General features: G+C 42.6%; 5 protein-coding genes across 20 annotated transcripts; 3 read left to right on the top strand and 2 right to left on the bottom strand.

The window, feature by feature from the left end:
* The first annotated feature begins 19,343 nt into the window (after positions 1 to 19,343).
* LOC128327810 (uncharacterized) lies at positions 19,344 to 24,294 on the top strand. Its single transcript, XM_053257077.1, has 6 exons — positions 19,344 to 19,476; positions 19,921 to 19,944; positions 20,626 to 20,654; positions 21,823 to 22,209; positions 22,389 to 23,038; positions 24,004 to 24,294. The coding sequence occupies exons 1-5, from the start codon at positions 19,445 to 19,447 to the stop codon at positions 22,535 to 22,537; spliced, it is 621 nt and encodes a 206-aa protein (XP_053113052.1). The 5' UTR covers positions 19,344 to 19,444; the 3' UTR covers positions 22,538 to 23,038; positions 24,004 to 24,294.
* A 122,737-nt stretch (positions 24,295 to 147,031) lies between these two features.
* LOC128327769 (uncharacterized) lies at positions 147,032 to 152,311 on the top strand. The gene is made up of 6 exons (XM_053256995.1): positions 147,032 to 147,156; positions 147,576 to 147,599; positions 148,610 to 148,638; positions 149,807 to 150,193; positions 150,373 to 151,022; positions 151,989 to 152,311. The coding sequence occupies exons 1-5, from the start codon at positions 147,125 to 147,127 to the stop codon at positions 150,519 to 150,521; spliced, it is 621 nt and encodes a 206-aa protein (XP_053112970.1). The 5' UTR covers positions 147,032 to 147,124; the 3' UTR covers positions 150,522 to 151,022; positions 151,989 to 152,311.
* A 102,968-nt stretch (positions 152,312 to 255,279) lies between these two features.
* Positions 255,280 to 344,023, bottom strand: HGF (hepatocyte growth factor). Of its 9 annotated transcripts, none has more exons than XM_053257431.1 (18): positions 343,706 to 344,023; positions 319,353 to 319,515; positions 311,269 to 311,381; positions 308,604 to 308,718; positions 306,418 to 306,560; positions 303,970 to 304,090; positions 295,894 to 296,012; positions 287,337 to 287,508; positions 279,203 to 279,330; positions 277,985 to 278,087; positions 271,642 to 271,781; positions 270,959 to 270,997; positions 269,944 to 270,040; positions 268,685 to 268,759; positions 264,703 to 264,846; positions 260,733 to 260,839; positions 258,000 to 258,145; positions 255,280 to 255,816 (listed from the first exon to the last, which is right to left on the bottom strand). In XM_053257431.1, the coding sequence occupies exons 1-18, from the start codon at positions 343,770 to 343,772 to the stop codon at positions 255,649 to 255,651; spliced, it is 2,160 nt and encodes a 719-aa protein (XP_053113406.1). In that variant the 5' UTR covers positions 343,773 to 344,023; the 3' UTR covers positions 255,280 to 255,648. The 9 variants fall into 9 exon arrangements, 8 of the variants coding, with proteins under 8 accessions (XP_053113406.1, XP_053113407.1, XP_053113408.1 ...); XM_053257432.1 differs by having other exon boundaries at positions 255,280 to 255,813; XM_053257433.1 differs by having other exon boundaries at positions 306,418 to 306,545.
* Positions 344,024 to 477,886: 133,863 nt separating this feature from the next.
* CACNA2D1 (calcium voltage-gated channel auxiliary subunit alpha2delta 1) lies at positions 477,887 to 1,119,982 on the bottom strand. Of its 8 annotated transcripts, none has more exons than XM_053252724.1 (40): positions 1,119,472 to 1,119,978; positions 1,030,349 to 1,030,430; positions 996,944 to 997,060; positions 823,440 to 823,499; positions 780,254 to 780,298; positions 753,119 to 753,248; positions 692,065 to 692,196; positions 657,569 to 657,638; positions 640,944 to 640,994; positions 630,630 to 630,729; positions 613,443 to 613,601; positions 607,357 to 607,467; positions 586,235 to 586,313; positions 581,466 to 581,515; positions 580,481 to 580,570; positions 572,820 to 572,888; positions 570,794 to 570,868; positions 569,216 to 569,289; positions 557,141 to 557,234; positions 554,290 to 554,361; positions 550,816 to 550,887; positions 546,380 to 546,441; positions 543,984 to 544,060; positions 540,655 to 540,715; positions 535,018 to 535,115; positions 528,677 to 528,758; positions 528,371 to 528,433; positions 524,096 to 524,199; positions 515,821 to 515,898; positions 513,564 to 513,637; positions 510,739 to 510,777; positions 510,241 to 510,312; positions 507,219 to 507,371; positions 507,074 to 507,126; positions 503,513 to 503,568; positions 503,296 to 503,425; positions 501,079 to 501,191; positions 498,236 to 498,318; positions 494,168 to 494,256; positions 477,887 to 485,815 (listed from the first exon to the last, which is right to left on the bottom strand). In XM_053252724.1, exons 1-40 carry the CDS (start codon positions 1,119,564 to 1,119,566, stop codon positions 485,779 to 485,781), a joined length of 3,351 nt encoding a protein of 1,116 aa, XP_053108699.1. In that variant the 5' UTR covers positions 1,119,567 to 1,119,978; the 3' UTR covers positions 477,887 to 485,778. The 8 variants fall into 8 exon arrangements, with proteins under 8 accessions (XP_053108699.1, XP_053108701.1, XP_053108703.1 ...); XM_053252726.1 differs by lacking the exon at positions 557,141 to 557,234 and adding an exon at positions 560,174 to 560,230 and having other exon boundaries at positions 569,215 to 569,289; positions 1,119,472 to 1,119,977; XM_053252728.1 differs by lacking the exon at positions 557,141 to 557,234 and having other exon boundaries at positions 569,215 to 569,289; positions 1,119,472 to 1,119,977.
* LOC128326340 (aminoacyl tRNA synthase complex-interacting multifunctional protein 2-like) lies at positions 503,663 to 504,414 on the top strand. The gene has a single exon (XM_053253021.1). The coding sequence runs from the start codon at positions 503,663 to 503,665 to the stop codon at positions 504,317 to 504,319; it is 657 nt and encodes a 218-aa protein (XP_053108996.1). The 3' UTR covers positions 504,320 to 504,414.
* Positions 1,119,983 to 1,153,433: the final 33,451 nt, after the last annotated feature.

Here is a 1,153,433-nt window from a genome sequence, read left to right as displayed (position 1 = left end):
TTAAAAAAAAGAAGATTGCAAACGTGCACCATAAAGGCTCTTCAAAGAACCAATAGTGGGGTGCAGGCTGCTTCCTGTCAAGTACACAGTCAGTTGCAAACCCATGTTTCCCTCAGAAAAATGTGAAACAGCTTTTCAACAGCTGCAATAGAAGATGCAGCCATAGCTTCTCCTTATTGCTCCGTAGTCTTTCACCCACTCTCTACTTCTATGAAGGTTCGGCCTTCACAGCTGTGCAAAGGCGTACCACCCAATTCTATTAGTCACTGCCAACGTTTAAAAAACAAGAAACAGGACAAAATTCTTACAGCTTTAGATAGTTGAGAAGACATTGTGAGAAGGTGCTAAATATGTAACAAGATTACAGTCTGTATACTGTCTAAACTCTACGCATTCCTGCATGCTCATTAAAAGTCTAGCTCAAAAATGGATGCAAATTATCTTTCTGGGTCAACTCCCAAGCAACAAGCTGTTGCAGCGGATAGAGCCCAGCATCTGTGAAAAGTGTTTTCATTTTACGGGGTGTGGGGGTGGGGAATGGGGTTGTAAACTCACCTTTACTTTAAACATCCAATTACTATCCAAAGGAAGTTGTGGCTTGGTAAGTTGTTGTAATGTAATGTGAAATTATCTATTATAGACCCCCTCAAAAAAAGGTAACAAATTAGCTTTTCAGCTATTAACATACAACTTGTTATTTCAATAGCCCTTAATGATCCATAAGGGACAGAGGATACTGTAAGTACCAAGGCAGAGTTAGCATAAATACTACTGATGCTATAAAATGAATGGAATAAATTAAGAGAACACAACATTTATATGGTCCTCTGAGACACCTGATCTCGTAACCAGATTAACTAACTACAGTTCAATGTTTCAGGTAACTCCATTTATTAAACACAGTGCTCTCGTGTACGCACTGTTAACAGCATTCCTTTGCCAAGTCCTCATTTATTTAGCAAATTTTGCAATATATCCCTTTCATTTCTCCATTGGTATACATCAGAAGTGTCAAAATGAGGCCCTTTAGAGGAGGCCCAGTACAGCCTATAAAACCTGTATCATTCATCATGTAAAATACTGAACTGGCAGGTCTCAGTCAGGTTCAGAGACAAGTATTAAGGTTTGGGTTGGGCTTCAGATCAGAGATAATTCAAGAACAACTAGTTCAGGGGAGCAAAGGTTATTAGGGGAATGAGGATTTTGATAAATATTAAATTCTTATAGAGATAAGGTAATTAATGCTGTTATTTTCCTTATTAATGACCTTGTTTGACATTTTAAAATTATTCAGAAAATGGGACAGATTCCTCTTAGAAAATACTGGGGCCATCCATATGGCCTACCAAGTGGGTGGGCAGGCAGGCAAAGGGAAGGCTTCCCAAACCTTGCCCCCACCCCCCACCCCAGCAGTCGTCGTGTTTTTGGTGGAAGTGTGCTCCATGCTCCCTCACAATCAGCCCTGCTCCGTGCAGTGCAGAGCAGGGCATATTGATCTGAGGTCAGGGCTCATTGTCTCGGCTTCCATGAAGCCCACAATGCAGTGTGCAACATGTGTGCTGTATTGGGAGACACCCTCAACCAAGAGACGGGCACTCTAGATGACTGTCTCTGTGTGAAACTGGGCTGGAAGCAGTGTATGCTTACACACGAGCAAGTACTTGGGGGTAAGGGAGCACTTGCTTCCTTAACCGCAGCTGCCAGGATAAATAGTGGGGTTAGGTGGTGCCGCCCTGCCAGGATCAGGCCCAATCCTGGTGGTCCTCATGGAAAGCTTAACCCAGGCTGGGCGTCTCTAGCCTGAGTTAGGCTGCACATGAGAACAGCCTCGTTGTCTCTTTGGATTAGGCCAGACCTATCATTCTGCTTTACAGACTAGTTTTCTCTTCCTGTCAAAGACTATGTGATTAAAAAAAAAAGACTGGAGTGGGGAGAGTGGTCAGTGCCAGGCAAGCTAAAATCTGCAGAGAAGATGGCCTGCACCCTCTGCACACATGGTTTCATCCAGGCCAGTTCCTTGGCTGAGCTCCTGGGAGGCTGGAGGAGTCTCTCATGTACTTGACTGCCCTGGCGTCTGCAGCTTCTGGGGCAGAGAGAGTGTGTGAGTGCATAACAGAGGTCTTTTAAAATAATCAATTCAAGCTATAGGGCCATAATATACTATGATGTTATTCACACAATCAAAAACTGTGTTCTACCCAGGTTTTGGAGCTGTGTGTGCTCCAAATTTTTGTTTGTGTGCAAGCAAGTTAGGAAAACCTGGGTAGAAGTGATTGTGTGGAAGCAAGGTAGGAGGAAAACCTGGGTAGCTTCTCCGCCTACTTTGCTTCCACACAATGACTTCTACCCAGGTTTTCCTCCTAATTTGCTTCCACACAGTCACTTCTATCCAGGTTCTCCTCTTACCTTGCTTCCACACAACTGAAAATTGGGAGGACACGCAGCTCCCAAACTCAGGTAATCCACAATTTTTGATTGTGTGAATGACCTATATGAGTATTGTCTGACACTTTGCTGTAAAGTTCCAGACTGGTGGATGGGAGAGCAGAGAATAGTTTGGGGGGAACAGCCAGTACCCCTTCCTACCCCTTGGAGCCATCCCTGCTCCAGAGCATGTTGACAGGGATCCAAAGGGCTATAGCAAGACAAAAGAGTCAGCTCATAGAAAAATCTGCCATAAAACTCACTGGGTAACTCAGGGCCAGTCACCTATCTCTCAGCCTAACCTACCTCACAGGGTTGTTGTGAGGATAAACATAACCATGTACACCTCTCTGGGCTTGTTGGAGGAAGAGCGGGATACAAATGTAACAATAAAATAAAATAAAATAAAATAAAGGTCCAGCACATCTAACAGGGTTCCAAGGAGGAATAGCATAGTCAAGGTCAGGCAGGTGGTTAGTTCAAAAACAGGGGCAATTTGGAAGTGGGGGAAGGAAGGTGGAAGGCAGGGCACCTGGGCAACAATGCATAGCAGTACATGTCTTATTCTGAAAAACCAAGCCTGAAACAGCAGTCAGATGAGGCCAGCCAGGTCCCTATTGGTTCCTCTGGTCTGGCTGGCCTGACAAGCAGAGGTACATGCTCTGAACATCATTTGGGTGACACTTCAGCACAACAGAGATAAAGCGACTGTTCCCTTCTGTCTCCAAAGTGTGTGAGAGTGTGAGTGTATTATTGCAATCTATTGTAAACTGCCTTGAGGATCATTCTTAATAAATTTATTTATTGTTGTAACCACTGATCATAACATAACAAAGCATAAAACATAATGTAACATTAAAACAGAGAAAAAACATGAAATATAACCTAAGTGTAACGTAAAAGAAAAAGTAGGGGGGGGGGCTTAATAAAATACAGTTAAAAATAATAGCCTAAAAACCTAGCTGCAGTTACATCAATAAACACAGCATATAGAATAAGACTAGACCACTACAATTTAGAGAAAGGCTTAGTAGATATAAATCTCTTTCTAAGTTTAAAAGTAAATAAAGGAAAGCAATAAGCAAATAAATAAAGCAATAAAGCAAAGGTAGCAACTTGGTAACTAACATATGGAATTGCATCCACAAGAAGGTAGTTTAAACATGCCACATCTGAACACTTAAATGTATCAATAATCTGTCTTGGCATTTCCCCCCTGATCACATCATAAAAGGGGCAATGGTAGGTCATAATGGTTTGAGAAATCTAACTTCAGGATACATTGTAGGTATGGTTTGAAAGCGTTAAGATGGTAAATGCCTTCCTCAGTGGTTAACAGGTGAACTTAACCAGGTACTGTGAGAAACTTCTACCAAGATACAAACTTTGAGGACTGCACCACAGCAGTGTGTCAGCTAGCATCCTGCTCAAGGAGCCAATCTCCAGTGTTTTCTCTGTTCCAGGATTTAAGTTCCTCTATCAAGGGCAAGGAATACAATTACAAAATATAGGCCAGCTAATATGTCCACTGATATAATCCATATAATGCTAGTAGAATTTAATTCAGTGATGTTCTGGAAGGCTGTCTAATTTCTTAAAATACTTTCGCAATGTCAGATGTACTCTAACCGATATTGAGGGCAGCCCTATCTCCATTCTTAGATAAGCAGCAGGAGTGCCCTGGGAGAGGCCCAGAATTCCCCTTAGGAAATTGTTGTGAACTATTTCCAGCTGAGCAGTAACTTCATCATCCCACCCCCAGATCTCAACGCCGTACAGCATCTGTGATATCACCTAGCCCTGGGATATTAACTGCACCCCTTTGGAATATTTAAAAAAAATAGACCCCACTGATTGTCATGCAGTTGTTAGAGCAATGTTAAGGTACACCTTCAGTACAAGAGACTTATGAAATACCTAAAAGAAGAGCATTGCTCTGTCTGTTGAGCATTGATTGACCACATGTGCTTAAAGTTTCTGCTGCCAAAGACTACCACTTTTGTTTTGTCATAATTAATCCTCAGTTCTTCTCAATCCAATCTCAGCACATGAAATAAGTGCCATATCATCGGCATACATTAGTATGAAGACTTTGCATCCATTGAGTGAGGGAGGAAACCTTTTCTGATTCCATAGCCAATACAATATCATTGATATAAAAACTGAATAAGAAAGGAGCCAATAAGTGTTTCAATGTAGGGGAAGAATAGCAGTTCAGTCCCCAAATCGCAGAGCAAAACCGGTTTGGTAAGAAAGCAGCAAAGCAAGAGGTCTTGAAACAGACTTTAGTATTGAAGATCTACAAAGATTTATTTAAAGAAAGGTTACAAACAAATGTGAAAAAGCCTTCAGCTTATTTCAGCTGTAGCTCATGGCTGAAGAGAGAGACCAAAACAAACAGCCATCTCTGGAGAGACATAATGGAGACTTAACAATGGAAGGATGAAGAGGGGAGGAGTCCAGCACTTTTATCTATGACCCTGACCACCCCCAGTGGACACTATGAGACATTGCAGCTGAGAGCTGATGCTGCCAAGGTCCTAGCTCCAACAACAAGCAACCCTGATTAACACCTCTCTTCAATAAAATAGGATCAAACAGAGACCGTTGTAAGCCCACTATCACCCTAGCTTTGATATTAGAATGTAATTCAATCAATAACCTAAGAAGTCACCTATGCATATCTGTTGTCTCAAGCCACTCCCACAATCTACATCTATCAATCAAATCAAAGGCTGACATAAGGTTAATAAATGCAACATAGAGTTGTTTTTTATGGCCATTGATATATTCCTGAATTAGGGCCTTCAGGGTAGCACAATGATCAATTGTGCTATGGCCTTTACAAAAACCAGCCTGCTCTGGATGAAAATGTTTTAGCGATTCCTCCCAATCCAACCAGCTATAAATTCCACCATGCTCTGTTCTCTGTTACATTATCTGACGTTTCATAATTTTCGCATAATATATCTTTTCATTAAAAGCTGCACTATGCCACCTTGATGCACCTTGAAGCCATTATCTCACCCAGTTCTTTATAACATGTTGCTGAAAAAGCCAACATAATCAGGCAAAGGTAGCTTGCAATGGACAGCCTGTTCATGGATGTGTAATGAATGGTATAACAAACATTCAAAATACACCCCCCCCCCATCTGACAGCAACTGCCATGACTGAGTTTTCAGATTTTCACAACATTTATCTGTGATTGTCAGGATTTGTGTGGATTGTGACACTCATCTTTTGGATTCAAATCATTCCTTATGAAAAGGATTTATTGCATGCCTTTAAATGTTTTTTTCCAACATGGTTTTGAAGTTACTATGAAGGTTTGGTTGATGTTCATGAGAGACAATATGAACTCACACATGGACACTTGATGAAGTAGTTCAAAACAGCTTCTCACTGGGTTGCTGTCGTCTTAACATCTATCATGGACTACACAGTTCTCCTTTTTGATTAGTTGTTGTTTAGCATATCTTATGTTTTGTTAGCATTTTCGCCTCATATGATCTATTACTATTTCCATTTCTATATGATTTCACAATTTACAATATAGTTAAAATTCATATATTTCATTTATGTATTTTTTTCTTAATTATTCTCTGTGTTGGATCTGTTGGGTTGTGATTTGAATTCTTATTTCAGAACCTTTTACACTACTTGTGTGGTGTTCACCAAATTTTGGACATTCACTGGGGGATGAGCTGGACACAGTGGAATCCATCTTCCCCCTTTCATACCTCCCTCATGGGTATGTAAAGCCTGGGACAAGCAAAGAGAAGGAAGCTATTTCTTTTCCTGCTCAGCTGAAGGTGATCCAAGGTCAGCAGTGTAAATGCAGCCTTCCTGATTTTGATAGTGATTGTCCAGTTGCCAAAACCTACATGTACACTACAGGATGTTGATACTGAAATGTAAAGGGCTGGTTCAGATGATACTTCCCCAACCCTTGCAATTAAACGGGAGGCACCAAGTGCATAGCCATCTTGACATCTTTTGTGACATCCTGATGCCCTCCTGGCATATCCCTTATGGGGATAGGTGATATTTTTGTCTGAAGAGCTACATACACTCCATATAATAGTTTAGACGTGATAAAGGGATGCATTGGGAAGGTGTCGGGTCATCACGATAGATGTCACAATGGGCATACACTTGCCATATTATTTATTTATAGTTCAACTTCTATACTGCCTTTCATAAAATGTATCCCAAAGCAGTTTACAAAAATTAAAATATAACAGAACTCCATTTTTAAAAATCATATTTAAAAACATTAAAATTAGTTAAATCAATAAAAACCAGAAAATTAAGACACACACACAGAGAGAGAGAGAGCCACAATAAAAAAGACAACAAAAGCAGGAGAGCTTCTGGCAAGCCCCTAAAGGGTAGAAGCCTGAACAAATAAAAATATCTTCTTTAGGTTTTGTTTTTTTTAAGCAGCCACAATTGTCAGAGAGCAAACACTCACTGGGAGAGCATTCTAGGGCTTGGGGGCAACAACACTGAAGGCCTTGCCCTGTGTGCATGACAATTTAGGCTCTCTCAATGTCGGCACATGAAGCAAAGCCCCCTCTGACAACCCTTTAGAGCAGGCGGTCCTTCAGGTATCCAGGGCCCAAACCATTAAGGGGTTAAAGGTAATAACCAACACCTTGAATTGGATCTGGAAACAAATTGGCAGCCAGTGAAGCTCTTTCAAAATAGGTGTAATATGCTCTGAGCAAGTGGTTCCAGAGAGAACTCTGGCAGCTGCATTCTGCACCAACTGAAGTTTCTGGATATTCTTCAAGGGTAGCCCCATGTAAACTGCATTGCAGTAATCTAGCAGCAACCATGACTAAGGCATGGGTAACCATGGCCAGATTTGCCTTCTCACATACCCCTTCGGTCATGTTTGCTAGGGAAGCATCTGAATCAGCCCCATATCAATGAACTAATACATTTAGAACAATCCTTTGGCTCATCTCTTTAGTTCCCTGGTCTTCAATAAAGTTCTCCTGTCATTCTTTCCTCTCTGTTTTTACTCTGTATACAAAGCCAATGGCATTTGTGCAAGATTCATGGTCTCTTCTTCCTTTCTTTGTGATCTTTGCTTTTTGACCAGTTAGCCACTTAATGGAGCAGTGGGCAATGACTTGACTAGCAAGCCAGAAGTTGCCGGTTCAAATCCCTGCTGGTACATCTATATCGGGCAGCGGCGATACAGGAAGATGCTGAAAGGCATCATCTTATACTGTGCAGGAGAAGGCAATGATAAACCCCTCCTGTATTCTGCCAAAGAAAACCCCAGGGTTCTGTGGTCACGAGGAGCTGACACCGACTCGACGGCACACTTTACCTTTGGAGCCAGATAGCTTCTCAGAGCTACAGAAACCAAACCAAGCAAACGATTTACAAAGCTGTTTAACTAATTTTATCAAGCACGTTTTACTAACGACACTGTCTCTATTAATTTGAATGCTCTTAAAGAAAACTTGCATTAAAAAAAAAAAACCAACACATTTTGGCACAGCATTTAATAGGTCTCTGAGCAAGGGCAGGAGGCATATTTTTTAATGCATTACTAACAGGAATCCATCATTTCAGAGCTGTGCTAGGTATTTCCCCTAAGGAAGGGAGGCTAATTATCTCCACAAAAGGGAGTGTTTCACTTTCAAAAATTGCATCCAAATGGGAAAGTTGTCCAAGTTCAAGTGGAAAACTTGGGGAGGGGAGCTTGTCTAATCATGTTATCTCACTTTAAAGAGGTAGTGAAAGTTTTCTTGAAATGTTTGGCATGCCTATAGTTAACATGAAACAGAAAAGCTCCCATTCTTTTCCAAAAGCTGCTTTAAAGAACTAGCTTCAAACATTAGGCTCCATTCAGAATGCAAATCTATTTTGCAGGAATCTTGCCATAAACCACTTTGTTGTTTCACAGAAATGATTTTAAAGGCTTACAGTTACTTTATAAAACACTTACCATTTTGTTAATACAATGTGATTTCTGTTTGGTTCCCTACCTCTTCACTCTTGGTGGTAAAGGCACAATTCAGCCAAAGTGAAGCTTAAATCTCTCCTATTAAAATAAAAGGGACTTTGATGGCTTCCTATTGATTTCAATGGAAGAAGCTTGCCTTTCCCTCTATCATTGCCATCATTGCAAAGTGTTCACATTTGGCTAGATCAAAAGCAACGTTTCAAAGTAAATAACTCAGACAAAAGATATGTGAAAGAATGAAATGAAATTTAAAGAATTTTGATTGCACTAGCAAAAATGTTTTGTGGAAGAAGATCCTACAGTCCTAGTCATTCTAGTGTATACTGTATATTGATTGTTGTAACTCATATAGTAAGTGTAGGAAAAATTCTCAGAGAAGTTTCACCTTTCTGTTGATACCAAATTTGCCCATTACAATAACAGAGATGAATGTAAGGAGTCCTCCTCAGCATGACATCCACTGGGATTTCAGAAGAAGTTAAAAAACTTTTAACATGGCTAGTGAAATTTCTTAGGGAGTATCAGAGCAAGTAGCCTGGAAAGAAGAAGTCAGTCAAGCAAGCAAGTGGAAATGAGCAGTTTAAGACTAGTTCAGTCTGCATGATGAATTACTGAGGAGCTAGGCTGGAGTCAGAAGCTTATAGGACCAGGCAGAATCCTATTGGCTCCTTGTGTCACCTGTTTCCTGTTTAGATGGTATTCCTGTACCACTATCTGCTGAGGTAGTGAAGTAGCATTGCAGAGATAAGGCCAGCTGTCCTTCCTTTAGCAAGAAGCCAAAATAGTGCAGTAAGTTGCCTTCATCCTCCTGGTGGACCTCCACATTTAAGACTCTTGCTCCACTCCTGGCAGACGAGGTGGAAGGGTGTCCCACATTTCAACCACTTATGTTCATATTGATTATTATGAATTGCTGGACAATTTAACTAGAAATTCTAATCAACCAATCATGTTTTTTCTGTCTTTCTGTTCCATCATCCATAGGCACTTCATGTCATTATTCACTTAGCATAAGGTTGAGTTCATTCATTAGCTTCCACTTGTATACATAGGCTAACTTGAACTTTGGAACCTTAAATGTATTTATTAGCTTTAAGAAGCCATATGTTTTATAGACCCTTCTCCTTAGCTCATTTTTCCCCAGCTACAGGTCCTTAGCTGGTCCTCAGATTTAAGATTCTTACAGCTATCAGATTGCATTCAGAGTGGAAAAAGCCATGCAATTATTGGGTGTTACTCATTAATGGGAATTCAAATGGCAACTGTTAACAGTCTGTAACACCAGGAAGTGGGGTGTTTTTTTTCCATGAGTCATAAAAAGAAAGAGTTCAGTTACCACAAGGCTTCCCTTCACTTTCAGTGTGACAGTTTATGTACAAGTCAGTTTATTATTACAAGGAGCGTCATCTGCATGTAAGCTGCAAAGTGCTTAACTTCATAGATTTAGAAAATACAAAGAGCAAAAAGCTCATGGTTGCAATTAACAGATTCAAACTTGTTATGTGTCCAACTATATCATGCAGTTTCAAAAGAAGATTTAAAGCACTTTAGGGCAACATCATGTCAAATGAATGCTCTTAATTCCAATTAGGAATGAAAGAACACACATGGGTTCTTCCAATATATAAAGTCAGTGTTAATGGGTTGATTATAGGAGAGTCCTTCTTGAGCATTTTTTACATACTAAAAAAGAAAATCAAATAACTTTGTTGTTGTTCTACTTTCCAATTCATAAAAGCACACTTTATAGGTTTCTCCAATGGTTTTAATCTTGAAGCATCATAGAGTATGACATATGTACCATCCATGTCCATTCTTCTTAAAGCATTTCCCCAAAAGGCTTCAAACAATCCTTATTTTGTAACAACCTTGTGAAATAGGTAGCTGTCATTGCCATTTTAGGAACTGAAAATCGAAGGTCAGAGGTCATGCGCTCATTCACAAGTGAATGTTTATTTAATAACTGCAGTGTTTAATGGTGACTCGCATGTGTGAATGGGCCTTCACCATAGATACCAGAGTTAGAATTTCCACTTCGCCTCACATTCAGCATTTTCCTATATAGTTCTGCTACACTGTCTGGCACTTGTCATCATGCTCCCATAAACTATCCTACTGTCAAAAGGGCAGTAGTGAAATGGACAAGAACTGTTCTTTGTGCCAAGCGATAATGGCAGGGTTCTCTCTCACTAGAAACATTGTGAATACATATCAATGGGATTGTTATAATCAAAAATTAAAAAAACCTGTGGTTTAATATAAGAATTAGGATGGGCTTACATTTTCACTTGTGCTTGAAAAAGCATGGAAATTCCAAGTCCAGGACCCCCAACGTAGCATTCTCAGAAATGCTATCTGTTCCACGAGCAGGTTCAGCGAGACAGGCAAAGATGAGGGATCTCAATGCGTCATCTTTGGAAGAGGGGTTTAGATTTATTAGGCACTGTGATACATTTTGGGGAAAGCAAAGTCTGTACAAATGGGACAGTCTGCTCTTGAACCAAGATGGAACCAGACTGCTGGCACTTAAAATAAAAAAAATCGCAGAGCAACTTTTAAAATGATGCCTAGGGAATAGTCAACAGGAGCTGGGCAGTATCCCATTTGGCAAATGCCATCACATAATCTGCAAGGGTGTAGAAGGTTCAGATAAAACAGAAGGGGACAGCTGGTCAAAGAGATCAAAGAGCCAAAAGAAAGATAGAAAACACCAGGTAAGAGATTCAGGGTATAGGTGCTTATATGCCAATGCCAGAATCCTCCGAGCCAAGATGGATAAGCTGGAGTGCTTGGTTGCTAACAAAGAAATAGATATAGTGGGCATGAGAGGAACATGGTGGGACAGTGAGTTCTCACTGGGACACTGTTATCCCTGGATATAAACTCTATAGAAAGGACAGGGAGGGGCACCTTGGAAGTGGAGTAGCACTGTATATTAAGGAAGGGATAGAATCTAACAAAGTAGAAAACCTAGGAGGAACAGAATTCTCCACAGAAACCCTATGGGTGACAATACCCAGGCCCGTAAGGAATTGTGCTGCTGGGGACATGCTATCACCCTCCAGATCAAAATGCTGACAGTGACTGGGAGTTTCAGGAGGAAATCAGGGAGGTGTCAAGAAGAGGCAGGGCTGTAATAACGGGTGACTTCAATTACCCAGACATAGACTGGGGAAATTCACAGTCAGGTAATGACAAAGAGGTCACATTTCTAGAAATGCTGAATGATTATGCCTAGAAGGGTTGGTCTTGGAACCAACCAGAGAGAAAGCGACCTTGGACCTAATACAGAGTGATGTGTGATGTCAGTGTCATAGACCCTTTGGGGAACAGTGACCATAGTGCGATCAAATTCAGCATACATGCGAGGAGAGAATCAGCAAGGAAGTCTAAAACAGACACTTTGAATTTCAGAAGAGGAAACTTCTCCAAAATGAGGAGTATGGTGAGAATAAAACTGAAAGGGGAAATTAGAAGAGTCACTTTGCTCCAGAGTGCATGGAGTTTACTCAAAACCACAATACTAGAAGCCCAGTTAGAATGTATACCCAAAAGGAGGAATTTACCACTAAGTCCAGGAAGATGCCAGCATGGCTAGCAGGTAAAGTCAAGGAGGCCATAAAGGAGAAGAAGACTTCCTTCTGAAACTGGAAGGCCTGTCGAAATGAAGAGAACAAAAAGGAACCCAAACTCTGGCAAAAGAAATACAAGGTGACAATAAGGGAGGCGAAAAGAGAGTTTGAAGAACATTTAGCTAAAAGCATCAAGGGGAATAAAAAAACTTCTTTAAATATATCAGAAGCAGGAAACCTGCCAGGGAGGTGGTTGGACCATTAGACAATGAGGGAGTGAAAGGGATTATTAAGGAGGATATGAAGGCTGCGGAGAAGCTAAATGAGTTCTTTGCATCTGTCTTCACGGCAGAGGATACTGAGCATATACCTGTTCTTGAACCAGGCTTTTTGGGGATGGAGGCTAAAGAACAAAGTTGGATAGCGATGAGAAGAGTTGATGTTCTAAACTGTCTGGAAAAATTGAAGACTAGCAAATCGCCAGGGCCAGATGGCATTCATCCAAGAGTACTCAAAGAACTCAAATGTGAAATTGCCAACCTCCTTTCCAAAATATATGACCCCACAATCAGGCTCTGAACCAGAGGACTGGAAAGTAGCAAATGTAATGCCGATTTTTAAAAAGGGATCCGGGGCGATCTGGGAAATTACAGGTTGGTTAGCTTAACGTCTTTTCCAGGCAAATTGATGGAAAGCTTACTCAAGGATAAAATTGTAAAGCACATAGAAGAACAGGCCTTGCTGAGGGAGAACCAGCATGGCTTCTGCAAAGGTAAATCTTGCCCCACAAACATTTTGGAGTTCTTTTAGAGTGTCAACAAGTTTGTGGATCAAGGTGATCCAGTTGACATAGTATACCTGGACTTCCAAAAAGCTTTCAACAAAGTTCCTCATCAAAGACTCCTGAGGAAATTTAGCAGTCATGGGATAAGGGGACAAGTATATTTGTAGATTGCTAATTGGTTGAAGAACAGGAAACAGAGGGTAGATATAAATGAAGAGTTTTCACTGCAAGGAAATAATGCACAAGCTTTCCTGCTGCGGATTATCTCCCGCTTTACTGTTGGAGGCTGGTATGACTACAGCTCGCAAATTGGTGCAGCAAAGACTGGTCGATATAGAAATACAAAATGAGAGGGCTATTTCACCTCAATTTTACAAATCTGTACAGCTAAAGACAGACTTAAGCCCAGCTACCTACTTGTTTACGATTACTCAATGCAGTCATAGATGGGCTTTCTCTAGGGCAAGGTTTAACGCCTTCCCTTCAGCGCTTTTATATGGGAAGTATAACAAATTGCCCTATGGAAAACGCATATGTCCTTGTGGCCAGGAGATCGAGTCAATGGCCCATATTTTATTAAAGTGCCCACTTTACCAGGATGTAAGGCAGCAATTAATCCATCCCTTGCTAAATAATTTGAAGGGGAAAACCGGGGATCTTCTTTTAAAGTACTTATTAGACGATGAAGATTCAGTAATCTCCAGAACAGTTGCTAAGTACTGTTATGTGGCTTTTAAAATAAGAGTCTCAAACTCATGAAGGTATTCTTTAAAAAAACCAAAAAACTGCCATTTTTAGGTGTATATATATATACTCTTATTTTAAGGATTTTATGTGATTTTGAGTTATTAATGACTGTACATTTCTCTTTTGGTCACTGAACGTAAATAAATAAAGTAAGTAAGAGTTTTCACAATGGGGAGAAGTAAGAAGTGGGGTCCCCTAGGGATCGTTGCTTTTTGAATTTATTCATAAATGATCTGGAAGTAGGGATAAGCAAAACAAGGTGGCCAAATTTGCAGATGATACCAAACTCATTCGGGTACTGAAATCCAAAACTGATTGTGAGTAGCTCCAAAAGGATATCTCCAAACTGGGTGAGTGGACGACAAAGTGGCAAATGTTGTTCAGTGTTGGCAAGTGTAAAGTGATGCACATTGGGACGAAAACCCCCAACTTCAGTTATACGCTAATGGGATCTGGGCTGTCGGTGACTGACCAGGAGAGGGATCTTGGGGTCGTGGCAGACAGCTTGTTGAAAGTGTCGACACAATGTGCAGTAGCTGTGAAAAAGGCCAATTCCAAGCTACGGACCATTAGGAAGAGGGTTATAAATCAAAGTGCTAATATTATATTGCCCTTATACAAAGCTATGGCTGTACTGTGTACATTTGGAGTACTGCGTACAATTCTGGTCACTACATCTAAAAAAGGACATTGCAGAATTGGAAAAGGTTCAGAAGAGAGCAACCAAAATGATCAGGGGCCTAGAGCACCTTCCTTATGAGGTAAGGCTACAACACCTGGGGCTTTTTACTTCAGAAGAAAGACAACTGTGGGGAGACATGATAGAGGTCTATAAAATCATGCATGGTGTGGAGGAAGTGGATAGAGAGAAATTCTTCTCCCTCTCACATAACACTAGAACCAGGGGTCATCCCATAAAACTGATTACCATGAAATTTAGGACCAACAAACTGAGGTACTTTTTCATACAATGCATAATCAAGTTTTGGAATTCTCTGGCACAAGATGTGACAGCCAACAACCTGGTTGCCTTTTAGAGTGGTTTGGATAACTTCATAGAGGAGAGATCTATCAACGGCTACTAGTTGGAGGGCTATAGGTCACCTCCAGTCTCAGACACAGGATGCCTCTGAATACCAGTTGCAAGGGAGTAAGCATGATAGATGGCATGCCTTCAATTCCTGACTGTAGCCTTCCAGTGGCATCTGGTGGGCCTCTGTGTGAAACAGGATGCTGGACTAGATAGGCCATGGGCCTGATCCAGCTGTTCTTACATTCTTATGTTCAATTTCAAGTTCCCATCTTGACTTCAGTGCCATAGGATCTGTAAAGACTTTATACAGACTTGTATATCATGTTGGCTTTAGAAATGAGGATCCATGCACCCACATTTGGGGAAGGTGCACCTGTTGAATATCTGCCTGTATGCATCCCTTCCTAGCTGAAGGACTACACCAAAGTGTGGGTGCATGAAGCCTCATTTCTAAAGCCAGGATGATATACGAGAATGTACCAAGTCTTTGCAGTTTCTATGGTGCTGGAGTTAAGATGGGAACTTAAACTTGGAATTTCCATGCTTTTCAGAGTATGAGTGAAAATGTAAGCCCATATTAACTCTCATCTTAAACCAGAGATTTTTAATTAGTGAAATTGCAAAGTTTTTGAAAAGGAAGATCTGGCTTGATTATCTAGTGTGCGCTCACACACAAAGAAACAAGCACACACACTGCAGACATTCTCTCTCTCTCTCTCCCTCCCTCCCGCCTTCACACACACACACACACACACACACACACCAGCCAAATTTAAAGGAGAAAAATAAGCAGACTAAGATGACAGACAACAGTTTTCACAAGCAAGAAAGGAATGCAAACACAGACAAGCAGGGGAGTATCTAGGGTGGGGCAGGCAGGGCACATGCCCCGGGCACCACTTGAAGGCCCATTTCTTAATTATTATTATTTTTAAAAGCCTGCCAAAAACAAAATGGCCACCGCGCATGCTCAAATGGCCTCTGTGAGGCCCTAGGATATACCAGGCATCACAGAGGCCACATGAGCATGCATGGTGGCCATTTTGTTTTCAACTGCCATTTTTTAAAAAAATAAATAATTTTTAAAAATGGCCACTGCACATGCTCAAATGGTCCCTGTGAGGCCCTAGAGGCCAGCAGGGGGGAGGGGGGACCTTTGCAGACCCCCAGACATGGCCTTTAGGAAGCCCCCCGAAGGGGCTACAGGATATATATATATATATATATATATATATATATATATATATATATATATATATATGACACTGTACACATATTCAGATATGTGACTTGTATGTGACCTTCAGACTTGTATTTTTCAGCTGATATTATGGTAAAGTTATCTGAAACATGGGTGTCAGATGTTTGGACAGGGGGCGCAATTTCAATGCTTGCCCTAGGCTCTATTTTCCCTAGATACGCCTCTGTTGACAGGTGCCTTGTCAGCTCTGGTATCAACCAGTGTCTTTATGCCACCTTTATGCATTATATATTTTGTAAACATTCCTATGGCAAAATGCATGTGTTGCTACATTGTATTCATGACAGAATCATGCCTTCTTCTCCATAACTGGCCATTGATAGCCCCTGATATAGTTTGATTGATTGGTCGGTCAATAAAAGATATTACAAAAACAGCATAAAATGCTAGTGCTGTTTCCTTTTAAGGAAATTGAAGTGTGCTCCTTGGACTGCCATGTAAGCATACTTGGAATCAGTGTCCTTGAAAGCATATTATGTGTACAAATAAGCCCTATTCACAAGTTACGTTCAATGCACAAACAATGGTACACTTCATATCTGTAGCGTGTGTTTGAGGGGCCTGTACCCAGGTCCAGCTTTTAAATAAATCCATGTACAAGCATTCACAGAAACATGTGTACATGTGTAGCATCTGTAACATCTGAACATAATCTAACATCTGAATAGGGCTATAGATATAAAGAAAATCAGAATTTATCTGATGGCATTTTCAGCTCAGTACAGAAAGGAATGCTTACACATGCATTGTAGAATGTGGAGCTGGTTTTATCACCTTTTTGAGACAGAGGATGTGTCTGGATGTGGATTTTAAAACATCAGCACATGTGGTACAAGAAGTCCATATAGAGTTTTGTGACCCCTTCTTTGCATTTGTGCACCTTTTGGAAGTTTGGAACTCATGAAGCTATAAAACGAAGGGATTGTTGAAAGAATAGTTGGTGCTTTTAGATTTAATGTATTAGCCCATATGAAATATTAACATAACGGGTATTATTGGTTATTTTAATGTGTATGTATATGTGAATTTTGATGATTTTAAGGATTTATGTATTGATTTGAGTATATATGTGGGTAATTCTAAAACAGTATATATTAAATATCCAGCAACTTTCATCCTTTGGTATGTTTTGAGAAAAATCCTTACAATATTAGGTTGCAGTGGAATGTGTCCCCTTAATGTCTTTTTACAGATTTATTTAATATTGCATACAGCAAAGGTTTTGTGTGGGTGGGTTCTTGTGGTGCAATATAGAGTTTCTATTGGACTCACCTAGGTCCTTCTTCTTTTTGTTGCCATTCTTTCACCTGAAACATGTCCTTTATTTTTATTTATTTTTTGTGGGGGGGACTCTTCTTTGAAGAGGGGTGGGAAAGTTGGCCTCATGACTGTAAACTATGAGAGCAGGTCTGCCCTTCCCCGTGCCAGGGATGCACCTAGGCAATTGGGGTGCCTCCAGCAGCCACCCTGCACCCGCCACGCCATGCCTCTGTTTTTTGTTTTTGCATAATTCAAGCCACCATGGCATGTGTGTGGCTGAGGGGTGGGCCGGGGGGTGAGCTGAGCAGGACTTGCCTACCACCCCCCGGTGGTGGTGACTGGAGTGACCACTCGGCCTGTCCATTCGGCCCAGAGGCTCTTGTTTACTGCGAGGCGCTACAGCGCACCAGTGCAGTTAAAATAGATTGCCACAAGCCCATGATGCCACGTGCTGGAGCGCCTCGCAGTTATCAAGAGCCACTGGGCTGAATAGACAAGCCCAGCGGTCACTTCGGACAACACCGGGGGAGCAGGCATGCAAGTCTTGCTAAGCTCACTCCCCAGCTGCCACTCCTCGCTTAAATTATACAAAACAAGAACACCAGAGGTACGGTGTGGCGAGGCGGGCACAGGTGGTTGCAGGAGGGCCCCCCCCTAACCATTTGGAGTCTGCCCCTGGAGGCCATGGACCAGGTCCCCAATGTCCGAGGGTAAGAGCGCCTCTGCCCCCCCCACCAGTCAATCCTTAAGGAAAAACATTCTGATCAAAAACTACTCTGAGCAAAGTGACTTTCAACAGCAACTGAGTGCTTCCGTATTTCTATGTGACACCTTTTTGCTTCCTGATAAAATGATATACTGGAGAGTAATTGCAGTGCTGTTGGTGGCGGCAGCAGCCAGAGGGGCAGGAAGTGAGGGGTACATACCAGCTGACAGAATGTCAACAAAACATTAAGCAAAAGCACTTCCAACAACAACATATGGTTTAAATATAGTGGCAGAAATAATAGCTGTAAGGAGGCAATCGCTAGAATGCCTAAAAATGCAAGAGTAGCATCCTTAGCGGGATTCATCCATCCCGTGGGGCCATGAGCTACCATGGTACGTCTTTTGAGAGGACAGAGAGGAGGTCCCTTTGTCCAATGTTCATTTTAATGTGTCGTACGTCAAACTATATGCAGCAGAAACTAAGATTTTGTACAGTTGGGCCTATTGAGTTTAATAAGGATGTGGGTTGTTTCCTAAGAAGAAACAGAGAGGGCGGGCATAATTGTTTGCTTTCCATTGTCATAACCTTATACAAAAAGTACATTACAGCCTTCTGTTGCGCCCTCTCATTCTTTGTGGGCCATCTTCATTTTTTGTGCTTCCCCTCTTTCTTTGTCCTTCTTATTTCCCCTCCCTCCCTCTCAGTCACTTTCAATTCATTCGCCTTTTTCCTTCTGTAAGCAAATTCTGAAGGAAGGGGATGCTTGTGGGCAGGGGTGGGCTGCAGCCGCTGCTTGTGCAGTTGGACACAAAGTTTATAATAAACCTGCATGCTTCCTCTGTAACATGTAAGAATGCAAAGGCAACAGCCGCACCCATTGCATGTCCCCAGCATCTGGGATTCAGCCTGTGCACCTGGAGGTTCTCTATAGCAATCATGACTAATAGCCACAGAGGGATCTCTCCTCCCCCGTGAATGTTTCTAACCCCCTTTCAAGCCCATCTAAGCCAGTGGTCATCACCGCATCTAGAGGTGGTGAGTTCCAAAAGTTAATTGGCTTTCTTTTTGTGTATTCTGAACAGAGATGGGCCTCAGTGCTGAATGTGATTTAGAGGAATTTCCTAGCTAAAGAACTTCAGCAAGTGATTAGGTGGAAATCTAATCTAAGTGTTTAGGTGGGAAATTAGCTGGGGACATGCAATGGATGTGGCTGTTGCCTTTGCCCTCTTACATGTTACAGAGGACTCATGCAAGGCTTATTATAAACTTTGTGTCCAACTGTACAAGCAGCAGCTGCAGCCCAGCCCTATCCACAAGCATCCCCTTCCTTCAGAATTTGTTAACAGAAGGGGAAATTCAAATGAATAGAAAGTGACATGTGGGGAGCAGGGAGGGCAGGACTGGGATGACTCACCCCAGGTGCTCTGACTCTTTGAGCTGCACCCCCAAGACAGTGTTTGGATTCAAACCAGAGCCAGCATGACCAGTAACAGTAACTTGTGACTTCACAGTCAGCCACAGAATTCTGCCCTCATGGTTCCCCTTGGAAACCTGTGAAGATTCTACAGCAGGCTCACTTGGCAGCATTTTAGATTAGCTGAAGCATCTTCGATAAATTGGCTGTCTTCGGCTGTCAGTTTATTAGCAGATTAGCAGCTTGTCAAGATGGGTGGCTGTTGGTCATGTGTGGCCTGCAGGTAAGTCTCTGGCATGGTGGGTGAAGCAAAATCTAATGGCGGTGTGGACTTGGTTTTTAAAGATGCCCTTCCGTTGTTTTAGCCTGTCTGGGCAGAGAACTGAAGCCCAGCCTGCTGTGTTCACACGTGTTTGTGCTTCCTGTGGGAACTTCAGTGGTCACAAGTTCACCACCACTATTCACACCACACAGCTTCTCCTTGAAATGCAGGCAGCCCTCGAAGGTCACCTGCTTGGCTGATTTCCACTGTGTTTCTTAAGCTTGGAGGTCCTAGACCGGTGAAGCTGTATCACTAGGAGCTACTGGCTGGCTGCTGTGGGCCCACTTGGGGGGTTGTGGGGAAATCCTGCCCATCAGTTGAAGCTGACTTCAAAAGCGGCCCCCCAGCACCCCCATGTTATTTCCAAGAACATGCCTAACCTTTTCTTCTTTCATGTTCCCATAGGTCTCACCCAGAGGCAGAACCAAAGTGAGTTGCTCTCTTCTCTACCCTTGACTCCTCTTAATGCTTTTGGCTCTGGTGTGGCCAGCTGAAGGGATGGGGGGGGGGGAGTGATGAGCAGAAGGTATCCAGACATAGCCCAAACCCAGGTGTGGCATATATTGCCTCATCAAGGTGAGCCCATCTCCTTTCCATGTTCAGAATGCCAGTAACTGGCTGCTGAATCAAATGCCAATTTCATCAAAAGTCCCCTTGATACCTTTGGCAGGCTGCCTCCCTCCTATTTAAAACAAAAAACAGCATGTATGTGTCCCTTTGGGGGGGGACTTTTTTAAAAGTGGGGAAACTACACTGGAGAGGGGTGGGAAAGCTGGCCTCATGACTGTGAAATACGAGAGCAGGCCCACCCCCCGCCCCACCACAACCAGTCAGTCCTCAATGAAAAATACTCTGAGCAAAATGCAGTGAGTGACATTCAACAGCAATTACATTCACTGCTCCCAACTATGGAATCATCCAAAATTAGCAGAGCCAGCTAGAAGGATTAGGGGAGATGACATACTTGGCTACATGTGAATTAAAATTAGAGGGAGGGCACATACTTGTAATACCCCTAGTAATACTAGTAATACCCCTAGAATTACTGGGGGAGGAGACCCTCTCTTTCCTGTGATTTGCTACTAAGAATATTTCTCCTTATCTCTGCAGGGATGAAGATGAAGCGGGGGCACTGACAGGTAAGTGGATGATGAGAGTGCCTGCTTCTCCTCAGGGCTCCCCAGACCCCCAGGGAAAGCCTCCTTGGAGAACTGTTTCTTTTAGACAATGGAGAGAGATGGGCAGACCTCCATCCGATGGATGAATAGCAGGAGGGCAGGTTCAGCCACCTCTATCCTTTGCTGTTGATGCAGCCGAAAGTGTTAGAGGAGACGGGCGGGGGGGTTTCTGTGAGTCACATCTAGCTATCCTCCATTCGAGGAGGAGATGGGAAAAGGGCTGTGGCAGCAGGCAGGTAGGTTTGGTCATTCTCCTTTAGAGGTTGTGGACTTTTGAAAAAGTCCTGTGAGAACCCTTTGCCCACACCCAGCCCCAAAACATCCTTTGGGTCTTTTTCTCCCCGCCTTCAAGAAGAGGAAGGTAATTATTTCCAAAGTATCTCATTTTTTGACAATTACATGGGTCAAGATAGAATTGGAGGATCACCTGAAAACAAGGGCAACATTTCCTGGCCAATGTGCTCTGAGCTTGGTCCAAAGAGACTCCTTCTTTCTCCGACCACAGTTTTCTACCTCTAGGAGCCAGGCCCGCATTCCTGAGATCACAGCTATGCTTCCTGCTTATGGCATCCAGGCAGATTTTCAAGACCCTCCACCCCACTAGGCCAAGAGGCTGTAACTGGGGGTTGGTTCGTGAACCAGAGATAGTCCATGTCAACCATCAGCTCCCATTCTGCTCAAAGGAGAAGCTTCTTTCCTCACACAGAAGGGAGTAGTGGAACAATTGCTTTGCATGCACAAGATCTCCTGTTGAGACTTCATCATCTTCTGTTAAAGGATCTTAGCTAGCTAGGAAAAGGCCTCTGCCCAAGAGTGGCTGCCAGCCAGAGTAGGGCAAAGAGAGCCAAGAGTATGACTTGGTAGAAGGCAGCTGCACTTGTATGTACAACAGACAGAGCCTGGCCATTGCACTCCCTTCTGAAGTGTACTTGGTGAGGGCTGTCTTGCCAGTCAGTGCTATGCAATGTACTCCTCTTCATTCCTTGCTTGGTCCCTTGGGTGGCCCACCTCACCCACAATTCCAGGCTACTTCCCAGCTGGCTAACCTAGGCAGAAAAGGGAGGCCATTTCTATCAGGCCTACAAGCCATGATCATTTCCTGATTCCTGCTTTATTTCCTCTCTTTCAGGTCATCCCAGAAACCCAACCCACGTTGCACCATCTTCTGGGGGACTCCCCAATGTTTTGGGGGACACTCTGGGGAAAGAGCTCATTGAGGAACCTTCTGTGCCAGAACCTCTTCCAGCACCTGGCATGACAAATGACATCCTGGAGGAAGAGCTCATTGAGGAAACCTCAATGCCAGAACCCTTTCCAACACCTTGCATCACAAATGACCTACTGGGGAAAGTGCTCATTGAGGATACCTCAGTGCCAGGTCCTTCCATCCTCACAGGCACTCCAAAGAAAGGAGCTTCTGTGTCAAAGCCCTTACTAGAGCCTTCTATTGCTTATAATTATCTTCAGCAAGATGTAGAACTCCTCAAAGAGTTACAGAATGACTATGTCCAGCAGCGTAAGTATTGTGACACCTCAGAAACCTTTTGCATATACACCCAGCACAAAGATCAGCTACCGTTTTGATACCCAGCCCAGATGATGGACTAAGCCCTAACACTGCCCTTTTTGCAAGTCACCAGCACTCAGCCTGGTCAGCACATACAACATTTGTTCCTTTTTGTTCTCTTTTTGCAGAACTGAGTGTTAGCCGCATTTCTCAACAGTTCCCTTGTTCTCTCCGGGCCATCAACCTGCAAATTGGACACATGCGGACATGGCTCGACCGCACTGAAGTTCGGCTGCAGTGGTGGGAAAGGGAAGGTATGTTCACAGCATGCCCCTGAAATTGCTGCTGGGCTAAGAACGGCTCTTTTGTTTATTTCATGTTGAAATGCTTGATTTGAGTCTGCATTTAAGGTTTCAGGGGGGAGGCCTGTGAGTGGGTTGTCAGTGCTTGCTGAAGTGTTCCTTCGTTTTCTGTCTTTCATGTGTCCAAGCTCCAGTGCCTGTAATCCAAGCAGCTTCTCAGAGTGAGCAGTGAGGGCAAGTGATGGTGGGTGTGATAGGATGTCAGCCTTTGCAGCTGACCTCCTGTTGCTGCTTCTCTCTTGCAGATGTTCCTGCAGACCCTGCTGCACTTCTCCAGCCCTCAGGGTTGGATTCATCATTGTCCTCTGCCTCCCTTGAGGTTGCCTCCATCCCACCCTCCACCTCCACCTCTTCCCTCCTCCTGCATCCCTCTCCACCTCCTCCTCCTTCCCCACCTCCTCTGGAGCTGGACCTCAGCAATTTGAAAGAAAATCTGCAGAGTTTGGCAGAGATGCAGGTCCATCAGCTGCGTGACCGTAAGTCTCACAGAGGCAGCACTCCATAACCTCTACCTTTTCCATCCTCATTGTGATTTTACAATCTAAAAAACTTATAGTCTAAAAACAGAGGCAGGGATACAACAGAAGAAGTAGAAGGAAGCTGAGGTGGGGGCAAGTGGGGAAAAGATGTGTATGTATTTCAGCCGCAGCTCCTTAGGACCAGGGAGACCCAGGTTTGAATTCTCATCCAGTCATGAAACTCTCTGGGTGACTTTGGGCCAGTCACTTGTCCCACAGCCTAACTTACCTCTTAGGGTTATTGTGAGGAAAAAATAACCATGTATAGATCTCCCTGAGCTGCTTGAGGAAGAGCAGAATATGAATGCTAAAAGGAAAACAAATATCAGCCCTTTTGAGTTTAAGCTGAGATGAAATAGGAAACCAAGGAGGATGATATACAATTGTGCATATTGCAAATCCTCCCTATAGTGTCATCAATGTACATGGGCAAAAGTTCCCTGCCACCAGGAGCATACAGTCTAAAGTTTGGCTTTGGAGAGAGAAGTGAGGAAGAGGAGGAATGGGAGAGGAAAGCATAAGGGGCATTCAATTCAAGCCAATGGAGCTGCCTCTACTGAGGCATTATGCCAAAGGCTGCGCAGTGGAGGTAGGTTTTCAGGTATCATTGAAGGGATAGGAGAGAGATGAGGGACCACATCTGAGTGGCTGTTCCAGACCCAAGGCTCAGCAAGAGGGAAGAGAAAGAGTTGTTTTAGAGAGCAGGAGACCTTCAGGTGGCTCCTGAAGACAGAGAAGCTGGAAGAGCAAAAATCAACCTGATGAGGTGCAAGTTCACCGGGGGGGGGGTACATAGCCATAGAGGGTTTTCAAGACAGAGAGGAGTTGTCTGTGCTGGTCATGGAAGGGGACTAGAAGTCTGTGCAAGGACTGACATGGTGGAGGACAGGCCCCTTCACCCTGTTTATTTTCTCCCCTTCAAGGCCAAAGAGACCTCCACAGCTGCCAGGAATACTTACAAAGCTTCAAGGCACTGAGGGGACAGTTGAGGCAGCTAAGTAGCAGACTGGCCAGGGTGGAAGCCACTATGGGGATCGTGGTTCCTCCAAGGGAGCTGGACATTGCTGAGGAAGAAGAGGAAGGCAAATTAAAAGAGACAACTGTGTTACTATTTATATAAGTGGCAATAAAATGCTGTGTATATATATTTAAAATATTTGTTTTAATAGGATGCAGAGATAGAACAGCAATAAAACGCATATTTATTGTTTAAAAAATAAAATGTTTTAAAGAAAATACATTTGTCTTGCTTTGAATATTCTTTGGGTAGAGTTGGGTAAAAAGGTCTTTGGGTCAAACTCAGCTACAGAAAAGATTCTCTTGGCCAGTCCACTCAGGGCCAAGAGATGTTTGAGAGGTTCAAGACGTAGATCAAGATAGATAGTTCCTTGCCAGGAGGCTCATACAGAGCTTGTCTGCCCCAACATGTATGGCTAGGAGGCTGGATTTTGGCCATGAAGAGAGATCTGCCCCGTGTGGAAGAGGAGGGAATGGTGATGCGGAAGAGGAAGCTTGATTTAGGGCAGGGCTGCACAACTCCAGCCCTCCAGCTGCTGTTTGGCTACAGTTCCCATCAACCCTGACTATTGGCTACTGCGACTACTGGGGACTATGGGAGCTGTAATCAAACAACAGCTGGAAGGCCGAAGTTCGAGGCCAAATGTTATTCTCCAGCCCTCTTATTTTCCACCAAGAGCCAAAGCAGGAGCTAGAGGCTTAGATCCAGGCGGAGTCAAATTGAGTGACTGATTTGGCCCTGGGGGAACAGCTAGGAGGTGGCACCTCCATTTCCTTTGCAGGAAGAAAAGCCGTGAGGGTGGCTCTCTGTAGAGCATGACAGGAAAGAACCAAAAAAGGCAGCCTCCATATCAGGCCACTTCACAGGACCTTCCAGCCTTGCTTGTACTCTGGCAGAAGAACCCAAGGAGACCACCTTTATATCATGAGAGCTCTGTATCAGACCTCCACCCAGGGCAATCCATCCCTGCTGATACTTCAGGGAAAGAGAATGAAGAGGCCCCCTACATAGCAGGCCTCCTCCCAAATGCAGGATCAGCAATGAGATTAGACCTTTAGCCTCCAGGCTTTTTTTTTCTGCCGGAGAAGAGAGAAGGAAAGCCTGAAAGAGAGCACTTGTCACTGCAGATGTTAGATTTGATATGACAATGAAATAAGACAGCAATGCAGGGACCACTGCATTAGCTACACAACTCAGTGGTCGAATGCCTGTCCTTGACCATCTCTAACAGCCCTTAAAGATGGTCAAGTGTAAGGACAAGAATATGTTTGCTCTTGAGGCTCATTGTGCATGCACTGAGAAGAATCATTAGAATCAACAGAAGATGCCTTCTTAATGGGATACATTGGGCTGAGTGTTTGCACCTAGAACAACACATCACCATGGGAGTGCTGTGCCCATGAATGCAGTAATGCAAAGAGGTGATGTTTCAGACAAATGGTGCGCCTGATTCAGACAGCTCTAGGCAACAAGCTTGATACTCTGGCAATGATTCAGGAATATCATCCAATCTTCAATGTCAGTTTCCTTTTAAAAGTGAAGAGAGAGTTTCTGTAATCCTGACACCATTATTACATTTTATTAACTTTATGCTAACTGGATGGTCATACACTGATTTTCTTAAAAGGATTCAATTTCCTGGCCAGAGTGACCAACATTTAGTCTACTAATTGTTTTAACTTAAGAGAAATAAACAGCTCCAGGAGATATGACTGTTTTGGGTGCCCCTTAATAAAAATGGAACTACTTTTATAGAATTTCCTTATTTTGCCAAGACCAGATGGCTGAATTTTGAAAGCACATTTAGCAAATAGTTTCTCTCTCTCTCTTCTTCTGATAGGGAATAGTTCATATCTGTATCAATATATGCCAGCCCAGGGCCAACTCCAAAAGTAAATGGGATATTTGGCCCAGGGGTCGGGGAGCCAACAAATCAGCAGCTGAAAGTCCCTTGCTGTTGCCTAGCAACTGATACACATCCCTTTGCCTTGGCTCAGCCAAATTGCCAAATCAGATCTCAACATGGATATCACAAGCCACTGCACACCTGACCATGACAGTGCCTGCAACGAGGCAAGAAAGGATGCATCTTGTCAAGAGAAAGGCACACCACCTGCATTCAAGGGTGGAACTTGGGGGGGCAGCCAGGGCACGTGCCCTAGGCGCCACTGAGGAGGGGTCACCACACCAGTTCCTGCCACCCCAACCCCATTGCCCACCGGCCCGGCCCCAGGGCCCCTCAGCCACTTGCCATCCTGCTTGCCTTGCCCTCCGGCTCTGGCCTAGGATCCGAGCGGCCTGCAAACTGCAGAGAGCTCTTCTTCTCTCCCCACCTCTCAGCTGATTGGCAGGTGGGCGGGGCTTCCAGAGAGGCCTCCGTGTAGGCCTCCCTGAAGCCTGGACTTGGCATTCCCCAGCAAGCCAGGAAGGAGGCAGGATGGAAGAGTTCTCTGCAGCAGACTCTCTGCCCAGACCATCCAACACAGCTTTTGCAAGGTAGACTGTGAATTCCTTTTTGTGGTTACCCCACCCCAGGTATATAGGGATCTGCTTGCCATAGGGCTTTGATGATGGGGGGGGAAGAGACAGAAGTCTCTGAATATTTAATTTAAAACAGATTGAAAAATTTCTGGCTTTAAATTTCTGGCTTTTTACTATCTAAAAAGGCCTGTTGCTTGTTTCATGGCAGAAAATTACAAAAACTTCTGGAACAAACAATATTATATTCATTCATTCATGTATAAATGCACTTCTGTTCAAGTTGTTTTGCACCCCAGAAGGTCTGAGTGAGAACTGTGAAGCATGTGTTGTGCTTTTATTTTATTTTATTTTTCTTGTGTGTGAACTGCTCTCCAATAACTCACAGGACTTCAGGGTACATTTGGCCAACATGTGAATGCAGCACCTCCATTCCAGAGGAGATGTGTGTTAAAGGGCTTTAAAAGAACCTCCTGGAATCAAAACCTCCTGGAATCAAACTTTACTGAATTTGTTCAAGAATTCTGAGAAAACAAACATAGGCTCACCCTGCATGGTTGAAAGTCTCCTTTGCTAATCTGCAGCGAGGAGGCCATTTTAATAATTAGTGTGTTCTAGGCATTAAAAGTAGCACAAATATATAGTACTCACTGTATGTCACTATATATTGTGAAGTGTCCGTGTGTGTATTCAGTGAAATGTATTTCCAGGCAGCATACTTATTTTGAAATATCAGACTTAAATCCTTGGGGGCCTGGGGTGCGTGGAGGCCCTGGACTTTGAGGGGCTGGGGGCCCGTTTTAAAATCTCATCTTGGCCCATTCCAACCTTGCTATGCCCCTTGCTATGCCCCTTGCTATGCAGTCACTACACATGGGTTTCTGCACAACACCTGCACAGAAGAAACTTCCATGTAGAAAGTGTGTCTCTTGTAAACTGACCTTGAATTTTCCATCCATAACTGGGATATCTGAGATTTAGAGTCAATAATAAAAGAACAGCATACTGCTTGTGATGGGAAGGGGCAAATTACAGTGATTTCTTAGTCTGGCAGGGGCTTGTTTTGGCCCTGGCAGAAATTGGCTGTCTGCTCCTGTTGAAAATTCCTCTGTCTAGTGTGGCAAACTAATGTATCCTCCTCCCTCCTGGTGTCAAAGTAAGCACTAGAATGGTGAATGCACATATACCCCATCATGAGCCAACAGTCATCACAAGACAAAGGCTGGTAGGAATCATTCACTGGTTTAGAGACCCCCCGCCACCTTCTTCTTCCCCTATTTTGCTGGTGGCTTTTTGGGCAGGTGATCCTCTAGTCTAGGACAAAGTCATGTTTTTTAAAAAGCATGAGGTGAGACAGAGAAATTGACACTTGGAATCCTCACATAACTCCCGACTGTTGTTCTAAGTCTTTTACAGAGATGGCTCATGTTTTCAGGTTTTGATCAACAACCATGCCTCGATGGTACAGTGTTCCTTTTAACAGGGATTTCCAGATATTGTTGACTACAAGTCCCATCATTCCTGTTTGGACAAGGGCGCAATTTCAGTGCCTGCCCTAGGTGCTATTTTCCCTAGATACGCCTCTGCCCACAATGAATGCAACTCATCAGCCATGTATGCTGGACTACCAGGAAGATTTGATGGACTCATAAAGGTTGTTCACACGACCATTGTTGGTGAGCTGGGGCGGGTGGGTAGGATCGGTCCTACATTCTCCTCAGATGATCCATGGTTCTTTTTGGCCAACATGAGCCATGCTGCAGTGTAGAGGGCAGTGTGGCCATCTGGAGGTTGGGGAAACAAATCCTGGCCTCCAGAAATCCCATAATGCACTGCATGAGGAGCACAGTGCATTAGTGTACCAGATATTGTTGACTACAAGTCCCATCATTCCTGTTTGGACAAGTGCGCAATTTCAGTGCTTGCCCTAGGCGCTATTTTCCCTAGATACACCTCTGCAGACAAGGAGGCATCAGGCAAGATATACTGGTTTTGTTTTGTTTTGTTTTGTTTTGTTGGACAGAAGAGACTAGGCACAAGGTTAGGTAAAAAAGAATATTTCAGGGTCATAGAGCCTGACTACCGTAATTGGTGTCTACCAAGATTTAAAGGGAGGGAAGTATTAGGGATGTGCACAAAACCGGTTTGTCCGGTTTAGTTCGAATTTGAATCGGGTTCAAACCAGGAGGGGGATGTTCGGTTTTGGTTTTCCTCGAAGCCGCCACCCTCTGGTTCATTTTGCATTCGAACTGGTTCAAACAGTTCAAACCTCCAAAAGTGCTCGAAACAGAACCCAGTACCCCATGGGTTAGCAACGCATGGGAGTGGTTGGCACCCTCTGTGCACTACACCACCACTCACTCTGGGCCATCCCAACAGCCCCCCAAGTGCAGTTATGGGGCAGCTGAAACCTACATTATTCCCTATGGAGAAAAACCTTAAAGATGTGTAAACTTCAAAAATCACTTAAAAATCAGCCCTTTGACAAATTCCTTTCAAATAATTCTGGTAGCTTCCTTGCCCCCCTTGGGAACTACCACCCACCACACTCCGCAATAAGCCACTCCTTCCCTCCCCCGACATGAAGCTATACATTTGCTGTAATCCTCATTATTCCCAAGGGAGTGGTACAAGGAAGTGTTACAGAGGAGAGCTTCAGCCAGAAGGGGGTCAAGAACAGACTGATAAAGCACTAAAAAAGAGTTTACAAAGAAGGGGGCACTAATGCCTGTTAGAAGAAGCGAGCAAGCAGGGAGGCAGTCCGGACTAGAAATGCCCAATTCCAGATTTCAGCAAATAGTCAAGACCAATGTTCCCTCTAACAGAGATTCTCAGATGCTGTTGACTACAACTCCCAGAATCCCCAGCTGCAATGGGTTTTGCTTAGGGATTATAGGAGTTGTCATCAACAACATCTGGGAATCCCTATTAGAGGGTACACTAGTCAAGACACATGATAGCCTCACAAAGCACAGAAGATACACAGACTCTATTTTTAACATGTGTACATACCATATGGTACTAATTGGCCATCCCACAGAGAGCATTCTCCTACCCCTACCCCTATCTTTTCTACAGTCAGAGATCTCCTCTGAACCAGGCCTGCTACAATCTGCAGAAATTTGGGGCTACAAACCACAATTGCTCCTTCACAGCAACAGAGGTTCTACTATCTGCAACTGATCTTTCCCATCCCAACTTTAAAAAAATGGTCCCATAGCTCTTTGGGTTCTCAGCCTTCCTCCCCCTAAATGCCTTTCCCGGGGATGGGGGTTCCAATGCCCTCTCTACATCCCTCCCTCTTGCACAGCTACCTCCTGCATTTCTCCTCAACATCCCTTATCGCCCCATCCAATCCACCTCCTCAGTCTCACTCCCGCCCAACACCTCAGGGGGGCTCCGGATTTTCTGTTAACCCGAGCTGCACTGAATGGGAGGGAGAAAGCAAAGGCAACTCTGAAGCGCTTCCCAGTCCTGGGGACTAATAAGAGGGCACCTTACCAGGCTTGGAGATCCACATCCCTACAGAGGTGTGTATTTATGATGTTCAAGTCAAGGTGAGGTTCACCATGCTCACTCCAATACATATTCATCAGGGCATGCAAATGTGTAGACACCCAACCCCATGTGTCACATTCACAAGCGCAGCAGCCATGCCAATCATCCTGTGCTTGGTGGGATGTATTCAGGATTCATTTTACAAGAACCCATTCCCTCCACCTTATTTTTTTTAAAAAAACAAACTGGTTTACCATCTTGGCAGAGGGGCTGGCTTATAAAGAGGCCCCTCCTCTTCACCCTCCCTTCTCCGCAATTTGAGAAAAAACGGCATGCACTGTTAATGTCTCCACCCTGAAATCACAAATAGCTTAAACTTGGCTGTGTTCTCAAGGCTCAGACAAGGAAGTCAATGTCCATACTGGTTGTGGGCAATGCTGTGGGCACCACAGCTTCAAAATTTCTATTGCACAGACTCTTTTCACAGTAAAGATGTATTTTTTGACCTCTTAAAACACAACTTTGGGGATCAGTTGCGAAATAACTATCAATCGGATCCCAGAGGGGTATACAAAAGGCATTTTTCTGGCATGCAGTCTAAAGGCTGAAACTATGAAAACTGAATATTGTTAAACTTGGAGTCCTCTGCCTGGATTTACATTTTCAACTTCTGGCTGAAATTGATTGCTCGCCCCCCCTCTTTCTGGCTTAGATCCCTTAATTTTTAAGGATGAACAACCCCCTGATTGGACCCTCTTAATCACTGAAAAATTAAAAGTATATGGCCTGTCAACAGATTTTCTACTCCTCCTGGGCTATGATAATGCCAGAGTGATCCTTAAGCAGCGTATTATTGATATGGGACACCAGATAGATTTAGGTCGGGCATCAAGCTACAGGTGTTTTGGAGCAGCTAAGCCCTTGCAAAAACCAACTATCTGTATAATCTGACATATCCAACCCACAGAAGAGCCCTTACGCTAGCCCGGATGAATGTGTTGCCCTCTGTGGTATTAGAGGGTAGATTTAGGAGCATTCCTTTTTTGGAGCTATTGTGTCCTTGTAGGAATGACAATGTTGAAACAGTAGGTCATGTGCTCCTGTATTGCTCATTTTATCGTGATCTGTGTCTTAGACTTATTGCACCTCTTGTCTTTAGATATCCAAATAATTCTGATGAGTTTTATATATACTTATTTCTTTCTGATACATACACCGATGTCTCACATCTGGTGGCCAAACTCTGTACAGCTGCAATTAAGAGCCGCATACGGTATGTCGGAGATGGTTAATACAGGCTCTTAGTTCATTTTGTTTTTATTTTGTTATCTTATTCCATTTTAGATTTTATTTAATAGTTCTTAATTGTATATTTTATGTGTACGTTTTTATATATGCATGCACTGGTATCGATGTTCACCTCTGGGGACTCTTGTATCTGGATTTTATCTGTGTGCTGATTTTTGATCATAATAAAATGAAATTGAATTGAAAATGGAATACAAAATCATTTAAATGCCACTTCTTCAGTCTGAAAGAACATCGCAAACCCTTTTCAAAAAAGAAAACCTTTAAACTGATCTATTTAAGCCATTTTTAAATGGATCTGCACCAAATGTGCAAGGGAGGTGTCTCTTCATTCATTCATTCATTCATTCATTCATTCATTTGATTTCCAGACCGCCCTTCCAGAAATGGCTCAGGGCAGTTTACACAGAGAAATAATAAATAAATAAGATGGATCCCCATCCCCAAAGGGCTCACAATCTAAAAAGAAACATAAGAGAGAGACCAGCAACAGTCACTGGAAGTACTGTGCTGGGGGCGGATAGGGCCAGTTGCTCTCTGCCTGCTCAATAAAAAGAATCACCACATTAAAAGGTGCCTCTTTGCCAAGTTAGCAAGAGTCAGCTAGTGAATGTGTGCTGATGGCCAGGCAGATTGGACAAAGGGTTTTGATTTTATAAGCAATTGGATGTTCAGGGCTTATACAGGTGGACTGTTGAAACGACTCTTCATCTTAACTATACTGGCATGACTGTGCCAATATAATAAAGGTCTGACTCCCTACTCCCATAGTGTATAAGCACAGCAACCAGAGCTGTGTATGAGTAGCCCTTTTTTAAAAGCTGGAAACCCACAAAACAGCTGTTTAGTGGGGAATCTGAGAGGGGAGACTGAACCTGACTCTTCCACCTCCTCCTACATTAATTAGAGGCATTGTTTTTTTAAGGAAGCATTATGCATACACAACATTGGCTGCTGTACTCATGCAGTACTCATTGGTTGTGAAATGTCTACCTACAGATTTCCATCTACAAATACTAATGTGTTTGCCAATTTCCCATGTAGCCCCTAGCTTGATCAGGCTGTTGGTCTCCCTCCAATAGCCTATTATGAACTAGAAATGAACTTCAGCATAGGCTTAAATGCACAGCTGAGCCGGGATTTTTTTTTTAAGGTGATGTTTTAATCAAGCCATACCTGATGGCAGAACAGAAGAGCTGTAGCAGGTAATGTGTTTGTGCACACATTTACATGGCCTCACTAAATCCTTTCCATGCTAGTCGAACTCTTGAGCTCAGTGAAAAAATGTGTTGAATTTCAACTAGCTCTGCCAAAGGCACATTTAAAGTAGCTCTGAAGTGTACTATTAACAAGTGAAGGCCCATGACAAAACCTTCCCAGTCTGTATATATGTAGCATCATCTGGGAAGAGTTTATGTATGAAGACAAGTGATGATAGATTTTTAAAATGAAACCCAAATGGTCGTTAGATGAGGAAAAAGAAGAGCAATTAAATTTAGCTTAAGGAAGTCATCTGACATATCTGTGAGACCATTGCTTCCTGCCTAAGATGCAGTTTTGCTTTCTATTGGTTTCACCCTTTTAAGTCAATGTTCATTCTCTCACTGCAGTTTTTTAGTATGATAAGCACAAGCACATCTTTAAAAGAAAACCAAGTCATGCCATCAACCTAATAGCAAGCAGTACAACATTTGCCTATTATTGTAAGTTGCTGATTACATCAGAGATACCATAAAGTTTAGGAAGTGTAGGAAGATGAAGTCCAGAAAAGAAACTAATCAAGAAGCAAAACAGATACACAAGACATCACTACTATGGAATTAAAACTTTAAAATAAAAGAGACTATAATGCCATTTAACATGCGGTTTTAAAAAATGGGACTCAGTCTACTGGGATATAAATTGATTGAAAATAAGATTATTATTTTTTTAGTACAATTCCATTGGATGTAATTTTCTCATGAAAGACCACAATCCATAAATTGTTAAGTGTGTCCATTGACCTAACTTAGTACTGGATTGGAGTCTATGAGGCGCTTCACATGAGCAGTGACTTCCGGGGAGAGCAAGCTTAGCCCACGCTCTCTGCAGACGATCAAACGTGTAGCCCTGGGCAGGCGGATCGGCCGCCTACACAACTACCGGCTATGTCACAGAGCTGGTGGGGGCTGTGGGGATCGGGGGCCTCTTGGCCCCCAGAAGTCCCAGGGTGCCCTGCATTAGCATGTGAGGCATTTTGAGGGGGCTCCCAAGACCAGGAAGCTGCTTGTAGCCTCCCGGTTGGGGGGTCTATTCATGTGTCGCCACACGCTGGGTCAGTACACAAGCAAAAAAACAAGGTCAACAGAGCGCTCGTTCTGTTAACCTCATTTAAGGGGAGGGGGTTTTAGGCAGGCTAGCTGCCTTGGTAGCACCAGGCTTGCCCGCAAGCCCGGTGGTTCCAATGATCACTGGAAAGTGGGCAAAGCTCCCTTAGCCCACTTTCCAGTGATCAGGGGAATAGCCTCTCTATGTTTTTGCATACTGAAACACTTAGCTACAAACACTAGAATTAAAGGCCACAGTAATATTAGCATGTAAGTCAAAAGTGGAATTTTAATGGTTTAACATTTTTATTTTGGTTAATTAGTCTTGTTTTGTTGTAAACTGCCCAGACGTGTAAGTTTTGGGCAATATAAAAATGTGCTAAATAAATATACGTAAGCATTCTTATTTCTTCTTATTAGCTAGCTGACCTGGTGCAGAGCATCTGCGCCCCTAGTTCTCCATGCCTCCCCCCACAGCCCCATTTTGTTCTTTCCCCTCTCCTATTTCATTCTCCTCCCCCCACCCCCAACCAGCTTGTTCTACCTCCGTGGATGGCTGCCCTGGCCACCACTTCCCCTATGTGGCCGGCTGCCTCTTCCCCTCCACCATCACCCCGCCAGGTGCTCTTGCCTTTTGCCCAGCAGGTGGGCTGGAGGCTGCGTCACCCAGTCCTCTGCCTGCCCACCAGCCACCTTCGTCTCCCCTCCCCTGGCCGCTGGACACTCCTGCCTTTTGGCCAGCAGGCAGGCCGGAGAGGGAGGTTGCGCTGCCCTCTCTGCTGCCCACCCACCAGCTGCCATTTTCTCTCCCCCCCCCGCTTGCCGGGTGCTTTTGCCTTTTGGCCAGAAGGTGGGCCAGAGAGGGAAGCTGTGCTGCCCTCTCTTCCACCCACCAACCCCCTTCCATCCCTGCCACGTTCCCCCCTGCCAGCCAGCTGGCCAGCCCACCATTTTCTTTCCTCTCGCCCGTACCCGTGGCTATCCGACAGCTCTCTGAATTCTCTTGAGAGCTGCCACGCACGGGATTAGCCACAGGTACATCTTAGTATGTGTGTGTATCAGTGTTTTGCATATGACTGGGGACCTCTGTAGATTCAGTATAATGCAACAATCATAATGCAACCTTCCAAAAAAAATGCTCTAGCAAAAAAAAAAAAAGCTGTAGCCTCATTATATATTAAATGACAGATGTGTAAACATATGATGCTGCTTTATATTGAGTCAGACCACCTATCTCACTATTGTCAACATTAATTGGCAGCAGCTCTCCAGGGACTCAGAGAGGGGCCTTGCTTTCAGCCCTACTTGGAGTGATCAGGTATTTGATCTTGAACCATCTATATTGGAAGCACAAATGCTTCCACTGAGGTATGCCCCAAATCTATGACTTAAATCACTATCAACACAATATGAACCCATTACGAAATCTTTCTAATTCATCCACCATGAGTCAGTTAAAAGCTAAAAAAGGCATTTCTGAACCTCATCTGGAAAGATTTTTCATGAGGCTTAGGACCCTGAAAAGATCCTGCACCACCAGGCACTATTTTGACCTAGATAGTTATCCCAAGCAGGGTTTCTCTAGAAAATCTCTAAAGGCAAGGAAGGTCGTCCAGTAAGATGAGATTCGAAGATATCTTAGACCAGGACCAGCCCAGGAAGTGGTTTAAAGGTCAAACCCAGCACCTTGAAATGGGCACATAAACTGGCAGCTGTGCAAGCACCATATAATACAGGATATGTATGATGATGACTTCCCAGCTCCCACCAGGAAATGCACTATGGCATTCACTGACCTCTGATACCTTTGAACAATTTTCAAGAGCAAACCCTCATAAAGGTCTGTCCTTGGGATTCAAGTAGAGTCTATGGATCTGACTATGAGTGATATTCATGTGTTGCTGTTTTGCATATTACCTTCACATTTTCCACACTTGCATTGTGAGAAGTCAGCATATGGGCCTTTTAGCACAAAAAGACAGTTGTGTCTGCATTCAGTTCAATGGGGTTTGCAGAAGACACATTTCAAAATGCCTGGCCCCATGTAAAATATAGCTTCAATCCAGTAGAATGGATGAAAAATTACATAGAGTCTGTTTATGAAAAGCAACAGCTAGAATGGAAATATCAATATTTAGGTCAGATCTAAATTCTAGACTTCAGTGTTGTTTCCCTGGCAGTCTTCAGTGGATTCAGTAGCAGTGTTCTGACAAAATGAATACTGTCAAGAGAAACAAAGTTAAATCCTCTAATCCTTCAGATTTATGTTGATATCTTTGGGATTATTCAGTACACCAAGGCAGACTCCTGAATCAGGCGAAAGCTTTTATGTAAACCTAGAGAGTAGTTCAGAAATACAACAAGCTGTTTGGGCATACACTTGAATAATAAAAGTGCTGGAAAGAGAGTGATCTGTTTCTTAGGGTCGAATTAGATGTGTTGGCAGCAGCCATATTTATTTAATAACATATCTGACATATTTACGCACAAAGTAGGATGTGGGGAGTCTAATTTTAACATCTATTTTTTTAAGGTTGGCACCATGGGTTGGTCAGGTGGGGGCACAGGGCCAAGAATCTTCACCCATCTAAGGGCCCACCCAGTTGACCAGGGCCAACACCTTGAAGCCCCAGAGTCCAGAGATCATCTGGAGAGGTTTATCTGCAGTTGCCACTGCTTTGTCTGGTGGCTACTCAGGGATGAGCCTTCTCTGCTACTGCCCCGAGGCTTTGGAATGTGCTCCTTGCTGAAATAAGAGCCTCCTCATTTCTGACAACTTTTAAGAAGGCAGTTAAGACACCTTTGTTCACCCAGGCTTTTAATTACAGTTTTTAACATTGTGTTAAATTTTAGATTGTTTTAATGTTTTAACATTTTTATTTTGTTTTCATTTGTATTATTTTATTGTAAACTGCCCAGGGACATAAGTTTTGGGCACTATATAAATATATCAAAAAAAGAAATAAAATAAACTTAACCTGGGCTGCATGCCTCCTATCTTCATTTTTATAATCATGTGAATAGCCCTACTGTCTGAAAAGGGATTCTGAAGATTGCTTATATCATATGAGTGTTTTAGTACTCTGAACAGATTTTCAAAACACAACCACAGTAAAGCTATAACCATCTTCATATGTTATATGTTCACATGCCTACAGATATGTACCTGTAATCTTTCACCAAAACATTATCATTTCTTCCAGTCCTTATCTTGCGATATTCATGTTCGTGGCCTTTTTCCTTCAACCTCACCATCAGCTACCTAAGACGCCTCTTGCTCTTGTAAATAACATTGTCCATTCTCTCTTGCTGCCTTTATACTTGGAGCTCCCTAGTAGTCTTAGGTGGTGTGTGTCCCCCCTCCCTGTAATTCATCCTCAAAGCCAACCTTTTCCATTAAAGTTTTTGGTTTAGTTCTTAATCCTCAACTGAGATGAAGTCTCAGCTTGTGTAACTGTGTCCACATTCTTCCTTTATAATTTCTTCCCCCTCCCCTCCCATGGTTGTCTCCCCGCCATTACAATGAATATGAGACATCCACAAAATCAACTTCTTATGCCACAATCCACAAAAAGAAGTTCCAGAGTTATTACAAAGTGAAACAAGGCAGCCCACTTGCGTTAGGCTGCTTGTGCGGAATGCTGGAATCGCTCCCAATCCTGTCGCTCCTGCCCAGAGGTGCATCAATGTAAAGAGGGTGTTTTTTGTTTTGTTTTTTAACTTCAGCACAAGTTTAGTTAAGTTCCGTAAGTGAATTTCAAACGGACAGGAAGGAGCATAGTTCAGCAGCACTCTATGAACACCACGCATTGTCGTCTGGCACTTCGTAATGGACCTGTCTCCCCCACTCCCTTCCATGAAAGGCCCAGTGGCAAGCTTGTCATCTATTTATAAAGAAGAATGCTTTGATATGCTTGAACGGCTTAACTTTTAACACACTTTTTGGCCCGTATTTCACATCAGTATGAAATATACTTAGAAAATCTATCCTGACATTTTTATGAATGGAGCCCTTTGTTGGGTTTCAGCTTTGAGACATTATTTATGGATTTTGCTTAATGCTTATGGGAAGCTGATTGAGCCAGGTATCATTAAAACAAAAAAGCCTGGCTCACAACCAGCAAGACTCCTTGGAATCTGACAGATTTTAAATTACTTTGTGCTTTGTAGAATGACATCTTTATTAGAAACAACGTTCCCTCTTCCAAGATATGATGCTAGATTTTCTTTCTATATATGTTGTGTGAGTGTGTGTGTGTGTGTGTGTGTGTGTAATATGCAATTTGGCTTCTGCCTTCTTCAACTGCGATCTCTCTTCATTCATTAACATGCTGAATATTTCAAAAAACCAGATACAAGGTCCTACAAACAGGTCCTTTTGAGAAGAGCAAAGACTCCATTCAAATTCTTGTCCTAAGATGTTAAGCAACAGAAAATGATCACTTGGCATTACTAAAAATGCTGTTTTATTTTGTTTTGTTTTATTTTATTTTTTAAAGCGATAAGAGAGAAGCTGGTCAAAAGGTTTCATGTGTTTCTCTTTAACCTTCCTACATATTCATAATGTACCTCAGGGATACACAAAAAATGGAAAACCTCATACTTCTTGTATTCTCATATGATAATTGAATTTATATTTCTGTGATGTTTCAACTCCTCCTTTCAATGTATGTATGTGTGTGTGAGAGAGAGAGAGAATGAGAGAGAGAGATTTGAGAGTTTCATTAAAATAGAATTTCTGGTAGATCTTAGTGTGAGTGGAGAGGGGAAAATGGAACACTGCATTTCCAAAGTAGTAAGGGCCTAAATGACCCCAACATGGTATAAACTCTATTTTTAATGTTACGCTAACTACTTTACATTTATACAGGAGTTAAAACCAAGACATTGTTTAAATCTATGACTTAACTGTTTTCATTAAATATGATTACTAGCAGATTGGAAAAGTGTTGGGATTTTTAAAAACATAATTAAGGGAGTTTATTACCCTTCTCCTAACTCATATTGACAGAATAACAAACTTTGCCCTGCCCAACAACCAAAAGGAAGTGCTGAGGAGAGATGTAGGCTGTTATTCTTGTGCAACTTCTCAGTCCAGGCAAAAGTGATAGCAATCCACTCAGTGGGATCCAGGTGTCCTCCTTTATCCCAGTCATTCTTCTTTTTTTGAAGGGTTGCTTGGGATTTATCCAGTTTGTTCCTGTGTCCCAGACTGGGCCAGCTGAGAGAGAGAGAGAGAGAGAGAGAGAGAGAGAGAGAGAGAAGCAATTTTGCTCTGCATCCTGGATATGTACCATTATCCTCCAATGGGAGAGCTGAAGGCGAGCAATGTGTCATGTCAGGTCATCGCTGGTTGCTACATTTCCGGGCCTGCTCTCCCAGTGTGATGCCAAAACAGTAGCCTGCTGCTTTGGTGTCAGGAGAGAGAGAGAGAGAGAGAGAGAGAGAGAGATGCAGAAGCCCGCAGATCAGCAGGAAAAGCATATTGAAATTCCTCAGAATTTCCTGTCATGACATTCTGTCCTGTCATGACAGAATGAGAGGCTGAGCAGAGAGAGTAGCAAGGGTGCTGTATAATCCAAGGGAAAGAGTTGTGTGATGCAAGGACAAGGGGATGGAGTGGAACTGGGAATATTAATAGTTTGATGAAATAGATATTATGTACAGAGGGGCAAGTGCAGACTGCTTTTCAGTACTCATGCTGATGGCTGTGTGTTAGTCCCACCTGTAGAGGACTGGAAATACAGGTAACTAAAACTCCATTCACAAGCTGGCCTGGATCAAGAAATGGATTAACCAAAAACACCACAGGCGCTGGTGGTGATGCTGCCTGGAGCTTGTCTTCTTGAGAATGCTTAGAAGGTGATCCCCCCACCCCCGATGACCGGGACAGATAGGTGGTTTCACAGCTTGGCCATTCTGCCTCTTCGCTGTTTTATATTCAAATGATCTTATTTCAAAATCTACATTGATGGGTATAACATATGCAAGATTTATGCATATTTGTTTCTGCTTTTTGTCCCATCTTGTGCTTTCGCCCCTTTTCTTTTCAGGCAATGAATGCACTCTTTGTCTTTTTCTTTTCTTTTCTTTTCTTTTCTTTTCTTTTTGCACCCATGTCCACTTTTTGGGCAATGTGTACTTGACCACCCTAGTCCCACCTGGGATTCACAATATACATTTAGATAATTGCCTTTTATGGGCTGAGTAGGAATTTTTTTACATCTCTACCTAATTGGCCATGGTTGGGTTTTTTGTTCCTAGTTCATATTGTTCTGAACAGGTTTGGTTGCATTAGATAGTGTATTCTAGATCATGACTAGCAGGTGTGGATAGGATTTCTTTACACTTTTCTGAATCCAACTTTCTGCTAACCCTGTCCTTCAAAACATATTTTTTATTTATGTATTTATTCATCAAACTTATATACCGCCCAATCTTTTGGGCGGTTAACATAAAACTATTAAAACACATATAAAAGTTAAAACAAATCAACAGTTTAAAATCAACCATAAAATCAAAACAGACAATTTTTAAAAGCTGAGAAAGCTTGGGCAAAAAGATGGGTTTTCAGGTGTTTTTTAAAAAATTGCAAGAGATGGGGAGGGTCGTTTCTCATCAGGGAGCACATTCCACAATCTTGGGGCAGTGACCTAGAAGGCCCATCTCTGTGTAGCCACCAAACAAGTTGGCGGTAACTGGAGACGGACCTCCTCAGATGATCTCAATGGATGGTGGGGCTTGTAGTGAAGAAGACGCTCTCTTAAAAACCCAGGGCCTAAGCTGTTTAGGGCTTTAAAAGTTATAACTAGCACTTTGTATTTTGTCTGGAAACCTATTGGCAGCATATTGCTGAAGTTCTGCTGTGCATAAGACTAGCTTCTGGTTTGGGCCAGGAACCCCATGCAAAGTGTTTAAGAACATAAGAACAGCCCTGCAGGATCAGGCCCAAGGCCCATCCAGTCCAGCATTCTGTTTCATACAGTGGCCCACCAGATGCTGAGGGCACACCCTCTCTCCTGCTGTTACTCTCTGGCAACTGGTATGCACTACACACTCACACGGTGTTATTGGGTCTCTGGGGAGTGGGGCACCATGCAGCAGCACTTCTCTGAGCCTGTCCCCTGACACCTGGAGGGGCAGAGTGAGGCATGATTCACCCGCCCAGTGAACCGTTTCTGATCATCTGGGAGAAGGTAAGTAGAACCCTCCTTCCCCACAGATAGCAGGCTAGCTTTTCACACAGCTCTTCACATTTGCTTTATTGACAAGTTGATAATTGGATGGAGATAAAACAGCAGAATACTCCTACAAGTCAGCAAATGCCAGCAAATTTGAAGAATGACCAGTGGCCAACAGATTGGAAGAAGTCAGTCTACATACGCTTACCACCACTCTCTGCAATCGGTTCAGACGATCCTTTTGCCTAATTGGTGTTGCCCCCTAATCTTACACTACGATTACCAATCTAGCTGGATTCAGACAATTGAGGGGGAAATAGCTACATAAGGCCTCTCCCCACTGACCTTGCTCAATATGGGCTACGATCAGGCAAAAGCAACCATCAAACAAACAACGCATTATAGACTGAGCGCCAAACTGATCTCATCAGTGTTCCAAAATTTTATTTCACTGATGGGCTTAGATACTCTGCCTCTCCTGCAGCATACCTCACCCAACTGGAGGTCCCTAACCACAGAAGGGTGTTCACTTTGGCTCGCTGCCATGGCCTCCCATCGGCTGCTGGAAGGCTGCTATAGAAGGACCCCATTTGCAGAGTGACAATGCCCCTGTGGATTAGGGCAGATCGAAACTACTGAGCATGTCCTCCTATACTGTTCATTCTATAGAGACATTCGTGCCGCTCTCATCCTTCCATGGCTAAGCACGTTCCCAGGTCATCCGAGCCAATTCTACAGCTCCTTGCTACTCTCTGACTTTAAGCCTACCATTACATACAGTGAGGGAAATATGTATTTGATCCCCTGCTGATTTTGTCCGTTTGCCCTCTGACACAGAAATGACCAGGCTATAATTGGAATGGTAGGTTTATTGTAGCTGTGAGAGACACAATAACAACAAACAAACCCTCAAAAGCCCAGTACCCAAAAGTCAGCGATGGATTTGCATTGTAGTGAGGGAAATAAGTATTCGATCCCCTATCAACCAGCAAGATTTCAGGCTCCCAGGTGTCTTTTCACTATATGCAGGTAACGAGCTGAGATGAGGAACACCCTCTGTAAGGGAGTGCTCCTAATCCCAGCTTGTTACAGTACCTGTATAAAAGACACCTGTCCATAGAAGCAAGCAATCACTCAGCTTCCAAACTCACCACCATGCCCAAGACCAAAGAGCTGTCGAAGGATGTCAGGGACAAGGTTGTAGACCTGCACAAGGCTGGACTGGGCTACAAGACTATCGCCAAGCAGCTTGGTGAGAAGGTGACTACAGTTGGCACGATAACTCGCAAATGGAAGAAACACAAAATAACTGTCAATCTCCCTCGGTCTGGGGCTCCATGCAAGATCTCACCTCATGGAGTTGCAATGATCATGAGAACGGTGACAAAGCAGCCCAGAACTACATGGGGGGAACTTGTCAATGATCTCAGGGCAGCTGGAACCATAGTCACCAAGGAAACAATTGGTAACACACTATGCCGTGAAGGACTGAAATCTTGCAGTGCCCGCAAGGTCCCCCTGCTCAAGGCAGCACATGTACAGGCCCATCTGCAGTTTGCCAATGCACATCTGAATGATCCAGAGGAGAACTGGGCCAAAGTGTTGTGGTCAGATGAGACCAAAATTGAGCTCTTTGGCATCAGTTCAACTTGCCGTGTGTGGAGGAGGAGGAATGCTGCCTATGAGCCCAAGAACACCATCCCCACCATCAAACATGGAGGTGGACACATTATGCTTTGGGGGTGTTTTTCTGCTAAGGGGACAGGACACCTTCACCGCATCGAAGGGATGATGAACGGGACCATGTACCGTCAGATCTTGGGTGAGCACCTCCTTCCCTCAGCCAGGGCATTGAGAATGGGTTGTGGATGGGTATTCCAGCATGACAATGACCCAAAACACACAGCCAAGGCAACAAAGGAGTGGTTCAAGAAGAAGCACATGAAGGTCCTGGAGTGGCCCAGCCAGTCTCCAGACCTTAATCCCATAGAAAATCTGTGGAGGGAGCTGAAGGTTCGGGTTGCCAAACATCAGCCTCGAAACCTTTCTGACTTGGAGAGGATCTGCAAAGAGGAGTGGGACAACATCCCTCCTGGGCTGTGTGCAAACCTGGTGGCCAACTACAAGAAACGTCTGACCTCTGTGATGCCAACAAGGGTTTTGCCACCAAGTACTAAGACATCTTTTGCGAAGGGATCGAATACTTATTTCCCTCACTACAATGCAAATCCATCGCTGACTTTTGGGCACTGGGCTTTTGAGGGTTTGTTTGTTGTTATTCTGTCTCTCACAGCTACAATAAACCTACCATTCCAATTATAGCCTGGTCATTTCTGTGTCAGAGGGCAAACGGACAAAATCAGCAGGGGATCAAATACTTATTTCCCTCACTGTATAGTGTTGCCAGGTACTGTGCAGCTGTGATCAGCATTTGTCAGTGGTTAACAGGCAGTGAGCCCTCCAGCCTTAATCTGACCCTTTGTGACTCTGGGCAGGCCCTGTAATTGCTCATGTGCCTCCCCTTTCTACTGCTCCTTATACCCTCAATTTGGTGGATTTCCAGTCTTATTACTCAGGATTTTATATATTTCTGCTACCTTTTAACCTTATTACAATTTTATGCCTTCTTTTATGCCTTTTACGATTACTATCTCTCAGGCGTTGAGTCCTTCATGCATACTATTTTTAGTGCATTTTAGTATCATTAGTCCTTATATTCTTTATTGTAATTTTTAATTTCTATATGTAACCCTTTTTAATGTAATCTCACTTTTAACACATAATCACTCTTACATTTTAAAATTGACTTAGTATTTTTAGTATTTTTATATGTATTATTTTATATGCAAGCATTTCTTTTATCATTTCTTTTATCTAATCTTACTCTTACCATGTAATCACCCCTATACTTTATGCTGGTCTGAGACTGTAATAAAGACTGATTGATTGATTACCCATACCAAAGAAAGGAGGCTTAACAGATTGAGCAAACCATCGCACAATATCCTTAATTTAACATGATCACAAAATAATGCTCAGGATCATCCAATGCGGATAAGAGCCCTATGTGATGAGGGAAATGCCAGATGTTCAAGCTGGTTTCAGAAAAGGCTGAGGAATAAGAAACTATTGCTACAGTGGATAATGAGAAAGCCAAAGAATACCCAAAAGAAGTCACTATGTGCTTTAGTGACTACAGAAAAGCCTTTGATTGTGTCGACCATGTCAAGTTGTGGAATATCCCTAGGAAAATGCTAGAACTAGAACATCTCATTGCTCTCATGAGAAACCAGGACAGGAAGCCACAGTCCAGATGGAACATGGCAAAACAGACTGGTTCCAGATCAGCAAAGGAGTAAGACAAGGCTATCTATTTTCTTCTTACTTATTCAGCTTATATGCTGAACATATACTGAGGGAAGCTGGATTGGAAGAATATGAGTGTGGTTTTAAAGTTGAAGGAAGAACCATTAATAGCCTGTGCTGCGCTGACACCACTCTGATAGCTGAGAATGCTGATGATCTGCAAGCTCTAGTAATGAAAGTCAAAGAGCACAGTGAAAAAATGTGACCACAGTTAAATGTCAAGAAGACTAAACTAATGGCAATGGGTACAGTAACCAGCCTCAGAATTGGCAATGAATACATTGAAGTGATGTATAGCTTCTGCCTTTTAGGATCGATCATCAACACTTTTAGGATCGATCATCAACACAGCATACATCGATCATCAAGAAATACGCTGCAGGCTATCACTTGATAGGGTTGCAATGAAGGCCTTGGAAAGGATATTTAGATGCCGTGACATGTCTATACCTACAAAGATTAGAATTGTTCAGAGAATGGTTTTTCCCATGACACTCTATGGATGTGAAAGCTGGACTCTTGAAGAAGCAAGATAGAAAAAGTATTGACGCTTTTGAACTTTGGTGCTGGAGAAGATTTTTGAGGATACCATGGACAGCCAGGAAAACAAACAAATGGATCACAGAACAAATCAATCCAGAATTTTCATTCAAGGCACAAATGACCAGGCTCAAACTACCATACTTTGGACACATTATGTGAAAACCCAACTCACTTGAGAAGCCATAATGCTGGGGAAAGTTGAAGGAAAGAGAAGAAAAAGACAACCAGCAGCAAGGTGGATGGACTCGATTACAACAGCAATGAATGCCCCACTGAAAGACCTTAAAGGCTAAATTAAAGACAGATCATCCTGGAGAGAATCTATCTATGTGGTAAGTTGACACTGACTTGACGGCACTTATTCAATTAATAATCAACTCCTACAAGTCAGCAACACATTACATCAGTCTCAGAAACTAAGCAGTCCAAGGTTCTTCAGCTTTCCTTCTTAGCTTTTACATTCCAGACTTCAAAAATTGTTCCTGTCTCTCTCCCTCACTCAAGGTTTGCCTGCTCTATCTTTTCAACTACACAGACACTACTTTGCCAGTCTCTTATGTCTCCCCTACACTCCAGATTGATTTCTCAACTGTTAAGAAACTATGCAAGAAACATCTATTTGGCCTCCAGAACTTTTAGCCAACATAACAAGAGCATTGGCCACCAGGTAGCCAATGACTGCAAGTGCACTTCAACACATTAGAAACTCTTGCATAAGAAAACATATAGCAACCTTTGTCCAGCAAAGGAGTGTCTAACATATGCCTACAAACCAGCATACATAACTGTTGACTGCAGGCAATACAACTAATTCTTCTTGAGACATGCTGTACTTTGTGAAATTTACAGTGAAAAGAGGAACAGGATACAAATGAAAATATCTTACAAGTACATCTGAAATGAGTGAAAGGGCGTCATTCAGAAATCAGATATATTTAAGCAGACCCACAAATGATAAGATAACCTGTAAATGTATAAACTATTCAGCTCTGAAAACATATTTTTAAAATCCTGTGTCCTGCCTTCAATAATTCTCTCTCTATGTCCTTTATTTAATCAGGTCCAATTGGAAGATTTTTAAAATGATTTTCTTACTAACAAAGACTTTCTTCATACACTCTGTTATTTCAGATTAAGACGGTAACATGACTATCTGACAGCTAAGCTCCACAAATCCAAATTCTGGTAACCCCTGCTCACATGCATGGTCCCAAAGGTTTATTCATTCCCCTAATAAGTTTGCAAACATCTGTTGTAACAGTTGTAACACTTTGCAGAACCAGGCATTTTGCATGTGATCGTACAGACATGCTATTATTGGAATACTGAAGCAGCCATAATAATATTTACACACACTAAAAGAAGCTGTCAAAATTACTGATTGTTTGAATAATTCTAGGTACAAAACCTTCATCATATCAAGGCTCAAATTCACAGTAAGTCCTGAATTTGGAATCTGATAGATGTCAGGCCCAGTAGCGGAGCCACCATTGGCCAAACGGATTCAAAGAACCCATGCTGCCCCCAGGGGCCACAAGTGCAGCCCCAGACAGCAGATGTGGGAGGTGTTATTTTGCTCCCGAACAGGGCCGTGCAGGGAGAGCTGCTCCTGACCTCGCTGCCAATGCAGTGGGGCCAATCTCCCTCTGAAATCGGGCCACACAGCTCCATTTGGGAGGAAGACCAAACCCCTGTGTCTGACATCAGATGTGCCTGGGGCATGGCTAGCCACCCCCCTGTGTCTGACATCAGACACAGGGGGCGTGGCCAGGGGGCCACAGTGGCAGCCAAACATGAGCTGCTGCCAGCCTCTCTACGTGTCTGGTCAGGCCTGTGCATCATCACCCATCTCTGCCTATAGCAGCATACAGCGAGGAACAGAATTGCTCTGAAGCACTCTGTGCCACCTGAAAATATGTCCCTGAGGGCTACACAACTCTCAGGGAAAGGGGCATATTTTCAGATGGCAAAGAGCATTTCAGAGCAAAGGAGATCTCTCCACCCCATGTGAGCAGCCACACTGCTTTTGTCTGGAATGCAGCATGCTGCAAGCATGCTTCCCTTGCTGCATCTGGACTTTGTTAGTCCAGATGTCAGCCAGTATTTACAAGTATATATTGTCTAATATTTTCTACTTAGAATAAGAAACTGACTTTAGGCACCTTACAAGAAAAAGAGTATCCAGATCTCATTTTCTAACTCATACAGTTTCCAGTCTCTTATCTGATTCTTTCCTAATCTTTCTTAAGTGTGTACCTTCTTAGAGAAATTCTTTTTCTTTCCTCAGGCAGTTAGACTTTCCAGTCATCATACCACCAGCTTCTTTTTACCAGTTGTCTCCTATAAACTCTACTAGGCCTCTCTCTTTCAAGCCCCAATCAGACTTTCACAAACATGCTGCTGTAACCATGTACAGTGGCAAAAATGGGTTGTAAGTACCACCCCCAATCCATCAATCATGCTGTTCCCTGCTGCTCAAACTTAGAATGGCATTTGCATGAATAGAGAAGCGCTCTACCTGTGATGGTGTGTGCTTCCATGATTGCAAGGCTGTGGCAGGACTTACAACCAGTTTTCGCTGCTGTTACAGCGATGCATTTGTGAAGGTCTGAATGGGGCTTAACTCTGTCTCCTGTCCATAGGTGCACCTGGGTAATTTTGGAGCCTGGACCTAAAGGCCTTTGGAGGCCCCCCCCCTCCTGCAAATTAAGCATTGTCATGCTGAGCCAGGGGACCACAGCACCCAGTACAGACTAAAGAAGATTTGGGGGGGGGGGGCAGGGGCTGTGGAGGCCCTGGACTTTGGCCCCAAAGTCCAGGGGTAAGAGTGCCTCTGCTCCTGTCACTTGATAGTTCTCTGCTCAGAACATTCCACCCCACTATACCAATACTGTCTGAGAATGCATGTTCCTTCTACTTTTCTATATACTTATTCAATAAGAAAAACTGTTGCATGCATCTACAAGAACATATTAATCCCATATGCCACCAATCAGACTTCAGAAGGCAGCAGATGATGCAAGAGAGTCTCACCAAATGATCTCAGGGGACTAGTAGATTTTTACGGGAAGGGGCTTAAGTACTCTTGTAGACATAGTGGGGCTATGTAAAGCTTCAGAAGTTCAATCAAATCAAATTAGCTCTATTCAACCCAAACAGAACTACCCTATAGTCTGGGTCAAATCAGGTTGAATTGGGACCAATTTAATCAGGCTCCAGTTCAGCTGCTGAAGCTTCACTTTGGCTCCTCCTCCATCCCATACCTCACTTCTTACCTGACCCCTGTACTGGTGGTCTGGCTGGTGGTCTCCTTGCTCCTGATAACAAGGGAGCAGAGGCCAGCTGCTGTGATATCACTTTTCCTCCCCTGAATTCCCCTATATTCCTGGAGAAAGACCAGGGTTTCTTAGGGATTGTAATTTCTCCAGGACTTCTCACTGCACTCTCTCTCAGACTCAGGACCCATCTAATACAAGGATATTACAACTGACCTGCTCTGCTCAATGCTCCCCACATTCTGCTGACCCAAAGGGTCAATGACAGGAATGCACTTTGGTCCAGCTGTTACTGGACTACAGTTCTCACCATCCCCAGCCACATTAGCCATTAGCCAGAAATGATGGGAGTTGAAGTCCAATATCTTCAGGAGGGCCAATGGTGTACAGCCCTGGTCAACAATATCAAAAACCACTAAGAGGTACCAGAGAAACAAGAGAGATGAATGTCCCCTACCTTCCTCTTGGAGGTCACCTACCAAGTCAACCAAGGCTGCTTCAGACAGTTCCCTTGACAACAGTAGCTCAGCAGGTCATGTGATAGCATGAACCCATAAAGGTTTCTGAGACAGGCTGTTAGTATGAGAAATAAGGAGACACAACCTCTTGTGAGAAGTACAAACTCCTTTCACCTTGGCCTTGTTCCCAACTTGACAGGAACTGAATCTGACATGCCGTCTATATTGTAGCTGCATCTGTTGTTTGTTTGTTTATTAAATTTTTATACCGCCCACTACCAAATTCTCTAGGCGGTTTACTGTATAAAACAAACCAAAATTTTAATAGTTACAACATATAAAAGATCAAATAAAAATATCCATAAAAATGCACCAACTAACTAAAAAGCTTGGCTGAAGAGATGTGGCTTTAGTTGTTTCCTAAAAACTTTGAGAAGCCTTTTTTTTTAACACTTTGAAGAATTTGTTGCTTGGTTGGCAGGTTGGGTTGTTGGTGCAACATAAAGTCCTGCTTCCTGATTACCTACAGATACCAAATTTAGCATACACAATCCTGCCACTGAAGGCCTGGAACACTACCAGTGTTCCTTCTAACAAAGATTCCCAGATGTTGTTGACTACAACTTCCAGCATCCCCAGCTGCAATGGCCTTTGGCTGGGGATTGTGGGAGTTGTAGTCAACAACATCTGGGAATTCCTGTTAGAGGATTCTCATACTACTTAGAGGATTCTCATACTACTACTGTAGAGATGGCATGTTGAACATGCCATGTTCCATTGTAGCTAGTTAAGAGTCCTTGCCATCCAGCAGCCCTCTCATAGAAACATATGAACATAGGAAGCTGCCTTATAACAAGTCAGACCATTGGTCCATCTAGCTGAGTATTTACGCAGACTGGCAGTGGCTTCTCCAAAGTTGCAGGCAGGAGTCTCTCTCAGCCCTGTCTTGGAGACGCCAGGGAGGGAACCTGGAATCTTCTGCATGCAAGCGTGCAAGTGCTCTTCCCAGAGCAGCCTCATCCCATAAGTGGAATGTCTTACAGTGGTCACACATGTAGTGTCCCATTCAAATGCAAACCAGGGTGGATCCTACTTAGCAAAGGTAGCAATTCATTCTTGCTACCACAAGACCAGTTCTCCTCCACAAGCAGCAATCCAGTGCTTAAATTGGGTGGGGGCACAGAAAAGACCCCACACCTTTATCTTTTGTGCTGCTCCTCTTAACTACTATTTGTAGAAGAAAACAGGGGTCATAAATTGATTAGCATTGGTGGACATTGGGATGAATTTTTTAATTTCATTAAGCGACATTTGCCTCTGTTATCTGACCACGTGTTCACTAGCTCCTGCTTCTGTTGATGATAATCTGCACAACTGGCATATGAATAGGTCTGTGGCCAAATTGTCTGCGATGTCAATGGACAAAGTCCCAGATTTTATCAATTTAATTATTCCCTCCCTGCACAATTTATTGTGCCTTTGCTACCACTTGTTCTCTAAAACCCTCTCAAATAAAGGTCATCACCTTGTGGATCCCATATTCCTTTACCAAACCTGTTTCCGAAGCTTTTCAAAGTATCAAAGGTCAGCATCGTTCATCCAGAAAGCAGAAAATAATTTCAGGTCATTGTAAAATAATATTCTCTAAACGATTGGGTTGGACCCAAAGGGGACACAAATTTCTGAGACTAGAAGATTCAGGAAGAAATATAATTTTATGTCATTATCATCAAAGAAGGAGAGGAACAAAAATGTAATTAAATCATTCGGCAATCTAGTTTTCATTGCCACATTGGGAACATATAAATATTCTGCAATGATTTGCGTTACCTTTCCTCTTCCCAATATGCTACTTTTATTTCTCTAGGAATTATAGTAGCTGCTTAGATCTGACAGTTCTAATAGATCTCAAGATAGAAAATCTGTTTGCATTTGAGATTTGGGAGCCAAGCTCTGAAAGATGTTTGGCAGTCCTTTTCTGCTTAACACAGTCTGGGGCTAGCTATAGCACACGTACCAAAGAACAGCATTTAGCCAATAGCTTCCACATACTTGCTCAAATGCAGTAATTAGGAAATCAGCTTTTAACGCTGTAAATGCAATCCACAAAATCAATGCAGGGATTATTCACTGTGTGCTTCTACCTTTGGCAACCCATGTGGCATGGGGAAGCTCTCTTGCTGTTCAAGAGTGGGGGGTCTTTGCAAGACGCAAACTTCCAATTGCCTTGTTTGCTTTTCCAGTGGAAAGCATAGTTTGGAATGACAACAAAGTCTGCACAGCATGGCTTTTACAGTATGCACCACATGACACAATAAAATTGCTGGAAATGTGATCTGAGGGTATAGGGTTTTGGCGCCGTTTATGAAAACAGTTTATAATAGTAGGCCAAGGGTTGCATTAACAACTATGAAATGCCAACTTGAGGGGGAAAGTTGGGATCTTTGCAAGAATGTTTATTCACATGGTGCCTGAGTGGTCATATCTTGGCAATGAAGAGTGTTGTGTTGAAGAAGTCCGTTAATATCCTCCTACTCCAACTGGCATCATTGTTATGTGGTCTGTAATCCCATCCATAGGCTTCTCTTTAGCATTCCTAATATGTGTTTGGTAGACTCTGTGAAGTATGAATCTTAAACAAGGATTACACTAGGACAGTTACGCCTAAACTAGACGTTGTAGAAAATGTGTGACTGCTGTTGAAATGTGTCTCCTCACAATTCCACAATAACATCTAATGGGAGGTGATATATTATGGCAAGTGGCAGCCAATGAACTGTAGTGGGGGCATATTGTCACTTATTTCCTTCCACTAGATATAATTAAGGAGTCCAAGGAGGTATATAATTAAGGAATCCAAGGAGGTATAGTCCTGTTAGACTCTTGAAGCAAAAGCAGCAAAAGTTCTGTATTATTTCAACACATTTATTTTAGCTTAAATAATACCAAATACATTTATTCGTCTCTAAAGTGCCATGGGCCTCCCAGGCATTTTTGATCAAATGACTACAACCATGAGCAGGATTCAGACATGATTAAGCACCACTGAAGTAAATGAGACAGGTTAGTCACAACTAACTTAAGTCCAATTAATTTTAATGTGGCTTAGTATGGATCCTGTCCTGTTTTCTCAAGACTGTCAGGAATTTCAACACAGTTCTCCCAGTATCACATATCTCTTTCCCTAAATTAACATATACTTTGATATCATAAAAAAGAGAGCTTTTTAGAGAGCATAAACTAACACCTGGGAGAGTTTAATTGAAAGAAGAATGGCAGGTGGGACTCGTTGTTTATCTCCCTTCCTATCAGTACCCATTGAGGATAGGAGTTATATTAAATTACATTTTTGGATGATGGAGTGAGGCAGTAAGGGAGAGCCATGGAAGGAAGATATTGATTCTAACACCCACACACACACACCCAGACAAGCACAGAGATGGATCTAGAGACTTCTTAATCCTTGAAAAATACTTCACACTCATCACAGGAATTTTATTTTATTTTATTTTATTTTATTTTATTTTATTTTATTTTATTTTATTTTATTCTATCTATCTGGATGTGGTCATGGAGGAAATTGTTTTCAAGTCAGTATCCTCCCTCCATAACCTCTTCCTTTGGGAAGGAATGTTATTTTCTCTTCACATCTTTACACTCTTTTAGCAGCTCTGTAGCCCCAGAAGAAGTGAATATGATTTGTCTGGCTCCAATCACAACTCATTGTCCACATGTCTCCTATTTGTGTTTTTTTTCCCCTTTTCTTTTTGATGGGGGGCAGAATAAAAGTCTTACTTGCTGAGCAGGTGAGAAGAGGGAAAGGATTGGGATCATCAGGGCAAGAGCAGATGCCATTACAGAACTGTCACAGAATTAGGTGAGATCTTCAGGTTATGATTTGGCAATCCGAATCCATTTGGCAATCCTAACCAACCCTGTCCCTCCTCCAATATATTTCAGGCCACCTATGGAGGTAATTCACACAATCAAAAACTGTGTTCTATCTGGGTCTGGGAACTGTGTGTGCTTCCAATTTTCGGTTGTGTGGAAGCAAGGTAGAAGGAAAACCTGGGTAGAAGTGCTTGTGTGGAAGCAAGGTAGGAGGAAAAGCTAAGTTTTCCTCTTACCTTGCTTCTACACAACCAAAAAGTAGGAGCATACAAAGCTTCCAAACCTGGATAAAACACAGTTTTTGATTGTATTGTATAACTTCATGGTTGCTTCGTAAGAAGCACCATGGTGCGTGCGTGTGTGTGTGTGTGTATTCTCAAGCAGTATATACATATGATAAATAAATAGTTAGGGTTCATACTTAAGTTAAAGAGAAGAGAGGCTCAAGAGAAGCAGTGCATGGGGAGGGCGTAGGCTGTGTTCTCACGGGCAGCCCACCCCACAGCAATGGTGCACTCCCTACCTTTCCCTATGGTCGTGGTGTGGGTGGCGACCTTCCCTCAGGTGATGATGAGTGCGGTGCACCGCTGGGGATGGGCAGGAAGCAGTGGAGGGCTTCAGGATTGCACCGCTGGGGAGCTGGGGAGCACTGCTGGGCATGATCAGTATGGTGCACTGTACCATGGAGAGGAGAACCGGCAAGTAAGGCAGCCCCACTGATGAGTGAGGTGGCCCCAGAGGCAAGTCAGCACAGGTTCTTGGGGCCTGTATGCCCTATTATAGCTCTGCCCCTGAAGAAAAGTGCTTGGGGATCAGAAAAATGGAGCAAGTGCCACAGCTTTTCCCAGAAACCAAGACTGGGAGAAACTCTGGGCCCCACACAAGCGAGAGACAGCCCTGGCTGGGGGGAACACCACTCACAAACCATGTTGCCCTATTCCTTCAGTTTCAGCTAAAAAACGTATGTACAGCATGGGGCATAAATATGTCATGCCAGACCTGAAGACTATGCAAGAAATGAGTGGATTTTCCTTTCTTTATTATTTCTTTAGTTATCTCTGCCCTATGATCTTCTCTTGAATTCCACTTTAACTAGAAGAATTTCTAAAATTAATTCTAGAATTAGAGCACACTTTAAGCCTTCAATTCCTTCAATTCATTTGCATCTTCTTCCTCAACATACTAATAAGCACAAATGTATTGCTAAATACTGGTGTAAAGAAAAATCAAAGAATATGATTGTACTACATAAATACATAATGAGATTTGTGTGTGTGATTTTACCACTGTGTAAAAATGTGTGCCGCCATCAATCAAACACTCCACAAAAAGAATCTTGATGGGATTGTGCATATGATTACATCAGGCTTGCTTCTGTTGCAGTGTTTCATTCCTGCATGCATGGTGCGTTGGTAATGGGGAAAAGACACAGATGAATAGAAGGGAGTACTCTGCATGCACAGTACTCTGTACAAAGTTCAAAAATAAATATAAAAAACAATGGAAGTATGTATAATTCCTAATTCATTTCAGATGCAAGAACAGATAATTTGGAATGGTAGATCCTTGGAGAAATGTAAATGAAGAGAATTTGGAAACATCCCAGGTAGTAGGTGAAAGGCAGACTAATACAATGTGTCTGTACACTCAATACTGCTGGCACAGACATTTTTTGAGAGCTAGACTGCACTTTTATGTTTGCAATTTGAAATCTTTCAGGGATTCAAGCTGACAGGAAGGAGAACCTTAAATGATTTTAAAGCTCCTCTGATAATGCTGCCATTTTCGAGACTATGATAAAGCTGATGCTTAATGCTTTTATGATTTTTGTATGTAAATCATTTCAAGGAGCAGATTAATGGTGTGATCACTTTGCTTTCCCAGGCTTTAACACAGGTTTCCTTGCATTTATTCACTTCCTTGGGCCTTCGTTTAAAATACTACCTGACTTGCAAAATTAGTTGCATGTGAGGAGTACCACTGGAAACTCGGTTACTAAAAGCAGATGCTGAATATATCTCCAGAGGCTCTTTCTAAGTCCTGTGCAATGTTATTATTCTCCTTTTGAGAATGAGAAAATCTCTTCTGCTGTACAAAACAATATTCACATTCTGTGGCTTCCATAAAACATGTCTATATAGGAACTACAAAACTATCTGTCATTGTGTGTGTTAGGGATGTGCAAACAGGTTTGATCCCGAACCTGTTCAAGGTCGAACCGAGCCCCCCCACCCCCAGTTCGGTCTGACTGAACCCTCCCCCAATGGTTTGGGGAGGGTTGGAAAAAAATGTGGTTTTGTTGTTGTTGTTTTTTAAGGCTGCTGCACATGCACAAGTAGCCTCTGCAAGGCCCTGGGTCATGTCAGGCCTTGCAGAGGCCATTTGTGCATGTCCAGTGGCTTACTAAATGGCCACTGCACCGATATACAGAGGCCCAAACCAGCCGAAAAACTGGCTCGAATGGGCCAGAGGGGGTGATTACTGAGGCCAGTGGGGGGAGGGGGGACCTCCACAGACACCAACCACCACCACCCCAACAAACTCCCCCAAAAGGGAGAAGGTAAATAAAACTATTTTTTAAATCTGTTAAAAAGAAAAATCCACAAACCACCTCCGGACTGAACAGAAGAGGGGTTTGAGGGGGTGCCGGACTGAACTGGTCCGGACTCAAACTGAGCCGGGCCAGCCGGTTCCGTGCACATCCCGTGTGTGTGTGTGTGTGATGGCATAATGATTCTCTGCATGGAATTCCAGAGCTATCTTATATCAGGAGCAGAACAGGCTTGCCTCCACCACAACAGGGTTCCCAACTCTGCACTGAGCGTGAAATACTCGAGAAATCCCTGACTGCCACAAGGCATGCTATCTTTAATCTGTCCATTGCAGTACAGTGTACACAACTTCAGGGCAATATGATGACTTTTGGTTCCAGTCTGCTTGAGAAAACCATGGCACACAAAATACATTCTGATTTGGCTTCCGTGCTAAATTTGAAATACACTGCAGACAATTACACACACCTGTTGTATTCAGCTGAGGTTACCTTAGCTAATTGGAACCCAAAGGATGTTGATGTTGACAGTCTATGTCTCACACATTAAGGTTTTACAGAAAACAACTGTATTCCTGGTGTCTCATTTGGGCCTTCCCCTGGCCAACTCTGGAAATTATATGCTACCAGCCAACCTTTTCACTTGGTCCAATCTCTCACACGTGTTCAACTTGCAGGATTGCGAGTCAGCCTTTGCTTGGATTGTCTGTCCCAATCCACTGGAATCCTTCCCTGAACCATGCTTTTCCAAGTTTCAGGTCTTTCCTAGCACGGAAAGTGTGCTGTATGTTACAGATGAATCATGTTTCTGTCTGCAAACGCCTTGTTCTCAGGTTTCCATGCCCAATGGTGAGGAGTTTATCATTCAGAGGAGCAGGGGTAACCCTTGTTTTTGTGACACATGGGTGAGGGATTGTCATGGAAAAATACTGACCACAACACACACTGCCTTTGATAGCATCACTGTCACAGAGTGGATGCATGGTCCATATGATCTTTGGAGTGGATGTCTGAACTCCGTGATTTGGAACACCAGATACTAGATAATGCATGCAGATTTAACAATTCTGCACAGATCCTGGATCATGTCACTAAGGTAGTGAAGATGGAGGGTGAAAAAATAGAGAAAGCTACACAGCATTCTTTCTTTGACACCCTGCTTGGCTGGAGTCCAACTGGAACCAGTTTTGCAAACATGCTTCTGCACCCAATCGTTTTCATTTTGATCACACAAGCCATTCTGCTGGTTTGTATGATTGGATTATGCATCTGGACCAAAAGGGCCACATGGAGTTTGTTACCTCAAACTGTGGCCCAAGGGCGCTGCCATCTGCTGAGACTGCTTAGTGCACGTGCACCCCAAGCAGCTGATGGAGACTATGCAATCCTCACAGCTGCTTGAGCTTCATCAGAAATTTTATATTGTTTCATTGGTCGGGCAAGAGGTCCCTGAATTTTAGGCACTGTGTAATTCTTTACTAAACCCGCTTCATCTTTATTGATAATCCAGACATCTGGGAATTTCTTGACCCAGTAATCCTCTTTGTCTAGCACCTGCTCCATAGGAATGAATGACAGACATGCAGTTATATGGGGGAAAGTGAAGATGTATACTCAGGAACATTGTTCAGGTGTTGATAAGCATGCCCTTCCACCTCTTTGGGGAACCAAGAAACAGTTCTTGTCCATACCAGTGCATTTATTTTGAATCAGAGATGGGATGGTATCCTAAAAATGCCAGTTCCTGTGTTTTGTTTCTTTGTCATAATCTAGTGTCATCCTACACAGATAATAATGAATTCAGTGTTCTAGTGGCTTCCATATGCTACCGTTTCTTGCAGCTGAGGGCCTTTAGAGGATGGAGAAAGGCTGGGCATCAATAATTCACACACATTTTGCAGGAAGCTTAATAGAATGTCTCATGGGGATTATAGAAACAAGGGAGTTCAAGGAGACGAAGTGATTCTAATGTTAAGTCAAAATTCTCTTCAAAGAGATTTTTGGTTTAAGAATGACATAAAACAAGATCCCTTTGTACCCAGATCATAGAGGCAGAGATACAAATTGATAATTTCATCATGTTTCCATAACTTAGGGGGGGCATTTATTTATTTATTTATTTAACATATTTTTATACTGCCCCAAACTTACGTCTCTGGGCGGTTTACAAGATAAAAACAAAGGTAAAACATTAGTTAAAAACAAAAGCAAGAAATTTAAAACACAACAATTTAATTTTTTCAAACAATATTCTAAAAACAACATTAAAACAATTAAAACAAAACAATATCAGTTAAAAGCCTGGATAAACCGATGTGTCTTTAAAGACTTTTTAAAAGTTGTTGGGGAGGCTCTTATTTCACTAGGGAGTGCATTCCAAAGTCTTGGGGCAGCAACGGAGAAGGCCCGTCCCTGAGTTGCCACCAGACGAGCCGGTGGCAAATGCAGACAGACCTCTCCTGATGATCTCAATGGGCAGTGGGGTTCATAACGAAGACGATGTTCTTTTAAATATTCAGGGCCCAAGCTGTTTAGGGCTTTAAAGGTTATGACCAGCACCTTGTATTTTGCCCGGAAACATATCACCAGCCAATGTAACTCCCTCAATACGGGAGTAATATGGTCTCTCCTAGATGACCCAGAGACGAGCCTGGCTGCCACATTCTGAACCAACTGCAGTTTCTGAACTACTTACAAGGGCAGCCTCACATAGAGCACATTGCAGTAATCCAGGAAATATAGGGGACTGGAAAATGGGAAAGGTCTGACCCGTTAACACATAGGGCATTTGCTCAATAAGAAATATGAAGTGCTGTCTCATTTTCAAATGGGAAAGAAGTTGCAGGTGGTCACTAGAGAGTCTGGCTAAGCATTCAAGCACTTCACATAGATTTGAGCTGGTGTGCCTTTGGGACTGGCAAATGTGGAGGTACTGCTTGAGAAAATGCTTTAAACTTTCTCCTTGGGAGGAACGAAGGAAAAACCCTGAAGTTCTTTTCAAATCTCAGCTTCTCCTTGCAAGAACCCTGAAATCCTCTTTCAGTTTTACTTTGCAGAAATTACAGTTCCAACCTTGTCTGGCTGTCCTCTACCATTCTCTCTGCTAGTGTCATGCTTGGGATCAGAGGTGCTTTTACTCCCAGACCTTGGGGCTCTGGCCCATGGCCTCCTAGGTCTGGGGAAGGCTTCCAAAGGTCAGGGGTTCTTGCAGCCACTCTGCACCGCCCCACTGCTGCCTCATCCCTGTACCCGCCCCACAATGGGAGGTGACGAGCTCCCTCCAGCTCCACTCCATCCTCCCAAGTGACAACCTCTTGCCTCTCTGCTAAGCAGCCTTCTTCCATGTGGAGGAAGGACAGAGGGTAACAGGGGGAGCTCTCCCCTTCTTGCCACCCCACCCTCCCTGCAACCACCACCACCGTGTCTCATCCCACCCTCACCCTTGCCCTGGTAAATCTCTCCTTAAAGGAGAAACTCTTCCCTTCTCACCCTCCCTCCTTGCAGCTAATGCCGCTGCCACACAGTGGCATTTTAAAAAAAAACAGGGTGCAAAAGAAGGGGACTTTTCCCTCACCCCTTCCACCATCACTTTGTGGGGTGGGGTCTGAAGCCCTTCAGGTCCGGGCTTCCAAATGACCTGGGTGCACCACTGCTTGGGAAAGGCAGCTGTGTCAGGGAACCATACATCAGAAAGAACCACAAAGCAAACCATCATAAGAAAGCTAAGCCACAGCCAAAGCAAAGCAGGAGGTCAGGAACCAGGAAGTCAAAATGGCAGGAAGACAGAATTAGAGTATACTGCAACAAAGTCACTTCCGCAGGAAACAGAGCCTTAAAATCTAGCAGTCAGAAATGTAGCCCAGTCCAGTGCTAGAATGTTCCAAGACTTGAAGGGCCTGCACCTATTTTCCAAGTACTGGCTACTGCTGGTGAGTCACTGCTGGTGAAGTTGGTGTGTCTCTACTTCTTTCTCTGAGTCAGAGGATGAGAATAAAAGGGTGTGAGAGCTGTGAACGATCTTGCATTCTGTTGCGAGCTCAGAACGGAATGCAAAATTTGTGGACTGTTCCATTGGTGGCTATTTGCATGGTGGTGCTGACCACATAAATGGCCACTGCACATGCACAGAGGCAAGAAGAGCTCTTCTGGCCTCTGTACACATGCAGCAGCCATTTGCATGGTGGTTCTAGCCACATAAATGGCCGTTTGTACCCAGAGGCCAGAAGAGCGCCATTTTGGATTCCAAAATGGTGCTAGGAACAATCCTAGTGTTCCAAGCTCAGAATGGGATCCTTCCATTCTGAGATCGGAACAGGTCCATAATTTGGAGAGTTTTCTGTTCTGAGCTTGGAACACTTCGAATGGCCCAGTTTGCAGTCAGAACATTCCAACCACAAAACTTTCTGCACATACCTAGAGGGTGAAGGGGGTCAGAAGGTACAGCAAACCCTAGTGTTGGAGGTGGAAGCCCCTTAAATCCTGCATCATCCTGTGTGTCCTTAGTGTCAGACTCAAGTGTTATGGGTCAGGTTCAGGGTTCAGGAGAGCAAAATACTTATCAAGAATGGTAGCAATCTTTTTCAAGGAAGAACCCAGACATTTTGGTTATGTTCTCATTGCCATGGTCACTTCCAAATGCCATTGCTATATACAAGTAAGAATAATTCTTTTTTTCTGTTGCAAAGTGTTCAGGGTTGAAAATATTTCTACCTGCTAAAAGGAAAGATTTTAATTAATTAATTGATTGATTGATTTATACCCTGCCCAAACATGCGTCTCTGGGCAGCTAGATGGCAATACTGCCTGCATTTACCTGTTCAGGGGGTCAGTTAGAGACATCTAGCTCTTATTTCAGAATCCCACTACTGCAAGACATGCAAGATGTAAGGCTATATAGGAATTAGGAATTATAATTCCATATAGGAATTATAACCGATTGTTCCAACTCAGTATTCTTTGCCAACAGAAACATGTTCATTGTTTGCACTAGACAATAGTCCTCATCACTTGACAGTTACATCATCATAGCATAAAAAAAGAATCAAAATATTATATACGAATACATTAATATAACAGTAATAACTGTATGGGTTGAAAATACTGTCCAACTATGCAAGAAATTACAAAACTGGATCAGTAAAAATATAACTATAAATGCCAATAAAACTGATACAAAATGATGGAGATACTCTCCATGTTAAATTGGAAAGTCCAATCGTTCATTTCAAAATTGCCAATGAAATAGGAGAAGTGTGGATTAATGTTCCCAGTATTATTTATTTTTATTTATTATTATTATTATTATTATTTATTTCTAGACCACCCTTACAGAATGATTATGATTTAATTGAAAGATGAAACATCATGTCATAATTTTGTCAGTGTCTAGGTCACTCGTGTGTTGTTGCCAGACACATTTCTTCTTCAGTGGTAGTTGTCTACTGTTAGTCTCCACCCAACCTAAGGATTGGACTGCTGTTGGCTTCTCCCTTCAGCAAAGGTCTTTATAATTAAAGAAGCACCTTTTAAACTGGTGGCTCTCATATATTTAGCAGAGGGAGAGCAATTACCCCTGTAGAGTCCAGCATCATGTCTCTCCAGTGATTGTTGCTGGTATTTGTCCATTTGTTTTTAAGATACTAGTAGGTGAGGCCATTTGTTGACAGGGCAAAGCCATTTTGTTTAGATTACACTGCTAGGATATATATCGGGCAATAGTGATACAGGAAGATGCCGAAAGGCTTCATCTCATACCACATGGGTAAACCCCTCCTGTATTCTACCAAAGAAAAACCACATGGTTCTGTGGTCACCAGGAGTCAACACCGACTCAACGGCACAACTTTACTTTACACTGCTAGGAAAGTTCAAGAAATGCAGTCCTGGAGGATTTCTAAACCCTAACTAAGGGAGTCAGCCGAGAAAGCACAGGAATGTTAAAGTTTAAATAGTCACTCTTGCCACTTCTCAACTGATGTGTGGGGAGGTTTAAAGAAACAGTGCAAGAGGTGAAAGTGGGTGAAGCAGCCTGTGCTTTTTATGCCACTCCTTTAAATCTCCCTGCATGCCAGCTGAGAAATGGGGAGAGTGGCTATTTAAGCTGTATACCAATTTAGTTGGGGGGTGGGGTTAGGAAGACTACAGATAATTAAAATTAACTCCCATTATAACAAAATTGAAATAGAACGGCATGGAGCGGAGTGATCGAGAGTCAGACACAACTGAACAGAGAGAAAGAGAGAGAGAGAGAGAGAGAGAGAGAGAGAGAGAGAGAGAACAAAATTGGTATACAGGAAGATGGTTCATGAATGGGTGAAATTGCTTTTGAGGGCCACTTTTATATTCCATAGAATGTTTTATTAATGTTTATTAATGAGCAAAAGGGAAGAGAAATAACAATTTGACATCTGTAGGAATTCAACTTAAAAGATTATCCAGTGTTTATTGAATCACAGCAAAGGTCAATCTTAGAAAGATTTTCTGATTTTCTTGAGCATTATGTCATTTTGATCGGATGATTGAGTGTTATTGATTATTGATCAGATGATTGAGTGTTAAAGATCTGTTGAGAACAATAACAGTTAAAATACGATGATTATATTCAGAACTTTAAAACCCCAAAATATTACAACCAAGCATATTCCTGTGTAAAACAGTATGCATTCAGCTAATTTAAGTGGCAGGTCCGCGAGCATATGTAAAAAGTGGTGTGTTCAGCTAAATTAAGTGGCAGGATGCTTCATGCAAAATTCGTTATCTGTAGATCAGGAAGTATGACATTATATTTCACACAAATCAAACAACCAGCCTTTCATAATATATAGTAGATTGAGCCTTTTGGGGATAGGGAGATACTTTTTTCTATGTAACTTTCTTTGAGGTTTTTTGTTTTTTTTAAAGGAAAGTGAAATAAAACAAAACAGACAAACATCCAGCAACTTGTTGCCATCAGTGGTTAACCAGATGCTTCTGGGAAGCTCAGAAGCCAGAGATGAAGCCAACAAATCTCCCATGTCTGGTCTTTACAGTGTCAGGTATTCAGAAGTTGCTGCATCTGTGAATGGAGATTCCACTGGTTATAATTTATAGATGTTCACACACCTAGTTGACACACCTCCATGAAAATGCTTAATCTGCTTTTAAGGGTTAGTTAGTAGCAAGTTTTGGCCTATAGGAGTACACCAAAGATGTCAGTATCAGAAGCATGTTTTAATAACTGCTATTCATTTTCTTTTTTCAACATTTTTAATATTTCAGAACCAGCTTATTCTAGCTCTTCAGATTTGCCCCATATGTTTTCCATCTAAGAGTCAGCCATAAACCAAAGCACAGTAGTCTGATTCTTATAATAGTTTGTGGAAACTCTTAGCTCAGCTAATCTTTTCTATTTCATTTTCTACATTCCTGTCCAACAATCTTCCAATTTTATTGTTTGTTTTTTTGTCTGATTTTAGGTCCCCCCCCACCCCACTCACTGTCAATTTATATCAGCAGCACATCTTACAGTTCATAAACATTACTGCATTTTTATCAAGACCTTAATCTGAAAATCCTTGTCGGTCAACTATTAAAAGTATTTTAAGATTAAATGGACATTATACTATTCTATGGCAGTTCCCAATGTATAAATGAGAATATTATTAACAATTGTGAGCATATGCCATATGTCAGAGTTGGGAATATGCTTAACATTGGTGGACATACTGGAAAAATGCAATCAACTAGGGAAGAACACTACATTTAGTTATTAATGTATATCACATAATTTGCATCTTATGAAATCATGGTTTAGATTCTTCTGGTGACTGCCTCTGCACCCTACAGCTTCCAGAAAACAGGGTATATTCCCCTTTAAAACAACCTTAATTGTGAGAATAAAATACACTGGTGTGAGCATTCACAGGCTACAACACCTTTGTCTACCTATGCATAAACATGCATATGAAAATCTAATAGGGGATCTAGCCTGAAAGAGAGATGAAATAGTTATGATGGTACCTGTTGTGATATAAAACAAAATAAAACAAAATAAAATAACAACAATAATAATAATATACCCTTTGCTGTACTTCTAATTAAAGACAGAACTCTCTCAAGCTTTAAAAATGAGAAGAAAGAAGATTATGAAGAATTGGAAGCCTGTAACATTGGAAGCCTGGAAGCCAAGAAAGGTGGTTTCTTTCAATATTATTATAACCTCATATATCAGTCTCCCTTATTGCCTGGAATTTCCTCCCACCAAATACACACACACACACACACATGCACACACCCCCCCCACTCCTCTTCTGTCAAAAAGAAAACAGTAAACTTACTAAATGAGTGTTATTCTGGTAAGACCCCAGCTCTCTAGATTCATCTGCTGCTGTGTGAATAAACTGCAGATTTTCTATATATAGCTATAGGGAACAAAAGCAGTCTGAATTTCTGTCCAGGATAAACCAACACTTGTTTTCCATGTGCCACAGATTTTAATTGATCTACCTTTTACAATTTGGGGAACAGGAAACTAGGAAAACTTCCAACAGGGTTTAATTGAAGTTTTTTATATATTTACAGAGGTAACAAGACCTAATGCTGAATTTAAAAGGCAGAGGCATATTTACACATACATTTTTATTCTCTTATTATTGGCTCTAAAAATCATTGGTTGGTCACTTTGTTGTTCTCAGAAAATACATTACTGCAGGGGTTCTCAAACTGGGGTTCCCCCATGTTGTTGGACTACAACTCCCACCATTCCCATTCTTTGGCCATTGTGGCTGAGGATGGTGGGAGTTGCAGTCCAACAACATCTGGTGATCCAAGAGTGAGAACCTCTGCATTATTGTATCCCTATAACAATGGATGAGTGTGATTCATTTGCCTGCCAGTGTAGAAAGTCACAATAAAGATCACCATGGTCCATAAAATGTTACATTATAACTGAATAAAAGTGAACATCACAGAAACTGATTTCTCACTATTAATATTATTTAGCTTAATGATGGTTGGCCCATATTGTCTATGAAGATCAGGGGTGCACAGCACAAATGCCCCAGGGTGTCAGAACTAAACATGACTTGTTGTGTGGGGGAGGAGGGGGAAGAGATCAATTTTCAGTACATTAATTATTGCAGTAACATTAATTATAAAAATAAGTATTATTTAAGGGATCGCTAGTTATTTTTGAGTCATATACACAGACACACAGACCACAATTTTAGCCAAGGATAATGTCCAGAAAATAAACCCTGTCCCTGTTCAGTCATTGGGGTACCTGGCTGTGCTAGCCCCACACAAATGCCAAGTACTTCATGGCTGCTGCTGTTGCTGGCTATCTGTGGGCCAACAAAAAGATGCCCACAAGCCAGAACCAGCCGCTAGGCCTTATGTCATACAGCGCTGCTTAATATTGTTCTGAATGCTTACAGAAAGGATTGAATAAAGACGGTCAGAAGAAGGTCAATGGACTAGATGAAGCTTCAGTTGGACCCATCAGACTTGTCTCATGTACTGACTGGCTAGAGACACTGATTTATTCTAAAGAATAAGGATGTGTGATATTTTGCCTTATTTGAAGACATGTATTTCTTACACAACACGCGCGTGCACACACACACACCCCTCTCTCTCACACACTCACTGATCCAACATACATAATGGAAGAGCCTGAGCAATTTCTGAAAGATCAATATTTTTAATGCATTGAGGGGAACTGCAAACTCAGCTTTTTCACAGGCAATTGATTTCACATACTCAGTTAGAGTCACCTTACAAGTCTGACCCTTATAGAGCTGCTGAGTTCCTATAGTTTGCTTTTAAAATTGTTAGTCTTTTGTATGTTCAGCAATCAGATTGACAGGTGCTGGGTCTGGGTGACAAACTGCAGGCTTAAATAATTCAATTATGATATTTTCACAGAATTTTAGAATAGGAAGGGACCTTGGAGATCTTCTAATCCAACCCCCTGCTCAATGCAAGAAACTGCTACAGAATCCCTGACAGATGGCTTCTATTTTGAAACCTCTAGAAGGAGATCCCATCACATGGCTGCAATCTCCTGGTTTGCAATTTCTTGGTTTCAAGCTCCCAGACTTCAGTGGCTGCATTCACACATAACATGGAGCCACAGTTGACTGGGTCAATGGTTACGTCTGAATGAGCAAAATTGGAGTATGACATGGCGATGAAACCGAGGTTTCAGATTTGTAACTTCGATCTGAACCATCAACCTGTAGTGAATTTCGTCACTGCAACCCAAGATTCCAGGCAGCCTGCAGTATGTATGAATTCAGAACCATGTATGAATTCAGAACCATAGGCTGCTTCCCTTGGAACCAGAATTGAGGGTTCAACTCCCTCAACTCCAGCGTGATTGGCTGAGTGGGCTGTCCTTCACTCAAGCCATTTTATTCACATTTATATCTCTGTAAACTGCTTTGGGAACTTTTTGTTGAAAAGCAGTATATAAATATTTGTCATCATCATCAAGAGACTAGAGAGGGAGCTCTCCTGAATGCCCACATTCAGACAGGAGAGCAGAGGGAGCAGGTCCATGCGTTACATGTGAATGCAACCTGTTTGTCTCTTAAGAAAGAGCTGGCCTAGAGCTGCAAAATATGTCTGAAGAATAAGGCCTCTGTCCCCTGTGACATCATTCAAAACTGAGGAATAGGATCTACCAGATACCAGTATTGGCTGGATCCAGGTTGCAGCTCATAGATTCACCACAATCACACTAACGTCACCTCTCCCTCAGATGAACAGTGTCATAACTGTGATTCTTGGCACGAGGGGGTGATTGATAGCCGGGTGGTGGGACTTCCTCCCCACTTCTGCATGCTGTAACTAGAGCCAGCATGGTGTAGTGGTTAGAGTGCTGGACTAGGACTGGGGAGAACTGAATTCAAATTCCCATTCAGCCATAATACTAGCTGGGTGACTCTGGGCCAGTCACTTCTCTCTCAGCCTAACCTACTTCACAAGGTTGTGAAAGAGCAACTTTGTAGTACAACTATGTAGTAGTTGTAGAAACTATGTAGTACACTGCTCTGGGCTCCTTGGAGGAAGAGCAGGATATAAATGTAACAACAACAACAACAACAACGAGTGCCTAGGGTGCTCATAATGTCTGAAAGGGGTTTTAGACTTGCTCTGTTTGGCTGCAGCCTCCCAGTAAGTAGGAAGAGTCTATTGTACCCATCAGCCATTTTGGTTCAGGTACCTTGGCTGCACCTCAGATCCTCTTGTTCATGCTTCTGCTGCCCTTCTGCTGCTTTCCTCTGTCCTGTAGTGATGTGCATGCCCCCTGAACCGGTCCGGATGGGCACGGGGGTGGGGGTTGTAGCTTTAAGGGCGGGGGGTAGTACTTACCCCCCTGCCTCTCTTCCCCCTCCGGCGCTATGACTTTCTCAAAAGTTTCTGGGGTGGCAGCGTTCCTCCGTGCTGCCCCTTGCCCTGTCGTTAGCCCGATCGAGCTGAAACACGCTTTACGCATGCGCCCGTTCTGACACGCGTGCGCACTCGCAGCCGCCGCGTGCACTCCCTACACGTCACGCGTCGATGTGTGACATCTGCGGAGCGTGCATGCGCACTCGCCACCGCCACGCGTGCGCTCCGCAGACGTCACACGTTGACGTGTGATATGTAGGGAGCGTGCATGTGGCGGCCGCAAGTGCACATGCACGTCAGAACAGGCGCATGCATGGAGCGTGTTTCAGCTCGATCGGGCTAATGACGGGGCCAGGGGTGGCAGGGAGGAATGCTACCGCCCCAGAAACTTTTGCGAAAGTCACAGCGCCGGAGAGGGAAGAGCAGCGGGGGGGGGGAAGTACTACCCCCCCGCCCTTAAAGCTACAACCCCCCTCCGTGCTGAGCCGCCGGACCGGCTCGGAACCGGACCGGTTCGGAGGCCTCCAGAATGGCCACCGAACTGGTTCGGGCACACCCCTACTGTCCTGCCCGTCCTTGGATCCTTCCCGGCTTGTTTGCCCTTAACTTTTATTCACCTTATCCAGTTATGCCACCCATATCCCAGTTGCCTCCTGACAAAATTCCTGGAGGATCACATCATATATTTTTTATTATTTAAACATTTCATTCTATTTATCATATTTTAAAATCATCTATATATTTATTTTCCCTAGGGATACCCATTGCTAATCCCATGCATGGCAGCTCTTGCGGGAGATCACATTCAAGCTGCTGATTTGCGACGGGGACAGCGGAGGGAAAGGTGTGCTGGCCCGGCAAATGGCCAGCTACGAGGGGGAGGCGGAGAGAAGCAGTGGCCCAGCAAGCCACCAGGGTAGTGGGGGGGGGCAGAGAGAAGTGGCAGCCAGGCGAATAGTCAGCAGGGGGGGACAGAGAGAAGCGGCAGCCCAGCAAACCGCCGGCCACCAGTGGAGGAGAAGCTGGGGGGCAGAGAGAAGCTGCAGCCCTGTGAATGGCCAGCCATGGGGGGGGGGAGAAGCGGTGGCCCGGCAAGCCACCAGAGAAGTGGGGGGTGGGGGCAGAGAAAAGCTGCAGCCCTGTGAATGGCCAGCTGTGGGATGGGGGTGGAGAGAAGCAGTGGCCTGGCAAGCCACCAGAGAAGAGGGGGGGCAGAGAGAAGCGGCAAACCACCAGCCGCCAGCAGGTGGGGGGTGGAGAGAACTGCCAGCTGCAAGAAATATGGCCAGCTGTGGGGGATAAGTGGGGGGGGGGCGGAGAGAAGTGGTGGCTGCTTGTCCCTACCCCCCTCCCCAGACACCGGGGGAGGACAAAATGGCACTGGAGGGCGGGGAACACAGCTTGGGGCTGAAGGGGGGGGAGCACAAAAAGAAGATGGGGAAGACAGGGAGAACTAGGGGTGCAGATGCTCTGCACCAGGTCAGCTACTATGTTTTAAAAGATGATTCCCAATGAAGGTGCTGTTTTCAACAATGACCAGCCAGATCATGCCTCTGGAAGCTCACTAGCATTATAAACATGCATACACTGGCCCTCCAGTACACTGCTGCTTGGGGTGGCTTACAACACTCATAAAATAGATTCAATACTGAACAATAAAGAATTAAAAAGAATTTAAAAAGTTAATAGACCAGTCTAAAACCACATTTAAAAGTCGCAAATTTTAAAAGTTGCAAAGGAAAAGCATAACACAAGCGATGACCATCACCTGTTAGTTGTGTTCAGAATCCAACGTTCAGAGGTATACTGCCATTGTAAACAGAGGCTCACGTACCTATAATCACTTGCTGCTGATAGACCTAGCCTCAATTAGCGTGGCTAATCCCCCTTTAAAGCCATTCTTCACCACATCTTTAGGCAGTGAATTCCACAACTTGATTGTATGAAGATGTCTGTCCTGAAACTAACTGCCAATCAGTTGATTGACTGACCCCAAGTTCTAGTGTTCTGTCAGTCTCTCCGAGTAAAGTGCCAGGATGGAAGAGCACCTCGGAATGCCATTTGATGAAGCAAGTCCTTACAAAAGTTCATGCTTCAATACATTTTTTAAATATTAGACATGCCTAACAATTTGCTGTCTTAAGAACCCTCTGTAATAACTCAGCCTCAGAGATTGTTTGGGGTTTCAGTGGTAACAACATTCTAAAGAGACTTGACTTGATTAAGCTTTATAAAGTCAAGTCTCTTTAGATAATATTCAGTTTTTATGAGAAATACTATATTGTATATAAAAATCTTTAAGGAAATATCTGAAATAAAATGTTTATATTTAGAAACCATACTGATTATGCTTTAGCGTAATCATCAGGAAATGAAGTTTCAAAGCTGCATATCAGAATGAAAAAAGCTGGCAAATGTTCCACAGAAGTGGCATATTATGGCATATCCTGAAAGCAGGGAAAGGGCTATGAACATATTATTAGTATGGCCAGTTATCTGTTGTTGATGTTGATACACATAATGCATCCATCTTTTATGTGATTTATGGGGTTTGATGTGGCTTAAGCAACTACACATTCCTTCTGATAACTGCAATAGCATTCATACTTCATGAAACCTTCATTTGGTTTATGGGGCTTTAATTGGGTTTGATAGACTCAGTACCTAGAGAAAACAACTTGCCAGCTATTTTGCTTACATAAAACCAAAGGTATTAGTCTTCTTAACATTATCTTTTAATACAGAGGAATAAAAACAAAAAGAAATGCACATATCATTTCCACCCAGAATTCCACGGCCAGAGAAGTTATTTTTGGAAGCATCCTTACAACTCTACAATAGAACCTCTGGGAGTAGCATTCTTTTATACAAAAACAGAATTTGACTGGTTCACCATCAATAGTATAACAACATATGGGATAGAAAGAATTTGGTCAAATTATGCACAATGTCCTAGGTAATGAAAAAGATACTTAACCACACTGACCTCCCTCTGCACCAAACTCCCAAAGAAAACCTCCCCCCCACCCCACAGCTTTGCTAAATGGCTCATTCTTGGTCACATAATAAAATTAAACTTCATACTTACAGGCAGACTGCAATTTATTCCAAAAGGAATAAAAAACATGTTAACGGAAGGGTATTTCAAACCTGATAGTAAATCAATTAGCAGGATTTCATGTGAGCCAGCACTTCAGAGGGCTTAGCTTCAGAACTAATTTTCAGTATTAGACCTCAGGCCTTCAACATGTAAGCTAATAGAAAGAGCAGCCTTGTGGTAATTACACAAAAGTTACTAGCCCACACGACAGTGTACTAGCCTGGCTGCGGTACGCAGGCTGCCTACAGATGCTTTGATTAGTCATTTGTGGTCATGGCTGAGCCTGCTCAACCTGAAAATGAATTGGGCTTCTCAAGCAATAAACTCAGCCCTTAAAATACCTCATTTGGGGGGATTGAAACTGAAAATAATGCTTGAGGTGGTCCAATTTCCCCCAACACCCCTGGTCCTCAAGGGGGAAAGGCTTATTTTGAGGGTCAGAAAAGGGTTGCAGGTTACAGCTTTAGAGTGTTCTCTGTAACACTAGCCAGCCAAGCAGGCAAGGCCTTTCTAGCCTGCTCAGGTAGTTTTAAAATGGAGCATATGTGGAGGAAAGGTATTGCTAGCAGCTTCCTCTGTCTCCCAGAGAGCTCACTTCAACACTAGCACAGCTTTTGACACATGGTTCCTCAATGGTCTGCCATCCAAATAGTGTGGAACCATTTAAAATGCCTTCAAACCATTTGCTGGGCCGCAGTGGTTAAAATGTTATGTACATGGCGTGGAGCACGGCCAGAGGGTTTACAGCCACTTTAGGCAGAGGCTGTAAAGATTTAAATGTCCCTCTGCCTCATGGGTTTTATAGGTGATTAAGTACTCATAAGTTGAGGGTGACTGTAAAGGAATCATGCACTCCTATAGACATTTAGGTCCTGTATTAGAAGACGCTATTTAGCGTAAAATATTCACTTGTAGACACGCTGTACAGGTGTGTAGTTCTGTAAGTGGCTGTGGTATCAAAGCGGCAGCTTCTGTGCCCCTCCAGGCAGATAATTCTTTGAGAGTGTCCACAGGTGTGTGGATCAAGGTGATCCAGTTGACATAGTATACCTGGACTTCCAAAAAGTTTTCAACAAAGTTCCTCATCAAAGACTCCTGAGGAAGCTTAGCAGTCATGGGATAAGGGGACAAGTGCATGTGTGGATTGCTAACTAGTTAAAAGACAGGAAACAGAGGGTAGGTATAAATGGAGAGTTTTCACAATGGAGGGAAGTAAGAAAGGGGGTCCCCCAGAGACCTGTATTCGGACTGGTGCTTTTAAATTTATTATTTATTTTATTATTTCTTACATTTATATCCTGTTCTTTCTCCAAGGAGCTCAGAGTGGTGTACATGGTTATTTTTATCCTCACAACTACCCTGTGAAGTTAGTTAGGCTGAGAGATACATGACTGGCCAAGTCACCCAGTGAGTTTCATTATTGAATGGGGATTCAAACTCAGGTCTTCCCAGTCCTAGTCCAACACTCTAACCACTAAAAGGAGTGAGGTGGCCAGATTTGCAGATGGCACCAAACTATTTAGGGTAGTGAAATCCAAAACAGATTGTGAGGAGGTCCAAAAGGAACTCTCCAAACTGGGTGAGTGAGTGACAAAAATGGCAAATGCAGTTCAATGTTGGGAAGTATAAAGTGATGCACATTGGGATGAAACCCCTCAGCTTCACATATATGCTGATTGGATCTGAGCTGTTGGTGACTGACCAGGAGAGGGTTCTTGGGGTTGTGGTGGACAGCTCATTGAAAGTATTGACTGTGCAGCAGCTGTGAAAAGGGCCAATTCCATGCTAGGGATCATTAGGAGGGGGGTTGAAAATAAAACTGCTAATATAATGCCCTTCTACAAAACTATGGTGGAGCCACACTTGGAGTACTGTGCACAATTCTGGTCACCATACCTAAAGATGTACATTGTAGAACTGGAAAAGGTACAGAAGAGGGCAACCAAGATGATCAGGGGCCTAGAGAACCTTCCTTATGAGGCAAGGCTACAACACCTGGGGCTATTTAGTTTAGAAAAAAGAAGTCTGCAGGGAGATATGATAGAGGTCTATAAAATCATGCACTATGTGGAGAAAGTGGATAGAGAGAAATCCTTCTCCCTCTCATATAACACTAGAACCAGGGGTCATCCCATGAAACTGATTGCCAAGAAATTTAGGACCAACAAAGGGAAGTACTTTTTCATACAATGCACAATCAGCTTGTGGAATTTTCTGCCAAAAGATGTGGTGACAGCCCAGGGGCAGAGCCACTATTGGGCAAATGGGTTCAAAGAACCTGGGCCGCCACCAATCAGGGGCCGCATGCACGGCCCCAGACACACATCCCACATCTGATGTCAGATGCGGGGGGGGGGTGCTAGTTTAGCTCCCAAGCAGGGCCGCAGGGCCTCTGCAAACTGGCGTTCCCTGCTGGTTGCCACAGCCTCTGCCTCCAGGACCCAGATGGCCTCCACATATGCACAGAGGCCACCTGAGCCCTGGGGGCAGAACGGCCAGCAGGAAATGCTGGCTTGCTGGGGCCTGGGGTGAGAAGTGTTCCAGAACAGGTGAGGGGTGTGTGTGTGGCCATGTGTGAATGGTTCCATGTGACTTTGTGTGTGTGAATGGCTGCATTGTACGTCTCTGTGTGTGAGTGGCTTCAGTCTGTGTGTGTGTGTGTGTGTGTGCGTGTGTGCATGTGTGCGCGTGCAGTGTGTGTATTTTTGTACATGGCTATAGTGTGTTTGTGTTACGGATGTACGAGCCAGTTGGTCCAAGTGGTCCGAGTTTGAACTGGCCCATCTTCCCAAAAGAGGGTGCTGATCCAAGTTTAAACTGGCCCGGCCTCGGTTCAGTTCGGACCGGTTCGAAACCACTCACAGTTCTGCTCGTAAAGGGGAATCTGTTAAGGATTTAACCAGAACGGGAACAGGTTGATTTGAATTTGAACCAAACCGGCCTGACCGGTTCCATGCACATCCCTAGTTTGTATCTCTATGTGTGAATGGCTATGTCACTGGTGTACAACATTTACATTATTTTGCTGATAACACCATCCTGTGGTAAATTAAATCAAGCAGGAGAAATGTGAGGTTTATGGGGAATTTCTGGGGAGATAATCTGTAGTGTTGGACATGGTTGTTAAATCATTTGTTATTTTTAATCATTGGGGTGCGTGTGTGTGTGTGTGTCTATTCTGAAGAAAAAGGGAAAAATTAGGTACAGTTTTAAAGGGAACACGAATTACCTGCTTCTTGTTGTGTCATTGTTCACTGCTGAATAATCATGAGGTGGGATCACACTGTCACTATTACCAAATCCACTATTTCCATTTAAATTTTTTTCAGGGGCACTTTTTTCAGGACACTTTATCTTTGTTGAAGTTTTTAAAAAAGGTTTGGTCTTCAGCATCAGGAAGTTCTACTGTGTGTTTGTGTGAGCTGTTCCACATTGTGTCTATTCAGATTTTCCTTTTTTACAGTAAATACCTGGAAATTCAGTAATCCAAAACCCTTCAGTTTAAGATGAGAGTTAAGATGATTTACATTTTCACCCATGCCCTAAAAAGAATGGAAATTGCAAGTTAAGGTGCCCACCTTGCCATTTAAGCAATAAAGACTTTGTACAGTCTGGTATATTTTTGATGGCTTTAGAAATGAGGCTCCATGCACCCACACTTTGCCTTGTCCTTTCAGCTGGACATTGGGCTGGGGAGGGATGCATCCAGGCAGGTATTTAACAGGTATAGTTTCCCTAATCACTTCCTAGAGATGCCCCTGATGAGTTCCCCTGATGCGTTTCTGCCTGATGCATTCTCTGATCAAGACAAAGTGTGGGTACATGGAGCCTCATTTCTAAAGCCATCATCATATACCAGACTGTACCAAGTCTGTACAGCTTATATGGTGCAGAAGTTAAGATGGGCACCCTAACTGAAAATTTCCCTTCTTTTTAGGGCACAAGTGGAAACGTAAAGCATCCTAACTCTCCTCTTAAACCAAAGATTTTGGATTACTGATCAAATATTTCTTGGAAATATCACAGTCTTTAAAAAACAAACAAACAAAAACCAAGCAACGAGATAAATTATGTGTTGGATTAACTTGAGGTTCGAAAATAACAGCCAAATGCAGACAGAGATAAATAACTATGCTGAGGCATGCGATGAGGGTGTGGGGTGGGAAGCTTACATTGACCTTGGACAGCACCAACCGATGTAGCCAAATATGCCCAACTAAGCTCATCTTCATACCTCTGCCAGTGTAATCATTTCTTTCTAGAATTTTGCGGGTGCCCACTGAATAAAAAGTGCTGCCTTGCATTATGTTCCCACATAGTGGGACACTACAGCTGGAGAAAATTGAGATGGGGCTAGATGCTAGTTATGGGCCATTCCAAGGGTAACACAATCACCCCCTTACTACATTTTCAATGACTGTAGCTATAAGCAAATTTTCAAAGTGATACTATATACACCTACAGGCATGAGAACATGTCCTACTTTACCGCCATTTTTTAAAAAAATCCCTTAAAGATTATAGTGTCTGAAACACATTGGTAACAAAACCATCATTTTTTGACATCTCTTTCTGCACTGAGTTGAATAATATACAAATTTAGGCCAGTGCACAAACCTGGACAGAAGATTTCCGCCCCTCCTTGTAAATTACACTCAACTAGTGGGACTGGGCGCAGAGCATCTGCACCTCTATGTGGGTCCAGCCCCCCCCCCCAGCATGCGTGGCTTTCTGGTTGGCCGGCCAGCTGACTGGCTGCTCCCCCCGCCGGCCGCTTCTCGGCCACTGGCAGCTTCTCCCCCCACCACTTTCTCACCATCCCATCACCGCTTCCTTCTCCCGGCGGCCAGGCCAGGCCCCGCTGCTGCCGCCTCACCCCGGTGTACCACCACTGCTCTCCCTGCCACCTGCTTCTCCCCCCCCACACACTTTCTCGCCATTCTGCCGCACCCTCCCACCTTCTCCTCCGGGCAGCCAGGTGACGGCCTGCCACCACCACCGCCTCCTCACCTCGGAGTCCCGCTGCCACCTCCTCCTAACCCCGGCATCCCTCCGCCTCCTCCTCACCCTGGCATCCGGCCGCCTCCACCTCACCCTGGTGTCCCGCAACCTCCTCCTCACCTTGGCGTCTCACCGCCACCTCCTCTTCACCCTGGTGTCCCACTGCCACCTCCTCACCCTGATATCCCGCTACCACCACCTCCTCAACCTGCTGCCGCCTCTCCACCATGGCCAGGTTGGCCCGGGCCTCCCACTGCCGCTTGTCTTCCTCCTCACCCATCCTCCTTCCGCCACCCATCCTCCTTCTCAGGGCAGCAACAGTTGCTGGTGGTCTCTGCATGGCTAGAACTCTTGTACGTGCCTCCCCCTCTGTCAGCCAATCACCTCCTCCCCCTCTGTCAGCCAATTGCCTCCTTTCTGCCACGTCCCCACACATCCTGTCTATGAGAATTAATTATATAGATGTTCAAAATCTTGAACTCAGTTTTTCTCTGCATATTTTAGCATAATTGGAAGGAAAGCATTAATAGGAAGAAAAATTAGGAACTCCTGAAGCACATAATCTACATTTTAACATTAATTCAACATTTAACATTTCAATAGCATTAAAGTATTAATTCCGAGACACTGAGGCACTTCACACAATCGTTGTGAAGCGCCAGAGGGGGTTCAGCAGGGAGAGCGGGCTTAGCTCTCTCTCTCTGCAGACAAGCAGCTGCTCGTAGCTTGCTGGCTGGATTGGCTGCCCACACGACTGCTGGCTCCATCACGGAGCTGACAGGGGCGGTGGAGATAGGGGGCCACATGGCCACACTGGCATCCTGGATAGACCTCTGAATTGTGGAGCCTGCTTGAAGCCTCCTGGGTGGGGGGTCTCCTCATGTGTCACCATGGCGCAAAGCTGCGCCGTGGTGGCACACGATCAGAAAACCCAGGTTAGCAGAGCACTTGCTCCACTAACCTGGGCTAAGGGGAGGGCTACTTTGGCAGGCTAGCTGCCAGAGAATCTCCAGGCTCTCCCCACAAGCCCACTGGTTCTCACGATGGGGAAAAACCAGGCTGGGCTTCTTTAACCCGGTTTCCCCCCATCGTGAGAATAGCCTCAGAGTCTGGCTTTGTTGGTTGTTCTTTTGAGGACTAGGTAGGAATTTTGGGGGTCCCCATGGATTGGCAAGTTCAGGGATTCTTTTTTACTACCACACACTTCTTATTGTTAGATAGTGTTCCTGGTCACAACTGGCAGGAGCACCTTCGGTCTCTTGAAACTTAGGTTAGACATCTTGGTGAGCACTGGTAGGTATGCACAACAAACTCACCTCTAAGCCAGCCCAAGAGGCTTTGTGGCTCAGGGAGTTCTGTCTGGGTTCCTTAACTTGGAAACATTGCTGGCCTCAATGGCATCACAGCTTGAGGCTGGCAAGGTTTCCAACCTGTACGTTGGCATCACTTGAATGACTAGGAAGAGCAGTCCTTGGGCTTAGGACCAGGACATTGCTCTAAACCCTGGTGCATTCATAGATTTAAGTAGAAAAGGCCCCAAAGGGGCTTTTATATTAGGGTGGACCCATGCTGCTGGCGGGTGGAATGCCAATCCCATGCTTGCAATGTTATACTATTTGTTGAATTTGTATACTATTAATTCAATAATGTTGTGGCCCTTTTCTTCCAATTCCTGCTTTTATGGGTCTGGGGGCAAATGATAACAGTTCCGGAAGCCAATGACAGGATCTGGCAATTTCTGAACCACTCGCTGTTTCTCTACCCAACATTGATCTTCCACCAGCAGGAAAGAAAACACCACCAGTTCTGTTGTGTGAGTGAAGAAAAGAAACATCAATGTCTGACATGGAAAGGACTTGACCAATATCAAGCAACTGGGCCAGCCACTATTCTTCCTACCAAAATCTCTTCTGGCAATCCCTTATGGCTTTCCTAACTTGTTACATGTTCCCTGCTGTGGCCTCTTAATATTTTTGTGAACCCTATGCAAAACTATTTATTTACTCTTCCTATTACATTCATTTATGCTTGCCTATGTAGTATAATGGTTTTGGTATATAACATTACATTAAGACACAAATTTACATTCCAAGGACCATTTAGCAGTGCTGTGCAATGAATCATCCTGTAATTGCAACTGATTTGTTGCATGCCCTATCAGATATTTTTCATTAGATTTTGTCCAATGAAAACATTGCCTGATCCAGCTGGATGCAATGCAAAGTATCCTGTATCAGATCAATGGAAGGCTTTTCCTTGCAACAACATGGAGGATTATCCTTCTTCAAAAACCAGCTTTCTCAATAGGTGGCAGCAGCAACATCATTTAATCTGTTTTTCTTCCCCAGTGGCTGACTGATCATGTTGAGGAGAAAGCCACACAATCAAAATGTTGTGTCCTTTTTGCAGTGCATTACTGAGGAGGGAGGGATTTGTAATGCTCTGAGGAAAGGAGTGGACACAGTGTTATACCACACAAATAACTATAAAGTAAGTAGGTCTACTGTAGTTCAATGCAGAATACTGGCTATGGTCTCGTGATTGCTAGTCGAATATAGACTACTTCCTTTTGGACTGTGCATGGAGCAAACCCAAGACAAACGGAGGTGATTGCATTATAAATTCGAGAGAGGTGTGAAATAAATATAATGAATGCAGGTATTGTGGCAAGTTATAAAAACTGTCTTTCTTACGATGATTTGGATTTTTTAAAAAAAACAAAACCAAACACTTTTTGTGGTAATGGAATCACTGTGGTGTACATAGTTCCCACCACTTCTTGTTTATTTTTTTAAAATTGCTAATTGGGGAAGAAATAAAGCTTCAAGGATCCTCTATTAGTATATATCATGCATATTTAGTGTAACTTATTTCTCTTTATTATCCATATTTTGATGTTGATTTTTTCCTTGTCAATGAACATTCCATTTTTGTTGCCCTTCAGACATTTCTTTACAAAATAACACCAACTATTCATATTGTCAATTCCACTTCTGCTCAATGAATGTGAGTTTCATTCAATCCCTTCTTCCTGATGTCCACCATACATTGCAAGTGCTTCACTTTCTGAAACATTATACTAGGCAGAAGACACTGCAGGGAAAGGAGAATCATAAGGCACAAAGACAACCCACTGTCAAAGCCTAGTTCCTGATGGATTTCTGTCTATAACACAGCAGAACTGGGTATCATTTCTTGTACCTTTGGTCAACCCCTCATTCTTTTAGAATCCCAATTTTGAGCCCTATACTTAGCCAAGAGCTCATGAATATATAAAATATTCAAATACAATTTGAATTGAAAAACATTCAAATAGAACCCAAATGAAACAATATTTGCTTTAGAATGATGGCATACAGAGACCCTCACTCCTAGATCACATGCATTTCAAAGAACATTGCCATCCCAAATCCAGCAGAGGTCAAATTCCTGACTTTTGCCATTGACATTAGTGAAGCCAGGTTTTTCTGCATGTGCCTCTAACTGTAAACTCTGGGAGCTGTATCATTTCCATCCTTTCCACCAGGCAAATTAAGTCATCATGTCCAATTCCATTAGTCACAGTGTAAAATGACAATGTATACACAAAGAACTGAGTGAACAGATGTGGATAGGCATTTAATGTATCAGTATAAGCCTTAAGTAGAAATTCTGAGAGCTGATGATAGTGCAAGAGGAGTTGCTTTTTTCATTTCAGTCAGAAGAAATTTTTTAAAGTATATATTTAACCTGCCTAATTCTGTTGATGAACCTAAGAGAAGTTGGGTGTTATGTTTCCCCTTTCTAAAATATATTTCACAGCAATTTGAATTTACCAAGCAGTTAGGAAAGGATTCTTACTTTAAGCCTTAAGTTAAGGCATTGTAGGAAAGAACAGGAAAAATGACAGGTAGGTCTCTTTCAATTCATTCAACAGATTGAAATGCTGAAAATAAACAGAATGACAACTTTATAAAATATACAACTGCGTTGTGTTATGACATCCTTGTAAAGAAAAAGGCACTGAATCAGATAATATGAAAAAGGCCAGAGTTTCCCCCATTAATCAGGCTGTTTCTTTTGCAAGCCAAAATGTAAACAAGTCATTGAAGTGTGAGTTAGTGATATATATTTATTATCTTATCCTTTCAACCCAGGAGTTATTTTGCATCTATAATAATGGATGGCCTGCTTGATCACTTTAGTATCCTCGCAACTGCACTCAAGAATGTAAACATCTCCCAACAAAATTAAAAAGCTGCACCCAGCTGATTTATCTTATTACTTGGCTTAATATCATGACCTTTGTCCATGGGCAGTGGGTCATTAAAAAGAAAGGCTCTAGTTTCAATGTCGAATAAATTACTGTGGCACTTTAAATACATACTCCAATGGTCTCTCTTTACAGGGGTAATCCCTATTTTCTTCTGCTTGCACCTAGTAAATCACTATCTCTACTTTGTTCTGATTTTCAAAATGCCTTTCAAAAATGTTGTTCGAGTAGGCAGAGTGAGTGTAGATGGGAGATACTATTCTTCAGGTTTCAGCCTGCTCCCTCTAGTCTCTGGAACTTGAATATCTGAGCAAGGTGCATTTCATCGATACCTTCCTGCATGAAAATGCACATTCACGAAAACTAAGGAAATGTCATGTATAGGTTGCCATTTCACATGCTGCCGCTGTTGAAATTCATTTTGAACAGTTAATAATATGATCCATTTTTAGTATTTTTTGCTAAAAGAACAAACGTAGCTATTAAATCAGTGCAGTGCAGGCCATTTCAGAGTAAATTGGCATGCATTGCACCCACACCCCAAGAAGACACGAGACACAAGCTTATGCTAAAAAGGGCCACAATTACATTTAAACGTAATTAACTGAAAATTTAATGGACTGAACTGGGATTAGTGCTCCACCCCCACAGTGTGGTTCTAAAATGCTGGCCTGCATGGGGCCGCCTTAGCCTAGATGACACGGGCAATTACACCTTGGCTCCGAGCAGCCCCATGGCTCGAGAGCAGAGGCTGCCCATCTCCACTGACCTAAAGTCAGGTTTCTGTTGTTGTCTGACAGAGTTGAGCAGCTAGGTTAGCATCCCTGATCCACCAAGCCTCAAGGGATCTGACCACCCTCCTTATAGCCAAGTGCTTACTTAAGGTGCTCACCAAAGCTCCGTCATTATTTCCTACCACAATGCACCTGCCAAAATTGTGACCAGGAGGGAAAACTTAACAACCTAACTGAAGGTATAGTCTGAGGCAGGCAAAAAAGGAAGCATACCCCTAGGCCAATCAGGTATGTGCCCCATAAATTCCTGCCCAGCCCCGATTGGCAACCAGCAAGCCTGGACTATATCCAAGGGAAGGAAGGAAGGGTGCCTCTGAGAAGCAGAGTGACAAGGAGAACGCTGATGCAGCCGCTGCCGCTCATACCCCGCCCTCCAGCCCCAAATGAGCCAATCAGATGAGCCCCCAGCATCGTGCTCCTTGATGGAAACGGGGCTGGGACAAACAAACTGCACCGCCCATTCAGGCGGTGAGCGGCTAGATTTCAGCTGGTGGGAAAGGGCCTTTAGCAATAGATATAGTAGAGTATGGAAAGCAGCAATCCTTGGGGTGAGAAACAGTGGCGTATCGGGGGGAAACGGCACCCAGAGCTGGCCGGCCCTGAAATGGCGCCCCCCCGCCGCCCCCTCGGCCCCCACATACCTGGCGGCGGTGGGCGGCGGCATTGGCGATGGCCTGTAGCGGGCCGAGCGGCGGCACGGCGGGTTGCCCGTGGTGTTGGCGATGACCTGTAGCGGACCGAGCGGCGGCGCAGCGGGTCGGCCGCGGCGTTGGCATGGCCTGTAGTGGGCTGAGCGACGGCGCGGCGAATCGCCCGCCGAGGACTACTGCAGAGCAGCGCCGAGCCTGCCTGCTGGCCCAGCGCCGCTTCCCAGAAGGTCCAACCATACTGGACAGGTCTCACCAGAGGAGCCAGACAAAGAGTGCCTCTCCCATCAACAATATGGTGAGACATAACTTTAATAAATCTATACCAGATCGGTCATCACCTGGGTCAAATAGGACCGCACCAGGTGCTGGACTCCCTGGACATCTGGTGGCAACTGGGCAACAGGACTCAGGATCTTCAGCTGAGCAACCAGGGCTGGAGACTGCAATGTTACCGGAAGAAACATCACTTCACCAAAAAAGATATACAAAAACGCCAACAAGGAAATAATGATCTGCTATTACAAGTCTAGTCCAAATAGAAGAGGCTATTTAAAAAGAATGTACCAAATTTGGAAAGAGAAGCATCCAGATACAGAAATAACAGAACAAAAGCTAGCAGACCAGAGAAGATTCATAATAAGAAATAAAGTATTCACAGGAGTTGAACTGGAAGAACTGCAAAGAGCAACACAGGCTCAAGATATGGAAGAAGAATTACCACCAACTGAAGAAGTTGCTCAGGTGCAGGTGGAGGAGGTGTTGGAAATAGAGGATGCCACTGTTGCTGAACTGTTTCAAAATCAAAACCAGGCAACCTCCCCTTTGCCTTCACCTCAAAAACCCGAATGCTGTTTAATAGAAAAGCAACAAGAACTAAAGAAAAAAATAACTGAGCACATGAACCAAACAACCACCAGGGTTGTTCTAGTTCTTCTTCCAGCTCTAAAAATAGTTGCCAAAAAACAACTTGCTCAGGCATTAAAAGATGTCAATGCTGCACTTGCAGAAATAACAACCAATAATTTGCAAGAAACAAAACAACTAATGTACAGTGCAGCAACAATAACAACACAAGAGCTCGGATATAAGATCAGTGGACCTGTAAAAAAAGAAAGTAGTACATCACCTAAATGAAAGATTAGATAAGAAAATAAAATCTCGAGGCTTAGATCAGATGCTAGTAAATTGAAAGATATGAAAGACAAGAAGCTGAAGAATGAGAACACCAAACAGTATCTGATCCAAAAATACCACCTGGATTCAAGGAAAATTAGAGAAGTCTTGGAAATAATAAAGCAGCAAATAACAGCAGTGTCAAAGAAGATTAGCAAATATGAAGCCAGAATTACACAACACAGGCAGAATCTCCAATTCCAGTCGAATCAGAGACGTTTCTACCAAAGCACAGAAGGAGAAACTGCAAGAAACTTAGAAACACCAAATAAAGAAGAAACAGTGCAATTCTGGGGAAAATTATGGGAGAATCTAATAGATTATAATTAAAAAGCAGGCTGAGTGAAAGAGGTCAAAAAATGTAACCAACAAATGCAAGATGTAATAATAACACCAGGATTAATAAGTGAAAGAGCAAAGAAAATTAAAAATTGGACTGCTCCAGGCGACGATGAACTGCATGGCTTTTGGTTTAAACACCTAACAAGCCTTCATAAACAACTATCAAAACAGTTCAATCACATTTTGCAAGCAGGTGATATTGATCAATGGCTAACAACTGGGAAAACTCATCTCATCATGAAAGACCCAGCAAAAGGTGCACTTCCAAGTTATTATAGACCGATAACCTGCCTGCCAACCATGTTCAAATTATTAACTGGAATAATAGCAAATGAAGTGATGCAACACTTATTAACTAACAAACAGCTTCCAGTTGAACAGAAAGGAAATTGCCCAAACACCAGAGGCACAAAAGACCAGCTGCTGACTGACAAAATGATTTTAGAAAATTGCAAGAGAAGAAAAACCAATCTAAGTGTTGCATGGATTGACTACAAGAAAGCCTTCGATTCATTGCCACACACATGGATACTAAAATGTTTAGAAACAACTGGTGTCAGCACAAACATTGAGATATTTATTTAAAAAGCAATGAGCATGTGGAGTACACAGTTAACAATAAACGGTGAGACACTTGGACAGGTTAGCATTAGAAGAGGCATTTTCCAAGGGGACTCATTATCCCCTCTGTTGTTTGCAATCGCCATGACCCCACTTTCACAAAGACTAAACAAAACAGGCCTCGGATACCAAACATCTAAAACATCAAGTAAAATCAACCATCTGCTGTACATGGACAATCTGAAGTTGTATGGAAAGTCCCAGTCAGAAATTGAATCACTGCTGAACACTGTCCATATATTCAGTAGCGATATAGCAATGGAATGGAGTTTGGACTAGACAAGTGTGCTGCATTAATAATGAACAGAGGAAAAATAACAAAAACAGAAGGAATAGAACTGCCCAATGGAAGCAAGATCAAGAACCTGGAAGAGAAAGAACTTTACAAATACTTGGACATTCTCCAGGCTGATAACATTGCACACACTGAAGTTAAAATAAAAATTGGAAGTGTATACATCAGGAGAGTTAGAAAAATCCTAAAGTCCAAACTCATTGGCGGGAACACCATACAAGCCATAAATACCTGGGCTATAACTGTTATCAGATACACTGCAGCAATAATAGACTGGACCCAGGAAGAGCTAGAGACGCTAGATTGTAAGACCAGGAAAATAATGACCATCAATCATGCTCTCCACCCCCACAGTGATGTCGATAGGCTATACCTCCCTTGCAGCTCAGGTGGAAGAGGAATGCTGCAATTCCATTAAACAATAGAGGTGGAGAAAAGAGACCTTGAAGAATATATCAAGGTCAGTGAAGAAGATGCACTTAAAATGGTCAGTAATGCGAAACTATTCAACACCAATGAAACAAAGCAGGCCTACAAGAAAGAACAAGTCAAGAACTGAGCAGAAAAATGGAAAAATTAGCCACTGCATGGTCAATATTTGCACAATATAAGTGGAAAATCAGACATCACCAAAACCTAGCAATGGCTTAAGAATGGCAACTTGAAGAAAGAAACAGAAGGCTTAATACTGGCTGCACAAGAACAGGCACTAAGAACAAATCCAATAAGAGCAAAAGTCGAAAAATCAACAAGAAACAGCAAGTGCCGCCTTTGTAAAGAAGCAGATGAAACAGTGGACCACCTAATAGCTGTTGTAAAAAGATCGCACAGACTGACTACAAAGGCATGACAATGTAGCAGGGATGATACACTGGAACATCTGCAAAAAATACAAGCTACCTGTAGCCAAACATTGGTGGGACCATCACATTGAAAAAGTTGTCGAAAATGAAGATGTAAAAATATTATGGGACTTCCGACTACAAACAGACAAACATCTGCCACACAATACACCAGATATCACTGTAGTCAAGAAGAAAGAAAAACAAGTCAAAATAATCGACATAGCAATACCAGGGGATAGCAGAATAGAAGAAAAAGAAATAGAAAAAATAAGAAAATACAAAGATCTACAAATTGAAATTGAAAGGCTGTGGCAGAAAAAGACCAAAATAATCCCAGTGGTAATTGGAGCCCTGGGTGCAATTCCAAAAGACCTTGAAGAGCACCTCAACACTATAGGGGCCACAAAAACCACCATCAGCCAATTACAAAAAGCAACTTTACTGGGAACAGCCTATATTCTGCAATGATATCTATAACAACAACAACAACATTGACAATAAAATTCAGCCATCCCAGGTCCTTGGGAAGGACTCAATGTCTGGACAAAACAAACTAGTCAATAACACCTGCCTGACTGTGTAAATAAATAAATAAATAAATAAATAAATAAATAAACATAGGACTTAATTATTTTGTAATCCTTAGAACAAATGTGTGAGTTAGGTCAGCATTAGTATTCTCATATTACAGGTGAAGAGCTGAGGTTGAAAGAGAGTGGCTTGCCTAAGGTTACCTAAAAAGTTCATAGCAAAATTAAGATTCAAACTGAGAGCTTAGCTGCTATATGGCAGCATCTTTCATTAGATGTATGAAAGCATCAGTCATCATGATTAGGAATGTGCAAGCTGGCTAGGCCTTGAGCTGGCTTGAGCTCGAACCGAATTGGTTTGAGAGCTCAACCTCAAACCAAAACAACCTGGTTTCGGCTCAAGGTCGAGACGAAAAGGTGCAGAAGAGGAAAACAAAGTTGATTAGGGGCCTGGAGCACCTTCCTTATGAGGCTAGGCTACAGCATCTGGGGCTCTTTACCTTGGAAATGAGGCAACTAAGGGGAGACATGATCGAGGTGTACAAAATTATGCATGAAGTGGAGAGGATGGACAGAGATCCTCACATAACACTAGAACCAGGGGCCATCCCATGAAACTGAAGGTCAGGAAATTTAGGACCAACAAGAGAAAGTACTTTTTCACACATCACATAATTAATCTATGGAATTCTTTGCCATGGGATGTGGTGATCGCAACCAGCTTGGATGGCTTTAAAAGGGGCTTAGACAGATTCACGGAGGACAGGTCTATCAATGGCTACTCGTCTTGTGGCTGTGGGGCACCTCCAGCCTCAGAGGCACAATGCCTCTCAATACCAGTTGCAGGGGAGCAACAGTAAGAGAGAAAGCATGCACATACCTCTTGCCTGAGGGCTCCCCAGAGGCATCTGGTAGGCCACTGGGTGAAACAGGATGCTAGATTAGATGGGCCTTCTGCCTGATCCAGCAGGGCTGTTCTTGTGTTCTTATGCTGCATCATTGGGAGGGGTCTCCAGTGGCTTCCCCTCCCCCTCTGGCCTCTCCCAGACTCCTTCTGGCCATTTAGGACTATTTCAGGGCCTTTTTGGTCCTCTGTGAGAGTGTAGCAGCCATTTTCAAGGAAGCCATGCATGCACGTGTGTAAATTTCATTGCCAGATGATCCAGCCATGCAAATTACCCATGTGAATGTGTGGTGGCCTTGAAAATGGCTGCTGTGCACTCACAAAAAGCCAAAACAGCCCCCAAAGGGTCAGTAGGAGATTGTGGAAGGCAGGTGAGAGAGGCAAAGCCGCCAGAGACCCTCACATAGCCTCAGCATCAGCCCCCAAGGCCACCAAACTCAACTGTACCAGTGAGTCTGACTTTTAACAAAAAACTAAATCTAACATGTCTGGCATCCCTGAACTGGGCCCAAACCAATTTGAATTCGAACTGAACTGGGCCCCAACCATACCTGCTCCAGTCTGAGTACAATTCAGACTCAAACTGAACTGGGCAGACCAGTTTTATGCACATCCCTTATCATGATTCATTATATGTTTAGCCCAAATGGCTGAGTCAAATACAAGACTCACCAAAAGGATTCTGTTCACACTTATCATGGCCCCTGATATATGAGCAGCAAAAAATGGCTTAATTGCAGGGGCGTGAGGACAACAGAGCAAGAGGGATGACAATCCTTGGGCCACCATGATCTGGGAGGCTGTTCTTGTCCCCTCTCATTCCCAGCTGGTGAACAAAGCATTTGCTGGCTGGGAACACAAAGCACGCCCCTCTCCTGCCCAGCTGGTGCTTCTTTCCATCGCTGGCTGGTCCTCAGCAAGGCATAGAAAGCGGCCTCCCATCAGTCAGCACTGGGGAGGATTGGTCATGTCAGATAGGGTAGTGGCCACGTGGTCAGCATCAGACTCAGAGTGCATGGTGGGAATGGGGCGCTCAGCCCCATTCGCAATTCTCCCATGTCAGCATTGCATTCCAGCCTGAATAGGAGCTCTTTCCTCTACCTTGTGGGGAAGAAGAAAGAACTCCCCACCAAACAAGAATACAGTGCTGACTGGGGAGAGACAGAGCTGAGTACCCCTTTCCCAATACTGGCCATACCCCTGTGTCTGATGTCTGCAGACAGGTGTGGTTAGGGCATGTACACCCCAATTTGCAAGGGTGCGGGGCCACTGGTAGATGCTTGGCCCTCAGCTGCCAGTGAGTTTACGTCCCTGCTTAATTTTGTTCAGTACGTCAAACAACAAGCAAAGGCAGTTCCATATCAATTTAAGTAAGTTCATATAACTACTGAATTACCTCCACATGATCTTTCTCAGATTATGCATGCCTATAGACTAATCCAGAGGTGCACCTAGGTAATTTTGGAGCCTGAACCTAAAAGCTTTGGAGCTCCCTGCCTCCAGCTGCAGGTTAAGCATCATCCCCCCTGCACACTCACACATTGTGACACAAGTAGTATTTTTAACACGTGGGCTCTTAAGGGCACAAACAGCAACTGAACTCACAAGAATGTAAGAATATAAAACAAGTATATTTATGCATTATGCATATGCATTAGCAGAAACATTCCAACATGCAACTTAACATATTCTCAACCCACATATTTCTTTCCCCACTCCCCACTCTGTCTCTAACTCTCTAGAGCACCTGGCACAGGTATTAATCACACTTGGCCGCCCACACAGTGTGGGCCAATGGCAGTAACCACACTACCCAGGACAGACTGAAGAGGATTTGGGGGCCTCCAGGGGGTATGGAGGCTCTGGACTTTGGCCCCAAAGTCAAGAGGTAAGAGCACAACTGGACTAATCATTCGCACATGTATGCCTACATGAGATTTCAGTGATCATGCTGGCATCTTTTAGAGTCCCCAAGATCTGAGTATCATTAGCTCCAATATCACGTAGGGGGAGAATCACACATACTTGATATCACATAGTATGTGCAATCTCACGTACTATGCGCAATCTCACATAGTACGCGCAATCACACATACGTGATATTTATGCAATACTATCTCTTCCAGTGATGTCACTGATATTTGTCATTTCATGGTTTAAAATATGAATCTGTTTACCTTGCAATGTTTGGTTATCTGGATTGTGTGCCATTTCCTGCAAAATTTCTTAACTTGGCATGTATAATGCGATTTTTGTAAAATTCTGCACACAGACAGCATTTAGCAAGACCAAGCCACTGTTCTGTAGACATGTGCAACATTAATGTTTAACAAGAGTTAACACTGAAACTCTTGTATATGTACTACAACACCAGCTGCTCTGTAGTTTTAAACCCATTACTCTAACTGAAAATCTCTTCGCATACTATAAAACTACATGAACTACAAAGCAGTTACCTTTATAGAGCTATAAAGTCTTGTAATGCTTACCTCTGCTGTTGAAGAAGTTCTAGCTCATTGCCGTAAACTACAAGCCCAGACTACTTACCAGACTTTTGTTTGATGGCTTTCTTCTCTCTTTGGATTAATTCTCCAAACTGTTTTTTGCTAGTGGTTTATGGAGTTGTTGTCTTCCATCTACCTCTAAACCTCTTCCATGTTCCTGGTTTATTTCCTTCCTCCTTACAGGGATGGCTGAATTTCCAAAGAATTCTGTACCATGCAGGACCAGCCTAAAGGGTGGTCCGGTGGTTGGGTGGTTGCCCCAGGCAACTACCTTGAAGCCACAAAGTTTGACAGCACTGATAAATTAACCATGGGGGAGAGGGTGCTGAAAACACTCTTTGCCAAGAGTGAGTTTTATCCTAGGGTCAGTCTTGTTGCTGCCATGGTTAATGTGGGGGGGATTATGAGTCACAAGGGGCAACACAATAAGGTGTATCAGGCAATATTACAAAGTGAACTCATGAAAGAAACTATTTTCCCCAAGGAAAATGCTCACCAAGGAAGTTTGTAATTATGAGACAATTCCAAATTGATCTGTGGAGTGTTTGCCCAGCTCTAATCTCTGCACAGTCATGGGCACACGTGAGAGCAGCAGTGGCTGATTATGTGGAAGGGGTCCAGCATTTATACACCAGACCTTAGGCCTTGGAATGTGTTAAAATGAAAGACATGATGTTATAAAAGCATGGCCATTTCATACATTGATCAGTGCAAATGTCTGTGTTGACTCTTATCTAATTAATTTGGGCACACATGTTCTTCTAAAAATGACAGCAGTATGTTCCCTGGTGTTTTAACCTCTTTTCCCCCTCTCATCTCACCAGAAAAAAAAATTGCATGAGAAGCAAAGCTGCAGATACCCACTAAAAGATCCATATTTATTTCTGTTCTCTTTTCTATTCTACAAGGAAACATTTTGAAGACTTAAAATGAGGGGTAGGCAACTGTCAGCTGAACTACAACTCCCACCACCCTCAGCCACATTTCATGTCTTAAACATACTAGGGGGTGTGCACAAACCAGAAATCGCAGTTAAGCTTGAATTTGAATTGAATTTTAGCTGAACCGTGTGTAGCCAAAATGGTTTGGTTAAACTGACTGACTGGTCTGGTCCATTTGACCAAACTGATTTGGCAGTTCAGGCGGCTAATATTTGTAAAGGGGTGGGGGTCTTGGAATCTTCTAAGGGGCTAGAAATGTTCTTACTGGCCAGTGTGATGCCAAGCGCATGTGATGCTCTGTTTTGGAAGCTGACCACATAGTGGTAGTGCGATTCCAGCCTCTGCGGATGCACAAAGACTATTTGTGTGGCCTCTGCACATTCACAGAGGCCATATGCGTGCAGCTAACAGTTCGTGCATACCCCTAAAATACTCTTGGTATAACACTCAGGAAAGATGAAATAAAATAATCTGCAAGAGAAGACTGATGCTCACAAGCAGCTTAGCTCATGAGAGTTGAAGAAAATATCAAGCCATGCTGACTTCCAGCCACTTCAAGCCTTCCTGAGCTGGTCATCTGAATATATTGCCAAGGGTCATCTGAATATGAATTGCCATATTTAGAGCGCATGTGCGCGCACACATGCACACACACACACACACACACACTTTGGGGGGGCACAGCACAACTAACCCACATATAGAGTGGTTTCATGGCAGCATGCCAAACCATATTCAGCCCATGGGGCCATCCAGATGTTGTAAATCATAGGGAGAAGAAAGTAGTGAAGTTGTGATAAAGGAGAGATTTGGTATTAGTTATGGGTAAATGTGTGGCCAGGGTGGGGAATAGCTCAAAAAGATTTTGAAAATATAACATGAGATAGTCCTATGACAGAACAAATGGACCAAGATTATGGTGAGAATTGGCCCTAATTGATCTAAACATTGCATTTCCAGATAATTATTTATCTGCCTTATATAGAATCCTATATAAGAGATAGGATTACATGCACATTGTTTCATTCCAGACAATAATATATGTTAGGAAGAACAGCATGCCATTGATGGAATCGACATTCCATCTTTCATAACTTTAATTTGTTAATCTTTGTTGTATTAAGTTATTCATGGTATGCTACTGACACCATGTGGATAGATCTGGAAATGTTGAAAAATGTGTTGGGATTTTTTAAATTATCATTTTTCCCAAGTAATATTTGGTGTGATGTTTTCCCTAACAAAATTAGAGTCTCAATAAAAAGTCCTCCCTTACTTTAAGAAGCTGCATAATACCATTAGGCCAAATGATCACACATCGGGACTGAGTTAATACTGTTTGACAGACATGAAGCTGACTCAGTTCTGAAAAGATCATGAAATGGATCTTCCAACAGATATTGGGATCAATGCTTAAGTAACACCCAAATCACTCTTAAGAACATGGTGTGTTTACAGTACTAGCTATACAGAGGAGAATAAGACTGTTATACAGAGATGAAATAAGCCTGCCAATAAGACTGCTGAAACTTGAACTGTTTCCTAGGGAAGGAAATGAGAAGGACAATTGCATCATTTAAGATATGGCAGACTCTAGAGATAAAATATATCAGAACCATTTCACTCAGTGATGAGCTCGGAGCACTATCAGAGATAGTCTCTCCATGATCATCCAGTATTAAATAAACCTCTGCCAGATTAATACTGTAACTATGTCGCTTTTCTCTGTTCTCTCCTCCTCTGCTTGCTCCTCCTGCCCACTCTCATTATAAACACCAATACAGTTCAGTTGAAGCCAATAGAACGCCCCCCCCCCCAGCTTTTTCTAATGATCCTGCTCAGTAAACTGATGGCATTAAATTATAGTTGTCTTACGTGGGACACTGAGAATGTTTTACTCATTTACTCATCAAGTTAGGATGGGACTTTTCTGGACATACTTTTAACTTTCACTTGTTCCTGGGGAAAAAATATGTGCATAAAATGATGCATCCTTATTGAGCCATTTCTATGTATCAGATGCAAAGGTAGTGAGTGTGGGAAAAGCTAAAACTGATTATATTTACAATCCTACGTGTGCCATTGTGTTCCTAAAGTAACTGGACAGGCTAGGGAAAGAAATCTGCATCCATCCAGCTGTAGAAGACTGATATCAAGATTTGTATTCAGTCAAATTCTACTAGAATTGTTTAAAAGGGCATATTAAGCACAATAGAGTAAAATAACTTTGTATTCACTTACCTGGGTCTAATGCACATCCATAAAAAATGGTAGAGTTCTGGGAGGCAACAGAACTAAGAATTCTCATTTTTGGCTCTGAATTTTATTTCTTCACTCATACCCATGGCCTCAAAGATGATTTCTAACACCTCTGGTTATCACTGACCTTTGAGTTAACACAAGGTAGCTAATGCAGTGAGATTCTGCTCAAAAGAAGTCTCACTGGTCATCCATATTGTATCATGGATACATTTTACACAAAAATCCAACCAAGTTTGTTTCCTTGAAATTAATATTGCAATACCACCTACTTACATTTGAGTTTGCAGGCAATAATCTAAAGTTTGTATATGCTGTTGGTTGATTCATATGTGGACTCTTTTATCTAATTGAGAGAAACAATATAATTGGCATTAAAACACTCTCAAACACTGTCTAATGGTACTTCCTAATTATTACCATTACAAAACAAAAGTAATTAACTTAGTAGAGATTCTTGCTTCTAGGTGCAGTGGAAGAAGCTTGTACAAAAAGAGAGTATATAGTGGTATTAAGCTAGGGATGTGAGAACTTGTTTGACCGGTTCAAACCCAAACCGGACTAGTCACGCAAAAAGGAGGCCATTATATAATCTCGATGCACTTTTCTGTCCCCCACCAAAGCCAGAAACTCTGCCCCAAGTACTTAAAGCACTTAACCTGTTCAATCACATTGCCATTAATTTCCCACTTATATAGTTTAGGTCTCTTAGTGAAAACTTACTTTAGTCTTCTGATAATTTATTGATAAATGATCATCTAGACAAAACTGGGTAAGCTCTTTCAGTGCTTTCCTAAGACCTACTGGTGACGAAGATAAAATTGCAGTGTCATCTGCAAAGAGAAGTATAGACACCAATCTTCTTCATGTTTGCCCTGTTCAAATACTGGGCAAGTGAATTACTATATACATTAAATAACAGGGCGCTAAAACACAACCCTGTTTGACACCTATACCTGTGGAGATTGAATCTGAAAAGTCACAACTGGGATTACATCTCGCACAGAGAGAAGTATTACTATGTAATTTGTAGATCAATAGTAATAAGTGTTTATCAACTGAGGTTGCCCTAAGCTTTGACCGTAACAGACCTCTTGAGATAGAATTGAAGGGGAATTTAAAATAAATACAGGCAGCATATAATGATGAACCGGGTTTACTGCTGTATTTTTCTACAGGATAGGAACATAGGAAACTGCCATATACTGAGTCAGACCCTTGGTCTATCTAGCTCAGTATTGTCTTCACAGACTGGCAGCGGTTTCTCCAAGGTTGCAGGCAGGAATCTCTCTCAGCCCTATCTTGGAGAAGCTGGGGAGGGAACTTGAAACCTTCTGCTCTTCCCAGAGCAGCTTCATCCCCTGAGGGGAATATCTTGCAGTGCTCACACATCAAGTCTCCCATTCATATGCATCCAGGGCGGACCCTGCTTAGCTATAGGGGCAAGTCATGCTTGCTACCACAAGACCAGCTCTCCTCTCCTTGATGCTGGAGTACTAAATTTTGATCTACCACAGAGTGGCCGGCTCTTAAGCTGGCTTGCTCTTTGGATGGAATTGATTCTTGTTCCAACCAGTCTTGCAGCTTCTACTACAGATGTCTTGTGTCAAGTGTGCTGATAATACTTAGCAAACTTGAGACCAGCAGTCAGGATTGGCCTTTATTAACTCAGCAGGAATGTTCCTACAATCTGGGGAGATTCCTCAGGAGGAATCTCGAAATCACCTCTAGGAATTATTTGGTAGTAACTACTACCAGATTTTATCAATTTTGTCCACTACAATTTTGTCCACTACAATTCACCAGCCTGTAGTGACTTGATAGGGACAGATGCCTTGTGCAATAACATTGTATTTTGAGGAGGGAAATGTATTGTCTGTCTCAGGATCTCAGCCATGAAATGTAGTGTAATACATGTGCCAGTCCCTGTGTAGAAGGCACAGGACAGCCATCTTGTCAGAGAGTTAGTTGCTTGTATAAAGTATTCTCTCTCTCCTTCTCATCTCTGCTGAGCTCCTCATTTTTGGTTAGTGATATAATTAGCTGCATTGCCTTATCAGCGTTCTGTGTGAACGCTAATGAACCTTGCTCCTTATACTGTCTTTCTGTGCACTTGTGTTGGCCATTCTTTGCTCATGTGTGTCTGTTTGCCAGTGAGTGGAGTTTATTTGTAAACAACTATAAATGGCAGTCCCTTTAAAGTGCTAATTGGATCTTGCCGATGGACTAGCATGTCTTGGACCAACACCAATAGCCACAACCCCTGCTGCAACGTGATCCAAAGTAGTGTGTGTTTCAAGGGATGTAAGCCTTTTACACCTTTATCTTTCTCTGATTAAAATGACATCTATTCACCTTCCTCTTTGTGCATGTCTCTGTCTCAGACCCAAGACCATCAACACAATAGACAACACTGACAACAGACAATAGATATTTACAGCACAGCTTGACTAACAACCAGCCTTAATGTCACACACACACACACACACACCCTAAGAAATATCACTAGCATTACTAAAATATAGTTTACTTCCACCGCATTGCCTTGAGCATGGAAAACAGGAAAGTCTTTTCTCTGAGAACGAACATTCACATTCACTTTTAATTGGGTAGGACAAGTCTAATGCTCAACTTTGGGAATTATGTGAGTGCTCCCAATTTTTGATCATGTGTGAGCAAACAAGTAGGTAAGAGGAGTGGGGAGTGATTGTGTGTGAGAGGGGAGCTGGGTAAAATGGCACTGTCCTACCCAGCTCTCATACCCAGCATTTTAACAAGGTAGGAGGAAAAGCCATCCTATTCAGCTGCTGTCTCCCTCTCCTCCTACATTGTTGTTTGCTCAAATGTGATCAAAAATTGAGAGTGCACGCTGCTCCCAAAGCTAAGTAGGATGCCTGCCAATTAACGATTGTGTGAACTGCCTTAATAACTAGAGCCCTATTCATGGTGTTGTACATGCATTCAATTGTCTGTGAACATGTACAGCTTGTTGAAAGTGTCCACTCAATGTGCGACAGCTGTGAAAAAGGTCAGTTCCATGCTAGGGATCATTAGGAAGGGGACTGAAAATAAAACTGCTAATATTATAATGCCCTTATACAAAACTGGTGTAGCCACACCTGGAGTACTGCGTACAATTCTGGTCACCACATCTAAAAAAGGACATTGTAGAACTGGAAAAGGCGCAGAAGAGAGTGACCAAGATGATTAGGGGCCTAGAGCACCTTTCTTATGAGGTAAGGCTACAACACCTGGGACTATTTAGTTTAGAAAAAAGACGCCTGCGGGGAGACATGAAAGAAGTCTATAAAATCATGCATGCTGTGGAGAAAGTGGATAGAGAGAAATTCTTCTCCCTCTCACATAACACTAGAACCAGGGGTCATCCCATGAAATTGATTGCCAGGAAATCTAGGACCAACAAACAGAAGCACTTTTTCACACAATGCTTAATCAACTTGTAGAATTCTCTGCCACAAGATGTGGTAACAGCCAACAACCTGGATGGTTTTAAGAGGGGTTTGGATAACTTCATGGAGGAGAGGGCTAGCCAGAGGGCTATAGGCCACCTCCAGCCTCAAAGGCAGGATGCCTCTGAGTACCAGTTGCAGGGAAGTAACAACAGGAGGGAGGGCATACCCTCAACTCCTGCCTGTATGCTCCAGCGGCATCTGGTGGGCCACTTTGTAAAACAGGATGCTGGACTAGATGGGCTTTGATCCTGATCCAGCAGGGCTGTTCTTATGTATATGTTTTTGTGTGAATGATTGTACATGCATTCATTTTAAAAGTGAATCTGAATACATCACCTCTCAGGTTACAGATAAGAAATGCACTGCTCTACTTGTGTTCAATGTAAGAGCTGAATAACTGTGCATGCATACATATCTGTACAATGTGTTGAACATAATGTATGAATAGGGCTTAATTTGAAACACACATACAGTATTAGAAATTTTGAGTATCTGCTTGAATCAATTCTAACTCTCTTTGAAAACATTCCTGAGATTTATGTGACTGGGATCTTTTGGGATATTTTTGAATGTTGACTGAAACAGGCATTATGGTATGAGAGCCACCATCTTTGACTCCTCTGAGCATATGTGGCAGCGGTATTATAGGGCTGTGCTGAAATGCTCCCTCTGCTGAAAAATGTTGGTTCATTCTCAGTACTGAGTATGCTTAGGATAATCCAAAATTGTGGTGGAGTGTGGATAAGTACTAGAAATAATATAAGAAAGTGAACTGCCATTTTGGATGATTTTAAGTATGTGAAGCTATGACACATATTCCAGAGAAGCCAAGCCAAGATGGAATTAGTAGATGCCATATCTTTGGTGCTGGTATCACCACCTTCTCTCTTTCTGAGGACATAAAATGCAATTGCCACTTGTACTCAGAAGAAACATTTATGATGGCTGCCATGCTTACTGTACCATTGGAAACATCTAAATAGGAATATGATCCCTGTCAAGGAGCTTGGGCGGTGGGGGGGAGGTGGAGAAAAAGACATAGAGGAAAGGGGAGGGATTGTCACCAAATTCCTCCTCTTCCTGAATTTGCAGTGGAACACATGGTTTCAGGCCCTTCCCACTCTCCAGTAGGTTGGATTTTATAAGATATGGAGATATCTACATATTGTATGCATTCCATTACTTGTATAAAACCAAATATTTAATACAAGTTTTGCAGTGTATGATCACATAAGCTATTAAAATAGGAAACCTGTGAGAATACTGAAAAATAAAATGTAAAAACAGATGATGAAAGAATCCAGAGGTTTTTAGCAGACATCTGTAGAGCAGCAATCAAACTGCTCTGCTGACATCTGTGTGAAACTGTCTGAGGTTTAGACAAAATGGAAAGAGAGAGGTTTGGCTAACATAAATTAAGAAAGGTAAGAAAGTGTCCTTTACTGAACTGTCTGGAAGATAGTAGATATGGATTGACATCCTGATTAAGGAAGCACCAGCATTTCCAACATAACACTGGTGCTGCAGGCATTGCCTCTGGGTTCCAGAATAATGCAGTGTGTGTGCTCATGGGGAGCAATTTGTGCTGATCTTCCCTGCTTCTGGATCCAGAAGTAGGTCCTTGAGGGTCATGCAGTCCTCAAGGACCTACTTCCAGGTCTCAGGAAGCACTTCCAGGGGCAGCGGGGTAGTTGGCAAAAATGCATGAACAGTGGAGCTCTGTTAGACTGAGTGCACCACCACCAGTACTTCATAAGAAGTGCTGGTGTTTCCTTAGTCAGGATGTCAGTCTTGGATTAGAAGCCTGGATCCTGCCAATCAAAACTTACACTAGATGTAAACAAGGAAAATCTCGGACAATTCCCTGTACCTCTGAAATTATATTATGAGAATCACATGGGGGAAATGATAACATATTTTCATTTAGCATACACAAGCTAACTACTCAATTTATGCTTTTGTAACCTAGATGATAATGATGTGCACAACATTGCAAAAGTCCCTGAAGAAACTATTTACCCTGGTAAATTAGCAATTTTTTCAGCATTTGGAATTTGTTGATTGGTTTGATCAGCACAGCATTGGGGAAAGAATATTCCACATTTTGGAACACTGTTGCGAGGAAAATTACATCTCCATTAGAACTTTAGAATGTTTACCCAAGCAGAGCTGCACATTGGTTGGAATGGCCCTGTACACATGGTACCACAATGAGTATTGACCTGGGGAAATCTTATGTGTTTGTGTGTACTTATTTTGAGAATGAATGGAAAATCCACAGCAAATTAAGGCCACTCATTTCAGGTTTAATTTGTCCCAAGGCAGACGGGACAGGGAAGGAATGGGAACAAAGGTGTTCTAATACACATTCATTTTTTTCTTGAGGGTCAGAGATAGATCATGGGCAGCAACTGTGGGAGAGTCAGAAGTCAGGACCAGGGGACAAACCAGAGCCACAACTGAAGTCAGGAGTCAGAACACTGAGGAGTCAAGCCAGGAGTCACAGGCAAGAATGCACCAGAGCCAAGGAGACTTTGTTCCTCAGGCAAACTCCCAGCTCAAACAGGAAGTCCTTCCTCTTGAGAGGGAAACAACTGGGTAAACACCACTAAGAGGTAGGGATGCACCTACCCTAGGATGCACCGAACCGGCAGGGGCTGGTTCAATGGTGGGGAGGATGTCTTTAAAGGTGGGGGAGATGTATTACTCTCCAGTCCCACCGTGTTTCCCCAGCCAGCGTTGGATTTCCCCACCGCCCTTTGAGATCATCAGGAGAGGTCCGTCTGCATTTGCCACCAGCTCGCCCTGGTAACTCAAGGACTGGCCTTCTCCATTGCTGCCCCAAGGCTTTGGAATGCGCTCCCTAGTGAAATAAGAGCCTCCCCATCTCTGACAATCTTTAAAAAGTCTTTAAAGATGCATCTGTTCACCCAGGCTTTTAACTGATACAGTTTTGATTGTTTTTAATGTTGTTTTAGAATATTGTTTTAAAAATTTTAAATTGTTGTATTTTAAATTTCTTGTTTTTGTTTTTAACTAATATTTTAATGTTTTATCTTGTGAGTTTTGGGTGGTATTAAAATATGTAAAATAAATAAATAATAAAAAATAATAAATAAAAGTCCATTGGGGCGGCATCGTTCCTCCCTGCCGCCCCCTTGCCCCCTTTACCAGATATGACTGGAGTACTTCCAGTCATATCTGGTAAAGGGGGCAACGAGGCAGCAGGGAGGTATGGTGTCACCCCAACAGACATTTAGGAAATCCAGAGCCAGCGGGGGAAATGCAGTGTGGGGGGAGTACATCCACCCCTTCCTTTAAAGGCAGACACCCCCATGCCATTGAAACGTCAAGCTGGTCAAGGTTTGAACCTGTTTGGAGGCCTGTAAAAGGGCTTGTGTACACCTACTAGGAGGCAGCTGTGCATTGGAGGTCCACTGCTGACACAGATGGCAATGAAGAAGAAGCATTTAAACAGTAAGATGTTATCATTAACTTCCTGCCAGGTGGTGTGAGTGGGGCCAGTCCAGAGCTTCAGGGCCTTTTACTCCTATGATAGTACGAAGCTGAAGTGCTGGCAACTCACTCACAGCACTTGGCAGGAGGTTAATTAAAACATCTTACTGTGTAAATACATTTTCATTGCCATCTGTGTCAGCAGTGGTGTCAATTTTTTACGCATATACATCAGGACAGAGTGTTACTACTAGGAGATGGCTGCATATTGGAATTCCTGCCATGGCCACCACAGGCAGTAATGAAGAAATAACTTTTTAAAAGTATTTTATTATTTATTATTTATACAGTCAGGCAGGTGTAATTGACTGGTTTGTTTTATCCAGACATCAAGTCCTTCCCAAGGACCTGAGATGGCTGAATTTTATTATCAATATTGTTGCTGTTATTATTATAGATATCATCGCAGAATATAGGCTGTTCCCAGTAAAGTTGCTTTTTGTAATTGGCTGGTGGTGATTTCTGTGGCCCCTATGGTGTTGAGGTGCTCTTCAAAGTGTTTTGGAATTGCACCTAGAGCGCCAAGTACTACTGGGATTATTTTGGTCTTCTTCTGCCACAGCCTTTCAATTTCAATTTGTAGATCTTTGTATTTGGTGATTTTTTCTATTTCTTTTTCTTCTATTCTGCTATGTCTATTATTTTAACTTGTTTTTCTTTCTTCTTGACTACAGTTATATCTGGTGTATTGTGTGGCAGATGTTTGTTTGTAGTCGCAAGTCCCATAATATTTTTGCATCTTCGTTTTCTACAACTTTTCAGTGTTATGATCCCACCAATTTTTGGCTACAGGTAGCCTGTATTTTTTGCAGATGTTCCAGTGTATCATCCCTGCTACCTTGTCATGTCTTTGTTTGTAGTCAGTCTGTATGATGTTTTTACAACAGCTGATTAGGTGGTCCACGGTTTCATCTGCTTCTTTACAAAGACTTGCTGTTTGTTGTTGATTTGTTCTTAGTGCCTGTTCTTATTTTTTATTATTTATTTATTTATTTATTTATTTATTTATTTTACACAGTCAGACAGGTGTTATTGACTGGTTTGTTTTATCCAGACATCGAGTCCTTCCCAAGGACCTGGGATGGCTGAATTTTATTGTCAATGTTGTTGCTGTAATAGATATCATCACTGAATATACTGTAGGCTGTTCCCAGTAAAGCTGCTTTTTGTAATTGGCTGGTGGTGATTTCTGTGGCCCCTATGCTGTTGAGGTGCTCTTCGAGGTCTTTTGGAACTGCACCCAGGGCACCAGTTACTACTGGGATTATTTTGGTCTTTTTCTGCCACAGCCTTTCCATTTCAATTTGTAGATCTTTGTATTTGGTGATTTTTTCTATTTCCTTCTATTCTGCTATCCCCTGGTATTGCTATGTCGATTATTTTGACTTGTTTTTCTTTCTTCTCGACTACAGTTACATCTGGTGTATTGTGTGGCAGATGTTTGTCTGTTTGTAGTCGGAAGTCCCGTAATATTTTTACATCTTCATTTTCTTCAACTTTTTCAATTTTATGGTCCCACCAATTTTTGGCTACAGGTAGCTTGTATTTTTTGCAGATGTTACAGTGTATCATCCCTGCTACCTTGTCATGCCTTTGTTTGTAGTCAGTCTGTGCGATCTTTTTACAACAGCTGATTAGGTGGTCCACGGTTTCATCTGCTTCTTTACAAAGGCGGCACTTGCTGTTTGTTGTGGATTTTTCGACTTTGGCTCTTATTACATTCGTTCTTAGTGCCTGTTCTTATGCAGCTAGTATTAAACCCTCTGTTTCTTTCTTCAAGTTGCCATTATTGTTGTTGTTGTTGTTATTATTATTATTATTCTCAAAATTAATGTGATTAGAAATATATATCTGGACTCCATGAATAGGTCCAAAAATGAAAAAGGTTAGGCCTCAAACAAAAAACTTCTCAAGATGTTTGATTAAAGAGTTGCTTGGAGAGGCCATTTTCAGCAGGTTAAAAGTGCACAGGGAAAGGGTTAACTATCAACACAGGGTGACCAGCCCTGCTTTGATGCAGGGTCTGCCTCAGCACTTTAGAGAGACTTTTGGAGCTTGGTGCTTCAGAGAAAGGTGCCTCTTCACCTCAAGCCAAATCCTTCAGCCCTCCGAAGTGTCGCTTCAGTGCTTCGGCCACTCTCCCCATCCCTAAAAGTACTTACAGTAGTGGACAGGAGAGGAAGGTGAAACGCTGCTTTTGTATAGCTTCATTCTCAGAGGCAAGGGAACAGGCAGCCTGTAGCCTGACAAAAGGCTGAGCCTCAGAAAAGACTATATTGCTGTAGCCTCAGAAAAGACTACATTTCTCAGAAGCAGAGGTGTCATTCCCAGGACTCCAGGAAAATTAATTTTAAATACAAGCTGTGAAAGATGCTGCCTGCTCCCTTGCTGCCAGGAAAGAAGATATTGGGAAAGGGTCTGCCTGATCCTGTTTGTATTTCAAGGTGTGAAAGGGGCTTGGAAAGCTGAAGCGTTTGGTCTGGCTTGCTTTGCTTTTCAGCCCCAACCAGACAGTGTTTCACTTAGGGCCAAAGCAAGTTGAAACCAGATAGGTCCCTGAGGCTTTGTACAGCCTGATCAAATGCTTCCACACTGCAGTCAATCTGAATTGCAGCCTTGCATGGCTGTTACTCATGAGTAAAGTCAGGACTTTAAGTACACGCAAATGCATTTAATGATATGTGTAGTTTGGACCATACGTTATATGTATTCATAGACTGCTCGCATGTGTTTTTATTTCATATACCAATGGTATCTGTTAAACATTCAGAAATAATCAAAAGAGATCTTACTCTTTAAAGCAACCCCATGCAGCCATATACAAGCTCATCAAGAACAGAGTTGCTGTTATAGTTAGAATGGCAAGAAACCACTTTTCAGAATGCCAATAATATTGTGTCTGAACCAACACCAAGGTGGTAGCCTAAATACAGATACATGCAAGGCACAACAGCAGACACTTGCAAATCAGGAACTGTAAATTGAGGAGATTGCTTTTCTAGGAATGAAAATAATTTGTAGAATAAAATGCTGACTCAGATTTCATTCGGAAGAAACATGCATAAATTTAGGCTGTATAACCTGGGGAACGTCTTGGTTCATGTGAACCCCTGAATCAAAGGCATGCTAATTACTTCTGAAACATAAAATTACTTTTCATAAACACATTGGACAAAATGCTGCCAAGCAAGGTCGGTCTTTGCTATGGAGAAATTGCCATGGACTCAAGGGGCTCAGGAAGTGTAAGGACCAAATAACATATAATGCAGGATATCCATGATTAGGATCTCCTGTGAGATAGATAGATAGATAGATAGATAGATAGATAGATAGATAGATAGATAGATAGATAGATAGATATTAATACTAGCAAGGGGGTGGATATGATCAAGAGAGTAAAATTTTCACTGCACCACATTTTCCCAATTAAACTTGCCCACTCTCAAAGCTGTTATTTGCCCTGCAGGGAAGATTTACAGACATCTATGTGACAACTATAAGTTTTCCCTCATGGGGCAAATAGCAGATTCAAGGGGGGAAATTTTAAGTGGCACAGGGAGAAAGAATTAAACCTTCCTAATCTCATTTTCTATCCCAAACACTGTTTGGTTTTTTTGTTTTTAAAGAAGAGATCTTAATCACAGATCTCTGATTTGTGTTTAGTTGTATCCTAAGGCTCCACTCATATGAAGCTGGGCTCAGGGCTGGGGGTGGGGACTGGAAAAGGCTTTGTAAAATACAAAATGTCAAAACACATTTTTTAAAAAAACGTTGTCGAAATCTCTCATCAGTTAGATTAACTTGTACAAATGACAATTCTGCCTTCACTCCAGAAGATGGCAGTCGAGCATATGTTAAAAGAAGCATTGAATATTGTGTATTTTATTTTTCTTTTAAATACTTTGGTGGTTAAGCGTTTGAGTAACAGAACACAACATGTGATGCCCAGCAAACTGGAAAGAGAACACAATCTTTTGAGATTTTAAAGAAAATGACTGTACTGACTACCTTCAGGAAAGGTTGTCAGAAGGAAGATTTTTCATTTTAGTTTTAGCTTATTCTAGAAAATAGCAGCAAATATTCTGCCTGGGGCCAGTTGTTAGGTCCTCTGAAAAATTTGCTCCTCGGTGGTCTTGTCTGTTGAGCCAATTGTCTTGGTGAAGTTTGCAACAAGTGGGTTAGACACTGGAGTTTGTATGTCTGCCCCCTGGGAGATTCAGCTTGGACTGGGCCTCAAACTGTCAGGGTCCAGTGCAGTGGTTTCAGGCCCTACTGTGTATTGCTTTGTGTGGATGGGACCGTCTCTACTGACCCACCAGTCTCCACTTAAAAGCATGGGAGGGGCAGTATTCACTGTGGAAAAGCAGAAAATGTGTCTGAATCTTTTAGGTGTCCAGATGTGATCACCACTCAGCAGGCCCTAAGGGCTGAATTTAGCTCATTTTCCAATTAACTCCAGAGCAAGTTTGGATGGATCAGATTAAGCCCAAAGCAGATTTGAGTGCATCTGCCCAACACTACTGTCAAGGAGCTTAGCACAGTTTGAGACTCCTGCTGAGACAATGCCAGAAAGAGAGATTCAGCACATAATAGCTAAGCAGAAGTAGTTACTTCAGAAATAACACGAGAGTCATCTTTATGGTATAAACATTTCCAAATGATGAAGAGTGTGTGAGCCTAGGAAATACTGCAAAATTCAAACCAGTGAAGATCTTCTTCCTTTCTTTTTAAATTCAGTTCATTAAAGATGTCAGCCTTTCCTTTCCATGTTGACCTTTTTTCCTAGGGATACCAGACAGATGAGTATATACAGATTGTCCGTTCTGATAAAGCAGGCTGTCATCAGCCTATGATACTGATATTTGGGATCACTGAAGTAACTGACTGCTATTGGTCAATGCACTGAATTAACAAAGGACTGGAACACAGTTTGTATGAGTGTCTGATACTTATCTCAACACTGTGTCACCAAATGATGAAACTAAAGGATTTAGACAGCTAACATCTGTTGTGTCTGATTTACCAGTGGACTAGGATGTAAAGTTTCCTATGTGTGTGGCTAGTTAATTTGATTTCCTGCCTCAATATCTTAATGATTCAGCTAGCTATCTTATTTTAGGCTTGTATTATTTATATACATAGGTCCAAGATATGAGTATCCAAGAATTGAGTATCTGCCCCAGGGAAAACACTTGAAATCGAAGATTCAGAGGATGACTCACAGAAACCAATAGATGTAATACTAGATGCTGGTGGGAGGTTGCGGGGGAGAAAGAGAGAGACTGGAGCCATCACAGCCATTATTTGCTTGGGAGCTTTTTGAAGCATAAGGAATGCTGTGGAAGAAAACAAAATGCTGAACCTGATGGACTTCAGTTTGATCTCAGTACCAGCTCTACCATTAGACAAGATGAGGCCTCCTGTCTCAGTCAGATTTTATGGAAACATTCAAAGGGCAGTAGATTGTCACCTCCTTGTGTATTAGGATGCTTTTACCACTAGTGGGGCCATTTGGATCTTCTGCTTCAGACACCAGAATGTTTTGGGCTGTCATTGTATATAGACTACCACTAGATTGGTTATGAAATATAAAAAAGCTTGCTAATAACTTACAGCAGTCCTGGGGTGGTTTTTGTTTGTTTGTTTGTTTTGGTGGTGCTTGCAGGCTTGGTTGTACTCCAGGAAATCATGTGTACTATTATAGTTGCTGTTGCGTACAGACAGTTAGCTATATTGCCACCCAACTCATCAGCCACGTCTATAAATAATTGAAATGTGGTGGGATCCTGAATTACTCAAAACACGTCATACTGGAAATTCTGTGCTGTTATCAAAGAAAGTGGGCTGAACCCCAATCTCTGGAGTTTGAACCAGTGGTGTTCATTCGCTGGGAAGAATGGGGTTTAAAGTATCAATCAATTTTTATTACAGCAGGGTTTAGAGTATAAAAAATGGCATCATCTTATTAGTTCTAGTTCTCTGGTTTCCAGAATCTTGCACTACAGCTGACTATAGTAGCATCTTCCAGTGCTAAGTTCTAATTGTGCTAGGATAATGTGAAGTGCCCATATAGCACTGGCCTTAAAATCTGTGTTCTCATTAAACACACACACACACACACACACCGCAAAGAAGCACTCTTTGAGCAGGCTCTCCAGCACTTTTCTGAAGCTGCATGGCTCTAGCCTTCAGAGCCAACTGCTTCCTGCTCTATATCATTGCCAGTTCCAAGGCTGTGGCTTTCTCCATTTCCTCTCCCAGAAGATAGGGAAGCATCCCCCTTGTTGGGAAAGAAGAAGGAATATTTGTTGCTAAAATGGAGCCATCACAAAGCTGGAACACCCGTTGAACAAATATTCCATGTGCTCTAGCTGCCTTATAGTAAGGCTAAGCAGCTGATCCAGACGGAGATGAAAATCAAATCTGGTGGTGGTTTAGCAACTACATTGTGCACCCCTTTCTCCAAGTTGTGGACCTGACAAAACAAGAACGCCTGGCTGATATATTGCTGTTTCGATTAGAATTGCCTTTGGATTGCCATTGCCAACACTGCCACAAAGTTTGTTACCAGGTTTCTAATCTCTGTGCAGTGCCCAAAATGAACCACCAGCAAGAGTTGAGGATGCTGCACAAATTAGGTGAATTAAAAGATAAGGTACAAGTATTATAAAAATGTTAAGCAGGAAATGTTTTTACATTCCACAATAATGTAACTGACTTGATGATCTGGAGCATCTTTGTCCACACAATTCAACTGTAGGATGGGCAACTTAGTAGTAGAGTATATAGTAGTATATGTAGTAGTAGAGTATATAACATAATATGGTGGCCTATAGACAGGAGCTTCATCATTCATATTCTGTAAGAGAATGACAGATAATTTGAAAACCTCTGAGAAAAACCTGAAAGCCTATTACTCTTCCTAGCAGGAAGAGCCACAACCTCCCAGCATTCTCCTATTTAAATTGCATAGAGACAAGTCAATTCCTGGAAATGCTTCTACATTACATAGTCCTCTCTCAATTGTTCAAATTATTCTTAGATGTCTTCAAAAATTGGTCACACACACACATTTCTGATATGGACAAATTTAAAATATCTATACATCTTTGGATGCATACTGTTGGAAGGCAGATCTAAAGTTCTCACTAACCCTATTGTTCCAATTCTCCCTCTTTTTTTGAAGGTTCTAAGTAAACATATGGAAATGCTACTTCATCTGTGTTGGGTGAAGGGTAGCTCCATGGAACAGCTCCTCAGGGTTTTGTGGCTCGGGGTTGTCTGGAAATGGTTCACTTTTAGGTAGTCACTTGACCACACGGAGCTTTGGGGCTCGAGGGGGGCATGACCTGGGCAGTTGCCTCCTTGACACAATAAGCTGTGAGGCTGGATGAAGCTATGCAGTAGTTGCTGCTGGCATCTTTCAGGCCTAGTTGCTTCTCCCAAAAGTTAAGGGGGTCAGGCAGTTCTTGATAGGAGGCTGAATGCACCCTGAGAAGTGTTTGGAATGGCCCACACTCTAGTTAATTGTTAATGCTTCTTGCTTATCCTTTATTGATAGTTTTAAAAGTGTGGTCCTAGATTATCCCATCCACATGTGTCCTGCCTTCGTGTGTGTGTGTGTGTGTGTGTGTGTGTGTGTGTGTGTGTGTGTGTGTCCAGGGGCAATGCAGAGTATAGCTACAATTGAACAAAGGGGGACAAATGTCCTTGAGCCCCTGAGTGGGGGGGGGGGCACCAGATAGGTGACAGAGTGCTCTTTGCTTATCCCCTTGCACATCGCTGAAGAAGGTGGAGGGGGTTAAGGGCCCATCTTCACTTTTTGTACCAAGGCCCACTTCAACCTTGCTACATCCCTATGAAAATGCACATTCTAAAAGCCAGATGGCCTGCTTCTTCACTGGCTCTTACAGACACCATACAGTTACCCAGCAAATTTGCTTTTATAAAGATGTCTGTTATTCCTATGCATCCTGTTCATTTGCATAAAGACATTAATTTACATTTGTACTTGATAACACATTATTGTTTCAGTTGTTTAGGTATGAAATACATGAGAATACTTCTGGAGGGGGAGGGTGTGTAAAAACAGATCTTTCTTCTTTGGTGATGAGAAAAAATCTGTGGATTTTAAAGGGAAAAGAGTAGAACACACACACAAATGTTAAGCCATGTGAAGTGTGGACAGAACAGAAACAGAGATCTGTTCATTCCTAGATGTCTCAATTGCCTAGATGTCCCAATTACTAGATAAGTATGAAAATGGGACATTTTTACCATTCTTCCAAGAGAAATGACAGATGAGATCTGTCCTTTCTTTAACCATCCAGGATTGGGGGAGGCAGGATTTCTAGTGGCAGTCAGGAACATATGAATGTTTGAAGAATATAAGTTCAGTTTCTATTAGTATGTATCATACACAATGCATATACACAAAGAAACCAATACAAATGATGTCTTTTTTCATAAAATAGTAAACAAAAGAGAAAACTTTGGTCACATTTGCACGTAATGGAGAACCACAAGCCAAATGGATTTGCGAGTCTGCTCCCCCCCCCTCAAATTCAGATGTCATGGAGAGCTCCCATTCTGAAGTCAGCAAGACTTCAGAGAGGAGGGGGAACTGGCTTGCCAAAGCTTCCTTTTTGATTGAAGGACATCCCGAACAACCAATAGCAGCCAGAGCGAGGTAAGAGCTTCCTCCATCAACTCCAGTTGCTTGACAACAAGACTGTGGTGCTACATTTAGATGTAATGCTGGCAGCACAGAACTGGAGGTCCAGGAGGCAAACCTCACTACAAAGCAGAAGTACAAATCAGAGTCCAAGGGCCCATTTTTTGTCTAAATTTTAGTTGCCCGCATGTGGACCAACAAAAATTGAAACCGGAGGCCCCTTAACCTCCGGTTTAGTGTTTCATGCGAACGTGGCCATAGTTGGAGCAGAAACTTGACAACAGAGTGCCTGAAGCTGTAATAAAACAGAACTTTCTGCTGATGTTCTACGCAATGTCTCTAAGGATATAGGATTGTGAATAAATGGAATCAATATACATTTAGGATAAAAGCTACTCCAGGACAGAGTTTTTATATCAAGTGAAGTTGGACTGGTTCCTTTACCTCTACTTTATCATTTCCCATTTATACATTGAATGAAATCTCACTGAAGTACTGAAAATGTCCTTGCTCAGGTAAGCAAATGACAAAGCCTAGAAGACAACTGGCATTCTTCCCCGTTCCTTTAATTATTGATTGTTAGAGCACTCTGTATAAAATAAATAACCACTGACATTTATCACTATTGATCAATAATGTGTGTGGCTTCATAATCCACTTCTGGAAACCACTGTTTAAACTCTGTTCAATTCCTGTTGAAAAGTTGTTGGCCTGATGTAATGAACCAAAGTTATAACTTTGCAGATTACCAGGAAGAGGAAAACACATGGTTCTGTGTAAATGTGACCTTTATCTGAGTTGCCGCAAGGGATGATGAACAGGTTGAAGTTTTGAGAACACTGGTGATAAGAAATGGTGTAGTTTAGCAGCTTATAGAGTTTCCTACAGTACTGCAGATCCTAGCACTCTGTACAGCAAAGTCAGGAAGTAGCATTAGAGAGATAGGAAGTGGCAGACAAACAGAGACTCAGGGACAGAGACTGGTAGGAAACTAAAAGCTTAGTAAATGTGGTAAGTTAAATGTTGTTGCTCATTAAATATCTTAATATAATTTACAACTCTGAGGCTCCTTGTTAAAGATTAAACAAAAGAGTATACAACAAATGGCCATCTTCTCAAGATATAGCTGACACAGTTATAACAATGTCTGGGAATAGAGCCAAGCTGCTTAGTAGACACCTAGGACCTGAAGTCATTACTCCCAACTGCCATCTGTTCGATGGACAAAGTGGTGGTATGGGGACTTCAAAAGGGACCAAGTTGGGTAGTACCTGAAACAAAAGAATGGAGAAGTTGGGGCCTTCACTATTCCTCACCTTCAAAGGAGGGAAAACACATCAAGTTAGGTCTTGTATTATATCTATACGTTTTGTTATTGAGAAGGTCCCAAAGGGGATCCTGTATAGAGTGTGAGGGGAATGGAGTCAGAATGGAAAAGAGAGGGAAAGGAGTAGGAAAAAATGGAGTTGCTCCATTGCATCTTCTTTTAAAAAATAATGTAGCATTTAACTGGGATGCATCCTGCAAGAATAGCTTTCAGACTATCAAATTGGTCATTGCTGAAAGCCCTGCTCTCACTTCTTTTGAAACCAACTGGCACACTTTTGTAGCCACTGATGTTTATGAATATGGTTTAGGTGCTGTCTTGAACCAGCAAATAGGGGACAGGGAAGTTACATTTGCCTTTGCTTCCAAAAGTGCTTACTGCATCAGAGAAGATATATTTGGTCATTGAAAAAGAAGCTCTAGCATGTTTCTGGGCGGTGAGGCACATCAGGACTTACCTGTAGGGCAGAAAATTCACCTTACCATAAACCCCTATTTGCTTAATTTACTACTTGGGGATCATGTTGAGTGACCCCAAGAAAAACCAAATGGATCACCAGACCTATGGACTTTGATTTCCAGGTGGAATATCTTCCAGATCTTCGGAATACAACTGCAGAATGTTAATCTTGACTTTCACTTCCAGGCCAAGAAGACAACCCAAAAGACGAGGAGGAAGGAGTAGTAATTGTGCAAATAGCTTCATGCACTCATGGAGTGATCACATCTTCTGAATGGAAAGTGGCCTTCAGTACTGATCAAGTGCTTACTGAACTTTAACCTTACATAACTAATGAATGGCCATGCAGAAACAAGGTACCTGAACATCTACAACTAGAGATGCACTTGGCAAGTGAGCTGTCTCTTCTCAATGAGGACTGATCACATGGTGGTGCCAACCTCACAAGCAAAAAGTGATCAAAATTACACATGCAGGTCACCTGGGCATGAACTTGACTAAAAGATGAATCAGAGAAAGTGTCTGGAGGGTAGGTATGGACAAACACATTAAAAATGTAATCAGGCACTGTGTGGCTTGTGCTGTATCTGACAAATTGCAGAAGACTTTTACCACCTGCTTGACTCCAGTAGAGCATCCCAATGCCCCCTGGAAAAAACTTCCTCCGGATATAACAGGGCCTTTTGATAACCAACCCACAAACAAAAGATTTGTTATAATGATGGTGGATTACTATTCCAGGTGGCCAGAAGTTTCATTTGCTGACAACATTACTACAAACAAGATGCTCCAGTTCCTGGCTGCAGTTTTTATGTGGGAAGGTCTTCCTAAAGAACTAGTGACTGACAATGGGTCACAGCTTACCTCATTTGAAATGGAGCAACATTTGCATAACCATGGGATAAAACACAAGACTATCTCCTTGTACCATCCTCAAGGGAATGGTTTAGTGGAAAGAAAGAACAGATTAGTGAAAGAAGGTTTACAACTGGCTACTTCACAAGAACAACCCTGGAAGGAGGCAATCCATGAAACAATATTTGTTTATCGAACTACTCCTCATTCTGCTACAGGAAAATCACTTTTTGAACTGCTGAGAAGATGCAAAGCTACCACTAAACTTACCCAATGGCAACAACTGACAGGGCTTTCCATGCCATCTCACTCTGAGAATGCAGAGATTTGTGCTTGGGTAAGAGAGAAGCAACAAAAATACAAATTTTATGTGAATCAGAAATGGGGTGCGAAACAGTGAACATTCCAGGTGGGGGTCTTTGTTTGAGTACAACTGCCTTATAAAGTGAGAAAGGGAAGTTTTTGATATTTTCAGTCAAAACAAATAATCAAAATCTGAGGAGATTTTGTCATATTTGATGATGGAAAGAAATGTGTGCTGGCCACGCAAATGGCCTCTGCGCAGTGTGCAGGGGCATCTGGGATACGTCCCACTGGCACATGGGCATAGCTGGGGGGAGCACCGTATGGAGGCAATGGCAGTGAATGGAGGAGGAGCAGGTATGGACTTGCTCTCCTAAAGGGGCTATGTAAGTTCTTGATTTTAAAGGGAAGTGCCCATGATTTGGACAGCCAAATCGCATTTCAGTACATCCCAATTATCTTGGCTTTGGTCATTTCCTGATAAGAATTGCTAATTCAAATGCATTGTAGGTTGATCTTTTCCACTGTTCTTGTATTTCTTATGTGCTTTATTTGCCATTCTAATTTATCAATCTTAAAGGTTAATTAATTCATTTATTTATTTATTAAGAGCCTATTTGCTTGAAGTTCCAATTATGTTGCTATCATTTGACAAGCCATGTTTCTGTGTCCAGAGCCTCAATAAATGGTTAATAATTTGTTTAAATGCAATTAGTATGTCAATGCTCCTTGAGTCCATGTGTATTCTTTCCTGGTTATGCCTATAGCACACTGAGGCAATTAGAGATCCACATCTTAATGTCTTGTCAGGAACAACCTGAGATTATGCATTAATTAATTTGCCTGTACGCAGAGTTGATAGAAGCCTTATTACTTTTGGTTCACAAGTGAGTACCATGCCCCACACAGGGCATGATACTATGTTCCATTGTTGGGAATCTATCTGTCCACCTTCTCTAGAACCACTTTGCCTGCCCAAGGCTAGAGAAGTTCCATTTTGAAACAGGAAGAAAGAGGAAAGCAATTGACTATGTCTGGAGAGTAAGGGTTCAAATTCACCCTTGGATAAAATACTTCCAGATGCTAATTCTGTGTAGGAACAACACAGGACAAAAACCACAGAAAGGGTGACTTAGAATGCTGGCAATGAGTGCATTTGTGTCACTTAGTAGATCAGATCGTAATAGTAAGGGCACTTTGACAATGTAATTAGGGATGTGCACAAAACTGGTTTGCCCAGTTTGGTTCGAATTTGAACTGGGTTCAAACCAGGAGGGGGAAGTTCGGTTTTGGTTTTGCTCAAACCCTGCCCCCCATTCGTTTGCCCAATTCCTTTCAAATAATTCTGATAGCTTCCTTGCCCACTTTGGGAACTACCACCCACCACACTCCGCTCTAGGACACCCCTTTCCCCCCGACGTGAAGCTATACATTTGCTGCAATCTTCATTATTCCCTATGAGGAATTCAAAAATACTTTTAATTCACCAATAATTGGAGTGTCCGATTGCCTTGGGGTTTTGTGGGTGGTAGGCATCCCTGGGTGCCTACCATCCACCCCATTTTTGTTCTTCTAGGTGCTCCAAAATAGGGGATAATGGGTTGATTTGGGTCCCATTATACCCTATGAGGAAAAATAATTAAAAATATTTCAAATATTCATTAAAAATTGTATGAGTGTCCAATTGCTTTGGGGTTTGGGTGGTGGTTGGCACCCATGAGTGCTCCACAATAGGGACAAATGGGCTGGTTCGAGTCCCATTATACCCTATGAGAGAAAAATATAAATAAATTTCAAAAATTCATAAAAAATTGTACGAGTGTCCAGTTGCTTTGGGGTTTGGGTGGTAGGTACCCATGGGTGAAAGCTACCACCCCATCCACTTTTGGAGGTTTGAACCAGTTCAAACCAGTTTGAATCTAATTACCCCCAGTTTGGTTCGAATTTGAACCTGATGGCTGGTTTGGTTTGAATTCGAACCATCGAACCACCCTGGTTTGAATTCGAACCAGTTTGAGTTTGAACTGGTTTGCACATCCCTAAATGTAATCCAGTGGTTCTCAACTTGGACCCCCAGACACTGGACTACAACTCCCATCATCACCAGCCACAATAGTCTAGGGATTTGCACAAACCATAAAACCCAGTTTGATTTGAATCGAACTGGACTGGAGCCAAACCAGGTCCTGTTGGCTTTTGTGCACACTCAAACTGGGCCCAGTTCAGGTGGGCTCAAAGCTGTAATGGTAAAGGGGAATCCGGTAGGGATTCCCTTGTACCAGTAAAGGGGAAGGAGGGACCAGGGGGCTTTGATAAACATAGTTGGGGCAGGAGGGGACTCAAAGTTTACCTTAAAAGTGCCACTACTGGTGACTGTGGCAGCAGCTGCTGCAGGAGTGGGCAGGGGGTAGCTGTGGAGGTTCCCCCCATTCCCACCAGAGCAGGCAACCCTGGTTTGGGCCCAGTTCAAGACTGCTTCAGGCCTCTGCATGTGTGTAGAGCACAATGAATTGGCCTCAGTGCATGCCTGGAGGCCATTTTATGACCTCCATGCACATTCAGAGGCCTGAAATAGGCTCCTACTGGGTGTGAATCAGGTTTGCCTGCTCTTATGGGGGTGGGGGAGAACCACCGCAGACACTCCCCCACCCACCCCTGTGCCTACTTCAGGTAAACCTTTAAGGTAAACTTTGGGTTCCAACCATGTTTAACAAAGCCCTATAGATTCTGCCCCCTCTTTCTGTTAAAGGGAAATCCTTCCTGGATTCCCCTTTACCAGTGAGTTTCGAGCTGGCTCGAGCTGAACCAGGCTGGTTCAGCTCAAATTTGGGCCTAGTTCAACTTAACCCTCACACCTTCAAGCTGAATGGCTCGAAGCCGAGCGGGCTTACACACCCCAATAGTCTTCAACGGCAGTCCAAAAACATCAAAGTTTGAGAAACCCTGATATAAACTAGTATCTGAGGCAGTGCTGGGCTTTCCTCACCTGGAGGGTTTCCAAACAAAGGCATCTTTTGGGGATGCTCTAGCTCTGGATTTCCTGAGCAGGAATGGGTTGAACTATATAGAATACATAATTCCCACCAGTTTTATGAAACTATTATCCTATGCAAGTTGCTCTGAAGCAAAGGGCAAGATGAGCAGAAGCTGCTGCTCCTTCACCTTGCTCCTGTCACTTCTTGCTCACTCAGAAAAGGCAGAGATGACCACCAGGCCAAAACAGCAAGGAGAGTAAGTAGCAGAGCCAGAGGCTAGCAGTGCCCTGCTGAGGCAGGAGCTTTGGCAGGTATCTATTGCTGACCCCTAACGCCAGCCCTAACGTTAAAAATAGGTATTGACTTCCAAACTGCGAACAATATCTGCTACTTTACTAGCTACAGATATAAAGATATAAAGAGAAATAAGATGACTTTGCATATGCTAATCAACAGTCACACAAAACATAAACCTGAACATATAAAGTGAAAAAGCTGAGAGATGTGGAAGTTTGCCAGTTGCTTAATTACTTGCTATGCAACCACTAGAAAGAACACACACAGCATTGAGCTGTGTTTTCATCGTCACAATCACACAATGCTTTATGGAGGCATAATCTTACGTATGTCACAATTCACCATACTGTGGATCAACAGCAAAGCAATCAGTCTACTTGAAGAAAAGAAGTTTCCTTTAATTGCCTGTTTTCAGTTATAGAAAAATTAATCAATCTAGACAGCTCAGGCAACCTTTGCTCAGAATGTTAACAACAAAAACAACAACTAAAAGCCTGGAATGTTTACTTTACAAAATGTTCCATTAAATTATTTGCTAAAGCATGTAAAGCTTCTATATGCTTCCACTGAAGGTTCTTTTCTTAAGCACAACATAAAATAGAGCTAATCTATATTTATAAAGTGAATTGATGTGGCTCAAAGAAAAGCAGGTGAACCATGAAGTCCTATTAGCTACAGCAAACAAAGTTTATTAGTGAACAAAATGGATGTCACAGAAGAGAATGGATGAAATACATAAGAGGGCAAAAGGTTCCATACCTTTTCATAGTATATATACCACAATTACTAGATTTATGCAACTGATTTAGAGGCCTGGCACAACTTCTTCCATTTCAGATTTGAACTTACTGATGCTTTCCTCCAGGGACCAAAACCCATTTGATAAATGTCTTGTTGTTTGGGGCATCTCTACACCATGACAGCTGATGATGATATGTATTTACTTACCTACTTACTGCCCTTCCAAAAACGGCTCAGGTTGGTTTACATCAAAATAAAAACAATTAAAATCAATTAACAATTAAAATCAAAACTAAATCAATTAAACAATTAAAACCATTTAAACAAACATTAAAATGATTTAAAGCCAACATTAAAATTTTTTAAACCATGAATCTAATTAAAAGCCTGGGTGAATAAATGTGTCTTCAGTACCTTTTTAAAAGTTGCCAGAGATGCTCTTATTTCAACAGGTAGCACATTCCAAAGTCCAGGGCAGCAAGGAAGAAGGCTCGTTCCCTAGTAGCCGCCATAGGAGTTGGTGGCAAACGCAGATGAACCTCTCCAGATTATCTTAGCAGGCAGTGGGACTCAAAGTGAAGAAGACTTTCTCTTAAATACCCAGGACCTAAGTTGTTTAGGGCTTTATAGGTAATAACCAGCACCTTGTATTTTGCCCAGAAACGTGTTGGCAGCCAGTACATCAACACAGGAGTAACATGATCTCTCCTAGATGATCCAGAGACCAACCTGGCTGCTGCATTCTGGACCAAATGTAATTTCTGGACTATGTACAAAGGCAGCCACATATGTGTGCCACATAAAGATGTGCATGAATTGTATTTCGCAATTTGATTTGAGCTCCAATTGAGTAGCAAATCTTTGAAATGATTCATCAAAATAGTGGCCATTTGCTGGCTGCTTTGATGGATCAACTCAAATGGATTAGAGGAACTTGAATTGTTCCCTATGGGTAGGTCCTAGGGATACCAAAAAGGTTTGGGTGGTAGGACATGATGGGTGCTACCTACCACCCAACCCACAAAAGAAATGGTCAAGAAGGTGATTTTAAATAAATTTTTAACCTTACCCCCAAACCCCCATAGGCTCCTATGTGGGTTTTGGGAAAAGGTTAAAAAATTGTTGAAAATTGTCTGTTTCCCCATTTATTGAGTAACATAGGCAGAACAAAACATGCGCTGCCAGTGTACCCAAGGGCGTCCTGAGCCAACCTACCATTCCAGTCCTTAGCCAACATGCCAAGGCGATTGCTTCCTCAGTTGGCAGAATGGTCTGGAGCTCACCTGAGAGGCAGGCAAAGCCTGGCTCATCTTTGCTGTCTGGGCACACAAGCCATTTGTGGCAACAAAGAATGGCTCAAGTGCCAAGACAACCTAGGAAAGGAGCACCCAGTCCTGGTTGGATAGGTTGCACACTTCCTAGCCACACCTCCTTGCCAGGGCATGGATGGCTGCCTCTTGCTCCTGCAGGTGCCGGAGCAAGAGAAAGGTAGAGTTCCACCAGGTTGGAACATCCCAAGGGATCAGATGTTCAGGTAGGCCAGTGCCTGCAGCAGGGAAGGGATGTCTTGCCTGGCCGCAACCCCTGAAGGGCCAAGTGCATCCCTCATGAGCAGATTCAGAGTGTGCATCACACAACTGATGAGCACAAAATGACCGTGCTTGGCTGCCCTAGTTATGTTGGCAGCATTGTCAGTGACCATGAACACCCAGTGCAGGTTTGACTGCCTAGAAAGCCATCCCTCCATTTGGAGATCTATGGCCCCCAACAACTCCTCTGCCGTGTGGTCAGTATTCTGCACCTCCACATGCAGCATAGTGCACCTGTTCTTTGCTGCATGGAAGGGGCTGGCCACGCCACCAGCAGCAGATGTCCCCTTGCTCTCCTGCCCCCACCAGTGTGTCATGAGTGACAGGAAAGCAGCATGCCTCCCACTGAGGCTGGTCCACAGATCCACAGCAAAGTGCAGGGGCGGAGACACCATTGAGCAGATGTGTTCAAACAACCTGGGCCGCTGCCAATCAAAGGCCGTGCCTGGTGCCGCAGCCACACACCCCGTGTCTGATGCAGGAGGCTTTGGGGGGGGGGCACCAGCAGGAGAAACATGGGCCAGCAGCTGGCTCTCCCCACCAGTGGTGAAGTGCACACTGGTGTCAGATGCAGTTATGCACAGCAGCCCCCACATAACCTCCCTGTATGCCCATTACAGGGAAGGCACCAACTGCCTGCTGAAAGTGGGGCATGATGGTATGTTGTAATCGAGAGCAAGCAGTTGGAGCACCCTTTAGATGCCAGTATTCTCCACCACCTGGAATAGCTGGTTGTCCAAAGTGATCATTTTGGCTATGACCCCGGTGATGAGATGAGACTCTAGGCCAGTGTCTCTCAACATTTTTGGTCATGGACCGGTACATCATTTGTGCAGTTTCCTGGACCAACAGTTAGTAAGAGGGTCATCACCCTCACCCCCATCCCCACCCCCAGGCACCCCCCCCCCCAAAAAATGGGCAGCTCTCTGGAGCTCATTTCCAGGCAGCCCTCACTACTGGATAATGTTCATTTCGAGGAAGCAAAATGAACGTTATCCAGCAGTGAGGGCTGCCTGGAAATGAGCTCCAGAGAGCTACTGGCAGCTCCCACTGGCCCAAAATTTGTTGTTGTTGTTGTTGTTTTGGGGGGGTGATTTTTATTAGTGATGCCTCACAGACCCAACTCCTTGTGGACCGGCACTGGTCTGTGGACCAGTGGTTAAGAAACACTGCTCTGGGCGACCAGACTGCTTGCCCGCTGTGCATGCAACTTCCCCTGCTTGGGAGCCCACCTATTCTTTGCTGCATGGAAGGGGCTGTCCCTGCTACCAGCAGCAGATGTCACCTTGCTCTCCTGCCCCCACCAGTGTGCCAGGAGGAACAGGAAAATGGAGGCTGGTCCACAGATCTGCAGTGAAGTGCAGGGGTAGAGCCACCATTGAGCACACCAAGGCTATTGTTGCCAGCAGGTGATGCCGTCAAAAGTGCTGCAGCATCCCCATTGTCATAAGACACTCAGGTTCCTTACCCCTTCTGACCTGTGTCCCACAGTGGATGCAGGCAGCATGTTGTGAGTCACCATGGGAGAGCTCAAAGTTAACCCACATCAGGCTGCTAGCAGTCCAGTACCATTTCTGTGGTGGTGGTGGTACTGGGGTTTCTGGTTTGTTCTGGGGACCGCCGTCACCACCAGTACCACCACCTGGGGCTGAGAAGGCCCAGGGAGTGGAAGTACTTCCTGCTCCTCCTGAATCTCAGAATGGAGGGGTGGTCACACTGCCAATGGGGATTGGGGAGGAGGAAGGAGAGAGCGATCTGGCTGGGCTAGCAGTCAATGACATCTCCTCCTCCACTGCCACAAGAAGAGCTTCTTCCCTGATAGGGGAGGCCTCCCTAATTCTACCTCAGCCTCCACAGGGGGCTGTGCTGCAGGAACAGATACCTCTGAAAAGGAGAGCCTGCACACAGCCACACAGCGGGGATGGGGACAACTTGGGGTGTAGTCCCCTCTTGCTGTCACCTAGCACAACCAGCAGCATCACCCCCCCCCCTTGCTTCCCAATCTGCTCCTGTCTCTGCCTCGAACTGTCCCGTACATCTTGGGTTTTTTTTAAGTAATTGAAGCCCTACTTTTAATGAAGTGGTGAAGAAGAAGTGCCTTTAAGACGGGTATTTAAAAATGGGTGTGGGGTCGAGGCGGTCTGTTTATGCTGTGTGTGCCACAGACAGTAGCACTGTAGTGCACACATAGAAACTAGAAAAATTAAATCCCCCCAAATAAAGAAGCCGGCTTTATTGGGAGTGGACTTATTTTGGAGAGGAGCGAACAACAATGGCATATGTTGAAGGGAAGGGAATGGGCAGGAGATTACTGTGGCCTCTCTAAGCCTCCTGTACCTAATCCTTTCTTTCCCCAAACTAGGCCCTATTTAAAGCACTCTAAGTTCTATAACCTGTCCAAGGCGGGGAGAGGGGGGTGCCACCATCCAGCATCTTCTGCTTTGGGCTTCCAGTGTCTTTGGCTGGAGTCTTCCAGATGTTCCTCTTGGAGGCACTTTCTGAGGCTGAGCAGACACTTGGGGAAAGGAGCTTGGGGGAGGGCAGGTGGGCACCAGTCAGGCACCCACCAACCCAAATATTTTGTTTAAAAAACCTTTTAAAACCCCAAGAAACAGATATAGCTGAGCAGGCTGGGCACCAGGCAGCTGCCATTTACCGAAAGACCATTGGTCCATCTTGCTCAGTATTGTCTACACAGACTAGCAGCAGCTTCTCCAAGGTTGCAGGCAGGAATCTCTCTCAGCCCTATCTTGGAGATGCCAGGGAGGGAACTTGGAATGCCCTTCCCAGAATGGCTCCACCCCTAAGGGGAATACCTTACAGTGCTCATGCATGTAGTCTCTCATTCATATGCAACCAGGGCAGATCCTGCTTAGCAAAGGGGACAAGTCATGCTTTCTACCACAAGACCAGCTCCTTTGAAAAGGAGAACCTTCACACAACCGTATCAGTGGGGATAAGGATGATTCATGGAGTAGACCCCTCTCACCACCAGCCTACAAAGCCCAAAAATGAATCCACCAGGCACACAGACAGCAGCAGCAAAGGTGCAGCTTGGGGCTGCAAAAGAAAAAAAAATCAGCACAGCACCCCAGTTATTAAAGCCACTGGGGGCTACACGCACAGATGAAGAAAAAGTTCAAAGCAGCACCCACAAAGGGGCTGCTGGTACAATGAACAAAAATTAGAAAGAATAAAAAGCAGTTTGCACTGCAAAAAAAGGAAGGGGGGAATCAAAGAGAGAGAGAGTCAGATAAGCCAACAGGCACTCTGTCTCTGTCTCTCCCTCCACTCACTGGACCAGGCACAGACCACCACAACCAGTCTCTGCTCTCAGTGCTGCTGAAGTCTCTCTGGTCTTTCTCCTCTCCTGATATACCATGGCCTTTCTGCCTCCAAGCAGTTCCTTAAATACATTTTGAAAATCCCTCCTTTTGGCTCCCACTCCCTCCTGCCTCCCCCCAGCCAATGGGGGCACAGTGGCCCATGACAACACTTAATTTGAATGACAACAAGCAAAACAAGAAGCAAGGAGATCCCAAGCCAATCAGAAGCCAGCGAAAGAAAAAAATCATTAAAAACACAGAGACAAAATGGCACTCGAATCACTCGAATCAATTCGAGCTTCAATCTGGGTCAATTCAAACTCAAATCAGGCCCTTTATTCTAAGGGTGACTCAATTCAAATTTTAGTCACTTGAATTACCCTGATTTGAGCTCAAATCAATTTGACTTGAATCGATTTGCACATCTCTAGTGCCACAGCCTACAGTCTCTAGAACATAAGTAGAAGTCAGGGCACTTTCCCCTTCCCCAGATGGAGAAAACAAGGACTGATCCCCTCTGTTCAGGCTGCAGCCTGCTCCAAGACATGAAATACTGCTTGACACACCTGAGCCTCTCATCCAGGGGCGTAATGATGGGGGGGCAGGCAGGGCACGTGCCCTGGGTGCCACTCTGGTGGGTCACGTGGGGGGCGCCAAAAAGTGGCATGCCCCCGACCCCCCCTGGATCGCTTGTCGGTGGTGCGGGTGGCGGCGGGAGTGAGCGTGGCGTGGCGGGTGGCGGATCGCCGAGTGCGGCGGCGGCGGGTGGTGGCGGATCGCCGAGTGCGGCAGTGGCAGATCGCCAAGTGCAGCAGAGCGACGCCGAGGCCTGCCGTCTGGCCCGGTGTCACTTCCCAACTGCGCAGGCGCGCCTCGCAGTTGGGAAGCGACGCCGGGCCAGACGGCAGGCCTCGGCGTTGCTCTGCTGCACTTGGAGATCCGCCGCCGCCCACCACCGCTGCACTCAGCGATCCGCCACCCGCCGCCGCCGCACTGGATCGCCGCCCGCCACCGCTGCACTCGGCAATCCGCCGCCGCGTTCACTCCCGCTGCCGCCCGCCACCGCCGTGCTCACTCCCGCAGCCGCCCACCACCGCCGCGCTCACTCCGGCCAGCCCAGGGGGGCGCAGGTATGGGGGGGAGGCGCAATTTCAGGGGCAGAGCTTGCCCTGGGCACCGTTTCCCCCCGTTACACCTCTGCTCTCATCATCTGGCTCAAGCGAATGCAGTGCATCTGGCTCAAGAAGGCACCCGTGGCCCTTAAATAGGTGATCTGAGTACATAGTCACTTCATTATTAACCCTGTCTCCCTGGATGATTTTCTGAAGGAAGCTAAAGTGGGGGGGGAGGAAACACCTCTTCCCACTGTTCTGCTCATTGTCTTGTACCTGACTCAGCAGTCAACACTACAGTGCAATTGCACTATACTACTAAACTGCTGAGGTTCAGGCTAGGTAAACAGGAAGCTCCTCCTCCTCTAACTTCTGAGTACAGGGATCTTACTCTTTTGCATTACAGAGGAGGGCAGGAATTTCCCAGCCACTTATTCCAAGTACCACAAGTCCTCATGGCTCTGTGTTTGCAATTAATTAAGTGGTGTCTGAATTATAAATTGGAAACAAACATAATTAACATTAAAAACTAAATCCTGGCCATTCTGCATAGTTTCATACAGATTTTGTTTTGTCTTAGATTCATTGTGCTACTAACACTTCATTTTTCATTGTCTTTCCATTTATTCAGCTTCTGTAATGAAAGCCAGAAGTTCAGAAGATCCATAGCTCTCACCTAAATTTAAACATAATGCTTCAAAGTTCAAAACAAGCTAAGTGTCCAGTTTCCCCCACAGTATTATGTATAAATCTCTTCAAGGTCATTAGTAGGGAGCTAAAATTAAATCAAACCACTTACTTACAAGTGCATAGCTCTATTAAATATCCACTCTACAATGTCTTGCTCTGAAAAATTGGGTTTCTTTAGCAGTTTTTGTTTACACTGCTGTAATTTGTTTTTTCTTGTTCAACTCTTTCTGCATTTTATTGGGAAAGTTGCATTAAAATCTTAATATAAATACATAAGTTTGTGGAGGGGTCTATGCTGTCCTGTAGTTTATATTATGTTTGTTGTAGTGTTACTTCTAATACTGAATTCCGCGAAGAGAACAATGCAAGAAGTCAGAGTTTTGGGAGGAAGGATTTGGGAAGTTTGGGGAATCGGCACAATTGTGATTGCTGCACAAAGTGGAAAGTTGGAAGAAGGTTTTGGTGAGCTGGCTAGGGAAAAGTGTGAACAACAGTATTTGGCAAAGAGATCCTTCAGCATATGAACCACCACCATTCTCCAGGTGTTCATAATGCTAAGATTCTGCTATGATGGAAAATAATTCTCAGTGCTCAGAAAGCCAATTTGCAGTTGCAAAGCAATGGGAACCACTGTAAGTGATCCATATGGAGATAATTTGGGACTTCTGGATTCCAAAGCATAGCCCATGAGTTTAAGGAAATCATTATCACTCTCTTGTCCAAAAAACGTGAGGCGTGTCTATCTAAATTATTCCACCCTCCAAAAAGAACTATGATTTGGGAGGCCATCCCTACATGGGATGAGGGATGTGAGACAATGAGAACTAGATTGCATGACAAAGGCTATATCATCTCTGATCCAAATGACCTACTTTAGCTCATGTGTGTTTTCCACTGTTCTGTGAGTAATGTCATCCTGATTACTTCACTGTTAACATGGCCCTTCACTGGAGCCTATTAGATTTACTGTAAGATGCTCAATGCATAAACTTGTGCGGTACAGAAACAGCTGCAGCAACATTGCAGAGAGAAAGTGTAGCTTTACCATATATTTTGGCACGACTGAAGAGTCAAACCTCTCCAGTAATAAATATAACTGGACATACTCTGCACAATAACCTAAGCAAATCTGTCACACTCCCCTCATTCTCCCAGCTGATTTCCATAAGGCATTCCATAAGGCATAAGATTTGGAAAGTTCATATTTGGCTCTCTCAATGTAGAACCAAAGATGTTTGATTTCTAGGTATTGAACTTCAGTCCAGTCATCTCAGATGATTTATAGGAGACAAATCTATCAGCTTGGGGCTATGGCTAAAGCCTTGGCTGAATCTGAAAGCTGGTGGACTGAGAAGAAAACCTGCTAAATGACATCTGACTTGGGCAGATGACATAATTTGTCTCCATTCCCATTCTTGTGTTTGTCATTATAATGTAATCATTGCTTTGCTTTTTAGAAATTATTTTTCTTCCTATCACATTTTATGGGTTTTTTAAAAATTTCTATCCAGCACTGCCTCCAAGGAGCCCAGAGCAGTGTACATGGTTATGTTTATCCTCACAATAGCCCTGTAAGGCAGGTTGAGCTGAGAGATATGTGACTGGCCCAGAATCACCCACTGAGTTTCATGGTTGAATGGGGATTTGAACTCAGGTCTCCCTGGTCCTAGTCCAACCCTTTAACCACTACACTACACTGGCTCTCAACTAAAATTCAACTAAAATGTTGAATTTTAATCAGAGAAGACAAAGAAGTTCTCATGTCATAGTTTTGAACAGGGACGTTTTTCAATTTATTTTGTAATTGAACAGTTTTAAACCTTTAGGTCAACATCCTGAATAAGCATGTCTGTGCTCACATGTTGGGAAGAGGTGTCCCTGCTGCAGAAAGCTTTCTGAGTGTGTTTGATTTTCACTTATCTCTCCTTCCTCCAGAAGTGCCCTGAACCACCAAAAAATATGCCCCTGAAGGTCACACAGCCTTCAGGTACATATTTTTGGGTGTCACAGGACACTTGCAGGGGAAGCGGAGCTCAACACACACACACACACACACACACCCTTCTGAAATAGGTTCTGTGGAGCTCAGGAAGCTTTATTCAGCATATGGGCTTTATTCAGCATCAGGTCTTCCTGGCATGTGGGCGATGCTTAGTCAGGATGTCAACCATACATTTCCTTATATTGTTCTAATTGCATTTGTGCAAGTACATGATTAATTTATGTGAAGCTTACCTTTAAGCAGAGATATAATCTTCAAGCATCATTTAAATCTTGTTTTGATAGTTTGGAGAGTTGTGATATGTCATTTTTCAATCAATGGAAATACAGTACCAATTAATACAACTGAAAGCAAGGGAATTTGGACCAATAAGGCCAATACAAAACACTTATAGTTACTTATGAGATATTCCTCTTCATTATACCACCTATATATTCTTAAAAGACATTTTTCAGGTGTTACTCCACAATGAGCAAACACGATTCATGAGAGTCAGTGTTCATCAACACTCAAGCCCAGAGCAAATGAGGGATATGCAGCAAGGCTTTAGCCTACACATCACCAGTGAGCACTGCTGCCGATAGAAGGGACTCCAGAAAGACCGGAATGACCTGAAAGAAGTACTTTGAACATCAGTAAGACAGAGCAGGGCATATGATAAGGCCCAATTCTAAAAGGTCTTCTTGATCAGGTTTGCTTCTTGCTCAGAAACAAGGCTCAATTTGCTGTTTGATCTCTGCTTGCCCATGCTCATGTCAGGAATTCTCAAACTGGAGTTCAGGACCCTCCTGGGGGATCTCAAACAACCTAAAATGGGTCCGGAATAAGGAGGGGCTTCTGGGAGGGCAGGGACAATGGGAGTGTGGATATGGTGATATATCTAAAGTGCGGACACATCAGGGATGATGGGACGGAAATTGTCATGGCCCAGACGTCTGAGTCAGAAGTGTCAGAAGAGGAGTGGGAGGATTTGGCTGTGAGAACAGACACTGAAGCTGAGATGGAACGGCAGCAGACAGGGGAATCTGAACAGCTGGCAGAGATGAGGGCTGAGGAGACTGATCAGGAGGGAGCTGGAATTTCACCTGTGTTAAGAAGATGTCTCAAGAGAAAGGCTCAGTGGGAGACATGCAGGCGTAAGATCTTGTGGGAGAGGGAATAGAAATGCTGAGTCAGGACAGCCTGATTGGCTGCCGGTTATCTTGAGTCCTATATCAAGCAAATGCTGTTCCTGAGACGGTACTGTCAGCAACGTTGCCTACCACAGACAGTGTTCCTTATGCTTATAATTGTTCATAAGAACGTAAGAACATAAGAACAGCCCTGCTGGATCAGGCCCAAGGCCCATCTAGTCCAGCATCCCATTTCGCACAGTGGCCCACCAGATGCCGCTGGAAGCCACAGGCAGGAGTTGAGGGCATGCCCTCTCTCCTGCTGTTACTCCCCCGCAACTGGTACCCAGAGGCACCCTGCCCCCAAGTCTGGAGGTGGCCTACAGCCCTCCAACTAGTAGCCATCAATATAACTCTCCTCCATGAAGTTATCCAAACCTCTCTTAAAGCCATCCAGGTTGTTGGCTGTCACATCTCATGGCAGAGAATTCAACCTTTCTTGTTTCAGCCTGTCCTTGTTCTGTTTCTTCCTTGCTCCTTTATTTTAGTTATTGCTCAGATATTGTAGAGGGGGTACCTAGTTTAGTTTCAAGGGGACTTTATTTTGTTCCTAGTACTTTATCTTTGAGAGTCATCCTTCACTTTCGTCCGTGTAGCTAAGCTGCTACTTTCTTATCTACAGAATTTCTATCTTGACTCACCGAAGTGGAACTGGAGGGACCATAAATCCTGTCAGGTCAGCCGTGCCAACAAATTTACAACAGAAATGGAGGCAGAAGCCAACCACCACTTGGCTCCTCTGCTACTCACAAAGTCAAGAGGAGGCACAGTAGTGCCACCTTTTGGGCTGATGGGCCAGGAGAGAGTTCTCTCTTGGGAGATGCTCTCTAGAGCTCATCTAGGGAGTGGTCAAATAAGTGCCATTGCTGTGCTTGCCCTTGGCTTTGTGAGCAGCAAAAGATATGGGTGGTTTTCAGCTCTTCTCTCCTGCCGAGCACCAGTTTGGCACAGGGAGGGGAGCAGGGAGTGTGACAGGAGAGCAGGTCCTTATCTGCTCTCCACCACCCCATGCAGCTTCCTGCTGGGGCGGCACTCAGCCCAAGAAGCCCCACAAGGCTGCAGCATGCACATAATGTCTGCACATGCATGGGTGCTGTGTGTGTGCTGGTGCCACGTGGGGATTCTTGGGCTGAGCACTACCCCTGTAGAAAGCTGCATGGGGTGGCAGAAAGCAGATAAGGACCTGCTCTCCTCTTTCTTAAAACTCCCCTCCCCGCGCTGAACCGGTGCTCAAACTGCAGTTCGAGGACACCCCTACACCTCCCCATGCCTTGGAGAAGTTAGAGAAGGTCTTTGCTCTAAATTCTTGACAATTTCTCTTCCTGAATTTTGGATTCGTGTGCAAGCTGAGTACAAAGAATTAAGTGAGAAAGCTATGAAAATACTAACTCCCTTTATTGGATTCCTACTTGGGTGAATCAGAGTTGTCAGCAGCTGCTGCTATAAAGAGCAAATACCCATTGAAAATGATGTGGAGTCTGAAATTAGGCATAGACTCTTTCACACACTCACACACACATAGACACCAGCAATGACAGAGATGTGATGAAAAGAAACATTTTATGTAATGGCATTGCTATTGCCTTAAAGTAATGAGACAGCAGGATACAAATTTAAATAAATCAAGATCTGTGAGTACTACTGATACATACATAGCAAGCACCCAGGGAAAATGCTCTCATACTGAAACAATGCATGAGTAAAGCAGCTCATAGCACTGGACAAGAGAGTCTCGGTATCAATATGAGCCTTGGTACTGATGCCATAACAGGTGCTGATGACGTTTTCCTTGGCCAGCAAATGGGCCTACCGAAGGACCATTGTGCAAGCACTGTTTCTAGTAGGAAAGAGATGGGGCCCGCCCTTGCATGGTTTGAGACCACCAGAGATGCAAATATGGTCTAGTAGGAGTAGTGGGAAATCAACAGTAGAGTGGGACAAAGTTAACTTGCTCTTTCACACTTGATAAACTATAACTACACAAATCATGCTTTTTATCTGTGCAGTCTAAGGCTAACCTAGGTTTAAGCAGCCATGAAATCTTCACTGTTCCCCAGAAAGCTTCTTACCTTTCTTTTTAATTGAACATAAGGCAAGTTTACTCAGACAAAAAGATGCAATAATTATCAGTATTTCCAAATCTAAATGAAACCACATTTCCAAGGCTGAGTTACAGCACAGCAAGATTAGGTATATGTATGTTTTAGATTTTACTAGCAAACTTTTGTTATTTAAAGCCATGTTTATTATTTTATATCACATTCACATCCACCTTCTCAGAGATATTAAAATATAATCTGTAATGACCACATCTTGGTAAGTATATATGAAAAACCTTATTAGGACAATGAACATTACCAGTGGCAATAAGAATCCCATTGATGTGGTTTGTTTCATGCTTAATGGGTTCTGCTGGAACATAATAACCAGACCTATTACTAAAGATCCCCCCACCACCCCCCAGTCATGTGCATGCTTTTTTCTTCCACAGATACATCCAGTTTGTGCCTGAGGCTCTAAGAACATCAACCCTACTGAGACCCTGAGTCAGCATAAGGACCGACGATGAGTCAGATTCAGAGTCTCACTGGAGCAGAATGTTGTTGGGAAAGGAATACATCAGACAATAAGCAGGGCTTGTGGGTAAACCTGCAAAAGCCATTCTGTGACCCCCACGGCTGTTAGGCTTTTTCCTTTTCTGCTGCAGGAAAGGATAACATTAAACTTAAAAACTCCTGCGACTGAAGGCCCTAACATTTGGTATTGTTATTGGACCCCATACATTAGAGACTATATATATAAAATGTCAGCCTTTTGTAGCACAGAATTTGGATTGCCTTCACAGAATCCGTGTGTGTGTGTGTGTGTGTGTGTGTGTGTGTGTGTGTGTGTGTGTATTCTGTGCAGGCAATCCAAATTCTGAGCCATGAAAGGCAGACTACTGTAGGCAGTCTAATTTATACATATATTTTGTGCATAAATTGTTCTGAATAATTCAGTTTTGTTAGTGATGGGGAAGGACAAAGAACTATGCAAGGCTTAAAGCATCACTTCCAAATAATGGAAATGTTATTCAGCAGCTTCTAACACATTTGAGATTGGGAGGGATACACTTCTGGCTTTCGCATAGGTTTTCATACATACGTTGGCGTCCATTTGGCTAGAAACTGTGCTTATTCTGTGCTTATTCTATGCTCCCACAAAACATGGTTGTTGTTGTTATATTCTATCCAGTATCTATATATTTAATTCTCCTGGGTGTGCCCAGGAAAAATGCATCCCAGCAGCCCAGCTGATTGGCTGGGCTGCGGGGGCGCCTGATTGGTCCTGGCGCACACCCAGGAGAATTATGCAAGGCAGTGGCGGCCATGGCCGGGGAGCCAGGCGGGCCCGGCCACGGAGGCGAGGCGGCGGGCCTGGCGGCAGGCTGGGCCACAGTGGCAACAGCACTCTGGGGCCGGCCGCAGCGGCACTCTGGGGCCGGCCACAGCGGCACTCTGGGGGCGGCCGCAGCAGCGGTGGCACTCTGGGGCCGGCCGTGGTGGCAGCTGCACTCTGGGGCCGACTACTGCGGCAGCGGCAGCAGCACTCTGGGGCCAACCGCGGCGGTGGCAGCACTCTGGGGCCGGCCGCAACCACGGCGGCCCGGTGATGGTGGTGCGGCAGCGGCGGGGTGGGGGCAGCCCGGCCCAGCCCGGCATCACAGGTGGTGGTGGCGGCAGGCCCAGCCACGGCGGGACTCCGCCAGAGACTGGGGCAGGTGTGGTGGGGGGAGAGGTAGCTGGCCCCAAAGAGCACACTGATGCTCTGTGTGGGGGTCGGCTAGTCCTTTATGTTATCCTTTGTCCCAGTAGGGATCCTGTAGAGAGTGTGGGGGTGGAGTTAGGAAAAACTGTGCACAGTAGTACCACTGTGCCAGCTTGCAAAGAGACTAGCTCGGTAGTTAGCTAGCTACCCTGCCTCGAGCCAAAAAGTGACGTTGCTGGCCTGGCTGGGGACAGCAGGCTGGGTGACCTGTGGGGAGGAGGACAGAGGATGGTGTGTGTGCTGGTAAATTCATCTTACCAGGAGATGAATTTACAGTTAAGAAACAGGGGCCTTGAGAACTCTGCACCTAGACAGCAGACGGAGCAGACATACAGCTCACCTGGTCATCAGCTTCATAATGGTGAGATGTATTTATTCTCAAATTATCCAGTTTTAATCAAAATATGCATATATAGTACCAATAAACATTTACAAATGTTATGCAAAGTGGAAATTTTTGGAGTCTTTTTTTGGTGGAAAGCATCCTCTAATGGTTATGGATATTGACTTTTTTCACCATCTGGACCTGGCAACCATAGTAGAATCATTGCAACCTTCGTATTGACATGGCAAATTAAGACAGCCTTAGGCTTCTAAGAGGCCAGGGTATGGTGGAGGAGAGTGCACTGGATCATCAGTCTCTGGAAAGATCTTGAATTAGCAAAATGGGTTGCATCATGGGAAATGGCTACTACAGCTTTATGCTTTAATAACTGCTTTTCCAAACATGGATCCAGTTTAGGGAAATTATGGAGAATGTGGGGTAACCCACCAGGTTCCAGAGCATATGTGGTTGTTTTCCAGAAGCATCTATGCTCTTAAAATGCATGTTTAAAAATAGTTTCATCTTGAATAAATCCAAGCATCTTTAGATCTTGCCCGTCTCCAAAATATATAATTTTGCCTCCTCCTACCAAAACCAAAAGTAGTATCTCAGCTCTGCTCCCAAAGAAAATGAATGTGGAGAGCCCTTTTACTGCTGTAAGGTCCAACTCATCTAGCTCCTAATCATGCAGGATTAGGCTGAAAAGCATATGCAAAGCAAGCAAAATAACTGAAAATAACTACAGCAATAGGTTGAAGAAATGTTGTTTGTGGTAGAATCAATTAAAATTATTTGTGCATTTTATCTCAGGATAATAGTCTGTATCATTTCTTTAGCAAAAGTCTATTTACAAGTCATTTTGGGATGAACTATAGCTATATTGTATTCAGTAGTTTTCAATATAGTATTCTATACTGTTCTTTGACACAAATGTGTACGGAACCACTAATTTCAAAAAGTCTCAAGTCAATTTGAAACAAACCTATGAGTTGAGCTTAAAAGCAAATCTTTAAACAACTCTATAATTTCCCCTAACGAATAATTCTCATCAAATGCATCATTCAAATGCTGCTTTCTGTTAAGACGCAAAACAAGAATCTTTGTTAGGTCTCTTATGTAGTTTGATACAAGAAATATCTGGTCCCTAAGTCCCACACTGTATAATGCATCAGGAGACATGGTTATTGTCTGTTAAATAAACACTGTAGAATCAATATCCAGTGGTGTGTTTTTTCACTTAAGTTACAATGTCAGCTTCAATATGTATAGTATTATATTGCATTAATATACTACTTCTGGAGCATAAGAAATATTAGGAATATTGTTTATGAGCTTAATATTAATATTATGGAACATTAGGAATATTGCTTAATATCACATAAAGATATTAGGAATATAGTTTATATTGATATTAGGAATAAGCATTATTAGGAATATTAAGATAAGCAATATTAGGAATATTAGGATATCTCCAAGATAGGGCTGAGAACCCCTCCTGCCTGCAACTTTGGAGAAGCTGCTGCCAGTCTGTATGGACAATATTGGGCTAGATGGACCAATGGTCTGACTCAGTAGGAGGCATCTTTCTATGTTCCTATGAAAATGTTGGTGTCGGTGTTACATACGGAATGACTTTTGCTTTAGGCTGACTGATGAGAACCTAAGAATGTTCTTGCTCAATTCAACCAAAGACCATCCAACATTTAGTTCCTAGTACCAGCTTGTGAGATGCCTGAACAAAACGCTCCATGTTGACCTTGAATTTCATTTTAGGCAAAATTAAGAAGTAGTTCTATTGCTCCCATAAGGCAAATTGGAAGGCAGTAAGGCTAAAAGGAATTTAACATAAAATCATTATGTTAAATCATCTTGTCAATCTTTCTCAGTTTCAAAAGGAGCCCTTCACTACCTGCTACTTTGATATTGCTACTAAAGTGGGGTAGATGAGAGTAGCTGGCAGGAGGAGACTAAGAAAGAGTAATCCTGACTCTGCTCCAATGGATTGGTGTAATGGTTCACTCCTGGTGGAGGAAGCTAGTTAGTAGCCCCTCATGAATTAGGCTACCTTCTCTGGGATTATAGGTTGGATTGAGAGTATAACCACATTTACTGTAGTGATTATAGACTCTCAGTCCAACCTATAACAAGGTTGTAGTTGCTGCTAATTTACAAATGAACTATGTTCCAATTTTTTGGTAACCACTTTAAAACAGTAATATGAGAATGAAACATACCCCAAAGAATTTTACTTACTAGAATGTTGATTATGACCATGGCTGTGCTGGATCTTTGCTTTGTTCAATATCATTGTAACAGGTTCTCTGTAATGTATAATCTAGATCAGGAATTCTCGACGTTGGGTCCCCAGATGTTATTGGACTTCAACTCCCATAATCCCCAACTAAAGGCGACTGAATCCCTGATCTAGATTAACTAATATAGAATACCAACTTGATCCCATATGTAATTTTTGCCTGCTCTCCCACATACAAGTTCAGACAGACAGTAACTCCCATTGCTTGCAGACCCAAAAACATGGAAACCACTTCCCATGACCCTGGGGACCATGGTCAAGTATTCCAACTATGTGAGAGGTACCAATTGGGTATGTCTTTCTTTTCATCCATTTAATCCAGTTACAAAGTACTTCTTAGTGCAAATAATCTATCTATCTGTCTGTCTGTCTATCTCTATCTGCTGGGTGGATATTCAGTTCAGTGACAACAAGGCGCCAATGCAAAAAGTTCAGAAGGCTGTAAATTAGCAAAACTGTTTCTTTTGATAAATCAAGTGTACATAATGCACATCATTTGCATAATATTTTGTTGCACAGCTGCAAAAGTGACAGTGAATTAGCTCCAATTTCACTTTGAATCAAGTTTGTTTTAATGAGTTTATTATTCTTTGTTACTTTTTTGTATGAACCAGAAATCTTTCTGTGTGTACCTCACATAGCCAGAGTGGTGTAGTGGTTAGAGTGCTGGACTAGGACCGGGGAGACCCGAGTTCAAATCCCCATTCAGCCATGATACTAGCTGGGTGACTCTGGGCCAGTCACTTCTCTCTCAGCCTAGCCTACTTCACAGGGTTGTTGTGAAAGAGAAACTTAAGTATGTAGTACACCGCTCTGGGCTTCTTGGAGGAAGAGTGGGATATAAATGTTATAATAATAATAATAAAATAATAATAATTGCAGAAATGTTGCCTGTTGTTTTCTCCATTATGCTGCACTCATATTTTTTCAGGCTGCTGCTCATGGCATATTTGAAATTTTGCTCAAAAAATTATGCTGCTTTTGTCTCTGGATCAACTGATTACATGAAATATAATGGGCTGATTGACATCTAAAGAAGCAACTGTCAGTTGAGTTCTAAGACCACTTCAGCTGGAGCAAAAAAAGGGGGGGCTTCAGATGTTATCCCTCTTTGCTATGTGCACATAATAACCTTCTACCCTTTGCCCTTCAGCTGCTCCCTTCACATGTGAGAAACACTGAAGCCATTCATACAACTAGATGGGCCGGCAGGCAGGCGGGGGGTGAAGGGGTGGGGACGCTGATTGAACTCACTTTCCCCCCAGATGAGAGCTTGTCTGTTGCTGGGAGCCTGGAAAGTGGCAGGCCCAATGCCGAAAGTTCTCACATGCTGCCTAATCAAGTCTGGCTTCCCTGGGTTAGGCTGAGTTAGGGTGCACGTGAGAACAGCCTAAGGGAAGACCAGCCTGGGTTAGGCTGCATTTGAGAACCGCTGGGATTGTGATCCCAGAGGGGCAGTGCCACCCAGTCCAGCTTTAAAACCTGGCTCTTAGCTGGGGTAAAGAGCTTGAGCGATCCCTTAACTTGGGCTCCGGGGTCATGTGTTTGATGGAACTACATTTAGCCCCAGTGGACATAGAGATGGGCACTTAGAGCACCCATCTCCTGCGGGACTCCCCCAAAGTATCATGCATGTTGCACAGTGCACTGTGGATATCCGGAGGCCGAGATGCCTCACCGCAGTCTTTGGAGCTTTGCCACACAGTGTGGATTGTCTGGGAGCATTGTCCATGCTCCCAGCAACAGACAAGCGCTTGTCCGGAGGGAAGGTGAGTTCAACCAGCCTTCCCTCCTGCCCGCTGGCCGACTGGTCGTATGAATGACCTCACTTTATGCTGGAATCCTACGTGCTGTGGGGACCCACTGCTTCAGAAGAGATTCACTATTCAGAACCCAAAGGATGATTTTATATCACATCCACATCCACCTTCTCTGTGTTCAGTTTTCCTCTTGTCTCCCACCCTTTATGTTACTAGCATACAGACATTCATGTTCCCTTGTAAGGTTATGGATATGGTATGATATATGGATGGATATGATGAATATTCATGGTGAATTTGAATATTTATGATTAATATTTATTTACAGCTTTTCAACAAAAGTTCCCAAAGCTGTTACATAGCTATAATTAAATAAATAAAATGGCTCCTTGTCCCCAGAGGGCTCACAATCTAAAAAAGAAGCATAAGGTAGACACCAACAATAACCACTGACGGGATGCTGTGCTGGGCATGGATAGGGCCAGTTGCTCTCCCCCTGCTCAGTAAAGAGAATCACCACTTTTTAAAGTTGCCTCTTTGCTCAGTTAGCATTTCACTCTTCCCTACAAATGCGGACCTCATCTACCCGTCTTTTCCTCCTTCTCTATTGACTTCCTTCATTTCAGCCCTGTAAGTAGTTGAGGCAGTGTTGCCAGCAGATCTTTGCTAAATGGTCAAGAGTATACCAAAGGGAAATCATCCCGCAGAGTTGTTCCATGTCAACAGAAAGGAAATTACGGCTGTTTTCTTCTAGCCCATTTGGTCATCTGCTGCCATATTAAAGACCTACACAGCAGTACTGTAATACATTTTATTTAAAGGCTCTCCAGTGAGAGTGAAGAAGTGACTGAATTAAAGCAAATGTCTGTACCCCATTACTTATAAAAGAGCTGGTTGAAGAAATTATTATTTTTCCACCCTGTGAGTGTGTGAAAATCGTTGTTCTTGTACAGAAGGGCTTTCTGGCTACAAATGAGTACCAAGAGGTTTTGGTACGATATTTTTAATATTCCCCTTTGGGTTAGTATTTCTGCAACAGTGGGGGTTTCAATATGTGGGTGGTACATAAGTATTAAATTGGATCTTTCAGAGTTAGGAGGTGGGAGGGAATTAGTGGAAGGAGGAGAAATGACTGTGGGAGGAAGACAAATCCAATTTTAAATTATTTTTATTGATGATATTGTAAACGACTACTTTCTGCTCTAATTTTGTGTTATACAGCTTTGGGAACTGTTCAGTTGAAAAGTGACATAAAACTGAAATAATAAATATTTCAGACAAAGAGTGCCTTTCCCATCAACAATATGGTGAGACATAACTTCAATAAATCTATACCGGATCGGTCGTCATCCAGGTCAACAAGGTGCTGGAGTTCCTGGACATCTGGTGGCAAGTGGGCAACAGGACTCAGGATCTTCAGTTGAGCAACCAGGGCTGGAGACTGCAAGGTTACTGGAAGAAACGTCGCTTAACCGAAAAAAATAGATGAAAAACGCCAACAAGGAAATAATGTTCTGCTATTACAAGTCTAGTCCAACTAGAAGAGGTTATTTAAAAAGAATGCACCAAATTTGGAAAGAGAAGTACCCAGATACAGAAATAACAGAACAAAGGCTAGCAGACTAGAGAAGATACATAATAAGAAATAAAGTATTCACAGGAGTTGAGCTGGAAGAACTGCAAAGAGCAACACAGGCTCAAGATATGGAAGAAGAATTATCACCAACTGAAGAAGTTGCTCAGGCGCAGGTGGGGGAGGTGTCGGAAATAGAGGATGCCACTGTTGCTGAACTGTTTCAAAATCAAAACCAGCCAACCTCCCCTTTGTCTTCACCTCAAAAACCCAAATGCCGTTTAACAGAAAAGCAACAAGAACTAAAGCAAAAAATAACTGAGCACATGAACCAAACAACCACCAGGGTTCGACTTCCAGCTCTAAAAACAGTTGCCAAAAAACAACTCGCTCAAGCATTAAAAGATGTCAATGCTGCACTTGCAGAAATAACAACCAATAATTTGCAAGAAACAAAACAACTAATGTACAGTGCAGCAAAAATAACAACACAAGAGCTCGGATATAAGATCAGTAGACCTATAAAAAAGAAAGTAATACATCACCTAAATGGAAAATTAGATTAGAAAATAAAATCGCCAAGCTTAGATCAGATGCTAGTAAATTGAAAGATATGAAAGACAAGAAGCTGAAGAATAAAAACACCAAACAATATCTGATCCAAAAATACCACCTAGATTCAAGGAAAATTAGAGAAGTCTTGGAAATAATAAAGCAGCAAATAACCGCAGTGTCAAAGAAGATTAGCAGATACAAAGCCAGAATTACACAACACAGGCAGAACCTCCAATTCCAGTCGAATCAGAGACGTTTCTACCAAAGCATAGAAGGAGAAATTGCAAGAAACATAGAAACACCAAATAAAGAAGAAACAGTGCAATTCTGGCGGAAATTATGGGAGAATCTAATAGATTATAATAAAAAAGCATGCTGAGTGAAAGAGGTCGAAAAATGTAACCAACAAATGCAAGATCTAATAATAACACCAGAATTAATAAGTGAAAGAGAAAAGAAAATTAAAAATTGGACTGCACCAGGCGACGATGAATTGCATGGCTTTTGGCTTAAACACCTAAAAAGCCTTCATAAACAACTATCAAAACAGTTCAATCACATTTTGCAAGGAGGTGATATCCAACAATGACTAACAACTGGGAAAACTCACCTCATAATGAAAGACCCAGCAAAAGGTGCAATTCCAAGTTCTTATAGAACAATAACCTGCCCGCCAACCATGTTCAAATTATTAACTAGAATAATAGCAAATGAAGTAATGCAACACTTATTAACTAACAAACAGCTTCCAGTTGAACAGAAAGGAAATTGCCCGAACACCAGAGGCACAAAAGACCAGCTGCTGAATGACAAAATGATTTTAGAAAATTGCAAGAGACGAAAAACCAATCTAAGTGTTGCATGGATTGACTACAAGAAAGCCTTCGACTCATTGCCTCACACATGGATACTAAAATGTTTAGAAACAACTGGTGTCAGCAAAAACATTCAGATATTTATTTTAAAAGCAATGAGCATGTGGAGTACACAGTTAACAATCAATGGTGAGACACTTGGACAGGTTAGCATTAGAAGAGGTATTTTCCAAGGGGACTCACTATCCCCTCTGTTATTTGTAATCGCCATGACTCCACTTTCACAAATACTAAATAAAACAGGCCTCGGATACCAAACATCTAAAACATCAAGTAAAACAAACCATCTGCTGTACATGTACGATCCGAAGTTGTATGGAAAGTTCCAGTCAGAAATCGAATCACTGCTAAATACTGTCTGTATATTCAGTGCGATATAGCAATGGAGTTTGGACTAGACAAGTGTGCTGCATTGATAATGAACAGAGGAAAAATAAGAAAAACAGAAGGAATAGAACTGCCCAATGGAAGCAAAATCTAGAACCTGGAAGAGAAAGAACATTACAAATACTTGGGCATTCTCCAGGCTGATAATACAGCACACACTGAAGTTAAAAGAAAAATTGGAAGTGAATACATTAGGAGAGTTAGAAAAATCCTAAAGTTCAAACTCAATGGCGGGAACACCATGCAAGCCATAAACACCTGGACTATACCTGTTATCAGATACACTGCAGGAATAACAGACTGGACCCAGGCAGAGCTGGAGACGCTAGATCATAAGACCAGGAAAATCATGACCATCAATCATGCTCTGCACCCCCACAGTGATGTGGATAGGCTATACCTCCCTCGCAGCTCAGGTGGAAGAGGAATGCTGCAAGTCCATCAAACAGTAGAGGAGGAGAAAAGAGGCCTTGAAGAATATAACAAGGATAGTGAAGAAGATGCACTTAAAATGGTCAATATGTGAAACTGTTCAACACCAAAGAAACAAAGCAGGCCTACTAGAAAGAACAAGTCAAGAACTGAGCAGAAAAATGGAAAAATAAGCCACTGCATGGCCAATATTTGCACAACACAAGTGGAAAATCAGACATCACCAAAACCTAGCAATGGCTTAAGGATGGCAACTTAAAGAAAGAAACAGAGGGTTTAATACTGGCTGCACAAGAACAGGCACTAAGAACAAATGCAATAAGAGCAAAAGTAGAAAAGTCAACAACAAACAGCAAGTGCCGCCTTTGTAAAGAAGCAGATGAAACCGTAGACCACCTAATCAGCTGTTGTAAAAAGACCGCACAGACTGACTACAAACAAAGGCATGACAAGGTAGCAGGGATGATACACTGGAACATCTGCAAAAAATACAAGCTACCTTTAGCCATAAATTGGCGCGACCATAAAATTGTAAAAGTTGTAGAAAATGAAGATGCAAACATATTATGGGACTTCCTACTGCAAACAGACAAACATCTGCCACACAATACACCAGATATAACTGAAGTTGAGAAGAAAGAAAAACAAGTTAAAATAATTGACATAGCAATACCAGGGGATAGCAGAATAGAAGAAAAAGAAATAGAAAAAATCACAAAATACAAAGATCTACAAATTGAAATTGAAAGGCTTTGGTGGAAGAAGACCAAAATAATCCCAGTGGTAATTGGCACCCTGGGTGCAGTTCCAAAAGACCTTGAAGAGCACCTCAACACCATAGGGGCCACAGAAATCACCATCAGCCAACTACAAAAAACAACATTACTGTGAACAGCCTATATTCTGTGACGATATCTATAATAACAGCAACAACACTGACAATAAAATCTACCCGTCTCAGGTCCTTGGGAAGGACTCGATGTCTGGATAGTACAAACCAGTCAATAACACCTGTCTGACTGTGTAAACAATAATAATAGCAGCAGCACAAAGAGAAACTCCCACCGCCCTTCCAAACCGAACAGCGGGAATTCCGGACCGGTCCGGAGGCCTTGTCAATGGCTTCCGCACCGAACCATGCACACCACTAATTAGAGCCCTATGTGGAAAGGGAAATGCCAGATGTTCAAGCTGGTTTCAGAAATGCCGAGGAACAAGAGACCTCATTGCTGATGCATGCTGGATAATTGAGAAAGCCAAAGAATACCAGAAAGAAGTCAATATGTGCTTTATTGACTACAGAAAAGCCTTCGATTGCGTCAACCATGCCAAGTTGTGGAATATCCTTAGGAAAATGGGCATTGAAGTGGTGGATAGCTTCTGCCTTTTAGAATCAACCATCAACACTAAAGGATCCAGCAGTCAAGAAATATACTGCAGACTAGCACTTGGTAGGGTTGCAATGAAGGCCTTGGAAAGGATATTTAGAGCCCATGATGTGTCTACACCTACAAAGATTAGAATTGTTTGGACAATGGTTTTTCCCGTGACACTCTATGGATGCAAAAGCTGGACTTTGAAGAAGCGAGATAGAAAAAGTATTGATGCTTTTGAGCTTTGGTGCTGGAGAAGACTTTTGAGGATACCATGGACAGCCAGGAAAACAAACAAATGGATCATAGAACAAATCAATCCAGAATTTTCACTTGAGCCACAAATGACCAGGCTCAAACTATCATACTTTGGACACACTATGCAAAGATCCAGCTCCCTTGAGAAGTTCATAATGCTGGGGAAGGTTGAAGGAAAGAGAAGAAGAGGATGACCTGCAGCCAGGTGGATGGACTCAATTATGACAGCAATGAATGCACCACTGAGAGACCTTAAAGGCCAAGTTGAAGACAGATAATCCTGGAGAGAATCTATCTATGTGGTCGCTAAGAGTCAACACTGACTTGATGGCACTTAATCAATCAAAGAACTGCAAACACTAGCCCCAGGCCTGAACATATATTGGGCTATCTTCACTTTACAATGAGGCTGTTCACACAAGTAGCCCTACCCAAGTTTAGGCAGCCCTACCTGGTTAGGCCTGCTTGTATGAAGCACTGGGATCGAGCCCTATTCGGGTAGCCCAGGATTTTTATCAGGCCTTTTATCTTTGTAAAAAGGCACAAGCATACCCTTTAACCCAGGTCTGGGGTCATGCTGCATTTTCCCGGTCTCCAAAACTCCGTGCTGCCCAGAGCAGCATGGATGGTGCAGGTGTGCGAGCCACATATCCCATACATGGATCAGAATCATCTGGAGCGGGGGGAAATAAGATTGATCTTGCCTTCACCCTGCACCCTCCCACCTGTCGAAATTGGTTGTTAGAATGACCTTAATGAAGTGTGAAGATAAGGGTGAGGTCAGCTGGCACAAACCCCTTCCACACAGGGGATGAATTATGAGAAGGTGGCCAATGACATCATCTCATTTCCAGCGGATTTGTTTAAATTATGGCATTTCACATGCTCACCTGTGCATTAGCAGGTGACCAAGTAAATGGTGAAAGATCGAATTATCTTTCAAATTATAAATCACCATTTCAAGTATTGGTACACAACAGAAACAGTACCTGATAAACCATCTACCATGTTATATGGAGATATGTCATACTTGTTTCTCCCTAGTCTTCCATCTGTCTTCTACACCAATCATACTGAGGCACAGAAAGTGATGAACCAACTGTCTTTAGTGATGACACTTCTACCAAACAACAATTAACCATCACCATTGACTTACTTATGACTAAACAAAAATAATGTATATAACCAAGTGGCCTTTACCTTTTAACTAAAACACACAACTGCACCTTACAGAACCTTGAAGTACATACTTTGATTATATTACCAGCTAGTGAAAATGCTTCATTGGAAAAATGACCAAGTGTTAAGTTATAAGCAAGAATGTTGTTGGTAGCAGTCCCATCTCTGTCTTCACATATATTAGAGAGAGCAGGGAGGTTCCAAGTGGAATTGTTTCAGGATATTGGATGCTATAATTGGGAAAATCCAAAATACAATATTTATTTAATGCACATCTTGTTAACATATCCAGAATAAGAATGACATTCTAGACCTATATATATATCTACTTAGGTCTTATATATATATATATATATAAATTTTTGATCATTGTGCATTTCAACATTCAGTTTCCTTGAATGCTTCTGGACTGGTTTTGATACTCCATTCCCTCATTGTTAATGGGTAGTATTACTTCCGTTATAATATAGTACTCTCCCAGTCTTCCTGCTTACAATGTGCTGGTAAGGGTCAAGAAATGGCCAGCGTGGTGTAGTGGTTAGAGTGCTGGACTAGGACCGGGGAGACACGAGTTCAAATTCCCATTCAGCCATGATACTAGCTAGGTGACTCTGGACCAGTCACTTCTTTCAGCCAGTGGCAATTTCCTTCCTGCTTACTGGGCAGACCAGAGCCCTGTTCAGATGTTATTTAAACTGGGTACAGTGTACACAGCATGGGGGAATAGGAGTGCACACACTACTCCTGCCCCCCCCCCAGTATCAATGCACTCCCACATTCTCCCCAGGTGCAGTGTTTGTCTGTGATTTGCAATGCTGGGCAGCCATTGTTCCAAATCATGAGAATATTTTTTTCTTGTATAGCACTTATCTCTACAGAAGGGAAAACTGGAGTTGGATACTTGAGCAGAGCTAGGAGGTGTGACTGCAGAGTGTGATGATACCAGAGGGTAGCTGGCAAGCTCCCATCCCTCTGTACGTGGGTATGCTATGCCCAGTCTGAACAACAACTGAAAGGCCTACAGTCTTAATAAAAATACATTGGAAAAATCAATTCCACAATGCAAATATTTGTGGATATGCCATGATTCCTTTTTCAGACTTAAGACTAGATGCTTGGAATCATTGCAGACCTCATCCTCTAACTTCTTAGTCTTGACTAGGGGGCAATCTTTTAATTCACTTCATCTCTCATCGATTTACTTGATCAAGAGACCAATTAGAGGCTGAAATGAGTTATTTAAGGAGAGGAGCCACTGGGGACTTTAAATTTAGGGACTTTAATTGCCTGTTCTACAATATAAATTGTTACCACATCCACTCAGTTTGCCATATTGGACATATGTCTGTGTACTTCCTTACAACTGCAAGACCATCCATGTCCATCCATCCATAAACATCTAACAGTGGAATAATTATCAGCCATTTTCTCTCTCTATGGCTGCCTGGAAGAGAAACGCTGACTGCATTCCAGGTAAATGGTAATTCTGACAAAGAGTTCTCCTAAAAAGACAATACTCAGGTACATTTGCAAAAGACCTGCCACAAACCCAAAGAAATACCCTCGCAGGTTCCATTATGGCACAAGCAGGTGAAATACAGAATGGACCCACCAGAACAGTAAGGAACAAAAGAGAGAGGAATGCCAGCTCTATTCCCTCTTTGGTTTGATAAGAGTTTTCAAGATTGAGCCAAGCTCTATGCGACTCTTCCTCCCCATCATTTTTTAAAAGCCAAATTTTGGGTTATGGTCCATTTGACCCACGAGTGTACCCTTCAGGTTCTAGCAACCATTCCCACCTCTTATCTAGGTGATTTGCTCTAGCTATCTCCCTCCTTGAATAACCTTTGTCATGGAACATACAGGAAAGCACCACCCAGACATAACCTAATCATAACTAATATTCATGCCTATCAAGAGCAGGAATTCTTGAAGTCATCAAGAAAATTCCTGCAGGGGACCATCTGTCAGTCCCCCCCTTGCCTCAGGGCATGTTTTTGTTTATAAGAAGACCCTTCAAACATGGGATCATGCTTTTGATCATGCTATCAAAGCTGCTATACTTGCTATCTGTATGCCCACATGTGCCTTGCCATCGCACACTGCCCGGGTATGCCCATGAGCTCACTCTGTGCTTGAGCTCCCTGGAGAGGATTCCCACCAGCAAGACCTAAGTAGATATGTCACATGGCTTTCCTGCTCTCTGTCCCTTTCACCCTTAGACCTCTATCCCCCTTCCAAATATAGCAACTTGCAACGTGCCTAACCAACCACTTTTTCATTTCCTGCACCCCTATTACGCCTCAGTGAACCAACTCTTTGTTTTCAAGGTCACGTCCCCACACTCTTTCTTTCCAGTGCATCCATGTTGCAGCTGCCGGTCCTGCACAGCTCTTAAGGTACTTGTATTGCTGTTCACAGATCTGCACCATTGGATACTAATTTCCCCCACTTGAGCCAAAATGTAGTCACGGAGGGTGGTAGCTGACACGCCTCCTGCAGACCTCATAACAAAATATTGCTGTACATTATAGCACAGCTATCCACCAGGATATGCAAAGTTGTTCTGAATTCACTGCAAGCAAAGAGTGATGCAAGGCAATGAGGAAGGGTATATAGCAGGAACACCTTGGAATTCCTGCAAATTATAAAAGGCCAAAGGGGAGCCAACCCCTTACTTTTTGTGACAGCCCCTTAGCTACATTTTTTAAAAAAGACAGAGCTACAGAGTAGGGATGTGCAAAATGATTCAGGTACAAAATGATTTGTAGACAAAACAAATCACCCCTGTGCTCAATTGCCCAGATTTGGGTACAAAACAAATCACTCCAGATTCAGATCCAAAAAATTCAGAGATCCTGACCTCCATTTTGTGGCCAAAATGTGTTGGGTGGCAGTGCCCAATGGGTGGAAGCTACCACCCAAATTTCAAAGAAATTGGGGAAAGGGGTGATTTTTAAAGAATTTTTGAATTTGGCGCATCTTTAAGCTTTTTCTTTTTTCTCCCAAAAAGAAAAGCACTTTCCTGCCCTACTGATAATGTATGCAAAAACTTCTTTCAACCAGGCTAACACGTCCAGATAGACTAGAACTAAACACCATTTACCAAATATGAAATGCTTGATACTAGGATTAGGGCCATAGCTCAGTGCTAGAGTATCTGCTTTGCATGCAGAAGGTCCCAGGTACAATCCCTGGAATCTCCAGACAGGGCTGGAAAGACTCCTGGGGAGGCCACTGTCAGTCAGTGTAGACCAGGGTTGCACAACTTCAGCCCTCCAACTGTTGTTGGATTACAACTCCCAAAATCCCCAACAATTGGCCATTGTGGGACTACTGGCCACTGTGATGATGGGAGTTGCACTTTAACAGCAGCAGGAGGGCCAATGTTGTGCAGCCCTGGTGTAGGCAAGGTAGATGAACCAATGGTCTGACTCAGTATCAGACAGCTTCCTATGTACTGCAATCAATTGTTACAACAAATATGGGACACAGCATTAATAAAAATAATATTAGCCAAAAAAAATTACCCTTACACATAAAGGTCTTGGGTGCACACTGGAAAATTATTATTTATATCCTCCAGAATAACATACAACTGAGCTGGAGCAGAATGCTTTCTATCATTGTTAAAGGCTCTTGATTTCTAATACTCTTTCATGAGAGAGTGCCAGATCTTCATAGTCCAAAGGACAGATGCTTGTGATTTCTCCAGTATCTAAAATACCATGAAACATGGTGGGGGAAAATTGATTTATTGATTAAGTGCCATCAAGTTGGTGTAAACTCTTAGCGACCACATAGATAGATTCTCTCCAGGATGATCTGTCTTCAACTTGGCCTTTAAAGTCTCTCAGTATTACATTCATTGCTGTCATAATCGAGCATCCACCTTGCTGCTGGTCATCCTCTTCTTCTCTTTCTTTCAACATTACTTACTTACTTACTTACCAGCATTATGGACTTCTCAAGGGAGCTGGGTTTTCGCAGAATGTGTCCAAAGTATGATAATTTGAGCTTGGTCATTTGTGCCTCAAGTGAAAATGCTGGAGAATTCCAGAAACATGGGCGGAAATGCCCGTGTTTATATTGCAACACATTATGTAAGTCATGCAAACAGAGGCAATGGAAGAAATACCATTTCACAATTACTGTTCAATTAAGAAAGGAGTTTAGAATGCTAGATCACTACAAAGGGATAACCTTAAACTTCTTTTATACATCAGCAAAAGCAAAACACACACATACACACACAACACACAACCACCCCCCTCTTTATTTTATAAGAACGTTGTGCATATTTTTTTTAATGCTGCCTAAAAAACCGGCAAATGCAAACTAAGTTATGATTTTATTTTTATTTTCCCTTTATCAGTCACTGTTGTGCCTCTCACTTGGGCATGTTGCTAGCCATTAGGAAGCTGACAGCACAACCTTATCTTTATCACCAGTGAATTAGGCCTATACAGTTTAGCTCCAAATAGTCTGTGCCACTATCTGTAATCTAACTTAAATGCGAGGAAAAACAGACTGCAGTTATGAGAACCTCCAGGTTCTCTTACCTTTTGATCTTTTCCAATCCTCACTTAAAACAAAAACCCCTCCAAATGTAAGACAATTCATACAGCCAGAATTTTACATTTTGTCTGAATTTGGTATCCCTTGCTGTAAAGCAGAATGGGCCAACTTCTGATCTGCCACAATCAGGGGCGTATCTAGGGTGGGGCAGGCAGGGCATGTGCCCCGGGCGCCACTTGAAGGGGGGCACCATTTTTTAAAATTAAAAAATAAATAAAAATGGCCACCAAAAACAAAATGGCCACCATGCATGCTCAAATGGCCTCTGTGAAAAAAGTGAAAAAACACTCCCTAGGCCATGCCAGTCCTCGCAGAGGCCATTTGAGCATGCATGGAGGCCATTTTGTTTTCAGCCATTTTTTTAAAAAAAATATTTTTAAAAATGGCCACCGCACATGCTCAAATGGTCCCTGAGAGGCCCTAGAGGCCAGAGGGGGGAGGGGAAACTTTGCAGACCCCCTCATGGCCTTTAGGAAGCCCCTCAAAGGGGCTACAGGTGAATTGTGTTTTTTTAAAAGAATAATATAATATAAGTCACTGTACACATATTCAGACTGGCACTATGTACAGAGAATCAGGGCTTGTGAATACTGAGCTGAAGCTTATGAGCTAGGATTTTATTCATTTGCTCTTACTTTGCTTCTTGTGATAAGTGAGTTAAATGTGATGTCTTAATAATATGGCTATTAATGGTGAGTTTGTCTTTGAATCAGTGTGAAATCCTTAGTTTTAAGACTCACTGGGAGTTTCTTGCTCTCTTTCTCTCATTTTAACAGTCTGAAATACTAGAATATATTCCAAGCAGTGATGCAGTTTACTCTGCATATCCTTTAATTATTTTCAGAGTATCTGGGAAAAGTCAAATTCTCCATTTATTTTTAAAACATATGTAATAATGATGCTACAGTGCATAGTAGAGAATTAGATAGGCACTTCTGTTTAGTTTTCCAAGTATACCTCCAAATAGTATTTGGTTATTTCATGAGCCCAAGCATCCTGAAATTTGAAGTTTTCAAGCATTTTTTTGGTCTGCCTATGTCCACTGCCATATAGTTTTTGAAATATTAAAAGATTAACAAGCTTGACTTGTATTTTTCAGCTGATATTATCTTAGTTATCTGAAAGATGGGTGTCAGATGTTTGGACAGGGGGCTCAATTTCAGTGCTTGCCCTAGGTGCTATTGTCCCTAGATACACCTCTGCATGCTATGGTGGGCATCCAGGGAACAACGGAGTCTAGGAGTCTAGAAGGGGAAAGTACCTTCAGGGATTGTGCAGGACAGGAAACTAGAGAAACAATCAGCAGCAGTAACAGCAGAAAGCAGTGCAGGCCCAGTAATGCAATGAAACGAAGTTGCAGGAACATTCACAAGCTTTGCAGGCTCACACTCTTAGCTGGTTCAAAATCTCATTGGCAATTGTTATAGCTGCTTCCCTCACAAACACAAAGTCATCTTATATAGATTTAACTAAGGGTTTATTCAGCAACAACTCCATTTTCTTCTCCTCCTTTCCCTTTCTGACTCCACTTGACACACGGGCGCGGGGGGTAATACCAATACCAACTGGGTGTACCAATCAGAAGGCAGAGCAAAGAGAGTGCATTTTTGAGGAAAAGGCAATCAAGATACGCCCTAGATACGCCCCTGCTCCCATGAGTGCAATGGAGCAGCAGCAGTCTGGATGCTGACATGGATTCACATGTTCCTTGTCAGCATTGGTATCAACCAGTGTCTTTATGCCACCTCTATGCATTATATATTTTGTAAACATTCCTATGGCAAAATACATGTGTTGCTACATTGTATTCATGACAGAATCATGCCATCTTCTCCATAACTGGCCATTGATAGCCCCGATATAGTTTGATTGATTGGTCGGTCAATACAAGATATTACAAAAACAGCAAAAAATGCTAGTGCTGTTTCCTTTTAAGGAAATTGAAGTGTGCTCCTTGGACTGCCATGTAAGCATACTTGGAATCAGTGTCCTTGAAATCATATTATGTGTACAAATAGGCCCTATCCACAAGTTACGTTCAATGCACAAACAATGGTACACTTGATATCTGTAGCCTGTGTTTGAGGGGCCTGTACCCAGGTCCACCTTTTAAATGAATCCATGTACAAGCATTCACAGAAAAATGTGTACATGTGTAGCATCTGTAACATCTGAACATAATCTAACATCTGAATAGGGTTACAGATATAAAGAAAATCAGAATTTATCTGATGGCATTTTCAGCTCAGTACAGAAAGGAATGCTTACACATGCATTGTAGAATGTGGAGCTGGTTATATCACCTTTTTGAGACAGAGGATGTGTCTGGATGTGGATTTTAAAACATCAGCACATGTGGTACAAGAAGTCCATATAGAGTTTTGTGACCCCTTCTTTGCATTTGTGCACCTTTTGGAAGTTTGGAACTCATGAAGCTATAAAATGAAGGGATTATTGAAAGAATAGTTGGTGCTTTTAGATTTAATGTATTAGCCCATATGAAATATCAACATAACGGGTATTATTGGTTATTTTAATGTGTATGTATATGTGAATTTTGATGATTTTAAGGATTTATGTATTGATTTGAGTATATATGTGGGTAATTCTAAAACAGTATATATTAAATATCCAGCAACTTTCATCCTTTGGTATGTTTTGAGAAAAATCCTTACAATATTAGGTTGCAGTTGAATGTGTCCCCTTAATGTCTTTTTACAGATTTATTTAATATTGCATACAGCAAAGGTTTTGTGTGGGTGGGTTCTTGTGGTGCAATATAGAGTTGCTATTGGACTCACCTAGGTCCTTCTTCTTTTTGTTGCCATTCTTTCACCTGAAACATGTCCTTTATTTTTATTTATTTTTTCGTGGGTGGGACTCTTTAAAAAGTTGAAAAACTTCTGTGGAGAGGGGTGGGAAAGTTGGCCTCATGACTGTAAACTATGAGAGCAGGTCCACCCTTCCCAGTGCCAGGGATGCACCTAGGCAATTGGGGTGCCTCCAGCAGCCACCCTGCGCCCGCCATGCCATGCCTCTGTTTTTTGTTTTTGCATAATTCAAGCCACCATGGCATGTGTGTGGCTGAGGGGTGGGCCGGGGGGGTGAGCTGAGCAGGACTTGCTTACCACCCCCCGGTGGTGGTGACCGGAGTGACCACTCGGCCTGTCCATTCAGCCCAGAGGCTCTTGTTTACTGCGAGGCGCTACAGCGCACCGGTGCAGTTAAAATAGATTGCCACAAGCTCATGATGCCACGCGCTGGAGCGCCTCGCAGTTATCAAGAACCACTGGGCTGAATAGACAAGCCCAGCGGTCACTTCGGACAACACTGGGGGAGCAGGTAGGCAAGTCTTGCTAAGCTCACTCCCCAGCTGCCACTCCTCGCTTAAATTATACAAAACAAAAAACACCGGACGTACGGTGTGGTGAGGCGGGCACAGGTGGTTGCAGGAGGGGCCCCCCTGACCATTTGGAGTCTGCCCCTGGAGGCCATGGACCAGGGCCCCAATATACGGGGGTAAGAGTGCCTCTGCCCCCCACCCCCCCCAGTCAATCCTCAAGGAAAAACATTCTGAGCAAAAAACACTCTGAGCAAAGTGACTTTCAACAGCAACTGAGTGTTTCCGTATTTCTATGTGACACCTTTTTGCTTCCTGATAAAATAATATACTGGAGAGTAATTTGCAGTGCTGCTGGTGGCGGCAGCAGCCAGAGGGGCAGGAAGTGAGGGGTACATACCAGCTGACAGAATGTCAACAAAACATTAAGCAAAAGCACTTCCAACAACAACATATGGTTTAAATATAGTGGCAGAAATAATAGCTGTAAGGAGGCAATCGCTAGAATGCCTAAAAATGTAAGAGTAGCATCTTTAGCGGGATTCATCCATCCCCTGTGGTGGCATGAGCTAGCATGGTGGGTCTTTTGAGAGGACAGAGAGGAGGTCCCTTTGTACAATGTTCATATTAATGTGCAGTACATCAAACTATATGCAGCAGAAACTAAGATTTTGTACAGTTGGGCCTATTGAGTTTAATAAGGATGTGGATTGTTTCCTAAGAAGAAACAGAGGGGGCGGGGATAATTGTTTGCTTTCCATTGTCATAACCTTATACAAAAAGTACATTACAGCCTTCTGTTGCGCCCTCTCATTCTTTGTGGGCCATCTTCATTTTTTGTGCTTCCCCTCTTTCTTTGTCCTTCTTATTTCCCCTCCCTCCCTCTCGGTCACTTTCGATTCATTTGCCTTTTTCCTTCTGTAAGCAAATTCTGAAGGAAGGGGATGCTTGTGGGTAGGGGTGGGCTGCAGCCGCTGCTTGTGCAGTTAACAGAATTTGTTAACAGAAGGGGAAAGTCAAATGAATAGAAAGTGACATGTGGGGAGCAGAGAGGGCAGGACTGGGATGACTCGCCCCTGGTGCTCTGACACTTTGAGCTGCACCCCCAAGACAGTGTTTGGATTCAAACCAGAGCCAGCATGACCAGTAACAGTAACTTGTGACTTCACAGTCAGCCACAGAATTCTGCCCTCATGGTTCCCCTTGGAAACCTGTGAAGATTCTGCAGCAGGCTCACTTGGCAGCGTTTTAGATTAGCTGAAGCATCTTCGATGAATTGGCTGTCTTCGGCTGTCAATTTCTTAGCAGCTTAGTTGTCAAGATGGGCGGCTGTTGGTCATGTGTGGCCTACAGGTAAGTCTCTGGCATGGTGGGTGAAGCAAAATCTAATGGCGGTGTGGACTTGGTTTTTAAAGATGCCCTTCCGTTGTTTTAGCCTGTCTGGGCAGAGAACTGAAGCTCAGCCTGCTGTGTTCACACGTGGTTGTGCTCCCTGTGGGAACTTCAGTGGTCACAAGTTCACCACCACTATTCACACCACACAGCTTCTCCTTGAAATGCAGGCGGCCCTTGAAGGTCACCTGCTTGGCTGATTTCCACTGTGTTTCTTAAGCTTGGAGGTCCTAGACTGGAGAAGCTGTATCACTCAGGAGCTACTTGCTGGTGGGGAAATCCTGCCCACCAGTTGAAGCTGACTTCAAAAGCTGCCCCCCAGCACCCCCATGTTATTTCCAAGAACATGCCTAACCTTTTCGTCTTTCATGTTCCCATAGGTCTCACCCAGAGGCAGAACCAAAGTGAGTTGCTCTCTTCTCTACCCTTGACTCCTCTTAATGCTTTTGGCTCTGGTGTGGCCAGCTGAAGGGATGGGGGGGGGGGAGTGATGAGGGGGAGGTGTTCAGACATAGCCCAAACCCAGGTGTGGCATATATTGCCTCATGAAGGTGAGCCCATCTCCTTTCCATGTTCAGAATGCCAGTAATTGACTGCTGAATCAAATGCCAATTTCGTCAACTGTCCCCTTGATACCTTTGGCAGGCTGCCGTCCTCCTATTTAAAACACAAAACTGCACGTATGTGTCTCTTGGGGGGGGACTTTTTAAAAAGTGGGGAAACTACACTGGAGAAGGGTGGGAAAGCTGGCCTCATGACTGTGAACTACGAGAGCAGGCCCACCCCCCACCCCGCCACAACCAGTCATAAGAACATAAGAACAGCCCTGCTGGATCAGGCCCAAGGCCCATCTAGTCCAGCATCCTGTTTCACACAGTATCCCACCAGATACCATTGGGAGCCTACAGTCAGGAATTGAGAGCATGCCCTCTCACCTGCCATTACTCCCCTGCAACTGGTACTCAGAGGCACCCTGCCCTTGAGGCAGGAGGTGGCCTACAGCCCTCCGACTAGTAGCCATTGATAGACCTCTGCTCCATGAAGTCATCCAAACCCCTCTTAAAGCCATCCAGGTTGTTGGCTGTCACCACATCCTGTGGCAGAGAGTTCCACAAGTGGATCACGTGTTGTGTGAAAATCCTCAATGAAAAATACTCTGAGCAAAATGCTGTGAGTGACATTCAACAGCAATTACATTCACTGCTCCCAACTATGGAATCATCCAAAATTAGCATGGCCAGCTAGAAAGATTAGGGGAGAGGACATACTTGTCTGCATGTGAATTAAAATTAGAGGGAGGGCACATACTAGTAATACCCCTAGTAGTACTAGTAATACCCCTAGAATTACTGGGGGAGGAGACCCTCTCTTTCCTCTGATTTGCTACTAAGAATATTTCTCCTTATCTCTGCAGGGATGAAGATGAAGAGGGGGCACTGACAGGTAAGTGGATGATGAGAGTGCCTGCTTCTCCTCAGGGCTCCCCAGACCCCCAGGGAAAGCCTCCTTGGAGAACTGTTTCTCTTAGACAATGGAGAGAGATGGGCAGACATCCATCCGATGGATGGATAGCAGGAGGGCAGGTTCAGCCACCTCTATCCTTTGCTGTTGATGCAGCCGAAAGTGTTAGAGGAGACGGGGGGGGGGGTTTTCTGTGAGTCACATCTAGCTATCCTCCATTCGAGGAGGAGATGGGAAAAGGGCTGTGGCAGCAGGCAGGTAGGTTTGCTCATTCTCCTTTAGAGGTTGTGCACTTTTGAAAAAGTCCTGTGAGAACCCTTTGCCCACACCCAGCCCCAAAACATCCTTTGGGTCTTTTTCTCCCCGCCTTCAAGAAGATGAAGGTAATTATTTCCAAAGTATCTCATTTTTTGACAATTACATGGGTCAAGATAGAATTGGAGGATCACCTGAAAACAAGGGCAACATTTCCTGGCCAATGTGCTCTGAGCTTGGTCCAAAGAGACTCCTTCTTTCTCCGACCACAGTTTTCTACCTCTAGGAGCCAGGCCCACATTCCTGAGATCACAGCTATGCTTCCTGCTTATGGCATCCAGGCAGATTTTCAAGACCCTCCACCCAACTAGGCCAAGAGGCTGTAATTGGGGTTGGTTCGTGAACCAGAGATAGTCCATGTCAACCATCAGCTCCCATTCTGCTCAAAGGAGAAGCTTCTTTCCTCATACAGAAGGGAGTAGTGGAACAATTGCTTTGCATGCACAAGATCTCCTGTTGAGACTTCATCATCTTCTGTTAAAGGATCTTAGCTAGCTAGGAAAAGGCCTCTGCCCAAGAGTGGCTGCCAGCCAGAGTAGGGCAAAGAGAGCCAAGAGTATGACTTGGTAGAAGGCAGCTGCACTTGTATGTACAGCAGACAGAGCCTGGCCATTGCACTCCCTTCTGAAGTGTACTTGGTGAGGGCTGTCTTGCCAGTCAGTGCTATGCAATGTACTCCTCTTCATTCCTTGCTTGGTCCCTTGGGTGGCCCACCTCACCCACAATTCCAGGCTACTTCCCAGCTGGCTAACCTAGGCAGAAAAGGGAGGCCATTTCTATCAGGCCTACAAGCCATGATCATTTCCTGATTCCTGCTTTATTTCCTCTCTTTCAGGTCATCCCAGAAACCTAACCCACGTTGCACCATTTTCTGGGGGACTCCCCAATGTTTTGGGGGACACTCTGGGGAAAGAGCTCATTGAGGAACCTTCCATGCCAGAACCTCTTCCAGCACCTGGCATGACAAATGACATCCTGGAGGAAGAGCTCATTGAGGAAACCTCAATGCCAGAACCCCTTCCAACACCTTGCATCACAAATGACCTACTGGGGAAAGTGCTCATTGAGGATACCGCAGTGCCAGGTCCTTCCATCCTCATAGACACTCCAAAGAAAGGAGCTTCTGTGTCAAAGCCCTTACTAGAGCCTTCCATTGCTTATAATTATCTTCAGCAAGATGTAGAACTCCTCAAAGAGTTACAGAATGACTATGTCCAGCAGCGTAAGTATTGTGACACCTCAGAAACCTTTTGCATATACACCCAGCACAAAGATCAGCTACAGTTTTGATACCCAGCCCAGATGATGGACTAAGCCCTAACACTGCCCTTTTTGCAAGTCACCAGCACTCAGCCTGGTCAGCACATACAACTTTTGTTCCTTTTTGTTCTCTTTTTGCAGAACTGAGTGTTAGCCGCATTTCCCAACAGTTCCCTTGTTCTCTCCGGGCCATCAACCTGCAAATTGGACACATGCGGACAAGGCTTGACCGCACTGAAGTTCGGCTGCAGTGGTGGGAAAGGGAAGGTATGTTCACAGCATGCCCCTGAAATTGCTGCTGGGCTAAGAACGGCTCTTTTGTTTATTTCATGTTGAAATGCTTGATTTGAGTCTGCATTTAAGGTTTCAGGGGGGAGGCCTGTGAGTGGGTTGTCAGTGCTTGCTGAAGTGTTCCTTCGTTTTCTGTCTTTCATGTGTCCAAGCTCCAATGCCTGCAATCCAAGCAGCTTCTAAGAGTGAGCAGTGAGGGCAAGTGATGGTGGGTGTGGTAGTATGTCAGCCTTTGCAGCTGACCTCCTGCTGCTGCTTCTCTCTTGCAGATGTTCCTGCAGACCCTGCTGCACTTCTCCAGCCCTCAGGGTCGGATTCATCATTGTCCTCTGCCTCCCTTGAGGTTGCCTCCATCCCACCCTCCACCTCCACCTCTTCCCTCCTCCTGCATCCCTCTCCACCTCCTCCTCCTTCCCCACCTCCTCTGGAGCCGGACCTCAGCAATTTGAAAGAAAATCTGCAGAGTTTGGCAGAGATGCAGGTCCATCAGCTGCGTGACCGTAAGTCTCACAGAGGCAGCACTCCATAACCTCTACCTTTTCCATCCTCATTGTGATATTTCAATCTAAAAAACTTATAGTCTAAAAACAGAGGCAGGGATACAACAGAAGAAGTAGAGGGAAGCTGAGGTGGGGGCAAGTGGGGAAAAGATGTGTATGTATTTCAGCCGCAGCTCCTTAGGACCAGGGAGACCCAGGTTTGAATTCTCATCCAGTCATGAAACTCTCTGGGTGACTTTGGGCCAGTCACTTGTCCCACAGCCTAACTTACCTCTTAGGGTTATTGTGAGGAAAAAATAACCATGTATAAACCTCCCTGAGCTGCTTGAGGAAGAGCAGAATATGAATGCTAAAAGGAAAACAAATATCAGCCCTTTTGAGTTTAAGCTGAGATGAAATAGGAAACCAAGGAGGATGATATACAATTGTGCATATTGCAAATCCTCCCTATAGTGTCATCAATGTACATGGGCAAAAGTTCCCTGCCACCAGGAGCATACAGTCTAAAGTTTGGCTTTAGAGAGAGAAGTGAGGAAGAGGAGGAATGGGAGAGGAAAGCATAAGGGGCATTCAATTCAAGCCAATGGAGCTGCCTCTACTGAGGCATTATGCCAAAGGCTGCGCAGTGGAGGTAGGTTTTCAGGTATCATTGGAGGGAAGGAGAGAGACGAGGGGCCACATCTGTGTGGCTGTTCCAGACCCTAGGCTCAGCGAGAGGGAAGAGAAAGAGTTGTTTTAGAGAGCAGGAGACCTTCAGGTGGCTCCTGAAGACAGAGAAGCTGGAAGAGCAAAAATCAACCTGATGAGGTGCAAGTTCACTGGGGGGGGGGGGTACATATCCATGGAGGGTTTTCAAGACAGAGAGGAGGAGTCTGTGCTGGGCATGGAAGGGGACTAGAAGTCCATGCAGGGACTGACATGGTGGAGGACAGGCCCCTTCACCCTGTTTGTTTTCTCTCCTTCAAGGCCAAAGAGACCTCCACAGCTGCCAGGAATACGTACAAAGCTTCAAGGCACTGAGGGGACAGTTGAGGCAGCTAAGGAGCAGACTGGCCAGGGTGGAAGCCACTATGGGGATCGTGGTTCCTCCAAGGGAGCTGGACATTGCTGAGGAAGAAGAGGAAGGCAAATTAAAAGAGACAACTGTGCTACTATTTATATAAGTAGCAATAAAATGTGGTGTATTTAATATGTTTAAATTATTAAATTTTTTTTAATAGGATGTAGAGAGAGAACAGCAACAAAACTTGCATATTTATTGTTTTAAAAATTAAAATGTTTTATTTTAAAGAAAATACATTTGTCTTGCTTTGAATAGTCTTTGGGTAGAGTTGGGTAAAAAGGTCTTTGGGTCAAACTCAGCTACAGAAAAGATTCTCTTGGCCAGTCCACTTAGGGCCAAGAGATGTTTGAAAGGTTCAAGATGTAGATCAAGATAGATAGTTCCTTGCCAGGAGGCTCATACAGAGCTTGTCTGCCCCAACATGTATGGCTAGGAGGCTGGATTTTGGCCATGAATAGCAATAGCAATAGCACTTACATTTATATACCGCTCTATAGCCGGAGCTCTCTAAGCGGTTTACAATGATGTAGCATATTGCCCCCAACATTCTGGGTACTCATTTTACCGACCTCGGAAGGATGGAAGGCTGAGTCAACCTTGAGCCCCTGGTCAGGATTGAACTTGCAACCTTCTGGTTACAGGGCGGCAGTTTTACCACTGTGCCACCAGCTGGACAGCTGCACTTAAGCAACAGTCGTTCTTTTAAACTCAGATTTAGAAGAATTTATATAGAAACAGTCAGCACTCGCAGATTAACTGAAAGTATTATAAAATGATTTGATATAGCATAACTTAGTCAGATGCTGTTGCTCAGATTTAGAAGTATTTCCCATGATTTTCAAATATTAGATGGCTTCTTCCTTACCAGCATTTATTGAAAAGCTTCTGTAGCTCTCCACAAATTCACAGTATACCCTGTCCCCTATATCTCTGTCTTCTGCAGTCAGTCTTGCCACCAATGTCCCCAAAGACATATTTTCCAAAATATTCACATGAGTTGTTGTTGCATTCCTTTGGATGTATTCCTTTGGATGCATTCCTTTGAAAGTAAAGACAGTTTAACTCACATTTTAAAAAATCAGCCTCCTGGTTAAAATATTATAATCTATCCAGACAATATCACATTCTTTATATACTGTAGCATGCTGCAGAATCCCAGTGCAAGGATATCGCTGCCTTACACAGACAACCTGAATGAAAAATCCATGCAGTATTCACATAAAGCTTCCTAAACAGGTTACAATTTTAATCTGAATTAGAGCTGTTTCAGACATCCCCAAGGAATTGTTGAAAGAAGCATTGGAAGATATCTATGGGGATAACTCGCCAGTCCCCCAACCTCCAGGTCTCATCTGCAGAGGGAAGATACACATTCTCCCAATTCAGGGACAGAATGCATTCATCATCTTGCCGAGCAAATGCATCTCTGCTCCCTTCATATAAAACCGAAACATAGGGAAAGGAAGAACAAGTCACCCAAGCTTTTTTTCTCTGTGTTTCCTTGGACCATACAAATGGGGCTCAGCAGTGGTTGACCATGACTATCTGGGCTACAGCCTGACCTAGAAACAGAGGCGTAACTAGGGAAAACGGCGCCCGGGGCAAGCACTGAAATGGTGCCCCCCCGCGCCCCCCGCCCCCAACATACTACATTATACTTAGGTTTTTCCTCACAAGCGCCCACCGCCGCCGCCAAGCCAGGCCACTGACTGGCTGCCAGGCGCCAGCAAAGCAATGGGGGGGGGGCGCGGGCGGCGCGGAAGGGACCACTCGTGGGGGAGGGGGCACCGGCGCGCTCCCTTGACTGCTGCAGCACTGCTGCACTGAGCAGGAAACATTTGTATTAACAAAAAATAAAAAATAAATAAATATATATATATATATTTTGTCATGGTGGCGCCCCCCACGTGACCAGAAAAGATGGCGCCCGGGGCACGTGCCCCCCCTGCCCCCCCTATAGTTACGCCTCTGCCTAGAAATCACCTGCAAGTACTTAATTCCCCCTAAACCTAACATCCAATCCCCAAAACATATTTTTCTCCCCCCAAAAAGTGGTATTTCATCTCCTCTACAACAACAACAACAACAACAACAACAACAACAACAAAATTAGGAGTTGCTCCTGAAACTTTCCCTCACTCTGCATCCCTAAGACTTCTGAATAAATATGCATAGAGCTGGGCTGTGCAAAATCCAGTCTGGTGAAGTATCTATTAGGTCATGCCTGACTGGCTGAGGCGCACCCAGGAGGATTGGTTGCCGTGGTGGCCCAGCTGTGGAGGCCAGAGGTGGTGGGGCTGGCCCGGCTGTGGAGGCAAGGCCCAGGAGGGGAGAAAGAAAGGGGGGGCAGAAGTGGCAGTGGGTTGGAGAGGTGGCTGGGCCCGGAAGCAGAGACTGGGGCAGAAGGGCAGGGGAGAGGTAACCACCAGCCCCAAAGAGCGCACAGATGCTCTGTGCGGGGTCGGATAGTTATTATTTATTTATTCAATTTCTATACCACCGTTCCAAAAATGGCTCAGGGCAGTTTACACAGAGAAATAACAAACAAATAGGATGGAACCCTGTCCCCAAAGAGCTCACAATCTAAAAAGAAACATAAGATAGATACCAGCCAACAGTCACTGGAGGTACTGTGCTGGGGGTGGATAGGGCCAGCCACATCTGGCTTCAAAACCCTATTGAGCCATGAATCCATTGGCTGATCTGAGTCACTCACTATCTTTCAGTCTTACCTGTCATACAGGGTTGTTCTGAGGATGAAATGGCGAATGGACCATGTATGTAGTTCTGAACTCCTTAGAGAAAGGCAGGATGAAAATGAAATATATGGATACATTGGACTTCTGTTGCTTCTACATCATGCACAGCATCTTAGTAGAGAACAAAATGCACGCAGCATCTTCAAAACACCTTCTGCCAGACCATAATCTTTATATGACTGAAGCTTTAGGATTACATTTCTGTATCAGTGTTCAGGCTTGGAGCATTGGGAAAAGAGCAATTTAAGCACACTTTGTTGAATGTTATTAATCTAGGTACATGGAGACACAACTACCCCCATATTTTCACAATCACAATTCTGCATCAAAACAGATTTTAAATCATACTTCTTTTAAAATAGCAGACTGAAAAGTATTGCTTCTGAATGCTCTCTGAACATAAATTTGAGATGATGTTTAATTTGCTTTGACATGCCTGCCTAGCTGCGAGGAAAATAAAAATTCTTTCTGCTTTTATTTCACTTTCAGCACAGTGCCAGATATCCGAGATGTCACCCTTGATTACTTTTTGTTTTGTTTCTAAGGCATATTTTATTAATATATTTCACTTACACTTCTTTCATGCGGGAACCCCTACTAGGAATACAGATCAAAATGTTAAAATGCGAATACGAATGCGAAGAATATTTATATATACCACTTTTCAGCAAAAGGTCCCAAAGTGGTTTACATAGATATAAATAAATAAAATGGCTCCCTGTCCCCAAAGGGCTCACAATCTAAAAAACAAGGGATATGTAAAGGACAACGCCTACATTCAATAGAGCTTTGATGTCTGATGGAAAAGGGGTGGATATTTCAGTTCCATTTTGAATGGCTATGGAAATTTTTAAAATAAGAGGTAAGCAGCATCACTGCTTCTGTCCCATCACCAGGGCCAGCTATGGGTTGTTGTTGGCACTTAGGCATATTAGTGCCATAGGCTCCTGTAGAGGGAGCACTTTGGCTGGCTGTCTTGGAGAAAATTATAGTGGCATAGGCACCTCCTTTTTGAATGCAGGTGAGTGGGAGTCCCTCCCCCTCTCCCTCTTCCCAATCTACAAATGTTTCTCCCTTCCTTAAAAAGAGAGTGCAGCAGCAGTGGCAGCTTCTCTGCTGAGCCCCTGCTGCCACCACACACCTCTCCAATAGTTGATGGGGAGGGGGACGATCTTCTGTGGTACTTGACATCACAAAGGCCTCTAAGAGATGCCCCCCACTTGTAGATGGAAAGGGAGAAGAAGGCAGTCTCAGTCTCTTAGCCAAGAGATGCAGTTCCAATGCTGCCTTCTTCCCCGTTCCCGCCATCCACAGACAGGAATGTCCCCCAAGGGCCCTCGCAATGATGAGTCTCTGGCTGGTCCTTAGGGAGTGGCAATGGGCCCTTGCATAGCCTGGAGCCATCAGGCCACTGCTCAGTTTGAAACCAACTATGTCTGTTCCTGTCATTCACTGCTGTGATGGTTATTCCTTCATTTAAGAGAGTTGTTTTACTCATCTTGGGGCAGCAAAGCCACATTAACAAGCAGGGGAACATTTGAAAGAGAACTATTGTGAGCTGTGAGTGTGCCTGTATGATAAGGTGTTTCCAAACACATTTACCTCAGTCACACATACATTTTAGATATACATTTTAATACCTTTTAAGCATACACTGAGATACATAAGTGTGGAAAAGTCCTGATCCAAATGAGAAGGAACAGAAAATACTTACATAAAGACAGGAGTCTCATCATTTACATTCGGGATGTTTATAGTTATGGTGCCAGTACATGATCCAGGACTTGCTTTTTCTTTCTCTCTGGCAGCAACCACCATCTGGAAATTCTAAAATCCATGAAATCCATAAACCCATAGTATTTTGTTTTTAATATATTTTTTCTCACCTTTGTCTGCAAACTAAAGAGGGAAGCACTGGGTAGTTGGATGGACGTTGAGTGAATAATGGACGGAATTTGGATCATGGAGACTTGGATTCAATCCCTGCTTACTATGAAAGTCACCTGATGGCCTTGCCTACTTACTTTTTTCTAGCATATACTGCCTTCCAGGACTGTGGTAAGGATAACACTGAGTAACATGCAGGGACACTGCTTTCAGTTAGGGATGTGAGAACAAATTTGATTCTGAATATGTTCAACATCTAACAGGTTTAGTTCAATGGTTTGGTATTGGACCGAACCCCCACCCCAAGGGGGGAGTTCTAAGTTTTTAAAAAAAATTAATTTACTCACCCACTCCAGGGGGGTGCTGCCACAGCTGCAGGAAAGTCTCCGGAGGTACCCCCTCCCACCGCCAGCCTCCATATATGCCCAAATCACCCTATTAGGATGGTCTTTGGCCGTTCTGGGCATGCCCTCCATTGTGGGATGACCTGGCCAAGCAGAGGCCTATTTGGCATGTGTGGTGGCCCCCAAAATAGCCAGACTATGGAGGGCAGTCCCAGAATGGGCTGAAGACCAATTTGGCATATAGAGGCTGGTGAAGCGGGGAGGGGGTACCTCCAGAAACCACCACCACCCCACAGCTGTGGCAGAGCCCCCCGGAAGGAGTGAGTAATTTTTTTTAAAATCGTGTACCCCACCAAACCAAACCGGGAGAAGGTTCGGGGTTTGCCAAAACCGAACATGCCTGGTTCAGGAACAAGTATATGTTCAGTATCCTCTGCAATGAAGATGGATGCAAAGAACTCATTAAGCTTCTCTGCAAGCTTCATTACCTCCTTAATAACCCCTTTCACTCGCTCATTGTCTAATGGTCCAACAGCCTCCCTGGCAGTTTTCTTGCTTCTGATGAATTTAAATAAAAAGTTTTTTGCCCCTTGATGCTTTTAGATCATGTTCCTCAAACTCTCTGTTCACCTCCATTATTGTCACCTTGCATTTCTTTTGCCAGTGTTTGTGTTCCTTTTTGTTCCTTTCATTTGGACAGGTCTTCCAAGTTCAGAAGGAAGTCTTCTTCCCTTTTATGGCTTCCTTGACGTTACCTGTTAGCCATGGTGGCATCCTCCTGGACTTAGTGGTACCTTTCCTCTTTTTGGATATACAATCTAACTGGGCTTCACACCATGCATTCTGGAGCAAAGTGACTCTCCTGATTTTCCCTTTCAGCTTTCTTTTCAACATACTCCTCATTTTGGAGAAGTTTCTTCTTCTGAAAATCAAAGTGTCTGTGTTAGACTTCCTTGGTGATTCTCTCCCCACATGTATGCTGAATTTGATGGCACTATGGTCACTGTTCCCCAATGGGTTGATGAAAATGACATCACACACCAGGTCCTGGGTGCCACTCAGGATTAAGTCCAAGGGTCGCATTCTCTCTGGTTGGTTCCAAGACCAACTATTCTAAGGAACAGTCATTCAGCATATCTAGAAATTTGACCTCTTTGTCATTACCTGGTTGTGAATTTCACCAGTCTGTGTGTGGGTAATTGAAGTCACCCATTATTACTGCCCTGCCTCTCCTTGACGCCTCCCTGATTTCCTCCTGCAACTCCCAGTCACTGTCAGCATTTTGATCTGGAGGTACAGCATTTTGATCTGGCATGTACCCAGTAGCACATTTCCTTTCAGGCCTTGTATTGTCACCCACAGGGTTTCTGTGAAGGACTGGTCCTCCTAGGTTTTCTGCCTTGTTAGATTCTATCCCTTCTTTAACGTATAGTGCTGCTCCACCTCAAAGGCCTCCCTGTCCTTTCTAAAGAGTTTATATCCAGGGATAACAGTGTCCCACTGGTTCTCACTGTTCCACCATGTTTCTATTATGCCCCCTATATCTATTTCTTCATTAGCAGCCAAGCACTCCAGCCCACCCATCTTGGCTCGGAGGCTTCTGGCATTGGCATATAAGCACCTATAGGTCACCTCCAGCCTCAAAGGCAGGATGCCTCTGAGTACCAGTTGCAGGGGAGTAACAGCAGGAGAGAGGGCATGCCCTCAACTCCTGCCCGTAGGCTTCCAGAAGCATCTGGTGGGCCACTGTGTGAAACAGGATGCTGGACTAGATGGGACTTGGGCCTTATCCAGCAGGGCTATTCTTATGTTCTTATGAGTCCAGTCCAGACCCGAACCAAACTGGTCAATCCAGCTTTGTACACGCACCTGCTTTGAGTACCTTGGAAGAAAGGGTGAGATAACCAGATAGACTGGAATGAATGAATTGCCTGATCGCATGGCATTCCAGTGGAACATTTTGATTTTACCAATTGAAGAAGTGAAGATTACTCAGGAATTTAACTGAGTATAGAATACGGCTAGTAGTTTAGTAACTGGAACCAGCCCAAGCATATATTGCTGGTTCTAAAACAGCTCTACTGGGTACAGCTCCATTTTCATGTTTACCCTTTAAAGCTGGGAAGCTGGGTCCCTGAAGGTTTGCCTTCTCCCCCATGAAACTGTCATATGCCAAGATCCTCCTCAGAGACCCATTCTAGGTGCCTGCACCTCTGGAATTTAAACAGACAGCAGGTGAAAAGGCTTTTTCTGATGTGGTGTCCCACCTCTGGAATGCCTTTCCCTGGGAGGCTTGCCTGGAACCAGTCCACATGTCCTTTCAGCATCAGGCAAGGGCATTTTTTCATTTTTTCAGGTGGAATACAATCCTGTTTCAAAGTGGTTTTAGCTGTTGCTCTGATTCCCCCCTCCCTGTTCTAATTTCCATTTTTATTTTGTATTCATCCAGGCTCTTAATTAGACTTTATTGTTGTTGTTGTTGTTAATCAAATTTGTACACCAACCCAAACGTTCGTCTCTGGGCGGTTAACAATAGCATAAAACAAGTTAAAATATATACAAAAACTTACAACTTAATTTAAAAATCACCTACAAATTAAAACCTTAAAATTTTAATTTTTTTTAACCAAACAATCCATTTTTAAAAGATTATATTAATATTTTGTATTTCTTGTAAATCACTTTGGATTTTACCAAAATGTTTTAGATAGATAGATAGATAGATAGACAGATAGATAGATAGATAGATAGATAGATAGATAGATAGATAGATAGATAGATAGTCTAAAAAATAAACAGCATAAAAATAAACAGCATAAGGCCTTTTGCCATCTGGGTAATCTTACTTGAGGGTCTTTTTCATAATCCAAAACTGACTCAGTTGTCTTTTATCAGGTCTTCTATAAATCACACAATTTGCTGGGTCTGGTAGAAAATATGTTGTGGTGCTGGCTGATGAATTCAGAATAGAAAATTGGAAAAGAAAAACAGGTTTAAAAGCATAAGAGAAAGAAATTGCTTTGAGTTTTTGTTTTGTGCCACATTTTAAAGAGCACTCTTTGGAAAAGAACACACTGCAAGCTGACATTAATCCGGCAACCACAGTTTATGTAAACTAAGCCTTTCTACTCATCCAATTCCAAACATCAGATGGACTTCATGAGCACTGTTAAATCCTCGGCTGTCCGTTCCCAAATAATCTTATACTATCCCATTCATTTTTAATATTGGGCTTTATGTGCATAAATCATAATATTTTTATAGCTCTCTAAGTCCTAGGATTTATTAATAAGGAGAAAGTCTGGTTCCTATTTGTGCCCTCTACCGTTTGAAATTAAATGCCAGCAGAAGAAATCTGTTTCCCAGATTTCCATGGATGAGAGTTACTACACACAAGGGTCATCGAGGTTATGTGCCTCTAGTCCACAGAACAGGGGAAATTTGGCATACCTCTTTGCTGTTATGGAACAACCATTGAGTGTTTGCTTTGAGAATAAAAGGGAATGTAATCATACACAGATGGAGAAGCCATGTTTATAGTAGTTTCACCTTTGTCTACTGCTCGATTAAAATTTCAGAAGCAGTCAAATGATTATGTAACCCATACCACCTGGCATTTGTCTCCATTCACCATATAGAAGGTTCAGGAGTCTATTAGTGGAGAACATTTTTTAACTTAATGTGTAGAAGATCATGTTTTTATACCAGAAAGTAGCTTCCTAGTGCCCAATGCATGTCTCGCATTTGTGGTAAGGTTGTGGACACATGGATACAGGCCTCCCTCCACATGTATGGGTAGGGTAGGTACCAAATTCTGGAAACTCCAGGATTTGGAGATGGATTTGGGATAGCAGTCAGGAATTATCCTCCATGGAATCTGAGGGGGCTGAGCAAATAACATAGCAATTTCTGTCTGTATCCAGATGAGATCTCCTGTAGCACCAGGCATATCTAGAGGTACTGAGGCCCTGGCTTGTGCCAAGAACAACATTTTAATGAAAAAGTTACTTTTGATCCCCACCGTAACTCTGTTCATTGGCCACAAGTGCTGAAGCATATATAAGATCTGGTGTGCAATAAAACATAAGGGTCTGGTCTGAATTTACACCCCTATTTCACTGTGAAACTCCCTGGGTAGCCAAGACACACTTTTTCAGCCTAATAACCTTCCTCACAGGGCTGTTGTGAGAATAAAATGTCATTCTGAACTTCTTGGAAGAAACAAAAGTGAACAAAAACAGCAACATCACATGAATAGGACTGTTAACAAGGTAGGCCCAGGCTATTAGGGGCCTAAAGGACCAGCACTTTAGATTTGGCCTGGAAGCAAATTGTCAATTAAGAATTAGTGTAACTAGAGCAACACTGGAATGACTGATTATGTTAACCACTGGAAGGACTGCTTCCTCCCATGCAGGGGCGTATCTAGGGTAGGGCAGGCACGGCACGTGCCCCGGGCGCCACTTGAAGAGGGGGCGCCATTTTTAAAAATTAAAAAAAAATTTTTAAATGGCCACCGAAAACAAAACGGCCACTGTGCATGCTCAAATGGCCTCTGCGAGGCCCTAGAGGCCAACGAGGGGAGGGGAGACCTTTGCAGACCCACCCACAGCCTTTAGGAAGCCCCTAAAGGGGCTACAGGTTTTTTTTAATATAATATGTCGCTGTACACATATTCCGATTGGCACTATGTACAAAGAATCGGGGCTTGTGAATAATGAGCTGAAGCTTATGAGCTAGGATTGTATTCATTTGCTCTTACTTTGCTTCTTGTGATAAGTGAGTTAAATGTGATGTCTTAATAATCTGGCTATTAATGGTGAGTTTGTCTTTGAATCAGTGTGAAATCCTTAGTATTAAGGCCCACTGGGAGTTTCTTGCTCTCTTTCTCTCATTTTAACTGTCTTTCTGAAATACTAGAATATATTCTAAGCAGTGACACAGTTTACTCTGCATATGAAAAGTCAAATTCTCCATTTATTTTTACAACTTATGTAATAGTGATGCTACAATGCATAGTAGAGAATTAGACATTAGTTTTCCAAGTACACCTCCAGATAGTATTTGGGTATTTCATGAGCCCCAGCATCCTGAAATTTGTAGTTTTCCAGCACTTTTTGGTCTGGCTACGTACACAGCTAAATAGTTTTTGAAATATTAAAAGATTAACAAGCTTGACTTGTATTTTTCAGCTGATATTATGGTAAAGTTATCTGAAAGATGGGTGTCAGAGGTTTGGACAGGGGGTGCAATTTCAGTGCTTGCCCTAGGCGCTATTTTCCCTAGATATGCCTCTGCTCCCATGTGAATTTACTTGGGGGGGATCTTCTCTTGAGGCCCAGCTTTGAGTCTCCTTGCCATTTGCAATACAGTATGGAATCACCAGAGTTAGAAATTCTTTCACGGTTTGGTTGAAGCTTTGGAAATCTCTCCCAGGAGAAGTTCATTCTAACCCTCTTACAAGGGCAGGTGAAGGCTGTACTTTTTCAGGCGGTATTTTGGGCACTCGGTATCTGAGTTGGTACTGCCCACACAGTTACACACATGAATGCACACATCTCCCTCCTGCTCTGCCATGCTCCTTCCTCACAATAATCAAATGCAACATTTAAATCACCACCACCTCCATATGATTATGAAAGCAGGAATGGCACACTGGGAGGAAGAGAGGGATATGTGGATTCATGTCCCTAATGGCATCTGAGCAGGACCAATGTGGATATATCATCTGAACTGGTCCAAAGTGTGGAAGACATTTTACCTCCTGGCTGCTTTGGTGGGTTGTTTCTTTCTACTGGTTCTGTTGTTCCTCCTATTGTTTAATTAATTGTTTTGCATTAATTAAGCAAAATTTTAATTTTTGTACCTGGTTTTAATATTTAAAATACTTCTTTATTAATATCCTTGGTTTAAAGGAAGGGTATAAGTACTTAAATAAATACATAAATAACACAAATGCCTGTTTCATATGGTTTAGCTTTTTAGTTTGCATTTTTAGTAGCCATTTTTATCATTGAGAAATCAGACTGAAATATTCCTTGGAAGAACCCAAATTTTTCTTATTGGTGACACTATTTATTGTGCAATCTCTCTCATAACAATGAATTGGCCAAGCTACAGCTTAATTCGATTTGCAAAACGTATGTGAAATACTAAAAGTGGAAGTCTTAGTAATGTCAACACCCCAGATACATCCTTTTTCAAAAAATGCGTAATGATCTGAGAGGGGAGTTACTATTCCTTTACAGAAACTCTAAGTGAAGCAGAGGTAAGAGAAAGATTACTGGGGCAGCTTGTTTACAACACTGGTTCTGTTGTGAATGCTAATAGTTCTGCTTATGTAATGAGCTGAAAAATGCGATGTCAGTGAAACCAAAGGGCTTGCCTTCTTCCCCTTCTGTTTGCAAAACTAAAACTGTTATACCAGTACATGCATACTTCCAATTGTTTGCAATGAAAAAAGAACGCCAAGGAATACTTGTGGTACAAAACGAAACATCAGAATGTTTATCTTACTTTAAAGCACAATTTCTCTCTTAGTCTTTTGCACTCCATTCCTCTTTCTTATTAACACTCTAGACTTCATGGAAGAAAACAATGTGTTTTTAAAACAGATCAATTATAAGTGAAGAGGTTAACAAATCCAATTTGTCTGAATACAAACAAACAAACAAGAAGTCTTACAATGCCATACATACAGTACTATAGTGATGAACTACAGTTCAACTAATATTTTACACCTCAGAATTATATACATCTAAACCAACTAGTATGAGTGAACCCAATAATACAGACTTGTCCTGAGGCTAGCAAGGATGATATTTTGCTCAACCTGTTTATGTGCTTATGATGTGAGCACATCTACCCCACCCCATGTGCCATTCATCAATTGTTATCACCCCCGTGCAATTGGGGACCAGTATCATGGGCGAGGGGGAGATGTGAACACTTATGGTACATCACATGCAGCATGTCAGCTGGGCAAAATATTATTTGAACTAGTCTTGAGATATGAGGGTTCTTTTCTTTGTGTTTTCTTTGTGTTAAACTCTCCATATAATCACAGTGATAGTGAACCACACTATGTGCTTTAACCACATTTCCAGCATGGGCATTTCAACAGGCTTCCATGTGGTCATGGGTTTTCATAGACCCAACCCTAATGTTGCTTATCTGCTAAGTTCCCTAAGCTTTACACCAAACCATAATAGAGAAGGATGACAAACTATGACAGAAAATGCATTGTGATTGCACTCACAGCTATATAGATGCCTGGTCTACACATCTAAAGGGGAGACACTGGACCTTAGCGCCCCGCGCAACCAACTAGGACAAACAAAAAGGGGGGGAATGGAAGCACCCGAGAGGTAATTCCCCCCAGGCCGACGCGTGCCCCCCACCCCAGGCCTTATACCTGGCCTGCCCCGCCCCCACGCAGGGACCCTTAAACCTGAGCTGGGTCACCCCGGCTAGCTGCTCCATGAAGAGTCGAACTAGGCCGAACTGCGCCAATTGGGGGGGGCAACACAGGCGGGCGTCCAGGCCCAACCACCCCCGTTTGCTCTGTTGTGCCAAGCTACAGCCCCCGGGCAGAACCGAGATATGTTCAGGCGAGGTGGGCAGGCGCTGAAGGCCCAACTCTCCACCCTTGCCGAAGGTGCTGCCGCCAATGGAGGGGGGTAGGGCTGCGGCTGCAGCCGCACCGGGCAGCGAGCCCTGCAATAGGGGGCCTGGCGCCGGCCGGGCCCAGCTCACACCTGCCGGGCCGGGACGCACTCGTCTCCCGAGCCCAGGGCACGAGAAAGGGAGCCGATGGGGTGGGCCGCGGGCCCAGTCTCCGCTCCCCTGACGCCTGCTGGGCAGGGCCTTGTCCGCCCGCTGCACCCGGGGGTGCTAGAAAAGGCCGCCGTGCAGCCTCAGACCCAGGCCGCGTGGCGTGGCAAGATGGCGCCCAGCTCTGGCCGGGCCAGGCCTTGCTCCCTGCCACACCTGTGGCGCGGTAAGGCTGGATATGGGCGGGCCGAGGGCCCGACTCTCCGCCTGCTCCCCTCGCCGGGCGCTCCGCTAGGCCAGGCCACCTGCTATTGCGGCCTGACTGGAGCTCCTCCCGGTGTGTCTGACCTCTCCGAATGCGAGAGGCAGACTGAGCTCGCGCAGGCGCACTGCGAGCTCGGCACTTCCGGTTTAAACCAGAAGTGCCTGGGAGCCAATGAGCGATGGCTCCCAGTCCCACGTGCTCCCTGGGAAGGGGGCCGGGACAAACGGGCCACGCCATGGACAAGCGGCGAGAGGCCTCCTTGCGCTCACAGCTATGTAGGTGCCTGGTCTACACATCTAAAGGGGTTGTAGTGTGGACTGTACCACTTCAGAATACAGATGTGAAATCACATTTGTTTAATGCTTCCTATGCAAAAGCCCTCGCATACAATAAACTGGCACTCCAGGGAGAATATTTTAGTATATCCTTCTAGTTGATGTGTTAATTTTTAAAAAAAAAAAATTCAGGGTGTCTCCCCCACCCCTTCCAGACTCACAGGGAGTGTTCTAAGAACAGTATCCCCATCTGCAAGATGAACTGGAACAATTCAGATTTCTATTCCATCACTCTACCACTAATTCATTTTGCTACATGTTCAGCCCAGTAAGACAGTTGGGAGATGCAACAGGAGGAATAACTCAGTGACACAGAAGGAAGACACAAACCGAGGTACAGGAATCAGGAAGTGTCTCAGCACACAACAGCGACAAGAAAGAGAGCACAGAGTAGAAGTGCTTGTTTTAAAATGTTGTAAGAGAGAGAGTTTTTTCAGGATAACTCTTGTCTCATGCTTCGCTGGTTACAAACAATGTCAGTTCTTGTAAAATAACTATATAAAAATTCTATCCTCAATTTTTAAATAACTTTTTCAGCCTTCACAATTATAGAGAAAATTCAAATGGGAAATGGCAAAAATAAGCTTCCTGTGATGAACAGGTATTAGCTACAATGGTAGATAAATATGTTCATAGGCAGCATATCTCCCTGAATACCAAAAGCTGGGAATAAACAGTATTTGTTGCATTCTGGGAGGATTCTATGTGGGAATTAGCTATTACTAGCAATACCTAATCTCCCTGGTGTGACTAACTTCCCCTTCAAAGTATTAAACTTCATTCTGGGAGGCAAAACACCATTTTCATCCTGCCTACACCAGACAGCTAATTCTTGCCTAATCACCTTTAAGAATCTATTAAGTTCTCTCTCTCAAGAAAGAAAGAAAGAAAGAAAGAAAGAAAGAAAGAAAGAAAGAAAGAAAGAAAGATTTCCTTTTTCAGCTGCCTCCAGAGCAATGTAGATTGAATGTAGTATATGTTGTTAAATGGATGTTCCTAGAGCTGAAAGAAACAAAATGGCTCTAATATCCAGTTCTATATTATGGACCAATATAGTTGCCTTTTGTTGTATTCTGTCTAGAAATCTTTTATGTTGTGTTGTTGAGAAGTTTGTTTGAGTGGGGGTCCTGTAGAGAGTGTAGGTGGTGGAATCAGAAAGAAAAAGGGAGGGAAAGGAGAATGAGTAAATGGAGTTGTTTCTGAATAAACCTTTAGGTAAATCTACAAAAGATTTATTTGTGTCTATGAGGGAAGCAGTTATAAAACAATGTAATCAGGCACTGTATGGCTTGTGTTGTATCTGACAAGTCACAAAAAACTTTAAACACCCCACTTGACTCCAGCAGAGTTTCCCAATAGTTTTCCTGGGAAAATGTGCTCTGGCTGTAATGGGGCCTTCTGATAACCAACCTGCAAACCAAAGATTTGTTATAGTGATGGTGGATTACTATTCCAGGTGGCCAGAAGTTTCATTTGCTGACAACATTACTACAAAGTGATCCAATTAATGGCTGCAGGTTTTGCGAGATAAGGTCTTTCTAAAGAATTAGTGACTGACAATGGGACACAGCTTACCTTATTTGAAATGGAGCAATATGTGCATGATCATGGGATACAACACAAGATTATTTCCCTCAAGGGAATGGCTTAGTGGAACGGCTTAGTGGAATGGTGGGAATGGCTTAGTGGAATGGCTTAGTGAACAGATTAGTGAAAGAAAGTTTACTGGCTACTACGCAATAATAACCCTGGTAAGAGGCAACATGCGAAACTCTATTTGCTTATCGAACTACTCAGCATTCTATTACAGGAAAATCATTTTTTGAACACCTGAGAGGATGCAAAGCTACCATCAGACTTACTCAATGGCAACAACTGATAGAGCTTTCCATGCCATCTCACTCTGAGAATGTGAGAATTTGTACCTGAGTTAGGGAGCAGCAACAAAAATACAATTCGTAAGTGGATAAGAAATGGGGTGTAAAACAGCGAACATTCCAGGTGGGGGACTTTGTTTGAGTACAGCTGCCTTATAAAGTGAGAAAGGGGTGTTCTAGATATTCTGGACCAAAAAAAAAAAAAAAAAAAAAGTAATCAAAATCTGAGAAGATTCTGTCCTATGGGATGACGGGAAGAAATGGAACAGTGAGACTTTCTAGCATGCATACTATGAGACAAGAGGGAAGGGAATCTGGTCTTACTATTTTATTATTATTATTAAAACTTTTATACCGCCCTTCCAAAAGGCTCAGGGCAGTTTACATTAAAACACCATTAAAATCAGTTAATAATTAAAACAAAAATTATAAAGCATAAAACAATGACAATTAAAAACATCATAAAACAACAATTAAATAATCAGAACAATTTAAAAACAAGTTTTAAAAAGCTGAGAAAGCCTGGTTGAAGAGATGTGTTTTCAGGTGTTTTCTGAAAATTGCCAGAGATGGGGAGGATTGTATCTCAGCAGGGAGCACATTCCGCAATCTTGGGGCAGCAGCCGAGAAGGCCGAGAAGGCCTGTCACCAAAAGTGGTGACACGTTTGCCACCAACAAACATGTTGGTGGCAACTGGAGACAGACCTCCTCAAGTGACCTCAACGGCCGGTGGGGCTCAGAGCGAAGAAGACGCTCTCTTAAATACGCAGGGCCTAAGCCATTTAGGTATTTAGGTTTTTGCCCGGAAACCTATTGGCGGCCAGTGTAACTCCATCAACAAAGGAGTAATGTGGTCTCTCTGAGATGACCCAGAGGCCAACCTGGCTGCTGCATTCTGAACCAACTGAAGTTTCCGGACTATGTACAAAGGCAGCCCCACATAGAGTACATTACAGAAGTCCAGTCTGGAGGTTACCAACAAATGTACCACTGTTTTGAGGTCATTGATCTTGAGAATGGCACAGCTGGCGTATCAGCTGGCGTATCAGCCGGAGCTGATAGAAGGCACCCTGGCCTCAACCTGAGAAACCAAGGAGAGACGTTGATCCAGAAGTACTCCCAGACTGCGAACCTGTTCCTTTTGGGGAAGTGTGACCCTGTCTAGAACAGGCAGATCAAAATAATCTCTAGAGTTCCGACCCCGCACAATAAGTACCTCTGTCTTATCTGGATTCAGCTTCAGTTTATTCTCCCTCATCCAGCCCATTACTGCTTCCAGGCAGGCATTTAGGGAGGATATGCCAGCTCCTGAAGAAGTCGACATGGAGAACTAGATCTGGGTGTCATCAGCATACTGGTAACACCCAGCTCCAAATCCCCTGATGATCTCTTCCAGCGGTTTCATGTAGATGTTAAAAAGCATTGGAGAGAGTACGGAGCCTTGAGGGACACCATACTTAAGCTCAGATTTTGAAAAGGAACAATCTCCAATTGACACCATCTGGAATCTGTCCGAGAGGAAGGAGCGGAACCACTGTAAAACAGTGCCTCCCACCCCCAACCTCCTCAGACGTTCCAGAAGGATACTATGGTCGATAATATCAAAAGCCACCGAGAGATCCAAGAGGACCAACAGAGTCACACTTCCTCTGTCAATTGCCAATTGGAGATCATCCATCAGGCTGACCAAGGCAGTCTCCACCCGAAAACCACCCGAAAACCAGTTTGAAATGGGTCTAGATAATCAGTTTCCTCCAAGACCGACTGGAGCTGAGAGGCCACCACCCTCTCAATTACCTTGCCCAGCCATGGGAGATTGGAAACTGGCCTATAATTGCTCAACTCCGAGGGATCTAATGCAGGCTTATTTAGAAGAGGTCTAATAATTGCCTCCTTAAGACAAGGAGGCATCCTGCCCTCCCTCAGAGAAGCATTTATTATTTCTACCAGACCTCCTACAACAGCCTCCCTGCTAGATAGAACAAGCCATGTTGGACAAGGATCAATAGGACAAGTGGTAGGCCTCACCGCTCCAAGCAGCTTGTCCACATCTTCAGGAGTCACAAACTGAAATTGATCCAGTCGAATCGTATAAGAGGAGTCGTTGGACACCTCCAGTTCAGACATCAAATTAATTGTGGAGTCTCCATCTAGGTCGGCCCGAATCAGAGAGATTTTGTCTGCGAAAAATTCATTAAACACACCACAGCAGGTAACTGATGCCTCCAAATTCTGGTTCAAGGGAGAGGGAGCAGCTACTAGTCCCCTCACAACCCTGAACAACTCTGCCGGACGTGAACTCACAGAGGCAATACGGGCAGAAAAGAACCGCTTCTTTGCTGCACGTATCGACTGAGCATAGATCTTTAAATGTGCTCCATGTCGTAATCTGTCGGATTCGAGTCGGGTTTTTCTCCACTTGCGCTCCAGTCGCCTACCTTGCCGCTTCAGCGCCCATAGATCTTCCATATACCAAGGAACCAATTTTGAAGCAGGTCGGAGGGGACGCTTAGGAGCAATCGTGTCTACTGCCCTGGTGAGCAAGTTGTTCCAGTTCTCAACCAGGGCATCAACAGGATCACCAGCAGAGCCAACATTAAATCCCTCCAAGTCTTCTTGGAATCCTACCGGATCCAGTAACGTCTTCGGGTGGACCATTCTAATAGGCCCCTCGCCCCTGCAAAGGTGGAAAGCAGTTGTAAGTCCAACCTTAACCAGATGGTGGTCCGTCCATGACAACGGGGAGATCGTAGGAGTTCCCACCCACGGAACACCACCCTGATCAGAATAAACGACCAAATCAAGCGTGTGACCTGCAATATGCGTCGATCCAGAGACCGCTTGGGATAGGCCCATAGTCGTCATGGCCGCTATGAACTCCTGAGCTGCCCCGGACAAATTGGTCCCAAAATGAACATTGAGCACCAAAAGTCTGGGAGACTCCAACGCGAGTTCCGCGACCAAGTCTGTGAGCTCAGTAAGGGATTCCGCTGGGCAGCAGGGTGATCGGTACACCAACAGAAGTCCCAATCTATCCCTGGTCCCCAAACTCAAGTACACACATTTGATATGGTCCAATACCCTAACAGGGACCCTGGTAAGGGAGATGTTATCCTTATAGACCACAGCCACTCCACCTCCCCGCCCACATCCCCTCACCTGCTCCTCTACAGAATATCCTGGAGGGAGAAGCTGGGGAAAAACTGGACCACTAGCCTCCCCCAGCCAAGTCTCAGTAATACACATCAGGTCGGCCCCTTCAACCATGATCAAATCATGGATGAGTTCTGGTTTATTTTGGACCGACCTGGCATTGCAGAGGAGCAAGGTAAGGTTATGTGGGATGTTGGCAGTGCTCCCCGAGGTCAAAGAGCTGGCAGGACAGCCGGAAAGGGGGACAGCTATTAGATTTCTTACTACCCTTCCCCTGGAACAGCCCGTTGACCTGCCAGCGTTTCTTCTTCTATTCCCCACCACCACCGGAATAGCTGCCCCACCTTCAACGAAGGCACTCCCTGGCTCCCCATCTCCAGACAAACCCACACACATTACAACTTCAACCCAACCTCAGCACAACTTAAAACTGATTAAACAGAAGCCCCACTATTGAATGCCTCCCTCTATACAAATGGTTGTACAAAATGTCCAGCCCTCGCCCTCGTTTCTCCCCTGAAGTGGCTCCCCCAAAGGGGCAACCCCCTTTGGTGTTGCCCCTTCGGTGGCACTGGCAGTCTTCCTATATAGGCTGAGCAGCAAGCTCAGCAGGTGGAACCAGGAAAAACTGCCCAGGCACCCTTACACCGTCTTGAGAGAGGAACTGGAGAGGACTTTGATCTTGCCTCCTGTTTTGACCTCACAGAGGAGGCTGATAAAAGTGATTGATAATCCTCTTTACCAGGGAAAAAAAAATCACTAACAGCTCCTGTGCCAGAGTACCCAAGCATGAGGAGGACTGTGTATGACAGGAGCCATCTAAAAGACTTCAAGACTTTGTCACTGAATTATAAATCAATTCAATTATTGTTGTTATAAAGGGGAGGGATGTGTTGTATACTATCTAATAATCTTTTATGCTTTGTTGTTGAGAAGTTTGTCTGCGTGGGGATCCTGTAGAGAGTGTGAGGGGGTGGAGTCAGAAAGGAAAAGGGAGGGAAAGAAGGAGAAAATGGAGGTTTTTCTGAATAAACGTTTGGTTAAATCTACATATGATTTCTTTGTGTCTATGAGGGAAGCAGTTATAAAATGCCTTTGTAATGATCCTGCTCATTCTCAACAAGTCATGAGGAGAAGCCCTGCTGTATGTCCTGCTCCCATCCAATAAATGGCTGAGGGAAAGTCAAAAGATGGTCCTCACCTTTGCAGCACCCCCTCCCTGGAACTGTCTGTCTCAAGAGATCTGCTTGGCCACATCTCTGGTGGCATCACCAACTCCTGAAAGGCTTTGTTCTGTCAGGCTTTTGGCCTGAGTTTTGGCTGATTTCTCCAGCTTATGTTTTTATTTGTGCGGCCTGTAATTTTATCTGCTTCCTGTTTTGCTTGTATTCTCTTCTCGTCTTTAATCTGTTTTTAATTTTATGCTATCTACCTTGAATGGTTTGAGTTCTGAATTAGAAAGGCAAGATCTGTCTCTTTGATAAGTAATCATAAAATGATGAAAACGTAGGGGAGGTGAATTTGCAACGAGCTGCACCATACCATGTCTAAAACATTTCTGGGACACTTCTTATCCACTTACTTCGATTGCTTCGCCTAGATCTGGATCTCTTGCCAGAATTGTGTAGACAGCTGTGGCAGCTGGAAGTGTTTCAGGAACTGATATAGAAATGCCTGAGCAATAGGAATAACAAAGCAGACCCATTAAAAATAGTCAGGCAAGCTGAATTTGTGTAACAGCAATAAATGCTTTCTTTGAATCTGAGCATGGTCTGTGCTCCTTTTTGAAGAACATATATTCCTTGTGCATAACAGGCCCAGTCACAAGGCTCTACTCCAATGGCAGGTGAGCATCCCACTGATTTAATAATAAATAAGGTTTGTAAACCTCTACACAGAAAAGAAAATTGAGCAGGGCTGGGTTATTCTCAAGTGAAACCCTCATTGTGAAGCCAGAGCTTTAGCACTTGAAAATTCTACCTCACAAGCTTTCTCAGCTACCCAAGAAAAACAGATGTGTATACACAGAGCAAACCTTCAGCATTTTTGCACCCAAGGGAAAATAAAATGCTACTCCCCAGCTCCCACCCACACTACATCCTGAAGTGTCCAGGTTTTAGCAGGAGCCATTCTGTATCTTTAAGCTGGATCTCAACAGGACCTTCCATATTTCTCATTTCTCTAATGTTCTGGCTTACCAGTATCAACTGGAATCTACATTTCTTCCTTCAGAAGGATACCTGGCATAGTCTGCTTACAAGAATGCACCATCTCAGAGTCCGGGATCTGTGAAACCTGCCAGTGTGTCCATGGATACTTGGACATGGACACTACCGTAGAAAGAGACAAATATCCTTTAAAATAGGAGACCTAAAGTCTGTCACAATGTGTCTCCCTAAGTCTAGAAAATGAATTTGAACATCTCTTCCCATCCCCAAGCCTTGCTTGTTTAGGACCAAGCAAAGCCACCTTGAAGCTCTTTTCATGATCCGTGAGAAGAGCTTCTGTCGGGTCTGTGGGGAGAGTGGGCTTAGCCCACTCTCCCCACAGATGATCCTGGGTGGCTGGATCAGCCGTTCACACAATTGCCAGCTCCGTCATGGAGCTGGCAGGGGTGGTGAAGATCGGGAGCTGGCCAGCCCTCGGAAATTTCAGGATGTCCCACGAGAGTGCACAGGGCATCTTGGAAAGACCCCCTCCCAGACGGGGGTCTCCTCATGTGTCGCCACATGCCGCAGCGACACATGAGCAACAGAATGTGGTTAACGGAGCGCCTGCTCTGTTAATCTCATTATAGGGGATGGTGTTTTAGGCAGGCCAACTGCCTTGGGAGCACGGGCTCGCCTGTGAGCCCGGTGGTCCCCACGATCAATGGAAAACAGGCTAAGCTCCCTTAGCCCGCTTTCCATTGATCATGGGAATAGCTTCCTTGTTTGGCCAACACACTTTTGACTGTTGTCTGATAGATGAGCAAAGGTGAAGGGAGAGGACCCCACAGGGGTCAGAGTTCCATCACCGACAATCAGTAGATGGGGTCAGCCACATACCGCTTCTGTTGCACTGCTTGGGAAGGAGCTGGCAAAAGGTCTGGGTCAGCTCTGAGCCTAATCACAGCCAAGTCCAACACTTTTCCATTTTGTTGAAAGGCTTTGTTATGTAAACAAACATTTCCCAGTCAAATTGATAGAGCTAAAGGAGATGTAAATGCAAAGTATGAATAGTATTTCTTGTTGAAGAATACAGAACATGTAAGAATCTGCATAATGTTTTTTCAAAATATGTATTAAATTATTCCATTCAGCTTATAGATAGTGGGCTGGTTCAGTGATGCTTCATCCACCAGCCCAACTCTATGTGATAAGGATTCATGTGCATGTTCTCCTCCCTGGTGCACAGGCACACCTTTCTCTAATAATATGGAGGGACAATTTGTCTAAACTGCTCCTCTGCACATTGCCCCAGCCCCAGTACTATTTAGGCAGCATGTAGAGAAGTGGTGCAGATGAACTGCCCCATCACATGCAAGTTGGGAAAGGCACCCCTGTATGCTTTGAAGGGAGGAGAACATGCACACTCACAGCACGTGTATATCCTTATCAAGTGCAGTTGGCTGATAGACAAAGAGCCTATCCACACAATCGGAGGCTGGGCTGGCAGCGGGAAGGCTGAACTGAATTTACTTTCCCCTTAGATGATCTCTGTGCCATCCCCGTTGCCTCCTTGCTGTCCTGCTCAGCTGCACACAGGAGTGCCACTCCTGGGAGCCGCATGGCTTTCCAGAGGTCATCCCAGCCTCCAGAAATCCCACAATGCACCATGCAATGAGTGTAGTGTATTGGGCAATTCTCCAGTCAGACGGATCTTCTAGGCACTCATCTCTGTGTCTCTTCAGGCTGCGTGAAGTCCAAGGAGACACACGATCCTGGCAGCCTGGTTAAGGGTGTGTTCACAACCTTAACTTCGGTTAAGAGCTGAGCTTCAGAGTCGGATTAGGTTGGGTGGGAATGCCGGGATCTGCATGGATCCCAGCACTCCACACAAGCAGCCTAACCCAGGATGGGCTGCTCTAGCCTGGGTTAGGCTGCTCATGAGAACAGCCTTAAAGTTTCATCGGAACCAACCCCACAGTGAGCTTCAAAGCTGCACTGTGCTTGGATTGTGCCTAGTGTTCCTGATTTGCAGTGATTGTAAGTGAATAAATCCAGCCAACATCAACTTGCCTGCTCCTGTAGAAAATCTTGGATCACACACTGGCTGGTTGTTTGCATCCTCTACAAAGACATTTACTGCCTAAGAGGCAGTGTGAGTATTTCCAGTGTCTCTTCCCTCCGTTTGCAGTGGATAGACTTTGACATATTTATTAATATCTGAATCTAAAGGTTCCAAAAGTGTAATGCTTCCCATAGCAGACTGCATGCTCAGATAATATTGTCATTGTGAAGTAATCCAAAAGAAAAATGCAGATTTAGAATACAGTGCTAAATTAAAGTATGTGTTTTATACCTTATATATTATAATTATTGGACACTAAGGGCTGGTTCACAATGCATCTGAGATTGTAGGTCCCACAAACAATGGGGCATTTGGGGAACATAGGAAGCTGCCATATGTCCACTGGCAGCGGCTTCTCCAAGGTTCAGTTTTCTCCAAGGTCCAGTCTGCTATACTGGCCTATTCAATGGTCCAAATGCCTGGAAAACTACACATTTCAGTATGTTGGCACTCATGAAATACCCAAATATTATGTGGCGGTGTACTTGGAAAACTAAACAGAAGTGCCTGTCTAATTCTCTACTATGCATTGTAGCATCACTATTACATAAGTTTTAAAATTAAATGGAGAATTGGACTTTTCCCAGATACTCTGAAAATAATTAAAGGATATGCAGAGTAAACTGTGTCACTGCTTGGAATATATTCTAGTATTTCAGAAAGACAGTTAAAATGAGAGAAAGAGAGCAAGAAACTCCCAGTGGATCTTAATACTAAGGATTTCACACTGATTCAAAGACAAACTCACCATTAATAGCCATATTATTAAGACATCACATTTAACTCACTTATCACAAGAAGCAAAGTAAGAGCAAATGAATACAATCCTAGCTCATAAGCTTCAGCTCACTATTCACAAGCCCTGATTCTCTGTACATAATGCCAATCTGAATATGTGTACAGTGTCTTAGATGATATTAATTTTTTTAAAAAAAAATTACCTGTAGCCCCTTCAGGGGGCTTTCTAAAGGCCCCAGGGGGCTCTGCAAAGGTTCCCCCTCCCTCCGCTGGCCTCTAGGGCCTCGCAGGGACCATTTGAGCATTTGCGGTGGCCATTTTAAAAAATAATCTTTTTTTTAAAAAATGGTCGCTGAAAACAAAATGGCCACTGTGCATGCTCAAATGGCCTCTGCAAGGCCTGGCATGGCCCAGGGCCTCACAGAGGCCATTTGAGCATGCATGGTGGCCATTTTGTTTTCAGCAGCCTTTTAAAAAATCTTTTAATTTTACAAAATGGCGCCCCCCCTTCAAGTGGCGCCCAGGGCATGTGCCCTGCCTGCCCCACCCTACATACACGCCTGGGACCAAGTCTCCATTAGTAATCCATTTGGCCTGGCCTTCCTTCCCTAAAGGAAGAAATCCTCTGAACTGATTAAATCTAAGGATGTGTAAAACCCCTCGGCTTTTGGATATATTTTTGCTGATTTTATCAACATTATTTTTGCTTCTCACTACATTCCTACCAATACAACAACAACAACAACAACAACAACAACAAATATTTATATAGCACTTTTCAACAGAAGTTTCCAAAGTGGTTTACATAGAGAAATAACAAACAAACAAGATGGATCCCTGTCCCTGAAGGGCTCATAATCTAAAAAGAAATGTATGATAGACACCAGCAAAAGTCACTGGAGGTACTGTGATAGGGATGGATAGGGCCAGTTACTCTCTCCTTGCTAAATAAAGAGAATCACTATGTTGAAAGGGCATCTCTTTTCCCAGTTAGCAGGGGTTATACCAATGGCATAGTACTAGACAGAGTTATGGCCAAAGCACAGCCATAATATTGCAGTCTTGGCTTAATATCTAACCATCATATACCAGCCCTACATATCCTTTCTCTTTTCTCTTTTCCCCTACAAGTCTCACCTAGCTAGACGACGGATTCATTTCTTTTAAAAGGAATCATTCTAAGGCAAGCCACAGCCCTTCATCATTACACAGTATTACATCGCAGTGACTCATCATTATTATATGATATCCTTCATCGTAGTCCAGGGGCTGTTTTGAATTCCAGTGAACAACACCAATTTCTGGATCCAAGTTAAAAAATATTCCTCCTTCCTTGAGCACAGATATCTGTTCTTCCAAAGTGTCCTGCAAAACAGTATACATATTATTTGCACAACGTATAAATATGTGTAAATACATATAACTGGTTGTGTGTGTGTGTGTGTGTGCATGTGTGCACATGCATGTGTGCCCTGGATATAATTTGCACTGCCAGTTACACATCATAGGCAAGTCTGGATTCAGAAATACAGAAAGAATTTAGAATATGCTAATGATATCAAAATGGCAGCAGGCAGTGGAGTTTTAAACTTTGGTATTTATTTTGAAGAAAATATATGACTTTAGGTCCAGTTGATATGTTCATGTCTATAATTTGATGTGTATAGTTTCAAAGGCACTTTGCACATGTGAATTAGGCATTACCTTATGTCAGTTCAAACACATCAATTCAAACACATCAGACACAATTAGATTGTGAGCCCTTCGGGGACAGGGAACCATCTCATTTATTTATTTATTATTTCTCTATGTAAACCACCCTGAGCCATTTTTGGAAGGGTGGTATAGAAATTGAATTAATAATAATAATAATAATAATTAATAATTTTAAAAAAAATTCTGGCATCCCAGGTCCTTGGGAAGGACTCAATGTCTGGATAAAACAAACCAGTCAATAACACCTGTCTGACTGTGTAAACAAGAAATAATTTTCAATACAGTTCATTCAAGTATTTTGCTCAAGGCATTGAGCCTGGAAACAACCCTTCTCTGCTGGATACTAGGGTTGTGCATTTTTTATTTTTTCTGTTTCGATTTGTACCAAATCCGAATCAACCCCATTTTGTATTTTGTCTGAAATTAAGCCTTCCAAATCACCCCAGTTTTGTTTTGTATCCGGATTAATCCAAATCCAAATCCAAATTAATTGGGATTAAAAATGGGTCACATGGCCAAAAGAGTGGGTGAAGGTTGTAGTGCCCAATGAGTGGAATCTACCACAAAAATTTCAAAGGAATTGGGCAAACGTCTGATTTTTGGTGTATTTTTGAAGTTTGCGTGTCTTTCAGGTTTTCCTCATGGGGTATAATGGAGGTTTCAGGAAAAGTATAGCTTCACGTGGGGTGGGGGGGTGGCCTATAGTGGAGTGTGGTTGGTGGTAGTGCCCATTTGGTGCAAGGAAGCTACCACAATTTTTTCAGAGGAATTTGGCAAAATGGCAAAGGGCTGATTTTTAAAGAATTAATGAAGTTATGCGTCTTTCAGATTTTCCTCATAGGGTATAATGGGGGTTTCAACAGTCCCGTAACTCCACTTGGGGGGCAATGGGGTGGCCCAGAGCAAGTGGCGGTGTAGTGCACATAGGGTGCCAACCTGAGAGCTGGTCTTGTGGTAGCAAGCATGACTTGTCCCCATAGCTAAGCAGGGTCTGCCCTGGTTGCATATGAATGGGAGACTTGATGTGTGAGCACTGCAAGATATTCCCTCAGGGGATGAAGCTGCTCTGGGAAGAGCAGAAGGTTTCAGGTTCCCTCCCTGGCTTCTCCAATATAGGGCTGAGAGAGATTCCTGCCTGCAACCTTGGAGAAGCCGCTGCCAATCTATGAAGACGATACTGAGCTAGATAGAACAATGGTCTGACTCAGTATATGGCAGTTTCCTATGTTCCTATGTTCTAACCACCTACAGGGGTTGCCAACCCATGAAGTATAGGGTTTTGTTGTTCTAGAGGTATTCTGAGTGTAGATTCTCTGGTAGCATATGAGAGTGGATTCATGGTTTTTCATTAAAAAATCTCATTTGCTACCAGAGAATCTAACAAAGCCAGTACCCCAATGGGTTAGTAATCCAGGGGGTTGGTTGGCACCCTCTATGCACTACCCCACCACTTGCTCAGCACCACACCAGTGCCCCCCAAGTGCAGTTATGGGGCTGCTGAAACCACCATTATTCCCTCTGCGGGAAAAGCTTAAAGACATTCAAACTTCCCCACATCACAATAATGAGCCCTTTGCCCTATTCCTTTGGAATCTGGGTTGTGGCAGGCACCCCTTGGGGCACTTCCACCCAACCCACTGTTCTGCCCCAGAAGACCCCTTTCTGCCCCAAATCAGCCCCAAAGACACTTCAACATTGACAATTCCTAAGAAAGCAGCCCTTAGGCCAATTCCATGGGAGTCTGGGTGGTGGCAGGCACCCCTTGGGGCGCTTCCACCCAACCCACTGTTATTATTATCTATATATTTAATTCTCTTGGGACATGCGTGCCCAGGATTTGGCAGCGGAACTCTCACGACAAGCTGCGAGAGTTCCGAAGTGAGGACTGAGGAGGAGAGGGGGAAGAAAGTGCTGGCCAGCCGCCAGGTGGAGGAGGGGGGAGAGAAAGGTGATGGCAGGCAGTGGGCGGGGGAGAGAAAGGCGGTGGCGGGCAGTGGGCGGGGGAGAGAAAGGCGGTGGCAGGCAGCGGGCGGGGGAGAGAAAGACGGCAGCAGGCACGGGGAAAGAAAGGCGGCACCGGGCAGCAGGCGGGGAGAGAAAGGCGGCAACAGGCAGCAGGCGGGGGGAGAGAAAGGCGGCGGCGGGCGGACAGGAGGGAGAAAAAACAGTGGCAGCGTAGCCCTTCTTGGCCAACCACCGCGGCTCTGTGTGTGGGGAGGAACGGGAGAGGAGGAGGGCTGGAGAGTGTGGGCCAGAGGGAAGGGGAATAGAGAAGATACCGGAGGCAGGAGGAAGAAGGAGGGGGAAACAGCTGGCTCCAAAGCACCGCACAGATGCTCTGTGCGGGGTTGGCTAGTTATTATTATTACATTTATATCCCGCTCTTCCTCCAAGGAGCCCAGAGCGGTGTACTACATACTTAAGTTTCTTTTTTCACAACACTGTAAGTAGGCTAGGCCGAGAGAGAAGTGACTGGTCCAGAGTCACCCAGCTAGTATCAAGGCTGAATGGAGATTTGAACTCGGGTCTCCCCGGTCCTAGTCCAGCACTCTAACCACTACACCATGCTGGCTCTTGCAGCAGACCCCTTTCTGTCGCAAATCTGCCCCAAGGACACTCCAACATTGACAATTCCTAAGAAAGCAGCCCTTAGGCCAATTCCATGGGAGTCTGGGTGGTGGCAGGCACCCCTTGGAGCACTTCCACCCAATCCACTGTTCTGCCCCAGCAGACCCCTTTCTGCCCCAAATATGCCCCAAAGACACTCCAACTTTCATAATTCCTAAGAAAGCAGCCCTTAGGCCAATTCCATGGGAGTCTGGGTGTTGGCAGGCAATTAGAGAACTTAGTTATGTGGAATTACATAGCAACTAGGCAGGAGCCGAAGTATGGAACTGATTGGGTCTTCAACCTAAATAAGAAGGTTTTTCAAGATCTCTCCAGGAAATTGAGTGGAACACTCAAACTGACATTTCATATTAAATATTATATTTGTAGGGCTGCCCCTTTGAGTCCATTGGCCTCAAACATCTGGTAGCCCCACTTGTAAGTGTAGAAACTGAATACCTGCTTGGAATTAAGCTCATCAGAGCTCAGAAATTAAAATATTACTGCGTGCTATCTGAGCTGGTCCAATTGTAAAAGAAGAGCTACTTCCCAGTGTGTTAATAATAACCCAGCAGCAAGTGTATGCTTTTTGCTTTACCCAAGCATAATAGCTTGCTCCTACCATATACCTTGAAAGAGACTTGAAGAGTGGTGTCCTTGCTGGCATTTTGTCAATTTGTTTTGTTTTCTGCAAGGGCTTAGATATTTTAAATGCAAACAGGACAGGGCATATGGAATCTTAATCACACAAAATAATAAAGAGGGAGAAAATAGGGGGTGGGTGCAGGAGGAAAGGTAGTCTTGCAATCTCAGCAGCCCAGACAGAGTTGACAATGGATTGGCTGCTCTCAATTCAACTTAATCATTTCATTCGCAGCACATAATTGCATCACAATACAGTGCATTTCTCTTAACTAAATCACCCAAGGGAATGTCATTGTCTTCATTTGTCCCTTTTTGCATATCTTATCTTCTGCTATGCTAATCCTTCTGACAAACACTCAGTCAGTTGCTGCTGGAGAGACAAAAAGGACAATTTGCAATGCAATTGCAATGCTGAAATGGAGCTCCAAAGCGTTTTCCGAAGTAAACAAAATTCGGATCAGAGAGGAGGTCATTTCGGTCTGTAAACGAAAATTATCGGAGGTCAAATTCTGGTTTCGATTTGTAGACAAATCATCCGAAATTGCCATTTTCAGGCACAAATCGATTTGTGCTCGAATCGAAATGCACAAGCCTACTGGATACCACCCTGAATTTTTAGATTCCACTGTACCAGGTATGTTTAGTGAAGTGAAACTCAACATACTAAAATCCATAACTGTTTCAGAGTTACTACAGAATGCAGCCATCCACTACCACCCACCCCCGCTAGTAATGCACCAGGGGAAGGACACAGTGTCATGACACTGCTTCCTTTCCTTGTGCATTCTAGGCTAGCATGTGGCAAGGAAAAGTGGCATTTTGCAACACTGCTGCTGTGGCTGTTAATTTTTTCAGACTAGCTAGATCTTCAAGAAAGGTCCCACCCTCTCCCCCCCACCACACACACACAACCCTAGGAATGGTTTTTCAGGAGATACAGTGTGGGTAGGAGAGTAAAGGAAAATACCCTTCCACAGGGTACCCCCCTTTATCTTCCACAGGTTCGCCTCCCTTTATCCACAGTTCTCCCCCCTTATCTTTTGAACTAATCAGTTACCTAAGGCACCAAGTGGGGAGGTGCTTCGACAGCCTGGATCACATGAGCCTGGATCTCCACCCCATGGACAGGTGCCTCCCATTGTCTGAGTGAATGAGCAAGTGGGTGAGTAAGTGGGTGCATGAGTGAGTGAGCAAGCAAGCAGGTGCTTCCCATCCTCTTCACCTGCCCACCCACTTGCTTTCCTTGCTGGCTGCCTCCACTGCTCCTGCTGTGGAGCCGGCCTGACACAGCACATTATAATGATGTAGCCCATTCCGCGGCAATGTCATTATAACATGCTGTGGCAGGAGTGGCAGGTGGAGGTAGAGCAATGAGGAGAGCAAGTAGGTGGCCAGGTGGGTGATGGGGACTGACCACCTGCTTGAACAATGGGAGGTGCCCACACAGGTGAAAATGGCAGGGGGTGGCAAAGCCAAGCTTTACCTGGGGCACCAGAAATCCCTGGGCCAGCCCTGGTATAGATTCATGATGCTGCCTTATAATATATCAAACCACTGGTTCACATACAATTTCTTCCATCTAAGTCCCCCCCCCCGTGCATTCTTTTAGGAGGAGAGCTGGTCTTGTGGTAGGAAGCATGACCTGTCCCCTTATCTAAGCAGGGTCTACGCTGGTTGCGTATGAATGGGAAACATTGTATGAGCACTTACAGTGTGAGCATTGTAAGATATTTCCCTCAGGGGATGGAGCCATTCTGGGAAGAGCAGAAGGTTCCAAGTTCCCTCCCTGGCATCTCCAAGATGGGGCTGAGAGAAATTCCTCCCTGTAATCATGAAGAAGCTGCAGCCAGTCTGTGGAGACAATACTGAGCGAGATGGACCAGTGGTCTGACTCAGTATGTGGCATCTTCCTATGTTCCTAGGAGCAAGGTGAGCCACACTGCTTAACAGAATAAATGAGGTTGGTTGAGTTGCCTCCTTTCATAGAGCAGCAAACATTTCACCATTGAGCTTTCCAGCCTGATGGAATATTTTCAGAAAGTCATTCCTTTATTGCAGGCTGGACAGGAGGACTTTTGTCCCTAAAATGCTCTTAGCTTGGTGGATTTCAAAGGCCTACCTTAGGATCACACTCTGTGGATTTGCTGTTGCATCCTTATTAGCATTCCTTCTCAAGATTGGGTAGGATCCAGACTAAACAAAATATATATTTTTACAAATAGATCCCAAAACTCTTTCCTCCAAAATTAACTGGCCATTTCGAGCTTCGCAGAATTCCAATGATCTATCTGCTTAAGGAAGTATGCATCAAGCACTGTTTCCAAGAAAATCCCACAGAAATGAACTCAGATTCAACATGGTCCAATGTATTAATATATCGCATCTCTCTCTCTTTCTCAGGGATGATGTAATACCAACACTTCATTTTCAGTTTCTAAGAAGTACACTCAACAACAACAAAAAGAGAAAAATAAATTATGTACCGTCAATTTTTCTCCATTTACAAAGTCCTCATCAGTTGCTTCCACTTTGTAGATTGATTGAAATACTGGATAGTTTTCATCAATGGTTACATTAGCTATAAAGCAAAAACAATATAGGAAACATATTTGTACAAAGGGCATAGCCCTTAATCCCAAGAGTTTGGGACCAAACAAAGGGATGGTCATCAATGTTATGCCCAGTGTGTGATCTCCTAGAACCATCTGACTGACTAGTGTTGGGAGAAAACTGCTTCATGAGGATTGATTCAGTCAGGCAATTCTTGTGATCTTTATTAATCATAGCTGCATGCATTACTTTATTGTGGTGTATTGTTCTGAAGATGCATTTTTCTTGTCTTACTACAAGAGTTGCATTATTACCTCAGATAAAATATTACATATAAAATAGCTGGCTATATAAAGTTGGATATATAATAGTTGGATATGTATAAAATAGTTGGAAGACTACTCTGTGAAGAGCAGATACATCTTGGGGAGGTGAGCAAGCCTTTCTAAGCATCTAGCCCTTCCCCCCTTCAAACCAACTAACAGGAGGAGGGGAGATTTTCAGGGGCTGTTTTCTCTTTAAGGGATAAGTCCTAGTCTTTCTGTGTGTGTTAGTAAACACAAGGGTTAGAGTTTGCAAGGGTTAGCTAACTCCAGTGTTAGCTAACTCCGGTGTTTAGAATTTGCAATGGTTAGGTTACTCCAGTGTTTGTTGATTGTCCCTGCCTGGAGGGGGTTGAGTCAGCTAGGGCTGTGGGAGGCCCCACATTCCTTTGACTCACATTCTGTGTCAGTTGGAAGACTACTCTCTACATAAGAGGTTTAGGGCTGAGATCATAGCGAACAGAGCATAGCAAACAGGACATAGGAGTTTTGCAGGAGTTTAGCGGGAAGTGTGCGGGGGTGCCTGGAACAAGCCCCGGTGATCACAAGGAGACTGGTGGAGAAGAGAAGGTAAGTACAAATCCCTTCCTCATATTCTTGGGAAAGGCTGCTTGGACAGTAAATACCTGACCATTACAGCTGAGACCTATCCTTCTAATAAGCGATCTCTAAATACTGTAAACAGCCAACAAAAACAGTATGAAGATAGAAGGCCAGTAGGGAAGGGGGCACTTCCCAGTGTATTGCACAGAGTGCCACATGTATGACTATTTGCCCCATGGGCAGAAGTCATGGGTGTGTGCTCGGTGCAAGGAGCTCCTGGCTCTCCGGGAACAAGTTTGTTCCCTTGAGACCAAGGTGGCAGATCTGGAGAAGCTCAGAGAGACAGAGAGGCATGCGGACAAGACCTTCAGGGATGTGATAGAGACATCCCACTCTAGGGCTAATAGCTCCTCTGCTGTCAGGGAGAATGAAGGTCTCGGGCAAGGAGGACATCAGTCTGAGGAAGAGGGAAATGCTCCTTTAGAAGGGACCCCTTCCGTGGATGATGAGCCCATATCCTCTCACACAGGGCATACTCCTCTGGGGGGTGGGGGCCTCCTTGTAGTAGGTGATTCAATCATTAGAGGTATAGAGAGATGGGTTTGTGACCTGTGTGTTGACTGCACGGTGACTTGCCTGCCTGGTGCGAAGGTTGCGGACATCACGTAGTATCTAGATAGGCTCTTAGGCAGTGCTGGGGAGGAGACAGCTGTCATGGTGCATGTCGGCACCAACGATGTGGGGAAATGTAGTCGGGAGGTCCTGGAAGCTTAATTTAGCCTGATAGGTAGTGTATTGAAGTCCAGGACCCACAAGGTAGCATTCTCAGAAATGCAACCTGTTCCACACACAGGTACAGTGAGACAGGCAGAGCTGAGGGGTTTCAATGCGTGGATGAGACATTGGTGCTGGGAGGAGGGGTTTAGATTTGTTAGGCACTGGGATACATTTTGGGGCAAGCAAGGCCTGGACAAAAGGGATGGGCTGCACTTGAACCAAGATGGAACCAGACTGCTGGAGCTTAAAATCAAAAAGGTTGCAGAGCAGCTTTTAAAATGACACCTGGGGAACAGCCGATGGGAGCTGGGCAGTATCCTGTTCGGCAAAAGCCATTCTTTAAAGTGTGAGGGTGCAAAGGATTCAGATAAAACAGAAGGGGACAGGGCAGAACCGCATAAAGAGCTGATGGGAGACTGTGCCAGATGGTCAAAGAGTCAAAAGATAGATAGTGTACCAGGTGAGAGATTCAGCGTATAGGTGCTTATAGGCCAATGCCAGAAGCCTCCGAGCCAAAATGGGTGTGAGCTGGAGTGCTTGGTAGCTAACGCAGAAAAAGATATAGTGGGCATAACAGAAACATGGTGGAACAGTGAGAACCAGTGGGACACTGTTATCCCTGGATATAAACTCTATAGAAAGGACAGGGAGGGGCACCTGGTGGGGGGGAAGTAGCACTGTATGTTAAAGAAGGCATAGAATCTGTGGACTGGAGTCCTTCACAGAAACCCTGTGGGTGATAGTACAAGGCCAGAAAGGGAACGTGCTACTGGGGATGTGCTATCACCCTCCTGATCAAAATGCTGACAGTGACTGGGAGTTGGAGGAGGAAATCAAGGATGCATCAAGGAGAGGCAGAGCAGTAATAATGGGTGTCTTCAATTACCCACACACAGACTGGATAAATTCACAGTCAGGACAGGACAAAGAGGTCAAATTTCTAGATACTCTAAATGACCATGCCCTAGAACAGTTGGTCTTGGAACCGACCAGAGAAGGCAACCTTGGACTTAATTCTGAGTGGCACCCAGGACCTGGTGTGTGATGTCAGTGTCATCGACCCTTTAGGGAACAGTGACCAAAGTGCCATCAAATTCAGCATACATGTGGGGAGATAATCACCAAGGAAGTCTAACACAGACATTTGGAATTTCAGAAGAGGAAACTTCTCCCAAATGAGTAGTATGTTGAAAAGGAAGCTGAAAGGGAAAATAGGAGAGTCACTTCGCTCCAGAGTGCATGGAGTTTACTCAAAACCACAATACTAGAAGCCCAGTTAGATTGTATACCCAAAAAGAGGAAAGGTACCACTAAGTCCAGGAAGATGCCTGCATGGCTAAGGGGTACTGTCAAGGAAGCCATAAAAGGGAAGAAGACTTCATTCCGAAATTGGAAGGCCTGTCCAAATGAAGAGAACAGAAAGGAACACAAATTCTGGCAAAAGAAATGCAAGCCAACAATAAGGGAGGCGAAAAGAGAGTTTGAGGAACATTTAGCTAAAAGCATTGAGGGGAATAACAAAAACTTCTTTAAATACATCAGAAACAGGAAACCTGCCAGGGAGGCGGTTGGACCATTAGACAATGAAGGAGTGAAAGGGATTATTAAGGAGGATATGGAGGTTGCAGAGAAGTTAAATGAGTTCTTTGTGTCCGTCTTCACAGCAGAGGATACTGAGCATATACCTGTTCCTGAACCAGGCTTTTCAGGAATAGCGGCTAAATAACTGAGCCAGATAGAAGTAACGAGAGATGATGTTCTAAACTGTCTGGAAAAACTGAAAACTAACAAATCACCAGGGCCGGATGGCATCCATCCAAGAGTCCTCAAAGAACTCAAATGTGAAATTGCCGACCTCCTTGCTAAAATATATAACTTATCCCTGCAATCAGGTTCTGTACCAGAGGACTGGAGAGTAGCAAATGTAACACTGATTTTCAAGAAGGGATCCAGGGGTGATCCGGGAAATTACAGGCCGGTTAGCTTAACATCAGTTCCAGGCAAATTGATGGAAAGCATCCTCAAGGATAAAATTGTAAAGCACATAGAAGAACAGGCCCTGCTGGGAGTGAACCAGCATGGGTTCCACAAAGGTAAATCTTGCCTGACCAACCTTTTGGAGTTCTTTGAGAGTGTCAACAAGTGTGTGGATCAAGGTGATCCAGTTGACATCATATACCTGGACTTCCAAAAAGCTTTTGACAAAGTTCCTCATCAGCGACTCCTGAAGAAACTTAGCAGTCATGGGATAAGGGGACAAGTACATGTGTGGATTGCTAACTGGTTGAAAGACAGGAAACAGAGGATAGGTATAAATGGAGAGTTTTCACAATGGAGGGAAGTAAAAAGTGGCGTCCCCCAGGGATCTGTACTGGGATCGATGCTTTTAAATTTATTCATAAATGATCTAGAAGTAGGGGTAACAGCGAGGTGGCCAAATTTGCAGATGATACCAAACTCTTTCAGGTAGTGAAATCTATGATTGTGAAGAGCTCCAAAAGGATCTCTCCAAACTGGGGGAGTGGGCAACAAAGTGGCAAATGCAGTTCAGTGCTGGCAAGTATAAAATGATGCACATTGGGACGAAGAACCCCAACTTCAAGTACATGCTGATGGAATCTGAGCTGTCGGTGACTGACTAGGAGAGGGATCTTGGGGTCATGGTGGACAACCCGTTGAAAGTGTCGACTCAATGTGCAGCAGCTGTTTAAAAGGCCAGTTCCATGCTAGGGATCATTAGGAAGGGGATTGAAAATAAAACTGCTAATATTATAATGCTCTTATACAAAACTATGGTGCAGCCACACCTGAAGTACTGCGTACAATTCTGGTCACCACATCTAAAAAAGGACATTGTAGAACTGGAAAAGGTGCAGAAGAGGGCAACCAAGATGATAAACGGCCTAGAGCACCTTTCTTATGAGGCTAGACTACAACACCTGGGTCTATTTAGTTTAGAATAAAGGCGATTTTGGGAAGACATGATAGAGGTCTATAAAATCATGCATGCTGTGGAGAAAGTGGATAGCGATAAATTCTTCTCCCTCTCCCATAACACTAGAACCAGGGGTCATCCCATGAAATTGATTGCCAGGAAATCTAGGACCAGCAAACGGAAGCCCTTTTTCACACAACGCATAATCAACTTGTGGAACTCTCTGCCACAAGAGGTGGTGACAGCCAACAACCTGGATGGTTTTAAGAGGGGTTTGGATAATTTCATGGAGGAGAGGTCTATTGACGGCTACTAGTCGGAGGGCTGTAGGCCACCTCCAGCCTTGTGGTCGGGGTGCCTCTGGGTACCAGTTGTGGGGGAGTAACAGCAGGAGAGAGGGCATGCCCTCAACTCCTTCCTGTGGCTTCCAGCAGCATCTGGTGGGCCACTGTGTGAAACGGGATGCTGGACTAGATGGGCCTTGGGCCTGATTTTTCTCACCACTTCCCATAACAAATGGAGGGTCTGCACATTCAGTTTTTTTAGCAACCAAAACTCTCTTTTTCTTGTGAATAGTGAAGCTTGACTCAGTGATCAGACTATACTGTGTGTCATCCCTTTCAAAATTAAATGCTTTCTTATTGATAATGATGCCCAAAGCGAAAAAGAAATACTGTTGCCTTACATTTTATATTCATTTTAACTTTAGATTTTAAAAAATAAATTTCCTTAAAGTTGCATCTTAAAGTGTCTTACATCCATCTCATTTATTCAGGACTGAAAGTGATACCCTTGATAGCATTTGAAGTCATTAAAATTGATTTGATTCAAATCTAGGTGATTCAAGTGATTCGAATTTGACTGGAATCACCCATTAAAGGGGAAATTTGATTCAAATTTGAACTGAATTTTCAAAATTCTATTAGAATTTGATTCAAATTCAAACTGAATTTTCAAAATTCTATTAGAATTTGATTTGAGAACCATTTGACACTTTAAAAAAAAAAACCATTCAGGCCCTCTTATTGGTTTTAAAAGGTGCCAAAACAGGGTTGAATTGATTTGAAACTGAATCAAATTTTCAGAGATTCTAATCTGACTCAAATTCAAAATGAATTTTCAGAATTGGATTTGAATTTGAAACAAATCAAATATTTGTTTCATGCACATATCTAGAAGTCATGTAGTGAATTTTTTAATGTATTTTCTGTTTGGGATCCAGAGGCCCAAAAAAGGATTCCACAAGGCAAGCTCTCTCTCTCTTGCATGCACAGAGAGAGAGAGAGAGAGAGAGAGAGAGAGAAATTGTACTCTTTGGATTTCAGTTAGCATGCTATTCTTCAGTTCTGGATATATCCAGTATCATTTCACAGCATTTGTGTATTATCAGTCATAGGTTCTGCACTCCATGAAGTTGTGAAGTTCAATGTGCACAGCATGTGCAGGCCACTTTAAGCTAAGCCATGATGGGGATGTATTCATAGGGGTCTGGTGCTGTCAGTGAGAACAGTGCTAGCTGAAAAACTAGCTGGCATGCTTCCTTCTTTGCCTTGTCTTTCAACTTCTGTAACCTGGACATTGTCATGCTGTTATTGATAGCACTCTTAGCACCTTGCATCTGTATATAGAGCATCTCCAATTTGTACTCTGCTGTATTCTCATTCCACCAATGACTGTGCAAAAAACGTTTTCTATATTTTGCACACAACCCAGCCCTCTCTAATTTTATTCATTCATTCATTCATTTATTAAAACATTTTTATACCGCTCAAAACTTACGTCTCTGGGTGGTTTACAACAGAATAAAAACAAAGTAAAACATTCGTTAAGACAAAAATGGGGGACGGGGGAACATGCACATTACAACAATTTAAAATTTTTTAAATAATATTTTAAAACAGCATTAAAACCATTAAAACTATTAATTTTATAACATTAATTCAGTGCATAAGAATGTTACACTATTTATTCTCATTTCAAGACAGTTTTTCTGCTTGCAAAAGGTGTTCATTTTTAATGCAAGATCTACACACACACACACACACCACATTTTAAAGAAAGCAATTTTTCAATTGGATAGATTATAACAGTTTTTGTCCATCCCCCCCACCCGCAGTCAAAATTGGATATTTCTTGAACAACAGGAAGTATTTGTGCTACATTTTTTGTCTTCCTTTTCATACAGTTTTGCTGAATGCTGGTTTGTTTGTTTGTCATTCTTCATTCAATATTCAGTTAGGAACGTTTTTAAAGTACTTGAATTAAAAATATTCACTACTTACTTGGATCAATGCTAAATTCATCTGAGTGGCCAACAATACTGTAAGCATTTCTACTGCCATGAATCACAGGGTCATAAGCTTGATGTAGTGGTGTCTCTGCAGGCGTGGACTCATTCAGATATACTGGATTGATGGTAAAACTGAGCTCAGTTATTATCCGTGAAATCAGAGGAGGACAAACAAAAGACTGTTGCTTTGCTCCCAGGTTCTTTGATTGTGTTTAATATATGGACATCTCCAGTAGCTTGGAGCCTTATCTGATAAAATATTACTTTTGCATCACTTCTTGGAAAAGATTCATATACCTCTCCTGTAGTTAAACTTACCTGTACACATGAAAAGAGCAATAAAGCCATTCATCGTCAAAGCCATGGCACACCAATTCTAATGTCCAGCTTCCATTAGAACAGCATTGGCTAATATGTGTGCTACACTTGTTAGAAGCTTAATGTAGATTAAGCAATCAGTATGTTGCTATGGAACACAAAGGACAGCATTGATGGTGCGTGTATTCCACATTCCTGCTTCACATTTCAACTGATAATGTTAAGATGGATGGATTCTCTACCATAGTTTGAAATGGAAAGAAATCCTATCCAAAGCAGCAAAAGTCTCCATCAGGTATGGTTTAGGGGCCATCAGGAAGTTCCTGCTTTGAATCTTGCCTCCAACATAAACGTATTAGGTAGCCTAAGGAAAGCCATTCTCAGTCAGCCTCAATCCGCCGCCCCCACTCTACAATTATCTATGTATTTAATTCTCTTAAACATACCTGTTGCTAATCCCATGTGTGCCAGCTCTCACAAGAGTTTGTGAGGCAGGCCTGGCTGCCGGGAGAAGGAGGCAGCCGCTGCCGGGAGTTGGCGGGTGGGCGGGAGAAGCAGGTAGGGGCAAGAAGTGGGCCAGCTGGCCAGCTAGAAAGCCAAGTGGGTGGGATGGGGGAGAAGAAAAGGGTGGGCCGGCCGGAGGTGCAGATGCTCTGTGCCAGCCCAGCTAGTATGGATAATAATATGGATGTACCTTACAAATCCCTGATGTTGTAAGGGTTACAAGATTATGAGCTTGAGACAGTCTGACAATTTGATAGCAGTGGAGGCTGCTCCCTTTGGGTACGTGCAGCTGCGCCCTCCCACCCCCAAGCACTCCCAAACAGCCCTCAAAATGTACAGCCCATTCTGTTCTCTCTCTCCATATTCTCTCTGGGTCTCTTTGCTTTCTCCGTTTGTTTTTCTGATTGGACACTTCCACAACTTTCCTGCAGGGGGCATTTCCTCCATTTCCATCTCTTTTTCCCCCCAGTCACAAAACGCCTTCCCTAAGCAGGGCATTGGTTTATCAATGCCCAAGATAACACCAATTTGCATTCTTAGGTACACTCAGAAGGAATAATAATTGCCCCTGAGCCTATCCTGGAGTTGATGTGTAGCTTCCTTTCTGAGTGCTGGAGTCCAGTGCTCATACAAGCTATAGCAAGGGATATGTTCAGGAAGCCTGTTGCAGTGAGTTTGGCCAGGCTGCTGGAGAAGGAAGGGCCATCTTGCTGGCACACATGGAGGAGTGAGGTCACGGAGAGCAAGCTCTCTGTTTGTGAGTGCATGTGGCATTTGGGAGAAAAGAGGAGTCCAGCCACTCACTGAAGCAGGGGCGTAGCAAGGTTGGAGTGGGCCCGGAGACAAGATTTTAAAATGGACGCCCCCCCCCCCCACTGAAGCTCAGCTCATGAAGTAAAGAAATCTTAAATGAGGCTGAATAGTGGTAACAAAAAGCATAGTAAAATTTATATATCTATATCTATATTTATATCCTATGTGCCACAATAGAACATCATACCAAAGTACTTTTTAAAAGGTTTTGTAAATTGTGGACGATGCATGTCATTTAATGGTCCTAGAGAAAGACATGCTGTTCTGGTAGCTCCAGGTCTTAACACTCACATCAGTTTGGGAGGATGAATACAACTGAAGGAAGCCTGGGCGGGTGCGTGGCTGGAGGATTCAGTCATGTGACTTGCCTCTGTGGGGCCCCCCAAGGCAGTGGGCCCCCAGACAACTGTCCCCCCTTGCCCTATTATAGTTATGCCCCTGCACTGAAGATATTTGAAGAAGATAGGGGCCACAGTTCTCCTTCTTTCTGGAGCTGCTGCTAGGAGATCTTTCTTCTTCAGCCAGTGTTTCTTGCAGCAAGGGAGCCTCCCCACGACAATTTTCTCTCTCCTACTTGGACTGGACTCCCCTCCCCTCCCTGAAAAATTCCAAAAGTAAAACTAGCATGATAACTGGCCGTCAATTATCTCTCCCCATGCAGTCTGACTCACTTCCTGCTGCCTTCTTGGCTGTGGCTGCCTAGCCCAGCGCGCCAGAATGTACTGAAGTTTAAAATTGCAAAAATCTTACTGAGAGAGCACTGAGAGCATTGATACTGAGAGAGCATTGATAGCCTCCTGCTGCTGAACAGGAATTGTTCCTTGCAATTGGCCAAGGGAGAGTGAAAGTAAACAAGCATGTGTGGGAGTGGGAGTGCGAGTAGGAGTAAGAGAGAGAATCAGAACATGTGGTAAAGGTGTAGGGGAGGGAGAGATTGAAAAGGATACAGCAGGAAATAGAAAGCAGCAGCAGCAGCAGCAAAAAAACTTTTTCTCCCCTCCCCACCTTTCTTCTGCTTTATCTCTTTCTGCTTTGATTGCCTATTGTTTCTGCTGCTGCATTTCCAGATGGGGCTTTTAGCTTGGAACATCAGACAGATTCGTGCTGAAGTCCATGTGAGATACCGGGAAGCACTTCACACACAATCCGGGTGTTTCTTTATGTGTTAGCACCTAGCCCGATTTATGTCTGGGGTTAAAAAAGCAACTTGGGCGGGTGGGGAGGGGGATTTCAACCTCACAGTAAGGCCTGCTGTCTGGGAAAGCCCCATGGTGAAGCCTGCTGTCTGGGAAAGCTCCTGGTGGTGCTCACAGCATGTGTATGCAGGAGAGAGAAAGACAGAAAGAGTTAAAGCAGAAGAGAAGACAGGAGGAGGGGAGGAAAACATCATTGCCACCATTCTATCCCCAGCTGTAATTGTCTATTATTTCTGCAAGCAGCAGAGCAGTCTTGCTCAGCGCTGAATGATTTTCTCTTTCTCCACGTTTGCCCCATTGCCCTTCTTGATGATTAGGATACCCGTTTTTGCCTAGACTGAGGCTTCATTAGCATTCCTTCTTCTCACTGCCATCCATGGTCTAGGGTTTTTGTTTTTGGTGGATGGTATTTTTTTTCTATTTCTTTTGCTATGTAAGTGGTTATTATTTAAAATTGAATGTTCATTTGTGTTGCAAGAACTTTTTAATTAATTTTAGTCAATGTGTGCTTTATTGACTGCAGAAAAGCCTTCGATTGTGTCGATCATATCAAGTTGTGGAATATTCTTAGGAAAATGGGCATGCCAGAACATCTCATAATTCTCATGAAAAACCTATACACAGGACAGGAAGCCACAGTCCAGACAGAACACGGTGGAACAGACTGGTTCCAGATCGGCCAAGGAGTAAGACAAGCCTGTATACTTTCTCCTTCTTTATTCAGTTTATATGCTGAACATATACTGAGAGAAGCTGGATTGGAAGAAGATGAGCATGTTTTTAAAGCCGGAGGAAGAAACATCAATAACCTGCACTGACAACAGGTACAGCAACCAGCCTCAAAACTGATAATGAAGACATTGAAGTGGTGGAGAGCTACCACTACTAGCACTTGGTAGGGCTGCAATGAAGGCCTTTGAAAGGATATTTAGATGTTGTGACGTGTTTACACCTACAAAGATTAGAATCGTTCAGACAATGGTATTTCCCTGATGCTCTATGGATGCGAAAGCTGGACTTTGAAGAAGCAAGATAGAAAAAGTATTGACACTTTTGAACTTTGGTGCTGGAGAAGACTTTTGAGGAACAGCCAGGAAAACAAACAAATGGATCATGGAACAGATCAATCCAGAATTTTCACTCAAAGCACAAATGTGCCAGGCTCAAATTTCTCACAATTATATGAAAACCCAGCTCCCTTGAGAAGTCCATAATGCTGGGCAAAGTAGAAGGAAAGAGAAGAAAGGGATGACTAGCAGCAAAGTGGATGGACTCGATCATGGCAACAATGAATGCACCACTGAGAGGCCTTAAAAGCCAAGTTGAAGACAGATCATCCTGGAGAGAATCTATCTATATGGTCGCTAAGAGTCTATACCGGCTTGACAGCACTTAATCAATCAATCAATTGCTGGTCTGGCTCTTATATTAGTATTGAGGTTGTGTTTTTAAACTAGATAAATTCATGTCAGAATTAATGCTTTATTTGTAAAATTTTGGAAGTTACATTGTCTGATTAGAAATGCCTGTGCAAATTACTGCTTCTACAAATATTGATGTATTGTTTTTTTTTAAAAAGTTCTCAAAACAGGTTATATAGAAATAATAATAATAATAATAATAATAATAATAATAATAATAATAATAATAATAATAAATAAGTAGTAGTAGTAGTAGTAGTAGTAGTAGTAATGTAGATAGGCTATACCTCCCTCGCAGCTCAGGTGGAAGAGGAATGCTGCAAGTCCATCCAACAGTAGAGGCGGAGAAAAGAGGCCTTGCAGAATATATCAAGGACAGTGAAGAAGATGCACTTCAAATGGTCAATAACGAGAAACTATTAAACACCAATGAAACAAAGCAGGCCTACTAGAAAGAAAAAGTCAAGAACCAAGCAGAAAAATGGAGAAATAAGCCCCTGCATGGTCAATATTTGCACAATACAAGTGGAAAATCAGACACCACCAAGACCTGGAAATGGCTTAAGAATGGCAACTTGAAGAAAGAAACAGAGGGTTTAATCCTGGCTGCACAAGAACAGGCACTAAGAACAAATGCAATAAGAGCAAAAGTAGAAAAATCAACAACAAACAGCAAATGCCGCCTTTGTAAAGAAGCAGATGAAACCGTGGACCACCTAATCAGCTGTTGTAAAAAGATCGCACAGACTGACTACAAACAAAGGCATGACAAGGTAGCAGGGATGATACACTGGAACATCTGCAAAAAATACAAGCTACCTGTAGCCAAAAATTGGTGGGACCATCACATTGAAAATGCTGTCAAAAATGAAGATGTAAAAATATTATGGGACTTCCTACTGCAAACAGACAAACATCTGCCACACAATACACCAGATTTAACTGTAGTCGAGAAGAAAGAAAAACAAGTGAAAATAATCGACATAGCAATACCAGGAGATAGCAGAATAGAAGAAAAAGAAATAGAAAAAATCACCAAATACAAAGATCTACAAATTGAAATTGAAAGGCTGTGGCAGAAGAAGACCAAAATAATCCCAGTGGTCATTGGCGCCCTGGGTGCAGTTCCAAAAGACCTTGAAGAGCACCTCAACACCATAGGGGCCACAGAAATCACCATCAGCCAATTACAAAAAGCAACTTTACTGGGAACAGCCTATATTCTGTGACGATATCTATAACAACAGTAACAATATTGACAATAAAATTCTGGCATCCCAGGTCCTTGGGAAGGACTCGATGTCTGGATAAAACAAACACCTGCCTGACTGTGTAAACACAGTCAGTAAACACAGTCAGTAAACACAGTAACACCTGCCTGACTGTGTAAACAAGAAATAATTTGTCCCCAAAGAGCACACAGTTTCAAATGTCCTGCATAGGACTTATTTGTAAACCTGAAAAGTGCTTAAGTAAATAGTTTAATATATTAAAAAACAAAATTTAAAGTATGTTGCATTGTTTAGTGTGTATTCATGTTGCTACCATAGATCTCTGCAGGTGGGCTAACGTGGAGAAAACAAGAATTAGCTGGCTTCACCTGATATTGTTAATAGACCTGCTTACTCTCAGCTCCGCCTCTTGTTACAACTGGCTTCTCCCATCATTAACTACCCTGTCCACTACCCCACCATTTTCAGGAACCACCAACCACCACTGTCTGAATGGTTGACATCAGTATATAGATCTAGAGTATATAATACTCTAGATCTATATACTGATGTCAACCATTCAGAGAGTGGTGGTTGGTGGGTGGGCTTGATGGCCCAGATATGTGGAAACTGCTTGTCCCTTTCCCAGCCATGAAGAATATCCTCTTTCTGTTTTGGATAAAAGGATAAGTGGAAACTAGAAGCCATTTTAGATCAATGTCTTTTTAACTGCAGTCTACTGCAATCAATGGGACTTACTTCCAAGTAAGGGCAAAGGACTGCTGCTCTAGTTTCTTAACTCATCAGGTTCTTTATTCATTTATTTTTTGTATAAAATCATGATCAAGTTTCCATTCTTCCCTGAGGCGATTGTAGCATGCCTTTAAGCCTTAGAATAAATAGTAATGCTGGGAATGGCACACATCTTGTTTTTAATACATATTATGACTTTCTAGCCACCTAATGGCATAGCAGGGAAGCCACTTGCCCAAGGAGCAAGAGGTTGCTGGTTCGAACCCCTGCTGGTATGTTTCCCAGACTATGGGAAACAACTAGATCGGGCAGCAGCGATATAGGAAGGTGCTGCAAGGCATGATACTGCACAGGAGATGGCAATGGTAAACCCCTCCTACCAAGAAAACCACATGGCTCTGTGGTCGCCAGGAGTTGACATCTATTTGACAGCGCAATATTTCTTTTCCTTTATGACTTTCTACAAATTACATTCTAGGTGCCAGTACTTCTAGGTCCTCAGCTTCCTAAGTAATCTTGTTAGGTTTCTCCATATTTTTCTAATAAAATAATTTGCTGATATTGAAATGGACTTTAAGATCTCACCTGCTATTATATGTATCCAAGGCTTTTTAAAGTTGCTGAATCTCTTTCTAGTGAGTACATTCATGAGAGGAAATATATTGTCCAATTACTTCTTCCTTTCTGCTGTTCATGTTCAATATTCAGAATTAAATGGCAATGTTAATAGCGTGAGGACACATAAAGGAAAGCAGGCAGTCTGCAGTTCATGTCATATGTCACTTTAGTTCCTTTTGCCCAATGTGTTGAGTGCTATTAGCAGATGGCAGTGCCAGTTGACTATTTAGCAGTTTAATGCACAAGGGCCCTGTGCTCTAAGAAGTTAAATATAATTTAAGTATATGGCCAATTAAATGAACATCACAATCTGTAACTAGCTGATGCTGCTGGAGCTGTGATTCTGCAAAACCATTGTTTTCTGGACTATGGCGAGGCTTGAAGCAGATTATATCAAAATGCTTTAATTCAAAACATTTCACTTATTTCTTTAATTTTCATTGTTTTTCCCATTGTCTGAGACTGTAAGCTCCTTGGGGGCAAGGACCCTGCTTTCTTGCCTTTGTAATTCTGTAAGGTGCCCTGTGGATAGCAAGTCTCCTTTGACCAAGGAGGCTATTCAGCAGCTGGGATAATAAAAGGAGAACTTGCCCATTACAGCCAGGTGCTTGTTATCTTTTATGTGCCCAGGCATACTGTAATTATTATGAACTAATGGCTTATCAAGCGAACATCTGCTGCAACGTGTAGAAGTCAAACATGTGAAAGACCTATTAAACCATCATCTCATCTCCCAGCAAGGGAGAAGATCAGTTCCAGACAATGGATGAGATGGTTGATTAATGTGCTGGTGGTGAGATGCACAGACATAGAAGCACTGTTTATGGACTCCATATACACACCATAGATTTTTTTTCTAACCAGAATTGTTTAGGGAACAGTGTAACATTTGTTTTAATATCAATCACCACAATCCCCTACTCTACACTTTTCAGGATCTTTCCCAATTCCGCTGAGATCGTTTTAAAAGGAGATGCAGGGGTTTGACCCAGGGTACCATATTCTGCAGATGCCATTTTTCTCTATTGCTGAGTTATGGCGCATATCCAAACCACCCAAATGGATTTATATATTCAGGGGAAATTAACACGTTGAGCATTGGCTCAGATGAACATACCGTGCCACTTGTGGTGACTGCTGGTGTCCCACAGGACCCAGCCACCATGTTAAATTATATTACTCATATTCCATATAAAAAAACAGGGCAGCCAGAGAAAGGCTTTGGTAGCCACCATAGCCACAGGAGAATGGTGCAGTACGATGTTGATGTAAAGAGGCACAAAAGCCTAATGTGGCTCACTGCTTATTGGTTAGTTACTAGAGTTGGGTGCCAGTGACGATATTAAAACCTGGTTTCCTACTATTCTGTTTGACATCTGATACATGCAGAACATTAAAATTCTGGGTTCAAATAAGTTGTGCAAATCAACAAAATATATGTTATTTTTGCACAATATGTTCAGTTTTCATACTCTTGCACAACTTTTGCTCGTGAAGACTGTGCAAGCAGGAGAAGCGGTACATCTAAGGTTGAATATGTTCTAGAAGGAAACCAAAGTTTGGGCTTTTTGTATATAATAATAACTACTACTACTACAGCTACCACGATGGCTACTACTACTACTTTATGTATTAGCCACCTAATAACAAATTGTTCTCTAGATGACTCACATCCTCTAGGTTCAGATGGGGTTTCTTTAGTTGAATAAAATGTTCTTTCAGTGGAGCTCGGGTCACTCCCTCTCTCAATGAGGTATTTAGAACCTGCTGGACCCAGCTCAAAATTCTATCCTGATATATTTCTATCAAGTGAGCATGGAGAAAAAAGATGATTATTTTAATCAAAACTTATATTTTAGAGAACTTGCATTATTAAAATCATAAATGATATACATAAATCATTATTTGCTCCAAAGTGAGTACAGGTAGAGTGGGCTTAAAATCTGTCTAAATCAACAAGGAAGAGCATGTGGCATAGTAAGGGAATGCAGAAATTGATAGGAAGACATGATGGGAGACCACAAGGCATCTCCAGTATGCAAGTAGGCTGTTTATAGGAGCAAGGACTTCTCCATTCAATTGAGTATTGGGAACCATTTTGCACCTGGTAGGAAAAGCAGATGTTTATGTTGAGGCATTGAGCACTTGCATCATACTTTGAGCCTTTTGTAGATGTTGCTTGTGTGAATCATAGTTGTTTAGAGCTCCAAGTGTGCTGCCATGCACACTCAGGTGCACATGGCTACTCCATTTGCAAGGAGATAACAGAGCATGGACACCATTTTGAGCTGAAACAGGAAGTAACTTTAATCTTCCCTTTCCAATCCTTTCTTCCCACACAGTGCCACTCTGAACTATATACAACTATTACCACATACTGCTTTCTAAGGTGAGATAACATCCCAAAACTACATTCCCCCCACATTTAAATGAAAATATGATAAAGTCCTGTGAGACCAGTGTAGACTACCTGAAACCTCAGCTTCCTTTATGGGATTATTCTGCCCTATAGGCAGTTAGCCACTAAGCCAGAGTATGCTGTGGGCTTCCAGATGTTACATAATTTCTTAGAAAGCCTGGAGGTTGTCTCTTCCTGTCTGGATACCTCTTCACAGGGGAAGGGGGTGCAGCATCAGCTATGGGTATGTCCTGGGTAATGTTTTCTTAAAGCTGATGTCTCCTGGAGACACTGTTGAATCTCCTGCCAAGACAAGGCCCAACTGGTTGAAAACCGAGCAAAAAAGATTAAGAATTGGACAGCACCAGGAATGGATGAAGTACATGGCTTTTGGCTCAAATATCTGACCAGCTTACATAAAAGATTAGCCAAGCAATTGAATGATAAACTGGAAGGTGGAGAACTTGATGAATGGATGGCAACTGGCAAGACTTTTCTTCTGAAAGACTATGAAAACGGTGCAGTACCAAGTAACTATAGGCCAATATCTTGCCTTCCAACAATGTTCAAGCTCATGACAGCAATTGTAGCAGATGCCGTGCATGACCACCTAGAAAGGAACCGTTTGATACCAATGGAACAGAAGGGAAACCGTCAGAAAACAAGAGGCACAAAAGATCAGCTTCTTATTGACAAAATGGTTTTGGAAAATTGCAAACGAAGGAAGACGAATCTAAACGTAGCTTGGATTGACTATAAGAAAGCATTTGACTCATTACCACATAACTGGATTTTAAAATGCCTGGATTTGACTGGAGTGGATGATAACATTAAAAACTTTTTTTTTTTTAACAAAGTCAATGAACACATGGAAGACTCATTTGCTAGTAAACGGAGAAGAAGCGGGAGAAGTTAACATCTGGAGAGGAATATTTCAAGGAGACTCATTGTCGCCTTTACTTTTTGTAATCTCCCTAATTCCACTATCCATTATCTTGAACAAAACAAACCATAGATACCAAACATCAAAAACATCAGTTAAGCTTTCTCACCTTCTTTTTATGGACTATCTAAAGCTTTACGGAAAGTCACTATCCAAAATTGAATCATTACTCAATACGGTTAGAATTTATATCCATGATATCGCAATGGAGTTTGGACTGGACAAATGTGCCATATTGGCAATAAATTGAGTAAAAAATGACAACTAATGAAGGAATTGAGATGCCAAATGGAAACAACATAAAGAGTCTGTCACCTGAGGAAAGTTATAAGCTTCTGGGCATTCTCCAAAGTGACAAGATCAAGCATGCTGAAGTGAAGACCGAAGTTAGTAAGGAATATATCAGGCGAGTAAGAAAGACACTGAAGTCACCACTTAATGGTGGTGACACTATCAAAGCAATCAACACATGGGCAATTCCTGTAATCTGATATACAGCAGGTATTGTTGATTGGACACAAGCAGAATTGGATGCGCTGGATCAGAAAAACAGGAAAATAACGACCCTCAATCATGCCCTGCACCCAAGAAGTGATGTTATATGCTGTACCTGCCAAGAAATGAAAGTGCACGTGGAATGTTGCAAGTCAGACAGTCTGTTGAAGAAGAAAAATGAGCATTGGTGGAATACATCAATGAAAGCCAAGAAGAAATGCTACAGGAAGTGAGTAAGACAGGACTGTTGAAAATAAAGGAATCAAAGGATGAATACAAAATGCAGCAGATGAGGAATCAATGAGAACAATGGCACAACAAACCACTGCACAGTCAGTACAATTGAAAGTCAACAGTAGCACAACTTGGCAGTGGTTAAAGAAGGGGACAATGAAGAAAGAAATGGAAGGTCTAATTTTTGCAGGAAAATTTTTGCAGGAACAATCACTACAAACAAATGTTATAAAACCAAAAATGGATATGAACCAGAAAGACAGTAAGTGTCATTTATGCAAGGAAGTGGATGAGACGATTGAGCACCTTGTGTGTTGTTGTAAGAAAATAGTGCAGACTGATTATAAGGAAAGACACAATAAAGTTTCTGCAATGATCCACTGGAACTTTTGTAAGAATTACAAATTGCCAGCAAGCAAGAATTGGTGGAATCATCCAGTTGAGAAGGTCACAGAAAATGAGGAGGCAAAAATCCTTTGGGATTTTATAATACAAAATGATAGGCATTTAGCGCACAATACACCGGATCTGACAGTCATCGAGAATAATTGGGTTTATTGCAATCTGAGTGGATAGATGAGTCAATGAAAAACGATTGGAAAAAATAACTAAATACAAGGACCTTCAGACTGAAATTGAGTGGTTCTGTAAAAAGAAAACAATAGTGGTGCCAATAGTTGTTGGTGCAGCACCAAAAGAACTTGAACACCATCTTGACACCTTGGCATCGATAAAATTACAACACATCAGCTACAGAAGGCCACACTACTCAGGACAGCATGAATACTACGATGCTATCTTTAAAAAAATTTTTAGTTATTCTAGACCAGGGGTGGGGAACCTTGGCCCTCAAGCTGTTTTTGAACTACATCTTCATTGTGGCTGGGGACTCCATTGTGGCTGGGGATGTTGGGAGTTGTAGTTCAAAAACAGCTTGAGGGCCAAGGTTCCCCACCCCTGTCCTAGACCTTTGGAAAGGGCCAGATAATTAAAGTGCCAAATCCAGTCAATAAGATTTGGTAGACTGTGTGTAAATATCATCATCATCAATCATCATCATATAATATAATATATTTATATACCACTCTTCAACCAAAGTTCTCAAAGCAGTTTACATAGATATAAATAAATGAATAAGATGGCACCCTGTTGCCAAAGGGCTCACAATCTAAAAGGGAACATAAAAGAAGACACCAGCAAAAGCCGCTGGAGGGAGGCTGAACTGGTTTGGATAGCTAGTTGCTCTCCTCCTGCTAAATAAAGAGAATCACCACTTTAAAATGGTGCCCCTTTGCTCACAAATGGAGATTATTAAATTTAGAACAAAATACATTGTAACAAAATATCATTATGTGTGGGATGCACAAGAAAAGGGACTTGTAAAATTGATGTATTATCCAAGTGAACAAATGGTAGCAGATGTGCTAACCAAGTAGTTGCCTAGGGATCCGTAGCAGATTTAACCCAACCTTTGACTCAAAGCAAGCACACATGAGGGGAAGAAAAATGCTGAATCATCCTCTCTCTTGCTTTCACCCACGAAGGCTGTTCCTTTAAAACTTTCCTGTTTCAACAGTAGCTTATTCACTGCCACCACTCCCACTTTTTAACAGAGTTTAACCCCCCACACACACATGGTGTGGGCAAAATTCCAGGGAACTCTCCTTCTCTTTACCAATGGAAAGGTACAAAAAACAAAACAAAACCCCTTTCCATTTGCAAGCCTATATGTGATGGGAAACCTTGGTAGAATTGCTGAGCAATCAAACTTGAGCCATGTGTTGAACCAGAGCAAGCCCTTTCCTAGCCCCGCTTTCCTGAGTTCAAAATCCACTCAAGAGGTGGGATAGAATTGCAAAGAACAAAAAGAAAAATAACTTCATTCAAAATACTACAAACTGCTCCCATCTGAGGCTTCCTCAGCTTTTAGTTACAGGTAAAATAAACACTCAGTAGCTACAAGAATACTTCAGAAAGCACCCACAGATGATATTGGGGCAGCACACTTTAAAAATCATGGTTACCCAGTTGCAAAGAACATAGATGTAAGAAAATACAAAAAAGCACCTTTATGAGTTTACAGAGAGTTTTGCATCGCCCTAGCAGGATAGATGGACATAGGCTATTTTTTCTTAGCATAGTTACATTACAGATAAAACACAATAGAACAGTTGCAAGGATATACAAGGCACACACACAAAAACATAGGTTTCTGACACAAACTGACTAGCAAACTGTTGCCTAGCAGGGTGGCCAGAACCTCAGGGGTATACTCATGAGTCAAATGGGCCATAACCCAAAATTTGGCTTTAAAAAAGCCAAATCTGGCAAATGAGTTGCCTAGACTAAATCCCCTTCTTCTTGAAAACTCACCCTTCACCTGATAAGAACCTGCAATCCTGTCTCTCAAGCATATGCAGTTCTTTTCGTAGCCATCTCCATGGCTACTCCACCTCCTGTTGCAAGCCCAACCTGGCTCCAACTGCACAAAGGGAAGTTCTCTTCCTGCTGCATGGCCATCAAGGTCCCACCCACCATGTGCTGAGTGGCTGATCCCTAGAGGTCACCGCCTCTCAGTCAGGACAGGGATCACTTCCAGTTCACTCTTTAAGGGAAAGGAGGGACTTTTCAGTGACTGATAACTACAGGATCATTTCAAAACTTTGAGAGAGAAGCTGGGACTTATACACAGCACCACAAGCCGATGGGAAGGAGTGTTGGAGCTAGGGCCCAGGAAGTATCAGTTCTCAGCTGCAATGTCTCATAGTAACCACTGGGTGAATAGGGTCATGAATAAAAGTGCTGGATTCATCCCCCTCTTTCCTCTTCCAGTGTTAGTCTCCATTTTGTCTCTCCAGATATGGCTGTTCATTTTGGTCTCTCTTTTCCACCATGAGCTACAGCTAAAATTAAAAAAGGATATGGCCAGTTCCAAGAGGTGTTTACTGATCTTCCCCTACAGCCTTTACTGAAGTCAGTGGATCTAAATGAATATGTTTAGGATCAGGCCATTAATACAGAGGTGTTTGTCACGGCAGATATTGTACATGAGACAGAACATCACAGGCAGAAATCTACCTTGCCCCCCTTTTCCTACCCTGGCTTTCGTCTTTCTTTTTTGAGCTGCCTCTCTAACGAATTCCATTGAAAATTGCCTCCCCATTGCAAATGAGCCCTCTAAATGCCATAACATTTGGAAGCGTTTGCTATGTGGTCAGGACATGTTATGAGTGTTCAAGCCTCCATCCACTGCCACTGGGAAATTGGAGTGAGGGCATGGAGAGTCACGAAATGATGGTCCTAATCCACATGGTGCATACTCTGCTAACAACCATTATTTCAAGGAAGTAGATCAGTCACCATGGTAAGACCAGTTTTGGCAAAATCCCCATAGCAAATGCAATAATTGATTCTTCATGTCAGAGGTTTGTTGATACAGACTTTTAGACTTGCATGTATAGTAATGATGATCAAATTCAAGAGGTTCTTCACATGTGTTGGTAAAATAGCCAAATGTATGCTGAAATTCACAAGACCAGGTGTCAAAAGGACCTCCATTGCATGATGGCAGTGGGGAAAACTGTCATTTGAATAATCCACCCTCATCCATTAGCTCTTGAAAGTCTTTCCTACTGAAATACAGCACATTATATATATATTTTTTTAAAGGAACCTGGAATCTATTTAATGTGTTGGCCCATGCTGGTAAATAGGTGACATCATTCTCTCTTTTTTAACAAAACAGAGAAAGAAAAGTAATTTCTTCCTGATGTTAGGTGTAGTTAGCAATGATGAAATGCGTTTCTTCCTTTCACTGTAACTCCCTCACCCACACAAACATGCCACAGGATTGTGCGTGTGTGTGTGTGAAGCAAGCAAGGAGAAAGTGACCTCATTAGCTTCATCCTGTTGATGATGTTTGGGCAGAATGAATAATATCATGACCAAATGTTGCATTAGGATGTTCTAGAACAAAACTAGGCCACTGAGTTCATAGAATTAACAAGATGCTAGATGCTACACTATCTAGTCCATCCTAACTCAAATTAGGATGAGTTATTAGTAGCCCTTTTGTCTTATTCAGCAGGGCTCTGAGGTTCTTATGTCCTTAAAACCAGTAAGTCAGGGACAGAGTTTCAGATAATTTGTTCATGGATATTTATAGGCCCAAGTGGAACAGCCCAGGGGAAGCTTTAGCATTCAGTTGAATAAACTGCCCCCTGGAGTGTTGTTTTCTTCCTCAATTCAATTTTAATAATCTCATTTTTCAAATACTTTCCTGACTTTTTAAAAAAGTTGTGGAACTGACCTCATTGCTTCTTCTTTTGTGAATATGGCATTTTCACAAAAGGTAAATCCCCCCCACCCGCCAAAAAAATCCCAACTTTATTCAAACTACATTTAATGTACCATTGTATTAGTCATAGCTGATACTATACAATCATAACTCTCATGAGTGACTAGTAATACTAAATTCACATATGTTACCAAATCCACACAAAATCCACATATATTACGAAGTCATCGAGAAGTCAACTATGGCAACATGATGACCTCTGTTTTGAGTACTACTCGAATTAAGAAATTATTCAATGACCATCCTTGCACTTTTAAGTGGGATGGATGTATATGTAATAAAATAAACAATAAATATAAATAGGGAAAGAGCAAAGTTACAAATACCATAGGTTCCAAAGTTACAAATACCATAGGTTCATTTACATTAAGATCTTCAGTGCTCTGGAAGGATGAAATGTTTGGTGTCTTTAATATGTTGGACAATTCAGTACCGTGGACTGTAAGAATAAATCCAAAAATTGTGCCAAGGGTTCTACTATTGATCCTGTACCTGATAAAATTGGTCTACCCAGTGGAGGAAAGCCACGTTTATGGATTTTTGGCAAGATATTAAAAACAGGAATTCTGGCATGATTTCTACACATAAATTGACCTATAATAACAGAAAATTTATTTATTTATTTATTTGTTTGTTTGTTTGTTTATTACATTTATAAACCGCCCCATCCAGAGGCTTTGGGCGGTGTACAACAACTTTTTAAAAAGACATAAAACCCACAATTCAAACCCAATGCTAAAAACAATTCAAAAATGATTAAAACCATTTAAAACCTTTTTAAAAAATACTTTAAAAAAAAAAACAACACTTGGAAGGCCAGGCCAAACAAATAGGTTTTTAGGGTACTCTTAAAGGCCGACAGTGAGCCTAAACTGCGGATATCTACCAGGAGTTCGTTCCATAGGCCAGGAGCTGCTACAGAAAAGGCAAAGTTCCACGTCGCCAGCAGACGTACCGTATTTTACGGACGATACGATGCTACGGACTATAAGACGCACATTAATTTTAATCCAGTTTTTCAGAGTTTTCGAGCTTTCCTTCTCCTCTCGCTTCCATCTCCCCTCCAAGCCCTCCCACTGCGCCCCGCTCTGTCCTTTCCCTCCTTCTGCCAGCAGCAGCGAGCCCATGTTGGTGACCCACCGCGGCGGCGGCTGCTGCTGGTTGTTGCTCATTGTGGCCGCTGGCGGAGCCCGCCCGGGACCTCCTTCTCCACCTCCTCTTGTGCCTCCAGTGGCTCCTGCGGGCTGGCGCTCACCCGCGTGGGCTCGTCTCCGGGTCGGGCCCCGCGTCCCCTCAGAGGGTGGCGGCGCAGCAGCCTCCCTCACTGCAGCAGCATCGGGGTGGCAACCAGAGGGAGCCCGGGGAGGGGGGCGGCAGGCGGGCTGACTAGGCCGCTCCCGGCAGGCCCCGGCGAAAGAGGAAGGGAGGTGGGAAGCGAATCCTCCCTGCTTGCCCTTCCTCCTCCTCCCCCCTCTCATTCCCGACAAGCCCTAAATTTCCAACTTCTCCCCGGCTCCGGCCGCACAATCCAACATAGCAGGGAGTGAGGAGTGGACGAGACCAAGCGGCGCAAGTGGAGAGGGGAGGACGGGGCTAGAGGCGAAGCAGCCGGTACAGGGAGCAGCAGCAGCGTCAAGCTTTTCGCAGAAGGGCCCATCTGCGCCTTCGCTTTCCCCTCTGCCCTCCCTCCTTTTCCGGAGTATAAGATGCACCTGAATTTGGGCGGATATTTTTCGAGGAAAAAAGTGCATCTTATACTCTGTAAAATACGGTACCAGTGGTAACTGGAGACGGACCTCTCCAGATGACCTCAACGAGCGATGGGGGTCATACCGAAGAAGGTGCTTTCTAAGGTAACCCAGACCCAAGACGTTCAGAGCTTTAACCAGCACTTTGTATTTTGCCCGGAAATATAATCTAAAGTGACCACTTATGATAATATTGTGGCAGTAAAGTCAAGGTAAAGTGTGCCATCAGTGTCTACTCCTGGCAACCACAGAGCCCTGTGGTTGTCTTTGGTAGAATTCAGGAGGGGTTCACCATTGCCTCCTCCCGCACAGTATGAGATGATGCCTTTCAGCATCTTTTGATATCGCTGCTGCCTAATATAGGTGTTTCCCATAGTCTGGGAAACATGCCAGTGGGGATTTGAACTAGCAACCTCTGGCTTGCTAGTCAATTCATAAGAACATAAGAACAGCCCTGCTGGATCAGGCCCAAGGCCAATCTGGCCCACCAGATGCCATTCATTTCCCCACTGCACCATTAGGTGGTACATTATATAAGTGTTTTTTATTGAAGCAATTGTACAATATATCACTTGAAAGAACTATATACATCCTGTGAGGGAACTATGTGAAAGAACTATATGAACATGGATATGTTCATGTTCTACATATATCTTTAAGGATATACCATTTTCCACATGTTGTTTGGAAGTTTTGGTATCAAACTCTTACCAACAAGAACATTGGTAAGATGTTCAATATTAAGAAGGATTTATTTCAACATAATCTCCACGTTTCCACTTGATAAAGAGTAGTACTCGAAACAGAGGTCACCGTAGTGGACTTCTTGTTGACTTTGTACTATAGGTGGATTGTGTGTGGACTTGGTAATATATGTGAACTTAGTATTACTAGTCTAAGTAGTACTATTATTATACACTGATTGTATAGTATTAGCTGTGTCGAATACAATAGTACATTAAATGTAGTTTGAATATATTTGAGATTTGTTTGTTTCACATTTACCTTGAGCATAGATCTCAACACGCATTGTACTATCTGATTTTCACAAATGGGACATGCTTTTTCTACTTTCTTTGAACTGCTTTCTTAGCTAGGATGGGTGGGGATAAATCTAAAATTGTTACATAGAAAATCTGTTTGTTCACCATTTCTTAGCTATCCAGAAACTTCCCCCGCCCACCCCTTTTTTTCACAGGAAAAATCCTAGACAAAAGAAATGACTATTAAAAGTACAGATTGCTGTAACTACAGGATGACAAATACGATGATGGAACATGAGGGATTTCCAACAAAAATAAACCACATGTCAAGCTGCAGCTCTGATTCGGTCCTTCTCTCAGCAAAGGAAAGTACGCCTCAGTTAAAGATCATGGAGTAAACACTGGACTACTTTACTCCAAGCATTTAGTAGAGAAACAAACAGAAATAAGAGCTAAAGCCGAATGATAGAATAAACAGAAGACAGTGCCAAGACCAGGTCACCACATGCCTCTTTCCATTGTACCTCCCTGAAAGGAACAAGCCAACATGTCTCTGTGCCCTAGGCAATGCATAATTTGTTTACATCAAAGCTATAGATCTTCAGATTAGAGTTTGCTTGACTGCTCAGGCTTTTTGTGCTACCAAAGACCCCACAATCAAGAATGAGCCATTAAATGTGGTATCGCCACTTTCAGAAATCCTTTCCTAGCTCAAGCACACTGGAGCTGTACTCAGAGAATGAGGGTGGTTGAACAAATGTCAAAATAGATGGAAGAATAAAACGTGACTCTCTTGGGCTGATGGTGCCAGGTTTGGTCACACACACACACACACACACACACACACACACACACACACACACCAGATAGAATATCAATCAATTGACCAACTGAATTATACAAAACTGGGAACCACTCCCAGATGGGTAGGTACATTAATCTGTTGCAGCAAACACAACCATGAGTCTCATGGCACCTTAAAAACTAACGGATTTATTGTAGTATAAACTTCCATGGAGTACAATCGACTTTATCAGATGCACAAAGTCTTATACTCAGGTGTATATATATATGATACAGTCTTATATATGAGAGTGAGGCCAAATGGCCATGAAATGCAAGAGGAGAGATTAAGAGTAAGCAGAAGACTTGTTTTCAAAATGCCTTCCATCCGTTGCAAAGCTGGCTTGTAAACAAAGATTAAGAATGAGCATTGCACAATGCAAATAGAAGTCACTGCACAAAGATTAAACTAGCATTGTTGGATCTGTTATTATGGCAGGATACAAAGGATATGATTCAGTAAAATTGATGTTTAGTTGACAAATCATTTGTTCCTTTTGAAAATTTATCTATAAGTTGCTATATCTGTGTGTTCCTTGGCCATGTTGTGTTCATTGACTGGTCAGTGATCGTACTGTAATTTTGGAGAGAAGAGCCTCATTGGTATAAGTACCACACTGAGGGGGAAAGGCTTAATTTTTTTCAAAAACCCACCAGAAACACTGCAGCTAGATTATGCAGACAGACTGGATTACGCAAATGAGAGCTTCCTAAACAGGTTCCTTGTCATTGGATGACTCCAGTTTGTGAAACTGATTACTCATAGGTCCACTGATTCATGCATGCATCATTAAAGAAAGCCTAATAAAATCAGGGACAGATGCATTCCCTTCAGAATGCTTTGTTTGTACACAATCTTATTTACAAGGTAAATATTTAGAAGTATCCAGTCTTCATCCAGAAAAAGAATATGAATAATGAACATCACCAAATAAGAAAAAGCAGTGGGCAGGGTTTTGGTTTTGTGGTGTGTTTTTTTGGTGGTTTTTTTGTTTTAAATAAAGCCAATAGCAAGCCTCAAATTCTAAATAGTTGTTCAGAATGTAAATGTATATGTAAACCATCTACATTCCTGGAAAGCGCTATGAGTAACCTTAAGTGGAGAAAAGAGTGTGGAATGACTAAACTGTTACAAAATTAATCACTTAAAGAAATCTCAGCCACACTAATGTGGATGTTTATCACATTTATAGTTATAAAGCAAAGTCTGTTTTTTGTTTCAAGAAAGGCACCAGCCTGGGAGTTCTTGGAATATTTATTGCTTCAGGGGAATGCCTTTGAAACCCTGTTTTCTCTCTCATTGACACATTTATTTTTCTGGAATTAGTGTTGAAGGGGCTCCCCAAACTCCAGTCCTTAATAGTTTTCTCACTCAAATGGATGAGGTTTATTCAGCTCATACTTGCAAATCTGAATCATGCATGGTTTTCTCTACAAGAACAGTATTCACACAACCTAGAACCAAGGCTCCTTTTGTTAGTTATTAAGGGCAGCTGCAAGTGTTCCTATGGGAAACAGAAGGAGGAAAGTGCCTTGTAGGTCCCTTATGTGCACAAGAGCTTTGGGTGGACAGGATGGGTGCCCTTGATTTTTTAAATTATTATTAAACAACTATCCCACAGCAGATGTGCAAATTGTTCATAATGATTCAGGTGAAACTGGGCAAATGTAAATATCAATTTGAAAAACAGAAGAACCTTTTAGTAATAACTCACAACTAAAAGAGGGACCAAATTTTCAGAGAAAAACTTTACAACACCCTTGAAGCCTCACCATGGATGAGTTGCCTTTCTTTGTAACTTCTAGTGAAACCGTATGGCGTAATGAGGAGAAGAATGATGAATGCACTGAAGGATAGTTTTCTGTTCTAAATAACTTTATGAACCTTCTGGGACCACCCCCCCCCGCTTTCTACATCTGGCAGATGGTGATTAATGTAAGATAATCAAATTAGAAACCATTAAGACAGCAAAAGGTCTAGTGACCACAACATGGTCCATTGCATACAATGAGATTAGAAGCCTGTATGTGTAAATCACAACCTTTTCTAATAAGGTCCAGATGTATGTATTCAGATAGGTCAAACTGAGGAAGATGTTAGAGAAGATTAGCAAATAACCAAACGTCTAGAAATAATGAAATGTGATATCTCAGATTGAAACAACTAGTTCTCGGCAAGGTTATGTAAATCTTGGACAAATGTGCAATAGACAGCAACAGATTTGGGTTCTTTATAAAAGCTATGAAATATTGGCTTCTGACTTTATTTTAAAACTACTTTGTATTGTTCACTCCATCACAGAAATAAGAGATGATTGTCAACAAAGAGATGAGATTCCTGTATATCCCTTCATAGGTTACTCTGGATCAGGTAGGGGCTGTTTTCCTCATCTAAGTGGTCAGCATTGCAATCAACATTTGTGTCTTTTGAAAGTTAGCGTAGTCTGAGGGCTGAAGGATTGGCCTGTATACCAAGCAAACCTTGTACAAGGTTTGCCTCATAAGAACATAAGAACCTTGCTGGATCTGGCCCTACCTTGCTGGATCTGGCCCTACGCCTATCTAGTCCAGCATCCTGTTTCACACAGTGGCTCACCAGATGCCTCTGGGGAGCCACAGGCAAGAGGTGAGACCATGCCCTCTCTCCTACTTTACACCCCTGCAACTGGTATTTAGAGGCATCTTGCCTCTAAGGCTGGAGGTGGCCTGTAGCCACCAGACTAGTAGCCATTGATAGACCTGTCCTCCATGATTTTGTCTAAGCCCCTTTTCAAGCCATCCAAGCTAGTGGCCATCCTGAGGCAGAGAATTATATCAAGGTGTCAAGGGCTGGGCCCTGGACACCAGCTGAGGTCCACACCTTGGATTGGCACAACAGCCAGCCTCTAGAGCCCCTTGCACCTGTTGCTTCTCCTCCTTGCTGTCCCTGCTTGTTCACCTGCCCCGTGGAGTGAATGAACAGTGACAGAAACAAGGAAAAGGAGCTGCAGCCTCAGCTCGCCTAAACTCCTCCCACTGGGAAGCCACAAGCTGACTGAGTCAGAGGTAGAGGGCATGTCAGCAGCAGCAGCAACTGTAGTGAGATGCTCACTGAAAATTCTTGAGCTCCCAGAAACCTGGAGTCACCATTGTCTTGCCTTAGCCACGAGCTCACACCAGCAACTGTCAACTTCAGCCTGCAATCTGCAAGATTAATTTTGGAAGATTGTACATGTTTGAGATAATTTATGTTAAGTGATTTTTTGAACCACCAAAATATTTGCTACACAAATACTATGTATTATTATTTCCCACAATACACTTTCCTTGCTGTTTTTTGCCCTCCAACTATAATTTTTGAATTATACTACAAAGTGGGATTTACTTCTGAGTAAACATATCTAGGATTGGGCTATATGATTATTTCCTAATCCTTTCCCCTTGTCCTTCTTAGCCGGAAAATAGGGGAAGAAACTTGAGAGAAATTTAAAACCACTATAAATAAAAACAAAATGTTATGGTGAGGTTTCACCAGCTCTGGTGCTACAGTACAACCTTCACATCCATTTAAATTTATTTTCTCTTTGGCTCACAGTTTATGTATGGGGGAGGTGAGCTTCCACTGGCAATGATTCATGCATGTAAGCTGACATGGAAACAGGCTGCACAACTGGAATGGTTTTGTTAAATTTAATAAGTCTTGTTACAAAGAGTAGGTGCAGCCTACTGGGTGTTCTTGCCATCATTGTGTCGCCCCATGTTTCCAACCGGAACCATCTGGTGTGGTGAAAGACACCCATGGCTTTTTCAGACTACAGCAGACTGGATGAGGGGAAATAATGTCAGCCCCTCAAATTGGCATGTAGTGCCCCTGGCCTAATGTTTCTTAATAGGATATAAAGGGAAGCCAGAAGGCAACATGAGCCATATGAAGTTGTTCTAAACCTGGATATGCCATACTCAAGTAGTGAGGGGAAAGGAGCACACCAGCTGTCATCTTCTCAGCTTCTTTTCCTCTAACCTTCAGTGCTGTCTTCTCAGAATTTGTTCCTTCCCCATAGGACAACTTCCCCAGGCCAAAATGTGTTGCACTCCAAGCATCTGGCATGGCCTGACATTCTTTATTTCTGGCCAACATGGGTTGCATACAATACACACCAAGGTCATTCACACAATCAAAAATGTGTTCTACTGAGGTTTGGGATCTGTGTGTGCTCCCAATTTTCGGTTGTGTGGAAGCAAGGTAAGACGAAAACCTGGGTAGAAGTGATTGTGTGGAAACAAGGTAGGAGGAAAAGCTACCCAGGTTTCCCTCCTACCTTGCTTCCACACAGTCACTTCTACCCAGGTTTTCCTCCTACTTTGCTTCCACACAACCACTTCTACCCAGGTTTTCTTCCTAACTTGCTTCCACATAATCAAACATTGGGACCACACACAGATCCCAAACCCACCTAGAACACAGTTTTTGATTGTGTGAATGACCTTACTGAGTGACTAGCATGTAAAATAATTAAATGGGCATGTACTAGGGCAATGTTCTTCACTGTAACACATGGGGGCCAATGATGGCTCCCATCAGCCCTAAGTGTGGCTTCCTTATGAATTGTCTATTGAGCCTATGTGAAGCTTTTGCCAAATCTGAATACTCTACACAGTCCCCTTGGCACCATGCAGCAGCGACTGTTCCCACTGGCAACTGTTCCCATTGGTGCTTTGGACTTTGAGCCCCTGCACCATCTTGGAAAGTATACATGGATGCTGGAAAGTGTAGCCCTTCCAAGCGCTTTCCCCATAGAGCTCTTTAATATACAGCTCTTTCTCTCGTGCAGGCCCTCCCCACACTGAGAAAAAGCATAGTTCTGTGTGGAGGTCAACACAGTGGGAAATAATAGTGTTGTTATTATTATTAATAATAATAATAACACAGTGTTAATAATATTGTTAAAGTTATTATGAGGCATAAAGAGAGGTCATGTAGTCTTGAATATGTTCAACAGCAAGCTTGCTGATAATCTTTGATAATCTTTGATAAATCTGCTGATAATCTTTGATAATCTTTGACATGATAAAACCTTGCTGATAATCTTTCCCCATACTAGCAACATCTTTGAGGCTCTGATTCCTGAAATATGAAATATTTCCATAGGGCCGTAAGTGTAATAAGGACTTGCTTACAGATTTGGTTTCTTTCATTCATCCCTCCATTAGGCCTCTTGATTGATCTGTCTATAGTAGCCTGGGTCTGCAATGTGTTGTGCCAACCCCACCCCTCACAGAACATAGATAAAACAAGTGGCCCTCATTATCCATGGGGGTTCCATTTTCAGCTACAACCGTGGATAAAAAGACCTTGAGTAAATGGGAACTGGAGGTTCTTGGGGTTCTTTTTCTTGGGGTTCTTTTTCCACATCGGGGAAAAATTTGTGCAAAGTTGTGGTCCTGGGGAAATGAACTGACCGAGAGTTTGAAATTCAAAATAAAGAAAGGTTTTATTTGGGGTTACATAAGAACAGCCCTGCTGGATCAGGCCCAAGGCCCATCTAGTCCAGCATTCAGGGGTACAGAGGAATAAGAGAGTTGGCTAAACCAATATTACTACTAAAAATACACTACAGAGATTAACCAGATACTAGCAAACAGGTAATTTAGCTTAGTGTTAAATTTAATTTAATTTAATTTAATGACTTCCAGGATGGCTAGTGAAAAGAAGGCTTTAGAGAAACAGGTTTTTCTGCTGGCCAATGGCTGTAATAAAATTGATGATGATGATGAGAAACAGGTTTTTGGATTTAAGAAAAGAGCAGGGAAAGGGAGATCTCAGAGGGGCTCAGTGATTATCATACAACCTCGTCCTTCTGTTTAGTGGTGAATGGACCCTTGTGGCTTTGGCGCAACCAAAGGACCTCTTTCCCCAGGGCTGAAACTAGGCAGTAGTAAAGAACCGAAAGCAGCTTGGGGGTTAGGCAGCAAGGGTAAATTTAAAAAATTGTTTTTGTGGAGCCAGCTTCTCATTGCAGCAAGGCAAGCTGGGTAGATCAGGACAGCGAGGAAGGCCATTCTGGAGACTGGAAGCATGAATGGTGCAATGAGCAAGACACGGAGTGGTGTTATGGTGGATGTCAAGTCTATCACCCCTACAGTGGGTGACTCCACAGTATAGAGACTAAGGATGTGCAAAAATCATTTTTTTCAATTCTATTTGTACCCAAATTGAATCCCCAATTTATTTTGGGTCTGAATCTACTCCCCTCCCCCGATCACGTCGGAGTCAATTTGGAAACAAATTAATCTGAATTTGAAATGATTCAGGGCAAAAAAGGAGTTCCAGGGGCAGAATAGTGGAGTGGGTGGTAGTACCTAATGGGTGGAAGCTACAAGGGATGTGCACAGAACTGGTTTGGAGGCCCTTTATGGGCCTCCGAACCAGTCTGAAGAATCAGCAGTTCCGCCGGTTCGAGGGTGGGGGTTGTCTAGCTTTAAGAGCAGGGGAGGGTGCACTTAGCCCCCCCCCCACCACTTTTCCTCTGCTGGCGTCCATTTTTGTAAAAGCCCATTGGGGTGGCAGCGTACCTCCCTGCCGCTCCATTGCCTGTATATGACCAGAAGTCCCTGACGTGCCCACGTGTGCCATGCGTGACACGAAACTATGGGTGCTGGGACCATGGATAAACTATGGGTGCGAGGGCCACATGTATAGGGCTATTCTGAATTATATCAAGACACTTTTGCTTTGTTCAACAGCTGCAGCCATGTGATTCTACAATCAACTGGCCTCTGCTCAAAATAATAAACAAATATTTTATTTGGTTTCAAATGATGTTTTCCTCAACTCCTTTATAGCTTTAAAATATATTAGGTCAACTCAGCCATGAGTGTGCTGGGAGCTAAAGAAATAAACCAACTAAGAAGAGCAGCTATATCTAAGAAAAACAAAAAAAGATAATCTATAAACATTTCACTAGTTTCCATTCTAAGTTCTTTTACTTTCCCAGCCTAAGGATATTCAGTTGAGCTGCATTTCTCAGCACCATGAAAGAAAGAAAAACTGAACCAATAAAAAGAAATAAAGTAATGTATTAATTTATGGTTTCTATCTGACTCACACGCATCAGGTAATTTCAATAGCACTGAATGACATGCAAACAAGTTACTGGCATGATATATTGCTGAGTCGTGGATCAAAGTAACACCTTTTAGCATGAATGCACAGCTCATTGTGTTGTAATTAGATGGATGTATAATGGTGTCCTCAACATAATTTAAAGGCTGCTGGAGGATAACTATACAAATTGTATAAAGAAATGCAAATAGATGACAGGCCATTGAGTTTGAATGGGAGTTTGGAACAGAGTCAAACAGACTTTCTTACTCCAACTAGCATTTCAGAAATGTAGCCCTGCATCCGCTTTTTAAAATATATATTGTCCTAGCCTATAACATAAACAAACTCTTTTTACAACTAATCAGCCAAATATCTGGTGTAGAAAATTTAAAACAAACAAACAAACAAACACCCAGAAAAGAACAAGAAAGATGTTGAATTTTGATTGATACACACAAGCAGAGGGAACAAGGCAAGTCTCCCCCTGTAAAAAATAAATAAATAGATCATTTAGATATGGAGAAACAAGGAGGTTAGGTCTACAGGTGAAACTCGGAAAATTAGAATATCGTGCAAAAGTCCATTAATTTCAGTAATGCAAATTAAAAGGTGAAACTGATATATGAGACAGATGCATTACATGCAAAGCGAGATAAGTCAAGCCTTAATTTGTTATAATTGTGATTATCATGGCGTACAGCTCATGAGATCCACAATCTCAGAAAATTAGAATATTACATGGAACCAAGAAGACAAGGATTGAAGAATAGAACAATATCGGATCTCTGAAAAGTATAAGCATGCATATGTATTCAGTACTTGGTTTGGGCCCCTTTTGCAGCAATTACTGCCTCAATGCGGCGTGGCATGGATGCTATCAGCCTGTGGCACTGATGAGGTGTTATGGAAGACCAGGATGCTTCATTAGCGGCCTTCAGCAATTCTGCATTGTTTGGTCTCATGTCTCTCATCCTTCTCTTGGCAATGCCCCATAGATTCTCTATGGGGTCAGGTCAGGCGAGTTTGCTGGCCAATCAAGCACAGTACACTGTATACTTTTCAGAGGTCCGATATTGTTCTGTTCTTCAATCCTTGTCTTCTTGGTTCCATGTAATATTCTAATTTTCTGAGATTGTGGATTTGGGGTTTTCATGAGCTGTACACCATGATCATCACAATTATAACAAATTAAGGCTTGACTTATCTCGCTTTGCATGTAATGCATCTGTCTCATATATCAGTTTCACCTTTTAATTTGCATTACTGAAATTAATGGACTTTTGCACGATATTCTAATTTTCCGAGTTTCACCTGTATATGCTTGTCCAATGAAACACTCATGCCCTGTTTCAGAAGAGCAGAACTTATTTATTTTTTAAATAATTTATTATTATTATTATTATTATTATTATTATTATTATTATTATTATTATTATTATTATTATTTATACCACCCTTCCAAAAGACTCAGGGCGGTTTACATTAAAAATGTATTACTCCCTCCCTGCAGTGTTTCAGAGTACATGGATGTGATCAGGTTTCAGGGGTGCTTAGATCTCTGACCTATATACTGCTTCTGTACACTAAGGATAGAATTGGAAGAAATGCTCAATATAGCGCTACTGCCGAAAATGGCAGTCTTCTGTCAAGTTCTCACCACTTGCCCAGTGTTCCCTCTAAAAGGGAACCCTAGATTTTTTTTACTACAACTCCCATAATTCCCAGCCAAAGGCCATTGCAGCTGGGGATGCTGGGAGTTCTAGCCAACAACACCTGGAATTACCTGTTAGAGGGAAGGCTGCCCTTGACCCATAATGTTTAAGACAAGTGAATTTTGTTATGCTATCATCATGTTGTATGTGTTTCTCCAGCTCCATTCAACAATAAGGGTCTACAATTTATTTGACTTTGAATTGTTTCAGGATAAATGGGGTATAATTAGCAGATTCAACCCCAAATCAAATCACTCTCAAAATAGAGGGCCCAATTCAGGGTTGAGGAGAATTACCGCCAATTTAACTCAAATCGATTCAGGTGATTCAAACACCATTTTGAGGCTCATTTTTCTGGGAAACTAGACCTCAAAATGCCAATTTTTTCCAGGGTGAGCTGTTCTATAGATTGGGATCAGCAGTTAGACCAGGACTCCACTCTGGACTTAGTGTGTCTGCCCACCTTGGAAGTGTCTACCCGGGTGTCTACCTGGATAGACCAGTCTTCCGATGTGGGCTGATGCACTAGGTCTGGAGTGGAGGGTGGGTCAACCTGCTGACCCCAATAGTAGACCAGCTCTCCCCAGGGAAAAAGTGCCATTTTGAGGCCAGTTTTCCTATCAAAATGGGCCTCAAAATGTCTTTGAATCAAATTGATTTTGGTAATTTGAGGTGATTCATTGAAGCAGCCAGCCAAGCTGGCTGTATTTGATCAATCAGTTTAAAGGCTCTGTGACTAGATTGGACTTTGAACTGAATTGCAGAATTGATTTGTACACATCCCTTTTCAACACCATTGGCTGTCACAGGCAGGGACGGGGAAATAATACTGACAAGTCTTCCTAATCATTATGTGATAGAGAAACTGAACACAAGGCTCAACATATGACATTTTTGGCATGCCCTTATGTTGAGTGTCATATCAGGTTTTGCCCTGAGTTGAAGACAGACCATCCTGGAGAGAATCTATCTATGTGGTCGCTAAGAGTCAACACCAACTTGACGGCACTTAATCGACACTACTAAAATCTAAAATGGCACCCCAAGTATGATGACTGTAGACAAGCAAAGCAAGAAGGCCAGTGAAGGCCTTCTTCATTCCAGTTGCCATGGAATGTTTCCTGCTGTTGTAGTCTGCATATGTTCTAGTAGGTGAAAGCTGCTGCAAATGGAAAGGCCCCAGATTTAAGGTTCATCACTATATGATTGACCTAACATCCTGAGAATTAGGTGGGCTATAAATCTAAATCTACCACCCTTCCCCGCAAAGGATTATGAATAAAATGTTAAGGGAGTTTTTCTGATTGATCCCCAGCGGAAGATTTGCCACCCACAAAATGAATCACTCTGCCAGATCTAAATCCTACAAGTTTCAATACTAGCAATTGCTTGTTAACAAAACCCTGATGTTTTCCAAAGGAGCCCCTCCCAGCTAGTGTGTGAACCTAGCAGTTCCCAGGGAATGACCCCTGTCTGAGCAACGCGGTTCAGTTTTGCCAGTAGCGTGCAAGTGACCTGCACTAATCAGACGTGCCTGCTGATAAACAGCCATTTGAAATGAGATGCCTGAAATTCACTAATAGTTCTGTTTTCCAGCTGTCACAGGACATCTGGAAATTCTCTGCTTTCCTAGGTTTTTAGCTGCTCTGCATTGATCCCACTATGTAATATAAAGGATTTGTACTTAGTAGATTAGATGCATACATTCCTCTTAGCTCTACCATCATGCAGGTTGAATAGGGAATATAATTAAAGGGCAGCAAAGGCTCAATTATTTTGTTGTATTATTACATGCTTTCTCACATAGGGACGCAGTCTGGTATTTCTGCGTTTAGATGTCTTGGGCTGCATCTTTCAGTAGCAGCACTTTTCACAGAGAACATTTTTGAACCACGGCTAGGTAATGGTGCAGAATTGCTCCATGTCCTCAGGAGTTACCATGTAAGAAACAGGTCACCAGGATTAACTACAGAAAGCAGCCTATGGTACACATCAGAGATAGTATGAGGACCGTTTCTTACATCTAAAACATGCGTGCAAACCTTTTGATACTATGCCCCCCTAAAATAATGTATAAAGTTATATGGCACCCCTCCCCCCATGATTAAAGCTAATGTTCAGAAATCAGAGTTATTGTTAAATGGTTAGGTTTGAGTCCTATTATTTGAATATTTGATTTGAAAAATAAACTAGTGATCTTATTTTAGATTTTTCCTTCTAAAATTTTGAACTTGATCTGAGTCAGAAATAGGAAAGCTTTTCAACAACATGCTCTGTTTTTGTATCACCAAAATCCACGCAAAGCTAAGAACAAACTTAGCAGCAGTGCTCCTTTGGCCAATGGGCTGGAAGAGAGTCTCCTCTTGGGAGATGGACTCTCACAAGAGTTTGTATTCCCAAGAGGGAATTCACTTCTAGCCCATTGGCCAAAGAAGTGCCATTGCTGTGCCTACTCTTGACCAATATCTCCAAGATGCACAGATGGTCAGTGAAATGGGATGTGGACAGAGAGACAGGAGCTGACAACCACCCTCCATGTACAAAGCAGAGGGCAGGCATAACACCAGTGCTGCTTTGGCTGATGAACCAAAGTTCCTCCCAGAAACTCTATTCTGGCCCATCAGTCAAAGAAGCACCACTGTAGTACCCACCCTTAGCTTGGTATATGGCAAAGGAACTGGGTAGTTGTCAGCTCCTGCCTCCCTCTCTGTCTTTCGCCCCCCTGACTGTTTCTGTACCTTGAAGATGCCAAGCAAATCCTCTCTTGCCTGACCCATTTTAAATCACTTGTGACCCCCAGGGTGTAGGTCATGACTCACACTTTGAGAGCCCTGATCTAAAAGGATCTGAGGTCCTAAAAAGAAGTACTTTGGTGTAGAAGTACAAAGGATTTACATGATTTATTTCATTAGCTTGCAGAATTGCTGTCTGACAAGGTGCTATGCTTGGAAAAAGCATTCTGAGCTGTTAGAAAGCTTACTTTCACTTTAAGATATCTCAGAAGGAGGGTCAAATATTTTTCAGCATTTATCTGAAAATGATCAGACCGAAGGTAAGGCTTAAGGACTCAAATGGTACAAGAGTGTAGAATAATAGTCTTAAAATCTGCCCTCACTCTCTGAGGATGCCTCCTTGTCCTAAGGAGGCTATTATTAGACCACTTTTGAATAAACCCTCATTGGATTCCTCAGTGTTAGCTAATTACAGACCTGTTTCTAACCTTCCATGTTGGGGAAGGTGATTGAGGGGGTGGTGGCCTCTGAGCTCCAAGCAGTTTTGGATGATGGAGATTATCTAGACCCATTTCAAACTGACTTTTGTGTGGGCTATGGGGTTGAGGCTGCCTTGGTTGGCTTGATAATCATCTCCAACTGGCTATCGACAGAGGGAGTGTGATTCTGCTCTGTTCCTTTTGGATCTCTCTGAGGCTTTCGAAACCATCAACCATGGTATCCTTCTGGACCACCTGTGGGAGGTGGGATTGGGTGGCACTGTTTTTCAGTGGTTTTGCTCCTACCTCTCTGGTCGATTCCAGATGGTGTCATTTGGAGACTGTTGCTCTGCAAAGCGAGAACTGAAGTATGGAGTTCCTCATGGCTCCATACTGTCTCCAATGCTCTTTAAGATCTACATAAAACTACTGGGAAAGATCATCAGGAGATTTAGTGCTGGCTGTTATCAATATGCTGATGACACCCAGATTTACTTCTCAATGTTGACCCCATCAGGAAATGGCATATCTTCCCTAAACGCCTGCCTGGAGGTGGTAATGGGCTGGATGAGGGATGACAAACTGAGGTTCAATCCAAGTAAGACACAGGTACTGACTGTGTGAGGTCAGGACCCAAGAGATGGTTTACATCTGCCTGTTCTGGGTGGGGTAACACTCTCCCTAAAAGATCAGGTACGTAGCTTGGGAGTGCTCCTGGACCCAATGCTCTCTCTGGTTTCTCAGGTTGAGGCGGTGGCTAGAAGTGCTTTTAATCAGCTTCAGCTGTTACTTCAGTTACATCCATTTCTAGAGGTGAATGACCTAGTGTTACTTATGCTGGTAACCTCCAGGCTTGACTACTGTAATGCACTCTAGATGGGGCTGCCTTTGTATGTAGTCCAGAAACTACAATTGGTACAGAATGCAGCAGCCAGATTGGTCTCTAGAACAACACAAAGGGACCATAACACACCAGTTTTGAAAGAACTGCTCTGGTTGCCGATATGTTTCCGGGTGAGATACAAAGTGCTGGTTATTACCTATAATGCCCTTAACGGCTTGGGTCCAGGCTATTTAAGAGAGTGCCTCCTTTGTCATGAACCCTCTTGCCTTTTACAATCTTCTGGAGAGGTCTGGTTACGGTTGCCACCAGCTTGTTTGGTGGCGACTCAGGACTGGGCTTTCTCTGTGGCTCCCCTGGGGCTTTGGAATATGCTCCCTGCTGAAATAAGAGCATCTCATTCTCTGTTTGCTTTCAGGGAGACCCTCAAGACTCTCCTGTTCTCGCAAGCTTTTAATTAGAATTAATTGCAATAATTTGTTTTACATTGTTTTAATTGTGTTTTATGTATTTTAATCTGTGATTTTTAATATTAATATTTCTACACCACCTAGAGATGTACATATCAGGTGATATAAAAATATTATCAATAAATAATAAAATAAACAAACAGGGATAGTCTTCCCTTCAGATAATGTATGTTATAGCTCTTCTTCCTATACAATATCCCATCTATGGCTGGTTCCTAATAAATAATGAAAATTAGAGGCAATGGTCGCACTTCTATGGGAGCTGAAAGAAAAGGTCTCTGTAGCATATCCAACAAGCAGACGTGGCATCTGTGTCTCATTTCACTGAAACCTCCCAGACTACTCTGGTTTCATTAGAGCACATGCAGTACATGTTATGCAATTTCATTTCCCAAAGGTTGCTCAGCTTTTCTCAGCTGCTTAGCTACCCCAATACTGCTCAGACCCTCTGAGTATCAAAATAGATATGCCCCAGGCAGCCAGAGCAAGATCCACTCTTGAACATTGGCATCAAGGCAAGTGAGAGTGAACTCAATGTCTCAGCTCCGTGCATGCATTTGATTTCACTAAAGGGGGAAAACAATGATTTCTATACTTCAGGGAAGCCACCTAGTCAGCAGGGAAATGCTTGACTAACAAGCAGAAGGTTGCCAATTCGAATCTCCACTGGTAGCTCTATCGGGCAGCAGAGATATATGAAGATGCTGAAAGGCATCATCTCATACTGTAAGGGAGGAGGCAATGGTAAACCCTTCCTGTATTCTACCAAAGAAAAAAGAGGGTTCTGTGGGCTCCAGGAGTTGAATCAACTTGACGGCACACTTTATACTTCAGGGAAAGGGTGAAGGGGGAATTCTGTGCTTTGGGAGTATTTCAGCCACATAGTTGTTTACTACAGTCTAATCAGCTGGAAATATCCACATTCATCTCATGAATCAGACTATAAGGCTGTTCTCACAAGCAGCTTAACCGAGGCTAGGGCAGCCCAGCCTGGGTTAGGCTGCCCATGTGCAATGCCAGGATCTGTGTGGATCCCAGTGCTGCCCACTCGCATAAGCCCACTTCAAAGCCTGGCCTTTAGCCAAAGTTAAGGACGCAAGCATGCCCTTAACCCTAACACCAGGAATGTGTATGTCTGTGCTGCTTACAGCCCGAGCACACACAGAATCAGGCACCTACAGCATCCGTCTCATGGTGGTACGGTACCCCCAATGCACTGCACCCATTGCACAGGGCATTGAGTGATATCCAGAGGCTGGGAAAACAAATCTCGGCCATTAATGGTCCACACTGCATGGATTGTTTGGGAGTGTGAGCAGTGCTCCCAACAGCACGTTCTGAATCATCTGGGGAGGGGAAGGGAGGGGAGGCGAGTTGGAGCTTGCCTTCCTCCCTGTTCACTCATCCACCCGCCCACCCGCACAATCGTGAGAATAGCCTCTATATCTGCTGGGATGGAAACTAGAAACTAATTGTTCTGAACTTAACATCTAATCATGCTATATATGTCATTTCCCAATGCAGGACAATACTTGGAGAACAATTTCTAGTTAATAAATATCTGCTTTGCTACTAAATGAACTGAAACTGTTCATAGATAAAATGTATGACATCCTTAAGGCCAAGTCAGACAAGACTCAGACAAGACAACACATGTTTTAGACCCATATCAAAAGCACACATTAAACATCTTATATAGTTTGCCCATGGGCATCAAAGAAATTTATTTCCATACGGTTACACAACAACATCCTCCTTCTCCTGAAGGGGCTCTTTCCTCCCTCACGACCCGTCTTTTTGCAGACCCCTGCCTGCTATCCTTTTATATCCAGAACATCTTCCGACCAGTAACAGCTGCATTCCAACTGACCTTAACCATCACAGGCCCCTCCTCCTTATCTGCATATGGAATCCCCACTGCTCAATCACCATGGTGCTTCTGCTCTCACAGGCTCCTTCTCCCTATCTGCATATGGAATCCTCACTGCCCAATCAGGTGCTTCTGCCTGCAAACTCAGCTAATCGCCTCCTTCCTATCACGTCGCGCACATGGCCCGTCTACAAGAAATAAGTATATAGATAATAAACTAGCTGACCCAGCACAGAGCATATGTGCCCCTAGTTCTCCCAAACTCCCCCGGAGCCCCATTTCATTCCCCCGCTTCAGCCCCAGTTTGTTCCAACCCCCCACCCTCCCAGTTTGTTTTCTCTTGGCGGCCAGGCTTCTCCTCCCTGCCCGCCGCCACTCCTCCTCCCCACCACTTCCAAAAACCCACAGTTTCAATCACTAACTATTCACCACCACCCAGTGGAGGCTCTTGACTTAGGGCAGGGTGGGCAATGCCCTAACCCTAACCCAAAGCTGCAGAGCCAGACAGATGGTTTTCTAGGCATTCAGGGTTACAAGTAAAAAGAGAGAGGGAAATGATCGATACATATTTTAAAACTCTCTGTTAGGCATTTCTGAAATAGTAAGAAGTGGCAGGTGGGCCAGGCTTCCAGAGAGGCCTATGCATAGGCCTCGCTGAAGCTCTCCAGTAGGGATGGGTCCAGACCGGTCCGGAGGCCATTGTAAAGGCCTCCGGACTGTCCGGACCGGTTCGGACCTGGCTGGTCCAGTCCGGGTGGAGGGGGTTCCCTTAAGGGCGGGGAGGGTTTACTTACCCCTCCCGCCGCTTTGCCCCCTCCAGCGCCCGTATTTTCTGTAGTAATTGGGGCGGCAGGATACCTCCCTGCCGCCCCCTGTCCCTCTGCAATGCTGCCTCCAGGACGGGGTGGGCGCGCACGGCTCTGCAAAGCGAAGATCCTGTTGCTGAGGGACTCACGGTTTAAAAAGTAATTACTGCTGCCAATGCTATTAAAGCCGAACGAGAAGCCAAGCCGGCACAGCACCGAGCCGGCCTCCGCTCCGGCGCCTCCCCCATCCTGAGCCGCTGCCGCCCAGCAGCCACTGAGAACAGCTCCGCCAGGGAGGATGCGCCAACACGCCGCAGCGCCCAGGCAACCCTCACTTCCGGCTTCCATGCGACTTCCCCCCACATGGGAGTGAGCACTGCGCTAACCCCATTTTTTGGATCGTGAGTTGCCACAGCATGGCTCCACACCATGGTGACTTGTGAGGAGGCCCCCTTGTGAGGAGACTACAGCAAGTCTCCTGATGTTGGGGGGCTCCCCAGAATTCCCCGTGCACTTGCACGGGGCATGCTGGCACTTCCAGGGGCTGGGTGGCCCCCCAATCCACACTGCCCCTACCGGTTCTGTGATGGAGCCACTAATCATATGGACAGCCAATTTGGCTGCCCAGACTGGGCTAGCCACTCGCGTGCAGGCAGAGTGGGCTTGATCCGTTCTCCTCGCCAAACCCCTTCCAGCTCTCCATACTGCTCATGTGGAGCGCCTCATCACCTTATATTCAGTCATCTTCTATTCAGGTAGATACTGTAGTAACTGTTATTTTGATTTTGTTTGTTTTCTTTATCTATCCCCTTTCCTTTACTGCCCAAGAACATGCAGGTTTCAGTGAAGTGGGATTTCTACCACTTCAGTACCAGTTCAGAAACAAGACCAGGAGCTTTTTCACACAGGACTTTTAGTTTGCGTCCTCTCTGGAATGTAGGGTGTGCATTCACATATCAGCCAGATTTACCTCCGAAGTCCCTGTGAGCTATTGGAGGGCACTTCACACATGATTTGGGGTTGCGTTTTTCTGCGGCAGCTTTTTTAGGCAATTTAAATTGCAGTAAACTTGCGGTAAAGCCTGCTGTGTGAAAATGCTCGAAATAATTCGAAATTCCATCAGGAAAATTTCAGAAGGATTCCTACTTGTGTCACGTAAGGGCACAACAGCTGTTGTGCCTATACTGATTTACCTTTTGTTTTACACTGAAGGCTGTTATATTTAGTATTGTAGAGCAAAGTAAAATATCCCAATTGGAAAGTCTACAAAAATGTATTTCATTCTTTCACTACAAATCTGATAATCAAGCCAGATTGATTCAAAGGTTCTCTCAGATGGGCTGCATTTCAAGAAAATTTTGGCCTCCTTTAAGTGGAAATGAGCTAAGACACAAATGCTTCGGATTGGATCCAACTTGTGGTTTTGAGCAAAAAACCTTTTAAAAAAAGTTTGTACATAACATTTTCAATTGGAAACCCTTGGCTGAATATTTACATTTGTATTTGCCACCATGGAGACCTTTAAAATCTGTAAACACCATTCAGTTTCTCACTATATTGTCTCATGTCATATTTAAAAAAAAAAAAACACCTGTGATGCACATCACTTTCATTTATTCCATTTGTTTCATTTTATGCCATCTGTGCAGATATGAAAAATGAACTTTAAAAAGCTGGCAAATACAAGGCTTCTAAAAATGCATCATTAATTCATCTAGGTTCTCTGCCCTCTGCCATGAAAGCACCCAACTGGAAACTGTGTAGCACTAAAACAAACAAATGAAGGTTGTTCTGTGACATCTCAATCCATTTCACACACTCCCCGTTATTCTTGTAGTGTTATTGATAACTAGACATACACATTTCTTCAATGAAAGTAACATATTTTGCATAGAAATAGCCGACTATGTACCTTATTTGTATTATTGTGAGTGTTGACAAGTACTTAATATTTTTAATGTTGTGGGCTGCCCAGAAAACAATTTGTTATGGGGCGGCTAACAAGTAATGTTTGTATATTATTAATTAATATTATTAATTATATTTATATTTTTATTTTTATATTTTCCAAAAATCCACTCAGCATGAATACATTTACTTTTTTCAGTACTGCTGAACTCAGGGCTATTTTCTTAACTTCATTGAGCAGGATCCAGTTCATTGTAATTAATCTCACTGAAATTATTGGCTGACATGTCCCACAGCACACAGGTGGTGAAGAACCAGCCTTGCTGCTGTGCAGGGGCGTAGCTAGGTTGGAATGCGCCCAGAGACAAGATTTTAAAATGCCCCCTCACCACACACTGAAGCTCAGCTCATGAAGTAAAGACATCTTAAATGAGGCTGAATAGTGGTAACAACATCATCCTAAATTATTTTTTTAAGGCTTTGTGAATTGTGGAAGATGCAAGTCATTCAATGGTACTAGAGAAAGACATGCTGTTCTAGTAGCTCCAGGTTTTAATACTCACATCAGTTTCGGAGGATGAATACAACTGAAGGAATCCTGGGCAGGTGCGTGGCTGGGGGAGTCGGTCATGTGACTTGCCTCGGGGGGGCCCAAGACAGTGGGCCCCCAGACAACTGTCTCCCCTTGACCTATTATAGTTACCCCCCACTTGCTGTGGGTCTCTAATATACACATCAATGCTGCTATGCAAGAGGGCTGCTCCACTACAGCTTATCCTTACACAAACACATACATACAACTTGCTTTTGGGACAAATACAAGTAGTATGTAACCTGCAGTTACAGAAGCGTAAGCTGAACAGTCTTCTTATGCAGCAGCATTGCCATGTGTACTAAAGCCCCACAGCGGCACAGGTGAGCCTGCACCACTCACAGGTGAGCCTGCACCGCTGCAGGACATGTCATTCAATAGGACTTAAGTTAGTCACCACTAACTTATCTCGTTTATTTTAATGAAACCTTAATGACACCTTAATCTGGACCCCGCTCACTGTATTTGGCTCTGTTTGCTGACACTATTGTTACAGTAAATGCTATTGGCTGTGGTGACCCACACAGTTTTCATTGATAACAAATAACAGCAATAAGTTTGGCACAATGACATTACAGATTAAGGAGGCAATTATTAGACTACTTCTGAAGAAGCCTGAGTTAGATCATTCAGAGCTGAGCAACTACAGGCCTGTCTCCAATCTTCTGTGGCTGGGCAAGGTAATTGAGAGGATGGTGACTTCTCAGTTCCAAACAGTCTTGGAGGAAACTGATTATCTAGACACATTTCAGACTGACTAAGGGGTGGAGACTGCCTTAGTCAGCCTGATGGATGATCTCCAATTGGGAATTGACAGAGGAAGTGTGACTTTGTTGGTCCTTTTAGACCTCTCAGTGGCTTTCGATACTATCGACCATAGTATCCTTCTGGAGCATCTGAGGGCGGGCATGGGAGACACTGCTTTGCAGTAGGAATGTGCACAAATAGATATTTTTTTAAATTCAATTTGTGCCCCAAACAAATCACCCCTGATTTGTTTTATGTCCAAATCTACCCCCTGCAAATCACCCCAGATTCGATTTGTATTTGCTTCTATTTGATTCATATTTGGACTGATTCAGACCATTTAACAAGGTCCTGGAGGCACCAAATTTGGGTGGTGGATAGGTCCCCATGACTGCCACCTACCACCCATATTTCAAGGCAGTGGGAAACTTGGTTGACTTTTAATGAATTTTTTCAGTTTTTACTGATTTTGAACATTTCTGCGATAGGAAACAATAGGGATTCAAAGTTGCCATATCCTACCCCAAAAACAGATCCCCAGCTTTCATTAAAAAAAAAAAGCTAACCTCTAGCCCTTGTAGCAGTAGAGTTATTCAGCAAAATGTGCAGTCATCATTTTTCAAGAGTTTGGATTCTTTGGTGTATAATAATTTTTCCTCATAATGAATCCCTATGAGGATTCATGGCACACCTTCATTTCTTCTGTTCATTTTGACTGTCACTGGACAGTGCCAACTGTCAACTGCCATGTGCCAACTACACTTCCCTCTTACCCACTTCTACAAGGGCTAGAGCTTAGCTTTTTTTAAAAGAAAGAAAGAAAGAAAGCTGGGAATCTGGGGGAATTAATAGGATCGAATTTATTCAAATCAAATCAGGTGTGATTCGATTTGGACCCAAATCTAGCCAATGGACCACAGGGGTGATTTGTTTTGTCTCCGAATCAGCTAGATTTGGGTACAAATCTATTTGTACCTGAATCAATTTGCACATCCCTACTTTACAGTGGTTCCGCTCCTACCCCTCAGGCAGGTTCCAGATGGTGTCCCTTGGAGGCTGTTCTTCAAAACCTGAACTTTTGTATGGTGTCCCTCCATATTGTCTCCGATGTTGTTTAACATCTGCATGAAACCGCTGGGAGAGATCATGAGGAGATTTGGTGCAGGGTGCTATCAGTATGCTGGTGACACCCAAATCTATTTCTCTATGTCAACATCATTGGGAGAAGGCATAACCTCTCTAAATGCCTGTTTGGAGCTGGTGATGGGCTGGATGAGAGATAACAGACTGAATCCAGATAAGACAGAGGTACTCATTGTTTGGGGTCAGAACTTGGGAGATGAGTTCGATCTTCCTGTTCTGGATGTAGTCACAGTTCCCTAGAAGGAACAAATACTCAGTCTTGGGGTGCTTCTAGATCCAAGCCTCTCCCTGGTATCCCGGGTTGAGGTGGTGGCCAGAAGCTTTGACTGATATGCCAACTGGGTCCATTTCTTGAGATAAATGACCTCAGAACCATAGTATATATGCTGGTAACCTCCAGACTGGATTACTGCAATGTGCTCTGTGTAGGGGTGCCTCTGTATGTAGTTCAGAAACTACATTTGGTCCAGAATGCTGCAGCCAGGTTGGTCTTTGGGTCATCTTGGAGAGACCATATTACTCCTGTTTTGAAAGAGCTACACTGGCTTCTGATAAGTTACCAGGCAAAATAAAAAGTGCTGGTTGTAACCTATAAAGCCCTAAACAGCTTGAGCCCTGGGTATTTAAGAGAACATCTTTTTCATCATGAACCCCACCACTGATTAAGATCATCGGGAGAGGCCTGTCTGCAGTTGCCACCGGCTCATCTCATGGCTACTCGGGGATGGGCCTTCTCTGTTGCTGCCCCAAAGCTTTGGAATACTCTACTGAAATAAGACCCTCCCTATCTCTGATAATTTTAAAAAAGTTTTTAAAGACACATCTATTCACCCAGGCTTTTAATTGAATACTATTCTAATAGTTTTAACATTGTTTTAAAATTTTAAATTGTTGTAATGTTTTAACTTTTTCTGTTGTCATTAATTTTGTTCTATTGTAAACCACCCAGAGATGTAAGTTTTGGGTGGTATAAAAATATGTTAAATAATAATTTTCATTATCATCACAAACAAAATTCCACGAATTGCTACAGCCAAATGGATTAAATAGCAGTATGAACAAATGAAGCTGAGGGAACAGGGGTGTATCTAGGGTGGGTCAGGCAGGGCACGTGCCCCGGGCGCCACTTGAAGGAGGGCGCCATTTTTAAAAATTAAAAAAATTAAAAATGGCTGCTGAAAACAAAATGGCCACTGCGCTTGCTCAAATGGACTCTGCGAGCCATTTGTTTTCAGCAGCCTTTAAAAAAAAAAAAGGCCACTGCACATGCTCAAATGGTCCCTGTGAGGCCCTAGAGGCCAGTGGGGGGAGGGGGAACCTTTGCAGACACCCCCCCCCCACGGCCTTTAGGAAGCCCCCCGAAGGAGCTACAGGTAAAAAATTTTTTTAAAAAAAATTAATATAATATAAGTCACTGTACACATATTCAAATTGGCACTATGTACAGAGAATCAGGGCTTGTGAATACTGAGCTGAAGCTTATGAGCTAGGATTGTATTCATTTGCTCTTATTTTGCTTCTTGTGATAAGTGAGTTAAATGTGATGTCTTGATAATAAGGCTATTAATGGTGTGTTTGTCTTTGAATCAGTGTGAAATCCTTAGTATTAAGATCCACTGGGAGTTTCTTGCTCTCTCTCATTTTAACTGTCTTTCTGAAATACTAGAATATATTCCAAGCAGTGACACAGTTTACTCTGCATATCCTTTTAATTATTGTCAGAGTATCTGGGAAAAGTCAAATTCTCTATTTATTTTAAAAACTTATGTAATAGTGATGCTACAATGCATAGTAGAGAATTAGACAGGCACTTCTGTTTAGTTTTCCAAGTACACCTCCACATAGTATTTGGGTATTTCATGAGCCCCAGCATATTGAACTGTGTCGTTTTCCAGCATTTTTTGGTCTGGCTACGTCCACTGCTAAATAGTTTTTGAAGTATTAAAAAATTAATGATCTTGACTTGTACTTTACAGCTGACATTATGGTAAATTTATCTGAAAGCTGGGTGTCAGATGTTTGGACAGGGGGCGCAATTTCAGTGCTTGCCCTAGGCGCTATTTCCCCTAGATACGCCTCTGTGAGGGAAGTAAGGTCAAATGAGATGGTGGCCAATGGTGCTGAAAAGCTGAAAAAATCTAGAACAAAAGAAAGCCAAATATCATTTAAATAGTGTGAATATTGTTTCAGAGTGTGTTCTATCTGTGTGGTTTACAGAGCAAACACCAGTAAAAGGTTTAAGATAACTTTCCTTGTGAGACAAAGGCACTCAGAGATCAGCACAGAACGTGGCGACTCATACTCAAAAGGAACAGGAACAAAGAGGAACAGGAAGGAGAATCGAAAATCCAAGCTACCCAACCAATACAGAAGAAACTATAGTGCCCCCTCTGGCTTCATAGTAGATTACATACAAACTATACAGCATGCTGCACAACATAAGGCCCAGGGGCCGGATCCGGCCCGCGGGGACTGTTTTGCTGGCCCCAGGGCTGGCCACAAGTATTATGGTGCTTGAGGTGAGGTGCAAAATGCCGCCTTGCCCCAAGGACCTGGTGGGGGTCAGCCCCATTTCAAAATTGACCTTTGAAGTCATTGAAAGTGCATGGGGGACAAGGAAGAGGAAAGGTTGCTAGGAGCCTCCTCTTCCCTCCTCATGCTGTGGGTAACTAATATTTGTTTTCATTAATATTTTTAATACTTAATTTTAATGTGCTGAAAATTTACCTCAGCCCCTGCCTACCAAGTCACGGTTGGTTCCGGCCCACCAGGGTATTTGACTTGTACACCCCTGCTATACAGCAAGCGAGGCTGCACCTGTTGCATATCCCAACACGTATAAGGTGAGAGGGTGTACTTTTGGCTACACTGAAAATGCTGCTTTGAAATGCACATATTGGAATTAGAGGCAATTCAGTGTGACCTATAACTTTTGCAGTAATTGTTACTATATAAATCAAATACCACCTTCTCCATATTTATTCAATTCAGTTTAACTTCTACAGACAATAGTTAGAATTTAAAGCTGTCAATATTGAACCATTACTTGCTTAATTTCTGAGTGGAAAAGCACCAGAGTGTATCACCTGTGACTTGGAAGTATTGTTCTAGTGTTGGACTCCATAGTTGCTGGAGTGTTGAACTCTATAGCTGCAAATATTGGGAACCCAAATTCAAACTCAATGGATAATTTTGGGCCAGTCACTTATCTTACAGTCTGACCTACTTCACAGGGTTTTTGTGAGGATAAACAAAACCATGCACATTGCTCTGGGCTGCTTGGAGGAAGAGCAGGATATAAATGTAAAAATAAAATAAAATAAAATAAATATTTGCAGCTATAGATAAGGGTCCCCAATAAAGCAACATATTTTCACATAGTTAACCATCTATGGACGATTAGGAGAACACACCATGATTCATGGCACAAGCCAATTGCACAAAATGGAGAAGGAAGGAAGCACAGTAATTCAGTCTGTCAAGCAACAGATGAGTGCTACTCTTAATATTGGGCTGGTCAGCCTTCTGATGGGAAACAACAATAAGCAATAGCAAATCCCTGAGCACTTAGATAGGGGGCAGTGATAAATGACAGCAAGCTACTCAGAATGGGAACCAGCTGCTTATCAATATGTTGAATGGAGATTGATGCACATTTATACCAGAATGCAAATTAGTGGACCAAAATGATAACTAAGCATATGGAAATTCTACCTTTGTGACAATTTTACAATTGCTTTTGCTGATATATGTCATGAACGTGAGGTGGCACTTTGGGGGAAAGATGAAATAGCCACAGAATGAGGCTATTCACATGTGTGTGAAAAACCAGGCTTAGAGAGCCCAGCCTGGTTTTGCATGTGTGTGTGAACCACCGGGATTGGGCCTGATCCTGGCAGCTACACAGCAGCAAATTTGCCTAAGTAGCCTCTCTCTATAATGAGGTCAAGGGATAAAGCACTCCTTTAACTTCATTTTTTTAAAAAATCATGTGTCTGCCACAGCTGCTTGGCTGGCACACTCGGGGTGTGTGTGTCCCAATAATGCATCACACACATGTTCTGGGGTGTGTGTGTGTGTGTGTGTGTGTGTGTGAGAGAGAGAGAGAGAGAGAGAGAGAGAGAGAGAGAGAGAGAGGTCCACCCACCCTGGAAAGGAATGCACTGATCCTCCTGCCCAGGGAAGGAATGGAGATCATCTGTGGGGAAGGTAAGTTAAACCCACCTTCCCCACAGACTACCCCAGAGCTCTTCTCACTGATTGTGAGAAGAGCTCCAATAGGTTTTGCACATCCCAACAGGCTCAAAGACACATGCCTTTTTGTTACTGCTACATGTGGCAAGCCAGGTTGGTCACTGGGTCATCTTGGAGAGACCATATAACTACTGTATTAAAGGAGCTACACTGGCTGCTGGTATGTTTCCAGGCAAAATACACAAGGTATTGGTTATAACCTATAAAGCCCTAAACAGCTTGGGCCCTGGGTATTTAAGAGAATATCTTTTTTGTCATGAACCCACCGCCCACTGAGCTCATCTGGAGAGGTCCATCTGCATTTACCACTGGCTCGTCTGGTGGCCACTCAGGGACGGGCCTTCTCTGCTCCTGCCCCAAAGCTTTGGAATGCACTCCCTAGTGAAATAAGAGCCTCCCCATCTCTGACAGATTTTAAAATGTCTTTAAAGATACATCTGTTCACCCAGGCTTTTAAATAATATTGTTTTAATGGTTTTAATGCTGCTCTAAAATATTGTTTTAAATTTTTTAAATTGTTGTAATGTTTTAAATTTTTTGTTTTGTTTTAACTAATGTTTTACTTTCTGTTTTTATTCTGTTGTAAACCACCCAGAGACGAAAATTTTGGGTGGTATAAACATGTTAAATAAATAAATAAATGTTCCTTAAGGCACCTGATCAACACTACATAATGTGACATACTCAAGGGTGAGACTGATCTATACCAATTCAAATCAAATCAATCTTTATTACAGTTACAGACCAGCATAAAGTATAAGGGTGAATACATGTTAAAAGTGAGGGTGATCTGACTGCGACATCTGTCACCCCCTTCCTTCCTCCCTCACTGCACCATACCAATTGAATATCTGATACTTTTCTTTCTATACCAGAAATCTTCAGCAATTCGTTTTTCAGAAACACAAGTTATATCCTGTCAAAGCTTTTATTCTAATCAGACTGATAGTCAGTTGTGGAGTGATGCCAGATAAATACAGGCTGCCAACTTGAAAGGTCTCCTCCAACCCATTAGAAAACTCTTCTATAGACACTCCACTGAAATGAAAGGTTCCACCAATTTCCATTTAGCAAGAGAATCCATGTTTAATTTAACCCATTTGTTTTCACAGGAAATTGAAATGCATGATACAGCGGAAATGTTTTATCTTTACAGTTCACATGTGTGTGGTCCTATTTAAGAACAGAAAAGCTATATATTGATATAATTAAGTTAAAACATATGTTGGGGTGCATCCAAAATCCAAAACCATTAAACATCTAGAATAGGTATGGGGAGAGAAGCAAGTATGAACTGTTTCTTGCCAAGCAGCTTCCATCTTGGTTTGCACTGGAATGGGAGCAGTGGTGTATCGGGGGGAAACGATGCCCAGGGCAAGCTCTGGCCCTGAAATGGTGCCCCCCCCGCCCCCACATACCTGTGAGGGCACGGCGGTGCCCCCCAGGCGGCAGATCGCCGGTGGTGGCGGTGATTCGGCGGTAGCGGGCGGCGGCGGGTCACCCGCCGAGTGCGGCGGCGATTTTGCGGTGGTGGCGGGTCGCCCGTGGCCTGCTAAGTGCGGCGGTGGCTGGTGGCAGGCGGCGATGGGCTGTAGCGCGGCCCGAGCAGCAGCAGCGGCAGATCGCCTGCCGAGGAGTGCAGGCAGAGCAACGCCGAGCCTGTGTTCTGGCCCGGTGTTGCTTCCCAACTGCGTAGGCGCGCCTGCGCAGTTCATTCTGTGAACTGCGCAGGCACGCCTGCGCAGTTGGGAAGCGATGCCGGGCCAGAATGCAGGCTCAGCATTGCTCTGCCTGCACTCCTCGGTGGGCGATCCGCTACCGCTCGGGCCGCGCTACAGCCCATCGCCGCCAGCCACCAGCCACCACCGCACTCGGCAGGTGACCCGCCACCGCCACCCACCACTGCCAAATCACCGCCACACGCACACTGCCACACTCGGTGGGTGATCCAGGGGAGGCAGGGGGGAAGCCACTTTTTGGCGCCTTCCACGTGACCCGCTGGGGTGGCGCCCAGGGCACGTGCCCTGCCTGCCCCCCCCATCGTTACGCCCCTGAATGGGAGACTATATGTGAGCTCCTATGGGAGACTATGAGGTTGTTTTCATGATCAAAAGTGTTGGGAATGTGGAGGGCTGGTGGGGAGGCAAGCTCCTACCTGCCTCCCCACACATGATCAAAGTTCTTCAGGCAGTTCTGCCGCACTGTACCAAGTGGCAGAGCCAGGAATGAGAGAAGGAAGTCCTCTGGCATCCCACAATGCACCACACTGGCAGCATGGCACATTGAGGGATTTCCCCGCTGCTAGGCACTCTTGCCGCCCTGCTTTGTGAATACTTGGGCTGCAGGCAGCTCGAGTGTTCACATGATGGGGAATGGAGTAGAAGGGTGTGCTTGTGCCTTTATACTCCACTATTAGCCTGAGTAAAAAAAAACCCCAGGTTACCTTGTTGCAGAGGGCCAGAATCAGGAATCATCCCAGCGCTTCTCATGTCCAGCTGCCCTACCTGGGTATAGCCAGTCATGAGAATGACCTTAATGTTTGAGCCCATCTCCCTTAGGAAATAGAACCATAGCTCAATGGGAAAGCATCTGCATGCTTGCATGCAGAAGGTCCCAGTTTCACTCCCTAGCATCCATGATGCTAGGAGAGAGCCAGCGTGGTGTAGTGGTTAGAGTGCTGGACTAGGACCAGGGAGATCCGAGTTCAAATCCCCATTCAGCTGGGTGACTCTGGGCCAGTCACTTCTCTCTCAACCTAACCAGGGTTGTTGTGAGGAGAAACTCAAGTATGTAGTACACTGCTCTGGGCTCCTTGGAGGAAGAGCAGGATATAAATGTAAAATAATAATAATAATAATAATCTCCTTTAGCAACTAGTAAAAGATCTTATATTACGACTAGCTCTATCCATTCTGTTCAACAGAATGGACATACATAGATAATGTATGGAGCCTTTCTATATACATAAAGTTTATGTATGTTCAGTATGTCTATAATAACAGAACGAGGATCAGACAAGGTAGCATTGCTCCACAAGGACAATGTGTTATCCCAGCCATCATATGGAGTAAGACATCTACAGAGACTACAATAATATGTTTCATAGTGATGAGCATAATAGAGTAGGTAGTTTATCAACTATGTTCTTGCAAACATAGCAAGAGTCATAGGTTAGGCCTTAAATGTACTACTGTTGGAGCAAAACAGTTTTGTCAAGCAATTTTCTCTTCACATAACTTCTTAGTGCATGTACTTGGGTTTTAGAGTTGTCTTAGGCCTCATTAAGCCATATTCCAGACACCACAGTACATCTTACACAAACTTATATTGTTCTCAACACTCCCCTTGCTGCCAACAGCTGTTTTTGGTTTAAGATGTTCATGTAGGAGAGGGGGAGGGGAGGGGAGAGAAAAAGCTCCGGCAGTACAAAGACATTTTGCTTTCAAGGTTTATCTCAGTACATTAAAGTCAAGATAAAGAGATGCCAGCTTGCCTGCTTCGAAAGCAAGATTACGTGTAACAATAAAACTTCCCTATCCAACATTAAAAGGCCGAGTTTTATAGGGCCAATAAGGTGCATCTGTAGCTGCGCAAGCATTGAAGCTGGGCAATACTTCAGCTCATTAAACGTACTTTTATTAGTAATGCATGGCCAGAGGGCACAAGAGGACACATACCTCAATCAGAAGGCAATCTGGAATCAGTGGCTGTGGTTAACATGTGATGACCTAACCCTACAAAATATTGGAAACACTGAATGTGCCAACTGTGATAGAGAAGCTCAGATATCTCCGACACTGGCAAAAAATAGGACATTCTCTGGATCTGGGGCTAATGTGCCCTTAAGTCTTGTAGTCAAAAGATTGGGGAAAGCAGTAAAGCATCTGCTTTCCATGCAGAAGGTCCCAGGTTCAATCCCTGGCATCTCCAGGTAGGTTTGGGAAAGGCTGCAACCTTGGGGAAGCCGCTGCCAGGCATTGTAGACAATGCTGAGCTAGATGGACCAATGGTCTTCCTATGTTCCAATGGAGACCAAGCGTCTCCATACTTAAGTGGGAGCCCTGGTTAGCTTTAGCTATGATTAGCATTATCATCAGCATATTCTTGCCACAGTTAACATCGGAAGGTCTCTGTAGTCCTGGCTATGCCCTAAAGTTAGGTCTGCACTTCAACCTGCCTGGCTCAACCAGTTGCCTGCTCAGTAAGCAAAAGATATAACAAATCACATGACACAATGGGTGGGCAGTATATCCACTGTAGCACACACTTGAGAGGCACTAATTCCTACTTTAGATTGAATTAGTGGCAAGAAAATTTGGCTACCAACAATATATATGATTTAGATTCTTCCAGACCCACTTCTTCCTTATATGTGGATTTTGATTTTCCCAAACTGCATCTTAATGACAAAACCATCTTTAACCAGATCTTAACCAGTACTAAATTAGCACTTACCTTAAGTGGTGCAGCGGGGAAATGCTTGACTAAGAAGCTGAAGGTTGCCAGTTTGAATCCCCGCTGGTACTATATCGGGCAGCAGCGATATAGGAAGATGCTGAAAGGTATAATTTCATACTGCACAAGGAGGCAATGGTAACCCTCCTGTATTCTACTAAAAGAAAACCACAGGGCTCTGTGGGCACCAGGAGTCAAAATTGACTTGGCAGCACACTTTACCTTTACTAAATTAGCATCATGAGATTTTCAGAGTGATTTCACAAAGGACATACTTGAGCCCCACATGGCTTTGAGCTGAAAGAGTACTGCAAGTTAACTTTGAGACCTGTAATTCTCATCATTATCCCATATATCATATCCTTACAATAGATTTTTTTTTAAAGCAACAGTTTTTACTTCATACCTGGCAGCAAAGTCCTCCAAACATTACTTTTGGCATTGATGCCAATAAAGTGGTCCTCCAGCAAACTTTGGAGAATGCATCTTTGGAGAATGCAGACAAAATAGATAGATGCATGTTCCTCAGTGGGCTGCCTTTGCAAATCAACATACACTTTTCTCAGAGACTTATGAAACCCTCCAACGAATGAAACAATCCAATGGAGGATTCACTTCTTCCATAAACACTCATTCCATTTTAAAAACAAAAACAAAAAAACGCTCAAAGCAACACTGTTCTTTCCACCCCTTCCAGAAATTTGAACCCTAAATTTAGTCTCTACTTGGTAATTAGAGTAAGTAGAGATTTAATTTATTGCAAAAACTCATTATAATTTGGGGTTTTAAAAAACAATTTTATTGGAAATGTATTTCTTTTCCTATATAAAATGCTTTAAGAACTTTTGGGGGCTGAAAAGCAGTATATAAATATTCATGATAATAATGATGGCTGGCATCCTAAATAAGTACATGCACAAATTGTCCCCTTTGTTAAGTGTAGAATCCAAGAGTTGTGGTATGCAAGGACAAGGCAGTGGAGTGGAATCATGAATATTTATAGTTTAATGAAATAGATATTAGAGTTCTTCTTACGATCTGTGAGCAGAGCTCTTGGGCCGTCTGCAGGGAAGGAGGATTAAACATACCTTTGCCGCAGATGATTGGTGTGTAGTCCCTGAGTGGGCAGATCACCCACCCAGACATGCAGTGGCTTCGCTGCAGATGATTGTGTAGTCCCTAAGTGGGCAGATCACCCACCCAGACATGCAGTGGCTTCGCCGCAGATGATTGTGTAGTCCCTGAGTGGGCAGATCACCCACCCAGACATGCAGTGGCTCCAGCTGCAGCTTCCAGGGTTGGAGTGCCGGGAGGTGCCACTGCTCATCACCCTAACCCAGAGCCCCAATAATGCACTGTGCAAGTATGTGTTGCATTCCTGGGATCCTCACTCCCCGCCAAGTGTGCCAGCCATGGCTGCAAGCAACCGTGGCTGACACACAATTTAAAAAATAAGGTTAAGGGAGTGCTCGCTCCCTTAACCTCATCCAACTAGGTGGCTCAATAGGCAGGTTTGCCACCATGTAGCCACCGAGATTGAGCCTGATGCCGGTAGTTCACATGAGCGTGCAAAACTGGGCTGGGCTCCCTTAGCCTGGTTTTGCACATTCGTGTGAATAGCCTCATTATGTACAGAGCGGCAAGAGCAGACTGCTTTTCGGTGCTCTTGCTGCTGGCTGTTTGTTAGCCCTGCCTCTATTCCAGGACTGGAATATTAGTAACTAAAGCCTCATTCAAAAGCTGGCCTGGATCAAGGAATGGATTAACCAAAAACACCACATTAAGCAGGATCCACCCTGGTTTGCATTTGAATGGGAGACTATGAGCCCTTTCTCATGTGCAGTGAGAAGGGCTTGAGGGTGGGCTGTGGGGAAGGCAAGTTAAACCTACTACATTCTCTGCAGACGATAGATCCACGATTGCTGGACACGTTCCCAGACGATTCCCAACTGGCCCAGGCAGTGGGGAGATTTGGGGACCAGGATGCGCCATCCCAGCCCACCGGGTGCCCATAATGCAAGTGTGTGGTGCATTATGGGGATCCCTCTCCTCTCCCCAGGCTCTCAGTAGTCAGCCGCAGTGACACACGATTGGAAAAATGAGGTCAGGAGAGCGCTTGCTCTCTTAGCCTCATTTTAAAGGGAGGGTCTGTAAGTGTGTTTGCTGCCATGGTGCCTCCGGAACTGGCCTGATCCTGAAGCTTTTCTCATGATCTATGAGAAGAGATTATTTCTGGGTCTGTGGGGAGAGCGGACTTAGCCCGCTCTCCCCACAAATGAGCAGCTGCTCATAGCTAGGCAGCCGGATTGGCCGCCCACATGGCTGTTGGCTCCATCATGGAGTCAGCGGGGGCTGCGGGGATCGGGGACCATGTGGCCCCCAGAAGTTTCATGGCGATATTGCGTGGACAGATGCCCCGCACAAATCCTGGAGAGACCAGGCTTGCAACCTCCCAGTTGGGGGTCTACTTGTGTGTTGCCGCACACTGCGGCAACACACAAGCAATGAAATGTGGTTAGCAGAGCACTTGCTCCATTAAAGTCATTTAATGGGAGGGGGCTGTAGGCGGGCCTTGGGAGCAAGTGGTTTCAACGATCCTTTCTGTGGATCGTGAGAATAGCCTCCCTGTCAGTTCACACGTGCGTGCAAAACCGGGCTGGGCGTCCTTAGGCCAGTTTTGCATGCATGTGTTAATAGCCTCTACATGTGTGAGCACTGTAAGATATTCCCCTTAGAGGATGGAGCCACTCAGGGAAGACCATCTGCATGCTTGTGCTTGCACTGTTGCTCAAGAATGCTTATGCTTCTGAGGACTGTCTGCACTCTGGAAGTGTTCTGCAAGAGTGGAAACATTGCTGAGGGTTTCTGCTCTTACAGCATGATTCTGCATGGGCAGCACTTGGAAGTATTATGACTTATGTGACAGTGAGAGCAGTAGTAGACTGGGGGAGTTCAGTTCAGTTCAAAGTTTATTACGGTCTATGAGAGCTCCTACTGCAGCCAGGCAGACCCTACACTTGTGTATGCTTTATTCATCAGGATGCAATAATACTTATTTAAAATCTTACTTGAGATATTAATCTTCACTCATTCACACTCGAATGCCTATTAGGGCTGTGCATTGAAACAGAGCAATAATTGGATCCAAGAGAATCTCTATGGGCAACATTTTTGAAGCAAAATTGATAATATTAGCACTGCCCAATACATCTTCCGTATCGTTTCAGGCTGTTTAGAACTCTGTCCAAGGATCAGATGACGGTTTTCTTACTGCTTTTCTCTGTTGCTGATGTCACAAACTTGCTTGCTGCTCAATTTGTTGATGTGCCTTATATGGAAAAGGCTGGGGAAGGAGAGTAGTTATGTGACTGACTTCCTTGTTTCATATAAATGCTTCTTCAGGCTTGCAGCTGGCTTGCAGCTGTTCAAAGCAGGATGCAATTGGTCCATATCCCTTCCAGCCACAGTACTTGGAGAGAAGGATGTAGAACTGTGTCTACTTGGGTGCTTCTTAATCTGTATCCTTGGCACAACTGTTGCACCTCAAAAACTAAACACCTCCTTACCCCTTGGGAGTAGAGTGTTGTCTGTTCTCTTGGTACAATTGCTGGTCTTCCAAAACTACATTCCTCCAAAGCCCTACCTGCCTGCCATCCTGTCCCCTGCTAACTAAGTAAAGAGGCACCTTTAAAAGTGGTGATTCTCTTTATTTAGTGGGGGAGAGCAGCTAGCCCTATCCATCCCCAGCACAACATCCCTCCAGTGGTTGTTGCTGGTGTCTATCTTATGTTTCTTTTTAAAGATTGTGAGCAATTTGCCTTTTTAATTTTTTAATCTATATATTTAATTCTCCTGGGTGCACCTTAGAATGTGCGTCCTGGCGCCCAACTGATTGACTGATGTGCACTGAGGAGGATTGGTTGGTGGCAGGCCTGGCGGCAGCGGCGCACCCAACCATGAAGACAAGACGCCTTTTGGAGGCTGGGGCGGGAGGGTAACAGGCAGCGGAACTTCTGGGGTGGGAGGGAAATGGGAGGTGGGACCCTTTTTGGCTGCCCGCTACCTGGTAAGGAGGGCCTGTGGTGGCGGTAAGGTCTGGCCAAAAATGGCCGCCTGCCGCCCGGTGAGGTAAAATACTTAGTGTGGGGGTGGGGTGGGTGGGAGGGCAAGAGAGAGTGAGGTGGGGGGGCAAGAGACTGGAGCAGGAGGGAGGGAGGGGGAGGGAGAGTGGGGCAGGAGGGAGGGGGGGACAGCCGGCCCCAAAGAGTGCACAGATGCTCTGTGCAGGTGGGCTAGTTTAATTTAATTTAATTTAAATTTATGTATTTATATCTATGCAAACCGCTTTGGGGACCTTTTTTTTTTTTTAAAAAAGTGGTATATAAATATTCTTCATATTTTGTATCCTCTCAGGCACATATCAACCTGCACTTTGGGGGACAAAGTCATTACCAGGAGGGACTTGTCTCCAATCACCCAACTACAGAAAGGATGCAAGCATATATTCAAAGCAAAATTGCAAAAGAGGATGGGGTGGAGAATTTGCCTGCTTCTCAGAAACCTTGACACTTCTGAATAAGTTGGGGGTGGTATTATGAACGAGAGTCCACCATCAAGAAAAATAAGCCATGCCTGAAGGTTTTACCTATTCTGACTTATGATAATGCCTTTACAGACATTTCAATGATTTTTCATTCTTTCCTATGGGCCATTATATTCGATTTACTACATGTGATGCTAAGTACACCATTAGTGCTGATGTGCTTAACTTTTCTGAACTATGTAGAAGCCATGAGAGGTGCAATATGGGTCAAGACTGTGATTGGATAGAAGGAGACTTTAAACTTTTAACCTCTGGGCAGGAATCAATCAGCACCACCTTTTGGCCCTACTCTCTAGATATGACTGTAACAAAAAGCATAAAATAGAGTTAGCCAGCCCCAATCAGTTCCATCAGGATACCATGGTTGATGGGACTGAAAGCTGAGAGGTCAAGAAAAGCAGACAGTGCTCCTCATCCAGCTCTCACCATAGGTCACACACCAAGGCATCAAAGGCAGTTTCAGTCCCCAAACTAAGTCAGCAGGCAGACTGGAATGGATCGAAACTAACCTTCTAAATTTTCCATGGTTAAGAACATCAGGAATAAGGAGACCACCAAGTCGCCAAGTAACATCAGCAGAACCTCATACCTGTACACATCTGTAGTTTAATAAACCACTGCAGAAGATTGTCCTTTGAGCCAGTATTGTACAAACATCCAGTGCAGAAGCTTTCCCCATGATTGTCAAACATTCACAGAATAAATTTATTTTTTTGTGATGTTTGATCTGTGAGGGCCGATTCCCATACTACTACTACAGTCCAGAAGACATACACATGTGAACCTCTATCCGTGTGTGGTAGTTATCCAAAACAACACTGGCCACACATATTCCCACACAGAGCTAATATGCTTATCCCAAGAATTCTGAAAAGCAGTGTGGCAGCCATGAGTTTTTCAGGCAACTGCACAGATCTTCTCTAGGAAACTGCTCTTCTAGATGTGGAGAAAAGGAGACAGGTTTCCTCTCTTAATCTTTAGTTACTGTACTTACCTGAATCCAAGACTATGTTTTTTCCAAGTTTGTTGCTACTAGGAAGGGTGTGTGTGTGTCTTAAATTTAGGGTCCTCTTCTTTTGGGGTAAATAGTATCACTTATATTTAACCCATATTTTGTACGTAGGTCATCTTAAATTCAGGGTAGTCTTCAATTCTGGTAAATATGGTACTTCTATATGTGACCATTTTCTAACTTCGCTAGAAAAAGAGTTATAGGTTTAACAAAGGAAACGTAACCACTAACAAGGCACTGAGACAGAGCAGCTGACATACAAGATGCCAACGAATACTTAACAAGCAAGTGTTGGCAGAGAAGAGAGAACAGAAATGCTTAGCCAATGAAACTTGAATGGAGGTAGTTTCTCTTCAGAGAACAGCCATCATCTAGGCCTCAAAGTGGCTGAACAAGGCTTTGGTCAAAGGCCACACGTGGATCTTATAATGCCTACCACCTGGCTCTCATATTACCATAAGTGCTTATGGAATAAACATGACAAATCGGGCTATGAGCCAGTTGAAGACAGGTTTCCACTGCATAAAGAAGGGACAACACTCCTTAAAGAAATAATATACTTAAATGGTTTACTGGAGACAGATAAATTTGCTCAATATGCTTCTGTAGCATATCATTGAAGCAAGTTGGGCAGTTAAACCTTAAGTGTCCAAACTTCCCAAGCGGCACTTTCAGCATTAAGCAGAAAGCAATTTTACAAGCACAGTATATGTGTAATGTTCCTGAATATCTACAGGGACACACTGTTAGTTCTCTGAAACAACACTAAAACCCCCAAATGTTACGGGGCTATTATGCTGCAGATTATCACACCATAAAAGGATAAAACTACAGATGAAAGTTCTCTCTCAATTTATTTCCAAGCTACTTACTTTCATATTCACTTTTGTATAATTCATCACCATTTTCTCCTCAGTAATTTGCTTTTCAGTTTAATGCATTTTCATCGTAACATCACATGGATGTCTAAGAGGTAAGTGCTCTAGATTGAAGAACTAATATAACAGCTGAGCATTTCTAATGTTTTGTTTACATAGAAGATTCAGTCACCAGATGGTGAACAAGACTTCATTTTGTATTATACTTTTGGGTATAATGACCACTTCTGTATCTAAAGAGATGGAGTCAAGATTTGGAAACATGCAACATCAGGGTGGCTGAGCCTTCCAGTCATATGGGATGAGTAATAAGTGGAAAACTGCTCATCCACCAGGTCAGTAGCAAGAACTATGGCCTTCTGCTGATGCTACTTCAAGCAACATGGAGACCACTGCAACATGGCTCCTTCTTGTGCTTCTGTGGTAACACTGGATGTCTGAAGGCAGGAGCATCCTATACTACTTCAGTGATGTCATTTGCCCTTCCAGGAACTGAAGCAACACTGGTGTGGGAAGGAAAGATGCCATGGACTCTTCTTACAGGACTGCAAACTTTCAGCATAACTATAGAAACGTAGGAAGGAATCACACTGCAGTTACTGCCAAGCCAGAGAGATGTTGCTGAATTCCTCTCTTGCTGAAATTCACTATGGACCCCCTTCTACTTCCTAGTGGATCTGATTTTATGAAATACAGTAACACCTACATATTTGATATCCATAGATTTCAGAATAATACTAGCCGACCCCGCACAGAGCATCTGTGCACTCTTGGGGGCTGGCAGTTACCTCTCCCCCCCCCTTCTGCCCCAGTCTCCGCTTCCAGGCCCAGCTGCCTCTCCTCCCCACCGTCACTTCTGCCCCCCTCCCCCCTGGGCCTTGCCTCCGCAGCTGGGCTGGGCCCGACCCGTCACTGCCTCTGGCCTCTGAGGCCAGGCCTGCCGCTGCCACGGCGACCAATCCTCCTGGGTGTGCCTCAGCCAATCAGGCCCATCCGCCACCCAGCCAATCAGCTGGGCACTGGGACGCACATTCCAAGGCACACCCAGGAGAATTATATATATACTAGTGTTTTCTGGCCAGTTAAATAACGGGCGCTAGTAAGTGCTCCAGGCCCACCCCCACTCCCTCTTGCCCTCCCCCCTCCCCCCCTCCCCAGAAGACTCTTTGACCTTTTATTTGCTCCCTGCGGCGGGCCCCGGCTTTCCCCACAGCAGGGCTGGTTGCGCTGCAGGGAGCGGTTGTGCCGCAGGAAGCTTCGCCGGCGCCTCGGCCGCACTTCTGTGGCAGTGGCCCTGTCCGTCCTGCCGCGGCCCCCGCCCCCGCTTGCCGAGGCTGCGGCTTTGCCGCCGCCTCAGCCGCACTACCGCGGCAGCAGCTGCTGCCGTCAGGGCCAGTTGGCCCGCCGCGGCCACCACCACCTCTGGCCGTGGTCGCGGCTCCGCCGCTGCCACCTCATCTGCACTCTCCTCCCGGCGTGGGCGGCAGCGACTTCTCCTTCTCCCGGCCCCAACATGGCCGCCGGGTGCTGGCGTTCGCGGCTGCCTTGCTCTGTTCTGGGCATGCGCTTCGCGCATGCCCAGAACAGGTCAGGCACAGATGGACACCAAGCGTTTTATTAGAGAGGATAGATATATTTAAATGAGAAATTTGCAATATATGTTATGGCAACTTTAGGTAATACATGAAATTACTTGAAGTAGTACATATTTTAAAATATATTTAAACAAGTGAATTTGGGCCCGTTGAATAACGGGCGCTAGTAACGGCACTCCTGGCCCCCCGCCGCCATTCCCCCTCCCTCCGCCGTGCCCCCCCACTACCTTTAAGGGCCAAATAGGCCCAGGCACTTGCCCCCGCCAGGCCGGGGAGACGGAGGCCGGGACTGGGGGTGGAGCGGAGGCCATGTAACTTTTTAAAAAAATTGCTCCCACGGCCGACGCCGCCGACCACCCACCCTCCCTCCCAGCTGCCAAGTCCCCCTTACCCTGGCCGACTGCTGTCGGCCGAAGACAGCTCTTAATTTAAGAGGCAGAGGAGCTCGCAAGCAGAGCTCCTCTCTGTGCAAAGCCTCTTGCCGAACTGCCGCTTTGGGTGCTTGCGTCCCTTGCGCCCAAAGCGGCAGTTCGGCAAGAGGCTTTGCACAGAGAGGAGCTCTGCTTGCGAGCTCCTCTCTGCCTCTTAAATTAAGGGCTGTCTTCAGCCGACAGCAGTCGGCCAGGGTAAGGGGGACTCGGCAGCTGGGAGGGAGGGTGGGCGGTCAGCAGCGTCAGCAATTTTTTTTTAAAGTTACATGGCCTCCGCTCCGCTCCCGGCCTCCGTCTCTTTCGGCCGAGGCGGCGGCTCTGCCGCCGCCTCGGTCACTTTCCCCCGCCGCCGCTTTCCGGCTTCTTCGGGGCAGCCGCTTCTGGCCGCCCAAGATGGCTGCCGGCGATCGTGTCTCCCTTGCCCTGTTCTGGGCATGCGCTTCGCGCATGCCCAGAACAGGGCAGGGAGGCACGCTTGGTGTCCGTCCACGGACGGACACCAAGCGTTTTCTTAGAGAGGATGCTAATTTTTGGTGACAGAAACCCCCCCAAGGAATTTTAGTGATAGAAATATAAAAAATCAAAGGAAAGTAGATGAAATACAGATAGAATACAACAACAGCTAGAGGTACATTGTAAACGGTCAGAGAATAGATCTGCAAATTAAGCATGTACTACTATAATTCATTCATATTTTATTTCCTTGCTTCTCACTGTTAGTGAGTGGGTCTGGTTGCATGGGTGGGCTGTCAATGGAATCTACTAAATGTATACTATAAAATGGAATGGGGGGAAATCAATGGGGCAAAAACAGCCAACAAATTTTGTTGAAAATTTTCTTTGAATTACAAACCCCCACCCCACAAAAAAAAAAACCTTTAGCCTCACTGAGATGTGGCGATGCAGATCCTCAGCCAAAACAAGCAATACTATTATGCCATCTTGGATTCTTCAGAACATGTGCAACCGTAATATTAGAATGATCCATTATGGTGATAATACTATCCAAGATGAAAGTCATTGTTTAACAACTGGGCACCACCAAACTGCATTCTTCCAAGTATTCCTGCACACATCACAGCTGCTGCACATGCTCAGAAGAGTATAAAATTATTAGCAAGACTTCCTTGCTGCTCCTCAACATGAAATCGTTTCTATTCAAGTAAAGGACATATGCAACATGTTGATAAAATATTTTATTTTTAATAATAATAAAGATACAAAAATACCAACTTTAATGGCTAGTGATGATGTCCTTAGTTACAGAATTATTGTGACGTCAGAGCCACAGTGTTAACAAGTTTCCAACTGGTAACATCTACAGGCAACTACTTATACCGGAAAATATCAAAAGGAAAAGTCAAACGGTGTTCCATTTACAGTACCACAGGAACTAGACTGACACTGTTAATAGGTTTATAGGGGGAAAAACATCGTTCCTTTCACCAGCAGGTCAACACTGATGGGTTTTTATAGATTGTTTGTTGTTTTTTAAATTGTATTTAAAGCAGCCTTGTCCCTAATCACTTGCCCAGTCACCACAGGTGATCTAGAAATTGTGAGGGTGGGGTGAGTGGCTGAGGGGTCTTTAAAAAAAAAAATCTTTTTTGCCACTGGAGCAGATTGAAATAGCATCTAGAAGTGCTGTGAACAATCACAGTAGCTGGCTCTTGCTGGTTGCCATATGTTTAGAACATAATGAAGCAGGAAATAGCTAGAGTCACTGCCTGCCTCATTATAGGCTTCACACACACACACACACACCATCTAGCTGATGGTAGAGACCAGAGGGTGCTTGCCTTCACTTCTCCTGTCCCCAGAAAACTGGCAGTTGGAGCAGAAAGTTCTTTTCTGGCAAGCTGGGGGTGGAGGAGCAGTTTCCCTGAAGCTGCCCCTTCCCTGGCCAATCACCAGGCTGGTCATCCTCTTGCCATGTTCTTTCTGGGAGGCAGGGGTGCAACCTCCCAATGGTGCTTAACCCTGTAGCCAATGGCAGGGGCTACTGTACTGATAAATTAGCAACCAGGGAAAATAATAGACATTTGTGTGGAAAAAGATATTGTGATATATCTAACAACCTATCTTGCCAGTAACCTTCCAATCGTTTCCAAGAGGTCCTTGTTGGCCCATACTCCATTTTCTTAGAAAGGACAATATAGCCTACATCTTCTTAAGTCCCCACCCCACCCCGTCTGTAGCACCATAGTACTTCAATATTCACATTTTAAAAGACCGTTGTCTGCATAATTCAAGCCAAATTTCACACACAAAACACACCTATGGGTTTCAAACAATAAACATGAGATTTTGATTTTGACCTTCAGCAAAAACTTCGGTGCCCTCTTTTTCCAACATCTGTCCATGTCAAGAGTTTCTTGACAGTGCACTAACGATTTTTAAAAACTGATTAGGGAATTGAAGAACTACTGGTTAAACAAACTAAAGTTGGGGCTGCTGCTGAAAACTGTAGCCCCATGCTAAATTCTCCCCTCCCCCTTTTGTCATGTCTTGTATATCTTGGTATCATTTTCCTGCCTCTACTCATTGGTTGCTGCTAGTGTAAACACAGAAACACACAGCATGACGACATCAGTAATGTGTTATTAGGCATGGTGGGCAAGGGCAGAAAATTCACTATGCGGCTGCTATTTATGGTGGAAGCCCCATGTTTCTTGAAATGTTGAGATCTACTATAAGCCACGTTTCATACTCTGAACGAATTAAAGATAAGTTTCAATAGAATCATAAGATAACATGGCCACAATCCAAAAAAATCATTTATGTACATGTGCGGGAATGCAATTTGAGTCTGCTTTGTAGTTTTCATTACTACAATTGCCAGAGTCAATGAGGCAAGCTGCTTGTTCGTTGGTAAACTTCCCATCAGTTTTCCAAGTATAATAATAAAAAAATGTTACCAAAGTAATGACTTATTCTTTGACAGTGTCCTTCTAGCACGAGTGCTGTAAATTGTAACACTGTGTGGTAAGTACCATTGGTACCAACAAAAAATATTCACAGGAATAAATGAAGCACAAATTCTTTGTCAAATATCATCCATTTTTCCTTTCCTCACTTTTCAGGTTTTTTCACTACCAAAAGGAGGTGGTCAAGGTCCAATGACTTTTATCTCCTGAACATTCCCAGGTACTTACTCACGTGAAAAGACATAGGACCAAACCAGCTGAGGCATAGGAGACTTAAGATTAGGATCTCCCAGTTTTTGTTTTACTGATTGATAACCCCAAATGGTTGCTTTGAAGATCAGGTAAGTCGCACTCTGTGTGGGTGAGGTGGGGGTAGTGCTTAAACATTTCTCCCATGTTCTTTCCCTCTAAATCCACCCCCTTCAGAACACTACTGCCTCCAAGCGGGGGCCAGATACAGATACAGGCAGATACTCTCCTCCTCCACAAAGCTAATTGAAATCTCAGATGTCAGATATTTAGACTGAGAAACATGCATGAGGAAAGGATTTAACATCCTCTCCCAGAGTACCACTTCCCTGATATGAGGAGCAATTCTGTCGGATTGTTAATTAGGAAAACAAAAAACACAGACAATCTGAATCATGGCTCTCCCTGCATCATATCTAGTTTGACCTACAGGACTTCAAAAATAGCTCAGTGGGGGAAGGGGGGGAAATGTTTGTACTCAGTTTTTTACAAAAACAAAAAACAGCTACCAATACACTCACTGGCAAAATGTTTTCCAAAAGTTTTGAAATAATTTTGTGCTATGACTAGAGGGAGGCAGAGGTGCACCTAGGTAATTTTGGAGCCTGGACCTAAAGGCCTTTGGAGGTCCCTCCTCCCCTGCAAATTAAGCATCATCATTCTTGGCCGGGTGACCACACCACCCAGGACAGACTAAAGAGGATTTAGGGGCTCCCAGGGGCTGTGGAGGTCCTGGACTTCAGCCCCAAAGTCCAGGGGTAAGAGCACCTCTTGCGGGGGAGCATCAGCTATTCAAAGGAAAACATCCAGTTGGATTAGTACTAGATTTGAAAAGTAAGTCTTTCTACTCCTCACTGACTGCCCCCTCCCCTCCTCTTCCTGCCACCGCCGCCACCTCCTCCACAGCTGCCTTTGCTGCCTCCCTCCTCCTCAGTCATGCCCACCACTGACTTTGACCAAAAAAAGAGGGAAAATCCAGCAGCATGCCAGCAAGCAATTCAAGAACTGGCTGGAAATTGTGGCAGGCAGGCACGAACTTTGATGCATGCATGTGTGCCTGCTGCCATTTCCAGCCCGATTTTGAATCACTCACTGGGCACAGTGCCAGACTATTTCTTTACTGTCTTTCAGACCTGGCAGGCGCAACACTGAGGAAAATGTGGCACCAGAAAGGGTTTTGTTGTAAGTGCTGCTGGGGGTAGCTGTGGCGGTGGCAGAGGTGGTGGCAGCTGCCGCCACCTACCTAAAATAAAGGGTTTTTTTTCCCCAGTTCCAAAAAAAAAAAAAAAAAGAGTGGGGCAGTGTTTATTTATTGAACTCAGGCCTCTGCTGACCTCATTACACTACTGCAAAGCCTGTGGCCATGCAACCTATAGAACTGAGGAGTGTGAAGTTTCCCTATCCTCAGCTGCCTACACTGGAAGGAGTCACAACAGCGCTGTGGCTTATACCCTTAAACTGCTACTATTTGCATGATCACATGTGAAAGGACCTCTGCAGTTTCAAGAACTATGTGATCACCCATTCCACATATTATGTTTCGCCACATGAATGCATTAGGGATGTGCACAAATTGTCTTCGGCACCGGCGGGGGTAGTATTTTAAGGGCAGGGGAGGGTGTACTCACCCTCCCCGCTGCATTTCCCCCGCCAGCGCTCTGTAGATTTCAAGCCCCTCGGGGCGGCAGCGTTCCTCCCTGCTGCCCCGTTCCCCCCGTCGGCCGGAAGTGGCTGGAAGTTGCGAGCGCGCGTGCGATTGTCGTATGTGCGCCCGTCTGCCTGCGTGCACACACACAACGGGCGCACGCACGCTCACAACTTCCGTCCGACGGGGGGAACGGGGCGGCAGGGAGGAATGCTGCCGCCCCGAGGGGCTTGAAATCTACAGAGCACCGGTGGGGGAAATGTGGTGGGGGGGATGAGTACACCCTCCCCCGCCCTTAACGTACTACCCCCGCTGGTGCCGAAACACCGAAAACTGCCCCAGTGCTGAAACGTTTCGGAGGCCTTTACAATGGCCTCCGAAACGTTTCGGGCACATGCCTAGAATGCATTGCATACCAGAAGATAAGGACAGAAAAAGTACTGTGTAAATGAAGCCCAAATATTGGTCTGGTAGGGAAGCACTTACAGAAGTATTTAGTTCTAAATTATAAACTATATACAAGTAATTCCACTGAGACTTGGCCCAAAACAAATACTTTTAGAAATCCTTATACATTGTCTAAGAAACCCCAATATATATTCATATATATAATCATATTGTCTTCTGCACAGCAGAAGTTTATAATACTTTAGAATCTTTTTATTACACTGAACAAAATGCCTGCATATATAATACAAAATGCCTGGACACAGGATACATTAATCTTGAAACAAATGCAAAGTGAATGAATGACAGATTCATTATAGACTCATAAACATCCCTATTCCCTTCATGTATCTGGTACAATATATATATAGAAGTTTTGAGAGGAAGAAAATAACATTTCCAATATATATTACAATTTGAGCCATAGCCTTGTTAAACTGAAGCAATTAGATGTACTGTATGCATATCCAGCTGCATTCATTTTATCCACATCAAACTGGCTTAAATCCAAGAATTTTGATCAATGAGTTACAGGTAGGATTAAGAATCCTGACTGTAGGTTGGAAATAATAATTTCATAACACATACCTGATATTTGGCTTCAATGTGTATAGCTCATTTTAATTATTTTTTCTGTTTAGAATTAGTGAAGATGTTGTATGAAAAATAAGTACAAAGGCAAAGCAGAAAAAGATAGTGTAAATATGCAAAGCCTTACACAGGTTTCAGGATCATATTTTGACTGCTTGTGTGAGCCTAGGGAGCTAGTGTATGGGCAAATAAAAGCCCATTCCACTCATTAGGTTTTTCAGGTGTACTTCTTATTTAAAATGTGAATGCAGTGGACAGATGTTAGGATATCCATGGATCTAAAACAGATACATTTTTCAGAGAACCGAGATTAGCTGTGGCTTTCTTACTTGTGACAAACCTGAGTCTATTACCTTTCAATATGTGAAACAGCACTTGATTTTGGCAAGAGGCTGTGCACCTAATATTTGGCAACTATCGTTCATAAACGATTGCAGATGGCAAGCACTGGGATCAGCTTAAGGACATCACTATAGTTACATCAGCACAAGCCACACTGTCACAATCATGTCTATATAGGGGACTGAGGTATTTTATCAATTTGGAAATACAGACAAATAGTCTGCATATATATGTCAAGAAAAGGCACATTTAAAACTAGGGATGCGCACAGAACAAGATTTATGTTCCGTTCTGAGCTTGGAACATAACAGAAATGCCCAGAACGTTCCATAGGAACAACCAGGTGTGCCAGTTGTTCCAACAGAACGAACACAGAATGTTTCAAGTGTTCAGAGTGCCATTTTGGAGGCCTGTTTTCCCCTTGATGAGTGGTTTTGGCACTGGCTTTCCAGCTGGCTTGTGATCTCCTTGGTTGGCTTGTTACCATATAAATCAAATTAATACCAATTTTATCATACAAATCAGTCAATCAGAAACCAGTGCCAAAACCAGTCAGCAAGGAAAAAACAGGCCTCCAAAACAGCACTCGGAACACACGAAACGTTGCGACTCAGAATGGAGTCATTCTGTTCTGAGCTCAACAAACCCTTCATTTGAAGGGCGTTCTGTTTCAAACTGAAAACACTTGAAATGGCCCATTTCGAGTCAGAATGTTTTGAGTTCAAAACATTCTGCACATCCCTGTTTAAAAACCTATTCTCGAACAGTAGTATATAGCTGTAAATGCAGCTTCATGTACTCTGCAATTCCATTTTTTAAAGGGCATTTACAGCTTACGATAATATTAAGACATATATTCATTTTCATAAAATCAGAGTCAAGCATTAATGTGGTGGTTTTTAATAGTAAATATGCTCTAATTAATTGTTCATCCTCCACTCAAGGAAAAAAAAAACAAAGCAAAGGAGCAGTGGTAACTGGAAGAATCTTCTAGTGAATGCTGGGAATTATGATGTGTGCTGATATGAAAAGAGTCCAAGTAAGCTAACCCTTAAAAGCACTACACGAAGAAGGTGTATTTGCTACATCATGGCTTTGAATGCTTAACCAGTTCAGTTTTGCCTGCATGGTTGCTTCCAGTAAGAGAAAGGATTTAAACATATATTTCTAAAATGCAACAATCTGCAAGTATTCTCAACTTGCATAAATGTTACAGGTCTGCCACAAGTATATTGTTAATATAGTGTGCAATTTCTATTGCATAACTGTAATAAAATATCAATTGGTTTACAAAACTACCTACTAAAGCCTGCTTCCCCCCACCCCAACTCATATTCTAGATCCATGTTTTCATTACAAACAGAACAGGGACACTGGCTAGAGTGGTGAAATATGGAAGGGGGGGGGAGATTGTGTGAAGAAGTCTTTTAAAAAAAATATTAGGAAAGTATTTATTTATTAAATGTATAATTTGCCCTTCATTTGAGAAGGATTGCATATATTGTGTCCCTTGCTTTATCCTCAAAACAACACTGTGAAGCAGGCTTGTCAGTGAGCTTCATGATGGAGCAGAGGTGTAAACCGAGGTCTTCCCAGTCCTAGTCCAATTGGGGAGACTTGTGTTCAAATCCCTAAGGAGCCATGAAGTTCACTGGGTGAACTCGGGCTAATCACAATCACTCACCTAATGTATCTCACAGGATTGCTGTGAGGATAAAATGGGGGAGAGCCATGTAGGTAACGTTGAGCTTCTTGGAGAAAGGGCAGGATAAAAATATCATGGACTGAAACAAACTGAATTTGAGAGAACCTGGTTAACTTCATGGCCAAGTGAGGATTTGAACCCAGGACTTCTCATTTCTATTCTGACATTTTAACAACTATGCCATTCTGACTCCTCATTAAGCACCCTCCCAGACATCTTGGCTGAAAATTGTGGGGATCACAATTTTCACAGAAGCAGCAGCAGCAGCCGCCAGACTTTACCGTCATGAGGCTGAGATTAAACATGTCCTTCCACCTAGAGCTAATACACCATTCAAGATGCAAGACAACTGTGAGCAAGCTTTGGCCTAAACTAAATACCATGTCTGATATCCAAGGACCTATTTTACTTGGCTATGCCAAGTAGGATTTTTGATTTCCCTCCCCCCACTTTGAACAGAAGCTCTTCCACCTTTCATGGCATATCATGAACTGCTCTTGAAAGACACCAGTTTCAGAGTGATGTTCCAGGGTATTTGTGGAGGCAGGGTGTGTGAGTGAAACATATCAAAGGATCCCTTGGGTATAAAGAACTAGCTGCACAGTTCTTTGAATCTCAGCTCATCTGTGTGTCAAAAATAGTCTGACACATACTAACTGAAAACCAATTCATGGAATCCTCCTAATTATACTATTTTGTAAATATGCATAGCAAATCACTCAGTTGAAAAATACAGGCAGTAATAATGGCATATAAATTGTTATACATTGCCTTCTGGATATCCCTATTAATCCAGAAGGTTATTATAATAGCTTTAAAACAGAAAACATACAGCCAAATTGCATAAAGACTTTGTGCAAGCAATTCCCACTACCTTTAGTAGGATATTTGCTAAACTGAGCTATAATTGCAAGCTACCATTTACAAAAGGGGTTAAAATATAATTAATGTAAACTTTTAGTAGGAGACAGCATCATTTCCAGCTGATGCATGTATTACTCACTGCCCTAAATAAGATGTTCAATCAAGAGGCTTACACAGGTAAGAAAAATATTGTAAATTTCAAATTGTGTTTATGTCACACCAACAAGCTGACCTAACCAGCAGCATATAGGAAATTAGACATTTAATTCCACAGCTCACATAATCACCAACAATCATATTTTGAAATTTTGCTTTCCCATTCAAGTATCTTCAGGAAACAGGTCACCATTCTTGCTAATACCACAGCTCATTTCCACATTTATATTACACACCAAGAGACAGAACATCAGAAACATCCATAAATATTAACAAAACTTGACTATCAAGTAGCATGTTTTTAAAGAAAAGAATCAAGGATCTTTTTCTTACACTTCAATTTCATACTTTTCAAAATGTTACTGTGACTGGAATTTGTTTTCTTGGCTGGAATGTACAGCTACGATTTGTACGTCATTAAGATTTTATGTATCCATTTCGAGTAGAAGGCCACCCTGACAAAAATCCCAGGTCGTCTAGGAACCGCACATCCACGCCCAGGAATGATAACTCCCACTACTATTTTAATTCTGTTCTGCTCACAGACCAATGGACCACCATAATCCTTCTAGAAAGAGAGAAGTAAATAAAATAAAAACAAAACAGATGGATACACATATTTTTATGGAACAAAAGAATTACAAACTATCCCACACACATCCTCTAAAGGCAGATCTGATGCATGGAGTCAAACATGGAGATATCCTCATACCCTTTGAATGAAATAATGGCTTCATTTAACATTTACATGGAACTATAGCTTAATCCCAATCATAAGCAGAACCTAACCTTTGCCATGCAAGTTCTCCCCTCCCATTTGCACATGAGAAGAAGGACTCTACTTCTGATCAAGGTTTTGCTCTAACATCTGAACACAGCGAATGGAGGATTGCATCCCAGTTCAGATCTTGGATTGTTTTCAGACTCTGTCTAGAACAAGCCAGAATTTCCTTCATCCAAACATCAATGAAATTTTTGTGTAAAGAAGAGGAGAAAGCATGTATATCTGAGGTTTGGGAACATAGAGAATGATGGTTCCACTTGACCTCAGAGCTGGGCCAGTCACTTCCACTGATTTCAATGAGAATAGACCCCTATTCACACATTATGTTCAACACATGTACAATCTGTGTACAGTGTACACACATACAGATATGTATGCCCATGCAATTATTCACATGCTGTGTTCAACATATGTACAGTAGTAAACTTCCTACTTGCATTTGAGCAGGTCTGTACACAGGGATCGCTTCAGATGTGAATATATTGTACAGACATTCACACAAAAACATATACATGTCTACAGACATCTGTATGCACATACAACATAATGAGGCTATTCTCACAATCGGCCAAAAGCGGGCTAAGGAAGCCTAGCCCACTTTTGACCGATTGTGTGCTGCAATGGGAGCTGCGTGGCTCCCGGTAGCAAACCTCCATAAATACCCCTCCCCTTAGACAAGGTTAACGGAGCAAGCACTCCATTAATCCCATCTTTTTAGTCGTGTGTTGCCGTGGAGCGCGGTGACACTCAGGTAGACCCCCGACTGGGAGGCTGCAAGCAGCCTCCCAGGCTCAGGGGTCTCCTGGAACTTCTGGGGGCCGTGTGGCTGCCGGCTCCATGATGGAGCCGGCAGTCGTGTGGGCGGCCGATCCAGCCGCCCAGGACTGCCTCTGGATCATCTGCGGGGAGAGCGGGCTAAGCCCACTCTCCCCGCAGATCTCCTTTCAGCGCCTCACACTGCTCGTGTGACTTGCCTCAATGTCTAAATAGGGCTTAGGACATTCTAAATAGGCCTTAGGATTACGAACTGCATATTGGAACACCATTAGAATAAAAGCTATTTATGCTATTTTCAGCAGTTTGTGTTGAAAGGATAAACTGCCTGGTGTGGATGACAACCCACATTTCTTGATTAAACCTATAATACAGTGCAAAGTTATGTTAGCTTTTTAGTTCATGAAACAGTTTATCTACAGTACATGCTTTTCACTAGGGTCATGTGAGAATGGACAATGACTGACCCTTATCTAACAACACAAACCCAGCACTTTGCCTGCATTCATTGAGAGCAAACACACTGATGATTAAAGACAGCTATAGCTTGATCAAATATACTGAGATTTCTTACTGCTAAGGAATAAAATTTCCATTAGTGATTTCTCTGTTTGAGGCTTTGATTGATCCGTAGGAATTTAAATTTCTTCAGCAAGTGATAGGGATCTGGAGGAAAGTGAGATCTTCTATAAAAGTTCTTCTAGGTCAATGGAGCTATGAATTACCCACCTCATAACTTGAACAGATTCAAAAACCTACACCAGAGTAAGGGTGTCAGAACAAGGTTTTGTAAGGAGCCAAATTACATGTGATGTGGGAGATGCATGAGTGAATCTTTCAATGGCTATGTCTGTTCCAAAAAGTAGCTGTGGAGTGATTTAGATCAGGGTCATAGCATGTGTGGAGAGTAACCTTTACAGCTTCCATGATTCACCAGTGCAAATTATTGTCCCCCAATGCTGCTATTAGCAACAGAGAAGGAAACATACAGGTATGAAGTTTCTCCCCCGCCAAGGCAACTGATTTTAGTAAAAGAAAATTATATTTGGCAATCTGCCCATAGAACTACTATGTCATGCATACTTAGCTTTAAATTAAGTCCAGTGTAATGTTCACTGAAATTACAATTCATACTCCCTTTGATTCAGAATTAGTCACTCATTCCTTAGATTCCACATTTTTTCTTTACGTACCTCACAAGTTCCACTGCCAATACTTTCAGCCTTAGCACACATTTCTGACTCTTTCATGACCACCATTCCTTCAAGGTCCTGACTGCAGCGCTCATTTCTCACTATTATCATGTTTGCTTCTCGAAGTCGCCCATCAAAGGTGGTGTCTAAAAGGAAAATACAGAAATGAATGGTTGCTGCTCTTGGTTCCATCCCCAACAATACTGACCACATTGTTCTACCAACAAGAAGAAGAAGAGTCTCCAAACATTAATTCTTCATCTACATTAGTTTAAATGAAAGAATAAATCAGAATGTGCCTTGATTGGAGAGTATGATAAACTTTCAGTAGGAGAGGGGGGAATCTGATATACCTTTCTGGGTATATCTAAAGCTATAATCCTCCAAAACATGTACTCAAAAATAGTTCCATTGAAATCATGTTGACCAGATCCATTTGTACAGTTAAGAGGTAAGATTAATGGTTACTAGAAGAACAGGAACCATGCCAGATAAATACTGGAAGAGGAACAACAGAAGAAATCTTTCTATGACCCTACCCACAGCAAAGTTACAACTTTTCTGTCAAATAGATTCCAAAGACAGTAATTGAGATACTATTTCCCCGTTAGAGTTAAGGAGTGAAAACTAAGAATTATAGCTTCATTTGCTTCATTAAGGGAAATTGCTTCCTTTCCTTTCAGGCAGAAAGACTGCATACTTATGTCTATATATGTTCCTTAGATGAGAAGCTGGAGAACACCAGGTGGAAATGTGTAACATAAACAACCAGAAAAAGCTCAAGCAACAGTATGGTCCTTTTCTTGAAACACCTTTAAACAAGAGATGACTTAAGTTGGAGTCATGTATCCTTTTATGGCCCCAACAGATTTTCTTAGAAATAACTCTACCGATTTCAGTAGAACCTACTTTCCAGTAACTGTGCTTATCTAGACTTAGTCAGCTAGTCTAAACTGTTTTTAACCTGGATGACTCTTCCATTTTCATTGCTGCATTTAGAGGAAGTGAAAATGGGGTCCTATTTGGTAATTCTGGGGGCAAAATAAGATGGAGGTACTAAAAGAAATGCACTGGCCACCAATATGTCTCCACAGAGGCGTAGCTATAATTGAGCGGATGGGTTCAAAGAACCCGGGGGCCCCAGCTCCTGATGGCCCACCAGCCCTACCCCTCCCTATTTTCTTCATTATCTCTCTCACTCTGAGGGGCCGCCGGGAAGAGGGGTGAACACAGGCCCCCCTGTGTCTCTGGGCAATACAAAATGCTGGTTATAACTTATACAGCCCTAAACTGCTTAGGTCCAGGGTATTTAAAAGAACACCTTCTTTGTTATGAGCCCCACCAGCTATTGAGATCATCTGGAGAGGTCTGTCTGCAGCTGCCACCTGCTCATTTGGTGGCTACTAAGGGATGGGCCTTCTCTATTGCTGACCCGAGACTTTGGCATGTGTTCCCTGTTGAAATACGAGCCTCCCCATCACTGATAACTTTCTAAAAGGTAATTAAGACACACTTGTTCACCCAGGCTTTTAATTAGACATAGAATTTTAACATAGTTTTAAATGTTTAAATAATTTTAATTAGGAATGTGAAAATCGATTCAACTCAAATCTGGGTGATTTGAGTGATTTGAATTCGAATCAAGCCACCTCTTAAAATGGCAATTCAATTCAAATTTGAATCAAAATTATGAAATTCAATTTGAATTTGATTTGAGAGCTGTTTTGCACCTTTTAAACAACCATTCAGACCCCTTAATTGGTTAAAAGGGCACAAAAACAGGGTCAGTTCAATTCAAATTTGATTTGAATTTTTGGACCAGATTCAAATTCAAATCAGATTTTTGCAATTCAATTTGAAAATTTTGTTTCGTGCATATCTAGTTTTTGTGTTTTTATTTTGTTTTAATTTGTATGATTTTACTATAAACTGCCTAGAGATATGAGTTTTGGGTGGTATATACATATGTTAAATAAATAAATTAAATTATTAGTTTCAGGGCATGTGGCTTGCCACTGATTTGTAGCAGTGTTAGGTGCCCCTTTTCTTTTCTTCTTCTGCTGGCTGTTATCCCCCCGCATGTTTTTAGAATGGTGAAGTTGTTCCATTATACTGAAAAGGGATACAGAGATGCTGCAGGGACAAAAACTTAGAAGGGGGAAGAAACCAACCTCCATGGGGGACATGTTGGGAATTGGTTTTCTCCCTACAGTTTTGTCCTGCAGCATCTGAATTCATCTCAAATTTATGAATTGAGCTTTGTGGTACCATTACATTAATTTGGGACCAATTCAACTACAAGGGTAAAAATGGAAGCTGAGGACCCATGGGGGTTGGTCTGAGTTCCTCTTTTGGGTTTCCCCCCGGAAAAGTCCCTTGAATTTGCTCCTTATTTAACAATTATATTAAATTACATTCAGTGGGTGGAAAGGGAAACTGTATTCCTCTGGTTTAAATTTTAAGCAGAAATTCAAAGAGATGAGTTTGGGGGTATACAGCTCACCTGCCATTTCAGGTGGGATTTAAAAAGTCTCAAAAGTTAGTTTCTGAGTCTGGCTCAGGCAAACGTCACAGACATCCTTAAAACTCACCTTAATTCAGTTTATGCACAATTCAATGGAACATTCATCCAAACTATTATTCAGAAAGTACTATGTCAACACACATAAACTGGGAAGTCAAAGTGCTATCATCATTCATTTTAGTGTTCAGTTCTAAAACAAGGTATCTTACTTCCTGTATATCCCCATCCATAAACACTGCATACGGTGCCTTCTGCAATTGTACATCCAGAAATGGGCAACCTGATTATAGCCACAACATCATTGATTACAGCTGGCCTGGAAAGAAAAAAACAAAAACAAACCACATATCGTAGCTGACAAGGAATATGAAATTTTCTACAACCAGATTTACTCTACATAAATTACTGGCATTGTAGAAAACTAATATTTCAGCAAAAAAGGATCTCAGTTCTTTTGTAGGGTTTACTTTTCCAAGTTTTTATACTGAAGACTTACACTATACTAGCACTTTTCTCCACACCTAGTTATGGCTTTTTGCATGAAGACTGCAATTTAATCCATTAGTTCTAGTCTCTAATGGAAACCATGCCTTAATTGGAAATTGCACACTCTTATTATGTTAGCCTCTTCCTGTTCCTCTTCCCTTTCCCCTTCGCTTTGCAACACCTGCCCGGTATGGTCCAGTCCCCCCCCCCGCCCTCCAGGAATGCACTGGTGAATGATGCGATGTTCTAACACCACCATTTCCCAGTACGTTCCAGAGAAAAATGGCAGCCAGCAGGGCCTGACTATCAGGAAGTTTTGTAGCACTGCTTCTGCCATTGCCTCCACACAGGCACAACATAAAGGAAAATTACAAAAGGCATCAATTTCACTGTCATCTCCAGTATTCCCACTCAAAAGCTATTGAATGTTCATTTCCACTGCCCCCAAAAGACACAAAAAATGCCCCCTCTCATTTTGCCACATACAAAACCAGGCAGCAAAAATGAGAGGGCACGTCTGGATCAGCACTAGAGTATCAATATGATGTGCAGTGTACTGCAGATGGCTCTGCATCACCTGTGCTGCTGTAGGCATCTAAAATAATTATGGTGCTGTTCTGCAAGAACATTCCAGCACTAATATAGAAAATTGTGTTTGTGTAACACATGATCATGCACTTTCCTGTATTTGCACAAGAGTACCTTTATGTAACAGTGCTAGGATTGCAGAACCGCCCATGGTACACTGCACATCATGTCAGCCATTGTTTTCTGCAATTATTGTTTTGAATAGCTATACTGCAGTACATTTTCATAACGGGTGTATGATAAATGATTTTCTACACCCCTGAAATAATCAGATGTCTGCAACTTCTGCTACCATCAGGATTTCTCACCATTTCCCTTTGGAGGGAGTGATGCTTAGCCTCGCCCAAATCCATTTCTCTCTCTGAACGTGCATTACTCTCAGCTAGCTTGCTTCCAGTTTGGAAACAAGGCTGCAGGGGGGAAAAATCAATTAAGAACAGCCTGCAAGCTTGGTGCAAGGGAGAATCCATTGGTAGGAGAAGGCTGAAGCACCCTTTCCTGCTGATTTTCTCCTGCCCTGCCTCTACATTATGATGCAAACATGGGGTAGGAAACCTCAGTCTGTCAAAAGGTTTGGATCCACCCTATATAAAGGAACATGGATTCGTACACTGTCAAAAGCACTTCCATACACACCTGCATGTCCATATTCCCCAGACTCAGAAATATGTGCCCTTTCATGTGTGTGCTCAATCTCCAGGGGCAGATTAACTCTTTTGCCACCCATAGGCAAGCAAGGATTTTTGCCACACACCCCTCCTCTCCAACAATGTGTCCCAATCCAAACTTCAATATATTCATATGATGAGATATGAATATTGATATAATGCAGCAAAATGCTTCTCCCCAGGTCCCACCTTCTCCTCCTCCCCACCTCCCCAGTGGCAGCTATAGATAGGTAGCCACGTGGAGCAGGCTCAGGCCAGGGTTGCCTGCCTGCCTAACTCCGTCCAGCAAGTCAGTCAGTCGTCTCTCTCCCCCTAACTGCGTGTGCATGTGTGTGTCTGAGAACCTCCTCGCGCTCCTGCTAGTGTGGTAGTCAGCGTTGTCATCCTCAGCGTGGGAGTGGGATGGGGGCTGTCTATGCAAGTGGGAACACCTCATCACCTGGTCCTGGTGGCACATCCCAGGCCAGTGGGCGGTGTGGCAGGCTGCAGCCTGCAAGTGGCGCCGGCACCTGCAGCCCCGGTGGTCAGCTGGAACTGCTGGGAGGGGATCGGGAGTCTGAGTCGGAGGACGAATAGAAGCCTGCAGGCCTGGCCTGCAAAGGAACTAGGAAGTTCCATGATGAAGCAGCAGGCCAGGCAGTCCATTCCCCACACCCCACCTCAGCCAAAGCTCCTTGGGCTGTTTCTGCAGCAGGGCTCCCTTCACATGCCTCTCTCTCCATGCCAGTCCCATTCCCTTGGCTCTTCCCATGCTGATGATTGATCTCCGACTCCAGGGGGGGGGAAACACACAGTGACCTGGAGGAGGAGACAGCACACTAGCAGCAGCAGCGTTTGGACCAGACCAGGCCAGTTCAGTCCAGCACCCCTTGAAACCCTACTCCCACTGGATCAGTCTAGTTCAGGGGGGTTCACAAGCATTTTTTAAAATAACATCAAACTTACCCCCTCTGGGGGAGTTATCCAAGGCGGCAGTGGGGTGTGTGTGTTTCCATGGAGATTCCCCCTCCCCCACCAGCCTCCTTTAGTTTCAAAGCTGGCCATTCTTCAGCCTGTTTGGGGGCCTTACCCCCAGCGCGGTGGCCATTTTGGAGGTTGCCACGCCTGCGCAATGGACCTCTGAGTGGCCTGAGTCCCCTGTCCACCCAAAGAAAACTTCTGTGCAACTGGAAAATAAGTTTCATTTTAAGAAATCACTGTCAAGACACAACAGTGCTTGCAGATTGGAACATTTTCCAGTTGTCATAAAAAGAAGGAACAACATTTAATGATCTGTTTATGACATGCTGTTGGCTTGCTTGCTAATAATAATAATAATAATAGTGACGACGAGTCAACTCCTCACTCCTCCGAGAAAACTGACAAGAAAAGACTACTCTCTCTCTCTCGCACCATCTGTTTGAGACTGACTGCAACCGTGGAGTGTGTGTGTGCATGCGCCAAGACGAAGCAGAGCCAGCCTAGGATTGGTTGCCGCCCAGAAGGAAGCTGACACCACCATCTCAGTCAGTGTGGTGAGTCTCAAGTAGACGGTCAGAGTGAGAGAGTGGAATAATGCTGCCCCTGCTCCTCCCCCCGGCTTCAGAAATTCAGGCTGCTTCCTCCTGCCCAACCATTGATGTGCCACTGACATCTTCCCCGCCCACACGCGTTGTGGATTTAATTTTTAAAAAACACAACACTCTCACGACTCATTCACAGGCAAAAAAAAATCTGATCAAATCTGAGGCGTTTGCACCTAACATTATAATTCACTCCAAAATTTGCCATTGCAGGGAACTTTGCCACCGTTGGCAGCTGCCTCTCACGGCCCTCCTTTAATCTGCCCCCTCACACACACGCACACACACACACACACACACACACCATTTTGCACAAGAAACTGAGTCCCAGGTTTTGCCCCAGGACTTAGGGGTAAACTGAACCCAGTTGCTAAGGACTGGGTGGGGGGAAAGCAGCAAAAAAGGAGTATTATGGTTTTACCTTGATCTTTTTAATGAGGGTTAGGTTCAAGAAGGGTCCCTAGGCTCCTTTAACTGAAGATCTCTTCAGCTCTGTCTCAGCTTCAGGAAGGGAGGAGAGGGGGAGGAGAGTCAAGTGTATCCTTCCTTCTTCCTCTTCTAATAACTGACTGACTGATTCTCAGCAACGTTTTCCTCATTGTTGAGCTTGTCAGTCAGGCTGGAGGAGGGGAGGGCTGAGCACTAGCCAGCCAGCCAGCAGACCAGAGAGGACTCTTGTCATTTGAAGCCGAGACAAGTCCTCCAATCAGGAGCCAAAAATGTTCCAATGAGTCGGGGAGGGGAGAGGGGAACAGTGAAGAGCAAGCTGCTCCCTCCTCAGGGACTGAGAAACATTGGTCCCATCTTGTTCAATTATAGTGACGCCCCTGGATTATAACAAATCATGCATAAATATCAGCAAGATTATGACTAACCTGGAAAGTTTCAGCAACACCAAATCTGATCCTTTAGGGCCATATACGAGCTGGGAGATATTCAGAACTTGTTTGTGTGTCTCTTCGTGTCCTCTTTCAACATTGTGTATTCCAAGCCAAACTTGATAATCTCTGAGATTGGGCCTAAGGGAGGAAAATAAACTTGACAGTTTGCATATAGAACAGCAGTAAAAGTGGGCTTATTATTAAAAGCTGCCTTGACACCTCCGTGCCCTTTCTCCCTGTTCCTGTGCTAGGATGGCTGGAGCTAGTTGGCCATAGTGAAATATTTTTTAAAAAAATAGTGAAGGTCCCATCCAGTATTCGCTCTAACAGGGATTCCCAGATGCTATTGACTGACTGACTGACTGACTGACTGATTAAGTGCCGTCAAGTTGGTGTCAACTCTTAGTGACCACGTAGATAGATTCTCTCCAAGATGATCTGTCTTCAACTTGGCCTTTAAGGTCTCTCAGTGGTGCATTCATTGCTGTCGTAATCGAATCCATCCACCTTGCTGCTAGTCGTTCTCTTCTTCCATTCCCTTCCACTTTTCTCAGCATTATGGACTTCTCAAGGGAGCAGGATCTTTGCATAATGTGTCTGAAGTATGATAGTTTGAGCCTGATCATTTGTGCTTCGAGTGAAAATCCTGGATTGATTTGTTCTATGATCCATTTGTTTGTTTTCCTGGCTGTCCGTGCTATCCTCAAGAATTTTCTCCAGCACCAAAGTTCAAAAGTTCTTCAAAGTCCAGATTTCGCATCCATAGAGTGTCACGGAAAAAAACCACTGTCCGAATGATTCTAATCTTTGTAGGTGTAGACACGTTACTGCTATTGCAGCTCGGAATGCTGGGAATTGTAGTCAACAACATCTGGGAATCCCTGTTAGAGGGAACACTGGTCCCATCAGCATGTATTAGAACTGCTCAAGTGATGGTACTACTACTCCTAGTAGTACTACTATGTAGTACTACTATGTAGTACTCCTAGGTGGTACTACTAGTAGTACTACTACTACTCCTAGTAGTAGTACTACAAATACTGGTACCTGTACTACTACAATGAATTGTTATATACTGCTTTTCAAGTTCGCAAAGCAGTTTACATATCATGGCTCTCTGTCCTAAAAGGCTAACAAAATTGCTATCATAGAATCCACACTCAGAACACCTCAGAAACAACAGAACCCTGTACGCCATGGGTTAGCAACCCATGGGGGTGGTTGGCACCCTATGTGCCATACACCACCACTCGCTCTGGGCCACCCCAGCACCCCCCAAGTGCACTTATGGGGCTGCTGAAAGCTCCATTATAACTTATTATGAGGAAAAACCTTAAAGACGTGTAAACTTCAACAATTCACCAAAAATCAGCCCTCTGCCCAAATCCTTTGAAAAAATTCAGGTAGCTTCCTTGCCCCTACCTGGCACTACCACCAACCCCACACTGCTCTAGGCCACCCCTTTGCCCCCAGCGTGAAGCTATACATTTGCTCACACCTCCATGCTTCTTTATGGAGAAAAACCTTAAAGATGCATAAACTTCAAAAATCACTTAAAAATCAGCCCTTTGCCCAATTCCTTTCAAATAATTCTGATAGCTTTCTTGCCCACCCTAGGAACTACCAAACACCACAGTCCACTCTAAGACACCCCTTTCCCCCCGACGTGAAGCTATACATTTGCTGCAATCCTAATTATTCTCTATGAGGAATTCAAAAATACTTTAACAATTCACCAATAATCAGAAGAGTGTCCAATTGCCTTGGGGGTTATTGGGTGGTAGGCACCCCTGTCTGTCTACCACCCACCCCGCTTTTGTGCCCCTAGGTGCTCCACAATAAGGGATATGGACTGGTTCAGGTCCCATTATACTCTATGAGAATAATAATTAAAAATATTTCAAATATTCATTAAAAATCACAGGACTGTCCTATTGCTTCAGGGTTTGGGTGGTTGTTGGCACCCATGGGTGCTCCACAATAAGGTATAATGGCCTGGTTCGAGTCCCATTATATCCTATGAGAAAAAAATAAAAATAATTTTCAAAAATTCATTAAAAATCGTACGAGTGTCCGATTGCTTTGGGATTTGGGTGACAGGTACCCCTGGGTGCCAGCTACCATCCTACCAATTTTTGGGTGTCTGAACTGGTCCAAACCAGTTCGAATCTGAACCGAACCAGGGGGTGGTTCGAACAAAACCAAAACCGAACCACCCCCTCCTGGTTCGAACCCGGTTCAAATCTGAACCGAACCGGGTGAACCAGTTTTGTGCACATCTCTAATAGACACCAGCAACAGCCACTGGAGGGGTATTGTGCTGGGGATTGATAAGGCCAGTTTCTTTTTCCCTGCTAAACAGAGAGAATCGCCAGTTTTAAAAGGTGCCTCTTTGCTCAGTTAGCAGGGGATATGGGTTCCTGTGTAGAGCGGCCATTAAGACAGCCAGACCTATCTATGCAATAAAGGGACATGCCAGGATTTCTGCAAAAGGCATCACAATGGGCCCTCACTCAGTATGCCTGCATTTTAATTGTGACGGTTGGGCTAGAATAAATTGAACCAGCCCATACTTCCCAATTGTTTGGGAAGTTTGTTTGGTTTTTTTTTTTTTAATGAAAGCTGGGAATCTGGGGAATTAATAGGAGGAACCTGACTCTCAAATCGATTCAAATCTAGTGTGATTCAATTCACTCTTGAATTTGGCCAGGAGTGTCTGGGCAGATTTGTTTTGTGCTTGAATCACCTAAATCGGCCAGATTCGGGTCGAATCAATTCAAATCTGAATCGATTTGCACATCCCTACTTCCCAAGTCTGTCAGTTGCCCAGTTGTATTTTTGTTTACGGAATTTCTATCCAGCCTTTCATATACAGTATGCCTCAAGGCGGCTAGGTTTACCAAGGACTGTTACAGGCACCAGGCCTTACTGTCCCTCTGGCTGCTATTGGCTCAGCTGTTCTGATGTGATACACAGCTGTGCAATGGCGTAGGCTGTACACAGTTACAGAGCCAACAGGAATACAACAGCAAATGCCACCCCCTTAACCAACATGGTCCTTAATCATACTCCTCACACTCTCCCATACAGTAGTAGCAAGAGGCACCTTTAAGCATCAGTTAGTAGGTGCTTACCTCCACTCCAACCCAACCTGCAAGCTGCTCAGAGCAGCAGCACCCTGCCCAGCACTCTGTGCAGCAGGAGAGCAGCTCTGCCACTCACCTGGCTGCTGGCAGGGAATCGGTTCCGCAGAAGCCAGGTGAGTGGCAGAGCCAATCCCCAACACAGGGAGAGCTGGGGAGCATGCTACTGCTCAAAGCAGCTTGCATGTGCAGCCAGAGTGGAAGTAAGCATCTACTGATTTATGCTTAAAGCTGCCTCTCGCCGCTGCCTCAGGGGCAAAAATGTACTCAGTGAAAGATCCTTCCTGTGATGAAAAATGCTAGGCGTTGAGCAGTTCCCTCATAATGCCCTGGATCTTTGCCAGTCTGGGGCTCTTTCGGAAAACAATAGCCACTGCCACAAAAACATGCCGACGATAGCCATTTCTGTTCCCCACAATGCCTCAAACTAAATTTAGGAATTCCAAGATATTTTTCCTAAAGTTTATGGCTCCATCCATATGAATACCATTACTACAAGAATTTTACATTACACATTCTGTGACCTTATTCAACATCCTATTAATAATGTGACTTAAAGATGTTCAAAAGTTTGAATTCTTGGAAAGTTCCAGAGTGGTGTCTAAATTTTTCTTATTTTGAATTCTCCCAAGATTTCCCACAATCAAGCTAATTCAGATATTTGAACAGATCATTTACGGAAAGAGAGAATTGCTGCAGAATACAGGTTCTATAAATGCCACAGTTCTACAAAGTATCAAGTTATCAAAGGAAGAGTCCACTGAAGCTTTCAGAGAATAAAACATAATTATCACACTGCAACTCTCCTAACAAAACAAAACAAATCACTTTACCAAGAAGGGAAACACTGACTTGCTGTCAGGACCCAGTCTTCTTTTACTAATGAACCTCCACAGAAGTGTTTACCGCTGCAGGAGGGAAAAATGGGAAGAGTTATTTCTGTTCATAGCTGCTAATATTCTTCACACCAATTTCACCCTTCAATTGAATCTTGCTCTAGCAAAAACCGACTAAGAGACTCAGAAGATTGTTAACAAGGCATGTTTTCCAGGACAAGGCAGGAAAAAGCGAAGCTCCTGGCTATCCAGGTGCTTGTTTGGCATTGTTTTCTAAGTACTACAACCTTTATTTTAAAAAAGGAAATCCCTATCCAGGGCAGGTGATTAACAAATGCTTGCTTCTAGAAATTTGTGGGACAAACATTAGTCCTATACACAGGTAGCAACAATACACTATTTTGCCACTTTATCTCAGCATGAAGAAAATTACCTTAGCTCCATCCTCATAAACTATGGTTTTGTTCTTTTATGCACTGCTTGCAAGAAATAAAAGTGCATGGCACAACAGGAAAAGGAGTACTGCAGCATTAGTGCAGATCCTAGTCTGCTGCAAAAGCACTGTGTGAGAAAGAACTGGAATACTAGTTCCTTTCAGACCTAACAAAAAGCCAAGATTGAATTCTGCAAAGCAAACATGCATACATTTCTCATTCTGCATAATTTATTTTCTGCTTAAGTTACAAGGAGATACAAAGTGTTATTCAAGAAATTGAAGCCTTGTTCTCTACAGCAACCAACAGAAATCCTGGTCTCTCCCTTGTTCATTTATAGAGTTTCTTAGAGTATGTTTGCAGTGCCTTAATTTTCCAGGAGCTTTCCCAGATGGAGATCTATACCAGCTTCCCAACGCTTAGGGTCAGGGCACGTTCAAACTAAGAGAAACTGATGATGACTTCAGGATGGCAACTGGGAAAAGCTGGTGCTGTTTATAACAAATAACAGAATAACTGTTTAACACTACGTTTTCAGAGTGGTTATAGGAAAGAGCGTTCCTCATAATAATATTTAAATTAACACCCTAGCATCCAATCTGTTGGCTTCTTGTGAATTATGCATAGTTTTCTAGGACAAGTTGCCAGGAAGAGGGGGGCTATGGTGATTTCTCTCATCAGCTCCCAGAAAATTGCTTCATGGTGGAAAACACCATGAATTTCACCAATTATTGCCTGCAAACTTTCAAGCCTACCTTCTCACCCCTAACATCCATAAACTACTACTACTTTTTTTAGATGCTCTCAAAAAGAAATAATTACCTGTATTTCAAACTAACCATCCATCCTTTGTCAGGTTGGGTTGGGATTCCATTCACAACTCTCAGTTGTTTTGTTGAGGCACAGGGAATGACAGAAACTGAAAGATATATTTATGAAGCTTCATCATACTCTGCACCTAAGGCTTTAGGCAGCTTGTACAAATCTTTAGATCTTCACATTTTAAAAATCATTTAGGCTTCAAACACAAAAATACTATAATTAAAACAATTAATTAAAACTTAAAATTAAAATTAATTAAAAGTAATTGTTATAATTAAAGCAATTCATAAAATATTCAAAAGATATCCAATGAAAAAAATTACAGATCAATCAATTCATCTTATAGATATAATCAGTTACAATAAAATACAATTACATAAATAATAGCCTTCTTCACATGATTTCAGTTAGGGTAGGACAAGTGTGGGAGCTGTGCACACTTCCATTTTGTGACTGGACAGATCAATTAGACAGCACAGCAACGATTGGATGGCTTTATCCTACCCAGCTCTCATATCCAGAACTTTACTGAGGCAGGAGGAATCACTGTCCAAATCTGCTCCCCCAGCTCCTCCCTCTTAGACGATCACCCCACCTTGCTGTTTCCCTTGCACACCAACACAAAACAGGAGCATGCACGGCTCCTGAACTAATTATATTTGTGTAAACCACCTTAATATTTTTACTTCAGGTTAGAAATCTATTGATTTCACAAATAGGACCAAAAATTAAGGAGTCCTTCAAAATATAATTAGCATTTAATATTTCTAGTCTACTACAGTTTATCCTGCTTCTGTCCATCAAGTTTAAAAAAAATAGTGACCATGTTCTTAGAAAAGTGTCAAAATGACATAAGATTCAGCATTACTTTGATATGTTCTGATCATTTATAATGAATTACAAGATCCCAGATCTTGTTAAAGCAGATTTTTTGCTCCGGTTTAAGACATCTCAGCAAATTGGAGAACAGAATTTAACAGAATACATGCATCAGATTAATGTAAACATTACTTACAGTCTAAACTGCTCATCATAGGAGCTGTCTCGCCTTCACCTAAACAGATAAGACAGCACAATCACACAGTGATTATACTTGTCGAAGAGCCTTTACAAGTCTGCGAAGTGAGGTGTATTTATGGTCTGGTATGGCAATAAATGCTTTCCTCACATCAAAGCTATAATAAATGGTGCAATCCTTCTCTTCCACATTTGTCCATATCGGAGGCTATGTGGTGGCACTTACTGTGCCACTTGGTGGCAGTTATTATGCAGTTGTCACCACCCACAATAAACATGTTCATTTTGCTTCCTGACATAGTCTCTGCTCAAACATGTTTCGTTAGCTGTTGTGGCACTTTGGGCTGTATTTGGAACATCTGAAAGCAGCTTCAATACAAATGGCACTGCTGCAAGAGAAGCATACACTGGGCTGCTGCTATTTGGCTGGTTAGTAACTATGATGAATAACAACCTTAATTCCCTTCCCAAATGTCAACAAGCTCAACAAGGTCTTGCCTTCCGATCCATATTGCAAATAACGCCTTCTTTTCCTACTCCATTCTATCAGAGTATGAAGAGGGTTTTTTAAATGGTCACATTTGTCAACCAGACTACAGAACAATGTATGCTCATGATTGACTTTATGCAGCTTTCAGCAATTCTGTAGTGACATCAGCCTATCATTTATTGAGCACTTACATCTAGATATAGGGCAATAGTCCCAGGGGATCCGAGGATCACGTGTGTAGCACCAGGGACCATGAGCATCATCATCTGGATTTCGGCAGTAATTTTTCTTCAGTTTGCTAATATCTGGTTCTCCATATATGGGCAGATGCCTTTAAATAAAATATGGACCAATATTGTCACCATACTCACCACATACAGACATAAATCAATGTTCCTAGATATTTAACATTTTACAAGCATTTAACAGCTTTTATAATTCAGGCTTAGGACTCAGTAGGTATTAGAAAATGGTCTTTTGTTTTTGGAAGAGCACAGAAGTTGATCTGAGACCTGGAGGGAGAATTAACCATGGGTACAAAATGCAGTTCTCCCAAATTAACAGTCAAATCCTATTCACACAAGAAATCGAAAACACTGTCACCCTGAAAACAAAAGTGGTGTAAAGAACAGTGTTGGACTTGAAGCAGGGAGACCTGGATTCAAATCCTGCTCAGCCTTGAAGCAAACTGGGTGTATTGCTGGCAGTCACTTCCTCTCAGCATAACTTACCACACAGTAAAACTGTTGGTGAAATTCTTCCAAGCCTGGCTCAGGGAAAAATTTGGAGGCGTCATCAGGGTAAAGAGAATGAGGAAAGGAAGAGACAAACCTCCTGTTTCATTCTGGTTTCACCACCCTTACCACTTGATAGAAAGGAAGGGGATGACATTTTTTCAATTATCTCAGATCGGCTTGTTAAATTTATTCAGTATTTCTGACTTACTCTCTTTTGTTCACTCTTTCTCTCTCTCCTTCTAAGAATTGTATCAGTCCAGAGTTAATCTGAGGCAAACATGCGAGAGCTTGCCCATCTATACTTTATCTATACCTTATAGGGCTGCGAGAAGATAAAATGAGACACTCCAAGTATGCTATCTGAGCATCTTGGAAGCGACATGCAATTACAATAAACAAACCAATGGTAAATTAAAGTGGAGGTACAGCCTAGAACAATGGTTCCCAATTTATTGTAGATTGGGATGCTGGGGGTTGTAGTTCAGCAACATCTGGAGGCCCCCAGGTTGGGAACCATTAGCCTAATACAAGTATCCTTCTCAATAAGGGAATAGGAAAGGCTGTGCCATCGAGTCAGTGTCAGTACAGGAGGGGTTTACCATTGCCTTCTCCCACAAAATATGAGATGATGCCTTTCAGCACCATCCTATATCGCTACTGCCCGATATAGGAGTTTCCAATATTCTGGGTCACACAGCAGCGGAGATTCAAACCAACAGCCTCCTGCCCCCTAGGCAGGTATGCAAGGGAGAAAAATATTTGGTTTTTTACTCCTATTGCTTATATTATTAAACCTTTAACTGTAAAATCACATTCAATTATGCATTTAGTAAAGAAATATTTATTATGTTAGTCCCACGTAACTTCTATTTGAGCTTCACCTTCAGCCCACCTTCAGCTTGGGTTTCAGCTAGCGGAAGTTTTTTCTTAAAAAAAACAAACCCACCCGTTTCTAAAGTTGAAAAGCAATGGCAGGATTCTTCCCTTCAACAGTTCCTATATTTTTATCCAAAATGCATTGAACATATAGCTAGTCTCCAGGTAACAATAGCCACTGCTGCAAAAAAACATAGCAGCCCCTATTGGCATTGGCCATTTTGCTCAGTCGCAATGCCCTAATCCAATGCAATGTCTGGGGCACTGCAGGGAGGAGAAACATAGTGGCTTCTGGGTGGCTGCCACAGGCTGCCACTTCTTTTAAAAAAAGAAATAAAGGAGAAAGGCCCACTGCTCAGCCAATCTATGAGGTAAGTCTCTCCATCCTTTATCCAAAAATAAATGGGGTAATGAATAAGAACAAAGAGCAACCATGCAGTTCATTTTCATTTGCTACCCTTGATATTAGTTTTGAAATGAATAAAAAAGAACCAACTGGATTCCATACAGATACTTTTTTCATTCATTCTAAAATGAATGCACAACCCTAACCTTGAACTTGTTGGTGAGAGATCTCTTGGGAAAGGGCAGAGCATCATGGGAAACATAGCTTTGTGCTGAAGTATTGAAGTTAACCATAGTTTCTACATATCACCCTGTTAACCATAGTTTCTACATAATTCCCTACTAACTTGGCAAAGAAGCACCGTTTAACGTGGTGATTCTCTTTATTTAGCAGGGAGAGAGTAACTGAGAGTAAGCTATCCACGCTAGGGATGGGCCCAGACCGGTCCAGAGGCCATTGTAAAGGCCTCCGGATCGATCCGGACCGGTCCGGACCTGAGTGGTTCGGTTCGGGGTGGGGGGTAGCTTTAAGAGCGGCGGGAGGGTTTACTTACCCCTCCCGCCGCTTTCCCGCTCTGGCGCCGTAATGTTAAGAGTAATTGGGGCGGCAGGATACCTCCCTGCCACTCCTTCCCCGCTGTTGCTCTAAAAAACTCCCAGTAGTCCTTTGTGCGCACGCATGTCAGAGACATGGAGCGCACGCACAAAGGTATCCTGCCTCCCCAATTACTCTTAACATTACGGCGCCAGAGTGGGAAAGCGGCAGGAGGGGGAAGTAAACCCTCCCGCCGCTCTTAAAGCTACCCCCCACGCCAGTGCCGGGCTGCAGTTGGTGGTTCCGAGCACACCCCTAATCCACCCCCAGCACAGTACCTCCAGTGACTGTTGCTTGTGTCTATCTTATGTTTCATTTAGATAGTGAGCCCTTCGGGAACAGGGATCCATCTTATTGATTTGTTATTTCTCTGTGTAAACCACCCTGAGCCATTTTTGGAAGGGCGGAATAGAAATTGAATTAACAACAACAACAACTCCTCCTCCTCCTCTACTTTCTTGTGAGGACATAATAGGGCCTATCCACCCCAAGCACAGTACTTCCAGTGACTGTTGCTGGTGTCTATCTTATGTTTCTTTTTAGAATGTGAGCCCTTAGGGTACAAGGTTCCATCTTATTTGTTTGCTATTTCTCTGTGTAAACCGCCCTGAGCCATTTTTGGAAAGGCAGTATGGAAATCGAATTATTATTTCTTGTTTACACAGTCAGACAGGTGTTATTGACTGGTTTGTTTTATCCAGACATCGAGTCCTTCCCAAAGACCTGGGATGGCTGAATTTTATTGTCAATTGTTATAGATATCGTCGCAGAATATAGGCTGTTCCCAGTAAAGCTGCTTTTTGTAATTGGCTGATGGTGATTTCTGTGGCCCCTATGGTGTTGAGGTGCTCTTCAAGGTCTTTTGGAACTGCACCCAGGCCGCCAATTACCACTGGGATTATTTTGGTCTTTTTCTGCCACAGCCTTTCCATTTCAATTTGTAGATCTTTGTATTTGGTGATTTTTTCTATTTCTTTTTCTTCTATTCTGCTATCCCCTGGTATTGCTATGTCGATTATTTTGACTTGTTTTTCTTTCTTCTCGACTACAGTTATATCTGTTGTATTGTGTGGCAGATGTTTGTCTGTTTGTAGTCGGAAGTCCCATAATATTTTTACATCTTCATTTTCGACAACGTTTTCAATTTTATGGTCCCACCAATTTTTGGCTACAGGTAGCTTGTATTTTTTGCAGATGTTCCAGTGTATCATCCCTGCTACCTTGTCATGCCTTTGTTTGTTGTCAGTCTGTGCTATCTTTTTACAACAGCTGATTAGGTGGTCCACTGTTTCATCTGTTTCTTTACAAAGGCGGCACTGCTGTTTGTGGTAGATTTTTCGACTTTTGCTCTTATTGAATTTGTTCTTAGTACCTGTTCTTGTGCAGCCAGGATTAAACCCTCTGTTTCTTTCTTCAAGTTGCCATTCTTAAGCCATTGACAGGTCTTCGTGATGTCTGATTTTCCACTTATATTGTGCAAATATTGACCATGCAGGGGCTTATATTTCCATTTTTCTGCTTGGTTCTTGACTTGTTCTTTCTTGTAGGCCTGCTTTCTTTCACTGGTGTTTAATAGTTTCGCATTATTGACCATTTGAAGTGCATCTTCTTCACTGTCCTTGATATATTCTTCAAGGCCTCTTTTCTCCTCCTCTACTGTTTGATGGACGTGCAGCATTCCTCTTCCACCTGAACTGCGAGGGAGGTAGAGCCTATCGACATCACTGCGGGGGTGCAGAGCATGATGGATGGTCATGATTTTCCTGGTCTTACGATCTAGCGTCTCTAGCTCTGCCTGGGTCCAGTCTATTATTCCTGCAGTGTATCTGATAACAGGTATAGCCCAGGTGTTTATGGTTTGTATGGTGTTCCTGCCATTGAGTTTGGACTTGAGGATTTTTCTAACTCTCCTGATGTATTCCTTTTCAATTTTTCTTTTAACTTCAGTGTGTGCAATGTTATCAGCCTGGAGAATGTCCAAGTATTTCTAATGTTCTTTCTCTTCCAGGTTCTTTATGTTGCTTCCTTTGGGCAGTTCTATTCCTCCTTTTTTTATTTTCCCTCTGTTCATTATTAATGCAGCACACTTGTCTAATCCAAACTCCATTGCTATATTGCTACTGAATATACGGACAGTATTTAGCAGTGATTCGATTTCTGACTGGGACTTTCCATACAACTTCAGATCGTCCAAGTACAGCAGATGGTTGATTTTACTTGATGTTTTAGATGTTTGGTATCCGAGGCCTGTTTTGTTTAGTATTTGTGAAAGTGGGGTCATGGCGATTACAAACAACAGAGGGGATAGTGAGTCCCCTTGGAAAATGCCTCTTCTAATGCTAACCTGTCCAAGTGCCTCGCCATTGATTGTTAACTGTGTACTCCACATGCTCATTGCTTTTTTTAAAAATAAATATCTGAACGCTTTTGCTGACACCAGTTGTTTCTAAACATTTTAGTATCCATGTGTGAGGCAATGAATCAAAGGCTTTCTTGTAGTCAATCCATGCAACACTTAGATTGGTTTTTCTTCTCTTGCAATTTTCTAAAATCATTTTGTCAATCAGCAGCTGGTCTTTTGTGCCTCTGGTGTTCAGGCAATTTCCTTTCTGTTCAACTGGAAGCTGTTTATTAGTTAATAAGTGTTGCAACACTTCATCTGCTATTATTCCAGTTAATAATTTGAACATGGTTGGCAGGCAGGTTATGGGTCTATAATTACTTGGAACTGCACCTTTTGCTGGGTCTTTCATTATGAGATGAGTTTTCCCAGTTGTTTGCCATTGTTCAATAGCACCTCCCTGCAAAATGTGATTTATCTGTTTTGATAGTTGTTTATGAAGGCTTGTTAGGTGTTTAAGCCAAAAGCCACGCAGTTCATCGTTGCCTGGAGCAGTCCAATTTTTAATTTTCTTTGCTCTTTCACTTATTAATTCTGGTGTTATTAGATCTTGCATTTGTTGGTTACATTTTTTGACCTCTTTCATCCAGCCTGCTTTTTTATTATAATCTATTGGATTGTCCCATAATTTCCCCCAGAATTGCACGGTTTCTTCTTTATTTGGTGTTTCTATGTTTCTTGCAGTTTCTCCTTCTATGCTTTGGTAGAAACGTCTCTGATTCGACTGGAATTGGAGATTCTGCCTGTGTTGTGTAATTCTGGCTCCATATCTGCTAATCTTCTTTGACACTGCTGTAATATGCTGCTTTATTGTTTCCAGGACTTCTCTGATTTTCCTTGAATCTAGGTGGTATTTTTGGATCAGATACTGTTTGGTGTTTTCATTCTTCAGCTTCTTGTCTTTCACATCTTTCAATTTACTAGCATCTGATCTAAGCCTGGTGATTTTATTTTCTAATCTAATCTTCCATTTAGGTTATGTACTACTTCTCTTTTTTTAAAGGTCCACTCATCTTATATCCGAGCTCTTGTGTTATTATTGTTGCTGCACTGTACATTAGTTGGCTTGTTTCTTGCAAGTGATTATTATTATTATTATTATTACATTTATATCTCGCTCTTCCTCCAAGGAGCCCAGAGTTGCCTACTCCATACTTAGGTTTCTCCTCACAACAACCCTGTGAACTGGGTTAGGCTGAGAGAGAAGTGACTGGCCCAGAGTCACCCAGCAAGTATCATGGCTGAATAGAGATTTGAACTCGAGTCTCTCCAGTCTAGTCCAGCACTCTAACCACTACACCATGCTGGCTCTCAAATGCAGCAGAAGGAATCTAGAACATCCCGATTGAGTGTTATAGTGATAAATGGGCATGCCACCCTGATTATTATATGATGTCTGTGTTAAGGCTATTTGTTAATGTTTATTAATTAATACAGTTGTGGCCATGTTTATGCCAATCCCTATGTCTTTACTTCACTGTAGCTTTGTAGTGTGAAAGCCACTTGGACAATATGTTGAAGTATTCTGTATAGATTCAGATGGAAGGTGTTATTATTCTTTCAGTTAATTGTGTACATACCTCATTAAGTCTTGAATGTTTTCATCCCACATTGAGCAAGTTAAGCCAAACCGTGTTTGGGCCAAATTCCCCATATAATTTGTTCCGTTCCCTCGATAGCAATCTGTAAAAAGTGTGTCATTACAAAGTTGTCAATGGAATAACTACCACTAAAATTGAGGAGTCTCCTCACTAATATTCAGATAATAAAACATAACCAAGTCCTAAAACGTGTTAGAATTTTCAAGATAATACAAACTCATTCAGTGTCAGTTAATACATTAAATAAGAGAAAGTTAATCAATCTAAATATATATGAATACAGGAACTATATTAAGTCTACAGACATAAATAAGTAACTTGAAAGTAAATAAGTAACTTGCTTTTGTTATCTGTTGCAGATGTACTAGGAACTTTTTCCCTTTAAATGGTAATTTGTTTTAACTGTGAATTTGACAAGGTCACCCACCAATGCATTAACATGTGCATTAACACAAAAGGTTTTGCTATTTAAATCCAGATGTTTCCAGTAGGCAACAGAATGGAACTTTAGCTGGTTAGAAAGATTTTGGCAAGGACAGATAAGTGCTGGATTTATTTATCCCCAAGACATGGGGAGCATATTACCAGTAACAATAGCTTTCCATTTCTGAAACACAAATTGCAATTTATTTAAATATGCACAACTGGCCATGCACAACTGGGAAAAAAGAATTTTTTCCCCATTTCTGGTTTGAAAGTGTTGTGAATATGTTGCACATTGTCACTAAAAATAGTCTTGTAGACTATAATACTGCACAATAGCAGATCATGTTTATGATCTGCTTATGAATCATAGGATGTGCCCTTTCAAAACCAAGTATAGTGTGGCACACTGTTGTTGCAAACTCACAACCATCAGAAGGGCAAATAGGTGGACAACACAGGCACATAAGGACAATAGGGATTGGATTACATTAGATGTGCATCAGATCCCACTCAAAGAAACTGTGCTGAGGTTCCATAAGTCTCTGTAAAAATTGAATCAAATAACCAAGCACATAGAGAGAAGTGGCTTTGTGGTGGCCTCTCTTTAAATAAAAATACAAATCCTGCAGTCCATGTCTTACCAAAAACATTCCTATCACTGTCATGCCAGCAAGAAAGTGAGATGGATTATGCAGCTATAATGTTTGGAGACGTTACTACTCCTCCTTCCATATTAACTTATAATATTCTTATCAGTCCAGCACATGTTACCTTGCTCACTTGGAACATCACATTTGGGTATTTGTGAGCAATATCCAACGCGAATATTTGGGTTAGTAGTAAAGCACCAGGGTGACTCTGATCCATCTGGATTTCGGCAGTAGTTCTCTCTTAAGTCCCTACCCAAACAAAAAAGAAAACAAAAAACCTACGTTAGCTTGTGCCAGACACACTGCTGCTGTTTTCCATTGTTTTTATACTGCAAGTTAACAATAATAAAAGCAGCTTGACTTCTCTGTGTCACCGATTTTTCTACTGCAGGAAGATTTGAACACAAAGAAGTATATACTAATAAAATTTGGCAATTGTAAGTAGAAGAGAATGGTTAATTCATTTTCAATAGATCTTTTTTTCTGAATGAATATAGGATTTCACATAAAGTGCAGGAATATTTTAAAACACAATCTGTTTTTATGTCGGGAGTTACAGCCATTGCTGCTCCAGATATACCTTTCCCTCTACAAAAAACCTTTATGCAAACTGGTGTCAGATACATCTGAAACCGATTATAACCTATAAGACCTACTTTCAGGCTTATGCCAACAATAAACCTCCATATCTGTCTGAGTGGATCTAGATGGTTCCATAGAAAGCCCCCCTCCCCTAGTTTTATCACTGATTTAATTAGGAAAGTGAAACTTAAGAGTATGAGAAAAGTGATTAGAAACCCTATGCAGGTGTTGTCGTTTGAATGGAGACCTATCATTAGAGAGCCTCTTCAAATAGTCTGTTTGTATTAAACTATCAACCAATTGAAAGGTAAACATTACTCTCCATTCTCCTGAAAATTCTCTCAGCTTCGAGGGAGTCTTCAGTTTCAAAGGGTTTTTTCTCTTTGCCATTTGGAATGATTATTGATAACTGTCAGAAGAATGAATGTGCTCGAACGTACTAATGTGAGATGTCTCCATCAGACAATCTAATTGAGTTCATAAGAGAAACCAAGGTCTGCTTCTGACTTTATATTTTGCTACGTGCACTTTTAAAATTCAAATAGGACAGGAAATGCCCAAGGATACAGATCTTTGTATTGCCTAAAAGCCCAGTCATGAGAGCCACATCTTTCAAGGATTCTGGAAGCAGGCTTAGTTTTTCTGACATTTACAAAGATGTGAGTTTTCAATAACCTTGTCTTCTTTCCTGCCCATTTTTTAAAAGTGTGAGTTAAAAATGGTGAATGACTAGGAATGATCAAGGTTAGCACCGTTGACTCATCCCAGTATTGTAGTTAAGCAACATTATTTTTTAAAGCGTTTCCCTAAGGAAGAAGGTCAAAAGACAAATGTTGACTAATATTTCTAAAGCACTTAATCAAAACTCCCAAAGAATTAAATTGGATGTTTTGTCTGAGAAAATGCTAAGAACCAAATTGCCTAGCTAGCCTCTTAGGTAGGTTGTCAAGGAAGACTGTAGAGAGGATATTTCACATAATGTTGCTTAAAGTAAAAATTTATAACATTTGACTAGCTTTTCTGGAAGAAGAAGAAGAAAAAAGACACATTCAACTTGGTATATACATTTTCTTTAAAGTATGTTACACATTTTTAGCTAAACACTTGAAATCACTTATTCTAGTTCCAACTCATTTATTGCACTTGGGCAATTTTTAGAGAGAGTTCTGAAGACTGCAGTAAGAATTTCATATCTGTATACCCTAATTTTAGGGAACTAATTCTGTAACAGAATCTGAATTTCCAACTTTTATTCTAACATGCAGTTACACCAATCCCAACCAAGTTGACTCAGAGAGCTAACTTATTTTAATGGGACTAATTCAAATCCCATTTTTGTAACATTTCATGTTCACTGCAAGATTAATTACACTTAACCTTTCAGTGAGTCACATCCCTTTCCTCCTATGCATTAAGTCAGGAATTCCCATCCTTGGGTCCCCAAGTGTTGTTAGCCTACAACTGCCACCATTCCCAGCCACAATGGTCTTTGGGAACCTCTGCATTAATGACAATGACAACGATGAATATTTATATACCACTTTTCAAAAAAGTTTCCAAAGCAGTTTATAAATAAATAAATAAATAAATAAATAAATAAATAAATAAATAAATGGCGTCCTGTCCCCAAAGGGCTCACAGTCTAAAAAAGAATCCTTAGATAGACACCAGCAACAGCCACTGGAGGGATGCTGTGCTGCGGGTGGATAGGGCTAGTTGCTCACCCCCTGCTAAATACAGAGAAAAGCTACTTCAAAAAGATGCCTCTTTGCTCAGTTAGCAGGGGGTCATCTAATTCCAGAGATTCATAGGGCCAATCGAATTCCAGAGCACTGCAGAAATTTTTTTCATTGACTGTAATGGTTGGTATATTACTGGTTTCACAGACCTGTACTAGTTGTGATCGATTGCATGATTTGCCCACAAGCAGCACCAAAGCAGCCATAATTATAAAACCTCTTTAAAATGCTGTTTGTACATTTAGGCCATCCCTCTTCATCTAAGGTGGAAAAATCTAATTCCTAATGCTTTCCCTCCCCAAGGTAATCACAGGCAGAGCTTTCTGTGGCATTGGTTGACAACAAGAAAAACAAAGGTGTGAGAGCAAGCAACTCATGCAGCTGACTTGTGCTTGCCACCATGGCAGGGCCCAGTAAGCATAGAGTCTCCGCCTACAAGCCCCCAGTTTCATTCTAGTGATGAAGAAGTGGTTAAAGAAGACTGTGCTCCCCTCCCCAACCTGAAATAAGATTTCGATGTTAACGGATTATGCCTATGAGCCAAAGTGAACTACATGCCCCACATCCACAGTGCATCATCAGTGCAAGAATAATCCATCTCGTTCTCCCTTCCCACCCACACATACACGCTTTGCCACATTCTGCTGCGATATCTACTTCTGTGCCCATTCTATTCCTCTCGGGGGTGGCAGGGCAGGGGAAGTAGAACAGCAATTACATGACAATAAACTATAAATTTGGTGGAAAATATTCCAGTTTTTAGGTGAATTCTATAATGCTGAGATGGCATCAGGAACTGGAACTTTTGATGGGTGCACAGGCAATTATTAAATGCTCTACAGCACTGACATATAAGCATTACCCAAGTGGACTCTTACCTACCTTTTTTCTTTTCATTATTATTATTATTATTATTGGCAAAGAACACAGATAGAAAAAGGGAAAACAACACTGCATTTATTGAACATTGTTTATATGTGGCCATATTGTTGCTAAAATACAAATCACACACATTTTATTACACAGATTAATGAAATTTAACACAAATAAAATTAAGCTCATGTACTGTTCAATAATGCATGTTCCCAGTGTACAATTATAGCAACAAAACTGTACAATTATAGCAACAAAAATAAATATGGTGTATAAATATGACCAAACTTAGGAAGCTGTCTTAGAACAAGTCAGAGCATTGCTCCATCTATATCACTCTCCAGAATTTCTGACAGAGGTCGCTCGCAACCCAACCTCAACAATAAATAAATAATATTTTTAGTTTAATATTTTAATTGTCATTTTTATTATATGTTTTTAACTTTTGTAAACCGCCTTGGGGTTGTTTTTAATGAAAGGTGGTATAGAAATTCAACAATAAATAAACCTAGAGGTGCCAGGGACTGAACCAGAGATCTTCTGCATGCAAAGCATGGGCTTGGACTATGTCCCCTTCCCATTACAAGCCATTTTATTTCCATTTCATACAATGCGCAATATAACTTCTTGTAACCTTGCTTAATGAACTAATTTCTATGCATTGCAGTAATATCATGAAGATGACCATATGCTCCATTGCCACTAGCATTGGAAGATCCATGCACCACCCCCGGTGCAACACAAAGAAGTGGCATTGTCATCATTCACATGGCACAGATTTGCTGCTACACTGAGGTGGCAGGCATCGTCTGAAACGGAACACAGAGCAGAGTTGCAGTGGTTCAGCTGGAGTCCTATGAACTATTTAAGTATGATTACTTAAGAGTTCTCCCACATTTGCCATCCATAGGGCTCATACTGCTGAAGGTGGGCAGGCTAGAGGCTGTTTCTATCACCATAAAAAAGCATCCTGTACTAGACATGGTGGCATCCATGAAATGCACCTCTTTGGCAAAAATTGGAAAAAAGATCTCCTCCTAAATGTGGGTACACTTTTGCTACTACACTACAGAAAAGTTGTGGTTGTCTGCAGTACTCGAGTAATGCATGCCTCAAGAGAGGAGGAGTGCAAATGTCCGGGGAATGGCAAGATGAGAATGTCTACCATAAACTGGATATCCCAGCTTGTTGCTAAATCATCATGACATGACAATTGGAGCATCAACACTAAGTAAACCCTATGCCACAATGATTTGATTCCAAACATATGGCATTGACAGAATCATTGCCAACAATACGTTACAACTGTGTGCATGAAGCACTTCCCATCCCAGCCATTCAGTGATCCATAATAATCGGTCCCTTGCTAAAATACCCATCGATTTTTCTTTATAAACAATGTTCTCTTATAAGTGAAGTTTGGAGACCGGCTGGGGTGACAAGTAAGCTGGGACTTAGGCTCTTTTTTGCTTATGCACATACAAAGGGTTAAAGACACAAGTATAAAGATGATCAAGGCTGCAATGCTCTGCACACTTATGTGGGAGTAAGCCCCATTGAACATAGTGAGGCTTGTTTTGGGTAAACCTGTCTAGGATTGTGCTCTTCACAACTCTATGACACTTTCCTGGGAGTAGGTTTTGCTGGACATGGTAAGACTTAGGACTAAAAGTGGGCATAGGATTGGGCTGCAAACCAGAATCTACAAAAGGTAAAGTTAAGTGCTCCCATTTCCCAAACAGTGAGAAGTTACAGAGGCAGTTAGTTTCCTTTGAATGATAGTGTGTAATAGACCTATGGCTTCTTTATATTTGTTTTATTTACAAATATACATATACAAGCTGAGCCTATTGGAAGCAGATTCTAAAAATTAGGAAGCAAATTCAGTAACCCTAGACAGCAACTGCTGCAATTGCAAACCTCCATGGCAGCAACTCATTAATGAGCAACTCATTACCAACTCATTACTGCCAACTCTGGCTAGAAACTCTCCTGTCTCCAAGTCCAAAATGCAAACGGCTTCAAACTCTTTTTCTAATCTTCCCACAGCCGGAGAGTGCCACTTTCTAAACACTGATAGATATTACATTATAAAAGCTGAAGAGAAATCCACATCTATCAGGAGAACATTCCCTGTCATTAACTCCCCTTGATAAAATCATCCGGAACTATTAGAAAGCCATCAGCCTAACCAAGAAAGGTCTTCCAGCATCCACAACAGTATACTCTATTGCTTTAGTGTCACTAGTTCCGATTAGTTCTTCTTGTAAGAAGATGGCTGAGGGAAGAAACAATTGACTGTCGCACAATGTCTTGGTCATGACCACACAACTTGGGCTAGCAAACATCTCAGAAGTAAGTAGGTGGCACAGTGGAGAGATGCCCTTCTTGTCACACCATGTATTCTGAAAAAGAAACAGTAGCAGAGAGGCAATGAGCAGGATAAATTATTCTTGGGGGATTTGGGCTACAATCTCTCTCTCTCTCTCTCTCTCTCTCACTCACACTCACACACTCACAGCCCCCATCAAATGGGCAAAGAGGCACGCTTTAAGTGGTGGTTCTCTGATATTTAGCAGGGGGGAAGTAACTGACCCTATTCAAACCCAGCATCGGATCATTTTAAGTGGCTGTTGCAAGTATCTTTGTAGTGTCTCAAAAAATAATATCAGAGACTGAGCTCCTTTGGGAGAGGGAACAATTTTTCATTGTTCTGCTATTTGAACATTTTTGTTGAAAAAGTGGTATATAAATGTTATTATTAATATTATTAATATTGCTGACATTCTGCACAGTGCAGTGTGGGCAGTTCCCATCACTGGCTTCTAAAACATGGCTTCTCAACCTTGGGTCTCCAGATGCTGGACTTCAACTCCCATGGCTGGGGATTATGGGAGCTGAAGTCCAGTAACATATGGGGATGCAAGGTTGAGAATCCCTGCTCTAAAACAATGCCTGCAGTGTTGCACAAAACTGAACTTTTAAATTTAGTCTTGTGCAATCACACTTCTGGGACACTATGTCCATTACTTCCAATGGATGCAGCATTGCAGAAGTATGATTGCAAAGTAAACAGTGCACTGCAGGCAGTTCAGAACTGCCTGTGTTGCACTGCGCAGTCAGCCAACAACAACAACAATAATGCTGTACAATAAGCCACTAAAACAAGAAATTCTAATTAAAAAGGGAGGCCTTGTTCAGCCCAGCCTAGCCCTGGTGAGCCTCTATGTCAGGGATTCTCAACCTTGGGTCCCCAGATGTTGTTGGACTTCAGCTCCCATAATCCCCAGCCCCAATAGCTTTTAGTTGGGGATTATGGGAGTTGAAGTCCAATAAAATCTGGGGACCCAAGGCTGAGGATCCCTGCTCTATGTAAACTCTTTCCCTAAGATTTCTGCCCCCTCCTGAGCCGCCACCACACGAGCCTTCCAGTAAGTGGCTGTTGGGAGCACAGTTATGCACAGCCTACCTTCATTTGCTCTTGTGTGCATTCATTCTCAAAAACCAAGCGAAGAAGACAGGGGTGGTAGAAAAAGGTAAGCCCTGGGTGGCCAGAGTAAGGATTCCTTCCAACTCCCCAGACCTGAAGGTTAATCCACAAGTGTCCAGATATGAACATCAAGAATTAATAGTGTTCTGCCCAGTCCCCAGAAATCAAACAAGTCATTGTGAATTTTGGATAAAAGCAAAGCTCTGAACACAACAAACTGAAGAGTCCTATCCTGTCTACTCTGCCTTGCCAAACATGTGCACCCACATGAAACTATAATGTACTTTTAAGCGAGGATCACTTACCCTCAAACAAGAATATTCTCTGTGGTCTCAGCAATTGTTGCCATCTATATGTTGCTGTAATGCCAGTTCAGTGCATGAGGGCTGAGTGAAACGTTTGACATGCCACAGCTAAACAATTTAAAACTGATGAGTGAGCAGCTGAAGGAGATCTTGGTTCCACATAACCAGAGCTTGTATAGCAGCAGCATTCCTAATCAGGAAGGAATAACCGATTCTGGAGCTTGCATAATTGCATCTGGATCATCTGCATTTAGCTTCCTGAGGTGCTGGGGGAGATCCTTCAGACAGATAAGCACAAAGGGACTGGGAGATGGGGAGCATCAGGTCCCACAAAATTACAGGAAGTTTGAGAAAGTTTGGGGCTTGAGATCAGATGAAAGCATATTGCAGGACAGGAGCCTGGCCTCAGAGTGCCTGCTCTCCCAATTAGTTCCCCAACAAAGTGACGAACTGCTTAGATTTCTTCCATCTCTAATACTGGAAATATTATCCACATCACCACACTATACACAATCCACATGCATGTGTAAGAGCCACCACACTACGGCTCCCAAGTGCAATGGAGAAAGTGCATGCTTGCACTTTTCATCCACCAGCAGGCACCATCACGCACTTCATTCCAGCCCGAAGAGGACTCCAGAATTTCAAATCAAATTGTTCACAGACATGAAATTCCTCTACCACACATTGTGTAATGACTTGGGTGAATCTCCCCATCCTCAACATTGCACAAATTCAGCTCTGATTCCCAGAAACACATGGTTTAAAGTGAGAGAAAAAACATAATTTCTTTCTTTTTTTAATGGAGGCCAACAATGTTACTGGCCAATGTATTGTGCAAAGCAACACCTGGCATTTCTGACCCATTGGGGCTACTATGCATATGAAAGCCAGTCCTGGTGGTGTAATGGAAGTAGCGCTGCACACATGCCCAAGCGCTGTTTTAAGCAGTTGCACAGCTACATTATTGCATGACATATGCGCAACTAGCCCAGTGGGTTGGAAATGTTGGCATTGCCTTATGCAATATGTTAGCCAGAATCATTTAATTATACTTTACAGGTCTTCTGACTGCTTACTATGTTGAGCAAATAGGAAGCTTAGATATGATTTTGCAACAATATGGTATTCATTTCCACCTTGCATTTACAAAGCTTTAATCAAAATTATTCTCTAGACTGTAGCAACTGATCACTACCATCTAAACAGTGTCACCCACAAGTGACTTGAGCACATGTCCTTCCCTCAAGTGCCTGTTCTATTCACCTGCATTTGAAGTTCTCTGGTGTGAAGTTGTGTTGATGGGGAGTCTGAGAGTCCCAGCGCTGACACTCAGTCCCGCTCCATATTGTGCTCACAGTACCGCGGTAGCCCTCTCCTTGTCCTCGGATACACTCAGTCGTTTCTGCTGCTGAAGTGTTGTTCACCACATCCTGAGCTAGAAAGACAGACATGATGACTGATGGGCAGGAATGAAAACAACCACCTGATGTTATGAGAATGCACTCCAGATCATTCATCCATTCTTGCTGGTCACTTGAATGAGATGCTGGCAGATGTGATCACACAAAGATACCAGCAGTTAATTGTCTTCAGTCTGATATCAGAAGTATGCTGCTTCTGCAAATTTAGCTATTGTATTTAATAGCCATTGACAAAACTAGCTTCTTCCTCCATGAGTTTGTCTGATTTTAAAAAGTCATCTGAGCTAGTGGGTTTCAGGAAAAGCACTCTAATCTTCTGAATTCCAAAGTTAATTTTTGGCATTAATTGCATGAAGAACAGATGTCTGCTGTAAATCTTTTGTTATTTAAATCAGTGCATAATTTTGTATCACATGGTTACTATTCCAGAATTATTGTTTTGTTATTAATACTTATTACTGTGAACAGTCTGAACTTAAGGATAACACTGCCCAACACCAGGTTCCTTCCTGCTGAACTGAGATTTTATGGATTACAATTTTCAGTGTCTTTCTTTCACTCTGCTTGCCAAAACACATGCCCCATTCCCCTAAGATTGAGAGCACAGGAATCATCTCTATTGACCCTGTTCTTTTAAAAGTTCAGTGTTCCTGTACTTTGGCCTGAATTGTCCAGTGCTAGTTAATGGGACTATTGCTATATACCTGTTTACAGGATTAGGATCTACTATCTAACCTGGGACTTGGATTAGCAATTGAATATAACTTCTGCCAGCAAATACAAAGGTGATACTACAGTAGACATAGTTGTTTGTAGTAATTCCAGTCATAAGAGCATCAAAGTCAAAATCTATTCTAAATCCATCTAGGGGTGGTCACAAAACTGGCTGGCCCGGTTTGGTTCAAGTCCTAACCAGACCCAAACAGGACTGGGCCAGTTTGGTTTTGCTCCACATTGAACTCCCCCCCGGGATTTGGTTCAGTTCAGGGGGGTTCGTGAGTCTTTTTTTAAAAAAATTCCATGGCCTTCTCCGAGGCCAGGGCAGGGGGTTCAGCAGAGGTCCCCACTCCAGCCTTCCTTGTGCCAAAAATAGCCTCATTTGGGCATTCTTCAGCCCATTCTGGGCCTTTCCCCCTCATGGTGGCCATTTTGGAGATCGCTGCACATGCGCAATGGGCCTCTGCATGGCCTGGGTAATGAACCCACCGAACGCCAGGGTGTGTGTGTGTTCGGTCTGGAGTCTGACCAAATAGGGGGTAGTTCAATTCGACCCCAGACTGTTAAACCGAACTGGTTCGACATAAAACACGTTCAACATCGAACCTGTTTCCACATCCCTAAATCCATCTATCTTTTAAACCTCTCTGGCCATACTTGAGTCAAGATAACTCAGTTTCAAAGAGAACCCTATTTATGCAGGCATAACTGGCACATGAATCAGTGTTTGGTGGCTGAAGGCCCCGGATGTGCTATATACAGATCACCCAAAATTAAGGTAACAGGCACCTAATTTGAAAAATAATGAATCTCATGAGTTATTACAAAAGCTAATTGTATGCACATTAAAAACCACCCTGCCTCTGTGAATCTGATAATTGTCTGTTGGAAAGCCAACAAGTTTCTTTGCCTGAAGACCTTCTGCAGATGTCTCTGCAAGCTGCACTCAGTCTGATGTGGTCTGTTTTGAACAGAATTCTGGGAAATGGTAGTTCCTCATATGAGCCATCCATACAGGCAGAAACAAGGTTTCTTTTAAATTTCTAATAATTGGGAATGTTTATGCATCAGAATAAGAAATGCAGTAAGGAACATTAAATTGACAAAATATTACTTTTTGTTGTATCTAATACCATTCTACATATTCCCAATAGAAGTGGCTGATTTTTTTCAAAGCTACATTTTTTAAAAATGGGTGTTCATAAATGGTTGTAAATCCCCCACTGGTGGCCAGGGGAGTGAGGGAAGCGATCCCCACCACAGGGGGTGCTGGGCAACATGCTGCAGCTCAGAGCAGCATTCAGGTGTGGTGGTAGAGGAGGTAAGCACCTATTGATTTTAAAAGGTGCCTCTCGCCATTGCCCCCACACTGGCTACTACTATACCCAACATGATAATAGGAATTGTACTTGGGCATGTGCTCCTCCTCTGCAAAGTCTTTCGACACTCTGCCTTACACCTAATCAGACTATTGGTCCATCTAGCCCAGTATTGACTGCTCTGAGTGGCAACAGCTCTCCCAGGTCTGAGGTAGACGTCCTGCTATCAAATATCTTTTTTTACTGGGATTGAACCTGGGGTTTTACTCATGCAAAACACACATCTATCACTGAGCTATGGATTCTCCTGATTATTTATTCCCGACTACTCCAGAACACCAGCCACCAGCAGCAAGTCTCAATCCCTGGAAAAGCATACCTGTCTTAACACCAATATACTTCAGAGTGTGAGATGGCTTGTGATTAGTTACAAGTTACAAGAGTGCACAAAACTGAGACAGTTGCTCTCTGATTGTGTGATCTATGTGCTTGACCGTATGTGAGCCACCCCTTGGTGTGGGAGCATTATCAATATTTATTTTGAATCAAATGATATACAAGATGATAATCATATTTAAGCAGTAGAAAAAACTTCCAATTCTAAAATAAATTGACTCGCTTGTGGAATTAGTTAGCAAAGTGATTAGTTACATCTTATCCTGTGCACTTATCTACAAACATTATGAACTGGCCATAAAATACAAAAGGAACAGATCAGGAAAATCAAACAGTATTAACATCATCCAAGTATATCAAGGCACCTAGGATTATTCTGCAATCGTAGATTTCCACTGAATTCATTTAAAATGTTTAATCACAGGGCTTCAAAGGAATTTCCTGCCAGAGTTATTCAGAGTAATTTCCTGAAGTGAGACAGTGGTAAAGAATGCTCTGTTACATAGAGCTTGTAAGTTCCAAACTCATTCTGGAACAGAAAGGACAGAATCATTTTCCTTATGTAGGATTCCACAAGCGAGTCAATTTATTTTAGAATTGGAAGCTTTTTCTACTGCTTAAATATGATTATCATCTTGTATATCATTTGATTCAAAATAAATATTGATAATGCTCCCACACCAAGGGGTGGCTCACATATGGTCAAGCACATAGATCACACAATCAGAGAGCAACTTTCTCAGTTTTGTGCACTCTTCCCCATTACGCAAATAACTTTTCATGACTACTATAAAAAGCACTATGTGGGGCTGTCTTTGAAAAGTGTCCATAAACTTCAACTGATTCAAGATGTGGCTGTCAACCAGAGAGTTGTGGTTATCAGGATGTGGTTGTCAACCATGTGGTTGTCAATCTGTATAGAACATCTAATACCAATTTCACTGGCTTCCAGTTCATTTCTGGGCCAAATAAGAAGTGCTGGTTTTGACCTTTAACATCCTAAATGATCTGGGTCAAGGATATGATATATTTGACCCAGATAATTTAGGATGTTAAAGGTCAAGACCAGCATTTCTATATGGGACAAGTAGGTCCCATATACACCTACCTGGATCTTAAGATCTTCCTTGGAAATCCTGTTTTTTGCATCCTCACTATCCTAAGCCCAGTGAGTGGTGATTCAAGGTAGGGCTTCTCTTTGCTGCCACCAAAACTGTGGTACTCCTTCTGTAGGGTGGTTCACTTCAGCCCTGCCTGATAGCTTCTAATCATCAGGCCAAGGTGACCCCTTAGGATATTCTGACTCCTCTTTTAGAAGAGCTGCCTGCTGCTTTTTACTGTTTCTACAGATGGATTTTATTTCTTTTCAAAGTCCTTCTTGAGTTTTTATACTTACAAGCTGCCTTGATGTTAACAAATAATAATAAATAGAAAGACACATAAATAGAACCAAGGCTTATTTGTGTAAGTATATACACATGGGCTAGTAAGGCTCACATGATCCATCCACAGCAAAAGAAGCAGTTGAGTGGCTCACAAAAGGGTGTCCTATTCCCATAGGAACATGTACACCAAAGCCTCAGCTTACTATGGCAAAGCACACAAAAGCCTGAGGCTCTTGCATCCTGCCATGTGAATAATCTACTTGCCTGATCTACGCATGAGCTGAGAACAGACTCTGGGAAATAACCAGGAGATCTGGCAGTGGGACAATATGCACCATGCAATAATAATAAATACACACATACATGTAGGGCTGTCCTTAGGGCATGGCAAGCAGGACGACCGCCTCGGGCCCCACTCTTTTAACCCCAATTAGAATTAACTGGAAGGGGCCCCCGCACTGGCTGATTTGCCCCGGGCCCCACACCCTACCAGGCTCTCTAAGGACAGCCCTGCATGCATGCATGCATATCTTTAGAAGTCCTAGATCAGATACTACATCATTGTTTAAGGTTGTCAGGCACACGTTGCACAGTTTCGACATTTGTAACATTTATTTATAATATTGGACATTTTGAAGCAAATCTCTCTCCCTGTTACTACAACAGAGGTTCACAGCCATTGTCAGCTTCTCACACTAGATATATGAACAAACACCATGCCAAGGGAAGTTAAAATGATTTCAGAATCACAGTAGAGAGGCAGGCTCAACATGTTTCGTCCATGAAAAGTCTGAGCAGAATTGGGTCTTTGATGAGTTTAGCTTGGAAGTCAAACACTCAGGTAGCATAAAATCCAGATGGCAATAACTGCACCAGATGTTTGTATTCTCAGGAGAGATCTTTCAGTACTATTCTACACATTAAATGCCAGACTAAAAGTTTTTAAAAAAACAAAAAACCCTAAACAGAGCAACAACATAGAAGTCACTTCTTGGATGTTTGCTACCTGGAATAGGTAAGGCAGGAGAATAATGTCTCATGGACATCAGTAAAAAATACAGAGTTTGCTAGATATATTCAAAAGAACCCAGAAATGGCAGCCTTACATTCTCACAGACCAATAACTTCACAGAACTCAGCAGAACTGAAGCAGTGATCTAATGCAGAAGTTTTCAAATTGTGTTCCTAGTGTTCCCTGGGAGCACTGAGAGTTTCAACAGTTACAAGTTTGGTCACAGCTTGTCTATTGTCAGAATTGGTATGCATCACAGATAACAATCGTCCCTCGCCAACCATGAGTTTCCCAGTCGTGGATACGAGTACCTGCAACTGGGAAATTGTGGCAGGTCTCACCAACCATGACCTGAGTATCCATGGTGTGGTGAGATTTGAGGGGAAGTTGGGGGGGGGGGGTCGGGAAGTCATTTTGGGGGGTCAGGGGTGGGTTTTTTCCCCTATTTTTAGCTGGGTTTTTTTTTTTTTGTATTTTTACAACCGTAATTCCCATAACCCCATTTCCCATTGGTTTTAATGCCTTGTCAACTGCGAATTCGCCAACTGCAAGGTTTTCCAGGAACGGAATCCTCATGGCTGGTGAGGGACGACTGTACTTGGTTGGGTCAGGCTGGTGGCCATATGGTTACAGCTTCTCCCTCCAGGGTACTCTGTTGAGCAGCAGGTGAGAAGACATGCGCAGGGAGGTGGAGTGGCTGTGATCTATACAACAACATCTCCCTTACCAGGATCCCTGTTGAAGTTTCTGACCTCATTGAATGTGTTTACCTAAGTTTGGGGACCAGGGATAGACTGGGACTTTTGATGGTTTATCCATCATCCCACTGCCCAACAGAGTCCCTAACTCAGCTGACAGACTTGGTCTCGGGCTTGGCGTTGGAGTCTCCCAAGCTTATGGTGGTGGGGGACTTCAATATTCACTTTGAGACCAATTGTGATGTTTTTAATGAGTTCTTTGTGGATAAAATCTTTCATATTCAGGCCCACTTAGACTCAGACACCATTGTTATTGCAGAGTCTAATGCAGGTGTCCAGAAACTCCTCTTATGTAGTTAGGCTGGATCAGTTTCAGTTTGTGACTCCCGATGATGTGGATAAGCTGAATGGTGCAGCCTACCACCTGTTCTCCTGACCCTTGTCTGACATGGCTTATCTGGCAAGGGGGTTGTTGTAGAAGACCTGGTAAATATTATAAATGCTTCTCTGAAAGAGGGTAAGATGCCTACCTGTCTTAAGGAGGCAATCATTAGACCTCTTCTGAAGAAGCTTGCATTGGATCCCTCAGAGTAAAGCAACAATAGGCCTGTCTCCAAACTTCCATGGTTGGGTAAGGTAACAGAGATTGTGGTAGCCTCCCAGCTCCAGGCAACCTTGGAGGAAGCTGATTATCCAGACCCATTTCAAACTGGTTTTTGGGCAGGCTATGGGGTGGAGACTGCCTTAGTCAGCTTGATGGATGATCTCCAATGGAGAATTGACAGAGGGACTCTGACTCTGTTGGTCATTTTGGATCTCGTGGCAGCTTTTGATACTATCGACCATAGTATCCTTCTGGACCATCTGAGGGGGTTGGGAGTAGGAAGCACTGCATTGCAGTGGTTCTGCTCCTACCTCTTGGGCAGATTCCAGATGGTGTCACTTGGAGACTGTTCTTCAAAATGTGAAGTTGTATATGGAGTCCCCAAGGGCTACATACTGGTCTCCAATGCTCTTTCACATCTATATGAAACTGCTGGGAGAGATAATCAGGGGATTTGATGCAAGGTGTTATCAGTATGCTGGTGACACCCAAATCTATTTCTCTATGTCAGCATCATCAGAAGAAGGCATAACCTCCCTGAATCCCTGCCTGGAGGAAGTGTTGGGCTGGTTGAGAGATAACAAACAGAGACTGAATCCAAATAAGACAGTGGTACTTATTGTGTGGGGTCGAAATCAGGAGACAATTTTGATCTGCCAGTTCTGGATGGGGTCACACTTCTCCCGAAGGGACAGGTCAGGTACACAGTCTGGGGGTGCTTCTGGATCCAAGCCTCTCCCTGTTGTCTCAGGTTGAAGCAGTGGCCAGAAGTGCTTTCCATCAGCTGTGTCTATTTCTTGAGATAAACTACCTCAGAACAGTAGTACATGTGCTGGTAACCTCCAGACTTGACTGTTGTAATGTGTTCTATGTGAAGCTGCCATTGTGCATAGTCCGGAAACTACAGATGGTACAGAACGTGGCAGCCAGGTTGCTCTCTGGGTCATCTTGGACATACCATATTACTCCTATATTAAAAGGACTACACTGGCTACCAATAAGTTTCTGGGCAAAATACAAGATGCTGGTTATAACCCACAAAGTCCTAAACAGTTGAGGCCCAGGGTATTTAAGAAAACAGCTTCTTCGCTATGAGACCCATTGCCCATTGAGATCATCTGGAGAGGTTTGCCATCAGTTTGCCTCCAGCTCATCTGGTGGCTACACAGGCACGTGCCTTCTCTGTTGCCATCCCAAGTAGGGATGGGTCCAGACTGGTCCGGAGGCCATTCTAAAGGCCTCCAGACTGTCCGGACCTGGCCAGTTCGGTTCGGGTGGGGTGGGTTCCTTTAAGGGCGGGGTAGAGTTTACATACCCCTCCCGCTGCTTTCCCCACTGCAGCGCGCGTATTCTGTGTAGTAATTGGGGTGGCAGGATACCTCCCTGTCGCCCCTTCTCCCACTTGAGTGCAAAAGGCTTGCCGGAGACTTTCGCGTGCACGCACGTTGGGGAGATGTGAAGGGAGGTATCCTGCCGCCCCAATTACTACAAAGAATATGTGCGCTTGAGGGGGGAAAGATGTGGGAGGGGTAAGTAAACCCTCCCCCACCCTTAAAGGAACCCACCCCATAGTGCCGGACCGCAGCTCTGTGGTTCCGTGCACACCCCTAATCCCAAGACTCTGGAATGTGCTTCCTACTGAAATAATTGCCTCCCTATCTCCGATTTAGACTTTTAGAAAGTCTCAAAAGACACATTTATTCACCCAAGCTTTGTAACTAAACTTGTTGTTTTAATTTTTGTTTTAATTTGTTTTATGTAAACAAATTAAAAACCACTCAGAGATGGAAGTTTGAGGTGGTGTACAAATGAAATGAAATAATAAACAAACTGTCCCCTGCAATATACAACTTCCAGGTAGCACTGGGCATGTTCTAAGCTCCAGTGAACCAAAAAAATCACCCTAGAATGTGTCCCAGATAATAGGTAAGCAATTCTTACACATGAAATCTGAGGGGCAGTCAATATCCTTAGATTGGCAGATAAAAAAAAAGGCTATCAGTATGAGACCAGGGAAAGGAGCAGACAATCCAAAGAGCACATGCAGCAAACAACAATGAACCAAGGCCACACAATATATAGCTAGGTACAGCCTCCCTCCCTCCCTCCCTCCCTACACACACAGACAGTACAGACACACCCTTAATAAACCCAATTAAATAAACCCTTAAATATTTATTTAAATAATAAACCCTTAAATCAACCCAATTGGTGGCTTGATTTGAGAAAGGCAAAAGGATACAATACATACATTTGTTTTAAACTCACCACACATTTTAATTGTGCAAAACTCCCAAGGGGTGTTTGGGTCAAGTGTGTAGCACCATGGCCTCAGCTTGCCATCCGGATTGCGGCAGTAATTATCATCAAAGCCTTTGTCAGGATATCTGCAAACCACACCAAAAAGTATGTCAACCAAGTCAGCCCAGCAACACTACACAGGCACACACAAAATCTATATGACCTTCAGTGGAGATAGGCTTCATATCTGCCCTAAGTGGCTTAGAGCCCAAACACAAGAGGTGCTGAATGGCCACAGACCAGGAAGCAGTAAAAGTAATCAAAAAGTAGTCAGCAGAAACAATATCAGCAGAACTATTTTGATATGATGCAGGACATCAAACAGGGTCAACTCTGCTAATTGGGTAACCTCCCATTAGTGTCTAGCCTGACACAAAAGCCTTACTTGGTTGTCTTCAAATGGGCCAATTAAGTATGGACAATATAAATACTTCCTGTCATGCCAGACTCATTAAGGAAATGAGTTCTATAGTTCAACAGCCCTGGGTTCAAACTGGAAGCTATTTTCAATAAACTCCATGCTAATTATCTCTCTATTTTTAGAAGCCAGTTTATTTAAGGGCCATGCCCTCATTTCCAACACTGCAAGGGAAAGGGGCTATAAAAAAATTAATTTCCCTCTCTCCTCTATCTTGTCAAGATTTTTCTCTCCTTTTAATTGTTTCCATATCCCTTTCTTGGACCTACTGAAGGAAGCAAGGGAAACAACCGTGAACTTCTTGAATGAATAGTGTTTCATTATAAAAACCATTAGTTATAAATTAACATTCTATTACACATGGCATGTTTGCAGGTGAACACTGGACTGTGTTTAGGGGATTGCAGACATTAACTTTGAGCCAGAGGCCTTCTAGAACTGCTAGCAGATGTAGTGTTCAAGCACAGATAAAATGTGATTTAAAATTGCCCATTGAAGAGGATTCTTTTGCCCAGAAACATTTCTTTTTTAAAAAAGGAGTCATTTCATAATTGGTTTGCACATTTGTACAATCCTGTTTTCTTTGGAACAAAGATCAGTCGTGTTTCTTTCTTCCCCTACAGCATGGCTTGGTAAGGTCAAGTTTTCTTGTAAAAAAATTTAAAGGCTTTGTGAACCCTGCATCAACAGTAGAACGTTTCATCAACAGAAGGAACTGAGTTCGAAGGAAACTATTTTGGCTTTAGTGTAGCCAATTTATTAAAAACTTGGAAAATGTAAGAGCTTCACATCCTTTAAGCAGTGCCTTTGGCAGCTACAGCAAACGATGCTGTGAAGTGCAGGCACCTCTTGCATATTAGCAATCAGTTTATTCTTGTTTTTTAAAACACACTGACAGCTTGACCAGACTACATATGAGCATTGGAAGATATTCCCCTTAAAGGATGGGGCCGCTCTGGGAAGAGCATCTGCATGCCTGCATGCAGAAGGTTCCAAGTTCCCTCCCTGACATCTCCAAGGAAGGGCTGAGAGAGACTCCTGACTGAAACCTTGGAGAGGCCACTGCCAGCCTGTGTAGACAATACTGAGCTAGATGGAACAATGGTCTGATTTGGTGCAAGCTTGCTTTGTTCCTACGTAGAATTCAGTCCCACAGTGTTTAAGGGAGCCTGTCCTTGTTGCCGCAAATATCCCTTCTCTCAGTCCCCAATATTGTCTGCTGCCTTCATGACTATTATTTCTTCTATTAGGAATAATGAAGATTTCTTAGACTGCCATCTTATTCACATTTACTTGGCAGTAAGTCCTTACTTGTTGAATCAGCCTCAACATCTCAGTACAGAGGACAAGCTTTAAGAGGGACAAGAGGTGGAGGGCTGAGAAAAGGCAGAAATGAGAGGAGACTGGATTTTATCCATGCCATTTCTTTGTTGTTTACTCAGCCCTGCTTTCCACTCCTCCTGAATGCAAGTTTAACTAGGAAAATGTCTAAACTTAATCCAGAATTGGAGTCTGTACTATTTGCTACAGTTTTCAGTTCCTTTAGTTCATTTGATCTTCCCCACTCTACATTAATAATTTGTATCCACTTGCATAAAGAAAAGAAAAAGAAAAGATAACCCCTTAATACGATTGTATGTATGATGTGTGATTCTACACATTAGCAAAACACTATGCATAAAAAAACTTTGATACCCTAGGATGTACAAATTTGCTTTTTTGCAGTGTTTTATCTTTACCACAAATGCATATGAGTATCAGTAAAACCCCACACAAAAAGAATCCTAATGAAGTCATGCAACCAATCACATCAGTACTACTTTTCTGTAGTCTTTTATTGATCTACACATGCACTTTAGAAATGAAGAGTGGGAGGAGAGGAAGACACGAATGAACACAGAGTTGTTGCAACCTGTACTTTCACAGTACTCTCTGTAAAATTAAAGAATAAGGAAAACATAACAATGAAAAATTCCTAATATATCAGTCCCATTTTGCAAACAAGATGAGATAATCAGATGAGAAGCATTTCAGAAGCATTTTGAATGAATAGCATTCATTTTCAGTGCAAAAGGTAGACCCTAGCAGCATTAACTGTTCTTCCTTTTTTTTGTGCAATTACATTTTGTTAGATTTCATAGTCTGCATCAGCAATATTTCTTCCTGGATTCCTGATAATTGGCTGACATCCTGACTACATGTACTTGAGGAAGTCCCGTTGATATTGCCTAACATCTTTTATTTTCAATGGGATTTCCTCGAACAAATTTCAGGATGTCAGTCCTTGCGATTAACAGTAAATAGAATGACTCTACTCAGGCATTCCTCACTGCAATAGGTCATTAACTTTAGACCTCCCCACTTATTTTTACAACTTCAACTGTTCTTTAGGTGGCCACTATAACAACTTAGTAACCAAAGTATAATTGACACTTCCCTTTGGTGACTGAAATTTAAAACATACACTGTTAATTGAGGCCAGGATGCACAACTAAAGCTCCAGCCCACCAGTGAAACCATTTAAAGACAAATGCTCCACAATCTATAGGAATTATTTTATTAGAACACAGGGCATGTGTTTTTGTTTATGTTCCCTGGAGATGCAATTTCAAAGGATGAACTGCTGAGAGAACAAAACATGTTAGCAACTATGAGTCATAGATCATTTGGAACATAAGCAAGTCTTTGGTGTAGTCTCTAGAACTATGATAATAAGAGAACTGTGCAAGCAAATTTGCCCCAACACTCCCCTGCAATGCTACCTTAACAGCAAGCATACTTTAGAAAGAGCTGCCAAATCAGATCTGCATGCCTTATCCTAAACACTAGCAATGTCGCAGCAGGTTTGAAGATTAGCCACTGGCAGGAGCCCTAAAGTCACAAAAGAACAGCCTGAGAGTTTCAGCTCCCCTAGTGCAAAGCAAAAGACTTACAGAATAGAGACAGAATCCTACACAGCTGATTGTTTCTTTGTCTTAAATGGGAAGACCTTCTTTGGTCATATTAGCCTTTTGCTGCTAATAACACAGACACAGAATGTTCTGCTTTATGTGCACCAACTGTTGCAATGGCTAAAAGAAACCCCACAAAAATGGATATGTTGCAATACCATGTCTCCCCACCACCTTACACACACTCAGGGGTCTGTTTGGGGGTACATTAGCACTGTTAAAAAGCAAATGCGCTATTATTTTTAACTGCCTGATTCTCCAGACTGGTTAGCATAGCCTTAATATCAGCAGGGGGAGTGGAGAAGAGAACACTAAGCCGGCTTCTCCAGATGGATTTTATTACAGACAGAACACTGTAGACAGCCTCTTGCTTTACCATGCTCTTGAACTACTATATATCAGCAAGAGTGCCTGCAAAGTTCTGCCTCCGTCTCTAATCTTCTGATGTTGAGTCCTCAGGTTTCTTTTTTCCTCATACATAAATTTATATTAACCTGGCAGCTGCCTGTTGTTTCAACTGTATGCTGACACACACAGAACCCTTAGATCTGTTTGGTGTTCCATTCTCTCATGTAGGTCTGCAGATTCTAGTGACTCCATCAGTGTGCTTGGAGTTCACACCTGCAAGACACAACCCAGATGTGCTGATGCAATCATTTTTCCAAGGTCTATGATGCTCTCAGTTACCATTATGTACTTTAAAAAATCCCTTAAGAACTTTCTTCTCAATATGATACCACAAAATGCTGCCTTTGCAAGCAGTGGAGATTACATACTAGTCTTCCCATTATCCACCAGAACTAGCTATGTCAGGTAACTATGAGAGTTGTTCATCAGCCCTGCAAGTAAATACTAAAAAACTAAAACTAAAATACTAGCTTTTAGAAGCACAGTCATTTGATAAATGCCAGTTTCCATTCAACTGTTGCAGACACTTATTGGTTTGTTACTAATGGTGTCATAGACACTATCCAGTACTGGACATAGTAGTAGTAGTCACACTACATGCATTACAAATGGTCCAAGCGTTGGGTGAGAGACAGGCACCTTTATGTGGGTGTCCGGCAGAAGGGGCGGGTACAAGAGGGGGCAGCCACCCAGATTGGGCCAGTTCCCATTGAATTAAATGGGGGCATACTCCCAGGTAAGTGGGTATAAGGTTGCTGGCTTCCCACCCCTCCCACACAACTAGAAAAAGTTCTGCAGACACCCATGGATATCTACAATGGATCTAGGGGCCCAGACTTAAATGCAAGCCCATTAGTAAGAAGAAAAAACCTGAGGTGGAATTGAAGATCTTGCTTGAGGTTGTGCAAACTTATTTTCCAGTATCTATATGTGAGGTTCCCATATTTTTTAAGGGCAAGAGATTTTCTATAGCCAGGCAGAAGCACTGTTAGCATCAATGGCACTCTTTGTTCCAGACTTCTGGGCCAAGGTCTAGTCCCTGCAGGCCTGGGGGGCCTCCAAATGCTGAACAGCTCGCTAATTTAAGTGGCAGGATTGTCCATGAAAAATGTGGTATCTCTCTGCAAGACAGTGGGAAGTATCTTATCCAGAATCTCTTCCTTTAAAAAAAGAGAGTTCCCAGCTTTTCCTGAGCATGCTCTGGTGTAAAAAATAGTGCATTGCAGCTTACTTGATGGGGGCAGTGGCAGGGGGCTCCCAAAAGGCCTTTAGGTCCAGGCTACAAAATTACCTAGGAGCACCTCTGATTAGAACACATTGAGCAACATTCTGAACAGAGACTTGCTGGCTGTTCTTTAGAACAGAGAGAGAGAGAGTTTACAAAGGAGCAGATTTACATGCAGAGAGGAGTATGAGCCATGTTTTCTAAAGAAACAGTGTCCTAGAGCTCCTGCAGGCATTTCTTGTGCTCAGGAGGAGCCCATAGGGTAGCAGGAAGAATGGCCTAGCACAATAGTAACTGATCGAGATCTGGGAACAGTGGAAGAGACATAGAGCTGCAGACAATGTTTAGGAGCCTCTGGAGGACCAATGAGTTAATCCTTTGGTCTCCAGAGAGCATAAGAGAACACTTGATCCGAGAGATAGGAAACAAAGTCAAAAAGGCATTTGTTATTCACATCACTAACACATACATGCCCCCGCCCCCCAACCCGGCTGTAATACAAGCCAGGCACTTAGAAACAGTACACATAAAGTTTACACATAAACACTACACATAAGAGAACCTAAAGGACAACAGTCAATCTTCCAGTTTTTCCAAAACCACTGAAAACACACTACACAATGTGTTTTCGACATTGTATGATTTTGAGATCGAAACTAGCTAGTTTAGAGGTTAAAACAAACACATTCTCTGCAACAAACTGTTGCATTTGGAGCACTGGTAAAATGTAATATTCTGACAACACAAATGCTGCCTTGCGAGCGGGGCAGGGGGAGATCTGATCCAAAAAAATAAACCTACATAGTCGTAGCACTACTAACCTATCATTTTGAAGACCCCAATACAGACAACATATGGCAGAACTGGACATTAATCCAAACACGGAGCTGCCAATAGTCCCATGTCATGTTAGCTCATCTCTCTTGTAAAGTATAGCAGTAGAAACAGTGCATACTGGGCAACCAATGACACACAGCAGGGATGGGGGGAAACCCTATGTAGTGCTGTCACATCATCCATTGCCATTATTATTACACATCATGAGGAAATGTTTCAGGAAAAGATTTGGGAATTGGAAAAGTTGTAAGGACTGATTACATAGAACTGTCTGTAATTCAGTGAGCAAGTCAGCATCGACACAATACCAATTCATAGTGGAATGGCAATTGGTTTACAACATTGAAAACATCAATTGTTATGTAACTGGAATGCAAAAAATAATAATGATCAGTGGAATGTTGCCAAGAATGTTTGAGTAAGGGCACAAGACAGGACACCATTTCCTTTACTTACAGCCTTGTGATCACAGAACTGTTCTTTCAATGAAAGTAAGAAGAGGTCCCAGGTTTTGTAGAAGCAGGTTTATTTAAATACAAGATTAAACATTAATCCCAACATAAGTGGCGCAGCAGGGAAATGCCTGACTAACAAGCAGAAGGTTGCCAGTTCAAATCCCCGCTGCAATATAAGAAGATGCTGAAAGGCATCATCTCATACTGCACAGAAGGAGATAATAGTAAACCCCACCCGTATTCTACCGAAGAAAATCACAGGGCTCTGTGGCCACCAGGAGTTGAAATCGACTTGACGGCACACTTTACCTTTAATGATCTATACTGCAACACTTTACAAAATCCTATATTCTAGAGTCTTATTACGTTCACAGGATTGATTGGGAGTAAACAGACTCTAATTAAAGCATTTGAAGGCAAAATACTGAGGCACCTCATGCAATAACCAACAGCGGAAAGATCTAACCTATACCATACAAAAGGATAAATCTACCACTATACATTGATGCCAATTTTATAACAGTTTAACACTTATCACTTTAGCAAATATCATGGGGATTATAGTTTGGTGATGATGTAGTGAATATTCTGGCAGAGAATCCCGCTTACCAAACTAAAGTTCCCAGTGAACTCAGAGAAAGAATCACTATTAAACTTTTACATCTGCAACGGAGACATGCACTGAGATTCTTCTTCATGGCCTAATCTACATCCCACAATTTTTCCTAAAGGAGGCTTAAACAACACAGATGACATTCTGTCCTTAGGTAAATTTCAACCACTAAGAATAAAATCACTTCTAGCCCACAGTTCTCTTGCACCATCTCTGACTCGATTTTTTGGCATTAAATAGATATATAACTTAAGTAACTGTCCAAGTAGTAGTAAATACACAGTCATTTATTGCTTTTGAAAAAAGGACAGAAGATAAATATTAAATAATTTAGCATGAAACTTGTTAGAGATTTTATAGGCAGATGACCAAAAATCTGAAAAGATTACAGGTTAATTATTCCAGTAGAGGCTTCTGTGAAAAAGTGAAGGCTACACTTGTAAAAAAATCTCAATTATTCTAGCACCTTTGATAGCATGCAACTTTCATATTATTTATTAAGATCACTTCTGTACCTGTGTGCCCACATTCAATCTCTGATTAAGGCCTAGCGGCTCTGTTTTGAGCAGCTTAGCCCAATGCCAGCTTCCCAGCCTGGCTAGGAACCCAACTCCCTGCCTTTTTAAAGCAGGGAGAGCAGCTCCCGGCCACGCTGCTAATGCAGCGCTGGCTGGGAATTTGCTCAGAAATTGGGCACGTGGCCCCATTTGCGAGCAAAACTTCGCCCCCTCTGTCTGATGTATGATGCAGGGGGCATGGCTGGGGCACGAGGTGTGGCCGCTGAGGGGCACAGTCTGGGTTCTTTGAACCCATTCACCCAATGGTGGCTCCGCCCCTGGTACTGAGGGTGTGTCCCTCAAGATGCACCTGTTTTTATAGGCTTTTTAACTGGAATTAATTTTATTTTTAGTTCTAATAACTTGTTTTATGAGATTGTTTGTATTGTGTTTTGTGGAATTGTAATGTTGTCATTCTTTTATATTCTGTTTCAAATTTTGTACACAACCTAGAGATGTACATATCAGGTGCTATAAAAACAGGATGAAAATATATATGCCTATTGATATGAAAAGAGACACACAATATAACTGTATTTCAGAAGCTGAGAAAAATGTGATAAATGAAGAGATATTTACTTCTCTGGACGAAATGGGTGTCTGTGCGGTTTCTGAAGATCCCAACGCTGACATTCCTTGCCAGTTTCTGTGTGGTCCATTGGGCCTCTATAGCTTTCCCCATTGCATGTCATGCATTCAACTGAAAACGCAGAACAGCTGCAATTGTTTATCAGGATGGTGATTATAGCACATTTCATTTCAATATCACAGATGAAACACATGCAACCAAGCTGCAACTCGGGTTCACATTATCTCTTATGAAGGAGTCTAGAGTTGCCACTGAATTCTGCCTAAGATAAAACTTGAAGCAAAACTGGAGACTCCATTTCCAAACATCCAGGGAATTTCAACAGAAGCCAAAAAAAAGTTTAGAGTAGCAAAATTTCTCAGGCAGGTTCCATATGCCCTAGGTCAGAACTTTTCAACCTTTAAAAAAAAATTAAAAAGTGTACGCCTTCTGTCTCAAAGTTTCAGCTCAGGTACTGCATATATAATACACAAGCTGCCATGAATAGGGATCCCCAAAAGTAAATCTTGACAAAACTGGTGGAAAATAAAATAATCATATGCAAGCAGCCAAGAATTGTGACTACCAGAAATAATTGGCAAAGCTGGTGGGAAATAAAATACAAGCCAAGTGAATCTGCCCTGGAATCAAGCAAAAGGAAAAAGAAAAGAAAAAAGAAACCCCTGAATAACATTCCACATGGCTTAAGGAGCTGCTGCACAATGTAAAAGGCAGTCCTGGTGGTTTTGCAGAGGTGGGAAGGTGCACAATTATCCAAAACAGTGTGCGGGCACTAGGGATGTGCACAGAATCGGGCAGGGGTGGCTCGAAGGTGGCGGGGTTGCTGCTTTAAGGGTGGGGGAGGGTGTGCTTACTGCTCCCGCCGCTCTTCCCTCGTAGGCACTCCATTTTTAGTAAGTCCATGGAGCAGCAGTGTACCTTCCTGCCGCCCCGTTTACCGGATATACCTGGAAGTATCTGCTGTGCCCTGTATGTGCCAGTGTATGCACGTGGCAGCAGGCGCATCAGATACTTCTGGGTATATCTGGTAAACAGGGGCAAACGGGGCAGCAGGGAGGTACACTGCCACCCCATGGACTTACTAAAAATGGAGCGTCAGTGGGGAAAGAGCAGCAGGAGTGGTAAGTGCACCCCCCCCACCCTTAAAGCAGCATCCCCTCCCTTCAAACCAGCAGAACCACCCGCCATTCGAATTGGTCCAGAGGTCCATAAAGGGCCTCCGAACCGGTTCCATGCACATCCCTAGTGGGCACTTGCCTTGCGCTACTTCCATTGTTTACTGATTTCGGTCATCATTGCACAACTTCCTGCCTCTGCAACACCAACACCACCAGGGCTGCCTTTAATATTGTGCAGCAGTCCCAGTAGCTCCCTAATGCCAGTGTTCTATTTGGCGGAATGGAGACCTCAAACTCTACACTGTGGCTTGCTTCTCCCTTCTACACTCTGGAGCCTCGGGGCCAGAGTTCCACAGTATAACCCTGGCCTGACTCTCCTCCTCCCTCCTCTTCATGACTGGTGACTCGCTACTCAGGCTGAGATCATCTTTCCTTCAGCCTGACTGACAGGCTCAGCAGCAAGGGAAATGCTGCTTGATGTTCAACAACTAAAGAGCATTTCCTGGCTGCTGAGCTTGTCTGTCAAGTTGAGGATGGGCTGAGTCTCAGTATGTAGCCCGCTAGTCACAAGGAAGGAGGAGGGCAGATAGTGCCTCACACTTCTTCCCTTTCCCCCTTTGGAGAAGACTCGTCTCGGCCTGCAGGTGATGTCTCCCGACCAGGAGCCAATGGTGTGGCAGGGAGGCAGGGGGGCTCTATGTATCCCCTGGAAGTCTTCACAGTACCCCACCCCACATTTGCATAACCACAGTTGAAAATCCCTGTCCTAAGGTGCTACAAAAATTGACTTAAAGTGATGCTCAAAGAGACTATGTAACATATACTGATAATAATTTTTAAAAATGCTTTCAGAGACAGTATTCATGTTAAGGTATACTTAGCATGGAATTTTGTTTTCAATTACTGCTAAACATGCTTAATTTTGTTAATAGGTTTTTAAATGGTTTTGGAAACGAGTACCAAGTTTTAAATTCTAAACTCCTTGGCGTTAGGTATTATTTACTGTGTGATATTAGCAGCATGCTAACTGTCAGCACTCATTTTTGCTTTACAGAAGAGAAAGCAGAAGGTAGGGGAAAACTGAGTCAACAGAAGCAGCAATAAACATGACAAAGTGATATTTAACTAATAACAGAGCATGCAAACTGTTACAAACTTTGCTGTATTCACACATAATTTATCATTTCATAGGAAGTTACATTTGCTAACATGCAGCCAAGGTTTTGTGGAAATATCTAATCTTAGAGGTAGTTGGGTTCAATTTTGTATAAGAAAATAGAACTGTTCAGAATTTTCAGTATTACTCATCCTGGCCTTTACCTTCTGAACAGAGGGGGATGTTACAGACTTCATGACGAATCTTTGGATTGCTTGTGAAACACCAGGGCCCCCCTTCTTCCCCTCGGGGGTTGCGGCAGTAGTTTTCCCGAAGATCTTTACCTCGATAGCTCGAAGGCAAAAAGCTAGTTTTAAAATGACAATCATTACAATATAAGAGCATGCAAACTGTTGCAAACCTTACTGTTTTCACACATAATTAATCTGATTATTCTCCTCTCTCAAGAAGATATTGCTTTAGATACAAATAGTTTCAGGATTTTTTTTAAGAAATACAATGCTGCGTGCATACTTCCCTACACAGGTTTTAAAAAACATTCTAAAATTATGTGATAAAATTGGTGATAAAAATATAAAGCTGGAAAAACTGAAAAATATCAAAGTTTTGTTATATTTACTCAGGTTGAAAATACCTTTCTCTGCAATTACAAATTAGTCCCTTTAATTTTATCCCTAGTCCTTATCCTGTGTGCACTGATCAAACCCCTGAAGACAGCTATCAAGTGCTATCACGTTCTGTTCAAGCAATTATTAGTTAGGATCTACAACTTCTTTTTCTTGGACTTTCTTCAGTATTGAAACCAACTCATCTGCAATGGAGTTGCTTTCTTACTCACCTTTCAGGGTTGTTGTAAGGCAGGCTTCCACAACCTGCGGCCTTCCAGATGTTGCTGAACTACAACTCCCAGCATACCCAGCCACAATACATTGTGGCTAGAGATGCTGGGCATTGTAGTTCATCAACATCTGGAGGGCCACAGGTTGGAGAAGCCTGTTGTAAGGTTTACAACAAGATAAGATAATGCACGTGAAGTACTTTCAACATGCAGAAGCGCTATACAAATGCAACTAAGCATAATTAGTTACATGCAACACACTCAATTTTCCCCATTTTTCTCCTTTCTAGACAGAACAGAAGAGGGGTTTTTGTCTTGTTTTATTGACTTCTATGGTGAAGTCCATCAGACTGTTGCTCATACCTTATGCACTTCCCAGCCCCCGCAAGGCATCCCATGCTGTCATCATGTAATTCTTTCATAACCTCTTAGCTAAGGACAGCTCCAGGCAAGCTTTACGGATGGAGAATTACATTCCATGCAAGTGTTTAACAATGGTATGCCCTTGTGTATTAGAGTATTATGGGGATTCCCTCCCCCACCTCTTTCATCAGAAAGTCCTAAGCTGGTAAAGATAAAAGCGAGCAACATTCAATCCAGATTGCCCTAAATATGTTATCATCTCACAGAGTATGTTTTAAAAGCTCTGGCTATAGCAGAGAAATATCCTAATACACTCAATACAGTAGAAGAAACTAACAACAAGAACTTGAGCAGGAGCTCACAGTTCTAAAACAGAGCATGGACAACCCCAAACAGGTTGCCGGGGTGTGTGTCTTTTTGTCTTTTAAAAGATGCTTGTAATGGAAAAGTGTTTAATGCCTTGTTAGCTCAATGCTTTGTTATCTGCAGTTTCATTATCCGCAGAAATTGGAAGGAACGGAACCCCTGCAGATAACAAGGTCCACCTGTAGCTTCAAAAATGAAAAAAGGCCAAGATATAGAACAGAAGGAAAAACCTTTTGCTCCTAAAGAGGGCAACATCCAAAACATCAAACACTTCTTGGCTAATTGTAATTTTTGAAAAACTTCCAATGGAACTTCCACTGAGCAAGGGCACATGCTGTTTTAAGTAGTCTTGCAACTGCATTCTTGCATGACATTAGCAGGACTGACTTTTATGTGCACAAACGTTAACAGCAAGCAGTACTGGCCAATCAGTAGCACCAGTGTGGTGCTGCACATCATGGGGACCCTTATCCTAATGTTTCACATCAGCTACAGTTCACTGGATGAATGAAGTCATGACTGCTTCAGAGCAATGCCCCTATGTAACGTCTATAAGTATGGCACTTTCTGACATTCCACATTTTTCAGTGTGCACATAAACCATCTTTAAAAATTAGAGTATTAATATGAATATAAGAAACATATTTGCATAGAGGTACTTTCATTGATCATCTGAGAGAACTGTGGCTTTCAGCTGAGTGTACACCCAATAACAAACTGGGGTTTTCTGGTACAAATTATATTACATGTCCATTCATGTGTGTGATTAAGGAAAGGAAACAACAGCACACAAGGAGATTCCTGTGATCCCACCAAGCTTACCTGTGTTCATGAGGTATTGTAGAATTCCATGCTTGGCACTGAACACCACTTTTTGTGAATGATATAGTTCCCTTATAACTTGCTCCTTTACCAATGATACAATTTCTAACATAATCTGTTGGAAGAAGTCAATAATCAGAGCAGATCAATTAAGATAATTTCCATTTTTGTTAGCTAACAGAATGTACAGAATTCAGCAGGTGGGATAACCAAGTTAGCCATGACTAAGTCCCATTGAAATTCATGGGACTGAAGTTAGACATGACTAACTTGCCTCAATTGTTTCAATGGTGCTTAGCCATGACAAAATTTAGTCTGGATCCTCCTCAGCATGTGCAGCCAGCATTTTGCTTTGGGTTGGTGACTCCTGGCTAATGCAAATCTAATACATTTTGTACAACAATTTGTTTAATGCTTCAGTTTGTAGATCCAAAGAATTTTGCAACTAAGTCTATGCATTCAAGGGACTTTTGAGCTTCCGCTTGTCAAACAGCAGTACTCTATTGCTGACTTTGGTAAGCTTGAAACCAAGGTAAGTGTCAAAAGCAGTTTGAGATAATGACATAATGACATCCAAAGGTTTGGGTAGGATTTTTGGTTTTGTCTTTAACCAACTTTCCAAAGAAAAGAAAGCTTATGAAATAAGCATGTCCGTGTGCGAGTGCCTCCAATGGAACCTTCTTAACATGAACGTGTGTATGTGGTGGTGTGTGGGGGGGGCGGGGTTATTTGAACTGCATCGTTATGATTGGCTGTTGCTGCTTTCTTTTCATAAGATTTCCCAAGCAGAAAAATGAGGTATGCAATAGGCAGTCATTTTGCATGCTTTCATTTGGAGCTTAAATGGGGCCATGACTGTGCCCTCCCTCCCTCCTGTTTCACCTTTTCCCAGCTTTGCTGGTTTCCTTTTACAGGGGTGATGAGGGAATTTTGCCTACCAACCTGAATGGCCTTTGGGTGCATGGATTTTTGCCCTCATTGGGAGAGAGGCTTTATTAATATGGCCTTATGGCTGTTATGTTTTATTTTGTCACAACTTTGATGGGGTTAGCTGGATTTCAGAAGAACACAGAGCTGTTGGGATGATGGGAAGGTACCAGGCATTTCCTTTAAAGGAGGAAGATTACACCATAAAATATTTTGCCAGGGATTGTGAGGGGTCTCCAGTCAAACACTTGGGCTTGAAGGGCCAAGGTAAACCCTAGCCGGGCAGCTGGGCTTTCCCTTGGACTATTTTATCCTTCTGGGGACTGCCTGCTCTACAGCTTAGTTAGCAATCCGTTTAGGACTGGAGGAGTGAGTAGGTGAGAGTGCAGTTCCTGCCTGCTCAGTGGGGGATTTCAGGCAATGCTACAATCTGCCACCTGGCTACCTCTATGAAGCCTTATTGCTACTGTTTCACATTTTATTAATAAAGTTATGGCCAGGCATTTGCGTGGCCATTTTACGCATAGTTATGTATCCTGCCTCTTTTTTGTTCTCAATGCTATAATTTTTGCATTTACAGTCTAATACAAACCAGACTGAGAGGACATGGAAGGGGGTCCTAGAGCATCCCAACAGAGGGTGTCCCATCCACCCCAATCTGCCATGTTGTTTCAAGATGGTGATCACTCAAAGTATAGGCAACACTGCTTTTAAACTCATATGCTTACAGCCAGATACAAACCAAATTTACAGCTAATGAGGGGTGTTCTGGATAATAGTCATCATGTTAAAAAAAAAGTGGAAAGTAGGCTCAATTTGTTCTTCTTAGACATGTGTGTGAGCGTGTGCACACATGCACAATTCTTCAGTCATTTTTTAATGGTTGAAAGGGAACGTTTTAGTATAGCTTCATTTATTTCCCCCAGCTGTAGTTCTTCATTTCATCCTGTAAAAGTTATTTCCCTATAACAAGCTCTGAAACAAGCAAAGTGCTTTCAGGTGAGTTTTTTGGTTCACCACTACAGTTTCTAATGCCATAGGACTCTTATGAAAAGGGGGGGGCGGGGATCACAAATTACGAGCAAGAAATTGTAGTGACTGTCCGGCTATGCACCTCTTTTTCAGCCTGACCCAGTCTGATGGAGCACTTGTAGACCTGGCCTCAGATTGTAGATGGGGAGGGGTTTAGTTTCACCTGGTTCCTCCTCTGTCCTTGGCTGTCCATTCCTTATACTGGTCTCTCTCCAGAGGTTCTCAGTATTCGCCACAAGCCTCCTTCTCATCCTTGGCCAGCCCTTTGTAAGCCTCTCCACATTATATGCACTGCCTGCCCCCAATTATGGGGCCAACGCCCCCCTTTATTCCCCTTGATTTCTCATCCCCTCCAGCTGATGATTCTGCTTTCCTTCCTCCTCCCACTTGGACCCCCTCCCTTCGGGAGGCACACTTTCAATGTCATCTCTGCGTGCCTCACTACCAGCCCTCTCAGGGCTTGGCATACTCGCTGCCGACTTTATGGTCAACACCTTGGGCTGCCACGGCCTGCTAGGGCTCAGCAGGACCACTCCCTGCCCTTCAGCTGCTCCCTTTCTTCCTCCTCCCAGCTGCAGCCTGTCCTTGCCTCTGCAGCGGGCCTCATGGTCACGTCTTTGGAGATGCAGCCATCCAGCAGGATTGGACAGTGATTCAAATACACATTCTTGTCCACAAGCTTATGTATGAAGGATAAACAACTTGCCTTTCTTCTCATAGAAATCAAATGTGCTGTCTTGCTTTCTCTTCACTCCATTTTCTAGGCTAGTAAAGGATAACCAGTGGCAGCGTTTGGCAGTTTTATCAAATGCAAAAGCCCTGTGCATAAAATAGAATAAATTGATACCCAGCCTCTACTAAGAACATAGATTGTTACCACAAGAGTTATGTCATAACAATAAAAGGTCATTAATTAAGAGGTGGCACTGAGAACGAAACCTGATTCCTTAAATATCCCCTCAACAAGCACATTGACAGTAGTCCTTTGCTTCCACATAATGCAGCAATAGAAGAAAAATGCATTAGAAAATCTCACAGCATCATATTGCTTATCTGAGTAGCTATCAGCTCAAACTCTAGAGAAAAAGAGAACATTAGAGCTTGAAATCTCTATTTCTCTAAATTTTTAAATTATTTTCCACATAACTGGGCAATATTGTAACCAACCTTTATTAAATTCTGGTCAGAACCAGATAAAAAATTGCTTCACAGGTCATCTCTGGACCATAAGCCAGTTGGCCATAATTGTTCTAGATTATTGTTCAAAACTGATCAAAATAAAGTTACAATTTCAGGATATCAAAGAAGTTGCAGTGGGGAAGGCATGAAGAAATTTAACACAGAGAACCAGGAATCTGGTCTTGCTCAAACTCTGGCAGTATTCAGAAACACTTGGATATACTTTCCTTTCATGAATTATTTTTGAAACAAATGCATAAGGAAAATGCAATTAAAACATAAATAAGCATTTTGCTATGGGCTCCACTCCAACTGGAAACAGAGGAAAGGATAATGTACTGCAGATAACCAAAAATTTATGACTGGTGATGGTTCCCATTCATACATTGCTGGGAGTTTTGACCCTGTTTTCAGCCACAATAATGTGGAACACCAATACTTTTTAAGTTGCGTAAAGAGTATAAACTGTGAATGGCAGGAAAACATGCCTTGCAACATCCTACTGCTATACACTTAGTCGCCCCGCCCCCTGCTCAGAACTACCTGACCTCAGTGTTTCCAGTGCTTCTCTCTGGAGCCAAAGAGCAGACAGCTAAAAGCCCAACGAGCTGCAATTGCAGTATAGCCTCCAGTTTCTAGCCCAGAATCTGACACATCCCAGAAACTTTGAGCATCTCATCCTTCCCGCCCACTACAGAAGAGAACATTTCCAGCCTCATCCTCATTTCTTTGTTTTTGATTTGGTAAAATGTGAGGAAGTGCCTGAAAGACATTCAGAAGTCATCTTTTTCACTTTCTAAATAGACTTTAGATCATGCTGCTCACATAGCTCTACGCTGTCCACAAGTATTCAACATGTTCTATCCATAGGTGACAGGTGAGTCCTGGCTTTGGAAAGACAAACTAGATCTTACTCCAGACATTTTGCTACACCTGAAAATGGCAGCTCCACATCAAGGTCTCTCCTTCTTCTGAAACTCACTATGGGGCATAAAGTCATCACAAGGTAAACTTCCCACCACACCACTGCTTCACAGCAATGGCATGCTTTAATGTGCAACCAGACACAAAATATGCAATTCTAAGAAAATGTACACATTTCAAGAATTCAAATCATGCACAAGTTATATTATGTTAGTTGATAACAATGATAAAAGTAACATGAATAGTCCAGAGCTCTCTTGAATCCCAGACCCTGATCAAGCATTCTCATGATATCTCCTCCTCCTGCCAAAAACATTCTCCACAAACTCCATTGGTACACTTTATAGAGTATTCACCAATGTTTCAGAGAAGAAGGAAGTCATTTTAGAATATGGGGACCCTTTCCTAACAATGGTCAATGGGCTGGTTCAGATGATGCTGGCTTGTTGTATTCTGTCCAGTGTCATTTCTGTTTTGTTGGTTAAAGGTTTGTCCCAGTGGGGATCCTGTAGAGCAGGCATCCCCAAACTGTGGCCATCCAGATGTTGCTGAACTACAACTCCCAGCATATCCAGCCACAAAAAATTGTGTCTAGGGATGCTGGGAGTTGTAATTCAGCAACATCTGGAGGGCCGCAGTTTGGGGATGCCTGCTGTAGAGAGTGTGGTGGGTGGAGTCAGAAAGGAAAAGGTAGGGAAAGGAGAAGGAGAAAATTGAGTTGTTTCTGAATAAACTTGTATATAGATTTGAGTAAGATTACTGTGTGTTTCTGAGGGAAGCAGCTATAAAACATGGCTCCAGCAGCCAGCAGCACACATGCAGAGGGTGGGAATGCACCAGAGAGTGTCAGTCCTAACATTGCTGGAGGATGCCCCATTGTGCTGTTCTGGCATACTTCAATCATGTGAGAGTGGAGTTCATCTGAATCACTCCTCTATATGCACCCCAAATCCATGTTTAAACATAGTTTTGGGATATGTGTAGAGGTACTTCAGAAGAACGCCCTTCTCAGATGATTGAAGTGTGCAAGTCCTGTGTGCAAGGTCGTCTGAACTGCCCCAAAGTTATGATAAGGGTGGTAAAATTATCCAATATGAGGTTCTTAACATAACGTGAACTTCACTGGGGCAAAGTTACATGAAACATTTGTGTCTGAAAGGATTATCACAGCCCAGCAGCCAAATGTCCTCAGTGTTGGGACTAGACTACTCCAAGAAAGCCCATTACAAAGAGGATATATCTGGAGCTAAATTGTAGTAGAACATGTTCAAGTTTGTTTATAGACTTGAGGAGAGCTAGTCTTGTGGTAACAAGCATGACTTGTCCCCATAGCTAAGCAGGGTCTGCCCTGGTTGAATATGAATGGGAGACTTGATGTGTGAGCACTGCAAGATCTTCCCCTCAGGGGATGGAGCCACTCTGGGAAGAACAGAAGGTTTCAAGTTCCCTTCCTGGCTTCTCCAAGATAGGGCTGAGAGAGATTCCTGCCTGCAACCTTGGAGAAGCCACTGCCAGTGTGTGTAGACAATACTGAGCTAGATAGACCAAGGGTCTGACTCAGTATATGGCAGCTTCCTATGTTCCTATAGAAACATGTCCCTTAAACATTGGTGTACAGACCTTATGAGATTAATTGGTGGAAAGGGTATCTGAATATCAGCAGAACTAATTTCTAATAAGGAGAACCACCACTCTTCCTCATATCTCCACCATTTAAACACTAGCTGCATTGGCATTGTGAAGTATTTTTGCTGGCAGCAAAGAAGAGGCACAGCTAAGTTGTGCTCCACATGATCTTTTCTCCCCACTCACCCAATTCTCCAGTCAACAGAGCAGCTCATTTAGGCAACTTTGATAGGTACATAAAAAGCTCCCAGAGAGATCTTACTATCAACGAAGACTATTCAGCACCTTTCAAGACAAGAAAAGGACTCTGCCTTCAGGAAGAAATGCTTTCTGCCTCAATTCACCAATCCAGTTGTGTGTGGCCTACTAGATGCTGGAAAAGACAAGTTATATCAGCTATGAGCAAAGCTCTCAATATGCTCAAGCTACTTTCTTTTCTATAGTATCAATTATTTGGTGAGAAGACTAATATTTCTTTAGGAGAAATATTTAAGACTAATAGGTATTTCTGGTTGTTCGAGGATCTGATGCAGTCTGTGTCCTAAGCAGGGTGTGAGCAGAGTCCTGCAGGTCTCCTACTGTGTTCATGCATCTGCTTCTACACCCCCTGATTTGTTTTTTTATGGTGTGTGTGTGTGTGTGTGTGTGTGTGTGTGTGTGTACACATACATTCTCTCTCTCTCTCTCTCTTTCACTCCAAATAAAATTCTTTTGGAGTTCATGGTGCCTCTTGCATGAAACTTGAATATAACACCCTTAAGCATTAGTGCTATCAACTTCCAATTCTCTGTAGACTTCTAAATGTCATGGAATATTTATCTAGTCTAAACAACAAAGCATGTGTGCACACAAGGAAATGCACAGGTGTGTGGTAGCGGCACGTGCTGCACACACTAATTACAATTACTTACTGCTGTTCAGTTCCAAATGTTCATTTAAAGGAAGCCTGGGCTGCATGTTTGACACAACATCTGTTTCCACTCTCAGTGCCTTTCCCAAGATAAGTTTCAATTACTGCCATGGTTTCCCCACTGTGGCCGTTCTACAAGGCATATCTCTGAAGCATTTACCACAGTAAAGAAGCCTCATGGAACTCCCACACAGTGTGTTTCTCTGGTACTGAATGGCCTGAAATCTTTACCAGAAAGCAAATGTCTTACAGGCACTTGAGACCAACCAGGACTTTTTAAATTCTTTTCCAACATTGAAAATTGCTATGTTGGAGGTGGCAGGAATCTGGGAAGAGTCAGCCTCTCTTGGCCTCAATAGCAATCAGCGAGAGGTTTGTTTGTTTCCATTTTCCCTTTGACTTAATGAATAGTCAAGGAAAAACTGGACATGTTGAAAAACTCAACGTGGTGGTTTAAATTCAGCACAAATAATTGTCAAACTTCTTGGAAAACCCCCGCAAAGCAATCATATATACAATAAATAACAAGAGTCTTCTGTTTCCACAGAAAAGTTCCAAAACTCCAAAACTGTGCTTGCTGCCCATAAAATATCCCAAAGTCCAATACCTACACAGATAAGTTAACAAATGTTGCTTATAGCTCTTGGGATTCTAATTTTAAGGTCTAACATCTCCTTTTACATTTAACTGCCTGTCCCAAGGCTCTCTGTGACATCAAGGCAGCTAAGCTAATAGCAGCTGGAGAAATCAAAATATCCTGCTATACAGGTCTAATATGAGAGAAGATCAGATCAACAGTTTAATGATGTGGAAATCAAACAGTCTGCATTCATGTTATTTGTATAGCCAATGGGCCAGTTCAGATGAATGCTGGCCAGCCCACACAATGAGAACAAGGGCGCATCCAGAGTGTGCCATCCTGATGTCATTGCAGGATGTCCCAACACATTGTTGGAATGTCCTTTAAATGCAATTCAGATGAATGTAACTAAAATATGCCTTATCAGCCTGTTCAGACATTCTGCAGCCATGTCAGGATGGAAACACTCTAGACATGTCTCTATCCTCATCACATGTGCTGGCCAGCATTCATCTGAACTGGCCAAACATTTGTTAGCTTTACCTTTCAAGTGCAAAATGTGCACCCCCCTTTTTGAGTCCACAGAAATCTGCTTTTCGGCAGACTCACTTCAGTGAAATTCAAAACAGATTGTGCTAGCTACAAAAGGATCTCTCCAAACTGGGTGAGTGAACAACAAAATGACAAATGCGGTTCAATTAAAGTAAGTATTGGAACAACAACACCAAAAATCTGTATATGCGGTCTGAGCTGTTGGTGACTAACCAGGTGAGGGATCTTGAGGTTGTGGGAGACAGCTCTTTTAAAATGTCAGCTCAAAGTGCAGCAGCTGTGAAAAAGGCAAATTCCATGCTAGGGATTGTTAGGAAGGGGACTGAAAATAAAATTGCAAATATTATACCGCTTTTCTAAAAATTTATGGTGTGGCCACATTTGGAATACTGTGTACAGTTCTGGTCACCATAAGTCAAAAAGGATATTATAGATCTGGAAACAGTGCAGAAGAGGGCAGCCAAAATGATCAGGGATCTAGATCACCTTCCTCATGCAGTAAGGCTACAACAATTGGAGCTTTTTAGTTTAGAAAAAAGACAGCTAAGGGGAGGCCTTATAAAATTATGCATGATGTGGAAAGAGAGAAGTTTTTCTCCCTGCCTCACAATAGTTGAACCAGGAGTTAACCAGAAACTGATTGACAGGAAAATTACGACTGACAAAAGGAAGAGCACATAATTAATCTATGGAATTCCCTGCCATGGGATGAGATGACGACTGCCAGCCTGGAATGGCTTTAAAAGGGGCTAAGACAAATTCATGGAGGACAAGTCTACTAAGGGCTACTAATCTTGATGCCTCTGAATACTAGTTGCAAGGATGCAACAGCAGGAGAGAGGGCATGCCTTCATCTCCTGCTTGTGGGATCCCTAGAGACATCTGGTGGGACACTATGGGAAGCCAAATCTTGGACAAGATAGCCTTGGGCATGATCCAGCAAGGCCCTTATATTCTTATGTTAGTTTATGTTTAGGATGGAAGCAGAAATGGACCATTATTTTTCTTTCAGAAATCTAAAACAGAGAAAAAAGGATGTCTCCCAAAATGCACTTTGCTACATCATTCCTCCTAATATTTTTCCTTTTAGCAGGTCAACGCTGCCACAGCAAGATTAATGTTTTCTGTATAACTGTATAAATGCTAGAAGCATTTATTTGTATACAAAGTTAAGACTTCTAGAGAAGGCATAGTTCAGATACTGCAATGGAAAAGAAATCCCACCAACCAAGGAGAAATCTCAGCCATATGGATTTCTGCAGCCAGCCGCTCCAGTGACCTAGACAGACTTGAAGCTGAAGCTCAGAAATATAAGATGGATTTCACCCCATGAGGTGTCATCTCTGTTATAGTGGACCTATAATGGATTAAATGACATTACTCCATTGTGATAAATTGCCTCTGTCTTCAGAAATGGCAGATTCAAGTCTACAGCTCCATATTCTCAGTCACAATAAAAACTATTTATTAAATCATTTGCATTCTCTTTGAGACAGTCCCCTTTTCCCATTTGAGTTGATGCCTATAGTTGAGAAAACAGTTGGATCCAGTCCAGAATGCAAAGATGAGGCTTTTGTTCCACAAGGGAGTATAGTATAACTCCCAGTGGCAGCCACTCAGTAAGGGCAGGAGGGGCTGTGCACTTCCCGCACCAAAAAGAAAAAGAAAACACCCTGTGGGTATTTAAATAATAATAATAAAAGTTACAGTGTCCAGCCAACAGGGGAGAAAAGAGGCAAGGAATCTGCTGTGAGGGAGGGAACTTCCTGCTTCCTCCTCTCAACTGCTGCAGCCCACACTGCTACTGGAAAGAACAGCCTGCTAATGAAGGCAATTCCCTCATTGCTTTGGGCGCCCTGCATCACTGCCTCCCCAGATTACACATAAAAGGGCAAAAGAGACACGTGAACATGTGTCTCTTTTGCCCTTTTATGTCTCGATCTGGGGAGGCGGTGACACAGGGCACCCAAAGCAACGAGGGAATCGCCTTGATTAGCAGGCTATTGCCTTCAGTAGCAGATTGAGGAAGGAAACAGGAAGTTCCCAGCAGATCAGCTGCCTCTTTTCTGCCCTGGCTGGCTGGACACTGTAAATTATCTTTACCAGCCATGGGCTGTTTTCTTTTCTTGGGGGGGCGGGGGGGCAGTGAGTGTGAGTGAGAGAGAGTACTGGCTGCTGCTAGATTTGAGTGGCTCAAATCTTGCAGTGTCTGTTACCTGTGAGTAGGCCCATTGGCAACAATGGGCTTTCACTGTGTGGCTTTTGCAACTAGCATCCTTACCCCCACCCCCAGATGACAGTCACTGCCACTGATAACTCCTGCTACAGGCAAACAATTAGCAACAAGATATGTAGGCTGAAGTAAACAGAGAACCTGCAACCCTCAAAGCCATTTTTATATGTTACCAACAGCCTGAATTCACACACACTCCTGAGCCAACATGCCTGAAAGCACCTTTCTCAAAAACAAACATCAACTCTTGGCCTTATACAGTTCTTCCGATTTTGTTTCTTCCAAGTGGCTGACCACTAGAACTACCAAAAAGATGTTCTGCATTTATCAAATACTTTTAGGCATTTCTTTATCTGCCAGCAGCTGGAAATATGGCCTTATTTCATAGCTTCTTTTCCAAGCAAGTTCATACATACATACATTAGAGTAATCAAAGATTGTTAATAATATCCAATACAAAAACTGATAAAATCAATATAACCACCAAACCTAAGGTTATTGCTCCCCCAGGATTGCCTCCAGAAAAGTACAATAGCAGGACTTGGGATCATTCAATTCCACCTCTACTACAACCATCACCCCAGGGGAACAATAACACTGAAACAGGCCCGAAGTCACACAAACAATACATCTAATAAAATCAATAAAAGCAGCATCAGCTTCTTAAAAACACACACATTTCTTACTTGCCTGGAGAGACCTAGAGACCTGAAAGTTAAACCCCATGTTGTCTAGATAACCACTGATACTTTGGTAACACTAAGAGCAAATTAAAGCATCACTTACTTGCAAGAGAATGAAAGTCCTTTATTTCTGTTGCATCTCTTGGCACACTGTTCTGTGGTGTTTAGAAGCTTGGTTCTGACTTTTAATCTCTTGTCTACTCTCATTAATGTAGTATCGGCAGTCTTCCTGTAGTCATGAAGGGCATTTCTTTTCCCTTTGCCTTCTGTGAAAGGAACCAACATATGAACAAATTGATTAATCATAAAAGGAAAATGAACTCTTCAATGATGTCATCAGACAATGGTGGTACAACTGAGGTATTGAAGAGTGCCCAGGTGCATAGCAGCAACAAGGCTGAATTGCAGACATTGGAGTATATTGTATGAAACATTAGGCTGCAGATGTTAAGCTCCATTTAGACATTGGCTGCATTTGCATGAAACCAGAGGTCCCTTCACCTCCAATTTCACTAACCATATGTCCAAATGTCTAATCGTATGCCCTAACCACTGTTACAGCAAATAATAATAATAATAATAATAATAATAATAATAATAATAAATATTTGCACAATATAAGTGGAAAATCAGACATCATCAAGACCTGGCAATGGCTTAAAAATGGCAACTTGAAGAAAGAAACTGAGGGTTTAATACTGGCTGCACAAGAACAGGCACTAAGAACAAATGCAATAAGAGCAAAAGTAGAAAAGTCAACAACAAACAGCAAGTGCCACCTTTGTAAAGAAGCAGATCAAACCGTGGACCACCTAATCAGCTGTTGTAAAAACATCGCACAGACTGACTACAAACAAAGGCATGACAATGTAGCAGGGATGATACACTGGAACATCTGCAAAAAATACAAGCTACCTGTAGCCAAAAATTGGTGGGACCATAAAATTGAAAAAGTTGTCGAAAATGAAGATGTAAAAATATTATGGGACTTCCGACTACAAACAGACAAAAATCTGCCACACAATACACCAGAGCAGATATAACTGTAGTTGAGAAGAAAGAAAGACAAGTTAAAATAATCAACATAGCAATACCAGGGGATAGCAGAATAGAAGAAAAAGAAATAGAAAAAATCACCAAATACAAAGATCTACAAATTGAAATTGAAAGGCTGTGGCAGAAAAAGACCCAAATAATCCCAGTGGTAATTGGCGGCCTGGGCGCAGTTCCAAAAGACCTTGAAAAGCACCTCAGCACCATAGGGGCCACAGAAATCACCATCAGCCAATTACAAAAAGCAACTTTACTGGGAACAGCCTATATTCTGCGATGATATCTATAACAACAGTAACAATATTGACAATAAAATTCAGCCATCCCAGGTCCTTGGGAAGGACCCAATGTCTGGATAAAACAAACCAGTCAACACGTGTCTGACTGTGTGAATGAATTAACAATAATAATAATAATAATAATAATAATAATAATAATAATAGAACCCATGATTTTCCTCCCCAAACTCTATTTGTCACCTTTGGTTATCTCTAAGTTTCAAGGCCTCCACCTCCAGTTTGGCGGTTCCAGTGTTACATCCAAACACTGACATTACTGTTAGACTTCTCCCAAGCTGGAGTTGAGGGAGGAAGTTCCTCCCTCATTCCAGCTGCTATTGGCTGTCCTTCATGAAAGTAGGAAGCCCGCACAGCCAGCTACCTCGACTCTCTGAAGTCTCACCGACTGTAGAGAGGACACTCTCCAGTACATCTGAATGCAGACAGGAGTGTGGGGGGCAGGGCATGGAACCATGGGACTATTGGACCCACGGTTCCATGTTATGTCCAAAGTTAGCCATAGTCTCATGAATTCTATTTAGACTTAGTACAAAGTACTAAACAAATGCTGACAATTAGGAGGTAGGGATAAGTTTTATTTTAAGCAGGAGAAATGGCAGACAGGAGGAAGCTTGAAAGGTGGTTGGGAGGACAAACAGAGGTACAGCCTCTATCTCTTTGAATACCCGCATATTTTCATAGGGGACTTGATGGTTAGATGTTTTGATATTCCCTTTCTCAATACATGCTTTCACTTTAAAACAAAGCCACAGTTACAATTTATGTACAAACTTGGGGGACTGCAGTTTCATAACTAACTAGAGTTAGAACAAGACAAGAAATCCAACCAACTCTAGCTAGTTAAACTGTAGTTTCAGGTTTGTATGTTATATGGAGCTGTGGTCCATTTTAAGGTGAAGACAAAAGCTTCCACTATTGTCCATGACCCCACTTCTCCTTTTGGCTCACTCATGTAGCACACAACCATGGTTTAGCTTAACATTTGACTAGGATTGCAACATTCCATTGCCCAAATAAGGGACACAAGTTGGAAGGGGAAGGTGTCGAAAATTTTTCTCTTTTAAGCCCCATGGTTCCACACACAACCTCTAGATCACAATTCACAAACCAACTGGAACATCAGGGTATCTGTAAAACAAACAAACAAACAAACAAAAAAAGACTATACAATCCCCAAAGGAGCCATACACCTTCCTGAGCATTCACCACAAACTCACAGGTCTGGGCCAGAGAGCATCTGAGAAGCGTGGGGGGGAGAGACTACACAACCTTCCTGGATCCAGATAGCATAATGAATACAAACCAAGATATATCATTGGTGGGGGGGGGGATTACACTACCATCCCCTCCCCCACCTAGATCCAGAGTGCATCTTGACCATTCACAGACCAAGATAGATCACCGGTAAAAGGGGGTGAAATTATCCATCCCCTGGATCCAGAGAGCATTTTGACCTTTCACAAATAAAGTGAAGTAGTGTACTTTAAAAAAAATAATCACACAATTCCCATGGATTCATTGAACCTGGCTGGAGTGGAAAATGGAGAGGAGAACAGCAACAAATGCAGAACTGTCATTGTGGAAGTAGACGCCTCTGAGGCACAGTGCTCAGCACACCAAGGACTTGAGGTAGCAAGGCAAGACCAACACACCAAGAAGTCAGCAAGTCAAGCGCAGGCAGCAGCAGGGATGGGCAAACACACTGTGCAGCACTGGCCACTTTGTCTCTCCCACACGTGACGTGACAGCTTTTCATTGAAGAGCAGCACAGCAAGGCAGCCACAGAGACAGCAGCATGCATAGCACTTTGCCTCAGCCAGCCTTGCCCACCCACTGGACAGCTGATCGTTGGGGTGGGGGGAAAGAGAAGCAGCCAGTCTGTCAGTGTGCAAGAGAGCAAAATCCACAATGGCTGGTGCTGGGTGAGGGGAGTCTTCAAAGTTGGAAAAACAGGGGAAAATTTCAGCAGAAAATCCAGGGGAAATGGGGTCTTGAATTGGTAACGCTACATCTGTACCAGACCTATACTTGCTTAGATATTAGGAGAAGCAACAAAACATGGAGAGTGGCGATTCCACGTCTCTCATAACTTCTAGTTAACATTGATTTTATGAGGATAATTTAGCATTTGGGTTACACACTCATCTGCAGTTAATAATACTGGATTTAGAACTGCAATTTATTATTTTAATGTGATACTACAACAAATGTTGGATTTTTGTTTAGTAAAGTTTCAAAATATTGCATTTGGCAAATTGATAATTAACTTTGTTGCCTTAAAATTTGAATTTTAAACTTTGAATTTGCAACCCCAAATTTGAAAAATAGACAGTACAAGAAGTCCAATTAAATATTGCTATGTTTCAAATGTGAGCAATCTTTTGGCTAGGAACTCAGCTAACATCTCACAAGTAGCAGGCATGTCCAAGCAATATTTGGCCTCAGTTGCTGACATCCAGTTGGTTTCTCAATGGTATTACTCAGGACTAACTCTAAAGAACTATTTGATTTCAACAGGACTTCTGTTGAGTAGGGATGTGCAGAATGTTCCATAGTCAGAATGCCCTTCAAATGAAAGGCCTGTTCCAAGCTCAGAATGGAACAACCCCATCCCAAATCGGAATATTCTGGCTGTTGTAAGTGCCATTTTGGAATCCAAAATGGTGGTGTTCTTTCCTCTGCACATGCTTGGGGGCCATTTGCATGATCCGCACCACCATGCAAATGGCTACGGCATGCACAGAGACCAGAAGAATGGATCAGAATGTTTCAAGTGTTCCAAGATCATTTTGTCAGAACAGCCAGCTCAGCCGGTTGTTTTGATGGAATGTTCAGTGTGTTTTTCATTCCATTATAAGTTTCAAATGGATTGTAAAATGTGTTTCGTGCACACCTCTGCTGCTGAGCAATTTAGTTAGCCACTGGCTGACACCCAGAGTAAGTTTCTGAACTACAACTCCCATCAATCCCAGCCACAATTCATTAATGTTGCAGTTCACCAACATCTGGAGAGCCAACTGTTGTGTCGTCATCTTATCCGTTTAGTCGTGTCCAATCCTTGGTCACTCTATGAATCAATGCACTCCATGCCATCCTATCTCGTACAGTTTCCTTTAATTCCACCATAGTCATTCCAGTGTCATTTTTAGTAATATCCAGCCCCTGAGTACAAGACCATCCTCGTCTCCTTCTTCCGCTGATCATTCCCAACATAATTGTCTTTTCGAGTGAATCAGCTTGCATGACATGACCAAAATATGTCAGTCTTTGTTTAGTAATCTTGGCTTCTAGCGATATTATTGGTTTAACTCTATCTAAACTTCCTTATTCGTGATTCTCGCTGTCCATGGGATACGCAAAAGTTGCCTCCAACTGTTGTGTACATTACAGCAAAACAGTGGCACAGTTGTGCTAAAAACAGCCACAAGTGATATTGCACAGAGTGACCTTGTGAATAAATTCCCACTGAAATAAATGAGGCATGCCAAGTCATACAGTTGTTGCATAATCACATGCATGCTTGCAGTAGCACAACACTTCTCTGAAATGCCAGTTCCAGACATAATGCTACTAGCTAGTGCAATAGTTATGTGCTAGGGTAAAATCTTACAGTTTGTTGCTCTGGCCACCAGCCACTGGCACTTAATTAAGAGCTCCCCATGGTCCAGGGAAAATTGTTTTTGCCACAAAGAAGTTTCAAAATCAGCTGATGATATAATGAAGGGTACTGCTATTTAAAATCTCCCTTGAACACTAGATCCCAGCCTTTGTTGCAGATCTTCATTTTCTCATCTTATTGTTTGCTTATGTTTTTCTGCATAAACCATTTTGAAAACATTTGTTGAAAAACAGTGTACAGGAGGACCTCAGCATCCACAGTTTCACATATCCGCAGTCAGGTAATTGACACCCAACCTTGATATACGTGGGGGGGGAATGGGGGGGCGGCCAAATTCATGTATCCACAGATCGGGAGTGACCAGAAATGACCTTGGAGATAATTTCCAACCACCATTTTGTGCTCAGGAGCCATTTTGTGGCTCGTATTAAAAGAATTAAAAAATAAATGCAAATTTCTGCCAAAAATGGCAAAATTGAGACTCTTGAGGGGTACTGCTGGACCACTGGGGACTCATAGCATTGCAGGGCACTTTCTCCCATGTTTCTAGTGCCATTTTAAAGACATTTTTTGAGCTCTGGGAACCTAACCCCTGAATTCCCATAGACATAATGATTCAGTATTCACTGTTTCATTATCCATGGTTATTGCAGAGTACAGCAAATACTGAGATCTTCCTGTATATTCAAGGTTGTAGTAGTAGATTCAACTTGGAAAATGGCAAATCTGCCAAATTATATGGATGGGACAGCCACGCTCAGTCTTGTGATATTTTGGAGTGAACACCACATGAGAAGAGAATTAGTGTTCCTGAAGATAGCACTGAAGCCAATACAAGTACTCAAAAAGATGCAAGAGAATAATCACAGGAACTTTGTACGGATGTGACTCTAGGGGCTGTGCTACTTTTGTCTTGGAGGAAGTTCCAAATACACTATTTGCCATGTCTTGTCTATTCTTCCTCATCATGTACATTTGTAAACAATGTTGACTGAATCTTGAGTCCCCCCTTACCTCTCTTAAAAAGACAAAAGTGTTTATACTACACAGGGAAAAAGCAATACTTAAAATACACGCACACACTGAATGAATAGATGGGTTGGATAGATTGTTTGGGTATGGGATGGGTTGGATAGATTGTTTGGATATGGGGAAACCAAAATTCAAATTCCCACTAAGTTGTGGAGCTCAATGGGTAGCCAAACCACATTTTCTCCAAGCAGCAAACATTTCACAGGGTTGCTGAAAGTATAAAACCCTGCTCTGGGGTCCTCAAGGGTGGGGTCCAAAAATAACACAAACACAACAAATTATCAGCAACTACAAGAAAAAAATGCATATTAATTGAAGGCAAATTCATTGGTTTGCATTATGGTCTTTTGAGGATAAAACTGATTTCATTGTAACATAAGGCAATCTCATTTAAAAGAATTCATTGCCCAAAAATGCCATGTTGCTGCACATGAAATATGTTCTTGTTTCTCATTTTGCAATATTTCCTTCCTTCCCTAAAGTACTTGCATTGTTAGTAAGCCAAGGGGGTGTCACAAGCAGATTACAACAGAAGTTTCCTAAAAGGATTTTTAAAGAACTTCAAGAAAAATGTAGACTGCTTGTCCAGATGCACCTTCTCTGCACATAATTTAATATCAGTCCCAAGCAAGTGTGATATGGTACAAAAAATGAGAAGTACTATTCAGTCAGGTTCCAATCTCACAAAAAATCATCATCTATTATTATTGGAAACTGCAAAATATATTTTGCAAACACTCCTCTGGGTCCACTCCTGTCCTCTCTTCCTACCTTCATGTTCTGAACCATATTCTAGTCCACCTAACTGGAGTGAGAATGCATCTACTTCCAATTCCATCAGGCTTTACAAGAATGCACAAATGCAGTGTCAGCACCAGACAAAACTTTGTGGGGGGGGGGGCGGCACAGAAGGGACAAAGGGCTTTTCTGGATGGATGAGATGTGTCCCATATGTTAGATTTCTGAAACAAAAATGGGGAGGTGGGGAGTAAAACTGTCTGAGGGAGAACCTACAAAAGGCCAGGTTAAGTGCAATTATACCCATTTCCATCTCTCTCTCTCTCTCTCACACACACACACCCCACACACACACTAGGGAAAAGGTTAAGGCAATGCAGTTCCTGAAAACATGAATAATATGAAAAGAATATTTCTGAGAAGATTGTGAGCTATCTGTCAAAATTTCTAAGTCCACAGAGCTGCATAACTTTTTACATGGAATTCATACTTGCACACATTTCCACTAAATTACTCCTTCCAATGGATTTTGTGGTCAAAATTCTTCTGAATGTACACTATGGGCATCAGGTCACCTTTGTTTTTGAGTATTTGGTTGTTTCTGCTATAACTTAGGTTTTGATAAACATCAAATTGAGAAGGAGTACCACTGAGGTGCAGGAGAAGTCCAGAACCATGCATTCCATCATGAATTTTGACAAGGAAAAAATTCAGTAACATATTTATCATACCACCTGAGTTTTCTTTCTTTATCTCATGCAGTACTTTAACCTTACGTAAGTATAGCATTCCCTGTATAAGTGCCGCATGTGCGCACACACACACTGGTTACCCAAATGAGGGGAAGGAGCAAAAGAGTCAGTCTGTTTGGGTCTACAGAAAAACATTCCTTTGTATAATCATGTGTAATCTGGGTTTGCTGACCCAAACAGAGGTTCTGGTGTTGTGTTGCTAATGGGGTAAGAGCTCTCCAACCCACCCCTAAATGGTTGTGAACGGGCCTCCTATATCTTGACATCGGTTAGTTGCTGGGGAATGAAGTAGGGGTGTGCATGAAATGGATGGAACACAAAATGCACAAAATGTTCCATCAAAACAACTGAGAACTGAGAGAGATTCCTGCCTGCAACCTTGGAGAAGCCGCTGCCAGTCTGTGTAGACAATACTGAGCTAGATGGACAAATGATTTGACTCAGTATATGGCAGCTTCCTATGAGTGAGGCGGTTATTTTGATGGAACAGGGTCAGAACTTTCTGCCTCAGAATGGGTTGTTCTGTTTCAAGTTTGGAATAGGACCCCCTTTTAAAGGGTGTCCTGTTCTGAGCTCAGAACACTTGGAATGGCCTGTTTCAAGGTGAAACATTCCAACATCAGAACATTCTGCACACCCCTAGAATGAAGTACATTGGCCTTGTGTTCACTGTAAGAGGGGTTTTCAGATGTTGTTGACTACTGTTCCCAGAATCCTCAGCCAAAGGCCATTGCAGCTGGGGATTCTGGGAACTGTAGACAACATCTGGAAATCCCTCTTACAGGGAACACTGTTCAAGTTGTCTTCCATTGTTTGCATCAAAGAGCGCCATTCAGAAGAAAGCAGTAGGGTTGCTCTGAATATTCACAGGCAAAAAGGTAATGCAAAAAGAGTGTTTTAGGGAGCCTGTAAGGTCCCTGCAAAGACTCCTAAAAGCTTGCCTTTTGTGGTGGCAGCTGCTTCAGTACCAGGGCTTTTGTCTTCAACCAGGGCTTATTCATCACCACAATTGTGATGACAGCCAATCAAGGGTCACATTGTAAACATGATGATGTCGCAATGCCAAATAGCCCAAGTCAATTGACTTAATTGTTACAACTTATGGGATGACAAAGTTAGTTCAGAGGAGAGCAGTGATTCCTGTATCATGATTGATTGAGCTTATCATGAAGGCATGTCAGGTGGGGGAGTGTGGCTGCCATTGCAGCTACTGTCACCACCTCAGAGGTGGTAAAAATCAGCGAATTTCCCCCCGCTTTCAGCAGCCTCCTAATTGACAGAACTGTTGCCTCATTTTCACTGCCTGATCACAGGGCTGCAAAGTTGCAGAGGGTCTGTTTGGGCCACAGTGAGCCATCCAGCTGCTGAAGTGGATTGCATATTATTTCCCTTGACTCAACAAGTGTACATTCCCTGAGTCCAGTTCCCTTCTTGAGAAGGAAAACCTCCTCATAGTTTGAGAGAGAACTGACCATATAGGACATGCATCTTCAGTTCTAACCACCAACTTCAACCACAGTATTTCTTTTCAATAGACTTCACTTCTATTATTTTGATTCCCCATCATCCATATTCCTCTGGGAAATCCTTATGTGCCCTTTATATATCATATTTGTATGAGGGGCTCAGAGCACACGATTATACACTGTACTTCACAAAAATCTTCCTAGGAAGGATCAACTGGAAATAGTGACTTGTCCAAGGTCAACCAACCAGAAACTTCATAGGTGAGCAGGGGATTTGACCCAAGTCTGCTTAATCCAAGTCAACTACAACATACTGGTCTTCAGTTTTGTAAAATCAAATTTCCTTTTGGGATGAGTCAACTGAGTTTTGCTCACACTCATATCTAAGGACTAATTTAAATATTAAAACTTCTAAATGACAAGGCTGAGATTACATAATACTGAAAGTTTCCTACACTGTAATTTCCTTTCGGAAATTCTAGTCCAGAATCAGGAAAGCTTAGAATCATCAGGGATATATGCTTAACAGTTCCTGATTGCAACCCTTTTACATTCTGCCATAGAATTTAATTACCAATCTTACTCCTGTCTGTATAGTCTCAGCCCTCTATCCACATAGTCTTATTCTGAGTTCTGTTCCTCAGTCCTCCTTCACACATCTGAGAGCTGCTTCCTTGTGGGGACGTCCCTCACATCTGAAAACTACATATAAATAACACAACAATTTGGTGGGCAATATCAATTACATAGGTCTTTCCTACCCAAATAGAACCCAGTTGAGAGGAAGGATGCTGATCGGTTGGGAAAGCTACATATGACGGGCTCTACCCATGTCATGGCATCATTTATTCACAGTCCCCAACTAGATCAGATTGCAACAGAAGGCAGTGAAATTGGCCTGAGTGATGATGGAATGCAACACTAAACCATGACAAAGAGACAGAAAGTTGGAGACAGGTTGAAGTCACCATTCTCCTAAAAGTACTGCTTTATATTTTGCAGAAACAGAATTAAATAGTATAGGAAAGTGAAGAAAATTAAATCTCCTATACTTTCCTGACTGAAATAAAACTTTACAGAGATTTAGAGGATATAATTGTATACTGCTTCCAGATTTTTCCTGGAACGAAGTAAAACTGAAGACTTGCCAGAGAAAAGATTACATCTTTCACATTAGTGGGTAGAATGCCAATAGATATTTATCTACTCAAAGAGCTACTGACTAGCCAGTAGTCATCAGTTAGAGAAACTTAATCAAAAGTATTTTTATTATTATTAAGAAAGACTGTTATTTGGTACTGATCGTCTTTGTCAAAAGTGACATACTGCTCACTGTTGTACAAGCCTTCTCTCCCGCCGCCACCCTCTCTCTGGATTTCTGCTTGTGGGCATTTGACAGATGGATAATTAAAAATCAAATGATTTGCAGTAAAATTAATAACCAGGTCACAGCAAAGTTACAAAATAGATCTACAAAGTATAGTCAAACACAACCCAGGGCTAATCAAATTGAGTTCTAGCCCCATTGATTTTTGTTTTATTTTTTTCTTGGTAATAGAAAAGGCAGTGCATGAGCTGCTGATAAAATGAGGCTGGGGGTGGGAGGATTTTGTATTTTAAAACACTTAAGGCTGGAAATGTTGCCTACGTATGAGACAGAAGGAGGAAGTAAAACTTATTTTGTGTCTTTATCTAGTTTACCATTGTTTTTGAGAACATTTTAGTATATAATCAAGAGACTGCTGTTTGTCTAATAATATTGCTGCTTTTTAGCACTGCTTCTGTCACCAAATCCTTCCAGGAACAGACCCCCAGGAACAGACCACAGATTTGCCTTTTATTGGAAGCTTGGCTTTCTCATTTAGCAAATGTTGCCTTTGCAACCTTTATCAAGAGGGACTACTAAAGAACCAGGCAATAATAGAAAATTGCAGCAGCAGACTTTGTTGTGTACTGCAGTTGGAAGATATATGCGTAAAATACAACCCCTTTTCTTCTGTTTCCAGGAATGGGTTATCTGAACAGCAGAATAATAGGATATCCTGGCAGAAAAGATTTGTTGTGCTATTGTTACTCTGATGTGCAGCTAGACTCTCCAAATAATTAATAGGAGCCTTTTGTTTTGAAATTAGCATTAACAGAATTATGTTAATTCAGGATTAACAGAAATCCAAATTTTAATACTGTCTTGCTGTTCCCCTATGTGACATTATATAGTATATAACTTCCCCCTCCCACCTTTAGTGGGATATAATAGTTATATACTATTATATAATAGTATATAACTTCCCCCTCCCACCTTGGCCATGTTCTCACAACCGGCATGATTGTAGTGAATGGCTTAAATGAGCCAAGTGCACTCCCACAGAGTGTGACATGAGAATCCATGCTTTAGCACCAGTCATACTGCCACTGAAGTTAACTAGGATTACATTCGTAGTTGTCGATCATAGTTTAATCCTAGTTAACTGTGGTGGCGGGACTACGTTCAGTGGTTTCTCACATCGGGCTCCATGGGAGCACACCTGGCTCACCGAACATAGTTAAACCTTTAACTATGATTATGCTGGTCACAAGAACATGACCCTAATAAATAGAAGTTTTATTTAGCAAATCTGTATGCCACCCCTTCCTCCAAGGAAACCAAAGCTAATAAACTCACTCAAGTGAGTTTATTCTATTGTATTCTCACATCAACCCTGTGAAATAAGTTACAGGACTGAGAGAAAGACTGTAAACTTCATGGTTGAACAGGAATTTGAACACCATACATGCATTTTCCCTCTCTTCTTAATCCCATTTATGTTTCTTGGGAAACAAAATCCAGAAAAGATGGTGACGTAGTAATCCTGGAAATCCAACTGATAATAAGTACAACTCTGATTTTCTGTGTATTCCACATGAGTGTGAGGAGAAAGAAAATTAGAAATTCAAGATATACAGAGAGTAAAAAGGCAGCTTTGAGGAGGAATGCCAAGGACAAGGCAAGTCAAGCCACTTCCAGAACATCATGTAAAGTAGGATTTGTATGCAGGGGTGAGTGTGATAGACCTACCACAATTAGAGACTGACCTCACTGCTTGGGTGCCAGGGCTCAGAGAGCTTTGGCTTCAGTGTGGAAGATGTCCTACAGGCAAGAAAAAACTGATTTTTTCCCCTTCCTAGACAGAACAATTCAGAAACTAAAATGTGTGCCTCATTAATTCAGAGACAGCTGTTGTACTACATGCTTGAAGTTGCTTCAGATCAGTTTCCTACATGGATAGAACTTTTATGGAAAAATCATTATGGTATCATGTGCAACAATCATACGTGCCTAGGAAGCCATGGCTTCCCAACACATATGTATTGTCCATGGCTTTCCATGGCTTTCCCAACACATATGTATTGTCCATGGCTTTCCAACACATATGTACTTGAAGTGAAATATATATATGCAAAACTATACACATGTGGTTTTCATACTTTAAAAAAAAAAACCCAAAAGAGTGCTTTCATGTATAAAGTTTATTTGAAGCAGCACTTTAATACCAACACAAAGATGGTACCATCACAATATTGCCTGTTGAAAGGAAGATGGTACTTTAGAATTCCAATACTCTGTCTGCAAGGATATGTCATGGAGATAGATGTCTTCCTGCCCTATCCACACAGGTACAAATGGCAATAATGGCAACTTGCACAGATGTGTGTGTATTTATGTTGATATGTATCAACAACCAAGAATGCTACTGCCTACTCTCTCTGTGTGCTACTGAGCATGGGCAGCAAGTGTCAAATGTACGCTCTACTGCTCTCCACTGCACTTGTTCAAATGACTGCACAGAAGCATTTCTGCAAGAGAGTACTAAAACTTCAAGTAATCGCAGTGCGTGAAAACCCTATAGATCTCTTTCTTTTGCAGTCCCCCAACAAATCTTTCCTACTGCATGCTTTTCCTTATTTCTGGTACAGTAATTTGATTTGGAAAACTGGCTCCAGAAGGTCCTACATATTAAGAAAAAAAATAGTGATGATGACAGGTTGAAAAGTCAACATTAGTTGAAGTTTGAAATGAATACGAACACACACACACACACACACACACACACACACACACACAGTATTACCGGTTTTTTATTACAAATACTATGAATAACCCACAAAAGGGCTGCATAAAAATGTTAGCTTGCTATAAAGTTTTCCTGAGCAGGTTTATAACAGACTACAGAAATTTATATCAAAATTAAGAAATAAGGCAAGGAGGAAAGAGAAGATGTCGACACATCCTTCCTTGAGCTTGGTTCCATGAATGACTGTGCATATTCCCCAGCTTTCCTGGTATGCAGCTTTGCATACAACTGGCTACCCAACAACTCAAAAATAAACAATAGCAGTCACAATCACACCTCTTACCTGCCAAAAACAACACTCTAGGGGTGTGCACAAAATGCATTTTGCATTCCATTCCAAGCTCAGAACAGAATGTAAAATGCACAGAATGTTCCATTGGAACCACCAGCTGAGCCAGTTGTTCCAACGGAATGATCTCCGAACACTTGAAACATTCTGAGCCATTCCGAGCAGCATTTTGGAATCCAAAATGGAGCTCAGAACAGTCGAAACATTCTGATTCAAGATGGGGTCATTCTGTTCTGAGGTTGGAACAGGCTCTTCATTAGAAGGGTGTTCTGTTTCAAGCTCAGAACACTCGAAATGGCCTGTTTCAAGGCAGAATGTTCTGACTGTGGAATGTTCTGCACATCCCTACAATACTCACTGGCATGGCAGGCATCTAAAAATAACAAGCTATTCGTCCCTGGTTCAAATCCTATCCTAGGAAAAAGGCCTTAGGCAAGTCACAGGCCAGGTTAACACAATACACCAAACTGGAGTTAAACGTGGCTGAGGTTTCCATTTGTAACTCCAAACCATGCTGTAGACATTTGCCAAACCACGACCCACCAAACTCCAGTTCTAGGAGAGGGAAGATCCTCCCTGCTACTCAGTCTCCAGGGTAGATCCCAGCAAGCTTCGTGGCCTTACTGTGGACAAAGCATTATCACATCAGCAGAGTGGCCGCAATTGGCCACAATCTTGCAGGGGGCATGCCAAGCACAATCATGCATTTTTGGAGTGCTCTACCCGCCCTCAGCAGGGAAAGGGCATTTAAAGCCCTTTAAATGCCATGCCATGGCAGTACTTCTTCTGCCAGCAAAGGCACTCCCCCCACATAGCCCCACACCCTGATAGTCCCACACAAGCACAAATTCTCGGGGGAGGGGGTCCAGGAAGGGCTGGTTTCTGCTTTAATTAAGGGAGGAGAGGGGGACATTGTGACTTCCTAGGAAGGAATATGTAGATGAGGGAGGGCAAACTATGCTGGGGCATCTGTCCCACCATAAGATGGGAACATTTCGTGATGGTAACCCCGGCAAATTAGTCCATGCAGACACAACTGAAATCCTGCTGTCTGGCAGCTTGCTGCCAAGCCGGCTAGCCCTCTCATGATAGGGCCAGTTTTCTGGGAAAGGTTATGCCCACGTAAGGGTGCTGTCCAACCCACGGACCGTGAGCTCATGAGCTGAGCCAGCCCACCCACCCACAAGGAAGTCCCGCTTGTGTGGGATCTCCAATTTCAGATTCTCCACAACCTCCCAACCCCTCTGAAGCTTTGCACAAAGCCCAAGCTTTTGACACCCTGTGTGGCATAGCCTGGCCGCATATGCGGATGGGGGCAGAGTTACACTGGGACTGACCTTTAAAACCATCCAGAACTCCCTGGTCAAGTCCGCAGTCATGCCATACAGTATGCGGATCTGTGGGTGTGGGGAATCGCAGAAGAAAGGAATCCCCATTTTCCACTGACCCTGGGACAGCAGGGTCGCCATTCCGGGGTGCATGCAAGGGTGCACATGTCCACATTGGTTTGCAGGGGGCATATTTCTGCGGCAACTTGGCCACAGTCCCCAAGATAAGGAAAGCACTCTCCAGGGTACCCATTCCCACAGCTTCCCTGCACTCAACAACCTGGCCCTGCTTAGTGCCCCTAAGGCCTGACACTCTCATGAGGAAAGAGTCAGTGGGAGAAGGGGATGTTTTGCCATCTGTCATCAGTTGTGATTTGTCTCAGCAATTCTCTCCCCTCTGATGGTCCTTTTCTCCTTAGCTGTGTGGGGGTGTCCCCATTCACTCTCATGAAGGAGCACTCTGCCCTGGGTCAGATGGCCCTGCTTTTGAAGCAGAAGTGCACTACCGATCATGGTGACTGGGCCTTGATCATGAGTATGCACGGAGAGGAAGTACCCCTCAAAGAGGAAAGGGCTAGGACCCTCTTCCCCAACCTTTCTGTGAAAAGAATAGAACTTAGCCAAGTTTTGTTCTTTTCAAAGAAATGTTGGGGAAGGGGCTGCTTTGGAATCCCTACTGGGGGCTGCCTTTTAAACCCTTCCTAGAGCACACACACACCCCAAAAAACCAAATGTGTTTGGATGCTGGAGACACCCGGTTCAGAGATGGACCTTTAAACCTAATTCAAAGTTCCTGTGTCTGGTCTAGTGTGGTGCCATATGCAGATCTTCATGCTTGGGGATTAGTGGGAGAGAGCAGCCCTGGTTCCCAGCTGCCCCCAGAAGGTGGAGTCACCCTTGAGGAACATGGGCAAGGATGCACTTCTCCACATAAGCAGGCTGGCTGGCAGGCAGGGGGCACAGTTTTGTAAAGGTTTGGCCGCAGTCCCCAGGATGAGGAAAGCAGACTCTGGGTACTGGTCTCCATGACTTCCTTCCACACAGCAACCTAGAGCTCCTATGGCCTGTCATTCTTGTGAGGGAGCTGACTGTGGGAAAGGAGAGGTTTTGCCATCCAGCATTATGTCTAAACTTGCTCGGCCATTCCTTTCACCTTCCCTTGGATGGTTCTTCTCATTAGCTATGCGGCGAGTGCCATGCCCTGGCACTCCCGTGAGCAAGCACATTCTACCCTTGGCTGGGTGGCTCTCTTTTGACAGTAGTAATGCACTGCCTAAGATTGGAGCACTACTGACCTTGGTGACTGGCCCTGCTTATGAGAGAGCCTAGGGAGTGAATATCTAGCCCCCACCCCCACCCCGGGGAAGGGACTGGATCCCCCTTCCACAACCTTTCTGTGGGGAAAAAATAGTACTTGGCTGCCCAAAAACACCTGCTTGAGGCAGTCTCTTAAATCCAGACAGAAGCACAAACACCCCAAATCATTTGCTCCTCACCTGTGTGAACCTGGCCATTGTATCTAAGTTTCAACTCCATTCACATTCATACAATGAAATGGTACTGGCATTCCCTACACTTCCTGGAACACAAGAGTGACTCTAGAAGAACTGGTTTGTCAGAGCAAAAGGGTGGCAAAGAACATTATTAGGAGAATGAGAATTTTGCTATAAATACTTACAGAAGTAAGGTAATTTAACGCTGTCGGGTGAACATTACCCCTTGGAGTAATCCCTGCTGCGCCAAGAAGGGTTAAAATCCAACCCCACCACATGCCTTTTAATGGTAAAACCAAATTTGCCACCTGAGGCAGCCTTCTTCCCCTTGCCCGATTCTTGGCTCACTGTGCGGTGGGCTATTGGCCCACTGAGAGTGGTTACTGTCTGCTGACTTTCACTACAAATAATGAAATAAGGGTTCCACTCCTTCACTTCTCAACTAGATCTAGCAGATGCCAGCGGCAAGCATACCTCCATGCATCTGAAGGATGTGAAGCTGGAGCAGCCAGCCCACAATTACTCCTGTTACTACCTCATATTTCCTCGGTCCCAGGTTCAAATCTCAGTATCTCCAAACAGGGCAGGAAAATACTCTTTCCTGAAACCCTAGAGAACCGATGCCAGTCAGTGTAAACAGTACTGCCCTATACTAACCAGCAATTTTGACTTGGTATACGGCAGCTTCCTGTGGACCATACGTGAGTATTTTGATGGGAGAAGCTGTGAGTTATGCACACATACATCATTCTTGTGAATAGCCAGGTTGCACTTGTGACCAAGGATTGCCTTCAGGTGACCAGGCAAGAATGTTTTGACAACTCCCCCACCCCCCGCCTTCTTTAGGCTACAAATGACGATCACAGGAATATGTTTGGGCGAGCAGCTTAATAAAAATACTTTTGAGCTAGTATATTTTGTGGATATTTTAAAAGCTAACGTATATCTTTCAGACTTAACACAGTGAGGTTCTCCACATGAGCAGTGCAGAGAGCCTGCAGGACTTCTGCAGGGAGAGCGGGCTTGACCCACTCTCCCTGCACATGAGTGCTCAGTGAGCCCTGGACAGCTGGATTGGCCACCCATACAATTACCGGCTCTGTCGTGGAGTCAGTAGGGGCAGAGGGGATCGGGGCCTGCCTAGTCCCTGGAAGCCCCAGAATGCCCCCCGATGTCGGGAGGCTTGCTGTAGCCTCCCAGTCGGGGGTCTCCTTGCAAGTCGCTGCGGAGCCACACCATGGCAAATCATGAACGAAAAACAGGGTTAGCGGAGCATTCGTTCCACTAAACTTGTTTGATGTGGGGGGGCGCAATTAGGTGGGCTCCTGGCGGTTCACATGCGTGGGGAAAACCAGGCTGGGCCCCCTTAGCCTCATTTCCTCCACACGTGTGAATAGCTTGTGTGTGTGTGTGCTGCACTCAGATTCCTGTACCCAAAAACATATTTCATGAGCAGCAGCCATTACACATACATCCATAAGCCATCAGAAGCAGAGATGCCCTGCTCTGTAAGAGAGAATGCATGTTTCCATTCTAGCGCTTGACTGCATTACAGAGTGAGATATAAGCTTCCCCTACTAAGAGGCTTTCCTCTTTTTGATTTCAGCGCATGGTTTTCCAGTTTTTATGCAACATCCTAATCTTAAGCATGTCAGCTCATTTTTTCATCATATTGCTCACAACATTGGCATTAAATATAAAAAGTGGGAAAATGTTAACATGGATTAAATTCTCTGTGCGATACAAGAGCAAAACAACAGAACAAGCAGCTATTGGCACTGTGCACCAAATGGATTCCATTAACCAGAATGAATACAGTCTTCAAACTGGCAGGATATCAGGTTCACTGCTGACAGCATACAGTATAACGATAATCTACAGCTGAGAGAATAAATTACAGCAGGCTAATGAAATAGAGGTAGCTGGCAGAGAGAGCAAGCCCTGTAAGAAAGCTATTATGGTTCTAAATATTTTGACTAGGTGCCCTTGCCCATCATGAAGGAAGTTCAAATTTTCCTTATCCATCATGAGCCACACATAAAATAAATCACCATGAAACCTAACTGGCTCAAGCAAGACATGTTTTTAAGATGCTCTACTTTCACATTAGATTTTTAATATTCCGGAGCAGTAGATCATAACTACAGGCAACGTGTGTTGGGTGAGAGAAGAAAGCTTTGTCCCATACTTGGACCACTCAGGAACATGTTGACTGCAACAATGCACTCTGCTCACTGGGATCTAAGCAGCCTAGAGGATAGGATTGCAGCTCATATCTCCGTGTTTCTCCACTGAAAATGTCACACACACATAAGTAGTAAGAAAGGGGACAAGGAGTGCTTTGACATATTTACATCACAGCCTTAAATTGGCTTAAATGCAATTCCCTCTCCCCAGGGAACAGTAATTCCACACAAGGCTAATGATCTCTAGCACAGAATTTTCAGCACCTCATGATGGGGGCGGGGCACAACAGTCAAACTGGTATAAAGCAGATTTAAGAGTGTAGTGGTAGATCTGTCATTTGGCTCCTCCTGTTCAGAGCCTGGAATGACCATCAGCTCAAAGGTATTTTAAAAAACCAACACACACACACCAATTATCTCTTTGGAGTTTGTGAAATTTTTTCTGTTATGTGTCAATTTCAGAGGCAATGGGAAACAGTGAACTCAGATGTAAACCCCTGCTCTGATATCAAGCCCACTGGGTGGCTTTGGCTAAACTATTCTATCTGAAAGTAGTCTAACTCAGAGTTCTGAAAAGAAGATAATATAGTGTTAACCAACCCTGAGGTATTAGAATAGAGAAGGAAAGAAATCAAATCAACTGATTTTACCACTAAACCATATATTACCACCATCTACTTTAATATGGTAAAAAGTACTAAAATAGAGGTACTAATAGATACTAAAATAACCTAATCAAAATATTTAAAGGTAAAGGGCCATCAAGTTGGTGTCAACTCCTGGCGACCACAGAGCCCTGTGGTTGTCTTTGGTAGACAGCGTGGTATAGTGGTTAGAGTGCTGGACTAGGACCGGGGAGACCCAAGTTCAAATCCCCATTCAGCCATGATACAGTACTAGCTGGGTGACTCTGGGCCAGTCTCTTCTCTCTCAACCTAACCTACTTCACAGGGTTGTTGTGAGGAGAAACTCAAGTATGTAGTACACCGCTCTGGACTCCTTGGAGGAAGACCGGGATATAAAAGTAAAAAAATAAAATAAAATAATAAATAGAATACAGGAGGGGTTTACCATTGCCTCCTCCCATGAAGTATGGGATGATGCCTCAGCATCTTCCTATATTCACTGCTGCCCGACATAGGGAAATATACCAACGGGGATTTGAACTGGCAACCTCTGACTTGCTAATCGTCATTTCCCAACTGCACCATTAGGTGGCTTCTATCAAAAGCATAAGAGAGCCAGTGCGGTGTAGTGGTTAGAGTGCCGGACTAGGACCGGGGAGACCCGAGTTCAAACCCATTCAGCCATTAAAAAAAAAAAAAAAACTAGCTGGGTGACTCTGGGCCAGTCACTTCTCTCTCAGCCTAACCTACTTCACATGGTTGTTGTGAAAGAGAAACTCAAGTATGTAGTACACCACTCTGGGCTCCTTGGAGGAAGAGCGGGATATAAATGTAATAATAATAATAATATTATTATTATTATTTTATATTCAAGAACAGGCACTAAGAACAAATGCAATAAGAGCAAAAGTCAAAAAATCCACAACAAACAGCAAGTGCCGCCTTTGTAAAGAAGCAGATGAAACAGTGGACCACCTAATCAGCTGTTGTCAAAAGATCGCACAGACTGACTACAGACAAAGGCATGACAAGGTAGCAGGGATGATACACTGGAACATCTGCAAAAAATACAAGCTACCTGTAGCCAAAAATTGGTGGGACCATAAAATTGAAAAAGTTGAAGAAAATAAAGATGTAAAAAATATTATGGGACTTCCGACTACAGACAGACAAACATCTGCCACACAATACACCAGATATAACTGTAGTCGAGAAGAAAGAAAAACAAGTCAAAATAATCCACATAGCAATACCAGGGGATAGCAGAATAGAAGGAAAAGAAATAGAAAAAAATCACCAAATACAAAGATCTACAAATTGAAATTGAAAGGCTGTGGCAGAAAAAGACCCAAATAATCCCAGTGGTCATTGGCGGCCTGGGTGCAGTTCCAAAAGACCTTGAAGAGCACCTCAACACCATAGGGGTCACAGAAATCACCATCAGCCAATTACAAAAAGCAGCTTTACTGGGAACAGCCTATATTCTGCGATGATATCTATAACAATTGACAATAAAATTCTGGCATCCCAGGTCCTTGGGAAGGACTCGATGTCTGGATTAAACAAACCAGTCAATAACACCTGTCTGACTGTGTAAACAAGAAATAATAATAATAATAATTCGATTTCTATACCACCCTTCCAAAAATGGCTCAGGGCGGTTTACACAGAGAAATAACAAACAAATAAGATGGCTCTCTGTCCCCAAAGGGCTCACATTCTAAAAAGAAACATAAGACAGACCCCAGCAACAGTCACTGGAGGTACTGTGCTGGGGGTGGATAGGGCCAGTTACTCTCCCCCTGCTAAATAAAGAGAATCACCACGGTAAAAGGTGCCTCTTTGCCCGTTGGCAGGGGTCCATTACTCCCTCATAAGCTCTCCAAAAGTAATTAAAGCTTGCTTAAAGTGGTGGTTTTTGGTTAGCAGATTTGTGGATTTGTATTTTTGGTTTTCTTAATGGATCAACACAGTTATCTTCCAGGGATCCACAAGTTTAGGCTTAAGCTCACTTAGCCAGCCATTATTTGTGGTTGCCACCAATCCCTTCTCTTCCTTTTCTAGCACATGGGCAGAGGGCTTAGGAGAGAAGCCAGTTTTCTGTCATTTGTACTGGGATATGGAGATTGTAGGAAACAGTGGGAGCAGCCCTCTCCTACTGCTCAGAAAGGATTCCTGCTGTTTCTTAGGTTCTGAAAAGTAGCAATGGGAATGAGATCTCACCAGCAGGCTCGAGGCACTCACCATTGGTGAGCTGACAAGTGGATTTGTAGATGCCTGCTACCTACAATTTCTACAAGGTAGAGATTACTGTCTCAATGGAAGAGGAAGATAAAATATTTTGAAGAAAAAGAGTTCCAAAACAGCTTTGCTACAATTATTGTGCATCACAACTTGGATCTGCTTTTTTGAGAGAGTCAGATAATCTAGCCCATTTTGCAGCTCAATTAGTAGCACAATCCAGTGTCTATCTATTCAGTTCTATGGGTTCAATGTGACTTACTCCTAGGTAAGTGTGTATAGAATTGTATCTTAAAGTCAGCATACACTTTTATTGCAGCTTTTCATTCTCTTTCTATACCACAAAGTGATGCAATAGTAAGTAAAATCAAGATATAAATGTGTACTTTTTATGCACAATAAAGACTTTATTTTGTATGGGAGTAAAGTAATACATTTAACCTCCCTGAAATGACTTAAACTATGGAGATATGCTCTTAGCACTAAACCAGCTGATTACTGTCAAGCCCTGATAGTCTCTAAATATCGTAGAGCATTTGCATTGGCCCGCTTTAATGTGCTGCCCTCAGCAGTGTTATATGGCAGATATGGTGGGATTCCCTACTCTGAATGCTACTGCCCTTGTAGTATACAGACCATAGAGGATGTGGGTCATGTTTTATTATATTGTAACTTTTACAGGGATTCACATGAATCACTAATTTTACCTTTGATTAAGAATTTACCAGGCAGAGGAGATGAAGCATGCGGTTTATTTCTTTTATCAGCTCACCAAACCCACGTTACTCACAATGTGGCTAAATTTTGCTTAATAGCAATGAATATTATACACCAACAACTAATGACCACTGTAGTGGAATAATTTATCATGCTACTGTGTATTCGTAAAGCTATATTGTTGCTATGCTGTATGTGTATGATATTATGTTTTTCTGCTTGCTTCTGTACTGGTCAAAGACCGTAATAAAGCTTATCTATCTAGCTATCTACTTAACCTATTTTGGCAAATATGAAATTGCTGTCCCATTTAAAACTGGATCAATTTGACATTAACACAGGCTACACAATCATCTTCTAGCAATGTAAAAAAAACACTTGATATACTAAAACTCTTTTAGTTCTGCATTCCACAACAGAGATAATTTAGATTAGTTCCCACTGATTAATATTATGTACATGGATATATTTTTGTAATATGAATTGGTATTACTCTTACTTTTTGCAGCATGTAAAAGATTTGCATTTTGAGAAAATAAGCCGTCCCAAAATTCAAGTTGTCCAGTGACCACTTGGGGGGGGTACTTAAAGACTTCACCTTCCTCCTAAACAAGGCTAACAGTGGAATTAAAAAGTTTAAGTAAGAAGAAAGTTGCAGAATAAGAAGTGTTTTAGAAATAAAAGGGGAAATGTCAACTGACCACCTCCATAAGAGAGATTGTTTTAGTAAGCCAGAAACTAAAAATCACATGAACATATTATTTTAAAAAGATGTTTAGAAAAGGCACTTGGTATCAGACTGGACACACCTGCATAAATAACGTCTTGGGAAAACTAACACTATTTCCATCATACTGTCAAACTTATCTATAATAAGTGTACACATGCATTTGTCCTTCATATTGGCTCCAAAACAGTAACACGTACGTATGTCTGGCTTCACTTTATTTACATATCATGTTTTCCTATGCCACCTGCCATCATCAGCAGATTATCTTAACCATGTGATTTTGTCTGATGCTAGGACCGGGGAGACCCGAGTTCAAATCTCCATTCAGCCATGATACTAGCTGGGTGACTCTGGGTCAGTCACTTCTCTCTCAACCTAACCTACTTCACAGGGTTGTTGTGAGGAGAAACTCAAGTATGTAGTACACTGCTCTGGGCTCCTTGGAGGAAGAGCAGGATATAAATGTAACAACAACAGCAGCAGCAGCAGCAGCAGCAAAAAGAAGCAGGGGAAAGAACCAGAATTTTCCTCCCTAAACAAAATATCCAAGAAAGAACAAATAGGAATACCAACAGAGTCTGTCTATAGTTCCATAGAAGAGTTTCAGAAAATCAACTCAGCAGTTTCCAATTGTTGATTGCTTATTGTTCGTTCTTCCTACTTTCCATATGCCCTGCAATCTGATTGGCTCCGAGATGAAATGTTAATTAACTGTCTCCAGAAATAGACAGTTCACAGCACTGGGCTACACAAGGACGTGCCCGCCATTTAGGCGTCCACTCCAAGCCTTGGAAATAGGTTTTGTGGGGTTAGGATATTACACGGTCACCCTCGCACTGCTTAACACGTAATCAATTACAATGCAACAGGGGACAGATGTTTCCTCTTGCCCTGATCACAGCTGACCGTGCATAGAAGCAAGCAATATCCCGCCGCCCCCCCCCCACGCCCTGCTTTCAAAACTGCTGCTCATCTATTCAGTTCTGAGACACCCCCTATGTAGTCCCCAGGCTCAGAATCGTAAGTGAAAACTTACGATCCCCACTCACTCACCCCCGAAGAGTGTGTTTACACAGACGAATACTCCAAATGCTGCAGCAGCGTCCACATAGTTATTCTACTGCACGGTGGTTCTCAGATACATTAACCCTTTTCCGGACTTAAAAGACTGAGTCCTTCTAGCCTCCCTCCCGTTCGTCCTTCATTTGCTTAGTTGGGTTAACGGTTTTATTGGTTTGTTTTTACTGCCACGTTCTTGCATAAAGTTAACCCCCACCCCACCCAGCCCCCCAAAAAGAAAGAAAGAAAGAAAAGAAGGAGCAACGATAGTTGATTTAGGCACCTGGGTGAAGATGTGATGCCCTACATGGGTCTCCCGGGAAACGTTCTTCTCCTCTTCCGGATTCAATGACAAGTAGGGGAGTGTAGCTTTAAACTTGCCCCGGGATGAAGCTTCTAAAACCAAACTTAACTCTTTAGCTGCCGGACATTTTTAACATGTGAGCTTACTGTTTGCGATCCCTGTTACTTCCACCCACCCCTCAGTTCCTGCGGCATTTAACTGCAAAAACACAACTCGTAAAGACTTGTAATGCAAATACGGAGCGGACGCCTATAAACATACACATTACACACGCACGCGTTTCCAATACAAGCTTGCAGAATTGGCATAGCTATTCAACACAAGTACACAGGTTTACAAGAGCCTACTATATTTAAAGGACCCAAATGAGGGAGCTCGTCGAACTCCTTTTTGAAGTAAGAGTCAAACTAACCTGCCAAAGGGATGGCGATGATGGCATGAAGGAAGAGCCCGAGTGGCAGAAGCGTGTTGCTCCACATGGTAGTTTGAGGGGCTTTTTTGCACTACCCAAGGGTCTCCAAGGAGCTGAAGAAGAGATGCCCAGCCAGTCAACAGAGGAGGCAGAGCGAGCCGAGCAGCTTTTTATTGCGATGAGCCAAGTTTTGTTGTGTGATTAACTGGAAAGCTCTGGGTCCCAACTCCCTCTTACGGTAAGAAAGTGTTTTAACAACATTCCCCCCACCCGCGGGGCTCTGCCTCCTCTCTCTCCCCGCCTTTCGTCCAAGCCAACCCAGGGAGTGACATGAAACGAAGGGCGCAGGGACCACCGCAGACACCTAATATAGGGCAGCGGCGGCAGCAGACTGCCCATAATAACCCGTGTTTCAAAGGCGACCGACTCAGTGCTGACACGCGCTCAGGGTGTCGCGGCTGCAGTCCTCTCAGCACCGAAAGCTGCGAGCCATGTGGCTCGCAGAAACATTGCATGACACAGCGCACGCGCGCAAGAGTGTGCGCTGGAGATGCAGATGCTGCCCCAAGGAGGCTTGAAACTCATCATGGGGCGCCTCCGACGCCCAGTTTTGACTTTCAGTGAATCACGTGCGAAAGCTTTCCCTTGACCGCACCACTCTAGGCCAGTGTTTCTCAAACTTTTTGGAGTCAAGGACCGCTAAATTCTTCGTGCAGAGTTTCAAGGACCGCTACATTCTTCATGCACAGTTTCCCGGACCAGAAGTTAGTAAAGGGGTTTCAAGTCTGTCTATCTATCTCTCTATCAGACTTCTATACTGCCCCAAACATGCATCTCTGGGCAGTTTAGAATGAAAATAATATAAGCATTAAAATAATTAAATTTGGAATCTTTTGCAAACATGGAATATTAGGGGTTCTTAACCTTGGGTCTCTCAGTTAAACTCCCATAACCCCCAACAACAATGGCATTTGGCCATTATGGCTGGGGATTATGGGAGTAGGTCCACCAATGTCTGGGTACCCAAGGTTGAGAACCCCTGAATCTAAAAGCCTGGGTGAACAAATTTGTCTCCAGTATGTCTTCAGTATATGCGGGTTGGGGGTGGAGGTGCTTCTGATTACTCAGTGGAGAGGGTATGTTGGGCCATTAGAAAAATTCAAAAGCTACATGGGGCCAATGAAAACAACATACAAGCAAGCCCCACTGATGCAAGAGGGAAACAGCATTCCCTCTCAAGGCGCCTTGACCACAACAGGCAGCTGGGTTTCAATCAACCAACCTTTGGCTGCAAATAATGAGCATGCAAGAACCAGCAGCCCTTCAAGTGGCGCCCACTGCCATACTTTTTCCTCCATGCCCCCGCACCGCATACAGTTTGAAGCTGTAAAGATAGGGAATAAGATAGCTGTAGGAAGATCTCAGCAGCACATGGAGGCAAGGCACAAGAAGGGTCCCATGCCTCCGTGATACTCTTCCTCTTCCGTGCCATGTGCAAAATTGAGGAAGTGAGTGCCTTGATTTCAGTTTTGGGGGGGTTGACTCCCAGTCAGGGACCGGCACTCAAGCCTTCGGGGACCGGCAGCGGTCCAGGACCGGTGGTTGAGAAACACTGCTCTAGGCTACAGGTGAAGAGATCACCTGTTGAAATACCATCCATAAACAACACGTTTCAAATTTATTTTATTTTATTTATTTATTTATGAGCCGCCTAACACCTGAATCTCAAGGAGGTGTAGACTACTTAAAATGATACATAAAACTCAATAAAAACAAATTTAAAATCATAAAAAAATTAAAAATAGTTTTAACCAAAGCATTTTGAAAATATTGTTTTCTTGCTTGCAGAAAGCCAGCATGCCAGGGAGAAGGGGATCAACTTAGCTTCTCCTCCTCCCCCCCCTTCCTCACAACAAGTCTATTCAAGGAGTTTTTGAGCATGGGGGAGCATTCAGAATTTTTTTTAAAAAACCCACCACCACCTACACCTATAGTACAAGCCAGGGAAAACTTTACTGCTTGATTTGGCTAAATGTATAAATTAGAGTTGTGATAATGCCAGATCCTGTTGTGGAGGAGGACATCCGTGCACAACACTTATTTGCATAACATGTGGCAATTCATCTGAACCACCTCCTACTAGATGACTTAAATACAGTAAGGGGCAGTTCAGACAAACCACCAGGTAAACTGGCAGTTGCTAACTGACACCTGCTAACTGAGCAAAGAGGCACCTTTTCAAAGTGGTGATTCTTTGTATTTAGCAGGGGGAGAGCAACTGGCCCTATCCATCCCCAGTACAGCATCCTTCCAGTGGCTGTTGCTGTTGTCTATCTTATATTTCTTTTTTAGATTGTGTGCACTTCATGAGCCTATTTATTTATAGCTATGGAACTTTTGTTGAAAAGTGGCATATAGATATTTGTCAAATTTGTATTGTAAAGTGGCACTAGGGTCCCTGGGGTGGCAGGAGATGCAAACACACTCCTTCCCAATAGGATTCCATGGTGCCAGCTGACATATTGTTCAAACTGACCCAGGAAGGTGGGCTCCTGATTTTTTCAAAGCTATTAACATGTGAAAAATTAAAAAATACAGGCTCTCTTAGCAAGGGGATGTATTTATGAAGAAAATTATGGGGGAAAAACCCTGTTCGGTTTATAGCAGCTAAGCAGCTATTATTGGATGAGAGCCCCCCCTCCCCTCTGCTTCCAGGGCAAATACCTTCAGATGGGGAGCAGGGGGAGAAAGATTGGACTTTGCACACTATATTCTGAGTCAGGGTAGGCTTCCCCTACAATGGTTCTTTCTAAAGATAACCTCTGCTAACTGACCAAAGAGACACTTTTAAAAGTGATGATTCTCTTATATTTAGCAGGGGGAACCTGGTCGTATCCTGGCACAGCATCCCTCCAGTGGCTCCGGACCATCTCATTTATGTCTTATATATTTTTCTATGTAAACTGCTTTGAGAACTTGGGCTGAAAAGCAGTGTATAAATATTCTTCTTCTTCGTCGTCGTAATTTCTAAAGAAAAAACAAACATGGCAATTACATGGTTAATGTGTGGTCCAGTAAATAACCACCCTCAAAATAAACAAAGTAGACTTGATATTCACAAGTTACTTCTCATTATCATACCATGGCATCATTTAACTATCCAGTGCTTCATTAAAGGGCTTTCAGTCCTGGAGACTGAACTTTGGGCATGTGTGGTATATCAATAGTGCAACTGTGTGAGCACATGCAGAATGCTGTCACTAGCCACTGAGTAAAATGCAATTAATCTATAAATAAGGGAGGTCAGGGAACAGAGCGTCACCATAGGCTTTGAGAGCTCTGTTGCCTTTTAAATAATAATAATAATAATAACTAGCTGGGCCAGGTACAGAGCATCTGTGCCTCTCGTTTGCCGCAGCCATTTTCTCTCTCCGCCTGCCCCCTGCCGCCCGCCTGCCCACTGCAGTGCTTATTTTCCTGGCCGGCCCACCACCTCTACCAACCCACTGGCCCGGCACCTCCCACCAGCGGCCGTCTCTTCTCACCCGGTGGCCAGCCGGCCCACCATTTCCTCCGGCCCACCGCCATGCTTTCTCCCAGTGGCCGGCCAGCCAGCCAACTCCTCTGGCAGGCTGCCGCACTTCCTCTGTAGTGGACCAATTGAAGTGGTGCAGCAGGAAAATGCTTGACTAAGAAGCAGAAGGTTGCCGGTTCGAATCCCTGCTGGTATGTTTCCCAGACTATGCGAAACACCTATATCGGGCAGCAGCAATATAGGAAGATGCTGAAAGGCATCATCTCATACTGTGTGGGAGGAGGCAATGGTAAACCCCTCCTGTATTCTACCAAAGAAAGCCACAGGGCTCTGTGGGCTCCAGGAGTCAAAACCAACTTGATGGCACACTTTACCTTTTATAGATATAGATATAGTGGAATGGGATGAAATCTCCAGGTACGGAAGGCCCTTCCTAGGATTGATGGTGGGCCCTTCTTGATACAACCCCAATTTCATGTAGAGGTACCAGGATTTCTGAGAAGCAAATCAGACATTTCTGCTTTGCTTAGATACTTGGAGCATTGCTTTACTTGGATGCTTGGAGGCACTGATAGCCCGCTCTGAGAATATTTTGTCCCCCAAAGTGTAGGCTGATATGCGATAGGTTTCCAAGAAGCAGGTGCACACACACACCCTTTTCACATTTTCTGCTTTGCTGCTGCAAGGACATTGTTCCTCCTAAGAATCACCAACAAACTGGCAGGATTTAGCCTGAGACAGAGTCTAATATACTGTTCTTCATTGTGTGGTCCGTGGGCCACTGGCAACCTGGACAGACTCCAGTAGTGGGCCCCCACATACCTCTCCCCCTGCTGCCTCTAGTCCCCTCGACAGACACATTCTCTTGCTTGCTCCTCTCCTGCTCCTGCCACTGTGCACGCTTTCTCTGCCTCTCTCCCTACCTCCCTGACGCCTGCCCTTCTCTTTTTGTCTTTCTCCCCTTCTCCTCCTGCCTCCACGCGCACTTTCTCTCTCTCTCCTGCCACACACCCTCTCTCTCCTCCTCTGGTCGCCTCAGTGCTGTCTGTTTCCCACCCCACTATCGCTGCTATGGCCACAGCACTTGTACAGGCTCTCTCTCTCTCTCTCTCTCTCTCTCTCTCTCTCTCTCTCTCTCTCTCTCTCTTACTCACTGCCATCTTCCTCCTCCTGAGTGTGGCCCCATTGCCACAGCTACAACACTTGTGCAGGCTCTCTCACTTGTTCCCTTCTTCCTTCTCCTGTGCTTTGTCTTTCTATGACCCTATGGCCACAGCACTGACGTGGGATCATGCCCTCTCACTTCCCCCCTCCTCTTCCTCCTCTCACCGGATTCTCGCTCTCCCACCTCCTGTGAAATGAGCTATATCAGAGGCTGTGGCCCCCACTCTGAAAATAGTGAAGATCACTGGTCTGATATATTGTTTCTACATTTTTCTCCTAAGGCTCAGTAACTGGAAGGAAACAGAGCCATAGATGAACCAAGTGCAGCATGCTTCCATTAGCTTCAGTTCTGAGAAGACATTCAAGTAATGGCCAGCTATAGCTGTCAGTCAAATAATTCCTCTCCCCACTCAGCATTTTCTATGTATGGGGCATCACCAGATTCAAAAAGATACAAGCTTTGGAACAAAACAACAGAAACCCCACCACCACCACCAATCAGATCTTTCAATAGGATACAGAAAATAGCGGCCAGTACTGTATCAGATAGGGCTCACTATTAAGAAATTTGCACCGGAAATGATACAATGAAAAAACCATGGACTGTATTGAATCAGATACAATTATTGTGATTTGATGTACATCCCTCAGTTGCAGTACCAGAGAAGTCTTGGGATCAGTAGAGGCTCACCTTAGTGAGCCGGTGAGGTGGGGGCAAACAAAGCACAGCTGCCTGTGGTTCCTGGCACAGGAAAGGTTCCACCTTTCTCTCCTATTCCACCCCGGCGTTAACGAAAGCCACACTGCCAGCAGTCTGGCCATTGGTCACATAGAATTGTGTGGGCTGGTTACTCATTGACTAGCCTGCACATCTCTATCTGTTTAATGGTCAATCAATCAATCAATCAATTCATTTATTACAATCACAGACCAGCACAGTTTACAAACAGAAGTCCAACAAAAACCTACATAACCTACAGATTTAGAATACAGTGGTTAAGCACATACTTTAAGCATACAGCTCAGTTAACGATGATTCTTAACAAACTCCTGGCAGATTTTACTGGCTATCAAACAGAACTTAGCCACATTATAGGATCTCAGGTCATTCTGGTCATTTAAAAGTTAATCAAGATAAAAAGAATCTGTACAACCTGGATGGCAATTAATAAAAGGGGTTATATGTATACACCATATATCTTGGTAAAATTGGCAGTGGAGGAGCACATGAGCCGTTGTTTCAATATCACCCGATTTGCAGAGACAAGTACGTTCTTTGTAGGAGATTTTTTGATATCTCCCTTCCAGGACTGCTGATTGCAATGGTCATCTTGCAGGCAGCATGGCTCATGTTAATACTGGAGGGGGAGGAATGTGAGGGAGAGGTGCTGCAGGGAACCAGAGGCAGCTATGATGCATCCCACCCTCCGCTTGATAAGGTGAGCTGTTACTGTTAGAAATGGGAATTCTAAAGCATTGCTCTTAGCATCACCATAACCTCTTCTGGCCACTAGAGGCACAGTGAGATGTTAATAGTAGAGATGTGCATGAAATGAATTTTTTAATTTGTTTCAAATTTGAATCAAATTCCAAAAGTTTGTTACAAATTCAAATCAGATTCTAATTTGGTCTGAAAATTCAAATCAAATTCAAATGGATTTGACCCAGTTTTGGCTTCTTCTTCTTTTTTAACCAATCAGGGGACCTGAATGTTTTTTTGTTTTTTTTAAGGTGCCAAAAGGCTCTTGAACTGAATTTGAATAGAATTTCAAAAAATTGTTTCTAATCCAAATCGAATTGCCATTAAGGGGTGATTTGATTCTAATTGTTTCAAATTTGAATCAAATTCCAAAAGTTTGTTACAAATTCAAATCTGATTCTGGGTGTTTCGAAACTAATTTGAATCACCCAGATTCAAATTGAATCTATTCAAATTCGAATTGATTTGCACATCCCTAGTTAATAGGTCTGCATTGGTTAGTTAAGAGTCAATTAGAATTGTTCAGTTGTTGAAGGTGAGTGCCTGTTTGTATATGTATATGTTTATATATGTTTGTATATTGTTCAATGACTCGCACTATGTGATGTTTTAGTTTCTTAATAAAGCTTTATTTGTGAGTTTTTAGCCTACTTTCCAGTAGGCTTATGAGATCACCTGACATTCTTTGTGAGTGTCTGTGTGTCTCTCTGTGTGTCCTCTCCATCAACTTCACACAGCCTGAATAAACATGAACCAAACCAGGTACAGTTGTAGAGACACATAGGGACACCTCAATGGCATAGTTTGTGATGATGTCATCCACACCGATTCAAGATGGCGGGCGTGTAAACTTTGGAGGCGCAAGTGGGCTGACTTGTGAACCACTTAAGCAATTTGAACCAAATTTGCTACAGCTGTAGGGACACATAGGGATGCCCCAGTGGTGTGGCTTGTGATGATGACATCCATACCAGTCCAAGATGGTGGACATGTAAACTTTTGAGGCACTAGCTTGAGGACTGTCTAACAGATTTGAACCAAATTTGGTTATGGTTGTACTGAGTGACACACATGGACACCTGAATGGTGTAGATTGTAATGGTGTCATCCACCCCGATCCAAGATGCAGATGCATGAACATTTGAGGTGCAAGAGATCTAACTTGTGGACCTCTATTTGAACCAAATTTAGTCCAGTTGTAGTGACAGTGAAAGGAAAGTAGGCTGATTAGTTCTTACCAGAATAACTTGTTTTAACTCATCCTAATGTCTCTAGATAATCTCTTGGGCTGAACTTCTTTACAACCAAAGCATACTCTGCTTGTGAAGACTTGAATGTTTCTCCTCAGACCCCTCAACACTTGCTGCTTGGAACATACAATGACAAGATTGAAGAAACACATGATGTAATGCAATCTCCAGACATGAGAGACAGAAAAATAACTAGAATCCAAGAGATAGGCATATTAAGAATTAAAATGTCCTTGTTTACTGGCCTTTGTTGTATTGCAAAGAAACAGATCTTATAAGGAGATTCAAAAAGAGATGATTAGTGAAGGACTTATTCTATTTCTCATGCAGGTGTTCTACTTAATTTTGAGTATAACCATTGCTTATTATTGGCTACTAGTATTTTTCAGCCCGTTAAAATAACGGGCGCTAGTGGCACTGGGTAGGGGTACCTTTAAGAGCGGCGGGAGGGTTTACTTACCCCTCCCGCCGCTCTCTCACTTGCCACGTAATTATTGGATTAATTGGGGCAGCAGGACACCAGCCGCCCCCGCTGCCCCCACACCTGATTAAGGGCCAAATTGGGCCAAACTACTGCCGCCACGGCCGCCCGCCCTCCAAGCTGGCCGAGTCCTCCTCACCACTGTCTTCGGCCCGCGTCAGTCGGGCGATCAGGGACCATAAACGGAGAAGGAGAGAGGAGCTCGCAAACAGAGCTCCTCTCTCTGCAAAGCCTCTGCCCGAACTGGCGCTTTGGGCGCAAAGGACGCAACTCCCAGACGTTCTTTGCACCCCAAGCGCCAGTTGGTCTGAGGCTTTGCAGAGAGAGGAGCTCTGTTTGTGAGCTCCTCTCTCCTTCTCCGATTATGGTCCCTGATCACCCGACTGACGCGGGCCGAAGACAGTGGTGAGGAGGACTCGGGTAGCTGGGAGGGTGGGTGGGTGGGCCGCGGCGGCAGTAGTTTGGGCCGATTTGGCCCTTAATCAGGTGGGGGGGCGGCGGGGGCGGCTGGTGTCCTGCCGGGCCGGGTGCGCCATCGCTGCCTCTGGGCTCCTGGTCGGGCGGTGAGTGCCGGCCCCACCGCCAACAGTGCCACCCGCACCCGCCGTCTTTCCCTTCGCCGCGGCTTCTCTGTGCCGCCGCTGTCGCTATTGCCTTGCTGCGGCTGCCCCCGGTGCCCAGAGTGCTGCCTGCCCCCGCCGTCTTTCCCTTCCCAGCGTCTGCGCCCGATGTCCGCCTTTCCCTTCCCTGGCGTCCATTCCCTTCCCTCCTCCCAGAGTGCCGTCCCCGCCGGCCAGAGTGCTGCCTGCCCTTGCTCCCTTCCCGGCGTCCTTTCTCCGGCCGGGCGGGCAGAGGCGGCAGCAAGAGAACCGGCCAGAGTGCCGCCCCCGCCGCCCAGAGTGCTGGCCGTCCTTGCTGTCTTTCCCTTCCCGGCGTCCTTTCGCCGGGCGGGCAGAGGCGGCGACAGGAGAACCGGCCAGCATGGCCGCCTGGTGTCGGCGGTCGTGTCTCCCTCGGACTGTTCTGGGCATGCACAAAGCGCATGCCCAGAACAGCCCAGGGAGACACGGATGCAGACCCCAGCGTTCTAAGGCACGGACGCACACTTACCATCTTATTATAGAGGATGTACTACCACATTTTTCTGTGTTTTTTAAATTTTCCTATGTGATATGACTTTTAGGATTAGGTTCCATATGAAAGTTCTGCTTCTGGTGTTAGATCTGTAATGATTTATTCAGACTTGCAGCTTATCAACTGACATTTCAGTTATCAAATAATGAACAAGAAGATGTGTGTCCCAGCTCTGTTAACTGGAGCAAACAATAATTCATATTCAAACAATCTCTTTTCATAAAGAGAAGCTGAAGATATTTTTAATATGTACATACATAATGAAGGCTAAGCATAAAAATTTACAGTCAAAAGTATCAAACATTTCTGTTATTTATTAATAATAAAATGTGTTTACACTTTATGCTATAAGCTTTGTCAGAGATATTGTACTTTACTTAATCATTAGTTTTGGTAGCATCACTTGTATTTCTGATGTACTGCTACAGCACTCCAATATGTGGTGGGCACTTTGTGCCCACAAGAATGACAAAGAATTAATGTCAATAATGAATAGTATGCATGTCAAGGCAGAATGTCTGAACAACAGGGGCAGGAAGGAAAATAGATCAAGGGAAACAAGTTCTATAAGGATACAAAAAGGCAGCTGGACACCCAACACATCAGGCAGTTTAAAGAACATAAAAGAAATAGAGATGTTAAGCAGAGACAGGTAAGCCAGTCTGGCATTCCACATGGAACTGTGAGAAAGTTTAATCATTTTAAGAGAAGCAGTAAATTAGACCACACAAAAATAATTTGGAATTAGGAACATATGAAGCTGCCTTATACTGTTTCAGACCATTGGTCCATCTAGGCTAGTATTGTTCGTACTGGCTAGCATGCTGCACAGTTTCCCATCAGTGTATCTCATCGGCCCATTCTGCTGTGGGCATCTATGGCAGCGCTGGTGGTTTTGCACAGGAATGCTATTGTGGAAATATTTAAAGTTGCACACTGGCACTTTGGGAGCACAACTTCCATTGTTTCCAATGGAAATTGTATTCCTGAAGTCTGGTTGTGCAAGACTGCCAGTGCTGTCAAGACACCTGCAGCTATGGGTGCCAATGAGAAATGCTGACAGAAAACTGTGTAGCATGTTGGCCACTGACTGGCAGCAGTTCTCCAGAATTTCAGGCAGGGGTCTCTCTCAGCCTCATCTGGAGAAGCAAGGGACTGAATCTTGGACCTTTGCAAGTAAGGCAGTTTCCGTACCACTACAGCCACTTCCCAGCAACACCATACATTTACCATCAAGTAGAGCCCCTCAGTAGAGCCCCTGGTGGCGCAGTGGTAAAACTGCCGCCCTGTAACCAGAAGGTTACAAGTTTGATCCTGACCAGGGGCTCAAGGTTGACTCAGCCTTCCATCCTTCCGAGGTCGGTAAAATGAGTACCCAGAATGTTGGGGGCAATATGCTAAAATCATTGTAAACCACTTAGAGAGCTCTGGCTATAAAGCGGTATATAAATGTAAGTGCTATTGCTATTGCTATCAAGTTGGTGTGCCTTAGGCTCATACTACATGGCAATGCCATATGTCTTTGTTCAAACCCATAACTTCTCAAATCACATATAAAATGGGCATGAGAAGTTCGTGTTAAGAGCTAAAAATGTGTGCACATGAGGGGGAATGAATCTTCCTTGCAACTTTGCATCCCTGAAGTCTAACTCAAATTGTTTTCCCCAGCTGAGCTCACTTCACATATAGAGCTCCTCATCTGAAGGGAAAAGCACTTGAAGGGGCAGGTTCAACCTTTCCCCCATGTGTACTTTATGTTCTAAAAATGGACCCCCACCACCCAAAACAGATTGAAACAAAGAACAACGGTCTGCCTCTATCATGGGCTGAGTGAATCCATGTGTTTGTTCCCCACTCCCTTGCTTCAGAAATCCTTAGTAGGAGCTGCTGACTTTTACATTTTAAAGTATTTTACAAAGTGTGCTTTTACTGGTGGTAAAACGCTTTGGGCACTGTTGTGGAAGAGTAGTATAAAAATTAAATAAACAGGTCTGTTGCTGTCATATCCCCTATATAGCAAGGGGAATTTTCTAAAGTGGTAGCTTGCTTGTATTTAGCAGAGCAGGAGCAACTGCCCCTATTCAATCCCGCAGAGTGCCCATGCCAGGGACTGTTGCTGATGTTCTTTCCTTTTAGATTATTAGTTTTTCAAGGCAAGGGACCCTATTGTCTTCTCTTTTGCTATATCGACTGCTTTGCGAATTTTTTGTTGTTGAAAAGCAGTATATAAATATTCTTAATAATAATCACATGTAGTTTGGGCCTTCATGATTCAATAAAATAACAAGGACTAAATGTTGTAGAGATAATATAAGTGACTTATAAATATTTTAAATAGATTGTTTTTCTGTTAAAAACAATATCCAGAGTAGTTGTTATCTGATCATATCTTTGATTCATCATATGCATATTCTGTTGCTTTCTTATTGGGTGCCTCAAAGGCAGAATCAATTAAGAATACCAGAAAAATTCACAAGACTCCAGTTTTTTTAACTCAGTGCTTGTAATTTTGTGAGTATTCAGGTTTTCATTGCCAGAAAAGAGGAGGATGCTTAGTGAACTGAGCTTTCCTAGCGGAGTTTCCCAACAGTGGCATATGAGTTACCAAGTTGACCTTCTCTCAGCTAAATGGCAATATCCGTTCTCAGCCTTTTGGTTAAGATCAAGTGTAGCCAAATGGCAATTAAAGGCATGGAAGATCCTAAATTCATTACAAACTGGTAGCCCTAAATGAATACTGAAGAAGTACAGATTTGGTGGGGAGGAAAAGTGGGGATGGAAGAGTCCAGGCTTGACTACAAATGATAACAAGTTCAGGCATTTGCCAAGGCCAGGAAATATCCTACCACTGTAACAGTGTCACTATTCTCACTTTGCTTGAAAAAAAGTTAGAGGTAGCAGCCTAGGAGAAATCTATAAGAGATGAAAGAGAAAACCCCGATCTCTTTCAGGTTAAGAGTGCCTTCTCTGAAGGCCCCCCAGATCTTGGAGCTGGCAAATGGGAAAGTCATCTTTTCCTTGTTGCCAGGCTGAGTATGTCTCTAAGAGCAAGCTGTTACACCAACTGCGGCAGCAGCAAGAAAGAGCGACAGAGTGGGTGAGCAGCAGGGATAGAGTTTCATCCAAAGTTTGCCAGATTTAGTCTGCAAGAATTAAAATCTAGCTTTTAAAAAAAAGTGTCCGAGGTTAAGTATTAAAAATTAAATTTGAAACTTTCCAGAGATCAAAGAACTGAATATGACTGTCATTTTGTCAAATGTTGTTTTGATGGGAATCAGCTGCCTATGGATTGCACTATCTTCTATCAAATTATAGTGACAGGAATTTGTCCCACAAAAACATAGGCTACAAGTCATGCTTTTTAGTGCCTCAGATTTAGTGCCTCAGATCAAAGGTTGTTCCACCTTTGATCAAGACATCACATGAAATCAGTTATGTCATGACTGTTCCTTCGAGATAGCTCACATCTGTATTGTACACAATTTAGCTGTATCCATGTTAAGCTTAGAAGTTATCATTCATTTCATGAGGACTAATAACATGATTTCCCCATGCCCGTGTCAGATTGCTGTACACATCAGGTTTCCAGTTAAGCAACCAGGTGAAATGTAAAATGCACGCTTGGAAAAGAAAAAGCAGAAGCTGACAAAGGCTTAAGAAGGGACAAGGGAGTAGGAAAAGTCCCTAGCAGTTAAATGCAGTGGTGCAATTCTTGGAGTGTCAGGCCTTCCTTCCTAGTTTTAATCTCATAGGCAGTGCTTAATTTCTAAAATGAGTAAATCTGAAGTTCAAACCCTGTGAAGAATTCATGCTCTTTGCCAATCCTAGATGTGTGAAGAAGACTAGTTATGATTCCTTAGTAGCGTGGGAGACAGAACATAAGATGAGCTGAGTTGGAATGCATACAATTCCAACAGTGGCCCGCCAGATGCCTCTGGGAAGCCTTCAAGAACTAGTGTAAGAGGTCATTCATACAGTCAAAAACTGTGTTCTGCCAAGATTTGGGAGCTGTGTGTGCTCACAATGTTCACTTCTGTGGAAGCAAGGTAGTAGGAAAACCTGGGTAGAAGTGATTGTGTGGAAGCAATGTAGGAGGAAAACCTGGGTAGCTTTTCCTTCTACCTTTCTTCCACACAACCGAAAATTGGTAGCACACACAGCTCCCAAACCTGGGTAGAACACAGTTTTTGATTGTGTGAATGACCTCAGAGTGTTTCTAAAGTGATCAGTACAAAGTCCCATAGGAAGAAATGAAGAACACTGCCTCCAGAGCTAGAAATAATCTTATAATAACTAACAGCAGCAGAGAAATGATGAATATTGTGAATGCCATGTGTCGCTTTTTCTACAATGAGCTTGGTGATAGTGCTAAACCACTTCTGTACAAGGATGCATAGAACTAAGTGAAAAAATAAAACTAATGTAATATTCCACATTCTAATGGAATATTAAGCAAAACAGATTTTATCTTTAAAGAACAATATTCATGGAGAAAGTATTGCATTTAACATTTTCCAAGCTAAATATCAATGTATTAATTAACACTAAGAATGGCAGATTCTAGACAGACCCAAATTCAACTGAGATAGATCAAACAGGTCAGAGGACATATCTCTCTTCTCAGAAATGCTATCTGTTTCACATGCATGGCCAGTGAAGCAGGCAGAGCTGAGGTGTCTCAAAGAGTGGATGAGACAATGGTGTCAAAATGAGGGGTTCAGGAGGGGTTCACTGGGATACTTTTTTAGGCAAGCAAAGCCTGTACAAAAGGGATGAGCTCCACTTGAACAAAAATGGGTCCAAACTACTGCCACTTAAAATAAAAAAGGTCACAGAGCAGCTTTTAAAATGATGCCTGGGGGATAACCGACAGGAGATGGACAGTATCCAGTTTGGCAAATGCCTTCCCTTAAGGTGCAAGAGTGTAAAAGATTCAGATAAAATAGAAGGGGACAGAGTAGAACTGGATAAAGAGCAGATAGAAGGATGTGCTAGCTAGTCAGAGAGATCAAATTGCCATAAGAAAGAAAGCACAGACCAGGAAAGAGATTCAGAGTATAGGTGCTTATGTGCCAATGCCAGAAGCCTCCGAGCCAAGATGGGTCAGCTGGAGTGATTGGTTACAAATGAAAACATAGATATAGCGGGCATAATGGAAATGTGGTGGAACACTGAGAACCAGTGGGACACTGGTGATATTCCTGGATATAAATTCTATAGAAAGGACAGGGAGTAATAAATTGGGGGTGGAGTAGCACTGTATTTCAAGGAAGGGATAGAATCTAGCAATCTAGAAAACCTAGGAAGACTGGAATCCTCCACAGAAACTGTGGGTGACAATACAAGGCCTGAAAGGTAATGTGCTACTAGGAATGTGCTATCGCCCTCCTGATCAAAACGCTGACAGTGACTGGCAGTTGCAGAAGGAAATCAGGGATAGAGAGAGCTGTAATAATAGGCCACTTCAATTACCACACATAGACAGGGTAAATTCACATTCAAGTAAAGACAAAGAGGCCAAATTTCTAGATATACTGATTGACTGTGCCCTAGAACAGTTGGCCATGGAACCAACCAGAGAGAAGGTGATCTTGGACTTAATCCAGAGTGGTATAGAGGAGCTGGTGTGAGATGTCAGTGTTATGGAACCTTTAGGGAACAGTAGCCATAGTGTGATCAAATTCAGCACACATGCGGAGAGCGAATTACCAAAGAACTCTAACACAGACACATTGAATTTCAGAAGAGGAAACTTCTCCAAAATGAGGAGTTTGGTGAAAAGAAAGCTGAAAGGGAAAGTCAGGAAATTCAATTTGATCCAGGATGCATGGAGTTTACTTAAAACCACAATGCTAGAAACCCAGTTAGAATGTATATCAAAAAGGAGGAAAGGTACCACCAAGACCAGGAGGATGCCAGCATGGCTAACAGGTACTGTGAAGGAAGCCATAAAAGGGAATAAGATTTCCTTCAGGAATTGGAAGGCCTGCACAAATGAACAAAAAGGAACACAAACTCGGACAAAAGAAAAGCAGGGTGACAATGAGGAAGGCAAAAAAAGAGTTTGAGGATCATTTAGCTAAAAGCATCAAGGGGGATAACAAAAACCTCTTTCAATATATCAGAAGCAGGAAACCTGCCAGGGTTGCAGTTGGACCATTAGATGATGAGGGAGTAAAAGGGATTATTAAGGAAGATATGGAGGTTGCCGAGAAGCTAAATGAGTTCTTTTCATCTGTCTTCACGGCATTGGATACTGAGTGTATACCTGTTCCTGAACTGGGCTTCTCAGGGACAGAGGCTAAATAACTGGGTCAGATAGAGGTGACAAGAGATAACATTCTAAACTATCTGGAAAAATTAAAAAAGAGGAATCGCCAGGGCCAGTTGTCATCCATCCAAGAGACCTTAAAGAACTCAAATGTGAAATTGTCACCTCCTTGCAAAAATTACTCTCTGTATCTGAGAGCTGGTCTTGTAGTAGCAAACATGACTTGTCCCCTTAGCTAAGCAGGGTCCACCCTGGTTGCATAGGAAAGGAAGACTAGAAGCGTGAGCACTGTAAGATATGCCCCTTAGGGGATGGAGCCACTCTGGGAAAAGCACCTAGGTTCCAAGTTCCCTCCCTGGCATCTCCAAGATATGGCTGAGAGAGATTCCTGCCTGCAACCTTGGAGAAGCTGTTGACAGTCTTTGTGAGATTCACAGGCTGAGAGAGATTCCTGCCTGCGACCTTGGAGAAGCTGTTGACAGTCTGTGTAGATAATTCTGAGCTAGATGGACCAATAGTCTGATTCAGTATATCAGTATATGACAGCTTCCTATGTTCCTATGTATCGGAGGACTGGAAAGTAGCCAATGTAACACTGATTTTCGAAAAAGGATCCAGGGGAGATCTGGAAAATTACAAGCCAGTCAGCTTAACTTCTGTTCCAAGCAAATTGATGGAAAGCATTGTCAAGGATAAAACTGCAAAGCACATAGAACAACAGGCCCTGCTGAGGGAGAATCAGCATGGCTTCAGCAAAGGTAAATCTTGCCTCACAAACCTTTTGGAGTTCTTTGAGAGTGTCAACAGGCATGTGGATAAAGGTGATCCAATTGACATAGTATACCTGGACTTCCAAAAAGCTTTCAGCAAAGTTGGGATAAGGAGATAAGTACAGGTGAGGATTGGTAACTGGTTGAAGGACAGGAAACAGAGGTTAGATATAAATGTAGAGTTTTCACAATGGAAGTAAATAAGAAGTGGGGTCCCCCAGGGATCTGTACTAATTATCTAGAAGTTGGAATAAGCAGCAAGGTGGTAACATTTGCAGATGACACTAAACTATTTAGGGTAGTGAAATTCAAAATGGATTGTGAGAAGCTCCAAAAGGATCTCTCCAAACTGGGGGAGTGGGAGACAAAATGGCAAATGTGGTTCAGTGTTGGCAAGTATAAAGTGATGTATATTGGGGGGACCCAACTTCACATATATGCTGCTGAGATCCGAGCTGTCGGTGACTGGCCAGGAGAGGGATCTTGATGTCATGGTGGGCAGCTCGTTAAAAGTGTCAACTTAATGTGCGGCATCTGTGAAAAAAACCAATTCCATGCTAGGGATCATTAGGAAGGGAATTGAAAATAAAACTGCTAATAACAACAATCAGTCAGTCAGTCTTTATTAATACAGCCAATGGCCAGAATTACAAAAATAAAATCATTTAGAATTAACAACATCATTCTGAATAACACCACAAATATAACAGAATTTAGCAACATTGAGTAAGTTCTCCTCTTTACAATCCTTTAAAATTAAATTTAAATAATCCATTTCAGTTAATCCTGGAAACAGGATAAGTTGAGGTGAAATGTATTTCTCCCTAATGTCACTATAAAATTGGCAATACAAAAGAACATGAGCCTGCTAATATTACAATGCCTTTATACAAAACTATGGTGCGGCCGCACCTGGAGTACTGCATACAATTCTGGTCACCATACCTAAAAAAGGACATCGTAGAACTAGAAAAGGTGCAGAAGAGGGCAACCAAGATGATCAGGAGCCTAGAACACCTTCCTTTTGAGGCAAGGCTACAACACCTGGGGCTTTTTTGTTTAGAAAAAAAGATTATTCAGGGGAGACATGATAGAGGTCTATAAAATCATGCATGGTGTGGAGAAAGTGGCCAGAGAGAAATTCTTCTCCCTCTCACATAACACTAGAACCAGGGGTCATCCCATGAAACTGATTACTAAGAAATTCAGGACCAACAAAAGGAAGTACCTTTTCATAAAATGCATAATTAACCTATGGAATTCTCTGCCACAAGATGAAGTGACAGCCAGTAGCCTGGATGGCCTTAAGAAGAGCTTTGATAAATTCAAGGAGGAGAAGTCTCTCAATGGCTACATGTCTGAGGGCTATAGGCCACCTCCAGCCTAAGAGGCAAGATGCCTCTAAATATCATTTGCAGGGGAGCAGCAGCAGGAGAGAGGGCATACCCTCAGCTCTTGCCTACAAGCTTCCCAATGGTATCTTGTGGGCCACTATGACAAACAGGATGCTGGACTATAGAGGACTTGGGCCCTATCGAGCAGGGTTGTTCTTACTGAGACTAACAGTTGACAAATATATATAGTGACTATACGTCAAATATATACAGTATATAGAGTATTAATATGTGCATGCGTGGTCTCACACAAAGAATTAGGAGCCTCTTAAAGGGTAACTTTTAAACTCAAAAAGTTGCCGCACACTTCTGAGATAGAAAGACAGTGAGGTGAGTCTCACAGTCAGTGAGACCCACCTTAAGAGGGTTTGCGGGGAGAGTGGGCTTAGCCCGCTTTCCCCGCAGCTGATCTCCAGTCAGCCTTGGGCGGCTAGATCGGCTACCCACACGACTGCCGGCTCTTTCATGGAGCCAGCGGGGGCTGTGTGGATCAGGAGACATGCGGCCCCAGAAGTTCCAGGATGCCCTGCGCAAGTGCATGGAGCATCCTGGAGAGACCCCCAAGCCCAGGTGGCTGCTTGCAGCCTCCCAGTTGAGGATCTCCTCATGTGTTGCCGCAGTGAGGCAAGAGACAATCAAAACACGGAGGTTAACGGAGCACTCACTCCGTTAACCTCAGCTAAGGGGAGGGAGAATTACTGAGGTTTGCTGCCAGGAGCTGCATGGCTCCCGTTGCAGCACACGATTTGCAAAAAGTGGGCTAGGCTCCCTTGGCCCGCTTTTTGTCGATCGTGTGAATCACCTCAGTGTATCCTGGGTTAACAGGGTTTTTGAGGTGTAAAGGGCTCTGAGCATGGTAGGAGAACTTCAGCTCAGAATGTTAAATGTGTGAGAGAGAGTGAAGGAGGATTTGAACACCAGGATATTACACTCACAGTAAACACACCTCCAAAATGCATCCCTCTATTTGTAATAAAGCATTCTTCGGAGTTCTGTAGTGCCTCTCTTCTAAAAATGTTACCCTATAAATTCTAAGCAGAATTTCAAGATGGCAAATAACTGGGACAGCATTCACTTTGAGGGATACAAGAAACTGAGAGCCAAGATTAGCAGCAAGGTTAGGAGGCTGCTCTTAGATACATTCAAGAGTAAACTAGAAAAATCAGCATATTTTAAGAGATTGCATTTATTGTTTGCTTGTCTTGTGTTGATCTTTTATACTTCACAATAACCAGAGGTCTAGTTGCTCCTAAGGAATGCTCATATGTGGCCCTTAAACGTGGTAGGGAGTGTCAGCGGGAAGGGGGGGCTGCCCACACTGAGCAGCCCTCCCTAAATTGCACCCCTGACAAATAGAAGTGTCTCTTCTGTCAGGTTGCATTTCTGAAATGGGATATTAGTGCACATATGCAGGCTTATTCTTATGAAAATACAAAGGGATTATAGAGAACACTAGAACTGTGCCAAATTCTACTTCCGAGTTTTATTGCCATATTAATATACTAGTAAAAGTGCTATGTAACCATTACAACTTATTTACAGCTGATATCACTTTATAGTTGGCTTGAATGGCAAATGCAGATGTACAAACCGTTAGCTACCTAAAGCCTAAAAGACTTCCCGACTGAGCTCGTGGAGGTCTTGAGCCCACTGTTAGAACCTCAGTCCTGAAGGGTCTGAACATCCATACTGAAGCCCTCATCTGGTACAACTCAGTCCTAATATGTTTTAGGCCCTACATATTTTGCTATTCATACTCTTGACTCATAATTTTGTTCTGGCCAGATAGAAGGGGAATCTGTGGGTGGGGTGCCTTCAGTACTTCCCCTGTCATTACCTGATGGCTCTGAGTGTCATCACACTATTTAATCTGAGGGAATTATAGAACTGGACTGCCTCCAAAAACCACTGGTGCCTGTGAATTTCCAACTGCTATCTGCAAGTTTCTAGCCAATCTGTTCCCTCCTCAAATTGCACACCTGGCAAAGAAGCTATATTTTATGTCAGGTGCAGTAGCATACTTCTGGAATAATACAGAGGTGGGTATAAGACCCCTTTCCAGTCATTCATGGAAGGTCAGTTCCAGAAGCTAATGCTGGGAGACCATTATTCCTCCGCATAGGAGTTATCCTATAGAGCAGGGATTCTCAACGTGTGGGTCCCCAGATGTAATTGGACTTCAACTCCCATAATTCCTACCAAAGGCCACTGGGGCTGGGGATTATGGGAGCTGAAGTCCAGTCACATCTGGGCACCCACACATTGAGAAACCCTGCTATAGAGTGCCTCGGGGATCAGTTTTGTCTCCTAACATCTATAAGAAATGTTAGATCGTCATTCATAGTCATGGAGTCTGCAGATGAACTCACTCAGATGAACTCACTCCCACTATCCCCAACTCCACATACACAGTTTCTCATTTCTGTCTGATCTGGGTGAAGCAATGATATTGCCAAACTTGAGCCTAGGAGCAATAATGGTCTGGATTAGGGTGAATATACCTAAGATCAATCCAGATGAAACAGAAGCAGAAAAGGCCTTTTCTAGATAGAATCGCCCTGTTCCTGAAATATCAGGTTCATAGCTAGAAGTTACTTCTGGATCCATTTTTATGCCTAGATGTGGCCCAGAATACTTTTTACCAGTTTTTTGACCATGATATTGACTTGATCCTCTGCTGGACAATAGAGAACCTGATCACTGACATCCATATAATAAATTTCTTTGTCATCTAAGCCCACATATAAACCACAGCCTCCCTGTGGGATAGATAAATGTTCATTCTTTTTTCAGTATTGTTCTTTACATTCTCAGTGTTTGCACTCCCATACTCCCATTCAACTCAGGCCCATTTTGCAATATTTTCTTTTCTCATCTCTCACCCAGAATAGGCCAAGCTTCTCACTGGTGGTGGCTTTCTTTTCCTCCCTAACCAATTTTAAATGGCTGTACAGAAAGAAACCTCTGTTTGCCTTCTCAATAAAAACTCCTGGTATCTCTTCACTGGTGCTGTATTGCCAAGTTCCCAGGAGGTTTTTCAGACATGGCTCTAGGCCTCGGGGTATCTGAAGAGCAAATCTGTTTCGCAGCAGATTCGAGGCATTTTAATTTGAGGGATTAGATGGACCATTTGCATAGCCATCATCACCTCCATCAACACCTTTGGAGAAAGCAGAAGCCCCAGAGTTTTTTTCAAAAGCTGCTGGAAATAGAGGATTTTTTTTTACCCCGGAAATAACTCAGGCCAGAATTCGTAGCCTCCCTTCGGAGAAAAACAAAGCCCTGTCTGTCCTGGTCCCTGATAGCCCACAGGGAGGTCAGGTTAAATCCAGTGAATATATGAACTAGCATATTCCAATCAGTAGTGGATTCAAAGGGCGGGGGGGGGGGGGACCCTGTCTGTAAAACCTCCAGTTTATTGTTATTCATTCTTTCCCATTTTATAGTTGAATGAAGTTGTTGCAATGAAGCAAATGGAGGAACCCTTGTAGGCAGAATTGTTCGGTGTGACCACTGGAGTCCTAATGCCCAGAAAAAAAACACCACTGAATTGAGGGAAAGGATCTTCATGTGAAATACAAAGGAAGTGCAAAAACATTTGCAAAAACACTCTTAATTAGTGCATTATTATGAGTGTGCAAGCACTTGCTAACTATTTCTGGAAATGACATTTTCAGTCCATATAATCAATGTTAACTATACAAAATAAGCCTGGAAATACCTGGCACATCATTTTTTCCATTAGTTGGTTTTTTTTAAAGCCAGTGTCAAAACTTTCTTTTCAATTTTCAGAAAAACTAAAACAAATGTAAACACACATTACTAAGCCTAAACAATCCTCAGTAGATTAACAAACTTTCTTTCCTCAGTTTTCAGAATGAAGGGTCTACCCTGCACAGATCTGTATATTTAAGTCATATGGGTGTAAAGATGCCAATTTTAAGTGCAATCCATATGGTAAACAGCTGTTCTTCACATGCACAAATTCCTGAGAAACTGTTTCCCTGAAACCAGAAAATAAAATAATGCAACTTCCAATAAGTTCAACAGGGTAACCTATTTCATGACAATATGAAATGTTGGCATTGCGGATATGGAAAGAAGTTCTCAGCCATAGCAGCAGGCCATGTTCAGTTTAGAAATAGACATATCCCCCCTCCCCCGCAATGTACAATAAAGTAGAATAAAGATTTGAAAGGCCAGGACCAAACTAAAACAATGAAACAGCAGTGTGGACTTTGGAAAGGTCATTTCTTTTTGTTCTAGAATGATGGTTTCAAAACTCTTTCCATTAGCCAATTATGCTCCAGAGCAATTCTCTCACCAACTTTAAAGGGAGAAAATCTATGTCTTCCATAGCTTGTGCTAATGGCTGTTTTTCCACTGACATGAAGTAATTTTAATTTACACTGTCTTCAAATGAGGGAGCCTAACCCCTTCCTTTCTTTGCCATTCTATTTTAACTATGTCAATCCGTACGTGCTTTCAGTTCCAGCTCTAGTTTCTGCCTTGACCCCACCTCATAACCCTCAAGTTTTATTATGCACATTTATGGCAAAACTTACAATATTGATAAGAGACCAAAACTCTGAATGCTTTAAAGAAGATTGGAAACCATTCTTGTTGTATCTAAAGAACTATTTTCCTACTATGGATCTTACAGCAGGGTTTGAAATTTAGTAATAAATGCAGGTTGGGTAGATTAAAATCGTGTTTGTAAGGTTTAAATTTATGTTTTGACTTATTATTATAGCAAGGGTAAATTTTATAGCTGATGATTCACGAAGAGGTGTGAGCGGGAAGTCCATACTTGTTTATCTGTTGTGAATGTTAATTTTAAGATTATTGTTAAAATTAATAAAAACTGAATTGGGGAAAAAAGTTTTATTATGCACATTCTACACGTGCCCATGCCGGTTTCCATAAGAGACTACTCATCCTTCAAGTTTTCAACCTTGCATGCAACAACTCAGGAAGGGAAGGCAGAGAAACAAAAAGGGTGTTGGTAGCAATCCTAGGGATCAATGAGGTAAATGTCCCTGCACGTTACATAACATCCTTACTCTCCTTGTATATCCACATACCTATTTTCATCTCCTGATTGGTCTCTTGGTCCATTCCCTCCCATGTGTCTTTGCTGTTACTAACTCTTCTTCAAATATTCAAAGTTCTGTGAAAATCTAGATACTTCACAACAGAAAAACTGCATGGACACACAAATGCAAACAAAATCCCAAATATATTCAAGAGTTCTTACTTTTATTCTGTTTACAGAATTAGCATTTCCTGTGAAGGAAACATTGAGTTTCTGTGGTCTTTACAATCAAACCAAACAGATCAAGGAAATTGTTTAGATGCAAGCAGGGGCATAGCTAGGGGAGAGGGGGCCCATGTTCATCGCTCTCTCTTGCAGCCCCCCAGAGTGAGGGAGATAATGAAGAAAATAGGGAGTGGTGGAGCTGGAGGGCCCTCAGGAGCTCGGGGGCCCAGGTTCTTTGAACCCTTTCACTCCATTTTAGCTACACCCCTGTCCAAATCTGGAGACAAGTTTACAATGGTCAGTGCTCACCTATAATTGTGTGTGTTAGCATTTTTCACTTTCCCAAGCAGTATGACATGCTCAGGGAAAATGTTGTATTATATCCAGTATCTATTATGTTTTGTTGTTTAGAAGTTTGTCCCAGTGGGGATGCTGAAGAGTGTGAGGGGGGAAAGGGAGGGGAAGAAGAAGGCAAAAATAGATTTGTTTCTGAATAAACTCTGAGTTAAATCTATACGTTACATTGAGGCTATTTGCTAGCCCGATTTTCCGCTAGCCCGATTTTCTCCCATCATGTGAATAGCCTCAATGTAACGTATAGATTTAACTAAGAGTTTATTCAGAAATTATTTTCTCCCATCATGATGATTTTCTCCCATCATGAGAATCACCAGGCTCGGCTGCGAGCCTGGTTGTTCTTCAGCGGGTAACCCGCTAATCTACCCTGGTGCTTAAACCAGGATTGCGGATTTTATTCATCTCTCTCTTTCAGACTGAATTTTAGGCCTGTGCAATATTGGATTGGGAATATCAGATCTGATTTCACTGGACCAGTGGGTGCTTGCTGGGGGGTGAACGTGGTCCCCCCACACCCCGATTACAGGGGTGCAGCACTTAAAAACTGGGTCAGGAACTGGCTTGGAGACATTTTGTCTTAAGTCAGCTCCCAGTCAGGTTTTTAAGTGCTGCATCCCCAAAATTGAACATGGGAACCATGTTCACACACACACACACACACACACACACACACCCATTGCACCAGTGGGTGCATCCCAGGGGGTTAGTTGGTTCTCTGCACCACAATTTCAGAGATATAGCACTTGGACCAAGTGTTTCCAAGTCTGCTCCCAATCCAGTTAAATATCAGATTTCTAGTCAGAAAATCTGACTCCAATTCTGATATTCTGATGGGGTATCAAGGCCCAAATCTGACATTTTTTGTATGAGGTAGGATGTGATCTAATATTTTAATGTGTGCACAGGCATACTGAATACATGAATTATCAAAGACTGCCTACCTTAATTGGGCATTTAATAACACAAACGTGGGTGGTGCTTTTGGGGTGGTGAGTGTGGGGAGGAGGGCCACCAAGCACAACTATCCTCCCATACCAAACACACAAAATCTCTTGTCTTCCATATGACAGTGGATTGGGGTTTTACTCCAGAGCAGAATTGAACAGGCACTCAGCACATGTGCAGAACAAACAGTATGTGAGGCATATATTTATCAACAGTCTCAGTTCTTTCTGTCCTACTCAATGGTGGCTGGCTGCTATTGTGTCATCATGGCCTCCAATCCTCGATTCAGGACATCCACTGCCTCCCTAGGATCAGGTGACAAGGAGAGATAGAGTTGAGTGTCATCTGCATATTGCTGAGAACTCAGTCCAAGTCTCCGGATGACCTCTCCCAGCGGCCTCATGTAGATGTTAAAAAGCATGGGGGACAAAACCAAACCCTGCGGGACCCCATAGGCCAATGGGCACGGGGCTGAGCAATAGTCCCCCAGCACCACCTTCTGGACCCTCCTCCCAAGAAAGTATTAGAGCCACTCCAACACAGTACCTCCAATTCCCATACTCAAGAGGCGGTCCAGAAGGATACCATGGTTGATGGTATCGAACACCACCAAGAAGTCCAGCAGAACCAACAGGGACGCACTCCCCCTGTCTAGTTCCCAGCGAAGGTCATCCACTAGAGCAACCAAGCCAGTAACAATGTTACTTTTGTTTGAAAGAAAAAATTACTTATACCTTCCTGTTGTAAGAGGACCCAATGGTTAGTCCCATGGGTGGGGCTTGCCCAGGGAGACTCAAGGGTCTTTGACACAAGGGGAGACTCCAAGACCTTTGGAGACTCAAGGTCTGCTGCAGTGCAACAGATTGCCACATGGGGCAGTTACAGCCCAGGCAGAACCTGACAGCTATGTTAAAAAAATTTCACATTGCTCCCTTCAGTCCTCACCCAAGTAGATGAAGATTTGGACAGTAGCTATAGCTTTCCTACATTAAAAGGCATCAAGATAACAACTTCAACAAGCAATGTACACAAAGGCCTTGATAGAGGGTCATTTTATATATCGAAAGAGTATGCTTGCAACCTTATTCTAGATATGATATTAGCTTTTAAAAACTATTGCATTTTGTACAGGACTTTTTTTTTTTTAACCCAGCCTAGAGACTTCTACTGAAGTTTGTATTTTTGGTTGTGACCCATTTTAGTTTCATTGCTGGGAAGGTGAAATTGCTAGTTAATTTTATTTATGTCCTCAGACATAATATTGTTCCAGAATTTAGTCCACAAATAATGTATCATGATATACAAGTGGACCTCGCTATATGTGGTACCACTATTCATGGTTCCGTGTACATGCAGTCTGAAAATAGGCACCCAACCTTGGTACAATAGGTGCATAAATAGTTAATACCACATATCCACAGTTCTAAGGTCATTTCTGGCTACCATTTTGTTTAAAGGAGCCATTTTATGGCTTTTCTGGTAGAAAAAAATGATACCCCCCTCGCAATTTTTCATGAAAAATTGGCCAAATTGATGGCTTGGGTGGGTATTGCTGGACAGATACCACGAAGCATGGTACAGAACTTTCTTCCCATTTCCACTGGGTTTGTGGGTCTGTTTGTTTTTGGATGGATGGATCCATCTATTGATAAATGGATACCCTATCCCCTGCGCTAGTGTTCTTATGGATTAGATGAAGTTGAAAATTTGGCTTATATTCTACTTTATTGTGAATTTTTTTAGTATTCCACGTAGTAAATTGATTTTACCCCTTCTAGAGAACTTAAAGGGATGGCCAATGGATTTTTATGTAACCTATCTCCTTGCAGATAAGTCCGTGTATGTTACCTCCTGTGTTGCCAATTTTTGTGCCATTGCACAGAAGATTCATCAAGGAATGGCGAAAGCTCCCACTATCAGTTAGGTAAGGATGTGTTCCCAGTTTGGGTAAACTTCTTTTATCTAAATGTACCCATGACACTAACAGACAGACTGTACCAACTACACTGAATGTAAATATTGTACTATAATGCTGAAATCTGGTCAAGTACTGCAATAAAGATATTCATTCATTCAATACAGCAAAAACATCAAAACACAGAGTCAGCAAAAGGCCATAATAATAAACTCAGAGGGAGCATTTGGAATTACATGAAGGCCTACCAACATTTCATTGGGTTTAAAGTCAGATTACTTTAGAATGCTTTGGGAATAGCAGCTACTGGAATTTAGGGCCTAGAGAGAGTTTACTCTGGACTTTAATTTTTAAAATGGTTTATCAAACTGTGTGCTTCTATGCGTGAAATGCTAGTAATATCACAAGAAACCAATTATTTAATCAGTTAGTAGTCTCAGAGCACCCTTGAGAAGTCCATGATGCTGTGAAAAATTGAAGGAAAGAGAAGAAGAGAATGACCAGCAGCAAGGTGGATGGACTCAATTACAACAATGAATCCACCACTGACAGACTTTAAAGGCCAAGTTGAAGACAGAACATCCTGGAGAGAATCTATCTATGTGGTCGCTAAGAGTTGATACTGACTTGACGGCACTTAATCAATCAATCAATCAAGTCTCAGAGTACCCACCCGCAGAAGTGTGGGAGATGAGAAATTCCATAATGAATCTGTAATTGATCTCTAAATCATCACAATTGGTGTAGAAGAATGACCTGCCCATCCCTGTCCTTAGGTATAAGACTAAAGCTGTGCCTGCAATTTTTATCGGGAGTGAGGGGGGAAGTGCTTCTGCTATGTGGAGTCTGGGGAAACACTCCCTTTGAAAGCTTCATGCAATACGGCATTATATTTTTATTCAGTGCTCCTTCACAATAGGGATGTCCACGAAACAGATTTTGCATTCTGTTTCAAACTCAGAACAAAATGCAGATGGCTGAAACATTGTGTAGAAACAGCAGTTGAACCGGTTGTTTCGATGGAACAAACCTTGAAATGTTTCGAGTGTTTTGGCCATAGACAACAATAGGGAAATGCAAAACACCCATTGTTCCGCATGGGTAGCTTCTAGGGACACCGAAGTGGATTCTGTGGTAGGGTATGATGGGTGCTACCTACCACCCAACCCACAAAGGAAATGGGCAAGCATGCAATTCTAAACAAAATTTTAACCTTTCCCCCAAACCCCCATAGGATCTTCTTTATCCTCATTTAAAAATAAAAAGGAACTTAATAAGTTTCAAATATTTGTTAGGTCTGTTTGATCCACAGCCATGGATTTCAATTTAATGAGATTTCAACTAAAGTGGTGAGTGAAAAAGGATGGAGTCCTTGCTTGTATGTATTTTATACAGACAATTAGCTTAAAATACATGCATAAATAGTTCAAACTGTTATTTCTAACTACTCATAAGTGAGTTTTCCTTTGTTTTGTATTGATATGGCATATCATAAGCTAAGGATATCTGATACTAATAAAAATGTTAAAATCACACAGGAGAAAGTGCTCCATAACATTTTTAGAAGTTCAAAGTTCAGTATGACTTAATGAGAAGCAGTCTGGCTTAAAGCTGATGTTTTGGTTGAGACGTACCACTCAAAGAGTTGCCATAGTTTTACCTAAAGAGATACGTAGCAGGGTTTTTGGAGGTTCTTGCCCAGGCAAAACATCAATGCTCTTTTTACTTCTCACAGATGGTTGCCCTGAAAGGAATTTTCATATTTATCTTAAAAGATAATGGTGCCTTACGGGTTTGCATATTTTTTTCACAAATCTTACCAAAAAATATCCCATGCATAAGATTCAATAAAATTTTGTACACCCCTAAGGTACCATTCAATTTGACCTAAAGTGAAATTCTGATATGCATTTGGTGTTTCTTGCCCAGACATAGCATCTTTACAAAGGATGCTTCCTTATTCCATCTTTACAAAGGAAACTTCCAGTAATGGGCTGGATGAGGCAGAATAAACTGAAGCTGAATCCAGATAAGTTGGAGGTACTTATTGTGCAGGGTCAGAACTCCAGAGACGATTTTGACCTACCTGTTCTGGACGGGGTCACAGTTCACCAAAAGGAACAGGTTCACAGTCTGGGAGTACTTCTGGATCCACACCTCTCCCTGGTTTCTCAGGTTGAGGCGGTGGCGAGGGGTGCTTTCTATCAGCTTTGGCTGATACACCAGCTGCGCCCGTTTCTCGCGATCAGTGACCTCAAACAGTGGTACATTTGTTGGTAACCTCAGACTTCTGTAATGTGCTCTACGTGGGGCTGCCTTTGTACATAGTCCGGAAACTTCAGTTGGTTCAGAATGCAGCCACCAGGTTGGTCTCCGGGTCATCTTGGAGAGACCACATTACTCCCTTGTTGATGGAGTTACACTGGCTGCCAATAGGTTTATGGGCAAAATACAAAGTTCTAATTATAACTTATAAAGCCCTAAATGGCTTAGGCCCTGGGTATTTAAGAGAATGTCTTCTTCGTTGTGTGCCCCACCACCCATTGAGGTCACTTGAGGAGGTCCGTCTCCAGTTACCACCAGCTCGTCTGGTGGCCACACGGAGACAGGCCTTCTCGATTGCTGCCCCGAGATTGTGGAATGTGCTCCCTGCTGAGATACCATCCTCCCCATCTCTAACTATTTTTAAAAAACATTTGAAGACCCATCTCTTCACCCAAATTTTTCCAGCTTTTTAAATTTGTAGGTTTTAATTATGCTGTTTTTAAATTGTTAAACTGTTTTAAACTTTAATATTTGTTTTGTTTTTATATCACTGTTAACCTCCCAGGGATGAAAATTTGGGTGGTATATAAGTTAAATAAATAATAAATAAATAATAATACTTCTAGGTAAGACCATCAGTTCAAATGTCTGACTGATAATGGTGTCTATGTTTTCAGACAGGGATTTTCCCCAGCCCTACCTGAAATACCACAGATTGAACCTGGAACCTACTACATAGAAAATATGCTCTATCACTGAGTTATGGATCCATCCCCAATTTATCTTCTAATGAGGAGTAAGGATGTGCATGAATTGCTGTTTGAAGCATGCTTTGCGGCACATACCAAGCACCTTTAAAAAGGAGGAGCACAGGGGCATACCTGTTCCTCTGCTGCTTGCCGCCACTTTCTGTATTGGTGGCACTCCTCTGTGAGGGCATCATGTGAGGGCAGCTGGGGAAAGCACCACCAGCACATGATGGTAGCTGGGGGGAGTGCTCTGATACAGGAAGTGGCACAAGTGACAGAGAAGCAAGTATGTACCTGCTCTCCTCCATGGTGCTGGGGATGTGCTTTGAATCATGCTTCGAATCACAATTCGTGGATGACCCTAATGCAGATTCCCATCCCCACTTCTCATGGGAAGGACTGCTGAAAATGTTTGGGTGTATTCTTTATTTATTTATTTATTTATTTATTTTTAACCTTCAATTGCCACCGCGCTTTGCCAGTTATTTACCAAGCAAATCCAGAGGTTGCTGTTTCTGTGATGTATCTGAGCAATTTCATTGGAAGCAAAGCAATTATCAGTACTCTTCTGAAATCTTTCAGGAGTGCTCTTGGGGTTGGTGGTTCCACACTTGTCTACTGCACTGGTTCTGTATTGTGATGAGAGCAACAACAGCATTGTTTACGAAGGAACCCTAATGCTAAAATGTTTGTTCAATCAGGAAGTAAGTGAGGGTCAACAACAACAAATATGTATATACTGCTTTTCAACAAAACTTTCCAAAGCAGTTTACATAGAGAATGAATAAGTGAATGTGTAAGAAAGAAAGATGGATCCCTGTACCCAAGGGGCTCACAATCTAAAAAGAAACATAATCACTGGAGATACTGGGCTGGTGGTAATAGGGCCATTTACTCTTCCCCTGTTGGGAAATATGTCTTTCTGAACCAATAACACCCCAAATCCATAACATATGTTTTCCCAGTAGCAAAAGGCCTTGTGCTTCACACTCTCACCTTCACACAGATGAATTAATATTTGGAATGTCTACATTGTAAATGACCTCCCTTTTATTTGGTGCAGTGTTGTTTGGCCACATTTGGTAAGGTGTTGACATGTCATAAGTCTTGTCATCTCCTTTCTAGATGGAACTGAAATTACATCCAGTAACCTCATGCAGTTGGGTTACTCTGGAACAAATAGACTGCCTCTGCAGATGTCTGGCCATGGCGTTGGTTTCCAGTTAATACTTCGCCTGCTAGTGTTCTCTCTCTTTGTATAAGCTTTCCAGTTACGATTATGCAATAGCAATTTCCTCTTACTTTTCTGTATTTATAGGAAGTGTTTGGGTGTCATTTGCACAGCTGTTCAGATAAAACAAAAGGAAACAACAGTCACATGATCCCTCAAATTTATGTCTGTGGTAAATGTTACCTACTCTTTGTATTGTCACATTTGCCTCATTTGCCATGATTTGATTTGTCATGTACTGTATTTATGTCCTTAATGTTTGAAGCAGTTGTTTAAAACCCACAAGACTCTGAGAGAGAGACAGAGATTTAACTCGGCTTACTTAAAATTCCCTTAAAACAAGTTGTTCTGGTAAGAACTAATCTGCCTACTTTTGTTTCACTGTAATCTTAATTGATAATTACCATCCCCACAAGTTAGCCCACTTCACCCTTAAACATCTGCCATCTTGAATTAGGGTGAATGACATCATTACAATTTTTGCTCTTGAGCTGTCCCTACAGCTGTAGCAAATTTCATGTTAGTTCATGTTAGACCACTTGCCCCTCAAAAAATTATGCAGCCTCCATCTTGAACTGGGTGGATGATAGCATCACAAACTACGTCACTGAGGTGTCCCTTTGTGTCACTCACTACAACTGTACCAAATTTGATTCAAATCAATTAGATGGTCCACATGTTAGCCCACTTGCACCTCAAATGTTCACATGTCTGCCATCTTACATTGGGGTGGATGACATCATGACAAGGCATCCCTATGTGTCCCTACAGCTGTAGCAAATTTGGTTCAAACCACTTAGGCAATTCACAAGTTTGCCCACTTGTGCCTCAAACATTTATGCATCCGCCATCTTGAATCGGGGTGGATCATATCATCACAAACGCTGCTGTTGAGGTGACCCTATGTGTCCCTATAACTGTACCCTATTTGGTTCTTATTGGTCTAGGCATTGCAAAATTGATAGAGGAGGGCACACATAAACACAGATACACACACAGAATGTCAGGTGTTCTCATAAGCTTACTTTCCTTAAGGAAAGTAGGCTTTAAAAAACCACAATGAAACCAACCAACCAACACAATCGACAGCAAACTAGATAAATTTCAAACAACCTCATATAGGGTTGAACTGTGTCCTTTTCTGACCCAGACAGTATTCCATTTGAATGACTGTCCATTATGGTCTGATATTGGCTTACATCCGATATTAAGCAGCTTTCAGAGCTGAGGCTTCATCCATAGACTATAATTGGGGAGGGGGAAAGTCAATAGCTTTATCATTTCTTGTCTGACTTGGATCAAAGCATGGCAGGCATGACAGTCCCTTGGGAAGGCTTTCAACATTCCAAGTTGCAGAGAAATAGGTCCACACATTTCTTTGCAGGATCATAAAGTTTGAGATTTCTCCTCCCCATAATTTAAAGCCTGAATTCTGAGGTGATGCTACAAAGTATAATGAGAATAATGCCTATAAGACAGCAAAGTTTAAAGTAGATCATTTTGAATCATTAAGAAGGTATGTGCATAAATTAGGTTTCGTAATCAGCAACCTTTAGCTGTCTTGCCATACTAAATAAGATGTCTACACAGAGCTTGAACTGTGACTAACTTAGGGAAACTCAAGCATTATGTAAATGGATTGACCTTTATGTGTGGCTTTTGGTACTTGAATTTGTAATTTGACATCTGGAATATATCTGGTTTATGAACAAACAGGTTTGAAACGCATACTGAATAATTTTTAGGACTGAGCCAAAATAGATCCAAAAATGTCACAGTCTTCTTTGCAGTTGGTCCCCTTTCATCAGTGCATTGGGAGGGGGACCACACAGTTCTCTCACTGTGTCGAAGACACTTTCATATCTCCTGGTAGTGAGGTAAGGTCAGGAGATTTGTCAGTTGTCTAGTCCAGGAGTGGGCAGACTTAAGGCTTCTGAGAGTTACTTTTTTGGCAGGACCTTCCAAGAGTTTCTCTTTTTATGGGAGGATATTTGGAGGTAGCTACCAGCACAAAATAGCAGCTTGCAAAGGTGCAGTCAGTCAAAAAATGGTGGCTTGGGATGATGGAACCTTTTACAAAATAGCACTTTGGGATGATGGGATCAGCTACACAATGGCAGCTTGTACAAACGTTTACATCTAGAGAATAGGGGATTTTGGCATGGGCACCTAGAGGGGAAGGAAGGGGAGGCAGCCCCCCCCGATTTAGCCATTGAATTCAATGAGGCTTACTCCCAGGTAAGAGGAAATAGGGTTTCAGCCTTTGCCAAGCCTTTTTCAGAAGCTTTGCCAGATTTCCCAGCCTTTGCTGCAAAAAGCCATGCAGGGAGCAAGACAGAATGTTTTGTCAGGGAAGAAACTGGAGAGAAATTAATGAGAGAGAAAGTAAAAGCAACCCTGAACATCCAGAGAAAGAGAGATTAAACATGGAGTGGCCATGCTGCCACTCAGTCAGCCGATCAGATTTTCAGTATTGGCTAGAAGGAAAGAGAGGCAGTAGCAAGCACAAACACGATCTGATACTTGCCCCTGGTCTAGACACTTACCTGTCTTCCAGGGCTTTGCAGTGCAGTGCCATGCCAGAATATGGGAGGAGGGGATTGAACCAGGAGGTTATTCTATTGCTAGATAACCAGGGGCCAGTTCTGAAGATACAGTCCCCAGCACATGCAATTAGGAAGGCACAAACTGAAAGTGCTCCTGTTGAGACATCTTCCATGGACTTCTCACCATCCTCCCAGCATATCCTTTTATCTCATAGTGGGGCTTGTTATCTGAATGCCCCCTAAACATACGCTCCAGACAAGTATCTGGAGTGTGTGTATAGGGGCCATTCAGATGAACAGCATCACACACACACACACACACACACACACACACACACAGAGTTAAAAGATGCACTGGGAGAGCAGTGGGACATCTATGGAGACATCCCAATAAGTATGCTCTCAATGCATCCCTTTCTAATCACATGTACTGGGAGGGGTATCATCAGAATGATCCCTGGTTTCCTAGCAACAAAGAGGGCATCAAAATGTCCATGGAGGCCATCCTAATGGGCACAATCTCAGCACGTCCCCTTCATAATCTATCTTCTGGTGTTGAGCCCTACTAAAGAGCAGGAAGAACAAAATTGTGCAGATCATTGTGGTGCAATTTATAGTATAAATAAAGTTGTTCCACTCCCCTGGGAACATTTCATGCACCAAAAGTCCTCCATGTCATCCCAGATTTGGATGATAGTCAGTTTTAATGGATTTCATACAGGAAAGCAGAGGTTTTTCTGGTTTTGTAGCACTTAATGTGTGAGGCCCTGTTTGGGAGAATGGGACAGAAATAATTTCCCGGTGTCAGTTTTCACAGTTTTAGTTGCACATTGCCAGCCTTTTTAAATTTTTATATTGTTATGGTGTCAGGACGGAATTACTGCTATTCTGGTCCCTAGCAATATTCTTGTCTGCCACTCAGCCTTTGTACGATGAGCAGTTTACAGGAGTAAAATAAATCCCTTTGGTTTTTTTCATTTTTTTAGAGGGCCACAGCATATTACAGAGTTCAAATAAGGTCTTGTTTACACAACAAAATTACAAGATGGTTATGTGGTAAAGACCCAAGATTAGTGACATGACATCATTATCTAATGGGTATTAAGATTTTACATCCTATTAACATGGCCCAATCAGTTTCTCAATATCTTTCCAGGATGTGCTGGGCCATAATCACAACATATCAGAGTGCTCATAAGAGCGATATCTCTTGAAAAGTTATATTGATATGATTTTACTGGGTAAAAATGGTTGTAAGAACGTATCCTAACCTTATTCATCAGTAGAGAGGTGAATCTCCCTTAAATGTTTTACTAGTGTTGATTAAACTCATTTTGCTTCCCGCATAATCCTTGGATGTTTTACTGATGATGGAACTTCACAATTGGCCTCAAAATTCACACCAGGCAAAAACATTGCAGCAAGTTAGGGAAGTACAGGCTCACATTCCACTCTCTGCAAATAAATCTTCATACTCTTACATACATTTTCTTGGTTTGCTTTAGAATTCTTCTGATGTTTCATTCAATAAGAAGTTTATATTTACCTCAGGTGAAACAACTGTATTCAGAAAATACTAATGCGCTGATAGCCACTACATAAAGTTAACTTACAAGAATTTTTAAAACTATTGTCTGTGGAAAGGAAGGAGACTAGTACAAGATACAACCATGAAAAGCTGGACTCGTCTATGCTCCAAGGATACTTTTTAATCTTTATAGGGATTTACAGATTACAGGGATTAGAGATGACAACTTCTGTCTATCAGCCTTCATCCAAAGGCCTCCTTTTTATATAATTCTTATAAATGAAACACTTAGTTCATGTTTGTGTTTATTGTAATATATGTTATGCTGAAAATTGTATTCAAAATAGGTTATTTTATTCTATATACATTAACTAATACAGTTTATGGAGCCTGCAGCACCAACACAATTACTGTTGAGGGGTGTGAGGAGAAACATTAAAGTCCTCACACAGCAAAGTATGCCATGGTGGTAAAGAAGTTTAGCCCAAGAGCATACTCTGCTGTGTGAGAACTTTAATGTTTCTCCTCACACCTGTCAACAGTGTTATGGACTCAGAGCTCTAAGACCAGGGAAGAAAGTAATAGCCTGAATAAGAAAGCAAGGTATTCTCAAAGATGGAGACAGGACAGAGGATTGAGAAGTTACAAGGTTTAAATTTTGAACTGTGGTCTTTCAAAATGGAGATGGTCCTAAAACACCAGCAGTATTTTATTATTTATTTATTTATTCATTCATTCGATTTCTATACCGCCCTTCCAAAAAATGGCTCAGGGCAGTTTACACAGAGAAATAATACATAAATAAGATGGAAAGACCAGCAGGGTCTTACACACAGAATACTCTGTCAGAGAAGGAGAAGGAGAAGAAAGACATGCCTGGGATAGTGCAGATGATAAAGCCACTGGGGTAATTTGTTTATTGGTGAGTGACTCTGTATTGGTACATTTAAGAAATAAACAGCATGCAAAAGATGTGGAAGACTCTGAAGAAATTGTATTAAAGAAAGGTGCACCAAGTTATAACGATGTGTAATATGAAATTACAGTTTGGAGAGGATGTATCTAATCATGTGAATGAGATGTTGGAGACTTCACAACAGCTGCAAGTAATTTTGCCCAATACACTTCAGATTGGATTTTAATTGAACAGTCTTCTTGAGTATTTTGAGCCTATTGTAAATGTATTAGAAGCCAAAGATTATTTTAGTTTGGAGTTTGTAATAAACCACTCAGAAGACTTTAATTTGTGCAGAGGCAATGGGCAACAACTAAATTCAAGTGAAGAAAAATGCTTTTAAAATTTATCAAAAGAAAAAAAGTGTTGTGTCTGTGGAAGTCCCAGACATCTTTAAGCTCAATGTCATCAGAACAAAGAATTTTCAATGAAAAAGGAAGTGATACCACATTTCAAGAGGAGTGACTCACCTAAGCATACAAAGAAATCTGCATGGAAGCAAGGAGAGAATAAGTCTGACAAATATAAAACATATGTTGCTAATACAGAGAAAAATATAAGAGCTAGTTCTGCAAAATCTAATGCCAGATTTTGTATTGATTCAGATGCAACCAACAATTTGATTAAGGAAAGAGAAAGATTTAATAAGTTGGACACAAATTATAAGGTTCCAATTTTTTCTAGCAGATGGGAAGCAGATGTTTTCTGAAGGCAAAGGTTCTGCAAGGTTTCACTGTAAACTGCAAAAAGGAGAAACAGTTAAACTGATTGTTGAGGGTTAGGGTTTAATTAGCAGTGAGCAGCACCTTCAAAAGTCAATAAGCAGGTCTTTACCAGGGTTACCACTGCTCCAGGCAACTTCCTGCTTCAGTGGTGCTTCCCCCAGTTCCCTGAGCATGATAGAGGCACTCACCTGGTCTTTGTGCATGAATAGAGGCCATTTGAATGGTCAGCATGGTGTTGTTGACCATGCAAATAGCCTCCATGCATGCACGGAGGCCAGGTGAGTGCTGCTACCACACCATGCTACCACCGCACATGGGCTGCTGTGGGGAGCACCGCCATTACAGGAAGTTGCCTGGAGCAGTGGTAACTCTGGCAAGGCCTCGTTTATTTACTTTTAAAGGTGCCGCTCACTAGACCAGTTCACAGTTGGGCCAAACCAGACCAAATGGTTCGTGGAACTGTGGTTCAGTCTCCATCTGTTGTAAACTGCCCAGAGACATTTGGGTGGTATAAAAATATGTAAAATAAATAAATTCAGACCCAACAACAAACCTCAGTCCATGCACACCCCTAACTCTCATATATTACTAGAGAAGAAAATGTGCAGAAGCATGGTACATGGAACAATATTGATAAAATGCCAGCTGATCAAGCTTGCAACTAGAGAAAAGATGCAGGAAAAGATTTCCAATCTACATGTGATAATAATACTTGGATACATATGGAGCTGCTTATGGGAAGAAAGACTTGACTTTCTTCAGTTGGGGAAATGCTTGATTAACAAGCAGAATCTTACAGTACTGGTTCAAATCCCCGCTGGTACTATATTGGGCAGCAGCGATATAGGAAGATGCTGAAAGGCATCATCTCATACTGCGTGGGAGGAGACAATGGTAAACTCCTCTTGTATTCTACCAAACAAAACCACAGGGATCTGTGGGTGCCAGGAGTCGAAATTGACCTGACGGCACACTTTACCTTTATCTTAGAAGCTAAAGGATATTTTCAGAAATAGGGATAGGATTTTGATGAAATGTTTGCCCCAGTAGTAAAACATTCTTCTATAAGAATGCTCCTTTCTACTGCAGCTGTGAGGAAAATGTATGTAGACCATTTAGATGTCAAAACTGCATGTTTACATGGTTATATTAAGGAGGACATTTACATGGAGCAACTGCCAGGGTTCGAGGAACTTGATAAGGAGGAATTTGTGTGTAAGCTCCAAAAGAGCGCTTATGGTCTAAAGCAAGCATCAAGAGCCTGGAATACAAAGTTAAATCAGTTGCTAGTTAAACAAGGGTTTAGTCTACGAAAAGCTAGCTCTTGTCTTTATTCAAGGATTAGGAAGAATAGATGGATTTATATACTAATATATATTGATGATTTGATTGTTGTCAAAATAGACAAGATAGTGATGAGACTGTAAATCATTTAAACAAAGAAATTGAAGTAAAGCGACTGGAAAACATTTCATATTATCTTGGAATACAAGCAGAAGATGGAGGTTATCTTCTTAATCAGAAACAAAAGATTAAAGTTGTTAGAATGTCTGGGTCTTACAGATGCCAAGGAATTCAGCACTCCAATGGAAGTTAATTTCTTGAACCAAGATGCAAACAGTGAGCTTCTTCCAGACAACAGGTAATACAGGAAAGCAATTGGAAAACTTCTATATATTACCACGGGAACAAGACCAGACATTGCAGGACCTGTGAGAATTTTAAGCAGGAAAGTGAGTACACGCACAAAAAATGATTGGATTGCAGTTAAATGATTGGGTAGGTACCTTAAAGGTACAGGTCATTTAAAACTTGAATTGCCAGCAAGTAGTAATCCTAGACTAATGGGTTATGTAGATACAGATTGGGCAGAAGACAGAACAGATAATAAATTTGCAGGTGGATACCTGTTCTTCTATGGAGATGGAGCAATTAGTTGGTGCAGTCAAAAGCAAAACACTGTTGCTCTTTCCTCTACTGAAGCGGTATATGTGCCAGCCACTCAGGCTTGCCAGGAGATGGCATGGATACTCTGCTGTGTGAACACTTTAATGTTTCTCCTTACATCCCTCAACAATTATATGGAAAAAGTAGGAATAGCTATGTTTGTGCAGCCTACATTAAAAAAAACCCCACCACTCTAGCATTACAGGAAAAGTCCAGCTCAGAGGTGGGTCGGAGGTTACACACGATGTGGTGTGGTGGAGGGGGACCACTTACTCATCATGTCCAGACCAGTGCATGCGTGTCTGCTGTGTGTGTGTGTGTGTGTGTGTGTGTGTGTGTGTGTCAACAGAACCAAATGAGAGGGAAGAGAGGGGGGCTCTGACAAAATTAAAGGGATAGGAAAGTCTGGCTCAGAGGCGGGTCAGTGGAGGCCACACACGATGTGGTGTGGCAGGAGACCACCTACTCACCATGGCCAGTGCATGCGTGTCTGGGGTGTGTGCGCGTGTGTGTGTCTGCAGAACCAAACAAAAGGAAAGGGGTGGGTGGGAATAAAAACAATTCACAAATACCTATATACAGTACACATTACACAACTATATATTTATTTATTATTTATTTTATTTATTTGATTTATATACCACCATTCCAAAATGGCTCAGGGCAGTTTACAATTAAAACAAACCACTAAAACAGTAAAGAGCTAAAACAAATTTAAAAACATAACAATTAACAATTTAAAAACATTTTCAAACAACAATTAAACAATTACAGTGATTAAAAACCCCGAAATCGGGTTTTTAATTTTAAAATTAACCAGATATTAAACCCCCCAAATATAGGAAGCTGAGAAAGCTTGGGTGAAAAGATGGGTTTTCAGGTGTTTTTTGAAAATTGCCAGAGATGGGGAGGATCGTATCTCAGCAGGGAGCACATTCCACAATCTCAGAGCAGCAACCGAGAAGGCCCGTCTCTGTGTAGCCACCAAACAAGTTGGCGGTAACTGGAGACGGACCTCCTCAGATGACTTCAATGGGCGGTGGGGCTCATAATGAAGAAGACGCTCTCTTAGATACCCAGGGCCTAAGCTGTTTAGGGCTTTGTAAGTTATAACTAGCACTTTGTATTTTGTCCGGGAACTTATTGGCAGCCAGTGTAAATCCGTCAGTAAAGGAGTAACATGGTCTCTCTGAGATGATCCAGAGACCAACCTGGCCGATATATACAAATCCAGCTATACAGCAGCTATACAATAATATTTACACCATAAACAACTATCTATACACAAACCGGACCAAAAACACTACCTACAGAAAGGAAAGGAAAAACCTCTGACAACATACAGGCACACATACACACAACAGAAGAAACGTCCACACACGCACAAACTCTCACACGCATATGCACACACAACACCTATCTACACAAGCACATATTTACACACACTGAAATATTTACAAATAGACATTCTGGCAGTCCCGCTGCCCTCCCCGCATGCAACACCAACACAACACATTTAAAAACACTTTAAAAAATGTACATTTTTACACATCTACATTTTTACACATCTACACAGTGCCACACTGGCACAAACTGCCTAGTGTCTGTGTGTGTGCCCATGGCTGCCTGAATACTGTGGTCAGGTGGAACCAGGGACTAGTTCAGCATCGGGCTATGCCAGTGTGTGTGTGTGTGTATCCAGTTGCCAAGTCACAGCACTAGCGGGCACGCTGCGACTTGGCACAGCTGAAGGAGGAAGGGGGGAGGGGATGGATGACCAGAAGCTGCTGCCGGGCAGGTGACCAGCACCATGGGTCAACATGGGCCAATCACTTGTCCAGATCAACCTCCAGCTCGGGCTAGCCCAGCAGGGGGAGGTTAACCTTAAGGAAAACCAGCTGCTTGACCAAGCCAGGGTCCAGCAAGGACTGAGCAGGTATTACCATGTTGTCAGCATGTGAAAACACCCACTCTCTCTGTAGGCTGGTTGTTGGGCAGGAGAGGAAGCATGCAGCAACCACCACCAGGTCAGACTTGATGATGGGTTGCCCAGTACTGTGTGTAGTCCATCTCGGGGTCTTCCTCCACAGGCTCCACTAAGTACTGAGCAATCCATTACATAGCCCTGGTGGGCCTGGTAGGTCGAGTTTCTCACAAACTGTGCAAGGTGCCAATGCACACCCGTTTAAGCCACTAGAATGATTGAGCGGGAGGAACTGCCTGCTGCATTGGCGCTGCTGCCTGGGATGCTATGCCGCCGGACTTGGAAGAATAAGGAGCAGGAGCTGAAGGGCCACCCACACTACTGCTGCTAGGTGTGGGTCGCACACACTCACGGGGCGCACCATCACCACCGTCCTGGTCTCTGCCAGTCCAAGTGACCTCCTCCTCCCTAACTCTCTTGACCAGGAGGTCCCTCCACCTGGGCAAGTCATAGGCGCAAACAAGATTGCCCTTGATGGTTGGGTCACAGAGTCTAGCCAGGACATACTTCTCCCTGTCACCCAACACATCAACCAGCCTGTCAGCAACCCCGACCCTCAGCCTTCCAGCCAGAGGACACCCCTCTGGCATTGTCAGCGAAGTCCGGAGTTCACCCATCAGCTTTTCCAGGGGGAGAGCTGTGGGCAGGGCCTAGCTCAAAGGAGTGGTGTTGCCACACAAGCTTTTCATGGCAAACAGGAAGGGCTCCAGTGCCAACACCATCTCGGACATGAGCTGCCACTCCGCATTGGATAGATCTCACACGCCCAAGGACACGTTCCTCACCAGGTTGACGAGGGCCACCTCCTGCTCCAGCAGGTGCTGGAACAAGAGGAAGGTGGAGTTCCACCAGCAATCTACATCCATGGGGATGAGATGTTGTGGAAGTCCATGGACACACTGCTGCTCACAAAGCAGGTGCCTGGACTTCTCATTCTGGTGAAAGTGGGCTACAATCTTGTGGGACTTCTACACGAGCGCAGCCATGTCAGCAACAGCACCTACCATGGGGTGGTCATGTTCCGGGGACGCCTTCGCCTCCTTGAGGCCAATGGCATCCCTGACAGTAAGGTGGAGCATGTGTGCCCTGCACTGGATGTTCACACACTCCATCACTGACTCTACCACCGTGGTGATGTTGGACCCATTGTCCGTGACAATGAAGCCCCACGAGAAGTGTGGCAACCGACTGATCCACTCATCTATTTGGAGGCCGAATATGGCTGCCACCTCCTCCTTGGTGTGCTTGACATCCAAGGTCTCCATGTGCAAGACGGCCCACCTGTGCCGAAATGTGGTGTGGGACGCGCTAGAGCCAGAGGCAGCACTAGAAGTCCTCTCTCTACGGACCCCACCAGTGGGCAGTCAGGCCCAGGAAAGCAGCATGCATCCCACTCACACTGTTCCACAGATCAGTGGTGAAATGCATGCTGGTGGCACTCAGTGCTGCATACAGCATGGCTAACACAAGCTCCCTGCACCACCTGTACAGGGAGAGGACCACATTCCAGCAGAACGTAGTCTTTGGGGGGATGGTGTAGTCGGGTGTAGTTCTTGACCACCTGAAAAGGTTGATCATCAGTGGCCATCATCTCCCCTATAAGACAGGTGAGGAGCTGTGGGTCCACGTGACCAGGCTGCTTTGTGCCCAATGACTGTATCCACCACTTGACTGGCAGCGTACTCTGCTTCATGGAACCTGGCGCACTGCCCTTGTCAATGCCAGGCACAGGCACAGGCACAGCACTGCCAATGGAGTCAAGGAGATCTGGGTGATGCCATTGCATGTGTCACCACATGGGGGTCATCCCCAGATCCTTTGCATCCTTACCCCAACTGACCTGTGCCCTGAAGTGGACACAGCGAGCAGTGGTTGGGGCATCTTGAGGGACCTCAAAATGCCACCAAACATCACTACTCTGGGTGGCCTCAGATGCCCTGGGTGCTGTCTTGGGCATCTTGGATGACCGCAGACCTAGTGGGGCTGCTGGTGCTCGCCCACTGCCATCACCCCCCTCCTTCCGCCCTCCATGAAAGAAGAAGGGCCCAGATTCACTGGTGAAGGGGCTGCCCCCTCCACCTCAGCAGCAGACTCTTCCTCCTTGGAGCCAGACTGGGAGGAACCAGCACCGGACTCCACCATGACCTGGGCATCATCAGAGAGGCCCCCACTGAGTGGCAAGAGGAGCGTTGGAAGGACCACAAAAGGGAGGGAAAATCTGGCTGCTCTGCAACTCCCTGCCCTCTACCCCTGCCATAGAAGGAGCTTCCCTGGTAGGAGAGCCCAACATACCACCAGGTTCTGCACCGGGCACCAGCCCCGGTGGTGAACCACCACCTGACAGACCCATCACTGGTTGAGGAACTCGTTCGGCGGCGGCAGGCTCTTCCAGATAGGAGAGCCTTGGCGCCACCGCCTCACCTGGGCCAAAGAAATTGCCGATGGGTACCTGTGGGACCCCAGGATGGCATATTCTCTGGCCACCACAGCCCCCTGCACCAGCTTGAGGACCCCTACCACCTCTGCCTGCCACTCTGTTGTGAGCTTTGCTCGCAACATGGAGCTCAAACATTCCCGAAAACACTTCAAATTTTTTTAAAAATTGAAAATTTAAAAATAAAATAAAATGGAGGGAGGATTTAAAAAAAAAACTATTTGGGAGGGAAACCCCTTTTTTAAAAAAAAGCCTATTGGGGGAATCCTTTTTTTAAAAAAAACCCTATTTAAAGAAAACCCCTTTTAAAACAAGCCTACCCACCCACTCCACCCACAGCAATACAATACAATAAAAAACAATGCAATGAATCAATAAATTACACAATGGGGGAAGGGAACCTGTAAAAACAAGAGAAAACCTGCAAAAATAAGAAACAACCTGCAAAGAAAAAACACAGAAAATATACCTCCCCACACCCAAACACAAAAAAGGAGGCTCTATTTAAAAAAAACAACAACAGTAAAGTGGGGAAAGGGGTCAACAAAAATTAATCACTTACCCCCTCCATTATCCTGGAGATCTTCTGCCCCACACACTGGTCAGGACAAAAAAGAAGGAATCCCAGACCAGTGGCAGGCTGGCACAGCGCAGGTGGGCAGGCACAGCTGGGGCAGGGGTAGGGCAGAATGAAAAAGCTGTCCAGCAATTTCACCTACCCAAAAAACAAATGTAAAGTAAAAACACTGAGAAAATAAATAAAAAGGCTGGTGGGGGAAAATTCCATGGGAAGGGGCACGGGAAGAAGGAAAGAGGAGGGGGAGAGGTGCTGGAGTTTGGAGCAGACGGTGTGCTAAGTACAGCAAGAAAAGAATTAATAAAGAAAAGCACCTCCAGAGAAAACAAGGGGGGATCCCCCCCCCAAGAACCCAGAATAAAATAAAAACAACTGGCACTGGCTGCTGAGCTGAGGAGGCTCTCAACTCAGCCAACAGATGTAGCAGCCAGCCACCAAAAATAAAAAAGGTAGGGGAAAGTGCAGACTGGCTTAGGGAAATGGATGGGCAAGAGAAAGGCCTCAGGCCAAAGGGCCTGGGGGGAAGGAGAGAGACAGGGACACTCACGCACTCGGGGGGGGGGGAATAACAGCAGCTGAACAAACACACAGCAGAACAGACACACAGTGTGGGGGGAAAGGTATAAAGCAGGGGCAGAGAGAAACAGGCAGAAGGGAGCAGGTTGGGGACAAAAACACAACAGCACTCTGCCTAGCAGACTCTCACTGCACCAGTAGAACCAGCAGCAGCAGGGCCAAAGGAAGCCAAGCAGCAACTGCAGCCAGAGTGATTTGGCTAGGCTTGGCTTTAAATAGGATTTGAAACTTTCTCCTTTGGGAGCCTCCACTTTTGCCCTCTCCCCTGGCCAATAGGGTGCCAGTTCTCAAGGACTGGCACAGCATAGAGCCTACTAGAGAGCCAGACTCATCTGGACAATCAGGGAAGCAAGAGTTCAGCCAATGATATCAAGGAACACAAGTCACACAAAATGGAGAACAATATCTAAAATGGCCACTAGAACTTTCGAACAGGCTCGAACTGGCTCGAATCAAACTGGGGCTCATTCGGTTCAAACTCAGACCATCATTGCCAATGCAATGCCCTGTTTGGTCCGAGTTCGAGCCTTCAAACCGAACCCGTTCAAATTCGAACCAGTTCGAATTTGAGCCAGTTTGCACATCCCTAGTATGCAGACAATTACTAACTCATTCTCCAATGGGTGAATGATCCAGTGATGTGGGGAAGAAGTGAAACTAAGACCAAAAAAAGCAAAGTGACTAGCTGCCTGAGATATGGTGCACCTCCATCAGTTGAAACTCATGTAGGAGAAGCTGGGGACAAACAGACATCACCTTTATGCTCAACTTGTGATCTTCCAAAGGCTACTGCTGGAGAAAGAATAGTGGACTGGATTGGTAATGTCAATGAAATCTACAATGACTTGGTTCAGGAAACTAGTTTGTCCGGCTTGTATTTGGCTGCATTACAAACTTAATGCAATTTCCCAATTAGTTCTTCTCCAGCTCAGAATGTTAAATATGATTCTGAGAATGCACTATCGATGTTCACAGAATACTCACCCAAAGCCTGCTGGTACAGAGGTTTGTTTTTAAAAAAATGTAAATCACATGCATTGACTGCTGCAAACTAAGTGACATGACCATCTGACTAAGTATCATTTTGTTTGGATAGTATTTTCTCTATTTGGGTCAATTAGTTCTCCTTTTTCACCTCTTCCTCTTCTTGAGTACATTTGTTTTGGCAAGTAGGGAGGCTAGATGAATTTCAGGGTGTCTGTCCACCATGACCGGTGCTTTGCAGTGGGTGCAGGGCAGGCAAAACTAGACTACAAATCCCAAGGTGCAATATAATAATGCCCGTGTGTGTAGTAAATTCTCACCACAATATTCTATCTTATATGTAGCTTGGCCTTACTCTGTGCAAGAATGTTTGGCAATTTTATAATATAAAATTTTAGTGTCTGATTAAAAAAAATCTTATTTTCAGTCTTTCCTATTAATCTGTGTGACAGACTGTGTGCTTCAACTTCAGCTGTCTGGATGGCCTGGAAGCATCTCAACCAGTAGCGTTTCCTATTTCTAGGGTAGCTCTAAAAACCCAAGACTTCCTAATCCCTTCAGTATTTTTCAGCTAAGCACAATAACTTGGTTTGCATGTACAAAATTTCAGTTTTCTGTCTTGTTGCTTACCCATCAATGGGTATATTTTGAATCCCATCTCTGGGTAGAGGAGAGATGCAAAAATTAGGATGTCTTGGATTATACATTCACCAAATTCCAGGGTTCTAGATTACTATAAATACACACATTATATAAAAGAGATTTCATATCTTTTAATGGTATTTAATTTTAAGTGTATTTTTAATCTTCTTGTAATTGGTTTTGATTATAATTTTAAAGCCTTTTTCATTGGTTTTTGAGCCTCTTTAGGAAGGGTGGTATATAAACTGAATGAATGAATAAATAAATAGAATATTTATTTGTAAAGAAGCACACACATGATTTTCTAAGCCCACTCCCCACCCCACTCCAAGTAATGGATAATCTGTAGTAGATTAGATTAAGAGGTATCATGCCACATTCTTTTCTACAGTTAAAGTAGGGTGCTTAAGGGGACACACAGCTTGAGAGGAAAAGTGGGAGTCCAAGTACACTGGCAGGATTTAATGAATCTACAATTGAGAGAAACCAGTATATCTTGCATTTCCCAGGTGAACTCAGGAAAACACAGATCATCTTTCAGCTAAGACTATTTTATGTGGAATGAGTCCAGAAGTGTAATGCTCGCCACTGTTTTCACAATGTCTTTAAGAACTGATTTATACTAGCCAACTCCAAACGCAAGTCCATCTGTCGACATCAGGCTAAATTGTCCACTGTAATGACTCAGGGCTTTTAAAGGTCATTCTGGCCTGATGTTCCGTTATTAGTCACCACCACCAAAACAGCTCTGTGCAATAAATATAGATTAAATAGGAAAACATTGTAGACTTCAATGAGACTAGTACACAGAAGCAGAAGAATCACAGGTCTCTTCTTTCCCATCCTCTTAGGTTAGCTCTTCCACAATAACAAATCTTGAACTGCACACTCAAGAGCCATCCCCATTCAAGCTAGTGAGACTTACGTCTGAATAAATGCATATAAGGTCAGCTGCAAATGCCAGTTCCAGCATAACATTTGGCACTCATAAAGTAACATTTGAAAATATTGCAGAGGAGCACGTGAATAGAAAAAAAAATATGTTTCAGTGGGTCATCCATATAACCTTTCTATATAAGTACCAAGCACTACACTGGACTGAAGAATAATCTATATACATCACAAACAAAGCGGAAGAAGTATGATTAAGGCTCTTGCAGCATTTCTGAACATGTTGCCTTTGAACTTTAAGGTACTGCGCTTGGAGAAACAAAGTGGGATTTGCAAGGGCTGGTCATAACAATAGTTGAATTGCCACTGAGGTATATTATTTTCTGTTCTCATGAGATGCTGCCTGATGCACTTTTACAGCAAGCTGAGTGCAGTTATAATGTAAATTGCTCACAGCAATAATAAGAAAGATATGGTAGGGCTGGGAAATACCCCATCTGAATCCTTGCAGATCCTTGCAGTGAGTCAGTGCAGATAATATTGATTTGGACCAAAGATCTGATTCTGATAAGTCTGCTTCACCTTGATAGCACTTTTAATACTTGACACTAATTATTCAATTCATGGGGTCCAAATATGTTTCCCCCCTTCCACCAAAAGGGACTGAATCACCACCAATACTAGTGGAACACAGGTCTCCCTTAATGAAGCATGTATTATTCCTGTCAACCAGCCATCCAGTCCTCACTCTGCTGTCTTAATTTGTCAGGACGGGCAAGGGTCAAGTGAACAGGCAGTGTGTTCTCATGACTTTGCAATATTCACCTCTCATTCAGTTGGCCAATCCATTGCCCTTGGAAAGTCAAAGCCTTACAGGCCTGGTTACATCACTGCGTCGTCCCTATCAACCAAGACTGCTCAACATTGTCCCCACCCCGATTTGTTTTTTTGGACTGCAACTCCCATAATCCCCAGCCACAGTGGCCAATAGCCAGGGATGATGGGAGTTGTAGGCCAACATCTACAGGAGGGCTGAAGTTAAGCAGCCCTGCTATTGGCTGTAGAAAACTGCATACTTAACTAATGGAGATTCATGGGCTGTATTATCCAGGACATATATTGAGAACTCTTAAAGTTTCTAGGAGCTTTTGAACATTTCACCCTAAACAAACAATAAAAAAATAAAATTAAAACTGCATATGCCAAAGAAGAATTCTCTCAAACCTTCTACTTTTAGATACTATTGGTTGATCCAAGTGAATGTATTTGAGCCTAAATACAATTTGTACAATCTCTTCATTATGATCTTTTCAAATGCTGTTTGCATATAATTAACATTACCACAATACTGGTAATACCCACTGTAACATTCTTTGGGCAGAAGGTGAAAGAAAATGATATCAGCTACCCCTGTACAATAACAAAAATGTTAAGGGAAATCTGTTAATTTTAATTGGATGTTTACAAAGTAACAACACTCTGTAATACTAAGAAACGGATGAATCTCCAATACGTTTTGACTGCATGTCAAAACACATTTCGATTGACAATGCAACCAAATATCCATGCCCCTTGGTGTATATAAGTGCCTGGTTTTCCAAATGAGATAAAGGGCATTGTTTAAATAATATATTGCCATATTTTAGCATAGAACTCATTTGCTAGAGTGATAAATCTAGACTGGAGCTCTCCAGTGACTGAATACTGTCCCATTTAATCTGGGAGCATTGTGACAATTTATGCAATATGCTGCTCTAAAGGTTAACAAGAAAGCATCCAATCTCTTTCCTCAAATGTCAGCCAAACACTTTATAGATTTCTTCACATCGCCTTCTGCAGCCCCTTCCACTAAATTAGTGCAGCTGTCTCTGCCATCAAATTTAAGACCTTGGTTGTAGAGCACATGTACAAGAAGATTTGCCAGTCACGGATAAGCTGAATGAAATTTGTGTACATAAGAAGTGACAGTGATAAGGGAGGGGAAGCTGAAGATGTAGGCTCTTAAGAGGCCCACAGAGGGCTAGAAATAAACTCACAACTTCTAAAAATGGAATAGGTTTAAGTCAAAGAATAGAATGATGCAAAACGTAGTAATGAATATGTCTTGTTGAAAGTAACTAATGAGAGCTTGTGCCAGTTCAAAGAAACATGACTCCAATACTGAAGATTTTCCAGGCAAGCTGTCAGGACATCCTTCAATCATGTGTGGTAGGGGTGTGCACAAAACCAGCTCGTGTTGTTTAGTTCAAATTTGACCCAAACTGGAACCAGTACAGCCAGATTTGGTTTTGGCCTTGCTCCAACGCCCCTTGGTTCGCTTCATATTCAAACCCCACTCGAACGGATTCTAAAAGGTTCTACATAGGGTATAATAGGGACTCATACTGTCTCATTATTCACTATGAAGAGCATCTAAGGTCACAAAACCAGGTTGGGTGGTAGGCACCCATGGCTGCCAACTACCACCCAAACCCCAAAGCAATCGGACGCTCCTGCAATTTATTTTTCAATTTCCATCATTTCTCCTGTAGGGAATAATGGGGATTTGAGGCAGCCCTAGCACTGAAACGTGGGTTTGGGAGCAAGGTACATTGGACAACAAGCCCCCCCCCCCAAACCCCAAGCCAGTGGGGTGCATGGTTTGTGGGGTTTTTTTTAAAGGAATGTTTTAGTTTTGGGCCTCTTTGACAGTTCTCTCAATGCATCCCTATGAAGAACTTATACAGCACCCAAGAGAATCCACTAATGCAGACAATAGCTCAGCTTTCTCTCCAGTCTCAGATGCAGAGTGATTTTACAGGCCCCAGGGCTATCCTTTAAATACAAGTTGAATTTCCTTCCTTTGGAGCCCTCCTTTGTCCCTCCTCTGTGGCCAATAGGCTGCCAGTTCTTCATGACTGGCAACACTGCAAAGCCTACCAATGTTCCAGACACATCTGGCTAATGAGGGAAGCAGGAGCTCAGCAAATCAAATCAAGTGACACAAGTGTTACAAAATGGCTACCAGTACCTAAAATGGAGGCTCGAGCCTCTGAACCAGTTCAAACTGGTTGAAATCGAACTGGGTTTGGTTCAGTTCAAGCTGGAGCCAGTATTGTCAGGTCAGTGGCCTATTTAGTTTGAATTAGAACCATTGAACTGAACCGGTTCTAATTCGAACCTGTTTGCACACCCCTAGTGTGTGGGGGCTGTTCATCTGAATGGCCCCTAAACACACCTTGCAAGGGGGCCGTTTGGATGGCCCCAACACAATTGAATGATGTCCCAACAACACATTGAGAAATTCTTCAGTGATGTTGGGGGCTGGAGCACTCTCAGGGCATCCTCACCTCTCTTCATGTGTTTGGGATTGTGTACGTTTGAACCAGCCCCTTGTCATTTTACTCTTAAGTCCCACTGGTTTCAATAGGACTTGTGCCTGGAGTAAGCCCCATTGGAGAAAATGTGGGTTTCATCAGTTCATGTCCTGGTATTTCAAAACCATACTCCGAAAAACAATACTTCTGTGCTACCAAGGATGGGTACTGGAGCCTCCTGGCCTTAGCCCCCTGGGATAGTAAAAATCTCTAGCGCCAGGTTCAGAGACCATCTCAGCCAGTCAACTGACATTCGGTGTATGTGCTGGGATTGCCCAGCAATTCTCAGGGAAGAATTAGGCATTTGGCTGTCACCAACTCCATATGTGAAGCAAGAATGTGGGGGCCACTTGCCGGGGAGAAGCAGCTGGTTCCTGAGGGATGCACAACTGTGCTGCTCTCATTACTTCTCAGTTGCAAACCTTTTCCTTGGCTGCTTCCAGGGTGGATTAACCATTTGCCGCACATAGGCAAGAAGGCTTTGGCTGCCTTAAAAAAAAAAAAAAAAAGCTCTGGGGGGAGTGAGGGGAAAGTTCCCCCTTTTATTTTGATCTGGGAGAAAAAGCCACCGCCGCAGGAGCAGCTTGGGGTGGGGGTGACCAGGCAAAGGGGAAGTTCTCCGTTTTGCCCCTGTAGATTTCTGGTGGTGGGGTGGGGTGTGGCGGTGGTGGCTGGCTGCAGCTGCAGGCAGGATGATGGGGCTATGAGGGGAGAGTCACGATGCCCCCTTTTTAACCACTAAGCCCACTGCGTGTGCAGCAGCAGCAAGCTCCAGCTCCCTCCTCCTCCTCTCCTCCTGCTAGCTGACTGAACAGCTGGGCTCTGCTATCTGCAGCCCACTTCCGGCTTCCCTTGCATGGAAATGGGCTGCAAATAGCAGAGCCCAGTGGCCATTCAGTCACCTAGTCGGAGGGGGAAGGGAGCTCACCACCGCTGGTCCTCAAATTTTGCCACCATAGGCAAAACGCCTCCTCTGTCTCTGTGTTAATCCATGCCTGGCTGCTTCTCCCACCTGCCCAGGAAACATGTCCAGGAATTCCAGATGTTCATGTCTCCAGATTCAGACAATTTGAGATGGGGACCACAGTCAGAGAGGCACAGAAATACCTATCTTGCTGGACCTTTCCATGGGAAGTGAAGTTCATGGGATCCTAGCCGGGAACAGGAGAGATTTTCAATGATAAACCATGAATCCACTCTCATTTGCTACCAGAGAATCTACACGCAGAACACCTCAGAAACAACAAAACCATGCACCCCATGGGTTAGCAACCCATGGGGGTGGTCAGCACCCTCTGTGCACTACAGCACCACTCTCTCTGGGCCACCCCAGTGCCCCCCAAGTGGAGTTACGGGGCTGCTGAAACCTCCATTATCCCCTAGGGAGAAAAACCTTAAAGACTTGTAAACTTCAAAAATCACTTTAAAATCAGTCCTTTGCCCAATTCCTCTGATAAAATTGTGGTAGCTTCCTTGCCTCCACTAGGCACTACCACCAACCACACTCCACCCTGGGCCACTCCTTTCCCCCTAATGTGAAGGGGGAAACCTTAAAGATTGTGAACTTCAAAAAATCACCAAAAATCAGCCCTTTGCCCAATTCCTCTGAAATTTGGGTGTTAGCCTCCACCCATTAGGCACTACCAACCCAACCCACTCTTTTGGCCCTGAGACCCAGTTTTTAATCTGAATCAATTCAGATTCAGATTTGGATTAATTAGGATCTGAATCAAATATGGGGCGATTCGGATGGGTCAGTTTCAGACCTGAAATTAAATGGGGTTGTTTTGGTTTGGGTCTGAATTGAAATGGCAAAAATCCAAAATGCACGCCCCTAATAAGCATGACATTGAATCCGCCTTTCACCTCCTCCCTGTCCATCCAGGTGATTTTGATTTGCTTGGCTTTGCCTATAATGGGTGCTATTATATTGACTGGGCCTTACACCATGGGGGGTTTGGTATCTTGTGCTGCTTTTGAGAAGCTTAGCACATTCCTGGAATGGGCACTGAGTAAGATAACAGATCTTGATACCACCACACATTACTTAGATTGTTTTTTGTTGGTTGGCTTTAGTACATCAGGACATTGCTGTTTTTTGCTGAAAATTTTCAATTTGTGGAGTTGAGTTTACCAGTGAGCTGAGGGTTCCCCTGGCAGCTAATAAGACCAAAGGCCTTGTTAATATGTTAACGTTTCTGGGAATAGAACTTGATTTGGTCTACAGATGCAGCAGGCGACCATTAGAGAAGTTGGCAACTCTAAAGGAAAAACTTCAGGGGATACTTAATGCAAAGAAGGTTGCACTGAGAGACTTGTATAGTTCCTGGGCACACCTCTTGCATCACCTCTGCATCGCCAACACTGGGGCTCACCACAGGGTTCAAGTCACTACTCAGATGAGAGCGGACTTGCTGGTGTGGGACCACTTGCTGGATGGCTTCAACTGAGTGTCCTTTTGAAGGGCTGAGCAGCTACTTACTTACTTATTGATCATATTTATATACCATCTGATATGTGCATCTCTAGGCCACCCTAGCAGGTTATGTTTCTGCCCTTTCTTTTGAGGCTAAAGCAAGGGAATGGGCCTACACTTCCACTGATTTCAGGCTCAAGAGGATGTTGGAGACTTGGAGTTGGGTTTGCCTGGCTACACCTGCTGCAAGGAGGCGAATTTACAGCAGATCTGCTTCATTCCTTTCTTGCTGCTTTCCCAGCAACATTCCATCCTTGCTGCTTTTCAACATGGGAGGTTTCTGTGTTCTAGGCTTCAATGTTGGTCGCATTTTTTTGAGCATTCTGGCCTTCAGAGGTTTCACCTCACAGCCAGCACTCTGATAGGTCTTCTTGTTTGCATTTCATCAATCTGTGCTTTACTGATACTGGTGCTGAGCTTTTTATATTCAGGTCCAAAACTGATCAATTGATCACAGAAAGGCCAGGCTATACAGATGCATCATTCAAATGACCTGACCTTGTGTCCAGAGAGAGCCCTAGCTCTCTAATACTCTAATGCCTAGAATACTCTAATGCCTAGAGTATGTGGCATTACACCGCACCAGCAGTGGTTGCCTTTTTTGTTCATGCTACTGGGAGTCCTTTGATGCAATTCCAGTTATGGACTGTGATGCACAAAACATTGTGGTATGTAGCAGAAACCCCATTCAATTTTGCCCTACACTCTTTCCGCATTGGTGTGGCCTCAGCGGCTTCTTGCTTGGGCTTCTCAGATGCCGAAGTTAAACAAATTGGGCTTTGGCATTCACATGTATTTAGGCATTATGTTGGTTAAGTTTAGAGTTTTTTCCCTCATTCTAACATGCTTTTTATTTCTGCAGGTGCTGGATGAGCAGCTGCTCCTTGGCGTATTCTAATCTGTGGTCACTCGATTGTTTCTGGGTCCACAGACATGTCAACATCTCACATTTTGGAACCCAGCTGGGTTTGAGTGCTCATGTTTCAGTTTCTTGGTTAGGCAGGAATGATATGCTTTGGGGGCAGCTTTTGCCAACAATTAGTGAGTTTTTGACAGTTTGTGCCCCCCTGATTTGTTGTTAGTGTTGGAAATTCTCTGTGGTGAGAGAATCCCTTTCTCATTATAGCAGAGTGCACAGAGGCACAACACAGCGGATTTAGTTAGGCATGCGTGTATGCTGAGAGTAAAGTAACTTGGAGCCAATTCATAGTTTCAAATCAATATAAAAGGCATTTATTAAGGAACTCCATTCTAGATAGGAAAGTGAGGAGTTAGGATCTCTAATCTATCTATCTAGCTGGATGCAGATGGATTCTGCATCCTCTCTGCACATATGGTGCAGGGAGAGAGGCTTGCCATGTTGCAAGGTAGAAAGGCAGGTAGGGAAGAGAGAGAGAGGAAGGAAGTTGAATCCCTAAGAGCAGCAATCTACATTTCAAAGGGATAGCATCAGAGCAGTGGAGAAGGTATGACCAATGTCTTGACTCTCTAGCCCTCTGACTTACTAGTCTGTCCTCCACTGTCTGAGACAAAGATACAGCGCAAAGTCCTTTAACTTCCAATAGTTAGTTCACCTAGGCAAAATGATTTGGCACAAAGAATAAGTATTTCATTGCTACAGCTGGTGAAGCAACACTTCATGTTGATCCAAGCTTGAATCCCTGGGTTAGTTATTTGTTGAGCTGATTCATTGCAGCATATTGTTTGGAGGGGAGTTCATAACCTTGAAAGGGCCAGTTGAACGAAAATAGGGATATAGGCAAGAAAATAACAGCCAGGGGTAGGGTGGGGGAGCATTTATCTGCCATCATCAGATCAAATTTTTCCAGTCCTGAGATATTCCAGCCAGATGGAGTCCACTTGTCTGCCTCGGGCTGTGATTACTATTTGTTAGTCCTAAGACAAGGACTCCTTAAATCTGTGGATAGGTAGAAGGGCAAGGCCAAGCAAGGCTAGCCTTTGCCATTGGCAGGACAGTGGGGTCTGGGCACAGCATTAGGATGAGTTACAATGGTGAACATTCATGGGCTAGTTAAGTCAGGTGGGTGGTTAACCTGTCCTTAGACGCCTTGCAACTCACGGACTTGCTTTGCATCTATACTTGCTTCCTGAGCTTCACCACTTCAAAGGCTGTGCAGCTTGTGGAGGTAATCTCCACAAAAGGCCCAGACCCATTGGGTTGATAAAGAGGAGCAGGATCAGCAATACCTGATTCCAGACTCTGAGCCAGGATGTGTAGTCCAAAGGCTTGGGATGGACAAGAGTCCAACTCCAGCCTTAGTTAGGCCCACACTACGGGAGGAGGACACCATGCAATTCATTAATTTGTTAAGAAAGTTGTGGCCCTTTCTCCCAAAGAGAACTTTGTCTTTATTGTGCCATGCCTGGGGGTGCAAAAGAAACAAATATACTTCACGGGACTGTGGGGATGTTCCAGGAGCCATTGCACCACTCCCCGCCCCCCCGCCCCCGTTTTCCTGCAGTGTTATTCAAGAGTCCTAGAATTCAGGGATTGCCCATTCTCCAGAAGCACTCTGTAGTATTGGAAAACGCTAACATGTTTCCAATCTTACCAAGTGGTTCTGGAGCATGGGCGATCCTGTGAAATCTAACGGGTCTTGTGCAACAGCATCCCTGCAGTCCTTTGAGGCATGCACACTTCATTAGTCAGGATGTCAGCCACTGCTGGGAGGGGCCGTGTTCCATCAACAGAGCTCTCCCTCTGTTGTGGTGGAACTCTTCCAACAATGCTTGGCAGAGGGCATGTTGGGTCTAACATCTGGTGGACTCAACACGATGCACAGTCCTAGTTGGAAGATTTGCTTTACTTCTGGGCTGCCCAAGTTTCATGTCCTGGGCTAGCTCACACATGCATGTACATCATTTGATCACTTGTCTCTTGGTGACTTGCTGCTGAGCGTGTGAAATGATTGCATTGAAAATTATTCTGTTGAGATGATATGAAATCTCAAATGTGATTCTGGGATAGTTCTATCACGTACTTAAGTCCCTTGATAGTGCCCTTGTCAAATAATGAATATGCATATGTGAACATCACCTAAGACATGAAATATAAGGGGGAGTCCCCAAAACAAAATACGACATCATGCTTTTCCTTTCCACATCAAAATAATCTACTTACCTTTAGATAATGACAATTGGAGTCTTCATTGTTTACAAAATGTCAGTCAGGAGAGGGCCATCTGCTGGCACAGGGAGTTCCATAGCCTAAATTTGGTGATAGAGAAGGCCTTATCACATGTCCCAATCAAACTGTGTGTAAGATGTGCAAAATACAGTTAATATTGTACTATATCTTTTTATTTTGAGTCTGGTGAAATCCTGACTCTTATAGCTCCTATACTTAATACAGTATGTAACACGTTGTTGTTGGTTTGTATTAACATCATTGAAATTAAAAGCAAACAAAAAAATTCAAAGAGAAATGTGTACATAGGAATCATTGTAAGTCCAATTGCTTCATGTTGATCCTTAAAAAAAAATGTTTGTAAAGTAGCTTTCTCTTCTAGTATGGAAGAACAATCTTCAAAGGTTGTCCACACCCATACTTGAAGCTAAAATTATCAACCAGAATTCAGAGGCCTCTCCAAACTGCCCTGCTCTAATTTCTTAAAATGGAATTTAAACTGAACATATTGCTATTGTTACTAAAATAGGCTGTGTAAAATAAATTTGGAGCAGAAGTGAAAACTGGCAAGTGATCATGGAAACTTAATGTCTTGGCAATGAACATAATCAATTAGTAAAACTTTCCTTGAATTGTGCAGCCGCAGTAATTGTACTTCCCTTCTGTGGGGGAAACAGTCTCTGCACACAGCAAAGCAACATCAGGTAGAAAGCTAGGACAAAACCCTGATTTTCTAGCTTTCTACATGCAAAGAGGAATTTTTTAATGTTTGTGGAAGCATTTGAGCTGGCACCTCCCATCTACAGTACAGCTGGATGTGTTTACTGTGATGCTGCTAATTGTATACAATGGCAATCCAATCTAGCAATTAGGGATGTGTGAATCAATTTGGGTACAAAATGATTTGTACCCAAATCTACCTGTTTTGGGTGATTTGTGGACAAAACAAATCACCCCTGTGCTAGCTGGCCAGATTTGGGTCCAAAAGAAAATCGTCTAGATTTCATACCTGAAAAATTTGTAGATTCAGACCTCCATTTTGTGGCAATCTAAGAACATAAGAACATAAGAACAGCCCTGCTGGATCAGGCCCAAGGCCCATATAGTCCAGCATCCTGTTGTCCCACCAGATGCCACTGGAAGCCTACAGGCAGAAGTTGAGGGTGTGTCCTTTCTCCTGCTGTTACTTCCCTGCAACTGGTACTCAGATGCAGCCTGCCTCTGAGGCTGAAGGTGGCCTATAGCCCTCTGACTAGTAGCTGATGATAGATCTCTCCTCCATGAAGTTATCCAAACCACTCTAAAAGGCATCCAGGTTGTTGGCTGTCACCACATCTTGTGGCAGAGAATCACACAAGTTGATTATGCGATGTGTGAAAAAGTACCTCCATTTGTTGGTCCTAAATTTCCTGGCAATTAATTTCATGGGATGACCCTTGGTTCTAGTGTTATATGAGAGGGAGAAGAATTTCTTTCTATCCACTTTCTCCACACCATACATGATTTTATAGACCTCTATCATGTCTCTCCACAGTCGTCTTTTTACCAGATCATTTGGTAATGACCTATAACAGGTTGTGTACTTAGAGTTCAGAATCTGATATTTGTAAGTAATTGGATGTATAGACACATGTATAAAATTGGGATTGAGTTTTCAAGCATCCCTTTTCTAGATAATTTAGTCACGTTGTGTTTTTCATTCATTTCGTTCAGTATATCACAGTATATTCAGTATGGCTCCTGTTGAGTTTGCCAATGTCTTAAAACAATTGCATTGGCTGCCAATAGATTTCTGAGCAAAATACAAAGTGCTGGTAATCTTTATATGTATTTCTCCAAGGTATACCTATCGCTAATCCCATGTGTGGCAGCTCTTGTGAAAGTTCGCAAGCAGTTGCCTGGATAGCAACAGGGACGGGGAGAAAATGGTGGTGCAGGCTGGCCAGCCAGCTGGTGGGGAGGGAAATTGCCAGCCAGGCCGGCTGGCGAGGGAAGGCACCACCAACGAGTGGGGAAGAAAAGGGGGAAGAAAAGTGCTGGCCAAGCCAGACTGCAAGTGAAAGCACCACCAGTGGGCAGGGAGGAAAAGCACAGGCCAGGCTGGCCGGCGAGGGAAAGAGCTGCTAGCGGGCGGGGAAAGAAAGCACTGGCCAGGCCAGCCAGTGAGGGAAAGGACCACTGGCGGGCGGGGAAAGAAAACGCACTGGGAGGGGGGAAATCAACTGGAGCTGAAGGGGGGAAGAGAATGGACTGGGGCTGAAGGGAGGGGGGAAATGAAGAATGGGGAGGAGAGACAGGGAGAACGAGGGGCACGGATGCTCTGTGCCAGATCAGCTAAAGCCCTAAATGGCTTAGGACTGGGTTACCTGGGAGAGCACTTTCTTCTGCATGATCCCCACCACACATTAAGGTAATCAAGAGCGGTCTGTCTGCAGATGCAGCCAGCTCATCTGGTGATGACTCAGGAACAGGCCTTCTCGGTAGTTGCTCCTGAGCTATGGAATGCACTCCCTATAGACGTTTGTGGTTTAACATCTTTACCAGCCTTTAAAAGAGCCCTTAAGACACTTTTTTTTTTGCCAAGCTTTTAGTAAGCTTGGAAAGTTTTAAATTGTTTTAACAGATTGTCGTATTTTGTTTTTGTTGTGTTTATTTTTTGTGAACCACCTAATGCATTTGGAGTATATACTGCCTCAGGCAGCATATAAATTAAATAAATACATCATGAATGAATAAATAAATAGTAAACAATGCAGAACAGAGTTCATCCAAGACATTTTTTTTCCAGAAATATACTGCTATACAAAAATTATTCGAATGTATTGTAGGTACAATAGAAATCAAATATGTTTGTGACAGCATATTTCAGGTTGGATGAAATTATCTCTGGTCATCTTTGCTTATAGGGATGTGCAAAAAGGTTTGGAAATGAACCTGTTCAACATCGAACCATTTAGGTTTGATATCAAGCCGAACCCCCCAGTCTGTTCACAAGTTTTTAAAAATATATTTTTTAATTATTTTTTTCCAAAACTAGAACTCGCCACTGCCGCTCCAGGGGGTTCTCCAATGCCGTGATGGGGGGTAGGTCTCCAAAAGTTCCCCTCCCCCCTGTCAGCCTCCATTAGCTTCCAAATCACCCAGTTTGGGCAGTCTTTGGCCTCACCCCTGTGGTGGTGGCCATTTGGGGTTGACCCGGCCATGCAGAGGCCATTTGGACATATGTGGTGGCCTTCATAATGGCCACCGCCACGGGAGTGAGGCCCAGAATGAGCTGAAGATTGCCCAAACCAGGTGATTTGGAAGCTAGTGGGGACCAGTGGGGGAGGGGGAACTTCTGGAGGCCACACACACACAGCGCGCGGCCTTGGTGAAGCCCCCAGACCAGCGGCAGTGAGTTCTAGTCCTGTAAAAAATATATATTTAATGGTTTTTTTAAACTCGAACCCCTCCCCCCAAACTGAACCTAGCACTGCTTCTGAAACTTCTAACAATTCAGAGAAGTAGGGAATGTGAAACGTTAGAGCTAATCATATGTTACACTATATATACATACACTATTTGTCTGTAGATATATATACATTATTTTACATGCAGTTATTTTGAAAGTTGAAATGGGTATCAGATGCCCTGAAAATGTGTGTGCTTTAAATGTGTGTGATAACCATGTGCACGTACAAATCAATGATCATGTGCATACACCTGTACGCAGATTGTATGTGTACATAAAACATAATGTGTGAATTGGACTACTGGGAAACATGTATCTAATTAAAACACAGAAGACAATTTTATAAGAACGCTCTCTATACAGTTTGAGGCTTTAAGAATGTACATGTTTGCAATCATTTTATGAATAATGGAAAATTAAACCAAATTGGTAGCATTCGGTCCTACTGCCATTCATTGTTCATAATGAAACAAACTCCTATTGAGTCCAGATGAGCAAAATGGCATTTATTTCCACAATGTCCCAAACAGTGCACCAATCTGAGGCAATGTGAATGCATGTTTAATTTCTGTGAATTAAATGTAAGAGTGCATGGTATATCACTGTATTACTGCACTGAATGAGAGGCAAATGTCTCCTTTCAACCTATGGGCTTATAAAAGCCAGATATTGCAATTGTCATTGATGAGCAGAGTCTACAGTACATTCCTGTTATTTCCACCTCCCAACAACTCAAGAAATCACATCCCTGCCCCCATCACCCCAATTACAGTTGCTGACATTAATTAAATTCACTGTTTTAATTTAATTTTAGTTAATTAACTGCAATTAATTAAATTCACTGTAATTTCCATTGCAGCATCTAGTAGTTCTGATGCTGAGAAACACAATAAAAATACTAAGGAAACCAAGCATAAGTGCTCCTCACAGGTGTGCAATTGAGCAATTTGCAGTACACCTGAAAAAGAAAAAGGGAGGACACCTTTGGCAAAGGATAACAGCCAGACTATGCATTGTGCACATTGGGAAAGCCTAGTTTGCTCTTATCACTCTAATTCATGTTGGCACAGGATGGGTACCTAAGGGTGTGTCTCCAGTATTTATATTTATTTACGATGAAAAATACAATGATGAATATTTATATACCACTCTTCAACCAAAGTTCTAAAAATGATTCACATAGAAAAAATAATAATACATAAATAAGATGGTCCCCTGTCCCCAAAGGGCTTACAATCTAAAAAAGAAACATAAGGCAGAGAGCAGCAACAGCCTCTGCAGGGATGCTGTGCTGGGGTTGGAAATTTCATGTTGATTTCATGGCTGCTACATTATGCAAATAAGCATTAGCAGAAACAGTTCAACACACAACTTAACATATTCCCATCCCACATATTTCTTTCCCCACTCCTGTCTCTAAAGCAGGGGGTGTGTCCACTGACTGTGGGGTGGCTATTCCGGTGGTGGTGGGTTATAGAGGAAGTAAAGTTGGCAGGTCAGCTTGTCGTTACAGAGTCAGAAATATATTAGCAGATTTCCTTCCACCCCTTCCGGCTGCCCTGCCATCTCTTTGACCTTGGGGAGCAGTGCCAGCCTCCCACAGACTCTCACCTTGCTCCTCTGTAATGTCAGGTCTATCCAGAATAAGTCGGAAACAATCCATGATTTGATTCTGGATGAAGGGGCAGACCTGGTATGTACTACAGAGACTTGGTTGGGGGAGGCTGGTGGCCCAGTCTGGTCCCAGCTTCTCCCTCCAGGGTACTCTGTTGAGGAGCAGGTGCCAGGAACATGGAGTGGCTGTGGTCTATAAGAATCCTGACCAGGATCCCTGTGGAAGTGTCTGAGCATATTGAATGTGTGTACCTAAGTTTGGGGACCAGGGATAGACTGCGACTTCTCTTAGTGTACCGATCACCCTACTGCCCAGTGGAGTCTCTAACTGAGCTGACGGACTTGGTCTCAGGTTTGGCGTTGGAGTCTCCCAGGCTTGTGGTGCTGGGGTACTTCAATGTCCACTATGGGACCAATTTGTCTGGGGTGGCTCAGGAGTTCATAGTGGCCATGACAACTATGGGCCTATCCCAAAGGGTCTTGGGACCAACGCACATTGCAGGACTCTTGATCTGGTCTTTCACTCTGATCAGTGTGGTGTTTTGTGGGTGGGGACTCCTGTGATGTCCGCATTGCCATGGACGGACAACCATCTGGTTAAGATTGGACTCACAGTCACACCCCACCTTTGCAGGGGCGAGGGGCCCATTAGAATGGTCCACCCAAGAAGGTTATTGGATCCAATAGGGTTCCAAGAAGCCTTGGAGGGATTTTAGTGTTAGCTCTGCTGGTGATCCTGTGGATGCCCTGGTGGAGAAATGGAACTGCAAGCTTACCAGGGCAGTAGACATGATCGCACCTAAGTGTCCTCTCCTACTCACTTGAAAATTGGCCCCTTTATATACAGAAGAACAACGGGGGCTGAAGCATAGAGGCAGACGACTGTAGAGCAAGTGGAGGAAGACTCAACATGAATCCGACAGATTACAACATAGAGTACATTTGAAGATCTATGCTCTGGCAATACGGGCAGCAAACAAGCTATTCTTTTCGGCCCATATTGCATCTGCAAGTTCACGTCTGGCGAAGTTGTCCAGGGTTGTGAGAGGGCTAGTGAGTGCCCCTCCTCCCTTGAATCAGAATTTGGAACCATCTATTACCCGCTGTGACATGTTTAATGATTTCTTTGTGTGACTCGTGAGGATGTGGACAAGCTGCTTGGAGCAATGCGGCCTAACACCTGTTCTCTTGACCCTTGCCCGACGTGGCTAATACTATCTGGCAGGGACATTGTTATAGAAGATTTAGTAGAGATCATAAATGCTTCTCTAAGGGAGGGCAGGATGCCTCCTACTCTTAAGGAGGCAATTATTAGACCACTTCTGAAGAAGCATACCCTGGATTCCTCAGAGTTGAGCAACTAAAGGCCTGTCTCCAATCTTCCCTGACTGAGCAAAGTAATTGAGAGGGTGGTGGCCTCCAGGCAGTCTTGGATGAAACTGATTATCTAGACCCATTTCAGGCTGGCTTTCGGGTGAGCTTTGGGGTGGAGACTGCCTTGGTCAGCCTGATGGATGATCTCCAATTGGGAATGGACAGAGGAAGTGTGACTCTGTTGGTCTGTTTGGACCTCTCGGCGGCTTTCAATACTATCGACCATAGTATCCTTCTGGAGCATCTGAGGGGGTTGGGGTGGGAGGCACTGCTTTGCAGTGGTTCCACTCTTACCTCTCGGGCAGATTCCAGATGGTGTCTCTTGGGGACTGTTGTTCTTCAAAAACTGAACTTTGGTATGGTGTCCCTCAGGGCTCCATACTGTCTCCGATGTTGTTTAACATGAAACCACTGAGAGAGATCAAGAGATTTCGTGCAGGGTGTTATCAGTATGCTGATGACACCCAAATCTATTTCTCCATGTCAACATCATCAGGAGAAGGCATAACCTCCCTAAATGCCTGCCTGGAGCCAGTGATGGGCTGGATGAGAAGCTGAGACTGAATCCAGATAAGACGAAGGTACTTATTGTGTGGGGTCGGAACTCAGGAAATGATTTTGATCTCCCTGTTCTGGATGGAGTCACACTTCCCCAGAAGCAACAGGTATGCAGTCTGAGGGTGCTTATGCACACAAATCTCTCCCTGGTGTCCACGGTTGAAGCAGTGGCCAGGGGCGCCTTTCATCAGCTTCAGCTGATATGCAAGCTGCACCCATGTCTTGAGATAAATGACCTCCGAACAGTAGTACATCTGCTGGTCACCTCCAGACTTGACTACTGCAATGCGCTCTATGTGCGGCTGCCTTTGTATGTAATCCAGAAACTGCAGTTAGTCTAAAATGCAGCAGCTAGGTTGGTCTCTGTGTCATCTTGTAGAGACCATATCACTCCTATCTTAAAAGATCTACACTGGCTGCCAATAAGTTTCTGGGCAAAGTACAAGGTTTTGATTATAACCTATAAAGCCCAAAACAGCTTGGGCCCTGGGTATTTAAGAGAATGTCTTCTTTGCTATGAACCACACCGCCCACTGAGATCATCTGGAGAGATTCGTCTGCAGTTGCCAGCGGCTCGTCTGATGGCTACTCAGGGACGGGCCTTCTCCATTGCTGCCCCGAGGCTTTGGAACACACTTCCTGCTGAAATAAGAGCCTCCCCATCTCTTACAACTTTTAAAAGGGCAGTCAAGATGCATTTGTTCATCCAGATTTTTAATTAGATACTGTTTTAGTTGTGTTTTAATTGTGTTTTAATAGTTTTAAAACATTTAGGTTTTAATTGTTGAAATGTTTTAATCTTTTTATTGGTTGTTTTTATTCTATTGTCAACCGCCCAGAGAACTTGCATTTTGGGCGGTATAAAATATGTTTTTTAATAATAATAATAATAATAATAATAATAATAATAAAACGTCGCTTAACCAAAAAAATATATATATATATATACGAAAAATGCCAACAAGGAAATAATGATCTGCTATTACAAGTCTAGTCCAACTAGAAGAGGTTATTTAAAAAGAATGTACCAAATCTGGAAAGAGAAGCATCCAGATACAGAAATAACAGAACAAAGGCGAGCAGACTAGAGAAGATTCATAATAAGAAATAAAGTATTAACAGGAGTTGAGCTGGAAGAACTGCAAAGTCCCCTGCTAACTGGGCAAAGAGGCACCTTCTACCATGGTGATTCTCTTTATTTAGCAGGGGGAGAGTAACTGGCCCTATCCACCCCCAGCATAGTACTTCCAGTGACTGTTGCTGGTGTGTGTCATGTTTCTTTTTAGAATGTGAGCCCTTTGGGGACAGGGAGCCATCTTATTTGTTTGTTATCTCTCTTTGTAAACTGCCCTGAGCCATTTTTGGAAGGGCGGTATAGAAATTGAATTAATAATAATAATAATAATAATAATAACAACAATAATAATAATAATATAATAAAGAGCAACACAGGCTCAAGATATATAGAAGAATTACCACCAACTGAAGCAGTTGCTCAGGTGCAGGTGGACGAGGTGTTGGAAATAGAGGATGCCACTGTTGCTGAACTGTTTCAAAATCAAAACCAGGCAACCACCCCTTTGCCTTCACCTCAAAAACCCAAATGCCGTTTAACAGGAAAGCAACAAGAACTAAAACAAAAAATAACTGAGCATATGAACCAAACAACCACCAGGGTTCGACTTCCAGCTCTAAAAACAGTTGCCAAAAAACAACTTGCTCAGGCATTAAAAGATGTCAATGCTGCACTAGCAGAAATAACAACCAAGAATTTGCAAGAAACAAACCAACTAATGTACAGTGCAGCAACAATAAAAACACAAGAGCTCGGATATAAGATCAGTGGACCTGTCAAAAAAGAAAGCAGTACATCACCTAAATGGAAGATTAGATTAGAAAATAAAATCTCCAGGCTTAGATCAGATGCTAGTAAATTGAAAGATATGAAAGACAAGAAGCTGAAGAATGAAAACACCAAACAGTATCTGATCCAAAAATACCACCTAGATTCAAGGAAAATTAGAGAAGTCCTGGAAATAATAAAGCAACAAATAACAGCAGTGTCAAAGAAGATTAGCAGATATGAAGCCAGAACTACACAACACAGGCAGAATCTCCAATTCCAGTCGAATCAGAGACGTTTCTACCAAAGCATAGAAGGAGAAACTGCAAGAAACGTAGAAACACCAAATAAAGAAGAAACAGTGCAATTCTTGGGGAAATTATGGGACAATCCAATAGATTATAATAAAAAAGCAGGCTGGATGAAAGAGGTCAAAAAATGTAACCAACAAATGCAAGATCTAATAATAACACCAGAATTAATGTGAAAGAGCAAAGAAAATTAAAAATTGGACTGCTCCAGGCGACGATGAACTGCATGGCTTTTGGCTTAAACACCTAACAAGCCTTCATAAACAACTATCAAAACAGTTCAATCACATTTTGCAAGGAGATGATATTGAACAATGGCTAACAACTGGGAAAACTCATCTCATCATGAAAGACCCAGCAAAAGGTGCAGTTCCAAGTAATTATAGACCGATAACCTGCCTGCCAACCATGTTCAAATTATTAACTGGAATAATAGCAGATGAAGTGATGCAACACTTATTAACTAACAAACAGCTTCCAGTTGAACAGAAAGGAAATTGCCCGAACACCAGAGGCACAAAAGACCAGCTGCTGATTGACAAAATGATTTTAGAAAACTGCAAGAGAAGAAAAACCAATCTAAGTGTTGCATGGATTGACTACAAGAAAGCCTTCGATTCATTGCCTCACACATGGATACTAAAATGTTTAGAAACAACTGGTGTCAGCAAAAACATTCAGATATTTATTTAAAAAGCAATGAGCAAGTGGAGTACACAATTAACAATCAATGGCGAGACAGTTGGACAGGTTAGCATTAGAAGAGGCATTTTCCAAGGGGACTCACTATGCCCTCTGTTGTTTGTAATCGCCATGACTCCACTTTCACAAATACTCAACAAAACAGGCCTCGGATACAAAACATCTAAAACATCAAGTAAAATCATCCATCTGCTGTACATGGACGATCTGAAGTTGTATGCAAAGTCCCAGTCAGAAATCGAATCACTGCTAAACACTGTCCGTATATTCAGTAGCGATATAGCAATGGAGTTTGGAGTAGACAAGTGTGCTGCATTAATAATGAACAGAGGGAAAATAAGAAAAACAGAAGGAATAGAACTGCCCAATGGAAGCAAGATCAAGAACCTGGAAGAGAAAGAACCTTACAAATACTTGGGCATTCTCCAGGCTGATAACATCGCACACACTGAAGTTAAAAGAAAAATTGGAAGTGAATACATCAGAAGAGTTAGAAAAATCCTCAAGTCTAAACACAATGGCGGGAACACCATACAAGCCATCAACACCTGGGCTATACCTGTTATCAGATACAGTGTAGGAATAATAGACTGGACCCAGGCAGAGCTAGAGACGCTGGATCATAAGACCAGGAAAATCATGACCATCAATCATGCTCTGCACCCCCGCAGTGATGTCGATAGGCTCTACCTCCCTCGCAGCTCAGGTGGAAGAGGAATGCTGCAAGTCCATCAAACAGTAGAGGAGGAGAAAAGAGGCCTTGAAGAATATATCAAGGACAGTGAAGATGATGCACTTAAAATGATCAATAACGAGAAACTATTCAACACCAATGAAACAAAGCAGGCCTACAAGAAAGAACAAGTTAAGAACCAAGCAGAAAAATGGAAAAAATAAGCCCCTGCATGGTCAATATTTGCACAATATAAGTGGAAAATGAGACATCACCAAGACCTGGCAATGGCTTAAGAATGGCAACTAGAAGAAAGAAACAGAGGGTTTAATCCTGGCTGCACAAGAACAGGCACTAAGAACAAATGCAATAAGAGCAAAAGTCGAAAAATCCACCACAAACAGCAAGTGCCACCTTTGTAAAGAAGCAGATGAAACAGTGGACCACCTAATCAACTGTTGTAAAAAGACCGCACAGACTGACTACAAACAAAGGCATGACAAGGTAGCAGGGATGATACACTGGAACATCTGCAAAAAATACAAGCTACCTGTAGCCAAACATTGGTGGGACCACAAAATTGAAAAAGTTGAAGAAAATGAAGATGTAAATATATTATGGGACTTCCTACTGCAAACAGACAAACATCTGCCACACAATACACCAGATATAACCGTAGTCGAGAAGAAAGAAAAACAAGTGAAAATAATCGACATAGCAATACCAGGGGATAGCAGAATAGAAGAAAAAGAAATAGAAAAAATCACAAAATACAAAGATCTACAAATTGAAATTGAAAGGCTGTGGCAGAAGAAGACCCAAATAATCCCAGTGGTCATTGGCGCCCTGGGTGCAGTTCCAAAAGACCTTGAAGAGCACCTCAACACCATAGGGGCCACAGAAATCACCATCAGCCAGTTACAAAAAGCAGCTTTACTGGGAACAGCCTATATTCTGCGACGATATCTATAACAATTGACAATAAAATTCTGGCATCCCAGGTCCTTGGGAAGGACTCGATGTCTGGATAAAACAAACCAGTCAATAACACCTGTCTGACTGTGTAAACAAGAAATAATTTTTAAAAAAAGGATGTCACACTCGGCTGCCCAACACAGGTCACAGTCATGCTCAGCTGCCATGTGCAGTGCAATGACCACACCACCTGGGACAGCCTAAAGAGGATTTGGGGGCCCCCGGGGGTGTGGAGGCCCTGGACTTCCACCCAGAAGTCCATGGGCAAGAGCACCTCTGGACACAGAAAGTGCAAGTATACACAGGAACTTCATATTAACTGTTGAGGAATTTTGGTGCAGGAAATGTCATGGCATATCATACATTCTTGTGTTGAGAGGGAGTCTTCTTCCAGAACTTCTAGTTTAGTGCTAAATAGTTCTCCAGGTAGACATGTTCTGCTACATGAACATTGGAAGGGGGTGTAGATAAAATTCTGAAACAATGATGCAAACAGAAGTAAATCCTCCAGTAAAGATAAGGTCTAAATCATTGAGTGGTTTAGTGCACACTAGCCAGCAGTCATGTTGAGATGTGTAACTTGTGTGATTGAGTGCATCCCTGTGGCAGTATCTGTCTCCATTATGTTCGACACAATCATAACAACTTGGAAAAGTGCCAATGCCATCATAGGGATCATTGTAGCTGAGTAGATAGCCTTCACATGGAGGTATGAACATTGCCAGGTTTCAGTGGCCCGATATATTCCTAAAGTACTAACTCCTGGAGATGACCCATTAAATAGATGTAATTTTAAGGTCCCTTAAAGTGCTTTTCCAAATCTATGATGTGTATCTGAGAATGTTAGAGTCTGGTCAGTTGTCTATTCTGTTAGACAAAGCAGAAAATATCAGTCATAGATCAAGCAAGCAGAGCAGTCAACGTAGTGAAATGGAAAAATAATTCTCTCTAATGGACATATGCCATCTTGCATTCCAAAAGGTAATTTTGGACATACCAGACAAATTATAGTTAAGGAAATCAAATGCCAGAAGATGCTGATGAAAAATGTAAACCCACAATGCAACAAATTATGTTTGGTTTCTACAGCATTTTGTTTTCTGTGCACAATTCTAACAGAAGTATGTTGCCAGAGCAGCTCTAGTTTGGGGGTAGCACAGAAAGCACCCTCTATGCAGTTGGAACTGTGGGCTCACATTTTTGATGCTTTAGTTCATTGGGACTATGAACTTTTCACCTGCCCATATTTGGCAAAAACTCACAACTGGTGACTTGACATGAGCAAAGCATGGGGCAATGCACCCCGAGGTCATAATAGCTAAGATCTCAAGGGGACCATCCCCAGCCTCTCTCTTTTTCTCTAAAGAAGGCAATCAATCAGCAAGTAGACCTAACTCAAAGCTACACCTAGAAGGGAGAACACTCACTTTTCACAAGACAGATAGTTTTGCTAGCTCTCTTTGCAGTAATCCAGATAAGAGCAACATTTCCCAACCCGCCATCAACAGCTTAATTAGCTGTCAACCAACAGAGTGGAGGCAGCTCATTAAAATCTAAAAACAGATATCTTTGCTCCTGGAGTGGCATCTCCATCTCAAAATAAGCCTTAAGCCTAGCTATTCATATCTACATGTATACTTCCTCAGTCCACTCTTGCCATTTATTTGGCAAGGCACACCCAAGACTGACTAGTTGTTCATGCAAATATGAACTTCATTGTTCTACTTGGGTTTCTGCCACTCCAGGCAGGGAGCATTGCATGTTAATTGTCTCCGGGCATGTTTTTGAGTATAAGTACCCCTGGCCAAGCCACATGGCCTCAGAATCAATATGGATCTTAACCCTGCTGGTTCTCAAGTGTTCTCAAGTGACAGGCCTCCACTCCTCACCCTTTCTTCTCCCTGCCTTTCTGTCTTTTTCCTACGAGGAGATCTGCAAGTGCACCAAACGCACCACCAGACTAAGGAGAGATAAAACTAACCTCTTGCCTCTCTAAGTCTCCTCTTTCCTCTTCTCTGCTTTTGCTCCCCATTTTCAAGCACTTTGCATGGCAAATCAGGCTTAGGTCTAAGCACCTTAGCCAAGGCGATTGATTCATAATTAAGACTTTAAGCTAAATTATCACCTAGAATATTAGTTAGTCTTTATTGCCTCACCTAACTGAATGTTTGTCTTCCTGTACGCCTTTCTGTCTGCCTGGTTCTTTACCCTGCTGGTTCTCAAATTGCATCGCACCTTAGGAACACAGGAAGCTGCCATATACCAAGCCAGACCATTGGTCTATCTAGCTCAGTATTGTCTTTACAGACTGGCAGCGGCTTCTCCAAAGTTGCAGGTAGGAATCTCTCTCAGCCCTATCTTGGAGAAGCCAGGGAGGGAACTTGAAACCTTCTGCTCTTCCCATAGCAGCAACTCCATCCCCTGAGGGGAATCCCTGAGGGGAATATCTTACAGTGCTCACACTTCTAATCTCCCATTTATATGCAGCCAGGGCAGACCCTGCTTAGCTAAGGGGACAAGTCATGCTTGCTATGACAGGGCTAGCTCTCTTCTCCTTAGACCAGCTCTCCTCTCCTTTTCCTCCTCATCATTTCCAAAATGCATAGGAATATAGTAAGCTGCCTTCTACCAAGTCAGACCATTGGTCCATCTGACTCAGTATTATCTACACAGATAATACACTTCTCCAAGGTTGCAGGCAGGAATCTCTCTCAGCCCTATATTGGAGATTCCAGGGAGGGAACTTGGAACCTTCTGCTCTTCCCAGAGCAGCTCCATCCCCTATATCTTACAGTGCTAACATGTAGTCTCCCATTCAAATGAAACCTGGGCAGACCCTGCTTAGCAAAGAGGACAATTCATGCTTGCTACCAGAAGACCAGCTCTCCTCCCTCCAGGCAAAACTTGCTCCTCCCTCCATGCAAAATTTGTTCAATTGATACTGAAGCCAAACTGTTCCCTGTAACTAAGCTAATTCCCCACGTTAAGCCAAAAGCATAGTTGGGAGTATCTAACAAGCACTCCAGGGCAGTTCTGGTAACAAACAGAAGTAACTGTTCCATTAATGTTTTACATTTTCCCACAGCAATGGATTGCTATGGCTTCTTCATTTCAGTTTGTGGAAACTGGAGGTTTGAGTTAAAATGTCTTTTCTGTTATTTTGTTGTGGGGCAGGGGAAGAGCCGGTGTGGTGTAGTGGTTAGAGTGCTGGATTTGGACTGGGGAGACCCGAGTTCAAATCCCCATTCAGCCATGATACTAGCTGGGTGACTCTGGGCCAGTCACTTCTCTCTCAGCCTAACCTACTTCACAGGGTTGTTGTGAGGAGAAACTCAGGTATGTAGTACACCGCTCTAGGCTCCTTGGAGGAAGATCGGGATATAAATGTAATAATAATAATAATAATAATAATAATAATAACAACAACAACAACAACAACAACAACATATAATAATAACATACATACAGAATAAAGACCACAACTGCTGTTTATTAGAGTTAGAATTTTGTTTTAAAAATAGAGATATTCTTAAAAGTTTGATGCATTTGAGCATATAGGATATCTGTCACATATTGCAATGACTTTTGTTAGAAGGCTGCAGATAAAATGGCTGACCTTTTCATGTTCCAGTTTGCCACCAAAATAAGCTTTACAATTAAGGGAGGCACTGGAACTCTGATCCAGACAGAGGGAAAATATTATGACCATTTAGGGAAAACACATGCTAAGTAAACATTTAATAAGCACCAGTTCTCTCTTCACTACACTTCATCCTTCTTTCATACCTGAGAGTGATGCAGCTAGATTTTAGGAAATTTTGTGAATACAAAACAAACAAATCCATGGAGCAAAATCCTGACCTCATTAAAGAAAATACAGCTTTCTTAGAGTAGGATTTTCAGTCTTCATTAGTCAAAAATATAGTACAAAGAAATAATTTATATCCAACTTATATTATCAATATAACAAGATTTTATTTTATTTTTTGACTAGCTACTTCTGCATAACTAGCAAATGTCTCTGACTTTTTACTTCCCTGGAAATTCATTAGAAATCTTTTGTGAGCAACAACTTCATATTTGTCTCCATAAACATTCACTTTGGTGTAAATTCTGTAGCAGTTTAAGGATCTGTGAAACTCATTTTATCAGGGAGATTTTGAAAGTCTTCATTTTCTTCAAATTATGGATATTTTGCCCAAATTTCTCAAACCAAGATTCATTTAAATTTTTTACTGTTGGTGAAATTCAGTAGCAAATCTGAACTTACTAGTGAATCTACTGAAATCTAGCTATGGGTCCTACAGTATGTACTGTAAGTCCTCCACTGCTCTATATGGACTAAGACACAATTGGGTATCGATTATGATCTAGCTACATGCTTAACACAGACATCCCTAAGGATTTACTAAATGCCCCCTAAATCCCGCTGTGCTTGCATAAGAGTTTATGGGCCCATAGTAATTAACCATCAAATGTGTTTGGGGAAAATGTTCAATATTGTAATTTAGCAATAAGAAGAACTCCCACCACCAGAGTCAGCATGCAATGCATACTCACAGAAGATCTAACAAGTAAATACTATAAAACTTAAATGGAATGTTAAAGAAAAGATGTTTTGTACCTACACAAATGGATTAATGTAGTGGGTAGGCAAAATAAAAAAGGGAAGAAAATTCATTACACACTTACTGAAGTGACTGAGAACAATTCCAGATCCATTATTTTGTGAGTGAAATACAATCCTAAGAAAAGGGTGCCTGCCTGTAAAATTATGTAAAACAATCCCTTTAAATGTATAGCATACACTCCTGTTTTAACTATAAGATACTATCCTTAGGGAGACAACAACTTCCATCACATATCATAAAAGTATTGTAGCTCATGATGACATTAAAATTTATTCAAGGGTGCAACTAGGAACATATGTGATATGATGCTTCATATATATATCTAAGAATTTGGGTGAACAGGGGGGACCATAATACCATAATATTTGAGATAGTGTAACTGAAATTTACATCATGTAAATGACAAGAGACCATAAGGAAGAGTATTCTTAATGGTTTCTTAAGAAGTGCAATCCATATGGGTGGTAATATAAATATCCATAACATTATTCTGCATATATTTCTAGGAATGGTTGCATATCGATTCATATTTAATCTAAACATCCCTTTTATTATAAGCAACCTTTCCTGGAATATAGCTCTTCAAGTTATCATTTGCATTTATTCACATATAAATCTTCAGGCTCTTTCTAAAGAAAATAAGTTATGGAAGATTATTATTTGGGTATTTCTTCCTCCATAGCTTAAGCTTTTGTTTACATTCATTATATATCATAGCTGTATTATGCATATACTCTAGAGATAGACTTTTCAATAGAATATGTCAGGAATATGTCAAATTTATCTTTTCCTTGAAAAACTCTTGGGAAACAGTTAAAAATTGATATCATGCTGGCTACTAATAAATCCTGCAGGTAGATAAGAATATTAAGCTACCTTGACGTTGTCCCATAAAAGAATCTCAAAAATATGTCAGACGTTACTGGCGTTCTAGATTAGCAGAATGTGATCTTCAACTCAGCAAACCACTCTATTTTTTCTTAAAGCAAATGTGTTAATGGTTTACTTCTCACCAGATCCAGAGCAGCTAACATATGTCAAAATACTAAAATACAAAATTAAACTGCAAAGACATCAGTTAGTTTGCATATCAGAAGCCAAAAACTGTGGTTGTCTTTGGGCAAATACTCTTTAACTAGCTGACCTGGCACACTACTTTTCTTGTCCAGAAACAATGCCTGACATGCTGCACAGGATAACATGAGTGGTTCTGAAACACCCACGCCACTGCAGGCATCTAAAACAACACCTACGGTGTTGCAGAACCAGACCAGTGTGCTACTACTTACAATAGTTCAGTCACACTTCTGTGATGCTACGTAATACATTGAAAATAATGTCTGTAGCACTGCAGAAGTGCAATTGAGCAATTCTAAGTAGTGGTGCAGCATCCCTGTTCTGCAGTGGTTGTTTTGGACACCTGAAACAGTGTGGGCAGGGTGTCCACATTACTTTATGCAGCAGTTCAGCCATTGTGCTTTAGACTGAGAAATCTCCAATGATGTGCAATGATGAGAGGACCAAGAACTATCTCCTTCAGCAGCCATTTATGTATAGTGGTACTTTCCTGTGCTTCCTTTCCTCTTCTTTCTCTGTCCTCTTTTCTCTTTTATATAATATCTATTATACAACATACAGTAAGCAGGGGGGTTGTGTTCACCCCTCTCCCCAGCGGCCCTTAGGAGTGAGGGACATAATGAAGACAATACGGAGGGATGGAGCTAGGGGACCCTCAGGAGCTGGGGGTCCTGGGTTCTTTGAACCCATCCACTCAACAGTAGCTACACCCGGCTACATAAGCCATTATTATATATTGCAAGCCACCTGGAGAGTATTGGCAGAAGGTTGATATATAAATGTAGCAAATAAGTATACATACATGCATACATCTGTGCATCCTGGAACATCTATTCAGGAAGCCATTTTCTGTTGCTACTGTACTGTTCTTGTAATAACTGCAGCAGAAAAATTGTAATGAAATAATATGACAGGCTTTATTTCGATTTATTGACATAGTGCACCTGTCATTTAATTTTTGTGTGTGTGTGGAGGGGGGGAACTCTGTCACATACCACATACAAGATAGATAACAAGAAGCTCACCCCTGCTCTAGAAGAACATTCGTTCCCACAAGCCTCCATCAAACATAAACAAATACATTTGAACATACAGGTAATTGTGTTGAGTAGAAACCAGAGGTTCATTAAGGAGGACTCCTACATTATTCTTGGAAAGACCCATGGAAGTGCATTTAGAACTACAAGTTGGCACATAGCACTCTTATTACACTAGAAGATGACCTGTATTGATGCATTGCAAATGAAACAGTAGCTGACATCCAAACGTTGCACAGGGGAGGAAATAGTTTTGCACATGCAGCAAGGAAGGGGTGATTTTTCACCATCTCCCCTTCTCTCTGCAACTCACTGTGCCTTCCAAAAATATGCCCCTGAAGGTTGTTGGACCCTTAGGGGCATAGTTTCAGAGAGCACACAGGCCTGCGAAGGAAAGATGGAAATTGGCAAAAATTGCCCCTTATTTGTTGCAAGTACAATACATTTTTGGCGCATTCGATAGGTGAACATAGGAAGCTGCCTTATACTGAATCATACCATTGGTCCATCTAGCCCAATATTGTCTACACAGATTGGCAACGGCTTCTCCAAGATTGCAGGCAAGAGTCTCTCTCAGCCCTATTTTGGAGATGCCAGGGAGGGAACTTGGAACCTTTGGCATGCAAGCAGGCAGGTGCTCTTCCCAGAGTGGCCCCATCCCCTAAAGAGAATATCTTACAGTGCTCAGACGTATAGTCTCCCATTCAAATGCAAGGCACTTTTGGAAGGGCAGTATAGAAATTGAATGAATAAATAAATAAATAATAAAACCAGGGCAGACCCTGCTTAGCAAAGGGTACAACTTATGCTCGCTATTAAAAGACCAGCTTTCCTGTGAGTGTTAATGTCAGCCAATGTTTGAAATGTATTTGAAATGTAAAGTGTGTGTGTGTGTGTGTGTGTGTGTCCAGAGATATGAATTTCAACTTCTTCTTAATTTTGCCCATAATTTTGAACCTTGTGTATCCAAAGGGCCTATTGCAACCAGCCCCTTTTGCTCCAATTCTTTACTGTAGACTTTTTCTTTTCTAGGAGACTCAGAATACAGCACTATTCTTGAATTTTATGTATAACACTGAAGTATATGGGGTGTGGGGGAAGAGAAAGGAGAAATAAAAATGGCACAGTTTCAAGCCAAATAACATATTTTATGAGATAGAGCACCAAGTCAGGGAAAACAGGGGATTAGAAGTCCAATTTCCTCATTCCCTCTTAAAAATACATATATGCTTTGCAGGATTTTAAATTTAAGGTAAAGACTCTTATTAGAGAAATCTCCTGCTGAGCTGGTGAAATAATGTTAAAATAATGAAATAATGCCTTGTTCTAGCAAGATGTGCAAAGGCTATGCGTCAGCCCTTCTCATGTGTTGTTACTTTATATTGGACATGTGCTTCGTTTGCTGAATATACAGTTTAGCTAATGCAGTTACAGTTTCTCAGAAAGGGCAAGCCTGACCAGCAAAAAAATTTCAGGGCTTCCAGAACTTGAACTTAGAACTTCCATCCTGTTCCAGGATGGACCAGGTTTCCACCAAGACAGTTATCCAAGAGGGACACAGACCTTGGATAGCTCCAAGCAGGAAAACAGGAGAGCTTGGTGGGACAAAAGAGGGATGTTGGCCCAGTGGCTGCTTGGAGCAAACTGCTGGTTTTAATGGCTGCTGCGCAGGTACAGTGAATTGGGTAAGGTTCTGTTGTTTAAAGGAACATTGTCCAATTTCCTAAGTGTGGGCTTTGGCGGCGCTGGGACTTCTATGTGGACTAGAGTCCTCAAGGGACTCCTCTAAATCATAGGCTGAAGGCAGGACTGTGTCACTAGGTCATAGTGGGAATGCTGACTTATTGTTCTCCTGATGTGGGAGGTTCTAATGGCATAGGATCACCTGGAGCCTGGGTCAGTTGGTCTTCCTATCCTGCCTCATCCAGGTCATAACAACTTCATCTTCTGCGAGACTGTGACCTAGCCAAATGAGTCACAATGGACTCTGTGCTCAGGTCTCAGTGCTCTCTTCAGCATCAGATCAGAAAGGGTGCACAACATTGGCCTCTGTAATTGGCATGCATGCAGTGAGGTCACTTTGGATTGTCTAGGCCTGGTAGAATACTAGGAACCTGGTCCTTTGCTTTGCCTAGTCATGGGAACATAGGAGCTGCCTTATACCAAGTCAGGCCATTGATTGGTCCATCTAGCTCAGTATTATCTACACTTACTGGCAGTGGTTTCTCCAAAGTTGCAGGCAGGACTCTAAAGTCATGCCGTCGAGTCGGTGTCAACTCCTGGTGACCACAGAGCTGTGTGGTTGTTTTTGGTAGAATACAGGAGGGGTTTACCATTGCCAACTCCCACGCAGTATGAGATTATGTCTTAAAGCATCTTCCTATATCGCTGCTGCCCAATATAGTCCGGGAAACATAACAGAGCGAATTAGTACCAGCAACCTCTTGCTCCCTGGGCAAGTTACTTCCCCTCAAAACCTGTCAGTTGGATAGCATACCCTCCAGGTATAGCTGCCTATGGCAAAGCCTGACCCTTAAAAGATTGTGCATTTCCTAATATAAAAGCATAAGAACAAAACCCCTGATTTCAGAAAAATCATGTGCATCAGTGTTCTCAGGATAGAGCTTCACAGTCCCCGTAAACATTGTAATGAAGCAATGAATTCATAGCCATTAGACTTCAACATGAACAAAAACTTCAGAATCCCCCGTCCTCCAGTTATCTGCCTGGTAAGAACAATGTATGCTTCTGGACTGATATCTACGGTGAATGAACACAAAATCTACTATATTTGTATTGGTCCCAGTTTGGTCTTGTGTTTACTTTATAAATCAAATTCTTGATCCTGTTTCTCAGTCTTTATTAAATTAAGGAGGGTAGATGCTTTCCTGGATTTAGTTTGGATTTCAAAAAAGTGTTCCTTTCCAAAAGAGAAAAATGATGGGGAGGGAGGATTAGGCAGACTAACTCAAGGTTGGAGCATATATTTGATATTCCCCCAAAGAGCTATTCAAAAATAGCTTGAGGTATTAGCTTGGTCTTGGGGTATTGGTAACTGTGTTTTCCAGCAAAGCTTAATCAGGCCTCCCATTGTGAGCCTTCTATTATATCAGCTAAAATGACATTATTCAGATCAGTGCCATTTTGAACTTTGCAGTCAATAATTGGGTGCCTTTTAATTCACTGAACTATATGAGCACCTGATTGGTTGGCACATCGAGTGATTGAAGACATTCTGTGACTGCCAGAAATAAGAATTGTCAATTTCATACTTTCAGTGTGGTTGAAAGCATCTCCTAGGCTTTCATTCCAACTAATTTTCACTGTAGGGAAGTTTCAGCTTTCTTCAAACTAGTGCTTGGTCTAATTAACCTATTTGATGTTTTCCAGAATTTAATTGACCCATTTCAAAGCAGTCATTCAGTCCTTTCCTCTTGACATATATTTCTGTTAGCTCAATTACTTCCCTAACAATAAAGAGCAACACAGTGTCTGTCTCTTTCCTTCAACAAAAACTCTGGTTTTGTTGCCCTAAAGTAATGAGAAATAATACGACTGATGATTACTTTCACCAATGGCACTAGCCAGATTGTAAAGGTAAAGTGTGCTGTCGAGTCGGTGTTGATTCCTGGTGACCAAAGAGTCCTGTGGTTGTCTTTGGTAGAATACAGGAGGGGTTTATCATTGCCTCCTCCCACACAGTATGAGATGATGCCTTTCAGTATCTTCCTATATTGCTGCTGCCCAATATAGGTACCTGTGGGGATTCTAACTGGCAACCTCTGGCTTGCTAGTCAAGTCATTTCCCCACTGTGCCATTAGGTGGATTGTAGCCAGTGGTAAAAGAAGTCCAGCTGATTAGAGCAGAGCAAAGAGCAAACCTTTTGGAAGAAAACTTGTGATTGCCTCTTCCAGAGATAAGGCATCAGTTCCACTGTTGCCTCTAAGGTGTGCACGCTCACAGGTTTTCTGATGTCCACTCAGATTTTAGATCCCGCTCAGGTTGAATTAGGAAGGCCCCACTCTGAATGCATCTGCGCTGCACACACAATGCCTTGATACTGCTGCCCAGAATAAAACTCATTCCTCACAGAGATGAAAAACAATCAGAGGGACCACTGATCAGTTGCATTATGAAAACCCAGTGGTGGGGTGCTGAAGGGACATGCAGGGTAGGCCTGTGCAAGTTGGTAAAACCAGGAGAAGATGTCAGAAATCCCAGGCCCCACCATGAGGAGGGAGCAGAATATGGGGCAATTCTCCCTGGTTGTGTGATGGGGGTGGGGGGCGGCTGTTGAACTGCCAACTCAGCACTGGCATGGGGTCAGTTGAGCGGCTGAAGTGAATCTTAGGGGCAGGTGGGGAGTCATGCAGAGCATCCTGGGAAAGTGCAGAGGTCAGCTGGGAGGAGCTTCTCCCATGCTCTGAGCAGAACTACAATACCCAGCCATCCTGTACTTCCTCCCAACCTCCATTGCCAGGGCTGAGTAGTGACCAAAGAGCCGTCACCGCCACCACCACCACACTACCAGGGGCTATTGTCCTGCATTCTGCTGCCTTCTTGCGGTGGAGCTGGGATTTCCAACAACCTTTCCCAACTTTACAGACTTGCACAGCCCAGTTGCAGGAATGAACTCCTGGTACTTCATTTATTTATTTTATTTATTGCTTATTTATCACATTTCTATACCACCAGACATGTGCATCCTTAGGTGGTACACATAAGTTAAAATACAACTAATATAGAAACATGTTAAAATTATTAAAACAATTATGATATAAAACCAATTAAAATTAATTAATAGCCTGAGAACACAGGTGTGTCTTCAGGGTCTTTTTAAAAACAGCCAGAGATGGAGAAACTCTGATTTTAACAAGGAGTGCATTCTAGTGTCCTGGGGCAGCCACAGAGAAAGCCTGGTCCTGGGTAGCCAACAAACGAGCCGGTGGTAGCTGTATCCGAACCTCCCCAGTTGATCTCAATAGGCAGGAGGGTTCGTGACAAACGTAGCACTCTGTACCAAAGCCATTAAGGGCTTCATAGGTAATAACCAGCACTTTGTATTTTGCTTGGAAACATATCAGCAGCCATTGCAGATCTTTTAAAATCAGTGTTATGTGGTCTCTTTGAGTAGTCCCAGAGACTGGTCTCACTGCCGCATTCTGTACCAATTGTAGTTCCCAGACTACATAAAAAGGCAGTCCCACATAGAGTGCATTACAGTAGTAAAGCAAGGAGATTATCAGGATCCACTGTTTAAAGATCATTTCCCTCCAGAAATAGATGTAGCTGACATATCAGGCAAAGCTGATAAAAAGTGCCTCTGGCTGCTGCCTCAGCCTGAGAGACCAGGGAGAGCTTTGGATCCAGGAGCATTCCCAAGCTACATTTCTGATCTTTCAGGGGAGTGTAACCCCAACCCGAACAGGCAAATCTAAGCCATCTCTTAAGTTCTGATCCCCCACAGTCAGTACCAATAGTGAAAGAGATGCTCACTGATTTGAAGTATCTCCAAAGTCCAGCATGAAGTGCAACATCGAATCTTTCCTTTCCCAAATACTCTTCATGTGCTGGAGGAGCTTGAGCATGACTTTGGTCACTGGCAATCTCAAATTACAACATGTCACAAGCCTGTCCTACAGTTTGTAACCGTCTGGTTGCTGGATACCAGGAAGATCACTGTTGTAATCTATCTAGTAATCCTGTGTGTTTTGTTAATTTGAAGTTTGTCCCAGTGGAGATCCTGTAGAATGGGGGGTGGGAGGTGGCATCTGTAAGAAAAGGGAGGGAAAGGAGAACGAGAAAAATGGAGTAGTTTCTTAATAAAGCTTAGTTTATGAGGGACACAGCTATAAAACAATCACCCTAAGGCAGGGGAATTTCTGCCCCATATAGTTTCCCCCAAGAGTAAAAGAGCAACTTGGAGAGGTTGATGGGATGAAAAGGGCCCAGAGGAGAATGTGCAAAACATCCTCTTCCACCTGCCCTACTTCAGCTCAAATGCAGTCTGCCCATTACCTTTGATTTTTTAAAAAAAATTAAACATGGAAAGAATCACAGAACTCTGCTTAAAGTATAGTTTCAGCCAAAGTAGATTGCTTAAAGTGTTGTTTGAACAGATTTGAACACAAATATTTAAAACAACACTACAAAAGGACCATGTGAGAAGAACATCAACATCTGGACTAATATTACCTCAGGAACCTACTTATGATGGATTAACATATATAGCATGTAACAAGGGCCGTGTAAACCCAGCCATATTGCACCCAGCAAGGCATTCCATAACATTGTAACTTCCCATTTTGAAAAAATTAAGATTTTTGTTGTTTTTCGCATATCCTCCTTTTCCATTGCCTTGTACTACAAAGTCATTCTTGAAATGTGTGAATTGTCAACACTAAGAGAAAGATCTCTCAGCTCCACATTTTGACTATTTCTTGTAAATCCGACAGAAATTTGCAAGAAACGGTTAAGATGAATTTCATCCTTTTGCTACATGCCACCCACTGTTGGTGTTTGCTCTGCAGAAAAGATCAAGCACCAACACTCCTCCTTCAGCTCACCTAGAAGCATCAAGCTTATCAATGCTTTTGAAATTTACAAGAGGTCCTTCCATCATCAGCTTGCTAATAGGCTGTTGGGCAACTCCCAGGAGTCTGGCAAAGGAAACCAGAGAGGTAGGTAATTGCTACAGCAGGAATCACATTGCACTTCAGAAGCATCTTAACATCATTCTCAGATGTGTGAATAATCCATTAGTGACCCAAGGGGATCACTCACTGGCACAGAATGCTTCCTTTCTAACAGGATGCTATCCAACCTCCTCTCTTTAGTCATATGCATCTGTGGTGCAAAGCCAGCTTGTAATCTGCATAGCCATTCTATAATTCACAGACTTTTCTTTTCTCTTCATAGAGAATCTTTTCTCCGCAAAGAGGTAAAACTATTGCCTACTCCACCTACTGAAATGTTTACATATCTATATTAACTATGCTGGCTTTGGGCTGATGCTTTGGAAACAGGGACTGAGCTATGATTGGGCAGATGGGTTCAAAGAACCCGAGTTGCCCAGCTCCTGGGAGTCACCTGGCTCACCCTGTCTCCCCAAGATCCAGTGGTCTCATTTCCCAGACTGCATTGTTATTGCCTGGGTATCTACTTCATTTTCTCCCTCACTGAGCAAAAACCTAGCAGCAAGAAAGCCATCTGGGATAGGAGCTTTGGAGGCCTGAGCTGATCCATCCGGGTGCTAGTCATGCCCCCTGTGTGTGGCTGGCACAAACGAGAGGCCACTGGGGAGAGGGGCAAACATGAGCCCACTCTTCCCTAGATAGATGTCTGTTGGGAAACCAGTTCTCTCTCCAGCTGCTTTGATCATGCAAAGGCCACATCAAATCAAATGAGGGTGTCCTATAGGGCACACTCTTTCAGGATAATTAGGAAGTGCAGCTTACATATGAAGTACCCATATGATCTAGTTGGCCCATGTAAAGCAGAACTTCTACAGTAGATGTCACTCATTGTATGGGGGAACAGCTATAATAGCATCCCTTCTTTCTCTGTGCATCCTGGCAGTGTCCCTGCAAAAATACTGTTCCTTCCACAGGCAGCAATCAAACTCAATAAGGAGAGAGGATGAGATAGACCGGGATTTTGAGGCAGGGCCAGGGGCTGAAGTATCACTTTTGCAGTCTCTTTCCTCCCTGTGCATTGCTATGTTGGAAGAGCTGTTCTGCTCTTAAGCCTAGAACCCTGCTGTTTTGTACTGGATGTTTCCAACCTAACATGCTGAACCATGGCACTGTGAATGTGTTCAGGCACCCAAATTATGCCTTTGACAAAGGAAGGGAAAGGGTTAAGATACTTCATGAGGGTGTTCTCATTGTTGCCACTTGCTGATTGGTTCCTTCCATTTGTGGGTGACAGCAGAATCTTTGGGAATGAAATTGTGATTGGTGGGTGATGGTGGTATTGCTATGGTGGGAGAGGCTGCCATCTTTGCTATACTGTCCCACCCCCACCCCAGGGTCTTTTAAAAGTTGTTTCTGCTTAGAGAACATCGGATAGCAACTATTTCGGGCAATATAAGTTTGAACTTAAGCCACCTAATGGTGCAGCGGGGAATGACCTGCCTAGCAAGCGTGAGGTTGCCGGTTCAAATCCCCGCTGGTATGTTCCCCAAACAATGGGAAATGCCTACAGTGATATAGGAAGATGCTGAAAGGCATCATCTCATACTGTGCAGGAGATGGGAACGGTAACCCCATGCTGTATTCTACCAAAGAAAAACCACAGGGCTCTGTGGTCACCAAGAGTTGACACCGACTCGACGGCACACTTTACCTTTACCTTTAAGTAAAGGTAATGGATTACCTTAGCGCTATCCATTGTAAGTGAAACCTGGCAGGCATTTAAAAGCAGCTAATACATTCTGAAAGCACCCCCAAAACATTCTTCAAAACCTGGATAATAAAAAGGCTTTCACCTGGCACTGGAAACACAGCACTGACTGTGGTCCCTAGGCAAGCCTCCCCAGGAAAAGTGTTCCATAAAGATGGTATCATATGACTTCACTCATCCTAAAGCCTTCTGGACTTGCATCTTAAAGATGCAGTACACAGTCCACACACACTCACACACACATGTCTTGTGACAACTTAAAGGCTAATCTTTGTTGTGGCATAAGGCAGAGAAAATCTGCTTCGTCTTTAAGGTCCACAAGACTTTTTTTAATGCTTGCTGTAACAGGCTAACTTATATGTACTTCTGGAATCACCCACCTCCCAGCACAGACACTAAAGTCTTATAAATAGCATATAACTGTGGCCGAGCAGTCTCGTGTCACTTGATCTCATTCTATTGAGTTGGTCAACCAGATGGCCACAACAACCTAAAGTTCATTTTCACTTCCTATTCATCCTCAGTGAGGACATAATATGCCAGGCTGATGACTCAACAGTATTTTCAGAAACTAGCACTGTCTCTTTGAGGTTCCTCTTCTGCAGGCAACTCTCTTAAAGCATATTTTGTGCCACGTTCTTCACTGACAGCCACAGAACATCAACAACATAAGTAGCATGATTTTGCAGCATCAGTAGCACAAATCTCTCTATATATCTGAAATGTAGGACAATGTTCAGCTGACCATTGAGCACATACACAGACTTTAAGCCACTATTTTAAACGTTGCTAACGAATCATGGGTGCTATCACCTACTGCTTGACTATTTGATGGCAGTCTGAATACCACACTACAGTAGGAAACAGCCGTGTCACTCACTCCAGTTATTTAAAAAAACCCTTCCTCATAAGATGAGATGCTTACAACCTTTACTCATGCTTCAAAAAGCATGGAAATGATCACTTTAATTAATGTGCTGTATAATCATAACTTTGTATGCCTCATATATTATGCTGACAGTAAGGTTGTTCACACAAAGATAACAGAGACAGGGAGGGTGGGTGGGGTGGACAGGGTTGCACCTACTTCCCCCCAGATAAGCAAGGAGCTCCTCTTCAGTGTGCAGTTGCGCAACCACACAATCCATGCTGCTCCTGGCAGTGAGGATCACTGGATGACAGCAAAATGAGTCCCAGCCTCCAGGGTTCCCATAATGCACCACAGAACAAGTGCAGTGCATTGGCAGATTCCCCTGTGAGTTGGGAATTCCAGGTGCCCACTCTATGCACACAGACTGCATGCACACACCCAATTCTGAACATGGAGTTGAGAGTTCGCTTCCACCCTCTAAACCCAGTTAAAGGGCAGAGTTAAAAGTCAAGCTAATGGGGGTGGACACACTGAATCGGAAGCTCCACATGATCATGTTCCACCACAAGAGCAGCCCAACTCAGGCTCAATTCCATTTCTCTTAGTTTTGTTCTTTTCATGATCAAAACATTCAAGGGTCTTAGAAACAAGGCAGAAAGGAAAATGAGCCCAAATTCATTGCTTTTCACCACTCATGGTTACTAAGACCTCATAGCAGTATCTTTTCAACTCAATTATTTTCATAAGTGTAACCATTTCAGAATAATATTGTAGAATAAGCACAGCAGATCCACCAATGGAAAGCTGACATCTTGGCAACTGAAATGATATTCAAAAATTCATTGTAATTGAAGGATATTTAGATTATGAAAATATGCAAATCAGATGCAATTTTATTTAGCCCATGATATACCTTTGACAGGATAGTTTACAACATTGTATCCTCTACGTGGGGCTGCCCTTGGAGTAGGGATGTGCGAACCAGTTTGAATTTGAACTGGTTCAAATTCGAACCGGGGTGGTTCGAAGGTTCGAATTTGAACCAAACCAGCCATCAGGTTCGAGCTGCAGGTTTGAATTCGAACCGAACCAGGGGGTGGTTCGATTCGAACTGGTTTGAACCAGTTCAGACCTCCAAAAGTGGGTGGGTGGTAGCTGGCACCCATGGCTACCTACCACCCAAACCCCAAAGCAATCGGACACTCGTACGATTTTTTTAATGAATTTTTGAAATTTATTTTTATTTTCTCTCTCATAGGTTATAATGGGACTCAAACCAGCCCATTATTCCTTATTGTGGAGCACCCATGGGTGCCAACAACCACCCAAACCCTGAAGCAATTGGACACTCCTACAATTTTTTATGAATATTTGAAATATTTTCAATTATTTTTCTCATAGAGTATAATGGGACTTGAACCAGCCCATATCCCCTATTGTGGAGCACCTAGGGGCACAAAAGCGGGATGGGTGATAGACAGAAAGGGTTGCCTACCACCCACAAAACTCCAAGGCAATTGGATACTCCTCTGCTTATTGGTGATTTTTAAAATTATTTTTGAATTCCTCATAGGGAATAATTAGGATTGCAGCAAATGTATAGCTTCATGTCGGGGGGAAAGGGGTATCCTAGAGTGGAGTGTGGTGGGTGGTAGTTCCCAGGGAGGGCAAGGAAGCTATCAGAATTATTTGAAAGGAATTGGGCAAAAGGCTGATTTTTAAGTGATTTTTAAAGTTTATGCATCTTTAAGGTTTTTCTCCATAAAGAAGCATGGAGGTGTCAGCAAATGTATAGCTTCATGTCGGGGACAAAGGGGTGGCCGAGAGCAGAGTGTGGTGGGTGGTAGTGCCCAAGTGGGGCAAGGAAGCTATCAGAATTATTTGAAAGGAATTGAGCAAAGGGTTGATTTTTAAGTGATTTTTGAAGTTTATGTGTCTTTAAGGTTAGCAGATGAGAGTGGATTCATGGTTTGTCATTGAAAATCTAATATGCTACCAAAGAATCTACACTCAAAACACTTCAGAAACAACAAAACTCAGTACCCCATGGGTTAGCAACCCATGGGGGTGGTTGGGGTCCTCTGTGCACTAGACCACCACTCACTCTAGGCCACCCCAGCACCCCACAAGTGGCTTTAAGGTTTTTCTCCATAGGGAAGAATGGAGGTTTCAGCAGCCCCATAACTGCACTTGGTGGGTGCTGGGGTGCCCCAGAGTGAGGGTGCCAAAACACCCCCATGGGTTGCTGATAGCTTCCTTGCCCACCTTGGGAACTACCACCCACCACACTCCACTCTAGGACACCCCTTTCTCCCCGACGTGAAGCTATACATTTGCTGCAATTCTCATTATTCTCTATGAGGAATTCCAAAATAATTGTAAAATTCACCAATAATCAGATGAGTGTCCGATTGCCTTGGAACTTTGTTGGTGGTAGGAACCCTTGGGTGTCTACCAGCCAACCCATTTTTGTGCCCCTAGGTGCTCCACAATAGAGGATATGGGCTGGTTCAGGTCCCATTATACCCTATGAGAAAAATAATTAAAATATTCCAAATATTCATAAAATATCATAGGGGTGTCCGATTGCTTCGGGGTTTTCATGGTTGTTGGCACCCATGGGTGATCCACAATAGGGAATAATGTGTTGGTTCCAGTCCCATTATACCCTATGAGAAAAAATAAAAATAAAATTCAAAAAGTCATTAAAAAATCGTACGAGTGTCTGATTGCATTGGGGTTTGGGTGGCAGGTACCCCTGGGTGCCAGCTACCACCTTACCCATTTTTGGATGTCTGAACTGGTTCAAACCAGTTTGAATTCAAACTGAACCAGGGGGAGGTTCAAGCAAAACCAAAACCGAACCACCCCCTCCTGGTTCACACCTGGTTCGAATCTGAACTGAACTGGGCTAACTGGTTTTGTGCACATCCCTACCTTGGAGAATATCCAGAAACTACAGCTAGTGCAAAATGTGGAAGCTAGGGTTTTATCTGGTGCTGCCTGGTGGGAACACATCACACCCATTTTGAAAGAGCTGCACTGGCAATCAGTTTGTTTCCAGGTCCAATTCAAGGTGCTGGTTTTGACCTTTGAAGCCCTTAACAGTTTGGGCCCAGGATACCTGAGGGACCACCTGCTCCCAAGGGTTGTTACCCGCTTGATGAGATCATCTGAGGGGGCTCTGCTCCGGGTGCCGACAATGAGGGAGGCTCGGTTGTCATGCACGCAGAACAGGGCCTTCTCTGTTGCTGCCCCCAGACTCTGGAATGCTCTCCCTATGGCTATCCGCTCCTCAGTTTTCATCACAGTTTTTAGAAAGCATGTTAAATCTTGGCTTTTTACCTAGGCTTTAATATGATTGTCTCTGCTGCTGCTTCTTTGTATTTTGTACTCTTTTAATGCTTGTGTTTTTAAATTTTTAATCAGATTTGTTTTATATTTTTAGCTTAATATTTTAACTGTATCATTTTTATAATTTTGTTTTTAATTCTGTGTAACCGCCTTGGGATTGTTTTAATGAAAGGTGGTATATAAATTTAACAATGAATGAATGAATGAATGAATGCCCATTGTTACTAAAACTTTGTTCTTTTCTTGGTGATTGCAGTATGGACATATGAGCAAATACAACAGTTATGCCTGGGGTAAAATATATGGAAAATACTGAGAGGAACTTTATGTTGTCATGTTTTGTTTCACCCCACCTAGTTAGACCACTGGAATAATTAGCAATAGATTCCCGTGACATGGAAAAGACAAAGACAGACTACCTGAACCAGGCCAGCTGGCTGGGAACTAATGTTGGCTTCAATTATAGAAAGGAAGTTGCTAGTCTGACTTCCCTTACTGGAGACAGATACTAAGCAGCAACCATCTGCAAGAAGAAGAGGTGACAGGAGAGCAAAACTTTGATAAATATTGCCAAATGACCTGCCCCATGTGATGTTTAAGCCAAAAGAGTGGGGGGGGGGACCAAGGTCCTTTGAGAAAGCTTCCAACTATAAGGATCTTAAAGGCAGTTCCTCTGGATTTATTTCTTTGGTTATTTCCTGAAAACATAAAATATACTGTGGCTTTAACAAGCTCTCACATAGTCCCCAAAGTACAACTTCCTAAGTTCTTGATCATGCAGATTTATCTCTCCCAAATATGTAGCTAATCAAAGTAAGCATCTTGTTGAAGTTCCAGTATGCCACTTTTAATGTATTGACAGAGAATCACTATAGTTGAGCTTTCTTTTGGACATATTTACTAAGATGTTTCACTGACATCTGAACTCTTAGAAAACAAGCCCCGATTCTGATGTGGAATTTGGTTTGAATGTCTGAGCCCAAGTCATGTATAGAGTGCCTTTCTCCATGGTCAATTCTCCCACATAATCAGGATTAAAGGGCAGGGCTTCCAGTTCTGAAGGTATGGCTTCCAGCTGGAACTGAGTCCCACACACACACACACCCCAATCTCCCTTCCTGTCAGTCCATCTCCCCTTTGCTCTGGCATGCAGTTACTGCCAGGCTGAACATAAGATCAGCCCTGCTGGATCAGGCACAAGCCCCATCTAGTCCAGCATCCTATTTCATACAGTGGCCCACCACATGCCTCTGAGAAGCCCACAGGCAAGAGGTGAGGGCATGCCCTCTTTCCTGTGTCTGGTATTTAGAGGCATCTAGCCTCTGAGGCTGAAGGTGGCTTGTAGCTACTATAACTCATAGGGGTGTGCAAGCCAGCTCAAAATCAAGCCAGCTCAAGCTCAAACAGGCTCGGCTCGAAGGCTCAGCCTCGAGCCAGGCCTGATTTGCTTCAGGCCCAGTTCAAGGGTGGCCGGGGTGGGGTGGGGGGGCAATGAAATTGAATGAATTTTTAAAGTAATGACTTGCTTCTGCTGAGGGCTGTGGCAGCCTTGGGGGGTGCTGTGGCGGCCGCGGGGTGTCTCGGGTGGCTCCCTCTCCACCCGCTGATCTCCTGCTGAGTCTCCTTGGGCCAGTTCTCCTCAGCTCACTTAACCTCTGCAACCAGGAGGTCCCTCCACCTAGGCAGCTGCTCAAGGGTGACCACTTTGCCCTTCATCTTTGGGTCACATAGGCAGGACATAACATGCACTGCCAATGAACCCAAGGGATATCATGAGCTGATCCACCACTCCAGTTCTCAGCCACCCTGCCAAGGTGATTCCTTCCACAGTGGTCAGCTTGTTCTGGACCTCACCCATCATCTTCTCATGGAGAAGAGTAGCAACCATGACACAACTTCCCTGCACTCCCGGTACAGGGAGGACACCACCCACCTTCTGAAGGTGGAATGTGAAGGAATTTGGTAGTCAGAAGAGGGGCGTAACTATAATAGGGCAAGGGGAGACAGTTGTCTGGGGGCCCACTGCCTTGGGGCCCCCCCAGAGGCAAGTCACATGATTGACTCCCCCAGCTGCACACCCGCCTGGGGTTCCTTCAGTTGTATTCATCCTCCCAAACTGATGTGAGTGTTAAGACCTGGAGCTACCAGAACAGCATGTTTTTCTCTAGTACCATTAATTGACTTGCATCATCCACAATTTACAAAACCTATTTAAAAAAAAATTAGGATGATGCTATATAGAGAGAGATAGAGATGATAGAGATGACAGAAATAGATAGATATAATTTTACTATGCTTTTTGTTACCACTATTCAGCCTCATTTAAGATTTCTTTACTTCATGAGCTGAGCTTCTGTGAGGGGGGGCATTTTAAAATCTTGTCTCTGGGCCCACTCCAACCTTGCTATGCCCCTGGTCAGAGGCAATAGGCAAGCAGTCAGAGCAGGCGACAGAAGCTGGCATCCCCCACCACCTGGAATGGCTGGCCATCCAAAGCAGTCATCTCCCTAATGACCTGCATGATGAGATGAGGCTCAGGGTGACCAGAGCACTTGCCCACTGACTGCACCCACCACACCCGCAACTTCCCCTGCTTGGGAGCAGTAGCAGATGCCTTGCTGCCACTAGCCGAGGACACACCAGGCCTATTGCTGCCAGCAGAAGCAGGGTCCCCTTGATGATGCCATCACAGATGCTGCAGCATCCCTATCGCCCCCAGATGCTTGGGGTCCTTACCCTTGCTGACCTGTGTCCTATGGTGGGTGCCAACAGCATGGTGTGGCTCACCAGGGCAGAGCTCAAAGTAGTCCCACACCATGCTGCTGCCGGTCCAGGGCCTTTTTGTGCTGGTCGTACTGGGACTGCTTGTCACATTATTGTGGCTCCCACCGCCTTCCGTCCTGGGATGAGAAGGTCCAGGAACAACAGGAATGACTTCCTCCTGTTCATTTTCAGTCGAAGACAGGGGAAAGGGGGGGGGTCACACTCCCAATGGTGATTGGGCAGGATGGAGCGTGTGATCTTGGCTGAGCGAGCAGCTGATGTCAACACCTCCCTCTCTCCTGTCACAAGAAGAAGAGTTTCTTTCCCTGACAGGGAGGACCTCCTCCTCCTTCAGCCTCAGATGCCACAGGCAGCTGCACTGTGGGGTGACATTCCACCAGCTAGGTGAGCCTGCACACAACCACTTTAGAGGGGCAGATGACTTGGGGAGTAGGCCCCTCTCACCATCACTCAGCACAACCAGCTGCATCACCCCTCCTTCTGCCTGCCACTCCTAGCTGATGCACACCCTTCCAAACATATTGGGTTTTTCTAAAAATGTAAGCCCTAACCCTGGTCAGGAGGAGGAGGAGCACCCTTTAAGGGGTGTGGGGTCGGGCTGATGTATTTATGCTCTGTGTGCCACACACAGCGCTACCTTTGGAAGTACAAGGGACATAAAGAAGGGAAGGGATAAGTGTGGCACATCTCTAACCCACCTCCCTCACTTACAATCCTGCCACCTAACCCCAACCTTCCCCAGACAACCTGACAGAGATGGGGCGGGGGGTGTTCTCACCTATCTGGCATCTTCAGTTGGGGGTTTCCAGTGGCATCTTTGGCTGGAGTCTGCCAGGTGTCACTCTTGGAGGCACTCTTGGGCTGAGCAGACACCAGTACTCAACAGCTGGGGTGGTAGCACTAGAAGCTTGACCACATTTTCTCCCATTCACTTCTATGGGAAGAAATGCGGTAATGCTATTTGTTATGTTTCTAACTGCTACCAACATTCTTCCAAGTGATAGCAAAGGCAGTTTACACAATCCATAAAATCCCATTAAATATCTACATAATAAAAGCCATTGTAAATCACCATAGAAGTCAACAGCCTAAAACCACATTCAGTATGCATGTTAGAGATGATGATAGCTCAAAAAGTGGGAGAGGAGATTTGTTAATCTGTGCTCTTTGTGGGTAACAGCCACAACTGGAAGTGTCCTCCTAGCTTGGAAGTCTGAAAATGTACATTTGGATAAAAGAGTTGAAAGGAATTTTTAAAAAATGTGTGTGAGCGTGTGGTTAGATCACTGACGTCAGGTCACGAGAAGCATATGTAGCCCAAAAGCAGATGTCAGTGTCCAACTGTTCTGTATTATAAACTGGCTCCCAACCAGGGTAACAAGATGATAACATTTGCCTTGTAAATGCATTATCACAAACCCAGTGTCAAGTGGTGTTTATACATCTGAAGCTTGTTCTTACAAGCAATGACCCAATAATCTCAAACAATGACCCAAAAGTTAACATGAAGTTGTTAGAATGAATGACTCAGATCACCTTTGTTCACAAAAATTAGGGGTTGGGGAAATGCATGCAAATTTTCTCCTCTTACCCAGACACACACCTCTCACAGTGGACATTTCCCCATCAATTCCCATGGTGTGTTTGAATATTGCTTCCAATATGTCAGCTCACGTCGACCAATCTTGCAGAAATTGAAAATAATATTTGCAGGAGAGCAAGTTATATTCACATGGATGGGGCTACCATTTCTGGTTTCAGTCATGAAACAAAGAGATTTTAGAGGGGTGTCAAAGATTCAACCAGGTCCAAAGAATCACGTGCTGTTCGACACACGGGCTGATTCTCTTCTGCCATCCCTACATGGTACTGCTGGTTTGTTAGCAGGAGAAAGGAATAAAAGAAGAAAGAATTACATGCTTTCCATGCACTTGCTGTAATTCTTGATGTGCAAAAGTCTTAAAAGTCTCTATCTTGTATTATTTTACTGGCTGTTATATGTTGTTATCAAAGGTAGCAGTATTTTTGTCCGAGATCCACCCAGCCAGGGAGGGAGCGGGCTGGGTTTGGTCCCACTAGGTAAAGGCCGGTGCTCCCACAACATATACAGGAATAGTGGCAAGGTGAGTTACAGAAAGGTGAATGCAAGAACTGGGGCTAGGAGAGCGGGGGGGGGGGGGGCTGTTGCACCAGCAATGCCTCACAGTAACTGTTGCAGAGAAATTATGTATCCTCTATATGTAATTGAAAACACCAACAACTTTAACTGAGAAACTGTTGCAATTTGTGATTGTTTAGCAAAGCAGCAAAAGGAAGCTACCCACTCCAGTTATGAAGTAGTGCAGAGTCTTATTGTTGCAATAACAACAAGAACAAGCATGGAGATTGTAGTGCAGTATGAAGTAAATAAGATTTTTTAGGTTAAGTACATTTGAGATAGGAAAGACCGATCCTAACTATGAGCTAACTATAATGGGGGGGGGGGGGAGAGAGAGAGAGAGAGAGAGATGCTGCCATCTGCTCTCCAAGGAGAAAGGAAGTAGAACTGACCCACTACAGGAAATACCTGAGGAGTCAAGGCAGGGGTTATAGAGCAGAGGCAAAGCAGGGACAGGTAAGGAGACCCTCACTAACTACCTCTACTCCCAATGCCCCGCATAGTCATTAGGATAGTTGGTGCAAAAGGTCAATGCACTGGAACTCCATATCCACAAGAGTTTGAGATTTATTAGTAAAGTTGTTAGAATGAATAACTCATATCACCATTGTTCACAAGGTAAGATGAAATACACAACCATGGTTCCAGTGGTTCTGCACCCCTTCCCCTCGCTCTCCGCTCTGCATCCAGACCTACTGCAGTCTTGTTGACCTGCAGTCAGCAAAACTGCAGAGAGGTGGGGGAGCTGGCTGTGCAGGCTTCCTTTTCCCCCTGAAGGACAGCCCCTTACAGCCAATAGGAGCCAGAACAAGAGAGGTGCTTCCTCCCTTAACTCCAGCTGGAGGCAAAGGCAAATTGCACTCCCAGATCAGACATAACAAGGGTGCCGCCGAAATGCAGTTATTGATAGAGTAACTCACTACAAACCAAAGTTAACATAGGTCCATTTTAAATTTTGGTACCTCCAATTCCCAGTTCAAACATTTAGGTTTGGGAACCGGAGGTGAAGGGACCTCCGGTTTCCCATAACATGTGAATGCACCCTAGCGATCTCTTATGCAGAGAGAGAGAGAATCTCTCAGTTTGAATTCAGGACAGCAAGTAAGGAGGAGACAGACAAACGGTGATTCCACCCCCAAACCAGTACAGAGACACATTCAAACATAGACAAACATGCCCCACACAAAGAACTGAAACGATGCTATGGCAAAAAAAAAAAATTGTGACTCCTAAATAGGGATCAGGTGGCTTCCAAGAGCTACACAGCCTTATTATCCACCTCTTCCTTCTGAGAAGACCCCCTCTGAACAAGTCTGTGTTGATGCTGCATCTGGCCTTGGGCCCAACAGCAGCATTGCTGCTGAGGGTCTGGTGGAGAAAATAGTGTTCCTATGACAGTAGCACAGTTGGGGCTCTCTGAAGCATGGTATTCCCTATGCAACATTGTCCAGGTGTTTACCAGAGCTGGAAAGGACAAGGTTGAAGAGAGGTGGGATTCTGGCCCTGAATTGGGGCTCCAGATGCCACTGGCTAATCCTCTGAAGAATTAGTCACAGGTGGAGGGGGAGACCTTGTCAATTTTATATCTATATCTATATATCTGCCATAAGAGAAAATGGCCTGCTTGTACGGTTAGAAGTCATGGCTAAATCCTGCATGCTATAAAGCAGGGATGGCCAACCTGAGTCTATCTGTTTTTGAAGCACAGTTTGAATCATCCCCAGCTGCAATGGACAATAGCTTGGCTTATGAGAACAATAGTCCGACAGCATTTGGTAGGCCTCAGGTTGGCAAACCCTGCACTAAAGTGTTTTTAGGTTTTCATTGAGAGCTGACTACTCTTGATTGGCCAGGTACTATGCTGTTACCATGTACAGTGAGGGAAATAAGTATTTGATCCCCTGCTGATTTTGTCCGTTTGCCCTCTGACACAGAAATGACCAGGCTATAATTGGAATGGTAGGTTTATTGTAGCTGTGAGAGACAGAATAACAACAAACAAACCCTCAAAAGCCCAGTGCCCAAAAGTCAGCAATGGATTTGCATTGTAGTGAGGGAAATAAGTATTCGATCCCCTATCAACCAGCAAGATTTCAGGCTCCCAGGTGTCTTTTCACTATATGCAGGTAACGAGCTGAGATGAGGAACACCCTCTGTAAGGGAGTGCTCCTAATCCCAGCTTGTTACAGTACCTGTATAAAAGACACCTGTCCATAGAAGCAAGCAATCACTCAGCTTCCAAACTCACCACCATGCCCAAGACCAAAGAGCTGTCGAAGGATGTCAGGGACAAGGTTGTAGACCTGCACAAGGCTGGACTGGGCTACAAGACTATCGCCAAGCAGCTTGGTGAGAAGGTGACTACAGTTGGCACGATAACTCGCAAATGGAAGAAACACAAAATAACTGTCAATCTCCCTCAGTCTGGGGCTCCATGCAAGATCTCACCTTGTGGAGTTGCAATGATCATGAGAACGGTGACAAAGCAGCCCAGAACTACATGGGAGGAACTTGTCAATGATCTCAGGGCAGCTGGAACCATAGTCACCAAGAAAACAATTGGTAACACACTACGCTGTGAAGGACTGAAATCTTGCAGTGCCTGCAAGGTCCCCCTGCTCAAGGCAGCACATGTACAGGCCCGTCTGCAGTTTGCCAATGCACATCTGAATGATCCAGAGGAGAACTGGGCAAAAGTGTTGTGGTCAGATGAGACCAAAATCGAGCTCTTTGGCATCAACTCAACTTGCCGTGTGTGGAGGAGGAGGAATGCTGCCTATGAGCCCAAGAACACCATCCCCACCGTCAAACATGGAGGTGGACACATTATGCTTTGGGGGTGTTTTTCTGCTAAGGGGACAGGACACCTTCACCGCGTCGAAGGGACGATGGACGGGACCATGTACCGTCAGATCTTGAGTGAGCACCTCCTTCCCTCAGCCAGGGCATTGAGAATGGGTCGTGGATGGGTATTCCAGCATGACAATGACCAAAAACACACAGCCAAGGCAACAAAGGAGTGGCTCAAGAAGAAGCACATGAAGGTCCTGGAGTGGCCCAGCCAGTCTCCAGACCTTAATCCCATAGAAAATCTGTGGAGGGAGCTGAAGGTTAGGGTTGCCAAACATCAGCCTCGAAACCTTTCTGACTTGGAGAGGATCTGCAAAGAGGAGTGGGACAACATCCCTTCTGGGTTGTGTGCAAACCTGGTGGCCAGCTACAAGAAACGTCTGACCTCTGTGATTGCCAACAAGGGTTTTGCCACCAAGTACTAAGACATCTTTTGTGAAGGGATCGAATACTTATTTCCCTCACTACAATGCAAATCCATTGCTGACTTTTGGGCACTAGGCTTTTGAGGGTTTGTTTGTTGTTGTTCTGTCTCTCACAGCTACAATAAACCTACCATTCCAATTATAGCCTGGTCATTTCTGTGTCAGAGGGCAAACAGACAAAATCAGCAGGGGATCAAATACTTATTTCCCTCACTGTAGATAAGGAGACTAGATGGTGATCAATATTGAACCAAGACAACCAAATGGGCAATGGCCAGCAACAGGGGGTGAGGCAGTTGGGTATGTGTGCCTGAGGGAGCAATGGCAGCCCATGTTCAGTGCATGGACATGGGCAGCCCCTCTGCTCTCTGTGGGGACTGTTCTCCGTGGCACAGTCCCACTCCCCCAGAAGACTGGGGGGGGGCACTCACCCACGGACATGCTGCTCTTCCCAACCCCACACCACTCACCAGGCTCCTCCCAGCCAGTGGGAAGCAGGAAATTCCCAAATAGGCCATTTGGAGCTTTCCTGCTTCCCACCAACCAGGAGGAGCCTGGTGAGGGGGTGGAGAAAGCTGCACACATGGCAAGCAAGCAGGTAGGCAGTGTCAGCAACAGCAGTGATTGGTCAGTGAGGGAAAGAGATAAGCAGTGTAGTGCAGTTCTTTGGATGTGTCTGCCCAATTATAGCTCAGCACCTGTGAGGGAAAAGAAGCCAGAGGTCTGGATTGTGCTGAAGTTATCTTGTAGCCTTGTATTAAAATGGAGACTTTTGGATATTGTGTAGGAGCTTAGTTCCAGGTAGGGTTGAATATTCCATTTCTGGCTACCAGCTGCATGTATCAAGGGAAATTGCATGCATACAGAACTCTTCAACAACAAGCAGCTCACTGAGAGTCACCCATAGGTGATTGTGGCTGGGAATAATGGGAATTGGAGTCCAGCAACATCTGGGGACCCCGGGTTGGGAACCCCTGTTAGAGACACCAGCATGAACAAGACTGAAATAAATCGCCTACACTGAGATGCTATAAGAGTGGTTGTTAAGAAAAACAATGTGAAGTGAATGGAGAACTAGATTTGGGTCATTACCAAGTCGGAAGGCTACAGGAATTGATGGAATAGCTACAGAAATATGGCAGGCTACATAAAAAGTATCAGTCAAGGCTCTAAACCAGGGCTGCTCAACTTCGGCCCTCCTGCAGATGTTGGCCTACAACTCCCATAATCCCGGGCTATTGGCCACTGTGGCTGGGGATTATGGGAGTTGTAGTCCAAAAACATCTGGGGGGCCTAAATTGAGCAGGCCTGCTTTAAACAAACAATGCCAGCAAATTTGGAGAACGACACAGTGGCCAACAGATGGGAAGAGGTCAGTCTACATACCCATACCAAAGAAAGGAGACCTAACAGATTGCACAAACCATCGCACAATATTCTTAATTTCACATGCTAGCAAAATGATGCTCAGGATCATCCAATGCAGATTAGAGCCCTATTAGAGCCATAGGATGTTCAAGCTGGTTTCAGAAAAGGAACATTGCTGATGCATGCTGGATAATTGAGAAAGCCAAAGAATACCAGAAAGAAGTCAATATGTGCTTTATTAACTACAGAAAAGCCTTTGATTGCATCAACCATGTCAAGCTGTGGAATATCCTTAGGAAAATGGGCATCCCAGAACATCTCACTGTTCTCATGAGAAACCTATACACAGGGCAGGAAGTTATAGTCCAGACGGAACATGGTGAAACAGACTGGTTCCAGATTGGCAAAGGAGTAAGACAAGTGTGTATACTTTCCCCTTATTTATTCAACATATGCTGAACATATACTGAGAGAAGCTGGATTGGAAGATGAGCATGGTTTTAAAGTTGGAGGAAGAAATATCAATAAACTGATGACACCATTCTGATAGCTGAGAATGCAGATGATCTTCAAGCTCTAGTAGGGAAAGTCAAGGAGCAGAGTGAAAAAATGGAACTACGACTAAATGTCAAGAAGACTAAACTAATGACAACTTGTACAGCAACCAGCCTCAGATTTGATAATGAAGACATTGAAGTGGTGGAAAGCTTCTGTCTTTAGGATTGACCATCAACTGTAAAGGATCTAGCAGCCAAGAAATACTCTGAGACTATCACTTTGTAGGGTTGCTATGAAGGCCTTGGAAAGGATATTTAGATGCCGTGATCAGTGTTATCTCTAAGGCATGCACACATGTGCGTGCTCACATGTTTTTTTAATGTCTGCTCAGTTAATTTTAGATCCTGCTCAGGTTGAATCAGGAAGGTCCCTCTCTGAATGCATGGGCATGCACAAATTGATACTGCCGCCTTGATACTGCCGCCTAGAACAAAAATCATTCTGCACACAGATGAAAAAAATTAGAGAGAACACTGGCTATGATGTGTCTATACCTACAATGATTAGAATTGTTCAGACAATGGTTTTTCCTGTGACACTCTATGGATGCAAAAGCTGGACTTTGAAGAAGCAAGATAGAAAAAGCATTGATGCTTTTGAACTCTGGTGCTGGAGAAGACTTTTGAGGACGCCACTGACAGCCAGGAAAATAAACACATGGATCATAGAACAAATCAATCCAGAATTTTCACTCGAGGCACAAATGACCAGGCTCAAATTATCATACTTCGGACACATTATGTGAAAACCCAGCTCCCTTGAGAAGTCCATAATGCCGGGGAAAGTTGAAGGAAAGAGAAGAGGATGGCCAGCAGCCAGGTGGATGGACTTGATTATGACAGCAATGAATGCACCACTGAGAGACCTTAAAGGCCAAGTTGAAGACAGATTATCCTGGAGATAACCTATCTATTTGGTCACTAAGAGTCGACACCGACTTGGTGTCACGTAAGCAAGTAAGCAATGCTACAAAGTATTCTCGAATTATTCTGAAGGGAAATATGTGAGGTGGGAAATTCCAAGAATATCCTGCTGAATATGTTCTCCAAATAATTCTCATGCTGTGGCTTTATTTGCAAATTAAAAGTTAATCTAAACCTTTTTGCAAATCACTTACCAGCAATTACCAGCTTCACACTAGGAATTAGTGTCTCTCAGTAGAGGAGGCAGAGTCATGCCTTCCCTGAAAAAGACATTTTGTTTTAAGGTATGGAAGATATTTTTTTAATTAATCAATTTGATTTTTGATTAATCTGAGCATGGGATTGGCACAAGGCTGCCTGGTTATCTTAGTGACTGAGAAAGAGAATTGGACATGGGTTCTTTTCCCACTGTCAGAATGTTGGCTGTCTTTGAAAATATCCGTAGTTGAGAATTTCTTGATGCAGTTTTATTCTTTTAGCAGTTCTTTCCTGCTGTAAGTGCAGAATACTTGGGGTGGGGGTGTCAAATTGTAGAATAGGGATGTGCACAGATTGACATTTGTGCACAGGTTAGAAGCCAAACTGGTTTGTGGGTCTGCTGAACCGATCGGACTGGTGGAGCGGGAAGGCTCAGCAGATGGGATCTTGAAAAGTGAGGACAGCAGGTCCTTACCTGTTCCTCTGCTGCTCCACACAGCTTTCTGATGTGGTGGTGTGCCCCCAGCAGCCCACACTTGCCAGCAGAGTTCCCCCAGCAGCCCCTCTCGTGCAGCAATGGTGCAACGGCAGCACACACATTGCTTCTGTGCATGCATGATAGCCATGTGCAGGCTGCCACACAATGGCTGCTGGTTGCGGGGGGGGACGACAACAGGCAGCTGCATGGAATGACTGAGGAGCAGGCAAGGACCTGCTGTCCTCACTTTTAAAGGTGCTGCTTGCCAGTCCCTCCTGTCCGGCCCTCCACCAGGCAAATCGGTTCGGCAGGCCCACAAACTGGTCCAGCTTAGAATCTATTGTAGACTATCCTTTTCCAAGTCTAAGCAACTTTGCTGATCCTTCAACAGGGGCCCTGTATGTGATGAACCAGCTGTCTTGGAAAGAGAGACCAAGTGCAGATAGCCTTGCCAAGTTCATTGGCCGATCTGCTGTTAAAACCTCACAGAAGTAAGAAATAATTCAAGCACTTAGGAAACTGGTGCTGACATTGTATTTGCAAAGATGTTCTGTTTCCTTTTTGATGTATAAACTCATGCCTGAAAGTGGGGACACGTGGAAGTTCTCAGCAGCAACAGCTGTCATTAGAAAAAAGGCATCTTGCAATATTGTGAGCTTTCCTGGATCTCCACTCTATACATTACCCTACTCACTTGAGTAAACCACTCAAATCATTCTCTTCTATGGGGCTTAGCCAGCTGCAGGAACGTGTGCTGTGCCAGCTCTAGAAATGTGGGAAAACACATCGGACAGAAGATACAGTATGGTATGGGACAGAAGATACAGTTGGATAATGCTGTAGTGCTGTAATTATTGTGGTTCCCCTCTCCCTTACTTTTCTTCCTTCTTGGTTTGGGAACAACCCCTTTTACTTCTTGTTATCTTTGTTACTTTTAAACATAACTAACTGGCCATTTTCTTCCACTCTCCAGTACATTGTTTTCTGCCAGAATTCTAGGGAACCAGAGGTGAGGATTAGTACATTAAAACATGAGACACTATGCATTTGCCTTGTTAAATGGAGAAGGCATGACACAAATTTGGAATGTCTGTAGTGTTCATTGGGAAATTCTCCAACAATAAACAAAGTTTAGTGGTTTGTAGCTTATAAAACAATGATATTAGAAGTCTGCAGCATTTGCAGCTGGGTTGGATGCCATAAACCACAAATTTAGTGGTTATATCCTTTCCCAGTCCCTCTAAGAAGAAATCAACAAAGATAAAAAAACATTCAGTACTCATATAAATGTGCATGCAATCCAGGCCTTAGAGACATTACCTACCTTAAGCCCCATTCTTCGTCTACTCTTCTTCCCAGAGGGCCCCCTGGTGGTAGATGCTCCTCCTACAACTATGAACCTTTACATTTTCCACAGTTCTGTGTATACACTTCACTTCACTCCGCCCCAACAAATTTTGTTGACTCAGCATGCACAAATTAAACACTGAGATGCTTTCAGGTAGACCAACATAAAAATGGCTGCAAAGCTTGTAACTGCTGGTCTGATTCTGATAAGTCAAGTGGAAAGTCAGTCTTGCACTACATTGCCTGTTGTAATGCAGGTGTTTCCATGGCACAGGGTAACATCTGATTCACAAGTACTTTTCGTGTACTACAACCATCCCTCCCCTCAACAAGGTAGGTCACAGAGCCTAATTTCTGAAACACTATGGAAGGGAATTATTTACCCTGGGAAGGAGGACCATAATTCCATACCAGCACCATCAGTCCCACCTGAAACTGGCAGACGTGGTGATGAGAATCTGGAAACACAGCCCATTGTGACCTGGGGGCTTCCATCTGAGGGGCCATCCCTCGGAAGTCCTGCTGGGGAGACGTGAATATGAAAGTGAGGTATTCAGCTCCCTACCTAAAAACAAAGATGCCTGTAGAGCTATGGGGTAGTGTGCAGTAATTGAACAGAAATTGGTCAAAGAACTCCTGTAGACCACCTGCTTTGGGGTTATACTTTCCCCAGGCCTGAACTGCCCATTCTGCTGCCCCATTAGCGGAAGGGTGATATGGCAGGGTGGTCATGTGAAGAACAGCCAGTAGTTGGAAAAACACAAGTAACAACTCAGAGTGAAAAGGAGGGCCATTGTCCAAGACTACCTCCCATAAGAAGCCACCAGGTTCCGCAGTATGTGGGTATCAGCCTGTGCATCAGCAGCTTTCAGAAGAAAGACCTTGTTCCACTTGGAATAAGCATCCCATAACATCAACTGACCTTGCTTTCCCCCAAAGTCCATGTGTAGACACTGCCAGGGTTGGTCAGCCATCCCCCAAGTTTGAATTGGCACTGGAAAAGTGCATGGCCAGTTTAGCTGACAGGAGGTTCCACCTTAAACCAACATTGTGATATCTGTATCCAGAGTGGGCCACCAAACTATACTACGAGTCCCATCTTTCATTTTAGAAATGCCTCAATGACCACCATGTAGCTGTGCGAAGACTGCCACCCAAAGCAGTTCGAGAATTACTGAACAGAACATAAGAATATAAGAACAGCCCTGATGGATCAGACCCAAGGCCTATTTAGTCCAGCATCCTGTTGCACAACCTGCAGGTGAACCTGGCAGCCTTTCAAGAGCCCCCACTTTGGGGCAGACACAGATTCATATTTCACACACAACTGCTGCATCATATCAGAAAATGCATGGAGTGTTGCCAAATCTAATTTCAAATGTCCAATCCAGTCATGCCCTAAGAGAGGCCACCCTTCATCTTTAGCAACGAGAAGGGGAAGCTTGCTGTGTTGTTCTCGGAAGCACACATCTACCTGTAATTTTCAACATAACTGTACCATGTCTCCAGTGTAAGAAATTAGCAGAGTATCAGCAGGCAATAAGGGAAGGTGAGACCAGTGTGTCTGAATCAACACCTGTATTAGGCCACCGTGTATGCTACGACGGTGTCAACTCCATGCACACAGTTATGCCTTCTATTTGTATCACAATCCAATATGGTGGCACTGCTGCTGTGCTGAAATCTGCAAGGCATGCAAGCACCAGGCAACAGGACCTCAAAGGGCAGTGGATTCCATGTCCAGATCCTGATCCTGTTCACCTGAGGAAGCTAAAGTGAGGGTGGCTCCATGGCCATCATGAGGTCACTGCGGGTAACTATGCTGGGAACGTGCTTGGGCCAGGTGTCCCCGTTTCTTACAGAGATTGCATACAAAGTTCACAAAGCAACATGCCTCTGAGCTATGAGTGCCAAAGCAGTGGAAGCATGGGGTGATGGCCTGCCTCTCCGGAGATCATACTTGGCTAGGCTTCTTCTTAAAAAAACAAAAACTTGGCTGCTTGGCTGGAAGGTGGGTGCACCCATTTGGCAGCTGCATCAGATGAACGCTGACCTGTGTCTACTGTGGCTGTGCTGTCCCACTCTGTGAAGGAAACTGATCCAGCTGAAGCCAAAACATGCAGACTTGACCTTGTATACTCAAACGATTCTACTATCTTCATGGCTTTGGTCCAAGAAAGGTCAGCTGCATAACAGGCAGAGAACAATTTGGAGCATACGTCTGCGCTGGAAATTCCAAAAACTAGTTGTTCTGTTAGGCGTTCCTGCAGAGAAGCCACAATCTCATAAGGTATAGCCAAATTCCTTGAACAAGCTACATAATCTGCCACAGATTCTGTCTGTTGTTTCCTTGACGCAGAAAGAAATCTATGAATCTGTTTACTTTCTTAGGGTCCAAATGAGTTTGCAGAATCTGGAACAAGGTGTCCAATGGTGCATCTGCTGGCAAGGCAGGAGCCAATAAGTCAGTGAGCAGGGCAAAACACCGCTTCCCTGCAGAAGATAAGAACTAGCCTGCCTTCTGCCTGTATACCCTTTGCCAGCAAAAACTGTTTAAAGCACTGAACATAACAGGAGAATGTCTCAGAGCCTTCTACAGAAGCCAGGTCTGGGTCTCCAAATAGGGGATCCATCTTTCAGCCTAGTTGCAATTGTCTTTAACAGAAAACAGGCACATGGTTCTACTAGATTTCATCGCCACTTGTAGTAATCAGCCCTTTTGTTGTTCTGCTCTTCACGGGTGACGAACAACCACTACTTCTTAGATATATAACAGTTTTATTTTAACAACAAAACATACATACGAAGACATAAGGAGCTTCAGAAACCCAACAGCCATCTTGAGGTTCCTCACTGACAACACTAGTAGGAGTTTCTTTTTCCCAGAGGCCTCCCTGGTGGTAGAAACCCCACCCATAACTATTAACCTTTTCAGTTCCAACAGTTCTGTCATATACTTTGCTACAAAGACAAGCATATCATGCAATAAAAATTATATTACTTCTAAATATTGTGGTTTGATAATGGACATAATTTGTCAATAATGTTATAGAGAAGACAATATCTTGGCTTTATAGTATAGACTGTTCTTTATTATCTAGGTACTAGGAAAAACTTCATGCCCTGTAACCTGCAGCCTCCTAATGAGGCAAACTGAGGCAGTCACCTGAGATGGTGGATTATTGGTGGGGGAGGTGGCCCACATGAATGACTCACAGCTTTGTGTGAAGCCTGCTTCAACTTTTCCCCAGCCAATTAGTGAATAGTATAGAGAAGCAATGGTGCAGACATTGACCACTGAGCAAGCAGAAGAGAAAGGTGCAAAGGTTCATGGTCAAGGGAGCTTTGAGGGATGAGTTAGATCTCCCTGTGCTGGATGGGGTTACACTCCCCCAAAAGGAACAGGTACACAGCTTGGGAGTGCTCTTGGATCCAGGTCTCACCCTGGTATCTCAGGTGGTGGATATGGCCAGGAGCACTTTCTATGAACTTTGGCTGATTCGACAGTTGCGTCCATTCCTTGATGAGATGATCTCAAAACAGTAGTGTATCAGCTGGTAACCTCCAGGCTCAACTATTGCAATATGCTCTACGTGGGGCTGCCTTTGTATGTAGTTCAGAAACTTTAGTTAGTTCAAAATGCAGCAGCCAGACTGGTCTCCGGGTAACCCGGAAAGACCATAGTATGCCTGATTTAAAACAGTTGCACTGGCTGCTGATATGTTTCTGGGCAAAATACAAAGTGCTGGTAATTACCTTTAAAGCCCTGAAAGGCTTGGGTCCGGGCTACCTTAGAGAGTGCCTTCTTCTGTATGTTCCCCATTGCACACTGAGGTCATCTGGAGAGGTCTGTCTCCAGTTACCACCAATACATCTGGTAGCGACTCGGAACCAGGCCTTTTCTGTAGCTGTTCCTGACCTATGGAATGCACTCCCGGCAGATATTCACAGTTTAGGCTTGCTGTCAGCCTTTAAGAGAGAAGAGAGCCCTAAAGACTTACTTGTTTGGCCTTCCAGGGTTTTTAAATTGTTTTAAAAGTATTTTAATTGGTTTTATATGGTTTTGAATTGTTTTTAAATTAATTTTATATTGTTTTGAGAATTGTGTTTTAAATGGTGTGTGTTTTGTGTCTTTTTAAACTCATTGTACACCGCCCAGAGCCTTCGGATGGGGCAGTTTATAAATGTAATATATAATTAAATGATAAATAATGAATAAGGGGGGGATGATATTCTTGCACCCCGACTCTCCGTATTTCACGGACAGCCTCAACTTTGCATTTCCTGTGCAGGCCCCATAGAAAGTCCCAGAAAGTCCTTTGTCTCTTTTTGAAGAAAAACCTTTGACCAGTTACTAGAAGAATAGGTGTTAGGGCCAGAATGAACAAACGGTTCCATTTTATTATTAAGTATTGGTAAGACTGCCAGGAAGGGGCAGGGGAAGAGGTGTATCAGCACACCGCCATATCCCTGCCTAAGGTCCCCCCCAACATCCGTTCTCGTGGCACACCAAGCTTTGCTGAGAGTGTTGCTAAAATCCAGCCACAAGGTTCATTTCAGCTCCTGAGCCAGATTGATGCTGCCTGATGCTGACAGAGAAAGGAATCGCCTGGGTGTGTTTAAGAATTAGGAGCCATTTGCATCTATCTACTACAGCAGCAAGGGCAGAAAAGGAAGAGCAAGTCAGTGGCTTACCAGAGCCGAGGTGCCTTGAAGCAGGTTTAAATTGAGGTGGGGGCGGGCGTATTCCCTAAGGCAGGATTTATCTGCCCCCTTTCTAACCCAGAACCTGCTGAATGAACTGCCTGATCCCCTGTGCATGTTGCTTTTAAATCCAACTGATGCCAATAGGACTTAATCCCAACATGTAAGTGGTCTAGAATATGAGCTGATGATTCAGCGTCAAGCAGAGTCTCTAAAATGGAGAAGCCGAGGTAGGCATTTTTGTTTTCCTCAGACAGCAGCTTTGCAACTTTCCTTACTGTGCATGTTTATGACCCTACCCTTCTATTTTTCACTCATGACAAGGGGCTTAATGTCACTGACTGCTGCCTCCTGCCCATCCCTGTCCTTATAGACAGCAATGCAGCCACTGCACAAGGCTTCAACATATTCCTACAAGGAGGAACATGTGCAAATTGGGAGCTTTTGTCCTTCAAACTCAATCCAGCATCATTTCCAGCATCTCTTGGGACTGTGTGATCCACTCCAATCCACTAAAATGAATTTCTTTCCTACTCTGATCCAATAAAACAAGTGTTTTGGTAAGTCAAGAATGAAAAGATAAACTGCCCAAGTGTTCAAGTGTCAGTATTCACTAATATGTCATCTGTTTAGAAGCTTCATCTTAAATTTGCCTAGGATTTAATCCTTATGAATTTGGTGAATCCTCTTCCTCCACTACATCTGTGTTTGCTAACTTTGCTACTCCAGGATTCCTTCTACATTGAGGGGTCATTTTCCAGCTCCCAGAACCATAGAAGAGCCTAGATTGTAGTGTGTAAATAGCAATGCATAAACATTCCCAGTGCATTTCATTGCAAGTATTTTGTTTTGGGGCCACAGCAGATGGTACAAATAACAGACTATCTGGGAAATTAATGCAATTATTTTTGCTGCAACCTTATGCACAGTAACCTGATAGGAGGCCCCATTAAACCTAGGGGGACTTACCTCTGGGGGGAAAAACACACATTTAGAATTGCCCTGTAAATGTTGGAGATGGAGTTCCAGTGACATTGACCTTTTCAACCGACTATCCCAATGACCACTAGGGGCACTGGGAGTAGAGGTATGAATATGATGAATATACCACTTTCTAACAAAAGTCGGAAAAGTTTTGGAAAAGTTTTTTCCCAACAAAAAAAGCAACAGCCACTGGAGGGAGGCTGTGCTGGGGATGGATAGGGCCAATTGCTCTCCCCCTGCAAAATAAAGAGAATCACTACTTTTAAAAGGTGTCTCTTTCCTCAGTTAGAGGGGGTGTCCTTACCTTTCCTTGCTTTCCTTTGCTCTATGACCCCTGCTTTGACTCCTCGGGTACTTCCTGAGTTGAGTAAGTCCTCTTCCTTTCCTCCTTGATAGAAGATGGAAACATCTCTCTCCTCTCCCTCTCCCTCCTTATTCATTATATAGCTATTAGACAGAATTAGGTCTTTCCTATCCTAATAAATTTTTATTTATTCTTGTTCACTAATAAACTTGTTAAGTAATTTAGATGCCACAGTGATGTCTAATGGTGTTCCTTAAAAAGCTGCAACTAGACTCCACACTCTGTAACTGGAGTGGAAGCTTTCCCTAGCATGCTGCTAGAATACTTTCCACTTTCCCCAAAAGGAAAGGGAAATAATTATAAACCCCAACAGTAAGAGTTTGCATTTTTATATGCTTAAGTGTAACACCTTCTGAGGATCCTCCTGGTGGTTTTGTTATAGATAAATACAGTATATGTAATAGATAAACCTGTGTTGTAAGTAGATAGATCAATCTATGGACAAATTCTTGAAGGCATAGCTAAATGTGTACTGGAAATCTCAGAGCATGCAAACTACTTTTTCATTGGGTTTCAAGCTATGCTTAAAGGTTGCATCCAACACAAGGCCTTCCATCTGTATTCTGTAAACCATCTGGGCTGCAGGATCTATTCACACAACCCCATGCACGAGCGGAAGGAAGGGTTCCACCAACCTTCCACCAGATGACCACTTTGACCCTGCTCCCCACAGTGCGGAGCAACAGAGGCCGGGACCCATTATCCTGGCCTCCGAGCATCCCACAATGCAGAGTGTGCTGAGTGCAGTGCACTGGGAGAGACGGGTGCTCTAGGTGTCCATCTCTGTGTCAGTGTGGCACACTGTGTCATTGTGACACACGATCTCAGCAGCTGGGTTAAGGGTGCATTTGTGCCCTTAACCTTGGCTAAGACCTGGGATTCAAGGCTGGGTTGGGTGCCACAGGGCTGCCAGGATCCACATGGATCCCAGTGGTTCTCACCGCCACCCAAGCCCAGGCTTGAGTGCTAAGCCTGGGCTTGGCTGCTCATGAGAACAGCCTCATTGAGTAGTGGGAGTCAGTAACTGAGGAATTGTAATTGACAGGAATCAGTTCTACTAGAAGCAAGGTGTGACAGTCATGTTGTCCCACTTTCTTCATCACTCTAAGAAGTTTTTTTTTTAATTTTTTAAACAATATTAATTTATGAATAGTCTTATAATTTACTTGTATACTAAGCATTATTAAGCATGAATATGCTTATGTTCAAGCATACATTTATAAGGACTTTAAAAAAAATGAAGTTTAAGGCTTTTGTGCCTGCCCACCCCACACCCTACAACAGCATTCTATGCCATCTCTGAGAGTTGCATCCATGGTGCCCGTGCTACTGTGGATGCTACCCAGTGCCTTTACTATATTCCTACACTCATTCTAACTAAACTAACTTTAAAAAAACCAACCTCTGTGAAAGATGTATTTTGATCTGTAAAAAAGAATGGGAAGAATAGATTTCTGCATTGTGAAAGCAGTCACTTTCAGTGTTCACTATGTAGTATTAGCTTTACCCTACACAGACAGCTAACTCTTGACTCGAGTAGTCCTATAGGCTATAGAGTAGTCTGAACATTGGTTGTCCATTTGTATAACTCGATTAATGCTTTGTGAATAGTTGCATTAATCTGTAGTGTAAAACTATTCTTAGTGCACAGTGGAGTTGAAAAACATTGGTTACTTCAAGACTAGTGGCAGGACGTCGCCCCAAGACCCCCAGCAACCTGACACTGCTTGGGGGTAGCACCACCTTTTCGGCTGCTCCAGATATCCATGGGCCAGCAATTGGAAATCGGGATGTGCACAGAACCGGTTCAGAGGCCCTTTATGGGCCAAAAGGTGGACAGTTCCGCCAGTTCGATGGTGGGGGGTGCTGCTTTAAGAGCAGGAGAGAGTGTACTTACCCCTCCATCCACTCTTCCCCACTCACACTCCTTTTTTCTGAAGTCCATTGGGGCAGCTGCATTCCTCCCTGCTGCCCTCATTTACTGGATACAACCAGAAGTATCCGATACGCCTGCACACGCTGGGTACAGGTGTGTGCATGTGCTGGGCACAGGTGCATGCACGGCAGGCACATGCACACGGCAGCACAATGTGCATGCGCCTGTGCCCAGCATGTGCAGGCACATTGGATACTTCTGGCTGTATCCAGTAAACAGGGACAACAGGGCGACAGGGAGGTACACTGCTGCCCCAATGGACTTTAGAAAAAACGTAGTACCGGCACGGGAAGAGCGGAGGAAGGGGTACGTGCACCCTCTCCCACTCTTAAAGCAGCACCCACCCCCCTGCCATCAAAACACCCCCGCTTGGTTCCATGCACATCCCTAACTGGCAACCCAATGAAGTTCTTCAGAAAGCAAAAATGCCTTCTTCCTTTATTCCATGAATTAAAGAAACAGTGCCTTCTGAGAAAAGTTTAAGGTCCCCAGGAAAACTTGTGTGTATCAATAAACTGGTCTTCCTGTCTGGAGTCCTATCAAGGAACATAGTCATTCATTTTGTGCTGGGCTTTCCAGAGGTCTAGTACTGACAGATGAGGGACAAGGAGACATTTGACCTTAGAGAGGGTTGAAAGAAACCGCGTCATCATAACATGGAACTCACAACAGAGAAGTTCTTGGATTTCCCCTTTCATATATTTGTTATTGTTAGAATTGTAATAATGATTCATGCATTCAAAAGTTCAAAACATTTGAGATCAGACACCAATATACAAGGCAATCCATTGGGTTTCCTTTGCTGCTGCTGCTGGTATATTTATTACTTTATAGCTATATATTATACAAAGGAATAAAAGGGACAAAACACATGTTTTCCTCGTTGGAAATAACAGCTAGGGAGGGCACAATCCATTGTGCAAAGGATGCACCAATTTTGACTTTTCTTCTGTGCTATTTTCCTGCTGAAAGTTGAACTCTGAAAATTGTACAAAGCTGCTGTTTTCTCCAAAGGTGTTCTTTACTGCACTGGCACCTTCAAGGGCAATTAGCAATTTGGTGAGAGGGATTTTTGACTGGAAAGCTCTGAGACCAAGAGGGAAAATATCCTTCCCTGTACCATTGTCCCAATGCATACTGGGCCCTCCCACAGCTTCTATTTCTAATAGACCACATGGTAAGTGTTTTGTCTTACTTAGGTCTCATCTCACACATAGTCTTTTGCCTTGTATTTGCAGTGGGGGTGTGGTTGCCTGCTCTTCCTCCATGTATCCTGGATCTTTTGCCACGGAATGAGTGATCTACTTCTATTTGTGCAGCTTAGGCACATAACACTTGAAAATTTGGGCCTTGTATGGTGTAGTGATCAATCTCCCTTCCCTCTAAAGCAGGGGTGGGGAACATTGGCCCTCCAGCTGTTGTTGAACTACAACTCCCATCATCCCTAGCCATTGTGGCTGGGGATGGTGGGAGTTGTAGTTCAAAAACAACTGGAGGGCCAAGGTTCCCCACCCCTGCTCTAAAGAGTTAATCAGAAGTGAAACCTTGTCTTGACTGACAGGCTGGTGACCTCCAGAGATTGCCCATTCAGTCCACTGGGGGGTGCAACCTAGAAAGCTGTTGCTGGGAATTCTGGGAACAAGAAAGGAAGTTATATGCTGAAGGAAGAGGAGAACATGTGACAATGGAGCTTGCTGCAACATGATGACTGCAGCTCTTGAAAGATAGAACTGCAGGGGTTTGATTTGCATCAGGAGTTTGGTGAGTTCAAGGATAGGAAGCCTAGACTCTGGCTTCAAGAAGATTAATTTAGGGGAATGTTTGTTTAGTCAGACTTTGCATTAGAAATTTATACTTCTTTATGCGTGTGCCTCATATATCCCTGATATTGCTCTATTATTGTTTACTTTCAAACTAATTAGAATAAAAAACACTAGCCTATGCTCAACCCACCTAGGGTGTTGCAAAAGACTATGTAAACATCTAAGCGTGCCTAAATGCAACCTAAAACTGAAGCCTAAGACAACCTATATTTGTAACCTACTAAGTATCTTTGAGTGTGTCTAAAGCTAAAAGCCTCAGATGGAAGCAGTCTGTAGTAATTGAATAAAACTTTTGTTTCCCCTCAAGCATCTCAGAGTTGGTTTTTAACTCAGGGGAAAAGGGGGATCAGAAAAGGGGATTTCTCTGGTGCAAAAGCATCCTCAAGTACTATCAGTTTTTCTCATCCCGTGTAGGTATACACATGGAAGGTTTTTTCCCCCGTTATGATATTCCACCGCAAATCTCTAGGGAGTTGAGGCTCTGTTAATAAGGGGGTGGTGGCGGCAGCATTTTATATCTACCAGAAATAAAGAATAGTTCTATGAGAAGCCCAGCGAGGCAGCAGGGGTGACTCGGCATTCCTTTTCCCTCACGTGAGCTAGATCTGAGACAAAAGCTGTAATTCATTACATATGGTGTGGTGAGCAAGGGGTTAATGGAGGCTGAGGCTGGTTGCTGGGGTAGATGATGTCGTGGTCAGACCATACACCTAACCCTGTGATTGGCTGCAGTCTCCCACAGGGAACTGATTGAATTGGGAGTTGACTATTCCCTCTTTTTTGAGAGGAGGGATTTCTGTTTGTGTGTCTCTTCAGTGTTTTTGGGAAAGTTCAAAGTTGGAAAGGATGGAAGATAAAGCGGGAAAAGTACCTCTCTGTCTCTTTCCCTGGGGCCTTGCTCAGCTTGAGCTGAGTACGTTACTTGGAAGCCTGTGTAGAATAACAGCCCCACGGGCATAGGATCAAAGGTATTGTAGGGACAGTACTTATAGTTAGTTAGTGTTAGGTTTGTTATTTTGTTTTTCTGTGTTGCCTAGGTGTATTAATAAAGCTGAAGCCTTCTTTGTTCTTTCCCTTTTGCCCCAATTCATATCATAGGAACCTAAGAAGCTGCCATCTACTGAGTCAGACCTTTGATCTATCCAGCTCAGTATTGTCTTCGCAGACTGGCAGCAGCTTCTCCAAGGTTGCAGGCAGGAATCTCTCTCAGCCCTATCTTGGAAAAGCCAGGGAGGGAACTTGGAGCCTTCTGCTCTTCCCAGAGCGGCTTCATCCCCTGAGAGGAATATTTTACAGTGTTCACACTTCTAGTCTCCCATTCATATGCAACCAGGGTAGACCCTGCTTAGCTAAGGGGACAAGTCATGCTTGCTACCACAAGACCAGCTCTCCTCTCCCTTTACTGTTATCCCTTTGTAACAATAAAGGGTGTGTTTTTTGAGATTGTTAATACTGTTTTCTGAGTGCTCAGTGGGGAAAGGAGGGTCGCATGCCTCTCTAGCCCTATGTCAAAGGAGCCACAATTTGCTAACATTACCTCCCAAGGGATGAATTTACAGTTTCAGGCTTTTGGAGAAACTGTGAGGGAGACTGAGTATCCTGTTCAATCCATTCTGCTAAACCTTTTCCAGGTTATGAACAGGTGGTGGCAACAGTATACCAGTTAGGGCCCTCCCAGAAGGATCTGTGGGATCTGAACAACCCAAGAGCCATTCTTTACATATGGTATATGTGCATACACTTGATTGATTGATTGATTGATTGATTGATAACTGCATTGCCTGGGGTCCTGGATTGTCCCATCTAATGGCTGCTATTCCTAACTAAAATATGAGCACAGGAAAGATGATAATGTGTAAACATAACTTCTAATTTGTGTCTTAGTGTGCAGCCATATGTACTTAAGGCCCAAGTTCCATTATTCTTTTATCTATGTGAATTGGGCCTATGAACAGTGTCCGTGGTGTATATTCACTAATATAAATGTTGGAGTGAAGGGAAGATGAGCCACTCTAGCATGTGAATCTGGATCTCCAGCTAGCATAATTTAAATCAGCCAGCCCTTAGAACTTCTGCACAGCTTTCCATTGCTTTCAACAGCCATTGTGCTTTGTGCATAAAGTAGCTGCGATCCATGGACAGATTCCATTGAAATGAAAGGAAAAATGTTGCAGTTCTGGGACTTAATTGTGCATAAAGTAGCTGTGATCCATGGACAGATTCCAGAGAAATGAACAGGAAAAATGTTTCAGTTGTGGGAGTTAATTGGAGCTTCCATGTTTGCAAGAAATCAGTGGATTGGGGTGAATGTGTGGAGGCATTAAAGTAGGTTTGTGGTACTGATTTTTTGAATCGATACAGTACATAACGCTCCTAGCCAGTTAAATGCACTGCTCTTATAAACTTTTCAAATGCTCTGGTAGATGGTTTTCCAGCTTGGAGTTTCATTTATGGTTGAACTTCTCATATTTTGCTGACTATAATAGTTTCACTCAAACAAATAATCAGCTAATTTCCCCCATCACCATTCTGTACCTTTATGGTTAAAGATTAGTTATGCCTTTTGTTCAGGCTGCTCCTGTCCCCACCCCCACCCAATACAACCATTTTGGATTCAAATGAACTATAAATCAAGCATTGTTTACCAACAAGAACATTTAAATGCCAGACTATTCAATTTTACATTTCAACAAGCCTGTAAGAATTACTTGGGTTAAAATTCTGTAGCAGAAAGATTCAGCTACCCATGAAGTTGTTTTCCTTGGTTCAGTTCATGCTACATAAATCTACAGATTTACAAGACAACACACACATATAACCAAAAGAGAACTAGCCTTTCTTTTAAAATAGTGGAAGATTTATGTTCAATGTTGTATTTTAAATAGACAGTAAATATCCTGTTACCAATCAAACATAACATTCACATTATAATAAAGAATGGGAAACTCCTCCATATTGGGGGGCTCTGTTATTTGGACAGACAGACTCAAATGAAACAATTGTTAACTATAGGAAAATCATGCATGTTAATTTTTCTGGCATAAAGATTTCTAATCCTGTCAAATAGACCCTCAAAAAGTTGTTTTTTAAAAACAGGGTTCACATGATGTGCTCATTCTGTGGATTCAGAGGCATAATTTGAATTCTTACCACTTTAGTGAGAGATTTAAACAAAATCTGTCTTCTGCTATCTCAGATAGGGAAGTGTAAAGACAATAATTCATTTGCTGTATCTTTATAATTAATTATCTTAGCCAGCCAGCATGGGAATGTGGCAAGGCTATGCGTGCCAGCGAAGGAGGCACCTGATTGGCCGAGCTCCAATTGACTGGCAGATGCACCTGATTGGCTGGTTGGCCTGGCCGGTGTGAGGAGGCAGCAGCAGCAGGCCGAGCCCGGCCGCAGCCTGGGCTGGGAGGAGGCGGGAGGCAGGAGAACAGACTAGCCCTGGCCTGGGTGGTGCCGGTGGGGGTAAGTGGGGAATGGCGGTGGAAGCGAAGCCCCCATGCTTTTTGCAGCCTGAGGTGGGAGGGAAACGGGTGGCGGGTTGCAGCCCCGGCGTCCATTGGAGGCTGGGGCGGGAGAGAAACGGGCTCTGTGCAGGTGGTGGTGGGGAGGGGGGAGGAACAGAAGGGGGAGGACACGAGAGTGTGGGGCTGGAGGGAAGGGGGGAGAGAGGAGAGACCGTGGCAGGAGGGAGAAGGAGGAGGGAACAGCCGGCCCCAAAGACCGCACAGATGCTCTGTGTGGGGTCGGCTAGTTTAATTACTAAAAGTTTTGTTCCTCTCTGTGTTCATTGTTTGGACTTGTGTTCATATAATCATGGAATCAATCCATTTTCATTTGTTTGTTTATCCCTTCTTCCCCCATTGGTTTAAATGGGGAGCCAGCTCCAGTCCTCCTGCCTCCAGCTTCATGGTTATCAAGCTAGTCCACATGAAATTTGCATGAATTTGGAGGACCCCCATCCAAAAGATCACACCTGTCATATTTCAGAGAGCTGGGGGAAAAGGGTACCCATTTTGGAAGACAGAACAATGGGCATACGAGCACATAACACAATGCCTATCTAAATCCATGGTAAATTGAACTAAAAGTTATAGATATGGCAGTAATAAAGATAATGGAAAGAGAATAAGTATTGGATAGTGGATCAGTTGAATATTGTCAAACTATCAAATAGATTGTTTCAGAATAAGTCAAAGCAAGGAGTGACTTGCTTTGATGGCACCTACATCACCTCTTAGGAAAGGAAATTTGTGCGCGCACACAGAAAGACACATACACACACACACACACACACACTCATGCAAGGGAGGAAAGGCAATATCTGAATCTCTGAAAGTTACAATAAAACAATAACTAGGGGTGTGCAAGGATGGCCAGTTCAGTTCGAATCCGAATGGGATTCAAACTGACCCAGCCAGTCCTGCTGAACTGGGCCAAGTCTGGTTTGACTGCCAAACCGGATGAACCAGTCCACGGACTGGCTTGGGGCAATGCTTGTAAAGAGGAATCTGCTGAGGATATCCCTTTACAATCAAAGGGGGATTCTTAAAGGGAGGGGGTGAGAGGGAAGTGGTGGGGCTCCTATAAATCCCACACCAACCTCCTCAAAGCAGCCCAGGCAGTTGTAGCCCAGTTAGGTAACTGTAGAGCATATGGGCCTGCACACAGCATGGAGGCTATTAGAATAGATCACCGGGTGCTCTTGCACAAGAGCATCTGGGATGCCAGGAGCACCGATGCTTTTCTGCAAGAGGACTGGGCAATCACTTCTAATGGCCTCTACACCTGTGCATAGGCCTACTGTGTCCTCTCCAGTTACAGAACCAGGCTGCTATTGTAGAGGCCAATGGGGGAAGCTGTCCCTGCCACCACTGTTCTGTGGCCAGTGGGAAGGTAAGCTACCCTCTTGCCCCCACCCCCCACCTTTGGGAATCCCCCTTTGCTTGTAAAGGGGCATCTTCAGCAGATACCCCTTTATAAGCTTTGCCCTGAACCTGTTTGGACCAGTTCTGTTTGAACTCAGACCGGCACCCCCTTTTGGGGGAGCAGTCTGGTTCAAACTTGAACCAGTTCACACACACGCCTAGCAGTGACTACTATAACCCCCTCCCCCACCAAAAAAAATTCACACATCCAAGGAAGGCAAGGCAGTCTCTGAATCCTCTTCTATTATATATTTTGAAGAATTTGTTTGTTTGAATTAATGGCATACTTCCCAATGACCATACTCAGTCTGAAATTATCTGCATATACTACGTTTTACTCCAGAATATGTTTGGTGAAAAAAAATTTTGTGTGTTGTTTTTTTTTTGAAGTTATTCTGAATTAATCATCTTATTTTAACTATTACTGTTCTCAACAGATTTTTAACACTCACTCAGATCAATAATTCCAAAATAACATAAACCCTGAGAAAAGCAGAAGATCTTCAGATTGAAATTTACTATGGTTCAAATTTACAATATATGGTCATTATACAATAATGTTTGAAGTTGAAATCCTACAAATCTCAAACTGTTCTTTTACTTCCCTTTTGCAAGCCCATCAATTAAAAATCTATTGCATATATTTAATTGCTTGAACTTTCCTAGAAGTGTGATCTATGCAAAATTACTTTACCCAGTCAATAACAGGCCTCACCTATTAGGGATGTGCGAATCGATTCGGATGCAAATCAATTTGTACTCTAATCTAGTTGATTCGGGTGATTCGGAGACAAAACGAATCACCCCAGTAGTCCATTGGCTAAATTTGTGTACAAATTGAATCGCAGCTGATTCTATTCGAATCAATTTCCCCAGATTCCCAGCTTTCATTTAAAAAAAAAAAGCTAAGCTCTAGCCCTTATAGAAGTGGAGCTATGGAGCAAAATGTGTGGTCACTGTTTTTCAAGTGTTCGGATTCTTTGGTGTATAATAACTTTCACTCAATGAATCCTTATGAGGATTCATTACACACCTTCATTTCTTCTATTCATTTTGACTGTCTTTTAGACAGTGCCAATTGTCAACTGCCATATGCCAACTACACCCCACCCCCACCCGCAAGGCATTTAAGTTAAGTGCCTAATGGGTAGAGGCTACCACCCAAATTGCAGAGGGATTGGGCAAAGGGCTGGTTTTTGGTGAATTGTTTTCCATAGAAAATCATCTAGGTTTCAGCAGCCCCATAACTGCACTTGGGGGGTGCTGGGGTGGCCCAGAGTGAGTGGTGTAGTAGTGAACAGAGGGTACCAGCCACCCCCATGGGTTTCTAGCCCATGGGATTCAGGGTTCTGTTGTTTCTGAGGTGTTCTGAGAGTAGAGTCTCTGGTAGCAAATGAGATTTTCAGTACAAACCAAGAATCTACTCTCATTTGCTACCATAGAATCTACACTCAGACCACCTCAGAAACAACAGAACCCTGTACCCCATGGGTTAGCAACCCCATGGGAGTGTCTGGCACCCAATGTGCACTGCACCACCACTCACTCTGGGCCACCCCAGCGCCCTCCAAGTGCACTTATGGGGCTGCTGAAACCTCCATTATACCTTATAGGGAAAAACCTTAAAGATGAGTAAACTTCAACTATTCACCAAAAACCAGCCCTTTGCCCAATCCCTCTGCAATTTGGGTGGTAGCCTCCACCCATTAGGCACTACCACCTCACCACACTCTTCCACCCCAGATCCCACTTTATGCCCCAAATCTTCCTCAAGACACTAAACCTCCAACTATTCACCAAAAGCTAGCCCTTTGCCCAATCCCTCTGCAATTTGTGTAGTAGCCTCCACCCATTAGGCGCTACCACCTCACCACACTCTTCCACCCCAGATCCCACTTTATGCCCCAAATCTGCCTCAAAGACACGAAACCTTCAACAATTCACCAAAAATCAGCCCTTAGTCCAATTCCTCTGCAATTTGGGTGGTAGCCTCTACCCATTAGGCACTTAAATTAAACTGAGTAGTACCTCACTGCCTTGTGGGTGGGAGTGGGGTGTAGTTGGCACATGGCAATTGACAATTGGCACTGTCTAAAAGACAGTAAAAATGATTAGAAGAAATGAAGGTGTGTTATGAATCCTCATAAGGATTCATTGAGTGAAAGTTATTATACACCAAAGAATCCGTACACTTAAAAAATAGTGACCACACATTTTGCTCCATAACTCCACTTCTATAAGGGTTAGAGCTTACAGTAGCTTTCTTTTTTTAATGAAAGCTGGGAATCTGGGGAAAATAATAGCACAGATCCAAAACCCGAATCGATTCAATTCGGATCAGCCGCGATTCGGATCCGAATCGAATTTGGGGTGATTCGGATGGGTCAGATTTGGATCCAAATAGAATCAGGGTTGTTTCGATTCGGTTACAAATCGAAACACAGAAAATCCAAATTGCACACCCCTATCACCTACTAGTTAAAAATTATTGCTAATATTAAAATGCAGTAAGGACAAAAGCTGTAACCCTGGAGCACTGGATCAATTGCCCCGTCTGAATGGAAGAGGAAGAAAAGTTTGCTGGAGGATGATAGGTGAAGCCATTGACATTTACTATAATAGGGAAGCATTTTGGGAAGCATGATCCTTGTAGAGATGTTTCAGACAGAAATTCATGAGTTGCATCTCTAGAAAATATTTGGGGAAGCTGCACTGTTGCATCTCTGCCCGGAAACATCTTTCCCTAGCCCAATTTTGAACTTAAAAGACCAAGTGTGGGTGAGCAGATCCTAATTTGTAAAACCAGCATATTATACAAGACTGTAAAAAGTCTTCACTGTATACATGACTATGTTAACTTGAATAAATTAAAGTTCAATCTTCACACTTTTTAGAGCATGAGTAAAAACTGTAAACACTTTATTTTAAATCAATTTTTTTTTGCTGTTTTAATTGTCCCATCACCCAGCTCAGCATGCTTCAAAATTATTTTAATGAAGCTAGAAAGGCTACAAGTAGCCTGTTTTATCTTTCTGACTGAACAGGATGAATTCACATATGACTGAATTGTACGACTGCCAGACCTTTGTATACCATATTACTGTGTACTATTTTTTATTTCATTTTTAATCGGTTTTCCCCCTTCACTGCTGACCTCAAGCCAACATTTGCGATTCCCTACAGCTTGAGATGTATTGCTAGCCTGATCCTTGGTCATTATGAATTGGCGACTTGGCTTGAGCAGAAATGGGAATTGAGTCAACTGTTTTTCTTTCCTGTAATATTAATGGGAAGTGAAATGAGTAAATGGGTTCCTTTGTGAAATGGTTTCAACTTTCATCCTATGTTTCAATATCTATTTAATTCTCATGTTTTCCTCAAGGTCTAATTTAACTAGAATGTGTCATATCAGTCTTGCAATGTCTTAATATTTCAAATGGCAGTTTAATTTCTGGTTTTGCCATATAGTGGATAATACACATGGATTTAAAAAAGCAAGAGCATGTGTTTTTATTACACAGGTTAAAGAATTGATCTGCAAAATGTCGTCTTCTTTTTAGAAGGAAACATCAATCCACTAATGCTGGCACTGAAAACCATGCATACTAAGTGCATGATATGGCTATGTAATAAACACTCATTTTGATTAAACTATAAAAACTGTAAGGACTTCCATGTCTAGGGTCATCACAGCACAGGCTTCTGCATGATTGCTCAGAACCCCCTCATAAGTTTGTTTAGGATTGCAGCCCTGGTGTTTTGTAAAGCTTCAATTACTTGATTTTTGTTATATGTTATTTGTATGGTTTGGACATAGTAATCTGCTCTGAGCTATTAAAATCTTTAGGACTTAAAACAGAGCATAATTCAGACCAAGTTAAAAACTAAGACTTTACCAGTTGAATTAGTTCACAATCAGCTTCTATTGCATTCAAGCAGCAATCACAGTTTGACATATCACGAGAAGGATGTGCGAACTGGCTCGGAGAGTTACAAAACCAAATTTGTAAACATCCCTGATCATAGGTATTTGGATATGTGCTTAGAATACCAAATGTCCCTTCTCAAGTGCTTGCAAGCAGGATTGGGTTGAACACAACTCTGCTAAGCATGGCTGCCTTTGACTTGATCCCACAAGATGTCCACTTCCACGGGCTCCTCTTCTCCCTGCCCCGAAGACCCTACAAGTTCTTCTATCATGGAGCAAGGGGAGAGGCAAGTGGCAGAAACAGATGGTGGTAGAAGAAGGCCCTTCAGGCCCCAGAAAAGCACTGTTTTCCTGCCAGGGATTGGACTGGGACTAAAACTCCCAGCAGAGTAATGGTGCTCTGCACAGTTTCTTGGCATCCCCACAGACTTCCACTTTGCTGGGAAGGAAGTACAAAGATTGGTTTTTCCCCATTGAGTTGATGGGACTTGGATCCCTTATCACAGCCCTCAGTTATGTGCATGCCTCTGATCATACATGGAAATGCTTGTGTATTGGCTGCTTTCCATCTATAGATATTAATGTGGCTACACAGCTAGAAAAAAAATGCAGCGATGATCACAGAGATGATCTTTCAACAGCCTGGTTCATGCAGGCTGCCCAGAGTAGACTGTCTGCTCTCCTCGCAAACACCCTAGAGGCTCTTCTCACCGATTGTGAGAAGAGCCTCATAGAGTTCCTCATGCAATTGGTGCACTGGTGAAAGTAATGCATACTAATGGTATGCACATTAGGAATGTACGAACCAGTTCTAGATAGAACCACCCCAGTTTGATAGTTCTAGGTAGAGCCCGAACTTTAAAATAAAAATTAGAGGTGGTTCTAGGTTGAACCAGACTGAACCTGGTTCTAATAGAGCCAGTTTGTACTGGCTTGAGCCTCCATTTTTTGTAAGAAAGAGACTGTCATCCATTTTGTGACACTTGTATCACTTGGACAGACTGGCTGTGCTGCAGATTCCCTCATTGGCCAGATGTGCCTGGCCATTTGAGTGGCTGTGTAAGTGTGTCACTCAGGGACACCTGTCACCCCAATGGCCAAGGCAATGGCTAAGTATCTTTGACTTATGGTTAAAATTAAATTTCCATTCTTTGGGTCCAGTAGCAGTGCCACAGATACTCACAGATGGTTTTCAATCTTACTGGAAACAAGCTGTGGAGAAGACGTTGTTGCACCATGGGCTATCCCTAAGTTATTTAAAATCTATGGAGTTTTCAAAAGCCAAGTAGTTAGTGAAGCAACGTATATTAGATATGGAGAAGCAGATAGAGCTTAGTCACATGCTCAGAGGTGTTATCTTGAGAAACCAAGGTGGGAATAATAAACCAGCTAGATATCTTGGTATAGTAACTATTCCCCAGTATCAAAAAGCTCTAACACTAGCCTGTCTCAATGCGCTTCAAACAGCAGTCCTAGAAGGGCGGTAAAATAAAAGACCTTATGCTAAGAGATTTTGCTCTGTAATAGTGGGAGAGTATAGAAACAACAGCACACGTACTGCTATACTGTAATTTTTATAGCGACATTAGAGATTATTGTTACCCCTCATAAAATAATTTCTGGGGCATTCAAGATAACTTTTATCTTAATTTGCTTTTAGCTGACACATCTGATGAAATTTCTTTAAATGTTGCCAAGTTTGCTTAATAGCTGGGAAAGTTCGCTGGAAGCTGGTAGCTTCATCAGTTTAAATGTACAGTTTGAGTGGTGGTGTTTTTATTAGTTAAACTGAATTATGGATTTAAATTGATCTTTTCTTTTGTTTTTCTTTATTGGGATTCTTTTATTTTCTATTCTCTGTATTCTGATCTATGATAGAAATAAACCATTCATTCATACAATAATGTTGCCCCATTGGGCAGGGAGTGCTCCAAGGAGGGTTATCCAAAGTATATTTAAAGACCACCTTGTGGCTTGGAATCTCTCTCTGTCTCTGCTGCTCGTGTCTGCTGCTGCTCTGCCTGATGCCTGAGGAGCTGCTGCTGCTGCTGCTTTGGTTGCCTGGCCTTGCGGTCTGGACTGCTGGTCTCTAGAGAGAGGTTTGACTTACTCCTTCTTTCCCTCCCACCCCCACCCCCTCTATTTGTTGTTGTTGTTGTTGTTGTTGTTGTTACAATATTTAAGTATTTTCCTGGCTGGCTGCAGTGTGCTTAAGTGTGTGTGTGTGTGTGTGTGTGTGTGTAGTGAGTGTGTGGTGAGGCCCTAATCCTCCCTCCTGCTTCTTGCCCAGCCAAGAGCCTAGCTTCAGGCCTCTGGCCATTTTACCCCCTTTTCAGGATGCCTTTCTTTTTCAAAGGATTTTAAAATTTCATTTAGAATTTATTTTGGATTATTGAAGCAGCTGCTGCTTCCTTCCAATTTTTCTTTTGGAAGCACACTGCCTGGGCCTCTCTCTCTCTCTCTCTCTCTCTCTCTCTCTCTCTCTCTCTCTCTCTCTATATATATATATATATATATATATATGAACATAAGAACAGCCCTGCTGGATCAGGCCCAAGGCATATGGAATATGGTTTGGGTGCTGTCTTTACCCAGCAAAAGGAGGACAGGGAAGTGACAGTTGCCTTTGCTTCCAGAGTGCTTACTGCCTCAGAGAAGATGTATTATGTCACTGAAAAATAAGTTCTAGCATGTTTCTGGATGGTGAAGCACATCAGGTATTACTTGTGGGGCAGGAAATTCACTTTATGGCCTGATCATAACTCTTATCTACTTTATTTACTATTTAGGGATCCAGTCAAGCAACCCCAAGAATTGCCAAATGGATCACTAGACTCCTGGATTTTGATTTCCAGGTGGAGTATCTTCCAGGTTTTTGGAATACAACTGCAGCTTGTTAATCTTGCCTTCCACTTCCAGGCCAAGAGGATATTCCAGAAGATGAGGATGGAGTAGTAATTGCACAAATAGCATCATCCACTCATGGGGTGATCATGTCTTTTTAATTGAAAGTGGCCCTCAGAGCTGATCAAGTGCTTACTGAACATAAACATTACGTAACTAATGGATGGCCATACAAAAACAAGGTGCTTGAACATCTTCAACCATATATGCACATAGCAAGTGAGCTGTTCTTCTCAATGGTGCTGGGGACTGATCATTTGGTGGTGCCAACCTCCTTACAAGCAAAAGTGATCAAAATTGTCCACAAAGTCACCAGGACATGAGCTTGACTAAAAGGCGAATCGGAGAAAGCTTTTGGTGGGCAGGTATGGTCAAACACATTAAAAATGTATTCCAGCACTATATTTGTGCTGTATCTGACAAATTGCAGAAGTCTTTTATCACCACCTTGACTCCAGTACAGTATCCAATTGTCCCTCGGAAAAACTTGCTCTGGATATAATGGGGCCTTTTGATAATGTACAAAACAAAGATTTGTTATAGTGATGGTGGATTACTATTCCAGGTGGCCAGATGTTTTATTTGCTGACAACATCACTACAAACAAAGTGATCCAGTTCATTGCTGCAGTTTTTGTGAGAGTAGGTCTTCCTAAAGAACTAGTGATTGACAATGGCACACAGCTTACCTCATTTGAAATGGAGCAATACTTACATAACCATGAGATAAAACACAAGCCTCTTTCTTTGGACCATCCTTGAGGGAATGACTTAGTGGAAAGAATGAATAGATTAGTAAAAGAAAGGTCACAACTGGCTACTATGCAACAACAACTGTGGAAAGAGGCAATCTTGAAACTCTATTTGCTTATTGAACTACTCCTCATTCTACTATTAGAAAATCACCTTTTGAACTACCCATGCTAACTGGGCAAAGAGGCACCTTTTTAACATGGTGATTGTCTTTATTAGGAGGAAGAGAGTAACTAGTCCTATACACCCCCAGTACAGTATCCCTCCACTAATTGTTACTGGTGTCAATCTGATTGTCTGTATTATTTCTCTGTGTAAATCACTTTAGAAACTTTGGGAAAGCAGTATATAAATATTTGTTGCTGCTGTTGCTGAGAGGATGCAAAACTCCTCTCCTCAGAGAGGAGAGCTTGTCTTGTGGTAGCAAGCATGACTCCCCCCCCCCGTGCTAAGCAGGGTCCACCCTGGTTGCATTTGAATGGGAGTCCACATGTGAGCACTGTAACATATTCCCCTCAGGGGATGGAGCCACTCTGAGAAGAGCAGAGTGTTTCAAGTTCTCTCTGTGGCATCTCCAAGACAGGGCTCAGAGACATTCCTGCCTGCAACCTTGGAGAAGCCACTGCTAGTCTTTGTAGACAATATTGAGCTAGAATATGGACCAATGGTCTGACTCAGTATTTGGCAGCTTCCTATGTTCCCAACTACCACCAAACTTACCTAATGTTAACAACTGATAGGACTTTCTGTGCCTTCTTACCCTGAGGATGCAGAGATTTGTGATTGGGTAAGAGAGAAGCAACAAAAATATACATTGTATGTAGATTAGAAACAGAATGTGAAACAGTGGACATTTCAGGTGGGGGACTTTCTTCGAGTACGACTGGCTTATAAAGTGAAAAGGGGATGACTCCAATATTCTCGACCAAAACAAATCATCAAAATCCAAAGAGATTCTGTCCTAGTGCAGGATGGAAAGAAATGGAACACTTTCCAGCATGCTTACTATGAGAAAAGAGGGACGGGAGTCTGATCTCAAGAGAGGAAATGAAGAGGAATTTGATCTTGCCTCCAGTTTTGACATCGCAGATGAGGCTGAGGAAAGTGATGGACAATCATCAATACCATAAGAACAAGCAGCTCCTGTTCCAGAGAACCCACGATTTAGGAGAATTGTGCGTGACAAGAGCCTGCCTAAAAGACTTCAATACTTGGTTACTAGATTTTAAATCAATTCCATTTTTGATTGTTATATAGCAGAGGGATGTGTTGTATTCTATCCAGTAATCTTTTGCTGTTTGTTTGTTTGGATATTTATCCTGGGAGTATCTAGTAGAGAGTGTGGGGCAGGAGTCAGAAAGGAAAAGGGAGGGAAAGGGGAAGGAGAAAATAGAGCTGTTGCTGAATACATTAAAGTTAAATCTACATAAGATTTCCTTGTTTGTATAAGGAAAGCAGCTATAAAACAGAGCTGTAGTCCAAAAACAGTTGGAAGACCACAGTTGAGTAGCCCTGGTTTAGACCGCTAGCTTGAATAGCTTGTTTGGACATGCTATTCTAATTAAAATGTACAGGAGGCCCTTGATAATGACAGGTTCTGCATTTGCGATTTCAGCTATTTGCAGTCCAGTTATATATAAAACTATTTTCAATTATCATGGGGGATCAAAGGGGATCCGGGAAATTACAGGTCGGTCAACTTAACTTCTGTGCTAGATAAATTGATAGAAAACATACTTAAGGACAAAATTTTTAAACACATAGAAGAATGGGCCTTGCTGAAGGAGAACCAGCATGGCTTCTGCAAGGGCAAGTCTTGCCTTACTAAACCTTTGGAGTTCTTTGAGACCGTCAACAGGCATGTGGATAAAGGTGATCTGGTTGACATTGGATTTCCAAAAAGTTTTTCACAAAGTTGCCCGCCAAATGCTCTTGAGTAAACTTAGAAGAATAAGGGGTCAGGTTCATGTGTGGATTGGTAATTGGTTGAAGGACAGGAAACAGACAGTACATATAAATTATTTATTTATCATCATCATCATCATTATTTATTTATTTAAAATATTTATACCCTGCCCCTCCAGTGCACTACTGCTCAGGGCAGCTCACAACAATAAGATAGACACAAGACAAAATAAAAGTAATAAAATTAACTAAATTAAACAAACAAAAACAAAAGTTGTCAGATTTAAAACCACAATCATTATTAGGTTGAAATTAAAGGTTACTTTAAAAGCTAATAACTGAAAATTATAAAAAGCTAAAGAACCTACCAGATATAACAAAACAATAATGGAGCATTAAAAAGCCTCCTTAAAAAGGTGTGTTTTGAGATGTTTTTAAAAAACACTGAGGAAGGGAGCATGGTGAAGCTCTTCAGGGAGGGTGTTCCAAAACTGAGGGGCCACAGCCAAAAAGGTCATGGTTCTAGTCTCTGCCAACCTGATCTCTGTTAGTGGTGGGGCCCTGAGCATGGCCTGAGATGATGAGCAGAGGGCCCTTGCAGATTCATATGGGCATTTGTGGTCCGACAGGTACCCTGGCCGCAAGCTGCATAGGGCTTTAAAGGTCAATACCAGCACCTTGAATCTAGCCTGGAAGCTGACCAGTAGCCAATGAAGCTGATGCAGGATGGGTGTGATACTCATGAAGTGAGTTATACCCATGAGCATCCTTCTGGCAGCATTCTGAACCAACTGAAACTTTTGAACAGTCTTCAAGGGAAGCTCCACATAGAGTGCATTGCAGTAGTCCAATCTGGATGATACCAACACATGAGTGATGGAGGTCAGGTCCAACTTCTCCGAGTAGGTTTACAGCTGGCGTACCAGCTGTAGTTGGTGAAAGGTGCTTCTGCACGCCGCCGCCACCACCTGCGCCTCCAAGGACAGTGTTGGGTCCAGAAGCACCCCCAAGCTGTGGACTATGTCTTTCAGAGGGAGCGTGACCCAGTCCAAGACCAGATTTACCTCATTACTTGGATAATCAGTTCTACCAGCCCAGAGCACTTCATTCTTATCTGGATTAAGTTTCAGCTTGTTTGCCCCCATCCAGTCCAGAACAGCCTCCAAGCCCCAGTTCAGAGCATCCACTGCCTCCCTGGTGTCTGCTAACTTAAAAGATAGGTAGAGCTGGGTGTCATCAGCATACTGATGGCCCCGCAACCCACACCTACGGATTACCCCTCCCAGTGGCTTCATGTAAATGTTAAACAGAATAGATCCTTGTGGCACCCCATAGGCCGAAGGCCAAGGGGTGGAGCAGGCATCCCCCAGCACCACCTTCTGAGTATGACCCCCTAGGTAGGAATGGAGCCACTGAATAACTGTGCCCCCAAGTCCCAACCCAGAGAGATGTCCCAGAAGGCTACCATTGTCAATGGTATCAAAAGCAGCTGAGGGGGTTCAGGAGGATCAACAGAGTCACACTCCCTCTGACTATCTTCCGGCATAGGTCATCTACCAGGGTGACCAAAGCAATTTAGTCCCATATCCAGGTTGGAAGCCAGACTGGAAAAGATCTAAGTAATCAGATTCATCCAGGGCTGCCTGAAGCTGAGACGCCACAACACTCTCCAACACCTTGCCCAAGAAAGGGAGGTTTGAAACTGGTCGAAAGTTATTTAAGTTCAATGAGGGTCCAATGAGGGATTTTTAAGGAGGGGCCTAATAACTGCCTCCTTCAGGCAAGGGGGGACCACCCTCTATTCTAAAGAGGCATTCACCATCCCCGCCACCCACGGACCCAGTCCCTCCCTACAAGCCTTCAACAACTATGAAGGGCAAGGGTCGAGGACACACATGGTAGGCCTCAACCTTCCTAGCAGCCTGTCCACCTCCTCAAGCAACACAGTCTGAAAACCATCCAATATAACTTGACCAGACGGTGCGTTAGCAACATCCAGTTCCGATGCATCCAAGTCAGAATGGATATGAGAGATTTTATTTGCAAAATGTAAAGCAAATCAGTCACAGTGGGCTGCTGAGTGTTCTGTTTGATAGTCTTTGGGGTTCTCACTTAGGAGGCCCTGAACCACTCAAAAAAGCTCTGCTAGACGACATTGAGCTGAAAGAAAAGTAGGATTTCTTTGCCACCATCACCCATAGAGTAGGCCCTAATATGGGCTCTAGCCTGTGTTCAGTCACATTCATTCCGAGTTTTTCTCCAATGTTGCTCAAACCATCTACCAGCCTGTTTCATTGTCCGCAACTCACCTGTATACCAGGGAGTTGCTTGGGCTCGCGGGTGCTTAGGCATGACTGTGTCAATCGCCCAACCCATCCCCTCATACCAAAGGGAGACCAGGGTGACAACAGGATCGTCCACTCTCTCAGCAGGAAACTCCCCCAGAGCCATCAGGAATCCATCAGGATCCATAAGCCTCCAGGGCAGACCATCCTAACTGGTCCTGCACCCCTGCAGAGGTGTTGTGGGTCCACCTTCAGTTCAGTCATCGCCAGATAGTGATCCATCCATGATAACTGTGTTGAGGCCTCCTGGACTATCTATGGAGCACCACTGTCCACCACTGACCCCAAAACCAAATCAATTGTATGGCCTGCCTCATGTGTGGCAGAAATTCAACCAGAAATTAGTTAAGAGAAGCCCATGGTCATCATGGATGACTTGAAGTCCTGAGCTGCACCAGACAAGGTGGCCTCAGCATGGATGTTAAAGTCCCTCAAACCTAACAACCATGGGGTCCTCAACGCCACATCTGAGACTACCTCAAGCAGCTTAGGCAGGGAGACTGCTAGACAGTGGGGTAGGCAATATACCAACAGAATCCCAACTTTGTCTCATGATCCAATCACTATATGCAGGCAGTCAAACTGGTCAGAAAGGTGGACAGTGCATCTGGTGAGGGGGATGGAGGAAAGTAAGAAGTGGGGGACCCCTCAGGGACCTGTACTGGGACTTTTTAATTTGTTCATACTGTAAATGATCTAGAAGTTGGGGTAAGCAGTGAGGTGGCCAAATTTGCACTAAACTATTTAGGGTAGTGAAATTCAAAACAGACCGTGATTGTGAGGATCTCCACAAGGATATCTTAAAACAGTGAGAGGGCAACAAAATGGCAAATACAATTCAAAGTAAGCAAGTGTAAAGTGACGTAAGCGCTCCATCACATTGGTCCAGGTAGAGTCTCACACCATCACTACAGATTATTAGGGACTGCTGGCATGAAGACTTTGAATGCAATAGAGCTGATCCATATGACACACACATATAGAAGCTTTTGATGGCAACCACATTAAGAACATCTAGCTATCTAAAGTTGCTTGGGCCTCACTCACAAACTGACATGAAACTCCCAGACCAAACCATGAAAGATAGAAAGATGCCATTTTACAGGTAGGTTCTGGACCTCGCCCAGACAACCAGAATTTTTTTTTTAAACCCAGAAAATTTGCTGGGAAATGTGGAAAAGCATCAGAAAAGTATGAGGAATGATACCTCTGTCAAGACGAAGATATAGCATATTTAAGGCCATTCAACGCCAAAGATCTGGCTGAGAAAAATGTCATGTTATACATCACAGATGTCTTTTATGGACTTAAGTTTCAGGATCTTCATTTCAAAGAAATATGTTTTCTTCAGCTTCAGGACTGTTTTCTTCAGTCCTGTCAATGATAGGACAGCCCAAGACGAATGATCTCAAAAGCATTAATAATGTATCTTAAGACCACAAGACAGAATACTAGTGCAGTCACTTGAAAAACATTCAGATGACTAGCATCCCCCCTCCCCACCAGCAGATGTTTTTGTCTTAATTCCATACAGACCAACACTAAATGTATATAACCTTGGGAATCTATAAGAGTTTGGTTCATGAAGTTTAGATGTCTCGAAAATAACCTTTAGAAGTCTGAGGAGAAATGAGCCCACCCTGTGGTTGCTGTAGATTACATTACTTCACTGAGCTATGAACAGATGCTCCAGGCCACTGATTTCCAGAGTCATTGGATGTGGCTTTGATCATGCATTTCACTTCTAGGTCTTTGCTTTGGCAAACAGTGAACAATACTGTCAGCTACAATTGGATGGAACGTGCTTAGGCCTTGATTTGGCTGGAGGAGGACTAACGTAGGAAGCCAGGAAGTACTCCTACAGTAAAAGTTAAAGTCTTGCAAGAAGGCAAGGGCAGCTCTCTGCTTGTAACTGGCATCAGGGGGGAAAGTGTGCATTTTCTGTAGAGAATCTATTTCACACTATAAAATGGAATGGTCTTAACTTTACAATGGAGATATAGAAATCAGGTGAATTTTTATTTTCAACTTAAAGTATAGGCATTTAGAAAGCTGTTGTAAAGATCAGTTTCTCTAGGGAAGCATAGTTTTACAATTTGGTAATGTAGTAAAATGGCTTTCTTTCTTTTTTGCTTTAACAAAAGCTATAGGAACAAGATATCAATTTGCATGAGTCAGCGTCTTCTGGAAACAATAAAGATACCTATCTTGAGCTATTTGGTGTTCCACCTTCCCCCTTCCATTGAGGTGAGAGCCAGATACCATTTGAAACCATTTGTGAAAATAAAGATGAGAAAAGTGACACAATGGGAAACATTTTTAAGCAATACAATGAAATCTTTCAAGCTGGATACATCTGAAGAAAGATATTTTGCTCAGGGTGCTTAAGTGAACTGTAAAAACACAGAGGGGTATAGAAAAATGGGGATGGTAGTGAACATTAATTTATGAAACAGACCTGAAAAACTCATGACTGACTTTATTTGATAGGCCAGGAGTCTAAAAATAGTTTGATTAGTACATTTTGAGTGAATAAATGGGGTAGTGTGATTTGGATTGCTTATGACCCTATTATTAGTCATGATGGCCTTTGTTAATGAGCAGCTGAGCTTTCACCCCTCCCTCCAGCTTATTGTGTTACAAAAAATAGCTTAAAACATATAATAAGCAAAAGTGACCATATAGTGGCCAAATGACTTTACTAATGCAGCATTTTCTATCTGAAATAACAGACTGAGAGCTGAAAATGAAAAAAAGGTTTTCCCGTGGCAATATTTATTATTTCATTCATATTTTGAAAGCATTAATCTACACAAAACACTCAAAAAATGCAATATATTTCTGTAGAGATTTGTAGGAAACTGCAAAGTTTTCAAGTAAAGATCTTCTGCCTGTTTCTAAGTCAGCCTCATCTTCACCAACTTGGTTGTCATATTGCTCTACATGGCATATTGTCATGCATATTTATTTATTTTTATTTATTTATTAGATTTATATAATAAATCTGAGCCTTCCGATATGGCTCAGGGCGGTTCACAACATGATAAAAACAATTAAAAACAAATTAACAATTAAAATCAAACTATTAAAACACAATAAAACCAATAAAACAGATAAAAGCCCTGAAAATCAGGCCAACAATTTAAAACAGTTTAAAACAATTAAACATTTAAAACTCTGGAAGGCCAGGCCAAATAAATATGTGTTAAGGGCTCTCTTGAAGGACAGCAATGATCTCAGATTACGAATTTCTGTTGGGAGTGCATTCCATAGCCCAGGAGCAGCTATAGAGAAGGCCCGCCTCTGCGTCGCCACCAGATGAACTGGTGGCAACTGGAGACGTGCGGTGGGGATCATGTAAAAGAAGGCGCTCTCTTAGATAACTCGGACCTAAGCCATTCAGGGCTTTAAAGGTAATAACCAGCACTTTGTATTTTTCCCGGAAACATATCGGCAGCCAGTGTAGCTGTTTCAAAACAGAATGGTTGCCCCAGAGACCAGTCTGGCTGCCGCATTCTGAACTAACTGAAGTTTTCGGACTACGTACAAAGGCAGCCCCACGTAGAGCGCATTGCAGTAGTCAAGCCTGGAGGTTACCAGCTGATGCACCACTGTTTTGAGGTCATCCTCTCTGAGGAATGGACGCAGCTGTCGAATCAGCTGAAGCTGATAGAAAGCACTCCTGGCCATGGCTTCCACCTGAGAAACCAGGGTGAGGCCTGGGTCCAGGAGTACTCCCAAGCTGCGCACCTGCTCCTTCTGCGGGAGTGTGACCCCATCCAGCACAGGGAAATCTAACTCATCCCTCAGATTCTGAGCCCCCACAATGAGCACCTCCATCTTGCTTGGATTCAGCTTCAATTTCTTCTCCCTCATCCAGCCCATTACGTCCTGTAGGCAGGCATTTAGAGAATGAGTGCCATTTCCTGAAGATGAAAAGGAGAAGTAGATTTGGGTGTCATCAGCATACTGATAACACCCAGCACCAAATCTCCTGATGACCTCACCCAGCAGTTTCTTGTAGTTATTAAAAAGCATTGGTGACAGAATGGAGCCCTGGGGGACTCCATATAACAGCTCCCATTTTGAGGAGCAACTGTCACCAAGCTCCACCATCTGGAATCTACCCGAGAGATAGGAGCGGAACCACTGCAAAGCAGTGCCTCCTATTCCCAACTCCCCCAGGCAATCCAGAAGGATACCATGGTTGATGGTATCGAACGCCACCAAGAGATCCAGAAGAACCAGCAGAGTCACACTCCCTCTGTTGATTCCCCGGTAAAGGTCATCCATCAGGCCGAACAAGGCTGTCTCAACCCCATAGCCAGTCCTAAAGCCAGTTTGAAATGGATCTAGATAATCAGTTTCCTCCAAGACTACCTGGAGCTGGTCAGCCACCACCCTCTCAATCACCTTGCCCAACCAAGGGAGATTGGAGATTGGCCTGTAACTGTCCATCACTAAAGGATCCAAAGAAGGCTTCTTTAGGAGTGGTCTAATCAATCCCTCCTTCAAACAAGGGGGCACCCTACCCTCCCTCAGTGATGCGTTTATGATATTAACTAGGCCATCTCCAACAATCTCCCTGCTAGATAGAAGCAGCCAAGTCAGGCAAGGATCTAGAGAACAGGTGGTAGGCCTCACAGCCCCATGCAGCTTGTCCACATCCTCAGGAGTCACAGACTGAAACTGATCCAATCTAATACTGCAAGAGAGATTGCTGGACACCTCCTCCATAAACCCTGCAAAAACAGTGGAGTCCAAGTCGGCCCGAATACAGGAGATCTTGTTTGCAAAAAACACATTAAAGGCATCACAGCAGAACAACCCCAGGGACTGATTTGAAGTAGAAGGAGCAGAAATCAATTTCCTCACAACCCGGGATAGCTCTGCTGAGCGCGAACCTGCAGCCGCAATGCGCGAAGACCAAACACTCTTTTTTGCCACATGCACCGCAACTGCATAACTCTTCAAATGGGTGACATGCTGTATCCTATCACATTCGAACTGAGTTCTCCTTCACTTGCACTCTAGTCACCTACCCAACCACTTCAGCCCCTGCAACTCCTCAGTATACCAAGGGGGCATTTTTGCAGCAGGTCGGAAGGGACGCTTAGGAGCAATCATGTCTACTGCCCTGATGAGTTCCCTGTTCCCGGTTCCCACCAGGTCATCGACAGAATCACCGGCCGCAGCAACATCAAAATCCTCCAAGGCCTTTTGAAACCCCACTGGGTCCAGCAGCCTTTTCGGACAGACCATCCTAATAGGTCCACCACCCCTGCAGGGGTGGATTGCGGCTGTGAGAACAACCTTAACCAGGTAGTGGTCCGTCCATGACAATGGGAAAACCACTGGATCCCCCACCCATGGAACACCCCCCTGCTCCGAACAAAAGACCAAATCAAGTGTGTGGCAGGCAATGTGAGTTGGTTCAGAAACTAATTGGGATAGGCCCATAGTTGTCATGGGCGCTATGAACGCCTGAGCCGCACCAGACAAGCCAGTCCTAACGGGGATATTGAAGTCCCCCAGTACTAAAAGTCTAGGAGACTCCAACACCAACTCCGCGACCAGCTCTGTCAGCTCAGTTAGGGAGTCAGTTGGGCAGCGGGGTGGACGGTACACCAATAGAATCCCCAATCTATCCCTAGTTCCCAGCCGCAAAAATATGCCCTCGATATAAGCCAGCTGTCTCACAGGGTCCCTGGTAAGGGAAGTGGTATTCTTATGGACCACAGCCACTCCACACACACCCGCCCACATCCTCTAGCCTGCTCCAAGACAGAGTAACCTGCTGGGAGAAGCTGAGCCCACACAGGACCACTCGCCTCCCTCAACCAGGTCTCAGTTATACATGCCAGGTCAGCTCCCTCATTCACGATCAAATCATGGACAATTTTGGTCTTATTCCGAACTGACCTGGCATTACAGAGGAGCAAGGCCAGACTCTGCGGGTCGTTGGGGCTGCTCCCCGAGGCCTGAGAGTTGACAGTGCAGTTGGAAGTGGAAACAGTCACTAAGTCACTAATTTCCCTTCCCCTGTAACGGCCAGCTGCTCTGCCTGCGCCAATTCTTCTATTTCCCACCACAACAGTAATAGCTGCCCCAGAAATGCTGGGCGCACTCCCAGAATCACCCCCCTCAAGGGAGCCCAAACACACATTTGATAAAGGCCTGGCACAACCCAGCCCCCCAGCCCTCAGTCCCACCCTTGAAGGCCCAGCCTCAAAGGCCGGCCCCCTTTGGCGGCCGGCTTTGGTGGCCACCTACAGGCGGCCTGATGGCTACGCCTTTGGCAAGCCTCCCTGCTTTTAAGCCAACAAGCCCTGAGAGCCACACCTCTCACGTGTAGCTCCCAGAACAAGCTCCAGGTGGATCTCCTCAACAGTCTGGGGGCTGGCAACCAGCCAGCTAGAACTTGGCAGCAGACAAGCAGGCTGCTCCCCGTCTGGGCTGGAAGCTCCACAGGAGGCAGAGGGACCAGTTGGTAAGTCCCCGCAGGCAGATGGAATGGCCTTGCAGCTCCTTGTCACCTCCCCTATCAAAGCATTCTTTATACAAACACATTTGAGCACAGCACAAGACTGTTTGCAACCTGCAGGACAATAGTTCAAGAACCGAATTATGAGTGGATTTCCCAGCCATCCACTGGCATGTGTCCAATAGCATCCTTCCATCCTCCTCTACTTGTGACTGGCTGGCTGATGCTCAGTTCTATTTCCCTCACTGTTGAGCCTGTCAGGCAGAGGGATGTGTGGGTTGAACCTGAGCATTAGCAATCCCGTTAGGAGGAGAGAAGAGGAGGAGGAGGAGGAGGGAGGGACATTGTGCGACATACTTCCGCCCTCCTCTCCTGAGAACTCATTTGACTTGAAATTGAGATGAGCCCTCCAATCAGGTGCCAGCCAGGGAGGCAGGAGGGGGGAACCAGAGAGCGAACTGTCACCTAGCCAGCAGGGGCCCCTTCCTTCAGGTGCATTTGTCTCCACACTTTGGTCAATTATAGCTACGTCCTTGCCCTGAAACCTTTTCTTGGCCCACAAGAAAATGAACTGGATATTGCTGATTTCTGCTTCATTCTATTCCAAATGCCAAATTCTTATGTTTTTTTCTCTTCCAGAATTCAGTTTTAGCTTCTTGAGAAACATTATGGACTTACCAGTAACTGGCTTGGATCCAAACCACCATGTATTCAGTGAAGTTCTGCACAGTCTAAGAAGGATTTGAGTTTCTCAAACAACAGTTTGCCATGCTACAAATTTATTTGTTTGTTTGTTTGTTTATTTACATTTTATATCCCACTATTCCTCCAAGGAGCCCAGAGTGGTGTACTACATACTAAAAATACATGTTTTGAAAATGGAGGAAGTTTCAAAAGCAGTTCTGCAAAATGTCCTGGGGTCTGTCATCTGACAGTAGAATTATTATATCCTGATCATTTTTTAATAAAATAAAAATCAGATACCATCAGATAAGTCTAAATAATGCCCTTCCCATGTTCACTGTTAAGTAAGGAGAAGCCTCTCAGTTCCTGGTCACAATTCAGTTTAACCACACATACTAAAATGCAGTGCTAGTTATTGGTCATAGTTCTTTGTGCAAATATGTAGAAAATTTCTTTGTAGAAAAGAATACAAAAATGCATATATACATAAAACCAATCCAGATGTATTTTTAAAATTAAGTAATTAAACCACAGAGTGTAGCCTTAGTTAAGAAATGCGGATGCATTCATATTCTTAGCCTAATGCAGCTTGTTGATGTTGGCCACTAACAGTGCTTTCTCCACAGGAGCCACTTCTTTGCCTTGTGGGATATTCCATTTTCAGGTAACCATGTGTGACGAGTCCATAAAAAAACAGGCAGCTTACAACCAGCAACTCCTAAACATATAGCTTAAAAGAAAATCCTGCTTATTATAAATGAACTTATTCATAAGTAACTCTGTTTAGGATGGCAACATAAGGATGGGTCCAGGGTACTTAAGACAGCACCGGCTCTGTCATGAACCCTGTCACCTATTAAGATCATCTGGAGCGGTCGGTTACAGTTGCCACTGGCTTGTCTGGTGGTGACTCATGACTGGGTCTTCTCTGTGGCTACCCCGGGGCTTTGGAATATACTACCTGCCAAAATAAGAGCATCTCCTTCTCTATTTGCTTTTAGGAAGACCCTCAAGACATACCTGTCTTCTCAGGCTTTTAAGTAAATTAATTGTAAACTGTTTGTTTTTATTCTATGAGATTGCTTTAACTTTTTATTCCATAAAATTGTTCTAATTGTTTTACTCTCTTTTATGTTTTGGATTGTATACAGCACCCAGAGTTGCACATATCAATTAATATGACTGATACAACAAATAATCTTGATTACCAATCCTAAACTTTGTCGTATGTCTTAAATTAAAGCCCAGTCTACACATAGCAAACTATTGTCTCCAAATTCTGCCACTATAGACTGCCTGTGAAATGTGTGCACAATGGTGGTGGGGCATACTTTAAAAACTCCCACTATACCTAGTAAAATAAAGAATGTATGCTAAAACTCTTCTGGATAACATCTAGTTTTCTATGCACAGGGTTTTTGGTGTTTTTGTTTTGTTTTTACATTTGGGGGAACACTCATCTATTTTTAAATAAAGATAACAATCTATGTACACATGTAATTGATTTGAAATGATAAACTTTTATTCTGAATATACTGTTTATTCCACAATAATTAAACACAAGATTTTTTAGGATTATAAACTTTTTTATAACAGTATTGTACAAATTTTTACAAAATGTTTTGCTTGTATTCCTTATTTCAGGCATGTCAGATTCACAAAAGTGTCAAGAGAACACAATAAAAGGGAGAAAAGACCTATTTGCCAATAAAGAACATTTCCCCTCCCCCTCTTTTTGCACTGAATGTCTCAGTAATATCTCCCAAAGCATGACTGAGACATCCCCTAAAACACAGGAAGATTGGCTAGGTTTTGCCAGATCTAAATTGCTAGTCAGTTAGCATTTGAACAAGGTAGTATTACTTTATCCCCAGCAAAATTATTTCTCCAAAATGCAAGCTTCAGTTTTATAGAACAGATACAGCAACAGATGACACAAGTTGCTGAAAAGAGTCTACAGCCAACTTCTGAAACTCTGGACACTTTTTTTGAACCCTTTTTACAATAGTCTACAGTGAATATTAACAATATTAACATTATTGTATGAAAAAGAAACCAGAAACCTAGAAATTTGCCGTGATTCTCAGTCCTGTAACACAGACCAAACTTTGAATGGGATTGAGAAGTTTCTCTTTTCTGGAGATATTCCCAATAACCTAGTGGACCTCTGGAGAGTGATCTTATAATAATTTGCAACTATCAGATGAGGGTGATGTTGAGGGACCATCAGAACTGATTCATTATTCACCTATATAAGTGACCTAGATTCAGTTCAAGTGTTACCTTTGCAATGTGAGTACCATTCCCATGTTGCATCGGTAATAATGTCTGAAGTCCATATTAGAAGAGTTGGCTCAATTATGTTGTTACTCCCAACATTATGATTACAACTCCAGTGGTAGGGCAATGCTGCTATGGGATAGACCCACATACAGAAGTTGTCTCCAGGGAAGCAGCAATCACAACACAGCAGTAACATTTGAATAGGACCTAAGAATTCAAAGTTTCTGTGCAGAAGGGAACAAAACATCTCCATGTCCTTTGAAAGATACTGAAAAGTGTAAAACAGCAAGTAACACTTGGGTAGCAAAGGTCACTTAAAAAAGGGATACTGCCTATTTGAACCCAGTAAGGCCAGTGCTTAAAGTCAGTAAAAGCAATAGTATACGAAAACTTACAAATGGCAGCAACACTGTTTTTCTTATCAAGTTTAAGCAACAAAGCTTCAAGCATTAGAAATTCATAAGAGATCATACAAGTCCTTAAAGGTTCAAGACCTAAAAATCTCCTCAGTCAAACTTGTGAAATATATGTCATGTTAAAAACCTGGTACAAATATGGATCACACTCAGCGTTTTGGCAGTAATGCTGGTTGTTCCCATGGAGAGAGAGAAAAAAGAGCTAAACCATTCAATCTGCCAGCTGTTTTTTAAATAAGCAAATAAATAAATAAATAAATAAATAACAAAACAAGAACCCAACTAAAATGATTTGAATCATTGGTTTTAAGATAATACAGTGGGGCTTCGTGGCTATTGTCGAGAAGTGAGAGCTTCTCAATATCCCTTGGTATAGCTAGAACGCTTAGAAAATAGTTTGATATATATGCTAAATGTATGACTTTAAAAAACCCCAAAAAAACCCAATGTATTATAACGTGTACTTCTCAAGCCAATTATGACTAGGAACATTGAATTTTAAAGCCAAGTGTTGTTAAATAAGATAGCTCATCTTTTCATATAAGTTGTTTCTAAGCACTATACCTTCAGGATTCATAAGGTGAGTGACATTTGCAATGTCATGGTAAATTCTTTCCCCTACCCCCAATATATATTTATCTATCTATATATATACACAGTGCATTGTTTAAACATTAAACAACTGGATACTATTAGCATACAATCAGAAAAAAAGCTCTCTGCAAATCACCAGCCAATCTGTGGGGTTGAATTTTAAGATTTGGACTGCCACCTCCTGTTACTGTAAAACAACCTGTATTGTCCAAACTGGTACAAACTGAAACAAGAGTTATAAAGTGCACAGTCCTTAACCATCCAAATAAAGCTTTCCCCTTGGGAAAGTTTCTCCTTCCTTTCCCTTCTGAAATGACAGGCCTTTGGGCACGTTGCCACATGATGGCAGTGCCAGGCTGCCAGGTGGAAAAGCCAAATATGGGTTGGGGCCTTATGCTGCCTACCCCTGACTTAGTGGACTTAAAAGAATGATTTGCCTCCAAGTCATAATATACATTCTCCAGGATGAAATATTTAATTAGACAAGGTCTTGGTGTAAATCAAGAACTAGATCCTGACCAAACTGTGCACATATCTGCATCTGTGCAAAAGTATAAGGAACTCCCCAGGGATGGCTCATCCATGAGGCAGTGAGATGGTGGGGGTGAGGAGGGGCACAGAAAAGGGCAAGTACTCCCCCCCTGCACCACAGGAACACCTGCCTGAAGATGGGGGGCATCATATTGCCTCTCAGGCAGCAACATGTCATGGGCCACCCCTGGAACTTCCATATGATTCGAGTTCCTCAGATATGTCTCAGAGAGTGAGAGAGGAGTCAGCAAGGGATATATAAGCAGTTGGTAAACCAATTCTCGGTATCATCTGATGGAAGGGTAAAAATAGTTTTATCACTCCTGTTTCTAAAAGTAACTTATCAATGGCTGCTTCCACATTAACTTGTTGGTTCCATACAGCAGGGCATTTTTCACACAGGACTTTTAGCTTGCATCTCCTCCGGAATAGAGGGTGTGTGTTCACATATCCGCCAGATTTACCCTGAATTCCCTACAAGTTATCGGGGAGCACTTCACACACAATTCGGGTTTTTCACTGCATGTTAAGAGAGTAGCTCAATTTATATCCAGGGTAAAAAAAAATCCACTTTTGCATCGGGGTTTGGTGGTGGTGTTTTTTTGCAACTTTGAACTTGCAGTAAAGCCTCGTAGTAAACTTGCGGTGAAGCCTGCTGTCTGAAAATCCTCCTGGAAGGAGGGCATGCCATGAAACTGTTGGCCCAGAAATTTAGGACTGGGAAAAGAAGGTATTTTTTCACACAGCATTAATCTATGGAATCCTCTGCCACAGGATGTGGTGATAGCCACCAGCCTGGATGGCTTTAAGAGGGGTTTAGATAATTTCATGGATGACAGGTCTATCATCGGCTACTAATCTGAGGGCTATAGGCTACCTCCAGCCTCAGAAGCAAGATGCTGCTAAATACCAGTTGCAGGGGAGTAACAGCAGGGCATTTTTCACACAGGGCATTTAGCTCGCATCTCCTCTGGAATAGAGGGTGTGCGTTCTGGCCAGATCATCCAGATTTACACATCGGCCAGATTTACCCCAAAGTCCCTGCAAGTTATTGGGGAGCACTTCACACACGATTCAGGTTTTTCATTGTGTGTTAAAGTGTGGGATATTGCTGGAGGGATTTATATCCACTTTTGCATTGGTTTTTTGGACAACTTCGAACTCGCAGTAAAGCCTCACAGCAAACCTGCAGGAAAAGCCTGCTGTGTGAAAAACACCTTGTTAATTTAGTGCTACATTATCCAGCAGTGCCCATCCCATGGCATAAAAATAAGTCCCATATAGCAAAAGTTCCCTGCAGTTTCAATTATAAGCTTCTCCCCATATCAGAAGGGAGAGTTTTAATTACTGGTTTCCTATATATATTTTCTTTTCTTTTTTACTGAAAAAATAGCACTCTTTCTTAATAAAAAAGAAAAAGAAAGAGACCAGTAATTACTACCCCCCCTCCATGAGACACGAACTTATTAATTAAGAGGCAATTCATCAATAATTCCCTAGCAGTACTGAATGGGAAGCAATTAGAGACAGAAGCAGAAAAGAGAAAGCTTTTAATTAAAGGCCCAGTGAGTAGCCTTGAAAATATTTTCACTTGCACTTTCTCAGTCCCAGTCTCCTGAGAAGCTGATACTATGAATGGATTAAACTGAAAAATACAATCCACCAAGTCTGAGAAAAGATGTGAGGAGGATAACAGAAAATACTGGAATGTTAGGGCTTGAATCTGGATTCTCTACAAAAGGTGTATGAATGAAGGAGGGCAACTAGTATGGAAGCAACCTTTGTTAAAACTTGTCTCATTATTTAGCAAGGTGATAGATGTGGTTGGATTACCAAGTAGTTATATTCACTCTGTAACCTGCTGCTTTGCAACTTCCTATCTATATTCATGAGGGCTGCCTCAAATATTCGTATATAGGTCTTTGGGGTGTGAAAATTGTATGGGTGTTTGTGAAATGCCCCTGATTCCTTCCCCTTTTCTGAGCAATATCCCAATTTTGCCTTTTCCAGAAGGCTGTCTGCAACTGGCAGCTGCTTCTCCATCTTTTTATTTTTAAAGCAGGGATTTTTAAATTGCTGTATGATCCAAGCCAACTGGGGATCACATAGCCAATGGAATGACATCACAACACTATATTGCCAGACACCATTATGAAGTAGGGATGTGCACACACCTGTTTGGAGGCCCTTTTATGAGCCTTTGAACAGGTTCAAACACTGCCGGGTTCGAAGGTTCGACACCGGGGGTGTGTGTGTGTCTGCCTTTAAGGGTGGGGGAGTGTCACACACATACCCTACATTTCCACCACTGGCGCTCAGTTTCCTAAAAGTCCATCAGGGCGGCAGAGAACCTCCCTGCCCCCTTTACCGGAAGTAACTGGAAGTCCTCAATGCGCTTGCATGCATCGTGCGTGCACAACCGACACGCACAAGTGCATCTAGTATGTCCCGTTACTTCCAGTAAAGGGTGCAACAGGGCGGCAAGGAAGTATGTTGCCGTCCTGACTGACTTTTAGGAAACCGAGTGCAGGTGGGGGAAATGCAGTGTGTGTGTGTGTGTGTGTGTGTGTGTGTGTAAGTGCACCTCCTCCCACCCTTAAAGTTACCCCCCCCCAGTGTCAAACCGGCCCCTGCTGGTTCCGTACACATCCCTATCATGAATCCATTTAGAGTGAGATGAAAGCTTTCTGACTTCTCTCTGAATGCACCAACATGTGTGCCCTTGTTTGTAGAATATCCTTCAATAAGTTACCAACAGCTTTGGCAAGTAACAATTTGACTCATCAATAATATTTATCCTAACAAATTACAACTGAATGAGATAGAGGAATTTCCCCTTGTGGTCTCTTTGAGGGGATTTTCTGATGCTAGAGATACTACAAGAGATGTCTTCAACCATTACATTGGTAGGGATTAAAGATCAATGTCTCCATCATGCCCTGCTGGCTCATTTTCCTTTAGCATCTGTGCCTAGCCATTCTTTTTAGACCGAGTACTCTGAACTAGATGGACAAGTGGCCTTACCAGGTATTATAAAGACTGAAGGTATTTCTCTTCCCAATACTACTTGTTATATCTCTAGCCTTCCCAGCTACAGTCAAGTTAAATCAGAGTTAAACCTAACCATAATGCAAACTTACTCCTGACACTTTCCAGATAATAGTCAAGTTCCACTCTGTATGCTCTACAAGCAGAAATAATAAAACACAGCACTTAACCTGACACTAGTCTTTCTAAGGACTGAAATTAAGACGCAAACAAATACACATTTCTCTACCTCAAGAGTGCTATGTTGTTAATAAAGGGGATAAGGAGATCATCTTGATTCTACCTAGGTTTGGCTCAAGGCAATAAAACTGCAGTAGCAAAAGCAGCAGGACTTGCTCAGTTATTTTTCCTTCTGCCATTTTGAAATTTAAATTTTCCCTCCAAATTCCTTGCAATTTCTTACAATCATTTTCTTACTTACAACCAAAATCAATTAAAGAGCCTTGCTCAAGCTGTTCTCTTCTACCATTTCTGAGTTTAACAGTGAAGCAGAAGTAAGGCTGAAGGAGAAAATAATCTAATGCTGGGCTTGAACTTGAATTTTAAACTTTAAATCTAACTGACAAATTCAATTTAAAAAAAAACAAAAAACCAAACCACCACCATCGTATGCCAAATAACTCCCATGACTGTTTGGACTCAAAATTAGACAAGAGTCATTTTCCAAGACATACATATCCACATTTTTTTTTTAAAAAAGTATTCTATTATACAAAGTAAATAATTGCATATTGCAGCTATTAGCAGAATTGTACAATATCAGCAAAGTTGCACATTCATTGGTTTAGCTGTCTTGCAATACTGGATTGTTCTGAAAAATATGAGGGGAAAGTGGAAGTATTCTATCCAGTGTCTACAATATTCTATACTATAACACCATCATTTACTTCACTGATCTGATTCATCACCAGGTTAGTATAAAACAGATTTTTATTATTATTCACAATTGAGTATCACTGTACATAATATAGATTCAAGGCTCCCCATTTGTTTAGGTTTTGCTACTTTTCCAGTGAAATTCAGCTTTTCCAGTTTGAGATATATATATATATATATATATATATATATATATATATATATATATATATAATTTTATTTTTACCGTAAACACAGAAATGTTGGCTGGTTCAGAATAAACATAGGTACTAAATTTAGTGGGAAACAAACAAAAAAGGCCCATCAGATATGACAACTGCGCTACTCCTCAAAAATAAATGCCTGTACTTTAATTTTATTTAGATTAAATATGTGTACACATGACTTTAGGTGAAAGTTTGTTTTTCCTGTATAAAAGCTTCCTCTTCCCATTTGCACAGACAACTAAATGTACCGTACCCCCTTTCAGCTTTTACATTGCACAGTATATTCAGATATCTGTTTAACAATATATAACTTAAGATTAAGTTGCATCACATTGCAATATTTGGTTTCTCACACAATAATCACTCAGTTACCTTTTCCACAAACTATACACTAGCATCAAAAGAAAACAAAAAACCAAACTAAAAGAAACAGCAAAGCAGCAGCTTCATCATCATGCAAAATACCCTTGAAAACCAACGTTCAATATTCACAAAGACATTTTTATTCACAAACTTTGCGTCTGAACATTTTGGAGGACTTGGTTAGTAAGTAACTGCTCTGTTAAGAAAAGAAATCAGGACATGGAGGACATTAATGACTGTGCAATGGGGAATGGATACAGAGTTGGGGATGAAAACTACCTTACTGTGGAAGTATGGAACTATAAAGAACCGTTCAATTTAGACAAGTTGTTTGATTTTTATCTGCTTTAAATTCTGCATTCATTGCATGAACTTACTGGAGCTTAGCTTATCACCCATTTAGATTAATTTTGGCAGAAAAAAAGATCATCATAAGGCATTATAAGGGTGAATCTCTGGCTAGTCAGTATTTTCATTCAATGAAACCATTCTGGATTAAATAGTTTTCAATTTTGCATTCTGGACACAACTGATGTTGAAAGCTGACATTAAAATATCAGTATTCTTAATAGAAAGTGAAGGAAATGACAGGATTTCCCCTCATCTTCATAATTTTTAAGAATAAAGAGTGCAAAAAACTCAGAGCTAAGATTAAATCAATAGAAACCATGTACTGTAATAACCTTTTAAAGGGGAGCCCTTTTTACATATAAGTCTTTAAAAGCACAAAAAACTGCAATTCCTCAATAAAGCACATATAGAATTCAGTTCAAATGGCCTAGATGATGCAGCATTCACACACATCAACAGATCTGACACACCAACATGCAGCCACGGTGGTGCCTTCAGAGTCCTTCCCAAAGAAGATATCAAGTAATGGGCACATTGCCATTTATCTGCGGTTTCAGCAGACTAACCCCCTTTTCCAAGTGAAGTGAGGGGTCAATATTTTGGCAGGATCTTGATTTGTTACGCAGGTTTTGGTTTGAATAAGGTCATAACTGGCAATGTCTGCTGCCAGATAACAGCCAGAGCAGGATAAACTGGATTCCTACCATAGACCATAGTGATGGACTCAATCCAGAGACCCCACCACAGTCTGTTGAATCCTCCTGTAGGGGAAAAAAAGTTTCAGTATTAGCGGAAATTTTACTCAACTTGCAAAGAGTTTATGGATTGATTATGTTTTCTCACCGTAAGATGACTTGTACAATTCATCCTCATAGGGCTGGTCCACATGGGAACCAGCTGAGAGAGTGGGGGTGGGTGGGGTGGGTGGGGGTCATTAAAGCAGTAATATCCAAGAATGAAGAGTCTTTTACCCTTAAAGGGTAAGTCACCTATGCAACACCTCAACACATCCAAGGTGTGTTGAGGTCATGTGCCTAGCAGCTGAGATCTGTGACAAACTCAACTTGCCTTGAGGAGTGTCAACACTCAACTTGCAGTTCTATGAAAAGAGTCTTACTCTGAGGGGTGACTTTGGTCTCCATTTCCCCCCGACTTGCAATTCTTGGAATTAACCCTGACAAATTTAAATTTGCATTGGTTTGTGATAGAACACATTCACACAGAACCCTACCACAGAAAGACAAACTCACTGGCTCATTCTTGTACCTCACCACAATGCATTTATGCATGCACCTTCAAAGAATAAAGAACTTTGGAAATAACTGATAATGGTTTATTTTAACACACTCCCAGTTTACTTACTACCATTGCTACTGTTCAGTTTACCAACATATTTACTACACAGCACACTTGGAAGCAGTGATATCATACAAACATATCACACTATCTTATGCAGAGTAAGACTATTGGTACATTCAGCCTATTGTGTTCTATTTTGAGTGGCAGTGGGTCTCTCTCCAGGCCTCCGATGGAAGTTCTCAGACTTCTCTACCTGACCCCTTTTTAGTTTAAGATGTTTGGAATGTACACTACACAAGAAGGTAGAATACTCTACACAAATATGTACCCTACATTAGAAAGTATTGTGATGGCACATTTTCCAGCCACTGTGATTGTGGAAATTGCTACCACCCATATCTATGATGGCTTGGTTACCATGTTGCATGTAGAACGTATACCAAAAAGGAGAAAAGGTAACACCACGTCCAGGAGGATGCCAGCATGGCTAACAAGTAAAGTTTAAAAAAGCTATAAAGAGGAAAACAACTTCCTTAAGGAATTGGTACACCTGCCCAAATGAAGAGAACAGAAAGGAACACAGACTCTGGCAAAAAGAGAGTCTGAGGCACATTTAGCTAAAAGCAGCAAGGGCTATAACAAAAACTTGTTTAAATAGATCAGAAGCAGGAAATCTGCCAGGGAGGCAGCTGGATGATGGAGTGAAAGGGATTATTAAAGAGGATATGGAGATAGCAGAGAAGCTAAACGGGTTCTTTGCATCTGTCTTCACGACAGAAGATACTGAGCATACACCTGTACCTGAACCAAGCTTCTCGGGGACAGAGGCTAAAGAACTGAGTTAGATAGAGGTGATGAGAAATGATGTTGTAAACTGTCTCAGGGGAAAGGAAAAAAAATCAACAAATCACCAGGGCCAGATGGTATCCACCCAAGAGTACTTAAAGAACTCATATATGAAATTGCTGCCCTCTTTGCGAAAATATGTAAATCGTCCCTACAATCAGGCTCTGCCCCAGAGAACTGGAAAGTAGACAATCTAACACTGATTTTCAAAAAGAGATCCAGGGGAGATCAGGGAAATTATAGGCTGGGAGCTTAATGTCTGTTCCAGGAAAGTTTATGAAAAGCATTCTCAAGGATAAAATTGTTAAACATATAGAAGAACAGGCCCTGCTGAAGGAGAACCAGCATGGCTTCTGCAAAGGTAAATCTTACCTCACCAGCCTTTTGGTGTTCTTTGAGAATGTCAACAGGCATGTGGATAATGGTGATCCAGTTGACATAGTATACTTAGACTTGCAAAAAGCTTTCAACAAAGTTCCTTATCAAAGACTCTTGAGAAAACTTAGCAGTCATGGGATAAGGGGACAGGTTCATGTGTGGATTGGTAACTGGTTGAAGGACAGGAAACAGAGGTATGTATAAATGGACAATTCTATAAATGGAGGGAGTAAGAAGTGGGGCCACCCAGGGATCTGTACTGGGACCTGTGCTCTTTAATTTATTCATAAATAATAAATTGGGGTGAGCAGTCAGGTAGCCAAATTTGCAGATAACACCAAACTATTTAGGGTAGTGAAATCCAAAATAGACTGCGAGGAACTCCAAAAGGATCTCTCCATACTTGGGGAGTGGGAAAAACAATGGCAAATGCAGTTCAATGTTAGCAAGTGTAAAGTGATACATATGGGGCCGAAAGAAACCCAACTATCTGAATTGTCAGTGATTGACCAGGAGAGAGATCTTAAGAGTCGTGGTGAATAGCTTGTTGAAAGTGTCAACTCAATAGGCAGCAGCTGTGAAAAAGGCCAATTCCATGCTTGGAATCATTAGGAAGGGGGTTGAACATAAAATGGCTAATATCATAATGCCCTTATGCAAATCTATGGTGAGACCATATTTGGAGTACTTTGTACAGTTCTGGTCACCATATCTCAAAAAGGACATTTTAGAGCCTGAAAAGGTGCAGAAGGGTCCTAGATGATGATCAGGAGTCTAGATCACTTTCCTTATGAAGGAAGGCTATAACACCTGGGACCTTTTAGTTTAGGGGGGAAAGACAAATTAGGGGAGACTTGATAGAAAGAAGTCTATAAAATTATGCATGGTGTGGAAAGAGTGGATATAGAGAGATTTTTACCCCCAACTCACATCACTAAAACCAGGAGTAATCCCATGAAACTAATTGCTAAGAAATTTAGGACCAATAAAAGGAAGTACTTTTTCACTCAATGCATAAATAACCAATGTGGAATTCTCTGCCACAAGATGTGGACGGCTTTAAGAAGGGCTTAGACAAATTCAGGGAGGACAGGTTTATCAATGGCTACTAGTCTGGTGGCTAAAGGCTACCTCCAGCTTAAGAGGCAAGGTGGCTCTAAATACCAGTTGCAGGCCATTGTGTGAAACAGGATGCTGGACTACATAGGCCTCGAGCCTGATCCAGCAGGCCTGGTCTTTTGTTTTTACATCTGTTAAAACAACCATATGCTTCTAATGAGAAAAATAAATGCATCATGTGAACATGACAAATACTCATTGAATACTTTTGTCAGGTTCACATGGCAACCAATAGGAATTCTTACTGAACATTTTCTCTCTCACAGCTGCTAATAATCTTCATAAAGATTCATAAAGGTTCCTGTATTCCAGTGTTGCCCAACTACTTTGGCTTTGATGTTTGCTGCTTTTCTTATATAAGTTAAAAAATTGGGTACTGGTTAGTAAATCTGTAAGGAAAAACTGTTTTATTCTGTTTGGAGCAAGACTGTATAATCTGATGATGCACTGAACTTTTAGAATTGTTTAGTTTGGCTTAATCTACTTTTTCTTTGAGTCTTCATTGTGTCATATTGCAAAAGAGCTTCATTCATGACACAAAACAAGAACCCGATTGATCTTTTCTCAAATGAGAACAGTTATACCCATTTTCTCCTTCCTTGTCCCCCTGCAATGTCTTTACCCCTGCTAGCTGGGCAAAGAGGCACCTTTTTAACATGGCGATTCTCTTTATTTAGCAGGGGGAGAGTAACTGACCCTATCTAGCCTCAGCACAGTACCTCCAATGACTATTGCTGGTGTCTATCTTATGGTTTATTTTTAGACTGTGAGCTCTTTGGGGACATGGATCCATCTTTATTTATTGGTTTATTTCTCTATGTAAACCAGTTTGGAAACTTTTGTTGAAAAGCAGTATATAAATATTTGTTGTTGTTTAAATCAGAAATATATTCACTTATATCGGATTACCAGTTTGTTAATGACTTAGTGATGAATATGAAATTATAAGAGGTGGGGCAGCTTTGAAAAAGCATTATTTCCTATGGTGGAAATCTACAAAATCAGTAAAAAATTTAAAAAATCATTAAAATCAACCAAATACACCACTGCCTTGAAATACGGGTCGTAGGTGGCACTCGTGGAGATCTACCCACCAGCCAGATTTGGTGCCCCTAGGACCTTTAGAAGTGGACTGAAAATCCAAATCCGAATGAAATCCAACTCAAATCGAATCTGATCAGATTTGAGTTTGAATCAAATCTGGCTGATTCAATTTGACCTCAAATTGAATAGCAAAAAATCAATTTGTGCACATCCCTAAATCATGATGCTGAATACAAGTGCTTTGAAAATATTATATACCTCGTACAAGATCCTTCTCTTACACCCAAATTCTATAAACTTTGTGGAATGCACGTGATGCGGCACATAGTAAAGCTGATTTTCAGAATAAATTATTTGGGAGTACTATCATGTGTGACATGAGCACAAATTACATTTTTGTCTTTCAAATAATAGTATATGCTCATCTTGAAACAATGTCCTTGATCAAAACCCACACACTATGAGTTACTTTATTTTTACATAGGCAGCATGATGGAGAGGCTCATGAAATTGATGAATGACTCAAACAAGATGAAGCAAAAATGTGAGAGATTTGTCTTCAGAAAGTACGAAACAAAATTCCTCATCACGCACAACTATTCTAAGGAATTTAACAGCTCTGGAAAGTTCTGTGCACCCCTGACCTAAAACTATTTATTATAATGTACATCCAAGAGAGATCAAGGGGCCAAAAAAGATTTCCAGTTCATTATGCAATTTGTTGTTTTAGCTCCAAGAGATCATTTGATATCCAACCTAGCCTTTCTGTGCTTTAAGACAGGACTGAAACACTGTTTCAAATCAAGTTGCTGTGAGTAATTGCTGTGGTTTAGTAGGCCCCGCTGCCCTTAGCTCTCAGTAAAAGAAATACTGAAAGTTGAAGTGAGAATGATTAAAAGTATGCTCTCGTCTTCAAAAAATGATCACAGAGCTACTGCAGAAATGCTAAAGAGAAAATTTCCAGTGCTGATGGTTTTCCACTATTGAGAGAATGGCTACTGTTTCTTGAAAGACAAACAGCACAAACCAGTGTGATTGGATTTTTTTTTTAAAAGAACAATCTACAAAGAATCCAACAATGTTGCTATATAAATACAATACTACTCCTAAATTCACAATTATATGACAATATATTTATTATAAACTATAAAAATGGTCATTAATCGCTAAAGCTTAGTTGACTTAAAAGACTATAAAATCATATAAACTTATGTGTGATAGAATCCTATGACTTCTAGCAGGATATGTCCAAAGTCCAATCTCATCAATATCTAGAGTTGTACTAAAATTCCAGAAAGAAATGTCCTCCTTACACCGATGAACTACTCCCTTTTACTTACTTAAAAAAATAGTACTAGGTATTTGCAAGATTTGTGTATTTATTCATTTTCAATTTTTTAGATTTCATTTTGTTCTTATTTTAATTTTATTTTCTCATTCATTTTTATTTTTATAATATAAAGAAAGCATTTATCTTACTTATAATAAGCAGGTTCCGGCAAAAACTCTGATGTGTAACTGCTAAAATTAAAATGGCAATTTAAAGAATGTACATATTTCCCAAATTGCAGTGCCTTGGCAGGGCTGTGTGGGTTAAAAAATGAAAATTGACTTTAAAAGTGGGTGGCTTCCAGCAGTAGCTGTTAGGGATCTCCACAATGGTTTGGGGTCAGAACGTTCCAATCGCTGGCCGTTCCAAGTGTTCCGAGCTTGGAACAGAACACTCTTCAAATGAAGGGCCTGCTCTCGGCCCAGGACACCATTTTGGACTCCAAAATTGAGCTCTTCTGGCCTCTGAGCACATGCAGCCGCCATTTGCATAGTCAGCCCCATCACACAAGTGGCCGCAGTGTATGCACAGAGACAAGAAGAGTTCCATTTTGGAGTCCAAAATGGCACTCGGAACATTCCAACTCAGAACGGGGCCATTCCGTTGGAACAACTAGCTGTTCCAATGGAATGTTCTTGGGATTTTGCATTCTGTACTGAACTCGGAATGGAATGCAGAATCTGGTTCATGCACATCTCTAGTAGCCGTCCCCCCCCCTTTTTACTCCCCAGTGTCTCACAACTGTACCTGAGCAAATATCTGCACAGAACGGAGCTGTGTAAGCCACTCTGAACTTTCTAGGGAAAGAGCAGGATGAGAGTAAAATAAACAGCTTCCCATTTAAATTCTTAGGCTTTTTCTTTGGCCCACACATGAAGGGATCTTGACAGAGAAAACACAACCCTATGTGTTACCCTCCCCGGCTTCCCACTTATGGAGAATGCACATAAGCTCCAGTTTATTGTAAGAGCCTGGGCTGATGCCTGTGTGTGTTTCTGTATACGTACACCTAGGGCGGGGAGAGAGGGGAGAGACCTTTGTTATGGCCTAACACTATGGGGATCCCTCAGGTGCCGTGCCTGTGTAGGAAAGGCTCAGGGTAAATAAGTACTACATTTGGAAATTCTTGTTATGTGTCCTGAGCTTAAGGATAGAGCTGAACAGACATTTCTTTTTTTTAAGGATATATTTAGAATTTAATGTGAAATAAATGAAAAGCTAGCTATCAAGCTGTGCATAACATATTTTATAACTACAGAATCAAATGCCAGAAGCTATTAATTCTTCTTTTTATATACTAAAGAAAATCTACCCTTACAAATAAGAATCAGATATCCAAAATAAATCTGTAAATACTTAAATGTATTTTCCAAAAATATTTTTTACTATTAAAAAGATGAATTTATTGTGAGGTGTTTTTAATATTATGTCTGTCTTTCTCTAAGAAGTAGCCTCAGAGAAATTTTCATTTCCTATAAACATTTCCTACACCACTCAAGGACTAAAAGGAAAGCACCTTTTCCCCTTTCCTTGAGTGGCACAGCTGCTTCTGGGAAATAGAATTTTCTATGAGGTCACAGCCATGGCTTCAGCCTTAGAAAAAACTACAAATCCCAGATGCACTTGTGCCACTCAAGGACTCCTAGAAGAAAGGTTTAAGGAAAGGGGGGGGGGGGAACATGCCTTTTAATTTCAAACCTTAGAAGAAATGCATGCGTTGCCTCCAAGTGAAGATCAAGCAACATGGAACTGCTAAATGAGCAAAGAGGCATCTTTTAAAAGTGGTGATTCTCTTTCTTTAGCAGGGGGGAGCAACTGGCCCTATCCAACCCCAGCACAGCATCCCTCCAGTGATTGTTGGTGGTGTTTTTCTAATGTTTCTTTTTTAGACTGTGTGCCCTTTGGGGACAGGGAGCCTTTAATTAATTTGTTTATTTCTGTATGTAAACCGCTTTGGGAACTTTGGCTGAAAAGCAACATGTGAATATTCGTCATATTCGTATGGAAGCCTTTTCCGTGCCTCAACCACCAACCCAGTAAAAGGTGAGGAAGAGGAGGAGAGGGCAGTGGGTGAGATGTTGGAACTCTAATAAAATTTCACAACTTCAGGGAACCACCTGACAGTTCCAAATGCTGGAGACTCCCTGATATTATTGCAGAAGTCCCTCCAGAAGTGCCCAACAGAGGGCATGTCAGATCCAACATCTCTTTTGGACATGACATGACACACAGCCCTAGCAAATGTTAAGCCCTGAGATTAAGCCCTAGTACATGTTAATCCCAGGGAACAAGGGTAATACATTTGAATTTTTTTTTTAAACTGATCTCAGTGGTGTTATCCTTATTAACTTCCCAGCATCTAACAGCTTGTCTACAAGGCTCTAATTCAGGGAAGTGAACTCTTTTTAGATTTTCATGGTATTGGTATATAAATATATAATATGTAGACAAATAAGATTTTACCCTATCTAGAAAGCAACAGTCTAGACTCATAGAGGTATTTTTCAGCCCTGCAACTTCAGAACCTTTTAATTGGTGATGTTAAGGACTCAACCCAGAACCTACAATATGATTTTTTGCAGTCATTAAAACAATGGCATTTATGTACAAAATAACTATGTTGCAAAATGGGATGCCAATTTTTATTATAGTATTTTTTTTTATTTTAATTTGCATCTCTAAGCACATCGGCATGTAAGCCAATGGGCCTGTAGATACTGTTTCCCTGCCCATTTGTCCCTGGGAGAGCTTGGAGTGGCTTCCAGCTCCAGCTTTCTTCAATCTGGGGGGAAGGGAATGACAGTAAGTGACCTGGACATTGGATCATTTTCACACACAATCAAATAACCTTCAGAATCTCCAACTAAAGGAGAGACAATACAAGCCCATGTTATCCTAAAACCTTCTTCCCAATATCTTCTCCTGAGAAAACAACAGCTGACCAGGTCCAATATGTCATTTCTTCCTTTTACAAAACAATAAAATAATCTGCATAATATATTTTTCTGGAGTATCCACATAATACTATGATCAGCTAACAAAAATGCTACACTTTGAAGAAACAAAAGAAAACACAAAATTAGAGAAAGTAACTGACCATCCACACCACATGAAAACTTGCAGAAAAATGAAGATAGGAGCTGACATCATGGCAGAGGCACGACTCGTTGTGCATATAGGCTGATCCTATTAATAACGGGCAAAGTAGCAAGTAGAGGAAAGGAAAGAAAACACAGAAAGAAACACACACAAGATGAGAGTTCATGCAATTTGCTGGCAGTTAGCAGAGTTAATGTGGAAGCATCCACCCAAGAGCAAAGAATTTCACAGTGAGAATTGCAAAGTAAACTTAACCAAAATATTACACCATTACAGTTCCAGAACACACAATAACACACCAAATAGCACACCAAGCTAATAAGCAAGACTCTTTGTACTTTCACACACAATAGATCCAGTGTTAGTAGATCATAGAGATAACTTTTCTCTTGATATTTGTGCCAATAGTCTCCAAAACAAGAGGAGAGGAGAGGAGAGCTGGTCTTGTGGTGGCAAGCATGACTTGTCCCCTTAGCTAAGCAGGGTCTGTCCTGGTTGCATTTGAATGGCAGACTACATGTGAGCACTGTAAAATATTCCCCTCAGGGGATGGAGCTGCTCTGGGAAGAGCACCTAGGTTCTAAGTTCTCTCTCTGGCATCTGCAAGACAGGGCTGAGAGAGATTGCTTCCTTAAACTTTGGAGAAGCCGCTGCCAGTCTGTGAAGACAATACTGAGCTAGATAGATCAATATACCATAGACTTGGTATATGGCAGCTTCCTATGTTCCTATGTACAGTTAACACATTTTCTTAGATGCATAGAATCCCTCTTACTGTTAAATTTCATGCTCCACTGTTCCCTTTGTGGTGCACATTGTTTTAAAATAAAATGAATGTATTCATGCACATTTCTTACATTTAAAAATATGTTTTAGGTTTATATCTTCTCTGCTACCCTTCCTCCCAGAATCCCAGGTCTTGTCCAAAGGGAAAGAATTGCATCTTTGTCCTTTGGATAAGTGGGGAAACTCTGAGATAACACATATGGGAACAGGAAGTGTAAGTAATTTCCTTCATTTCTTAAAATTACTCCTGGAGTCTTAAGAAATGAAGCAGTTAAGATTATAAAAGAGTGAATGTGTGTGAATACCAGCCCTTCTACAGGTCTGAGGCAAGGTGTGAAGGAGGATCTTCCATCTGCCCTAGTAAATAAATGCATAGTCTTAAGGAAACCTGCCACAAACTATATTCTCCCAACTGCATTCATTGTTTCTATTTTAGCCTCACCTGGCCAAATTCCTAAACTGCTTTTCCATCTTCTTGGCCAAATTCCTAAACTGCTTTTCCACAAAGCAGACTGGAGATTCAGCTGAGGAAAGGGGAATGTTGAAAACCAAATTTTGAGAACATCTTTCTGATAATCTCCTCTCATTAACAGATTAGTGAAAATGTACATAAGAACCTTGTTATTCATGGGGGTTCCATTCCTTAGTGTTGAGGGGAGGCGTCAGATAGTGAATTGGCAAATAATGGGGCATTCAACTCTATGTAAATTGTGGGGTTAGGTTCTCGTACTGCCCCAAATCACCCCCCAAATGACAAAATGGGCCAAATAAATGGGCTTATTACTGTGCTTCACTTTGCAACTCCACTGCTGTACAGGAGTCCAAGGATGCCCTCCACGAGCAAAACACACACCAAAAACCGCTTTTAAAAAAAAGAGGCATAAAAGGGCTCCCAAACTCAAAATGGCAACCAGAAATGACCTCTGAGGTCATTTCCAGATACAGATACACAGGTTTAATCCTTTTTTTTGGCTGATTTTTTTTCCACGTATAACATTGTCGGGTATCTATTACCTGACTGAGGATACGTGAACCCACAGATGGTGAGCTCAAGATTAACAAGGTTCTCCTTGTTAATGAAGAGATTAAACAGTGAGAAGAACAGAAAGTTTTGAGATGCAGCTGTGGAGAGAGACAACATGACCTTTTTGTGTTTATTTTTGAGAAACTAGTTCTTTATTGAATGTTGAAGAACAAGACAACTCCTATATTTGAAGAACAAGACAACTCCTTTGCACGGCTTCAGCTGGTGCGCCAGCTGCGTCCCTTTCTCAAGAAGGCAGATCTGGCCACGGTTACCCACGCCTTAGTCACGTCACGGCTGGATTACTGTAACGCGCTCTACGTGGGGCTGCCCTTGAAGAATATCTGGAAACTGCAGCTAGTGCAAAACGCAGCAGCGAGGGTTTTATCTGGAGCTGCCCATTGGGAACATATCACCCCCATTTTGAAAGAGCTGCACTGGCTGCCGGTTCGTTTCCAGGTCCAATTCAAGGTGCTGGTTTTGACCTTTAAAGCCCTAAACGGTTTAGGCCCGGGGTATTTGAGGGACTGCCTGCTCCCAAGGGTTGCTGCCCGCTTGACAAGGACATCTGAGGGGGCCCTGCTCCGGGTGCCAACAATGAGGGAGGCCCGGCTGTCGTGCACTCGGGACAGGGCCTTCTCTGTTGCTGCCCCCAGACTCTGGAATGCTCTCCCAGTGGCCATTCGTTCCTCGGACTCCATCACAGCTTTTTAAAAGCTTTTAAAGACTTGGCGTTTTACCCAGGCTTTTACATGATCGTTTTCTACTGCGGCTTCTCTGTGTTTTTATTTGTTGTATTTGTTGTATTGTTTTTATGCCTGTTTTTATATGTTTTTCTACTTTTAACATGATGTTTTTATTGTCTTTTTATTGTATGTTTTTAACTTTTGTAAACCGCCTTGGGGTTATCTTTTTAATGAAAGGCGGTATATAAATGCAAAAATAGATAAATAAATAAAATTAAATTCAAGCTTTAAAAGCTGTTCAGCTGATTAAAGCAGTTAGAAATTTATTGACGGCTTATAGAACAGTAACTGTTGGCAGTTCAATCCAAACATAATGGTGACTGGTCACTCAGTGAAAAGACCTGCATGCATCACCTGCTATTTCATTTTGTTTTTCCGTGATTATTATGTCTTGACGATTGTCATCTTTTTAGTTAAAAAACCCTGTGAAATCTTGGGATAAACTGACTGTGAATTTTTTAAAATATAAATAAAAAGTCTGGACCTCTTTGGTACAGGAGCAGCTGGGTCCGCTTGCCAGTTGTCCCGACACAGAGAATAAATCATGTTCTGGGGGAATCCATGTAATGATCAAACTCTGGAAACCTCAACTGTGTGAACACAGTTGGGTAACTGAGATAACCTAATGTATAGTTGTGGGAGCTGTCTTGTTATCAATATATGTATTGTTTTAAAGTGATATATTAATATAGCAGGATATACATTTTGCATCCACTTTTTTGTAGATTTCTTACTTGCCGCCCTTTCCCCCACTACTGAAACAACAACAGAGTAAAGCCTGTGTGTGGTGTGTACATGCATACTGCACATTTGGTTCAAAATGATTTTGCTGGATCAAGGCAAATGTATACTGACAAAGCTCCATGGCCTGGCCAAGTTCATGACACTGGTGCAGTATGATAACAAGTGCTTGTGTGTCATAGTGCTGGTGTGCCCATCATCTTCTTTCAAATGTAGTTGCTAATGAAACAGCACAGATGACTAGGTCATTATAAACAGAACTGAAAAGTTGTAAAGGGCCAATTATATCACACTGTCAAGATTGTCTATAGTAATATGCCACATGAATTAACTCATCGGAGTCAGTCTCTAGATCACAACATGCTGCAAGCAGGGAAATTTGGAATAAGGCAACTACCTGCAGGACAAAAAGAAAGGTCACAATGCTCGGAAGGCAATTTTGCAAAGACGCCAATGACAAGAAGCATGAAGGATGGTTGTTTTGCCACCATCATACAGAGTACCAGCACAGACTACCAGCACAGACTACCCTGCTTTTATTTTATTTTTTAATTGGAATCATGTGTGAAAGCACAGCAATTATAACAAAGGCAACTCAGAAAAAGCAGCTGTTAATTTTATGTTAATTGTGGAAACACTTGAAATAGAGTGACTATGGTTCAGAGTATACAGTATGTTTAAGGAAAGATAGGTGAAAACTGTTCCAAATATCTACAGTTTCCATTGCTAGACAAGTACTACTTTCTATATGTCAGAAAATTAAACTTACAGCAACATCATCATCAAAGCAGTTTTCAGGTCCTTTTCTGTATCTGGGTTGCTGAACCATTTCACAAGGGTTAGGGCCTTCATCTAAACTTTGGTTAAGGAACACAGATGGCAATTTTCACATTTACTTATTGCTATTCTTAAAATACACAGATAATCAAAACCTTGTAAATAAGAATGAGGATGAAGGCCCCATTCGCATGGAATGGGAGAAAGGAGCTTGAGGCTGACTTTTGTGTACGTCCAAATTTTTGAAACCCTGGTCCTGTCAGAAAAATGACCTGAAGTTTCCCTTCCCAAACTCCAGTTTGGAACCTTGAGCTGTAGTGAGTTTTGCTCCTCCTACCTGAGGTTTGTAGCCACCAGCATTGCATCTGAATGTCAGACTGGAGACTGTGTTGGCTATAACCAGAGTTGAGGGAGGAAGCTGTCCTTAATGGCTGCCAGTATATTTCGAGACAACATAATTGGCTGTTGGGGCTGTCCTTCAGGCCATAAGGAAGCCAGCACAGCCCCTCCTCTCTGCAGTCCCTCTGACTGCAGCTCAGTTCCTGTCTGTTTTGTCTAAATGCAGACAGATAAATGAATGCGGGGGTAGGGGGAGGCACAGAACTGTGGGTACACTGGACCCTTGGTTCTGCATTATGTGCTAATGAGGTGAGTGTGAGGAACTCCAGGGCTTAAACCAGAACTTAGGTCTGTGGTCAGTATCTTGCCTAGTGAGCCACTGTGGAGTGTAACAAAGCCACTTCAAGCACAGAAGGAAATAGAGGTGTATAACATCAGCCCCTCTGATTGATGAAGTACGAAGCATCAAGAGCTGTTTCTGTTTGCTGCACATCAGGTTCACCTTCCAGCTCAGCCATGGATCCAACGGAAGATGACCGATACACTTGTTTGCTGCTTACCTATACCAGAGTTCTGTGTATTTTTGATTTCTAAATTCACATGATGTTTGCACAGAAATTAAATTCAGAATAAAAATTTCAAATGAAATCTTAGCTTACGTTTATATATGACCCATCCAAAAACAGCAAAGGGTAGTTCAAAAGAAAACACAAAAACTATTTAAAATAATGACATAAAACATAAATAAAACAATTTGAACTATTAACATAAAACTCATTTAAAAACCATTAAAAAGTCAAGCTGAAAAGACTGGTCTTTATAGCTCTCTTGAAGGCCTCCAGGACTGATAACCTTTCCTACCCACAGGGAGCACATTCTACAACCTAGGGGCAAGTACTGAGAAGGCCTGATCCCTAGTTGCCACTGGATGAATTGATGGCACCTGATGACTGATCTCTCCTGAGGATCTTAATGAGCAGTGGGGATCTTGCAGAGAAAGACGCTTTCTCAGGTAACCCAGGCCTAAGCCGTTCAGGGCTCTCATGTTAAAAATCAGCACTTTATATTTTACCTGGAAACATACTGGCAGCCATTGCAACCATTTAAGGACAGGCATGATAGTGTCTCTCTGGGCTACCCCAGAGACCAAACTGGTTGCCGCATTTTTGACTAACTAAATGAGCCCCTGGTGGCGCAGTGGTAAAACTGCCGCCCTGTAACCAGAAGGTTACAAGTTCAATCCTGACCAGGGGCTCAAGGTTGACTCAGCCTTCCATCCTTCCGAGGTCGGTAAAATGAGTACCCAGAATGTTGGGGGCAATATGCTAAATCATTGTAAACCGCTTAGAGAGCTCTGGCTATAAGGCGGTATGTAAGTAAGTGCTATTGCTATTGCTATTGCTATTGCTAACTGAAATTTCCAGACTACATACAATACACAGAATGCATTGCAATAGTCCAGCCTAAGTTTCTAACAATAAAGACTGACATTTTTTGTTTCAAAAAAATGAGGGCTATGCCTAGAGAAATTTCCAAAGTTGGCCAAAGGTTGTAGGAGAGCAAAATTTCCAGTGGGAGTAGTGCTTCAGTATACTGAATAGTGTCCCCATCTACAATGCAAAAAAACTGAAAATATAACAAACCGAGAAAAATAAGCAAAACATAAGCAGAATTTGCATGATTCACAACTGTTGCAATCTCTGAGTTACTTTGGTATAGAATTTTGATAGAGTGAGTGAGTGTTTTAGAGCAGAGTACACAAGGCCGCCTAGACCATCTTTAGAAATAGTAGTGTAAGATGTGAAGACAGAGGAGATTAGTACCTTTTAAATGCTGCTGTTGCTTTTTTGTTTTACTGACATTGCTCTGCTTTGAAATTTTATTTATTACAGTTCTGCTTTATTTTGTTTTTGTTCTTCTAATATTTTTATCTTTGTTTCACACTGCTATGCTATCATTCACAAACAGCAATATATCCATACAATAAATAAATTATTGGGGGGGGGGACATATAGTCATATGCTCTGTTTGTACAGCAATTTACCCAAAGAGGTGGTGCATGAACACTGCTAATTGGGCAGAGGCACATTTTTAACATGGTGATTCTCTTTATTTAGCAGGGTGAGAGCCCAACACAGTACCTCCAGTGACTGTTGCTGGTGTATGCCTTATGTGTCTTTTAAGACTACGAGCCCTTTAGGGCCAGGGATATTTATTATTTCTCTATGTAAACCATTTTGGAAACTTTTGTTGAAAAGTGGTATATAAATATTGGTGGTGGTGGTGCACTCATCTCACAAGTGATGTTATATGAGTGTTGGAGAGAGAAAGGCATCTAAGCTGCACTTCATACAAAGACTATCACTGGCCTACAAAGACTATTGCTAGCCTAGATATACAGATATGGGCCAAGTGGGGGGATTGGAATTTGGGGAAGGGATACAGGCCTTTCAAATTTTATTATTTCATAAGCAAACACAAAACTTCAAAGGATACCAGGCTTTTCTGCTTGCATCAGTGGCTTTGTATCACAGTGGGAGCACATCTGCTTGGTGTCACTGATTATGAATACTAAATTTGTATTTGAAATCTTCTCTGCATGAAAAAGTCTGAGAACAAAAGCATAACAGAGTAGAAGCATTTAATGCTTAGATAAAAGAAACATGCAGGTAATCTTCCATGGGTATTTTTGAGCACAAACTAATAAACTTGCTCATTAAAATTCCAAAGCTTTAATGCAACTTCTGTCTGAAGTACTACAACTGGTATGATTTGCACAGAGATCTCCCATCCTCAACAGGCAGTGAACAGGTGTATCTGCACAGCGTGCTTTCACCTGGCCAAATGTAACCGTTTTCTCCTAATGACTCCACGTGATAATGATTGTAAAACACACCTTATATACCATTACTGAAGTATATATAAATCATAGCACTGTAGGCTAATATGCATTCATATGTATCCATATATACAGCAGTTAAGTACTTTGATGACAGAATAAATGTTCATTTCCCAGTAATTACTTGTCTGTCATTACTGATCTGTTCCTGTTATATTTGTTAGGGATGTGCGAAACGTTTCAGGTACAGAACGATCTGTACCTGAAACAGTGAATTTCGGGTGATTCGGATCTGAACCGAATCACCCACGAAGAGCCCCGAATAATTTTGGATCCAAAACGAATCACCCCTGTTTCGGATCTGAAATATTCGGATGTTTCGGCCCTCCATTTTGTGGCCAATAGATCCCCCTCCATTTTGAGCAATGACGTCTATTTGAATTTCCCGCCTTTTTGCCTCCCATTGACTTCAATGCAAAAAGGTCTGATGTGACGTCTGCTCAAATTTCGGATCCCAGGGGCAAAATAGTGGGGTGGGGTGGTATTGCCTAAAGGGTGGAGGTTACCACCCCAATTGCAGAGGGATTGGGCAAAGGACTGATTTTGGGTGAATTTCTGAAGTTTTAGTGTCTTTGGGGCAGATCGGGAGCATAATGTGGGATCTGGGCCAAAAGAGTGGGGTGGGGTGGTAGTGCCTAATGGGTGGAGGCTACCACCCCAATTGCAGAGTGATTGGGCAGAGGGCTGATTTTTGGTGAATTTCTGAGGTTTACGCGTCTTTAAGGTTTCCCCCCATCAGGTATAATGGAGGGTGTATCGCTTCACGTCGGGGGGAAAGGGGTGGCCTAGAGCGGTGTGGGGTTGGTGGTAGTGCCGGGTAGGGGCAAGGAAGCTACCTGAATTTTTTCAAAGGATTTGGGCAGAGGGCTGATTTTTGGTTAATTGTTGAAGTTTACGCGTCTTTAAGGTTTTTCCTCATAAGTTATAATATAATGGAGCTTTCAGCAGCCCCATAAGTGCACTTGTGGGGTGCTGAGGTGGCCCAGAGCGAGTAGTGGTGTAGTGTACATAGGGTGCCAACCACCCCCATGGGGTTGCTAACCCATGGGGTACAGGGTTCTGTTGTTTCAGAGGTTTTCTGAGTGTGGATTCTATGATAGCAACTGAGATTTTCAATGAGACACCATGAATCCACTCTAATTTGCTATCATAGAATCCACACTCAGAATACCTCAGAAACAACAGAACCCTGTACCCCATGGGTTAGAAGCCCATGGGGGTGGTTGGCACCCTATGTGCACTACACCACCACTTGCTCTGGGCCACCTCAGCACCCCCCAAGTGCACTTATGGGGCTGCTGAAAGCTCCATTATATTATAACTTCTGAGGAAAAACCTTAAAAATGCGTAAACTTCAGAAATTCACCAAAAATCAGCCCTCTGCCCAATCACTCTGCAATTGGGGTGGTAGCCTCCACCCATTAGGCACTACCACCCCACCCCACTCTTTTGGCCCAGATCCCACGTTGTGCCCCCGATCTGCCCCAAAGACACTAAAACTTCAAAAATTCACCAAAAATCAGCCCTTTGCCCAATCCCCCTGAAATTTGGGTGGTAGTCTCCACCCATTGGGCACTACCACCCCACCCCACCCCACTATTTTGCCCCTGGGACCCATTTTTTAATCCGAATTGATTCAGATTCGGATTCATTCGGATCCAAATCAAATCGGGTGATTCGGATGGCCCATATTCAGATACAAAACAGAACAGGGGTGTTTCGGTTCAGATCTGAATTGAAACACCAAAAATCCAAATTGCACACCCCTAATATTTGTAAGAAATCTGAAAGCATAAGAGACACTTTAAGCCTACCTAGAACAGTTTATACAGTCTAGGATGCCACTAAATGATTTCTCATCATTTTCAAAAAAATATTGGGTTTGTACTTTAATGCAGCTCTGTTTTGATAGGATGCCATTGAAGTCTTCATCCTCCACTTCAGCTAGGAGAAAGAGAATATTTTCAGCTTGATGAGAAGCTACAAATGCAAATGCAAGGTAAGCTCCCGTACAGCGGATTCTTCTCTTACCTGCACTAAGAAAACGTGGAAATGTCAGGCCCAAAAACAGCTGTTGCAAGATAGACCTGGGTACACAAATAATTGCACCGGGACATAATTATAGAAAGATCATGTTAGTTAAAGCTACCATAGCAATGAAAAATATGTATTTGTAATACAATGCTAACTGTGTGTCTTGTGCTATCACATACTCAGCACATGAAACTATGCCTGAAGGATATTGTAATCAATGCCAACCCCGCTCTGCCTCCGCTCTCACTGCTAGTACTCCATAGCCTGCTTTGTGAGAGGTACAAAATACTGTCGGCTGTGCATACACACTCATCTGTGAAAAGTGTGCCGGAAAACCTCCTGAAATGCTTTGGTGAGCAGACGAAGAAGCAATCGCGACACGAATATCAGTTGGGCTTTACGCTCATCTGGAAAGATGTGCCCAAACCCCAGATTAAGTTCAGCATTCAAACCATGTGTCCCATCAAACGAGAAGGGAACATTGCTCGATTCTTGTTCTCCTTGCTGGGTCAGAAGCACAGTGCCGTCACAGCAACTCTAATAGACAGTTGGGTAGACACTGCAATCTTCCAGCTGAAAGAAGGGAGTAACAAAGAGAAGGCAGCCATGCTGCGGTCCATGAATGCAGCCCTTGGCAAGTCATCCTGGCTGGTGGGGAGTGAACTGACGGTTGCCAACATCGTAGCCTGGTGTGCGCTGCAGCAGACAGGAAGTGCCAACACTGTCCCCGCCCACGTACAGAAGTGGCTCAAGTCTTGTGAGAATCTGGCACCCTTTAACTCGGCTCTCAAGTTACTGAAGTAAATGCATGTTTTCTAAAAGGGAGAACCTCAGATATTTTCTACATATCACTTTGCAACTGGGAGCCTAGGATATAATGTTGTGTGAATGAAGTTTTAAAAACGGAGAGCTGAGCAAGAGAATCAGCTCTTGTGTGAGAACCAGGATCTAGGTCAAATGGTTTTTGGATTAATGGGTGAGACATTGACTCATGTATTAATTACACTTTTGGCCAGAGCTCCAGAGCTTTCTGAGCTACCTCTCCCTCCCACCCATCAAATCACTTGTCAGAATGCCAAAGAACCATTTTACAGACATTCTGTCTTACCATCATAAGGGATCATTCAAGGGCACCCACTATCCTGATCAGAAGCACGCTTACCCCTGGACTTCTGGGCTGAAGTCCAGGGCCTCCACAACCCCTGGGGTCCCCCCAATCCTCTTTAGTCCCAGTTGGTGTGGTTGTCGAACTGCTAGCCCATGCTGTGCCAGGCAGCCAAGTGCGACCTATGCTTTAGAGACAGAGTGGGGAAAGAAATATGTAGGATGGGAATATGCTAAGTTGTATGCTAATGCATATTTGCATAAATCTACCTGTTTTATATTCTTACATTCTTGTGAGTTCAGTTGCTGTTTGTGCCCTCAAGAAACCATGTGTTAAAAATACTGCGTGTGTCATGGTGTGAGTGTGTGTGTGTGTGTGTGTGTGTGTGTGTGTATAGGGGGATAATGCTGAACTTCACCTCTGGTCCTTTTCACAGAATGAAACAGATTCTCTCCCCTGTCCTCTACTTCTGATAAGTAGTGTAATTAGTTTCCAGACCCAATTCAAAGTGCTTGTTCCAACCTGAAAATCATTTGTGGCTTGAGAACAGGGTACCTAAAGGACCACCTTCTCCAGCTGTTCACCTATCAAGACCTTCTTCAAAGGCTTTTCCCCACCTCCCACCAATATCTGAAGTGTATTTGGGTTGCGTCAGAGGAAGAGGGCCTTCTCAGTGGAAGTTCTGAGCCCAGGAAGGCTTGCCATGCCTCTTTTTCCTTTTGGCCTTCCACCACCAGGAAGAAGCCTTCATTTCAAAACAGATTTTTATCCTATGGGCCTCTCCGTTCCTCCTGGTTATACTGAATTGCAGATCATTCTTAACTGTTGCACCAATCTCTGGTTTTACATTTTTGCTTACAGTGTTTTATTACTATTTTGCTGTTTTAATTGGTTGTGGACTTTGTAAGTTTCCTTGAGCATTTTAATGGAAAATGCAATATTTTAAATAAATAAATAAAATACATTGTAGGAAGTGTCTTGTCTATATGGGGAGGAGTGTGGCATGTCTGAAGGCTCTTGCTCTTCCTAGCACCCAATGACACCAGTTCCTTGTTTCTAAAGTTCTCACTGTAGCTCCATAACATTCTGTCACATTTAACAATAATATACTACTTAACAGAAGTGACCAATATGTAACTGAACATAACATGTCAGCTAGTCATTCCTTTTGCACTCTTTGATTTCTCCAGTCCCACAAAGTACGGTCGACTACAAAGGCCACAATCAACATGGGTAAGAACTACTCTCTGTGTATGTTCCTAGACAGGATCAAATGTATGACTTTCAAGAACTGGCATGGGATACAGAAATTGGCCATGGTATTTTAGTGATCAGTTTTTTTAAAAAATGTGGCTAAATGCCTACAGGTAGCAGGATTAGAAAATATAGGTTTGCATTTTATATATATGCTGGTGCTTCCAACTTTAAACCTAGACACTAGTTACTGTCTTTGTGGCAATATAGTAGGAATAGTTTTTAATTTCTCCCTTGATTTTGAGATTCTGAATTACTTTGTTACTGTAGTGGCAAATGCACCAGCAATCCACGCTTTTGCTGTTTTTGATGTTTGGACACTCTTCAAACAGCTGTGCACATGCTTTTTGCAATTACCTCAGTTCCTTCTGCTCATTCCTGTCTTTTTTTCCATGCAGGTTACTGATGGAAAATTAAAACACACAGCACAAAAGGATTGCATCAAGATTCCTTTCTATGCTGTGTTGATCAAGGGGCTTGCACACATTAAGAACCTAAACAGAAAGGAGGAGGAGGAGGAGGAAGAAGAAGAAAACGAGCTAAAGGAACTGAATGCTGTGGAAAACTGCACATGCACCAATTCAAAATTATGTTTTAGAAACTCTCCATCCTAAATTGGAAGAAAAGCAGAATGGAACATGAGGCAGAGCAAGTACATGGAACAATAATGGAAAGGGGAAAATCTACTCATCCCTAAAACAGAATAGTTTTCCGGTTTCTGATTCTTGGTGTTGCCATTCTGTATTTAGACCCATCAAATCTAACAGATTCACTACCAAATTGCATCTCTTACCTGCCAACTCCTCGCCTAGATTCTGATACATTTCAAGAAAATTCTGGTTTTGGTTTCAGTTAAATTAAGTTTTCTTATTTAGATTATTGTCCAGTGCAGAAGTTCATTGTAATTGCAGAAATCAAGAGTCTTAATTTAGGTTACAGCAAAGATACCTCAAATACTGTCAGCAACATTGGGGAGATAATTTTTGTATTGTTGTGACATAATTTAATAGTTGCAGATGAAGAAAGAGACAGATTCTTATCTCATAAATCATCGTGCAGAATAAACCTGAACAGGAAGAACACACCCACACACACATTCTTAGTCTCAGGGTGGGGGGATTCATGCAGCATAAAGGACACGGTCAGGATCTTCATACTATCAAATGTATATTAAAACTTAATTGAAAAGTTTAACTTACCAAGCAGCTGCAGAGGCCCACCACCCTAGGTGTAAAATATCTGCTATTGTAGGCTATAAAAGAAAAAGAATGAGTGTTGTGTTACAAGAATCTCTAAACTCATTTTGAGCTAGCACTGACTGGGGAATGGCAAAAGGATACTGACCACATATACAGAGCGGAGTCCAGCTCCTTGCTTTGGTTCTTCTTCTGGATCACACACAGATTGATAGTCATAAGACTTATTAAAGGCATACAATGACATATTAATGAGATTTCTCATAAGGCCTGGGTCAAGCTCACCGAAGAATTTTCCAATCTAATACAGAAAGATAAGATTAATCAAAATTCCTCTGAATGTTTGAATTGAGACCACTACTCTTGGGGGGGGGGTGTTAATTAATAAACAATAAAATAGACCAGGGGTGTACAACTTCAGCCATCCAGCTGTTGTTGGACTACAAATCCCATCATCCCAGTTAGGGATGATGGCAGTTGTCTAAGAACAGCTAGAGGGCCAAAGTAGTGCAGTCCCACAACAAGCAATTCTTTACAAGGAAGTATCTGGGGATTTTTGGAAATTTGGCCCGTTTGGGGACTAAGGTGCTACTGATACTCATCAGTACAATACTAAGGTGCTACTGATACTTTATCATAGCACAATAATAACTTATTGCAAATATCAGGTTCATCGCATAAGAACAGCCCTGCTCGATCAGGTACAAGGTCCATCTAGTCCAGCATCCTGTTTCACACAGTGGCCCTCAGATGCCACTAGAGTCCCACTCAGTAGGAAAGCAATGAAAAACAGCTTCTGTAGTTGATCAAAGACATTGGAAGCCTGAACCTACAAAATTGTAAAGTGCTCCTTCTGACTACCAAGCAAGTTAACTTCTTTCCAGGGTTCTACTTGTTTTTAACATAGGGCCGACCACGTTTTTCTTCTGTTTATTTTCAATCCAGGTTCCAAATGTGTACATAGCATGTCATCTAAGCAATCTGTTAAGAGTAAGGACTTCCATAAGGCTTTTATGCGTGGAAAGATGGAGATCGAGTGTTTGCTATACATGGGCCCTATTGCAGGTGGTACTTCTTGATGAGCAAGATGGAGATCTCTTTTGACTGCTCAAGTAACATAGGGCAGATGATGGTAGGAACATAGGAAGCTGCCTTATACTGTCAGACAATTGGTCCATCTAGCTGAGTACTGTCTACGCAGACTGGCAGTGGCTTCTCCAAGGTTGCAGGCAGGAGTCTCTCTCAGCCCTATCTTCGAGATGCTGCCAGGGAGGGAACTTGGAACCTTCTGCATGCAGGCAGGCATGCAGGTGCTCTTCCCGGAGTGGCCCTATCCCCTAAGGGGAATACCTGACAGTGCTCACACATGTAGTCTCCCATTCAAATGCAAACCAGAGTGCAGCCTGCCTAGTAAAGGGGACAATTCATGCTTGCTACCACAAGACCAGTTCCCCTCCTTCTGGCTAGCTGTCCAACCACTGTGGCAGGGACTGATCATATCAAGCCATGCTGGTTGCTGTGGACATGGTGTGCTGCTCTTCTGATCTTTCTGCATTACTCTGTGATATCCACAGCAGTGGGGTCCCAGTAATGCCTGGTCCACAGCCCAGTTCTTCAGACTGCTCAGGTTGTCCTCACTACATCTTCCACGGACTCCAAATATAGGTAGCCTGGGTGAAGGTGGGTTCTGGGTCACTGGCCGGCAATGCAGTGGCATATCGGGGGAAACGGCGCCCAGGGCAAGCTCCCTGAAATGGCACCCCGGCCCCCCCCGGCCCCCACATACCTGTGAGGGTGTGGCGGCGCCCCCCAGGCGACAAATCGCCAGCGGTGGCGGCGATTCGGCGGCGGCATGCAGTGGCGGGTCGCCCGAGTGTGGCGGCAGGTCGCCTGCCGAGTGTGGTGGCGGGCGTGCGGCAGCGATTTGGCGCTGGCGTACGGCGGCAGGTCGCCCGCGGTGCCTGGTGGCTGTCGTGGCGGCGATGCTGTAGCGCGGCCCAAGTGGTGGCGGCGGAGTTGGGAAGCGACGCCGGGCCAGGAGGCAGGCTCGGCATTGCTCTGCGGCCTGCACTCCGTCCTCGGTGGGCGATCCGCCGCCGCCGCTCAGGCCGCGCTACAGCATCGCCACCACGCCAGCCACCAGCCACCGCCACACTCAGCGGGCCGCGGGCGACCCGCCGCATGCCAGCGCCAAATCGCCGCCGCACGCCCGCCACCACACTCGGCGGGTGATCCGGGGGGGTGGGGGGAAGCCACTTTTTGGCACATGCCCCCCCCGCCCCCCTATCATTATGCCCCTGCGGCAATGATATTCCTTATACAGTCATGAAATGGTAGGGGGGTGGCACTGCAAGGGAGCTTCACCAGGAGTGGGATCAAGGCAATGCTGGTTTCTGTGCCTTCCAGCCCTTGTTTTGCTTGCATGCATTCAGTGCCTCAAGACAATGCTCTCAACATCCTACTGCAGTGGAAAGATCATGCCCAAAATATGATAAACCACTTCCATGACCAGTTCAACTCAAGTTAATTTTAATCAAAAATAGCAAGATGTATAGGTACAAGGGTTGTGTGGATAATTTGTTTATATAATCAGGTTCTGAACCTCCATAACATAAGAGAACATTGGGAAAGACTTCGCTCAAGTATTCAGACCTGTATTTTCCAGGTTTATATTTGGCAACATGTGCCTAAGTGAGAAATGAGGTATCAGTTGTGAGATGGCATGACCGCTTATATATGTACCACAGGAATGCCACCATGTTGCTGAGTATCACCCTAACTGGAACTCTAACCACTATTTCATAGCATTTGTACATGTGATACCTACAGTAAGACAAGCGCTCTATATTCTTTACCGCAACCCTGTGAAGGCTGAGTCACTTCTATTACAGTATTCCCATTCTGCAGATGGGGCGATGATTGAGAGATAATGGCTCGTGTAAATTCACCTATACGTGAAGTTTGATTCTGTTTTCAGGATTATCCTCATGGCAGATATAATGCGTGTTTGTGCGCTCCAAACCCTTCACTTGGATTTAGTCAGCCTTTACTTACTATGCCAATTTGGCACTAAGAAATGGGAAATCTTATGGGTTGATTTGATCTGTTACTATCAAAGTGTTCTCTGTCTTAAGAAGTTAAGACATCCTATTCTTAAGTCATATACTTACCTCTTGTATATACTCATCACGATTAGACATTAAAAGAAATCCTCCATCATCAAGGATAACACAGTCAACATGCTGTCAAAAAAGGAAGGAGAAGACAGTTGAGAGAATCCACTTAATACAATTTACTTTACACATAGGAACATAATCATGTAATATAATAACTAGGTCTTAATATAGTCTTGGATCCCAGATAGGGATCTGAAGATCTATTATCTTCCTGTATCTTCTGATATAGTCTTTCTACGAATTTTTGAATATTGAACTTTTAGGAAACATTCAAATATGTGAGATTATCAATCCCTGATCAGAAGGGGCTATCATAATGAGTACACAAAATGCTACACATACATTATCTGGTAATCCTTACAACAGGTCTATGAGATAGGTCAGGCAGATGGGAAACTCTGGAAATGTCACAAAAGGAGACTCAAGGACATGCATCACCCACAAAAACAGTTTTCATGTCTGTGTAGGATTTGTTATGAAGTGCATTCTTACCAAGCTGTTCTTTTCACATCCACATAATTCAGTTCCACACTGAAAAACATAAATACAATGTAACTTAAGGAATCTGTCCTTAAATTAAAAAAGAATGAAGATATTTAGAACTAAATTTGAACTAGCATCGCTTTCGTAGTCTAGTCAAATTTTTAAAATGCTAATAAGTATACTGGCAGAAGATTCACTTTTGTGAAAATCCTTATTGCTAACCAAAAAAATCCCCAACTATCCCATAGGGATGTGCAAAAAATTTCGGGCACAGAACGATCTGTGCCCGAAACGAACAATTTCGGGTGATTCGGGGCCGAACCGAATCACCCCCGATGTCCCCCGATATTTTTCGGGCACGAGCCGAATCACCCGAATTTCGGGCATGAAAAATTCGGGTGATTCGGTTCACGGTTGATTTTTGGTGAATTTTTAAAGTTTTAGTGACTTTGGGGCAGTTCGGGGGCATAGCATGGGATCTGGGCAAAAGGAGTGGGGTGGGGTGGTAGTGCCTAATGGGTGCAGGCTACCACCCCAATTTCAGGGGGATTGGGCAAGGGCTGATTTTTGGTAAATTTCTGAAATTTTCATGTCTTTGGGGCAGATTGGGGCATATTGGGGCAGAAAGTGGGGCCTGGGGCAGAATAGTGGGGTGGGGTGGTAGTGCCTCATGGGTGGAGGCTACCACACCAATTTCAGGGGGTTTGGACAAAGGGCTGATTTTTTGAGAATTTTTGAAGTTTTAGTGACTTTGGGGCAGTTTGGGGGCAGAAAGTGGATCTGCCCCAAAATAGTGGGGTGAGGTGGTAGTGCCTCATGGGTGGAGGCTACCACCCCCATTTCATGGGGATTGGGCAGAGGGCTGATTTTTTGAGAATTTTTGAAGTTTGGGTGTCTTTGGGGCAGATTGGGGGCAGAAAGTGGATCTGCCCCAAAGGAGTGGGGTGGGCTGGTAGATAGTGCCTAATGGGTGGAGGCTACCACCCATCCCCAATTTAAGAGTGATTGGGCAGAGGGGGGAATTATGGTGAATTTATTTGTATGAGGTTTGTCTTCATAAGGTGAAGTGTGCTAAATTGATTACTTCCTCATATTCATAGTAAGTGTGAAAAAGTGAAAGTGGGGTCATGAGAGTTGTTTAATTGAAAAATATCTCATTTGCTATGATAGAATGAGAATTCACACCTCAGAAGTTTTTTCTGAGGTGTGAATTCTCATTCTATCATAGCAAATGAGATTTTTTTCAATTAAACAACTCTCATGACCCCACTTTCACTTTTTCACACTTTCCTTTACTATGAATAATATGAGGAAGTAATCAATTTAGCACACTTCACCTTATGAAGACAAACCTCATACAAATAAATTCACCATAATTCACCCCTCTGCCCAATCACTCTTAAATTGGGGATGGGTGGTAGCCTCCACCCATTAGGCACTATCTACCAGCCCACCCCACTCCTTTGGGGCAGATCCACTTTCTGCCCCCAATCTGCCCCAAAGACACCCAAACTTCAAAAATTCTCAAAAAATCAGCCCTCTGCCCAATCCCCCTGAAATGGGGGTGGTAGCCTCCACCCATGAGGCACTACCACCCCACCCCCACTATTTTGGGGCAGATCCACTTTCTGCCCCCAAACTGCCCCAAAGTCACTAAAACTTCAAAAATTCTCAAAAAATCAGCCCTTTGTCCAAACCCCCTGAAATTGGGGTGGTAGCCTCCACCCATGAGGCACTACCACCCCACCCCACTATTCTGCCCCAGGCCCCACTTTCTGCCCCAATATGCCCCAATCTGCCCCAAAGACATGAAATTTTCAGAAATTTACCAAAAATCAGCCCTTGGCCCAATCCCCCTGAAATTAGGGTGGTAGCCTGCACCCATTAGGCACTACCACCCCACCCCACTCCTTTTGCCCAGATCCCATGCTATGCCCCCGAACTGCCCCAAAGTCACTAAAACTTTAAAAATTCACCAAAAATCAGGATTTTGCCCAATCCCCCCAAAATTGGGGTGGTAGACTCTACCCATTGGGCACTACCACCCCACCCCAAAATTTTGCCCCTGGGCCCCTTTTTACCCCCCAAATCGATTCAGATTCGGATTCGGATTAAATCCGAATCCGAACCGAATCAAGGGTGATTCGGGTGACCCAGATTCGGGCACAAAACAGAACAGGGGTGATTCGGTTCGGGTCCGAGCCGAATCACCCAAAATCCCGAATTGCACACCCCTACTATCCCAGAGATGCAGTCCTTTCCTGCGTGTTACCTACTATTGTATTATATGCAAACCATATTTGCTAGCATTCATTTTCAATGTAAGTTACTGACCATATGCAAGGGGCAGGGGAAGGGTTTCCCGGAGTCACCTATGGAGGATGGAAATGTGCTGTATTGTCTTTGTGTGTGATCCTTGTGACTTATAGGTATCATATGCAGTTATTAATTCTTCAAGACAGCAAGAACGTTGACCCACAGAGGATGGAAAAATCCCTGAGTAGCTGCATATGGCTTTACACTGTCACGCCAATATTTACACCACTGCTGTATTTATCAGAGCAAGGTCTGTTCCAGTGGATATTTTTGAACAAACCTGAGACAAAACAATGCAATTTGCACATTTCTGTGTGTTCATTCTCTCTCTCCCTCCCTCCCTCTGAGTATTTGCCATATTATTATGCAGATTTGAATAAATATTTCCAGCTAACTAGTGAGCTGCAGATTAAGGGTAAACAAAATTCTCCCGGATGTAATGGTGAAAACTTAAACATAACTTTTAAGGAGTTTAAACAAACATTAATACTGATAGTGAAAAGGAGATAGTTCCTCACCTGGCTCTTGATCTTTGATGAAGATTTGGTGAAATTTTCCATCCAGCTGGATACATTGATTTTTACTCCAACAACTAACACGAAATACATGAAACAAAAGGAAAGGAAAGGAAACAGTAAAGTGCATTTAGGGTGCATTTCCTAATATTTCCTAACAGAGAATGTGGTTTGGGCTTATTTATTGGCCTCCAAAATGTCCCCCACCCCAGACTAACATCATCACTGTCTTTCCAATACTAACATCAATACTGGGGAAGCGGGGGGTGCTAGGCAGGGCAGGTGATGGGTAGAGCCACAGGGAGTGAGAGGTGAGTCAATTGTGGACAATGCAGGAGGCAAAGCCGGGTAGTGGGCAGCTGAGTAGCTGGAGCCAGGACTAGGCAGATGCCTTAGCAATAACTGGCAATGTGTAGGTTTGTCGATAATGAGTGGGATCAAAATATAAACACAGACACACACACAAAACGCAACTGCTCATCAGGAGAGATACAGGGAAATATGGAAAACATCAGTTGCTTTATAGTGCTTAAAGGGACTAGAGCAGTGTGTAGATTTGTATTTAAAATGGCAGGATCAAAACACAAACACATATACACACAGGAAAAGAACTGCACTAGCCACAAGTTAGGGGCATGCGAGCTGGTTCAAGTCAAATTGGGTTTGACCGGCCCGGGTTTGAACTGGACCCCCCCCCCAAGGGTGTGCTGGTCTGAGTTCGAACTGGACTGGCCCCAGTTTGGAATTGTTTAGTGGTATACTGGTAAAGTGGAATCCAGTGAGGATTCCCCTTTACCATTAAAGTGGCAGGGGGGCTTTCCTAGGCTGAGAGGGGGTGGGAGGGGAGTCAATATTACTTACAAACAGTGGCAGAGGCAACCATGGGGTGCATTGTTGTCTCACCTGCCCCGCCCAGTGTAGCCCAGGCATGTGTGCAGAGGCCCAAACCAGGCCGAAGAAGGCCCAAACCAGGCTGCTGCCAGCCTGGGCTACTCTGAGGGAGGCCAGCAGGGGTTGGAGGGAGCCATGCCCCCCCATGGCTGCAGGTGGCACTATTTTTTAAGTACTAGTGACTCCCCTCCCACCCCCTCTAGTCCTAGGGAAGCCTCCCTGCCCCTAAACTGGTGAAGAGGAATCCTCACCGGATTCTCCTTTACAAGTAGACCCGTGAACCAGTTTGAACTGGTCTGGCACTCAAACCAGAACCAGGCCAGGCCGGTTCGAATTTGAACTGAACCAGTAAATCCAGTTCCATGCACACCCCTACCACAAGTAAAGCACAGACCAGCTACAAAAGGCTGCTTCCGTGAAGACTAAATGCATTCTGAAGCCACCAGGGCAGCTTTGTCTGCCTGATTATTTAAAAAATGAACAACAACAACAACAATAATAATGAAGGAGGAGGAAGAGGAGGAAGAACCCTGAGATAGAGTGGTACAGTGGCTAGTGTGCTGGACTAGACTGGGGAAATACAAGTTCAAATCCCCATTCAGCCATGAAATTCACTGGGTGACTCTGGGGCACTCACTTATCTCTCAGCATAACCTTCCTCATAGGGCTGTTGGGAGGATAAATGTAACCATGTGCACCACTCTGGGCTTCTTTGGGAAAGCAGAGGCTATTTGTATAAAAGTAATAAATCTATGCAAGCCGCAAGTAAAGTTGAGACCAGCTACAAAAGTGAAGTATAAAAGCATTCTGAAATTACAATCGCAGCTCTGCCTGCCTATTTTAAAAATGCATACATAAATAATAGAAAAACCACAGGTTTTTAAAATTATGCTTGCTGCAGCTGTGGACCATCTCCTGTAACTTAGAGAATACCATGGGAAGCAAAGATGCATGGGGACAACCTCTCCCTACTCCATGCCTACTGAACAGCTGGGTGCCACTGCCTGCCTGCCTTGAGTGCCCACCACTTAGCCAGGGTGTCCATCCTAGTAAGAAACAAATGGTTTTTTAAAATAAAAAAATAATAATAATAAAGATCACTTCCTTAATCCTTGCCCAATGAATCATAACCCCTAGTAGAGATATTAATGCTACAGATACTGGCCACAATCCAGTACAGACTTTTAATCACATGGCTTTTTAAATAATAATAATAATAATAATAATAATAATAATAATAATAATAATAAATATCAGTTTATGATACTTGGATTCTCTGTTAATGCTCGAAGAAAGTTAGGTAACACATGTTTGTTTGAATGCATTTTACTATGGTCAATAGTAGAATGTCAGTACCATTCCTACCTACCTGCAGGCTTCAGAAGTTTTCCATTGATGGTTATTTTCACAGCCTTGCTTACCATAATGCCATCTTCATCGCTACTTCCTGAGATTTAGAAGAAGAAATACGGGGTCAGATCAGACATCAAAAAGAGCTTTGGTAAAATGTAAGTAATGTTTATTAAATAAAACCAAGAACGATGGTGTAGATCTATCTCATCTTGTTTCTCTTAACTATGGATTGTTCATGGTCTGCCCCCATCTTAGCCTCCAATGAGGGGCCCGTAGGCAATCCCAAGCTGCCCTGCTCCTGGCAAGCTCTTGCCCCATCACACGCTTCTCAGCCATTGGTCGTGAGTGCAAAGGAGGTGGGCTCGCCTGGAAAAAGCTCCCTCAGCTCTTTCTGTCCACTTTTGGAGTTAACCATTAACCATTTCCTACCCACTCCTACACTATCAGAAATCAACACTAATGCCTACTTGGGAAGCTGAGAAACACTGAAAGGCTCCAGGAGGGCTCCAGGTAATGGAAGGACAAAATTAACTATGAATCAGTGATCTTGGTTTAAATGGCAGGAAGGGGCAGGCAAAAGAAAGCACTGTTAGAAGGCTGAATAAAGGCAAAAGAGAGCCAGAGTGGTGTAGTGGTTAGAGTGCTGGACTAGGACCGGGGAGACCTGAGTTCAAATCCCCATTCAGCCATGATACTAGCTGGGTGACTCTGGGCCAGTCACTTCTCTCTCAGCTTAGCCTACTTCACAGGGTTGTTGTGAAAGAGAAACTTAAGTATGTAGTACACCGCTCTGGGCTCCTTTGAGGAACAGCGGGATATAAATGTAATAATAATAATAGTAATAGTAATAATAATAATAATAAATTATTAATAATAATGGCAAGGAGACAACAAGGGATGCAAAAAGAGAGTTTGAGGAGCATATAGCTAGAAGTGTCAAGGGGAATAACAAAAACTTCTTTAAATATATTAGAAGTAGAAATCCTGCCAGGGAGGTGGTTGGACCCTTAGATGATGAGGGTGTGAAAGGGATTATTAAGGAGAATAAGGATATTGCAGAGAAGCTGAATGAGTTCTTTGCATCTGTCTTCACAGCAGAGGATACTGACCATATACCCTCGCCAGAATTGAGCTTTTCAGGTTTAGCGGCTGAGGAACTGGGCCAATTTGAGGTGACAAGGAAGATGTTCTAAACTGTTTTGAAAAACTAAAAATTAACAAATCACCAGGGCCAGATGGCATCCACCTAAAAGTTCTGCAGGAACTCAAATGTGAGATTGCCGATCTCCTAGCAAAAATATATAACTTGTCCCTACAATCAGGCTCTGTACCAGGGGACTAGAAAGAAGCCAATGTGACTCCGATTTTCAAAAAGGGATCCGAGGGTGGGGGGGTCTGGAAAATTACAGGCCGGTCAGCTTAACTTCAGTGCCGGGTAAATTGATGGAAAACATACTTAAGGACAAAATTGTTAAGCATATAGAAGAAAAGGCCTTGTTGAAGGAAAACCAGCATGGCTTCTGCAAGGGTAAGTCTTGCTTCATTAAACTCTTGGAGTTCTTTGAGAGTGTCAACAGGCATGTGGATAAAGGTGACATAATGTACTTGGACTTCCAAAAAACTTTTGATAAAGTTTCCCACCAAAGGCTTCTGAGTAAACTTAGCAGTCATGGAATAAAGGGACAGGTTCATGTGTGGATCAGTAACTGGTTGAAGGACAGAAAACAGAGAATAGGAATAAATGGACAGTTTTCACAATGGAGGTAGGTAGGAAATGGGGTCTCCCAGGGATAGGTACTGGGACCAGTGCTATTTAACTTGTTCATAAATGATCTAGAAGTTGGGGTGACCAGCTAAGTGGCCAAATTTGCAGATGACACTTAACTATTTGATGTAGTGAAATCCACAATGGATTGTGAGGAACTCCAAAAAGATCTCTCCGAACTGGGGGACTGGGCGACAAAATGGCAAATGCAGTTCAATGTAAGCAAGTGTAAAGTGATGCACATTGGGGCAAAAAACCCAACTTCACATATATGCTGATGAGATCTGAGCTGTCAGTGACTGACCAGGAGAGAGAGATTTTGGGGCTGTGGTGGACAGCTGATAGAAAGTGTCATCTCAGTGTGCGGCAGCTGAGAAAAAGGCTAATTCCATGCTGGGAATCATTAGGAAGGGGACTGAAAATAAAAATGCTAATATTATAATGCCATTATTCAAATCTATGGTGTGGCCACATCTGGAGTACTGCATACAGCTTTGGTCACCCTATCTTAAGAAGGATATTGTAGAACTGGAAAAGGTGCAGAAGAGGGCAACCAGAATGATCAGGGGCCTGGAGTAGCAATAGCAATAGCAATAGCACTTACATTTATATACCGCTCTATAGCTGGAGCTCTCTAAGCGGTTTACAATGATTTTTAGCATATTGCCCCCAACATTCTGGGTACTCATTTTACCGACCTCGGAAGGATGGAAGGCTGAGTCAACCTTGAGCCCCTGGTCAGGATCGAACTTGTAACCTTCTGGTTACAGGGCGGCAGTTTTACCACTGTGCCACCAGGGGCTCATAAGGAAGGAGTACCTTCCTTATGAGGCTAGGCTATAGCATCTGGGGCTCTTTACCTTGGAAAAGAGGTGACTCTTTACCTTGGAAAAGAGGTGACTAAGGGGAGACATGTTCAAAGTGTATAAAATTATGCATGGATGTGGAGAGGGTGGACAGAGGGAAATTTTTCTCCCTCTCTCACAACAGTAGAACCAGGGGTCAGCCGATTATACAGAAGGTTGGGGAATTTAGGACCGACAAGAGGAAGAACTTTTTCACACAGTGCATTATTGATCTATGGAATTGTTTGCCATGCGATATGGTGGTGGCCACCAGTTTGGATGGCTTTAAAATGGGCTTAGACAGATTCACCGTGGACAGGTCTATCAATGGCTACTAGTCTGGTGGCTGTGGGCCATCTCCAGCCTCAGGCACGATGCCTCTCAATACCACTTGCAGGGGAGCAACAGCAGGATAGAGGGCATGCACATACCTATTGCCTGTGGGCTCCCCAGAGGCATCTGGTGGACAGGATTGAAACAGGATGCTGGAATAGATGAGCCTTGTGCCTGATCCAGCAGGGCTGTTCTTATGTTTAACCTGGCAGTAATTGCACACCTGAACAAAGCAGAGATGGACTGACAGGAAGGGAAATTGGGGGCGGTGTGTGTGTGTGGAGAGGGGAACTTAGGAAAATTTTCTGTGGGTTCAGCATTACCACGAAGAGAGAGACAGAGTATTTTATGGAAACATTATTTTGGAGAGCTAGTGATTTGTGGGGAATGGAAAAAGGAGGCATAATTTGGAGAGGAGACCTACATGGTGGGACATTAACACGAAGAATGCTAATTCATGAATAGTCATTCTTTGTGTTCTTTGGAGCTCCTTTTGTAAGGGGAAAAGTGAAGCACCTACAGGACTAGCCAACATATGCAAAAATGAGATTTTCAGCTCTGTTCTTGTTTGAAAAGAATAGAATAAAGGACAAAATTGGGAGAATGATATATAAATATTTATATAGTAGTAGTAGAAGAAATGAATTTCAACACAGCCTGTAATGTGCCAGTGGGCTACTGCTGGACTCCAGCTCTGGCAGGGATGAGAGAAGTAGGAGGGCTGAGAAGTATTTAATGCTCTCTGCTAACAGCTTCTAGATTTAAAAGGAAAGGTGAATCCTGGCAGCAACTTTGTTTCTAGGGAAAGATCGGAGAGATGACCTAAGAAGATGCTAGAGGAGGTTTTGAGCATCAGTGAGAGACTTTTGCAGCCTAGAGTGGCCAGGTGCGGAGCCTGACCGCCGGCGGCACATGTGCGGAGGTGGCCCCACTGACCCCGCCCCCACATCTGATGTCAGGCATGGGGGCTAGCCACGCCCCCACGTCTGACGTCAGACGGGTGTTTGGTCTGGCTCCCGAACGGAGCCTTGAGGCTCCATTCAGGAGTTGGAGTTCAACTCCCGAAGGGGCCAAGCTAAACTAAGGCTGGCACTGCTTTTGCAGCGCAGCCAGGAGCAGCTCTTTCCCGCAGGGAAGAGCCACTCCTGGCTGTACTGCAAATGCAGCACCAGCATTTTAACTCCTGAAGGGGCCGTGCAGCCCCTTCAGGAGCTACTTAGGCTAGAGCCGCTCCTGGCATTACACTCTCTTGCTCTGTACTGTAACAAGGAAGCTTTAGAGATCAGTTATGATAAGACCAAGATCTTTACCTTTGCTAAGGAACCCAAGGGTTTCTGAATGGTCATGAAATCAAGTAAGTTAAAAAACTTAAAACATCTGGGCATTATTTTCTGGTAGCCGGAGTGCTCACTCGGATTACATTTCGCAAAACACCCAGAAATCAGTGTCCACCATTCAATGTTTCTAATTATTCCAGAAGTGCCTTATTTATCCCAGTGGCAATAAAGCTATTTTTAGCTAAAGCGTGTGCACAGTTCCTGTATGGTGCACAAGTTGGGCCGTATGGCAATTTTAACCCATTGGAGGCTGTGCAATCCAAATATCTAAGAAATATTTTCCAAGTAGCTAGTTATGTTCCCAATGGGTTTCTCTGCTGGGAAGCTCGTGTGACCAAGGAGGGGACGGAGTTATGGTCATCTATCTTCACTTACTGGCTACGACTGCTCTTTTGAACTAGTCCCCCTGACGTTAGTTGACAACTTTAATTCGAAATGGAAAAAATCCCCCACATCAGAAAATCCCTCCATTATTACGATATCTCTCAGGAAGCCCTTATGATTATGTGTTTCCAAGAGGCCAAGACAGCACTTAAACAAAGGGTGATGGATATAGAATGGCAATTAGACCAATATTGCCTTCCAAGAGATGTATTATAAGTAACCAACCCTCTATTTTAAGGCCTCCAAGATATTTAAATCAAATATCGTGTCTAAATTTAGAAGAGCTTTGACTCTAGCATTTTAATGTGCTTCCTACAGCCATATGAGAAGGAAAATTCAAGAAAGGCCCATATGTAGCCCAGCTTTGTCCTTGTGGTGCAGGAGCCATTGAATCAACAGCTCATGTCCTTCTATACTGCCTCTTTTATAAGGATATTCACTGTCATTTTATTACCCCCTTTTTAGTCAAATTTCCAAGCCACTGGTTAAATGGTCTTAGGTTACTGGCCAGCAGTTTACTGTTTCGCTATCTTATTGTTTAATTTTGCTTCGTTAATTGTTTACTATGTTCATTTTGTTTTGCTGGTCATTGACCATAATAAAGATTTATCTCTCTCTAACAAAATTAGATGTGAATGATTCATTAATGTCGGTGGGAATTAGCCCTTTTAATAGGAAGTTTATGCTTTGTATTAGGTAAATCAATTAGGGTATTGCTCCCACCACACCGCTTCTGGGGGCTTCCGGCAGCTGAGCCGCCCCGCGCCCACCCTGCCAAAGCTCCGCTTTTTATTTTAAAAAGTCTTACCATGGCCGAGGGGTAGCTGTGTGTGTGTGTGTGTGTGTGTTGGGTAGCTGCAGTTGTGATCGTTGCAAGCCCGTGACATCATAGGCTTGCAACAATCTCTAAACACCTCGTAGTTGCTTAAAGACGCTGGCCCGAAGGGATGGGGCCAGTATCTCTCCTGCTCCTACCACACCGCTGCCGGGGTTGTGTGTGTGTGTGTGTGTGTGTGTGTGTGAACTGAAAAGTACTCCTCCACCACTCCCCGCAGCCACATCTCGGCTACAGTAAGACTTTATAAATGCAGCAGAGCTTTGGTGGGGTGAGCCCCCCAAAGAAAGTGGATCTCGCATGTGGGCCTCACGGGGGGGGCTCACAGCTGGGCAGTCTAGGCGCCCAAATTACCTTAGTGTGCCCTTGGGTGCAGACACAAGGAAACAGATACACTGGGAATCTGTTGCCCATGTTATCAAAATCTTGGCTTAATTATCTTTCAGAAGCATTGCAAACTAGGGATTACTAAATCCTCCACATTTTGATTCCCTCCACCCCCAAATATTGAGGTTCTGAATCTCTTGCTCTTGTTTGTAGAGGGACTGATGCATCATCAATGTTTCATTTCCAGACTGTTTAGAGACAATAGCATATGTATAGTTTGCTAGTTTTCCATTCAAGCCTTTTTTATTTCCCTATATCCAGGTTGCCAATGCATACAATTGTGTATATGCATGTATTAAAACACCATGTAAAAAGCAATTTTCATGTGATCACATAATTGCATCATTATCACTTTTTGCACTGTAATTTAATAAATGCATATGTTTACAGTGAGGAAATTATCAGTTTAGGAAGAATTAATACATAGGTCTACCTGCAATACAGACATGAATATAAATCCTGCTCAGGATTATACCTTTGAATGAAAATAATTAAGCAGGAAGTTTCATTATAGCACTTGCAGCTTCCCATAAATCCTTTGGCAAGAATTCCTAACCAAAGGCTATTTATGGAACTTGTACAACTTTCAGGAAACAGACATGTAGGATTACTTTATGGGATCTTCCCTATAGGCATATCTAGTCTCTAACAGATTTCTAGGAAATTCCATAGTGGTAGAAGACATATCTTGTTGCTGCTAACAAGTGTTCCTGCCCAACGCTTTAGTTTTGTTAGTGCAGCAGGCACATGTTAACTGCTAATGATCAATCTCTTGAAGATTACCCTGAAATTTCTAGTCACCATCTCAAATTCGCCTGTTGATTTTGATGAAAAAATAAATAATATTTGTGTTGTGTTGACAGGTCTGCTCCGAAGTATGGTGGTAATCACCCTTCATCACTATGCTTTGTATTACTTGGGGGAAATTAGATTCAAATGGTTACAGACCAGCCTACAGCTATGTTAATCTTAAAATAGCTGGGAATGTTGATCTCTGCATGGGTGGCTTAGAAAAGACAAAAGAGCATGGACACATGCCTTGAAAACAAGGAGTTGCTTTATTGAGGGGTAATGGGGGAACAGAAAGTGAAAAGAGGGCTGTTAAATGAAAGATTAGTGCCTAGCAAACTCACTAACGGTGGTCTTCCTGTAAGAAGATAGGTAGCTCCTAAAGCACAGTGACCATATCATAGCACTAGGAAGGGGGACAGAGATTTGGGAGTGAAAGAATAACAAGTGGAAGCAAAGATGTTTCTTATATCTACTTGATCTAGCTGAAGTCCTTTTCTCCAGTTGGCTCAAGTATTTGGCAAGGAGAGTATGAAATAGACATGCCGGGGCATAGTATGGGTGCAAGAGTGCAAGATCGATTCCCCTTGGCAGGAGGTAGTTACAGTCGAAAAGTAGCCAGAGGAATTGATTTTAGTCCTTTGGTGGTCCATTGATGGAGTTTGAGAAGAAGAAAAAACAGTGTCTTGGAATGCTTGCTCCATACGAGGTATGGATTTTTAGTATTTATTAGACTGGGTATTGCCTCCTGTGTACTTCATAAGCAAAATGATGGCTTTGTAGGTGATTGCTGAAGGTAGCAATCCAAATAGAAATGGGTGGGGGGAGGAATTTCACTCTCTGCATTACTCACCAAATCTTGTTAAAACGGAAAAGGGGGAATGAAAAGATTTAAACAATTTATCTGCATTACTCTTATCAGCGGAGGCCCATAGTGAGGGAAGGATACCGGCATTCCTTTGCCTTTTGTTTCTTTTGTACTTCTGATTTAGGTCTGCCCTGAATCTCTGTATATGTGCAGATGCAATCACAGAGGCATTTGCAGTCTGCCGTGACCTAGGAGCACCATGGGAAATGTCTCATCATAATGTTTTGTTTTGTTTTAAAATTGTGAGCCCATAGGGGACAGGAAACCATCCTATCTATCTGTCTGTCTATCTATCTATTTTCTGTGTAAACTGCTTTAAGAACTTTTGTTGGAAAGCAGTATATAGATGTATATGTATGAATAGAAAAAGAATCATCTGTAATTCTGGAATGCAGCCAGCTAAAGCTTATCTTCCAAGCAGGCTAAGATAATGGCTATTTTTCTATTTGGTAGGGTGTACTGAGACACACAAAAATGGCATTGTGAGCAGCCAGGTAACAGTTGTGAAGAACAATTTGCACTGTTGTTTTGCAGGAGCTTTAAATTAAGTCCTGAAGCTTCTGCAAGGGCAAATTTCTTAGATATTTTCCCTACCACCAGACTTCCTAAAAGAACTGAACCTAGATAGTGTTTACAAGTGTTTTAAAATGACCCAACATTTTACCAAAGAACCAGATATTTTTGTCAATTTACTCCTGAACACATTCATAGACCTTAAATAGATCATATGTGGGACACAAGGACTTACTGTTGAAGAATGGAGCTGTGAAGATATAGTTTTCATTATCTAAGCTCCGTTTGTAGAAACTGTCTTCATAGGTTTCAGGATTTTCTGTCCAATACTCGCCTGCACTGAACATGAGAAATGAATGTTGGTTTTTCACCTTCATCGACACAAAATTTTAAAAAGAAATATCTATTATGGCTGAGAATCTTAAAATGATATCAACAGTTACAATGCATCATGTGTTTACACTGTAGAATTGGACTTGTTCAGACAATACTTGATTGCTGCAGTTCTACCTGAAATACAATCAAGAGCTCATATCCCATTCTATCCACTACCACAACTACAACCCTGGGTAGAGGGCAATAGGGATGTGCAGAATGTTCTGAGCTCGGAACATTCTGACTCAAAATGGGCTGTTTCAAGTTTTCCAAGCTCAAAACAGAATGTCCTTCAAATGACCTGTTTCAAGCTCGGAATGAACCGACCCTGTTCCACGTGTTCTGAGTGGCCCCAGGGTGGGTGGCGAGGGGCAGCAGGAGGTACCTTTATCAATCATTACCTGGTTACTCTTCACACCTGCCAGGTCCTGTGAGCAGTACCACTTGCACATGCGAGCCCCGACAAGCAGCAGCCGGGCCCAACATCTCGCACTGAGGTTTCCCCATCTGTGGTGCTCTTCTGGCCTCTGCGCATACGTGGCAGCCATAGAAGCCAGAAGAAGAGTGCCATAGACGGGGCAGCCTGGGCGTGAGATGCTAAGAGGGCCACTGCTTGAGTGGGGCTAACATGTATGAGTGTTACTGCTCACAGGAACTGGCAGGCGGTCCTGACGTAATGATTTTTTTTAAGGTAGCTCCCATCACCACCACCCCTGCTCAGAATACTCAAACCCCGAGATTGACCGGTTGTTCCACAGAATGTTTGGAGCTTGACGGAATGGTTCCCAGATCGGCGGTTTTTCAACGGCTCAACTGGTTGTTCTGAAGGAACATTTCAGGGATTTATGTTCTGTTCTGAGCTCGAAACTGTGACAATTCTGTGAACATCCCTAGAGGAAAACAACAAAACTGAGAGAGTTAGGTTTATTTCAATGTGCAGTCTCCCTGACAATGTGACAAAATTTGAACACAGTCCTTACATTCTGATATGTTGTGAAAGCTGTATGAAACTAGTCTGCGTAACTTGAGCAGTAATAATCTTTGATCGAAAGAAACATTATGTCCAAGAGGGATTATTGTTCTTCAGTAGCAGACTTCCTGCTCACATGCTATATGGCAAACCAATTTGGAAATTGAGAGTACTTTCAAAAGCAGTTTGTACCACTATATTGGGTTACGTTCTTCAAAACATGGACAAGCTGATTGGAATGGTGTGGCCCACCACCTATCCTATTGACCCTTGCCCAACATGGCTTATACTATCTGGCAGGGCAGTTGTTGTAGAAGGCCTGGTAGAGATCATAAATGCGTCTCTGAGGGAAGGTAGGATGCCTCCTAGTCTTAAGGAGGCAATTATTAGACCGCTTCTGAAGAAGCCTACCTTGGATCCCTCCGAGCTGAGTAACTACAGGCCAGTCTCCAACCTTCCTTGGCTGGGAGAGGTAATTGAGAGGATGGTGGCCTTCCAGCTCCAGACAGTCTTGGAGGAAACTGATTATCTAGACCCATTTCAAACTGGCTTATGGGCTGGCTATGGGGTGGAAACTGCCTTGGTCGGCCTGATGGATGATCTTCAATTGGGAATGGACAGAGGAAGTGTGACTCTGTTGGTCCTTTTGGACCTCTCGGCAGCTTTTGATACTATCGACCATAGTATCCTTCTGGAGCATCTGAGGGGGTTGGAAGTGAGAGGCACTGCTCTGCGGTGGTTCTGCTCCTACCTCTCGGGCAGGTTCCAGATGATGTCCCTTGGAGACTGTTGTTCTTCAAAATCTGAACTTTTGTATGGTGTCCCTCAGAGCTCCGTATTATCTCTGATGTTGTTTATAACATCTACATGAAACTGCTGGGAGAGATCATCAGGATATTTGGTGCAGGGTGTTATCAGTATGCTGATTACACCCAAATCTATTTCTCCATGTCAGCATCATCAGGAGAGGGCATAACCTCCTTAAATGCCTGCCTGGAATCGGTAATGGGCTGGATGAGGGATAACAAACTGAGACTGAATCCAGATAAAACAGAGGTACTCATTGTGCCGGGTTGGAACTTGGGAGACGACTTTGATCTGCCTGTTCTGGATGAGGTCACACTTCCCCAGAAGGAACAGGTATGCAGTCTGGGGGTGCTTCTGAATCCAAGTCTCTCGCTGGTGTCCCAGGATTAGGCAGTGGCCAGAGGTGCCTTCTATCGGCTTCGGCTTATATGCCAGCTGCATCCATTTCTTGAGACAGATGACCTCAAAACTGTGGTACATCTGCTGCTAACCTCCAGACTGGATTACTGTAATGCGCTCTGTGTGGGGCTGACCTTGTATGTAGTCCAGAAACTACAGTTGGTTCAGAATGAAGCAGCCAGGCTGGTCTCTGGGTCATCTAGGAGAGACCATATTACTCCTGTATTGAAGGAGTTACACTGGCTGCCGATATATTTCCGAGCAAAATACAAGGTGTTAGTTATAAACTATGAAGCCCTAAACAGCTTGGGTCCTGGGTATTTAAGAGAACGTCTTCTTCGTTATGAACCCCACCTCCCACTGAGATCATCAGGAGAGGTCCGTCTGCATTTGCCACCAGCTCATCTGGTTGCTACTCAGGGACAGGCCTTCTCCGTTGCTGTCCCGAGGCTTTGGAATCCGCTCCCTAGTGAAATAAAAGCCTGCCCATCTTTGACAGTTTTTAAAAAGTCTTTAAAGACGCATCTGTTCACCCAGGCTTTTAACTGATACCGTTTTGATTGGTTTTAATGTTGTTTTAGAATATTGTTTTAAAAATTTAAAGTTGTTGTGTTTTAAATTTCTTGTTTTTGTTTTTTATTAATGTTTTACTTTTGTTTTTATCTTGTTGTAAACCGCCCAGAGATGTAAGTTTTGGGCGGTATAAAAATATGTAAAACAAACAAACAAACAAACAAACAAACAAACAAATAGGTTTGGCCTCATTTTCTAGGGTTTTAAAAACTTTTTTTATTGTTTTAATAATGGTTTTATGTTGTCTTTACAGTTTTCAATTTTAACAGTTAATTGATTTTAGTGTTGTTTTAATGTAAATTGCCCTGAGCCATTTTTGGAAGGGCAGTATAGAAATCAAATAAATAAATAAATGAGCACTTTTTATTGTGGGTACATTTTTTGCCCAAATAAAGAGGAGTTGTTATAAATTTTCTTTCCACATTTATTCTTATACATGAGCTGCATTTTACAATGTGAAAAATAAAGTTTGTTCCACCAGAACATGCCAGAAATTTCATTTATATAAGAAACAAATCAAGTGCCCTTTATGAATTCTGGTCTGCCTGGCCTGGTTCGAACCAGACCTGAACTGGACCGGGCCAATTTGAGTTTGCCCCCCATCGCACACACACACTCCGTTTGGTTTTGGGGGGGTTGTCAAACTTTCCCCCCCAAATTAAACATTTAGACTTACCCCCTCCAGGGGCTTCTCCATGCTGGCGGGGGATCTAGTCACACAGGGTCCCACTGCACATGTGCGGCAGCCTCCAAAATGGCTGCCACACTGGGGAATAGGCCTGGAAAGGGCCTGAACTGAGCGATTTTTTAATTAAAAAGAAGGCTGGTGGGGGGAGGGGAAACCTCCATGGACCCCCCACCTCAGAGAAGCCCCCCAGAGGGGCTAAGTTAAAACAAATAAAAATGGGTTGATGTACCCCCAAACCGGAGGGGGGAGATGTTTGATCCAGGGTCAAGCCGAACCCGGGGTGGTTCGGCTCAACCCCTAACCGGTTCAATATTGAACCTGTTCTGATTTGAACCTGTTTGCACACTACTATCTCCCACCTCCCACTACATATTATATTTCTGGGTTTCTGTTCTGTATAAAGCCTATCATTTTAATAGTGTATTATAAAGTAACAATTTCAATTGACCATTTTGAGAAATATGGCCACAATCTAACAGGTGTACTTACGCCACGCCAAGGAAGTCTGCTACTGAATGTTTTAATTTTTTTAATTGTTGTTTAACAGTTGATTTTATTTTGTTTCTGTTGTGTTTATTTTTGTTAACTTCCTATTGCCTTTGGAGTCAGGCAGTAAATAAATAAATAAATAAATAAATAAATAAATAAATCTTACATTATTTCATAAATACTGTATTTATAAATAAATTGACCCTTACCTTTTTGGATATACTCTAGTAATCCCACCATCGGTAGCTACAAATCGTGCTGTAATTCCCTCACTGTGGGGGGAAACAAACGTTTTGTATTCAAGTACATTGGAACAATTGCAACTTTCTCTATATTACAATACACAACAGGTTTTTTAAAAACTACACACTTGACAGTGTTTATTTTATGCTGATTATCAGAAACAGGTTTTGCTCTGATTAAATTGATGTTTCATATCAATTAAGGGGGGGGAACCATCCACAATGCATGAGGGAGGGAAACAAACAAACAAACAAACAAACAAGAATACTCACGGGTCCTGCTTACTCCAGTAATTCTGAACAAGTTCATTTGTGAATCCTGCATCCAGCAGAGCTCTCATGACCAAATCATTACCTACCAAAATAAAGAATTAAAAGTCAACTGTAAATGTTCCCAGTCCAAATTGTCTGAAAAGCACACACCACTGTCTCTGATCATTTAGTCATTTTTTGTTTTTCCTACACCTTTCCCAGCTCTATTATATTCTTTCTGACAGAGGACAATCCAAACTGTCAATAGTACTCCAAATGTGGCAACACTGCAGATTTGTTCAAAGGCATTGTGATACTTGGTGTTGATTCTCAATCCCTTTTCTAAGAAATCTTAAATGGAATTTGCCACCACATATTGGGTTGTTTCAGGGAACCACTGTGGAGTGGTTCCCTGATACATGCTTTCCCACCTCCTGTTTCAGCCTTCCTTCTACCACTTCTGTTGGTTAGCAACTCCCCTCCCCAGAAAGGCATAGAATGTGTGATTACAGCTGAGGGGAATTAGTGGAAATCAGAGAAAACACCCACCTTGCATGAATAGAAATGCCTTCTATTTGTGTAAGGAAATCTCTCGATCCAAACTACCAACTTAACATTTTGATTGCACTGAGAGACACAACGATAATCTGACTGAAGTGGCAATGTCTGCCTCTCCATCAACATCATTTTTTCTTCTCACCATGTCACATTCTTTAGGGATGTGCAATTCGATTCAACCTTGAATCAATTTGGGTTGAATAGGGGACAATCTGATGGGTTGAAGGGCCTGATTTGGGGTTGAATAGAATCCCACCCCACAATCAACCTGAATCAATTTTGGTGATTCAAGCACCATTTTGAGGCCTGTTTTGCTGGGGAAATGGGCATCAAAATGGTGCTTTTACCTGGCAAGAGCTGGTCTATCAATTGGGGTAGGCGGGTAGACCAGGCCTCTGCTCCAGACTTTAAACATCTGCCTGCTTCAGAGACTGGTCTACCCAATAGATGAGTCCTCCAAATCAAGCTGATGCACTGAGTCCAGAGTCAAGGGCTAGTCTACCCACCAACCCCAACCGGTAGACCAGCTCTCCCCAGAAAAATCATGCCATTTTGAGGCCCATTTTTTCCTGCAAAATGGGTCTTAAAATGGCACTCAAATCACCTGAATTGATTCGGGTGATTCGAGGGTGATTCCTCAAGATAGCTGGCCAAGCTGGCTGCTTTGATGAAGCAATTTGATGATTCTGCAATTCAATTTGAGCTCAAATTGAATAGCAGAATCTGATACACGCACACCTCTAACATCCTTCCTGAATGCATTCTAGCAAGGAGAATGGCACTGAAGGAGAGACAGGTATTGCATTTGCCGCTGCTGTCTGCTTCTACTAAAGAGCTTTTTATGCTTAAAAAGTTGATAAAACTTCTGCTGTTGCTCTCAGTAAGCTCCCCTACCTCCCTTCAAATTTCTACAGTTATTCTAGGGTGTCCTCTTTCCTGTTGAAATTGTCCCTTCCATTTCTTCTGTCGATGAAATGAGGATGGAATTTCAATGATTTCATTTCAATTTCAGCAGAAATGAGGAAGGCATTTCAATATAGCCCTAGATTTGCCCCATTTTACATTTGTTTACAATTCACTGGTCATTTTTGTTGCCCATTCTCCCAGTTTGGAGCCTTTGGAAGCTCTTTACAGTCTGCTTGGGTTTTAACCATCCTGAATAATTTGGTGTCATCTCCCAACTTGGTAACCTTGCTGCTTACCGCTGCCTGCAGATCATTTATGAACATATTAAATAGCACTGGCTCCAAACTCCAAAACAGAGCCATAGGGGACCCCACTGCTTACTGCTCTGCATTGCAAGAACTGCCAGTTCATTCCTATCCTCTGTTTCTTGTTATTTAATCAGTTAGCAATCCATAAGAAGACCTGTCATGTTATCCCATGACTATTAAGCTTATTCAGGAGGCTCTGGTAAGGAACTTTGTTAAACACTCTGTGTGTGTGTGTGTGTGTGTGTGTGTGTGTGTGTGTGTGTGTGTGTAAATGCACACACACAAACAATATACAAAGTCTCCTAAATCACCACTATCTATGTGCTTGTTTACACTCTCAAAAAACTTCAAAAGGTTGGTGGGACAGGACTTTCCTTTACAGAAGCCATGCTTAGGAAGGATTATATGTTTAATAATTTTGTTTTAACAACGTGTCCATCCAACAGATGTGTAAAATGAATTTCAGATGAGCAGATTATCATGTGATGGTCGCAACTAGAGATGTGCAATTAGATTTGTGCATAAATCAAATCGTTCCAAATCATGGCGATTCAAGTGATTTGACCTTGGATCAAATCGGCCCTAAAATGAAGGGCCTGATTAAAGGTTGAATTGAATTACTCCCAATTTGTCATGAAACTATTCGAGTGATTCAAGTTGCAGGCACCATTTTGTCTCCTTGTTTTCCCCTGCTGATTGATTTTCTGGCACAGGCTTCTGATTGGCTTGATATCTCCTTGCTTCTTGGTTGGTTTGTTGTCATTCAAATCAAGTGTTGGCATGGGCAACTGTGCCCCCATTGGCTGAGGGGAGGGAGCAGGGAAGCAGGGGCAAAGGAGGGATTTTCAAAATGTATTTAAGGGACTCTTGGAGGCAGAGACACAGAGAGCCATTTGTGCCTCAGAGGAGAGGGATCAGAGAGAGACTGCAGCAGCATTGAGAGGAGACTAGATTCTGGTGGTGGTAGAGATCTGGGCCTGCATGCCTGGCCAGTTGAGTGGAAAGAGACAGAGTGAGCCTGCTGGGCTTATCTGACTCTTTCTAATTTTTTTATCCTTTTAATTTGCAGTGCTGACAACTGCTTTTATTTTCTTCTTCTTTTTTAATAGCAGCCCGTGGCTTAAACTGGGTTCTGCTTGAAATTTATTTCATTGTGTGTGCGCCTCCCACCAACAGCTTGCAGCCAGTCCCATTTAATAAGTGGGGTGCTGTGATTTTCTTTCTATTTTTTAATAAATTGTGCCAGCAGCCTCCAGTGTCTTTAATAGGTGATGCCTCGAGTTTTATTCCTTGTGTGGTTTTTTCACATTGCTTGTAGCCATTCACATTGCTTGTAGCCATACCCCAGTGGTTTTAACAACTGGGGTGGTGGGCTTATTTTCTTTTAATATTGCAGCCCAGCCACCTTTGCTGCTGCTCTCTGTGTGCTGCCTGTCTGGTGGATTGATTTTTGTTTTTTGTAGGCTAGTGTGTACTGCCCAGCCTGCAAGCCTCCCTAAATTTCCTCTTTTGGAGATTTTTAATTTGATTGTTGGGAGGTTGGGTGCCCACCTGCTGGCACCCACCTCCCTTCAGCTGTTAAGTCCCCATGTCTGCTCCGCCCAGACTGCCTCTGAGAACAACAGCTGGCAGACTCCAGCTGAAGACACAGGGATGGAAGCCCCCAGCTGAAGATGCCGGAAGGTGAGAGACACCCTGCCTTGGTCAAGTTATTAGAACTTAGAATTCTATAAATAAGGCCTAGCTTGGGAAAGGGGTAATAGTTGGTAGTGGCAGGACTGTGGTACGGGAGGGGTGGGTTTGGGTTAGAGAGGCCACAGTAATCCCCTGCCCTTTGTCTTCCCTTATCTTAGACTAACTTGCCCCATCATTGCTTGGTCTCCTCAAAAAAGAGCCCCCCCCCAATAAAACCTGCTTCTTTATTTGGGGGGATTTTATTTTTCTAGCTTCTTTATGTGCACTATAGTGCTATAAACAGTTCTGTGTGTGGCACACAGAGCATAAATAGACTACCCTGACCACACACTCCCTTAATGTTGCTTCTTCTCCCCCCACCCCGCCCACGGCAATCAATGGGAGATGCTCACTGAGCCCTGCAGCAGTGTGGAGCAGAGTGTGCTGCAGTACCTTCAGGATTCAATGGCAGGCTGGGAAATGGAGCCGAGCCAGTTCTCCACAATACACCACAAAGCCTGGTCAGACTTGGCAACAGTTGGCAGGCTGTTCCTCTCGTGCCTACCAACCAACATCCAGAGCAAGAGGGTTTTCCCCATGTCCAGGTATGTGGTGACACTTCATCGCTCATGCTTGGATGCTGATAGGGTGGAGTGGCTGGTCTTCTTGAAGGCCAGCCTCCCCCTGCTGGACCATCCTGAGCTGGCTATGGAGGGTAAGGGACCCACGATCACCCCCTTGCACTGTAACACCCTGGCCCACCCCAAACCCAGGTTGCAGCTTGCCCCACCCTGGCCAATCCCAAACACAGATGTGTCACAGTCTGCCCATTACTGTTGCTTTCTCACACAGACATGCACACACGGCACCGCCATGGCTGATGATGAGATATGGACTGGTGCCGTGACCCATATGTCAGGCTGTCAGCCAGGGCTGGTGTTATGCAGACACAGGCAGGCAGGGATGTACGCTTATACTGGAGAAGAAGAGAAGAAAGGAGACTTCTCATGATAAAAGTCTAGAGGCTTTTTTCCTTCTCAGACCATTGATCTATCAGGCCATGACTGCTCTCCTCCTTTCTTTCTGTGGCAGGCAAGACGGAAATAAGGAAGGTTTGGTTTTGTGGTTTTCTCAGCACTGAGTAACTAAGTATAATATACTTGCTGTGCTCTTGCTTGCTGCTATCTGGTTTTGCTGGATCTCAGATTACAAATACAGAACTTGGGTACCTTCCTACCCTCCTTGAATTGTGGTTTGGTCTGTTTGTGAGATGGCGTTGTGACAAGAAATGGGTAGTGGCAGCTGTTAAGGATGTACCCGAAACATTTTGGAGTCCATTATGGAAGCCTCCAAAACGTTTCGGCCACGGGGGCAGTTTCAGCTTTCAGAGGTGCTCCCTTAAGGATGGGGGAGGGTGCACTTACCCCTCCCACCGCATTTCCCCCACTGGCGCTCCGTTGTATCAAAGCCCCTTTGGGCGGCAGTGTACCTTCCTGCCGCCCCATTGCCGTCCTCGGCTGGAAGTGGCCGGAAGCACCAGGCGCACATGCGCCTGTCATGTGCACACGCATGCATGGCAGACAGGTGCGCGTGCATGCAAAGAGCACACGTGTGCCTGGTACTTCTGGACGAGGACGACAACGGGGCGGCAGGGAGGTACGCTGCTGCCCCAAGGGGCTTTGATACAACGGAGCACCGGTGTGGAAAATGCGGCAGGAGGGGTAAGTGCACCCTCCCCCACCCTTAAGGGAGCACCCCCATCGCCTACGGAATGTGGAGGAGCAGTTCTGGGCATATCCCTAGCAGCTGTCTGTGTAATATTCCTTGGTGATTGTTGTGATGAGCTCCATGTCTGGCCTTGAGACTAACTTGTGCTTCACTCACTGCTCCAGTCTACTCTGCAATCTGCATTGCAAAGTGTACTAAGTCAAAATGTGGCTGAAGATGTTGTTCTAGTTGTGGCAGCTGTTGCAATGCTGAAGTCAGGAGTCATAGTTGTGTCTGAGAGAGCAACTTGTGCCAATGCAAGTTGTGCAGAGTAGATTCTGGCAGTGGCTGGCAGTGGATTTTGGATCAATGATTCTTTTTTGACCATTTTTGGACAGTGTATTTTGCAAAATGTGGTGTTCTGTGTTGGAAGGGATTGTGTTCTACAGTGTTTTTTAAGGCAGGTTTGCAAAACCTGTGCAATCTGATTTTTTCAACCACAGGGAACAATAGGGAACTTCAATTACCCCATTGTTCCCCATGGGTAAGTCCTACGGACACTAGAGTGGGTTGTGTGTTAAGGCATTATGGATGCTACCTACCACCCAACCCACAAAAGAAATGGGCAAGAGGTGGTTTCTAACACATTTTTAACCTTAAACAAACAAACAAACAAACAAAACCACCCATAGGATCCTTTTGCCCGCTTGCCCATTTCTTTTGTGGGTTGGGTGGCAGGTAGTACCCATCAAGTCCTACCAGTCAGCCCACCTTGATGTCCCTAGGACATACTCATGGGTAACAATTGGATGTTTCGAGTTCCCCAATGTTCCCTATGGTCAAATCAATTTTTCAAGCTGATTCATCAAAATGGCCAGCAGTGGCCAGCCGTTTCAACAAATCAATTCAAGTATTTGCAATTTGATTCAAACTCAAATAGAAAAGCAAAAACTGATTCATGGATATCTCTAGTCGCAACCATTATACAAAACGCACAATCATGTCAATTCATTGGCTCACTGAGGGGATTTGATGAAATTAAATAAGAAACTCAGAAATCTTTTACACAGACAACCCTGTAAACATAGCAGTTACCAGAATGTCAACAAACAAAATCACTATGCTGAAATGTGTTCATTTGAACTAATAGCTGCACTCATATTATCATTTTCTGCAAATACTATCATTTCAGGAGAAAGTAATACTTACATAAAGGACTTTGGGGTGTATTTCGATCAATAAATTCATTGAAATTTAGAAGAAATTCAGTATTGTTTTCTGTTATTTTTACAGAACTACAGTAGTCCCTGGGGGAAAAAGAACATAATTGCAAAAAAAAGATAAAAATTGATACATCAGGTAGAGCAGAACAAACCACCACACAAATTGCTCATATTCTTTTTGCATGGCAGCATGTGCATACCATATATCTGGCTAGTCAAAAAGTAGCAAAAATTTCTTATGCACTTGATAGCATTTCTCATTTAGTAAGTGTTGCTTAGACGTACTTTACCAAAAGTGCACACCATGTAATTTGTCTCTGACAATACAGAGGAATTAAATATACGATTAGGATGAACTGAGTGCTAAAACAAAGAAAAACAAAACTGAGAATTTCTACTGTGAATAACTATTATTGTCTTAAGATCTCAATTAGAAGAAAATACCTTCCTAGCTGCCATACTAAAATGTCAAAGGAAGGGCAGTACACATATTATTGTCACCACTTTCTGGGGCACCATTCAGGAAAGGCTGTGTGTGTATGTGTGTGTGTGTGTGTATGTGTGTAGTGATTAAGGCTGTTCTCACAAGTAGCCTAACCAAGGTTAGGGCAGCCCAACCTGGGTTAGGCTGCTCGTGTGGAGCGCCAGGATTGCTCCCGATCCTGGTGTTCCCACCAGCCTAACACTGTGTTTTTGCCCTGGTACTTAGCCAAGGTTAGGGGCACAAGCACCAGGATTGTGTGCTTGCTCGGGCTGCTTGCAGCTCGATTAGTCACAGAGATTGGTGCCTAGAATGCCCAACATATGGGGGAATTGCCCAATGCACCATGCTCGGCACGTGGTGCATTGTGGGATTCTGGGAGGCTGATATGCATTGTCCTTGTCTCTGGCAAGCCGCATGGCTCCCAGGAGTGCTGTTTGTGTGTGCAACTGAGCTACGTGGCCAGGTGGGCAAGGATATTGTCTGGCCGGGGGGAGGTAAGTTCAGAGTAGCCTTGCCTCTCTCCAATCCTCCCCACCTCCCAGTCATGTGAATAGTCTTATTGTGTGAAAGAGACTACATGTGAATATTCCTCAGGAACACCTTGGCAGTTCACTGACTTCACTGCATGATTATTGTTGTTTAAACAATTAAATGTGTCTGCTGGTGGTACAATCCTGTTACTACTTTTTTTTTTAAGGTGGCTGATCTCTGCTGACAACACAACCATAATTATTAAGTACAAAAACAAAATTGTAAGAAACAGTCTTATAAAAACTCTGTTAAATTCATTCCAATAGATCTTCTCAACAGTATTCTTTCTAAGAATCTTGTCACCCCAATAAAATCTCTTTGCTCTTCACCCACCTCACCCATGTGGAATTTGAAATGGCTCCCTTGTTTAAATAGCTCCACAATGCCCACCCTTCTGGCTGCTTACAGTGGCATGGATGAAATCACCTGATCCACTGGTGAGCCACTGAATGTAAATGGCTCTCTACGTTCTAGCAGCTTTCATGTGCAGCAATTAAAATACATTATATAGACACACAATCTAGAAAACAACACAGACTTGATTACTCAAGAAGTAAATCCTGATGCTGGCCCTTATCAAACACTAACACATATAAAATCAGTTCAGCTGGACCCAACACATTGTTAAACAATTTCCAAATGATTGCCATAACGTTTCTGTGCTCTAGCTCTTTGATATGTATACTTAAATATATGCTCAAGTATACAAGAGCTAAGCCATTAGTATTTTCTAGGGAGAAGCTCAATTATTTAATATGTTGCATCCAGTCAATACATTGCTTTGGGGACTGGTACTATGTTTTCACTGTCTGAGACCAGGAATTTCACATTTGAGTTCTTTAAGAACTCTTGGGTGGAAGGCATCTGGCCCTGGCAATTGGTTAATTTTTAATTTTTCAAGACAGTTTAGAAAATATTCTCTCGTCACCTTAAATTGGCCCAGTTCTTCAAGCCTCCAACCCAGATAAGCTCAGTTCAGGCATGAGGCTATGATCAGTATCCTCTATCGTGAAGACAGATGCAAAGAACTAATTCAGTTCCTTTGCAGTTTCCATATCTTCCATATGGAAGATATGGAAACTGCAAATCCTGATATCTTCCAGATAATAATCCTGTTCGTGCCCTCTAGGGATGTGCGGACCGTTTCAACGTCAAAATGCTTCAACTCGAAATGGGCCATTCTGAGTGCTTCGAGCTTGAAACAGAACACCCTTTAAATAAAGGGCCTTTTCCAAGCTTGGAGCAGAACAAACCATTTCAACTGAAATGTTTTGAGTGCTATTTTGGAGTCATGTTTTCCCCTTGCTGATTGGTTTTCTTGGCTTCCAATTGGCTTCCAATCTGCTTGCTTCTTGGTTGGCTTGTTATACAAAGCATGTGTTGTAATGGGCAAGTGTGTCCCCATTGGCTGGGAGTAGGGAAGAGGGAGGAGGGAAAATAAAAGGAGGAAATTTCAATATGTATTCAAATGGATTGGGAGGCAGAGACAGCCCTTAGTGTGTGTCTCTTGAAGAAGAGGAAACATCAGAACAGGAGAGGAGGAAGGTTGGTTTGATTTTGTGGTTATTTCTATGCTCTGAGTATATTATGCTGTGCTACTGTTGCTATAACTATCTGGTTTTTCTGGAACTTGTTGACAAAGGCAGAACTTGAGTGCTTGCCTTCCTTGAGTTGTGGTTTGTTTTGTTTGTTAGAGTTGTGGCAGCGCTCTGTGTGTGTGTGTGTGTGTGTGTGTGTGTGTGTGTTTGTGTAATATTTCTTGGTGATTGCTGTGATGAGCTCTATGTCTGGCCTTGAGACTAACTTGTGCTTCACTCACTCTTCTGGTCTGCTGTGGTGTGCAAGGTGGCACACTTAGTCAAAATGTTGCTGATGTTGCTCTAGTTGAGCTTACAGTTATGCTTATGGCTATTACCCTATGGAGGCTTTGGGGAAATGTTTAAAATGTGTTTTAAAATGCCCATTATGCCCTACCTGTTTGTTTGTTTGTTTGTTATATCTGGTAGGTTCTTTAGCTTTTTATAATTTTCAGTTTTTAGCTTTTAAAATAACCTTTAATTTGAACCTAATGATGATTATCGTTTTTGATCTGACAACCTTTTTGTTTAATTTAGTTAATTCTATTACTTTTATCGTATCTTGTATTTATCTTATTGTTGTGAGCTGCCCCGAGCAGTAGTGCACTGGAGGGGAGGGGTATAAATATTTTAAATAAAGAAAGAAATAATACCAACAAAACCCACTTTGATGTCCCATGGGGAACAACGGGGTGTTTAAGGTTTCCCCATTGTTCCTAAGGCCGAAACACTCAAAAAGTTTTGGGTTTGTTTCGTAGAAATCAGCCGGCTCACCTGTTGTTTTCGATGAAACATTCTGGCCATCTGCATTTCGTTTCAAGCTCAAAACAGAGTGCAAAACCCATTTTGTGCACATCCCTAATGCCCTCATTACCTATGGGTCCAGCCACCTCCCTGGCAGGTTTTCTGTTTGTGATATATTTAAAGAAGTTTTTGTTATTCACCTTGACACTTTTAGCGATATGTTCCTCAACCTCTCTTTTTGCATCCCTTATTGTCTCTTTGCATTTCTTTTGCCAAAATTTATGTTCCTTTCTCTTCATTTGGATAGATGTTTTCTATTGAGAATAAAGGGACCAGCACATGATGTGTGATTGTGCAAGGGTAAGCAGTACTGGTATTGTCCTCTTATACAGGTGGTTTAGAATGTTGCCAGTTGATTTACAGCCCTGCAGCAGCACAGGCAAGTCTATACCAATTTTCTCCCTCAAAAAGTAACATCACCAACCCAGTTAAAGTCACACCCCTAAGCTACACCCTTGCAACAGCTACTAGGTCAGGCTCCATGAAATAATACAGAGCCATCAAACCAAGAATAAACCCACAGCCCCAACTAAAACAGATTATTCACATGCTTTGTCACTCAGTGTCACAGATCATCTGGAAAGAACTGCATTTAATTATTAACATTTTATAGACAAAAGAAGCAAAGTGAGACTGAAACAATCTGAATGATGGAAAAGATAATTATGGAATTGGACATCTTTAACTCAAGGCACAGTGCTAATCAAATTAATCCAAGAGCTTTTTTAAGACTGAAAACAAGCTCTAGATAAGGGCTCACTCATAAAGAATTTTTTTAGTTGTTTCAAATGGTTTATAATTATCCAGTCTAAAAAAGGGAGGCTCATGTGTCCATTTCTGAACATGAGTTTAGTTATTTAGTATACTTGCGTCACTGCATGGTTTACATAACATACAACTTAATTAAAACAGCAATTAAAAACCATTTAAAACAAATGAACAACTTTACAAATCTAGTAAAAGCCTGGGTGAACAATTTTTTAAAGAGTCTTTTAAAAAGCTTTTTGAGAAGGGGAGGCTCCTATTTCAGCAGCACATTCCAAAGCCTCGAGGTGGCAATGGAGAAGGCCCATCCCGGAGTAGTCACCAGATGAGCAAGTGCACTTGCAGAGCGAGGATGCTGGTGGCCTGTCCACCCTGCCACAGGCGGTTCCCACCACACCTCTTGTGTCTGATGTCAGATGCACCTGCGTCTGATGTCAGACGCTAGGGGCATGGCCCCATTAGCAAACAAGTCCGCTCACATCATTTGCAAGTAAATTTCTGCCGGCAGCACATTTGCGGCACAGCTGGGAGCACCTCTTCCTGCTTGCAAAAGCAGGGAGACACATTCCCAGCCAGGCTGGGAACCCTGCGCTGGGTTCCCAGCCTGGCCAGGAATGTGTCTCCATGCTTCTGCAAGCATGGAGAGGTGCTCCTGGCCATTTTGCAAAAGTGACACTGGCCAAAATTTACTTGCAAATGGGAGGCGTGGCCCCATTTGCTAACAGGTCCACACACCCTGTGTCTGACAGCAGATGCAGGGGGCATGACTGGAATGCCAGGCGCAGCCCCTGAGCACAGTGGCCTGGGTTCTTTGAACCCCCCTGCACAATGGTGGTTCTGCCCCTGAGCCAGTGGGAACTTCTCAATTATCTGAGAAAGTAGGCAGACCTTCTCAGATAATCTCAATAGGTGGTGAGGCTCATAATGAAGTAAGTGTTCTCTTTAATACCTTTGATCTAAGCTACTTTGGGCTTTATAGGTTATAACTAGGACTTTGTATTTTGTCTGGAAACACATTGATAGGCAGTGTAATTCTTTTAAGATAGGAGTAATATGATCTCTTTGAGATGATCCAGAGACTAACCTGTCTAATGCATTTTGCACCAACGACAGTTTCCAGAGTATGTACAAATGTAACCCTACACAGAGCACACTGGTCCTTAGAAAGAGATGTTGGTCCTTAGAAAGAGATTATTCTACTGTCCCTTGTGCTACAGTATAAAGGATATCTATCTATCTATCAACACACATACTTGCTTTTTGAAATATTATAATGCATGAGTGAACTGAGTTAAAGTACAGCTTAGTCTTTATCAGAATTTGATCTCGTAAGGCCTAAAATCAGCTACTGCTCAATATATCCCCTCAAATATTTTATTAGCTATTTCCATATTTTCGTCACTGTTGCTATGTTGATCAAACCATAAATGGGTACAGTGCTCACACCAGGAAAACAACTAACCTCGGTGCTAAAAACGTGTAGCCGAATTCATCAAAGCGGTCTAGCTTCAGTGTTTCAGTAACTATAAAGATGAAAATGCAACATCAGATAGGTTAAATTAGAATTCTATAGCACTGAGCCGCCTTGCTGCATTTTTAAAAGCATAACTAACTAGATAGTTACCATTGAGTGGATTTCAACATTATAAACGTGTTGAAGCCCATTCCTAATTTGCAAGCATCTAAGTGTATAAGATGAAGGGCACCAAGAGCTACATATGCACAGAGTTGGAAAACAAAGTTAGGAAGGCAGCACGGTGGCAATTTTATGTCCATTAGCCTGGGCAAGAATGTCAGCATAAATGTCTAGGATCCAGGTGCAACTAGAGTTTTCCTGGGTTAATCAGTATTACTCACATTGATATTTCCACATACAAAAGGAATTTATTTACTTATACAATAGCAGCAATATGAGATGGAACAATTGGTGCAAGTTATAGCTGACACACTGTTGACTTATTAAGTATGGCCATTTGGTAACGGAAACTCTGGTTATTAGAATGCCAAGCCCAAACCAAAAGTGCTTCTATCATTTTGTCACCAGTAAAATATTTTTGCTTAGCAAAAAATTCATTTCAGGGTTGTTTGAAACACACATGTTTGAAAAAATAAAATTGAGCTTCTTCATGAACCAGCATGTGACAGGGTCAGATGAACAACAAGAAGAGACCAACAATAAATTGAAAAGCATATGAAAGCATACTATAAGAGAGATATATGTTTTTCTTTAAAACCCAGTTGCCATGGGAGAAGTCCTGAGATGAAGGATACAAAGGACAGCATCCATGAGGAATGGAAATATAAGCGGAAAATATCAACAGCAGTAAACAGAAGGAATTGAGCAACAAGAATATACTTGCCCTTTGGGACTGTGATAATCCATCAGAAAGAGAAAGCAGGGAAACAGAAAAAACAGGGTAAAGCAAAAGGGGTCACAAACCAATATTTTATTCAACCAGCCCCTTGAATAAAAATATTGTGGCATAGAGAGAGATCAGAGGTTCTTTTTTATTTTTTATTTTTGGTTCAGCTGTAGTCTGGAGAAAAAGACAAACATCTTTGAAGACTTGAACATATGTCTTTTGTCAGTAATGTCTTCAATGTACCTTCTATTAACTGCGGCTATTTCAAGGGTCTATAGAAAGATGATATTGACTCATTGGAGGGAGACTTACTAACAAATGCAGCCCAGAAGCATTGATCTCTCATTCAAATTTTACAGATTGCTCCCAAGTTCAGAATGTTAAGAAATAAATCATGCAACATGGTGCACTGCTAAAAACAGATCCATCACATTTCTAAATAACAGTTTGAAATCTAGTTGTGATCTGGTAGCAACACAGAGCCAATCCATACATTATTTAGGTCTGCTATGTTGTGCATTTAACTGCTCGCTTGTGTGGTGTACTTGTGTGTAACATGCCGAGGATGCACAGAACACTACAAGGGACATACAGAAGATGGGAATGTAGGAGGTCTTCAGTAAGACAGGAGATTGCTAAACAAACATTAGACCTCAAGCCTGAAGGTAGGCCTGGGTAGCTTGTACTTGTCAGGTCAAACGCAGTCCATCAGTCGTACTACATCCGTTCAGGGCCTCTAAATACTTCTGCTTGGGACTGCAAAGTCACAAGTTGTGTAGGCTTGCCCTAACATATAGAGTCATATTATATAATATCTATATCTATATCATATTTTATGGGTATATGTATATACCCTTCATATGGATAAAAGCATTTATTTTTTTAAATTAATCCTAAGAGGTAGAAACTAGATATTTGCCAGAAAACAGAGAGCCGGGTCTCACAATAGTGAGACCCAGTTTGGGGAGCTAAGCGGGGAGAGCGGGCTAAGCCCGCTCTCCTTGCACATGAGTAGGGTGGGAGCCCAGGGTGGCCGGATCGGTTGCCCACACAATTGCTGGCTCTGTGACAGAGCAGGCAGGGGCTGGGGAATTCGGTGGCCGCATGGCCCCCAGAAGCTCCAGTATGCCCTGCGCAAGTGCGCAGGGCATACAGGGGAGACCCCTGAACTGGGAGGCTGCTTTTCAGTCTCCCGCCAGGGGTCTACTCATGAGTAACCACGGTGCAGAGGTGCGCCACAGCTACTCACAATAAAAAAAGCCCGGGTTTGCTAAAAGGTTTTAGGGGCAGGCTACTTAAGCGGGTTACCCGATTTTCGGGAGGCTACCCAGGAAGCTAGCCCGATTTTCTACAATTGTGTGAATAGCCTCAATGATTCCCAACACTGTTTGTGGTGCTGAAAACACAAAGCAGGAGTGGGTATTTGCATGGGAGAAGCTGCTTGGTTCTTTCCTTGCATATTTCCCACTGATCTATCTCTGCAATCCCTCCCACAAGCTGCTTACCATAGTTCCAAGGCATGTGTCTGAGGCAAGTGAGGGAGGGAGGTGGGAAAAGATTGCAAGGAAAAGGCTGCGACATCTGCTGCTATGGAAACTATGTCTGCTCCACTTCTTCCTTGCAAATGCTCCCATGCCTTTTTTTGGGGTGGGGGGCAGGAACATAGGTGGCAAACCCAGGGCTGGGAATCCTGCATGTGTTGTCAAACAATTTAGCTTCATCTGAACTCAGTAGAGTTAAGTGTAGAATAAGAATAAAGTAGAAGTATATCTAGTATGTATAGGTACATACTAAAGAACAAGTATGTCCAGCATAGGTGTGTCAGCAACACACATTCAAACTTAATTGCTGAAAATATAACTATGGTTATAATGTGTTTCTTCTTACGGTAGGGAAAACATGAAAGGAATCCAGATTAGACACTGGAGGCATCCACTCATACCATACACAGTATGCAACACTCAAAGCTCAGCTACAATCCAAAACTAAGCAATTTTATTTTAATCGTCATGGGCAGGAATCTACTGCATAACGTATTGCAACTACAGCACACTTTACAAAGCAGCTCTGTCCAGACTACACAACCCATACCTGGCAGCTATCTATCAGACCCTTAAAAAGACAGCAACAGAGGATACGCAAAACAATGATTCTGTAGGTACATAGGCAAGGAAATGGGGGAGAGAAAGGTTTACTAGTGCAACCAGGGTAGCAGAACATATTCTACTTGTGTAGAATACTTTTTGTACCTTGCACATTCACACAATGACTTTGAATCATTGCTGCAGAGTTGGGGGTACATCATGGTAACACTAGTGAATTTCACAAGTTTCATGGACTTTCAAAATGTTGCATTTTTTGGTGGGGGGAGCAATTCTACATACTGAACTGTAACATTCAGAATCTGTAGAACCTTCAAATTACTTACATTTAGCCTGAATTAGTGCTTCATTAAGGTTGGCTTTAATATAGTAAAAGCTGTAGGATGGCAATACCAAGGCCAAACTGTAGAAGAAATAAGGCAAGAATAAACAATGGAAATAAAACCATACTTTAAATTGGTGCAGAACTCTCTTTGCCGAACATTCCCTCAGATCAGATATGATATACATTTGAGCACAAATAACAAAATTATGGACAAATGGTATAATGAAATACATCAGCCAACTACTTCACTCAACCTCTTTTTTGCTTTCAGATCTGCAACATCTTAAACCCTGCAAATGAAATTTCCTGTTAAAGATGGGAAAAGGAGGGCCTTCCACCCTATTTGGACTTGTATGGAATATTCATAATTTGGACTGAGTATACCTATCGGAAAATCAGAACTGCAAGAGAGATGAAAAGGTGCACACAATTTTAAGACTCTAGAAAAAGGGCGAATTAAGTCTGGGATAACAAACAAACCCTGCTGTTTGGCTTTCATGTCCTGTGGCAACAGAGTATTACATTATTTTGCAGAGATAGTCGACAAGCACAATCCAACATGTGTGCAAGTGGGGAGTGGGGGAGGAAGAAATGTTAATGGAAAACTTACACCTTGAAAGAAGTGTGGCTACTATAGTTGCTGCTTCTTTGTATATTGTATGGTATTTTTATGTATGTATTTTAAAAAATTAATTAGATATGTTTTAATATTTTAGCATATTTTAATTGTGTAATTTTTATAGTCTTGTGTTAACTTTTTCTATGTGAACCGCCTTGTGATTATTTTAATGAAAGGTGGTATATAAATTTAACAATAGATAGATAGATAAAATGATGTATGTGTTGCCTTAGTAATGTTGGCAGCATGCTTTTTTGTTCACACAAAATATGTAATGCAACATATTGAGCTGAAAACTAATTGAACATTTCTACTGGTATACACATAGTGTAAAGTTTATAATGTTTATAAAACTGGCAGATACCAAACTTCAGTTAGTGGACATGATGCAGTTGCTTTACAATATTATAGGATTCAAATAGCTCAAATGCATGTGTGTGGCCAATAGCTTTTTGACTAGTGCTTAAATTATGTGGAAAACAGTAGGGAGCTCCTTCATGAATCCACAGCCCCTACCACTTAACTTCCCCTCTAATTTTATTCCAGTTATGCTCTGAGAAGCCTTCTAAAAAGAGTAATTAAGCGGGGGGGGCACACACCTCTCACTCTGCTTGCTATATAAATACACATTTTGTTTGCAAATTATTAACTCAGCTCCCTTGCCTCAAAGGCTCTGTCTAAATGTTGATGATTATGAGACCTACTCTAGCCCTCTAGTTTTTGAAAGCATAAAATGAATGTGCTCCTTACTTATGACTTCTAATAGATACTTGCAGAAATTAACATAAAGATCTAGCTGTGGAATCGAGTCACACATGCTAATCTTCATCAACACCATTGCCATTTGAAGTACACACCGTATAATTACTAATTATTTGGAGACAACTTTCCTCCAATTATCCTTATGGGAAATCAGAAGAGGCTTCCCTACTATTAAATGCTAAACAGAGTTCCTACTGAACAGAAACTACTAATTAAAATCCATAATTTTATAAATGAGTCTACTGTAATATAGCCCTCATGAGATGCTCTTTCTCCAGCTTACAAAGGCCAATTAGGAAAGAAATCGGAGTTTAACGTTTATGTCAGTCCAACAATAATTTGACAGAAATATCTCCTGTTTATAATTCTGGTAACAAAACCAGGGGGTAAACATAACAGAAACTATAGTTGCCAATGATGGACCACAGCAAGTTTTGCAATAATTGTTCATGGACTCACTAACTAATAAAATTCACAACTCATATTTCAGTTATCATCAAATAATATAACTAATCAGAAGGCTGATGGGATTGGACTTCTACTTCAAACTCTTTCAGACACCATATCTGCCCTGGTTTGCTCCAAGGCAACCCAAGGCCAGGTCACCTGAGGAGCAGACCATTTGACTCAGAGGGTGGAGTCTAGGAAAAGAAGAATGGTTCCTGTTGGTGGGGGCATTTACAGAAGGGAAAGAAGGGGAGAAAGGGTTCTGTAAACATTAGCTGGCTTCCTTGCTTCTAAGATTTAACTCCTTCTGGAGCCTGTGGACCTGTAATCCCATATAATGCTTCTGGTAAACACCTGCCTACTGCTAAAGGCAGGGGCACCTGGATTCAGGACCTCTGATTATTACCTCTGCAGACAAATTCATACAGGAAAAGTTGGCCCTTCAGATATGCTATTTCCAGTCCATTTAGTGGAAGTTCTCATAAATAAATGTAAAGAAACAGATGAGTTTACAGAAATAAGAACATTTTTCTATTGAAGACAACAATGAAACCTGATTATTTGATCACCTGTAATCGGTACCATTCACAGCTGTCCACGTATATGTTCTGTTTCCTTTGTCAATGTAGCGCTGCAAAATATTATTGAGCAAGACTGTAATTTTCTTAAGGATCTCAAGAAAATTAAGAAAAGATTAAAAGCCTCTTATTTGATTAATACCATACAAACGCCTAAGCAAAATCAATGCTGTTCCTGCAAGTTCCAGTGCTGTGGTTTGTCTTTTTAGCAAAGTACTTCTCAAATCAGTATGTATTCCCAGAACATCAGAGTGCCACTCTAAAACAGGGAGGTTATTTCATTCATCATATAGTTGAGGGGAAAATAATATAGGAGATACTAGAATTGTCCAAGGAAATGTTAGTCAAGTCAAGAAACACTGCTAGCAAGCAATGTGGCAAACAACATAAAAATAATAATAGTTTTTTGGCCATGAGCAGTGGTGCTTCCCCCACCCCCCTTCCCCAAACTTGGGAACTAGCCAGATTCTCTATGGGCCAGCTTAGAAAAGAAATGGATGCAGATCACTTGACTAAGAGGAGAGATCTTCCCACTCAATAGAAAAAGTAGCTTTCCTCTTTTTCTCTCTCTCCCGCTGAGTGAAAAAAATTAGGATTGGAAAAAAGACCATTCTATCTCTTTGGAGAGGTGGGGTAGGGGTGTGTGTGTGTGGGGGGGTAATTATTACAAGAGCTCTGCTGGACTCTGTACTAATACCTTTTCTCAATGGAGGATACAAAAATTGATGATGAAAAGGAAAATTCCTTGAGCACAGAGCGCTTTTCTTCAGCATGAAGTACCACAATTGACTTTCACACATCTGGAATAGGGTTGTTTTCCTAGCCAGGTTTTGTGATTTGTAGTCAAGTTTCAGACCCATAACTCTCATTTTAGAAATTAAATGTAGACTAAGATACAGTATGTTTGTGAGTTTACTTGGAGACATCTGTTTGGCCACTGCTGGAAATAAGATGCTGGACTAAATGGACCCTGGATCTGATCCAGTAAGATCTTATGCGACTGAGAGTAGATAATGCAGGTGAAAATCTGCACCCTACATTCAGGTGCCAGCCACCAGGGCAATTTAAAGTAGGGATGTATGAACCAGTTCGATGGTTCAGGGGTTTGATGGTTCGGCTGGACTGGATGGTTCTGTCTGGACCAGGACCAACCTGCCCCTGCCAGTTCACGAATTCCCCCCCCTTTGATTTTTAAAAAAACCTTTTTTCCCGTCTGGGGGAGTTCCTTGGGGTGGCGGGGGTGGTGGAGGGGACCTCTGCGGAGGTCCCCACCCAGCCTTCAAAATGCCCCCCAGGGCCTCACAGAAACCATTTGCAAGTGCACAGGAGCCACCATTTTGGGCACCGCACCGCACTATGGAAGCCCAGAACTATGGAAGCCCGAACTATGAAAAACCAGCTGGAACGGCCAGAGGCGATGATTTTGGAGGCCGGCAGGGGGAGGGGGAACCTCCGTAGGACACACACACACCCCGCCATGCAATGAACTTCTCTGGAAGGGAGAAAACATTTTTAAAAAATAAAATAAAAATATTCGCAGACCCCCTGGACTGAACCGGGAGGGGTTCTGTACTGAACTGCTCCAGTCAGGTTTGAGTCTAGTTCGGACTCAAACTGAACCTGACCAGCCGGTTCTGTGCACACCCCTAATTTAAAGGTGCCAGTGACAATCAGGCACCTAGATGTTTTGCATTCTTGGCGATAAGCACAGACAAAATAGTCTTACTGAAGAGGAAAGCTGGTCTTGTGGTAGCAAGCATGACTTGTTCCCTTTGCTAAGCAGAGTCTGTCCTGGTTATGAATGGGAGACTAAATGCATGAGCACTGTAAAATATTCCCCTTAGGGGATGGATCCACTCTGGGAAGAACATCTGCATACTTGCATGCAGGAGATTCCAAGTTCCCTCCCTGGCATCTCAAAGTAGGGCTGGGAGAGATTCCTGCCTGCAACCTTGGAGAAGCTGCTGCCAGTCTGTGTAGACAATACTGAGCTAGATGGACCAATGGTCTGACTCAGTATCTGGCAACTTCCTATGTTCCTATGTCACATAGTATATGTGTCATAGCATTGATTTAAGTACACTCTTAAGTTTCTTTATGGAACAAAATATTAATGTGAAAATTTCAATTCACTTAATTATAGAATAAATGAATGAGAGGCCACATGATGGAAAATGTTAGAAGATCCCCTGACACACTTTTGTGATTTAATCAGAGTTAATAGATCCCAAAGGACTAGGTTATTCAGTTTTTATCATTTAAAACTTTAACTGCTTGCCAGCTGTAGCATATAACAACATTATACCTGGAGACAAAGATTTATAGAGATGTCTGTGATAAAAACCATACAGCTGCGGCACTGCAGTTACTAATAATGTTCAAACATACTACAAGCCAGTGTCTTAGATTTATATGCATTCAATTTAATCATTAAAAATTAACAAAATTCTGACTTTTAGGGCTTTTGTACTGTGTCTGATGTTCTCTCTAGAACACACTTCTGTGAAGCAGAAGCTGGTTTAAATATTCTTGAAAAGTTTTGCAACAGGGTGATGTTTTAAAATGTCTCAGTTTGATGTGAACTATCTAGTTTGGCACAGATAATCTATATTTTATTTAAAACCTCCCTCAAAATATAAAGATGCTGGCTGACATGATGTGCACTCTACCACTTCCATTATGGTCTGTCCCAAGGGGCTGCTGCAGATTTCAAAGGCAGCCCCGATGCAGTTTTGAAGCAGCAATTGCAGAAGCTGCATTTCTGCAGGTTTTCCCATTGTCATGGATGGGGAAACCTCCGGAAATGCAGCTTCTGCAATAGCTGCTTCAAAGAGGCATCAGGGCTGCCTCCAAAGTCTACAGAAGCCCTGGGGCAGAACGTCACAGAAGCGGTAGGCTGCACATCATGTCAGCTGCTATTCTGAAACTCACCAAGTTCTAAGAAAGTTATTAAGGTGATTTTAAAATAAACCACATTCTGTCATTCTAAAATGAATATTCAAAGTGGCATACACAATGAGAAGTAAAATAATAAAAATCTAAAAGCAATTTATACACACAACAAATAAAATAGCTGCACAACACAATCCAGAACAGAGATGTACGATGTAGAGAAACAAGATGTATAGAAGACTCTCCCCTGAGAATCTGAATGGATCTCATATGAGACGAGGTGGTCCTTTAGGTAAGTTGGCCCCAAGCTGTTTAGAGCTTTAAATGTGGTAACCAGCACTTTAAATTGCAGTCAAAAATAGACAGGAAACCAGTGTAGTTGATAAGGGAGTAACATGGTCCAACATGCTGGCTCTAGTCAGAACTTATGCAACACCATTTTGTATCCCCTGAAGTTTCTGAATGGTCTTCAAGGCAGTCCTACATAGAGTGCATTGAGAGAAACCAAATGAAAAGTAACTAAGACATGTGTGACATCACTATCCTCAGGAACACGTATAGCAGGCCTGCTCAACTTAGGCCCCCCAGCTGTTCTTGAACTACAGCTCCTACAGAATCCCCAGCCACAGTGGCCAATATCCAGGGATTATGGGAGTTGTAGGCCAACACCTGCAGGAGGGCCGAAGTTGAGCAGCCCTGACGTATAGTTAGCTAAATCACTCCTGGACAGAGTAATCACCTGAGCTTTCCCGAGCAATGTCAAATTCACTCCCACTCTCCCAGACTGTGAACCTGATATTCAAAGGGGAGTACAATCCTTTCCAGAACAGGTTGATACCCTATTGGTGGATCAGGCATCTGCCTGATTAGAACCACAATAATTCAAGACCTCTACTGCCTCCCTGGACAGAGATGAAAAAGAGAGATAGAGCTGTGTATCATCAGGACGTTTATGACAATTAACTTCAAAACTCTGCATGATCTCTCCCAGATTTCATGTAAATGTTAAATAGCAAGAGAGACAAGAAAGCACCCTACGGAACATCATAGGTCACAGGCCACAGTGCTGATCAGGTCTCTGTAACACATGCAAGACTGTTCATCCAGGATCAAATCTGGGATTGCAACACATAGTTCCTGTGCTGCTTGAAATGTAAGATCTTTATATACGTATTTCCAGAAAAAACAATACCCAGTCTGAAAACAAGCACTCACATTAAACACAAATTCCTTCTCCCGACCAATGAATCTCCAGAGTATGGAATCTATGGATGTGATCGTAGCAGACTACAGTAGGAAGGAAGAGGGTGTCCTTTTCTTACTCTTCAGTGAGGGGTTAAAATGCACTGCTCCATATGCAAATGTCAATTTCTAGCTTCCAATCATAAAGCCTCAAATTCCTAGTCTGAAGTTTATCTTCTACTATAATTTCAGGCTATATACTAGCAATACCACACAATAGGCAACTAGTTCAGACACAAGTGCGTGCAGCTTTTTCAATATTCTTTTCAGAAAACAAATGTTTATAATCTTACCTCATCTTGGGACTTGACCAGCGTTCTAAAGGTCCTATCCCCACTTTCTGCATCTATCATTTTTTTCCGGATCTACAGTCAAGAGAAAGAAAGGGTATTCAACAAATTCCGAGAACATAAGGACATAAGAGCAGCCCTGCTGGATCAGGCCGAAGGCCTATCTAGTCCAACATTCTATTTCACCCAGCGGCCCACAAGATGCCTCTGTGGAGCCCACAGGCAAGAGGTATGTGCATGCCCTCTCTCCTGCTGCTGTTCCCCTGCAACTGGTATTGAGAGGCATCGTGCCTCTGAGGTTGGAGGTGGCCCAGTCGCCAGACTAGTAGCCATGGATAGACCTGTCCTCCATGAATTTGTCTAAGCCACTTTTAAAGCCATCCAAGCTGGTGACCATCACCACATGGGCAAAGAATTTCATAGATTAATTATATGCTGTGTGAAAAAGTACTTCCTCTTTTTGGTCTTAAATTTCCAAACCTTCAGTTTCATGGAGTGACCCCTGGTTCTAGTGTTGTGAGAGAAGCAAAATTTCTCTGTCCATCCCCTCCACTCCAAGCATAATTCTATACACCTTGATCATGTCTCCCCTTAGTCGCCTCTTTTCCAAGGTAAAGAGCCCTAGATGCTGAAGCCTAGCCTTATAAGGAAGGTGTTCCAGGTCCCTGATCATCTTGGTTGCCCTCTTCTGCACCTTTTCCAGTTCTACAATATCCCTTAAGATACACTGACCAAAACTGTACGTAGTACTCCAGATGTGGCTGCACCACAGATTTGTATAAGGGCATTATAATATTAGCATTTTTATTTTCAATCCCCCTCCTAATTATTCCTAGCATGAATTAGCCTTTTTCACAGCTGTTGCACACTGACTCGACAGTTCCAATGAGCTGACCACCACGACCCCAAGACCCCTCTCCTGATCAGTCACAGACAGCTCAGATCCCATCAGTGTATATGTGAAGTTGGGGTTTTTTTTTGCCCCAATATGCATCACTTTACACTTGCTTACACTGAACCACATTTAGCACTTAGCAATAGCACTTACATTTATATATCGCTCTATAGCTGGAAGCTCTCTAAGCGGTTTACAATGATTTAGCATATTGCCCCCCAACATTCTGGGTACTTTTTTTTGTCATTTTGTTGCCCATTATCCCACTTTGGAGAGATCTTTTTTGCAGCTCATCACAATGTGTTGTGGATTTCACTACTCCAAATAGTTTTGTGTCATCTGCAACTATCAACTTTGTTGATAGTTAATAGGATTCACTGTCATTTCATGCAATATATATGTAACATCTATGGAATTAAAACATTTTAAATGTTTATCCAAATGTCACAGTCCAAATTCAACACTGTTTATTCACTTCAATAGCAGCACTGACTTCCTTATTAATAGCAGGCACAGGCCATAGCTTAGTGACACAATGCATGTATAAATTCCCGTGGGTTAAATCCTTAGCAACTTTTATAATGGATCTGGTAGCAGGTTTTTAAAGATGGGCCTGCTAAAGGCAGAGGTGTCAAGACTGAACTCAATTAATTACTATTAGAGGCAAAAGTAGTTGTACTGACTTGGACATTAGTTGAATATTAACGTTGGGGTGCTAGGGTATGTTTGGGGGCAGGACAAACTTGAACAAATATTTGAAATGTTTCAGGGGTTGTGGTGTCTAAACTTCCTTCTTTCCTTCCTCAACAGAAAATGCCAGTACCTTCCAGAGAAGAGAAAGCCAGGCACTGGAAATACCAGCAGTGTTTCAAGCTGTAGAGGTGTGGCAATTTCTGTTAAACAAAGTAAGTAACAAAGATTGTGTGCAGTTCCTGAAACCTCTAAAGAATTTTATGAAGCCCTTTACCCTGAAACTGATGGACACTAGCGATGTGCACAAAACCTGTTTGCCCAGTTTGGTTCAAATTTGAACCAGGTTTAAACTGGGATGGGGAGGTCCATTTTTGGTTTTGTGCGAACCCCCCTTTGGTTTGGTTCAAATTTGAACCTGTTTCAAACTGTTTTGAACTAGTTTAAACTGGTTTGAGTCTCCAAAACTGGGTTGGGTGGTAGGCACCCACAGGTGCCAACTACCACCTAAACCGCAAAGCAATTGGACACTCCTATGATTTTTTGAAATTTTATTATTATTGCCCATTATTCCCTATGTGGAATACCTAGGGGCAAAAAACTTTTTTTCAAAAAAATCATTAAAAACCGTAGGAGTGTCCGATTGCTTTGGGGTTTGGATACTAGTTGGCACCCATGGGTACCTACCACTCAACCCAGTTTTGGAGGCTCAAACCAGTTCAAACTGGTTCAAATCAGTTCAAATAGAATCAGGCTCAGTTCGGTTCAAATTTGAACTGGCAGGTCGAACCCAATGCCCGGTTTGGTTCAAATTCGAACTGCTGAAATTAGCTGGTTCAAATTCAAACTGGTTCAAATTTGAACCAGTTTGCACATCCCTAATGGACACCACCTTATTTTTGCCACTTCTGAAAGAGACTGTTAAAGTGGGGCGAGGGGCGAGATGGGTTCAGGTCAGCACTAAAAAGCCTGTACTGCTTGCTTGACAGAATTCCATGGTTCCATTTCTGGTTCTGAACTCAAACTAGGCTCTTTAAACTACATGAAGCTTTCCGCGAGACTGCATAGAAGAGAACCCTAATACAGGGCCAGTTCTCTGTATGATAAGTCCTAAGGTGGTCAAAGTATCCAGTTTATCTGATTGGCCCTAATATAAACTACACACAAAACCAAGAACGCAAGGGCCTATAATATGTTAATCACACGTGGCGATTAACATATTATAAGCCCTTGCGTTCTTGGTTTTGTTTTGCTAAACAGCAGCCAAAGGGAGGCCCAGTCAATAAGGTGGGGAGAAGGGATTTAACTATTTCCCTCTGTCATGGACTCCAATTAGCTCACCTCCCAGCTATGTTTTCTATTTGTTCTGACAGGGAAGCTTCTCTTTCCCCAATAGTTTTTTCATAGTTTCTTCTCTTCCTGGGCAAATAGCAACCATGGCACTGCTAAAATGGACTAAGATTGAGGCAGCAGCAAATGGTTAAATCCTCTCTCCCTCCAACCCTGATAGTTCCCCCTATCGCTGGTTTTTAGAAAACAGAAGTTAGGTACACAAGGTCCAACAACATGCCTAACATAACATGTAGGATGGCCCAGATTCGTCATGTTACTGCTACAGCTCTTGGCTACAAAATATTTCAGATATTTTCCTGATTTCTTGACCATAATTTATGCTTTTGGTTATCTCTTTTATATAGCAGCTTGCCATGTTGTCCTGTTCCCTAATTAATATGGGGCCAAAGAACATAGACAGTATTGCTATTATTACTTGATCCCACAAGCGTCTCAACTCTAAGAGAACCGGCTACTCCAGAAAACAAACTACTTACCTAATACCGGTGAAGGCTCACTCAAGATACAAATTAAGATAATGATTAATTAGTATAATTTACCTCAACTTTAATATCATTTTCCAGCTCCGCATCCAGAAAATCCAGAGTCACCGGCTCCTGAGATTTGAGACTCTGAAGAAGAATGTATCAAACCAGCAAATAATGAACATATTTCTCCCTATATTTCATTCAGGATTAAATTGCTCAAAATGATTCAAATGCTATATTGAAACTAATTAGGGACCTAAAACAATTACTTACCTTGGATAGATACTTTTGCAAATACCTTTAAAGTAAACAGCCTTTCTTGTAGATTCAGATATGGTAACTATAAGGTACTCATTATGTTGAGGCTAGGCTACAGAATGTATTCTAATGGAGCGTCCTTCCTTTATAGCTTAGAAAATGCAATCAAGGGAGTTTATAGAAGCCTACATCCTGACAGAGTTGTGTTGCCACCACTGCAGAGAAACAGCACTGACTCCCTATTGTACTTATTTTGGGCCCATTAAACCATATGCTATCAATGGTATGGACTCCATGCCTAGGCAATTGCTTCCTCACCTATATTCTAACTAAGGCAGAGAAGACTAATATTTATCTCTCTCTTTCTCAACAATGACATTCGGGAGAGAATTTATGTCACTTCCCTTTCAGAAAAATAAAAGGGAGAGCTGTAGGGTAGACAATTAAGGAAGGAATAAAGGAACAGAGTCTCCAAACCATTATCTTTTCCAGGAAATATCTGGAAGGGGAGGGGAATGGACACACAAAGTTTCCAGAATTCTGATAATTATCTCAGAGGGTCTGGGTTTCCAAGAGTAACCTCTGTTTATCCATTAGCCTTGTTTGTATAAACACATTTACAGAGAATCATCCTCTGCAAGTGTTGCACAGTTACAGAACGATCATCCTCTGGTGACCCTCCAAAGCCTAAGGGGCACAATAAAATGCTGTAAGACATTAAGATGGCATGGAATGATTTTACTACAATTGATTTAGAATGCATTATTCTGTAGGGTGGTTGTTGTTTGTTTTTAAAAGTTTTCCTGCCTGTCATAATTCCTTAGAATAGGGCCTGCTTCAGATGGCAGGTTAGCAGAGGCTGTTGCCACCATTTGCCGCTACGGCTCCTCATCCTGCACCTGTGATCCTTGACTTTAAAAAGAAAGGAAAGTACAGGGAAGAGGAAGAGAAAGAGTGGAGGACAAGAGTGGTGGGCTAGAGCCTCTCCCTGGACAGAGTGTATCCTGACAGCTGAGTGAAGCAAGATGCCAAATTCACATTTGGTGAAGCAAGATGCCATGTGTCACCGGGCAAGGGGGAGGCAGTGGTAGTGGCACCTGGCATCCCACCCCAGGCATGGGCTGATCTTAGGGCAGCCCTACCTCAGTACCAGATGCAAAAGTCACTGATGCAGAAATGTATATTTTTCTCACTTTGATTTTCGCATCCTAGCCTTAGATGTTTTAAAATGTAAGAGTTATTACAAAAAACAAATTAAAAGATTACAACGAAACCATCTCCAATTTGATTAGACTTTGGATCGGTACACGAAAATGCTTTCCATGTAAGGATTTTAAAAAACAGTTTACATTATGACACGTAGTGTAGGGATGTGCACGAATGCAGGGACGTTCACAAGGTTCATGCACTGGTCCAGTGCCAAATTGGTTCAGACAAGGTCCAAATTGGTTTGGCACTGCAGGGAGGGGAGTGGCGAGTGGGAACCTGTGCATGCTGCTGGCACGCACATGGAGTCCATGAATGCACCGATGCCATGTGCGTGCCAGGACTGTGTGTGGGTTCTTGGGGGCAGCAGCATTGCAGCAGGAAGTTGCATTTGGTGGCGGACTTCTTTATTAAAGATTCCACTCACCACTACCCCACTACCATGGTGCCGACCTCATCCAAACTAGTTTGGCGCCAAACCAGTGCAAGAACCTTAGTTTGTGCACATCCTTAACATAGTGAGCAATATATACTTAATCATTGTTTCTCTATCTCACCAACATGGCTCTGTAAAGCACTCAGAGAGGCTGACCTGACAAACATCGAAATTTTATCCATGAAACTTCAAAAGACCACAAAAGGTCTGTAGTGGTAAGGAGAAAATCATTTGAGCCACATGGTTAGCCACTACATACAAACAACTATCTGGTAATGGCCACTACATGAATAGATTTAAAATGGCCTCCATTTGGGAAAGTTTACACTGGATCTTGCAAGAGTGAATATGTATTTTCTTAAATAATGAAAGACGGAATTTTCATTCTGACATACCTTAATTAAAAACCTTCATTGCTTTGAGGGAATTTTAATGGTATAAACAAGAGATAATTTAACTTCATAAGCTTGATTTTGGAAGATTCATCTAAAGCACAGCTCAGTCACAGATACATCCAAGTGATGTTAGCAGAACCATGTGCAAAGAAAGGAGGTGGCTGGCCAGAATCTATAAATAGCTATGGGCACTGAGGTTTGAAATAAGGTATGTTGGAAGACTGACCAGTCACATTCTTATGGAGCAATTTCATAAGGTACTGGGGAGATAGTAATTTCATTGTTTATGTTTATTTTTAATTTAAAAATTAAAATAAAGACTTGCTTTGTTAAAAAAGAGGATATTTTATCTTAGAGAAGGACATATTCAAACACTGGTAGTAAAATAAAAATACAGGAAAATTGTTTATCTATATAATTTCATGCAATGGCTAAGGAGCTTATTCATCTGGGCAAATAAATCAACGTAATTTGAATAAATCAACTTCAGAAAAAATAATCATAATATTGAAATGGATGAGAAACACATTTTTAAAAAGACAGTTATTTAAGCTTTGATGATTTCACATTAAAGCTTAGCTCTAAAACAAAAAGCAACAAAGACCATTTTGAGAAATAAATTTCTTACATGCAATTGAATGGTTTTAGAAGGATCAAACCCAGGCAACACGCATGCAGGGATTGCCATGGCAGAAGCAGTATTGCAGTCCATGTCCCATTCCAAAATATAAAGCAAGGATACAAAAGAAAACAAAATGATAAAGAAGCCATAATGGAAAACCAATTGATTGTGTAAAGTGATTTGTTTTTAATGATGGTCCAGTTTAGGCAGTTAAAGAGTCTCAAAGCTTAGGTGAGGAAAAAACTCCCATGAAACTAATCGAATAAAAGTACACAAGGGTTTGGTTTGGACGATACTTGTCTGCTGGTCCAATCACACATGAAAATAGTGCATGCATGAGTCCTCCCCCAACCCCCCGGTACACTGAGGCATTGCTCATTAATCACATGGGGTGGGGGTCATCTGAATTGCCCCTCTACACATGCTGCATTTACAGTGCACGTAGAGGAGTGGTTCAGATGAACCCCCCCCCCGAAATTATGGAAAGATGCCTGACAAGAAGGCAAAAGGACATGCACGTTCATAACATATACATAGCCTTATTGCCTCTAGTCAGGCCAGCAGACTAAGTATGATGTGGACCAGCACAATACATAATTTTTAGGCTGTATTTCCAAAGAAAACAACTGTGTCACTAGTAAAATGCTAGGGAACAATCCACTGGGAAATTCTCTTGCAACTACAACTGTACAACACATTGTAGCTGGGGCTGATGGGAGTTGTAGTTCAGCAATATCTGAAGCCCCCCAGGTTGGGAACCACTGGTCCAACTTATAATATCTATCTAAAAGCATGAAATGCAAGAGACTTTTGCAAGAGAATTTCTCCAGTGAATTGTTCCCAACCTGGGGGTCTCCAGATGCTGCTGAACTACAACTCCCATCAACCCCAGCTACAATGTATTGTACAGTTGTAGTTCAGCAACATCTGGAGGCCCCCAGGCTGGGAACCACTGGGTTAGACCAAAAATAACTAAATGAACTTTATAATTTCAGAGACCCTTACAGTCTAAGATTGTATTGCAAGGGCTTATTATTTTAGCTTATTTACCATAACCCATTTAATATATTTATTATATTTTAAGCACTATAGGAAAAATAATGATAGTAATTAATAAGAAGGGATAAGTTGTAAAACAACAATGACTGCAAGACTAATCTGTACACGGGTCTTGGTAAGGATCTTGGGTCTCTGGAATCTTAGCCATGCACTTTCTTAACCAAAGGATGTACTGTTCCACCAAGTGTGAGACTCCATTAACTGTTCTTTTCCCATATAATGTAGATGGCTTTATACAGCAATCCTGTGTGATCTGCATTTTTCCAAATCCTAACATCCATGTATAAAACATTACTGCGCAATGAAGGTTATAATTGCCATGCAAGAGCTACACTAATAGCAAAGTATGTCACTAACAAGAAAATACCAAAGCAAGCTAGAGCATTGACTTGCAGCATGGCTGTGGTGAGCAAGGGCCTATTATTTTAGTTTACAAGGTAGACTTGAAGGATAGGAGAGAAAGAACTGGTGCAGCAACATAAACATGGGATTGGTAAACCATCATTCAGTATGGCTGTACCTCATTATCTGCGGGGGTTGCATTCCCGCATATTATCTTGGGAAATGAAACCATGAATAATGAGGCATTGAATCTATGGGATCATGGGGGTTGGGTTCTTAGACCCAAAAAGTGCCCCCAAACACAAAAATGCTGTGTTTTTTACCTATACACTCCACAGGCCTTTGAGAGTCCAAGGATTCCCACACACAAACCCCAGTCCCAAAGTTTATGTGAAAAATCACTGGGGCTTTTTGTTTTTGTTTTTCAAACCAATGAGCCACAAAATGGGTTTCCTCCACAAAATGGTGTCCAGAAATGAACTCTGAGGTCATTTCCGGTCACCCCGACCCATGGATATGCAGAATTGAATTAAATCCTTTTTGGCCGGCCGCCCCCCCCCCCAATGCCCAAGTCGATTGTTAATTACTCAAATGCAGATACGCAAAACTGTGGATGCTGGATCTGCGTATAGCAAGGTACAGTTGCATTCTTTTGCAAAAGGTGTTCTTTAAACTTTAAAAAATGGCTGGTATTTGTGTTTGTGCACATTTAGAAATTTTATACATAAAACTAACATCTTTTCACACTGAATCTGAAAAACAAGTTTCAGTGGCTGTTTGTGAAGTATTTTGTGTACAAATTGCCTGGTTTGTGGTGCACCTTACTGTGGCTGACATCTAGACTAACACTGTGCTGATACAAGAGTGTTTCCCTTGCTTTGCGGGAAGGGGCAATTATTGCCAATCTATCCTTTCCTCTGCAGCCACATGTGAATCCTGAAAATATGTCCCTGAGAGTACCACAGTTCTTGGAGAGATGTTTTCAGGAGGTGCAGGTAGCTGCAGAAGGAAGGGAAGGATCACTGACAATTCCCCACTCTCACCTTCTGTGATGGAAAACACTGTTGTATCAGCATGGTGTTACTCTGGATGTCTGTCACTTCACGACACATTGCTTCAAACTAAATATGCGCCACTTTCTGATGTCCATTTGGGAACCCATAGAAGTAACACTGCACAAATTCTTATTTGCAGTGCACTCTCTATAATATCATACTTGCTGACAGATCCCTATTTTCCCATTCATCATTCACCTGAATGGGAAAATAGGGACATGTTGGCAGGTATGTAATATGTCCATTAACGTTATGTAGGGGCTTCAAATTTATAATAAATGCATCCAAAATGAGTAATCTCCCTTTCTCCTTCCTGATTTATTATTTCTCTGAAAAAGTTAAGGAGAGTTATAGCTAAGGAACAAATTTAATTCTTAATTATTAGTTATTAGCAAATTTAGTTCTAAGTTGCTAGCAACAACAATCCACACTAATCTTGCAAACTTCATGCTTTGGACGTTACTTATTTTTTCCAAACAGCCTAGTTATGTTATATCTAGGAAGCTAAATAGAAGCTCTCTAATCTCTTTTGCAGCTCTATGCATTTTTAAACACACTAACAGTCACCTCCATCCATAGTTACCTGGACATGGGGTCTCCTTTTTCTCAAATTAATTTTGGGTATGCCCACACCAATGTGCTAAAGTAACAAAACAGCAGTGATTTATATTTTCACACCTTCATTGACAGTCATTTGTGATTTATGATTATAATGTAAGTGTGTTCGATACTTTTGACAAGGTTTTTGACAAGGAGCACAGGCCTTTTAAAATGCTCTTTAATCCTAACCAAATGTACTCAGTGGACGTAGTTCAATTGATTTCAAATCAGGATGCATGTATTTGCAGCACAGGTGGTTTCATAACAGCAAGGTGGGCAAGGAGGCAGAAACACATAAAAAAGCTTAATCATGTGAAATGAGAACTTAATCTGTACCATCTGACAGAAATAATATCTGCTTACATTTTAATTAACTGAAAATGTCTTGCTTTTTCATGGAATTTGTCTTGCATAATTGTGTTACTCAATCCCCAACCCTTTTATTTCCTTCAGACAACAAATGAGTTCAGATGTTTATTGGTCAGTCATAGGCATTGCATTATAGAAAGTAGTATGTGCGAACTTTTGAGAGGCAAGAATTGCTCAGATCAAGCAGCCACACATGAACTGTCTGCATCACATACTATTTAAGACTGTGGTGGACGGGACTGCAGTCCTGGAACTCAGAACCATGCACAGTCTGTCATTGCCCAGCAAAACATGTATGGTATTGTAACAAAACCTTGCACTGACTGAGTGTAAAGTTCTAGTTTGGATGCTTTCCAAAAATTGCAACTCTCTTCAGTTTGCTTTTAGCAAGAAGTTGCAAGCAAAATCTTGCATGCCCTGGAGAGCAGAGATAGCTTTGCAGTGATCAGCTGGTTCTTGCCCCAGGAGTGCCTGTGTCCCTGGGAAATCTAACTCAAGAGGAGTCAATCTGCCTGGTGGAACTTCAACAAGGATCTGCTAGTTAGCTTCTTTATTATATTTGGTTTGAAGTGTGGTGTTGTAACGTCTGTCTCCCTCACCCCTGTTCAAATCCAAGCCCTTACCGCGTGGGTAAAATAAACCACCCTTTGATTTCATTATTGCTGGTCTGTGCTTAGTGTGTCTAATCCCAAACCTTCCCATAGCTGTTTGGGGACCGCTTTTGTAAAAAGGGAGTAGCTTGAGGGCTAGCCATCCTACCCTGTCAGGAGGGCCATTACAACCATGACATGGGCATAGACTCTACCCCCAACCTTGGAATATTGAAGTCGGTAGCTACAGGCTTGGATCAGAAACAGAAAGCCGCTTATTAGTGAAGAAGGAAGATACTGTGCCTATTGAAACAATATTCTCATTGAACCTTCATGAATCCAAAAATACCACATTCCCTGTCTTCACTGGATGTTGAAATCAATTAATGAGCAGATGTAAGACAAGCATTGTTCAGAGCACTGTTGTAGTGCCAATCAACCTGGGAGCTATATGCATGCTAAGGCAGTCTTCCATTCCTCACTGGATGAGGATCTACAGGTGTAACAAGATGTGGTGTGTGTTTCTAAGTCCAATCCAGCAGTCAGGGCTACACACATGGAGTCCTTTGTAAAACATTTAAATCTTGGTAACCATTTATAGGACTAGATTTATCTACCCCCCCACCCCCCGCCCAAAGTATTTTCCTTTCAAACAGCCAATTGCCAGAAAATTAGCCTTTAAAAGGGCCTCTGCATATCCAACTCTTCCACACTACTCCATTGGATCAGGTGGCTTTGCGTGTAGTAAGAAATGCAAGTAATATAAGCCATACCCAGTTTGTGCATCAGACTAGTTCAATGACTAATCAATGGCTGAGTCAAAAGACTGCAGGGCAACACTCTGCAGGTCAGGGAAAAGGCTCTCATTTAAGCCCTATTCAGAGATTATACTGTACAAGCATTCAGGTGTGTCTACACATGTACGTGTTTTTTTGTGAATGACTGCATGCATTCATTTTGAAAGTGAACCTGGGTACTGACCTCCTTGGTACAAATAGGAATTGCACTGCTGTATGTGTGTTGAACATAATTGTACTTGCATACAGATCTGTACATGCATTGATCATAACATCTGAAGAGGGCTATTGACTGTGGCTGTTAAGCATCCTAGCTATGTATTATTGAACAGATTTTATATAGCTATATAAATAAAAATAACCATTAACAGGTAGTAGTTTCTAGTTTTAAAATACATCCCTAAATCATATTTTATGCATAAAATAAATCCTAATAATTACATTTTCAATTTGAATTCACAAACTAAGGCATATCATCCTTACTAAGATTTGATTTGGATTTAGGAGTTTTAAATTTATTTGATTGTGTGTTGCAAATTTTAATTCAACAGTGTAATACTTGCAAAAAGACTGACGAAAGTTGTCATTAAACCATCCTACACCAAAAATAAATAAAAATGCCTTTAATTCTTATTTCTTCATTTTAATAGGGTGAATTCCCCTCAGTTTGATTTGGAATCAGCTTGGCATTTACAAGCTCTTTTGGTTAGCACTTGTAAAGTATTTAGTGCTTTGCAAGTTGCTGAGCATTTGGTGACCATTTGTTTGCTGGGAGTTCTATGCCAACTTGTCATGTTGTGACATGTGTACCAATGGTGACATGTAAATGCAAAATGGATATAGACAGACAAAATGATTTATCTTTGGTTTTGAACCATGATGATGCTTTTATATGGAAGAGTAGAGTAGAGTAGTGTGCATGTGCGATACCAGAAATGGGCCCAAAATGGCCCAATCTATCATTTGGGAGGCAGGCGGGCTCAGGGAAGGAGCTCATGCCGCTGCCTCCACCTCCCCTGCCCTGGTCTCCCCTTGAGTATCCTCACACCTCACTGGCCGCCCTGTCCCTGCCTACAACAGTGGTTGAAAAAATACTATTTTTTTTTTTTTTTAAATTAACTTGCCCCGACCCCCACTCCCAAGCCCTCAAGTGGGGGGCCTTCCAAAATCCTTTAGGCCCAGGCTCCAAAATTACCTAGTTGTGCCCCTGCTCCCCAGTGATGTTCACCTGGCACCATCACTTTGTTCTTTTAGATGCCAGGTGAAGACCTTTTTGTTCACTCAAGCTTTTTAAAACTGATTTAAAAAACAAGTTTTAAAATTGTTTTGTATTGTATTTTTTGATGTGTTATGATAACAAATAAAGTTGTTGTTGTTGTTATTATTAACAGTGGCTGCTGTGTAGCCCACAGGGACATATTCCTGGAAGTAAAACAACACTTTTGGAGGGAAGGGAGAGCAATAAAATTTTCTCTCAGTCTCCTACATACATGCTCTGGTGCTCAACAAGCCTTTGGCTACACTCAGAGTAGCCCTCCCTACAAGGGTGCAGCTTCTACTCTATCCTCCTAATGCTTTGCTGGATGTCAACCATTGATTTAAAAAAGCTGGTGGTATAATTTATCAGAGAACCTGCTGAAGGTGCAGCAAGACATAACGAGAATTAATGTTGATTTAGAAAGGATTACTACACAGGACTATAAATTACAGGGTTGTTGTGTTGTACCAGTTTTGAGTGAGATTTTCAGAAAGAAAGGATTTCAGAAGGCACTCAGAAGGAGGCAGAACACTCTCACCTTTTCAAATGTAAGTATGTAGCTATTTTTTTGTTTGCATCTACAATATAATTTCTGGTAGAGAAGATAAAGATGTTGTGATTAGTATGTTAGATGATTTTTGACTTACTGACTAAAATTAAAATGGTAGGTTAAAGAAGAACCAGAGTATAATGGGAAACTTTCTTTGCAGAGTACCTTAGCTCAGAAGCAAGTTCTTACATCATCTGAACAACATGCATCTCAATAATGACAGTCAGAACTATGCATAATACTCAATTGGGATGTTCTGTGACAAACATACAAATATTCCACATAGTTGATAAAACAATAGGTGTTTGTTGTTTGAAGAACATTCTGAACATCCACCAGCAGATTTTAGAGTGCCTTGTATTTTAGAAAATTTATCTACAACCAATGTTCAGAAAACATGGAGGGAAAATGTCACCCAATAAACATTATTGGCACTTTCTAAGGAAATTAGTACCTTCCACCTTTGAAAGAGATTTCACATCACCAAGAACCATAGTATGGAATTATTCACCAATTTTTCACTCACACTTGTACTTCTCAGAATGTTCTCAAGTCTCAACAACAAACAAAAACATTTGATCATAAAAATCTATCTCTCTAAACATAAAACCAGCTCTAATGCATTGTAAATAACCAGTCCCAAAGACCTTGTAAGTTGCCACTTGCTAAATAACTATTTATTGAAGAATTGCTGCAGAATGAAATGGGGTGAATGGCAACCAGAGCTCTATCCCAGGTGCGATAAAACTAGCAGTAGTCTCCTGGGAAGAATGAAAATTACAGAAACAGGGGAAGCGGAGCAAAATTGTAAAAGGAAAAATGATGAAATCACTGTACATGAAAAAATAAATGTCTAATCTATTTCTCCATGTCAACATTATCAGGAGAAGGCATATCCTGCCTGAATGCCTGCTTGGAAGCAGTAATGGGCTGGATGAGGGATAACAAACTGAGACTGAATCCAGACAAGACAGAGGTACTCATTGTGCGGGGTCGTCACTCAGGAAGCAATATTGATCTACTTGTTCTAGATGGGGTCACACTTCCTCAGAAGGAACAGGTACGCAGTCTAGGAGTGCTTCTGGATCCACACCTGTCCCTGGTCTCCCAGGTTGAGGCAGTGGCCAGAAGCACTTTCTATCAGCTTCAGTTGATAAGCCAGCTGCGTCCGTTTCTTGAGCTTCATGATCTCAGGACAATAGTACACTTGCTGGTAACCTCCAGACTTGATGACTGCAATGCGCTCTATGTGGGGCTGCCTTTGTATTTAATCTGGAAACTACAATTAGTACAAAATGCGGCAGCCAAGAGACCATATTACTCCTATATTACAGGAGTTACACTGGTTGCCAATAACCTTCCAGGCAAAATACAAAGTGCTGGTTATAACCTATAAAGCCCTAAACAGCTTAGACCCACGGTACTTAAGAGGGCGTCTTCTTATGCATGATCCCCATCGTCCACTGCATACATCAGGGGAGGCTCATCTGCGGCTGCCTTCATGTCATCTGGTGGCCACCCAGCAACGGGCCGTCTCTGTTGTCGCCCCGAGACTTTGGAACATGCTTCCCGTGGGAATAAGAGTCTCCCTATCTCTAGCGGCTTTAAAAAAGTGTCTGAAGACTCATCTTTTTACCCAGGCCTTTTAGCTTTTTAACTTTTTAAATTCTAGATTGTTTACTGATTTGTTTTAAACTGTTTTTAACATTTAATTGATTTTCATGTTTTGTTTTTGTTTTGTTGTGAACCGCCCTGAGACCTTGGGTTGGGGTGGTATACAAATACGTTAAATAAATAAATAAATAAATAAATAAATGCAGACCAATTTATCCTGAACCCATTTTTTCCACATTTACTCAGAGTGAATCATTGCTCTCCACCTGCTGGGGAAGAGAGGGAGAGCACAAGGGAGTGAAGCAACATTCTGGGTTACTGAGACAGTGAGCCAACCTGTCATCATGCTTTGCAGCATGGTGGCAGTCATTTTTGCTGCATACTTTATAAGATCATGGCAGTTCACATTAAAGGACACAATGCATTACATCTCTTACATTATCTTTCATCCAGATGATCTGAAACGGGGGGGGGGGGGATCATTATTTGGCATTAAGCTGAGGAAATACAAAATTGTTGCTCCCTTGACCTTTATACAACATCACTCAAATGGATTTCACTAGTTCACCTGATCTTCCCATTAAACAGAATTCTTATAATTATTGCAGTTTGCTCCTTCTATTTCCCTACTCTTAGAGAACCATTTGCAAACATATTTGTCCACTGAGGAATTTCTAATTTCTGCATTCTGAAGGATTCTGGGGCATATTCTAGAGTACACAATCGGTTTAAACAGCACATCAACTATGTTGGGTCTCAAACTGAGAATACCTACAACTGAGAACACCCACAGGCATTGGCTCCCAGTCTGTTTCCGGACCCAATTCAAAGTGTTGGGTTTAACCTTTAAAGCCTAAATTAGGGGTGTGCAATTCGGATTTTCGGGTGATTCGGCTCGGACCCGAGCCGAATCACCCCCGTTCTGTTTTGTGCCCGAATCTGGGTCACCCGAATCAACCTTGATTCGGTTCGGATTCAGATTTAATCTGAATCCGAATCTGAATCGATTCAGGGGGGTAAAAAGGGGCCCAGGGGCAAAATTTTGGGGTGGGGTGGTAGTGCCCAATGGGTAGAGTCTACCACCCCAATTTCGGGGGGATTGGGCAAAGTCCTGATTTTTTGTGAATTTTTAAAGTTTTAGTGACTTTGGGGCAGTTCGGGGGCATAGCATGGGATTTGGGCAAAAGGAGTGGGGTGGGGTGGTAGTGCCTAATGGGTGCAGGCTACCACCCCAATTTCAGGGGGATTGGGCAAAGGGCTGATTTTTGGTAAATTTCTGAAATTTTCATGTCTTTGGGGCAGATTGGGGCATATTGGGGCAGAAAGTGGGGCCTGGGGCAGAATAGTGGGGTGGGGTGGTAGTGCCTAATGGGTGCAGGCTACCACCCCAATTTCAGGGGGTTTGGACAAAGGGGTGATTTTTTGAGAATTTTTGAAGTTTTGGCGACTTTGGGGCAGTTTGGGGGCAGAAAGTGGATCTGCCCCAAAATAGTGGGGTGGGGTGGTAGTGCCTCATGGGTGGAGGCTACCACACCAATTTCAGGGGGACTGGGCAGAGGGCTGATTTTTTGAGAATTTTTGAAGTTTGGGTGTCTTTGGGGCAGATTGGGGGCAGAAAGTGGATCTGCCCCCAAAGGAGTGGGCTGGGCTGGTAGATAGTGCCTAATGGCTGGAGGCTACCACCCATCCCCAATTTAAGAGTGATTGGGCAGAGGGGGGAATTTTGGTGAATTTATTTTTATGAGGTTTGTCTTCATAAGGTGAAGTGTGCTAAATTGATTACTTCCTCATATTATTCATAGTAAAGGAAAGTGTGAAAAAGTGAAAGTGGGGTCATGAGAGTTGTTTAATTGAAAAAAATCTCATTTGCTATGATAGAATGAGAATTCACACCTCAGAAAAAACTTCTGAGGTGTGAATTCTCATTCTATCATAGCAAATGAGATTTTTTTCAATTAAACAACTCTCATGACCCCACTTTCACTTTTTCACACTTTCCTTTACTATGAATAATATGAGGAAGTAATCAATTTAGCACACTTCACCTTATGAAGACAAACCTCATAAAAATAAATTCACCAAAATTCACCCCCTGCCCAATCACTCTTAAATTGGGGATGGGTGGTAGCCTCCACCCATTAGACACTATCTAGCAGCCCACCCCACTCCTTTGGGGCAGATCCACTTTCTGCCCCCAATCTGCCCCAAAGACACCCAAACTTCAAAAATTCTCAAAAAATCAGCCCTCTGCCCAGTCCCCCTGAAATTGGTGTGGTAGCCTCCACCCATTAGGCACTACCACTCCACCCCACTCTTTGGGGGCAGATCCACTTTCTGCCCCCAAACTGCAACAAAGTCACCAAAACTTCAAAAATTCTCAAAAAATCACCCCTTTGTCCAAACCCCCTGAAATTGGGGTGGTAGCCTGCACCCATTAGGCACTACCACCCCACCCCACTATTCTGCCACAGGCCCCACTTTCTGCCCCAATATGCCCCAATCTGCCCCAAAGACATGAAAATTTCAGAAATTTACCAAAAATCAGCCCTTTGCCCAATCCCCCTGAAATTGAGGTGGTAGACTGCACCCATTAGTCACTACCACCCCACCCCACTCCTTTTGCCCAAATCCCATGCTATGCCCCCGAACTGCCCCAAAGTCACTAAAACTTTAAAAAATCGCCAAAAATCAACCATGAACCGAATCACCCGAATTTTTTGTGCCCGAAATTCGGGTGATTCAGCTCGTGCCCGAAAAAATTTGGGGGACATCGGGGGTGATTCGGTTCGGCCCCGAATCACCCGAAATTGTTCATTTTGGGCACAGATCGTTCTGTGCCCGAAATTTTTTGCACATCCCTAGCCTAAATGGCTTGGGACTGGGTTACCTGAGAGAGCGCCTTGCCTCATATTTTCTGACTTGGACCTTAAGATCTTCTTCAAAGATCTTCTCTGAGTGCCCCTGCCAAACGAGATTAGGCAGGTGGCTACTAGGGAGAGGGCCTTTTCGGTAGTTGCACCCCATTTATGGAACAGCCTTCCCATTGAGGTTCACCTGGCATCATCGCTTTGATCTTTTAGATGCCAGATAAATACTGTTCCCTTCACTCAGGAATTTTAAATTTGATTTTTAAATTTGATTTTTAAAACTGACTTTTACAAAGTGTTTTTAATTATTTTTGTTACGTATTTTGTGTGTGGTGATTTCATGTGTTTTATGTGTTTTTGCTCAATGTTTTCATCCTGTGTTGTGAGCCACCCAGAGAACAATTTGTTATGGGGCGGCTAACAAATAAAGTTGTTTATTAATTATTATCATCATTAAACTTACTCATTCATTTATTCATTCATTTGAAGAAACATATTTCTATACTGCCCAAAACCTGCATGTCTGGGTGGTTTATCATCCTCCCAAAGATGCAACTCATCATCATTTGTCCTCTGAACATGCCTAAGGAGAAAAGCTCACATTGGTGGACAAACTGTCCTTCAGGGAAGATTTTCTGTCATTTTTAATCTCATCAAAAAGATACTGATGAATCCTGAGGAATTCAATAGTCAGTTTGATATGAATATTCCATATAGATTGATTCTAAGTCCACAGACAGATGGAAAACTATTAGTTAAAAATCTCATGCAGGTTCCTGGTGACAATTTGTGAGAACACAATGGTTAAAATTGGGTATGAACTAGGTTCAAGGTGCCTAGGAACGCAGTTTGAAAACCATTACTCCTGGTATATAAAATACACTTCCAGTCTAGTTACACCTCCACCCCTTCCACCCCCTCCACCGGTGACAAACTATAAATTGTTAAAATAATTTAGAAACCAGAACATATTACATACCTTTGGTTGAAGATTTGGATGAAGTAGTACATAACCATTGGGGTCAATTGCAAAGTAATAGCCATTCGGACACAGCTAGGGAGGGGGGAAAAGTAACTATATTGTGTTGCTCATTATGGTGGCATCAAAAAAATACAAACCTTTTTCTAACATACTAGGCCAGCTTTGAATGCATATCTGCCAACCAAGTAAAAAAAAAAAAAAAGAACAAATAACCTTTCTCAAACATACTAGGTCAGCTTTGAATCCGTATCTGCCAACCAATCAGCATCATGCAGATGAGGAACCTGTGCATACACACCTCCCCAATACAGTGAACCATCCCATACATAGGGATAGCTTGTCTGAACTGCCCCATACCTCATGACTGACATACTACTTTAAAGTAGTATTTAATTCACAAGTTGAGGGATGAACTGTGATTAGGGGGCAGCAGAACAGCAAACATGTGATTATGTGGTGACGAAACAGCACGTTGGAATGCACACATTCTTCCCACAAACATGATGTAAGGTTGTGCACAAACTAAGGTTCGAGCACATCTTCAGCACCAAACCAGTTCAGACAAGGTCCAAACTGGTTTGGCACCATGGGGAGCAGAGCAGTGAGCAGGAGCTTTAAGAAAGAGGAGAGTAGGTCCTTGGCACCCCATGCAGCTTCCTGCTGAGGTGGCACGTGTCCCAAGTACCTGTGTGTGGTGCCATGACACACATGGTGTTCATGCATGTGCAGGCACCATGAGTGTGCTGGTGCCACGCACGAGTACTTGGAATATGCACCACCCCAGCAGGATGCTGCATGGGGTGGTGGAGCACAGGTAAGGACATGCTCTCCTATTTCTTAAAGCTCACGCTCACTGATCCCCTTCCCGCGATGCTGAACCTATGCTCAAACCTCGGTTCATGCACACCCTTAACATGATGCAGAGATGCTGGTGAATGTATTGTCTGAACTGACACAAAGAATAGCTAGAATATGCATTTTCTCAGCTACTAGCTGCAGAAATTGTTAGAAAACTGAGCTAATGCAAAGGAGAGGAGTTTTGAAATCTGTTTTAAAATCTGTTCCCATAGATTTCATTTTAGCAATTGGCTAAGTAATACTGGGTACTACCCAATAAAATCATATATACATGACATAAATAGTACTTTCCAGTTTGTAAAGTTGTATATAAGTTGAAGATAAGTTCACTCGAATCATAATTAAAATGGTGCATACTGTATATCTGCAGTGCAGGGAATCATGTTTGCCATGTAGTGCACTGCATGTGAGTAGCTTAATATGTATAGTTAGGCCTTCTACTTTCAGAGCTACAGAACATACAGGTCAACTACAACAGACTAGACAATTAATGGACAGTTCTGGATATGAGCTCTGTGGGAAAGAAACATCTCCCTGAAGCATCACCAGCGGAAAAGAAAAAAAGGGGAAATGACAGGGGGAAAGAAGGGGAATAATCTTTTGATTTCTAGCCAGAGGAATATTAGATAAACTGGAAGAGAGTTCTGAACAGAGTTCAAGCTTCAGCACAGTTAAAAATAGACAATATGGCAAAAGTACAAGGAAAAAAGAGACTTACTGTAAACCGTGGGGTCAGTTTTTTAATTTCTTCTAGAGCCACGTCAACTCCCATTACTCCAAGTATCAGCTGGTTCTGGCATAAGATTTTTTTTAACGTTAGTTTTCAGATGTTTGGATTTAAAAGATTAGTGGATGTGCAAATCTGAACTCCCCGCCCCCACTTGTTTAAAAACTTAAACTGTTCCTAGATGTTTAACTGTCATAATTATGGCTATAACCAAACAAGCTACTATACCCATATGAGTAAGACTGAACTGTTAAGGAGATATAAAACACTTCATCATGTCCCACCCATACAGGAATGTTTTTAGATGCACCTATAATTTTGCAATGTCGAAGCCTTACATACATAAGCTATGATGAACATCAGCAATGAGGGGGGAATGGTAATCAAAACTGACATATGAGTCATCACAAATGTCAGATGTCAAGAGAAATACCACAGAGGTTTCTTTCTACCCATTTGTTGCAACCTGTTGCCTGTAAAATTAGTATTAATTCAGATTAATACAGTTTTAAGCTAAATATCAAGTCAGTAAACAACATACCCACACATTTTAACAGAGAGATGCACACAAAATGTTTGTAAGGAAACAAAACTGCCATTTGCTTATATACAGTCTTCTTTGCTCTGAACCTCTTTTTTTTGTTAATTAAGTGGACTTGTCCTATCACTCACTTCTCCAGGTATCAGAATTAGAACTAGGGATGTGCAAAACGTTTCGGGCACAGATCGATCTGTGCCCGAAACGAGCAATTTCGGGTGATTCGGGGCTGAACTGAATCACCCCGATGCCCCCCGATATTTTTCTGGCCTGAGCCGAATCACCCCTGATTCGTGCCCAAAAAATTCGGGTGATTCGGGATGACATCTCTTTGAATTTCTTGCCTTTTTGCCTCCATTGATTTCAGTGCAAAAGGGTCTGGTGTGACGTCTGCTCGAATTTTGGGTCCTAGGGGCAAAATAGTGGGGTGGGGTGGTAGTGCCTAATGGGTGGAGGCTACCATCCAAATTTCAGGGGAATTGGGCAAAGGGCTGATTTGGGGGGAATTTTTGAAGTTTTAGTGTCTTCGGGGCAGATCTGCCCCGAAGACACTAAAACTTCAAAAATTCCCCCCAAATCAGCCCTTTGCCCAATAGCGTGGGATCTGGGCAAAAAGAGTGGGGTGGGGTGGTAGTGCCTAATGGGTGGAGGCTACCACCCCAATTTCAGAGTGATTGGGCAGAGGGCTGATTTTGGGGGAATTGTTGAAGTTTACACGTCTTTAAGGTTTTTCTCCATAAAGAAGCATTGGTGTCAGCAAATGTATAGCTTCACGTGGGGGACAAAGGGGTGGCCTAGAGCAGTGTGGGGTTGGTGGTTGTGCCATGTAGGGGCAAGAAAGCTACCTGAATTTTTTCAAAGGATTTGGGCAGAGGGCTGATTTTTGGTAAATTGTTGAAGATTACGTGTCTTTAAGCTTTTTCCTCATAGGGTATACATGGAGCTTTCAGCAGCCCCATAAGTGCACTTGGGGGGTGCTGGGGTGGCCCAGAGCGAGTGGTGGTGTAGTGCACATAGGGTGCCAACCACCCCATGGGTTTTTTCTTTGAGGGTTTTATAGGTTATGACCAACACCTTGTATTTTGCCCGGAAACATATTGGTTTTGCATGTTTGAGCATAGTGCAGTTACAACCTTGGCCAGCTAAAACTGTGGTTATCCTGTACGTCTGAACTCAGCCTAAGAATAATGAAATGCTTGACCTACACTTCCTTATTTCTGACTGGATAATAGATATTGAAATGAGGCAGAGTTACTTTCTGGCTGGATATAACAAACACATTACAGGTATGAATTTCTAATTCATATTGTATTCACATAATTTGAAAGATGTTAGAAGTCAAGCTAAGTGCTTGTATTTAAGACAAACTAGACTCATCAAAGCCAATGGGATTGAATTGGTTGGAATCCAATTTTTTAGTTTGCTTGGCTTGTTGATTGGACAACTTTTATTTCTTTATGATGCTAAGGGTTGGCTTACCTGCTTGTTGTTTTGGTCTTTTGTCAAGTTGAAGACAGGCAGCGTTCCTGAAATGACCAAACCAAGTTCCTAGAAAATGATCAGAAGGAGATCTGTCCATATTTTGTTTTAGAACAGCAAAAAAATATTCAAGATTGAATTATTCATTGAAATATACAGATGGCCCTTATTATCCAGTTTCAACAACTGCAGTTTCATGTATCTGCAGATGTGTCTTAGTGACCGGGTTTCTTTACCGGTATAAAAAATAGGCAAAATTTGCCTATTTGTGGTTTTGAGTGGGTGGAAATGACCTGGAAATGACTTTTGTCATTTCTGGCTGCCATTTTACAGTGCGGAGCCATTTTGTGGCTGTTAAAAAAATTCCCTGTGATTTTTCCACAAAAGAATCAGAGGAATTTGGGGTTTGGGGGCACACTGAGGGAAAGCAAGGTACAGAACTTTATTTCTCTTATTTCTCCCTCCTTCCTAGGAATGTACAGAACCGACTCGATAGCGAAACAAACTGCAGCAAACTGGGCCGGTTCGAATGGTTTGACTGAACCAGTTCGAATACCTGCAATTTGGTCTGAATTCAAACTGACTGCACATATTGGTCCATGCACAGCCCTACGCCTCCTGGCCTTTTGTTTGTTTGTTTGTAGGAACCTATCCCATTGATTCCCATAGGGGTAAGGTTTTGTTATTCATGGTTTCCATATTCACACCTATAGGCAAGAACAGAATCCAATGGCCACCTATAATTAGGGGATAACACACAAGGACTTCTTGATAATACAGTACATGCAATGTTTTTGAACGAACTTCATGAAGAATGACCTGCAAAAATCAGGTTTTGCTCATTAAACCATATATGCAAAAACTTTTATAGAAATTTTCAATCCCATGCTTTCAAGTTCCAAACCACCTTCACATTACAGACTTTCATTTATTTAAACTGGGACCTCCTAGTACAAGCAGGGACAAAAACAAAGCCTGCAACCCAGATGCTAAAAGCAGGGGGTCCCAACAGGTAGTACACCAGATGTTGATCAACTTCAACTCCTATCATCCCCAGCTATACTTTATTGTGACTGGGGATGATGGAAATTCTAGTTCAGCAACATCTGGAGTACCACAGGTTGGGAACCCCTGCTCTAAAGAATGCAAGAGGGATCTCAATTTTCTTCTATCACCGGGGGAAAGTTTGTCTATGCATTGGGGAACCCTCAAGTGCAGCAAGAGCACTTTTCTTCACAGAAGAGAATCAAAATCCTCACAACATTGCCAACCAATATTAGTAAAGGTGCAAAAACAATTAGTTGAAATCAAAACTAGATTCCCTGATGAAGAGCTGCACTCTTGTCCTAAAGAGGTCCATTATCTATGAGACCAATCAAGTCTGTGCTTGCTTCTCCCGGAAGCATTAAGAGATCACCCAAGAGGCACTAAATCCAAATCAGCATCTTTCTCTTAGGCACTGGCAGTGAAGTGTACTAATGAAAATCTGAGCGGGAAAGCATCCTCACAATAGAACAGAGCCTCTTCCAATGGATATAAATAAGAATATAAATGAGACTTTAAATAAGAATATAAATAATTGATAAATAAAAAAATAAATATGAACCCAGCTGTTTCATAAGACAGTACAACCCCAGGGTTCAGGAATGAAAGATGTTTCCAATAAAACCATGAAGTTCTCTAGCTATCATACAGTTGGTGGTTTACAGAAGCGTCTATTAATTTTTACTTTTTTGATACACCCTAGATCAGGGATTCTCAACATTGGGTCCCCAGATGTTATTGGACTTCAACTCCCATAATCCCCAGCCCTAGTAACCTTTGGCTGGGGATTATGGGAGTTGAAGTCCAATAACATCTGGGGACCCAAATGTTGAGAAACCCTGCCCTAGAACATAAGCTCATCTCTAGGTATCTGCCCTATATGTCTGTAGTACATATTCATATGCATAGAATGCATATACATATTCATATGCATAGAAAACTTATGAATGGAATTCATTCAGCTTCTCTGAAATTTCTGTATCCTCCTTAAGCAACGCTTTCACGCTCTTGTCATATAATGGTCCATCCACTTCCCGGGCAGTTTTCCTGCCTCTCATTATTTTTTTTAAATTGAAAAAAGTAGTTTTCTTAGACTTGGTACTCTCTCTCTCTCTCCCCCTCTGTGGCATACATTCTAACTGAGCTACTGTCCATGTTTTTTTAATGTATTTTACCCTCTCGACTTGCCCTTTCAGTTTCTTTTTACCAGTCCCACTGCTGCGCCCACCCTCTGTTTCTGAAAAGCTTCTTCTTTTGATGTCAAATGTGTTTGTGTTGGACTTCCTTGGCTATTTCCCACTTGCATATATATTGAATTTGATATTGAATTTGAATTTGATAGCACTATTGTCATTGTTCTCTATTAGTTCAATAGCACTTACATCTTGTACTTAGGATACCACTTGGGATAATGTCCAGGGTTACTTTCCCAACCAACTGTTCTAAGATACAGTAATTTAAGGTATTTAGAAATCTTGCCTCTTCGTGATGATCTGAATATGAATTTACCCAGTCTAGGTGAAGGTAATCGAAGCTACCCATTATTATAACACTTTCTCCCTTGGATGCTTCCTGATTTCATTCTCCAACCCCAGTGCTGGCGCTATTTCTATGGCATACTTATCTAGTACCGATAAAGGATAGCTGTGCCATGCAATAAATACTCTGTGCTTTGAGCAAGGTTTCAGATTGGATGTGAGATAAGGATATACAAGAACATAGTAAGGCTATGCACATGAGCAGCCCTGTGCAGCACCAAGATCAATTCCAGAGGTGCCTTCCCTGCAAGCCCAGGTTTTGTACCCAGGCTTTTACCGGGTTAAAGAGTATGAGCACACTTTTACCCCATGTACAGTGTCATGTGTCTGCTCAGGCTTCACACAGCCTGAGCATACACAGGGTTTGGCACCTAGAGAACTCAACGCTTGGGGAAATCCCACAATTCACCGTGCTCATTGTGTGGTGCATTTTGGGATTCTGGGACAATGAGTATGGTGCATCAAAGAGGGCTTCCAGGATTGCCTGGGGGGAGGGTAGATCCAGCCCTGCCTTCCCACCCCAACCCACCCACCCAGTCATTATGATAGTTCTACTTAGAGGCCTGGTTCACACAATTCTTTGAATCTAGATTTAATGTGGGTTACCAACATTCATGTTATTGTGTGAACCCACATCAAAGTGGTTTGTGGTCCACCATAACTGAAGTGGAGATTCCCACCTTTGCTTGTGTTCACACAATTACAGTAAAGTTGTTAACCCACACTAAACCTATATCCGAACAACTGTGTGAGCCAGGCCAGTGTGATTCTAAGGGAAACCAGAGTTCCATCAGTAGCATCTGTTTAATGCAGAAGCTGGGAGATTATGAGCTTTTAATGGCAAGTGGAGGGAAGTACTATACTGTATTTTAAACAATTTCTTTGCCTTTTATTGCTGAGAGCAGATTCATTTAAATATAAAGTAGAGGAATGGTTACATGATAGTTTTTTGGTCTGATTGGCCTTGACTACAACTCTTCTCTTCTCTTTGCACGTTCCAGCTTTAGTCCTGACATTTAAGAACAGGATGTGCAGGAAGATATGAACTTTCTCCATGACTTTTCCAGTAAGTACGTCATCAACCATCAAGGAAGAGTGGTCAATGAACTTCTGAGCATCAGAGCTATAAAGATACAAAAGGCTGCCCAACTTTGACACACATATTTTATAATAAGACTGGTTGCACTTTTTTTAAAAAAAGAATGATACATGGAAATCCTGATAAGAAAGGTGGGGCATGTATGTGTACTGCTTACAATGCATATTTTACAGAAACTACTGAAGCATTTGAAATGCGCATATCAATTTTATATCTTTGAAGTGGCAAAGCTTTTGATAGCAATGACCAGATTTTTGTAGTTTCCTGCATAGATCTCCGTTCAACATCTTTCCAGTGATAAGTTAAGCAGCCAGGAAATATTGGGTTGTGCTCTCTTGACAATTTTATCCACTCTACTAGCAAGGCTAAACAAAACATTCTTGGCCCAACTTCAGTCCTGTTCAGGTATAAAATTAAAATAGGTTCCCAGTCTTTGTGTGCAGAACAAAGTTTATTGTATCATTTAGCCCCACTGTTTGGCAAAACAATTCAATCAGAATGCAGTTTGCTCCAGAAAACAGAAGAAAACAACATGCTTTGCTTAGTATACTTTCCAAAATCTAAGCAGTGTTTAATTTCTAGAAAAAGAGCTTCTGGAACTCAAGTCAGGCTGGAAACACCGTCATCTGATCCAGAAATATTTTCCCCTAATCCCTGATATGTTGGGACTCTGCATGTGCAGATATGCACTCTGCATCTGCTTAAGGGCACTTTATTGTATTCTGACCATGTGCTCCAGGCTTAAACCACTGCATTGACAGATGATGAGGCTGAACACTAGTGTGTGTGTGTGTGTGTGTGTGTCTGTGTGTGTGTGTGTGTGTTTCTATATGGTGTGTGTGTGTGTTTCTATATGGATTACCTTCTAGATTTAGATTACCTTTGAGAATCAGACAGAGCTGGAGGATAGCCTTGTACAGGATTAGACAACGTGTTACTCTCCAGATGTTGCTGAACTACAAGTCCCATCATCCCCAGATGTAATAAATTGTGGGTGGGGGTGATGGGAGTTGTAATTCAGCAACACCTGGAGAGCTGCATGTTGCCTACCCATGACCTAGAATATCCCCTTGTCCCAAGATCTCTCATCCTTAAAGACTTCTGGTCACTGTATCTTAAGAAGGACATTGTAGAACTGGAAAAAGTGCAGAAGAGGGCAACCAAGATTATCAGGGGACTGGAGCACTTTCCTTTTGAGGCAAGGCTACAGCATGTGGGACTCTCAAGTTTGGAAAAGAGGCGACTATGGAGAGACATGATCAAGGTGTATAAAATTACGCATGGAGTAGAGAGAGTGGACAGAGAAGGATTTTTCTCCCTCTCTCACACACTAGAACCAGGGGCCATTCCTTGAAGGTTGGGAAATTTAGGACTGACCAAATGAAGTACTTTTTCACACAGTGCATAATTAATTTATGGAACATAGGAACAGAGGTAGCTGCCACATACTGAGTCAGAACATTGGTCATCTAGCTCAGTATTGTCTACCCAGACTGGCAACGGCTTCTCCAAGGTTGCAGACAGGAGTCTTTCTCAGCCCTATCTTGTAGATGTCAGGGAGGGAACTTGGGACCTTCTGCATGCAAGCATGCAGATACTCTTCCCATAGTGGGCCCATCCCCTAAGGAGAATTTCTTACAGTTCTCACTCACATGTAGTCAGCCATTCAAATTCAACCAGGGTGGCCCCTGCTTAGCAAAAGGGACATGCTTGCTACCACAAGACCAGCTCTCCTCCCTAATTTTCTGCCATGGAATGTGGTCATGATCACCAGCATGGATGGCTTTAAAAGGGGGTTAGATAAATTCATGGAGGATGGGCCTATCAAAGGCTACTAGTCTGGTGGCTATAGGCCACTTCCAGCCTCAGCATGATGCCTCTAAATACTAGTTGCAGGCGAGCAACAGCAGGAGAGAGGGCATGCCCATACCTCTTGCTTATGGGCTTCCCAGAGGCATCTGGTGGGCTATTGTGTCAAACAGGATGCTGAACAAGATAGGCCTTGGGCCTCATCCAGCAGGGCTGTTCTTATGTTCACATCCAATCTGTGGCTTTCCAACTCTCAAGGGGCAAAAATCTCACCAACTCCCTAGCTGAACTTCTCTCATAATTAAGTTCTTCCTAAACCTAAATCTAACCCTGTCTTCCAATAATTTATTACTCCTGGTTTTGCTCCTAGTCTCAGGGGAACAACTCTTGCCATTCTCCTTTCTGACATCCTTCTCATTACTGGAAAGCAGAGCAGGGTCAAATCCCAGATATTCTTATTTTCTCTAGGCTAAACATAGCTCCTTGTAGCCCTTCTACGATTTGCCTTCTAGATCCTTTATTTTCCATTTATCTATTCCCCCCCCCCAACTTGTCAACTTTCTTCCCAGAACTGAAGACAGGACTGCCTTTAACAGCAATAACTGAAATGGAAACAATTTACCCATTGATTGCCTCTGTGGCCTTATGTGCCACATAACCATTCACTCAATTCCTGAATCATTCTTAGAACTGGTGCTGTTTATAATGTACTAGTATGTGTAAGCCCGTTGTAATAACGGGCTCTAGTGGGGGGGGGGTTCCCGCTGCCGCCTCACCCGCCTCGGGCGCACTCCTTGGGCCGACACCTCCGCCGCCGCCTCGGGCGCTCTCTCTGCCCGCCGTTTCTTGTGGCGGCCGCCGCCGCCATCGGAGCCAGTCGCCCCGCCACGGCCACCGCCTCCTTGGCCCACACTCCTTTGGCCGAGGCCGCGGCTCCGCCGCCGCCTCGGCCGCACTCTCCGCTCGCCGCTTCTGCTCCTTCTGGTCTCCCGTGGCGGCGGCCGCCGCCATCGGGGCCAGTCGCCCACCGGCGGCCGGGTCCAACATGGCCGCCCATCTCCACGCATGCCCAGAACGGGCGAAAAAGACACGGGCGGCACGGACGCACGCCCAAGGCTTTTATGGGTAAGGATGTTATAATCTTCACATCTTTCTTGGAAGAGCTATAATGGAGCTAATTCCTCTCCTGTCTTGTACTAGTGCATTTGACTCTTTCCCCTCTATCTGTAACACAAAATGCTTGGTAAAAAGTATTATTTTTGCTATCTGTCTTGCTATCCAGTTTATTAAGATGGGATCTGGTTGTAGTTCGGTGTCAGAGCATCTGCTCTGCATGCAGAAAGCCCCAGGTTCAGTCTCTGGCATCTCTACATAGGGCTGGTAAAGACTCCTGCCAGAAACCTTGGAGAGCCACTGCCCATGAGTGGAGTATAACGGTTTAAGGCAGCTTCCTATGTTCCTATGGAGAGCCTTCTGAATACTGAGCCATCCTTTTAAGTAGCAAGTACCCCATAACGTCTGAAAATTCTAAGTACATCCTCAGTTTTCTAGTGCATTTTAGATTCACAGTTGGAAGATGGGTTGTGCATATAGGACTGTGATATGACATACGTCCAATCGAATGTTGTTAGGGTTGCCACCTTTTACATCAGGGCGTACAACTTGAGTATGTGCCTGGGCTAGTGGTTATGTTGGTCAAAGCTAGGAAGGTTGAACCCAGTGGTGTGCAAAGTGAAACATGCCAAATTATTGCTGTGAAATATAAAATCCCGTGCCAATTTTTTTTGCCACTGTTTTGAGAGGAGGAGGAAGCAAGACAGAGAGATGGAGAAAGGGTGAGAGGGAGGCAGGGAGAAGGAGAGAAACTGACTAATTCTGGGCAGTAACTAGCAGCAAAGGCAGATACTCTTCTTTCCATCCTCCTCGCTGGGATTATTTCCCCTTTCTCATACCATACCCCCTGAAATACCCCATGTGTGGTACCTCAGGGGCACCACACACTGAGAAACTATGCTGTAGAATATGCTTTTTTTAAATCAGCCACATAAATACGAGCATTATTTTTTCCACTGTTACATTTACATGCATTCATTCAAACTAAATGACATTTTAATTATTTTATTGTAAAATATATACTTTCTATTAACATATCATGCCAGTGCACATCATACCAGTGCATCCAAGTAAACATTGGTCCACTGGACTTTTTTGGCTCGTTCTCCAGCTAGAACCATTGGTCTTCCTAAAACATCCAAGTATTCCTGTCAATCAAAACAAATGTCAAGTGAGTTAGTTTCTAAAGATTTTTTAAAGTCCAAACAAGGGCAAGAGAGTCAACATGGTTTAGTTGTTAGAGTGCTGGACTAGGATTGGGAGAACCCAAATTCAAATTCCCATTTAGCCACAAAACTCACTGGGCTGGTCACCTATCTCTCAGCCTAAAGTACCTCACAGGGTTGTTGTGAGGACAAACATAACCTTGTACACCACTCTGTGCTCCTTGGAGGAAGAGCAGGATATAAATGTAAAAACAACAATTAATTAATTTAATGAATAAACAAACAAAAGGAAGTACTCTGCATCATGCATACTTCATTTGTTGATTCATTGCTACAACATGTGGTAATGTCCACTACCTTAGATGGTTTTTTATAAAGCAATAAAAGTAGTTGAATTTTATGGATTGTTTTAATGTTAAATTTTAAATATGTTTTAAATGTTCAATCTTTTGGATTGTTTTGTTATTGTAAACCGCCTAGAGACGTCAGTAGTGGGCGGTATATAAATACGTGAAAGAAAGAAAGAAAGAAAGAAAGAAAGAAAGAAAGAAAGAAAGAAAGAAATTCACAGACAAAAGATCTATCAAGCGATAATGAAGGCAACAGTATGTAATTACATCATGGCCACACCTCGAGACAAGATGATGGCTAAGATGGGTTCTTGGGCAGCAGAGCTCTGCTTATGTTCTTATTTAGAATTAATTTTATGTATAGGAAGTGCTTTGCATGTGGAAACATTTTGTTACAAGGTTTCACCCATACAGCTTGTTCAACAACAATTCTGTGAGTTGGTTTACAGCAAGCAATAATTACTGGTTTTTATTAAGGTGTTTGTCTTACGAGTATGACTGCTGTTTGATTAAAGCTGCAAACATACCTGTGTATTAATTCTTATGGCACCAATGGAAGGAATTTCATAATAGTAACCTGAAATACAGAACAGAACAGAAATACAGCACAGAACAGAATTTTGAGCATTATTGAAATATTCTCCACACTTCAGAGCAATTGAAATGGGTAATACTTGAAAATGTGGGCACAGCCAATGGCTTTGGTCTTTCCCACCTTAGCACAACTAGGCTGGGGAGCAGGAACAGACTGGGACTTCTGTTGGTGTACCAATCGCCCCGCTGCCTGATGGAGTCCCTAACTGAGCTGATGGACTTGGTCTTGGGCTTGGCGTTGGAGTCTCCCAGGCTTGTGGTGCTGGGGGACTTCAATGTTCATTTCAGGACCAATCTGTCTGGGGTAGCTCAAGAGTTCATAGCGACCATGACAACTATGTGCCTATCTATCCCAAGTGGTCTGTGGACCTATGCATATTGCTGGTCATACGCTTGATCTGATCTTTCACTCTGAATAGGGTGGTGTTCCGTGGGTGGGGGCTCCGGTGATTTCCCCATTGTCATGCCATCTGGTTAAGGTTGGACTCACGACCACGTCCCACCTCCGCAGGGGCAGAGGGCCCATTAGGATGGTCCGCTCAAAAAGGTTACTAGATCCAATAGGATTCCAAGAAGGCTTGGAGGAATTTAGTGTTGGATCTGCTGGTGACCCTGTTGACACTCTGGTGGAGAATTGGAATAATCCTCACCACGTCAGTGGGCACGATCACTCCTAAGCATCCTTTCCAGCCCGCTTCGAAACTGGTCCCTTGGTATACGGAAGAACTACAGGGGCTGAAGCGGCGAGGTAGACGACTAGAGTGCAAGTGGAGGAAGACTCGACTAAAATCCAACAGATTATTACATAGAGAGCATTTGAAGATGCTCAGTTGATATGTGTGTCAAAGAAGCAATTCTTTTCCTCCCGTATCGTGTCCACAAGTTCACATCCAGCGGAGTTGTTCAGGCTCATGCAGGGGCTAATGTGCACCCCTTCCCCCTTGAATCAGTACTTTGAACCAACAATTACTCACTGTGGCATTTTTAATGAGTTCTTTGTGGACAAAATCTCTCATATTCAGGCTGACTTGGATTCAAACTCCACAACTGTTAACAGAGTCTGATGCCAAGGTGTCCAGCAGCTCCTCTTACGTGATGATCCTGGATCAGATTCAGTTCGTGACTCCTGAGTATGTGGACAAGTTGCTTGGAATGGTGCGGCGTACCACCTACCCTCTTGATCCTTGCCTGACATGGCTTATACTATCTGGCAGGGAGGCTGTTGTAGAGGGTCTGGTAGAGATTATAAATGCTTCTCTGAGGGAGGGCAGGATGCCTCCTTGTCTTAAGGAGGCAATCATTAGACCACTTCTGAAGAAGCCTGCCTTGGATCCCTCAGACTTAAATAATTACAAGCCTGTCTCCAACCTTCCATATTTGGGCATGGTGATTGAGAAGGTGGTGGTCTCCTAACTCCAGGCAGTCTTGAAGGAAACTGATTATCTAGACCCACTTCAAACTGGCTTTCAGGCAGGCTATGGGGTGGAGACTGCCTTGGTCAGTCTTATGGATGATCTCCAATTGGGAATTGACAGAGGGAGTGTGACTCTATTGGTCCTTTTGGATCTCTTGGCGGCTTTCAATCCCATTGACCATAGTATCCTTTTGGAACGTCTGAGGGGATTGGGGGTGGGAGGCACTGTGTTGCAGTGGTTCTGTTCCTATCTCATGGGCAGATTTCAGATGGTGTTTCTTGGAGACTGTTATTCTTCAAAATCTGAACTTTCATATGGTGTCCCTCAGGGCTCTGTATTGTTGCTGATGTTGTTTAACATCTATATGAAGCCGCTGGGAGCTATCAGGGGTTTTGGTGCAGGGTGTTATCAATATGCTGATGACACCCAAATCTATTTCTCCATGTCAACATTATCAAGAGAAGGCATAACCTCCCTAAATGCACGCCTGGAGGCAGTAATGGGCTGGATGAGGGATAACAAACTGAGGCTGAATCCAGATAAGACGGAGTTACTTATTGTGCAGGGTCAAAACTCAGAAGATGATTTTGATCTGCCGGTTCTGTATGGGGCCACACTCCCCCAGAAGGAACAGGTATGCAGTCTAGGGGTGCTTCTGGATCTGAACCTCTCCCTGGTTTCCCAGGTTGAGGTGGCAGCCAGAGGTGCTTTTTATCAGCTTTGGCTGATACGTCAGGTGTGTCCGTTTCTTGAGATGAACCACCTCAAAACAGTGGTACATCTGCTGGTAACCTCTAGGCTGGATTACTGCAATATGCTCTATGTGGGGCTGCCTTTGTACGTAGTCCGTGAACTGCAGTTGGTTCAGAATGTGGCAGCCAGGTTGGTCTCTGGGTCATCTAGGAGAGACCATCTTACCTCTGTGTTGAAGGAATTGCACTGGCTACTGATTTGTTTCCAGGCAAAATACAAGGTGCTGGTCATTACATATAAAGCCCTAAACAGCTTAGGCCCTGGGTATTTAAGAGAACGTCTTCTTCATCATGAGCCCCACCACCTGCTAAGATCATCTGGATAGGTTCGCCTGCGGCTGCCGCCAACTCATCTGGTGGCTACCTAGGAACGGGTCTTCTCCGTTGCAGCCCCTGAACTTTGGAATGCGCTCTCTGTTGAAATAAGAGCCACCCCATCTATGGCAACTTTTAAAAAGGCATTGAAGACACATTTATTCACCCAGGCTTTTAATTAGATTTATAGTTTAAAATAATTTTAATACTTGGTTTTAAATGTTTTTAATATTTTAAATGATTTTAATCATTTAATCTGTTCAATCAAATAATCTGTTAATTGATTTAATGTTTTAAATGATTTTAATTGTAAACCACCCAGAGATACAAGTTTTGGGTGGGACAGAAATATTTTAAATAAATAAAATAAATAAACATTTGAATTAAATTTAGCAGTGTTTCTAAAATTTTCATCACCTGTGTTTCTCCTTGATTTTTGAATTCTGAAATGGAGCAGAAGGATAAGGCAGTTCTCCATTGTTCCAAGTTTATTTTTGTAAGGGGATTGTGCACTCACAGTTTGCTCTTCTCCTCCAGTTTTTTCATGTCTTTCAGGCCTTCATATGTTGCCAGTGAGGATGTATGCAAAAATGCAATCTTGATGTGATTTCTGGCATAATTGCATCAAGATTCATTGTGTGTGGTATTTTACAGATACACACAGGAACATAGGAAGCTGCCATATACTGAGTTAGACCATTGGTCTATCTAGCTCAGTATTGTCTTCACAGACTGGCAGCAGCTTCTCTGAGGTTGCAGGCAGGAATCTCTCTCAGCCCTATCTTGGAGATGCCAGGGAGGGAACTTGGAACCTTCTTTTTCTTCCCTGAGCGGCTCCATCTCCTAAGGGGAATATCTTGTAGTGCTCACAATTTTAGTCTCCCATTCATATGCAATCAGGGCAAACCCTGCTTAGCTAAGGGGACAAGCCATGCTTCCTACCACAGGACCAGCTCTCCTCTTCTTAAAAAAAAAAAAAAGTAGAGGCGGACTTCCAAGCCTCCACAACCCGCAGTTGCCCCTTTCCTGCCTCCCAGCTCGGGAGCCCATGAATGAGGCTATCAGTAGGACAGCGCACAAACAGTTATAGTTTATTCCAATAATAATTGGAATAAAGAATATGGTTTATTAAAGAATATGGTTTATTCCAATAATAATTTAAAACCTCAAAAACCAGTTGAATGGAATAAAATCTTACCAAATGAACAAAGGCAAAATATTGTCTGGGAAAATAGTCATTACAGTGGCGAGAACCTGTTGATATGCCATTTTGTAATTTATTAGAAGTGACAGTGGAAAAGAAATAAGTTGTTAGACTGAAGAGGACTTGTGGTAAGGAGTGACAAATGATGTAAACCAAAACTAGAGGAAGTGTGCAAGTTTGTAGACTTCAGATCCAACTCATTAATTACTCCCTTGATGAGGAGATATTGAAACATGTCCGATAAACTGTTGATGTGTTTTGGATTAAAAGTTTTCAGCATGATGCTTTACTACTTGCATTGAAGATAGCACTTGCTTCTATAAGAATTAGAATGGGATTCACATTTGGACACTCAAAAAAGTTTGCAAAAAAGTTATTCAGTGGGTTTCTGTGAATATGTAATGATGGTATATATATACTATGAATTGTATTGTGTAATGCAGCGGTTCCCAACCTAGAGGCCTCCAGATGTTGATGAACGACAACTCCCATTCTTACCAGCTACAATAAATTATAGCTGGGTATGATGGGAGTTGTAGTTCAGTAATAATTAGAGGCCTCCAGTTTGGGAACATCTGGTGTAGTGTGTTTTGTAATATTTCATGTTCTGATTAGTATTTTTATCTCATATTTGATTATTCAAACATGATTTACAGATTGAAATTACAGTTTTTGTATTATATTTCATTTTTTAATGTATTGCAATGTGTCCATAGTTACTGGATCTGTTGTGTTTTGATTCTGGGTCTTTGTCCCAGATCCCTTTACTTCACTTGTGTGGTGCTCTTCATTTTTGCCACCTGTAAAAGGCAGCAAAAAAAAAGGATAGTAGGGGGTTCAAGGCAACACTAAGTGGCAAGGCAGATCAAACAGGAGGAACTTTAAAGGAATGGAACAGGAGGAAGCTCCTAAATACATCATATTCTCATGAAGAACACTTTTCTAGGTTTGTTCCTGATCAGCTCCAAATTGGAGGCGAGCTGTATTGTGAAAAAAGGAACATAAACACACAATACCTTTATTTTGACAGGCCATCCACTGTATGGGTCCTTTGTCATAATTATGTTGACCAACTGAAAATGTAAATACACGGACCTAGAGGAACCAAAAGAAGAGTTGAATAAATTCCCCATATAATATGCATTACTTGCAAAATAGAACATATTTAAAATAAAGCAACTGAACCAATCCTAAAGGAATCTGCTCTTTAATCAATGGATCATCAGGTTTTCTTCTTTAAATCATATTTATGAATTCTTGTAGTGTCCCAGAGTGGCTTTGTACTAGTATTCACTATCACATAGGTTTATCTGCAACTACTGCAGTTGATTTCACCCCAGCTTTTTTCTGAAGGAAACAAACTGGTGACAAACTCCATGGTGCATTCTTGCCTAAATAATTTACAGCAGTATAATCATGGGCATCCACAGGACTTTTTTGGAGGGCGGGGGTGGGTGGGCTGCAATCCTTTACCCACTTATCTGAGAATAAGCCCCATTAAATTAAATGACACTGGCTTTATTTGGGGGGGGGGTACTGCCCCCTCTTGAGCCAGCCTTCTGGATGCCATAATATTGTATAATATTATGGCAAGTGATAATTTAAAAACATTAAAAACTGATTTCTAATCACCATGGAAATCAGTTTTTATAGTCATGAAATCAAGAATCCTGGTTTTCTTTTTAAACCACTCTAAAATAGAATATCCTTCCCCCAGCCATATTATGGGGCTGAAATCACCCATAAAGGGAAGAACACAGGAAGGAAAGCACATAGGACACTGGATAAGAGGGATCAAGTTTCTAACCATTACTGTGACACTGTCTCACATTGACAGCCTGGCAACATACCCATCAAAACTCAGAATAAAATGTAGTCTCAGAATCTCTAAAGCAAAGTTCAAGATGTCTGAGTTCTTGTGTGCATCTGTCTATTAACCATATTCCTCCTAAAGCACTTCACTGATGCCAGAAGGAGGTATTGCTAGATAGGCGAGAGGAAAGGGAACATCATGGGCTGTCTTTTGGGAATATGTAATCCTCAATTGGGCAGAGAGGCAATTGAAGGCCTTATTGAATTGAAGGCCCTAGTTCTTAAAAAAAGAAATAGTGATGGGGTGGAGACAAATCAGGTCAAGACTTGGGGAGAAGGTTAGGAACATAGGAAGCTGCCATATACTGAGACAGACCATTGGTCCATCTAGCTCAGTATTGTCTACACAGACTGGTAGTGACTTCTCCAAGGTTGCAGGCAGGAATCTCTCTCAGCTCTCTCTTGGAGATGCCAGGGAGGGAACTTGGAACCTAGGTGCTCTTCCCAGAGTGGCTCCATCCCCTAAGGGGAATATCTTACAGTGTTTATACATGTAGTCTCCCATTTGTATGCAAACAGGATGGACCCTGCTTAGCTAAGGGGACAAGTCATGCTTCCTACCACAAGACCAGCTCTCTGCTCCAGAAATAAGGACATGTCAGCAGGTATGGGGAAGCTGCCTTATATACCAATGGTCAGACCATTGGTCCATCTAGCTCAGTACTATCTGTCTACACTGACAGGCAGCAGCTGTCCAAAGTTACAGGCAGGAGTCTGTCCCAGCCTGATCTAGAGATGCCAGGGACTGAACTGGAGACCACCTGCATGCAGGAGCAGATTCTCTCTACTATTGAGCTATGGCCCCAGCCCCATTTACAGGGCAAAGGTTTGCCCCTATCCACGGGGCAAAAAACTCTTTGCCCGGTGCTGTCTACCCAGCTTAAAATTACACTTGAAGCCATTTCTTCAACAGGGCATAAAACAGTTTTAGGGACAGTTAATTCCCATACCTAATATTGTCTCAAACACCAGAGACAACATTTTCACAACTTTTTTACTTCACATATTCAGGTGCCCAAGTAGGGCAATGCTACTTACCCTAGTGGGGCACCTACTCAGGACAAACTAAAAGATCACAAAATAATGAACAAGCTTTCTGGTTGCTATTGGTAAGCAAAACAAAGGTGGGGAAGACAAATTTGGGCATGTGGGAAAGCCCCCTGCCGTTTGTAAGAGTTTTAAGATAAGGAGACACTTTATGCCATTTATTATGTCTGTGATAGCCAAATGAGCTACATGCATGTATGAATTGTCTGTAAGAGTTCTTTGACAATAGTATAATTTTCATTGCAATAAAAACTGATGAACAGATACTTATTACTAAACTAATTAACATACATCCCAAAGTTATTGTGTAATTCTTCAAATGACATTCACTTTACCCAATCTTGTACAAACAATTTTTCACATTTCATTCTTATTGATAACTCTCAATTGTAAGGCAGAAAATATCATGAGCATGATACATAGAAAGATTGCTAATATTTTGTTCCATATCTAATGACTGCCACCTAGTGCTCACATTGGTTTTCATAGCTAGGTCCCATATCGGTACTTTTTCTAAGAAAACAATGCAAGCTCTATGGCTTTTATAATCTTACTATAAGGGTGGCATGCTGGGAGCACAAACAAAATGGAAATGCTCCCTTTTGGAAATGGATCCACTACTTTGGGGCATATATGGCAGGTGCTATTAATATAATTCACAAGAATTGGCAATCATGGCAGAAGAAATTGTGACTATGAGAAGATTAAAAACACAACCACTTCCACCCATCTGAGCTGGCAATGCCTTCTGGCCGTTTCCTCTGTACTCCACAAAATGAGCAATACAGATCTTCTGAAATGAAGCATTCGGCAACATCTTGCGAGAGACTCAGAGGGAAAGAATACTTTGTGTGGCAGTAATGGTATATCTAGTGAAGATTTGGACAGCTTATACTGTATTTTATAGCAGCAGGTGCCAATTGTATTACCCCCCTACACACACTAATAATTTGAGAGAAGGAACTCTGAAGTAGGAGTTAATGTAATGAAAGTTACCAAGAAAAATGTTAATAGTTTGGATTATTCTCTTAACATGCGTAATATTTTAGCCTTGTTGTTAAGAACTCCTGTTGAGGTCACAATATTTTGTTAAGGGAAAATCAGGAAGCAATCAGGAAACATTTAGTGTACCGTCAGATACTGAAGAGAAAACAGAAGATAACTCTCCCCACCCTGAGTCTGCAAAGTGGCTGCTTCCGCTGTTTCCTCGCCCCTCATTCTTTGCATTCAGTTTGTCCTACCAATTGCACTTTTTATGTCTTCTCCTTTCAGCTTTATTCCTACTCTCATTACTTTGATTCCTGCTGCCTAAGCTTCTAGTGGCAATCAAATTTTTCTACAGTCAAAGGGTATTGCTAGGAGGATGAGGAAAAGGAAACCCTAATTTACTAGCAATTATCATTGATACAAAGATGCTGGCTAATTTCATAATGGACACATTTCCAAAGTAGACAATCATTAGGCAAACATGATTAAAAGAAGACAGGAGTTGAAATACATCATTTAATGATATGGAGAAAATGGTAATAATCTGATTTAAGGAGACATAAGACTCTTTCTCTTTTTAATTCTAAGCTCAACATTTAACCTCAGCATGGTGTAAGTATCCTACCTGTGTCCTTAACAAGAGTAACTCAAAATACGTAATTTAGCCAGGCATATTCACTTCCCAAGTTGCATTAAAATGTTTAGTGTACATATTCCTCATAGTGAATGTGATCAAGATCACTAAACTCAAAAGACTTAATTTAGACAATAGTTTTCATATCTGGAGGCGTCCTTCCTGTATTCCTTCTTCTGCAGTGCTTCTTATGCAGCCCAGCTGATGTAATTGATAATGTTCCAAATATGATCCAGTTCATGGTGCTTGTTTACATCCAGATTCTTAATAGGACAGAACAGATCAGAACTATTCATCAGAAAACCCACTTGATATTCAAAATGCACGCTAAATTTTGCAAGCTCATAGTCTGAACATGAAACATATTTCTTTTGTGCAAAAAGAGGTTATCATATTTATCAACAAATGCTAAAACCTGCATTTTTTATCTTTATTTTTAAAATGTTTTAATTGTGCCAATGTTTTAATGTTTTTTTTTTATTGTGCACCACACAGGGACTTTTTTGTATGGGGCGGTATAGAAATGCAATGAATGAATGAATGAATAAAAATTGGGCGGTACAGAGATCTAATAAATGAATGAACAAATGTTCTAGTTTGGCACTGTCCTTACTCATAATTAAATTTCCCTTAGCACTGATTTAACCGTATCGAATGCTGACAGCAAGTGTCAATAGCTGGTTATTTGACTAATATGATATAGCTGCAGGAAAAAATCCTGAGTGCATGCATGAAGCAAGCATTTCCCCCTTATACTGAGAAGCAAATTTACAAGACCTTTCTGGAAGATTGAAGTGGTCCATTTAGGATCAAAGCAAATGATCCACTCATGCAAATAGGATCTATATGATCAGAGGATGGCAGAGTGGGATGAGGAGAAGGAGGAGTATCTTTATGCTTAAAGGTAGCAGTCCTTCTTATGATCCTTCCTTCTGCAGAAACCCTGAATATCCTGAAACAATATCAATTTGCTTTCAATGATCCAAATGACACTCCCCATGTGTCAGAAGGCTGGATGAAAGAGCTAGGCCTTGTTTCGTTTCATATGGGCCTTCTGCAGAAGATACAAACCACACAAGTCTCTCATGGTGTTGCTGCCTCTTGGCAAAACCAGCACAAAGGGAGGACAGACACCTCCCCACCCCTGCTCCCCTGCATTCTCTGCAATCCATGAAGAACTCAGGTCAGGGGTATCACTACTGAAGACCTGGTGAGGACCCTGTCTGTAGGACCCTGTCTATGATGAAAACATAAATTCCTATCTTATTCTGCATTTTGCTAATTGGTGTAGCTCAGTTCAGTCCAATGTAACTGGCAGCAACAACCACAGGCAGAGGTCTAGCCAGAAATCCTAGAGGCTGAAACTTTACACATGCAACATATCTGCCATGGCTCAGGCACTATTCACTTCTAGGAACCAGCACCCCAAGCAGTGCCAAGAGTAAAATCCTGGTCTTCATCACTACTATACTAAGATGCTGCCGCTGCACCCTTCAAGTTTTGTGTGCTGGGGAAATTCAGGATCAGCCAGGCAGCAGTGTGTTGGCATAAGTTAAATAAAACCTCATTGTGAGGGACCTCCAAACCTCAGGGAAATAGTTTCAGGAGCCACAGGCTGCTGCTGCTGCAAAAAGGGAGATAGCTAAAAATCACAACCTCCGCAATTGACAGAAAAACCTTGTGTGTCAGGATGTGGGCCAATGAAACTCCATACAGACTTGGTTGGTTGCCTGAAGCCTGAACAAGAAAAAAACACCTCTCAACTGACAAAATATAACCCATCTTTCAGTTGAATTTGATGCAGAAAAGCTGAGACAGATTTTTCTAATAATATGAAGCTAGCCTAGCTAATCAGCCTATCTGTCAATAAGCTATGGTAATTAATAGCTTTTAATCTAAGTCCAGTTCTTGAGGGTTAAGAAGAATTTTTTACAGTATGTTCTGGAATAAGAAACAATGATGACATTTACTGTGGTCCCAGGTACTATATTAAAAACAGAACAAATAAAACAAAAAATGAAACAATATCATATAGCTCCTTGGTCTGTTTGTATTTGTGTGAACACACACACACACGCCCCCCTCCCCACCCCACACACTGTGTATTCAATATAAGCAGAGTAAAAGATGTATTTTGTTCCTAAAGAAGCGGCAGCATTCATCCACAGACGAGAAAGGCACACTAAAACTGCTAAAAAAAATTTCAGTAGTTAACTCCTTGAAGATAAGTAGTTACTCCTTGAAGGTAAGAATTAAATGGCTTTGGTTTAAATACATAGCATGCTATTCTTTAATGATTCCATCCAAAAGAGGAACACCATTCCATTTAATAATTTATGAGAGTTAAGCCAACTTTTCATAAGCTTCAGTGGCTGACATTCTAATGGTGTGCTTGCGCAATGAACAAAGTTGAGCTCATGCAAGAAGGCTGTGGGGTGCACCAAGTTGTGGTGCTCGGTGATGTTGTGCAACTGCTAGTGGAAGACTTTCTCTGGGATGTATAGAAGGCTGAGCTACAAGTCTGTGTAATGACTGTTGTACCACAGTCTTGAACAATGATGTTATGGGACAGTCTTTGTGCAACTAGTCAACATCATATATTAGTGCGAAGACTAGACTCAAACAGATGCTCCTTTCTATGCATATCATCCTTGCACTGTGCCATTAAGTTAGAACAACATTAAACTTGCTCAATGTTAGTCTGGAAATGGAATGCAAACTCCCAACATAGTGGAACTTGGCTACAAAAGTGAAATGTTTTTCTACATACACACCATTAGTCAGGATTTTGGCCAATATTTCTGTCACAATTTGCATTTTTGGAAGAGAGAATCTTTTACTGAATGGATATGCTCTTTTATTGCTCAGTGATACCTGTGCATTGATACCTGAGCTCAGATATACTCAGGCATTACTCAGACATACCCAGATGAATGGCTTTTAAAGCTCCAGGATGTTCTGTAGTCCTTCAGCTAGCTCCTCAGGGCACATCTTAGGGAAGCTGCCCATTCAAACACCTGACAGGATTGTAATACTACCATGGGATGATTTCTGAGTGGAGATGCAACTATGTGTGTCATATGTGCTGAGACCATATCTTGCCACCACACTAAATTCCTTTGGAATGGAATCTTGCTATTTGTAATGTGTCAGAAGAACATCCACACAAGGACATATTTGTAAGGCCAAGCACACACTGGAATGTTGCAGAACAGGAAGAATGGCATGATAAGGGGGAGTTGCAGCTGAAAAGTGGCAGGTTGAAGAAAGGTTAAGCACTCCTTTCCCCTTCCACCATTCTAAACTGGCCCCCTAATTTGCTTTTGCTTAGAAGAAGGGACCGTCCGGATTTTGTTCTGCATGTGTCCTTATAATGTGATTATTAGACTAAAACTATTGGCAACATTTCCATGATGGTTTCAGTCCACTGCTAGAAGAATATTGCTTTTCATAAGTGCTGAAACATTGGATTCATTAAATGAGTTCCACTTCTGTCTCCAACAAGCTTTGTGGTGCTGGGCAACTAACCAATTTTCCTGCTGTCATCAATTCACCTTTACTTCTCATAGTAGCATTTGACCTTGGCTACTCTTCTCTGGGAGCAGTCTTCCCTCATTTGCAAATGCAACAACATTATTGAACACTTCAATGGGAGCAATATACAGCCCCTAAAATCCATGCTGTTGCTTAAAGCATCCAAATGGCTGTCAAAACCATGGCCTAACACTTTACTGAAGATTTAGATGAAGTTAAAGTGGAAATCAGGGCAAAGTTCAGAAACAAAGCAGTTCAAATCTCTGACTTCTGGAGTCTGGGCCTGGTTCAGGATAGCCCTAAATACTTCTCTTTGATCACTTTACAATCCCTTTCTCCCACTAGCCCTCATCAGATGAGAAAAAGTGCATCCATAAGTAGAGGTGTGCAAGCTGGCTAGCCTTCGAGACATTCGGCTTGAGGAGGTTTGTGTCAAACCGGCTCAAAAATCACTGGTAAAGTGGAATCCGGTAAGGATTCCCCTTTACCAGTAAAGCAGGAGATTGTGTGTGGGGGGGGGAGAGCTGAAGAAAAATAACTGGGGCAGGAGGGAAGTAAAAATGTGCCTTGAAGTTGCTGGAGGTGGCAGCTGCGGCAGTCTCAGGGACTCACCCCTGCCAGAGTGGGCAGGCCTGGTCCTGTGTGTGTAGGGAGGCAAAAAAAATGGCTGCCGTGCATGCTGTCTGCCATCCTCAAGACCATTTGTCTGAAGAGACAAATGCTTTAGGCTTGAAGAGACTCTTTCTGTTTGGGGTGCAGGAGTGGGGCTTGTGGACCTGCTCTCAGGATGCTGCATGCAAGTACAGTGCTTCCTTTTTACAAAAAACATCTGAAGAGGGCTACTGTTTCTACACTTTCTTAAAGTTACTTGGCAGCAGGAGGAAAACATTAGGGAGGGACTTCTATTAGAGAGCCTAAATGGTGTAGTGGTTAGAGTGCTGGACTAGGACTGGGGAGACCTGAGTTCAAATCCCCCATTCAGCCATGATACTAGCTGGGTGACTCTGGGCCAGTCACTTCTCTCTCAGCCTAGCCTACTTCACAGGGTTGTTGTGAGGAGAAACTTAAGTATGTAGTACACCGCTCTGGGCTCCTTGGAGGAAGAGCAGGATATAAAATGTAATAAATAAATAAATAAATAAATAAATTAGGGCTTCTGTTCAGGCCCAGATACTGCACTGTGAGTGGCAGTGTCTAGGACCATCAAGAACTAAGCAACCACATTTCAGTTGGTTCCTGGTGGCCCTACTGCTGAGTGCAGCATCTAGAACCTATTGAACAATGGTAGGGACTAAACGTGGCCACTACCATGCCTCCATTGCTGACAGCAGATAGGTTTGGGGTAGATAAAGATGTGGTATATGAGGGTTCATGGCTCATGACACGTTGGAATGCACTCATTTTTAAAAACTACTTTGACAGTAAATTATTTTACAACAGCCTATTCCATATTGTCTATCACATGTAAACAATCCAATAAAATCTTGGCTTAGTCACCAGATTTGAGCACAAAAACTTAGTTTGATGTACTCTTTAGATTTAACACAACAGTCATATCAAAGAACTCTCCAAGAGTAGAAGAAAATAATAATAATAATAATCATCATCATCATCATCATCATCCTGTCCATAGAGATGCACTATCAGGATACATTTAATTAGGGCCACAACATGTAATGGGAGTTCTGAAATGTCTATCATTCCATAGAAATTTAAACATAATCCCCAGTTGTAAACTCATATCTGTCGTTTAGTCAGTTCTTCTGAGGCACTTGCTATGTTTCTGGGGGGTGGGGTGGGGGGAATAGCATTCATTACAATACAAACATAATGTACTCTCTAAATTAGAGTTTACTCTCTGCAGCTTTGATTAATCTATTTGCACCAGCTGTAGCCTCAACCTGCTTGCAATACCTTTAAATCAATCACCATTAATAACGCATCTAGGAATGTTACATGAACCAAAATAAAAGTATCAAATAGCCTTTGTCTGTGCCAAATGGAAGAGAACAGAATGACATTTTATAGAACAAATATGACAGGCAAAATTACTTTTCAACAAAAGTATATCCAAAGTTTTATTAGTTGTCTCCATTTCAGATTTTGTCAAGCGTATCAACTAATATTGTAGACAGGGTTGCCAAATGACTCTCCTGACAATATTCCGTAGCCTAAAGAGTTTTGTGGTGGACAAAGTCCCCATCCCCAAAAGGTGGTCCAAGGATTTTGAAACCACATTTTTTTTTTAGAGTTTATTTTCTTGTACTTGCTCTATCCAAAACTTTGGATGTGTTAGAGTGGATAAGTACAGATGAAACAGTGCTTAACTGGGTGGATATAGCTTGGCTGAAGTTACCCATGGGGTACTGGGTTTTGTTGTTTCTGAGGTGTTCTGAGAGTAGATTCTCTGGTAGCAAATCCACTCTCATTTGCCACCAGAGAATCTACTCTCAGAACACCTCAGAAACAATAAAACCCAGTGCCCTACGGGCTTGTGGGTTTGGAGGTGGTTGGCACCCTATGTGTACTATACCACCACTTGCTCTGGGCCACTATGGTGCCCCCCAAGTGGAGTTATGGGGCTGCTGAAATTCCCATTATGCCCTATGGGGGAAAGCTTAAAGACGTGCAAACTTCAGAAATTCCTTAAAAATCACCCCTTCTACCAATTTATTTGAAATCTGGATGGTAACAGGCATCCATTGGGGCACTACTACCTGACCCACTCTTCTGACCCCCAAACCCCTTTTCTGCCCTGAATCTGCCCTCTTTCCTGCCCCCAAAGAATCTGCCCCATCTTCAAAAAATTCTTTAAAAATCACCCCTTTGCCCAATTCCTTTGACATCTTCCTTGTACCCATTGGGCACTACTACCCACCACAACCTGCTCTGGGCCACCCTGGTCCCCCCCCCCAGTGAGTTATAACTAAGGCTGCTAAAAACCCTATTATTCTCTATTGGAAAAAGTTTAAAGATGGTAAATTTCAAAAATAATTTAAAAATCACCCCTTTGCCCCTTTGAAATATGGGTGGTAGCTTCCTTGCACCCATTGGGCACGACCACCCATAACAACCCACTCTGGGCCACCCTGGTGCCCCCCATGTGGAGCTATAAGGTTGCTGAAATCTGCATTATTCCCTATGGGAAAAAGCTTAAAGTTTTGTAGCTTCCACCCATTGGGCACTACCACCCAACCCACTTTGGCCAAAAAATGGAGGGCCAAATCTCTGAATTTTTCAGGTCCGAATCTGGGGTGATTTGTTTTGTACTAGAATCTGGGCAATTGAAGACAGGGGTGATTTGTTTTGTTTAAAAATCACCTAAATTGGCCAGATTCAGCAACAAATCATTTTGTACCCGAATAGTTCTGCACATCCCTACGAGATATTGTAGACTTTTGCCTTATAAGGAAGGTGCTCTAGGCTCCTGATAATTTTGGTGGCCCTCCTCTGCACCTTTAAAAGTTCTATAATGTCCTTTTTGAAATATGGTGACCAGAACTGTTCACATTACTCCAAATGTGGCTGCTCCATAGATCTGAATAAAGGCATAGACAGACTTTTCAGTTGTGGCCTCTTGGATTTGGAACCCCCTCCCTGAAGAGCGTCGCCATTCTCTCTCCCCTCAGTGTTTTTAAAAAGTAAACTAAAACCACATCTTTTTAAAGAGGCTTTTTAATGTTCCATCTTTAGTTATTTCTGGTAGGTTCTTTAGTTTTTATAATTGTGTATTTTTAGCTTTTAAAATAACTTTAATTTGCAACTTAATTCTGATTGTGGTTTTAGCCTGACTTTTAAAATGGTTTACTTAATTTTATTAAATTTATTAATTTTATACATTGTATCTATTTTATTGTTGTGAGCCACCCAAAACAGTAGTGTACTGGAACAGCGGAGTATAAATATTGCATATAAATAAATACATAAATACATAAATACATAAATAAAAAGGCATTATAATACTATCAGTTATTTTCAGTCCCCTTCCTAATATCCCTCGCATGGAATTTGCCTTTCTCACACCTGCTGCACACTGAGTCAAGCCTTTCAATGAGTTGTCCACCACAACCCCAAGATCCCTCTTCTGGTCAATCACTGGCAGCTGTGTATATCAGTGTATATGTGAAGTTGGCAGGGGGAGTTCCTCCAATGTGGATCATTTTATACTGACTTACATTGAATTGCATTTCACGGTTGGACAAATTTTTTTTATTTTATGACATTGTCTTAGGTTTCTCTGGGGTCAAATAATCTGAGCTAAGCAATTGATATCTGCAAAGTTGGGTCAGGGAATATAAAATCATTGTTAAAATGCTATAGGATCTGCAGGATTCAACATTATTTCAGACCACCAAGTATTCCCATTCCATACTACTGGGCCATCTTCTGCTAATGGGTCTTTAAAAAGAGAAATGTTTAATCAATCTGTGTCATTTACCAGATGCTATGACATTACATGCACAACAAGCTATTAATTAAATAAATGTATGCATGAGAAACAGACAGGATAGGCAATTATTCTTATGAGTAAATGTGCTTCTGCAAAGTGATGGACAAATGAGGTGAATTTTAAATTCAATTATGATGAATAATTTTTGAGCAGCTTGTCTGACATTCTTCAAGCTTGTTCACCTTTTTAACAACCGGTGACCTCAGATTTTATTATAATTACTATACTGGACCTGTACACTTTTGACAGGCATAGCTTCCCTCTTCCATTCCATGATTAGTCCAACTCCACTCCAGCGCACCATGAGAGAAGAAAGGGAAAAATCTCCTTTCCCAACCAGAACTTGGAAGGAGGGCTGCAAGGATGGGAAGAAATTTCTTATCACTTCTGCACCCCACAATATTTTGCTCGGTTTGAATTTGAACTGGGTTCAAACCGGGAGGGGAGGTTCAGTTTTGGTTTTGCTTGAAACCCCCCCGGTTTGGTTCGAATTTGAACTGGTTCAAACCTCCCAAAGTGGGTGGGGTGGTAGTTGGCACCTATGAGTGCCTACCACCCAAGCCCCAAAGCAATCAAACACTTGTATGATTTTTTAACAAATTTTGAAAAAATATTATTTTTTTCTCATAGGGTATAATGGGACTCGAACAGCCCATTATCCCCTATGTGGAGCACCTAGGGTCACAAAAATGGGGTGGCCAGAGGTGCCTACCATCCACCAAATCCCAAAGCAATCAGACACTCCTCTGATTATTGGTGAATTTTTAAAGTATTTTTGAATTCCCTATAGGGAATAATGAGGATTCCAGCAAATGTATTGCTTCACGTCAGGGGGAAAGGGGTGGCCTAGAGCGTAGTATGGTGGGTGGTAGTGCCCAAGGGGGGAAAGGAAGCTACCAGAATTATTTCAAAGGAATTGGGCAAAGGGCTGATTTTTAAGTGATTTTTGAAGTTTACGCGTCTTTAAGGATTTTCTCCATAGGGAAAAATGGAGGTTTCAGCAGCCCCATAACTGCACTTGGGGGGGGTCCTGGGGGGGCCAGAGGGAGTGGTGGTGTAGTGCACAGAGAGTGCCAACCACCCCTGTACTCCATGGGTTATTCAATTGTTTGCCTCTTTACATGATCAACTGTTGCCACTTTACGGTGCCAACCACCCCTGTACTCCATGGGTTAGCAACCCATGGGGGTGGTTGGCACCGTAAAGTGGCAACAGATCCTGTAAAGAGGCAAACAACTGAATTAGATAGTCTTTTGTCATTTTTTGAAAGTCATTATATCTACTACAGCTATACTATCCTTTAGACTACTCTGAGTTAATTTGATTACATCAGTATCCAATAATATATGGTGCAAGTTATCTATAGAGACAGAAAACTACTTTAAAACTGTATGCCTGCTCAAACAGAAGAAAACCAGTAATTTAACGGGACACTTTTCAGAGCTAGATGTTCAAGAGAAGCACAAAATGTTTATTATTTTCTTTAACTTGTCAACGTGGAGGTTAAATAGGAGTCAGGTTCAACAAACAATGTAAGCAAAAGTGAAGAGGCAACATTACATGAGATGCAAACACTGCTGGAAGATGCAATTTTATCAGTTTTTTGGGGGAAAGGAGATATAAAATATTCAGATACTAACACAAGCTATCCAAAAATTTCAGGGGGGAACCCATCATTGTTTTTTCACAGTAACATTAGTATTGAATAATACTTTGGAGTTCTGCAGCTTCTTCTAGACCTTAAACACATATGAAATGTTTGTGGAACAATTGCTGAGAGAATTATAAACCATGTAGACCTTGCCAACTGTGAAGGACATGCATTCAATGTATCCCACCCCCCGTCCAGCCCGGCCTTAGAATTTCAGTGTACTTCCCCTCTTTAAAATATTCAGAAGTGATAACTAAGAAAGAGTCACGCTATTTTCAAGGGACACATGCTAACTTGTATATACATGTGCCCTTCACAGTTGATAAAGTCCACATGTTTTATCATTCTCTCAGCAATTGATCCACAAGCATTCCATGTGGTTTTAAAGTCAGAATATATATTTTCTGGTATCCTTACCTGGGTACAAAATGTAGTTTATGAATCTACTCTGAGTTTCAGAATAGTAGAATCCATTTGTAAACCATGCATAAATTGACCATTATTAATACAGTTCAGAACAATATCCCTAAAGAAGGGAATGATTCGTTCAGCATAAAATGTGTACAACACAGATATGAAATTTGGTGCTAGGCCAAAATATCTATCAATTTTACTACAATGATATTGTACCGAAACTTTAAGACATTACATTATAATCTTATCCACAACTATATTGTAAATAATATGAAGTTAATGCAGTTATCAGTAAGTGATTACATAGTATATTGCTCTGAACACATGTATATGCAGTCTTCTGAATTCTGGCGCGTAACATTTCATGACAATCATAGCTTTCAAGTCTATTGCATGAGATAATGAGCATTACTATTCAAAGTCGGTGCTGGTTCTACATTTGAGGTTTTTCATATTGTCTAGAACGTTTCTGTCCATTGCTATGCTCGTATTACAAAGGAACAAGTATTAAGCATATCCAATCCAATCTAATCTATATTTTGAATAATTGGTTGGTTGTTTTGTGCAGAATAAACTCATAATCCCAATGACCTAGAGATACCGAAAGTTGCATACACAATCCTGCCACTGAAATGATCTGAATGCATTCATTTTTACACTGGAATTACTTTTTACACCAGAATGCTCAGTGAAAAATTAATTTCTTTTTATATCTTTAGAAGAAATTATGAATATCATACTTGTTGGTTACCTAAAGATACCAAATTTTGCACAAACAATCCTGCCATTTAAATTAGCTGCATGCTCTACTTTTTACATGGGAATATGCTGGGGAAACAGTTTTTAAAAACTGTATGTTTTACAAGAAATTCTGAATATAATCACCATATTTTAAATGTGATTCTTATCAACTGATTTTTAATACTCAATAATCAGGTCAATAATTCCAAAACAGCATTATGCCCAAGAGAAGCAGAAGGTCTTTCTCAGATTCAAATTTACTATGATTCAAGTTTAGCACATATAGTAATTAGTCAATAAAATGAATAATGTTTGAAGTTGAAATCCTACAAATTCCAAACTGTTCTTTTACCTCCCTTTTGCAAGCACATTAATTAAAAAAAAACCTAGCTGAACCGGGCACAGAACATCTGCACCTCTAGTTCTCTTCTCGGCTTTCCTCTAGCCCCTCTTGCCCAATGGATGCTACTTGGCCATCCTCCTGGCCAGCAGTTTCTTTCCCCCCACCCTCTAGTCCCCTTGAATAGCAGTTTCACCCATTCGCTGGGGACCTCCATATAGTTTTTATGGTTCTCAGTTTGTAGCTTTTGTAATTTTAAATGTGGTTTTTTAGTCTTCTGTTAACTTCTTTAACTAACTAGTATTACACTCTATTTTATTAATGTTGTGAGCTGCCTCAAGCATTAGTGAACTGGAGGGCTGGGGTATAAAGATTTTAAATTTTAAAAAATAAACATATCAATTTAGTTATTGCAGGGTGGTGGTGGTTAGTTTGGGTTTTCTACCCTGTAACTAAATTGGTATAAAGTTTAAATAGCTACTCTCCCCGCTCCCCAGCTGGCATGCAGGGAGATTTAAAGAAGCAAGGCAGGAAGTGCAGGCTCTTCCATCCACCCTAGTGCTGCTTCTTTTAACCCCCCTGCGCATCAGCCAAGAAGCAAGGAGAGTGGCTATTTAAATTTTACAGCTCTCTGTGCTTCTCAGCTGATGTGCGGGGAGGTTTAAATTTTAAATAACCACTCCCCTCATACAGGCTGCTCCATCTAATCTCACTATGAGACTGGATTGTTTAGCTAAGGAACCTAATCCCATTTGGGGGGTTAGATCAAGCACTCCAATATCGTGGTTTCTGCAAACGTTACCCCGTGGTATTAGGTCATCTCCTAGATTTCATTTCTTGAGCTTTCCTGGCAGTGTAATCTACACAAATTTATTTTGCTCAATGAATGACAAACCTCACCTACAATGCACTATAAAAAATGAGCTAAATTCGCAGTAGGATTTTTGTTCTATGGATAAGAGCAATTCTTGTCTTCATCTGGCACCTGATACTTATTCAATAATTCATTAAAAACTACAGTTAATGGCTGAATTAGTGGATCCCAAAGAAGTTTTATAATAATCAGTAACCTATAATGTCTTAAGGTGTTCAATTTTAATTTGGAAGATAACATGTTCTTTCTCCACAGTTATTTCAAACATTTAATATTGCTTGTTGATGTCTGTTAACTTTGGAAAATCCAAAAAAATTCCAAAGTCCAGCATTTGGAGTGTCCTACTGATACAGTTTTTGTAAAGTTATATAAATCAGATACTCTAAACTGTCATTCGATTAACCTTTGCATCTCATCTAAGTCCACCAGAGCTATATTCTTCTTTTCCTATATCATATTCTAAAAACTTATGCCTCCCCTTCTCCACAGGTATTTATTCAGTCTAGTTATTTTCCAGTGATTGAATACTTATGTTATTTTTCTATCCACCACACTTTTATGCAAGAAGCTTTTCATCTTGTCCAATGGTTATTTGTTTTTATTTTGTTGTTGATTCAAATATGCTGACACCTGAATAAAAACTTATAAAGGCATTACTAGTGCCCCAAATAATCCACCAGTCTAAAGCAGGAATGGTATGAAGCCCAAAACATTAATGCAACTTCTGCAAAATAACCTTGCCAATTAAAATCTTACTTTGATGCACTAATTTATGTACAATCATTGCTTGAGGTCTTTTCAGCCTCAGCAAAAAGCAGGTGGTGGCTGTGAGGGCTCTATAACAGACTCCCAAAGGAGATACATTAAGCAGTGTTTCTCAACCGCCGGTCCATGGACCGATGTCGGTCGGTGAGGCATTGGGTACTGGTCCATGAGGCATCACTAATAAAAATCACACACACACACCCAAAAAATCAAATTTGGGCCGGTGGGGGCTGCCACTCTTAGCTCTCCAGAGCTCATTTCCAGGCAGCCCTCACTGCTGAAGAATGTTGATTTCGAGGAAGCCAAATGAACGTTATCCAGCAGTGAGGCCTGCCTGCCTAAAAATGAGCTCCCTGGAGCTCCAAGAAAGCCAAATGAACGTTATCCAGCAGTGAGGCCTGCCTGCCTAAAAATGAGCTCCTGGGAGCTTACCTGGGCTTTGTGGATCTCAGGCCCCACCCCTCTGTGAGTGATTTCATGTACAGAGGAGCGGGACCCAGGATCCACTGAGCAGTCCATTGGTGATGCAGCTAGTATCCATGACTTCCTACTACTAAAGCAAAAATCACACATTTATTATTGTGGATAAATGTCCCAGACAAGAAGATGATTTGTTAATACTATTATCAAGCACATGAAAAAAGTGGCAGCTTCACTTCAATTAATCCAGTTGTGACTGTGACATGCAGCCATTGTTCAGATCTTCATTAATTTATATTGATTTATGAATTTGAAGGAAGAATGTGATGCAATTAATTCTAATACAGTATATTATAACAAGACTAATACAAGAATATGCATGCAATACACAATTGGATCCACTTTGTGAAAACCAAGTCTGTAGATAAGTGTGCTGAACGTATAATGCCAACATGCAGGAAAGAAGAGATATTTGCAAAAATAAAAGGGTCAGGTTTCACACATCCCTACTGTAGACAGGATGTAGAAATTCTCTCTCTATTCAAAAGTAAGCTACAAAACCTATACCCTTTCTACTATAGTATCACATTTCTAAAGGGATATGTGTGTGTCATTTTGGCATTCATTGTATATATATCCTTAAATATCCCCACCCCCCATGGAGAACAAAGCATAATCAAAACATATATATGCTGTTGGAACGTATACTGAAACATTAGTATTTTTATCTTGGGAAGTATCAGTTCCAAAGGTAAAGCACAACTTCGTTAAACATCTGCAAAGCATTTTACCCTTGCAAGAGAAATAAAAGTAGTATTCAGTAAATAGATGCTACAGACATAAATGCAATTAATCTCCTGTCTCATGTAATTCACTGTATTCATTTGGACATTCACAGAGCAAGATGACATTTATAGAAGACATCTAAACATGCTCCACAACTTTTTCAGTTAGAGGAAAAGACAGATAAATAAATCAAGCTGCCACATTTGTTTAAAAAAAAAAAGTATCACAGAGGGCTTTGTGGAAGTCTGAGTTTTAGTCCATGGTGTGGGCAAACTCAATCATTAAACAAGGTTGAATAACTACTATTCGATTTAATTTTACATGGCTGGTAAGGTCTAGTTTTCCCGTAACATATAATTACTTGAGTTAAAATATCCCATGCGGCCAATAACCTGCTCCTAACATTGATTGCAACAGTATTGCAGTAATGCTCACTCAGGATGCAGCATATTGGATGTTATTCAGGATCACATATCACAATGCTGTGCTGCTTTCTGTAATATTATGCTAGCACTAAAGGCAGGTATATCAGCACATATTTTAAAGACTAGATTGAGCACATGTGGCAATGTATCTTTTCATGCCTTTTGTTCAGAGATCAGAACTTTAAAAAATGTGTTGGCTTTTCCAAACATCCAAGAGATTCCACTGAAGTGTCAAAAGACTGATGCCGTTGATAGATGATTCATCTGATTAGGGAAGTGATATTCAATCTATTTTGGATGGGGCTGCCCCACACCCACCCCACCCCAAGTATCCAAGTTTGCAGTCTGAGGTGTTTGTATTTCCAGCTTTATCAAAGGAGGACCAAGTGGTATTAGTGTCATAGAATGCCATCCATCAGCTGAACCCTTCTGAATATGAGATATCCTGTCCACAGTTATCCATGCTCTGGTAACCTCCAGATTAGACTACAGGAAAACCTCATTCATCATTGCCTTCATATCTGAGATTTCACGTATCCGTGGTTGGGGAATTGGCACCTGACCTTGGTATACGGGGGGAGGGGGCAGAATTTGCAATGAAGGAGTTGATTTTTGCACATCTGTGCATCAGGAATAGCCATAAATGACCTCAGACATCATTTCTGGTCGCTATCTTGAGATCAGGAGCCTCAAAATGGCTCCTCTTGCAGAAAAAAAGGACAAACCCTCCGAAATTTCTTGCTGATTTTTTTGCTATTGGAGTGCATTGCTGTGCTGCTGGGGACCTGTGGATCATGGTAGGCCACTCCCTCCCTACATTTTTAGGGCCATTTCCCCCACTTTTTGTAACATTTTCCCAACCTCCAGGAACCTAACCCCTGCAATCCCAATGCCTCCATATTCGCAGTTTCCATATCCACGGTAGCAGAATGGAACCCCACAATATGGAGGTTCTCCTGTAGTGCAACACTTTGTATGCAGGCTGCCTTTGAAAATGGTAGTCGCTAGGCTACTAGCTGGGGCTGGTGTATGGGAACATATTTCACCAGTGCTTACACAGTTATGATCACCTTTCGAAAGCCTTTCTCTGGGTGCCCACATCATTTGAGTGGAGGCAGAGGGGGGCAACTGGGAGAGAGAGCCTTCCCAGTTGGGAGACATTGCCCACTGAACTCAGACTTGACTGGTGCCCACTCTGATGTATTTTGGGAAGGTGAAGACCTTTCAGTTTTACTAGACTAACATCTGCAGATATCGGACTGTGCTGAAATGCATTGCTGCCATAGCTTTAAATCTAGTGGCAGTGGTGGAAAAATGGTATGCAGGTAGGGCAGTTGCAGAGCAACTTTTGAGCCCTCAATTTCACATTGGGAGTTTTCACAGAACCACTTTTGGCTTAAACTCAAGTTTATAATGCCTCTTTTGGTCTGCTGTTCTACGATTTGTACTCATTTGATGTTTCTGTGAATTACAGTTTTTACTATCCAGCTAACCATCCTAGAAAAAAAAATGTACTGAAGGGTGGTGTGCAAATTTTTTAAAAATAAAACATAATAATTAAATACTCCAGCTCAGTTAGGGGGGGAAATAGAGGAACTGAAAATGTAGGAATCAGAATTGGAGGATTCTAAAGGATGCAGAAATAACATGCGTTCAGGGCTCACACTGCAGGTGAAAATGGCAAACACAGGATTTCTGGCATCTATGGATCACATGATTCCACTGTCCATGCAACTGACTGTTCTGTTATGAAAGACACATTGTTAATAGACAGCTTTCCTTCTATTCTGGAATTTAGATTTCATCCTGAGTAAGACTTTAGACAAGCATTTTATTCCTGGAACAGAAACAGCTCCGATTTTGGCCAAAACAGCAAATTCATACAACCTGAACTGATTCAAATCATCTGGAGAAGCAAAACACGGAGCAAGCTTAATGAAGCAAAAATTCCAGATGGAGCAAGCACGGATCAGACAACAGATAAGATCTGATAACCCAATTAACCACATCCTAAAATGCAATTGAGGCTATCCAACCTCTGTCTTCCCCCTCTCCTTCTCCCTCAGAATTGCCTTCACTCCTTCACTCCATCAAGATTACCAAATACCATACCTTCATCTTGTGCCTCTGCTCTCCAAAAATAAACTTGATTTTCAAAAATATTTGTCTCCAAGTTTCTTTGCTCCTCTGGGATACTCCAACATGTCTCATCACTGTCTGGATTGTGCTCCATATGTCACTGTGCTTGCAAATTTGGTTCTGATTAAGTTCCCCATTTTGCTCTCAAAGCATAAGTGTACACGGGTGTAGGATACACAGGTTCGAGCAAGCATGGAAACAATATTAAGCTGGTGTATATAGAGATTTGGTCTATTGACCATAGTACTGTTGATTTTGACTTGTGGCATCTTTCCAGAGTTCCAGGTACAGGGCTTGTCAAATCCTACTATCTGACATCCTATAGCTGAAAATGCTAGGGATCGACCTTGTGTATGGAAAACATGTCCTCTGTCACTGACCTGTGAGCCCTCCCAATATCAATATGGCCTATATGTAATCAGAAGGCATATGGAACTCCCAAAGCAGCCTGCACCTTTGCACTGTATCCATGACTGCTGCCAATAACAATCAGCCAGTCCTGTATTGAATAAGTCATCCATGAGACATTCAGGAAGTTGCATGACTCAGGTACCTTGCTACTAAGCTACAATGTCTAAAGGAAATAATCAACGCCAGTTCAGAACACACTAGAGTTTGTAAGACACTAGAGTGATTTCTGATGTGAACAAGACCTTGGATCAAATTCCTGAAAATTACTCATCTATGAAGATGTTAAATAGAGTTTGACGTGCTAGATTTTTTTCTTGATTTATAAAGAAAAACCACATTCCACAATTTGCCCTTCTGTAATGCCATATTTAATTACTTTTAGTTTGCTTATACTATCACATACACATTGCTGGGAGAACACTAATTTATGTCAGTGTCCTAAACCTGTTCCCGCTGTTACTACCTTTTCAACTTTGACCTTAGTTTTAAAAATATGTATAATCTTATTTAATGTATTATTTTAAATGTTAAGCTGGTCTAAGGACCTTAATAAATTTACTTACTTATTTAATTTTAACTTAAGTCATATACTCTAAAATAACTTTAGCAAGCATCAAGCAATAAAGTGCTTCAAGCAGTGAACCTTACTTTTCGTTCCTTATTGTATTTCGTGAAAATCTCCTGTGCTCTTTCTTCACCACCATCAGTAAACAACATTATAATCTTGTTGCAGTTAGCTCTGAAGATACTGTGACTGTGCTGAAAAAAATACAGGACATATTCTAGTTATCGTTCATTAAACAAAATAACCCAATGTGCTACAGTTTAATGCCGTTTTCAGAAATACATTTTCTGTTCTTTCCAAGAGAGCTTTTTCATATGTTGCATCTTGCACACTTATGTACCAATAGCTGTGCCCCCACCCCAGTAAAATGACAGAGTGTGCACTTTCCCCTGCTGAAATGATTTCCACATGCATTCAGCAATATTTCTGTCAGCAGCAGCAGCAGGACAAGCTACTTTGAGACTCCCCTATGTATAAATAGTGTTGGCTTTCATACTGTAAGCATTTCCACATGCACAACTATAGTTCCTTTTGCAAGCCTAATAGGAAGTAAAAGGGGACATTCAAGGATTAAAAACATAGGTTACACCATAAGCGGGACCAGAAACAATGTTTCCAGAACCCACCTTGTACTCAGTGAGGGATAGCCGGTTGCCTGCCGGGACCAAGTAGGAATTTTTGGGTTGCACCAGATTGCCACTAGACATGACCTTTTTTCACCTACTTCTCACTGAGTCCTTCAGGTTTGGGTCATACGTAGGCACCAAAAGAATTGGTCACTTGGCAGGAAAGTGTGGGTGTTGGGTAGGTAGTTTGATTAACGGTGTTCAGCGGGAGGGTCATTTGGGGTGAGGAGGGGACAACGAACAGCCCTTCAGTGTTTTTGCAGGCCGGAGGGTTGGTAATGGCCCCCGCTTGGGGGGTGGCTCAATTCACCAGCTCAGAGTTTGGTGGCTTGAGTTGGGGATGGGTTGGATTGCAACCTCCCTTAGTGGGGGAAAGCCTGACAGTGAGAGGAAGCCAGGACCTGGTGCCTGAATGAATCAGAACCTGGCCCTTCACCCTGGGCTGGGATGGCCCTCCCTAGAAGGCGGCCCCACATGGAACGAGTACCCACACTTTGGTTAGTTAGGTACCTCATTGCAGGTCTTACTCTGTCGTACATTAATAAAGTGGCCTCATTTTATTCCAACTAAGTGTGTCTTGTCTTCATCGGGGCTGAGGGGCAATCAATGCAATGAAGTAACATGGAAAGAAATGGACCCTCATTTTCATCATTCTAGAGCCCTCTGCAGATGTTTTAAAACATCTGAAGAGAGCTTAGGTATTGATGTATATTGGATATTAGATAGTATATCTGCATAGTATATTAGGTATTAGATACCCATAATATATTTCGTATTAGAACATTAGAGCTGGACCCAGGAAATCTGGTTCAAATAGCTTCTCAGCTATGATATGAAGCTAATTAGCTTCATAACATAACTCTGCACCTATCACCCGCTCCCAACTTAGTCTTTCACACAGGTAGCTTTGAGGATAAAGTGTGGGGGAACCCTGCATGCCACCCTAACTCCTTAGAAAAAGGGTAGGCTTATAAATAATAGAAGGGTAGATTTATATATAATAGTAAGAGATTTACTATATATTATATATTTGGAAGAATTGGTTAGTTGGTGCGAAATAAAAACATACTTTCGGATGACCTACAAATATCAAATTTTGCATGAACAATCCTGCCACTCAAATTAGCCGAATGTAATATGTTTTACACTGGAATATGATTGGGAAATAGGTTAAATTTTTTTTTTAGATGAAATTCTGACTATACTCATTTTTAACTGTTATTGTTCTCAACAGATTTTTAACATTCAACAATCAGATCAATAATTCCAAAACAACATAATGCCCAAGAAAAGCAGAAGCTTTTGGCCTGTGGGGTCCCACAGGGTTTGGTTTTTGTCCCTCATGCTGTTTAACATCTACATGAAACCACTGGGAGAGGTCATCCAGGGATTTGGACTGGGTTGTCAGCAATATGCAGGTCACACTCAGCTCTCTCTCTCCTTGTGACCTCATTCTAGGGAGACAGTGGAAGTCCTGAATCAGGGGCTGGAAGCAGTGATGGGTTGGATGTGAGCTAATAAACTGATATTAAATCCAAGCACGACGGAAGTACTGTTGATCAGTAGGAGAGCCAATTGGGATAAGGAGATTCTACCAGTTTTGGGTGGAGTTGCACTCCCCTTGGGAGAGCAAGTGTGCAGCTTGGGGGTACTGCTAGAGCCGGCTCTGCTTTTGGAAGCTCAGGTGGAGGCAGTGGCCAGGGATGCCTTTGCACAGCTTCGGCTAGTGCACCAGCTACCTCCCTTTCTCGAGAAGGCAGATCTGGCCACTGTTACCCATGCCTTAGTCACATCACGGCTGGAATACTGTTACACGCTCTATGTGGGGTTGCCCTCAAAGAATATTCAGAAACTGCAGCTAGTGCAAAATGAGGCAGCTAGGATGTTATCCAGAGCTGCCTACTGGGACCATATTACCCCCCATTTTGAAAGACCTACATTGGCTGCCAATCAATTTCCGGATCCAATTCAAGGTGTTGGTTTTGACCTTTAAAATCCCAAATGGTTTGGGCCCTGGATACCTGAAGGACTGTTTGCTCTCAAGGGTTTCTGCCCACTTGATCATCAGAGGGGGCCCTGCTCCATATGCTGACAATGAGGAAGGCTAGCCTGCCATGTACGTGGGACAAGGCCTTCTCAGTCATTGCCCCCAGACTTTGGAATGCTCTCCCGGTGGGCCTCAGCTCCCAGTTTCCATCACAGTTTTTAGAAAGCAATAAAATAAAATCTTGCTTTTTACCCAGGCTTTTAAATGAGTGTTTTGTTTGCTGCTGCTTTGTATCTTGTGGTTATATTGTACATGTTTTTTAACTTTTAATTAGATTTGTATTTTTAGATTCCATTTTAATTCTTATTGTGTAGTTTTTATGGCTTTATATTGTCTTAAATGTTTCGTAAACCACCTTGAGATTATTTTAATGAAAAGTGATATAAATTCTTTAACAATAAATAAAAAATAAATAATTAAAACAGTCAATAACATGAATAATGTTTGAAGTTGAAATCCTATAAATTTCAAAATTGATATTTTATGTGCCTTTTGCTAGCACATTATTTTTAAAAAGCCACTCTCCCCACTTCTAAGCTGGCATAGAGTGAGATTTAAAGAAGCAGCGTGAGAAGTGCAGACTGCTCCATCCACTCTTGCCTCTTACACTGCTTCCTTAAACCTCCCTGTGCCTTAGGTGAGAAGTGAGGGGAGTGGTTATTTAAACTCTGCATTTCCCCAAGCCTCTCAGCTGATGCATGGTGAGGTTTAAAGTTTAAATAGCCACTCTCCCTGCTTCTCAGATGATGTGCAGGAATATTGAAAGTGTAAATAAGCCACTCTGTCCAGGCCGCCTGCTCCATCCATTCTTGCCACGAGAGTGGATTGTTCAGCTAAGGATCCTAACTCCATATTCTGGGTTAGGTAAAGCACTCCAGTTTTGCAGTTTCCTCTGTGATATAAAGGGGCTCCTGGATTTTATTTCCTGAACCTTCTTGAACCTTCCTAGCAGTGTAATCTATGCAAAATGACTTTGCCCAATCAATGATGGGCCTCACTTACTAGTAAATAAAAAATAAATAAAATAAAATAAATAAAAATGTTAATTACCTACGTATTGAGTAACTGAATCTGAAGCAACTTTTATCCTACACAGGTCTACCACATATCTGAATTCTGCTAACAATATTTTTTAAATTAAAGGGTCAATTCACTGGTGCGATTATTGAACTAATGCTTAATGCTTAAACCCACCTCTTCACCCAAGCTTTTTCTGTTCTTCAAAATTTTAAGGTTTAGTTTGTGGTGATTTTTAAATTGTTAAATCGTTTTAAGTTTTTGTATATATTTTAACTTGTTTTATACTATTGTTAACCACCCAGAGAAGAAGGTTTGGGTGGTATACAAATGTTAATAATAATAATAATAATAATAATAATAATAATAATAATAATGTCAAGATATCAGCTTCTACTGCCAAAAGTAAATCAATATTATTTAAGATTACCCAAGTATTACTTTATCAAGTGAAAGTGAATAAGGGAAGTTTTAACTATTATATTAATACCAGCAGATTCAGAAATAAAAAATGCATACTGTAAAGAACGGGCACTGCTTATGTCTTTAGCCTTGGAGTTATACACACAGCAACAGCAAAGTTTATACTCTACTGAACTGTGGTTAAATAAAGCACTTTACAGCTTCAATTAACATAGGAATAAAGTAATGCTATATAAAAAGCTAGGTGATAAACACATTTTAATAACCACAACACATTAATAAAAATAAAATAATATGCATTACTTATCATCATCATCATCATCATCAGTAGTGGTGGTGGTAGTAGTGATAATACAAAAAATAGCACATATTAACCCAATGGGGAATATATCATATATGGGAATACATCATATATGTATGTACTCATTTTGATAAAAGTGATGTTATTTAACCCCCTTTCTGCATTTCAGACTTATATTCTATGATAACCACGGTAAGCCTGCGTAGTGTCTAAGATAGTCCTGCTTTTCTGAATAACTTCTACCCAGGTACTTTTTAACATGGAGATGTTGCATTTTATACATACAAATATATGCTTGGTTACTCACACTACTACAGTGTGCCTCTTTGCCAAGTTAGCAGGTAGACAGGGGCGGCAGGGAGGTACGCTGCCACCCTGATGGACTTTAGAAAAAAGGAGCACTGGTGGGGAAGAGTGGATGGAGGGGTAAGTGCACTCTCCCCTGATCTTAAAGCAGCACCCCCCCCAACAACCCCCCCACCTGGTTCAGTGCACATTCCTAGCCTCAGGAGCAAGATGTCTCTCAATACCAGTTGCAGGGGAGCAACAGCAGGAGAAAGGACATGCCCTCTCCTCTTGCCTGTGGGCTTCTCAGAGGCATCTGGTGGGCCACTGTGGGAAACAAGATGTTGGAGGGATCTGATACTGTTCTTATGACTTTTGTCCTTCACACATCTACACAAACTTGAGGAAGACAGCCAGGAACAGCCAACTGTCAGATCTTCTGAGATTTGGCACTGGACCCTGAGATCAGGGGATAGAATATGAGAGCTAAAGGGTGGGGCTTAACAGATCAGGTAATTGAGCAGAGGATGTCAGGTCAGGGGGAAAGCCTGGTTATGTCTAATGCCTCTGAGGTAAAGCTTGATGGACATGAGGGGGTGGAGCACACAGCAAAATCTCTCAAGGCAAGTAAAGAAAGGCATGCCCCTTTCTGACCCCTCACCCCCCCCCCCCCCGCTTCAAGAATGTGGGATGGAGACTAAAACCCTGCAACTTCAAGGTAAGATCTGAGACCTGGCAATCCTTGTGCAGAACATACATTTAACCCTTGCAGGCTCAATTTCTTAGCTGTTCTGAACACCAGCACCATTAGCCTCACACTCTGGTGGAGTGTGGCACTTTAAGAGATGAGAACAGGAAGAAAATCCAAGACACAGCCGGATTTTCTTATTTAAAATCACAACAGGTCTAAAGGTGACTTGGAGGCAGCTTCCTCCTCCCACAATCAGTACTAAAATTAAACTGAACTGCCACAGCAAAAGATTATTATTCCAAATGAGCTTTTTGTCAATATGGGGAGGAACAGTGGGCAGCAGTATGACTCACAAGCAACCTTATCCCTTTTAAACTCACCAATCCATTTAAATTGCTTTATTACAAATACCTATTTCTGCTTGACAGTATATTTAGAAAGCAATTTTCTTAGATGTGAAGAAATAACTCTTAACACCACATAAGGATGACTAAAATATCTGCCAACTACAGTGCTGCGCACTTATGTTTATTACAAGACATTTAGAACTATTTAAAACAATTTGGAATCAGAGGGAATTGAAAAGGCAAGGTTGCTTTGCTGAAGTCGTAAATGTACATGTGGAAGCCACCATTAATCTTTATCTTGTTGTTAATGCACATTCTGGAGCTACTTTTTCTTCCAAACGTATCCAAAGTGTGACCATCTACCCGCCAAAAAGACTGCTTCGCCATAGAACCACCAGATGAACTTAGAAAGTGCAACTTCCTAATACTTACGTTTAGCAGCTGTTCAAAGGCATAACTAAAGCCTTTTTTGTAATCAGTGATTCCTTTTGCATTGATTTTATAGACAGCTTCTTTCAGCTTCTTCTTGTTTCTTACGTTTGCTTGTACAAGATGATTGAAGCAACTGACGTTTTGTGCGTTGTCATTGAACTGGAGAAATGGGAGGAGGTAAAAACAACAACCCAAAAGGCACTTAGTAATGCATTACCAGATAAAAGCTTCCAGGATAATATAGAAGAGACCTTGAATGCTCAGGGAAACAATATCAACCAAATAAGTGACTCAAGTGTATGCTAGCTGGACCTAAAGATCTGCTCAAGATCATGTGCTATTTGCTAGTTCGCTGAAATTTTAGACGACATTTCTTTGAACAACTGACCCATGTGCTATGCTGCAAGCTACTCCTGAAATGTCCCTCAGCTTCAAAAACGGTTTGTGTGTAGCATGGGGGAATGGGCTGCTGTTCAAGAGAGACAGAAAAAGACCCACTGGGCTAAGACACAGTCAGATGGTTGTGCCCTGATCTGTATCTGCTACATGAATTCAAGTGTTGAGGCTAAAACTACGGAGGAAATGCAAATCCCTGTGACCAGCTATCCCATCTTTTTCTTTGGTTAAGAAAAGCTGGGGGAAGGCGAGTGGGGGAAGCCAGGGGATCAGGGCTGAACTGGGGAAGATGGAGCTTAATCATTCCCCTCATGTCCTTTCCCTGAATGAAATCATCCCCTCGGATCAGCAATTAGCTTCAGAGGGTTGATTTAGTTGATTTAAATCAGGGATGATGTGCCTAGAAAACAATTAACTCACCCCCAGTGCCATGGACTTGATACAAATTGAGACTCACTTACTGCTTTTAACTGGGACAGCCAATCTCAGTTCTGTTGTATCATGCATTGTTTCGCCTTCAGTTATATACACTTTGCAAAAGTATTAACAAATGCATCATGATTTACGATATCAATCCTCCCTTCAGAACAAGCAGCCCGATGTAGCACTGAATTAAATTCGTGCATGATCTGGTGGTCAGGAATAAGTTGATTGACATTCCTTGGGAATGTAACGAATAACGAGACTAGTTTTCTGATAGCTAAAACAATCAGGTTAACATCACCCCCAGCGGACGTGTTATGTAGTTGATAGATCCAAGGTTCTGAAGGTCAGTGAATTACTGACAGTTGTGGCTGTAGGGAGGGAATACAGTTCAGGGTTATATTTAATTAACTTGAGCTGCAATAAGCTAAAAAAAACCTGAGCTAACAGAAGGACTTCAATATATAAAAACTACACTGTCTAGTCCTTCCTCTAGTACAGTTGTAATCATATCACAACTAAAATAATTCAGCAGCCACACCACACTGACAATATGACATTATGCCATAGTCATTTAGAGAAGCACTTGGAGCAGGCTATGTCTTGAATTCTCCATTGTTTTGTTCAAGAATAGGACCTTGTCACATGTTACATCACCCGACTACATACAATACCTTACCAGCCCATACCAAGTGCGTGCCCATCAGGATTTCTTCCATGGATGTCCTGACATGTTCCCATGGAGTGGGCTATGCAATGGCTGCAGAAAGTGGTCACTGGGAAGAACAGCCCACCCCTACACTATAAAGAAATGTGCTGTGAGGGCACTGGGACATCCATGGAAGACGTCTCAATGGGCATGCTCTCCATGCATTCCCTTTCTAATCAAATGGGCTAGTAAGGTATTATCTAAACTGGCCCAAATTTTAACTTGGCAACCATGTTTTATACTTACTTGGGTGGCATATTTCTATTGGTTGCTCTGTTACCTGTGTGCATGTATAAAATCTTTACTTTTGTGGTCTGACAGGGACAGTCAGACACTTTCGGTATTACAACAATCAGGTTGTACAGACCAACTGTACATGGTCTCTTTAACATCGTTATCCTGAAAGGTGTTTCTGAAAGGATCCTTGGTCTGAGACTTGTGGTGTGTGTCTGGTGGCTTGGCAGTTCAGGGGGATTCATGAAACATGAGGAACCTTCAGCTGAGCAATAAGTAATCCCACTAGCCATGTTTTCATAAGCAAGCAAGGAGCACCACATTCTGCACCCACACACAACTAAATATAATGATACGTTTTAGGGTGTATTTACTGCATTGTATCCCATGCTTTCTCTAAGGAGAGCTGGTATGTCTGGATATGTTTCATTTTAACCTCTTGGTAGGAGTGTGTACGGAATTATTTTGGCGGTTCAGTCTGAATTTGAATTGAATTTGGACCAAACCATGGGTGTGTGAACCGGTTTGGTTGAACCAGCTCAACCAGTGAGAGTGGCTCCGGGGAGCGGTGAGAGGCACCTTTAAAATTAATTTAGTAGGTCCTTCTGTGGGCCGCACAGAATCTTCTACAGCAGAAAAAACAGTACAAAGTTCTGTAGAGGCCATGAAAGAGGCCTGGATAGGACTAATCCAGGCTACCAGATCCAGAGATTCAGCCATGTTTTGGCATCTTATAAAATATTCTCCCAGCTATGGACCAAATCAGCTGGATTATCATATTCACCCAGGGACCTGGGAGAAACATTTCTATGACCTATATAAAGACCCCACCGCTGACTGCAGAAGCTCCTCCAGTGCCACTGAGGACACTCCAGCATGGGCTCTGGTGTCTATTTCTGAAATCCACAGATGACCCCACCAATTATAGATCTATCAGTCTGCTCAATATTATTAGCAAACTCTATACAAGACACTTATATGGGAAATTTAGGGATTGGCTGGAGAATGAAAATCCCCTTGCTGAGGAACAAGCAGGCTTTAAGGAGGGATGCACCACCATTGATCAGTGCCTAGTACTATAGCACCTCATCGGGAAATACTCTCTCCAGGGTACCTCCCTATATGCTGCTTTCATTGATCTTAAGGCAGCATTCAACTCCATCTTACATGTCAAATTATGGGAGAAGCTGGAGGCCTCTTCTATTGACGTATGCTATTTCTCCTTCAAACCCTGCATCTAGACACTTCACTAAAGGTGAGATGTAGCCCACTTGGTCACCTGTTATAACACAGTGCTATATACACCTGTTATAACACAGTGCTGTTATAACACAGAAGGGCGTCAAACAAGGATGCAATCTGGCCCCTCTCTTATTCAATTTCTACATCAGTTCAATGGTGGCCAGCTTAGCAACACAGATTTCCACCCTCCAAAGCTCGCGGGGAGACATATTGCCATCCTACTATATGCAGATGATGCAGCCATCCTCTCAAGAACTCTCACTGGCCTTAGAAGTCCACTGAGAGCCTTGACGTTGCACTGCAAGGAAGACTGCCTGGAAATTAATTATCACGAAACTAAAATCATGGTTTTTGCTAGGAGACCCAAGATACACTCCTGGAGGATTGAGGGTCATAAGATCGAACAAGTGGCTCATTTCAAGTACCTGGAAGTAGTTTTTCAATCTGGAGGCTCTAGAAAAGCCCATGGAGAACACGTGTCCATCCTTCAGTTCACACGTATTAGAGGAGGCCACTATCTATCTGCAGCTCTTGAACTGTTTAAAGCCAAGTCATTAGCTCAATTCCACTATGGCGCTCAATTGGGTCCTTTCCCCAATGTTGTGACTCGGTAACGTGTACAATCTAAGTTCCTGAGGGCAGCGCTCCATGTACTGAGAAGTGTCTCCAATGCCACTCTACGTCTGGAGACAGGCCAGATCAAGATTGAGGCTAGGGTGTGGATGGCCACTCTTTGCTACTGGCTCAGACTATGCTTTGGTCTTGCCCCTGCTAACCCTTCACGATAACTACCAATCTAGTTGGGCTCAGTCAATCAAGGCAAATTTAGCGACCCTGGGCTTCTCCCCGCTGGCCCTGCTCAATATGGGCTATGATCAGGCAAAAGCAACCATCAAGCAGTACATTACGGACACTGAGTGCCAAACTGATCTCAGTAGTGTCCCAATATTCTACATCAGTGAGGGACTTAGATATACTGCCTCTCCTGCAGCATATCTTACCCAATTGGAGATCCCAAATCACAGAAGGGCGTTCACCTTGGCTCGCTGCCATGATCTCCCTTCAGCAGTGCTAGAGGGCTGGTATAGAAGGATCCCATTTGCTGAGCGACTATGCCCCTGCGGCTCAGGGCTAATTGAAACTACTGAGCATGTCCTCCTATACTGCTCATTTTATAGAGACATTCATGCTTCTCTCATTCTCAGATGGTTAAACAAGTTCCCGGGATGTACGAATCAATTCTACAGCTTCTGGCAACTCTCTGACACAAAGCCTTCCATCACATATAGTGCCAGATACTGTGCGGCTGTGATTGGCATTCATCGGATGATGATAGGCTGTGAGCCCTTTTAGCCTTCATCCGACTCCTGATGACGTTGGCCTGCCCATGTCTCCTCTCATAGTTTTTACTGCTTTAATTGTTTTTTATTGCATTTTAATTTTTAAACTGGATTTTACCATTTTATATTCTATCTTCTCTGTGCATTTTCTATAATAGATACAGTATTCTTTTTTTAAAGAAAGTTTTGATTTTTTAGTATTAATATATGTAATTTTTATCTATTTTAGCTTGTGTCTTTTAAAATTGCAATTATTTTTAATTTCAGCCTATTCACAATATTTTGCCTTGTACTTACAATCACCTTTATTTTTAACATGTAACTTATAATTTGTACCTTTTATTAGCCCTCTTAGTATCACTTTTTTAAAACTTGCAATTTTATGCTGGTCTTTGACCATAATAAAGATTGATTGATTGATTGATTGTAGGTCCTTAATGGCAGTACCACTGCTCCAGACAGCTTCTGAGTGCGGCAGCGCTCCCTCCAGTAGCTTGTGTGGTGGCAATACAGCTCTGGCACCCACCTGGACTCTGCACACGCAGAGGCCAGGTAAGTGCCGGGCTGAGCCGCCATGTGGGGGGAGTGTTGCCGCACCTGTCCTCACTGGCCCTTGAACCACCAATTGGTTCACTTCAACTTGGTTCGGTTTGAACTCAGACCAGAGAGGGTCTTGTGGTAGCAAGCATGACTTGTCGCCTTAGCTAAGCAGGGTCTACCCTGGTTGCATATGAATGGGAGACTAGAAGTGTGAGCACTGCAAGATATTCCCCTCAGAGGATGGAGCCACTCTGTGAAGAGCAGAAGGTTTCAAGTTCCCTCCCTGGCCTCTCCAAGACAGGGCTGAGAGAGATTCCTGCCTGCAACCTTGGAGATGCCACTGCCAGTCTGTGAAGACAATAATGGGCTAGACAGACCAATGGTCTGATTCAATATATGGCAGCATCCTATGTTCCTATGTTCCCTTCCTAAAAGGTAGTCCAGTTTTTGATCAAACTGCTCTAACTACACTAGTCAACAGTGGACCGGCTCAGATTGGACCATTTTTTGCACATTCCTACTTCTCAGGAAACCTATGATATACCTTAAGCACAGAGATTATGATTTGTCCAAGCATACCCCAAAATCCTGTGATCCACCTTCAGCTGTCTATCTCCTGCACTCTTTGGAACCGACTGGGTTATTCAAACTTATTTTCAAAAGATACCTTAACTCGCTTTCTTGCTATCAGCTAGCTTGTTCTTACAGACTTTTCCACAAGCGCCGATAATGCACAAAACCATATTGTTCTACCATGGTAATTCTATGTAACTGATACTTATAGAGATGCATTCAAAAAACTATAGGGTTCTGCCAAAATTCATAACACGCTCAGACTAGAGACTGCCTATTTTTACAAATGATGCATTTAGTGAAACAGGTGTTTGAAATTCGCTTTTTATACTGATGGATCCAAAGAGGTAACAGATATTTTGACACAACCATTAGTCTCTGAATGCAAGAATTTATCAAAATACAAATGAGACACTGAAATTGATTTTCGCCATCCTCATATGGATATCCAAAATGTCCTTCTGTAGAGCAAAATTGATTCACATATATCAATACAAACTGGAACAGAAAAGGCCTTAATGCTGTGATCCTACAGAGTTAGGTCTCAGGAAAACATAATAAATCTAGTAATACAACTTTACAAGTCCATTAGATCAGTCACAAACAAGCACTGCTTTTCAAACTTCAGCCACTAGGTGGCAGTCATGTAAAATGTTTATTTCAACTCCTGCTCTTAACTGTTTCTAGAAAAAGTTTTGTTACTTTTTTACTTGTGGCTTAGTTTGAGCCAAGGATCAAACAGGACATCTAAGCACATATAGACTGCATTTTGTCCACTACTAAGAAACCAGACACTCCACCTCTTTATAAGAGAACAGGAATCTGCCTTATATCAAGTCAGATGATTGCTCCATCAAGCTCAGTATGGTCTACACCTCCCCAGGAACCAAAATGGTTGCTCCAGCTGCATCCATCTTTTCTTTCTTGGCACCATCTCTGTGCAGTTTAAATAGCCCAGTGCATTACTGGCAGTCTTGCAAGAGCCTTCCCAGCCAACCCAATCTTGAGCTGCTTTTGCTGGCTGCTCCATCCCTAACCCTCCCAGTCACTTGGCAGTGACACTCTCATACAGGCTTTCCTGCCCCACTCGCTCTGTCATGCCCTGTGATAGGCCCGCCCACTGGTGAAAGTTGCACAGCCAGCATGCCCCTGCCGGATCCTTGCTTTGCTTTGGCGCTACCTTGCAATGACTTGGCACCCAGACAGATAGCATGCTTTTTCCATCAATAGAATTTACCTCAATAAAGGTTAACAAAATAGGGGTGTGCATAAACCATTTGATCCCAAACTGGTCTGCCTTGAAGCAGGCTGGTTTGACAGCTTGATGGCGAACCAGACTGGAGGCAGTCCAGCTCACGACTGAATCGAACCAAGCCCGGTCCATGGGCTTGTATGTCAGTTTCTTCTTTTTATCACATTCAGGCAATTACTACTTTTCATATTGATAACTATTGTACCAACATGGCTTCAATAGACCTATAAAATGAGACATGAATAAAATCATCCCCCAAACAACCACCCTTTTAGAGTGGTTTGGTACCCATTCCCTTTTGCTTTCGTATCTGTCTACAGTCCTGGCATAGTATCAGCAGAGCTTTGATTGGGACATATTTGTTTGTAATGGTACTGGAAGAACTTCACAGGTTTTGATATAACATCAGTATAACAGGCAGAGCACGCCATTCTAAACGCATCAGTGGTGCAGAAACCCTCTGAGATGTAAGATATCCTGAACAACTGAATGCAAAAGGTTTACTGTACTTAGATTTGTAATGCCTTCCAGCATATAACACAGATAAAAAGGGAAATCCTATCTGTTTAAATTAGTTCAAAAAGAGCATATTGCTACATCTAACTATCATTCTGGGAATACAGAAATTTAGAAAAAATATATAGCCAGCCTGTTGCCAGCCTAATCAGACTTTGCTGTGGCTGATTTTTCAATCTACCAAGGGTTGCTGATGTCTTGCTGCTGCTGCCACGGCTAAAGCAGCTTGGTGGCCCAGATGTATCTATACATATTAAATGAGCAGCAGCAAAACAGATCTAATTCCAAGAGGCTTTTCCTTGTTACTAAATCCAGCTTTGCAGTTGCCCTTTGTGTGTGCATGTCTGTGTGTTCAGTAATAGGATATTAAGGTTAATTCTTGAAAGTAGCTAAACGAGAATATTACATATTTCAAAAAAGAACAAAGAAAAAAAGAGAAACAGGAGGACGAGTTGGAGGAGTCACCAATATGCATTTAAGCAGCTATTCACTTGTAATTTATTTTTCCAGAGGACCCTAAGAGTACAATAGTGGGAACTGTGTCAATTCAGTTCAGACTCCAACATGCTGTTTTAAGGCATTCTAAATTAATGGAGTGTGAATGAGTATTGTTTCTATTGTATGTTTGGTATAAATATAACATTTAACGTATTACATTTTGATAAAAGAAACATAAAATGTTATATTTAAATTAAGATTTATTTAATACATGTATTTAACTGTTAGATCTGATATAAAAACTATTACAGCGTATATACTGTAATATGAATCAGGAAGTCTCCAGAGAAATCTTTCTTCTGCAATAAATGTACTAGGGGGCTTCATGAAACCACTTTCTTTGCTCCCTCAACTACAGTACTGGACTACTACTACTCACCTTCCAGTGGTGCTTTAAGGATTAATGAGATAATGTATGTGAAGCACTATAATAAAGCTAGGTGGTGTTATTACTGTGAATAATCTTACATTCTTGCTTTGGGGAAAAAACATTAAATGTTTAACACACAAATACAGCTTTGCATGGAAATCTATTCTAGAAAACTTGCTTCATTTAAAAACAAAATGCTTCAGAGAAACTGATATTGCCAATTAGAGGGCCATGTTTTAACACACCAGAAAGCTCTTTCAGAAGAAGTTAAAGAAGTTGGTTGTAAACCTGCAGACTGCATCTAATGAATAATTCCTATTATTTGCAGTAAGAATGTGTAGAATTGAGGTTCTGAATTATTGAAATGTGGCAATGTCAAGATAAGACTAAAAGCATTTTGCACAGTTGAGCTTATTTTTACATGCATTATAATAAATATCACATATCAAATATAAATCCATTAAATAAATTGCAATTCAAATATTATGGAGCATGAAGCCAAGTTTAGATATTTGATTAGATAACAACACCAAGGTGAACATTCACTGGTTAGATATGCCTTCCATGATTGTTCCATGAGGGGGAAATGGCAGTGTCACGGGAATGAAGAGTTGTGTCATGACGACCAATCCTGAGTAGTGACTCTGACCCGGAGTGGGTGGGGTCAGAAGTAGACCCCATTCCAGGCTCCAGCACTGGGCCAGAGGCTGAAAGAACCCTGAGACAGCACCTTAAGAGTCTGAGGCCCTTGAAATGGCGCCCTCTGAAGCCAACAGCCCTCCCACAATGTTGCACTCCTTGATATCTGCACACCAGTCCCAGCAATGGGCTAGGTTGGGTTAGACAGAAAAGAGTATGGGCCAGACTCCGGGCTAGAAGACTGCCCCTTTAAGGGATAGTACACATTACTACTATCTAAAAGGAGAATACTTCTTGCATAAACCTGGACTCACATTCTACAACCTGCCCTTACAGAACTCTCTAAAATTCAGCAGTAACTATTTGTAGGGCTTGTAACTAATACTTAAAGTGATGGAACATTCTTCTAGCAGGTATCCCCCACCCCCACCCCACAATATTCCATCATTCCCACTGGCTAGAAAGGGAGGGAAATGGATATTAACTCATGCCAATATCAGGGCAGGAGCTAGAACTGCCCTTCAGCTGGAGGATCAGAAGGCTGAAAGAACTGCCCTGTCCACATGCTCTGAGGCTGTGAGGTTACTTCCCAGCTGTATTCTACTGAGTTGCCCTGGGCACTGAGCTGTAGGAGGGGTATTGAGCATCTCAATCACACTCTCTTGCCCCACGTGAGAGAATTCTGTGAGGATGGGGTAGAGGGTCTGATGGATTAAATTCCAATCTCAGAGGCACAGATGCCTCTAAAAACCAGATGCAGGGGAGCAACACTGAAAAAACCACCGAGAAAGTCCTCTGTCTAGTGATCTTCGAGTATATTCCAGGATAAGATGGGCCCAGAAAGCAGAAACTCTGTGGCTGACCTAAAGCCTTGGGCAGGTTAATATGGGAGCAGGCAGCCCTCAAGGTAACCTAAGTTCAGATCATCTAGGGCTTTCAAGGCCAAAGCTTACTCTGTTCTATATGACACACACATAATCTACATCACATACACTCCACTAGTACATACAGATTTAGTAACAATTGACACCTCTCTCTCTCTCTCTAAAACTCAAAGCACTCTGGTTGGTTGGTTTTCATGGAATTATACTTCCCAAACTTTCCCCCTCCTAATGCAGCCTTCTTGCCCAAGTTAAAAAGAAAAATGGACACAGCTCAGAGTAACTTTGGGCATTACTTTGTGTTGGGGGAAGGCATGAACACTTCTACTTTGTTTCCACGTGCCTGAAGCTATGTTTCAGGGGGAGATGTGCAAACTGATTCTTCATCCAGAGCTTCTACCTCTGCCCGACACAAGCCCCATTTCAAAAGGTACACTAGCAGCACATAATCATGGATCACAATTTGTTTTCCAGCATCGAACTTAATACCAGGAGCCACTCACAATAATGCACTTTCAGTGTCCCTAAAGCAGGGATCCTCAACGTTGGGCCCCCAGATGTTATTGGACTTCAACTCCCATAATCCCCAACCGAAGGCCACTGGGGCTTGGGATTATGGGAGTTGAAGTCCACTAACATCTGGGGGCCCAACGCTGAGGATCCCTGCCCTAAAGCACACAAGAGTTTACTTTCATATACTTTCTGAATATTTTATTTCTGGTTCCAAATTGTAAACATGGAGAAACATTTCATGAAGTCTAAGTCATCTTAAACAGACCATGAGTTTGAGACCGTTTCCTACAAGTGTGGACATTTCTCCTTTTACCCTGTCTAGGCTCAACATTGAAGTGTATTTCTCTGGAAACCACAATTTAGCCTCAATCATAAACAAATTATACTCTCTCTGTCAACATGAGAAACCAAGTCTCTAAATCATAACATGCTGGGATTGAATTGCAGCCCCTCTCATCTACCACTTACAGCTATCAAAGCACATAACCGGATTAGTGGGAAAACAGCTGTATTGCGCATATATTTAAGCTCTTTTAAACAGCGGGTTTCCTTTCTGCAACAAAGCACACCACTTCAGAAAGTAGAATTGCAAATTCCAGGGGAAATTAGAACATATTAATCCTTGACAGTCTTTGCACGGTTTAAATACCTCCTTCAGCCCTTTCCTCCCTGGAAATAAACTGCTAGGGCTCACAAAAATATATAGGACTGAAGTGATTAATACTCTCCCATTCACCCCAACATTGTTCTCCAGGTATTTTGGTTAAACCTAGCATGGCAGAGGAAATCACTATCACTTAAGAGATGACTGATATGCATAAATCCCAGTTAGTCTGGTAAAAGCATGAATATTACAACCTTTTCTCTTCTCTTCACTCTCAGAGAATGGCATGTAATTACTTTGTGGCTCATTTCTACATGTTGGGAATATCTATGTAAATAATGTGGGCTATGGCCAATGTTTTGTATAATCCATTATTTAATACAAGTATAGAGAAAGCATGGAATTGAGTACTGAGTTTAGAATGCAGTCTCGGGAAGAATGCGTTTTATGACACTTAAAAAAGCAAAACAAAACATGGACACAGCTTAGGGCTGGAGTTTTGGAGACAAACAAATGGCCTACCAACTAAACAGGGATGGACAACAGCAGCTCAGTCAGTATCTAACAAAAAGAGTCAGGACAAGAGCCAGCTACTTTATAAGATCAGGTGGACTCCATTAGTCTCTTGTGTCAACTGATAAAGCTGGGACTGGAGCTGCAGTACCACCTTCTGGCCATCTATAGTGGTGGTGCTACAATACAGCAGAGAAAGGTCCAGCTGCATCCTCATCTTGCAACCTACCACAGTGGTAAAAAACATTACGCAAGGGCAGCTCGGGGGGGGGGCTTCCTCAAATTGGCTTGGCTTGCACTCCACCCCCACCCCACCCCCATTTCTATTTCAGAAATCTAATATATGGGACACATTTCACCCACCAATAAATACACGTTGACCCTTCTGTGTCCCACCTCATTCTTTTTCTGGTGCCGCCACTAATCAGAAGGCATTTGGGTCCCACTACCAGAGTTTCTGTTTTAGACCTCTTGTGCCTTACACAAAGTACAAATATTGGGTCAGGAGTGAATGACAACTGTTCATTTGAAGTAACATTTTTCTCACCTAGATACATTGACCATTGGGAAAGGAGAGGCCCTATGTATTTTACCAAGAAAAATGTAAATGTAAACCCACATATGTTCACAATTGGAACAAGACATGTATATTTTCGTACAATATATGTATTTGTCCAATTACAAATACATTTTGTATAAAGCCCTAAGAATCTCAACTTTAATTTAATTTAATTTAATTTAATTTAATTTAATTTAATTTAATTTAAGCTTTTAAAAGCAGGATTCTTGTTCTTTTGCCTGAAAATGTAGATATGGAACTGTGGTAAATTCCTGGAGAAAATCTGAAGCTCGGCTGGGGTGACAGAGGACCAGGAAGTACTTTTGGACCCTTCATAGTTTCTAACCTCAAACTATAACTATTAGGCACAGATTACTGTGTGCCGTATTGTACATATATATATATATATATGTACAAGTTTGCTTAATCTGAATTATGCATAGAGATTCTAGATTTCAGTTTTTCTTTGTACAGAATTAGGCATGAATTCTCTTAGTCCACCCAACCTCAGATGATTAGGAAGCAGTCCACCATTATTCTTGTTTGGGGGAGACCAAAAGATCACAGCATATTTGCCCCAAAAGTGCACACTGAGAAAGGACCTGAATGCACGTTATTTGAACCACATGGAATACAGAAAAACTTGACTTGATTTCAAGATGGTGGCATCTTGGGTCCAGTGGTAAGGAAGGAATTCATTTTTAGTGATGATCATCTTTCTGTTTGCTAACTCAGATAAGTCAAGTCAAGGTCAGCAGCACAGGAATTTCAGCAGTAACCTTGCTCCATGGCCTTACTTTGCAGGAGATTAGGATTGCCAGAAGCAATTCACTGTGCATGACAGAGGAGCATATGCACATCTTTCTCCTTCACCACACACTTAATAGAATGTATAAGACAGATGTCCATCACAAAGGTCCATAGGTGTATGTTCCCTAAGTCATGCTATCTTTCCTCTTCCTTTTTTAAAAATCAGAAATAATTGTGTGAATTGGGTTTCTGTGGATGGAGGAAAAATGCACACACTGGTCATCAACCATAAGAACAGGGATGCTCAACTTCGGCCCTCCTGCAGATGTTGGCCTACAACTCCCATAATCTCTGACTATCGGCCACTGTGGCTGGGGATTATGGGAGGGGGCAAAGTTGAGCAGGCCTGCACAAGAAGAAGAGCTTTTTCTTATGGTGCTCTTTTTATGTAACTCTGGCCAGGAGAGTCACATAAGGAGTCATCTACTAAGTCATCTTCTAAGCTCATTTATAGTCAGCTGGGGAAATCCCCCACAAACAATTATGTTGTACCAAACCTTTCAGCAGAGCTGAATGTTTTATTTCCACCATTGTTCTTATTATAATACTTGTATTAATGTTGTTGTGTTAATATTGCTGTTTGGTTATAATGGTTAAAGGTCTTCGGAATTTTACATATTTTTTCTAGGCAGTCTTGAATGCCTTTGCTGGATAAAACAAGTACACAAAATACATAGAATAACTGAGCAAGACTGATGAAGAAGTTGTCTGTCCGTGTATTCGATGATGCTGAATTTTCCCAATCAATCTTGCAAAATAAAAATAAAAGCTACCCTACAACCAAAATGACTCAGCCCAAGCTATTCTATTTTGGTTGCAATTGCCTGAAGAGGACCTCCTGGCACAGTCAAGTCTTGATTCTCTGTTTCTTGTTGAGCAAAGGGGGTAGGGGCGGGGGGGGGCAACACACAGAGATTCGCACTGAACGTCAGTCACCCATAACAACTCCAGCCATATAATATTTATGCAGTTATGCAAGTCTAAAGCTATATAGTATGCAAATTGATTTGTCATTGAATAATTTTCTCTAATTGTTTATGAACAGACAGCTTATTTTTCTGTGAGAGTTATGTGTAAAACCACTATAAAAGCTGCCATATGCTGCTGGCACCTATCTGTGGGATTTCCCCTCCCTCAAGAATTAATTCTTTGAGACAAAACCCTCCCTGACTTCCACAGCAAAGGATTCTTTAAAAGAAGACTATGACTCAGGAGCGATGAAAAATAAATAAATAAAAATACGGATGTACAGCAGGTCACATTTTCACTGCAGAGGGTAATGTAAAATGACTTCTGAGGGTTTTAAAATCATGCTAGAACAAGGAGCTTTAATAATGAAAGTCAAGGAGCACAGTGAAAAAATGGGACTACATCTAAATGTAAAGAAGACTAAACTAATGACAATAACTACAGCAACCAGCCTCAGAATTTATAATGAAGACATTGAAGTGGTGGATAGCTTCTGCCTTTTAGGTTTGATCATCATCAGTAAAGTCAAGAAATACGCCGCAGACTAGCAGTTGATAAGGTTGCAACCAAGGCCATGGAAAGGATATTTAGATGCCACGACGTGTCTATACCTACAAAGATCAGAATCATTCAGTAAATGGTTTTTCCTGTGACACTCTATGGATGCGAAAGCTGGACTTTGAAGAAACCAGATGGAAAAAGCATTGATGCTTTTGAACTTTGGTGTTGGAGAAGATTTTTGAGGATACCATGGACAGCCAGGAAAACAAATCGATCATAGAACAGATCAATCCAGAATTTTCACTCGAGGCACAAATAACTAGGCTCAAACTATTATACTTCGGACACATTATGCGAACGCCCAGCTCTCTTGAGAAGTCCATAATGCTGGGGAAAGTTGAAAGAAAGAGATGGAGAGGACGGCCAGCAGCAAGGTGGACAGCCAGCAGCAAAGAATGCACCACTGAGAGACCTCTGTGCCACTAATGCCTATTTAAAGTTATTATATAAAGTTCATGATTGAACTTCTGTGTTACATGTGGTTTGGCACTGAGTGACTGTAGAAGTTGTAAAATGTAAAGACACCTAGTGGTCTGTTTGTGATGGGGATAGCTCTTTTCTCATTAATTCAGAGAAAATGTTCTCTTTGTTCTCCCTTTGTATTAATATCCCTGCCCAAATAATCACTCACTGTTTACAGGCAACAAACAAAGCAAAGAACTGACCTCAACTAGATACATCACAGTACTATATTTTGTAACTGTGCTCATTAATAGGGATGTGCACAAAACCGGTTCGCCCGGTTCAGTTTGAATTCGAACCGGGTTCAAAGCAGGAGGGGGAGGTTCGGTTTTGGTTTTGCTTGACCCCCCCCCCGCCCGGTTCGTTTCAAATTTGAACCGTTTCAAACTGGTTCAAACTGGTTCAAACCAGTTTGAACCCTCAAAGGTGGGTGGGGTGGTAGCTGGCACCCAGGGGTACCTACCACCCAAACCCCCAAGCAATCGGACACTTGTATGATTTTTTTTAATGAATTTTTTTGGGGAAAATTTCATAGGGTATAATGGGATATGAACCAGCCCATTATCCCTTATTGTGGAGCACCCATGGATGCCAACAACCACCCAAACCCCAAAGCAATCGGACACTCCTACGATTTTTTATGAATATTTGAAATATTTTTAATTATTTTTCTCATAGGGTTAGCAAATGAGAGTGGATTCATGGTTTGTCATTGAAAATCTTATATGCTACCAAAGAATTTACACTCAGAACACCTCAGAAACAACAAAACCAAGTACCCAATGGGTTAGCAATCCATGGGATGGTTGGCACCCACTGTGCACTACACCACCACTCACTCTGGGCCACCCCAGCATCCCCCAAGTGCAGTTATGGGGCTGCTGAAACCTCCATTCTTCCCTATGGAGAAAAACCTTAAAGCCACTTGTGGGGTGCTGGGGAGGGCCCAGAGTGAGTGGTGGTGTAGTGCACAGAGAGTACCAACCACCCCATGGGTTGCTAACCCATGGGGTACTGGGTTTTGTTGTTTCTAAGGTGTTCTGAGTGTAGATTCTTTGGTAGCATATTAGATTTTCAATGACAAACCAAGAATCCACTCTCATTTGCTAACCTTAAAGACACGTAAACTTCAAAAATCACTTAAAAATCAGCCCTTTGCCCAATTCCTTTCAAATAATTCTGATCGCTTCCTTGCCCCCCTTGGGCACTACCACTCACCACACTCTGCTCTAGGCCACCCCTTTGCCCCCGACGTGAAGCTATACATTTGCTGACACCTCCATGCTTCTTTATGGAGAAAAACCTTAAAGACGCGTAAACTTCAAAAATCACTTAGAAATCAGCCTTTTGCCCAATTCCTTTCAAATAATTCTGATAGCTTCCTTGCCCCCCTTGAGCACTACCACCCACCACACTCCGCTCTAGGACACCCTTTTCCCCCCCGATGTGAAGCTATACATTTGCTGCAATCCTCATTATTCCCTATGAGGAATTCAAAAATACTTTTAAAATTCTCCAATAATCGGAGGAGTGTCCGATTGCCTTGGGGTTTTGTGGGTGGTAGGCCCCCCTGAATGCCTACCAACCACCCCACCTTTGTGTCCCTAGGTGCTCCACAATAGGGGATAATGGGCTGGTTCAGGTCCCATTATACCCTATGAGAAAAATAATTAAAAATATTTCAAATATTCATTAAAAATCGTAAGAGTGTCTGATTGCTTCAGGGTTTGGATGGTTGTTGGAATCCATGGGTGCTCCACAACAAGGAATAATGGGCTGGTTCATGAATAATGGGAATAATGGGCTGGTTCGGGTCCCATTATACCCTATGAGAAAAAAATAAAAATAAATTTCAAAAATTCATGAAAAAAATCGTACAAGTGTCCGATTGCTTTGGGGTTTGGGCGGTAGGTACCCCTGGGTGCCAGCTACCACCCCACCCACTTTTTGAGGTTCGAACCAAACCACACCCAGTTTGGTTCAAATTTGAACCTGCAGCTCGATGATGGCTGGTTTGATGGCTGGTTTGGCTTGATGGCTGGTTTGGCTTGAATTTGAACCATCGAACCACCCCAGTTTGAATTCAAACTGGTTCAAGTTCAGACCAGTTTGCCCATGCCTACTCATTAATGGCCCTATATACAATGTATATTTATGAATACAACCAATACATAAATGATTATAATTATCATTTCATTAAATTAGCCAAATTGGGCAGTCAACTACCACTTTTATATGAGGAGCTAATTAGAATTAGTTATCACAAAGTATCCTGGAAATTAAAATATTGTCTCCATCATCAACTTAAACCAATTCACTTCAGACAGGGTAAATGGAATATGTTACCCCCCGCTTTGACCACAACATACTGGTAATCTACAATCCATGCATGCTCTTGATTACGTTACAAAATCAAATACTTGGATTCTGTCTCCATTATTTGTATTATCTTGCTTCCCCCCCCCCACCACCAGGTTCCTACACATATATTATTTCTAATCATTTCTAACATTAATAAAGCATTTAGTACTGCAGTGTATGAAAAAGTTTAGAAAAATTACTTCCTAAGAGAGGAATACTCACTGAAACTACATTTACAAAATCATCATCAGACAAGGTTTCTAACATCTCAATGACGGATGTTCGGATTAACTTCAGTGTCAACCCACTGACACTGCCGCTCCTACAAAAGAGTTAAAACAACAACAACAAATCATTCTATCAATGCAGATAGCAACCAAGGTTTTAAAAGACAGCTCCCATATTATTTTGGTGCTCTAAGGATGTGTGCACATTTACCTTTTTATAGATTTATATACTAAACTTTTTATAGCTTTGGCCTTAAAGTAGGGCATCCATTTTCCATTGCACTCGCTAGGTAAGCTACAGTTAGATATTCCATTAAATCATTATTCTTTAACTTGAGTCAATTTCTTCTACCATTCTGCTACTTGCAAGCAGACTTTCAGCAACACTAAGATAATTCACATTTCAGGAGGACAGGGAAGGGCATCTCCCATTCTGATTTTCAGACCACGTGATTATTCTTCACATCTGGGAATAGAATAGCAGGAGATTCAGGCCTCACAAAAGAATGTGGCCCTCTTGATGCATATGCTTAGAGAGAGAGTTTTCTGTGAAAACAAGGATGGAGTGTTTTTTTGCAGACTGGAAACAGTTAACTCAGGAGTAGGTCTGCTTCTCACAAGAGAACATGAGAGGCAGGAAAATGGCAGTATAAGTGGGGCTGCCATTACATAACTTCTTCAGTAGCACGAGTGGGATAGTTACTGCACTCACCCATCCTCCCTGTTGTTAAGACTCTTCCTGAGCTATGCTAGTCACTGTTTATGAGGGCTATGAGGGAATTTGTACTTGTCCTCCAAGACTGGCTGTGAAGAGGCATGTTTTTCACCACCATCAAGATGGTTCCAAATTCAATGTTTCATTGGCTTTTTTTTTAATCACAACTTTGGGTGTGGGCATACCTGTATGGCAAAAAGTAGAGAGTGGGCCAAGGCAGGGGTGTAAAGCATGAACAAATTATGGATCTGGTCAGGAGCGTAACTAGGGGAGAGGGGGCCGTGTTCACCCCTTTCCCTGGTGGCCCCTCAGACTGAGGGAGATAATGAAGAAAATAGGGAGGGGTGGAGCTGAGGGGCCCAGGTTCAAAGAACCCATTCACTCAATTATAGCTACACCCCTGGATCCGGTGACTGAGGGAAACGGGGGTGCCAGGGAACACACCTCCCATGTCCCCCCCACCCGTAACAACGAGCTGTGATTGAAAGAAAAGGGGATTGCGGACAAGGAGGCTTGTGCAATCCCCAACTAGGTAGTTGGGCTTTGCAATGGTCTCTCTTACCCAGGAGAGGGACCTCCTACCCAGGTAGGACAGACCATTGCAAAGCCCAACTACCTGGTTGGGGGTTGCAAAAGCCTCTTTGTCCGCAATCCCCTTTTCTTTCAATCACAGCTCTTTGTTACAGGTGGGGGGACATGGGAGGTGTGTTCCCTGGCACTTCCTGGGTAATTCCCAGCAGAGAGGAGAGCTGGTCTTGTGGTAGCAAGCATTACTTGTCCCCATAGCTAAGCAGGGTCTGCCCTGATTGCATCTGAATGGGAGACTTGATGTGTGAGCACTGCAAGATATTCCCCTCAGGGGATGACGCTGCTCTGGGAAGAGCAGAAGGTTTCAAGTTCCCTCCCTGGCTTCTCCAAGATAGGGCTGAGAGAGATTCCTGCCTGCAACCTTGGAGAAGCTGCTGCCAGTCTGTGAAGACAATTCTGAGCTAGATAGACCACTGGTCTGACTCAGTATATGGCAGTTTCCTATGTTCCTATGTTCCTAGGATAGGTGGTTTTTGTAGCAGAGGGATGTGTAGGTAAAGTAGAAGCTTGTCTGATCATCTGCTCAGGGAGAAAGGGGGAAATGATAAATAATTGCCATCCAGCTACCCAAACAAAGCCTTGTTACATTTCTAATTTGCTGTTATTTAATAAAGCTGTGGCCAGGTGTTTTACCTGTGCCAATCTATTCACAATTCAGTTGTCATGCCTCTTTCTTGTTATCAACACAAAGTATTTCTTCATGCAACACAAAACAACTTATGGCTTCCACTATAATGACCACCTACTTGGATCACTTTAAAAGGGGATTGAACAAGTTCATGGAGGACTGGCCTATCGATGGCTATTAACTTTGATGGCTAAATGGATCCTCGTAGTTCAGAGGCAGCTGATGAAAGACAACAGGAAAGATCTGTTGTTCATGCTCTGCTTGAGAGCTTCCCTGAAGTATCTTAGTGGCCGTGGTAGAAAACAGTATGCTAGATTAGATGGACTCTCTATCTGATTAAGTAGGTTTATTCTTATCCTCATCTCAATTCTATATGCTGCACAACTGTTCTTATGAGCAATTAAACAAACCTATGAACCAGGCATGAAAACCCTTTACATAAAAAAGAGAAAGCAAAAAATTATTGCTAGGCTTATTAGGAGTATAAAAACGCAAATGCAATAAATGCTCCTAAAGTACACCAGGGTTTTTGTTTGTTTGTTTTACAATTTAATTTGAAATACATCCAAGAGTGAGTCTTTAGACCTTGCTGAGAATTTTGCCTCCTTCTGAAATGGGAAATAGCACCCCTGGTAATGGGTCTAATTAATAAAATGTAATAACCATGACACATAGGTTCAATAAATGCACTCTGGGCTAGTTCAGATATCACAAAGAGCCAAGGTTTATTATAACTGAGGTTTATTTCACAAACCAGAATGGGTGCCCCAGAATACCTTCAAAATTTGGTTTGTTTAGCTCTATCTCAGTTTGCTTGGGTCCTGTCCCCTTTCCTGCCCCTCTTATGAAGTGACCAGATTCTGTCCCAGTCTGCTTTCACCTGCTCCTGCCACTGGCAAGGAATCACCTCATCACCCACTTTCTGACCACAGATCCAATTAGAAAAGGAATGTGGGGTCCGAGCACAAGCTCCTTTGAAAACAGAGAAGCTACTAGCAGTTCTCTCCCTGCCTGCACAGACACTGACCAAGCACAATTAACTATTTCTTACCCACTCAGGCACTAGCAGAAAGCACTGCTGATGCCAATTGGGGAAGCTAAGAGAAAGATCCTAGAATAGGTTATCTGAGCAAGCAGGGGGAGTCCAAGCAAAGAAGTCAGAAAGGGAGTGAAGTAATGGAAGCAGGGGCGTAGTTATAATTGAGCAGATGGGTTCAAAGAACCTGGGGTCCCCAGCTCCTGAGGCCCCCCCCCAGCTTCTCCCTATTTTTTTCATTATCTCCCTCACTCTGAGGAGCCGCCGGGTGAGAAAGGTGAACACAGGCCCCCCTCTCCCCTAGCTATGCCCCTGAATGGAAGGATGGGATTAACTACGAACTGGCAATCTAGGTTTAAATTGTGAGAGGAGATAGGCAAAAAAGAGCATTTTTAGAAGGCAGAACAAAGGCAATCTGGCATAACAGCATACCTGAGCAAAGGGGAGATGGACTTCCAGGACACACAGGAAAGAGAGTTGTAGGGGTGGAAGGGGAAACAGAGGGGAGAACTCTGCAGATGCAGCGGAGGGCAGAGGAGAAATTGACAGAAGTAGAGTTGAATCCCCTTGCATGGGGGAACTGGTGGGGGGTGGATTTAAAATGAGGGTTGCTCCTCACATAAATCAGCAGAATACTTAATTGATTGGTCTTCTGTGATGTTTTCCAGCAGTGTAAAAATCATAATGGGGTAATCTATTTGTATTTGTGTGCATGCATGCACTTGGGAAGAGCCTTTGCTAAAAGATTCTGAATTCAAAAACGAAGACAAATCCTTTCAGCAACATTGTTTCCTAAGAAGCAAAGTCTTCTTAAAGGGTGCCACCAAGTCGATTTCAACTCCTGGTTCCCACAGAGCCCTGTGGTTTTTTTGGTAGAATGCAGGAGGGGTTTACCATTGCCTCCAACCACACAGTATGAGATGATGCCTTCCAGCATTTTCCTATATCGCTGCTGCCCAACATAGGTATTTCTTATAGTCTGGGAAACATACCAGTGGGGATTCGAACCAGCAACCTTCTGCTTGTTAGTCAAGCATTTTCCCGCTGCGGCACTTAAGGCATGAACTAAGAAGTTGCTAGGTGGATTAGGGGAGGTTTCAAGCAGGCATCATTAAGAGATGCTTGCAGTTTAGAGCCGCTGTGTTTTGCAGCTGCTCTGGGATATTTGTTGTGTTTTGAGAGAGAGAGAGATGAGGGGTGGGGGAACAAGCTGTAGTTTAATCTGAAGGTGGGTTTAGGTATAACATGAAACTAGGTTTAAGCTTAACACAAGTCAACTTCAGACCTAGTGTTCAGTTCTTAATTAGATGACTTTAAGGACAGAGGCTGGCTTTATAAAAATTGAATCTTGGGCCTGGCTTCTGATTATTTATTTCTGGTTGAAAATACATCTGCGACCAGTTGGTTTAACTCCTGAGTTTCTCTCAGTTAGTCCCCAGTCACTATGGTGTGCTACAGTAAGTACGAAACTCACCTCTCTAGGCTTAGACCCAGCTCAACTGCTGGAACTGGGTCTAGCGAATGCGAAAAGAGTAGTGAGACAACGCTTTGTTGATATTGAGATCCAAGAAAACTGGGCTTCCAGAGTTTTATAGAGTTATAAGAACTAATATGGATCTTTCCCCCGCAAAATATCTGTCGACAATTACTTTTTCTAAGTTTCGATGGATATTCACGAGAGTAAGGGTTAATTCCTTTCCATCTGCAATTCTAGCTTGGAGGTTTCAGGGTGTGCCTTTAAAAGAACGACACTGTAGTTGTGGGTCAGGAGATACAGAAACTGTTGCACATATCCTTCTCCACTGTAATCTCCATTTCTATCCCAGGGAACGCCTTATTGTTCCTTTAATATGTAAACTGGTAGATCAATCCGATGATAACCTTGTAAAACATCTGCTTTCAGATAAAGATGCTTCAATTTCTATTTCTGTAGCTAAGTTTAGTTATATTGTTCTTAAAAGGTATAATGGGATATCATCCCAATTTTAAATTGTATCTATACACACACACACACACACACACACACACACACACTTTAATGCTTACTAGTTTTTATTCTCTGTTTGGTCAATGACTGTAAATAAAATTACAATACAATACTTGCAGTTTAGAGCTGCTGTGTTTTGCAGCTGCTCTGGGATATTTGTTGTTGTGTTTTGAGAGAGAGAGGGATGAGGGGTGGGGGAACAAGCTGTAGTTTAATCTGAAGGTGGGTTTAGGTATAACATGAAACTAAGTTTAAGCTTAACACAAGTCAACTTCAGACCTAGTGTTCAGTTCTTAATTAGATGACCACAAACAAATCAGTTAGTGGCATGGGTTCAACTTGGGCGTTGGCAACAATTTTATTAGGGCTATCAAGACAATTTATTCGGAGCAATATGCTAAGATTATTGTAAATGGGGAATTATCAGATAATTGTAAAATACAAAAAGGGACTAGACAAGGATGTCCACTTTCCCCATTACTTTTCATATTAGTTTTAGAAGTGCTCTGTAGAAATATTAGAGAAGATGATTAAATACAAGGCCCGAAAATTGGGAAACAAGAGTATAAACTAAGAGCCTTTGCGGATGATGTTGTATTTTTTCCAAGAGTCTTCCAATCTTGTCCAATGGATTTTCTAAAAAGAACACAACAATTTGGTCAATTGGCTGGGTTTTATATAAATAAGACTAAAACGAAGGTGTTGACTAAAAATATGGATCAGAAATCTAAGGATAGATTCTTTGAAATAAGTGAGTTGAAAGTGGAGAAGAAAATTAAATATCTGGGTGTTTGGCTGACAAACAATAATTCTTTGTTGCTCTCAAATAATTATATTAAAATATGGAATACAGTAAAAATTTATTTTCAAAGATGTTCTAATATGAACTTATCTTTAATGGGAAGAATTTCAGTGGTGAAAATGAATGTCTTGCCTAAAATTTTATTTCTTTTTCAGACTATTCCTATAGTTATTACTTTAACTTGTTTTAAGCAATGGCAGAAGGACATAACTAAATTTGTTTGGCAAGGGAAAAGACCAAGAATTAATTTTAAAAATTTAACAGATGCAAAGGAAAGAGGTGATCTTACCCTACCAGACTTAAGGTTGTATTTTGATGCTGTTTGTTTGACGTGGTTAAAAGAATGGATATCATTAAGGAATTCTAGATTACTTGATCTGGAAGGATTTGACAGAAGGTTTGGATGGCATTCATATTTGTGGTATGACAAAAGTAAAGTACGTAAAGATTTTCTTAACCACTATATAAGAAGGAGTTTAATGAGAGTTTGGGTAAAATATAAAAAATGGTTGGAACCTAAAACTCCGTTATGGGTATCTCCGATTGAAGCTTTAGCACGTAAAGAGGTAAATATGCAATCGCAATGGGGTACTTATAGGGATCTGTTATATTTTCAAGAAAAGGACTGTAAGTTAAAAAGTTTAACTGAAGTACAAAATTTGGTTAGTGATTGGTTTCAGTACCATCAGCTAAATGAAGTTTATAAGAAGGATCTTAAAGTTGGATTTGAGGATCAGTGTCGAGATTTGAGAAGGAGCTGTGTGAAAATGATGAAAAATTAGTTTCTAAAATGTATAAGCTCTTGCTTTTGGAGGAGACAAGAGACGAAGTGGTTAAAATGACTATGGTAAAATGGGCTCAAGATGTGGGGTGCAATATAGAAATGGCAGCCTGGGAAAAATTATGGAAAACTGATTTAAAGTTCACTGCATGTTATGTTTTTAAAAATATATATATTATAAAATGATGTATAGGTGGTATTTGACACACACAAAAACTGGCATTAATGTATAAAAATGTTTCAAACAAATGTTGGAAATGTGGACACTCTGAAGGAACCTTTTTTCATATGTGGTGGACTTGTAGGAAGGCTAAGGCCTTTTGGGACATGATATATAATGAGTTAAAGAAAATATTTAAAATGACATTTCCTAAGAAGCCAGAATCCTTCCTGCTGGGAATAATGCAAGGAGTTTTCTACAACTAATTTAACATTCGTTATGTACACTACCACGGCGGCCAGAATAATATACGCACAGAAATGGAAGAGTAATGAACTGCCTTCAAAAAAAGATTGGCTGATAAAAATTTTGGAATATGCGGAGATGGCAAAACTTACAGTACTGATAAGAGACAAAAATTTAGAATGCTTTAAAGAAGATTGGAAACCATTCTTATTATATTTAAAGAATTATTTTCCTAATATTGATTTTATAACAGGGTTTGAAATCTAGTAATATTAGCAGGTTGGGTAGATCAGAATCATGTTTGTAAGGTTTAGATCTATGTTTTGAATTATTATTATAGCAAGGGTTAATTCTATAGTTGGTGATTCACAAGGAGGTGTGAGCGGGAAGTCCATATTTGTTCAATATGTTGTGATTGTTAAGATATTGTTAAAATTAATAAAAATTTAATTTAAAAAAAGTGGCATGGGTTCAACTGATACACGTAACCTAGGTCCCTTGTGATGTCTGAACTGGCCTAGTATTTTAGGCAATCAATGGGTACCCCTAAGCTATCTCTCAGAACTAGAATGGTTGATGCAACCCCTCTGACCACAGAGTTGTGTGTGTGTTTATTAAAGAACCTGAGCATGAACAGAAGGCCAGTGGATTGAGCATGCAGCTGTATGAAGTCAAAGACCATTTCTTAAAGTGCTACTAAGAAATCTCAATAGTGGTGACACAAAATGAGTGAGCACCATTTCTAGCTATTACACTGGCTTCCTTCAAAGGCACCCACACAGAGAAACCACTTCCCCAGAGCACAATCACGTGTGGATATAACATGCACGAAAATATTGCAACCATATGGGCAAGGCAAAACACATGGATTTTTGCCACTTGAACATTGTCTGTCCAGGATGACAATGGTTAGATAGGAAAATCCATGCTAACTGCCTGCTCATGTGGTTGGTTGCTCACTCACTCACACACACACATGCTCTCCAGCAGCATGGAACGATCTCTCAGGGAAGGGGTTTGCCACTTTGACTTCATAAATAGGATCATAATTAAGATCACCGACTGACATCCTTGTAAAGCTTTCAACACCAAGTAAAACCCTTTAATTCTAAAATGAATTAAAATTTTAGAACTCTTTTAAATTCTAATTTAAAAGGGCTATGCCTTTTAAATGGAGAATACTTGGCTATATTTTTAATTACTGTTTCTATTATTTATTTATATGAAATATTTATACCTTGCCCTCTAGTACACTACTGCTCAGGCTGGCTCACAACATTAATAAAAATATATAATGTAAAATAAGACTAATAAGTTAACTAACTTTAAGTTAAACAGGTTAAAAACCAGGAAAAACCACATTTAAAATTACAATATTTTTTTAAAAAGCCAAATTAAAAGTTATTTTAAAAGCTAAAAACTAAGAACTATTCAAACTAAAGAACCTAGCAGATATAAACAGCGATGAAACATTAAAACACCTCTTTAAAAAGATGTGTTTTCAATTGTTATTTTAAAAACAGTGAGGAGGGGAACATGGCAAAGATCTTTGGGGAGGGTGTTTCAAAGCTGAGAGGCCACAACCAAAAAGGCCCTAGTCCCCACCAACCAGATCTCTGTTCGTGGCAGGGCCCTGGCAGGTTTGTATGGGCAAATGTGTACCCCGGCCACAAACTGTGTAGAGCTTTAAAGGTCAAGACCAGCACCTTGAATTTAGCCTGGAAGCAGACCGGTAACCAATGAAGCTGGGTGTGACACTCATGAAGTGACTTGCGCCCAATATTATGGTTGCTGTTGTGGTTGTTGCTGTTTCTGTACTATTTTTCTTCTTGTAATTACCTTCAGATGATGATATCTATGCATTTTGCAAAGTATAAAAGGGCTTACACATTTGAAAAATAATATGCAAATGTTGATTAAAAATGAGCACATGAAAACCTTCCAGTGTGGGCATACTGAACCTAACTGCAACATCCACCATCCATGGAGGCAAAGGACAAATGAATAGATCTTTTCATGTCCAGTACAAAGCAATATGTGAGGTAAATCAACACTTAGCTCTTCACTAGCCCCATGGCATCAGCCTTAACAAAGAAAGTCCCAAGGATAGACGCAGAAAGCTGTTTTCACAAAGCCCAACCCTCAGAGTATAGACTGCTGAGATCTAACCTCACATTCTTAGCAAAATAGAAACACTCTAGCTTACACAATGGGAGATGGCAGCTCTAAATTTATCACATCACACATATTATTTCATTAACACTGTAAAACATAGGGGAAAATAAGTATTCCTACATTCTAAAAAAAGTTTTTAAAAATACTATTTTACCAAGAATATTTACTTACATAGAATTTAATTATTTTCATTCGTATTCAAAACATTTTTCTTCCAGACAGACACACAGACAAATCCTGCATAAAATAATCCCTATGCCTGGAGAATAAATAATGTATGAGCAGTACTTAAGAGGGTTGGAAAGGAGACAAAGATTCAGTGATGCTCAACCAGATCAAGAGATTTGGAATACAATTCCAAGACCACAAAGAGCTTTCCTCCCTAAGGACTTCAACCGTGTTCATGAATTCACTGACAAATCCTTTACTTTGGTCTCCATCATTTCTTGTGCATTTCATTGCATGGACTAGCCCAGGGTTGCACAACTTCAGTCGTTCTGCAGATGCTGGCCTACAACTTTCATAATCCCTGGCTATAGGCCACTGTGGCTGGGGATTATGGGAGTTGTAGTCCAAAACTGAAGTTGGGCAACCCTGCACAAGCACATGGCTAACATATTTGGTTGGGGGGCGGGGGACATGTTACACAGCGACATGTATTTTTTCTTTCTCTTATTTTGTTTTGTAAACCCAAAGCAGCTTTTGAGCAGAGGAATGGGTGGGGCTACATAAGACTTCCCTCTTCTACTCACCCCATAGTTGGATTTTGCCCCATGGAGAAAGAGATATCCTTTACCTTTTCTCCCATGGGACAAAAAACAGCTGGGGTGTTTTTGAAAAGAAAAAAATCTGGAACAGAAAGAGTTTAGCGCTTCTTCTTTGCTGATACTGACAGCCTTGGAGAGTGCTTTCAGTTTTTAAAAAAGCCAGAGGGGGAAAAGACACATGTGGCTGGGTTTAAGATGTGAATTGTCCCTTATTCAGTTGACAAATTCAAGAATTTACAAGCTGACCAGGATTAAGGGGGTGGTGGGGGAGCAATACCTAACATTTAAAAAACACATTAATAAAAGTAAATCAGGCTATCTATAGAGCACTAAATCTGACCTTTCCCCCCCCCTTTCTCCCCCTGAAGAGAGGTCAAAACCATCCCCACCCTCTTGTATGAATCCCTAAATTTTTGGCACTTACGCGTCAACTAGAATGAGCATGTCTTTGGGAGATGCAGCTCCTTGGATGTACCTGAAATAAATACATACATTCATAAATATGAAAGGAGGAAAATATTAAATCCTGTGCTGGCATTTGATCTATAAAAGTTCTGATGTCAAAAACTAGGTGCACTGAATAAAAAGAACTCTGGTTACTATTATATCCTTGCAGTAAATGCAGGCCAAATTTAATTGGATTAGCATTTACGCGAACACTTCACACTTCAACCACAAACTCACAGGTAAATCAGTGCTGACCCAAATAAAGTTAGCAAAATAACTTTCACATAAGAGACACACTTTCCCAAACATTTCAGTGTGTTTCAGTGAGTGGCATTTATTGCTGTTAGTGATTATATCCTCCTGATTTTACTATAAACGTTCCACTTCTGTGGGCTGTGGTGGCAGCAGCAAGCACTTGCAGCACGACTACTTTTCTTAGCGGTCAGCTCCTAGCAACTGCCACTTTCCCCCAAAAGCTCCACCAGGGAATTGTGTGGCGCGGCATCCCCTAAGTCCACTATGAGGGCCTTCATTTTTTCCTGGAGGAATGCACTGAGAGAATGACATGACATCATGATGTTGTGTCATTCCCTCACACGGTCTGGGGCAACTAGGGATGTGTGAGCTGCCTTGCATCGAGCCAGGCTTGACATTGAGCCAGCCTGGTTCTGGCAGTCCAAGTTCTAACTAGACCACCCCCTGGTTTGAAGAAACTGCTCGAGGGGGCGTATACTTTTAAAGGGGAATCCCTAACCTATGAAGGGGGGCACATGAAAGGCTTTTAAAAAACCTTTAAATGAAGCCCTGGAGGTGATGGAAGTGGCCACTGCAGCAGCGGAGACATCAGAGGTGGCAGTGGGGGCTCCTCCCACTGCCCCACCGTCCATGGTTTTGTTTGGGCCTCTGCGCGTGCACAGAGGTCTGAACCAAGCCACAGCTGGCCTGAACTATCATTTGAGAAGCCGTCGGGATGGTTGGAGGAGCCTCTGCCACCACCTCCAATGTCTCCGTGGCTACTTCCGCCTCTCCCCCCCGGGGGCTTCATTTGAAGGTTTAAAAAAAGCATTTCACTCACCCACACACCCTTCTTATGATAGGGAATCCCCTGTTTTTGTAAAAGGGAATCTAGCCTGAATGTCCTTTACAAATATACCCACAAGCTGGCTTGGCAGACTCATGCACTGGACCAGAACCGGCCCCAGCTTGATTGAATCTGGTCCCGATTTGAGCCAAACTGCAATAATCGGTTCCATGCACATCCCTAATAGCAACCTCTGGGGAAAGCATAGTTGTTTGTGAAAATATGAGGGAGGGGGCTCAGTCAACGCTAATATGTATGTTAACTATATGCTTGCTCACTCTCTCTCACACACACTACATACTCTCCTCTATTTCAATGTTGTGCTCCATACTAGCAACTCATTTAGGAACATAGAAAGCTGCCTTACACCAAATCCGACCATCACTCCAACTAGCTTGGCAGTGGTTTCTTCAAGGTTTCAGACAGGAGTCTTTCCCAGCTGTACCTGGAGATGCCGGAGTTGGAACCTGGGACCTTCCAGAAGCAAACCAAATGCTCTACCACTAGGCCAAGGCCCCACCTCATTTATTGGAGTGAATGCTAGAATTAAATGGATTAAGTCTATATCAGGCCTGCACAACTCAAATGACCTGGCGGGCCGAAACCAACCGTGACTTGGTTCATGGGGGCCGAGGTCAATTCCTAGGGTGCTGATTATTAGAGTAACACTTAATATCAATCAATCAACCAATCAACCAAATTGAAGAGAAATGAATTAAAAATGAATTAAAAATGAATTTAATCAATATTTAACTTTTGATGTTCTGGCAGACCAAGATTGATTTAAATTAATATGAAATAAGTTGAATTAAAATTCATTGTAATAATATAAATATTATACAATCTGTACAAAATATATAATAAAATGCATTGTTCTTCCTTTCCACCTCTGCCAAATCATCACACAAAACCTGGAAGAGAACTTCTTCTCATAATTTTGGAAAAGAAGGGAGAAGGGGAAAGAAAGATGGAAAGGATGCAGCAGGAGGCTTGGCGAGAGAGAGAGAGAGAGAGAGAGAGAGAGAGAGAGAGAGAGAGAGAGAGAGAGACTTAACTGTGCAGGCGCACTTTGTAGTTGGGAAGCAACGCTGGGCCAAATGGCAGGCCCGAGTGTCGCTCTGGTTTCTGCCGCTGTGCGCCACTGCTGCCATAAGGGAGGGTAAGGAAGAACACCCACAGCCATCTCCTCAGCCGCACAGCAGCTGGAATTGGGGGGGGGGGTTAAGCAGCAGGGGGAGGAAGGGGAAATAGCCCCGGGGGCCAGGAAAAAGGGCCTCGCGGGCCGCATCCGGCCCCCAGGCCGCATGTTGTGCAGGCCTGGTCTATATGAATGAACAAATGCTTTATCAAGTTGGCAAGCTGAAAGGCTTGCTATTTGATATACAGTCATCCCTTGCCAACTGCAAGAGTTCCGTTCTCGCAAAACCTCGCCATTGGCAAATTCGAAGGTGGCGAACAATTGAAATAAATGGGAATCAAGGGGTTAGGAGAACTGTGGTTGCAAAAAGACCAAAAAACCAAAGAAAAAATACCAAAAAATGCCCCCAAATCAGCTGGAGTCCCTTTAAATTACCAAGAATAAGCAAGAGCAATGAGCAAACTGAACCTCTGGAAAATTCTGAATCCCCCAAAATACAGCATTTAAAAAAAAAAAAAAAACCCACAAAAACCACTCAAAATCACTTTAAATTATGAGGAGTCGGCATGGTGAGCAATGAGTAGATTGAAGCTCTGACCTCCCCACTCTCAATAACTAAAACAATCTTAGCAAACCACAGATACTCAGGTTACGGTTGGCAAGACTGGTTACAATTTCCCAATCAAAACCGCAATTGGGAAGACCGCCATTGGTGAGGGATGACTATACCAGTGTCTATCGATATCAATGACCCACACCTCTACAAGTTGGTCCATCCAACTGGGCAGCAAAAGTACCATCTGAAAACTGAGAGACAAGATTATGTTTGCCAAATGTACATTTCACCTGGGAAAGAGTTCCTTTCTCCCAAGGAACTGCAGAAGTGAATGGTTTCCTCTACGGGTGAAAAGTAGCACTGTTATGACATCATACTAATCTGCACCTCAACTCAGACAAGAAGCAAAGGAATATGAATTGAGTGTGGGCATTGGTCACAAAAGCATCACCTCCTCACTCCTGCCAAAGCTATTTTCATAATTAGTAATCATAGCAGATACCTCACTACAGGACAATAGGATTAATTGATTAAGTGATTGAGATATGAAGATGCAGATAAGGACATGGACAGAGAAAAAGAAACATGCAGCAAATTCTTGGGAATGGAAGTGGATACATTTTCATACCCATTTCTACTAAGGATGTGCAAATTGTTCCGCGGTTGAATCAACTCCACTTGAAAATGGTTGATTTGAGTGATTAAACATTGAAATGAATCTAGCCTGGCAACTCTGACCAAAATAGAACTCGAATTGAATCTCCCCAGATTCGATTCAATATTTGGGTTTATCTTAGTCATTGCCATTTCATCATGTCCCTTTGAGCTTCTTTGCCACTCTGCCATTCACTCAGATGCTCAGCCAAGAGCTGCTTTCGTTAAACATTCTTTTCATATTGATTGATACAAAGCAAACATCTCTTACTGTGACATTGTGCTGCTGTCTCTGCAAAGTTAAGCAAATACTAATGTGGCATCTGCCTAGTCATCAAGCTTAGTAAAAAGCAGACTTCTGATTTTGTGAGGCCTAGAGGAAATCTCTGCTTAGCATAAATAGCTTCTTAGCATTACTATTGTTGCCCAAATATAATTTAATTATCCCCTTCCTCAGCACACACCACCATGTGCACAAAACAATTTTTGCTATTAGATTCGAGTTCGAATAGAATCCGACTGATTCAATTTGAATTTGAATCAATTTGAATTTGATGTTAATGGCCTAGGGGATAGCAAGGTGGTTTGGAAGGCAGGGCACGATGAGTGCTGCCTACCACCCAAACTGCAAAGCGATCGGGCAAATGCTGATTTTTAAAGTGGGGGTTAAAAAGGTTTTTTGCATTTTCCTGCCATAGGGAATAATGGGGATTCAAAGTGGCCCTGTTATTTCCTGTGGGTAGTACCTAGGTGCTCGAAAGTGGGTTGGGGGTAGAGTACCATGGGTGCCAACTACCACCCAAGCTGCAAGGCAGGGGGCACCCTGGTGATTCTTTTAGGAATTTGTTTATGTATTTTAGAATATCTGGTGTTAACTAACTTTTTCTCATAATGAATCCCTATGAAGAAGCAATGTAACATCAGAGTATCTAATGTGTTTAGACTCTCAGATGTTACATTACTTCTACATAGGGATTCATTATGAGAAAAAGTTAGTTAACATCAGAGATTCTAAAATACATATAACACCCCGCCCCCAAACCCCAAGTGTCCCACTGCCTTGTGTCTTGGATGATAGTTGGCACCCATACAGCCCTACTCCCATATCCACTCTGGATTACCTGGGCACTAGGGTTGTGCACAAATCAATTTTTCTGATTCAATTTGTACCCAAATCGAATCACCCCTGATTTGTTTTGGGTCCAACTCTGGTCAGCTAGCACAGGGGTAATTTGTTTTGTCCACAAATCTCCTGAAAAAGGTAGATTTCATTACAAATCATTTTATACCCAAATCAATTTGCACAGACAGCAGGTACAGGCAGTGATTCTCTCAGCAGCAGGAAGGGGGTGAAAAAATTCTCTTCTCTTTTCCTCAATAAGGAAAGCAGGAACAAAAAGCAGCAGGCAGGCAAGGCAAAGCAAAGCTCCTCTGGCTCGCTCTCTCTTCTCCCATGAGGCAGAAAGGCTGAATAGTGGCTGGCTGCCTCCTTAAGTACATTTGGAAATCTCTCCTTCAAACTCCCCCACCCTTTCCCCTTCCTTGACTCTTCCCCTAGCCAATGTGGTGTCAGTCAGCCCTGGCAACACAAGATTTGAATGAAAATGAGCCAATCTAGAACCGGGCGGTGGGGGGGGTCACCAGCCAATTGTTGCACGCTATAAGTCACCAATCTGAACCTTGGGAGGGTGGGATTTTTTAAAAAAATCCTGACACAAAATGGAGACAGCAAGAGAGATTGCCACAAAATGGAGGTCTGAATCTACAAATTTTTCAGTTCCAAAATCTGGGTGATTTGTTTTGGACCCAAATCTGGCCAGCTAGTACAGGGGTGATTTGCTTTGTTCTCAAATCTCCCAAAACAGGTAGATTTGACTACAAATCATTTTGTACCCAAATCAATTCGCACATCCCTACCAGGCACTACCCATGAGGAATAATGGGGCTGCTTCAAATCCACATTATTCCCTATAGCACAAAAATACAGACTCACTTAAAGCTTAAAAAAAAACCACCCTTAAAAATCCCCAAAGTGGCCCACTGCCTTGCAGGCTGAGTTGCCACTCAACCTGGAAGGCAGTATGGCACTCATGGGGCCATACTCCCCAACGTACTCTGGAGTACCTAGATGCTACCCAAGGGGAATGATGGGTCTCCTTCAAATCCCCATTATTCTCTACGGCAGAATAATACAAAATCACTTAGCACAGCAGTCCACCTCACTCCTTTAGCAGCAGCAGCAGCAGCAGCAGACAGCAGCATTTCTTCCCTCTTCTCTTTCCATGAGGCAAAAGGAAACGGCTGCCTCAGGGATTCCCCTTAAGTACATTTGAAAGTCCCTCCATCTGCCTCCAACACTCTCTTGTCCCTCCCCCACAGCCAATGCTGGCACAATTACCCCTGGCAACACAGGATTTTCAGTATAATAAGCCAACCAAGAAAAGGGGGATCGGCAATAAATCATTACACACTGCAAGGAACCAACCAGACCTCACAGGCTGAATACTTCAAGACAGGACTGGGTATCTTATGCCTGCCAGTGGCTGCTTCCCCAAACTTTAATAGGCCAAGCAAATACATGTCTTAAGCCACTTGGAGATCACAGCAGTGGACACCTTCTTGCCAAGAGAGCTGTCCTGACTCTGATTTCGAAGAAGCTACCACCCCTAGATAAAAATTGAGAGTGCTCCAAACATTCAGCCTGTGCCACCTACACTCCAGAGAATTGAGATGGTTAAGACAAAAAGCAGGCAGTGAAAGCTTCTTGGACCTGTGGAACAAACAAATTAATCGTTGGAATAAAGAAAGAGTCAGGCCTTGGCATTAGTTTGTCTTGTGAATGATGCACAACTGCAGACAGATGTAAGCCTCTTTTCTGACTGATTCAATTACCACTAAGAACACAGTTTTCAAGGGAAGCAAGTTTGCTTCAAGCAAGTTTGCTAAAAGTTCAGATGGGGTCCCTATGAGAGTGATGAGCATTCAATTTATATTCCAAGTGGGAAAACAATGAACTACAGAAAGGTTAAACAAAACCTCCCCCTTTAAGAAAAAAAATAAAGAAACTGAGGTGAAACCCCTGAAGTCTAACATGAGAATGAAATGAAATTGAACCAGTTTCTTGACAATCCAAAATGCTCTCGGGGGCCCCACTTGTCATCTACTCAGGCCTTTATCCAGGCCTGTCTGCACAAAACTCATAAGAATATGGGGAACTGCATTATGCTATCAGTCCATCTTGTCTACACTGACTGGCAGTGGCTCTCCAGGAAGTGAACCTTGGACCTTCTGCATGCAAACATGCACAAAGGAACAAGGAACAGAGGAAGCTGCCATATACTGAGTATATGGGTCCATCTCACTCAGTATTGTCTACACAGACTGGAAGCAGCTTCTTCAAAGTTGCAGGCAGGAATCTCTCTCAGTCCTATCTTGGAGATGCCAGGAAAGGAACTTGGAACCTTCTGCTCTTCCCAGAGCGGCTCCATCCCCTAAGGGGAATATCTTACAGTGCAAACACACTTCTAGTCTCCCTTTCATATGCAACCAGGGTGGACCCTGCTTAGCTTAAGGGGACGAGTCATGCTTGCTACCACAAAACCAGCTCTCTTCCTAATGCAGATGCTCTTTCACTAAGCTACAGCACTATCCCATAAGAGAAATGTAGTCACCCATCCAAAGGCAAACCTTGCTTAGCAAAGGAGACAATACATGCTTGCTACCAGAAAGCTTATGCCATGACCAAAAACCCCCCTTCTGCCATCCTTAAGTTCCTTCAGTCAAGAGGGGACCACTATAAAACCACAGCGCTCAAACTGTTTGAAGCCAAACCACTAGTTCAGCTTCTCTACAGAGCCCAGCTGGGTCCCTTCTCCAATTTCACTCCACTGGAGATCATGCAATCAAAGTTCTTAAGAGGAGCCCTTCAAGTTCCAAGATGTGTCTCTAACACTACCCTGTGACTGGAGACAGGCTTGATGGAAGTGGAGGCTAAAGTCTGGATTACCATACGTAGTTATTGGCTTATCTCTCTCTCTTCCCTTTGGTCTTGCCCCCCTAACTTTGAGCAATGACTTCCAATCCACCTAGAAACAATCAATTATGACTAAAATATCATCTTTGGGCCTACCCCCTCTCCCCTTCTTATTTAACATGGGCTACAATCAGGACAAGGCTCTCATAAAAAAGTTGCATTGCAGACATAGAGCGTCAATCTGCTATAGGCAGGGCAATCTGCTATAGGCCTGAACTTCCTCATCAGCGGACTCAGGTATTCTGCCTCTCCTGGGGCATACCTGAAACAACTGGAAGTCCCAAAGCACAGGAGGGCCTTCACGCTGGTGCTATACCATGTTCTTCCTTCAGCCATGCTTGATGGACGATATAGGGAGAGCCAACTCTTGCAATGTCAATGCCCTTGTGACTCTGGGCAAGTAGAGACAATAGAGCACGTCCTACTTCAGTGCTCGTATTATAGGGATATTCACTCAATTTTCATTCTACCATTATTACATAAGTATCCAGATCATACAGGCCAATTTTACACCTCTCTACTGTTTTCTGATAACAACCCTCCACCACCTACAGTGTTGCCAGGTTCTGTGCAGCAACAATTAAAATCCAGTGGATGATCACCTCTAGCTTGTGCTCAGGACCCAACTTTATGGACTAACCTCAGCGCACCCTCAGCCTTCTGCCGCAGAGCGCTTCTTGGCTCTGTGCTCCTTGTGCTCCTACAGTTCTTCAGCTTCTCGACTCCTGACTTTGCTTTAATTGACAAAACTCTTATTATGCCTATAGTTGCCCCTGCGTGATTTTATATGCCTTTTTATATCTTTTTCATGCCTTTTATATAACTTTTAATGCATTTTTACTTTCTCCTTTCTTGCCTTTATGTCTTTTAGTGTTTTTATGTTCATGCCTTTTATAAACCATTTGTAGATTGGCCTTGAGATTTTCTTGAATATAAATAAAACAAATATAAATTTCTTGAATATAAATATAAATACAATGAATATAAATTAAAAAATTGTAATCACTTTTTACTGTTATTAATTACTATTAACTGCAGCCTTTAGATTGCAGCCACCTAGTTTGGGATCTTGTCTTTTTGTATTGGACAGTTGTAGTCTTAAATTTCACTTTTACTTCTGATTTCTATAGTCTTTTATAATTTTTATAATTCCATAACAACAGTTTTACTTTTTCTTATCGGTTGCTTGTATTGTGTCACTCACTTCTAGGCTTCTAGTTAGTCACTTACCGTGTTTTTATCGCTCTTATGCTGGTCTAAGACTGAAATAAAAGTGATTGATTGACTGATCTGTCCACATCAGCAGAGTGCATGCCCCACTTCTGTAGAGAGTTCAGCTTTGTCCCACCCTGCCTGTTGACAGAGGCTCTTGTTAAAACTTTGCCATCTGAAAAAGAATGTGAGAGGCAGCCACTACATCCTGAAAGGCTCACAGAGCTAACGGGGACATTCACAGTTACAGCCAGTTTATGCTTCTCCAGGCTTCTGTGCTCCCCATCCAAACAGACTTGGGTCTATGCTGATGCTCAACTCGTCTGGAAAAACCAGACTCACCTCCATTGACAGCCTGGGTAGAGCTCCTTTCATTCCAAACAAAGATGGATGTCCTTTGAGAATGGCACCTGTAGATGAGTAAAGCAATTTGATCCAGAAAGGGCAGTAACACCATATAGGTAGCAGTAACACCTACCTATATGGGCAGTAACATCATATAGGTAGGTGTTACTGCCCATATAGGTAGGTGTTACTGCTATAGGTGTGAGAGAGGACGCATGCCCAGATGACCAGCATGATGGCTCTAGACCAGGGATTCTCAATGTTGGGTCTCCAGATGTTATTGGACTTCAACTCCCACAATCCCTAGCCCCAGTGACCTTTGGCTGGGGATTGTGGGAGTTGAAGTCCAATAACGTCTGGGGACTCAACGCTGAGAATCCCTGCTCTAGACCATCATGCCTAACTACTGGACCAGATCCATAAAGTCCTCCATGTCCTTCCTCCTGACAATTCCAGCCAGTTCCAGAATCTTGCTCTGATACTCCATTGTAAGAAAGATTTTGTACCAAACAGTGTCCAGTACTCCTCCCCATCCCTTTGTTCCAGGACATGAACCAGAGCTAAAGAGTTTTCCCCCCATGATTGCCCAGTGTAGCTTCAATATATGTGAAGCGTGTGTTGTTGTTGGGGTTTTTTTTTTGGGGGGGGGGGACATAAGATGATCAAAATGTCATGGATACACACAGATGTCTTGCATCCTGAAGTGTGCCACTGTGATCTTGATAAACAGCCAGGGACCAAGATCAAGTCAAAGGCCACAACTCTGTTCTGGCAATGGGGACAGTTGTGAAAGAAGTACAGGAACTTCTGATGGGTGTCCTGGATTGGAATGTGGAGCCAGGCTTTGGACAAGTTGGTTGATGGCAGAAAATCCTGCTTGGATAAGCAAACCACAATGGACTTCAGAGTCACTGTCCTGAAATGCTTTTCTCTCACAATTTTTTTCCATCACTTTAAGTTCAGAATTGCTTTCATGTCCCCATTCTGCTTGTAAACTATGACAAAAAACCTGAGTAAAACCCTGAGCAAATGTGCAGAGAAGGAGGAGCTTTATTTTCTGCATATGTTGGATTGCCTCTAGGATAGCTGTGGGCCAAAATATTAACTATACCACATCCATAGACAAGTCTGCTACCAAACCAAGGTGGCAGAGATATAAATATATATATTTTTGGGGCCATTCATCCAGTTGCTGGATTCTCCATACCTGCCACTTCATTAGAAAACTGTAAAGTTCGACATTTAGCAGTTCAGTGGGAAACAGATCTGCTTTAACAGATCTCCATATCTTCCTTGGAAAGCTCTCCCTCTTTCCTTGATATATGAAGCTAGGGAAACATCTGACCTTTCTGGGTAAGAAGGGAGGGGGACGCTGTCTATATATTGAAGTTCGGCCTCCTTATATTTGCCAGGATGTGTAGGTTTGGCTTTAAAATCTTTGCTCCCTTTGGAGTCACAATTCCAGCCTGGAGCTCAAGGGAAGCAAGAAGGTGAAGAAAAGGAGGAGGAAGTCTCAGGTGAAGAATCTGAGTCAGAGGAAAAACTAGACCAGCTTTTATCTATGTTACTTGCTCTTATGGAGCTTCCTGAGGAGAGGGAGACTTGGATCTAGAAAGAGGTTTGGGTTCATCTCTAGCAGGAAAATCCTTCTGACTTACCACTAAGGGTTAGATGTAACCCACAAGGCCAATGGTCTGATGTTGTAATAACACAGAGCGGGGTGAAGCAGGGGTGTATTCTTACTCCCCTTTTGTTTAATTTCTATATAAGTTCCCTGGTAAATTGCCTTGATAGTTCTGATCTCCATCCCCTAAACTTGCTTACAAACCTATATAAATTCTGTTGTATGCTGATGATGCAGTTATTCTCTTGCAAATGCCCACTGGGACTAGGAGAGCCCTATGGGTTTTGGCCCATTATTGTAAAGAAGAGCTCTTGACCATAATTTTTCACAAGACCAAGATAACGGTGTTTGCCAAAAGGCTGAATGAACATAAATGACAATTTAATGAGAATCCAACAGAACACGTAATGAACTACAAATATTTAGGGGTTGTCTTCTGGACCACTGGTTCCTGGAAGGCCCAGCAGGTAACAATTAATGCCCAAAGGAGCACCCTTGCTATCCTCAAATGTTTTTTAGAGGGAATAATTTCATCCTTTGTTCAAGGCAAAGGCCCTATCTCAGTTGTTCTATGGTGCTCAGCAATGTACAAATAGCAGTTTTACTCAGTTGGAAGAGATATAATCTGAATGTTTTTAAAGGCTGTGTTCTCAGTGGCAAGATGTGTACCAAATGCTATACTGAATCTCAAAGATAGGGCCAGGAGACTGTCAAGATAGGGCCAAGAGACTGTCCTGCCTACAACCTTGAAGAAGCTACTGCCAGTCTGTGTAGACAATACTGAGCTAGATGGACCAATGGTCTGAATTCATAGGCAGCTTCATATGTTCCTATGTACTGTGACTAGAAGCAGGCCTGATTAAGGCAGAGGCCAGGGCTTGGCTCCTTCTGTTTAATTTCTAGTTAAAAATTATTTTTCCCCAGCTGGGATGGCACCTCTTACATTGATTGACAGTTTCCAATCCACTTGGAGCAGGCTTTTGCAGGATAAACCTGGTACATATGGGTTTTCTTCTAATTTCTTAATCTCCTTGGGATATCACAATGCTAAACAAATTCTTAAGCAATGTATCCAATATAGTGAGCAACAGAAGGATTTAAGCTCGGTCATTACTAGTAGAAGCCCTGGTGAGTTTTCGAACTATCTTAAGCCAGCCAGTTATCACACTACTCTGACAACCTTGAACCAGCATAGAGCATTTTTGATGGCATGCTTTAATGCTCTCCCATCTGCGGTTCTTGAGGACAGATATTGGAAAACTCCACTTATTAACCAAATATGCCCATGTGGCAAAGAGGAAATAAAAACTGACTCATTTGTTTTTATACTGTCAATTCTATTGGGATATTCACATTATTTTTATTGCCCCTCTTTCACTGAATATGCCAGGTAGACCAGATGGGTTTTATACCCCATTTTTTTCTCGCAGATTAGAATCCATCAACATTTAGTGTGGCTATTCCATGCCATAGTCTGCAAGGTCAGGCAAGATTTTTATAACCAAAAATGTAAGGATTATAGCATTTCTACTTAGATTACATATTTTGATGATTAGTGCAGAATATATAGATTTTAAGCTGATTAGTATCACCTTTTTATTTCCATAAGACTGCATTAATACACATAACATAATCAAGGATAACAATTATATGTATGAATATAACTGATAAAGGAAAGGGAAAGGGGGGGAATCCCTTAATTGTGGTAATAAAGTAATCTGACTTCTTAATTTACCAAGGTCTTAACCCACTGAATGAATTCTGGATAACTTCTGTCGCCCAAAGAATCTGCAAGGAGGCATTAGTAAATCCTTTGAAATTTGGCTTTATGGCTGCATTTTTCCTGTTGCAGGGCTGGCACAGAAAGGCTTTAACCAACAGTTTTCTTGCCATCCATCCCTCAAAGTCTTGGCATGCTGTTGTCCTCCACAGCTGATGCTAGAGGTGTTGGCACCATTGCCAAAGAGAAGATGCTGCTAGTGCTGCACTACCATTTGAAGAAGAAACCTTCCCCCTGTCCCTTTGAGGTGCCCTCACCTGTAAAGAGGACATGTGGGGCAGAGGGGCTGAGAAAGAGAAGGGAAACTGAAGATTAAAGCTCTGAGTAGCTGCAGAACCCTACCGACCTGCTCAGAAGACAGAGCCAATGGGGAAGGGTGGGTGGCCCATCCCCCTGGAAAAGTTTCATGAAGAAGGATCCTGCCTACTATTCCAGTGGGAGGTGCCATCCTGATGGTTCAGAATTCCCTCTGGGACTCTAGGGAGAACAACATTTGATTCATATTGCATCCAAGCATCACAAACTAGGCAAATCCATATTCCAAACCAGGAAATTTCAAGGTTGAGCCACACTGCTACTAACTGACCCATACATAGTAAATATTAACAATCTGATGAACCTGGACAGAGAGGAAAGCACACAGCCCATAGCTTTGCTTAATTGAAAAAGACTTTGGGCCAGCCTGAGAACTACCTGGAGTTATGTTGGTGGGATGAAAATGGATTTTTATCCATTTTTACATGAAATACTTTTAGTAGAAAGGTTGTCTGTTCATTTTATAAATAAAACATGCCTGTTGCAGAAAACCACATAATATACACATATTTTTGTTACATATTTTCCTTAGTAGAGATGGCAGTATGCTTCCATATTTATAATCAATATGTAATAAATGGCAGTGTTGCTTCCATATTTGTTTGGATTATTGTCTCATATCACCTTAAATTATATTGAGGGTCTTCATTCGTTTATCTCAATTAGTATCAAATAACATTTGGTCAGAACAGTACTACTGGGATAGCTCTTGCTGTAAAATATATACACAGGAACCTAGCTAGAAGCCATCCATGGCTTATAAGTTTTGCATCTTAAGAGCTTATAAAGCAAGCATTTTAAAATTGCTTGTTGGTGTACCAATCGCCCCGCTGCCCAGCGGAATCCCTTACTGAGCTCACGAACTTGGTTGTGGAACTCACGTTGGAGTCTCCCAGAATCTTGGTGCTGGAGGACTTTAATGTTCATTTTGGGTCCAATCTGTCTGGGGTAGCTCAGGAGTTCATAGCGGCCATGACAACTATGGGCCTATCCCAAGTGGCCTCTGGACCGACGCATATTGCAGGTCACACACTTGATTTGGTCTTTTACTCTGATCAGGGTGGTGTTCTGTGGATGGGACCCCTGTGATTTCCCCATTGTCATGGACGGACCACCATCGGGTTATGGTTGGACTTACAGCCACTTCAAACCTCTGCAAGGGCGAGGGGCCTATTAGAATGGTTCGCGCGAAGAGGTTATTGGATCCAGTAAGTTTCCAAGAAGCCTTGGAGGGATTCGATGTTGGCTTTGCCGGTGATCCTGTTGAGGCCCTGGTTGAGAACTGGAACAACTTGTTCACCAGGGCAGTAGACACGATTGCTCCCAAACATCCCCTTCAGCCCGCTTCAAAATTGGCCCCTTAGTATACGGAAGATCTATGGGGGCTGAAGTGGCAAGGTAGGCAACTGGAGTGCAAGTGAGAAAGACTTGACTCGAATCCAGCAGACTGCGACATAGTGCACATCTAAAGATCTATGTTCAGGCAATACGTGCAGCAAAGAGGTGGTTCTTTTCTGCCCGTATTGCCTTTGCAAGTTCATGTTCAGTGGAGTTGTTCAGGGTTGTGAGGGGAATAGTATCTGCCCCCCCTCCCTTGAACCAGAATTTGGAGTCATCAGCTACCCGCTGCAACGTGCTTAAAGAGTTCTTCACAAATAAAATCTCTCGGATTCGGGCCAACCTAGATGGAGTCTCCACAATTAATTTGATGTCTGAACTGGAGTTGCCCAACAACTCCTCTTATATGATTCGACTGGATTGGTTTCAGTTTGTGACTCCTGAGGATGTGGACAAGCTGCTTGGTGTGATGATGCCGACCACATGTTCTCTTGACCCTTGCCCAACATGGTTTGTTCTATCAAGAAGGGAGGCTGTTGTAGACGGCCTGGTGGAAATCATAAATGGTTCTCAGAGGGAGGGGCAGGATACCTCCTTGTCTTAAGGAGGCAATTATTACACCACTTCTAAAGAAGGCTGCATTAGATCCTCAGAATTGAGCAATTATAGGCCTGTTTCCAACTTCCCATGGTCGGGCAAGGTAAGTGAGAGGGTGGTGGCCTCTTAGCTCTAGGCGGTCTTGGAGGAAACTGATTATCTAGACCCATTTCAAACTGGATTTCAGATAGGCTATGGGGTGGAAACTGCCTTGGTCAGCCTGATGGATGATCTCCAATCGGGAATTGACAGAGGAAGTGTGACTCTGTTGGTCCTTTTGGATCTCTTGGCAGCTTTCGATACTATCGACCATAGTATCCTTCTGGAACATCTGAGGGTGTTGCGGGTGGGAGGCACTGTTTTACAGTGGTTCTGCTCCTACCTCTCGGATAGATTCCAGAAGGTGTCGATTGGAGATTGTTGCTCTTTGAAATCTGAGCTTAAGTATGGTGTCCCTCAAGGCTCTGTACTTTCTCCAATGCTTTTTAACACCTACATGAAACCACTGAGAGAGATCATCAGGGGATTTGGAGCTGGGTGTTACCAGTACGCTGATGACACCCAGATCTACTTCTCCATGTCAACTTATTAAGGAGCTGGCATATCCTCCCTAATTGCCTACCTGGAAAGAGTAATGGGCTGGATGAGGGAGAATAAAATGAAGCTAAATCCAGATAAGACGGAGATACTTATTGTGCAGGGTCAGAACTCTAGAAACAATTATGATCTACCTGTTCTAGATGGGGTCACACTTCCCCAAAAGTATCAGGTTCACAGTCTGGGAGTACTTCTGGATTCACACCTCTCACCTGGTTTCTCAGGTTGAGGTGGTGGCCAGGGGTGCTTTCTATCAGATCTGATACTCCAGCTGCACCCGTTTCTCGAGATCAGTGACTTCAAAACAGTGGTACATCTGTTGGTAACCTCCAGACTTGACTTCTGTAATGCGCTCTACATGGGGCTGCCTTTGTATGTAGTCCGGAAACTTCAGTTGGTTCAAAATGCTGCAGCCAGGTTGGTCTCTGGGTCAGCTCAGAGATACCACATTACTTCTTTACTGATGGAGTTACACCGGCTGCCAATAGGTTTCCGGACAAAATACAAAGTGCTAGTTATAACTTATAAAGCCCTAAATGGCTTAGACCCTGGGTATCTAAGACAGCGTCTTCTTAACTATGAGCCCCAACGCCCACTGAGGTTATCTGAGGAGGTCCATTTCCAGTTACCGCCAACTCATTTGTTGGCTCCACAAAGACTGGCCTTTTCAGTCGCAGCCCCGAGATTGTGGAATGCGCTCCCTGCTGAGATACGATCCTCCCCATCTCTGGCCATTTTCAAAAAACACCTGAAAACCCAACTTTTCGCCCCAGCTTTCTCAGTTTCCTTAATTTTTAGGTTTTAATCTCTGGTTTATTTTTAAATTGTTAAATTGTTCCAAGTTTTTTGTATATGTTTTTAACTTGTTTTATGCTATTGTTAACCACCCAGAGACGAAAGTTTGGGGTGGTGTAGAAATTTGATAAATAAAATAAAATAAATAAATAAAATGAATAGCAATAGCAATAGCACTTACATTTATATACCGCTCTATAGCCGGAGCTCTCTAAGCGGTTTACAATGATTTAGCATATTGCCCCCAACATTCTGGGTACTCATTTTACCGACCTCGGAAGGATGGAAGGCTGAGTCAACCTTGAGACCCTGGCCAGGATCGAACTTGTAACCTTCTGGTTACAGGGCGGCAGTTTTACCACTGTGCCACCAGGGGCTCTTATGAATGTTTTTTGTTTTTTGAATTCTCTAATATTATTTATAGAATATTATTTGTATTCTGTTTCTTAAAGAAAAAAAAGCAAGGGTGGGTGGTGGGAATGATGAGCTACATAAAGATGTGGGTAATTTCATCTGGCTCATAACCGTGAAGCTTACCATGGTCTTCTACGAACATCATACAGATCAATCTTGTTCTGAGTTCTATTTTTGTCTACCCATGGGGATGCTGAAAATGAAAAAGAAATGTGTCAGGAATATAATTCAAGTTAAATGACACCACTCAATAAGACTACATTTTATAAAGAGTTATATATATATATTACATGCAATTTCCAGACTACTCTATGGCAGCAATCCAACAGCAGAATATAACAATCACATTGACAGCTATTTGCACTGGTGAAGTTGTGGCCTTCAATGACTGACAATGGAACACAGCTCTAAAGGGACATACTCATAAAGGAACAGACGTTCTCATAAGACCTAGTCAGACATTATGTTGTATGAGTCTACAGATGTCTGTACACTTGTACATGTTTTTGTTTGAATGACTCTACCTGAATTCATTTTAAAAGTGAACCTAAATACTAGAACTTATGGGAGCTGGTGTAAATTTAAGCAAGTCTGCATTGTTGTAAGAATGCCCCTCCTCTGGCCCGTTGCCTGGGGAGGGTGATTTGTCCCAGCCCCGGCAACAGGCAAGGAAGATGCCTGATTGGTTCTCGGGCCGGAGGGGCGGGGCTTGACGGCCGTTATCAGCGTCTCCCCGCCCTTCCTTTTCAGTTCGGCCTGAGTTTTTGACGAGAGAGGAGCTCTGTGCCCGAGCTCCTCTCAGTGGTTTGCTGGGGCCCCGTTCGGCCCTAATAGGCGGTCCGGACTCGGACCGTAGGGGAGTGGGGACCCGGGCGGTTGGGTTGTTGGTCGGCGGCTGCGGCCGCGGTGGCATTTTTCGGCCGATTCGGCCTGTGGGTAGGCTGGGTCGGGGGTTGACGGCGGCAGCAGCGGCAGCATTGTGGGTGCTGGGCCGAGTCTGCGGCCACGTGGGGCAGCAGTGGCGATCTAGCCTTCGGTGGGGGGGCGGTCCGGCCGGTATTTGGGCTGATTGGCCTGGAGGGGCCCCCGGGTGGGGGGATTGTTCTAGGCTGCTGGTTGCTTGGGCTGCGAGCCCACTAGGGGGTGCTAGGGACTCCCTGGGAGGCTGTTGCCGGGCTGACAGGCCCGGGTGATTGACAGCTCTTACAGGCCCGGGTGATTGACAGCTCTTAAGGCTTTTTCCCTCTGTCTCTGTTGGGCCTTCTGGGTGTGGCTGCCTGGGAGGAGTGTGGCCTAGCACTGTGGGGTGTGATCAGTGGGAATGCTGCTTGTTTTGGATTAGTCGATATATCTAATTAAAAATAAATAGATAGATATAAAATAATTAAGTAAATACATAAATATATAAATAAATTTATTAATTTAATTAAAAAAAAACAAAAAACCAAACCAGTAGAGACAGAAGGAGTATTGAACAATTTCGTACGTAATAAAATCAAATAAGGGTAGAGTGGTCATGCCTCCCAGGAAGGCAAAAGGGAAAGCCGGGGGGAAGCCGATCAAGCCTCCTAAGCGTCCTGCACCCCAGTCTTCATCGTTGGATGAGGATGATGGGGAAATGACCCTCATTAAGGGGATGATACAGCGGCTGGAGGCTTTGGAGCGGGCCAAGGCCCTGCCATCAGATATGGGGGCAGGGCCTTCTGGTAAGGGGGGCAGAACTCGGACGAGGGGGGCCGCAAGGACTCAGTTAATTGATTCTTAATCTGTCAGACTGAAGGCCATGGAGGAGAGGCTAAGCGGCCCGAGTGATGTGCCAGTGGTAGTTTTGGACGAGGCAGCAGTTCCGGGGGCATTGCAGCAGGAGGAGTCTTCGGCGGCGGTGGAGATGTCAGCTGTGGCTCAGCCGGGTGAGCCTGGATCTGTTGCACCACACGGCGGTACCGGCCAGTGGCCGTGGTTTCCCTGGCCGATGCCAGCCGCTGGGGGTTGGGGCCCTGTCCCCTGGGGGGTCACACATACATACCCAGGTGGGTTGGTGGGTCCTTTGCCAGGGGTGGGGCCGAGTACGCAAGGGGTGGCTGAGCAGGTGTGGCAAGGGGTCGTGCCTGCTTCCAGTGGACCTGGGTTGCCACCCATGCAGGGTGCAGGTTGGTATCCTAGGGGGGTTATGCCTACACCTCAGCATTCTCCGTATGGGGCAGTGGGGTTGCCTTTGGGGGATCACCTTTTACTGGCCACTAAGGAGAAGATTTTGAAAGGGGAATACGTTGACATATTCTCCTTGTTATTTAGGGAACCCGAGGTAAAGCATAAGGAGGGTGAGTCGTGTAAAGACCACGCTGTGACGAAGCGTAAGCCAGTTGAGAAATCCTGGAATAACTGGCTTTCGGGTTTTACGATTTATATGGGGGTGGTCATTCTGGCACAGCCGGCCAGAGCCCTGGCGTTAGTTAAGTATATGGACATTATCCATCGGGCTGTGTCGGACTTTGCTGGCAATGCTTGGGTCCGATATGATGAGAATTTTAGGATGCGAGCCGCTTTGGATCCATCCCTGCCATGGGATGCGCCTCATTTGGAGCTGTGGGTTCTCATCATGTCGCCGACACGGCCAGTGGACGGTGAGAGATCAGATAGCGGGCATCTGTTATCCAAGGCAGCGGCACTGTCTTTTCCTGCTGTTGCGGGCCAGCCGTGGGTTCAACCCCAGTCCGTTTGCTGGGAGTATAATCGCAGTGGCCGCTGTGGAAGACAGGCCTGTAAGTTTAGACACGTGTGTAGCATCTGTGGTGCCAAGCACCCGAGCTCTTCGTGCCCCAGGGCTCGTGGCTTCGGGGCAGGATCTAAGCCAAGGTTCGATGGGGGCAAGAAGGGGGGCCCTCCCGCACCCCCTTCAGGTAAAGGGGCCCAGCCCAGTTAGACTGGATGTTTTGGAGCAGCTGTTAATAGGCTACCCTAATCGGGAGGCCGCTGCCTTGTTGAGTTCAGGGTTTAAAGAAGGTTTTAGGATTCCGACGTTATCTCATAGGGTGGCCTTTATGGCCGATAACCTTAAATCGGTTAAAGGGATGGAGGTGGTAGTGGCCAGGAAGATAGGTAAGGAGGTGGCTGCCGGGAGGGTGGCTGGGCCTTTCGATCTTCCCCCCTTTGACAATTTGAGGGTTTCCCCGTTGGGAGTTGTCCCAAAGAAGGCTCCAGGCGAGTACCGCCTCATACATCACCTGTCCTTTTTGGGTATCGAGTTGGATACGGTGGTTGGGTGTTCGCGTCTCCCGTTGGAGAAGCTGGTGACGCTGCGGGGTCTTATTGGGGCCATGCAGGTGGCACGGAAGGTTTCCCTTAAGGAGCTGCAGGTGGTGGTAGGTCATTTGAATTTCGCCTGCAGGGTGGTGGTACCCGGGAGGGCATTTTTGAGGCGCCTTTGCGACCTGATGTCCGGTTTGCGGGCTCCTCACCATAGGGTAAGGCTTACGGAGGGGGTTAAGGCAGACTTGGCAGTATGGGGCACGTTTTTGGAGCAATTTAATGGTGTTTCATTCTGGAGGGCAGAGCAGCTAGTTGAGGCAGAGCTGCAGGTCCATTCAGACGCGGCTGGGGGAGCGGGGTTTGGCGTTTATTTTCGTGGGCGCTGGTGTTATGGGTGTTGGCCGGTTGGTTGGGAGAGGGCCGGTATCACTAGGGACCTTACCTTTTTGGAACTGTTCCCCATTGTGGTGGCAGTGCACCTTTGGGCTGGGGAGTTCTCTAACTCCACAGTTCAGTTTTGGTGCAACAATCAGGCAGTAGTGCAGGTTGTCAATTCACAGACGTCACGGTCCCCTCGGGTCATGGGCTTGGTTAGAGCTTTTGTTTTGCAGTGTTTACGTGCCAACATTTTATTTGTGGCGCGACATGTTCCAGGGCTTCAGAATGACATCGCTGATGCCCTGTCTCAGTTTCAGTTGGACAGGTTTCGGGAACTGGCGCCAGAGGCTATGCGGGACCCGGAGGTCATGCCGGAAGCCCTGTGGAGGCTTGGCGCGTAGCTGCGCGGCAGGCCATCGATGCCTCCTTGGCGCCCAGTACCAGGGTTAGTTATCGGGCGAAGGTAGGGGCATTCTCTACGTTTAGGAGACAAGAGGGCCTTGTGGAAGCATGGCCTGTGCCTGTGGAACATGTTATGCAGTTCCTGGTGTCTCTTTTTAGGGCAGGTAAGGCGGTCTTGACCATGGGAGGCTACGTCTCCACTTTGGCCTTCGAGGCTCAAGTGCAGGGGGTGCAGGACACTACAGGTGATCCTAGGGTTAAACGCATGCTGGAGGGGTGGGCGCAGCAGCAGCCCAGGGGCCCGGATAGAAGGAGGCCACTAACCTTGGACGTGGTGGCTGCACTGATTCGCCATTTACCTGTCTGTTGCTCTTCCCCTTGGGAAGCTACATTAATGAAGGCTGCCTCCTTGGTTAACTTTTTTGGGGCTTTTAGACCCAGTGAAGTTTTGCCACGGGGTAGGCATTCGCCTGTGGGGCGTTGCCTGCAGTTTGGGGATTTGTCGTTTGAGGGTAGGGGAGTCACGTTGCTACTCCGTAGCTCCAAGACTGATCAGAAGGGGAAGGGGCAGGTGATTAGGCTCCATGCTGCCTCGGACCCGGGAATGTGTCCAGTGATGGCCTTACGGCAGTATGTAGCAGGTGGTCCCAAGGCATCTGGGTGTTTATTTGTCCATGAGAGGGGGGATCCTTTAACCCAGTATCAGCTATGGGCTGTTCTGAGGAAGGCTATGGCCTGTGCTGGTGTGTCAGACTTAAGGTTTAGCCTGCACTCCTTTAGAATTGGGGCGGCTACTACAGCCAGTGGCCTGGGTTTGGAGGCGAGGGATGTGCAGAGGATTGGACGGTGGAAGTCTGATGCTTTTTTACGCTATGTGCACTAAAGCGGCACAGTTGCGGCTGTTTGTTACCTGTTTGTTCTTTTAACAGGTGCTGGCGGGGCAGCGGCTCCGGTGAGAGGTGCTGGCGGGGCGGCGGCTCCTGTGAGAGTACTCCTGTGTGGTCATTCCTTGGTGTTTTGAGCATACAAGAGGGCCAGCGCCTCACGTTTTGGGACCCAACTCGGTCTGGGACAGCAGTCCAGAGTGTCTTGGTTGGGTATGCGGGGGATGCTTTGGGGACAGTTACTCCCAACTCTGTTAGATTATGTTGATAGGTGTTCCTGTCCGGATATTTTGGTCGTGCATTTGGGTGAGAACGACTTGGGCAAGCGATCAGGTCTCTCCATCATTCAACAAGCCTCTTCTGATTTTGGGTCCTTGCGGGATAGATTTCCAGGGATGAGGATTGTGTGGGTCGAGTGGCTCCAGCGCAGAGTTTGGCGCGGGGTGCACTCTCTAAGGGGGGTTGAACGAGCTCAACGTAAGGCGTCTAAGGCTATTGGCCGGCTCGTTCTTGAGGATGGGGGCTGGGTGTTGGCACGGCCCGGCCTGTCGGCTTCATTGCCGCACTTGTTTAGGCCTGACGGGGTCCACCTGTCTGTTCAGGGCTGCGATTTGTACCTATCCAATATTCAGAGGGGGCTTGGGGAGTTGTTGGGGAGTGGTGGGGCAGGAAGGCCAAGCTAGGCTGACCTCCCTGTGTGGCAGGGACAGTGCGGGTTTTGGTGGGAAATAGTTGGGTTTAACTTCGGTGAGCACCCTTGGGACGAGTTAATTGGTGATTGGTCAGTCGCTCCCTTGTGGCTTGTGCGGCCCAGGGAGGACGACTTGCCATGAACCGGCTTCAGGACTTTGCAGATCCTTGGGCTGCGCGGTCCAGGGTGTGCAAAGCCTAGAAGGTTCCAGACCCTCGATTGGGGGTTGGTTGAAAGGAGACGGATCAGGACAGTGCCTGATGCTCTCCTGAGCCAGGGTGTGTCGCCCAAGCATGGTCAGGGGTGGACTTGGGGTCCAAACCTGGCCAATGCTAGGCCCCGCACTGTCTGGGTGGTTGAACATCACTGTCAAGTTCGCTTGCTCACAGTTGATTCTTGTAATAAAGTTATGACCAATTCACCCAACAAATTGTGTCGGTGTCGTCTTTGCCTGGGGTCTGGGGACAATGAGAACTGAAGTACAAGACATTTGTTCAATTACTACAAAGACCTGAATCATAACACTGCTGAACTCTTATTTATCAAATTGATAACTACATCAAATCAAAACTTAGAGACCATTATTTAAGGATGAGAAGACTATGTTTTAGAGCGGCTGTAGGAAACCTAGGCTCTCCAGCTGCTGCTGAGCTACAACTCCCATCATCCCTAACTGCAATAAATTGCAGCTGGAAGTGATGAGAGTTGTAGCTCAGCAGCAGCTGGAGAGCCATGGTTGCCTACCCCTGTTTTGGATCATATGTGGCAGTTGTTTATCAGATCTACACAAAGGCCATTACAGCAAGTCATTAATTATGAGTCTCAGCAGAACACAATTTTATATTTCCTTATCTGTTCACCTGTTCCCTTCCACAGATCCGCTGGACACATGGAAAATGAAGGAGCACTGACTTTTCTGTGTGAAGCAGCACTGACATTTCTTTGTGTGCTGACCATGTCCTTGATCTCTGCATGTTCAACTGATTGCATGGAATGGGCTCCTAAGTGCATACAACTGTGTGTATGTAGAATTTCCACCGGTCCCACTTCACCCATCAATACATTTAATTAATGTACAGGGAAGATTGTGCAAAGAGAGTTTTACTGTTGCCTACATGAAACTGTTCATGGACAAATGTTTCTATGGTTAAGGTAATCTGAGAGATTTTAAATCAGATTATTTTGTTTATGAATTTTTAAAGATATCTGATGTGTATTGAATTGATTTCCTCATCAACAGAATGGTTGTTGCTAAAGTCAAGATTTAAAAGCCACAATTATAATCTAATATAAATATCCTAAAAACAAGAATTGTCCTAAAAACTTGATTCTATAGGATTGAGTCCCTACAATTATCTACGGACCACATATTTCTCTTCATCAAAGACCACCTATGATCTCCATATGGGAAGTTTGGCCTGATTTCCTACATGCAAGAAATCAATCAAAACACAGCCACAAGAAGATACAATGTATTTTCTATGCAGTTTGGACAGTTCTCTAATACTGCCAGTACGAATCCTCCTCCTCTTTCTGTTTGTGTGTGTGTGCTTTGTGATCCTATAATGGAAAAAACTGGCATGGGGACAGGAGGAACTGTTTCAGATGAAAGTTTTGCCAAAAGAATTAAATTACATGCAAATGCTTTCAGAAGTGCAATGGTTCATGCAAAAAATTAAGTATAGGCTACTTTTACTAGAAACACAACTTCTGAGATGAATCTTTCATTTGCAATGAAATCTGCACTAGAAGACCTTAAAGACTTCTTGCATGCTTTTATCTTTGAACAATTTCAAAGACAGGGGTCCTTGTGAAACATAAAGTTATCTTTTGGTGTATGATTTTCTTTCAGACTTTTAAATATATTCATATTGATTTGATATCATCTCTGTGCTTTCTGCTCACCTCAAAGCAACACAGTTACAATAATGTCAAAGCAATATGAGGTCTTGCTGCTTCTCGGTTGCAAAGCAAGTGATCATCATGTATAGGTCTCCTTCAGACTATTAAAATTTAACACTAGAAAGAAATTCCTTTTCTAGTCTGTTTACATAGAGCACACACACGCACACTGCAGTCATGCTGAATTTAAGTACTACGTGACATTAATATGTGTGTGTTTACTGGGAAGTAAATCTCACTGAGTTTAGTAGGGCTTACTTGAAAGAGTACATAGGATCAAAACTTTTAAAGTCAATTTGTTTCAATGGGAAAGATTGAAGGCCACACCTAATTATTCTATTAAAATAAATGAAATGTGTTTAACTTTGGCTGGATCATGCCCCCGCTTTCTAGATCACAAATTATTACATTCAATGATTTTTCCTATAATACTCTATAAATCAAGGTGTGTTTTTTTTTTTAAGATTAGCTTTCTGCTATAAAGTTACAAATATGTGGGATTATAATGACTTCCTAAATTTTTTAATGCCATTAAGGAAAATTAATTCAGTGGCAGAGAATTAAAACAATTAAAACAATAACTTCCTAACTTATTTTATGTCCTCATTCTGTTTTATTTATAAGATTTTTAATTATGCTCTCTCCATTGCCTGCTTGCTAATTAAATTTTACCAAATGAAACATTTTGTGTAGGATTCAGTACATCTATGAATGAAATAATATTCTACCTCACTAATTCTTCAACTGTGATTGTAGGAAACAGCCAGATTTTGGAGGGGGAAACAGCGTATCAATTAAGTTGGAAAAGTGTATCTTGGAAGAAGCCATTGGGGAGGCAGCAATGTCTACCAGCCATCCAGCCCAATGGATCAGATGGGGCAGATGAGACCTCAGCTTTATGGAGGAAAGAACCCATATATACAGCAACAAGAACCTCAGCAGCAAGGCCATGGATATTCAGGACAGCAGTATGGGCCATAGACTCCTCCAGTATATCCAATGGGAACTCTAGGCAGGATACAAAGTGCAAATGGATGGCATCCCTTATGCACAGCAGGGCAGTAGATACAGATACAGTAGATATAAACCCTCACCCCCAGCAGCAGCAGCCTCCATATGCTCAGCAGCCAACATATCGGATCTCTTGTATTCAGTCTTCTTATCAGCAACAACAAAGCTTAGCTTCCACAATTTCAGCCACCTCAGTCCCCATACTCCTAGCACATCCTCAACTGTGGTCCAGGGCCTACAACATGAGATTTCTGGCCCAATCTGATATGTTTTTCATGATTGTTGCTAAATCAATTTGTCATGCCTTGTCTAGAGAACTCTGGTTCAGGCATGGGCAATTGAGGAGTAGAGGGCCAGAGGCAGAAACAGAGACAGTCAAGGATGAGCCAGGGCCAGGTATCTGCTTAGAGTCAAGCAGAGGGCCAAAGCAGCAGGTGCCGTCATGGTTGGACTAGGATTGAATAGCAAAGGAGTCAATTACGGGGAAAGCAGAAGGTTCCAGGTTCCTTCCCTGGCACCACCAAGATAGAGACATTCCTGCCTGCAAATTTGGAGAAGCTGCTGCCAGTTGTGAAGACAATACTGAGCTAGATAACCAATGGTCTGACTCAGTATATGACAGGTTCCCTATGTTCCCAAGTCAATGGGAGACAGATTGAGCCCAGACTGAGTAAAATTAGGTCAGCAAGGCTGCTTTGTTTTGATGAGTTCCTTAGATTCCCAGGCAGTGAGGGTTTTATAGAGCTGTCAGTTGACTGAAGCAGGGCTGGGGTGAGCTGACGGGCTCAGCCAGAGACTGCACCCCAGGTCCATGAGTTTTTAATCCCTCAAGTTCTGATGAAGCCAGGACATGAATGGCACAGGTAATAAAGTACTGGAGACAGGTTGTGAGGAGACATGGTTCAAGACATAGATAGATAGATAATGAATGCATTCCTACACACATTCATATGAACATATATACATACACTGCTTAGCACAAGTTTAAATGCAGGCTTTAACGTTTACAAACTATACAGCTATTTAGAAAGGTGTTCTTACCTTCAAAATGTCATTAAAATGATGATGTTTAGAATTTGACATAATGCCTTTGCATAATACTTATCTCTAATACTTGTCTGAATATTTCCTGGTTGATGATACACTTATCTACAATGTACAATCAGGTTGTTACCACCTTGTTATCAGTATTAAATTTGTGCTTTCATGGGATTGACTGGCTTGCAACAATAGCAGGTACTCATGTGTGGTAGACTGGAAAATGTAAAGCCTCAATTAACTGATGGATGTAACTTGTGTCATCATTGCAATCTAAATGATTAACACACTAATCCTCATACTTTCTTTTCAGAAGGTAATACTTGGTAAGACAGATAAATCAAATACAGCTTCAGTTTCTTTCCAAGGAAACAATGCAATAGTTTTGAAGCAGCCACTAACTGCTCTGATAATTTACAAGCTGCTGTTGGCCTCCACTAGGCTTGGAGGGGACTAAGTGAGCTGGCACGGGCTTGAGATGGAGGCACAGCAGCCCCATGGATTTCTCCCTTGCATTTGCACCCTTTTCCTGCAAAAACAACAACTACTACTAGTAGTAGTAGTACTATTAGTAGTAGTAGTAGTTGCTGCTGCTCTGGGAAGAGCAGAAGGTTCCAAGTTCCCTCCCTGGCATCTCCAAGATAAGGCTGAGAGAGACACCTGCCTGCAACCTTGGAGAAGCCGCTACTAGTCTGGGTAGACAGTACTGAGCTAGATGGACCAATGGTTTGACTCGCAATAAGGCAGCTTCCTATGTACTCAAACAATAGTGGGGGCACAGTTCTTTTCCAGATTAAAGCTGATGCAATTTCCCTCTCTACTCAAAATGATACATATCTTTTTCTTCAGTTCAGGTCCCAGACAACAGGCAGGCACCCTCCTTGCAACGACAGGACAGTCCAGCATATATAACCTTGGAGCATCCTGCTCTTCCTTTTGCCTAATCAGGCTTGGGGCCAGGTTTTCGGGATAACAGTGACCATAAAATCATCTGACGCTTGAGAGATTCTTTTTATACCTGTTAGTTGTTATTATTATTTCTTGTTTACACAGTCAGACAGGTGTTATTGACTGGTTTGTTTTATCCAGACATCGAGTCCTTCCCAAGGACCTGGGATGCCAGAATTTTATTGTCAATGTTGTTGCTGTTGTTATAGATATCGTCGCACAATATAGGTTGTTTCCAGTAAAGCTGCTTTTTGTAATTGGCTGATGGTGATTTCTGTGGCCCCTATGGTGTTGAGGTGCCCTTCAAGGTCTTTTGGAACTGCACCCAGGGCGCCAATTACCACTGGGATGATTTTGGTCTTTTTCTGCCACAGCCTTTCAATTTCAATTTGTAGAGCTTTGTATTTGGTGATTTTTTCTATTTCTTTTTCTTCTATCCCTTGGTACTGCTACGTCAATTATTTTGACTTGTTTTTCTTTCTTCTCGACTACAGTGATATCTGGTGTATTGTGTGGCAGATGTTTGTCTGTTTGTAGTTGGAAGTCCCATAATATTTTTACATTTTCATTTTCGACAACTTTTTCAATTTTATAGTCCCACCAATTTTTGCTACAGGTAGCTTGTATTTTTTGCAGATGTTCCAGTGTATCATCCCTGCTACCTTGTCATGCCTTTGTTTGTAGTCAGTCTGTGCGATCTTTTTACAATTAGGTGGTCCACAGTTTCATCTGCTTCTTTACAAAGGCGGCACTTGCTGTTTGTTGTTGATTTTTCTACTTTTGCTCTTATTGCATTTGTTCTTAGTGCTTGTTCTTGTGCAGCTAGTATTAAACCCTCTGTTTCTTTCTTCAAGTTGCCATTCTTAAGCCATTGCCAGGTCTTGTTGATGTCTGATTTTCCAGTTATATTGTGCAAATATTAACCATGCAGTGGCTTATTTTTCTGCTCTATTATTATTTCTTGTTTACACAGTCAGACAGGTGTTATTGACTGGTTTGTTTTATCCAGACATCAAGTCCTCCTCCTCCTCCTCCTCCTCCTTATTAATTTATTATTATTATTATTATTATTATTATTATTATTATTATTATTATTATTATTATTACCCCGCTCTTCCTTGAAGGAGTTCAGAGCAGTGTACTACATACGTAGGTTTCTCCTCACAACAACCCTGTGAAGTAGGTTAGGCTGAGAGAGAAGTGACTGGCCCAGAGTCACCCAGCAAGTCTCATGGCTGAATGGGGATTTGAACTCGGGTCTCCCCAGTCCTAGTCCTGTCCAGCACTCTAACCACTATACCACACTGGCTCTTGTTGTAGTTCAGACTGCATCAGGGAATCCCAGTAGAATTTTAGTCTCCCCACATTATGATTGTGGATATCTCATTGATGGGAACTTAGTGCTGTATGGAGCCTTTCTGCTCTGAGAGACATGGGGTAATGGGTATGGTGACAAGTTCTCAAGGCATGCTTCAGCCCCTCTTGCAGCAGACGAGGGTGCCATTACAATATTATCACCCTTTATACCTCTGCATTTTAGGGCTTTGCATTGAATTCTGGAAGAGTTTAGAACCTGGATGCAAACATTTAGTAGAGTATCAAGTATTTCACTATTCTGTGATTTTTCAGGCCACTTACAGGACAAATTCAATTAACCCCTCTTAGTGGGAATTCCTGCTAAAGGTGTCAAACAAATAATAACATTCATTTTGCATGATTTGTGTGCTACTACTACAATGGGTTAGTGAATGACAGGGACAATGACACATTATTAGTATAGTAGTTAAGGGCACGCCTGAGTTACTGGAGACTTGTAGCTCATAAGTCATGGCATTAACTACTATGCTGCTACAGCTCTATTTTGCTCCCAGATACATTCCAGTGAACTGGGTTCTTCTACATGCCAATTCCTCCATCCAAATGGAATCTTTTCAATTTTAGTCATAAAACTGGAAATATCAGCTACACAGACATTTATAAAGCAGCTCACAGAAGTCTCTCATTTAGCTTGCTTTTCGTAAGAGCTCAGATTCATTTTGCACAGATTTTTGTATCAGCCAGACTCTTTATTACCTGATACATGGTAATGACTCTCTTTGGTAAGTCAAATATTGAGGAAAAACTATTACCTGCCAGTAATAGTTAACACAAGAGCAGCTGTGCACAGCAAGGCTTTCATTCAGAGAGATAGTATTTTATTTTATTATAAATTGATTTTCCAAAGCTAATCCATTATTTATTTGCCTAAGTAGACAGGAAATCTTCAACACTTGAGCAAAGCAAGCTCAAACTACTCGGTCAGCCAGATTCAACAGAAAAACAGAATGTCTTGTTATTATTTCAAAGAAAAACAAATGTAAACTTATTTCTTGTTTTGGATCAGACAACCAAAGACTTCCCAAGCATTTCATACTACATTCAAGTTATTAAATTATGTGCTGAATTCTGTTCTTCTAAATGCAGTGTTGCTTAAGTAACATGTGACATGCAACATATAAAACTACAGTGTCAGGAATTTGTAAAGAATACTGTTTACAGGACACTGGGGGATAATTTTATTCTAATCAAGTTATGATTAATGATACATAATGCTGATGAGTGAAGTAAGATTAACATATTTGTCTTAAAAAAGAGTGTGGCAAGCAATGGTTGGGCAATGGTATATATTATCTAAAATACAGCAGTGATTTGTTTTTTAGCCTTGAAATACCAAAATAAGGACTGATGACCTCAAAGGCTAGTTCATTAGTAGTTAAAATCTTAGAAAACAAAGAGAATAAATCTGCTGCCTAGTGCAGTAGTATAATGAAGTATTGATTTATAATTATAATCTAAATTACATCTGTAATTAGGATGGAATAGAAGAGAAACTGGGAAGGGATGTGGGATGTGTTGGTATTTTGCCATAGACATTGTTTTTCATATGGGGCATGCTTTTGTGTGTGTGTGTGTGTGTGTGTGTGTGTGTGTGTGTGTGTATTCAGACTTGGGGTTGAGTCTAAGTTTCAGTTAAGCTTCTTAAGCTTGTTAACTTGAATTCAAACTGAGAGGTTCTCCTTCTCTCTGCATATGAGAATGTTTATTAGGGGTGTGCATTTTGGAATTTTCTTGTTTCGATTTGTATCCGAATCGAAACACCCCCGTTTTGTTTTGTACCCAAATTTTCTGAATCCGAATTAGCCCTGTTTTGTTTTGTAGCCAGATTCAAATTTTTTGAATCTGAATCGATTTGGATTTTTAAAAAGGGTCCGAGGGCAAAAAGAGTGGGTAGTGGTGGTAGTGTCCAATGGGTGGAAGCTAGCAGCCAAATTTCAAAGGAATTAGGCAAAGGGCTGATATTTTGTGAATTTTTTAAGTTTACACATCTTTAAGAATTTTCCCATAGGGAATAATGGAGATTCCAGCAAATGTATCGCTTCAAATCAAAGGGGAAAGGGATGACCCAGAGCGGAGTGTGGTGGGTGGTAGTGCCCAATGGGGGAAGGAAACTTCCAGAATTATTTCAAAGGAATTGGACAAAGGGCTGATCTTTTGTGATTTGATGAAGTTTATGTGTCTAAGACTTCTCCCATAAGGAATAATGGAGGTTTAGGTTTCAGCAGCACCATAATTCCACTTTGGGGGCACTGGGGTTGCCCAGAGTGAGGGGTTGTGTAGTGCACATAGGGTGCCAACCACCCCCATACCCACAAGCCCGTGGGGTACCGGGTTTTGTTGTTTCTGAGGTGTTCACTGTAGATTCTCTGGTAGCATATGAGATTTTCAGTGAAAAACAAGAATCCACTCTCATATGCTACCAGAAAATCTACACTCAGAACACCACAGAATCAACAGAACCCAGCACCCCATGGGTTAGCAATCCTTCCCCTGGCCAATGTGGGATCAGTAAAGAGTGGCAAGAAGCAAAAGAGCCAATGAGGAACAAGGAGGGAATTGTCGGCAGGTCAGCCCATGATTTAGGTCACCGATCAGAAGGCTGGAAGGGTGGGAAATTCAAAGAGATGTCAAATACAAAATGGAGACTGACTCTGAGAGCACCACAAAATGGAGTTCCGAAACAACAAAACATTTTGTAGCCGAAACAGGGACGCTTCGTTTTGTATACAAAACTTTTGGATCTGGAAAATGGGTGTTTTGTTTTGTCTAAAAAAACCCACCCAAAACAGGCTGTTTTGGGTACAAAATGTTTATTATTATTTTATTTTATTTTATTTTATTTTATTTCTATACTGCCCTTCCAAAAATGGATCAGGGATGTTTACACAGAGAAATAAATAAATAAATAAATAAATAAATAAATAAATAAATAAATAAGAAAGAAAGAAAGAAAGAAAGAAAGAAAGAAAGAAAGAAAGAAAGAAGTCTCCCTGTCCCCAAAGGGCTCACATTCTAAAATGAAACATGATAGACACCAGCAACAGTCACTGGAGGCCCTGTGCTGGGGGTGAATAGGGCCAGTTACTCTCCCCTTGCTAAATAAATAGAATCACCACATCAAAAGGTGCCTCTTTGCCAAGTTAACAGGGGTCATTCAGAAAATCAATTTGGCTTTAAAAAACCCATTATGGTGGAACATATATAGGAGTTGGTGAGTGAGTATGTGAGGGTTACCCTAGTAACCAGGAACAGAGGGGGAGATTATTATTTTTTTTAATTAAAGGCAGTTGAGACAGAGAGAAGAAAGAGTTGGATTTAGTTTCATGGGAGTAGTAGGTGTGTTGGCCTGAGAGGCGAGAGATCGGTTGGTGTGTATTCTCAACAGGAAAGATTGTTAAAGAGGGGGGGCATTGTGTCAAACTTGAAGGGTGAATGTGTGGAGGCAGGAGAACCAGCAGTGTTTTGGGCAGCTCCTAATAACAGACAAGAAGGTCTGGAGAAATTCACTACATTTACAAGCCCAGGATTAATTACCTCTGTCCCAGTTATCACACTTCCCTATATGTTACATTTTATCCAGAACAGCTGATGTACCTAGTAACTTGGTAAAGTTACCTGGCTCCAGATTGTAACTCATGGCATCCTCAAACAGGTAATGGATAGAGCAAAGACATGTCAAGTTGTAATTTGCAGGTGTGAAATCAGGCAATTCAACCATTTAACAAAGTTAACCCCAGCTGACTTCATTGCATTCATGAGGTGCTAAAATGGTTGAGTGAAGCAAGCTAAGCAAGACAGCCCTCAACCAATATAAATAAGTTAGCATCTGCCATCTTGGGTCAATCAACCAAATTTTAAAATCCGTTCCAAGTAAAACTGTTCGGTGACCTATCTACAGAATGGGTGCCTCAAGTGGCAGAGGGAGCAGGGGTTTATTACACATGTAGACAGGGAAAAGGGGTCCTCCCATGGCCTCCCTGCCTCTCTTACACTGTGCTACTGTTTCCCGGCTCACTAGACTTGATGCAAAATCACTGACACATATAATGTACAGAGTGGCATGGCTTAAACATTTTGCACTTAACTCATGTAACACATGCCACAAGGATTTGCCATCACTCTGCTAGAGTTTCAGGTCCCACAAAGACAGGCCCAAAGTGGGGTTACTGATGCAGACATGCCCATATGAAAACATCACTCATGAGTACTAATTTTGTGCCTCAAATATTAGCAACAGTCATTGTAATAAAACCATAATATAACATCTCCATTGAATGAGCATCATTTTTTGTAATTGTAATAAAAGATTTAATTCCGGGAGTTTTTCATATCTTAAAAGGCTAAAGATATTCCATGTTACCAAAAACTGATAAAAACTGCCTTGGTCGGCCTGATGGATGATCTACAATTGGGAACTGACAGAGGAAGTGTGACTCTGTTGGTCCTTTTGGATCTCTCGGCGGCTTTTGATACTATCGACCACAGTATCCTTCTGGAACATCTGAGGGTGTTGCGGGTGGGAGGCACTGTTTTACAGTGGTTCCGCTCCTACCTCTCGGATAGATTCCAGATGGCGTCGATTGGAGATTGTTGCTTTTTGAAATCTGAGCTTAAGTATGGTGTCCCTCAAGGCTCCGTACTTTCTCCAATGCTTTTTAACACCTACATGAAACCGCTGGGAGAGATCATCAGGGGATTTGGAGCTGGGTGTTACCAGTATGCTGATGACACCCAGATCTACTTCTCCATGTCAACTTATTAAGGAGCTGGCATATCCTCCCTAAATGCCTACCTGGAAAGAGTAATGGGCTGGATGAGGGAGAATAAACTGAAGCTGAATCCAGATAAGACGGAGATACTTATTGTGCAGGGTCAGAACTCTAGAAACAATTATGATCTACCTGTTCTAGATGGGGTCACACTTCCCCAAAAGGAACAGGTTCACAGTCTGGGAGTACTTCTGGATTCACACCTCTCACCTGGTTTCTCAGGTTGAGGTGGTGGCCAGGGGTGCTTTCTATCAGCTTCGGCTGATAGGCCAGCTGCACCCGTTTCTCGAGATCAGTGACTTCAAAACAGTGGTACATCTGTTGGTAACCTCCAGACTTGACTTCTGTAATGGTCTGTCTTTGTACGTAGTCCGGAAACTTCAGTTGGTTCAAAATGCTGCAGCCAGTTTGGTCTCTGGATCAGATCGGAGAGACCACATTATTTCTTTACTGATGGAGCTACACTGGCTGCCAATAGGTTTCCAGAAGATACAAGGTGCTAGTTTTAACTTATAAAGCACTAAATGGATTATGCCCTGGGTATCTAAGAGAGCATCTTCTTCACTGTGAGCCCCACCGCCCATTGAGGTCATCTGAGGAGGTCCATCTCCAGTTACCGCCAACTCATTTGTGGCTACACAGAGACGGGCCTTTTCGGTCGCTGCCCAGAGATTGTGGAATGCACTCCCTGCTGAGATAGAATCCTCCCCATCTCTGGCAATTTTCAAAAAACACCTGAAAACCCATCTTTTCGCCCAAGCTTTCTCAGTTTCCTAAATTTTTAGGTTTTAATTTCTGGTTTATTTTTAAATTGTTACATTGTTTTTAGTGTTTGTATATGTTTTTAACTTCTTTTATGCTGTTGTTAACCGCCCAGAGACGAAAGTTTGGGGCGGTGTACAAATTTGATAAATAAATAAATAAGTATTACCAGTTTTGGTGTTTAGCCTTTTCAAATATGAACAAGTTGTTCTATTAAGAACTAATATGTCTTCTTTCCTTTCACTATCATTACAATGAGACTAAATTTGGTTCAAATTGAGGTCCACAAGTTAGTGCACTTGTACCCCAATAGTTCACACGTCTGCCATCTTAGCTCGGGGAGGATGACATCATCTCAAACCACACCATTGAGGCATACCTATGTGTCCCTACAGCTGTAGCAAATTTGGTTCAAATAGGTTAGGCAGTTCATAAGTTAGCACACTTGCACCTCAAATGTTCATGAATCTGCCAACTTCGATCAGGGTGGATGAAATAATCGTAAGCGACACCATTGGAGTATCCCTATGCGTCCGTACAGCTTTAGCAAATTTGGTTCAAATTGTTTAGTAGGTTCACATATTAGCCCACTTGTGCCTCAAAAGTTTATGCATCTTGAATTGGGGTGGATGACATCATCACAACCTACACCATTGAAATGTCCTTCTGTGTCACTCACTACAAATGGACATAATTTGGTTTAACATGGTTAGACACTCCACAAGTTAGCCAACTTGCACCTCAAATGTTTATGTGGTCGCCATCTTGAATTGGGGTGGATGACATAATCACAAACTACACCACTGAGGTGTCACTATGTGTCCCAACAACTGTACCCGATTTGGTTCAAATTGGTCAGGCATTGCGAAGTTGATGGGAGGACACACACACACAGACACACGGACACACAAAATGCCAGGTGATCTCATAAACCTACTGGAAAGTAGGCTAAAAATCACCAAAATATATGGTCTTTACCAGTTTAGTGATTCTTTACCAGTCTATAATTTAAGATAATTTTGTATATATAAGTTCATCTCTTAGCCAAGCATTCCTTTAATTCTTGATCAACATCAGACTTTGCCATTATAGAATGCACATGAAATACACACAAAGATATAGCGATTCTTTTCATTACAAGCAAAACTGTGCACACCTTGATCAACATTTTCTAAGGTCACAAGGGGCCAGACAAAATTGCTCATGGGCTTGATTTGGCTTGTAGACCATTAGCTGATCATCCCTGATAAAGACCAGATCCAGTAATTTCAAGTGGGAGAAAAGGAAGGCCGCTCCTCACCCCCTTTGCCACATTAGCAGCAATGCTAGGCAAGTAGGGGATGGAGTTGCAGGCCTGGCACTAGAGGAAGGCATGTGGGCTGCCATTTTTGTCCCCTGTAATTTTTGCAGGCGGACCAATTAAATTATGGGAGTACCTGAATAAGCAGGCAATAGGGGGTGTGCACGGAACTGTCTGGCCCGGTTTGGTTTGAGGCCGGACCAGTCTTGAATGGAACTGGGCCAGTTCGGTCGGCCCCCCATTGCCCCCCCCCCCGCCCCGGTCCAGTCCCGGACCAGTCTGTGAACTTTTTTTTTTTTAAAAAAAAATTAAGTCAGTTAAGTACCTGTAGCCTCTTCGGGGGGCTGGCTGAAGCTGCGCGCGGGTGCGCGCGTGGGGGGGTCCACACGGGTTCCCTCTCCCCCCACCGGCCTTCATCATCACTGCTGCAGCTGAGTAAGTAATGCCTTTTCAAGGGCATTTGCGCAAGCGCAGTGGCCACCAAAATGGCGGCTGCTCGATCTTATGGAGGCCCGAAAGGGCCGAAAAGGCATTACTTACCCGGCCACGGTGGTGATGATGAAGGCCAGTGGGGGGAGAGGGAACCTGTGCAGACACACACACACCCCGCGGCTTCAGCAAGCCCCCCAAAGGGGCTTCAGGTACTTAATTGACTTTAAAAAAATTAAAGTTCATGGACCTGCGGGACTGGACCCGGCGGTCCGGTTCCGGTCCAATGGAACTGGGGTGGTGGTGGTTCGGTTCGACCATGAACACACGGACCACCGGACCAGTCTGCACATCCCTAGCAGACGGCTCTATTATGTTCTCCCTCAGTTGCTCTGTGGGCAGTCAAGCAATCAGTCACTGCCGAGTAAGAGAGAAATTGAGGCGGTTGCAACTGCGACCGAATGGTGTTGGGCAAGTCAGGCTAGTGTTTAGCTGCAGCCTGCAGGGAGAAGTTGCTGCTACATATGAAACCCAGCATGGACTTCACCGGACCAGGGGCTTAGTCAGTGTTTGTAAGACAAGAACGGTCCCTTCTGGGCTTTAGCCCATCTAGTTTGAATGTTTCATTTATATTTCTTGTTCTTCCTATCAGTAATCTCTTTACTTAAAAATTGATGGTTAAAGTAAGTAAATAATAATGAATTAAAGTGAGCAAATGATTAAGTACAAGATTTGATAAATTGATGGGCATTTAGATGGATAAATAGGGGTGAATAAATTAATTGTTAAACTGGAACAAGTAAACAAATTGTTAAATTGGGGAAAGTGAATAAATGGACAAATTGGAGTGAGCAAAATGAATTAATGAATTGGCACAAGCGAATGAATTGATCTATTGAGCCAAGTAGATGGGAATGAAGTAATTCCCTGGCAATTAACAGAAGCTGGGTATTTTTAAAAAAGGGGGGGGGGGTCTTTTCCTGGTTAAAGTGTAAAAGGCTAATTTATATTATATAGTATTATATATAAACATGAAGAAAAATATTTTGGCTTAAAAAATACATGAAGAAAAATATTTTGGCTTAATAATAGATATAATTTTTTTAAAGTGAGAAAAAATATTATTAGACAAACAGATAAAGAGGTTCACATGTATTTACAATGTGCAAATGGGAGCGTTCATACCTGAATAAAATAGTTAATTATGGCCCCAAAGAAAGGACATGGAGAAGCAAAAGCAAAAGGGAAGACATCTGCCCTAAGGCGGCCAGGAAGTAATCTTGTAAAGGACTGAGTGTTTCTTTTTCCTGTAACGGAAGTTGCTAGAGCCTCTGACCGAAGCAGTCTCTAGTCTTTTGAATATTTTTTTCTCTTTTTATGCTTTGTAGTTTCACCTACCTCTGAATGGATTTTTAAGTCATTAAAAAGGGGTTTTACTCTGATGCAGACATGCCTCAAGGTTAATTGTTCAGCAACCTACCATGTTTTCTCCCCATAGCTGCATGTGTAGCCTGCATGTGGGAGGTTTTTGTATTTTTCCACTTGGTAAAAGAGGATGAGAGTCTCCCTGGACACTCACCCAAATCCAGGGGGGAGTTAAACTGTGTAGTTAGGGTGTGGTGACAGCGAATCAGCAACTGAGGAAGCTTTTAGTTTTACCGAAAGAACAGTCTTTGTCGAGCAAACATGGAGGGAATGAATCAGCATTTTTCTTTTCCTCACATGGCCTTGCTCAGAGAAAAAGGCTGGACTTAAATCCGCCATTTACTACAGCGTGTAACACATAACATGTCATTTTTGGAATTTTTCCTGATCACCGTCGCTGCCCACATCTGGGTTCTTGAATTTAAGAAACATATGGTACAATTCTGGTGCGATAACCAGGCTACTGTTCATGTAATTAATACAGGGACTTCACAAAACCTTCAGGTCATGGACCTGGTTAGGTGTTTTACTCTACATTGTTTGCACAACAATATTTTGTTTATGGCCAGAAATGTCCCCGGTTTGGATAATAGTATTGCTGATGCCTTATCTTAAATGCAGGTGAACTGCATTTCGAACCTAGCACCTTTGGCCAGGGAGGATACCAACATCTTTTCAGAAGACCCTTTGGAACCTTGGGAGTTAAAGATTGAGCGGGCAATCCACCTTTATTTGGCTCCTAGCACCAGGAAGTGCTATACTGCTGCAGTGCAAGCATTTGCCAACTTAGAAATATTTCAGGTTTGACCGATGTTTGGCTGGTCCCAGTCGAGCATATGTTACACTTTTGCATGCACCCGCAAGATCGTGGTCTGACCTCATGTTCCATTGGTGGTAGGTTGGCAGCTCTGCCATTTGAGGCCAGGTCATTGTGGGTTTCTGATTCAACATCTGATTTCAGGGTTATAAAGGCCCTGGAGGAATAATATATGTTTTTAAAATTTTGAAGTATTATTTAGAGCTGCTATTTTGACAGCCTACTTCGGTGCCATGTGGGTTAGCAAGCTGGTAGCAGCAACTAAGCAGGATGCCTCAAAGGGACGTGCATTTTGTGGGGAAAGGAGTGGAAATAACTATTCATCATACTAAAACCAACCAATGCAGAAAAAGATCAGTGGTTAGATTTTCTGTTAGTACCCCGGCCACCTTATTCCTATTTTAAGCACTGTCCAATTACCTAAGGGTGCAAGGTGATGGGCAGGGTCCATTCTTTAGTCACGAGGATGCTTCCCCATTGACATGCTACCAATTTTGGGCGGTGCTCTGGAAAGCAATTTGTAAAACGGTCTTGATCTGGCCAATTATGGCACTTCTTTTCGTATAGGAGCGGCATCATCGATGGCTGTGGCCAGCATTTCAGAGGCTCATATTAGGGCTATAGGATGGCATTTGTTGGCAGTACAATCGCCCTTTAATGCGTAAATGATGATGGTATTCACAATATTGATATTTCTTTTATTTTTCAGGAATTCTGCGAACTCCTTACCAGGTATTGATATACAGGCACAGTTACATGTTCTGGGCCAGTAGAAGAGCTTGCATGACCAGTATGTGTTCCCAGACGGGCCTTGCTGGCATGGCCGAAGTCGATTGGCTAGGGTGTCACGGAATGACATGGACCGAGTTTTTGCCAGCCCTGTTTAAGGATATTTCTAGCAGGTGAGCTTCCCACATGTTGGTGATTCATTTGGGGGGTAATGACATTGCTTGCTTCATGGCAAAGCTCTCATATTGCAGGCAATAGATGATTTTCAGAGATTGAAAGCTCGGTTTCCAGACCCTGTCTTGGTTTGGTCCAATGTGATTCCAGGGTTGAATTGGTGGTGCCATAGTAGAATCCGATGTTTTAATCAGGCTAGACATGGGGTTAACCACGAGATCAGCTGTGCTGTGGTAGCTATGGGTAGATGTGTGACCCAGCATTCAGAGATTTTGGCTCAGGACATTTCCTGGTTTCGGCCAGATGGCATCCATTTGTTGGACCGTGGTAATGATGTCTTCCTCCGGGTAAACGTAGAAAACTTGTTCAAGGGTGGGGTAATGGTAAAGTGTGCCGTTGAGTCGGCGGCGACTCGTGGAGACTACAGAGTCTTGTGATGGTCTTTGGTAGAATACAGGAGGTGTTTACCATTGCCGTCTCCTGTGTAGTTTGACATGATGCCTTTTAGCACTTTAAGCGGGGCTAAACTGAGGTTTGCCTTGCTTCTGTGGCAGTTGAGTGCAGGTCGGGGTACGTTAATTGCAATGGTGCTGGACTGGAGGGCTGTTGTGGTGAGTGGGAATATGGAGGAAAGTTTGGTGATCTTGCGACTCTCAGGCTGGATCCACTCTGATGCATGCCAGCGAACGCCGCTCAGTGCCTCGCAGCCTGGGTTGGCTGGTATGCATCCCCTTGATGGGGGTAACCTCATGGTCGAGATGAGGTTTGGACTGGTACTGAGCCGAATCAAAGCCCAGTCCTTCGCCTTCCTTGGGCATACCTCTTATGAGATTGACCCACACAGGGGATACCCACACTTTAGTTCAATTCCTCATTGCAGGTTTTGTAATAATTTAATAAAGTGGCCCTAGTTTCTTCCAACTACAGGTGTCTTATCATTATTTGGGTCTGGGTTCACAATTAGCCTTACAGTGTCCCAGATATTCAGGTCAAAAAAGAGAAAGGTACTATGATTAAAAATAAATAAACTTTAGTTCAACATGTACCTTAACATTCTGCTCTAGGTGATGGGTAGCTTACAAAATTATATCAAATTCTCTATTCTCCTCCATGCAGTCATGGTCTGAGCAAGCTATGGAACAGAATTTGAAGCTTTGCATATAATTCACAATAGCAGCTCAATTTGACTGGGGTCATATGCCAATAACATACCAATAAAAGATGTGCCGTCGAGTTGGTGTCAACTCCTGGCGAACACAGAGCCACGTAGTTTCCTTTGGTAGAATACAGGAGGGGTTTACCTCCTTTGCCATCTCTCATGCAGTATGAGATGATGCCTTTCAGCATCTTCCTATATAGCTGCTGCCTGATATAGGTGTTTCCCATAGTCTGGGAAACATACCAGCGGGGATTCAAACCGGCAGCCTCTTGCTCCCTAGGCAAGTTACTTCCCCACTGTGCCATTAGGTGGCTAATATACCAATACAAAGAGGCAATATATTCTCTGATACTGCTTGTACAACAGGTATCCTTGACATAGCCAGGACTCATAGCGAACCAGACTTTGTAGCAAAGTAAAAATCTTAAATTGTGATCAAGATAAAATTTGACTTCTACATTTCAAGATCATTTTAGAACAAAATATTTGGGAAGAACATTTCTTGAGCACCACTTTACATTTTATCTGGAAGCAATCCACAACCAGTGTAAATGAGACCTACTCTTTCCAATCATTTAAACAGCTGAAAGAGTGAGTGACCCTATGCTATACCAACCATCTATTGTTATTGATTTTCAAGACAAAACGGATAAAGTGTGCAGTGCTGTAATCCAATCAGGAGGACACAAAGAGAGGGATAAGCGTATGATACATAATGCAAAGGAAAGAAGAGAGAAATGATCTTTAACAATCAATTCTCCATGAAAAAAAAAGTTTATTTTAAACAATTGTAACTAATTACTGCACATTGCCCAATGCCAGTATTTAATTTCTTTTATCTAGTGTAACCTTTCCCTCAACTGATTGGTATTGAACACACTCTTACAAGTAATGTAAACTGGACAGAAGTATGGAAATGAATGTGATATAGTTTTCATTTTAAAACAATATAACAGTGATGAAATTAGGGATGTACACAAGCCGTTCGGGCAGCTGCCAGTGGGGCACGAGCAGTTCCCTTAAAAAGCAGATAAGTGGCTCTTTACCTGCTCGTCCACCACCCCACCTCTTTTCCGGCAGCGGTGGCTGCTCCTTTTGAAGAGCAGCTGCTGGCGGAAAAGCAGCTGGGCAGGGATGAGCAGGTAAGGAGCTCCTTAACTGCCTCTTAAGGGAACTGCTCCCTGCCCCACTGAGCCGGTTCAAACACTGGTGTCTGAACCGGTTCAATGCTTTCCAGAGGAGGTTCCGAACTGACTCGTGCACATCCCTAAATGAGATGTGCATGACAACACTTCACAAAAGTTACAAAATGGCCTCTTTAACGGGCAAAAGCAGGATGAAAAAATAAACTTACAAACTTACAGACAAGTAAGCAATGCAATCAAACATTTCAGTGTAAAACACCAAAAATGCTCTTTTTGGCATAGCAGCTGGTAACATTTAAAGCCTTAAATACACTAGCCAAACAGAAAGTAGAAACAACTGAGAAGGGTAAAAAGAAAATGAGGGGAGGATTTATATATATTTTTTGCTCGTTGGCTCCTCTCCCTTCTCAGTTGGTTCTACTTTCGGTTTGACTACGGTTTTTAAGTGAAGCTTGAAGTGTTACCAGCTGGGTGTTTTTCACACAGTAGGCTTTACAGCGAGCTTACTGCGAGGCTTTACTGTGAGTTTGAAGTTCCCCCAAAAAACCACCACAAAGAGTAAGAGTTTTTTTAACCCTGGATATAAATCAGACTACACTCTAACTGGCAATGACAGACCCGAAGTGTGTGTGAAGTGCTCCCTGATAGCTTGCAGGGACTTTGGGGTAAATCTGGTTGATATATGAACACGCACCCTCCATTCCAGAGGAGATGTGAGCTAAAAGCCGTGCTTGAAAATTACCCTGGTATGCCAAAAAGAGCACTGATGATGGTGTTTTACACCCAAATGTTTGCTTTGCTTAAATGTCTGCAAGTTTATTTTAACATCTTGTTTTTGCACACTAAAGAGGTTATTTTGTAACATTTTAAAACATATATTATAAATATGCCCTATCGGTCAACTTTGGTACCATCAAGAAAACTTTGAAGGCCATTGATATTTCAGCAACATCTTAAATGTTGGCCAGTCACTTCTCTCTCATCCTAACCTACTTCACAGGGTTGTTGTTGTGAGGAGAAACCTAAGTATGTGGTACACCGCTCTGGGCTCCTTGGAGGAAGAGCGGGATAGAAAATGTAAAAATAAAATAAATAAATAAATAAATAAATGGGGGGGGGACCACAGAAATTACTGCTCTCCTTTCTACTTTCCAAATCACACAGCTTTATATTTTAATCTGAATGGCACAAAATAAGCCCAATGTGTGCCTGAATGGCACAAAATACATTAATGAGTGATTTACAAAGGACACAGGAGTCCCTATGGTGGCACTGACACTTCACAAAGGAGGTTTGCAGTCCATCCTGATTACTCCCCCAAAGTGTCATTTCTTACAATAGCTGTTATTAGTGCTGTGGATTTACTTTTTCTAAACAGTTATGAGCATACCATGGGTACGCATAACTCTGCATCTTAATTTGGTTGTGCTCAATTCTGAGGCCTGGAGTAGATGTAGAGGCAGAACTTCTGGTAGCAGAACAGATAGCAGTTTCAGACTTACACAGACTCACAAATTCATTTTTACCTGTGCACCCTTCAGAAAAATACAGGAAAGCCCATCTTATGGCATTGATCACTGCAAATGCATCAAAGTGCGTTAAAGTTACTACTGTAACTAAAATCTTTTATTCATTTACTATAGTTGTGTACTGGCTCTCCACAAGCTCAAAGTGGATCAAATTAAAATTAAATATACTACCAAAATCATCACACATATTAAAACCATTAAACAATAAGAACTTTTTGCACACTTGCCAAAGTGGTTTACCACCACTACTCTACAAGAAAGTAGGGGACTGTCTTTGTTCTTCTCTTGCTCCCTTGGCTAGAACAGCAGGGGTGTGCAGACTGTTCTACATTTATTTATTACTTCCTTTTTCTCAGCCCACCCATGGAGCCAAGACTGCAACTTGGCAATTTTCTTTAAGTTCTAAGTGAAATTTATATCAGTGGCTTACAGCTAGCTCTACTTACTCCCATGCAGAAATGCCAACTATTAAGAATGCGTGCATAAAGAAAACAATGGAAATCACGGAATCTATAATTGGTGTCATAACAGCAATTAAAAAGGAATCCTTGTGTGTGGCTTATAAAAATCATACAAACCACTGTGATGCCTGCAAAACATGCTATACCTGTACGGGAAAGGAAAATTGGCCAAACATGATGATTCTCCTTTTAATGGGAACTACGCAAATTGGAGCTTTCTACTTTCGACAGTTTCACCAATATTGAATTGGAGAGAAGGGAGGGAAATGAAGCTTTCATGAGGCTTAGATTCAGTCAACTTTCTCCTTCAGCTGCCCTTTCTGTCTTTCGAGGCTGCTAGAAACTTATATTCAGCTCTAATTCTGTTGATGGAGCATTCCCTTCCTTTCATGTCATTTTCAAGGATGAAGCACAATACCACACTGCTCAGCATGAAAGGTGGTATGTATGCATGAAACACTCCTTGACCTAGAGGAAAAACTGTGGGGAAAGGCTATTGTTGGCATATTGCGATGGAAAGTGTGTGTGTGTGTGTGTGTGTGTGTGTGTGTGTGTGTGTGTGTGTGAGAGAGAGAGAGAGAGAGAGAGAGAGAGAGAGAGAGAGAGAGAGATTTTCAAAGTTGAAAACCGAACTCCGTGCAAGCATAATCTGGATCCCAGAAGAATGCTATTCTTAAAAAATAACAATATAACTGTATTATTGATTAACTAAGCAGAAACGATCCAATCAAATCCAATCAAATGTTTAAAAGACTGGGAGGGAAGGCTTTCAAGCCTTACACCTGTTTCTGAGGTGCTGACTATGGCCAGGAATGTTAACCTAACATAGGTTGATGTGACAATTGTGCCTGTTCTTCAGTAGGGCAGACCTGAGCAAGGACACCAGCCTTTGTTACATCTAGACTGGTTTACGATATAACACGCTCTGTGAGGCTGCCTCTGAAGACTACGAGTTGGTTCAAGATGCTGCTGCAGGAATTCTGAGTAGTGTTCATTGTTTTTGAGAATGTTATTGCACTATTGTCAGGGGCGTAGCAAGGTTGGAGTGGGCCCAGAGACAAGATTTTAAAATGCCCCCCCCCAAAGTCCAGGGCCTCCGCACACCCCAGGCCCCCAAGGATTTAAGTCTGATATTCCAAAATAAGTATGCTGCCTGCAAATACATTTCACTGAATACACACACACACGTCACAATATATAGTGATATACATTGAGTACTATACATTTGTATTACTTTTAATGCCTAGAACACACTAGAAAGATGAATTATTAAAATGGGCCCCTCGCTGCAGATTAGCAAAGGAGACTTTCAACCATGCAGGGTGAACCTATGTTTGTTTTCTCAGAATTCTGAACAAATTCAGTCAAGTTTGATTGCAGGAGGTTTTTCACAGGAGGCTTTTAAAGCCCTTTAAGACACATCTCCTCTGGAATGGAGGTGCTGCATTCACATGTTGGCCAGATTTACCCTGAAGTCCCTGCAAGTTATTGGAGAGCAGTTCACACACAAGAAAAATAAAATAAAAGCACCACACATGCTTCACAGTTCTTACTCAGACCTTCTGGGTTGCAAAACAACTTGAACATAAGTGCATTTATAAATGAATGAATGAATAAATAAAACTAATAAATACTGTTCCAGAAGTTTTTGCAATTTTCTGCCATGAAACAAGCCACTTATAGGACTTTTTAGATAGTTTTTTTAAGTCAGCAAATTTTCCAAGCTGTTTCAAAATAAGTATTCAGAGACTTCTCGGTCCCTCCCCCCCCATATCCAAGCCCTATGGCAAGCAGATCCCTATATATGGGGGGGCGGGGCGGGAAAGGTAACCACAAAAAGGAGTTCACACTCTACCTGGCAAATGCTGGTCTGGGTTAAGCAGGGCAGCAAGGGGTCTTCTGCTGCAGAGAACACTCTGGCTGCCTCCTCCTTCCTGGCTGGCTTGGGCCCTACTCGAGTTCAGGCTTCACTGCGGCCTACACAGAAGCCTCCTTGGAAGCCCCGCCCACCCGCCGATCAGCTGAGAGGCGGGAGAAAAGGAGCTCTTTGCAGCTTGCCTGCTGCTTCGATTGCGGGCCAGCAGAACAAGCAGGAGAGACGGCGAAGAGGGCAAGTGGCTGAGAGGCTATGGGGCTGGGCAGGGGGCAATGGGGAGTCACATGAGGTGCCTCTGGGGTGCCCCTCCAGGCAGTGGGGCCCCCAGACAACTGTCTCCCCTTGCCCTATCATTGTTACGCGCCTGACTATTGTATCAACTGGTCTTATATTTCCAGGTGCAATTCAAAGGGATTGTAATAATCTTTAAAGCTCTAAACCCGGGGCAGAGCCACCACTGGCGAATGGGTACAAGGAACTGGGGCCTCGCAGCCCCAGACACACACCCCACATCTGACAGCAGATGCGGGGGACATTATTTCACTCCCAAACGAGTTGTGCGGCCCCGTTTGGGACTGAAATCGGCCTGCACTGCATTGGCAGCACAGCCTAAGTGACTCTCCCTGCCTTTTAAAAGCAGAGGGAGCTGATGCTGGCCTCGCTGCCAATGCAGTGGGGACGATCTCCCCCCCCCATGGGGCTACACCACCCCATTTGACCATGCCCCCACGTCTGTGTCAGGCACGGGAGCGTGGCTAGCTGGCACCCTGTGTCTGATGTCAGATGGAGAGGGTGGGGCCAGGGGGCCTCAGCGGAGGCTGAACCCTCCCTTTGAAGGCCTAATCAGATATGGAAAAGCAGCACAGGAGTATTAATGAATGAATTAGGCTTCACCAAATGTATGGAGTAAAATCATAGCACTGCTGTTGCGTAGTTATTTTTATTGCTGCTGTTTGTATTTTGACTTACAGTATTGTAGTAGTAGTAAGTAATAGTCACTAAGTAAATAGTAACTATTGCTAATAAATAACAGTAACTAACTAGATAGTAAATACTGATTGTAATGTCTCTTGCTGTCTTTATATTTGTACGTTTCTTTGAGTACATATTCTTAATTAGAAAAGTATATACCGGTAGTACATTAATATACAAATTAGACAAAAACAGACAAAAAGCTCTGTGATGCACATGGCCATGGCACCTATTAGACAGCTCTATTTTTAATGGTATACTGTTGCCAAGGGATACTGCATATATTAGGCCTGGGAGGTCAAATCACTGAATGAAAAATGCTTTGATGAGGAAAAGCCCATGACTTCTAGAAAGCAAGAACATTAGAACTGCTGTGCGGGGAAATGCCATTAAGATGTTCTTAACCACTGGACTTCCCTAACAAAAAATTGTGTTAGTTATCCTGTTAACTTCACATAGCTAGGGAAATGGTTAGCATTACCCCCCTGTGCTTCATTACTTTTAATATATGTTTATTATTAGAAATATAAAGTGGCTGACATACAGAATGCAACAGTGCAGTGAGAGAGCAGCCTGCCAGCGTGGTGTAGTGTTTAGAGTGCTGGACTAGGACTTGGGAGACCCGAGTTCAAATCCCCATTCAGCCATGAGACTTGCTGGGTGACTCTGGTCCAGTCACTTCTCTCTCAGCCTAACCTACTTCACAGGGTTGTTGTGAGGAGAAACTGAAGCATGTATTACTATGGGCTCCTTGGAGGAAGAGTGGGATATAAAACATAATTAATAATAATAATAACAACAACAATAATAGAACTTCCCACCTAAGTGTACAGGTGAAGTGGGAAAGTGACACTAATGCCTTCCCCTTTGACAGGAAGCCCTCTGGACCACCCAAAAATATGTATTTGGGGGTTACACATTGTAAATGGAAGATTTACAACTGCCTATGGTGGGCATCCCTAAGGCAGCACTCTCCTCCAGCATGATAGTGCTCAAGGAGGGCAAGAATTTGCTCTCTAGCTCAGAAGTTTGCAAAAATGAGACCCCAATACACAGATTTCATGAAGCCTCTGCTCTGTACTTCAGGAAGAACCATTACAATTAACTCCCGCCTGGCTAGGGCCTCTGTTTTGTGGGAAAGAGCTCTATTAAGTGAGGTATTAAAGAAGTTAAAGACGGAATTAAAGAAGCTAAAAACTAAAGAAAGCTTCAACAAGCTGTTGAGGGCTGGTGAATTTTTGATAGATTATCTTGTGGATCACCTACAATTCTCTGCCAGATCCATGACTTCAGAGGTAGTTGTGTGTAGAAACCTTTTTGGCACAAACATTGGGAAATAGGCAACAACAACAAAAACTAAAGCCAACCTATTTAGGGAACAGGGGAAACACTTTGGGGAATCCTTTAGCACTCTACCAGTAGTAAAAAAAAAAAAAAGGACAAAAAGAGAGTGCTCCCCACAATCCAAAAGCAGGCTACAAAACCCAAGAAAAAAGGGATGCCATTTATTTTGTTCCTAAGATCTATTTCTTCTCAACTCCCAATTTATCTTATACTCTTATAATGTCTTATACTCAGAAACAATTGAGGAGAGCTGTCCTTGTAGTAGAAGCAAGTATGACTTGTCTCCTTAGCTAAGCAGGGTCCACCCTGGTTGCATATGAATGGGAGACTTGATGTGTGAGCACTGTAAGATATTCCCCTTAGGGTAAGGAGCTACTCTAGAAAGAGCATCTAAATTCCAAGTTCCATCCCTGGCATCTCCAGGATAGGGCTGAGAGAGATTCCTGCCTGCAACCTTGGAGAAGCTGTTGACAGTCTGTGTAGACAATACTGAGCTAGATTGACCAATGGTCTGACTCATTATATGGCAGCTTCCTATGTTCCTAAGTCACCTTTTGCCAAATCCTATCACAGAGGTAAACAGTTAATCCTCCCTCAACCCGATTCCTGAGCCTCACCTACTAGTGGAAGGCTGCAGTTTTTCTTTCACAAGTGGAAATTGATGTCTTCACATCAGGAGGGTCCTGGAGACACTATGGGAACTGTATGCTCTAGTACTCCAATCCTTTACTAGGGCCGATTTTTCTCTTTCTCCATTGTCCATACATCTGGCCAAACACCACAGAGGTCTGGTAGTGATCACTCATTTTTTTAGACATTGGTAACATCATACAGCCAGTACCATCTTCAGATAGGCCCATGGGTATATTCTCTATATTCTACACCAGGCCCAAGAAAGATGGAGGTTGGAAGGCAATATTAGATTTCAAGTTTCTCAGATACTTCCTTATAATATGAAAGTTTCAGATGGCGCCTCTTTGTTCAGTTGATGCAACAACTGATGTAACAAAGGTCTAGCTCCTCTTCCAGGTTGAGAACAACATTTCTAAGGTTGTCAGCCACCTAATGTCACAATGGGGAAATGGCTTGACTACCATGCCCAGAGGTTGCTGATTTGAATCCCTGCTGGTATGTTTCCCAGACTATGGGAAATACCAATACTGGGCAGCAGCAATATCGGAAGATGCTGAAAGGGATCATCTCATACTGCACGGGAGGAGGCAATGGTAGACCCCTTCTGTATTCTACCAAAGAAAACCACAAGGCTCTGTGGTCGCCAGGAGTCGATGGCACACTTTACCTTTACCATATAGAACAAAGTGATTTGGAAACAAGAATGTTGCCTCACAAAGATGAAGGTTGATGACCACATCACAGCAGGCATCCTGTAGAATGCATTAATATCCAGGGCCATTCAAAACAGCCATGTCCCTCCACTGAATAAGCAGTGATGCCTCAAGCATGGTTTGCTCCTTAGAACAGTAAGCTAGGAAGATGTAATCCAAGATCTTTTTTTAATGATAGATCTGAAGACCTTCTTGCCCAAGGACCCCAGCTTGTAGGAGGCAAAGTGACTGTAAGATTTCCTGTTTTTTCATGTCCTATTTATATAGATTCAAACATACAATTTTTGCCACTTTTTCTCCCTATCACAAGATGGAAATGGGCTAAAATTCAGCAGGCCAATCACTTGCCTATGACTGAAAAAACATATTAATCCTGGACAAGGAAAAAGCAACTATACCCAGGATGTTATGTATAAGTCCTTTCTCATAGAAAGGGTTCCAACATTGCTGACTCACCATCATAGTTTTACTATGAGAAAATAAATCTTCCCAGTCAACTCCTAAAAGGTATTTAAGAGGGCTAGTTCAGATGATATTTTGTCCATCAGTCAACTGCACGTAATAAGAAGGTGTTTGCATTGTAAGCATGCATGTCCTTCCCCATTTCCCAGTGAGCTTTCCTCAGTCACTTGTGGGCAGGGGCGTATCTAGGGTGGGGCAGGCAGGGCACGTGCCCCAGGTGCCACTTGAAGGGGGGCGCCATTTCTTAAAATTATGTTTTTTTAAAAAAGGCTGCCGAAAACAAAATGGCCACCGTGCATGCTCAAATGGCCTCTGTGAGGCCCTAGGCCACACCAGGTCTCACAGAGGCCATTTGAGCATTTGTGGTGGCCATTTTGTTTTCAGCTGCAATTTTTTGGAATTTTTTTTTTTTTAAATGGCCACTACACATGCTTAAATGGTCCCTGTGAGACCCTAGAGGTCAGCAGGGGGGAGGGGGAAGCTTTGCAGACCCCCCGCCAGCCTTTAGGAAGCCCCCCAAAGGGGCTACAGGTAATATTTTTTTAAAAAATAATATAATATAAGTCACTGTACACATATTCAGATATGTGACTTGTAAGTGACCTTCAGACTTGTATTTTTCCACTGATATTATGGTAACGTTATCTGAAAGATGGGTGTCAGATGTTTGGACAGGGGGAGCAATTTCAATGCTTGCCCTAGGCGCTATTTTCCCTAGATACGCCTCTGCTTGTGGGATGGTTTGGCTTAGACAAACCACTTCCCCCACATGATTAGGAAAGGTGTCCCAATGCACCAGGAGCAGGGGAAAGGATTATGTGCTTATGGCACACACACATCCTTGGAGTTAATTACAGGGAAATAATTTTGCAAATTTCTCCCAAGCATGAGCTACAATTTATTCTCAATGTTCTCCTCATGGCAATAGATTTGTCACTTAGATATCCCTCGACCACACACACACACACAAACACACACACACACACACACACATTATTTCCATGCCTAGGTTAAGTGTCTGCTTTCCCTCCTCCCATGGCTGGCCTCTAAAAAAGACCCCCCCTCCCCAAACCATGTGATCACAAGAAGTTCTTCAAGCAAAATTTTAAGACTATTCTGTATAACAATGAGAACTTCAAACAAACAAAAACTTGTTAGAAACCAAATTCACATGAGATACTGGAGCACAATGGATATGCACAATATTCACACCTAGACATGATAAAATTTGGTTTTGATTGTTTTATTACTAAAGTGCTTCTGTACAGAAGATATCTAACATTAAACTAACTGTATCAGAAGAGTGTCCTGGAGTATATAAATTGAACCGAGTCTACTAGTGGCCTAAAGACATTAAAATATATATACTCACTTAAATTAATTACTATAGTACAGTAATGAAATTCTCTAAAGAACAGAGCAAATGCATACATAAAACAAAACCTCTGTATTAATCAGCTTGAACTCCAGTGGCAAAACCATACTCTGCAGAGGTCCTGAAGACATGCCCCATGAAACAGTTGTGATTCCTCTTAATTTACCTAAGCAGAATTATACACTTAGCAGTTGATCCAAGCATTCCCAGGGCTATAGAGAAGCAATCACGATTCACATTCTTACACTATCACAGACAGAACTCATGACTATATAAGAGAACCAATGTGATGGTTGAAAATTTCAAGCACAATTCCACCCAGGATTTCTTCTATTTTGGTGAAGAGCCTGGTATTAACCAAATACCTTGGGTCTGAATTCTCTTCTTTCACTAGTATTCTGAACTCTTAACTCCAACTTCACCAGCTTTAAACTAGCAAAAAACATAGGTTGACATGATGAAGAAACTTACTCAAAGTAGACCCAAGGACAAGTTTGGCAATACCTAATTTGTCCCTTTTATTTCAATGAAACTACTCTTGAGTAATTTTCCTCATGTCTAGTCATGATTCTGTATTTTTCTGTGAATAATGGCCAGTGATTTTTATGGCTGTAGAGAAGAGAAGTACACTGGAAACAATTTATGTTGCCAAGACTGCAAATTACCTGGGTAATACCTGGCGAGGCCTGTTGCGCTGCCAAAAACTTGCCAGAGCAAGGTTGAATCTTCATCTTTGTTCATTTTGAAGACTTTATCTAAGGCTCTGGTCCAGTTCAGCTCATTCAGTACTATTGTAGCTGGAAAAGGAGGAGGGAAAAGACATTTGGTATTACAAAGCCACTTTTTCTTATCACACAGCCAGAAGATATACCCCAAAAAGTAAAAGGTAGATTTTTTTATTTTGTTTTTAAGGTAAAAACACAATTATACTGGCTACATGGCATATAGTGAAACAAGATGGCAGTAATTTCAATACTGAGATTTATTGGTACAGGTACTATTCATTATCTTTTGTACTATTGAGCAACAATTTACATTTTTCTTAGTAATAGGCTTTTGAGGAAAACTGTTCTAATGTTTTTTCTCTATTTTTACATGTTATAATTATCCCAACGTATCACTGGCTACTAAAATGTTATAAATATGAACTTTCTGAAAAAGAAAAGAAAGATTGACATATGACTCTTAAGTACGATAGCATTACCCCTTCCCTCCCCAAGTACTGCGTCATCTGTGGAAGAAGGCTGGTATTGCTGTTTGCCCATTTCTCAACATTGATGTGAGGGAGCAGGAGAGACCAAAACAAGACAGACCAGACCAATAATATATCTCCCGTCTCCCCCCACATTTGATTCAGAACGTAAATCCCATACTGTGCAGGACACAGCAGAGGGGGCAGTGACTTACCTCAATGACAATGCCATAAAGAGAGACTATGAAAGAGGGAGGACTCTCTACACAGTTCTCTACCTTAGAGCCATATGCGGAAGCTACTGCAGCTGCCACTGTATTGCCAAGAGACAGCTGATGGGTCAAGGTTCTAGATGGTCTTCTAGATCAGGGATTCTCAACGTTGGGTCCCCAGATGTTATTGGACTTCAACTCCCATAATTCCCAACCAAAGGCCACTGGGGCTGGGGATTATGGGAGTTGAAGTTATTGGACGTTGAGAATCCCTGTTCTAGATGGTCTCACTGAGACAACAATAAGCTTTGATTAATGGTTCTGGAATAGGTAGCAAGGTGAAGAGCCCTTATCTATCCAGTCCATGGTGCCTCCTCTGCAGCACTGTTCAAACACTCAAGGCAGCTAACAAAGTCAAAATTATTATATGCTATTTTACCAAATTGTAATAGTAGCATAGCCATGTAGATTAGATGTCCAAATTTAGTTGATAATTAAATTTATCAACTGACATCTTCCCAAAAGAAGTTAACTACTTTTTAACTTCTAGGTAACCATGGTAACCATGGCGCCTACGTAACCATGTGTCAGAGAGTCAAAGAGCAGTGTGGCCCAAAAATGTAATGACAGAGCAGTTAAATGTCTCATATTTATTTCAACCAATCAACCCTTTATCTGAAGATCCCGAATCTTACTCACACTTCATGTCATATTTGGTGGGACTCTCCCGAGTTCACATACTATTCACAGGTAAATCAGAGAATGTAACTATCACCTCTGTGATCACAGCACGTTCACATATGAAAGCATAAAGCAGTACCATAGATTATGTTTTGAGTTAACTTCAGCAGTTAACATAGGTCCCCTTTTCTGAGGAGATGCTAAATTAATGGAACTGGTTCCACAGAGACCAAGGGCAAGATGGAGGGGGGAAATACAGCATTAAATTGTAACATTAGAATTGTTAAGCTGAGTTGGGACCAAAATTCAAGAGACTGCTCATTATTGTAAGTTAACCGTGTTTTCATGTTTATGGATGTGATCATTTGCAGAGAGATCAGCTGTGTGTGTATTAATATTCATGAGCTGGGCCAGCTTCAGCATTAACTTGAAACACCAGAAAATTTATATTCATAAGCATGATCAAATAAACACTAAGTGGCCAAAGAGACAGAAATACAGATTCCTAAAAGTGACCCTAGCCAATTCTTGGGCCACTCACACAAAAATTAATATTAACCTGTGACACATTTTTTTTAAGCAAATGAGCACTGTTGGTATTACAGGACCAAGCCCACTTCTGAACAATAGTGCACTAATAATCTATGGAACAAACAATGAAGCTTAATTATTATACTGATAAATAGCTATTCCTTTCATTCTGCTTTAATCAGTCATAAATGCATCCCTAATATCCAAAAATAACTCAGTCACACTAGGCAACAGCTGGCATTCAGTTAATTGGAACAGAACAAGGTTTTATTTGTCAGATGGAGCATTATCACTTTTCCTTTGTCTTCTCTGATGGTGTTTTGAAACTAGGAGGAAAACAGGTTGCAGAGCTGGAAAACTATATATTCATTAACAAAGGATTAAAGAAAAGAGAGCCTAGGAAAGGTAAACATGCATGCATGCAAAAAATAAAAAATAAAAATCCCCAATTATAATTTCACTGAACAGCCGCCTTCAGCACACCATCACTTATTCATAAGAGTTCTTGGTTCCCATTTGTGTGGGAGCTCTAAGAAATTAAAACTGGAGCAATCAAGCTCAACTTAGCTCTCTGACAAAGCTGTGATACAAAGATTTGTAACCAAAGCCACATCTCAAATTCTTGCTAATGTGGAAGTTATTATAGGTACAAAATTAAAAGCTAATGTCTAACTGTCTCAAGGAAATCCAGACATCCATTTGTTGCTAATGTAGGAAAGGAAGCCTCACAGGGTAATGTTTAAGGACAAAAACCATGCTTGGAGCTTTGTATGTTGGAAAATATCTTACGGTATTTTTAAAGGAGGTAATATTAGGAACTGTAGCATTGTTCTGGGATACGGTCATTTTAAAATAAATAATGATTCACTTTCTTACAAAATGTAAACATGTAGATGTGGCTGTCAAACTCAAAATTTGGAGTTAAAGTGGTGGTGGTGGGGAACCCTCATAAGTGCACATGGCACTGCATTTACAGCTTACAAAGAATTACACACGAAATCATTTTAGATACATATCTATAAAATACTTCCACTTCATTTTTATTTCTAAGCTTTGAATTCCATTGACATTCAGAATTTTAAATATAGCTTTATGGTTAATATTTAATTTTTTTCTCATTTGATTTTTATTTCCATTTGATTTTTTATTTCCAAACCCTGAATTCTGTTAAGAGATACCGAGGTCATTCTCATGACCGGGAGGGCAGGGGCAGTGGGTGAATGTGGGGAAGGCTTCTCAAACCCTGCCTTCCATCCAGACAATGAGGTCAGGACTTATTGTCCAAGCCTCCGAGGATCCCATCACGCACCACGCAAATGCGTGCTGCCTTGTGGGGATGCCCCCAGCGATGGGCAGGCATCCGTCAGTGTTGCAGCACCAGCTGAAAGCTGACAGATGGTCAGGGAAAAGTGGTTAAGGAAGTGCTTACTCCCTTAACCTCATTGAAGAGGCAAGCTTCTTTGATGGATCTGCCAGCAAGGCACTGCCAGGAGCCGCTCAGCTCCCACGGGCTCCCATGGGGAGCCAAGCCCAAACTTAGCTGCCCTAGCCCGGTCTTGGCTGCTCATGAGAACAGCCTCCTGGTGTTTTAAAGATAGCTTATGGTTAAGAGAGTTTTAAAACATTGCCTCCTGAACCCTCAAAGAGGTCAAATATTGGGCTGTGCAAAAAAGAAGAAGAAAAGGTCAGTACTGAAGTACCTTTATTCAGCATCAGTGTGCTATGGAGCTCAAAGGCATTTGGGCTATTCTCTAAGCAAGAGAATAAAAACATGTCACGGAAGATCTAAATTTCCTTCCTTCCTTCCTTCCTTCCTTCCTTCCTTCCTTCCTTCCTTCCTTCCTTCCTTCCTTTAATATACCCCTGTTAACCTGGCAAAGAGGCACCTTTTAACATGGTGATTCTCTTTATTTAGCAGGGGGAGAGTAACTGGCCCTATCCACCCCCCCATCACAATACCTCCAGTGACGCTGGCATCTATCTTGTGTTTCTTTTTAGATTGTGAGCCCTTTGGGGACAGGGATCCATCTTATGTGTTTATTATTTCTCTGTGTCAACCACCCTGAGCCATTTTTGGAAGGGTGGTATAGAAATCAAATGAAGGAATGGAATGAATATACCACCTGACTCTGAAGGCTCTAGGTGGTCCACAACCATAAATACAATAAAAACACAATAAAGCACACTATTTAAAAAATGACATAAAACAATTTATAACATTCAAAGATTACTAAAAGCCAGGCTTTAAAAAAAAACCCGTCTTAAGGGCTCTTTTAAAGGCTGACAAAGATGTTAGGCCATGGATATCTATAGGGAGTGCATTCCTCAGCCCTGGAGCAACTACAAAGAAGGCCCACTCTGGTGGCATCCAGATGAGATGACGGCATCCGGAGCCAGACTCTCTCAATGACCTTAATGTGTGGTGGGGATCATGCAGAAGAAGGCACTCTCCCAGGTAACCCGGTCCTAAGTCAATTAGGGCTTTAAAGGTAATTACCAGCACTTTGTATCTTGCCTGGAAACCTACTGGCAGCCAGTGCAATTGTTTTAAATCAGGCATAAAAATTAGACCATAATAATGTGGTCTTTCTGAAAAATCCCAGAGACTAATCTAGCCGCTGCACTCTGGACCAACTGAAGTTTCCAAACTACATACAAAGGCAGTCCAATGTAGAGCACATTTCAGTAGTCAAGACTAAAGGATACCAGAGAGAGTACCACAGTTCTGAGATCATTATCTTCAATGAACGGACGCAGCTGTCACATTGACCAAAGTTGACAGAAAGCCTTCTTGGCCATAACCTCAACCCAAGATACCAGAGTGAGGCCTGGATCCAGAAGCACTCCCAAGCTATGTCTATGGACATAGTGCAACCCTGTCTAGAACAGGAAGATCTATCACATCTCTCAAAGTATGACCCTTTACCTCAGTTGTGTTTGGATTAAGTTTCAATTTATTATCCCAATTACTGCCTGTAGGCAAGCATTTAGGGGGATTATGCCATTACCCGATGATGATGTCATAGAAAAACAGATTTGAGTGTTATCAAGATCTTGATAACACCCTGCTCTAAATCTCCCGATGACCTCACTCAGCAGTTTCATGTAGATGTTAAAAAGCATCAGAGATAGGATGGAGCCCTGAGGGACACCATACAATGGCTCATGTTTCAGAAAACAACTATCTCCTATCAACACCATCTGGAATCTACCAGAAAGATAGGGACAGAACTACTGCAATGCAGTACCCCCTATTCCCAAATCCCTCAAATAATCCAGAAGGTTACCATGGTTGATAGTACTGAAAGCTGCAGAAAGGTCCAAAAGAACCAACAGAGTCACATTCCCTCTGTCCATTCCTTGGTAGAGATCATCCATCAGGCCAACCAAGGCTGTGTCCACACCATAGCCTGTGCTACAGCCAGTTTGAAACTGATCTAGATCATCAGTACCATCCAAAACTGCCTGGAGTTTATCAGCCACCACTCTCTCAATTACCTTGCCCACCCAAGGGAGGTTGGAGACTGGCCTATAATTATCCATCACTGAGGGCTCTAGGGCAGACTTCTTAAGTAAAGGTCTCACAATTGCCTCTTTCAAAAACTGAGGCATTTATGATGTCAACTAGGTCATCTCTAATAACCTCCCTGCTTGATGTTATAAGCCAGGTTAGACATGGATCCACAGGACAAGTGGTAGGCCAGACACCTCCAAGGAGTTTGTCCACATCTTCAGGAGTTACAAACGAAAACTGATCCATTCTAATTGAACCAGAGGAGTTACTGTACACCTCTGCAACTGACCCTGCCATAACTGTGGAGTCCAATTTGTCTCAAATGCAAGATATTTTATCCACAAAAATGTTATTTAAAGCATCACAGCAGGATGATGAAAAATCCAAATCTAAGTTCAGAGAGGAGGGAACCTTAGTCAATATTCTCACAACTCTGAACAATTCCGCTGGATGTGAACTTGCGGGATACGTGCAGAATAGAATTGCTTCTTCATTGCATGTATTGCCACAGAATAAGCCTTCAAATGGGCTTATCATGTCTTATCAGATTAAAGTAGAGTCTTCCTCCTCTAACGCTCTAGTCTTCTCTCTTGCCACTTCTACTCCCATAGCTGTTTAATATACCATGAAGCAGAACGGAGAAAGTGATCAGGAGCGCAGTGTCTACTGCCCTGGTATTCTCCCTATTCCAGGGCTCCACCAGGGCATCAGCAGAATCACCAGCATCAACAGAACAGAAGTTCATTATCAAGTCTCTCTCTGCCTCAAACCTGTCAAATAACTTACAACATCACAAGGGATATTATTTGACTAAATATCACAGAATTCAGGCCAGAGTCTACATAAGTTTATCAATATTTGGTTAGCTCCTGGTCATTTTTGCTTCACAGGAGGAAAATGTCTACCATGTTCCAATTATTTCACAATAAGTGTTGCTAAATGGGACATTTATCTTCTTCCCCCACTTAATTAAAATAGTAGTTATAGGGGAGGGGCAATCAGGATGGTGACTGCAGTGCACTGGGGAAACCATTTAACCGCTTCCTGACAAACACAGTTCCCAAAAGCTGGAATATTATTTACCATCTGTTCATTCTAGACACTCCAAAAGTCTTCTATTACATTATTGGATGACCTATTCAATATTAGTGAATATTGTGCACACCCATCTTTTAAGATAGAAATATATTTAAGATTCTGTCATGCTAATTCTCTGGCAGACTGTGCAACAACATGTGCCTCATATGTGCAGAAGTAGCTGCTGATATTCAGAAACCTGAGTGGGTGTAATGCAAACATAGCCACGCAAACAGATTGGCTTCACACTTTGTACTTGCTGACAGACTGCATTCAGGAAGCAGGAATGGAGCAAAGTCAGCACTGTGATAGATCCTTTGCCTGTTTAATGACATTAAGGTGCCACAATGGGAAGAAAGTGACAGAGCTTTGTGCTGTAGTAATCCATCTCCCCTACACCATCCTTCTGCATTGTGTAGCTGGAAATTCAAGTTCCTTTCTCCAGCATACACACAACCTATTTCATTCCCCAGTATGGCTAGAGGTAGAAGGATTTAAGAGAAGGACTGGAGAGCACACAAGGAATTTGTAGTACAACATGACATTTAAAGGAGGTGTTATAATTGCCATCAAGAATAGTAATCAAGAGAAAATACCGTGAGCTAAGTGAGTCATGACTATGTCCCACTGAAATTAATTGGATTTAAGTTATCCATGGGTAACTTGTCTCTTTAATTTCAATGGTGCTTAGTCATGACTAACTAGTCTGGATATTACCCATTATATGCTAACCCATTATATTAACCCCTGCTAACTTGGAACCCCTGCTAACTTGGCAAAGAGGCAACTTTTAACATGGTGATTCTCTTTAACGGTGATTCTCTTAGCAGGGGGAGAGTAACTGGCCCTATCCGCCCCCAGCACAATACCTCCAGTGACTGTTGCTGGTGTTGCTGATGTTTCTTTTTAGATTGTGAGCCCTTTGGGGACAGGGATCCATCTTATTTATTTATTATTTCTCTGTGTAAACCACCCTGAGCCATTGAAGGGCAATATAGAAATTGAATAAAATAATAATAATAATAATAATAATAATAATAATAATAATAATTATTATTATTATTATTATTATTATTATTATTTCATTAAATTTAACAAACAATTAGTTATTATTCAACTTGTTTTTAGGTCTTCCTAGCTGGCATGGTTCACTTTTTTTTAGAACCACTACTTTTCTTACAAAGTATTAATTCTGTAAACCAGACTGAATGTCAGCAACCAAGAAAGGAACCTTGAACTTATGACTGAATGGCCATCACCTTCCTTTCTTCCTAATTCCTCTGAAATGCTTCAGTTTTTTGTCTTGAAATTTCTTATCTCGGTTGTATACAACACACAAGACGGAGGCCCCCTGACAACCTCAAGATTCAATTTTCATTTAGAAATGCAATCAATAAAACAACACATTACATCTCTTTCTTAAAAGAGAGCTAGAAGAAAATGTGTTTTTGATTATTTATTCAATGTGTAGTCCCCTTGTCTGCATAGAAAGATTCACATTTATTTGAAATGCCTAGCGGCTATTTACTATCTCTGAAAAGATGCCATGTATAGCTCCCTAATAAAGCAACACTGCCTATACTGGAGGCAAGAGAAAGAATCTCCTCTGCCATTCAATTTTTTAAAGAGAGATTATACTGGCACAGTCATGCCAGTATAGTTAAAATGAGTGTTTTCAACATTCCACCATTATAAGCCCTGAACTTTCTATTGCTTCTAAAGCAAACATATCCACCTAATCCCTCTGAAATCGTGCACTCACCAACTAGGGGGCAAGAGACACACCCCTCCAAATCTGGTGCATGTCTGTTGCGAAATGGCTGAGATACAGCAGTTTACATTTTTAAATTCCTAAAAAGAGATTTCAACATTTTAGTGACCTTTTTTCACAACAGATAATGTATGTTATTAAATGTTTGATGTCCTTTTTTAGCATCCCCCCAAAATTTAGGTCCATGAGGTACTGGTGCCTTTTGCTGGTTTGAAAAACATAAATCTAGTGATTTCAGAGTAATTACTGTTTGAAATCTCTGTAATAACAGGGGAATAACTAAGGGAAAGTTAGCTAAGAGCATAACTGAGTCTGCCCTCTGAGAATTGTCTGAAGTTGGGAGGGGCAAGTCCTGGCAATTTCTAGTGAGTGAATTCCTGGGTCTGAACAGAGGTGCCTGATAAGGACAGCCTACGAGCACTCTGACACTTGTATAATTAAACCATTCTTCCCCCTCCCTTTTCCTGGGCATTTGTTTTCTCCCTCTGCCCACTTTCTCTCATTCCTACCCGAAGTGGAGAGCAGAGGCCCTCAGCAAAGCTTCAAATAAATTACTAGAAAGTCAGTCAATTGAGTCCACTGGAGCTTACTTCTGAGTAAATACACACAGGAATCAGGACCAGCAGAGATCCTAGGCAAGAATGTGGGTTCTCCCCCCCACTCCTCCCAGCCCCTCAGCAAAGCATAGAAGGAAGGAGCCCCATTTATTTCCCTGGGACTTACTTCTGAATACAAATGTATAGGGTTGGGACCAAGGACTGCATGCTAGAAGTTCTGAAGGAGGAACCTCAAGGAAATCCTAAAAACCATTCCAACCCAATACCAAGAAACCATCATTCTGGTATAGACTTGAACATGGAGGTTCTACATCAGAGCCAAACTGCCAGTGAATATGGAAGTTTCACTTGGCCATACTTAATAATAAACACTCTAAGTGGGCTCATAAAGCATAGCATGAGTCACTATATATAGTAAGAAGGTGCAATTCAGAGGGTTAAGGCCTACTATTTCAGCCAGATTGGCTTAAGGCCTACCACTATTTTGCTGATAACACCATCCTGATGGAAATTAAATTAAGCAGGAGAACTTGATGTAACAGGAGGTTTATGGAAAATTTCTGGGAAGAGCAAATGAAGTAAAGATTTAAAGTGAACACAAATTACCTGCTTCTTTTTGTGTTCTTATTCACTGCTGAATGATCATGTGGTGGGATCACACTGTCACTATTACTGAATCAAATTATTATATTTAATAGTGGGTTTTTTTCATGGAGGGAGAGTGTGACTTTATCTTAGTTGAAGGTTTTACAAAGTTTTTAGTGTTCAGCATCAGGAAGTTCAACCTTGTGTTTTGGGCTCTTTCCCATAGTGTCTAATCAGATATTCTTTTTAAAGAATATTCAGTAATCCAAAAACCTTAGAAATGAGGCTCCATCCACCCACACTTTGCCTTGGTCTTTCAGTTGGACATAGGACTGGGGAGGGATGCATCCAGGCAGACGTTTAACAGGTGCAGTTTCCCTCATCACTTCCTTGAGATGCCCCTGATAAATTTCTGCCTGATGCATCTCTGATCAAGCAAAGTGTGGGTGCATGGAGCCTCATTTCTAAAGCCACCATCATATATGGGACTGTACATAGTCTTTACAGCTTATATGGCATGGAAGTTAAGATGGGCAACTTAACTTGCAATTTCCATTCTTTTAGAGCACAAGTGAAAATGTAAAGCATCTTAACTCTCATCTTAAACTGAAGGTATTTGGATTACTGAATTATATTGAAGTGCAGTGGGAGATATTGTATTTTCATTTTATGTTGAAGCTGATTCACTGTTTTGTGTGTTACAGTTATCAACATGAATATGCTATATACAGTACTTCCAGTCAAAGAAGACATTCATTAAATTGACATTCAAAAGGATTGTGGGTGCATACGGTTGCCCGTGCATGTGCACTGCCTTGTGTATTTGCACAAGGATTTGGTTGTTTAAAATGTGCAGATTGGTGCCTGACATTTCATTTCAGCAAACAAAAGCAAAATAAACAAAAACTATTTAGAATGAAATATGCCCAACTATTCCCAACTCTTATTTGTAATGCTATGTATATTGTGCTGAAAACAAGTCTTCCCTGAAATCTGTAAACAAATTCCATTGTTTGCATCATCAGTGGTATGAATACAAAACCTGGGTAGCTTTTCCTCCTACTTTGCTTCCACACAATCATTTCTAGCCAGGTTTTCCTCCTACCTTGCTTCCACACAACCGGAAAGCACACACACAGCTCCCAAACCCGGGTAGAACACAGTTTTTCATTGTGTGAATGACCTCAGATTCTCACATGGCACTCTGTAAATAAAGTATCATGGTCTGTCAGTTAAGGCAGCTCTGGGATAAAACAGGGAGCACTTTTGGTGTTTCTGGGGCAACACAAGAGAAATTCAGTGCATAGAGAACTCATTCATTTTTCCTGTGAACATTTCCTTGGAAGCTCAAAAACCATGCTTTTCACTTAAGGATAACAACAGCAGCAAGAGTGGACTTGCATGACCAAAACATGGATGGATTGTTCTTACCACCCCAGGTCAACTCAAACACAGTTCTTTTCAGTGAAGGCAGCTCACAGGTCGAGTTGCAAGATGCTGAGCGATGAACACATACATGTTTATCAGCCCTCTTATTCCATGACATAAATGGGAAAATGTTTCTAATGCAATGCTCCAGGTTCCAAAATATGTATAATGTAACTTTAAGATTCTTATGAAAGAAAGGCAAGAATGGAGAGGGATCTTAAGTATATTGTCAGGAGAAACCCCAATTCACCACCCTGAAATATGTAAAAATAAACTGTATCATCATAAGACAATATGACAAAAAGAACAGCATCTGCTCTCAAGGTAGAATTAAAAAGACAATTCCTGTGACATGGGATCAGTCTAGGTTTTACACACACACACACACACACACACACACACACACACACACACACACACCACTTTTCTTAATACAGAGAGAAATCAAGCAAGCAGCTACTTGGTTCTCCTCGGGGTAGGATATGATTGTGGCTCTACTCCAGGCTTCTATTAGATGTGGCTATTTTTAGTTAGCTGATGATCTTGGCCCGTGTCTCATACTGTCAGCAAGGCAGGCTATTAGGTATAAAAAAACCCATGGATTCAAATGCAAAAGCATATAGCTCTGCAAAAAATATCGCTTAACACAACAGAATGTACGCATCCCGCAGATTATTTTTTTTAAACTGCAGAACTATCTGGGGTGCTATTTTAGATTTTGAGATGATGTTATATAAAAATCACACAGAATCAAGAAATCAGCCACACCCTGTTATTGTATACTGGCATCTCTGCAAAGGTGTGTACTTCTTAACAGCAAATACAATGTGATGAGTGAGTGGGAAACAAAAGAGAGCCAAACCTGACCTTGCATAATGAGAACACTAGATATACCACCCCCACTACTATCTTATTGTATAAAAAACCAGTCTGTTCTCTGTGGCTCAAAAACATGAAAGATTCCTTCCTAGCCACAGTGCTTCATTTTAATCTCATTGGCAGGAAAGCAAGTTAGCCCCTGGGAAGTGGTTTTGACATTAACAACCATTTGTCAAACAATGTTTTTTTTTTTTTTTTGCCCCCTCCTTATTTCCAAGAACCATAACTTACCTCTAACAATCCCTTTGTTCAGAGAGAAAGGCTGCCAACTGTTTGCTCTAAAATTCTGACACTTCAGGCTGTTTCACATTGATATTCTAGAATTCCCTGCCCATTCTAGTGAGATGAGAAGGAGAGACAGTTCACAGACACTCTCTTGAATTTGCACCATAGTAAAAATGCAACCACTCTCTCACTCGTTGCAATATGGCACATTCCACACGGTGATATGTATATGCTCTAACACCTACAAACGGGGTGTAGCTATAATTGAATGGATGGGTCAAAGAACCAGGACCACCGAGCTCCTGAGGGCCCCCCACCTCTCCTTCATTATCTGAATCACCCCAAGGGGCTACCGGAGAGAGGGGTAAACACAGGCCCCCTCTTCCCTAGCTACGCCCTTGCCTACAAATTGTGTGTGTGTTTTCCACCTGGCTTTAACTCTGACCAAGTTAGCCACTTGCTGGGCCTGTAAAACTAGGATGAGTTGGTAACCTTACCAGCAAGACACTGCTGCTGACCTCCCTCAACCTCAGCACAATTAGCACTGAGAAATGTATACAGATGTGATTCTCTATATGCCTTGCTCCATATGCAAATGTCAGCCAAACTAGGATCTCCGATTCTCTTCCCTGATTTCTAGCATGATCTATTCTAAGCAAGCTTATTCATAAACAATAAAGTCCAATGGGACTTATGACCTAATACCTGTGTTTAGGATTGCAATAGGGATGTGCACAAAACCGGAAAACCTGCTTTGGTTTGAGTCAAACTGGACTCAAATTGAAATAAATCTGTTAGGTTTTGTGCACCCCAGAACATAAGAACAGCCCTGCTGGATCAGGCACAAGGCCTATTTAGTCCAACATCCTGTTTCACATAGTGGTTCACCAGATGCCTCTGCAGAGCCCACTGGTAGGAAGTATGTACATGCCCTCTCTCCTGCTGTTGGTCCCCTGCAACTGGTATTGAGAGGTATCATGCCTCTGAGATTGGAGGTGGGCCACAGCCACCAGACTAGTAGCCATTGATAGATCCGTACTCCATGAATTGTCTAAACCCCCTTTTAAAGCCATCCAAGCTGGTGGCCATCACCACATCCCATGGCAAAGAATTCCATAGATTTAATTATGTGCTGTGTGGAAAAGTACTTCCTCTTTGTATGTCCTAAATTTCCCAACCTTCAGTTTCATCAAATGACCCCTGGTTCAAGTGCTCTGTGTGTGTGAGAGAGATTTCTCTCTTTCCACCCTCTCCATTCCATGCATAATTATAAACACCTGGATCATGTCTCCCCCTCTTTTCCAAAGTAAAGGGCCCCAGATGCTGTAGCCTTGCCTTATAAGGAAGGTGCTCCTGGCCCCTGATCATCTTGGTTGCCCTCTTCTGCACCTTTCCCAGTTCTACAATATCCTTCTTAAGATATTGTGACCAAAACTGTACACAGTACTCCAGATGTGGCTGCACCATAGATTTGTATAACGGCGTAATAATATTAGCATTTATATTTTCAACCCCCTTCCTAATGATTCCTAGCATGGAATTAGCCTTTTTCACAGCTGCCATGCACTGAGTCGACACTTTCAATGAGCTGTCCACCATGACCCCAAGATCCCTCTCCTGGTCAGTCACCGACAGCTCAGATCCCATCAGCGTATATGTGAAGTTGGGGTTTTTTTGCCCCAATATGCATCACTCTACATTTGCTTACACTGAACCGCATTTGCCATTATGACTATCAGTTGGGAGGCATGTGGGGTGGTTGGAGGAGCCCTCGCCACCGCCTCCTCCTCACAAGTATCTGCTGCCACAGTGCCCCCTCCCCGCCATGGTGTGGCTTACTTTTAAAGATAAAAACCAACCATTTTGCCTGCCAGTGGGGCAGTTGGAGGAACCCTCGCTGCCGCCTCCCAAGTATCTGCTGCCACAGAGGCTGCCGCCCAACACAACTGGCGGGGCTTCATTTAAAAGGCAATGGCTGTCATATGTGATCATTCTTAGAATATGCAACCAAGCAAGGCAGTGGTGGCAGGGAAATTCCTAGGTTAAGTCAGAGGAAGGGGAGAAGAAGTGTAAACAGTGTGACCCAGCAGGTCAAGGTGTCAGTGGACCTTAAAGGCCACCTCCAGCCTCAAAGACAGGATGCCTCTGAGTACCAGTTGCAGGGGAGTAACAACAGGAGAGAGGGCATGTCCTCAACTCCTGCCTATAGGCTTCCAGTGGCATCTTGTGGGCCACTGTGCGAAACAGGATGTTGGACAAGATGGGTCTTGGGCCTGATCCAGCAGGGCTGTTCTTATGACAGTGGGATGGCACCCATGGTGATGGAAGCCTGGCATTTTCTGCCCCATGCCTCATGGAAGAGCTGCCCCAGGTTATGTGCTTCTCAGAAGAAAACTGTAGCTTTTGCAATTATCATAATTCTCTTTATTCTTTTTTTGCTCATCCAAGGAACGTAATACTTGATTATTTGACCAATCATTTTTTTTAAAATCACCAAATGTCAACCCTACATGTGGAGTTGATTGTTTATAGCACCAGGGATGAACATAGCACTAGACATGAATAGGAGATACTTATTTTGGTGTCATCACGACAGAAAGGAAGTACGCATCTGGGATTATTTGCTTGGGAGTGGGGGCAGGATTTCAAAATTTATTCCACCTCATGACTAAACACAAAATGTGACCAGCACTTCATGTGCTTGCCTATGCCCTAAAGTGAATTTATAAGTACTCTGTGTCTACCTCCTGTGACAACTTAATTAATCAGTAGAGGAATGGATAACAAGCCTCAAGAATTAGAAGAATAAATGTGAAGTCATCATCACAATGAAAAACAAGTTGTTCTGGTAAGAACTAAACTGCCTACTTTCCTTTCACTTTAATCTTAATTGATAATTACCATTCTCACAAGCCTTAAACTTGAATTGGGGTGGATGATATCATTACAGCCATAAACTTGAATTGGGGTGGATGATATCATCACAAACTATGCTCTTGAGATGTCATTCAATACAACTGTACCAAATTTGGTTCAAATCGGTTAGACAGTCCACAAGTCAGCTACTTGCGCCTCAGACATTCACGCATCTGCCAACTTGAATCAGGGTAGATGACATCATCACAAATGACGCCATTGAGGTGTCCCTACAGCTGTAGCAAAGTTGGTTCAAATCGGTTTGGTGGTTCACGTTAGCCCACTTATGCCTCAAATGTTCACACATCCACCATCTTGAATCAGGGTGGATGAGATCATCACAAGCAATGCCATTGAAATGCTCCTAAGTGTCCCTACAGCTGGTACACTGAGTGATCTCATCAGCTTACTTTCCTTAAGGAAAGTAGGCTAAAAACAATAACAACAGCTTGAGCATACCTAGCAAGAAGAGAAGTAGGACTTCCCATGCTACACTCAGGAATATGTAGGTCAGGTAAAGATCAATAAAATGCAATACTTTCTCCATTAGAATAACTAAAGCTAGTCAACCTGGAAGACTTCCTTTATGTAACCCATTTTTAGAGCATTTTTAAAAAGAAGTTAGGAAAATATCATCATTACAAAACTACAGAAAATACCAGCATTTGCAGCTTAATAAACTAATTAATTTCTAGGCTTGTATAAAGTGTCCCACTGTTCAACAGGATCCAGAATGGGTCATACTTTGGTCATTTTCCTTTTGTTGGGGAGAAGGAAGAAGGAGGAGATAAAAGAATAGGAAACAAAGATAATGACAAATGTGGTTATAACAAACAATGAAAATGTGTCCTACGCTGCAAATTGGAGTTAAAACTGGGTCCCAGTGTGAAAAGGCAGAAGGTATTTTGTGAAAATGTGTCCTACGCTGCAAATTGGAGTTAAAACTGGGTCCCAGTGTGAAAAGGCAGAAGGTATTTTGGGTCTACAGTTAGTATAAGTGAGCACTCCAATCCAATAAAATTTGTAGATGGTTGTGAACATGAACTACCAGGGTCACTAACCATAAACAGGAAAGCATGACTAGAACAGAATCAGGACCTATGTTTATATTGTCTCTCACCTGAGGACTCTGCTAAAGCAATTTCGATAGTGTCAGCCTTTTCAAATACCGTATTTGAAACTACTGATATTAATCTACTGATCCACTACTGATATTAATCTCATCCCTTTAACAACCTACACTTTGTCAGCACGCACCACAGATTTTCACATTGATCTCCTGCAAACAGTGGTCTTCTGCTTGTCACTTTTCATTGCCTCCACTTTTACATTCTTCTTAACCAAGCAAAGAACTTTCACTTGCTTTATCAGGTTCTAACAAATCTCTGTTTATATGGACATTACTCAAGCAAAGTATTTTAATTTACATGTCACAAACACTGCCTTAAGTACTTTCTAGTAAAGCAATTTATTATCATATTTTATACTGATGGGCTTAGATAATTATTAAACCATTTAAGATTGTGGTTTTCCCACAATTAATATCTCCATTTCCAAAAGTTCGATCTGCCATTCCTCCGATAGGCAATGGTCAAGCAAAAAGGTGCCCGAAATTGACCATTGAGAGCATAGCTGCTAATAGCCAAACCAAACATTACTTTTCAAATATCTGATTAGGGCTACTGTGCTTCAGTAAACTTCAGCTCTTGGACCCCACCAGCACATGGAATTGTGATGTGTGTGGACGGAAGAGGGCTCAACTCTCTGCCCTGATACAATTACGATTCACTGGCCCAATGGGAGTCCTCCCCCACACCAGGACAAATAGCAGATGTGGGTGGGGGAGGGAAGGAGAGCTCTGAACCAGGACTATGGTTGGACAAAGGGTTAACCACCCTATCCCACTCTATAGTACCAATCCAGCTACTATTTACTGAATAAAAACAAGCATGCTGGCTCCAGTCAATACTTTAAAAGTAATTTCTATAGTTTTATTTTAAGAATGTGTTCAAATCTTGCCTCAGCCTTGGAACTTGAAGTAAGCAAACCTCTACAAGCCGCAATTACCCATCTGCTATAATGTGGGGATAATAATACTGGCCTACTTTACAGGGTGGTTGTTACGTTTACAGAAACATATATGCTGAACTATTTTGATCACTCTAAAGTGCTATAAAATTAAATAAGTGTAATTATTACTATGCACACTTGGGAGCACAAAAAAGTACCACTACTAATTTAATCTTCTATCCCATATTCCTCGTGACCCTCCCAACAGCCCTGAAAAAGCAACTGCATTGTCTTGAATGAAAAAGAGAACTTGGATAGACTCAAATTCAGAGGCTGAGTCACCCTGGATATATTCAGAGCCCAAGTTGCTCAAGTTTGGAAGAACCTCGGACATTCAGCATGATATTATTTTTATGTATTTATTTATTTACTTACTTACTTTTACATTTATATCCCACTCTTCCTCTATGGAGCCCAGAGTGGTGCACATGGTTATGTTTCTCCTCACAACAACCCTGTGAGGTAGGTTAGGATGAGAGAGAAGTGACTGGCCCAGAGTCACCCAGTGAGTTTCATGGCTGAATGGGGATTTCAACTCAGATCTTAACTGTCTTAGTCCAACACTCTAGCCATTATACCATACTGGCTCTTACCAAGGCCTTACTGATTTTAAAAAAATATTTTTTCAGCATTGTTTACTAACTAAGAGCTGCTTTGGATGATTGGGAGAACACACATTATAGAATTGAATTAATTAACAAACTAAACCTGATAGGTGTGGGTGACCCTCAGGAAGCATAGGCAGTTGTAGATGGGGGAGGGTTTGCCAAAAATCACCCTTCCCCTCCTATGCGATGAGAAAACCTGGCACATCTGTGAAAAGTTAGTCTTTATATCAGCAATTAGTTTTTTAGTATGATAGAACAATCAATACAATTTATGGGATCTAAGACATCTTACAAGGAATTAGAATGGTTAAAGATGGTTTTTATATTATAACAAGTGAATTTTGGCCTGTTGAATAATGGGCGCTAGTAATGGCGCTCCTGGCCCCCCCCGCCATTCCCCCTCCCTCCGCCGTCCGCCCCCCCCCACCTTTAAGGGCCAAATCGGCCCAGGCACTTGCCCCCGCCAGGCCGGGGAGATGGAGGCCGGGACCGGGGGCGGAGCGGAGGCCATGTAACTTTAAAAAAAAATGCTCCCACGGCCGACGCCGCCGACCGCCCACCCTCCCTCCCAGCTGCCAAGTCCCCCTTACCCTGGCTGACTGCTGTCGGCCGAAGACAGCCCTTAATTTAAGAGGCAGAGAGGAGCTCGCAAGCAGAGCTCCTCTCTGTGCAAAGCCTCTTGCCGAACTGCCGCTTTGGGTGCTTGCGTCCCTTGCGCCCAAAGCGGCAGTTCGGCAAGAGGCTTTGCACAGAGAGAAGCTCTGCTTGCGAACTCCTCTCTGCCTCTTAAATTAAGGGCTGTCTTCGGCCGACAGCAGTCGGCCAGGGTAAGGGGGACTTGGCAGCTGGGAGGGAGGGTGGGCGGTCGGCGGCGTCGGCCGCGGGAGCATTTTTTAAAAAAGTTACATGGCCTCCGCTCCGCCCCCGGCCTCTGTCTATTTCGGCCGAGGCGGTCACTTTCCCCCGCCGCCGCTTCTCCGGCTTCGTCGGGGCGGCCACTTCTGGCCGCCCAAGATGGCTGCCGGGTGCCGGCAATTGTGTCTCCCTTGCCCTGTTCTGGGCATGTGCTTCGCGCATGCCCAGAACAGGGCAGGGAGGCACGGACACACGCTTGGTGTCCGTCCACGGACGGACACCAAGCGTTTTATTAGAGAGGATGCAATAATTAAATTGAATATGGTTATATGAATGCCTATATTGTTGATTATTTTAATAATCCTCATTTAATATTAAAATCAAAACACTGATTTAACAATTTGAACTGAATTGTATTTTACTAAATATTTGTCACTGAGGTTTTTAAATTGTTTTTATTGAAAAATGATAAAAAGATTACAAAAATTAAAAAGGTTGCATAAAAATTCATTTTTTAAAAAGCAGCACTGCAAGCAGAATAAAAAGATGTCAGTATACAAAAATAATATTTATTCATTATTTATCCATTCATTTATTAAACTTGCATACCACCTCACCCAGATGCCTATGCAGTTCACAAATATAGTAGAATACAAAGCAAATATCATAAAATTAAATCAGTTTAAAATCACTTCGGTATTCACCAAAGGCCAAGCTAAAAAGATATATTTAATGGGCTCTTTTAAAGGCTGCTGTAAAGGTACAGAAGCAGCTGCCACATCAACCAAAGTTGGTAGAAAGTTCCTGGTCATAGCCTCCACCTGAGACACCAGGGTGAGGCCAGGGTTCAGAAATACTCCCAAACTACTTACCTGTTCCTTTAGGGGGAGTGTAGCCCCATCCAGAACAGGAAGTCCTATCACATCCCGGGAATTATGAGCCTTCACCATTAGTACCTCCATCTTGTTTGGATTCAGCTTCAATTTATTATCCCTCATCCATCCTATTACTGTCTGAAGGCAGGCATTTAGGGGAGCTATGGCATTTCATGATGATGATGATGTCATGGAGAAATAGATTTGGGTGTCATCAGCATACTGATAACACCCTGCACCAAATCTCCTGATGACCACACCCAGCGTTCTCATGTAGATGTTAAAAAGCACTGGGGATCGGATGGAACCCTGAAGAACACCATACAATATCTCTCGATTCACAGAGGATCTATCCTGGAGTGACCATCTGAAATTGCCTGAGAAATAGGAATGGAACCACCGCAAAGCAGTACCCGCTATTCCCAAGTCCCCAAGATGATTCAGAAAGATACCATGGTTGATGGTACTGAAAGGCATAGAGAGGTCAAAAAGTAAAAAGCAGCAGAGTCACACTCCCTCTGTCGATTCCTTTGTATAGATCATCCAGTAGGCTAACCAAGGCTGTCTAAACCGCATAGCTCACTCTAAAGCCAATTTGAAATGGGTCTAGATAATCAGTATCTTCCAAATCTACCTGGAACTGATCAGTCACAACCCTCTCAATCACCTTGCCCAACCGAGGAACGCTGGAAACTGGCCTATAATTATCCTTCACGGAGGACTCTAGGGCAGGCTTATTAAGCAAGGTTTTCACAATTGCTTCCTTCAAACATGGAGGTATCCGGTTTGATAGACAGAAGCAGCAATGACCAAATTCAGCAGTCAGACCAAACTGGACAGGCAAGCACAGGGAAACAAACCCAACACAACAACAAAATTGCATTAAACCAAAAGAATTAGCTTACAAAAACCTGACTGAGCAGGGCAGACTTTGATAGTATGTAAAGGTAGTAACCAGGTTGCCCGGCATAACTCATGAGAAACTACAGAAAAGGGATGAAAACCTTTAGAATGAAACCATAGAAAAGGGTCTCTCTCTCCAGTAGTCACCTGTCTAATCTCTACATGTGAGGGCACCAAGAGGACTGCTTCCAGGATTGATTTCAGACTATACAGAAATAACATGAGCGGACACAGAAAAGTAGGAAATCTGCCAACTGCAAGCCAGCCAAACTGGTGGGGCAGAAGTTTAGCTAGTGACCAGTTCACTTTATAGTTTGTTCATGGGTATCTTCTTGCTATCATGTAATGTTGTGGCTGAATCGCCTCTTCTATCCTAAGTGTGTCCACAGTCATCCAAAAGGAGGGAGGAGGAAGCCAGATACATTACAAAACCTTAAATTAAATGAACACTAACTGGTTTAATTTGGGATTTTCAAAAGAGCCACTTGCCTGCTATCACAAACAGCAAGGGAAGGAAATTTGCCAGCTAGGAAAAGGAAGACGCTGCCAAGTTGGCCATAGAGCCACTTCAGAAAGGAGAAGCATCTCATAATTATCTGGCTTAGAAAAGTTGTTATATGATTCGCCTGGTTGAATACTGTATCTGCATTTTGTGTAGCCCTTGTTGAGAACTGAATTTCAGGAGGACATAAAGAAACAGGAAATATTACTGCATAAAACAATTTGTTCAATGTCAAGACCAAACACAACTTGCTTTCCAGTGACTCAGAAGTGTAGGGCAAAATGCAAGTAATTTGCATTGCATGTGGCTAGGACACATGGCTTGGCATCATTAAGGTTGTCATGCCTGCATGACATTGTAAAACAAATCAAATCTCAAAATATGTGTTTTAGGGGAAGAAAACTGATTTGTGTTTTAATATAAGGCAAGACATTAAGCCATTTTCAACCAATGGAAGATTAGGGGTGTGCAATTTGGATTTTCGGTGTTTTTATTCGGATCCAAATTGAAACACCCCCAATTCGTTTTTGGGTCCGAATCTGACCCATCCGAATCAACCCAGGTTCGATTCGGATACGAATTAATCTGAATCCGAATTGATTCGGATCTAGGATAGCAAATGAGAGTGGATTCATGGTGTCTCATTGAAAAATTCATTTGCTATCACAGAATCCACACTCAGAACACCTCAGAAACAACAGAACCCTGTACCCCATGGGTTAGAAACCCATGGGGGTGGTTGGTACCCTATGTGCACTACACCACCACTTGCTCTGGGCCATCCCAGCACCCCCCGAGTGCAGTTATGGGGCTGCTGAAACCTCCATTATACCTTATGAGGAAAAACCTTAAAGACGCGTAAACTTCAACAAATCACCAAAAATCAGCCCTCTGCCCAAATTCTTTGAAAAAAATTCTGGTAGCTTCCTTGCCCCCCTTGGGCACTACCACCAACCCCACACTGCTCTAGACCACCCCTTCCCCACCGATGTGAAGCGACACACCCTACATTATACCTTATGGCGGGAAACCTTAAAGACATGTAAACTTCAACAATTCACCAAATATCAGCCCTTTGCCCAATCCCTCTGCAATTTGGGTGGTAGCCTCCACCTCTTAGGCACTACCACCCCACCCCACTCTTTTGCCCCTGGGACCCGAAATTAAAGTAGATGTCAGATCAGACCTTTTTGCATTGAAGTCAATGGGAGACAAAAAGGCAGGAAATTCAAATAGATGTCATTGCTCAAAATGGAGGAGGAAGAAGATGCATTTTATCAGCCACAAAATGGAGGGCCAAAACAACAGATAATTCGGAGCTGAAACAGGGTTGATTTGTTTCGGCTTCAAAACATTCTGGGGGGGGGGGCTAGGAGGAACAAATCACCCAAAATCAGCTGTTTGGGGTACAGATCATTCTGTACCCAGAACGTTTCGCAAATCCCCAGAACATATTCAAGATATTCACTCACAAATATGCTTTCATTTTGGGCATCCTTGATGTATACCACTTGTCAATAATATTGCTTTGTGCTCCACACTTCCATCAGTGATAAGAAATTCCAAGGAGAGCCTTTAAGTAAGAGAGAGAGAGAGAGAGTGTGTGTGCGTGTGTGTGAGCGTTTCTGTAAAATCTGCTTAGGGAGATACAAGTTAAGATTGGTGTAAACAGGCAAGCACAGATACAGATATAGAGGCTGTTTTCATGTGCAGTGTAACCTAGGAATGCCAAGCCTGGGTTAGGTTGCATAATGGAACTGCCAGGATCAGGCCCAATCCTGATGAGCCAGTACCGCCTAGCCCCACTTTGGAGTCCAGCTGTTACCTGAAGTTAAGGGAGCAGGCACTCCCTTAACCCAGGCTACTGGATTGTGTGTTCGCTGGGGCGATGTTTAGCCCCAGAGGACACAGGAATGGCAGCCTATAGTGCCCATCTCCTGGGGGAATACCCCAATGCATTGCACAGGTCACACAGTGCATTGTGGGATTCGCAAGGCCAGAACACATTGTTCCAGCCTCCAGAGCTACATGCTGCAGGCACACTTTGCTGCTTGTCTGGGAGCGTAGTCCACACTCCCAACACCTGGACTCAGTCATCTGGGCAGAATATAACAAGTCTCCTCCGCCCCCCGCTGCCGGTCATGTGAACGACCTCAATGTGTCAGTGTTTCCCATAACCGAACAATATGCATATATGCATATTGTTTCCCATAACTGAACAATATGCATAGAGCTCCTAAAGACTCCTTGACTACCAGCTGCAAAAACCAATATTTCTTTCTCCTATGCTGGCAACATTCCACCTACCAAAGTAATTGTCTCTGCCCCTACAGTACCTAGGTGGGATGTTTCCATGGCTAGTAGCAACCACTCACATCAAAAGCTATCAGTACTCATTTAACCCAGCCTCTTCCAGCGATCAGTGACCACTGTGGAAACATATTTAGCTTTTAGCTTAGAGCCCGAGGTTGGGGGGGAACAAGACTCCCCCTTCAGAGAACGGGCACTTTCTCACTTGATGACCATAGCAATATTAAAAAGAAGCAACACAGTTCTGTTTATTCCTTTCAAGTGAACAGCAACTATTGCAGGAAAACTTTGGTCCAAATGTTTGATTGCAATATAAATTTAAAATCAAACTCAGTTTTATTTCTCAAACTCTTCCTCTGCTTTCCCCTACCTGACCTTTTCTGAACTTGCTGAAGGCTGTATCACGTATCAAACTCCTGTTTCAGTATTATAGCTGAAGTCAAGGAGAGTTTTGTACCCCATAAATAATGCTGAGCTTGTGGAAGAGGCTTGTTGCTATAAATCTTTTAAATAAATAAATGTTTAAAGTACTACAACAGGAAAACAACTAGCATCAATTCACTAATAGCATACTTCCAATCATATCAAATTAGGTTATGCTGGGTTAGCCACTGAGTTCTGTGTATCACCTGATAATACAGGATGAATAGAACTAGGATCTTAAAGCTGCTAGGCTACACATTGAACATTATGTGAGGGGCAGAATACCCATATGAGAAATTCATTGACAGTACAGGCTGTCTAGGCAGGTTGTGCAATTTTCTTCCTAGCTTTTCAAAAAACACAGTTACTTGTCATAAGTTCTGTATGCACAGAATATTCTGCTTTAGATGGATTCCTATGATGCACTCCTTGGCATACTAGTTCTAAATGAAAGTACAGAATATTTGTTCCCCCAACAAAAAAAAAACTCCCTGTGGATGGAATGCCAGTCCCCGCTGTTGTGCCTGCATGATAAGGCAGGGGGCGGGGTTGTGCCCCGGTCACCTGAGGCAGGCACGATGGCTGCCATCTTGGCTCCCCCTCCACATGGTCAGGACTGGCCAATTAGGGAAGGAGGCGGGCTGATTGGGCCTGGTTGCCTCCATTCGAACCAGTCATTTCTCACCCACCCATCAGTGAGGGATAGCTGGTTACCTGCGGAGACCAAATAGGAATCTTTTGGGTTTCAATGGACTGGCATTTAGGCACGGCCTTTTTTCGCCTACTTCTCAATGAGGCCTTTGGGTTTGGGTTATAGGTAGGTACTGTGGGTAACCAAGTCACTTGGCAGCAGAGTGTGGGTGTTGGGTAGGCAGATTGAGTAACAGTGTTCGGCTGGAGGGCCATTTTCAGTGAGGGACCTTCCCACACCCACCTCTTTCACTCTCAAGGGCCTTTGCTGGCCTTGCGCCTGGAGGTCTGGCAGGCTCAGGGGGTGGCTCAACTCACCAACTCAGAGCTTTGGCAGCTTGGGTTGGGGGTGGGTCAGGCCTCTCCCCCTAAGCGGGATAGAGCCTTGCAGTGGGAAGAGGTCAGGACCCCACTAACTGAGCAAAGAAATACCTTTTAAAGTGGTTAGCTCTTAAATTTAGCAGGGGGAGAGCAACTGGCCCTATCGAATCCCAGCACAGCATCCCTCCAATGGCTGTTGCTGGTATCTTGTGTTTCTGTTTAGATTGTGAGCCCTTTGAGGACAGGGGACCATGTTAATTAATTATGTATTATTTATTTGTCTATGTAAACTACTTTGAGAACTTTGGTTGAAGAGCGGTAGATAAATATCCATAGTAGTAGTAGTAGTAGCAGCAGCAGTAGTATATGGTACCTGACCGAATCAAAACCTGGCCCTTTGGCCTGGTGTGGGGACAGCCCTCACTAGGAGGCAGCCCCACACAGGAGGAGTACTCATACCCTGGTTAGTTAGGTACCTTGTTGCAAGTCTTATTCCACTGTACATTAATAAAGTGGCCCTATTTTACTCCAACTAAGTGTGTCCTGTCTTCATTGGGGTCTGGGGGTGCAAAACCAATATATTAGAGAGAAGGTTAGGGGTGAACTCATCATTTGGATGAGATAATCCTTCCACATCCAGGAAGATACTGTGGAAGGGGGCATTCAAATCTGCAGTTGTGCTACTGAAGGCTGAACTAGGGTGAAATCACATGTAATGCTAAATGCGTACTTTGGCCCTGTGTGTGTTTAAGTTAAAGAGAAGCAATGGAGGGGGTTGATCAAGAGGATATTTAACATTTTTCTGCCACACTGCATTTCTGACAAAAAAACAACATGCTGTCGAAGCTGCTATTAGACCTAGAAGTGAAGTTTCTATAGGTACAGTAGAGATTTTCATTTGGAGTAATAGCAGCTGTGGGTAGAGGCACTTTTTATCAGAACTATGGTACAAAGCGAAAGGGTTAAGCCATTTCCCTGTGCATCATGGTCTGAATCCTAATCCCTACACCAGTTGCTAGGTAACTTTTAAAAATAAAACACACAGGGCCAAATTTTGTGCTTAATAAATCCTGAAAAAATGGCCTTTAGTACAATCCAGGAAGGACTGTATTATAACATGAAGCTTTTCCCCCCATTTTTGACTTAGCTCCCAGGGCAGGAAGTTGACCACATGGCTAGAGCCTTTTTAAAACATTGTAAAAAAGGATTAGTGTAGAGTTCAGAAATGTGATGGGAGCAGGGTCATTCCTACAATGAGCAGGGTGAAGAGGGTCAATTCAGGCAGAGCACTGTGGGCCAGTTCTCAAACAGGGATGTGCATGAACTGTGGTGCAAGCACTTTTGGGGGAAATTCAAATGGGAACTTTAAGAAAACGGAGAGCAGGTCCTTCCCTGCTGCCCGCCACCCCATTCAACTTCCTGCTGGGGCAGTGCACCAATAACCCCTGGCGTGATGCCTAAATGCACATGATGTCTGCACATGCTGACCATGCAAATGGTGGCCACCATGCACGGGAACCATGTGTGTGCTGGTGCCACACTGGAGTTTATTGGGAGGTGCGCCATCCCAGCAGGAAGCTGAATGGGGCAGTGGAGAACAGGTAAGGACTTGCTCTCCTTCTTCTTAAAGTTTCGATTCTAATTTCCCCAAAAGGGCTCAAACAGCAGTTTGAACCACGGTTCATGCACATCCCTGTTCTCAAAAGCAGCATGGCAGCCCACCTGAGAAAGCCCACCTGACACTTGGCAAAACACCTTGCAACTCCCGCTCCCACAAGGGGCCAGTCACTCAGCCTAACTTACCTCACAGACTGGTTGTGAGAATAAAAAGGGAGAAAATATCATATACAACACCCTTAGCTACTTGGAGGACGGATAAGGTAAAAATGAAATCAGTTACATTATTTCCAGCCATTGAGTCCCACCAGGAGGAAAACCATGGGGATAACGTGGATTCCAGAATGAACTTCGTGGCAACGCAACTCTTACATTCAGCTTTTCTCATAACATTCAGTTTAGCCCTTAGTGGATCAGTTAAGTCAATTCAGATGAACTACTTTTGCCTGTTCAAGATCAGCCAGCTTTTTATCCTCAAAACCTCAACTTCCTTTTTTTTTCAAAGTAAGCACTAAATTTAATCTTGTTTGCAGGTGTGCTTCACAGGCTTGACATGTTAGTTAATGCTCTCTATGCTTCATCTGATTCATCCACAGTGGTGACTGAAAGCATTAATTTTTATATAGATGCCAGCACCAGGAGGCTATTTGGCTGATGATCTGCCAAGTACCGCTGAAAGAAAAGCGCACAGAAATTTCATTTGCTTTTATTAGTACTTGGCTGCTATTACCATTGCATGCTCAACAAGAGAATTGATAACCACTGCTGTGATTAGAAGTTTCATCCAAGATTAGTAGTTTCATCCACTCTTCCTGCCCTGTTTTTCTAAATTGAGCTTTATTCTCACACTAAAAACTATTAGAGTATCTGAACTGCAAAAAAACCAGCATGACTGTAGAATCTAAACAGCTGCAGAAACACCACTAGCTGTCTGAAAACCTAAGAGAAAAATATACCACAATTTCCAACACAAAATAGATGCAAGAGATTATCTTTCTGATTTCATATTTGTCTCTGGTTTTATCAGCGGAAGGTTCTGCAAAAATAGGCCAAGTATGAAATCCTTTTTTATAATTCCATTTACTAATCTTGAAAGCTATGTTTCTTTAGAAAGCACATCTTCAATTTCAAATTTTGGCCATTTCTGGTAAGATTGTAATTTGTTTTTCATTAAGTGCTTACTTTTAATCAAGGCTCCAGATGTTTTCACACAGACATATTTCACCTACGCCTGTCTATCACTCAGTGACTGCAAATCTAGTTTTGACGTGTGTGAACTGTGTGACGTGTGTGAACTGTGAACAGGCTCCAAAGATATCACATTCAGCTACAGCCATCAAGTATTCAAAAATCAAGTGATGTATACGAATATGTGAACCAGGCCATAGGCACACTCCATCACAGGGAGTCATTTTTGTGTTCATGAGACTGAAGAAGATTTGGCTCTTAGATATGAATTTTGCACTTGCAACAATGAAAATTGTTTGGCACAAAAGAGTTGTAATATCTTAAGAATGCATAACGTTTGATATAAAAAGACTAAAATACGGACAGAATGCAGATGAGTCACTGCTACAGTACTCTTAATTATTGCAACAATATGTACTTATTTGTTAAAAGGCTTATATCCCACCTATTTTTCATAGTGGCTAACAAACAAATTTTAACTCCACATAAATAATAAAAAGAAAAATCATTTACAATAAAAGAGGAGACACATTATGAAAAACAAATCAGTAAAAATCAGTGTGAGCATGAAAAGCCCAACTCCAAGTATCTAAACTGTCAAAATACATTTTTCAGGGAACCCTCAGAAGAGCCTGCTTGACGAACCAAGTTTTCAAATTCAACTAAAAACTCAACAGCAAAGGTGTCAGTCACAATTCAAGGGGCAAAAAAGTCCTAAGGGTTGGGTGAAGCCACTGAGAAGGCCCACTCACACCTTGTCACCCAGAAACAAACTGGCTAGCAATACAACTGATTTACAAAGATATAACATGTTCCAAGTGCCTGGCATTAGTCAGGGCTCTTGCAGTTTCATTTACCAGCTGAAATTTCAAGATGGTCTTAAATGACAACCCACATAGAGCCTGTTGCAGCCTAATTCTACATGGATCACATGGCCGGATCCACTTGAGTCAGAATCAGAATTGACTGGTGCAACAGTCAAAGCTGTACAAATTCCGCCTGGACAACAGCAACAACCTGGGCATCCAGAAGTACTCACAGACTATGAATATGACAGGGATGTGCACAGAATGGATTTTGTGTCTGGTTTTGAGCTCAAAATAAAATGCAGATGACCAAAACATTGCATTGAAATGACGGTCGAACTGATTGTCTCGATGAAAGAAAAGGCAAAACATTTCAAGTGTTTTGATGAAAGGGAACAATGCAGAAACACTCCATTGTTCCCCATGGATAGCTCATAGGGACACCAAAGTGGGTTGGATGGTAGGGCATGATGGATGCTGCACCACAAAATAAATGGGCAAATTTTAAACACATTTTTAACTTTCCCCCAAGCCCCCATAGGCTCCTTTACAAGTAATAGCTGCCTGAACTGGTTCAATCAACCGGGTTCAACTGGCCAGTTCAGACAACGCCGTTTGGTCCAAATAGATTCATATTCGAACCAAATTGCCTTTTTTTTTTTTTTTTTTTGGCTGATGCATACCCCAATCCCTGTGGGACACTATATGTAAAAGGTCATGTCAGAAAACAAGAGACCCCCAGTGCCATTTTCTGGGACCTACTTGCCAGGAAGGGCTGTAACCAGGTTGGCAGTCTAGGACAGCATAACTGATGATATCAAAAACCTCAGAGAGGTCCAGGAAAACCAACAGGGATGTAGTTGCCCTGTCCAGCTCTCTGCATAGGTCATCCACTGAGGGGACCAAGGCGGTTTCACTTCCAAAATGAAGTCAGAAGCTGGACTGAAGTCGGTACATATACTTAATTCCATCCATGTAACTTTAACCCCGAGTCACCACTTCATGCTTAAATAAAAAAAACTACATATCACAGGATTGCATAAATGTATGTTTGCATTGTGTCAAAAGATGTGCCAAAGCATTATAAAATAGCAACCAGAATCTCTGGAACAAGATTTGAACGTCTGCAAATTTCAATGGCAAAATTGAAAAATGCAAAAAGCTTTAAAATATATATTTTTAAAAAAACAGAACACAGACCAAGATACACACACCACATTTCCTTACTTCTATTATTTCACACAACCAAGTTAATGAACCCCATGCAAACTTCATAATTGGAATGATTTTTTAAGACATTCTTCATATCATTAAAACTATCATCAAACTGATCTAATATATTTTTTAATGAAGACAGTGGACAAGTGCTCCAGATTTCTGTAGAATGTCATACTTGCCACAACTTACTGATTACAGTTAAACAAAATTTTCACCCACTCACCCAGTTCTGTTAATTTGGGTTCAGTTTAAGTCAGTGTTGCCACCTAGTGGCACAGCAGGGAAATGACCTGATTATCATCAAGCCAGAGGTTGCCGTTTCAAATCCCTGCTGGAATCTATATCGGGCAGCAGCGATATAGGAAAATGCTGAATGGCATAATCTCATACTGCACAGGAGGAGGCAATGGTAAACCCCTCCTGTGTTCAAAGACAACCACAGGGCTCTGTGGTCACCAGGAGTCAAAACTGACTCAATGGTACACTTTACTTTAAGTCAGTGTTGCTTTGTGGGTGTAATCTTTTTCATGTAAATGACCATGGAAGTGAAATCCCATTGCCATGTAGAGGAGGTTTTATGACTACAGTAGTCTAGCCTTATTAATCTTCAAACACTGAGCTTGTGCTGTGTCCACATATTACCAGCTGTAATGAGATTACAGCCAATCAAGGAGAGTTTACTTGTTTTACTCCAAAAGAGCATTAGGCACTTCAGTAGAGCATTTCGATCAATAAATATTGATTTAAACAAAATACAAAGATTAGGTAGCTTGTGAAAGGGAATGAACATATTTATCAATCCAAGGAGGTAGAAACATGAGATTCAAGTAAGGCTGTTTAGCAACATAGACATATCTATTTTATAATGTATCCTGGTAACAATTGCTCTAAATGAAAAGTGAATTATGCTTTTCTCCTCAAGGATAATTGCAAGACTCTTCTCCAACCCCTCCCCTCCAATTTATTAAAGAAGAAGAAAGGTTAATTTAAAAAAACAAAACCCCTTGCTAACTTGGCAAAGAGGCACCTTTTACCATGGTGATTCTCTTTATTTAGCAGGAGGAGAGTAACTGGCCCGATCCACCTCCAGCACAGTACTTCCAGTGACTGTTACTGGTGTCTGTTTTATGTTTGTGAGCCCTTTGGGGACAGGAATCTATCTTATTTATTTATTATTTCTCTGTGTAAACCACAGTGAGGCATTTCTGGAAGGGTGGTATAGAAATCGGATTAATAATAATAATAATAATACTCAAATTTTCCCAAGTGAAGCATAACAAACTTCAAAGGAAATATATAGTGAAAAAATCACCACCTTTTACAGTGTTCAACTTCTACTTAGAAAGAAGTCCTGTGACTTGAACAGAGTTGACAAGGACAAAGAGTTGGCCAGTTCAGAGCAGTGAACCTTCCAACTAGGCGAGGTTATACTTCAGAAGTACAGTGCATGTTTTGAAGGTCCCAGTGACAGTACTTGGTTTATCCAGCTAAAAAGAATCCCAGGGTGTCAGGAGCTGAGCTGTGAGTAGCAGTCACTAGAGAGAGAGCATGTCCAGGGCCAAGACTGGGAGAGCTAGATCAGGGTTCAGGCCAACACATTACAGTCATAGGAACTAGGGATGTGCACAGAACCGGTTCAGAGGCCCTTTATGGGTCTCCAACCGGTTCAAAGAACTGGCATCAGCCGGTTCAATGGTGGGGGTGTCCAGCTTTAAGGGGGGAGGGTGCACTTACCGTTCACGCCACTTTCCCACCACCGGTGTCCTTTTTTACGGACCTCCCTGCTGCCCCATTGTCCCCGTTTTCTGGATAGGACCAGAAGTCTCCAGCACGCCTGTGAGTGATGGCATGTGTGCATGCCTGCGCAAGCACGTTGGGAACTTCCAGTCATATAAAGAAAATGGGGGCAACGGGGCGGCAGGGAGGTATGCTGTCACCCTGAAGGGCTTTTTTAAAAAAGGATGCTGGTGGGGGGGAAGCGGCGGGATGGGTAAGTGAACTCTCCCCCGCTTAAAGCAGCACCCCTGCCACCTTCGAGCCTCCCCGCCAAGGTTCCATGCACATCCCTAAAGGGAACATAGGAAGCTGCCTTATACTGAGCCAGACCTTTGGTCTATCTAGCTAAATATTGTTGGCACAGACTGGCAGCGGCTTTTCCAAGTTTGTAGGCAGGAGTCTCTCTCAGCCCTATCTTGGAGATGCCAGGGCGGGAACTTGGGACCTTCTACATACACACATGCAGATGCTCTTCCCAGGGTGGCCATATCCCCTAAAGGGAATATCTTACAGTGCTCACACATGTAGTCTCCCATTCAAATGCAGCCCAGGGAGGATACTGCTTAGCAAAAGGGACAATTCATGCTTGCTACCACAAGACTAGCTCTCCTGATGGTCTGCTTGCTCTCCAGTCAGAGCGTGCAGAGCATCAGAGAGCAGAAGAAAAGCTAGTAGCCATAGGAGCCAGACTGTCAAGTCAGTAGCCAAGAGTCAAGAACACACCATACCAAGTAGACAGTCAACAGCCAGGTCACAGGAACACAATAAAATAAAATAAAATGTTTATACAGGGAGTCCCCAACTTACAAATGGGTTATGTACCAAAATTTTGTTTGTAAGTCTGATGTTCATAATTAGGAATGCATATAGTTCCTATGAGGGATGACTTGTTTGTATGTGTGGGTTGGCATTTGTAAGTTGGGCACTGCATTAATTTAATATGTTATGGAGCTTTGTTTGTAAGCATGGGTTGTTTTTAAGTCAGGTGTTTGTAAGTCGCGGAGTGTGTATCATAATTTATGAACATAACAGAGGACACACTGAGTAGACACAGACAGGAGAAGCAACAGAGAACAAGGATACCTTGATACTAAAGCAAAGCCTACCTCAAGCAGGAAGCCTTTTATCCCTCCTGCTACAGGAGAAAGCCAATGGGTGATCCCATACGGTGGAGCTTTCCAAGAGCCTCAAAGACTTAATTAAGAACCTCCTGCATTGCATTGGGCTGTCACAAGGAGCAGTAACACAGAGAGCCTGAAGCAGGCAGACCATTGTAAAGGGGCTGCTAACAGAAAGTAAACACTTCTGTGCTGAATAGACCAGGGTAAAATCTTCATAAGCATCTGAAGAAAGCCAGGTTTTTTTTTCCTCACAAAAAGGCTGATGGGCCTGAATCACATTAATGAATTACTGTAAAAGTAGCTTAACTATCACTGTTAGCCAGTACGCAGAAGTACAACAGAAGTTTACTCGTTAAACTAGTTTACTGAAAGGAACTGGAACTATTTTGCTAACTACTTTGAAAAGTAGTTTCAACTATTTTTTGTAAATAACTATTCCGCACCACCACCACCAAATTGCAAGTAGTTTTTTACTACTTTATGTCTGCTTTTTGTTGTTTAAAAATGCAAACAAAATAATTTACTAATATGTAAGGGCTTGTGACATTTTTTTAATTAGCCAAATAGCCTCATACAGAGCTCAACTTTCAAGTAAAAGCTAAAAAGGAACAGATATAGAATGCCGTTTCAGGCTCAAGTTCATTTTTACTTTTTAATTATTATTCACTGTTCTTAATAGAAGAGTGAAAAATCTCTTTCGTACAGATCAGAAACCGATTGTATAGAAGTTAGTTTAAATCAGTAGTGGCCAGTACGGGTGCTGCTGGGGGGGGGGGAGGTGAGAGGCACCTTTAAATGTAAATTTATAGGTGGGTACCTCTACTACCACAGCACCTGAGCAGTCGCACGCCATCCAGCACCCCCTGTGGTGCGGAATCACCTCCGCCAGTCACCTGGTTTCCTTGGAGATGATCCCCCGCCGGTGGCCAGGTGAGTGGTGGAGAAGATCCTCCTATGCGGGGGGGGCAGCACACTGCTGCTCGAAGCAGTGTTCAGGTGCGGTGGTAGCAGAGCTAAGCACCCATTAATTTACATTTAAAGGTGCTGCATGCTGCCAGCATTCCTCAGATGAAAACAGGGACATTCCAATCAGCATGTAGAAGGGACATTCCTATCAGCATGAAGAATAGGGGTGTGCAATTCGGATTTTCGGTGATTCGGTTCGGAACCCGAACCGAATCACCCCTGTTCTGTTTTGTGCCCGAATATGGGTCACCCGAATCACCACTGATTCGGTTCGGATTAGGATTTAACCCGAATCCAAATCGATTTGGGGGTAAGGGCCCAGGGGCAAAATTTTGAGGTGGGGTGGTAGTGCCCAATGGGTGGAAGCTACCACCCCAATTTCAGGGGAATTGGGCAAAGGGCTGATTTTTGGTGAATATTTGAAGTTTTAGTGACTTTGGGGCAGTTCGGGGGCATAGCATGGGATCTGGGCAAAAAGAGTGGGGTGAGGTGGTAGTGCCTAATGGGTGCAGACTACCACCCCAATTTCAGGGGGATTGGGCAAAGGGGTGATTTTTGGGAAATTTCTGAAGTTTTCATGTCTTTGGGGCAGTTTGGGGCAGATTGGGGCAGAAAGTGGGGCCTGGGGCAGAAGAGTGGGTTGGGGTGGTAGTGCCTAATGGGTGGAGGCTACCACCCCAATTTCAGGGGGATTGGACAAAGGGCTGATTTTTTGGGAATTTTTGAAGTTTTGGTGTCTTTGGGGTAGTTTGGGGGCAGAAAGTGTATCTGCCCCAAAGGAGTTGGGTGGGCTGGTAGATGGGCTGCCTAATGGGTGGAGGCTACCACCCGTCCCCAATTTCAGAGTGATTGGCCAGAGGGCTGGATTTTGTTGATTTTCTGAGGTTTTTCTTCATAAAGTACAGTGTGGTAGATTGATTCATTCAATATTCATAGTAAGTGAGAGTGTGAAAAAAGTGAAAGTGGGGTCATGAGAGTTCTTTACTTGAAAAAAATCTCATTTGCTATCATTGAATGAGAATTCACACCTCAGAAGTTTTTCTGAAGGGATGTTATTCCCTTATTTTCTGAGGGGAAATAAGGGAAGCATAGCTGGGGAGCCAAGAGGGCAATTCCAAATATTCTACAAAGAGCATACTGAATATCAAAACTAAGGCAACTTTTATTTAATGGAAACTTTCACTACAACAGCCAAGAGAGTTCCAATGAGCAAGTCACATAACACAGTAAAATAAACATATGCCACACCTTTTTGAACCAAGGTGAAAATGTCTTCTTTGCCTCAGCAGTAGTGATCAGCTAGCTCCAACCATGAAGCATAATTTGTACATACAGCTTCTCTCAAAAACCAGTTTTTCAACCTTTTTGCCACAATCCCACAGGCTATTACTAGATTTCGTCTACGGATTAAGGAAAGCTACTCTGTACATGCTTAGAGTGCTTCTGATCTTAGTACTAATTTTCCACAAACAGTAAGGTCAAGTTTTTCATCACGCTTTTCTCTCTCCTCTCCACCAGAAAACAATATATCTTCATGGCAGCACCATCTTTGAATTTTTGTATGCTGCTCAGTATAGTGATATTGATTGATTGATTAAATGCTGTCAAGTCAGTGTCGACTCTTAGCGACCACATAGATAGATTCTATCCAGGATGATCAGTCTTCCAACTTGGCTTTAAGGTCTCTCAGTGGTGCATTCATTGCTGTAGTAATTGAGTCCATCCACCTTGCTGCTGATCATCCTCTTCTTCTCTTTCCTTCAACTTTTCCCAGCATTATGGAGTTCTCAAGGGAGCTGGGTCTTCGCATAATGTGTCCAAATTATGATAGTTTGAGCCTGGTCATTTGTGCCTCGAGTGAAAATTCTGGATTGATTTGTTCTATTATCCATTTGGTAGTTTTCCTGGCTGTCCATGGTATCCTCAAAAGTCTTCTTCAGCACCAAAGTTCAAAAGCGTCAATGCTTTTTCTATCTTGCTTCTTCAAGTTCCAGCTTTCGTATCCATAGTGTGTCATGGGAAAAACCATTGTCCAAACAATTCTAATCTTTGTAGGTATAGACATGTCACGGCATCTAAATATCCTTTCCAAGGCCTTCATTGCAACCCTACCAAGTGCTAGTCTGCAGCGTATTTCTTGACTGCTGGATCCTATACTGTTGATGAGTCGATCCTAAAAGGCAGAAGCTATCCACCACTTCAATGTCTTCATTACCAGTTCTATTTTAAGATGCTAAAGACTATGTAGCTGGCGGGAAAGCAGGAAACAAATATCCTCTGAGACCTTGGTTACTACACTTTGTTTATTCCATAGGGGCCTTTATCATGTCTAAATGTGCACATCTAAGTGGGTCTTTAAAAAAGAAATTAGCCCGATTGTGTTTGTGTGAGAGAGATGTATATGGAAGGAAGCTTATCTAACAAAGGAGGGCCCCGTTAGCCCAGGGATTCTCAATGTTGGGTCACCAGATGTTATTGGACTTCAACTCCCATAATCCCCAGCCCCAGTGGCCTTTGGTTGGGAATTATGGAAGTTGAAGTCCAATAACATCTGGGGACCCAACGCTGAGAATCCCTGTGTTAGCCCATTAGGTCCAAGCTCCAGAATTAACCAGCTGCACCTCTGGGAGCTGGTAGGATGTGTGTGGCCAATCCACATTCTATCCCAAGCATTTTACTGAGGATGGACAGAAAGCACTGGATCCCTTCATACCACCTAACTATAATGGATGCATTTTCACCATCCACCCACTGCTTATTGAATGTCAGATTTTCCCCACAGATGGGATGGACGTTTGTTGTAGATCTGTGTAATAAATACTAACAGTATTCATTCTAAGTCAGATCAAAGAAGAAACAATTATCATGTGGCTGTAGGTGGAACATTTGTAGGGAAAAAATATTGAACATGTATTGGATAGGCTGAGGCAGATGATAGCAAAAGGAAAATGAGAAAAACTGATAAAAGAAATGTGTAGACTCAACTTTGGGGAAATTATAATTGCTTTCTAGAATGTTACATGTTCAACCTAAGTTACTTCAAAAAGAATATGTAGGAAGTGCAATCATCACAGAAAAGGAATATTGGTAGTTGTAGTCACTCTTAATTGGGACTTTAAAGAGAATTGATAGATTAATTTATTATTAAGCTTGCCTATACATTTCTGCAGGCCAAAAGAATGTTTCTTTTTTGCCTTAAAACTAAACTAGGGATGTGCAAAACTTTGCAGCGTCAAAATGTTTTGAGTGGAAATGGAGTGTTTTGAGTGTCTCAAGCTCAAAACAAAACACCCTTTAAATAAAGGGCCTATTTAGAGCTCAGTACAGAACAGCCCCTGTTTTCCCCTTGCTGATAATTTTTAAAAATATTTTATTAAATTACACGTACAATGCAAATCGTTCCAAAAACGCAGATCAAATCCCCTCATACTTAGAAAAACAACAAAGTAAATAAATCAAACACCCATTTTTCAATATCTGGAGGATATTTACATTTCCAGTTTTGTAGAATAATGTGTTTAGCCACCAGAAAGGCCCTAGTAAGAAATTTCCATTGATTAAGGGTTATTCCTTCTACATCAGAAGGCAATCCCAACAAAACTGAAATAGGATCTAGAGCAGGGATTCTCAAACTTGGGTCCTCAGGTGTTATTGGACTTCAGCTCCCATAATCCCCAGCCTCAGTGGCCTTTGGTTGGGGATTATGGGAGTTGAAGTCCAATAACACCTGAGGACCCAAGTTTGAGAATCACTGATCTAGAGGATATTCCCTTGCTATGACTAAATTGGTACAGTCACTTACCTTTTCCAGAATGGAGATATTACCTTACAATTAAGAAACAGATGTAAAAGTCCCACCTCTCGCTCCCCACATCTCCAACATTTGTTAAATTTGCTCAACCCATATTCACAGACTCTAATCAGAGTCCAATAAGAACAAAAAACTATGCTTTTTTGGACTAATTTAAGCTTCAAATCATAAGATACATTGGCAGTTTCAGCCAAAAGCACACTCCACTGATGTTGTTAGATCAAAACATTCAATTCCAAACTCCATTTAATTCTTTCAGAATCAAGTAGAGGTGCTACATGGGCTTGGATAAAGTTGTAAAGCATTTTATGAGCCTGATTAGATTTATCAATATTACGGCAGAATTTGATAATATCCTGAGCTTCCGAAGCACTAATAGCATCTGGACCAATCCTTTTGGATATACTGTGCTTTAGCTGAATATATTGCCAAGCAACATTTGGTTTTAGAACCTATTCATGTTTTAAAAGATGAAAAGGTTTGAAAACAGAAACAGAGGATATTAATTGGGATAGAAAAAATATTTTTATTATTAGCCCAATTTAGCCAACAGACACGTCTTCCAGGAATAGTAATATGGGGATTTCTGCATAATGTTGACTCCTCGTGTGCAAATAGACAAGCCTGAAAATAGAATAATATATTTTTCCAAACAGATCTTGCAGCCAAAATAGATGGACTATACTAAGTAGAATGTTTCAAATATCTAGATCCTTATGCAGCGGTTTCACCAAAAAGTGTCAATTGTTGGATCTCAACTTTTGCCCATAATGGAGCCTCACACCTTTCATTAGGCTTTCTCCAATACAAAGCTTGGGAATAAGAAAGGAAATTATGATATATCTGAAAACTGGGCAGATTAAAGCCATTTCTTTAAAGGGGATTGCAATTTCTTATAAGAAATTCTGGATTGCTTATTGCCACCCCATAAAAATGATCTAAATAAAACATCAACTTCCCTAAAATAACAGGGAGGAATATACAAAGGCAACTCACATAACAGATAAATTTGGGGACAATTTAATATTTAAGAATATTAACCTTCCCAAAAAAACTAAAGTGGTGCTTTCCCCAATAGTTAAGATGCATCTCAGTTTGTTTAATGAAAGGATTTAAATTAATAGGAACCATTTGCTTAATTTCTTTAGAAATTAACACTCCCAGATACTTAAAATGACTATCAGCCCATTTAAAACCCCACTTATTAAATATAGGATCTTTAGGAGACACCAAGTTGTAGGGCCACAAATTTCTGATAATTCACCATATAACCTGATAAGGTCCCAAACTTAGTAATTAAAGTAGTCAAGGGAGGCAAAAATGTTGTAGGATTAGACCAAAAAAAGCAAGGCATCACCTACATACAAAGCGAGTTTGATTTCCTCACCACCCATCTGAATACCGGAAATCGTTTGGTCTTGCCTAATAGCAATAGCTATTCAAGAGATAGATTTAAAAGGAGAGGAGACAGAGGACAACCTTGTCTAGTACCAATAAGTAAATTAAAACTAGAAGAAAAAACTCCATTAATTAATACTCTAGATTTAGGCAACTTATATATCAATCTATTTAGTAAATGTTTCAGGGAAGTCAAAATACTGAAGAGAGGACTTAAGAAAACTAATCTTCACTTCATCAAAAGCTTTCTCTGCATCCAAGGACAAAAGAAGACATATCCTCTGAGGATGCTAATGCATTTAGGGCCAACCTAAGACGATCTGATCCCTTTCAACCTCTAATAAAACCAGCCTCAGAGAGGGATGAATGATTTTTAAAATACATAGGTCAAGCCGTTGTGCCAAGATGGATGCACATATCTTTGCATCAACATTCATCAGAGGAATAGGTCTATAATTACAACATAATTGGGGATCTTTATCTGGCTTTAAAACAGTGGAAATTGTTCGTTCATACATTGACTGAAGACTGTGGAGGTGAGGCTGATCTGGCTGCCTCATCTGTCATCCCATTGATCACCAGGGTTGATTTGGCTGATCTGGATGGCTGATTGGTTTTATGGCGCCGGCTTCCAATTGACTTTTGATGTGGACAGTGCCAGGTAGAGGTGTGTGTGTGTGTGTGTGTGTGTGTGTGTGTGTGTGTGTGTGATATTTCTTGGTGATTGCTGTGATGAGCTCCATGTCTGGCCTTGAAACTAACTTGTGTTTCACTCACTGCTCTGCAAAAAAGATATGTGTTCTATTTTTTATAGTGGATTTTATCAAAGCATTTCACAGGTTTATGCATCAGCCATCTTGGATCGGGGTAGGTGACATCATCACAAACTACACCATTGGCATCCCTATGTGTCCATTCAGCTATAGCAAATTTTGGTTCAAATTTGTGGCCCAAGGTAGTGCACTTGTGCCTCAAACGTTTACATGTCCATGATCTTGAATTGGGGTGGATGACATTGTCACAATCTTTGCCATTGATGTATCTCTATGTGTCCTTACTTACAGCTGTAGCAAAATTGGTTCAAATCAGTTAAGTGGTTCACAAGTTAGCTCACTTGAGCCTCAAAGGTTTATGCTTCCGCCATCTTGAATCAGAGTGGATTACATCATCACAAACGACACCACTGAGGTGTCCCTGTGTGCCACTCACTACAACTGTATGTAATTTGGTTCAAATCGGCTAGACAGTACACAAGTTAGTCCACTTTCACCTCAAATGTTCACATGTCCACCATCTTGAATGGGTGTAGATGACATCATCACAAACTATCCCATTGAGGTGTCCCTATGTGTCCCTACAGCTGCAGCAAATTTGGTTCAAATCGGTTAAGTGGTTCACAAGTTAGCCCACTTGTGCCTCAAAAGCTTACGCATCCACCATCTTGAATCAGGGGGGATGACATCATCACAAGCTATGCCACTGAGGTGTCCATGTATGTCACTCACTGCAACTCTACCCAATTTGGTTCAAATAGGTTAGGAAGTCCAAAAATTAGCCCGCTTGCACCTCAGATGTTCATGCTGCCACCATCTTGAATTGGAGTGAATGACATTATCACACACCACACCATTTGGGCTTCCCTATGTATCCCTACAGCTGTAGGAAATTTGGTTCAAATCGGTTAGGCAGTTCACAAGTTAGGCCACTTGCGCCTCAAATGTTTATGCGTCCGCCATCTTGGATGGGGTGGATGACATCGTCAAAAACTATGCCACTGAGGTGCCCCATGTGTCCCTACAACTGTACCCCTTTTGGTTCATATTGGTCCAGGCGTTGCGAAGTTGCGGGGGACACACGGACACACACACACAGAAAGCCGGGTGATCTCATAAGCCTACTAGAAAGTAGGCTAAAAATGTTGCTTGTGCTCCCTGATCGAAGAACAGACCCAGCTGGTGCACCAGCTGAAGCTAAGATGTTATGTTGGGGCACTTCCTAGGATAGTATTGGGATGGCTGTAGTCATTCTGGGTCAATGCCCATCAACAGTTAACCATAGTTCAACTTACACAATTTACAGGAATTGTAGAGAGGTAAAGGAGCATGTGCTCCCTCTTCAACTAGAGTCCTCAAAGCAAATTCTCCAATCTTGCCTTGTTTTAAGCATTATGATATTAACTGCAATTGAGGACAACCTGGGTCCAGTTCAGGAAAACAAACCCTCATGATCTCTTGACTGTGATTAGAAGCATGTCTGAATCAGCTCTCTGAAAAGTTGAAATATTGCATTTATACTAAATGGAAAGGAAAAAATTAAATGTAAGGATCAACAGTAGCTAGAGTACCCGCTCACAAAATATGTGTGTATTAATTAGAGGTGTGTGAAAACCTTAAAATGTTTTGCAATTTTTATCCAAAGTTTTTTTGTTTTCCCCTACATTCTTCATGTGTTCCTCCAAATATACTTTGAATTTCACTTTATGGAAAATCTGCTGACAATCTAAGGATGTATGTAATCTCCCTGAGAAATGTCAATAGTCTTGGCGCTGGGAAGATGTAGACATCCATTTCACCAGATATTCAAACATAACTATGCACTAGATACATGGCAAAATCCTTCTTAACACCTGGGAAGATAAAACCACCTCTGTAAATTTGATAAGGCTCCACAAAGCACAAACATCAAATTTACACAAGAACAGCACTGCTGGATGAGGCCCAAGTCCCATCCCGTCCAGATCCTGTTTCATATAGTGCCCCCCACATGCCTCTGAGAAGCCAAAAGACAAGAGACGAGGGTATGCCCAGCGAGAGGGTATGTCTCATTGTTGCTCATCTGTAACCGGTATTTGGAGGTATCTTGCCTCTGAGGCTGAAGGTAGCCTACAGCCACCAGACCAGTAGCCATTGATAGACCTGTCCACTATGAATTTGTCTAAGCCCCTTTTAAAGCCTTCCAAGCTAGTGGCTATTACCGCATCCCGTGGCAGAGAATTCCATAGATTAATTATGTGCTGTGTGAAAAAGTATTGCCTCTTGTCAGTCCTAAAATCCCCGACCTTCAATTTCATGGGATAACCCCTGGTTCTAGTGTTGTGAGAGAGGAAGAAATTTTTCTCCCGGTCCACTCTCTCTACTCTATGCATAGTTTTATGCACGTCAATCATGTCTCCCTGTAGTCACCTCTTTTCCAAACTAAAAAGCCCCAGATGCCTTGTAAGGAAGGTGCTTCAGGCCCCTGATCATCTTCATTACACTCTTATGCACCTTTTGCCAGTTCTACAATGTAATTCTTAAGGTATGGTGACCAGAACTGTATGCAGTAGTGCAAATGTGTTCATACCACAGATTTGTATAAGGGCATATAATATTAGCATTTTTATTTCCAATCGCTTTCCTAATGATCTCTAGCATGGAATTTGCCTTTTTCCCAGCTGCCATGCACTGAATTGATATTTTCAACAAGCTGTCCACCATGATCCCAAGATCCCTCTACTGGTCAGTCACTGACAGCTCAGACCCCCATATATGTGAAGCTGGGGTGTTTTTTTTGCCCCAATATGCATCAGTTCACACTTGTTAACACTTGTGAACCACATTTGCCATTAACATCGAACCTCATTTGCCATCTTGTTGCCCACTCACCCAATTTGGAGAGATCCCTTTGGAGCTCCTCTCAATCTCTTTTGGATTTCACAACTCAAAATTTGTATAACAGATTTGTATAAGGGCATATAATATTAGCATTTTTATTTCCAATCCCTTTCCTAATGATCTCTAGCATGGAATTTGCCTTTTTCACAGCTGCTGTGCACTGAACTGATATTTTCAGCAAGCTGTCCACCATGATCCCAAGATCCCTCTCCTGGTCAGTCACTGACAGCTCAGACCCCATCAGCGTATATGTGAAGTTGGGGGGTTTTTTTGCCCCAATATGCATCAGTTCACACTTGTTAACACTTGTGAACCACATTTGCCATTAACATCGAACCTCATTTGCCATCTTGTTGCCCACTCACCCAATTTGGAGAGATCCCTTTAGCGCTCCTCTCAATCTCTTTGGGATTTCACAACTCAAAATTATTTGGTGTAATCTACAAATTTGGCCACTTCACTGCTTACCCCAACTTCTAGATCATTTATGAACAAGTTAAAGAGTACTGGTCCTAGTACCGATCCCTGGGGAACCCCACTTCCCTCCATTTAGAAAACTGTCCATTTATTTCTACACTCTGTTTCCTGTCCTTCAACCAGTTACAAATCCACACATGAACCTGGCCCCTTATCCCATAACTGCTAAGTTTTCTCAAGAGTCTTTGATGAGGAACTTTGCCAAAAGCTTTTTGAAAGTCCAGGTATACTATGTCAACTGGATCACCTTAATCCACATGCCTGTTAACACTCTCCAAGAACTCCCAAATGTTAGTCCTTGCAGAAGCCATGCTGTTTCTTCTTTAGCAAGTCCTGTTCTATATATTTAACAATTCTGTCCTTAAGTATGCTTTCCATCAATTACTTGGTACAGACATTAAACAAATGGGCCTGTAATTTCCCAGATTGTCCCTGGATCCCTTTTTGAAAATTGGAATTACATTGGTTATGTGTGGGATCAAAAGTTATTCACAAGGCCAATGATTTAGTTATGATTGATTGTTGTTGTCTTATACTGCTAAGGAGACCATATGAATGACTGATCATCTTTGAGATTTCTTAAAATAATAGCCAAGCTGCCTATACAGGACCAAGTCCTATAATTATTACTTTTCATGAGATAAAAACAGTGGGTTTCAAACTGTGTTGTAGGGAAACCCTGAGGTGTCTTGGAAGTTCATCAGCATTCCTCAATAAGAAGATCAGGAATGGCAGGCAAGACACCCGCCAAAAAGACACCTTGCCTACCACTAGCAATCTTTCTCCCACCAAAGTGAAGATGCAAGAGCGTGCTATTTCTGTTTTGAGCTGCGTGCTTTCAGTTCATGCAGATCAATGGCAAAGCCCAACAAGCCTAGTTAGGAACTAGAACATGGGCAGCTGGTGAGGGCGGCTCTGGTGGGGCGGTAAGAGATACCTTTAAAAAGTGATTGCCTGCAGTACCACCGGTACCTGCAAGCCGCTGTGAGCAGCAGTGTCCTACCTGGAATCCCACGTGGTGCCTGCCATGGCTGCAGCACTCACCGGGCCTCTGCGCATGCGTGGAGGCCATTTGTGAGGCCAGCAACACCATGCTGACCACGCAAATGGCCTCGGAGTATCAGCAGCCGCCATGTGGGGCACCTCGCGGTGGCTTGCAGGTGCTGGTGGTGCCTCAGGTAATCTCTTTCTAAAGGTACCTCTCACTGCACCGCTAGCACTACCGTCACTCAGAATAAACTGAGTGTGTGTCGTGGCTGAGATTATTCCACTCAGATTCAAACCAAGCAGCTGGTAACTTGCACTGGATTATTTCATTGCACTTTATGTGGGGTTGCTTTGAAAGGAGTTTGGATTTTATGGGGTTTTTCTACACTCCAGAGACCAACAGGCCTGTCTAGACTGAATCCAGAGTGACAGGAATGAGCAAACCAGCTCTATGAGGTCCACTTGAAGAGTGTCACAGTGGTAGATATTGTCATTGTGCAAGGCTATACAGTTACAGCTAATATCATTTTTTGGTAAATGCAATCCCCCCAAACCACCCTCACCTGAACTCCCCTGCTACAACTGCCTTCAGTTAGAGCAGTCCTGCTCAACTTAGGCCATCCAGCTGTATTTGGACTATAATTCCCATAATCCCCAGCCATAGTGGCTAATAGCCAGGGATTATGGAAGTTGTAGGCCAACATCTGCAGGAGGGCCAAAGCTGAGCAGCCCTGAGTTAGAGCATACATGTTGCTCTCCATTGCTGCAGTGGTTGATGCTAGTGTGCAAATGCTAGTGTGCATATAGGACTACTGGGATAGGTGGGGATAATTTTGACAAGTCAGAGTGTATGTCTGCATTACACTCAACTCATCCCAGTTATCCAGCTTCTGAAATGAAAAAAAAAAAAGCTGCTTGGGAAAATAATTTAGATTAGTATCCCATATTAAAATAATATCCCATATTAAAACCCAGAACAAACATGCAGTCTCCCCATATTTGCAGGAAGTAGCTTGGTTTATTTCTGAGTCAAAGCCTTCCTAATTCCACCATGAAGCCCCAAACCAGAAGACGATGAAGACAATGTGGTATAGTAGTTAGAATGTAGGAATAGAAGCAGAAGACCCAGGTGGAAATTTTCACTTGGACATGAAATTTACTGAGTAACCCTACCTCACAGGTTTATTGTGTTATTGGAAGGGAATACATTGTACGCCATCTCGAATTCATTGTGGAAAGTGTGGAATAGAAATAAATTGCTACTACTATAACTACAAGCCTACCCAGTCAGCCACAGTCCTTAAACCAGCTCCTATTCAGTCTGCCAATCTGCACTTACCAGCTGAGTCAAGCTGGAGAAGAATTTCAGGTGAGTCCTATGAACCCATAATCAACTCAGGATTAATGAGTTTTACCAGCATCTCTAAAAGCAAGCAACTCAGTCTAAAAGTGCATTACCAGGAAATGGCAGGGTATTAGATTACAAAGCCAAATAATATTTGCTGTTTGGTAGAAGCTCCTTAAGTTTTTGAATTTAGCAGGTTTTTAAGAATGTTCTGGCTAGAGACACAGTACCCACTTTCCAGTCTAGGAATTTCATAGCATTTCAACTTTCTGAGGGATTTATGAGTACACATTTCACAAGTTACATGAAATGAAACTTTGACATAATAAACCAAAAGCCAAAGCTTCTCAGAGTACCTTGCTTTTAAATATTGAGTATTCTGCAGTGAAAATTCTCATTTACTTGCTGCCCAACCTATTACATTCAGATTGGAGCTAATAAACTTTTCAGGACACAGTTTTATCTTGCTCGTAAGTTGTTAACAGGAACTAATTTAATCTTCCTATTACTCTGCTCTCCTGCAAAACAACAATTTCACAAAAATATCTTGCATTTATGTTAGTACTTTAGGATTTATACTCTATCAGTTTATGTTGTCTACTAATGACGCAGCAGGGAAATGTCTTGGTAAGCAAGCCAGAGGTTGCTGGTTTGAATCCCCACGGGTACCTATATAGGGCAGCAGTCATATAGGAAGATGCTGAAAGGCATCATCTCATACTGAGCAGGAGGAGGCAATGGTAAACGCCTCCTGTGTTCTACCAAAGACAACCACAGGTCTCTGTGGTTGTCAGGAGTTGACACCAACTCGATGGCACACTTTACTTTACTAAATTAACAGCCATGAACTAATTATGTTTTAGGTTTAAAAAGCCAAAAAGAAACTCACCATGGCTTTCATATAAGCTGCATGCACATAGTAATTCCAGCCAACAAACAAACACTTGTGTTCACACAATCACAGTTAAAGAGTTAACCAGGAGTGCTGAACCCTGCAGAGCTGATTGTGAGAAACCAGAATTTCCAGGCAAACTGCTGCAGTTCAGCCATAGCAGTTTTCATAGCAGTTTCCTCAGGCAAGGAGCCAGCCAAACAGCGGCCTGGGTCCGGCCCAACCCGGCAGCCCCTCAAGCAACGTCACATGCACAGGGTGTGGCTTGGGCTCCATAAGAGCCCCGAGCAAACTCCTCCCCCTTCCACCCAGGCTCCAGCGAGCCCCGAGACAGCTCTGCCCTTTCATTTCAAGCAGCATTTGCTGCCTGAATGCCTCTATTTCCCTTTCTCTCCCTCCATTGAGGGAGAGAAATGGAAATAGCTGCTTACAGGCAGCAAGCGCTACCTGAAATGACAGCGCAGAGTTTGCTTGGGCTCTCCAGAGCTTGAGGCCACGCCTCCTTGTTTTTCAAAGGAGTTTGTCTTAATTCTGTTACTCCCTTTGACTACTCTAACTCTGACCCTATCTCTACCCATGACCATGACTACCTTACAAAACAATATTGTGATATGCACATTTGCATCTAAATCGAACTAATTCCTCCACATAAAACATAAAAGCTTGGTAAAAATCACACATCTGACCAAATGTGGTAACAGAGTGCACACTACCATGAACCTTTGGTTCCCTTCAACTTTGTTCCTGGTAGTCATCTGAACCCACCTAGAGAGAAAAATAAAGTAGGTTTTAAAAAGACATGTATGCCATGTTTCTTTAAAGATCTAGCATGTGTAGCCATGCATACAGAGAACATGGGATACCAATTAAAATTGCTAATGCCCCCCTTGGACAAAAGTTAAAAAATAAAAAATATATACAAGTATTCAGCCACCAGACACTTCAAATACAAAAAATGCTGAGTGGTACCTGGATTGCTGTAGTAGACAGAAATAGAAACCCGTTTTCTTGGAAAACTCACAGGCTCGTAAGTTTTGCAGAACTTAATGACTGGATTTACAGTGCCTCTCTGAAACCAAATTTGTACAACAGAATAACTACAAAATAAATTGCCAGGCTGTAAAGAACGATTTGCCTTCTTACATTATCTTATTTCTGCCATCTCACCCAGACCTACTGCTCTGTAATTTTTTTTTGTCCATTTGCTTCTGTCAGCCTGTTTTAGAGACTGTTCTAATTTGGTATTTCATTATCTTCTTTCCTTCAACCTCTGGATGGTCTGTCAGTTTTTATACCCATCACAAAGAACCAGTCAAGCACATCTACCACCAGCTGAGAGAAACAAGGTCTCAGTACCATGTTTTCCTTCTCTCGTGCTTGCCTCCTTGCTTTTGTTTTGTTTTTTGTCACCAATGTATTTCCTTTGCCTACTATTAGTAGAACTTTACACCAAATATGCATATGCACAACCAGAAATTCATACAATTATGTATTATATACAGAGAATGGTTTAAAGGCACATGATGTAGTTATACTGCTAAAGTTAAGCCCTTTGAGTTGTCGAGAAAAAGGCTCTCAAACTGTATGAAGCCAGGCCGCTAGCACAGCTAGTTTATGGTGCCCAGCTAGGTCCTTTCCCCAACTTTGCCATATTCTAACATGTGCAATCAAAGTTCCTAAGAGCAGCAAGATATGTCTCTAACACCACCCTGCGACTGGAGACAGGCCTGATGAAAGTGGAGGCAAGAGTTAGGATGATCAAACTTAACTACTGGCTAAGGCTTCCTCTCTGCCCCTCAGGCCTCACCCCACTAACTCTGTGTGATGACATTCCATCCCGTTGGAAACAGTCAACTATAAAATACAGTCCCTGGGCCGATCCCCACTTCTCTTAGTTAACATGGGAAAAGATCAGGCCAAGGCACTCATCAAACAACGTACTACGGATATAGAGCAACAATCAGATATAGGCAAGACCCTGAACTTCCTCATCAGTAAAGGACTCAGGTATGCCAGCCATCCTATGCCATATCTATCACAACTGTAAGTCCCAAAGCACAGGAACGCCATCACGCTGGCGTGTTGCCATGATCTTCCCTCAGCCGTGCTTGAAGGACGATACAGGAAGATTCCACTCTCACACAGGGGCAAGTTGAAGCAACAGGACACACCCTCCTGCAGTGTTTATATTACAGGAACATCCATACCTCCCTCATTTTACCACTACTGCATAACTATCCTGATTGTATGGACCAATTTTACACTTTGTTGCTCCTTTCTGATAGTAACCCAGCTACCACCTACAGCGTCGCCAGGTTCTGAGCGGCAGTGATTAAAATCTGGCAAATGATAACCTTCCGACCTCCAGCGCTCATCTCTATGAACTAGAGTACAGCCTCGACTGCCGCTTCAGAGTGTTTCATGGATTTTACTTTCCCGGTCTATAGCTGCCCCTGGATGATTATATCTGTTTTCATATACTTGAATTTTAATCATATTCCCAAGAACTTTAATGTATTCATTTTATGTGTTATCGTTTTACTGTATTTTATCACTCTCTTTTTATGCCTCTTTTTAATGATGCCTTTTATGTTGTTCATAGACAGCCACAGCTATATTTTATTACATGGTATGCTGTAGTTTGTATCAGGGTTTATAGTTATATTCTTTTATTTCTTTTATTATATGCTTGTAGTGTACTAGGGTGCAAATATCTATTGATACTTTGGTTTCCTACTTTATGCTGGTCTATGACCATAATAAAGATTAATTGTCGAGAAGAAGAGTTCCTAGGAGCCCTACGTGCAAGTTTCTCTGAACTCCCTGAAAGAAGATGGGAGGTGTAAACACAAAACAATAAATGAATATACCCAGTCTTCAGCACTTGGGTTTGAAATACAAATTGTGATACATTATCGATAGATGGGGTTAATCATATGAGCAGCACAATTAACTCTTTTTAGTCACTGATACACAAAAGCTATACTGACCAGAGCAGTGATTTTCAGTTCAAAATATGTTGTAGGGAACTTTGGATTCTTTGGAAGCTTGTGCAGGTTTCATCAGTGAGAGATTCAGTAATGGCAAGCAAACTTCCATGAAAGACAGTTTGTCCACCATTACACATTTCCCCACAATATGCAGTTGGAGGTGAATAATGAGTATATTTTAAGGCACACACATTGTTCAGATGGATCAACAGTGAGACTCCAATGCACTAGACTTCCATGAAAACAATAATTTTTAGAAATTGTTATAATGCAGAAAGGGTTTCTTAAAACAGAACATTTGAAAGCTACAACAGTGTTGAGATAGTTCATATTTTTCTCAACCCTGAAAGACAAGAGAACATAGATGGTAATCAGAGCAATGCACTGATCACCTGGACAAAACATAAGTTGTCTGGGCATAGTCCATCTTGGTCCAATTCAGATTTTACTAGGTTACTGGGGCTCAAGTATATTCGAGAGATTTGGAAATATTTAATTGGTCTTCTTGTCTAAAGTTGAATTTCAGATTGCTAAACTATAGCAGTGCAGAAAGTCTCTAGCTATAAAAATCTGGCATGATAAAGTGTGAGGAATTTTAAATATAGACTTTCAACATAAAATTAAAAATGGGATACATTCTAAGATTTAACATTTTATGAAAGATGAATTCCTTTAAGCACCCAGCCATTCCAGCTGGGTTCATAAACATACTTCCATTATAGTTTAATAAATGTCTAGTGTTGAATATTGAACTGTTGAGTTGCCCATGTTAAAAGGGGCAAAGAGCCACCTTTTAACATGGTGATTCTCTTTTATTTAGCAGGGGGAGAGTAACTGGCCCTATCCACCCCCAGCGCAGCACCTCCAGTGACTGTTGCTTGTGTCTGTTTCTTTTTAGATTGTGAGCCCTTTGGGGACAGGGATACATCTTATTTATTTATTATTTCTTTGTGTAAACTGCCCTGAGCCATTTTTGGAAGAGCGGTGTAGAAATCAACTGAATGAATGAATGGGCAAAGACACACTTTCTAAAGTGTTGGCTAGCTCATATGTACTGGATGGAAAACAATTGTCCTTATTCAAATTGGTGTAGAATCCCTCTGAGGGCTGTTGCTGGTATCTCCTTAGTGTTTTGTTTCTAGATTGTGAGCCCTTTGGGGACTAGAAATCATATTCTAATCATTTTGGCTACAAGAATCATGTTGAGATTTTTCATTGAAAAGCTAATAATAATAATATAGGTGGACACAAATGATTTGCTTTGCTCCTAGTAGTCCACTTATTTTGACATTGTATTTATAGTTATCCAATATATCTGTGGATTGTTATAATGTTTAGTATCCCCATGACTGATTGATATAACACAATTATAGGATGGGGGTGGTGGTCCAGAAATAAAGCTTTAAAAAAAGGTTGTCTTTTTCTAACATGGAATCGTATACATTTTTAGTATATAAACATTTTTCATTATTTAAATTATTTAAATTAATCTACTCATGCTTTTCTGCCATTCTAAACAAAATATGGTGGAATACCATGCCAACACAAGTCCTTGTTGCTCACACAGCTTATGGAATTCAACCATGTAGTGGGTGAACTGTCATTGCCTGCATTGTTTTAAGGATGATGTCATCGTTCAGTGGCACAGCACATGCTTTGCACGAAGAAGATCCAAGTTTCAGTCACTAGTACCTCCAGGTAGAGCTGAGAAAGACCCCTGTCTGAAATATTAGAGTGCTATTGCCAGTCAGTATAGACAATATTTAGCTTAATTTATCAATGGTCTGACTGAATACAAAGAGGCTTCATATGTTCGTAGTTTCTAAACACAAGCTTTCAGAAGTTCAGATAGGAACTCAATCACAATTTAAAAACAAACAAACCTAGAATACCAATTTGGGAAAACGGAATTTTGAGAACTCTTCATTTCACTTTCAACCCAACACATACACACGTATAGTCTGTTAGGTATAGTCAGGTTGCCACACAAAACCTAGCATCAAATGGCCACTTTGAAAAATGTTGTAACTGTTTCATCCTTTCATTCCTCTAGAGCTGAAAAGAACAAAAATGAACACAATGGGCTTTGGCACAAGTTACATTCACATTGTACTGAGGTGGGGAAATAATACATCTGAGGTTTCTTGAATTCTGACTACCCAACTGTCTACACTAATTTACAGATGTGAACATACACACATAACACACTTTGATGAAAGTGACTGGCGAGAGCCAGTCCTGGGGAAAGTTACCAACTGTTGTGGCATGAGAAAAATGCATCCTCATTTAGTATCATTTTATTTTCACTGTCATCCAACAGAATGCATGCATAATTTATTATGAACTCCACTGATCATCACAAGCTATTAAACAGTGGAGGGTTTGCAAAAGTTTTGTTTAACAGCTATGTAAATAAACTTCAGAAGGCCAATATCAATTGTTAAATCTTAAATTTCAGGCTTTCCCAAAGAAGCTTGGCTTGATAATATACATCTGTACTTCTTGATGTAAATCTTACTTAAAGTAGTGTATACTCCACTCATTGAGGGGTGATTCAAGTCAACCAACCTCTGCATCGATTAGGTGAGTTGATGGGGAAAGACTAGCACATCCATGAGCCTCTCCCCACACGATTAGGATGAGGTGGCAGACATATCATCCAAACTAGCTCAATGTTTAATTAGAAATTATTCAGATGTGTCAGTTCCAAAGTCTTCAAAGCAACTTTTTCTTTCCTAAACAATTAAGTATAGCTTGGCTTCCATGTGGCTCTTTCCTTATAAGCTATAATAGCTAAAAATAGACCATGTACTGTCAGGAGCAATATGAGTATCAAACATGGAGGCCAAAACAGAAATTGCTACCTCTATACAGAATGCTGGACTAGATGGATTCTTGGTATGATTCTGCAAGGATATTATTACTAAAGATCTCAACAACATCTAAAACATGATTAGCACAAAAATAAGTAGAAAATGGCAAGAATCGTATTTTTGTACATGTTCTGTCTTAACAGAACAGGCAGTATCTGATATGTAGCATGTATTATTTCTGAGCTTCCAGGGGTATCAAGAGGCTTTGTAGTATAGAAGAGACCTGAATTCTGACCTTCTTTGTAGAAGAGACCTGAATTCAAAGTTTACTGGGTGACCTTTGGCCTATTGCTGTAACCCAGCCTAATCTATTCCTAATGGCTGTCTGTGAATTTTAAAAATGGGATAGTTCCAGCCCTGAACTCCTTGAGGAAAGAAAACAAATGAAATACATAACCAAACTGTTGGTTAACAGGACTCTGGGCAACAGGGATCTGGACAGGATCTACATAGGCAAATCTTACAATCTCATGTTTTACACATACATACTTGTGAAACAAGCAACTAGAGATAAAGCTTCTATATTTCACGTCCTTTCTCCGTTATTTCACTTTTCTTAGGGACCAATTAAATTTTAAACAGAAATCCAACTCTAGGACAGTGTGATTTGGAAGAGAAAAGTGCTGGGCAGTAGAGGCTGCCTCCCAGTCATCTTCTCTCTGCTGGGGCTACCAGATGTGTGTTTGACAGGGGCAGAGATATGATTGGGTGGACGGGTTAAAAGATCCTGGGCCGCAAAGCTCCTGGGAGCCTAACTGGGCCTCTTGCCTGTGATTACAGCCCAGAAGGGCTGCACAAGCATCCCGGGGCTCTAGCCATGGTCCCTTGCATGTGATGTCACATGCAAGGGGGTGTGGCCCAGCCTGCAGAGGACCTGCACAAACCCTCCAGAGCTCATTCCCAGTTGCATTTCTCTTCAGAGAGGAGAGAAAGGGAAATAAATGCACCCAGCTGGCAAATCCCAGACAGAACTGAGATCCTGTGGGCTCAAGCGGGCCCTCTGGGGCTCAGGCCATGCCCTTGGCACATGTCATGTGAAGCATGCACCTGGCAGGGGCACCAGGGATGGGGGAGAACCCAGCCCCCATTCCCCTGGCTCTGCCACTGGTGTTCGATGTGGCTGAACAAAAACAGCTGAAGGGGCAGAGTGCAGGAGAGAAGCAACAGATGGGGGAAAGTTCAAGATTCCTCTCACCTACTTCTTTAATAATGCTTCTCCCACCACCACTCTATAGATGTTCAGTAGCAACCGGAGTCTTCCAGTGAACATTTGGCTTTTACTCTGCAAAGTTAAATGATAGGCAGATTTATTAGCTCCACTACACTACACTGAATGGAGTTCCTTACCGTTATTACAGTGGAAGGGATTTATTCTAATCCCTTTCATCCAGCTCTGATTGCGCTTCATCAGATTGGCACATCATGGCTGCATTTGTCAAAAGCAGATTCCAATAGAATCCATGCTAATGATGCTTTGTTTTTAATGTATCATATGACACACTTAGTTATTTCCAGCTTGAAGTTTAAATTTAAATTTAACTTCTGTATTCTGAATATCCATAATTTGGCATGTTTGAATAGCCTCAGTTTAAGTGAACCAAATTAATGAAATTCTTGTGGAGGGCAGGGTTGTAAGTACTCTAAAAAATTTTAACTCAATAAAGTAAAAATGCAATTTCCTTTTGACTGATATTAAAATAACAACCAGTGGGTTAGGTCAGTATTATTGCACTAAAATGTTTTGAACTCATGGCTTGTAGCATAAGTTTTTATATTTCAGAATCCTGAGTGAAAAGGGAAAAGGTGAATAAGTTGAATTGTGTGCAGGACAAAGTAGTCTTTTGTGAGCAGGCCTGGAGTGTGCCTTAAAACATGAATCCTCCACATTGGATACACCCACCAATTTCTGTTCTTTGCATTGCAGTTTGCAGAATTAATATTTGCTCTCTTATTGTCAAAATATGAGCAGTGACATTATCTCAAATGAGAGAGTAAGGATCTTCCGTGCACCAGGGATTCGTAATGTAGCCCATACAACAGCTGATAAGTGTGGGGAAAACCAGAAGAATTACCATCTAGATAGCACAGCAGCAACATAGCTGTAATGCTTTCCCCCTCCCAGGTCTCCAAAGAAGGTGGTGAGTAGGGGGCAGAGGCCTATATTCACCTTTTTAGTCCACTCTTGTTATGTCTCTGCAGCACGGTCTTATCCAGGGTGTAGCTATAATTGAGTGGATGGGTTCAAAGAACCCAAGCCTTCCAACTCCCATGCCCTCCCTATTTTCTTCATTATCTCCCTCCCTGAGGGGCCACCGGGGAGAAGGGTGAAGACGGGCCCCATCTCTCCTAGCTACACCCTTGGTCCCATCCATGAACACTGACTGGTTGGGCAAAGAGGAAAGCAGAATCCAAGAGAGACACTACAACTGGGGAATTTGTAATTGTAGGGACCATGACTATCTATTGTTCTAGCATATGAAGAAGAGAGGATGGAAAATATAAGAACTGTGCTTCTATTTTTTCCTGCTATTTTATAATTTTATTTTAATTGTATTGATTTTTATGGAGTGCTGCATTGGTCTAATAATTATATTACTGTTGCCTGCTGCCTTGAGGAGTTTTATGATAGAAAGGAGGGGTAAAAAATTGTTTAAAAAATAAAAGAATATATAATGCAGAAGAAAAATGCTGTCCTACCCATCAGGAGAAGAAGAAAGGGAAATTGTTAATTTCCTTCCCCCTGTTTGCATTACGTATATAAACTGCATAGAAACACAGAAGACACTTCTGCCATACAATCCAAAATTCTTTCTATTCTCTCCCACCCTCACCCCACCATGGAAATGAGAAATTCAAAAGAAGTGGTAGAAGAACAAATGTGGTGTGGTGCGGTAAATAAATTGTGGGGGCTAAAGGAGATATCTAGGTTCAAATGCCCACTCACCACGAGCCAGCGTGGTGTAGTGGCTAGAGTGCTGGACTAGGACCGGGGAGACCCGAGTTCAAATCCCCATTCAGCCATGAAACTAGCTGGGTGACTCTGGGCCAGTCACTTCTCTCTCAGCCTAACCTACTTCACAGGGTTGTTGTGAGGAGAAACTCAAGTATGTAGTACACTGCTCTGGGCTCCTTGGAGGAAGAGCGGGATATAAATGTATTTTTTATTATTATTATTATTATTATTATTATTATTATTATTATTATTATTATTATTATTTCCTGGGTGAGCTTAGACCAATCACATTCAGCCTAACTTACTTTACAGGGTTGTTGAGAGATTAACATTCTTGGTAACATGGTCAATCTATGAAAATTAAGCATATCACTAGTTTCTAGCTGTGGTGATTAATTTATAATGGCCCATTCACAAATATAAGCCATCACTAGAGATGATGAGTGACAAATACGCTTGTGTGAGCAGGGACCTAAAAGGCGAACCTAAAACTTCGTAAGAGCAAGCTACTGGATACATTCAATACTTGCATGAGAGCTTCTCTTTTTCATTCCATTCACATTTGCAGTCTGTGATCATTTATAGTCTATTGTTCAGCTGTCAAGAGGGTGCCTCAAGTGATTAACTGGGGGATGACATCCTTTAAAGTTTTTTTTTGGGGGGGGGGGGATGTGTCACATCAGAGATACATTCAGATTAATTCTGGCTTTAAAACAGAAATGACAAATGCAGATTGCTCACAAGCGACACTCCCCCATAGGGCTCCTTGCTAGATTGCACAGTAGTCACTCATGGGAAATTAGGCACTAATGACTCATGGTGCAGGCAGCCATATTGTAATAAAAATACATTCATAAGGTTTTCAGTGATTTGCACCCATCCCCAGCTCAATGTAATAATAATATTTTTAAAACTAGCTTTTTGGGGGGTGGGGCAGAATCACTGCTGATATCTGGATAAAATCTGATGCAGGTGAAAGATAAAAAATTCCAGGGTTAACCCATTTCAGGGTTACTTCCTAATGCCGATTAAAAGTATTTGCTAGAAGTCTTAACATTTATTTGGCCAAACCAGTTTATCTGTGAGACTGAATACTGCGGCAAGTTTATAAAATCGGCAGAATCAAGTTGCAAAGTAATTCCTGGATTGTACTAGTTCAGAATACAAATAACTGGTGTGTTATGGGGAAGGGGGCAGTGGTTAGGAGATATATTTGCATTCATTCATTCAAATAGTGTGTGTTTTTAATCCTGCCTTTTCACATTAAAAATGAAGACAGACAACAAAATCAGAAACAACCAGATTACTAGGTCCTAAGAAATAATGGTACATTTTAAATGATAATTAGGAGCGCAAGGTAAAAGCATGGTAAATTAACACACTAAATGAGCATGAGCAATTACATAATAACCAGAATTTCCCACGCTAACTGAGCAGAGGCATCTTTTAAAGTTGTGATTCTCTTATATTTAGCAGTAGGAGAGCAAATGGCCCTGCTCAATCCCAGCACAGTGTCCCATCAGTGGCTGTTGCTGGTGTCCACCTTATGTATTTTAAGATCATGAGCCCTTTCAGGACAGGAAACCATCTAACTTTATTATTCATTTTGCTATGTAAATCACTTTGAACGCTTTTCTTGAAAAATAGCATATAAATATTCATAGTCATTCAGTGTCAGCAACAGATGTTAGGCAAAACTGAAAGTCAGCATGGTGTAGTGGTTAGAGTGCTGGACTAGGACCAGGGAGACCCGAGTTCAAATCCCCATTCAGCCATGAAACTAGCTGGGTGACTCTGGGCCAGTCACTTCTCTCTCAGCCTAACCTACTTCACAGGGTTGTTGTGAAAGAGAAACTCAAGTATGTAGTACACCACTCTGGGCTCCTTGGAGGAAGAGCGGGATATAAATGTAATAATAATAATAATAATTAAATTGCCTATACCATCAAAGTCTTCAGAAATAAGAGAGTTTTTACAGTCTGCTAGAATGTTCCTCCATGGACAAAACCCCTCATATAAAACAAGAAGACTAGTTTTGTAGGGTTAGTGTTCTCTCTGACATTTTAGTTTTCTGTATGCAGGAAGTTTTGTTCATTTTGTTCAGACATGGACCTCATATTCTCTCTCTCCTCCCTCCCACTGGAAAAAACAGAGTGCTTCTAGTCCTTATAGAAGTAAAGAGACATTTGAAAGTGCTGTGGGCAATGCCTGTTGAAATCAAAAGTTATTTTGGATGAATAAGATTTTTTGGGTAAGGGGAGGAGATTATTATTTATCTATTATTACATTTATAAACCGCCCCATCCAGAGGCTCTGAACCGTGTATTAGCTCCTTGGCCCTCCCCACAGCTAGCTAAGTCAGAACAAATTGTGCATAAAAGTGTTTTTTTAAAGTGGAATAAACTCTGGAAATAAAACCTAGTTTTTTCTTGTTGCAAAATTTGAAACTCCGAGTCAGATTTAGTATCTTTAGCATGGAGAACACACACACACACACACACACACACACACACACACACAATTAGCATTATATGACCACTGCCAATAATAACAATAACCACTGTTAATAACTAGACATTCAAAAAAAGTAGAGAAAGACAAAGCAGAATAATAATAATTTACATATATTTTCTGTGTGGGTTGAGGTATTCATGCTAGGAAGCAAAACACCTCAGAAGTATTTCTCTAATATGTGCTTTGTATGCACAAAGAATTGGAGTCAATATACTTTTATATAATTTATGAACATACTAAAAATTTCAATTTTTAAAAGAACAAAAATGTATGCAGTTTTATTACTCCTTTAAAATATATATTTAAGTGCTCAGAAATTATTCTCTTGATCCTTCATATACCACTAGAAAGATGTAGCATTCACCTCATTTATGAAAACCTTTCTTTAATATATTCTTCTTGAAGTAAATATTACATTCACATGAATATTACTTGAAGACTTCCAAAATGTGTTTTTTTCAGACTTTTAATATAATATTGTAAATGTGGTTTTCTTCAATTTAATTATTGGCTTTGAAACCAAAGCACTAGCTGGCAATCTTATATTTTCTCATAGAACATAATTTCCGATAAACCTGTGACTGAGAAATTTCTAAGGATACAAAAATACATGGTATGCATGTTCAAATTAATGTGCTTGCTTCTTCTCTTTGGAAAATGTAATACATGGAATGAATACTTTCTTGTTATTCGGGAAATAAAGTATGTGAGAGAGCATTCAAAATTGTACCCTGCTTGCTGCTGGAAGTTATAATAGTCCGTTCTTTAAGCTACTTTTGCTAGTTTAAAAATGAGTATATTTGAACTTTCTAAAATATATAAAATATATTAAAAATTATAGTATATTTTAAAATAACAGTTTTGTGTCAAGCCATTTGGTTTCTAGAGTAAAGTGAGTAGATATGAAATTACACTCTTATTTGAGATTATTTGGGAATCTGAAATAATTACTACCCAATTATAACTACATTCTTACAATCATAAATGGTGCTTAAAAGTGCCTAAGATCACTGAAAACTTTTACCCTTTAACCTGGTCCTCGCATACAGCAGAATAAAGTGGCAGAGTCCTGAAGAGGTAGAATTAATAGGAATATTTTGATGCTTTCACAGCTTGCAATAAGCAGTGCAAAAGGGCCAGACTGTCCCATCCACATATGATGGCACCTAGAAAGTGGTGTATAATTAGTGGCCCCATAGTCCACAATCCAAATATTCAGTTGCATAACCCAAATTGGACGGATGTGTTTGAAGACCACAGGCTGCCCTGAGTCACTCCCAAAAGAGGGACCACCAAGGGCTCCTCTCCTGTCACTCTCCCCCTCCCGCTTCTTGCCGCCTCTTGCCAGGCAGTTCACACAGCGGTAGAGGGCTGAATGGCCTCTTTCCTCCCTTGAGCAAACAAGAGAGAGAAGAGGCCATCCAGCTTGTTACCAGTGTGTGAGTCGCCTGGGAAATGGAGGGCACACATGTGCCCTGATGCCGACCACACCGCAATTTATGTGCTGTGTAGTCACAGCATGAGGGCGCATGCATGCTCTCCATTTCTCAGTAAAAAGCTGAATGAACTCTTTTACTGATTGAACATGGGCCCCCTCTGACCTTGTTACACCACTGCAAGTATTGTCAACCTCGCTTGGCAGTAGCTCTCCTAGGTCTCAGGCAGAGACTTCTTTCTGGCTTTTATAAATCCTGCAAGTGCTGACTGAACCACTTATTATATATACAAAATGTGCACTATCCCTAAGCTATCATTCCTCCTCCATTAAATTGGATGTGGCAGGGATAAGGTCATCCAGTAAGTTATTTATATGATATTGTGCTGATTTTCATATTATAGAATTTCCCCAATATATAATAGACAAATATCAGTCCATTGTAAAAACAAAGGTTTCAACATCTATACTTCAGTATCAGTGTTCTGAACACTGATGCTGATGTATAGATGTTGAAACATTTGTTTGTTTTTACAGCGGACTTATATTTGTCTTTTTTATGCAATAAAAGAAGGTCCTGGAGGAGAAATAGAGTTATCTTAATATGTGTATTGCATTGCCTGTATATCAATATAATAATACCAAAGCCATACATGTTTATTAGAACAACATCAACCCTAAAAGTCAATGCTAAAAGAAAATATTTTAAATAACATTTTGCCAATGAATCATCTCTCAGATGAGACTAGCAAAAATACATTAAAGGCTAATTTGAGAAATGGAGCCATTTCTCATAATAGTTTAGCTGAAATGAGGAATATCTAAAATAACAGAACCGTTTCCACTCTAATCCTTCAGTTACAGTGCACTTTTACATTATTAAAGTTGGAATCCCAGAATAATCCTCCAAATCTGTGTCATTTTGACATGCTGCATGAGGAACTGTAAATTGCACATTACTTTTCCTCTCCTCAATCCTGTTGACATTTCTTCTTCCACTAGGATTTCATTTATAGATGCAGACACATAACTCTGGATGTAAATTTTAAGTAAATATGGGTCACGCTTGGGTCTTTGACTTACTGAAGATTTCAGTGAAGAAGGAAGATTGCTGAACTAAAATGAGCCATGCAAATTCCAAGAGGAGAAATAAAAATTTAAGTTTCTGCAGCCAGTATATTTCATCATCTTATTCCGGAACACTTGTTCTTTGTACATACCTGAAAGTATCTAGAGACTATATCTGATGGGGGAGTAGGATTGTGTCCCCTGTCCTGCTATTTGCAAATATCTAGACTACATCTATCAATGTAGAATCCAGTGCATATCAGATCTACACAAACCTAACCATCAAAATAAGCAATGTGTGAATCATACCAAGGTACTTTAGAATCTTTAGAAGCTGTTGCTAGTGTTTTTCTGGTGTTCCTTTTTAGACTGCGAGTGCTTTGGGGACAGGGAACCACTTTCTTATTATTATTATTTTCTATATAAACTGTTTTGAGAACCTTTTCACTGAAAAGCGGTATATAAACAGTAGTAGTAGAATCTATGCATGCACACCCTATTAAGACATTACACATGATGTGCAAATGTGAGTAACTCCAGAAGTGGGAAAGGGTAGGCTTTGGGGGACAGGACGGCACAACCACACATTTCTACCAGCTGCAGGTCAGGTCCTACCCATTTTTAGGTATGTAAGGCTGTGATTTCTTATCCAGAGTATCAATAGATCAAGATTCCAAACAAGATTTTGATCCTGGGTTATGATCCTGGTAATTGCTCTGGGTTATGTTAATTGCTCAGCACCATTTGCATTGTTGGCTTGGTCGGGGGAAAATTAATGGTACAACTCAATGGTTTGAAAAAACATTCATTTCCTGTTCTATTCCATGATAGTTGTCAACTTTACCCACAAGGTTTTACATATGCTACTTACACTGTAAGTGGCAGAACTACTGTCTTGCACAGCTTGGCAGTTTCCTGAAGCACTGTATGATTTAGGAACACTTCAAGCATTTCCAGCTTTCCTCCCTGCCTAAGGCTGAACCCAGCTTAAGGAGAGCTGTCAAGAACATTTTGGCTTAAATGGAAAAAGCCAATGGGAGAGAAAAATTAGGACATTCACAATAATCCAGATTCACAACTGCAGTCTGCTTACTGTTTTCCTCTAGTCGCTCTCTCAGCTTGCAGATGTGTTTTCTGACTAGTTGCTCTCTCAGCTTGTAGATGCATTTTTTAACTAACAGGCATCTTCACAACTTTCAAATTGTACCAAGACACATCCACAGCTTCATCCAAGTGAACAGAAACGCACAGCAGTGTAAGGCCATTTAAACAGGACTACAGTTTAAAAGAAACTGTGTGAAAGAAACATGGAATATAAAGCTACACTTAAGCCTCATCTATTATCTTATTAAACGTAACATCCCATTCCTTCAGTGGCATTTATCACAGTTTTAATGTGATTTGTTCATGGGAGGAAAATCCCCAGAAAACACACTTAGACAATATGAACAAATTAAGATGTAATGAGACACATATGAAGATTCCACAGGTTTAGTCACTACTTACAGCCTTCATATATATCAGTTGGTATGTGGACTGCTGAATGTTGGTAGGATGTTAGCCGGCGAAAAATAGGATCCTCTTCAAACACTGGTTTGATTCTCTGGCTGCCAGTTTCACTCTCATTTCTCCCAGGCTTTTAAGGGGAAAAAAGTAAAATATCAAATCAAATGCTAAATATTATTTAGGCCTACATGTCTTAGAGAAGGCCTGCACAACTTCAGCAGCTGTTGGACTACAACTCTCATCATGCCCAGCTACAGTGGCCAATAGACAGGAATGACGCGCTTGTAGTCCAACTGTTGGAAAGCCAAAGTTTTGCAGTCCTCTCTTAGAGCATTCTATTCTAAGCTTGGTCTACACATATGGCATGAACTGATAGAATACTGAGGTATTAGAAAGGTCAAATCAATTCAAGTGTCAGGAGCAAGATGCAGTTTTTGAATTCCTTCCTAGGTAAGAAAAAACACCTTGCAAATAAAAGAAAAAAGCATGTTAGGGAGCAAGGTTCTAGCCCAACCTTCTCCCCGTTACTTCTAGTATCTCTTTTCTGTAGGATGGCACTCAACTCAACTATGTGATCACCAAACTGCTGATTACAGTGACATAATTGATTCCATCACTTCAGGACCCTACCATCTCATTCCCATTACATCAATATTATTATATTAATGTAATTTTAATACACAATCAGCAAAAAAAAAAAATCCATCAAAGTCGTCTACATAGTAAAAAAAGAAAAGATGGTTCCCTGTCCCTAAACAGGCTCACAGTCTAAAAAGAAACACAAAGTAGACACCAGCAACAGACATTGGAGGACAGAATAGGGACAGTTGTTCATGTAGATATTAAGTGTTTTGGAACTTTCTTACACACAAACTATAAAGACTCGATATAATTAAGGGGCTGCATTGTACGAGTGGGTGGAAAGTCTTCACACATTTTCTCACTGCTCATACTGGAGTCGCAAATGGAATGAAGAGTGATGCAGACTGAGTGAGAGCATGCACCAAAAGTCTCTTAGGTTAATTACACACATGTAGCAGAATGACATGGTAAAGTGCCAAGATGGTAAAATGGGCAATACTGTGTCCCTGAACTCATATTTACAGGCTCAGGAGTTTCAGTTAGCTTATGTTGCTCACCTCCACTTTGAAGAAATATGATGCCCAAATCAAGGCTATGAAGAGTAAAACAATTTTCTACTGACACAGTAGTAAATCTTGGGAAAACTATATTTCCCTAGGGTTACCTTTGCTACACACTACTACTACATAAGTAGTAGTAGTACTAAGTAGTAGTAGTACTACTACATAAGTAGTAGTACTACTAAGTAGTAGTACTACTACTACATAAGTAGTTCACACACTACTACATAAAGTAAAGTAAAATGTTTCATTGTTTAGATTGTGCAGATCCCATCTAATTTGTTTGGAGAGGATTACCTGGAAGATGCTTTTCAGTTTTTCACACATTGCTTCTCAAGGTATGTTTGCTAAGAGATACTTGCAGGATCCAAAGCAGCACAGTGATCGGGGGCATAGCAAGGTTGGAGTGGGCCCAGAGACAAGATTTTAAAATCCCGCCCCCCCCCTCACTGAAGCTCAGCTCATGAAGTAAAGAAAGGTTTTGTCAATCGTGGATGATGCAAGTCATTTAATGGTACTAGAGAAAGACATGTTGTTCTGGTAGCTCCAGGTCTTAACACTCACATCAATTTCAGAGGATGAATACAACTGAAGAAAGCCCGGTCAGGTGCGCAGCTGGGGGAGTCAGTCATGTGACTTGCCTCTGGGGGCCCCCCCAAGGCAGTGGGCCCCCAGACAACTGTCTCCCCTTGCCCTATTATAGTTACGCCCCTGATAGTGATGTACAATCATGCAGCACTTGAGTTGGGTTAGCAACTGAAATGATGAAGTTTTAAAACAGTCTCAACAATGCTGTAATTTGACCCAATTACTGTTATACAGCACTGTAACTCAGATTGGAGTGTATGTATTCTGAACAAAATTCACTGTGTTGCTACCAGCTGTCTAAAATAATGAGCTAGTTTAATTTCTGTAAGTGAGACACCAACAATGAGTTGTTGAAGTGAGATAATTTGTCACACATGCAAGCCCTTTGATAAATATGCTAACACATCCAATTGTTTCCCCAAATAAATACCAACAGCAGTGGCACCTATGTTTCCATTGCACTATGCAAGGAACAATATTGTAAACTATCAACTAATATCAGCCTTTGTATAGCATCCAAAAGGGAAGGTACTGAATCAGTAGAATTGTTTTGTATTTTAATCTTCTCTAAGATAATAGGTTTAGCAAAGGGTATGTGTATGTTTATTGTTCAGCTCTAACACATTTTAACATATTTTTACTATGTTGTCTTTTATACAATGGTGCTTTGCTGTCTTAGAAATTAAAATTCTATAAGAAAAGGGGAAATTCCTACCACTTATTTTTTACATTCTAATATGTATCTTTCCATTACCAAAATGAAAAGGGGTAAGTTCCCTGAACACATATTTCTAATTTGCAAAATGCCTTTTTGACAAATTGTCTTTATGACAAACTGGGAGACAAGTCTTTATATTATTCATTCATTCATTCATTCATTTGATTGTTAGACTGCCCTTACAAAATAGCTCAGGGCAGTTCATAAATATTTATTTATTACCTATGTACCCTTCTTCTCCCGTTCTGAATATGTTCTTCTTTATCTTTAGTAAAGCCTCTAGCACTTTTAGACTGCTCTATGTTTCCAACTAGCCTCCTGAATTCACGTAACACCATCCTTTCCTTTAATTTGCTATGTACAGCTAGATCTACAGTTCCTCCTTCCTTTAAACCGTTCTAATTTCCCTGCAAACCTATGTTGAACTAGCCCACCACTTCTTAACTCACCACTTCCACCACTCTACAGCTATTGCATGGCAAGAAACTCAGGTTTACCTTGAGTGTATACTTAATGCTACTACGTGTGGAACTGCTCAGTCAGAACAATATATCTATGTCTCTCTTCACCACTGTTTTGATATGCACAAAAAGTCAGTTCATGTGACCTATGGGTGGGCTTTTTCCTCCCACACTAGACTGCACTACAGTCTAGGTAATCAGGTGGTCTGAATGGTGTGATATGACATGCACACAAAATTATTTTGCATGTTTGCTATTTCTGAATTGATCAGAAAGAGTTGTAATAATACATACAGTTGGGCTGTGCGTGAGATAAAATGTTTCAGATCAGCTGACATCTCCTATATTTGTACCTATGCTTCAGAGTGACACAATGCCACTTACTCGTGGAAGTGGGCTGTCAGCTATGGGAAGGGGAAGTAGTGCATGCACATGAAGTTTCATAGCACCATGAAATGGGCCTCACACATACCCACAGAGCTCTGGAACATAAGCAACATAACAACATATATTATTTTGCCAAACAGTTCCTGCAGCTTTCCATTCCTTTTCTTCACTTATAAATGAGGTACAGTATATACAGTGACACATCCGTTTGTGTGCAGGATATATAGATAGTTCCTAATACAGGCTTCTCTACCCACCCTTTTATCAAAACAAATGAGGAAGATGTCTATTTTTTAAATGTTAATATATGAAGAGTCTTATTAATTGTGCACCACTAAACCAAGCAGAAATGTTAGTAGAAAAATAAGCAGTAACCAGATAGATTAAGTACACACCGGCCTCACATTCAATAAAGTTATCTCTTGCCAATTAACTGAGCTTAGCTCTTGCATCTAGTAGGTGAGTAATAAAAATGGCTAAGATCACACAGTAAAATATATCTCAAACAGAGCAATAATTCTTAGACAACATTTGGGACCTCCTGAGGATACTTACACTAATACACTGATCAAACAATGATTGCTCTAAATTGATTTTTATCAGTAATCTAAACTGTATTTGCTACATTTTTCATCCCCATAAACTTTTTCATTAAAAAGAAAACAAAACCATGGATCTCATGTATTGTGAAGGAAAATAATCCAATGCAGCTGTGAATACAATTAAAAACGAACTGCGACCAATTTCTCTCCTGAGGCAAGAGCTGAAATGCAATCAATAATGGCACAGGTAAATCCCGCAGGAGACAGGGCCTGAAGATTAATTTTCCATCTATTCAAACTCAGCCTTCACTTATTGAATTACATTGTTACCTACTACTGACAGTCAGCAAAATCTTTCTCTCACTTCTCTGAAATAAATCTGCAGACCAATTTGTTCCTGCCCTGGGTAGAAGATCACATCCATTTCTTCCTTCAATTCACATTTTAGTGCATTATCTTAAAGAAGTGTAGCCCTCAATTCAATTAACTGAGATAGAGTACAAGGGCAAGATGCAGATTATCTTGTTTTTACCACAGCCATGGCCAAACTCATCATGGGTCAAATGTGAGTCTTTTCTTTCCCACTGGAACAAATTTTAAGTCTGGCTCAGACAAGTACTATCAGTAACTGTGCTGACTAGGGATATGCAACACCATCCATTTTTCCCAACTGATCTTTCCATGTGTCTAAGCCAGTGGTTCCCAACCTGGGTTCCTCCAGATGTTGCTGAACTACATACAACTCCCATCATTCCCAGCCACAAGAAATTGTAGCTGGGAATGATGGGAGCTGTAGTTCAGCAACATCTGAAGGAACTCAGATTAGGAACCACTGCTCTAAACCCTAGCATTTCAAGCTTGTGACCATTTCTCTTGGTATGCAAATTTATCAGTTCTCAAATGTTTGCTATATATTATTATATATACATCTTTACTATTCCACCATTCATTCTATGAAAATATACAAACCAGCATCATTAATATTATTGTTTCAAATATAATTTTATGAATATGTATAGATAGGCATTTAATTGTATAATTAGATTTGCACTGTCCTCTTACTCAATTAATGGCCACTAATCCCTCACAAGATTTTTCTATTTGCCTCCAAACATAATACATGGTGTTTTGGGTTTGGTTTTGGTTTTTTGCTAAAGTTCACCTATCATTCAAGTGTCCCAGAGTTTAAGTATCTAGTGTAAGGTTTACTATCTGTCCAATAAAGACCTCTCAATCTATGAGAAGTAAATAGCACATATGAATTAATTTCTCAGTAATAGTATAGTAAGTGGATGAAGAACTACATCAAATTTTGTGATGGATTTTAGTAGTCTGTTTGGATAACATGCGTAGTACATGGGTAAACTGGTGTTTAAACTTTCACACACTGCCTCCAATTTATTAGAAATGCATTTATTATCAATTCCTATGGTATCAGAAATATACCAGAAAGATACAATTCAAAAACAGCTTGATTTCTTTTAAAGTTACACTTAATGGCTGTGCAGGTGATCTGTCACAAACTGAGGTGTGATGAAATTTTGGAGTAAAATTAGGGCCTGTTGTGCTGAATAAAGAGAATGCAAAACTTTTCATGAGGGGCTGATTTTGCATGACCGACATTGCCTTCTATTATTATTATTACGTTTATATCCCGCTCTCCCTCCAAGGAGCCCAGAGTGGTGTACTTCATACTTGAGTTTCTCTTTCACAACAACCATGTGAAGTAGGTTAGGCTGAGAGATACATGACTGGCCCAGTCATGCAGCTAGTCTCATGGTTGAATGGGGATTTGAACTCGGGTCTCCCCGGTCCTAATCCAGCACTCTAACCACTACACCACGCTGGCTCTCTCTTCTAATGGTGCACCATCAGGTACCTAGAGAATACTGAAAGCTGTATCAAAGATGTGATGAACAGTTGGTTTTAATTCAGCAGTATCAAAATTACCAGCTAAAACAACCCAAATATTAGATGCTTTGCACTATGTTCGGTGCATGTCTTAGGTAAGAATACAAGTATCTCACTTGTTCCAAAAAAAAAAAAAAAAAAGCCACACTGGGGGCAGTCCACCGTGGTATCCCAATTTGTTGCAAATGTTCAAAATGCAGGGCAATTGTTCCATATTCCCATGAAAATGCCAGTTTCCGCCATGCTATATATACTCTTGTGATAATGCTGGAAGAGGAAGGAGATGATAATACATGAAATACAGGTACTAATTAATTTCTGAAGGACTTGCCAGTCTCTCCTGGAATAATTCCTGATGGCAAGCATACAAAACTAGCTGGGCCGGGTGCAGAGCATCTGCACCTCAGAGCATCTGCGCCTCTCCGCCATTTCCCTGCCCCCATTGCCCCCCCCCACTGACGCTCCTACCCCCGGCATTCCTGCCTTATGATCAGCAGGCGGACTGGAGGCTGAGCCGCCCTCTCCGTTGCCCACCTGCCACCATTGTCTTCTCCCCCAACCCATCAGAGCTCCTGCCTTTTGGCCGGCGGGCGGGCCAGCTGCCGCCACTGTCATTTTCTCCCCATCCCTGTGGCTAATCGGCAGTTGCTCGCAAACTCTCGAGAGATCTGCCACCCACGGGATTAGCCACGAGTATGTGTTAAGAGAAATAAATATATAGAAGCTATTAATCCTATTTTAAGAATCTTGTAGAAGGGAAAGTTTTAGAAGAATAAAATATGTCAAAAGGAAAAGAAAACTGAAAACAATTTGAGCAAAGATGTTAGGGTACATGCTTGAAGCCAAGCATGAAAGGAATTCCTCAGTTGCTCAACTTAAAGGATAGATCAGCAGAATATCTTGGAGAAGTTCTTCGAAAGGTTTACAAGTAAAAAAATAGATAGTAAGCATAACTTGCTGAAAGAGGCAAACTCTAAAGTGAAATATATGCTTAAACCATAAAATGTAATGCATTATAGATATATTACAATTTAGTGATGGGGTGGGTGGGAAGTATTGGCAAAAAATGTAAGATTAGACTGTCAAAAAAGGAGTTGAACTAAAGTAAGCTATTTCCTTGGAGATGAGCTATAGAACAGGAGCTGACCTTTTGTAGCCACATGGACAACAAATTATCTTTGCATTTAACACACAAATTATTTAATACCCATTACATTGTTGGGAAGATATGAAACGGATACAGAATTAGAGAATTATCATCATCACCACTTGCCGGTACCCGGGGAAGAAAGTCCCACCGGTGTCTCCCCTGGATTAACATTTCCTAGCCTAAGTTCCGCTCCTTGAGACGACATCAGATGCAGGGCATGGGGCCAGTACTGGGGGCGGGGCCACTCAGTGCCTGCAGTGTTTCCCCAGTCAGCAGTTAGTTGAATCACTGCCTGGGAGCTTCCTCCTGGGTGGAGAAGGAAGCAAGGGGGTGCCCTGGATGAGGTGATGTCTTGGCAGCCCCTTCAGACCCTGGCAGCCAACAAACTGTTGTCCCCCCACCCCCACTTGCTCCATTTCCCCACTGCTCCATTGCCCTAGTCTACAATGACTGGCAGTTGCTCTCCAAGGTTTCAGGAAGGAATATTTCTCAGACTTCCCTGGAGATGCCAGCAATTGAACCTGGGACCTTCTGCATGCAAAGCTAAAGAAGATACTTATGAGCTGTGGGCCCATCCCACTGAACTCTGAAGAGAAGAACTCTGAACATAGTTTACTATATGAATGTGAACTAAGTTAGCTAGAATGGTCACTAGTCACACGTAATGCAAAACCAGAGGTAAACGGGGCAGAGGTTGGAACTCCATTACATCCAAATGCATTCAACTGCAGTTTCATGGCAAGTGACCTGTGGTTTGCCTTGCCAAACTCCAACTTGAACCTTCAGTTTGTGGTAAATTTCACCACTCCGACCTGATGTTTGACAGAGGCAGCGTTATGTCTGAATACGGATGCCACCATAACCGTGGCTTCATGCTGCTTTTAGAACTATAATAATAGGGAGGGCTGCCCACACCCGCTCTATGCATGCCGCAACTCTTGATGGCTGCCTCTTGGCTAAAGCGCCACCACCCCCGCCATGTTTTTTCTTCCTGATTCTGCCTGGCAACAGTGACACAATGGCCCTGCACTTGGAGTATTTAAGGGGACATGACCCTTTCAGGTTTTGCCAGCTTTCTACAGCTTTCAAGGGTGCAGCTTTCAAGGTGCCTACCCAGAAGTATAGGAAAGATGAAATGTGGGGATGCAGTCCCACACCACTGTACATGTTGCACAGTTTAGCCCATCCTGCAGAAACGTTGGTGTGCACAACACACCACTGCACAGAAACACTGCACCCCAACAGGGCCCCCTCTTTGGGACTGCTGTACCCCAAAGTTCGGGGGGGTGTCTGTCCCTTACATAGCAATGCTCCTACCCCAAACATGGGCAGCCTGGCATAGGAAAGGGGGTACCTGCACAAAAGGTATGCACCAACAGCGATCCCCATTGTTGGTGTCCCAGGAAGATGGAAGGTGGCAGGCATAGGGTGTCCTTGCCCCAATGCACCCACAGCAAGGTCACTCTTCTACGGATGCCTCACAGAAGATTTTGTTGCTGTTGAAAGCAGGGGGCACAGTTTGCCATTGCTGTACTCTCCCAACAGCATTTTAAAATTAGATTTGTGCTCCTTGTTAATGTAAGACGGCAGAATTCCTGCCGGCTGCCACTGTGAGGGTCCACACTGTACTTTGAAAACCCTCTCACTGGTCCAGTCTATATTTGAGAGTATCTGGGCAGAGATGTTAAGACTATGATGGGAGAAGATTCCCTCATCACCCTGTAGCCACACTTCACATCCCATTGTCCTCCCTATGCTTGTGCTCCGCAATGTGGGGAAGTTTACTTATTAATTTCGGCACCAGTGGGGATGGTGGGATTAGGGGCCTGGTAGGTGAGAAGAACTTTGTCCTGCTTCAAGAATAGGGCACAGATGTAGAGCCTGGGGGCCTCCAAGGCCACCCTTTGGCATGCTTATCCCCCACCCACCCACCACACATTGTTCCTCTCTATGGGCACTCAATGAACCTGTCGTCAGTGCCTACTCTACTTATCCTTGGTGGTATCTGTTGCCCCTTGGTTTATAAGTGCTCTACTGTGCTATCAGGGCCTGTGTGCAGTAGATACTTATTATGAAGACTTGAGAGCAGGTCCCTGCACCTGGCCTACTCCCGCTTTGCACAGAGTAATTGCCTGGCCACACCCTCACACATCCAGTGCTGCATGAGCACTGCATGCAACAGGCGGCTGCTTTCATACACCCACTCACCACCAAACTCTTGGATGCCCCAAGTGGGCAGCATGCACAATTAAAGCTCCCACGTGGGCATGCACTATCACCCAAACTCCCAGCCAGCAAGAGAGGAGTTTTGCAATGGTGGGCACAACAACCATCATAACAGTCCACAGCACTATGGAGATGGTCCTGAGAACCATAGAGGAGGAAGCAAGACACAGAGGCCAGCAAAGACGGTACTGGCTGTGGGAACTGGGGTGCTTGGGGCCCATGGGGGCAGCAGCTGCCCATGACAAGGCAGTGAGGTTCTATGCAGTCTCTAGGAGATTTGATGGGTTGGTTGTGGGCTCCAGGGCAGGCATCAAAACTTCCCAGAGACAGGCAGCAGCCCTCTCCTCTGCTTCCCATGGTCCTGCAGGAAGACTACATCCTGCAGGTCACCATCCGCGTGGGCAACCTGCAGGAGGTGATGTTAAGGTTCCAGCAGAAGGGGTTCCTGGCCATCATCGGCTGTACAGAGGGCACACACGTTGAAATATTTTAGCACCCCTTGATGCTACAAGGAGTGCTACAAGGAGTACTACGGGCAGAAGCACTACTACACCATGATCCTACATGGTAGTAATTTGATGAGGTGATTCATGTATGTTTACACTGAGGTGTCGGACGGAAGCCACAAAATGGCAATTTTCTGGACCTCCCCATTCACTGTGAAGCTGCGCAGCTACCTAAGTGAATGTTGAGCCCATGGAGGTGGGTGGGCAAAGTGTGAAGCCAGTGATATTCATGGACCAGGAGTGGATAGTCACTCCCTATCATGCACCCAGAGGTGCCCCAGTGAGGAACTCAACTTCAGGCACAGCAGCATGAGAATTGTGGTCGAGCAGGTGTTCAAGAGGCTGAAGGCTGGTGGCATACCCTCCACACCTTGCTGGATGTAAAGAAGGATCTAGTGCCAGAAGTAATAATGGTGCACAACATATGCAAGTTTGGAGACACATCCTGCTGCAGGAGAACCCGGACCCGCCCACGCATCCAGAAGGCAAGAGTGGTGGTGGAGGGATGCCCAGCCGATGATGGGGTTGCTCTGCTGGCAGACCCCACAGCCCCACTCCTGAAGACTGTTGCAGAAGCAGGGAGGCACGGGCCCCTTCACAAGACATGTCTGAGAACATCTCCCTATGGCCCACCACCAAGGTGGGCAGGTGTGTGGTACTGAAAGGGCATACCACTCTTAAACTTGGTGATGGTAGCACAAGGTAATCACCCACAGCCACAGCAACAGCAGGACCAGAGATTGGAAGCACCAGTCCCTACAGTGCAAATTAAAAGGCTGCCAGTTTATTGCTGTCAAATATAGTCAAATAAGTATTTTTTAAAAACCAAAAACCTGTGTGTTTCTTTCTAAATACAAATGCACAATTGACCTCTAAGATCTGGCCAGTAGTGGGGAGGGTGATGTGTGGTCTAGGTGATTGGATGCAGCAGGGGAGGACATTTCCCCCCACACCCCATCCCACCCCTCCACTTGCTGTGTACTGAATGGATGGTGCTGGAAGTACATGGCGTGCAGAGAGCTAGCTTTTAATGAACCGGGAGGTGTGTCGATCTATGGATCCTTATGTCCAGAAAGTGGAGGATGTAGAGGGAGGGAAAGTTTAGGTATGTAGCAAGAATGGATAGGAGAATGGCAAGCAGGCTTCCCCAGGCCCCACACCCCACCACGGCCTATACCCAGTCAAATGCCTAGGGGTTTAAGGAATAAAGTGCCCTTGTCTCAAGTGGCTACCCAACCGCCCATGTGGATGTGCCCCTCTGCAGACCTGCCTATCAAAGAATTAGCGTATGATTCAATGCTCTGCTGCAGATTTATAGCAAGGACATAGCTGGGAGTACAGTGAGGAAGGGGTTAAGCTGTCATCGAGCTGATGAAGCCAGCCAGCAAAGCCTGAATGAACTGAGCGTGATCAACACATTCCCGTGGGGATTTCAGCCAATGGCAGCCGCCTGGATAATGTGCTAATACTCTGCCCACAGTCTGGCAATGTGAGCAGTGTTTAGCTGCGAAACTGCCTCGGTGGCCAAGGAGGAGAGAGGGGGCTCCCTGCCCTGAAATCAGAGGCTGCCGAACTGCGGTTGGACAAACGTCTGCGATGTGATTCATGGTTTGAAATACTAACCGTGGGTTTGTTAACCTCCCATTTAACGTCACGTGTGAATGCAGTCACTGTATAAATGCATTTCTTCCACTTTTTTTCAACATTAAAAATGGTTCACCCAAATAGCCCAAAAGATTTTCAAAGATGATGCAAGCTTCACATATGAACATGCTTAAAAGTGTTAGTCCTGAGCTGAGCCCAAAATTCTTATGGGGCTCTCATCATAGTAGACAAAACCAAAAGAAAATATCATCTGTTCTTGTACATTCTGTTAGTTTTAACACCTGGCTCCTCACAGACTTGACGAAGATTCTCATTTTTCCTATGTTAATTGGGCTGTGTGTCATTTAACCTTGGCAAAGCTGACAAAGCAAAAATGCTTAGAGGAGCCATGCTGTTTCATGTGGCCAGTGTCAAGGATGCATTTATTAGGAAATACATGATGGAAGGAAATCATCATGAGTGGAGACAATCATATCTGTGACAGACTTTCAAAGCCCATGGACTAGAATGACTATACACTTCATGTTCTGCCACAGGATCAACAAGGCAAAGGATGTGTGTGAGTGCAAGCAGGAAGCTGGATGTTATGGGTCTATAGGCTAGGATTAATCAGATTCATATATCCTTCATTCCAGAGCTGGGGAATAGGGAAAATGAAAGCGTCAATTTCTTCCAAAATCACTTTCATGGAAAGTACCACAACAAAACACAATCACCACTAAATTAATTTACCAGAGAAACAATTACAGTGTGCAGCTTCTTGCCACTTCCACTCAAGTTTTTTTTAATATAAATGAGAGGGCTCTCAAAAGGGAAGAAGTATTCTATTAAAATGATGAATCACTAGCTTCAGGGCTAAATGTTGATCTTTAGCGTGGTATAAACACAGCCTTCATAGGGAATGCTTTTGGGACTGAACTAATACAGGCTTGCCTTCAAGGAAAGATTCTTTCTATTAGAATTTATAAACCCCTGAAATCTTCTTAGGTTACAAAACACTAACAATGGTATTCTTAAGGTTAGTTTGGGGTGGGGCTTTTTGCTCAAGTGAACGGGTATCACTTGGGGAAGGGTGCATATTCATAGGCAAGAGTGGAGAAAACAAAACTTGCATAGATTTAAATAATGGAATTGGGACACAATAGCTGTTTTTGTTACCGTGCAGTCAAACACCGACTAAGATTTAACACCTGCTACTTCATACTTTGATATCATTTATAATTTCACTGGTAACAGCCCATTTGCCTACCACTGATTAGAAATCAGCCTTCACTGTAAGTGGGAAGACTGTTTTTGTCGCTTAGTGACATGTTTGATGGGCACAGAAGATGTTCATTTCTCTGTGAATAATATAAAGATGTGCTATACTAGTAGCCAATGTCAATCACTCATTCAGTGCCAGGCATCTTCTTCTCTTCTAGGGGATGGCATTAATTTATGCTGGCATACACAATTCATTGTGAAGTCATGATTCCAGACAAGAAAGGGAAGTTCACTATAATGCCTGCTTAGGTTTGCTAAGAAGTTTTAAAGGAATAAAAGAGAAGAATGTTGGTGTAGATGCATATAGAAATGTACCCTCCAACTGTCCTGATTCAGCCAGGACATTCTTCTCAAAGCTCTGTCACAAGGGAAAAAGCAACACTCTAATCATACCCCCTTTTTAAAATACTATATGGATTTTTAATACTATAAATGTCTCCGATAACTAAAGCTGAAGCCCAGAGAGTATGAATTACAAAGGAATTGCCTATCAAACTTGCACATAAACCTCTCTACGCTTTAATACAGGGCCACATTCACCATATGACAGGGGTGAGACAGAAAGATCACATCCCATCATTATATCCAGAAGGGTGTGTGCGTGCTACAACTTAGAGTTAGAAAATGGCTCAACAGATTGATTTGAAACTTAGGGCTGAGGAGAGGTGGGTATGAGGATTATCCATGACAACTCTGAGGAAGAAAGGATATAAAATTCCTTATCTATAGGAACTTTGGTTTATTCCTATAGAATTCCTATAGAAAATTGCTTATCTATAGGAGTAGTCCTCATAGACTTTGTTTGGATTGGACTTTATTTTGTTATTTCTTCATTTGTAATATTTTTTTTTTGAGGGAACCTCTTTGTGTTAGGTGAAGGAGAATGTCTAGTATGTGCTTTGCCCTAGTAGCCATGTTAGATGTTGGTAGGGTTTTTGGTTTTTTAAAGAGTCCTTAATTGGCCCATTGTAAGCTATGGGGCTCATAAGGTCCGTCAGTGCATATGCTCTATGTTGCTTAGCAACACATTCATCTAGCAGCCTCTAGACAGGAAAAAAATGGGGCTGCCTGAGGCACTGTTACGCTTGTGAATGCTTCTGCATCTGGTACTTTTCAGGAGTCTGGGAAGTGTGTGCAAGTGCCCCCTGATAACTGAGTAAAGAGGCCCTTTGTAGACTCTCTTATATTGGGGGGGGAGGGCAACAAACCCCAGCACAGGATCCCCCTAGTGGCTGTTGTTGATGACTACCTTGTGTTTCTTTTTAGACTGAGCCCTTTTGGGACAGGGAAACATCTTATTTATTCATTATTTAAACTTTTGTGGGAAAGCATCTATCTTCTCTATATATAATTCTCTAAGATGTACCTGTGACTAATTTCATGTGTGGCAGCTCTCGCGAGAGTTCGTGAGTGAGGGGAGGGGAGAGTAAAGTGACAGCAGCGGGGAACATAAGGCAAACCGACAGGCCAGGTAGCCGAGGAGAGAACGCAGCAGCGGCAGTGGGAGGGAGAGAAAGCAAAAGCGATGGGGGAAGTGAAAGTGGCAGCACGGTGGAAGAGAAAGCGGCAGTGGGAGGGAGGGAGAAAGCGGCAGCCGGCTGGAAAAAGTGGCTGACCAGAGAGAGAGAAATTGGAGGGGGGAAGAGGGAGGAGGAGGGGGGAGGGCAGGGGAAGAGGAGGGGGAGGGCTGAGAACGAGGGGCCAAGAACAAGGGAGAACTAGAGGCACAGATGCACTGCGCCTCGGCCAGCCAGTATTAAATATTTGTAGTAAAACTAATAGTATGTATTATTGGGGGGGGGGTTAAGGTATTTTTTTAAAAAGGTTCCTCATACTTCCACAGTAATTTCTCCCTCCTTCTGTGCTAAGTTTGAGCCCTGCTGCCTGCCCATAGGGCAAGTAATAGTTTCAGGGGAGCAATTTTAAACGGGATAATTAAGAGCAGCGTAGGCCATAGGGTGACCAGGTCCAAATGGAGAAAACAGTTGAAATCTGTCACCTCCAAAATAGAAATAGTGGCCACTATTCACCAGTCTTCATTTTGTATAAAAATTTGTATTAAAATTGCATATATAAATTGGTATAATACTGGAAATCAACTACCAAAAAAAGATTATCAGGGGCCTAGAGTACCGTCCTTAAGAGGCAAGGCTATAAAACTTGGGGCATTTTGGTTTAGGAAAAAGACAACTGAGGGGAGATATGATAGAAGTTTATAAAATGCATGGTGTGGAGGAAGTTGATAGAAATTTTTCTCCCTCTCACATAACACTAGAACCAGGGGTCATCCCATGAAACTGATTGCCAATAAATTTAGGACCGACAAAAGGAAGGGCTTTTCACACAATGCATAATTAACCTATGGAATTCTCTGCCACAAGATGTTACAGCCAACAGACTGGATGGCTTTAAGAAGGTTTAGATGAGTTCACTGAGGTCAGGCATATCCAACAGCTAGTAGTCTGAGGGCTATAGGCCACCACCAGCCTCAGTGGCAAGATGCCTCTAAATACCAGTTGCAGGGGAGCAACAGCAGGAGAGAGGTTATGCTGTCAGCTATTGCTTCCCAGAGGCATATGGTGGGCCACTGTGTGATACAGGATGCTGGACTAGAGGCCTTGGGCCTATCTACGATAGACTTTTAGGTTTCAAGGAAGGAATGGGGAGCTTTAAGTACAGAGTCACAAAATGCAAAACAGGCGATAGAGGCCTATGATGAGATTTAATTTCAAAAATGTAGTGTACATGAAACTACGGTGGGGTTAGTACTTCATAATACAGAAAAATGTAGGAGCACCTAGGGAGAGATCACATTTGTTCTAAAACACTTCCTTCCTAAATTGTGCCCTTCCTAGGGTTGGGGAGGGGTGGATCTGGTAAGCTAGCTTGGTGGGAGCAAACTTTAATGGTGAAATTCTGAAATCATGCTTGCTAGCAGACATATGGTAAGTTCTTATAACTCTTTTAAACTGATTTGCATTTCCAGATCCCTCCCTCCCACCCACCCACCCACCCACCCCTCTCTCTCTCTCTCTCTCTCTCTCTCACACACACACACACCTGCGAACACATTTTGTGATGCAGTAAAAATATATATACGGCCATCACTCTTACTATTAGCAAGCAATTAACATCTGCGCAAACAGCTCTGCTCTATCAGTCACGGCTGCTTTCCAGCATAGAGGCTTTCTGAAGGGAATTCTCTTCTCTAATAAATCACTTGTGTCAATTAGGGATGGAGCCCTTGCCAGGAGAGGCAGTTGACTGTTCCCAATTAAGCTTTAATGAATAAGAGCAAATGGGGTGCTGGAAGCTCTCAGCCGACAATAGCTGTTCTGGTTTGAGGTTAAGCTAAATGTTAAACAAAAAGACCAACAAAGCTAAAGAGAAACAAGACTCAGTCCCCTCCAAGTTAATTAGCCAAGCAGGGAACATTTTGGAGTTCTGCCCCCCACCCCCACTTCTCAATTGCACCCTTCTGAGGAAAATAATAATAAAGCAACAAGTAGAAATAAGGGGGATGTGTGTGGGGTTTTTTGACTGCACAAAAAGGGTGCTGGAGCAGTATTATCAGTTCACCAGTATGTTATTGATAGCTCAGGCTATATCTGTCCTAAGCTATCATTTAACAAGCAGTACTGGCTACAGCAATCGAGAATACTTTCAAATAGCAGGAGTCTGAATAATGCAGTCCTTATTGGACAGTACTTAAAAAAAAAAAAAATCCCAACACACCTATGGTTTTATCATGACACCTTGAACTCTATAATTCAATTTATAGACTGATTTAGTCTGTAGCGGGGTTGGGTTTTTTTGTTTTTTGTTTTTTTAAAGAAGAACAACATCTGTGAGGCTGATAAACCTGCCACAGATGGTCTCCAGTTGAGACTGATAAACACAAGGGACGTCTTTAAATGGGCACTGAGAGATGGAGTACAAAATGTGGCCAAATGCATTCACATGGGCAATATACTATTATCTGATACAGATGAGTCTGAATATTGTTATTTAAAGGCTGTGTAGAAAAGTGGTATATAAATTAATAATAATTTATCCACATGAATCATGGCCTTCACAGAGCTAGAACAATCCTCTTCAGTAGTTTGCTATAGGCAGGGTTAGCTATTATTTAAAGCCAAATAAGGTCCCTAGAATTTTCACACAACTTTACTTTGCTTTAAGAAGGTGGAGGAAGAATATTCTAAGCCTTTCCCTCTTCCATATCCTTTTCTCTGCCCCACCAATCTCTCTCTTCAGGCTCTTTGCCACTTAGCAACCCACTCAACACTTAACTGATGTCCCCATTCCATTGAACACCACAATTTCACTAACCTGGTCAGCTTCATTCCCTGACATTTCCACTTCAAAGCACTTCCCAGGAACCTATTTCTTTCGCATACTCCAAGCATGATAGTATATAGAAAGGGTATTCAAATGCTCAGCCTAATGCCCAGCCTGGGTTAGGGTACGTGTGTGAAGAACTAGGAGCGAGGTCGATCCCAGTGCTGCCCCCATACCAAGTCCCACTTTTCATCCTGACATTTAGCTGAGGTTAAGCGAACTTGTGGTTCACTTAAGTTCCGCTGGAGATCATCTGGGCAACTGCCGCCGAATTAACACACACCTCCGGCCAATGCCATTTCCAACAGCGAGCTGGGGGGAAGGAATAGCCACAATGAGCATGGTGGCTGCTCTAATGGGAGCAGCTAATGCACTCGTGCCCCACCCTGGGATGTGGGAGGGGGAACTCCTCCCGCTCCCAGCATGTCCCTCAGGGGCATAACTATAATAGGGCAAGGGGAGACAGTTGTCTGGGGGCCCACTGCCTTGAGGAGCCCCCGCAGAGGCAAGTCACATGACTGACTCCCCCTGCCACGCACCCACCCAGGCTTCCTTCAGTTGTATTCATCCTCCGAAACTGATGTGAGTGTTAAGACCCGGAGCTACCAGAACAGCATGTCTTTCTCTAGTATCATTAAATGACTTTCATTGTCCACAATTTACAAACCCTTTTTAAAAATACTTTGGGATGATGTTCTATTGTGGCATGTAGGGTATCTATATCTATATCTATATATGCTTTTTGTTACCACTATTCAGCCTCATTTAAGATTTCTTTACTTCATGAGCTGATCTTCAGTGAGTGGGGGGGGGGATTTTAAAATCTTGTCTCTGGGCCCACTCCAACCTTGCTGATTATCCTGATTATCCATTAATTGTGACACCACTCATGTGGGTGTGTGCGGCATGGTGGAGGGGAGACGGTGGACAATCATCTGCCAGGGAAGGTGAGCTTCTGCCTTCCCCACAGCCTGCCCACCTTCCCCAGTGAAGTTGTTTGCACGACCTTAGAGTGTGACAAAGAGGCAGAATGCTCACTACAACAGATACAAAATAAGCACAATATAAGAAAATATGTTGGCTTATTTTAATTATTTAACAAATGTATATACTGCCAAAAACCTATGTCTCTGGCCCACCAGAGACAATGTTCGTTATACTCTGAATGCAAGGGTCTGAAAACCAGACTGAAAGAGAAGAACAGAAGTAAACACATAAAGATGGTGCACAAGTAAAATCTAGGAAGAGGGACATATGACAGAAATCAAGAGAAATACAGAAAGCAGCAAAGGTGAAGAAGAGGGGAGAAGATTGAAAGTAAAGTGGCACAAATACAAGGCATAGCAGAAAGATTGAAAATTGAGTTGGAGGCGACTAAAGGAGTCAAAGGAGAAAAGGGTTATAAAACAGGAGGAGGAAAGCCACAAATTAAACTGTGTGTGAGAGAACAGACAATTTTAGAGGGCTAAGAAATGCTGAAAACATATCTGATCAGCTACACAGCAGGGCTGGATTTTACATCTGCCAACTGAAGTAAATTATGCAGGCAGCCATATGTCAAACAGACAAGAATGTCACTAATGTTGAGCACACCAGTCAAACATATTGTGCAGTAACAATATATGTACCTCAATGTGTTACACAACAAGCTATATATCTCCTACACACTTTATTTTGCCTAAGATTATAAAACTGTGGAGCAGGCCTCCCTTAGGTAGCTGAATGGAGAATGCTACATTCCAAAAAAGGATCCTGAGCTACAGAGAACCTTCTCTTCCCCACCAGCTCTCTGAGGGAAGAGTATAATGCCCTCTGGCAGAGAATCCACACTGGCAGAGGACCCTAACCGATTTCAATTAATCATGTTATTTAAAAGGAAGGAAGGTCACAAAGAGCTATTCTAAATTATAGTTCTGTGAGGTCACAGATGTTCTATCATCATTAGTATATATACTAAGAGGAACTCAGGTGGTTAAGCACCTTTCAGTTTGGACACAAGAGGGCTACTAAAAATATTAGTAGTTTAGACTGTCGTGCTAGGAGGGCTCCCCAAATACACAGAAGCAAATAAGTTTGTAAATTAAAAGAAAAGTAAAAAAACAAAACCCAAAATATAGGTTGACAATGACTGAGCATGCTCAGTAGTCCCCAGAAGCCATGGAATGTTGACACTGTTAAGTGCGGCAATAACAATAGATAAATACCATGGGAGAAGGTCTAGGAGAGGGAACTGGCCTGCTTGAGCCTTTATCAAGCTTATAATGTCCCAGGTATTAGTGTTGGAGAAATGCAATGTTTTATTACAGGTCCCACTTGTATATACCAATACCAAATTCAGGTGACTGAGTGCTTATCAGCTTGGAAGCACAATGAGGCCACCCAAAAATACAATAGATAAAATACAGTGAATGTGGCAGTGTGCTGATTCAACGACCAAATCAGACCTGAATCAAATCAGTCCAATTCAGCTCAAATAAAAACACTAAATAAACACTAAATAAAATTCAGGTCAAATTCGGCCAAATTCAGTCTGCTCTGAATCAGAGGCAGTTCTGGCTCCAAATGCTTTCTTTGGTGCTGCAAAACACTCTCTCAACTGAACCCACACATTTTTCTAACCCCAATAGCTGATGGGCAGGAGACAAGACATTCTATTCTTTAAACTCTATTTTGCTCCCAGCAGTGAAGGAGCTGCACTGGCTTCATTTTTTTTTTTTAAAGTTTTGAGCACACATTCTCCCTCCCCCACCCACAGCCCTGGGAAAGATGCAGGGTCCCACGAGAATTGTAGTCTTAGGAGTCTTTTTTTTAAGTGAATCTGCTAGAACCATTGTTTCTTCCCTGCCAGGAGCAAAATACAATTAACAAACAGAATATCCTGCCTCCTACAAAGCACACAGGGGAGAATATGGATTCAGCTGTGCATGGGGCTATCCAATTCAAAGCATATCTCCGAATCAGGACTATTTTGAATAGAACCGGCCCCCTGAAGTGATGTTTCGAATAGGAACCCAAAGCACTGAGGCAGGCTCAGAAGTGAAACAGTGCTGCTTCACACAGCCCTAGCTATGTAAAAGAACACACGTTCACAAACTAAATGAAAAATAATTTATTTATAATATCCCAAAAGCCCTCACAAACTTTAAGAACCAACAGGATATTCAGGTTGTAAAGATGAGAAAATATCAGAGTAACTCATTTAATTATCTGGAAGAGAGGGAACTCCTGACTTTGCTGCTACTTTTGGCAGGGGTAAGGAGACATGCTGCTGCCACCCAATCACAGCAATGCTACAGCTGCCCAATCATAGCAATGCTAACATTTCACTTCCGCTCCAGGGTAGGAATAAAAGGAGTTAAAGGGGAAAAGGCAGACTGTGGAGTCTGGCATTTAAGTTCGATTGATACAAAATGTTTGAGTATCTCTTTAAAAAGAAAAGAAGGCAATGCAGGGCAGGGACAGAGAAAACAACTTCTGCATAAATTGGGAAGTATTACTTGCATGTTTGTTAACAGTTTGAGATTGTCCTTCATTAGCATAAAGACAGCAAGTACAGAAACAAAAAATGAGAAGAAACTGCAAGGAGTCCAGACTTTAATATTATTGAATTTTCCACTTAAAAACAAAACAAAACACCAGAGGATTATTACATGAACATCTCATAATAGCCCTAGGGTTTTAAATATTTCAGGCACTGAAAAGCCATACAGAGTTCAAAATAGTAACTTTAATTGGCATTCCACTCTACACTGTTGCTTGTAGTGCTATGTTCTTATTTATTTATCTTCCAGGTTTTCCCCTTACTGACTGACAGCTACTAAGAAATCAAATACTAATGATGCCTGTTTGTATATTTGACCCTTCAGGTGTCAACAGTTGGGCTCCACTGCTCCAGCAGTTAGAACAATAATGTTTTGGGGCAAAATAGCCTCGTAATCAACTCAGTCTTTCAGGCTGTGAGGACAAGATTGCCATTCATTTACTGACACCTTGCAAATATATATAAAACATGAGCTACTGTTATTTTTCAGCAAAACAATTATCGGGGGGGGGTCACATAGCCTATAGCCCCATGTTGTGTTCATTAAAATCTTTCAAATTTTGCAACACCAGCATGGTGAACCAGGCCCGGTTTGGGAGAACAGATTCAGAATGAACAGGGGAGGCAGCAAGAGGGGAAATCTACTTACCCTTAGCCAGTGCGGCCGCCAGTACCCTCCCCACTTTACTGAGCCACCCAGAATCTGTGTAGATCCTGGTGGTTCTCATGGGCAGCCAAGCCCAGGCTTGGCTGCTCATGAGAACAGCCTCAGAAGGATCACAACAGCAGAAACCACATGTCTGTCAGCTTTAGTAAGCCTGGCATCAATGGATCAACTATCCACAGCACATCTCTGGTGTTTTCCATTTCTCCTAGTAGGATACAGCCCAGAAGGATGAGTGGGAGAATTAGAGCTGGGTTCCAGGTGGAGAGAGAGATGTAGAGGTGGGATATGTGGCACTAAGCAATCTGCTGAACCTCACTCCTCTGCCTTTCAATTTGAGACTCTGAGTGTATGAAAGGGAGATGAGGGGGCATCATGAAGCCTGAGAGAGGAATAATAATGCTGCTTGAACTTCTGAAGAGCCACTGTCAGTCAGAGTATGCAGTGCTTCTCTAGATCAGTGTTTCTCAACCACCGGTCCCTGGACCGCTGCCGGTCCCCGAAGGGTTGAGTGCCGGTCCCTGACTGGGAGTCAATCCCCCCCCCAACTGAAATCAAGGCACTCACTTCCTCAATTTTGCACATGGCACAGAAGAGGAAGAGTATCACGGAGGCATGGGACCCTTCTTGTGCCTTGCCTCCACGTGCTGCTGAGATCTTCCTACAGCTATCTTATTCCCTATCTTTACAGCTTCAAACTGTATGCGATGCGGGGGCATGGAGGAAAAAGTATGGCAGTGGGCGCCACTTGAAGGGCTGCTGGTTCTTGCATGCTCATTGTTTGAAGCCAAAGGTTGGTTGATTGAAACCCAGCTGCCTGTTGTGGTCGAGGCGCCTTGAGAGGGAACACTGTTTCCCTCTTGCATCAGTGGGGCTTGCTTGTATGTTGTTTTCATTGGCCCCGTGTAGCTTTTGAATTTTTCTAATGGCCCAACATCCCCTCTCCATTGAGTAATCACAAGCACCTCTACTCCAGACATACTGGAGACAAATTTGTTCACCCAAGCTTTTAGATTCAGGGGTTCTCAACCTTGGGTACCCAGACGTTGGTGGACTTCTGCTCCCATAATCCCCAGCCATAATGGCCAAATGCCATTGTTGTTGGGGGTTATGGGAGTTTAACTGAGGGACCCAAGGTTAAGAACCCCTAATATTCAATGTTTGCAAAAGATTCCAAATTTAATTATTTTAACGCTTATATTATTTTCATTCTAAACTGCCCAGAGATGCAAGTTTTTGGCAGTATAGAAGTCTGATAGATAGATAGACAGACTTGAAACCCCTTTACTAACTGCTGGTCCGGAAAACTGCGCATGAAGAATGTAGCGGTCCTTGAAACTCTGCACGAAGAATTTAGCGGTCCTTGACTCCAAAAAGTTTGAGAAACACTGCTCTAGATGGACCAATGTTCTGACTCAAGACATAGCAGCTTCCTATGTTCCAGTGGAAACACCTTGACCTAAGAGAACTGAAAGTGAATCTTGACCTGCTAGTCCTGGCTGGCATGTTTCATGCCAGTCAGGAAGTGCTGAAGGGGCTGTGGGAAGCACATTTGGGGCCTTCCAACTTCTGTGCCACAATACAGCTGAAATGGGTTGACTTAAGGACATAAAAAGTAATCTAAAATTTAATGACAAAGCCACACAACAGGAGATAAGACTGATTGCCAGACTGGCACCATTAGAGATATTCTGGGCCTTGTTTCTGCAGCAGCTGAAGCAGTGCTACATTCCTGAGTCTGACCTAATAGTTGATGAACAGCTGTTAGGTTTCTGAGGTGCTGTCCCTTCTGTCAACACATGCCAAGCAAGCCAAATAAGTAGTGTTTGATGGTGGTGCTGTGATGCAGATACATCCTATCCACTAAGAGGCGATGTTAACCTTGGGAAGAAAGCTGGAGGAGGACTATAACAAAGACAATTAGGGCTCCGAGTTGTACAGCCATGGAACAACACTACAGGTGAATTCACTTCAGGTGAATCACCCCTCTACCTGCACACCAAAACTCTGTTGGAGCATGTATAGAGGGGTGATTCAGATTAGCATCCCTCTCACGTGATTAAAGGATGTGACAAGAGGATGTGCATTGGCACATCCGCCAGTGACATCAGGGCAGATGCCTTCTTGCCATAGCCCTGATGTTATCACATATGCAGGGCTATGTTAGTCTGAACCTGCCCTCAGAGAATTGTGGTGGGGATAATATTTTCCGCAGTGAATAGCTGGCAGAGACCTTCCAGAGCAAGAGGTTGACCTATGTAGCCATTATGAGACACAACAAGCCAGACATACCTCCAGAGATGCAACCACATTAACAAAGGGAAGCACTGTCATCTGTTTGGCTTGGGTGGACAGCAGATCATGGTCTTGTGCATACCCAAGACGTGTGTGCCCAAGGACAGCAGACCAAAAAAAAAAAAAAAAGCAAAAGATGTGATGATGGTGGGAGACTGGCCTGCAAAAGGCACATGACCAGTTCCCAGACCTATGATGATAGCTTTAGGCCAGTCACAGAGTGTTCTTCCAGCTGAAATGCTGAGAACTGAGCTGCTGAAATATGGATCCTTATTAGTGTGAGGTTTGAAGTGTTCATTTTTCTTAGCTGAGAACTCACATTCTCAGTGAGTCATGCAGTCACACAAGGTGTCATGCTTGGGATGTGGGGCTCACTACTGCACTCCCCTGGAGTGAAGTGTTAAATAATTGTGGGTTCTGTGACCAAAAAAGTTGGCCGGGGGAGGAAAGAGAATCCAATGGACTACGCAGACTAGGAAGTCCTACTCATGTGTAAAAAAAAAATCATGACTCCGGATTAGGGTTAATTAAGTTGTTGACTATGTGTATGTAAACATTCTCCGGAAATAGTTTTCTGCACCTTCATCTCATCTAAATATCCATATCCTGCATATGCAACTCAAAGAGATTTGTTTGACATGATCAATGTACCCTCTTTAATTATCTTACAGCAGCAGTGTCACACACAACAGTGCTGCCATCAGTCTTAAATCACATTTTATTACTCTGTGCAAATGAAGCATGTTGATCCACCTGATTAATGCATTTGTAGAAACTCTGTTCTTAGTTTATAGACAACATCTACCATACAGATGTTTTTAAAAAGCAAGCTGTTACCTGAAGTAGAAAATGGCTTCCTTTTTCATCCAAAGGATGAACATAACTTCCTTTTTCATTCTGAGCCGGGTCTCATGATCTGTGAGACCTGGTTTGGTGAGCTGAGCAGGGAGAGCAGGCTAAGCTTATTCCAAAAAAAATTTGGAATTTGCTTATTCCAAACAAAATAAACCACAATTTGAACCCAGCTTACAGTTTCGGTTCAGATAGTCATTTATTTCAAGCAACTTGGTTAGAATAAGTGAGGAACAGTTGACTTATCTGGACACCACATCCAATCCTGGCTTGTTTCTAGCCACAAGCGGAAATACAATTGTTCCAACTTGCATGTTGGAAAAGGAGAATATGCACTGCTGAGGCTGATTGATGGCGTGCGAAGCCAAAGTTTAATGCTGGCTCCTCATGATGTCTGAACTGGACAAATAAGTTAATCTTACATTAAAAATAAAATGAATATGTACTTCTCCTTCCCCACAAATATAAGCTGACATCTGCCATGATAGCATCTAGCACAGGGCCATATTGGCATTTGCCTAATTTGTATCATCTCCCCCACCTCTCCTTTGCAGGTCAAAAAGTCCCCAAACAAACTGGACTTCTATGCAGAGGGCTGGACACATGGAGCCTTCACATCAGATGTCAATGTATACCCCTAGTAGAGAGGCAGAACATAAACTCATTATTCTGCTTTGCAATAATGAGCCATAGCCGCTGTCCAGGTATATAAACCTGGCCCTAGTATGAGACAAAAGCAAAGTTTTTATATTGAACTGACTCAGAAATAGTGGTATGCAAACAGGTTTGACTTTGAACATGTTTGACATCAAACCAGATGGGCTCGACCATTTGGGGTCGAACTGAACCACCTCGTGTTCGGACTGAACCCCACTGGGGGTTTGTGATTTTTTCTTTTAAAATTAACACTTATCCCCTCCGGGGGACTTCCGCTAGGTGGCGGGGGGTTCACGGGGGTTCCCTCTCCCCTGCTGGCCTCATTGCCACCCTAACCAGCTGTCCGGCCAGCTCTTTGGCCCATTCAGGCCTTCCTCCTCCAGTGCGGTGACCATTTTAGAGTCTGCTGCACCTGCGCAATGGGTGGCAAGGAGGCCAATGGGGTAGGGGGAACCCACACGGACACACACACACACCCCGCCTAGAGGAAGTCTCCCCAGAGGGGCTAAGTGATTAAAAAATTTAACCCGAGGGCTTGAAGTGCTGGACCGAACGGGCCCGGTCTGGTTCAGGTCTGGTTCAGATTCGAACCAAACCAGGCCAGCTGGTTCCATGCACACACCTACCCAGAGATGCTATTGGATGCATTTGTGCAAGTTAATGCTCTAAAATAGTATTCAACTCAAACTGAAAAGCTCAGTGTCCATTTCAATATCGCACATGTCAGGAGTGTAACAAAATTGGAGCAGTCCCTGGAACAAAAAGTGAGGATGGGCCCCTTCTCCTCCCCCAACCCAACTCTGCTGCAGAAAAAATGTAAGGACACGATGATAAATAAACCATTTGCAGCATGGCCTTTCTCTCACTCCTGTGCAAATAATATCACACACTCCTCTCTCTCTCTCTCTCTCTCACACACACACACACACACACACACACACACACACACACACGTACATTCCACTGGATCAGAAATATTTTTTATTTATCTATCTACTTTCTACATATACACTTCCTGGAGAGGGCTTGTCTTTTCTGAAACCGAAATGAATCCTCTGACCAGAAGCCAACAGCATATCAGTGAGTCAGGAAGGTGGGATGGAGAGTGAAGAGTAAGCTGTTGCCTAGATATTGAGCATCTCTCCCTCAGGGCTCACAACTTCTGGTCTAGAATGCATATAAGACAAACTGGGGTCTGCTCTCTTGCTCACAAATATATGGAATAGGTAATAGAATAAATACAGGAGAACATCGTTACTCACAGGAGTTCCGTTCCTCGCCTATTACTGTGAGGAACAGAAATAACGAGACATGATTCCTATGGGGAAAAGTGGGTCAGGTTCCAGGATCGAGGGAAAATAGCAAAAAAACCAGCAAAAAAACCCGTGGAAAATTTGGGGGGGGGGAGCTTACATGGCGTGCTCTGCAGGGTCTTCATATGTCCAGGAATCCCCCCATGTGCCAGGAATAACCCCAAGGGTTCCAATGCCCCCCCAACTGTGAAAAATTGAAGGGGGGAGTCCTTTTTAGAAAGAAAGAAAGAAAGAAAGAAAGAAAGAAAGAAAGAAAGAAAGAAAGAGGAGAAAGACACAAAATGGTTCCTCCTGTCTCTCCTGGACTCCTGCAGACAAAATGTGGGGGGGTGGAAGTGACCTCCATGGTCATTTCTGACCCTCTAGGAAGCAAAGATACATGGGGTTTAACCTTTTTTGGAGCCATGGATACTGGAAATGGGTTTCAGATACCCTGTGATACTTGGAACTGTGAATAGTGGTTCCATGAATAATGAGGTCCTGCTGTAGCAGAAAGTCCCATTCACACTGAAAATCACCTGTGGAAAATCACCTGGAATGTAGTGGAACATGAGAGGCTCACACACCCCAATTCTCCACTATGCTATTTAGCATCAGCTGAATGTATGAACAGCAACTATAGAATAAGCTAGGAACATGAGTAAAAATGTGGCTGCTTGGCTGCACACGTTATTCCCTCAACCACCCTTAAAAATTCAGTTTTCCTCAAGGCTACCTGGAGGAAACAATTCATAAAGTACAACAAAGCAGTCGAGAAATCTTTTGGGAATCACTCGAGTCGTTTTGTGTTTGCTAGCTAAGAAAGCCTCTTAGACATCTTTTCAAATGGTAGTTTAACATGTGTACACTTTCAGCCAGTTTTATTTTGTTTTTTTATTTTCAAAGGGATTGTAGAATATTGTGGGGGGCATCTTAATCCCTCTCTAGGGCCTTTTGAAAAGCATGAGCTTATATTTTAGCAAGTTTTACTTACATCATTTAGGTCATCTTTCGCATTGTAGTAGACAATATCATTAATCTGCAAAAAGGAGGAAAAAACAGAAAAAAGGAAGGTTAATAAATATATATATATAACTTATAAAACACAAGACAACCTAAAACCATTCATTTTGAAGCTGATCTTTTACATGCAAATGTACCTGTGAAATTTCACAGCCATACGGGTTTTCAGGTGAATGAGACTACTATTCACACGAATCTTGCACTTTTACTACTAACTTCTCAACAGCCACTTTGAAAATACAATACATTAAAATTTATGCTACAAGGAAGAAAGCATTTCAACAAGGGAAATATGAATAAGTTTTTAAGGCACAAATAAATTTATCATGAGGATTCACAATGAATTAAAAACTCAAAAGTTACTGTATATTGCTGATGCTTATATGAAACGATTAGAAGACAACAGGCAGGAGATAATTCATAAAATTGCATGTCACTTCCAACCAAGCCAAGAAAGAAAATCCAATTGTTAGATCATACACAGGCTATTGTACTGCAGCAAATGAAATGCAACATTAAAAGGCTGGAAGTCCTACTGATGTAACTTGGGGCCTGTGCTACAGCTGTCAGTTATATGGCCACATGGCTTCTCACACACATGCAATCATGATGCAAGCACTGTGAGAGAAGGAAAACATACAAAGCTTAAAGGAATTGCTGGAAATAACATGAGAGAACCCAAGTAACTACAGTTTGATCAGTACTATCCTCATGTATCCTACAATTGCAGATTAATTTAATATGGTCCCTAAACATGTGTCAGGGAATAAAGAATTTGCCCTGGTCCCTCCTCAGCATTCAAGCATATAATTGACCACCACATCACAGGTCCAATACAACAAATAGGACTTTCATCAATGTGTGCTATGAACAATTATGTATGTGTGAATTTGCCATACGATGGGGATTTTTAAATTCTTTAATGCAACAATCAACATGCATAAGTTAAAAAGACCCAAGTATAACAAAATAAACTTTTATCCAGATTGCTCTGGAAGAAATATTTCCAACTGCCCAGGTGCAGAGCCAGCCAAAAGGCGCCCTGTGTCCAGCCCAGCTCAGCGGCCCTTCTAGTTATGCCCCGTGCACGTGACGTCATGTGCACAGGGGCATGGTTGGGTTATGGGGAGACCTGAGCGAGCTCTCCACTGTTCTTTCCAGGCGGTGCTTGCTGCCTAACAGCATGTATTTCTCTTTCTCTCCCTCACTGGAGAGGAGAGACATCATGCGCAAAGGGACATGGCCCGGGCTTGGGCTAGCCCGAGTGAGCTCTCCCATTGTTATTTCAGGCAGTGCTTGCTTTCCTTCTTCCAGCGAGGGAGAGAAAGAGAAATACATGCTGTCAGGCAGCAAGCAGTGCCTGAAAAGGACAGGGAAGAGCTCATGCAGGGCTCTCCGGAGTCCGGGCATGGGGAGTTTGCTCAGGGCTCTTCCGGAGCCTGAGCCACACACCCCTGTGGGCTTCAGCAGCCTTTTTCATTGGCAGCTCAAGTTCTTTGAACTTGTTTGTACAATGGTGGATCCTCCCCTGCAACTGCCTACTTTTGATGACTGCGTAGGACCATTATTAAATGATTTAAACTGACTCTACATGATTGATTAAAGCTTGTGTGTAGCATTGAAACAATATATGCTGATGACAGTTAAGTTGGTTAATAATAAATAAGATCCTCTTTCTTTGGATTTTTAAAAGAAATAATTTGAATATTTTTGTGTCTCTTTAAGATAATATTAAGAGCCCTGCTGGATCCGGCCGAAGGCCTATGTAGTCTAACATCCTGTTTCACACAGTGGCCCACCAGATGCCTCTCTCCGGCTGTTCCCTTGCAACTGGTATTTAGAAGCATCTTGCCTAAGGCTGGAGGTGGCCTATAGCCAGACTAGTAGCCATTGACAGACCTGTTGTTCATGAATTTGTCTAAGCCCCAAGCTGGTGGCCATCACCTCATCCCATGGCAAAGAATTCCATTGATTAATTATGTGCTGTGTGAAAAAATATTTCCTTTTGTCAGTCCTAAATTTCCTGGCCATCAGTTCGATGGGATGAACCCTGGTTGTGTTGTGAGAGGGAGAAAAAATTCTCTCCAACCACTCTCTCTACTCCATGCATAATTTGATCTATCATGTCTCCCCATAGTCACCTCTTTTCCAAACTAAAAAGCCCCAGAGGCTGTAACCTTGCCTCATAATGAAGGTGCTCCAGGCCCCTGATCATCTTGGTTGTCCTCTTCTGCACCTTTTTCTGTTCTACAGTTACTTCCTTAAGATACAATGACCAGAACTGTAAGCAATATTCCAAATTTGGCCATTTCACTGCTTACCCCAACTTTTATGAATAAGTTAAAGAGCACTGGTCCCAGTACCAATCCCAGGGGGACCCCACTTCTTTTTTCTATCCATTCTGAAAACTGTCCATTTATTCCTACCATTTGTTTTCCATCCCTTCAACTGGTTATCAATCCACAAGTGAACCAGTTTCCTTAGTCCATGACTGCTAAGTTTACTCAAGAGCCTTTGAAGGGGAACTTCATCAAAATCTTTCTGGAAGTCCAAATATACTATGTCAACTGGATCACATTGCCTACTGACACTCTTAAAAAGCTCCAAAACGTTAGTGCGGCAAGATTAGCCCTTGCAGAAGCCATGCTATTTCTCCTTCATCTGGCCCTGTTCTTCTATATGTAACACATAGAGACTGTTCTCAAAATGTGAACTTTTATATAGCGTCCCCCACAGCTACATACTGTTTCCAATGCTTCTTAATAACTACATGAAATTGCTTGGAGATATCATCAGTAGAATTGGTACAGAGTGTTATGAGTATGTTGATGACACCTAAATCTCTTTCTCCATCATCAAAAGGCATAATCCCCCTAAATGCCTGCCTGGAGGCAGTTATGGGCTGGATGAGAGACAACAAACTTCAACAGAATCCAAATAAAATGGAGGTACTTATTGTGCGGGGTCAAAACTCAAGAGACAGCTTTGATCTGCTTGTTCTGGATGGGATCACCTTCCCTAGAAGCAAGAAGGTATACAGTCTAGGAGAGTTTCTGGATCCTAACTTCTTCCTGGTGTCTCAGGCTGAGGAACTGGCCAGAGGTGCTTTCTACCAGCTTTGGTTGATACACCAGCTGCATCCATTTCTGGAGATAAACTTCCTCAGAACAGTGGTGCATATGCTGGTAACCTCCAGACTTACTACTTGCAATGCAATCTATGTGGGGCTGCCTTTGTATCGAAACTGCAGTTGGTACAGAATGTGGCAGCCTGGTTGGTCTCCGGGTAATCTCAAAGAGGCCATATTATTCCTATATTAAAAGAACTACACTGGCTACCAATAAGTTCCCATGCACTATACAAGGTACCTATAAAGCCCTAAACAGCTTTAGGGCCAGGGTATTTAAGAGAATGTTTTGTTCACTATGAACCCCATTGTCCATTGAGATAATCTGGAGAGGTTCTGGTATGTGCTGCCTTGCTACCAGCCACCCAATGGCACATCAGGAAATGACTCGACTAACAAGCCAAAGGTTGCTAGTTCAAATCCCCACTGGTATGTTTCCTAGACTATGGGAAACACCTATCTTGAGCAGCAGCAATATAGGAAAGATGCTGAAAGGCATCATCTCATACTGCATGGGGGTAGCAATGGTAAATCCCTCCTGTATTCTACCAAACACAACCACAGGGCTTTGTGGTTGCCAGGAGTCGACACCAACTCGCAGGCACATTTTACCTTTACCATCTCTGACAACTTTTTAAAAGTCTCTAAAGACACTTTTTTTCTCACCCAAGCTTTTTAACTAGGCATATGATTTTAAATTGTTTTAAGGTTCAAATTTTTGTTTTAACTTGTTTTATGTTGCTGTAAACTTCCAGAGACAGAAGTTTGGGGCAGTGTACAAATATAACTAACAAAAAACAAACAATTTTGTTCCTAAGTATGCTTTCCATCAATTTACCCAGCACATAAGTTAAGCTAACCAGCCTGTAGTTTCGCGGATCTCCCTAGATTCCTTTTTGAAAAATCAAAGTTCCATTAGCTACTTTCCAGTCCTCTGGTACAGAGCATGGCTGTGGGAATAAGTTACATATTTTCAGCAGTTGTGATCAGCTATTTCACATATGAGTTCCTTCAGAACTCTTGGGTGGATGCAATCTGGCCCTAGCGATTTGGTAATTTTTAATTTTTCAAAACAGTTTAGAGCATCCTCTCTTTTCACCTCAAACTGGCCCAGTTACTCAGCCTCCAAGCTTCTTCTGTTAAAAAGTATGAAAACCTAACAGAATTATATCAATGTGCATCAATGTATCAATTTATAAATATTAGCTATATTAGGAGCTATATTACCTTAAAGGCCAAGTTGAAGACATATCAACCTGGAAAGAATTTATCTATCTGGTTGCTAAGAGTCAACACCAACTTGACAGCATTTAATCAATCAATCAGTATTAGGAGCAATGTATTTTTATGTGGTTTGTGAGAAAAATGGTGTACTTTAGGATACAAACTGATAAAGATTCAACTCATATTACAAATCAAAATTAAAATGCTTGTTTTTTCTTCTCATTTCTGTTAATTAATACCATATCAAAGATGTTAAACCAGAGCTTACTTCTTGCATATACAAGCAAGGAAAATCCTATCACTGCTAGAGATCTGAGCTAATTGGCAGTGCACCAATTTATCTATGTAACCTGGTGGGTCATATTCTAAAGAGACAATTTACAACTTAGCATGCAGTTCACACAAAAGAAAGAGAGCCATAGATTTCTTAATTTCCTTTTAATCTGATTATTTGGTTATGTCATACACTTCTTACATCAGTGACAAAATCTCATCATGTGGTTTACCTTTAGACCATTTTGTTATTGAATAAAGTATGCCTCCTCTTCAATAGGCACTAAGAACCTACAGTTGACTACTGCGCTTCTTTTTCTTTCTTCTTCTTCCAGGACAAATATAAAAGAAAAGAAAACTATCTTTCTCGCCCCAGTACTCTGCCGCAGAACTTCAAGCAACACTTTCCACTTTTCTTAATTAAAATCTTTACCTAATGCCATCAAAAACATGAGAAGTAAGCAACATTTTAAAGCTACCTTGTCAATTTTAGCTCCTATTAATATTAGAATCAATCTCCAATTCCCATTACCATTTTAAAACAAGGAGAGATCACCTTAAGGTGAGACTTTCCTCTGTCAGTCTGTTATGGTGGTGCTCTCTTCCAACAGCCAACAACCCATATGGTGAAAATTGTATTTACTTAATTCTGAAATTTGGTCACAAACAACATTTTCTAGGATATGGTTAAGTATCAAGATTATCATTCACCATATGTACCATAACATAAGAATGGTATAAAGGTGACTCCAAAACTGATTTATTATTTCAGCAATGTCTAAATGATGTTCATTTCTCTCTGTTGTTTTCCCCACTGTATTTGGAGTACAGGCTTCCCATCTTTTTATGGACAGAAACTCCTCATCTTTTAACAACTGCATTATAAGATAAAGAGTTGCCACTGAAAACCCACAATGAAATTTGATGTGAATGCAACAGAGAGAATATCCAATAAACTTGGAGGGAAACCAAAAGTCTTTCGCGCATGATGATGTTGCCTTACATTCTAGGGATGTGCACGGAACCGGCGAAGGCTCCGAAGCAGGGGGTGGTGGCTTTAAGAGCGGGGGAGGGCCTTATACATAAGAAGAAGAATGCGCCACTCAGTGAGCAGAACTTCGGAATCTGGAAGAGTGCTAGACTTGGAGTCAAACATATTCATTGAAAAAGACATTAAAGTTGGCCTTTGACTCACTGGACAAGACATTAAGAAGACTTCATACTATTTGGCAACACCTCATTGAACAGACAAGTTTTAAAGAGGATCTTAGCTCATTTGTGAGCACAATTTTACTACATATACTTCGGGACACTTTTATAGTATTTTATTGGTATATGTATGAGGATATTTAATACTTTATTTTTTGACTTTAATTGTGTTTTAAGCTGTTTTATGTAGAACTTTTGATTCTAATTAAAATACCCATTCTATCCACATTCATAGTTTGTTTATTTATTTATTTATTTATTTTTGCATTTATATACTGCCTTTCATTAAAAAGACAACCCCAAGGCGGTTTACAAAAGTTAAAAACATACAATAAAAAGACAATAAAAACATAATGTTAAAAGTATAAAAACAGGCATAAAAACAATACAACAAATAAAAACACAGAGAAGCCACAGTAGAAAACGATCATGTAAAAGCCTGGGTAAAAAGCCAAGTCTTTAAAAGCTTTCTAAAAGCTGTGATGGAGTCCGAGGAACGAATGGCCACTGGGAGAGCATTCCAGAGTCTGGGGGCAGCAACAGAGAAGGCTCTGTCCCCAGTGCACGACAGCCGGGCTTCCCTCATTGTCGGCACCCGGAGCAGGGCCCCCTCAGATGTCCTTGTCAAGCGGGCAGCAACCCTTGGGAACAGGCGGTCCCTCAAATACCCCGGGCCCAAACCGTTTAGGGCTTTAAAGGTCAAAACCAGCACCTTGAATTGGACCCGGAAACGAACCAGCAGCCAGTGCAGCTCTTTCAAAATGGGGGTGATATGTTCCGAACAGGCAGCTCCGGATAAAACCCTCGCTGCCGTGTTTTGCACTAGCTGCAGTTTCCGGATATTCTTCAAGGGCAGCCCCACGTAGAGCGCGTTACAGTAATCCAGCCGCGACGTGACTAAGGCATGGGTAACCGTGGCCAGATCTGCCTTCTCGAGAAAGGGACGCAGCTGGCGCACCAGCCGAAGCCATGCAAAGGCACCCCTGGCCACCGCCTCCACCTGAGCTTCCAAAAGCAGAGCCGGGTCCAGTAGTACCCCCAAGCTGCGTACTTGCTCCTTCAAGGGGAGTGCAACCCCATCCAGAACCGGTAGAATCTCCTCATCCCAATTGGCTCTCCTACTGACCAACAGTACCTCCGTCTTATCCGGATTCAATTTCAGTTTGTTAGCCCACATCCAACCCATCACGGCCTCCAGCCCCCGATTAAGGACATCCACTGCCTCTCTAGGATCAGATGACAAGGAGAGATAGAGCTGAGTGTCATCCTCATATTGCTGACAACTCAGTCCAAATCTCCGGATGACCTCTCCCAGCAGCTTCATGTAGATGTTAAACAGCATGGGGGACAAGACTGATCCCTGCGGGACCCCACAGGCCAACGGCCACGGGGCCGAGCAGTAGTCCCCCAGCACCACCTTCTGAACCCTCCCCTCAAGAAAGGACCGAAACCACTGCAACGCAGTGCCTCCGAGAGGCAGCCCAGAAGGATACCATGGTCGATGGTATCGAACGCCGCCGAGAGGTCCAGCAGAACCAACAGGGATGCACTCCCCCTGTCTTGTTCCCGGCATAGGTCATCCACTAGAGCAACCAAGGCAGTCTCAGTCCCATACCCGGGGCGGAAGCCAGATTGAAAAGGGTCCAGATAATCCGTATCATCCAAGACCCTCTGCAGCTGGGACGCCACCACACGCTCTATCACCTTGCCCAAAAAGGGGAGGTTAGACACAGGTCTATAGTTGTCCAGGTTGGAGGGATCAAGGGAGGGCTTTTTTAATAGAGGTCTTACCACCGCCTCCTTAAGGCACGATGGCATCCTGCCCTCCCTTAATGAAGCACTAACTATCACCTCCAACCATCTACCTGTCCCCTCCCTGGCAGCTTTTATTAGCCATGAAGGGCAAGGGTCAAGAGTGCACGAAGTCGCCCGCACACTGCCCAGGATCTTGTCCACATCCTCAGGCCGCACCAACCGAAAAGAATCCAACACAACGGGACCAGATGGTACCAAAGGCACGTCTGCTGGAACTGCCAAAACTCTGGAGTCCAGGTCAGCACGGATGCAAGCGACTTTATCTGCAAAGCGACAGGCAAACCGATCACAAAGAGCTGTAGATGGCTCCTCCCCCATTGTCTGGGGGGATGTGTGGAGCAAGGTTTTCACCACACGAAACAGCTCTGTTTGTCTGCACTGAGCAGACGCAATGGAGGCGGAGAAAAAGCATTTCTTCGCCGCCCCCACCGCCACAGAGTAGTCCCTAAAATGGGCTCTAGCCTGTGTTCGGTCGGATTCGTGACGACTCTTCCTCCAGTGTCATTCTAGCCGTTGTCCGAGTTGCTTCACCGCCCTAAGCTCCGAGGAAAATGAAGGAGCAGAACGGGCTCCACCAAGCCGGAGAGGGCGCTTGGGGGCAACCGTGTCAACAGCCCGGGCCATCTCTCCATTCCAGAGATCAACCAAGGCCTCGACAGGGTCACCAGCTCTGGACACTGGAAACTCCCCGAGGGCCGTCTGAAATCCAAGCGGATCCATAAGCCTCCGGGGGTGGACCATCTTAATTGGCCCACCACCCCTGCAGAGGATAGACGGAGCAGTCGAACTAAACCCCACCAGGTGATGATCTGTCCATGACAAGGGAGTGTTCTCAAATTCCCCCACCTCCAGATCATTTATTTCCCGGTCAGCAAATACCAGATCCAGAGTGTGTCCCGCCACGTGGGTAGGGCCCGATACCAATTGAGACAGGCCCATGGTTGCCATGGAGGCCATGAAATCCTGAGCCGCACCCACTAGGGGGGGCCTCAGCATGGACATTGAAATCCCCCAAGACAATAAGCCTGGGAGAACCCAAGGCCACCTCCGAGACCACCCCCACCAGCTCAGGTAGGGAGACTGAAGTGCAGCGGGGTGGTCGGTACACCAGCAGAATCCCCAGCCTATCTCGGAGGCCCACCCTCAAGGACAAACACTCAAAATTCTGAGATTGCCTGACCGGGCACCTGGAAACGGGGAGGGTCTCTCGAAAGATGACCACAACGCCTCCTCCCCGACCCTCGAAGCGGGGCTGCTGCATGATCTGGAAACCTGGAGGACAAAGCTGAGAGAGACCAACCCCGCCCAGTGCATCCAACCAGGTCTCCGTCACACATACCAGGTCAGCACGCTCATCCACAATCAAATCGTGGATGAGAGATATTTTTGCGTTAACTGACCTGGCATTCAGCAGCAGCACCCTAATCCTCGATGGAGTGTTCACAGAACTCCCTAGGGTCAGAGGGTTTGGAGAAGGGCCGGAAAAAGGAACAGGCCTCAATTGCCTGGACCGTTTTCCCCTGTAACGGCCTGCCCAACTCCCACCGCCATATCTCCCTCTGCCCGCTACCCGTGATATTGCTGCCCCCACTCCAGACCCACTTTTTCCCTCTCCCAGACACATCCCCCCAGATTAACCCACCACAGCTTCTGGGCTTAATTTAAAACCAAGACCAGACTTATACAGTCTCTGCTGACTTCTTGCTTGGAGGAAGACGGATCTTCAAGGCAGGAGGAAAAGGTCTAAAGGGCCCCAGGCAGCTCGCCCTTCGGCTCACGCCAAGAGGCTCACGCCCCTGGCCCAGCCCCAGCTTTAAAGCAGCAGAGACTGAGGGTAGATGGCACACACCTGGAGGAAAGGTGGGGCAGAAGCCCAAACACAGTCACTGCCTTGCCCAAGATGTTACCTCTTCCCTTCCTCAGTCCCTGGCCCAGCCCCAGCTTTAAAGCAGCAGAGGCTGAGGGTAGATGGCACACACCTGGAAAAAAGGTGGGGCAGAAGCCCAAACACAGTCACTGCCTTGCCCAAGATGTTCCCTCTTCCCTTCCATGTTTTTATTCATTCATAGAGAGAGATTTCAGCCTAGTATTATATTACTCTTTTTCCTGATCTTTTGTGTTGTTCCAGAAGTCTGATCTTTACCACGAGGCTTTCTACCTTGCTGTCACCCATGCCTTCTGGAGCCCCATTTGGACTGTAGACTCTGGCTTATGGTGGCCTCAAGGATTAAGTAGAAAGCTTCTTCCTCTCACTTTCATCTCTCTCCCTCTGCTTGTTCACCCTCTTCTTTTTCTCCCTGGGGAGTAGTCTTCCAGGGTAGATTCTGCAGCTGAGGTTTATTGAGCCTGGCTGTTATGCTGTGACCCAAGAAGCTTGAGGGTCTGATCCTGCAAGGATTACTGGCATAGGAACTTCATTTTAGCTCTTGCTCCCTAAGCCATTCATCTACTGGCTCAGATGGTCACAGAGTCTCAAAGAAACATCATCAGGAACAACTGGAACAAGTTGAGCAGAGTCGTGAATATGCTCAAATTATAAGGGGCTAGAGAGGGGCCAGCCCCCTTAGCTTTTGCTGTAGCCCCATTAGCTACTGTTCTTAGAAGGCTGTAGAGGGGACCATAACTTGGCGCAGCTGGCGTATCAGCCGAAGCTGTTAGAAAGCACCCTGGGCCACCACCTCAACCTGAGAAAGCAGGGAGAGGTGTGAATCCAGAAGTACTCCCAGACTACGAACCGGTTCCTTTTGGGAAAGTGTGACCCCATCTAGAACAAGGAGATCAAAATTGTCTCTAGAGTTCTGACCCCGCACAATAAGTACCTCCATCTTATCTGGATTCAGCTTCAGTTTATTCTCCCTCATCCAGCCCATTACTGCTTCCAGGCAGGCATTTAGGGAGGATATGCCAACTCCTGAAGAGGTTGACATGGAGAAGTAGATCTGGGTGTCATCAGCGTACTGGTAACATCCAGCTCCAAATCCCCTGATGATCTCTCCCAGCGGTTTCATGTAGGTGTTAAAAAGCATTGGAGAAAGTATGGAGCCTTGAGGGACACCATACTAAAGCTCAGATTTTGAAGAGCAACAGTCTCCAATCGACACCACCTGGAATCTGTCCGAGAGGTAGGAGTGGAACCACTGTAAAACAGTGCCTCCCACCCCCCAACACCCTCAGACGTTCCAGAAGGATACTGTGGTCGATAGTATCGAAAGCTGCCGAGAGATCCAAAAGGACCAACAGAGTCACACTTCCTCTGTCAATTCCCGATTGGAGATCATCCATCAGGCCGACCAAGGCAGTTTCCACCCCATAGCCCACCCGAAAACCAGTTTGAAATGGGTCCAGATAATCAGTTTCATCCAAGACCAACTGGATCTGAGAGGCCACCACCCTCTCAATTAACTTGCCCAACCATGGGAGATTGGAAACAGGCCTATAATTGCTCAACTCTGAGGGATGAGGCAAGCTTCTTTAGAAGAGGTCTAATAATTGCCCCCTTAAGACAAGGAGGCATCCTGCCCTCCCTCAGAGAAGCATTTATGATTTCCACCAAGCCGCCTACAACAGCCTCCCTGCTAGATCGAACAAGCCATGTTGGACAAGCGTCAAGAGAACAAGTGGTAGGCCTCATCGCCCCAAGCAGCTTGTCCATATCCTCAGGAGTCACAAACTGAAACTGATCTAGTCGAATCACATAAGAGGAATAGTTGGACATCTCCAGTTCAGACATCAAATTAATTGTGGAGTCTCCATCTATTTCGGCCCGAATCCGAGAGATTTTATCGGTGAAAAATTATTTAAACACATCACAGCGGGTAACTGATGATTCCAAATTCTGGTTCAAGGGAGGGGGGGCAGATACTATTCCCCTCACAACCCTGAACAACTCCACTGGACATGAACTCACAGAGGCAATACGGGCAGAAAAGAACTGCTTCTTTGCTGCACGTATCGCCTGAGCATAGATCTTTAGATGTGCTCCATGTTGTAATCTGTCAGATTCGAGTCGAGTCTTTCTCCACTTGCGCTCCAGTTGCCTACCTTGCAACTTCAGCCCCCGTAGGTCTTCCGTATACTAAGGAGCCACTTTTGAAGCGGGTCACAGGGGACGCTTAGGAGTAATCGTGTCTACTGCCCTGGTGAGCAAGTTGTTTCAATTCTCAACCAGGGCATCAATAGGATCACCAGCAGAGCCAACACTGAATCCCTCCAAGGCTTCTTGGAATCCTATCGGATCCAATAACCTCTTCAGGCAGACCATTCTAATAGGCCCCTCGCCCCTACAGAAGTGGGAGGTAGTTATAAGTCCAACCTTAACCAGATGGTGATCTGTCCATGACAATGGAGATATCACAGGAGTCCCCACCCATGGAGCACCACCCTGATCAGAATAAAAGACCAAATCAAGTGAGTGACCTGCAATATGTGTCGATCCAAAGACCACTTGGGATAGGCCCATAGTTGTCATGGCCGCTATGAACTCCTGAGCTGCCCCGGACAAGTTGGTCCCAAAATGAACATTGAAGTCCCCCAGTACCAGAAGTCTATGAGACTCCAATGCCAGTTCTACAACCAAGTCCGCGAGCTCAGTAAGGGATTCCGTTGGGCAGCAGGGCGATCGGTACACCAACAGAATTCCCAATCTCTCCCTGGTCCCCAAACTTAAGTATACACATTCAATATGGTCCGATACCCTAACAGGGACCCTGGTAAGGGTGATGTTATCCTCATAGACCACAGCCACTCCACCTCCCCCGCCCACATCCCCTCACCTGCTCCTCTACAGAATACCCTGGAGGAAGAAGCTGGGACCAGATTGGGCCACCAGCCTCCCCCAACCAAGTCTCGGTGATGCACATCAGGTCGGCCCCTTCATCCATAATCAAATCATGGATGACTTCAGATTTATTTTGGACCAACCTGGCATTGCAAAGGAGCAAGGTAAGGCTCTGTGGGTGGTTGGCAGTGCTCCCCAAGGTCAAAGAGCTGACAGGGCAGCTGGAAGGGGAGATGGCTATTAAATTTATGGCTCCCCTTCCCCTGAAACAGCCTGCTGACCTGCCAACATTACTTCTTCTATTCCCCACTACCACCAGAATAGCTGTCCCGCATTCCACAGAGGTGCCCCCTGTCTCCCCATCTCCAGACAAACCCAAACACATTACAACTACTTCAACCAAGTCTGAATAACAAAGCTGGCACACTTACAACAACAACTCTCCAAACAGCCAAACTGAAAATAGTATAACCCAGCCCTCAGCCCGACACCAAAGGCCAGCCCCAAAGGCCAGCCCCCTTTGGCGGCCAGCTTCAGCGGACACCTGCAGGCTGGCCGCTCCAACAGCTGCAGCCCCCTTCCTTAAAAAGTATCCAGAGTCCTTCCTCTCACGAAGGATTCTGGGCAAGGCTGATGTAATCATTCAGTGCCTGCAGGTGATGTTAGTTCAGGAACTTGGAGGGAGGGAGGGAGGATCCCAATCAGGAAGCAGGGCTGTGTTGGTCTGAGTTGTCCTGGCCAGCAGACCAAGAGTGGGGAAGGCAGCTGAGAGACTGTGCCGTCCAGCAAAGGAGGCTAGATGATAAAGAGCCAAAGCTCACCTCCTTTGCTCTTCTGCATATGTGCAGCATCCACATGGTGAGAGAACTTGGTAGGTTGCTGAACAATTAACATTGAGGCATCTCAGCACCAGAGTAAAACCTTTTTCCTGAGTTAAATATCCACTCAGAGGCAGGTGAAATATAAAGAACAAAAGGAGAAAAACTTTATTCAAAATACTACAGACTGCTTCAGTCTGAGGCTCTCTCAACTTTGAATTACAGGTAAAAACAAATACTCAGTACTTTACCAGCTTACTCCCAAAGAACATCCCATCTCGTATTTGGAGTGGCAGTTGAATAGATAATTCAAAAAGCACCCCCCAGGTGCAAGCACCTTTACAGGGGACAGAGAGTTCTACAGCCCCCTGGCTAGAGTTTCTTAGAAGGTTACGTTACAAAATAAAACACAATAGACCAGGTGTAAGGATTTGCAAAGCACAAAAGGAAAGTAAATAAACTAACACAGGCTATCACACTATTCCCTGTCTAAGTCTTTCCAAAGCCAACAAGCTTTGGAAACAACAAGCCCTTGACTTCCTTTCTCCATGAACTCACCCCAAACTCCAGAAGAGAATTCAAGCTTCCTGCAATCCTGTCTCTCAAGGATCTGCAGATGACCTTTTATGAGAGAAGTCTCCAGGATGGTTGTTGGCCATGAGGCAGCAAGACTTCATTTCTGGTGCTCACGAAGCCTGCTCCCCATCTCCCCATCACAGAGTGTGTGACTGTTGGTCATTTTGGATTTCTCAACAGCTTTCAATATATCAATCATAGTATCCTTCTGGACCATCTGAGAGGATTGGGAGTGGGAGGCACTGCTTTGCAGTGTCTCTGCTCCTTTCTCTCGGGCAAATTACAGATGGTGTTGCTTGGAGACTTCTGTTCTTCGAAACATGAACTTTTATATGGCATCAGGAGAAGGCATAACCTCCCTTAAAGCCTGCTTGCAGGCAGTGATCAGCTGGATGAGGGATAACAAACTGAAGTTGAATTAATCATCATCATCATCATAAGACAGAGGTACTCATTGTGTGGGGTTGGAACCCAGGAGATAATTTTGATCTGCGAATTCTGGATACAGTCACACTTCCCCAGAAGGAACAGGAATGCAGTCTGGGAGTGCTTTTGGACCCAAACTTCTCTGTGGTGTCTCAGGTTGAGGCAGTGGCCAGAGGTGCTTTCTATCAGCTTCAGCTAATATGCCAACATCTGTTTCTTGAGTTAAATGACCTCAGAACAGTGGTACATATGCTGGTAACCTCCAAACTTGACTACTGCCATGCACTCTATGTGAGGCTGCCTTTGTACATGGTCCGTAAACTGCAGTTGGTACAGTATGCAGCAGCCGGATTATCTTGAAGAGACCAGTTCTCCAGGTCATCTTGAAGACACCATATAATTCCTATATTACAAGAACTATACTGGCTACCAATAAGTTTCCAGGCTCAATAAAAGGAAAGTTTGTGTTGTCGAGTCAGTGTTGACTCCTGGTGACCACAGAGCCATGTGGTTTTCTTGGTAGAATACAGGAGTAGTTTACCTATTAAACTCTAAACAGCTTAGGACTAGGATATTTAAGACCCCATTGCCCACTGAGATAATCTGGAGAGGTTCGTCTGAGGTTGCCATCAGCTTGTCTGGTGGCTAAACAGGGACAGGCCTCCTCTGTTGCATCCCTGAGAATCTGGAATATGCTTCCTATCAAAATAAAAGTCTCCCCATCTCTGACAACTTTTAAAATGTCTTTAAAGACTAATTTTTTCACCGAAGCTTTTTGCCTAGGCTTGTTTTAAATTGTTTTTCAGGTTTTAATTTATGTTTTAATTTGTTTTATGTTGCTCTAAACTACTCAGAGATGGATGTTTGTGGTGGTTTACAGATATAATAAATATTATCATATCATATATCATATCATATCAATGTCACAAACACAGGTCTGTATATGCTTGAGCTACCCAGATTTCTTGTCTGCATATAATGATAGACAGTAGAAACATATTAGAGGAAAGTAGTGAAAACCCTTTAATGTCTCCAGACGATATTGCTCAATTTTAAGACTATTTCGGCCATTAGAGCAGCTGTGCAAATACAGTCCTTTGACAGCTTAACTACCAGAATGATTTCCTCTTGTTTCAGCTCTGCCTTGAACACTTGGAAATAGCAGTTACAATTAGGATGCTGTCTAAGAAAAAAGCCAATAGACATGGCAAGGACCTATTGCCCCAAAATTCCTGAGAGGGAAAGCTAATATTAGTAAACAATTAGCTTTAAAATAATAAAGAATAGGCTAGTCATAGTTAATACAGCTAACTATGAAGATAGCTGGACATAAACTTGCTTCAAGAATGATTATATCAAGCCATCTTGATAGTTAGCTGTGCTGATATTACACTTAGTATATTGGTGCATTCAACTTTTTATGCACATGTAGATTATATCTTATTTCTTCAATCAAAAGCTCCTCATATCAATTATAAAAGGAATTATTTGCTCAGCTATACAAATACATCCAATCATACAGTCATATATATGAAAAATCTAACATGTCATAGCCAGATACATGGATTAATGTATACAACTGTATCATTGTTATTATGATGAACGTAATCGCATCTCAGCTTTTGAAATTGTCAGCCCAACTGTCTGTTCTCTATTACAACTATTTCAATATGGCAACATGTGGAAGTGCAAGAAAAGCTTTTTAAAATGTAGACAGGCTGTGGATAGATTGCCTATATCCAGACTCTTTATCATGCAAATATGAGAATTCGAGAATTTCCCTCACACATCACAATAAAGCTCTGCCACAGATTAATGCTGGTCAAAATGGGAGCTAGCAGAGGTGAAACCATTGACTTCTGCTCTACTATTTACATGTAAACTGTCAAGTGCAACACTCTGGGCATGTTTTCATGACTTCATGTCATATAAAATGGGTTCTACTATGCAAAATGCAATATACAATTTTTCATCAATGTTTAAAATTCTGTCACAGTGCTTAGGATGAAATTGTTTTTCATGCTGTATGTATGATCAACTATATATTGTATAAATCAGAAAGTGGTCTGATGATACAAGATACAGTTATACTGTTAAAACCAAGCAGGTCTCAGTCTGGTCATTATTGGATAGGAGACTGCCTAGTAGTTCCAAGTAAGCAATAGATAATGTATATGTTCATATGCTAAACACAAGCAGATCATGAGTTACATACATTATTCAGGATAGATTTATAGTAAGTGTGTGGGGGTGGACCATCTATCCTAAATCTGGCCCCAAATAGCAACTCCAAGTCTGATTCCAAGAGGGAGGATCAGCACAAGATCCAGCCACAGGTCGGAGGCCGAGATAGCTCTAGAGATGAAGCCCTCAAGATAGCACCCATAGAGCCTGGACCCTGCAAAGCAATACCCTTGGATCTTGAATCCCTGGAGGAGCAAGCTGCTTCCTCCTATCACTGTCTGTCAGCACTAGGCAAAAGGCAAGATAGGAATAGCTGGAGAAGAGGAGTGCCAGACTCCAACCCAGGAGGCTATCCCTTTTAAGACTGTTGCTCTCCAGACAGGGAGGTGGAGCCCAGTAGGATTAGACTGAGCTCAGGGGTAGTTCAAACTGTCTCTGGCTGCCACTGAAGCCCTATTTCCCATTTATCACTATGACCTGTCCATGGTGCTGTATCCTGACCAACCCTGCCTTTTCACATTACCCACCAGACCGCCTTGGCTCCTAGTCATGGGATGGGAGATGACATGATCATAAATTTTGTTGTTTTTTGAGATTCTTGCTTTCTGGGGATACAAAATTGTAAGTAGAAAATGGAAACTGAACCAATAGGGGAAATCTGTTTATAACTAATTAACCCCCATATCACACCATCTTAAAAAAATTAAACTCTGTTTAATTAAAATACTTATGTCCATGTCCATTAATAGAGCCTCTGTTAAAGGAGTCTTTATTTCTTAACTTAATGATACATTGTCAATAAACTAAACTGAGACAAAACCTAATTCTGTGCAGCCCATTTTCTCCAGTATTATGGTTATATTTCAATTCACTATAATCCTATGCAAGTCTTAGAGGTTTCAATGGGATTCATGCATAATTATTTATTACGTAAAATATTTATACCCCGCCCCTCCAGTACACTACTGCTAGGAGTGGCTAAAACAATAAAATAGATACAATGCAAAATAAAAGTAATAAAATTAACCAAATTAATTAAACAAGTTTAAAGTCTGGCTAAAACTACAATCAGAATTAAGTTTCAAATTAAAAGTTATTTTAAAAGCTAAAATTTGAGAATTATAAAAACTAAAGAACCTACCAGATATCACCAAAGATGAAGCATTAAAAGGCCTCTTTAAAAAGATGTGTTTCAAGTTGTTTTTTAAAAACACTGACAGAGGGAGCATGGTGAAGCTCATTAGGGAGAGTGTTCCAAAGCCGAGGGGCCACAACCGAAGAGGCCTATCTCTAGTCCCCACCAACCGGATCTCTGTTAGTGTCGGGGCCATGAGCAGGGACCGAGATGATGAGCGGAGAGCTCTGACCGGTTCATATGGGTAAATGCATAAGTAATCTTGGGCTCAGGATTGCAGCCATTGTTAAGGTTCAAAACAAAGCTCAATAGTAAGTCACATAGTTCATTACCAGAATTTCAGAACCCAATGATATATTGCTTGTACCATACTGGTACAGGTACTGCCAACAGATGTTTATTCTAGACTAGCACTACCAATGCTACCAATCTGAAATGCTAGCATCATATCATGGCTTGACACTTTCTTCCACCCATTTCTAGACCCATTTTCCCAACTGGTCTTAAGAAATGGAACAAGTGGTACAGATAAGTTTCAGTATCTTTGGATGTCTTTTCAGTATTTAGGCTCAGGTTTCTCTCTTTGCTTGCACTCCACTGCTACTTCAAGCTGGATGTCTCCTTAAGGGATGAAAGGCCCATACAGGAGGCTGCTACTCATTTGTGCCTTGCAACTTCTAGTGTTAACCCTGCTTGCCTTCCTTTAAGCCTTGACTATTGTAACCAATTTACAGTTCAGCCAATCAGTATAAGGAGTGGCTGCTCCCGACACAAGCTTCTGCCTCAGCACGGTGTGCAGTCACAGAGTTCATTACTCTGGTTGCTGTGATGACTATAGCTAACGCTCACCATTCCCCGCTCCTGCCTGTCTTCATCCAGGTGAACTTGGAAACTGTCCTGCTCACACCATCCTATTAGAAGCCATTCTTTGTTTGGAAAAAAGTAAGGTTGGCCTAATTATGCATTTCCTGCACCTGCAGGAAGGTAGCCTAGAAAAGGTTTCTGAAAAGTAATTGCACAACCACAGAAAAAGAAAATAAACAGCAACATCTTCAAATTCTTGTGCCAATTAAACCAATTAAATCAATTTAAAGTCTGTTTAGCATTTAGCCCACACTATTTAAAACAGCAAATCAGGGTCTCACTTAACAGGAAACAAGTTTGAAGAATTTCCCTGCAGACCAATAAGTCAGTCAACACTTTAATAAGTATAATTAAGACACATCTTCTTGAAATAAAGAACCATGGGTAAATATGTAAAGAAAAATCGAACAACACTGATCTTCATATTGTTAAATGAATGTAGAACTATTTGCACTACTGCAATGTCAGAGTTAACCTGCAAACTATCATGCAAGAGAACAACTTCAGAAAATACTAAATTATTATATGCACATTTGCATTTAAGAAGCTGAACATAAAAATCACTTTCTAATGTCTTGGAAATAACCATGAAACTAGAAGGGGAAGGTCTTACACATCCTCAACAGCATGCATTAGGGCCTTTTTAAAATGGTGATGCACCTTTTTAAAGTGGTGATTCATTTTATTTAGCAGGGGGACAGCAACTGGCTCTATCCATCCCCAGCACAGCATACCTCCAGTGGCTGCTGGTGGTGTCTATGCTTCTTTTTTAGATTGTAAACCCTTTGGGGACAGGGAGCCATTTTATTCTATATCAGGGCTTCTCAACCTTGGGTCCCCAGATGTTACTAGACTTCAACTCCCATAATCCCCAGCCCCAATGGCCTTTGATTGAGGATTATGGGAGTTGAAGTCCATCAACATCTGGGGACCCAAGGTTGAGAACCCCTGTTCTATATCTATATCTATATCTATATCTATATCTATGTAAACTGCTTTCGGAACTTTTGTTGAAAAGGGGTATATAAATATTTGTTGTATTCATATTCATAACAATTATCTTTTGCTATAGATGAAGATTACAGTTTCTACCCTTTAAAAGTAGGTGGGCCCATTCAGACTGGTAGCATGGGGGTCAATCACCAAGGACTCTCTTTACAGTTATCATTATTATTGGTTTGTAGTTGGATAGGGCCATCGGTAAAAACTTCAGAGTAACATCAGGAAAAAGAAAAAATGCTACTACTATGAATATGTTTGAGATATCCTCCGGGGGCTTTGGAATATGCTCCCTGCTTAAATAAGAGCTTCTTCTTCTCTGTTTGTTTTCAGGAAGACCCTCAAGACTCACCTGTTCTCGCAAGCTTTTAATTAGAATTAATTGTAATAATTTGTTTTAATAATTGTTTTGTGCGATTGTTTGATTGTGTTTTGTAATCTGTGACTTTTATATTGATTTTTTTAAATTTTGTACACCACCTAGAGATGTATATATCAGGCAGTATAAAAATATAATTGATAAATGAATGAATGAATGAATGATATGCGGTTTTCCAATGAAAAAGTTATCAATATGATTTACATGGGGGGGAGGGGATAAAACAGTTATATCTCCCCCAAAAGATTTATAGTCTAGAAAGAATCACAACATAGACATCAGCAACAGCACTGAAACACCAAGACCTAGCCCATAGGAGCTTGCCCAAATCAGGGGTGACTAACCTGAATCTCTATTTTAATTGCAGTTCAGTAATAGCTGGAGGAATTCTTGGAGCTGTAGTCCAACAATGCTAGAGAGATTCAGGTAGGCCAACCACAATCTAAATTATTTAAGAACATAAAGAATAGCCCTGCTGGATCAGGCCCAAGGCCCATCTAGTCCAGCATCCTGTTTCACACAGTGGCCCGCCAGATGATGCTGGAAGCCACAGGCAGGAGTTGAGGGCATGCCCCCTCTCCTGCTGTTACTCCCTGCAACTGGTACTCAGAGGCATCCTGCATTTGAGGCTGGAGGGGGCCTATTTATAGCTATTCTGGCTTGCTGCAGGCTTAGGAAATTCTTTCTTTCTTTCTTTCTTTCTTTCTTTCTTTCTTTCTTTCTTTCTTTCTTCAGGGACTCTATCCAGCTGTCTACTCTTAAAGCTAGAAAACACTTCAAGCAAGGATTCAGTGGTAAGCACTGCAGTCTGGCTCAGTCTTGACCATAGTAAGCCCATTGCCATAAACCAAGTTATGGACAATTTAGTTACTTATTCATTAACCAAAAATGGACTCTATAAACATTATAGAAAAATATATTGGGATTCAGTGGTAAGCATTCTGAGTCTTGATCAAAGTAAGTCCACTGCCATAAACCCAGTTATAGACATTTTAGATATTAATTAACAAAAATTGACTCTAGTGAGCAGCACATCCAAGATAAGCATTATCTAAATCTATATTGAGATTTATTTATTTTTTAAAGGCAGGTTGCCATGCTTTACTCTCTAATCCAACATCTCCTTGCAACAAGTAGGAAATCATCATCTCAAGCTGGAGCCTAAACCACTAATTAAGCAGCCCCATCATTCATTTTGAAATTTTCTATGAAGATAGATTTCTTTACACAACTTCTTTTGCAAGTGTTGTGGCACCTCTTTGAGGCTTTGTAGGCAACCAGCTTCTTCATTAGATCTATCCTGTCTTCTGGAATTAGTCTTAATTGACTTTCCTCAGTGGGGGGGATTAACCCAGGCATGCTTTCAATTAGCAACACTACAAAGCCTTCACTTGTTCCACCTCATAGAGACAATATGAAAAAATACATATATTGAAACACTATGGTAAGGAGAGGAGAGCTGGTCTTGTGGTAGCAAGCATGACGTGTCCCCTTAGCTAAGCAGAGTCTGCCCTGGTTGCATATGTATGGGAGACTAGAAGTGTAAGCACTGTAAGATATTCCCCTCAGGGGATGGAGCTGCTCTGGGAAGAGCAGAAGGTTTCAAGTTCCCTCCTTGGCATCTCCAAAGATAGGGCTGAGAGAGATTCCTGCCTACAACCTTGGAGAAGCCGCTGCCAGTCTGTGAAGACAATACTGAGCTAGATAGACCAATGGGCTGACTTAGTATATGGCAGCTTCCTATGTTCCTATGTTCCTATGGTCAATTTCTAGCTAAATCTGCTTCAACAATGCAACCCACTCAGGGCTCCGACCTTCACACAAACACAAAAGGGAAATCGCTCTCCCATACACTGTCAGAGGAAGTGACAAACAAAGGAAGTGGGAGAATATATATGAGTGCAGGAGTAAAAGAGGTCTAAAACTTTCTGCTTTCAACAGAACAGGTGCAGAAGCCCTACAGTACACACAATTTTCAAACAATGGATAGTCATTACACAATCTAACAGATGCGAGAAATCATATGGGCAAAATTATTGCACTGGAATGAGTCTGGTAAGCAGTTTTGCAATTAAAAGAAGGCAAACGGTGGCACTGAGGGTCAAGTGTAGTTTAGAGCTCAGGAGCAGGTTTTAGCATTGCATATTTCCTCCATGCAGCAATTTCTCTCTTACTGACTTAACCCCATCGGTTCTCACCAAAATTAACATCAGTTAAAGCTAAATATGTTTCCAGCTTAACTAAGATTTTTGATTCACTTCAAATCCTGGTTTTAAAAAAACTAAATTAAATGGAAAACCCAATCAGCCCAAGCATGGTCAATGTCCATTCTAGATCTATATTCTTCAACTATAGTTGAAGTAAAAGGGGTAAATTCACTCAAGAAAGACAAGTGAGCACAAGATCTACTACCTGCACCCAATCTCTTAACTGAAGTTGAGACAGCCCCATTGATACACCTGCATACGCTCTCAATGGGCATAATTTATTTATTTTTATTATTATAAACTGTTTATTATTATTATTATTATTATTATTATTATTATTATTATTATTATTAATTGTTTACACAGTCAGACAGGTGTTATTGACTGGTTTGTTTTATCCAGACATCGAGTCCTTCCCAAGGACCTGGGATGACAGCATTTTATTATCAGTTTTGTTGCTCTTATTATTATAGATATCGTTGCAGAATATAGGCTATACCCAGTAAAGTTGCTTTTTGAAATTGGCTGATGGTGATTTCTGTGACCCCTGTGGTGTTGAGGTGCTCTTCAAGTTGTTTTGGAATTGCACCTAGGGTGCTTTTTTTACTAATCCCAATTACTAATCCCAATTTTTTTACTAATCCCAATTTTTTTACTAATCCCAATTACTACTGGGATTATTTTGGTCTTCTTCTACCACAGCCTTTCAATTTCAATTTGTAGGTCTTTGTATTTTGTGATTTTTTCTATTTCTTTTTCTTGTATTCTGCTATCCCTAGGTATTGCTATGTCGATTATTTTGACTTGTTTTTCTTTCTTCTCGACTACAGTGATATCTGGTGTATTGTGTGGCAGATGTTAGTCTGTTTATAGCCGGAAATCCCATAATATTTTTGCATCTTCATTTTTGACAACTTTCTCAATTTTATGGTTACAAGTAGCCAATTTTTGGCTACAGGTAGCTTGTATTTTTTGCAGCTGTTCCAGTGTATCATCCCTGCTACCTTGTCATGCCTTTGTTTGTAGTCAGTCTGTGTGATCTTTTTACAACAGCTGATTAGGTGGTCCACTGTTTCATCAGCTTCTTTACAAAGGCGGCACATGCTGTTTGTTGTTGACTTTTCTACTTTTGCTCTTATTGCATTTGTTCTTAGTGCATGTTCTTGTGCAGCCAGTATTAAACCCTCTGTTTCTTTCTTCAGGTTGCCTATCTTGAGCCACTGCCAGGTCTTGGTGATGTTTGATTTACCACTTATATTGTGCAAATATTGACCATGCAGGGGCTTATTTTTCCATTTTTCTGATCGGTTCTTGACTTGTTCTCTCTTGTAGGCCTGCTTTCTTTCATTGGTGTTGAATAGTTTCGCATTATTGACCATTTGAAGTGCATTTTCTTCACTGTCCTTGATATATTCTTCAAGGCCTCTTTTCTCCTCCTCTACTGTTTGATGGACTTGCAGCATTCCTCTTCCACCTGAGCTGCGAGGGAGGTAGAGCCTATCGACATCACTGCAGGGGTGCAGAGCATGATTGATGGTCAATATTTTCTTGGTCTTACAATCTAGTGTCTCTAGCTCTGCCTGGGTCCAGTCAATTATTCCTGCAGTGTATCTGTTAATAGGTATAGCCCAGGTGTTTATGCCTTGTATGGTGGTCCCGCCATTGAGTTTGGACTTTAGGATTTTTCTAACTCTCCTGATGTATTCACTTCCACTTTTTTATTAATTATTATTATTTATTTAGTTATTTACAAAGTCAGACAGGTGTTATGGACAGGTTTGTTTTCTCCAGACATCGAGTCCTTCCCAAGGATCTGGGATGGCTGCATTTTACCATCAATACTGTTGGTTATTATAGATATTGTCACAAAATATAGGCTGTACCCAGTAAAGTTGCTTTTTGTCATTGGCTGGTGGTGATTTCTGTGGCCCCTATGGTGTTGAGGTGCTCTTCAGGTTGTTTTGGAATTGCACCTAGGGTGCCAATTGCCACTGGGATTATTTTGGTCTTTTTCTGCCATAGCCTTTCAATTTCAATTTGTAGATCTTTGTATGTAATTTGTGATTTTTTTCTATTTCTTTTTCTTCTATTCTGCTATCCCCTGGTATTGCTATGCCAATTATTATTATTATTTCTTGTTTACACAGTCAGACAGGTGTTACTGACTGGTTTGTTTTATCCAGACATCGAGTCCTTCCCAAGGACCTGGGATGGCTGAATTTTATTGTCAATTGTTATAGATATCGTCGCAGAATATAGGTTGTTCCCAGTAAAGCTGCTTTCTGTAATTGGCTGATGGCGATTTCTGTGGCCCCTATGTTGTTGAGGTGCTCTTCAAGGTCTTTTGGAACTGCACCCAGGGCACAAATTACCACTGGGATTATTTTGGTCTTCTTCTGCCACAGCCTTTCAATTTCAATTTGTAGATCTTTGTATTTGGTGATTTTTTTTCTATTTCTTTTTCTTCTATTCTGCTATCCCCTGGTATTGCTATGTCGATTATTTTCACTTGTTTTTCTTTCTTCTCGACTACAGTGATATCTGGTGTATTGTATGGCAGATGTTTGTCTGTTTGTAGTTGGAAGTCCCATAATATTTTTACATCTTCATTTTCTTCAACTTATTCAATTTTATGGTCCCACCAATGTTTGGGTACAGGTAGCTTGTATTTTTTCAGATGTTCCAGTGTATCATCCCTGCTACTTTGTCATGCCTTTGTTTGTTGTCAGTCTATGCGATCTTTTTACAACAGCTGATTAGGTGGTCCACGGTTTCATCAGCTTCTTTAAAAAGGCGGCACTTGCTGTTTGTGGTGGATTTTTTGACTTTTGCTCTTATTGCATTTGTTCTTAGTGCCTGTTCTTGTGCAGCCAGTATTAAACCCTCTGTTTCTTTCTTCAGGTTGCCATTCTTAAGCCATTGACAGGTATTGGTGATGTCTGATTTTCCACTTATATTGTGCAAATATTGACCATGCAGTGGCTTTTTTTTTCATTTTTCTGCTCGGTTCTTAACTTGTTCTTTCTTGTAGGCCTGCTTTGTTTCATTGGTGTTGAATAGTTTCGCATTATTGACCATTTGAAGTGCATCTTCTTCACTGTCCTTGATATATTCTTCAAGGCCTCTTTTCTCCTCCTCTACTGTTTGATGGACTTGCAGCATTCCTCTTCCACCTGAGCTGCGAGGGAGGTAGAGCCTATCGACATCACTGCGGGGGTGCAGAGCATGATTGATGGTCATGATTTTCCTGGTCTTACGATCTAGCATCTCTAGCTCTGCCTGGGTCCAGTCTATTATTCCTGCAGTGTATCTGATAACAGGTATAGCCCAGGTGTTTATGGCTTGTATGGTGTTCCCGCCATTTAGTTTGGACTTTAGGATTTTTCTAACTTTCCTGATGTATTCACTTCCAATTTTTCTTTTAACTTCAGTGTTTGTGATGTTATCAGCCTGGAGAATGCCCAAGTATTTGTAAGGTTCTTTCTCTTCCAGGTTCTTGATCTTGCTTCCATTGGGCAGTTCTATTCCTTCTGTTTTTGTTATTTTCCCTCTGTTCATTATTAATGCAGCACACTTGTCTAGTCCAAACTCCATTGCTGTAGCGATTATTATTATTATTTTAAACAGTCAGACAGGTGTTATTGACTGGTTTGTTTTATCCAGACATCGAGTTCTTGCCAAGGACCTGGGATGACAGAATTTTATTGTCAATTGTTATAGATATCGTCGCAGAATAAAAGGCGGCACTTGCTGTTTGTGGTGGATTTTTTGACTTTTGCTCTTATTGCATTTGTTCTTAGTGCCTGTTCTTGTGCAGCCAGTATTAAACCCTCTGTTTCTTTCTTCAAGTTGCCATTCTTAAGCCACTGCCAGTTGGCATTTTTCGTATATTTTTTTCAGTTAAGCGACGTTTCTTCCAGTAACTTTGCTCTCTTCAGCCCTGGTTGCTCAACTGAAGATCCTGAGTCCTGTTGCCCACTTGCCACCAGATGACCAGGGACTCCAGCACCTGGCGCGGTCCTTGTTGACCCAGGTGACGACCGATCCATTATAGATTTATTAAAGTTACGTCTCACCATATTGTTGATGGGAGAGGCACTCTTTGTCTGGCTCCTCTGGTGAGACCTGTCCAGTATTGTTGGACCTCTGGCATAGCTCTCACCTTCCTCAGAGCACGCAAGCCCCACAACCACGCCAAGGTAGTGCCTCACTGGGGGTTGTTGTTGTTGTTGTTGTTGTTGTTGTTATTATCAGCCATTGTTAATGAAGTCCAAATGTTTCATCTGCATCAGCTCTTGGGAATGAAACCAGTTTCTAAGAGAGACTCACTTGTTTGCTTTCCTTGCCAGTTTTTGACCACTGTTGAAAACTCTGTTAGAAGGCCTTAACTGAATGTTGTAAATGGCTGGGTGAGGCAGGCAGGGATTTTACACAGCTTTTAGTGAGATTTACATACTGTTTACATACTGGTTTAATGCTTTTGTGTTGGATTGTTTCTCTTTTTTGCATTGGTTACATTTTAATTGATCTCTGCATTTTATATGGTACATCAACGTGGATATTTTTAGGACAAAAGCAGTTATTAAATACATAAACAGTAAACTCAGAAATCTGTCCTGTTTGTGGATCAATTGTAGCAACAATCCACTAGTACAATGCAGAGAGAGAGAATACAAGTAGGACATGTTAACAAAACATGATCATAGTGTTTTGTTTTAGATCACATTTGCTCAGTTATTTCTCAAGCTTTTAGGTATCACCAAAAATATTTATTTATTATTTTATTTATTTAGTACATTTATATACCACCCCATACAAAAAAATCCCTAGGCAGTTCACAATCTATGTTTATTTTGTATCATATGATACTTTGTTGTGATGATGATGATTATCATCATCATCCTATTTGTTGGCAGCCCCGTAACAAATTGTTCTCTGGGCAGCTCACAACACCACATGTAAACATCCAATAAGAACACACAACACTAAATTCTTATCTGGAGTTCTTATCTCGCTTCTACGCTCCACTCTCTTCTGGGTGGGGAAGGGTCTGGCCAAGGCTTTTTCTTTGCTCTTTTGCTCCTTGCTTTAGCCTGTTTGTTATCAGGGGCTGAACTCACTCTAATTGTGTGTGTGTGTGTGTGTGTGTGTGTGTGTGTGTGTGTACACACACACACACCAAATTGCCTGATTGGTGTGGGTGTGAGACACACCCATTGGGCTTTTGAGATCTTTGCCTTTATTAGAGTGGGCTGCAGCCAGAGGAGCCTTTGGAGGTGGCCTTCGGAGTGGGACTGAGGGCTGGGCTGGTATACTAACTAACCTAAAAAGCCCTAAATGGCTTAGGCCCTGGGTGTCTAAGAGAACATCTTCTTTGTTATGAGCCCCACCGCCCATTGAGGTCATCCAGAGAAATCCATCTCCAGTTGCCGCCAGCTTGGCTATGTGCTTAATAAAACTGAACAAGTGGAATCTCTGGGAAAGCAGCAGGAGGTGGTGTATATACCAGGGTCACAACAGCAAGCCAAGAAAATACATGGGAATCCAATCAAGTCCTGTCTCTCCAATCACTTCACAGGTGTGCACTCAGTCAGTACGAAGGGGTATGGCAAGGATTGGGGCATCCCAGCACATTCCCCACACCTCCAACTAGCCTTTCCTCCAAGTGCAACATAATCTACATGTGCTCCAGATCATGCAAATATAGCTGGTGTACATGGGCCTCCCATTCCTTGCAATGCCCTGCTGCAAATATAAATCTCATTTGGCAGCAATGGAGAAAAACTTAGTGGGACTCTTTCATGCAGAGCTATGGTTTCACTCATGCTCAACTGGACTGCAGCCCAAATGACTGCAAGTAAAAAAGAAGCAAGTTTGGGGTGGTAAAAAAATGTCAAATAAAATAAATAAATAAAAATAAAATAGAAGACCCTGCTTAGCAGATACTTTTTCACAGTATGTGAAGTGTTTATATCATTAACATTACAAAATATACTTCAGAATTAGAAGATACGTCTTTGAAATGTAATAGAATTTGGGCTTCTTGGTTTCTGAAACTACAGCCTCCTCTCTCTTTTTCTCCAGCTGATGCCTCTCTTCTTCCAAACAATGTGATGGCTGGAAATACAGTTTGGAGGAAAAAGCTGCTATTCTTTCAGTTTTGTTCTTTATTTGTTTTAAGGCTTAAGAAAATTACTAACAAGCACCAAAATAAAGATAATTGATATTCTACCAGTACAGTCTGTGTTTATTTGTAGCTGGATTCAAACATGGCATGATAAATAGGGAGAAGGCAGAAAGGGAATGAAGAGTCAGTGAATTTCAGCTGAACGTTGATAAGTAGAGCAAAAAGGAAACACAGAAACTGGAAGGAAAAGGTGGCTAAGGTGCAATAGGTTGTTTGTTTGGGGATTAATCACCATGAAGTAGAACACTTTAGCTGAGAGGATGGCAGGACTACAGGGAGAGATAAAACTTGTGCTATGGTCCATCTGGAAGTTCAAGGGGATGCTGTCAGCAGTGTTAGACCAGAAGCATAAGCAATGGTTTTTGGATGAAGTCAAGACAGGCATTTGGCCACTAAGATAACAATCATCAAATTAATTGATCCCTTGGAAACCTAGGGAACAAGTGAGTAAATGGATCTGTCAAGCAATTTGAAAGTCTTGGACCTTGAAATAACAACAGGAAAGGAAAAAAAGAACTATGGTTCACAGCTGATAAGTGAGAATAATATAGATCTTTTTAATATATATATTGTCAGTGATCATAGGGAATAATCACTTCTCTTCCCCCTTCACTGTGTACAGTGGGTGTAATTATAGATATTCTGTCTTCTAAAATGTTTACAAAGTGCAGCATTTGCTAACTACCAAACATGTAGACCACCACACAAATTGTACAGATTAGTCAGCAGGCAAACCAGGATAATAGGGTAGTAGGGGTGGGCACGGATCACTTGCTGTGGTTTGGTCCGAATTCTGACTGAACTGCCACTCTGCGAACTGTTTCGGTCAGACCGACAGGCTTGAGGAGTGGAATCAATGAACCAGCTTGAACCAGTTCCAAGAAGTTCATGATCGAAACTGCTCAAACTGGCCCAGTTCACATTGGACCAGTTCTGCACATGCCTATACGGTTGTCTTGATCCAATGAGTATCACAGCTGCTGCACAGAACTGAACCAAAATCTCCCACAGCCAAGCCAAGCTCTCCACTTCATCACCAAGCAATCATTAACACTTCAACATGCTATCCCATAACATCACTCCATTCCCTTCTATCAAGAGATTGCTCCTCCCTACCAATACATCTATTGGTCCTTACAATATGTATTGTTTAATTTTAATGGGAAAATCAACTGCTTAATTGGATAAAAGCCAGAGAGCCAATCAGCTAAAAAAATTTGTTAATCCTTTACAGTCCTCCTTTCCAGACTACAGCTGCACTCCAGGCATCCGCTCTCACCTACTTGAAATAGCTATTAAATCTGCAGCTCCATCTGGAATGGGAAATGGCAGATAAAATAATTAGAATCTTACAGCAGTGTTAAGAGGTCTGGAGATGCTTAAAAAGTAGGGAGAGAGAAGACATCAGCTTTCAACAAGCTCCTGTTTACAATGCAGTAGGTTCATTACACAAGGCTAAAGTACCTGCAAGGTGCTAATTAATTCAATACCATGATGCATTCTGTTTTTAATAAGATGATGTTTGTTCAGAAAAAAAGGACTGGTAGCCTTAAAAGGATAATGCTTCTGTGTTTTCTTCCAATAGTGTCTAAATGGCATGAAAATTGAAGTGACACAGGACCTGGTTTCTTCCTTTTAGAAGACACACCATTTCTAATTAGTTTTGCGATCAATATGCGGAGGAGATCCATGATCCTGGTTCACACATCTGATTTTCAAACTAAAATTGAATAACAAAAAAAAAAAATTATGGTGATGAGCACCTGTATGCTTGCATGCAGAAGGTTCATCGTTCCCTCCCTGACATCCCTAGACAGGGCTGAGAGAGACTCCTGCCTACAACCTTGGAGGGCTGAGAGACACTCCTGGTAATGCAACCTTGTTGCATTACAAAATGCAACATTTACTAACTACTTAAAAAAAAAGATGAATATGCAGATAGCCACATAACGTGTACAGATTAGTCATCAGGCAAGCCAGGATGACAGGGTAGTAGGGGTGTGCACAGACCACTTGCTAAGGTTCAGACAAAATTTGGACTCAACAAAATTTGGTTCAAATTGTCCACTCAGACAATATTGAGCTAGATGGACCAATGGTTTGACTCAGTAGAAAGCAGTTTCCTATGTTCCTATCTTCTTACCCCCAAAGCCTATCAGGTGTTTTTGTTGTTGTTATTTTAAGTAGATAGAGTTATTCCTATGTGATCATTTGCATTAAGTAATTTCCAGAATAAAATAAGAAATTAGTCATCTTTCTAAGCCTCCCAAAAGACATAAGTAAAGGGCACACATTTGGATTCAGCAATCATCAGTATGCTCTTTTGTGGCTTATGTAAAACTCTTCTTTGATCACACATACACAAATACAAAGTGAGGCTGTTCTCACAAACAGCCAAGACCAGGCTTGGGCAGCTAGGCCTGGGCTTGGCTGCCCATGAGAACCGCTGGGATCTTTATGCTGCCTTGTTGAAAATGATATGTAATCTTTTCCTCACTCCACAGGACCATAAACAAAATATAAGTTAATGTGTGAAAAGGACCTGAGTCAGTTCATATGCTGTTGCACTCTCTGATAACCTCTAGGCTTGACTACTGCAATGTGCTCTGGCTGCCTTTGTATTAAGTTTGTAAACTTCAGTTGGTCCAAAATGCAGTGGCTAGATTGGTCTCCGGAGTTTCTCGGAAAGACCATATCATGCCTGTTTTAAAGCAATTCATTGGCTACCAACAGGTTTCCGGGCAAAATACAAAGTGCTGATAATTAACACTAAAGCCCTAAATGGCTTATGACCGAGTTACCTGGGAGAGCACCTTCTTCTGCGCATTAAGGTCATCAAGAGAGGTTGGGAGCGGGAATTATCTATAGTCACTCCTGCAGAGGCGTAACTAGGGAAAACGGTGCCCGGGGCAAGCATTGAAATGGCGCCCCCCGCGCCCCCAACATACTACATTATACTTAGGTTTTTCCTCACAAGCGCCCGCCGCCGCTGCCAAGCCAGGCCACTGACTGGCCGCCAGGTGCCAGCAAAGCAATGGGGGGGCGCGGGCAGCGCGCAAGGGACCGCTCGTGGGGGAGGGGGTGCCGACACGCTCCCTTGACTGCTGCAGCGCTGCTGCACTGAGCAGGAAACATTTGTATTAACAAAAAATTTAAAAAAAATTTAAAAAGATTTTTTTGTCATGGCGGCACCCCCCATGTGACCAAAAAAGATGGCGCCCGGGGCACGTGCCCCCCCTGCCCCCCCTGCCCCCCCTATAGTTACGCCTCTGCACTCCTGGGCTCTGGGATGCGCTTCCTATAGACATTCATGATTCAACATCTTTAGCTGCCTTTAAGCGAGCCCTTAATATACATCTTTTTAGCCTGGCTTTTAGTGATCTGTGAATGTTTTTAATTGTTATTGTAATGGCTGTTTTATTTTGCCATTATTGTATTTACTTTTGTGAACCTCCTAGAGCCTTTGGAGTCAGGTGCTATATAAATTAATTAAATTAAATTAAATTAATAAAATAATAAATACAGAATTTAAACTGCACTATTTACTGTACAGTAAAATACTGTGGATAAAAAATGATTCCGATCAGTGGCTTCTAAGGTATTTCAGCTATTTTTAAGTGGAAGGGTGGGTTCAAATTTTTTAAATAAATAAACAGATCAATAATGGCTGACACTTTCTTGTAAGACAGCTTCTCTCTCGCTACCAATCTTGCCCTGTAATGTACAGGTTCAGGTGACCTCTGGCTGTGTTCTAAGAAATCCTCTCAGTTTCTCCAAGACTACATTGAGGTCAACGCCCTGTATGAACTCTGATGAGACCTAGAACACATGACAGAATTCTGTGCAACATAAAGATATTCCTTAACAGAAAGGTCAATGTGGAAAGACTACTCTGAAAATACATTTTAAAAGTACTGACTGGTTCACAGCACAAGTAGGAACCTAAGTATCCTTGGCCAGAAATTTTCAGACCATACAAAGTCAGGCATATGATAACCACTTAGTTCTGTTTCTAGAATAACCACTAAGTAAGAATTTAGCTCTGCTTCTAGATAGGACTTAGAAGCACTGTACTTGAGGCATAGAGCAATTTGGGAGCATGGGGGGAAAAACACCCCCCCTCAAAAACCTTTGCAATCCATTTCTAGGTGATCCAGACCCTTGCAGGAAATTATGTTATAAGCATGCTCAGAAACACAGTAGATAAATAACAATGGTTTTAATGCTTCCAGTTGTAATAATTAAGAATCTCTGCTGCATTTGGTTTGATTGCTACCAAAATTTGTACATGCAGAGGTTATTCACGTGACCAGCCCAACCAAGGATAGGGAAGCCCAGTGTGTAGTGCTGTGACTGCTGCCAATCCTGGCACTTCTGCCCCCACCAGCCCAACTTTTAATCCCAGCCCTTAACCAGGGTTAGAGGGCACGAGTGCACTCTCAACCCCAGGTTCAGGATCGTATGTGTGCCCCACTCATGTGTGCGCCTGACTCAAGAGGGAATCCCCTAATGGACCATGCTGCTCATCACGTGATGCATTATGGGATTCCTCGAGGCTGGGACTTGTTTTCCTGGCCTCCAGGAGCACTGTGGATTGTGTAGGTGCATGACAGCACACTGAAGAGGAGCTCCTTATTCAACCTTGCCTTCAAGGGGTGTGTACAAAACCAGTTTGTCCAGTTGAGTTCGATACTGGGTGGCAGTATCAAGACAGTGTGAGCGCACATGCATTCAGAGTGGGACCTTCCTGATTAAACCTGAGCAGGATCTAAAATTAACTGAGTGGACATCAAAAAATGTGTGAGCGCAGCCACATATGCACACCTAAGAGGGAACACTGCAAACAATCCTTGCAGGAGTCTGGCAGTGGGAGAGGGAGACTGCAGAGATACCACCAAGGCCGCCAGACCCGCAGCAGTGAGGTACATTTTTTTTACCGATGTTTGCACATCCCTGCTGCCTTTTCCACACCCATCATCCCCGCTCCTGTTATGGTCATGAGAACGACCTTATAGAAAGCACAAAAATATTGTCAGAGAGGAGTAGGAACATAGGAAACTGCCTTTACTGAGTCAGACCATTGGTCCATCCAGCGCAGTATCATCTACACAGACTGGCAGCACCTTTTCCAAGTTTGCAGGGAGGGAACTGGGAAGTTTCGGCATGAAAGCATGCAAATGCTCTTCCCAGAGTAGCCCCATCCCCTAAGGGGAATATCTTAGGGTGCTCACATGTAGTCTCCCATTCAAATGCAAACCACAGCAGACCCTACTTAGCAAAGGGTACAATTCATGCTTGCTACCACAAGACCAGTCACCTTAAGTGGAGCAGTGGGGAAATGACTTGACTAACAAGCCAGAGGTTGCCGGTTTGAATCCCTGCTGGTATGTTTCCCAGACTATGGGAAACACCTATATTGGGCAGCAGTGATAAAGGAAGATGCTGAAAGGCATCATCTCATACTACATGGGAGGAGGCAATGGTACACCCCTCCTGTATTCTACCAAACAAAACCACAGGGCTCTCTGGGTGCCACGAGTCGAAATCGATTTGACAGCACAATTTACTTTACCACAAGACCAGCCCTTTTGCCAGTTGCTTTGCATTGCTTTGCAATGTCAAGAATCAGGTCCACTTTTTAAACACTCCTATTTTTATGCCTCAGGACACAGCAACAGATACATTTACCAAGGAAACCCATCTATTAGGAACTCCATTATGTATCACCTCGTTATTAACACTGGGTACAATGAAGATACTTGAATGACCTGGATTAGCCAGGGACCTTACATCAACCATGACCACAGGAGGAAATGCTTTATTTTGCTAGGGAAGGACTGTAGTTTGTGTGCAATACTCAGAATAACTTGGTTTGTATTTTAGATGTCTAAATGCACCATTATTGCAGTCTCTATCAGAATGTAAATTCCAAACAGAAGAACAAGTAACTCCACTTCCTTTGAACTCCCTTTCTGTTCTCCATTATAGAGGTTTTTTATTGTTTCTTGGCCCCCAAAGATTCAGTTTGTCTAGCCCACCAGAAACAAAACCAATACTCCAGCTGATGAAGGATTTTAAAATAAACTTTAAAAAATGAATTCAGTTTTGGGTAACTAAAGCGATTCAAGTCTTCAATACAAAGGGTCAAATTACTGAAGCTTTCCCAGGACTACACATTGCAATAAAGCACAGCAATTCACTCAAAGGAATTTGCTTATTTAGGGAAAGCATAGCTGAATAGCAGTGTTTTCTCACCAACCTGAATATTACTTTGGGGGCATTTGTACAGACACAAAAAACTTATCTTGGCAGTGCCAGTCAGTGAGTAAAGGACACCCACAGCGATCCTGTGAATGCCAGTGGCATGCACATGATTGCCATGCCATGGGCGGACATGGTTCCAAAATGGCATAGGGAGACTTTTTCACATGAGCCTCAGGTGCGGAAACAATCAAATTGCCCTCAGAAGAGAGAGAGAGAGAGAGAGAGAGAGAGAGAATGAATGCTATCAATCAGCAAACTTTACTATCTCCCATATGACTATAAAACAACAATTTATATATTTGCAAACAGAGGATTTGTTTTAGGAAACAGACTAGCCATGCCTGTTAATCAGTTCCTAAAACCCTTCACTGAAATCTTCTGTAAACAAATAAGTGGATGGCAAATGAAGCAGAAAAACCCACCTTGTTAAAATTCAAATTGAATTCTTCTTACACTTATACATGTGTAAGGACAATTAATATGATCGGCTCAACTGGAAGAAAATTGTTCTTGCTAACCAACTATTCCAGTGCAACCAAATGTAATATCAAACACAATTTGTAGAAGATCATATATTTTATGCACATTTTCTCTGTATTTGTTTTTCTTTTTCTATTGCAGCTTTACAAGAAAAAGAAAGCCTCTCGTACTTCAAAAACTCATTCAAAAGAAACAGCATCTGATCTATCATGATGTGGTGATTTTCAAACATCTGCCTGCACTCCCAAGTCAGAACTGACACTTTTATTTTTAATAAGTATGTTTTAATTCATTAAGAGAAGCCATCTTGGCCCCACTGAATGGTTGTCATCTTGGCCCCAATGGATGCCTCTGAATACCAGTTGCAGGGGAGTAACAGCAGGAGAGAGGGCATGCCCTCAATTCTCTTGCCTGTGGGCTTCTCAGAGGCATCTGGTGGGCCATTGTGCGAAACAGGATGCTGGAGTAGATGGGCCTTGGGCCTGATCCAGCAGGGCTGTTCTTATGTACTTATAATGGCCTAGGAGCTTTGCATGCTGCAGCAAATCTGAAGCCGGTAAGTGTACGTAAGATCAGTCTGGAGAGGAAACCACAGGGAGATTAACCATGTAGAAGTGGGATGTAATATATTAAATAGTTGAAAAACAAAAACAAAACACAAGTAATCTTTAATTAGGACAATGCATGGCGGATAATCAAATGAAAATTGGCATTTAAATACAGTTTTCTAAGATGCTAACAATTCAGTACATTGTATTCTTTTTTTATAATATTTGTGCTGATTCTCCAGAGTTGTTGACACTTCTGTAATATGTATCTAATAATGTATGCAAACAAAACCTATTTACATTTGCATTGTGAAAATCTGGTGGGGGCGCTCATCAACCAATACTTAATTTAAAAAAGCCAGTGCCTTTTAATTCATGAGTACTTTATTATAGTTAGTGCCATTCAAAATGGATATAAACTTGAGTTTTAAAGTTGGATTCTGCAAAATATTGCTACTTTTCCAAAGCAGGATTTCAAATGCACTGAATGGATATAAAGTGGAATTTTTGAGATCTGCATAGCAGGAGACGGAGACATGAAGGGGTGTGCATCTGTGGGCAACATTAGCATCTGTTTGTGAAGTTTGGAATATGTCTGTGTTTAAGAAGTCTGATGAGCAGATCTAAGTGTTATTTAGAATTTGTTACAATGCCTTTCATTCTCTGTACTCCACTTAAATTTATTTTCCATCAGCCCTCTTTATCTCCTATTGTTCCTGTGTGTGTCCTATATATCCTGCTGCTTCAAACACCATCAATAGTATCTCCTTCTTCCTCCCTCCTTCCCCAGGTCATCAAGTTGAAGGCAGAACTAGCTGTGATTATGAGCAAGGGATTGCCATCAAAGCAGCAACCCCACATCCAGCTCCCTCTTCTCTTGTTACATTTAATAAAGGAAACACTCATGTTACAATCTCATCATCACATCATGCATTCTCCTCATCCGCAAGGCAGACAATAGTGTGGAATGGATCAGGCAGGGAAATTAAAAAATATATCTGACATGGTGACACAAGTTATGCTGACTAAATGTTACAGGGAGAAAATGCAGAATTAGATGCAGGGATGCTGCTTTGACATGGCAGCAACCCCATGACTAACTAGTGTTAGTCTATTTCTGCACTGGTCCCAACTCAATGTCCAAGTCCTTCTTCAGTATGGGGGTGTATTCATTCCAAAATGAACGTGCTGGGGGCCAAATTGCTTTGCTTCATTTTTTTCCCCCAAAGCTCCTCCTCTTTGTATCCATTCTTTCGTTATTACGAGTAGCATTTGCTCCAAAGTGCTGGGGCAGCGTGAATGAAAACTTGGCCTGCCATGAAAACAGAGGGTGGCAAAACTACCTATACAATTCATTTATAAGAAATGAAGATAAAGGGATGAAATCCATTGGGACGCTCCAAACAGACCTGAAATGAACCAAATGGGAGCCACAAAACTGAACAAGATTCCCGAAACAAACATTTGAGTGCACACCCATCCTCCTCAAGGACTCACTTCCCCCCCCCTTTTTTTTTTTTGGCTAAAGTCTTTTCTGAGTAACCCCAACCTCACTTCAGATATCAGTTGAATATCTGAAAAATGGATTATATATCCAAACATTTATTTATTTATGCATTCATTAATTCATTCAATTTCTATACCGCCCTTCCAAAAATGGCTCAGGACGGTTCACACAGAGAAATAATAAATAAATAAAATGGATCCCTGTCCCCAAACGACTCACAATCTGAAAAGAAACATAAGATAGATAATAGCAACAGTCACTGGAGGTACTGTGCTGGGGGTGGATAGGGCCAGTTACTCTCTCCCTACTAAATAAAGAGAATCACCACGTTAAAATGTGCCTCTTTGCCATGTTAGCAGGAGTTCATCAGCAGCCATTGTGCTATCATTCAGCACAATGATAAAATCACTTTTAAGGAGCAATTGTCATTTTAATGTTACCTGGATTAAATTGCAAAACTAAACCTAGGCGTTACATTAGGAAATCAACTTTATGATGAAACAATTTCATCACCACGTTAAAAGGTGCCTCTTTGCCCAGTTAGCAGGGGTATATGGATATATGGATTACAGCCATCAGTTCAACATTTTGAAGATCAATTTGTACACATTGTCTACAACACCAGTGGTTTTCTAGCTATGTTCTGGGATAATTCTGGGATTTAAGAACAAATTCTATACCACCTGACTCCAGAGGCTCCAGGTATTCACAAAAACAAAGACAAACAAAACCAGCTATTAAAACAAGAATTAAAATATCTAACACATTCAGAAATTACAATTAAAAAATCTAAACAGCAATTAAAATTTTTAAACTCAGAAATTACTAAAATGCCTAGCTTAAAAAAAAACGTGTTTTAAGGGCTCTTTTGAAAGCTGGAAAAGAAGTCAAGGCCTGCTTCTGAGTCACCACCAGATGAGCTGGCAGTATATGGAGACAGACCGCTCTCAATGATCTTAATGTATAGTAGGGATCATGCAGGGCAAGGAGGAATGAAAGCTCCTGAAGCTTAGGGACATTGCACACAACTAGACTTTAAATGTGATTCCATGTGACAACTGAACTGGCCCACTGTGTACCCCAATCATGTTCCAAAATCTTCTGCAATGGATAGAAGATCCATAGCAAATATGCAGGGAATGGGAAATTAGTCTCAAAAGGGGTTCCATGAACATAGAAAGCTTGAAAGCCTCTGATCCATAGGCTTTTGTAGGCTTTTGTAGGCTACCCCTGAGCTTCAGAAACCTCCATATACTTGACTTATTTAATATATGTTTCACTGGAATGAAACCTACATCTGTTCTGTAAGATTGCATTGAGTTTGGGGAGCTATATATTTTTTCCTCAAAAAATATCACAGGCTATCATTGTGCTACAATCTGTCTGACCAGATCACTACTGATTTCAAGCTAATGAGAAGCTCTCAAAAGAAAGTTTGTCTATGACTCATGCGTGTTATACTTCCATCACCCAAAAGCAAATGTTGGGAAAGATGCAATACAAGAGCAGGATCATTCACATGCAGCACAAATTCACCTAGAGGACAATTATTCCTTGCTTAAGACCTAGGGCAAGCAATACACTCTGCAATGCTGATTTTATTTCAGAAAACAGCCATTAGGAAAATGAAAAATTACAATGAAAAGGAAGTTTAGCAGACAGATCCATGTGCACACTAATCTGAACAGGCATTTTCTTTAAAAGCAGGCCAGAAGAAATGAAAGATTACTTCTGGCTAAAATGGAACAAATTAAATTATGAGAAGCTTAATACGTTTATTCAAACTTTAATTGCATAACCTAATGTCAAGGTTATTATATTCTACACAGTTCTCTCAACGTACTTCAAAAAAGAAAGGCTTGTGCTTTGTCATGCTGCTTTTCTCCTGCCAAAAAATGATATGCATGTTGATGCTGTGTTCACTCTAGAGTTTCTTCATTATGTGTGTTAATAAAATACTACATTTTCAGTACAATTTTGCAAAATCTTCCCAGCAGTGAAATTTGATGACTTACAACTTGATTAATATAAAGGGCAAAAGAGAGCAAAATCACAGGAGAATGTCAGCTGTGTAGGATAACCACTCCCCCATATAGTTTTAAAACACTCCATATTCCAACAGAAGGACAACTGCCATTGAAATGTTGCCTCAAGCAAATCTGAGAGTTCCTCCTCAGGAGAAACATCTGGGGAAACAAATTAAGGGAAACCAAGGCATTTTAATGATGAATGGGGTGGAGAGCTGGTCTTGCACTAGCGACCATGAACTGTCCCCTTTGCTAAGCAGGGTTCATCTTGATTTGCATTTTGATTGGTGACTACATACGAGCACTGTGATAGGGCAATGGGGCTGCAGCTTAGTGGCACAGCATCTGTTTCTATACAGAAGGTTCAAGGTTCAGTCCTTGGCATTTACAAGGAAACATCCTGCCTGAAACCTTGGATAGTCCCTGTCATTCAGTGTACACAATACTGAGTTAGATGGATCAATAGTATGATTCTTCATCTACCCCTGCTAACTGGGCAAAGAGGCACTGTGGTGATTCTCTTTATTTAGCAGGGGAAGAGAAACTGGCCCTATCCACCCTCAGCACAGTACTTCCAGTGACTGTTGCTGGGGTCTATCTTATGTTTCTTTTTAGAATGTGAGCCCTTTGGGGACAGGGTTCCATCTTATTTGTTTGTTATTTCTCTGTGTAAACCACCCTGAGCCATTTTTGGAAGGGCGGTATAGAAATCGAATTATTATTTCTTGTTTACACAGTCAGACAGGTGTTATTGACTGGTTTGTTTTATCCAGACATCGAGTCCTTCCCAAGGACCTGGGATGGCTGAATTTTATCATCAATACTGTTGGTTATTATAGCTATCGTCACAAAATATAGGCTGTTCCCAGTAAAGTTGGTTTTTGTAATTGGCTGGTGGTGATTTCTGTGGCCCCTATGGTGTTGAGGTGCTCTTCAAGTTGTTTTGGAATTGCACCTAGGGTGCCAGTTACCACTGGGATTATTTTGGTCTTTTTCTGCCACAGCCTTTCAATTTCCATCTGTAGATCTTTGTATTTGGTGATTTTATCTATTTCTTTTTCTTCTATTCTGCTGTCCCCTGGTGTTGCTATGTCGATTATTTTGACTTGTTTTTCTTTCTTCTCGACTACAGTGATATCTGGTGTATTGTGTGGCAGATGTTTGTCTGTTTGTAGTCGGAAGTCCCATAATATTTTTGCATTTTCATTTTCGACAACTTTTTCAATGTTATGGTCCCACCAATTTTTGGCTACAGGTAGCTTGTATTTTTTGCAGATGTTCCAGTGTATCATCCCTGCTACTTTGTCACGCCTTTGTTTGTAGTCAGTCTGTGCAATCTTTTTACAACAGCTGATTAGGTGGTCCACGGTTTCATCTGCTTCTTTACAAAGGCGGCACTTGCTGTTTGTTGTTGATTTTTCGACTTTTGCTCTTATTGCATTTGTTCTTAGTGCCTGTTCTTGTGCAGCCAGTATTAAACCCTCTGTTTCTTTCTTCAAGTTGCCATTCTCCTTCTACTTATTATTATTATTATTATTAGGCAGCTTTCTATGTTATTTATTTATGTCATTTATTTATTTAAAATATGTTCCTAACAAAAACTCCTAGGGTACAGTTCTGTCAGAGGATTCTGTCTGAAGTGGATTTATAATCAAATGTGGAGGTTCCTTGGGCAAAACTTCTGAGAAATTTTGAGGGAAGCAGTAAAAATAGAAATTTTGAGGGAAGCAGTAAAAATAGACATATTTTTCAGGACAGTTCTTCATCTCTCTAAAAGCATCTGAAGTCACCCAAATGAAACTGGCCTAGATTCACAAAACGCTCCTTACAGGCCACTTCCCCAAGTTATATCTCGACTCGAGGTTATAGGTTGGGGAGAGATGTAAGATACAAAGAAAGTACAGTTCTTTCCTGACATTTTTGCTAAAATGGAGCAAATTAACAAGAAACTTAATACGTTTGTTCAGATTTTAATTCCATAATCTAATATGAAGGTTATATTATATTCCACACAGTTCTATTAGTCTGGTTTAAAAAACAAAGGCACCAGCCTCATCATGCTGAGGACACTGGACATTCTCCAAGCTCACCTTTAAGCTGAAACTGTAGACAGTTTCAGAAACTGTAAACAGCAACCTAAATCTGGCTCAGCTACAAAGCCTTGTGCCTATATGTTCCATCCATCACTGCATACTCTTGACCACTACTGCTTTCTCCTTTAGCTGGTGAAAGCTAACAATGCTGGAAGTGCTGGATGCTGGTGAAAGCATCCAAGCACCTGAGCTTTCCCCAGCTGGAAAACCTCACAGCCACAAGGTCCAGGTTTGGTACTATATACCCAAGCTCCAGGCCATAGTCTGTGGGTACATGAAACAGTCATCTTGCTGATGCTAAGCAGGTCTAGGTTTGGTCAGTGCCTAGATGGGTGACCACATGGGAACCCCGTGTATACTACCTTGAATTCCATCCTGGAAGAAAAGTGAGATATACATGTAATAAATTATATAAATACATGTTAAAAGTGGCCTCTGTGGCACAGAATGCCTCCCACGATCTCAGGTTGGTATGCAAGCTGCAACTGAACCTGGACAGGGATTGCTTCATCACAGTTATCATTACACTAAATACCCTCCAGATTAGACTACTATAACACATTTGTGGGGCTGCATTTAAAGGACTGTTCAGAAACAGCAGTTTATACAAAATATAGCTGCTAGACTGCTAACCAGAACTGTTTAATGGGAACATATCTTTGCAGTGCTTCAAAAGCTGTGTTGTCTCCCAGTCCATTTCTGGGCACAGTGGACTCAAAGTACTGGTGCTTACCTTAAAAGTCAACACATTGCCTGGGACCCGACTATTTGAAAGACTGCCTACTCCAACCTAGTCCAGCTCATACACTGGAGTCATCTTCAGAGGCCTTTCCCCAAATGGTCCCACACCTGAAGTGGGACAGCTGGTGACTGGGGAGACGACCTTCTTGGTTATGGTGTGCTGACTATGGAATGCCCTTCTCTGGAAAACTCTCCTATTGTCCACTGTACTGCGGGTTTTCTGCAAGGCTTTACTGTGAACTCAGAGTTATCCCCAAAACCCGATGATTTTTTTTACCCCAGATATAAATTGGGCTGTACTCTAACAGGAAATATATACACAGTGAAAAACCTGAATTGTCTGTGAAGTGCTCCTTGATAGCTTGCAGGGACTTCGGAGTAAATCAGCCCCATATTTAAGCACACACCCTTCATTCCAGAGAAGGTGTGAAAAGCTTCCTGGTGCTTTTATTTTGCTTCTTTCTTAGTATTTATTGTATTGTATTTCATTTATTTTGTATGCCATGTGAATACTATTTTTTCATTGAAGACTCAGATATGCATTAATAAAGAACAAAAACAGGTGGAGTGCTTAGTACAGACCGGGGCTGTGATGGCACATGCTCCTTGGCACCTTGGCAGCGATGAGATCGTTCCACTACCTACCACTATCTGAAGCTGCGTGCCCACTAGTATGTGTACCAGGACCAAACTGGGGTGGGGGATCACCAATATGGGGAGGCCCTCCAGGGCTCTTTGCCCAGGGTGCCCTCAGATTTGGAACTGGTATCAAAGCTACTGTGTATTTGGTTCACCAGATGTATCTCTTGAATGCCACAATATTATCCTGATGAGTGTAAACCCTATTTGCACACTCCTTTTGAAGCCAAAGAATAACAGTATTTTAGCAGGCAAACTGCAATTATGTCAGCAGGCTCTCACAATGATGTCTGGTGGGGAATTAGAAAAAGTCAGGGACAATGAATAATGCATATATATTGTGATCCTTTATTTAGGCTGACACCTAGGCTAAATTAATCTCATTTCCAAGTCACAAACAGATTCAACATTGATTTTAGTTCATTATTCTAGCATAACATGGATTCTAAAACCAATCCCCACTGTCTGTTAACAGGAAATAAAAACAATCAAACGTTTTCTCAACTATATCCTCCCCATAGGTCCTGTATACCTTTGAGGCAGCTGTATCAAAACAAGGATGAAATGTACATGCGTTTTGTTAATTTAACAAGCATGAAAATTAGAAAACAAAAATGAACAATATTTGCAAAACACAAAATTTAAAACACATGCTTACCGCAAATTCATCCTGCCATGGGTGAGATTTCTGAAATAACTCTGCTGCTTTAGCAAGGCGCTAAAGAAAACAAAATAAGAAGATTTAGTTTTCCAATATTTTAAAAGCAAAATCCCTTACAATGATAAGTAAACATCCAGTTCCACTTTCCCCAAACTTATACTACCTGTTAAATACTCAGAAATATATACACTATGCACTTTAATGGGTCATATACCTGTTTAATTGTCATAGCTTTACCTAAACAATCTTAGGAACTGTACTTTGATGAGGGTGCTGAGAATTCTCTCCGAGAGACCCCAGGCTCCCCTCATAGAACTACAGTCCTCAGGACTCCCTAGGAGAAAGGAAATTGCTAAGCCAGTTTAAATCATGGATTTCACCTCAAAGCATCCAGTTCGACCACTAAGGCTTCCCTCCTCTGCTGGACAAGGATAATAATGTTCTTGTAATACTAGTTTTGCCTGCTTATAAGACTCATGTTGTGTTGTGTTGTGTTGTGCTGCGCTGTGTGTTATGCATAGTTCACTTTCTCTACCACCTTTCATAAAATTCATCTCAAGGCAGCTAACAAAAATTAAAATACAATAAAGCTCCATAAACATCACATTAAAACTTTAAATTCAGTTAAAATCATGAACACACAAAAAAGCAATAGCCATTTAAAAAAAAAAAGACAAAATAGCAGAAGAGCTAAGAAACCTGGCAGTCTTTAAGGGATAAAAGCCTGAACAAATAAAAAGGTCTTCATTTGTCATTTTTAAAGCAGCAACAGACGTCAAAGAGTGGAAACTCAGTATTCCAAAATCTGGGGGCAACAACAGAGAAGGCCCTGTTGAGCAAGCACAATAATTTGGCCTCTCTCCGTGTCAGCACATGGATCAAAGCCCTCCTAATGACCTTGTTGAGCAGACAGAAATCCTTGGGAGCAGGTGGTTCTTCAGATATCCAGGGCCAAAACCATTAAGGGTTAACCATTAAGCACCTTGCATTGGATCTGGAAACAAATTGGCAGCTGGTCCAGCTCTTTCAAAATAGGTATAATATGCTCCAAATGAGTGGTTCCCAAAAGAACCCTGGCAGCTGTATTCTGTACTAACTGAAGTTATTGAATATTCTTCAAGGGCAGCCCCATGTAAAACAGATTGCAGTAGTCCAGCTGCAATATGACTAAAGCATGGTGTAACCATAGCCAGATCTGCCATCTCGAGAAAGAGACACAGCTGGCGCACTAGCCGAAGCTGTGCAAAGGCACCCCTGGCTACCACTTCCACCTGAGCATCCAGAAGTAAAACTGGGTCCAGCAATACCCCAAGCTGTGCACTTGATCTTTCAGGAGTAGCATATCCCCATCCAGAGCTGGTTGAATTCTGACTGGTTTTCCTACTGACCAACAGCACCTCCATCTTGTCTGGATTTAACCTCAGTTTGCTAGCCCACATCCAGCACATCACCAGCCTCCATTATTGCTGCTGTTGTTCATTACTAATTATTATTTATTATTATTAATAATAATATTATTAATTCACCCATTACTGTGGGATAAGCCACCTATAAATACTAATAATAATGTAGTATTTCAAGATAATTTCCTGATTTTATACCTGTGCAGCCAGCTTTCATAGGACAACGCTGGCTGCTTATGTTAGCACATGCTCAGAGCCTAGCCCCCTCCCTTCATGTTGTCACATGGGAAGGTTCCATAGACCTTACAATAGGGCATGCATATGTCATGTAAACTGAATGCCCTTTACAAAAGCCAATGCAGATAGTTGTGATGACTACCATGGGAGTCGTGGAGGATTCCTCAGATGAAGACCAAGAGTAAGGGGAGCAGGTTGAAACTCTGGTCGACTCAGCAGAACCGGAGCTGACAGGCCTGCAGGCCCCTCTGCCTCCTTCCCTCCATCCTCCTGATGAAGCCTCCAAGGCTGCTGAAGTCAAGGTGTCTGCCCCAGATCCCCGACAGCGATGTACTCTGAGCCAGAGTACAGGCTCAGAGGGAGGAATGTCATAGGTTGGAGAGGCTGGCCAGAAGGAACAGGTGTTCCAGCTCTGACCCAGCTGCATCTCCCTGGCAAGGCTCAGCTGCAGTTGGGTGGGACTCTCAGCACACTGCCCTGTTAGAGCAGCCTGAGAGCTGGGTCTGTGCTGGAAACAATGTCCGTGGTGACCAGCCCTACCATGAGCAACCTTGACCTTGCAATCTGGTCTCGTTTATTGAGACTGACCATGGTTCGTGTTTACCCTGGATCCTGTGGAATTCCTGGTGTTGACTTCTGGCAACATTTGTGACTACTCTCTGTCTCCTTTCTTGTCTGTTGGCTCTCCCTTCCCCTCTGAAAAGAGTGGTTTTCGCAGCTGTTGGGCAGTTGGCCAAGGCAGGTCATTACAATAGTTGGGAAATAGAAGCAGCGGGGTGGGGGGGAAGCGGAGGGGGTTGCCAGACACCATTAGAAAGCAGTTAACTCATGACACAGCATACCATACTATAGCACTTTTCGTGCTATAGCTCTGTGGGTGGGTGGGTGGGTGGGTGGGTGTGTGTGTGTGTGTGTGTGTAGAGAGAGAGCGAGACTGTATTTATCACTTGGGCTTTTTAATCCTTTTTATGCCTTTTATACCTTTATGTTGTATGCCTTTTTATGTTATTTTATTCCCTTTTATGCATTTAAATGCTTTTTCATGTTTCCTTAGGCCTTTTAATGTATCATTATGCATTATACTTTGCACTGTGTGATCACCCCCTGTACTTTATGCTGGTCTATGACTGTAATAAAGATGATTGATTGAACTCATGAACATGATTTTATGAATGATCTATTCTTTCCAAAGCATTTTAAAAGTATTTTCTCTTGTATACTTGGGTCCATGTGGCTTGATGTGATCTATGTCTCTATTAGGTAGGTGGATTCTTGAGTGAAGGGAGAAGATTATTCCGGCTGATCTGGTTTTTCTGGCCAAGTCAAACACCTGTCGGGCTGGAAGATCAGGAAAGTCATGAGGAACCCAAGTGGGAGGGAGGACTGTTTGGTTTCTGTTCTACTGACAATCCCCCTGGCATTATGTGCACAGAATATGAGGGTTGCATGGTTGCCTAGGCAATATGCTGCCTTCTCCAGATCTCATACTATAATTACAATGCAGTGATGGAAATATTATTGCAAAGTAATATTGAGCAAATTAGAGCCGAGAGGGAGAGACAGAGAGAGAGTGAGCAAAAGGAAGAGAGAGCGCATTTTAAAGTGGTTGCAAGGCTTGATCCCAAATTGCAATCCAATTATGATGCAAGCAACAATAGGCAGTCCTAGTTAGAGTCTGTAATTTAGGCACTGCATTAATAGCTAGGGTTAAGTAAGATTTCTTAAAGCAACAGATTTTATGACACCTATCTTAAACATTTGGAGAGAAGACAAGATTAAAATTTAAAACGTAAATCTTCAAGCATCAGTACAGATAATTAGATTCAGGTCTATAAGACTCATACCAATGTCAATTCTGAATGTTCTGGTGAGTGTCAGTTTCATTATTATGGCATCACTTAGTTTTGCTCACAGCACACACACACTGAGCTCATCAATTCCTCTCCCTCTCCCTCTTCTAAAATGATCTTTATCAATGTCACACAACCAAGATGTTGAGATCAGTGCCACATTAGTATGCTTCCATAAACTATGCACTGCAGTCAGGGTTGGAACACCTCCTATAACACCATTGCCAATAGCTGCACCAGCTAGAGGGCTAAATCCAGCCAGTGGTGCAATACCAATAGTACAGGCGAACCTTGCAGGTTCTCTCACCATGGTTTTTGTGGGTTCTCCCATCATGGTTTCAGCTATTCACAGTCGGACAATATATACAATCGTGGGGATGAATTTTGCCCATCTGCAGTTCCTGTGCACATCTTTCAGACCCAGTGGCATTTACAGTGACGTTCCAGGCTTCTGGAAGCAGTGTGGACCCATGTTAGGGCTTTTTTCCTGGGTTGGTTTTTTGGGGGGGTAGATTTATTTGGTGGAATTCAGAGGATTGGGGGGGGGCATTACTGGAGAAGCCAGGGGGTCCAAGGTACTGTGCTGTATTCTTTTTGTTCATATATTGAGCCCCTTGTTCATAAAATGAGCCCCTGGTGGCGCAGTGGTAAAACTGCCGCCCTGTAACCAGAAGGTTACAAGTTCGATCCTGACCAGGGGCTCAAGGTTGACTCAGCCTTCCATCCTTCCGAGGTCGGTAAAATGAGTACCCAGAATGTTGGGGGCAATATGCTAAATCATTGTAAACCGCTTAGAGAGCTTTGGCTATAGAGCGGTATATAAATGTAAGTGCTATTGCTATTGCTATATTTTTAAAAGTTATTTATTCAAGCACTTTTCTTTGCACTGAAGAACCTAACCAGGTTTCCATTATTGTGTTTTCCGCTTAGTAATAGTAGCTGGGAACATAACCCCTGTGAAAAATGAAAAGTCTCCTGTATTGCCATGCCACCCACGCATATGTGCATAAACAGGAAAGTTATTGTGAGATGAACAAAGTATGTCAGTGACAGCTGGTAGGAAATGCAGAGATAATCAAGGGAGAAAAGCATGATTAATGCATTTAGAGAGAGGGAAAGAGTAGGGATGTACACAAAACTAATTTGCCTGGTTCAGTTCAGTTCCACTTTGGACTCGAACCAAACTGGGCATGTTCGCTTTTGCCTGATGAACAGACCCCCACCCCTCATTCGGCTTGAATGCAAGCCAATCAGGGGTTCTATAGTTTTTTTTTTAAAGAATTAAAAATTAAACCCACCACCTCTGGAGGGTGCTGCTGTGGCCACTGGAGGGTCAGTGGCAGTTCCCCCTTCCCCCCCGGTCTCCCCTGGGGTCCATTTTTGGGGCGTTCTGGCCCTTTCTGATGTGGCAGTGGCCATTTTGGAGGCTGCTGCGCATGTGCCCTGGCCATTTGCATGGAAAGGCCCTGCAAAGACTTCCCTCTTTATTTTTTCAGAGGATGCATATGAGAGATAAATAATGCCAGCACAGTGAGGGAGAGCACAACAGAGGCCAGCACAGTAGGGTGGTCAGGTCTAGATAGCAAAAATAGTGGAAATCCATCACTCAAAAGGTTGAAATAGTGGGTGCTATTCACCAAAAAAAGTCTCCACTTTGCATTAAAATTTGCATACATTAATCAGTATAATGTATGTCTATTTAGCTAAAAATAAGCTAATTTGAGAATAAACACAACTCACCACTGTGGAAAAGCCAATGACTAGGTATTCTGTATGCTGCCTAGGTGCTACGTTCAGTAGGATTCTTTTACTCACCCTTCCCATGCCATCCCTCAGACCACGATGTACACACACAGTCCCTCTCCATTAGATGCACATTTATTTCCCCATCCTTTGTATTTATTTACTTTTACCCACCCATTATTTACCCTTCACATGCCCGCCCCTCTCTCACTCCATCCCTCAGTCCACCATGTATGCTGTGTATGCTGTGTGCTCAAAATGACAAACTTCTGCAAATATTCCAGCGACCACCTGAAACAGCGACTGCCCAACAGACTCAGGGGCCAAACAGGTATCTACTTGCATCAGAGGAAGCTACTCTGCCATATATTGGATTGACTAGGATGACATTGTTTGGTTTCTCATAACTGTGGGTGTCACTTTTTTGCTTTTAGTTCAGAAAAATACTGGCAGGAATTTTCAATTGGTCTTGTGTCTGGGAAGATCCTAGCCAGATGGGCAGGCAACACAACTACTGATGCTGGATGCCCGCTGCCTGCTACAGCAGGAGTGAGTGATGCTGACCAGTGGCCAGTCTCTCTCACGGGTGTACAATAAATGTGGGTGCTTTGTTGCTGAAATGGAGGAGACAAAGCAGACAAGGTTGAACAAGGTGAGAGAGACCAGCCAGCATTAAACATTGCTGGCTGGAGAACCATGCTGAATGCTGCCAAGAAGAGAGATGGCAATCAGATGGCTTCCAGTGAATTGGGCAGCCCCCCGCCCCTGGGGAGAGTATTGAGTCAGGAAAGGGGCAGTGGTAGAAGGTGAGATGATGCCTGCATGAAGCAGGGTGAGGTTCTACACTTGCCACTGTGTTCACTGTGAAGCAGGGTGAGGTTCTACACTTGCCACTGTGTTCACTGTGAAGCAGGGTGAGGTTCTACACTTGCCACAGTCACAACCTGAGGCTATCACTTCACTTCTCTTCTTTGGAGAGCTGTCTCTTGCCTCTGCCTCTCTCAAGCCCTATTCAGGTAACCACTGAAAGTACAAAGACTGTACTTTAGATACTGCTCCCACATGTTAATCTGCTTTTCTGTACAGAAGATTATATGAACATGTGGAAGGGACGGGGATAGTGGGAGCAACTGCATAATTGCAGTGAATGTATGGAAAGGGCTTCGGCCTCTGCTCTGTGTGGATTGTACTAACTTTGTTTATTGGATTATTAAAGTATTACTGAGATCATGTGTAGAAAGGCCTCCAGCTCCTCTAAAGAAATGCTCTAAAAAAGTGAAGTGTTATTATTACATTTACATCCCATTAGGAAATCATTTGGCAACAACAAGCATAAGATCATTCACGGCAAGCATCATTGACCCTTCATGTCATCATTTTGGTATGCACATCCTCTAATAACCACTATCTACTATTCCTGCAGCAACCTACAATTCAATAAGGCAGCAGTTATTAATGCAAAAAAAATTATCTTTCAAAAATGCTGTCTCTACCCTCAAGCCAGTTCTGATGCTCACACGTAGAGAGAAGAAAAGGGAAGGTGGCTGCTACTGGATTTCTATTAAGCATTCTGGTAGAGTCACTATCCCATGATACAAAATCTACCATGCAATGTAAAGAGGGGAGGGGTGGGTGGGAATAGGGGAAATGTGTAAATTGTAGTATTTACTTTGTGCACCTTCTGAACTTTCATGTTCATTTTATAGAGATATGAAAGATCACCCCAAAAGCAAAAACAAAAAAAGGGCACATCATCCGTCACTCTGAAAACTGGTTATGCATTGAAAGGTCTGGCCTGTGCATCCCAAGTGTGTGTTGCTAATCTATGAAAAGGTTTTGATGTATTGCCATCACAAAGAAAGAAATATGGGGAAATGTTATCTGATCTAGAAAGAGCAGCTCCCGAGAAGACTTATTCATCTTCAGACCTTCATTGGGGGTGGGGAGTGACCGGGGAGAGATTTTATATCTTTATCTCCTCTTGACCAGCACACAGTTCTGACAGCTAATATGATGGCCCTTTTTAAAAGGTAGCACAATAGTATATAGTATAATAATAAGATCTGCTCCTTTGTATTGCTCATAACTATTTCCCTTCAAGTAGGTCATGCTTAAATATTTATATCCGAGAGCCTCTTAATGCTTCAGGTTAGTATTATAATATGTGAAAGCTCACACTCATTAGATCTCAAGTCTGCAAGACTAGAAACCAATAGATAAAAAGCTGAATTATAAGGAACCTGTTACAGTCATATAGCCCAGGGAAAGTCACATGCCTCAAACAATATAGAAATGTAAAATGAAATTTACGTATTAAGGGGAGGGAGAGGGAGAAAGAGAGACAGACAGACAGAATGAATATGAATACGTCAGTAGCTAGAATTTTCTCTGTCTCAGACTCTTCCCAGCAACCAGTCGCACTCTAGCATGATACCCATGTATGACTAAGGGTGCTGCTATTGCTATAGGGCTCACACTTGACTAACAGTACTTTGGCATTCAAATTAGTTTGAAAAGAGACAGCAAGAATAATGCTGGTGTAGAATGTAACGCTTCTACCTTCCCAAATAGTAGTCCAGCCGTAGCAGGCCACCACAACTTCTAGCCCAACAGCTATGTATTGCCCATGGGTCTAGGTTCTTGTGTAACTTCTTAAGGGTTAAAATATGTTGCAGGTGTGTCCAGCAAGGGACTGCAAAGTGGAGTAGTGACTACCATATTTGGAAAAGAAGATGCAATCCTTAGTGGATCCAGAGGGCCTGAAGGTCTCTGCCAAGAGAGCTCCTGTGAAAGCAGCCAGTTGATAAGCCTGTACTTCAGTGATTTCAGATTACAGTTGTACAAGAAGAGGGGAGAGCAATAGTAGATTGTAGCCCTCTTCAGACGTTATGAGTGCGATGGGCATTCACAACTGCAAAAGCAGGGAGGAAGTCCTGCCCCACTGCTGTCAGTCACCTCCTCCCAAAAGGCGCACACACATACAACAGTTTTTGTCTGAAAGGGGACAGAATGTCTGTTCAGCAATGTGGCTCTCACCAGTGAATGGAATCACTGGTGAACATGCTTACGGCACATCTCCTCTCAAACAACACTATAAGCATGTCTGCCCAGGGGAGGAGGTGAGTAACTTCCTCCCCACTTTTGAAGTTATAAGCGTGAGTACCAATGGCACTTAGAATGTCTGAAGAGAGCTTGTATTTCAACACCACCCAGAAAGGATCAGACATCAGAGAACTGTGAGATACCTGGACACGTATGAGAAAACACACACACACACACACACACACACACACACACCACAAAACATATACTATCAGTTTGGTACACAAGAGAGGCTGATCAAGTTTCTGTAATCAATTTTTTTCAAATTCAATTGTTTGGTTGCATTAGAAGAGAAAACGAAGCTCTGAAGTATACATTCATTGTCTTTTTGTTTTTGCATCTGCATTTGCATTTGTTTTTTTGGTCAAGAGGAGATAAAGATATGAAATCTCTCCCCGGTCACTCCCCACCCCCAATGAAGGTCTGAAGATGAATAAGTCTTCTCGGGAGATGCTCTTTGATCACTGTTGCAGAAAATATAAAGAAAAACATTAAAAGGCAGGATCACACTGCCATTGTACAAGAACCCCTCCAGATTTCATGGTAGATTGTTATACTTGGGCACACCCTCCCACCCATCTTCTTACTCTCTGAACAACAACAACAAGCACAAGAACAACAACGTAGTGGTTTATTGTGCTCTTGGCAAATCATCACACATAACTGATGGATTGCATTTGGCTTCATGTGCACAGGTTATAGAGGTCTGATCTAAAGCCTGGTTTCGTAGCTGAGTCAGGCATCAAGGGTTAAAATATGAAGGCTAATCATCGTTAGTGGCTGTCCATTTTGATACCACCTTAATTTTGAAGGGTTTCCTTTTGAAGGGTTTTCCTTTTGACATTTTGAAGACACTAACAACTGCCACCTTAATTTTGAAGGGTTTCCTCCCCACTTCCCTTCCCTTTTCTACAAGTCTGCTTATATTAAAGTATATACCACATCACAGCAGCTCTTTAGAACTAGCTATTTAAATCACAATCATCTAGTAATATTAGCAGGAGGCAAATGGCAGCTCAGTTATCCATCTAGTTATGCTATTTATTTGGTCCAACACAGTGTATACATTTACAGAGCATAAACATCCTCAGGGCTGGGCTCTTTCTCATGATATCTTGGCATGAAGTAATGTAGATCTCAGGTTTAATAAATAGCAGCTAATGCACTTACTGTACTAATTATCTATCTTTACAGACAGTCAATCATGCAATCCACAATTAGAGGACAGCACAGTACTAAGTACCTACCATTAATATATCTTGGAAAGCAATTACGTTTCTTCTGATAGTATGGAAACATTACATACTCAAAGAAAAACCTTATACAGAACAATATAAACAATCAGAATTTTGCCATGTTTCTAGAATCTCATTTTATGATGGATGCGGTTATCAAAGGGGGTCACAAAATGCTATGAATCTCCACAGCATGAAACCAGCCACATTAGGACTGAATGCTGTTCTGCTAAGAACTTTTGTGCCGAAACAATCATGTTGCATTTGTCAGAAGCACCAAAATAACAGGATTCACACTTGGTGGGTATTACTAATTCATTTTTTAACGTTTTTTTTCTGGAAAGCTTCTAATGTATATTTGTAATTTGGCCAGTATATTTCACGACTACCACCACCACCCAGTTTTATACCATACTCTACAAAACACAGCATTTTAGCATACTGTGATATATAACACATAGACAATTTTACATGGAGTGCATGGAGGCAAACCCACTCAGTAGGGATGTGCAGAACATTTCAAAGGGAAAATGTTTCAACTCTAAATGGGCTGTTTCAAGTGTTTAAACCTTGAAAATTGAAGGGCCTGTTTAAATAAAGGGCCTGTTGCGAACTTGGAACAGAACACCCTGTTTCAATCAAAACATTTCAACATTCTGAGCATCATTTTGGAGGCCTGTTTTTCATTGCTGATTGGTTTTCTGGTACAGGCTTCCGATTGGTTTGCAATCTCCTTGCTTCTTGGTGGGCTTGTGATTTCATTCATTCATTTATTCATTCATTCGATTTCTATACCACCCTTCCAAAAATGGCTCAGGACGGTTCACACAGAGAAATAATAAATAAATAAAATGGATCCTTGTCCCCCAAGGCCTCACAATCTAAAAAGAAAAATAAGATAGACACCCGCAACAGTCACTGGAGGTACTGTGCTGGGGGTGGATAGGGCCAGTTACTCTCTCCCTGCTAAATAAAGAGAATCACCACGTTAAAAGGTGCCTCTTTGCCATGTTAGCAGGAGTTCATCAGCAGCCATTGTGCTATCATTCAGCACAATGATAAAATCACTTTTAAGGAGCAATTGTCATTTTAATATTACCTGGATTAAACTGCAAAACTAAACCTAGGCGTTACATTAGGAAATCAACTTTATGATAAAACAATTTTATTGCTCTTTCTTGGGGGCTATACAGAGGGCAGGTCATGGTCTGTCAGTGGATGATTGGCTAATTTCTGGTTGCTCACTTATTTGTGTCTGTTAGTTGCTGGTAAGCTTGCAAGGAATGCTGATGAGGTGGACCTTGGCCAAATCCAGTAAAGCACTTAACCAGGAAGCAGGGATCATCTGGACCCATTTCAAACTGGCTTTCGGGCAGGCTATGGGGTGGAGACTGCCTTGGTGAGCCTAATGGATGATCTCCAATTGAGAATTAACAAAGGGAGTGTAATTCTTTTGGTCCTTTTGTATCTCTCTGAGGTTTTCGATACTATTGACCATAAAATCCTCCTGGAATGTCTGAAGGGATTGGGGGTGGGAGGCACTGCTTTGCAGTGGTTCCTCTCCTACCTCATGGGCAGATTCCAGATGGTGTCTCTTGGAGACTGTTCTTCAAAATCTGAACTTTCGTATGGTGTCCCTCAGGGCTCCATATTGTCTCCAATGTTGTTTAACATCTACATGAAACCACTGGCAGAGATCATCAGGAGATTTAGTGCAGGGTGTTATCAATATGCTGATGACACCCAAATCTATTTCTCCATGTCAACATCACCAGGAGAAGGCATAACCTCCCTAAATGCCTGCCTGGGGGCCAGTGTTCCCTCTAAGGCATGCACATGTACACACACTCACAAGTTTTTTTTTTATATCCGCTAAGTAAATTTTAGATTCCACTCAGGTTGAATCATGAAGGCCCCACTCTGAATGCATGTGCATGCACACTGCCTTGATACTGATGCCCAGAACAAAACTCATTTAGCACACAGATGAAAAAAATTACAGGTAACACTGCTGGAGGCAGTAATGAGCTGGATGAGGGATAATGAACTGAGGCTGAATCCAGATAAGAAGGAGGTACTTATTGTGCTGGGACGGATCTTGGGAGACGATTTTGATCTGCCAGTTCTGGATGGGGTTACATTCCCCCGGAAGAAACAGGTACATAGTCTGGGGGTGCTTCTGGATCCAAAACTCTCCCTGGTGTCCCAGACTGAGGCGGTGGCCAGAGGTGGTTTTTATCAGCTTCAAACCTCAAAATGGTGGTACACATGCTGGTAACCTCCAGGATGGATTACTGCAATGAACTCTATGTGGGGCTGACTTTGCATGTAGTGCAGAACTGCAGTAGGTCGAGAATGCAGCAGCCAGGTTAGTCTCTGGGACATCTAGAACAGACCATATTACTCCTGTGTTGAAAGAACTACACTGGCTGCCGATACATTTCTGGGCAAAATACAATGTGCTGGTTATTACCTATAAAGCCCTAAACAGCTTAGGCCCTGGGTTTTTAAGCGAACAGCTTCTTCACGAGCCCCACCACCTGTTAAGATCATCTGGAGAGATTCGTCTGCGGTTGCCGCCAAGTTGTCAGGCGGCTACTCGGGAATGGGCCTTCTCCATTGCTGCCCCTGGACTTTGGAATGTGCTCCTTGTTTAAATAAGATTCCCCCCCCCCCAATCTCTGGCAACTTTTAAAAAGGCACTACAGACACATTTATTCACCCAGGCTTTTAATTAGATTTATAGTTTTAAGATTTTAATGCTGGGTTTTAAATGATTTTAATGTTAATGATTTCAATGTTTAAATGATTTTAATTGTTTAATTGATTTAATGTGTTAAATGATTTTAATTGTAAACCGCCCAGAGATGCAAGTTTTGGGTGGCATAGAAATTTATTTATTTGTTTGTTAAAAATTTCTTATATACTGCCTCCTCCAAAGACTCTAGGTGGTGAGATAGATAGATAGATAGATAGATAGATAGATAGATAGATAGGCAAATGCCTGCTGAAACAGGTAGTCTTAAGAAGATCTTAAGCTAGGGAGCTTAAGTCTTAAGCTAGGGAGGGGGCTGAACAAATCTGGGGGGGAAGAGTGTTCCAAAGAAGAGGTGCGGCCATGGAGAAGGTCAATATGTTAATTATTCAACATATTTAATAAATAGGATTGAATATGCTAAACAAACAGATAAATAAATAAAGTTTGGCAGTGGCTCCTCCTCCACTGCCATCACCTTTGTGCCCCCCCCACCTGTGCTCTTCATCTACCAGGGCAACAGGCTGCACCTCCAGGTTTGAATGTCACTCACGCCTCATTTGCCGTGTTAGCACATCAATGCAGGGGGCATCAGAGCATGGCCACTCCATGTGTCACCTGCCCCTCTCCCAGGTGGCATGTGTTTCCTTTGTTAGAAGTGAGAATTCTAAAGCATTGCTCTTAGTACTGCAATAATCCCTTCTGGTCAAAAGAGGCATGAAAAGTTAAGTTGATAGGGAGGAGTTAACACCGACTCGATAGCACACTTTACCTTTACTTCTGGCATCGGTTGCTCACCGGATGGAGCCGGAAGGACACTATAGTTCTCATCAGCGTTCTGTGAGCTGTATTTTAATCTTTTAAAGACTATTTGTGGTTTTAATCTTCCTTAATAGTATTGCTACAAACATTAGCAATTGGGGTTGCTGAGGAGGCTGGACTTTGAAGAAGGCTGAAATATCAAGGCTGAGATACGGAGTTTGAAGCTGGCCAGCTGGCAGATAGCCTGCTGCCGAAGGGGCCGTACTCGGCGAGCTGGAGGTGGATGGTGGATGGCTGAATAAAGATTTGGGACTGTTTAAAAAGTTTGACCTTGATAGCATATGACCAACATTGGAAATAGCTAAACAGCAAGTATGAAGCGAGCACAAACAATGAGAAAGAAGTGTGCTAAAAGGAAGATAGCTGGTAACAAGGAACGCTCTACATTTAACAAGAAATAGCTGCACGATTCTCTAGCTGAAATCAAACTAGTTTCAGCGTATACACAAACAAAACTAGATTCATTTCTTAGGAAGCAGACACCAGTATGTGTGTCACATGAGATCTATTCAGGAAATAGAAATGGAAATAGATTTGAGGATTCCTTGAATTTGTCTATCTCTGGGATCTCAGCTTCTTCATCACTTACGCCCCCTTCATTGGCGAATCCGCTGGTTGGGAATGGTACCACTGAAGTGGATACAATGTTAAAGAACTTGGCAGCAGACGATTCAGCCTGCGATCCCAATCTAAATTCCTTTATTTTAATGATTGAAACCCTGATGTGCCTATTTCAGAGATTTTCTACAGTAATCATGAAACTGGATAATGAACAAGTAAATCAATTGAACAACACTACAAGGCAAATTAGACCTATTGCTACTGCTGAAGTATGTTCTCAGACAGTACTCACTGGTGCAGATATCACTTGCTTCTCCCCAATAGCTCATGATTTGTTTGCTAAACCTGGTGCAGGGTATATTTTCCAACCCTGTCAGAGTGAACTCATTATCATTCTGGATGGACATAATACTTATCGCTGGGACAAGTTGTATAGTATTTAAAAAATCCTTGGTGCAGCTGCTGGGTTTTGAGGAGGAATCTGTGGACCTTAAGAAATTTGAGAGGCAGCATACAAGGAACCCCCATGTGTTGAAGTTATTACTATATTTCAAAAATGATCTAATTCCTGCATCCTTGGCAAGGATGAGGAAATTCCTGAATAAGTGGAGAATCTTCCCTAAAAGAGTATTTTCTAAACCTTCAACTGCGACTTCCATGGATAAATATTTTGCTCAGGTTAAACAGCATAGGACAGGGAAATCTACCCTAAAATCTGCAGATAAGCAATCCCAAGCTTGTCCATCCTCTACATCTATAGCAACAGAGATGACAGGAGATCTTGAGCATCTAACAGGCCCTTGGGATGTTTCCCAACTGATCACGCTATCCCTAATAGAATGCTCATCTGGAGACAGCAGGAACATTAATAACTCTACTGTCCGCTGCCCCAAACGTACTTTTGTACCTACCAGACCTAAAGATGCAATCTGTCCTACAAGTTAGAGAATGGGCTGAGCTCCCCTTTGAGAGAGGAAAGCACACAACTTCCTCCTTACTCAGAACAACACAGCGGAACTCAATCCCATCCTCACTCTGACGTCGCCAACCAAGGGAACGATCCATTACAACCTGGTGATTATTCAACAACCGTACATAGGAAAGTACAACCCCTTGTGGCAGAGGATAAATTGAACATAACCCCTTTGGCCACTAAACGAGAACCCATTAAAACACTGGATCCTGGTAAGCCTATTCCAGTGATACCACTATCATCTGACCCACATTTGGATGAGTTTTATGCACTGATCTCCTCCAATAACTCAACCCAAATAGAAGAGTTGAGTGCAACTAACATAAATTTAATTGGACAGTCTAGTAGCTCCTTGGATAATGCTTCTATGGAATTACTATCTCCGCTTATAGAACATTCATTTCAATTCAATCCTGTTCTATTCCAATCTCCATCTAAACTGGGTTTGAGGGACTGGTTCGTTGAAGGAGAAGAAACTTTGGTGGAACGAGATACTGCCGGGGATACAGCCAGGCAAAACTGACATACTATTCCACACCTGGTTCGTCAATCCGCTTCAATAATCTTCTGGAATATTCATGGTTGGGGCTCTAAACTTTTAGATTGTGACCTCCTGAACTTTCTCTCTACGTTTGATATCATAATCTTACAGGAGACATGGTGGTTAAGTGAAATAAAGTTCAAAAACTATATTTCCTACACGAGGCCAGCCCTGACTAGTAAGAAGGCTGGTAGACTATTGGGAGACCTCGGTATATTTATTACCTCACACTTTAACACGCAGGTGGTGAAGGTATCTTGTCCTGGGGAGTGGGCTTTGGCTGTACTGGTCTCCGATCATAAAACCAGCTTTCTGTGTGTAAACTTATATGTCCCAACGCAGAGTTGCATCTCACAGATGGAGGCGCTTTGGGGAGAAATTGAACAATACATCCTTAAGCTTATAGATGAATACCCTAACACGCTTCTGATTATAGCTGGAGATTGCAACGTGTGACTGGGTCACAATGATGTTTCACTTTATGGAAGTTTTTCTTTGTGGCCCCCATTGGATGAGTTAGAACTTGGTTTATCTAACCATGTTTCTCTAGACACAATGTACAATTTTGCGGGACTATGTTTAACCCAAATGGCTAACAAACTGGACCTATTAATTCTGAATGGTATTGTGTCTGGGGATTGCCCAGGAAAATATACCTTCCAACGGGGCACTAATCGATCTACTATTGACTATGTATTAGTTTCTAGAGACGTATTTGAAGCAATTGTTAGATTTAGTATCAAAGCTAGGCCAGAAAGTGATCATTACCCTTTAGTACTAATTTACACTTTCATGAAGCAAGACACGAGTTCTAAAGTTATGGCTTTTACACAACAGGCTATTGATGGGACTCCCAGAATCAAATGGAATTCCCAAATTAATCAAGTTTTCTCCGAATGGTTTAACTCGAAAAATGGAAAATTACTTAAGGAAGGGCTTTTGGATGCATTGACCAAAAGAGACCAAAATGCCCATATTCTTGAGAAGTATGAGGTTCTCACAAGATCAATTAAATCTCTACTAATTAAAGATCATCATGCCAAACCTAAAAAGAAAACTGGCCATACCAAAAAGTGGTTTGACCAAGAATTCATAAGGACAAAAAAGCACCTTGCCATGCTCTCAAAATATGCTATTCTTTACCCGTCTACACACATACATTCAGAACTGTCTAAAAAGAAAAAGGAGTATAAAGCTCTCCTTAGAACCAAGAAAACGATTGCTACTCAAAAGGAATGGCTATCCCTGATAGAAGCAGCTAGGAAAAATGATTCAACAAATTTTTGGAGGCTGATTTCATTATCCCAAAACAAGGTATACTCTGAACAGGTCTGTCCAATTGCCCCTGAATTATGGGAATCACACTTTCGGGAACTTTATAGCAACCACACATTCAAACCCCAGATTGACCTACATATAGATACTTTACCTTCCTGGCCTACAGTCTCCACCTATGAAGTGGAACAACTAATTATTCAGCTCAAGGGTGGAAAAGCACCCGGGAACGATTGCATCCCTCCAGAACTATTAAAGACTCATATAGACTGGTGGGCCCCAGCATTGGCTCTCTTGTTCACCTATATAGATCAAACTGCACAACTCCCTCAGGAGTGGGGCTCAGCCATGGTGGTCCCGATCTATAAAAGAGGCAATAGGGAGGATCCCTTTAACTACAGGCCAATTAGCCTTTTGAGTATAATAGGTAAATTGTATGCCAAACATCTATGTGTAAAACTTTGCTCTTGGATGGAGCAGGACGCAGGAGCATATAATCCACAATGAGCAAGCAGGTTTTAGACCTAACAGATCGGTTATGGACTATTGCTTAATTCTACAACAACTTGTGGACAAACAGGTTAGGGTCCATAAAAGACCCCTGTTTGCTGCTTTTGTGGACCTTAAAATGGCCTTTGACTCAATTTCAAGGAGTTTACTATGGACCAAATTGGCCAGTACATCTATAGATCAAAGGCTTCTATTATTGCTCATTAAGCTCCAAGAGAACTCCTCTTTAAGAGTACGTTTAGACACTGCCGGCAATTTCACCAATCCAATTCCAACTGAGAAAGCTGTGCAGCAAGGGTGTGTGTTGGCCCCTTATTTATTTAATCTTTATATCAACAACCTGATTAAACAGATGCAAAATGTTGATATCCACGTGCCTAAATTAGCCAACAAAAAGATCCCGATCCTGATGTACACGGATGATGCGGTCATTTTATCTCAAACCAGGGTCGGGCTCAAAAGAACTTTAGATGTTCTATCATCATATTGCCAAGAGGAACACTTGAAGATCAACCATAACAAATCTAAAATTATGTGCTTTTAAAATAAACCAAGGAAATTTGCATGGACCTTGGATGGACATAAATTAGAACAGGTCAATCAAATAAAATATCTTGGAGTGGTTTTTCAACAAAACGCTGGGAAAACAGCACACATGAGAATGGTAGCTAACTCAGCAAAACGCAGTGTGGTGGCAATTAACAGATTTTTCAGAACGCAGGGAGCAGGTTTTAGTCCTGCGGCTTTAAAACTGTATTCAGCAAAGGTTATCCCTCAGTTCTTATACGGGATCCAACTGGGACCTTATGCGAACTTTGACATGCTAGAAAGAATTCAATCCAGCTTTTTGAGAGCTAGTTTTGGGACTACAAGATGCACCTCAAATGTAACATTGCGCATGGAGGCCGGCCTCATAAAGATCGAATCTCGTGCCTGGCTTTTAATCATTTATTTTTGGTTGAGAGTCCACCTATGTCCGGTGGGCCTAATTCCTCAGTTTTTATCATTAATTCCACAACCGCAGTGGTGCACTGTAGTTAGTAAAAAGCTTGCTGCTCTAGGAATAGTCCCTGAACAATTGCTGGAGTTAGACTTGGCAAATGCTAAAAGAATAGTAAAACAGTGTCTGACAGATATTGAATTGCAAAATAACCGGGCCTCTTTAACAGAATTCTATAAAGGAGTAAGAACTAGATGGGATCTTTCACCAGCAAACTATTTATCCCATATTACACTCAGCAAATTCCGGTGGGCATTTACAAGGGCAAGAACAAATTCGTTTCCCTCTGCATTATTAGCCGGGAGATACAATGGTGTTCCCCTGGAAGAATGCTACTGTAGATGTGGCAGTGGGGAAATAGAATCCATTGAGCATATTCTATTATCCTGTAAAATTCATAGGCAATTGAGGGAGAACTTAATTTTACCTCTGGTCTGTAAACAGCCGGATCAATCTGCTGAACAACTTGTTAAATTTTTACTCTCTTGAGGATGTTTTAAATTTTAACTCTGTAGCCAAATTTTGTTACATTGCTCTTAAGATGTATAATGAGAACCTATAGAGTTTCTTATAAATTTGTTTTGCCTTTTGCATGTATGGATTGTTTGGTCTAGGACTGTAAATAAAACTTGACTGACTTAAGCTGATAGATGTTTCTTGGTCAGTTAGGAGTCAGTAAAACTGTTCAATTGTTACTGAAGACTACTGCCTGTTTGGGGATGTTGTTCTATGTCTCTCTCTGTATGTGGTGTTTTAGTTTCTTAATGAATCTTTGTTTTTTCAACTCAACCTAATGTCTCCAGATAATCTCTTGGGCGGAACATCTTTACCACCAGAGCATACTCTGCTGTGTAAGGACTTTGTTTCTTCTCACACCCCTCAACAAGGTTATGGGCCCAGGACTCTGAGACTGGTGAACAGAGTAATTTGCATGAATAAGAAAACAAGCTTTTCTCAAAGATGGAGACAGGACACACATTAAAGTGGATTGAGAAGTTACAAGGTCCAGATTTTGAGCTGTGGCCTTTCAAAATAGAGATGGTCCTAAAAAGCCACAGGATCACCAGGCAATTCACACAGAGTACCCTGTCAGAGAAGGAGAAGACAGACGGAGAAGGAAAATACATGATTCAAAATAATATGATAATAAAAACCATTATAGAACCATAAAACTATATTACTATAAAAGTACTACTCTAATAATATAAAGCTATATTATAATACTACGAAGCTGCTATCCTTAGAGGATATCTAGGAGATTATTAAACAACTGCATTTAAAAAAAATTATGAGCATATAAAATGTAATAAAAACAAATTATGGAGCCATAAAACTATATTACTATAAAATTACTACTCTAATAGTATAAAGCGATATAATAGTATTATAAAGCTGCTATCAGAGGATATCTATGAGATTATTAAACAGTTGTATTTTAAAAATTATGAACATATAAAATGTGAAATATATAGGATGCAAAAAGCAGTGGCCAAGGTGGGGCATCTTCTATCTACATAATATAATAAGGCATACCCGTAGCTAATCCTGTGTGTGGCAGCTCTCGCAAGAGTTAGCAAGGAGAAGCACCTGATTGGGCATTGGGGATTCCATGTGCAGATAGGGAGAAGGAGCCTGTGAGAGCAGAAGCACAATGGTGATAGGGCAGCGAGGATTCCATATGCAGATAGGGAGGAGAAGTCTGTGATGGTTAAGGTCAGTTGGAATGCAACTGTTACTGTTGGAAGATGTTCTTGATTGTAGAGGAGACGATATATATGGATAGTGGACAGGGGTCTGCAGAGAGAGGGGTCATGAAGAAGGAAAGAACCCCTTCAGGAGAAGGAGGCTGCTGTTGTGTGAATTAGATGAGCAAACAAGATGAACGAGATCTGTTAACTCAGGAAGGGAGGAGGAGGGGGGAGGGGAAGAAAGACACAGGGGAAGAGCAAGTGAAGAAGAAAGAGAGAAAAAGAAGGGAGGGGAAGAGAGAAATAAGGAAGGGTAAGGGACAGGCCCGAGCCTGAGAGTGGCCTGAGGGGAATGAGCAGCCTTGACAGTGGTGGCGGCAGCAAGAAAAGGTCCAGTCAACCACTGCTGCTGTTTAGGGCTACCAAGGCCAATGGCAGAGGGAGGCAAGCAGGCAAGGGATGGGCCCGGGCCTTGCAGCAGCTTGAGGGGAACGAGCAGCCATGGCAGTGGCAGCAGCAAGGAAGGGCCCAGTTAATCGCTGATGCTCCTGTGGGGAGGAGCAGGCATGGCGCTCGGGTGAGGGTGGGGAGATCTCTGGGGATAGGGGCTGCAGCTTGGCCAATAGGTGCCAGCAATGCTGCAGCTGCAACCAAGAGGGGTGAGGGTGATGGAGTAAAGGGATGGAGGAGTGACCGAGAGGAGTGAGGGGGATGGAAGCAACTGGATGGAGGAGGAGGAGCAGGAGTGTGGCTCAGGTGAGGGTGGAGAGATCTCTGAGGTGAGGGGGGCTGTGGCCGCGGGTGAGGGGAGCAATCAAGTACTAGTGTGCAGATGCTCTGTGCGGGTTAAGCTAGTATAAAATAAGGCATTGAAAAAAGATAAAATAGTCAGCAGTTTAAAACTATGCAGAGATGATGCAAGGGAATGTCCTGGCAGTCATGACCTCATGAGTACTACTCGCTGCCATGCAGAACCTGGCAGTGTTATTCATGAAGGCCAGGTACTTTTCATCCGAAAGCCGATCCATCATTGATCATATACTAGTCTTGCAACATTTGATAGAGAAGTATAGCACTGGATCTGGCACAGCTCTTTATGCTGCATTTATCTATTTCAAGACGGCATGTGATTTGATTGCAAGAGATAGACTTGGGAATAAACTGGAAGACTCCTCAATCGATAGGACACTATTGTTGTTGTTCAACCTTCATGAGAATTGTGTGATGATTCAGTATAATATATGTGGTCAGCTCACAAGAGAGATCCCCATTTCTAAGGGGGTTAGACAGGGTTGCATTTTAGCGCCATCACTTTTCAATTTGTTTATTAATTCGTTGATTGAGTAACCAGTCCTCCCCCCACCCCCAAATGGGCAAATAGGAATATTTCAATCCTTTTATATGTGGACAACACAATGTTACTGTCTCTGACCCCTGTAGACCTGAGGTGGTCACTTCATGCTCTGGCGGAGTATTGCAAGGAGGAGGATTGGTAATTAACTATAAGAAGACCAAAATTCTCCCTTGTATGAAATGCCCGAAAGTACCTACATGGAAGATAGATCAGCAAGTGATAGAACAAATCAAGATATTCAAATATTGGATTGTGTTTTTCAGGCCTCAGGGAAGCGGGAAGTCCACTGCAATTTCAGCTGCTAATCCACTGCCAAGTCAGCTTCGGCTGACCAGGCGTTTTATAGCTCCCAAGGGGCCCACTAGATTCCTGCCGCACTAAAACTGTTTCAGGCTAAAGTTGAGTCACAACTTATTTATGGGGGCCAGTTGGGGCCAGTTGGGGCCAGTTGGTGCTGTTACTGACACTGAAAAGGTACCAACGAGATTTTAAAGGAACATTTTTCAGGTAGCGTGTCCCCTCATCAGTGTTTTGCAGAGAGGCAGGATTTCTTAAAATGGAGACTAAGATTTGGAAATGCACATTTGTGTATTGGGTTAAACTTCACTTCTCCTCAGCTGGCCTAACTCCACTGATATTAATCGATAATTTTAAGTCACATTGGGGAAAAACACTGGAGATTAAGCTGCCCTATATTGGGTTTTCAAGTGAGGTTCGACTGTAAATGGGCTATGAAAAAGCCAGGAGACTAGTGGTACAACGTTTGATAGATTTAGATCTCCAAGAGGATATAGCCAGTTTGCCAAGAGATGTTTTTTCTTGGCAGTGGCTCTCCTCTGCTGAGACCTGCAAGTTATCTATATTCTATCACGGATCCCAAGCTAAGAAGAGCCTTGACATGAGTTAGATGATCTAATATTTTACCTACACCTGTTCTTGAAGGCAAATTCAAGAAGGTCCCTTATGGGGCCAGGGTTTGCCTGCATGGAGCTGGGGTTGTTTCTGCTCATGTTTTATTGTACTGTCTAAATTATAGAGATGCTCAGACTCAATTAATTTTACCATTGCTGTCAAAATATCAAGGGCATTTGGATGCTATCTATTTGCAAATCTTATTGTCTGATATTAATGATGCCATTTCTTTAAATGTTGCAAAATATTGTTTTGCTGTCTGTAAGCTACAACCTGAGTGAACTGGGTTATCGTTATTTTAAGCCTCCTCAAAGTCTTAGATGATTCGTTTGACATCTATTGCTGCTAATATTGTCTGGTCATTGACTGTATTTTAAATAAACTAAACTAAAATGGAAATATAAGCTTGGCTCAAATGTCTCTGTAAAAGGGGCAAAAGAGGATTCTGTGCTCTGTGGTTTCTACCTCCCCAGTGTCACAAGTCTCTCTGCAACTGGGATCTTTCTGTATTTGCCTTCCAGTGTGGTGGAGGGAAGGGTATGACAGCGGGCAAGGTTATTAGCCCTTCTGTGGCTTGGGATTTCTAGCTGTGGCAGATATGTAACGGGGGAGGCAGAGTATCTGATCCTTTCTGAGGACAGGAAGCATGGAACCCTGTTTAGGTCAGCCTGGAGCTGAGTTTCCATTATCCTCTGTTTAATGACTGTTCTCGCCTGGTCACAGCCCATAGCAAGTAGGGGAAGCCCAGCAGTGACAATTTAGTCCACACGGCCCTTTTCCATGAAGATTGAAAATTGTCCTGTAGTGTCAGAGGGGCCAAGACCTGAGTATTGAAGGACAATTTAAGCCAAAGGTTATTAATGGTCAATTACACTCTGGCCTCAACCTTTTTCACGCCCGTTTCCAAGCGGAATACAGCATTTGAGACACAGTGAGGCACTTGAAGGGCCGCTCTTAGAAATTTGGACTGCACCAGCTCCAATGTGGCAAGATTGGAGGGGCCCTCCAATTGGGCACCATAGAGGAGTTGCACCAACACCTTGGCCTCAAATAGTTTGAGCACTGCGGGTACATAATGGCCCCCTCTAGTCTGTAGGAATTTTTAAATGGTGGTGGAGCTCCTCTGAGCGGTGAGGGTGACATAGTCACAATTGGCCTTCCTTAAGTCAGAGGCATGTAGGACCACCCCCCCAGATATTTGAAACAAGCAACCTGTTCGACCTTGTAGCCATTTATACTCCAGGCACAGGACTTGGGTCTTCTGCTGAAAGCCATGACTTTAGTTTTTTGATAGTTGATTTCTAGTTTATCATTCTTGCAGTACTGAGCTAGAGCCATCAGTGCCTTTCTGAGACCTATAGAGGTCCTAGAGAGGATTGCATCATCGTTGGCATAGATCAGGGAGGCAATGCATCTAGCCGCCAGCTTGGGAAGGTGAAAGTCTGGGCTACTAAGGTGTCTCACCATGTCATTGATGTAAAAGTTAAAAAGGAGAGGGGCCAGGATGCATCCTTCTTTGACTCCCTTCTATGTCAGGACAGGGTTCGTGAGATGTCCTTGTAGGTTGCACCTTACCTTGAGGGTCATTAGTGTCTGCATGAAGAATGTGGATCAGATTAAACAGATGATGGTTGATTGAGGAGGCTTCTAACTTTTCCCATAATTTTGACTCAGAAATCAAAAGCGGCCTTAAGATCAATGGGAGGCTGGAAAAGGAGGCTGATTTGCTGGAAGAATATTTTTTATGAGGTGCTGAAGCACTAGGCATTGGTCAGTTGTGGATCTACCCTCCCTAAAGCCGGCTTGCTCCTCTGCAAGCAGATTTTCTTGGTCTAATCAATCCTTAAGTTTCCCATGTAGATGTCTAGCATAGAGTTTGCTGATAGCGTTGAGCAGGTTGATGGGCCTATAGTTGGTGGGGTCATCCTTTCTTCCCTTTTTGAATATGAGGATGATAATCACCAGTCCCCAGTCCTTGGGAATATGGCCATGAGAGTCAATGTATATATAGAGCAAGGCCAAGACTGGAGCGCACCACTATATATTATTCTTTATAAGCTCTGGATCACACTTATTTATTTATTTATTTATTTGCTAGATTTTTAGACCACCCTTACAAAATAGCTCAGGGCGGTTCACAAAAATCAAAGACCCTTTAAAACAATTTAAGAGCACTGGAAGGCCAGGCCGAACAGGAAGGTCTTTAGGGCTCTCCTAAATTCCAATAAAGAATTCAAATTATGGATGTCTGCACTTATGAAGTGACATGCAGCCATGAGCATTCTTGCAGCACCATTCTGGACCAGCTGACACTTCCAAACTGTCTTCAAGGGCAACCCCTTGTAGAGCACACTGCAGTAGTCCATTCCGGATGTTACCAAAGCATGAGTGACTAAGGACAGGTTACTGCTTAAGAGAGGCATTCACCACCCATGGACCCAGTCCCTCCCTAGCAGCCTTCACCAACCATGAAGGGCAAGGGTCGAGCATGCACGTGGTAAGACTCAGTCTTCTCTTCAGGCAATACAGTCTGAAAACCATCCAGTATAACCAGACCAGACACTGCATTGGCAACATCCAGTTCTGGTGCCGCAAAAATCTTAGCATCCAAGTCAGAATGGATTTTATCCGCAAGATGCAACACAAATTGACCACAGTGGGCTGCCAAGGTTTCTCTTTGATGGTCTTTGGGGCCCTCACGTAGGAGGCCCTGAACCACTTGGGAAAATCTCTGCTGGACCACACTGAGCAGATATTAAACCAGACATTCAGATGCAAAAGGAACCTGAAGAAAGAAGTTAATGCAGTTTCTGTGCCAACTAAATGTTTCTCCTCACATCCCTCAACAGAGTCATCCTTGAGAGCCTAATATGCCAGGCTCACTGAGAGACCAGTTTTGGTGGTGCACAGCAAAAAGAACCAAAGGCTGGCTGATGGACGCCCAGGTTCCACATACATACATTAAGAAAAACAAATGATGGGCTATTATGTCTGCAAAGGGCTAGATTCCTAACACCAGCTCACATGTTTTAAGCAGCATGACATTATCACAATCAGGGTAATCAAATGGTCAGCATTTCAAAGTAACCATAACTACCACATATAAGAGATTAATTTTGCACACTCCTTCAGCACGTACTTAAAAGGTCAGGATTCTAATCCACAGAGCTATGGGCATAAAAATAGGGATGTGGTTTGGCACTACAACATTCATCAACACCCTGCTAGAGAGTGTGACCACACAAATGTAATATTTTTCTAAAACTCTATCTAATGGCAAACACATAAGCAGCTGCTTTAATTTTATTTATTTATTTACATTCACTGAAGTCTTTTTCTCAGTCTCAAAGGAGTTTAAATAAGACCAACCCACTAACCCATAAAATTATACAACTGGCATTAGTTATTTTTTCCTTAATGCATTTGGTTGTAAATATTCATATGCAAGATATCAGCAAAAATGTCTCACATAAACAAGCCTAGAATATTTCACGAGAGTGCTGACAAAGACATTTTAAATGTGTCTTTGTTATATTTTTATAAAATTCAATTCATTAATTATTTCTAACATTTTATCACATTCCCATATATTATTTTTCTCCTGGGGTATCTGAAGCAGAAACCTCTCCAAATACAAACAATGAAACAGAAATGTATATAACAGTTCTATGTTCCATGAATAAGATATTGTATATCACACCAAGTTCTTGCAGGTGAAAAATGAGGGATTTTAACATGGCATCTGTGTTATGTATGTTGCAAAAATTTCAGTATGACTGAGCCTTGCAGACAACCTTAGTTTTTACATAGATTTCTGCTAACTTGGCAAAGAGGCACCTTTTAATGTGGTGATTCTCTTTATTTAGCAGGGGGAAAGTAACTGGCTCCCCTATCCACCCCCAGCACAGGACCTCCAGTGACTGTTGCTGGTGTCTATCTTATGTTTCTTTTTAGACTGTGAGCCCTTTGGGGACAGGGATGCATCTTACTTATTTATTATTTCTCTGTGTTAACGTCCCTGAGCCATTTCTGGAAGGGCGGTAAAGAGATCAAATAAATAAATAAATAAAATCTAATCTAAACTGGGTGGTGATTCATTCCTCTCTAGCAAGTAAGAAGCAAAGAAGGGCAAGCAGATCAAGAAGGATGGACAACAAAAGCATGAGCCTGTAGCAAGTATACAGCCCCTAGGTGCACTGGACACTGTCATCAGATTAGCATAGAGAGAAGGCTAATTCATTAATATGGGTAAGGACAAGCTGTGAGCACTCCCAATCTTTGATGGTGTGTGAACCAACATCTAGGTAGGAGGAGAAGGAAGTGATCATGTGGAAGCCTCACACTGGGCAAGGTGACTTTCCTCCTACCTCATTAAACATCTGAGTACAGGTGCTGGGTAGGACACTGTCATCGTACCCAGCATGATGATCCCAAATGATCACTTCCCCCCTCCTCCTACCTAGAGTTTTATTCATATACGATTAAAAATCAGGAGCACACACAGCTCCTGATGCTTGGTAGGACACTTGTTCAATCCAATTTAGGGTCATGAAAACCAGCTCAGCATCTGAGAGCTAACTGCTCAGAACTTTTATCAAAGTCTATACCTTGGACAACTTGGCTCCCCCAACTAATTCAAGCTAAGAGCCAGTGTGAGCCAGTAAGAGAACAGTGTGAAAATGTTAATATGAATGTTACTAGTGGGCACAGGAGACACTCACAGCCACAGCCATTTCCTACTGTAGTGGATACACTTCTCTCAGCTGCTGTGATCATGGGTCATGGAAAAAATATGACCACTTTCATGTGTGAAGCAACCATAACAATCATTTTGCTATGATATACAAAAGCTTGGGATGGAATAGACTTAAGTTACTACAGCAGAACCATGCACTATGTTGAGAGGAGAATTGTGGTTCCAAGAAACAAGAAGTCCATGACTTACAGCTGGGTAGGAGGAGCATTCAGCCAGGTTCCAAATTCCATATGCACGCCTGTGAACCAGTCATGTGTCAGCAAAAATCAAGGCAGCAGGAGGGGAAATTCATTGTGTCCTAGCAGCAATCTGGGTAGGATGGCACGGGATGTGTTCCACCACCCTTAATACAATGCTGGGTACACAGAATAATTTGACTACCATAGTCCTGCCCAGTTTGTGGCTAGCACATGATAACTTTCCCTCTTACCTCAATTTTGCTGACACACGACCAGTTCTTGGGAATATATATGGGGCTTCGTGTCTGGCTGAACACTCCATGGGAAGAGAGCTGGTCTTGTGGTAGCAAGCATTACTTGTCTTGTGGTAGCAAGCATGACATGTCCTCTTAGCTAATCAGGGTCTGCCCTCGCATATGAATGGGATACTAGAAGTGTGAGCACTGTAAGATATTCCCCTTAGGGGATGGAGCTGCTCTGGGAAGAGCATCCTGGCTCTAAGTTCCTTCTCTGGCATCTCCAAGATAGGGCTGAGAGAGATTCCTACCTGCATCTTTGGAGAAGCAGCTGCTAGTCTGTATAGACAATACTGAGCGATATGGACCTATGGTCTGACTCAGTATATGGCAGCTTCTTATGTTCCTTTTAACAAGCCTATAGTAAAATGCCATTTCTAGCATTTGGGCGCTACCCAACAAACTGAAAACCCTGACTTAATTTAACCAGGCCATCTACTGATTGGACTGTCAAACCTGTGCTCGAACATTGATCATCAATGATACTCATGTGTAAAAAAAACTTTTGACAGTCCATTATTACACACACACAAGCACACAGACCATCAGAAGTTTAATAAATTAGAGACTTCATAGAACTATGCAATAGTATGAAAAACTGATTATGTAGAATGTTTCAAAATGTGAAGATAGAATGCTACATTTAAAGCATGAAGAAAAATGTACGGAAAGAGAATTAGAAATAGTCTCACAAATCTATCCTGACAGTCAGCAGTAAAATCTTTCAAGAATATCTTATTCAGTTGGGGAAAACTGTTATTTGTTTTAATATACAATTTATCCTGCTCATTTCCAAGACACTATTTAAATATTTATCATATTTACAATACAATAATTCATATACTTTAAACAATAGCCGAAATTTGTTTTCTCACGCCCTTTCCATACAAACAGTGAACTAGTTGAACAAATAGCAAATAACAACATATATATATATATATATATATATATATATATATATATATATATATAGCATGTTCCAAATAACTCCTAACAGGCTTGTGATGGAATCCAGTATTATTATCCACATATTGGAAACCGGGGAGATTCTGAAGCTAAAGAGGAATACGGATTGCCTATAGCAAGCCAGAGGTTACCGGTTCGAATTCCCACTGGTAAACACCTATATCGGGCAGCAGCGATATAGGAAGATGCTGAAAGGCATCATCTCATACTGCATGGGAGATGGCAATGGTAAACCACTCCTGTATTCTACCAAAGAAAAAACACAGGGCTCTGTGGTCCCCAGGAGTCGGCATCGATTCAATGGCAGACTTTACTAAGGACACTGAGCAAGTCAATGGCTGAACTGAGATTTTATTCTTATTCAGATCTGACTCAATGAACTTACACTGAAGAAACATACAAATTGTCTTCCACTGTCTGTCTCAGGCTGACCACGTAATAACTAAGGTTTCCACTAGGTTCTATTTGGGTAGATCTGGGAACCGAATTGAGGGGGAGCTTTAAGGATCACATGTCCCCTTCTCCAGGATTGCACCCTACCCTCTAGGGATGTGCATGGAACCACGTGGGGGAGGCTCGAAGGTGGTGGGGGTGCTGCTTTAAGATCGGGGGAAGGTGCACTTACCCCTCCCGCCACTTTCCCCCTGCCAGTGTCCGTTTTTGTCAAAGCCCATCAGGGCAGCAGCGTATCTCCCTGCCGCCCCGTTGCCCAGATATAACTGGAAGCACCTGCCACCACAGGCACATGCACATCAAGCCTGCACACAGGGCAATGGGGCGGCAGGGAGATACACTGCCGCCCCAATAGGTTTTGAGAAAAATGGATGCTGGCAGGGGGGAAGTGGCAGGAGGGGTAAGTGCACCCTCCCTTAAAGGGGTAAGTACACCCTCCCTAACCCTTAGTTAGACAACCCCCCGTTGAACTGGTTCGGAGGTGCATAAAGGGACTCCAAACCGATTCCGTGCACAACCCACATCCCTACTGTGGTGGGGTTGTTTGAATTGTTATGATAGGCCAGTTTGGTCTGTTAGGTCCCTGTCCCCTTGCAAGAGGCGGGGAGTTGTTCAGCGTTTGAGTTCAGTTGCTCTTCAATTGCATCTGCCCACCCATTGTTTCCTTCCTGGGGTTCTTACCTGGTCATCCCTTGTGGACGCCATGGGAGGGATATTGCTCTTGATGGGATACTGCTTTTGCCCCCATCAGTAAGGATATTTGTTATATATTAAGGTTTACATGCGTAGTTGAGACTGGAGAACAGCTTGACAATTAGTTCTGAACGTTAATTTTATTTGGGTAGGGGGAAGTTTAGATGGATAAATTGTTACTTTCTGATTATTTATCTGGTTTAGTTACCAGACTTTATTGAATCACAGTTTTGTTGTTTTGGTGGCTGTCACCTAGAGATGTACACAAAACCAGTTTTGCGGTTCAAATCAAATCCGGACTGGATTCAAGCTGAATCAGCCTGCTTCAGTTTTGTGCCTGGTTGAACCGGACCTGGTTCAAGTTTGAATTGAGCTGGTTCAACCAGTTCAGAGCTCTACTGGCAAATGGGAATCGAGTGAGGATTCCCCTTTACCAGTAAAGGGGCAGTGGGACTTGCCTGAAGGTACAGTGAGTGGGAGGGGAGTAAGTACTTACAAGTGTTGATGCTGGTGGCTGCGGGGGGTGGGAGAGTGGGGCAGCCGCAGCTCCCCCCATCCCCACTGGGCTCCCCCAGAGGAAGCAGGACAACTGGCAGCCTGTTTCAGGCCTCTGTGCATGCGTGGAGACCATTTTAGTGCACAGAGGAAACTAAAATGGCCTCCATTCATGTGCAGAGGCCCAAACAAAGCCGCTGCCACATCTGGCTACTCTGGGGAGCCTGGCGGGGGTGGGGGAAGCCACCAGCACTGCTCCCCCACAACTGACACTGCAGTGGCCAGCGACAGCAATTGTAAGTACCTCCTCTCCTCCTCCCACTCTCCTCCCTTAGGCAAGCCCCCCTGCCCCTTTACTGGTATCCTCACTGATTCTAGGGGAATCCTCACCTAGAATAAAACCCTTTCCTCCCCAGTTTCTTCCCCTACAAAGCAACCTCTCTTGTTGCCCTCCGGTCCCAAAGCAAAATTCTCCTGGAATTCAGCAGTTCTGATGTTAAAATCTTTTATTCTGTCTATGTACATTTTTGCACAAGCCACTATGTTGTGACTGAATCCACCTCCCCATTTTGTGCTGGTAGCTCCCAAGATTTTCAAAGCAACAAGGAAAGCAACTTCTGGGACCTTTAAGTCTGCCCACCCCTTTTCTATAGTCCCAGATGTATACCCATCCGAGTTGCACTGAATCATTGGCTTTGCAGTCTCTCCCGTTGCTACTCCTATGATGCACACACAACTAGTTCCAATGTGGAAAAAGAACAAACATGACAACAGAAATTGCATCAGCAGCAGAGATGGGATTAACCAGATTCAGGTAATGCTCCTACACAAAAGTTTAAGCCACTAACATTCCTCTCCTTTTCTCCTTCATTTCCCAACATTCTGACAGATTATAGCTGTGATTCTTAGTCTTACTCAACTTTTCCCTCAGGAACTTATTTAATCTCCTTCAATTAATGAGGGTTGGGGAGTGGAGAAAGCTCCATTAGCTTTTGGTAAGAAGAGCCAGTAGTGAGATATGGGAAGGTGCTCCTTTCCACTTAAACATAAACTTTTGAGCTCTGGATATTCAAAAGGATTTAGTAGGCGGTGAATCCCTGAAACATTTTGCTTCAGACATATAAACAGGCTATTAATGATGCTGATCACCTGTAATATCAAATGGAAATATAACAATTGAAGTTTGTTTAGATTATACAACTTGTACAATGCCAACATTTTAAATCCAGTTGCTTACAAACCAATACCGTGTGCATATTCTCCACCTGATTCTCAAAACTCTGACTTATCACAGACCTTGATTTTCTAGAAGTGGTTGAAGGACCTTTTAAAAGCCACAAAAAAGACTCCCTTTTATAACGTTTCTGAACTTCTTTTTTTTAAAGACAAGCTCATTGGACATTCCCACTTTTCTTCAAGAAAACAATTCCACAGAAATCTTAACTAGGCAAGAAGCAATTACCATATAATATACAGAAGCAGACTAGATACCAATCAAGTTACATTGTATCACAATATAGCAAAGCTGTGTTGGGCTGATTGTTTAAGACTCCAAACAAATTCAGATTCAGCCTGCAAAAACAAAACAAAAATGACTCGTCCAGATTTGATTCCAGAGAGTGTAAACTGAAAGTTCCGCAGCTGGCAAATTACAGACCATTTTGCAGCCCGTCTTGATTTATTAGATAAAAGTAAACAATACCTTGTGCCTCATTTCTGAATCAAGATTTTAACACTCCCTCTCCATACTAATAAAAATCAGGTTTACCAATTAGCTCTCCTTTCTGAATGCCTGCAGATGTGTAATTGTGTACACTAGGAATAAATTGTTTCAGTATAAAAGGGTTTTTCTATGGCACAAAGAGATTAATTACTAAAGAAACAATAGTACATTTTGGCTATCCATCACAGATGCAGAAAGAGTGGCAATCCAATAAGGATTAAACTTCATTAACTTTCTCAAAGTCTAATTGCCAATATTGTACTTAAAATAGCAGCTTGAGGTTTGCATGCATAAGCTTCAAAGCCATCCTAACTTCAGTCTAAGTTCCAATGAACCCATGGGACTTGTTTCCAAATAAGCATGTTTAGAGACTGGGAGAGCACACCAGCATTAAATTCAATCATTCGAGGATACACATTTATGGTCGCTTCTAGTAGAACAAATTTTGTATTAACCTATCAACTACAGACAACTGTAACACAGTGAAATTAAACCCATGTGTACAGAAATAAAGATCTGTAAGCATATGCTGTTCACAGATCTGTGTTACAGAATTAGACAAGATCTTTCCATTTTAACACCAGACATTAAACACAGATCTTCCATTTTAACATCGTACTTTCCATCCATACTCTGTGACTGGAATAACTCCAGTGTAGTCCTAAAGAAGGGGGCTGGGACATTATGCTGAAACCAATCACAAAGTTGTAATTTAAAGTCTGGTTGTTAAACACATTTATTCCAAAGCTTTGGTTAATCACCCACACCACCTTCCAAAACTTGTCTTCTAATAATACTAGTAGTATGTAAAAACTAGTAAGATCCTATCACATTTAAAAATACATTTAGAGTTGAATCCAGGTCCAAATTCTCACATTTCACCCCATCATTCTCATATCTGGAACTTTTCTTCAGAATGTAATCAAAGCCGATCTTTATCACATCATAGAGAATGTGAGTTTTGGGGTTTTTTCTCTGGCCGAGAAAATTCCTGGTCTCACTGTGTTGTTCTCTTCAAACATTCAAGTAGGTGGAGCAATCACATTAGGAAGGCAGCAGAACCACACCTGCTACGTACATCCCATGCAGCCAGTATGTAAGCTAACCATGTTCTTGGGTGTTTCTGCATTCAGTGCTTCTTTGCAGTGGCAAGGACTAATAGAGGAATGTTTGACTTTTTATCCTTGATTTGGGATGCTGGCCAGGCAGCTTGCCACTCCAAATAAGCTCTTAATATGCCCCCATCCCTGGTGCCAAGAGCATGGCCAACAGCATGCAGGTACCAGTACTCACTGTGCAAGAAGAATTCCCAGATGTTCACTACAACTCCTATAATCCCCAGTCAATGGCCATTGCAGCTGGGGATTATGGGAGTTGTAGTCAACAACATCTGAGAATCCCTTACAGGGAACACTGCAGGGGAGGCATGGCTAGCTGGTGCACTCCCATTTCTGCCTCCTTGCATTGACTTTCCATGCAAACTATGATGGCTGCAGAGAGCTTGTATAAGAATACAATGTTTTTTTAAAAACTTAACATACAAAAAATAGTAGAATCAACCTTGTGGTGACTTTATTATGATCTGAAGGTCTATAGACTGTTAATAAAATTTGAATTGAATTAACTTTATTATGTGAAAAAAATAATGGGAGAATCTGCCTCTCAGAGGTCATTAGGAAGACTGCCTGAGAGCTGGAACGCTAATTACTTTTAGAAACATGGACCACAATCCGGACAGCCACAAAGAGATCTGTGCATACTCCTAAACCTTGCAGGGGCTTCAGGACCAGCATAACATGCCTTCTTATTATTTATATACTGCTTATACAAGAGGTTGTGGAAACACCAGCACACATAGGTGCTTGTGAACAATTCAAGTCTTTGGGTTCTAGCATACTGTGTATCGTGTGTCATGTAGATATTACTGTCTATGGATGAGAGCTGGTCTTGTAGTAGCAAGAATGATGTGTCCGCTTAGCTAAGCAGGGTCTGCCCTGGTTGCATACGAATGGGAGACTAGAAGTGGCACTGTAAGATATTCCCCTCAGGAGATAGAGCCACTCTGGGAAGAGCAGAAGGTTTCAAGTTCCCTCCCTGGCTTCTTCAAGATAGGGCAGAGAGAGATTCCTGCCTGCAGCCTTTGAGAAGCCACTGCCAGTTTGTGACAACAACACTGAGCTAGATAGACCAATGGTCTGGCTCAGTAAAAGGCAGGTTCCTATGTTCCTGATTGATTAAGTGCCGTCAAGTCGGTGTCAACTCTTAGTGACCACATAGACAGATTCCCTCCAGGATGATCTGTCTTCAACTTGGCCTTTAAGGTCTCTCAGTGGTGCATTCATTGCTGTCATAATCGAGTCCATCCACCTTGCTGCTGGTCGTCATCTTCTTCTCTTTCCTTCAACTTTCCCCAGAATTATAGACTTCTCAAGGGAGCTGGGTCTTCGCATAATGTGTCCAAAGTATAATAGTTTGAGACTGGTCATTTGTGCCTGGAGTGAACATTCTGGATTGATTTGTTCTATTATCCATTTGTTTGTTTTCCTGGCTGTCCATGGTATCCTTAAAAGTCTTCTCCAGCACAAAAGTTCAAAAGCGTCAATGCTTTTTCTATCTTGCTTCTTCAAGAACGATAGTTCCTACTATGAGTCATATTCAGTGAAAATCTACCATTTATTTCAGTGGCATATTTGTATGAATTCAACAATCCAAAAACCTTTACTTTAAGATGATAGTTAAGATGCTTTACATTTTCACTAAAAAGAATGGAAATTGCAAGTTAAGGTGCCCATCTTAACCTCTGTGCCATATTAGCTGTAAAAACTGTGTACAGTCCCATATATGATGATGGGTTTAGAAATAAGGCCCCATGCACCCGCACTTTGCTTTGATCAGAGATGCATCAGGCACAAATTCATTAGGGGCATCTCTAGGAAGTGATTAGGGAAACTGCACCTGTTAGAGGTCTTCCCGGATGCCTCCCTTTCCAGCCCAATGTCCAACTGAAAGACCAAGGCAAAGTGTGGATGCATGAAACATGGATAAGAGCTGCAAGTTCTATTATCCTCTGGGCTTTGTGAGTTGGGGATTTTCTCACAGGTGCAGAATCTACAAACAATACCTTATTATCAATTTCAATGAGCAATCTTTATATAATCATTAACTGACGTAAATATCAATCTACCTTATCAAAATCATAATTAAAAGAGCACAAATGACATATGAAGGCTTTACCCAAAACAAAACAAAACTCATAAAATAGATTCTCAAGAGGATTCAAACTTTTAAAGCTGAACCACAATTTCAGACAATACAAACATGTGTTTATATACATATTTTGTAAGATACTACAAACCAACCTGATGCAAGAAAATATCTTGTGTCAAAACTGCAACGAAAGCAAATAATGAAGAACTGCATATTCAGAAAGCCATAACAATAATAAAAGTAAATTGTCCTGTATATTAATGTATATTTTCAAAATATGGAAATAGCTTTCATTAAAATCTGAAATAAAACAGAAAATCCTTACCACACAATAAATCTGCAGTAATTAAGGAAAAGTCTATTGGCCTACATATAACAAACAATGAGGCTGTTCTAACACACAGCCAAGACTGGGCTAAGAAGGCCAAGCCTGGTCTTGGCGGCCCATAAGAACTGCTGATAGCCCCAGGGCTCCCAGTAGCGCCTCAGCAGCAAACCCACCCCTGGAGCCCGCCTTTTAAATCAAGTTAAGGGAGTGAGGGTTCCCTTAGGCCCATTTCCCTAAGCATCTATCAGTGCTGAGTGCTTGCAGCTGGGGCTGAGAGACTGTGGGGCTCCTGGCCAGTGCTGGGGGGGCTGCCACAATGCATTGTGCACTTGTGCAGTGCATTATGGGATTTCCAGGGGCTGGGATGATGCGTCCTGGCCCCCTAACCTTCACACTACCTGGGACAGTGGAGGATTATCTGAGTGTGCAATGCACATACCCAGCAACGGAGAAGTGGTCATCTGCAGGGAAGGTAAGTTTAAACTGCCTTCTCCACCACCCACCAGGTAGCCCTCTCATCGCGAGAATGGGCTCATCATCTTAAATCCTACTCTACACATTAGAAAATGTGTTACAAAACAAACAAAGTATGCTAAAGCTACTGAACTCAATAAGTCTTACCCAAAAATAATTACCCAAAAAGGAGAGATAAATGTACCCATATTTGACTTTTTCATGTTAAACAATTAGCCCAAACCAACAAACTAAAATGGGGCTGTCTCAACAAAAGAAAGGTGGTTGTCTAAAATAATTTGTCCAAATTCTTCCTAAAAATTTAGACACCTGACCCTGCTATCTCTCCACCTTTCCCCACACAGGCAGGGACACTTAAAACACACCTGCCTCACTCCACAGATGCCCAACCAAAGTACTAGCAATGCAGGTTTTTAGTGCACTGACAGAGGCTCTTCCCCCACAAAAGGAAAATTACACTCTGCCGGGTTCTAAATGTTATTTGTATATCAAGCAAAAAGCTAGTGGCTCAATAAAGATACCCTCTTACCAGGAAAGTATCTTCGCCAAATCATAATGTATCTCCTCCTGCTTTCTATTGAGAGCCCACCAACATCCCTTGCCACAGGCCAGCATAATCACAGCTGCAGCTCCAGCAAACTAAGCCATATCCATTTAAGTCCTTGACCACCCTTGCCATGAATTCCAGGCTGGCCTGATCATAATCAAGGTGAACTAACAAGATACTGACTGGAGGGCTGGCTTTTCTCTCCTATCAGGGCTGGTGAGTGGGACAATCTCAAAGAAACTTTGTGCCTAAATGATAGCTGCTCAGCATGCCAAGAAGTGCTTGAAACAACAGAGCATGGAGGTAAGACATGGGGAGGAAGGAGGAGCTATTCCCATCACCCATGCGTCTATTTCAATGTAAGAAACCTTCCCACACATGCCTATTTTATATGTAAGAAATGCAGTAGATATGCTTTTTTAAAAAAAATGCTGCACCCATCATGTTTAGTTTGGCCCTAAGGAGTCAGGCCAGAGAGTCAGCGGCTTTACAGGACCAGGTGAAATCCTATTGGTCTCTTGCATCATCCAGTCCCTTCCTAATGGAAGCAAACATAGATCATAAGTGTGTCGGCTGATTCCTATGCAGACTTAGCATGCCAGCAATCAGTGGCTCATAAGAGTGAATCATACAAATTATTTGTTATGATTTAGAATATTTATATGCTGCTTTTCAACAAAAAATATTCTAAAAGTAGTTTAAATAGCAATGGAAGAATAAGATAGTTCCCTGACCCAAAGGGGCTCAACATCTAAACAAAAAGGGGAAGACACTAGAAAATACTACAGTCACTGGAAGGGACACTGTGGTAGGCTGAAAAGAGTGAGATGCTCTCCCCTTGCTATGAGACACACACAAGGGTGTAGTTAGGGGAGAGGGGGCCCATTTCCACCCCTTTCCCTGGTGGTCCCTCATAGGGAGGGGTGGAGCTGGTGGGTCCTCGGGAGCTCGAGTGCCCGGGTTCTTTGAACCCATCCGCTCCATTATAGCTACGCCCCTGGACACACACCACTTCAGAAAGTCTCTTTGCCCAGAGAGAAGGGGCTAATGCATAAATGTGACCAGGCACACATGGAATACTACTACTGGTAAACATTATATTCATCATGTAGAAATTGGGCTTAAGCTGTGGTAAGGGGGAAAAACAAAATTGACATGACTTAAAAAAAACTATAATGCAGCTGTTTATTAGCATGGCTGGATAGCAAATTCTTCTTAGCTGGTATGGAGACAAAAACTTTTCAAAGCCCTGTTACTGAGGATAATTCTAATCTCATCTCTCCTGAAACTCTAGTATGGCAGCCACCCTCCAAATAGCTTCTCAAGCTGTCTAAATTATAATGGCAGCATAGTGCTGAATGACATCCTGACTTTACATTGTCAGTCTGCACTTCAGATGTGAAGTGTGACAAGAGACACCTACCACTTTTTTATTTCAAGAAGGGTTGGTTTGTCGCTTAATTAAGGCAGAGGATGACAGTTGGAGGGGGGGAGAAGCTGCTTTTCTGATAAGGGTTGACACAGTGGTCACAGCTTAAATGTGATGAATTTCTATGCAAGAAATTCTCAAGTCTAGTATTAAACCTTAAGGCTTACCTTTCAAAAATGAAAGCTTTAACGTGACAACCTGCTACTTAAAAAAAAGTTTGTATGAAAATATGACACTTCTGGAAGGGAATTGTCAATTTACAGGTGAATCTCTCAGTCTACATGCCCATCAGTGGACATCTGGGGATGCCCACAAAATTTTCCCCATTTGAATTTATTTACAGATTTTGGGGTACTGCATGATCTGATCTTGTTTTTGTAGCACTACCAGTGCATTAGCAACCCTTCATTTTTTAATCCATTCTTCTGGACTACTGTTCATGCACAGCTTCACAGTTTTCAATGTGTGTGTTCTTTTTCTTACAGGCCACTTATGTGCTTCAGTTCATAAGCTCACTGATTAAATCATAATGCAAAATAGTTATTACACAATCACATATGGACTTGTTTCTCTAGTGTGATTTAATCAATGTACATATGTGTTGGAGAGCATCAGTAGCCTGTAAGGAAGCAAGGAGAGAGAAAGACACACACTGAAAACTGAAGCAGATGCCCACTTCTGAAAATTTTAGAAATCCTCCAAGTGGATATAGGGCAGAACACATAGGGCAGACCAAACCTATTGAGGAAATCTGCTCATCCCTATGCACATCATGTAACATAAAACCATGGCTATGCAAGAAGGAAAATAAAAATAAAATTGTACCAGAGATGGGAGGAGGAGAGTTCGAGCATTCACAAGGCTGTTCCTGATTTGCCACTCATCGTTTGCTTGGAGGCAGCATTACACCTGCAACAAGTCTTGGCATTTGTTCCTCAGCTATGAAATTCCCTCTCTCTAATTTTCTGATACATCTTTTGAAGGTGGCATAAGACCTTCCTATTTGGGCAATATTTCCTGACTAGGGGCAAGGAAGGATATTTTTGGCAGTGTCTATTAATATTAAAGCCATCCCAAGTTTTCAGGGATTCCCCAGGTATGACATCTGCAGTCAGACTGCACTAGGAAAGAGACTAACACCACTTCCATGAAAATCTGTTGCTCACTCATTTGTGTGATCCTTAAAGCACAATCCTATGCATCAAAATTAAGTCCCGTTGGGTTCAATTGGCCATGCTCTCACATTGCACAGTACTGCTAATTTAGTGCATCTTCCCATTCATCTCCCGCATATTATGTAGATTAAAGGTGAACTGCCTAGACCCTTTGGAATCAGACAGTATATAAAATTAATTAATTAATTAATTAAAAAATATTGTGCTGGGTCTGGAGCTTATTTCAGTGGCCCCTTCCATTATTCATGAGCTCTGAGGCAAAGTGCCCAAATGTGTTATGCACTAGCACCAAATATGGAAGATATACTTATTGTGATAATGCTTTAATATAGTAATATCCTAGTATTTTACAAAAAGGGGTAGAACAATATTTACTAAACCCTTACAGATAGGACTGATTAAGCACACAAAAAATAAAACACATCAAATAATACTTTTTTCAAAGGTGTCCACATTTTGTCAATTAATTGGCTAGATGAATAGATTAAAACCTGTTTGATCAATTAAAAGAGGTGTTCCCAATTGATCAGGCAACTATTAATCAATAGTTAAAGTTAACTATTATTCAAGTAAGTACTTATACGGACTGTGGATGGCAAGCACCATCTTAAGAGAGGCATTCCTCTTTCTTTCCCAGAACATTAGGGAATGCCTCTGCTAAAATGGAGCCAGCTGCAAAATATACATTCACGATCTAAAAACAAAGAAAGGAGGAGGTTTTCCCCTTCAAATAATATATTGACCCACACATTTATGTAAATGAAATTAATTATTTGAAATCATACTAATGACAACCTGGCATTTTCCCCTTAAAGTTCTCTTAGTCATTCCCAGTGGAGTGAGGAGGCTGACATCAGTGAAACCTTTAAATAATAAGGATAGTACCCAATGACTGTTCTCTGAAAATAATATATTTCACTTGCTGGTTTAATAACCAGGGAAATAAAAGGCACCGTGACTCCTTCATCCTTTCACATCAAATGACATCTCAGAGGAACGGTATCCAGCGCAAATTAAAATGGGAGATGGAAGCTGTTCAAGGATACTTAGAGTGATCTCTTTGGCTGCTTTTCATTTGGTGGAAAATGTCAAAAACCTACATTTGCTCATCCACTCACATTTAGCAGAGGAGCTTGTCGGTTATTTATTGCATAGAGTTCTTTTCAGACTGGGATTAAGATGTTCTAAAACTCCCAAGAGGACAATTCATCATAACACAATATAGAGTGTGAATAATGGACGTTCAGAATAGGCTCAGCTAACACAGGGGAGCAAGCAGCGGGTGAATTGAGGTCGCACACTTGATGTGAAGAAATTGGACAATGTCTACCAAAGCTGTCAATCAACTATTAGAGAGGAAAGCCTCATGAATATGAAACAAGCAGATTGGCTTTGGTTACCACATTCCAAAGAGCTAAGAGAACTCTAGCTAATGAGCACTGCTTGTAGTATGTGCCAATTCAATCCTAGCTGTAGCTATTGCTTATACAACCAAAGCAAAAATATTCAGTGAAAAAGCTCGCAGTCTCCACTAATGAGACCCAGTGTGTTTTTCTTCATTGCCAAAGCAGTCTATTTCTAGTTTTCTAGTTTTGTTCCTCCTATGCACAAAATGATACAAGACTTATATTCTACTGGTGTTGCACCAGAAGAAGATAAATAGGTCACCATATTGACTGTACTCTTAGATCTTGAAAAAAACAAACCCTCATTTTTATTGTATCTCTAAGTCAAAGATAGCAGCTAATTTCTTGAATGACCTTATTTCAATGGGAACAAAAATATCCCTCCTATACTATGACAGAGGAGATCATTTCATTGTAGGTAATGAAATAGTTTCATAGATGTACATTATATATAATGCAATCAGTGGGATTGCTCATGAAAAGTTAACACCATGCAGAGCACTCTACTCCTTGGAAGTTGCTTCCATCTTCCTAGCATTTACTAGGGCCAGGATGGATCAACTGAAATCAAGCAAATTCAAATTACATCCAAAAAAGCAGATTAACTTAATGGGTTTAAACAAGTTTTCCATTTCAAAATTTATACGTTTTCAAAGTAAGTATGCTTGTCAATTGGATGCTAGTACAAATGAGGTTTGCAACTACATAGAATCTTCAGACCACCCTGTGGTTGCTCCCATAATTCTGATTAAGCAGTACATTTGTTGTTGCATTTGAAGAATTATGCTTGAATTCAAGGGCACAATTGTGAAATCAATTTCTGTTTGGTTTGTGCTCTCTCTCACTCTCACTTTCTCTCTCTGCAAAGATACTAAGCAACTGACTTTCCTGAAGACCGAAGCTATGGTCGAAAGCATCATACAACAAATTCCAAAATCTCAAAGGTAGTTTCAGTTGTTTTTCTTCCCCTGGCCTCAGAAGCCAGGGCACATAAGAAATTAATTTTGAACTGAAAGGAGTTTCAAAAGCAGTTTGTTATATGTCAGAGGGCAGTTGTTCAGTTTTTTTAAAAAAAATCTTCTATGCTAGCTCAAGCGTTAGCCATAAACCCGAGCAGCTCTTTGAACGCTAGTCCAATTGTCTAGACCTTTCCATATGGAAGAATGGATAGTTATTGGCCAAAACAGTGTTTTCCATGTAGGTGTAGATGGTGTATGGCAGGGTTATGGATATACCTTGTGCACCAATAATAAATAAAATGCATGACCTGTTATATCATAATTATAATTTGTGACATGCAACAAGACTTGCTCAAATATTTCCCCCCCAAAGTTGTTTCATACAACAAGCAGAGTTTAATGTAATGTGTTTGACAGCAAGTGAATGGGATGATGTAATGGTGCTATATAATCAGGCCTGGCCATGTGATTGCACTGACCCTCTGAGGTGGAGGTCTTCTCTCATTTGTACTGGGATATAGAGATGGTAAGAGACAATGGGAGCCACTCCTATTGCTCAGAAAGGACCCTGCTGTTTTTCACCTTGGAAATGGCAGTGGAGACATCTGTGGAGGAGATCTATGGGGTACTGGGCATTCCACTTGCCAGAAGACTGGGGGTACTTGCCTCAGGTAAGCTGGCAAGTAGACTTTTGGGGGTCACCACAGCAATGAATTGGTGACTACTCTAAAGGAGGCCAATCTCCAAGCTGCACAAGCCAAAAAGACTAAACTCTCCTGAATATTGCTTCCAGACAAATAAGTATGCTGGGAAAGGTAGATCAGGCAAAGAAGCAAAGTTCAGAAAGATTAAAATGCTATCATGTCATTAGTCAGCAGGATGGTTAGTCTAGAATCTCTTGACAGAAATTCGGCCACTTATGTGTCCTTATGTGCCTAAAACGGTGGTTTTCAAACCCTTGATGAGATCTCAGACTATTGCAAGTAACTTCAACTGAAAAAAGGTATTGTGAATTTTTTTCCCCTTGCTTACATTTTACATGGAACAAAGAAACACTGCTCTACAGGAACCCCCTTAGGTATTCCCAGGGCTATGAACAGTATTATGTGTGCAGAGCCTGAAACATGTTACATTGGCTGACATGCCTCAGAGTGCTCCCTTCTCTCATCTTGTCCCCTTCCCTGACACTTCCACTTTGTACTGAAGAGGCAAAACATTTACTCCTTTGACATTAACTCATTATAAAATAGTGATTACTATATCTAAAGCTTATTAGATATTGGCAACAGAAAACTAATGGAAAGAATTATTAGAGCTAACAGGCAGAGCACTGAAAGCATCGTGGAATTGTTGAGGCAATTAAGGACCTCGGGTAAAATCCAGCTCATCCATACGTGGAACCAGGATGATCCTCCTTACTTAAATGACACTTAACTGATCAGTCCAGGAACTGCCAAACATGTAGGCCTCATACTAAACAACATTTTAGATCCTAGAAAAAGCACCCAGAATGAGCTGAGCATATTAGGGAATCCCCAATTTTTTAAAATAAATTTCTAGCCCTCACAGTTGAGCCTTCATAACTGTGATATTTTCAGAACTGGACAAGCTGCACATTTCTGCCCATATAAACAGGTCAATGCAGTTTATATCATTCAAACTAGAGTGTACCTAAAATCAGCAGAAGGCAGGAACAAGCAAGCAACACTACACCATACAAGAACAGGATCCACTCCAGTTTCTCCAGCATGAAATCCAAGCATACAAAGTTCCAAAGTTGTCAGCTGACAACTAGCCTAGCTCGGAACTCCTTCCCAGCCACAACAGTGGCAAATTATTGCAAGCAAATTATTCCTCTGAGCAGTGTCAGGTTAAAGCCTTAACTTGAAAGAAATACCTTTCTATTGAGTCACACCATGGTCAGCAACCCCAAGCAATATGAATAAACAACTTAGGCCCCCGGCAAAAATTATGACCTGCTATGCAAACCATCAAATCTATGGGCTCCATTTTAGTGATTTTCTTTCAAGGAATGTTTTCAGACACTTTGGACATGTGCAAGTTAGGGCGAATAAGTAACTATGATACTAGAATAATCAAAGTAGCATATGTTTACTTCTTTTGTTTCCTTTTGATCCTCAGCCTTCACAACTTGCTTTTTATTTCACATGCAGTATGACTTCCTTTATGAGTAACATAATTTATTTTCTTTGCGATAAAGGATACAAAGACTTCTGACACAGTGGTCATTCAGTATTTAGTAGTACTAAACTATGAAGGCAAACACGGAAACATCAGATAATTTGAGACAGCACCTGAATGAAGGCACCACTAGAGAGAAAATTGAACATTGAGGCTACTTAACAGAATCCCCCTTTGACTCATCTAGTTTTCTACCCAGAGTCATTAATCTGGCTCAAACCGTTCTGTGCCATGAAAAACCAATTGTATAGCACTGAAGTGCACTGAACTGAAGTACATTAACTGTCAGTAGGTGGTGCTATTGCCTTGCTAATATAGAAAACAGAAAAGAAATTTTAAGCCTAAGGAACTTCCTCAAAATGGCAGAGGAATGGAATGAAGAAGAGTGGGCACTGAATGACACACAGTCTAAGTTTATAAGAGGTGTACTCAGGGCCCCGAGATGTATTTCTAATGCTGCACTAAGGTTAGAAACAGGCTTTCAGAGGATGGAATCCAAAGCATGGATTTCAATTTTCAACTACTGGCTTAAGATCAATTTCCCATCTCTGGGGCTGATTCCCCTTGTACTGGCCGACAGATTTCAAACTTTCTGGACACAAGCACTGCTGGCAAACTCTCATTACTTGGCTTCTCTTTAGAATATTTGTCACTATTGGGATATAAACAAGCCAAGAAGATGCTCAAACAGAGGATCTTGGACACCGAGCATCAAAATGACCTATGTGTCATCCCGCAGACCATAAGAGGGTGCCTTGGCGATCACAACTGGAAACCAGCCAGTTATTTATTGTCACCAACAGAGACTGTTCCTTAGAGCAAGATATGATGACTTACCATTGGCAAGTTTTAATGGGAAATTTCCAAAAATTCCCTAGGCCAGTCAGATCTGCCCTTGTAGTTCGGTTGAGATTTAATCTGTCCATCACATGTCGTTTTATTGTTCCTTTTATAATGAGAGTCCTAGTCTTATTACTCTCTTGCAGTAGTCCCTCTAATTTTTTTCATCTTTGTGCGGAATGTAGGGATGTGCACGAACCGGTCCGGAGGCCATGTTGGAGGCCTCTGAACCGGTTCCGAGCCGGACTGGTCCGGCGGTCCGGCCCCGAGGGGGGGTCTACCTTTAAGGGCGGGGGGTAGAACTTACCCCTCCCGCCGCTCTTCCCCCTCCGGCGCTGCAGTTTCAAGTGAAGTTTTTAGGGCGGCAGCGTTCCTCGCTGCCGTCCCTGCCCCCGTCGTCGCCTGGAAGTCTCTGTAATAGCAGCACGCATGCGTCTGTGGCGGCGCGCACGCCTGTCGCCGCCATGCGTGCGCACCGCCTATGTCACACGCAGTGTGCATGTGATGTAGGCGGCGCGTGCGCACGACGGCGACAGGCGTGCACGTGCCGCCACACACGCATGCGTACTGCTATTACGGAGACTTCCAGGCGGCGACGGGGGCAGGGGCGGCAGCGAGGAACGCTGCCGCCCCAAAAACTTCGCTTGAAACTGCAGCGCTGGAGGGGGAAGAGCGGCGGGAGGGGTAAGTTCTACCCCCCCCGCCCTTAAAGGTAGACCCCCCCTCGGTGCTGGTCTGGACCAGTCCAGACCATGCACATCCCTAGCGGAATGAGTTTTGTTCTGAGTGGCAGTATCAAGGCAGTGTGTGTGCACGTACATTCAGAATGGAACCTTCCTGATTCAACCTGAGTGGGATCTAAAATGAACTGAGTGGACATCAAAAAACTTGTGAGTGTGTGCACATCTTAAAGGGCACTGTGCTCCCTTGCTATTACATTATCCCAGCCGAACTGATGAATTTTACATCACACGTCTCCTTGCAGACAAGAAATTGTCTATTACACACAAGGTTGCTAAATTTTGTGTGGCTGCTATTAAGATCTGCCAACAATTAATTTCTCCCCTTTAGATCTTACCATAAAACTTTTCCTTTGTTGGTGTCAGAGATGCATTTAGCCACGGACCTTGGAGACTGGGTCTGCAGCCTCCTGGCTTCTGGGGGACCTCTAAATGATCTGGGGGCCTCCCCATAGCCCCACCGCTGCTCCGCTGCTATTTTCCCCTCTTCTAGGGATGTGCGAACCGGTTCGGATCTGAACCGGTTCGGGTCCGAACCGGTTCCGGTTCGGAGGTTCGGATCGAACTGAACCACCCCTGGTTCGGTTCGAATCCGAACCGAACTGGGGGTGGTTCGTTTCGAACCGGTTCGGACCGGTTTGGATCGGTTCGGAAAGCTGAAAATTGGTCAGATGGTAGCTGGCACCCAGGGGTACCTGTCACCCAAACCCCAAAGCAATCGGACACTCGTACGATTTTTTATGAATTTTTGAAAAATATTTTTATTTTTCTCTCATAGGATATAATGGGACCCGAACCAGGCCATTATTTCTTATTGTGGAGCACTCATGGGTGCCAACAACCATGCAAACCCTGAAGCAATCAGACACCCCTATGATTTTTTATGAATATTTGAAATATTTTTAATTATTTTTCTCATTGAGTATAATGGGACCCGAACCAGTCCATATCCCCTGTTGTGGAGGACCTAGGAGCACAAAAGCAGGGTGGGTGGTAGACAGGCATGGGTGCCTACCACCCAAAAAATCTCAAGGCAATTGGACACTCCTCTGATTATTGGTGAATTGTTAAGTGTTTTTGAATTCCTCATAGAGAATAATTAGGATTGCAGCAAATGTATAGCTTCACGTCGGGGGGAAAGGGGTGTCGTAGAGTGCAGTGTGGTGGGTGGTAGTTCCTAGGGTGGGCAAGGAAGCTATCAGAATTATTTGAAAGGAATTGGGCAAAGAGGTGATTTTTAAGTGATTTTTGAAGTTTACGCGTCTTTAAGGTTTTTCCTCATAATAAGTTATAATGGAGCTTTCAGCAGCCCTATAAGTGCACATGGGGGTGCTGGGGTGGCCCAGAGCAAGTGGTGGTGTAGTGCACATAGGGTGCCAACCACCCCCATGGGTTTCTAACCCATGGGGTACAGGGATCTCTGGTAGGGGCACCCCCATGGGTACAGGGTTCTCTTGTTTCTGAGGTATTGAGTGTGGATTCTATGATAGCAAATGAGATTTTCAATGAGACACCATCAATCCACTCTAATATGCTATCATAGAATCCACACTCCGCCTCCTGCTTCTTCTCTGTGTGTGTGCTTAGTAGGGGTGTGCAATTTGGGATTTTGGGTGATTTGGCTCGGACCCGAACCGAATCACCCCTGTTCTGTTTTGTGCCCGAATCTGGGTCACCCGAATCACCCTTGATTTGGTTCGGATTCGGATTTAATCCGAATCCGAATCCGAATCGATTCGGGGGGGTAAAAAGGGGCCCAGGGGCAAAATTTTGGGGTGGGGTGGTAGTGCCCAATGGGTAGAGTCTACCACCCCAATTTCAGGGGGATTGGGCAAAGGGCTGATTTTTGGCGAATTTTTAAAATTTTAGCGACTTTGGGGCAGTTCGGGGGCATAGCATGGGATCTGGGCAAAAGGAGTGGGGTGGGGTGGTAGTACCTAATGGGTGCAGGCTACCACCCCAATTTCAGGGGGATTGGGCAAAGGGCTGATTTTTGGTAAATTTCTGAAAATTTCATGTCTTTGGGGCAGATTGGGGCATATTGGGGCAGAAAGTGGGGGCTGGGGCAGAATAGTGGGGTGTGGTGGTAGTGCCTAATGGGTGGAGGCCACCACCCCAATTTCAGGGGGTTTGGACAAAGGGCTGATTTTTGGTAAATTTCTGAAAATTTCATGTCTTTGGGGCAGATTGGGGCATATTGGGGCAGAAAGTGGGGGCTGGGGCAGAATAGTGGGGTGTGGTGGTAGTGCCTAATGGGTGGAGGCCACCACCCCAATTTCAGGGGGTTTGGACAAAGGGCTGATTTTTTGAGAATTTTTGAAGTTTTAGTGACTTTGGGGCAGTTTGGGGGCAGAAAGTGGATCTGCCCCAAAATAGTGGGGTGGGGTGGTAGTGCCTAATGGGTGGAGGCTACCACCCCAATTTCAGGGGGATTGGGCAGAGGGCTGATTTTTTGAGAATTTTTGAAGTTTGGGTGTCTTTGGGGCAGATTGGGGGCAGAAAGTGGATCTGCCCCAAAGGAGTGGGGTGGGCTGGTAGATAGTGCCTAATGGGTGGAGGCTACCACCCATCCCCAATTTAAGAGTGATTGGGCAGAGGGGTGAATTATGGTGAATAGAAAAGGTGTGAATTCTCATTCTATCATAGCAAATGAGATATTTTTCAATTAAACAACTCTCATGACCCCACTTTCACTTTTTCACACTTTCCTTTACTATGAATAATATGAGGAAGTAATCAATTTAGCACACTTCACCTTATGAAGACAAACCTCATACAAATAAATTCACCATAATTCACCCCTCTGCCCAATCACTCTTAAATTGGGGATGGGTGGTAGCCTCCACCCATTAGGCACTATCTACCAGCCCACCCCACTCCTTTGGGGCAGATCCACTTTCTGCCCCCAATCTGCCCCAAAGACACCCAAACTTCAAAAATTCTCAAAAAATCAGCCCTCTGCCCAATCCCCCTGAAATTGGGGTGGTAGCCTCCACCCATTAGGCACTACCACCCCACCCCACTATTTTGGGGCAGATCCACTTTCTGCCCCCAAACTGCCCCAAAGTCACTAAAACTTCAAAAATTCTCAAAAAATCACCCCTTTGTCCAAACCCCCTGAAATTGGGGTGGTAGCCTCCACCCATTAGGCACTACCATCACACCCCACTATTCTGCCCCAGCCCCCACTTTCTGCCCCAATCTGCCCCAATCTGCCCCAAAGACATGAAATTTTCAGAAATTTACCAAAAATCAGCCCTTGCCCAATCCCCCTGAAATTGGGGTGGTAGCCTGCACCCATTAGGCACTACCACCCCACCCCACTCCTTTTGCCCAGATCCCATGCTATGCCCCCAAACTGCCCCAAAGTCACTAAAACTTTAAAAAATCGCCAAAAATCAGAGGAAGGTCCAATTGACTTGAAATTTGGGTGGCAGGTAGAACACAAGGTCCCCTTTCAAACCAGCTATTTTTTGAGATCCTAACCGGTTCGGTTCGAAACCGAACCAGTTCGGATCCGAACCGAACCGGGGGGTGGTTCGGCAAAACCAAAACCGAACCACCCTGGTCCGGTTCGGACCCGGTTCGGATCCGAACCGAACCGGGAGAACCGGTTTTATGCACATCCCTACCCTCTTCACTGCCAGAGGGGGTGGGGATGAGCCAAGCAGAGCCAGCCATGGACAACCCCCCCACACACACACATGCTGGTGGCGGCCGCAGGTGGGCCTCCTCGGCCAGCATGCTGATGCAGTTTGAGCATGGAACATTGCATGCCCATGCTGACACCACAGGGCAGCGGGCCAGCAGCACAGCAGAGAAGGAGTGGTGGGGCTATGGGGAGGCCCCCAGATCATTTGGAGGGCCCCCAAAAGGAAGGAACAGCGGCGGGGGAAAGTATGGTATCTTTTAAAAAAAATGGGGGGGGCACAGCAGGGGGAGGAGGGGCTCCGAAGCCGTTCAGGTCCGGGCACCAAAATTACCTAGGTGCATTCCTGGTTGGTGTATTGTATGATAGATTTCTTATCTGAATGATCTGTAATTTGTTCTGTTTATATCTGATCTATGATCAAAATAAAGCTATTCATTCACGGAGACTTGGCACTTTTTGAATAAGTTGCCATCACAGAAACCATAGTAGCCTCACATATAGTACCCATGTTGGATGCTCCTGAGGCAGTCATGTCAGGGCTGCCATCATCTGTGAATGGGGACCCAAGATGAATTCCCATGCCAGTTAATGTTTTTGAGCCTCTTTCCCACTCCTGGTATTGAAAGACAGAAATGCAGTTTTAAATGTGTTTGTATCATGGCAATGCAAGAAAGTAGATTTACAATTGTATTCAGCCTTCCTGCATCTGTGCCACATGTGAACAGCTGCATTCTCTCGGCCCCACTCTATCCACCATTTCCCCATTGAACTGTTCATAAAAAGAGAGTACAATGAAGGAAACGGCTCAGTGGATTAGTAGTTGACATATAAGCTGTCATTGTTCAAGTGCCAACCACATTGTGATGTGATATCATGTTTGCCTAGTCACAGAGAATATGGCCAACGTCTGGAATGGGAAGTGGGTGAGTATCTTATTCTACATTAGAGCGCCTGTACTGACACTTTAGCAATAGCAATAGCACTTACATTTATATACCGCTTTATAGCCGGAGCTCTCTAAGCGGTTTACAATGATTTAGCATATTGCCCCCAACATTCTGGGTACTCATTTTACCGACCTCGGAAGTGGGAGAACCACACCTTCTGTCTACTACTACTGTTCACAATAGTATTAATGTGAATTAGCTGAAGTGGAGAGATTCTCCACTGATCATCAGAGTGCTTGAAAATGTGTATGTGATGTTGTACTAATAAGAACCTGCAGATTATGTGAAAGTGCCATGTGTGGGTTCATGTGCTTGTAGCTTGTGTGACATTTGCAATCCATCCCAGTTTCTCACAATAGATCCAAGATGTCATGCGCATAATAAGGTGCAAAGCTTATAAGGATGGAAAAGAAAATCTACAATAAAACAACCCCTATTAACAGCACACACCCTTTTCAAAATTATGAGACCATAAAACAAACACAATTCTTCCCTCACCTATTCATAGTCAAGACAGGAAAATTTGTATAAAAGGCACTTAACAACATAGTGCCGACCTTTCAGGTGCAATGGAGTGTAAAAGCTTAGTGTCATTCCATTTCAAAAGGATAATGAACAACACCCATGTATTTTCTAATTAGCACTTCAATTCCACAGTCTATACCATCACAATGAATCAGTGTAGGGTTTTTTTAAGGAATGTGTAACATCTTTTAACAAAGCCCATATTAAGAGGGTTTTAGAACCAAGGATATTATAATGGAAATTAAAAAAATGCAAGAAATTCATTTTATTTTATTTTGCTGACTTTGGCTTCATAGCTTTTTCCTTTTTAAATTTTCACATTATTAATAGTTCCAGAGACCACATATTATAGGGAATAATAATTCAACAAATTCCTTATAGTGGAGCTTAAGACAGGACTTGAAAATCCCAGGCACCAGGGAGTCAGGATGCCTAGAAATTTAACTGTGGTGCCTAGACTAGAATATTCAGAGGTATGTATGTATTTATTTATTGTTCAATTTATTTATTTATTTTTCATTGCTTTTTAAAATTTTTATATTTTTAAAATTTATTCAATAAGACAATAGATAAACATGAAGAGTAAAACTGATACGTAATGACCTCCATTAACTATCCTTCCAGATATGTAAAAAATTAGATGGAGGAGAATGACTAAAATTATCTTGATTTTACAGGATAAAACAGGACAAAATCTGACCATATCATGAAAAAATCATTAGAATTAGCTTGACCCGCTCGAAGACGAATAATATGGGTCAGTTTTTCAGATATGGCAATATGCCACACAGACTGATACCAAGATGTCAGAGACATGGTTTTATGCTTCCACTATTGTGCAATGGGTAATCTAACCGCAGTTAACATGAAAACTATAAGATCCTTAGACAATAATGCCAAATTAGCTCCCGAATTGTCCATTTTATATACCATCTTTCATAAAACTTATCCCAAGGTAGAATCCTCTCTAATAAAATGCTTGGTGTCCATCCGTGGACAGACACCAAGCGTGCATTCGTGCCTGCCTGTTCTGGGCATGCGCGAAGCGCATGCCCAGAACAGAGCAAGGCAGCCGCGAACGCCAGCACCCGGCAGCCATGTTGGGGCCGGGAGAAGGAGAAGTGGCCGCTGCTTACGCCGGGAGGAGAGTGCGGGCGAGGCGGCGGCGGCGGAGCCGCGGCCACGGCCAGAGGTGGCCGTGGCCGTGGCCATGGCGGGGCAACTGGCGGCGGGAGTGCGGGTGAGGCGGCAGCGGGGCCAGAAGCGGCCGCCGCGGGGGGGGGGGAAACGGCGTGGGAAACGGTGGCCCAGAAGTGGCCACCGCAAACAAAGGAGAGAGGCGCCGGGGGAAGAGGCGGCGGGGAATCCGGCCGAGGTGGCGGCGGAGCCGTCGCTGAGGCCTGGCGCCGCCGGTAAAGCCCTAAAAATTGGCCCTAAAAAATGCCGCCGCCGAACCGCCCTCCCAGCTGCCCGATCCCACCATTTCTACAGGAGAGAGGAGCTCGCTAGCAGAGCTCCTCTCTCTGCAAAGGCTCTTCTCAAACTGGCGCTTTGAGCGGAAAGGACATTACTAGCGCCCGTTTTTCAACGGGCTAAAATTCACTTGTTATTTAATAAAAATTTTGTCCCAGGCAGCCCTTTTTCTGTACATTACTTGTAAAGGGGATCAAATGAAGTCCATCGGCCCTCTTCCCCAGCTCCTTACACAATGTCTATCAGCAAGTCTGGTAATTCTGCCCAATATCCACTGTCTGGCACCTAGATCCAAATCAAGTTTGTCAAGGCCTGACTTAAGATCAGTTTTCCCTCTAAGGTGTGCATGTGCACAGCAGAGCCTGCGTGCTCACCAGAAACTGCTGTGTGGGTTGCACACCTTAGAGGTGTGCATGAGGAAGGAGTGGGCTCACGCAGGAAGTGAGCATGAGGTGTGCATGAGGAAGGAGTGGGCTTCACGAAGGAAGGCACACGCAGGCTCTGCTGTGCCTGCCACTGCTGCCCAACTGCCCAGCACCCCATTCCCCCCCCCCAGCCAGGAAGCATTGCCACACTTTCCTCTTCTCCCAGGGTGGGTCGCTGCCTCCTCCTCCAGTTCTGGCCACAAATCTCGCGAGCAGTCAGAGGAGGATGAAGGGAGAATGAGGGGCGGAGGTCCCCGCCTGCCGGTGACTGCAGACAGGAGGCAGGAGGATGAGAGGTGGCTCCGGCTTCCACCACCCCACCCCCCACCCTGGCAGCCCAGAGAGATCTTATGGTCAAGTGTTGGGAACTGTTCATGGTGACCTCCCTCTCCCTCTTGCCTGCTTTGCTGGCAATTGCAAGGAGGTGAACAATAAAATAGTACAAGTTGGGGGAGCCAGCCTCTGACGGCAAAGAACCACAGTTATCATTTTGGTAGGTTGATACCTTCTATGAACTACTTATTGACGGCTGCCGTAACTACCACTTGCTTCTACAAACAATGTCCGGTAGAGGGTGTACAATGTCCCATTTGCCCTCCTCAAACCTTGGCTTGGAAAAATGCCATCAATTCCATCATTCAATCATTGAACAAGGTGGGACAATTACTCTTACGGGTCGGGGGACCCACTGGCTGGATAGCTGCTCATTCCTCACTCTCCCCCTGCCTTCTCCCCTTGCACACTGTTGGCTCCTGATCAGAGGACTAGTCTTGGCTTCAAGTGAGATGAATTCTCTCCAGGAGAGGACAGGAGCACTGCCTGGCTAGTGCTCAGGTTCAGCCCACTCCTTCCTCAACCTGACTGACAGTAGCAAGGAAAATGTTGCTGAGCATCAGCCAATGAATCACATGGAGGAGGAGGAGGGAGGCTGCCTGACTCTTCTTCCCTCCCCCTTCTCTTGTGAAGCTGAGGCAGAGCTGAAAAGATCTTCAATTTAAGGAGCTTAGAGACTCTTCAAATTCTGCCCTTCTTAAAAAGAACAGGGTACAACCTATTATTCACTTCCTGCCCCCCAAAATCATTCCTTAGCAACTTGCTTCCATTTAACCCTAAATCCTGGGGTGAAATCTGGGACTCAGTTTTCCGTGGAAAACTGACTGGGAAAAGAGATTGAATGGGTAAACAAGAAAATTAGAATAATTCCTGATATATGAATATATATGAAGCAATTGTAGTAGGTATATATGTTAAAACCTGTTTCTGAGCGGGGGTGGGTGAGGGAGTGAGGGAGGGATGCATTCATGGGAAGTACATGATGTCATTTACAAAGGAACAAGAGAAAGGGCATGCCAATAATGTTTTGTTTCCACTATGTCATTCCATTTTCTTCTACAGAAAAGTCATAGGGGAGGGGGGAAAGGCGAGGGCCCAGAGGGAGCAGGGACCCATCTTCACTTCTCATTCCAGGGCCCACTCTAACTTTGCTATGCAATTCATGCACACCGCATGTTCAGTTCAAAGTATAGTGTGCTTGCCAATAGTCTCCTTGCCATAGTGCAACTCCACATTTATATAAAATATTTGGATGAATAATTTAAGGCTAGAATGAACCAATGCCAAGGATCATACCTAATCCAATGCTAGAGAACTCTGCAGTACAACATTATTTAGTTTAAATAATTCAGCAACAAAACTGTATTTACATTCACAGTGAACACAGGAAAATTTGCACAGCAAAAGGCAAAAAACTGCAAAATCAAGTAGTTTTTGCCAATAGAATAGACTTGTTTGCTGACATGATTGCCTCAAAACTATTCTGATGTGTCAGAATAGTGGCTTCTAATCTAGACCGATGGATAACTATCAATGGGACAATACAGTTAAAGCAGACAAATTACTAAATCAAATTTCACCATACAGCTTTCTTCAAAATCACCACCCATCCCCACAGTACCTACTATGTAGTTTTGGAGCCTGGAACTAAAGGCCTTCAGCCCCCCCACCCCACAAGATAAGCATCATTCCCCTACACACACACACACACACAGTATTTTTAACAAGTGGGTTCTTGAGGGCACAAACAGCAACTGAACTCACAAGAATGTAAGGATGTAAACCAAGTATACGTAAGCAAATACATATTAGCAGAAACATTACCACAGCAACTTAAAATATTCCCATCCCACATATTTCTTTCCCCACTCCCCCCTCTGTCTCTAAAATAGCCAAGATTTCAGCAACTGAATTTGCAAGAATGTAAAGATGTAAAACACAAGCCTCTTTATGCAGACTAGCTGACCTAGCGCAGAGCATCTGTGCCCCTAGTTCTCCCTGTCTCTTCCCCACTGCCAATCAGGCCCATTTCATTCTCCCAGCCCCAGTTCATTTTCCCTCGAGGGCCAGGCAGCCTGGCTGCCGCTTCTCCTCTGCAACCTCTAGTTTCCCCACCACCACCACCGTCATTACTGTTTTCTCACCTGCCCGCCTGTCCCCTTCTTCAGCCTGCCTGCCCCCCGCCACCTCCTTCCACCCACCCACCACCGTCATTGCTGTTTTCTCTGCCGGCCGGCCAGCCGGCCGTCACTCATCACCATATTTTTCCCCAGTTGACCAGTCAGCCAACTGCTACCACCACAATTTTCTTCTCTTCTGCCTGTCCCATCGCTATCCGGCAGCTGCTCAAACTGTCATGAGAGCTTCAACGCATGGGATTAGTGATGGGTACATCTAAGAGAAATATATATATATAAACAAGAAGATATGCATTAACAGAGAAATTTCAACATGCAACTTAAATTCCCATCACACATATTTCTTTCCCCAGGAACTTCCAATTCTGCTTCTGTCTCCAAGTTAAAAAGAAGCAAGTTAACCCTGTGCAATTTCCTTTTTGACCATTCACCAACCAAATGGAACAGTAGTACACAGGTAAAAAACACAAAACAACCCCCCATGCTCATGGGCAGTTTAGCTGCCCACGAGCAGGAGAATTTCAGCTTTTCATTGGCCCAAGAAGGCAAGAAGGCAGGAAGAGAGGGAAGAGCGCATGCACACAGCACTCTGCCTCAACCAGTCCACTCCCACCCACCCACCCAAACATCCAATCATTGGGTGGTGGGGGGAGCAGCAGCCTGGCTGTGTCTTCAACCAGGAGAGCTTCCCATGCTACAGAAGTGGCAGTGCACCAGATATCATCTCCAAGTTGTTACCCAGCCTGGGCCAGGAAAACATTACTGGTGGGCTGCGGGTCTGCTGATGGGGCTGCCCATGCAGCACAGTTGTGTGCACGCTTGGCCACCCAGCACAGTGTGGGCAGACGGCACAGTGCAGCCAGCCCCAGCCTCCAGGGACATTTTTGAGATATTTTGGGGGAGCCCAGGGGGTGTGGGGGACCAGACATCCACCCGGACGTTTGGTCCAAATAGTGCTTCTGCTCTCCCACAACTTCTGCCTGCCTAGGATTGCAGAAATCATCGAGGGTGCCCAGCACCTGGCAGACCATCATACATGGCTCATGGGCTGCATTGAGCTAGGTGAGCCCGAAGTCTTGCAGGCCTGTCATCACACAAGCACATACCTCTTCTGTTTCCTTTTCATCCCTCACTCTCATCCATGTAGAAATCAACTGGCAATGGTAGTCTTTGAAGCAGACACCCTTAGAAAAGTTATCTAACACAGTCAATGATAGTAAACTGTTCATCAGTGAGTTTTACCTAATAATTGACCTCCTGGGTATGTTAAGCACTTTCATCTTCGCCTAGGGACTCCTAACTGCCCAGCGTATTCAATTATCTCATCAAAATGGTGCTTAACTATTAATAATGTTAAAGGTTCAGGAAATAAGAGGTAAGAGAGGTTATAAATTACTTCCTTTAATGCAGCAATTTCCACAATGAAACAGGCACCCACAAGCATTGTACATGCTGAGACAATTCACAGACCTTGAAGCTAATGTCGGAAGGTGAGGAAATGGGAAATCTGTTTGCATGAGACCCTCAAGACTATTCTCTCAGAAAATGACATCTTTTTCAAAAGTAAGAGTCTTTGCAATAGCTTTATAAGCCAACAGAAGCCTTAGATAATCAGTACTGTATTAATTCAATGCACAACTGCAAAAACAAAAATCTGCAGGCTCAGAATTCTATGCAAAGAGTTGCCCCAGTGGCAGCTAATGATGGGCAGGCAGGGGATCTGTTAAGTGTACATGTAACAGACAATGGGGCTATTCACACGACCGCACATGCACTCATTTGTGCCAGGCTCCGAGAATCCCACAGTGCATTGTGCGCTGAGGGATTCCTCCAGGGACAGGCACTCTAGGCACCCATCTCTGAGTCAGTGCAAGCTGCAAGCAGCTCATGCTGACACACAATCCCGGGCACTGGGTTAAAGGCACCAGTGAAGAACCGGGATTTGGTGCTGGATTTAGTGCCACAACACCACCAGGTTCCATACAGTACGGATCCTGGCGGTTCTCACGGACAGCCAAGCCCAGGACAGCCAAGCTGCTCATGAGAACAGCCTCACTGTTGATTTAAAGAAAGCAAGACAAATAAGTAATACTGTGCAATTTAGTAGTCGATGCAGGACTGACTATTGCAGAGAAAATAAAATGCTGTCTTCCACAATATGTAACAGTGGCGGATATTGATACTTGCTGGGGAAACAGGGATATTAAAATCTATATAAAAATATAGAGGAGTACTTCTATTTTCATCTGTTTAAAAAAACTGAAGGGCATGCTGTGATCCTTCACAATTCTTCCAATCAGTAGCATCCTTTAGAATATCCTTATCTTATGTGCTTACCAAGCCTGGGCAGTAGCAAATGTAGAGAATTTGTCTCACAAATTCAGAGCTCCCTTCCTTGATGATTTTTCAAGAGTTTTTAAAGATGCTGCTTTGGGGCTGGTGTTAGTGGCTAGGCTAGTGTGTGCGTGTGTGAGAGAGAGAATGTGTGCGTGTGTACACACACACACACACACATCACAGCCAGTGCTAAGTAAGTTGAGAAGTACATGCTTATTAAAGTAAACGGGATGCAAACATTTTTATCAGATTGACCATACCCTGTGAATGGGGTAAGTGGAGCTTCAATTTCATATGAAAATCAAGAGGAGGTTGTGGCATCCACTTTAGCAATGCTGTTGAACAACAACCCCACCCCTAACCCACTTTTAAAACAGTTAATTATAGAATGCAGCAGACTGAGCTTCATATAGGGTTGTTTTGGGTGGTAGTTGTTGCTGCTTTCCTTTAATATTTGCTTTAAAGTATTTAAAATTACTTTGCTGCTTAGCTTTAACATTTTATTTCTCCTCTAATTAAATTACTTGTATGTCCTTAACTAGTAAACTAGTTTATAGCCATTGTCAACACTACCACCCACTGAAATGTGCTTCAGTTTCAAAATCAGGTTTTCAAAGAAAAAGGACAAAAGATAGTTCATGGGAACAAATGTTAACTATGCATGGTGCCACACTTTAACAAGTCAGTGTTGTCTAATGGTGGAAAACTGTGTAATCATCATCCTAAATCCCAGTTTGAATCATATCCAACATTATCTGCAACTAATCATACTTCAATCAAATGTCTCTAGCAAAGCACACAATTCTCAAGGCTCCATCTGGTATTGTATTGTTTTGGGTGTATGTGTTATCTTCACATTTTCTCATTAATATTTTCTCCTAAAGACACTGCTCCATAACGACATTATATGCTATTAGTGTTACGAGTAGTAATAATAGGAGAGGTGATACGATAAGTTTAGACCACAAATTCACCCATGGTCACAGTTCTGGTGATAAATTTTGTCCAAACACCTCAGTACTCATGCCTGCAACTTATAGTGAGAAGATAAAAGGCAGAATGTGACAAAGATGCTTTTATTGATCTCCTGGTTTACTTCCATTTCTGACTTTAACCTCACTTGCAGACAAACTTGGTCACTTTCCTGGGTTTCTTCCTGTTTTGGAGCCATTTTGAGTGTGCTTTAAGATGATGATCACAATCTGGCTACACACCCTCACAATGCAAAGCAAAATGGAGCCTCACTCCATTTTTGCAATATTTAGTTTTACTTCCTTAACTTACCAAGAAAGCTTTGAGCTTATCATTATCATTATCAACGCAGTCACCTATTCAAATATTCTTAGAATTCAAATATATGCTCCAATAACCGGAAGAGAACAGGCCCTGTTGATGCACAGGAAACCACATGTTTTTTCTAATCCTAATAACTGTACACATTGTGGCACTTAGTTGAAAAATTATGTTTAAAGTGATAGCTGTAATTTACAGCACTTCAGCCAAGCTAGATATAATGCATCAGGGCCTTGACAACAATGTCATGCATACATAACTGCAACCACAGAAGATGACTTAGAGAGGCTGCCATTTGTTTTGAAATATGTTGCCATGCAATATAATTGACAAAAAGTAAATTCAGCTTCCCTTATCATAGGAACAGAAGAGGCTGCCTTATAACAAGTCAGACCTTTGGTCCATCTAGCTCAGTATTGTCTACACGAGGCCTGCTCAGCTTAGGCCCCTCAGCAATTTTTAAACTACAACTCCCATAATCCTGAGCCACAGTGGCCAATAGCCAGGGATTATGGGAACTGTAGGCCAACATCTGCAGGAGGGTCAAAGTTGAGCAGTCCTGGTCTACACAGACTGGCAGCAGCTTCTCCAAGGTTACAGGCAGGAATCTCTCTCAGCCCTATCTTGGAGATGTCAGGGAGGGAACTTGGAGCCTTCTGCATGCAAGCAGGCAGGTGCTCTTCCCAGAGTGGCCCCATCCCCTAAGGAGAATATCTTACAGTCTTCACACATGTAGTCTCCCATTCATATACAAACCAGCATAGATCCTGCTTAACAAAGGGGCCAATTCATGCTTGTTACCATAAGACCAGCTCTACTCCCCTAAGGAGAGCATGTGTATGGGCCAGACATGCAAATGGCCCATGCGCATGTGTGGTGGCCTCCAAAATAGCCACCATGAGCTCAGAGAGGCCTGAAATGGCCCTGAAATAGGCTGAACCAGCCTTTGGGAGACCAGAGGGAAGCCAGCAGGGGGAGCGGGAAACGCAGGAGACTCCCCCACCCACAACCGCAGCAGCAAACCCCAAGGCCATGGAAGCCCTTGGTGGCAGCAAGTCCACCAAAAAAACCCAACAACAACAACCCAGACCGACCCAGGAACAGCCCGGAGGGTTCGGCTCAACCCAGTCCAGCTCAAGGGTGAGCCCTCGAACAGTCTGGTTCGAGTGTAAGCCATCTCAACCTTGAGTCGGCTCACATACCCCCTATCCTCAGTAAATGAAATTGTACAACCAATAATAGCTCAATATTAATTCCACCAACTGAGCTTTACTCACTCATTCTTTACATTAACAGTTTTTACTTTCGGGGAACCCTTTCCAAATTAACTTGGCTGCTAAGGAATCCTTAGCACATATCTGTCACAGAACCAATATGTTGTAGAAGACTATAGGGACAGGTTCTGGGCCTCACTATTGCCACAAGTGAACTGTGACCTAGAACATACCAAATATGCTTGTAGGTACATATTGCAGAAGATGACACAGTGGCCATCAAGTTGTCTTTCAGGAAAGCTTGGCAGCCATTACTGATTTTCCTCACTAGAAGACCCCAGATATACCTCTGAGGAACCCTAGAGTTATGCAGAACAGTGGTTGAAAACCACCAGTCTGCATTTTACACACAGTTCAGTTGTTCACAAAAGAAATCATTAATTAGTATGGTCCCACTATGCAAAAGAATATTACGATGGACCTGAATGTCTGTACCAGACTACAGTGGAAGAAATCAAATGTTTATCAGACTTCTAAAAGAGCCCAAGAAGATGTATTCTAAATCTCCTGAAATACAGCTTCAAAGTAATGGATATATCATACAAGGCTGACTTAATTTCAAGCAGTCTGGTTTAAATAGTTTATTGAACAGACTTCTCTGTCCATTACACTACAAGTTCATTCACACAATAAAAAAAACTGTGTTCCAGCCAGGTTTGGGAGCTGTGCGTGCTCCCAATTTTCAGTTGTATAGAAGCAAGGAAAGAGGAAAACCTGGGTAGAACACAGTTTTTGATTGTTCAAATGACCTCTCTCTATACTTGCCATTATAGGGCAACCAATGGACTCTGGTCTCAAACACATTGCAAGCATCAAAATAAAACAGAAAGCACTCTTAATATCTCAGAAGGGTTCCCCAGCTCCAGATTTTTAGTATTTAAATACAGATTCAAAAGAACACAAACAAATGCTTATGCTTATCCTTAACCACTGTTCTTAAAGAAATGCTAAAATGCCTTGGAAACGTATACACTGAGGATGTAATGATAATGGTGCTCGTTAATAGCCATACTGGAAAGCAGATGCTTCACAGTCTGGAAATCAGAGCTTAGGTCAGTAAGACGTAAAATTGCACTGAGTCTGAGATAGGAGTTTCATCTCATTGCCCATTCAACATGATTACCGCACGCAATTTCCAGTAGACCTGCCAATGATTTAATTTATTCTATTACAACATTCACTTCTTATTTGGTCCCATCACCATTGGCATTACTGCTACTTTCTGGCCCTTCAGGGGTGAAGGGAAATGGTTTCCTAGTTTAGCTGCAAATTAACGTCAGCATAATGTATCACTTGCATTACACTTGCTGAATAATATAATCCTGGTGAGAGATTACGGGATCTTGGCACATCTCAGGGAAAGGAGTCTAAAAGCTATCACTGTGATGTAGGATGAGGGGGTGGGGGGGAATTGCCTGGCAATCTCATACTGTGAGAACAGGATATGGAAGAAGAATTAGGAAAAGCATCTTTTTGTGAATAAAGTATGTTGCATAAATCCTTGGTAATTTTCTATTCACACCAGGCACAAAGCATAAAACATCCAATTTGAAACATCTGTCAATACCTCAGGCAGTAACAAAGCTGCTTCTAATCATTGGCTAGCCCTGTCTGTGAGAATTCCTTAGGGGAAACCCTTATATATTACAGACTGGTGTTTGGGTGGGGGGAAAGGCTTACTCGTGGAAAAATACTGAAAAGCAATGCCTAATAATATTTTAAATGCTGCCAAGTAGAACATAAAATCTGTTGGCTAATGAAGGAAGAACACAGTAAAGCAATCTGACAGAAAAGCAATTTGCTAGCTCTAACCCCTGAGAGAAAACCAGTCTGTGAACCTATACACAAGCTCTTGAATGCAATTCCTGAATTTTTATTTCTTTAATATATTTATACCCCACCCTGTTAAAAGTTGTTCCAAGCCACTTTTTAACACATTGGTGAGCTAAACATGAACCCAAGAAGTAATTTTTATAGCAGCCTTCAGTGTGTGAAATCATGTTCTGGGCATTATGGCATCAAATACAAAATGAAGGGAACAAAATGGCTACTTTGCTGTAGTGAGGGCGAATTTACAAAACTGTTATTGGCTCACAGAATTTACCATAGATGATTTATTCTTCAGGAGTTCCTCAAATATGCTTAGGTCTATATTTGATTGTATTTTAAAACAACTTATGTTTTTCTGTATGTACAAGAGAGAACTGTTCAAGTTAAGATGCCTTCAGAAGAAAGCTGTGCAAGAACTGCGAGGAAATATCACAAGAAACCTTTTCCTGTCAAAACTGACTGTGTAAACTCACCCATAGTTCCATATGCACTACTACAGTAGAGCCCCAGTAACATAATTAGTGTGTAAATCGTTCAGACTGTAGGCTTGCTCCTGATCTGATAATATGACCTCAGCATATTGTGTTTAAGAACAAAACTTTTTTGACCATGATAAAACATTATCTCCCTAGAAAGATCACACAGATATCTAACTAGTGTTATTTTAAAAAGAATAGTTGAAATCCATTATTTGTTCTCCTTTTAGATGAACAGGCAGATTTGGCTTGCATCACTGAGACCTGGCTGGATCCGGATGGAGGGGGGGTTTCCCCTCACTGAGATGTGTCTCCCTGGCTTCTTTGTGTTTCATCATCCCTGAGGTCACGGTCGGGGGGGGGGGCGGTGTCACGGTGATTTTTAAAGAAGATCTTATGTTGATCGGGACCATATCCCACAGGTGACAGGGTGCGAATGTCTTTCTGTAAGTCTGGGTCGACGTCATAAACTTGGGCTTCTCCTGGTTTATCAACCTCCTCGTTGTCCATCTGTTGCCCTTTCCGAGCTCCTTGATTTGGTGTCAGGCCTGGTGATCGCGACCCCTAGACTTATGGTTCTGGGGGATTTCAATCTTCCAGCTCCTGATGGGGGTTTGATGGTTCGGGAGTTCATGAGCTCTATGGCTACCATGGGCTTGTCTCAGATCATTTCAGGCCCGACTCATGTGGGTGGACATACCTTGGACTTGGTTTATCTTTCAGAGCAATGGCAGGCAGATCTGGTCATGGAAAATATTGTCATCTCTCCCCTGCCATGGTCCGATCATTTTCTGATTAATATGCAGACTGCAGTGGCCCACTGTCTCTACCGGGACAGCACTACAACATGGATGGTCCGCCCCAGGCACCTCATGGATCCTGTCAGATTCCAGGAGGCTCTTGGGGACATTCCTTGCAATCTGGTAGGCGTTTCTCCATCACAGCTCATGGAATCTTGGAACATCGAGGCCACAAGGGCATTAGATAAAATTGCTCCCAAGCGTCCTCTTACAGTTTATGGATCCCAGCTCCCTTGGTTCTTGGAGGAGCTTATGGAGATGAAACTGACCAAAAAATGCTTGGAACGTCATTGGAGGAAAACTGGTGCCGAAGATGACCAAATGCAACTACTTGCCCATATTCAGGAATATTCTAGGACGATAAGAGTGGCAAAATCTGCCAAAGATGACCAAATGCGACTACTTGCCCATATTCGGGAATATTCTAGGATGATAAGAGTGGCAAAATCTCACTATTTCTCCGCTCTTTTCGCATCAGCTGACTCTCGTCCAGTGACCTTGTTTCGTATTACCCGCTCACTTCTTAGGAGAGTGGAGCCAGTAGATCTGGCCGCTGTGATCAATTTGCTCAATTCTTTGCCGATAAAGTCAACCACCTTCGGCTAGAGTTGGACTCTACTTTTGTAGGATCTGATCAGATAGAGGAGATTCCGCCCTGTGATGTTATATGGGAAACCTTTGAGTTTGTCGAGGATATGTACACAATTCTCTCAGGTATGGGTGTGGCAACTTATTGCTTGGACCCTTGTCCCTCCTGGATGGTGAGAACAGCTGGTGGGAATGTAAATTCTTGGTTATGGGAGTTGGTTAACTCTTCGCTACATGAGGGTTTCATACCAGCAGCCCTTAAAGAGGCGATAGTTCGCCCTCACTTGAAGAAACCCTCCCTGGACCCTGAGGTCCTTGACAACTATAGGCCGATCTCCAACCTCCCTTTTGTAGCTAAGGTGTTAGAGAGGGTTGTATGTGCCCAGCTTGAGAGGGTCTTGGAGGAAACTGGTTATCTTAATTCTTATCAGTCGGGTTTCAGGCCTCGGCATAGCACAGAGACAGCATTGCTCGCTCTGGTAGATGACCTTCTTCGGGACCTTGATGAGGGTAGTGTCCCTCTCTTGGTCCTTTTAGATCTGTCAGTGGCTTTTGACACAATCAATCATGCTATCCTCGAGTGCCTGCATGGGTTGGGTATCAGGGGCACTGTCTTACAGTTCTTACCTTAGCGGGCATGTCCAGTTGGTCTGCACTGAGGACAGATGCCACGGCCATTCCTTTATGGAGTTCCCGAGGGTTCAGTTCTTGCCCCGTCTTCTTTAACATCTATATGGAGCCACTGGGTCAGGTCATTTCCCAGTTTGGGGTGAGATTTCATCAATACGCTGATGATACTCAGCTGTATATTGCCATCCCAGACCATTCTGGAGATGCTGTTTCTGTGCTTACTCGATGCCTGGAAGCTGTTAAGGTCTGGATGAATCAAAATAAGCTCAGACTGAATCCCACCAAGACTGAACTACTTTTCCTCAGCCCTCATACCGGCCAACAGCTGGATGTGAACCTTGTTTTAGATGGGGTAAAGCAAGCATAAGATGCCCTTATACAAAACTATGGTGTGGTCACACCTGGAGTACAATTCTGGTCACCATATCTAAAAAAGGACATTGTAGAACTGGAAAGGGTGCAGAAGAGGGCAACCAAGATGATCAAGGGCCTAGAGCACCTTTCTTATGAGGCTAGGCTACAACACCTGGGGCTATTTAGTTTAGAAAAAAGACGACTGCGGGGAGACATGATAGAGGTCTATAAAATCATGCATGGTGTGGAGAAAGTGGATAGAGAGGAATTATTCTCCCTCTCCCATAACACTAGAACCAGGGGTCATCCCATGAAATTGATTGCCAGGAAATCTAGGACCAGCAAACGGAAGTAGTTTTTCACACAACGGATAATCTACTTGTGGAATTCTCTGCCACGAGATGTGGTGACAGCCAACAACCTGGATGGCTTCAAGAGGGATTTGGATAACTTCATGGAGGAGACGTCTATTGATGGCTACTAGTCGGAGGGCTGTAGGCCACCTCCAGCCTCGGGGGTAGGGTGCCTCTGGGTACCAGTTGCGGGGGAGTAACAGCAGGAGAGAGGGCATGCCCTCAACTCCTGCCTTTGGCTTCCAGCAGCATCTGGTAGGCCACTGTGCGAAACGGGATGCTGGATTAGATGGGCCTTGGGCCTGATCCAGCAGGGCTGTTCTTATGTTCTTATGGGGTGGCGCTGCCCCCGAAGGAGCTTGTACGTGATTTGGGGGTCCTTTTGGACTCGCACCTCCCGCTTGAACAGCAGATGGAGGCTGCAGCCAGAAATGCCTTTGCCCAGCTCCATCTGATGCATCAATTACGCCCTTACCTTGATCGGCAAGCATTAATGACAGTGACCCATGCCCTTGTTATATCCCGTCTAGATTATTGTAACGCCCTCTATCTAGGGTTACCTTTGAGGATAATAGGAAAACTACCACAGGTCCAGAATGCAGTGGTTCATTTACTTACGGGTGCCGGAAAATATGACAGGGTAACACCTCTCCTGCAGTCATTGCACTGGTTGCCTATTCGCTACCGAGTTCAATTTAAGGTCCTGGTTTTGACCTTCAAAGCCTTGCAGGGTTGGCACCTGTCTACCTACAGACCCGCCTCTCCCATCCAGTTACATCCCGTTCGGTCAGATCTACTCAGATGCCCTTTTGTTGGTCCCCGATTTCTGAGAGATTCGGGGCGCTAGGACCCGTGAAAGGGCCTTCTCGGTTGCTGCCCAATTCTCTGGAATTCCCTTCCCCTGCAGATTCGTTTAGCTCCTTCCTTGTTGATTTTTAAATCTTTATTGAAGACTTTTCCTTTTCGCCAGGCTTTTACCCTGTAGTTTACCACCTATTTGCTTTCTTTTTCTTTTTTGTTAGTTACTTTAGTTTTATTTAGAATGTAATTTTAATGCTGTCTTGTTTTGCATGTTTTTGTACACCGCCCAGAGTCTTCGGAGTAGGTGGTATATCAAATGTTTCTAATAAATAAATAAATAAATAAATAAATAAAGTATTATTATTATCCCACATCCATATGGCATCTTAGCCAAAGGATTCTCAGCAGGATGAAATAAAATTCTAAAGGAAATTGTTGTCTTGAAATTGTTATCTAGGATGCAAGAAACTCCTAGTAGAACTGTATCAGAAAATATAACCTCTTCCTGGATCAAACATTTCACAGACAATCGGACTTGCCTATACAATCCAGCTGCCCCCCACCACACTTGGCCTATGCTTGTGCACGATCATTTCTATCAAAGTTGTAATACAGTACAAAGCAGTCTACAGTTTTTGCATGAAGAGTTTGTAGTTTGTTATGGTCAGTGGTCCAAATAAAGACTGATTTTTTATTAGTTCCTGTTCATGTGATTTATTATAGCAGGAATGACATTACAAGTAGACCACCTGGAAAGAAGCAAATGAGAATACTAGTCAATTCTAAAAATTTCTCAAAACAGTGCCAAATTTCCTCCTAAACTTCCAGATGTAATTTTAAAGCAGCTCATATTGGTAGACATTTTTAATAACATTATACATACGACAAGTAAAAGGTGATGTACTCACCATGTCTTGATAAGAAACAGAGCAAGAACCCATTGATATTTGACTTTTACTACAAGTATGATCACCAAATTTCTTGTCTTCAGATAAATGTGACAATAAGATTGGTACTTTGCCTTTGAAGAAACCCCATCTAGCAGAAGTACTCTTGCTAGAGTTACACTGATGGATGTTATACTATGAATCTTCAACACTGCCAATAGTTCTGAAAGCCAAGAAGAGATCCAGGCATTTGTTGTCTAATCAATTCCATTGGAGAGATTGAATGCAATTTTTTTTTTTTTAAGAACATTATTCTGGTTTTGGTCTCAATCAATAGGATGCCTGAACTAATAAAGAGAAACCTTTCATGTTGCAGCAGCACTATTAGCTGCATTTGTCCAATGGAGTTGTTTACACTGAGATCATGAATGACAGACTCTTGGAACAAGATGCATTGGGCAAAGTTTATATAGGAAACTTAACCAAGAAAATCTGTATAATCACTGGCTAAAGGACTAAGAAATTAGAAGATGCAGAGCACATACTTTGTATGCAGAAGGTCCCAGATTCAATCCCTGGCATCTCCAGGTAAGGCTGAAAAAGACCCCTGTCCTAAACCTTGAAGACCTATTGCTGACCACTGACAATCCTGGGTAAGATGGACTAATGCTTTCCCTCAGTATGGCAGCTTCATATGTTCTATTATTGATGATGATGATGATGATGATGATGATGATGTACAATTTATTGGATATTTAATGACGAGGAGGGTTAAAACACTTGCAAATTTTGCGAGATAGGTGATTTTGGTTTTGAACCTGAAGATGCACCAACCTTTTATTATGGGGAGACATTATACAACTGGAAGACTTTGGACCTGGAATATCCTTATTTATACCGACTTTCCAGAACTGTAAAGCAAGAGCCTTATAAATATGTAGCCTAGGCAGTGCTAAAATTAAGGGGAGACAAAGCAAGGCAACCCTGTTTTTGTAAGAGTCCCCTTAGTTACTGTTTTCAGAAAGCTCAAGAGGCTCTATTATTTAGCTAAAATGGAAGAGTCATCAAAAATTTGAATTGATTTGGGGTACCTCAATATTTTTCCCAATAATCTGAATTCCACATATAGATAAATCCAATCATTCATACATTTAAAAGCAATTCAGATGATATGGGCAGCTTTAAGAGCCCTTGACTTTTAACAAGAATTGTAAGTAAGGATGTGCAAACTGATTTGAATTCAAACTGATTTGACCAAAATCTGAGTGAATAGAGTGCTTCAAATTTGAATTAAATCACCACTTAAAAGGGCAATTAGATTTAAATTCAAATTGAATTTTCAAAATTTGATTCAAATTCGATTTGAGGGCCATTTGGCACCTTTTTAAAAAATATTCAGGCTGCCTGACTGGTTAAAAAAAGGAGCCCAAACAGGCTCAAATTGATTAAAATTCATTCCAATTAAAATGAATTTTTGAATTCAATTTGAATTCAAATTTTGAATTCAATTTGAATTCAAAACACATTTTTGAAATTTGAATCAAATTCAAAATGAATTGAAAAATTTGATTAGTGCACAGCCATTGCCTAATGCCAGATGGCATAATTCTAGGAATGGTATTGGGACAAATACCAAAGACAGGATTTTTTGAGCTCTCAGCCAAGGCATCCTCTGTGACCCCCGCCCGTTCATCAGGAAGAGACAGGGATATGCAAACTGAGAATCACAATGGTCACCACCTTCTGGAGCAGTTCTGTCAAAATCCAAGCACTAATGATACAAAAATAGATGATGGATATAATATAAACAGTTTTAAATATGTATGTATGCCTACCTATATGAAGGTTTGGAAGGATTAACTGATAAATTATAGAAGATAATAGAACAAACTCTCATATTATATTAGCTTCAAAATTTGTAGCTTCTCAGCATAGCCTTCAGACTTAATTTCCCCCATCTATTATTTAAACAGCCAGAGCTCTATGGTAAGTATAGGAACTATTAACACACTTGCTGCAAAATATTTGGATTAATTGTTGTTTATTAAAACACACAATTATCTGTAACATTTCTCATTATGACACAATCAAGAGCACCACTCATAACAAAATAGGTACCCTCCTGCTGTTTTGTTAGCATTGTTGTTATTGTTATTCCTCTAAATTGCTGCTAATTTTAAAGTCTTTAACAGTCCTCCAATGCAATTCACTGCAGACACTGAGTCATAAAGCTTTTTTAAAAAAGTGAAACCCTGAAATTCTCAAAGCTGATTTAAGTGATGCAATTATGATAATTGGAGTGGTTTTTGCCTTTATTCTGGCAATAAAGACAGCTGATGAAAAATGCTGTAACCTGGCAGCTAAGGGTTTGAGCTCATAGGTCCACCACAAACTCACTATGTAGACTTAGACACACAAACTATCTTTCAGCTGTTTCTTGTTTTCAATATGGTGATAGTATATTGACCAACCTTAAAAGGGCTGTGGTAAGGATGATGATGATAATAATAATAATAATAATAATAATAATAATAATAATAATTTGATTTCTATACCGCATTGTGATAATCATTGTGATACTGATCTTAAGTGCTTTAATTATGAGAAAAATACTGTTTAAATGCTAGGTATTATTATTTAAGGTTCATGTTTGAAAAGTGTATCAGGTCCTCAGATTTTTTTTTCTCCAAGACTAATCTGATATTACCAGATGTTAATGAGACAGGTTTAAGATACCTAAGTGTCCTTAGGAATTTAAAGCATGGGATATAATTTAACTTTTGATACTCCAACTCCACTAGATGTAGCACATCATCTTTTTCTCAGAGATTCCACTTCTAGCTACACTTAAGCTAGACAACACAGTCTCTGTATAGAAGACTATTAAAAAAGTCTGAATCGAAGACTCTGGGGGAAGACAACAACTCTGGCCCATTTCAACTCTATTGTATTTGTCAAGACTAATAACTTGAAAAGGTTCCAAGTAGATAAGATGAAATGACTTTTCTCTTCATAATCAAATCAGAGGATTTCCTGCTATTTTTATACTTCCCCCATTATGATACCTGGTGAATCTCTGGAATGTGGAGACAGCCTGGTCTATTGATATGGTCACTCCTAAACATCCTCTCTGGCTTGGTGGAGCCCATTCCACTCCTTGTCCTTGGAGCTTAGAGACAACTCGGATGGCTAGAGTGTCGCTGGAGGAAGACCCATAATGAATCTGACTGAACAGGGGCTAGAGCCCATTTTAGGTGACTACTCCATGGCAGTGGGGTGGCGAATAAATGTTTTTTCTCCGCCTCCATTGTGTCTGCCCAGTGTAGGCCAGCAGAGCTGTTTTGTGTGGCACTGCTTCACACAGGCCCTCATGTGATGAGGGAAGAACCATCAGCAGCCTGCTCTGACCATTTTGCTCGTCAATTTATATGTGATAAATTCTGGCAGTTCCAGGAGAAGTGCCTTGGCAACAATCTGGTCTGATTGTGATTGATTCTTTTTAGTTAGTGCAGCCTGAGGAAGTGGACACGATCCCTGGACCCTTGCCCTTCATGGCTAGTAAAATCTGCTAGGGAAGGAACAGGTATGTAGTTGGAGCTAATTATTATGAGCCTCAAGCAGGCGGTGGATAGACCATTATTAAAAGAGTGCTCCCTTGATTCCACCAACCATGATAACTATTGGCCTGTTTAAAATCTATTGGCCAAGCTATCTCTATCAAGGTACAGCAACAGCTGGCATCTCAGCCAAAACTGCTGAGAAATTCTCCAATCCACAAAGGTCACTTGAGTCTCTAACAACAATACCGGATTGATGCACACCCTGCACATGGTCCTTCAGGGTGCGTGCAACCCCACCTAGAACAGACTGAACATCAATCACCCGGGCAGAGGAACCACCAGCCAACAGTACTTCTGTCTTGTCTGGATTAAGTCTCAACTTGTTCACTCTCATCAATTCCATTACTGTATCCGGGACAGCCACTTCACCTGTGTCTGATGAAGAAGAGAGATACTACTGTGTTATCCTCATACTGAAGACACCAAATCTCTGGATGACCTCTCCCAGAAGTTCAGGCCAAATCTCCCAATCTCTCCAAATCTCTCAGGCCAAATCTCTGGATGACCTCTCCCAGAAGTTCCATGGGCTTCCTTCTGTCTTCTGGCTAATTGTAACATACTTTTCAATGGGGCTTATTGCCAGGATGAGAGTTGATTGCCACTATACCTATAAAACCAGGGGCTGTGCTGGGAGTGCAGGCAATGGTGCAGGTTGATGGCGGGCTCCTGGGTGGGCTGCCTGTGGGCAACCACCAAAGCTGGCCACCAAAGGGGGCTAGCCTTTGGGGGTGGGCTTAAGAGGTGGGACAGAGTCTGAAGCAAGTTATGCTGCTGCTTTAAGAACTTCTCTGTTTATTTGCTAGACTCTCTGCAGGTATGTGTTTTGGTGAACCTGGAGTTGGGGGGAGCGTGTTCACTATCCCTGGGGTGATTCTAGTGGTGGTGGGGAATAGAGGAAAATGTGGTATTGGCAGGGTAGCAGGCCATTACAGGGGAAGAGAGATCATAAACTTAATCACTATCACCCCTTCCAGCTTCCCTGCCAGCTCTTTGACCTTGGGGAGCAGTACCAAACCCACACAGAGCCTCACCTTGTTCTCTGTAATGCCAGGTAAGTTCAAAATAAAACAGAAATCATCCATGATTTGATTGAGGATGATAGAGCTGACCTGGTATGTATTATGGAGACTTGGGTGGGGGTGGCTAAGGGTGCAGTTTGGGCCCAGCTTCTCCAGGGCAGGATATTCTGTTGAAGAGCAAGTGAAAGGTCACCCAGCCACACAGAGGCCTATTGGGCATGCACAGCAGCTTCCCAGAAGGCCACAATGGAGGGCAGGCCCAGAACAGGTTGAAGACCGTCTGAACTGGGCGATTTGGCCATAAACAGAGTTTGGCAGGGGGTACCTCCAGAGATCCCTGTGCGGCTGTGGCAGTGCCCCCTGGAGGAGGTGAGTAAAGTTTTTAAAAAAGAATTACTTAAACTCCCCCAAAAGGCCGGAGAGTGGGGTCGGTTTGATATTAAACCATCAAAGAGGTTCAGAATTGAACCTGTTCACTCATCCCTAGTGAGCGGTATACCAACAGAATCCCCACGCTGCCCTGAGAGCCCAACACCAAGTACAAACACCCTGAGCCAGCACTCACTTGGACAGGGGGCCTAGAGAGGAAATTAGAACTTTTATAAATTACAGCGGCCCCTGCTTATGCTGATACTGCTCTAAATACTCAGCTGGGCACATTTATTTGGTTTTAAAATCTGTATGCTGCTGCTTGGCATTAGCTTTCATAACTCTCATAGCATCTTGTCAAAGCATCTGACAACATGTATTAAATTAACATTTTTAATATCATGAAATAGGTACCAGAAGAAACAGAGAGAACACTAAATCAAAGGACATAAATCGGACATAAATCAAAGACCTTAAAAACAAACAAACAAAACCCTATTCACTAGCCTGTAGAAGGCCAAGAGGAAGGAGGAGCAGATGAACCTCTCAGGGGAGGGAGTTCCCTTTGTGGGCACCAAGGGCACTTCTCCTTTGCAGGCACCAAGGCTGAAGAGGCCCTGTTCTATGTAAACAACTGTACTTCTGAAGAAAGGAGAAAACAAGCAGAGCTTCCCCATATATCTTGACAGGTGCGCATACATATACGGGAGGCAGGTAGACCTGCTAAATACTGTTCATATTAGTTATAATGGTTTTTCAGTGGAATGCATTGTATACTCCAGTAAAACATCAGGTCTCTCAGCATAACAATGATTTTTTTTCTGAGTACATTTTATGCTGACCAAGGCTTTCACTGTTAAATATCTAATCAGTAATTATGCAATACTGTATGCTATCAAACTGTCTACTCTCTATTTTGTATTCAAATTTTAAATGGAAATCTTCAGTCTTTATTTTTTAAACAGAAATCAAAACAGGAAAGGAAATACTGGAGAGAAGCCAATATATTTCGCATGGATTATGAATGAATGCGATTCATTCTGAGATATAGAACATTTAATTAGTCAGCTAGTTGAGTACAGATCTTGGCACTTAATAAGAGTATACTTATGAAAGGAAAATTAAACTAGACAGTATGCAAGTGCGATCTGAATGTATGGTGTGGTTTATGATGCATGAACAACCAAATTGAGATACTAGGAGGGGAAATTAGCCAAACCACACTGAGATACAAGCAAGGAAATTAGCCAAGATAATTAATGACATTGTTTCAGATTCCATGGAGTGTGGAGAAGAAAATTACTCCCAACATAAGCCATTCTTTTAAAAATATCATTTGCAAGGCTTTCCTGGCTTAAAAAAAACATTTTGTAATTAAATGGGGTGAAGGGCAATATTAGATTGCCAACTAGTAACGGATGGCTCTTCAAAGCCAATAAATGAGTTCTACCTTTATTCTAATGAGCCCCTCTTTTTCCACTGCTCCTCTCTAAAGTATAAATACATGATTTGATCTACACAGAACTTAATTTTTTAAAAGTCTGGCTCTCAAGGCTTCACATGCACCTACTGAAAAACAGTGCTTCAAACTGGTAGGGGCTTCAGTGGCCTGCACATTTCCCTATTCCTTTTTCACAGTTACTATTTCTTCTTAGCCCCACACAGGTCAATTACTATCCGCTTGAATCAACTCAGTCCATCTTCCTCCCATCCTTTGTTTACATATTTTACTGTGAAAATCTGGGTTCCCTTAATAGAGAATTGCAGAGGAATAACAAATATTTAAAATGAATATAGGCATGCAGTATAGAATGCATCCAGAGCAGGACTCTGTCTTCTTAAAAATTCAATTTCATTACAGTTGTGTTCCTCACAATACCAATTCCCCCAATCCCATAAGATGTCAAAAGCATTGCCAAACCAGTAATTTAAGTACCCAACCTCAGGTCAGCAGCACTGATCTCTCAACAAAGCCAGGAAGGTGAGGCTCTGTGAAACAGGAACACCCTCTAGGCTGCAGTGTTGGTCTCAACTCTATCAGCTGATCATAACCATAATCTAGACAGATGAAATCATAGGCTAATGATGTACAAGGTATAGAACACAAAATGATGTACCAGGCCCTATACATCCTATCTCCCAGCCAGCTTTACAGTCTGAGCAACTCATCATTTGGAGTAGCTAAACAGACTTGCCTTGCTCTGTTCTCAATTGAATGAGCTGGTCTATGACTCTTGCCTGTCTATGACTGACTTCTCCTTCTGGCTCTCCACTCCACATCAGTCTACACCAGAACTGGATCCCCCCAAAATTTCAGATTGTTTTGGAGCTGAGTCAAGGTCTGACACTCCCATAAGTACACAATATATGTCCCCAGAACTATAGGTGCAGGACTTTTAAAAATAAAATTTCACCAAGAGAAATCATGCAAATGGCCAGTGCACATGCATGGTGGCCCAAAAATGCATTCCACATACCCGCAGAGGGCCAACATGGCCCAGGGAGACTCAGGGGGAGGCCGGTGGGGGAAGGCCAGTGGGGGAGGGAGCACCACCATCCCCATGGCCACCACCACCTTGGCGGCGGCAAGTCATTTTTTAAACTCAATTTTATCATCCCACCACCACCCTTGAAACGGACCCAAACCAATTCAAATTCAAAACGAACCAGGCTTGAGGGGGTGCCAAAACCAAACATGTACAATCCGGTTTGAATTCAAGCCAAACTGGGCAAAGCCCTATTCTCCACTGTGAAAGTTATCTATTAATTAAAGACATTTTAAATTGTTAAAAACTGTTAATAGACATAGTGTTTCACACACCTTCTCTCTCTTAACAGATAATTCACACATGATATACTTCCAGATAGAGGCCTGGTTCAGACATCATGCAGAGTCAGGACTGAATCCTGATTCTGGACATCACCCCTTAGTTCTGGGCATTGACATTCCTGTTGTATTCTATCTAGCAATCATTTATGTTTGTGACAAGCTTCAATTAGAAGCTTGTCACAGTGCAGAGCCTTTAGAAAGGGGGTGGAGTCAAAAAGAAAAGGGAGGGAAAAGAGTGAGAAAGTGGAGTTGTTTTCTGAATAAAGTCTTAGTTAAATCTACATAAGATTGCTTTGTGTTTAGGATGATCTCAGCTACAAAAACTCCCTCTTCCCTTTGCACATGAGTGGAGCATGCATGCTACAGGTGAAACTCGGAAAATTAGAATATCGTGCAAAAGTCCATTAATTTCAGTAATGCAAATTAAAAGGTGAAACTGATATATGAGACAGACGCATTACATGCAAAGCGAGATAAGTCAAGCCTTAATTTGTTATAATTGTGATGATCATGGCGTACAGCTCATGAAAACCCCAAATCCACAATCTCAGAAAATTAGAATATTACATGGAACCAAGAAGACAAGGATTGAAGAATAGAACAATATCAGACCTCTGAAAAGTATAAGCATGCATATATATTCAGTACTTGGTTTGGGCCCCTTTTGCAGCAATTACTGCCTCAATGCAGCGTGGCATGGATGCTATCAGCCTGTGGCACTGATGAGGTATTATGGAAGACCAGGATGCTTCATTAGCGGCCTTCAGCTCTTCTGCATTGTTTGGTCTCATGTCTCTCATCCTTCTCTTGGCAATGCCCCATAGATTCTCTATGGGGTCAGGTCAGGCGAGTTTGCTGGCCAATCAAGCACAGTACGCTGTATACTTTTCAGAGGTCCGATATTATTCTATTCTTCAATCCTTGTCTTCTTGGTTCCATGTAATATTCTAATTTTCTGAGATTGTGGATTTGGGGTTTTCATGAGCTGTACGCCATGATCATCACAATTATAACAAATTAAGGCTTGACTTATCTCGCTTTGCATGTAATGCGTCTGTCTCATATATCAGTTTCACCTTTTAATTTGCATTACTGAAATTAATGGACTTTTGCACGATATTCTAATTTTCCGAGTTTCACCTGTATTTCCACTCCTGGCTTAGAACAAGCCAGGATTTCTCATGATATCCAAACAAGGTATTCCTGGCCTCTTCTAGCCTGAATTTCAAAACAAATCAGGCTCTGAAGCTAGGATTGTATGCTAATGGTAAAATAGTATTTTATGAAAGATTATATTTTATGACCTAGCCCTAGGGTTGTACATATCAAAGGTGCAAAGCCCTGTGCTTCAAAAAAGGGTGTCTATCCTATTATTGCACAACTATAGTTGTTATAAAGTATAAAAAATAGTCATGCTAAAATATCTTGAAATGTGCTACTCTTTTATAATTTGATCAGGAATACATTCAAGAACTGGTCTTTGAATCTTGCTAAACCTTGCTTCCACCATCCCTATTTGAAACATCACCCTTGATTTGACCAACTGTAGCTGAATGGGCAAGAACTGCCAATATGGGGGGGGGGGAGTGTGTATGTGAATGAGCCCTTGGATGTCCATAGCAAATGACTGTCACTTTTTGTCTATAATTAATAATTATTATATACATGGCATGATACTATTAGCTTGAGCTCCCTCCCCTGCCATTGTTACCGTCTCATCACCATTGTTACCTTCTCCTCTGATGCATCACCCTGACACAAAATTCAATCTTAAGCAGCACAAAATGCTTCATTCATTTTTTTGGTATAGATGCTTGAAAGGAACCAATTAGTCTCTTTATGTAGCCCTAGTCTTGAAAATGTTATGATCTCTAAGAGAAATTGCGTTTTTTTCCCCATTAGCAGTTTGTGTCAGACCCTTTTGTAAAAGCTGTTCTCATCAACCAAAGTCACGGAATTCACAGTATTCTTCTAATTTGTCTGCTGATTTCAGTTTAATTTCGCTTTTAAGTTTGATGTTGCAAGTGTATCTTGGAAAGTGTGATGTTAGCCTGAGATAAAAATGAGATAGTTTGGGCTATTTGGTTGTGATCAAAGCAGGAGGATATTACTTCTTATCTTCTAGGTCACTTCTTATAGTTATCCTTTTGATCTATAATACGGTTCTTGAGGTGAATTGAAGTTTTGAATCTTTTACGATTAATCTTGTTTTCAAACTCTGTAATATTGCATTTGTTACTGAAAGATAATGGCATATAGGAAAACCTCCAAAGAGCTAGCCAACAGTCAGAAGATTAGAGATGGCACTTGTTCTCTCAATGCGTAAATATCTTTTCCCCTAGAAGATGGAAGATATGGTAGGTAGTTGTCATTCTCCAGATGCTACCTCAAAAAATTACCTCTTGACATAGATTCCCTGACTAGCTACCATTACATCTCCAACCTCCCAATTTTGACAGGGGACTGAGTTGCTGCTTTGCCTTTTCAGATGCTTTGTGGGCCAGAACTTGGGTCAACCTTGATATGTTATTCACCATATGAACCTCATCCAAAGATTAATAAGGGAATGATGCCTCATTTGATCTTTCAGGTATACATGGATCAAAATGTGTAGATAACATGACCGTGGATGCCTTGGCAAGTGTCCATGGAGCTGCTCTAAGATGTTTTCTCTCATTTGGGCCAACCTATCACAAAAGTTATATTCATCTTTTGTGTAGATCATGTGTAGATTTGGAGAGGTGTCAACAAGTATGCTGATGTCATCTAGCCCTGGTTCTCCTTTTTCTGACCCAGCCATGCAATATGGATTCTCACTGTCTGCCACTCAGTGAGGACAGAAACTGTATCAATAGAAGACTGAGCAAACTGCTATGTTTTGGCCTTCTAGGGAATCAGTATTCCTTATATTGATAGGATTCAGATTCCTCTAGTCATTGAAGATGAGGGTGTTGTCCTGATTAGAAAGTCGAGTTTTTGTGATGGCTAGGAATACCAATATGCCTTGGGTCAAACATAAACTGGATATTTCAGTAGACCACAATTTGTAAAATAACCTGGAAGTGCTAACAATGCCATCATGAATCAGGTACGAATATCAAGCACATATCCAGAAACACTTTCAGTAGCCGATTCTCCTTTATGGACTTCTCTTCTGCTAAAGGTTTTCCAGAGGCTTAGACTGAGCTCATTTCAGAATCAGTCTATGATTTCCAGATTTAGGCTGGCTTCTGACAGCCATAGTTTTAAAATGCAAAGTTATTTCAATGTACATTATTTCTGTAGCTGCTCTTAACAAACAGGTAATGCACATGATTCATCTTGAGAGCTCTTGGTGAGAGCCAACCCTGTCATGAAGCCTCTCTCTAATCATTGTAATCTCAACAGCATTTTGTGCTTTAACATTAATTGCTCAGTGATATTGTTGGAAATGTTCAGCATAACTCACAATTACATTTGTATGTTGTTTTACCATTTTAGATTGCTTGTAAGAACTGACTTCAGTAATCCTGCTATGGGCAGGTGAGCTTCATTTGCTTGAGTTTTGTCTTCACAGTTGAAGACAAAGTCTTCAAAGTCTGAAGTAGCAAGGCAGATACCTGACTATAATATTCTTAACTAAATACTCTAATGGCTTGTCAGAAAAAATGTGGAGAGGAGTGTGGGAAGCTGGGGTAAGTCAACAGGGAAACTTAAACACTCTTTTTTGTAGTTAATCTTAAATACCATCATCTCACCAGCATGTACTTCATATATCACCCAAAGATCTCCACCCACATATTCACCATCAGATTCATCATTGTCACTAACCATTTCATGAAAAGCAACTAGAGAGGAACATATAGCTGTACATGCACAGCAGAAATCATTAAGTTAAATGTCACACTGCCAAATCAAGGGTAATTATGTTCAGTTTTCCCGAAAGAGTGAAGGTGCAAGAAAGTTCAGTAAAGAACAGTAACAATAAAAAATACATTCATTTTTAAAGAACTTCATGTCCAGGGGCGTATCTAGGGGTAGGGCAGGCAGGGCACGTGCCCTGGGCGCCACTTGAAGGGGGGCGCCATTTTGTGAAATTATTATTTTTTAAATGGCTGCCAAAAACAAAATGGCCACCGTGCATGCTCAAATGGTCTCTGTGAGGCCCTAGGTCATGCCAGGCCTTGCAGAGGCCATTTGAGCATGCGCGGTGGCCATTTTGTTTTCAGTGGCCATTTAAAAAAAAGATTTTTAAAAATGGCCACTGCACATGCTCAAATGGTCCCTGCGAGGCCCTAGAAGCCAGTGGGGGGAGGAGGAACCTTTGCAAACCCCCAGCCTTTAGGAAGCCCCCCGAAGGGGCTACAGGTAAAAAAATAATAATATATAATATAAGTCACTGTACACATATTCAGATTGGCACTATGTACAGAGAATCAGGGATTGTGAATACTGAGCTCATGTTTATGAGCTAGGATTGTATTCATTTGCTCTTACTTTGCTTCTTGTGATAAGTGAGTTAAATGTGATGTCTTGCTAATATGGCTATTAATGGTGAATTTGTCTTTGAATCAGTGTGAAATCCTTAATATTAAGGCCCACTGGGAGTTTCTTGCTCTCTTTCTCTCATTTTAACTGTCTTTCTGAAAGACTGGAATATATTCCAAGCAGTGACACAGTTTACTCTGCATATCCTTTAATTATTTACAGAGTATCTGGGAAAAGTCAAATTCTCCATTGATTTTTAAAACTTATGTAATGGTGATGCTACAATACATAATAGAGAATTAGACAGGCACTTCTGTTTAGTTTTCCAAGTACACCTCCACATAGTATTTGGGTATTTCATGAGCCCCAGCATACTGAAATTTGTAGTTTTCCAGCATTTTTTGATCTGGCTAAGTCCACTGCTAAAATAGTTTTTGAAAGATTAAAAGATTAACGAGCCTGACTTGTATTTTTCAGCTGATATTATGGTAAAGTTATCTCAAAGATGGGTGTCAGATGCTCGGACAGGGGGCGCAATTTCAGAGTTTGCCCTAGGCGCTATTTTCCCTAGATACGCCTCTGTTCATGTCCATTCTTGTTGTAATCCTTACAATAGTTATGTAAGGCAGGGCAGTACTATTCCCACATTACAGATGAGGAGCAGAGGTGAAACCCCTCACCACCCTTCATCAATTAGGAGTGGCTTGCCTAAGTTCACCATGGCAGAGGTGAGATTCAAATGAGGGTCTTTCTAATTGTACACCAGTCCTTTAGCCCTCACATGGGATTGAAATATCAGCTTGAGGCCTGGACCCCTCTGCTTGACTCCAGCTCAGAAGTGTGAGCGGCATCTCCTATAACCAATTATCTGCAACGGTCTGAAGGTCTGGCAAATTTTCCAAAGAAAGTTATGACAGTTTGAGGATCCTGTGGCATATATACAAAAATGAAATACTGTATGCCAAGTCACATCTTAGGGCTATGCATACCTGCAGGTATCACCTGTTCAATTGCATGGATGTCCAAAAGCCTGCGTACGTAGTCTGTGCCACTGTCTTTAGAAGCAGCTGGTCTTCTTAATACCATGGTAAAAAAAATTTAAAAAACAAACCCTCTACTACTATATTTAGGCACTGGAAATGTGTGACTTGAATTATGATGCTGGGGCTTTTCACTCCCACTGGAACTCTTTGGTTTTTGCTGTGTGTAAAAGATGTTTTGAGTTTTAAGTAAGTACTATAAATAAATGCAGCAATTACTGTAGGGTAATGAAAAGGATAACTAGTTAAGTTTTACCCTGGTTGAGCTATTGCTGGTATATTATTGTTACAGAGGCAATAAGCTCAGAACCTTTTTGCTGTTAGTTTTTCATGCTCTAGAAATCCTGTTCTCCCCTTTCCAGTGCCCCGCAAACATAATGACGACAGGCACTGTATCCATTCTGAAATACCTAGTTAACATAATTAGAATTTAGTGTGTAATGAGATTCTGGGAATGATGAAGTCATCTGAAGAATCCCCACAGCATCAAGAAATGAAGAAAGAAGAGAAATGACATTTAGATGTGTCTCCTTCCACCACCCATTATTATTATTGCATCATGTGAAAGGTGCTTTATAAACAATGAGAAGATAGGTCCCTTCCCCAAGGGGCTTACGGTCTGGAACGTGACACAAGGGAGATGACAGCGGAGGCGAAGGAAATGGAATATGTAATTATTGCAGTTGCAAGTACTTAGGCTTATTTACAGTAGAGTACTGGAACTAGGAGCTGTGCCAAAATATTCATGGAACAGGCAGATTTTAAGGGCAATATATTACAGGAAATGAGAGGTGGCATCACAGAGGCATTGTGGGAAGCAATTCTGTGCATAAGAAGCAAGCAAGGGAAAAATCTCACACGTGACTGAATGTTCCTCCAAGAAAAACAAACAAAACATACCAACATATTAAAAATTAACTGTATGAATGTTATGGCAATGGGGAGTTTTGCAGCCTTGGTCACAGAACTGTTGTGTTCTCTCTAGGAGCCCCCCTTCCCACCTCACAAGGCATGAAGCCTGAATGTATCTGTGTGGTGTAAGCTGGACACAGCACATCCATAGGGTATGACAAGCAAGGAAGCGGGCCTGTTTAAATCTATGGTTAGCTTAAGAACTTTAGAACCCTGATCCAGATATGATTTAGTAAATTTGATTGCTAAGCAATAGAGTTTGGAATATGGAGATTATACCCCCCACCCACTCAAATTATCCTGTCCAGAGTGCAGAGAATTTAATTTAGGAATTGAAATTTAGAAAAAGAACCCTGATCACCAGTGCAATGTAGGAGGACAGTCTGCAGACCAGCATCCAAGGCCTGGGGAAGGTGATTAGTGAACCAGGAAGGACAAGAGCTTTGGGGTTGTTGTTTTTTAATATGGTAATAAAAAGAACATATTGCCTAGGGACAATCTACAAGCCAGGGAAGGTTACCCTTTTGGAAAGTGAGCACTGAACCTACCTAATTATTTAAAGAGCTGCCAAAGGCAAATTGTATATACTTGTCATTTTGGCTGGATAAGAGTCCTGCAGTGCTAAGAACTTTATTTATGATAGTTAATTAGTTCAGGGATAGTTGCAGCATCAGATGATGCTTTGCTTGTGGTCTGATACTAATCCAGTGGGTTTTGTTTGTTGCCAAGCACATCTGTGGCATAATTTCTGACCTGAAACACAGAGGACATTGTTTTTGTCACCCTGCCCTTCTCAACACGAAACACTTCTTCCCTAGAGGAAATGAGGTGGTGGAGGAATAATATATATTTAAACAACCAATCTCTGAAGTGCCCAAGTACCCAATAAAAGTAAACAGGTCATATGCTGAAAGGATAAGATCCTTCCCATCAGGAAAGAGAAATGTGAGCTTGAGTCTGCCAGAAAGAATTCTAGTTTGTAACCTAACAAATTGTCACAACCTAATAAAAACCTATCCCACTCACCCCCCGCCCACACACACATGACATTTGGATCCATCAAACACTGAAAAAAACGACATCTTTCTCAAGTCCATGTCGTCCTTCCATTTGAAAGTATGTAACAAAGCTCTGGAATGTTTGATATTAAAGGGAAGATGGCCATGAAATGCTGATGTCAAGTGAGTGAGTGTGTGTGTGTGTGTACGCACATATCATTGGTGTCTCGTGGACGCGCCTCCTCAGGGATGGCGGGAGGCACCTTTAAGAGTAAATTAATTTGGTGCTCACCTCCGCCACTGCACCTGAACGCTGTTCAGAGCCGCAACGTGCCACCCAAAAGCCCCTATGGCGGGGAAGTGCCTCCGCCACTCACGTGGCCACTGGCCGGGTCTCGGCTCCGTGGAAGCCAGGTGAGTGGCAGAGGTGCTTCTCTGCCGTAGGGGCTGCTGGGCAGCACATTGTGGCTCTGAGCAGCGTTCAGGTGCCGTGGCGGCAGAGGTGAGCACCGAATTAATTTACTCTTAAAGGTGCCTCCCCATTCATAAACTTGAATAACTGAAGACTACACATACACACCCAATGGTTGTGAACTGTTTCTAGGGTATATATTAATTTAAGATTAAATGTGGTAGACTGATGCCATTTCGAACATAGGTGTTTTATTTTAGGAGACAGATTGTCACAGAGCTCAGTCTGTTTTCAGTTTCTTCCATGGTACTTGCTTTCCCTTGTACTCTTTAAAGTCAGCTCCCAGATAAGATTCCTCATTAAGGCAATCCTTCTAGCTTCTGATTAGTTTCTACTGGGATTCTGTCAATTCCATCATTAATGGAATTATACCAAGGAAATCAGATACAAGAACTGCTGTTCGGTATTACTGCATAATTCTTCAAGTGCCTGTTCCCTCGTGCTCATTCAATAATTTACAAAAACTATCCCTTTAAAAAATAAAATAGTATTTTTTTAAAAATTGTGTAAGTACAGAATTTTTTATTATTGCTACTTTCCTCATGGTTTGTTATTCCTCTGTCTTTACTGATGTTTGGACCCCAAATCAGTAGTACTGTACATGCAAATTTCATGCCATATACCCACTTCTTCAAGATCATTAAAGAAGTTATTAAGTCAGAGAAAAGCTAATACCTATCCCCTTAGGTACCTCATTATACATTTCTCTACAATATAACTAGGACAAACTCACATTAATGTACATTAGGTACAACTCAGCAGACATACACCCACTCTGCCATTCCCTTTAATCAAAAGCCTTTGTTTATGGTCAATCAGCCAGCTTATACAGTGCCATGGAGCCAAGCTAATTTTAATTAGTTTTCCATGTAAGGTTTTTATGAGACAGTGTCGGGTGCTTCATTATATTCCAAATGTATTACAGATGCTGCATCTCTTTCCTGCTAATTATGTCAAAACAGAATCTGAATTTGTATTCAGAGTGGTCTGCACTGTAAATCCAAATAATTAATCTACCATTTAGAAGCTGGAAAACCTCAACTCCAGAGCAACGTTCCTACACAACCCTTAAAACCACGAGCCTCTACACGAACCTGGAACAACATTTGACTGATAGCATTGTGTCAGCATCATTAGCCAATCTGACAAATCACTATCTTTGGTTTCAATTCCCCTCACTAAGGTCCTGTAATTTTATCCCCCTGTAAACTGGTAATGTATTATTTCTTTTCACCAAATATACAAGGGTATAATGTGATTCTTTAAAGGTTAAGTTGTGCCGTCAAATCGGTGTCGACTCCTGGTGACCACAGGGCCATGTGGTTTTCTTTGGAAGAATACAGGAGGGGTTTACCATTGCCATCTCCCGCACAGTTTGAGATGATGCCTTTCAGTATCTTCCTATATCGCTGCTGCCTGATATCGGTGTCTCCCATAGTCTGGGAAACATACCAGTGGGGATTCGAACCAGCAACCTCTTTCTCCCTAGACAAGTTACTTCCTCGCTATTCCCACATAGGTTACAGATGACCAAAGACAGAAGACAGATCTTACAATATATAGAATATTACTCATTTAATTTCATTGGAATTTCTGATTCATTCTACATCTTGGACTCACTAATAATAGTAAATATTGAGAGAATGTTAGATAAGGAATGTAGAAATCGGGCAGGGGTATGGCATATTAAGGTTCTTGCTAGTTTGTTAAAGCTTTGTGGAAATCCCATACAATTTTCCAATATTTAAAAACCCAGAGTTTATTTATTTATAATTAATTTAGTTAAAATATTTCTATACTGCCCAAAAACGTGCTTGTCTGGGCAGTTTACAATTAAAATCATTTAAAACATTAAAAACATTTTAAACCCAGTATTAAAATTATTTAAAACTATAAATCTAATTAAAAGCCTGGGTGAATAAATGTGTCTTCAGTGCCTTTTTAAAAGTTGCCAGAGATGGGGAGGCTCTTATTTCAACAGGGAGCGCATTCCATGTTAGAGGTTGTTGATTTTTACCCACAACCGGTAAAACAGCAGAGCACTAAGGGATGAGCACACACTCCAGTTACAGAGCAGGTAGCAGAGGATGGTTTGGATATTGCAGCTATTTAGAGAAAACACATGGAGATCTTTGTATGACTAAACACTAAATATTTATTGGTTAAATAAACTTAGATAGGAAAGACCTATATCTAATCTAAAGGACAACATAATGGATAGGTAAGGAGAGAGAGAGAGATGTTTCCATCTGCTCTCTAGGAGGAAAGGAAAGATTGTGACTCAGCACAGGAAGTGCTGCAGAGTAGGGATGTGCCCAAAACATTTCGGAGGCCATTGTAAAGGCCTCCGAAACATTTCGGCGCTGGGGCGGGATTCTCGGCCACTTCCGGCCGACGGGGGGAACGGGGCGGCAGAGAGGAACGCTGCCGCCCCGAGGGGCTTGGACTTTGAAGAGCGCCGGCAGGGGAAACGCGGCGGGGGGTGAGTACATTGTCCCCCGCCCTTAACGTGCTACCCCCGCCGGTGCCGAAGAGTCTTCAGGCACATCCCTACTGCAGAATCAGTTCAGGGGTCATAGAGTAGGGACAGATAGGGAGACCCTGACTCACTGTCTCTACTCCCAGTGCCCCTAGTGGTCATTAGGACAGTTGATGCAAAAGTTTGATGCACTGGAAGTTCATCTCCAAACATTCCAAAGTCCAGGGGCTGCAAAGGAGAAGGGTTGTTCCCGAATAGCCACCAGACAAGTTGGTGGCAGCCACAGGTGAACCTCAGATGAGAAGACGACATTCTCTTAAATACCCAGGGCCTTTTAGGGTCTTATAGGTAATGACCAGCACCTTGTATTTTGCCTGGAAACGTATCGGTAGCTAGTGCAATTCCTTTAACACAGGAGTAATATGGTCTCTCCTATATGACCCAGAGACCAACCTGGCTGCCGCATTCTGAACCAAATGGTTTCTGGACCATGTTCAAAGGCAGACCCACATAGTGCGCATTGCAGTAATCCAGCCTAGAGGTTACCAGCAGATGTACCACTGTTTTGAGGTGGTTCATCTGAAGAAATAGACGCAGCTGGCATATCAGCCAAAGCTGATAAAAAGCACCTCTAGCCACCGCCTGAACCTGGGATACCAGAGAGAGGTTCGGCTCCAGAAGCACCCCCAGACTGCATACCTGTTCATTCTGGGGGAGCATGACCCCATCCAGAACAAGCAGATCAAAACTGTCTTCTGAGTTTCAACCCCGCACAATAAGTACCTCCATCTTATCTGGATTCAGCCTCAGTTTGTTATCCCTCATCCAGCCCATTACTGCCTCCAGGCAGGTGTTTAGAGAGATTATGCTTTCTCCTGATGATGTTGGCATGGAGAAATAGATTTAATTTCAAAATTAGATTTGTTAGAGAATACAGTCCCTTATATTCAAAGAGTGCAGGTATGCCTGGGAGCAGGAGCAGCAACACAGTAGCAAACTATGTGGGAGATGCCCCCAACCTATGTACATTTGTTTCGGTATCTGAACCAAGTAGATCAGTGTTCTTTATTGCAAGGCCCAGGGGCCAGTGGCAGCACCCATCGATCCTAAGTGCAGCTCCCTGACTAATTGTTTGTTAGGTCTCTGCAAAGCTTCAGCCAAAGCCAAATATTCCACATAGCTCCCTGGCACCATGAAGAGACAACCATACCTACCACACAGTACTGTGTTTTTCCTGGGAAAGAGTCCTTTTGAGTACCAGCCCCATCTTGGAAGATGTGCATGAAGTATTGGGAAGTGCAGTCCTTCCCTTCTACGATGGGGCTGGAGCTTGAAAGGGCTCTGTTCATCTTAAAACTCCCACTCTACCAGCCAGCACAGGGGAAAGTGCAGCACTTGCAGAGGTCAGCACAGTGGGAAATGGCTCTCACACTGAATTTTTAAATAATAAAGTGGCCCCCACTTGAAAAATAGTGAAGATCACACACACACACTGGAACCACTCCAACTGATACAGAAGCCTGGCTTCCTATCTCATGGTGAGGTCTTCACACACACAGGACCAGTTCTAGACTAAATGGTGAGGCAAGTGAAAAGCATTCTTGGGTGCCCCCTCAGACAGTGCTGATTTGCTGCTAGAGATGAATGGAAGGAAGTCACTCAGCCCAGGGGTGTAGCAAGGTTGGAGTGGGCCCAGAGACAAGATTTTAAAATGCCCCCCCCCCCCGACGCTCAGCTCATGAAGTAAAGAAATCTTAAATGAGGCTGAACAGTGGTAACAAAAAGCATAGTAAAATTTACACACACACACACACACACACACACATATATATATATACACACACACATACCTATGTGCCACAATAGAACATCATCCTACATTATTTTTTAAAGGTTTTTGTAAACTGTGGACGATGCAAGTCATTTAATGGTACTAGAGAAAGACATGCTATTCTGGTAGCTCCAGGTCTTAACACTCACATCAATTTCGAAGGATGAATACAACTGAAGAAGCCCAGGCAGGTGCGCGGATGTGGGAGTCAGTCATGGGACTCGCCTCTGGGGGCCCCCCCCAAGGCAGTGGGCCCTCAGACAACTGTCTCCTCTTGCCCTATTATAGTTACACCCCTGACTCTGCCCCATCACTGGCTCTGCCCTACCCCCAGGCAGGATCCAGCGCTGACACTGTTCGACACCCATTGCTGGCCCTGCCTTACAAATACAATGAATATCTATACACTGGTTTTCAACATAGATATAAACAAACACAATGGCTCCCTGTCCCCAAAGGGTACACAACCTAAAAAAGAAATATAAAATAGTTATTAGGTACACCCAATGAAGGGATGTTGTGCTGGCAAAGGGGAGGGCCCGTTGCTCTCCACCTGCTATATCAAGAAAATCACCACTTTTAAAAGATTCCTTTTTGCTCAGTTACCCACCTCCCACAGCCAGGCACCACCCACTTCCCCCAGAGCCACAGCTGGAGGTTTTACAGAAAGGGCTTTCCCCCCAAATCCACTCCTGATTGCAGTGTTCCAGTCCACATATTCACTGTATTTAACCCGATCTCCCTGTGGGTTCTCAGAGACCAGGACAGACAGGGCTTTGTTTTTCTCTGAAGGAAGGCTGCAAATTCTGGCTTAGCCAGAGTTATGTTCAGGGTAAAAAAAAAAAAAATCCTCTATTTCCAGCAGCTTTTGAAAAAAAAACTCCAGGGCTTCTGCTTTCTTCGAAGGTGTTGATGGAGGTGCTGATGGCTACGTGAATGGTCCATCTAATCCCTCAAATTAAAATGCCTCGAATCTGCTACAAGCAGATTTGCTCTTCAGATACCCCGAGGCATAGAGCATGTGTGAAAAACCTCCAGCTGTTTATTCCAAAAGGTAGAGTTTAGATTGTTCCAGTGCTATCCTACATTTATTTTCCATGACAGAGTTTAGATAACCTGGTATTTGGAAGTGACATCACCTTAAGCCAAAACTTAAGGCAAGATACAAGTTTCAGATCGCAGGAAGGATCGCAGGAAGAAAGAATGGATACCCCAAGGATTGCTCACAGCAGTTTACTTTGGGAAAACTCCATATCAAAAAGAGCATGCAAACCCCAGATCTCAACTCCATAAGTGAAATATGGAGTTAGATTTTGTTCTAAGAATCTAAGGAGATGTAAGACTGGCAGTACTAGTTGAGCACCAGAACTTTAAAATCTGATTCAGTTGTTTACTGATCTTGACTTCCTGAAACTTGTAATGAGCAAGCCAGCTTCCACATGGACAATAATAAACCTAGATACTGATAACAAGACACTTGTTCAATAAAATGTGATCCAGTCCTCCACTTGTACCTGAAGATCTTACAACCAAATACCTAGATCTTAGTTTTCCCATAATGAATAGTTAGCAAGTTTTTATAACCACACAGGCCAAAGGTTAACAACAATCTGCATAGCCCAATCTGAGTGTGGATAAGAATCCTAATATCAACACAAAACAGTAAGTGTGGTGTGTGTTTGTGTGTGTGTGTGTTAAAATGTGATCCGTTTGGGACAGGGAACAATTTTCTCATTTCTCTACAATGTAAATCACTTTGCGAACTTTTTGCTGAAAAGCAATATTTACATATTCTAAATAATAACTGAAAACTTACATTATGCAGGCCAAAAATAAATGTGTAGGGATGTGCGGTTCGGTTCGGATCCGGACCGGTTCGTCCGAACCGGTCCGGATCCGGCGGCTCGATCCCGGACCGAATCGGGCCCTCCCGGGGACCGAGCCGGACCGAATTCGAGCCGGTTCGGTACCGAACCGGCTCGGGTTTCCCGAACCGGTTCGGGAATGAAATTGAGTCTCACTCAGTGTCTCTTTAAAGTGTGTCCTCCATTTTGTGTCTCCTTCCCGAAACTTTTGCTCCTCCTTGCATCCATTTTGTGATGCTATTTCCAGGCATTGTATTGGCTGCGCTATTGATCCTTGATTGGCCAGAATGAGTCCTTTGGTCTGGTAGGCTGCTTGGCTGTTGCACTGTTGAGAGCTGGCACCCTGTTGGCCGTGGGGGGAGTGCAAAGGTGGGGGCTCCCAAAGGAGGGAATTTCAAACCTATATAAACCCAAGCCTCTTCTCTGGAAACTTCTCTTGGCTGCAGTTGTGGGATCATCTCTGAGACCTGCTTGCCCTTTGCTGGCTGCTCTGGTGTCTCTGTGAGTCCTGACTGTGTCCTGTGTCTCTCTGTGTGTGCTCTGTCTAATCCTTTGTCCACCTGCCCTTTGTGACTCTCTGTGTGTCTCCTCTCTCTGTCTGTCTCTTGTCTGTATACTGTGTGTTACTTCACTTTACTTTCTTCTTAATTTCCCCCAATTTTCCCTGTTCCTTGTCTGTCTGCTTTTCTCCCCCCCCTCCCCCCCCTTTCCCTTCTCATCCTTTGGGCCTACCCTCCCCCTCCCCCACTCCCACCCACTGCATCCTCATTGCTTTAAATCTTCTTCCATTAATTATTGCTCTTTGTCCTGCCTTGTTGTTGTCCAACTTTTTGATTTTCACATTGCATTCCATTGGTTTCAGTTATATATTGCTTGCTGGTTTTGCTTAAATTGTACCATTTTGTTTGTTTCTGCTGACTGCTGCTGCCCTGCGAGTTGGTTCCCTGAATCCCTCCCCCCCACCCCCAGAGGATTCCGTTGTTGTTTCTTGTTGTCCCATATAATCAGTTTTGGTTCCCTGCTCCAAACTTGCCCCTCCAAGTCCAACCACACCCCACCCCAACCCCACCCCATCCAGCCTTCTCCCAAGTTTGCTGCTGCCAAACCGAGTCCAGTTTTCTTTGCTTGGTTCCACTTATTCATTTGCTATTATTAATTTGCAGCAATTGTGGTTTCATTGTCTCTGTTCACTTAGTGGCCCCCCTCAGAGTCTGTGTTTGGTTCCCCCTCCCCACACCCCCACCCCCAAGTTTTTTCTGCTGGTTATAGTCTTTCTTTTAATTTTTTTTTTAAACTTCTGGCTTGTGTTCTCTTGATATATATTGCTTTATATATTTTGCTACCCTCCTCCTCCTCCTCCCCCCCCTGCCTGCCCCCCCACCCTCCCTCCTCCCAGACCCTACCCTAGCCCAGGCCCAGCTCCTCCCCCAACCACCCCATCCAGCCTAATCGCTGCTGCTGCCCGAGTTGTTCCAGTTTCTCCTTTGCTGTTTGTTGTTGCCCCCTCCCCTTCCCCCCAACACCCCTCTGCCACACACTAGCCCCCAACCACACACACCCTCTCTGCTCCCCCCACCCCACCTCTTTTTCTCCTTGCCCCTGACTCTCTCCACTCACCCCAGGCCCCCTGCCACACACTAGCCCCCAACCACACACACCCTCTCTGCTCCCCCCACCCCACCTCTTTTCCTCCTTGCCCCTGACTCTCTCCACTTACCCCAGGCCCCCTGCCACACACTAGCCCCAACCACACACACCCTCTCTGCTCCCCCCACCCCACCTCTTTTTCTCCTTGCCCCCGACTCTCTCCACTTACCCCAGGCCCCCTGCCACACACTAGCCCCCAACCACACACAGCCTCTCTGCTCCCCCCACCCCACCTCTTTTCCTCCTTGCCCCCGACTCTCTCCACTTACCCCAGGCCCCCTGCCACACACTAGCCCCAACCACACACACCCTCTCTGCTCCCCCCACCCCACCTCTTTTTCTCCTTGCCCCCGACTCTCTCCACTTACCCCAGGCCCCCTGCCACACACTAGCCCCCAACCACACACACCCTCTCTGCTCCCCCCACCCCACCTCTTTTTCTCCTTGCCCCCGACTCTCTCCACTTACCCCAGGCCCCCTGCCACACACTAGCCCCCAACCACACACAGCCTCTCTGCTCCCCCCACCCCACCTCTTTTCCTCCTTGCCCCCGACTCTCTCCACTTACCCCAGGCCCCCTGCCACACACTAGCCCCAACCACACACACCCTCTCTGCTCCCCCCACCCCACCTCTTTTTCTCCTTGCCCCCGACTCTCTCCACTCACCCCAGGCCCCCTGCCACACACTAGCCCCCAACCACACACACCCTCTCTGCTCCCCCCACCCCACCTCTTTTTCTCCTTGCCCCCGACTCTCTCCACTTACCCCAGGCCCCCTGCCACACACTAGCCCCCAACCACACACACCCTCTCTGCTCCCCCCACCCCACCTCTTTTCCTCCTTGCCCCCGACTCTCTCCACTTACCCCAGGCCCCCTGCCACACACTAGCCCCCAACCACACACACCCTCTCTGCTCCCCCCACCTCTTTGGACCGCTGCTACTGCTGTGTCCTCCCCCCACACCTGAATCCCCCCTCCCTGCTGCGCTGCGCTTCTCCTCTCTCCTCTTTCTCTCTATCATCTCTCTTTCTCCTCTCTCTCTCTTTCTTTTCTCTCTCTCTCCTCTCTTTCTCTTTGTCCCTGCCCCCCCTCTCTTTTCTCTCTCTCTTAGTCTTTTCTCTCTCTGCTCCCCTTCACTTTCCACCTCCTCTCCCACAGCTGCAGCCGCACACAGTAGCCTACCCACCTGGCGGCTGCCATCGGGTTTTTTTTTCTTTTTATAGTTTTTGGTTGATTTTGTCTCTGCTTGGGGGTGAGTTGAGCGACACAAATAGTGTTGTCTCCTCACTTCTGCCCCTCCATCGTTGTTGAACTACCCCGGTTGCCTGTGTGCCTTGTGCGGCCGCCCTGCTGTGTCTCAGCCCACGGTGGCTGGCTGGCGGCGGCGAATCCGTGACCAGCAGTGAGTGGCAGGAGAAGGACCGGAAGAAGAGGGGTTAGTGCGTGTGCGATTGTGCACCTTTTGTTGCCCCTTTCTCTCCCTAGCTGGCGGTTTTAAATAGGGACACCCCTATTCTGAAATGCATTTGGGTGTGGGGAGGAGGGAGGGAACCTTGGAGAGGAGATGTACTGTTGTAAAACTTGTGTCTTCATGCCCATGCCCAGTAAAGAAATTGCTGCTGTGTGTTGCGTTGCATTGCATGCGTCTTGCAGGTGGTTTTTGAACAGGTGCCTTCCAGAGTGCTTCCTTGCCTCTGGGGCAGTCTGAGTGGGGTCCAGGGTTCTGATGCGATGCTGCCACTACATGCTGGGCCCATGCCATGCCAGAGTGCTTCCTTGCCTCTGGGGCAGTCTGAGTGGGGTCCTGGCTGGGCTCTGATGCTGCCACTACATGCTGGGCCCATGCCATGCCAGAGTGCTTCCTTGCCTCTGGGGCAGTCTGAGTGGGGTCCTGGCTGGGCTCTGATGCTGCCACTACATGCTGGGCCAATACACACGTATGATGATGATCATGATGTTCAATCCATGAGGCTGCCATCAAGTGTTTGCTGCTGCTTGCTTGCCATGGCATTGGGCAGGCAGAGTCACAGAGTGGGTGGGTTCAACCTCTGTGTTGGTGTGACTGGGTTCTGGTTTTGGTTGTGTGCAATTTAGAGTCACTAAATAGGCTGCATTGAGTTTGATGCTCCCCCCACAGGAGCATTACTTGAGAACCACCCCCCAGAACCCACACTTTGTGTTCCAGTTCACTAAATAAGGGTTTCCTCCTTTGATCTGCAGGTTCCCAAGCGTTGACTGCATCCCTCCCCCACCCCCGGTAGGTGCTGTGCCCTCCCCCCATCCACTCTCCCCCCCCAAAAAAGCTAAAAACTTGCCACCCACACCACAACTACTCCACCCAACTGCCCGTGCCACCCTCCCACACCGGGGTTCCACCCTTTAACCCCCTATTTTTCTAAAAAAAAACCCCTCCCAGACCCATCTCCCCAATTGGCTTGGTGGTTGACTCCCAAATTCAAAAAGGACACCCTCCCCCTCACTTCGATTGGCTTCCCCCCCCATATCAAAAAGTCTTCCTTTCCCCCCAATTGGCTTCCTTTTTTGAAAACAAACTCCCCCCCCGCCGCCTCCAAATCAGCTGCCTTTTTTTTGGCCCCTAAGCCCCTCCAAATTATTTTTTTGACCCTGTCTGGCCTTCCTCCTAAAGTCTCCCTCCTTCTGACCTAGCAGCATGTCTGAGCGCCGTGTGGCGGGCAGGGCTCGCTCAAGGCTGGCAGGCAGAGGTGGGAGAGGCCAGGTGCGGGGTGCGCCTGCGGCACGGGGAGGGAGAGGACGCGGGGAGCCTGAGGACACCCCAGTTCTCCCCATTGGAGAATTCTTTGCTCCGGCCCCATCTTTGGTGCGCAGGATTCAGTTCCCCACGCCTGCTGCCGCCAATCGCAGCAGAGGCAGAGGCACTGTTAGGGCTGTGGCGGGTCCCTCCTCGCCGGCGGCACCAGGTGCTGCTGAGCTACTGCCAGTTGTTGAGGTGGAGGAGACTGTGGAGTTGGAAGAGCAGGTAGAGGGCGGTGAGGACCGTGCGGCTGGCAGCGATGCAGCCAGGTTCTCCCTCCCTCTGGGGCCCCTTCCCCCTATCCTTTCGCCGCTCAGTGGGGCCCCCCCTCGTGAAGCCCGACACTCTGGTGGGGAGCGGTCTGGCGAGGTGGTGGAGGAGAGGCCTGCCTCTCCGATGCCAGTTGAGCCGGGCCCTTCCTCCGCTGTGGAGGGCGGAAGGGGCGGGTTGGGTGGCAGCAGTGGGCAGGCAGCGGCGGCCGCCCCCCCCCTAGGACTGCAGCCACCCTGCGAGAAACGGCCTAGGACGGCGCCCAGGGCGCAGGAGGCCAAGGGCAGTGGTGCATGGGTGCATTTTGAGGTCCCTCAAGATGCCCCATTCCACGCCCGCTGTGTCCACTGCAGGATGCTTGTCAGCCGTGGAAGGGACCCTGCGCACCTGGGTACGACGCCTATGTGGAGACACCTAGAGCGTCACCACCCAGGTCTCAGGGGACAGGCTGGCAGCGCTAGTGCGCCTTGTGCATCTGCCACTAGGGCGGGCAGCGGCAGTGTGCCAGCCAGCAGGCAGGCTACACTGCCCGTCCAGCGGTGGACGCAGTCCTCGGGCAGCCAGCGTATTGTTCGCGTGGACCATCATCACCTCACCCGCCTCATAGGGGAGATGATTTCCACCGATGACCAGCCGTTTCAGGTGGTCGAGAACAACGGCTTCCGCCGGATTCTCCAATACCTGGCTCCCGAATACGTCATCCCCTCAAGGACGACGTTCAGCCGGAACGTGGTCCCCTCCCTGTACCGCCGGTGCAGGGAGCTCGTGTCGGCCGAGCTGCGTGCAGCTCCGGCCGGGACAAGCGTGCATTTCACGACTGACCTCTGGACCAGTGTCAGTGGGATGCACGCTTCTTTCCTGGCCCTCACTGCCCACTGGTGGGGACCGGAGAGTGAGGGGACCTCCGCGGGCGATGCTTCCGGGTCCGGCGCGGCTCCCGATGCACTACGGCACAGGTGGGCCGTCCTGCACGTGGAGACGATGGACACGAGGCACACCGCGGAGGAGGTGGCGGCCGTACTCGACCGCCAGATAGAGGAGTGGATTGGCGGGTGTCCACACCTCTCCCGCGGCTTCATTGTCACCGACAATGGAGCCAACGTTACCGCCGCTGTCGAGACAGTCATGGACTGTGTGAACATACGGTGTATGGCACACACGCTCCATCTGACCGTCAGGGACGCCCTTGGCCTTAAGGAGCTGAGGGCGTCCCAGGAGAAGGGGGCCCGCCCCATCGCAGGTGCTGTTGCTGCCACGGCTACGCTTGTGGATAAGTCCCGCAAGCTGGCCGCCCACTTCCACCGCAGCGAGAAGTCCAGGAGACTGCTTCGCCAGAAGCAGGATGACCTTGGCCTTCCTCGCCATCTCATCCCTACGGATGTGGAGACGCGGTGGAACTCCACCTTCCTCCTGTTCCAGCGCCTGTTGGAGCAGGAGAGAGCCCTTGTCGCCCTGGCGAGGGACGAGTCCTTGGATGTCTGCGACTTCTCGAACGCAGAGTGGAAGCAGATGTCCGAGGCGGTGTCGGCACTCGAGCCCTTCCAGCTTGCCACGAAGGGCTTGTGTGGCGACACCACTCCCTTGAGCCAGGCGCTGCCCACAGCTGTTGGTCTCGAGAAGCTGATGGGTGGACTCCATATCTCTCTGACCACGCCAGAGGGTCGTGCTCTGGCTGGGAGGCTGAGGTCTGGGGTTGACAAGCGGCTCGTTGATGTGCTGGGAGACAGGGAGGAGTATGTCCTCGCTTGTCTCTGTCACCCAGCCCTCAAGGGCAATGCCGTGAGTGCCGACGACTTGCCCAGGTGGAAGGGCATCCTGGTCGAGAAGGTTAGGGAGGAGGAGGCCGCTAGGGCCCGCAGAGACCAGGGTGTTGGTAGTGGTGCGGGGGCAGCCCTCGCGGCCCAACCCGCACCCAGCAGCAGCATGGGCGGCCAGCCGGCGTCAGCTTCCCCTTCCCCTCCCTCTTCCCAGTCCAGAAGCGCGGCATCCCAGGCGGCGCCATCGCAGCAGCCATTTGCTACCGACTCGAGATCCGCCCAGTGGTTTCAGCGGTTCTGCTATGGCGCCATGCCTGGTATGCGGGAGGCTCGACCTGCCAGGCCCCCCTCCAGTGCTGAGCAATGCGTTGCGCAGTACTTGGAGGAGCCTGTGGAGGGAGACGGCGTGGACTGCGCACAGTTCTGGGCGAGCCGCCGCCAAGTCTGGCCGGACCTGGCGGTGGTGGCTGTGCGCCTCCTCTCCTGCCCCCCAACCAGTGTCCAGAGCGAGCGGGTGTTTTCACGTGCCGGGGACGTGGTGACACCCTCTCGCTCCCGCTTGGACCCTGGTCTGGTGGAGCAGCTGGTCTTCCTTAAGGTGAACCTCCCCCTGTTGGGCTACCCCAAGCTGCAGTTTGAGACGGGCGAGTGATTACCGTGGGTTGCCCCATGGTTGGTCACCTGCCTGGCTCGAACTCTGTGCTTATCCCTCCCCTCCCCCCTTCCACCTCTAGCTGAGCTGACGTGACAGATGCTGAGCCGTGCCAGCCAGTCGCAGCGTGTAGTGTGCCCACACAGAGATGCAGTTGTAGTAGTAGTTGTAGTGCTGCGACTGGCCAGATGTTTACAATGCCCACGCCCACCTAAAAAGAAACCCAATGCTGACCAGCACAGGCCCTTTATCTATCCACCTGTCAGCATTTGGGGACCTGGCGTGGGCACGGCACACACCCCCAAAGTAGCACAGCCCACAGAGTACTAGACTTAGCGGCAGCGGCGGGTATACGTTCAAAAATGCAGTGTAGATATGTAAATACTGTATGTAAATAAACATGTAAATAATTTTTTCTTTAAAAACCCCATGTCAAAATCAAGCCTCAAAATTATGCAAAAGAAAGAAAAAAAGGTGACAAAGGGAGAACAAAATGATGAATGCCAAATGAATTGATTTTATTGAAAATGTCACCAGAAATCATGTGTGGGGGGCTTGGTTTACATGGAGAAGATGATTGGGTGATTTTTTGAAATGAAACGAATGAATTATTATCATCTTATGTTCATCTTGATTGTGGTCACTGTTGATGTTGGCTGATGGCAAAAAACCCAAAACCATCAGAATAGCAATGAACTGGCTGCCAACACAACATATTGATTGATAACTGTGCAGGGGGGGAATTGGGTCTGTGTGTGTGTGTGTGGTGCAGGCTCAGTCTGTCTCTTCCTGTTGTGTGTCTGTCTGTCTGTCTGTCTGTCTGTGTGAATGGATGCCTAGCACTGTCTCTGTGTGTGGATGCTTTCTGTGTGTAGTGTGGTGTGTGTCTGTCTACATGTTTTTTTTCCTCCCCCCCATGCCTCCCTCCATCCTTCCCCTCTCATCCTCTCCCCTTCCTCTTCACCACCTTCCATCCTCCCTCCCTTCCAGCCCACCACCGCCTCACCTGCCCCCAACCCCGGTCTGGCAGATGATGAGAGTCTGGTCTCTCCCACCGAAGCACACACGTGAGCACGTGTGTGCACAAATATGTGGCTGACCAACTCTGAGCCGGACCCTCCCCCCTTCAATCCCCTCTACATCCCTCTCCCCCTCCCCTTTCCTCCCCCCTGCCTCCCAGCCTCCCTCCCTGCCTCCCTCCCCCCTCCTAGCTAGCAGCGCACACATACACACACAAAACACCTGTGGTGGCAAACACCACCAGCACACATGCACTCACACTGGTGCCACCACCTCTGCCTTGGGCCTCTGTGTCCTTGAGCAGATATGTGGTGGTGGACCAGAGAAGCATTTCTTTCCAGCAAGGCAAAAGGCATGCACTCACTGCACACACACACACACACACACACGAAGAGGTGAAGACGAGAAGAGGCAACTTCTAGAACCAGCAGCAGCAGGTGAGTGTCGTGTAATTGTGTTGCTTCCCAAGGCCACTGCCCATGCTCAATGCTCAGTCTGCTGAAACTAAAGAACTAGCTACAATCACCCTTCCTCACATGCAGCTCAGCTCAGCTCAGCTCAGCTGCACAGCACACTGACTAACTAGACACTACAGCTGGTGGTAGAAAAAACAGAAGTCTAGATTCTAGAAGATGTCCTGGTGGATTTTAAACTTTCAAATCTGTGCTAGGATTGCCTCGCCCGCCTCCTCCTCCTCCTCCTCCTCCTCCTGCCTGTAATTGTGCCCTCTCCCCTTGCAGTTGCGCCGTCGTGATGGGTTGGTGATGTGCGTGCGCCGTCTACTTGTTAGCTCTCTCCTCCTCATGTTGGCTGGGCTTGCCAGGCACTGGCTGGCAGCAGCTGTTGGCTGTGTGCTAGGCTCAGGCTGTGGCGCGCGTGACTGGACTGGGAATGTTATTGTAGCGGCAACACTGGTTGTGGTGGTAGCAGTAGTAGCTGTTGTTGTTGCTGGGCTGGTGGCTGCTGGCCTGTGCTGACTCTGCGCACTTGGTCTGGTCTGGTCTGGTCATTGGGATGCAGATGTAGGGTGTGTGTGCATCATCCATGGGGAGCATCAGAGCAGAGCAGAGCAGGTTGGCTGGCTTCTGTCTGTCGGGCCTAGTCAGTGGCAGGCACTGAGTGAGGCGGTGGTTCCTTTGGGCATCACGTCACCCATCATGCAGAGCGGCAGGTCTGCTGCTCTGCTGCTCCGCCTCCTGCTTCTTCTCTGTGTGTGCTGCTCTTGTGCTTAGTGTGCTGCTCCGCTGCTGCTGCTGTGCTGGCAGGCAGCACAGCAGTGGCCTTTTTGTTAGATCAGAGAGTGGGTGTTGTCTCTCTGAGTGTCCTCCTCTTACTTGCTTGGATAGGAGTGGTGGTAGTAGGTAGGCATTAAGATGGACTGACTAGGTGTAACTGGTTAGGGCACCCAGAGAGAGGGGCCAAAAAGATGGGGTGGCAATTGTTGGGTTGCTCCTAGTATTATTGGTGAATTTCTGAAGAAAAAATTTTTTTCCATTGGCTAGAATGGGGGTTCGGGGCTGCCCCAGACCCGCCTCTGTGGGGTGGCAGCACCGCCAAAGTGGGTCCGGGGCCATGGCAAAAATGCCCTCAGTCCCTCCCAGCAATCCCCGTAGAGATAGGAGTGATGGTTCTGTTGTTTTTCTGAGGTGTTCTGAGTGAGTGTGGATTCTGTGATAGCAAATGAGAGTGGATTCATGGTGTCTCATTGGAAATCTCATAAGCTATCATAGAATCTACACTCAGAATACCTCAGAAAAACAACAGAACCATCACTCCTATCTCTACGGGGATTGCTGGGAGGGACTGAGGGCATTTTTGCCATGGCCCCGGACCCACTTTGGGGGTGCTGCCACCCCACAGAGGTGGGTCTGGGGCAGCCCCGAACCCCCATTCTAGCCAATGGGAAAAAAATTTTCTTCAGAAATTCACCAATAATACTAGGAGCCACCAATTGCCTTGGGATTTTTGGGGTGGAGGACACCCATGGGTGGCTACCACCCACCCCAGCTTTTTTGCCCCTAAGGGCTCCACATTGTGAGTTATGGGCAAAAATTTATTTTTTGAAAAAAAATTGTAAAAAATCAGAGGAAGGTCCAATCGACTTGAAATTTGGGTGGCAGGTAGAACACAATGTCCCCTTCAAAACCAGCCACTTTTTGTGATCCGAACCGGTTCGGTTCGGATCCGAACCGGTTCGAAACCGAACCGGACCGGGGGGTGGTCTGGCAAAACCAAAACCGAACCACCCCGGTCCGGTCCGGACCCGGTTCGGACCCGAACCGAACCGGGAGAACCGGTTTTATGCACATCCCTATAAATGTGTGCCTATCATGTTGAAATCCACTTGGATCAGCTAATTGACATATAGCTTTAGCACACCACTGGTGTGCCAAGCTGGGTCACTGATGTCTGACACACCAGTGCTATTTCGGAATGGCCCAACCTTTGTGAGAAACAGTGCTGGATTTAAGCATAAATTGAGGAAGCTTCAGCTTAGGGCCACACATTATGAATAGCCTCTGAATTTTTTTTTTTTAATGGCTAAATTTCAGGTTTTAAATAATGCATTTTCATTTAAAGGTATTTCTAATGCAAATAGACTTATTGCAAGATAACTGTTTTCGTTTGATTGTTAGTTTTTTATTGAATCTTTACCAAGTAAAAATAAAGTTTTATTATTTCTATGTTCATTGTCTTTTTAATAATAATAAAAATAATAAATTTTATTTCTTAGCCACCCCATAACAAATTGTTCTCTGGATGGCTCATAACACAGCATTGAAACATCAAATAAAAACACATAACACATTAAATCACAACAGACCAAAAAGTGTGTGGGTGGGGGGAATACAAAATACAACCCAAGCAATTAAAATCTTTTTTAAAAATCAGTTTTAAAAATCAAAATTTAAAAGGCCTGAGTGAGCAAAAAGGTCTTTACCTGGCGTCTAAAAGAACAAAGTGATAAAGCCATGCGAACCTCACTGGGGAGCTTATTCCATAAATGGGTGCCACCAGCAAAAAGGCCCTCTCCCTAGTAGCCACCTGTCTCACCTCTTTTGGCAGTGCCTTTGAAGAAGATCTTAAGGTCCAGGTTGGAAAATATGGGGCAAGGCACTTTCTCAAGTAACTCGGACCCAAACCATTTAGGTCTTTAAAGGTTAAAACCGGCACTTTGAATTGGGCCTGGAAGCAGACTGGCAGCCAGTATAGCTGACTGATCACAGGTTTAAGATGCTCAAAATGTCCAATCCCAGTTAATAATCTTGCAGCCTTATTTTGTAGCAGCTGTGGTTTCTGGGCCATTTTCAAAGGCAGCCCCACGTACAATGCATTGCAGTAATCTAAGCAAGAGGTTACCTGGGCATGAGTAACTGTGGCCAAGCTATCTCTGTCCAGGTAAGGTCGCTGTTGGTGTATCAGCCAAAGCTGATAAAAGGCACTCTGAGCCACAGAGGCAGGCTCGGACTGGCCCAGAGGGCAACAGGGCATATTCCCGGTGCGCCCCATCCGTGGGGCACCCCTGTGCCCGCCGCACTCAGTAGCAGTGAACACTCCCACCCTTAATTACCCATTCTGCTCAAAACCCAGCACCCTTCCCACATACATCTCAGTGCCCCCTGTCTGGCCCTGCACAGAGGCCACTTGAGCCTCTAGCGACAGTGCTGGACCAATGAGCACCCACAGACTGCAAACCTGGTCCTTAAGGGGAATGCAACCCCATTTAGAACAAGCTGAACACCTGGGCAGAGTGAGAAAATGATTGTTTTGTTAGAATAATATTTGTTTTTAATAGGGCCTTTTAAGCTTGACATCACTTAGGGCTGCAGCATATTATAATCTGGCCCTGGTGAGAAATGCATGTAAATGTGATGAGGCACATTTGGACTGCTTACCCAAGTCTCCACTTTTGCTTACCCAAGTCTCCACTTACCCAAGTCTCCACTTACCCAAGTCTCCACGTTTCCACCTGTATCTTATCTGTTTTGGCCCAATTTGGGAAACAGAGCATCAGTGTGGGAGATAATTTTCTCAGAGTCAGGAATCAGTATAATATAAGATCCTACTGAATCAGAGTGGGTTTTTTTTTTTTTTTTTTTAGCAGACTGTGAAGGTTTCTGTGGAATTATCATGAAGAAGTGATAGCCCTATTATAAATCAACACCTCTAATCATCCTAACAGCAGCCTTCATGTTCCATATCTGATGGTGCGCATCTGTGGCTAGAAAAAAAACTGACACTGATGTGCTTGTTATCTTTTTAGGTCATTAGTGCTAGCTAGGACAATGTGTAACATATTCCCTATATTCCCCTGCAGGTATGACAACCTTTTTGCATTTCCCTTGGGTAGATGTATTCAGTTCTGCAGAGAAGCATAATTTATTTTTGTCATGAAACAAATGTCCCTGACAATTCACTAGGCTTATGGGAGACTGGTGTTCAATTGAAATTCACTAATATTGCAAAGTGAGATTACTTCCCTCTGTTTCGTTTCTCCTGGGAAGCACACATTTCACCAACCTGAATAATAAAATGCTGCTCCAAGCTCCAAGAAACTTCTCTAAGAATGCATACAAGAACAGTTTTTCTCCAAACTAAATACGTCTCCTGTATTGTTCAAACATATGTTGATATTCTAGTTTCAGCCTCATACAGTGTGTTGGGCACACTCAAGATACCCTCCTAACAATGATCCAGCATGGAACCCTGGAAAAATAAGACTACTTTCTTAAGTATTCTTTTGCTAGTTTCACCCCACTCCAAACCCTATCATGGCATAGGCCCTGGTAGCAAGACCATGTGACATATTAATCCAATTTGAAAAGGTATGAAATTGCCTATGCTATATAAGGGGCATTAGAAGAAGTCATATTGGCCAATGATTTCAAGACATCTTCTCATACAGCTAAAAGCTATTTTCAGTGGGATATGAGACTCAACAGGCTGTTGCTTAATTCTGTGAGGAAGGTCTTGTACTGCATGAATGCCATTTCCTATCATTCTGGAAGCAGAGAAAGGCCTAGCATGCAAACATTTATCTCAAACGGTTCTCCAAACTGCAGCACAAGGCACAAAAATTACAGGGTATTATGATTGGACCCTTACATCTGTTTGGAGCCCTAATGAGTCCAATGAGACCCATCCACACAGAAATCATTACAGACCTAGGTCCTTAATTTACTCTGCATCTAATTATACAGATTAATTACAGAAACTACCAGGAATACTTAATGCTCTGGCCTCCTCATCTCAAACTCCATATGCCACCCCCGAGCCATGCCTTTAACCATCAATCTTGAACAACCATATGTATTTTTTATTTAATTGTATTGTTTCCAAATAAATATCAATGTGTGAAAAGACACTCAAGGCATTAATTCTGGATATTTTTGTTTGGAGAAAGAAGTGCCAAAGAAAAGATGGGTTATATTTTGTGGACGGATTTAATCAAAATTACAAGGGCACTACACTCCTTGTGACATTTGGATATCTTTTTTTAAAGTAGCAAGCAAATGTCCAGTACGAAGATCTTATGACAGACTCAGTAGGGCATGAGAGCTAGTATAACATAGTTGTGCTGGGAACAGTGGCAGAGCCTGACTGCCAGCGGCCTGTGTGCGGCCGCAGCACTGTTCACCCCGCCCCCTGCGTCTGACGTCAGACGCAGGGGGTGTGGCCTGGCTCCCGAGCAGAGCCCCGCAGCTCCGTTCGGGAGGGAGCAAGTCAGGCTGGCACAGGGCTGGCCATTTAACTCCCAAAGGGGCCGCGTGGCCCCTTCAGGAGCTAGACTCAGGCTGGTGCTGCGCCAGAGCAGCTCTTCCCTGCAGGGAAGAGCCACTCCGGGCCGCGCCACAAATGCAGTGCCAGCTATTTAACTCCTAAAGGGGCCGTGCAGCCCCTTCTGGAGTTAAAATTCTGCTGGCGCTGCATTTGCAGTGCAGCCAGGAGCAGCTCTTCCCTGCAGATGTTTGGGGCATCTGTTTTTCCAAGGTTTCAGGCAGCTGACGACTGCCCTGGCCATCCTCAGCCATTTGAATCCTTGGTAAATCTTCAATAAGATCTTATCTCATGCATTAACTGTGAGAGGTCCAGGACTCCTAGAGCCTAAAACCTCAAAGAGAACTCTTTTGAAGATGAGGTTCTCCAAGGTGGGCTGACCAGGAGTCCTGTATTTGTGCCTGCCTGCTGGGGACACTCAGTGTCCCACAGATTGGTGGGAGCTCCAGCAGAGCTACAATTTTGAGTGCTACACCTGCACCCCACCTTCCCTCTGCCAGAGGGATCTAAAGAGAGACCTTCAGCATTCCTACAGCATCACACACCAGACAGCAGGACCAGGAAAGGTAAGCAGAACAATTCTGTCTGCCTCTAATTTTGGGTTCTATTACTTCTCCCTTTCATTCCCTCTCCCCTTCATGCCCTCATAGCTGCCACTTCCTAGCTCCTCCTCGCCTTTTGGTTTGCTTGCATAGACATAATTTTTTAAAAATAAATAAATAAATAAATAAAATTGCATTTGAGTTATTTGTCTTATTGCTAGCATAACTGGTTTGTATTCTTGGCACTGCTTGCCAAATACAATTTTGCATTGTCCTTCTGTTGTTTCAAAAAACTTCATTTCTTGATTCACAAAGGCTAAGTGCTGAGTCCACTGCTCCCCAGTGTCTAGATTATGATGCATTATTATTGCAAATTTGCAGATTAGTTTCAGAGCTAATTCTCCCAAAGCAAGCAAGAGCACAGTTACAGACCATGGTAGTTGACACATATCTGACCCAAATACAGCTGAACACTGTAATTTGGGAGAATGTGTAAAATGGACACATTTAGGGTAGAGGCAAAATACACCTTTTCCTTCCCATGTAAAAGTTTCTACACTTTAGCATAGAGATGTTACTTTCACTCCCATTAATTTATGTAGAAGGTGGACTTATAGAGACATTGCAAGGACTACTATGTTTTATTTATTATTTTTTTATTCATTCAATGTTTATACCGCCCTTCCGGAAAGGCTCAGGGCAGTTTACATTAAAACAAAACCAGGTTTTATTGATGCACTGCAGCGACACAATGTTGCATCTGCATTGCAGGAAAGTAACAGTATTCTTCCATTGTAGGAGGGTTGCAACGATGTTTCCGCGGTGTAAGTGGCATGGTGTGGATGGTTCATGGAGGGGGGAGGCGCGATCTGCTGATATTGCTCCTTCTTGATTCAATTTTATTTTTATCTTTGTATTTCATCTTTTATTTCTTATTTTTTATTGTGCAAAGGGGGAGTAGCAGGAGTATTCGCTTCATGTTGTGAATGAAACACTTTGATGTTCATTAATTTAATTTACTCCCATTAATTTATCGAGAAGGTGGTCTTATAGAGACATTGCAAGGACGACTATATCGCAAATGAAGCACTTTGATGTTCAATCTGATTGTTCAATGCTGCTATATCAATATTATTAACTAAATGAGGCATAAGCAGAATTAACTGAACAAAACGATACATCAACGAGCAAAGCAAAAAATTGCACTAGCAATTAAGTCTAAAATTGCACTAGCAATTAAATGTTGTATTTTATAAAAGTAAAGGAAAACAAATATATTAATTCTAAGCTGCTTCACCATAATTAGGACACACAAGCCCCAGGTGACCATACACTTAGGTACCAAAATGTTTCAAATTAGCACATATTAATTCAAAAGAGGTATTTGGCAAATAAGACCCCTTAAAAAAGGTTATACCCTCAACAGTTTTGGAATTCTCTTCCAGTCCTGAACATAATAAATCTAAGCATTATTGTGTTAAATTAAATGGTTGCAATACACAGGTGTTTTCTGCAGGTTTTTAGATTAATCAGCCTTTTCATCACTTGTTATCCATACGAAAGAGCTACATAAATACATTTATCATATGATAACTCTGTGGTTCATATTACTATTAATGCACTGAATATATTTTGTATTGCACTGAATATTAAACACAGGCTTAGAAAAAATTGACATTCTCAAAGGGCGAACCTCGGAACTTTTAATCTTAATAAATCCCCTACCAGTATCTGGATTACACAAGAAGGACTTTACTCTTCCTTCCCTCTGTACGTGAGCCCTATGAAATTCGATTTTGCTCAGTTTATTAAAACCATCCGCTTAACAAGTACCTAAATTTTGTGCTTCAAGATCTTAGTCAATCTTAGTCAGTCAGTTTACTGTGGTCAATAGACCAGAAGTAGAAATAAACAACTATCATTTGTGCAATACAAAATATAAGGCTGGTCACACATGCTTCCTTCCCACTCAAGGTAGCAATTCCTCTGGCTGGGGGCTTGGACAGGGAAATTACCTGCACATTGTTTTTGCCTTAACAACCCTTGGGATGTTATCTAACAATAGGTATTTAATATAGAATTGAGAAGATTTACTTAGCAGCATTGTCAATACAGGAGTAATCAATTGCAGACTGGCTCCATAGAAGCCAGTCTAAAAGTTGCAGTATAGAAGATGCAGAACAAAACAAGTTCCACAGACTCCACTTCCTGACCACTACATGGACAAACTCTCAAAGATAGGGGGATCCCATCATATCTTCTCTCCAGAACTTGTGAGGGGAGTACATTCTATTTTGCCCAAGTAAAGGCACTTCAGTGCTTGATTATTTAGATGCTGCTAACGTAACCAGCCAGCTGAAAGTAGGGATGTGCAAACCAGTTCTAGATAGAACCAGCCCAGTTCTACAGTTCTAGGTAGGAAAATCATGACCATCTATCATGCTCTGCACCCCCACAGTGATGTAGATAGGCTATACCTCCCTCGCAGCTCAGGTGGAAGAGGAATGCTGCAAGTCCATCAAACAGTAGAGAAGGAAAAATGGTCAGTATTTGCACAATATAAGTGGAAAATCAGACATCACCAAGACCTGGCAATGGCTTAAGGATGGCGACTTGAAGGAAGAAACAGAGGGTTTAATACTGGCTGCACAAGCACAGGCATTAAGAACAAATCCAATAAGAGCAAAAATCAAAAAATCAACAACAAACAGGAAGTGCCACCTTTGTAAAGAAGCCGATGAAACCGTGGACCACCTAATCAGCTGTTGTCAAAAGATCACACAGACTGACTACAAACAAAGGCATGACAAGGTAGCAGGGATGATACACTGGAACATCTGCAAAAAGTACAAGCTACCTGTGGCCAAAGATTGGTGGGACCATAAAATTGAACAAGTTGAAGAAAATGAAGATGCAAAAGTATAATGGGACTTCCGACTACAAACAGACAAAAATCTGCCACACAATACACCAGATATAACTGTAGTCGAGAAGAAAGAAAAACAAGTTAAAATAATCGACATAGCAATACCAGGGGATAGCAGAATAGAAGAAAAAGAAATAGAAAAAATCACAAAATACAAAGATCTACAAATTGAAAGGCTGTGACAGAAGAAGACCAAAACAATCCCAGTAGTAATTGGCGCCCTAGGTGCAATTCCAAAACAACTTGAAGAGCACCTCAACACCATAGGGACCACAGAAATCACCATCAGCCAACTACAAAAAACAACTTTATTTGGAACAGCCTATATTTTGCAACAATATCTGTAACAACAACAACAATATTGATAATAAAATTCAGCCATCCCAGGTCCTTGGAAAGGACTCGATGTCTGGATAAAACAAACTAGTCAATAACACCTGTCTGACTGTGTAAACAAGAAATAATAATAAAGCAACTTTATTTGTTAGCTGCCCCATAACAAATTGTTCTCTGGGAGGCTCACAACAGACTAAAAGAATAAAGTGATGAATCCAGGCAAACCTCACTGGGGCTGAACTCAAGACTGCAGCTTAAGACCATCTCATCTTAAAGGCTGCCAACAGCTGGTTTATAATTTGAAATTAATACCAAACTTTTCCTTCTCAGCCTCAGTTCCCCTATTTACACTATGAGGACAAAGATACTAACCTTAAAGCAGGGGTTCTCAAACGTGGGTCCCAGATGTTTCTAGACTACAACTCCCATCATCCCCAGCCTTTAGTCACTATGGCTAGTTATGATGGGAATTGTACTCCAACAATATCTGCAGATCCAAGTTTGAGAACCCCTGCCTTAAAGGGTTGTTGTTAGGATTACAAAATAATGAATATAAAATTCTGTAACCATTTGAAAGGGCTATATACCTCTCACTGGTGTGTTCAAAGAACACCCGCCCCCCCGTCTCTGCTCATCAAGGTCTAGTTCTTTTGAAGGGCATCCACAGGCAGCTTTACTGCTTAGCTTTAAAGGCACCTATGTGATTTATAAATGATTATTTTTAATCAGGGAACAATGCACCCACAAGAACAATGTGGGCATCTTTACCGGTGAAGCGCTCCATCTTTCCCTTCTTGATTTGGGCCTCAAAGATCAAGAAAAAATGTGTGTGCATGGAGGGCAAATTGGAAGCAAGAACAATTTGTGACATTGCAGATCATCACTGATCATACGGCTCACCTGTTAAGGCTTCAGTCTTGGTTCCAATTTCCCAGTTATGTGGAGATTGAGCCAAAATGAGATAGCCTTAACTACTATCAAACCACCAAATTTTATAAGAGGCAATGGAATACACAACATTCCAAATGAAATGTTTCAGACCAATAGGATTTCAAATTTATTCATCAAGTCTGTGCAACTTAACTGAGAAAAATCTTTATCTGGGGACAATGTAGGGTTACTAAAAGGTTTGGTGCTGTGCATAAACAAGCATGCTGGCATTGGGCCAACAGCAGGCTATGATAACAATATATATTACCCATAGTCTTGACAATGACAATACACATTTGGTGCCAGTTGTTCTCTTGCAATCTGGATGCACATAAATCTTAGGATCATCTAATGCAGCAGCCAACATTTAGTAAAATTGATGTTCCATTTTGAAGGTTAAAAAAATGCAGCAAGATGTGGAGTTTACCTAAAAATACATTCCATGTGGGTGGACTACACTAAAAATATGAATACAATAAGGACATGTGGGCATTATATCTGCAACAGACACAAGTCATTCATCAACTTCTACAATGATGAGAAGAGCATGCTGGACGCAAAACCCTAGGTTCCATGTCCTTCAGGATGCAACACTAATAATCTCAGTGGATGCTCTGGACAAAAGAGTAAATATGGAGGTACCATCCCAGATTCCAGTGAAGAGGCAAACAAGGAAATTTCAGTGAATGGGGCAAGATTCTCAGTAGTGTTTAAAAGGCCCCACTCTTAAAGGTATTAAATCACAACCATGATATGCACTTCAGGAATATTTGTTGTGCTAACTTATAATTATAGCAATATCACAAATACAAGTTGACAGTTTTAGGTGCCTTTGTCATGTGTAGGTCCATTAAATTGTTTAGAATAGCACTGTAGTCACCCAGTATATATGTCATCAGGAAATGGCATAACCTCTCTAAATGCCTGCCTGGAGGCAATGATGGGCTGGATGAGGGATAACAAATTAGGCTTAATCCACATAAATAAGATGGAGGTACTGACTGTGGGGGGTCAGGACCTGAGAGATGGTTTAGATCTGCCTGGTGTTACACTACTCTTGAAAGATCAGGTACACAGCTTGGGAATGTTCCTGGATCCAAAAGTCTACCTGGTTTCTAAGGTTGAGGCAATGGCCAGGAGCACTTTTTATCGGCTTCGGCTGATATGTCAGCTACATCCATTTTTGGAGGTTAAATGACCTTAAAACAGTGGTGAATATGCTGTTAACTTCCAGGCTTGACTACTGTAATGCACTCTATGTGGGGCTTTCTTTGTATGTAGTCCAGAAACGACAACTGGTACAGAATGTGGCAACCAGACTAGTCTCTGGGACAACCTGACGGAACCACGTAACACTGATTTTAAAAGAACTGCACTGGATGCCACTATGTTTCTGGGCAAAATACAAAGTGCAGGGTATCCTATATAATAAAAGGCTAAGTGAGTGGCCGTGGCTTTGGAATGTTGGGGATCTGCGTCCCTGCCTCCCTGGGCTGTTCTGGGCCTGTGCGAAGCGCAGGCCCAGAAGAGCCCAAGGGACACAGGACCTCAGACACCAGTGTCCCACAGCCACGGGCGGCCATTAGCCGGTGTGTGGCGGCGGGGGAAAGTGGCCGAGGCGGCGGCAGAGCCGCCGCCTCGGCCATGAGCTGTGGCACGGCGAGAGGAGGCCGAGGCAACCAGAAGCGGCCGCCCTGAAAAAGGCGAGGGCAATGGTGGCAGGGGAAGACCGAGACGGGGGACAGGGAAGCTGGGCGAGGTGGCGGCAAAGCCGCCAACGAGGCCCCCGCCCGCTCACAGCCGTCGCCGCCGCCTGCTCACCCGCCCTCCCAGCTGCCCAAAATCACCTTCCCCGCTCCCCCCCCAAAAAGATTAAGGGCCAAAATGGCCCATGAGAAGGTCGCCGCCCCCACCTATCGCCCTCCCAGCTGTTGAAGACCACCTTACCCGCTCCAGCCCGAGGGAAAAGAGAGGAGCTCACGAGCAGAGCTCCTCTCTGTGCTAAGTCACTGCTCAAACTGCCGCTATGGACGCAAAGGACGCCTATTGCGTCCATTGCGACAGTATAGGCAGCAGCTTAACACAGAGAATAGCTCTGTTTCCGAGTTCCTCTCTTCTCCTTCAGGCTGGAGCGGGTAAGGTGGGCTCCGGCAGCTGGGTGCGCGGGAGGGCGATAGGCGGGGGCGGCCACCTTCTCATGGGCCATTTTGGCCGTTATTCATCCACCCCCCCCAAAAAAAAGTAAAAGCAAAATAAGGAAGAACAAAAACAGAGACAACAACAAAACAAAAAACAAAAAGAGAGAGGGGACAAGGGGGGGGGGGAGAGACAGAAAGAGAGAGAGAGAGAGACAGAAAAGACGGGATAGAAAGCTAGCGCCCGTTATCATAACGGGCTTAAAAATACTAGTTACCTATAAAGCCCTTAATGAATTGGGCCCAGGGAATTTAAGAGAGCATCTTCTTTGTCATGAACCCTACCACCTATTACGATCTTCTGGAGAGGTCCAGTTATGGTTGCCACAGGCTCAACTGGTGGTGACTCTGGACTGGGCTTTTTCTGTGGCTACTCTGGGACTTTGGGATATGCTCCCTGTTGAAATAAGAGCATCTCCTTCTCTATTTGCTTTTAGGAAGACCACCCCACCCCCCAAGAGGCACTTGTTTTCACCAGGCTTTTAATTGGAATTAATTTTAATAAGCTGTTTAATGATATTGTTTTATGGAATTTTAATCTGTTTGTACTCTTTTATATTGTGTTTTAAATTTCGTACACCGCCTAAAGATGTATATATCAGGCGGTATAAAAATATGATGAATAAATTTTAAAAATTATATTTGACATTCAGAAGGATACTCATTATTTTAGTTAGGTGAGCCAAAAATCAGTGTCAAATACACAAGTGAAAATTGTGTCCATTCATCCCAGAATGATTAAATTTGCTGACATCGTTCCATTGGGTTTAATGAAACTACACAAGTGTCAAGAGCCACTGAATAGTCTCTATAGCCTATTAGGCTCTGCCTTTGCTGTTTGTTCTAACATCCATCAGTCTACCCAGCCAAATCATCCAACCAATCTATTTGAGGAACAGCAAATATTAAAATTACATGTAATATTTTTATTACAAGATTAAAGGGATTCTGTGGTGGGATGTTGACTGATGCTAAAATAGATAGATGCTTAAAAGTGTTCTAAAAACAAAGTGCTATTTGCTTCCAAAGCAAAGGAGGAATCATTTGTATATACCAGATAATTTTAAAAACAAAGAGTTAACCAATTATACTGGTATAAAAACACTGTAAATAGGTTTTCAGAGTTAACCGTGGCAATTACTCATCAACTATGAATAGAACTGTAATTACCATGAGAACCAGCCAGCAAAGCATGTACTGTAGGTGTATAAATGTGGCAGCCTTGAGCAATCTCAGTTGTGCATACTAAGCTTCAATTCAAGCTGATTCATAATGTATTAAGCAATCTATATTTTGGGTTTATTATTTTAGTGAAAGTTTGGGTTTATTATTTTAGTGATTCTTAACAGAACTTGGACTTTGATTTTTCTTAATTGACTGAATACACATTCTCATAAGGTCTCCCAATTACAGAGGTCTGTTTTAGAAGTCTGTGAGAACTGATTGAAAAGAACTTTAGCACATCACATCTGCCAAACATAAGAGATGAGGAAATTATTCAAGGACTTAAGAGGAAAGTGTGGAAGAGACAGAAATTGTGATGGAACTTGCACTCTCTCATACAGCAGAACACTGACTGAAACTCCTTGGATTGGAAGAAAGCCTAGAAAGCACATGTAAGGTGTTCTGAGCTTTTAGGAAAGAGAGCAAGGTAGAAGTGTAGTCAACAAATAAAATACAACACAAACGCAGAAGTAAAAAGAAAAGTGTTTGCTGCTCCATGTTCATTCTCAGACAGAATGCAGGACTAACTGTAAAAATATGGATTTGCTACCATTTGCCATTCTGCAGATACCAGATGATCTACCAATAGTCTGTAAACTACTGGCAGAGCTACAATTTAGTGGATAGGTTCCATGGACACAGGCCCCCTGGGCTGCCTGTCTCACCACTCCAGGCCCCAAGGCTCTCCTGCCATCTCCCCTCACCTCCCTGCCACCCCCCTGCCCAAGCAACTGCCTGTGTGGCAACTTCTAAGCCCCTGCTTTAGACGAGGAGAGATGTGCAAAATGTTTTGAGCACCAAATGGGCCATTTCAAGTGTTCTGAGCTCAAAACAAAACAACCTTAAAATCAAACGCCTCGTTTGAGCTCTAAACAAAATTACCCCATTTCTAGTCAAAACATTTTGAGTGTTTTGAGAACCATTTGGGGGAGCTGTTTTTCTGGGGAGAGCTGGTCTACTGATTGGGGTTGGCAGTTAGATCAGGCCTCCACTCCAAACTCCATGTGTCAGCTCAATTTGGAGGACTGGTCAACCCACCACATGAGGTGGGTAGACCAGGCCTCCATGAATTCTGGGGCAGAGGCCTGGTCTACCCGTCCCCCACTGCAAGTAGACTAATCCTCCGAGGTGGGCCGTTGCACTAAGTCCAGGGCAGATGTCTGGTCTATCCACCTCACGCAGAAGGTAGACCAATCATCTGAAGTCAGCTGACACGCTAAGTCCGGAGCCCATGGCAGGTCTGCCCGCCCACCCTAATCGGTGGACAAGGGCTCCCTGAAAAAATAGCCCTGCGAAATGGCACTTGAAACACTAGAAACATTTTGAGTTTGTTTCATCGAAACAGCTGGCTTGGCTGCTGTTTTGACAATACGTTTCGAGCATTGTGTGTTCCATTTCGAGCTCGAAATGGAGCACATCCCTATAGAGCAGGCCTGCTCAACTTAGGCCCCTCAGATGTTTTTGTACTACAACTCCCACAATCCCCAGCCACAGTGGCCAATAGCCAGGGATTATGGGAGTTGTAGGCCAACATCTGCAGGAGGGCCGAAGTTGAGCAGCCCTGCTATAGAGGATGTGCACATCCCTTTAGAGGAGCAATAGGAACTAGTGAAAACATGGATGAAACTTATTGAAATGACAGCCCCACAATGCAAAAAGGAGGTATTTGCAACTAGTGCCAAGAAATGTGAAAGGACTCCAATGAAGTTAGTAACAAGTAAGCAAGTAAACCCAAAGGGATGGGGGAGAAGTTACTTGGGCAAGGAGAAGTGGTGAGATGGGGACAGAGAAAAGAGCATAAAGTATGAAGATAAGAGGCAGTTATATATGAAGAAAGGGAGGGGGGAGGATGAAGACTCTACTTCTCTTCCTGATTGGCGGGTTATGTGCTGAAGCTCAGCATACCCCTCCCCTCAGTCTGACTGACTGGCTTCATAAAATTAGCACATAGTATTCACATTGGAATAGGCAAGTAAACATTTCTGATTAATTTCAGTTAGAGAACTCATGAGTAACTTAGTCTGGATGTAATGCAGTGACCAGAGTAACCCTTTTCATAAGTGAAACACTTAAATTTGAACACACACATACTGTACAATTTGTTTTTGATTTTCGTCGTGGCAAACTCCAGCGTCTTTCCAGATGCAGCTTGCTCAACAGTGGGGATGCCTCCCTTTCTCAGATAAATTTCCCACCAGTCAAATTCCTGCTCCTTCTGGCCATTTAACCCAATGTGAGATCAGGTATTATTAGGCATTAAATGCCAATAAACCTGCTGGCTCTGCTCTTATGCAAGTTGGTTCTTGTACATAGGTGGTAGATTCTATTCACCAGATTTCACAAGCTGTGCCAAGGTGGCTTAAGAATTACACCACATATTCTTAAGTATTGAAGAATATTATATTTTGCAGAGCTATTTTAAAAGATGACCATTTGGAGGAATTTTGTGAATGCTTTCTAGGCACGGGGCAGGGAAATGAGTATTGCATGTTTTACTGAATAAACACCTGTATCGGGCAGCAGCAATATAGGAAGGGGCTAAAAGGCATCCTCTCAGGCAATGGTAAACCCCTCCTGTATTCTACCAAAGACAACCACAGGGCTCTGTGGTCACCATGAGTCAACACCAACTCGAGGGCACTTTACTTTATTGTATACGAAGTTCTATTTCTAACAGCATTGCTTCAGTATAGCTCTGCAATAATTCTTGTATCTGCATGTGCATGTAGTCTGGGCACTGTGTAAAGCAGCCTGTATGACATAAGATCTGCTCTGCTGGATCAGGCCCAAGACCTATCTAGTCCAGCATCCTGTCTCATAGGGTGTCTCACCAGATGATGATGATGATGATGATGATGAATTCGATTTCTATACCGCCCTTCCAAAAATGGCTCAGGGCGGTTTACATAGACAAATAACAAACAAATAAGATGAAACCCTGTCACCAAAGGGCTCACATTCTAAAAAGAAACATAAGATAGACACCAGCAACAGTCACTGGAAGTACTGTACTGGGGGTGGATAGGGCCATTTACTCTCCCCCTGCTAAATAAAGAGAATCACCATGGTAAAAGGTGCCTCTTTGCCCAGTTAGCAGGGGTAAAAAGATGCCTCTGGGAAGCCCACAGCTAAAAGGTGAGGGCATGCCCTCTCTCCTGCTGTTGTTCCCCTGCAACTGGTACTAAGAGGCATCTTGCCTCTGAAGCTGGAAGAATCTTTTCCATCAGGAAAAGTTTCCTAAAAACGGAAAGACTAGGCAGGAGAGAAAGATGCAAAAATTGCTCCACCATCCACCTCCAAACAAATCAGCCTTTAGAACAGGAATGTTCCGTGCAGGAACAGCCTTCAGCACAGCCTCCAAGCAAAGATGGAGGAGCTGGAGTGCTTGGCCGCTAATGAAAACATAGATATAGTGGGCATAATGGAAACCTGGTAGAACAGTGAGAACCAAGGGTACACTGTTATTCCTGGATACAAACTCTACAGAAAGGACAGGGAGCAGAGGATTGCAGGTAGAGTAGCACTGTATGTTAAAGAAGGGATAGAATCCAACAAGCTAGAAAGCCTAAGCGTCCTCCACACGGATGATAATATGAGGACTGAAAGGAAATGTGTTACTAGGGAAGTGCTATCATCCTTTGGATCAAAATGCTGAGAGTGACCTTAAGTTGGAGAAGCAAATCAGAGAGGTAAGACACAGACCAGATATAGATAGATAGATAGATAGATAGATAGATAGATAGACAGATAGATAGATAGATAGATAGATAGACAGATAGATAGATAGATAGATAGATAGATAGATAATTTTTTATTTTTAAAGAGATTCAATTACCCTCACATGGATCTCAGAGTTGTAGAACCATTGGGGAACAATGACCATAGGGTGTTCTAATTCAGCTTATACAGTGCTTATTGAAAAGAATCACCCCCTTCGATAGACCTTAAATTCTGGTTCTCTTACATCCTGAAATGAAAACACAAAGAAAATTCCCTTCACCAGCTGTACTTATCCAATGCAACCTATAACATCCAACTGAAAAACATCACAATTACAGTCCAGAAAAAGTGTCAGAAATAAAAAACAAGAATTACTGAGATTGAAAAAGGATCACCCCCCCAATGTCAATATTTTGTTGAACCACCTTTTGCTTTAATAACAGCCTTGAGTCTGTTGGGATACTCCTCTATCAACCTTGCACATCTAGACGTAGCAATATTTGCCCACTCCTCCATACAGAACTGTTCAAGTTTGGTCACATTGGATGGTAGGTGTTGGTGGACTGCTATCTTCAAATCTCCCCACAGATTTTCTATGGGATTTAGGTCTGGGCTCTGACTGGGCCACATGAGGACGTTCACTTTTTTCCCCTTCAGCCACTGTGTGGTCAATTTTGCTGTGTGCTTCGGATCGTTGTCATGTTGAAAGCTGAATCTTCTGCCCATCCTCAACTGTCTGGCAGAGGGTAGCAGGTTTTCTTCCAGAATCTGACAGTATTTTGCCCCATCCATTCTTCCTTTTACCCTAACGAGGGCCCCAGTCCCTGAGGCAGAGAAACACCCCCACAACAGGATGCTGCCACCTCCATGCTTCACTGTAGGTATGGTGTGTTGTGGAAAAAATGTGGCTTGTTCGGGAGGGTTGCAAGGAGAAAGGTACTTCTCAAGAAAGGCCACATTAAAGCTCATTTGAGCTTTGCCAGAAGGCACCTTGAAGATTCTGATGCCAAATGGAAAAAGGTCTTATGGTCAGATGAGACCAAGATTGAACTATTTGGCCTCAACACCAAACAGTACACCTGGCGTAAATACAACGCAGCTCACCATCCACAACACACCATACCTACAGTGAAGCATGGAGGTGGCAGCATCCTGTTGTGGGGGTGTTTCTCTGCCTCAGGGACTGGGGCTCTCATTAGAGTAGAAGGGAAAATGGATGGGGCAAAATACCGTCAGATTCTGGAAGAAAACCTGCTACCCTCTGCCAGACAGTTGAGGATGGGCAGAAGATTCAGCTTTCAACATGACAACGATCCGAAGCACACAGCAAAATTGACCACACAGTGGCTGAAGGAGAAAAAAGTGAACGTCCTCATGTGGCCCAGTCAGAGCCCAGACCTAAATCCCATAGAAAATCTGTGGGGAGATTTGAAGATAGCAGTCCACCAACACCTACCATCCAATGTGACTGAACTTGAACAGTTCTGTATGGAGGAGTGGGCAAATATTGCTACGTCTAGATGTGCAAGGTTGATAGAGGAGTATCCCAACAGACTCAAGGCTGTTATTAAAGCAAAAGGTGGTTCAACAAAATATTGACATTGGGGGGGTGATCCTTTTTCAATCTCAATAATTCTTGTTTTTTATTTCTGACACTTTTTCTGGACTGTAATTGTGATGTTTTTCAGTTGGGTGTTATAGGTTGCATTGGATAAGTACAGCTGGTGAAGGGAATTTTCTTTGTGTTTTCATTTCAGGATGTAAGGGGACCAGAACTTAAGGTCTATCAAAGGGGGTGATTCTTTTCAATACCCACTGTATGTGAGAGGAGCATTACCAAGGAAGTCCAGCACAGATGCACTAGACTTCAGGAGTCAATTTCTCCAAAATGAGAGGACTGGTAAAAAGGAAGCTGAAAGGAAACGTCAGGAGAGTCAAATCATGCCAAAAAGCATGGAACTTTTTTAAAACCATAATAATAGATGCTCAGCTGGAACATATACCAAGAAGGAGGACAAGAACCACCAAATTCAGCATGTAACAAGCAGAGTCAGGGAAGCTATAAAAATGGAAGAAGACTTCCTTCAGAAAATGGAAGTCCTAGCCAAATGAAGAGAACACAAAGGAATATAAATTCTTGCAAAAGACATGCAAGGAGACAATAAGGGATACAAAAAGAGAGTTTGAGGAGCTTGTTGAAATAAGAGCCTCCCCGTCTCAGGCAACTCTTTAAAAGGCACTGGAGACAATTTTCTTCACCCAGGCTTTTAATTAGATATATAGTTTTAATCGTTTTTAATGTTGGGTTCTAAATTATTTTAATGTTTTAATCATTATTAATTTGTACTAGCTGACCTGGCACAGATCATCTGCGCCCCTAGTCCTCCCTGTCTCTCCTCCCCCTCTCCAGCCCCAGTCAGTTCTGCCCCTCCTACTCTGCTTTCACTTCCCTCCATCCCCACCCACTGGCCTGGCTGGAACATAGCGCTTTTCTTCCCTGCCCACAAGCCTGGCCGGTACTTTCCCTCCCTGGCAAGTACTTTCCCTTGGCATTAGCCGTCCCAGCGGGTGCTTTCCCTTACCACCAGCCAGCACTGCCCACAGCTAGCAGCAGCATATGCATGGCTATCTGGCAGCTGCTCTTGAACTCTCGCGAGAGCTGCCACACATGGGATTCGCCACAGGTATGCCTTAGAGAATTGTTTTACCACAGGTATGCCTTAGAGATTGTTTCTGTGGTACACTGCCCAGCAACAAAGGTTTTGGGTGGTCTATAAATATGTTAGTTAAATACTTATTTAAAATATTTGTATACCACCCAAAATGCAAGTCTCTGGGCAGTTTATAACAATACATTAAAAACAAGGTTAAAACATTACAACCATTAAAAATTTAAAACAATGTTAATACTTTTAAAAAACATCAAACTATTAATAAGTGAATGCATGCATGCATGCATGCATGCATGAAGCTAGAAGTGTCAAGGGGAATAACAAAAACCTCTTTCAATTTAAATTTAAACTTCTTTAAATAATACAAACTTCTTTAAATAAAAAAAGCAGAATACCTGTTAGGGAGGCTGTTGGAGCCTTAGATGATGAAGGCATGAAAGGGATTATTAAGGAGGAAAAGGAGATTGCCGAGAAGCTGAATGAGTTGTTTGCATCTGTCTTCATGGTGGAGGATACTGACCATATACTTGCTCCAGAACTAAGCTTCTCAGGCTTGGGGGCTGAAGAACTGGGCCAATTTAAGATGAAGAGAGGTGCAGAAGAAGGCAACCAAGATGATCAGAGACCGGGAGCACCTCTACAGAATCTGGGGCTTTTTAGTTTAGAAAAGAGGTGACTATGAGGAGACATGATAGAGGTATATAAAATTATGAATGGAGTAGAGAAACCGGACAAATATAATTTTTTCTCCTTCTCTTACAACACTAGTACAAGGGGTCATCCCACGAAACTCGAGGACAGAAATTGCAGGAACAACAAAAGGAAGTACTTTTTCACATAGCACATAATTAATCTATGGAACTCTCTGCCATGGGATGTGATGATGGCCACTAGTTTCGATGGCTTTAAAAGGGGCTTAGACAAATTCATGGAGGACAGGTGTATCAATGGCTACTAGTCTGAGAGCTATAGGCCACCTCCAGCCTCAGAGGCAAGAAGCCTCTAAATACCAGTTTCAGGGGAGCAACAGCAGGGCATGCCCTTGATATAGAAAAGTTTAATCCCGGCTCACACATTTGTTTCAGGCTCCTAGACCACTAGGCTGAAGTAGGCCAGAACTAGAAGAATGTGAGGCCTTGGCCAAGAGGTAGCAAATACCAGGCCTGATAAAAATGTAGCCGAGGGTATGAGACAAATTCACTTCTCAGCAGAAAAGTAACATGGTCGACGTCAGAAGATACCGATAAGCAGCAGGTAAAGCAGTAAACAGTAGTTTATGCCAAGGCTAGTTGGCATTGTATGAATACAGCTATTTTAATGACAAAGATGAATTGAAGAGTCTGTTTAATTTGCTTGCTGTTTTTAATCTATATAAACTAGCATCTGCATGCCCTCTGGGCCCAGTGCTGGTCAGATTTTTTTGACCTGTACTCTGCCTTTTGTGATTACGAAATAAATAATTAATTAGAGCACCACCCTCATTGAATTGAATTTCTCAGTCAAGCAGCAAGTTCAAATGCGGGAACCTGGTCTAATCCTTTTTGGTTCAGAAAGATGCCCCATTCTATATATTTATAGAAGGATGAAAGCAAGGGACTGATTCAAACAGGAGGACAAAGGTTTCAGAGGATTTCCCGCAACATCCTCAAATCTTGCTTGTGTGCTTTCCACAGGCATGTGGAGGGCCACTGTGTGAAACAGGATTCTGGACTAGATAGGCCTTGGGCCTTATCCAACAGGGCTGTTCTTCTAGAACACTGAAGACTGCCTGTGTTCTTGGAGCCCTTCTTCCAGTAGCAGAGGGCTGTGCATCATGTCAGCCAATGTGAGTGCCTTGTTGAAGTATGGAAGCGGGGAGGGGGAGAGAAAATTTACAATGTAATTAACAAAAGCAACCAGTCATTGTTAGGAAAAAAAGACAATTCTTCATATTTTCTCTCTCTCGTTCTCTCTTACAGGAACACATCAGAATCAAACAAGCTGCAAAAAAAATAAACAGTTGTGGATTTCTAGCAGCAGCAGCTCTAATTAAAATGTATGCTATCCTATTAAAGTTTGCCCTCACCAATCAATCAACTAACACTTTGGTTGATTAATTCAGCAGTTAAGGATTACAGCCTGCAGCCCTACTTAAACATATCCACAGCTACACACAGTGTATACACACACAACTGTATTTGACAGAAAACCAAACACAACACATACACAGAGCATACAGAATGTAACCATAACTATCTACTGTAATTTATTGAATTTACAACAGTTTGTCTCAGCTCAGGATATATGTCCTAACAGCCTCACAGAAGATTTGTTTCCCCCCAGTTCAAAATACATCAGGCTGGCATCCAGGCAGTCAGTTGAGACATCGTTTAAGCCAAGCTTGGTAAGACAAGAATTTGGCTTTCCGTGACACTATGGCTGTCTTTGACTAATCTGAAAGCCACTTTAATGCCTTTTTATAAATAATTCAATGCTTAATTATGCTTGGAGGCCTTGACCTGAGGAGCCAAAAAGGGAAAGGAGACCAAAGCTGAATCCAATTGGGCTCCCAGCAGCTGAGCTCTTTTCAATAAGCCATTTTCTGTCCACATAAGATGCACCTGCTTCCAAAGCTGTGAAAAGCTTTTCTAATAAATTGGAGAGGATTATAGATGAGGTTGGAGGTGCATAGAATTAATTCAGATTGAGCTTCTCTTCTATCTTCTTCATTTAGAGAATGCATGTTGGTAACACATATGTGTATACATCACCATCACTGAATGATACAATCCCTGTGAAAATGCATGAATCCATAATTTGTCAAGCAAAATGAAGAATTTCAAATTGCCATTAAAAAAACCCTTAATATCACAACTTTTCATCCCAAATTCCCTGTCTTCTGGGCCTCTCATCCTCCACACAACCATCAAGATAAATGTTTAAAAACTGAAAATTAAATATTCTAATCCGATCATACGATAGAAAACTATTTCTAAAGTACAAGTGTAGAATACACATCCACTTGTAGATGTTCCAATTCTGGATAGCCACAAATGTTTTTTAAAAAGACAATTCTGCTTTTTTAAAACCTATTTAATAATTATAAAGAAAACCATATGATAATATAGTTTACAGAAGGGTGCGCTAACTAGTATTTTATTTACCCAGTCCTATGCAAATAACTAATGTTATTTAAAGCAGAAGATTTGAAACTTTCAATCTACAGCAAACTCCACACAGGAAATTATTTTCTTATTAAAAAGGGTTTCAAAAAATTCATAGGGAACAGTGCAACAATGGTTACTAGTTTTGATGGCTATAGGCCCAGAATGCATCCAAAACCTTCCCACAGATACACAATTGCATGAGGGAAATCAATTGTAGTGGGCGAGCCATCTTTCAGGGATACTGCTTAGGAGGAGGTTGGTCTTGTGGTAGCAAGCATGAATTGTCCTCTTTGCTAAGCAGAGTTCACTCTGGTTTGCATTTGAATAGGAGGCTACATGTGAGCACTGAAAGATATTCCCCTTATGGGATGGGACTGCTCTGTGAAGAGCATCTGTGTCCTTGCATGCAGAAAGTTCCAAGATCCCTTCCTAGCATTTCCAGATAGGGCTGGGAGACACTCCTGCCTGTAACTTTGAAAAAGACGCTGCCAGTCTGGGTAGACAACACTGAGCTTGATGGACCAATGGTCTGACTCAGTACAAGGCAGCTTCCCAAGTTCCTGGAAGGCACTGGATTAACATACTGAGGAAACTTCAAAAAACTACTGAAGAGCAACAGGTTATTTGGAACAGTGTTTGAAACCACCACTATAAAAGGAGCAGCACACTGCCCTGTTTGAAACTCCAAACATATGATCTCCAAACAGAAATACTAGTTAAGAAGAGGTTCGCCACTCTCTCCCTTAATGCTTGTTTTTTCTTTATTAAAGACATCTGTTTAATGTTTTATCTGCAGCTTATATCTGGTAGGGGATTTTTTTAGTTTTTTAGTATTTAGTATTTAGTTTTTTGCTTTATTTACACTAAAAACTTAATTTGAAACTTTTAAAATTTGTAATTTAAATGTGGTTTTAGGTTGATCTTTTAACTTGTTCATTTTTTTAACTTTATATTGTATCCAGTGTTCACTCTAATTTTTTTCATCTGTGTGTGGAATGAATGCTGTTCTGGGCAGCACTATCAAGACAGTGTGTGCACACGTGCATTCAGAGTGAGGCCTTTCTGATTCAACCTGAGCAGGATCTAAAATTAACTGAGCAGACATCAAAAAATATGTGAGCACACGCCTTAGAGGGAACACTGATTGCATCTATTTTATTAGTGTTGTGAGCTGCCCTGAGCAGTAGCGTACTGGAGGAGCAAGGTATAAATATTTTAAATAAATGCATGCATACATACATACATACATACATACATACATACATACCTATCTTAATCATATAGGCTGATGGCCACTATGATGCATCCCATTGTGCTGGGTTTAGACATGAAACCTCCACTCAGCCTCAGAACTCACTGGGTAGCCTTGGGACAGCCATCACACAACAAAGAGCTGCTCCCAAGGTGGGTTGTGGTGGACGGGCAAAGGTAGTGTTAAAAGAATAAACACAAGTACTGTATGGCACTTATCAGAAGCAGTCCTTCCATAAGCCAAGGTGAGATGGTTGCTCAAGGAGCAGATTATCAGGGCACTAGTGGGGCAACAAGGTATCTGCCACTACCTCCTCTCCTGCCATTGGAGCAGCTCTTACCAATTGATGGCAAAATAGCTACATGCCAAAGAGAATCTCCTTTCCTCCTTACCTCCTCACTGCCATCTGCCTCAGCATGGGGTGTGTGAGCACTCCTCCATGTCTTGCCTCATGTACCACTGAACTGCTTTATGAAAATGGGGAGGAAGCAGACTGGGAAATGAGAAAAGTACGATTTATACTAGATGCTCTATAGCAGGCCTGCTCAACATAGCCCCCCATTTGTTTTTGGACTGCAACTCCCATAATACCCAGCCACAGTGGCCAACAGCCAGGGATTATGGGAATTGTAGGTCAACATCTGCAGGAGGGCCAAAGTTAAGCAGATGTGCTCTATAACAAGGGTAGGCATCCTTGGCTCTCCAGCTGCTGTTGATCTTCAACTCCCATCATCCCCAACCACAGGCTGGGGCTAGTGGGAATTGTAGTTCAACAACAGCTGGAGAGCCAAGGTTGTCTACTCCTGCTCTACAGAGCACCCTCCAGTATTCTATTGCCCTTTACTCATTTCCTCTTCTTTCTCTTTTTCACAATCAGCTCAACAGTGCATGAGGAAGAGGGTATGCACACTGCATGGCAGCTGCTATTGCTGCCACAAAGGAAAAGGAGCCAGATCTCTGTGTGTGCACACATAAAATTAAGCTAAATCAAGCACCACCATTTCAACTTGGGGAGGGGGGGAGCATTTGGCACCCTGCCCCAGTCAGAGGTCTTGGGCTGCCACTGACACTTGCTACTGAAATTCATAACAGTTCATGTAGATAAACCTTTACAAGCTGATTTACAAGTGCTACATCCTGCAACATAGAAACGTTTTTGCTCCAATTTTTTATATCTACCTAAGCAGTGGTTCAGTGGCATACATAAGCTGATGGCAATAGAGGTTCTCCATCAAAACCAGCCATTCCATATATATAAGCTGTACCAACTTACTTAAGGAAAACTTCACATAAAGCGAGCCTGTGGGTATAGTTGCTATATTCAATATGGGAAGCAGTACCTGTGTATGTTTTATAGTAATAGAACACAGAATATTTCACCAGGTGCAACTTCTGTCATCACAAAGCTGGATTACAGGGAGGAGATATGTCTACTAATATACACCCTTCTATGCAAATGGGGAAAGCTGATAATTTCAATATTCTATCAGTGACACAGGAAAAAATAGACTGTTGCATTAAAAGTCTGAATGAGTGGTCTTATCACCATATAGGTGAAGGGACCAAACATCTCAAGCTTGTTGCATTTTCATAAACCAGTGCCACCATGTGGTTTCTGTTCACACGGATGGAGAGCTCAGAGAGAGAGAGAGAGCTCAGAGAGAGAGAGAGAGAGAGAGATTGCCACCCCCAGTAATCATACCAGCCATGTTTACAGAGCCCACACTCTTCACACATAGTGCCTCGAAAATGAGAGCCTGAATTGGCTCCATGGTTCTTTTTTATTAGGCAAGATCTGGCTTACAACAAAACACATGCTACGTTATAAAAAAATTTTAGAATCCCAAATTACAGCACTTTCTAAACTCTGAGGGCAAGATTAAAACTGTGCATATTCATTCATTCTTTTCCAAAATCTCACATGAGAAAACAAACCAAGCTGATTGTGGCGGTCATAATCAATTCTCTCATAATCAATTCATAAGAACAATTCTGAATGGCTGCTGTTGAGTCTTGTTTTGATTTCAGGGTGAACAGTTGCAGCATAATTAATCATATATTTCCCTCAAAACTTATTTCAGAAGCTATTCAATACATTTTTACTTTTAAAAAAATTTCCTAACAAAGCCATAGCATGATATGTTATGTTAAGTCCACCACTTGTTATCTAAGTCAAAACCTGCCTAGCATTCGTGCATTATAGTCTGCCAGGGGCTTGAAAACCTATGCACACATCGTGTGTATGTTCAGCCGAAATACAAAAATAGAAGAAACTTATTGAGTCCATGGTGGGCTGTGTTCAGCTTGGTGAGTCACAAACTGTGCAGGCCAGTGTTAAAGATGTAATTACAGCTCTCAAGAAAGGTTAGGTGTTTTTATTTTATTTTATTTAGTACATTTATATACCACCCCATATAAAAAGGTCCCTGGGCGGTTCACAATATCTTTATAGCAGCCAAATTCAAGATCAATCCTGTGCTAGCAATTTTTGTTGATTTCACCCCCTGAAATCACAGTGCAGCTGCCTATGCCTCCTGAAAATATGTCCCTGACAGTTGAGAAGCCTTCATGGGCATAGTTTTGAGAACCACAGGCAGCTGCAGAGGGAGGGAGTATTAACTAAATCAAACCCACCCATCCCCAGCATAGTATGGCAACAAAAAAAATGTAGTATGGCAACACAGGGTTAATCTGGATATCAGCTGGTATTTGAGGATATAGATCTTCAGCAATGCCCCTAAATTGTTTAAATCCTCCCGAAATGTGTTGTTTTTAAAGCAAGTTTGAGGATTTGTCTTAACATTAAAAAACAAACAAACTCTTATTCCCCACTTCCTCATTTTGAAACACTTTCATGCCAAATCTCTAAACTGAATTTCTGAGGATAGTAGAAGCAGGTTCTGGAAAGGAAATAAAAACTATGCCTCTACCACTGCATTTCATATGTAACAAACGCAAACACAAGCCCAGCCCACCTGAGAGGAGACTCTAACTGGGCCATGCCTCTCTAAACCTCATGGGCCTACTGGGTTTAAAATTAATTAAAAAGAAAAGAAGAATCTCTGGTAGATTGACTCACTGCCACCAAGTGTTTATTAGTTAACAGAGTTACCTCGGACTGGAATGGGATCGCTAAAACTTCCAGTCCACCCTTTATTTGCTAGCAGGCAAATATAAAAAAGTGGTTACACTTATATATGTTTAAGTGGCGAAGTAACAGGCTTTGCTATTCTCTTTGAGGGCGTGTGGACAAGAGGCTTCCCCTACCCCTCTCCCAGAGTCAGTCAAACACTCTGAAGGGCTTGTAAGAACAAAGAAAACAATTTATTGATTTATTACCAAAAAAACACAATAAGCAATTTCAGGATTTCACATGTAGCTGTTGCAAATAATATTAGCTTAGTAGTTACAAGAGTTTTTCAAAAATCCCAGGCAGTTCTTAATTTGTTAGTTACTAGACTGAAGTTGAAGATAAGTAGTTGCAAAAGCAGATACTTGGGTATACAAAGCAACACACACAAAAGGAAATAACTTCTAATGCAAGTCTTACTAAAACACTTTCTCCTAAGTCTAAACTTCCAAAGCCATAAGCCTTGGCTTCCTTCCCTTGGAACTCACCAGTACATAGGTGAGACCAACCCCCTGCAATCGCTCACCCCAGGGACTTGCAGAAACTCACTCTGAGTTTCTCTTGGCAGGCCTCCATTGTTCCTCTTACCTGGGCACCCCTTCTTCTTCTCAGAAGACCTCAGGAGTCCTTTAGTCCCACCCAACTTGTTAACTGATTGGATCATGAGCTAAGGTCTACAGACTGTCAACCAAGGAAAGCCAAATTTCCCCCCAGTTAACCCAATAATGGCTGGCTGGTTGCCCACTGCACCATACATAAAATGAAAGCCACTGAAACCGGAACTGAAAATTCAATCATGCTTTTTTTTTCCATTGCAGCTGTAGCAACATTACAACTTAGCACTGTTCTTGAGTCTAGTGACTTTTCAAAAAGAGTTTGGATTACTCTAAACACTCAGACAATGGAAAACATTCTCAAACAAGATGTAAACGTGCAGTATTTTTATGTCAATAATTTAAGTGTATCCCTCTGAGTTTGGCCGTGACCTCAGAAGAGACAAGAAGAAAAGATCTTCCCAGGTATTTACTCTAATAACTCAAGAAAACAGCCACACTCTGTTTCCCTGAAAGGAAGCAGCAGGAACAAGGTAATTCAGCCAGCTGAAGATGCCCAGACTTCCAGTTAAATTTGAGTACCCTGTACAATCTAATACTATTATTTTATCCCCTTTAAGGATAGTTGATTACTGTTTTCTGATTCAACCTCCCCTGCTTACGGTGTTTTTTTTTTTGGTCTTCTCCCAATTTTGTTATGCTTACTACATCAATGAGCAGGATGTCTGTGTTTATCTGTTTTTCTGCATGCATGTTGAAATTTGACCACTATCTTTTACCACTTATCAGCACAGTAACAGCAAAATATTTCAGAACAGAAGCAGAAAAACATTGGCCTACGATCTTATAACCGCTAATCAGGCCTGTGCTAACGTTTAATCAAGCTAAAAACTCTCCATATCAATATCTATAGCTATCAAAGTCTCTACAATTCTTCGATACTTGGGAGTGCACATTTCCAGGAGTCTCTCAAATCTTAAACACTTGAATTTCACTCCAGTATTAAAATCTATTAAGAGAAAGATTTGGAAGTGGGAAAGGAATAACCTCCCCTGGCTGTGGTGAGTAGCAGCCCTTAAAATGTATCTACTACCAAAATTATTATTTTTGTTTCAAGTCTTACCAATTACTATATCTGCTAATACATTGTGGATATGGCAAAGAATTTTTATCTCTTTTATTCACACTAACAAAAAAATGAGACTTAGATATAATGTTCTCTACACAAAAACAGCTAATGAATTCCATACCTACCCACTTATTATGAGGCTTTTCACCTTCGGAACATTTTACGAATGCTGACCGATACTGAAATTAATTCTTGGGTTAAGGTGGAAGTTAATAGAATTAAAAGTTTGCATCTAATACAAGATCGGATTATTAAGTTTAAAGAGGGATGGCCTTGTTAAGATCATTAATGCTTCTCTGAGGGAGGGCAGGATGCCTCCTTTTCTCAAGGAGGCAATTATTACACCACTCTTGAAAAGGCCTGCATTGGATCTCTCAGAATTGAGCAATTATAGGCCTGTCTCCAACCTCCCATAGTTGGGCAAGGTGATCGAGAGGGTGGTGGCGTCTCAGCTCCAGGCTGTCTTGGAGAAAGCAGATTATCTGGACACATTCCAACCTGGCTTTCGGGCAGGCTATGGTGACCAATAGACAGCCTTGGTCGGCCTTGTTGAATGATCTTCAATTAGGAATTAACAGCGGGAGTGTGACTCTGTTGATCCTTTTGGATCTCTCGGCAGCTTTTGATACCATTGACCATGGTATCTTTCTGGGGCGCCTGAAGAGGTTGGGAGTGGGAGACACAGTTTTGCAGTTATTCAGCTCCTACCTCTTTGGTAGGTTCTAGATGGTGTCGCTTGGAGACTGTCGCTTGGAGACTGTAGTCCCACAAGGCTACATACTGTCTCCAATACCTTTTAACATCTACATGAAACTGCTGGGAGAGATCATCAGGGGATTTGGTGCAGGGTGTTATCAGTATGCTAATGACACCCAAATCTATTTCTCCATGTCAACTTCATCAGGAAATGGCCTAACTTCCCTAAATGCCTGCCTGAAGGAAGTAATGGGATGGAAGACGGATAACAAACTGAGGCTGAATCCAAGCAAGACGGAGGTACTCATTTGTGGGAGGCTAAGGATTAGGAAGTGGTTTAGATCTGCCTGTTGTTGTTGTTGTAATAATAATAATAATAGTTGTTGTTGTTGTTGTTAATTCGATTTCTATACCACCCTTCCAAAAATGGCTCAGGGCAGTTTACACAGAGAAATAATAAATACATAAATAAGATGGATCCCTGTCCCCCAAAGGGCTCACAATCTAAAAAGAAACACAAGATAGACACCAGCAACCATCACTGGAGGTACTGTGCTGGGGGTAGATAGGGCCAGTTGCTCTCCCCCTGCTAAATAAAGAGATTCACCACGTTAAAAGCTGCCTCTTTGCCCAATTAGCAGCTATTCTGGATGGGGTTACACTCCCACCAGAAAGAGCAGGTACATAGTCTGGGAATACTTCTGGACCCAAACCTCTCCCTGATTTCTCAGGTTGAGGCAGTGGCCAGGAGTACTTTCTATCAGCTTTGGCTGATTCACCAGCTATGTTCATTTCTGTAGATAAACTACCTTAAAACAGTGGTGCATGTGCTGGTAACATCCAGACTTGACTACTGCAATGTGCTCTACATTGGTCTGCCTTTGTATGCAGTTCAGAAACTGCAGTTAGTACAGAATGCAGCAGCCGGGTTGGTCTCCGGAGTTCCCCAAAGAGATATTATTATACCCACTTTAAAAGAACTACACTGGTTTCCAAGCAAAATACAAAGTGCTGGTTATTACCAATAAAGCCCTAAACAGCCCGGGTATGAGGTATTTAAAAGAGCGCCTTCTTCATCTACCCCATCGCCTATTAAGATCATCTGGGGAGATCTGGTTGCAGTTACCACCGACTCAGTTGCTGGCAACTGGAAACCAGACCTTTTCTAGAGTTACCCCATGACTCTGGAATGTGCTTCCTAATGAAATTGTTTTTGAGAAGGACCTAAAAACATACCTGTTCAGTCAGGCTTTTAGTTTATAGTTTCAAAGCTTCAGTTTTAGAGTTTTTATTGTATTTTAAATTGTTTTAACTATGTTAATGTTTTAATTGTGAACCACCCAGGGACTTTTTTTGTATAGGATGGTATATAAATGTACTTAATAATAATAAAGAAGCAGACAATCCTTTTCTGAGTGCCACTTTCAAGAGCTGTGCAAAATGGTAGAAGAGTCTAGTGTCACCATATTTTCCTCTCATTCCAATTTCTACCACCCTAAATTTGATGGATTGTTTACATCTCCTTGACTGATAGAAGCTACTGAACTGAAAGTTGCCAGATTATGTAGCTTTTACCAGGGGGGAAATCCTATCAACCTAGAAGCTATAGGGGAATTTTGGGGTACCCTGCACTGTAAAGGTAAAGTGTGCTGTCAAATCAGTATCAACTCCTGGAGACCACAGAGCCCTGTGGTTGTCTTTGGTAGAATACAGGAGGAGTTTACCATTGTCTTCTCCTGCACAGTATGAGATGATGCCTTTCAGCATCTTCTTATATCTCTGCTGGGAAACCATAGTCTGGGAAACATACCTGCAGGGATTTGAACTGGCAACCTCTGGCTTGCTAATCAAGTCATTTCCCCGCTGCACCATTAGGTGGCTCTCCTGCACTGTACATGTATAGATATCTTGCAATGCAGATCATTTATTTTCACCCCAGAAATAACAGCATAAGCATAAGTTGTTAACAGACAACTAACAATATTTGAAGTACTGGTTTTGAAAGCCTCGGATGCCCTCAAGGATGTGGTTTCAAAATTATATGATATGATTATAAACCACACATTTAATCCACTGCCCAGCCTTAAAGTGTCTTGGAGAAAATGTCTTCCAACAGGAAATCAAAGATCAAGAGTGGAAATGGAAGCCAGTTACTTCTTTCTTGGCCCAAATAAAGAAGAACTTTCTTATATTTTCCTGTCCCCAGTAAAAATAGCACATATCCCAAAAGACTGCTCTCTGCTTTGCTGGAGTGGTTGCAGGATGAAGGGTGCCTATTTACATCTTCGGCGGACCTCATCCTTTTGGACAGAGGTATTCACGGATATGAACAGGATTACAAACCAGAAAATAGGATTATGCCCCCAGCTTGCATTAGGAAATGTATTTTCAGGGGTCAACACAGAAGTGACATCAAAAAAATTAAATGTGTATTAGGTAACTGATACTGGAAAAAGCAAACCATGTCAATGGAACTTGTGGCATATCGCGATATCAGAAAAGCTAACCCATATTATTTGGTCCCGTTAAAACCAGACTACAAATAATTATTTTTATGTAACTTGATCAGATTTTAGTTTTTACACTAATTGGGAAAAATATGGTTGTTTTCCTATCTTAGACAATATGAGAGTTTGGATGAATTGCTGAATTGAATGGATGGATGGACTGATGGATCGGGGCTTGTTATATTAGGTGTTGCTCTTTGTGTTTGGATCAATGTTGTTTAGCATTGTAAATTTGTTTTAATAAAGAGATTTTTTAAAATAGCTATTGCCAAAATGCTTCTAATAATAAAAAATTTGTGCAATTAATACCTCCAGCATCTCCACCCTTTGAAGCGTTGGAGGGTGGGGGCATCTAAGACCCTAGCTACTCCTATGCAACACTATAATCTTAACTAACATCATTATTGAATGCAAGTGTACATAAGTAGTGGATATATGTATACATGTGTTTATAAGCCTAACTCCCTCATACTGATAAATAAACTGAAATACTTATGGTTTCCTACAACTTAACTACCATTAATAACTTCCTAATTTCAAACAAATATTAAGCATAAATTCCCTAAGGATAATTCCTGAGCATAATATCAAATATAACACCATCTCCCCCCTTACACATATTATTGCAAAGCATGATTGAGGCCATGCCCTCCATTTTGTGCTGTCTCCCTAATCCAAATACTCCCTCCTATGAAATCCCTTATTATGAATATTTACGCTCCAATAAGAATGATTCCAAAACCCCAGTTGCCTTTTCCTGAACAAACTTTTATATCCAAGAAGTAACCTCTTTCCTCTTCTCTCCCTCCATCATTGCCATATCAACAAAACTCCAACAAAGGGGCAGCCTGTTCCATAATAGCAATTAGTGACACTACACAGCCATTCATTAGTAAGTGTAATAATATAACACACCCATTCCTCATATTTATTATTCAGGCCACAGGCAGCATCTCTACATAGGCAGCTTGGGAATCGCATGAGGCATCAGCTAACTCCTGTGACTCAAAACTGCCTTTGCATTCTCACATTGAACAAAACACTTTATCAATAATTCAAACAACAGCACTTGCTGAGCATTAACTCACAACCTGATCAGTAAACAAGTGCCAGGCCTTGGCACGACTGCCACTCAACTGACACTTTGCTTTAATCACAAGAGAAGTTTATGGCCTTCAATTAGGGCATCAAATATACAATTTAGTTGAATAACACCACTAGGATGTAAGCTAGTTTAGGGACTTATCTAAAGGCCTGCTGCATCATCATCAATATGATCAGGGAAGCCACCAAGGGAGAGTCTAGACTGAGGATCCATATAGAACTATGGTTATCCCATCACGTGTGATGCTACAACAGCAGCAGCATCTGCTGTTCTGTACAGATTTTTCTGAGATCACAGAGGTGAACATACATTATTTCAATAATATTTGCAATCATACTATAATGTCATACAATATTATCCTATACTGCAATTGGATGAGGGGGTGGGATGCTGAGACCATGTATATGAGCACAGAGATGAGAAGAGATTTGAACTGGAGATTTCCAAGCTCATACTCCATACTCTCTCCCTCCATTCTTGCTGTGTCAACAAAACTCCAACAAAGGGATAGCCTGTTCCATAACAGCAATCACATTACACTATTTTAGCTCTCCAGTTTATCCCCAACATTACTCCTGTATAGTTATTGACTTGAAGCCAGCACTTTGAGATTGAGATTAGTTGTAATCTTCCAGTAGTAGTCTGTATTCTCACAAAAGTTTACACAACTGCTGTCACATCAAAGTAACTCTAACTTTTATACCAGATCATATCTACTTTGCCCACTGCTGTCTGTCTGTCAGGCAGCGATGGATCTCTCCTCCCACCCCCAACTGCTGGACGTTCTTTGCCATGTCTAGACCAGACTCTCTTTTCCATCTACCATATTGTCACAAACTGAAAACTCTAGCACACCTTTTTACTTGTATCAATGTGCTTGGCCATTCCTACAATGGCAAAAGAGCACAAACCAGAACCATGACTAGGCTGACAGACGTATTGTATGCTGCCGTAGGAATGTATGCATTTCAAGGCATACATTCATTGTATGGGAATCTATCTGATCCTGATTACAGCATTAATTTTATAGCACAAGTCAGGTCCCATGGTGTTTGGATTAACATTTTATATAGGAAGACCACATGCAAATAAAGCAGTCATTTCTTACACCAGCACCTACACTTGCACGAGATCTAAACAGTCATATTACCTACCTATTCCACAGATCCACAGACTGCACTTCTTACATTTCATAGGCATTTGGACCATATGTTTACAGAGGGAGTCAATCTATTAAGCTCGAATATAAACTATGTTTTGCTGTTCTATTACATATATTAATTTGCTTAGCATAGCCAGTTAATTAGTTATCACCTATAACTTCGGTCATGAATCATCATGGTAATCTCATGTCATTAAGCTTTACATAAGAATGGTCACAAACTATACTTCTTGCATTTCGTAGTCCTTAGGGACATTTCTTCCTCTATACATGTCTCTACATACATATACACAGACCCCTAACTAACGGGTGAAAATATCGCATTATGAATCTGATGCAGTGGGCTCTAATCTACAAAAAATTATGCTACAATAAATGTGTTAATCTTTACGAGGCCATAGGACTTACTTGTTTTTGCTGTCCCACTATTATCCTGCTATTACAAATACTGTGGGTTAGTGGTAATGGTAATGTTGAAGGTAATGTCTAGGGGTGTGCAATTTGGATTTTTGGTGTTTCGATTTGGATCCAAATCAAACACCTCCAATTTGTTTTTGGGTCCGAATCTGCCCCATCCAAATCACCCTAGATTCGATTTGGATCTGAATTAATCTGAATCCAAATCGATTCAAATCAAAAAATGGGTCCCAGGACCAAAAGAGTGGGACCAACCTTGCACAGTAGGTTAGCCTGAGTGTTTGTGACTGCCCTAGGCTCACCCAAGAGCATCTGAGCAAAACAAGGATTTGAACCTGGATCTCTCCAATCCAAGTTCAGCACTCTAACAAGTACACCACACTGGGTCCCCACAAGCCCTGCCCTCCCCAGCTCAGTTCCCTATTCTTTCTGGGGATTAATCTACTGAGTGAAGCATGTGAAGGAGATATGTTCCAATAAAGGCATTAACATCTAAATAAGCTGTTACCTTCTCGCCACCAGGCAGGCTATGTCAAGGTCCAAGATACATAGTGGGTTGGAATTTATCCCCAATAAGTGGCATCTGAGAAACACAACAGAGATAGAATGTTCTTGCATTCCTCACTTGCATTCAATGGCCAAGGGAGCTACTTCCACAACAGCAAACATCGCTCCATTACCCAAGTCCTTGGCATATGCCACAAAACTTGGAGAATGGGGGAGGGGGCTAGTACCAGTAATGTGTTTGGCAACGAAGTGATGGGTTTTGGCAAGTGCATCAGGCCAACATCTGTGAACTGCTGGACTAAATATTACACATATATAGATCTATATAATTTAAAGAAATTATGCACATATGCAATGCACAACCCCATTCTCCTCTCCATAGGCCAACTTGAATCCAACCTAAATTCTGCAGAGCAGGAAATAAATTTAATCCTTAAATGGCAAACAAAATCAAATTGACCCAAGCACCTATTCCTATAACAGACTCAAAGATATTGTTAAACCAGGCTGCGGCAAAATAAATGATCCTTCAAAAGAACACCTCTCTTAAATTATACCAATACTTTTTGTTTTCTTCTAATTTTATACCTGCTGATATCCTTTGAAATATCTTCAGCAGGTTTTTAAAAGTGCACATTATTAAGCAGGAATATATTATATTGGAAGACAAATCCCTCAGCTTTATTTAATCTTTTTAGATCCAATATGTAGCACAAGGCCTTTTTCTGCCAATGATATTTTTAGATCCTTTTTCTTGTATCTTCCAAGAACTCTTGTACAAAAGAACGGGAAGAACTGACACTAGCAGCACATTATTATTGCCTTTTATTCTTGTTCCAGGACAGGCTGGCAAGTTACACAGAATGTACTTTACTCTCTATGGCCTGTGAAGTGAACATCTGTGTTCCATGAACAGATGCTCTCTGATGTTCTGTGCACAAAAGAAACCTGTGAACATGCATAAAAGTGGTGAAAAACACAGTCTTGCTGCCTACAACTTGGCTGCCATCTGATTTGTCTATAGATACAAGACCTTTCTTCTTCTTCTTCCTCCAAGGTAGACTTTCATGAGACATTGTGTGCCATGATTGTTGGCTTGGCAAATGTATGTTTCACAAAAGACCAAGGCTCAGTTGTGGGTTCCTCCTAGCTAGCTACCTACTTACCTACCTTTATTTTGCAGAAATCACACTCTCCAAGGCTCTAACTATACATTATGTAAATACATGTAATCAAAGCCCATAATAAAGAGGCGTCAAATATTTGAAATGGAGAGGAAAGAAGCAGGGAGGAGCTCACACTTTTCCCACATGCCATTTTCCCCTACCAAATTAGCACCCAAAGCCACCTTCCATGCTCAAGATTTCAAATGTGTTTGGAATACTGTGGGTGAAGGAACAACTTGAACATGAATTTGAAGTGGAGCAGAAGTGAGCAGGGAAAGGATAAATCACCCATGCCACTTCCCCTCGCTAAATTCTCCTCTGAAAATGTTTACAGCTAGAAAAATCATTTCCCTCTGAGGCTGTGGATAGGCAATAGTTTATAAGAGAGTTGCAGACAGTATTATAGAACTGTCATTGCTCACAGTAAACATATTCATTTTGTGAATCCTACCATTGTCTCTCATCAAAGCGGTCTTGAAGATTGGCACAATGCTTCAAGTCTTACTATGGAAAAATTCAAAACAAAATACCAGTCCAGCCAACCCACCTGCACCCCAGACTTATCACAGAGCAACGGTGAATGGGGAGGGCATGGGGAGGCCAAGCGGAAGGCTAAGCAGAGCTGACAATGGCCTGGGGCTGGGAGGGGGCAACACAGGTGGCCAGACTCTGGTGGATGGCCCAGGTAGCACCTGCAAACCTTGTCAACTAGTGGGCATGGCTGATGGAGGCAGTTGCCATGCTGGAGAAGGGGATAGGGTCAGAAGGAGGAGAGAAGGTGGACAAAAGGGAAAGGTATGTACTAGAGAGACTAATAAAGCACATGGGGAGGATTCAGGATGGGTGGGGCTTGAGTGCTCGGATTGTGAAGCTGCCATATACGTTTCAGCCCATGATGAGAGGCAGAAGGATAAAGAGAGGGCTATAGTCGCCCGGTGAGGAGCCAGCCCCAGGACTGAATGGCCAAGGAGGACCAAGGGGCTGCTCATCTCTACCCCGTTCTCTGAGGCTTGGCCCAGGCACTTCCAACCAACCCCCTTAAAGGGGCCCAGGACACACCCAGGCCAACAATCCCAGAAACAAAATAACACCACACACTAATTTTAATTATTATTGGTACATGAAAGGATGGCTGTATACATAAATATCTGTACACCATTAAGAAGAAAATGCTATTTCCCTGAGAACTTAAATTAACTAGATCAGATCATAAATGGCTTCTCGGATATTCAATTACACTTCTACTTTGAGTTCAATGAGAGTCAGGAAAGAAGCTGCAGTCTTGTGAAAACTATCTTTTTTCTTTATGGGTGATAGTCCTCTTCCCCACTGTGTCTGTAAAGTTATCAAGTTACCAATGCAAAATCAATCAAAGCTAGTCGTTCTTGTTGCCCCAGAGTAGTGTTACACAGCCTCCATTCCCAGTGATGAATTGGAAAATAAATTTTCTATACATGGGGGGTTCTAAGGAGAAGCTAACTAGAAACAAGAGACATGTAGCAAGCAAATAAGACATCCTTTAAAACTAATCCCTATATAGGTCAACTTTCATGGGGAAAAGTATGTGTGTCATTTTAAAGGTGCCAACTTTAGAAGAGGAGAAGAGGAGAAATCAGGTGGTCCATGCCTAGATTTGCAAAAGTATCCCTAGCTATTCTAACAGCAACAGAGCTGGTCTTGTGGTAGCAAGCATGACATCCCCTTTGCTAAGCACGGTTTGCCCTGGTTACATCTGAATGGGAGACTACATGCCTGAGCACTGTAAGATATTCCCTTTAGGGAATGGGGCCACTCTAGGAAAAGGATCTGCATGAAGGTTCTAAGTTCCCTCCCTGGCTTCTCTGAGATAGGGCTGAGAGAGATTCCTGCCTACAACCTTGGAGAAGCTGCTGCCAGTCTGTGAAGACAATAGTGAGCTAGATAGACCAATGGTCTGACTCAGTATATGGCAGCTTCCTATGTTCCCAAGCTGTTTTAATAGAACACATGCCCTACTTCACTAGGGCTTCCCATCATTTAATCTTCATGCTGGAAAAGGCTCCACAGCTGAATATCTGCTGTTCCATGCCTGTTATGGGAAGTGGGCCCTGTCAGAAAATTGGCTGCTGGGCTGTCTACAGAACATGCAACTCTATGCAGATTTGCTGACTATTTGCCCCAACAAATAGTCAGTGATTCAATAGTTGCCTTAACATGCAAGGACTCAAAGAGGACACAACTCAGTGCAGACCCACATCCCATCTACTCCCAGAATGTGCTGCTGTAAATGGAGCGCATGCAAGCTGGATGTTTTCCAGTTCTAGCCATGCACTGATGGAGGCATATGTCTTGGACCAAAGCCTTCAAGTTACATTTTGATACAGAGCATTACTTTCATGTTGAGGCACTTGAGCAAAGCTTACTTGAAATCCTGAAGCACAAGAGAAGGCTGTACCAGGTCAGGAACTGCTCAGTTGAGGAATAATGATGGTGGTGGTGGTGTTAATTAATTTCTACCTCACATTTTTTAACAAAGTAAAACAAAATGTCTTACAAAATCCAGTGCAATAAAAACAAAAATCCAACATAAAAATATTGCACACCAATTTAAAAGACAACTTTAAAAAGCAGAAGAGAACATAATCAGAATCCTTTTTTAAAAAACCTCATCTGAAAGCAGGCACAGTAAGGATCAAGTGTTACTTTTTTGGAGAGAATGTTGCAAATCCTAGACACCATGTATCTGTGTATAAGTTGATTCTCTATTACAACTGTAATTCTAGTGTGTCATGCCATATGGACTCACCAGATCATGAGGACAAAATCCACACCAGCAGTGGATGCTTCTAAAAACACCCAGCTTTAGCAAAGAAATTTCTCACACAGCTAGGAAGATCTTTTTTGTAACCTACACTATCTATTACAGCCAGACATGAAGAGTTGCCATTTGAATAAGGTAATAAGTAGATCTGCTCTGAAACAGTAGTATTCCTGCTGGTGTTACATGTGCATACTGCTTAAGCCGCCATCTCCCACAGGCTACTACCAATTAATTTGCAATGTAAACCTTGTTTGCTTTTGAACAAACATCAAAGTTTACAAAAGGACCCACTTTTGTTCTGTAATAGCAGTTTTCCAAAAACGACTCAATAACTCATTTGGCTATTCCCCCAAAAGATCTATGCAAATCAATTAATCTTTTAAAAAAAAAAAAGCACCAAAGGAGCATTCGGCACTATTTATCCTGTCTTTAGCACTTCCCTCTACATTTTGCTATTCTTCTTGAGCAGACAGCCCAGCTGTTCACACAAGGTAACAGCTCCTCCCAAATCAGGTTGCTTCCCAATACCTTCATCTCCTAGGAAGAACTGTATCATTATCACAGGATGGGGCCTTTCTGCTGAGACCTCATGACCTGCATATGCCTTTCGTATTCTCTCTGGTGTGACAAGTACTATCCAGCAGTCTTTAGCGCTACTATTTTCATTGAGAACCAGTAATTACCTTCAGCAAGCAGCACTTCAGTCTCCTTAAGTGATTACAGGCCATATGATTTGTAAAGCACACACAGCTGCAATTTACAAGCCTATCAGGGGAATCTCCCCCACATCAAATCCCATTGGGAAACACTATAATTTCCAAAAGGGCATCTGTGTTATTTTTGCAATGACTGTGCAAAATGGTTATAAAATGTAACCAGCCACTAATCCTTCCACTTCTGCCACTGGCACATGGACAAAGAGATATGACACCTGAGTAGACATATACACAGGCTTTTCTTACTGAAACTTGCACTACATGCCTTGGAGAGTCCTTAGGCCGCAGTCTCACAGCCAGAATGGTCATGGTTAAAGAGTTAAACTCAGTCAGCAAGCCCTATGCACTCCTGTGGAACGTGCTGTGAGAACCAGAATTTCTGGGCAGTCCCAGTTAAATCGCTGCAGTTAAGCCAGCATTTCCTGGTTAGCTATCTTGGTTAAATGCTGGTTAACCACAACGTAACCAGGATTGCCTGGAAGTGTGCTGCATTAATAATGAACAGAGGAAAAATAACAAACACAGAAGGAATAGAACTGCCCAATGGAAGCAACATCAAGACCCTGGAAGAGAAAGAACATTACAAATACTTGGGCATTCTCCAGGCTGATAACATCGCACACACTGAAGTTAAAATAAAAATAAGAAGTGAATACGTCAGGAGAGTTAGAAAAATCCTAAAGTCCAAACTTGTATGGTGGGAACACCATACAAGCCATAAACACCTGGGCTATACCTATTATCAGATACATTGCAGGAATAATAGACTGGACCCAGGCAGAGCTAGAGACGCTAGATCGTAAGACCAGGAAAATCATGACCATCAATCATGCTCTGCACCCCCGCAGTGATGTAGATAGGCTATACCTCCCTCGCAGCTCAGATGGAAGAGGAATGCTGCAAGTCTATCAAACAGCAGAGGAGGAGAAAAGAGGCCTTGAAGAATATATCAAGGACAGTGAAGAAGATGCACTTCAAAAGGTCAATAATGAGAAACTATTCAACACCAATGAAAGAAAGCAGGCCTACAAGTAAGAACAAGTCAAGAACCGAGAAGAAAAATGGAAAAACAAGCCACTGCATGGTCAATATTTGCACAATATAACTGGAAAATCAAACATTACCAAGACCTGGCAGTGGCTCAAGATAGGCAACCTGAAGAAAGAAACAGAGGGTTTAATATTGGCTGCACAAGAACAGGCACTAAGAAGAAATGCAATAAAAGCAAAAGTAGAAAAGTCAACAACAAAGAGCAAGTGCCGCCTTTGTAAAGAAGCTGATGAAACCGTGGACCACCTAATCAGCTGCTGTCAAAAGATCACACAGACTGACTACAAAAAAAGGCATGACAAGTTAGCAGGGATGATGCACTGGAACATCTGCAAAAAATACAAGCTACCTGTAGCCAAAAATTGGCTACCTGTAACCATAAAATTGAGAAAGTTGTTGAAAAAGAAGATGCAAAAATATTATGGGATTTCCGGCTATAAACAGACAAACATCTGCCACACAATACACCAGATATAGCTGTAGTCCAGAAGAAAGAAAAACAAGCCAAAATAATCAACATAGCAATACCACAGGATAGCAGAATAGACGAAAAAGAAATAGAAAAAATCACAAAATACAAAGATCTACAAATTGAAATTGAAAGGCTGTGGCAGAAAAAGACCAAAATAATCCTAGTGGTCATTGGCGCCCTAGGTGCAATTCCAAAAGACCTTGAAGAGCACCTCAACACCATAGGGGCCACAGAAATCACCATCAGCCAATTACAAAAAGCAACTTTACTGGAAACAGCCTATATTCTGTGACGATATCTATAACAGCAATAACATTGATAATAAAATTCAGCCAACCCAGGTCCTTCGGAAGCACTCGATGTCTGGATAAAACAAGCCAGTCAATAACACCTATCTGACTGTTTAAATAAATAAATGTCTGTGATCCTGAATCGGAGTTGATATCATCACAAGCTAAACCATCGAGACACTCCTATGTGCCCCTACAGGTGTAGCAAATTGGGTTCAAATCAGTTAGGCAGGTCACAAGTTAGCCTACTTGTGTCTCAAATGCTTTCAAGTCTGCCCTCTTGAATCAAAGTGGATGACATCATCACAAACTATGCCTTTGAAGTGTCCCTACGTGTTCGAGAACTGTACCCAATTTGATTCATATGGGTCCAGGCATTGCGAAGTTAATGAAACACACACACACACACACACACACACACACACACAGAATGCCGGGTGATCTCATAAGCTAAATTTCTTTAAGGAGAGTAGGCTAAAAATATTATACTAAATTTTTATCTGTAACATACATATAAAGGTCATGAAGCATAATATTAGAAACACACACACACGGCTGTAGAAAAATTCTGTTTCAAAGCATCAAAGTCAAGTTATCTGCACATCCAGGGGAGTAACTATGATCGGGCAAGGGGAGGCAGCTGTCTAGGGGCCCTGGCCTCTGGGGGGGCCCTCCAGAGACATGTCACGTGCCTCCCCCCACCCAGCGCCTGCCATGCCACAGCTCCTTCAATTTGAATTATTTTTTTTTTTTTAAAAAAATTCCTTCATGTTTGCGCGAGCGCGCCATATTTCCTTGCCCTCCCTCCTCCCCCCCCTTTCCCCTTGTCAGTTCCTCTTCCTTCCCCATCCATTGGCTGGCAGCACCCCACATGATAAAGAAAGGAAAGGCAGGCACATGGTTGGGTGGGTCGGGTCAGCTTCCTGGACGCCGCCAAGAGCAAGGAAGAGGAGGTCAATTGTAGCCTCTCCAGCTACAAGGCTAGCCACTTGTAAAAAATTCAGTTCTTCTGTTATGGAGATGGAGAAGCTATGGCAGGACTCAGACCCCTCAGGTTAGCTTTAGAGTGCTGCTCGCGCAGTTGCTCGTGTTGGCGTTGATTCATTTGGGGGCCCACTTCTCCCACCCACCTGTCCGCTGCATGTCTGGCAGTGGGAGTAGGCATATTGATTCATTATTTGGGGCATTATGGCCACCTGCTCCCCACCCGCCGCCCACCTGCCCAGGCTTCGCTTCTGTTTCCCTAACTGGGGCGGAGGGGAGGAAGGGGAAGCAGAGCATCGCAAAGGGCCTTTATTCATTTTTAATTGCAACGCTCTGCTCCCCCTTCCTCTCCCCCTTAGGAAAACAGAAGTGGGGAGGAACAAACAGGGGAAGAGTGACAAGTGTGTGCTTTTCACAGTTCCTGGGCTCCGTTTATCAACCACCTTTTAACATCCAAGGCTGTTCTTTGACTTAATCACTTGCAAAGTTAGGTAAAAGAGTGGAGAAATCACTCAAACATTACAGACCTGTCCTTGGCGCATGAGATCCTATGGGTCTTTTAAAAGTATACATGATCAAGGAGAAGAAGCCTCTCTTTCCTAGCTCTCCCAAACTGGAGAAAGGTCAGTAGTTGCAAGGTTCCATTCATGGTCATTTCATTTCCTGCATTATTATAATCTGCTTTCTGCCTGTTCTATATCCCATCCCATCCAGCCTCACATTTATTTGAGATACCTTGCCTCCTGGGATTCCTAATGCCCCTCCCTTCTGTCCTTTAAGAAACTTCTGAAAGCTTATCTATTCTGCCAGGCTTTAGGGGTGTGTATGTGTGTGTGTGTGTTTTTTTCCCCACCCCACCCCACCCCGCTGTTGTTGTTTTAATTGTGTAAACTGCCTCAAGTCTAAGGGAGTTAGGCAGTCAATAAATTTGGTTCTGCTGTGCTGTAATTTACACCTTTTAACTAGTTGGGATAGTTAGCAGAGTCTACATTGGGCCAGGAGAAGGAGAGGAAGGCGGTGACTGGTGACAGGTGGGGGGGCCCATTTTAAAAACTTGTTTCTGGGCCCAAGCCAACCTTGTTATGCCCCTGTGCACATCAACCTAGCCCAAGGGAGGCAGAAGTTCCCAGTGCTTTCTTCCATGCAGAACACAGCACCAGGGAGGTCCATTAAAGACAGTTGGCACTGCAGGAAGCACCAGTGGTGACTTGCAAGGCACACAGGGAATGCTGGGAAATTTACTTCTTCACAGCACTTTCTTCAATGATCTTTGTGGGAAAAGGACTGCAAAGGACTACATTTCCCAGTGCTTTCTAGGAGTGTGCACGGACCGGTCCAGGGCCATACAAAAGGCCTCCAGACCGGCCCGGAATTCAGCCAGTCCGGTGGTTCGGCGGGGGTGAGGAGTGTGTCTTTAAGGGGGGGTAGTACTTACCCCCTCCCCCGCCGCTCTTCCCCCTCTGGCGCTGGACTTTCCAAAAATGTTCTTGGGGCAGCAGAGTTCCTCCCTGCTGCCCCTGCCCCTGTTGTTGTCTTCAAAGAGTTAACAAGTAGAAAAAGCTGGCACCACGCATGCGCCCTTCGCAGCGCGCGCGTTTGTTTCCGCCGCTAGCACGCGCGCACGACATACGTCATTGTGATGTATGCGGCACGCGTGCCGGTGGTGGCGACGGGCACGCCACGAAAGGCACATGCGTGGTGCCAGCTTTTTCTACTTGTTAACTCTTTGAAGACAACAACAGGGGCAGGGGCGGCAGGGAGGAACTCTGCCGCCCCAAGAACGTTTTTGGAAAGTCCAGCACCGGAGGGGGAAGAGCGACGGGGGGCAGGTAAAGTTGAGCAGGCCTGCCTTAGAGGGAATACTGGTTCAGAGACTTTCAGAGTCTAGAACAGCCTAGAGACTTTCATCCAGCAAAAGGATTGTTTTTATTTTCTTCCTTAACTGGATCAGAGTGAATTGCAGAAGTCACTGCATGTTCACAATCCACTCTGGAGTTTTGATGAAGCACGGAAAAATCATTATACCCTCTGCCAGATAGATATGCTTTGTTATGGTCTAAGTCCATAACATACAATACATACATAACATACAATACAAACAAATTAAACTATGGGTTAATATGAATAAAATGGACACATCCCACACAAACAAGAGAGAGCGTAATAGAAGTCTACCAATGTATTAATGACTATTATCTTCAGACTTTCCATCACCAAGAGAACCCATTATTATCTGATGGCGGGATCTACAGGCTGCCACATAGAATTTGACTATATTATGAGAAATAGCGAGTTGCTTATCCGAAAAAAGAAAACAATATAAAATTCATGTGCTCAACCTGGAAAAAGGCAGGATAAAATTGCTATGTAAATCTCTATACAAGACACTGTAAAGCCCAACAGTTTCAATTGACCTGATCAACCTGGGCAGGTGTACTCATCATAAGGAGTGTTACTAAACCTACCCTCTAACAGGGCAGGCTCATGTGCACCCCATGCCAAAATTCAGCAGAGCAGAATGTGGTTGCTGCACCTATCCTTGCATCTTCCTTCCTCTGACCAAGCAATTTTGTAGGCCTGGCCTTGAACAATTCAAAACTAAGTTCTCCAGTCATGGTGCAGAAGTTCAGACTCAGAAACAAAGGAAGTCCACAGCTCCTTCTTATTTGGAAGTGTAAAAATTGCTTGAAACAAATTACTTCAACCCAAGCAGCTTTCGCTGTATTTGTGAGTATAATCTAATTTGGCATGGCATTTAAAGTGATATTTCTTGAGCTTCACTCCAGAAAAATCTGAAAGCAAATTCATTATTTAAACACTGAGAATGAGGAGGCGTGAGTTCCAATAAGCGATACAATTCTTGCAAGAGCATTGTGTCTCCAGACTGTTTTTGGGAAACCACACATTATTCAGTAGCATTTTAAATCAAGCTTTGAACCATGGGAGACCTTTTTATCTATTGAGTGTGTAAAGGGGAGCGGGAGGAAAGACTGGAGGAGGGGGGAAATAGTGAAATATTACAGGAACCAAGAGCCAGTAATTATGTTTTATCCACATTAGAGATTTTCCCTTGAGGGTTACTATATTTGGTATTATGAGTCATCAAGCTGTACTAATATTTCATTTCAGGAAAACAAAGGATGACAGTATCGGTCTTTACTCATCCAAGCCAAGCAACCAATGTGGTCTATGCTGCCATAATATTTTATGGGTGCTCCCCACCCCCATGTTCTGGTTTGGGGTGTGTGTGTGTGTGTGTGTGTGTGTGTGTGTGTGTGTGTGTGTATTTCCCCCCTTGTTTCTTTTCCCCACAGTAGTGCTGTGTTGGTAATGACTAAAACAGAAGGGGGTGTTTCAGAGACAAGACGCTCGATAATTTTAACCATAGGTGGTATTTCTCAATATGCAGTGGGGGGTTGGGAAGTGCAATTTGATTAAATCCTACCTGTGATCATACAAAAACTGTGGGGGAGGAGAAGGAAAGGTATTTCAGATAGGCTGTAAGAATAGAGCAGAGAATTGGACAGGAACATATGGGTTGCTTATTCCGATTGTTGATGGCTGAAGCTTAGAGGAGCGGCAAGGGAGGAGTGTTCTGAAGTGGGATCAAGCTGATGCTTTTGTTAAGCTATCAGGAAGGCCTCTGAACCAGAAGCTCCACGCTGAGACACAAGGGTTCTATTTTTAATGAGATGTTTAAAAAGTAATAATCTCCTTCCCAATGAAATATAGAAGATACACAAGAAATAAAAGCAAAAGAGTAACAATTTGCACACACGTCTCAAAAGCTGCTAGACAAGCATTTTTGAATTATAAATCAGGATTCCTCTCACATTCTTGGAAGACATTGAGCAGACACTATGTTCTTAAAACACTAGTTCTAGAAATACCTTTCAGGAAACTGTAAATGAAACAGCCTACCGATACACTACTCTACAGTCTATCATATATTTCTATAACTGATTTACCACCCAAGAAAATCCAAAGTCACTAAACAAAAATATAGTTTAGCTTATCATATTCATAGATAGATAGATAGATATCATATTACACTTATATCATATTACATTATATTTATATCAATATCATATTGTATTAAATATTGTTATCTTCAACTAAAGTCCTTTGTGTCAATTATTAGATTTCCTCCCCATTTCTTGAATATGTTTCATTATTACAGTAATTATACAACAAATTCCTACTTACAAAGAAAACTTTGCATATGTGCTAAAAAAAAATTGTTGCATTTAAAAAAAATGGCTTTTACAATAGCTTTACAATCCAACTACATTCATTTATTTGATTAAGTAAATATTGACTTCCCGCTTACCTGTCTGCGCAGTTCACATCAACTATACATTTAAACCATTGCTATAATAATTCAAAACATACATACTCCACATTGCTACTCGATTCTACCCAACCCAACCTGCTGTTATTACTATATTTCAAACAGGGGCGTATCTAGGGTGGGGCAAGCAGGGCACATGCCCCTGGTGCCACTTGAAGGGGGTGCCATTTTGTAAAAAAAAATTGAAAAAAATTGCTGCCAAAAACAAAATGGCCACTGTGCATGCTCAGATGGCCTCTGTGAGGCCTTAGATCATACCAGGCCTTACAGAGGCCATTTGAGCATGCGCGGTGGCCATTTTGTTTTCAGTGGCCATTTTTTTTAAAAAAGATTATTTTTAAAAATGGCCACCGCACATGCTCAGATGGTACCTGTGAGGCCCTAGATGCCAGTGGGGGGAGGGTGAGCCTTTGCAAACCCCCCCCACAGACTTTAGGAAGCCCCCCAAAGGGGCTACAGGTTAAAAAATTAAATAAATTAATATAATATAAGACACTGTACACATATTCAGATTGGCATTATGTACAGAGAATCAGGGCTTGTGAATACTGAGCTGACGCCTATGAGCTAGGATTGCATTCATTTGCTCTTACTTTGCTTCTTGTGATAAGTGAGTTAAATGTGATGTCTTGCTAATATGGCTATTAATGGTGAGTTTGTCTTTGAAAGTGTGAAATCCTTAATATTAAGGCCCACTGGGAGTTTCTTGCTCTATTTCTCTCATTTTAACTGTCTTTCTGAAATACTAGAATATATTCCAAGCAGTGACACAGTTTACTCTGCATATCCTTTAATTATTTTCAGAGTATCTGGGAAAAGTCAAATTCTCCATTGATTTTTAAAACTTATGTAATGGTGATGCTACAGTGCATAGTAGAAAATTAGACAGGCACTTCTAGTTTTCCAAGTACACCTCCACATAGTATTTGGGTATTTCATGAACCCCAGCATACTGAAATTTGTAGTTTTCCAGCATTTTTTGGTCTGGCTAAGTCCACTGCTAAATAGTTTTTGAAAGATTAAAAGATTAACAAGCTTGACTTGTATTTTTCAGATGATATTATGGTAAAGTTATCTGAAAGATGGGTGTCAGATGCTTGGGCAGGGGGCACAATTTCAGTGTTTGCCCTAGGCGCTATTTTCCCTAGATACGCCTCTAATTTCAAACCCTGCTGAAAGGTCCATATTAGAAAAATAGTTCTTTAAGTAAAGTAAAAATGGTTCCCAATCTTCTTTGAAACATTCCAAATTTTCATCCCTTATAAGTGCTGTAAGTTTTGCCATCTCAGCATATTCCAACATTTTTATCAACCAGTCTTCTTTTGAGGGCATTTTATTGTCTTTCCATTTCTGCATATGTGCTAAAATTTACACTGAAATGAATATTCATACATACCAAAAGAGGAGACAAATCACAAACAAATGTGTTATACTATTGGCTTGAAGTACGGCATCAGCCATACAAAATGTGGTAATTCTTTTATCTGATGTTATTACAAATTGAAGAGATCAAGCAGCTAGAAAGAATACCAAATGTCCTGTGCTATAAGATTTCCTAATCTTTTAGCCCATTCATCCCTTAAGGTCCTTAATACTGTGTGGTATTTTTGTTTAACAGTAAACCTCTGTCATGAATAAACGCAATATAGCCTTCCTGCTTGACATGAAAGGAGCCATTTTTATACCAGAGCCGCTTGGAATCTGGAAAGAATAACCTCTGTGCATATGAACTGTTCAGCAGTTTCTCTGTACATATATCAAGGCCTTACATGTTATTGATAAGAGAGCAGTCTGACCTTAATTAGGAGAAAGAATACAACTAACTAAAACAACACTCCTGTCTCCACTCAGAGCAACATTTCACTATTGTTCTGAGTTAAGAAAGGCTGTTGGAGTGAAAGCTCCTCCATGATTAGGGGCAGTGCCCCCTAGTCCAGAGCACACACAGAGGGAACATGAAATCATGGGCTGACCAGAAAATCAGATAGCCAGCTTCTGGCTGGGCCGTCTCAGCTATTGCTGAGAAAATAGACTTTTAAAGACACATTTCAAGAAGCAGGGTGGAGCCAGTCTTTTCTGAGACCAGAAGCAATACCTCTGAATTATATTATATCCTTTTAAGAATGTTTAAAATGCCAAGATGCACGAAAGAACCACCTTTTATATGCATTCTAGAGTTAGCCTTGGGTGGGGAGATATGAGGGGGGGGGGGTTTCCAAGCCTTGGTTGGTTTTTGAGTGTGTTTTTGTTTTAATTAATCATCTGTTTTAATTAATGAATTTCTTTTGATGCAAGCCTTTCGGTGGCATTATCCTTTTGAATGCAAACCTTTTCATTGTAATTTTTTTCTTCTCTTACAAGAAGAACTTTTTGTACCAAACCTCTCTATTATACTGTTTATATTAGCTTTTGATAGGCAATAAAAGCTATGTACAGAAGAGAAAAAGAGCCCCAGCCTATAATTTGTCCAAGCTATATTCCTGTATTACCAATGAGTGACTGTTTCATGTTTTAAGAGGTGCTGACTGGGATAATTTACACATTGCTGGCAGCTGCACCCCTTACGCAGAAGAGTCTCATCTGCTTGGGTCAGAATTTTGCCACCTCTCTTCTTGGGTCAGAATTACAAAGGGATCTTCAGATCCTGTGCCCTTTCTCTTCCTTTTGGGCATAGCCACAACCCGTGCCTTTTGATAAGAGAGCAGAAAGGAGGCATAATTTCTTTCCCCTTCCTGCCTGCTCCATGTTAAAGACCACATATGATAACTCCTCAAGAACATCAATATCTTTGGCCAGCTCACTAGTATTGCATCAAGGCCTCTTCACACATTGCATTTTTAAGGTACACACCTAAGATTTTCTTAATTTACATTCCAAAATGTAGAGTGTGAATGTGACAAACCTGTGTATCTTATTTCATTTGGTATATATGATGGTGATTACTGAAGCTGAACATGGTGAAGTTTTGAGCACATCTATCTCTAGTGAAAACATTCTATCTCTCTGCCATTTTCAAGCAATCTTGATGAAATTTGCACAGAGAATATGACTTATTGCCTATTTGATGTATTCCAAATTTGAAGCAAGTTGCATAAGCAGTCCAATGAGCAATAGAATGTGGAAAGGTTTAGGGAAATATACAGGGAAACATGGGCTAGTTTATGTCCTCACCTTAAATAAAATGTCCAGTATTTAATGGGTCTATGTACAAAGAATGCATGTCAACAGCAAACATTTCTGAAAAGCTTGTGCCTATCTATTCTGTGTTGATAACACTACCATTATTCTGAAGTATATTGGTGCTTAGTTGTTACTAAATTAGTCTGGATACTGCCCACTGTCCCTTTTGCAATTTTGCTTTGAATGTATTGAAGACTGGACCTTTGGAGCTTGTTGGCACCTTCCCCCCACCCAAACATTAAAATCTCCGTCTCTCCTTCCAAATCAGGTAAATGTAACTGAATTTGAGTCTTAGCATTAACAAAACTGACATATTATAGGTAAGCCAATGAATGTTTGGATGCAGATGAACTTGTAAGAAAATGGATGCTGTTTTTAATTATTGGAATACAAAATTTGCTGACAGCGTTTATCCATATGCTTTGCGTGCATTGCTGTGACACAGATAATATTATGATTATTAAGTATAGAAGTTTGTTAGAGCAATGTTTATAGGATTTTGTTGGGGGGGAAACTATCTCTGTTCAACCACCCTTCCAAAATGGTGCCCCTATGTAGCATATTTAGAGGGCTTAATTTTTGCTAGCTAAGTTTATGTAACGATAACTAATTAAAAATGCTCATTTGAACACATATAGCAGGATTTGTTGGTAAACAGAGGGACTTGCAACAAAATTTGAAAAATCAAACTTCAGCAGCATATGTGCTGCCATTTTGCTCCTTCTCATCACACCCATCCACTTCCACTCATCACAAATGATTATGAGGCAACCCACAGAACAGGGGAGTTTCACCAGAAAGATGCAACTTGAAGGATTCTGTGATTTTAGTATCTTCTTGAAAAGTTAAAAGTGACATTCCTGCCACTTTTCCAGGCCCAAGACTCTATTTTTAATCCATTTGCTTAGAAACTCAATGTGAAAATTGCATTTCAGTGCTACAAACAAGTGATAGAATATAGAATATTAAGCAGGATGTCCTTTGAGACACATCTCTGGTTTTTTTAAAGCCCTAAACTGCTTTGACTGTGTTTACAGTTTAAAGGGCACAAGGGGCTCAAATTCTGTGCAAAAGACTTGTGACACATTATGAAATAGTCCTTAATTTTGTCATAGCAATAGAACAGGCTGCTAATGAAGCATATATTCTACTGGTAATATAGCTAATTCAATATCAGTCGAATTTCCTTTAATTTTGCCATTGATAAAATGATAGTGAAGTGGCAGTCTATGGCGTTCTGCTTGCATGAGCATGCTGTGTATTAAAGAGCAAATAAACCTAGTGGAAGCTACTTTTCTGTGAGCACTGAGGCAATTATGAAAATAAACTCTGTGGAAGGTGCACAGAAGCAGTAAGGAATCTGGAAAGATGTCCGTGTCACCGTGAAACAGTAACTTGACACATACAGGTCTCAATAGAACGGCGGGGAGGAAAGGCTTCCCTGCTGAACTGAACACAGTATACAGTTAAATAATAAATCAGAAGCTTGTAACCAAGTTTCTTAGGAAAAAGCCAAGCCACATCTTGTGTTGCGACAATCACAATGCTGCATCATATTGACCTCACTGCAAAGTGTTACCAATTATCAAATTCCAGACCAGTATAACAAGCTGCTGAGTTACTCGTCAATAAAATAAACCAAAACTACTTTTCAATTAGAAATTATTAAGAGTGAATATTCATGTACCAAGTGCTTTCCAATTTTACATCCTTCTTAAAAACACAGCTCTTCAACAGCAAACATTGTCTTCTGAATTTATAGTAGCAGAGGGTGTTTGAGGATGGAGTGGGTGGTGCTAGACAGTGATAACCAAGCCGCTTAAGTTCATGAAATTATTCTAGAAAATGTCAAACTGCCCTGCCCTATCACTTCACAAACACACACACAACATGTTTGACTGTTTTTTCAGAATTTCCTCTTCTTTTTAGAATTAGATGTGAACTAAAATGGACTCTAAGAGATTCACAACAGATTTTTTTTCCCCCTAAAGCCCCAGAAGCATTAAAAAGGCTTGTTCAGTGATCCTCTTCGCATGCCAACTGCCATGCAGAGCTACTTACCCTGGGTGTGATTATATGCTGTATACTTAGTGCAGATACTGCAACCATATGAGTGGAAACCTGGGTACTTCCCAGTCAATCACTACACTACCCTGAGGAAGGAGAAAATTCAGGTGCAAGAGACCCATATGATCACCCCATCCAAACCATGTTCACACACCACTGCTCATGGTCTAATATCACTGGGAAGCAGGTCACAGGGATGCTGGGAAGATGACTTGAGCATTCAGTCACACAAAAGGATTCTAGGGTTGTCAAGTCTGCTTGATGTTCTCAGCCACAAAGAACAAACAAAAACATTGTTTTCCTCAACAGAGGTGCTCTTACCCCTGGACTTTGGGGCTGGAGTCCAGGGCCTCCACAGCCCCTGGAGGCCTCCAGTCTTTTCTGGGTGGTGTGGTAACTCAGTCGAGCATAGTGATGCTTAATTTGTGGCGGGGGGGGGGGGGGTCCAAAGGCCTTTAGGTCCAGGTTCCAAAATTACCTAGGTGCACCTTTGTTCCCCAAGCTCTGGGTCACTGTTTTCAGGGAATGGCTGCTCTGAGGTGGACCTAGGTAATTTTGCAGCCTGGTTCTAAAGGCCTTTGGAATCCCTCCCCTCCCCCCCGGCTGCAAGCTAAGCATCATTTTCTAATACGTAGGTTCTTGAAGGCACAAACCACACCACCCAGGACAGACTGAAGATGATTTGGGGGGCCCCATGGGATGTGGAGGCCCTGGACTTTGGCTCTGAAGTCCAGGGGTAAGAGCGCCTCTGTGGCTGCTGGGCACTTTTTAGTGGGCTGAGCATCAATGAGTTACTCCTACAGTAACAATTCTAGTGACAGAACAGGAAGAAGAAATATGAACACGAGCATCAATCTAAACAAAAATTGCAAGTGAAGGGTTAGAACAAGGTGGAAGACCCACAGCATCTTTGCTTCTATTTTGTTCAAGACAGAAAAGCTGTTGGCTTATTCTGTAAGGAAACTATTTCAGGAAAAGAAGAAACCTGAGATGAAATTCTCACATTCATATCTATTCTATATTTTGAAGAATTGGTTGGTTAGTGCGAAATAAAGTCATACTTCCCAATGGCCTACAGATATCAAATTTTGCATAAACAAAACTGCCACTGAAATTAACTGAATGCGCTACTTTTTATAGCAGAATATGCTTGGTGGGGGAAAAATGTTTTCTGCATTTTTCAGAAGAAATTCTGAATATAATTATCATACTTTAACTGTTACTGTTCTCAACAGATTTTTGACAGGCAATAATCTGATCAATAATTCCAAAATGACATCATGCCCAAAAGAAGCAGAAGATCTTTCTCAGATCCAATTTTACTATGATTCAGATCTACCATATATGGTAATTATTCAATAAAATGAGTAACATTTGCAACTGAAATGCCACAAATTTCCAATATTCTTTTACTTCCCTTTTGCAAGCACATTAATTAAAAAAATCAGTGACATATACAGGTGGCCCCTGAATAGCAGTTTCACCCATTTGTGGGCCACCTCCCTGAATACCAATTTGTCATGCCCCCATCCTCAGATAGCGATGACGAAGGGGAAGCTGGCATTCCTCCAGCAGCTACAGGGGTACCTGAAAGGCAGAGCAAGGCTGTCAGCCTTGTCAGGAGATAGCTGAGGCAGGTCTGGTTGAAGCTTCAGGACAAGCAGGGCTGTCAGAGGCAGCAGAGATAGGGAGTGGAGAACAGAACACTGAGGGAAACGGCGAAGCACCTCTGTCTCCTTGCGAGGGAAAATTGATGAAACGCGGACAACAGGTGGAAGTGCTCAGGAGAAGTAAACAGCTGCCCAACAAGCCAGATAAACCCTGAATCTGTGCCAGCTGGCTGAAGGTGGAGAACAATTAAGCCAGGCTATAAATTAAGTCTGAAGGCTGCAGCCAAACGCTAGAAGAAACGCGTCTCCTGGAGCCTGCTTCCGCCGAGCCTTAGACTCAGAGGAACCCCAGCTTCATGTTGGCCTCTAGAGACCTTTTTCTGCTTTAACTCTGCTACCTGACCAAGTCCTGACAACTGTACCTAGCTGCAATGTCTCCCCTGGGAATGCCTTGCACCCCTTTTGCTTTGGAAACGTGCAATCAGGTGAGCAGACTGAGTTTGCGGGGGAGGCTGTCTGAACTTGATACTGTAGTAAATTGTTCTTTTGTGTTTTTCTTGTAGACCAAAGAGGAGTCCAAGGACCTTCCAGCGACCTTGACAGAGACTGTGACTTCGGCGGTGGACAGACAGGCTCCTGACACAATTTAGTTATTATCGTGGAGGACAGTTTCAGTTATTCATAATTTTCTACTCACCCCCAATTAAATTGATATACCATGGGGAGACTTAAAGAAGCAGCACAAGAGGCACAGGCTGCTCCATCCACTTTTGCCTCTTGCACCACTTCTTTAAACTTTCCTGCACACCAGCTGAGAAACAGCGAGAGCAGGCAATTAAAACTGTACACCTTCCTGCGCTTCTCAGCTGATGTGTGGGGCCATTCTCTGCATGCAGGCTGCTCTATCCACTCTCGCCACAAGAATGGATTGCTTAGCTAAGTCAACTAACTCAATTTGGGGGTTAGTTCAAACATTCCAATGTCATGGTTACCACTAATGTTAACCCCACAATTTTAGAAGGTCTCATAGATTTCATTGCTTGAACTCAACTAACAGTGTAATCTATGCAAAATCATTTTGCCTGGTCAACAACAGGCCTCACCTACTAGTTGTACATAATAAAGTTCCCACAATGAGACCTGGATCAGTTGTTTCTGCTTGGTGAACAGCTCCTCTAAGCATGCCACCATGTGGTGACATCTGAGATTTATCATGCCCTACAGAACTTTAGTTTTATATAGAAGTCATCTATCTTAACAAGACATATTCACTATCCAAAAAAGAAGCCAACCAGCTTACCATGCAAAAAATGAATGTAACGTGTGGCTAAGGGAAAGATCTAGTGAACATCGGCATGCAACAGGTTACAATTAAGGTCACTTGAAATTTCTGAGCTTGTGCAATCAACTGTTAAATGCCTACACAGCCTAGTAGCAAAGTTATAATTAAAATTATGGTGTAAAAATGCTCTAGGGCTCTATGAAGCAGCTCCACTTTAATCTGAAGGCTGCTTCAGTTATTCCAGGGTCCCCTCGATTCTGTTAGGGATCCCACTTCACTATAGCCAAATGTAGAGCTAAAGCTTCAATCCAGAGTCAAAGTCTCTTTCCCTCCCATGACAGTGCATCACCACCATTTACTGATCCCTGGAGGTACTTACTGAGCAACGGCCAGAAGACTGGCTGGCTTTATTTTTCTCTATATGCTACAAGATAGCGGCATCTTCTGCAGCAGCATCATTTTAAAATTACTCCCAGAAACAAGATTCCGCCCCACACACTTGCAGTCCTGGGAAAGGTGGAGGTTTTGCTGGAAATTGTAGTGTTTTCTGGGGCTGCAGCCCTTCCCAGAACTACAGTGGTGGACAAGGGGAGAGAGATGTTTCTGGGAGTCATTTTAAAGTAATGAAATGTACCTTAAGGGTACATTTAAATGTACCTTTAAAGTAATTAAAGAACCTTAAGGGGGCAAGAAAGAGCAGCAAGACAGGAGGACCTACTAGCAGCAAGGACCTAATTGCTAGCTGACCTACTAGCAGCAAGAGAGAACCAAAGTGGCCAAATCTCTTTGGAAGCTAATTGGCCCAGTTCTGCCTCGGTTGCTCCAATCTGAACTTAACCCAAAGTCTGCCTGTTTGAATCAACACTTCAGCGGCTGAATCAGGACAAATCTCCTATGAATCAGCCACCCACAATTTTTTTTAATATACAGTATGTATGCATGTTTGTGTGTATATGCGTACACACACATTACACACACACACACAAACACACACACACACACACACACACACAATATATATACAGGAGAACCTTGTTAATCATGGGTCCAGCACTTGTGGTTTCGCATATCTACAGTTGGGTAATTAGCACCTGCCCTCTGTATATGTGAGGGGGGGAAAGGGTTAAACCCGCATATCCGCAGATCATAGGTGGCTGGAAATGACCCCAGAGGTCATTTCCAGCTACAATTTTGTGTTTGGGAGCCATTTATGGCTAATTTAGTTGGAGGGAAAGGGCAAAAAAATCATGATTTTGGGACACCTGGGTGCCCTGGACCGCTCTGCAACATGGTAGGGCACTTTTGGTGGTGATTTGAGGGGGGCGAAGGAAAAACCCATGATTTTCGGCCAATTTCCAGGCATTTTGAGCAGCCCGGGAATCCCTCAATTCCATAGACCTAATGCCCCATTATTTTTAGATTGACTATCTGCAGAACCCCCACAGAATGGAACCCCCATGAATAATGGGGTTCTCCTGTGCACATATACATATATTCTCGCGCACATGCACACACACACTATCTGCATATTTGAAAATCAGCAGCAGCGTTACTTTACAACCCAATTTCATGTTCTAATAGTTTTCAAGATAGCATTTCTGAGCTTTGTGCTCTTTGTTGCAATCACAAAGGAGAAAGGAAATTATTGTGTGTGTAGAAACAAAGAAGAAAAATCCTCACATTAATCGTTAATCTTCATAGCCTGCCTGCCTTATCACCAAATTAGAACTGGCGATACATGAACCATTATGTTTTTAATAATTATACCTGCCTTATTTGCAAAGAACATGATTTATTGCCTAGGGCAGTTTTAATTACAATCAAGTGCGAGGTGACTGAAGTTTTTAATAAGAATTTCTGAATTAAACATACAATTGCTTTTTAAGACAACATTGTAGTAGCACTGGCTACTACACAAGAACTATTTGATTGAAACCCCCATATAACAAACCTAGCAGGATTATAAAAATGGCTGAAATAAATATTTCTAAACCATTTTTATTATATTTCTCTTAAGTTTAATGAAAGACATTAACAGCAACTATTAATTGCCAGTATTGAAAAGTAGTGTATTAGCTCTTTAGAGATTGTTGTAACTAGTATCAGCCTATAATACAAGCACTTTTAATGCAGCATGTGTTTGTGGAACTGCTGACTGACTAGAGCAGGCCTGCTCAACTTAGGCCCCCAGTTGTTTTTGAACTACAACTCTCACAATCCCCAGCCACAGTGGTCAATAGCCAGGGATTATGGGAATTGTAAACCAACAACTTCAGAAGGGCCCAGTACCAGAGCATCATGTAACTCTAGAGCATCATGTGACTCATGTGAGTGAACCTATGACCCAGTCAACTGACCCACAGAAAATTATGTGTATGTGTGATCTGATCAGGACTGGATATAAAAAGTGGAGCTCTTGCTGTAAAAAGCTGCCTTGGACTTAAGTCTTCAGTCAAGCTAGGAAGGAGATGCCATTACTGTAACTAGACTCCTACTTTGAGGCACTTTGCAGCACAGCTGCCAAGTTAGGAGGTGAAGCTTTTAGGCAAGGGAATCTCCTGGGCAAGCACCAGCTACTTAGGTTCCAAAATCCAAATGCGGTAACAAACATTTGGAATCCATCCCATGACCAAACCTTAGAACAGCTTTGGATGTTAATGATTCATGTGCAAGTATAGGAAGCACAAACTGAGCTGAGCTTCCCGGATTTGTGCATATTGCTAATGCTCAAAGCTGCCCTCAAGCTTTATGAAGGGATACTAGAAAGAAATGAGGCAAAATAGCCACAAGTGAATGGAATAGGACCAAAGGAGAAGCATCTGTATATCAAAAGGTTCAGGGATAAACATAGCACAAATGCAAAGAGCAGCAATGCCACCTAACCCCAGCACTAAACGCCAAGTCAAAATAAAGCAGGAGCAGAAAATAATGTTGGAATATTGATCTATCTCCCAAGGCCTGCTTAGTAATTTTTCTTAATGGCGGCTACTTAAGGAAGCTTTGTAATGCCCCCCACCCCGCACTCTAGCGAAAAGGTTGGCAAAAAATAAACGGAAAGGTACTGATCTGAACCAGCAACTGCTGTAAACTTCCAAACCACACAGCTTCCATTCATTTCATGTGCCAGGTATACAAATGCAAACATGGATGAGAGATAGAAAAGAATAAATACATGTAACTTCAGAAAACGGATCAAGAAACTCTGCGATGCTGGACCCCCACCAGCGTATCATGCCTTCTGAACCTTTCAGTACGTGTTTCCTTATGGTGCAGAGACAGACAGCTGGGTTCCTAGGGAATTTCGCCTTCTGTGCTAACAACTACATCAAAGGTCATTGCTGCAAAGAGAGCTGACAGGGGCTGCCCTCAAGGAATATTTTAACATGGAAATTCAACTAGAAAGCCCAAAAGCATGATAAAGGTAGCAGGTGGGCACTTTAAAGCTTACAGGGTACAGAAAGCTATCTATACAAAGAGACACTAGATGAATACTCAAGTTGGACCAGCATTACACTTCCCTGAAGAGAAACAACCACAGAGACTCCTGCCTTATTTTCACAGCAAGGGGCTTTCCTATGGATCCAAGACCCCATAAACAGATTCCTTAAACAAACAGGGTGAGACAAAAGGAAGTGTCCCCTGAGTATCAAGTCATCTTGTACAGAAGCCATACAGGCTTCTCATACAAAAGCCCACTAGAAAGATGGGCACAAATTGTGACCACAAAATGATGCTGGAAATGAGTTCAAATCATGTGAACCAAGCATATTCCTTTGCAAGAATGCATTTGCTATTATAACCACAGATCTCTCCATGTGAGAATATATAGAATATGCAGTAGATTACCTGGTTTGCTTTCTAGTAGCATGGGCAAATCAACATCTATCCCTAATGTGAAACAATTTATGTCCAAAGTGCACAAAGCTTTTCTATTTGGTCTGGTCAGATTTTTATTTTTTGAATGGAATATTAGAGAGAATGTCTGGTGCTCATACACACCTCCACTCCCACTGTGCCAAGGTAGAAAGTCTGATCCACTCAAATATGGTGTCCTGTGTACAAACGAAAATCTCCCTGAGCCACTCCCCTCTTTCAGTCCAAAGATGAATCAGAAATTAACAGAGATCTTGGGTATACATAACCCAAATATTTGGCAGCATCAGTCATTGCATTCCATTCAAGAAAACCAGGCAGGCAAAAGAAAGTGGAGGGCCAAAGCTCTCCCTCATATTCGGTGTTCCAAGCCCTCTATTTTATAATAGTAGATAGCAGAAAACAACAACACTGTGATGCCTACGACACTTACATATCAGTATTCACTAGTATGATCCTAACGATTTGTGAGATTGCACAAATATGGTAAGTTGCAGCAGCATATCAACAAAAATGAACACCATGCTACACACTTCCCTGACTAAGCAGCAGAGCCACTAGAGGGGAAATTATAAGCAACATATAGTGGTGGCATTTTCATCCTTTGCCATGCAGCACAGTAAGTGGCAGATTTTGCACTCTGGAAAAGCTCAGACATAAGCAACCCAACTCTTTATTTATTTTATCTATCTTTCAAATCAACAAATCAAATGTGTACACGGCCCCAAACTGTCATCTCTGGGCAGTTCACAACAACATAAAACAAGTTGAAACACCAAAAATAAAAACTTAAAACAATTTATAACCACAGTCAAATTAAAAAGCTTGTGTGACGAGATAGGTCTTTAGGAACTTTTAAAAAGTTGTCGGAGATGGGGTGGCAGGGAACTCATTCCAGTGTATCAGGGCAGCAACGGAGAAGGCCTGTTCCTGTGTGGCCACCATACAAGCCAGTGGCAACTGCAGATGAACCTCTTAAGATGATCTCAGCGGGCAGTGGGGCTCATGGCAGTGGGGCTCAGTGGGGCCGCATCCACCCCCAGCACAGTACCCCTCCAGTGACTGTTGCTGGTGTCTGTCTTATGTTTCTTTTAGATTGTGAGCCCTTTGGGGACAGGGAGCCATCTTATTTGTTTGTTATTTCTCCATGTAAACTGCCCCGAGCCATTTTTGGAAGGGCAGTATAGAAATCGAATGAATGAATCAATGGTGAAGACAGGTCACTTTGGAAAGGGTGGGGAAAGGAAGACAGCTACACGTATAGTACAGACAGAATTTGTTGTATGTGTAGTGAAATGTTTTCCTCTAGAGAGTATTTTGTAACACCAGTTCCATCCTGCCAGCACAGTATCCTACACAGCTGCACTTAAAGAGTCTTTGCTGCCCATCCTCAGATATGCTACTGCTACAACAGTTCCATGAAGGAACAATATGTTCATGGTTGCTACAATGTTTTACATGAGCAGAGCATTTTAAAGTCCTCATTCTATTTCTCCTCAGCAGTAACTCAAAAATAAGCTCCCCCTGAACAATTTAAGCCCTTCCAAGTGACTGTTTGTCTCATCTTGTTCTGGAAACAATCAGGCTGCTGAAGGCTGCTGCTCACGGGCAAGACAGATCAGTCTGTCTAAGACTAAGCTTATACGTGTTATTTTGAGAGATGAGCTGTAATTATTCGAAAAATTTCAGCAGTCCCCTTTCAGTGATATTTTGAAAGGCTTTGTAAGAACATTCACTTATTCATTTACATTACCCTCAACTGCCATCAGTGGGATCCTCCCTCTCACTGTGAAATCATAACATATCATCCCATGCACTGCATGATATCTAGTTGGGTGGGATCATTCTAGTGACTAATATCAAGGAAGCAAGAAACAGCAGCAGCAGCCAGAGGAAAATCTGTGTAGAATCAGCTTCAATGTAAAATAATAATACTGAAGAGAGGGAGACAATAGTGACTTTTCATTCATCTATCTGAATTTCAGGAAAAGGTTTACTTAACTTGCTCAGTTTAAAACTGCCCACTAAAATTGCTCAGAAATCAAACCATGGTGAATATTCAGTGTAGATCTCTCTCTTTTTTAAAATCTACAAATCTCAAGTTTCACATTCCAACACAGTATATACTGTCCTTGCTTGCCAGGCCTCTATGACAGTATATTTTAAAGGACACCAATATACTGTAAACTTAAGCTAGAGGGGCATTTGAGTGAGCAAAAATATTCATGGCAAAATTGGTTCTTTTGACAGAAGCAGTTACATTTCCTACCCATTAAGATCAGTTTTTTTAAAAAAATTGCCACTTCAGTGAAACACACATTGCCTCAAACCTTTCTTGGCACACATTCTTTCAGTCACTAATTGTAAGCAGTCCCTGCAGAGCTCTTACTACAATAGGCTAGCTGATCAAATTTTTTTTTAATTTCAAAAGGGTACTAAATACCATCTCTATATTGCTATGGACCTTCGCTTCAGAAGGTCAAGATCGTGACTCACTCCTGTTTGACTAGAAGAAAGAAAGAAAGAAAGAAATTGAGGGGGGAAATCCATCCTGAAAACAGAATGAAGAACAACAGCCTGGGCAGAAATTAAAGGGCACGCACAGCACACATACACTTACATCTACTAAATGAACATGTATTCACAATTCAGTTCCCAGTATTTGTGAGCATAGGAAAGTGTTCATTTGAACCAATGTTTTAAGGTATCTTACACAGTTATTCAGTTACCTATTATTCACACAGTATGGCCTGCATCCAACTTGATAAAGCAAGACTCGGGCAAGGCAAAGCCTTTCTCCACAAATCTCTGCTCCATCCACTGCTAGGAGACTTCCATAAACAAACTGAAATTTTATCTGGAGATTTAACAACATTGTTATTATTATTATTTACATTTTATATCCTGCTCTTCCTCCAAGGAGCCCAGAGCGGTGTACTAGATATTTAAGTTTCTCCTCACAACAACCCTGTGAAGTAGGTTAGGCTGAGAGAGAAGTGACTGGCCCAGAGTCACCCAGCTAGTCTCATGGCTGAATGGGGATTTGAATCCGGGTCTCCCCGGTCCTAGTCCAGCACTCTAACCACTACACCACGCTGGCTCTTGCATCTATGCACTACAAGGAAGAGTGTGAATACAGTTGCTTTGGGGACCACCTGTTTGGCTGGAATGTGAGATACAAACATTTCATAACTAAATACAAAAGCATTACATTTTCAGGCCACCCAGTTTCAACACTATGGGTTAGTCTCACAATGAATGTGTGCTGATTAGCATCTGATCCATGAGATTGAAAGCACATTACAAGTTGTCATGAGCAAGCTTCCCCTTGTCTAAATTTCGAACAGGCTCAGCAAAATGAGCCATTTTCCAAAAAGAACATTGGTTTTCCCCCATGTACAACAGTAAATTTGGAAACTTCATCACACTTTTGGTGATGTCCTTGGAGTATGGTGGGGCTCAAACACCTTCCTATTTTCTTCTTAAACATCTTTCCCTATTTTCCCTAAACCCTTCTTACCAACCCCTTTCCCTTCCTCCCATACTTAGTTAGCAGCAGCAGCATCAGTGGCAGGTCAGCAGCAAGATTTCTCTGGTGGCCTCTGGGTGAAGCCACCCTCCCTTTCCTCCAGCTACTTAAACACTGAAGCAGTAGTATTCCAGAGAACCTGTTAAACATAGGGGTCCTTCTCATGATCAGCCCTATGCAGGTAGGGCAACGCTAGACCAGGTAAGACTGGTTGTGAGAACCACCAGGATCAGTTCTAATCCCAGTGCTCCTCCACCACATGCATGCACCTCCTACCTCACTTCCCTGTCATGTGCACCGTCAGAGCTCTAAAAATGGCTGCCGGGAGCAGCAGCCACAGAGCCCCGAGTGCAGCATGGCCAGGGAGAGGAGGCTGCTTCTCCACTGACCGTGTGGGTCATTGTGGGATGCATGAGGACTCCCTCCTCCCAATCCCACCTTGGGCGACCACCGCAGCACAGCTCATGTGGGTGCATGAGCAGTGGCACACAGAAACAACAATAATGTGGGGGAGGGGAGGTAGGATCCTGCCTTCCACCTCAGCCCCCCCTAGCCCCAGCCCCATAGGTCATGTGGATGTCCTTATAGTTGTACAGAACCATCTGAACCCATACTATGCACCCAGGTGTCCTGGAGAACTACATTTCCCAGACTTCCTTGTACTTAGAACACTGCTATTGTGGCATTCTAGGTACCAGGGTACCTTACCTTGCAAAGAGGCCTTTAGAGAGACCTTCCCATTTCCTCACCATGCCTGAACTGCTGCTGCCAGGTAGGTTTGTGGGAAGGGAAGGAGCAGGCCCCAACCAGTCTGAGTTCATACTAGGGTGGGGCTTTTTGCACATGGGTTGTTCCATCACCTTCTGAGTTTCATGTTTGCCTCATCACTATAACTGCAAGTTGGTTTAACGTAGGATGGATGAGATGTAATCAACTCACAGGCTCCATACTGCAGATGGATGCTATAAGAAGCTGCCTTATACCAAAGTCAGAGCATTGGTCCATCTAGCTCAGTACTGTCTACAGAGACTGGCAGTGGCTTCTCCAAGGTTGCAAGTAGGACACTCTCTCGGCCCTATCTTGGAGATGCCAGGAAGGGAACTTTGAACCTTCTGCAAGCAAGAATGTCATGTACATAAATGTACAAAACAGTGCCTCAGTGCCTTTTTAAAAGAAGACTGAGCTGCTTTGGGAAGAGGAATTTAATGTTGAAAGTGAGGAGTCTCTCAACTCTTCCTCTTCACTCAGTAATTCCAACAATCTACTCCAAAGTTCCTGCAAGTGACATTTTTATACTCCAAACTGTTCCAAATGCATTTTCAAGATTTTTTTCCCCACCACTACTGTTCTGTTCCTGTAACAGCAGACTAGTAGGGGGGTGTTGGCTATGTTCTAGAGCATTAACTTCATTGAAGCAAGAATACAACGAAGTCAAACGTGAACTGAGTGTGTGTCATAAAATATCATTCATCAGGATGCTGGATAGCATGCAGCGGTTCCTCTGCAGACAAGTGGCAGGTTTTCTGAACGTAGCTTTTGAAAGCCATTGATCTAGACAGGCTGGAGGTCAAACCTCCCAAACTAAGCAAAAGTACCACACTTAGATTTAGGTCAGACGGAGCAAACATAAACCCAATTTAGAAGCACTCTGAAGACAGCAAGCATGAGAGGCAGGGGCAGAACAAGAGTAACCGTTGGCCATCATGCCAGCAGCCGCTTCCCTATGTAACTGCTGGGATCAAAACAGATAGGGTACAGAAGGGCATGGTTGTCATGACAATCTTCCCAGCACAGATGCAGCCAAGCAGGGATGGGAACGCATCCTAACAACAGATCTCTCTCCTAGCAACTACGTATGCTTCCATAGGGAGACCTGCCTAGTTGTTGTTTTTTCCCCTGAAAGGGAATTTCAACAAAGCTTTCCAGCGGGAGGGTACATCAGAAGCACAATAATCCAATATTTATTGTGACCTGATTTCAGGCATGATTTCTGCACTTCAAGAAATACCCCTTTACCAAATTATGAATTTTTGCTATCTGCTGCAGTCAATCCAACTGGATTTTCAAATGTACAAGTATTAGCTATGAGGAGAATTACTATATCAACAGATCTTCTCTGTTTGAACCATATTATTACATTCTTCAAAACATATAATTTACTTATCATGTGTATGTCATACTCTCTCCAATCATATGCTCTCTCCGGGAAGTGCCAGGTGGCTTACATGTGGCTATCTCAATTTATCGTCACTATAGCTCTGTGAAGTAGGTTAGAATGAACTATTAACTTGCCAAAGACTTAAAGATCTTTATGACTGAACAGCATTTGAACTAAATGTCCTGGTCCAACACCACATTATCTGTTCTTGACTCTTTGGCCTGAGGAATAACCTTGCTTCCATATACACCCTCCTTTCTGAGTCACTGTTGATTATTTTCAGGCACTATATTTGTTTCAAGCACTGAACAAATGACAATATTCCAGCAATCTGGTTTGCTTTTTCTTTCGCATTATTTTTACTCATTATCATGCCTATTATGTAACGTACATAACACATATTATTGTCAGAGAGAGAGAGAGGGAGGGAGGGAGGGAGAGAGGGAGAGAGAGAGGAACACAATATAATTTGTGTATATTAAGGAGGTTTGCGTGGCTTCTTTTATATTTGGCAAAAGTTGTAATATTAGGTCACCCAGCTTAGTTCACATTTTTTGAAATGCAAGCTAAAATACAAACTGAAATACAGACATACTATCATATGCCTTTGTATCCTGTACAGTAGGATCCAGAGAGGCAGTTTGCCCGTCAGAACTGTCAGCAGCAGCAGCAGCAGCAGCACAACAACAAGCAAAGGGAGGGGAATTCCATCCTTATTGGTAAGTGCCAGAAGGCAGCTGTGGAGACTGGGGACACCTCACTCAGCACCATGGAAGAGCACCTGCCCAGGCAACAAGCACACAATCGCATAGTGCTAAATGAGGTGCCGCCAGTCTCCACCGCTATCTCTTGAGTTTTATAGGTAAGGCCAGGAATTCCCTGTCCCCTTGGCTCATCCTGCAATGGCAGCCAGCCATTCTGAGCTGTGAAGCACCTCACCAGTCATCACTGATTCATTCATTCTGGAACAGAATGCCTGGCTTCAGTCACAAGCATGCAATGAAAAGATGGACTGCACTCCTCACCCACAGCTTGTCTTGCTTGGAACATCTTGCCTCACTAGATATAGCACTCCTTTGCAAATGTTGGTACAACTTACAGTCCAGAAATACTTTTGCTAATACCTGCTTGCCTACACATACCTACATTAGTCATTTGTGACATTTTAATGGTCTTAATTTTAAAAGGACAAATGCTGTTCAAATTTTACATAAGCTTCCCTGCACACATTCTCCCTGGAAGTGGCCAAGCACACTCTTGATTTTCGACATTATCTTTGTACAGAGTCTCCAGGTTCTATTTTCTCACTGTTACACTCAATTAGTCATTTTAGGCACTCAACATGAGCAGAGCTCTCTCAGTTGCTCGTTCTTTGTATAATGAATGTGTGCACGCACCCTTTGGCTAGGACAGCAAGCAAATGCAGCAGCTCATTCTATTCTGGTTCAGTTGAGGGCCACTTCACACACACTGCACTTCAGAGGTGTATCCCTAAGACAGCACCTCTTAGGAGCACATCCAGACAGGAAAACTACACTTGTGCAAGCACGAGTCTGAAACAGGTACGGATGTCAGGGTGTCTGCAGCTCCCTGACGAGTGTATACTCAATGGCAAATGGGAATGGGGATCTGTGTGATATGTGCAGTGCCCTCAATTCTTCTTTCCAGAGCAGCATTCTTCCTGAGATTTATAACCTCCATAGATGCTCAGGCTGCTTTCGATCAAAGGAGCTGCCCCCCTCCCCTGATTGCCGAAGATAAAATGCCTCCCGGGATGAGAGCAAGGGCCCTCTGCCATGAGCCTTCTTGGAAGTGGTTTATGAGCCCATCAAGACAATGTGGGAGTAGCAATTCTTCACATAGCAGGCAGTCTCCACTCCACAGGGAAGAGAACTGAGAAGCTGCGGAAAGAGTCCCCAGGCTAAGCCGGTTAATTGGTTTCTAGGCAGACTTGCTATGCCAACTGCAGCCTCATCACATGGATAACAGCTAGTTGTCATGTAGTTACTGTAAACACACACGTGCGCGCACACACACACACACACACACACACCCCACCTGGTTCTCCCTTCTGACTAGGCCTTGCTTATGTCAGCTACCTAATGCTACAAGGGCTACAGACAGAAGGGGCACTTTGTGCATTAGAAAAAACTGTGCAGTTTTGCCACATGCTGCCAGTCACTGTGAGCATCACCAGCAGAGAAGACAGACGTCCTGGCATCTGTGAGCTGTAACTGAACCACAAAGACCAATAACAAGCTCAGCTCATTTCTGGCACACAGCTGCTCGTTCGAACCACCCTGTCTGTCAATATACCACCAGACTGGGTGTTTTGCATGCGGAGCAGGGATACAGTTCTCAAATACAGAGGATCTAGGACTCATTACTAAGTCTGATTATTTATTACATATTAAGGTGGTTGAAAGAACTAATGGATTCAGTGAAATGATTAACAGATTCATTTCATTCTTTGTAGATTAGAAGCATGACTATATTTCTGGATTTTCTTTTCACTTACTTGCTTTGCTTTCTTCACTTACTTGCTTTCTCATTGTCTGTTCATATTAGATGATGAATCTGCACCCAGCCACTGTTTGTCTCTTTAAACTTTTGGATGGTATAACACTAACATTAATAATACTTAGCATACATATAGTGTACTAGTAATTTTAAGCCCGTTATAATAACGGGCGCTAGGTTTTGTTTTTTTTTCTTTATTCCTTCTTCCTTTCTCTTGCCCTTTTTTTTTTGTTTCTTTTTTCTTTCTGTTTGTCTTCCTTTCTCTCCTTTTCTTCCTTTTCTCGCTCTTTTCCCTCTCTCTCTATTTCTTCTTCTTCTTCTTCTTCTTCTTCTTCTTATTATTATTATTATTATTCTTTTCTTTCTCTTTTCCTCTTTTCTTTCTCTAATGGACGTGCTCTTTGGGGCCGTCCCCCCCCCTTTGTTCTTTACTTCTATCTCTCCTGTTTTCCCTTCCTCCCTTTTTGTTTATTTTGGTTTTTTTTTCCCTTCTCTCTCTTCTCTCTTATTCCTTCTTTATTTCTTTTCTTTTATCTATTGTTCTGTCTCCCTTCCTCACTCCTTGTTTTCTGTCTCTCTGTCTGTCTCTTTCTCTCTCTCTCTTTCTTTCTGTCTTTTCCTTCCTCCACTTTTTTAAAATTTACCCTTCCCTCTCCCGTATCAATTATTTCAAGATGGTTATCTTCTCAATCTATGAACCATGTAAGCTCAAGGCAGTATATACAGGCCCTTCCTTTTTATCCTCACAACAATCCTGCAAGGTAGGCTGGTATGAAAGACAGTGACAGATCTTTGGCCATCAAGTGAGCAGCAGGACTGAGCAAGAATTTGAAGCAGGTTCCCCTGTGCAACACTGTAACCCCTAAACCATATTTGGCTTTCATGCCATTTGTTCCAGCTTATCACACCCTGCACTGCATGCCTTTACCATGCAAGATGAGAAACATCAGTTGCAAAGAGCAGAGCTTTTATTACAACAGCACCAAACCTACAGAAAGATCTCCCTGATAAGAACAAAAACTGTTCTTCCCTCATGGCTTTCCAGAGAGGAACACAACACTTACTTCATTTGAATGGCATCTGATAGCTCTGTGTAACAATTCCGTAGCTAACATTGTGATGCTTTTGGGGGGCGGAAACATTGTTTTCTTCTCAAATGCATTTTAATGTTTGTTTACAAAACAAAGCCAGCTCAGGTGCAAGAAAAGTAGCATATTAACCCTTTAAAATAAAATACATGGCAGGCACTTTCTTCGCTTTTTCCCAATCATGGAGATAGAGAAATTGAACGTGGAGACAGCAGGAAGCCATACCTGTCGAATTTCTGCCTCATGCTTTTTAAAATCGGATTCGTTGTTGCTGTTTTTAAATGGTAAAGCAGTAGCAACCCTATGACAACAACTAACGCACACTGAGAGAAAACAGGTGTAACTACAGGGAAGGCCAGAAGAAGCCGAAGCAGGCCAAGGACAGCCTTCCCAAACCCTCCCCTGCTTCGACTGGGCCGGGCACTCCAAAAGTTATCCAACCCTGTCCAGTGTTCAGACTTCGCTGCCCCCTGTGCAAAGAGGAGCCCGTACCTGGGCCCAGCACCTTCGCCATTCCCTACTTGACAAAGCCCAAGGAGAGGCTCTTCCCACAGAGCTGCTGCCCGCGAGCGCCTGAGTGAGACAAGAGCTGCAAAGCTCCACAACCCGCCCTTCCCTCTCCCTTCTCAGCGCTGCTCACCCACATCCGTGAGAGGGGGGAGAAAAGGCGCCCGCTCTGCGTACGAACCCCTCACTCTGCTTCCGCCATGTTCTCGCCTCCCTCACAGGGAAGCACTATGCATGTGCCTCGCGGGCAGAAGGCGGGGCTCGCCAGCCTTTGAAAGGTCACTTGAATCCACCCCGCTTCGATTTTTCCCTACTTGCCTTTTTCCAGGCCGCTTTGGGTGGAAAGCATCTTCAGTGCTTGGGGTGCTTTGCAGCTCCCTGCGCCCTCATCACTCAGTTTGCAAATGCAAAGCTCTGAAAAATCAACGGGGTCTTAGAATATAAATGAAAAGTGAATAGAAATACGGGTTCCTGTGTGTTGTGTGGGGTTATATATATATATATATATATATATATTTGGGTTTTTTTGGTTTGGCTTTGTTGGTTTTCTTCTCCTCCTCCCATCCCCCGACGTTAGTTAACACGGCAGGGCTCTTCCGCCGCTGCCACATCTTCCCTCTTCCCCAACATGGCCGCCCGTATCTGGGCGGCCGTATCTTTCACGCATGTTCTGCGCATGTGCTCCGCGCATGCCCAGAACAGCCGCAAAAGACACGGGCAGCACGGCCGCACACTTTAGCCTTTTATGATATAGGATAGTGCTTCAGTGATCAAATTCACGATAGGTAAGGCCCCTTTTTCATCTCAATTTTGGATGAGCTTGGCTAAAACAAATTATTTTCTAAAAAGAAAAAGAAAAAAGAAAAATCATACTGCTTCTATGTCCATCTTGAACCTTGGGGCTCAACACACTCCCAGGGACAAAACTACTAGTGGGAGGGGCCCAAGTAACTCCTCCAGCCCCCTTAATTCCCTTCACTTTGTCCAAAATCTCCCAACAAAATGTATTTGACAGTGGTGGCAGCAGCAAGAAGAGCCTTTGCAAAAAGTAAAGCTGGCCTCCATTATGATCAAATTATATGACCTCCATTGTGACCAGGTACTGGCACCCCTGGCAAATGAGGTTTTCCAGGGCTCCCAAGTACTGATGCATGAGACATAGCTATAGCAGTGCTTTCTGGTATAAGAGAATCATGGGGCCAGCTGGTATGGCCACTGAAATGAAAGCGGGAGAGCAGTGAGGAGGGCAGGTACTGAGCCCATTAGGAGTCAGTCAAAATTCTAGCAGTAGTATGTTGCTCATAATGGACTCGGGTTCTCAACCTAAATTAGTTTCTGAACTCTTCCCATTCTGAAATATGGCAACAACCTTCTTCAAAGGGCTTCAAATACACAATGTTCTTGTAATCTTAACAGCTCTGCAAAGCATTACTACTTAATGCAAAGCATTCACAGCCCTGCAACAGCATTAGGTAAAGTGTGCCATCAAGTCAATTTAGACTCCTGGCGCCCACAGAGCCCTGTGGTTTTCTTTTAGTAGAATACAGGAGGGGTTTCCATTGCCTCCTCCCATGCAGTATGAGATGATGCCTTTCAGCATCTTCCTATATCGCTGCTGCACAATATAGTACCAGTGGAGATTCGAACCAGCAACCTTCTTCTGCTTGTTAGTCAAGCATTTCCCCGCTATGCCACTTAAGGTGATTACTACATCCATATTGTAAACTGGATGGCTGAGGTGGAGACACAGTGGCATACATAAGGTCACGTAGTGAGGCAGAGGAAAGATTTAAAACTGATGACTTCCTGATTTGTAGTTTAGTTTCTCAGCAACTACATTATGTCAGTTCTCCAGGACTTTTTGCCCAGTGCTTAGTTTCTAAGTGGTATAAATATAAAATCATCATAATCAGTTCTCATGCAATAGCTCACACAACTCTGTTAGTCTGAGGTGCCATTTGCCGTTCACCAGCTTATTATGTTTGAGCAGCAAATTTCTGAGTACCCTTCACACAGGCAAAGTGACCACTGTTCTAGTATTTATGTGCAAGAATCAACAATAGAGGACAGATATCCATTCTGTGCACCTGTGCTTTCAAGAGCAGGGAAAGGCAACAGGTGTAATGCTGAAATGGTGGCAATGAGACAGCCAGAAGGGCAGATGTTAAGAGGGCAGCACAGGGCAGGCAGAGAGGCACAATCTCTTCTCTCTATCTGCAAAGCAAATGTCAAAGGGAATCTGCACATTTCAATTGATTTCAAAATATTATTCATAAACTATAAACTACACTTCTATGTTACTCAGTCAAGAGAAAGAGTTATCCTCATTAAATATCTTTACAACATCTCCTGGATGAATATACCATAATATTTAAGAACATAAGAACAGCCCTGCTGGATCAGGCCCAAGGCCTACCTAGTACAGCATCCTGTTTCCCACAGTGGCCCACCAGATGCCACTGGAAGCCTACAGGCAAGAGGTGAGGGCATGCCCTTTCTCCTGCTGTTGCTCCCGTGCAACTGGTATTTAGAGGCATCTTGTCTCTGAGGCTGGAGGTGGCCTATAGCCGCCAGACTAGTAGGCATCGACAGACCTGTCCTCCATGAATCTGTCTAAGCCCCTTATTCTTTTCCTCATTAATTCTTGCTTCTTCCTGATTTGGATCTACAACCTGCTTTCTTTTTATTTCCTTCCCATATTACTTCATTCTCATTCCTCCTCACAGACTGGATCTACCACAATGCAATTTCAGGGAAATCTATTGTGCTTGACCTGTATTTTGGAACTCGTTTTAGACATCTGACACAGACACTTCAGAAACTATAAGTAAATATCTGCTCCACCAACTTCTCCATTCAAGACCCAGGCTGACCGGTGAGTAGTCAAATGTGGTGATCTGGTGGCAGCACATATACATTACTTGAGACATTATTTTGGAAGATAATGCTCAACCAAAGTGCTGATCCTTGCAGCAAACCAGTTCTTGCAGTGTTCTTTCCAGGCCAAGAATAAGGACTACATCTATTGTGACCTTCAACAGATATGGCTTCAATCACAGAAGTTGCATATATCCATTTTAAAATTATCCATTTTAAACACAAAAATCAGAACATCCAGAAAAAAAGTGGGGCTTGTAATCTCCAACAGCTCTGCTCTGGAATGCTGTCTGACATCGTTTTATTGATCTTTAGACATCAATGGTGACCTTGCAGGCTATACCCATCTCTTTTTGGCATGTACAGATTTTTAGCATTTATAATAGATTGCCCTTTATCTTTGTGATCTACTCAAATTCTTTGTAATATAAGGAGGCTAAAAAAATGACACATTTTAAAATGAAAGATGTGATTCTGAAGCACTGAAGAAAACACTAGAAACTCCTCTGCCTTCAATTTCCGATTTGCTAGCTTTGAGAGTTCAATCCTGTTTTCCCACTTCTGGGAACTCCACATATGCACTCAGCATGGCCCCCAGCAGGTCGTGTCACTGTAGTACCAATTTGCTGTTTTTCATTGTAGTTAACATAATTAAAATGAAAGCCATGACTGACCTATGTTAATCCTCTGTGACTGGGGCTGTGGCTTTTCTGCCGTCTTTGACAACTACTGCTGCAGATCCCTTGCTCTTATCTTGTGTACAATGTGAGCAAAATGATTTTGCTAATGTTCATTTTCCCCCATCCCAACATTTTACTTGGTTTAGTGCATGAGAGATTGTAGATAATATTTCATCTAAGGCTGCTAAGAACTCACCTTTGCCTTCCAGGTGATGACTTTTTATGACCCCCATGGAAAGAGAATTTCAGAGCTAAAGAGCAAACACTGAGGTTGCCCCTTGATATATGCATAAGATGCACAGAAAACACTCAGATCTAGGAATTGCAATGGTTGGTACAGTGTCCCATCCTATTCTATCTCCCTCCTACACTACATCAGCAAATGTTTTGTGAAAATGGAAATAAGAGAAGAAGGCATATGATTATTCTGTTGAACTCTGAAGCCCACCTGACCCATTGTGCCTAACTTCAGTTCTAAGGGAGTAGGCTTCATTTGTGGGAAGTAACACAAAGATTATCTCTGAGGGAGAAGCTAGAGTCAGCCCCAACAGTATGGGAAGTTTATGGGGCTAAAACAGCCTCAATGAGGAAAGCACCCTTGCTTTCCACAGCATTCCATGGAGTGGCGGACATGGCTGAAAGGGCTGTGCTCAATCCTGTGTTGTTTTCAGTCTTGTTAAACCTTATGCGGATTCAATTTTGTGTTGATTCGGCCATGCCCTTTCAGCAGCATGGCTGGAAGGGCTCTGTTGAATTCATGGCTGAAATGAATAGTGTTGAATCTTGATCCTGTCTTCTAAGCCATGAACAAGTTCAGTGATTCGAGGGCAGCAAGTGGCACTTTAAAAAGTGAGTAGAGCAGGTCCTTACCTGTGTCCCGCTGCTCCATGCAGCTTCCTGCTGCTGCAGCACTCCCCTCAACAGCCCACGCGCAGCGGTGGCATGCAGACTGGTCTCTGCGCATGGGTGTGGTCGACTTCATTGCCCTATAGACCCTTTGCAAGAAGCTTGAATGTTGAACTTCTGATGAATAAGTTTACTATATATGGGCAAGTGGCTCTATAATTTCTTAACTTACAATAAGTGCATAATACACTATAGAAGAAAGATGTGCAATATGATTACTACGAGGGAGATCTTGGGAAAATGGCGAAAACCTCTTTGGACTAGAAAGAGGTTGAAAGTACATTCTCTTCAAGAGAATATGTTACAAAAAAAAGTCACTGAGGAAGACCAAGGAAGTCGAAACACATCTGACTCTATAAGGAATGATCAGAACTTGAACTCACCAGGAATCATAAGAGTATAGGATTCAATCAGCATATGCCTGAGGACTTTTTATGATATAAGAATTAATAAACTAATCAGAATATGCTTGAAGATTTCTTATATACTATGACATTTAAACTTTTAAGTATTTCTATTATGTACCATCAATTGTCTTTTGTATATACATATTGTTAGCTATACTATAGCTATGCCTGATCTTTTACACTACTACATTTATCAGGCCAACCAAAGCCATTTCAACCCGATAGCGCACTCTAAAGCCAGTTTGAAATGGGTCTAGATAATAATCAGTTTTTTCCAGGTTTCCTTTTTTTTGCCCCCAATATGCATCACTTTATACTTGCTTACAATGAACCACATTTGCCATTTTGTCACCAATTCCCCCAGTTTGGATAGACCATTTTTGAGTTTCTCACAATCTGTTGGGGATTTTACTACTGTAAACAGTTTCATGTCATCTGCAAATTTGGCCACTGCTAGTCACCCCAACTTCTAAATCGTTTATGAACAAGTTAAAGAGCACTGGTCCCAGCACCGATCCCTGGGTGTCCCCACTTCTTACTTCCCTCCATTGTGAAAACTGTACATATAGACACAGTCCAAATGTTTGAGCACTTAATTATTTGTACAACTGAACTGCTAACATGAACAAGGACAAGGGTCCCCAGACACAGGTCTCTTACATAGGGCTGCACTTTGAGGACACTCAGAAGCAGCGAGAGACTGTTCCTTGCTTTAAGAAAACCATACTTCTGAAGTCCAGTATGAGGTCAAAGACTAGTCCTCTCCCCTTTCACAAATGTGCTTGTTGGAGTTCAAGAGTTTCTCGAGTCACTCAACAACAGCTAACACTGAAACAATAACTGACAGAGCAATCAATAATCTATAAAATCCAATGGACAACTCCCAAAGCCCCAAAGTTCATGGAAACTCTACCACTAAAGGTTCACCCTTCCCGTTCCCACTAAGCCATAGTCCACACATTTTCTGAAACTCGCTAGTTAGTTCTGAAAACTCACAAGGAATGGTGACCAGATCTAAAAGCACCATAAGCAACAGAAATTAGCATTGCCTAAAAGTAGGATCCAAGATAACAGGCACTCTAAGAATATTCTGGGTTCTACATACATAAATATCAAAATGGCCTAGTTTTGCCACATGAGTTACAGATACTAAGAATAGTCATATATGCACACGTGGTTGTAAAAGCATTAATTTCCATTTAGCCTACCCTGCCTCCCCCACCCAAAACTTGAGAAAATAATAACTCTATATTTAGGCAAAGTCATCACTATTAATCTTTGTTTATTCTAACCTTACCCAGGTTTTGTCTCTGTACAGTGCCTAGGGAGCATAATTTACTCTGCAAATTCCCTGAGCTATGCTAGTGCGCAAGCTGCTGCTGATGTCACTTGCTGACATGTTCCTCAGGGCAACACTGGAGGCCATGTTCTTCTCTTGCATCATGTCCCCTCTAGGATTCAGCTCTTAATTAACACTTTGAGACATTTCAGCCCCAAACAGCAAACCTGCTGGAGCGATTAGCAATGGTTACAATAATATGCAATGTCACCCCAGTCTTTAAGAGGGAAGGTGAAACAGTGGATACATACATATCAGAAATTCAGAAAAATACCTGTAAACTGAACGGCCATTTAGAAAGATCAGTAAGGCAAGTAGGAAGCTTTTCAGCGATGAAAACACAGCTGGGAAGCTTGAAACGTTGTTAGTATAAAGAAGCTGTTCAGGTTCAGAAGATAACAAGGGAGGATCATGAGCATAGCAAAATACCCTGGAGGAGGGCAGTACACTGAGAAACCACGGAGCCTACTAATGATAAAGAAATCGACTGGCAAACCAGGCAGAGAAAGCACAAAATGCTTTAGTAGGTTGGGCCACAGCAGAATGAAAAGCCAAACTATATTTTTATCTAGTGACTGACAAAACAAACCCTTCAGAAATAATGAATTAAGAGTACAAAAACTGTGTAGCAAAATTAGATTTTGAAATCTTTAAGAGACTATAATCTAAAGTCCCCTGCTAACTAAACTATCTAAAGTCCCCTGCTAGCTGTGCAAAGAGGCACCTTTTTAATGTGGTGATTCTCTTTATTTAGCAGGAGGAGAGCAACTGGCCCTTTCCAACCCCAGCACAGTACCTACAGTGACTGTTGCTGGTGTCTATCTTATATTTCTTTTTAGATTGTGTGAGCCCTTTGGGGATAGGGTTCCATCTTATTTATTTATTATTTCTCTGTGTAAACTGCCCTGAGCCATTTTTGGAAGGGCGGTATAGAAATCAATCAATCAATCAAACAAACAAACAAACAAACAAACAAATTTTTACTCAATGCACTATATGAGTACTTCTATAGAAGGGAGAGTATGCACCCAAAACTAATGAGGTTGCAGAGTTTCAAAATTGCTGGCTGAAATATGTGACTGAAATATGAATTTAAGTCACTCCAAAAGATAAATAATAGTAAATATTTAATAAGGTAAATATTAGTGCCTTGCAAAGTTTTTATCTGGATTTTAATCCTCCCTACCTCTTTCCCACCCATTTAATAATCTTTGGTGGTACTCCAGCAGCAGTGTGAGGAAGGAATCTCACTCTCTCATAGGCCCCTTTCCCTGGGACATGCTGCTATGGCTATTGAATCAGCGAGGGCGGGGGAAGAGAAGTGGGTGTTGGGACTCCTTTCATTCCTTCATCCCACCGCTACCACCAGAATACCAAGCCAGACAAGTGGGGGACGAGGAAGCATTTGGAAGCTCTCTGAGGGTTGAGAGCATCTCACTGTATGCCCAGTGACATTATCAGAATATTTCACAACCTATTTAGTTTCCTGTTTGCCATTTGGCAAGGGGTACACAATCTGTCAATCAATAACTGGAGCATCTGTCCTCTGCTAGCTAAATAATGATCTCACTTTCCATCATGAAGTCATCTTTCTGCATATATCGTCCTATACCCATTAAGTTGATGCTGCCCGATGGTTCACAGGCAGTGAAAAGCAGCATATACACACGAGTCAAACATGGACTCGAGGGGAAAAAATTAAATGTTAATAGCAATGGTTATAAAACAAGCAAAAATTCACCCTATACTTACTATCAGGGCTGTAGATCTGTTGCTCAGGAGTTTTTCAATGTCCCGGGCTGCACTTTCCACCAGCTGCCGTGCATTGTTGGCTTCTACTGTATATAAATCTTTGTTTCGCATATATATCTGCAAAGCAAAGGAAATGAGAAACAATCAAGGCACTGTTTAGAGACTACACATAGACATTTTAGTGCAACATGGGCTCAATCGGGATCCCAAAGCTATTTTCATTTCACCAAGAGCAGTCCTAGTTGAGTCAAGGTACAGTAAAACATTTGGCAGGAGGGAAAATAATTGTGTCACACATTGCTGTTAAAATTACCTAGCTTCATATTTAACATCTCAACTATGCAGAAGTTCATGTGCTCCATAAAGTATGAAGCACTTACTGCTAGATAGCTCCTCCACCCCACAGCTTCATACCCAACAAGCAGCTCAGTTTACTCATGAAAAATATGCTTGCGCCCTGAGTGGCACTAAGGCAGTGTTCTTCACGGTGAGGTCCGGGGGCAGTGGCAGCCCCCGCCCCCCATCAAAACTAAGTGCAGCCTCCTGACTAATTCTTTATCGGGTCTGTGTGAAGGAAGCTTCAAACAAAGCTGAATACTCTGCTAGCCCCCTGTGAGAGATGGCCGCTTTGCCCAGTGCTGAAGAGGGGGCTCCTTTAAGGAAAACTAAGCCCTCTTAATCCTCGACACCATCTTGAAAGGTGTGCACAGAGTAATGGGAATTGTAGCCCTTCCCAGCACTCTCTCTTGAAGGGCCCTCCCAACACTAAGAGAAGAGAAATATGGTGTGGAGGTCAGCACAGTGGGAACTAACTCTCACGATGAAGATTTTCCCCCCAAAGTGGGTCCCGCTTGAAAAATAAGGAAGATCACTACACTAGAGAAACACAAGCTGTCCATACCTACGTTAATACACTGGTTTCAATAGGAAGGCCTAAATATCTTGCGAGTCTGGTCTCCCTCCACTAAAGAAATCAAGTTTCCTAATATATGCCAGTTACAAAAAGAGTCCTACTGTTAAGTTATCCAACACTTTTAAATGTATGGCTTGCTTATCAACCATTATCATGATTTTCCCATCCATGCTGTGAGTTAGGTTATTCATCTTTCTTCTATTCTTTGGATGGACAATTATGACAGAGCAGCATTTTTTTCCAAAACCACCAATGGTTGGTACACAAAAAATGCTTGTATCTAACCCGATTGCTCAACATTTGATTACTCACAGCTTGTGCATACAGACCAACTGCACTGAAAAGTCTCTGGAGGTGGCTGCAGTGATATGAATCTTCCATTTCTGGTGTTTAATCTGTAAGCAGCATTACACCACTGTAAAGAATCTCTTTGGTAAGTGTTATTTTCTCTGCTCTTTTGGTAGATCTATGTGGCACTGGGGTGGGGGGTGTCATTAAAGATGGGTAGGGAGAGCAAATTAATTAGGAATAAAATTAACCCGTGCCCCTATAAACCTACGCACATAATCCAAAACATTAAGGGGAAAATTCAAATTAATTAAAATCAACAGGAATTCTACTATTGACCTCAAGAGGATGTACACTGCAGTCTGTGTCTGTGGAAACCTTAAGGCTAGATGAGTAACTAAGGGAAATGCATTTATGAATCCAACAGATGGCCTGAGTTTACACACGCATTAGGCCTCTGTGAAACACTGCTTAATGGGTGTCTCGCCATCTTAAGGGAAGTAAACCCAGGCAACATGAACATGCAGCTGGGCCCAATACTAATTCACTGGCCAACTTCCAGCAGCTTCTGACACAACATATTTCAAATAGGGAAACTATTGGGGTTTTGAAACTATTAACAAACCCAAACAGCAACTCCAAGCTAATCAAGCTACAGTTGCACAGAAGCCACTTAAGACCAAAGATGTGCAGGATGAATGGGAACAAAACAACAATTCAGCGGCCCTTGCAGTCCTCACAAAAAGCAGCTTTGATGCATCTTAACGATAGTCTATTTTGTATTCTAGGATATGGCGTATGAAAAATCTACCCAGTATCAGCCTCTGTACCCAAATACCCATTACCTGTTTTTAAGACTGGGTTATTGTTCTACAACTCAATTGAAAATTAGTTGCCTTGCATGGAAACCAACTTCCAGAGAGGGAACCCTATTAATTTGTTGCAGCAAAACATACCAAGACCTGTGCCACCTTAAAGACAAATACATTTACTGTGGACTATAAAAACCTATATTCTAGTAAATGGGTTAGTCAGTCTTGAATGTGTCACAAGATTCTGTAGTGTTAAAAAGCAAGCCAGTCCGCTTCAAAAGCAGGCCATACCAAGACTTTTTGGTAGTGGCACACCCACCCATCAGCCTGCTAGACCACATGACTCACCAAGGTCTCTCAATATACACCTTGGAAAGCAGATCTTTTGCTCTCACATTTCTGTCCCAAGGATTACATTGCCCATCTACATTTCTATAGTTTCTAACATTCGCTTTAAAAACTTCTGGCACCATTAGACTGAACACCTGAAGTAATTGCAAATATTTTTCTTCTGGAATTTTTTCATACCCGGCTTTTAGTTTGCATCTGCTCTGGAATGGAGGAGCGCATTCACATATCAGCCAAATTTACCCCAAAGTCCCTGTGAACTACTGGGGAGCACTTCACACACAATTTGGGTTTTTCATCACACGTTAGAGTGCTGCCCAAATTATATCCAGGGTAAAAAAAATCCAGGGTCAGTTTTTGGGAGCAACTTCAACCTCACAGTAAACCTGCAAAACCTGCAGTGAAGCCTGCTGTCTGGGAAACCTCCTGGCAGAAAACATTTTGTTTCCAAAAAATAGTGTCTCTGAGCAAATGCTGAGTGCCTTCCCCCTTTGAAAACACTGGGGAATGTTTTCCACGCTGCAGTACTTCCAATTTACAAGCAAGGGTGCCCCTAAATGGACCTAAATGCAAGTTTTACTCTGGTACAAAGATAATGGAGTACAGAATAAAAACACATCTGGCAGTTGGAAGGGCACTTGTTTGCATAAGCCATTTTCTTTCAATATACACAAAAGGTACAGACACTTTGTAAGGTTGCCAGGTATTGATCTGAAGTTTCAAGGCTCAACCCTCCTCCTCAGGGTCTCCAGGGAACAGGATAAAAACTCCTGGTAAAAGGGCAGGACCAAAGGACTAAGATCTGGATACATGGCTGAAAGCGTTTGCTAGTAGCTATGCCTGTGTGCACAAGACACCAGCCTGAACCAGCAGTATAGCCAGGCTCTGTTCCTCAACCTATCAAGAACCATCCTCCAACTCTATTCATTTACTACCTCAGTACAACACAAAGCGTTCTCCTTTGTTATGCTTGACACAGAGCGATCAAATATATCAACAAAAGTGTATTAGTCTTCAGCCAGCTTCTAAAGAGCATATTTGAATATGTGTTTATCACCGCTTTGACAAACAGTGTAGAACTTGCACTAACCATTTGCCTTTAAGAGCATTTGCCTTTAAATGTAATTACGCTGTTTTGTTAAAAGCGCTTCAAATTGATGGTAAAATTTTATAACTTTTTACAGACCACAGACTTATTTCACTGCTAAGTGGAATCTCTAATGCCAAAGACAAATACTCCTGTTTATTTCACTAATGTCAATAGATAAGCATGCTTCCACCTCAAGGGAGAATGTCACTGTTTCCTCATTGTTCTCTAGATATTGCGTATTTATTGAGACTTAATGGTCTGCAATACTTTTCCACACATTGGTACAAAGCCACACACAAATATAATACTTGCTGTCTGGTTTGAAGGACAGCCAAGGACCTAACAGCATGTCCTCCCCTCCACCATGTCTTCAAGGACATATTTTTATATATTCTCACAAAGAGAGAGATACCTTCAAGGTTACCATGGGAAGCTGGAACATATCTGTGTGAATCAAGTGGATAAAGGATGAGCCATATAATGAGCACACACATTATATAATATCTTACACAAAGATATCGTTGCTAGGGACTGATGCATCACAGACTTCTTCTCCCCACTTGCTGCTCTTAATGAAGGAAAAATCAAGTTTACAGCAGTCCTGCAATATAAGGTTTTTCAGAGACGTGGGGCCTTTGCTTTGCTTCTACAGAGAAACCAATTGTAAAAATTGGACACTGTACAATTCCTTAATGTAGAACAGTTCATTCAAATGCTAATTTACTAGCAGAAATGTCTTCACCTTAAAAATATGGGGAAGGAAATAAAGACCTTTCAATTCTTTAATAATTTATTTTCATTTACAGGAGGACCTTCTTACTCCTGGATCCAGCATACACAATTTTGCATATCAGCAGTTGGGTAATTGACACCCAACCTCAGTATACATGGGAAAAAATGGGTGGGGGGGGTTTAAATCCACATATCCACAGAGCAGGGATGGCTGGAAATGACCTGAGGTAATTTCCAGTTGCCATTTGGAACTTATTGGTGTATTGCTGGATTGCTGGGGCCCCACAGAGCACAGTAAGCCACTTCTCCTCATGTTTCTAGGGCCATTTTCACCATTTTCCCTCTTTTTTGTGACCTCCAGGAACCTAACCCCCACAACCCCATACACATAATTTTTATTTATTTATTTAAAATATCTCTACAATTTAAAATATTTCTATTCTATATGGTTTTTAAATCATTCTAATAATGATTCAGTATTAGCGGTTTATTATCTGCAGTAATTGCAGAGAATTGAACCCCCACATATACTTAGGTCCTCCTGTATTTACTAACGTACCCTGTGTAGTCAAGGCTCCTGAAGCCTGTTCTAACAAGGGTCTCTCACTGGACCACTAAGCCTGGTGAAACTTCTTTGTCATAAACACACTCAAATCACATACCCTTCTACATGCCACAGATTAAAACAGGAGTCACGGCCTGAAACAAGTGTGTGGACTCTCTCTAACATTATATGCCAATATATGCTATACTTACTTACTCTGCTATTTTATTTTATTTATTTATTGTTGCATTTCTATACCGCCTTTCGTTAAAAGACAACCCCAAGGCGGTTTACAAAAGTTAAAAACACAAACAATAGTCTGGCCTGCACTGGCTTCTGAAGTAGAGTTTGTTAAACTGGAACTAGATGGTACAAAAATGACATGGATTATTTGTGTTACTGGATTTATATTTGTATCAATAGATTTGTATTAATGTATTATTTGTATTAGTAGATTAGTAGCAGCCACTTAAAGCAGTAGCCTTGCACATTCGCCTATTCTATTCATTGTAAAATCCACTAATACAAACCATGGACAATCACATGACTACACAATGTTGTAAGTCTCCCTTCCCATGCAACCAGGAGCAATGAAATGGAGTGAGGGTGGGGGAAACTCTAAACACTATAGCACCTATTTTTCCTAGGGGTAATGCAAAGCTAATGCAAGCCTGTTTTCTGAACAACCATCTCTTTCCTGCCATATGCAGTAATGGAACCCTTTCTCATGATCTGTGAGAAGGGCTTGACAGCGGGCAGTGGGGAAATCTGTTCAAACATACCTTCTTGCAGATTATTGCTCTGTTGTTCCTGGGCACACTGATCATGCACCCAGACAACTGGACGTTTGGGTCCAGGATGCGTGATCCGGCCCCCTGGAACTCCCACAATGCAAGTGTGCAATGCATTGTGCTGATCGCCGCTGCAACAGGTGTGCACTCGTCTGTGTTGCAGCACCGGCTAAAAACAGCCAGTGCTGCACATGGCTACAAAAATGGGGCTAAAGGAGCACTCACTCCCTTAACCCCGTTTAAACGGTAGGTGGGTTTGCCACCACAGTGCCGCCAGAAGCTGCTTAGCTGCCACAGGTTCACACGTGCAGGCGAGAGCAGGCTTGGCTGCCTTAGCCTGCTCTCAGCTGTGCATATGAACAGCCTCATGGTGTTCAGGAACTGTCCCCTCAGAAACTTTGGCTGCAATTCTCAATTCACTCCACAGAAATCCTCACTGAACCCAATGAGACTTACTCAATGAAACACATTAGGATTGTGCTGCCAGAATTCTGGAGATGTGGACATGAGAGCCGAAACCTGAAGAATGGTGACTCCATTGTGTGTTTGTATACACTAACAACACAAAATATATATAAAGAGAGAGAGAATGATTTACTAAGGCCAGGTACCAGAAAAATCTAGTCCATTCCTCAAAAATAGGGACACTACTGCAACAAATGAAAATCACCATATTGACAGTTTTTAGTCTTGCTGAGGTTGATAAAATATATCTCTGTTGTCATAATTACCTCACAAAGCTGGTATAATATGTTATCGTTATCTGCTGGCATTGTAACTGGCACTCTCCATTTTAAGCATCTCTATGTCCATATAGCAAACCTTAGGGCTGGATTAACAGAAGTCACACTTTGGATATTGTCCTTTCTCAAAAGCATTTTTTTCCCAAATTCTTTATATTTATACACACAGTATTCCTTCTCCTTCCTTGGGTATTTTCTGCTGGTTATCTATATATGAAAGCAGTTCTATCAATGTCCTGTTGCTCTGTGGACAGTCTCAAAAAACAAACTCCATGGGCAATACTGTTTTGTTTTAACATGCAGCAGTCATCATCCTGATTTTAATTGCTTCTTGAAAGGGGTCCACTGGAGTGCACTGTGAGCCAAGATACCCATGCTAGACCTGTGTGCAAATTAGTTTTTTTGTTGGGTTCCCCCTCCCCATCTTCTTCTGGTGTGTTGATATATTTTTCCACTTCACTTATTGGGTTAATTAGTGATGGTATTATGTTGTTTTGCCTATTAATAATTATTTACTGATGAATTAATACCTTATTAAGCTCTTATTCATTTACCTCTTCATTCCTGCATATATTTATCATTTTTATAGTAACCTACCAAGAGATCAGGAGGCTGTTGGTTCAAATCCACGCTGGTGTGTTTCCAAGAATATGGGAAACTCCTATATTGGGCAGCAGTGATACAGGAAGGTGCTGAAAGGCATCATCTCATACTGAGCGCAAGATGGTAAACCCCTCCTGTATTCTACCAAGAAAACAAAATGGCTCTGTGGTTGCCAGGAGTCAACACCAACTCGATGGCACAACCTTTCCTTTCCTATGAGCCAATTCCAACTGTTTTGTTTCTGCTGTTTTGCTTTTTTGCTGTGAAGTTTTCATCAATTGAGTATGGTGGTTCACATGGTTACTTGGAATGTGAAGGTACTGGGTCAGCCTTTGAAACTCCACCACATGTTGACCAAGTTGAGGGAAATGCCTCTGCTTTAAAACACACCTGCCTCTGCTTTAAAACACACACACCAAAAAAAAACACCTGCCTCTGCTTTAAAACACACACACCAAAAAAAAAAAAAAAAACCACACAAGAAACCCATATTTTCCCAGTTGATGAATTGCTCTTGCAACGAGCATGGATGAGGAACATCTTTGTAAGTGATAATTCTAAGAGGGCAAAGGGTATGGCTATTTTAATTCAAAAATCTTCTAAATTAATTGTTGAGAATGAAGCATATTAAACAGCATAACATATCCTCTATCCGTGATACTCAAGGTAATGTCCACAGAGATCCTTAATTTATAAATCAGCAGGGGTTTTGTGTTTTGTTTTATTCTAAGCTGCATAGGAGTAGTATATCTAATATTGATGCAGACATGGATTGTTTCCTGAAAGAGGTGTGTCTTCCACATTTAACACAAGATCAGTTCATTCATTTAGCTGCACCTTCTCTACAGAAAATAATGACCACAATTAAATCTATGAAATCCAGAACGGCCCCGGGGCCCGATGGATTTTCTGTGGAGTTTTACAACACATATATTCGTTTCTTGGCTCCAATTTTATTGGAGGTCTATAATTACACTTTTCTTAGTAAGTAATTTCCTCCTCAATGAAGCTTATATAAGCTTAGGCCCAGTAAAGATCCTGACTTATGTACCTAGCTATAGACCTATCTCTGTTAAATGTTGACACTAAAATATTGACATAAACACTAGCACCTAAGGTACAGACTGTGATTCCTACCATTATTCATCCAGTTCAGACAGGGTTTAAATCTGGCCACAGAGGATCAGATAATATTAGATTGTTGGTTGATGTACTAGCCTTATCCTCGGAGAAACAAGACCCGGCCACTATAATTACCTTAGATGTGGAGAAGGCATTTGACATGGTCCATATGGGATTCTTGATTAAATTTGGATTTCCCAAGTTTTTTTGATGTGTTACTATGCTATATATGGCTCCTTATTCACAAGTCATCACCAATGGTCTATTGTCCCCTTCAATTAGGCTAGAACGGAGCACACATCAGGGATGTGGTCTATTCTTTTTTCAAAATGGTGCTAGAACCCCTATCTGGTGCTATTAGGGACTGATAATATAAGAGCATTATATTAGATGGGATTGAACACAAGTTGGTTTTATATGTAGATGACATTTTGTTTTATTGATAAACCAGAGGTCTCAATTACTAATCTTATTTCTTTAGCTCAAAAGTTTGGTAATTTATTAGGTTTATTAATTATTATTTATTATTATTAGGTTATAAACTATGTAAATTGGATTTGATGCCTTTAGGTTCTACAGATTTTCCTGATGAGTAAGGGTTTGGGATTTCAGGTGGTGTCCAGAGAGCCTCTTGTGTACTTAGGCACAGTAATTTCTAGGAAGCTTTCTCAATTAATAAATTCAAGTTTTCCCACATTTTTGTTCAAATGAGAAGTGACTTAGATTGGTGGGTTATGATTCCATTGAGTATCTGGGGCAAAATAAGTGTGATTAAGATTAATCTGAGGCACATATATATTTTAAGAGGTGTTCCAATTCTTGTACCTTCATCATATTTTAAGCAAGTCTGTAAATTAGTCAATGACTTCTTATGGCAAGAACACCCACCCAGATTTTCACTTCGTAAACTTCAATTACCTTTTGAAGGAGAAAGTTTTAACCTTCTGCATCTTCAAGCTTATCATTGGGCATTTATTCTATCTTCAGTCTTAGGGTGGAAAAAGTCCCAGGTTTCGGTCACACCTTGGACACAGCTCAAAAGTTATTATTTGCCTCCACTGAAATTTTGGCAGGTGCTGGGTTCATCATTTGTTCATGTAACTAGGTTACTGATGTTTAAAACCACAAGGTTTTAACATCCAAAAATATATATGGAGAACTTCATACATAGACATGGTTTCAATTCTTTCCAGCATGAAAAGCTTACATTGTGGGAAAATCCCTGTCTGAAGATGGCTCATAAAAAAAAATTATTGGGGTAACTGGGCCTCCCACAATGTAATTACATTAGATCAATTTATCTCTTCTGAAGCTGTTTTGAAATCTTGTGATACTTTGAGATCCAAGTTTGATTTATCTTTAAATGCTAGCTGGCAGTTTATTCAGCTATAACATTTACTACCCTAGGGTATTGTGATATAAGTGGTACTGTGTTTTTATAACTGTGTTATATGTTCTATTTCCTTGTTGTGCTGGTCATAGACTGTAATAAACCTTGAACTGAACTATAACATTTACTATCACAGCTTTTTGGTCCTGAGACAATTGGAGTTTCTGAAACTCCATTTCTATTATTTGACCTGGAACATCTATTTGATGCACATAAGCCTATAACCTCGCTCTTTAAGCTTTAAGAAGCTTAAAGACATTGATAAGATTAATATTGATTATATCAGAGATTTTTGGAACAATGATCTTGAATTATCTTATTAAATCAATGGCAGGTTGCTTTGAAGGCAGTGAGTTTGACATGATTAGACAAGAAAATATTACATCCCACACAGTTTCTTTTCATGCACATGAAGTCTAAACAAAATGTCAGCTGTTTCCAAAGTACTTCATCTTCTTTATTATTTAAATTAACAAAGACTCAAGAGTAGAAAGTAAACTGCCCTCAAAGATAAGCAGTAGCTTCATAAAAATTAGTAGCTTCTGAATGGTTCTTCTGAAATTTAAATTTTTCCATTCATTTTCAGCATTACAGTGCGGGTTCTTTTCTGCCATCTCTTTATACATTGAGAATTAAGGCTGAAAGACAACCATTTGCCAAAGACACACAAGGTGGTTAGAGTTCAAGTGGTCTTGAACTCAAATCTCAGAGATTTCAATCTAGCTCTGTGCACAGGTGTGGATAGCTATTGCACTGAGAACACACAAACCTGACAGGCAACAGAAGTTAATTTTATGTCTTGATGGGACTAGGAATCAAGGTATATGACTAAGAATAAATAGAATAAATAGTTGTGATCTGCACCACTTCAGGCTGCAGGTTGGAGCTCCCCGATTGTTCCCCCATACAAAAAATACCTTTGGGTCAGTCATGACTAGAATGTTTCTTCCCAGTCATGGGTGTAACGATAGGGGGGCAGGGGGGGCACGTGCCCCGGGCGCCACTGTTTGACCACGGGGGGGCGCTAAAAAGTGCCCCCTTCGAGCCCCTGCCTTTCCGTTAACAAAATTTTTTGGTTTGCATTTTTTTTTTTTTGCGCAGCAGGCAGTGTGTGGGATGCATTACCAGTCCCCCTCCCCCTCCCCAGGTCCTGGCGCCCCACCATTGCTCTGGGCACCGCTGCGGCGCGGGCGCCTAAAGTTACAGTGAGTGCCTGCCTGCTTGCTGCCCTTCGGCGAATCGGCGTCGAGTCAGTCACATCAATATCACTCCGCTCCGCTCGCTGACGTGCCGTCCCCGCCCGTGGTGCCCCCCCACCAGTCGCGCATGCATGTCTGCCGCCTCGTGGACTTCGTCTTCCTTCCTCACGCAGCGCGGCAGCAACCACGATGAGGCAGGCAGTGTGTGTGAGTGACCAGCGCTTTGTGCAGCACAGGAGCGGTCGGAGGAAGGATCTGCCTCAGCCTGTTCAATCAATAAAGCAAGCGTTAGCCAAGGACAACAAGGTGTGTGTGTGTGTTTGTTTCTTAATCTTATTACTTTGCAAAGTTTGCTCTCTTCAAAGCAGAGAGTGGGCGCCGCGCAATTTGCTAGCAGGAAGGTCCCCCAGCGTGCCTTCCTCAGTGGCTTCTGTCTGTGCTGTCACGTGTGGACCGCACCTTTGTTTAATTCGCAGGACTGACATGGAGAAAGCAAGGCGAGGGCTGAGGGGTTTGTGGCTAGGGGAGGGGGAGAAGCAGGGACAGAGATCCTCTGGAACTGGAAGCCCCGGGTTGCTCAGGGGCAGCGGGGGGCTCCTGCTTCCTAGCGGCGGCAGCTCAGCTGCTCGGAGTCCAGCTATGAGGGGAACGAGAGAGAAGAAGAGTCACTGTAACTTTAGGTGCCCACGCAGCGGCGGCGCCCAGAGCAATGGGGGGGGCGTACATAAACAGCACCTCTGAGCATGTTCCTTCCAGGACTACCCCTGCAGCCATCTGTCCCAAAGGAAACACATTGCTGACAGCACGTCTGGAGACACAGCCCCACACACACGGGCACTTTTCGACTCGGGCGTCTGTCTGCGTCATCATTATTCTTAATTAAAGCGTGCAGCACTCGGCAACAAGGTGTGTGAACTAACTTCTCTGTGTCATGTGGTGTGAGGAGGCACCCGCACCGTCCGTTGCTTCCCTACCAGCGGCGTGCTAGGAGACACAGCTGAGCAGGCTGTGTCTGTTATCGTCAGTTTATCTTTGCTCGCTGCAAACCTTCCTCCCAGATTCACAACATGTCTCCCCCGAGTTCCCCCCCCCACCCTTTTGCTGAGCCTTCGAATCGTGGTGATTTGCAATTAAAACAGATTTGCTTGTATAAGCCGGCGACAAGGTGTGAACTACTTCTCTGTGTCGACAAGGTGTGAACTACTTCTCTGTTTCGTGTGAGGAGGCACCCGCACCGCATTGCTTCCCTACCAGCGGCGGTGTGCTAGGAAGGAGACACAGCTGAGCAGGCTGTGTCTGTTTATATCACTTTATCATTGCTGCAAACCTTCCTCCCAGATTCACAATGTGTCTCCCCCCACCACCTTTTTGCTGAGCCTTTGTGGTGATTTGCAAACAGATTTGCTTGTATAAGCCAAGCACCTGCTTAGGATTTATCTCCCCCCCGCCCGTTAACTTGCTGAAAAAAGCAGGTGACTCCTACCTGCCAGAGGTAGATCATTTTCTTGGGGAGGATGGCAAGGTAGGAAACGAAGATTTTTAGGTAAATCAGCAGGGATTTCTTCTCCCTTGTTCATAAATCTGCTTGTTCATAGATCTGGTTCACGGAATCTAAAATTTCAGCTCATAGGATTGTGTAAGAACAAGTTACATGGTGGATGATGCAGTTAGATAAACTTTTTTCACATGTAAAATCACTGTGATGTTTGAAGTAGTCTAAAAGGTGGGAGTTTGGAAAGTTCTTGCTGACTGATCATCCTTTTTAATTTGAATTGTTGCCAGGCCAAGGTGAAGCAAATTTTCTAGTTCTCACTAGTACATGTTAGTGTGGGGATTATTGACTTCTGTCAACTTAGTGCATATAATTAGAAAGTTCCTTCTTGCAGCCAGCATGTATATATTTGAAAACGAAGGAAGATGACCTGTAGATGTATCCATGAAACGCATAAACCATATTAAGACATTACATTGTATGTATGTAGGTTAAATTAGTTTATTTTAAAAATGAATCTGGATACAAGTCCCCTCAAATGTAGGGTACAGCTAGGAAGTGTACTACTGTATGTGTGTTGAGCATAATTTGTGAATAACTGTACATAGGTACAGATCTGCATGCATGTACACTGTACACAGATTGTACATGCATTGAACATCCTATCTACATTCATACATTACATTGTAAGTGTATACAGGTGTATGTGCATATGTACATGCTCTTCCCAGAGTGGCTCCATCTCCTGAGGGAAATATCTTCCAGTGCTCACACTTCTAGTCTCCCATTCAAATGCAAACCAGGGTGGACCCTGCTTAGCTAAGGGGACCAGTCATGCTTGCTACCACAAGACCAGCTCTCCTTCTCCACAACATAGGAGTATATACTGCATGTTGGCATCTGATGTAGGAATCTGCTTATGGTGGGCAAACATGTGTTATGTATGCACAGTATGTTGAGGGGGCGGCGGGGGGGCGCAATTTCAGTGCGTGCCCCGGGCGCTGTTTTCCCTAGTTACGCCTCTGTTCCCAGTATATTATTTAATCTGTTCAGGAAAAGGTTTCTTTTTTCTTTTCTTTAAGTAAAGAGGAGCACTCAAACATGCAATTCTTCCCTACATGAAACCTACAGTGCTGGTCAGGGGTATAACAAGGTTGGAGTGGGCCTGGAGGTTTTAAAATGGGCCCTTCACGGTATATTTATACACCGCTTTTCAACAGTGGCAATAGCCACTGCAGAGATGCTGTTCTGGAGATGAATAGGGCCAATTGTTCTCTCCCTGCTAAATAAAGAGAATCACCACATATTTCTTTACCCACTTCCCCTTCTGTCTCTGAAACCAGGAAGGACCATTGAAAGGAAGATCTGGAGATTAAGAGAGTGTCTGGAGGAGGGGAGAGTAAAAATGGCACAAGATCTCTGCTCAGATTCCCCTTTTCTTAAAAGTGGATATTTCTTATTTTAACAGGCAACAACAGCCCCTTTTGAATGGCAGTCTGAAGCTCAGAGGTGGGAGGGCACCATTTAAAATGTATGGGGTGCTTATGCTTAGTTTTTGAATTTGAACCAAATTTATTGCACCCAGCCCAGTGATATGAGTAAAGAACATATTCCTCTTAATTCAGAAATGGGTAAAAAAATGATATCTAACCCAGAGATTGTCAAACTGGGTCCCCAGTTATTGTTGGACTTACAGCTCCCATCATCCACAGCTACAATGGCCTTCATGCTGGTGGGAGGTGGGAGTTGCAGTCCAACATCTGTGGACCTCAATTTGATAATTTACTGGATTAAGTAGATCTAATTTATTATAGAAGCTTTAAGCCATAAGGGAGCATTTATAAGGTTTCCCCTCTTCTAAGAGCTCCTTTGTTTAGGATGGTGGAAACCCCTCCATCAGTGCACGCAGTTGCTCCTATCTTTAAATTGACAGTAAAACTTACTTTGTGAAGCATACAAGTGCTTCTGCCACAAAAGCAGGAATACCATGAAAAAAATGGGCATGATTCTGCAGAATTTGTACAATAATGCACTGAAATTCTTTGTGTTTACCATTTGTTTTTTAAATAAAAATAGACAAGAATATCAAGCCACAGCTTCCTCCTCCTTCCCCCAACTCTTCTTCAATCCATCCTTTTTTCCTTTGAAACAGTCTTTTAATGGGCATCAAGAAAATATGTGTAGCACTGCAGAAATGCTCACAACATGTTAGTCCATTACAAACTTATTTAAAAAGTAGTTGTTTTTGGAAGGGTAGTATATAAATCAAATTAATAAATAATAAATAAAATATTTAAGTTATTTATATATGAACTACCATTAAAAACACAAAACAAATTAAAATAGTAATGATTATGGGGGAACATGTTGAGAAAACCATGTTCTTTTTGAGAAGGAATTATGTCAAGATGATGAAAAATTAGTTTCTAAAATGTATAAACTGTTACTTTTGGAGGAGACAAGAGAGGAAGTGGTCAAAACGACTATGATAAAGTGGGCTCAAGATGTGGGACATAATATAGAAATGGCAGCCTGGGAAAAGTTATGGAAAAATGATTTAAAATTCACTGCTTGTTATGCTTTGAAAGAAAACTATTATAAAATGATGTATAGATGGTATGTGACACCAAAAAAACTGGCATTAATGTATAAAAATGTTTCAAACAAATGTTGGAAGTGTGGGCATTCTGAAGGTACCTTTTTTCATATGTGGTGGACCTGTGGGAAGGCTAAGGCCTATTGGGATATGATATATAATGAATTAAAGAAAATATTTAAAATGACATTTCCTAAGAAGCCAGAATCCTTCCTGCTGGGAATAACACAAGGAGTAATCTCTACAAATAACTTAACATTCTTCATGTATGCTTCTACGACGGCCAGAATAATATATGCACAGAAATGGAAGAGTAATGAACTGCCTTCAAAAGAGGATTGGCTGGTAAAAATTTTGGAATATGCGGAGATGGCAAAACTTACAACACTGATAAGAGACCAAAACTTAGAAGGTTTCAAAGAAGATTGGAAACCGTTTTTGTTGTACTTAAAGAATTATTTTCCTACTATGGATCTTACAGCAGGATTTGAAATTTTTTAAAAAATGCAGGTCGGGTAGATTTAATTGGTTTTTTTTAAAGGGCTTAAATTTGTGTTTTGTATTATTACTATAGCAAGGATAAATTTTATAGTTGATGTTTCACGAAGAGAGGTGCGCGGGAAGTTCATTTTTTTCTATTATGTTTGTTATGGATATTATTGTTAAAATTAATAAAAATTGAATTTGGAAAGAGAAAACCATGTTCTTATGTTTTGCTATTTAAGCCATTTTGATAACTTTGTTCCTAAAGAAGAACAAAACCAAAACCAGATCCATTATGTCAGAGCATTTTTTCTTCCCTCTTAAAGTGTAGAACCCTCTCACACACAGAGAAACAGACACACAGGAAAGAAACACATGTACACAAATTGAGGTTACTTCTTCCACACACACAGTTCATGGCTTAAGCAAAGGGAACAAATCACTCTCAAACAAAAAACATACATAGTAAGGGTTGGGGGTTTTGTTTTACCTTCCTGGGGGGAGACAAGCCCAACAGCCAACTACATCCCACTCAATCAGCAATTCCCAGTGAGGATGGGGGGGAGCACAACATGGGCGTAACTATAATTAGACAAGGGGAGACAGTCGTCTGGGGTCCCACTGCCTTGAAGGGCTCCCCAGAGACATGTCACATGACTCCCCATTGCCCGCCCACCCAGCCCCAATGCCCCTCAGTCAACCCTCCTGGCCGGCAATCTAAGCAGCCAGCCTGTAAACTGCTAGAGAGCTCCTTCTCTCCCCGCCTCTCAGCTGATCAGCAGGTGGACAGGGCTTCCAGAGAGGCCTCTGTGCAGGCCTCCCTGAAGCCTGAACTTGAGTGCCCCGGCCGGCAGGCAGGCAGGCAGCAAGGAAGGAAGGAGGCAGGCAGGCAGACAGAGTAACCATCGCTGGCTGCCTTTTACCCACCACAGTTCTCTGCAGACCAGCCTTTGCCTGCTTAGTAATGGAGGTATGATGTGAATTCCTTTTTGTGGTTACCCCCACCCCCTCATATATAAGGATCTGCTTGCCATAGGGCTTTGATATGGGGGGGGGGAGGGCGAGACTGAGAAGTCTCTGAATATTTGAAAATTTGCTGGCTTAAAAAAAAAAACTATCCCAAAAGTCCTATAAGTGCCTTGTTTCATGGAAGAAAATTACAAAAACTTCTGGAACAAACAATAGTTTATGTATTTATGTATTTATTCATTCATTTATGAATGCACTTATGTTCAAGTTGTTTTGCAATCCAGAAGGTCTGAGTGAGAACTGTGAAGCAAGTGTTGTGCTTTTATTTTATTTTTCTTTAGAAATGCCAAGCTGGTTGGACATGTCCAAAAACCGCACTCACACTATTTACACTGTATGTCATCAGTCACTATGATTCTGTAATGATATGAAATGTTCAGGAGGCCCTGCACATGCTGATTTGCCCCCCAGCCCCACATCCCACTAGGGATGACCCTGCTTCTGAACACCTGCAGAGAGTGGTTTTTATCTCAGTAGAGTGAGAGACCACAACCAGCCCTACTTCCACATTGGGGTGCAGGGAGAATGACTTATAGGACAGAGGGCATAACTTCAGGAGCTCCCTGAGCCCTGGTATGTCTCATCTATCTTACAATTTTACCAAGAAGAGGCAGATTCCTCATTCTCCCCCCCCCTTTTTTTTTTCTCCTGAGGAATTGTGCTAATTCTTGCTCTTTTCTCTATTTCTCCCCACCTATCTTACTTCAGTGGGACTTACTGGTCTCCTATAGGGAGCAAAATATGCTGGGAGAACAAATTAGTTTGGTTTGGTTTACATCCCTGAGCATGTGCAATCCTATATGCACTTACCAGGGAAGGATTTCAGACAGTTGAATGCAATGGAGTTTATTTTTAAGTAGACATGCTTTCCTTTCTAGTAAGTCCTTTAGGTTTCCATGAAATTTACTTCCAGCTAAATGTGTTTAGATTTGCTGCCTGAGGCTGCAATTCTTCACCCACTTACCTGGGACTTTTACACACAGCAGGCTTTACTGCAAGTTTACTGGGAGGCTTTACTGTAAACTGAAGTTGTCCAAAAGAACCAATGCAAAATAGTGGATTTTTTTTTTAACTCCAGATATAAATCAGGCTACACTCTAACGAGCAGTGAAAAACCTGAATTGTGTGTGAACTGCTCCCCAATAACTCCCAGGGACTTCAGGGTAAATCTGGCCAACATGTGAATGCAGCACCTCCATTCCAGAGGAGATGTGTGTTAAAGGGCTTTAAAAGCCCCGTATGAAAAACTTCCTGGAATCAAACTTTACTGAATTTGTGGGTGAATTCTGAGAAAACAAACATAGGCTCACACTGCATGGTTGACAGTCTCCTTTGCTAATCTGCAGCGAGGGACCAATTTTAATAATTAGTGTTTCTAGTGTGTTCTAAGCATTAAAATGAGCACAAATACATAGTATATTCAATGTATATCAAAATGTATATATTGTGAAGTGTGTATTCAGTGAAATGTATTTCCAAGCAGCATGGATATTTTGAAATATCAGACTTAAATCCTTGGGGGCCTGGGGTGTGTGGAAGCCCTGGACTTTGAGCGGGGGGGGGATACAAATCTCATCTCTGGGCCCAATCCAACCTTACTGAGCACAAGAGCCAGAACAAATCAGGCAGTGAGCAGGCACTTCCGGTGGGGGGAGAGGTCTTACCTGCTCCTCCCATGCTCTGCTACTATCCCCCCACCACCTCTCAGTGGCCTGGAACCATCACAGAGAGACAGCCATGATGTCTCTGCTGCCTGTAAAGCTCTGCTTGCAGCTAGCTAGTAACAGGAAGTTCTATGTTCCCAGCATCCCACAGGGGGGAGACATTGCACTGGGCACTCAAGATGGTATCTGCAGTGTGACATCACCCCCCATGGGATGCTGGGAACACAGAACTTCCTCTTCCCAGTTAGCCACAAGCAGAGCTTTATCAGCAGCGGCGCTGAGCCATGGAGAGGTGGCAGGGGGCAGCTACAGAGCACAGGAGGCGCAGGCAAGACCTTCCCCTCCCCATCCAAAGTGTGCACCCACTGGTGCTGGCCTTGGTTGGGGGGGGGGCTTTGAGGCAGGAGACAACTGTCTCCCCTTGCCTAATGTACCGTACGCCCCAGGTGCTGGTACATCCTAGTAAGAACTGCATCATGTGATTCACCTGATTGCCTGGCTTGGCCTTTGAGCTGATCTTGCTCAATTCTCCTCACGGCTCTTTCCAAAATTCCATCTCAATTTAGAACATGTATTACCATGTTGCTTTACAGGTTGCACCAAGGTAGGGGAGAAGTCAGGAATTTTAACAAACCCTACTAATGACATGAGCCTGAAGTCACAACTGATCCCTGCCCTTAGGAACATTAACTGTTATATAGTAACTGTTATATAGTAGCAACCGTATATAGTAAGAGCTTTCCAAAGTAATAAAATTGTTGTGCTTATTTCCCAATGGCCAGTAGGGACACACATTTTTTTGTGCCTTTGGGAGAAGCTTCAGATGTTATGGACATGCAGAAACACAAGAAGTGCCAGCCAATCACTTGTGCTTCTTTTTGATTTTCCTGTGTCACACACTCATTCATCTCCCCACAGTGAGATATGCAAATGCCACACAGAATTCACTTCCACATGTTATAAAGACATTCACACTCTCTCTGTCGTTTGCAGTGACTGAAGCTGCCCTTGGCATCCTTCTTCTAAACCCAACATTCCTTTCACTGTATGTTTATCATCTATAGACCATTAACTATTTTTTCATTTACTCAATAGCTTCTGGGACTGTACTAACAGAATGCCTTGGGAGTCTCATGCTTGACTTGTTAGTACAGCTCTGTATCAAAAGTGGATACAGAATATGGGTCTGCTGTAATAGCCAGCTTAGTTGTATTTATACACAAGAGGTTATCTGGGGTTTCTTTCCTATGTTTTAGATTTTTTACTGTGGTTCAATTGTATGGCATATTTATTATAGTGATTTTTCTTTCAGCATCTTATACGAGGGGCCAAACTATATACATTGTGGCAGGCAAAGGTGGCTCACAAAATCCGCCTCCTCATTTTCTCTGTTCCTCAATGTGTCATCTTACTTGTCCATGACCTCCTCACATTTCCACCTACCTCTTCAAAAATGTATGGAAAATCACAGATATCCAGGGCATTACAGGTACAGATATGTTTCTCACATATTCTGCCTGGTATTATATGTATCTCCCATATTATATACGGAAAACTGACAAGCTTGCTACCCTACTACAGTCACAGTTATTAAAGAACATAGAAGCAGAGGTGTGTCAAGAGTTCATGATCTTTCACTCTTGAGGAGCCATAATTGTTGCTAAGTTACAAAAGTGTGTTACCTTCCTACCTCCTGCAGCCACCCACAATTTTCCAATTCTGATAGCCTTTACAAGGTGTGTTAAGATTATTATCCCTGCATTACAGATGTGGGACTGAGGCCAAGAGAGAGTTGCTTCCTAAGTCCATCTAAAGCACTCGTGACTGAGTAATAACTATGTAACCGTGCATGGTATTTAAAGCACTCTCCAAGTTTTTACAGTATACTTAGCTTGGAAAAAATGGTACAAGCATAAAAGTAATGTTCCAGAAATGACAGGTGAATTACATAAGCAGATGTCTTCTGTCACTTCCAGCTACAATGTACAAGTGAAAGAGAATTAATGATAGCCATCAAGACTACCTTGAGACTAACCTTAGAGAAGCCGCTGCCAGTCTGTGAAGACAATGCTGAGCTAGATAGACCAATGGTCTGACTTTGATGAGGCAAAGATTCAGCAAATCTAGAGAAAATGTCTTATTCTGCATACAAGATACAGAGCTGGTGCAGCACTGCAGCCAAGGCTGAAATTCTATGGACATTTTCCTGGGGAAAATCACTATTGAACACAGTGAGACTTACTTCAGAGCAAACAGGTCCTGAAAGAGATTGCGCTATGACTCACAGTATTCCCAGTTTGGGTATTACCACAGCCATGAGCTCATTTACGGGTCTCAAAAAAGCTATGCACTCTTACCCTCCCCCATTGTAATACAGGGATCATAATTTCTGTATTTATTTTTCTATACCGCCCTTCCAAAAGTGACTTAGTGTATGTTGTTCAAAAGTGACATCATAGCATTGTGAAGTAACACATAAGGCAATTCACACGATAAAAGTAGGGTTGTGCAAACTGATTCAGGTACAAGTCGATTTGTACCCAAATCTAGCTGATTCGGGTCCAAATCAAATCGTGCCTGATTAGATTCAAATCGATTCGAAATTCAGATCCCTCCTATTAATTCCCCCAGATTCCCAGCTTTCATTAAAAAAAAAAAAAGCTAAGCTCTGGCCCTTATAGAAGTGGAGTTGTGGAGCAAAATGTGTGGTCATTATTTTTCAAGTGTTTGGATTCTTTGATGTATAATAACTTTTCCTCATAATGAATCACTATGAGGATTCATTACACACATTCATTTCTTCTATTCATTTTGACTGTCTTTTCAACAGTGCCAACTGTCAATTGCCATGTGCCAACTACACTACACACCCACCTGCAAGGCAGTAGGGTACTACTCAGTTTATGTTCTAGATTTTTTTCAAGTGTTTAGGATCATTGGTGTCTAAAACTGATTATCTAGACCCATTTCAAACTGGCTTTAGAGTGGGCTATGGGGTTGAGACAGCCTTGGTCGGCCTGATGGATGACCTATACCGGGGAATCGACAGAGGGCGTGTGACTCTGTTGGTTCTCTTGGATCTCTCGACGGCATTCAATACCATCGACCATGGTATCGTTCTGGGTTGCCTGGCGGAGTTGGGGATAGGAGGCACTGCTCTGCAGTGGTTCCGCTCCTATCTCTCGGCAGATCCCAGATGGTGGAGCTTGGTGACAATTGCTCTTCTGAACGAGAGCTGTTATATGGAGTCCCTCAGGGCTCCATTCTGTCACCAATGCTTTTCAATATTTACATGAAACCACTGGGTGAGGTCATCAGGAGATTTGGTCCTGGATGTTAGCAGTATGCTGATGACACCCAAATCTACTTCTCTCTTTCATCTGCTTCATCAGGAAATGGCGTTCATTCCCTAAATACCTGCCTACAGGCAGTAATGGGCTGGATGAGGGATAACAAATTGAAGCTGAATCCAAGCAAGACTGAGGTGCTCATTGTAGGGACTCAGAATCTGAGGGATGAGTTAGATCTCCCTGTGCTGGATGGAGTTACACTCCCCCGGAAGGAGCAGGTATGCAGCTTGGGGGTACTCTTGAATCCAGGCCTCACTCTGGTATCTCAGGTGGAGGCTGTGGCCAGGAGTGCTTTTTATCAGCTTAGGCTGATTTGACAGCTGCGTCCATTCCTAGAGGAGGATGACCTCAGAATAGTGGTGCACCAGCTGGTAACCTCCAGGCTTGACTACTGTAATGCACTCTACGTGGGGCTGCCTTTGTACGTAGTTCAGAAACTTCAGTTAGTTCAAAATGCGGCAGCAAGGCTAGTCTCTGGGGCAACCCAGAGAGACCATATTATGCCTGTTTTGAAACAGCTGCACCGGCTGCCGATATGTTTCCGAGCAAAATACAAAGTGCTGGTTATTACCTTTAAAGCACTGAATGGCTTAGGTACAGGTTATCTTAGAGAGCGCCTTCTTCAGTCTGATCCCCACCGCACGCTAAAATCATCTGAGGAGGTCCGGCTCCAGTTGCCACCAGCTCGTCTGGTGGTGACCCAGAGGCGGGCCTTCTCTGTAGCTGCTCCCAGACTGTGGAATGCGCTCCCTTCAGACATCCATAATTTGAATTCTTTATTGGAATTTAGGAGAGCCCTAAAGACCTACCTGTTCGGCCTTGCCTTCCAGTGCTCTTAAATTGTTTTAAAAGGTCTTTAATGTTTGTGAACCGCCCTGAGCTATTTTGTAAAGGTGATCTATAAATCGAATAAATAAATAACTAACAAATAAATAAATAAATAATAACCTTTCCTCATAATGAATCCCTATGAGGATTCATTACACACCAAAGAGTCTAAACACCTTGAAAATTCCTAATATATAAACTGAGTATCCAGTGGCTTATGAGTTGTGGGGTAATTGGAACATGCGATGCCACTAATTTCCCACCCCCACCTGCAAAGCAGTGGGGTCAAAATGAACAGAAAAAATGAAGGTGTGCAATGAATCCTCAAAGGGATTCATTATGAGGAAAAAAGCTTAGCTTTTTTAAAAAAATGAAAGCTGGTGATCCGGCAACTTTGAATCCCCATTGTTTCCTATGGTGGAAATGTACAAAATCAGTAAAAACTAAAAAAAAGTTCATTAAAAATCAACCAAGTATCCCACTGCCTTGAAATTTGGGTGGTAGGTTGCACCCACTGGTGCCCCTAGGACCTTGTTATGTGGTCCAAATCAGTCCAAATATGAATCAAAACAAATACAAATCAAATCTGGGGTGATTTTGTGGGGGTAGATTTGGACACAAAACAAATCAAGGGTGATTTGTTTGGGACACAAATCAAATTAAAAAAAATAAATTTGTGCACACCTCTAATAAAAAGAAGTGTCCTACCCTCATTCAGGAGCTATGCCCACTCTTTTTTTCTGCTTGCGTGTTACATACAAGGTTGGAGGCACCAACAATTATCATCTTTTAAGTGTCATCTGGGTAGGAGGGCTCTGTCTCACCCAGCAGCTCTAGCCAGCTCCTTAACAAGATAGGAGGGAAAGCCCTCTGACCCAGGTACTGCTTAACAGGCAAGCTGTCGGCACCTCTAATCTTGTTTTTTACATAAGGAAAATACAGGATTGTGCGCAACTCCTGAGAGAGAGTAGATGCTTCTCCTACTCTATTTATCATTGTCTGAACTGCCTTATGCTCAGGGGCAGGCTCCCAGGAACAAAATTAAGGCAGTTCACATAAAAATGAAATCAGGGCTGAGGCAATAAACGTAAGAATTCCTGGTCATGAGCACTCATACGAATCCTTCAAGACCGGGTCTCCGACCACAGGATAACCTAGATTCTAAACCCTGTTCTTAACCCATGGGGGGAGAATAGGGCCCCACCACCACCACCTCAGGTTGCTGAGCGTGTGTTGGACCTTCCCTGTTGCAGCAGCTCCTGGCAGCCGGCCACCATGTTTGTTAATACAGAGCCACTCTGCAAGTTACACTCAGTGATCCTCCTTGGAATGGCTTCAATAGGGCTTGGGCTGCCTCCTGCCTCTTCGTGGCCAATCAGAGGGTCGTTGATATCAGAGGATCATTGAGGCTGTTGATATCATGACATCTTCCCTTCTCCAGGGATCACGATGCATTGTGGAAAGGTTCTCCCAATTCTCAACCAACCTCCTTGCTTCAAGCTCACTGTTGCAGCGTTCATATGTGTGCTGGACTTGTAGAGCCCAATGGAGGCTGTGCTCATCCCACCCCAGGACTCTTCCCACCCCCAAACCACCCCAGATGATCATGTACATGGCCCTATTCTATATAATAATAATAATAATCTTTATTACGGTCGTTGACCAGCACAACCTATTCTATATAAAAGCAGTATTGTTTTATTCAAATGATAATACAACATCTCAAGGGCTCAAACTACTAAATACACATTATCCCAGTGATCTTTACAATATCTACATAAGGCAGAGCTCTTATCATTATTCTCATGTTGCATACTGAAGAACAGTGACTAGACTAAGGCCTAGAATGTATGTGATGTGACTGAAGGGAAAATTTTAAAATATGCATTAATTTAAATAAATTATAATAATGAAAACCCAGGCATTTGTTTTTACATGGCAGGATTTGAACTGTCGACCCTTGTGCTCATAATTGCTGTTGATATCATTATTAGACCCTAAGTTACACCAACTCAAGTTTAATACCATGTTAGCAAAGGATACAGTTTCAGAATATACATTTTCTAAAGACTATATGCTTAGGCATAAACTGAAGTTTCATCCAAGTAGGTTTAGCTCTCTGTACAGCAGAAAGACAGCCTTGTAGATCCTTTCTAGCCAGCAACTGCCAGAGCATGAAGAATTAATTACTGTGCAGTTCAGATTGTAGGCATCTTTAATTACAGTGGGAAAACAGCTCACCTGGCCAGGCATACTAACAGTAAGATGATCTCCTATTAAAGCCATCAGGAGCACACACACAATTATAAAATATCATTTTAAAATTTTTAAATTGTTGTAATGTGTGTGTTCCCCCCCCCCATTTTTGTCTTAACGAATGTTTTACTTTGTTTTTATTCTGTTGCAATCCACCTAGAGACGTAGGTTTTGGGCGGTATAAAAATGTTTTAATAAATAAATAAATATAATATAAATAAATTCTCAACAGGAAGAGATCAAGCCGAGTCCAGACAAGATAGAAGGGATGATCGTGATAAATCCCAACCACTGGAGGACTTTAAGTTGCCTACGATAAATGGAATTAGAATATCTCTATCTGAGCAGGGGTGAGAAGCTCATCTGGGATGCTACTAGACCCTGAGGTGGTCTCACGATCAGTGAAACCCGCTTTTGCCACTATTGCGGGGAGAGTGGGCTAAGCCCGCTCTCCCTGCAGACAATCGCGGTGTGAGCCCTGGGTGGCCGGATCGGGCGCCCACATGATTGCCGGCTCAGTGATGGAGCGGGCAGGGGCTGGGGAGCTCAGGGGCCACGCAGCCCCCGGAAGCTCGAGTATGCCCTGCGCGAGCACACAGAGCATACTGAGATGACCGCCAGGGCCGGGAGGCCACTTTTTGCCTCCCCTCCCGAGGTCTGCTTGCGAGTAGCCATGGCGCTAAGGGGAGGGCTACTAAAGCAGGCTAGCCGCCACCGGGCTCGCCTGCTAGGCTCCCCTAGCTCTATTTTGCCTGATCGTGATAATAGCCCCCCTGTCTTGCTCCTGGAAAGCCTAGGAGAAGTGGTAGCTAGAGGCACTTATTAACTGCATCTATTACCTATCCTCTCCCCCTGATGTATGCTACAAGTGGTTACTCTTGAAGACAACCCAGAAGTTACTGCTGGTTCAAAATGATACTGCTTACCTTCTAATGGATTTGGGCATATTCTACTGATTTTATAAGAAGTTTGTTTCCAAGTTAAGTTCAAGGTTCTGATGTTTATTTTTAAAGCCTTTTGAAGCCTGGGGCCCACATTCTGGGACCACCTCTCCCTTTAAGTCCCCGAGGAGGCCATGTTCTGCTAGTCAGACCCTGCTTCAAATACCTTTACCTCAGAAATTAAGAATATCAGATGCAAGGAACGGGACCTTTACCACACTGGCCTTAAGCCTCCAGAATGCCCTCTCTCGTGAGACGTGGAATTATTTTCTTCCCTGGCCTTCTGCAGAGCCTGTTAAACCAATCTCTTCCATAAGGCATGTTGCTATAATTGTCCTAATCAGTTAACCTTTTAAAATTTTGTTGATCCATAAGTTTCAGGTTACTTATAATGTTGCCAAGTTCTGTTTCTTAGCATCTAGATTGTGGTGATCAATGGTTTGATTTCAGCTTGATTAATTAGTTAGTCAATTGTGTTAATTTTTTTCTGCTGGCCTCTGGCCGTACTAAAGAACTTCATTCAATTTTGTTGATCTGATTATTTGATTGTGTTTCCCTTTTTCTGGAAGAGCAACCTGAGCCTTAAAAGGACGAGATAAAAAAATCCAAACCATTTCCAATTCAGGACATTTCTGATACCAAAAAAATCCAGTAAGCAAATGAGGTCAATTCTTCCCTGAAATAAAGTGTATTTAACATATATGTATATATAAGTTCTCTAAGACGTACTAGCTAATCCCATGCATGGCAGCTTTCGTGAAAGGAGAAGGAGAGGAAAGCAATGGCAGCAGTGAACATAAGGCCAACGGACAGACCTGCGAAAAGGTGGGCGGGCAGGCAGGTGGGGAAGGAGAGAAAGCAGAGGCGGGCAGGGGGGGAGAGAACGTGGCTGGCCAGGTGGCCAGCCAGAGAGAGAAAACACTGGCGGTGGCAAGAGAGAAGAGGAGGGCTGAGAATGAAGGACCGAGAACGAGGGAGAACTAGAGGCACAGGTGCTCTGCACCCGGGCCAGCTAGTTCTTTTATCTTAAGGTAATGACATAACTGGTTTATGGTAGCTTAAGAAAGTTACTGTATCCACACAATATTGCTGTGCTTCGAAGGAAGGTGTTGCAAGTGCTTTTCTTGCCAAAAAAAAAACCCCTTTTCTGCAAGCTTTTTTTTTTCTTTTTTTTTGCTTTGACCCATTTGAGGGGCTGTTTCCAGTAAGTCACTTGTTCCTTTTGCTTCTTTTGCATGTCACTTTGTTCTCTTTTGCAGCTGATTAAATATTAGCTATTTCAAACAATAAGCAAGTACACCTAAACAAAGTCAAAGTCAATAGTTATGCAACCTCCCCTAATGAGTAATCGTGGAAGAAAAGACTTTTAATAGGAAGAGCGATACACATTCCAAGTTGTCTCCTGTATATATCGCACACAAAATGTTAAATCATTTGCTCTAATGAAATTTTAGGCTTTAAGGTGGTTTTTTAAACCTGCCTTTTTTCAGGTTTGTGAACAAACCTTTCAGGGCTGGATCTGGCTAGTGCATACAAAGAGATAAGAAGTTTTAAAAAACAATGTATGGTGTCTTGCAGTAGTCAGGATACAAGGGCTCTTGTCCTCTGCTGCTTCCTATGAGTTTTATCTCCTTACTAGCCAACCCACACAGAGCATCTGTGCGCTCTTTGGGGCTGGCTGTTCCCTTCTCTCTCCTGCCCCACTCTCCCTCCCTCCCTCCCTTCTGCCCCACACTCTTGCCTCTCTTCCCTTCCCTCCCACCCCACTCTCTCTTGCCCTCCCTCCCCCACCCCCCTCTCACCCTCCTGCCCCAGTCTCTCCTGTCCTCCCTCCCCTCCCCCTGCTCCTTTCTCCTGCCTGCCCCACTCCCTCTTGCCCTCCCCCCAGCCCCATTCCCTCTTGCCCTTCCCCCTGCCCACTCCCTCTTACCCTCCCCCCTACTTCTTGCCCTCCCCTCCCTCTTTCCCTCCCCTCCCCCTCCCCTTTGCCCACCCCTCCCCCTCCCCTCTCCCCCTGCATTTTTAAAAGTTCTACTTACCCGGCCGCTGCCACCGCTTCACCTCCCAGGCGGCAAACTGGAAAGTCCTGCCACCTGGTTCCCTCCCACCCCAGTCTCCCATGGGCTCCTCCTGGCCTGGCTGGCGCACCTGGCTGAAAGCCGCCTCTGTGGCCTGTCCCGCCGGCAGGCCCGCCACACCAAGTGCCGCCTCCGCGGCCTGCCGTGCCCGCTGCCGCCACTTGCCAGTCCTTGAGGCCAGCAGCAGGCCAGCCACCTCTCCCCCCACCCCCACCTTCTGCCCCGGTATCGGGGCCAGCCGCCGGCCGTCTGCCAGCTGCCCGCCCACCGCCCGCCTGCCTCACCACCTTGGCCCTCAGCTGGGCCCACCACCACTTTGCCGCGGCCAAGCCGGGCCCGCAGCCACCACCCGTCGCCAGGCCGGGCCCGGCAGCGGCCATGGCTCACAGCGGCCAATTCTCCTCCTCCTGGGTGTGCCAGCCAATCAGGCACCTTCGCAGCCCAGCCAATCAGCTGGGCTGCCGGGATGCATTTTCCCTGGCACACCCAGGAGAAATATATATATAGATTTTATCAGCAGCAAGACTAGTGTATACAATCTGACACCAGACTCCAAGCTCCAGCACACAAGACATGCCTTTCTGAACCATACCAAGAGTTGGTTTAGTCCAGCATTCTGTTTCCAACCATGGCCAATCAGATGCCTGCAGGAAGTCCAGACACACAGGGCATGAAGGTGATGGTCTTCCCCTACTCAGAGGTATACTGCCTCTGAACATGGAAGTTCCACTTCATCATTGACCGACTAACCTCCAGGAATGTATCTTGGCTTGTTCAATCAACATGTACACCAGCCTTCTTAAACACAAAGAGGAGGAACATGTGTGTATTGCTTTGCTTGCCCCTTTCCCCCTCTGCAAAAGCCTGATAGGATTTTGCTGCTTGTTCTGTATAAATGTGGTCGTGCCAAATGTGATGCTAAGTAGGCACTTGGTGTCACACATAGTGACAATTGGATGCCCCATTATTTTCTTTGGGAGGAAGATTTTGAAGGGCAAGTTGCTGGTCTTTGGTTCCTGTTACTGCTCGCAGCAGAGAGAAAAACCAAGAGGATTGAGAAGTTCAGCAAATCAACTACAGCCCTAGACCCCTGAAAAGGAAGCGGGTAACACCTGTGTGAAATTCAGCACAGTTCTTTAGACTCATTTGCTACTGTGTTTTGCAGGGGGGTCTGTAAATTGGACTTAAACTATGGTATTAAATCAGACAAGCTTATAAACTGGGATTATACCAGAAGTTGCTTATGTTGTGCCCAAAAGACAACCACCCCAATTAAAAATTACTAAAATAAATTTTTAAAAAGGCCGAGAGGCAGGGGTACTGGAAACTGAACCCCTACCCACACGCCCTGCCTTACACTGGTCTGCAATTTTGAAAAATAGCCCCCAAGTGTCAAATCCAGAGAGGTCTGCTCTAAATCTGGCCTTGGAGTTAGCTTTGGGCAAAACATTATTTTGTAATAAAGGAAGATACGCCCCATAAAAGGATAAACTCTTGGAAGACGTGACAGAGAAAACAGCTGAGTTGGCTTGCACTCCATTTACCCAAGGAAAAGAAGTGTAGTGATTAGAGTGCTGGACTAGGACCAGGGAGACCTCAGTTCAAATCCCCATTCAGCCATGATACTTGCTGGGTGACTCTGGGCCAGTCACTTCTCTCTCAGCCTAACCTACTTCACAGGGTTGTTGTGAGGAGAAACCTAAGTATGTAGTACACTGCTCTGGGCTCCTTGGAGGAAGAGTGGGATATAAAATGCAAAGAATAAAGAAAGAAAGAAAAGAAAAGAAAGAAAAGAAAGAAAAGAAAGAAAAGAAAGAAAAGAAAGAGAGGATGTTCATTTGGTTGATTCAGATGGTAAAATCTGGTTTCGAGTAGTAATCAGAGATCTGGAGTGTGTAAAGACTTCCCAGTCAGAGTGTAATGGGCCGTTAACTCTCCATAGAAATCTCAGCATGTATTGTAAATTGGCTACCACAAAGGTGAATGTTCCTTATGATTTGTTGTTAAAGAGAAATTTCCAGGCAAGTAAAAAAGAATGCAAAAATGTGGGCAGGAAGGCAAAGGTTGGTAACAAGGAAAAAAAGAGCAAAAAGTATTAAATATACAGACTTACTTACTTTATTTATTTATTTATTTATTTATTTAAAATATAAGAAAATAAATTTTAAGGAACTTCAATCTGTTAGACGTAACTAAGAACAGAAGAACAGCCCTGCTGGATCAGGCCCAAGGCCAGCATCCAGTTTCACACAGTGGCCCACTACATGTCTCTGGGAAGCCCACAAGCAAGAGGTGAGGGCTAGTGGTATGCAAACAGGCTCAACATCAAACATGTTCGACGTTCAGGGTCTAATTAAACCACCCCTGTTTGGTCTGACTTCTGACTTGGGGTTCGCTGTCAGTTTCCCCCCAAAAACCCATTTTATCACTTACCCCCTCCAGAGGACTTCTTCCTCTCTCTATTGGCCTCCTTGCCACCCTAAACCAGAACTTTGCCCCTCCAGAACCGTGGCCATTTGGAGGCCCATTGCACAGGTGCAGTGGCCTCCAAAATGGCCACCGTGCCAGAGCAGGGAGGCCCAAACAGCTGAATGAGGAACCCCCATGGACCACTCCTCCTCCGGCCCTCCTGCCACCTAGAGGATGTACCCTGGAGGGGATAAGTGATAAAAAGAAATTTTTTAAAATTCACAAACTGCACCAGACCAAAACAAAACCGGGTGGGTGGGGTTCGAGGGGGTGCCAGACCGAACTGGCCTGGGACAGTTCGGGTCCAGTTCTGACTCGAACCGAACCAGGCCAGCTGGTTCCATGCACACCCCTAGTGAGGACATGCCCTCTCTCCTGTTGTTGCACCTCTGCAACTGGTATTTAGTGGCATCTTGCCTCCAGGGCTGAAGCTGGCCTTTAGCCACCAGACTAGTAGCCACTGATAGACCTGTCCTCCATGGTTTCGTCTAAGCCCCTTTTAAAGCCATCCAAGCTAGTGGCCATCGCCATATCCCAGAGAATTCCATAGATTATGTGCTGTGAGCAAAATATTTCCTTTTGTTGGTCCTAAATTTCCCGACCTTCGGTTTCATGGGATGGTCCCTGGTTCTAGTGTTGTGTGAGAAGAAAAATCTCTTTCTGTCCACTCTCTATACTCCATGCATAATTTTATATACTTCAATCACGTATTCCTGTAGTTGCCTCTTTTCCAGACTTAAGAGCCCCAGATGCTGTAGCCTTATAAGGAAGGTATTCCAGGCCCCTGATCTTGGTTGCCCTCTTCTGCGCCTTTTCCAGTTTTACAATATCCTTCTTAAGATACGGTGAACAAAACTGTACATAATACTCCAAATCTGGCTGTACCATAGATTTGCATAAGATTAATACTGGTGGTCAGAATTCTGCTTTGAAAACAAAAAAGATTAAAAATGCTGATAGTCATATGGCGAAACAGCTCGCATACTCTCTCTCTCTCTCTCTCTGCATGACCCCAGAAGTAATAGTTCAGGAGACTGACAAGCAAAAGTCTGAGATGAGCATTTTTGAAGAAATAGAAAATTCAAGATCTAATCCACAAACAGAACCAGAATCTGGTGCATTGAGTCCCTCTCATGAAGTCACCTGAAATTTAGTACTGGCCCATCATAAATTATTAGTTATAATTTATAACTAATTATAAATTAGTTTTAACTAACTATCCTAAACCCGGGGATTACTCTCGGTGGAACGTAAATTACAACTTTTACACATCTTAGACAGAGTTTTGCCAAGGCACTTCTCTCTTAGCTGATCTCAAATCAATAGAATATTTATATTACAATGGAATCAGTGCACATATAGTGGTTACTTTTAGAGATAAGGAAAAGGGTAGATTTCTATACAGAAGACGATTGGCACTGCTTGAAAATGATTTAGTAGTTTCCAGAAGTTGAGAATTTGGCTCCTCCCTATCCAATATGTGGGAGTTTAGCCTCAACCCTGCCCTAGAAAGAATCCTTGGTGGAGGTGGGAGTTAGCAGATCTAATTTATGTTGCTGACCCTGACACTTCCCTAATTTCTTTTTCCCCTTCACTCCCAGAGAAGAGTGAAGAACTGGATTTGGTTAATCCACACCACAAACGTTTTCAGCAGTTCTCAGCCTGGGCTGGAATTGAACAGATTCAGAAAATCTAGTCTAGAAAAGGCTCTTCATTCTAGGCATTGCCTATAAAAGCACAACATTATATTATAGGGAGACTCAAAAATTTGAGGGAACACTTGCTATACAGGTGAAACTCAGAAAATTAGAATATCGTGCAAAAGTCCATTAATTTCAGTAATGCAAATTAAAAGGTGAAACTTATATATGAGATAGACGCATTACATGCAAAGCGAGATAAGTCAAGCCTTAATTTGTTATAATTGTGATGATCATGGCGTACAGCTCATGAAAACCCCAAATCCACAATCTCAGAAAATTAGAATATTACATGGAACCAAGAAGACAAGGATTGAAGAATAGAACAATATCGGACCTCTGAAAAGTATAAGCATGCATATATATTCAGTACTTGGTTTAGGCCCCTTTTGCAGCAATTACTGCCTCAATGCGGCGTGGCATGGATGCTATCAGCCTGTGGCACTGATGAGGTATTATGGAAGACCAGGATGCTTCATTAGCGGCCTTCAGCAATTCTGCATTGTTTGGTCTCATGTCTCTCATCCTTCTCTTGGCAATGCCCCATAGAGTCTCTATGGGGTCAGGTCAGGCGGGTTTGCTGGCCAATCAAGCACAGTACACTGTATACTTTTTAAAGCACATAACAAGATTCAGAAACTGAACTGCAGCACATCTCTTTAAAACAGAGGGATCACACATCCCCTTTAACATGGAGGAGAGCAGGTCCATACTTGCTCCTCCTCCACTTGCTGCCACTTCTGTAACAGCAGCACTCCCCCCAGCTATGCTCACATGGCAGCAGGGTGTCTCCCAGCTGCCTCCATGTGAAGCCGGCATGCACATGGCCTCTGCACATGTGTGGCAGCCATTTGCATGGTCAGCAACCATGCTCACCACACACAGGGCCACATGCACAGAGGCAATGTGTGTACCGGCATCACGCAGGAGCAGCTGGGAGATGCCCCGCCCGGTGCACAAACATAGCTGGGAGGAGAAACATGATTACAGAAAGCCAGTGCTCCACACAAACAGCCCAACCCAGGCTGGGCTGCCCTAGCCTGGGTTTGGCTGCTTGTGTGAATAGCCTCTTTGTCTGTTGGGCACCTGTTCCGAGAGATCTGGCCCATTGTATCTTTGAATCCTAACTTTACATCAGTATTAGAGAGCAATATCTGGACACCCCCACCCCCACACACACCTTTTTTCTTCTTTTTTATTTTTAAGAAAATGAAATTCTGAGATGCACAAAACTGACTTTTTTATTGCAGGGAACCAATCACTATGTAAGAGTGGCCTCTTATGCCATTAAGGTCACACAGCTAAGAGAGCAACACTTGAAGTTGATTGGGGATGACTGTTATGGTGACTGCACAACCTGAGGTCTTGTCTTTTGGGAGTAGGAATTTTCTCTTTTAATACTGCAATTTAATTTTTTTTATTTTAAATACTTTTGACTTAAATATTCTTGGACTTATTGCCTTTGTTTTCAACCCTTAGTCTTTTGATATCAGCATTTTTACATCTTACTTTACTCTTATGTCTTGTTTTTACCCCTATGGTTTCTTGACATGGTCCAAATAGGTTTAAATCTGTTTTATTTCTGCCCTATTTTTAGACCATTGGTGGTTTGATATGGTTCTTTTTAGGTCTAACTTACTGTTGTGTCTGCTCTGTTTTTAAATCTGTGGTTGTTTGATATGGTGGTTTTACTAATAAAAAGAATTATGTTCTTCATTCTACATTTAGAGCCTGTTTGCTAGAGTTCTGCAAACAGCAACAAAACCCCTGCTCCAGGAAATCTACAATGAAACCCCTGATCCTGTTCAAAATCCTACTCAGAGCCTTATCTATTTTAAGCATTTTTTCTTCCTAAAATGAGATTGTCCACTCTTTAGTAGCTGCAATGAAAAATGCCCGTTGAGCCTCCTTGTTTGCATCAACACCCACATAATTGACACTTACTTGAGCAAGTTCATCCACCCCACTCGCTGTTCTTGCCAGCTTTACTAGATCTTCTTGCATCTTATCCACCCACAGTTTTATCCTACAGAAATAAAAAAGGAAAAGAGAAAAAGATGTCCCATCAGATCATTGGCAAATAGCTATAAAAATCACAAGCACAAATACAGACTGACAGATTATCTTCCATGTGGCAGATTGATGCTGAAGTCCCTTTGATATTGCTGTGAATCTGTTTTAGACATACTTTTCCACCTCATTCTCTCTCGCTCTCTCTTAGAAACTTTCTATGTATTTTAGGTGTAACTTTGTTAGGAAAGGGGACACATAATTGCTTAGTCTTAAAAGGCCAAAAAAAAAAAAGGGGGTATCTAATGGCACAGAGGGGAAACGCCTTAACTGGCAAGCCAGAGGTTGCTGGTTCAAATCCCCGCAGAAACACCTATATCAGGCAGCAGCAAAATAGGGAGATGCTGAAAGGCATAATCTCATACTGCATGGGAGATGGCAATGGTAAACTCCTCCTGTATTCTGCCAAAGAAAACCACATGGCTCTGCCGACATTGACTCAACATTGACTCGACATTGACTCGATGGCACACTTTACCTTTAACTGAAAATAGACTGACCAAGCATTTCGAGACGGAGTCAAGAGCTATCAACCACCATTTAGACAAAACCGATGCTTTCCCCCCATTATTTCCCACAACTGATGCTAAGAGACAGTTTACTGAAGGACAAACTAGAAGTGATGAGCGAACTCTATGGTTTAGAAGTCCCAACTCTAGATAGGGAGTTGCCCAAAAGCAGCCACAAGGGGTGGTCCAAGGTTATGCTACATATGGATGGGAGGGTCTATCCTGTTCTTATTCATACTGCAGCCCCATTCCAAATCACCTCCACTACACTGCCATTAGCCACAAAGATGTCACAGTAAAACCTCCTCACTCAGATTTGTCTCACACGTTAAAAAAAAAAATTAACACAAAAATAAGGGAGCAAATGAATAGCTAAGTGGACATTGAGCAGTTTGCCTAAACACAAGGTGGAAGGGTGCTGAGGGGCAGGAATCCTAGCTCAAGCAGCCTTTCTGTTGCTAACGTACCCTTATTCACATAGTGTGTCCAAACGCTATGTTCAACATGCGTACAATCAGTGTACAGATCTGTATGCATGTACAGTTATTCACGAGTTATGTTTCATGCACATACTTTAGTATACTTCCTAGTATACCCTGCATGAGGTAGCCTGTAGGGATGTGCACCTCCGAGCCAGTTCAAAGTGGGGGGGGGATCTCTTTAAGGATGGGGGAGGGTGCTTTTACCACTCTCACCACATTTCCGCCACTGGCACTGCCTTTTAAAATGGTCCAGTGGGACGGAAGCATGCCTCCTTGCCACTGTGCATGTGCACATTGTGCACGCTTGCACATTGTGACAGGCACACACACAGTTGTGTGGCATTGTTGACACAAAAACATATAAATGTGACCCTAGTTATCCACAAGGTTTCCACTGTCGGCTGAAACAGCGGACAATGAAACCACAGATAATGAGACCTTGAGGCAATAGGAATTTGTGGGTTATGTTCCCGTAACACACGGCTTTTTAAAAAAAACAAAGCCCTGAAAGCCCTGTACCATGTTCTGTAGGTCTCCAACTGTCCAGCAATGGCCCCCCAAAGCCTAATTTTCTGTGAAAAACCATGGGGAATTAGTCATTCATTCAACACAAAAGAGCCACAATGGCTCTGTTCAGCAAAGTGGAGGCCGGAATTTACCTCTTAGGTCATTTCCGGCCACCCAGCAACCATGAATAGGTGAATTTCCTGTATTTTTCAAACTGCATAAGACCCAACTGCTGATGTGCGAAATTGCAGGTGCCAAAACTGGATGACGAGGGCCACCTGTATAGACTATGAGGGCTATATATACAGTATAATGTAGATTAAAACTTATTCTTCAGTCTTCTTGAAACATGGAGAAGAATTTAAACTCTTGCTAGTTAATTAAGGCTAATTCAGTGGCATTAAACTAAGGCATTAAATTAAAGCACGCACACACGAACACACACACTCGCTTGCATGGGACAAAGTGGAATATCTTTAATAATAGAGTCTCTATTTGCATATGCCTTTCCCATTCTGAGACTTCATATGCCACTATTGGACTGTAGCACATCTGCATTTCTAAAAATGAACTCTCTAGGACATGCTTCCAGACTTGCAAGACCTCATATAAACTTTTCAAATGCCAAACTCTTATTACCTGGAATGGTTTATGAATGAGATGCCCTCACTGCATATTAAAAAGCACAGATAACTAAGCAAAATATACACCACTTCCACTCAGGAAGATGAAATACATTCTTGTTGGTAAAATAATGATATCTAATCAAGATGTTGTGCTTCACTTAATTTTGCTTTCTTAAATGGGGGGGGGGGGGCGGGGGAATAGGAGGGAAAGAAAATCAGAGCCTCTGGGCACCAAAATGCTTGTCTGGTGTTTCATTGAATGCTGGCCTGTGGAGTATATCTGCCTGACAGCTGCTCTTGGTCAGAGTTTATTTAACAACAAGAAAAATGTCACACCAAACGTGAAGTCTGGGGCCTTAAGGAGACAGCACTGAAATTTTTTTGCTGCTGTTTAGGACGTCAGCAAAACAAAGGTTCAGGCAGAAGGCTTTTTCCTGACTGTTCAAGCAGAACATTAAACTGTGATGAAAACCCTGTAGAAAACCCATAGCAGACATATTAACATCCAAGAGAGCAATCCGGCACATTAAATGACAACAGGCCGCTCCCCTTATACACAGACATGGAATAGTTTGCCAGTGGTCCATGCAGTTTACTGATGAGTTTTAAGTACTTAACAACTAGGCTAGACTCTCCTAAAAATATGCTTGAAGATGCCCGGAACATAAATACACAGGAGGAAATGCATGCTTGCCCACTTTCACCTAAGAGATGTACCGCTTTCAACTATGTAGAACAAAAGAACTAGATTCAGATGGTAAGTACCACTCCAGGTTGTCTACAATGATGCTTCACTGCTCAAGAAAAAGAGACCAGTTATATTACATGGCTCCAGTTAAAAGGCCGCCACCATCAGCGGGCTACCCAGGGCACTTGCCCCGTGCTCTAATGTCTTCTGGTGGTAGAGCCCAGGAATTCCAACATCGGAATTCCCAGGTTTCTGATTTGCACAGTCCTACTGATTACTCATGTCAGAATCTTTTAATCTCTATATGCACAACACCTTAGGACAGGGGTTCACAAACCTGGGTCTCCAGATCCTGCTGGACTACAACTCCCATCATGCCCAGGCACAATGGCCCACATTCTTAGCAAAATGGTTTTATAAAAAGTTACATGACCCAAATGATTTGTGTGTGAGTTCATAGAACAGAAAATATTTTGTATCCAACACCTTTCTTTCTCTTTTCCACCCCCCACGTTGTTTTCCAGCATGCACCTCACTGCAAAGTGCATGTCATATCAAAAGAAAGTTAGAAAGTCCTCCTTCCTTTGAAATTGTTTTGTTCCTCCTGCACACACTGACATACCACCCACCACTACCAATACATATTTTCCACCCTTGTCTAGAGAATGTGGATATCAGTTTTCTGACTCATCAGAATTTTTAAAAAGTCATTGCACCCCACCTACACATATTGGTAGGTATGTTACAATACACCATCCTATGTTACAAAATACACCCATCCTTATTGTGGACAAGTGTGTCGAATAATGTAGTGCAGAATTTATTCTTCAGCATAAGGGGGGGGGTCAACCAAATTCTGCAAAATGCAATTATCTTTGTATTAATTATATCCATATCGTTTTTGAGAGTTCAGGCACTGCCACACTTGATAGAAGAAAAATGCTCCATCCAAAAATCATGTATAAGCAGGTTGATACTGCTTTACTGTGCATTTAAAATAATGAAAGAGACCCTACCCACATGCTAATTCAACAGAAAAGAGAAGGTATTTGAAAAATGAAGATAAACGAGGTCTGAGTCAGTAGCAGTGAAAAAGCAAGCAATTCTGCATTTATCCAATATAACTCCTGTCTTTTCCCCCTTCCTGCCTGGAACAAATTTCAAACTGAGAACCAACCAATTTCTAGAAGATGACTTAAATTATAGAATACAACACTGGAATTGGGAAGTAAAGTGAACGTGGCCAGCTGCACAATTGTCACAGATGCCCAGAGTCCCTTGTGCACAAAAAATGTGCACATACTCAGCAGAAAGACAAGGTCAGAAACTAACATGATTAGTAGAGATAGGACAGAGGTAGATGAAAGTCAAACAGCACAAACACAGAAGACGATGCAGGGTTCGGAAGTTACTTTCCCCTTGGGGATTACAACCATCAAGAGAAAGAGCAGACATCAGGCTTACGCACCCTGCTGCTTGCAACAAATATTAGTTAGTAGGGGCACAAGAAACCCAACTGAGAAATTTTGCTAAACTGTTTAAGTTCAACTAACACCGGTCAATACCAGCCCACTGATACCAGTTGTAGGGCGGTAACGGCAGGAGAGAGGGCAAGGCTTGGAGGCATCTGGTGAGCCACTGTTTGAACCAAGATGCTGGACTAGATGGGCCTTGAGCCTGATCCAGCAGGGTAGGGGTGTGCACAAAACCAGTAGAACTGGACTCAAGTAGAACCAGTTCAAGTAGAACTGGACTTGAACTGAAGTCCTACAATGGAGGTAAGTCTGCCATTTTTTCCGTTAAAAAACCCCCAAACTAGCCTGGAATGGCCCGGGGGATTCAGCTCAACCTCGAGCTGAACCAGGGTCAATTTGAGTATGAGCCAGCTCAACCTCAAGCTGGCTTGCAGATCCCTACAGCAGGGCTGTTCTTATGTAAATGCCTCTCAATATTCTTCTCTAAAAAGAACCTCCAGATTCAACTTGGAATATTGCTTCTGACTGGCAACTTAAGGACACACAACCTGCCCCCTAAAAACTGACTCGACATCAAAATTCCTTTAGCCAAAGCATAAACTCCAAATGTACCTGGAGAACTATTTTAGAAATAGGGTGACCATAGATGAAATACAGTCCTCCCTTGCCAACCATGAGGGTTCCATTCCTGGAAACCCTTACGGTTGGCGAATTCGCAGTTGGGGAGCCATTGGTTTCTGTGGCAAACAGGGGGCTAGGGGAATTGCAGTTGCAAAGCGACCGAAAACTAGGTAGTTAGTTGAAAGAACCCCTCCCCGACCCCCAAAAATCACCCCCTGACCCAAGAAATGACCTTCTGACCCCACAAAAAAATCACCAAACCACAGATGCTCAGATTGCAGTTGGCAAGGGCAGTCACAATTTCCCAGTCATGGATACTCAAATCTGTGATTGGGAAAACCACAATAGGCGAGGGACAAGTGTATAAAAAACAAACTCCTAGCATCCTCTGACCTTCACAACTAGAATGACAGACATAACAGCAATTCAAATACTGGTTCAAGATGTGATTCTGGCCCTTCAAACAAGTAGTGCATGTATACTTATCCATTTATTTGCAGTCTTATTTTTGTTTTAACAAAGAAAAATTGAAACTATTCTGGAAATGTGGGGAATGGTTTCTTGGTGACAGCATGGGGAATTAGTCAATCAATGCAGTCTACAGCCAGGTTCTGCTACAAACTTGCAGAAACTTTCCTCCCCTTAACTTTCCTTACCTGTGGAGTCAAAAATGTCTAGAATGAGTACAGTGAGCATGCTTCCAAATCAGGTTTCTTGCTTAAATAAATACAAGGATGACAGACAGACAGACATAAAAACCCATAAACTTTATTTGTTAGCTGCCCCATAAATTGTTCTCTGGGCAGCTCACAACATACAATGAAAACACATTAAATCATAATAGACCCAAAAAAGGTGCAAAGAAAATACAAAATACAATACAAAGCAGCTTAAAAACTCATTTTAAAATTAGTTAAAAATTAGATCAAATCTGTAATCAGAATTTAGAAAGCCTGGGTGAACAAAAAGGTCTTTACCTCGCATCTAAAAGACCAAAGTGATGAAGCCAGGTGAACCTCACTGGGTAGGCTATTCCATAAATGGGATGCAACTACCAAAAATGCCCTCGCCCTAGCAGCCACCCGACTCATCTCATTTGGCAGGAGCACCCAGAGGAGAGCATCTGAAGAAAATCTTAAGGTTTGGCTTGGGACATATAGGGCAAGGCATGTGAAGCCAAGTCCCACTGGCATACTCCTTCCTGAATTGAAGGAGTTACACTAGCTGCCGATATGTTTCTGGGTAAAATACAAGGTGTTAGTTATAACCTATAAAGCCCTAAACAGCTTGGGCCCTGGGTATTTAAGAGAACATCATCTTCGTCATGAACCCCACCACCCATTGAGATCATCAGGAGAGGTCTGTCTGCATTTGCCACCGGCTCGTCCGGTGGCTACTCAGGGATGGGCCTTCTCTGTTACTGCCCCAAGGCTTTGGAATGTGCTCCCTAGTGAAATAAGAGCCTCCCCATCTCTGACAATTTTTAAAAAGTCTTTAAAGTCACATCTGTTCACCCAGGCTTTTAACTGATACTGTTTTGATTGTTTTTTCATGTTGTTTTAGAATATTGTTTTAAATTTTAAATTATTGTGTCTTAAGTTTCTTGTTTTTGTTTTTAATTAATGTTTTACTTCTTTAATCTTGTTGTAAACCACCCAGAGACGTATGTTTTGGGCAGTATAAAATATGTAAAATAAATAAATAAAATAATAAATAATATGATCAAAACATCCAGTCCCAGTTAATAATTTCGCAGCCCTATTTTGTACCAGCTGCAGTTTCCGGACCATTTTCTAAGGCACCCCATGTACAATGCATTGCAGTAATCTAAGCAATGAAAGTGTTGGAGGGAACATTGGTAGGATGTGTGCTGCCCTAGGAGGAAGCTGAATGGAGTAGCGGAGAGCGGGAAGCAGGTTCCTTCCCTTGGAAATCAGATAAGGGACAAGAAGGAGACATCAACAAGGTAACACCAAATAGCACTGACTCTGTCCCCACCCCCACCAAGTTTATAGGTATGTTTCACTTCGGAGTCTGCAGGAAATTGCATTGCCACATAGGCTGCCTGTATGCTAGCCATATTTGCTCAAAGAGAATCTCTCAGCAAGTGGGGCTGAAGAAACACAAGTGCAAATGGGGAAAGGCACCTTTAACATAATGTAATCATGACAATCCATCCCACGATTTTTTTTGGGGGGGGGTTAGTGTTCATGATTATAAGCAAGAATTTATCCATCTGATGGCAATATGTTTACTCAAAGATCCAAGTTTAATGGTAAACACTATTTGAGAGGCTCTATCTGCCAGTTAAAAAAGTTCCAGTTTAACCACAAAAAGAAAAGTAATATGATATACACTGAACTTTTAATCAGGTCTGAATATACACTGCAAAAAAGAAAGAAAGAAAAATTATGCACCAGACAAAACTAAGCTGTGTAACCTATATAATTTGCACAAATTGGTTTTGTTTTTTTTAATGGTTTTGGGGTGTTTTAAATGGTTTTGAATTGTTTTCAAATTGTTTTTATATTGGTTTAAGATGTGTTTTAGATGGTGTTTGTTTTATGTCTTTTTAAGCTCGTGGTGCACCATCAGTCACACACACACACACACACACACACACACACACCCCTGGCTGGAGTGGAGAGCAACATCAGAAGCAAATGGTCCCTTGAATAGGGCCGGAGGAGGAGTCCCAAAGCAAAGGGAGAAGATGTCTCCATTTTGAGATACAAGAACTACACTAAGGAACCCTTGAAATAACACCACTGAGGAAGGCTGAGAAACAGGTGAAACATGTCTGGTGTATTATAACCATTGGATATGCTTCTCCCAAACAGCAGTTTCCATATGGATTTTGTAATACTGTAAAGCATTGTTGGAAATATTTCTTGGAAATACTTGATACTTTTAAATTGAATCTCTGGATATATCCCTGGGATTTCAATAAAGCGCACACACTGAACTCCATTGCATTGACTGAGTAACATCCAAAACAGCCATCTTTTTTTAAAAAGAGACTTTGTTTATATATTTGTTATAATAGGAATGAATTGTTTTATGTATGTTTTTAATCTGCGGACATTGGATATCATTCTGGTATTTGGGATCAGTATATTGGAATTAATGAATTGCTATTATTAAACATATATATTTGCTAAAAAGGGAATATTTCATGATTTAAGGTGTATGAATGCTAATTGAGAATTTTCACTTGGGGTTCTTTCATGTTTCATTCATCATCCTCTCGAGGCACCAGGTAGGCACGGAGGGTGCTGCAGCGATGGTGGTGGGCGCACGGATACACTGGGCAGCAATCACCATACTGTCCCTTTGAAGCTCAGCCCTGTGACTAGCGAGTAGCTTGGCTGCCCATGAGCAGGAAAATTTCAGCTTCCCATTGGCATGAAAGGCAGGCAGGCAGGCATGAACGCATGTGCACAGCATTCTGCCTAAACCAGTCCACCCACCACCACGAAACAGTTGATCACTGGGTGGGGGGGAGTAGCAGCAGCCTGGCTGTGCATGCACCTGGGAGAGCTTCCCTTGGTGCAGAAGCAGCAGCGCACCAGATGCAATCGCCAAGTTGTCACCGAGCCCGTGCCGGGGGGGGGCATAATCCTGGCACTGATGGGGCCACTCCTGCAGCACAATTGCACACTCACTCGTCTGCCCCCAGGGACACTTTTGAGAGAATCTGGCGGGGAGGGGAGATGGGGGGGTGGATTTCCACCTAGAAGTCCAGTCCAAAGGGCACCTCTAACTAAAATTAGGGTTGTCAGGTCCAAGATGGTGGGGGAAAGTGAAAATAGAGGATGCTTTTCAAACAAAAAAAAAGTCTCCAGAAAGTATCCACTTTGCATAAGATGTCCCTATGTTTATTGGTATTATATATGCACATTTTGATAAACATTGCATAAGTTGAGAATAAATACAGCTCAGCACTGTGAAGCTGATATCCAGGCGATCTGTATGTCTGCTCAGTCTGCTGTCTAGATGCAGAGTTCTCAAGGCCCCTGCTACTTAATCGTAAATTCAGCTCCTAATTAGGTTTACCACACACACAGTCTTTCTCCCCCATGCATCACCCAGCCTGCTTTCCCAAGCAGGCCAGAAACTTCACCTCTTGGCTCAAGGCAGGACAGCCAGCTAGCTACCGAGCCAGCCTTTTTGCATGCTGGCGCAGTGGAGCATGCATCGTCTCCCACTCACTTCCTGTTCTCTATGACTACAAACATTTATATACGCTTTTCAACACAAAGTTTCACAGTGGTTTTCAAAGAAAAGTAAAAGTAAACAAGCCCTGTCCCCAAAGGGCTCACAATCTAAAAAGAATTGCAAGGTAACACCACCAGCAGTCACTGAAGGAATGCTTTGCTGGGGTTGGATAGAGCCAGTTGCTTTCCCCATGATAAACAGAAGAGATTCACCACTTTAAATAGGTGCCTTTTTAAGAGGGGTAGCTGCTAACTGAGTAAAGTTAGCTAACTGCTAACTTCTCACAGTGACCACCACATGAAGGATGCAAGCTGCACCTGCCAGACCCAGCTCTCCGTGCTTCTGGATCACATGACTCTAAAACCTGCCACTGAAGCAGAACCTCCACTCTAGCTTCCCCATTGGATGGATGGTCAGGAGGGAGGGGAAGGAGACAGAGGAAGAGAAGCTGCTCATAAGAGCAAAGTTCTGAGCAAATAAAATTGTTCCAGCTGCTTCCCAGAACTTTGGACAGCACAACCCATGCAAAAGGAAAAAGGTTTTTGGTCCCCCAAATAGTCTCTATTCCTTCTAATGGGGGAAAAAAGTCATTTGGTCCCCAAAATAGTCACATGTCTTCTATAAAAGTCCCTAGTTGGCAACCCTATCTAAAATTCTATGATTCTCCTCATACAAACCAAGATGTTCCACATTTTATTATTATTATTATTTCGATTTCTACACCGCCCTTCCAAAAATAGCTCAGGGCGGTTTACAAAGAGAAACAACAAATTATTTATTTATTTATTTATTTATTTAATTGAATACATTTATTTGAACACTGGTTTTCTCCTAAACTAGCAAGATCAAACTCTCCTTTAAGTATTAGTCAATGGATGCATTACTGCCACCCCATATAAGACAGAATCTTTATTTATAGCCCTACATTAAGTAAAATGAAAAGGCTGCTTGTGAAAATTAAAAGCAGGCCATTATTTTAATACTTTCTCCCCCACTTTTCCTCATTAAATTAATGACACATATGCCCAATACAAAATAATTTGGATCATACATTGATATAAATATATAAAGCTATACGCATCATAAGAAAAATTATAATTTAAGTAATTCAAGAAGATAACTGTGATAAAGCAGTTAAATATTAAGTATCTTGTATAAAAGATACAGGACTTAATTAAGTTAGGGTTCATTGATTGCCATTGTTTCCTGGAGGTGTTTCATTAAAGGCTTTAAAAAGTGGTTATCTATTTATTGCTTATATGAAGAAAATTAATCAAATGCCCAGATCAAGCTATTACTGCTGCACTCTAAAACCCAGTTATTACTGTTCATATTTAACACCCCTAGAAATTTATCATGTATAATGACTTTAAAGTAAGCTTTATTCCACTTTTTTTAAAACTGAGATTTATTAATCTTGCTTATATTTAAAATAGTCCTTGGCACACTGAGCACAGCATAAGGTCCAGATTACTCTGCTAGTCCTTTGGCTGCAGTTTTATTTTTAACTGTGCACGTGGAACAATTCCTAGCCACAACAGTGATTCATGAAATAAACGAGCACTCAAAAGGTATTTCAAAATCATCAACTGAGCTGGACAAAATTACTTGCACTGTTTGAACTGAGCACCGTCACTTCTTCATTGGTTTCCCTTCCTCTCTTATCTGGCTTTATATATCAAGCTAGTTTGCAAGTTACAAAGGAAGTTGCCTTATACCCAGTCAGACCATTGGGCCATCTAGCGCAGTATGGTCTACATTGACTGGCAACAGCTTTCCAAGGTTTCAGACAGGAGTCTTTCCCATCCCTCCCAGGAGATGCCAGGGAGTGAACCTGAGACCTTCTGCATGCAAAGCAGATGCTCCACCACTAAGCGATTGCCCCCATCCTCTAAAGGGAGTATCTTAGAACAGGGATCCTCAACGTTGGGCCCCCAGATGTTAGTGGACTTCAACTCCCATAATCCCAAGCCCCAGTGGCCTTTGGTTGGGCATTATGGGAATTCAAGTCCAATAACATCTGGGGGCCCAATGTTGAGGATCCCTGTCTTAGAACACTCGCATGTAGTCACCCATCCAAATGCAAACCAAGGCAAACCCTGCTTAGTAAATGGGACAAATCATGCATGCTACCACAAGACCAGCTCCCCTCCATCTTCCATCACAACTCCGCACAACCAAGAAACCAAATCCAGAATGAGTTGATTCTCATTGGGCTGGTTCAGACAATGCTTGGCTCAGCCAACCCATCCCAAGTGATAAAGACCTGAACATTCCATAGGTGCACATGTCTCCCACCTTCCCAGAGCACACTGTCCCATAACCACCTGTGGAGTGGTTCAAATCTCTATGTGTGGTCCAAAGTATTCCTTTAAAATAGTATTTGAACTACTTCAAAATACTGTTCGGAATGCAAGTAGAGGGATAGTTTGGATGAACCATGCTACCATGTGATTAAGGAACAGCACACTAGAGGAAGGAAGACCTGGCACGCTCACATGGGTGGGCCGGTTGGGCAAAGTTAAATATGAAGTATCTTATATAAAAGACAAAAGTCTTAATTAAGTTAGGTTTCATTGATTGCCATTGTTTCCTGGAGGTGTTTCATTCAAGGCTCTTAAAAGTGGTTATCTATTTATTGCTTACATGAAGAAAATCAATCAAATGCCCAGATCAAGAGATTACTGCTGCACTCTAAAACCCACTTATTACAAAGATTGTCCAAACCAGCCCATAGCTCACATTCAGTTCTATGAGCCAATTTGCAGTTCAGAGAACTGTTGAGAGGGCTTTAAACCTGCCCCACACTGCAAACCTTGGGGTCTCCAGGGTAGGGAATAAGTGTAGCCTAAGGATACTTCTGAGTGAACCCATTTACTTCAAAATAGTCAAAATTCCAGTAAGAAAAAGTAAAATGCTTCACTTGGGAATAATTAAAGAGAGGACTCTACCTGCTTTCTCCTTGTGATACTGTGTCATTTAGCAGACGTGGAGGATGAAATGTGCATTTATAAGCAGAATATTCAGAGCCTCACTATAGTCCCAGAGTTACTTGTAATAAACAGGATCTGTACACATACACACAAACCCATCATGCCATGCCTTTTGCTAGTAAATTAGGACAACACTAAGGCAGGGGTGGGCAAACTGAGCCTTCCAGCTGTTGCTGAACTACAATTCCAGTTGTAGTTCAAACAACAGTTGGAGGGCCAAGTTTCCCCACCCTTCACTAAGGGGTAGTTCACACAAAACATCTGGCACCACAAGGACAAGTCCCACCTTTGCATTTCCCCCTTTTCTTCATTCTGTCCCTGCATATTCTGCTTAATTAATAAACTTCCCAATGAATTAGTAAGCATAGTTTGCCATTACAAACTACGTAACAGGCAAACTATGGTTTCTGTTTGTCCTACAAAATGGGATCAAACCTAGGCTTGCAGAGCAAGCACAAACCACTGTTTGCCAGTTTGGATGTAAATGATAAATGTTGATTTCCTACAAATTAAAAAGTTACTGGCTTACTGTTACTGAAGCTACTGTTAGGAACCAGAATACGTGAAGTTAGGAGGAACAGGGAAAGAAATAGAAAGGAAGAGTGCACAAGCACAGTGCTTGCTCTGCTAGTACCAAGCAATGCCATGGTGAACAGACTGTAAACACTCCGCGCCCCCACCTGCCCCTTGGTAAGATTTTAAAGCACGTGGAAGCTTCAGCTCTCAGATCTAAACAACAAGCTGTCTAGTTATCTTATTCCCAGTAGGAACGACAGTAAGTTGCTGGAGGACCATCGCTCAAGATAATGTTGGGTCCCAGTACATGCATGAGCTTTCCCCTCATCAGTGCTAGCCTAGGACCTTTATTTCAGACACTATGAACTGCTATTTTCAGATGAGATGAAATACACATATGGCTATTTTTGTTCACTCTTAAAAAACTGGCAGCAAACCTATTGGCAGTTCTGAGACAACAGTTGTCTGACTTGTTTAACTACCGAATCCATAGTGTAGTTTTTTTACACATGCAAAAAACAAATAGGCAGACACAAATAGATCATTCATACAGTTTTTATTTATATCAGATCAGTATCCAGTCTCTTCTATTACTAATACATAATTGTGCACAATGCTAAATTACCATGAACATTCTAATGTGTGGTAGATTTGTCACACAACACTAATCCTTCAAAGTACTGTGATAAAAGGAAATGGCAGAATAAATCTCATTTAATAGGACTTCATGAAATGCTTAAATGCAGTTTTACTAAGGCACTTTATGCATGAAAGAGTATTATCAGTTGTGTTTAACCTCCAAGGTTCACATTCTAGTTTATACAAAATGCATTTTTCAAAATATATATATATGCATGACATATTTGCCTTTGAAAAAAGAAAGAATCATAATGACAATAAAATATGACAGATCAGATACTGGTAAATAAGAGATTAAAAGATTTAAAGGATAGGATAATTTATACAAATGAGGACAAAAATTAGAGGTGCAAGCAGTATTAATTTAATTAATTTGATGTTTTAAATTATTTTAATTGTAAACCACCCAGAGATACAAGTTTTGGGTGGTCTAGAAATATTTTAAATAATAATAATATTTAAGTATCTATTCCCAAAGCTATCCTGTTGGGCTTGGAAAAATTCTGTTTAGTGTACACAATTTGCTTCTTTACTATTACCCATGATTAACCTAAATTCAATATGAATGTAGTCATCATACCATGTGCAAGCAAGAGTAAGGGGAAGAGGCAATTTCATATTATTATATCAACGGCTACTAGTCGGAGGGCCACCGCCAGCCTCAAAGGCAAGATGCCTCTGAGTACCAGTTGTAGGGGAGTAACAGCAGGAGAGAGGGCATGGCCTCAACTCCTGCCTGTGGTTTCCAGCGGCATCTGGTGGGCCACTGTGTGAAAAAGGATGCTGGACTAGATGGGCCTTGGGCCTGATAAAGCAGGGCTGTTTTTATGATCTTGACTACCAATCCTGCCAGTTTCAATCTGTATGAACTGCAGTCTTCATGAGGGCACTTTAAACCAAGTTAGTAATTATTGTGCCCTGCTAACTGAGCAAAGAGATACCTTTTAAAGTGGTGATTTTCTTATATTTAGCAGGAGGAGAACAACTGGCCCTATCCAGCCTCAGCACAGCATCCCTTCAGTGGCTCTTGCTGGTATGTGCCTTTTGTTTCTTTTTAGATTGTGAGCCCTTTGGGGACAGGAGACCATCTCATTTATGCATTACTTTATTTTTCTATGTAGACCGCTTTTAGAACTTTGGTTTAAGAGCAGTATATAAATATTCATCAGTGTAGTAGTAGTAGTGCCCAGCATGTTTTCCACACACTACACAAGGCCTGGTGCAAACACAATGCCAGTGATGTGCTAACCACAATGCACTGCACCACTCACACACATGAATTCCCCACAGTCAGCATTAACTGTGGCAAAGCCAGACATCTACACCACCACTAACCACAGTTAACATTATAGTGGAGTCTGCAAGTCAGTTTCTAACCATGGTTTCAACCACAAGTTTACAAGCTAATGTTGGTGCAGATTCAACACTGCACACTAACCAAAGATGAGAGGGTAGAAATGTACAAGCACAGCATGTTCCTAATGTTATAAGCAGAGTTGGGAGGCTGCTAGAGTTCGTAACAAAGAAGCCTGGATAAGAGCATGTGTGAGTGTTGTAAATGCAGTGTAGAAATGAAACAACACATATTTTAAAGAAATGTACATTTCACCAATGTAGGTTTAATCTTTTAACTAAGTCACACAGAAAAATTTAAATCCTAAAAAATTATTTAAGGAAAGAGCCAGAAGCAAGGCTAGTTTAACTCTTGTGTTACAGAACCTACAGAGTAAAGGCTTTAATAAATCCTACCTATATTGGGCAGCAGTGATATAGGAAGATGCTGAAAGGCATCATTTCATACTGCGCAGGAGATGGCAATGATAAATCCCTCCTGTATTCTACATAAGACAACCACAGGGCTCTGTGGTCGCTAGGAGTTGACACCAACTCAATGGCACACTTTACCTTTACCCTAAGGTGTGATTCTCACAGAGATGATAAACCTATGCTTCAGACAGCACAGGGGGGTTGGTGTGACTAAAAGTTTGTCCAAACAAGAAATTTGCTGTGCACAGTAAACTAGATGCAAGTGGGCTAGTAAAGCATGTTAGCCTTTTATGTGAAGGAATGTGTTTGTTGGAAGAAGCATTCAATCATGTGAATCCCCACCTTCAGCCTGAATTTTTTTGTAGATCAGACTAGATATGAGGTGCAAAATACTTCATGGAAAATTTTCCAAAAGGTTAAATTTTCTGGGAAAACATTCCATAAAATATCTCCATAATTTTTACATAGAAATTTTTATTTCTAAAATGTCATTGGCCAATATCCAGACTAGCACTGTACACATGCAGCAATATGAGATCCAGCTTACCACTGCACTGTCACTTAAGCAAATGAAGAGGCAGTTTTTACTGATCTCCCTTTGAATCAGTTTTTACTGATCTCCCTCTGAAGATCAACGAGCATCATCAAAATACGTCCCTGACCCTCAGGGACAAATTTTGGAGATTTACAGTGGGCTTCAGAGAGCAGAGGAGATCAGAGAAAACCACACTTCCTCTGCTCAAGCATCAGCACAACAATAGTTGGGAACTTGCACTGCTGTATGCATGCAATGCTAGTCTGAATTTTGCTAATTGTTTCATTAAAATTCATTACAACAATAAATGGAAGCCAATGCAATATTAGGAAAACCTGGTAATTTCAAAGTTGTACTTAATGTTTTTCAATCCCTAGAAAGTGTGTGAAAGTGTACATACTATGTTTATTGACTTATTATTTCAATAAATCAATTATTTCTTTCCACCTAAATATTTGAATTTGTTTCAGTATAACATTTAAAGCACATTAAGTGTTTTTATTGATTTCCCCCCTCCTCAAATATTTCAGATTAACTACCTGGCTATTTGGGGGGGGGGGGACTGAGAAACCAAGTGGGAAACTAATATAGTGAGATAGACAGACAGACATCACTATATAACCTGTGTGTGCGTGTGCACGTGTGTTTATATAGTTTACATAAATAATCTTTACATACACACACACTCACTTTAGTGTATGTGTGTGTACAGACCAATTGCTGCTCTTAAACCATCCTCCCACAAACTTTGCTAGGGTCAGAGTATATCGGGGATACCGGTTTCTACTGTGTCAGCAAGGCAGAGGTGATGTCCATACATTTGGGATACATATCAACATTTACAAACATTTCCCCAGCTAATAAACTTGACCAGAAAATGTAAACAAATGTGTTCAGAAGAAGCAGTTCTCATACCCTGCACAAGCACTACTCAACTACTAATTCCCTTTTCTTCACAAAAATTTTCAAAGACGTTGAAGGTACAACCTAAAACACTAATTTTGAGGCAGTGGCTGACCAAGTGCTTACTGTTAAAATCTCCTTCATTCCTCATTTTAAGTATTAGATTTATAAAAATGGGAATTTGAAATGTGCTCTAATTATTGGTTCCTCATATCATTATCTTTTTAAAAAATCACAGAGAGATATAAATGCATGAACCCTAAGCAGTTTGAAAAACACCAAAACAATATGAACATATTTTGTCTGGTTGTGAGATAAATCTGCAAGTTGAACGCGACACTTGCAGGACCAATTCCTGTGAGCACAAGATAATTTGGTAATTCTCCTTATTAAACAACAAATTTGTACATAAAACAATAAACAGTAGAAGTACTTTAAAAGCGGGGGAGGACCTCTTAATGGTAATACTGGCGGAAAGGAAGAAAGGGGTATGGAGCGCTACGTGAAGCTGACCAGGAATAGAGATGAACAGGGCCGGATTAAGCTAGTGTGGGGCCTGTAGCATATGTTATGAAGGGGCCCCAAATTTTAAAAATGCACATAAATATTGAATGGTGACGGGCAGGTGGACGCAGCCAACTCAGGAGGGACTCTCCTCACTGCCTGCTGGCAAGTGCCAAAGTCTCAGCAGGCTCCAGGAAGCACTTGGCACAGATCTGAGCACAGCCTGCAGGGGCTTCTTCCATCCCATCTGCCCCTCTCCAACCAAGAGCAAACAACAAGTGTTCTCATTGGAACTGCAGGCTGGGCAAGCAGGCTGCCTTTGAGGAGGCCAGTAAGCCACAGGGCGAGGCAGCCTCCTTGCGAGAAGCCCAGGAAAAGCCACCTCTACAGCCTTGATGGCGAGTAAGGCAGAGACTCTTTGTCTGGCCTCAACGGGGGCCCTCGCCCACGCCTCCTCCCCTCACCTCGCCCGGCAAAGCATACCACGCGTCCTCCCTCCCCCCCTGCCCCCCGCTTTCCTGAGGATGGTTGGGGATGGGTCTGCTTTACCTCGGTGTCGGGATCTCCCCAAAGGCGGGAAGGCAACCCACAGCCGACACCACTGTCTGCCAGGCGCGATCAGGGAAGACACTCCCAGAGCTGGTGTTCGCCGAAGCACCCGCTGAGCAGCCCCGGCAGGGAGGCACCATCGCGCAGAGAGACAGGGCAGCTTTGTGCAGCCGCTTGCCTGCCACACAGCTGCTAACGGCGGCGGCGCCCCCCCCGCTCCAAGCATCACCCTGGGTGGGGCTGAAAGGGGGGAGAAGCCACAGCCCAGACTCCCCCCTCCCCCCCAGGGACTCTCTCTTTCTTTCATTCATTTTCTCGATGGTGAGTGGAACATGCTGCTGTGCTGCCGATTCTCATCTCCCGTCCCGACAGGAGATGAGAATGGCCTGGGCAGCAGCAGCAGGCAATGAGGAGAGTCAGCATGAGCACCAGTAGAGAGCAGAAAGAAGGGGCAGGAGGCAGATGTTCAAACCAGGAGTGCAGGGCCCTCGAAAACACGGGGCCCGTAGCAAATGCTACATTTGCTACTATGTTAATCCGGCCCTGGAGATGAAAGGAAACAGTGGTCCATTTGGTGGAGGGTTGGAGAGACTTGAACCACTCTTTCACCACGTTCTCCATGATAGCTTTACAAGGTTTCTGAAACCAGCAGCCACTGGTTTGATACAGCCAAACACATATGCACTGCATGTATGGAAAAAGATCACCTTACCACTTGGCAAGATCCTACAGATGAGCAGTTTAACCTGGCATGAGGAAAGTAGTTGGCTATCTATCTGGGCTCAATGCTGCACAACAGTCTGGGCTCTCTTGAAATTAAACTGCTTGGCATTGGTTACAGACTGAGAGCTCTTGCTCACTCTCATAGACACAAGTCACTTTCAGACCAACATACTGTGTCCACTGTGCACACATGGGGAGGGGAATGGAAGGGCAGGCCCACCCTTGATCTATTTGCATTAACAGAAGGGCTGCCTAGAGCCCACATATATAAAACTGTAGGCAGGTACAGCTTCATCCATGCTATAAGGAACCCTGAAAAAGACGTGTTCTCAATCATATAGAAAGAGCCCTGCACACAAACAGCTGTATGCATAGTGGTTCTATAGTGCAACTCTTCAAATAAATGCATATAGGTCATAAATCAGATATTTCCCAGACAAGCGTTCAGTTTTTATTTATTTATGTATGCCGCCTCAAACTTCCGTCACTGGGCGGCTCAATGAATGACTGAAAGAGGCCAACTCTGAAAGATGCAGTGTTAACCTAATTAAATGATGCTTTGCAGATGAAAAGTTAGCACTATAGCCCTCTTCAGTCATTACACAACTGTGCAGGCTGTTACGGCACGAACAGGATTGCACCTGCAAGCCCTGCCCCACACCAGCATGTACCCTAGTCCTGCCCCCACAACCCCACACAGACACCAAGCAAGGATCAAAAGCCATTGTTGCACACAGAAGCACGTCAGCAAGCTTTGTCCCCTGCATCTATGTGGTCTTTAACCACATCCTCCATTTCTCTGCAGAGACAACTGCTGTACACAGGGATCCAACAGGGGCAGACTCCACCATGGGCCTAGCATTCTTGATCACAGAGAGTTTCTCTTGGGTACAGCACTTGCCTCTGCAGGTGCATGCTGTATCCTTGCAGGGGGTGGAGCTTGCCAGTGCTCTCCTGTTTGCATTGTAACCATGGACAGTTTACACTGTTACATAACACATGAAGAGGTCTTACTTCAAGAACTGAGTTTTAACGCAACGTTTTGTTGTCAAGGTAACTTCAAAATGCTTTACATAATACTTTTAAATATCGATAAACACAAGTACGTAGGAAAAGCACCTATCATTATGTGCAGCACATCGCAGGACCCTTATCATGAGAATTTGCTATAAGAAGAGATGGAATTCAATAGCTTTTCATTCTTCCCCTATAATTGTCTCAAGAGTTCATAAATAAAACATTTGCGATCAAAAGGTGGCACACTGCTGCGCGATACAAGGCCACGTAGTCATGGATACACAGAAAATCTTTGACTTCGAGCTTGCTTTCGCTTTAGAGTTCCTAGCTGACATAGATGCTTAACCAAAGTGTTGTTTTAAAAAAGAATATTATAGGTAGCTTAGAAGGCTGTTTTGTAGCTCAGATAATGATGATGATGATGCATCACATTGAGTGCTTAAAGGACTTCACACACATTGTTTCAGTAGTCCGTACAACAACTCTATAAGCTAAGCGAGCACTGTTCTCAATATACTGGCCTTAGGGCAAACTATGATCACAATACTGGCCCTTGCAAGTTTGTTTTTTTCAAGTGGAAGCAGAAGCCATGGAGAGTCCATTTATGATCAGGACCAGGCAAGACAAAGGTTTTTTAAACCCTTGATCTCCACACTACAGATCCAAGCTCAAGAGGGAAACTGCCATTGGCACCAAAGAACAAAGTTGTTTGGATCCAGCAGCTATACATTCTGTTATACAAATCTGTGATCATCATGTTGCTTGAAGATAAAGAAAGAGTGACAGATAGCATTTTCTACCCTATTATAGTAAGTAATTTGAAGTTTGTAAATTTGATTGTGCGATTTAATATAGTTCCTGAACTGTTTCAAGAACAGTTTTAATATAATTTTATATAGTTTATATAGTTTTAATATAGTTCTTGAACTGTTTCAAGAACTGGTCCACAACTGGTAGCCAATTAACATCATCTTGCAAAAGCCATCAAGAATCCTCCTTTCATTGCCTTCTGACACTTTCTCCAATGTTTTGCAAAGGCTGAAATAAAGGCATTTATCATCACTCCTATATCACTGCAAATTCATGTTGTAAGCCGCCCTGAGCAGCAGTGCACTAATAAATATTCCAAATAAATAAATTCCATTCAATGTATCATCTGAACTTCTCTTAGCAAGCCTGTCACCTTCAAAAATGACTGGAAAGATCAATTACATAAATCAGGCCAGCAATGTATTGTGAGTTCTAGAATGCCAACACCCCAGCTATTACATACAGCATGATGGCAACACACTATGGATTTCCATACCTTTTTCAGAATAACATCATTAACACACAACAAAGCTTGAGCAACCTGTTGCCAAACATTTGAATTTAGATCACCACAAGCTTTTAAACTTGGTAACATATCCTATGAAACATATATACACACAATTTTGAGACAACAACAAAAAACCTTTAGGATAAATGGAAAACACACACTAATAACTCATAACTTAACTAGATTTTCAGTCTGTGTTAAACATCTGTACTTATATACATCTTCTATAGCATAATGTTACTTTCCTGAGAATATTGTAAGCTTCTTATTTGTCTTTTTCTTATACTAGTACTAGCTGCACATATCTCTTTTAACCAAACAATACCTATGAACCCTATTCCCTCCCTCTCCCTCCCTTCTGTCAAACAACTGTTTCCAATTTTTTGAATATGTGCTTTACAGTGTATCACTATCCACTGCAGAATAAGCAGGCATTTCAACCTCTCTGGCTTGTCATAATATTTTTTCTTCTACTCTACGTAATTCAGATAGGACAATGTTCTAAGAAATAATTGTATGTGCTTTGTATAATACTGATTTAATTTGCTTATGACCTTGGCTTTTAGTATTAAATAATTTTATCTTGATCTCTATTTTGTCATCACCTATTACACAAACATGTGGATAAATGGACATGGACACACATACACACACCCCTTATCCTCCAGCATTTCAGTGAAGGAAAGAGGCACATATTTACATATTTGTATTATCGCCCTTATTCTCACACCACGGTTGGCTGGCTTAGCGCACACGCGCGCACGCACACACGCCTCACCACATAGCAGAAAGCTCCTCAGCATGCAAAATATGCTTGCACTAATTTACTTTGCAATAGCTGGTCTCACTAAACTGGCTTCTGAAGCAGGTGCCTTTGGCTTCCTTGGCTGACAGTGCAAGGTTTAACAATAGATCTGGTTATACTTATGGGCTGGCTGCAACAAAACCATTCAGTGATGTTTGCTATCTCAATAGGTATTTAGGAAGACTAATGAATTTTTTAAAGGCATCCCTGTATCTCCCCCTAAATCTAAAAAAAGGACAAAACAGGGGCAAGCATCAGAAAACAGGGACTGGCCCAGGTAGAACTGGAAAGTATGACATATACGTTACAATAAAGTCTTATGCTAATCGGAATGTGTGAAAAAGAGCCCAGAGTCTTTGGTCCCCGTCCACAGGCACCAAAACAATCCACAAAACAATACTCCCAATCTACTGCACCAGAGGGGCCCTTCAGCACGGCAAATGTCTCAAGGAGCAGGTTTAACAAGGGGTGCCTAGTTAAGGTGCACAGACTCATGCAGAAATCACCACTGAACGCTCAGACATCCAGCTGCTTCCTGAACACAAAATGGGTTCAAGGTCATTGAGGGTCATTTCACCCTTGAAGCTAAACAAAGCAGGCATTAGCTGTAAATCAGCTTTCAGACTGCTCCCTTCCTCCCTCACATATACAACCCAAGACAAGTTTCTCCATCCTTTTCTGGCGCTCTGAGGTCAGAAGGCCACCGTGCCTGCCAGCCTGGTCAAAGTGTGAGACAATGGCAGGCTATTAAGGAAGAGTTGTCTAACATTTACGCAGGAGCTGCTCCCTCCTCCCTCAACCCACACTTCTCCTCTAATTAAGCATCAATACAAAGAAATATAATTGAACAGATGTAGTAGTCATTACAAGGAATTACCCATCCTCCCTGAGCTCACTGAGAGGGGCTGTGTGTGTAATGGGTGGACTTAATTGCCTGACGGTTCCCCCGGAGGGATGTTACAAGCAGATCAAGACATCAGGCAGGCGTAAGTGATCATAGCTCTGGCACACGCCTTTTGTCACTCGACCATCCGTCTTTGTGTTGCCAGGGTTAATGGTGGCTGGAACCAGAGTTCAATGGTTTAAATAAATAAGAGGACTGTTTTCCAATGAAGCATAAACAAAGCTGAGGCTTTAGTGACATTTTGATTAAGGGGTGGTATATAGCCAAGGTTTATTTGAAGGCCACTCCTTAAAAGACAATCTATTTGAGTAAAAATAGAGCAGAGTAGCTGCCATCCCTTGGCAATTTACTGGGAAGCATTTGTTTGCTCCACAACAATCTGATTCACAATCACTCCACTTGCATGGTGTGTGTTGATTAAATCAGTCTCTATCTAGCAGGTCATTAGAGTGAGCAATGGGGTGGGGAGGGCACAACTGCTAAAGCTACTCTTTTCCCCCCTCCTCACTTATGTGGAAGAAATAAGTCACAAGAGTTACCAGTTACAGCTTTGTCTCCTTTGCGCCTCCAACATTAAAAAAACCCAACCTCCTCTAATTCTTTTGACCCATACAATGGGTTGCTTCATATGCGACCCCCTTTTTAAACTGTTATAACCACCTATATTTTTAAAAGGTCAATGATACTTTTAAATCAATATGCAAGCTGATTTAACTCATTTTGCTAACTGAACAGCATAGTAAACAAGTTGGTGTTACAACATAAGTGAGTGATGTGCTGTACTGATTTCACTTTAAAATTAAAAACTACACAGTCCTTTTCAACACTGTACATTAAAAAATTATGTTACAATGCACACCATGACATGAGGTCAGATGTTTTGCTTTCTAAGGTGAAGTAAGGTAAAGTGTGCCGTCAAGTCGATTCCAACTCCTGGAGTCCACAGAGCCCTGTGGTTGTCTTTGGTAGACTACAGGAGGGGTTTACCATTGCCTCCTCCCATGCAATATGAGAGGATGCCTTTTCAGCATCTTCCTATATCGCTGCTGCCCAATATAGTACCAGTGGGCATTCAAACCAGCAATCTTCTGCCTGTTAGTCAAGCATTTCCCTGCTGCGCCACTTAAGGTGACTTCTACTACTGATACTTTAAACTTCGTTCTCTCTTTTGGTGGACTGTTTAGGTAGGCAAAGTGTGGCTCTCCAAATGCTGGCAAGCTAAAACTCCCATCACCCTCAGCCACAATTTATTACAGCCAAGGATGATGGGAGTTTTAGTTCAGCAACATCTGGAGAGTTACATGCTGCCAACCCCTGATTTATAGCAAACATAACTGGAAAACTGGAAATGCCATATGGACGATAGGAAATAGGTTCAAGCAGCTCCTGCTATGCATATTATATAGTACACAGTGTGGCATGTATAAGCCCTACATATGTGCCTTCAACTTCTGTGTATTACAAGAGTACCCCATTTTCAATTTAAGCATCCATTTTGGACTAGCGGAACTGTCATGTATGACAGAGGCCTGTGCCTTGAAGTTGCCAGCCTGGCAAATGCAGGAATCGCGTCCAGTTCTCTTGCATTTTAATAAAGAATCCCTGGCCAGGCAAGCTAAGATCCAAGAACAAAAATGGGCCACCCTAAGCCCACCTGAATGCAATCAGAACTGCTCACCCCTGACTGAACTGGCACACCCAGAGTCCCATCTGCTTTGTGCCCCTACCAGGTAATACTGCCATACCCATTCTGCTCCTTCAATGTTTTGAGAGCATGCTCACACAAGCTCTGCCTCTGGATTCCTGTTCCCAGAAGCCCCACCCATTCTCTGTCCATATTTACACTATTTGTCTTTTAAAACACTAAACATGGAGAGCGGGTGGGTGGGGCTTCTGAGCGTGCCAGTGTAGGGCGGAGTTTATGGGCAAGCTCTCAGGATGGTGTATAGGAGCACAGCATCCCTGCTTTTTTAACATCTGAAGAGAGTTCACTGTGCTTGTCTTTTGCCACGCAAAGTTTTGCACAATCCTTATTCAGAAGTCACCCCTGCCCTTGTATCTTCTCTTTTAACCCTTATAATTGGCACAGACAAGCCCCGCACCCCACCCCGGATTTAGAGTGCATTAAGAAGCAGACTTTGATGGAAGTTAGGGACTTTGCACTGTCTCTTGTCTCAGACAGTGGGGGACAGACTAGTGAGTCAGAGGGCTAGAGGGTCAAGACATTGGTCATCCCTTCTCTACTGCTCAGACACTATCCCTTTGGAATGTAGATTGCTAATCTCAGGGACTTCCTTCCTTCTAGCAACTCACTTCCTCCCCTCTCTTCTCTCTACCTGTCCTTCTACCTTGCAACATGGCAAGCTCCTCTCCCTGCACCATTTGTGCAGAGAAGATGCAGAATCCATCTACATCCAGCTAGATAGATAGATCAGAGATCCTAACTCCTCACTTTCCTATCTAGAATGGAGTTCCTTAATAAATACCTTATATATTGATTTGAAACTATGAATTGGCTCCAAGTTACTTTACTCTCAGCATACACGCACGCCTAAGTAAATTCTGCTGTGTTGTGCCTCTGTGCACTCTGTTATAATGAAAAAGGGGATTCTCTTACCACAGAGAATTCCCAACAGACTTGCTAGCATACATAAGGGCAGCCTGCTGGATCAGACCAAGGCCTCTCTAATCCAGCATCCAATTCCCCAGTGGCCAACCAGATGCCTCTAGGAAACCGACAAGTAGGAAATGAAGCCATACCCTCTTTCCTATTACCCCTGCAACTGGTATTCAGAATCAGATTACCTCTGAACCTGGGAGGTAATATATAGCCATCAAGACTAGGAGCCACTTGTCCTCCACAAACTTGGAGCCCAATCCTTGGGACAAGTTACATACTCTTGCTAGAAGATCAGCAATTTCACATTTGAAATCTTTAAGACCACCTAGATTTGGCGATTTAATTTTTCATTTTTCAGTACATCCTAGATCATAATCTCTTGTCACCTCTGTTTGGCTCAATTCTTCTTATATCCCCCTCCCCACCCTGAAAAGGTCAGTTCAGGCACAAATATCGGTCCTATACCTTTTGTAGTAAAGACAGATGCAAAGAATTCATTCAGCTTATCCTCCTCAAGCATTCCTTTCACTCTCTTCTCATCTAAAAGCCCAACTACCTCCCTGGCACTTTTCCTGCTTCTGATGTATTTAAAGAAGTTTATATTGTTCATCTGATATTTTTAGCCACAGTCTTTTTTTTCTCCACACCACTTATTGGCACCTTACATTTCTTTTGCCAGAATTTGTGTTCTTTTTTGTTCTCCTATTTTGGGTAGGACTTCCTTTTTCTGAAGAAAGCCTTTTTGCATGTTATAAGCTTCCTTGACTACTCAGAGTCAAAAAAAGGTTTCCCTGGCATCTGAGTAATTCCCCCAGCTTCAACTAGCATTTCTCACAAAATTGGTTGGGTATCCGTGTCCTGGACACCCAAAACAGTTGCAAACTTGTGTTAGACACAAGTAATGCTAACATGATCTCCTCCCTTTTTAAGACTCAAGCTGCAGCTTTTTTAAAAAATCCTTTCCAATCTTTCATGTGTATGACAAGGATCGGACCTGTGCATTTTCAGATATTGGATTTCATAAATGCTCTGTATCTGCCATTTTGGAGATACTGGAAACAATATGATCTCCTCAATCAATTCAATATTTTGGATTGGAAAATTTTGGAGATTGGGGGGGGGGAATCTCAATATTTCAGAGCAGAAAATGGCAGCAGAGATACAAAATGGAGCTTGCATTCCCCCCCCCCATGGTGGGGGTGCAATCTATCTGCCTGCGCTACCACCCTGGCATTCATTCATTCATTCATTCATTCATTTTATTTCCAAATTTAAGAACAAAGTGGTAGATTCTCCAATATTACATCACTATTTGCCACAAGTCTTGGGTGTGAGTACAATTTCTGAGTTCTTTAAAAAAAAGTAAACAGATGGGCTAATTGAATTCAATTTAAATACACAGTGCCCTGCCAACCTCTGCTATATATGTGCCAAAGTTCAGAGCTCCCGACCAAACCATTTTTTCCCTTCCTTTAAAAAATATTTCCCCATAGACATCTGTGGGGTTGGATTATTGGATTTCCAAAAAGAAATGTTTTCAACCAAAATTAATTCATAGAGCCGATGGTCCTCCCCTTATTGAAATGGACAGAGATCAGTTGGATGCACATATGTACAGCTTCACACCATATGGTATACACACAGTCAGTGTTCCTTCCCTCTGAGTGCGCACATGCACACTCTCCCAAGTTTTTTGATGTCCGCTCAGTTAATCTTAGATAGCACTCAGGTTGAATCAGGAATGCACAACTCTGAATGCATGTGTGCACATATTGCCTTGATACTGCCACCCAAAACAAAATTCATTCCACACACAAATGAAAAAAATTAGAGAGAACACTGCACACAATGGGTGCGCCCACGTATGTCTGCTGCCACTATCACATTCACAGCACTTCCAATTTATCAGCTATGTGAACTAGTGTTACCAGATAATCTATCCCTCCCTGCTTCTACAGGAAACACTGGCCTTTTACAAAAAGCAATGGAAACTTAGCATCAACTTGGCACCAAGAAGAAACTGGCCTCTGCTTGGATCAAACATCAGTGTCATGCAAAGACTGACCTAGGTCAGTCTTTTACTAGGCAGCTTTTGCACTAAGAACATAAGAACAGCCCTGCTGGATCAGGCCCAACGCCCATCTAGTCCAGCATCCTGTTTCGCACAGTGGCCCACCAGATGCTGCTGGAAGCCACAGGCAGGAGTTGAGGGCATGCCCTCTCTCCTGCTGTTACTCCCCTGCAACAGGTACTCAGAAGCCACCTCCAGCCTCAAAGGCAGGATGCCTCTGAGTACCAGCGGCAGACACTACATTGTGCTACAAATGCAGAACTCCGCTTGGAAATGGGGGTCACAAAAGTAGAAGTGGGCCAGGGGCTTAGCACTTTTGAGTGGTGGTTAAAGTTAACATTTGATCCTACTGGCCTAGCTCCCTTGGTATTACTAGACAGATAAATTCTCGACCTGCTGGAAACATTCATTAGAAAGGAAACTCTATTATTAACTCTGGATAATAACTCTGTTATCATCCCCTGCTAACTGGGCAAAGAGGCACCTTTTACCGTGGTGATTCTCTTTATTTAGCAGGGGGAGAATAACTGGCCCCATCCACTCCCAGCACAGTACCTTCAGTGACTGTTGCTGGTGTGTGTCTTATGTTTCTTTTTAGAATGTGAGCCCTTTGGGGACAGGGAGCCACCTTATTTGTTTGTTATTTCTCTTGTAAACCACCCTGAGCCATTATTGGAAGGGTGGTATAGAAATTGAATTATTATTATTATTATTATTTACGGCTTCTCTTTGGGCTTTCTTGTATCAATGGGTTATGGGCTAGATTAATAATTAAACAGCAAGTGGATGACATGGAACAGCAAATAGTATTGAGTCACGGTACCAAGTCTGTGGTGTTGGGTATTCATGTTTTTAAACATCAGGCCTGCCAGGTACCTTGGTCAGATCATCATAAAGCTTCTTCATAAGCCCATTTAGATGCATTAATAATTACAGCTGTGCTTGAGTAAAGTTTGAAGAAAGTTCCATGTGCACGCAGTAAGTATTAAAACTGTTATTTTTTGTTATACTGCAATTTTTATAATGATATCCATAGTTATTATTTGCTGCATTTAAAAAAACAGATTATTCAGGGTGTTCTGATAAGTTTTATGTATGTTACACCTTTTATTGAATACGAATGATATGTTATCTTTAAGTGTAGCAAAGTTTTGTTTTACAGCAGGTAAGTTTTACAGAAGATAAGTTGATTGGAATGGTTGTAATTATTATATTTTAATTGTGCTGTTATACTTAAACTGCTTGATCAGTAGTATGTTAGCTACCTTAAGTGGCACAGCGGGGAAATGCTTGACTAACAAGCAGAAGGTTGCTGGTTCGAATTCTCGCTGGTATTATATCAGGCAGCAGCGATATAGGAACATGCTGAAAGGCATCTTCTCATACTGTGCAGGTGGAGGCAATGGTAAGCCCCTCCTGTATTCTACCAAGCAAAGCCACAGGGCTCTGTGGGCACCAGGTGTCGAAATTGATTTGATGGCACACTTTACTTTAGTATTTAATTTTTCTCCCTTTCTCTGGCCTGTTATTGAAGTAACTATTCATTCATTCATTCAAATAATAAGAATGACAATTCTGTTGTATCATAATCTGCTTCATTATTGGGGTTTACATCTTTTGCTGACAAAGCACCATGGAATATTGCTTTAGGAGATTTCAGAGATCATGTTTTTCACTCCACAAACAATTCAGGGCTTTGAGTATACTGATGTGTTACCATTGCCTTTCAATAGCTGTTCAATCTGCCTGCTACAGAACCAAATACACTGGGTTCTATGGGCACAAAATTGATTCATACAGAATACTGGCCTGGCCTTCCTGTTGTCCCATGCAAACTCTGAACATGACCTAGAATGCATCTAACATTCTCCACTGAACATTCCGGAGAAATCTAGTACTTGGCTTTTAGAAGAAACTGTGTACTACTTAACGTCTCATTAGGAACCTCTAGAAAAGCTTCTGCTCATAGGAATCCCAGGAGAAAGTATGTTGTCCCAAGGAAACAGTTGAAAAACAATGGTAAGTTACCAGGTATGGGTGTATTCCTTAATGTATACAAGTGTCATGTGGAAGTTATCTGAAAGCAGTACTCCTAGAAATAACAAAGGCTTCCCAGTCTACAAAAAAGTGAACAGTGCTTTTGATGAGATTCCATGAGAAAGGAAACAGATCAGCCATTCAAAACCTGCTTTAAACTTTTTCTCCTTCTCAGAAGCATGCCAGGATCACTAAACATGTGCATGCACACAAAGCACTGTTGAGCATTCTGTGCTGCTTACTTTAAAATGTTCTATAACAACTCAGGCAACACTATTTAAGTACTATTGATTGAGCAACTTGCACAGGGCGTTTGTTAAAGTCACACAAAATTACTGTACAGTAATCCATTATCCAATTTTTGTCAAAGAGATTTCAGAGACAGCAAACTCAGAACAAGTGCCAAATTCTGTCTTTAGGTGTTTTTTTTAAAAAAAAATTATCCTGCACAGGACCATACAACCTGGATTTTAAGCCCGTGCCTGTCCCGCTGCCAAGGTCTTGCATTCCAGTTATTGACTAATGTTTCAGAGGTGCTTTAGAAGCCACTCTATTTTCTTCTGTCTTCAGATTAGGGAAGTTAGACTAGATAAATGTGGCAAATATGAAGTATGTCGAGATAGATTCCTAGCTGGCAATATCTGAAAGTAACAGAGCCAAGGATATCTCACATGTTTGGGGTTGTTGTTTTACAAATCATCATCATTCACAGATTATATTACTCTTGCAGGTAATTATAATCATCACCTGTGTACTACCCTTTCCTAATTCTCTCTCTGTTCTGCTGTGTTCAGAAATAGGATATAGAACATACATGAACAAACATATATGGATAGCTCAGAACAAGCAGCAGAATTATTTCCCAAGTGTGTTCAAAGCTCAGCACAATTTTTGGGGATGAGCTCCCACCGTTCTTCTAAACCTAGCTCTCAGGAGAACAGCAGAGGGTCATACCTAATCTAATCTGGACTTTAGAGGCAGGTACTCAGTAACAGTTAACTTCTTGCTACTTCAAAGTGCCTCTGAAGCACACTGCAACATCAAAATAAAACCACTCTCACCCAAAAGCTGAGGGTTAAGTGGGGATATCAAGGCAAGTTAAAATTTGTGGAACCCTCTACAAAACACTTAATTGTGCAAAAGCTACCCGAATAGGCACCTATTTCCTTATGCAGTTAATGTAACTCTTTATCAAAAGCAACAATAATATCTATGTTACACACACTCTCTCTCTCATTATGCATCTGTTACACATGTGCATTGAACTACAAGTTAATCAGATACTTTTACAGCTACCTGGCCTATGTAAACAGCCCATTTTCTCAGTAAGTGTCTGTTTCACTCTAATAATTTTTTAAAAAACATAAAGCTCCCCATAATTCACTGGAGCAATCAGGCTCAGTTAATATTTGCAAAGCTTTTCAAGATACTCTGATTAACAATGATGTTGTATGTACACACTATTAGTAAAAGCTGGTGTTCAGTCTTTCCAAGACAGCCCTGCCAATACCAGTCCATTGTCTCTCAAGCATAAAAGACCCACATCATAGTGCATTGTAGAATAAGGTTACAATGAGGCTAACTTTTTTAAAAAAAAAGTGTTGTAGTGATTACTGGTCACTTCTGCTCAATAAGTGTTCTGTGTTTGGTAATATTTTGGCACAAATAGCTTATTGTACAAAGTGGAAGTGAGAAACTCTAAAAGCCTTAATGTTTCATCTAATGGTGGATTTCTAGTGCCATAATAATCCATCATATTGATGCCCAGGCAATGTCAATGTCAAATAATATGAAAAAGTCAAAACGTCTATCCAGACCAACTTTCTTGATGCCTGTTTTGTCACTCAGTTTCTAGGTATTACACTTTTCTCTTTTTCCTCTTAAAATTATAACTTCTGTATCAAAATGTTAGGATTTCACAAATGGACTAAACATCATACATGCACATTAGAAGCTCTGTGAGTAAGATAAGTCTAATGGCTGAATTCCTAATTTATGAAATGCTAGTGCTGCTACGGCAGTCTACCAACGAAGTCCCAGAGATTGGGGGGGTGGAGGTGACAACCACCTTCTCTTCCCACAGAAGCACTTTGTGCTATGCAAAAATATGTCACTGAGGATCAAACAGCCTTTAGGAACATTTTTGCATGGCACTGAGCACTTCTGGGGAAAGAGAAAGATGAAAATTCCATGCCCTCCACATGTGCAGAATTGAAAATCAGCAGCAGCACCAGTACTTTCTTTCCTAGCACCAGTGCTTCATAACTCAGTTATAGTTCAGTTAACATTAAAAGTCAAGAACATGGTTAAAATCTACAAAGATGTAAAAGATTCAAAATCTAGCATTAAAAAATGCATTTTTAAAAAAACATTATACATAATACTGAGCAAATTCACAATCTATGCCTAAAATGAAAACACCTTTAGTACCTTTCTAAAAATCTGCAGGACAAATTTACTGGACAGATTATTCTAATCTGCCTAGTAACCTGTCCTGCAGACCATGGGGGGCCACTATGAAGAACCACCTCCCATATCTCTTAAGTGATCTCATATACTGAAAGGTGGAGATTCTTACAAGAAAGGTGGAGATTCTGTAAGAAGAACTGAAGAACCTCTTGACCATTCTGATCAGCTGGAGAGGTTAAGATTTCAAGTGTCGAGTTATATATTTATTATATTTTATTTATCATATTTTTACACCACCTGATATGTAAATCTCTAGATGGCATACAAATTTTATTAGTTTAAAATCACAAGTTAAAATACACAACATGATAAAAACAATATAAAACAAATTATTAAAATTCTAATTAAAAGCTTGCGAGAAAAGGAAAGTCTTGAGGGCCTTCCTGAAAACAAATAGAGAAGGAAATGCTCTTATTTCAGCAGGGAGCATATTCCAAAGCCGTGGGGGAGCACAGAGAAAGCCCGGTCCTGAGTTGCCAGCTGGTGGCAACAGCTGGTGGCAACAGTAACTAGACCTCTCCAGAAGATCATAAAAGGCAGGAGGGTTCATGACAAAGGAGACGCTCTCTTAAATAGCCTGGACCCAATCTGTTAATGGCTTTATAGGTAATATCCAACACTTTGTATTTCACCTGGAAACATATCGGCAACCATTGCCGTTCTTTCAAAACCGGTGTTATATGGTCCCTTCGTGTTGTTCCAGACCAATCTGGCTGCCACATTCTGTACCAACTGTAGTTTCCGGACTATGTACAAAGGCAACCCCACATAGAGCGCATTACAGTAGTCAAGCCTGGAGGTTACCAGCATATATACCACTGTTTTAAAGGTCATTCACCTCTAGGAATGGACGCAGTTGACATATCAGCTGAAGCTAATAAAAAGTGCTCCTGGCCACCACCTCCAACTGAGAAACCAGGGAGAGCTTTGGGTCCAGGAGCACTCCCAAGCTACATACCCAATAATTCGCGGGGGGGGGGTGTAACCCCATCCAAAAGAGGCAGATCTAAACCATCTCTCGGGTCCCGACCCCACCCCTCCAGTCAGTACTTCCATCTTATTTGGATTCAACCTCAGTTTGTTATCCCTCATCCAGCCCATTACCATCTCCAAGCAGGCATTTAGGGAAGATATGCCATTTCCTGATGAGGTTGATATGAAGAAGTAAATCTGGGTATCATCAGCACATTGATAACACCCAGCACCAAACCTCCTGATGATCTCTCCCAGCAGCTTCATGTAGGTGTTAAAGAGCATTGGAGACAGTATGGAGCCTTATGGAACTCCATACATCAGTTCTTGCTTTGCAGAGCAACAGTCTCCAAGCAACACCATCTGGAATTAACCAGAGAGGTAAGAGCAGAACCACTGTAAAACAGTGCCACCCAATCCTACCTGTATCAGGAGGTCCAGAAGGATACCATGGTAGATGGTATTGAAAGTCGCAGGGAGATCCAAAAGGATCAGCAGGGTCACACTGTCGATAGCCAATTGCAGATCATCCATCAGGCTGACCAAGGCAGTCTCAACCCCATAGCCCACACGAAAGCCAGTTTGAAATGAGTCTAGATAATCCATAGATTTTATTATCTATGATAATGGATCATAAAAACAGAAGCAGCAGATGAATAGTTTAGAGCAGGGATTCACAACATAGGGTTTCCAGATGCTATTGGACTTCAGTTCCCATAATCCCCAGCCCCAGTGGCCTTTGTTTGGGTATTATGGGAGTTGAAGTCCAATAACATCTGGGGACAACATTGAGAATTCCTGGTTTAGATCAAGAAAGTAGATCAATTAGGCCTGAAGAAAGTACAGGGCATGGGAAAGCACAGGGTGTACATGCCCTGTGGGAGAGAGGACAAACAACATAGATGATTCCATACTGTAAACCACATTCTATGGAAGAAAAATTCAATATCCTACCATTCTATGGAGGAGATACTACCTTGTAAGCAGCTCAGCTCCCCACTTTGTTTAGGAGTTGGACTAAAAAAAAACCTACTCCAGATCACTCCTAAACTTTGTTTTCATTAGGTATCCCCAACATATGCACAACTTTTCAAGTGTAAATATCATTCATATGTGCATATATATGCCTTGCTCAACAGACACCATGCCAATCTATTCACAAAGAGCTTTTCCAAAGGACCTGGGTGAGTAAAATATCATTGGCTTCTAGTAGTAAAAAGCAAGTGACCTACGAAATCCGAAACTGACCTTTTATTTATCAGCTATCTAAACAAGTGTAAATGGGTCCACCCCTTTTACAATGCCCTTTTGTGCTACTGCTGGCATTACATCCTCCAGAATGATACTGCCTCAAAGGGTGAATGAATTACAAGCCTCTTGTCAGAAAAGAACATAAAGAGGATGACAGCGGAAGAGTTATAAAGAGAAATGTAGTTCTGAATCCCAATTCTTAGCTTTAACAAGAGCTTTCTCTTGTAGAGGGCCAACAACACTCAGTCAATCTTTTGTTCAGATTCCTAGAAATCACTGGATGCATTCAGAGAATGGCTGACTAAACAGCCATTAGCCTTCAAACTACCAGCTAAACAGTGAGCCAAAGAATGCTGGACCTCTCAGCTTTCTACTCAGAAACTAGTGTCTTGTCAAAGAAGAGTTTGTGAATGGGACAGACACACAGACCATACAAAAAGAGAGAGAATAAGCAATGATCTTCAGGTTTTGCAGTACCTACACACACCAGCAGGAACTAGAAGACAAAATGAGACTTGTAGCAGCCCTTAACAGGGTTAAAGCAGCACTACTTACAAGTAGGCTACAACTGATGAACTTATGGATGGATGGATGGATGGATGGATGGATGGATGGATGCAAGAAAAGGGATCGTCATAGGCAAATACACCCTGAATAAAGAAATCTTGAGGCTGGGAATGGGAAGTTTGATTGGTTTGGCTGAGATTAACAGATCTGAATGCAAGTGGAACTATATTGGGGGCTAAAAAAATCAGAAGAAGATCCTACATACAAAATAAATTTATGTTTAATTCATTGTATTTCTATACTGCCTGATATAGAAATGTGCAGGCAGCATACATTAATGTACAAATACATTAATGTATTTGTAATGCATTACAAATTAACTGCTGTAATGTATAGTTAGGTTACAACATAAATGTAAAAATATAAAACAGTTAAAATTCATAAAACAGATAAACATCTCAATGGAAAAAAACATTTTAAAATTAAAATTTCAATAAAAAGCCTGAGGAAACAGGTACATCTTCAGGGTCTTCCTAAAAGCAAACAGAGAAGGAGATGCTCTTATTTCAGCAAGAAGTGAATTCCAAAGCCCCAGGGCAGCCAAAGAGCAGTCCAAACTACTCAGTGCCATTTCACATTGTACCTAGGTTTTCTACCAAATGTAACTTGCCAATCACAGCTCCTTGATCAGTGCACTTGAAGGGTATTCTCAATGCCTGTTTGTCAGAATAAATGTATTTATTTAGCCACAGACAATGGAAAATTGACACATGTTCATCATGTGCATATTTTACATTATTTCAGGTGTGCAACCTAAGAACCTAAGTGAAACTCTTCTTTGACACTAAAAGACAAATGTGTGGAATGGTCCACAGACCCTCAACCAAACAAGCAAGAAATGAACTGAATTAAAATAATAATCCTGTCCAATTATACTTGTTTCACCATAGATTACAACAAAATGACAACTAGCAAATACATTTTTTTAAATGACAGAAGTATTTAACAAAAACGGTACCCATCCTTGCTTGCTTCTCAAACTCTTATAGGTCATCAGTTGTGCAAACAATTACATTTGATGTTACACAATTTGATTAATTACATTTGATACCATGCAATTTGATGCCACACAAAGACATACTATTTTTATTGTTCCCAGAAGAGAGGTCAGTTTTGATCATTGCACACATGTATTGCACACATTTTGGGGGATGGGACAGACAGTGGGAATACGTCAGACAGTGGGAATACGTCACCCCTTATTCCACAGATAAAATGACAGCAAGTGAAGGGAATATTTTTCCCCTCCTCTCCAGTACTGCGAGGGCAGTTTCAGAAACTGAAGAGAAAATGCTCTTCTCGGTATGAATATGTCGTAGGCAGCCTGACTACAGTTATCAGGAGGAAAAGACAGATGAAAGAAAGCCCTCCTTAACTGATTACACAGCAGTGTTGTGCAGCCCAATACCATTTGCACCAAAATTTCTAATGGACAGTCACCCTGACAGCGATCATTTGCCTAATGTATTACATCTGAACGCATTTGAATAAAATATATTTTTGGTTCCTAATGTTAGTATCAGTTTGGATTATGAAGTTTCTCCTGTGCATATTAGATAGTCTCGCAATGAATGAACAGGTCTCAAAAACCTTAAATTCTGAGATATTTTGTCAAATCCATTCTACCATAATATATAGTATATTGAGTAATTCTATGTTAGAAATTATAGCAGGCTTACTCAGGTCTTGCTCCCAGTATTAACTTCACCTAAATCTTCAAAATGCATAGGGCATACTCTGCCTTCTAAATTATGGTTTGATTTTGAGTGTCAATTTACGAGGAAGGCGATTATTTCTTGTTTACAAAGTCGGACAGGTGTTATTGACTGGTTTGTTTTATCCAGACATTGAGTCCTTCCCAAGGACCTGGGATGCCAGAATTTTATTGTGAATTGTTATAGATATCGTCGCAGAATATAGGCTGTTCCCAGTAAAGCTGCTTTTTGTAATTGGCTGATGGTGATTTCTGTGGCCCCTATGGTTTTGAGGTGCTCTTCAAGGTCTTTTGGAACTGCACCCAGGGCGCCAATGACCACTGGGATTATTTTGGTCTTTTCAATTTCAGTTTGTAGATCTTTGTATTTGGTGATTTTTTCTATTTCTTTTTCTTCTATTCTGCTATCCCCTGGTATTGCTATGTCGATTATTTTGACTTGTTTTTTTCTTCTTGACTACAGTTATATCTGGTGTATTGTGTGGCAGATGTTTGTCTGTTGGTAGTCGGAAGTCCCATAATATTTTTACATCTTCATTTTCAACAACTTTTTCAATTTTATGGTCCCACCAATGTTTGGCTACAGGTAGATTGTATTTTTTGCAGATGTTCCAGTGTATCATCCCTGCTACTTTGTCATGCCTTTCTTTGTAGTCAGTCTGTGTGATCTTTTGACAACAGCTGATTAGGTGGTCCACTGTTTCATCTGCTTCTTTACAAAGGCGGCACTTGCTGTTTGTGGTGGATTTTTCGACTTTTGCTCTTATTGCATTTGTTCTTAGTGCCTGTTCTTGTGCAGCCAGGATTAAACCCTCTGTTTCTTTCTTCAAGTTGCCATTCTTAAGCCATTGCCAGGTCTTGGTGATGTCTCATTTTCCACTTATATTGTGCAAATATTGACCATGCAGTGGCTTGTTTTTCCATTTTTCTGCTCGGTTCTTGACTTGTTCTTTCTTGTAGGCCTGCTTTCTTTCGTTGGTGTTGAATAGTTTCTCGTTATTGACCATTTGAAGTGCATATTCTTCACTGTCCTTGATGTATTCTTCAAGGCCTCTTTTCTCCTCCTCTACTGTTTGATGGGCTTGCAGCATTCCTCTTCCACCTAAGCTGCGAGGGAGGTAGAGCCTATCGACATTACTGCGGGGGTGCAGAGCATGATTGATGGTCATGATTTTCCTGGTCTTACGATCTAGCATCTCTAGCTCTGCCTGGGTCCAGTCTATTATTCCTGCAGTATATCTGATAACAGGTATAGCCCAGGTGTTTATGGCTTGTATGGTGTTCCCGCCATTGAGTTTGGACTTGAGGATTTTTCTAACTCTCCTGATGTATTAACTTCCAATTCTTCTTTTAACTTCAGTGTGTGCGATGTTAGCCTGGAGAATGCCCAAGTATTTGTAATGTTCTTTCTCTTCCAGGTTCTTGATCTTGCTTCCATTGGGCAGTTCTATTCCTTCTGTTTTTGTTATATTCCCTCTGTTCATTATTAATGCAGTACACTTGTCTAGTCCAAACTCCATTGCTATATCGCTACTGAATATACGGACAGTGCTTAGCAATGATTCGATTTCTGACTGGGACTTTCCATACAACTTCAGATCGTCCAGGTACAGCAGATGGTTGATTTGACTTGATGTTTTAGATGTTTGGTATCCGAGGCCTGTTTTGTTTAGTATTTGTGAAAGTGGGGTCATGGCGATTACAAACAACAGAGAGGATAGTGAGTCCCCTTGGAAAATGCCTCTTCTAATGCTAACCTGTCCAAGTGTCTCGCCATTGATTGTTAACTGTGTACTCCATATGCTCATTGCTTTTTTAATAAATATCTGAATGTTTTTGCTGACACCAGTTGTTTCTAAACATTTTAGTATTCATGTGAGAGGCAATGAATCGAAGGCTTTCTTGTAGTCAATCCATGCAACACTTAGATTGGTTTTTCTTCTCTTGCAATTTTCTAAAATCATTTTGTCAATCAGCAGCTGGTCTTTTGTGCCTCTGGTGTTCGGGCAATTTCCTTTCTGTTCAATAGGAAGCTGTTCGTTAGTTAATAAGTGTTGCATCACTTCAACTGCTATTATTCCAGTTAATAATTTGAACATGGTTGGCAGGCAGGTTATGGGTCTATAATTACTTGGAACTGCACCTTTTGCTGTGTCTTTCATTATGAGATGAGTTTTCCCAGTTGTTAGCCATTGTTCAATATCACCTCCTTGCAAAATGTGATTGAACTGTTTTGATAGTTGTTTATGAAGGCTTGTTAGGTGTTTAAGCCAAAAGCCACAAAGTTCATTATTTATTATTATTTTTATTATTTTTATTATTATTAGTTGTTTACACAGTCAGACAGGTGTTATTGACTGGTTTGTTTTAACCAGACATCGAGTCCTTCCCAAGGACCTGGGATGGCTGAATTTTATTGTCAGTTCTTATAGATATCGTCCCAGAATATAGGCTGTTCCCAGTAAAGCTGCTGTTTGTAATTGGCTGGTGGTGATTTCTGTGGCCCCTATGGTGTTGAGGTTGTTGCTGTTGTTGTTGTTGTTAATTCAATTTCTATACCGCCCTTCCAAAAAATGGCTCAGGGCAGTTTACACAGAAAAACAATAAATAAGATAGAACCCTGTCCCCAAAGGGTTCACAATCTAAAAGAAACGTAAGATAGACACCAGCAACAGTCACTGGAAGTACTGTGCTGGGGGTGGACAGGGCCAGTTACTCTCCCCCTGCTAAATAAAGAGAATCACTACATTAAAAAGGTGCCTCTTTGCCAAGTTAGTTCAAATCATTCAATCAAGCTTATCAAATCATTTAACTTGTACAGGGAGAATCCAGTTTCTTATACCTCCCAAGAATTAAGCAAAAAAAAAACCCACAATATAAATCTCTTCTAAAAATAAAAAAAGGGAGGCCAGTAGATCCTTTTGGCAACAACTCAGCTCTGCTAAGCACTCAAAAGAATTCATCCATATTCTGGTGTCTTATAAACACCCATCCATGCAATAGACCTTCCCATCTCTCTTGCCATATTCCTGCTGGTGGATGGGAGGATCGTTTCCATGCTCTGTATTCGAGGGAGGGAGATTCCAACAGCTCTAGATCTAGATCCAAGGTGTCTCCCCAAATGGCCATCTTTGTCATGTGCAGAAATTGCTACTTTGGTAATTTTCGCAAATTACTAACCTTGAGTGGTGGATGTCCGTCTTAGCTTCTCCTTTCACAACAATTCTGCCTCACCACCAAATGACTGGAGCTTAGCAAAAATTATTCCCATATATGAGAGGCAAAAGTGACTTACCAGCAAATTATCATCCCATTAGTCTCCTGAATGTTATAAGCAATATCAATCCATCCATCCATTTGCTTAACAAATTCCAGGACTGGTTAGAGAATGAACAGATATTGGCTGAGGAGCAAGCTGGCTTTAGGGCCAGTAGGTCCCCAATAGATCAGGCTTTAATTTTGCAGCATTGGTTGAAAAATATTCATCTAAACCCAATACTGCCTTATATACCATATGCATTGGTTTAAGATTTGCCTTTGATTTAATCTCTAGAGATAAGTTGTGGGACAAATACATTTTAAATACATCATTAGACCATCAATTCCTTCTCTTAATCTATGGACAACATAAGAATTTCCGTGTGAAGGTTCATTGTAGCGCTGTTGGACATTACACAAAAGAAATTCCAAGTCACAGAGTTAGATAAGGCTGCATCTTGACCCCATCATTGTTTAACTTTTATATTTCATAGTTTCTCTTATGAATAATTTGGCTTTCCATCCACCAAAATTGGCCAACAGACCTCTCATTCTTGTCTATGCAGATGATGCAGTCATACTTTCACAGGAGCCAGCGGGCCTCCAAAGAGTCTTATGGTCCCTTGCAGCATTTTGTCAAACAAGCATTCGAGATTGTAAAGTTGTGCCATCAAGTCGGTGTCGACCCCTGGGGACCACAAAGCCATGTGGTTTTCCTTGGTAGGAGGGGTTTGCCATTGCCATCTCCCATGCAATATGAAATGATGCCTCTCAGCATCTTCATATATTGCTGCTGCCCAATATAGGTGTTTCCCATAGTCTGTAAAATATACCAGTGGGGATTCGAACCAGCAACCTCTTGCTCCCTTGGCAAGTTACTGCTCTGCTGCACCATTAGGTGGCTTAATTACTCCAAAACTAAGATACACACCTTTGCAAAGCACCCAAGGTTACAAAACGGGTACTCAGATAGGCACAAATGAGAACAAGTTTAAAAATTTTAATACCTGGGCATTGTTTTTCATGCTTCTGGTAAGTGCAGTGTGCATCTTCAATATGTAATTCAAAATATTCCAAAATCTGTATTAGCCATCCAATCCTTTTTCCACGCAGGCAGCCTGCATTTTGTACCTGCTGCCGTTAAATTGTTTTTTGGCTAAATTCCACACTCAACTTCTTTATGGAGCTCAGCTTTGTCCATATAGTAAACCAGCAGCTCTAAAGGCGGTTCAAATGAAATTCTTGAGAAATAGCTTTCAAGTACTTCGAAGAGTACCTAAAGTACTTCTTTGTTTGGAAGTGGTTATCTCCAAGGTTGAGTCGAGGGTATGGTTAAGTGTCTTTGACTGCAGGTTAAGGTTAAAATTTCCATCCCATGGGCTTAGCCCTCTTAATATTAGTAGACAATTTTAACTCATCCTGGAAAGGAGCAGTTTGCCAGAAGCTAAATTTATATTGTTTCAACCCAGATATCTTATTAAGAATGTGATATATCCAAGCCAAAATGGTACTTAAACAATGCATTTTTGACATGGATGGGCAAACAGAACGATCCTGGATTCCCAAGGGAGTTTTTCTTGGACGCCAACCTATTAGTTCCAAACCTGCTACATATTTAATTCAAATTACAGTTTCAAAATATTGCGGGTTGTTTACATTAGCTCATTTTAATGCATTATCCACTGCAGTTTTCAAAGGAAAGATCTGAAAAATCCCATATGCTCCAAGACTTTGTCTCTGTGTATCAGGTGTTGCCAGAGCAGTTCCATCAACACTGGTGCTATCGAAACCACATCCCATGTTTTATTATGTTGTGAGTTATACAGGGATTTTCATCAACATTATACCTCTGTTTTTAATTAATTTTCCAGGCCACAAGGATTTATTTTATATAATTTTTTCACTGTCCAACCATAAAGTTGAGATTTCCCTAAATGCTGCTAAGTTCTGTTTGATTGCTAGCAAAATTAGACAACTAATACTAGCTTCCTCATAACAGGTACAAGTTGAGCTCATTCAAACCCAAGCCACTCTGAAGCAGTTGTCCTCACACCATGGGCCCCCCAACAGCACCGGAAACTGCTCCCCTCTCCAGTTGAACTTCCTGGTTCCAAGCAGTTTCCCACGATTTGCATAGCCTGGCCCCTTGATTTGCCCTTCACAGGGGACCTGGCAGTCAGTTCTTCCTTCACAGTAAAAGAAACCACTTCCCCCTCCTCCTTCCTCCCAACTTCCCCCTGATCACCAGCTAACAAGGTAACAGTCACTTCTGCAAGAGGCAGAGATCAAAAACCAACTGAACTGTTAAAACAATCAACAGAATTGAAAACTGACTCCAGCCCAATGACTTAACATAGCTACATACGTATAGAGGTAAGTATGCCTTGGAAAAGATGAGAGAAGATACTTAGTTACACAGTAAATTCCAACAAGAAGAACAGGGTTCTGTTCAAAGCAAAATAGGGAGAGAGAGACACACACACACATACTAATCCTTACAAGAGATAAAACATCTCCTTTGTAATCTTGCCTTGTTTTACTAGCCCTACGACAACTCTTCCAACAGTTCAGCAGCTAACGAGCTGTATAAAATGGTATGCTACATTAAGTATTGATTCTTGCATCAGCTGTATTGCTTTGTCACTAATTCTCACAACCACAGGCTACAAGGGGGATATGCAGACACTTTAAACAAGTTTCCATCATTACTTGAACCATTCATTACTTGAACCTTTGCATCAAGAAAATCGAGACAGTAAGTTCAACAGCATTATTTTGCTAACGCTCCAAGCAACAAGGTCCTAAAAAGCAAAATTAGGATGTTTATATGATAGTCCTTGCCTTATGAAAAGATTTAATCTGCTGCCTGAAGTTTCCCATCTCTGTTATCTGTCTGAAGAATATGGAGAATGTGGTGAAGAAAGAGGAAAATTACATTCTGACATTTTGATTAAGCCCAAGAAATGTACTGCTTATATTAACTTTTTAAGAACAATTTACTCTTATTTCATGCACTTTATCAACCCGTATTTCCTGGCTGCAGTCCAAGGTCCAGCTCAGTGTTCCCTCTAACAGGAACTCCCATACTCCCTAGCCAAAGGCCATTGCACCTGGGGATGCTGGGAGTTGTAGTGAACAACATCTGGGAATCCCTGTTAGAGGGAACACTGGTCCAGTTCTGAACTTTAAGTTTACATCTGTGAAGATGGAAATATCCCGAGCCTAAGCAGTGAAGATGCAAACATACTCCAAGTCTGATCTTTACTGGGCTTTTGTAGGGAAGGATATGCTCTGCCATTTCCCTTAAAATCACTGTACCTTATTGTAATCTAATTGATAGGGTCTGCAAAGTTCAAAGCTTTGCTTACAACTGTTTTATTCTCAGCATGAATGGCTGTAGGCCACATGATACTGCTACATAAAGCTAAGCACCTTTCAGCCTGCTCAGTGTCTGGATGGGAGACTGACCAGGAGCCACTCCGAGTTTCCAAAAGGAAGAGCAAGAATAGGCATCTAAGCAAGTGAGCAGTTTTAAAAACTAGATGTTCACTCCCAAGGAGACATAGGCTGCTGTTAGGCAAGGCCGCAAGAGCAATCTGTATGCACCTTCCCTGAAAAGAAATCCTGCCATGGCAGTCAGTCTCCAGCCTCCCTGTGTGTTGAGAATCTTCTGCTCTAGCTCTGTATTACTGCAGGTCAGACAAACAAATGTGACTTGAATGAAGACTGACCCGTTGGAGGCTCAGTTCTCAACAAAACCTGAGATCATTTCCCAAACTTCTGATGGTGGAGGTATACTTTTTTCCTGATTAAAACTGGAGGCAAGCTTTATTCTGGGGATAGAATGCAAGAGGAACAATAACCTGCCATTGGAGGAAGCCATTGCCTGTATTTCTGAAAGTCACTGATCTGGGCATGCTTCCTGGTAGAGAAAAACAAACAAACTTAGAGCAGTAATGCATACCAAGACACAATCAGCATCTCCTCCAACAGTGCATAATTCTGCTATCTGTCTGCATCAGAAATGACAGAACAATCAAATCACACCCAATGTGGACCTGCAGCAGAATTACTTGTAGCAAGAAGAATATGATAGGATGGAGCCAAGCCAAAGCTATGACTCTGGGCAACAGGCAGCGTCACTTGTTGGCTCACCTGAAAGTTTAATTTTTTGTTAGCATCAACCAGAACCTCAAATACAAAGGAGAATTGCGCGGGGTGAGGGTGGGGGGCTTCAAAGCCAATTGCAATTTTTTAAAAAAATCTACCCATGTTTTAGATTTTTATTAAAATGCCAATTCAAATTTGGTTTAATTCAAGGCACTGTAATTCTAGAATACAGGCTGTGCCGTGATATATTAGTTTAGTGGAGAAGAGGGAAAATATCCAGAGCACATTAAAGAGGGCAGATAATCAGAAGTGTCAGCTTCATACTGACTGGCTTGAACCATAAAAATGTACTAATGCAGACTTTAACACGCTAGCATAAAATTTATATGTAGGTAAGCGATTAGAATGATGAGACAAGAATGGGTTCAATTGATTTGTGCATTAATTTCTTTTGCAAAATTTGCAGCTAATAAATACAGGCTAAATTAATTACAGGTTTACCCACGAATGGAGAAAAATCTAAAGAGCATTATTTATTTTCTTGAAATTGCTTTGAGAGAGACAGACATTTGTTTAAAAAATATATTACTCAGACAAAACACTCAAGGAGCTATTGATATTTCTAAGCTACTACAGGCAAATGCAAAGAGCCACTTCACACATTAGAAGGCAAGCATAGGTCCCTGCATTTCCACAGCTTGTCAGCCACTAGCCACTTATGCAGACACATGGGAAATGGACTTGGAAGCCATGAACAATCAGTCTTGGGTCTTGCACACACTGTGGAAGCACAGGAACATGTCCTTTCCTCTACCAGCAAATTCAGCCCTTATTGACATAGACCTTTATTATGACACTCACTGGACCACTTTTTTCTTTTCTCGAAAGGAATTAAAAGGACATTTTCAAGTCATCAGTACTTTAATATAAATACTCATCACATTAAAGATGATAAAGTACATCCCCACATTGTGCAGGGGGCAGCAATTATTTATTTTATATTTATTTTAAAATAGTCCACTTTTTATAAAAATGTTAGTGGTTTACCAAACAAAACATCCCATTCCAATCAACCAACAACTGGTTTGAAGAATCTGAAGCACACCAGCAACATCATCTGTCTGCTGGACATTTCGGTGGTGTAGTCAGCTATATTCTGGGTTAAGCTCCCTGATCCTGTCCATTGCCCCCATAACTCTTCCACAGTTCTCCACTGCCCCACGTCTCCTCTGGTGTCCTCCTCCACCTCCACATCTGGTGCTGAATCCTGACAGAGCTTGGCCAGTTGCAAGCTCTGGCAGCAGCATGCACACTCACAGCCAGCTTGCTATCAGTTAGCAGTTAGCAGTGGGCAGGCTCGCTGGCTGGCCCAGAGGCAGAGTGGCCCAAAGCATACTGCCTGTGCTTTGTGTATATGTTTGTCGCCACTGCTTTTCTTCAAGGCTCCTTTGTCCTCACCAAGACTCCTTGCTCTTCCTTGTCCCTGTGTCAACTTCCTTCCTCCTTTTCTCATCTCCTGGAGGATAATCTTGGTTGGAGGAGCCTTTACTAACTCCCTTGTTACAAGCAGATAATTATGTTGATTGTGGCAGTGTTATTTTATTTGGGTGGGGAAAGGGGAGTGGCTGTCACCCTGACATCCTACAAATTTAAAACATTAAATTTGTGCATGTGCACACACAGAATCTCCAAGGGGGTACCTGAGCTGAAGGTCTGCAACAGAAGTGGCGCACTTGTTCAAAATGGCAGGGAACCCCTGACTTAAAACAATGGGTACGAACCCATTCATTTAACTTGCTACTTTTAAATCTGGTCCCTGTTAATTTTATATTGTTTGTTATCTGTTGTACTAATTTTGTAGTGTACTGAAGGGGCAGAGTATAAAGTAAATAAATAAATGCTCTCCCACATTGTCTATACTCTCAGTAACATCAGTACAATGTAAGAAGGTCCTTAGAGATTTTATCATAACATTACAATGAGACACAAGCCTTGGTCACACAATACATCATTGACTTGGGCACTCCTTTATTTTTGCTCTACTGCTGGCATGGAAGTGTCAATGTATGCCATTAGCTCACGAGTAGCTGCTGCCTGCCACAGCTAAATTACTTTTCAATAAAAGAAACAAAAATCTACCTAAAACAAGAAACTTGAGAATTATTATGATCAGATTTGGTCCTCCTTCATTGAACATTTTGGAATTAAGGCTTGCTGACATCAGAACACCCCTTTTATCTTCTTCTACTCTTTGATTTTTAAAAAGTCTATTTTCTTTCCAGGTTTCTCAGTTTTGGCTTTGCTCAAGCCATAAAGGTAATATAGTTTTGCTCACATAGTAACAGGCAAGAGAGGAAGGAGTAAGATAAGGTGACAATCAATACGTTAGATTTATGCAACACTAGGATTTATAAATGAATTTATGCAAATGTGAGCCTCAAGTTGAGGTTTGTGATGGGTTTATTGATAAACAATTAACAACAACAGCCACACCTTCTTGATAGCCCATGCTTTTATTTTACCTATAATGGCGAGGATTATTTCTCTCCACACACAGTTCTTAGCCCTCTACCTCAACACCATACATAATTAGCAGTGAGCTTGGCAATCTTCCTTCTGCCATTTCCCGCAAACTATCAAACCACATGCAAGTTTTTCACCACCAATCCTCACAATCTGGAAGGTTACCTTTCATCCGATGCAACCCTGAGTTAAGCATCAGGGTGTGGCAGAAGGGGGGGAGGGGGGAGACTGACAAGAATTAACAGAACAAGTTGGACAGCACTGCCAACAGAGTAAAACGCAGAGCCCATATATTGTACTATTTTATGTTCACTCCTTTCAAACACTCTAATGAATAATCATAACATGACAACACCTCTTATCAAGCTGTGCTGGATTAGTCTGCTATCTATTGTTTCTGTTCAATGGATCTGTCATATTAGGTCCTGGGAGTAACATATGAATTGTGCAAAAGGGGAAGGAAACCCCTTCTATTTCCCAAGCGATATATTGTTTTTTCTTTTATGCAAAACAATTTAGCCTACCTTTCAGAAAAATGACATCAATTCTACACATGCTTCCGTCTCATTTTTTAAGAAGCACCTTCATTTTATTTTTCCAAGCGACTTAAGTTTGTAAGATCTTTCTGTACTGAAAGAATACTTTCAAATGATATTTAGTGCAATAAATTTTAAAAGCCCTTTATCAACATATATTGATCAGCTTCTCTCAAAACCACCTGGAGCTATGCAATTATTACTTGAGTTAGAGATAGAAAATCTGAAGCAGCAAGGCTAATCACTGGTTTCCTCCAGGCCACTGAGAGAATTTAGACATTCAACAACTCCTAGTTCTATCTTTATAAATTATCTGTTTAATCAAATATCTATAATTTCCTTCTAATTCTATGGCATCCTCAAGGTTCTTCTGAACCTTTGATCCCCATCAATTGAATCTTTCAGGGATAAAATGCAAGAACATCTTTTCCACTCAAATCTCATCAAACAGTAAGTCACAAACTGCAAGGATGGGGCAAAGAGTGTGTATACTCTTGTATTTTTATCATGTTTTACAGCATTTTAAACACTATTTTGCTTGTTCTGTATTTTGAACTCAATTTTATAATGACTTCTTGGATTGCTTTAGTATATTTGAATATATTGTAAACCGCCTTGAAAAAGAAAGGAAAGGTTGTGCCATCAAGTTGGTGTCGACTCCTGGCGACCACCTGCCTTGAGGCTATATACAAATGGCAGCAGAAAAATGTATAAGTTTAGACATAGTGCTACAGAGCCATTTTTTGTTTACTGAGCAGTGTAGCAGTTTTATATAAATTTATATAAATTTCAATATGATTGTCAAGGGGAAGGATTCTCCAGCAAGTTATTATTGAAAGTTGGTATCAAACAGGAAGAGCTGGAAACAGACCTGGAAGATTGCAGCTTAGTTCCACCTCCTCATGGTTATGCATGTTACAAAGTACAACAAAGTAGGAATCAGGCTATGGAATTATGCATCTTCTCCCCCGTCCCCTCTTGCATACTAATCCTGTCCCCAGGTTCAGTGCAGGAGGATCAACTCTCTGTAGTAGAAAGTTTGCACAGAGAAGTGAAGTTATGCCTGATCCCAATCACTAAAACCTTATGATGCTATGCCTTGATCATGCTGGAATATCCAAAAAGGAAATGTGGCAAAAGGTGAATGGGGTCCACATGCATTAATAAGTCATGCAACTCCACAAGAGTCCCTATTTGGACAGTACAATTTTTGTCAGATTTGCTGCTTGTATGTTCAGCTTGAATCAATTCTTTGTGTGGACAACACAGTCCTCTCTCTCCCATCTTACAACCATCCAAGCATTGCATAGTTAACTCCAGCTAAGCGAAAAAATCCTGGTCTACATAAGCATCAGAGTGAGGTGATAGAATCCTGGGAAAGCAGAATGGATTGTACAGACTGCAGACAGGCAGGCCACTTAAAAAAAAAGTGAGCCCTTTTGCACGAAACTCCTTGCAGGTGGAAAATTAGCACAGCAAAGAGCTGACTGACACAGATACCTGATCACTACTCTTATCTTCTTTATATATATTTCTTTAAGACATACCCGTGGCTAACCCCATGCATGGCAGCTCTCACGAGAGTTCGGAGAGCTGCTGGATAGCCACAGGTGGGAGGGAAGAAAATGGCAGCGGCATCTGGGGGAGGGACGGTGCCAAAACTGCCAACGGCGATGGGCGGAAGGAGGTGACAGGGACAGGCGGGCGGCAGGGATGGATTGGCGATGGGCAGAAGGAGGAGGCGGCAACAGGTGGGCAGAGGAAGGAGGAGACAGCAACGGGTGGGCAGGTGACAAAATGGTGACAGTGGGGGGTGGATCGCGGCAACAGGCAACAAACTAGAGGCACAGATGCTCTGCGCCCAGAGCAGCTAGTAATCATTTACTACTTATATTTGTATACCACTTTTGAACAAAAGACATGTTTTCAACATGGTTTACAAATAAAAGACATAAGATGGTTCATCATCCTTAGAAAGGGCTCACAGACTAAAAAGCAACACAGAGAAACCAGCAACAGCCATGGAAGGGATGGTCTACTAGGGCTGAATAGGAACAGTTCATCTCCACTTGCTAAAGATAAGATGCCTCTTTGTTCTGTTAGCAGGGATACTTGCACAGTGTTTGTTTGGGGGGGGGGGACACAGGGTAGTATTAAAATGTTGGGCTTCCCTACCTGCAGTCCACTTTGCCACCTCAGGATGATGATGATGACGATGACGATGATGATGATGATTTTAGTTTATGCTCCTGTACGTAGACTAGGCCAAACTGGACCATTTTCCATTCGTTTTTACAAAATTAACCCGAGTGGCTGGTGATGCGATAAAACAAAACAGACAAAGAAGGGCCAATAAAGACCACCAATATTTTTAGTGTGTTGCTTATAGGTGAGATTGTAAACATGTGTGCTGACCTGCTTGGAGACCTGAAGCTGTGTGGGTGGGTAAGAGAGGAAACCCCTGAGGAGTCCATGGCTTGCCTGTGCCAGAATGGATGCTACGTGGGTGGGTGTAATAATTGACAGAGTAGGTGATCTGTTCAGAAAAATTTTCTGGCAAATGCAACTGAGTGCTTTGTGCAAGTGCATTATTCACAGTTTCATAACCTAATTCAAGGATGAGTTCTTCTTTCTTTTCATCCTTAGCAATATTCCCATTATGCAGAGAGCATATATGAAGTGTCAGGGCTCATACAAAATTGTGCCAGGTCTCGCATAATCATTGGCGGGGAAAATCTAGTCCTTTCGCTTGCCTAGAATCTGTGGTCCCCATATGTGACCTTTATGACTTGAGACAGTGTCTTTGAAACACTGCTTTGTGTGTGCTGCTTTACAAAAAGCTTCAAGAATTATTCTGACAGAGTCAAATTAAAATGCCAACCGGGGGCTGGGGAATAGCCCTTGTTACACTGCAAGCATTTTCATCACACTCCAGAAGCATACAACATAGGAGCTTCAGCTGAGAGATCAGCACTTCGCACACTGCTGGATTTCAGCAAGTATTTAGCACTAGTACTGATCATGGAGAGAGGGAATTGCATACTGAGCACACATCTCATACATGCACTCAGTACAGGACTGCATTTGAGTATTCATGAAAGGTACACTAATCTGACTGGCTCCTCAAGAGCTGGTTTACACGTGCAGGTTCATCACTGGATGGCTACCACATTGAGTGATGACCTGTATATGTGACTGAGCCATAATGCATCAAATCCACAGATAAAGCTTTTATAATCACATTGCATCACCTCAAACACATGGGTTTTCACTACACACATCAACAAGTCATGGAGTGGTCTACCTCAGTGGTCCCCAACCTGGGTTCCTCCAGATGACGCTGAACTACAACTCCCATCATCCCCAGCCACAATCAATTATAGCTGGGGATGTTGGGAATTGTAGTTCAGCAACATCTAGAGGAACCCAGGTTGGGAACCACTGCTCTACTCTAGCCGCATAGAATGGTATACAGTTAATAATAAACTATGAGCATCTTTCACAGCAGAAGCAATGTGTATATATTTTGGTCTAACTTGAGTATAAGCCATCTTGTAGAAATCTTAAAAGCATGCCTACACTACCAATTCAAAAATAACTTCCTGAATCCCACACTGAAAGTACCAGTAAATCAATGTCCATTAATATAAATTAAGTACTAGCAGCTGTCTCTGTTAAATAAAAGAATATCCTCTGTTAAACAAAACACTATCCAACAAAATGTGTAATTTATTTGCATAAGTCCATATTTCCTAATAATGTGCAAGGGACATATACTGCCAATACCAAGCGAAAATCATTGTTCTACTACACAGAAGTATACCATATTGCTACAACAGGTTATTTCCTTTTTGAATTCCAGGCACTCTGCAAGTAGCTTGCTATTTCTGTCTTGTTTATGAGAAATGAGCTTTAGTAGAGATGAGAAAAGAAACACAGCCACATTTTAATAAGTTAACAAAACACAGCAAGAAACAAACAAGCCACAAAAAGAGAGAGAGAGAGAGGATTCAAGGTGGCATTTTAGCACTTCTGACTTCAGCCGTACTGAAAAAACAAACAAGACAGATTACTTGGCAATTTCCCCAACAGCCCTAGAATGGCTTTGAAAGAAAATTAAAGGATGACTGGAGCTGAACTGCCTAAACTAGATGACCATTTGCCTCATCTTCCACCTTCTTCCATTTCAACAAGTTTTAGAGTACAAGACTCTTCCTCCTCCTCCTATTTCTATAATGCATTTTGATAAGCATTATAGAGTGGTTCCAATGATGATGGTGGTGGTGATGATGATGAGTAAGTTCTCTGTCCCCAAAGGGCACACAGTCTTAGAAAAAACACACGTGTCCCAAGCAACAGCCACAGGAGGAATGCTATGCTGGGACTGAATAGGACCAGTTGCTCTCCTCCTGCTAAATATAAGAGAATAACCACTTTGAAAGGTGCCCACTTTGCCTGATTAGCAGGGGATAGTCTGGTTAGCAATCAATGTGTGCCCCAACCTCATTTTGTATATTGTACACTCAATCAATCAATCAATCAATCAATCATGGCACAACACCCAATCCACAAGTTATCTAAACCAACAGAAAGTGGAGAGATTGCCTGACTTGACTGCATAGCTTAGATATGCATGAGGCAATATCCATGTTGCTTTTTAAAGATCCTTCCATTTTTTAGACAATCTATAGAGGCTGCAGAAATAGTAGTAAAGGTTTCTGGTGCCAGTATTTTGCAGCTGTGAGCTTTAATAAAAGGTCTCGAACTTTTACAACAATACAGGTATGTGTATATAAAAGGAGAAAGTCAAGAGTAAGAGGGAATGAATACAATCAAATACTGTTACATGTTTCATTGCAGCTGGAGCTCAGGACTAAGGTGAAAAAAGCTGAAATGCTTCAGCTAAAAGATGGGTTTGGAAAGAAATTAATGGAAAGACAAAGAGGTAGCACTACAGGGGTATTTGGAGAAGACGCTCAGCACAAGGGACAGATGAGGATCAGCCTTGCCAGCCATCCTTTGAAGAAGTTTCATGTTTCATTCAAACCATTACACATTCAATCCAACATCAGAAGGAACCACAACCTCCCTTCAGACGTTGTAGTCTCACTTCAGATTGGTTGGGCTGGGGACAGAGTTCTTGCTGCTGCAACATCTAGCCCCAACCCCATCTTTGCACATGAGTTCTCTTAAGAATCTTTCATATCTGCCTGATGCCTTGCTCTACCCAGTTCAAATATGGGGACAAATTCCAAGAGCAAACTCTTATTATGCAACTATTTTGTTTTGTCAGAAATCCCTTTCTTCTCGGCACAGAAATATTTCCATTTAAATCAGGCCTTCAATTCAGCAATTATTTATGCCATTAATTTTCACAATTCCCATATGCTGCCTTCTACTGGTGGGAAATTTTTTTTAAAAAGAAAGAAACATCTCCACAAGATACTTTTTGAGATGATAAACATCTGGTACAGAATTCTCCATGTTCCCTTAAAATGAAATTTAAATTATTCAAATTACTTAAATGGTTTGTTTAGGATCACAGAGCGGGCCCACACAGTGCACTAATCCCACAAGATTTGTAGAGTTCCTCCAGTAACATAAATTTGCTGCTAACGTAAAATTGCATAATAGATTTCTCTTGGCATTATTGTACAGTCCAGAAAACAAATATTATCCCCTAGGTAAGATGGTAACTGGCTGATCTCAACTACCTAGCAGAAAAATGAAGGAGATAAACTCTTGCTTAGACCTCTCAGGCTAATGATTTAATAAGCCTACTACAAACTTACTCAATACAAGCCACCACACGCTTTTATGTGGTAGAGAACAGGTATCTCTAATTGTTTGTCCTATAGCAGTGCAAAATAATATACTACTAGATTCACCACGAGACAGCCAGGTAGCACATTTATGATTCCAGTGTTCCCCCCTTACCACCATCGTCTCAAAAAAGCCTTGCACTATACTTCAGAAAGCACTTTTCCTAGAGAGAACACACCAAGGGGAAATGTATTACCTTTAGGACACTGAAGCTTTTACCCTATGATGAGATAAATCTTGCTCTACTTTACACCTTGATTTTTATGCTCAAATTACAGGGCTGCTAAGTATTCAAGGATCAGAACCCTGAATTGGCAGAGAAGCTATATTGAGTAATACCTATGCGACTCTCCTGGCCTATGTGATTCAAAGATACAAGTGTTATCAGACACAGGAAAGCAACCTACACCATAAAAGCAATGTCTTAAATATGCACTGCTGTTTTCTTGCGCAGGGACCCATCTTAGTTTGGGGCTGCCCTGCCAGAGTGCAGGCCCGCCCAAGTCCTGCAGTTTGGCAAGCCATTATTGATAGTCCTTGGTTAGACAATATCAGGAGTTCTCTGGGCTGAGAACCTTAGAATCAGCTTACTTCTGCCTGGTGTAGCAGACTACTGAACTACCAGAGCCTATCATAGTTTACAGGGCCGAACCAGGCCGGCTCAACTTTGGCCCCCCAACTGTTTTGGGACTGCATCTCCCATAATCCCCAGCCACAGTGGCCCATAGCCAGGATTATGGGAGTTGTAGACCAACATCTGCAGGAGGGCCGAAATTGAGCAGCCCTGACTCCACACAGCCAGGCTGACCACTGAATCACCACAAAACAGTCAAAGGAGTTCAGTTCAGTTCAATTTTATTACAGTCATGGACCAGAAAAGAGAACATAAGGAATACAAATAACAATGTCAATAAAACAAATATAAATAAAATAAAGGAATAAGATTATAATTAACAATCCAACTAAGGACAGTCAAAGGATAAAGGCTTTTGCCTCAGTATCAAAGTCTTCTTGGTTAGCAATCGTATCATCTGCAATTCCAAACTGCCTGCCTAGCTCTGCCTCGGACTCTTAGCTTCCCTTTTGAACCTACCTATCTGCTCACCCTGACCTTTGGCTAGGGTGGCTTGGAATTTATTTTATTTGTTGTCCAATTTGCATACCGCCCTTCATAAGACATCCCCAGGAGGTTTACAAAAGTTAAATTTTATTTTATTTATTTAACACATTTGTATACCTTCCAAAATACAAAATACAATACAATTTCATCAAAATCGCATTCAAAACCTTAAAATCAGTTAGTAAAAACATTAAAACCACACACACACAAAACCCCTAGAAGGTTGGCATCATTCTCCAGAAAGATACCACTGAAAGCAATCCTGGAAGTGCTTGTGTCTTGATATCAGGGACTTGTTAAGACTCAGAGACCCAGGGACCTCTCATGCTTCCTTTGAGCCCCCTCCCCCAACTTTTTTCTCTCTGGTCAACATACTAGGCAAAGTTACACATGGTGGAATTTAATGTTTGCAAGAGCACTGTTGTGCAAGTGCAAACACTATGAAATGGAGTTGTGTGACAGTGTAGCCATTATATATAATGGCTGCACTTTCACACAAATCCATTTGCTCAACTCCATTTGTGTAACAGCATAAATGTTAAATTTTACTGCATGTGTAATATCAGCCACTGCATCCTGTGTCAATGTAATAACCTGATACTGACATAACTCTTAATCGTGGAGTTATAGTTTAAGTGATTAGTTCTACTGCCTTAAAATGAAAAATATTGATCTGATCACTTCAAATACTGAACCATACTTTGGATCAGGTTCTCTCCATGTGTGGAGCCTGGGGTTGTGGACCTCCTTGCCTCCTCCATCTACAGAAAAGGCCGTCTTGATACTGCGAGCAATACTGGAAGATAATATCCAGGTATAGCTTCAGAGTTAGCAATTCGAGCTTCACCTTTGACTTTCAACTTAATTTTTGATATCAGTTGTCTGCTCAACCTTGATCCTTGATTAAGTCTCTGAATCTTGGCTCATTCCTTCATTCCATTTTATTTTATTTATTGTTAAATTGATATACTACCTTTCATTAAAACAATCCCAAGGTGGCCCCCTTGTTCCTGGTTTCTAGCTAAATCATTCCTGGTTGAGCTAGATATTCAGATGCAGAAATTCAGATTCAAACTCAATCATTCTGCAGTAAGCCAACTCTGGCCCAGCTCTGCCAGAGAGCAAGGAACTTCAGATATTATACTTGAATTGAGTTTGATGGGGGAAGACTCCCTTATCAGATTGCTGGGAGTCTTGCATACCTGAAAGCCCTTAAAAAAAAAAAGTATCACTACAATTGACTTACTGGGTTTACATAACTGGTTGTCCTTTGATGAGATACAATTGGTTTTATCATTTTATGATTCATACTTCTAATGAAGTATGGGAATTTCAAACCTCACATGCTCTTATTAATAAAAACTGCTTGGAGAGTGTGCATCATAGAAGTAGTTAATGCTACTATTAGCAGCACCACAATATTAATAATGTTCAAAGCCACCATTGTAGCATTGAAAACCTATTTCCTTTCCTTGGTTTTGATATGCCAATGTCCATTATTATTAATTTTGTCTTTAGCTTGCAGATATTCCATTCATGAAGGTCAAGGGGATCAATTTCTATCATCTCTATTACAGGAGATTTCTAAATAAATATCTAGCAAGAGGTTGTGCAAGGCAAAGCATTAAAAATATCTTAAGTATTTGCAAGATGCAATGCTATGTGCAGCCTATTCTAAATTCAGCTCTTGAATCTCAACAGCAGAGGGGTTTACTATGTGTGCAGCACATGTAGGGTAAAACGAACAGCATTTTCAAAATGCAATTGGAAATATCTGTTTAACAAATATTTGAATTGGAATCTGAAGTTCATTTGATTCATACTTCGCTATAAATATTCCCTAGAACTATGTCAAGACACAGCTTGTCATTCTGAAAATGGTTTCTTCAAATGAACTGCTGTCCTAGAAATAACTGCATACAACAGATGCCATAGCAGCAATCCTAGGCTTTGTGTCAATGTAAATCTCTTCTCCCCACCCCATTACTGTACAAGGGTGTGTCTGTCATACTCAGACTATTCATTCCTATCTCCCCCTATCCTGCAGAATGTTCAAGTTCTCAAAGCCCATTGACAGATACCTTAGAGAAATAAAAATGAACACCATTGTTCTTAGAAACCCAAAACCACAAGAACCTTTTCATGCAATATGAACTAATTACATTCATGCAATTGCCAGGTTTGAGCCTCATCAGACCTTAGTCAAATGTTCACTGTACAGTTCTTTTGGGGTTGTGCCTTTTCAGAATGCAGATGGGACTACACATCTAAATGCTTCTACAATTTCAAAGCAAGCACATCAGAAGAAGATTTCTCATATTCAAATCCAGCACTGTACTCACTTCACCATGCTCTCTCTCAACACAAATTTTATTTCTTAGGCACTAGTGGGAAAGGGACAGACTTGTTTTACGTGCTATCTCCAGGTTCAGAGGAAGTATGCCTCCCACCAGCACTGTGGGGAAGCAACAATTTGATGACACATATCCCACTGATGAACCACCATGTGAAAAGGATAATGGACAAGATAGATGTTTCAACTGTTCCAGGAGGGCTCTTCTTAAGTTCATTTTACTAGATCATATATATTTATTCATTGGTGCTCAGCATTCATCAGTGTGTTCTTGGGCTGGGGCTGGGACACACCTAACTTCAACTTGATGTCTGTTGGTCACCATGCACAACTGTTTCTCCTCCATTGTATTTAAGCTTAACATCCCACACCTCTTAATGCATCCAAGCATTAGCGAAATTCCCACAACAATCAAAATCCCAGCCCTCTCTTTACTTTAAACCCATCAAGCTGTTGCTCTGCTAGGAGAAAATGTTTATTTAAAAAGGAAACAAATTAGCTTTAGTCCTGAAGAAGTTTACTTCCTATGCCATTCCCAGCTGATCTGCTGTCTGTCACAGCAAAACTGGGAGGGCCACACCAGGATTCTCACGCTAAAGGCCCTACTAACTCTGGCAAATATACTTTCACCTAAGAGGATCATGCTATTTGAGGATTTGCTGCTCCTCCTGCATCAACACAGTCACTGTGGGATTAACTCTTGAACCAGGATTTGGTTAGCTGCCGTCAGAACAGGTTTACAGCGATGACAGTCGCACACAGAGGAATTGTTTGAAATGCACAGCTGCCTGCTGCCCAGACACCCAGCACTTCATTAGGGTCTCATTTTCTCCTGTGTAAGCAGGGTTCATAAAACAGCACACATTACACTCCAATTTGTTCTGCCCTTCAGCCATCCCTAGCTGGCTAATAATGTTACTTAACAACTGCTGTGTTCAGCATCCTGCCCAATTCACGTTTTAAATTTCACTCACTTGTGTCAAAACAAACAAGACACTAGACACAGGTGCCTAGATCTACAGACAGTGTTAGTTGGCCTTCAGCATCCCAGTATCACAGGCAAGGTGTCAGTTCTTCCTCCTCGACATTCTTTCAATTACATCTGTTCATCCCCTCCTGCCAGGATCTAATCTTTCACCTCACACCCACCCCCTGTTCTTTCAAGCAGCACGGAAGCCTCTTCCCATGCCAGCCCCAAATTCTCCTCTACATTAGTCGTATCCGCCTCTCCTCACAACAGCTGCACATCCATGCTGGTTAGGCACCCAGAAACCAGGGAGTGGCTCAGATGAAATCCAGACCCTTTCCAAAAACATGTGGGCAGAAGCTCAGGAATCTCCGCATTTCTTTGGCCTGAGGTACACAACACATCACTTCAGGGCAGACTGCTATACAGCTGAGGGGAATGGATACTAGGAGGAAGCTTAGTCTCCAAGGAGGCAGAGGCAGCTGTCCGCCCACTGCATCTACCGAGTGCCGCAGTGGGGCAGATCTACCTAGGCATCTTCAGTTGCATGGGCAGATCTGTCTACCTACACCAACTAGCCAGTGTGACCAAAAATTCAATTCTGACAGCCATCAGGGGAAATGTCCAGTATATCCCAGTAAAGGAATAACTATTTTTTCCCCTAAAAGCCACAGGCAACTTGGATACGCAGAGAGCTACAGTACTTTCAAAGTGACATTAGATTGTGTGCCAAGATACAGCATCAGTGTTGTGACTGGTGGGGAGAAGCTTCTACAAACATACAAATTGCCTGTCAGTCCTTTCTTGCAGCCCCACTCACTAGGCAGCAGGCACAAGAGAGATTACACTTAATTTGCCTCTATGGCACAAGTAGCTAAGAAAGCAACCTTGACCACTGCTAGAATCAAGGGTTAGACACCAAACTCAAACAAAATATGCAGACCCAGCATACACATATGGATGGTTTCTGGTTTTGATACAAGGGTAAGAAACACTTCCACGAATGGCTGCTCTTGCTCCATGTACATGAGAATATCCCCCATTCAATACTTTGCCCATATGGTTTTATTTTTCTTTACAACTCCTCAAAGTGTCTGTTCTGCCTATTTCAGCTTCAAAACAAGCATTAAAATCTCTCAATCACATCTGCTTTTATGACCAGAATTGTCAGTCTCTGCTCATTTATACATTATTTTTCAATGTTCTCATTTGCAGTTTTATTGCCTTAATCTACCTGCATTATGGACCCGCACTTCCACTACATTATCCAATGGACCCACAGTTCCAGTTCCCGCCACACCCAAATTCAAACGTAATGGAGAGTATCCTCCCTGCAGTCAGTGTACAGAGAGGAAGAACTGGCTGTGCGGGCTTCCTTCTTGACCAGCCAATTCCTTCCTTCCTTCCAGCCAATCACAGCTGGAGTTGAGGGCGGAGCTTCCTCAACTCCAGTTGAAGGGGATGCAGTCTGCAGTTCTGCATTTGGGTGAACCACTGCGTCCAATCGCAGGTTGAGGCAGCAAAACTCACGACAACCAGAGGATTCAGATTGGAGTTCAAAATCTGAAGCCTCGGGTTCATCGCCATGCCAAAACTCCAACTGCTTGCATTCACACATAAAGCTCACAGAACTTCTGTCACCTTCAACTGTGGTTCCATGTTACATGCGAACGCAGCCTATATGTTATTCCTCTTTTCACAAACATATTACACAACATTCATCTATCTCCCCTGCTAACTGGGCAAAGAGAAACCTTTTACCATGGTGATTCTCTTTAATTAGCAGGGGGAGAGTAACTGGCCCTATTCACCCCCAGCACAGTACTTCCAGTGACTGTTGCTGGTGTCTGTCTTATGTTTCTTTTTAGAATGTGAGCCCTTTGGGGACAGGGAGCCATCTTATTTGTTTGTTATTTCTCGTGTAAACTGCCCTGAGCCATTTTTGGAAGAGTGGTATAGAAATTGAATTATTATTATTATTATTATTATTTATTATCATTATTATTATTAGGCAAGAACCACAGACATTAAGAGAACAATTGGTAGAACATTTCCACAAGTTTCATTATACAGTGTTAAAGATTTGTATTTTATTAGATATGGCTATTTAAAGAATTAAGGTGGGGGAAGGCAGCCAGTACAGAAGTGTGAAATTTGCTTCACAGAACTGTGTTCTAGAAAAGAGAAGTTCATGGCATTATACAGAATATTTATCAAAAACAGAGGAGAGTTTTTGAAATAAGATGTTTCAAGCAACATGAGTTGCAAGTCCCACGCCACCCCATTATAGAGGTTTTTAAAAGCTTCACACAATATAACATTTTTGCATATAGATTGGAAAAAAATGTGTTGAAAATACTAGTACTGGGCAGCTGGACCACAAATACACAGAGAGAGAGAGAGAGAGAGAGAGAGAGAGAGAGAGAGAGAGAGAGTGCACTAGCACGAGCAGGCCTCCAGGTTGAGAGAGGGGATCTAGAAAGAAATGGCATTAACATTTTAGACACACCAAGGATGTCAATTTGAAAATGCAGAGGAGCTATTAGCATCAGGAAATAACTGATGTAACTATGCAACTTTTAACCTCAAACTACACTTTTTCAGGAAAGCAGTAATACAGTTTTGCAAAGCCAAGCAGGCAGAAGGTAACTTCTAAAGTGGCATCTGCCATGTAGGCTTCCTGTTAGGGATATGCAAACAGGTTCGGCTGATTCAGTTCGACAGTTCGAGGTCGAACCAAACCACCCCATTTGGTCTGACCCCAGACCAATCGAACCCCCCCGGGAAACTTTTTTAGTACTTGCCCCCCGGGGGGCTTCTCCAAGGCTGCAGTGGAGTCCAAGGAAGTTCCCCCGACCAGCCTTCCTCATGCCAAAAATCATCTAGTTTGGGTATTCTTTGGCCCTTTCTGCGGCCATTTTGGAGGGTGCCAAGCATGTGCAATGGGGCTGCGTGGCCAAGTCATGGCCCAGGCCATGCAGGGGCCCAATGTGCATGTGTGGCAGCTTCAAAATGGCCACCGCAAGGGAGAAAGGCCCAGAAAGGGTCAAGGAACTCCTGAGCTGGGTGGTTTTTGGCACAAGGAAGACTGGCGGAGGAAACCTCCATGGGCACCCCCATGGCCTCAGAGAAACCCCCCAGAGGGAATAAGTACTAAAAAAAATTCCCCCATAAAAATGACTTGCGAACCCTAAAAAAAACCAACCAAACCCAATGGGGGGTTTGATGGAGAGCAAAGCCAAACTGGCCAGGTCTGGTTTGGGCTCAGACTGAACTGGGCCAGCTGGTTTTGTGCACACCACTACAAAGATACAGCTGAAAAGGTTCTGTATGGCAACTGGTCATCCTCTGAATTTTTCTGGAAATATTCATGAGCAGGTGACAAATTTAGTCCACAATCAGAAAAGATGCATGTCTACATGTACAGGAATCAGGGGAGCAGCTATTGCTCTGTAGTAAAGCACATGTTTTGCATTAATAAGGTTTCAGATAGAAACCCTGGCACCTCTAGAGTCTGCTGGGAAAGACCACTGATCAACATCCTGACTAAATTACTCAGTACTACTACTCAAGAGGTACTCTAAGGGACTATTACATTTCAATAGGGCTACCACTAGTAAATTTAGTCAGGAGGTCTGCCACTGTCTAAAGCCTTGGAGAGCTGCTGCCTGTAAGCACAGACAATGTTGACTTAAACGGACCAGAAGTCTGACTCAGTATAAAGTAGTTTCATATGTTTATGTTAAGAACTAAGTCAACAGAACTCATCCCATCAACCCTGACTAGCCAAATATTTCTTTGCATGTCTATAGCTCCTCCTGTGTTCAGAGTGCTTCACATATACATATATCAATTATCCTTACAACCTCTCTGTGGAGTAGGCCAGTATTATTATATATCAACTTTATCAACCTAACATTATTGGCAGAGGCTAATGGCTTGCCTATGGCTAATTGGCCACACCTAATAGCCAATACGAGATCACATTGGGAACTCTACTCAATCTTAGCCCTCAAACAACTGTACAGTTTTATCCAAGCAGTTGAGCAGGAAGCTCCAATATATTTGCATACCAACTGAAGTATTGCTTTGCCATTAACTTAGTCCAGTTGTAATTTATTTTCCATCTGTCAGGGAAGGAGAATAGGCACACTCTATTCAAGTATTGAATAGTTATGTGAAAATCATTAAACCCAAACTGCTTTCTTACCCAAATGTTTGCAGCTATGCAAGGTGCAAACTGTATCAATTAAAAGGAAAGGAAATGACTGATGACTGCAGCATAACCAGTACCTCTTCCATTTGTTCAAACCTTTCTGCTTTGGGGTACAAGACGCTGGGTACAAGAGTGGTCTGTACTATGAGGAAAGCAAAAGCTTGAAACAAATAATCAACTAGCAACAAACCAGCAGCAGGAGCTTGAAAAAAATTTAAAATTAAGATCTCCACCACCACACAGTCACACACAAAGCTTTCAATGCTTTCAAGCCTCATGCTTTTGATCAGGGAATACTGCTTTGTAAGCATCTGGTTCATATTAATATTTCTCCACAAACTTGTGTAACCAAATACACAAGACAATAAGCACTGACATTTGTGAGCACTGGCCTTTACTTCTTATGTTGGGCTTTAAATGGGGAGGGCATCAACTGCTGAAATATTATGGCAAAGAAATGCTTCTGCTTTTGTGGGGCCAGAACTGAAAACCGTTCATCAAAAACAATTCCTAATCTAGAATCTCCACAGCAGCCACATTCCTGACAGCAACTTTTCCCCAACAGAGACTCTCCACATGATTGGCGTTATCTCTATGAGTTGTGGTTTAGTGTTTGTAGATTGAGGCGTTGGTGTTTTGTTTTTGTTTTTTATTAGGGCTGCCACCTTTAAATTGGTAGATTAATCAACCATTGGTAGATTAATCCTTGCCCTCCCCTCTGTGCCAAGTGAATAATAAATTAGGTCAAGTATAATCAGTGGGGCTTCAAGATAGGACTATACACTTATTTTTACAATGATGATTCAGGACAGGTGCATATTACTATAAATAAAGCATGAATCGCAACACTTTAAAGATAGCCTGTCCTAACAATACACAGTACTTTGATTATATTTAAACACACATATATATTAACAATATAACTTACAATTTATTAAGCAGTCCGATAAATGGCATATTCATCCATTATAATTCTTTAAATGTCTAACAACCTTAATTTTAAACTTCCTGCTAGTGGATATGACCTGCAGGAAAGAAAAGGTGGTGGTAAATCTTTTAAATTACAGTAAATATCCACATGCTAAACCACGGAAACCCTGTCATATCAAAGTGCTGTTTTCATAGCTTCCATGTGGGGGCTAGAATGTTTTAACTGGCCTGGACATATTTGATACATCTGTCTGTTGCCTTGGAAACGTTTATCAATATGAATTGCTAAGCTTTAGCTTGTTGCTGAACTTGAAAGACAAAGTCAACAAGTGAGGGCAGGAAAGGGGGAAATCTATTTTAGAGATGCAGAGCAGATATTTTCAGTGGCATCAATTTTTACTGGCAAGAGTTGTCCAACTTCCAAGTTTCATCGAGCTTCCCAGACAGTACAATCATTCATCACAAAACGTGTAGCATCTCACTGTTGCCACAGGAACGCAACAACAGTTATGCAGATCATTAAAAATATCACCAACTCTCAACTTCAGAGTCCTACGTTAACAGCACTAGCTAGTTCAGGTTTATTCTGTACCAGACATATCAGGCTCAGTATTAATTAACACTACGTACAGGTGTACAAAGACAGCACCAAAACAATCTCTTTCAATCAACTAGGAAAAAAATAGGCAAAACCTTTTCAAGATGTACTGTTCAAAGTCTTTCACAAATAAGATAGTTACTGTTTTAAAATCAGAGTGAATGAATAAAAATATTCATTCATATTCATTCATTCATATTCAAAAATACAGGTAATTATTGGACCGCAGTCAGTAGTATGTAGAATGCAAACATTCCAGTAACCTTTATTTTCTGTTGCTGTTCAAAATATTTAATATGATGATAATAAACCAATACTTTCCCACAATCTTTATATCCAAAAAGGAAGCACTAACAATCTCATGGTCATTAGACAGTAGAAAATGACAAAGATTTTGTGTTTGTGGTTAAAGTAAAGCAGACACCCCAAATCAGCAGTATTTTATTTTACCCAAACCAGTTTCTAATAAAATAGAAAGGAATGGGGCTTGACCGTCAGGAAGTTGTCACTAGAATATTTTAATGATGCTTCTTTACTTTAAACATTGCTCCATCAGCACAGCTTAACAAAACGTTCTTGGCATCTCGTTGTGGTTTGGGGCATGCTTCTTTAGGGCATAGTTTGTAGCATGCATACTACGATTTCCAAGAAAATACTTCACAATATTTGTAGCTACTGAGTGGAAAAGGAGTCAAAGCTTAGTAGGTTAAGTGAAATGCTAAATTTGTCTGCTGATTCCTGAAGCCAGCTGATGGTAGGCTTCTATATTTAGGAACCTCCTTACACCTGTCAACACCCAGAGATAGACAGCAAGAAAGAAAAAGAGAAAAAGTGCACAACTTACAAGATTGCTTGCTATCTAGTTCTTGTAACAAGCAGCTAAAAATGTTCTATTTTCTTCCAAATTCAACAGATTCTAAGGGCTGAATGACTGGATTATAGAACTTGCATACTTCTACAAATGAGAATGATGTCTAAGCAATTTATAAGCACTAACACATTTATTTAGCATATTTATATACCACCCAAACTTGCACTTCTGGGCAGTTTACAATAAAATAAATTAAAATAAAAATTAATAGAGATGGGGAGGCTCTTATTTCTACAGGGAGTGAATTCTAGCACCTCAGGGCAGCAACGGAGAAGGATTTTTGGGAATCATAGACTTTTCGGAGACTACAGTTACAGCAATGGCTACCTTCCAGCTGACATAGCTTAAGAGTGTCACTTTAATGAATAATCAGTGCAATCATATGAACTCAAAAGCAAATTCCACTGTGTCCAATGGGGCTTATGCCACATAAGAATGCAAGCATTGCAGTCAATCTCACAAGAGTTTAGGTTTACTCAAATTTAAGAATAACTGCCGGATCAGGCTCATGGCCCATCTAATCCAGCATCCTGTTTCACAGTGGCTCACCAGATGCCTCTGAGAAGCCCACAGACAGGGGGTGAGGGCTTGCCCCCTCTCCTACCATTGCTCCCCTGCAACTGGCATTTAGTGGCATCATGCCTCTGAGGCTGGAGGTGACCTATAGCCATCTGACTAGTAGCCATTGATAGACATTTCCTCCATGACTTTGTCTAAGTCTCTTTTAAAGCCATCCAAGCTAGTGGCATCATCACATCCTATGGCAGAGAATTCCATAAATTAATTATACACTGTGTGAAGAAGTACTTCCTTTTGTCGGTCCTAAGTTTCCCAACCATCAGTTTCATGGGATGACCCCTGGTTCTAGTGTTGTGAGAGGAAGAAATTTTTTTCCCCCAAAATGAAAATAGAATGAGGCTGTGCACACGAGCAGCCAAAGCCAGGCTTGGGCAGCAAAGCCTGGAACTGGCTGCCTATATGCAACACTGGGATCGAGCATTCTTACCCCAGCCTTTAGCCAGGTTTTAAGGGCGCAAGCATGCCTTAACCCCAGGGCCGGAGTCGTGAGTATGCTCAGTATGGGTTCATAAGTATACATATAGATAGTCGGGCTCCTAGAGTACCCAGTTCCCGGGTGAATTCACTGCACTGCACTCATCACACCGTGCTTGATTCCTGGAGGGCAGGAAAACATGTCCTTATGGGATTCCTGGAGGGCAGGAAAACATGTCCTGGCCTCCAAAAATCCATGCTGTATGGAACAGCATGCATCATGTGAGAGTGTATAACAGCACGCCAAAGGGATGTTCAGAGAATGGTCTGTGGGGGAAAGTAGGTTCATCCCTACCTTCCATCCATCCACCCACCCAACCCCACTGCACGTCTCATAGCCATGTGCACTACTTCAATGTGTTATATTTGTATTCCAATATCCAGGACAAATGTAAACTGTTACCTTATCTATCCTTTGAAAAACATTAGCAGTAAAAATACTGGTTGACCTTCTCCATAGCAATACATGAGCAGGACAACTATCACCCATTCTGCTACACAGCTCTAAATCACTGCCATGCAAGATCTGAGATCTGCTGGAGAGGTCCATCTGCAGCTTCCACCAGCTCGTCTGGTGGCCACTCAGGGACGGGCCTTCTCTGCTGCTGCCCTGAGGCTTTGGAATGCACTCCCTAGTGAAATAAGAGCCTCCCCATCTCTGACAGCTTTTTAAAAGTCTTTTAAAATACATTTCTTCACCAAGGATTTTAATTAATGTTTTAAAATATTATTTTAAAATTTTTAAGTTGTTGTAATGTGTGCCCCCCCCCATTTTTGTCTTAAGGAATGTTTTACTTTGTTTTTATTCTGTTGTAAACTGCCCAGAGACGTAAGTTTTGGGCGTTATAAAAATGTTTAATTAAATAAATAAATAATAAGAGGGCAGCACCACTCCAAACCGGTACAATCACACATTGAGGCGGGTCTCAGGATCAGTGAGACCCGCTCTGAAAGGGTTTGCGGGGAAAGCGAGCTAAGCCCACTCTCCCTGCAGACGATCAGCAAGCCCTGCCTGAGTGGCCAGATCGGCCACCCACATGACTGCTGGCTCCATCATGGAGCTGACGGGGGCTTGGGAGTTTGGGGGCCACGCAGCCCCCGGAAGTTCCAGCATGTGTGCGTGTGGAGCATGCTGGAGAGATCCCCAAACCGGGAGGCTGCCTTCCAGTAGAGGGTCTGCTCGTGAGTTGCCGTGGCGCAGAGCCGTGCCACAGCAGCATACGATCCATTAACCCTGGTTAGCAGAGCGCTCACTCTGCTAACCTGGGCTAAGGGGAGGGCTTCTCAAGCGGGTTAGCCGTTTGTAAACCACCAAGCTCGCCTGCGAGGCCGGTGGTTGACACAAGCAGCAAAAATCGGGCTAGGAGAGCCTAGCCCGATTTTTGCTGGTCATGAGAATAGCCTCATTGTGTGCTGCTCCCATTATTTCCAGTGGAAGCAGCACACAACCACAACTGCACAATCGTTAGGTAAGGGTGGTACTGTCCTCTTGCACAACAACGTGGGTGGGATCTTTACCGTGTTTTGCTGTGGAGAATATCAAATAAGTCAAGTTTAAAATACAAGACATTCTTGGCAAGGGCGGGTGGAGCAGAAGACAGCATACAGACCAAGACCCAGTGAATTTAATGGGACGTCAGTCATGACTAACTTGGCTCTTTAATTTCAATTGTGCTTAGTCATGACTAGGTAGTCTAGATGCTGCCTAGAACCAGCACTGTCCCCCGATTTGTATCCAATTGCATATGCTGCAAACTTTACAGGAACACTACTGCTACAAATCTTACATATCATTTTAATGTGCAAAGTGCTTTACCACTGGTACAGCATTTGCCCTCACAAGAACCCTGGCAGGCAAGTTTCAACTCTTCCCATTCTACAAACGAGGCATCACAAAGCTCACCTACTTTTCATGATGAAACACCCGCGGATGGACAGATGTGTATGTACACGTATAGACTCACAAAGATGTACGTCACTGTATGCAAAAATAGTCAAACATGTATGCACATTAAAAATATGTTTAAATCAGTCCAAAGATGAAATAGGCAAACACAAAACACCTTGCATTCTTCAATCAGCATAGCTTTTAAAATATATATTACACTGCAAATACACTCCACTATATTTTTAGAAATGTCAAGCCTTTGAGCATCTACAGTATCCCTTGAGGAATGAATCTACTGTCTGTCCCCAAATCTACTCAGTGTCACTGCTAGGACTTTTTTCTTTTCATGTTACTGATCCTAAACATTCTTATCTTGATTGGCAGGCTAACATCCATACATGGATTACAGAAACCAAAAATTCAAGTGGATTGTTAATCTCTAGTCCTTTTAACAGGATCTAGGATACCGCCTTTTCTTTTGGTATAGCACTGAGATGTTGATACATCACTGAAAAGGCTAAAAAATTTTACTTAAATGCTGCCCTATTAATCTCGACAGTATCTCTGAGGGATAAGTCTAGTATTATGTTGTCATGGAACCCACAACAAAGCTGTCACATCAGATCCTAAACCTTGTGTATTTATATTAGTGAAAAAGGAACAGAATGGGACACTGATGAGCAGCAGAAAGGTGAAATGTAGAGCTGGGAGGGTCTTGTCCAAACAGTTTTGTTTTATATTTTGTTGCTTTCAAAGGTATTTTGCCTTTCAAAAAATTGGTTTCTTTTTGTGCTTAGTGTGTCCTCTTAGTTTGTGTGTATGGAATAATTATCCCCCCCCCCATTTTAGCTTACTTTCCAGTAGGCTTATGAGATCACCCAGCATTCCACATGTGTGTCAGTGTGTGTGGCTGTCCCCCTCCATCAACTTTGTAATGTGTGGACCTAATCATGAACAACTGTAAGGACACATAGCAACACTTTAACGGTGTACTTTGTCATCCACCCCGATTCAATATAGTTGATGTGTGAACATTTGAGGAGCAAGTGGGCTAACTTGTGAACCGCCTAATCATTTATTATTCAAGAATTTATTACCTAATTTTATGTTATTGTGAATTGTTCATTTTATGCTGGTCAATGACTGAAATGAAGTATGATGATGACATACTCAAGGGCATAGTTTGTAACTATGTCATCCACCATGATTCATGATGGCGGATGCATGAACACTGGAGGCACAAGTGGGCTAACTTGTGAACTGCCTAAATCATTTGGACCAAATTCAGTCCAAATGAAAGGAATAGTGAAAGGAAAGCAGGCAGGTTAGTTCTTAACTACTACAACTTGTTCTTTATATAGCTTGTGGCTTGTGTAACTGCCAGTACCAACTGTCACTAGTTTTTTTTTGCTCCCTGCCTCCCCTCCTTCTTCCAATGCTCTCTCATCCTCCATCGCCTAGACTTCCAATGTTATTAGCTATGCCCTGTTGATTGACAGTAAGAGAAGAATCTCCTTTCCAAACCTTTGTTTGAACATTCTGTGGCTACAAAGTGTACATGCTTCTGCTTCTTTAAGCATCTCTGAGGGAAGGTAGGATGCTTCCTAGTCTTAAGGAAGCAATTATTAGACCGCTTCTGAAGAAGCCTACCTTGGATCCCTCCAAGCTGAGCAACTACAGGCCTGTCTCCAACCTTCCATGGCTGAGCAAGGTAATTGAGAGGGTGGTGGCCTCCCAGCTCCAGACAGTCTTGGAGGAAACAATTATCTAGACCCATTTCAAACTGGCTTACGGGCTGGCTATGGGGTGGAGACTGCCTTGGTCAGCCTGATGGATGATCTCCAACTGGGAATAGACAGAGGAAGTGTGACTCTGTTGGTCCTTTTGGACCTCTCGGCGGCTTTCGATACTATCGACCATAGAATCCTTCTGGAGCGTCTGAGGGGGTTGGGGGTGGGAGGCACTGTTCTGCAGTGGCTCTGCTCCTACCTCTCGGGCAGGTTCCAGATGGTGTCCCTTGGAGACTGTTGTTCTTCAAAATCTGAACTTTTGTATGGTGTCCCTCAGGGCTCCGTATTATCTCCGATGTTGTTTAACATCTACATGAAACCGCTGGGAGAGATCATCAGGAGATTTGGTGCAGGGTGCTATCAGTATGCTGATGACACCCAAATCGATTTCTCCATGTCAGCATCATCAGGAGAGGGCATAACCTCCCTAAATGCTTGCCTGGAGTCGGTAATGGGCTGGATGAGGGATAACAAACTGAGACCAAATCCAGATAAGACGGAGGTACTCATTGTGCAGGGTTGGAACTCGAGAGACAATTTTGATCTGCCTGTTCTGGATGGGGTCACACTTCCCCAGAAGCAACAGGTACACAGTCTAGGGGTGCTTCTGGATCCAAGTCTCTCCTTGGTGTCCCAGGTTGAGGCAGCGGCCAGAAGTGCCTTCTATCAGCTTTGGCCGATATGCCAGCTGCGTCCATTTCTCAAGATGAAAGACCTCAAAATAGTGGTACATCTGCTGGTAACCTCCAGACTGGATTACTGCAATGCACTCTATGTGGGGCTGCCCTTGTACGTAGTCCAGAAATTACAGTTGGTCCAGAATGTGGCAGCCAGGTTGGTCTCTGGGTCATCTAGGAGAGACCATATTACTCCCGTACTGAAGGAGTTACACTGGCTGCCAATATGTTTCCAGGCAAAATACAAGGTGTTGGTCATAACCTATAAAGCCCTAAACAGCTTGGGTCCTGGGTATTTAAGAGAACATCTTCTTCGTCATGAACTCCACCACCCATTGAGATTATCAGGAGAGGTCCATCTGCATTTGCCACCGGCTCGTCTGGTGGCTACTCAGGGACGGGCCTTCTCCGTTGCTGCCCCGAGGCTTTGGAATGTGCTCCCTAGTGAAATAAGAGCCTTCCCATCTCTGATAACTTTTTAAAATTCTTTAAAGATGCATCTGTTCACCCAGGCTTTTAACTGATATTGTTTTGATTGGTTTAATGTTGTCTTTAGAATATTATTTTAAAATTTTAAATTGTGTTTTAAATCTCTTGCTTTTAATTTTTTTTTTGTTTTTAATTAATGTTTTACTTTTTTAATCTTGTTATAAACCACCCAGAGATGTAAGTTTTGGGCAGTATAAAAATATGCTAAATAAAAATAAATAAATCTACACAAAATCTATGCATTCTGCATAGATGCTCAAAGGCGTGATATTTGGTTGTGAGGATGGAGTCCAGGCTTCACCTCAAAACTAACCTTTTTGAGTAAGCCTTGTAGTCCCTCCCCACACCTCCAGCTACCCCTCATCCTTAATGGGAGCTTGTGGAGGCTCTGTGCCTATGTACATGCTCTGTAGCAGTCAGCAATATATTAACAGAAAATTCTCATATTACAAAGAGCTTTAGTGCAGAGAGGAGCTACATCCAAGGTTTGTGCACACACAGTATTTTTGCTTTAGCAGACACCTATGGCATACTACTACTGTGAATATTTATATACTGCCTTTCAACAAAAGTTCTCAAAGTGGTTTACATAGTTATAAACAAATTTTAAAAAGGGCTCCCTGTCCCCAAAAGGCTCACAATCTTAAAATAAACATAGGATAGACACCAGCAACAGCCATTGGAGAGATGCTGTGCTGGGGGTGGCTAGGGCCAGTTGCTCTCCCCCTGCTAAATAATGAGCATCACCACTTTAAAGGGGTGCCTTTCTGCTCAGTGTCAGGGCACACACAAATACTGCTTTTGAGCCGAAGTATCAAAAACAGTGTGATGTGTGGAATGGCAGCAAGTCAGTTGAAGTTTCCAAGACTCGGGCTAAATACGATGGCAATAGATTCTTTGGTGTGAGACCCAGGTTTAAACCAATATAGAGGTATGAAGTTGGAGACAGGAACCTGATTTTAGGGCAAAAAAGGTCATCTCTACCTGCAGGTTACCTCCTGGTGGCCTCTCTTCCAGTGCCACTTCCTCCTGCCACCATCTGTACTCCAATACCAACCATACTCAAACATTCCAAGACCTGCAAGTTAATATCTTCTTCCCTCCTGGACAGAGTTCTAAAAACACTACCACTACTTAGGAATGAACTCTTTTCTTCTTCTTTCTGTGTTTAAATTGATTCTATGTTTACAATGTCACTTTGATTTCATCGGTCTCTTTTATTCCCCAAGCCATTAATTTTTTAAGATTGGGCGCCTCTAGGCAACAGAAGTATTAACATTCAGGAAAAACATCGCTTTAAGCCCATGGGATGGAGGCGAGATATAAATCAAGGAGAGAGTCTATCTGGGACAATAGCACCTGGATCCTGGATGCAAGCAAGCATGAGGAAGGTCAGCTTTCCTCCTAGATGCATCTCTTTTGCACTAAATATCAGACAGTCATTCTCCCACACACACACTTCGTATAGTATAAAAAACAGAGTATAAACACACGAGTCTGACATCATCATGTATAGTTTGAGCCTAAACACTAGTAAAAGCACTGCTGGGTATGCATATTTAAGTCATACAGCTCTGGATTGTGAACAAGAACTGAAACCAATAGGCATTTTATTCGTGAACATCCAGGTATGAACATAGGAAGCTGCCATATATTGAGTCAGACCATTGGTCTATCTAGCTCAGTATTGTCTTCACAGACTGGCAGCAGCTTCTCCAAGGTTGCAGGCAGGAATCTCTCTCAGCCCTATCTTGGAGAGGCCAGGAAGGGAACTTGGAACCTTCTGCTCTTCCCAGAGTGGCAGCTCCATCCCCTGAGGGGAATATCTTACAGTGCTCACACTTCTAGTCTCCCTTTCATATGCAACCAGGGTAGACCCTGCTTAGCTAAGGGGACAAGTCATGTTTGCTACCACAAGACCAGCTCTCCTGGTCATGTGGTAGCCATTCAGGGTATAACAATGGCATTTTATATCCATGTCTTGTGTCTTATTCGCCAGACTATGTCAGCTTGTATAAGATCATTCATAAAATTAAATGTCTTTCTGAGTCACCATGCATATTAGAAAATGGGAAAACCTCAAGTCTCATAGAAACCTTGCTTACACATGGGATTTGATATTACAGTAGTGCAATCTAGCCACCAACTTATAGGTTGGCTATCCTCCAACAAGCAATCATGCACAAGTCAGACTCACTCTGAAGAATATGAGAGCCCTAAACTGACTCACATTCAAGGGAGCCTATATGCTTTGCTTCCTATATTGAACTCACATTTAAAGGCATGGAAAGCAGCCAATGCAACATGCCCGTCAGTCATTTACACAATTAGTGACTGCTGGAATACATAGGAAAAATAATAAAGCAGGCAAGCAGGCAGATTAACTGACAAGACAAAATATATTAGGCAGTGTATACCCACCCCCATCCACATTTAGCAATGTGGAAACCATACACTCGTGTTGCATCCTTAATATATATAATTCAGGGCAATGGCAGCTCTTTGTGTAGCCGACAAAAAAAAAAAGTGGCCTCCATCAAATCCTGATGACTTCCACAGGCCTCATATATACTTGCGAACTAATTCAAATGCTTTAGCTCAGCTGTATTTCTTTGCCATATTTATATAATATTAAAAATTATCTTTACACAAATATTTGACAGACCAGTAACATGCTTCCGTAAATAAAGCATATAAAGGCAGTTGGTTGGAGCATATAAGTAGATAGGATTAGATCCAGCAGAGTGCTTCTTAGCCTTTGTAATTGCTCCCTTCTGAAGATGCACTGCACTTTCAGCCAAGAAAACAATCATTAGTTTATTAACCAGCTCATCTCAGGTGATGCAAGTATCAGCAGCAGGGGTGTGTGTCCATGTTAATTATCAAGTGTTAACAGGCCAAGCTGGCAACTATCCATATTGCTGGAGAAAATGTGATCTCCACTAAAAGAGAAAGACACAGGTAGCCCTCATGAATGAAGGTTCCATTCTCACCTATAGGCGTGAATACAGAAACTGCAAAGAATGAAACCTTGAGTCAAGGGGAATTGGGGGGTTAGTTTCATTTTGCTCTTTAAAAGGTCCAAAAAAGCAGAAGAGAATGAAGCATAGTATCTTGCTCTCTAGGCCTCCAGCTCAGCTCTCCCAAACCCACAAATCCTCCAAATTTCTGGCCACCCAGGAACCACACTGCTAAGCAAAGAGGTGCCTTTTAAAAGTGGTGATTCTCTTTATTTTTCAGGGAGTGAGCAACTGACCCTATCCATTCCCAGCACTGCATCCCTTCAGGTGTTCCTGGCATCTATCTTATGTTTATTTATTTTTTTAAGATTGAGTGCCCTTTGGGGTACTCAAAATATTTTATAAATATTTTATAAGTATTTATTTATGTATTTATTTCTCTGTAAACTGCTTTGGGAACTTTTGTTGAAAAGCTAGACATTTTGTTGAATGTCTATAAACATTCATAGCATTTGTATAACTGTGAATAAGTGCATTTTGCCTAGTTTTTGAGCCAGCGTGGTGTAGTGGTTAGAGTGCTGGACTAGGACCAGGGAGACCCGAGTTCAAATCCCCATTCAGCCATGAGACTTGCTGGGTGACTCTGGGCCAGTCACTTCTCTCTCAGCCTAACCTACTTCACAGGGTTGTTGTGAGGAGAAACTGAAGTATGTAGTACACCGCTCTGGGCTCCTTGGAGGAAGAGCAGAACATAAATGGTTTTTTTTAAAAAAAAAAACCATGGATAAAGAAACTAGGTCCCCATGACTCAACTGTGGGTGGTGGAACCATGAATAACGAGGGCCACCTGTATTTCTCTCCTTATAAGAGGGACAGGCATGACCAAACCTGCAATTAGGTCCATTTAGGTGACTGTCTAGAGAGCAGCAGTCTAAGAAGGGCAACTAGGGGAAAGGAACAAGAAGATTAAAAGCACAATGGATGACCCATATCTCTCCAGAGGCCAACTGAGATTATTAATTCCAAGGTGGAAAAGCTGCTGTAAAATAACTCCAGCCCACATTACTGATATGGTAAGATAGTCATGTGAAGAGACCCAGCACTGTTGTCTACATTACTTACAATTACTGGGGCAGGGGAGGGGACATGTTTCAAGGACAATGTCCTTTAGGAATGTGCACAAACTGAGGTTCAGTGTCACGGGGAGAGGAGTGGTAAGCAGGACCTTTAACTGCCTCATGCAGCTTCCTGCTGCGGCAGCACTTGTCCCAAGAACCGCACATGGCATCCGCATATGCATGATCAGCAACACCATGCTGACCACAGAAATGGTGCCTGCACATGCTATCTTTTTTAAAGACCCTGCTCGCTGCTCCCCTTCCCAAGGCACCAAACTGGTTCAGACCTTGGTTTGTGCACATCTGTAGAGTGCTTCCACGAGACCAGTCTCGACATAATTTTTTAAGCCAGGGCTTTTTTAAACTCCTGCTAACTTAGCAAAGAGGCACCTTTCAACATGGTGATTCTCTTTATTTAGCAGGGGGAGAGTAACTGGCCCTATCCACCCACAGCACAGTACTTCTAGTGACTTTTATTGGTGTCTAAAATGTTTCTTTTTAAGATTGTGAGCCCTTTGGGGACAGGGATCCATTTTATTTATTTGTTATTTCTCTGTGTAAACTGCCCTGAGCCATTTTTGGAAGGGCGGTATAGAAATCAAATGAATGAATGAATGAATGAATAATCTGATGAGAAAAATCACTTTGTGAAGGCTTTTCCACACCAGGAAAAAAAATCAGCCCTGAGAGACAGTGGAAATGCAAGGCATAGCAGACTGATGTTCAAATATATGAGAGAGTTACCTCACTAACATAAGACAACAGTTTCAGTAAATGGCAGGGTTCTTGTACAGGAGTATGGGGCTTATTAAGGTTCTCACCCTCCACACCAAATTACCCAGGTCAGCCCACAACACAAACAGTGCAATGTAATTCCTGCCAAACAGCTTACAAGAAAAGAACCCATCCAATTTCACTGGGAATCATCATTCTTAATGGTGAAAGCTGTTTCACTACAATACAACATAGAATCTCAAATTATTAAAGACACACAATGACCGACCGTAGCTCACATGAGTTCCTAATCCAAAAACAGATGCTAATAAAGAAACAGGCTAGTTAGCGTATCTAGTACACGAACATCTGGTATGTAATAAAAATGCAATGGCAGATTCCCATTTGAATTCAGTTTCTGCAATGGTGTGCAAGTATAGAATGCTAGAGAGGCAGAGATCCTCTGATTTTAGACACATATAGTCAGAGTAGAAATTGTGGACAATATACATTTCTTCCCATTCTTAATTACTCTGTGAAACTTGAACAAGAGACTGCTATTAGTCAATAAAATGTATATTTAGCCAGCTCCAGAACGAGGCATAGGCATAATCTCTTATTGCTTTTGGATATATTTATTTATTTATTTATTCTTACTTTTATATCCTGCTCTTCTTCCAAGGACCTCAGAGCAGTGTACATGCTTATTTTTTATCCTCACAACAAGCTGAAATGGATTCCAGGATGATGATTTTTATGGTTCTCTTTCTCACTCTATGACACATGGCTATTCTGTTTCACCGGAATCAATTACATGCAATTTTAATCTTGTTTTAGTTCAATATTGTTTTAAGTTTGTCCAGTTCTGTACATAGAAATCCTTTTCCTTGTTGTAAATGTTTGCAAAGTGCCATGGCCTTTCTCCAGTGCATTAATAAATTTACTTACTGTATCAACATCCCCTCAGGCTCAGGCTTGAATAAGCCAGAATCTGTTGTGGTATCCAAATCAGCTGATCCTGGCTTATTCTAGCCTGTTTCAAATAAACCAGTATTTGAAGCTGGAGTGAAGAGAAACAGGGTGCATGTTGAAGGTTAGGGGACATCATACAAAAGCAGAATTCAGTGCTGGTTCCCTGTGACACCTGAATCAGGCCATATTGTAATTTATTTATGTCACAAATTATATTTCTCCATTTGGAACAGCATAACTGTTTTAACATAAAAAGAGCTAAAAAATGTGAGAGGTAAAAATGTAAGTATCCACGTTTATGATGTTGGTTTGTACTGTTGTGAGCTGTCTTGAAGGCCTGGTGGTGAGCCAAAGGATGGGCTAGAAAATTTAAAATAAAAATATATGCACTCTAATGCTAGCTCTGCTCTCCCTACAAATCCTCCCAAGGACTCTTTACACAATGACTCCAATGTCAATTTGAACAAAATGGAGATCCCCATGGCCTACATCCTCCTGCAGAACATGTAGAGATTTTTCAGCGATCTCTGTTTGGCGATATACCAACCTGACACAAAGCCAAGATCAACAAGCTGACTTCAGATCCCAGATGAACCTTCATGTCAGTTTGATGCACTGCCAGGTGGAGATTGCCATAAAATCCGGAGTTTGCACAACATGCTTTCTTTGTAGAAGTGCATGTGCAGCAGGGCTCTCCATTTTTGCCGAACCAGCACTGCAGTAATTGTGTGAAGAGCCCCTTAATATTGATTTTTATTAAGTTTCTATAAAATGCCACCCTGCTATAATACTTCATATGTTCCTAATTGGGACATTTTCCTTCTCTTTTAGCAGCCACCTTCTTTCATATGAACACTTACTCAGCAGCACGCAAGCAATGAAGTGATGTCAGAGAGAGCTCATCATTTAAAGAGAAGACAAATGACCACATCCGATACATGCATGGTTTCTTTTCTGATACATTACTATTCCCTCGTGTGTCATCTAACATAATAAATGCAATACATTTCATTTTATACAATCTTTTTACCCTCCAGAGGGATCTTTCAATTGCTGTGGGATTAAGATCTCAACACTCCTAATAAAAATAAGGAGAGTTACTTTGTCTGGAATTTAATGAAATGACAAACTTTCATTTTTACAGCATAGGAAAATCAAAACCTCTAGTCTATCACATATGCCAGTGTTAATGCCTCATGGTGGCAAATTTCTTCTGATTCATAAGCTTCAAACAGATTCCTCTAGACATCTATTTCTATAAGCATGCCCAGCATGAGATATTGACACCTGACTTTCAGCTCCAAGCCATTTGTTCAGTATTATCTGCAGGTCACTGCGCTTATACAACAAAGTTGTGCTAGTACAAGACTGCATACCTGCAGTAAATCATGAGTTCTTTAAGATTGTACCCTTGTGCTAGTGTGTAAAAAGTTCCCTGCAAAACAGGGGGAAAGGAACGGACAATCCATGAGTAGGTTCCATATATATGATTGTAGGAACAAAAAGAGGAGTCATATCCTTAGGAAGGCAAGCCAGCAGCAGAAGTGTGGTGGCTTCTGCTACTGTGCTCTTTTTCCAAACTTCATAGTTGGGAAGCAAAAAACATGGGGAGGCCTAGTTTTCTAGAAATATCAAAAATATATTTTCTAATAGTGACTAATGAGTCATTTCATACCGTAATGGTGGTTTGAAATGTGAAATAAATATAAGTTTAAACAGCGTTCCAATTTGGACCAAACATTCATTTCTGAAGGTGTTAAAAATGTCATGTCACCTGCAGGTGAGAGGGAGATACCAGCAGAATCAGGGTAACCCGCAGACACATCAGCTTCACAAAAATCTGAAAGAGGCCATAATACAGGGCTAGTGTCTAGTCTGTCTTCCCTTTTACGGGCCTATGAAAAGTTTGAAAGACCGGCGGGTTGGCCGGTTCCAAGGCAGAGGGGATAGCTTTAAGGGCGGGGGAGAGTGCTCATACCCCTCCCACCACGTTTCCCCCATCAGCACTGCAATTTAAAAGGATCCAGCAGGGCAACAGCATATCTCCCTGCTACCCCTTTGGACCAGAAGTGACCAGAAGTACCTGGCATATGTGTGCACATCGGGCCAGGAACTTCTGGTCCAACGAGGCAATGGGGTGGCAGGGAGATATGCTGCTGTCCTTTTAAAGTACAGCACGGGCGGGGCAAGCCCGGCGGGCGGGATTGCTAAAACATCTTGGGCCATTTTATATATATTTTACATTTCTATCCCACTCTTCTTCCAAGGAGTCCAGAACAGTGTACTACATAGGTTTATCATCACAACAACCCTGTGAAGTAGGTTAGGCTGAGAGAGAAGTGACTGCCCCAGAGTTACCCAGCAAGTCTCATGGCTGAATGGGGATTTGAACTCAGGTCTCCCTGGTCCTAGTCCAGCATTCTAACCACTGGTGGGTTGTACTCAGATCAAGAACCTAGCTAGTGTATACTACTGGCATAAGCTGTGTTACTTTGAGGAAAGTTAGCCTTTTTCAAGGTACAAACTGCCCATGTGACAACTCCTGTATAAGTAAGTGCTGTTAAAATGGGGCTAGTATGCGCATGTGCGCACAAACCTGCTCTAAGGGTATTATTTTACAGCTTCTGCAGTATACAACCACCAAGTAGTTCTGAATATTTAATATTTAATTGTTGTTTTATGTTTTATAATTTTTGTTTTAATGATTAATTTGTTTTAATGGTGTTTTAATGTAAACCGCCCTGAGCCTTTTGGAAGGGCGGTATAAAAGTTTTAATAATAAATAAATAAATAATAAATAAAGTAGAAAATGCTAGTACTAACATTCCTTATTTCCCAGACCTCTAGACATTCTTAGGAGTGAAGCAGGTATGACAGTACCATTTGTTCTATAAAAAGCTTCTTGGCTAGGCTCGGCTCAGAGGGAAAAGAGCAGATTTGGAAGCAGTATTTGGCATGTGCAGTAAGAAACAAGCAGAGCCTTCATTATGTCTGGAGAAAAGAACCTAGCACAATCATGTTCTTAGATGACAAGAAAGTTTAGTCAAATGAGAAATAAAACAGAATGATAGTATTTGAACACAACAGTGGGTTCTTCCCTCTAATCTAGAAGGCCAGGCTCCATGGCATTCTCTCCTAGCAGCAGGGTTCTCTATTCAAAGCTCTGGTACCAACCTGCATCTTGGTCTGTCTCCATTGTCAATAAGCACACTTGTGGAACTACTACTATCGACTGGCTTTTAACAGAGGATAGAAGCCAGTAAGGTAGTCAAGTGGCTAGGGCAAAAGGCATTCAATAGTGTCAGCTTATAGAGCTGGGAGTGCCATCTTCTTCAGCAGGGAGAGCGGCAGATGGTTCTTCTCCAACCATGCTGTGAGTCAAAGAAGGCAGGCAAAATTCCATCCAGACACAGTGCATGTATCTCCAACCAACTTCATTAGTACCAGGAACACAAGAAGATTCACTGCTAAGGCATCATTCCTCAGAACAGTGATTTTGCCCACATTTTGTTAGGAAAGAAGTCCAAATCAATATTTGGAAATGCTATAAGTTATCACAGCCAATATTCACTAGAAAGAAGTGAACTGCAAAGGGAGGGGGAATATCAGAACAAGGTATTCTTTCTAACAGTATTTAGAAGTGCTTATTTCCAAGCATATTTCATGTGCAGCCTCAAAAAACAGGCAACTGAATTACTGTAATTAACTGCAGAAGCTTGCTGATTTGTTGATGCCATATAATGTCAATATCTTTCACAGAGTCATTAGAATCTTTGTAAATAAATAGTGGAAATTATGCAAGAAGTGAACAAAATTCAGTTCCAGATTATTCCTCTCATTCCTGGGAGAAGGGAATACTCCAGTCCAAGAAATTGTTTGCTTGTAAATAATACCCCAGGATCACAAAATAAAATGTTACCCAACAGAACCTGGCTCTCACACCTCTTAAAATGCAAATAATTATGATTCTGAATGTGTAAGGATGACCTGTCAAAGGAAGGACTGACAATACGTGAGGGAGTCAGAGGCTCCAATCCCCCTACTCCAAGCAAGAGTTGTGTGTATTCACCTAGATCAGGACAATACAGCGACAGCCAACTGACAGCTCATGGGCTAGATCCAACCCATAAATCCATTCCAGACTTCCCTTCAGAGACTGTAACTATACATAGCAAGAAAGATAGTGTGTATGTGTATTTCCTGCATTATTTTCAAATACATTATGTTAAGGATTGTGCTGAGAATGGCATGATGCTTTCTGGCACATAGCAAAGTGTGTCTGGAAAACAAAGTGATCCCAAGCTATAAAAGCAGGTCAACTTAAGAGATGAAAGGTACATTATCTCCATTTCCCCCTGTTTACTATATTTGTTGATATTGCAACATTCCAAGGGACCATTAATTCTTCCAGAATTTACTTGCACTGCCTATGCAAGCTTCTTTACATAATGACCTAGGACAGCCATCCCACTCCATTTCTGCTTTGCACACTCAAGGAGAGAACGAACAGCTGGAATGGAAAGGGGAGCCACTGGGTGTGGTTGTGCATCTCTTTCCTCACCCCAAAATGCTTGGTGATTGGCTTCTTGGTGTTTCAAGAGAACATGCTCAAATCCTCAAGGCTCAGCACAATTGTTCAAAAAGCCTTGATCTAACATCCCTCTCTGCCATCTCCCCTTGCCCACCTCAAGGCATCCAAAAGCTTGCCTTGGGGCAGAGGGAAAGCAGCAGAAGGGCAAAGGCTGCAGGCACACCAAGCCCCCTTTCCTCTGCCCTAAATTACCCAGATATGCATCTCTGGGCAGAGGAAAAACTACTACTATGGATGTTTATACACCGCTCTTCAATCAAAGTTCTCAAAGCAGTTTACACAGAGAAATAAATAAATAAGATGGATTCCTGTTCCCAAAGGGCTCACAATCTAAAAATAATATTTGTTTAATGTGATGTGACTGTTAAGATATTGTTAAAATCAATAAAAATTTAAACAACCAAAAAAACCCCAATCTAAAAATAAACATAAGGTAGACACCAGCAACAGCCACTGGAGGGATACTGTGCAGGGGTTGGACAGAGCCAGTTGCTCTCCCCCTACTAAATGTAAGAGAATCACCACTTTAAAGAGCGTCTCTTTGCTCACTTAGCAGGAGTAACTGAGTAACTGAAGGGTAAGCAAGACCCTCCAGGCCCCAGAAGAACTTCTCCTCTTCACTGGGGCTGAACTGGGACTACAAGTGCCAGTAACATCTGTAGGAAAATGATGCTTCATATGCCATTTTCTAGCAAGGAGGCAGCCCCCCCACCGGCAACAACATCCCAGTGCCCAATCCAAAAGGGATCAAGCCTTTGTGCATGTTCTAAGGGAATGGCTGCAAAAATGAGCCAGCGTGGTCTAGTGGTTAGAGTGCTGGACTAGGACTGGGGAGACCAGAGTTCAAATCCCCATTCAGCCATGATACTTGCTGGGTGACTCTGGGCCAGTCACTTCTCTCTCAGCCTAACCTACTTCACAGGGTTGTTGTGAGGAGAAACTCAAGTATGTAGTACACCGCTCTGGGCGCCTTGGAGGAAGAGCAGGATATAAATGTTTTTTAAAAACAACAAAAAACAAAATAAATAAAATAAAAACCACTACCACCAGGGGAAAGGGAGCATATGGTAGTAGTTCACAAGATCAAAGGGCATACAGGCAATCAACAGGCCTGTGCTCATCTTAGTGCCTTCTCACAATCATCACTTCAAACCTCAGCCTATCAATTTCATGGGCATTCTTGTTGAAATGCTCACAAAATACAGTAGTCTTGACTTGAGAAAGCATGTCTCCATCCACAATCAGCAGAGCACCCATACATGTTATGCAGATCACAGTTAAAGAGTAACCATGATCAGAGAGCCCTGGACAGCCCTGTGGAACATGTCATGAGAACCCAGAATCTCCAAGCAACCCCAATTAAATTGCTGCAGTTATCCGGGACCACTAACCATTGCTGCAGTTAGCTGGGACCACTAACCAGGATCTAGGTTAGTGATCCCAGTTAAATGCTAGTTAACCACTGTGATTAACCAGGATTGCCCAGAAATTCTGGGTTCTCACCCCATACTCTGTGGGAACGCGTGGGGTTTATCGATTGCACTCTCCACAATCATTCTCATCATTAATACGTAGCCAGAGAAAACCAAACAGGACTAATCCTATGGGAGAAGTAACAGTCTTCAGCACTACCATCTCATGTGCCGAAGTAGAATCAAAGCCATCCCAGTGATGTGTCTCCACTCCAACCCATGTGAATTACCCACTAATACTATGGGAGACGATTACTGAAAGCTACCAAAAGAGCCAGAAGAATTAGTAGGGACATACACTCCCTGTAAAGGATAGTTCAGATAAAGTGTTCTCATAGCATTGTAGTGAGGCTGCCTTTCCCTAAAGGAAAAAATTCTCTGCAGTTCATATAACAATATTCCACAAGTTACCTCTGAACAGTTCCAACAGATTGCACAGTCATTCCACTTGTGAAGACTGTTTCATCTATACTCCATTAGTGGACATCTCAATATGCTGATAGACTTGTATTCTAATGCAGGGGGAGACTCTCAAAAAGGAAAGGCTTTCTAGCTTGTCCAAAAAAAATGTGGGTGTGGAGTAGAAGAGAGGGGCTGAGACCCAAACGTTGAGCACTAAAGTACTGGGATCTTCCAGGCCCTATGCCAGCAGTGGCCGCAAGATCCTTCTGCCCATTAGTGACTATCCTTTGGTATCTTCTGGGGCAAGCACACTTGGAGTAATGTGCACCTAACAGGACAGAGGTGGACAATCATCTTCCTGCTCTCCTCCTTCCTGCTAATGTAAATCATATTATATATGCACATCATTAAGGTTATGCATAAACCTCCCAAATGGTTCTGAAAGCTTCATTTAAGTAACTTGCCCAAAGTTACCCCAAACCAGGGGCGTAGCGAGACCCTCTGGGGCCAGGGGACAAAATCTGGGCAGGGGGCTGCCTTGCTCGGCTCACCCCGCTGGAGGCCAACATATAAGAACTAGCGGCGGGGCAGAGGCATGACAGCCTGCTTGGGGGGCCCCTGATCCTCTGGGCCCAGGGACATATGACCCTGCTTGTCCAATAGACGCTACACCCATGACCAAAACGTGATAGGATACCTGCATATCACAGAACGAAGTCGACAGAACGAATCAATACACTTGTCAATCTATCAGCATATGTCTTTTCAGAAGAGTAGTCCTTACCACCAACTTACTTATCATCCTCAACAGCTAAAGGATTACTACGCAAAAAGACAGCCAGGGTATCTTGTAAGGATTCAAGGAGTGTGCTTGACTCAATTTGACAATTAGCAGGCTGATTCAAATGTATAGCAAAAGCTCTGCAATCCAAGCAGACAAGATGTATAATGTGAAATCTCACCAGATCCTTACAAATACATTTGTTGAGGTATCCCTTTAATCCTTTTAAAGAGTCACAGTTGAACTTTGAAAAAGTACTCTAAAGCAGCAGGTAGTGATGGTTAAAGATCTTAGTGCAAGAAACATCAAGATTTCTGCAGAGTTAAAAGCACTGCTGACATTGAGGATATTCACACAAGCAGCCCAACCCAGGCTTGGGCAGCCAAGCCTGGGTTGGACTTTTCATGTGGAGTAGGGATGTGCACAAACCTGTTTGGAGGCCCTTTTACAGGCCTCTGAACAGGTTCAAAAGACCAGCAATTCAGCTGGTTCAAAGGTGGTGGAGATACCTTTAAGAGCAGGGGCAGAGTGCTCTTACCCTTCCCGCCACATTTCCACCACCAGCAATGCACTTTAAAAGGATCCAGTGGGGCAGCAGCGTACCTCCCTGCCACCCACTGGACCGGAAGTACCCGGCACACGTGTGCCCATCGGGACGGGCACTTCTGGTCACTTCCAGTCTGAAATGTGGCAGCAGGGAGGTATGCTGCTACCCCACCAGACCCTTCTGAAGTGCAGTGCCAGCAGGGGAAACATGGTGGGAAGGGCAAGAGCCACTGTTCCCTCTAAGGCGTGTGCACGTGCGAGCGCTCACAAGTTTTTGGATGTCTGCCCAGTTCATTTTAGATCCCACTCAGATTGAATCAGGAAGACCCCATTCTGAACGCATATGCACACACATTGCCTTGATACTACCACCCAGAACAAAACTCATTCCACACAGAGATGAAAAAATTAGAGGGACCACTGGCAAGAGCACCCCTCCCCCAGCAGTAAAAGGTACCCCCCCTCCACCCTTGAGCCATCCCCCACTGGTTCTGTGCACATCCCTAGTGTGGAGCACCAGGTTCACTCCTGATCCCAATGCTTCCGCCCCCAACAAGCCCATCATTTTATTTAATCTTGGCAGGCACTAGTGTGCAAAATTGCCATTGGGTTAAGGGGCGAGCAGCTGTGCTGAGCATGGTAATGAGGGCAGCCACCTTGTACATGCTGCATGGTGCTCTAGGATGTGGGAAGGGACCTCCCACTCCCAGCTCCTGCCTTCACCATGCCACCACTCATATGGGTGTGCAGCATGGCAGAGGGGCTGCTGCTGATCTGCCGGGGAAGGCAGCCGAGCTCCTGTTTTCCCCACAGCCCTTAGCAGCAGCACTGGGGGTTGTGTGCACAATCTCATTAATTCCTAAGGGCATCGCGCCCACACAAAGTCCGCTTCCCCCCTCTCCTCCCATCTGTATGCACACAGGCAACACAACAGGCTGCCGGGCGAAAGATAAGTTTATTTGCATGCCTCGAGTAGCCTCGTCCTCCTCCGACAGATGAAAGTATCACATTGTACATGAGACTAGGTGGATACACTTGCGCTTTTGTACTAAGACCATGCTACAAGTGGATCAAGTAATAATAGAAACTATTATTTCGATTATTACAGATATTATTGCTCTGATCCTCTTCACGGAAAAAAGTAATACATTGGAAGATAAAACATTATCCAAAATTCGAGGCAAGTGAAATTTTTCTGATCAAGGGTTGAAAAGTAAAACTTTCAGAAGCAAAATTGGACTTTAAAGCTCTAATTACAGATAATCCATTGGGATTGCAATCTCTCCATGCTTAGCTCCAAGTGCTCAGGTGTGGGAATAAGTTCCATTGATTTAAACAGGACTTATTCTCATTTAATATTCTTACCTATTACTGCAGATTCTGCAGTATTACTTACCTATTACTGCAGATTCTAGAGTGGTTTACTGGCTAAAAAAAGACCACTTTGTTGTCTACTCACATGAGTATTTTAAGAGGATGTACTAGAGGATTATTTTGGACTAGCTTTAGAATAAATCCTATTTACTATTTATCTTTGACCACAGACTGACCAGAAAAGAATTTGATGGAACACCTTCAAAGCAAATATTCAGACATTTTTATTATCTTCAAGTCCAAAAGAAAATCTTACAATGTAGGCAAACAAAATGGGCTATTTGAAAGAAGGAAGAGGAAGTGGATCCAAGCTTTACAAGAGCAACTCTAGAAAGAGCAGCAATTCAAAAATCAGAAGGTGGCAAGATCGCTAGGCAGCCTAACATGCTTTCACTAAGAACTGGGGCTGTTATTCCCAGGCACATGATTGCCCGGACACCCAAAGATTTGCTCTAGCAAATCTCTAACTCCTCTTCACCTGGAAAAAAAATAATACGTTGCATCAGTACTAATGCATTTCAATCCAAAAGCATCTCAGTGACAAACATTTTTATGATGTTATATGATATGACATTTTGTGATGTTGCATTTACCAGCTGTTACCGGGGGGCGGTGAGGGAGAACATTCTGGACCATGAGCCTAAAGAGAGCCATAAGAATTCCAATAATCATTGTTCCGTTTCCTAGCAATAAATAGTGTTCAGTAAACACATCTAACTTTTCCCACTACACTACACATTCAAAGCAACACAGCTGTAGCCAAAACAAAAACCAACAGTATTGATCAACTCCCAGCTAGACTTTCTGGAGTGATCACATTTTAGCCACCTGTGGTTCTATGGTTTTCTGTGCTGCATGTTGCAGACAGCGCTTAAAACAAAACACACATGATGTAACACTGTACAGTCCCAATTCCAAATGCATTACATCGCTGGCTCAGCTTCTCATCCATTCACACTAAGGCTTTCCTACTTGAATATCTTTATTAAAGTGAACAGGTATACCCCTCAAACAAAGCAAGTTAACCCATGTGTGAGTGTCCAACAGTTTACTACCCATTAAAGACTGCTATAAAGTCTGTGATACCTATGACATGCTGCTACCAAACATTTCAAATCAAAGGTATCCAACAGATTTATTTTATGTACACATTTAAAAATCCTAAATACACTTAAAAGGAGTAAATCATATTTAACTCATATTAGTCTTGAGTAAACATTCATTGTTAAGAATATTTATATGCTGTTTCCCAACCACACAAAAAACAACAACTCAAAAGCAGTTAACAGAGCACAGTTGCTTGTCCCAAAAATGCTCACAGTCTTAAAACAAACAGTTCATGGAAGACAGAAACAGGGATGTGATGCTGGACTAAATAGGGACTTTTGTTCTCCCCCTACTAAATATAAGAGAGCCACCAATATAAGCAGTGCCTCCTGCCCAGTCAGTAGAGGGTTCCATCATTATTCTTAGCATAAATATTGTGTAAGAACTGAACTAGTGTATACATTCCAACCACTGAACTTTACTGGATGTGAAAATGTCAAACATTAACTTGCACAGGAAATAAAGGTATATTCTTTCTAAATTTTAAACACACTAGAAGGGAGATTTCCTTCAAAATCACTTCTGATACATCTGAATAATTCAAACATAGCAAACTGAGTGTAAATTAAATATGTCCAGAATTTTACTTCTCTTTACTAGATATTTCTTATTTTCAAAGGGGTTGTTTCATTTATTCTGGATGTAGCTGCAAACATTCAAAGCATCCAGCTATCCCTTATGTTTATTTTCAAATTAATTTCTTCAGTGCAATATATAAGCTAGGTAAAATAGATTGAATATACATGATGAAATGACAATTGAAAGAGGAGAGTCAAGCACACACACACACAGACACACACATGTATAAGGTCTCAGTGAAATTCTAATAATCAGCCTTCAGTTCCTACTAACCACTACTCTGCCACATGTTTAAAGACAAAACATTCAAATTAATTCTATAAAGATAAATGGGAATAACTTGTGTTTTCAAACAATATTTTTAAGCAAAATATTCTTCGATAATTAGTAACATTGCTTCTGATTTAAAGCCTCTTTTTTTACATTAAACAAGCTGTAACTGTTTTCCTTTCCCCCACTCATTTAACAGAACAATTAAATACAGATATATGTAGTTAACTCTGTAGCATCCCAAACTTTCATTTATGTGTCATTCTAATAATCAGACAAGTTTGCAGCATAGAATTGTCCACCTATTATATAAATAGAAACAGAAGATTATATGTTGTGTATGGTAAAAATGCCAGCAATTGACAGAAAATCATAGTGGCTAAAGAATTAACAAAGAAACATACTCCATACATTTTAATCAAATCTATGGTGACAAGAGTTTGTCTTTTTTTAAATATATGTTGATACACGCATCTCAAAATGAATTTACTGATGGAAAATACATATATATGGCACAAGGATTAGAACAAAAAGTGACCAGAACTAAACAACACTATATGATAAAACATGTCCTATTCTGCAGTTTTTTCCTAAGTATTTCTACACTATATATTGTAGATCATTTCCAAAGATTAAATAAATCAAAGACTTTTCCATCTTAAATCAGCATTCTAAAAGATGATTAGGAGAGCTAGGAGCATATATGGGGGTGGGGGTGAAATACAGGAAATATTATTTGAAACCATTCTATTATAGCTACTCGTCATCAGATTTTGGTTTGATTTCTTTCTTGTCCTCTTATTTCTTGATATCTCCACTCCTATTTCTTTCTTAATTTGGTATATATCTTGAACCTGATTATATTTGTTTCTATTAAGTACAAGAATTCAGGGAATAAACTAAGTTAATCATTATTATGAAGAAATTCTGCACATCTTGTAGCAGCACCTGTTACATTTGCTTTTTAAGAGACATCTGCCAACTATCGTTGTGGCTTTTCCTTTAACTCAGTTCTTATGTCACTGTCTTTGAAACAAAGTGATATTCTTACACGACAGACCTATAAAGGACAGCACTTCTTATAGGTAGGTGCTACATAATTTCATTCCACTTAAAGAAGGCACAGTACAGAACGCTGTAGACTATGTGTATTTGCTTTGAAACTGAACACAAATTCCTAGCTCCCCATCTCACAGCACCTTATTGCATCTCCCATCTTTATTTCCAGTATTAGAACCTATAATCACAAATATAATTGGCATATAATAAATGTTTTTAGTCTTACCTACACACCTCTACAATCTGTTAAAGATCCATAATTCTTTACAGGTGTCCAACTAAAGTTTTAAGCAATCAGTCGTGAATGTCAGGACACTGTACATTGATTTATTGGCAAATTAAACACTAACCCTCCCCCCCCTATTCAAAAGAGCTGGGGATTTAAATTATAACAGCTCAGGGGTAGTTTATGGTTTTTGCCTTAAAATGGCAAAGAGTAAACTACTGTTTCTGCTCAAGGAAATGTGTTAATGACAGTTCAGCCCACCAGCTCAAGCAATGCTTCCTTTAGCCATTCTAAAAAGGTATGACATTGTTAGTACAATGCTCTCAACTTTCTCCTTCTAACCATGAGTGCAACCCATATGGGCTCACACCAAGGAAACACAGAAAAGCAACTCTAATTAGAACAGCCAAGCCACTAAATGACATACTGTACTAATTATAATCACTCTGAGAATCCGTCCTTCTGTACCAAATGAACCACAACAGTATATTTTATGTTCTCTCCCAATAAAACAGGCTTCTAGTGCTGCTGCATGTGGCTCTAGTTTTACCCCTGCATAAATTTACAGTGTTATTCACATTAAGATGCTTAATGACAGCAGTCGCCTAGATTTAAGAATGAAAGTGCTAAGTCCTTGGGCAAGACTAAAATATTGGGCTATTTATTTTTATCCGTTCTGCCTTCCTTTCATGATGTGAACCTTGCCCTGCCCTGGGCAAGTTTTATGCTAATAACTGTCTGCTGCTTTCAAGATGCTATCCTGTATTCACACAGAACAACAGAAAGCAAATACAGGCATAACTAGCAATATCTTAGAACGTGCATCACCGGACCATGTAACAACTGTTACTTTTAATAACAGACTAGGGATGGGGAGGGGAGACACCCAGCTACCTCACAAAGCTTCCAGCACCGTTTTTTAAAAAGCCCACATCTCTGGTTTTGCACATGCGTGGATGCATGCAAACCACACACAGAGAGAAAACAAACCCTGAAACTGTCAAAACACTCATGTTGTACACTGGAAAGCATCCACCTACAATGAGCAGAGATGTGTGTGTGGTAGTTCTTACTAAACACTGTAACTTTGGGTCAGCATTCTGCAGGAGCCTTTGCGGGGACGTGGGGGGGATGTGGATGTGTAGATAATATATACACATATACATTTTCCCCTTAAAAACTAAAAGCCATTTTTAAAAATCTCAGCTGGCTAAAACCATCATTCAAGTCACAGGGGTGGGAATGTAACTAGAAACTTTCCTCTTAGCACAGCTGAAACTGCCAGGGAGGGTCTATTTAGAGATACTGTTGATTGCTATCAGGAATATCCTTCCAATCCATTCCAAAGTATAGAACTGGCTGCAAACACATATTGGAGAAGCAGGCTCCTTAAAAAGAACCCAAAGCAGCAAAGCTCTGCAATATCCGCCCAGTTGCTACTTGTCCAAAATCAGGAATTATTTATCCTTGTTTTATGTGTGGCAAGCCTAGCAAATCGCTTGTGTTTCCAATCCCCGACACCACTCCGCCTTCCCCGTTCCTTTCCCAGCTGAAATCTCCTCCACCCTTCCTGGCTCCCCTCCTACCATGCAAGAAACCCCTGCCGGACTCAGGTGGGACTTACGTTGTGGCAGAAGGGAAGGGCCCTTCTGCGGAGAGGTTTATCACCAAGGACTGGAAAAGTGTCAGGCTAAAGAAGAGCAACCAGCCAGCAGCCATCTTCCTGATCGAAGATCGATGCCCCTTGCCCACAAAGTGCCGGAGAAAATGATGATAATAATGATGATAGTGATGATAAATTAAGTTTTTTGTAGAATGGGGAAAACAGTAAGAAAAGAAAAATGCCCTCTTCCCTCCCTCTTCTAAGCGAAGCCACAGGCAGCTCACAGAGGCAGGCAGCGGCTCATTAGGGGTGGCTGGGAGGAGGAAAGCGATAGAGATCTGTAGGTGGAGAGGGGGAAGGGGAATCAAGAGGAGGAAGAGGGAGAGGCTCTGCTACTCCAGCAGCAGCTTCTGCCTCATCTGATCCGCCGCCATCAGGGCTACTTTTGTAACAGATCTCAGCTCACTGTGTGTGTGTGTGTGTGTGTTGTGTGCGCGCGCGCGCTTCCTTTCCTGATTTATTCCCCTGATTGCAGGGGGGAGGGGGAGGAGTGGGAGAGAAAGGAAGAGTTATAGAGGGAGAGATTTCCTTCTTGCTCTCCCTGGGATTGGAAGAAAGAGGGACGGGGTGGGCAGGGGCGATATAGAGTCCCACCAGCTCGGGAAGGCCGGTAGGGGAATGGAGACCCCAAGTCCCATGGGGATTCGTGTAACTAGGGGGATCAAAGGAAACTCCCAAAGTTAGCGCCTGATCTTCTTCCAAATGCTGCTCTGCTGAAGAGGAAAGGGAAAGAAGGGAGGGGTGGCGGCGATCATGCCGACGCCTAATAAGGCTTCCTAACTCCTCGCTCTCAAAACAGCAGCTGCTGCAGCACAGTCACTAACAGCCAGGTGCAGGCACAAGGTCTTGCCTGGGAAAATCAAGGAGATACTATTGGCTCTTCGTGTTTAAACCACTTTGACTTAATGTGTTGCACATTTCTTCTGAATTCGTCTAAACCCACTTTCCTAATGACAGAAACCGGGACGCCGGGAAGGGAGAAGAGTCCCAAGACTCAAACCACCTCTCTTGAGATTGGCGCCCGTCCACCTATTCCTCGCCGGCAGCTGTCTGGCGTATATGTGTGAGCGAGGAGTCCGGTTGCTTGGAAGTGGGTCGGGCGGGCAGTCGCTGCCCGTTCCTTGGAGAAGGCTCCACTCTACAAGTTACATGAGCGGGGAGAGAGGGCCGCAAACTCTGGCACGGCATCGATGCGGATTCCCTACCCAAGTAGAGGCCAAAGACTGATAACTGATTCCTATTAAAACTTCCCGGACAAAAATAGAGATTGAGCAACCAGAAATGTTTGAATGTTGCTATTGGAAGGGAACAGCCGATGAGAGAGAGTGGGAAGCTAGGAGGCGGCATCCAGAATGGAAGAGAGTAGGTAGGTGAGTGAGTGCTTACTCATCCACTCTTAATGAGCAGCAACAGGAACTGTCGGTCGCAGCTGCTACCATTACTCATGACCACCCCCGTGTCTCCCTTGTCCTTGGTACAGGCAACCGTTCAACATGCGCAGACATGAGGATGCACCCCAGCCCAGCGCCAGCCCCAATCCCACACAAGCCATGACTGAGCATGGCAGACAGTAATGTAAGGAGTGCAAGAGGATCCAGTGGAGATGGAGTCACAGAAATCTGTACCTGCTGCTCCTCTGTCTGCTAGGTATTTTCAGAGGCACAGGGTCCTTTCAAGTACAACATGTTGGCAACCCAGTTCCTCTGTGATGCTGTCAGAACTCTCTCCATGCTGTTCAATAAAACAGTGACTGTTTCTGTTCTAATAATGTTCGCAAATATTTATGTATTTATATTTATATACCACCCCATCTGTCTGCTTTGGGCGGTTCACAAGTAAAACCCATTCAAACATAACCCATTAAAATCAGCAATTTTAAAAAACCAAACCTTAAAGCAGTTTAAAACAATTTAATTCAAAAGCTCTAGAAGGCCAGATCCCCTCCCCACCCCCAAAAGTCTTAAGAGGTCTCTTAAAGGGCAATAATGTTGTTGACCATTGGATTTCTGTGAGGATAGCATTCCACAGCCTAGGAACAATTGTGGAGAAGGGCCAGTCCCCAAATTGTCCTTTCTACAGATTTGTTACTCACATTAATTCATGGACATTCTCTGCAATTTGTCCATAGGGGCTTAGGGCTGAAGTGTGTGTGTGTCTGTGTGTGCACACACACATAGAAGCATATGCTGCTCATTAATCTGGCCATGAATCTGGGAGATAACTTTGCCCCTCCTCCTACAGACCCATGCTTCAGCTATCTTTTATCATGCAGATGGAGAACCACAATGGGAGAAGGGTCAGCGTGTTCTCTGCAATCGCACTACATCATGGCTGTATTTTGCCCACAGGCTTGGAAATGGAGCACCAGCAAGTGCATATGTGTGAGGATAAAGGCAAAGTGTGCCGTCAGTCGGTGCTGACTCCTGGTGACCACAGAGCCTTATGGTTGTCTTTGGAGTATACCCACAGCTTAATGACCAGGCTCCATACACACTTCCTGCTGGTGCAGAGAACACAACATTACTGCTGCCATGAACTTAAAGGGAGGAAGATTTTTAACAGGTGGTGCTGGATAAATTACCAACAAATAGCAGTCAACCAAATGAAAAGGGGGAAGGTATGGCTGGATGGGATGTAGGGAGTTAGACAAATACAAGGTGCCGCAGGCAGAAAGACAGGCACATACCAAAGAAAAGATAATTGGACCATGCATACATCATGGCAATTGGCTATTGTGCAGCACTGACTCAGGTGTGTTGGACACTCTTTCAATCCTTTTTTATGGGATTAGCAGGTACTGAACTTGAGGTCACTATTGTGATCTCAATAGGTTTATGGCCTATGTTTTTTCTGAGCTACAGATTTGTGTATGGTTCCAGCATTACAATGCTATTTGGGTGGGCTCCTCTGTGCCTCCTAAACAGCAGGCTATTGTGCTGCCAGGTTATTGCATCTGAAGCAGCACTCCTTTCTCTATTTGGCTATGGTTATTTTTCTTGTAAATGGGTTTTTTGCTGCTGTTTGTGTTACCAGCAGATTTCAACCTTTGTCTGAAGGCAGCCTAGAGTTGGTTATTACAGGCATCCATTGCTAACCGCTTGTTCATTGGCCAATGGCATTAGCTGTGTTGAGGAGAAGCAGTGTGGGCTATTCCAGTCATTGTGCTTATGCATTATGTCTGGGAGAAAGTAAGGACTGGGTTTTGTGATGCCATAACCATGTTCCTGCCATTGCCATATGTTGATTGGTGGCTTCCATGCATGGCTAATTGGAAGTGTTCGTGAGTATACATTGTGACTGATGGACAGCGTTGGAGTTGCTAGAGATATTGTAGGAGTGGCCATCATTGTTGCTATATTGGCACCCATATCCATACACATATGTATTTATGTTATTATGCTTTTGACATTGCTGCTGGGGAGTATAAGATCCCAACTTTTTAAGCTCTTCTATAGTAGCAGCCACCTTCGCTGGACCATTGGATTTTCTCACAAACTTATGAATGAATGAATTTTATTATTACAGTTGGTGACCAGCAATCAAAACATAAAATGGAAAATAAAATTAGAGTAAAATAAATCAAAAACAGGACTCGGTGGTAGAATATCACAACATATACATACAGAGGTCTCATACCTAAGGTACATACCTTAGTCTTTGGGGTATTTATGACTAGGAACTCATCTTTGCAGAACTGTGTAAGTCGCTGTAGCACTCTCCTCATGCCGACCAATGTCCTTGATAGTATTGCACATCGTCAGCATAAAGTAGGATTGAGATGGGTCTGTCTGCTATCTTAGGTGGGTGAATGTTGGGATTATCCAGAAGAGTACTTTAAAAATTAATATAGAAATTAAACAGAAAAGGAGCAGGGGTGCATTCCATGTACTTCTGTGTGAGTACATGTACATTCCATGTACCTTCCATGTGACTACAGGTTTGGACAGATGACCTTTATTATTGCACTTTACTCTCAGTGAGGTGTTTTCATATAGGATACGGCTGAGCAGGAGTAATTGTGGGTCTATGGAGGTATTGGCCAGTTTGCTCCAGAGTTGCGATATAGGGATGATGTCGAAAGCGACTTAAAAATCAATAAATGCCACATATAGAGAGGAGGAGGGTTTACCAGCACACTTTCCAGGTAGATGCCCTAAAACCAAGGCCTGGTCCAATGTGGACTGCCCAACTCAGAACCCAGCCTGTTTATCCCTAAGGATATGTTCTCAATCAATAAGCTTGTTACAGAGATGTCTGGCATACATTTTACTAACTATGCTCATCAAGCTTATTGAGTGATAGTCAGATGAATCTGAGCATTGACCTTTCTTATAGATAGGGACAATAACTTTAGTACCCCATTCTTCATTCTTTATGCGAGCTACCCAATCAATATAAAAAAAAAGATTTGCCAATACTGGGGCCAAACTTATTAAATAATGTTATTCTTCTCAGTAGTCTAAAGATAGCTGTCAACAGTAAGCCTCAATTTTTTTGAACATAATTTATTTCGGTCATTGACCAGAAACATTATCACACACAACAGAACGTAATTTGCATAAGATATAACAAAACTTAGCCACTGTATTGGTATAGTTATGATTAAAATTTGACAATAAAATTTTTAAGAGAGACTCATCTGGATAATCAGAAAACATCACAAGATACAGCAAGATAAGAGTTGATTGATCATTCTTGTAGAGGTCACAATGTAAAACAGCATGTTCAGTAGTCTCGATATCGCCTGACCCGCAAGGGCAAAGTCGGGATGCATAAGGAACCCCCCTAAACCTCCCTTGGAGCACCGCTGTAGTGAGCGCATTTAATCTAGCTAAAGATAGCACCCGCCTGAACTTGGAAAAAGAAATATTATTTGAGTATGCAGCGGGTTTTGTGTTAAAAAGCTGATCTCCAAGGTAAACACCTTTGGGGATTTTGGCAACTTCTAACTGTAGATCAGTGTCAGAAATACGTTGTTTAATAGACTTCCTAGCACAATCATAACCCAAACTAATAAGCATATCCAGTGAAAACCTGTAAAATTGGGATTCTGTTTTAACAAGACGCTTCCAGGTAGAATCGAAATTGTCAGTTAATACCAAGGGGGCAAGTCCAGATTGAGAAAAGACTAATTTTAACCAAAATGCAAAAATGCATTTCCAATACTCTGCTTCCAAGGAGCCAAGGCCCACCTTGCGCCTAATGATGACATTAGGAACACATCTGGGAAGCTGCAATATAGATCTAATAAACTTTGTTTGAATAGCTTCCAGTGTGACAAAATTGCCAAAAGGGCCCAACTGAGCACCATATAATAATAAAGGGTAGAACCTGGCGAGAAATAGTTTAAGAGCGGCTAGAATACAAAGAGCCCCCTTTGTAAAATAAAAAGATCTAATTAGGTGGGCTGAGGCTTAGGCGTTCTGCACAATATAATTTAGATGTGCCTGGCGCTGGCCTGAGGAGTGGAAAACCACGCCCAGGTACTTAAAGATTTTAACTTGTTCCAAGTAATGACCATTCATTCGCCATGTATGGCGTTTGGGGTGCTTGGCAAAAACTAACACTTTAGTTTTTTGATAATTTACTTCGATAAGCTCTTCAGCACAGTAGGAGCTGAGCAATGAAAGGGCTCATCTCAATCCTACCGGTGTCAGGGACATAAGGACCATATCATCGGCATACAGCAAAATGGCAAGATGTTTATGGGCCAGTTTGGGGGGGTGGATCGAGGGGACACTCATGATAGAAATAATAGAGTTGATATATATATTAAATAGAATGGGGGCCAAAATACAGCCCTGCCTTACCCCTCTGGAAGTGGGAATTTCAGCCGAGACTTGGCCCTGTGCGCTCAGGCAGACTCTTAGGCGGGTGTTCTCATGAAGCTTGTAAATCAGCACTAACAAGCACTTATCCAAAGATAACTCATACAGCTTTGCCCATAGTCTTTCTCTGGAGAGCCTCAATTGTAATTCTCTTCAGAGCTTCTGGTGAAAAGACAAAATTCAAACTGAATTACTATATTCTAATGTTTATTGTGATTGCTCTAACTCTAAGTAAGAAGTGGATTGTTTGGCTGATCTGAACTGAACTATATATCATGCTCTCTTAAATATGAGACAAACTGCATGTTATAAAGGTACAAAATGTTATTTATTCCAAGAAGGAATACATTTCCTTCCAAGGACTGTTATTTAGAGGATCACATTGAACAATAGTTAGGTGTAGGATTTCCTTTGTTTCTACCAGTAGTGCTGCTGTTCTAGAGCCTGGCATGGCCCTCCTTGTGTTTTATCTTCTCAGATATTTGCCATAGAAGCCTCTCTTACTAGTAGAAATTTGGATTCTTTGTGAACTAGCTGGGTGTTGAAGAATCAGCTTTTACACACACATTATCTTCTCCTAGAAAACACTGCTCTAGGTTTGTTTTTTTAACTAGTGCAGGTAGTGGGTCTTTGGCACTGAAATAAGGCAGTAAATCCAAATGGAGCTCCTTCCTAGGTGCCAATATATAACACTTTATATATTTATTTATATAACATTTATATAACACTTTAGGGGGTTCAAAGCACTTCTTGTAGCAATTCTGTAAGGTAGGCCAGTACTGTTTCCCCCCCATTATGAACTGACTCAGAGTAGTCTTTAACATTTTCAGACCCTGGGTCCACCTTTAGTTCACATGCATTATGGGAACCACTTCTTAATATTTTTTTAATGTATGTATACAATGCTAGTGCCACTGGGACTACACACATCAGCCAAATTATGACCCATTTGTGGATCTGAGATGCATTAGCTGAAGATCCATGTTCTGAATGTGTTAAAGCTTATTTCAATATGTAGTTATGGAAAGAAGTGAAATCTGAATGAGGGACTCAGTTGGGGCTTTTACAGCTCTCTCAGGTTCATATTCAGTTTATTGCGATCATAGATCAGCTCTCTCTTTGTCCTAACAGTGCTGGCTGTCAGACAAGCCAACCAGTTCAATTGTGTTCTGTCAAGTAACCAGCACTAGGATCTGAAAAATCAGTAACCCCTGCTAACTGAGCAAAGAGGCACCTTTAAAAGTGGTGGTTTTCTTATATTTAGCAGGGAGAAAGCAACTGTACCTATCCAACCCCAGCAGTCAGCATGCCTCCAGAAGCCTCCAGAATCCAGAACTCCAGAAGCCTCTGATTCAGGATGGCTGGGCTAGAGTGTTTGGTTGCTAATGAAAACATAGATATGGTAGGCATAACAGGAACCTGGTGGAACAGTGGGACACTGTTATTCCTAGATATAAATTCTACAGAAAGGACAGGGCTGGGTGGGCTGGGGGTGGAATAGCACTATATGCTAAAGAAGGAATAGAATCTAATGAGCTAGAAAACCTAGAAGGACGGAAGTCCTCCAGAGAAACATTATGGGTGACAATACGAGGATTGAAAGGAAATGTGTTACTAGGGACGTGCTATTGACCTCCTAATCAAAATGCTGAGAGTGACCTGGTGTTGGAGAAGCAAATCGGAAGGTGTCAAAGAATACTGGGATACTTCAGTTACCATCACTGGGCAAATTCACATACAGGTTTCAACACAGAGGCCAAATTTCTAGACGTGCTAAATGTATGTGCCTTAGAACTAGGGATGTGCACGAGCCTGTTTGGAGGCCCTTTTACAGGCCTCCAAACAGGTTCGAACTCCGGGCAGTTCAGAGGCTTGAAGGTGAGGGGGGATAAATTTACAGGTGGCGGAGGGTGCACTTACCCCTCCCTCCGCTTTTAGCCCACCTGTGCTCTGTTAGTAAAGGCTCCATTGGGGCGGCAGCATACCTCCCTGCTGCCCCGTTCCCTCTTTGGCCGGAAGTGCTGGGTGCACGCCGGGCATGCGCAAACACTTCTGGCCAAAGAGGGAACGGGGCAGCAGGGAGGTATGCTGCCGCCCTAATGGAGCCTTTACTAACGGAGCACCAGTGGGGAGAAAGTGCGCCCTCCCTGCCCTTAAAGTTACCCCCCGCCTTTGAACTTCCCCCACCCAGTTCCATGCACAACCCTACTTAGAACAGTTTGTTGTGGAACCAACTAGAGAGAAGGAAATGTTGGACTTAATCCTGAGCGGTACACAGAACCAGATGTCAGAGTAGTAGAACCATTGGGAACAGTGACCAGAGTGTGATCCAATTCAGCTTACATGCAAGTAGAGCATTGCCAAGGAAGTCCAACACACATGTTGGACTTCAGAAGTAGAAACTTAGTAGTCCAACATGTGTTGGACTTCAGAAGTAGAAACTTCTCAAAAATGAAAGTACTGGTTAAAATAAAACTGAAAGGGAAAGTTAGGGGGTCAAATCGCTCCAGAAAGCATGGAACTTATTTAAAACTACAATAATTGAAGCTCAGAAGGAATGTGTACCAAGAAAGAGGAAAGGTACCATCAAGTCTAGGAGGATGCCAACATTATTTATTTGTTTTGTTTGTTTGTTTGTTTGTTTGTTTGTTTGTTTGTTTGTTTGTTGGAAAATTTCCCTGGTGATGATTTTCTTAACTTTCTTTCACCTAACGCCAAGGTTGAGATCACCTTTGGAATGGGAATTTTTTGTTATATTATTTGTAAAATGCATGTGGATGTGCTCTAATTGTTTTTATTTATTGGTCAATGACCAAAATAAACTTATCTATCTGTTTATCTAACACATTTTTATACCACCTCCTACACAAGTCCCTGGGTGGTTCACAATCTAAAAACAAAACAATTAAAACATTAACACAATTAAAACAGTTTAAAACTCTGAAACTTAAAACTTTAAATCTACAAACTAAAAGCTTACTAAACAGGTATGCCATCAGATCCTTCTTTTAAAACATACAGGGAAGGGGAGGTTCTAATTTTGTTAAGTGTGTTCCAAAGTCCTGAGGCAATGGTCTGATTCAGAGTTGTCACCAACCGGGCCGGTAGCAACCACAACCAGACATCCCCAGATGATTTTAATAGGAAGCAGGGTTCATGAAGAAGAAACCGTTACCTTAAATACCTTGGACCCAAGCCATTCAGGGCTTTATAGGTAATAACCAGAACTTTGTTTCACCTGGAAACTTGCTGGCAGCCAGTGCAGTTCTTTTAAAATGGGTGTAATATGATCAGTTTGGGTAAACCTGGAGACCAACCTGGCTAATGCATTCTGTACTATCTGTGGTTTTTGGTCTTATTCGAATAAATCGAATAAATAAATTGAATGAATGAATGAATAAATAAATAAATATGTACAAAGGCAGCCCAACGTACAAGCACATTGCAGTAGTCAATTCATAATGTTACCAGCATAGGCACCACTGAAGGTCATTTATTTCATAAATTGGCGTAGCTGCTAACTGAGCAATGTTAGCAGCTACATTAGCTAGTAATCCCTGCTGACTGAGCAAAGAGACACCTTTTAAAAGTGGTGATTCTCTTATATTTAGCAGGGGGAAAGCAACCAACCCTATCCAACCCCAGGACAGCATCCCTCCAGTGGCTGTTGCTGGTGTCTACCTTATGTTTCTTTTTAGATTGTGAGCCCTTTGGGGACAAGGGACCATCTTATTTATGTATTTTTCTATGTAAACCGCTTTGAGAATTTTGTTGAAGAACAGTATATAAAAATTTGTCATCGGAGCTGGCGTATCAGCCAAAGCAGACAGAAAGCCTTCCTGGTCACTGCCTCAACCTGACAAACCAAGGAGAGGTTTGGGTGCAGAAGTTCTCCCAGACTAGGGGTGTGCACAAAACCTAGTTCAGTTTTAGTCCGGAACGGACACAAACCAGATGGGGCATGATCAATTTTGGCAACCCTGAACTCCCCCCCACCCCAGTTTGGATTGGGGGGGTCGTGATTTAATTTTTTGGGGGGAAATTACTCACCTCCTCTAGGGGCCACTGTCACTACTGCAGGGGAGGTGTATCCGGAGATACCTCCTCCCCCCGCCGACCTCCTTTTATGCCCAAATCACCAAGTTCAGATGGTCTTCAGACTGTTTTGGGCCTGCCCTCTATTGCGGTGGCCATTTTGGAGGCTGCCACAAATGCTCAGTGGGCCTCCATGTGACCTAAGCAAAATGGCAAAGGGTACAGCATCTGGGCTTTTTAGTTTGAAAAGAGGTGAGTACAGGGAGACATGATAGAGGTATATAAAATTCTGCATGGAGTAGAGAGAGTGGGTAGAGAGAAAATTTTCTCCCTCTCTCTCAACACTAGAACCAAGGGTGTTTCCATAAAACTGATGGCCAGGAAATTTAGGACCAACAAAATGAAGTACTTTTTCACACAGTACATATTTGGTCTAAGGAATTATCTGCCACAGGATGGGATGATGGCCACTAACTTGGATGGTTTTAAAAGGGGCTTAAACAAATTCATGGAGGACAGGCTGACTATCAGTTTGATGGCTATAGGCCACCTCCAGCCTCAGAAGCAAGATCTGTCTAAATACCAGTTCCAGGGGAGAAGCAGCAGGAGAGAGGGCATGCCTTCACTGTTGCCTGTGGGCTTCTCAAAGGTGGACCATTGTGTGAAACAGGATGCTGGACTAAACAGGCCTAGGGCCTGATCCAGCAGGGCTGTTCTTATATGTGTTTATGTTTCTTTTTAGATTGTGAGCCCTTCAGGGACAGGGAACCATCTTGTTTATTGTTCATCTTTCTATGTAAACTGCTTTGAGCACATTTGTTGAAAAGTGGCTCATAAATATTTGTCATAGACCCAGACTCTAGCAAACTCTATCCATTACCAGACAAATTCTGTCCTGACTCTATCACTGACTCACTAGCTTCTGTTCTGTTCCTCATCTGCCACGATCTGGCACAGCTCTACCTGCTGGCTCTGTCCAAGGCAGCAGTATTTTTAAAAGTTGACAGCTTAGTCCTTTCTCATAATACAGCGAATAAAAGTTGACAGCTTAGCCCTTTCTCACAATACATTGCATAACTGACAGTGCACTGAACTTTAATGGTGCCCAGAATTTGCTTCATAAGGCCATGGCTACTGCCATACTCTGCTTCATGGTGAATTCTAGCCAGAGAAGTGAAAAGGATGATTAAGAGTGAGTTTCAGGATCAGAGTATCAATCATGTAAAGCCATGCAGTAATAAAAATGCCTTCATGATGCCAAGTCTCTATGCAATCATAGTTCATCTTTCTGTCCCTAATCCATCAAATTTCCATTCTTAAGTGCTTGAAAGCACCACTTATTGCAGAGAAGCTCCAGCTTTGCGGTGGAGCATACACTTTATATACAGCAGCAGGCCTCAGGATCGATTCCCCACATCTCCAGTTAAGAGTTTGCTGGTAAGAAGGCAGTGAAAAGTTTTGGACTCTGAAGAACCACTAAAAAGGCATGTTTACAATTCAGAGTTAGATCAATCATTACATTGTCATTATTCAAGTTCTCCATATTTATATTCTATAAGGGGTGTGCAATACATTTTTCAATTGTTTGTTTTGGGAAAAGCAGATGTTTCATAACCAATTTCAACCAGTTTTGAGAGAACTTCACTGGCTGCCGATATGTTACTAGGGGAAATACAAGGTGCTGGTTATAACCTATAAGGCCCTAAACAGCCTAGGCCCAGGGTATTTAAGAGAATGACTCCTTCACCATGATGCCCACCACCCAGGGATGGGACTTCTCCATTGCTTACCCAAGGAATATGCTCCCTGTTGAAATAAGAGCGTCTCTGAAAACTTTTAAAAGGTTCGTCAAGACACATCTGTTCACTCAGGCTTTTAATTAGATTTACAATTTTAATAGTTAACACTTTTAACATATTTTAAATTTTAGATTGTTTTAATGTTTTAATTTTGTTTTAATTGTATTTTTATTGTAAGCTGACCAGAGATATGAGTTAATTTGTTAAATAAATAAATTATATTTGTTTATTCGTTTATTTATATTTCATGTTGTGGATTAAAAAACTGCATCTTTAAGTCCCATCAACAGATGATGAGGGTTTCCTGTAATGAGTAATAATAAAAATGAACATCAGTCTGAAACAGCATTATATCTTATTTCTTTTTCACCTCTTACTTATTTTACAAAAATAAATTACACAGTTTTAAAAACATATTTTTATCTGTTTAAAGTTCAATGAATACAGAACAATTTGCACAGGTTGAGTAATGTAAATGCCTAAAGTCCCTAAACTCCAACTGTTTTGACCTATTTAACAAAAAGAAAACACCCCAAACTCTATTTCCATTAGGCCTGTGCTTCTTAGTGGCTGAAGCTGAGTAAGTTGCACATCCCTTCGATACCAGGAGGAGGCAGACCATAGAGAAAGCTCTTGAAAAGACTACCTCTCCCAGTATTCCCTGTTCTAATTCCTGCCATGCCACCTCCTCCTGGTACCCAGGGGATAGTGCATCTTATTTGGATTCAGCTATGCCGAAGCACTGGTGTGATCTACATTTTCAGTTTGGGGAGAGTTGAGTAGTTATTTTGAAAAACCTCCTACTTATGTAGTTGAAACTACTTCAAAGTCATTGCAAACATGTACATATCAGGCGGCATAGAAATATGATCAATAAATAAATAAAAATACTTCCAGTTACTTTTACTCTAATGCAGGTTCTAGTACCAGTAGCTACAAGTATGTTTTAAGTAGAGGTTGTAGTTAAACTGAAACTTTTGGATTGTGAGGCCCTTTTAGAACAAGAGGTCATCCTTTCTCTCTCTCTCTCTCCTTGCTGCTATGTAAACTACTTTGACAACTTTGGATTGAAAACTTTATACAAATATTCTTAATCACAATCTCTTTCAACTAGAAGCTATGCATCAGTGCAGTCAGGCAGCTTGTGAGACAACAACTTCAGCATTGTCACATGATGGGAAATAGTGGGCCTCCCATTGTAATTGTAATCCTAATCTAGCTAACAGGATTATATAAATCAACTCTTCCTATTATCCTATTCAACCTACAAAAGAGAGGTTCAGATCATCTTTCCCCCTCCAGCCCCTTATGTTAAATTCCAGCATGTGGGCTGATAATATGAATCTGTTTTTATCTACATTAATTACAAGTCACACAGGAACTCATAGTTGGGTATGCCTTCCTGACACATCTCATTACAAGCCACTTTTAAATTGTTTCTAATTCAAATCCATTTGGATATGTCTTTCAAAGGCAAATTTAAGAATATATGAAGAATATTCTGTTTATGCTGTGGTGTTCTATTCCATTACTGCCTCCCCTGAAGTCATATATCTTCATGTTGCTTTTTAAAAAATCAAGATAAATACTTGGATTTCCTCCTCCTGATACTTGCATATAGTTTTCATTTCTGCTTATTAAATAATGCATAGGCTTCATTCCTCTTTATTGTCTATAAAAACATACATGATCTCATTCACTTCAGGAGCATTGCAATCCCTTTATGTGCATGCCATTTTTCTTTTGAAATTACACAATGTCCTTAGCCTTCAATATTTTGGGGGAAAATACTATCTTTTAAAGAGATAGTATGCTTCTCCTTCTAAAGTGACAGTATAGAGCTTTTATCTTCTTTCCTTGAACCAATGACTAGTTTACATGAGGACTGAAGACAGCAAAACAAAAAACAAAACAACAACCACCACCAATTGAAAGTGACAATGAGGAAATTTAGCTACACGTTTGTAGTAATGGCATGAGATTTTATATTTAAAATATTCCATATAAACCTCTTAGAGCCTTTTCAACTTTCTTCCTCTACACCGGGCTTCTTAACCTGATGAGGTCCAGGATTCTTAACCTTGTAAATCCAGGAGGTCCGTGGAGAATCTTTGCTGCACTGAATTTAATCTGCTTCCTGGTAAACCAGAAAAAAGTTATTGAAAATAATTCTCCTGAGTACTACCCTCCCACTCTAATTTTTACTGGAGCCTTGTGAAAATATGAGGTGGGGGTTCATGAGTAATACCTGATGACCTGGGGAGTCTGAAGTTAAGAACCCCTGCTATACAATCAACAATCGCCATGTACAGTATGCAGACTGCTAACTAAAAGTGAGAGAGGAATATTAAATGTTTTAGCTAAAATAATATAGCTACTGACATACATCTCTCGTCGTAAGAACATTTACTTGACAGTAAGGACCACTGCATTTCAATTTGCTTGCTTCATAGTAAGTATACATCCTAAGGATCATTCTGGAAGAATCACAGAGAAAACTGTGCAGGTGATTGAAGTAGATTTGGAGGTTAATTACTTGAAGAGGTGTACAAAAGAAATTAGAAATGAAACAATGGAGAAGTGGAAAGCAACTACACAGGAAAATACTCAAGTTTTTCTCAGAAAGATTCAGAAGCAGTTAAAGAAAATGGGGAGTGGGGGGCCTAAATTAAAGGAAGATCTTTTTGTTTATACAGTATTATACTTACACTTACACTATCAATTCAATAGGCCATGATTTAAAACTATCACTTCACTTAATTCCCATCATTTTAATAGCCTGTTCTGACTTAATGTGTTCCCGGAATGTACAAGCACATGAATATGGGATATATTTGCCTCTCATCAAGTTGAAAGCGAGTGTGAGGAATAGGTTTGGTGCATGTCCAAAATCACCAGGAGTGAGTGAGTTATCTGTTCCTAGTAACTGTGTTCAAGTATCTAAAAGAGGCATATGCCAAATTTTACAACTGTTCACCTTTCACACTTGACAGAAACTACTTGTATTTTGTACATCTTATATATATATGAGAGTACAGGATGTAACATAAGTTGTTCTCAGTTATTCACATATATTTAGAGTTGCCTCCAAATTATTTTTTCCTAGTTGTGTTTTGAATATGCAAGTAAGCAGCACTTTGGGGAAGGAAGGAAGGAAAGAACACAGATACAAAGCTTTATGGTGTCAGGATGAGAACACACATGAAACATATCTTGCTGTTGCAAGACCTTCTCCCAGTCCATGATAGTTGTTCACATGTCTGACCACCAATTTAAATACATAGGCAGGTAGCCATTTTCCAAATACTTCCAAATGTGCATTGTGCAGAATCAAAGGGAAAGAATTGTGGCATGCAAGAACAAAGCAGTGGAGTGGAATCAGGAATATCAATAGTTTAAAATAGATCACATGTACAGAGAGCCAAGTGCAGACTGTTTTTCTGTCCTCTTGCTGCTGGCTGTTTGCTAGCCTGCCTCACCTCTATTCCAGGACTGGAATACTAAAGCCCCATGGAAAACCTGGCCTGGATCAAGGAATGGATTAACCAAAAAACACCACACATTTCAGTGTGGGGAAAACATATCAAAATGCCCATATTTACCCCAATACAAGATGACTGAATTTAAGATAAGCCCCTTAAAACATAGAGGTTAGATACAGGCTATACCCTTATTTACCCAAAAGGAAGAGGACTTTGAATTTAAAAAGACACCCTGATTCCTATAGTGATGTGCATGCCCCCCGAACCGGTCCGGATGGTCACGGGGGGGTGTAGCTTTAAGGGCAGGGGGGTAGTACTTACCCCCCCACCGCCACTCTTCCCCCTCTGGCGCTGTGACTTTCGCAAAAGTTTCTGGGGCGGCATCGTTTCTCCCTGCCCCCCCTGGCCCCATCATTAGCCCGATGAGCTCAAACACGCTCCATACATGCGCCCGTTCTGACGCGCGTGCACACTTGTGGCCGCCGCGCTCACGCTCCCCACACGTCACACATCAACATGTGACGTGTAAGGAGCGCGCGCGCGGTGGCCACGAGTTCGCACGCGCGTCAGAACAGGCGCAGCGTGGAGCGTGTTTGAGCTCGATCGGGCTAACGACGGGGCCAGGGGCGGCAGGGAGAAATGCTGCCGCCCCAGAAAAAAGTCACAGCACCGGAGGGGGAAGAGCAGTGTGGGGGGGTAAGTACTACCCCCCTGCCCTTAAAGCTACAACCCCCCTCCGTGCCGAGCCACCGGACCAGCTCGGAACCGGACCGGTTCAGAGGCCTCCAGAATGGCCTCCGAACCGCTTCGGGCACACCCCTAGATTCCTAATCTGAAAGAACTGGAGGGCGGGGGGCGGGGACTAATCTTGGATTCAGGTAAATATAGTATGCTTTTAGCCAGTGCTAAGAGACTGAAACTTCCTGTGTTCTACCCTCCAGTGTTTTCAGCTTAGACAAATACAAACTTGCCATTTTGCATGTCCAATGTTAGCAATTAATTTAAGACTCTGACTTTGGTTTTCTATAAACTACTCTCCAGTGTACTGTAAACACATCCCAATATGGGATGGTTTTGGATAATATGGAGGGTCTTGTTTAGCTTCTCAGATTTTTCCACTGGATTTATTTGAAAAGTCCAACATCTTTACTATTGCATACTCAGTTAACTTGCTATTCAGCCTTTCTGGAACCATTAGGAAATTAACTGTCTCCACATTCAAAGCTAGACATTATCTTTTAGAAATAATTTAAGAGGTGATCACAATTTTCGGCTGTTTTCCTCCTTTTTATCTTCTTCCTTGGCCTTCTCACCTTTCCTTTGATTCCATTTTAAAAGCTTTAGGATTCACTTATTAACATATGTCAAAGGGAACAAAAGGCTATGGAGAAAACAGGACTTTGAAATGAAAAGATTAACTGCTAAGCAGAAGGAAACGACACAAAGATTAAGAAGAAAAATTGAGAGCAAAGGCTGAAAAGAGTACGTAAACAGCAAATAAGGAAAAGACAGACAAGAAACAAACTATCAACAAACTATCAGCAAAGTTAAGAATGAGGCCTAACTGGAGATGTTCCATCCACATAACAGTCACAGCTGCAATCATTTAATAAACAGTTCAGCTGCTCTCATACATAATACATTATGGGAACAAATATTTGGATGGGTAGACTGAGAGTAGAAAAATTAAGGACAAATAGAGAAAATAAAACACAAGAATACAACTTACACTGGCTCATGTGTTGCTTATTTTCAGTTTGCTTGAGGAAGCTGAACCAACTTGAATGTCAATACAGTATCTATAACATTTTCACCCCATATATCTATATATTTCTCTTAGGTGTACCTGCTGGTAATCCTATGCGTGGCAGTTCTCACGAGAGTTCACAAGCCGCTGCCAGATAGTGACGGGAATGAGCGGGAGGGAAGAGAATGGCGGCTGAAGCCGGCAGGTAGTTGGGCAGGCAAAGAAAATGGTCGAGGATGGCAGGGGGTGGGGGCAAAGAATATGGCAGTGAATGGCAGTGGGCGGGTGGGCAGGTGAGAGGAAGAAAGTGGTGGGTGGCAGGCGGGAAAGAAAATGGTGGTGATGGCGGCCAGCGAGCGGGGGAGAAGGTGGCGGAAGCGGCAAACTAGAGGTGCAGATGCTTTGCCCCCGGCCCAGCTAGTTTTATTTATTTATGTAAAATTAGGTAGCTGCCTTTCTACTTAAAATGTTCAAAGTAATATTTTTATATAATAGCACCTTGAACATTCTGTGAAAGAAGTAATACATAGTATTCAGTATAGTTTCAGTATGTATATATAATAAAAACAGACTCACCCTACAAATGGAAAATGAAGCAGCATTTTTAAAGCCGTGAGAAGCAGAAATGTCTTCAGCTGGCATCGAAAGCTAAGTAGTGATGTTGCCTTGAGGGGCTCCCTTTGGCGCCTATTCTAACACTGTGGTGTTTTGATTGAACAAGCTCTGTCCTGCCTTACCATGCCCTGGGCACTCCTAAGTCTCACTTCATGAGAGTTGGAATCCACTGTGTAGTCTTGCTAGCTAATCTTTGAAAAGAGATACGTGTTGGTGGAGATAACACAGGGACCAGACATTAGGACTTTACAGACTCTGACTAGTACCACAAGTTGGGCTCAGAAACCAATTGGCAGCCAGTGTGACTGAGCAAAAATAGACTGAATATTCTCCCAACACTGTCCGCAGAAAGATAGCAAAACTTTGCAGCACCTGTAATCTCTAAATGTGCTCATCATGAGAAGTTCTGTTTACTTACTTACTTACTTACATTTATATCCCACTCTTCCTCTGAGGAGCTCAGAGCAGTGTACGTGGTTATTTTTTACCCTCACAACAACCCTTTGAGGTAGGTTAGTCTGAGAGATACATGACTGGCCCAGAGTCACCTAGTGAGTTTCATGATTGAATGGGGATTCGAACCTGGGTCTTCCTGGTCCTAATCCAACACTCTAGCCACTATGCTATATAGAGTAAATTTCCGTAATCCAGCCTAGAGGTAGTCAGCGCATCATAATAGTGGTCCAGCCTTTGTCCAGACGAAGGCTTTCTGTTGACATATCAGATCTAAGAGTGAATGTATGCTGTGGATATTTCTGCTTAGGTGAAAAGTGGTATTATATGTTCAAGACATTTAATCCACAAAGGTAAATGTGTAACTTTTACCGGGACAAGATTTTTTTATTATTCTGAATTCAATGGGGGCTTGTTGCTGTTTTTAGTGCCCTGGGATTCGTCAGAAGCTTAGCAAGGGCTTCTTAATTAGGAGATCAATAATGGTGGATATGCTTCCCTAACAAACAGCTTGTCCTATTGGATATGTGAGGATGGGAGCACACTCTTTTTCTAATAACTAAATATTTAGTGCTAGCAACTCACTTGAAAAATCCAACCATCTGGGCCTAGGTTTGTGCAGGCCTTCAGCCCTGCACTTAAAGGCATCCCACCCCCCACAGCCCGCTATCGAACCAGGCCCTTCTGGTTCCGTGCACATCCCAAGCTTATGTTGAACATAAGAACAGCCCTGCTGGATCAGGCCCAAGGCCCATCTAGCCCAGCATCCTGTTTCACACAGTGGCCCACCAGATGCCGCTGGAAGCCTACAGTCAGGAGCTGAGGGCATGCCCTCTCTCCTGCTGTTACTGTGCTGCTGCACAGGTAGTTGAGCTGTTGTTCAGAGTGATTGTTGGATATCTTCCTTTATTCTCTTCAATGGACCTGGTAGCATTACAACTTGTAAAAAAAGAGAGGTGTGTGTGTGTGTGTGTGTGTGTGTGTGTGTGTGTAGCCTACTTTCCAAAGGGAAGATGTCTTATGAGATCATTGTGTCTGTGTGTGCCTGTGTATCCCCCTCTAATACATTTTGAATTTACAGTTTGATGTGAAGCAAATTCGCAGCACATGGAAGGGAGCCTTAAGAGACTGTTGCATTTTTTAAATGTTTACTTGTTTGTTTGATCCACCACCTCCTTTGTAACCCATACGCTGGCAGTCAGATACAAACCAACAGAGAGGGTGGTCCTAGGTAAGGGTAACTTAGCCAGCGTGGTGTAGTGGTTAGAGTGCTGGACTAGGACTGGGGAGACCCGAGTTCAAATCCCCATTCAGCCATGATACTAGCTGGGTGACTCTGGGCCAGTCACTTCTCTTTCAGCCTAGCCTACTTCACAGGGTTATTGTGAAAGAGAAACTCAAGTATGTAGTACACAGCTCTGGGCTCCTTGGAGGAAGAGCGAGATATAAATGTAATAATAATAATAAATTTATTATTAATAATAATAATAACAGCTCAGCTGGAAAAGGAATGCTGCAAGTCCATCAAACAGTAGAGGAGGAGAAAAGAGGCCTCGATGAATATATCAATGACAGTGAAGAAGATGCACTTCAAATGGTCAATAATGCGAAACTATTCAACACCAATCAAACAAAGCAGGCCCACAAGAAAGAACAAGTCAAGAACCAAGCAGAAAAATGGAAAAAGAAGCCACTGCATGGTAAATATATGCACAAGATAACTGGAAAATCAGACATCACCAAGACCTGGCAATGGCTTAAGAATGACAACTTGAAGAAAGAAACTGAGGGTTTAATACTGGCTGCACAAGAACAGGCACTAAGAACAAATGCAATAAGAGCAAAAGTCGAAAAATCAACAACAAACAGCAAGTGCCGCCTTTGTAAAGAAGCAGATGAAACAGTGGACCACCTAATCAGCTGTTGTCAAAAGATCGCACAGACTGACTACAAACAAAGGCATGACAAGGTAGCAGGGATGATACACTGGAACATCTGCAAAAAATACAAGCTACCTGTAGCCAAAAATGGTGGGACCATAAAATTGAAAAAGTGGCAGAAAATGAAGATGTACAAATATTATGGGACTTCCGACTACAAACAGAGAAACATCTGCCACACAATACACCAGATATAACTGTAGTCGAGAAGAAAGAAAAACAAGTCAAAATAATTGACATAGCCATACCAGGGGACAGCAGAATAGAAGAAAAAGAAATAGATAAAATCACCAAATACAAAGATCTACAAATTGAAATTGAAAGGCTGTGGCAGAAAAAGACCAAAATAATCCCAGTGCTAATTGGCACCCTAGGTGCAATTCCAAAACAACTTGAAGAGCACATCAACACCCTAGGGGCCACAGAAATCACCACCAGCCAATTACAAAAAGCAACTTTATTGGGAACAGCCAATATTTTGTGATGATATCTATAACAACAGCAACAACATTGACAATAAAATCCAGCCATCCCAGGTCCTTGGGAAGGACTCAATGTCTGGATAAAACTAACTAGTCAATAACACCTGTCTGACTGTGTAAACAAGAAATAATAATAACTATTATAAGAGAAGCAGAAAGCAGGCTCCATTAGTCAGGGCTGTCCTCAGAGAACCCTGGCGGCATGCAGGGCCAGGGCAAATCAGCCAGTGTGGGGCCCCTTCCAGTTAATTCTAATGGGGGTTAAAAGAGCAGGGCCTGGGGTGGTCGCCCTGCTTGCCATGCCCTAAGGACAGCCCTTCCTTTAGTTCTACTGAGAACTACTTATTTTATTCTGAAATCAAAAGCCACAGATGTTCGTTGCATTCCTAGATCTGATCTGTCGGGGGAGTATGATTCCATCCAGACTAAATTAATCTACTTCCTCTAAAAAACTTAGACTGCCAAATATTTTCTCTTTTGTGTGAGTTCAACTTCAGTTTGTTTACCTGGAACCAGTCCACAACTGTATCCATTTGAATTGATGGCATATTTCTGAACAGACCATTAACAAAGTTAAGTGTGATGAAAAAGCATGTTTGATAAACCACTCTTATTATACAACATTCTCAAATTAAGTTAAGAAAAGAATGCCCACATCTTCTGAAACATAAGGCAAACAGAAGGTTCTACTTGCAAATCTCTTGACTTCAGTTGAAGTAGATGTGGTACAAAAGAAAGGAACAAGTTTATGAGCTGACATTATGACAGTTGCCAACTGGCTAGAATTTCTCAAGCCCATCCAGAATTCTATTCTCTTGACTGGTTGCCCGAATTGCAAAGGCAGAAAAAACTTCCAGTATTTCCCTTTGAAGCATAAAATACGAATACAATGAATATTTATATACCGCTTTTCAACAGAAGTCCCCAAAGCGGTTTACATAGCTCCAAAACAAAGAAATAAATAAAATGATTCCCTGTCCCCAAAGGGCTAACAATCTAAAAAGAAACATAAGATAGACACCAGCAACGGCCACTGGAGGGATGCTGTGCTGGGGATGGATAGGGCCAGTTGCTTTCCTCCTGCTCAATAAAGAGAATCACCACTTCTAAAAGGTGCCTCTTTGCTCAGTTAGCAGGGGACAGGGTCGCCAACCAGCAGCAGAGATGCTACAAATGACATTTGTAGCTGGGCTTTTTGGCACATCTGGGCAGTAGAAGGAGGATCCCTGTGCCTGGCTATGTTTCATGGCCCTGAGCTCAAGCAACAACTGAGGAGGAGACGACACCACGACAGCAGCCACTGCCAGGCAAATCCCTTGGTACAGGACCAAGGCCATGACAGTAAGGATGAACTAGGCAACAGCAAGCCCTGGGAAGATGAACTCAGACCCCCAGAAATGGTTCACTCTGATCTGGACTCATGAGAGGTTGGACCTGGGCATATCAGAAACCTTTCACCCTTCAGTTTCATGCATATGCAGGGAACACATCACATGAGAGATAGTTGAGAGACAGCAGAATACTCAATTCCAAGCCAGAGGGCAGCCTCTAAAGGATCCACATTCTGCAACAGCGGTGTGGAACCTGAGGCAATAGTCAGGTCCAAAAGAGGACCCAATGGAACTGGGATACTGTCAGATCAACTTCCTCGGAGCTCTCTGAGGTCATGTAGACCTGAGTCAACCTTCCCCGCAATAAACCAGGACAGAACACTATGGCAAAGTGGCAGTCCTACACTCCTGATTGCTCTTCCAGTTTTGTACTGTTGCCCAAACAACTCCCCAAAATGTAGACAAGAACATAAAATCATCATCAGGACAAGGAGCACATATTTACGACACAGAGTGATGCATCTCACAACTTGTAGCACATTTGTCAAAAAGGTTGGCCCACAGTACTTTAGATACTTGAATAACTGGCCCAAATTATCTGTCATTTCCATGTGTCTGTGCATGAGCACAAAACATGAGTAAGAAGCCACGGCTGGGTCTGTATTGAGGGACAGCTCTTCTAAACTTGATTTAGCCATGTGGATTATCAGGTTTGCTCTGAAGTGTGGTAATAACCACATTTCATGACTTTGCTTTGCCTAAAGTGGGGAGAATTAGCTCCAAATGGGCACAGACTGGTAGATAGATATGTTAACCTTAAAATACCAGGGAAAGTTGATTGCGGTATAGATGCACTGAAATGAAACGAACAAGTATAGACATTTGCCTTGAAAACAGTTGCTTTATTTGTAGGTAATGAGGGTACAGAACGAGAAAAGATGTTTGTTAAGGTAAAGATTAGTGCCCGGCCTAGCAGGCTTGCTGGAAACAGTCTTCCCCTAGGGGGTTTGCAGACTCTCTGGTAATGGCTTAGGTTGTCCCTAATTATTACCATGTTATAGCACTAGTAGGAAGGACAGAGATTTGAAGGTGAAGGTTTTCAAAGAAAGAAATAGAGCAAAGGTATTTTTCATAGCTACCTGCAATCTAGTCCTTCTCTCCAGGAGGCTTGGGCATGAGGCAAGAAAGGTGGGGGTACAAGAAAGGTGTAAGAGAGCAATGCCCTTGTGGAAGAAGTTTTTATCATTAGAAACAGCTGGAGGACACCCTTTGCAGCCTGATCAATACTAAAATCATACCTTATAGGGAACAAGTTCTCAAAATACTTGATTCCTCACCATACAACTGTGTTAACTTTCATGATACCTCTGTGAAACATTACACCACAATATCAATATTCTCCTGGGGGGTTTTCAAATGGTGATTTACTTCTGCTTCACTATGATGAGAGTTGTGGGGAGTTCAGTCAAAGGAGCAATTTACAGTGACTTAAATATAGTAACAGCAAGGCGCTGTTCAAACAGCCAGCAGCATTATTCAGCCTCTTTTCATGATGATTAGCCCTTAATGTGTAATATACACATATTTTAAAAGCTGCACTTTGGGAGAGTGTTGGAAATCTTGGAAATGCCAGAGAGAGAACCCGGAACTTTCTGCATGCAAGAACGCAGGTGGTTTTTCCAGATCTGCAGGCATCGCACATGTGCACACACAAGTATTCCTCCCATCCTCTGTGGTCTGTTTCCAGACCAAAGTGAGAGGAAAGATGTCATCCAGCTTCTTACTGGCACATGAGCTGACTGGGAAATGGTGGGTGTGCATGCGCCCTGTGTCTGCGCCACTGCCAGGAGGGGGACCAATGTTTATTTATTGAACACAGGCCACTTCTGACCTTGCAGCACCACAGATTTTGAACTTATGGCCTCTCTGCAGCCATCTCCATCCCCGATTTAAAAAAATGTTGTGGCCTTGTTGTCAGCCACAATGAAGTAATTTGAAACGTATTGCAGATACTGCCATTTCACAGAAGCGAGCATGAATAACTATGCTGGCCCTGTTTCCTGCACAATAAAGAGTAGCTGTACATCACACAACCCACAGAAGGTGAGGGGGTTTCATTTGGTGTGTGTAAAAGGATCCAGAGCAGGGGAGGAAATGGAAAATAGATGACTTAGAAGAAGATAACCTTGAGGAAAAAACACAGGACAGCAAGAGAGAGAACAAGAACAGAAAATGAAAGATTAATTAATTTGTTTATGTAGAAAGCATTGATAAAAAGGACTCCAAGTACAAAGTTTCTTTTCGTATAAATGCTCCATTAAAAATCAATAATGGTTTTCAGAGAGAATTTGCATATTAATTTTTTTAAGAGCCTTCACCAGTAAGCATGTGAAGGAATTAGCTGAAGCCAAGTTTTTAGACTTTGATTTAATACAAAACACTGGAACATATTCAGATTGATGGTTCTCCTTGACTAATTTCCAACAGAACATTAATTGTTGTGCTTGAACAGTTTTGATACATGGTTTACAAGCACTAGAACTTAATATATAATTCTACTCCGGCTGCCAAGTGAATTTGCCAAGCAATAGGTGAAATGGGGAGGGGGGGAAACCAAAGTGTGTGGGGATGGGGCGGGAGTAATAGATGACATTTTAAAGCAACCACAGAGACCGTTCGGGGGATTGGGGGCGTTAATATGGTGATTTAAATATAGCTAGTGCATCTGTTTATGAACTATTTTTTGCCAACAGCTGTAAATATCTGAAATTTCAGAGCTTTTTTCCCCTCAAGAGGAATGTCATGAATTTGGTTTATTTATGGATTTTCTACTATATATACACATACGCACACGCACATGCACACATACATTAACTTGTCCATAAATATAATTCCCACTTCATTTTCTCCTAAAGTATATATTTTAAAAAATATAAGGTAATACTGACTGGCTTTATTTCTCCTCATCACGGTCATTAAAAAATGCTTCTGAAAGCTTCAAATAACCTGACAGGTTTTTAAACTTATTTTTAAAGTGTCTGTGGCTCATGTCTGACCCCTAAAAACAGATCATAATGGAGCAGTTGCAGATTTTTAAAACTATTGCCCTCTCTGCACTCTCTGCTTATAGATATCATAGATCCATTTGAATGTTCTCTCCACTCATGCCATGTAATTTAATTGTGGAGAGCAGGGGAGTTGCTGTTCCAATATTTTATAAGCTATGTTTTAACACTTAGGCATCATTCTATGCTGGTTATGTGTACCAGAGGGGAAACCTGACATATTATAAGTATCAATATATATTAAACATAGTATTGGTTTCCCAATTTTTGTGCTATATAGGAGTCGTTTCACAGGTAAATTTCAGAGCTTGCTGTGGGATATTTCCCCCCCAGTTTCCATTATTATTTAATTTACCTCGTTAAAATGGCTAGGAGAGATTAATTGCTTCTAAATCTATTTGTTAAAGAAAAAAGCAGGGATCTGCAAAAGCAGAAAAAGAAACTGCTTGTTCTTAGCAGAGCAGTTAGATTGTTGGAGTTGTCCTGTGCTAATTAAGCAAAGAGGCACCTTTTTGTAAAAGTGGAGATTCTCTTTATTGAGCAGGAGAAGAGCAACAGGCCCTATCCAGCCCCAGCACAGCACCTCTCCAGTGGCTGTTGCTGGTGGCTGTCTAATGTTTCTTTTTAAATTGTGAGCCCTTTGGGGACATGGAGCCATATTGGCTGATTTTGGGCCCCTTCGATGCCCTGGACCACTTTGCAGCATGGTAGGGAACTTTGGGGGGTGATTTAGGGGGGATGGGGCAAAACATGTGATTTTTGGCCATTTTGAGCAATCTGGGAGCCTAACCCGCCCCCTCCCCAGGTCCGGACTAGGGGCACTGGGAGGGTGGTGGAATGTATGTGGGGAGGGCGCAGGGGTTTGAGCAGAATGGGTGCTTAAGGGTGGGAATATTCACTGCTGCTCAGTGTGGCAGGGCACAGGGGCGCCCAGCAGGGGCGCTGCACCTGGAATATGCCCTGTAGCCCTGTGGACCAGTCCAAGCCTGCGCGCACACACACACACACACCCAATTCCCACAGAACTAATGCCCAGTTATTTGCAGATTCACTCTCCATGGGACCCCCTATGGAATGGAACCCCCACAAATAATGGGGTTTCCCTGTATATAAATATCTGTTGTCGTCGTTGTTTTGATCAAATGACTAGCAATTGTGATTAATGCTGATCACTGGTGTCCAAAAGAGATTCCTAAACATAGAGGTCATTCTCACAACCAGCTCTATCTGGGCTAGAGCAGCCCTACCCAGGTAGAGCAGCTCGTAATAACCACGGGATCAGTGCTCCACTGCCAGGTAGCCTGGGTTTTTTACCTGGGCTAAACGTGAGGGAGAAGGACACGTGTGTGCTCTCCTTTCTCACTGCCCAGTTGTGTGGGCAGGTGGGCTGCCAGCAGCCAATTAAATGATAGAGGATGGGGGGAAGCCTGGCCTTTAGCATTTCCACAATGCACCATGCTGTGTGTGCAGTGTGTTATGGGATATCTGGAGGGCGAGCATCCTTCCCCTGGTCAGTGAATTGGCGCACTGCTCACTGCACAACCGATCATGTGGGCACATGAGCAGCAGAGCCAGCAGGTAACCAGAAGTCATGTGGTGGGGGGAAGGTAGGTAGGATCCTGCCTTCCAACCAGCCCTGCTCCCATCCCCAGTATGATGGTCATGTGAACAACTTTATGGAGTAGCTCCTGTGATGTAGTGAAACTAAAGCTGCAATGCTATCCACACTTATGGGGGAGTAAACCCCACTGGATACTGTGGGACTTATTTTTTAAATAAATTTGGATAGGATTAGGCTGTAAATAAGTTTAAATAATGTTATAGATGGCTTTGTGAACACCCTTTTGTAAAAAGATTGTTTTCATGTTAATAAGCAGAACTGTTGTTTTATTGTTATAACCTACTTTTTATAACACTGTAACCTGATGACACTCCCTTTTTAAAGTCTAGCTTCATGCTTGCCATTTTAGACCACTCGCTCATAGCCCATATGTAAGATGATGCATCATGGGAGATGAACCTATGGTTTTACCTTTACTGTTTACACATTCAGTGAGGTGTGGTCAGAGGCTAAATAAAAGTGAGGCAAAATTATTGGCAAAATCAGTGTCTCTTTTTCCTTCTAGCATTGGGAGATTGCAACCTTCGCTTACATAACTGAACATTCTAAGTAGGGATGTGCAAACCTACCTGTTCTGCTTCAAACTTGGTTTGACTCGAACTGGGGTAGTTCAAGTAGTCTGTGTTCGAACTGGACTGACCCTGGTTAGAGCCGGACTGGTTCGAACCCATTTGGGGTCCTGCTCATAAAGGGGAATTGTGTAAGGATTCCCCTTTATGAACGAAGGGGCAGGGAACTTCCATAAGGTTAAAAGAAAGAGATTGGGGAGACAGGGAACCTTATCCTGAGCAAATGGTGGCAGCAGCTCCTCTCACACACACACCCCAGCTTCCCCAGCACAGCCCAGGCCAGCTGTGGCCCAGTTCAGACATTCTGTGGCCTGGTTTGCACCCCCGCTCATGCGCAGAGGTACAACCCAGGGTGCAGAAGACTCAAGCTGGGCTACATCTGGCCCAGGCTATCCTGGGGGAGGCCAGTGAGGGTTGAGGGGAGCCGCCACCAGCCCACCACCATCTATGCTGCTGCTACCACCACTGCCACTTGCTCAGGATAAAGTCCCTAATTCTCCTGTCTCTTTCTTTTAACCTTTGCGGAAACCGCCTGTCCCTTTGCTCATAGGGGAATCCTTACCAGATTCCCCTTTATGAGCAGAACCCCAAACTGATCCTTGAACTAATTCGAACCAGGCCGGCAGTTGAATCTGACTGAACCGGATTGGTTCAAATTCAAACCAAACCAGCCTGACCGGTTCGGTGCACATCTCTAATTCTAAGTGAGAGAGAATGTGCCCACTGTGCCATCTGCTCAGGAGCATAGAAAGCTTAGAGTGGGCCCTGGGACAAAAAAGTGAAGGACCCCTGCCACCCCTTCTTCAGAGAAGCAGGAAGGGGAGAACAAACAGCAAGCTACCATGCAACCAGCAGGCCCACTTCCCTCAGCAGCTCAGGGACATTTGTCACGTCCCCCCGTTCAGTTATAGTTAATCCTCTGTTCCTGCCCAGTTCCTTACCTGTTCTTTTTTTACCCTCCTTCCTGTGCTTGTTGTAGCAAGCGGGACTCCTGTTTTACTTCAAAAACAGCAAGAGAGTAGGGTGGGCAAAGCTGCCAGAAAATTACAGAGCAAGGAGTTCAACAGCTTTATCATCCATCCCCACTGCTTTTAAAAGATTCCTGGGTTGCAGCTTAGCATCTCAAGCTAATGATCATGTTAACAATAGTGGGGTCACAATAGTCCTCTTCAGTTGTTGTCTCCATGCATTAGTGAACATGTGAGAGGAAATGGAGCATGCTCGCTAGCCACGCCCCCTGGGTGTCTGCAGATTTGATGCTTATTTCAAAGGCAACAGGCAGACTTTCTTATATGATTTAGAACCAGGACCTCTATGTGTTTGCAGACAAGTGCTCAGCATGCCAATGACCAGTGCGTCGGTACAGGAGATCTAGCTAGCTAGTATAGCTCCCATTTACCCTGCTCTACATATTCAACATAATACATGTATACATCCCATTATGCCTCACCATAGCCATCTCAGCTATGTGTCTAGGAAGTGTGCCTGAACACTATGGAATTCCCTATTGATACAAACATGATTAGTATTCCAGATAACTGTCTAGCCTGTGGTCCTGGATGGATACACAAGCTTTGTTAATAGACGTGTACACAATCTAATCTGACCAGGCCAAACAGGGAAATTGTTGGGAAGACCAATGTGCCCCACCCCCACTCCCACCCACCCCACTCAACTGTCCATCAGTCAGATCCAGAATTCCCAACAATTTTTATGACATTCTGTCAGTGGTTTTCAGGGGATGCATGCTGGAAATTGGGATCATGAGAGCAGGGCAACCCCTCACAAAAGACTCACGGAGTCAGAGAGTCCCTGGGGGTGGGCCCTGCCTCCCTCTCTCCCCCTCCCAATTTCCAGCACGGAGCCCCTGAAAATGACCCCTACAGCCAATTCAGATAGAAAGTTTGTGCTTATCCACTGAGAGGCACTTTCAACCACGTGGATTGGCCCCCCTAGTTCTGGAGGATTAGACCCACTCTAAGGGGTTACCCAAGTTAATGGGAAAACTCCAAACAATTGGACTCTCTTCTGAATCTCTAATTGCTGTGGTGTTTGATCAAGCCCATAGAATTATAGAACAATGTCTTCTAGATATCAAGTCACAAGAAGAGAGAAGCAAACTCCCTAACTGTATTAAGAATTGGCGGGTCACCTCAGTTTTAGCTCCGGCAAGCTATCTTTATAATCTGACATGTCCAGGCCATTGCAGAGCCTTCACCTTAGCTCGTTATAATGTTTTTCCATCGGCTTGCTTGGAGGGGAGATATAAAAAGACACCCTATCCACCTGAGCAAGTGTTCCTGTGGATCAGATGAAGTTGATAATTTGGCTCATGTTTTACAGCACTCCATGTAGCAAATTAATTTTACCTCTTTTTTTAACCTCTTTTTTTACCTTCAGGGAAGACCAATGGCTTTTTATGTATCCTATGTTCTTGCAGATAAGACTGTATTTGTTACTTCTTGTGTCACTAGATTTTGTGCCATTGCATACAAGATCTGTCAAGCAATGGCGAGAGGCCCCATCAGTTAGGTAAGAATGTTCCTGATGGGTAAACTTCCTCTACCTAAATGCAACTGTGATATCTGACAGACTGTACCAACTGCACTGAATGTCAACCTTGTATATAATGCTGACATCTGGTCAAGTACCATAATAAAGATATTGTATTGTATTGTACTGAGAGGCACTGCACTGGCCATTAAAAAGTTAAATCACCAGCACACCTCTCAGCTGAAGGCAGTTTGCTGGCCATTTAACATGGGCCCTACAGGAATATCAGAACTCCTATGGAGTTCAGACACAACAGTGGGAAGCTCAGTTGGAGGTTCTGACTGTTGAGGCTAATGCTGTCATGTCTAAATTCATTCCAGTAATGCCTGACAGAAGACATATCAAGTCCAACATGCCTGTTGAACCAACATAACTAGATTGTCCTAGTAATTTACATACTGTGTAAATTTCATTTATGTTGGGTATATAAGGGTAACCCAAATGATTTTGACATCATTTCATTTAATTTCATTTATTTTACTTACTTACTATATTCAGCCTTTTCGAGAAGATACAAGCTGGCTCAAAACAACGTGTTTTTTTATAAACCAATAAAATCATAAATTGCAAACTAAATCTGAAATAGAAGACAGCAGGTGGCATACAGAATAAAAGTCACCTTAAAAAGAAAGATTCCCATGTAGTAACTTAAGCAAGAATCAGAAGGGGCAAGATGAGCCTCCCAAGGAAGGGAGAGTCATAACCAGGGTGTCAGAGAGAAGGCCCTCTCACCTGTGAACATAAAATGTCCCTCCAACAAAAGTGGAATATGCAGAAGGGCCTCCCACAATGACCACAGATCATGGTCCAGCTCATTGAGATCATTCCTCAGGTTCTTAGAGCCTGAGCTTAGGATCCATGCACTTAGAATGCCAGCTTTTCTGTCATCTATATATTTAATTCTCCTGGGTGTGCCTTGGAATATGTGTCCCAGCGCCCAGCTGATTGGCTGGGCAGCAGAGGCACCTGATTGGCTGAGGTGCACCCAGGAGGATTGGTCGCCGTAGAGGTGGCAAGCCGACTGAGGAGGCCAGAGGCGGCGGCAGGCCCAGCCCAGCCATGGAGGCAAGGCCCCAGGAAGGGGGAAAGAAAGGGTGGGCAGAAGTGGCGGTGGGGAGGAGAGGCCAGCCGTGGTTAGGGAGACTGGGGCAGAAGGTGGGGGGGAAGAGGTAACCGCCGGTCCCAAAGAGTGCACAGATGCTCTGTGCGGGGTCAGCTAGTAAGACCAAATACATAAATCAGAAGTTACAGATGTACAAAGCACCAAATACTTAATGGGCACAAAGGAACTAACATCATACACTGGATGTTTTCAGCCAGTTGCAGAATCAGGACAAAATGCCTTCTTCCCATGTGGACATTGCTAGATTACAGAAAACCAGAATTTTAAATATATGAGAAGAAAGATGAAACAACCTATCAAGATGTCATGGTTCTCTTTTTGTAGGGATAGCAAGTGGTTTTAGTTTCCTATATTGGCAACAGTTGTTTCCAGGCCAAATTCAAGGCACTGGGCATTTTCCACACAGCAGGCTTTACCATGAATTTACTGTGAGTTTGAAGTTGCCAAAAAATATCCCAAACACAACCCAACGCAAAAAAGTGTGGTTTTTTTACCCTGGATATAAATCGGGCCACATTCTTAATGCACAATTAAAGACCCGGCCCAAATCGCTCACAGAGACTTCGGGGTAAATCTGGCCAATATGTGAATTCACACTCTCCATTCCGGAGGAGATGCAAGCTAAAAACCCTTTGTGAAAAACACCCTGGAACTTACTTTTAAAGCATTTTATGGCCTAGGTCTAGGATATCTAAGGGAGTGACTTTGTATTCATGTGTATCCTCTTGCACAATGAGATCTAGTTTTGACAATTAATTTCAATTAAAGGTAAAGCATGTTGTTGAGTTGATGTTGACTCCTGGTGACCACAGAGCCCTGTGGTTGTCTTTTGAGGAGTTTAGCATTGCCATCTCTTGTGCAGTATGAGATGATGCTTTTCAGCATCTTCCTATATCACTGCTGCCCGATATAGGTGTTTCCCATAATCTGGGAAAAATACCTGTGGGGATTCGAACTGGCAGCCTCTGGCTTGCTAGCCAAGTAATTTCTCCACTGCGCCATAATTTCAATTAATTTCATCACTAAAATTAGTGGTGATTGCTAAGAGGGCCTTTCCTGCTATCACCCTGATTGTGAATCCATCTCCCACAACAGATCTACTGTTTCCAGGATCGTAGTCCGTTTAAGTGGCTTTTAACTGTTGGAAATCTTTTTATTCATATTAGCTTTTGATCTGTAAATTACTGGTTGCTATCTGAAATTGTTCTTTGTTTTTGTTAGTCACTTGCTTATTGTTGCTGTTTTATTGATTACATCATTCCCCACCTTGGGAATATATTACTAAAAATAATGTTAAATTTCTAAATAAATATATAATGAGCAAAAGTATAGTTCCCTTTAAAAATCTATCTATTCTTTTGTTCAGTATAGGATACGCAATTTAAAAGCACAGCTGTCTTTGGCCTAACCACATATATCTACACAGAAGCAAGTAATTGGAAAGTTCACTGACTATCTTGCCCTTCTGTAAGGTCAGCCAGATTACCCTTAATCGTAAAGAATAGATTGCATCATGCAGAAAGGGTCTCCTTGTAAGTCGGATCGTTCACTGTCAATTTGATCTTGTAGTGTGCCCTCAGCTCTTCGATTTGTCATTCTCTTCAAAGAAATGCCCTTTTCAGACCATGATCATATTTCCTTTTGACATGTATATTACTGATAATTTCAGATGAATTTTTGTAATTAATTTTGTCTGTCCTAACAACTACCAAAAGACCTTCCAGTAAGCTCAATGCACCTTCCATTCAGTGAAGGCTAATCTATTCCTTGATGTCACTCTCCTTTCTAATACCCCGATAACCTGTTATCATGTCCTCAGTGGGAATCACTGCCTGTGCCTTTTTAAATCCTCCGGGACAACTAAACAGATGCTGCATCACCCACAAAATTTATTTCCATGGAAATGCATTAAGTGGAGGGGTGCATGTTTTCCAAGAACAATCAAGTCAAGGATCAGTCAGGCAGTAACACCTGAGAAAGCAATCCAGCCTAAATGCAGCCTATGAATGCCAGAAACAAACAAGAACGCAGAGCTGAAAGAATTGTTGACCAGCCTGCCTCTTCCGGCTTCCTTGTGCAGAGCTGAGACAAAGTGAGAATTATCCAGAGGGAAGAAGATCTTGCCTAAAGTGTGAATACAGGACAGAAGATAAAAATATGCATAGTGTGGAGAAAGTGGGTAGAGGGAAATTATCTGCCCTGTCCCATAAAGTGGAACTCAGTGGTCATCCAATTAAATTGACTGGCAGTTGATTCAGGACATATAAAAGAAAATGGCTCTTCCTACAACACATAGGGGCCAGTTCTCACAAACATTCTTGCCTTGAATGTCAGAATGTGGAAGAAGGTGGTGGCAGTGCATGTGCTCCCGATTCCGAGGTGTCTGTATGGTGGGAATATCCAGGAAGCGATTGTGAGCAAGGGTTTGGTTGTAGTTGCTCAGCATGGCAACCTACATCAGCCACTCTGCATCATATCTAAGATTGCTGCTGATGTCAGTTGCCTGTACTGAGGAACCATGATTGAACCCTCGCATACAATCACTTCCAGTGATGTAGTTGCAAATGCAGAAGTGCAGGCACTCTCCATGACAGGCCCCATGGCTATGCCCACCCCAACAGCCAGAGGAGCCAAGAAGTACCAGCACTCCATCCCTGTGCACCCCCACTCGACTGCACCCCTGATCACTTCCTGGTACTTGTCACCACACAGACGACCAGGAATTGGGAACATGCGCACTGCCGCCTACCTTCACTGAATGACATTTGGCAGCATAACTATAATTTCCAGATCATGAGAACCAGCCCATAATAAAATCATGGAAATTGCCACCACAAGATGACCACCCACTTTAGACAGCTTTAAAAGAGTAGTCGATAGAATAGGTATATTAAGCCTTTGTAGCTAAATAGAACCTCCATGTTCAAACGCAGTATGACTCTTTGAAACAGTATGTTGCACTAGATATAGCTTTGGTCTGATCTAGCAGCATTTCATATGTTCTTATGGGAGGGTCCAATTGCCATGACAACTCCCAGCACAGCAGAACAAAGCAGAGCTAGAAGCAAGTCATGACACTATCATAGCAACAATTTCAACACCGCATAAAGCTGTTATAGCAGTACAGAGCTGTTCAACAATGGGGCATTATTCAGATTGGTTAGGGTGAATATGTAGATTACTCATCTACAGAGTATCCTAAAGGTATTTTGGCCATCACCACAGAACCAACTAAACAGAAGCAAAATCCATATAGGCTATGCATGATGGTAAGCTATTA

The sequence above is a fragment of the Hemicordylus capensis genome, chromosome 5 (genome assembly GCF_027244095.1).
Source record: "Hemicordylus capensis ecotype Gifberg chromosome 5, rHemCap1.1.pri, whole genome shotgun sequence".
NCBI lineage: Eukaryota > Metazoa > Chordata > Lepidosauria > Squamata > Cordylidae > Hemicordylus > Hemicordylus capensis.
The sequence above is the reverse complement of the archived record's forward strand: the minus strand, read 5'-3'. Positions and strand labels throughout refer to the sequence as shown.

What these genes read in the sequence shown, in the direction of transcription:
- LOC128327810 (XM_053257077.1), top strand. Translation starts at nt 19,445, where the DNA reads ATGGGTGGCTGTTGGTCATGTGTGGCCTGCAG. An exon ending in TGAAGCGGGGGCACTGACAG is followed by an intron (nt 20,655 to 21,822) that starts GTAAGTGGATGA and finishes CCTCTCTTTCAG; the next exon opens with GTCATCCCAGAAACCCAACC. An exon ending in GAATGACTATGTCCAGCAGC is followed by an intron (nt 22,210 to 22,388) that starts GTAAGTATTGTG and finishes CTCTTTTTGCAG; the next exon opens with AACTGAGTGTTAGCCGCATT.
- LOC128327769 (XM_053256995.1), top strand. Translation starts at nt 147,125, where the DNA reads ATGGGCGGCTGTTGGTCATGTGTGGCCTACAG. An exon ending in CACCCAGAGGCAGAACCAAA is followed by an intron (nt 147,600 to 148,609) that starts GTGAGTTGCTCT and finishes TTATCTCTGCAG; the next exon opens with GGATGAAGATGAAGAGGGGG. An exon ending in TGAAGAGGGGGCACTGACAG is followed by an intron (nt 148,639 to 149,806) that starts GTAAGTGGATGA and finishes CCTCTCTTTCAG; the next exon opens with GTCATCCCAGAAACCTAACC.
- HGF (XM_053257431.1), bottom strand. Translation starts at nt 343,772, where the DNA reads ATGTGGAGCAACACGCTTCTGCCACTCGGGCTCTTCCTTCATGCCATC. An exon ending in CATCGCCATCCCTTTGGCAG is followed by an intron (nt 319,516 to 343,705) that starts GTTAGTTTGACT and finishes TTCCTTTCACAG; the next exon opens with AAGGCAAAGGGAAAAGAAAT. An exon ending in TTGGCAGTGGAACTTGTGAG is followed by an intron (nt 255,817 to 257,999) that starts GTACGTAAAGAA and finishes CTCTCTTTCTAG; the next exon opens with AAGGATTATGGTGGTCCATT.
- LOC128326340 (XM_053253021.1), top strand. Translation starts at nt 503,663, where the DNA reads ATGCTAACTGTGTGTCTTGTGCTATCACATACTCAGCACATGAAACTA.
- CACNA2D1 (XM_053252724.1), bottom strand. Translation starts at nt 1,119,566, where the DNA reads ATGGCTGCTGGCTGGTTGCTCTTCTTTAGCCTGACACTTTTCCAGTCC. An exon ending in TGGTCAAGTCCCAAGATGAG is followed by an intron (nt 546,442 to 550,815) that starts GTAAGATTATAA and finishes AATATTTTGCAG; the next exon opens with CGCTACATTGACAAAGGAAA. An exon ending in GTTTTCATGTGGTGTGGATG is followed by an intron (nt 485,816 to 494,167) that starts GTCAGTTACTTT and finishes TTTCCCCTACAG; the next exon opens with GAGGATTCAACAGACTGTGG.